Below are 1153433 nucleotides of genomic sequence, written 5' to 3'. Positions count from 1 at the left end.
GATGTACAAAGTGGCCTCGTGGGGTCATCAAATACGGCACACATCCTACAGTGCACCAATGTCCTTCCAGATCAGCAGCTGGAGATCCCATGGGTTAACCCTGAAGCATCTCAAATGGTGCAGGAGGCCTACATCTCAGCAGCTAAACTCGGGTGGACGTCAGGGTGACCTAGACGATTGTCTAGTGATTGTGTTTATCTAGACATCCATTGACCGTGGGTGCAGTTTAGACTCATTGCACTCTCATGAGGACACTTAACATTTTGTCTTATGCTGAACCCCATTGGTACCGGTAGGTGAGATGAATCCAGCCATGGAGTCAGTGTATACAGATGCATAATAGATTATTTAAAATGTATTAAACATAGGATCTCAGCCTCTCCAGGTCTGAAGGCTCACCGCAGCACAATGGAGATGTGGACAAAGACTAAGAGATGGTTTTTCCCCTCAGCTTACATGCCAATTTTTGAAGATTTAAGATCAAACACACAGCCCCTGTTCAGAAAGGGCTAGTTTACAGATCTGCCTTGACAACATAATATACCTTAAGTGGGCTTTGCACAAGCCCATCAGATATTGTTTCTGCTGGTTGCATTCCAACAGAGCACTGCATGGATAAATAGCTCAAAGGAAGCATTGTTCAGAAGGAGTGTTCAGCACCTTCTACGAACCTCAGCTACTTTGATACAGTTAAGTGATAAAATGATTAAAGCCAACTGCAATATTTTAAGATAAAAAAAAATAATAAGTGACAACAGTTTTCTCTCTTTTACCCTTATTCCTTTCCAACCCTTCATACTTGACAAACACACATTGCTTCTGCTGGTTCGTGAGAAAGCTGGGATCAGGCCCTAATTAAGGTGGAGTTGTCAGGGAGCCTGTGTGTGTGTCCTCAGTGACCACAGACCAAATGGCCACAACCTGCTCTACAAACAGTGTACTAAAGGCTAAAGACGACCAGCTCAGCATTCCTCTGCTTGCAAGAAAAACAAGACTTAAGTGACTTCTTACAATGAAGTTAACATTTCCCATCCCTTGTTTTTAAACTAGATCTGTTCCCAGGAATGAATGATCTAATCGAAAGGAGTGAAGAAACCACTTGTAGGATGAACTGGATTGTAGCTGTACCGAGCGGGGAGTCCCCAGCAGCACCCGGCTTCCAGGAGCAGAGCAGGAACGAAGCTGCTGCGGTCTCTGTAAAGGCTCTGAAGGTGCCCTCCCTTCAGCACAGGGCATGCATAAACACACGTGTCTACAAACCACGTGTTTGGAGAAGGGCGACCAGCTCTGTTGGGCAGCCTGAAATTAGAGGCTGGAGCTCAATTTCTTGCTTGAGGAAAGTCAGGCAAGAACCTGATGCTCGGAGGACACACATGGGTAAGGTCAGCAGATAGAGCAGCACAAGAGGAGCACATCCACTGACCTGCCACCCAGACCGGACCCAGTCCCATCAACTGTCCCTTAGTAGCTGGGATGTATGGTGCTCTGGCCTACTTTTATCAAAAAGGATCCAGTCCAGGAAGTCTGAGACAACTCTAAAATGCAAGTCAAAGGGCAGTAAAAGGAGATGATCAGTAAGGTTGTGTTGAAAAACCCGCATATGAGCTGAATTAAAATTGATGTAGAAACACCAGTGGATTATCCCTATAACTGAGCTCTGTGGGCATGAGGGCCCTTCTTGCCTTTAGCCATCAGATATGGCTCTTTTGGTCTCCATGTTAACATTTAAAAATCATAGAATCATAGAATGGTTTAGGTTGGAAGGGATCTTAAAGATCATTGAGTTCCAACGCCCCTTCCATATCCAGGGACACCTCCCACTAGACCAGGCTGCTCAAAGCACCATCCAGCCTGGCCTTGAACACTTCCAGGGATGGGGCAGCCACAGCTTCTCTGGGCAACCTGTTCCAGTGCCTCATCACCCTCATAGTGAAAACTTTCTTCCTGATATCTAATCCAAATCTACCGTCTTCCAGTTTGAAGCCATTACCCCTTGTCCTGTCACTACATGCCCTTGTAAAAAGTCCCTCCCCAGCTTTCCTGTAGGCCGCCTTCAGATACTGGAAGGCCACAATAAGATCTCCCCGGAGCCTTCTCTTCTCCAGGCTGAACAACCCCAGCTCTCTCAGCCTGTCCTCACAGGGGATGTGCTCCAGCCCTCTGATCATCTTCATGGCCTCCTCTGGATCTGCTCCAACAGGTCCATGTCCTTCACAGCTATTTTCACAGGGATCTGCATGTATTTTTCAATATAGATGCTATCTGTTCTTGGAGGGTTTTAAACACTGTGACCGGGACACAACCACTTATTTTTGTTCTGAGAGAGAAAAGGATGATTTCTGCTGCAGCCTGAGACTCTCCCTGCAGAGCAGGATCCAGGTCGAGGACTCCAAGCGTCCCAGCCGGGTGGCTCAGAGCACAAGCCGGAGCCGGTCCGTGACATGGCAGCGATGGCAGCCAGCTGTTCTCCACAGGGGAGCGAGGGAGCATCTGCTTTCCTCCTGGAACAGCTGAGAGACACGGAAAGGAAAGAACGAGCCAGGGCTCCAGCTGGGGAACCATAAGCACAGAGGGGAAAGCAAATGCCTCTCATTAGGCTCCAATTAGCACAAGCGTGATGGGGGAGGCCACTTCCCCTGCAGGCTGCTGAAGGCTGGGCCAAAGGCAGCGGCCAGGGAAACTCCGTGTGATTAGAGGGGGAGTGATAAAGGAGGGGGAGAGCTGAGAGGGAGAAGGGAGGGGGAAAGATGGACAGCAGGGCTTATGTGCTCTGACTGAGATAAAGCAAAATACCAACCACGTATGTCGGGAAATGCACCCGGGGTGCATTGTCGGGAAATTTCAGCCTTCACCAGCGCAAAGCTCTAGTCCAAGGACTTTGCCAATAATCTAATACTCCTTACCGGCGCCACGCAGTGCTAAACCAGGGATGAATAACTCTGTCTTGCTGGCAAAGAAAGCAAGACCTTGCTGCTGTTGTGCTAGCCAACATGGCCCCCATTTCCACAGGTATTGCCATCATTTCTCATGTTGGGCCACAAAGAGCTCGGTGCTGTGTAGACGGTGGTCACGGGCTGTCGGTTAGACCCTCAGCACCAGGCAGAACAGAAGTATTTCATGTAAAGGGGGCAGTCCGGTTTCAAATGGAAGGAAAATTAATATTCACGAGGAAGAAAATGCATTCTCCCCTGCAGAGGCCAGCGCTGGCTGTGGAGGGTTGTAAGCTGCCTCTGAGAGGTGAGGGGGGCAGATGTGGACACAGCCTTCGTGTGGTGTCCCCCCCAAGGAGTGAGTTTCGGTAACACCGTACTTGTACACGAGACCCACACTCGGTAACAGCTCAGCTAGCAGAAGGATTTGCAAGTGTCACCACTTCAAATTATGTGTAAAATTATTTAAGTGTTCATTACAAACATTGCCTTTTATTTTTCCTTTTTTTTTTGTCCGGAAAAGGCAAGATTTTGTGTCTTTTTTTTCCTCCACACTCCCTGCAGCAGTATGGAATTGAAAGTTGATTTTGCCAGCTGACATCCCCTCCAATCACCCCTCTTCAATCTCTAAAATCCTTTAAAACATAATAGGGCAATTTAGTGGCCAACGTATAATCTCAGCCTTTTCAAAGAATAATACAGAAGCATAAAAGGCAGAGTGCTGACATTAAAGCCGAGAGGTGCAACCTAACTCTTTGATATGTCATATCCATTTACATATTCAGTCTTAGAAATGTCTAGCTAATATTAAAAAAAAAATACTAATCTCTCAAATAAGACAATAGTGATCCAATGTATGCATACTTTGTCTACAGTACTTTTATGCTTCATAAAAGGCAAAATAAAGATTAAAGTACACTTTAATAACTCAGTTTAAATTATTTTAAAATATAATAATTATAATTAGTTAAGTGATAAGTTAAGCTCTTTACAGTATTCATAGCTTTCCAAAAGCCTTTGTAAAGGTTCAATGAGCACTGACGTCTTTAGCTAGCTTGACAGGAAGAACGTTATTTTTATTTCTTGAGTGATTGTATCTGTGAGCAAACAAACTTGCCTGGTGCTGTGTCCTTATCTCTGACTGAAGCCACCGGGGACTGGAGCTGTTTATAACTGAACAGCATTCAACGATGCATCACAAAGAAAGTCTTCATTTTTGCATGAAAACGTAAGAGGAGAGCACACTGTGATTTTTCACCATGTATAGCCGATCTCTTCACCCCTGCCATGCTCATATAATTAAAGCTGGCTGAAGCAGCAGGCTCAAGAAGGAAGCAAAGAAAGAAAAGCCGGGAACATTGTGGTCTGGCAGATGACTCTGGTGTTCTCAACAAGTCTGTGCAAGCGTCAAGTGATTCACAAATGGTTCAGCAAATGTTGGCTCTGCAGAAATCAGATCAAGGGCAGTTCCAAGCACCACAGAGAAGCCCATGAAGCCAGAGCCAGTGCTGGAGTTGTGGGGGCCCCTGGCAGGTGCTCATCCTCAGGGCCTCGCTCTCCCCCCGGCAGAGCTGCCCCCCCTCAGCAAAACTTCTGCAGCGGTTGGACTTTGCTCTTCCAGCCTCAGAGGGGTTTAGCTCAGGAAAAGAGATAGTGCTAATCCAAGCGCTACCCCGTCTCCCCCCAACCATGCATCAGGGCTGACCATGCAAGGTGCTGAAAGCCCACCCTGCACAGAGACACCAGGAGACTCAAGAGGAGACTCAAATTTTGCATGATTGGGTGTGTCGGTGCCCATTGGCACACCATCTTCCCCTTCTGGGAAAGTGCTTTGGTTCAGTCTGGGCAGGATGCTCACTGCTACAAAATTGGAAGGATCAAATTTGCTCTGGAATTGGGATTGTTGGTAGAACCACACACAAGGTGCACAAACCCCCAGATTCAAAAACCTAAGAACCATGGGGTTTGGGAAGTACTTTTTTCCTGGTAATCCAGAATGCTAATAACGAAAACTATCTGTTCATTCATTACTTTGTACCAGTCTTAAACCAAAGGATTAAGAATTTCAGCTAACCCTTTTTCTACAACATACTGCATGACTTGACTCTGTGTATTAATTCTTATTTTCTTCACTTTCATAAAATGTTGGACACAGATCCTGAACAGGCCAATAGAATAATTAAATGTTTTCTTGTGATATAAAAGGAAAAAAATACAGTTTAATCATTAAAATATTGTAAAAGTGGTTTTGTTAGGGGCTGATTTTATTTTGGGAGGGAGGTAGCAAATGTGGTAATGGAGGCCATTTTCTAAGGAGAAATTTAAAGTAATTTTGTAATTACTATCTGCAGTTACTCTTTAACTTTTAATAACAAGAAATGAGTTCTATTAGACCTACATTACAGGTCTCCCTCTATGTTCAGCTGGTACTAAAAGAATAGAGACTTTCTATTCAAAGCCAAAGAACAATAAACTGAGGTCATTTTTCTCTCCAGTGAAGGCTGACTTTCAGTCTAATAACTTTAGACTGTAAACAAATAGCATATCACATTTCTTTTTATGTTGGTTGATATTAATATTGTTATAATTTCTTTATTTTATGCCTAAAGATGTTCTAGGTAATTTACAGACCAATTTAATACATGAACCAGAAGCCTAAGATCTATACAGAAAAATTAAACAAATGGATGATGGTAAAAATGGAAATTCAGTAAGTGTTCAAGAATATCAAATTATCAGCTATTAACTTTTTTTTTGCCTTGTTCCTCTTGTTCTGCAAAATCCAATTGGTCTCTCTTCGCAACGCTATTTTTATTTCTAGGTCATAACCTGCTCTGGTCTCACAGCTCACCCTGGCTGGAGCAGGAGGTTGGACTAGAGCCCTCCTGAGGTTGCTTCCAACCTGAATTTCCCTGTGATCCTATGATCTGTGCAGACGCCACTTATCCCCCTCTCTGAGCCAAAGTATGCTCATGGGCTACGTCTGCACTGTTGAATCCCTCAGGTCCCTGGCCCGACCCCAGCGTCCAAGGCGGACAGGGCACCAGTGAGTGAAAGCAAACCATCCCGACCCACAGTACACCTACAGGCAATCTACACTCACCCCGCGCCCCTCTGCTCCAGACTCTCGTGCTATTCCTGAGACATAATTACCATTTCTGTGAGCTGGAGAGGGGTCATTTAGTCCAAAACATCTGAAAAGCAAGGGTCATACTTGGTCCACCAAGGGGAACCACCTGTGCTGCAGACCACATCTTGCGTGCCCAAGGCAGCAGGAGACAGAGGGCAGAAGGAGACAGACCTGGGGCAGCCCTGTCCACGCAGCCCTCCAAAGGGGCTCTGGGGGCGAAGCCTCTCCGAGCAGCACCCAGGGGACTTGCCTGTCCTGGAGAAGGGTGGATGGAGTCCCCCAAAGCAGAGTCAGTGTGGGAATGAGGGGATGAGTGCTCACCTTCCCTCCCTGGCCCCCTCGTACCCATCAGGTCACAACCCATCCCCTAGTTTAGCTCACCACCATGCAACTTCCACTCTAGTAAAACCCCAAAGGCCTTGGGCATCTACTTTAGAAGTTTTTCCCTTTTTCTTTTTCTCTATAAATTATATCTTAGAAAGTCTTAAAAAATAGGTGGATTTATAGAGAGGGTGACATAAATAAGGCTCCTGTACCAGCTGTACTTGCTAAGATAGACAATAACAAGAAATAGGTAGAATATTTTTTGACAGGTAAATTCCTGGTTGGACACTGAATAGTCACATGGGATAAATGATTAAAATCTCCAATGGTTCCAGCTCTTTTCTGCTTATTGAATCTTCTTTCTCGGGGAATAAAACAGGAGTGGCGTGGGAATCCTTGCAGTCCAGCAGCCAGAAGTGGACACATCCCAGCTTAAGCTGGGGTTGAACATCTTGCTAGCACCTGAGTTAATGTTTGTAGGGCAGAGGTGGAGCTGTTTGTTGAAGAAATCTGGACCATTGATCCCCAGAAAAGCCCTGCAGTACAAATAACTGTGTGATCCTGTCCAGAGCAGCTGCCGCAACACCAGCATGATAAGATCTGACTGAATCTGTAATTTTGTTTAATGTAGCTGTTGCAACATAAACCCAACGAGGCTTGAATACTGGGGCTTATGTTTATTTGTTTTGTATAGCTTTGGAATTGATATAATTATACAGAACAGCTAAGCCATTTTACTCTCATTATCCAAGATGTTATTTAATCTTCAGAGTCAATCAGATCAGGAGAAATCTGTTATCACTTTCAAGATAAATTCCTGTAAATCAAGAATTTGTAGTCAGGTCATCCCAAGAGTATTGTGAATGCTCTTCTGTTGTTATGCAGAGCTCAGGTGGTGTTGGGTCGCATTTAGAAGGACTCTAAAATGCAAAGGGCAGGGCATTCGGGATTTTTGTTGGACATGGCCTGATTTCGCAATGTAAACAACTGTGTCAGAGAAGCCACTTACAGCACAGATGTTCCCAAGCTTAGGCAAAACACAGCTCTGTAGTGTAAGAGAAGCTTATTCCTCTCCCTAAACCAAAGCTGAAAATTATTAAATAGACTCAGTCAAACTCGGTATATGTAGAAAACTGTTGCATGTTACAGTGAATATCTAGATAAGGTCAAACAGAAAACGAATTAAATTTATACTGAGGACTCGGGGTTGCATCTATGGGCTCAGACTTATTTTTTGGCCCTGAGACTAAAAAACAGGTGATTTGACACATCTACAATATTTAACTCTCTTGTTAGCCAAATTAGATAGCTGGGAACAGCCAATAGCCTGTGCTAACTCCCGAAGTCAGACAAAGGAAATGTAGCGAATATATCCCCTCTGTATAGACATACTGAGCAGACTGCAGGCTCCCTTTTTAGCTTGGAAGATATTTGCCTTTTACATCTGAACTGAACAAAAGCCCTTTAGAAAGTGACAGGACAATCCGCCACACCTTCAGAGATGTAGTGACTGATGACCATCTAATGTAAAAGTTTGCCCTTGGCAGGGGAACTGCCTTGGTAAATTAGTTCATTTCCCCATCTAAACTCCAAAAGGAGCTCTTGCATCACAGAACTGAAGGAGACCACAAAATACCTAGAAGGGGGAAGCAAACAAGCTGTAGTAATACACATTTATCAGTTTTCCTAAATTTGTGTATTCCTTGTGCCTACAACAGTAAAAAGCAATCACCCTTTGGAGCCTGTACTCCAGCAGTCTGCTTGAACTATCACATGTCCATCAAGACCTGAACTGCAGACCCGCATGCTAAGGGATACGGGAAAGACTTTAAGCTCCTCAAAATATAGAAAACCACCAGGCATCTCAGCAGTGAGGAGCACTGGCTCCTTCAGTGGAAAAGTAACATGCAAGCTTCACTCGCCAGTAACTCTGCAAGAGAGACCACACAGGATCTCTTCCAGGTCTAAATTAATATACAGGAAATACAGAAAAAACGTTGTCCTCGGTCAGTTCTTTGTAGATTACCTAAGGAAAGAGGCTAAAATCTGCAGTCATTGGTAAGGAAGATTGAGCGATTGCTAGCTGTATGTTCAGATGGAGTATTTCATAGACACAAGAAATCCTTAGGAAGGAAGCAATCGTGATCTCATCCAATTTATTATCAAAACCTTAGACAGAAGACGATGGGCTTCGTACGTTATACATGTCCATGTATTACAAGTTCTGGCACTGTGCTCTGCAGGTGGTATCTGAAGTGTTTTGGTGTTTGACTGATAACATTAGGAGCTGTGTCCACAATAGATAGTGTTGGACAAATTTATTCAGTTCCATTTCCGTCTCCCTTGCATCCAGCCAGATTTTGAGAAGCTGCCCAGCTCAAGACACTGCTGGAGCTTAACAGACACTGCAAATGTAGAGCATGTCTGCTGCCCTCTCAGAGATCACTATGGTCTTCTGTGGGTCTCTCCTACCAGAACAAGGAAGCAGACCTGTGCTCAGCTGTGGTGGGAAGTGCTGCAGTGCCAAGACTCCCATGACCATTCTCTCAAGGAAAATGTGTCAAAATTTTTGCCTTAATATTGACATTTTGGGCTTAGTGAATCACCACTTGCTATAAAACATTTAATATATTGTACAGCTAATCTATATATTATATAGGTATATAGATATGTAGAGATAAATATTATAGAGATATATCTGAGATAAATAGGGAACGTGATTTCTAGCAGTCAGTGTCTGAGTGAGGCAACACCTGCATAAGCTGATAGGACCTTCAAATGCCTGGACTGAACTGAAGGTAGTTCAGTTCCTGTGTGTCACTAGGATTTTGACATATGAATGTTGTCCTGTTGCTTGATTTCTAAATTTGAGTCTATATCATGGAAATAGAAAAGCCAAAGTTTTTAGATACCACATTGTGATTCGAACCCACGTCTCCAGAGAACACCTTGACCAGCATTGAAGGTGAGACTTTTTCAACCTTCCTTGTTTAAATCCTTCCCCTTTGCAAGGGTAACTAAAAATTCGCAGGGTATCCCCTACTTTCCAGGTGCATGGTTCCTAGGTTATAGAGTTAATATCTTCTGCCTACTATCTTCAATAAATTTCTAATTAGGTAAGCAAAATAATCATAGAATCATAGAATGGTTTGTGTTGGAAGGGACCTTAAAGTTCCAACCCCCCTGCCATGGGCAGGGACACCTCCCACTAGACCAAGTTGCTCAAAGCCTCATCCAGCCTGGCCTTGAACACTTCCACGGATGGGGCATCCACAACTTCCCCTGGTTTTCAGCAGCAGAATCTGAGTGACAACGAATTACAGCACCCACACTATGACTATGGTGTTGGGAAGCAAGAAATTTGATTTCAAACCTTTGCTCCAAATCTGGGAGGGGAAAACAGCCTCTTGCACTTGCCAGGTGAATACCTCAACTAACAGGATATAAATTATATATAACAGACAACAGGCAATCCTCTGTCAGAAGCCCACTAATCAGTGACCTTTCGTATGTTTCCTAATCTGGCACGTGCACTGCGAGAGAGCCCACGTGTGAGAAGAAGCAGACGAGTTCATGGGACGAAAGCTTGCATAAAGCATCTCAGCTTCTTGACCACAGTAGAAGTATGGTGGTGTTTGTGCCCATGGGTAGACATGTAATGCCTTGGCACTGCAACAGCAAAAGGCTTTGCACGAATTGTTTTAGGCATCTACAGGGCAAGGAGACAGCAGAGAGAATTTTGAGGATCCCAGTGACACATCGATGCTGGAAGTTCCCTAAAACAACAGGGATCTGTACAGCTTCAAACCTTGTATGGGTTTTAGCTTTAGATTAGGTGAAAGGGCTTTTCCATGACCAAAGCTAGCTATATATGAGACTAGGCTAGCAGTACTTCCTCAGAGGAAAACTGTGTGGATAAATATGCTGGTGAGTGAGCGGGATTGCAGTAACGCTGCCTATAAATGCAGAAAGTACTTGCAGAATTGCCCCGACCCGTCCCTGTGTTGGGTGAAGTGACTGTGTATGAGGTTGGTTGGTTTGTAAAGGGTTTTGCAGCCACCAAGGGATGCAGTTTCACAACTGCAAACTGTGACCGTGGCTACGGGGGAAGACTGTGGGAACGTTTATCCAACTTACACATGACAGAAGCAACAGTAAGAACCTTTTACTGGGTGCAAAGCTTATTTTAACACATGTAACATACATTCATTCATAAAGGATTTCAATTCAAAATTCAAAGGATCCCTTTCTGGATCAAGCAGAGTTGTTCTGGGAGCTCACTCATTTATTTCCTCTGGAGTGTCGTAGCTGTATTTTCCTGTGAAAGCTGTGGGTCTTCCCCATCCCTTTATACATTATTCAATGAACTTGATCCCTCAGACAACAGGTTAAATATTCGATCTCAACATTTTAATACACACTTAAATACATTAGGTACCAAACTTGGGTTGATTTTTTTTATTTTTACTTGTGTTAGGCATGTCAAAGGCATATGAAAAAAAGGAGCTAGTGTAAGCTCAGATGTACTGCAGGGACAAAAGGGCATAAGAGGGGAAGGGAGCGTGCCATGGCTTGCAGCCTCCCTGTTGGCACTGCCTGGTGTAATCCATGTTTCATTTGTCCTCCCTTTCATCTCCTGCTCTCATTGTGTTATTCCATCACTTTTCTTCTGCTCTTTGTTCTGATAAGGCTCCCCATGTGTTGACATGGATTACTGTGATGTAAATTACACAGTCCTGTTTAGATCCAGGATGATTCTTCAACCTAGAAAGTCGTACACGAGGGGTTTCCAAAATAATCCTACTAAAAATAAATGGCACTAATGACAATTGTGAACAAGCTGGATTGATTTCAAGAGGAAGATGTTTTCTGATTGAGATGCTAAGTTGTTTAATGAAGCAAGCAACCTGGCATTACAGGGTTGGGAAAAGATGCTAAGCAATCTGGCGGTGGTGGGAGAGGCTAAAAGAGGACACAGAAGTGATGCAGGTCTGCCTATACTGAAATCTTCCCTGTACGGCACTCAAGCTCTGAGTCTTAACATTCTGCCTGAAGATGTGCAGGCATACGTGTCTGCATGTATGAATCTGAGGGTGAATCGTGACCCTCACTGATTTTACATCGAAGGGCCTGAAATTTCCCCACTGGAGACAGCTGGTTTGAAACTATTAGTTTCCACTTCGTGGCTGCTTTGTGCCACCTGAAGGCAGCAAACAGGACACCCAGTGGCACCACTCAGTAAGTCACAGCGGGAGCGAACCACCCTTTGATCACGGCTGCTCCTGCTCTTCAGGCAACACCTGAGCCCAGGACCGAGAGCTCCTATGGAGGAAAGACCTCTGCCCTGGGACACAGCTGTCTTGGGGGTCCCCAAAATGGGAGTGTCCCATTTCTGTCAGGGCTTGAGCTCCCCCTTCTTCTCCTCTCTTCTCCTTGTCTTTTACCTCCCGCTGTCACTGCTTCATTTTTGCCCTTTGACCGCTATAAATCAAAGGAGTGTCACTGACACTGGGAATGGGGTGGGAGCAGTAGGCAGCAATGACCTCAGCTTTGCACACATTATACCTTTCACCCACAGTCATGTTGCAGCAGCTCCCACTTACTGGCTTCCCAGTCTCCAGCAGAGGGAAAAGGTGCCCCAGATGCATTTCTTATTAATACAAACAGAGCGAGAAGTGGTTTGTCTTACCCCACATAAAATTCAACTGCTTTGTATTTAGCGATAACTTTAAATGCCAGCTGACTCAGAGGTGTTCCGTAAAACTCTCCTTCCGTGGAAAAACTCCTGGTGTCAGCTAAGGCTTAGCATGTGCAGGATTTGCTTCTCTTACCTTTACCTAATGCATGAGAGCCAGAAAGAGACCGATGCTGGCTGACGGGCTGAGGGATGGGTGCTGCTCTGCCCGATTTTATTTCCATTTTATTGTCTGCAAGCCTGTGCTGGGTCAGGGGCAAAGCTGCTTTGCTTGGGACTCTCATAATACACTATATTTCACCCTGCTTTCCAGAAAGAAGAAATGCAATGGCTCTCTCTTCTATGAACATTGTAAGAGTGGATCCATAAATATAAGAGCTAATTCCAAAATATACAAATATAAATATTTCAAATAACATAAACATATTTTAAACTTAAATGCATTTCTAAATGCGTGATCTAAATGTATTTAAAATATCACATAACTGTGCAGCTGCTATATTAATGTACCTTATCAAAGGGGAGCCAAACTTTAAAAACTTTGTTGCTCGTAATGTTTTCTGTTTTCTGGAAAGACTCTTCTCCTGCTTTAAATGTCATTGTCATCATGCAGGATTCTCAGGGAGAAGTATCTCACATATCAAGAAAGTCAGCTGAAAAGAGATGTTGCGATTTTCAGTGAGAAATTTCTTGTGACATACACTTTGTGGAAAATCAAAACTCACATTTTCCTTTGTCAGTGAGAGGGGGAGGAAATGGGTTGAAAATGAAAAGTGTTCCATCAAAAGTGTCCAGGTTTGTCTTTCAGGCATGTCTTCAAAACCTAGGAAATTCGCAGTGAAAGGAAAATGTGTCAATTTTTTTTATGTTTAAAAACCTTTCTTTCACCCAAAACAATCAATGTTTTTCAGTTGTTTTTGTATATCAACTCTAAGCACAAAGCTATTGTCCAGTGACAAAACTATATAATATCTGCTCTTGCTAGTGGCTTTTGCATGTCACAAAGAGTGAATAAACAGCTGGAGTTGCTTAATAAGACCACTCTTACTGATAGTCATGTATATTCATTCTTATTATTATTTCAAATGAATGCAAACAAATCACGTCTTGAGATTTTTTTGCAAGTTCTCAAAGCTCAGAGATACAAGGTACAAGAAATTGGAACAAACACGAATTAAGATGCATGGATGAATGTGAATACGTGTTGTTACGTTATACAGTGTCATAGAACTCCAAGGAATAAGTGGAAGGAAAAAATTAAGACAAATTTGTCAATAGGGGGATGGGAATGAAACCTTAATCTCATTACTAAATTCATCGCTTCTGTTGGCTTATTGCTATGATTCATTGTCAGAAGAAATGAGCCTTCTCTATAAGCCCAGCCTTCCATGAAGCATTTAAATATGTAACAATATTAACTACACGCTTACACATCTGTGTATGAGCTGCTTTAAGAGGGAAAGAAGAGCTCTCTGGTAATTAATTGTGCTTATAGTTTTTCAGTTTCTGAAGACATTAATTTTAGGTAAGTTGTTATGTGAACCAGCTCCACTTGTATATCTATAGGGGAAAAAAAAAAAAGTTCTGTCTCAAAAAATGTGTCCATTCTACACATCCACAAGAATTTCACTCTAAGGGATCTCAAAGTATATCACAAGTTTCAGTCCGGATTCAAGCAAGCATCCCATCTGGGATCCTTGCTGTCAACAGGCAGAAATATGTGTTAAGGGGCTTCTGGAGTTCAGACCTACATGTCTAGGAAAAAAGTTGGCAAGACAATGTTTCTGTTCTGTGTTTTTCTAAGCAGGTCTCCACTGAAGAGCTAGCTCAAACTCTGACCCCAGGGTTAGAGTTTAACCCTTCCCTTGTCACAGTGAGAACCTCTCACCCAAGGCTCCTGGGCTTGTCCTGGGCAGGAAGCGAAAATGTGGCAAATACTTTCAGCATGACTGGAGACTCCGCTTTGTGTTGAGAGCAAAGACAAAATCACTCCACACATAACACTCAAAAATGAGCATACAGTGCCCTGCAATGTGTTCGGGAAGTTAGACCATGACTTCCATGTTCCCTTGGGCAACAACCCAAGGTTATTAAAACCCAGTGGTTTTAAACTAAAAGAGGGTAGATTCAGACTAGGTATAAGGAATAATTTTTTTACAATGAGGGTGGTGAAACACTGGCACAAGTTGCCCAGAGAGGTGGTAGATGCCCCATCCCTGGAAACATTCCAGGTCAGGTTGGACGGGGCTCTGAGCAACCTGATCTAGTTGAAGTTGTCCCTGCTCATTGCAGGGGGGTTGGACTAGATGACCTTTAAAGGTCCCTTCCAACCCAAACCATTCTGTGATTCTATGAACCATAGCATGGTTCTGATAGAACACAGAAACCGTGGAAATATCCCCACAAAAGGCAGGCAAGTGCCCAGAGGAGTGCAGCTGCTCCGAAAACCCAGCTGCTCAGGTCACACTTCAGCACTTTGTACCCTCTTATGCCTGAACGAGGACAACATTGTTGTTATTCGCACGGCTCAACCCTTTGGTGACGACACACCATCTGGGTGCAGCCATCATAGCAGGGCTCAGTCCAGGTAGCCCCATTCTTGGTGGGACGTATAAGCACAAAAGCTGTTGCTTTCGCACACCAAAGCAAAGCAGTTCCACGCAGCAGAGGTGCCCAGGCCCCCGCTGCCCGCTCCCAGGGGTGCAACCTTTGACCCGCACTTTCTTGATGCTAACGATGCCTAGTATGTTTTTTCTCCAGCCACACAGATATGAGCAAATTGTTCCCAGTGGCAAAGTGGTGTACCCCAAAACTTCGTAACGAGGACAGGGAGGCCCATAGTCCATCTCTCCCTTTGTGAAGTTGTTTGCCACAATTTAGTGATTGTAAAGATCAGGTATGAGTCAATTAGCACAAAAGCATTCTGATATTATAATGCCACAGAAGTAATAGACAAATTAAGAAAAGAAAACAACTACGCATGAAAAACCTTGCAGATATAACCTGGCTTTTTTTTTTCTATGTAAGGAGAAAAGTTATCTATAATTCAGTAATTAGTGACCATGGGGAGGTGCATCTCACCTGAGATCACATGTAAGATCATGTGGGGCTCAGACTGCCCCAGGTGATTACCTATGACTTATGTGTCTGATTTTCAGGTGTTTAAATTACAGCTGATGGCTTTCTCTGGCCTGTTCAGAATTGCCAGCCGCAGACGGGAATTTTGCCCTTTTGGAAATCTGCCCGGTGTTTCTGAAGAGCAAAGATTTATAACATGCAATTCAGATTGATGCCATTCCACAATACTTTTCCATGTGCATGGCCGCAGCACCTCCATAGACAAATGTCTTCCTGGAGTTGCCGATGCCCTGGGATGGGTAGGATGCTGCTGGCAGCTGCTGGGAGCACAGAAGTTGCTGTCTACGCACTGCTCGCAGTGGTGACCAGCCTGGGCCGCCACATGCCATGCTCCACCACTGTGTGAAGCCTGAGGCACTTCCTTTCCTAAAAAAGACAACGGCAGAAATGTTTTTTAGCACCACACCTGATTGATACATCCAGGTACTGAAATCTGTGAGGCACTGTCTCGTCTAACGGCTGCTAAGGGAAAGATGTTGCCCCCCCCCCCGACTAGGGAAAGTGACAGGACAAGAGGAGATGGCCTCAAGTTGTGCCAGGGGAAGTTTAGATTGGATATTAAGAAAAGTTTCTTCACTGAAAGGGTTGTCAACATCGGAACAGGCTGCCCAGGGAAGTGGTTGAGTCACCATCACTGAGGTATTTAGAAAACAGGTAGACGAGGTGCTGAGCGACATGGTTTAGCGGTGGTTTTAGGCTGATGGTTGCACTCCGTGATCTTGAAGGTCCTTCCAACCCAGGTGATGATATGATTCTACGAAAGATGTGCCGCGGTCTGATGGATCCGGCCCTAAATCAGCGTCCTGTGCCGCGGGAGAAGATGCCTCAGCGGGCAAGTAACGCCGGAAGCCCCCCGGGGACGGCGCCCCCCGCCGCCCCTCATCCCCTCAGCGCCCCGCCGCCCCTCACCACCTCAGCCCCGCGCCGGCCCGCGCGCTGCCTGCTGTGACGGGCTGGCCGGGCGGCGGCGGGATTGGCTGTGCCCCGGGCCGGGCGGCGGCGGGATTGGCTGTGCTCCGGGCGGGCGGGGCGGGAGGCGCGCGGGGCACAAGCGCGCCCCCGCGGCCGCCAGCGCGCACTCGCGGCGCCCCGACGGCAGCAGCGCGGACGGGCCGGGGCAGCGCGGCCGCCCCGCCAGCGCCCGGGCTCTCCTCCGCCTTCTGCCTTTTTTTTTTTTTTTTGCCCTTTTTTTTTTTTTTACTTTTTTTGTTACTTTTTCCCCTCCTTCCCTCCCAGGGCTGGAAGCGCGACCCGCGCCCCTGAACCTGCTATGCCAACCGAACTCTCCCGGGCCGTGGGAATGCACGCCATCTCCGACCTCCACTCCTCCCTCAGCCTGCGGCTCCGCAGCAAAGGGCCCGAGTACCTCCGCCGGCAGATGGAGGTCCGCAGCCCCGGCAGGAGGAGCGCGGTGGAGAGGCTGGCAGCCGACAAGGCCAAGTACGTGAAAAGCCAGCAGGTGATCGGCAGCAGGCAGGAGCCCGCCATCCTGCTGAGCTCGGCCTCGGAGAGCAGCGGCGAGACCTGCTCGGTGGAGAGCAGGAGGAGCAGCAGGGACCCGGGCGGAGGGAAGCCCCTGGAGCTGGCCGTGTACTCCTGCCGGCCCCCCCTGCAGCACGGCCCCCCCATCGCCCGGCGCAGCACCCCCAGGAGGCAGATGCGGCCGGATTCCCTGGTGATTTACCGCCAGAAATGCGAGTTTGGGAGAGGTCAGAGCCAGGACGGCTCACGGGGGAGCTTGGTGAGGAGGATCTTCCAAGGGTCTGTAAAGGAGAAGCAGCTGGCGGCTTCCCCTGCGATGCCCAGAGTCATGGAGGACAGCGGAGCCACCGAGAGCAAAGAGCCGCTCTCAGCAAAACTCGGTGACCATGAGCCGAGCGAGCACGGAGCAGAGCAAAACCTCGCTGTGAGCAGCGAAGCCCCAGGGGTATGTACAAAAGAGCATGAGAGACCCTCCAAACTGAGCACACCTCCCGAGGAGGTCAAGGAGGTGAAAAGAAGAGGTCTCCATCGCTCCCAGTCAGACATCAGCTCTCGCTACTCCAAGTCCTTCTCCGAGTTTGATACGTTTTTCACGTACTGTGGCCTGGAGCAGGAGGTCATCGAGGATCTCGGGAGAGAGAACTTCTCTGTGGTGTATGACAATGTCTCCTTCAAGGTCCGCAGCATCAGTGTGGCAACATCCGAGAGCGACTTCACGAGGCACAGCGGGGACGAGGGGCTGCTGGAGGATGAACTCACAGAGCAGGTCCCGAGCAGCACCTCCGTGATCGAGCGCAATGCTCGGATAATCAAATGGCTGTACACATGTAAGAAAGCCAAGGAGACTAACAAGATGATCCAGGAACTGGCATGATGGCTTCTTTCAGCGTGCATTGCAGCCGGGTGAACTCAAGGTGTGTGCAAAGCCTCACCCTGTCGATTTGTGTATTTCTCTTTCCTCTTTAGTGAGCGGTTGACTTCTTAGTTTATTTTAGTCTTTTCATGAAGGGCAGAAGGAAAGTGTATTTTGTGTACTACATGTTCCAAGTATGGCCTTTTTGCAAAGCAGGAACCCGAGTCATTACAAAAACCAAAATACAAACAAATAAATGCGTAAAGCTTGCCAGATTTAGATGAGATTCCCCCCCCATGAAATTAAAGAGTCAGTGCCTATGAGGGATGTCTGTCCTTTGCAGATTACTGCTTTGTAAATAGCTTGGTTTCTCTCATTTCTGCTACATTAAATGTTAGAAAAAAAACTTCTATAAGTATTCAACCTTTAATTACAGTTGCTTAGATAACAGAGTGACTGAAACTATTACTAATTAGGAGTACACTGTATTTATACTATGCTGCTACAGCTTCCCTTTCCTTACTCTCACTCAGTCTCTCACTGTTCACCTTTTGCTTATACACAGACACCCCCAAGTATCAGGAAAGCAAAGCTGAGTCAGTCCTCCTGCTAGCACTCTTATTTCCATCCCCAGCTCTCTGTCGGGACCATAAAAATTTGCTCCAGGTGACCCCCTGGCATTTCACAAGCTTTTACAAGCTTTTAAGTTTTCTGTCCTGTTTGACTGTAGTGGATTTGGCTCCTCTCAAGTGGGTTTTGCCATGCGGTTTGGCACCGGTAGCTGGAAATCGGTTGTGCGGTTTGCCTTGGTTAGAGGGGCGCTTCACTGTTTTCAACTAGAGATAATTAATACAAATGTGTGGCATCTAGGTTTGGAAATCAATTACTTCACAGACAGAAGCGGAACAGATTTAGCCCTGGTAAAAGCCGATATCCTGGTTTTAATAAAACCCGTAGTTATTTTGCATCCTGAAAAGAGCTATATTCGTGGGGCCTTTGGTATTGATGATCTGGTAGATAACAGTTTTTTCTCCTTTCAGTACATGAAGCCCTTAGGATAAGTACTGCAGCTTACAGTGTGGTATTTAAAAATTGCATGAGCAGATCTTGATATGGAGGATTACGTGTATATTTTCTGACAGTTCGTAATTGGTGCGTGAGAAGAACATCGTACAGTGTAGATGCAGCGGTTGATAGAGAGTATGGGCCTTGTGAACGTGGAGAAATGTAGTGCTTGAGCCTCTCTCCTACCTAGATCTGGGGCTGTCACTCCCAATTCCTTTATATAATGCAAAAATCAAATTACATATTTGAAATCAGTTTTAAATATATGAAATTTGGATCACACTTAAAATTTGGATTTTTCTCAAAGCTTATTTTCTTCCTGCAAGTTGAGGGAGGAGGAATGGGGAGACATTCTCACACAAACATTTCAAGCCCTTGTAGATAAGAAGGACTGTCAGGTATCCAGCTGACAACTTAAAGAAGTGTTTTTTTGTGACAGATCCTTTCCCAAATTACCTTAGAAGAAAGGGCTCTCCTGAGCTAATCATTTCTCCTTGCTCATCCTTCTGTGATAAAAGGCAAGGGAGATACACAGACCAAAATGATGCAGGTGGCTGTTTGTGAAGCTTGTTGCAGCTGCTGGCGTAATGCAGAGGATGGGAGGCAGATTTCACCACAAGCGGGAGCCACGTAACAAACCAACGACATTTCCATGAAGAAGAACCAAATAAAAGCTTGTTTGCTCCTGAATGCCCTTGACAGGGGTAGGATCCAGGGCCTGAACCATGGTGGTCACCGTGGAGCCTGCTCACTAGAGAGCAGTTGGCCCTTTCCCCATCCATTTGCATGGTGCTAAGCGTGTCCAGTGCCATAGCTGGGACAGGAGATGCTGGTGACCACCCCAAGGAGCATGAAATCTGCAGACGTGAAGGGCAGGAGATGCTTCACCAGGGCAAAGGCAAGGGCAGGAGGGGGAAAGCTCTTTTCCAGAGGCTGAGCCGGTGTAACCTCACACGGGCTTGGTCAATGGCTTTGTTTTTTTAACATCTGAGACAAAATGACAGTTCATAGCGCATAGCCTACCAGGATGGGGAGAACACCTCCATGAAGTAAATAGCAAGTTTATTCAAGCATACGGTCATCTTGCAATAATTTTAATACCTAGAACAAGGGAGTGCTTTATACAGGCAACAATTTCCTTTGGCAACAAAATTTTTGGCAGCCTAGGAAACACTGATCCATAGGGTCCATATTATAAACCTAATTTTAAACATACTAGGGCTGACTCTCAGCTGATAGACCTCAGCAGTGGGGGTATGATTGCTTCCAGGCTAACTCCTGAAAACTGAGAATGTACTTACCATTTAGACCACAGAAACAGAAAGTTCAGAAAGGTCAGCTAAACATATCAGTACACAGCACCCAGAATAAAGGAGACAAGAGTCATCAAGAGCTGCCATAAGTTAAATATTACATTTACTGGGCAGAATTTAAGCTGAACGCAGCTATCACCATGTGATCACAAGATGAGTCCTGTAGTTCTGGTATTGGTGTTTCCTTATACCCAAATGTACATCTTTTCTTTCAGTCCTACGCTTTCTTTGACAATGTAGCATCAAGTTAGCTATCTAAATGTTTTCCCTGTATCCACGTATTTGGCTCTGTTTAGTTTGCTTACTGGTTATTAATGGGGAGTGGACTCCTGTGCTGCGCAGGGAAGTGATGTGCTCTCCCTGGTGCTCCCAGGCACATCCTTGAAGGCACCTCATTTTACACAGAATCACAGAATGGTAGGGGTTGGAAAGGACCTCTGGAGATCATCTAGTCCAACCCCCCTGCCAGAGCAGGGTCACCTAGAGCAGGTTGCACAGGAACGCATCCAGACGGGTTTTGAATATCTCCAGAGAAGGAGACTCCACCACCTCTCTGGGCAGCCTGTTCCAGTGCTCTGCCACCCTCAAAGGAAAGAAGTTCCTCCTCATGTTTAGGTGGAACTCCCTATGCTCAAGTTTGTGCCCGTTACCTCTTGTCCTGTTGCTGGGCACCACTGAAAAGGGCCTGGCCCCATCCTCCTGACACCCACCCTTTAAGTATTTATAAGTGTTGATAAGGTCCCCCCTCAGCCGTCTTTTTTCCAGACTGAAGAGACCCAAATCCCTCAGCCTTTCTTCCTAAGAGAGGTGTTCCAGTCCCCTAATCATCTTGGTAGCCCTTTGCTGCACCCTCTCCAGCCGTTCCCTGTCCCTCTTGAACCGGGGAGCCCAGAACTGGACACAGTACTCCAGGTGCGGCCTCACCAAGGTAGAGTAGAAGGGGAGGATGACCTCCCTCGACCTGCTGGCCACACTCTTCTTGATGCACCCCAGGATGCCATTGGCCTTCTTGGCCACAAGGGCACATTGCTGGCTCATGGTCATCCTGTTGCCCGCCAGGACTCCCAGGTCTCTCTCAGCTGAGCTGCTCTCCAGCAGGTCAGCCCCCAACCTGTACTGGTGCATGGGGTTATTCCTCCCCAGGTGCAGCACCCTACACTTGCCCTTGCTGAATTTCATAAGGTTCCTCTCTGCCCAACTCTCCAACCTGTCTCTGTATGGCAGCACAGCCTCTGGTGTGTCAGCCACCCCCCCCCAGTTTTGTGTCATTGGCAAACATCATCAGAGGCTTGAAAATTGTTGCACCTTCTTTGGGAAAAGAGGGAGAAACCTGTTTTCTAAAATCCAGCATGCATTATGAGTAAGACACCGTTCAGGAACTGCAGGGCTTTTATGGGCCAGTGATCATCCCATTCATATTTTATGTTCTCCTTTTAATTTTTCATGAACTCTCCAGGACCTAGTGGGGCACCATGTGAATAAAACAGCTATTTGAAGGATCAGGTTCCCTAACGTGTTTCATGAGAGCGATGACTGCAGAGCCTGAGCGTGGGTTGCGAGGTTTAGAAAACCAAGGTCCTCAGCAAGATGGGCATTGCTGCTTCGCGGTGGGACGCTGCCTGGATTCACCTCTGCAGTTCAGCTCCTCTCGCTGTCAATCCTGCTTGACTCTAAGAAGGGGGCTCACTCTGCGTCCTCCTTCCTGGGTTGAACCAAGATTATTCAGCCTTCAGCTTCAGCACCATGCTTAAATGGATGTTCATTATCCAAGTGGAAATCTCCTGAGGGGGGAATTTACTATGTTGGCAGTAGCCATAAGCAGCTGAATAAAAGCTTTAGAATATCACCTTATGCTTGTCTGATGTGATAAACAATAAATGACACTTTTTTTTCCTCTTTCTTCAGAATCCTTGACTTGGAAGTTGAACAAAATCAGACCCAGGAAGAAACTCGTCCCTCATCTGGCTCATGAGTACTTTGTACAAGTTTAGTATTTTATTATTGCCTCCTACCCTTGCTTCTGTCCCCTGGCAGCCTCACTCTTGTCACAAGCGCAGGGGTGTCCAAGAGCACTGTGAACTGTGCCCCAGACCACGACACCCAGCGAGACAGTGGTAAACGAAAGCTCCTGGAAAAGCAAAGCGTGGCAGCAGCTGCCATCCACAATAACATTCAGCATCAGTCTACCGCCCCAGGATGCCATTCCGGGCTGTGACAGAAGGTCTGTGTTGTGCAGCCATCCTTTCCAGCAATGAATTCGCCAACAGGGATGGGGGGAGAAAGTGGGAATGAAGTGGTAATGACCTCTGGGTCAGGCGTTTCCTTGCAGGCAGACAGGCTCCACCCGGACTTCAAAGCCTCTGCCTTACCAGGGCTGTTTGACCAGGGCTCATCCTGACATCATTAGATGTTATTTGCTTGGCTGGTGAGGACTAACTGTGGCAGCTTTGTCCGGGATACTTGGCAAACATGTTGTAAGCTAAATCCCTGCCAAGCCTCTCTTTCTCTGAGAGCATTCAAGCCAAATTGCAATACCTTGTATCCATCTAGTTTGCTCTGTCACACAGCTTGCTCAGGCAGTGGGGAGGAATAGCCCTTAAAACCCTGCCCAAAATATTTTCAGGAGCACGGTTCCAAGAAACAGGTAGTCAAAAACGCGGGAGGGTTTTGCATTGCTACTGCCTGTCTGCAGAATGGTACGATTCACGTGTACACAGGCCCCTCCACTTTGTTTGCAATATGTCTCCAACTCTGACATTCCAAACGTTGCAAGGTTTGGCAGCTTGTGGTTTAACACCTTTAATTTTATGCACTGTGAGTGAGCAGTGGGCTGACAAAATCATGTTAGGAAACGGTATGCCAGGCTATGTAAGGCCACGCTTCCCTAGCGCGGGTATGGAGTAGGGCTGTGCTGGGATGTGCAGGATGGCGTCCCTGCACTGCAAGGCAAGATGGCATTTTAGGGCACAGCTGTGCCAGGTAAATATCCTGATGGGGTGAGATACCCAGGGTTGACAGCACCTTACTCAATATCATCAATAAAATGCTTCATTTGGACTAGCTGAGCTAAACGTGTTTTAAAAGCTGATAAAAAGTACTTTAGATGATCAGTGTAGTGAATGGAGCCTCTACAACAATTCATGGAATTTGCTGGCCGTGCCTCAGACACTTACCCCAATCTGTCATTGCTTGATAGAAAATGTCTTGCACCAAAGCATTTCTTTGTGGACATTGCAAACCACAAAAAAATGCAAGGAACCCCCCATCAAAGCCAAAGACAGTTCCCGTTTCAGTCGCACCAGCGCCCATCTGTAAGAGCTGCCCTGCTGGTGTAACAGTGACTTGGCTCAAGGGTCCTGCAGAGATGAAAAGTTTACTTTGTGTTACCATGGATATGGTGTCCGGCTTACCTGGCCTGTAGTGTGAATTGTCCAGAGACATCAGCTTTCATTCTCCACATTCCTCCTGCCCGCACCGTGGCAGTGAGCCCCACTGCTTCTCCTGGCCCAAAACAGCTGCTGGCGCGGCCGGGTGCTTGCAGAGCTCAAGCAAGCACTCGAGCTGCGTTTCTCAAGTGTTTGCTACTCAGTAAATGCATCTGGAGGAGCAGAAAGGGCGAGGGTGAGCAGCAACGATTCAATAAAACACTGGTGGTAGGAGGAATGGTTTCCTATTTTAACCTATAGAAGTGTTGCATGCTGGAAGAGTTGCCCTTGAAGCACTCGTCAAGAGGTTTAGTTGACATCAGTTAAATTCACACCAAGATCGTCCGGGTGGCATTTCCATACATTTTAAATGTTCTTGTCAGTCCCTGGATGGTTAGTTTTCAATTACAGCAACAGTTTGAGAACGCAGGGCATTTGTCTTCGTTTTCTAGTGTTATATACTAAGGTCTACATGTCTGAAGTTGCCCAGATAGATAGATAGATAACAATTTTAATAATAAAATAATTGTTGAACCCGCTTTACACTTAGGAGAAAACTAAATAGTTTGTGTGAGTGAGCTTCTGCAGACTCAGAGGGAAGCTAGTATGTGGGGATTTTTTCATTAAATAATGAAATTTCCATGCATATTTGTTACATTATTATTAAAGGATGATTCTCAGAAAGCTCCAACCCAAGACGCTGCTAATATGATAAGATTTATGCACTTAAGGTGCAGGTTTTTAAGGGTCTGGGTTTATTAGTCAGGAACACAACCTGCCGTATCTGTTCTTTTCATGCTCACTTAGCAAGGTGCTGTACCACATAAATATTTATATGCATTTGCCAGAGCTAAAGACTGCTTTTCTTTGAAAATATGGATGACTGTAGACAGCTTGGAGTGCAGGAAAAATCTTCTGCATTCCAAATCAGTGCCTCGCTACAGGAGAATTATTTTGGTTTGTGTCCAAGGAAATTTTTGGTTTCATTTTCAAACTTCTGTTTGTTTTTGCTTTTCTAGTTGAGCAACTCTCGAAAGTTAAGATGGAAGATGCTTTGCTTGTGAGTTTTCAATGTTAGGAAGAAATACGTTTAATTTGCTTGAAAGTACTGAACTTCAGCCTTTCTCAAAATCAGTGAAGGCTTTATGGCAGACGTTAGTGAAATCAGAACTGGTCCCATTCTGAATATTTTTTTAAACCCCCTTTTTATCTTTATGAATGGTATAATAGGGTTGTGGTGACTTCCCACATGGATATGTGGCAAAATTTCCCTGGCTTTGTTCAAACTCTGATAGGAACCCCAGTCTCTCTGAGGTGTCCTTTACTTCAGAGACGATGTGGACCTGTCTAAGATCTTCCTCTGATAAGCTATACATTCCCTTTATGTAATAACACCTCCTGGGTAAGCTAATAACCTACCTATCCCGGTATGCCGGGAACGACAGTAGATGACAATCCTTTTTCCATACATCTTGGGAATGGGTAATTTGGTGCTTTTTCCAAGGACTGGGAGCTAGGGCCTCACTCAGCTCCTGTTACTGTTACATGTAAAGGCTTTTCCTTCCTTCTGCTGGGCCTTTCCATCATATCCCTCAAAATGAGAAAAACTTGCTAATGTTAGTCACTACCTATCTTTTTCCAAAGAAAAATCTCAAGATTTTTTTTTTACTGTTTCATTATAAAAGACATGCTTTGGAAGGGATAGGATTTTTCAGCTTTAGTGATAAATTGAGGGACCAGTGGGGTATGAACAGAAGTTTTAGCAACAGAGTTGGGTTTCCAGTCCTTTGGGAAACCTAAAACTGGAGCTGAGGGCAAAGGCAAGTCATAAATTGAATGATTTTGTTTGACTAAAACTATGTAAACTAAAGTAGTCAAATGGAGTGCAAGCGTGCAGTGCTAACTGCTATTTACGCCCACGTGTTTCAAGGTGCTCCAGCGCTGTGACAAGGGGCAATGTCCACGGCTGTAGTGTAACAGGTAAAAGGTACAAAGTCTGGTTTTTATGGCCTGTAAGCAAGTATTTGCAATAAAGGCATCAGATAAAGACTGTAACCCTTGCAATATATTGTAAATATTACTGTACAGAAATATATAAGAAATACAGATTGCTCTATAATACATATATTACTTTTGTAAGGGATATAGGCCTTCATGTTTTGTGAAATCGGTCAAACATTACATCGGTTGGGATTAAGCAGAAACTTTCTTCTGGGAGCAGGTTGTCCTGTCATTGCCTCCTGTGAAGTTTCTTGCATCTGCTTTTGAATCCTCTGAAGTGGAGTACAGGTCAGATTTGGTATGGACGTTTCTAAGTTGCTATGTTTATATTCCTGTGAAGGAACTTGTATACTGTTGAATGCATACAAATAAAAATACCGCTCTGAAAAGTTAATGGTTTTTTTTTGAGAAAGTGTACTTTTATTTTGCTGTCTCCTTTAGGATACTATTATTTTAAAGCTAGAATCCCATTAGGGAATTAATTTCTTTATGAGTGAGGCTGATAGTAGGCTGTGAACGTCTGAAAGCGCGATGCTTCCCTGGGCCGTACCCAGACCCGTGGCTGAGAGCTTAGGCAGGGAATCATGTAAGGAGGTGGCACTCAAGGTAACTGTTAGCTCTCGGTATCAGTAAATTTGAAATCTATGAGGCTAGGGCTGTTCCACAGTACTTTAATATTTTTCATTTCAGAATATGGCTGAAAAGGTAGTTTATTTCTGTCAAAAGCTACAGTGTGCTGCAGGCAATACCACATTCATCACAGACAGTATCCAAAGCAGCGGGGAGTTTGAAGTTCTGCTTGGAAAAAACATTATCTCCAGAATCATATTAACAAGCTGTTGTTTGTCTGGATTCCATAAGAAGAATTCTGATCTAGTTAAAGATGTCCCTGCTTACTGCAGGGGGTTGGACTAGATGACCTTTAAAGGTCCCTTCCAACCCAACACATTCTATGATTCTATGAATTCAGTATATGATGCTATTTCCCTGTGCATGTATTTTGTGAAGAAAGCAGCAGAAATAATGGTTGCATACAGTGAGATTTTACCAGAGACCGATGCACTCCAGTTGCATAATTATCATTTTGGTGTGGTCTGAGCTGCTCAGACACAAGTGTTTCACCAGCCTTTGAACACAACTGGAGGTAGAGCTAACTGATGCTCGCTGTGCAGATTAGGCTTTTCCACAAAAACCCAAGAGCAACTCTATCATCACTGACATGTGGCCTTCCCCACACAAGCCCTGGTGGACCTGTGCCAGTGCAGGATACAAAGCAAGTCTGGAAAGGGGTGACAATTTGTGTGTCCCCCTTTCTATGGAGGTTAATCTCCCATAGCAAGCCTTTGCTGGTATTGCTGCCTTAGATAGGAAAGAGCCATCATAGCCTGTGAATAACCTTGGGCTACAGCGTTTAAGAACGTTGTTCTTAAGTCATTTTTCATATAGCAACTTTGTCCCACATTTTATGAAGTCCAGTGGATTTATTCCAGGAATAAGGATTTGCAAGCTCCTGTTCTTGGGTTGTCTGGTGCAAGCGACCTCTTAAAGTCCACAGCTTCCTGATTCACTGCTTCTCTTTTAGTTCATCTCTGGGTAGTATATAGGTGTGGAAAAGAAACTCTGCAAAGATATAGCAACTGGGAAAAGGCCGTTTCAGGTGTTTTGTAGATGATGGTGCATTCTGAACACAGAACCGCAAAAGTACTTAGTACCTCCAAGGGCTTTTGACGAAGAACACTCTATGTCAACAACAGACAAATAATCAAATACAGGGCTTAGCTTTACCCTGCAAAGAGATGCCTCCAAATTTTGGGGAAGTTTAGCAATTGGGCCGCATTTATCCTAGATTCATCCTACGGGACTAAAGAGGACTATATCAGTTCACTTAAGTAGAACATTGCAAAATGGAATCTGCAAAATGGACCATCTCATTTGCAAGCAACAATGTAACAGGCAGTTTAGTCCAGGGAGGTGTCCGTGACAAAAGGCGTTGAGAATTTTGATTGTTTACACTTGCCAATAAGACTGGTGATATACCAGAAAAACAAACGCTATCAGAGAAGAACAACCTCCAGATCAAAGTGAGTTACATATCTCCATTTCCAGAAATCAGTCTAGCTCCTGAAACAACAATAAATCCTGTAAAACTAGTTTGCACCTTCGTAGGGGAGTTGGGTTGCCTCGGCAATTCATATTGAAAAGATCTAAGAGCTTTGGTTGTTTGGGTTTCAAGAGCCCCACAGGAGCACCAATTTTATCTTCTTTGTCATAGGCTGTAGCAAGGGTAGCAATCATCGACAGTTACCCACAAAAACACGTGATTATTCACCAGGTGGTGATCAACATAAGACAGCGTGCCGAACCGGCCAGAGCCAAGAGTCCGACTCATGCACAAAGAGTGCTGAGGGGAATGCTGCTCTTACTCCTTCCTGTCAACCCAACCTCTTCTTACATCACTGCGAGTAGGAAGTCTTAGCCACTTCCACAGTTATTCATCAGTTTGAATTGCTCATCTTACGCCCTCTCTGACAGTCCCTTTCTGTGTTTACATTCCCAATGACCTCATCCATGTGCCAGTCATGTTACACAAGGCATTATTCTATCCTCATTTTTGTACAGTTTTTCTTTCTGAGTAATGTTTCTAGTTAGGTTCAACATCCTGCTCAATCTTTATCTGTCCCTACCCCAAGGAAACTAAAATCTAAACGTGCAGTCAGTCAAGAAATGAATGAGTTGCATAGTTAAGCAGAGGCTTACCAGATTAGACATCAACTCTCTGGTTCTTTTTTATGTATAACTTCAGACTCTTCCTGCATAACTTCAGACTAGATATAAGGAAGAAATTTTTTATGCTGAGGGTGGTGAAACACTGGCACAGGTTGCCCAGAGAGGTGCGCCATCCCTGGAAGCATTCAAGCTCAGACGCGGCTCTGAGCAACCTGATCTAGTTGAAGATGTCCCTGCTCATTGCAGGGGGTTGGACTACATGACCTTTAAAGATCTCCTCCGATCCAAACCATTCTATGATTCTATGAAGTTGGTGTATCATTTTTTATTGTTTTCCTCTTTGATACCTGTTTGTAACGTCATCCTTGGCTTGTTTTTAGCTCTTCTAGATGGTAAGTTTCTCAGAATTGTGCTATGATGCTTTTATTTGTCTGCAAAGAGCTCTGAGCACAGCTACCACAAAATCAAATTCCAAATCACAAATCTTTTCAAGGTGAACTATTTAAACCTTCTAGGAACTTCAGTGTGGCCAAATGAAAAGAACATCAGGCCAGTCAAAGCAAACTGGGTAAGCTTTGCAGGAACACAACTGAAAAATGAAACACACCTGAAGCAGTTCTGTGTGGGACCCAGCACAGCTAAGTATCTCTTGAACTTGTTGGAACGATGCAGCTCGCCCCTCATTTCTTGAGGACCAGCTCTCATTCAACATTTATTTCCTGCAAGAAAGTAAATTTAAAAATCAGTTCATCACACACAAAAGTCAATCAACATCAAATGGTGATGTAGTCTATTGTGTTCACCCGCAAACACAAGCTGAGGTGCCTCTCCAGGCATCTACTGGATTTAGGAAGAGCTCCCCCAGAGTTGCCTCCATCTGCTGTGGTGGCAGCAAGAACAGGTCTCTGTTCTTTCTCCCTGTTATAGAAAAGGATTCAATTTCTTGATGCCAATTACTATAGAGTCCGAAAAACATGTAATATATGAAAATGAGCCTGAGATGTAACCTTCCTAAACAGACTCATAGTCTGGAGGCTCTAATTTTCTTGAATTTTAAGTTATTTAGATCATATAACTTTACTACCCTACAGTTGTGGGGAGAAGGACCATCTCATTCCTCCAGAGCATGAGACATTCATAGATCATCTTATATTGCTCAAAAACCATTGAGGAAACATAGTGATGGGATGGTAAGAAGAATTTCCCTGCCCACTGATACAAAGCTTCATCACGCGTTGTCCAACAGGATGGTTTTCTACCATGGCCACTTTGTCTAAAATCTCCATTTACAGCTCCCCATGCCTGATCTCAAACTATCACGCATACTTTCTCCTGATGTTCAAATATTTACAAAATAAATCAGTGTGGTTTGTATTATGTTAGCATCTTGTCTTACTTGAGGACAGAGGCCACTATTAGCAACAATCCTCATATGTAAAACATTTGTACAAATGCTGGAGTATATAAAAATCTAACTCTGCTGATTAATCCACAGTGCATAAGAAAATGTGGCAGATTTTTAATGGAAAAAAATTAGTTTGCTGCAATAAAAAAATGCATCCTGCAAAATTCAAGGAAACAAGGAAAAATAATTTGGGGGAATGTTTAGTGCCCAAAGTCAGATAATTTGATGTATTTTCTGTCTTTCTTTTGTCATGGCCGTAACGTAAATCCCACACACTGAATACTTACCCATAGATTCAAATAAACCAAACATGAAAAAGGGCTTCCAGAGTTACCAGCCCACTCTCTTCAGAGTACCCTAAGAAATGCATTTACAGTTTATCTAACTGTAAATGGTTTAGCAGAGCTGGCAAGATTTGGGATAGTACATGGCAAAAAGGGTGATTCCTCACAGAATAAAACTCAGATTCTGCCTGCAATTGGGAGGCACAGGAAACTGTTGTTTTAATTTCAAGTATTCATTTAAATCTATATTACTTTAATTGTAAATTGAAATTGATTCAGAAAAGTGGCAAACCTCCATGTGCACAATTGTACTTCAGCAATCCTCTCTCTGTTCAGTTCAAGTCAACTTGTCACAGGTCTCAGCTGAACAGAGACAACTGAAAAGCTTTGAAACTCTGAAACGTTGGTTTAGCTGTGATGTGGCCAAGGAATGAGAACCCTGCTATCAAATGCGATGGCCTTGCAGGTGAGCTAGTGGCCACCTGTCAGCTGCAGATCCAGCCTCTGAGGTAAAACCTCCTGGCCACCTCCAGTCCTGCTTTAGTGATTTAGTGCTTCCCTGGGCGTCTTCTCAAGTTATTGTCCATGCGGCAGGAGCTGATGGAGTGAGGACTGCCGTGAAAAGAGGCCTGCTAGGAAGAGGGGTAGTTGACCTGGACTCTAAAACCACTCGCTAGAGCTCATCCTCTCAACAGTAGCTGCATCAGCTTCAAGGCCAATGCCTACTGAGTAAGTAGAATACATACCAGTAAGTTAAAGGAACAGGACAGGGTTTCTTTTCATCTCAGTGAATGCTCTGCCATTTCAAACAGTCCTGTATTTGTCCTTCTAAATAGATCACAAATATATATTTCATAGAATCATAGAGTGGTTTGGGTTGGAAGGGACCTTAAAGATCACCTATTTTCAAGCCCCCTGCCATGGGCAGGACACCTCCCACTAGACCAGGTTGCTCAAAGCCCCATCCAGCCTGGCCTTGAACACTTCCAGGGATGGGGCATCCACAACTTCTCTGGGCAACCTGTTCCAGTGTCTCACCACCCCCACGGTAAAGAATTTCTTCCTAATATCTAATCTAAATCTACCCTCCTTCAGTTTAAAACCGTTACCCCTCATCCTATCACTGCACTCCCTCATAAAGAGTCCCTCTTGATTTCCATCTCAAGTCCAGCTTAAAATGATTTAGCTCATTCCAGAATTAAAGCAAACGCTGACCAAGGACTCCTGTGCTTGTTCTTTATTGATTTTACTCAACATTCTTCCACATATATAGCTTTTCAAGGTATATCTAGGTATATATCTTTTCAAATAAAACAATTTCATGGTTCTATAAACAAAGTTATGATCCAGATCATAGAATCATAGAATCATAGAATTGCCTAGGTTGGAAGGGACCTTTCAGATCATCTAGTCCAACCATCAACCTAACCACTAAACCGTATCTCTAAGCTCCATGTCTACCCGCCTTTTAAATACCTCCAGGGATGGTGCCTCAACCACTTCCCTGGGCAGCCTGTTCCAATGCTTGATCACCCTTTCAGTGTAAAAATTTCTCCTAATATCCAGTCTAAACCTCCCCTGGCACAACTTGAGGCCATTTCCTCTTGTCCTATCGCCTGTTACTTGGGAGAAGAGACCGACCCCTACAACCTCCTAGCCTCTACAACCTCTTTTCAGGTAGTCCAAACATTTAGGACTGCTCAGGTATTGAATCTGGACAAGAAGCAGAATGACATCAGTTTTCCACTTTACTTTTGCTTCAACCCTGGTCTTCATCCAAGTTCATGGTTCAGTGGAGGAGGCAGGAGTGCCGTGAGGAGCTCAGGGTATGTGGCGTCTCTGGTCATGGGTAAGTCCTGTGTTTTGTTGTAGGCATATAGTATGTAGAATGATAAGGCCCTGAGCATGACTGCAAAACATAAACATTGCCCGGTACAAGTATTCCCATTATTAAAAACCCCATGATATTTGTTTCCTGTGGCCTTCCCAGCCTCCCCTAGTGCTTCTGTTTGTTGTGACTAACCTCAGAGACACAGCTGGTGACAAACTGATGCTGTCTGCACAGTCAGGATTACACCTTGCCACTATGAGCAAGGATGAAACATAAAGCAAAGAAAACAAATTCCATCAGAGCAGGAAGTAAACATGGGTGGTTATGAGTAAAATCCAATGGGATGGTGCAACGGAAACACAAAATATCCAAACATAAATGTATGTATTCCGCATTTGTGCTGCATAGCAACAAATCCATCAGAAGTAAGAACAAAGCCAGTAGCTGAATGAGGAGGTGAAAATGAAATCAGTTCAAGAAGGATTCTCAAAAAATAAAAAATACCGGGAATGAGGTGAACTGGAAAGCTCCCAGACTGTGGAAAGAATAGGATGTGGCTGTGACTATGGGGTTTTACAATTGTGTGGAGGAAGCAAGAAAAATTAATGAGGAATAAAGTGAAAGGTCACATGGACTGTTTGGATTAATTATAAATAGTCAGGATGGCTGACAGGAGAATCATTTTAATAAATTCATAGGGACTAGATACTGACTTTATATGATGCTTTGCTTTTCAGGCTCAAAGACTCACAGTGTGCATAATGAAGTAATTAATTAATTCTTGGTAGTACCTGCAGACAGAAAGAACCATGTGATACCGCAGTCAAGGGGTGTTCAGATATTTGGTATTAACCTGAGCTATTTGAAATGGTGTAACGTTTCGCAAGCACTACAGCCTTTCGGCGTCGCAATTCTCTCTATCAGACGTATCTCAGAGCCAGTTTTACAAACAGATGCTGGTACTCAGGGTTCAGCCCCATGACTGGGCTACGGCAGCTGAACCTGCCAGCACTCGCCCTGCGAGCTGCCGTGACTGTCCGGGTGCGTGCTCCTCGCGGCTCGGCAGGAGAGGTGATGCAGCCCAAGTAGGTACTTTACAGCTGAGGGTGTTGCTGCGCTGGGAGGGCAGGCTAACACACACAGCACCCGGCAGCACAATACGGCTCACCTAACTTTAACCCCCTCGCAGCTCCCTCTGCAGCCAGTGACTCATCCCGCCTTTAGATAGATTTGGGCAGGAGGCATGAATCACTTCTGGAGCTACTTATATTTGATTACAGAGGGGGACTAGATGACTAGTTTAGGCTAGACTACTAACCTTTGCCCAGTTAAGCTTAGACAAAAGCAATCCCACCCTCAACTGATGTTCATAACTTGTAACGTTTTGAATGCAGCATCTGTCTGAAGCCATAAAGCCTACTGGGATTTTCAGAGAGGAGCTGTCATTTTTCTCAGTCCTTTTTGAGATAAAACGTTTTGGTCAGAGCGGCTACTTTCTGAAAACCCCCACCAAGGTGTGACTGGAAGAAGCTTCAGTTTGGTGAACCCAACATTTGTCAAAACTGAAGTTCCCCAGCAAAAACACTGCAGAGCCAACATGGGCATTGCCAGAAAGTCCCAACGTGGCTTGGGACCAGGAGGACCCAGGACCCGACCAGGAGGTGGGGTGCCTCCAGGCTAGGTGGGACTCAGGAAACGTGGCAGCACAGTGATACCCTAATTTCAAGAGGAAGTGTTAAATGTGTGTTTACTTCTTTAGGAATAAGCAAGTTAGTTAAAGATAAACTTAACATTTGGCATATTAATTAACTTCCGTGAGTGCGGCTGTCTAGAACAAGTTCTGCATTGTCTGCTCCCTTCAGTCTCTTTTCTTAAAGTTATTTTAAACTCTCAACCTGCAATTTAAAGCGGTGCTAACTGAGCCGTGGTGACATTTGGTATATCCTTTTGGTAGAGCACAACACAGAAGACAAATCTGAAAGATCAAGAGGTGTGCTCCTATCTCAGAAAAGAGCTGCGTCTCAAGCCAAAAAATGAAGCAATTGCTGGAAAGGCAAGGAAAAGCAAGGCAAGGATTGATTACAACCACCTTTGTGTTTTTTTCAGAATGAAAGAGGAAAGAGCAGTTTGTGAAAACAATAGCAAAGGTGTTGAGAATCAGTGGGGGAAGGACACGTGAGTCATTAGTGTACATAAACCTAGGTATCTAAATGGCAAGGCTGGTCAACAAAAATATTTCCAACAAAAGTATTTCATAACGAAACTTGAATTTTGTTGAGTTCATGTTTTTCGTGAAAGTACTGAATAGCCCTCCTCCCCCCCAAAAAAATTTTTTTACTCTCCCGCAAGATTACAAATCTATGAAAATCAATATGGTTTTGCCAGGAAGAACAACAACAGGTCAAAGCAAAACGTCACATACACAGTAGAGGAAGCACATAGCAGAGGAAGCAGTATGCCCAGAGCATCTGGCACATGCAAAAATAGGCTCATTTTCAGAGTGGGGGTTTTTTTTGGTGGGGGGAGATGGGTAATCTCGGAAAAGTTGAATATAATTAATTATTACTTGTTCAGATGAACCTTAAGAAGGAAGAAATAGTTTGAAAGTGCATCCAATGTGTAACAACTTTTTGTTGTTGTTATAGGTAAGGGCCAGAACTGCTGTGACAAGAGTTTTAGAGAGCTCTCATGATACCATTAATGCAAAACATTCTGTACTAGCACTACTGAGTGTAGGCACTGTACCCCCTTAATCTTAAAATTTCAATATATACATACACTTTCTGTAGTTTATTGAGATTAAAGTTTAATATTTGTTAGCAGTCCAGTCAGCCATATATCTTATAGGCCATTAGAGTGCTATATAAAGATTCACTACTTTCTCCAGAAAAATTGTATATGCTTATTTCAGTGGTAACGCACGGAGAAGGAAGCTTTCATTTTAACTCTAAAATTGGTCAATATCTCAATATGTGAATGTACAGCTACTGCAGCAGCTATTAATGTGTAACTAAGTGAAAGATACTTTGGAACAATAGTTTGAGTCTGCCGTTTTCACAGTTGTGCTACAGTCAAAAACTTGTCATTTACATGTGCTGGGATAAAACATCTTAAGTACAATTTGCAGCAGAGAGGGAAGTAAAGGCAATTTCACTTTTAGCTATGTTTTTTTTCTAAAAGGTGTAAGTCCTCTCCCTAGCTATCACTTTATTCCTACTTTTATGAAAGCTAAGTCTGTCATGAAACACTCTTAAATGATCCAGGAACTCTCGTAACATCTTCTCAGACTATTAAGCAATGCTATCTTTATTTCCAGGTGCAAAACTGAAACAAAGAGAAATGCAAATTCCATCAAAATGGAGAAACCATGTGCTGTTGCTAAAGGGAAAATTTATCATCTCTGAAAGAGTACTGTAAAGGAAAAGCAGGGAAAAATAAACAACAAAAAAAAAATGGAAGGACTTGCAGACAACAACAGGCTCGAATAAAAGTGGCTAGGAAATAGAAATCCAGAAAGTAGTTTAAAACAAAGCCTATGACCTGTTGGGAGCTCAAGGGTGTCATATACCCAGCCGTCCGCCCCAAGAAATTATACTCTTCTGCTTGTATTTCTTAAAGTCTTACATGATTTCCATAAACCGTTTATGAACCCATCGTTTTACACTTTGCTCCTAAATTCGCCCGTGCCCAGCAGTCTTCCCCCCCTCGTATCTGACCCTTTGACTTGTCACTGCGCTTAGGATGAAAACAAGGCTGCGTGCAAGCTCAGAGCGCGCTGCCCGTGCCCTGCGCGAGGCACACCTGAGAGTCATGCCCTGGATTTGCCGGAGGTATTAGCTGCTCCTCCCACGAAGGGGCAGAGATTGCATCTGTTTGCAGATGAAATCTATATTATTGATTTCTAGCCACCAAGGTTCACGCAGATGCTGTTTGCTGAAACCCCAAGGCAAAGGATGAATTGCAGCGCCAGACAGACAACCAGCCAATTTTTCTTGCGTCTGCCATTTCCTTGCACTAGCACATACATCTTTTATTCTGACTTTCTGCTTTGGAGACAGGCCTATGTTGTATTTCATATAAATATGTTTTGTATCCCGAGATTTTCCTTGCTCTTCTAAATCCACTAGTCCTCCGTACTGCAGCAATCTGTCAAAGGTGATCAAAGAAGGAGCTGCGAGGAGATAGTTTAAAAGGGAATTGCTGATCAAAGGAGTGGAAAAAACATTTTGACTGGAGATACGTGATGGTATGTCATGGGAAGATTGGCAGAGAGGGAATAATGGTCTAATTTATTACTAAAATAAAGGCTTGTAATAATAATAGCTTGTTTTTTTAGACGACTTTAATGGCTCTTATTGTTGTCTAATAAAAATCAACCAGTGGCTTTCTAATAGCTTTTCAGCTCCTTTCCTCAGCTCCTCAGACCTAAGGGCTCTTTTCTCTTTGATGTAAATGCAATTCTTTCTCTGAAGTCTCTGGAACTGGTTACTTTTGAAGATAAAATACTGGACTAAGTGGATCAGTATTTTTATTTTATTGGCTTTAGAAAATCCACACACGTTTTGAGGAAGAAAAATCGACTAAATTGAGAAAGATTAAAAGCTGTGAAGGGCAAAACACTTAACTGGGACAACTTTCAGTATCTGTGTGAATCAACTGGGAAGCCGCCTACTTTGCACCAGGCTTTGTGCTGTGGGAAATGCATCCACACAGCTCGGATCCCACCCAAGGCTGTAGGATGGTGCTCCCAAACCCCGTGTCCCTAAGCGCCCACGCTGCTTGACGCGGCGCAAACACAAACCAAAAATATATTTGCCACAAAAGCCGTTCACATTCTAAGAGACGGAAAGAAATGACAGATAGCCACAGTAAAAACAAGCACAAGTTAAAACACAGCCAACGTTTTCAAAATACTGCTAGGTATCTTAATCTATAGTTGGGCAACTTAATTACTCAACCACAATCCTCATTAAAGGCATTGATGGTTGTGAAAGTCCTCTAATTCTGAAAAAAAAAAAAGGAGACATTACATTTTGTTGCCTGAATACAAGTGTAGAACTGAGCTTTTCAAAAGTGAGCAGGGACTTTTAATAGATATGATTCAGAAAGGCTGACTTCAGACATGTCTTAAAGTCCAGTTCTGCAGAAATGCCAGGTAGGAGCCCCCGCCTTCTTGACGATGTGTCTCCTGTAGTTGGTAATTCAAAATTTTGAGAATTTGTTTTGGATTCATGATTATAAAGATAATATTTTTAAATATGGGCTCAACATGCACTCAATATTTAGATTTCAGGGTAGGCTTTCACTGTTCTTTCAATGCTTTGGTATTAGCAGTGCTGGAGGGAAAGTACAATGTATCACCCAATGGCAGTATGGATTTGAACACAGCTTTTAAAAAAAAAAATCAATAAGACCACAGTTCACAATGACAAATCTTTCCAGTCTCTTTTTGATAAAGATTCATTCTTCTAAGAGATACAAGCATACAACAGAATTACTAAATACATCAACATTTCTCCTCTCTTCTTTTATTGCCTTTTATTTTGGTGGGGGTGGGGGTGGCGGACCTGTTTGTAAACAAGCATCCCTCATCCAATTTCTGATCTATCAATCAATAAAAAGTTAATAAAATCTAAAAATACTAGCAATAGCCTGAAACATAAAACGGAGTTACATATAGACTTTTGCCTTCTCCAGAATTAGAAATACCATTCACTTTTTGGAGAGCAATATGGATCTGTGAAAGAATAGATGAATAGGCAGAAAGAGAGGCAGACACATAAATAATTTTAAAACATGACTAATGTTCTAAACCATTAAATGATGATTTTATCATGACTTTATCATATCTCTTTCCACCTAGTTGTATGCTTCTCCCATTAGGAGCAATTTCTTTTCAGAATTCCTCAGTGACTTTCCTAAGAGAGTTTCACCAGTGTGAAAGAAGAGCTGACAGACCAATTACAATATCATGGATTTCCCCTAATTAATACTGTCTGGTTAGCAATTAAAATGAATATCACAACACAAATGTTCCTGGAGTTTGCAGACAACAATGATTTAGTAATCATTGTGATATGTATAGCCACTTCCACACGTGTTTACATAACAGAAGCACCAAAGCCTGCTGAAGTGGAAGATGATCAAAGTCATGTTCCTAATTAGGCAATAAGCCAAAGAGAAAGGGCAAATTGATAAACTCTTCACAGCATTAATATACCCCTTAAATACTAACTAATCACAGGATTATTGTTATGGGACACATCACACTGGCAAGACAATCAAAGCTTTTATCTCAGAACTATCTGAAAATAAAATTTTCATCTTTGGAAAAGAAAATTTTTACCACGGAAATTCAGGTGATCCTGAATATGAATGGGTTTTATTTTAATTTTGTACAAGATCAAAATGCTGGAACCACTGAAAGATTTGGTTTCAACGATTTTGAAAGGTTTAAACTGACAATTTGGCAAACTTTTTTCTGAAAAGCAGCAGCACAATCCATGGCCACCGAGGCTTCTAACTTCACTATCACTTCAGCAAAAGGAGAATTAGGACTGCAGTTTGATTTTTTTCAAGAGAAATAGAAACAAATGTAAAACTTGTTCTCTGTAAGGGACAACGATGACTAGGACTAGATGGCAGAATACTGTATTTGGCATTGTAGGGATTCCCTCAGTGTCCCATGAATCAAAATGAACTTTACGCACTCATCAGTTGAGATACTGGAAACATAATGTTGAAAGCTCTTCTCTAGAGTCACATAAGCCATAGACCTACCTAACAGAGCTCTTCTGAGGACAAGCTGTTTTGCTGCAATTGAGCTACCGTGACCCTAAGAACACACAGCAACACAAACGGGTGCTGTCTCAAAAAAACCAATTTATCTTTTATAGTTACTAATAAATGCACCTTGTCAGTTTGTCCCTCCATTTGCTCCATGATATTCCCAGTATAGAGAGTTTATCCAATCCTTAGTCTTTCCTGCTTAGGGCAGGAAATGTGAAATGGGAATATGGCCTTTTAACTCCACAGTTACTCAGCTGACAACTTCCCTGATCCACGCGAGATGTGTTCAAAATATTTTATTTTTTTTGCTTTACTAAAGGAATGCAGGACTTGCTGTGCCCATATCACAGTAAAAAAAAAATCATCATTTCCACGGCACAACAGGAAATGCATCTAAATGCCTTGGAGGAGTTCGGTTTGATCTTCGCTGGGATATTCGAGAATGCCCTCTACAGGATCTCAACATGAAGCTTTGAACATTCCCTTTACTCATCAGTACTTTGCTTAACTAATCAAAGGCCTCGTATGTGTATTCACTGCAAACAAGGAAAACAAGAGCTGTACAAAACCGAGCTGCAAAGCCATACAGTGCTTGCTTGCTGTGTTAGAAGCAATCTTGTTTTCCTTTCCTTTCTAACAAAGAGGTGATTTATCCTGTTCTTACCGGAACAGTCACTATTTTTTTTATCCCCCGGGTGCACAAAATTCTCCTGTAAACCTGAAACGTGCTCACCCTTCATGTTATCAGTGAAAATTTCGAACATCCAGCACCTTCCAGGCTGGCCTTTCAACGCAGTCGCTGTGGTGGTGCTGCTCCTGCTGGCCAGGGGCTGTTGGGAGCTGCCAGGCATTGCTCATGGCACAGTCAATGAGCTCTGCCTGCATGTACCTGGTCTGTCATGGTTGTTGTAAGCCCTTTAGTATGGCACAGTTAAGAAAACGTCCATTGGCAGAGGGCAAACGCAACCAGCAAATGTTTCCTTCAGCAGGAGGATGGAGCTCTTGCCCAGTCCTCTTAAAATGCAGTGAAGGAACCCTTCAGAAAAGGGATTTTTTTAATCCTTTCCTGTGAGAAACTGCAAATATACAAGTTCACCACACCCCAAAGCAAACTTAGAGCCTGTCTTATTTGGCTGGAGCCATTTTTAGCTACACAAGAGAAAACATGATTTCATAATGCCATCACTTATTCACTCTCTCTTAGCAGCCCCAGCTCCTGAAGCAATTTAGGTCACCCAGATAACTGCACTCAATGTCTTTACCAGCAAAGCTGATGTTTAAGAAGAACTCACCATTAATCACGCTATCTAATATTCAGGTATGTGCATGTTACGGTGCAGACAGTGCAGTGTACAAGCATGTACATACCAGCCATGGCTAATTAATAGGAGGCATGTAAAATAATTAAGCAATATATTACAAGGCATTCCAAGGAGATCAGTGATTTTGGGGGGAGTTTTGCAAAGTCTGGGAGCAACAGCAGAGCCTTGAACAACACATGGAGCGCAAGACTATTCACAAATTGCACTGTTAATCATCTATTATGTCTTAGATAAAGATGGGTAGATACATAAAAATTATGACCTGTACTGGTCTCTCAGCTTAGCTCCCATGGATGGCACTGGAGTGCCCCACCCCAGCACTCCATACTGCTGGGCCACCAGGTTAGCTGCACATTGCACTTGGGTCCTCCTCATGCAGGAAAACCACACCTGCCCCAAAGGTACCTCTATGAGTCTGCAAGAAGCACAAGTCACCCAGCTCAGCAAGGAATAAAAGCTTTTTCCTCCACACAGTTCAAAGCCTGAGGACAGGAAAGACCACCTTCCACTACCGCCCCAGTGACACATGGGTCTGTAGAAGGCACGTCATCTTGTTGTGATGGCACACGGAGTCAAAGAGGACTTCAGCCAGGGCGCCAAGGACATCCCTAGAGGGTAAGTGATTCAGCAGGGCACGCGGGTCTGTCTCTGAGAGCCTCTGTGGGAAGTGTGAGAAACTGGTGAGAACTAGTGCCCCTGTGAAGTCCTCATTGCAGCAGGGTTGCTTTAGCGAGCGTCAGGTGCTTACGTACAGTTCAGGAACCCAGCTTAGGCAAACTGTACACAATCAGAAATTAATTTCCACATAGGCAGGTGTTTTCAATAAGAAGTAATATTAGGCAAACACTGAAAGGTGTGTCCACTCTGCTGTGTGCTGTTATGGCATTAGAGGAGGAAATCCACTGTCTTCAGATATGAAGAGAGGATAGAAAAGAACTGTTTCACAGTTGGGGAAAGTGGCTTGGAAGAAGTGGGAAAAGAAAGCAGCAGTGAGACTCAAGACCAGGCAGAAGTACTAGTGTTAACAAGTTTTGACGTGGTACCTTCTAACTTGGGAGTATAAGGGAAGTAACTTCTGTGACATCTATCCAGATATTGTTGGTTGTAACTTGTAATGGAACATTCAATGTCCATCTCTTGCAGCGCTCAGTTTGGAAAGGCTCTCTGGTGTCCTCAGAGAGCTTTTCTCAATCGCAGAGCCTGGTGCATATACTCTGGACTGGGCAGTGAACCAGATGCCACTCTGCATCCTCTTCCTCAGCCAATCCCAGCATCCAGCAAGACTTTATTTGTGGAAAGTGGCCTTTTGCATCTCATAGTTTGGCAGCCCTCCACTTTTCCTCCAGCAGGTGCTCATCCAGAGGACACACAGATCTACATAAAATGACTGAATTCATCTCACAAGGGAAAGCCTCCAGAATTTCAAATGTGCTCTCCGTATATTAGTATTCGTCCCTGACATAAGCACTGTAATGCTCTTTGGGGTATCAGATTCATCTACTCCCTTATCTAAAGCTCCTGAAGCCACCTGTGCTTTGTCTCACCCTTTCCCAGCCTTGCAAGTTCCTGTTCCATGTGAGAGTTTGTGAAATAAGCACCTGGGGCACGGGGCCGGGTGCCAGAACAGCCTTGCTACGGGTGTCTTTTGGGAAAAGGTTTAATGCCACGCATTGGCGGCACACATTATGCAAGATCATTTTGCACAGCTGTGCTGGATCCTTGAACCAGGACCCCAGGCGGGGAATGAGGAATATGGAGCAATTCACCTTGCCTCAGCCATGCCTCCCAGTCTGTGACCAGTGCCTATAAGGTTTGCCTCATCAGCCACTCCTGGGCTTTCCCGGCAGATCACAAGCCTGCACTTCAAGGAGAGCAGACTGTTCATGGAGCTGCTTAGACCTAGCTGCACTAATGACCTAGATTGTGGGAAAGAGTGAAGGCTCAACAAGACTGCAGACAATACACAGGAAATTCCATCTCTACATGAGGAAAAACTTCTTTACTCTGAGGGTGGCGCAGCACTGGAACAGCCCAACCAGAGAGGTGGTGGAGTCTCCTTCTCCAGAGACATTCAAAGCCCACCTGGACGCATTCCTGTCCAACCTGCTCTAGGTCACCCTGCTTTGGCAGGGGGTTGGACTACATAATCTCCAGAGGTCCCTTCCAACCCCTACAATTCTGTGATTCAGTGATTCTGTAATACGAAGTTGGGAGGAGTAGCTGATACACCAGGGGGTTGTGCTGCCATTCAGAGGGACCTGACCTGAACGGGCTGAAGAAATGGGCTGACAGGAATCTCATGAAGTTCAATAAGGGGGAGTGCAAAGCCCCATGCACCAGTAGACTCTGGGAACCAACCAGCTGAAAAGCAGATCTGCAGAGGACAGCAGGGGATCCTGGTGGACAAGCAGCTGAGCATGAGCCAGCAGTGCACAATTGCAGCAAAGAAGGTCAAGAACCTCTTGAGCTGCATTAAGAGCAGTGTCACCAGCAGGTCAAAGGAGATGACCCTGCCCTCTAGTCAGCACTGGTGACACCGCATCTGAGTGCTGTGTCCAATTCTGGGCTCCCCAGTACAAAAGTGACAGAGACATACTGGAGATAGTCCAGCAAAGGGCCATGGGGATGAAGAAGAGACTGAAGCAGGTGTCCTGCAAGAAGAGGCTACGACAGATGGGACTGTTCAGCCTGGAGAAGGGGAATCTCAGGGGGGAACTTATCGCTGTGTATAAATAACCATCAGAGATGTAAGGAAGTGGGGGGGTCAGACTAGACATCTCCAGAGGTCCCTTCCAACTCATCTGTTCTGCGATTCTGGGAAGACAAGAGTAAGAAAGCACACTTTTTAGTCTGTTCACACAGAGAAGAAGAAATTGGGGTTCTAGTTCATATGGCAGTGTCTGTGCAATTAGCTTATCCATTGATTTTAACATAAAGTTCAGAAGAACATGCTTGGCCCATAGTTCTCAGTGGAGTGATGACTACCACTAGTCACTGCTCTCTCAGGCCTTTCCACTGCTGAGTCCATGGAAATGACACTGCTGAAGTGGATGTGACTATAAAATTACTGATGATGTGCTGCTTTGCATGGAGAAAAAGAAAGCAGTATTTTCAGAACTAACAACACTGAAAAACTGTGATGGTAAATTTGAAAATCCTTCTGTTAAGCGTATTTGAAAAGAATGCCAAAGCGTGGCTAAAACTGATTAATTAGATACATTTTGTCCCGCTCTGTGGTATTTATTACCTTTGTCATCCAGTGTATTATTATACGTTCTGAAGGTCAGACTTCAAAGTCTTGCTTTAGGTTCTTTCATTTGCTCAAAAGTGCCTGCTCTCGATGCCCTCTGCCAAATTCCTTCCTGCAGAGGTTTTATCAAGCATTTATGAAATTTATATTTGACCTGTGATTTTTCTTTTCTAAAGCTAGGGGAGATATGAAACTCATCCAATTTTAATTAGTACTTTAAATGGGTCATTATCATAGCTGAAATATCTGAATGAGGTTGTCGGAGCTGGCACATTTTCTCAGGGGGTGGCATATTCAGATGCTTTACGTAACATGGTTACAATGCAAGAGGGAGCTCTATAATCTTCCCCAGAGTGGTGCAATGCAGAAGGACGCATACGAGATGAGAACTCCCTAGGGACATCCAGAGCAAGCAAGTGCCTGTCATGTCCACACGTCGCAAGGACATTTCTGTTTCTTTGCTAAGTATAAAGGGTGTCAACAAAAGAGACAGAGGCTTGGACTCGTGCCTTACGGCGGAGGCTGAGACGGAGCTTCACTGCCCTCCTCTGCAGCCACTGGGGAAGCAGGAGCAGCGTCACCCCAGCCTGCCCGTGAGAGACAGCCCAAGTCCCAGCCACCTCATTGCAAAAGCGACTTCTCCTTGGCAGCCAATAACAGCGGTGAAGAAACCCTGAAGGAAACAGCCCTGACAGCCCTTTCATGTTCCTCCTGCATATTTACATGTGGTTTTCCTCCACTCCTTTTGGCCTTTTCATGGTGTTTGGTCTTTCTTACATTCCTGCTCTGGATAGAGAAGTAACATTCAGTGCCAGCCTCTGCTGAAGATCAGACTCCTTTTCAAATTCTTTTTAAATAACACCGGCCAGTAAGCAAGCCACATCAATTATTATGCCTTACCACCATACCCTGTGATATCCTTTTGGGGACCTGGATCCTGGCACTCTCATTTTTCATCCATGTTGGATTCCCAGCTATGCTGCCAAAAAGGGTTAAAAAACAAATGGGGAGATAGCAAGGGTGCAGACAATCTTCCGCTACTTGGCTCCTGCCTGCTCACGTGGGTAAATGAACAGTGTGTCATCTTACTATATTCTGCAGAGAGTAAGTATTTTTTACCCACGACTACTCATGTTATCTCATGTTTAGTTACTGGGTGGCAACCTCCAATATAAAATGTTGCCCCTGATAATGCAGGCCAGCAGGGCTGCATGCAGAGGAGAGTAAATAGTCCCGCTCAGCACGGTCCCCTGCAGCCCTCTGATAAAAGGAAATGTGAGCAGAGGTGCACCTTGACCAGCCGGAGCTTTGAAATGTGTTTGCAGAAGCTCAGGTTGCAGCCTGCGTAAAAGCTTTTCTTGTGCAGTGGTGAGATCAAGCACCAGTGGCTGCTGTTCACTGGTGCATGTGGCATCAAAGCCAGTGACAGCTTAAAAAAAAAAAAAGAAGAAGAGAAAACACATGGGACAGGGCAAAGAACAAGGGCCAGCTGATGTTATCACTCAGCTGCAAACAGCAGGGCCGGGGAGGGAGGGCTGCTTGTCCCAGTTAATCCAGCCTGCTGCAGATTCAAAGGGGCTCTGCTTTTCTTTTAACTGCAGTTCCCAGAACAGCGAAACAAGGAAGAAAAACAAGCAGAAGAGACTTGGAGGTGGGTAAGGCAAATAAAATACAGTAATGGCAGAATGTCCTAAAGCGAGCAAGGAGAGGAAACCTTAAAACATGTTTTTACTCAACGCAGATGGTTAGTTTTCCACCTTGAACGGTAATTACCTGTGTCTTCCAAAACAAGTTTAGTAGCATTCATGTTAGGGGTGGTATCACTCTCCATTTTCTCCACATTTTCCTGTGTTAGAATACACAAAACTGGGCAGCAATATTTCAAACCTGAATCCAGCCAAGCACTTAAACACAGCCTTAAATTGAGGCACATCATTAGTGCCACCAAAGTCAACAAGCTATTGATTTGATTAAAATTTAACAGGTACTTGAATACTTTGCTAGACTGCGATCTCCCAGACCCTTTTATTTGCTAATTCCCCAGAGGGCTGAACAAATGATGCACCTTATCCTCCTCCCGGGCAAAGTCTGCCTGCAGAGTTGTGCTCCAGCTCCAGCGGACACCACGCACACCCATCCGCACACATCCTTGCCTGGGGCCAGCTGTAAAACAGTAACGTTCTTTTAATTTGATAGTCAAGGGAATAAAACACAGATTGCTCTTTTTCTTGTGTAAGGAATACATCTCATCTTTATATACAGCCCCCGTGTCACAAATTGCTGGTAACTCCTAAGACAGAACGAGTAGATGTGGGCACCACTTCTGCAGCTGTAAATGCAGGGCAGAGTCTCTGTTGTCAGAAGTCTCCTCTTTGGAGTCAAGCCATGAAGTAGAGTCATTATTTCTGTTCCTCTGAGATATTTAATGCTCACATATACTTGAAAAAAGGAACATTTCCCAACCACAGGACAATTATTGTAGGTGTGGACCGAAGTTGGAAGTCCTGTTCATTCACAAGGCTGCCTGTCTAAAACAAAGAAGGTTGTACAGTTCCCTTAAGCTATATGTGTCCTGCTCTTCAAAGCACATCCAAGAAACACACCTACAAAAATATATGGATTTCTGAAGCCTCAGGTTAAAAATTTAATACATGGCTTATTGACTTGGTGTATTATGCTCAGTCTAGTAATTCTGTACCATGCTATGCAATTAAAAATGTCAAGCTGATGGGGGAAATTTGAACTATCCTTCTCAAAGAAATATGCACACCATGACTCAGAATTGGCTTTGGGCACAGGCAAAGTAGGGAAGAAGATTGCTTGGGAAGGCAAATCAGCTGTAGGTTAGCAGTGTATATACCACAGCCTTGAAAATCCTGAAACATGGGCTGGATTCTAGATGTTTTAGTTAGGGTGAATGAATCCAATCTTACAGTAGACACCTTAATTACTTGTCTCCAGTGACTGCACGTGGAGCTGGGGCCTGGCAGTCTGGGCAAACTTCTCACTCAGGCACCATGAGTTCCGCTGCCTACGCATGTCTTGTAGTGGGTGCGAAAAAAAGGCTGCTGTGGGTGTGAGGATGTGGTAAGCCATTTTTTGTAGCTTTTTCAAGTAAGCACTCAAACAGAAAAAAATCCTCCATGTGTTGTGGTTTACTCTGAAACTGTTGAGAAAATGTGGATTGTTTCTGTCTTTGGCTATTAAACTTGATTAATAAGGCCAAGCGGAAGAAAATGCAGCAGTAAAGTGTTTAAAAAGTACTGTTCTCCTTCTCTCTGTTATTTTCCAAATTACTTTCTTCCTTTCTGACTGCATTACTCATTAGATTGTATTTCAAAGACCACTAACCAGGCTAAGTGCCTGTGGCTTGCCGGGAGAGATGCGGTTTAGGAAGCACACAGTGCACAACCCGCTTTTAGCAGCAAGATGAGGTGGGGCATTCCAGGTGTAAGCACGTCCAAGACTCCTCGATGAAAAAAATACATGCATTTCTTGAAATGCTCGTTGCAGTGCACTTGCACAAGGCTTTCTGGCAGGCAAGAAAGCAATCCTGGAACTGCTATTCTTCTTTCACAGCTGTTACTTCTCAAATCAGACACTATAAGAGATGGGATTGAAGAAAGAGCAGTGGGAGTATGGACCTGCCTTTGCCTATCAACCCCATGATCTCTAACCTTGCTGTAGCTGACTGCTGCCGTACCATCACGCATTCCGTGCCTCCAGTTCCCCATACCAGCAGGTCCCAGGCCAAGATCAAAAAAAATCACAGCAAGTATAGCTTTTCTGCACTTACTATAAACATGGAGGCTACCAGGGATGTAAAGAAATGTGAATAAAGACAGCTTCTTTAGCTTTCTTCCTGCAAGTTATATCATGATCCAAGGTATTTTAGAGAAACACAAGCACAAAGAAGGATGACCTTCAGCCAGACAGCACTCAGTCATTTGCTTGCAGAAGAAATGCAAGGACGGGTTGCTTGATGTTTGTTGCTTGCTTATCCAGGCACTATCAGGACCTGTTTGGACTGCCCCATCCTATTGAAGTAGCTGTGTGCTCTGCAGGGCAAAATAATATTAATCGTCGGCACTTCTAGAGTGCTTAACCTTTTTCCAGGACTTCACAAATATGAACTGAACTGCAGTCATAACATTGATATGTGAAGTAGTGAGCTGACAGCGAGGTAAGATAGCAAACACTGTCTTCTCCCCTCTGCAGATTGATAACACAGCCTCACTCAGAAACGACAGTGTCAAAAGAAGTTTCCATGACCGTAAATCTGGACAGTGGTCTGAGTGTAGTGTAATTATGCTTTTTTTTTTTTTTTTGCTAAAACAGCAGCCTGGCGAGTGCAGAGGAATATGCCTCAAAGAGATTGCAGGAACAAATCAGCCACAAATGAAACAGAATTGAAAGGCAGGGAGGATGATAAGGGTAGGTTTGGTCCTGCAAAGGGATATATATTCCCTGCCCATGGCAGGGGGGTGGGAACTAGCTGATCTTTAAGATCCCTTCCAACTGTAGTCATTCTGTGATTCTGTGATACAAGGACACGGTGACCTCTGCACGCTGGGGCTGGGGCTCTGCAAAGCTCCTCAGTGACTACGACTGGCATCACCCAGCTCCTCCGGGGCATCACCTGACAGCCCGGCTGCTCGGATGCGGTTGTCACCCGGCAGGGGCAGGGGTAGCCCGGAAGACCGTGGTGGGGCTAGGGAAACTGTACCTGTGTATGACAAAGACTGAATCATCTGATGAGGATAAATACCCTTCTGGAGGGTGTTATTTGGGGCAAACAACATAAAATAGGTCCTTCAGCCCTCTCTCAGTTGATTCACGTCTGCAGAATAAGCAGGGTGCCAGGGTTCATGCTGGTGATATTTGTTAGTTAAGTACATTGGAAAAATGTCTCAGTATTAAGCTACATTAGATAAATTTGTAAAGTTGAAAACTGGCAGCTGTCTCAGATGAGATGTTTCTGTTTTCAAGAGCTAATCCATAGAAGTAATGGCCTGTCAGAAGATGAAAAAGAAAAGACAACTAGCTTAAATTATGAGGCTTATTACTGATTACAATAGCTATTTGATCATTGTCTTAAAATTGAGTATTTATTAAAGGCTTCTTCTTTCCTTAATTTTAAGGGTCTACAATTTTTAAAGCTTTGCTGTAAGACGATATGACTAAGGTATCTCCCGTAGCTCTGAGGAAAGCACTTTGGGTGCAGGACAAGGTGGATGTTAACATTACTGGACTGCAGAGTTGAAATTGTTCTCCCCGTTTCTATAATACTGAGCTCTGCTGCAAGAATAGCAAAGCTTTTTGTTGCTAAGCATAAGAAAAGGCACACTGTTCAGTAGAGCAGGCTGCCTATCCATCACAGAAGCCAAAAGGGGAACATCTGCATTTTGCTAGGATCAAGGTTTAATCTGACTCCACTAAGAATGTCTAACTAAGCCTTTTTTAACTTGTTTGCTTGCGCTGCAAATGGAATATTCTTGTGTCAACTCAATTAAGCCCTCTATAAGTAAATGCAGGATTCATCAAGTAGTCATCAGGATCTGGTAGACATTAAGTCCCGTGCCAGGCTCCTCATGAAATTAATCCCCGGTTCCTTAGGAGTTTCCAGACAAGAGTCTGCTTCTGTTTTCTCTCATAGCAGGGCTGGACTGATAGGAAGTGAACAAGCAACAGCTCTTTATCTAAATCACTCAGCCGCTGCACCAGCATGCAAGGGAATGGTCTTCGCTCAAATCAAACAAGCAGGCAATTAAATTGGTAGGTTTTCCTGTTTGGAAAAAGCTGTTACCATATCTTTTTCTCTAAGTCACAAGGCTGCACTCTAAGTGACTCTAAAGTCAGTGGCTTTGCCTTTCCTGTTGAGGTATCGATATGTTGCTGCTGTGAAACCATGGGAAAACGGGTCATTTTTAGCTATTTTTTCTCTTTGCTAGTTGAGACCCTCTCATGTAAGGCCACTTCACTTGACTTGCTGGAGCATGCAATAGGTCTCCGGTAAGTTTTGTGAAGGAAGCAGTGTTATCTGATACCATGAGCTGTATCATAACATTTAATGACGTGCTTAAAAACCTAATCCACAAATTAAGTGATTATGTGGAAATCTCAGCTCATTAAAATAATAAATATTAGCTTTGTCAGACGTCACTGCTGTGGAAGAAGGCTTGAAAATTAGTACCCCAAAACTCACAAATCATGATATAAAAATAATTCTGACTAGTTTGTTCTTTCCTAAAAAATATGAAAGATGAGACCCAAATTTCTGCCATAAAATGCACGCCCTGTTTTCATTTGTATGTTCTTTCCTTTTTAAAGACACCTCTCAAAAGGCGTTTGTGCCTGTGCCTAAAACCATTAAACACTGTTTTCTTTTAACTGCAAACTTGTAAGAGTGTCGCATGGTTTCTTACACCGGTATTGCTACTGTTTTAAAGGGGTGAGGTGTTGCACTTCGGAAAAACAAATATCCACCACAATGTTTAAAGTTTCATTTTCTTTTTCATTCTTACACTTAAAAAATCAGTTTCGTTTCTGGATTTATTTAGACTTTGTTCTCAAAACATTCACAGACACTTTAATCTCTGCCCAAATCCCTTTTTTATCCTGCAAAGGTGTTTTGCAATTTAAGACTATTTCCACTTTTGCAAAACATTTATTCTTGCTCTGCATGGATACTTCGCTTCCGCGGATGCCTTTCCAGCTTTGTGTCTTTTTACAGGGAAGCCTGGATGAGGGGAGGACGACCGCAGTGAGGGGCAGGAGGGACACATCTGGGCTGAGTACAGCTTTTTTGGCAGCTGTTCGCTCCTGCACCCTTTTGCCAGTTTACCTGGTAGAGATTCCGCCTTCAATTTCAAATCCTTTATCCACATGGAGAAGTGTGACTGCAGAAATCACCTACGTCTTACCAGAATTTATTGCAAACCTTTTCCTCTGCGCTACATTTTTCTCCAGTCCTTACCTGACTTGACTCTGCAAATGTTAACATGTTTTCCCTTTGTTTCCTCCAGCCCCCTCCTGCAGCACTTTTCACACATTTAACATCACCCAGCAGTAGCTGTCATCACAGTTCAACGGGCCCATTATGAGGCTTAATTTACTGTGGCCAAACTGGCTTCTCTGTGACTCACGTTACAGCCTTAGGAGTTCTCATTTTCTGGTACCCGGGGTATATGGAACAGGAGGCAGAAACCTTTCACTCAGTGTTGAACTGCTGGTTAGGAACTTAGCAGGTTATTTGTGTTTAACAAGTCTGAGATACGTATTGACAGCTGTCTTCTGCAACTGGTACCTTCAGAAAAATGCCCTTCAGGGCTGCTTTGAAAATTACCTATATTTAGAAGAACTCCAAAGGTAAGAGCAGTTATTAAATTCATTCTACATGGGCATCGTACCAAGGAGTTTTGTTTTCTTACAGCTGTGCCACCTCCAACAGTAGGTGACAATAGAAGATCATCAGAGATCAAAAGCCGTATCACAAGGCTCAAAATAAGACTAATGAAAAATGGCATATGGTTGTCTGGGCAGGACCTTTCACACTCTCCTAAGGTCCTGTAAAATTTGAACATAAATAACATGAAGTCAACATCGTTGACCCTCTGAGACAGAAAGTCAGGCTAGCGATGCTAATCTGTTCTAAGCATTTCCTGCTCTTTTCACCCCGTTCCCTGTGGTCTTACATAAAGACATTTATTCAAGGCAGGTCTCAATTACCTTTAACGGGTGTCTTAGGTGATGCTAGTGGCAACCATGTAAAAAGCACTTAAGACAATTTAACAGAGAAGTCAGCTTTAACAATGAACTGTAGTATATTTGCAGATCAGTGAAATATCTGTGCCGAAAACCTACTGTGGTTTGTAGTGGAAATTCAAGCAGAAATCCTGTTATGTCCTGCTCAGTTGTGCATATACTGTCCCTGCAGCAGGACAATATATCTACTGAGCTCTTTGAAAGTGAAACATGTAACTTCTCCCTGGATTTGCCATCATTGAAAAAGACAGATTTTCTCTAGGTAAGTTTGTCCAAGTAATTATCATGACCAGCTTGAAATAACATGAAAAAAAGGCCTCTTCCACAGAATTTCTTCCTCTTATGATCTTCAGGCAGCCCTCTCATGGCGTCCCTTTGGTCCCACCTCCTGCCTCTCTCCTGCAGTGATTCTTTACAAGGGGGTCTCTTTTGCCACGCTCACTTCTCCAACTCAGTGTCAGCTGGGCAGAACGCGAGGATTCTCCACTTTTGTCGACGACTTCCGGCTTGCCCAGCATCCAGAAACCGTGGAGATGCTCGTCAGGGAGGAAGGTTGCTCTTCAGCACACATTCAAAAGTCTGATTCTTTGGGAGGAGGGGGCTTGGTTTTAGTGCATGGACTTCACAGATGCTCTGTGTTTCTGCTGTCTGTTTGACATGCTCAGGATGTCTCACTTACTATGCAGATTCAATGCATGCGCAGTAGCTTTGATACTTCCCGGGTGTATTAAGCCCATTAGGTACATACTGGACTGAAGCCTGCAAAAATATTTCTGTCAAGAAAATCCATCTATCACAGCGGGCCTGAAATGACCTTCCCAAGAGTCAGTGTCTAAAAATGAATTAAATTTTCACTACCTTTCTAAGAGGTTGTATGAAGCCAGAAGCCCAAACCCTACAGAACTCAAATTCAGTCCCAAATGAGTCATCACTGTCTTTCTTCCAGTGGTTATTTGTTTATAGCAAGTAACTGGTGGAGCACAAAATGTGGTCTCTTCCCTGTCATACATCCGTCTCTGCCATACAGTGATCAAGTTGCCATGCTGGAAGAAAAGCAGGGTGGGTTCTTTTATTTTCTTTTTCAAGAACAGTCCTCCAAGATATAAAATAGTATTTCTTGCTCATATTATCAGAAATGACACAGTTCACAAAAGTCAGTAACCACATTTTTCCCAGCAGGTTGCCAATTGTTTCTAATTTGCAAAGCATCCAAAAATGTTTCAACTACTGGACCTATTTCAAATTTTTATGCTCAAGCCCTGTCACTTTTATAGATTTTAGGGGCAATGAAAATATCTGGCAGGCTCAGGACTGAATACTGACTTTGCCACATCCCAGTTTATTTATATTGTGCCCTCGCAAAGGGTGCCAAGGACTAGAATATCAAGAGTTGTCTGATTTGATTCCCTTCAACTCTCAACAGCTCTGTCAAACCCAATAAACTGAAGGGCTCGCACAGTTCATTCCCTCCTCATCACTTCACAGAGACAAGGCTAAAGCTCGCCTGTCACTGTGGCACCTCTCCTGCTCTGCAGTCCCACGTGCTCGACGGAGGTGGCCAGCCTGGCCAGGATGCCAGCAGGAGAGGAGCATCACAGGGATGCACTGGTGCTGGCTGGGTACCAGAACTGAGCTATCCCTGAAAGAAGGCACATTCCCAGCCTGGGTCTACAGTCCCTCCCTGGCATCCAGCACCTTCTCACAGTTCAGAGGCAAAGTCACCCAAGAGAGCTGCCTCCACAGGGGGAGATTCACCAGGCTTCATCGCCAACACTCAACACAACAGGTAAAACTAGCACGCTGCAGGGGGGTGAGCAGGAGTCCTCCAGAGACCACACCACATTCTCCCAGTCCTGTCTGCTGAACGTGGGCAGCTGGGCAAAAAAAAAGAGGCTTTACACAGATACTGCCCCGCATAGTTTCATGAGATGGGCTGCAACGTCATCTTCAGCCAGTAAAACAAACCGGGTTAACCACAGTGAGATCCCTGTAAAAACAAAAAGCAGACAAATGCCCTGGATTCTGGAGAGGCGATTAAATCGCATGCCCTGTAAGCTCTTATTATTATAATCACTTCTGATATGCACTATGAAACATTCATCTGGCTTTCATCCCTGCCTCTGTCTGCTGTTTGTGGTTGAAGAACAAGTGACGTTTATTCTGGGCTAAAAGACAGCTTTGTTCCAGACCAGATGTCTCATTCACTGCACATATGTCAGCCCTGCAGGTGCTATCACAGACTCAAGAAACAGCAAGTTTGGAGCAAATAACAATGCGATGTCAAGATATTACTTAGACAAAATAATAAAACACTTTCTCTGCCTCAGTCATAGCAAGTTTTGAGGGTTTTGCTCCCCAGACAGTGAGTTATATTGTGCTTTCTCTTCCATCACTATAACAGAATAAATCCACTGACTTCAGAGGAAGGTTTCTCATCTATGCTACTAAGAGTGAAATTTTAAACCAGCACATGGATATGCTGCATATTTGAGGGACTTGGCTGGTTTAACACTTTAATTCTTCAGGGACTGGCTTTAGATTTTCCTGTCTCTGATGCAGTGAAAGTAAATCCAACCTTTCAATGAGTAATTTATGAATCTCAGCTTTTGGAGGACGAATTTTACTCCAGGGTTTCACACGAACATTATATACCTAGATGTAAACAGCAGAAAGTGCCCTTCCATCCAGCTGTTACTTCACATAACATACCAACTGTCTTCTCCCTTTCACTCATCACAAAACAACTGTAATGTTTTCCTTCTTGCTTTTTTAAAACCTATTTGCATACCTCTTGATTTTTTTCTAGTCACAGCTTGCTGTCATGGCAAATACGGGTCCTCCTCAAATGTAAATTGCAAGCGATCCGTTTGTGTTTCTTTACAAGCGGGTCAAATTTAGTCTTTAAGATATGAAGAGTAGATTGGACCAATGGCTCCTAATCAAATACTTGTAGGTAAAACTTTGCTTCACTTTAAGGTGTATGACTGCCATAAATGGGTAAACAATCATGGTCCAGATCTACAAAAGTGCCTAAAGCAGAACCTACATAGAACCAGGCTTTTAAACACCAGAGAGCCATACTCCAAAACACTGCCCTATCCCATAAGGACTAGGAAACTTTTCGGTGTGGCATTAAGTTAGATTTTCATACAAACAAAGTGCTGTGCCTGTTTCAGAAGGACACCACCGCTCCCCATCCATGGGTGGCCAAATCCACCAGCCAAGCTTCCCGCTGACGGATGGGAGCTCTGCACGCTGTGCCACTACCACATCTAATATGCTTTGCGTGCAGGTACTACCTGGGGACATCTTGGGCAAATTTCTGCCACAGGTCCAGAGACAACCACATCAACTCTACACAAGCCAATACTGCAGCTAGAGACATCGATGAGCGAGGAGAAAGACATACGGGCTGCCACACTGCACTGTAAAAACGTTTGGTTACGGACCTGAGGCACAGTATAAACCACAGCACCCTGTTGTAACTGTGTTGCTGGCCCTGTGTTAGATGGAAATTAAGATCTCTTTTTAAGAATTTACATCTTCAAAAGAACCCTAACAAAACAAAAAAGTCAAGAAGAAATCCTCAAACCCTGCCACCCACCCTCAACACTGTAAAAGGCCAGAATTTACTATTATCCTCTCAAAAGGATCCTCCAAGAACAAATTGTTAATAATGGGTAATAAATCCCAGTCACAAACAGCTTTTATGGCTTTTACTTTGTTTTGTAATCTGTTTCCACAATACTTAAGTGGAAGAAGCAGATAAAACACTTTCTTTTTTAAGAAACCACAAATATAAGTCATTTGTCTACTTTCTTTAAGCCTTTAAGAAACCAATCTGCCTCTCATTTTGCTTCTGTGCATGCTTATGTTTTAATTTTTTTGAGCTTTTTTGAGCACTTTATCTTTGTTTATCAGGTTCAGGTAGCACAGGGTGTTTGAAATGTTAAGCCAAGAGAAACTCATTTGTGATGTCCAGCACACAAATTCACAAGCCAAAAATGTGTCCGTGGCCCAAGCTTAGGAAGAGTTTATTTTTTCTTTCATACAAAATGTTTAAAGAGTGTTTTACTTCGCACATTAAAATCAGCAGAAATGTTGAAGTTTGAGTACAAACATACAATTTACAAGTAGTTCGCTTTTCTGAAATACGTGCGTGGAGCTGGGGTGTGCTGACAGCCAGCGTGGAGCAGATTCTGCTGCCTCTGTTTCTTTTCCATGGACAATAAGGACGTGCTCAGCCAAGCGATTATGTCCATAACGATAAGGTTTGACCTAAACCACATGAAAGACAGGCTGTATAGCACAGTGAAGGGTAGACATAATTGTGCTGCCTTTAAGCTGTATAGCAGGGAATGACAGTAGCACAGCCGTCTGAGGAATTAAGGGTGAAAACATGCCATGTTCAAAGTCCACAGATGGCTCACATTCTGCTTGCTAGCCCATATCACTTCTTTTACAGGTATCCTCTCTTCTGCTAGTAAAATAAACTTCAGTGTAGATAAATTTTAATCCAGACCGTCACCTTCATTTTGCTATGTAGTAACTATGTGTGATTAAGGCATGTGCTGAAGTCTTTGCTGAATTAACACACCTGCATAAGTAACTTGCTGTGCACCCGCTAGATTATCTAATCGAGTGTCTGTCTATTTTTGCTCTACATTGAGATTTTTGTTTGAAAATCCTGTCTTTGAAATCATTGGGAAGTTTGCTGCAGAGAGACACAATTTCAGAAATTCATGACTACTGTCTAGAGAAACACAGCAAAAGATTTGAGTTACCTTTAGGTACTGTAAAGGAGACTTCTTATCCTCCACTGTGGATTAACATATGATATAGATCAAGAAATACCTACATATAGTTCCAGGGCTTCTAATTATTCACCATAACGCAAATAGTTTGCACAGTCAGTCAATCAAGCTATTTCTTATTTCCAGGATTTCTTTTACAGTGCCACTTGCTCAAAAATTGATGAAAGATAACTTATAAAGGATAACAGCCTTACAGTTTGGAGACAGAATGCTTTCTTGCCACTTTCTTCCCACTTTTAGGTATTTTATTCTCCTGTTTGTACAGACGAAAATGCTGAGATGCAGGGTGGACGGATAAGAATTCAACTTGATGCAGAAAAGTGAGCGTTTCATAGAAAACATAACTTCTATCAACAACTCAGAATACTCATCTCTTCCAAAAACCCTCATTCATTCTTATTTTAATTAATAATTCCAAAATCAGCATTAAGCACCCCAAATCAGCACACATTAAGATGAACACTTTGTACAATTACTTCAAATTCAAAGTGCAGGTTTGCAGGTCACATTAATCCTTCATACCGTAATATAAATCTATAATCAGAGTGAGGTCAAGGGGATCTCTACAGATTAGAACTTGCTAGAGCACAGCCTCAGGTATTATACTAATAGTACAACAGTTATATGACTCGCCATGTGTAATTAACTATAGGGTTAGCGCTTCATGTATCCTCCATAAACTCTCAAAGCTGTATGTGTAAATGACTAATTGATACAGTGGCCATGACACCAGCAGGCGGTTCTCCTTCTGAACCTGGTACAATCCTGGTCTTCAGGGACTAGTAATTAACTAAACAAGCCTCCCAGATGAAAGGTGAAATCCTAGCTGTAATGCAGCAAATGCCAACAGTGACGTCAGGATGGCCAGGATTTTATTTGGAAAATTGGATTCACATTCTTAAAAGAGAACACATTGAATATCCCTTTTCCAAAAAATCATTTGCAGCCCAGAAGTTGTGTAACATGTACTACCCCATCCACAGTAACTTTCCTGTGGTTACTTATTCCAGTAAATATCTTTGAGACAAAGGCAAAAGTTGAAAACAAACCTTTGTTTGGGATGACTGTGCAACTGGAACAAGAATTAACAGAACGCAGGGAAATTGGGGGTGGGGGGGGGAACAACTGCTGAAAGGAAACCAGACAAATATTCAGGTACCTGACTGTTCAGATCCAGTCTGTGCCACTGAAACCAGTTTCGTTTTCTCTACTAAATCAGTCAGATAGAAGATACTGTCTCTCCCTATGAACTTTGACATGCTCATATTTTACAGCATCAAGGCTACTACTAGAGACTGATAATAGAAATACATTGGCCTATTACTCAAAGGTTGACTTAGGGAAGAGAAGAAAAATCAAAGAAAACACAAAACTCGACACACAATACCTATAGGCTTCACCACATATATTTTGCAGGAGTCCATTCACCAAGTGATTAAATTGTTTGGGACATTTGTGTTAAAAGTAAACTACAGATTGCCAAACTCTCTTGAATTTTCAGTGAATGATGTTTGTAGATAGGCACTTTGAGTTACAGCCTATAGACTACATGTTTTTAACTGTTCCTTGCTAGTACCCCTCCCAAAGTCATCACCATTTTTTCTGACTACATGACACATACATAATTATGTCTATTGTTTAATGTTGGTGGTGTGTAAAGGGACCTGTAAATAAAATGGATATGAAATGTGAAATTTTCCTCCTGATTTTATGCATTTGGTACGTTTATTTTGGATATTCTCATCAGTTGAGTAAACAATTAAAACATAAAGCGCCAATACTCTGTAAACTGTGTAAATCAAAATTAACCTTATTGTCTTAGGAACCAATGCAAGGCAAGAATGAGCACCATCCATCAGTTAGTACCAAACAATGCAAGAGTCCAATTTCTCTCCTTGTCAGCTTCAGAAGAAACAGATACCACCAAATGGAAACGGTGATTCTTTTTTCTCTTCCATTAGAGGTGCAGCTTCTTATTACTTTGCCTGTCTGAGGTTCACTGACTGCTGAAAAGCATTTATCTTTTCAGGTAAGCTCAGTAAAGGGCACATATTTCTTTTCTCTCAGTCACTAGGTAACAGTGAAAACAGCTGTATACTTGACACTGGACCCAAGTTGTTCCAACTGCAAGGGAAGACTTTTTGTGCCATCTGAAACCTGTAGTATATCATATTATGGGGGCAAAGGTGATTTCAGATCTGGAGGCCAAAAGTGTGGAACGATTTTCTGTAACAAGCCTCTACAGAAACTAACTCAGGGCCCACTGCTGAAGAAGGCTGAACTTCAGTGCCTGTTACCGCAGTTGGGATCCGGCTTTCTGTGCCTCCGCAGGCAAACCAAAACCTTCCACTTAACTCCCAGAGTTCAGATCCAGCATTGATCAAATAGTCAAGAGGCAGAAGAAAACATCTGGCAATGCCTAAAGCAAACAAGAGTTCACGGCTTGCTCTAGGAGGCAGACAACAATGACATTTTACTCAAGGGAGACGCCTCATGTAGGCAAGTATGCAATTATACATTCTCTTTCCCATATCTCTTTCTAAAGGAATTGGGCATTAGATGCCTTTTCAAAGGTAACCAAAAGTGGCCTTTTTTTCAAATTCAGTACTTAAATGAAAAATTGCCTTAAGTGTTTTTGGCGACACAAGAAAATGAAACATTTGTTGTTCTATTTCTCTTCCCTACTCCCTCACTTTCATCCAAAGTCACTGTGTTTTGACAAATCCAAGCACTAGTGGGACTTAATTTAGCTGGGAGACAAAGCAGGTACTGGAACACACTGATGAAAGCTGCAACACAGGATTCATGTAACTTGCAACCGCAGGTATCAGGTTTATATCTACAAGGTATCGCCAACCCAGGTGAGTACTTTTTAAATACGTAGACCACCAATGGGAACACATCAGCAGTGCACGTGGAATGGCTTCCACTTTGCATGGTTAGACACCCCCATCCCCTGTGCCCCACTCTGCTGCACTCCACATCTTCTGGACTAGAAATCAGCAAATCAGGGACACAAATGAACTCAAGTTTCCTCACAGATCACAAAAGCATTTTTTGGGTGTCATTTAACATTTATCAGAATTCACTTTACATTGTTTATGTAATTTTTGCCAGGACTGCTTTCATCAGCTATGTTAATAATAATCATATAGAGTTCTGCGATGCAAAAAAGCTGCTTTAATTTCTCCTTCGTGGAGAAGACGCTTTGGGGTTTGTTTCATTTTGGTTTGCTTTTGTCTCCTTTAGATTTTTTCAAAAGCTGCAACCTTGCCTGATTTGAAAATGTATAAAGGGTTCTAAGGGCTTCCAAAATGACATTTTTGACCAAAAAATACCTGCATTCACCCTAAGTTACAAACAATAACTTGTGATTAGTCACCCATTCTCAATGAAATAAAACAATATTAGCATTTAATTCCAAAACCTGGCATGAATACAATGCCGGTCAGGCGGCAATTAAACTATAGTCTAAAGTTACCATCAGAGAAAAGAGTGGAGATGAAGAGAAAAGGTAAGGGTGTACAGGGAAACTGCTTGCTCTTGAGAGATTAAGTTGGAAAAACAGGTGCAGGGAAGCTTTAAAAGTGTTTCAAATGCTGGAGAACTTTAATAATGCTAATATTTCTAAAACAATGGTGTGGCATGGCACCCTTTCATTTGGACGTAGCATAAATGGTTAAAAGCACTTAAATGCTAGGAACGGAAATAAGACGTACTGTACTCTGTACATCGACACAATTCCACCAATGCTTGAATAGGATTTATTTCACCTGGTCTTAGTTATCTCATGAGTCATCTACCTGAGCCACCTGAGGTTTCTCTTCTAGTCACCAGAGAGATAAAGTCTTGCCGTAGTGGGAGTGATAAACACTCATCCTCCACCTACATTAACCGAGATGAGATCATCGTTTTCTGGAGGTCCTTATTCTTCCTTGATGACTTTAAGGGATGCTTGCTTTTCCAGAGCGTGTATTTGTCTCCATCAACTGTAAAACAAGCTCAAACGACAAGCTGACGTGGGGATGGCTGCACCACACGAAGTTTCACCTTTCCATGTGAGCCCTGTCCTCTATGCCTCACTCCAGAGCTGTGTGACTGACCAGCAGCAGCTACCTGAGGATGACCTGATGATATCCTTCCTCTAATGCACAAGCCATTCACTGGAAAAGTGTTCCAACACCATAGGAAAGTTTACTGATATTTGCCAAAATGGTTCTTTTTGATGTCATTTTCAGTGATGATTCCCAGATAGCTTTTCTGCTGTAATATCTAGCTTCTAGGAAAAGTGTTTCCTCTATGTTTCTCATCAGTACCACATCCAGGCTTGCAGCCATTTTAAGGCAGCTATCCTGCTCTTGCTAAAATTGCTTAAGGAGACAGTCTTCCTGTTAGCGAGAGACTGAAAAATTTCGGAGAGGTGATCAAACAGCTTACAGTCAAATACTGGATTGTGCCTAAGTCCTGAAACTTAAAATAATCAGTCTTATACTTGTCTTCTGCTGTTCCAGATACAAAATATTTTATAAATACATCCTTTCCAGAGGGCTCTCACTAAGTCCTACAAAGCAGTCTGTACGATCAACTTTGAGCAGGGAACATCTGTTCTTTTGTTTAGTAGTCATCAAACCTGGCTTTTTATCTTTAAGAGAAGGACAGATTGACCACATCATAAAATAGAGAAGCAGTATTATCATGATCACAAATTTCATTACTTCAATCTGTGCATATATTGTTGCATTTACAATTAAATTTCTCTGACAAACAATTCATTACCATATAACCTAACACAAAAATCAAGCCATCTCTGTAAAACAATCTGCACTACTACAGTTACATCGTGCAGCAGCTGGGAATGAAGGCAATTTAGGCTGCTTAACAAATGGACAAATTTAATCAGTACAATAGCAGTGGAGCAATCCCTCAAAAGAAAAAAAGCAACAACAGCAACAAAGCAGTTGTAACTCTTTCTATAAAGAAGACACATTAAAGACAATCTGCTCAGAAGTGTTCCTTCCCTTAAGTAGAGCCTTTTGACGGTCTGTTCATTGCAAGTAGGCATTGCCAGCTTGTAAGGCTCAGCTTTGTGAAGTGCTTCCCATCCCCAGTTTTCAATGAAATTGGGATGGAGCTCATGGAGCAGCGTGGCTTCAAGTTCCCATTAACTGCAAACAAATACAGGCGCTCGGTCTGCTAAGAAGAGCTAAAACATATTTCATTCTCCAGTAACCAGGAAGAATGGCAGAATATCTGCTGGGTCGTGCATTCGCCGTCAAGGGGAGAAGCTGCAGCAGACAAATTGCAAACATTTCAGATCAAAGACAGGACATGGCAACGGCAACATGTGGAAATGTAGCTGAAATCCAGCCGCGCTGATGTATAAAGCAGTGGCATCACAAATCAGCACCGTTCAAATCGTACTGACAGAAGTGAGGTGATGAGAGGCAAAGGGAAGTGTAAATGCAACCACACTACCCTTTTACTTAAAAGATCAAATGTAAGAGTCGGTTCCCTAATTTGTACACAGTGTAAAATCAAGCTGTAGGGTTTTATCTTTTCGACCTTGTTCTTCTGCTGATGTTCTTGATTATCAAAGGAATTCATGAACAGGGTTTAGCTAAGGTTAGGCTCCTTGAAAGCAGTTCATTAGCTGTACTCATCCTTCACCGTGAATTCCCAAAGCATGAAAAAAATTGCTCTGCTAAATTTCAAAGGCATTAAAGATAATCCAGCCCACCTAAGAGGCACTTTTCTTTCCAGAGAATAAAACAATGCCTTATCGCTTTTGTTGCTACGTAATTTATGGCAAAGCTGCGGACTGACTCTGATTGCAAGGATGGCTCTCAGGAGCTGTACATGTTTGCCAGCCGTTATTGCTTTACCCAGGATGTACTGCACCTGCGGTACACAAAGCATGGCATACAGTTCTTTAAAAGGGTGCAGACTTTCTACAGAGCCTCTGGAAGAAAAGGCATCATCCAGTTCCAACACAAAACTGTATGTAGCCTAAGTATTTATTGCAAAAGAAATCTCTAAAATCTTAGGCTATGAAAGCTCCTGGGCAGCTCTGTTGTTAGAGCACCAAGGCTAAGGTATCCTACAGATGCTCTTGCTTCTCAGACTCAGGAAAAGGGGATCAGATATTTGGCATCTCCAGCTTTTTCTGTATCAGCAAGTAAAACAGACCAGGGAACAGGGGCAGAGCACATCTTGCATCCGTATGTCTTCCTCCCTTGCTCGCACTGATTTTTTAGGAACAGTCCCCAACAGACGCTGTCAGCCAGGCTGTGCCTGGGCATCCCTCGGGACAGAGGTAGTGGGTGCATGCCAAAACCCATACCAGGGATTATGCCAACAGCCAGTTTGGACAATCGTGTGCCAGTGCTGGAACCTGTGCTCTAGCCCTGTTTTATTTACTATTACTGCCTTAGCCTCTGTTTCTCACTGCCAGCCCAATGACTGCGGATGCTGTTCTCTCCTCTAAATGGAATGAACCCTTCAGCAGATGGAAGGCAGAGAGCACAGAATACCATGCCAGTGCTGTGACTAAATTAAACTAATATCAGATCATAAGTCAATGCCAGGGGGGCACAATCTCCAAAAGCAGAATGAGGCATCTGTGGCCTCAGCTGTAACACAACCACCAAGGTGCAGAGCTGAGTCATCTGGTTCCAAGTCCTCTCGTCAGATGAGGGCAACCACGAATTTCTGAAAGTAATTTCAAAGTACCTTCCCCTTCAGATGTTTATTTTCTGCAAACACTTAGGCAGAGTAGTGACAGTGAAGGAGTCAATACAGTGGGCTTATTGGGGGCTTGTAGCTGTTATAGGAATGCTAACATACAGAACTATTCTCCTACCACTGAACCATCACTATTTAAAATCAAACCTCTCAGAGAAAAAAACCCCAAAACTTTCACTGAGAGCAGAATCCCACCCCTCAAGCAAGGCATGACTGTTTGGTAAATACGCGATCGGTTAATTGTCAAATCAAACCACGGTTTGGCTGGTATTTCTTGAGCACCCAAGACCATGAGCCGGAGCAAGTTAGAACAACTCACTAATTAAAGTTTAATTATTTCAGACAGCAATTACTTAAATAGGGGTATCACACTTCTCTCCTCATGGGAGCTTCTCACGGCAATTAGTTTAGAACTGCGAAAAGACCGGCACTGTTCCTCCTTATGCCCTGGGGAGTTCCCACTGGTTAGCAGCATCTGCAGTTAGTGCAGCACAACCGCTCGGTGGAAGGTGACTCGTACCAAGAGCCAGAGACAAGCCTGAAGGGAGCAGAGCAGGTGGGTCCCATCTGCAGAACCACAAGCCCAGCAGCTGCCCTCTGTTCATGGGACGTTGTTAGAGCACACCGGGCAGGCTATGTGCCACACAGCAAAGGTGCAATAGGTTTTATTTTCCTGGCTGCAAACGCAGCCAGAGTCCTCAGCATGTGCCAGCCTGTGCCCATATGATCTTGTCCCATCCACTGAAAAAGAAGATATTTCAGAGATCTTCGGACCTCTGCGGGAAGCTGAATCTTTGAATGCTGTGCATTGTCTCACTGGCCGCTCAAGGCAAGCCCGAGCCTGTGGGCAGCAACCATGCCAGCTTCAGGGTCAGAGCTTAAATATTCATCCCTGGGCAAGTGGCCTGGTGGCAGAGCCAGCTGTCCGTGGCACAGAGGACAAACAGATTTCGCTTGCCACACAGCCAAGCTGGCACCAGGCTGCAAGCTCCAAAGCAGTAGCTCAAGAGAACTACTTTTGAAAGGCAAAAGATTCCAGCTCCCTCAAGCATATTATCCTTGAGTTGGAAAGACACATGGTCTATCGTTTAAAGGTTGCCAATGGCTGGCTCAGGACACGCTTAGTGTTGCCTGACCCCTACCCTCAGCCATATACCCTTATCACCACTGACCTGCCTAAGCCAGCTCTCCACACTTCTCCTTCAGGGCTGTGGGGTGGCCACACAAACTTACCAAATCTAGAGTTCACCTTCTGCGCTGAAAGTTACCCCCTCTGTCAGCTGAACTCCAGAGTTTCTGAGTATCCACCCCCATGCATGGTTACTGATGTGTCAGCCCCATCCCGTGTTGGAGTCATTTCAAAAAGGTCGTTCTGTCCATTTGGCTAGTGAAGTATTGCCATCATATCTTTTCTGGCACAAAACAAGCGTTCGGAGCACGCTCTAACAACCAAGCAGCAATCAGTCTTTAGAAAATTCCACTGCTAACATTTCTGTATGCCTAATTTAAGTTGCTGCATCCATATATAGCCAGTAAAATGAAATGGCCTGATTTTCAGAGATGCTCAGCTCCTCCACATAAGTGCCTTTGCAAGACAAGATGATTTACAAGGCTGTGCTGTTAAGCTTGTTAGCTGCTGGCTCTAAAGTTTAGAAGGCTAATCTAAACTGACAGAAATAGGAGTTTTGCAGAGGGAGCATCTTAGAGGAGAAATATTTTATATGAATATACACTGAATCTGTAAAGAGAGAGATTGTTACCTGTCCTGGACTATCAGCCTACAGGTTGTTTCCACCTGTGGCGGTGTGCTCTCCCCTTTTCCCCTTTTCCCCCCCACTGGCTCCTGCTCAAGCCATGGCCATCAGCGGGAGTTGTTATGAGTTGCACTTGAACTGTGGGAGATGGCTGGCAACATAACCAAAACACTGTCTGGAGTGGGAACCTAGGTACCTTGTTCCCATGAGAATATGACTATAGGTCAATTATCTTACTCCATAAATAGCGGACAGCCCAAGAGGCCTTTGAGCTCTCCTGCACGGCAGCGGGCTGCACGACAGGATCTCCCCTTGAGTGGGGACGCTCGCTTAAGGTTCTTCTCCTCGAGGTTGAGAGATTCCTTGCCGCAACAGATTCTCGGTAAGTAACTAATAGCATGCTAAACTTTGAAATCTTAGCTAAGTGATATAAGGATTGATTGCACATATATAATCCTTTAGACATAAACCGTTGACCAAGTCTGTGACTAGGATTGGATCCAGCCGCACCTCGACTCCTCTCTGAGAAGGAGTTTAGAAAGCAAGGGGGTCCTTTCTGAACCTCGTGACTCAATGGGAGGGTCTCCCTGAGAGCTTGTCTGACCCTGGCCTCTATGCAGTAAATAATCAAGTGTACCCTGGCATCGAATATCGTAAAACACTGTCGCACTCACTACTAACTTTGTTAAATCACTGTTTTATGTTAATAAACATTTCACTACTCTCTTACAAGTGAAGTTATTCACTCCGCCCGCAACACCACCAGAGAGAGAAATTGATAAAAAAAATCAGATATTTCTTGTATGCGGTCCCATTTATTCACAACAGCAACAACAAAAATGCAGGCACTCATGTTCCCTTCAGAACAATGATTTAGCGGGGAAACAAGTAGACCTGCAGTCCCTTTCTAGGAGCCCATCCAGTAAAATGTGACCTCCCTACGACTGGAGAGGAGGAATTGCTCCTTCCCCTCCATCAAGACTATTTCTGCTTTGGAGCCCCGTATGTGGCATCAAACAGTGCAATAAAGTTTCCTTCTTCTTGGCACTAAGCCCCTTTTCTGCCTGCCCATAAACCACAAGTCTCTCCTTTTCTTAGTATCATGCAGTGTACACCTTTCTTTGTCTTTTCTCTTTTCTTGATGATTGTCCTGCTTCTTTCTCACACAACCAAATATGCCTTGGCATGTACCTTTTTTCTGGAGGCTGATTGTCTGCATTATCTCCCTTCGAAGCAGAGTCACTTGTTATCGGAAAGGAGCAGTGGCTGTTCTGTCCCTGCTTATGCGCCCACAGAAATCACACGAAAGGGTCTCACGGGCTTCACTGTGTCCTGGATGAAGACCTCTAACCAGATTCTTCCTTTGTGTGAGATGTCCTCCCTCCCACAGATTTCACAAAATTCTAAATATTCACTAACAGCTGCAAAACTGACTCAGCACCCAAAGTCTGTGAAAAAAATAATTGGGATGAAGCAAGACATGGAAAAAAAAATCGTAACATTCCCAGTTAGGATCCAGTCTCTAAATCGGAGGGGAAGGTAGCAAAAATTATGTCTTGAGCGGGGCATTATTTCTTCTTAATGACTAGGTGTAGAGACTGATGTTCACTTTGTGATAAGGAAAGTTCAGCAAAATAGCAAACTGATGAGTAACTATTCAATACTATACTTGCATGCTCTTCAAAATTTTAATTATTCCAGTGAGTAGACAGAATATAATTTATGCTTCCCGTGAGGCAGAAAACGAGCGAAAGACAGACATCAAGCTCTGTTCTTTTAATTCATTAATCTAGTAATCTATATTCCACATTTTTGCAAATCAAATTTATCCTGCATAGTAAATGTAGCCTGGCAAGACTTCACTTGAGCATATGTGATTTTACTAATCTCCTTTCAGAAATCCTTGACCACTCCACTTTTTTGCCAACATCAAAGCAGAGATCATGGCAGCTGTCTTTTTTCTTTCGCTAGGCTGGAACTGAAATATCCCACGGGTACATGCTGTGAAATAAAGGCGCTGATTTGACAAATTTAAAGATCCTATAGTCACTGGAAATCTGGGAGCTCACACAGAATCTGTATTGCAGATCTCTTCCAAACCTTGGGTTTGGGTGTATAAGAATTGCAAATACTCCATACGCATCCTTTATTAATTTGGTCTTTTTTATAGGTTTTGCCTCCTTCAAGCCCCCTCTACAAACTATGGTAGCAATCACTCTTACTTATATTACCAAACTTGCTACACTTCTAAATTTTCTAATAATGCAAAAGGAAATGTACATCCAGTAACGGTTCTTCCTTTCTCTCTGCTCATCCCGGTTTTGCTACACATTCTGAAAAAAATACAGAACCATCTTGAGAAAAAAGTGCAGTTTCCTGCAATGCCGGTTATAGGAAACTCTGCAGTAATTGCATATGAGCCCCAAAGTCTTTTCATTTCAGTATCTGCACACATTTATTAGCATCAGAGGTGTTACATTTGCCTATATTCAGTGCTGTTAATCTGCTTGTTCCAAGGCACTAGCTGGCAAAAGAGCGTCCCATCAGCTCAAAGAATGACACAGACCACGTCGGGGTTAGGATAGTGAGTCTGACCCGTAGCTCATAAGGTAGAGATTCTGTGACTACTGAGGTCACCATAATGTAAACCATCTTAAACACAGCTTAAAGTCATGCCAAAGACCCATTCGCAGTCCAAACAAAATTGAGCCCTACAAAGCCACATAGAAGCATTTCTTTTCCAGTTGAAGACTCTACTTGTCTTGGATATGCATTGAAAGCACTTCTAGGGAAGATCTTCATGTAGCTAGATAGTTAATTACAATTATAGCTAATTACAATTAACCAGTTTTTTTCTGCTGTGTTCTTTAATCTTATTATTTTACCTATGTTTAGTTTAGCAGCAAATATACAGGGTTAAGAATAATAAACTTATTTTGTTAGCCAAAACAATTTCTCACTCGAGTAACAAACTTCAGGCAGCACACACACACAGTCAGAAGAACTTGTTCACGAAGTCAAAAACTGAAATTTGCCTGAGATGTAACATTGGTCTAGAGACAATAGTTGATTCAAGCTTCTTTACAACTTATCATGTCTTCCCTACACTTTACTATAAGGTTACTAGGACCACAGCATATGCAAAACTAGTCTCAAGCAGCATGAGTTTCCAGGCCTGGTATTTTTTATATATCTTCCTAATTGATCCTAAGAATCTTTCCTATATGAAACGTCTAGATTACCTTTTTTTATCATCATATATATGCAGAAGCATTAATGTTACTTGTATATTTTAGCTCCAGTACAGTTGATGGGCAAAGGCAACAAATGGATGTAAGTATATAAAGAATAATTCATATCGTAGCATACCTTAGTTATTCTGCTTTGAATAATTAATCAGCATTCAGCCATGCTAGGGGACTTCCTGCCCATTAAAAAGACATGATGTTTACCCTACGCCACACTGGGGCTCCACAGCAGCAGAATCTCCCTGTGGGTAGCACTGGATAAAAAACTGGGCTAGATTAAATTTAAAAGATTAAACAAGGTTGGGAAGAAAGAGAGAAAAGATTAAACAACCTAAAAAGAAGACCATAGTAACGAGAGGAGGGCAGGTACCTAAGGTGTTGGTCAAAATAAGTCTCAGCTGATATGTTCTTCCAAATAAAGATTTCGATTAGCTAGAACGTTTTAAAACTTAAAGAGAAGATGGACCTTTTAGAGGTCCTCCTATCTTTCCTATCATCTTGTCTGTTATTCCCCTCTTTTCACTGACATTCTTTTTCTCTTTCTTTCCCCATCATATTCAGCTTGAAGCATAGGTCCCATTTCAACTTCTGCTCATCAAATACAGAAAAATGCAAACATGCACTTTATTAGTCCTAATTTGCATGAGGAGAGCTGTCTGATTTAGGAGTGTGAATTCCTCCTGGAAACAACTATACCAGTACAAATCCACGTAAGGAAGAGTTAGCATTAGCAATGTTGGTATAAGCAGTTTTGAATAAGCATGCCAGTCTTTACATGGACAAAATTACTGTAAGGAAACAAAACTAATGTGAGGAAAACTATTAATTTCAGTGGTATTGCTTACATGAATAAGCTGTTAGGTTGAGCAATTTGTTGCACAAAATGAACTTGCTTCCTCTTGACTAAAAAGAGAACGCTGACTGTGAGTCCCAGAGACATCATATTTGTGATCTGCCCTAATTTTTAAGATCTTACTGGACTGTCCTTACAAATAATGTAGTTTTTAAAAGAAAATCCACCAGTGCTCCTTTGCAAAATACAACAGGACAAACGTCTGATTATGTTTTACTGCTGCACTCTTATCACTCCAATTCTAAATTTAAACAGAGTTGCATCCCGCACAACAGCTACACGCTCTCCTGTGCCTAGCAGAAGCCAGCACAGTTCACTTAGAAACTATGTAATTAAAGTGAGTAAAAATAGTTACTTTGGAAAAGAAAAAAAAAAATCCATATTTATCTGGACTTCAGCTGTTGTAAGAAATATTTGTATTTCCAGACGTATTAGAAATGGTAGCTTAAGACAACAAAAATTTCCTGGTACCCAATACCATGGCCAATGCCCCTGTACGTGAAACAAACCAAAATGGAGGTACTGGCAAATTCCTTGCCACTAAAGAAAATATCTCTAGTATATCTGAGGGTATTTCTGTTAAATTTGGATACAAGAAAGAGAGTTCATGAATACAAAACACTAATGTTACACAGAAGCAGAGACAGAAGTGCGCACCAAGTTTCAGAACGTAAAGCATGTTATATATTAACTCTGGACATTTAACTTACAGGGTTTAGATTAGGCATCTGGCATTTGATTTGTCAGAGAAGATCATTCTAACAAGGATGTAAAGGCTTCCTACCATTTGTTCACATAACGTTTGTGCTTCTCATTTGCAATCCCTGGGATCATTATTTATAGATAAGGGAACTCTGGATTATCACACAAGAATGAGAGAGTTCTTCATCTGTTCATAATTTATTCTAGTCCCGCTGCTAGTTTTGGCAGTTCGACCGTTAGACGCAGTCAGACAATAAAAGCTCACAGCGTGGTGCCTATCTGTAGAGTTTTGCTCTGGTTTTGCAATCTAGGCAGCAATATTCTTTTGTTAAGTAGGGGCAAAATTCTGTGTACCACGCAAATGTGTTTTTAGGTCAGTTATGTGCATTATCTGCTGTTGAAACAAATATAAGCCATATATAACTAATGACAGAATCTGGCATTTTATCTCCAAATAGTTTATGCTGACTTGGCTTCAGAAGTGTTTGGATATGAGACAACAAAGAGAACAAAATCCACTTTTAAAAGATTAGATGTATTGTAACCCTTATATATTTTATCATTTTATCCTTGTCATCATAGTTATGCTCACAGGTCCAAATGAAAATTAACTATGTTAACCAACATGCTGACTAGAACCTCAACATGCTGACCAGAAGCTGACGGACATTATCAGTTCATTATCAGTGAGTTGTATCTGCACAGCGGTTAACACTGCACTATTGTCCTGTTGGTCAGTTCTGCTTTTCCAGTTCCTTTTCTAGCAAAGAATTTATAGGGAAATTTTGACAGGCAGTTTGACCAACTCTACTAAAACCATGTAATTCCTATTTTTCACCTCTAAAAAAGAACATCCCATGGTGTTGGTCTTGGTCATGGACAATTTTTCAAGGGAGAGTGTGTAGTGTGTAGGCAGCTTTCCCGATTCCCTTGCTGACAATGGTGATACAACCCTCCTTGTTTCCCCTTTTGCAAAAAGTTAAATAACTCCCGGTACTACCCAGCCCGACAGGTACAAGAAGACGCTGGAATGCCTGATTCATCCCAGTGAACTGAGGGATGGTAATGCACAACCTGATTACAAGCTACCCATTATACTTAAAAGATACAGAGCCCTTTTGACACTAAATGCAGAAATGCAACTTCTCTTGACTTTTTACACATACTTTAAAGTGCTTCAGAAATGCAGAACACACAGGCGGCCTTGCAAAATGCATTAACCTTTCACATGCACCATTTCCCCGGGGGAAATAGCTGTAATTTTTATTGGGACACCTACTGAGCAAGGCCAACCCCACTCTGATCAACTTAAATGGCAGTGAGAAAGATTCAGGCTAGGCATTAGGGCAATTTTTTTAATGACATGGTGTCACGGTTTCAGCTGGAATAGAGTTTTTTACCAGCAGCTTTTTTACTACTACAACCAGACGTTTTTTTACTAGCAGCTGGTATAGTGCTGCTAGTTATATGCTGCTGTATGTTTTGGATTTGGGATGAGAATGGTGTTGATAGTGCACTAGTGTTTTTAGTTGTTGCTAGCAGTCAGGGCCTCTTCTGCTCCTCACACCACCCCACCAGTGAGTAGGCTGGGGGTGCACAAAAAGTTGTGAGGAGACACAGCCGGGACAGCTGACCGCAACAGACCAAAGGACTATTCCATGCCATATGACGTCATACTCAGTATATAAAGCTGTGAGAAAAAGAAGGAAGGGGGGGACGCTGGGAGTGATGGCTTTTGTCTTCCCAAGTAACCATTACACGAGATGGAGCCCTGCTGTCCTGGGGATGGCTGAACACCTGCCTGCTGATGGGAAGTGATGAATCAATTCCTTGTTTTGTTTTGTTTTGTTTGCTTTACTTATTAAACTGTCTTCATCTCAACCCACGAGTTTTCTCACTTTTGTCCTTTCAATTCTCTCCCCCATCCCACCATGGGGAAACTAAGCAAGTGGCTGTGTGGTGTTTGGTTGCTGGCTGGGGTTAAACCACGACACGGGGATAGTGAAGCACTGGATGGATTGCCCAAGGACATTGTTGAATATCCATCCCCACAGATCTTTGAAAAAGAGAAAAACTACAGTTATAGCTGATCCCATCTTGGGGCTGCCAGTTGAACTAGATGAACACTTGATGTCACCTCCAGCTTTATTTTTGTATGATACTCTGCTCTATAACTTACTATGAGGAATAGCATCAGAACAATCCCCCTCAGCCTGGATGAAGTAAGCGTGTCCATTGCATCTGACAATGTGCTGTGGACAGCTGCAAGAAATCCACTGCAGCAGTGGTTGAGATGACCCACAGGCACCTCAAGCAGCCACGCAGGAGTTAGAAGCCACGTCAGCCAGGGTGAATTGCCCCTACTGGTGAATCTTCACCCTGATAAGCATGAGGCACACACCACAGGGACAGACAAAATTCTAGTTAAAAGCAGAATAATTATGTGAGACTCCCCTTTCTCACTATCAAGAGGGGAAAAAGGATTGCCCACAGATTTTCTAAGAAAAGCACTGATATATTGTTAGCAAACACACACTCAATTCTGCACTTTCTGCACAGCTAGAGTGCAAGACAGCTCTAGACTTTGGCATTTTTCATCAGTTTCTTGCAGGCTTCATTCCAACATGGATTGTAGAATTGAAGAGGAACAGCAGGGTGGGAGACATCTATTAGGACTGAAGAGCAGCAATGACATTTTTCAGAGGAAGCATGAGAAATGCTTCATAGGATGCCAGTAATGAGCAGGAAGCCTATGCCATCCTGTAACTTCTTCAAAACAGTGTCCAGAAATGTGCTTATTGCAGAACTTCTCCATTATAATTAAATATAATCATGATGATGGCAAGAGAGTCTTTAATTTTAGCACCACTAGATAAAATGCAGGTGACAAGTGGTCACTGTCATGTTGAGAATATTTCATCTTTATGAATTGAAACACTGTGCATAATTCCTACTGATTATGTATTTATATCCTGAACAGATAGATTTCCTTATCACCCCGACTGGTTGTCTCAGCAAGGAGGCAAAGATTTGAAAGAAGCCTGAAAAATTAAATACTAGGACAAATGAGTATCCCTGTGGGGGGGGTGTAATTTCCATTCAAAGTATAATAAAATTTAAAAAGTCATGCTGGAGTACATTTCATATGGGCTGAAAAAGAAGAAAGGAAATACTGCCTGGTCCCCTCACTGCTGCAGAAGAGAGACAGATAAGAAATATTAGGAAATTTACATTGCCAAGACAAACACTTAAACAAACCTTATGGTGAAGGGCCAAAGATTTATGTATTAAAACCAAAGATGTTCTGTATGAATATGGTATCTAATGTCTAAACGTTAAGTGTAGTGTGATTTGAATACAGCGTTTGATTTAGATTATGGCAGGCACAGATGGGAATTTTCTGTTTCTTTTCCAAGGCAGGATTTCTGACGTGTCCCATAACTGATCCCAAGACAAAGGACTGGATAGTCGAAGGAGAATGAGAGTTACGTTTCATGAAAACTGAAGGAATTTCTCAACACTAGCAGAATGCACCTTCAATGACAAGGCAGCAGTACAGCTCTGCCATGAAAGGCTCATTAATCCCGATTAGCCACAGAACGCAGCTTCTTCTCTTGACTCCTTCCCCTGATCTCTTTGTTATTTGTACCAGCAATTAAACCTTAAAAATGCATTTTAACAAAATGGCAGAAAACATCTTTCAGTGTCCCACATTCACTTTGTGAGGCCTGTAGCCTTCCTGTTGTCAAGGTCAGCAGCCTCATTAGCTTTGTGGTGGCTGAGCTGCAGTGAATAAGCCAAGTTCACAAAGCCCTCTACAAATGCAGCTGGTTGCAGTACTTCAACACTTTAAAGAAGGAATGAAAAAAAAAAAGAAGAATTTGATCAATAATTACTGCTCCCACAGTGAGACAGCCATGAATTATTTTAAAAGGACGAGAGTGCACTCAACCAAAACATTTATTTTTGCTGCGTTCCTTTTGAAGCATTTAGAAGTTGTGCTGTGGAACAGAGTGGGTTTCTCTCTTTTAGTCTGAAAAAATAGCAAGAGAAAAAAAAAAGCCAAGGAAGTATAATATATTATTTCTCATAGACTAACTGCCTAAATTCCTCCCTTGGCCAAATAAGAAATAAAGCTGTGTACTTTTGGTTTTAGGATTACAATATTCTGTATGAACACATGTGTGTATACATTTGCGACTGTGATATCGGTATATTCAGCTATATATGGGCAATGAATAGACACATAACCTTGATTAGAAATTATGTAAATCCAAATCAATGAGCATAATCTGGTGTCAGATGATGTCACGGAAGTGCAGAGTTACAAGTGAAAAAATAATTTAAAAGATGGAAGGAGATAGATGTAGAAATCTGGCCTGATGGAGTAAAGTCTGCTTTACATCTTGGGTGCTTTTTCTGCTATAATTTTGTTCTTGTAATCCATATGGGTGCAAACAATGTACATCCATGTATTCTTACTGAATTACTCTGGTTTTTTCAAGTAGAGTTTACATCACAGTTTTCTGCTACGCTTTTCTTTTTCAAAAGTTCAGTATTTATAACCACAAACATTCTAACCTCGCTCTCCAAAAAAAATTGTCCACATTGTATCAAATTTTTATGCCCCCTCAAATAATAATGAAGCAAATTCAATTCAGCTTTAATGTCCTCTTCCTATGCTTTCCCCTTTTTCTCCCCGTTAGTTAAGTCTGCCTCAAAGCTTTCCCTCTCCCTGGCCTGGGGCTGAGCCTGAACTCCAAGCCTACGGCAGCGCGAGGCAGGGGAGGCGATGCCTGTCGCTGCAGAACCTCTGCGCTTGCCATTCTGCTGACTCAGCAGAGATTTCTGCATGGCTAGGCTACAAGTCCTAAAATTCAATATTATGCAACAGAATATATCACTTCACAGCAACGTTTTAATAAGGGTTTTAGAAATAGGCTAATAAACCAAGGTTCTAATAAAAAGAAGAGAGAGAGAAGAGGACAAAATTATAATATATAGAAGTTATCTTTAAATTTACTGTTTAATCATATGCTCAGCCATTCATTAATCTGCTGCAATAATATATTGAACCTTTGCTGTTATTAATTCTTGTACTTTATCTATGACAGCGGTTATTGGCTATCATTATACCTGTGCATACAAATGAACAGAGAGTAAGAAATTTTCTCTTTTTTTCAGTTTGACTTCTTAAGGCTTGTAGACGTCTCAATTTTCCAAAGACTGAGCTTTCAGCACTTTCAGCAGTAAGCATTCCTATCAGAAAAGGCTCAGAAAATGAGGGACTGAGTTATCTTTTAATGTCAGACCAACTTCTGTGGGCAAAACAGGTTAGTCGAGTGCACAAGAAAGAATTATTGTGTAAAACTCACAAAGAAGGAGTTTGCAGGTGCTCCAGCTCAGACTGCTAAACGCATTTTCTTCATCAAGAAGAGGAAAGGGAATGATGTCCCATAAGACACAGAACAGGAGACACCGAAGTGTGCCTCACTAGAAGCTAGCTGCATGTTGTTCGGCCATACCTAAGTGTCAGCCAGGAAGAAATTTAATATTTTGCATAATTTCAAAAGATCATTTGCTGAACTTGGTATTGGATAAATTTCAGTCCCATTTTAATTGCTGTGAGTGAAAACACAATTATGTCCCTGAAATACAGGAATGGGGGTATAGACATCGGGAAATTCCTCCTGGCTGAGCCCCAGAGGTTTTGTGAAAAAGACAACCACGCACATCATAGACGGAGCAAGAGCAGTTGTCCTTGAGGTATCAGATTCATATGAGCTTCCACTATGACAAAAGTTTTGCTTCTTTCCATCCTCCAGACTCAGCATATTAGCTCACAGGATGCATGGCACAGAATCCTGATAAAATCACATTGATTTGTTATGTATTAAGGTTTGCCAAACACTAACCCACAAGCTTGGGATAGAATTAATTTCTTCTGCCAAAGCACTTAATCTAAATGCTGCAACAGTTTAATGAGGAAAATGTTGATTTGAAAGTTGCCTGGAAAAAGGATACATGTAAATATTTATTCCATGAATCTAAGAGATAAAAATATGACAAAATTATTGCAATAAAATACTTGCCAATTGTGCAACCATTTTTCCCCCCAGTGTGGTGTCATGGAATCAATAGAAAAAATCCTTCCAGCCCAGTATGGAACATCAAGTAAGAAAATATGAAATCTTTAATTACAAAATTCCTCCTTCAGCATTCTGCTGAAATTATTAAGTGATTTCTGTGAACTGCAGTTGTTTTCTTTGGCATGCAAGCTGAATCTGGAGGTTTTATACTCCCTGATAGAAGTGGCTGTTGAAAACAGGGCAGAAATAACGAGGACTAAAGCACACGAGTTGTGGCAGGCCTTTTATTATTTCACTGAAAACTGAAAGGGGGAGGCAGGGAATATTTTATGAGTAATGTGTTTCTCACGTTTTGGAGTAAAAGAAATAATATAAATATGGTGGGAAATGCCATCAAAGATCATATCAGAACTGTGAAAGCCACACAGCACTCTATTTTGGGACACAAAAGAAAAAGATTAGCTGGAAAGAAATAAAACTCTGCAAAATTCAGGTCAAATGTCCCAGTGTCCAAGAGTACAAACCAGAATATATGCTTTTTAGTACTGCCTGGTTGCTAATACCAGCAGGAATGGGATGTGCACACAATTCCCACCAAGACAGCAGCAGGCAATAGTCCACGCACATGAGCAGAAACTAGGAACAAAAGCTCTGCTCCTGCAGGGTCTCCGTACGTGCCCAAATCACAAGGCTTCAGATTCTTGCTTTCTCTTTGCTGATCTGTACACAGTGCTCCTGCCTGTGTACTACCTTCATCGCATGGATGGAGGCTACCCTTCCTCGATCTCCTCTCCCACCTGGCTACACCTCCCAGCATCATCTCCTTTGAATACTCCTAGGCTGGAAGTTAGAGACTGTCTTGGGAAGAGGAACCACAGCTCAAAAATGCCGCAGAAGCAGATGTCTCAGTGCCTGAGCACAGTGCAAAGCTCAACACCTCTCTCAGCAGCTACTTTTCAACAAGAGGGAGGCTCAATCCTGTAGGCACGTACCTCCTCCGAGAGGCCTTCAGGGTCTAGCTCTTGTCCCGGCAGAAGCCACACATGTATCCAGCACTCAGGCTCTCCATAGCAGCAGAGCAGTGGCACCGCTGGGCTCATGCTTTCTGCTGGTTTTGTGCTGGCCACAGCAGCTGCCCAGAGCTGCTTCCCCAAAGGAGCTTCTCTCTCTATGTCAACCACACAGGCAGGTGAGGCATCGAACACACAGGGCCCAGATGAAGGCTGGGATTGCACTTTTCCCATGCTGATGCAGATCATATTGGGTGCTCATCAGTAAGGGATGAGGACCTTTTCCACAGTGTACAGCAATGTGCGTGGGATAACAAGTGTAGCGATGGTGTAGGGTTGCCATCTGTTATGTTTTAGACTCAAGTACTGCCCTGTAAGTCCTTTTGAGAAGCCATCCGCCAAATTCATTTAATGTTAAACACTGATCATTAGTAATATCGTGATTAATAAAGAATATATAAGTATTTGATGAAGTATTAAACTATTATATTTAACTCATCATTTTTAAATATCAACTCAAGAGCTAAACAAAAGTAAGAGATCCATTCTGGAACAAGTGTTTCAGCTCCATCTACTGAATTCACTCGTCCCTTTTCAAAGACAAGGATGCCAAAAATTGGGTGCACTTCCGTTCCCTATCTCTGTTGCACATAGGCATTTATGGTTCATGGATTATGATCTGAAGACCATGAGAGACCTGTGAGACCACAGAACGTGGTCTACAGCTGGTACGCAGCTCCATAAGCATGATAAAAGTGCTTGGCAGTTTGTGAAAAATAGAATCCATTTGAAAACAGAATCCATTTGAATCCATTGATTCAAGCAGTCCAGAGATCACAGACTGATTCCTCTACCCAGGAATACTTTGAGGATCCCACTGCTCATGCAGACCCAGGGAGGTGGTTTTTGGTGGCTGCCAAAAACTAGTTACATGCTGATCATTTTAAAGTTCAAGTCTACTTTTGGCTGAAGACTGTTCACTGAGAAAAAATTAAAAAAAAAAAAAAAAAGCCATGATCTGTAGACTTTCCAGAGCAGAAGTGTTTCCTGATCAGATTTTCTAGCACTAAAAATGTATACCCCATTCATATTCCAGAATAGCCCTTTCTAGTGATTTCTCTATCCCTTGCCCATGATGAGTGACATTTTTGACCGCTACGTCGTTCAGGGTTTGTAAAGCACTTGTACTGCCATGACTTCCCAACATTTTTGCCACCTTTAGCTGAAATTTAATGGAAAATGCATTAAGGTAATGCTGTTCTGAGGATTATCCGTAGGTCTCCAACTGACGTCTTGCAGGCTTCTTGAGGATGACAGTTTGGGAAGTCCCTTTTATTTTCTTGTAGTTTTAAAAGGAAAATTTCTGTTTTCATTATTTCCCTGCACTGCAAAGAGCAGCATGACTGGAAAGCCTGTAGTGTGATCACTGAGAACTGAAATCAAACATAGCAGAGAATGAGACGAGGGATGCAGAAATCACAGCCTTGGTAGGTGGGTTGAGAGTCAATTCCTGAATAATGACTGCTCTTAGGTCAGCCTCTTTCTTGTGGTCAGAAGACCCTTGATCCAAGCTAGCAGCTCTGCCGCCTGCGAACAGCGGGTTTTGTCCACACAAAAACATCTTTGCTAGAAGATGGGACAGCTCAGTAACATCAAGCAGACGGGCAGAGAGCAGCAGCAGCCCTTTCAGGAGAATGTGACAGAAACAGCAGAAGACAGCATTTCAGCTGCTTGGCTCTTTGAGACTTGTCTCCATAGAAAGGAAACCAGTTGCTTTCTAAGATTAGATCCACTTCTGCTTAGTATTCCCTGCACACCCTTTGGTGATCACACGCACAGGATGGCAAAATCCACACACTGAGTTCACTTGCCCCTTTCAGGAATAAGGATACCATGAATTGGATACACATGCTGATAGTGCTTGTGGAGAGCAGACGTACCATCCAGAGACTACTGGGATGTTCATCCATGCACCAAACCGCAGCCAGGGGAGCACCTGCCCGAGCAAGGGAGAGCTTGGTGGTCTACACCTCCTGGGACGCTTCTCTTTCCAGGTTTGGGATGAGCACATGTGGAAAGGTTAGAGATGAAGAGCAAAGCAGCTGCAGGTCCTGGTACTCTGTAAGGACACCTAGTAATTTCAGTCTTCATTCTGTCCCTGTGCTGGCTGGCACCAGAATCACTGGGAAATGCAGTGCTAGCAGTCCCCATCAAGACTAAGTACAAGAGTAGGAGACTGCTGCTCTGTGAACTCGCCAGCAGCTAGCCACACCAGCACAAAGCAGCACTGTTAATGTGTAGTTAAGCGTGTACTGTTTCTGCCCAACCCCGAATGTCAGCTTACCCCATAATTGCCATTTCTATGAATTCTGTGACTTTAAGAGTCGTGTGCTATCCACTGTGCACAGGAGAGGTCAAATCTCATCCAAAACGATTTTCTTACCACTTTGACTAAACCACCACTGTCCTGTTACTCTTTACTGACTGCCCTTTTATCGTTGAGAAAGAAAACTTGTTTTTAGAGTGGCAAGAGAACTATTTTTTTCTCCCATTTATTGTAGTATGAACCTGGAGAAACTACCGACATCAATAATGCTGAGCATCATGAGAGAGAGAAATCAGGCCCCAGTGGTTCACAGGGGATTTAAAGGGATCACTGGTTCAGAAAAGGTACAATGCAATTTTCTGTGTCACTAACAATTGTACCTTTCCACCAGCAAGGCAAGCTTCTCTTTCAAGAATGTTTTTCAAAATGTCTTTAAAAGGTCAGCGTACTCTATGCTCAGCCATCTCCTGGTGAGTGCTAGTTAGCAGATACTTTAGATAAAGCAAATGAGATAGGAGGAATCATTTTGTCTTCCCATCTCCGATGTTAAGTAAGACCACTTAATGAAAGTCCAGTTTGGACGTGCAGAGCCATCTGTTGACCACCAAACACATGATTCTGAAGTTTGCTTATTTGTACAAAATCCCGCTGATGGATTTCGTATGCTTAATCAAAATCAGTTCACTGGAACATTGTTTAAACTACTGTTCATTCACACAACTATTTCATGAGAAAAATGATATTTTTATGGTTCACAGAGTGCATTTGAACTCTGTCCTGAACTGCCAAGTCTACAACACATACTGCCCAGAAACACCAAAAAAATCCAAAAGATTCCAGCATGAGTGACAAGCTGAAATAAATCCAGACCTTCAAGAGCTGACATTAGTTATATGTTTTGTGAACAGCTGTCACATAAAACATTCCAAATCTTTGGTCTTTAGTCCCACATTTTGTTCCTTTCTAGTTATTATTTTTGCTTGTTGCTCAAATTCCCCATAATAAAATCAAATGAAGACGTCTTCTTTCTTATCAAAGCCAATAAATTTCTTGGCCTCTTGCTTCATATCTCAGCTTCTGTGTCACCACTTCATTTAGCTTCACTCAGCCAATTCTATATCATATAAGAAATCACGACTCTTAAAGTTGTCTTAAATTAGTTATTGGAAGGTATATAGTAGTTATTATATTATATCATATGATGGTCTATAATATATAAGCTAAAATTATACATTATATAGCATACGTAATACAGACCATCATATAACAGAATCATAGAATCATAGAATCATAGAATTGCTGAGGTTGGAAGGGACCTTTAAGATCATCAAGTCCAACCTTTAACCTACCCTGACAAAAGCCACTTCTAAACCATGTCCCTAAGTGCCCCATCTACCCTTTTTTTAAACACCTCCAGGGATGGTGAATCCACCACCTCCCTGGGCAGCCTATTCCAATGTTTAATAACCCTTTCAGTGAAAAAATGTTTCCTAATATCCAATCTAAACCTCCCCTGACATAACTTGAACCCGTTTCCTCTTGTCCTATCACTTGTCACCAGGGAGAAGAGGTCAGCCCCCATCTCTCTACAACCTCCTTTCAGGTAGTTGTAGAGGGTGATAAGGTCTCCCCTCAGCCTCCTCTTCTCCAGGCTAAACAACCCCAGCTCCGTCAGTCATTCTTCATAAGGTTTGTCCTCCAGACCCCTCACCAGCTTTGTAGCCCTTCTCTGGACACGCTCCAACACCTCAATGTCCCTCTTGTAGCAAGGGGCCCAAAACTGAACGCAGTACTCGAGGTGGGGCATCACCAGTGCCGAGTACAGGGGGATGATCACTTCCCTAGTCTGGCTCACCACACTATTTGTGATACAGGCTAGGATGCTGTTGGCCTTCTTGGCCACCTGGGCACACTGCTGGCTCATATTCAGCCGGCTGTCCACCAACACCCCCAGGTCCTTTTCTGCCGGGCAGCTTTCGAGCCACTCTGCCCCAATCCTGTAGCGCTGCATGGGGTTGTTGTAACCCAAGTGCAGGACCCGGCACGTGGCCTTGTTGAACCTCATACTGTTGGCCTCAGCCCATCGGTCCAGCCTGTCCAGATCCCTCTGCAGAGCCAACCTACCCTCAAGCAGATCAACACGCCCGCCCAGTTTAGTGTCATCTACGAACTTACTGAGGGTGCATTCGATCCCTTCGTCCAGATCATTGATAAAGATATTAAAGAGAACCGGCCCCAGCACCGAGCCCTGGGGGACACCACTTGCGACCAGACACCAACTGGATTTAACTCCATTTACCACCACTCTCTGGGCACGGCCGTCCAGCCAGTTTTTTACCCAGCGAAGAGTACACCTGTCCAGGCCATGAGCAGCCAGTTTCTCCAGGAGAATGCTGTGGGAAACAGCGTCAAAAGCTTTGCAAAAATCCAAGTAGATAACATCCACAGCTTTTCCCTCATCCACTAAGTGGGTCACCTTATCATAGAAGGATATTAGGTTTGATAGGCACGACCTGCCCTTCACAAACCCATGCTGACTGGGCCTGATCACCCTGTTCTCCTGCATGTGCCATGTAATGGCACTGAGGAGGATCTGTTCCATGACCTTCCCAGGCACCGAGGTCAGACTGACTGGTCTGTAGTTCCCCGGATCCTCCTTCTGGCCCTTCTTGTGGATGGGTGTCACATTTGCTAACCTCCAGTCAGCTGGGACCTCCCCGGTTGTCCAGGACCGCTCGTAAATGATGCAAAGTGGCCTGGCGAGCACTTCCACCAGCTCTTTCAATACCCTTGGGTGGATCCCATCCGGCCCCATAGATTTGTGCACCTCCAGGTGCTGAAGCAGGTCCCTCACCGTTTCCCTTTGGATTACAGGGGCTTCATTCTGCTCCCCATCCCTGTCTTCTAGCTCAGGGGTCTGGGTACTCAGGGAACAACTGGTCCTACTGCTGAAGACTGAGGCAAAGACTGCATTAAGTACCTCAGCCTTTTCCTCATCCTTGGTCACTATGTTGCCGGCCCCATCTACTAGAGGACAGAGATAATCCTTAGTCCTCTTCTTATTGCTAATATATTTATAGAAACTTTTTTTGTTGTCCTTGACAACAGAAGCCAGGTTTAGCTCTAGCTGGGCTTTGGCCCTCCTGATTTTTTCCATACATAGCTTCACTACCTCTTTGTAGTCGTCTTGAGTGGCCTGCCCTTCCTTCCAGAGGCCATAGATCCTCTTTTTTTCCCTAAGTTGCAACACTAGGTCCCGGTTTAGCCAGGCTGGTCTTTTTCCCCAACGGCTTTTCTTCTGGCACATGGGGACAGCCTGCTCCTGCGCCTTTAAGACTCCCTTCTTGAAAATCATCCAGGCTTCCTGGGCTCCTTTGCCCTGGAGGAGTGCCTCCCAGGGGACTTTTTCAACCAGGCTCCTGAAAAGCCCAAAGTCCGCCCTCCGGAAGTCCAAGGTAGCAGTTCTGCTGACCCCTCTCCTTGCTTCTCGCAGAATCGAAAACTCTATCATTTCATGGTCACTGTTCCCAAGACAGCCTCTAACCGTCACATCCCCCACAAGACCTTCCCTGTTCACAAACAACAGATCCAGCAGGGCACCTTCCCTAGTTGGCTCTCTCACTAGCTGTGTCAGGAAGTTATCCCCAGTACATTCCAGGAACCTTCTAGACTGTTCCCTCCCTGCTGTATTGTATTCCCAGCAGATGTCCGGCAAATTGAAGTCCCCCACGAGGACAAGAGCTCACGATCTTGAGACTTCTCCCAGCCGTTTATAGAATATTTCATCTGCCTCCTCATCCTGATTGGGCGGTCTGTAACAGACTCCTACTACGATATCTGCCTTGTTAGCCCTGCCCCTGATTCTTACCCATAAACACTCAGTCTCATTATCACCATCATTTAGTTCAAAGCATTCATAACACATACAGGGCCACACCCCCACCTCTCCTTGCTTGCCTATCCTTCCTGAAGAGCCTATAGGCATCCATGGCAGCACTATAGCTATGTGAGTCATCCCACCACGTAATAATTATATATATTTTATAATTAATGTATCATATAGACATAGCTAATAATATAATTATATTTTTGTTAATCTCATTGATTTTTAACAATCTGTTCATAAGCTCATATCAGTTTAAAAAAATGCTTCCTGTCCACAATCATTTGCCTTAAAAAAAATCAAAAAATTAAAAGAACTTCTAGTCTATTGGCCATTCACTAGCAAGGTACTTAGGCTATTTATTAGATATTATTCATATTGGAAGATCATTTCCACAACTCATAATATAACATCACTTGCCTCCCTGACTGGCAAACTGGAATTCTTTTAAGAATATTGACTTTGTAGACCACGGCACTGATACTAAAGCTTTCAGTTGCATCACATCTCTAGAGATAAACAGGTCAATATATCTATAGCATGGGGAATATGCTCTGGATCTTCCCTGGAGTTTAGAATATAGTTTCTTGACATATCTTTTGGGGAAGCTTGGTCATAATCAATGATCTGTTTACAACATCGAGCTGCAAACCAAAGTGCAAATCTGCAGCCCTCTCTAGCAAGCCAATTAGTGACAGTCATTATGTAAAAGGGGATATTCCAGCAGAATTTCTGGTTTATTTATGGTGCCTTGCTCTACTCAAAGAAATCAGATCTCTTTGGTTTCCGCTTATTTAACAATAGAATTTAGCTATTCATGCACAGAGAAAAAAAATCAAAATGTTAAACAGACACCTTTTATCTTTCAGGACAGTATTTTTCCTGAAGTGTACAAAAACCCTTGGAGTACTAGGTCATTACACCAAAACTATTTCAGTGGGTTTAGCTCTACAAAAAACACCGATCTAATTACATTTTTTTCATGCTGTGAGGGTTTTCATTAGTCAATGTGCCAGGACAAAATGTATCTCCATCTATCCAGATATAAGCCTGCTTGATCCTGCCAAAGGGAGCATAAATATCCTATCACTTAAGAATGAGAACAAGTGGTAAAAATAATAGAAAGAAAAACCCGCTCTAACAACAGATGGGAATGGACCTAATACATTGTTTTCTTCTACAGCTTTGAGCAAAAGTCATGAAACACTTTAACTTCATAATACCTCCCTGAAAAGGGAACATCCCCTTCTGAACCTGATATTTCATAATGCCTCACCAAAGGGAAGCGTACAGCTGGTATTTCCCAGGCAAGCACCCACTGTCTGTGTACACTCAGGTGTAAAGCTTTGAGACAAAGTAGTGCCATCATTAACTCAACTTATACCATTGAGGCCACTGACAAAAGCAGAATTCGGCTTTAATTACTCTGTTTTTGTAATGTGTTTTTCAGTATTTTGAAGACAGAATACTTCTTGATCTTGTTAGGAAACAATCTGCAAAACTAAGAAAAGAAATTAAAATCCAGGCCAACAGTAAAGGGTTCACCCTACCTTTGTAAGGCAGATGTGCTAAGAAAATAAACCACAATATGTTTTGCGGCAAAGAACAGATAGCAGAAAATTGCCAGATTTCCCATCGTCCCTGGTACAAGTTGTAGGAGGTCAGCTGTGAACACATGAGCACCTCCCCTGAAGGGTGCTATTGTTCCTTGTCCTCGCTGAAGATGATCAAGGTACTTTCAGGAGGCTAAAATGTGAATGATTTGTAACCTCCTCTGGCCCTCCCTTCCAAATGCCGCCTGGGATAGCACCAGCAAGTCAGACTGCACACCTCCTACTCTCTGCCTTCGTTCTTTCCTGGTGAAGACCAAGTCCCAGCTTGTCAGTGAAACCCAAAATAAAAGGTTTGACTCTATTTGGGCAGGAGCTGCAGCTGCTGTGGGTTGGCCAAGAGGACCAGCCTTTAGCCCTGGTGCCATTTATGTTTATGTGTGAAGTCCAGAGGGTGACGCCAGTGGAGCCGGCCCTTGCCCACCACATACGCCTAGGGAAGCAGAGCCCAGACAATATGTGTTCAGATCTGACCAGTTTGGCAGAAAGCTTCCCATGGCAGGACCGTTCTCTTCTGGGAATTTGCATCTCTTTTCCTTATGTAAGTTGATCAAAGGAACCATGATTCACTTAAGATTTGTTCCACTGTGAATAAAACCAAAGCCTTAACCACAAACACTTTACATGTGCTACTTAGCAGTGTGTAGGCTGTAACTCCAGTCCCTTCTGGCTTTTTGCAACTAGTCCAAGATTCATTTATTACCATTCCATGTGTCTAACACTATCCTGCTGATCTATAGAAAAAAATACATAGTAAGCAACAACTGAGTATTATAAAAGGCTCCCACTTTTGCTGTGTAATGCATTATCTGACTCATATATCTTTGCATTACCACAAGGTTTCTGGAAATTAAAGTGTTGGAACGTGACCTGCATGGTACACAAGATTTTCTGGTAGGCTTACAAGGTATCAAAGGATCAGCTCAAATTTGTGTAAGATGTAGGTCTAATAAGTGGAAAAATGGGTGTGTGGTTGTATAACTGTTGACAGCTGGTGCAGGCATGCTCTCATTTCACATTCAAGCACTTTACGTACTACTGTATCACACAAGTAAACATTTCTCCTTTTTCATCTTAAGGGATAGTTTTACAGCCGAGTATCCAAACAAACAAGATACAAGGAAAACTTTTAGCACTTCAGCATTCCATAACTGGGACTGATTTGTAAGTGGACCTTGAATTTCAGTCTCAGAAGAGAAGGTGTGAAGCAGAAAACTCCCAGGGCAAGAGGCTTCAGCTCCGCACCCTGCAGCCAGGGCTCCCGCTGCTGCCATCTCTGCACATCATGCAGGAGCAGCGGGGCAGCTCGTGTCAGATGTGCACAGCAGAGTTGCCCCAAGTCGTGCAAAAACCCTGTGGCTGAACAGATAAACTATGTTCTGGTGAGGCACGCTCGATTTTGGAAGCAACTGTCAACCTAAAGATAACACTGTGGACAACGGTAAAAGAATCAATGCACTGCAATTTAAAATGTTTGGGGAATAAGCTCAAAAGAGGCACTGAGTAATACAGTTTCCATCCTCATTTTCCTTTAGATTTTGTCATTACTAATTAGAAATCAGCAACATCAGAATTAGCCAATGTACTAATTTATTAAAAAGACACAATTAAGTAAAGCATTTAGTGTACCAACAAGAACACCAGGGACGTATCACATTGCGTTTTAAGCAAATATAGGATAAAGTTTTCAGAAGCGTGCAAGTCTGACAGACACGTACAAGGAGATCTCATAGGGCCAGTTAGCAAATGTAAGTGTAGTTCCTAAAATTATAAATTGCAATTTCCCATCCCCCAGAGGAATTTTACAGGACGTCACGTAACTTTGGTAAAGAGCTCCTTGTAACAAATAAAAAGAAAATACAGATTGGAATTTGGCACGTTGAGGGACCACTCCGACAAGTAATTCAACTCATTGCTTCATCATGACCAAAGCTGATGCAAAAGGAATGTTTTAAAAGAAAATCTTGAGTTATTTCAAAGCCAGGATTAATGGATGGATTTAGGAAGAAGCAGGATGGTTTACACATGAGGAATGGAAGAACTTCCTCCCCTTTTAGTTACTACGGGGTACCTATGAGGGACAAACATTAAAATCAGCAAACTTCGTGACTCCTACCTAAAAATCTGGAAGGTTTTTCTAAAGAAGTCTTAATCTTTCTGATGTTATTTTTTTTAATAAATCTTAGAACTCTTGAGAAATTCCAGACAGCTGGATGTCAACAGGAGGCAGGTATGAAAAAGGATAATGAAGAAAGATAGTACATAGACTACTGCTTCAGAGTAACATTGAAAATTGGCATGGTGTTTTTTAATCAACACTTTAAAGCACATAGTTGAAGCTTTTGGATTTGAACACGTCCAGAATTTGTTGATCCTCTTTTCCCATTCTGTCTAGTATATCATCATCTTCAGATCTGAAATGATTTTTTTTAGTGTTACTAAAACAAACCTTATAAACACAAATTTGTTCTTGACAATGATGACAGCTACCAGCCAATTTAAATAGGCACCTGTGGCAGTGGTTAATTAATTCACTCTGACAAGGGGAAAAAAAATATTATGTGTCTGAATCTCACCAAATTATGTGATGTTTCCATGGTATGCCTACTCCCCGAACGCCAAATCTGGGGGAGGGCTCTCATCCCAAACATACCATCAGTCCAAACCTGCTTGATTGTCATCACTTCCAGACTCTGTCAATAACTAGTAATAAGGTGCTTTCATAATTCTTCTTTCCATGTTTATATAAAACATATTTCAGATGTACGTGATATAGGGGCTGTGCACCGAGGTTTATACCTCTCCTTAACAGTCTGCAAATAACACTTAATTCTCAACAGGTAAATGATCTGTTTATTGTCAAGTATCAAGCTACTCATTAGATGTTGCCTCTAATGAATGTTTTGTTTACTGTCTGGCCAAGTGATAACTCTGTCTCATACGCCCTGGGGACATCAGCATTCCTAAACCATCTTGAAATCCACAGCTCTTTGGAACATGGCTTAAAACTGTTGATTTGCTTATTAGAAGACAACCAGGAGAATACATTTCGTTTTGAATGGAGTCCCCAGAGCAAAGGGCCGAAAAGAAAAGGCATCATTTCAGATGACATATTGATCTAGTGAATGCAATCATGAAGGTATATGCTTTAAAACGTCTGGGTCCCAGGTGGCAGAGGTGCATGACTGTAAATAGCTCTTTGTCCCATGGACTGGAGAACACCTTGACATTACCAAGCAAAGCATCAGTAGCTAGAAACACCTGGGGTTTTCTTCTGTATACTTGCTACAGATACACTACTTGTCAAGTCTTACATTTTAGCATGATAATAGGTTCATTTTGCTTTCACTTACAGTCTTCCCATTCTTCAAAGCAGTATCCAAGCAGCTGACAGGCCACAGAGATTGTATTCACAGAGGGGCGGTGGCCCCAAACAGGGTGACTGGTTCACCTCCGCAGTGTGCAGGGTGCCAGGACAAGCTCAGGGTACTCTGGACAAGGCAGAGAGCTTCTGGAGTTAACAAAAGAGACTGTCAGATGGGAGCAACCTTTGCCACGTGACATTTGCTGACCAGTGCACCCTTCACATGGGTAAGAATTTTAGGAAGAACGCTATAGATCTCCTTTAAATTTTAAAAGCATAAAATCCTGATTCAGCTGTTTATTCCCAGCTACGTGAAGTCATAAGAAGTATGATCAAGTGCTTTGGTGAGTAGCTTAAAATCACAGTATTTTCAAAATAGTACTTTGTTTCTTGCCTTTTTTTCTATTTGCTATCCGAATTTTGAGACTTGGGACATATAACTGAAAATTTTTCCCTGAAGGAGCTTTCTTTAAGGTCATGTAATCATGTGAACAAAAGTTTTGAGTTGGTGCATTTAAGGATCTGCCATTAAAATAGATGTAGTGAAGTGGTTTTTTGTTTTGTTTTGAAAGCTTTTAGCAGATTCTTAGCGATAAATGTTCTCACTGCTCCAAATCCTATCCCTGAATGAATGCCCACCTAAAATCAGTGTTGTTCAATGGTGCTACGAAACATCCTGAGAGTTCTGTGGACTCCTAACCCTTCCTTTTAATGGGGGTGCTTATGTACAGTTTAAACACATCTATGTTTCCACCTCCAAATTGCCGGGGTTTTTTTCATGCCAAGTTTTGCTTTCTGTAATATGTAATAGAATAGACACTCTTCCTGTATTCTCTCATGGAGTTTTTATTTTCTTTTCTTTCTTGTCACTTCCCTTAATTGAAATTAAAGAAGCTACAGACTGCAAGAGCATGATTTGTTTCTTGTGCATGAAAACATAATGCCCTTCTACGTTATCTCAGTGGGGTGTGCTGTGACTGCAATGCACCAAATACTCTCCGAAATTAAAAGCAAATAAGCAAACTGGGTTTGTGTTAAACAAAACAATGGAAAAATCCTATTAATATAAGAGAGCGAGCTTGCAGAAAAGATATGCTCCCTGTTCTTTGCCAAACTCCCCATTTTCTTTTCTGCTCAGCAAGGAAAGTAGCACTGTGCTGCAGTTTCCCGATCAGTGACCATGTTATCATAATGGTTCTTTCTTACCATCATAAAATGCTACAAACAAGTAACTTAGAAAATTGGTAATATTACAGCTGCTCCTTGCAGTTGCCCTCACATCAGGTTGTATCACTATTAGCCACATAACTCAGCCTCAATGTTGCAGTGGAAATAGCACTAGCCGGAAATTATCACAGAAGTTTTCAGGGTAAAAGGGATATTAATCTCCCACAGCTGAAATCAGTGTGATCACTGACCGTGACCAATAAAATAATCATTTCAACTTCAGCTGTAAGCCTTTGGTAACAGTAACAGGCAAGTCCATTCTATTTGCCTTTAAAGTGCTGGCACACACATCACAGTCATAAATCAAGGCCCTTTTTGTACAAATACAGAACAAAAATTATGATCCTTGCCTCTAAGTTCCCTGTTCCAAGTGTAGATATTACTTAGTGGTGGCAAATGCCAGGTTGGTTTCCTATGTGCTTTGTATGACACTCTCTAAAACATATAACTATGCACCAGTGATAGCAAACCACACCTGTCTGCAACAGGAAGCACCTAAGGTAGGAAATTAAACACCTCCAGACTTTCTTTGAATCCCTACCAGCCCACCTGTGACTATTTCTGCAAGTTAAAAAAGAATTAAGACAAAATATACCACTTCCATTTCATTAAATCAGGAAAATCACCCCAAAATAAATTTAGTTGACCAGAGGGGTTCAGAACTTCCACGCTGTTCCTTCAGGGGCTTGCTTGGTAAGAAAACAGCTCTTTTTTTTAACAATGAAAGTGTATTACCTGCAGTGACCCTCACGGAAGTTTTCTACCTTTATAAAATGGTGCAATGGTTTGAAAAAGTCTCCAGAAGCCTTAGATTTGGAACGTATTTTGCAGACTAGGCCAGGTCAAATCCTGTTGCATTTTTGAAGGAATGGCAACGGTAACAGTACAGGTAAGGGAATTCAGCATGAGGGCAGAAATATTTCATGCAACTGCTCACATCAGTATCTACAACATTCTTCTAGCTAAGTGTTCTTGTGTAGCTAATCCAGTGCCTCAGAAAGGGACGCATAAAGGGAAGGTTTCTTATCTCTGTATTCACAATTAGCTTTCTTGCCCAATGTCTCCTGCCTTGGTAAGCGTACACCCTCACAAAACTGAGTTAAAAATAGAAATAAGGTTCAGGAATGCTTGCTGAAATGCCGGGAGTTAATCTGTGCTCACAGTATTTCTCATGAGAGGTGACGTCTCCGTTCCTCCCTCTGATACCTGGTTGCATCTGTGGCTAATACTTGAGCTACAGTGGAACATGGAAAAGGAATGCGGGACCCAATACTCCCAAGGTGCCAAAACAACAAAAATGCAGTCCACAAACACTTAGATTTTTGTGTAAATTCCTTATCAACATGAACACTCATAAATACAGCGTGGAAGGCACTTTGTCTCCAGATAAAGACTGCAGAGAACAAGTCCCCAAAGCTGAGCACCAGGGAAATGATAACCAAGTCCTTCTGCAAATCTTACTGTGACTGTATGAATTTCTTTTAGCAGTTACATCACCTCTGTGTGATGTTTTAATGCAGTACTTCTCTTACTAGAATAATTTCCATTTCTACATACAGAGAAGATTTTATTTAATCCCAGACATACAGATAAACCTGCTCAAAATGAAGTCATTCCCCAGGTTTGTCAGGCTGCTTCCCTGAAGAGTGATCAAACTGTTCGGTGAGAGGCAGAAGCCTGCTGTGTATTGGGGAAGTGCACCAAATACTGCACTACAATAATTAAACAGGTTTAATGAGCCTTGTATTTTAATATGACCTAAAGCTCAATGCCAGTTTCTGTTGCAAAGTAGCTACAAGCTTGTTAGATACTTAAACACAAATTAACATGTCTGAAACAAAAGAAGATATTTGCGCTAGAAAACAAAATGAGTCTGGAGACGAAACCATACAGCGAGCCCCAAACCCACATGGAGAACTTCTCTTCTAGTCCAAAATAAGATCTTAGCTGCTGGGATGCGATGGGGTGGCCTGTGATGTTCCCTGAACTATACCCAAATGCTGTTTGGAAAGTGTTAGATGACCCAGGCCAAACCCACACCAGAGACATACTGAGAGCTAAAGAGTATGTGTCACCATGGGACTGTGTCCAGTCCTTGTATAGTTTACTAACATAGATATAGTTTATGTATCTAACTTTGGGAAGCTATATTTTCAATGGAATCCATCTGTTGATAATGCTTCTGCAGAGCACTACGTGTTCAGGGCTTTGCGATTTAATGTATTTCATGCTGAGAAACATGTGTCCAAGACTGTTCTATGGCCATCAGTACCTCCAGTCTATGCCTGTATTACCAAACTCTCTTACCCTGCAAAAAGCAACGTCCTCATACAAATTTCTCATCTGGGATGGCCTGCGCTAACTCCAAAATTGTGCCCAGGAATTGACATGTACTACTTGGCCTGGGTCAAATCTTGAATTTAACCACAGAGAGGACTGAATCCCCATACCCAGGGATATACTCTGGTGTGGCTTAATTTATGAATATGGATGTAGCCAGAGAGACTGCTTTTATCCACACATACATGTCAGTACAGGCAGTCGAACGCTACACAAGGCAGGCCCTCCTTCAGTGATCTTGGTCCCTATGTTCAATTTCTACACAACTCCATTCAAGAATCATTTATATTCAATAAAAACAGACAACATCACCTTTTTCTACACACGGAACTTCCTCTACCCAGGACTTTGTATTAGCAACAACAAAATGACATAGTTTGTCTTTTTTTAAAGCTAAATATTTGCTTGGACATTAAAAACAGGGATGGTATACGTGACATCTATCACAAGAAAATATTTTGAATACATAAAAAGAACATCTTTAAGACTTGGAGGTTGCAAATCAAAGTCTAACAAAATCCGTGGGAAGATTCCTACATGCTTCAGTAAAAGTAGGTGCTAGTTCACAGTTTCAGCAATGTTAAATTTCCAGTAACTCTCTTAGCTAAGTGGGAATTCCTCCAGGTTTGTAGAAATGTGTCTGAGAGCCAAATTGAGTCCAAAGTATTTTTAAAACTATTTTTATTATCATGCCAAAATACCTGGCATGAAAAGAATCAAGATACAGGAATTTCCTACCATGATTATTGACATTTTTAAAAAATATTATATACTCTGAGTATTAGAGCAATATACATTGTCTCTGGTTTTGGCATATCGAATTTTGTCTTGAGTTTCTTAATAATTTTAATACTAAAAACACAGAGGTTTTAGGCCAAGCCTTTTATATACATCCTATCTTATCAGACAAGAGGAAAAAAAGTAAAGATATAAACTACAGTTTCTGATTGGCACATTTACAAATTTTCTGTAATAAACATTGCAGACTGATAAAGGGTCCTGAAAGAGTAATTGGATCATCTGGCCAGCAGAGTAAAAGAGGAGAGAATTTACAAAATTAAGAGACAAAACTGTATTGCATAATTGCAGCATTGTAAAGGTCACTCCTATAATCTACCATAAACGAGATTATAATATACTACAGACTATTATTTTGAACTTTACACAGTGTTTACTAAGGGGGCAGTAATCAGTAGTCCACTTTCAAAATAAGGAGATATATTGAGTAAAACTTTGACGCAGTCTTTCCTGGCTCTAGCTCTCTTCAAGGGACGGAATATGCTTCCTAGATGTGCCAACTTCATAAAGCTGAAGAATTTTATAGCATGCCAGAGCTATAATCCAAAACCAATTTGGCAAATTGGAGAATTGGTCTCAAAAAGTAGGTACGAGTGCAGAATATTACTTTTCAGGAGTATTTGCAAAAATACAGGTATAGGGATAACAGAGTACATACTCCTTCAAAAAAAGGGTTTGGCACTGAAGCCAATATTAAGGTGAAAAATCAGAAGTGCCATGCCAGCCGAGGAAAGCCATAGTGGCATATATAAAAAGAAATATGCCTCTAAGGACATAAGGAAGTAATATTTCTGTTTTACTCTGCTTTGGTAAGACTTCAGTTGGACAACTGCGCCCAATTTGGGTGCCAGCATTACAGTCAAAGCATAACAAAAGCATACAGTATAAAAGCCACCCACTACAGTTGCTCCACTGGGATGCCTTTTTGAGTGTGACATTTAACTATTTTTATGACCTTAGTTTCTGAGATGTTTGCATGGAAGGTGAGAGGATGTGAAGAACACTCACTGCGTCAGTAACATCTTCTGGCCACTGCTTTTTATTATTGAGATAAATTGTACAAACATATAAATACTGCTCCCTGTCTTAAGCACTTCTTCAGACTTGAACTGAGCATGCCTTCAACCAGATAAGGCTAGAGCTAAAAATGAAGCAGACCCCAAAATTGCTTTCATTAGCTCAGAAACCCCAAACCCTCAAAAAAACTCTGTTAGAAAAGTCAGTATTAATTAAGTTGAAAGTTCTTCTCCTCAGCTGAACTCACCCTTCCCCTTAATATTATTTTTCATTGGTATTTATATTAAAAATAGTAATAAATAAAGAAATAATGAGGTTCCTTTGAATCCTACTTCCAATGCGACACAGATTTATCATTCTGCTTGCCAAATGAGCAGCTTTCTGATGGATTTTTCTTTGTTCAGGGCTCTGAAGCACTCTTGATCCCTGGGGCAGTGATAAGAGACTCCACATTCTTACTTTTTGTTGTGTAGACCCTTGACAGCCTGCAGAGAGAGGCAGTTCCAATGAAAAGCATGTGTCACTGCACTGAGCATCTCTCTCCATTGTACTGTCTTGAAGGAGCCATTTCAGTTCCCCGTGCTGCAGTGCACCGGGTTGTATGAAGGACAGAACCACACTTATGTTGTTATACTGGCACAAATATTTCTGGCTTCACACCTTCAGTAATGTCATAAATTTTACTGAACAACAGCCAAGTACTTCAATAAAGGCCAACTTAAGTACTGAAAAGGAAACACACATTCACTGTGCGTTTGAGAAGTAAATACAGAGAAGTGTTAAGTTCTCTTCAGGTGAAGAGGAAGAGTATTTCCCTCAGCTGCTGTCTCTCTCCTGGGAGTTTATAGATGCTTAGCATTTTTCAAGTTTTTGTCCAGTAATAGCATGAAAATTGTAAATACAGTTCAGCACCATGCACACATCTTCTCTGCTTTGCAGCTGAATATTGCATACAATGGAATCAGTGACCTCTGTAATGGCAGACTGTAACTGAATGAAATTCATGTGTACTCATTTTCCCTTCCTCTCAAATCAGCATACCGAAAGGACAGACTCTCATTGCACTGCAGCACTTGTGCTAATACATTAGCACTTATACAGCCACCATAGGAATTCTTTTCTCTCCATACCTCTTTTACAGGTAACCATCTCCAGCCAAACGCATCCAAAACAAAACCGAATTCTGCCCTAAAATTCTCCAAAGCCACTCTGCTCCTATACGGCTTTTCAAAATGATGGCCTTGGCAGTATGCCGAGCATGGAGGCTAAAGCTCTGGGATACTTTGGACCAAGTACTTTCCTGCTCACAAGATCCTGACATATCTGGCAGTGCAACAACCTGAATGTTCCCACTGATATTGGCCAGACCCTCACCACTGTCTTATGTAAACTGCTCTCATTGGAGTCAGAGGAAATTGTTACTAAACACTTGTCATTAAAATCCCTAGCAATTTGTAGGGTTTTTCACAGCAAGATGATAATCCATTGATCTTGCAAGTACATGGAATGGCCATCATTTGCACATTCTGCTGAATGATGAATGAGAAGGGCAGAGTTTCAAAGTAATAAGCAGAGGCTGGCTTATATACTCCTGATTTCTTAAACAAAAAAGAAATGGCAGATGGATGGATAGGACAGCAAGTTGCAACCTCACCTACACACAAATTAGATCCATTACCCTTGTTCAGTGCAATCCCCTGGCTCAGTCAGAAAGGGGAAACACTGAGATACTTTGCAGTGCTCTGAGCTTAACCGTGGCCGTGCTCAGCCTTCTGCTACATATATAAATGAAATACAGTCACATACTGGACTCTGTAAGCAAAAGTATAGTCAGCAGGTCAAGGGAAGCGGTTATTCTCCTGCACTCAGCACTTGTGCATCTGCATCTGGAATGCTGTGGTTCCACTTCTGGCCCCCAGCGCAACAGTGACAAGGACAAAGCGGAGTATGTCCAAGAGCAGGTTACTGCAACGATTAAAGATCTGGAGCATTTAATGTACAAAGAGATGCTGAAGAAATTACATTTGTTTAGCTGGGAGAAGAGAAGGCTGCAGCGGGGACCTAGTAACAGTCTTCCATTTCTGAAAGGGAGTTTATAGAGAAAATGGAGCTAGACTCTTCTCAGAGTTGCACAGTGAAAGAACAAGAAAGGATCCAAGCTGCAATAAGGGAAATTCCTACCACAGATGAGGAAAAAAAATCCACAGTGAGGGTAACTCATGGCTAACTGGGGAGGTCCCAATGGACTGGAGGGTAGCAAATGTAGCACCCATCTACAAAAAAGGCAGAATGGAGGATCCAGGAAACTATAGACCTGTCAGTCTGACCTCGGTAGCAGGGAAGGTCATGGAGCAGATCATCTTGAGTGCCATTACAAGTCATATAATGGACGACCAGGGGATCAGGCCTAGTCAGCATGGGTTTAGGAAAGGCAGGTCCTGCCTGATGAACCTGATCTCCTTCTATGACAAGATGACCCGATTATTGGACGAGGGAAAGGCTGTGGATATTGTCTACCCAGACTTTCAAAAAGCATTTGACACTGTTCCCCATAGAATTCTCATGGAAAAACTGGCGGCTCATGGCCTGGATGAGCATACGATCTGCTGGATCAAGCACTGGCTGGATGGGTGGTCCCAAAGAGTGGTGGTCAATGGAGTTAAATCCAGCTGGTGGCCGGTCACAAGTGGTGTCCCTCAGGGCTCAGTGTTGGGATCATTTCTGTTTAACATCTTTATTGATGACCTTGATAAGGACATAGAGTGTATCATCAGCAAGTTTGCAGATGACACAAAGCTAAGCAGGAGTGTTGGTCTGCATGAGGACAGGGAGGCTCTACAGAGAGACTTGGATAGATTGGACCGATGGGCCAATGCTAATGGTATGAGCTTCAACAAGGCCAAGTGCTGGGTCCTGCACTTGGGCCACAACAACCCCATGCATCGCCACAGGCTTGGGGAAGTGTGGCTGGAGAGCTGCCTGGCAGAAAAGGACCTGGGGGTTCTAATTGACAGGCGGCTGAACATGAGCCAGCAGCGTGCCCAGGTGGCCAAGAAAGACAATGGCATCCTGGCTTGTATTAGAAATAGTGTGACCAGCAGAAGGAGGGAGGTGATTGTCCCCCTGTACTCAGCACTGGTGAGGCCACACCTTGAGTATTGTGTCCAGTTTTGGGTACCTCAATATGAGAGAGATATCGAGGTGCTGAAGTGAGTGCAGAGGAGGGCAACGAAGCTGGTGAAGGGCCTGGAGAATAAATCTTATGAGGAGCAATTGAAGGAGCTGGGACTGCTTAGTTTGAGGAAGAGGGGAGACCTCACCACTGTCTACAACTACTTGAAAGGACATTGTAGAGAGGTTGGTGCTGGTCTCTTCTCACAGGTAATTAGCAATAGAACAAGAGGGAATGGGTTCAAGCTGCAACAGGGTAGATTTAGACTGGACATTAGGAAAAAATTCTTCACGGAAAGAGTGGTCAGACACTGGAATAGGCTGCCCAGGGAGGTGGTGGAGTCACCATCCCTGGATGTGTTTAAGACTCGTTTAGATGTGGTGTTAGGGGATATGGTGTAGGGGAGAACTTTGTAGAGTGGGGTTGATGGTTGGACTCGACGATCCCAAGGGTGTTTTCCAACCTAAATGATTCCATGATTCTATGATTCTAACTTGAGCAGGTTGCCCAGAGAAATTGTGTAATCTCCATCCTTGGAGATACTCAGAATTCAGCTAAACACTGCCCTGAACAAACCCCATCTACCTTCAAAAACAGGTCTGCTTTCAGCAGGAGTCTGAACTAGATAACCTTTGAATGTCCTTTTCAAACTGTGTTTTTCCATGAGTCTCCGATTCTAAGTATTTACCAAGAAAATAGGCACACATGTCTAACAGTTATTTGTCCATTTACTTGCAAAGCAACTACTATAGTAGAGCATGAATGTCAATGCAAGCAGAGGGAGCAGAACTTCAGAGGCAAGATCCTGCATGTGGCTCAGGAAAAAAGTGCTAGGCCTTGATAGATACTAAAACTCTACAAGTCAGTCATAATTATAACTTAATGTTAACTGAGCTACTATGCAAAATGGCTGAAGTAACAGCAGAGGCCCTTAAAATTAACTAGGACAGGACTGAAGACCAAACTCAGGTCTTACAGGCAGAGAAATTTATGGTCAGGGAGCAGCAAGAGATGGGGCCATTCCCTAAGGGAAGGCAAGCTGGGAGCCGAGGGTGACTGTCCGTCCACCCGTGCCCTCACTGACCTGTGCAGCAGTGCTGGTAACAGGGTGCAAGGGCAGTCCCAGACACAGTGAGGACAAGAATCAAGTTCATGGTCCATCCAGGGACCATCAGAAGATTAAGGACAAAGACAGTACAGGAGACAAGGCTGTAGCAAAGGTCCAAGATCCTTCCAGGAGGCAGGACCAGAGAGATGGCTGGGCACAGGCCCATCCACTGCACATCTGGGGCCAGAACTGGAAGCCCAGACCTGAGCTGAAATGGAGCCCGCAGGAGTGGTGGAGGCAGAGACTCCAGGTAAGGCTGGTCAGGGCCATTAAAGCCTATTAGAGCTCTCAGAGTCCTGAAAAATTCATCCTTTAAAGGTACATCCTGTCTAAAACTACATGGCCTCAGCCTGTAATTATCAAATCACGTTAAGAAAAAAAAAATGCTTGGTGACTCTAAAGACGATTTTCCACTATGCAGCACAAGGTGAAATACATGTCTTATCAACAGAAAAAGAACAACAAAGCGTGATTCGATTAAACAAACTTTCCTACTGTGTAGTAATAAATCAAGCCATTACAGCTAATTTTGACAAGATTCCTAGATTTCTTTTAGGAAAAGTATCATGCCTTCTACTTTTATAGTGGTATGTCACAGGTCAGACCTATTCACTGTAATATTAGAAACTGATTGACATCTTGACTTTTTTCTCTCTTCCAGCTTGTGCATTGTGGTCACACTTCAAGAGAAATTGAAAATGCTATCTGGGCAAGATTCATTTCAGTGAAGTACACATAGGATAAATTTGACCAGCTGTCACAGATCTCTCAACTTATTTCAGAATAACTTCGACAATGTTAAATAAGCCTCCCTAGAAATTGGAAATGCTCCATCAATTGCTATACTTAATACCAATAGATTAAATGCTGAGCACCAGCTTTGGCACTGGTTGGAAATTTGACTCTTAGTGTATCACCTACACATGTCAAAGGACATTTCAGATATGATAGCAGCATCATTCCTAATGGTAGGAAGTTCCTTCTGCCCTCTATACTATATATAGATTTTCGTAACCATCTGGTACCTGAATCTGGTTTTCCAACCTTTAAAGTACCTTCACTTTCCCCGAAATTTGTGCATGCTATGGATTTCCATGAAACAGGCTCAAACCATCTTTAGGGATGGCTCCTAGATGTTACGAAATCAGTGACAGTGTCCTCCCAAGACATCCCGAAAAATTAAAATGTGTTACTTTGAGCCTATGCAGAACTCCCACCATGAAAATAAAGCAATGTTTTCCGCCATGAGTAAAGTTATTGCCAGTAAGGGTGAGCATATGGATAATGAGCTAAGAACTGCTTGAAGACTCTGCTGGCATTTTAGCAACAGCTTTTGTATCATTTGCTTTTAGCAAAGCTCACAAACTGAACCAAGTTTTCTATGTTTTAGCAAACAGGAAAACTAGTTTGTCACTTCCGAGCTACTTAGAGCTCCACTCCACTGATTACTGTTATTGTTGTTTTTACTGCCCCACAGAGCTGTATGGCATACCGCCATTCTTCATCTTGAAGGTAGGTTCAGTGCTGATCTGGGGTGGGGAGAAGTCTCCATTCACAGTGGGCACCAGTGCTCCCACTGAGTTTCTTCTGGTACCAGAGGGCACACTGGTTCTAGAGTCCCTGCCTGTCACTATTGTACAAGACCATTCCTCATCTGTCTGACCTACCTTGCCTCTGTGTCAGGCAGGAGTGTGCTGATAACAAGCCAGTGTGGCAGGGTTTCCAACCCCACTATGGATCTCGGCGGTCACCTGAAACTGCGCCAGAAGCCCTCCCTCCTCTGGGAACATTGGTGCTGCTGCTGCTGCTTTTCCTTCTGGGCTTCCGATACATAAACATGACATTCATTCATTAAAAGAAAGTTCACAGCAGTGCAATTAAAAGTTAGCTTTTAATTGTTAAGTTTCTCGTCAGCTGAAATCAACATCTTTTGTACAAAACCATTTTTCACTCATGCTTCCTTCGGGCCACTGTTTTTTCTCAGTGCTAGCATGTTACCATTCTGTGGTACTGGTATGCGGGAATCCTGATACCTACATTTATTTCCAAGAGCACTTGCAGCTTCCTAAGATCGGAACCCAAAGCAAATAGCCAGTACCCAGTGAATGACTCACTCTTCACTCTAACCTCCTTTCAACAAGTCCCTTTTCAATTGGACACTTGCTCTTCTCCATTCGGGACAGCTGCCTTTCCTGTATCCAGCCACTTTCCCCTGCAGCCAAAGGTTGGAGTTATTCTTTGACTTCCTTCACTCCAAAAGAAACACAGTTATCTCAATGCCCATGTCACTCAGCTTGCTGAGTTTCTCTCCTGGTTCCTTAGCAATTACTCCATCAAGTTTAATTTTTTGCCAGTACCGTAAAAATCTGTTCTTACCCTTTAGAGAATTTTGTGCTTTTAGCATCAGGGACTGTCTGGAAAGCACAACTGAAGTCTACAAAAATGAAGAAAATACATTATTACTGCTACTAGTCTCAGAGAATCACAACAACTACAAAAGACCTTTAGCTCCTCTATTCCACCATCATATACCAAAGCAGGATCACCTGTACCTGGGTTATTCCTGGTAGACATCTCTCTAACCTGTTGTTAAAGTTCTTCAAAGACAGAGATGCCATGACCTTCTGCAGGCAGCTTTTTCATCCCTTTACTGTTCATACCGTTAGAAAACTTCCATGGTGCATAACCTGAATTTTCTGATGCAATTTAAGCCCTCACATCTCGTTGCGTACATATATCATAGAGAACAAATTATTTCCTTGATCTTCACTGAAGACCTTTACCTATTTGAAGTTTGACACTCTTTTCCCTATCTTTTTCCCCTGATAATCCTCTCTTCTTTCATCTAAATAACCCTTGTTTGTTCAGTCTTTCCTTGTAGGTTGTGTTTTCCAGACCTCTGATCCTTTTTTGTTGATCTTGGCCTGAATTTCTCCTTTTCTTCTTCCACAAACTGGAAGCCTCTACTTCTGCAGAAACCTCACTAATGCTGTGTGAAAACTAAGGATTACTTCATATGTCTTGCAAGCTGTATTTCGCTTCATCTGGGTATCTTCATCTAAATGAGGTGTATTAAGTATGTAGGTATCATCTGTGTGTGCAAGCAAGCAGCAGAGTAACAAGTCGCTTCTGTTGGTTTTCTTTCATTATCTCTTTCTTAGCTTCAGGTTTGTCTAGCATTCCATCACTTGAATTATGAAAGAAAAACACAGAGTGAAGCCCTGGACAAAGTCCAGTAAAGATGAGACAAATCGTAGCACTCTATTAATACAATTGTCAGAGGCTATTCTAAAGCCAATACTGAGGAGACACAGAGAGGTCTGAGTTACAAAGACACATCCATAATTGGAATTTTTCGTTAAAAAACGTACATAACTTGAATTTTAAAGATACCTGTTTTCTTCTGGCTATGAGAGAACTGCATGCAGGCAGTTCTGCTGGGAAAGTGCTAAATCACAGAATGCTTTGGGTTGGAAAGGACCTTCCAAGATCATCTAGTTCCAACCCCCCTGCCATGGGCAGGGACACCTCCCACTAGAGCAGGTTGCTCAAAGCTCCATCCAGCCTGGTCTTGAACACTTCCAGGGACGGGGCATCCACAACTTCTCTGGGCAACCTGTTCCACTGCCTCACCACCCTCATAATGAAAAATTTCTTCCTTATGTCCAATCTCCCTTCTTTCAGTTTAAAACCATTACCTCTCCTCCTGCCACTACAGCTTCCTTTAAGTATTGAAAGGCTACAAGGTCTCCCTGGAGCCTTCTCTTCTCCAGGCTGAATAACCCCAACTCTCTCAGCCGCCTTCACAGCAGAAGCGCTCCAGACCTCTGATCATTTTTGTGGCCCTCCTCTGGACTCATTCCAACAGGTCCACGTTTTTCCTGTGTTGAGGGCCCCAGAGCTGCATGCAGTACTCCAGGTGGGGTCTCACGCGAGAGGAGCAGAGGGGCAGAATCACCTCCCTCATCCAGCTGGCCACAATCACTACAGCTCCAAACAAAATGTAGTGGAATCCACAGCTGGCTTAGGCCCTTTATTCCAGTTCATAAGAAATGGAGTTACCTGAACACATCATTCCCATGTGACTAGAAAAATAAACCCTTAGGATCCGGTAGACCAAAAGAAATATTGCTAATGGGACTAAATAACCAACAGTAATAACAGAAATTTTGGCAGCACTTGACTACAATTTGCAAAATGAATGCTAGAAGAAGACACGTCCTCTATTATTTTTGCCAATTTTTTAATTACAGAAGTGAGTCATACTTCATGTAAATGTGCTTCCTAATTTTACTGACTCACTGGATTTAGTGAACAGGAAAAGAGACCCGTTATCTGAAAAGTTCATGGACTTTCACGCGTTGGTTTAAGGCCCATGGGCTAGACCTGTTAAAGAAGACTAGAACCTAAACATTTGATAGCAGGTTCTGGAAACGGGAACCCACATTTTAAATTTATAATCTCTATGCAGACAGCTAAATGTTTAGAAAGGTTGTTTAAAGTTAAATACAATTGCCTATAGCTCATCAGTAGGACTCCATCAGGGTACATTTTTACGAAAGTCCCTCTTTTTCTGGAGTTGGACCCTTGATTGGGGGCCACAGGAATGCAGTAGTACCAGGGATCCACAGCTCAGAACCATCTCCTAAGCACATGCGTAATTTTTCAAATACTAGGCAGGAGTCACTCTTTTCTTTCAAAACATGGCAAAAGTAGGAAGGGTCCAGAAAGCAGGAAACCTGAATTCAGTTCCTTCCTGGTAGAGTGCTGCAGGAAGGATCCTGCACTGCGTTCCATTCCCTGTTGAAGTTGTGCCATTATTCAGCAAAGAGAACACTGATGAAATCACAGAATAAAAAAACCCAAGACAGCAGGAACATAGCTCATGCATACTTATACACTTGAGTAGGCAGAAACATAAGCAGGAAGATATACAATGCATACAATACATAATGTAATATTTCTAGCAAGGTATACAGCCTAGTGATTAATGTACTTAGATCTAAAAGCCTCCTTGGAGTCCAACTTCCAAGAGAGCAAGCAGAGTTCATCCAGTGATATTCCTACATGCAGTGGAGAACTAGTGCTAGCAGGAAGGACTTAAACCCAGGATTCACACTACCTTATTGCAAGTGCCTTAACCACTGAATAAAGAACATGTCCATGGCTAAGAAAGCCATTTCCAGTTCTGGGGAGCAAGCTACTCTCCACAGACAAAAATTTAAAAAATATGTAATTTTAGTTAGCTTCACCCAAAAGCATTAATTTTATGTAGCTCGAGCCTATGTGTCTCAACACAAACCGTCCCAAAAGTTAATTCAAGAGTCTTCCATATCATACTGACTCTTCATCAAAGGTGGAGGACGTGTCTTTTTGTATGCTGGAATCAACGGAGATTATCATGATGTACACAGCTACCTGGTATCTTTCCACTCCTCTGTAGACCTTGCAGATAATTGTCATCCCCAAATGTTCCTCATTAAAACATTCAAAATACCAAACCCAAAACAGAATTGGTAGAACTCTGATTTAGACTTAAAGCTGAGCAATGGGGGAAAGTCCTCTATTTCCTGCTATGTAGGAAAATGGAACTGCTATTTTTCTCACAGAGCACTGAGTGAAAGGTGGCTTTGAAAGGACCACTGCATGCCCTTCACAGAGAGACATCTTTCACTAATCAACTGATGTGGGGTTTTTTTTACTAGTATATTGAAGTTTGATGATCATTTGTTGACATTTTATCTGTCTCTCTCTGTGAAAATATCAGTACTGGATATACTTTTTTTAGAATTATGAGAAGATAGTTTCTCTTAAACTATTGTAACTGGAATGCAAAATATGTTCTGATATACATCTGTCTGCCCCTGCCTATTTTCAAGAAAAAACTTATGTCAGGTAAAAGTAACAGCATATCCATTACAATATTATTTTCCATTTTAATTGTGATTTTCTGTTATAAAATTCTTATATTTTTTAAGATTTCCTGTTTGAAAAATAAATTATAAACCAATGTGCCATCACCAGAAATAAGAGCTACAACTTAAGTAACTAGCTAAAATACCGAAATTGTGAGAAAAGAGTACAGGTTAGAGGAATAAAAATTGGTTACAGGAAAGGATATTTATTGTTAAGGAAGTGGACTGAGACTCAAGAATTAAGAATTCTGAACTTGTTTCTGCTACTATCTTGATGTAGCTTTCAGCAAATCACTTTATCTTTTCTAGTTATGTTTCATTGGTAAAACGGGAATAATAGCATTTCCTTCCTTTATAGGAGTATCAATGAGCATATGCATGTTGGTGAAGAAGGCTATTATGGTACTGAGTGACGTGAAAAATATTTCAAGTAATTAAAAGAGAATTTGCATTTATTTTCTTCTTTTCAAGTAATGTTTAATAGCTCAGTTGGCAGCAACAGAATATTTGTCAACAAGTAAGAAAACGACCTAGCAACCAGAGACCTAGAGAAACAGTTTAAATTCCATGTTCTGTCTCTGCATTTGCATACTCTATAGTAGCTCTGACAAGAAAAAGTGACTGATATGAACAAGTGAAAAGGGTGTTTTTATTGAAGTTCTTTTCTGTTTCTGAGGAAAGCATTACCTTTTCTGAACATTGAATTTGCAGAGAACACAGACCTGACATGGAATTTATTTGCCTGAGTTAACAACCGGCAGGCAGTTAAGGTATGTTTGGCTTCCTACAGTGCTTGTGCTGCTGCACCTGAGTCAAGTGTAACCGCGCTCTACTTGTCAAAGGCTGTAATAGAAGTTGCAGCACAGGAAGCAGACATATAAAGCCACCAGCAAGAAGATGAAAAATGTAAACCCATAACCCCATTGCTAAGGGATACTCCTCAGCTGGAACTCAGTGACACCCCTTGGGAAGACAAAGTACAGAAAAGCGAAGGTAAAGATGAAAGACTGTGTAAAGATGCCTTTATCTTTAGCTAGGTCTGAACTATTCTGTAATGAATGCAGTTCTTAACATCCATCAGAGCATCCAAAAGATGCTGAATCTAATGATTCCCTGATTTTGCAGCCTTCAGTAGATAAGATGCAATGTAGCTGTGTATGTTGTGAGAACATGTCTTTTATTCCAGAAATGCGCTCTTCCCCTCCTCTCTGCCCTAATCTGGCTGCCAGCATTTGTAGAAGGTTCTGCATTGAAAATTACTTGGTTTTGTCTTTTTTTTTTTAACATTTGAAAAAAGTAGAAGGTATTGACCAGAACTTGTATTTCACAGATCCTGAATTTTTATATGGCCATGTTCACATGGGATCCTTCTCTTGGACTTCTGATTTCAGAAATTCAATGTGTGATGTTTAATGGTTTAATGCATAATGGTGAAACGTTCGGTTGATAACGGGCTTCACAACTATATAAAATATCCACATGGTGTGAATTTACTTCTCATTTTCATCTACCACTGTCACATTAAAAAAATGAAACAAAACAGCAAAATATGGAAGTTGTAACTAATAATGCAGGACTTGCACTATCCTCTGTTCAGATGTCTCCAAACTGGGTAAAAAAAATGCAGGTCTCGACCCCTCACAGATATGCTAACAAAAGCAAAAATCTTCATTAATTTGAACTTTCACTTTAAAGTCACGAGAAAAACACAGAGTTTATACAAGGAAATGGAATCAAGACTATGACGATAGACATTGTAAAATTTAAGAGTGGTAATTGATACATATTCCATAGTCAATGTTATTTCTGTTATCCTATATTTTTCTACACTTTTCTCTAAAGTACAAGCTGACAGATTTTCACTGTGAGTTCTACAAATGAAAGTCACCAGGTTTGGCTCTTGAGCCATCTCTCAAGAAATACTGCTTGGTTTTTGCTTTCCTCATCTTTACTCATAATGGTAGGAAGCCTTTAGCAAACAGGTGGGTTTTGCTGTCTGCTCCAAAGGCAATCTCACTGTGGTTGTGTCTAATCTCTTTTGGCTTCTCTGTTTGAATCAAATCTCAAGGAGATTTAGAAAAATGCTCTGAAAATACTACCTGCTGACAGTTACAGTAAGCAATAGTTCAACAGTGCAAACAGCATGAAGAAAACAACACGCCACCATGTTTTTGTGACATATCTGAGGCTGCGAGAGCAAGGAAGGGATTAAAGCTTCTTTTAAGGGAGATTTAGGATTTTTCCCTAATGGAAGAGCTTGGGTGCGCCAAGATGAAGCCACAGATTGAGCATCAGAGCAATCCTGTTTATCAGAGCATATGATAAAAATCCTGCAATAAACAAGCTACTTTAGTGCTGGGACTCTCACGGAAAAGAGTGCTAGTCACAGCAAATGTTGCCTAGAGTAACAAGAACTATCAACAGAGTGATGTATCTGTTTCCACATCATGTGGATAACATTATTGAGCTCTCTTGCATGTCTGCTTTAGTACGTTGCTTAATTACATACCACATACAGTTCTTCCCAAGCTGTGCTGAGGATCAAACCAAGGCAGGATGCTGAAGGAGGCTCTTATCTGTAGCAGTCTAATTTCCTGAGGGAATAAGAAGGTCTCTAGTGAATAAGGCAGGGTACTTCTGGAACAAAAAAGCTGATCTCAAGCTTAAGGCAACTGAATCTTTTGCTCATCCTGTTTGCTTCCAGCCTCCCAGCAATTGTTTTCTGTCTTTGTTTCTTCCACAGAGTTCCTGTGTGATGCCAGGCTCCCTCTTACCTAAGTATTTTACAGATGATCACTATGTTCGTGTTTTCTTTCTTTCTTAAGAGCTGGAGGATTGACAGAAGTGCTAAATTCCCCTTTGTCCCATCCCAAGCCAACCAATTTGGAAGAACTGCCTCAAAGGCATGCGAACTTGATACCTGAATAGAAAAAAAGGCTGTTTTACTTTAAGAAGAAAACTGTGTTTTTCTTTTACTTTATTCTTAGTAAAAAAATTGTTTTCACTGAAAATTTCCAAACAAACAAAAATTAGAAGGCTGACATCTGTCACTTATGCTATGACTGTATTAGTAAATAAAATACTCCAGAGACACTTCTCCAGCACTGAGTAGCCAACTATCACAGTAAGGCTTGCAGGCATACTGCTAAGTTTTCTTACACCCCAAAACAGAACTGCCACAGCCTGACTGTCTCCCTGGCTTGTGCTGACCCAGCTATACCCAGGCACTACCTGGGAGACTGCTGGTTTGCATGGGACAATATTTTGCCAGGATGCAGGCTAACAATTAGCAGTACTGGCAGTCAAGTGCCCCGGCTGTATTTAGCGTCATTGTGTAAACATAGTCTCCAAGTTTCACCTCTGATGGGTGTAAGTACTAACATTATGAACAACTGAGAACAGCATCTGATCATGGAAGTATGATACATCCATAATAACAGGCAGAGATGCAAGTACTGATCATCCTGCCCTGAGTTATTTCTTCTAATTGAAGCACTCTGGGATCAGGTCATTCATTATTTCTATTTCATTCAGGTATTAAAAAAAGGAAAACATATATGAATTTGTGTGAGTAAAATAGTTTGAAGTCTGCCTTCCTATGACAATATAATCTAAAGTGCTGTGGATGATTTACATTGATTCCACATTTATAGTTAATTACCAGTATAATTAGGATTTATTCTATGAAATGACAGTAAAACTATATTTGTATTAAGTACTTGATTAAATCTCCTTCTGAAACATTTGGTGTTTAGACATGGTAATAACAGGATAGGAGATTTTAACATTGTTTAAGCATTCCCCTGTTGCTGTTTTTAATGCACAAACTGTACTAACTCACCATAATAAAAATACCACACACCTAAACAGCACTTTTCTCTGTGAAGGATGCCTAAACATTTTACAAACTATCCATCATTCTTCACTACAGATACAAAGGCTTTCTGGAATTGCCTCTGGCACGTGATTAATGGTAACAGCTCGAGTCAGTCTGAGTCAGGAAATAATTTCATACTACTTAAAATGGGCAACAGTTTACATATCCAGGATGAAGTTACCTGAATTAGAGTCCAAGGCAGTCTCTTGAACTAGTATTTCAGCACTTTCAGAATAGGGCATGGATTACTTCACAAGTAAAATTATTTAGGACGACACTTTTTATCAGCTATTCCTCTTCACTGGCACAATAGCCTTCCTCTCATTTTGTTGGTCTCATTAATTGTTAATTCCTGAGCTACATTATCACTTCTGGGTTGGATAGTACTCACACCTAATACCTGAACAACTGGCTACTGGAGCTGCACTGCTGTCTGATTCATCTGGATGACAGCAGGATCAGACTTGCACAATCACCAGCACTATCTACAAGACTCTGCTTTCTTCTCAGTGTGCTGGATGAATGTAAACAACTTGGTTGCTAGGAGCTGTTAATAACACAGTCTGAAGTGACTTGTGGCAGCTACAAAACAAAGTTACTGAAAAAGATAGCTAATATTACTTTCAAGATTTTTTTTTTAATTAGAATTTAAAACTTTTAATGAAAATTCCAAAAGGTTATAACATGCTTGACACTTAAATTCCCTTATGCTAACATGTTTATCGGCATACTTCACAATGCATATGGGAAGTGACATTACTATGAAAGCACATATGAAAGTTATTCCAGAGAAAAGGCAGCTTTAAAGCAGAATACCCGTGTTAAATCAAGCTATGTCATGGTGGCCCCCAGAAGTTTAAGTAACTTAACCAAGGACAATCAATGAGATAATGGCTAAATGAAAAAGAAGATGTAACATTGCACATATATAAATGCAAGCAGTGATAGCTTCAAAGAGGATAGTTATGCAGGAGGCTAAACACAAATAATTGGTTAAGGAAAAACAGTATGACACATCTCTCCATTGTGAAAGTGGACCTGGGATACAGCATTTAATTTTAATGAAAAATCTGTGACGACATTTATGATTTTAAAAAAACCCCACTTAAGTAAAAGTTATTTTCTGAGGACATCAAGCTAATGAGTTACGGTATTTGTATGCAAACAAGCTGTGCAGATTTTCTTCCTAAGTATCTGCATGAGCTCATGCCTGCAAGTCAAGTGAAAACCTACTAACAATACAGAAAACTCATTTTTGTTTCCAGATGAGAGAGCATGGTGGGACGTTAGCCTGAGACATCAGACACCACAACAACTACCAGTGTCATTTCAGAGCTCACTGAATCTGGATGGCATCTTACTAGATCTCTTTTATGCTTAATGCTTACTTGTGAGTGAGGCTATGTGCAACATGTTATACTGTTTCTCTCTTCAAGTTACTTGAGTTCATTTCACACTCAAGTATGCAAATGTCCTCCATAATCTATAAAGCTTCAGGCCTGATTCTTCAAGGCCTTGCACCTTTATAGCAATAATCCACTTCATGGATGACAGAAAATAACAGATGACACCACAGCCTTGAAGCTTTTTTTGTGCGAGGCCAGACACCGATACCTCTCCAAGCCAACATATGCTATCTGATCTTGACTTCTGTGGATGATTGATTTCTTGGGGATTACTAGAATGCAAGGGGCTCCCACCACATCCCATATACATTGGAAATTTGCCTTCTAATCTAGAATTGCCAAGAAGTTTATCATGTTCAGAGGGAGACAGAAGACCAAGTTATTCAGTAGAATAAGAGACATTATTTTCTGAAACGCAACTAAAATCATCACCTCAGCCTGCTAAGTGACTTTGATTGCCAAGGGAACCTCCTCCATGACATTTCTGGCCTCCCTCCTCACACACCAATGTGGCACCATTAAGTAGAGTTACTCCTGATTTACTCCAGTAGTGGCGTAGAGAAGTGTGCCTTTTGATTCCAAATTCACCTGGTTTAGAAAATATCAACCAAGGTGATCCAGATGATCTTAACTGATGAAAAAGTAACTGGAGCCAAAGGAGTTTCACGGGCAGTCCAGCTGAGAATGACTTCATAGTCACTCCTCACAAGCAATTAGAGTGCTAGGAGGGAGTGTAAGTGAAATCATTCTGTTTCAGATCTACAGTCAAACCAGATGCTCTTCAGCAGTTTTTATCCTGCAAGGGGCAACAGGGGCACAGCTCGAGCGCAGATGTTACATTTTGTCTCCTCTGCATGGACCTGTCCTCTCAACAGCAAACCCTCTATTCTGAACCAGTTGAGTCTGTGCATAGAAACAGCCCTTTGAGGAACATCAGCAGAACTTCCACAACACAAATGCTCTTTATCTCCTACCTCCTCAGTTTGGAACTTAACCCCCAGGATTGGTTCCCTGATGCACTGCAGTATAGTTGGTTCCATGTCGTACCTAGTTAGACAATTTGACATTAAGAGAGCGTCTTAATCTTCTTGTGCCTTAACATGCTTCAACAGTTCAAGCACGAGGTATTTGGTTTTACTTCTGTTTCACTTTCAAATCATCATATTGTAAGCTTTAGTCAGATGTGTAAAAAAATACCTATGATACTGCCAAAATATTTTCCTCGTTTCATCATAAATATTATAGTCCAAGTCCTTAGGTCCCAACATGTAACCTTGGGAAACCAGTTATACTCTGCAAGGTCTGGGAACTGGAATATCCTCTGCAAGTTGTAGAGCAACAATAAAATCCCTCATACTGCTATGCAACTACAGGCTTCAAGTAAGGCAGGTACATTAGTTAGTATAAACTAAAATCCCACTGACTTCTGAGGAATTTGCATGCATTTTATTTCAAGCTTGTTTTTTTGTTGAATCATTGTCCTTTGAGATGTACTAGCCTAAGAGTTAATGTACTGCCTACATCATAGAAGAGGGTAGCTCATGTAGACATGTATTCAACAGGTCTGCTCTTGTTCAACCTGAAAATCTCCTCCCGTACAGACACAGAATAGTTTCTGGAACACAGCTTTGCAGTGTCCAGGAAAGTCTTCCTGCTATTCCCAGACATCCTAGATTCTCTTCTTTCCCTGAGTGAAAGGATCATTTGAGCTTTACCCTGAGTCTTCTGCTCTTGCTGTCTGTGTCAGTAAAGGCGAGTGAGCAGAATGTGTCTCATATGCAGACACGTTATTCACCAGACCGGGACAATAAAATTGTTCATATCTGAAAAGACAGAAAATAAGCAGGTATTATCATTCAGAATCAAATGGAGATATGTCCTGAAATACAAAGGCTCACATTATGATATTTTTTTCTCTCTGTGGACTGTTGCCACCAAGAAGCTTACAATATCTTATAAATACCTCCTAAGGATGGAAAGGATTGGCATTGGCAGGAAGGAGACATGACTGCAAAGTCATTTTTACCATCTTTGGAGACTTCATTTTGAAAACCAATAATAATAATAACAGGATTTTTAAAGGTAAAAGTAAAGCCAAGGACAGTCCTGGGAAAGCAGGGTTGACACACCACGTGTTTTGCTGGATTCAGATTGTGAATGCTTTGAATATGAATAAATGCTTATAAGAGTTAAGAATGATTATTGCTGCACATTCATAAAGAAGTCCCTTCCTCCTCAACAGTACTAATAGCATCTGCAGTGCTGAGACTCATAAAGCATTACTGTTGGCTTTCAGGATGATTCATAGGCCTATTTTAACAGAGAGAGGTATCTTACATAGCATTGGGAGTCAGCAGTTCCTCCCTTCTGATCTGGGCTCTGATACAAAATTTTCTTTATAGCCTTGAGCAGTTCATTTAATCTTTCTGCCTCATACTCCACATCTGTGAAATATGAAGTTACCATATTCAGCTAACAGTAAAGAAAGGTCATTGTTTCTCTCCTACAAAAATATTTCCCTTAGGACATGCCTCACCTCAAAGTCACATGAGAACTGAAAGTTATCCTGTGGATTTTGAACCTTTGAGACTGGGTTAAAAGGTGGCCTGTGCTTGATGCTACAGAATTTTTCTCCACAGAAATACTTACTGGCAATCTCAGAACCTGAACACACACTACCTGCCCATAGCACAGACCTGAATATAGATAATGTTGATGCTTAGCGAGCTTCTGCTTGAAGATCGAAGGAAGAGTACACTTAAAAGACAATATGGACACAGTTGGGAAGTGGGCCTCAGTGCCCAGATCTCTACTCCACTCTATGATTTTACATTAAAAAAAAAAAAAGGCAAGCGCCTCTGCCTCAGCCATGAGCACTGCTGTGGTTTTAGACCCACAGAAAAGTCTGCAACATGCTAATTCAGCCAATGCCCACTTTATTTTACAGAAAGCTCATCCATAGCCCAGAATAATATTCTACAAAAGAAACAGGATTTTTTTTTTCCCCAAAATAGTAGCAATATTAAAAGGATATATTTGTGAATAGTCTAGGAATTTTACTCCACATTTTGTTAATCCTTAAATACTCAATTCTTCTTGTCCTTAAAGATCCAAATTTCCCATTTACTGTAGAAATTGTGTTATGGTATCACAGAACTAATGACTCATCAGCACTCATGGGATGTTGACAGATATGGGATGCTCCATAGGGTGAAGGCCCCATCCCTGGAGACATTCAAGGCCACGCTTGATGAGGCTCTGAGCAACCTGATCTAGTTGAAGATGTCCCTGCTTACTGCAGGGGGGTTGGACTAGATGACCTTTAAAGGTCCCTTCCAACCCAACACATTCTATGATTCTATAAATGACACCATAAATGAATCTGGGAAGTTCGAATGAGAGTGTACTGCATCTGTCCGGGATGAAGACATTTATCCTAAAAATCACCACAGTGAGAAAGATATATTCAGAAAAATTATCCTAAACCAATGAGCAGTGAGGATTAGGGAAGTTTCCCCCAGCAGCTGGGAAGTCCTGTACAGATATATCCACGCTACTGCCCCAACATGGTATCTCAAGTGCATCAGGAAAAGAAAAGGAACTGTGAGCATCAAAAATTCACATCCTTCTGTTCCTCTGCACTGGCTAATGACATTGACCAAACCAAAAGGTTTAGACCATAGTGAAAGGAGAACTGCAGCTGCGATCTCTCATCCCAAACTAACAGCACAATTTCATCTCTCTGCAGTCTTTCAGTCTTTTGTTTTTTTTAAATTAAATGAGTCATACAGCATAGTATCTACTACTCTCTGTGGGAGAGCTGGAAATGAAAATTTGGTTTGTAAATTCTACAAACGTATTTCATCATAAAACAAAACAGCTCTCAAGCTCCATGCACACACTGGTTTGTTCAGGAAGTTGAGGAGCAAAGCAGTGGAGCCTTTGACCTCCAGACCCTCTGTAATCATCCAGTCAGTAAAAGCTACATTTAGCCTTTGTTCAGATTGATCAAACTCTAATAAATACTCTTTCATGGGAGGGCAGATTTTAACTCAGAGCAATTATAAGCTTTTCTATTACATTTAGATCAGTTTCTCTAGGTTCTATATTTTGATAGCAGAAACATATGGTATTCTAAATATGCTTTATTTTTTCTTCTAATTTCATGCAAAATCTGTTCTAAAAAATAATCCCTGTGATTCTCCGTCATTCAATTCCTTGAGTAATGTTTATTTTTACTGGTTGAGAAACCACTACTTGTAATGTATACTGTTGCCATCTAGTGTCAAAAAAACAGCGGCGTATTTAAAGTTCTGTTTTCCATTTTTATGAGGTTAAGCACATACTTGCATGTCTCTACTAATCTTTAAATTAGTTTGATTCTCTTCTCTCTCCATTCTCTTCACCTCATCAACCATTTGTGATAAAGGCCATGCAGCTTCTACCATGCCTGCTGCCCAAGTTCTCCAAGGTCAGCTAGTGGTAATCAGTGCTTTGGTTTCAATTCTGTTGGGCCACCTAGTGCTGGTACAGCAGTTGGGAATTATGGTGGGAACTGAAATTGCTCCCCAAAAGCTGGGAGGAACATGGGACGTCCTGTAGGAAAATGAAAGGTGATCACAAAGGGAGCGAATTTCACCTAACTAGACATATTTACAATCTACATTTTTGGGCTCCCTCTCCAGTCATTGGAAAGACACAGGCACTGTCAGGAAACAATCTCATCCTAAGAAGCGTAAAACAGGTCAAATTACTGATGTGCCTTAAAATTGCCTTTTTGCCCCCGAGTACATAGCCAGTATCAGGTAGCAAGCTCAGGTGGAGATATCTAAACTAGAGATGGCTGAAGTCAGATGAGATTAATCCTACTTTAACTCACTCTCATGAGGTCTGGAAAGAATTCAGTAACTGTCCAAATTTGGACTTGAACCTGTGATTTAAATAGCCCTGTTCAGAATATTCCTCATGAGTGGTAATGAGATTTTGAAGTTACGTGCTCACTGAGGGCATCTAGTATCCCCTAAATCTTTTCTAATCATTTCAAGAGAGGTCTACAGAACACTGGAAGAAGGACAATTTGATTCCATAATTGATTAAAGTGAAGCTACAGCAAAGCTGCCAAGACAATCCCTTTAGACCTGGAAGCCCAAAGCACCATACAACCCAGTAATTCATCACAATGGCAAGTAACTGGAGAACAGGGATCCAATTGTGGCACTTTCCTGTAGTATTTAGACAGCCAGCAGAAAGGTTTGTTGGGTTTTTTTCGTTGTTTGGTTTTTTGGGTTTTTTTTAAAGCCAACATTTTTCACAGAATTGAATCTACATTAAAAGAGAAATTTTGGCTCTCCCTAGTCCACTGGAGTCTTGCCACTGATTTCAGTGAGACCTGGACTGCATTCTCTGTGTTACTGCTGCCTAATCTACCAAGTAGCTAAAACTTATGGTGGACAATGGTACATGAAGGAGCATATGAGGTGAAAGCTTAAGCCAAAAGAGAGAGTGTCTTGGAAAGAGTAGGATTCAAGAAATGTGCAACTTTTTCCTCTCTTTTTTGTCTAGTGTTCCTGTCTGACTATTAAATGCACAATCCCAGGTCTCATAATTCCTGTGACTCTCCCCACATGTGTTTAAATTTCTGTTAACACAGTTAGCTCCACTTCCATATGGCACAGCAGTGGCACTTAGTTGCTGTGATTAACTCTAAGCATTGGTTGAGAAGGTAAATGAAAAGGCATGCTTTCTGCTGAAACAATTTGTCAGTGAAGTACTGCAAGCCATATGTTTCTTTATCTTCTTCCAAATATTTGTGCTGATGTTGCTAGAAGGCGAATTCATCCAAGGAAAAGGAGATGCATGATAGATCATGCTGTGATGTATTAGTGGAAGTATACAGCACTTGCCTAATGCATTTTCATCCTCTGAACTCAGTGCTTTACAGCCACTGAATTGCTGCTGCCACTAGAATTCATCAGGCTATTCCTCCCACCACCAGGACTGCCAGTTTGTGGGGCCCATTACATTCTTGCAGTGTTGGAAGCTGTGAAGGTTTTGCTAACATCTATCTCCCGATAGACTTCACGCTCAAAGTGTGTACATAATACATAAAATTATATATATATATATAAAATAAAATAATAAATCATATCAATGGCTGGTACTGCATTAAATTAAATGGACGGCCTGCAGTAAGGGTAAATAATTTCAAATTGGTTTTAATTCAGTAACTTTTCTGACATGAAAATAAAATAAATTCTCCAGACTGGCACAGACTTATTTGAAAAATCCTGTCTTTATCTCTTTATGTCTATAATTAACCTGCTGCCTCTCTTTCTACCATGCTTATATCAGCTAGGATACAGTAAAAGGTGAGGATAAGGATGCACTGGTCTTAGGTGAGGATAAAAACCATAGGGAGCACTCCGTTACCTGCCTCGTTCCTCCTTCTTCACCCACAAGAAGGTTCTGCCAAATTCTGGATTTGTGTTACAAGCAAATGTGCAGGTGGTTCAGCTCCCTTAGCACTGAAGAACACTGCTAGACCAGAGCATTCCAGGTACAAGGCTTTGAACCACGTCCTAGGAAAATCATGCACATTGCTAGCCATGTTGACTAATAAGTTAGACCATAATTAAGGGTGAAAACTGCCCTCAGCATCCTCACGGGAAAGGCAGTGGACTTAACACATCATTGTCAGTGACAATTTACCTTCTGTGATCCCATGAAAAGTACTAAGAGCTGCTGCAGAAGTGCAGCTACTTCAGGAGCCATGGGATGTGATTGAGGCTGCATAGAGAAAGAGATGGGAGCTATTTTAAAAGTATATAGCCTAAATCTTGTACCCATATCCCCAAGCATTGGTCTCCACAACCTGGGGGTTCCACTGATTCTGGGTGCAGATATTTTGGCACATTGCTTTTCCAGTGTGACAGAACCATAATGTTATGGAATAACATAGCCTGTGTTCAAGAGATGATGCAGCTCCTACTTAACTTCTTACACAACAACAGCATCTTGGGGCCAGTCTTCACCCTGCCAAATTCTGACTGAAGTTACTGAGCCCAGTTAATCTCACAGATGTAATCGCTGCAGCACCACTTCATTCCAGTTACTGTCATGAGATTAACACTCCCTAAAACAGGTAGTTTCCATAACAAGCAAGGAAGTGACTACCAAAGGAAGAAGCATTCAGATGAAACTTCATCTGTTGCTACAGAAATTCAGCCTACTCCAGTTTTAACGGTTGAAAAACGGCTTTTCCCCTGACCCTCTTCCCCTCTACTATGCCAAATACATTTTGTACAGATCCCAGCTCTGGAGCTGAAAGATCTATTACCTAAGTTATAAATTACTTCTTCCCTCATATTTTTTATTTAATTAAATGAGTAAAATATAACTGTGCTATAAAATAGAGACACAAAAATAGTACATTGCATGCATTTACTGTTTAGAACTGTCAGCAAATTTAATCAGGAAATCATCTCCTTCATATAAATGAATACAGGAAAGCGATTAACTGTTTTTAATTTAGCAACAACAAATTGTAGTATCTTTCAGACAGGTAAATCAGAATGATGTGCTAACTCTGATGATCAATAGGTAACTGCTGCATCCTCCCAAAGCTGAAGAATTAACATAAGGGTAGATGTTAATAGCAACAATTAATTATTAGTACAATCATAAATAAGTTCTTCTAAGCATATTGATTTAAATGTGATGAAGATCCCATAGAACAGCATTCTATAGGGTGCAATCCTGCTGCCCTTACCTGGGAAAAATTCCTTTGTTTCAGTAGTTTTCACAACTGCTGGCGTCACAGAACTGGACCTTTGTAACAATCATAGAATATAAAGGATCTGACTGGGCCACCTTTAAACAAGTTAGCTATATCCTTAAACAAACTGGCTACATCTTTACTGTACTTCATAGAGTGCTTCAAATTCCAGTTCATCCCAAAGACCTACTGCTAGCGATTAGGAGTGACTGTTAACCTCCACCACTTTATCAACTCTTCAGCTTTGGGAAGGGGAAACAATTACCTATAGACCATTAGAGATAGCACATCTTCCTGATTTACATTCTGCCCTCACACGCAGCCTGCATTCTGGTTGTTTTCTATTAAGGATCCTTAGGAGTTCTACTTTGTAATTTTTTTGCAAGAGCAGCTGGAACAGCCAGAGCCTGCAGAGTGCCAGATCCAGCAGGTGATGCGCTCTGCGGGATGTTTTAAGCACTGTACACACCCAAAGTTTCCTTTGGGGGATACTGGTGACATATACCAGAGAGATCTGAGATGCCTGTTACATCACGGCAGATGTAAAAGAATGCCATTTTGCCCTAAAATTCATTTTCCAGATGTTTAATATGACAGTGTGGATGCAGTCATTGGGTACTATTTTGTTTTCTCAAAGGGTCCACAGAATGACCTAGATGCTAAACACGGTACCTTCAAAAGAGCAGAGAATCACCACAGTCTGGGGAGACATTACTGGTCCAGGACAGCCTTTTTCTTAGGTCAGAACTGGAAAGAACAAAAACCTCCACAGAAGCCAGAAACCAACTGAAAGGAGACTGGCCACTAGCCCACAGCTGTCTGCTATGTGTGTGCAAGTCCTTTGTTTTTTTATTAAGGAACAGTGAGGGACATACACTGTCTGAAATCTGGAAAGTTAAGGTAGGAAGAAAGAAGCAGGAGAAAGGGAAGGGGAAAAAAAAAAAGAGAAACAAGGAAATGTGGTTCCTGTTCCATTCTCACAGTTTTAAAGACCTTTATTTATCCTTTGGGTACGGATAGGTGGTCATTGCTGCAGTAAATGTTCATTTAACTAGGGTACTTGCAGGAGAAAAATATGTAAGTGATTCTTGCCTCTAGATGGTGGGATAACTGTACACCTAGCTATTGGCAAGACTATTCACATTGTTTATTGGTATTTGCTAGCATAAATTTCCAACTTGAAAGGCACATTGCTCAATTCCTGCTGTTTCTCTGCTCTTCTATAGGTGTTAATGAGTCAGTTTTATCTTAATAGGTTTTAAAAGTGATTTAATTTTTTGCATATTGCTTGTGTTCAAATAATGAATGAATGAAATCTACGTGTCTTCCAGCCCTATGTGCTTCTGAAAATGACTATGACTGGTTTAATTATAATCATCCTTTTTATATCAAAATGCACCAAGAAGAAGAATTTTGCTACGCACAAGGCCTTCAACTATTTCCTAAAAATTCCTATCCCTTTCCACAGATTTGATATTTAAGATATTTATAAAATCATAATATCAAAGTTATAATCATAAAATCAAAGTTTTCAATAAACATGTGAAGAAATGCACATTCAGAATTAATAGTTCTAAACCTTGCTAAGAACTGGACAAACAGATTGCCAAGAAGTCCTGCTCCGTGTAGCAGAATAGTCCCAAGAGCTATGCAGAAATCTATTTGTGACTGAAGAAAATGCTGCTTTTGTTTCTTCCTTGTTACAAGGCAAAACAAGAAAAGAAGATAAATAAAACCACCAAGAAAACAAACCTGAAATTTGCACAGATCGTTGATGACTGTTTTTAGTACTAGACTGGCACTGAATTTAACTATAAAGTTTAGAACTGTAGTTGTATATATGCAGTTGCTTTCCTTCTGTATAAACAAGCCTGATTCATTTTCTTTGAAATAAAGGTCAAAATCCTCTTTGACTCCCTTGGGGCTCGGATGACACTTAAGGAAGGCTGTCACACAAAGTGGTGTTCATATTAACACAGTCAGCAAAGAACAAATAACCAAATGCAGGAAGTTCAACCCATAAAGCTTTACTGGACAAACTCACAATAACAATAAAAAGCTAGCATTTCAGATTCTTTGGGAGGAAAAGTGAATTTTGGGATTGTAATCACACGGTGAGCAATACTATGAATACGGATCATAAAAGTATATTGTGCTACTATTTCACAAAATATATTACTTTTCAAGACTTCCTCTGTTTAGTGCTTCCAAAGGGAAATCTTTACAACCACAGATCACATAGGATTACTAATCATGAGGCCGACCAAAGATGAGGTATAGAATTACTGATCATGTACTAACCTCTGATAGACTTTTGAGCAGTAAAGTTAGCTCTAAATATACAATATATAGAGCATATATTACAGAGCAACCTCTAGAATAATAAATCTTCAGTTTTTGGTTTCACTCATTACAATCACTTAACTTTGCATCCTTCCAAGAAAGGATAAAATTATTCTAACCACATCACTCTAATACCTTACCAACCAAAGGCTTCGTCAGCTTGCTTGCTCTTTCATCTGTGGGTCAGATTGATAACCCATTGGTGCCACTCTCCTTCAGCAACACTGCAAATTATCAAAAACAAACAGCGTTATGTTATTTATAACCACAACGCATTTCTCAAAAAAAAAAAAAAGCCTAATAGGCAGGCTTACATGTGCACAAAGATTAGATAAAACCACTGATTTCCAGCTGCTGTGAGGAGGTGGTGCATTTTAAATATGACAGTGACTCCCTCTGGCCAAAGCCATGAACAGCCTGAGCTTAAGAATGAACCATGGCTTTGAAGAGAAAAACAACATAACCTCCTGAGAAACGGGAGAGTGAAAATGCGACGTTTCAAAGTCGTTACAGGACACCTGAAAGGGATGAAAGCATAAACTGTATCTATCCATCTATCTGTCATTATTAATGGCAGCCATAACACATCTCAAAGAAAGTAGCCATTAAAACCCAATCTGATACACAAATGCCTACGGTGACTCAATGCCCCAAAGCTGCTAAAACATCACTTCTTGTCAAAAAGTCACACAATTTTGTTCTTGTTTTAAATCTTAGAATGAGCTAAAAATATAACCCATGGTACTAAATACGTTTGTAATAAAAAATGAGTATCAGGGCGAAGCCTGCATCCCACAGAATCAGACGCACATGCCAGCAGAATTTACAATGCTCCAGCGTTCTTTATGTGATTATCCCAAAACCCTAATTCTGTTTTCTACCTCCATAGAAATAATTTGTTTTATTTCAGCATCTCCCCTTCTTCCTTGTACCCCTAACTCATTCCAGCTCTTCCCTTCCTTTACATTGTCAAAATTGCAAAAACATAAGACATGGAAACTGAAAACTACCAAAACCTCAAGAAATTAAGCCATTCTGCATCTCATGTAGATGAAACATTTAGATTAAAATATGCTTACTGGCTTCCATTACATTTTTAATAAATCAGAGAGCCTGATTCTGTTCTCACACTACCATAAGCAAGACAACATAAGCTGACTAACACAACTATTATTTCAGTGTGTTTCACCTGCATAGGCAAAAGCTAGGCGAAGTTCAGGGTTTTTTTTCCTTCAAAATGCTTTTTTTTTCATTTCCTGAATGGTTGGGTTTATCCAAATAATGTTACTGTTATATCAGATACAGCTTCTGCTGTTGAGATAAAGACAGTTACCAATAGCACTAGTAATTTAGTTTGGTTTTATGCAATTCCATTGAACAGCCATTATATCACAGACATAGCTAGATGGGATAGAAGCACACTATGGACAGACATTTTAATTAGGAGTAGATATACAAATGAAAGTCTGTAGGGAATTTCATTATGTTTTTCAGACCACTTCTCCAAGGTCATTTTAAATTCGTAGCATATCTTTCCACATTCTTAGAGGTCCTGCCACTTTCCTGCTGTCTACCAATTTACCATGCATACACTGTATACCATATTCCAGCTCACTAAAGAGATCATGTTAGTTCCAGATTTTTCCACCAGAAGTTAAACTTACAAATTATAATTTCTTGTTTCTATTTTTTCTTTTTTTGACCCTATATTTGCCCTTTTGCAGTTCTGCCGTACTTCTCCAATCCTCCGTACGTTTTCTACATAACTGCTAGTATCTTTAAGATTGCTTACTGTCTAAATAACCAAATTTATCACAGCCAGCCAAACTGATGAATATCTAATTTATCTAAATACACTCTAGCTATCTTTCTCTGAAAACCCCTACTTTTCTCAGTCTGTCTTCCTCCGGAAACCTACTGTTTGTGGCTAGTAGTTCTGTCAGCCTTTAGCTGAGCATTTTAGTAAACACCAATGCATATCACTTTGTAGAAGAGAAGACAAATAGTTTAATACTTTTCTGAGCCTTCCCGGTACCTCCAGTAGTTTTTGTTCGGTTCCCTGCAGTCAGATTCAACTACATCATATAGCCCCCTTCATACACTGATTAAGCATCTCTTTAAAATTAATTAGATTTCTTTGTTCCAACTCTTCCTATGGGAAAAGCTGAGAGAAAGAAGAGAGGAAAAGGAGAGAGAATGTCTCTCCTATAATAGTCAGGTACCTTCTCATTTATAGATTAATTTTATATCTATTTTAATTACTACAATATTGTCTTCATTTTCAATCCATTTTCTCCTTGGGCTGTAATGTGCCTAGCTTTTGCTGCAGCAATCACTTTCTCTTATGAACATATTTGAAACCACTGATCCAAATTTATTGGTTGTATGGATGCATACAAATATGGTGAAACCAGCTGATAACCTACCAATACAGGAAATCTGCTTCTAAAAATTGTTTTTTTCTGATTAAAGGTTCCAAGGAGCTTAGAAAATCTCTCGCCATCCCTCATTAGCATAAAAGCAATGAACCTTAGTCTAAGTACTTTCTTACCAATTTATATAGCTTGAACTCCTATGGAATTCCACCCCATACAGCAAATCCCTAAAATAGTTCATTTCCTTTCTTAGTTATCTCTATCTTATACAGTCAAAGCTCATCTTTTTTGAAAAATGAGTATTTCTTTTCCAAAACTTATTTTTGACCTCACATTTCCCTCAGTGCGAATGAGTTAGTTGCAGTTTCCAACCTGTCATTGATCAAACAGCGTAATTTCTGCTGGTGCCCCAGTGCTTTCAATTAAAGATTTGTCTCAAGATACGGTACATGCTGTTTTTCAGATTGTTTCTCTGGAGTTTAACTAAAGTCATGTTTTTCACTGCAAGACTGCAACTTCTTTTATTTCTCCCTTAATATTTTTTCCCAGCAAACTGTTACCATTTTTTTTCCTAGAATAGTTATTAGCTTTCAAAAGTCTTCGCTGTACACTATATAGTGTTTATTTCAACCAAAATAAATTTGGGTTTACATTCAATAGCAAATTATTATAAAATAATACAACTTTCATATCAAAATTCTACATCCAACACTGATTTGTGAATCGTTGCTGAAAATAACTACATCTTTGAATGTAATTGTTAATAACCTACTATATATCTGTGAATGTATTTTTTCACGAAGCTCATGTATTTATTTTCATAAAGGCTTTCCATTTCCCATGCTTTTTGGAGAGCAATTTGTCTGACTCTTCTCAGTGGTGCCTGGTGACAGGACAAGAGGTGATGGGCACAAGCCGTAACACAGGAAATTCCCTCTCAACATGAGGAGGAACTTCTTTACTTTGAGGGTGACAGAGCACTGGAACAGGCTGCCCGGAGAGGCTGTGGAGTCTCCTTCTCTGGAGACATTCAAAACCCGCCTGGATGCATTGCTGTGCAACCTGCTCTAGATGACCCTGCTTTGGCAGGGGGGTTGGACTAGATGATCCCCGAAGGTCCCTTCCAACCCCTACAATTCTGCGATTCGGTGATTACGTTACATCCCTGTGGAGTGGGGATCCGAGACGGAGCCCAGCGCTGGCAAGGCAGGGGCTTCGCCAGCCACGGCCTGTCTGCATCAGGCAAGCAGATAACGGCAGGCTCACCGATGGTGGCCATGTTCAGCTACGGGTCCAGATCATCACAAGTGCTGAGGCAGGTCCAAGGTCAAGCTGACAAGTCAGCCAGCAGGTCTAATTCAGGGCACAGCTCAGCAGCTTTCCATGGCCAGGCTCGTTCCCCACAGTGCTGTTGGGAGCCTCTCACCACTGCCCCCAGAGGGAAGGGGGCTGCCCTGGGCTGCACCACCACTGAGCTGGTCCTGAGCCCCAGCAGCCAAGCCTCCAGCAAGGGGGATGCTCTCTTATCCATCTATTTATCCTAACGCACTTAAATATTTATCTTCTCATAATTTGGGGAGAGTAATAAACGTAATGAAGGAAGAGCAGCAGCATTACCTCATGTTTTGTCAGTACTGATGATAAAGATTTAGAAAAAAATAATGCCAACCACAAAAGAAATTGAAGAACTGTGTAATGCACTGGAAATCACACATTAAGTAATATTTAGGAAAATTATGCTTTTGTCCAAGCTTTGCTTTTTTTTACAGGTTGGAAGCTTTCCTGCAAAATGAAACTATAAGCAACAGACTCCTTGGAAAAATGACAACTGCTTGGGTTACGTGTTCATTTCCAGTTTTGTTTTACCTGTAAAATACTATGACTTCTGTCTTCATTATTGTCATGAGCTCCCTTCTGCATCTAGTGATTTTATTGCTGCTGCATCACTTTCCTGTTTCATTTTGTTAGCATTAAATGTTGCTAAGTAACTGAATCAGGCTGTGGTATTATTTGGCGTAACTATTCTATTCTTTGAAATATGCACGGAGATTGCTCAGCAAAATAAAAATGTCTCTCCCAAGGGAAAGAAGGCCATTTGCATCTACCACAACTCTCATTTTCAGATGGTTTCTAAGAAAAATTGAAAGGGAATCCTAAAAAGTGATGCGTATTTCCAAACCAGGTAGTTCAGTAAATAAGAATATTGATGAAAAATTGTTTCACCTTCTCCATGAGGTTATCCCTCATGGGTATAGGGCCACCCTAAGTAACACCATTTATTTTGTTTTTAATCACGTGTCTCAGCTATTACAAGGAAAATAAAAGCAAAACAGCTTGGCTTTCCATCAGCGCAAGCTCATTTAGAGAATTCACCTCTGCTATGGCTTATTAAACAGAAATCATAATTTAAGTAATTTTATAGGAAAGAAATGGGAAAGATTGAATTTGCCATTTTATTTAGCTCTCCTAATTTCATGTTATCTACAGTGTCTCATCTGTACTATTTACATCGACCTACTATCAAGAAGGGTAACCATCCCATTTGCAAACAGATGATCTGCGTTTAGTGCAATCTTCACTTTATATCCTCTGAAATAATCGAAACCAGTAACAGTCACACTGCAGACTAGTTTGTTCAATTTCCACTGTGAAGGTTTAAACTGTTTCAGTATTAAATAAAACATAAAAGAGAAGGTCCAGATGAAGCCTGTGACAACAGAATAGAAAAATTCACATGGAACTTTACAAAGAATGTCTGAAACAGAATAGTGTCAAATATTATTAAAATTCTCAAGAATTGTGTGAGTTGCTCAATGTTGATTAAAACTGCCTTAAAAGTTTCCACATTCCATTATGCTATTTTTATGTTTCAAATCCCCCAAAAATGAAAAACATATTTTCTTTTGTACACTTTTAACATAGAAATGCATTACACATAAAAATATTTTAAAATAAATTTCTGAGTCTTAGAACCTGAATCCCATAGATGAATTTTTCATAAGTAGGAACTTGGACTCTCAAGACAACAACTATTCTTCCCATACGAACTACCTCTAAATTTGGGGTTTTTTAAAATTTATCAGCTTTAGTTAAAAAAAAAAAGGCAGATGGACAGAAATCATAAATAGTAATTAGTAAAAAGGCATCTGTTAGGGAGCACAGAGCTAAAATTACACTTGCAATAGAGATGATGGCTCAACACTAACTATGGGCAATAATCACTTTACATCTGCTTGTTGAATTAGTAGAAGATTTTTATACATTTGTAATTAAACCACGTATACACAAAGTCTCATATCAAGTGGTTCTGTACTAAAAAAAATAATTTAAAGAATCACATTGTTGCAGCTCCCTCTAATGTATAATTAATATAAATATGCTGAAGCCAGCAGGTAAAATACTGTAATAGCTGGATATGAGTAGCAGTGAATATTCAGGAGAGTTGTCACGGAAAACCCAATTACTTATGCACCTCAGCTATTAATGACTTTATTAAATTTGCAGCACAAGTCAAAAAATATGACTGCCCAAGCTGGGAAAGCGCAGTTGTCCTTGCTCTTCTAGAGCCTTGCCTTTCTAGAGAAAAAAAGGTGCAAGAAACACATCACTTCTTCTCCTTCCATATTGCATCCTTCCTAAGGTGTGAGGTATCCACTCAGGATACCATCCACCAGATGGGCTTCATAATTATGGGTGTGTGGTGGGTTGACCTTTGCTGGTTGTTAGGTGCCCACCGACTCTCTCCAACTAACTCTCACTCCCCCTCCTCAGCATGACAAGGGGAGAAAATTAAGAAGAAAAAAAGCTCGTGGGTCCAGATAACGACAGGGAAATCGCTCACCAATTACCATCGCAGGTAAAACAGACTCAACCTGGGGAAGATTAACTTAATTTCTTGTTGATTAAAAATAGTGGACTATTAAAATAGGATAGTGAGAAACAAAAACAAAATTAAAAACACCACCTCCCAACCCCCTCTTCTTCCCAGACTCAACTCCACACTTTCGTTCCCTAGTCTTCTGCCACCTCTTCCCCTCCACGAGTGAGGCAAGGGGACAGGGAACAGGAGTTGGGATAAGTTCCTAACATGCTGTCTCTACCACTCCTTCCTCCTCACGCTGTTCCCCTGCTCCAGCATGGAGTCCCTCTCACAGGATACAGTCCTTCACAAACTGCTCTAAAGTGACTTCTTCTAACAAGGCTGCGCTTCTTCAAGAAGTAAGCTCCAGCTTACTCCCTTTCAGTGTTTTAGTGCTGCCCAGTCCTCAGAGAAACACAAGAGTAATACATCATGCTTTCTGAACTGCATCACTTTTGGACTAGATGTTTTGCGCATGATGGTCTACTAGTGAAATCCCACCTGCCCTAAAAGATCAACCCCACCTGAGCTGTGAGGCAACTGTGTATTCGTTTTATGTCCACACGCCACAGGATATCTCAAGAGGTGGAGAGAAAATATAGAAGGAACCTAGAGACAAATTATTCCTTTACAAAAATAAGCCTAGTGTAGCTCCATCCCTCATGTAACACCTCTAAGCCACCAAAAGAACACATGCCCTGCCCAGGGACAATATACACAGGGACTACAGCTAGCCAAGGTATTGACTGACCCACACTTAACAGCTGCTCCCAGGCACCTGAATCCCTCCTGCTCTCCCCAAGGCAGCCCCAAATTCATAGAATGGTTTGAGCTGGAAGAGACTTTTAAAGGTCATCGAGTCCATACCCCCTGCAACGAGCAGGGACATCTTCAACTAGATCAGGTTGCTCAGAGCCCCGTCCAGCCTGACCTGGAATGTTTCCAGTGACAGGGCGCCTACCACCTCTCTGGGCAACCTGTGCCAGTGTTTCACCACCCTCATTGTAAAATGTTTCTTCCTTCTATCTAGTTTGAATCTCTTTTAGTTTAAAGCCATTACCCCTTGCCCGATCACAACAGGCCCTGCTAAAAAGTCTGTTCCCATCTTTCCTGTAGGCCCCCTTTGAGTACTGAAAGGCCACAATAAGGTCTCCCCGGAGGTTGAACAACCCCAACTCTCTGAGCCTGTCTTCATACAACCCACAGGAACTCGATTAGCCCCGAGACAGACACTTTGGCTTCAAACCCAACTGAAACCAGCCAATGGGTTTAAGCACCAAAGCACAGGATGCACAGCCAGCACAATCTGCTCTTCCCTGCGGCTCCTACCGTGGCTAAAACACTCGGCCCAGGGCACACAGATTTCGGCCCTTGCGGTAAGTAAATCCTGTCAGCGCCAGGCCCGCGGCAGCGCGGAGGGACCAATCGCCTCACCGCCACGGAGGCGCGGAGGGACGCACCGCCTCACCGCCGGCCGCTTCTCACACGCCCCGCCCCCCGCCGACCAAAACATTGACACGTGCGCCTCGGTCCCCCCTCACGTGACCCGCCCGGCCCGCCCCTGAGCGCTGACGCCACTGCCCCCCTTCCGCCAATGGAGAAGGGCGCCGCCGGGTAGCAACAAGGGCGGCGGCCAATGAGCGAGGCGGAGGGGCGTGGGGAGCCGCAGCTCGGTGTTACTTCCGCCAACAGCCCCGCGGCCCGGGCCCAGCGCGGCGGGGGCTGCCGGGCGGGTCGGGCGCTGCCGTCAGGTGAGGGGGGAAACCCTGGGCTGTGAGGTGGGGGACGAGTCCCTGGGCTGTGAGGGTGCGCGGGACTCCTGCCGGTGAGGTGGAAAGGGAGGGGGAAACCCCGGGCGGTGGGGGAGGAGGGCGGCGATGAGGGCCCAGTTGTGAGAGGCCGAGTGTACAAATGAGGTGGGGAGGGGTATTGGGATTGTGTATATGAGGCCCCCGGGGGCTTGGGGCCGAGTGTGGAGAGAACGGGCAGGCATGACTTGAGGGGCTTGGGGCTGTTTTAGGGCTGTGTGGCGCTGGCGTAGTTTGGGATAAGGTGTTACGGTGGGGATGGGCAGATGGGTCTGGGGTTAGGAATGAGAGGTGGCATGGAGGGGGCTGGGGGAGAGGTGTCTGGAGCCTCCCTGGAGGAGTGGGGTGTTGGGATGTCAATAGGTGGCATGAGGATGGGGGAATTGGGAGAAGCAAGGGCTGTGACAGCAACAGGCCAGAGGGAAGAAGCCTAGGGTAGGCAGCTCAGTTGGAGAGGAGGAGCTTTTGTACCTCTTGGGAACTGAGAATTATATGACCTGGATGCACTAAAATTGTTGTATGGGGAAATAACAATCAGAATGAGGGTGGACAAGAGAAAAGCTGAGGAAGTGGTGAATCGTGGTCTTGCAGAAGTTTGAGAATTGATTTGAGACAGTCATTTAATATGAAAAAACACGTGGCCGGATGAAGTCTGTAAGCAGACTCAGACCTCCGAGTCACAGAGGTTGACTGGGCTAGCTCCTAGAAGAAGGTAGTCTAGAAGTTGTCTGCCAGTAGTGACAGCTTAAAGAGCAGTTCCTATTGAAAGTTGAGCTGATGAAGAGATTTTGTTAGCACACTAAAGAAGAGATGGGTGTGCTGTTGGACTCTTAGGAAACAGGAGAACCTTGCCTGTTTCCATCATGTTGGCAACAGTCTTGCTACTGAATAATAAGAATGGTTTGGGTCGTCGTGACATGTTCTTAAGTATATGAATATATATAGAGAAGACATCTCCAGTACAGTGGCAGAGTAATAGGGTGACTTGCTGCAATTCTGAAGGCTTTGTAGTGATTTTTGCTCATGTGGTGAGTTTTCAACCTCAGAGAAAGCAGGACTCCCTTACCAAGTGCAAGGATGGCTGGAGCAGTTGCTGTAATCTCAAACTATACTAATCTGGCATACACAACCACTCTTCTGTGTTTTTTTTCTGGTGGTTCTTGCTTCCTCAGTCCTTTTTTCCCTCCTCTTCTCCAGACAAGGTATATGTTGCAAAGTGAAGATCTTTTGTTCTTGTTTGTTTTTAGGAAGAAGTTAAATGCAATCAATGTCTTGCCTTAAACCCTGTTGTTAGCTAATGACCACATTCCTTTCCCAGTCCTTTTTTGCTTTAAAGAACCCTGTCCCACTGTTTTCTTCCACAAAATCCAAGTCTAGGGAGCTTATCTCTTGTGGTGAAAGTTTTAACAAGTGAACAGCTGCTTGCTATTACTGAAGGTATACTACATAGAGTATGCTGGAGCTCTTGAAAGCAAGCTCTGGTCTGGAAGCCATAGGGATGCTTTAGTGCAGTGCTGTACTCGGAAGCAAAGTCTGAGTGGAGGCAGAGGAAAAGCATGAATTTTCTTACCTGTCTGGGCAGTCAGTGCTACTCTATGATCACTTCTCTTATGAAAGAGATGCATAGGAGAGATGTTTATGATACACTGCAGCTTCTTAAAATTTGGTCACTTACTTCTGAACAACAATCAAATCTACACTTCAATCCTACAGGAACTGAGAAGCAATGTTTTTTTTTTTTTTTCCTAGTTGCATATGTGCTGTTGCTAAAAAGAATGCTTTTACATTTCTGACTCCGTGACTCTGACTTTTGAGGATGAGCACTGGTCATTTTGTGGAATTGCTACTGATGGATGCACTCTTAGCTGGTACAATAGCGAAACTATGTCTTGGACTAAGAATATCTGTTTCTGTGGAAAAAAAATTAGGTCAACATGTACCAACCTCACAAAATTACTGACTTCTTGTAATCTTCCACAAATGTTTAAGTAATTTTAAAGAAGTTAGTCATCTGTGGGTTTTTTCCTAATAGCTTTTTATTTTCTTTCCTCTTAGAAAGATAATTTGCTAAATATATCATGCATATACAGCAGTGACTCATGTCTCTAAGAGCTTTCTGTCTTAAGTATGGTTTTCCAGGATTTCTGGAGCAGATATTAGTAGTCTTTGGTGGGAGTGTGTGTGCGCTTCCTGTTACTGTTATTATTTTGAAAACACTTAATGTAATTTTTTTTGAGGACGGATGACAGAAAATTTATTCTGTGTTGAAACCTTGCAATGAAAGACCCTCACCTCTCAAGGTGTAGCAATCTGCAAAGTAGTCTGGTTTGGAGCATGTAGCTGTTGAAGCGTGTCGTTTTAAACACCAGTGCAGCCTCTGAGGAGGAGATTATACATGGCACTTAAACTGGTGGCCTGATACCTTGAAACCACAAGGTTGGTTTTTTTCCAATGTTTAAGAACTTATAAAGTATGCAAAGCATCCTATTCTGTAAATTATGATTAGCCTTGGACTTCATCTACTTCCATCTACTTGAACAAAATACTCCCATGTTTTCTTGTATTGTTTTCAGGAAGTTTTTTATTTCTTCATCCTCATATTTTTTGTAACTTATTCTGTTAACTGCTAACCATACATGTTCCCACCTTGCTGCAAGTATGTGATCTTGTTTTTTTTCACTTCCTTTTCCCAAGAATTCTTCATCAATGTAAGTATTCTTGAAGTATTTAAAATCTTTTTTTCAAGCTATCCCATTCAGCCTGTAATGATCTCTGTGGTTCTGAATTCTCTCTGAATTTTAATTTTTGAGTAATGACAGGCACCTACAATAGTGTTTTATTTTTATATCAGAGCTGCTGATTGTGAGCTCTGTATCTCTAGACGTGGTTCAAAAACTTTTGTTTTATATTTGTCTAAGATGATGTTTTTGACTTGCTGTCTGCTGTTTTCTGAGTGTCTTTCAATGATTTAACAGATTTTCAGGTAAACTCTGCTTATCTTAGCAGGAGTAAAAATACTTTAACCTATGTTACTCTGAAATGTACTCATGACCACCAACTATTTAAACAGTTGTATCATAAAGCCAAGAAGCCTCAATTTCAGTCAAAATGAGAGGAGTTCTGAACAAATTGGGGGTGGGGGGAGAGAATATGCTATGGTTCATATTAATCCTAGGAAGCACTGAAAAGATTGGAAAAGCAGATAGGCATCAACAGAGTTTGTGGTGGCTGGAGGAAAGGATGTGGTATATTTTGGAAAAGATTCCTGTTAGATGCAGAGGAAGGCTGTTATGAGTAGGAAGGAGACTTTAGTCAATGCTGAAGCTAGACAATACACTGAGTTTTGTGTGGTGTGTGGTTTTTTAATTAAAAAAAAATGTACTGGCTCACTCATATTTTTATCTGCTTGCGCCTTCTCCTATTCTAACTAGTATGTTGGGCAGATGCTGGTCAAGAGTCAAAGATCACTATGAAGTTATTTATCCATTTGCGCTTACGTGGCTTAATATTTTTTCAAGTTGAAAAATATTAGAAAATGCATACTTGTTAGGAAAAAGGTTGTTGGTGTTATATATTAATGTGTGTTTCAAATATGATAATGCTATCTTCCCTGTGTAGCTTGCATGTGAAATCTCTAGTTCAAATAAAGAGCAACACATATACATGATGAGTGGGAAAAAGAGGGCAAAAGCTAGCAAGGTCAGAATCTTCAAAGTTCAGAAAACTGTTCTGTTCAAATTCTTACTTAATGTGTCAGAAGTGAAGCTTCCTTTTGAAAAAGAGTAGCAGAACACTGTTTGAATGATATACCTGTGGTGACTTGCAAATAGATACTTGTAGGAATTTCAAGAGACATTTCACAACTGACTTTATGTTGCAGTCTCTGTTTGTCGTGGTATCCAGTTAATAGCCTACTGTCAGAGGTGACCCTCAACGACAACTGAAAAAATATTTGGGAAAATCAAAATTCCTTTACTGAAACATTGCTATACAGTGTAGCACAAACTCAGTATTTATAAGCCTTAGGAAAAATAAAAGGAACAACATTGATTTTTGTGGCCTGTCGAACTCTTTAACAACCTTTTATTAGTCATGTCTTTAAGTCAGTAATCTGTTTGATCATGGCAGAGCAGATTACACAGGATACAGTTTTGCTCCTTTGGTATCATCCCTTTCCTGGATGACCATGATTCTTTTCCTTGTTCCCTAAAAAAATAGGAAACCTACCTTGATCTAATAAATGCTGAAAGACAAGAAGAGTGAGGTTATTGAATCAAAAATGTACTTAAACCACTGAATCTATTTCAGGATGCTCTACAGAGAACTTTCTTTCTTCAAGGGAATCATTATGGTTTTTTAAGGTTAAAGGGAAAAGTGAAATAATGACAAGAAGTTTTGCAACTTTTCTTAATAATTAAATAATACACAAATGATCTTCTTACTGCTTGTAGAGAAACCATGCCATTTCTGGGACAAGACTGGAGATCCCCTGGATGGAGATGGGTTAAAACAGAAGATGGATGGAAACGATGTGAACCCTTCAGTCCTGCACTAGAGGATGGGAGTAATCAGCTGAATGATATCAGTCACACTGTGTAAGTTTTTTTTTTTTAAAAGTGATTCTGCATGAGTTAATAACAGGTGAGAAGACAGAGTGACTTAATTTCCATTCAGACTGCAAGTGTTTGTGGTAGATGATATCATCTGCATATGCTAGAAGTATACAAATGCAACTGTGTGTTTTGTTTAGTTAGACAGGAGACCCCTATGGGGACTCTGTTTTTTGTCACTTCTTCACAAGTTGCTTATTTTAGGTAGACAGATCCCATTTTATGTTGTATGTCTCTAAAAATAAAAAAGTAACATTTTTTGTTTATTTTTTTAAGTACTATTTAAAGATAAAAGTGATGTTTATAAATTGCAAGTGCAAGAGGCATATTGAAATGCTATCTGGAAGTGAATGAAGACTTTCTGGTGATGGGATGTTGGGTTTGAACTGCTTATGACAGTCATATAATGCCTTTGCTCCAAATACACAATTAATGGTAGTTTCATGGTAGTTCCCTAACACAATATATGACTGTATGTGCTGCTCTAGAACAGGTGAGAAAGATATTAGTTAAATAAAGTAATACTTGGGGCAGATGCCCACAGACTGGTGTGATATAAATAGCTTTGTCCAAACAAATTTTTACTTGATTTCTCCAGGAAGAAGTAATTCTCAGGGATATCGTTCTTGGTCATAAATTCCAGCATAATGTGCTCATAATGAGAAAAGGGAACATTCAGTGTTTTGTTATTCTGGTAAATGATACAGTAACTGATCTGATTTAGAGGAAATTTACTGGCAAGCTAGCACTTGCTGTACTCATATACCTGTGTTTTCTGAATATGTAAAATAAACCTCAAGAGAGTTATCAAGTAGTGAAGAATTAAGTTTATCTTGACCTACTGTTTTCTTCATGCCTTTTTTCTTTCTGTGTTCATCTGTCACTGATATTATTTGGACTTATTTTTCCACACAGTCTGACCAATGTGGATATAAAAAGCTATGCTTGTCTGGAAGAGTGTTCAGTAAGCCTCCAATGTATAACTTGTCTTAAATACCTTTGGAAAAAAAATCTTTTCTTCCCGCTTTCATGTATGTTCAATAATACAGTTGGCAAATGAAAGTAAATCTCATTTAATTTTGATAGCTATTTGCACAGATACTAAATTATATTTTGTAGCTTGCTTTAATTAATATTTTGTCGTGTGACACAAATGATCATTGTTTTTGTGACTATCATTACAACTTTTGTTCTTCTGATCCTAATTATATGTTGAGATATATTTGTCTTTTCTCCAGAGAGCAAGGTGAAGTATTTTTATTGCTTCTTCAAGCAAAAATGCTAGATTTTTTTTTTCCTTAGTCTTGAGAGAATTTAGTATTGAACTCCTCTGGAGTAGTCTTGCTAGAAACAGATTTAAATCAACAGTTTTGGAAAGATATGAATATTAAAGTTCAGGACTAAAATAGGTACATTAATTTGAAGGGACTGGGCATGAAATGCTCTGGAGGGAAAAAAGTTTTCATTAAATCTGAGGTGTTTCATGATTTGGGCTTCTTAAGCTAGTTTGCCACTTTGTCAGAATCTCAAACTTGGGAACCAACCTAGTCTGCAGCAGCTGCCCTCATCTGTAGTGATTCCCCAGTTCCTCATCTTCATCTCACACATCTGCTTAGCGAAGCCAAACCACATTTCTGTAGCCCTACTTTTATTTTTAATAATGCTCCTGTCTATTTAGTTAAATGTATATTGTCCAAACTTAGACTGCAGAATTCAAGTTAGTACTTCTTAGCAAAGCAGCACTATGTGGGAATAATTTCACTAAAATTTGAACTTTGGATCTATGACTTAACCTTTGCTACACAGCAATTAATGTCTATTTGCACAATATTATAGAATAATTTACTGTGGAATGTACCTCTGAGGGTCATCTAGTCCAAATGCATGCTCAAAGCAGGGCCATCTATTGTCAGATTGTATAGGACCTTGCCTAGTTGAGCTTTGTGCATTTCCAAGAATAGCGATTCCTCTCTGGGCTCCTGTTCCAAGTTTCATTACCCTTACTGTGATATTTTTTTTTGGTGTGTCTGTCTTCCCTACCCCCCATCTAATAAGAATTTCTCTTATCACAGATTGTGTCCATTACTACTTGACTTATTACTGCCCACCTTCTCTAACCTTACAGTCTAGCTCTATCTACTTTGTACCTTCATATTACATATCAACAGTAATCAGATTTCCTTCCACAGTCACCTCTTAACGCTGAATAAGCTCAGTTCTCTTACCCTCATGCATCATATGCTCTAGTACCTAATCAACCTTGGTAACTCCCCACTGGACTTGTTCCAGTATGCCAATGTTTTTATTGTATTGGGTAGCCCCAAACTAGACGAAGTACCGGTACTCCAGTTACTGTTTCTCATGCCAAATAAAGGGGAATGATTATTTCTTTAAGTCTGCAGGATACACTTTTGTTAACTCAGACCAGGGTGCAGTTGGCTTTTTATAACACAAGGGCATGCTGCTGACCCGCGTTCAGCCTGTTATCCACAACACCTCTGGCTCCTTTTCAGCAAAACTGCTTCCCATCCAGTCTGTACCCAGCATATACCTGGGCATGGGGTTCTTCTATCCCATGTGCAGGGTTTTGTGTTGAAGTACAGCAGTGTATTGTGTCTTGCTGGCTGGTTCTCTGTACCATCTTAGAATCGTAGAGTGGTTTGGGTTGGAAGAGACCTTAAAGATCATCTAGTTCCAACCCCCCTGCCATGGGCAGGGACACCTCCCACTAGACCAGGCTGCTCAAAGCCCCATCCAGCCTGGCCTTGAACACCTCCAGGGATGGGGCATCCACAGCTTCCCTGGGCAACCTGTTCCAGTGCCTCACCACCCTCACAGTAAAGAATCTTAAGCTATTTGGAAATTATTACCTGTGTATGTTGAATAGCCAGCTCGGTTTAGGGTATCTGTTAACATGATACAGCACTGGGTAAGGGTGAGGCTTCACAAAATGCTTCCTTCCTTGTGGAAGAAGTGTATAGTAAGCAACGCATAAGTACATATTTGTCTTTTTAAACTGCCCTTTGAATAGGGATGATGGTGTATACTAGTCTGTCTGTCCCAACAGGGTTTTATTTATTTTCACTCATTAAATGAAATAATATTTTTCAGCAAAATATTCTGTAGTAATCTAAGATAAAGGTAATACTCGAGTATTGTATTTTGGGGAGCAGGTATGGCAGTTTTCATTTAAAAAGAAATAAATTCAAGCTATGCAGTTGGCTGAAACCCTGTTTATTGTATTCTCTTCTGTGAGAGAAATTATGAATAGTTAATGCCAAACTTTGCCTTTTCTGAAGGGAAAGTATTTTTAATTAATAAATGAAAAAGATCTACTCACAAACAGACTCAGAAATAAATCTTCAAGACATGTAAATTACTTACATAAATTGAAGAGCATGTTTTTATTAAAATAGAACTTTTTTTACCTTATTCAATTAGTCATCCAGTGCCTTAGTGAATCCAGTTGATGAATTAGTCAAAAATAGTGAACCTAATGATAGCCATCCTTGAACAAACATAATCACTTGTGCAGGAACAATTTAAATGATTTGAAATAATGTTTCAACAGTTGCACTTTAAATTATTTCCACTTATGGGAAAAAATGAGACTCTCAGTTCTGTAGCTCTTTCTTATGTGGATAATAGATATTATTATATAAGCAAAGAGTGCCTTGTATTCAAGATATACAGTAGCTGAAAATGTGGTTGTGGTAGTGGTCATTCAAGCCCTGCGGGCTGAATGCTGGCCATGACTGCCTGCAATTTCTACCTATAAATTCTAGCACAGATACGTATAGCCAGTGCCATGGCACTGTCCTTGAATCTGGATGGTGGAGAGAGAATGGCACTGCCTTACAGAATTGTATGGAAATACCCCTCAGTAGCCTGCAATTGAGGAGTAAAGCTGCCTTATGTTTTCCTTCTGAGGTAAAAGAAAGAATTGGACTAATCTAATAAGACTTTTGTGATGGTGATAGTCTCTTGCGTGTGTGCTAGGCTCATATGAACTACTTGACCTGGCAGGGTAGTAATTTGAGTCTGCTGTGTCTCTTGTCTTAATTCTGTGAGTGAGATACGGTGTTCACAAAAGTGTTTTCCGCACTGCATAGAAGTCCTTAGATTTGAATCGGGTCTTAGATCATTTTGGCATTTGACAAATATATTGTAATGTTATTTGGTGTGGGCTCTTACCTCAAGATTTTTCATGCGTGCTCAAGCTGTAAATGGCTCTGAGTCTCTTTTACAAAACACTTAGTGTGGCTCAATGCATGACTTGAGGGCATTCCTTCCTCCATGAGAAAAGATGCAAGGAGCTGAGGAAGAATAGTTGGAGTTCAGATAACCCTGTAAAGTTTTCCAGCATTTTAAGTGTCATACCCAAGAGGTTATTTAAATACAGCTAGGAAATTACTTTTTTGAAAGAGATTAAATTCTTGCATGCTTTACGTAGAATATTGTAGTCCTAAGGACACGAGGTACTTTGCTTTTAGAAGCTTTAGAATATTTTTTATGAAGTGCATCATCAAGACAAGAAAGTAAGAATAGCTGTAAATTGGCAGTATTATGTATGTATTTAAATCCTTCCAGGTGCACTCAGATGTCACATGCAGTATTATGGTAAAAACATTAAATTAAGACTTCTGTTACACCATATGGCATGTGCAGCACTTGATTTGGTTTCTTGTATCTTAGCTTGGTGTTTGGGGGACAGGGGTTGCTTTGGAAATGGTGTAGCAGCTTTGTTACTTACCAAGCAGCTTTCCGGATTTCTGGAAGGAAGGCTAACAGTCGCTGGGGAAGTGCCTGTATTTCTATCCCATTCTTCTGATGTCTGTGGAACCTTTGCATTCATTCTTGGTAAGAGAGAGTTTGCCAAAAAGAATGGTGATGGTTACACGTAAATAGGGAAAGACTCTCCTTGTGAAGTGGGACAGAACATGAGGAGATAAAGCCTCATACAAGAAGATCCTCAGAAAAAAAGTCAAATTCTTCTTTTCTCTAAAATTAAAGTGAAGAATTCCAGGAATGTCACAGGCAAACTTGAATGTCAGACAAAGGTGTTTGAAATAGCCCTTTTCATCTTCACAATTCCTTGTCTTAATTGACTGTCCTTAAGCTGCCTTAATTGTTTATCTGATGCTTGAGGAGGTGTATGTTACTGGGGTGCGGGGTGGGCTTTAAATCACTTTAGGTATGTTACTGGCCTAAACTGCTTTCTAGGGACACTTCCTCTCCAGGAACAAAAGAAGGAATCCTGCCAGATTAACCTTCCTGTTCTAAAGCTGGCCTCCAGGAATGTCACCTCCCCTCCTCTCCCCATTGCACTGGGTCAATGGGAATGGGTGTTGTTTCTGTTCTGCCTGAATTATATTGCAGAGCGTCAGGCCATGTCTCTCTAGTCTTGTCTCTGTTGTTAGGATGGTAAATCCAGGTCTGGACCTTTGGTCTCTGTTTCTGATTCTGCATCAATTTTTCTAATTCTGCAATAACTTCTCATGTGTTGTGGTGATGCACTCAATATGCTAAAACATAATTAAATTAATGATTTTAGCTTAAAAAGAGATTTCCTTCATGATAGCTTTTGGGGGAGAAAAAAAACCGGATAGATTGGTTATGTAACATTCCAAAGTAACTTGCCAATTTGATGTTCTGCTTTTGACAGTTGCCAGTTCCTTTTCTCCAAACTTTTGCTATTTCACCAGATAGCATATCTGGCAATGTTGCACAGAATATTGAAGTTGAGTCTTTTATCTGCTTTGAAAATGGTAAGACATGAACTAAGGGCCTCCCCTTTGATAGAGCTCTATTCGAATGCAAAGGTACATTATCTTTTTTCAGGATTTAAGCCGAAGACGAAAACAACTTTCTATTTCTGAGTTTTCTCAACTTGTGAATCTTTAAGCTGAGCTAGCATTTGCTGATTAGAGCAATTAAAAACCCAAAGCTTTTCTACAGTGGTGTTTAGTCATCCTCCTTAACAGATGGTTCAAGCCTGAAAATATTAACTGTATAAACTAGTAGCAATAAAGTAAAGGAATAAAAGTTTATTTTTGCAACTTAATGCCCCAGTACAGGTTATGTTTGAATAAACTGGCGTCCTTCGGTTTTTCAGTGTTCAGCTGTTGCTGGTGCAGTTTGATGAAAGTTCAAACTGACATTGATAGATTCACCTGGCAAATTTGGATTTAAAAATAGTACTGAATGGTAAGAGTTTTGTATACAACTTTATTGCCAAAGAATAATAGCGGGAAAATAACAGTCCTACAGTTAAGCTTCACTACCATGTATCCTTAGTTAGTCTGCTTATCTGTGCAAGGCTGTGGCCTTCACATAAAGTATCTTCCTTCTCTGCTAGAAAAATAAACACCTATTCTAATTCGTATTGCTGTTCCTTATAATAATATGTAAAAATGGAAAGCAAAATCCTCTGGAGTGGGACCAGAGGGCTGCAAAGATGATCAGAGGGCTGGAGCACCTCTCCTATGAAGACAGGCTGAGAGAGTTGGAGTTCTTCAGCCTGGAGAAGAGAAGGCTCCAGGGAGACCTTATAGCAGCCTTCCAGTACCTGAAGGGGGTCTACAGGAAAGATGGGGAGGGAGTATAGTGATACGATGAGGGGTAATGGTTTGTAATGGTTTTAAATGGAAAGAGGGTAGATTTAGGTTAGATATCAGGAAGAAATTCTTTATTGTTGCGGGTGGTGAGATGCTGGAACAGGTTGCCCAGGGAAGCTGTGGATGCCCCATCCTTGGAAGTGTTCAAGGCCAGGCTGGATGGGGCTTTGAGCAGCCTGGTCTAGTGGGAGGTGTCCCTGCCTGTGGCAGGGGAGTTGGAACTAGGTGATCTTTAGGGTCCCTTCTTCCACCCCAAACCATTCTGTAAAAATTTATGAAACTGTGGACTTCATGTAGCACAGGCAGTTTTTAAATGTATATTAATTTTAGAAAGGTTGGTTTATACAACAGAACTTTTAAAATAATTTCTTTGTATATATTTTCATATATATACTTGCACTATCTATGTATATGCTATATATAATTATTCAGTATAGTTCTCAGTGTTAGGTTACATAGTTAACTGTCAGAAGTGACATAGGTAGAGCTGATTCTCTCTGGGAGAGAGGAGGGTAGACCACATGGTTCTTGATGCCGTACAAATCACTAGTAAAATGTTATTGTGACACCTAAATTATGTACAGTGTTGTGATTCAGGCATTTATTAAAGGAAAGACTCTTTGCCCCAAAGCTGACAGTAGTAAGAGAGATGTCTGTCTTTGTTGGCTTTCTGCCTATTTGAAGATGTGCAGTAATTCTGCACTGACTTTTTCCTGTGTGCACAGTTTTTCAAGGCTTGGTCCATTTCAAATAATGAATTTTTATACATTAGAGCTTTGCAGACAGCTGACTGTCCTGTTAGTACTGTCTCCTCAGTAGTCCTTCCTAAATGTCAGTAATAACTTACAAGATACCTGTTAGGAAGATACTTTGTGTCAAAGTGATTAAATACATAAAAATTCAACCTCCACTGGGAAGAAAAGAGCAAGACAGCTTATCTCTTAAGATATGTGTTACTATAGAGCATCATGTAGAGGAATATCATTAAAATATTTTTTTTCCATCTGGCAGACTTTAATGCAGAGAATTATAAGATGTATCTTAAATATTTAGTCACTGCTGTTCTAATTAGATGTGTTTATTTCAGCATTTTAACTGGTGATGATGAAGATGAAGAAATATACAGTACTGAAGATTGTGAGTTTGCAGCCAAGAAAAGGAAAAAAGATCATTTTAGGAATAACACAGATTCACAATGTAAGACTGGGTTGTTTTTGTTTATTTTGGAAGACTCTTGTAGGTTCAGCAAAATTTTATAGTAGCCATTAATTTATATTTATCTATAGAGTAGCCTTCTGAGTTATGTTTACTCTTGTATTGGCAACAAATTCTGGTGTCAGAAGTGATGCATCTTAATTGTACTGTGGCATTGATCATCTGATATGTGATTTTTCAAAGAGCCGAAGGTAATTAATTTAAGTATAGTAATTCCTGAATAATAAATGCCTTCTGATACTAACCACTGTGTTGTTTTGTTGACTAGTTTTAGATTCAGTTTTTCTGGATGCTTATGGAAGCTTCTGCTTACCAAAGCAGCTGTTTTATTTTTGCTTAATTCAAATTATGATTAGTGTTACAACTCTAGAATCAGTTCATTAAAAAAATATATTTTGTCATAATACCTATAGCTCTTGGTAAAGACTTGATCAATATTGAGTTTTTTGAAAATGTCAAAGCCATTCTTGTTGTATCTCCTTTTAAAAGATCACCTGTATTTTAAACTGCAAATATGTGTATGACAGCAAGTTAACTTCCTGAAGTAGAGAATTTGGTAGAGTAGGTAAAAAAAGGTAAGTTGATAAGCAACTTTTTGGTGTTTCTATTGCTTTGATCTTGAAACGATCTCCATTATTTGTACATTCACAAAATTGTAACAGAGGTGGTCTTGCAGAAAGCTGTGAGCTTCCCCAGGCTTGTGTGAGTGTAAAGTATTTCAAAAGATTCAAGTTGCTGTATGTAAGAGCATCCTTTCATTTGACAACATCCCAGACCTCTGAAAGCTGAAGGTCTGCCTAGTTGCCTTCGCTAGTATTGTGTAGTTGACTTCCCTGCAGTATTCTGCAACTGGTTGAACCAAGTGGATGCAGAGCAAGCACCGTTACAGAAGAAAATAGATTACAGAGGTGCCCTGTTCAGGATCAAGAAGGTTGCTCATTTCTGTATTTCCCTGTGTTAAATGCTAAGGAGGCTGTTGGGTTAAAGATCAGAAGTTTTGTAGGAGGAATTGACTGTTGGTTACACAGCTGCAAAAAGCTGTGCTATGTCTGCCAATGGTGTGCTAACTCGTTTGATTTATAAAATTATTTAACTTTGCCTTTATTTTTTGAAGTGCATAACATCTGAAAATTTGTAGTCATCCTTTTCAGCCTTTATAAGCTTCCTTCATTAGAACTGTTCTACCATCTCTCCTATCTTATGAAGCATTTTGTTGAGGATGGTCTGTTTTTTTCCATTTCTTTCTAGAAAGCGTTACTTAAAGTGGAAGCCTAAAAATGCTTGTATTTTGATTTTTATTTTAGGTTTTTATCGTGAAAAGTGGATTTATGTTCATAAAGAAAGCACCAGGGAAGTAAGTCTTGCATGCTGTGGGTCAATTCCTACAATCTTTGTGCTGCTTAATTGATAAATAGTATATTAAAAAAAAGGCATTTGTGCAGGGTTGTCTCAGCAATTATATTCAGTGCTCTCTTCATTGGCAACATAGTACACCTATACATGGTGAGGCAAAAGTGGCTAGCAAAGTAACTTTTACATGGGTCATTGTGGCAGAGATGTGGGAACTTACAAGGATGGACATAACAGTTCTCCACTACTTCTCCAAGCCCATCTGTCTCTTTTCTGTATGGTATGTCTTTGAAATAAAATTGAAAATATTTGGAAAACCAGAATAATGTCTCCAAAGAAGGTGTCTGCTGGCAGCTACCTGATATTTTGGAACTTTGGTGTAAATTTGAATGTAAGTAAAACTTCAGTTTCAAACTTTACAAAGAGGACCTTTGTATTCCACAAAGTCCAGATGCTTTCAGTTTGGGATCCAAACTGTATCATGCAACTGTAAAGGAAACATGAAAGATCTTGGAAAGCCAAGAGTTAAAATACATCCATTGTATGTAGAAATAAACTGCCTTGAAGCTTGAGGTTTCATTCCTGTGTTGATTCCTGTGATTATGTGGAATGGGTGGAACTTGGACACCATAAGGATGTCTTTTGTCCACAGTAATTCCAGGCAGGAGAGAGGGAAGGCGGTGAGTGTTGTGAGCCCTAGCCACGAAGGCAAAAGTTGGCTTTGCGTTTTAGAGCTGAGAGGGACTGTAAAGGGCTCTGTACTCGGGAAGAACATGGTGTTGTGGAGAGAGCTTACATAGAGGAGACACTGGAAGACTTCAGTTGCAGGCCAGTGACCTGGAGGCTGCCCTTCTACATCTGAAGGGTATTACAAAGTCTTTCACCAAATTCGTAGCCCTCTTTCCTAGTTTTATCTTTATCTGTGATAGATGTAGTTATTTACATTGCTCTGCAAAAGTCTCAAGCGTGCTCTTTGTGCCATCTCAAATTTAGGGTAAGAAGGTAATTCAGGGTGAGAACAAAGGGGATGTGACGGACTGTCACCAGTCATTACGGTGTTTAGAATGATAAGGTTTTTAAGCTGAGTTTTCAAACTACAATCAGGCCAAAACACAAATTGCCTAAAATCACTCATTGCTGTCCTTCATAACCTGTATGTTGTGATTATTTCCTCCCCGACTTGTGCAGAAGTTGGTGTACTAATGGTGTGCGATTATTTGCTTGGGTTTCTTGTCCATTCAGAGAGTGGACAAGATATTTTGGTATACAAACTAGCTTATTCTTGTAATTGCTGTTGTCTTCTAATAATTGACTATTTGCTTTTCCTGTTGTCTTTTTTTTTAAGAAAACACCACAACAAAACAGGGATGGTTAGAATTAATCACTAATCTTTTTCAAGTAATTCCTTGTATAAATTCAAAACTTTAGAGTGAAAAGTTAAAAGTTAAGTAGCAGAATGAAACAGTAGCAAGGAATGAGTATGCTTGAACCAAAAAAATTCAGAGCGACAATTTAAGCTAATTTAAAACATAATTTACAGAGGCTCAAGTTTTCCTTACAGGCTGTAAACTTATTTGATACTTGAAATGGCTGTTGCGCAGCTAGGAAACTTACTTTCCAAACTGGATACTGAACTTTAGGGCAAAATGACAAGAGTAGGAGTATATTAACTGGATGGGCAAGCAGTATGATCCTGAATTTAGTCAGATAGGCAGTAATTACCATCACTCTGCAGTGAATAGATAACTCTCTACTGTGGTACATCCAGGGTAAGCTTTCATTGGGTTGCAAAAAGGAACATTAAGTTGTACTGTCATCTTTTCACCATCACATAATTCACCAAGGAAGTCTGTCTAGGAATGGACTTCAGATAATTATTTATCCCCCTCCTTCCCTGGGCTGATGAGCCATACTAGCACACTGCTGTCTGCAAGTATCTCTTTCACCAGTGTTAGGGTTTTCTAGCCTCATTGTATTTGCTCCAAGGCTCCTGTGTGGCCTTGTGGCTCTAGATTTACTTGGCTTATGTGATCCCATGTTGTTTCAGGCTGCCACTACCACCTTAAGTAGTTCCACAACAGCCTCTGAAACTTCCATTTTCAGCTTAAGAAACCTGTGCAGAAGCACCAAAAGCAAATGCAACTTCTCTTGCTCTTGGTACCTAAGAAGAATTGTGCCTGAACTTCTAGCACCCAGAAAATAAATTCTAGATGTTGAGACCATTTGTCCTTTCAATCCTAGCAGCGAGTAGCCATGTTCTTACTTTCAAATGTGAACATCAACTCAGTCAGTTAATGTTTATGGTTGTAAGCTCAGACTGCTATACAAACAAGCTCTGCCTTGTGCTGAGGCAAATGAGGAGCTGATACCTGTGAGAGTGCCAGCATTGTGGCAGTGCAGAAGTGGAGTAGGTTCCCAGGACACTCAGATACCAGTGATTACAGATTGCATGATTATTATGAATCTAAAGGCCTTGCTGTCAAGTAATATTGCCTGTGTACCTGCTACTTCCAAATAGCATATCCGGCTTCATTTGTTCTACAAGAAATTAATAAATCTTCAGTCCAGATACGTTGTATCTCCAGGGAGCACGGTATACATAAGCATCAGTTGCATGGCAGAGTGCTCTTCTGAGCATTTTCCTCAATTTTATCTTTGTTTCTTTCCATTTAAAGTATGTTTATTCTTATTCTCAGAGACATGGCTATTGTACTTTGGGAGAAGCTTTTAATCGCTTAGACTTTTCAAGTGCAATCCAGGATATCAGAAGGTTCAATTACGTGGTCAAAGTAAGCTCCTTATTTTATATACATATTTTTAAAATCCATCTGCTGATATGCCTATGTGTACAAAAGAAATAATTTTGCACTGAACAGCTGATGATTTGTGACTGTATAAATATCCTGTTCATATGTAATTTATACTGCATGAAGCAACTGAGTAATTTTTGTTTGGCGAAAACTCGTTATATTGCTCTATGAAAGCCTATAGCTTGAGGAGAATGGGGATGGTCAGCATGCTGTGTATTTACAGGGAAACACTGATGGTAATTTCCATTGTTGTTCATTAGTCTGGGTTCCGAACTCTCTTTACAGGCAAAATAATTCGTATACAACCAAAACTAGTAAAGTGTAGTACATCTTAAATATACTTTAGTATGTCTTAAATATGCTTAAAACAGCAATTTCCAGGAGAATATTTGACATGTAAATATTCTGCAGTTTATATTTCTTCAGCAGCTTAACAGTCCTGTGATTCATTGCATTTTTTTGTCTACAAGGTGAACATGCATTTACCTTTGTTATCCCTTAAAACTTGAGACTTCAGCTTTTTCAGTCTTCCTTTTTTTTTTGTCTTTCAGAAATGAGTTTTATTGCAAGTTGTCTTTTACAAATAATGTAGTGACATGAAGTTTATAGGAATAATTATGGTATACTAATCTCATTATTCCTTGGAAAGTCCCATTCTCACTATGTTGGCTTCTGGGTTACGTCTAGTCTTAAATTGAGAATTAAGTGCTTGGAACCTGTAAGTTCTGGACAACAGTGCTATCTGCCTCTTTCCCAAAACTATAAAACTTGTACTTTTAAAGAGCCACATAATGTCGTGCTTTAATTTCCTTGCTGCCTAACCGGCTTCCCACTTGGAAATACCTGTTCTGGGAGATACTGATCTTTCTCTAGACCCAAGGTGTTTTTGTCACCTAATGTGAGGTAGTAAAGTGCTTGTCTCAACTCAAAATGTGGGACGTATTAGGACTAGAGTTCAGTTCAGTGGTGAAGTTGTTCACGAATAATGTAGTGGTTGGAATGTATCCAGAGCTTGAAAAGACACAAATTGAAATTAAATAAACGTATCAGGAGAACACCCTTTCCACTAGGCTGTGGAGTATTTGGAGAGAAAACACATTCTACCCATCCTTGTGAAGCTGAGACAGTGTGTTATACTTCCAGAAAAATGAGATATGGGACCAAAGGAAACAAAGCAAAAAGGATTTGCTTCCAGGCTAGTGGTTAGGGTACTTACATGTTTTATTCACCATGCAGATTTTTTGGTATATGTGTGCATTGTCATTTAGAACATTGCTTTTTAATGCTGTTTTGGGAGCAGAAACAATAACTTTGATCTTTCCCAAGACCTTTCAGCCTCAAACAGCAGGAAGAAAAAAATGATGATCCAAAAAATGATGAATCATATTATAAATGGGGTCAACTTTGAGCACCTCACTTGAATGGTAAATGGGTAGAATGAATCCAGAACCAGAATCTTACATATTTTTTTTAGATGCTACAGTGCTTAAGCTGGGTTGCTCGAAGCAGTTGATCAGAACAAAGTGCAAAGTCTAACGTAAGCGTGTTGACCAGTTTCCCTTCTACTTGCCAAAAAAACCCATAAAATGGCTGGTTTAGTTAGCCAGGCTTAAGAGTGTTGAAAAAGAAGCAATACTTTAAAATTCAGAAACTTGGCTTTGCGATTCAAACCTTTACTAGAGTAATGGTAGACCCTAAGAAATTAGGGTGGGTTTGGAATAGCAGGCAGGCTTCCAAAATCCTTTTAGCATTTTAGAATTTATTTGAAATTTTTAAATTTTAGAATTGTTTTACAATTACAAAAAAATAATTAATATATGCATTGGTTCCTCTGAGGTGATGGAGGCAAACTGACTTTTATCAACAGGTATAAAAACTGTACATCTAAGACCTTAAAAGTTACTGATCGGCTAATGAACATGATCAGTACTGAATGACAGCTGCTGCTCATTCTGTAGCTGTAGAACTTGACTTGAGAAACATTTCTGATTTTGTATCTAATAAATTAAAACATCTGTAGATGTCAGTAATATGTGAAGTTGCAACAGACTTTTAAAAAGGACGTTTAATCTGCTCTGTCAGGTTTTACACCCGTCTGCTACTGAAACGTAATGTAAGGAGCGGGTCATCCCATGCCCATCTGCTTTATACAAGTTCTCATTTACTTCCCTGAAGTTTCTAGTGGTGGTGATGTTTTGTGTAGATCTCATCTAATGCAGTGCAGCAGTTCCTGTTTCTTCTCCTCTAAGAATTAATCCTAGTTATGAATGAACACAACGATGATTACTTTTATGTGTGGTGTTCTACTTCTTGCATTTAACATAGTAAGATACAAATCAGGATGACTTTTTTAAATACCAAGCCCTATTGGATGGCTCTTCTTTGATCCCAGACCACCAAGATGATCCATTTTGATTCTCCAGCTAACTAAAAACTTCCCATTCATTATTAAAAGTGAATATAGATGTCTGCTCAGGGCCGGGCCCTTTCAGGGCGGGCAGTGGGAGGAGGAGGGTAGGATCAGCTGTTTTCCTGCACTTGTTTGTGCTGTAGTATAATGATCATTTCTTAGATTTCTTAGCTGTTAAATGTCTAATGCATTGAGTTTTATATGGATGGTCTTTTTTCAAAATGTTTCCATTTGAATAAACAGTTGATTCATTCAAAACTATAATCTCTAGTAGGCAACACAAGCCATGGCTTTGCACATATCAGTAAGACTGAACTCATATGTGAGATCCTTGTACTCATGAACCTGCTAAAATTGTCTTAAGCCTTGTGTATTAACCTTCATTGAATTAGAATCTTCATTAAAATCAGCCAGGTGGAATTTGTTTCTTTGATTTGATCTTTCGTCTGAGTGATAGAACTGATTTTTTTTTTAAATTAATCAAGAGAAATGTACATAACTGCTTGAACTGGCGAACTGCCAATTGGCAAACTTGGCAAAATTGGCAAACTACCTCTAGGTGTGCTCTAAATTATTAATCAAACTAAAAGGCTTTGAAAATGCCAAGAAGGAGGTCCTGATATCTAGTCTCTAAAACTGTATAAATAGATTGCTTGTATTTAAATATATCAGGAGAATTGTTTCCTCCTTTCATAGCACATAATGTTTTGTCAGGGATCATGCCGAGAAGCCAGAAGGAACATTATTAAATCAGGGAGAGAACAGGTGTAGTCTCTCTTCCTCCAAGGGAAGATTAATGTTGAGTGTGGTGTCAAATCAGTGTTTTAGAAATGAAGATACAAAATAATTTTTGACAGACTTAGTCTTTGTTCACCCTGTGTGCCAATAATTGATGCCATCCTACAAAGCGCAGCTCTGCAGGTCAGTGTTTTGAGCGCCCTGTAGGGGATGCTGGTTTCTGCTCACTGCTTTCCCTTTCTGATGTGTTGAGAACACTTGTTCTGAACTCAGCATTGTCAATAGCAATTGTAAAGCTCAGTGCCACGCTTCTAAACATTGCAATACTGTCACAACATCAAAGTCTCCGTTATATTTCATACGAAGAGACCACTTTTTGTTGAAGAGGCAATGGGTCCTTATCAGCTACAAAACTGAATCTAAAATGTAAAAGCAAAGGTGTCAGAATGGAACAAAGGCTGCCTCTGGTAGCTAAAGCTTTGCATTCGTGTGCAAGAACTTAAGCTATTGTGGTTACTTTCCCCTACACCACTCCCACTGTTGTTGACACTCTTCTGTTTGCAGTGGTTCCAGAAAGAAAAGTGTGGACAGTTAGGAGATCCTTACTATATAGTTAAGGGAAAGTTACTAATACAGTATGTATACTGCTCATTATTAGGTTACTGTGGTTTCTTCTACCAGGGACCCGAACATGGGAGTAATAGAGATTTATTTTTTTTCCCCTCAATTTAGGTAAAATACGTCACTGCTTCTCCATGAGCAGAAAGTAGTTGCACTAAGTCCATCACACCTTGATTTGACCAGTTTGATGCTTTCACTCAGAAATTGGAAGTCTGGTAGTTGGTATCAGTTCACAGTGATGTTCCTGGCCACTAAATCTGTTAGGGGGTTCAAGACCCAGCCACATCGAAGACCACATGTCTATTTGAGCTTCCAAAACAGACTCCCCCCATTGTTTCATTACAGCTTATAAAGACCATATGTCATGTGCTCTATCACAGAGATGAATGCTAGTATTTGTATAGTATTTTGAAAATGTACATCTCTTCATGAGTTGTTCATGGGATGCCAGTGGGAATGCCTAAAGCTTTCTGTGTTTGTCTTGTTTTGTATTCTGAGCTCTTTAGTTATGTTTTCACAAAATACTGTTGCAGTGTTCTAGGCTGTTGTAGGTGAATGTATGTAATGAAAGTGTGTATTTGAAACCACCCTTTACTTCTGTCATTCTTAGGAGTTTTAATTCTTTGTCCTAGCTTTTGCAGTTAATTGCAAAATCCCAGTTAACTTCACTTAGTGGTGCGGCACAGAAGAACTACTTTAACATTTTGGACAAAATTGTACGGAAGGGTAAGACCTAAGGTTTTGTAATCTGCTTGTTCAGATTTAATCACTGTGACTAAGTTATCAGTTGGGTTTGTTGTTGTTGTCTTACACTGTAAAAAAGGTAATAAAGCTAAAGTAATAGCATCTTTAATTAGTGAAAGATTTCATACTTCCCATCGCGCAGTTGCAATAAGTCGTTTTCTCCTGATTATTGAATCATGTCTGTTGAAACAGATTGGTGAAGTTAAATGACAATTAGATTCTATGCAGAAACTATTGGTTACTATTAAATAATACTCTTTATGAAATGTGAAAGCTTTTAGATTAGTAACATGTTTGTTTTTCAGTTTGCACGACGTACTGAGATTTATTGCTTTTCTTTATTGTTTATTTTAAAAAAATCTATTACATAATATTGAAAATTTTCTGCTAACCCCACTAAATGGAGATGTAATACTGTCTACTTTGAACAGAAGAAATCTGGTTTAGAATTAGTTGTTCAGCATTAAGTTTATTAAATGCTTAGCATGAAAAGTTACATCAAATTTGCCTTTGAAATTGTTAATTATTTATCTAGCTCTTACAGAACAGCATTAATGAATGTCATGGTGGGAATTAAGGCAGCTATTTGCACACAAACAGTTGAGTTGTAATTAGCTCATCTAAAAAAGTGTTGTTTAGCTTGAGCTAACTGTATTAGTTTTGTTAACTCAGTTAACCAAAATTGTATTTGGTTTGTTTTGTTTTCCAGTCATGGAAGACCAATATAATCCACGATTAATCAAAGATCTTCTACAGGATCTAAGTTCTACTCTCTGTATACTGATTAGGGGAGTAGGAAAATCTGTGTTGGTAGGCAACATCAATATTTGGATTTGCCGATTAGAAACTATCCTTCTGTGGCAACAACAACTGAAAAACCTTCAGATGAACAAGGTATATTATTAAATCATGCTAAAAAAGTAATTGGTGGAGGGGAATTATATTGAACATTGGCTTATAATTTTTAAGTAAACAAGGTTTCAAGTACATCTTAAACAGTTTTACTTGTCTTTAGTTTTTAGAGAAGTAATATAAAATTAATGAAATGTAATCAATTTAATTTTCTAATGTTTTAATAGCTCTTATCTAATAAGGTCTGATACGGTGCCTGTACTGCTGGTTTGTGGCAGAGATGTATAGGTGTAATTGTTTTTCTTGCCCAAATAAATTTCAAAATGTCTCTAGATCATCAGATAAAGATGGAAAAAATACCAATTTTTAATTTCAAAGTAAATGTTCTACTACTGAAGAAATAAAAATCTATGAGGAATTTTAGAGGTGGATCAAGAAAACAGAAATAAAATACTCATGTAACAATTTTACAGCCTTATTCATTAGCATAGTTGACTTTTTGTCAAAAAAGGATAATGACTTCGGCATCTGGATTCTGATCATAAAACTGTTCAAAGCATGCGCTATGCACTGTCCCAGGTTTTTATAGTGGAAACTTCTGATGAGAAGCAGGCAATTTTTTTAACCTGTCCGGGTTACTCCCGGGGGAAGAAACGCTGCAAGATATTGCTTGCAGTAAAGTCATACAACTGCAACTGTTCCATCTGTTTGCTTTTACCTATGAAATTTTGAAATTGTCCTTGCTGTGTGTGCTGGGTATCTGTATAAACCAGCTAATTTTGGAACAGAAAGGAGAAATGGGAAACCCAATCTCAGCAATTTTCATATGCCAAGCAACCACAGTGTAGACAGTTTTGAGACACTGCAGTTGCTGTGTTTGTTTCTTTCCAGCATGCCACATCCATCTGAGCTGTGTCACATTGGTTGAAATAACTGATGAGAAATCTTTCGTCTGTAATGCTCACATATTCCTGAACAGAATGATAGTCCCAGAGATGTTTATAACAAGTGACACTATGGAAAGTCTAGTCTATAAGTGAGATGGATGGTTGTGAAATAAACTGATGTAAGTGAGAGCCTGCTGGAATACATCTGCCTTGAGACTGGGCAGCTCTGCTAGGGGGGGCCAGCAGCTGCCCACACTCCCTCCCTCGCCAGCTGGGCCACCATCTATGGCTGTGTCAGGCTTTGTGCCACCTGGCAGCATGGGATCCAGATTCAGTCATCTATGGGTTGTGCTGTAGGTTACCCTGTTAAAGAGAAAGTTCAGCAGAGGTGTACACTCTTAAAGAAGACTTTGTCAGTGCTCTGATCTGTCACCCCCTGCAGAGTTATTTCCATACGAGGGAAACTATCTCCAGACTTAAGAAACAAACCTACTTTCTTCTGTCTCTGAATTTCATGTTTTCATTCTGTGTTTCTGCTCTTCAGTCCTATACTCTGTACTTACATTCTGTACTCTTGTTGTTTTAAGGCAAATTGATATGTGCTCTGTTTCTTATATAAAAATTGAGAAACTGTAGTATCCTATAAATTATAAATAATTCGTTCATACCTTTATTATAGTTCATACCTTTATTAGAGTTTTAGCACACTTCTCTCAAAGGTGGAATTGAACATATTGTAGTTTTCAAGATGGTGTACTTTTGAATTACTTTCTGAGAACAAAAGTGTTTTAAAATTACTTGAAATTTAAATAAAGAATTTAAGATATGTTTGTTTTAACAGTAGGAAAGCTATAAGTTATAAACCCGCAGTCTGTAGCTCCTTCTGTACCTGTAGTCATTTGAGTTTTCAACAGCAACAGTTGGAGAATAATGGTAGCCAAGTAATCAAAGTATCATAGAAGTAACCATAGATGTTACTCAATGGTTTTATGCAAACTAATCTAAGAACTGAGATACCTCTAAAGTAAGAATCTTATTTGTACCTTAAACTGTCAAGTTTTTGTAGTTACAAGTCTTTGATTCTTATTTCCAGCAAGTCAACAATGGTCTTACGCTTAGTGATCTCCCTCTGCATATGCTGAATAACATCTTATACAGGTTCTCTGATGGCTGGGACATTATTACTCTGGGTCAAGTGACCCCAACTTTGTACATGCTCAGTGAAGACAGACAGTTGTGGAAAAAACTCTGCCAGTACCATTTTGCAGAAAAGCAGGTAATAAACTCTCATCAATTGCATAAATGTGGCCCTTGTCTTTGCAATATGGTATACTAATGAAGTGTGAACTCATCTTTTTTTTTTTTTTGAGATAAAAATGTGACAGTGTGCAGGAATAGTGAAAATACTCTCTCTTTTGGGGCTTAGTTCATACTAAAAATTGTATTAGCATGTCTGTGAGTTTAGGGTAACTATCAGGCTGTTCCCTTGCATTATTTTAAAAAATGTCTACACAATCACCAGAAAGTGTGGTGGAGGATATCTCTAGCTGCTCCTAATTTTAGTACCTAAAGTAGAATTTGTTTTACTAACAGAGGCAGGCAGGCAGACTGTTCAAACTTCTAGGCTATATGAACGGTTTGATGAAGCCAAAATTGTATTTTTGCAAAAAAGAATAAAACAAATGCTTGAGATCTTGAAATTGAGAACAAAAAGAGAAATGGTACTATTCTGTCACGTCCTCATAAAAAGCATTTAAGTAATCTAGGAGTGCCTCTATAACAGTCTTAATTTTCTGACAGTAATATATGCTGGGACAAAATCAGACTAGGTGAAAATAAAGCTATGAAAATAGAAGATACCTCATCAGACTTAGAGCAGGAACTTTTAAAAACCTAGTACATTCCAGCCTGGAAAATACATTCTTAAATCTGACAGGTTTAAGTGGTACCATGTGGTCGGTGACTACTAGATTAAGTATTATTGTAACTGGAAAGGTAGAAGTGAAGATCAACTAACTCATGTGCAGTTGAACCAAATAAGAATTTTTGTGAGATGAAAGGCTTTAGAATGAACATCAGGGGGCATATAGACAGACAAAGGCAAACTGAAAAACCCTCGTTCAGATGCAACTCAGAAGAACGCAGGGTGAAGTTATGAGGACAGGAAGTTTAAGCTTAATGTAGCAGTTGAATGGATTATGAAGCTAGATGAGGTAAGCTCTAGTCAACAGCGACAAAACTGGTTGGAGAGGAAGCTATTAGACTGAGGTAATGCCTGGGAAAAAGATCACTCAAGCATTTCAGTAGAATTAACCAGCCCTGTGCCTTATAAAGGACCCTTGTACACAGTGTTTCCAAGGCCTTCCTAAATGTTCAAATTCAGTTTCTTAATAGGTTATTAATGATAGGAATCCAATGATTTTGTTTATTTTCCAATGTCAAATTCTGCTTTTTCTGTTTAAAAGTCTACTACCTTAATAAGCTACAGAATTACGCTAGGTTGTTTTTCCTGTCCTCTGCAGTATATTTGTTGAACCATGAAATGACCACAAAAACATACTCAATATCTGAAGAGCACTTTTGGAAAAAACAAGACTCTACACAGGGAAGCTATTATGAAATGAAGTGTAGCTGAAATCACAAAGGCAGTGCTATTCTCCCTATCTAGGAATTGTCTTCTGAGTGAAGAAAGCCCTTAATGTATTAGCATTAATCCACACTGAGTGGAACAGAAGTCTTTTATAAATAAATACTTAATAAACCTTGGCTGTGTATTAAGCCGGGGAGAAATAGCCATTGTGCATCAGCTAATCTTTACATGCAGATTATGTCCTCAAGAAGTACATCAGTCACTCATTATTGCTATCCTTCTAGAAAGATCATAAGTAAATGTGAAAAATAATCATGTATATACTCTTAAAATGAAAAAAAAAAAGCATTATTTAAATCCATAGTTACTGTCTTAACAGAAAACCACTATTCGTAACGCACAATCATTTTTTAAAATATTATTCCTGAGTGGTTTTTTAAATATAAAATTAATTACTTATGGGTCTAAATATTGTTTTTGTTATGTGGCTTGACTATAATTAGAATAATTTCAAGACAGTGGAGTTAGATCAGCTTTGTACGGCCTACTTCTTCTTGGCAAATATGCACCCTTCTATTTTTAGTGTTTTACCTTCCATTTTTTTGTGGCTAGATCTCTCTCACTGCTTCATAGAGATGTACAATGTCAGCTTATTGACTTCAAAGAACTCCAGTTGCAAAACTACCTCTTTTTTTCCCAGTCTCTTACCTGGTTTGACTAGTTCTTTAACAATTTTAAAGAAAGATATTTTATGTCCAGTTTTGTAGGCATTTGATTCCATCAGAGAAAGGTCACATTGACTGGAAGCTGATGTACTTTGCACTTCAGAAATATTACCCAATAAAGGAACAGTATGGGGACACCTTGCATTTCTGTCGACATTGTAGTATTCTATTTTGGAAGGTAAGAGCTTTGAAATAAATAATCAGAAATAAGTTCAAACAGCTACTGGTGATCATCTGAAAGGAAAAATATTAAGGTCATCTTGTCAGCTTTCTCATGTGAAATGTGATTGGACGATTAATATCTAACTTTTAAATAATATATTAAACTTCTATATAAAATCAGTATTAAAGTCCAAAGTTTTTCTTTATCTAGCATTTTTGATATCCAATAACTTCAATACTTAGAATTGCAAGGAAAAGTGCCATGTGGAGGGTTGCACTCTGTCGTCTTGTGTCTGTTTTATCTTATGCAAAGTTGTTAGGAACTTGCATAAAGATAATCCTTTTATGACATCCCTCTTCTAATGACAGCACGGTAATCAGTAAGTCTCTAATGAGAACTTATTACTATAGTATTCCTACCACATCAGTGTAAAACTCTGCATTTTTATAGTCTTGTTTCTGTCCCATATGAAACTTGGAGGAATGATTGAAACTTCATTCAAAAATGCATTTTACGTTGAATGAAAAAACGAGCAAGACACCAAAAGCAAACTTTAAAAGAGAAATCACAGTTACTTTACAGAGGAGAAAGTAGCAAGTGTTTGAATCTTGAAACAAATGGAAGCACTGGATTCTTCAGTTAATATGTAAGAATTTAGTTTCTTCTTTTAATGGTACACTTCAAAAATCAGGCAGCTCTTCCCTTTAAAGGGATTCAGAAGAATTTCAGGTAATGTGCCGAACATGTCTTAATATTACATATGTGTTTTTTTCTTGTTAGGATTTTTTTTTCCCTTTCCCCTCATTCACGAACAAAGCAAAACATTGGAGGAGTTGCAGAGGAAAAAGTACTGAAGTGATCAGGGCATGAAGAAGACTAGCAGATGTTAATTTCTTTTAACTTGGCTGTGTTAAAGCTAACAAGGAATGTGACTGCCCTCCATAAAGTCCTCTCAGAGATAGAGAAGGGATGAATAAACAGGAGACTACTTAGGGAAATTATTTAAGCTAAGGGACAGCCTTGATGCAAATAAGTTGTAGAGACTAGTTGTGGGTAAACTTATGCTGAGAGTTAAGAGTTTCTAAGAACGAAAGCAGTGAGGTTTTGAAATAGCCACAAAGGAGAGGGCTAACTAGTGATGAGAATTTTCATCAATTTATGAAATTGAAAATATAATGTGATTGCTGGCAATGTGAGAGGGCTGCACTGAAAGAGCAGGAAAATCTTCCAGTCCTGCATTTTGTGCCCTTTTAAAGAAGGGACTGATGGCTACTGAATTGAATTAGTAAACAGTTCAAGCAGGGAAATGGCTTCTCACTTTTCAGTATGCTGTAATAATCTTAGTACTACTTTTAACAATTCCTTAAGAGCTTTTCAGGAAGCAGCATTTGTATCCTGTATTTGTTTAAAACTTGTGACCATAGTAATGTTAAATACAATAAGAAAGAGTCAAGGGTAGAGTCCATCTGACTCCTAAATCCACCGTGGGAAGTACAGTGATACAATAGAATGTCTTGTACTCTTCTGTGTTAAAGGAGGGAATGATTATAAGAAACTCTTCATATCAAATGACTGTCTTTCAGAAGTGACTTATTAGTAAAGGATTTCATCCATGATGAAAGTGAGGAAAAATGTGTAATTTCAGTAGTGCAAAATAACGGCAAACTAATTGTTGACTGCCTCTGTGAATGCTTTTTATGTATACTATTTCTCCTGTTCCACTAGGCCACACAGCAATTGTGGGCAGCTCTTTTATTTTCTTGGCTCGCTCAGCAGCACGTTTCAGTTATCCCAGAGGTGGCCATAGAAGTTGAAATACCTTATCTTCTTTCAATATCCAGGCTTTATGTAAATTAGTGTAACTGCTTTGTGATATGCTGCACACTTGGTTTTAGTCGTCTTGGGGCTTGTGCTGGCTTTTTTTCCTCCAGCTGCTTGATTCTGCCAAGAATAAAAGAGTATTTTTCTAAATGGCACATGAACCTTAGCTTCAATAAACCTTAACTCTGCTTCTTTTACTTTACGGCTCTCCTTCCTGCTTCCTTCTTCACGATCTCAAAGGACTACCACCTTGCTTTGTTACTCAAGGTATTTCCTGTGTGTCTCATCTGTTTTCGTTGCTGTTCTGTAATGTCAAAGTGAATAACATGTTCATTTCTAATTGTTTGATACTCTTTGTTTTGATTTTTGTTTTCCCACATCAGTTTAGCAGCAGGAATACTTTTGTTTCTTGCTTCCATATTAGTTAAAGTAGTGATGACTTTCCATCTCAGTTTTTCATCAGATTTGGGTTTTATTATTGCCATATTCCCTGCTAATGCCATTTAAACTAGGGACCATAATTCAACTTCTAATGAATATATAGATGCATGGTGTCAGTGAGATGAGCCAGATTTTGCTAAGAAATAAGTTTCTCTGCACTCAGTGTTATAAACTGTTTCTACACTCCCTGATGTATTTAATTCAGTACTTAAATCTGAAAAGAGTAAAATGAATGTCAGATAACTTTCTTTAATGCAAAGGTACTAAAATTGATTTTACTTCACTTGGAATGCTGTAGTCATGCATACTTCTATGAAAGAGTCTTTCTGAAAGGAAGCTTTCAAAATGGGCTGTGTGTGACTTGGGAGAGTGCGGGGAGACAATTACAACGTTGCTTTCTGACTGAAGAAATGGTGGAAATAATTATACAGAAAAGGACTGTAGCTCTAAAGTTGTTATGGGAGCTTCTTAATGTCCAGTTATGATAAAATTTGAGGAGGAAGACAACTACATTTGCCACTAAACACTCCTCCTGGTGAAGCTTCCTGTTAATCGAAAGGAATTCTGTTTTAGCTTTAAGTAGATACATTGAAAATCAGTATGATTTGAACACTATTAAATGTCATTTTAAGGGAAATACATTTTTCTTGGAAGGAGGAATACTCATAATTACAGGAATTTATTACTCTTCAGTCCTCATCACTTTTTTCACTGTAAAATTGCTGTTTCTGTTGTTGTTAATAACAAAAAGCACCAAGAACTGATCTTGCTGAGGTTTGGACCTGTAATTCCTGACTGAGCAGAGCTTTCAAAAGCATTTTTATGATTATGTGCAGAGCAAAACAGGATGTTACAAATTCTGACTAAAATATCTAGGAGTATAAATAAGCACTCAAAGGGGATAAACCCTAGCTTCTTTCCCGGAATCCTAATTCTGATTATGTTTTTTTCCTGGAAACCAGGAAAGTAATGACATGACACCTGACATGGCAATGGGTAGAGAAGGTGATAGTTCATTAGCAACTACCTTTGAGAGTGTTTTCTGCTGTGGTGGATCTCTTCCTTGCAGATGTCATCTCAAGATGAAAGCATTAGGTTTAATGCTTCTGGTCTTCTGTTCTTTCTCATCTGCCACTTCCCCAAACAGGCAGTTCTACCTGAGGTCTAATCTATTTGTCTGTTCTTTTTTTTTTGTTTGTTTTTCCCCCTGTGTGTCATCCATGTAATAACTGGTTCTCAGGTGATGTTAAAGCAAATCATTAAAAAAAAAAAGTGGGAAGATGAGGAGGTGATACCACATGATATTTTCATGTAGTCATTTATAGACTTAATCAAAAAATACAGATAGTATATCTTTGGAGTAACAATTTTCATTGGAAAAGCTGAGTATATATAATGTATTTCACCTAGTGCACTTTGGTGTTGTAAAGACTTCGGAAGGGAATGTGGCATCTTTGACAGCACTTTCCTACTTAAGTTTCCAAGTGAGAAAAAAAATTCACTTACAAGTTCTTTTCTTCTATTAACTGCACTGTATGTAACTTCATTTTCTATGGAAACGAAAGAAATGAAGACTGCAGTGGTCTGTGATCTACTTACTGCGTATTTACTCTAGTTTGCTTGCCCCACACGATGAATTCATCAACTCTGGTAGAAAAGGGAGAGAACCCCCTTAAAACCTGGAGAGGAGTTTCTGAGCCTCTCAACATTATTGATGGAGGTATTTAACCTCTCCATTGAATTGTCTGGGACCTTCTTCTCATTACACCTCTTGCATTTCCTTCCTTTAGAGGGCTCTAATAAGGTGCAAAACCTGAACTTTTCATTTGAAAAGGAATTTGAATCTTAAATAATCAGACAATTGTGTGAAGTTCAAGTTTCTGTAACATTAAAGAAAGCACTGCAGGCTTAGTGAATTTGTAATGACAAAGCCTTTCCATCCTGTCCATCTTCTATATTCCTAACTTGCCGGAGTGCTAACTTCTGTTTTAAGGCGATGCTCTCAGGTGGGGAAGAGGTAGGGGTGAAAGAGGAGAAAAAGATGTTGGGGGGAAAAAAAGAAAATCAAGCAAGTTAGAAAAACTTTTATGACTGGGACTTCAGACATGCTCTTCAGGCTCTTTTTGGGAAGTGTCTGCTGTCCTTCACTTCGAAAGCAATTAATTTTCCCCTGAAGTTGTGATTGATTTCAGACTTTCATTAAACAGCTAATTTAGGTTCAACAAAACAGTTGCTTTTTTTTTTTAATTACTCTCATCAAAAAACAGATAAGGAATATGAAACTTTTTCAAGAGGTCTGACTCAGGTTCTGGTTTTGGTAGGAGGAGAAGGGGAGTGGTTTGGTTGGGTTTTGGGCTTGGTTTGGGGTTTTTTTCTGAAGTCTGAAGCTACCCTGCACTACCACAGTCAGACTGGAAAGGGCTATTTTCTTAAGTCTAAAACAGTTAAAGAAATATGGTGAATTACGAAAAAGAGCAAGTTCCTATCAGTTTGTTTACAGTGGAAATAGTTGCATGTGAACTTTTGCCTTTTTTATTTTTTAATAGGGGGTGGAGGGAGATTGTGGTTTGGGAAGAGAATTCACATGTACTTTTTTTTTTTCCCCTCCCTCATTTTGCAGGATACGGGACACCCCTGCACAGCCAGTGATCCAAACACCTGTCTCATGCCAGTATCTCCTCAGCATTTCATTGATCTCTTCAAATTTTGAGATGTTCAGTAGCTGTTCTCCTGTGTTTTGTGGCCATTTTTGTGAAGAGTCAGGCAGGATATGTTATGCTTTTTGTGCAATATATTTAAGTGTAATGTCTTGTTGTAGTTTATAAAAAAAACAGGTATGGGGGAGATTATCAGACAGGCTTATTTGGCGTACTGGCTTTGTGTAGAAAAGAGCTGAGGAGAAGGAGACACACTAAGAAAATTTCAGGAAATCTTCAGTGGACTTCTTTTCAAGTCCAAGAAAGACCATTTTAATCTCAACTTTAAATACAATCTTTTGACGCCTTAATAGTTGGCTAAAATTATGTGGGGGGGGGGGTTTGAAGATTTCACAGAGGAGTTAAACTACTCTTATAGGGACCAAAGGAGGGGTTCTTTGTTAATCCCTCTTTGCTTAAGCCACTGTTTTCAAAACACCTCCATGTAATTTGCACTATTATAAAGAATAGGCCAATATTCTCTTGGAGTCTTAATACATCAGTTACCAAGGTGGCATTAATCGTGGTGAGCTAGTGAATAAAACATAGCTGTGGTTGTATCTGTCGTTGAACCTATGAGTGAAGGAAATCAACCAATCTTTGTACATACATTATGCAAAAATATTTATTTTTCTTAAGGACTTTATTAAACATATAACCTATCTCAGCACATCCTGCTTAACTCAAGAGACAGATCTGGGGCTACTGGAAAGTAAATTTTTTTTTTTTATGGTAGCTACAGCCTTTGTTTATACTGTTTGGTATGTCTACAAATGCAACTCCATTAATTCATCTTCTAAGAAGAAGACATTATTGAAATTTTAATGGGAATGGAGTTGCTTGTTTCTAGACTGGTACAGTGGCAGGACACTATACTACCAACTGAAGTTCTAACCTGCCAAGTCTTTACAAGCTATGGGAAATGCTGAAAGTCAGTCAGAGCTGAAGCACCTTCTGCCCAGTTAATGGAATGATAAATTCTCCAAGAAACTATTTTCTTCTATCCTGTAGAACAAAATTAATTGCTTGGCTTAGGCAGGTAAAGGAAAAATTAGGGAAGTTTTGGGTTTGTCAATGAAATTTAACAAATATGTAATGTACAGAAAAATAAATCATGTACTATATTCTGCCCTTGCTTGTTCTGAATCTAGTTTTGTACAGTGTAATAAATCATGTTTTTATCTATTACTCCTAGAAGCTTCTTGTGCATAGAGACGAATCCATTTGAATTTTATAAGATCTTTCTATTGCCTGTTCTCTGTAGTAATTGGTAATGGAATGAGAAGCATACAAGGAGTCCAAGTGATGTTGCTTTTCAGTAATTGGTTGTGTTAGCACTTTTTTAAACAGGATAACTGGACTCTTAATACAAGAAGAAGAGAACATTTTATTTCCTCAGGAGCTAGCTTTATATTTGCTTTAACTTTAATTTCAGTGCTATATTAACCTTATCCATGGAATTTGCTGAGAGGTGTATTTTTTTCAATACAGGGTTTTGTGGGCTGCTTCTTTCTTTCAAATAAGGTATCTGCTCTGGCTCCACACCTGATCATTACCATAGCCAATGACATCCATTCTTATTCCTGTTCGTTCAGAACATTGCTGCAAGCCTCACTTTCCTAGCCCCAAGCACTGCTGTAGCCAATGGATTTGCCAAGGAACCAGCCAGCTTTTGAATATCTCCAAGGACAGAGACTTCACAGCCTCTCTCTGCGACCTGTGCCAGTGCCTGGTCAGCCTCCCAGTAGCAAAAAGTGTTTCCTGATGTTCGGATGCCACCTCCTGTGTTCTGCTTTGTGCCTATGTCCTCTGGCTGTTCCTGTAGAGGCCAGTGACAAGAGCCTGGCTCCATTTTCTTTCCACCCTCCCTTCAGGTATACATGGAGGAGATCCCCCTGAGCCTTCTCTTCCCTCGGCTGAACAGCCTTTCCTCCGAGGAGGGATGTTCCAATCCCTTCATTATCCCCATGGCCCTTCACTGGACTCCCTCCAGCACATCCATGTCTCTCTTGTACTGAGGAGCATTTCAGTGCAGGGCTATTAGAATATTATTTTTTTTTTAAATCTTAAAGACTTTGAGTGCAGAATCACACTGTCATGAGTAGTGTTATAAGCCTTTAACACTCAGCAAAACTGCACTTTGGGAGTACTTCCACAAGCTAGTTAAATATTTAATGAATATATGTCTTAGATTAGGCAAGTAACAGAGCTTGATTAAAAGTGACTACATGGTGTGAAGTCATCAATGCATAAGAAGATAGATTTTAATTGTGTCACTTAAGCAAAAAGCTAAGGCAGTGGTTTTGATCAGTAGGGTTTTGATTTTGAGCAATAGGATTTGTGTTGTCTTTTTTTTTTTTAATCTCTTCATGAGATGGAAAGGGGAGAGGATTTCACCTTCATGATAATGATCGTGTTAATAAATACCTTGCCTGTAATAAAGAACCTATTTTGACAACCTGAATTAATCTTATTGCCCTTTACACCAGGTTACAGCATGTAACCTGAAGTTCTGTAACCCATGAGAAGGGTCATGCCTTAAAGCAAACCTCCTGTCCTTGGCCTCCTGCGTGCTGCCTGGCCTGTGCGAAGGCAGGCAGCTGCTCTCGCCTGCAGGGGAAAGCATGCCTTGAAAGGTGTATCAAAGCTCTACAGGGTTCTTTTGCTCCACAGCTTTCATCCAAGACCTGGATCTGTTTACATATAGATTTTTTTCAGTGGCAATGATAGGAAACCATGTTCTAACTGTGGCCCCTACGCCATTGCTTTACAGTCTCAGGTGATTTGGGTTTTATTGTACTCTAGTCCTGAAAAACAACAGTGATTCAAAGGCACTCAAGGCATTCTCTGCCACAGTCCACAAGGAGCCTGAAATTACAATTTTGAAAAATAGGATCTTCTATCCACCTACCCAACTTCCATCATTAACTCCAAAACCTGTCCCTGAGAGACTCCAGACCTGTTGGATTACAGTCCTGTAAGTCCCAACAGTTCTGTTCTCCTGCTTCTGGGAGACAGGGACCTGTTCAGAGAGCATGGACTGAGCCCTTCTATTCGGACATCAGAGAGGACTGAGGTTCTTATCTGGAAAAAGCAGAGGAGCAGAACCTGCTCTTTCCCTTTCCCCTGCTCCCTGGCCCTGGGAAATGCATAAACTGGCTTTTGGAGAAGGAAGCAGCTGAAATGTGAGGGAAAAAAATCTAACTTAAACAAAGAGATACCCACTAGGCATAGGACTGAAAGACTAGTGGCATTTTGTGGTGTAGAAGGCAGAAGCAATGCAGGCCAGAAGAAAAGCGAGAGGGGAACAGAGAACAGGAGCAGAACATTTGGGATTTGCCTGGTGCACAAATTACCATATTTACAGCTCCAGCACTGGCCAACAAAGAATTGTATTAGCTAAACTCTTATATATGAGTGTATTTTTGAGCCAATAATCATTAAATTCACACACTTGTAGAGAAAGAAGGCAATGAGTAAGAGGAAAAATGTATTAATTTTGCATTGTTGCTGTTGCTCTCAACCTCTTAAGTTTTGGCATATATATGCACATATAGAAAGAGAACAAGACAGAGTGTACCTAACTCCTTAAGCCTCATCACTTCAAATCAGAGAACTGCACCAGAAGCTGATTTCATCAAAACCCTTCAAACTCTACCAAATTGGTCATAGATACTTTAGCATTTGGTACTTAGAAGTCCCGTAACCCAAATTTAACCAACAAAGTACTTCATAGATTCTTACAGAAGCCATGGGGAAGGTGCCTAAGGAGTCACTCTGCCATGGCTGGAGAGAAACAGGGCATGAAGTCAGGCAGCAAACTGGAAACGCTGTGTCATGGTTAGAAGAGGCTTAGCTAAAAAGTAAAATTACTCAACAGAAAATTGGGTCTGTTCTACCTCAAACCAGGACATGGTGTCACGTGCTTAACTTTTGACTAGAGAGAGAGTGAGCAAACAAGACTCATCTCCAGCAAGGTCAAACACAGGAATCTTCTTCTGGGAGCCTGTCACTCGCTCTCTTACTTTAAAAAGCTGAGGAGAGCGCACCTCTTCCAAAGTCCATGAGAAGTCCCCTTTCACCCTAACCCTTCAGAGTTAGAGCATGAATTCTGGGGACTCCCCGTCCCAAAAGCTACATTTGAGATTGTGTTGCATCCCGTGTCACATTCACCCTCCTCGCCCCTGTGCCGTGGCCAGCACTGATGCAGTTGCAGGGTCAGCCAGTCAGTGCAAGCTGCTGATCTGACCAAAATCAGAAATTCGTATTCCTAGGGATAATTTTCATGGAACCATTCTTCCTCAGTCTTTTCAGCTAACCTACTCCACTTGCATAGAATAATTAATTCTCTCTAGCCCTCAGTCCATATTTAATCACGGGGCTAGACGTTCAGGCACTCGCCTAAGACACAGAGTCGAAGCGGCACGGCCAAAGGCGGGCAGCAGCTGCCTCCCCGCGTGGCAGCCCTCGGCCAAGCGTACGTACCCCGCACGTGGCGCTGGGAGAGGGCACTACAGAGTCCCCCATCAGATAAAGCAAACGCTATCCAAGTGTTTGGAAATAGTTGTTAAATTTTGGTTCAGAATATCGAAGTATTAGCTAATTATGCTGTTCCTTTGCCCCCTTTCTACACTTTCAGCTGCAAGGCTGAGGTTCAACCCCTTAAAAGACGCTGGAACATAATTCCCAGCTCCTGCAAGGTTCAGGGGGATGAAGGTTACCTTTAACACTTAGAAAGTCTGTACCCAAGGATGTGACAGGTAAGTGGATTCAGAAGCTGGCTGAGGTGAGGGGGCCACTGAAACTGGGTTTCTTTTCTTTCCATTCCCTTGGGCTGGTCTCTGTGCAACGCCCAGACCCGTGCCACTGCCTTTCAGACATGCTGGTAATGCTTATTTCCCACAGATTTATGTGTACGTTCTTCTATCATTACAAATAAAACATGTTCAGCTTTATATTTGTTGCACTTCATGAGTAGTTAGTCATTGCGCCTTCAGCTGAAAGCCTTTCTAACAATTTTCAAGGCATACACAAACAGCCGCCACTTAATTCTAAATTTACTTATTTTTTTTTATACACTCTTTCCATTTGAACGCTCTGTTTTTCTATAGTATTTATAACAAAATAATAATGGAAGAACAGTTCATTTGCTGAAGTCAGTTGTCATTCCCACACAATGCTTAGACTACAGAACGAAGTTCTGTGTGCTCGGAGCACCTCTGCCCCATGGCTCGGTCCCCACTATTCTCTCAGACACAGCAGTTATTTTTAGACTTCTTCCTACTGGAGACTTTTAAAGCTGTAAACCTGTAGTCCCCTTCTTAACCCACAGAATCAAAGAATGGTAGGGGTTGGAAGGGACCTCTGGAGATCATCTAGTCCAACCCCCCTGCCAGAGCAGGGTCACCCAGAGCAGGTTGCACAGGAACGCGTCCAGGCGGGTTTTGAATGTCTCCAGAGACGGAGACTCCACCACCTCTCTGGGCAGCCTGTTCCAGTGCTCTGCCACCCTCAGGGTAAAGAAGTTCCTCCTCATGTTTAGGTGGAACTTCCTATGCTCAAGTTTGTGCCCATTACCTCTTGTCCTGTCCCCGGGCACCACTGAAAAGAGCCTGGCCCCATTGAAAACTCAACCCCATTGAACTCAGTTGAACCCTTTAGAACTTGGCTATTTATCAAACCAGTGCTTTGGCAGTATTTTCCTAAGTCGTGAAACCTAGATCTGGTCCTGCAGCAGTGTGTCCCAGCCTGTAACTCCGCTATTTCTCATTACTGGGCTGCGCAGTGCGTGGCCGGATCATGAGCCTTCACCTGCGGCCCTTCCCCTCCTCTGACACTGAAGCAGAACCACGTTTAAACAGTTGCTGGGCAAAAGTGGGACCACCACAAACCAGGACGGTGTTGCTCCACTGCCTAGTTACCCTCCTTACATCAAACACAACAAATTTAAGGGAGGTGGAGAGCACTCCAACCCAAGACACCAGCCGCTGGTGCACTCCCAACAGAGCCATGAACAAGTCCCTGCCCTGACTAAGGCCGTGTGAGGCCTTCAGCCCACTGCAGGTACTCGCGTCGTAGCCACTGACACCAGGCCACCCACCTCACACTTCTGCCAAGGAGGCTCACGCGCACGTGTTTTGAGGATCTGGCCCCACCAGTAAGTCTGCAATGACCCTTTGTGCAGCTTCTGATTGATTGCTTGAAACAGTGTGGCCGTGGGCCAGGCACAGAGCACTAGAACTACGGTCTCACCCACAACCTGGCCTGTATCAGCAGTAGTGTGGTGAGCAGGACTGGGGAAGTGATCATCCCCCTGTACTCAGCACTGGTGAGGCCCCGCCTCGAGTACTGTGTCCAGTTTTGGGCCCCTCACCACAAAAAAGACATTGAGGTGCTGGAGCGAGTCCAGAGAAGGGCAGTGAAGCTGGTGAGGGGTCTGGAGAACAAGTCTTATGAGGAGCGGCTGAGGGAGCTGGGGTTGTTCAGCCTGGAGAAAAGGAGGCTGAGGGGAGACCTTATCGCTCTCTACAACTACCTGAAAGGAGGCTGTAGTGAGGTGGGGGTCGGTCTCTTCTCCCAAGTAACAGGCGATAGGACAAGAGGAAACAGCCTCAAGTTGCACCGGGGGGGTTTAGACTAGATAGTAGGAAAAATTTTACACTGAAAAGGTTATTAAGCATTGGAAGAAGCTGCCCAGGGAAGTGGTTGAGGCACCATCCCGGGAGGTATTTAAAAGACATGTAGACATGGTGCTGAGGGACATGGTTTAGTGGTGGACTTGGCAGTGATAGGTTAACGGTTGGACTTGATGATCTCAAAGGTCCCTTCCAACCACGATTCCATGGTTCTATAGAACAGGCAAGTTCCAAATAATGCTTTATATATTAACAGATTCACAGGCTTAGAGGCAATAAAACAACAACAAAAAAATCAACTTCTAGCGTGTAATTAATCCACTAAGAGGGAAAAAATATCCTGACACTAATGGAGAATCATCAAAATCATCTGAGATGCCAAAAAAGCAGAAGTCAATGACGAATGCTGAGAACAAGTCTCACCAATAGCATAAAAGGCTGTGACAACAGAACTTAAATTAATGAGGAATGAACTGTTAGGTAGTTCACTTTGTCAGTAATAAAAATAAAACCAGATCAAATCAGAGAGCAGCCCACACTTACTGATGATGAAGAGTTGAGAATTAAAACAAGAGGACGCAAATTTGGCCTGTGCCTTCCTTGGAGGATTAGAAAGCTTAGGTCATACCTGAGAGGAAAATGGGAACCAGAAGAATAAATGGAAAGCCAGCTCACATGATCAATACGTGGGTATGAGGGAATGTAAGGATAGAAGAAAGTCCTGAGATGAAGAAAGCGGCTGCAAGTAGCACCTGAAACCAGGGATCTCAGGGAAGAGGGAAGGGTGGAAAAAGCTCTCACTCTTAGACATCTCAGAGAATCTGGTAGGAGAGCAGAGAGGGGGAAGAGGCTGAAAGTGCAGCATCTGATGAAGCAGGATACTGGAGGCAGCTGTTTAGTTCAACCAAAAGTTCAATACTTTCATCCCACCACCACTTGAGTTCTTGCTGCAAGCCGACCACATGCCACCTTCTGAGCCTACGTTTCAAGCTTCTACTACCCGCGCTTACCTTCTACGTTTTTTGATCAATTAAGTCTAATTTATAGGCATGGTAGTATGGAATAGATCTGGAGAAGTGCTTGCCGTGAGTTACACACCACCAGTCTTAAAGGCATCCAAAAACTATATTTTGTACCTGTGCACAGGGGATATTCTTTCCAATTGCTCATCACAGCCAAAAATCCCATTCTTGACTAGGGTAACTGAGAAAAAAACACTACGAAAAAGGACGAGTGTGTGTTAGTTCTGATTCTCTAACACTAAACCCCTGGCCTATAATAAAAATCAATACTAAGACCCCTAGGAACAGTCTCAGATATTCTGGACTTCTTACTTCTCTTTTTACTGTGCTTCATTCCTCAATGCTAGAACATAGAATCACAGAATGGTTTGGGTTCGAAGGGACCTTAAAGATCATCTAGTTCCAACCCCCTGCCATGGGCAGGGACACCTCCCACTAGACCAGGCTGCTCAAAGCCCCATCCAGCCTGGCCTTGAACACTTCCAGGGATGGGGCATCCACAGCTTCCCTGGGCAACCTGTTCCAGTGTCTCACCACCCTCACAGTAAAGAATTTCTTCCTAATATCCAATCTAAACCTCCCCTCCTTCAGTTTGAAACCATTCCCCCTCGTCCTATCGCTCCACTCCCTGCTAAAGAGTCCCTCCCCAGCTTTCCTGTAGGCCCCCTTTAGGTACTGGAAAGGGCTATAAGGTCTCCCCGGAGCCTTCTCTTCTCCAGGGTGAACAACCCCAACTCTCTCAGCCTGTCCTCACAGGAGAGGTGCTCCAGCCCTTTGATCATCTTCATGGCCCTCTGGTGGACCCATTCCAACAGGTCCATGTCCTTCTTGTGCTGAGGACTCCAGAGCTGGATGCAATACTCCAGGTGGGGTCTCACCAGAGCAGAGTAGATCTGCTCCTTCCCTTGTCTTGAAGGCCTTCCTCCTGTCCGCAGTGCAGACAGTTCTCACCGCGCAGCTCAGGAGCTCGGATCCTCCACCACGGCTGGAGCTGCCGGCATCCCATCCACCTTGGCCACAACGGCTTGGCTCACCACGCACGTGCTCTCTGGCCGGCAGCTGCACAACAGCCACGCTACGCAGACAGGTGAACGCGCTTCAGGAGACGCGTGATTTTATAAAACAAACAAACAAAAAAAGCAAGTATATATTTCATTAATTCTCTTAATTTTCAAAATAACCCTATGTGCAGCGTTACTGTATCTGTCGTATGACTTCTGAGAATCTTGTGCTCCATCCTATCAAACAATAGTTTACTTCCTAATGGGAAATGATGCTTGTTTTCCTTTGTTTGTCCTGTCAAATGTTGCTTGCCAAGTTTCTGTCCAAATGTTCAAAAGATAAACTGTTTACAGGCAATAAACCGCAGGCAAGTCTGCCTGAAAGCAGGTACCTGTCATGAGAGAACCAGCAAAGAGTAGGTCTTTATGTCATCAGAGAGGAGGTCTTTGCATATGTGACCAAAATAAAAGCTAACAGGGCACAAGTATAAAAATAAAACAAAGCAAAGAATAATTAATATTAATTATCTTGCACATAAGAAAGCTTTAGCAGCAAAAAAATAATAATATACCAAGTACAATACTTGGACTCTGGATATGCGAGTCTCCCTTCCTTTCTCCAGCACAAACACTTGCACCACAGTATTTTAACGTCCCTCCAATCCCAGCAGCATTTATCAGTGTCCGCTTGTGGAGAATCGCAAGGCTGCTGGATAAACAAGGTCTTCAAGGAAACAGCATTTGTGGGCTTCAAGGAATGAGGTACAAGAGAAGAAGGGCCAGAAGACATTGCTAACTTTAAAGGAATGGTTTTGTATCAAGTCTGAGCTGTTTTAGTATACAACCTCAAATAATTAAACTAGCCAATCCTCTGAAAAATTATTTAAACTCAACCACTCAATTACTCTTCTCAGTACAAAGGATTAGAGCAACTAGACAGCAAAATATCACACGATTATGTTCAGTAGTAGACGAACCAGTCTTACAAAATACAGCTGTGCGTTTTTTCTCTGCAGACAGTAACACTTTTTCTTTCCCAATAGCAAGCTCACAGCTCAAACCATGTTATTAAGATTTCACATGTGTTACTTGGGTCTCAAGAGCACAAAAATTTAAGTGCCACCAAGCTTTCACCAGATTATTACAGGCTTGGCAATAATACAGTAGCTTTCTTGCATTTTTTTTTTTTTTTTTTTTAAGTACTAGACACAGAACAGGAAAATTTTCTTCCCAAAGAGAGCAAGTATTTCTTTATTCAGTATCAGCGATAGGAGTTGGTAAATATCATATGAAAAATCATCTTCTCCTTATACTTTGATTACTATTATATATTTCATATTATTTTCTATTATTTATATCCCTATTTTCTGGTTGTTTTCATAGTCTTTATTACTTTGTAACGATAAGAAGCATTTTTTTTTCTGCTATTATGCTGGTTGCACTTAAAAGAAATGCAGCTCTCTCCTTTCAGTTTCTAAACTGGATTCCTTGCCTATCTGTCAGGTTCCCTGTCTTGTATGGCACAAAGCAGCCTCATGCTACAGGAAATTTTTGGGAGACAGACATCTAACGATGCACACCTTTGCGAACTATCACCAGTGACTAAGCCTTTTAGGAAAACTGTTTTTCTTCTTCATAGCACTGGTTTCATTTATTTGCACATCAGAAAGAAAAAAAAAAAAAAGAGCAGGCACTCAGGGAAAAGAAGAACAGTTTAGATCTGCAAGAAACAGCTAAATAACACGTGCATTCATGGTCTTTTCAGACTGTACAGTAGGACATACGGTTTTGTCATCTGATATTCATATACATTAACAAGCATTTCAAAAAGTTTTGGAAATGGAGACAGATGCCAGGCTGAATTCCAAATTCACCTGGGCAGGGTCCTTGTCTCCCCAGGGCCTGGAGATGCAGGTCCCTCCCCTCCCTTTCACCTGCCCAGATGTGCGCCTCTGACCCACCTGAGTACAGGCAGAGGCATCACGATATAGGGGTTTTTTTCCCTAAGAATGTCACTTGTATGAATAAATTTTTCTGTTTCAGCTAGTTCACAAGCTCTGATAAGAAGCATTTTGCCTAAATGTTCCCTGCTAAGTCTATTTAGACAGCAACAAAGCCAGCAGACCAGAGCAGAAGAATGAGAAGGTGGCAACAGGCTTCCTTCTGTAGCCGATCTACCGGTAACAGCGGCTGCTCTCACTCTGGCACAGCCCAGGACGTGCAGGTCTCACCTCCTTACGGGGCCCGTGTATGCAAAAGCGTTCCAGGTCCTCCAGTTTACACGGAGCTGGCGAAATCTTCAGGGAAAGAATGTTGTGCTGCCCAAGCTTTCATAACAGCCAATAAATTAAGAAAAAAAAAAAAAGTGTTTAAACCCATAAATACCAGTAAAGCAAAGTATTTGCCGTTTGTCAAAACTAATGAATTCTTCCCACTGTGAAAGTAATGGGTGATGCTTTAAGTCTAGGATGCTGCAGCTCCTGAGGCAGCACAATTCACTGAGTTTGGACAAACATAGCTATTACTCCCTTGGCCGTATTCTGCGATGATGCAAGTAACGTCCACGCAGATGGGAATAGACTCACGTGACAAATAAAGTGGGACCCCAAAAAAATATCAAAGGCAGCGGCATTTCAGTTCAAACTAAATCTTTATTCATATGGAAAATACTATTTTTCTTTTCAAATGATGCTAATAAATAAAAATACTCAGAAAGAACTTTGCTTAGAGTTAAGTGACCAGTTACAGCCACATGAAGCTTTTAATTCCCGTTAAAACCACGCCAACAATCATGCAGATTGGCTACGAGAAAGCAATATAAACTATACTTTATTTTGTGCAATCTTATCATACAATCTTAATGCTACCTTCTTCTAAACCATTTCACATAGATTGAAATGCAGTTTCAAAACAAATATTTAGGGACATATTCTACACTTATTCCACATATGGAGCTGTGCATAGCTTAAGCCCATAAATGTATAACGTAGTTAAGCATCAAAGAAGGTAAAAGAAAAGAGGACCCCATTCTGAAAATTCAGACAAGTTTATAAACGTAAAAGAAGAAAAGCTCACACCAGTGAGTTCTCAAAAGACAAATACATTATTAAAGCATAACAATAAATTATATTAAATTTAATAATGTTCATCCTTAGAACGATTATTTCTGAGGAAATATCACCTAAAAAGCACACCAAAACTTTCATCACTAGGAGTTGAACCTTAAGTTTACATATCTCGATTTCCCACTCAGATGTAATTTTGTTTTGTAATAGGCTTCAGCTTTGTGAGCATCTTCTTTATCATACAATTAAAAACAAATTGAAAAATGTTGCAGTTAAGCTGCGCATCAAACGCATCATCAAGGTGAGAAACAGGCACTTGACAGTAAAATGTGCAAGGCAAAACCTTTACTGGTCACAGTATAAATAGATTCTTCAGGAGGGAAATTAAAAGTTCTCAGCCCATCTTTCCCAGCAAAATATTGAGGGCTGCCAGCAGATCTTTTTCTGTTCTTTTAGGTCAGCACCAACAACCAAACGAAATACTAGCTCATGCCTTAGAGGGTACTCCATAAACTATAAAAGGCAGCATACTTTACCCAAGAATCCTCTTTCCTATAATTAACCTCAGCATACGTACCTGCCAAAGGCAAATACGGGGTTTACTCACAGACTAAATGACGTGATATAAATGCTAACCCCTTCTCCTCTATTAGTATTTTTTTAAATATATAATGCCAATTTTACAAATATATTTGCCATTACAAGATTCTGTTTTGTAGCACAAAACACTGATGTTCTTTTATGTAAACTTAAGAACAATGTCTTTTAACATCCTATTAAAACCAGAAAAAAAAAAAAACAAAAAAACCCCAAACAAACAAAAAACAAACCCACCCATTTTGCTACAGTTTCCCTCCAGGCACATCTCAACAGGAATCTCAAAAAAAAAAAAAAGGAAAAAAAAAAAAAAAAGCTACGCAGGAACCGTAAGCCAGAAAACTATACATGAATTGGAAGAGAGAGGAGAAAGAGACAGCTAAGAAAGGAGTCACGTGGCAGTAACAGAAACAAGGTACAAGCTTAGAAGAAAATGGCATGCATCCCTTTTCACCAGCACAAGCTTCTTGCAAAAATAGGTTTACGAGATATCCATTATATAAAGGTATATGCTTTCTTGTGAAAACGCTGATTTTCTCTAAAATGCTAACTTGATCTTCTGACTGTACTGGCCATATTGCTAGGCAGTCAACAAGTTTTCAGTTCTGTTATACCAGTTTAACAATCAGGAGAGAGAAAAGGCCTACTGTTCAGGCTGTTTATGAAACTTTTGGTTTGATTTTTTTCCATGAATGTTAAAGTAGTATTTATGTAGGTCATACAAACAAAACAGAAACCAACTTTGGACCTGACATCAGCCGCACTGCTAATGAGAGACAATATGCTAGAAAGAGGCACTTTTAGTATTCTTATATACATTTCAAATCTCAAGTTTAACACTTCACCTTCTTTTACCAAAAATTAAAATATCAGTAGCTAATAAGACTGAGCTTTATAACAAAAATGCTTCAGAAGTTGTGTGCATGCACATACTTGCAATGGCTCAGTTACTCAGTTATCCTGAAAATGCCAGAGTATCACTCTGGCAATCACTGCTTATGGGGTTGGGGGCGAGAACAATACAGTACAAAACAAAAAAGTTGTTTGTAGAACAAGTATCAGCTATTGTAAAAATGAAAACACATGCCCTTCCGTAAGAAGCAACTTACCCCTAGATTCAGGGCTACAGATATTGAATATCGAGATCTTTTTATACTCTACTCACTGCTGCTTTCCAAATTTTCAATCATTTTTAATTTTGGCTTAACAAGCATCTCAAAAACTGAGAAGCTTAGCTTTGTCAAACAAAGTTCAAAATAAAAACCAAAACCAAACCCCTGGAAGACCCATTTGACCTGACTATTGGTGAAGATCCTGTGATGGAAGGAATTACCTTAGGATAGTATTTTCCCATTTCATACACAGTATAGCACATTGTGACAGTCGAGCATCTTGTGTGCACAAGCTGAAGCATACGCTGAGGCTGAAGATTTGGAAAACAGTCTACTAAGTATAAGCATTCTCCCTGCAGGCAACAGATCGCTATTCTTAGTTAAAAAGGGACAGCATCAAAACTAAAATTTTGAGTGGCCCTCAAATACCAGAATAAAAACAGGACCTCAGGCTAGTGGAAGTTCCTACATAAGGCAGTCAAATTTACAACCAGTGTATACATTCACTAAGGAATTACATTTTTTTTGGTAAAACCAACAATCCAACATACTGCAGAGTCTGAATGTGAAATATAGGCACAAAATAGATTCTCTACCTTTTTCAGTGTGGAAAACATAGCTATTTAACAATGTAATAAGAAAATTTATATCAGGTGAGCAAAAATTTGTAACAATCTGAATAAAACAAAGTACTGTATAAAGGTGCAATATTGAGCAGATTTGATTTTGGTTTAAACACACGAGTAAATCATGGAACCTTTCTCTTATCATCTATAAAGTATTCCACATTACCAGCATCATTCTAGTTCTTCCCAGTTGTCAGTAAGGTTACCTTTGCTTTGACGTCTAATACTAACCAGCTTTCCAGCTGATTTGATGCTCCACCTGGAGCTGTTTCCTGAGCTGGCCAGGTTTGTGTATTTTGTGGAGCCTTTGGTTTCATCTTCCCAGCCTGACCAGGCTGTATAGTCACTTAAAGTAGCTGCTGCGTCACTGGTAGAGTCAGCAGTGGTAATCTGCGGTGGTTCCCATCCCTCAATCTCATCTGGTTTCCTAGATGGGACATTCTGCTTTATCACCAAACTGTCCCAAAAACCTGGCTTCTTTTCAGACTTCATCTCTTCCTTTAACTTCAGGTTTGTTCTAGAAAATAACAATGATGAGGTGATTAATTTCTTCATTTAACAATGCATGTAATAATAAAATAATTGAATGCTTATTAGTAACTATGTTTTATAGTAAGGAACGCTAATCAGTTGTCAGCCTATGACAGCACATCCCTTATTGTCAACTTCAGGAAAAACACCCTCATATACATGTAAACCTAAACGCAGTCGAATCTTGCTCTGATAAATCCGAAGTGGACTGAGTACGGCCATTTCCTACTACAAAAGAACTTAGACTCCTCACCCCGCACCGGTGAATTACACTGAACTGCCTTTGGAAAGGTATGAAGTATTTTAGCATGCATTAGAAAAATTTAGGACTTTAACCAAGAAAACCCAAAAAGCAAACCCAGAGCTAGGGTAGTTGAAGGAATAGGAAAATGTCTTGTCAACCACCAGCTTTAACGATCACTTACTATCTTCCTCATTTTCATATACCTGTTATCACCTTGCCAGTTAAACCTTATACCCAAAAATAGTCGATGTACTCAGTATTAAGACTTTAAAAAGACACCAGCATTTTTTTTCATAAAGATCTGCACAATATTTTGAAAACAGCTATTTTGTATTTCTGGTAAGAACTCCCAAAATTCCCCTCCCAAAACCAAGAAAAAACAACCTTTGTTGCATTTTCTCTCTCAAAAAGATATTTGAAAGGCTACTCATATTATTACATTTTTTATCCTGTTAAGAACCTTCAATATTAATTATTTCATATTTGCAATGTGGAGTATTTAAAATACAGAATGTCAAATGTTTATGCATAAGTTTATATGCAGGGTTAAGTTTATAATAAAATAACAGACCACAAGGAAAGGCTGAATACCAGTGATGAAACACACAACCTTCAGGGTTCAATGAGCTAAACGTTAGGAGCATACAAAGTCCTTAGCCACAAATACAACCACCATTGAATTTTTTTTTTAGTATTTCTATTTAGAAGAGCTTTTTTCCATTAATTAAAGCTTGACACTATCGTATTTAAATAGAAGCAACTGAACCAATACCTTTAAAATTACTTTTCCTGAATTTTGTATTTACCATTAGACTATTCAGAATTTTCATCTTGCTAAAGCCAGTCACAGACTCAGAATATTTTTCTCATATTTCATGAGTAGGCACTTCAAAAGTTGTATTTTTCTTTAAAAGTAAAATAAAAATCGTGGTATAGAGTTACAGGGAAATACCCCCAAACTTGAAATACAGGCAGTTTTCATAGTAATGATAAAGTAGCTTTCAACATTTGCGGTAACTCTGATTTCATCCTTCTGCTCTCTTCACAGGGTTTCTTGATTATTATATTCAGCATCAATTGCAAAGAATCCCTGAAACAAGCTAATACCCGTAAAATTGTACGGGGACAGTAGCTGGGAACTTTTGGGAAGTGTTACTGAACAGGCTCAAATGGAAATGGCAATACATGTATTTATATTCTAAATTGTTTATACACACACACACCCCTCTGCAAGTACATATATACAGTTGCATACTGTAATATATGTATTTCAAAGTAAACTGGAAACAAGACATACTACAGCAAGTCTTCTAAATCTAATATTTAGCTGGAATAGCTATACTGAAAGGTGGCACATTTTTTCCTGTTTGTAACCAAGGTAGGCAGCACATGTAGGTAAAGCCTACGTATACTTGTAACAGCAAAATAGTCTGTTCTGGGAAAAGGTCTATTCTGTTCAGAGAACAGCTCTAACCGAGCCGGCAGCGGAACTGTTCCAAGTAAGCACCTCAGCTCTGACAGGGAAGATTTGCAGATCCTGGGTATAGCTACTCCACTTAACCTTTTTAGGTGTAGACAAGACTTCAAAAGAGAAAGTAAAGCATGTAAAAAAGGGAATTTGTAAATTCAACTATAATTAATCCTTAAGGGGGAGGGTGGGAATGACACTTTTACTCAGAAACCTTTACTCCTTTTCTACGGTAAAAAATTATTATGCAGCTAAATTCTCTTTGCTTCTTGACAGAACTAAAAATATCCGTCCTTTCCTAATACGGCATGCCTTATCCATTGTAAGCTGAACCTATACATAATTCTGAAACGCCCATAAACTTTTGTCTGTGATTTAACTTCCAGGAATTCAACACTACTGCTTCTCAGTGCCTACCTTCACTACTTAGCACAGCTATTTTCTGTTCCAGTTTGTGTATTTTGATAGTAAACAGACCAATTGGTTTTACTCACCCTTTGGATTTGGGAGACTTGCATCCTGCTAGCAATTGCTGTTCGTCATCTTTATTGAACATCGACGTCACCTCCTTCCAACCCCGGAAACTTGCACCTTGAACCTATACAGAGAAGCAAAGATCCTCATAAATATGAATTAAGGACTTACAAGCACAGAATGCGGCTGCCAGTGCTGTCTCTGGGTGGCGGACAGGTAGGGCTGTTGCTGCCTGCAGAGGATGGATGCGTTTTGAAACAAGCAGGCTGGGTTACTGCAGCAAGAGCTCTTTCCTGCTGAGCAAAGAGTACAAAACCTTGCCAGTTTGCAGAGGCTGGCAAGACATGTCAGTGAGGACAGCTGGGCTCCTGGATGCTCTTCTGCAGGCAGGAGCTGCTGGCTCCATTTTAGCATATCACAGTAAGAAGGGAATCTGTGCAGCTTAGGAAACAGTCTAAGGGGCCTCAGTAGACAGAAATGAAATGAACAGTCATTGCAGGAATCATAGAACAGTTTGGGTTGGAACTAGATGATCTTTAAGGTCCCTTCCAACCTCCCTGCCATGGGCAGGAACACCTCCCACTAGACCAGGTTACTTAAAGCCCCATCCAAGCTGGCCTTGAACACTTCCAGGGATGGGGCATCCACAACTTCTCTGGGCAACCTGTTCCAGTGTCTCATCACCTTGACAGTGAAGAATTTCTTCCTAATATCTAATCTAAATCTGTCCTTTTTCCATTTAAAACCATTACCCCTCGTCCTACCACTACACTCCCTGATAAAGAGTCCCTCCCCAGCTTTCCTGTTTGCCCCCTTTAAGTACTGAGAGGGTCTACAAGGTCTCCCTGGAGCCTTCTCTTCTCCAGGCTGAACAATCCCAACTCTCTCAACCTGTCCTCATAGGAGAAGCGCTCCAGCCTTCTGATACTCTTTGTGGCCCTGCTCTGGACCCGCTCCAACAGGTCCGTGTCTTCCCTGTGCTAAGGGCTCCAGAGCTGGATGCAGTACTCCAGGTGGGGTCTCACCAGAGCAGAGTAGAGGGGCAGAATCACCTCCCTTGCCCTGCTGGCCACGCTTCTTTTGATGCGGAAAAGGACCACAACAGACAGGACAACCAGCTGAATTATGAAACTCTTAAGATTTAACCTGCTTTGAACTCATTGTTCCTATTTTTAACTCACCAAAACTATTTCTTATGGCCCTGCAAGCAAAAAGGTTAGGAGCATTGGCTCACCACTGAAATGCAACACATGGCACTCGTACATTACAGTGTGCTCTCTAAATTTACTGTGACCGTTAAACATGTAGGATAAATGATTTTTTCAACATTATTAAGTGTTTGAGTCCCTCTCCCCCAAAGCAAAACAAATAGGTATCGGTTATTTTTATTTTGATAGCATGCTGAGGGACTCTAACAGCAGTGCACACACGTGCGCTCAGCACAGAACATGAAAGCTGCTTTTCCTCCTTGCAGGGTCCAGTAAGAATGGCAGAGTGACAGTCTAACAGTGTTACTTGATTACATTAAAAAAATTCAACAATACATTATGAAGTATAATAAACAATCAAAACAAAGTTGTAGTTGTCAATATGAGTGAAGGTTAATTCATCACCTGTTGTTATTTCTGCAGAACTCATTGGTGCAAATTAGTATCAATTTGATATTTAGGTTTTAATTGATTACAGTTTATAACTGATACATCCAGGCTTTAAAACATATGAAACATCACCTACAATTTGAGTACAAACAGCAGACAGGAAAATACTGCTACCGCTACCACCTCACCTTAAGAAACCCATAACCTCTACCATTTGCAGGAGTGCCCTTGTTATCGCATATTAGTCACGGATTATTTCCATCTCTTGCTCTCCTGTTCCACTGTGTCCTACACCTTCACTTCTCACCCACCTTCCCCTCCTCACATCTGAACCGCCTCAGCTCCTCCAACTCAGGAGACAGAGCAGGTCCATTTTAGGATCAGAAGGAAGGTCTAACCCAGACTCAGTTTCACTTTGGTTAGCTACAAACATGGATCCAGCTTTGGGCAAAGCTCTGGAGAACTCTGAAGAGGGAAGGCTGAGCAAGGCCAGTGCAATTTCCAGCTCTCGCAAGGGGATATGGACAGATCAGGTACGGGAGAGGTAGGTTCACCACAACCCAGGCCTCCACAACTGCTCTGCTCACCTCTTCCTAAACCCATGCCTAATCTTACCATAAACCACAGCATTCCTCATGGCTTCACAAGGAAAACAACAGCTTCTCTCTATATTTTTTTCTACTATGAGAATAAAGTGAGTACAGATTATAAGAAGCAAACTTTCATGTTTAATTTAAACATACGCTTTCTATTTTTAATTATGTTAAAAATATGGAGACAGCTAACTTCAATTTTGCATCCCTGTGGCAGACTCACCATAGAATGATAGAATAGTTTGGGTTGGAAAGGACCTTTAAAGGTCATTGAGTTCAACCCCACTGCCATGAGCTGGGATATCTTCAACTAGATCAGGTTGCTCAGAGCCCCATCCAACCTGACCTGGAATGTTTCCAGGGATGGGGCATCTACCACCTCTCTGGGCAACCTGTGCCAGTGTTTCACCACCCTCACAGTAAAGAATTTCTTCCTTCTATGTAGTCTAAATCTACCCTCTTTTAGTTTAAAGCCATTGCCCCTTGTCCTATCACTACACTCCCTGCTAAAAGTTTGTCCCCAGCTTCCGTGTTGGCCCCCTTCAAGTACTGAAAGGCTGCAATAAGGTCTCCCTGGAGCCTTCTCTTCTCCAGGCTGAACCCCTCCAACTCTCCCAGCCTGTCCTCATAGCAGAGGTGCTCCAGCTCTCTGATCATCTTCATGGCCCTCCTCTGGACCTGCTCCAACTCACAGAAGACTGGTCCCATTGATAGTATAAAACAAAGCCAGACAAGTTGCAGAGGATACCTTCAAACAGATACCTTGCTATACAAAATCCTTGTGTTCAAACAATCAGTGTCTCCAAGCTGTACACAACATTTAATGCTTCTGTGGTGTAAATAATGGTCTAAAACCTCAATTTCAGTCCATGAAGGCCTAATCCTGTTATCTGTTTCTGTTGTTCAGTTAAATTCTGTAACAAGTTTAATTTGTTACTCTGATTTGGCTTCCTCTCACTGTGAAGTACTTCATCCACAACAAACTTCCAAAAAATGGAAGAATCTCCAAGAAGTTAGCTGCTGAAAGAAGTAGTCTGTTCAAAAGGGAAAAAAAAAGGGAAGAAAGAAAAAGAAAAACTCTAGAAAGTGCTTAGCTTTTCATATGTTAAAAAAATCCTTCATCTTCTCAAATTCTATTTTTTCAGGCCTTTTTGGGAAGGAACCTTTGCTACCATAGTCAAACCCACAGTTAAAAGCCGCACGTAACAACTCTTATTGACTCTTACTGCCTTTAGGCCTTGAAACTGAAAAAAGACCCAAATATACCTCAGTGATCTAACTTATATATAAGCTTGTCTTTCTTCACTAATGATGTTTCATCAAGCCATTGCCACATACTAAATCTGAAGCTAAAAAAGACAAAAACAACAACAACTCCCCACACCTTCTTACTGGTTTTCAGATAGCAATTTAATACAGAGAACTAGATTAACTTAAATAATATGTGCCTTTAAAGAACAGCATTGGTGAAAGACTACTTGGAGATAAGCATTTATACGCACACTTATGTTCAACGTAAAAAAGGATATACCTACCCATACACCTTCTTTTAATCTAGAACATCATACATACTTGAACAAAACAACTTCAACCTTTGCTGCATAGTTTTGGATACCCAAGCAATCCTCCAGCCAAACACACAGACACACCCCACAAAGCAAAAAACCAACAAACCAAAAAAAACAAACAAAAAAAACCCCACCCCAGAACAAAACCCAAAACCAAACACCACCAAAACATTTTCATAATAAAGTCTGTTAATATCTAGCCTCAAGCTTTCTGTATTTTTAACTTTGGACATTTTTAAATTAAGCCTTATTCTGATTTACAGGTATCTTTAAGAACAATTATTAGAAAAGCTCTATTCAATGTCAAGCAGATAGCATGTGCAGGTCCCCAGATAAAAATTTACAAACTCTGCACTCTTTCTAACTGTAGGTAAATAAGTACCTACATACAAATTGTACCATTCCTTTGATATTTTCATAAACAAATACACCCACAATGGATCCATGGCATTTGGTAGGTACATACAAGGGTAAAAACCGTGTAGCAGATTCTGATTTATTCTTCTTTCAACTAGTCCTTAGAGGAAATGTACACTAAACCTTTAAGCCACGCTTACACCACTTATTTATTTGTGGTTTCCAAATAAAACACTGCCAGGATAGCCTACATAAGGGCATCAATGTCCAAGTAGACCATATTTTGCTAATATGTGATAAAACTCATTGCACAAAGCCTACTGCATATTAAATGGACTAGGCTGAAAGAATCCTCCTAAGTGAAAGAGTAAAACCAGAACCTCTGCTCACCACACTTAAGCCTCCTCTTCCACACGTGCCTGCACCAGTGCTGATCTCCTGAAGCATCTTTTCACTCAGCTGAAAAGGAGCGAACAGCTCGCTCTTGACAGTCTTCTCAGTGGTACCATACTTAAGAATACAAACCTTAGCAGAGGAGGAGGTCAAATACTTATTTCGCACTTTCAGAAGCTTTTTTTTAACTACTGAACTGTTTAAGACAACAATCTTTTTTTTTTTTTTTTTTTTTTTTACTATGGCTCTCATGTAACTCTGTCACGTACTAAAATCCCTCAAACCAGCCTGCTGCATTTCTGTATTTCTTTTCATTGTTCTTTAAAGACTTTTAACCTACAGACAAGCGCCACCACCAATGCAGCTGAACAGTTACAGCTGTATCTGCTGGTAGCTACAGCTCAGGAAGAAGCTCTTGAAACCACCATTCTCTGAAACCATCAGTTTGACACACGGTAGCTGCAAAGCCAAGAAATGCTGGGAACCATCACAAAAAGGATCAGAAAAATTCAGACAGCAGATCCATAAACAATCTAGTTAGAGGGATGCACCCACTAATATCTTAGAACAATGATTCTTGATGTTAGGGGAAGAGGCCCTAGAAACTGGGCAAGTGCTGCTCTCCCTGAACAGCATCTCCCATTGCCACAGTCAAAGACAAACTGCCAGACTGGCTGGGCCAGTCTCTGAATCGGCTGGGAATTTCTTACATTCTTAGAGAGCACGTGGAGAAAGACCCAGGCCTCAGAACAATTAGCTTCCTTGCAATGGATGTCAAAGGAAGGTCAATAAGTAAAAAAGAGGTGACACTTTGGTAAGCTGACTCCTCAACCCACCAGAGATTTATTTTATGTAAAATATTTGTTATGCAAAGTATGAAAATACTGTACTGATATGGTCTTAAAGCATCACTCCACTTGCAGAAGTTCTGTATTTCATTTTTATGATGTAACTGTCTACACAAAACTCAAAAGTACAACCCCCTAAAATTTTCCAAAAAGTTTATATACATAACTGACTAGCTTGTATTCTCAAACCTTTAAAGTATTTTTCCATGTGTCAGTGGTAAAAGAAATAACTCAACATCCAAAGTTCACAGAACCAACACAGCCTTACAGCTGGAAGGGACCTCTGGAGACCATCCAGTCTGACCACACTGCTCAAAGCAGGGTGAGCTTGAGCAGATTGCCAAGGATCATGCACAGCCAGGCTCTGAGTATCTCCACAGCTTGAGGATCCACAGCCTCTCTGGGCAACCTGTTCCAGGGCTTGACTGCCCTCATGTTGAAAACATTTTTTCTTATGTTTAAATGATATTTCTTCTATTTCAGTTTGTGCCCATTGCATCTTGTCCATTCACTGAGCACCACCAAAAGAGTCAGACTCCATCTTCTTTACACCCTCCCTGCTGCTCGTGTACACGCAGAAACCTTTCTTTTTGCTCTTCATTTTCCTCACCAGATTTGACTCTCAGTGGGCTTCATCTTTAATCCCATCCCCGCACGCTCAAGGAGTGTCTACATTCCCCCCAAGTCACTTGACCCGGTTTCCACCCTCTGTATTCTTCCCTTTTGTGTTTGAAGTTTTTCAGGAACATTTTGTTCATGCAGACAGGCCTCCTGCCACCTTTGCTTCTTTCTCTGCTTGATGGGATGGGCTATTCTTGAGCTTGGAGGAAGCAATCTTTGAAAATCAAAGCTGATTGATACCACCAGGTATACACTCAAAACTCCACGTTAAAAAAAAAATAAATTAAATTCAAGTTAAATGCCCATAAGGGACTGCTAAGAAAAGAGAGCGCTGTTAAGAAGGACTAGAATTGTTAACATCAGATGTTAGAAAGTCAAAACCATTAGAGGACCAGGTTGGATGCTGCAGGCTAGTATTTTTAAAAAATGACAATGAGAAACAAAGCAGAAATTTCTCAAGGTTACAGACCGGTCTCATACCCATTTGCCTATGGGAACATGGAGTATGCTTACCAGAACAACCATTAGTAAAGCTTCTTCCGTATCTTCCATTTTAGATTATGAAAATCTGTGCAGCACAATGCCCTGTGCAATCACCTAAAAGGATCAGCAGAAGTGAAATTACACATGCGTATTAATCCACCAACTGGCAGACTACTGAAAAACCATTATCATTGTCTGTCCCAACAGCATCTAAAGAGCTCAAGCCCAGAGCACAGATTCTTCCACTTCAGTAGAGGAAATTCCAGCTTATGAAGTACTCTTTCTCCACCATGAAAAGGATGCCATTTAATTAGCGTTTCTGAAACTGTGAGTACAAGTAGTCGCTTCTAGAACATCATGTAAAGGATGCAGTCTGTATCCCTAGTCAAACTGTCTGCTCTTTCTTGCTCTGTTTCCTTCTGCTTTGCTGATGCTTCATGTCCGTGCCCATCTGTCAGACAGACTCCCAGAAAGAAATCTCACAAGGTGGCAGAACTGGTTTATCAGACACTGCTGCTGAAAACGGTCAACCCAGTCCATTACCTGCTCACATTAATACCGCCTCCCTTATGCTATGGTTTTGTACCTGTGTGATACTGTGGAAAACCACCTCAAGTCACAAAGCCAGCAGAAATCTAACTCATTCATTTTTTGCATTCTTTTGGGCTAATGATAAAAATCAGCTCATTGAAAGATGCCAGAGTCAGACGGACACCAAAAAAATGTGGAAGTTAAGCATAAGCTACTATATCAGCTCAAGCACCCCTTGAAAGTTGCAGTCATCTATTGACTTCATTCCACACATACAGCTTTGTACATACAGGATGACTTCCCCAAACTTGCCCCCTAAGCTCCACTCTGTAAGTGTAGTAAGGGTTTTCTGCTTTGTTACCTGTATTGACTCAAGGGAATCAACTGCATATAAATTGCATATGTTGACTACCATTTTTCTTTCTATAGATAAAACAGGAAACAAATGTCTACTGACAGTTAGCTTTATAAAGTGCCCCAGAAAGGGACAACTCTTAAATTGGAAGTCTCCAACAAAATTGAAAGATACTACTACCAGAAATGACTTTAGGTATACCATTTTTCACCACATCAACAAATTCTGATGATTTACATGACTCTCAGTTTCCCATACTAGGTAAACAGCCAATGCATAATAAATGAACAATCGAAGAGTCTACTGGGAAACAGTAAAGCATCACTAAGACGACTTCAGTTAATTTTACTGTCAAAGGTACACAGTTAATCATTAGAGCTCTACTAGGGGCAAGAGGGTTCATGAAAAATTAGGCTAAAAGGCAACAAACCAGGAATACTAACAGTTGGGTACAAACTAAAGAACTAGATCAGTCCTAAAAGCAAATTTTAAAAGTACATTGCACAAAAAGAGTATGTAGGTACAGATGAACGTATATTAAAGAGGAAGACTGTGTAAATTTAAGTGAAAACAGTTAAATCCATCCATCAGATGGATGTGGTTAATATACACGAACACCTTATTATGGGAGGAAAAAAAAAAAAAATTACTCTGACTCTGAAATGGTAGTGCTTTATGCGTGGGTAACAGTACTTTCAATATATTCCAGTTAGACTTTTCTACTTCCCGACTGCCTGGCCAGCAGTGCTCTGGAGCACTGAAGTCCCTCTCTGCCAGCTACAAGAAGCCACATAACAAGAGTCTTAGCAACCAAAAATAGCAATTACAGCGGATTCTTGCTATATACCTGCAGTGAGAATCAACGTGTTCAATGCCTTTGTGCAGTTAAGCAGCTAATCCCTAAAAAGTCACTGCTCGGCATGTATGAAATGAGGTTTCCAGAAATTTATATTCTGGCCAAGTTTTAGCAGAACTTCACAAGTATTTTCACAGAGGATTGACAACTGGTGAATCAAAACCCTCCAGAAAAGTAGAGGCACTCCACAAAACACTTGCAGACATTTTTTATAAATGTAAACAAAACGAACGGATTTTCCTCTCAACCTTGACTGAGAAGAAACAATTGTTTGTCCTACGGCTTCCCTCCCTCCTCCCCTGAAAAAAATGAACCTAAAATAAAAAGCTAGAGATGGAATTTCCCATGTAAGTACCTTACAGTTCAATAAAATTACAACTGTTTTATAATAAAAAAAATGCCAGTCAGCTTTAATTAAAGAAGAATTGTTCCCACATTATAGGAAACTTATTCATAACATGCAAGAACTCAAATAACAGAAAGTGAAAAAGCAATCCCCTTCTAAATTTATCTTCCAGATATCAAAGCATTTGAAGGGGAACTTTCTCAACTCAACCACCTGCCGGTGTGCAGATCAATACTTAGTCTATTCTGTGGTGCACGTGAGCTCCAGGATTTGGCCCTACCAGAATCATAGAATGGTTTGGGTTGGAAGGGACCTTTAAAGGTCATCTAGTCCAACTCCCCTGCAATGACCCGGGACATCTTCAACTAGGATCAGGTTGCTCAGAGCCCCGTCCAACCTGACCTGGAATGTTTCCAGGGATGGGGCATCTACCACCTGTCCGGGCAACCTGCATTTCACCACTCTAAGAGTAAAGAATTTCTTCCTTCTATGTAGACTAAATCTACCCACTTTTAGTTTAAAACTATTGCCCCTTGTCCTATCCCAACATCTCCAATTTCATTATTAAAATGATTTATTTTGTTTCTCAAAACTTTTTGTCTCTTTTCAAAAGCTGGCCTAGTAACAACTGTAGACAAAGTCTTCACCGTGCTTTTAACTCAGAAGCTCAGCATGTAGGTGAAACTCCCAAGATTAGCTTTGCAGACGCCAAAGGGCCAGGCACAGCGTGAACACCGGTTCCAGATTTCTGCATTTCATGGAGCACCACTAGAGGGTTCACAGTTCCTCACTTTGAGATGTCACGAGGAGTTTTAACCAGCTATACCTGCCTTTCAGGAGAGCCGTGAAAAGGGAACTAGAAAATTCAGCATTGCAGTTAGCCTGTTGTCATGCTGAGTGGGCAGCTTCCTGCAGGAGCAGAAACTAAGACCATTTTCCAACCTCCACCTCCAGCCATCAGGACCAGCTCCTACTTTTGCACCTCCAAACCTAGGCCAAAGGCTTTCCTCTGAAAATGGGCATCAGGACTGTCTTAAAACTCAGGCTTTAAGAGAGCAGGAAGGCTGTCTCCCTAAAGGGCAGACATACCCTTCACGCACTGCCCTTTTCTTCGAGAACTTCATTGTTCTTCACCATACTGCTTCAACACGGAGACTGCTTTATTCATGACATGTGCATGCTGAAAAGGCCACATGTACAATTCAACAGCCTTTTATTAATATATTAAAGATTTCGGAACTTCTGGAACATCAATGTACTGACAGCTTCTAAGACGACAGAAGAACCAAATAAAATACAGAAAGTGCTTTCAGAAACAACAAGAAAGAGAAAATGAGAAGGGTAAGGTGGTTTTTTGTGAATACATTTTTAAGACAAGAGGGGTTTACTTTAAAACACAAAAATACCGCAGCTCAGTTGTTTGCCTTCCTGAGTGACTATGGGTCAAAAAAAAAAAAAAAAGCTTCACTATAAAATAAATTCTTTCCCTAAGCATTCATCATCTGGCATAAAATGAACAGTAGTTTATATTTTCTTAAAAAGGAATGCATTTCTTCTAAAACGTAGAAAAAGGTATAGTACTATCTCACTTTTCAGTGAAAATCAGGCTGCATCTGAAGTAGAACAAAAGGAAGAGGCAGATGTTCTGTGTATACATACATATTAATGTAAAGTATTCTATTACACTAATGAAACTATTTTAAAATGCTTTTCTCTATACCTATGGAATTTCAAAACAAGCTCTAGCGTATCATAACAACTTCCAGTTCTTTCATCTTCTACTAATGTATTTTAAGAACATTAAAAAAAATTCTTGGACACATATCAAGGTAAAAAAAAAGTAACTTGTATGCCTCCTTTTCTTTTCTGAAAGAGATATGAGATAAAAGTCCTTAATCTCTTGTGGTCAGAGAGACAGCTGAGATACCTACAATCAAATAAATAACCCAAATCCCGTCTACTTTTCATGTTTTCATTGCCTGTTACAGCTAATATTTAGTGCTTCCTTAGACTTCAGTTATTCCTGTGGCTGCTTATTTTTATTTTGTCTTTTAATATCTATCATGTGGAAGAAAAAAAAATAAATATTTGTTTCCTCCCTGTAATGAAAGGAAGTAAGGCAGCTTTCTAACTAATACTGCACTACTAATATTACTTCAGTGACAGCCCCATGACCAAATATCGTAAGCAATTAGAAAATCATCAATGAAGTACATAACTATACACCTTAATCAGGCTGTACATGAAAACCAGGTAACTTCCTAACATAAACTGACTGCGATATATATTATATAAAACATGTTACACCACCAAAGAACAGGTATTTACCTTTGTTGCAAGTTGTGACACTGAAGATGAAACTTCATCATGAAGAAACTGGTCTTTATTCTCAAAAACAAAAGGATAAAGATAAAAAAAGGCCCATAGTCAGTTTTGGTTTGACAATCAGCAGTGACACATTTTAGAGTATTCATAAATGCTTTTATTCTATTCAGCCCATCATAAAGAAAACTGACAAAATATGATCACAATGCAAAACTAAGCGAACACCACTACTAAAGTAAAAAATGTGAACACAACTGCATTTAGAATGATGAAAAATGCTGCACCAGAAGTAAAAAGCAAAACCAAACCCCTACAAAACCAAAAACTCCACAGCCCAAAGAGAGATCAAAGAAACCCTTGCATCATAACAATTTTAGTACAATTAGAATTAAAAATTTAATTTGCGTCTTAATAATCATGTCTGAATTTTTTGGGTCTAGACTGATTTTCCGAATACCATACTAGATGATGGTCTATGCAGTGTCTGTAGGCTGAGCGCAGAAGAATGTCCCAAGATTATTTCCTCCTTCATGTTAAAAAGCATTACATTTCCTTAACTCAACGACAGACTTTTGCCCACGTTCCTTTCCCCTCCATTTATAACTGTGTATTTCTGAAGAAAAACAGAGTACTGAAGATGTTAATGAAGGTAATTCATTAGGGTAGCATTTCTGCCCATCTCTGAATTAAGCTGGTGTCAGTACGCCCAGGCCATCCTGTTACTATCAACGTTCTCCTCAAGACAGGACAAGATCAGTGTTGGGAGCACTTTAGAGGCCAAAGAAAGATATAGGAAGTGGGGCGTAGCGTACAGGAATCATGTAATTTAAATTTCTTCAATTTATGCTTTAATGAGAAAAAGTGCTACTTTTTTTTTTGCTCTGCATGTAACTCTGAATACAAACAGTCCCCAAGTACAAAACAAGAACAGCTACCTGTAATTATTTAACTCCAGTTCCAAGAAAAAACAAAATTACAACAGAATGGTTTATGGAAAGTGTCTTCAAAGTGGCAGTTTCAGAGAATCCCTGTATTCACTTTGGTGTATCTTCTGCTTATGTCAGGCAATTACTGTTTCAAAACCAAATTTATCAATTCCTTCCTTTTCAACTGAATTAAATGTTAAGGAGCTGATATGCTCTTAGTTCCATAACCTTAATTTTCTTTTAGGGTAACTCCACACGCAAATATCCCAAGACACACAAAACACACAGCATCCCAGCTCCTATGCATTACCAGAGAACTCCTTCACTTTACTAACAGCATCAGAAAGAGGTGTGAAAGGCGGCATGAGAAGCATTAGATATTTCTAGTCATGTGGGGGACCACATGTTACCAGCTTCATTTTGAGAGACCAGCTTCAAATCCTGTGCATCTTTTTTTGTTATATTTATTTTTTATAAATATATTGTTTTATATTTATTTATTTGCCTACTAACATTTCTGTTTATTTTACAGGCAGTATTTTGTACTATACACGGGACAGGGATGGAGTTAGGAGCATTTCTAGAAACAGCGTGAAGACCATCACACTATAGTTCAATAATAACTGTATGTTGAAGTGTCCTGTAGCGACAGGACAAGGGGTAATGGTTTTAAACTAAAAGAGGGTAGATTCAGACCAGGTATAAGGAAGAAATTTTTTTATGATGAGGGTGGTGAAACACTGGCACAGGTTGCCCAGAGAGGTGGTAGGCGCCCTGTCACTGGAAACATTCCCGGTCAGGTTGGACGGGGCTCTGAGCACCCTGATCTGGTTGAAGATGTCCCTGCTCATTGCAGGGGGTTGGACTAGATGACCTTTTAAGGTCCCTTCCAGACCAAACTATTCTATGAAATAAAGTGATTTGCAGACAGATAGCTTTACTTGTTGGGGCAGAATAAAAAGTCTTGAACTCCTATTATCATCCAAAATGAGAATATTCCTTCCCGTGGATCTTAACAAGTTATTTAACTTCTAGATTTCAGTTGGCTGTCATTAACGCAGGAGAATATTATTGTAGATGGGATACCAAAAATGACGAAGTTTTGTGTAGTACTCTAAAAAGAAATTCAATTACTTTTTTCCTTTTTTCTTTCTCTCCTTTTAAGAGAATCATTGGCAATGTTTTAAATGGAAACACCACACACATATACCATGTCAGAAATTTCCTTGTTTCTCCTCAACACGCTCAAACATTTGGATGAGGTTGCAAAGCCTTAGACTTAACATGATGGCATCTCTGCTGGGACACAGGATAAGAGCTAGAGAATACTTCATCTGATTTGTCGAAATTTTTCCCAAGAAGAAGAAAAACCAAAAAGAAAACAAGAAGTAGAAGAGCCTCTAGGGGAAGTATAGGAAGAGGAGAAATTATCTCAGACATCCAGAGCTGGCAGAGCAACCAGTTTCAACAACCAACAATACTGTCTCCAGAACAAATAAGACACTGTTAGTACCTTCCAAAGAAATAACACCTCTCATTTTAATTCTTGCAGCTCTCCAAGTATCTTAAGAAGGATAATAAAAATATGAAAGTGCATAAAGAGACTTCATGCTCTACTACAGAGAAGAGAAAAGATGAAAGAGTGAAGGCATACAGCCTCTAGCAAGCCAGAGCACAAGGAAGCAAGAGCACGAAGCTACTTTCACACTGAAAGCTTCTATGGGAAAACAGAGAGATGCAATGAGCACCTCATACAGCTAAGCAGTCAGCATAATAAAATGCGACTACCCTTGTTGATAAAATATGTAATTCACAATAGTAGACAAAAAGGGGTATTTGTTCGCTTCTTTAGAAGTGTGACAACTAGGGCTGTGTTTCTGCGTTAATACAATGCTACTACTCACAGATGTGCAAGGTACTACCTCATAAGGAATGAGACAGTAGTTTGCAGTAACTACGCTCACACAAGGGAGGCTGATGGTAAGAAGACAACACAAAGTTTAAAGATATCAAATACAAGGATTGAAAGATATGAAACCCTTACGAAAGCAACTGGTGAGAATCCAATACCTAAAATTGATTTTTTGGGGTGGAAGACCTATGAAATATCCATAGCATCCTTTTTAAGATACACTGCCTAAGAGAAGGAGACTTGGACAACTGTGGTGTGCTTGTGATGTCCATCCATACATCCCATGTGCTCACAGTAACTCTTGATTGAAACTGGCCAGTAGGTTTGAATTCAGCAATCTCAAAGAGACTAGATTTCGAAACATTTTGTGGAAAATCCATCACTAAGGAAAGCTGAGAAAAGCAGACTAACATCCCACAGAAGGAATAAAATGCGGGAGGAGCACATGTGGGGGTTCAGAGCCATGGCCCACATCACAGGGAGGGACCTGTGCACTGTGTGGTAGGGATGGGTTGTGTATTAAAAAAAAAGACAACAGAGGGAAAGAGAAGACAGAGGGAGGGGACCAGTGCCATCACTGGGAAGAGCCAAGGAAAAAAGATGAGAAGTCATATATAACCCGTCTTCACTTGTTACCCATAGAATAATTAGCGTTCTTCAGTGATAAACATTAGTACCCCCTCTTCTGATGCATATTCTCTATTTTTGTTACCATTCAGAGATCAGGGAGCCTACAATTTGGTTTTCCCAATTTGCTTTAGGGGACGATCTACTGTACCGCTACATGTAAAGAGTGAAGATGAGCTTTCTATATCATGCAGCATAACACACACTGACACCAAACACTTACAAATTATTTCAGCGTATTTTAATCTGAGCAGTTTACAGTTACAATTCTTTTTTTTACTTCAATTTAAGAAAAATGCATGGACCACATTATAGTATTTAATAACTAATAGGTGACTAAATGCTAACACTAGTGGGAAATGCTGATCAGCAACCTGAATAGCCTTCCAGTTCTGGCAGGGGAAGGTTGGTATGCGCACTGTGTTTTCATAAGGAAACAAGTGCCCTTTTGTTGGACATACTGCAAACCATAAGGTACTCAAGGGATTAATTCAACTAGCACACAAATCTTTTTGTACAGAGATCAAAACTGTAATCTACTTCCCTCAGCTTCCTTTGTGGTAAAGTAATTAATTAGTCTCTTTAGATCATTCACTTTCATAATTCAGGCCAGGATGAGGAACGCTGGACATCAAAGAGTTAAGGCAAATAATAGCATCATCTCACCCTGCATGCCCTTCTTTTGCTCTAGTACATAAAATGGTGTATTATCGATTTTCTCTACCCAGTTGTGGAACCTTCCTATCGTACACATACTAGCTGTCAAAGCTGAGTGCACGTAAGAGTACACAAGCTATTATTAAAAGAGTAGGTCCTTTTGGTGCAAATTCTCGCCCTTCTACTGACCTATTATATCCCCTCTGCCTAGCATCACATCTCATCAAGGACTGAGCATAATTTAAAGTCTAGGTTATCATGCCTGTAAGTGCAAATTAGTTTATGATCCACAAATCTATAATTTAAGTGGAAAAAACCTAAAACAAACACCACCTCGAGAGATACACTCCAGGGCAGAATTTAACACAATTCCCAGTATTCCACAAACCCCACTAAATAATGTAGTGATAGGAGAAGGGAAGGTTAAAAAAAAAAAATTAAAAAAAAAAATCACTCAGGAAATCACAAACCTGAAAGTTAAGCTCTGAAGTTGGGAAGATTCCCAAAACACTGATTACAAACCAAACAGTTGAACAACTCTGTATACACAGCCTGACCAGAAACAGTCAGCACAGATTCAGATGAGAAGATCATGCTGCCAGATCACAGTCTTAAAATACAGCTATAACAAAAAAAAAAAAAAAAAAAAAAAAAAAAAGTTTCCTTGGGTTTGAGCAGGATCTTGCTATAACGTCAAATGAAATAAACAAGACTAAAGCAGATTATTAATGCAAAAGTCACTCTGCTTATCTAATTTTAGAACTAAATCAAAACCAATGCAAAATGTACTCAAAACATGAGTAAGAAGAAAGTTAACAGCAGAAGATCAGTGGCATCGGGCCTCATTTTCTTTGCTGCACCTATAATATACACCTGGGAAAAGTCAATGTGTGGATATATGCTTTCTGAGTCATGAAATTGAGGCAAAAGTGATCAAATGTAAACAGGCACCAAAACAACTATACTATTTTCAACGTATTCTTTTAACACAGCTGAAAAATAGAGCTGAACTGTACCTGAACACTCACAGAAAACTGAACATGTCCTTTAAGGAAAAAACAAGGTTTGCAATTGTAACAAATGAAGGATGCATTACTCAGTCATACGTTTCTTCTGGGATGCAGGGCTATGCGTTCAGCAAACGTAACTCCCATGCTGAACCCTGAATTGCCTCTGCTCCTTTCTGGTAGGAGTAGCCTAGACTGAGATCAAGATCATTTCATTAGTCTTGTCCATATTTCATCTGCTGCTAGATCTCAGTTGTCCATTTGTACATCCCTAAAGCAAGTGAGTGAACCAAACTAGCCATCTGGGCAGCTGGTGTAAATTGAAAACTTCCTATGAATATCACCAATGAAAAATATTAACCTAGGCATTTCTGAAGTTTGTTCATGGTCAAGAGTGATTCAGTATTTTAAACTCATTTTTCTCTTCTATAAAAAAATACTTTTCCACTCCAGATTGCTCACTACACTCAGAAAAACATCTACATTATGACAATAAACTATTTTAAATGCCACTGAGACTAAATAGTGACAGCGACTCCTAATGTGCAAGTTTCCTCTGCCAGTCTTCCGCAAAACTGAAAATACTTTGTCCATAAAGAAAAGGAAAATGCAAAAGTCTAAGTATGTTAAAGAATTGTACTTTCATCTTGGGATATATTTAGTAGACAACACTAATCTTGAAACATGCTTCTAAAATACAATTCATCAGTCCACCTCTAGAAGAACTTATTTCACTCCGCCAACTTTAAAAAGTCCAGGTGACCATTTTGGATACAACAACCCATCCAATGCATTTAAAAGTGCTTCCATCTTCTAGGCTTCAGTATTTCATAACTACCTATTATCCACTAAACTGACCAGAAGATGAAAAACAGTTTTCCTACGTTTTCGCCTTTCAAATTATTATTAATACTGAATAAATTAAGATGATGCTCTTTCCTTCAGCATCCTTAGCATTTTCACAAACTGCTTCATTCATCCACTTCAGTTATTGCTTCACATTCCATTACATTTTAAAATAGAATATCAAAATTATTTCCATATTTTTACTGCCAATTGATATAAATGGCCAATTGTACTGGAGAAGATTAATTTCAGAATGTAAGTATTTACATAAGAATACTTTTGTAGTTCTGCATTTTATTGGCATTACAAAGAGAAACATCAGAACACCAGATTCCTACACTCTGTTTTTACATCAATACACAGGTTATTCTATTAATTCTACTAATCACATTATTGTGGATCTCTGTAGTAAGTGGTTATAAGACATCTTACTCAGACTTTGCTTCTATGAAATATTTTTGGAAGAATGTTATTAAAAATTAAACACCTTAAAGATATTTTAAAAAGCTCAGCTCATTAAGAATTTAATTTTGCCCAATTTATAATATTTCAAATATGCTTCAAGAAACGGAAACAGCTGCATTAAGATCAAAATACCATCAGTGTCAAAGCCAAAATAAAGGTCAAATAATCAATTTGACTTCAATTGCTGCGACAATTCAAATATTCCAGTGAAGTTTTCAATTTTGATGAAATTTCGGATGAAAACTTGTCAATTATTTTTAACAACTTTTCCACACTAGAAGTTCATATTTGCTTTTTTCTGATACAGAAAACAAACCAACAGATGCCAATTCAAAAGACAGTATCTGATACACAATTTTTATTCAATCGTGGCGTTTGCAATTAAATTGCATATCTTCAACTAAGCTCTTGCATGAGTAATGGCGATATTTTCATAGTATAGTTTCTCCAAAACAGGTTGAACGCATTATTTTTGGTTATAGAATTCACCAGCACGTGGACTGCTTCCTTTTGACACACAGCTTTTATCAGCACTTGTGGTGTTCACACAGACATGTCCTGAAGCTCCTCATAAAGAACCATTGGCAAAAGTTCTCGGAAATGTACCTCTGATGATGACAGAACTGAAGGTCAGTCTACCTGGAAAGTGTTCAGTAATGTCTAATAACTCTACTTATGTTATGGATGTCCTCACGCAATCTGGCAAATAGTCTCTATAAACGCAAGGAAAAAATTATAAACCTATATTACCAGTAAAGAATTGAATATATTCAAACAATTAATTCTTTCTCAAAAAGCACTATATTTTAGTTTGTATATTAAAGGTAGCAAGTCCAGCACTGTTAGGAAAGTATGGCTCCAGAAACCTCACAAAACCCCATGAAGATATAACAAATAGCTTAGGGAAAGCGGATCTCAGGCAATGATGTGGAGGAGAAGATAGTGGTTTTGTCGATCAGTGAAAAGGGATGATTCTGTATCAGGCTGGAGGGGAGGAAGACAGAGAAGGCTGCTGGCAAACAGAGGTGATCAGAGACGGTAAAGTAGAATTGGCTCAAGGAAAGATACAACAAGTGATAAAAATGACAAATGGGGGAGAGGAAGGGGATGTACTAAGAAAAACCTTGAAAGCAAGGACAGCGATTTAAATGTAAATGTCCTGAAACAAAGGGAGGCCAGCTGAAGAAACGGAAACCGAAGGATGAGGAGGACTTAAATTTTATGCCACGAGCAACAACATTAATGTCAGCAACGGGATTTGCCAAGACTAGGGGATGGGGAAAGGCAGCGTAGGTTATTAGGAGCTGCAGAGGAAGTAATCACTGTCAGGATGGGAAGTGAGGGTCTGCACAAGAATTTCAGCAGTCTAGACAGAAAGAAAAATAATAATAATTGGGGAAAAAAAAAAAAGCAGACCTGGACTTTATAGAGGAAACAGTAATAAAGTATTGGACATAAATCTGCTTTTGCACAACAGATAAAAACTACTGACAACCTTCACCTTGCAGGCTTGACTGAAAGGAAAAGATAGCTACTGATGTTGTCTATAGTAGGAGACCAACCAGACGACACGTGCTTTGTAGGACTTCTAAGAGTCAGAATAAACCAACAGAGAGGAGGTAAGAGGTGAGAAGCAGATTTGATGCAGGTTAACCACGTAAAGTCGACAGTATAAATAAGAAAGTGAAGCACAGCAAGACTGTGAGAAAGAGGACCCACTCAAGAAGCTGCTGAAAGAGGAATGTGACAAGAAGGAAGAAAAGCAAGAAAGGCGGGGAAAGGAAGGGCTCAGGAAAGTCTTCGCCATCAGTCCCACAATCTAAAGTTCAAGAATGATGACAGAATACAGGTGATGGATTTTAGCCAGGAAAATGTCACAAGAACAACTCTGATGAAGAGAAAAAAAACAGGCTAGCAGAGAGGAGAAGGTATGAAGGAATTACAAAAGTACTGCAGGCAAAGCCTGAGACTCACTGAAATGGTTAGAGAGTGAAGGAAAGGCATTAGCTGGATTAACATTGACTGCTTTATTTTTTAATTAAAAAATACCCTTATTCAATGTATTAGAAGAACATAAGAAATGCTGCTCAGCTCCCACCCATTCCTGCAGGGCCTGTCTGAGTTCAACTCATTCCAAGATGAAAGACAGTATTAAAATTGTACCAGAGACTTAAACATCTTCATTAAAATAGATAACTAAAATTCTGTATAGCCAACTTTAAAATATCCAGTGAGCAAGTCTAAACAAAATTCAGCATAAAACATGTTCTTGCACATATTCTCTTTGAACATAACAAAAAAAAATTACAATCGGGGAGAACAGATCAAGGCTAAGGATCTGAAATATTTTTACATGAAAGATAAAGTTGCAGAAGGTAATATAGGTCAGCCTGACACCCATCCACTACCCTAATATATAAATGTATTTTTAAAGTTGAGCACCATTTTACGTCAGAGTTACATGTGATATTGACACAGTATTGATATCCCTGAGGACTGATTACACACGATAGCAGGATTGAATCAAAGAGACTGCCAAAACACTGCCTTCCAGAAGTTAAAACCCAACATTTTTCCCTTTCCAAAAATATAGCTACAGTTTGAAACATAATGACTATATTACAAAGTGAATGCGAGTTTGGCATGCATCACTGTACATTTTTAGCATATTTGGATAGAGACACACAAAAAGCACATTAATTTAATTGTATACATGTGTACTATTTACATGTGTTAAGTTGCCTTCACGTACTAATTGTAACTTTAGCCAATAAAGCACCTTCATTGCATAAATTAAAAATATTCATGCTTCAAAGCATAAATTAAAATTAACTTCTAAGATTCAGTCTAAAACTGTCTGGTCTAACAAAATATACAATAATCCACACATTTATTTACATAAGTACTGTTTCAAAATTTACTTGTCTTTCTTATCTCAGGAAACACCTTACTATTTTAAAAAAAGTGTTGACAATTCAAAGTGCTTGAATGTATGCAGAAACTTTTGCTAAAAAGTGGCCAGAGGCTGACAGTTCCCTCCCATCACAATTTTCATGTTCTAAAATTTGTTTTTCTTCTCCCCTGGAACAAAATCAAACCATTCTGTATGCCACAAAACCAGAACTGTCAAAACTTCTCTTTTTAGATCAAACTAAGTTTTTCTATTTAAGAACTACGAACTTCTACAAATTCAAATGTCTGCTTGAGTAAGCCCAGATCAGGTTTCCATATCTAAATAGGATGATTAAAATTTCTGTAGAGTAACAAAGGGGGTTTGTTTTTTGTTGGTTTTTTTTTTTTAAACTTATAGTAGCCTAATTCTTTGTTGCTGTCTGCTACTGCAATGTCCTAATTATGAGGTGGCACAGAGAGAACTCCTTCACTCTTTCTCAGCTTTGAAGAAACAACATATAGCACCAACACATTTCATTATGCTGGAACACTTTCAACCTGGTCTGTTTTAATGACATAGATGTGACTACCAATTTCTTTTCTTTGAAGTAAAAAGCATTATTTATAGCATGAACGGTAGAAGCTTAAGGATTTTCTTGCCACTTGCCCATTAAAAATGAAAATAAAGACAGAGGATAGTTGTTGGGGAAAACAACATATCATAAATCAAAGTCAAAATGTGACAACTATGGTTCATCTTCTCTTTACCAAACGACGTATCAGAAAAGAACCTAGAGGAAATGAAACCCAACAGTAAACTTTTGCATGAAATCTAATACTGGGATTTCTTAATTTACTAAAAAGCACTCAAACAAATTATCTGGATTTTGGTCCTCAAGACAGAAAATCAGGCAAGTACTGGATTCTCATCCTTTTGATGAGGTAATCCTTCATTCACAGCTTAAGCAGGCTGTACCATGACAACTTACAGAGAGAGGGGCTGAGGAAGAGCAAGACTTTCTCATGCAAAGGTAAGGTACCAAGCGAACTGCTCCTCTAACTCCTCCTGTAGCTCTGGTGGTGCTACTGTCCTCCAAAGTCAGGGGTTTGGGCAATGCAGGTCAGGACGCAGCAGTAGTGAAGTGCGGATCACTACCAAATCCCCCTACACATTACTGGATTTCACTCCCTTGCAATCATATTATTGGGAGCAAAAACAAGTTCTGATGAAACATCAGCAATGTCAAAGACTAAAAGCAAGGCCCTTGAACCAGACCAGCTATTAACAAGCTGAACAAGCACATTTGGTTACCTCACGCTTTCTCCTTGACACCTGTCTCAGCCATGTTTTAGACATACTGTACCTACAGCTGACCTAGAAGCTGCCTTTGAGAGATCATGAGAATTACAACGTTAGTCAGGCGGTCATAGCTTTCCATATAGTCTATCATTCCTTAAAGTGTACATAAACTCTAAAATAACTACAGTTAAATGTTTTTTGGGGTGGGTTGGTTTTTCTTCCCCTCAGTTGTCAAATCTTCTTGATTTTAACAGGCAAAACAACTAATAGCTTGTGGTCTTCATTGCAGTTTCTGCACCAAGCTACACTACAGCCTTGCTAACTTCTCTGAATCCTCTGTCTTCAAGAATATTTCATTTAGTGCCTTAGAATAATATATTTTTCCCCTGCCACCTCCAATACCAAAAAAGCATCTTTTATTCCAGTGCCATTGGTAATAGACACTGTGGGAGTTGGAAAGGAATTTTCTTAAAACTGATGAAAACAGCAAACCGTTTGCACCAGAAATCATTGTCATCACCATTATTACTTGAGGCCACCACTAACGGAACAGAAGCCCAGGAAAGTAAAGACAATCGGACAGGACAGAAAAAACACCAAATAAACAAACAAACCCTAACCTCCTAAAGTTGAGGACTGGGAGAACTGTCAGGGCAGAAGTCTGAAGAATCATCTTCTGACTGGGAGGCTAAGGTCAGGAACCTCACAGGGGGGTTGGAGCATTTGTGGTAGAGAAGAGCAGCAGCGAATAGTCAGTGGGATTTACTGGAAGCTCTCAGTAACCTTTGGTGTTCAAGGAGGAGGTAAGAAACTCTAGCAGGCCTATGGACAGCACAAGCCAGCAGCTTAGTGAAAACAGTGGAAGTTTCCAAGCACCTGAGGACTGGAACTGCAGGAAGGAGAGGTTAGTTGTTGTAGGAGAGGTTGTGGGAGATACTTCAGGTCGCCTCTAACCCCACAATCCCCCTTCATCCCCTGAAGGGTGTGTCCAAAATGAGTATCTGTTCTTCCTCTCCCACAGGAGAAAATCCTACTCACCCATAATCTTCACAGCTGCTGTCAAACGAGTAGCAAGGGCTAGGGCTCTTCTGTTCACTGTGCAGGGGAAAGGACAAGGCTAGGCTCACCTGGGGAGCAGATGGGTGACTCTGGGTACTGGAAGATGGAGGCAATAACTGCTGCGATTGGGAGATGCTGCTCTTCAGCAGCAGCCATGCACATTGACAACCCATAGCAATTGTCAACCAGAAACTCAAGTGGCAGGCAGATTATCCAGATGCCTACCTTGCTGGAAGAGCTGGAATGTAAGACAGCCATAGGGCGGGAAGTTGGATGGGTTTTTGTACCTTCTTTTGAATACAAACCTCACCAGTTTGCAGCTCGGGGCAACTGCTGGCTTTAGATAGGCAGAGCTCCTGCGACCTCTCACACTACATCTAAAGATACTCTGTGGCAACAGACGATCAGTTCAGCAACAAAGCAGTATCGGCCAGTGTAACAGGCTTCTGAGCTGGATTGATGCCTAATTGTTATCAAGTTTTTGAAAGCAAGTCAACAAACATTCTTTTAGTTGTTATGCCTGATACTCAACTGATACCCTTCCTTTCAGGTTGTATTTGTTAAGCGACCAGTACTTTGAGAAGGTCACCGCTGGCATTTAACTTATCGTTTAACAATGAAAGCTTTCAAATAAGATTGCAGCTATTTAAAGATAACCAACTACCATTATTGAAAACTATAGAAAAAGGAACCCTGCCAAAACGGCGGCGCCCTACCCAAACGCGCACACATCTGCAAACGAAGATGATGCTCTTACAAACGTAACACTGTTTTAATGCCTGGTGCTTAACAGATGGGTTGCAGTGCCCCTGGCTAGGGCCGGGAAGGAAAGCACCCTGCGGTGCGGAGCCACCGGAACGAAGGACAGCAAACCCCAGCGCGGCCGGCGGCTGGCCGACAACCGGGGAGGACAGATCCCTCAGCACCCCAAAAACCCGGCTGACAGCCGCGCAAACACCGCCTGCCCCCGACCTGCCGCCACATCCAGGGTGGGAAAAGTGATTACTCATGCCGGAGGGGAGCGGGGCCGGGCCCGACGACCCCTCCCCGGGCCCCGCGGGGCTTCCCCGCCGCCGCCCCCGCCGGGCCCCGCGCTCCTACCTGAGGGGCCGCGAAGGCTGCGGCAGCGGCGGCGGGCGGCGGGCCGCGGGGCCGCGTCTCCTCCTCCTCGGGCGAGTCGTCCAGCAGAACTTTGCTGCTCTTGTTGAGCTTCCACATGGCGGGCGCCGGGTTGGGGCGGGGGTGGCGGCTCCCGCCTCTCTTCGTCCCGGCAGCGAGCGGGCCCCAGGCGGGAGCGGCCGCTGCCTCCGCAGCCCCGGCCGGGGCGGCTGGGCTGGCTTGGGCTCGGCAGGGCTGTCACCCCGCCGGGGGCTCCCGAGGCGGGTGGGAGGAGCGCTGCCTGGCTCCGGTACCGGGAGGCGACCGCCGGCCTGCTGGCGGCCCACCGCCCCGCCTGGCAGCTGAGGGGGAGCCGGCTGTGAGGAAGATCCCTCCCGCGGCGGCAGCAAGGCGGACAGCGGGCAACGCCCCCCTCCCCGCGCTGTGCCGCTCCTCACCTGCCGCCTCTCCCCGCCGGAGCCACCGCCCGCAGCCGCCGCGCCGCCGCTGCCATGTTTGCGGGGGCGGAGGGGGGGGGGGGGGGGGGGGGGGGGGGCTTTCCCGTCACCACGGCAACCGGCCCGGCGCCGGCCCCGCTCTGACAGCGCCGAGCCCGCACGGCTGCCTCCCGCCCGCCCCGCCGGGCCCTGGCTGCGGAGGTCCCGGCCGGCCGCCGAGCCCCGGGCAGCACCCCAGGCCTTGCCCCGGGCAGGGGGAAGAGCCCCCACAGCCTTCCGCTCCCTCAGGGAGAAGGCCCCTCCGGGGGCCCGCACCGCTCCCCCAGAAGAGGGGTGTCGTGGAGGGCGCGGATGGCTCTTCCAGGCAGCGGTGACCGCAAAATGTCCGTCTGGGCAACGCGGGGCACGCTGAGGCGCAGGGGGGGGCTGTCGCCCGCGGTGCTGGGGGTAACGGGCCTGGGCCGAGCCGGGCACCACACGCCATCCCCTTCCCACCTCCCTCGCCCCGCAGTCCGTTGAGTCCCGATAGCTTGCCAGTTCAATGGCGGAATGATCCAGATGTAACGCCCTGCATACCAGCTGGTATTTTCGACGGTCTTGTTTTCAAACTGGTGTGCTTTTCCATAAAAATCCCCACCCAGGCACTCATCCATTATTTTGAACTGTGAGTTAGGGTCAGATGTCCAAAGAACCGTGAAAGTATGCTAAAAAGCCATTTTTGGTCATGCTGCTTGCTTAACGTTACTCTGATTTCTCTACTGACAGGCCACAACCCTCAAGGATCCCTCACGAAAGACCTGCACGTCTTGCTTTGGCTGCCTGATCTCCGGGGGGCAAGAAGCAGCGATGAGGCAGCAGCTACACATCGCTGAGGGTGTTTTCAGCTGCAATGTGCTCCTACCTGCTTAGCCAGAAAAGGACTCAGCCCCAGGCTGGAAGGACGGTTCCCGCGGGCCAGTTGCTCCATGTGCTTCCCCTGCGAAAGGGGAGTTGCTTTAACTCCCCACCAATGTCCTATGAACACCCGCAGAGTCAAGGTTCACAACTCAATGAAGAAACACAAGTTTTTCTGTCATAAAGCATCCTTATCCATAACGGCTAATTCCAGAGACATCATGGTTTTAACTATCATCTCACTTTTGTACTGATTAAGGATTTCTGTAATGGCTTAAGAATGACGTGCAGCTAACTATAATTTATTACCTAACTGCACAAAAGATACAGTCACTTTACTTGAACCCAGAATCATGGAATTTACACCAGTGCAGTTTTAGCCCTCTGTCTTGAAAAAGAACTTAGCAAAATTATATTGATGTGCATAAAGCAAGTGCACAAGTGTTTGAAGGACTGGAAAAGCCTTCAGTTTTACAATAGGTCTCCAAACAAAATCTTTATCTCATTTTTAATCCCTTCTCTTGCAAGACTGAACACTACTAAAAAGGGAAGCACAGAATTCCCTTTCACATCTTGCGTTAATATTAACCAAATCTCAAGAGGGTAGGAGACAAAACACATTCTCAGTTATTAAGACAGATCAGGTTTAGCGTGGGTTTCCTCTAGAAGGCCGAGTCAATTTATAACTAGTTCTTTAACCTCTCGCTCCTTCTTCAAATTTATAAACAAAAAATATTCAGTAGTCAGAGCTGCATGTTTCTAATTTACAATGATGCATGTTTGGGTAACTTTAGTAAATAACCATTTCATTTGATTTGAGTTCTGTATTTAGACCCTTGAAAAGATCAAATAAGTTATTAGTCACTACATGACCCTACTATTTTAATCCAGTGCCTTCCTTACGCTATTTTTCTTATGGTTATCTGAAACACCAGCTCTACCATTAGGCTTAAATCCTGCAAATACTTACAATTCAGCTCAGTTTTGGCCTCCTGAAGAAATCCACACAGCACAGCATTCCCAATACACACAAACAAGATTAACTACATGCCTCTGCTCTTTTATAGTTTTATTAAATTTTTTTTTCCCCTTAGGTTTTCTCTTAAGATTTTGGACTTTGGTGTGAAATCCTAGCTTTACTTCAGTCACTGAAAATCAGTCCAGTTGACTTCAGAGAGGTGAGAATTTCAGTCCAGATTTTCTATTTGTCTTCAAGATCCCAAGGCACGGTTGAGCACTATCTCTTGTTCTTCTCAAAATAACAGTCTTTTCTGCTGATTTGTTCTACAGACTTTGTCCTTACAAATTTATTATTTCTTTTTAAAATGAATTATACACATCTAATGAAAAGATTTTTCCAGAATAAGAAGCTGACATCCACAGACTGGAACTGCCTAGAGTGAAAAAGAATAGAAAACACTCAAATACAAAGTTTCTTCCTCTAAGCAACCGCAGTGTCATGTTTCCTTAAGTTGTATGCAGGGGAAGGCTGTGAAATCCTGTTTGAGAAACTTCTTGGATGCAATTTAAAATGTTATGAACGTCTTTATAAATACCATTATGAGGAAAAATTGATGATTTTGCTTCAGAATGCTGATCCGGTCTCCCTTAAGGGACACGCACAAACAGAGCAGGGAAAAAAAAAGTGAGAGAAGTAACAGAAAATGCAGCCTTTGTCTCTGACTCCCATGGAAGTCTGAGCTGTTTTGAAGGCAAAGCCAGACAACATGGTTTTAGCAGCCACTTCATGGCCTGGCAAAACATTACGCTACTTAAAAACTTGTTTCTCCTTTGCTCTTTCACTCCAGGCTCTCACCCAAGGGAGAAAAGGATGGAGTTCTTTTGGCCGACTAAGCCGAGCTCTCTGGAGGCAGAAAGCAAAAATGGGAAAGGTAGGGAAGAGCAGTAAAGAGATGATTCCCTATGTCATACCAATTAACTGCATGACATTTAGGGGCTTTAGTGACTCCAGGCTGCAGGCCCTTTGGATATTGCCATGCTCTCAGGTACGCGCACAACGGTTTCAGGTAACGTATCTACCCCCATGGCTTCTAGGGCTTGCCTTTCAAATCCCTGTTAATATTCATGGCATCTCTCACTCATCTGGGCCACAATCAGTATCTTACACGAGGGGTTTATCATCCTTCACTTGGTGAACTAAGCTTGCCGTGGCTGCCTGTTCTGAAAAGCTTGCAAGCCATGCAGAAGTGCTGCTGCTTTAAGCAAGAAGCGAAAAGCCCAGGACAGTGGGACACATTGTGTTGGACACAAATCCACCACTGCTGCTACCACTGGCAGCCTTCTCAGCTGCACTTGGCGCTCCGAGTGTTTCACCAAGCAGTTGGAGACTATTGCCAGCAAGATGAGGCTCACCGCTTCCCAGCAGTGTTAGGCACACACCACAAGTGTTAAAGAGACATCCTTCTCCCCCTGCGGTGGCCCATTGTTAGTCATTTTATGGTGAAAACTGTCTTTATGGTACTGTGTCAGAGCATAGCACAGGCACTGAAGTATCCGTATATCCTTTCCTGGAATCCTACCTCCATTTAGAAACAAGTGTTTTCCACTTTCTGGAAGCTGATGGTGCCAGAGTCCTAGGCTGGAATTCATCTCATGAAATTTTAAATGCCTAGATGTGTAACCTCAGTTGTTCTCCCTTTCTATTTGGTGTGTTTTTGCCTTTTTCATGTTATCTTTCTTAGGTGTCTACTGTAGGCATCTAGCTATAACCTTAACAAAGTTCACAAAAATAAGCAATGCCAGGGGTACATCTTCAGAACTGCAGAAGTGGAGGAAAGTTCAGCAACTAGCAATAACAGAGTCCAGGGACGGCAAGACTTTCCTCTTTGTGTTTTCCCCCATACTTTCTAGTAGTTCTCTAGCAATACTTTAAGCTAAAACATATGTAATACATATGAGAGAATACATATTGTGTGATATGATACGCAGTTTTTATGAATATGAATTCTGGATGACTACAGTACATGAGTTCTGCAAGTCATCACAATGTCCAAACCCATTCAAATAAAATACTTAAATTTCACCCTTCTGTACACATGCATAAGTCACATTTAGTACAGAAAAGCTGTTCTAGAGCAATTTGAAGAATGTTGCATTTTACTTTTTTGTAACTTAAATGTAATTCCCAATTAAAGCAAATTGTAAAATACAGCAGTTTTAGGAGCCAGAAAATACCCCAAAATGGTCTAACCTTATTTTCTAAACTGTTATATGACTTAAGCATTACCAATAGAAAAGTGAGGTCCAGCCCTTTAAGGAGAAGGAAATCTTCTGTCTTTAGCCAAACTTCATTCTTATTGATAACAGAACCAATTTGATTTAAAATACTGACATATATAGGAAAGCCATTTGTGGCTTGGCATATAACTTATTCAGTGTGTCCCTTTGTCCAAAGAAAATGCGTAAGAGAGAAAAGCAAAATACTTCTGAAAAATACACTTATTAAAAAAATTAACAGCTGGTTGAATGAACTGGAAGTCAGTTCAAGAAATACCAAGTGTCTTAGAGGAAGCAGATTTAGTGTGTGCAAATGCATGCTAAATTAATTTATACTCTGTCATTACGATTTATTATATTTTATGTCCCCAGGGATGACATAGCAAAAATAGAAGAAGGCCAGAACCGATGACAAAGACTGTTAGACATGGAAAAATACTCTTATGAAGATAGATTAATACTATGCTTTAAACCAGAAATAAATAAAAGGAAATGGAATAAACGTAAGCAGAAAAAGACTGCAAAGGTAGATAGACCTAATGGAATTGCCTCTTCTCATCAGATACAAACAAGGAGGAATCCAGTTAGTAGAAAGATAGTGTGTTTATAACTGATAAAAGGAAACAGATATTTTTCAACCGTGTAATTGCACACTGTGTGAACTCATTTCCAAAGAATGCCATTGAAGCAGGATTCAAGAAACAGGAAGTTTATGAGGATAACAAGAACATGAGGTAACACAAGTAAAATCAAAAAAGCTAATATGATGTATAAGGCTCAGATTTCAGGGACTGTGCTAATTTTCACAAGCTTTATGAGAATATATTTGATTATTTTCTACTGCAGGGTTTCTTGCTATAATGTAAATCAAATTGGCAGTGACCTCTACTGGAAACAGAATATTAGATAAAGCATACTACTACCTGACCTCTCTGGTCTTACATTCCTTTTCTTTTCCACAAGTCTTTTCAAAGATTCAAAATTTTCAAAGATTTCAAAAATTCAAAAATTTTTCCTAGGCACAAAAGAGTTAAAATAAAATGACCTGAAACAGTGCTGTTCTTTGCAATACGTACTTTGGATAGAAGTGCACTCAGAAGATTGCAAGCACTAAAATGTCATTGTCTGCAGGCAACAAATGTCATAATCTGAAGTGGGTGCAGTTCTTAATTTTTTTTGAGGTAAGCTATATTTTCTATTATGTGGTCAGAAATATTTTTTCAAGAAATCTAGTGCTTTTACAATTTTGAATTGCCAAAAGCTAATGAAAATGAAAAATTATGAGACTAACTTTTCAATATTGAAACCACAGGATGCAGTGCTCATGAGAGAGATGTCCCAGAATCACACAAAAATAGTAAATGTAATCAAACGTGTCATCTTCTAGGCTACTCAGTGATCAGCTTTGCAGGAGAAGTACTAAGGAGTTAAACCTAAAGAAACCATACCAGCATTTTATTTAAGTTAATAGTAAACCTTTTGTTGCAGACTCAGGCCTTCTCTGCCTGGTGAACTGGTGATCTCAGCCTGAAATATTTTCATGGATATACCAGCGCTCCAAACAGGTAAAGGTCTTTTGCTGCAGACAGAGCCTTTTGTTTTGTAATTCCACCATTATCTGAGCAAAACAAAGTATATTGGGGGCAAAAAAGGCGACTGATTTGCCTACACGCAGCTATCTACCAGTGCAGCTGCTCTGGCCATGAATGACATCTCTGCATTACCCGGTTATGCCAGGCTATAGCTGAGATGGCATCAGTTTTCTTTGGAGACCTAATTCTTACCTACAGTTTTGGTCCAAATTTACAACACAAGGACTCTGAAGAGTGCAAAGCTTACCCCTACATTCTGTCCTTGCTCAGAGAGTTGTGAGGCCAGTTCTCACAAAAAATCTCTGAAAAGACAGACAGCAGAAAGTGATTGGCAAAGAAAAATACTCCAGAAGCATTCCGTTCAACGCTCCTTCTGCTGGTTGACATCAGCAGTGGAAAGATAATAAAGGAAACTACTCAATGTGGAGGGTGAATCTCAAGACACCGGCATATGACTCTCCTGGGGCCAATTATTCTGCAAGCATTTCTCAGCGATGCAGTGAGCACATAAGCTCTCGCTAGACCATGCAGGAAGGAGCTAAAAAGTTTTGATTAAGTCCTGTTTAAACCATGTTAGCTGTCATTCTCCCTTTTAGAGCCAGGTGCTAGCCCAACCGTAACCAAACCTTCAAGCCCTCTGAGCAGAGAAAGAGCTAGAGGAAAAAAGAAATTGGAGGAGAACAAAAAGTTATTCCAGGGGACAAGAAAAGTTAAAGGGAAGGTGTGTGAGTGTCACATACTCAAAAATAGATTGAGAGGCACTGGAAGAGGGCAGCCCCCAACACCATTATCGCTCCTGGAATGTGCCCAGGGAAGCAACGGATGCTGCCTGCCAGTGCTCTCTTCGTTGACAGGAGAAGATGAGGGACTGGAAGTAGATGATGCAGTTGGCAGGGTCTCCCCTACTGAGTTTGCTTCTCCTGGTGGCTTGAAAGGCCACTTTGGCCATGACCAAAAGGAGACTGGCGAATAGATCCTATGTTTACTGCCCATCATGTTACAAACATCTCAAGTGATCAGTAATGAAAATGTGTTTGAAGAATAAATATTCTTTAATCTAGGCAAGACTAAAATACTGTTCTATAGTGAGAAAGCCTGCTTTTTTATGTGCCATGTGTGATTTAGGACAGAATTTTATTTGTAACTTCCATTCTTTCCTGACAGTTAAAATGTTCCTTATTTGCTACGTTAATAAATGGGCTTTGGATATGAGAAAACAAATTACATACTTCCTTTATAGTGCAGCTTCACTGCAATGATCTGAAAGTACTCACTGATATATTAATGAATTAATCCTGACAATGTATTTCTCAACATCTTCATAGCTGGAAACTGTATCTTATCTTTTTTGCCTCTTTTTCAAAGTTTGCTATTACTGGAATCAAACAACAAATCATGGCTAATAATAAAGTGCTATATATGCTGGAAGCCAAAATACACAGATTTTTCTAGCAAGCTTTGTCAAATTCGTTATTAAGCAAGCACCAATTTCCTGACTTTGCATTCTTGCTGTTTATCCACTAGCCTACTTTCTTCTCAAATACCGCATCTACACTAGCAAGTATTGTTGCAGAACTGTCAACAAGTAGTCATGGATTGTATATCTACAAACATATTTTTTAAAGAGATCAAAACCTCAAATTATTCTCGTCTGAGTGATACAACCTCCCCAAAGCCTCAGAAGCTTTTATCCAGCCTAGAGCAGAACAGGAGCGTAGATGTCGCCTCATTTATGTTCTTCCTAACAATCTTCCAGTTCCACAATGCCCTGTTCCCTCAAAGCAATCGTCCTGCTGGGGTTTTGGTTTCTATTGCTATAGCATCAATGTGATATGAAACCTTCATATTTGACAAATACTTTTTATTTTCTCCTCTGCTAGCCCAGATTGCAGGCAGGCAGACATTGCAGACATTGCCTCACATAAATTGAGAAGACACTTAAATACCTTTCTCCTGTCTGGAGAGAAGGAAGGAGTATGAATCTCCTCACCCCGGAGAGAAAGGAATGTGTAAGGCTATTTATGGTGCAACTATAGGAATAGCCACATTTATGAGGAAAACAGAAGAGATGCAAACCCAAGAAGCAATATTGCTAAAAGACAAACATCCTTCTGGAACGGTAAAGGGACACTTGCTTTAGTATGGCTGAATCAGGCCAAAAGTCCATTTGCTCCAGCATCCTGTCTCTGACAATGGTGTTTGAGAAAAGAAACAAGGCACAGGGTAAGTTGAAGGTGATACTTCCCCTGGCATATCCTGCCAGCACCAGCTTCCTATGCTAGAGACTATATCAGCGTCTCTGGGTTTAATGAAACCTGGTGGACTTTTCTTCCATGAGTTTTCACTATGGATTCAACTTCTTACAATGATAAATAAAAAGTATTTCCTTTTTTTTAAATTTAAGGAAAAAAAAACACACAGAGAACTTTACTTTTAAACAAAAGTTAGGAGTGTTAATAGCATGATGGGCAAGATAATGTGGGACAAGGTTACCCAAATAATCTATTCGTAGTCCTATTGGTGGAACAATGCCATCTGCTGCAAGAAGTCCTCCTGTATATTGCTGCAGGACAGCCCCACGCCCATTTGAACAGCCCTCTACTTTTCACCCACCTCTGCACACAGCCAGGGTGCCCAGCACCCGGCTATGCGTTTGCTCTAGCAAGGACTTTCAGAGGATGATGGGACTTATAGTAATTTAACTTTTATTGCTGGCAGAGGATAAAGGTCTAGCCCAAACTACTAAGCATTTCAAGTCTTATTGTCATTATAAGATACAGACACATCATCTCTTGCCCTTTTAAACATTCAGCAGACAATAATCTGTGAATATGAGAATGCCAGTGGAATATGGAGTCCAGAATCTGAGAAATATGCTTGATTTCTAATTTACAGAAGTACAGAATTATGCGTAGTATAGATGCATAGCATGGAGGCATTGAATTTTAGTTAAATAAAAGAATGCAATCAAATGCACTGAGAAATTAAGTTTGAAGGGAATTGGAAAAAGTAGCAAAATACTAGATAAGCAAGAAAACTGAGCCAATTTGTGACAGATGGAGTTAGAGTTGTGGCTCATGAAATGACACCCATATATTTTCCATAGAATTTTGTAGCATAAGACTTGTCATTCACAGAAATTGAAGGTTCAAAACAATTTCAAAGCAAGTTATTGTCACCTCAATAAAACTGCATGTGAATCGCTTATGATGCATTCTGCAATTAAGAATTTTGCTTACTATACTTTGGAAGTCTTTAAAGAGTAGATTAAATTATATTTACTTCTCATATATATAGTCTTACTATTGAATTGACCTTGATTTCACTTTGTTTACTTTGCTTCTGAAGTAAAGTATGCAAAATTAAGTTAAAAGTGCTTTAATTCTGAACCAGTGTCCAGACAGGATTAAAGGGAGTTTTCTTATTACGCTTCAAAGCAACACCTGTATTTAGTTCAGATCATTTTCCTGAATGCTCCTACATAATCAAGGCTACTGTGACACACAAATATGGCAAACTCTGCTGTAGCCTTGGATAATGATGGAGTAAGGAAGAGAGTTATAAATATTTCTACAGAAGTCATTAGTCAGTTTTGATTATTAATTAGTTTTCTAATAAAGTATGCAAGAGTCAGTGGCATTTGCCTAAATTTGCTTAGAGTGTTTTCCATTCCTATTAATTTTCTTTAGCATGAGAAGAGATGTTCCCATGCACAGGCTAATGATGCAAGACGGAGTTGTTCTTTATTTCTATGCTTAGACCAGCATGCTGAAATCTTGGCCTCATTGGCATGGTTGGTAAAATTTTTCACTGACTTTAGCAGAGGTCTATTTTAATTCAAAATAACCTGATAGAGAAGAGAGAGGAAAAAACTGCATACGTACAGTGTAGGAATATCAGTGCAATCTAAACAGGTATTTTAGCAGATTAGCTCTTGATAAGACTTTTCTGCATGGATAGATCAAGATGTTTGTAATTTCAGGTTTTCTAATCTGTTACTGAAAAAGCTAATAATCCATTCAAGTAGTTTTATTCTCTTTTATGACTTTGCAATTGATATTAAAAATGAGATTTTTGTTACCATGTTAAATTTCACAAGAGTAAGATTCACTTCAATTCCTTCAAAAACTAGTTAAAGGAGTGATTTTTTTTTTCCTCTCGGTTCCCTCTTGATCATAGCAGTAACGCCAGATAGGTAACATAGAATCACAGAAACATAGAACCATTTAGGTTGGAAAAGACCCTTGGCATCATCGAGTCCAACCATCAACTCCACTCTACAAAGTTCTCCCCTACACCATATCCCTTAACGCCACATCTAAACGACTCTTAAACACATCCAGGGATGGTGACTCCACCACCTCCCTGGGCAGCCTATTCTAGTGTCTGACCACTCCTTCTGTGAAGAATTTTTTCCTAATGTCCAGCCTAAACCTACCCTGTTGCAGCTTGAACCCATTCCCTTTTGTTCCATCGCTAATTACCTGTGAGAAGAGACCAGCACCAATCTCTCTACAGTGTCCTTTCAAGTAGTTGTAGAGAGTGATGAGGTCTCCCCTCAGCCTCCTCTTCCTCAAACTAAACAGTCCCAGCTCCTTCAATTGCTCCTCATAAGATTTCTTCTCCAGGCCCTTCACCAGCTTCGTTGCCCTCCTCTGCACTCACTTCAGCACCTCGATATCTCTCTCGTATTGAGGTGCCCAGAACTGGACACAATACTCAAGGTGTGGCCTCACCAGCGCTGAGTACAGGGGGACAATCACCTCCCTCCTTCTGCTGGTCACACTATTTCTAATACAAGCCAGGATGGCATTGTCTTTCTTGGCCACCTGGGCACACTGCTGGCTCATGTTCAGCCGCCTGTCAATTAGAACCCCCAGGTCCTTTTCTGCCAGGCAGCTCTCCAGCCACACTTCCCCAAGCCTGTAGCGATGCATGGGGTTGAAGGGAGACCTCCCCTTTGCCCCGTTTCTTCTGGCAGAGACTTACCTAAAATGTTTCTGAATGAGTTCTTGAAATGAGGGACGTAGATTTTAGTGGATGTTGGACCAGGGTCTCAAATTCTATTTTGGTAAAATTCAGATTATTTGAATTTTTTTAAATTATTTGACACAAACAGTTCAAACGTCTCTCCAACTGCAACAAAAATAAGAAAAGCCTGTCCAAATGCTGAGACATCTTTCACTTGATGACAAGCTAGGCTCCAAACCTGGAGCTGCAGCCCACCGAATAGTGGTGTAGTGATAAAAAGTATTCAGGATTAGAGTTCAAAGCAGAAGCATCTCCTAATCATGACATTTTTGTTAAGGTTAGTCCTTGGAGCCCAACTCATACAAGCAATTCTACCAATTTTCTACATACTTCATCCAATTTTGCAGATAATCTAAATGTAGGAAACCTAGATAGCTGTTTATGTGTCCAACTCTTGGCAGATTTGCTTATCTCTAACTTCACCTTCATTGACGATAGTTTTCTCAGCATTTAATTATTATGAAACCAGGACTCAAATACAAAATGCTTCCAAAATCATCAGGTTTTCAGCGATCAGTTGCTGCTTGTCACTGTTCTCAATACACTAGTATGTAAATCCAGGGTGGATCACCAAGGAAACTGGCAGTTTGCTACTTTCCAATTTTCTTAGCATATCTCCAGTGAGACATAAACCTACAATAGTCTAGATTTGACACTTTTTTACAGCATTTAAAATTTTAGCGCCGAATAAATTTTTCCCCAGGTGTCCACTAGTGATATGCTCAGTTCTGCTTGACAGAAAGGTCTACTGTAAAGCAGATACAGGTGAGGTAGTTACTTTCTAAAAGATTATAGTGCTGTGTGTTATGCTTAATATAGGTCAGGTAAAAGACTATGTTCCCTATGTTTAGGAGTAAGGGAATATAAAGCTTGCTTCAGCCACAAGGGGTTTATTCCAACCTAGGAATTCAGTTTAGGCTAAAGCTGGAGAGATTTATACCGGCTGAGAATTTGCTTAGGCTTTAAGAAGCTTACTTTGATTTAGAGAGTTCAGAGATTTTAGCAAAGGCTTCAATTAGAAGAGTTTATCTTCTGTGGGGAAATTTGCATACCAGCACTTATTTCTCATAAGAATTTTGTAACTTAAATTTGCATAGTTTTTATTTAGATTTAAAATAGTGTAATTTAATTTTTTTCATAGCTTTCCTCTCCTTTATTTCATCCCCTGGTGATGAGTTTACATGGTCACATATTACAGTTAGACAGTAAAATCACTAGCTTCTTTGAAATTCCACTGTATCCTCCTCCTGCCTTTAGTAGTCTCAATATGGACTTTGCATGAATCCTTTTGCTTTTAAAATCATGATAATTTACTACTACTATGTAGCTTTACATTTGGTCAAGAAATTACATCTATTCTTAGCAACAAAAAGCAAAAAACCCTATTAGTTGCTGGGGACCAAGAAATTCATATGCGTCAGGAAATGTGTAGATCAATATCACAACTAGTAAGCATACATTTCCTACAAGGAAAAATATTTAGATTTACAAGTGCCATTGCAAATAATTCCCCACTGTCTGTTGTGTTGTAGTGCTATAACCTCATAATCCTGCTTCTGCAAAACTGTTTTTGAATCTTCATGTTAGATTTGGTAATTGGCCTGTTGATCTTGAAGGTAAGCCGCCGTTATGTATGTGCGTGAAGTCAGTCATCCTACATTTTGCTCTTAAGAAATACCTAGTAAGTAAAGTTTCTTTTGAATTTCAAAGCAAATAACATCTGGTTTAGTCATCCTGTGCAAGGTTTCTGGATGACTTCAGCAGCATAGGAACCTGCAGTTGATCAGTTTGCCACTGCCTTTAAAGGCAGATATTGAACAGTTTCAGATGGTGTAGGATAGCTCAGCCGTGAGGCCACTAAATTAAATCAATTCAGACATGATAGATCTTAACGCTCCTCTTTTGTTTTCTTTGCAAAGAAAGGCTTGGCATCTCAATACAGTATTGCACCACATCTTTCTTGTGTAAACTGATGAAAGCCCAGCGGTGACATCATTTCAGTGGGAAGGGAGCACATCCCATTGACCTAGATTGGGAGCTGGGTACCTGCTGTCCAGCCAAATCGTAGTTTGCAGTCCAGAAAGCTTGGTTTCCAGCTCTGGTTAAACTAAGCAGCAAACTCTCTAAGCGCCAGGGCTGAAGCTCCCTGTACTGCAGCATCCTGGGGTTTAGCAGCACCCGGTTGAGGGGAGAGGGGAGGCTGGCGCAAGCCTTACTTCCTCTGCAGCCTGGTGTTGAGAAAGAAACCATCTTATTTCTGCTAAGCTCCCCCAAATAGGTTTTGGTTGTCTGGCCCACCGTGGGTCTTTTCAGGTTGCATGGATGCAGCAGGGGAGATGCCACATGGTGTGTAACTCAACATGAGATCCAATGGTGGTACATTGATTCCCAGTTTGTTCGGTGACCAGTGCGCCCATCTTAACCCATTACCAGTATTCCTCATGCTACTGAAGGGAGCGCCCCAATAGGCAGGACCTGAGACCACAAAAATGAGGGATTCCTCCCATGACCCTCCGATAAACCTCTGGCTGCTGTCTAGCAGAGGTCACAGCGCCTCTGCCTTCACCACCACTGCAAGAAAGAATGAAAATTTTTTTAGAGGGCATGGTCTTGAATATATAAAATGTTGCATATTTTTCTTTAATTACTTGAGCCTTGTGTTCTGTAGAGATCTGGAAGCATAATTTTATTGTGTAATTTTTGAAAACTTAGCCATTACATTATCTCTGGCAATAAGTATAACAATAACGAGGCAAACAAAACAAAAGTTCTTAACCTAATTACATAAAAGTCCAAAGAAACTCTGCTAGTCATATGCAGAGGTTTTCTCCATTAAACGAGCCTGCGGGGAAATGCCTGAATAAACAAGTGAATTACAGTAGCGTATGAATCAATAGATCTGGTCAATAAAAATACCCCTCCTAGTGCTGATCCCCCTCTATGAAAAAAGTCACCGGTGTTTCTCCTGAGGGTCTGTGGAAAAATTAATATAGCATTAATAAAGCCTAGCTTTTGTCTTTCAGTGCAATCCCAAGCAGGGGTTATAATGCATGTCGTGAGTCAGGGAATAGCTCGCAGAGACCTCATGCTCAAAAGATATTTGGGGTTTTTGTTGGTTTGGGTTTTTTTTTCCCTTGCTTTCTGAAGGCAGGAGAAATTAATAATGTTGGGCAGTCTTAGATTTCTAAACTGTCTATGTCTAAATGGTCTACCATGTCTAAATTGTGCAAACACAGCTGGAGGGTGACTTAGATGCTGAATATTCCTTACCCACCAATGTTGGTGAGGTAGCTGCATTTCTAAAGGCTTATTCCTAGATATTCCTACTAGACATGCAAATTATCTGATGAATTGCACTCTAGAAATGCAATACAGTCTAAGTGAATATTGGCTCCTGGTGGTCCCGCAGCCCACGTGATGTCCATATGGGGGAGTTCCTCGTTGTTCCAGTAGAATTATATCTCTCCAGGTACACTGGCCTTTCTCTGCAGGCAGACATCGTTCCTGAGGAAACATTAGTTAGATCAGCAGTAGAAAATATCTTGATTGCAGGGTAAATGTCCATTTTTACCAGTTTAACTAGTAAAAAACAGTAGCTTTGCCAATAAATTTCCTTACATCGGTGAAGTGATACATGGCAGCTTAGTCTAGTGCATTGGCTAATAGGACAGAGTACCATCCCTAGCACCGATGTGTAGTACCAGTTTCGCTTCCTACTCCCGTTCTGCAGCTGCAAAGGAGAGCCGTTGTTGCAGCAACTTATAATTTCAACCTCAGAACAAACAAAACTACTGACCATAGTAAAAGAAAAGAAGTCACATTTTCTATTTAATGGAACACTTGCTTGTTTTTTATGCATGTGTCAAAATGATTGTTAGCGTGGTATTGTGCTATATATCTGTATGCTAAGTTTAAAATAATCTATAAGAAATCTGTCATGCTTATTACTATCTATCACCCTTTTTGTTAGCTGCTATCTTATAATTCCCATCTGTGAATGATTAAGACATCTATGAGTAAGTAATGTTATAAAATGCATAAATATTCCACAAAAATACTTTGGTACTGTGTCTTCCTGTAGTACTCATCTCCTAGAAAATGGAAGTGAGTGTTCTAACTTTGGCATGGAAGAATGATCTACAGTGCCTTAAAAAATGCACTTTCTGACAGAATGAAGATGCTCTTCACAGAGAGAAGTCAGTATTCAACATTTTCTTGCTGGCATTTTTGATTTTTGTAATGCTTCTTTGTTAGTTATAATGTAAGAAAAGAACACTTTAAGGTTACACTGCACTTAGGTCTCAACTAAAAGCCTGAGAGCACAGTGCGTGTGCTATGCCACCAGAAACGGCAGTGTCCCTCATGATTACTTAGCGCAAACAGAAAACAAACTCTTTTGTAGCATTTGCTCTTCCACTAATGAGTATCTTATGTGGTTGGAGGTGTTTCATGAAACAGGACCCTACGGTAAAGTTACTTCTCTTGCCCATTACAATAGACAGTAGCTATTTCATTTTAAGCTATTGTATAGAAATTTAAAGCTTATGACTTAGCACTGCCAGTGGCGATAAGGATGTTACCAGGCTGCTGCAACACACCATTTGAGTCCTTTAGGGAGGTTTGCAAGTTGTGGCTTGAAGCTATTACATTGTGGATGAAAACTGCATTGAAGCCTAGTCAGTTCTTATCAAACTGGCATTGCTGAAAAGATTTTGGTTGATAATGATTTAACCTATGGTACAGTAACACAGAAAAAATATGTGCAAGTATTAAGGTTATGACATAAGCTGTAGAAAGCAAGAAAGGTGGAAAGGTAAATTTTATATTCAGTCCACAGTTGCTGTGCGTGGTGCACAATGTGACATACAAAGTCACCAGCATTAATCACTGAGCTAAAAATATTGTTATATCTGAATACAGGGTAACAGAGCAAGGTCGAAATGTCGGGTTTGTAGATCCTAGAGCTTTGTGTGACCCTGTTTGTCCTTAAAAGTTGATCTGGGTATGGAATGGTGTGGGGCTATAGGGAAAAAAAATCATTAAAAAACTCATGCAGATGAGCCATTCTTCTGTGTATTTTTTTTTCTACAGAATCGCTCAATTAGTAAAATACATTTTTCTGGTGATAAAAGCTACTTAGTCTATTTTGTTCTCCTCCTTGCACATAGTAGAAGGATGGAGAATCTGGCTTTTGTAAAGGCCTGCTGGGCTACATCTGCAAGGCAGAGCTCCTGACCTGCAAGACTTTGTAGTGGAGCTAAGCTGCTCATCTCAGAGCGTGCACCGGGCTCACCTTCCCTGTGCTTCAGTTTCCACAGGGAGCATCCCCAAACCTGTGGGCTCTAAGGCAGTCACAGCATGCCCCAGGCATGTTCCACCTATGATGTGCTCCTGAGTATGAGTACACCTGGCAGCACATTGAGACGCAGCCTTCCAGAGACAAAGCAGAAGTGCAAGACGAGTGGGAAGGGGAAAAAGAGGCTGGGAAAAAAAAGGGAACTCAAAATCGAAGCTACAGAAAAGCAGCACAATCAGATCCTCAGTATTAGAAAGCACCTCATTCTGCTCCCTCAAAAAGCTGGAGCAAGAGACAGGTCTAAATCTAATCAAATCTAGAAGAATACTCGCCTTAGTCCTGGGAAGAGGGAAGAAAACAGATCAAATAAACATCAGAGAATGAAAAGTTCAGATGACAAAAATGGAATACGAAGTGTTTATTTATTTGTTATTACTGCAGTCATTTATCTCTACTTTAAATTTTGGTTTTGGTCTGTGACTCTTGCCAAATCTCAGTTCATTCACTTGCAAAACTGGTATGGTACTTACCTAGCAGAAGCCCTCCAAATATAAAAGTGTGGGTTACATTCATTACTTGTCTCAATGTTTCAGAAGTGCTTTTTGAGATTCCTGAGTAACAGGCACAGGAGAACTATAAAATATTGTTGTTACTACCACTCTGAGCTTTGGTGCGGTCATGTATTAGGGACCTGACATAATGGAAATAATGACAGTGACCCACTTCAATCAAATTCTGTGTTTCTCATGTGGGAAGAGTTTTGACTGAGAACTTGCAGGTTTTATCCATAAATATGAGCACAAGGGAGGAGTGTTTTAGCATATTTAAGGAGGGAAAAAAGCATAAGTATGTAAGATCTAGATACTAATTTTATTATTTTGTTAAAAAAATCCATGCTTAGACACCTAAAGGGGATGGAATTTAAAGCTGCTGAACAGTTCCAGATGTCACCATCTTCAAAGGATGCTGTGAATACTGCAGCCCCTCAGCACCAGGTAAAAACTGTCCTGATACTTAACTATGCATTCAAGTAACCTCAGAAGTTCAGTTTTGAAGATGCTGTCCAAACCTCTGGATATCTGAAACACAAAAATACCCCAACAAACCTAAATCCTCAATTAGTAACAGTTAGCCTTTTCTAAACCTTGGAAGATCTATGGGACAGCTTTCAGCATACAGTAGTAAAAACACGAGGAAAACAGGTTTCTTCTTTTCCACATGATGAAATAACTCCCTAAATCTCCTTCTTTCGGATGAACAGTTAGCAACGCCCTGGCAGAAATACTAACTGCCAAAATAAAAATGTTGGGCTGGAGTCAGCAGACCCAGCACACTGTAAATACTGAAGTTTGTGGAAAGAAATGCAGCGTGGGAGTAACCTTTTACTCCCTTCTGCATACTTCTAGGCGCTTTCTGCCCTTTTGCACAGTTGTAAGCAGTTGAACGTGAAGCAGAGCGCTGTCGGAGGCTGTGGAGCAATGCTGGAAGCGGAGCAGAGCAGGTGGTTGCAGTTGCTTTGTTGCCAAATCGTTTAAAAGGTACCTTTAGGCACAATGTGTGGGGTGGGCATTAAATGAGATCTGTGCTTGTGCTGCCCAGAGTATGGCTGAGCGAGGATGCTCATTGACTAATGATGCAAGGCGGAGGTTTTTCTGCCCTAAAGAGACCCTATAGCACACTTCTAACTGCTGCAGAGACAGCCCGGGCTTAGGGACGCATCCATGCTGGGTCAGGCAGAGGCACTCAGGTTAGTTTTCAGCAAATCTTGTGTAAAGGAGGCATCCAGCTAGCGCAAAGACCAGGACACTCCCTGAGATTTATATACCAATGAACAGAAAATACAGGTATGTCTGAGATTGGGTCCTTCTCTTCAAGGCTTAATAGTCCATGGAGAACAAAAGAGCCAGTGAAATGCTTACGGCTTTCTCTTTAGTGTCTGATAGCTGCTGATTGAAGTAGATGACACCACCTAAGTGAGCATTTTATACCTCTGTACGCAGAAGACTGAATTAACAGCAGTAGTAATACATCACACACATTCATTTCCTGCCAACTCAATGAGGAAATGATATGCATTTGTTGTAGATTAAAAAACCACAACAAGCCAAGCCAAATGGATCACCAAATTAACTTGAACACCAGTGTAACATTTTCTCCTTATGCCATCAGATCCCCTTGGTTTTAGCCTTTCCCTCTTTTTGTGGGGTTACATCATTTTCCCAAACTGCAAAAAGCTGAAAACAGAAAAAAAGTACATTTTTTGTCAGTATAATTTTTTGATATAATTGTTTAAGTATTAAAAATGGCACTCCTAGCCAATATTACAGTGTTTTCTAGGCTCAGGTTTAGCCTTTTGTAGGCAGCTGAGAAACAACAGTGGTTTTGGTCACGGTGGCATTTCTGCTGCACCACTTCAGGTGGTCCCGTGGGAGCAGGACATCCTTCCTCTGGCAGTTCCAGACAACAGAGCAGTTCTGGTGTCTTTCGAGATACAAAAGAAGGGGATTAAAATCTCCAAAGTGAGTGTGTTTGGTGACACAAACCAACCAGACATGTTCATTACTTCATTAGGTGAAGCTAGTAAAAGTTTCAGTGGAGGTATACAAGTACTTTGCATTTGAATTGCATTAAATCTTGCAAGAGCACCTTACTTCGTACAAAAGTTTCAGTTACATCCAGGAATAAAAGAAAATACAAGCGTGGGGTTTTTTTACAGGATAAAATGTTTTTCTTGGGTTTTTTTTTGGTAAAGGTCCACAGGATATCCTCCAGGGAAAACCAAAACCAGACCTATAGGAAGGTGCAGAGCAGTGAGTATAGTTTTACAGCAGGAAGAGGAAGAGAAAAAGATAAGTTCAGAGCATACTGATCATTAGTGCTGGATAGGAAATAGCAGAACCAGAGGTATTTTTTTAAAAACCCAACAACATCTAATCTGTATTTGCATTCCTGTTCTACCAGAGCTCATGAAGTCTCCCTCTACCATCAAAAACTGTTCCTGTCCCTGAAGGACAAAAGAGACCTCTTCCAGCGGAGAGGGGCAATCATCATACCCACATGAGCTGCAGGGCTCTGGGATGAAGCTCTGAGAAGACAAGAGGGATTTCTCCCCCATCCCTGACCACCAGCCTGCCCAGGAAGGGATGGCTCCCTGCTCACGGGGTGGCTCCATGTGGTTTGAATAGTCATGGTCACTGAGCTGGACTCCAAACCCCAGTGATTAAAGCCCTCACCCTCATCTGAAAGAGACTAGTAATCATCCCATCCACTTCACAGGACTCTCTCCTCTCCCATCCCCTTCTCCTCCCCCCCAGTGTATATAAAAAAGTGCTTTTGTGTCTGGGCAAATACCTTTTATTCTTCTGAAAACAGTGATTAAAAAAGCAAACATCCACTCAACCTTTCCTATTCCTCATCTCCAAGACAGATTGCATGAAACACAATGGCTGGCTCTCTTCACAATTTCAGGCAATAATTGGGCCATATTTCAACACATACACACGCACTTAGACGCACTTTATCAAGGTTTGTATTGTTTCTGTACAGTTTTATCTCGGCACTATCACCGTATTGCTTTGGTAAGTGCTCTGAGTGCCAGGGAAACCCCACCCCTACGATGGCGTTACCATCACGTGTTTTTCAAAATTAGCTCTTAGCTCTGCCTTGTGTGAAATATGGTGTGAAATTCCTCTGAAAAAACGGATGTGTGCAAGAGCAATGGACCGTGGAGGAGAAAGCAGTGAGGGGAGGAGTGCCACGGTTTGGCGATGTAAGACATCACCGGGTGCTTGAGGGTTTAAGTCTTTTTGTTAGCTGGTGTATCCACCCCCCCCGCTATTTCTAATATTTGCAGTCCTCAGGATCAGGTGGGGACTTGGAGAATTAGGGTTTATAAGTACAAACTTTGAAGAAGATCTCTTACTTTTTTTTTATTAAACTTGAAATGAATGGGTTGTACCATAGGCACTGAGATTCCTTTTTTATAGATAATAATTCGTGCAATAACAGCAGGCAGGTGCGTGGTGTCCCATTGAATCACCTGGGGCCACTTTGGGTAAACTTACTAACAGAAAAATGTGTTTTTTTCCCATCTTCTTTAATATAGTTGAGCTTTCTGTGGATGCCTCGAACAAAAACAATTTATTATTTTAAATTTATTCTGAAGCACCTATTTCCCTTTTAGTGATCCTACATTACAGAATATGATAACATCTAAAGAAACTTTTCTGCAGGAAAGATTCGTGCAGATGCCAATGAAAAGCAGATTTTCATCACAAAGATAATGGCAGCTGCAGTGAGTCAGAGCAAAGGTCTATCCTTCTGCTGGCTGACAACAGCCGGTAGCTGTTCCTCAGGGAACATTATTACAATATAGAGTGGTGTTTCTCCAAGTACACCTTGCCTTTAGCTTCCAGCAATCTCCTGCTCAGTGAAATTATTAACCCTTGACAAAACGCAGCCCTTCACATCCTGCAGCAATGTGTGTTTACATTTCAGTTTTCCAGTGCGCGAAAGGTGTTTTCTTCTTTTTTATTTCAGAACTTTGCCTGATAATTTCATTGGATGCTCCCTAATTCTCGTATCCGTGCTATTCGTGGTTTTAAAGACCTCTCTCAAATCTGGCGTCACTCTTGCCTCTTTCAAGCTAACGAGCCGTAGTCTCTTCATATGATTTGCCTTCCATTCTTGCTTTCTGTGGCATCATCATGACCATGGTCAGACGTTGTCATCAGAGACACGTATCATCTCCTTTACCGGGTTCTGTTTAGCTATATGAGGTGGGAAAAGAAAAGAGCACATGGTATTCCAGATGCAGCTACACCATGAATTTCTGTAATGGCGCGTTTGCTGGTTTGCTCTCTAGTTGTTTCCTAGCAAACCCTAATTTTGCGTTTCTGCCTGATATTTTGTTATCATTACCCACAATGACTCCTGGGGCTCCGTTACCTCCTTTTACTGCTTAACCTTTTACATGTCTGTGCTGAGAAGTGGATCAAGGAACTCACATACCTAAAGAACAACAGCAGAACAACCTGTATTGATATCCTGTTTTCTTAATTAGTGCCCTAGTCTGGCTTATGGTAGACATACCCACAAACGGCCCGGTATGATGCTGGTGCCCTCAGCGCTACCGCATCAGGGACCCACAGCCTCAGCACATTTTCCTCCCACGCTTTGCAGCCACTTTTGACAGATATCAGCCTTACCTACAGTCAGCAAAAAGTCCCGGCTGCTGCACTTCAAGTTCCAAATGTTCAGCTGGAGTTTGCTCAGGAGCTGCTGAGGTGTTTTTGTTTGACTGGGAGTGGGTCAGGCGCCGCGGGGAGCGCAGGCGGCAGGGCTGCCGGGGGAGCGGCGCCGGAGGGAAGTACCCACCCGCTCGCGTGGGACCGGAGTGGGCTCACCTGCCCCAAGGACCCCGCAGCAGCGTCACATGCCATCAGCCATTTACTCGGGGCGGTTCTGCCTCCCTCCATTCGGGGAGGCAGCGGGGCTACTGGACTCCTGCTGTGGCAAGGGAGATACAATTTTGAGAAGAACATGTGCAGAAATATAAAATTTCCCAGAGATATCTTCCAGAATAAGGGAAATATGGGAAAATTAGAAATATCTGAAGTAGCTACATCCTTACCAGGACCACGTTTTATTAATTTCTTCAGAAATTATAGCTATCTTGTAGATTTGAAATGAGATATTAGACATTGTGTAGATCTTCAGTACATCTTTAAGAAATAAGTATATTTTTATCTTGAGTTATGACAAATACACTTTGTATTGCATTCATAGCTATGAGGAATGTAAAGTTACTTACATATATACTGTACTTGTTAACATATGTCTGCAATAATAGGAAAATAATAGAAACACTAAAAGCAAGGCACGGCTGTTGACTCACTGGCAAAAAGGAAAGCTATATTTGTATATGTAAATAGGTTGCAAGGCAATAGAGGGGGAAAAAATGTATTTCTATAGAAGAAGTTAGGAAAATTAATGTGCAAATATTTTATACTTTCATCTATACATTCATTATACTGTAAATAAACCTCAAATAATTATGTCAACATTCAGTCTGAGAAAAAATATTTCCCATGAAAGTTTTATTTCAATTTTTCTTCAGGTTTTTGTGGCAGGAGAGGAAAGAGAATAGGAATGGGAAAAGAAAAGCAATTTTTCTCTGAGAACTTCCCTCTTTTTCCAGACTCACAGATCTGTTTGAGACATCCCTGCCCTTAGCGTTCTTTCAAAAAAAAAAAAAAAGAGAAAATCTAAAACCTTAAGATAAACAGTTCTTGAGTGAATAGTGAGGAGATCCCATACTGAATTTTGACCTTATAAAAAGCAACGCAGAAGAGTTCTTTATGTATAAGGCATTATAGGGCAAATAAGAAGCAGAAAGTAAAATGTATATTTTCAGTATATTCAGTATGTATTTAGGCTACCTCTATAAAAATAACCACAGGTCTGCCAAAACATGAGAAAGAGGAGGTCAAGCTAAAATATCCTGTCAGGAGAGACAGACATAGAGCCACTTAGCGTCACAGGTACCCAGATTTGGGAGCAGGGAGATGTGTGTTGAAGGGCAGGATCTGTTTCTCTGTGGAAACCCCGCACACTGAACCCCTCCAGGAGCTCCATTAAGGGCTGGTAGCGGCAGCTTTCCCCACTCTGCCCTAGATTTGGCAGCACTTTGCACTTTGGCGATACAAAACTTGGCCACCCTAAAGATACTGCTGGAAGACCTCAGATTGCCTGCCCTCAGGGCTCCTCAGCACTTGGAAAGTCTCTGAAATAGCTATTCCAGAACATTATTTGGAAGTATGTCCTCTCTGGGTGCTCCCGTTTCAGAATGGGAGTGCTTTTTTGGACTGACTGTAATCCATATTCAGAGCTAATTCAGAAACAGTGCGGCTGCACAGAGACTTAAACCAAAATAGCTATTCAAAAATAATTATTCTGGAATAATAATTACAGCTCTCATTTCTGCATCAGATACAGTTATTCAGGAATATCTCTTCCAATGTATTTCTACATGGAGGTGAGCCCTGAGCGTTCTACCACCTGTGTTTTCCTCAATCAGGTGAAGAAAAATCGTTTTGCCAAAGTCCTGGGAAATAAAATGAAAACCCTTTAAAATAAAATGCTACTCTAAACTGCAGTTATTTTGACAATAGATCAATCAAAGGTATCACACTTTATTTCTGGTGCCTGAAAAGATGAATTCTGAGCTGTAGCTTCTGTTGCGTCATTGAGTTACTCATTGCCTTAAACTTAACTGAGGATGATTCATGGGCAATTAATGGCAAGGAAGAGAAATGCCATTTAGGATGCTGAAATAATACAGCAGTTTATTTCTTTGACATTGTTATTCAGGTTGTGTTTTACAGGTACTGCCAACAGGTGCTGGACCCCGGTACTCAAGGGGTAACCTCAAGCTGGGGCCTTGGGTCTCAAGATCTCATTTAAACCCAAATGACTTGACTGTTGGAACACCCTGGTGCCTGCCAGCAGGTTTGCTGGGGGGGGAAACTCAGGCAGCAGGTAGGGGCTGGCTCGAACCCAGGCTCCCCAGCAAGGCAGCATGGATACAACTGGTTTAAACCACACTGTACAGCTCTCGTCCCCAGGCTCGGGCACAGTTTGCTGAAATTCTACAACAGTCTCCAGGCAGTACAAAGCGGACAGGGTCGGCTCTGTGCCCTTCTGCCTGAAGGACGCTGCCGGGGGGGCGTTTTGTAGCTTTTGTTTTCTGTGTTTGCCTCCCAGCTCTGCAGTGAGGTGCCAGCTGGAACGGAAACGCCACTGGACCGAAGGAGTCAACCAGTTGTTTATTGTATATATTCCAGTAAGGACCTCTATCAATTTAATACATTTTCTCACAATAAATTGTAAAGATGGGTGTCAGGAAGCATGGGAGGAAAGGCATTGGTACCATGAGTTTAAGGCACTTGGGCAGCTACCCTTCCTCACGGTCAGTAGTCCCTCGAAGGACAAGGCAGAGCAGCCGCCGAGCTGAGGTGCTCTGAAGTGCTCCCTAGAAGAGTCTTTCTCCCCATTGCCTGTAGAGGACAATTACCTCCCTCTCAAACAGGCCCTCTTATGGCCTGTGATGTTAACAGCTTCCAAACATTTAGATCCGTAATACAACTATAGCATACAGCAACAGCGGGAAGGCTGAACTTTCCTTAAATCTGTGTTCAGGACCAAAAAGGTAAGATGCTACGCCTGTCAAAAGACACATATCAGGCTGCCGGGACTCTCATAGTTATGGCTACAACGCCAACGGGTAATAAATAACCATAAAGTCAGTCTATTAATTTCTTTACTAGTGCTGGTCAAAAATAGGCTGCTGCTATTTGTAGCAGAGAGATAAATACTGGATGAGTACAGAGGAATAAATTGCTGTTGTGAATTATGAGTTAACGTGTGTTGAAAATGTATAAATTATGAATATAAAATAATTATGCAAATTATATTCCTTCATCCAATCATTTATTTAGTGGAAACACTTATATAGTATCTTTACAGAGTGGCTGTGGTGGCGGAAACAGTCCTATTGATGTATAACCTGTAGGCGTTAGAAGTAAACAAACTTCTGTTATAAATGGCATTGTTTTCCTTTCGGGAACGTCAGAGCTTTTCCTGATGTTAAGTAACATCTTAAGGTGGTCCTCAGAAATATAGGGATGGGCAATCTGAGGCACAGAACTGGCAAGGGAAGTGAGATGAAGGGTTTTCCTCCTCTGAAGTTTCAAGTACCAGTGTCACCACTAGTGGCAATGCTTGGCTTAAGGCGCTCCCGGGCTCCTCACCCCAGCCTAAGCCGTCCATTGTCCCCAGCCTTCCTGTGTGGGGAGGTTTAGACTGGATATTCTGAAAAATTTTTACACTGAAAGGGTTATCAAGCATTGGAAGAAGCTGCCCAGGGAAGTGGTTGAGGCACCATCCCTGGAGATATTTAAAAGACAGGTAGACATAGTGCTTGGAGATATGGTTTAGTGATGGTTTTTGCCAGAGATAGGTTGATGGTTGGACTAGATGATCTGAAAGGTCCCTTCCAACCTAGGCAATTCTATGATTCTATGCTCCTCAGCTATGTCTGGATAATTGTGCATAGGACCACCTCCACACAGGAGATTAACACTTTTTTTTTTTTAACGTAGTAAATAACGTTTTAAAAAACAGTTTACTTTTGCAGAGTTTTTCCTTTTTATTTTTGTTTTTTAATGACACAGTTCCCTCGGTGGGAACGCATGGTGGCAGGAGCAAGCACCAGCAAGGGGCTGGGAGCAGCGTGAGCCCCCCAGCTGCTGGAGGCTGGAGAGGTGGCCCAGAGGATCCCTGCTCTCCCCATGAGAGACTCCTTGAGTCTTCCCCTTAGCACGTGACGAGGGCAACCCTTCTCCAAATGCACCGCTGAAGCACTGTTTTGCAGGAGGTTGGGTGAAATACAGCAAATACATCTTTGTTTTTCAAGCTGGTCACATACAGCCCTCGCTGGGTTTTATGGTTCTGCTGGCTGCTCTCTCTTCAGACTAAATGAGCAAACAATTACATATCCCACTGCTCAGTCAGACCTAAAACAATGGTAGTGGCTGCCAAGGACTACAGCGAACATAAACACTAACACTGGGAATTAATTATTTCAGGGCTTGTGTGTGTGTGTGAGTTATAGAACAGGGAGAATTTCAGCAGAAAGCCGTGCAGGCAGGAAAACTCACATTTGTAAGTCAGAAAGAAAAAGCAGAAGGCCACTTTTTGGACAGAGCGCTAGTTGAAGGGCAGGTTTGGAAATATGAAAAGGGAAATTGGCTCCGTATGATCTTTGTGCTTATGAGAACGTTTTTTGCCAATAAAAATGACTGCATCCAAGAAATAGCTGACTGTCATCATTTTCTCCTGTTGAAAAGGGTACCCGAGTGGCTGCACACAAGGCAAATGCTTGCGACGAAAAGACCGGAAGCCTGTTATCTGATCTGCTGCATCTGAGGACTCTACTTGGGTATTTAAAAGTTGCCCATTAACTTGAAGTCGGAAAACTTCGATATCCCAGCTATGAGCCCTGCTGGAATCCCCTGTAGCCCTGCTGAAGCCGGCAGCGCTGACGCAGCCCTCGCTGCAGCCCAGGCCCAGCACAGAGTTGCCAGTCACTCGGCTGTGCCCAGCAGAAACTCAGACTCTCCTTTTGCAGACAGCTGCAGCAGCGAAGAAGCTTTTTGCTGGTACATGGGATTTTTAGATGTATTTCTTGCTTGTTGAAGTGGAACCGTAGTTCATATAAAAAGCTTTCGTATGAAACTGGGAGGAGGTAACTTGAAAATAGGATGATCTCACTGTCTTATGAGATATCCTGCCAACACCTGTAATGCATTAGCTGTGTGCATGTAGAGAATAAGGGGAATTAAAGTGTAGGTATGACAGGACTTCACTCATCATCAGAGACAGGAGCACCCCCCGCCTCCCGAAGTACAAGTGAAGATCCATCAAGATTCCATCTCCTCACCAAGAGGAATGACGCCCAACCCATGGCTTGTTTGATCCACGGGTAGATGCATTAATCCTCGCTGTGAGATACCAAACCACTGTATTTTGCTATGCCTGTATGCAAACGATGCTCATTAGCAAAGACTTCGAGTGCCTTTGCCTCTGTCATCCACAGCCGTCTTGGTCTCATGAAATGACAACTCTCCTTGCAACCATTTCTTTCCCGCAGGACCAGCCTGAGATTAATTACTCGTTTTAAGTGTATTGAGTAATAAAAAGGAACAGCTACAGTAACTGCCGCTCCTCAGCTTCAGAATGGCACAGCTGCCTGAGTCTTGTCTGGAGCGAGTGACCATCGATTTTTATTAATGTACGACATTAAGTAGTAACGATGGCTGAATTGCTTTTCCTGAAATGTAACGAACACAGAGGAAGCATTTTAATGAGGAATAAATAAGCAGTAAAATCTAAGTAATCTCTGGAACGCGTATTATCATGCAGAGGCCTTTCTTTTTTTCTTTCATATTCCCAAATCTAATTAGATTTTTCTAATTTTCCTCCCTTCTTTTTCCCAGTTCCTGCTCTGTTCCTTCTCTGTCATTCTTGTTCCTGCTTAAAACTTTCTGCTTCTTTGCACATTTATTTTCAACTAAGGGGAAGGAAATCCTGTATTCATGTTACTGCTCCCTCGTAGCAAAATCAGAAGGAGAAAATACAGAAGAGAAGGAAAGAGAGGACCCTTAAATTTCTGCTAACTACTGCTGTTACTGACATTTATACTTGTTTGATTTACACACATTCCAATTAATACAAACAGTAAAGGGGAGAACTCAGCAGCGAAGGTACAGAAGTTTACAAGTTGCTTTCACATGTTTATCGCTTTGCTAAAACCCAGAGCCCGTAAGCAGCTTCACAGATGATTCCTTGCATTCGTAATGCCCCGCTGACAGTGAAAAACAAATGAACTGCCACAATGGAGGAGGAGCAATCTATAGAGAAGATCCCAGTGTTAACATGTGCCTGTGTTCCTGGTATCAGGAAATTTAAAAAAAAAATCAGTCATATAAGCCTAAAATGAGTAGTTTTTCTGCAAGTGAAAACAATCTTACTGATCAAAAATTGAACAAGGCTATATCCGAGGGACACTTTGTCCCACAGTTGCTGACTGTTGAATACGGTACCCTGCAGTACCAATCACTCAAGTGATCGGAAACAATTTCTCAAAAAAGAAAAACCAAACAAAATGTGTAAGTGTAAAGACAGTCACAAAAAACCCCATTGTCATTTAAGGAAAAAAAATTATCAAAGCATAAAACAGAATAAAAAAGATTAGAGTGTGAATCAGGAGTCAAGAAGAACCTCATGAGGTTCAACATGGTCAAGTGCAGGGTCCTGCCCCTGGGTCGGAGCATCCTTCAGTATCAATACAGGCTGGAGGATGAAGGGATTGAGAGCAGCCCTGAGGAGAAGGACTTGGGGAAACTGGTGGACATGAGCTGATGATGTGCACTCGCAGCCCAGAAAGCCAATTGTATCCTGGGCTGCTTCAAAAGAAGCGTGGCCAGCAGGTCGAGGGAGGTGATTCTGCCCCTCTACTCTGCTCTGGTGAGACCCTGCCTGGAGTACTGCATCCAGCTCTGGAGCCCTCAGCACAGGGAAAGACATGGACCTGTTGGAGCAGGTCCAGAGGAGGGCCACAAACATGATCAGAGGGCTGGAGCACCTCTCCCGTGAGGACAGGCTGAGAGAGCTGGGGTTGTTCAGCCCGGCGAAGAGAAGGCTTATTATGGCCTTTCAGTACTTAAAGGGGTCTTCTAAGATAGAGATGCGGACAAACTTTTTAGCACGGCCTATTGTAATAGGAGAAAGGGCAATGGCTTTAAACTAAAAGAGGATAGATTTACACTAGATAGAACGAAGAAATGTTTTACTCTGAGTGTGATGAAACACTGGCACAGGTTGCCCAGAGAGGTGGTAGATGCCCCACCCCTGGAAACATTCCCGGTCAGGTTGGACGGGGCTCTGAGCAACCTGATCTAGTTGAAGATGTCTCTGCTCGTTGCAGGGGGGTTGGACTAGGTGACTTTTAAAGGTCTCTTCCAGCCCAAACTATTCTATGATTCTAAGAGCTCTCCCACTACCCCCGGTTTGGCCTGGGATCTGCAAGGGAGATACAGCCACAATATAAGGAAAAGGAAATTTCACTACCTGGTATTAGCCTTCTGTAATTTAAAGTAGAGATTTGTTTTTCTTTTACCCCAATAAAGATGGGATTCAGAAAACCTGGATATTTTTTACAGCTTTTCATCTAAACGACTTTTTTTTTTTTTCTATTTGCTGCTTGTGGCAAGCTCACAGTATTTTTGTGTCTCTACACAGCACACTGGGTCTTCAGAGAGTGCTGGTCACCACAGGGAAGACAGTTCTACTTTCACCTAGATAATTTGCCAGTTAAGGGTAGATCTTGCCCCAGACTATACCGTACATTCCTGTGAGGTGGCCCCACTATGAGCTGGTTGTGGGTGGAACTCACCCCCAGAAACTTGATTTTCTAGCCCAGAGGTGACCTTTCTTCAGTCAGCATCCATAGGAATCAAACCAGACCTGTTGGATGGACTGCAGGGCTTCCAGGCAAGCGAGCACACACAAGTTGGCCAGGCTGCACCTACCTGTGCTGTGCTGTGTTGTCAATTAAACACGCAAAAAGAACACGTGCATTTTATCAGTTCCATGCAAATTGTCAGACTTTTCTCTGCCCTTACCAGTTCATACCACAGTCAGAATTTTTGGAATAAGTAAACACTTCTCAATCACTTCCAGCTGTAAGAAACGGGTCTCAGAAGGATGTGATCATCTATTCCGAGTTCCTGAGCCCTGAGCAACAAGTTTAATTTGTCACACATCACATTAGATTACCAGGCAGCCCAGGCTGCTATACAGAATTCCACAATAGGAAGAATTTATATGTATTCAAATGAAAACATCTTCAGGCTACTGTGCAGTCAGGGAAGGCAATGCCTATTTATCAGAGTCTCCTGATATTGGTTCAAAAGGCCATCACATTAGGGACAGAAATATAGATATAGTCTGCTTTGCCATCACCACAAGCCAACAGCGACGGCAGGCCCACTGACAGACAATCTGAGTCGTCTCCTAAGCCCTCCATCCTCAAACCAATATTTCGCTTGTTCAGCACACCTATTGCATTGGTAGAAGGAAATATCCAGAGTTTATTCAAGGGCACTTTACAACGTTGAGACTTTTGTTCAAAAAGTGGTCCCAGCACAGGCCGTCTTGAAGCAGCTTTCCCATCATGTCAGACCGGGAGCTGAAGCCTACAATCTTTGCACTGCCGTTCTTCCTCCCCAAAGGCATACGTGCAGTCAGAGGGATGTAGCCGATCTGATCTTAATAGCTCCTTGTTAGAATCATAGAATCATAGAATGTGTTGGGTTGGAAGGGACCTTTAAAGGGACTTCTTCAACTAGATTGAGCTATCAGCTATCAGCCTGTATTGATAGCGAGGATTGTCCCGACCCAAGTGTAGGACCTTGCACTTGGTCTTGAACTTCATAAGGTTTACTCGGGCCCACCTCTCTAGCTCGTCCAGCTCCCTCTGGATGACATCCTGTCCCTCTGGCACATTGACCGCACCACTCAGCTTAGTGTCGTCAGCAAACTTGCTGAGGGTGCACTTGATCCCACTGTCTGTGTCATTGATGAAGATGTTGAACAGCACCGGTCCCAGTATGGATCCCTGAGGGACACCGCTTGTCACCCCTCTCCATCTGGACATCGAGCCGTTGACCACCACCCTCTGGATGCGACCATCCAACCAGTTCCTTATCCACCAAACAGTCAACCTATCTGGAGGATAGAGGAGGTGACACTGGTTAACACAGCTCTTCGAGGTGTCTCATCTAACCTGTGCATCACTCCTGCACTCTCAAGGAACTGTGCTGCAGAAGGAGGGTCAGGGTCTTCACCCAGATCTGATGGCCTTCCAGTAGACAGCCAGGCTCAGGGGAGAGCACCTACAGAAATCTTCCCCAGAGAGAAACCTATTGCAAGATGGGAACTATGACTTATTTCTCTGACTGGAAGAGAGTTTCAGCCTTGACTATTCAACACAAATTTGTCTTGGGGAAGTTTCATATGTCAAATATCCTGTGTTATGCTCTGATCTTAGAATTTTCTTGGGGTTTATGCAAGTCTATCGTTGCAGGTATTTTAGCAAATTACTCCCCAGTGTGATACTTCTTTGTGGAGTGCAACAACTAAAATTGCAGAGTTCAGGACAAAACACTGGACTGCATAGAAATGCTTAAGCAGGAATTAATTTAGTAGAATAGTATTTGGATCTAATCCCAAATGCAGGAGTCTGGGTATTTAATTGTAACGCAGCTGTTCACGTCAGCGTGCCAGAAGCAAAAAGCATCGAGGGTGCTGGGAGAGCATGGACAGCATGGCCTCAGGGGGCAGCACACAGAGGAGAGGAGATGTATTTTGAAATCATTTATTTAGTCCTATTCTAATCAGAAAAAAGAGAATTTGTAATGGTCACAGAACCTAATTTAGCAACTGAGTTACACTCCTGCAGTAAGTCAAGGAAAGGGACACCTCATGTAGATAGCGTACATCCTTCTTCTGCTGTCTGCTTGCTGGAAACAAGGAGGACGGCACCAAAGACGTTCCCGATTCACATGAGAGCAACCATGGGGCCTGCTCAATGCTTCAGCTCAAGGCAGTCACAGCAGTATTCTTTGAAGCAGGGAGATACAAGTGCTTCCCTTCAGATCAGGCTGCGCCCCTGACAGCCGGATTTCACCCGTTGTCCTCAAGGGAACTAGTCCCGATTCCCACCGATGTAACTGGGGCCATCGACCCGCCGGGGATTAGCAAACTACTTTTGCTCACCTGCTTAACGGTACTTGCCCAAGCGCGTTTCTCTTACCCGATGGGAAATGCAGGGTAGCTCCAGGTAGGTCCCTTCCTTTCCACCGAGAGTTCGAGCCCCTTGTATTTGCCATGGAGTAACGTAATTCGGATCAGTGGTTGCGGTGCCGTAGCTGGCACACAGGAAATCCACAGGATTCCGTGCCTGCAGCTCCATAATCCTGAGAGCAGCATCCGGCCCAAAGGCCTGAGGAAATAGTAGGAATAGGTTACTCAATAATTAAATTTAATTAGGATTCCAATCAGAGTGGAATGAAGGAAATAAACAACTAATAGTCTTATGCTAAGCAATCAGGATAATTAAGTTTGTGTTTGTTTGTATAGTTAGAAAACCTCCGCAGCTCTGTCAGGTGAGGAGGCTACGCTCTTTCCCCTGCACGAGGTAATTTGACGAAAGCCATACCTTGGAAGACTTTTTAGCTAGATAGGTGAAGAAATTGCTGATGGACCCAGGTGGCTCTTTGATGTGACTGTTTTCCTGGTCAGGGCAGGAATTACGGAGCAGACAGCGAGGTCTGTGTCGGGGGCTCCCAACTTCCTTCCCTGCCGGGGGGTGCCTGGAAAGTTGCTTTTATTGCTTTGTCTTGAGTCGTGCCCTGGTTCCTGTTTTGACTTTGGTGTCTTTAGGCTCCATGTGCTGGTGTTTTTTCCCCCGTCTCCCTTCGGAGAGCAGTGGCTCACAGGCTCCCTCCACCTGCCCTGCCTCTGCCGGGGTGCCGAGGGCTCGTGCCGAAGGTGCTCTGGCTTCTGCCACAGCAGCCCGTAAAATGCCTTCACTGTTTCTCACGACTATTTTAAACACAAGAGAGCTGCAGCTTCAGCACGTCAGAAAGTCAGGGGGGTTTAGTTGCATTTGGCGGGGGGGGGAAGTTGGTTTTCTATTTTAATTGATAGCTCCAAACCCCCATCGCATGGCAGTTTGCTTGCATTTCTCATGGCTGCATTAGCAAGAAAATGGGCTTCTAACTTGAGTTTTTATATATAGACATAAAAAAAGAAATATATGTTTATATAGGAATGTGTGCGCATGTGTATGCGTCTTCCAGGAGCTGTATATCGGGGCTGTTGTTGATGTCCTGAGGTTCTGGATAAATAGCGCATGCAAGGGCATCCAAAAACCCGTGACCTTGAAGCGCTTGGGCTCGCTGGCATTTAACCTTTCTGTCTCCCCTCGGAAGGGGAGAAAGATGTCATATTCGTGAAGTCCTGAGTAAAATTAAGTTGCAAGCTGTTATCTGCTCTTCAGCTGCTTTTTACAGAAGCCCTATCAGATGAAGCAGCAGCTCTATAAGGTGAAGAAAGTGGTGCTATATGAAGTAACCAGTGCTATAAGAAGCTATAAGCTCTGTAATTATGTATTGCATTTATAAGAGGCTACACAGAAGCACTATAGGTGAAGTAACTGGTGAGGAAGTTACACTTGAAAGGATTTTTATTTAATGTTGATCAGAAGTAAAAAATACTGACCTTTTTCATTACATTGAGTTACACCAACTGCATTGCTATTCTTTGTAGTAGCTATTAAATATCCAAAAGCAAAAGTTAACTTGAGGTGAATAGTATGAAACATGATGAGTGTCGCTAGCGAAAGACTATTTCCAAAGCTTTAAACACAGGTGATCCTCACCCCTCCAGCATGACCAAGGGAGCTTGAAGAGCTTGGTGTTGAAGTAGAACACATTGACAGCATCTGTTGCGAATCATTGTAAGGGTATTTTTTTATTACACAACAATACATAAAAATAAGAAAGTGTGCTTTTTGCCCCAAAACTTGGCCGTGTGTCCAGGCTGCCTCTGTCTCTCTCCATGCCGGTGCCAAGGCAGGGCTGTGGTGAGTGGCCTCGAGAGAGGCCGTGGGACCCGGGCAGCTGAGGAGGCTTCACTCGCCCCCGCTGTGTCCTGCGTGCCATGACATGTCGTGACAGACTGCTCCTGTCTGCGTCTGGTCTCGGGTGGGTGACAGTCTCCTGCGCAGCAGGAGGGGTGCGGGGACAGAAGCGGGGGTTGCTCTGCGCGATGGAGGAGGCAGCGGCGAGGGAACGGGGGTCTGGACCCCGCTCCACCCCTCCTGCGCCCTCTTCAGCCTTGCGGGCCGGGGCTGGGCTCGGATGGGCTGCGGCGGGTGTCCCCGTGTCCCTGCGCTTGCGATGGGCTGCTGGCCGGAGGGCAGCGGGCTCGGTCTGGCTGGGGACGTGCAGAGGTCCAGCTGCTGCCACCACCGTGGTGGCACGGGAGAAGACAAAGCCCTGGGGAATGGTGGCGGGGAGCTGGTGTGCACCCTCCTCCGGCCATCCCTGCGCCTGGAGGAAACACACCGCAGCCTGCCTCAGCCGAAATGCAGAAACACACAAAGAAAATAATAATATATAATACAGTTAAATTATTATATGTCTGTCATTATAGAAATACATTGATTAATAATATAAAACATATACGGACATATATATAATGAATACACATAGTATATATAGTAATTATATAAAACATAAAAATTTATTTTTATATTTTATTATGTAAACAATATAAAATATATTTATATATTTTATGTAAATAACAGTAAATTTATAAAATAATAGACTCAATTATATATACATTTATACAGATATGCTGTAGTATATCATATACACTATATATTTAATATATGTTTATATAATATATGTAAATACATAAATATATATTTTAATGGAATATATACATAATAGATTTGTCCTACTATATTTTATATTTGCCTGTTATAATATACACAATAACCTAAGCATATAATACACAGTATATGCATTATATGTATATATTATAATATGTATTCTTGCACATAATGATACGCGTGTACGTAAAAACCGCAGCTGAAATACGTGATGGCTCTGTCAGGTTTGGCTCGTGCCTTTGCAGTGACGGGGAGTTTCGTTACTGCCTGGAGAAAGCACAGTGCGGCTTCTGAAGAGGAGGCAAGAGGAGACCAGACGTGCCTTAACATGCCTTCCTTATAAAATTCCTAAACAAGAAATAATGCTGTGGTGTCCAGCTCTTGCTTCTCTTCATTTTAATACTATTTTTCCACTGATAGCACTTTCAAGCTAAATATATTGGTGGTGATAAGAGGGCTATGTAGCAGCTCTTTCAATGTTACCCCACTGCTGCAAGACATCCCTGCCTGACACATCTGCCCAGATGCTTATTATTTTCTTTTTCTGGATTGTGTTTAATTCCCAGGAAATAGCTCAGACAAAAATTAAATAGTTTAGTAGATGGCTCCTTCCCTGAGAGCAGTGGCTGGTAGGAGATTTCCCCGGGAGTGGTGAGATTTATGTCCTGGGATGAAGACGATGGGGGTCTTCAGAGCCGTGAAGCTGCTTTGGTACAAACATCTGAAGATCTGATTATCTGAAGAACTCAGAAAGTATTTCCTGGGCAGAATGTGCTTTTTCATACTTTCAAGATAATACCTACCATTGCGTTCACTTCTTACAGGAACAAAATATTCAGAATTCTCTAGAAAAAGCGAGTCATAGTTACTAAGTGAAGGGTGGTGTAGTGGTTTCAGAGACTTCAGACGGGAATTTTGAGAAATAGCTTTGGGCAACTGGGCATGGGAAGAAATGTGTAGAGACAGCCAAGAGCAGTGATTGATTTCCCAGTCTCCAGCCACACCGATACTCATCTGACTATCACACCAGGTTCTTTTTTTTGGTTGTTTCTGTGCGCGCGCGTGTATGTGGATTTTCCTCTGTGCTTTTCCACAGAACTGTTTTCAGCTGAATTTTATGACAGAACTTCCAGTTTCTTCATTTAAATTGGCAGGAGCCTTTTTTGGGTTTTTTTGAGAAAATATTTTGAAAGTTCATACACTTACAAGGGTAAAGCAGTAATACCACGTAAAATATGGATTGTTAAATAACATCCTTATTTTTTTCTTTCTTGGTTTTCAGAAACAACTCTACAACATAATAAAAAGTCAGTCTGGAGAATCCAAGAGTTAAACACAAAATTATGGAGTTTCTGATGCTTATTTGATGGCAGATTTGCATGAATTTAAATCCTAATCCAAGTCTGACGAAGTCAATGCAAGGACTATCATGGTCAGTGGACCTTCTCTGCTGTCCATGGCGTGTTGTTGTGGTGGGTCAATGCATTATAACTGGCAAGTACTTGCTTTCTCTCTCCTTCGCACATTTAAGTACATCCACAGGAGCTAGCAGGAGGAAGGCACCTTAGCAATGAAGTCAGAGAGCAACAGAAACTTGCAAAAGCAAGACAGTATGGTCTATAAACGAGGTGCAAGTGAGGAAAAAAGTTAAATCCATTTTGATGCTGAAGGACTGCCTTGTCAAACCATTCCCTCTGGTAACAGTGCCGTGTGCGACCAAATCCAGTGGGATTGAATCAACGCGAGTAAAATTTGGATTTTTCCAAAGTGATAGAGCAATGATGGAGCTATTTAGGATCAGGGTGTTCTGAGATACCTTCTAGCATTCATCCCACAAGCTGAACTGCCTCCTGCTTTGTATTCTGCAATGTCAGTCAGTTATTCCTTCAAAGGGATTTAATTTTTTAACAGGCCCCTCCCTAAAAAAAAAATAAAAATTACGACATGTCATGGAGTCACACTTCACTTGAGCATTTATCCCTGAGAAACTGCTACTAAAGAGCAAGTTTTCATCTGCTCATAGATTAATTACAGAGTATTCCCCTGCCCTGTCCTCTGGGCTATACCACTAAGTATAAAAAAGTCCTTCCTAATGTGTTATATATATAGTTACGTACCTGGTATGCCACCAAGTATGTAGAAAAACTTGTTAATGGGTTTAAGTTTTGCTGCCTTGAATCCTTCGTGCAATAACCACCCATCTGTATTTTGCCGGTAGGCTTGCCCTCATGACGGCATCTTTACGATATGTGGGGGCACTCGGCTTGCTGGACGATAGAAGGGGGCATTTGGCTCGCAGGACGATATAAGGGTGGCTCCAGGACTGTCCCTGTGCGGGGCCGTTGTGGTTACAGCCACGCGGTGGTGGCGGGTGTGGTGCCGGCTCTTCTCCCTGAACACACACCGGAACCTCCCCACAATTTTGTAGGGTGTCTATGAAATGAAAACGCTTTCAAACCCAGGCTGGGGCTGCAGCACCTGGGGGGAACGGGGAGGGTACACCTAGCATTTGCAGGCGGTCCCAGCCATAACATGGCAAATAACATCTCTCACCTGGTGTTTTGATAGCACGAGTTTGGCACACGGAGGTGCCAGTGAGTCTGGCCAGGGACCGTCATTCCTATGGATGGTGTATAGGATGTTTCTGACAAAAGGAGCAATTTTTTTTAATGCTTACTCTCAGTGAAAACTTGAATGGAGAGATGGTGTCCCACTGCAGAACCTGAGACTTTTTCACACAATCATAGAATGGTTTGGGTTGGAAGGGACCTTAAAGATCATCTAGTTCCAACCCCCGCCATGGGCAGGGACACCTCCCACTAGACCAGGCTGCTCAAAGCCCCATCCAGCCTGACCTTGAACACTTCCAGGGATGGGGCATCCACAGCTTCCCTGGGCAACCTGTTCCAGTGTCTCACCACCTCCACAGTAAAGAATTTCTTCCTAATAGTTCATCTAAATCTACCCCTTTTTTTTACGCTATCCCAACTCATCTCATCCTAGTTCATGGGTCATTTCAACACAGAGGAATTTCATGAGACACATGCTTCCATGGGGGTTGTTACACGGGGAGGTATTTGAACTTTCAGAAATACTTAAAGCAATTAAATAAACACATTGGTGGCATAAGCATATGCACTTAAACCAGGACTGAGCTAGGTAGACTAAATCTAAATGTCCACAAGTGGAATGAGGGCCCACAGTGAAGGAAAAAAGCACCACCCCCTCCACCCCCTTAGTACACAGAAGTACTTCAAGTGCAAAGCCACCCCAGAAATCCCCTCTCATCCCCATTGTATGGAGTAGGCTTTGGTCTATGGCACTTGCATATGGATGGGGTTTACAAAGCTACTCACCACACCTCTAGCCCTGATGTAATTTCTGTTTCCATATATTGTAAAAGGAGCAAACCGGACCACTATAAAAAGCCCGGCCCTCACATTTGGTCCCCAGCATTTCTTCTGGTGGCAGTAACTCTGCATATTTCACTGCATCCTCTCTGCAAGCGCGTTAGCAGGCAGAAGGATGTCTTACGTGTGAAGTCAGAGCGGGAGACCACAGCACAGCAGAAAGAGCCTCGCCCAGGAGCTTTTGCATCAAATTTATAACCTCTGCCTTTTTGAAAGACATTTGGAGCTGTTTCAACGTGGCAGAGATTGCCTTATGCCCCATAAGGTGTTCCACGGGTGAGGCTTTTTTTCGGCAGGGATGAGCAAGATGATTCGTTGGCCTAATCTGCTCAGCCTCGTTGAGTGCTCAGCTGGTAAACGGCACCCACACCCGGACAGACTCCCAAAGATGAAAATACCTCATTGCTTGTAGAAAGGAGGAAAAGTTAAATTTGCTAACATTACAATTTTCACGGCACTTAATAAGCAGCTGGGGCTAGGAGTTGATTAATTCTCATTTTCAAGACTATTCTCTTCCACTTCTTGCTTTAAAGACAGATGCAAGGGGTTGACTGAATCCTTACTCTTCCCGACTTGTGAAAGTTTCCTGACTTGGCAAAAATAATTATGCATTTAAAAAATATATAGATTTTTTGTAACTGCAGGAATTTGCACAGGGGGATTTGTGAACACAGCCACGTTATAGAGATGGTTTAAGGATCTTGTCTGGAAATCTGCCCTCAAGTACCTCGCAGTAACGAGTGTTCAGATTCGGTTGTTTCAAAGAGCAAATCTACGAGGCACCAGAGATTACTTAAAATGAAGCGTGTACATCATTTTTATAGAAGAGCCTCAGTAGGCAGCATGGAAAAATGATGTACAGTGAATCAGAACGGATCCTGAGGGTACACCGAGCTACGGACCCGCTTTCTTTCCCGGACGCGGGACAGCTGCACTTTCTCGGAGACCTCATTTATACTGACTTGACATCTCGGTCAGGGCTTGCACAGAGGTAATCACCTTCACCGGGGCAAGGGCCTTGGCTGGCTTTTGCAACTGCGACAAAGTGATGCCAGGTTTGACAGCGGATGTTTAAATGTAAACCCCTCTGTATGTCCGACTGCAAAAAGCAGCCAATATTTTCAGAATGCTGTCAAAAATAGCTTTAGTCTGGTGTTTGCCCAAGTCCTTTGAGTTGTCCTAGAGCTGGTCAGAAGAAGAGCTAGATTTCAACAGGAGATTAAAGGAGAGATGGAACTTTTCACTTCATATTTTTATTCTTTTTTTTTTTTACCCATTCTACTTGCATCTAAATTTCTGAAAGAAATATAATTTCTCTGCCTGTTTGATCTTCATGCTCCCGCCATGCTGGTGCTATAGGAATAGTTCAGAGTTAAGAAGGAAACCTGCAATAACATTTTGTCTCCTAATGATCGATACCATATGAAGTAAAAGCTCCATTCTCAAAAAATAAACTAGGGATTTCTGCTATCACCTTAATTTGACTTTACCTTGGGCATATAAACTATTATTTGGGTTAAATAATATGGAGTAGTGGATTTAAAAAAAACCCAAACCAAAGAGGAGAGTAAATTGGACCATGTGCGACAATGACAGCAACAAAAGAAATCACATGTATTTGAAGTCAGACACTAGCAGTGGACATAAGAGGGCTACGTGGAAAGAGTGAGAGCTCCAGGATGGGCAGAAAAGCAGTACTGAAAAGACCAGATATTCGCATAAAATTATTGCGCTGTTACCTAAAAAAGGACATCTGGGTGCCCAGTTTGTGACGTTTCACAGCACAATGGTTACATTACAAGGCACAGATAGCTTTCCCGACCCCAGCCAGTACATTAAATGTGTCAGAAGTATGAATAGTTTTGCCTACATACTGCATACCTGAAGTTGGGCTCCTGCGCAAAAGCTGGACACCAAGCTCGCCTTTTGGTCAATGGGGGAAAGCGTGGCCTTGTACAGACGAGATCTTGTGAAGCGCCTTGGGAGAGGGCTTGGCCTGTGGATGGCCAACGCTGAAGGCTTACAATGGGTCCAACAACCCCACGTCGCTGGGGAAGGGGGGGGTGAGTGTACAGATGAGACAGTTGCCTCTGTCCACCTACGTGTGTGATGGCAGACTTGCCAAACTGAGCAGTCTTGCTTGCCATGTGTGATTCGTTTGGGACTGGGTATTGGCCTGGAGAGAATTACGGTTGTTTACCATTGCAAACAAGCCTCTACAGAGCATAGACAGGATTACGGCTCTGTCTCAGAGTTTATAATGGAAAAGAGAATTAATGAAATTTTATGGATTACTTATGCTGAAGTTCAGTCAGCCTGATCTCAGTGTTTAATTACATTTGTTTGTGGAGCCACATGAAGAACAGGGAAGTCACTAGGTGTCTGTGGCTTAAAGTTTTTGGCCTCATTTCCCATTCTAGTTGTTTGTCTACAGCCATGCTTCTGCTCCTGCTCCCTTGGTGCACTCATGTCCAGCTCTTCTGCAGTGGGGACCTGCCTCCTCCCCAGGCCCACTGCTGGGGACACCTCACAGGGCTGGGAGGTGGCTGAGGCCAGGGCTGGAATGCTTCTGGAGATGAACCTGGTGCCACCTCCAGCCTTTGTCATCCCGGGATGTGCGCTTCAGGCACTGAGCTCTGGGAGAAGAGTGAATGGCACCAATTGCTCCCCTCCAGCCATGTGTCCAGAGGCACTGACTGTGGATGCCTGTGTCAGGAAGAGGTTTCCAGCAGCTGGTGGGTCCCAATTGACCAGGAGTGCCCAAGCACTTATGGAGGCTCAGGTACTTTGGAGTATCTACCCCAGCAGGGGCTAGCATCCTGCAGACCCATTGGGCTGCTCTGCAGTCTCTCTTCTTTCCTCTGCCCCTGTGGGGAGCCCTGGTACCCACCTGGCATGCTACATCTCATTTCAGTGAGGTCAAGCTCTGAGATATCTAAAGAAAGGCATCTGAAGTAGGAAGTCATGATTTTGGCTTCAGTGCCTTTACCAATCTAAGCCAAGCTTATTTTTTTCCCCTCCCAACATTATGGACCATTTCCCAGACAGAGTGGGCAGAACAGCAAGAAATTGACTTTGCTGAACTTCTTTTACTAAATAAAACTGAAAACAAAATGCCCATTTCCAGCACTGCCCTTGTACCAGACAACTCTTGGTAGCGCTTGGCAATGCAGCCAAGCACATCGATGTTCCTGGATGCCAACCTGCGGGACGGAAAAGGTCTGGGATGCCTCATCCCTGCTTGCACATTAGATAACATCTTCCCTCTGGTGATCCTCCTGTTTTGAGTGTTGGTCGAAGTGGTGGCTGGTTCCAGGATAACCGACCATTCCTGAGCCTCCTGTCCCCACCAGCTTTATCCAGCGTTAACTTTGCAGGCACAGCAGTGTGCATTTTGCATCCTCTAAAGCATCGCCAAGCAGGGCAGTCTTAGCTTTGCAAGAGTGCTGTAACACAGAGCATGTGGTAGGTCAGGGAAAAAACCTGCTTGCTTTTTGAGAATCAGCAGAGGTGCATGTTGGTCAGGGCTGGTGGGGAGATGGTCAGGTCTATGGCACTTATCAGCCCTCCCCTTTCCAAGCCACCAGTTTGTTCAGTCCTTCTCTGCAGCTCACATTTTCTGCACTTCTTATTTTTAGAATCATAGAATCATAGAATTGCCTAGGTTGGAAGGGACCTTCCAGATCATCGAGTCCAACCATCAACCTACCTCTGACAAAAACCATCACTAACCCCTATCTCTAAGCACTATGTCTACCCGTCTTTTAAATACCTCCAGGGATGGTGACTCAACCACTTCCTTGTGCAGCCTGTTCCAATGCTTAATAACCCTTTCAGTGTAAAAATTTCTCCTAATAACCAGTCTAAACCTCCCCTGGCACAACTTGAGGCCATTTCCTCTTGTCCTATTGCCTGTTACTTGGAAGAAGAGACTGACCCCCACCTCTCTACAGCCTCCTTTCAGGTAGTTGTAGAGAGCGATAAGGTCTCCCCTCAGCCTCCTTTTCTCCAGGCTGAACAACCCCAGCTCCCTCAGCTGCTCCCCATAAGACTTGTTCTCCAGACCCCTCACCAGCTTCATTGCCCTTCTCTGGACTCGCTCCAGCACCTCAATGTCTTTTTTGTGGTGAGGGGCCCTTTCCTCTGAACTCTCTTTAGCAGGTCCACGTCTTCCTTGAAGGGTGGTGCCTAAAACAAGACACAGCAGTCACCAGCAGCAGGCAAGGCAGGAGGAGCCCTCCACAGGCCTTCCAGCCTGCGCCCCCCCTCCCAACGTCCCCACAAGATTTCTTCCCACCCCCGCAAGGATTTGACGCTGCTGGCTGGTGCTGTGATTCACTCCGTTGATCCTGCGCTGCTCCTCACCCCGTCTTCACACGGCTGATGCGTTTGCCAAAGCACCAAGCTTTTTGCGCTTGTCCTTCTTGTATCCCACCGCTGATCTGAGAGCACTTTGCAGGTTTTACATCATTGTGAATTCTGCTCCTGTCTTTCGGTGCCTGCAGACCTTCCGAGGTTGATGTTTTATGCATACCCACTCTCATAACATGAGTCACTAGTAAAAATATCAGGCAGCCCCCGTTCACAGCAGCGTGCGGCAGCCCATTCTGTACTTTTTTTTTCCAGACACTGAAGGAATACTGTTCATTCTTTGTAGGTTTTCAGACAAGACCTGTAATCTCATTACTGCAGTGCATTTGAGAGTGCTTTCCCCCAGCTCGTGTACGAGAACATCATTTGCGACCATCTCACTGAAGTCATATGTTACAGCGCTTGCTCACTTCATTGTTATGTTGTCTAAGAAGGAAACTGGGTTGGTTGCACACGACTTATTCCTGGTAAACATGTTAGCTGCTTTTTATCCTCATATTTTTCCGTGGGCTTGCAGATAGCTTTGATTATTTGTCAAGTACTGTCGAGTGTTTGTTGAGCACCATTGAGTGGCAAGCTGATCCTAGGCTTTTCCATTGGAAAGATATTTAGCCTTTTTTCAGTCTTCTGGGACCTCCCCCATCCTTCATGAGCCTCGGCTATAACTGCTAATGGCTCTGAGACTCCTTCAGCCAGATCCCAAAGTACTCCAAAGTGAATTTCCTCAGGTCCACCTGATAACAGCAGGGTTATTAGGTGAATGCTTGCTCTCTAGCTGCAGCACCTCTCTCGGGCAATGAAAGCAAATGGATTCTGATACTTAAATATTACTTAAAATAACCACATACCAATTATATTAATTAGATATCACAACTATTAGATATCACTGTTTCAGATTTGGTATGTACAAAGCGCCTGAGGCATTGGCATAACTCCCTTTCAACTTTATCTAATACAGCACAGACGTTGTCAGCGAGGTTGATGGTCCGGGTTGTTCAGTTGTTCCCTTGTTCTCACCATGCAGGCACATTGATATTTTTCCCACTCCTTTTATTGGGAGCCGCTGGCAAAAAAGGCAGGCAAAAAAGTCTGTTGCTTGCCTTTGACTTTTCAGAAGCACCAACAGGTCACCAGAGCAACCTGCCAAACTTCACATCTTGCTCATTTGCATGGAAAGCAAATTGGGGCAGGAAATCGTGTTTAGTGTTGGTAGGTGCCTAGTGCAGCAGGGACATCCCGCAGGCCTCTTGGAGCATCTGCAGTAGGAGTAGTGGATGTTCATTCATCAAGGACTGATATCATCCCTGTCTTTAGGACACTTAACACACTACTTACGCAGCTGGAGGAAGGGAAGACCGCTGAGTCAGTTGCAGATAGATATGGAGCCAGATGACTTAAGATCTTGGCAGGTTTGGGTTTTTTCTCAGGAGCAGAGGATCTTAAGCACCCAGGAGGCCATAATTCCTATTCAAGATATTTTTTTTTAAAGCACAGGCCATTTTTTTCACTCTTGTATCTTTACTTATGGCAACAGCTCACATTCTTCCCTGCAAAGACCAAGGCTCTTCGGTGCAAGCACCTGATGATATCGGGAAACTGAAGGGGCTGCGGTCGAGCGGGGTAACCCAACTAGCCCAAGGTGCTGCACAGGCATGGAGCAGGTCCTACCTGGGGGCACCGGCACCCGCTGCACCCCCCACTGCCATCAGCAGAGCAGAAACGTGAGAAAAAGAAATATTATTACCTGCCTGTTGCAGGTGAGAAACTGAAACAACCACTGGAGTCCCTAAGCAGACTGAAATGTCAAACTTGAGCTGTGTTCTCCATATACCCTCTCTTTTTCTTGCTCTCTCTCAGTAATGTGGATGTTTTCAGGTTCTTGGCACCACCTCAGCTCATACAGCACAAAGCACACACAGCACTTTTTTTACAGTGCAGCACGGACCTGCAGATAATTCACCCTCAGCGATATTACACAATTACTTACAGATGCCTGCGTTGCAAATAAATGAAAATTATTATTTACTGAGAACTTCTCAGCAGCTCCTGGGATTAAAGATTATAATAACCGGTAACATTTTACGCCAAACATTGTGTTAACAGAAAGAATACTATAGTACAGGTATTGACAAAAGAATATTTCATTTAAAGGGCTGTTAGACTACAACGAGGACATGAAGTCCAGCTTTAAAGGAACCCTAAAAATCAAGCTAGAGCACAACTCAATTTTTAATCAGATCTCAGACATGACAGAGAAGCTCACGAGCAACACGAGATGGCCCAGGGCTGGCGGGATTTCAGTGCTCACACATGCAAGATCATTTGTTGTGCCTCTTCACGCCCCTTTCAACACGCACCGCATGGTGCTGGAGTGCAGGGTATCTCTAACTAACACTATTTCTGTCTGAAAAGGACTGTCGGTGACTCCGAGCTGAGTGGTGCGGTTGATATGCTGGAGGGATGGGATGCCATCCAGAGGGACCTGGACAGGCTTGAGGAGTGGGCCTGTGTGAACGTCGTGAGTTCAACAAGGCCAAGTGCAGGGTCCTGCCCCTGGGTTGGGGCAACCCCCAGTATCAGCACAGATTGGGGGATGAGTAGATTAGAGGAGCCCTGGGGAGAAGGACTTGGGTATACTGGTGGACAAAAAACCAGACATAAGCCATCAAAGTGCAAAAGCCAACTGCATCCTGGGATGCGTCAAAAGCAGCGTGGCCAGCAGGTTGAGGGAGGTGATTCTGCCCCTCTACTCTGCTCTGGTGAGACCCCACCTGGACTACTGCATCCAGCTCTGGAGCCCCCAACATAAGAAGGACATGGATCTGGTGGAACAGGTCCAGAGGGGGGCCACAAATGTGATCACAGGGCTGGAGCATGTCTCCTATGAGGACAGACTGAGAGAGTTGGGGTTGTTCAGCCTGGAGAAGAGAAGGTTCCGGGGGGATGTTATTGCTGCCTTTCAGTACTTAAAGGGAGCTCATAAGAAAGACAGAGAGAAACTTTTTACCAAGACCTTTAGTGACAAGACAAGGGACCACGGTTTTAAACTTACGAGGGTGGTGAGACACTGGAACAGGATGCCTTATCATTGGCAGTTTTCAAGGTCAGGTTGGAAGGGGCTTTGAGCAACCTGATCTAGTGGAAGATGTGCCTGACCACGGCAGGGCAGACTGCACTGGATGATCTCTGGAGGTTCCTTCTCACCCAAACCATTTTGTGGTTCTCTGATGCTATTCATGACTGTGCCTTTTATTGCTCGGGAAAACCAAGTGTCAAGAGCCACAGGTTTGTTTGCTGTAGCAGCAAGTTCAGGTTGGCCTTTGGTGGTAGAAGATTTGACACTTAAGCAGATTGATTTTGGCTTGTATTCATCCTAGCTAGCTATGGGGACCTAACTGAGATGCTTGAGTTAGAAGCACAGCCACAGGAGGCTTCCTCCATATCCAGTGGAAAGGAATAGGTGCCTCTGGAGGGTGGACTTGCTCACCCAAGAAACGAGAAACATTTATTTCTCTCCAGTGACAGTGGGAAGAACCTGAAGTAATTGCATTCCTAGTTTAAATACCTCAGATATTTCATGTTATGGCAGTCAAATCTGGGTCTTTATATACAAGTTCCTCAGAAAGCAAAATAATGATGAGTGAAATAAGATTCAAGACGGTATTTGAAGCATATTTTAACATAGAGCTGTGGCTTTTTGAGTTGCACTTTCCTCCTCTTTTTGTTTTTGCTTTTGTTTTTTTTTTTTTAGGTTATATTTCTCACGCAGAAAGGAGTAATTTTCTGCTGTTCCCTCATAGCTTACATAAAAGATTGGGCAACTTGTTAAATTGTATTTGTACGCCAATTGAAGTTAATTAATTAAGTGGCCTCTGCGGGGCTGCTGCAGCACATGGGCACCTCCTGCTTCATCCGCATCTTATGCCCTGGGGCCAGCAGAAGGCTTTGGTGTCCACTGGACTTCCCCCTGGCCCTCAATCCACCTCTGTCCTCCAGCCTGCGGGCAGCAGCCGTGCCTCTTCTTCAAGGCAGGCAGGACGCAAGACGGTGCCCAGTGACGGGACAAGAGATAACGGGCACAAACCTGAACATAGGAAGTTCCATCTCAACATGAGGAGGAACTTCTTTACTTTGAGGGTGACAGAGCACTGGAACAGGCTGCCCAGAGAGGTGGTGGAGTCTCCAACTCTGGAGACATTCAAAACCCACCCGGACGCGTTCCTGTGCAACCTGATCTAGGTGATCCTGCTGTGGCAGGGGGGTTGGACTAGACCTCTCCAGAGGTCCCTTCCAAGCCCTGCCATTCAGTGATTCTGTAATACGAAGTTGAGAGGAATGGTTGATACACCAGGGGGTTGTGCTGCCATTCAGAGGGACCCGACCTGAACAGGCTGAAGAAATGGGCTGACAGGAATCTGGCAGAGGCGTTGGACTAGATGATCTCCAGAGGTCCCTTCCAACCCCTACCACTCTGTTATTCTGTGATTCTGTGACCTCATTGCTGGGGAGGGTCGTTTCCCTGGAAGGACCACCGAGAGATGTGGTGCTGGAAGGGACAAGATCGACCAGACTGGGGGTCACTGTTCCGGTGCTGGGGAGATGGAGGGCAGTAGCTGGTGAGGCTGTGAATGTGCTTTACGGCAGATCCTTCAGTGCTGTTGTGGTTCTTCAAGCCCCTGGAAGCCTTTCCTTCTGCAGAGGGCATCCTGCCACTTTCGGGAAGGATAGTCAGCAGATGTGTGCCAACCACCCATCCAGCAGCTCCTGTCATAGCGCAATGACAGCACACATGTGGTGGCAAGGGCTTCAGCTCCAAAGGAAATATGAAATGTCCTTTGTGGGCATTTACTTCCCCTGCGGATGCCCAGAGCTGTGCATCTTCATTGCAGCCTTTCTGAATGCCGGTTGGCCCTGCTACCATGACCACCTACTGCTGCATTCACCTCCCTGGTGCAAGTGTGCGCCTACTCAGTGCTGCTTCGGGCTCTCTGAGGTTTCCAGGTGCCTCCATAGGGGAGGTGAGCCACAGCGGGGCTGCCTGTGATGGTCGGTGACCAGACTCCACTTTTTTGGACCGGGAGAGAAGGTCCTGCAGCTGAGTGGCTCCCTCTGAAAGCTGCCCAGAGCCTGGTAATGGTGCCTCTGAATTTGCTAACTGATTATCTCAGTGTCTGCCTTCAAGGGGAAATTGCTATTATTGGAATAGAAAGTTTTTGGAGAGATAGGGATGATTTGTCTCCACTACCTTGAGCTTTCTGAAAGTGAGGTGTCCAGCCCGCAGTCAGTAAGGCGAGAGGCACACATCCAGAGGGGAGCTGGTCCACCTCTTCTGGGCACCTCCTGAAGGGAATGAATTGCTGTCTGGAGGTGCTCATTTTTCACACTGACTATGGAGAGAATTTATGGAAATAGCTCAGGCTGAATATTTAACGTGCAGTGGCTGAGCTTTAGTGAGATAAAGGTGCAGCATCACACTCCGGTGTCAAAATCCTTGAGCAAACTCTGCACTTTTACTGTACTGCTCGGCGAGGAACTAATTTTGCTTTAATGGGGGAGAGTGATTATGAAGTGGAAATCAGACTGTATGATTTAAAAAACCCCAAAAAACCCTGTTAGTGACCCAGCATGAACTGGTTGCTTTACATTCATCCTCCTGTCACTTTGGCACAGACTGGGATTGTTATAGTTTCACAGCTAACCCACCGCTAAACCTACCCAGAGCCTGAGTGAGTCCCCAGCTTTGCTGAATAGTTGCAAGAGCTCACTAAAGCCCCCCCGGGCTCAGCGTGATCCCAGGCGCACTGCATGGCCGGGAGTTGGGATTTCAGCTCCTCTCACCCGGTGGGAGCGATGCTTGTTCTGCTTCTCCGGTTCTTCGCTGAATGATGCCTCTCCTCCCATCACACGCCGTTCTGCAAGACGTTCTGAGGCGTTGGGGCCTTTCTGCTTGGCGAGGGAAAGGCTGGGGCATGCAGGGGCACGCCTACGAAAAGCATAATTGTTATTGAAAAACTGACAATAAGGAGCAAAGTGGCAAAAACCTTTGCAAGTAGCTTTTCAAGGCAAACGCTCCCGGTGTTTCTTTCGTTTCTCCTCTTGATTCTGCGCACCAAATTAACAGTCAAATTCCAGCGGGGGACGAAGCATTACAAATAATCCCTTAGGTGAGCTCCGGGGCTAACGAACGGGGTGTAATCAGCGAGTGAGTGAGACGGGGACTCTGAGTCACCTGATGAAAGGGTTCTTGCCAGAGCTCTGCGGGAAGGTGAAAGCGAAGACCCAGCAGTAGATTGCATGTTACTCAGGGAAGAGCCAAGGATTTGCACAAATGATTGATGCGATGGCAACCCTCCTCGTGCCTCTTCGGTACTCACCACCTCCTGCAGCCTGAGGGCCTGAGGCCGCCCTCGGCCTCCCTCCTGTAGTGCACAGACAGATGGACACACAGAGAGAGTCGGTCACAGCTCCCCACGCTTCAGAGGAGCCAGAGAGCAGCTCTGGGAGCTGGAGATGGGACAGAGATATGGAGCCTCACCAAAGGTTCAGTGACACTCTGGTTGCGTTGGCCCAAAGCAGCAGCTGAGGGGCTCTCGTGCCACCAGAGGGTCACGGGGAGGCAAAGGGCTTGGTGCCCTTCCTCCACCCTTCTTCTCCTCGTCTACAGCGAGGATCTGCCACGGTGCAGCCAAAGAGCACCCGGGGGAGCAGAGCACAGTCCTACATGCTTTCTTTCCCTTAGGCAAAGCTTGTTTTTTAAAAAGAAATATATCTGAGCTGTGACAGGGAAGGCACGCGGTGTTTCCCTGATTCCCAGGCAGTGACAACTCTGTTCAAGCCTCTGCATTTCGGCTGTACGTGCCACCACCCTTTTTGGGCTGAGAGTTTCAAGTTCCTGTAATTCATTACTGGAGAACACAGAAGGGCAAACCAATTTGTTATTTGCTTTTTTTGAAAAAAAAAAAAAGATTAAAAGCCTTTATCAGCACCAGGGTCACTCTACCTCAGTATTTCTTCCTCACTCTGGTTTAAATAAGACCAACAAGATGCAGCCCTTTCCCCAGTCAGGAAAATTACAGAAAAATAAAAGAGACCCCAAACACGAAGTGCTTTTGTCACAGAATCACAGAATAGTTCAGGTTGGAAGGGACCTTAAAGATCATCAAGTTCCAACCCCCCTGCCATGGGCAGGGACACCTCCCACTAGACCAGGCTGCTCAAAGCCCCATCCAGCCTGGCCTTGAACACTTCCAGGGACGGGGCATCTACAGCTTCTCTGGGCAACCTGTGCCCGTGCCTCACCACCCTCACAGTAAAGAATTTCTTCCTGATTTCCAATCTAAATCTACCCTCTTCCAGTTTGAGGCCATTACCCCATGTCCTATCACTACACTCCCTGATAAAAAGTCCCTCCCCATCCCCTGTAGGCCCCATTCAGGTACTGGAAGGTTGCTATAAGGTCTCCCCGGAGCATTCTCTTCTCCAGGCTGAACAACCCCAACTCTCTCAGCCTGTCCTCATTATGTATCAGGAAACCATCCACATTCCTTCAGCTCATCCAAAGCACCTTCAGGCAGCTGTCAGGTGGCAGGGTGGAGGTGGCCTCCCCAGGACCCCTCTCTGCTGTCTGTAGAGGGAGATAAAGGCATGGGCAGACACCGTCAACCTTTCCATGGCTGCTGTTAGCCAAGCTGAACCTCACCCCTGCTTCTGAATGGAAGCACACATGGAAGCACCTACTGGGAGTTAATTCAAGCCCTCACTCTGCTTGGCATCAGACACCTCCTTGGACCACCCTGCCTCCAATGTCTCCCTTGCAGGATGCATTTTGTCAGTGGGATGCTGTGGATTACATGAAGTAATGCAGCCCTCCTGCGCCAGGTGAGGTTTAAGACGGATATTAGGAAAAATTTCTTCACTGAAAGGGTTGTCAAACATTGGAACAGGCTGCCCAGGGAAGTGGTGGAATTGCCATTCCCTGGAGGTATTTAAAGGATGGGTAGACATGGTGCTGAGGGACATGGTTTAGTGGTGGTTTTGGCAGGGTTAGGTTGTTGGTTGGACTCGCTGATCTGAAAGGTCCCTTCCAACCTAAACGATTCTATGATTTTATTATTCTAAGTTCCTAAAAGCTTTTGAAAAGGTGTGGATTATTGGTTTTAAAGCACTTAGTAATGTTAAATAAGGTCACTTGCAAAAATGCCACCCTGGAGGTGAGGAAACGCTCTTTCTGGGCCCTTTTGGACTGCTGTTATGCTTACACAGTCACTACACAGACAGGGGTCCTCTGATTAAAAGTCAGCGACACACCGTAACTCATGATTACACGCTTAGTTAAAAACTGAAGCAAACATAGCTCCAGGAACCATATTAATTTACCGTTTGATTAAACTACCTTTCAGCTACCTTATTAAATTGCGGTAGTTCTGGAAGAGTAACAAGAAAGTTGTATGAAAGACAAGACTGACTTAGGGGGTTATTTTGTGTTGTCATTGACTACTCATAAGTAAGCGGGGGAAAGGTAGGAAAAGATGTGACAAGGATTAATATCTTTTTTTTGTTGTTATATCTTTTTGTTGTTGTTATATCACTAATATATTAATAGGGAAGTGCCATTGGACTGCAGAGGTAAAACCATTTCTCAGTTAAATCCCTGTGGCCGCATTGGACTGAAGCCGGGGAGGTGAATTACTGCTATCACACGGCTCTGCCACTGATAAACCCACTGCACAATTTGCAATTGAAAAGGTGATGCAGGCACTGAACATTTTAAGAAGGAAGGTCCCACGCAGTGTCAGTGCCCCTAGTTTTATTGGTGGTATTAATTACCATTACAGCAGCACCCAAAACCTCAGCTGGGGCCAGACTCCCACGCATCTAACCCTAGCAAAAATGCATGGTCTAAAATGAAGGGTTCTCAGCAAGGCACCCGTGGCATGAAGGTTATGGTGTCAGAACCACCACCGAGCTGTGTGGTACCTCCATCGAGGGCCATGGCATATAGGTAAACTAGGTTTAGTGTCTTTTCACTGGTGCCTGGGGACAGGACAAGAGGTAATGGGCACAAACTTGAGCATAGGAAGTTCCACCTAAACATGAGGAGGAACTTCTTTATCCTGAGGGTGGCAGAGCACTGGAACAGGCTGCCCAGAGAGGTGGTGGAGTCTCCAACTCTGGAGACATTCAAAACCCACCTGGGCACGTTCCTGTGCAACCTGCTGTAGGTGACCCTGCTCTGGCAGGGGGGTTGGACTAGATGATCTCCAGAGGTCCCTTCTAACCCTATGATTCTATGATTCTAGGTATATAGTTATAAACTGGGCAGTAGCTCTGCACAACACGAAGTGTCAGGGTCGCTGAAGGACAGAAGAAAGCTCACTCAAGTGATCTCATTCTTCAGCCAGTGGCACATCTGCTGCATAAAAAGACATGGACATAATTTGGGGGGAGAAAAATGAATTATCCCGTGTGTTTTTGGTTCTTAGTTTGATATACAAATTAAAGGCTCAGTGTCATGATGGCATTGCCACTGCCCAGTAAGTGACGGAGCGTCCACTGATTGATTGGTAACTACTCAAGTTCACCTTCTTGGTCTGTGGCACATGTGGAGATGCACAATCTGCAACTCTGTAATCTCCAGCTTTAGAGAAAAACAATGCTCTAGAGTGGTAATTTTGATACAGAAACATAATTTCCAGAAGGTGCATGAAAAGATGTCAGAGGCGTTGCCTTCGTTTTATACTTCCCTTATTAGTAAATGAGTGTTACCTTGAGTAATTGTCCTAGGCTGTCTGTCCTGATGGAAGAAGACAGAAATTCTGCTTTGGACAACTGGGTACACATATGTGAAAGAGTTTTTCATAAAATATTCAAGTGAATTTAATCAACAGAGATCATGCGTGAATGCTCTCTGATATTCATTAGCAATGCCATTTATCTCAAAGAGCTCTCCCCTCTACAGTACATCTATTTGAAGAGAATATCAGCAATGTTTGATTTTCTGATTATTTAAGACTTTCATTTCACTTGCCTTTAGGAGGTGGACTCAGGCATACAAACCAAACAGGTACAAAATCTCTTGTGATTCCTTCTCAAAGAATAAAATAATTAACTTGATGTATCAAGACATAATTCAAACTAGAGAAGCTACTGCTGTTAGAAGTGGATTGCTTTAGTTAAAATTGTTTGGCATCAGGAGATATTAACCTATATTTGCCTGATATTTAGAGGTAAAACCAACCTGATAAATTTTATGAAATGGCTTTTAAAGTGTATTTATAAAGAAGGTCTAATATTTACTAGCTTAAACACTACTTCTATTTGAATATTTTTACATGCAAGAGAAGGTAAAAAGTAATTCCTGGACTGTAATTCCTCAAACATAACAATTTATGTGCCAAATGAAATCCATTGCGGATGTTTCTTAAAAGCTTTGCAAAACTAAGTAAAGCAGCATTAACCTCCCCGAGCTCACCAGGCCCCCGACTTTCATCAGCATTCAATTTTTGATGAATTGCCAACATTTTTTGAAGTAAAAGCCATATAAACAAAAGTACAAATATGTTTAAAATGTAAATGCTTTTTGGGGGAGATCAAGGAAGAGATTAAATACCTCAGTCTGGCAAAGGATATAAGGATGTCCCTTAACCCCCCCTTTGACTTCAATAGGACATAAACATATGCCTGAAGTTTGGGACGCTCAGAGCTTTGAAGATTAAATTCACAGACGGGTTGGAGAATTGCAGCACGGAGTGGTACCCTGCTTGGATTTTGGGAGCCCTGCCACAGCCTGAGCCTGGAGTTAGATGTCTATAAACATGTCAAACTCAGGTAGGGTCCAAGCACAAGGCACACTGACTGTGGGGAGGGGACGGGGGTGAACTTAGCTAACAGGCAATTAGGAGGAAGAAGTCTTTAACTTGTCTTAATTGTGAATTTGGGCCCCTTGCTGTAGTGGATGCAGAGCTGGGACAGGCTCATACAGCCAGCCTCATTTAGGAGTCTGGTCCCCATGGGACCACACAGGTCCTTCAGAAGAGCATGCAGAGGGAAGGTACACCACCACGGGCTCCTTCATGAGAGTCGCTGTGCAGGTGCCTTTCCTTCCTGCATCAAAAGAAGCGTGTCCAGCAGGTTGAGGAAGGTGATTTTGCCCCTCTATTCCACTCTGGTGAGACCCCATCTGGAGTACTGCGTCCAGCTCTGGAGTCCTCAGCACAAGAAGGACATGGACCTGTTGGAGCGGGTCCAGAGGAGGGCCACGAAGATGATCCAAGGGCTGGAGCACCTCTCCTATGAGGACAGGCTGAGAGAGTTGGGGTTGTTCAGTCTAGAGAAGAGAAGGCTCCGGGGAGACCTTATAGCAGCCTTCCAGTACCTAAAGGGGGCCTACAGGAGAGGTGGGGAGGGACTCTATCAGGGAGTGTAATGATAGGATGAAGGGTAACTGTTTCAAACTGAAATAGGGGAGATTTAGTTTGGAAATCAGGAAGAAAGTCTTTACTGTGAGGGTGGTGAGGCACTGGAACAGGTTGCCCAGGGAAGCCGTGGCTGCCCCATCCCTGGAAGTGTTCAAGGCCAGGCTGGATGGGGCTTTGAGCAGCCTGGTCTAGTGGGAGGTGTCCCTGCCCAGGGCAGTGGGGGTTAGAATTAGATGATCTTTAAGATCTTTAAGACCTTTAAGGTCCCTTCTAACCTGAACCATTCTATGATTCTATTATTCCTCTGCCGAAGAGCGACAAACAACAGGACAAAAGGTGCTAAGGGATGTTACCTTCCAGTTGTATTTCGGGCAGCCCCCAGCCCACCTCTGTGCTTCCAGCCGCAGGGAGGAGGAGAAGACAGGCATGTTGTTGCGCACCCCCACAAGGTTTCGATGTCTTGGTGCTCAACGCGCCCCAGCCTCACCCGGCTGCAGGGAAACCTGAAAGTAGATCTTCCAGGGAGCTGCAGCAGGGAAAGGGATGGGCACGTGGCCGTCCATCGTGCCCAGCATGAGCTGGCAGCTGTACTGTAGAAAATTTAAATTTTGGATTTAGATTTTTCCAGGAGCAGATAGGTTAGCTACAGATGCCTACATCTTCTGCTGGATACAGTCCCAACTTTTCACCTAAAGGTGATCTTCAGCCCAGGCCCAAATCATCAGCGGCAAGTTTAAACGTATCCGTTCTGTAATTAATTTCAATTACACCTTCCTGCTGCTTCACTTTCTGTTCCTGAGGCTCTGAAGGCCCCTACTTTTGCTGAGACTCTCCACACTCAATTTCCCTATTGCCCGTGTTGTCCTCCTGCCATTTTCAGTGGTACCAGATAAAACTTTCAAAACTATTCAAAGCAATTCTTGTGAAAAAAATACACGTTCCTCATGAGCTTCATTTGCACGATACAGTAAAATGGGAATATCTCAGTGGTCATCATTTATTTTATTCTAGCATGTCTTCTGAAAATTATATTGTTATTACACAGCTGTTATCTAACACAAGAGTTCACATTAGCATAGCAATGGCACTGAGAACAGCTAATGATCTTACATGCATGTTGCATGGGGGCAGGAAATCAGTTAACAAAAATACAGCTGCCCCAAATCATATGCATTGATTAAAAAGCCATAAATACGGCATATTGAGGGTTGTGGTGGGGGTCACGCTGTATCTCTTCAATCAGTGTGATTAAATGCTTTCCAGACGTGTTATTCCTTCTTCTGTCAAAGGGATCAAGTATTTCGTTTCATTTCTTGCAGGTGAAGGCAGAAGATGGAATATTCCATTATATGATTTTTTATTTTAAATATAAACAGAAGGCTATATAAGATGGAGGTAATTTTTGACCTGGTACATTGTAAAAAATGACCTTGTAAACACCGATTTTCTAATCTTCTTCAATTTGGCAACAGTTGTGGGGGCAAGAGAGACAGTTCTTGCAGGGAGTGAGAAAGGGTAAACAGGGGCAGGAACAATCAAAAAAAGGTAAAAATTTCAACCTGATTCAATTTGTGGTTTGTAATGTTGCAATGAGCAATCTGAAGACTTCAAAAAATTCAGCTGTGTAGGATGCCCCTTAGTGGTTGAACATAAACACTGTTGACAGAAGAAATAACATAGAAAAAAACCTCCAAAATAATATTTATATTTATTAACTGAGAACAAAGGGTTTTAAATGCTAACATATGTACAGAAGAGTCTACAAAGCCACGTTTACATAAAACATCAGAAACAGTTGGAAAAATGCAAACCGACAGTAAGAGAACATTCCTGAATAAACTATTGCATTCAGTGAGTGAGAAGAACAAGAAAACAAGTGAAAAGGAGGGGAAAAAGGGTCAATCTCTATTTTTATTTTAATTAGAATTGATATTACAGGATGAGTGGGCTTTGCAGAGGAACATGATCAGATATTGAGCTCTGCAAGGAAACCCAACTCAGTATTTTTACTGATACTTTCTAGAGTAGAGAGTTTCTGTAGAGAACTATGAAGTCACCTGCTCTGGTGCCATGGTTCCTTCCCCACACCATGCGGATGGTGCAGCTGCCGGCCATCGCTGCTGTTGCAGGCGGCTGCCAGCTTGTGTTAGAATATACACACATTTCTACACAAAAGGCATCAAGAAATATTTAAGGTTCAGCAGGAACAGTTAAGAGTGCACAAATTCTGTAATACAAACAGATGTTCATATCTAGTTAGATATAACAGTACAAAGAGTCTATGAGAGATGATTTTTATTTGGTCTAACTCTTGTCATGAGGAATATATTGCTTCTAACTTCCCCTTTTCAAAACCAGTCTTTGCACAGGAGTCAATGTGCAAAAGATGCAACAGGGTGACACTAACGAAGCACGGCACCCCCATCGATCCGTTTACACCTACTCCGATTTTAACTGCATTTTATACCTTTAGATCTCTCTCTAGCTATACACTGGATCACAAAAGAAGGCCGTTGTATTTACAGACAGTGCATTTTATTCGGAAATCTGATGCCTCTGATAGTTGTTATTTTATTCTTTCTTGAAGAAGTCTGTAATTCTTCCATCTTTTTAACTTTGCGTGCAGAAATCACGGCTGCAAAGTGTCTCTTTACCTCCACAGGGGTAACTGCGGCAGAAAAGCCACTGATCAGCACTACTGACAGAAGTCTTTTACTTCTTGGGTCTCATCGCAGCGCAGCTTAACGGATTAAGGGAAGTCTCTTATTTTGAGTTAGCTGGTGAGTGCTGTAGCTGGATATACTGATCCCAAACATTCCCAGCAGCAACGCCGTCCGTTGCAGCAGCGTGTCTGATGAGTTGATAACGATTTTTCCCGCAGCTTGAGTCTATGGGAGAAACAGGGCAAGTCACACGCTGATTCCGCTGAGTGCAAGACAAAAAGCAGGTCTTTGGAACCTACAAAGTCCTTTTTTCTTCCCCATGTCATTTAATATAGTATGACTCCGCTTTCTGCTCAAGAGTATCGGGGACAAACTATTGCACATTTTGGAAGGCCCCCTTTTTATCACTTTGTAAAAGAAAGGACGCATTTCTGATACGAGTTTTCTTTCATTTGTAGCTCATTGATTTGGGTGACTTTAATGGGGTTCCCTCTGGCTACTTGGCTGAGAGGGAGAGCTGAATCAAGCTTGGAGGCTTAGGCATAAAGGAGAAAGGAGAAGGGACTTTCTTGTTCTGTGAAGTACAAAAATCTCCTCCTTCCCACAGATTAGCTCTGCTAACAGTGATGCTCCCCTGAATGTTAAGGTATTAATTTGAGAAAGCACGGCTAAAAGGGACCAGTAACATCTTTTATGAGCTCCGCAGGTAGAACTAGACCCATCAGACAAGTTTTAACACAGTCTCTTTGTTAAGTCCAACAAAGCAGCAGGAAATGTAAATCAAAGTAAGGATACAAAATTAATTATTTACTGATTATCTGAATGAGAAAAGAAATTAAGTTACTGTTGCTTGTCTAGTACGTATGATACACTGACCAAGAAGCAGAAATACAGTTGCATGGACTCCCTAGAGAGAGAAAACAAATTCCTATAAACAGGCAGTGATTTAAAACATACCATGTTGCTTTCCAGTTGCAGCATTTCTTATACGAAATTACGACTAGGCCTCAAATAATGATTTTTTTAAATGCTTTCCCTTGCACTCTACGAATGGAAAGCACGGAAAGCATGGAAAAATGCAAACCAACAGTAAGAGAACATTCCTGAATAAGCTATTGCATTCAGTGAGTGAGAAGAACAAGAAAACAAGGGAAAAGGAGGGGGAAAGGGTCAATCTCTATTTTTATTTTAATCAGAATTGATATTAATTGACAGGAGTGTCAGATTCCAAGGAGTTTGATTTTTACTTCCAGATTCTAGGCTTTTTATGTGAGCTTAAATAATCAGAACTCAGTGCTCTGTCCTTGATAAATGTGGTCTACAGTATGGATACTTCAGCAGCAGAAAAAATAAACATGTAAGAAATTCCAAATAAAATTACAATATGAGATGATATCAAAAGATATGCAGGCAGGCGTGAAAGAAATTCACTGCTAGGACTGAAACACAGTATCCTTAGCTCAGCTCTCAGCTATTCAACTATCACCTCTCAGCTACTACAGTCTATGATCTTGGATGCAGATCACATTGCTAAGAGCTGTGGGATTCTCCAACAAAAGGATATACACTCTGTAAATATCAAAATATGGAGTACAATAAGGAGGATCCTCTACTCAGTATATAATTTTTGTCTGTTTCATTCCTAATTATTCAGCTAATTTAAAATATTTTCTGTGCATGCTTTTATATTTTTCTTCATATAACAATCAATACCCTGGTCCCTCAATATTCCAGAGGTCAATACTGCCTGAGGTTTCTTTACCATAACCATCGAGGCTGGCCGAAGTGCTTCACTGACAGCTCATTTGAGTTGCTTAGGAACCCATCACTCTCCTTACCGTTAATGTTTTCCTACCGCCCCAAACATACAAAGCCTTTGCAAAAGAAAATGATGGAGAAGTAGTTTCTGTTTAGGTACTGCAGAAACATAAACTCCTTCCAAGTATTCTGCGTTCGGTGTTCCAGCATGATACCAATTACCAAGAATTATCATAATTCATTTACTTTTCAGCAGAGGCTTAATTAAGACTTCTTTGAGTTGTTATGCAAGTTAACCCACCAGAAGCCAGTGCTCCCTTGGGTTGGTCATGCAATAATTTGAAATAAAATCAGTGTGAGCAAGAGAAATACTGGTATTTCAAAGATCTAATTAAAAGCAGAAAAAAAGGACAGAATTTTCATACCTGCAACAACCTTATATACCCAGGTGTCATTCTCCGGAGAGGAATAACCATGATTTCTGAGCCTTCGTAGAATTTCAGCCTCTACAATTTTAGAAGACACAAAAAACGTTACTAAATCGCAGGGATTTTTTACAGGTTGACCCCTCAATGAAACAGAAGATTAAATCTAATATGGTTTGCTACAATGGCAAAAGCATTGTAGCAACTCCGAGAAGCACAGCACGCAAACGTTTTTTTTTTCCCCACCTGATGCTCCTTTCCTCGAGCCCTTGACATGCTTACGGTCCCAGGGGTATATAAAGCCCAGCCGAGTTGCATAACCTGTCAGATGGGATCTGTCTGCGCCACTTAGGTGTTGGCAGAGCTGTAACTGTCCCGCCTGGGGCCAGGTATGTCTTGCAATATTGGAAACCGCTCTGGGAATGCCTGAAGCTCATTAAGAGAGCAGGGCGACAGCTGACCTCCTTAAGAAGAAAAGGGCCTAAGCCTGCTTTATAGATAGCACTGGACATAAAAAAAAAAAAGGAGGTCGTTATAGCATTTGGTATTGTAGAGCGACAATGCAAATAGGATTGGATGGCTTTTATGTAACTTAAGAGCATATATTTATACCCACAGGACGACCTGACTGGGTAGGAAAAGCTTAATGCAGCCATGACCCGAGTTGAAAGGATGTGCTAATACCACGGGGTTATTTGGAGGCACATTTAAAAGCAAGTTTTTGTTTCTGATAGCATTCTCTTTTACTCAGCATTATGCATATTCTTGCCCCTTTCTCTACTGCTAAAGCTTTACCACTAAAACCCACTTAATCTAATACTCATTATTACTGTTATTACTATTTTCTGTTAACAGTGATTTCTTTTCACTGTAGTGAGCTTGGATTCAGTTCTGCTCCTGGGGTCATATAGTTCACAATGTGAGAAATGGTGGTGAAATCTAACCTACAAAATTAATTTCTCTTTCTTTTAGGAGCATCCATGGACAGACTGTGCTGAAAAAGCTCCTTTTTCCCATTATCAGTACATACAACCTTGAATATAGACTGCAAGGCAGACTTTGGCTCCAGTTGCAGTCATAGAAAATCTTCAGGTGGTGTAAATCAGGAGAGCACCAGTGTCCACAGTGAGCCCATGGTTTTCATCACTAGCGCTCCATAGAGCAGCACTGATTTACACCCCTTAAGTCTCTGCTAGAGCAGCCTAAAGTGCTCTGAGAAATATTCCTGCTGTAAAAGAGCAGAAACATCAAATATTTCTACTTGGACAAATACTCTACATTAGGTATTCCACAACAATACCACTTACCAAGAATTCTCATAACTCATTTACTTTTCAGCAAATGCTTAATTAACGTTATGTAAAGGAAAGCGGCTGTTTTCTTCTGTGGCTCTGGCTTACACAGCATCCAGCAGGCAGATCCCATTTTCCTCTCGCCACACCATGTTTATACCACGTGAACCCCGTTGGCACCAGTGGAGCTATGTCTCATTCACAAAACAGGTAACTTGAGTTACCTATAGTGTTAAATCTAAATACTAAAAGCTTTTTTTTAGTATTTAGTATTTCAGTATTTTTAGTAATTTTCAGTATTTTTAGACTGGGAACCTGCCAATCTGTTGTGTTTTTTTTTTTTTTTAAATGCGCAATTTGCGTAATGACCCCATGCTAACCCTTAAGTGCCGTATAGCTTAGCTATAGGAAATATTGTATTAACGGGAAACAATTGGGAGCTGACTGAAGTTAATGGGAAACCTATCAGCAAAAGCAATGCCTGCCCAACCGCATCTGAGATGAAAATCTATACTATAAAAAGGCAAAGGCTTTTTTCTTGCTCTTGTTTCTCGCCGTATGCCCCACGCTAACTTTCCTACACAAAGAGGAGAGGGCCTGGGCTTGCTGCCCAGAGCAGGACAAGGCCCATGCTGCAGAGTCCGCGTTCTTCTGCAAATACACACAAAGCTGAGTTTTTCCTTTACATTTCCAGCCTTGCCTGCATTCAAAGAAAAACCTACTTACAGCAGTATCAGTTTTCAGGACCTGCAAAAAATGCGTTACTAACAATTTCTGTCATTTTGTGTGTAATTCTTTCCGTTCAGAGAATGGCAGCGAGATTCCTGTGGCACGGTATTCAGAAAGGGAGAGCTTTCCATCCAAATTTATTTTTGTGGAAAATAAAAGGGAAGGGTAAGAGTATGCCTTGAATGCCACAGCTGTCTTTAAAAATAATTACTTAGCCACGCTCAACACAGCTGAAATTGTAGAACGTTTTCTGTAATTGCAGGTGTTACCAAATCTGTACTACTCTCCTGAGGACTCTGAAACAATGACCCTCCCAGGTTGTTTCAGGAGAACTTTGAACAAACAAGGGGCTGCCCCCGTTCCTTTCGAAGTTCAAGCCTCTGAGAATGGAGTACCAATTGCCACAATGCAGAGATGAACGTGCCCCTCCTGGGCAGGGGACCGGCAAATGGAGTGGGAAAAGCACGAGCAGCAAAGGGCTCTCTTGGCAAATACAGGGGGATCCCACATGCAGTGCAGACCACTCGCCTCATTCATCTGCTAATCCTCTACTGCTTGATGGAGACGCCGTTTCCTAATGGGCATCAAGCAGATAAGAATGCAAACGATATGCTGACATCCTCCCCATCCCAAAATTAAAGGTGAGGGACACTTTGAACCCAGCTGTCAATATTCATCACCTTGTGCTCTATTTCCATTAAGAGGAGAAATCAATAATGAAATTAGATGGTTCTTCGCTATAATCCTGTGCCTTTGGGACCGGCAAGGGCGGTTTCCCCAAATACAGCAGGAATCAACCAACAGGAACAAGTTCTTTTCACAGCGTTAGAAGCCCCTCCTTGACTGGCATTCCCCAGAAAGCAATTTGTGCTGCCTGTGAGCACGTCCCTGCCTCTCCGAAGCACGGTGCAGGGACAATCATGTTAGCATTGCCCAGCACAGCTCGGTGGCAAGCAGCAGGGCAAGCACGGCAGCGTGGGGCTCAGGCCCCAACTCTTTCAGTAAGTTTTGTGTCCCACGCCAAGCCTGTGCTGTTGACCACTCCAACACAGATGTCTCAAATATTTAGGCTGAAACTACACTGTAATCATAGAATCATAAAATCATTTAGGTTAGAAAAGACCTTTAAGATCATCAAGTCCAACCATAAACCTAACACTCTAAGTCCACCACTAAACCATGTCCCTAAGAACCACATCTACAAGGATGGTGACTCGACCACTTCCCTGGGCAGCCTCTTCCAATACTTGACAAGCCTTTCAGTGAAGAAATTTGTCCTAATATCCAGTCAAAATCTCCCCTGGCACAACTTGAGGCCATTTCTTCTTGTCCTATCACCTGTTACTTAGGAGAAGAGACCAACCCCCACCTCACTACCGCCTCCTTTCAGGTAGTTGCCCTTCTCTGGACTCGCTCCAGCACCTCAATGTCTTTCCTGTAGTGAGGGGCCCAAAAATGAACAAGGTACTCAAGGTGTGGCCTCACCAGTACAGGGGGACAATCACTTCCCTAGTCCTAGTCACCACTCTGTTCCTGATACAAGCCAGGATGCTGTTGGCCTTCTTGGCCACCTGGGCACACTGCTGGCTCATATTCAGCCGGCTGTCCACCAACACCCCCAGGTCCTTTTCCACCAGGCAGCTCTCCAGCCACTCTGCCCCAAGCCTGTAGCGCTGCATGGGGTTGTTGTGACCCAAGTGCAGGACTCAGCACTTGGCCTTGTTGAACCTCATGCCACTGGCCTCAGCCCATTGATCCAGCCTGTCCTAATCCCTCTGTAGAGCCTTCCTACCCTCAAGCAGATCAACACTCCCACCCAACTTGGTGTCGTCTGCAAACTTAAAATTCACGGACTTGTTTCTTTCTCTATGTGCCCCAGACTTCGTTAGCTTCTCTTTCACAGACAACTGCTTCTCCCATCATCCTGAATTCAATTTCAGATTCCTACAAACATAGTCTCCTAAAATCAGGCTCAACTTTCCAGTTTTCCTTGCTACCTATACTCCATACAGTGACTCCTATTTTCCAGCTCACTCTCCCAGCTACTTTCCAGTATATTTACTTTTATCCTGATGAAAGGGCAGCTACATCAACATTTCCTTCTACTCCAATACTTCAGCTTTAGCATCAGAATGTCTCTTCAGAAAAGGGGCCCGTACTGCTGTCTTCTGCCAGTCAGTGCTTGCCATCATGGACCCTTGCAGCTGCCAGAATAACAAAGGTCTGTCACGCTCAAGAGACTCTGCATGCTAGTGAGCCCTTACTCTCACCCCTGTGGTAGTCCATTGCATACATTTAGACATGCTATTTTCCTCTGCTTTCTTATATCCTATTTCAAAAAATTTTTGTAGCCATCCTGAAGCAGAGGGAGGGAGAAGTGAGGCGAGCTGGTAGGGCATTTGAGTTAAACCACAGGCAAAGGCAGATGGGGAGAGCAGCTTCTCTTACACCTGTGTGGAAGCTCAGACTACGGAGCTGCAGCCAACACATGGCTGTTACACAAAGGATGTCCAGACAGGTTCACATGTGCAATGATCCATCGGTGGGGTCTGCAGCCGACGGCATGCATGGAGTCTAACATGGAGAGTTGCTTTTGGTGAAAAATGGAAACCAAAGAGGAAGGGAGTGCAGAGGGGAAGGGGGAGCAGGGCAAGAACATGGGACCAAGGAAGGGAAAATCCTGCCCCATGGGTGGCTGGGGTGACAGGCCCACCCCACGGCCAGGGGAAGGCAGGCTCCACACCTGCAGACAGGAGGCTCTTGCCAGCACGAAGGCACCTAAGGCAACATGGTGGTAAGTGTGCATTCCTACAGGCACCAGTCACTTGTGACCCACTTGGGACTGAGCCGATGTCTCCCAACAGTTGTTGCTCCTACCCGATGGATAAAGATTGCAGGTCGCGCACTGCAGGGCATTGCCTATGTGCAGTCACATTTCTGAACAATAAACTGCTTTAAAGCAAGACTCTCCACTGGCTTTGAGCATCATTTGGCTTGATTTACTCTAGGCCTTCACACTAGTACAGGGGCAGCATTTTAAAAGAGGATTTCCAGTAAAGCATACACAATTTTCATTCTTTACCTGGACAACAATAGCAAAATGTATTATTTTGAAGTCATAATTTTGAAAATAATTCAGATATTTAACTGAAGAAGTACTTTCCAAAATTCACCACCCTTAAGGAGGCCAGGGTGGAGGAATAGGGGCAGAATTCTGAACCTTCCTATGGCTTCTACTGCTGCTCTTTGTGTAGGATAGGAGTAAACACAAAGTGCTGTCAATGTAGGCAAATAAATAAAACAAAACATACAAAGAAAACAAACCGGCAAATTTTCCTCTGTGCACAACCGTATGACTAATCCTGGGCTTTTTGACTTCAACAGTTATTAGATCTGAGAGCACGTCCTCACAAACCGTTCTGTGCATTACTTAAAAATTAACACCAAGCTAAAAGGATTTTTGCCTAAAACAAAGGTAACTAAAACACCATTTCTGGAGGGGCAACAGGACTGGGCACTGTCAGCTCATAGAAGAAAGAGATGATCCTGCCCCAAAGAGCCTACAATCCGTGGGCAGGCAGATGGATGCCACCAGATGGAGGAGCACAGGGAAACAAAGAGAATATATTGCTTGGCATGCAAGGCAATGTTCTCAGCTCGCTCACAGTCAGACTGTTTCCAAATTTTTGTAGGCGTTGCAGCAAAGCACAGTGTTAAGGAGGGATGTGAAGGTGGTTAATTAATTTTAAGATGATAAAGCAGGCAAGGAACAGGAACAATGTTAGTCACATTGTTACATTACACAGCAATATCTTCGCGGAGTGCAAAATTAGGGAGATGTATTGGAATATGTTGATGACAGAAGTGGGAAATACTGTCAATAAAAGAAGACTGGAATTCTGTGTAGACGAGCAGAGACATAGCCAGACAATTGCAGATAGTTCAGTCCTCAAAGTCATCTAGGGTTACGGATAGGGAGTGGCAAGAGATTGTGTTGCTGAGGCTTACGGAGTTACCACTGAAGCGGCTTAAACTACTCATTCATTTCCTGCTGAGAACTGACTCGTTCCCTTCCCACAGCTCCACTGCCACGCGGTTACTCCTGTATTTGCAGCCTGCCTACCCATAGTGCTTTGATGCCATTGAGGGGCGAAATAATAGAAACAGGCAAAAATTTAACAGCAAAAGACTCAATAGCAGAGAACCAAATTAATTTCTACTACAGAGAAAGGAGAACTTCTGCCATGAAAGAAAATTTTGTGTTAGCAATTGTTGCAGTCTGTATCTGTTAGAAACTGCAGCGGAAAAAAAAATAATCCTGGAACGTGTTTTTGAAGTATTTCAAAGCAAAGGCAGGTAAGTGCTATGTCACTGGCAGCAGCACAGGTGTAGCACAAAGCCAGTAGCACAGCTCATCTGGAACCAGGTTTCGGTCAAGCAGGGCTGGATCCATCTCTCCTAACTCCAGACGTGGCTAGGGCAGATGCCTGCCTCGGAACTAGTTGCTCTAAACTCCCATTGTAATTTACCTATTTTAGATGTTAAGATCAGGGAAAGAAGTGATGCTTGACAGAACGGTGAGTTAATACAGCTAGCGCAGACACAGACATCAATAGCCTAAGTACAGCCAGTCATGTGAACTGCACCCCACTGATTAGAGCAGGAGAATTCACAATAAAGCTGGCATGAAGAACGGCTCCTAAGATGAACAAAGCAAATGAAAAGTATGTATTGCAAGAAGCAGCTATAAAAAAATGTTTAACCTCACAAAAGGAGGCTCGTCAAACCCTTCCTCTCCTCTTAGATGCTGATGAGCAGTGATGATGTGGTTGAACACTGATTTCTGCCTCATTCCCAACTCCTGGATGTGGTCAGTAGCCTAGTGTCATCTCCTCTCGCTCAGGGGAGGCCTTCATAGAGGGAAGGCAACACCGGTAAAATTGAGTGGCTCACTACACATGGAAAAGCCAACACATGAGAAGGACTGCATTTAAGAGTCTGCGTTAACAGGTACTACCTGACCTGATGTGCAAGTATAGCATCTCCGGGGACTCCATCTCCAGTGTCCCAGTAGACGGTCACTGTCCTACAGAACATTGTCAGTTCTGACTGCTACTGATCCGTAAATGATCAGCTGGGTGAATAAACTCACTGTCAGTTTTTCTGTAGCTAAGGTGTGTACTAGTACAGATGTATTTATTCATTTTACAACTGAAAACCAAGAAGAACCCATCAAAATGAAAAAAAAACAACCCACGACTCAAACCAAGTATATAAACAATGGGCATTAATAGAGGGACTTGGGGTCAGGTCTGAAGACCTTAATAGAAGCTGGCAGTTTTCAAAAAGGTGCTGCTACATTCAAGCCACTCACTGGCAACTCTGATCTTTGGGTCCACCTAAATGGTTTGTACAATTTTGCAGAATTTGCTGGTGGATTGCAACAGAAAACTGGCCTAGCAGATATGGGCAGGGAAAAGCTTCTCTGCCTCTGCTGTGCAAGTGACATTGCATCACAAGCACTTCCCTGTTGTGTCTTTTGTTAATACCCACCGCTGGAAAGTGGGCTGAGTGTTTAAAACGCATAGCAGAAGAATAGCTGTCTTTCTTGAGCAACAACCTTATGCCTTGCTGCCTGGGAGGCAGTTTCAGAAATCAACCAGCACAAGACAAAACCAGAGATGCTGGAACACCATGGGCTGTCCTCATTGGCCTGTGAATTATTTGGGTGCGTATCCGTGGAAAGATTTATCTATAGCCTTTATTCTGGGAAGGTTCACATCTGGCAGGCATTGGACAGGCTTCCAGTAGAGGTCCAGAGTCCCATTTAACACCGGTAACAGTTGGTAATCTAGATCCCTTTTTCTCACAGGTGTAATGCACTGTCTTGCAATGATCCCAGTATTCAGAGCACGTAAGAACCACTTCAGCAAGGCGGCACGCTGGAAGGACACGCAATGCAGTCCTGACAGTTTGTGAAGAAGGTGGTTATCATCATTTAACATAAAGTCATTTTTCAGCTACCAAGACACTGCCGATCTGAGTAGGGAAGCCTATGGCACACCTATGGATGTATCTGGATACATAAGACTTGCAAGACACATCACCACTCAAGAGCACATCCACTCCTGTGACTATGTGTGCCAATTAGCTGCTATTAATCCAAGACAGTATATTATTTGTTGCTCTAAAGGAGTGACATACAATGGCTGCTATTTTGCTGAGAAAAAAGGCATTAAGCTCTTTCCTGTGAACAGCCTGCAATTTCCTTTCCATTTAGAAGACACAGAGCAAAGAGGGGTGAGCTTGTTGAAGTGCAAGGCATGTCCTCTCCCTCTGTTCTGCTCCCCAAAGTCCTTTAAAATGGGTGTCTACATCACGACGCCCACCAGGTACTGGCTCCTGTGCCAAGCTGAACATGTGTTCCTGGCTGGACAGTCCTCAGTGGGTGTTTTTCACTGTAAGCATTTATGTGAGAAATTATATCACAATCTGTGATGACAACTCTTCATGTTGTGTCCTTTGCTGCTTCTGTGCCTGATGAGACAAAACGCTGGACGGTCAGACTCCATGTCCTCATGGGCATCCCTCACTCCATCTGCAGAAGGTCCCAGACCATGAGAGGCTCCCTTGCAGCATCCCAGGTATCTTCTGCAGCTTGATACACAGTGTACAGATATACTGACCTGCGCAGGGTTGTAACCTGTCCAGCGCACATACACACACACAGCCCACGGCCTTTTGAATTTGAACCACTTGTTTGTCAGAAGCTGGACACATCATTCCCAGCAGTTCTGTATTGCAGTTGGGAATGCTCATGAGCAGGTGCATATGCAACTAACTATCGAGCAGGGTTCTTCCTCCTTCTCCTCTCTGTCCCACAGTGCAACCCTGTTACACACATGCCAAATCTTCACCGTGAATCACACAAATGAGAGAGCTAAAGAAGTAGCCTTCTGACATGTAATTCCAGAAGTGCACATATTTGGGTATGGCAGCTGAGGACCGAAGGCCATGAGATCTGCGATGCCTACGGATGACTGGGCGGCTTGCAAAGAACTGCCATATTTTATGTATGAGAAAGACCCTAACGTACAGTATCCTGTGCTTTTTTGTAGCCAGAGACATTTTTAATTTGTTTCAGAGCACAGCCACAGTGTGAAAAAATAGCCACAGTAGGGATGTTTGGGATACCAGGACTCTGGAATGGAAAAGGATTCATTCTGAGAATATAGATACATTCAAAGCAGGACCACAATTTTGGTTCTAATTCTAAAGCACTGATTTACAATAGAAGTATACAACTTCAGTCAATCATTTCTCTGGTACCTCTCTGTTCTTTTCAAACAAAATTTTCAAATAGTCAAAATGTGTGGGTTACCATATTCCATATGGCTTTATAAATTGTGAGCCATGAATCCTACAAAGTCCATCTGTGGGATTTTTTTTCCTTTTTTAAAAGCCCAAACTTTAAGGTCTACACTTCAAAGCACCTGATCCACCTTCTAAACAAACCTGTAGAATCTTCTTTTTGGAAGGGCTGGAACTTGTTTTACACGTGATCACAGTTAAAATGAATCTGGAGCTATTATCAAAATGTAGACCTTTATTGACATTTACCATTCCTGCATAAGCAAATGTATCTGAACATCAAGAGGTTTTGAAGTCTTCCTCAGTGGTCTACTAGGGAAGTTACTTACATTTTGCGCTAATGGCTACCTAGATCTGTAACATCCAAAAATGGTTTCTAATTTAGAAACTGTAAATGCTTTGATCCAGCCTTGCAGATATTAAGGCCTGAATATAAAATGCTGTATGCTGTGTTTTTGCAATGCAACTGGCTAATGAATTAGTCCACCCAAAACACAAAGGATTTGTAAATTCTCTTGTACAACTAAACTGCAATATAAAAACATAAAATTACTGGAACCTTCCAAGTATGATAGAAAATGCTTCAAAGCTTCAAATTAAATTACATGGCTTTAGTGGGAACCTTGCTAGTTGCATTTCTGTTCCCGCACACTTTCGGACATGTCCCCTTGTTTTGTTTCCTTGTAATTGCCTTCACATTGCCAATTACATATGGTTCCCATCCCTTACTATCCGTATTCCTATTTAAATGTTCTAACGTCTTAAAGGGACATCTATTATTTCTGGCATGGCACTGTGCCAGCACAGTTGTGGCTATTTAACACGACTGGTAACCTATTTTTAGGTATAATCCTGCATAAAGGTACATGTCTTATGTTGTGAACTCTCTAGCTGAACACTGGAAGATGCTTTCATCAACTTAAGAAGAGGGCAAAACAATCTATGCAGGAAATAAAGCATGAAAAATACATTAATCAAAAGAGCAGCATTTCTATAACATTTATTTTTTCATTAGGTAGTCTTTATTCTGATTAAGTGTTGTGGCTGTCTGACTGTGAGGCCAAGCAGAAATGATTGAAACAACATTCAAATTACCTAGGAGTGGAAAACAAAACAAGAGGGAAAACGCAGTGAACATTTGCACTTAAGCATGATGCACTGGACTTAGCTCGGAGTTCCCTCTTCGGAGATTGTATTTCCCATGGCACAAACTACCAGCTCACCAGGACCAGATGGTATTCACCTAAGAGCTCTAAACCAACCGAAGGATGAAATAACACAACTGTGAGCCGTGGTGTGTAACCTCTCACCGGGAATTGTCTCACAGGGAATTGCTGGGAAGGTGGCTAATTTTTATAGAGGATTCCAGGGGTGATCTGAGGAACTACAGACTAGTGAACCTGATGTCCTCGTTCAGCAGATCAGTAGGGACCACTGCAAGGAACAGAATGAGCAGATGCTTGGAAAAATATACTGGGAACCACTGCATTAAACTTTTGTAAGGGAAGACTTACTTTACAAGCCTACTGACTTTTCATTTTTTTTTTTTTTAGGAATAGACAAATAAGCAGACAAGGTGTAGTAAATTGCATTTTTAAAATTCATTGTGAAAAAAAAAGCTCTTAAAAAAGAAGCCTCACAGGCTAAGAGGATCCTCATTTGAATGAATAAGCAATTCAAAGATACTAAAGAAAAAGTAGGAATGCAGTTTTCCCACTGGAAGGAGATCACCAACACAATCCTATGAGACTTTGTGCCAGGATCTGTGCTGCTCAGCAAAGTCCTAAATGACCCGGAAAAGGTGATGAATAATGGGGGAACAGAGACTGCTGATTCCACTATGTTTATCACAGGGACTAAAATTGAAAGCTGACGGTGCAGAGCTGCAGAAGAGCACTACGATTGTGAACAACTTGTGATAAAACGGCAGATGAGATTCCATGTAGGGTATTGCAAAGTGGTGCAAGTAATTACATAAACCGATAAGGACTGTTCAGGAATGAAATAAGAGTTCTGTGACAATGTTGGCTCAGTACGCAGTAAGGGGTCAAAAAAGCACCAAATTATTTGGAAAGGACTAAGAACAAATCAAAGCACACTTCAAAAAATGTATGGTAAACCTGTATTTTTAAAAACGTGGGCAGTTTTGGTCCTCCCATCTCCAAAAGGATAAAGCAGACTCAAAAAAGATATAGGAAAGGGCACGAAGGGTATAACAAAAAGCAGGAAAAGTTTATTTATGAAGAATGAGCAAACAGGACTCTTCAAGTTGGATGCATCCCTTTATTCTTCTTCCCTGCTTCCTTACCTCCTCTACACGTCTTCCTCTCCCTCTCACATTACTGTGTTCTTACCAATGCTTTCATAGTCTTCCCAGTCCTGCACACAAATGAAGGTTTGAAATACAAGCCATTGGGATTTTCTTTCCTCACTCAGAGTTAGAGGGAGGGCTTCCTCTGATCTCCCCATACTCCTTCTCCAAGGTAGAAAATGCACAAGGGTTCACTGCCCCCCACCGCCCCAAAATACAAAGGAAAAAAATACTTCTTTGAATTTTTTACCTCCTTCCTGCATCGTAGCCTTGTCAACAAGATTTTTCTAATTATCAGACATTGAATTCTCCAGTTTGGAGGCAGACAGACTGCCTTCAGCGCATGGCTTCCCTGTGAAGTAGGAGATGCCGTGACAGATTGTCCCACCTTGAAGTTACTTTCAGAGCCGATTGCAAACTCCTCCCATTTCACAGCTTGTAGAAATCTCAGCCAACTGCTTTTCCTTGATAGCGAGGTGGTACTACTAGTTAAGCATGGTTCAGTCTCACCTCTCACTTATGGGACGTTTGTGTCAACTTCATTTGGAAACTGAAGCACAGGTACTGAAGCAAATGCTCTGGGTGCTTCATCTTAAATTTTAGCTCTGATCAGCTTTTGAGTCTGATGGAAAACTGACTCCAATTTGAGAGACATGTTTATGATTCCTGCTCATTAAAGCCAAAGACAGATATTCAGTCACTGAGAAACGCACTGCTTCAATCCTTGGCTCATACCACTTCAAAGACCAGTGCACAGTTCAGTTGAGGAGGAACAGGACTGATGGGTCATAGGCTGGAAGCTGCTCTTCCTATAGGCTCTACAAAGACTTTCCATGAGGCGCACATCAATTCATTCCTGTGAACTTCTATACAAAAGCCTATCCCTGCCAGAGAGGATTTGTTTTTTACACTGGTCTATAGGAAGCGCCCAATTATACAGAGTATGCAGAATCCTCCTTTGCTTGGTTCCCTACAGTCTGAAGCACTGATCTTTGTTAACTTAGTATTATGTATTTTTGTGAGCATTAAAAACTCGGTGGAAGGCTGCACGTAGCATTGTGGAAAAAAGATTGCCAGTCACTCTAAAAATGCAAAGCACAACCAAGGGAGGGTGCTTTAATTTCAGATAGACAGCTGTAAAATTGCTTAGTAAAGATAGTTGGAAATTTATTTGTATTTCTTCTGAATTGCAATGCAGAGGTGAATGGCTGTGTACTGATAAAGCCATCTGTCTTGTGGGTGCCTGGAGGAAGACTCTGCACCAAAGCAATATTGCCAGTTTTACAGTTAATATCCTGGTGCACTTGAGCTGAGAGTTGGCCTGCAGTCATTTCCGCCACCTTAGGGCATACCATAGAACAGCATGCTCCGTTGTAATGACTCTTGCTCACAAGCACAGGCTGCCAGATTGGGAAAGGGAATTAATATCCCTGCAGAGCATAGCGGCAATGCAAGTACATCATTCCATGCACTGAGATAATATTCAGGTCTATGGACTTAGATTTGAACCCAGAGAAGAGAAGGAACTGCAGCTGTGGGTAGAATGCTTTTATTGAGTAGTTTTTTCAGATGACTTGCTTCTCCTGCATAAAGAATAACAACAGTGATTTAGGGACTCAGTTAAAAAAAAGGTGACAAACACTGTCATGGTTTGGATTTCTAACAGATAGTTTTGTGGGCTTTGTAGTATTATAGGGTTCTTTTCAGACTTCCTCGGTTGGCTTCAAACAAAATGCTATGCGAGAGACTGCTGTACAAAGCATCTATGATTTATGGATACCAGTAATTCCTACAATTTGGATCAGCCTTAGACAGCTGGAGCTGCATCAAGATTTATAAAGAGGACCCTTAGTTATTATTCAGAAGACTAATTATCCTCTTTGAGATACTTGCTCAATGCCATCTCATCTTTGTGACTTTTACCTCCCAAATTTCCTGTCACTCTCATTTGAAAGTGCAAGTCTCCGCTTATCCACGAGAATCTTGTTGAGCACAGAGCAGAAAGGATCTGTGAATCACCACCACAACCTAGACGGGAAAAGCTACATCCACGTAGTCCCATCCCTCCTTCCCTCCTGTTCACATCACCTCGGTAAGCCACTGTCGGCAGCTGCTTCCCAGGATCTGCCCACGCCCAGGTTCTCACCCTATGGTACCTGCAAGGTAGCGTGAGTCTGCTTTTCACTCTGTGAAACACGGCGAGGCCTTGCAAATTATGGAGTGAGCAGAAGAGCATCAGACTTCTAGAAACAAAACAGTCAGCTTTTGTGTCTCAGGTGCCCTGACAAGGGCACATGAAATGTTTTTTTGGCTTGATATTGAACTTTAATGTTTTTTGCTTATGCATAAGGGAATCAGACTGAAAGAAAGGATGCTGTCAGGGCATTTTGACAGAAACACTTTTTTTTTTTTTTTTTTTTTTTCCCTTCCTTACAGCTTCCAGTGTACGGAAGAGTTAAGGAACCTTTTGTAATCTCACAAGGCATGTTCTGTGTTAGCACAGAGCCAGAATCTTGGAGCTGGAGGCTCTATGCTGTTTGTATGGGGTTTACACAGCCACAGATCAGATTCTGGCTAGGGAAATTATACTTTCCTCAAATAAAGCAGCAGAACTACACTCACCAGCTTTATTCACATTGAGGAAACAAATCAGTTTATTGCTCTGAATATCTCTTATCTTTGTTTCTTTTTCTTTTGTAGTTTCTGGTGCCAAACACTTCAGTATTCTCTTCTGCCTTTGAACTACAGGCTCCTGCAGCTGGTGCAGGGATGGTACTTCCAGTTGCAAGTTCTTTTAAAATAATTTTCCTTTCATGTTTAGCTCCTGTACTCACTGGCCCTACTGTGACTTTGCTGGTTACTGTGCTCCTATGCTGTTATCACTCCTTTGTTTTTCCATCATGTAGCTTCAGGGCCAACCTGTTACACAGTCTTGACTAAAGGGAACCATGAGGGTGATGAACCACTGCAACGAAGTGGGAATCCCACCGGCGGTTCTGTCTCATACAAGGATCCTCCCAAGAATCTGCTCCTGCTTCTCTCTGGACTGTGACAGCTCTGGGCAGAGAGTAACTGGGACTTCTCTCAGAAGAACTTCCAACAGAAAACATTAATGCTGCCTGCATTTCGATTCATGACACCAACTGCAACTTGGCACTCCCTGAGCAGCAGAAGTTGGGAGACTAAGCTGAAGTTCGATGAATATCTCTGACGAAACCTTACACCGGTCTCCAGCAATAGCTCAGGGTTTAGAAAACGTTCAGATAGTTAATGCTGATACTGACAGTTCACATGTCTGCTGTGGCCTGCAAATCTGCTCAGGGAACTGCTTCTGTAAAAAACTGAACATTTGCATTTCCCACTATAAAACTGTAAATGCAACTTCCTAAGCAAACTTCTAAGTCTCAAACCTGTTTTTTTCATCAGTAGTTAATGAACTTATTGCAAGGACCTTGCTTCAATTACCAGCTGGAAGAAACGCAACACAAGAGATTATGCACACACAAGACACCTTTATAACTAAAGCTATGGATCACATCCTGCAGGAAAAGAAAGAAATATAAATTTTCCTTTGATGTTTAAAAATAAGGAATCTTTCACAACAATTATTCTTGACTAATGCAAATCATTCCCTCCAGAGCAACGAACTGAAAACACTTATGACAAATTTGAGAGGCTATTTACTTTGAATACTTTTCAATTATTCTGCTTCCCCTTAAACATACTTTAAACCACAATACTATAGTTCTTTGTACAGTGTCTTATTTTGGACTCTTATCCTTAACTAAAAAAGTTAAAGCTTGTTCTTGTAGAAAACTGAAGAAATACTTGTTGACAGCAGCAGACAACCATTACACCTTGTGCTATTTAGACTCCTGTGAAGTGACCTAGTGCCACATGACTTTCTGATCAAAACAAAAAAAGCACAAAAGACAATAAAGTACACGTTAAATACATCAGAAATCTGCTAGATGATCTCAGTTTTCTGTTTTCAAAAAGAAGGTATAAATAGGGAATTGTGACTGACTCCTTGGATCCCATAAAATTAGTACTGGTACTCAACACTGTTTGGCATTTTTATTAATATTCTGTAATAAACATAAAATCATTGCTGGTAAACTTTGCAGATAACATTAGCAGATAGTCGATACTAATGAAAGCAGTACTGGCACATAAAATAATCCATTATTTACTAATGTAGACATAGTAAAAGAAAATTAGTATTAATATGGCCAAACAGCAAGTCAGACATTTAAGAACAAGAAGGATAGAACCAGAGATTAAATCTTGGAAAGCAATAAATTTCAAGACTACTTGTTTACTAAGACAAATAACTCAACATGGATTCCTTATACAATCCTATGGCAAAAAGTGGACACACAATGGAGCAGTGAGTAGGAAAGCTGGCACTGCCAAGATTTTAAATGAAGTTTTATGTGAAGTTCCAGCACACTTGTTCTCTAAATTTTAGGGAAAAAAATTGAGAGCACGTACAAGAGAGCCTCAAAAACAATTTGAAGGCTGTAGAAAATGCCTTAAAGCAAACAATTTAAAGAGATAATGTTTAGGATAGCAAAAAGGAGTTTGCATTGTAGCTTGATTACAGTGTTCAAAAACTTTTACAGACATAAAATAGTGGCTAGCGAGCGACGACTTAATTTAGTGACGAAAAGCATACCAAGAACTAAGGACTGAAAGTTAAATCTAGACAAATTCAAAATTAAAATAAGGCACATGTTTCTAACAGTGACAGTGAGATTGAATACTGGAATAAATGACCAGAGAAGGGGCTAAGTCTTCATTTCTTGATGTCTTTAAATCAAGCTTGCCTGTCTCTGCAGAACACTTGGTTTAGCAAAACCCACAAATAGTGGTTTTGTCAGACTGAAGTTACTGGTCTTCATCCTGAAGTAAAAGGAAAATTTATGACCAGGGATCCAGATGGGGTCAGAGAAGATAATTTCATGTCCTTTTTAGTCTTACCCTCTATTTATCTATCAATTCACTGAGTGAATACAGAGAAAAAACTTTCTGAGTGACTTTTGGCATCTGGATAACAATGTGATCCACAGCAGACCATAAATCATCCAGTAATAGATATACGTCAGAAACTATTGAGATTAATATATTCTTGCAACACCTTCTAATTTAGAAATTTAGAGTTATTTAATATTTTACACATTAATTTTATACTGGGTAATTGAATTAATGTGAAAGGGTTAAGTAGACAGGCTAATGAAACACTGTGCCATGTACTTAGCTTAATGTGGCTAGAAAAATCAATGCACTTTGGTCTGTCAGTTAGCAATCACAGATTTAATTGAATAACACGTCAAGTATTTTAAACTGTTTACCAATGCAAATAGAATCCAGCACTATAGTAATGGTAATAAGCTAAGATGCTTTCCCTGAATACCAATCAGATTTGAACATGACCTTCATTTTATGCTCCAACATGCCAGACAGAGATCAAACAGCTACCGTTACGTCTTACAGAGTCTGGTGATTACTCTTGTGATTCTGAAAAAAATATATTTACTATTGATTCACTCTCTAGAAGACAGGTAATGGGTAATCAGTTTGATATTCCTAGCAATGGTTACTCCTCCTTTGTGCATTTATACTTGCTTCCACTTCATTATTGTTACTGGGAGCAGGAATCAATCACACAGCAATTGTTTACTGAGCCTATCTCAGCAGTGGTGGAGGCCACTTTGTGCATGATCACATGGAGGCAACAAGAGGAAGAGCAGGAGAAGCACCTCTTCAGCTTGTGTTGGGTGAGTTCCACCACAGCTGTACAACAGGCTCCTTACTCTTCTTCTCCTTCCCCCTTTTACCACTCTGAGGCAATGGCTTCCCAACAGAAAATAAGAAAGCAGCAAGGAGGAGGGGTCACAGCCCTGTTCAAGTTGAAGGAGCTTGCCACTGCCAGACCAGCACCAGGAGTAGATGACGTTTTGGCCATGCAACATGTACATCCCTGTCCCTTTCTCAGGAAATTAATTTTTTTTTTTACAAAAAACCACATTGCTGCCTGCAATGCAGATGTTTCCATTTGACCTACCTGTTCAAGCTCCCGTAAAAGTCAATATAAATACGTAAGTTCTCATATTTGTACCATTGTTCTGATCCTAAATTAGATGTCTAGAAGCAATCAGTTTTATTGGGCTGTACAAATATCTCTTTCATCCCAGTGATTATAAAGTTCTTTAGACAGGCAGCTCCGATGGAAATATCTACACTGTAAACACCTGAAGTTGGGAGAAATGATTCCCTCCCTGCATGCCTCCAAGCTCTCCTTAGCAAGCTGCAGATGAACGCTGCCTCCAAAGTGTCTACCAGGGAGAACCAGGTCTCTGTTCTACTAGACTGATCACGTGTGCGATATAAAATTATCTTGCCATTTTTAACTATCAGCAGCCTTGCTTACATATTCTAGCATATTCTTCATTGCAGTTAAGTCTATTACATTCCTCTCGCACATCTGCAGCTCAGATGTAACAGAAATTCACTGTGCTGAGTGCTGTACAGCAGGCCAATCCCTTCATCAAATTGCTGCTAGTTTAAGAAAGGAAAAAACAGATGAGAAAACGGGCAGAGTGATGTGGGAGTACACAGATACAATAAGGCAACATTAGTCAGCACAGTAGGCAGTTGTCTTAGCACACTACTGACATAGCTGTTGCCAAGCTTTTGGGCAGCATCACGGCAAAGGATAGTTAAAGAAGGGAAGGAAAACGATAGAAAGACTGCTCTGTAGAGAGTTGTGGAAGGCACTGTGGGGAAAAAGCACAGATGTGTTAATCTGAAAATGTAGCAAGTGGGTGATGGAAGCTAGTACCAGAGGCTGAAAGGATGGAGGAATCATCTGTGCACTAACTGAGGGAACTGAGAAGACTGGCAGAGACCTTGAAAGCGAAGACATCAGCCTCTAGTTGATGCTACAGAAAAGAAGGTATTGAACCACAGATTCATTCCTTCTCTATTGGTGTGTAGTCCTCTTCAATCTTAGATAATACTTTTTTTTTTTGGCATTATGTATCCTAAACCAGGATGTAGCATTGCAGTAATAATGTAAAAGAGAACTACAGCTTGGTTATACATTTTACAAATGTACACAGTTCATTAAAATGACTACACACTATTAATTCTACAAAGTTAAGCACTTAACGTGGAAAACATCCTTATTAAAGCTATATATTTGACCTTGACTGACTGTGGTGCATATACACTGTTTTCAAATAATCATAGAATATATAGTTTTTTCCTAGGTCGTTAGAGGTAGGAAACATATACAGCATTTGTAAATTTCTGCTTTTTCTTTATACTTATGTAATGTTTTTCCCCCATGTCTTAGGTTCAGCATGTATCTAGCAGTTTAAAAATATAATTTTTTTCATCTAAGAAAAACATACATTAAAAATTGTGAACTACTCAGACATTATAGTTAGCCTATTCAACAAAATTTACTTAGGTGCAATGCAGAAGATAAAGTAGTTAACAGTGAAGCTAAATTAGCTGCATAAACATGTGCAATGCAGCCCTCCTTAGGTGCAATCTACGATTGAAGCAATTAATCACAAGATCTACATAGCTATAACCTGAGGTTGGCCTAAATATTAAATATAATGCATTTTTCCAATCTTGCAGTTTGCTGTTTTTTTCACTACCACTCTTTGTTATTATCCTTCATGTGTAGCACACTGTACATGCACAACACACACCACTTTCCGCTCTGCGTCTCTGGACTGGTTTTATGGCATACCAAATACTACTGGGAGAAACATGTTTTCTTTGGTCAAAGACAACAATTTTCTGCCTTCATGCTGCCACCCACCACGTTTTTCCTTCTTTGTCTTTTTTTTAAAGTCTTTTTTTTTCCAGATGTCATTTCAGTGTTTCAGCCTACTGAGTCATAATCCCCTGCACTGGTGCAGGGGAGAAAAGCCAGCTGTCATAGAAAACACATTAATGAATTTATAATGTTATATGACTGTAAAGTACTATATAAAATATTGCACTACTTATGAAGCAGTAAAAATCCGTAACATTAGAGACTCATTCCCACATTACATATCCACAAAAGAGAAGAATTAAGGTCTTACAGGCAATTTTGAGACTAAAACACATACCTATATATACAGATAATGGTTTGAACTCATACCCCTTGCACATAAGCATAGTCATCAGCTATTCACTACTACAGATGTCCCAAACTACTTCAGCCTCTGTAGTTTTGCTTGTACACAGAGTCTAGGGAAGGGACCACCACCTACTCAGAGCCCAACTTCTCTCCCACTGTGCTGCTGGTTCCGTCCTTACTGTGGAATGTTTAATTACGCCAACTAGAAAGTTAACTCTTGAAGCCACATGTAGGCTACGTTCTAGTTGATCCTTAAATTCTTCCTACTGTTGTAGCCCAGTTAGGTTTTAAAAACAAAATTTTAAAGTTCTGTCTTCCCAGAAGTTTGAAATATGCTGATAATAGTGTGTGTACAGCTCAGTCTGAATTTCTCTGATGCAAAGTCCAGTAAAAATCTCTTCCATGCCTCAGAAATTCCACATGATACTGCACATTCATTTGACTGAATGATGTGGAAGAAGCAAAAATTCGACACAATCTCCTTTGCCATTTATGAGTTTAGCATGAAAATCCACAGTGACAAATGTTTCATTGCTATGCTGAAGGAGCCATGTATAGTGAAATGTGAAACACACTCTGTTCCCTGGTGGATATTTACTCAAATTTTTCAGTTTTCATATCCCAGCTGTGTTGGTTATACTGCTGCTCAAATAAACCATACAGGCTGTAGGGAAATTCAGCACCATTTCTTTTAGAGAAGAAGCAGAGAAAAGTGACCAGGTATTAAAATTCTTGTGTATTTGTGACTGCAAATAGGATGTCAAACATGGAACCAAGCAATCCTTCCCCCCGACCATTCCCCAACTGGTATTATTATAGGATGAGTAATGCCCATTTCTTTTGCTTCTAAACTACATCCTTCTGCTGTGTTCTTTTCTATATTGCTCTTAAGTGTCCTTATGCATGTTGCAGTTCAGCACACTGCTGTTTGGCACATTCGTTTCAGAAACAAATATACCCTTATGTGATTGCGTTTATCTACCGTGACAATCTACAATCTATCTTCTTGAATTTGGTCCAATTTTCTAAACTCTCCAACATCTCAGATTTTACTTTATCCTCTACTCTGTATAATCCCCGTTAGTGTAACAGTGGCAGGTTTGATAAGTCTTAAGATTCAGTTCCTATCGCAGGTCATTTACAAAGACATCAGATATCACTGACTCTAACTAGCTACGCTCTGAAACTGTTCCCAGGCTTGCTTTGTTAGAACCAGCCGAATTCTGCACAGAATACAAGGCTCTTACACTGATTAAAGGGAAAGAAAAAAAGAGAGACTGAAAGCCATCTTTTCCTTATCATTACCCAATTCAAGCAAAGTACATTTCTGACCTGAGAAATCTTACTCGCGTTCTGGGATTAGACTACTGATAGTACAAAATATTTCTGTTTGGCAGATACCCCAAATCTTCTCCTCTGTGTGCAGCTATTTAGAATTCAGTGTAATTTTAAAAAATACTTTAATATTATGAGAAATGGCCACGCACTGTAACAGAAATAATAAAGAAGAGAAATGAAAGCAATAAACACAACTGTGAGACAAGTGCGTGAGTGCTCGTAAGATAAGCGTGTGAACGTGTGGTAGTGCGTGTCAGGCTGGACTAGCTGGTGAGAAGGAGAGCTGCCGAGCGGTAAGAGGGCCCAGGACCCAGGCAGGGATATGAGAGAGGCTGGGGGCCTGTGATGGTATCTGAGGGATCTGCGAATGGGGGTGTGCTTGTGTGTAGTCAGCCGTGCGAGTGTTGTGTGTGTGTGTGTGTGTGTGTGTATGAGTCCCTGAGATATTTCCCTAAGCATCACTACCGACTGAACCTGGAAAGATGAAAGCTGCAGTCGCCTCCACTGGCGTGGGATGGAGAGGCATTCAGGTCTCCAGGTGCACCAGCCTGGGATCCAGAGGACAAGGAGGAGGAATCCATAGGTCCTGGGGCCCACCCAAGGCAGCAGTCTTATAACATCCCTCAGCAGAGTCCCTTGAGCATCAGGAAATGCAAACACTGCAGTTTGTACAGTCCTAATTTGACCTGGTTTGTACTTGTGTTTCAAAATACTGTCTTTAATTACATGATCTCATTTACTTTTTTCATATTCAGTGTATAGGACAGATGATGCTTACCTAATGAGTTGCTGCATATCCTTTTTTTACAGTTCCTAGACCTCATTTACCGCATGACGTTCAAACCTCAATCTGAGGATGAAGTGATTTAATTTCTGCCAGGGTCTGTCAATAGAGTATCTAGGTGCTTCACATTCAAGTGATATTTTCTTCATTCTCCGGATGTGGGACTGAGGCATACAGCATCTCAATGAAAAGTCACAGCTACAGTTCAGTGCCTATGTGTTAGCAAGTCAGAAGCATTAAACCAGGGAACACACCGTTAAGATTCCTCTCTGCAAAGTATGGTCTAAGTATCTTTCCTAGCAGATTCAGACCTAACTCAAGTTCTCCAGATCTGCACACAGCTGCTTTAGCCATAAGACCATTTTTTCTGCACCTGCAATCCTCTGGCATGTTACTGAACCCCTTTTAACTTCTTTAGTTAATGAGAAAGAGGTATGATTGTATTTTTATTACGCATTTTTGAGCATCACTAAAAACAATGCCTTGCAATAGGATACATCAGGCAATATAATAAAAAAACAAAGCAAAACCCCCACAAAATATTTATATAGTCCCATTGGTAATATATTTCCACACATACGTCGCAGGAGATAAATATGCTGCCCCTATCCTACTGATGAGGAAGCTAACACACTAAGATATAAGAACCGGTTTGCTCTGTATCACCTATCAGGTGAATGACTCAGCTGAGAGAAGAGCCTCTCAGGAAGCATTTTTTTCTTCAGGATTCCAAAATATTTTTCAACCTTGGATATTATTTACTGTATCACCTACCCATGGACAAATTCAGTTACAGAAAGACTACACAGTGATCTTTGAAAGAACCCAGTCCCATAATTCTGCAGTCGGTGAAGGCCATTGGATTTTAACAGGCTGGGCTGTGGAATAGCTCTGAAAATGCTATCCAAGTTTCTGTATAACTCCAAACAGTATCTACATGACCCACATGTAGAAATTTATCTATTTCCATAATTTAGCAGTTTATTCAGCAAAAATACATTCCTCAGACATATTGTTGCTTAGATTTAAATATAAAAATATATTTTTGCTTTTCAGGTAAACAGATATATTAGATAAACAAGAAAAGTCAAGAAATAAAAATTCCAGAAAGGAATGATCAATTTATAAACAAACAAAAAAATACTATACTTCTTAAACAAAATACTTGATACAGACTTTATCATTCCAGATAGGTTCCTTATCCTAAAGTGAAATGCACACACTAATCCAGCTGAAGACTCAGGCCACATGGGTATTCTTGACCAATCAAACACAAAAATCACATGTAGTTATACCCTGTTTGTTGTCTTCTGGAGTTTGTAACACAGAAAATAATTCATTTACCTGAAGGTGTCGAATGGGTATTGACACTGCTCTTCCCGAACAATTGCTACTTGGTTAAGAGTTTGTATATTACATTTTAACCCTGCACATACGGACACAGGCAAGGCTTTATTTCCTGTTCTTCACAGGAAGGATATCTGTAATCCAGTAGTGAAACAGAGACGTGACTGTCTTGGTATGATCTGAAACAAAGAAAACACATTTCTCCTGAAATACCTCTATGACATTTCTGAATGTTAAAGACTTGTGCAAACATCTGTTTCCATTCGATATTAGCATTTCAATAGAGCCAATGCAGATATTGGAGCCTGAAGACTAATACATATGAATTTCTAGACAAACAGGCGCATTTTCTTCTAGGAGGCCAGTTATTTGTATAAGAAACAGTTTTGATTCTATATTTTGGAATGTCCTATTTGTTATGATTAAATATCTCAAAAAAAAAGGTGATTGAAATGACATGATCATATAGGTAAGGTTAAAAGAGTGCAATCTCCTCCACTTCTTTCTGTGTGGAGAGTAATTTCACACATTATTATTTAACTTACAGTAGCACCTGGAAGCCCCAGTTGAGAATGAGTCGTTTTGCACAGGCAGCTACATTAAAGCTGCCATGGCTTCTCTCTTAATTCAGAGATTATCTATGTGACTTTATTTATTTTTAACGACAGGACTTTCTACAGTACTTATCACAGAATATCACATTTAAGATGATTCTATTATGTTACGCTAACATAGCTTTCACATTTCATTTCCTTTTCTTTGAATGTTCATTAAAAAAAAAGAAAGGTTAAACGTAACCATTGTAGGGCCTCTGTGTATCCAGCCTGTGCACTGTTGGCACACAAGAACTGTATACTTCTGGTCTGCAAAATGTACCTTCCCCACCCCCTGCAAGGGAGACACATATAAAGGACAACCCTCCAAAAAACGACAGTTAAAAGAAGCTTCTAGCTCTTCTGTGAGTGATAATTTCCTAGGCAACAAGGGAAGAGTATATTTGAGACTTGATACTAACCAACAAAGAGAAAATGTTAATAGATAATAGAATGAAGTTGATGAGTAGAAGCTGAATGAGTTCATAAATTAGGAGATAATGACTTTTTTTTTTTAATTAGGTGATCACCTATGCTTTAATAATTGATGTGAAATGGGAATTGAGTAGCCCTCATTTCAAAAGCTGCAGTTTCCAAACAGCAAATGAAGCTGGAGCCACTAGTCACAGGTCTTCTCCTTTGCCCGCTGCACTGTGCAGGATCATGAAGGTGTCTGGCTTCCGTTTGCAAATGGCCACTGCCTGTCCGACAGAGATCAGCCAAGCCCTCATCATGAGAAAAGTATGTCTATTTGAATTCTAAACATTCTTTTCCCTGCATTTATGAAAGACTTTAGGTAGAGGTAAGTACTTTTTTTGTTAAAGACTACCAAATAAATGGAAATAGTAATAGGACATTGTGTTCTTTTTTACAGTCTGAGAACAATGACATTTTAAATAGTCATGTTCAAACAAAAACTCTTGACCAACCTCAACTTTGTATGATTGCTGAAGTATGAGGTCAAAGGTAACTTGAGGGACTAACTTGAAGCACAAAGTACGAGGTAAGCTGATGGAGGATGACAACTAGCCAGAACAACCAGTATCTCTTAACCATAGAGATTTTCTTGTTCAAGTATGTCTTCTTATTTAAATGAAGAGTTAAAGATAATACCTTAATGTTGATAATTTTTCTGTTTCAATCTCTTTAGCAATTTCCTATTCCTGCAACATTTTTCAGACCCTACCACCAATCTTGTTAGACCTTTCTTTGATATGACTGCAAATACTGGGATCTAAGAGCTTAAGATAAAACAGGAACATTCTTCGTTGTTTCTTTTTTCTTTTGGTTGAACCATGATTCACGGTCTGAATAACGTGCTAAGAGGTGTGAATGGAATACCAAAACATGGTCTTGAACCAGTGGTTTTCAATTTGTGGTCTGCAGAACTGGGGCAGTCCATAGCTTTACTCTAAAAGGGCTGTAAAAAGTTACTGAGGAAAGCAAATTTACCATCAGTAGACATAAACGTGCCAAGTGGGACTTGGTAGCCCCACTGGAAAATTTGATTAAACCGCAACATATATATATATATATATAAGAGGAAATAAAAGATATATAATGGTATGTTTATTTTGTAAAGTTTACTAATGGGGAATGTGCACTTATATGAAAAAGATGGATCACTTCTCATTTTTTTCCTACTCTTTCCTTCCTCGAGTTAAAGACAAAACTGAACAAAACATAGCACCCATTATTATTCCTTTGACGGTGGCATCTTAAGTAGAATCATAACCACAGGAAAAAGGGTTAACATATTGCTTCTTGAATTATAGGGAATAAAATAGATTCATTTTGCAAGAATAATACACCTTGCTAAAATTAAGAAAAAAATTCTTTTCATCATGTTAATAAGGAATGACCTTTCCTTCTAGTACATCATGCCCCAGTAAACCAAACAGAAAAAATACAGGATAATCAGACAAATTCGTAAAACAATTTGAGATTATTATGATGTACTGTACATTTTTATCTTCATAAACAGATCGAATCTGTATTTCTATAACAAGAACTTGAATTTGCTGAGACAAGTTTTTGTAATAACTCTTAACTTTTATCACCTGTTTAGTGGGAATGAGATCTAAAATTCAAAAAACTGAGCAAGATAACCTATTTTTGAGCCAAAAGTAGGAAAAAAGTATAATTAAAAGCCTAATTCAAGGTAAAATTTCAGAGCACTATCTTCTCATTCACTGAATTTCCTGAATTACAAATAGAATGTATCGTTAAACTCTGCTGAGGCAAATTAATATCTAGCATGTGCTTAATTATCCTTTAATAATGTATAACCATGTATTTTCCTCTTTCTTATGCTTTTGTACCTCATGAATATCAAATCAACTACTACGGTTACACCACTGTGAACTTAGAATGAGATTAGAATTGAGCCTGGAGTGACAACAGTTACTAGGAAAAATAATCAACTGGAAGAGTAAACAATTTCAGCCTGATCAGCAGAAATGTAAATGAATTTTAAAAATCACTCAGAAAATTGTCTTCTGCTTCTTCAAGTGACAAAATATACATCAGAAAATTAGGGTAGTTGCATGCATTTGTTTCTAATTTGCTTCTGTTTTCTTTTCTCTCTTCAGTTTGACATTTCTGCTATATAAAAGTAAACAGAGCAGCTTGCCTCAAGGCTGCAAAACCCAACAGAATTCCTACTGTATTGAGTAGAATTTGGATAAGGCCTTTAAGGAATATCCTGAATGCGGTCACTTCAACAGTTCCATTTTGATTTAATCAACAGCAGCTGAATTAGGTCATTTAATAAAGGGCCTATACCATTACCACTATTCCTGCTGAGTCCTACTTAGTTTGCAAATGTGTATTACATCCAATGAGACTATCCGATTATAATTAAGATCATAGAATCTAGGCTTGAAATTAATTATTGAATGCACAGAAGGATTTTGTTCCATGTATATGTGGGTACGTCAGACCTATCAGAACCTTAAGTGTTGTCATACTCCATATCTACACTTTAAGGAATACATATGTATTTCTTTAAGAGTGTCCTTTTCCAAATCTGTCAGCTATGGACTCTAACGGCAGGAATTCCCTCTTTCCTGTGTTTTTACAATGCATAGCATGCAGTAGGCTCCAGTCTGGACTGGGGTCTTCAGCCACTATCACGCTGTAAAATATTTAATGATCTTACAAGCCTTAGTGTCTTTGATCAAGTCTTGACTGGGATCTTCATCCACTATTATGCTATAAATTATTTAATGATGTTACAAGCTGTAACGTTATTGCTAAGCCTCTGATGGCTATGATCTTATTTACTCTGTTACCACACTATACCAGCTCAGTTGTTACTCTTCAAAAGACTTAGAGCATTATCTAAAATGGCTGAGATTCTCTTGTGCCATAGCAAGTGCTCTCAACTCTGATTAAATTCTTTGTGAGGCAAGAAAATTCAGCAGATCTTGTAGATTTGGCTGATGCTGCAACAAAAGTACTAATGACAAGTAACAATGTTTAAATGAAGACTACTTGGACAATGAATTATTATACCGTCTGTGGACTACATGTTGATCCCACAGTCACTTGAGGAATCATTAACTGTCCAAGAAGAAATTCTACTAAAATGATAGGGGTTATAATAGAGAAAAAAAGGAGCATGAATGAAATCAGTCTTGTGCCTCAGGGATGAAAAGATTTAGTAACAGAATAATTCTTCTTTTCATGAATGACTTTATAATATCATTTATTATAAAGAGTGATTTCATGTTTTTACATAATTAACAGTATTTTTTAGAAACTTAAACCAGGCATTTATATTTAAACAAAAACAAAGCTGTAAATCAAACTTTGGCATGCAAAATCTTTTTTTAAAAATCCACGTAGATGACCAAGAAGAAAGGAAATAATGGGCTTTGTTAATTCTTATGCATGTAAAATTAATCCTTAACTAGATGAATGAAATCTCCAAGACAAACAAGTTAATTCCCGTGATTTAAAAAGTCTATAAAGAGAATGTATTAAAAATATGCTTTAAACATGATTAAATCTTAAAACAGTTAAGATTTAAAAAATACTGTTTTAAGAACCCGAATCACCTTGTGCTGTATAGTTGCTGCAAAGTATGAAAAGTTTCTGTATTGATTGTAACCAAACAAGAAACAGGGAAAATCACTGTATTTTTGGTGGGAATTATGTTTTCAAATTCTGCATAAGCATATATTTACCACTATATAATTACAGCTTCCTAATAAAAATCTTGTGACAAATCTTAATTTTAATCCATACAAAAAAGATCATCAGTTAATGAACATGAGTGAATGGTACCTACCAGGAGGCATCATGGATTGTTCTTGGAATTGTTTCAAAGCATCCTTCAATCTCTCAATATCCTGTAGCAATACAAGGGATTTCAGCTGATGTAGAAGGGTCACATCTGAAGAAGAGATGGTGCGAGACTCAAGATATTGCAAAAGCTCTTGGGCAGTTGCTGAATTTACAGCAGAATCCATGCATTCTGATTTATCTGGAAAAACAATTGGAAAACCACATTAAAAATACTCAGTGAGCACACAGAATTTTCCTAATTATCCTTTTTCTCAAAGACAGCATCTTCCTTTTTAATACAACTTAAAACCAAATATCAGGTACTAAAGAGCAGCTTGCTCCTCCTATTTTTTGTTAAATATTAAAACAATGGTAAGAGGGGAAGTATCAAAATCAAAAAGCAAAAAAGAAAATGGGATTCATAGTGACAGGGATACAAGAGGAACCTAAATTTTCCACGTTAGCACAGGAAGAAGGTGTGATGAAGAAACTGTACTGTGGCCAAAGCACTGTGGTTTTGCTTCCTACACACTATGTATTATAAAAATGTACACACATGTGGAGGCAGGGAACAACTCTGTGAAACTACTGCAAAGCACTTCCGGACGCATCCAATTATCTTGTTATTGTACCTCTACGTTTTTATTTAAAAGGCAGATATTGCAGCATGCAAGAGAGCAGAGGACATACATTGTTTCTACAGTACTAAAGCATAAATTTGTTCTTCCATTCCAGTAACAATGTATGGTCTGTCCCTTTAACCAGACTCCCTTTAATTCTTCTGTTTTTTACCAGCAAGCCAACTGAGAAGAACAGATTTTTCCCGATTCAGCTTTCTGACATAAGTACAAGAAGCATAACCCAATGTGACCATTTGGAAATGCTGCTAAAAGCAATGCCTTCCAATTTTATCTAAAAAAAAAAAAGGGAGCGTTAAAGTCACTCAACTAGAAAAGGCAAACAGCATAATGTCAGATCTATATATAAACTGGGATTTGCCTAACAAGAAAGTTAGTCACACTCTGATTTATGGATGTGACATCTTATCTGCAGATGAACTTTCTTTTACCTGAGAATTTCTCTGTGTGGATTCCAAGGTCCTCACCGGCTCAACCCTCTGATCTGTAGGTTTGACACCAGAGCCAGTCGATCTGTCAACCAGTGCTAAAACCTGAACTTGACTTCCAGGAAAGCTGGAAGCTCAACACTTTTTCTTAAGATCGAACATGCAACACAGCTGTGGACAACTGACCAGGTTTCTGTTCTGGCTCATGTGTTAACAACAGAAATGTTAACTGAGTTTGCAATCTTGCTCAGTTACTCTGGAGTTCCACTCCAGCAAATGCATGTAGTTTAGCTTACATTTACTTAGCCATACACTCAAGTAGTAAAATTCTTATTTTTGGTGATGGAAATACATTAGCCAGAAAGGAGGATGGATTTCGAGTGCTAGGCTTAGTACAAAGACCTGACACAGCAAAAAAATGTGAACAGTAAGCAAAGAAAATTCTATGTATAAACCTTGAGAAAAAAATTAACATGAATTCCCTGATGTCATCTTAACAGGGTTTTTAAAGTAACTCTGTAGTCTAAAGATGAATTTTATGGGACTAGGAGCTGACAGCTCTGACTTAAGATGGACTCACACAGGTAGGTAAGCTGTTTAATATTCTTCATTCAGCTCCACAAAGACAGTCAAGGTTATGCACTTTGAAAATTTTTTCACCACTTTTTTATAGTTTTACAAGACAGTTATAATTTTAAAGCTATGTTCAGGGCTGAGCAACTAAAGAACACACGAGCTTGCCCTTAAGAAAACACATTTAATTCTAGATGATACCAACATAAACTGGTATATGTACAGATAAGTACTATAGCACTTGCCATTAAAAGTTCATTATTTCTGAAAGGCATTTATGACATAAGCACCATACAAGCAGCTTTTTAGGAAGGCAACAGAAGAAACATACAGTAGGAATTTCTCCGATTTTAGTGGCCAGATGAACACTGAATAGGCCATTAGGGATAACGTCCATGCAATCCTTCTAAAGTGCTATAGAATGTGCATTGAGCATCAGTTCACGTTCACCTTCTTCACAAGTGCTTTATGCCAATACGCTTTCCCAGTGCCAACAGTATCTTCCCCTTTCCTCTTGGATGCTCTCTGTCTAGATTTCCTTATATATTACAAACAAATCTTCTCCTGGGAAGGAGAAATTTCTGAAAAGTAGGTTGGTTCAGAGATAGTAAGCCTGAAAGTCATTTAGGATAGCAATTATTGCCCTCATTTGAAGCTCTTTGAAAGCAAGTAATGCTTCTGGATGTTTGCTTGCAGAGGAAAGAATTTGGTCCATTTTAACCACTACATTTACACCAAGTTAATTGGAATCTTTTAAAAAAGATCAAGGAATATTATGTGTATTTTCAAAGACAGAGAAACAAAGAGATTAGGAACACAGTTTTTTATATTGATGTTGATTCTTACATATTCATGTACACACCAGAAAATGGGACAAATACTAAGTACCTGCATGTCTTACTGAGTTCGAGAGAGACACTTTTCTAGAAGTTTTGGCCCATTCTACCACAATAATAAGTGCACATCTATTTTCCACTATGTGGCAATACTCACAAAAAGAAAGGAGAAAGAGTGGTACATACTGTCAGCAAAATAAATTTGTTGCGTTGCCTGCAGGAAGTCCAGAATGCTATCTGCCTTTTCATCTATGTCTTTTAAGCCTGCTGCTTCTTCTCTGTTGTTTTTGTCAGGCTGATATGTAAAATCCACACCGGTGGTTTTTGTTACCAAGCCAGCTGCTCTCATTTTTTCTTTCTGTCGCTTCTTTTTCATTTTCCTCTTTTTGTTTTTGCTTATTTTGGGACTGTGTATCTGCTGCAGCTGTAAATTATCTTGAACGAGAGTCTCTTGCATTCCAGATTCTGTTTGTTCTCCATGTAAATTATTAGAGTTTTGCAAACTGCTCTTTTGTTTCTTCCTTCGAATGCGCTTTCTCTTTGTTTGTCCTTGATATTCCTCCTCTGCAGATTCAAAAGAGACATAATAGTTGTAAACACGAAGATCCCTAATAAGCATTTTGGAACTGCATACAATGAAATATCACTCTCTTCAAATTGTGGGACATCTGAGTGGCTCTAACCTTACTTTTATGATCAGAATGCCTTTCAGTACTACAACGTTAAAGCCAACTTTTCTGAATGCATTGAGATAGAAGACAAGTTCTTTTCCCTTCTGCTTTCAATAAAGACTGTACTCTCCTTGCTACATACTTTACATCACATTTACTTTCTCAAGGCAGATAATATGGTTCCATACAGAGAGTGAGGTCAAAAGAATCGCCAGGGCAAAAACCAGTATGGGCAGGCTGGGGAACATGGGATGAGAGAGCTCCCCCAAGAGCCCCACACCACCACTTGGTAGACTTGACCAAGAACACCAGAAGAATGCATGTAATTCACAACAGAAGACGACACTGCTCATGTCGATGACATCCTTCCGTGACAGTGCTATGCCTTAAAACCACCAGGCATCTGTTTCTGATTCTTCTACTTTCTCCTCCTTAAACACCTTCCTCCTTTGGGATATCTTACTGCTAGCTCAGCTTTGGACATCAGCTTTATAGGGAAAGCATGCAAGGCATCAGTGACCTTGGCAAGTAATCTCTGATCTTGTTAACAGCCTGTCTTGGTTCTGTCATTCCCTTGCTACATTATCCCTTACTAGCTAATTCTTCAAAAGGCTCAAATGTCAAGGGAAAGAAGTCCCTCTTGCTCTCCAAGACAGCTTTCATGCTTCTTTACTCAGATATTATCTCTGTACACAAAGTCACGAGTTCTGAAGTCATCTCTGACCCTGAACTGACTACCTCTCCCACAGGCTCACTTCGGAGTGTAAGCCCTCCTGGCGCTAGCAAGGGAAGACTGAGAGAATCCATCTTCCCTTTGACTGCACTGCTGCTGAAGTCCACATTCATGCCTATAGCAATTCCTGTCCAATTAACTGAAATTCCCCCTTTCATGGTCGAACAAAATCCTCACACATTTAAACATCATGGAGTGCAGAATGCCAGCGTTCTAATGTCTTGCTCTAGAAAGTTAAGCCATTTATCCTTCCCTCAACCTCTACCTGCGTGTTTCTAAATTCCTCACAGTGCACAGAGTGCAGTGCCCTTATTTACCTGGTTTTACACCATTCCAAGAATCTTTCCTGGTGTAATGCAGGAAAGACACCTGAAGTCCAACACTTGTTTCCAAATTATCTGCATAGTCTCCTGAGCTGCCTCTGACATTCTCAGCTTGTTTGGCTTTCTCATCACTCCTCCCTCTACCAGTCTGCCTCTATTTTCTCCATGGTTGGAGGCCCTCTCCTTCATTTCTGCTTCTTTTTCTGTCTTGAACTCTGTCAGCTCTGAGCCACTTTCTCTCTTTAAATATCACTACAAGACTTTTAGTTCTTTAGCTGACAGATGACTCACTGCAATGCAATTTTCCATACTTTCTATGAAGAAGGCTGCATAAAAATAAATTCGCTGTATTGTAATCGAGCACCACAGCATGTTAAAGACACACCAAACGTCACCTTGTACCCACAGTGTGGAATGTTTCGCACGCGTGGTATTTGAGCTAAATATCTTTATACATGATTTGGACATATGGGATGTGGGAAAAATAACGTCTGTATCGTCCTGTAGGAAGAAAATACCAGAACTGAAGGCAGATATGAATGGTGAAAGATGCTATAAACAAAACATCAATGTTTCATCTTAAGATCTAATTTAGATTTTCATGGGAGTATTTGTGTTACAATAGGTGAACTTCACTGTAAACATAGATACATTGTTCATAAAATTTCGCAGCCCTCTGTTAACCTGAACCACACTGTTTGCTAATAAAGCTACTCTAATCTGTGCTCTCAGCAAAGTGGCCCAACATGCTCTTTAAGCATCCAAGAATCACTAAATCTCAGCAAAACTACAGCATGTTGAGCAGCCAAACACCCACAATTGGTTTGATACCACTTGAAAAAAATGGTGCAGAAAGCGGAACAGGGCTTCAGATAATAGATGTTTTGAGTCAAATCCAAAAGTTTACTTATCCTTGGTAGCTCAGGACAGCAGAAGGTCTGAAGAGACCAGGATGAAGCTTGTCAAAAGGCAGAATGAATGTAGTCTTCCCATGTGTATGTTATTAAGACACATACCCAATTCAAAGGAAATCAGAAGCGTCCTGAGTTTCCTCCAACACAGAAAACAAACCAAACACAAGTCTTTATGTAGTTCTCTTAAACTGGCAGTCCTCTAGCAGTTTTTGTCACTTTTTGCCCTGTATTTTAATATCTCTTTAGTATCTACTGCTCCATGTGCGGGAGCTGCTAGTGATTCAACATCAGGAACAGATGAAATAAGATGTTGAAAAATGCAAAGCAATGCACATGAAAGGAGTTAATTTGAACAACTCACTGCTAGGGTCAAAGTGAACTGTTACCAGCTCAGAACCAGCAAAAGCCAGACCTGTGCATCAGTATGGAAAGCTCAACGAAAACATTTGCTCAGTGGGTATCAGTGATCAAAACAGCAAACACCTTGTTTGCATGCATAAGAAATAGGATGGAAAATACCAGGAAAAATATTCCAAAGCTATTATACAAATCTGTTGTACTCTTCAAGCTCGTAACGCTATGTTTCTTAGCATAATCCCAGCACAGTAAGACTGGCAAACAAGAGGAGGACTCTCACAGAATTTACCAGAGAAAGAAACTCCAAAAGGATTTGTACGACTTGACTTGAAAGAACGAGTAATAAAATGGCCTCCGTTTCTGCCTCTTCATGCCAGAACAAGGTGCAATCTAATTAATCTGAGCAGTTTCACAAGCAAACAGATGAAAGTAAATACTTGTTTTACAAATGGTACAGTTAGCTTACTGAATTCACATGCGTGTGGTACGCACAGGAGCCAAGTGCTTAATGGAATTCAAGAACTGGTTGTTTACATAGCCAGCAAGGCTACCTGATTATAACAACTATGCTAAAATATAAATAAGAGTTGTACAAGAAATATGAACCATAATGTTTAGGTCACAGCCCACACAATGATCTTAACAAATGAAATGTTCAGTGGGATTCACCTCCCACAACTTTAGCTGTCTGAAAAGAAAATACTTAGTGCATACTTAGACCTATGCTCTCTCTGATAAACCGAGAGACGCTGGCATCTTCAGAAAGAAATTTACCTCACCCTAAACCAGCTGGGATGGAAATGCACCCTGAAGGTCATCTTCTCTCTCTCTCCCCTTCCATTAATTACAAAGGAAATGTAGACAATGAATTTGGACTAGATGCTTGCAACAACTGAGAAGAATTAGTCTCTTTTACAAAAATTAACAGTATGGAGGAAGGTGCTTCTTAACATGAGTCTGCTAATCAAATCAATTTTTACTAATTAACAAAATCCAATGTTTTATAAAAAAAAACCCCTTTTGACTCTACATTTCAAACCACTAGGGAGGCCGATAGAATTGCAATAGATATGAATTTGGTTCCAATAATTTTTCACACTGACTGAAGAGGTTTGTTATGTCAAAGCAGCATAGTTATAACAAATGCAGGGAACATATACTACACAAGCAATCTTAGTAAGGTGTTGAATGCATACTTAAGCAACATTGACAGGAATATCAACTGCAGCTACAGCTGTGCTAATTCCAGCAGAGCTGATGATTCTTCTCCCTCTGTTCCATAATGGCCTGTCACCTCTCTCCCTCCTAAAACCCATCTCTGCTCCACAAGTGGCTTAATGTATCACATAATCCAATTATCCAGAAGCAATTGTCTTTAACCTGTTTAGTCTGGACTCGGTGCCCTCTCAGACTGAGCAAAGTGGCTTGCAGACAAAATGCCCATATACATTTTCCAGCCACGGTCATAATTTCATAGGCATTTCTTTCAGCCTTAGTGAGAACACCCTCCTCAGGAACTGGTCAGAATTAAAAATAACTGTTTTCTTTGGTGGTTGGTTTTGTTTTTGTTGTTGTTGTTTTTTGTTTTGTTCTGAATTATTTTTAGTTTATATTACTTTCCTGATGCAGTTTACCATGCAGCTGCAGTCACATTTGCCTGACTGGCAGAGTGATAGGGAAGTGGGAATGAGTAGCCTGAAAAGGAAAGTCAGCCCAAAAAGAAAGTCCTCTGCTAACAGCCTGTCTCATCTGGTCTGAAACATTTAAAAGTTTTCTCCGTGCAAACTGCTTGTCTCCTTAACAGAACAGAGGCAGAAATATGTCAAAAACCAGACTTAAAAAGAAATAGGACTCAGTTTATAGATACTGCTTATTGAATTTTGATAATGAAAAGTCAGCACTTCCATTTTGTATCTTCAAGGAAAAACAGAAAATAATAAAAATAATGATTTACATCAAGACTACGAATAATCTGACTTTTATTTATTAACTTCTATTATATTAGCAAGTTATTTTGTAGTTACCATCAGGGCAGCTGGAGACACAAAGAGATTAAATACAAAGCTTAACACAGGCTAACAGGAACAGCTCACTGTTCCTCCCATCCAGGCTAAGCATCAGCACGAACACACTGCTGGCAACTCCCTGGCTGAAAAGATGAGCTTCCTCAAGTTTATCTGTATTATTTCAGTTCTTTCAGACAATGGCAGATGGAAACATTCAGGGAAAGCATCATATAAGACAATGAAAAATGGGAGGCTATTTACTTAGGTGTCTGCAAGTCTAACGTATACAAAGTTCCACAGCATGACAAACTGAAGGTTGTCTTTGAGTATCTGAGAATAAGCTGATGCTGCTAGGGATTTTAAAAATTGGGTCCCTAAATATTATTAGAACAAACCTTTAGAACAGCACATTAAAAAAAAAAAAAAAGATAAATCAGAGTGAGGAAAAGATAGTCAAAGAATATCCTTTGAGCTTTAGAAATCTCCACAATGTGCTCATCATGACTCAAGTACGGCAGCTGGCTCTCCTGCTCAAGGACCAAGTCCCACAGGTGGCTTTCTGGATGTTGCTCCTGTTACTTTTGTTCTTTCGCCCAGATGAAACAGGACACACGCCTCTCCTGATTTTTCATCCAGTTTAAACTCTTTTCTTCTCCCTGATATTCTGGATGGATTTTCCATGGTGTACCAAGCAGGCAATGCAGAGGAATTTAATTTTGGTTTAGGATTTTGTAAGAGGAAAAAAAATGTTATTTTTAGTGCCAACTAAGATATCAGCAGCTACAATTTGGCCAAGAGTGAAAAGCTGTGGATAACAAATGTAATAACATGTAATGGCTTATTAGAATAAAAGCAATACTGAAAAGATCTCAGGAGCACGAGATGATATTAATATTTTTACACTCTTTTTTTGGAAAAAAATTTACTTCAAAGGTTTTAGTGATCTACAACACTTTCAATGTTGGAGAAAACTGGAAAAGACTGGAAGGATAGGGACTGTCTTTTGTTTGTTCATTCATACTGTATTTGTATGCTCTCAAATGAAGAATTCATATAAAACTGGCAAATGTTGCATATATGCTGCCTACCAGAATAGAGTACTACCTCTTGAATTTACAGCAAATGCAATTAACAGTAATGACCATAATAAGTAAAGGGAAATATCACAGTCTGCTAGAGCCTTCAATCCTAAATGTTTGTCTGACTGTCTATACAGATGAATTTCTCCTACTCTTAAGCTATGTCAACTCCTGCCAAAAGAAGAACCATACTTGGTCACAACAACCATCTACCTAGTACTGTAACCTGTATCAAACAGTAGCCGTACACTGCACTTAAGATAAGGTGAACTTTGGATTTATACAGTGGTATAATGATGTTCCTTCTTTTTTACTTTTTACCCTAATAATTGGCATTATTTTATTTGCTTTTTGTCTGCTGCTAAATGCTGAAATGTTGTTTTCACAGTTATTTATCATACTGTAAAATCTTACTCCTGCTTGGTAACATCCAGCTCTGAGCCCACTATTCTGCAGGTGAATTTTGACTGGTTATTTTTTCCGAAGCGCATCACTTGACTACTATCTAAAATATGTTTTATCTGCCATTTTGCGACCCAGCTCTTGCCTTTAGTGCAGTCAACATCTCTGTAGCCATCAGGAAGTCTTCTGAATTTTACTGTTCACTCTTTTTACTTGACCACCTATCGAACACAAGCCTCCAGTTGTGACCTCCCCGTTTTGAAAACTGATGTATTCTATTCATTTACTTACCTATTCTGTGACTTTCCCTTACAGCTATGTCTGTATGTGCTCCCTTTGGTGAGGGGCTTTATCAAAAACTTTGTGGAAAGTCAAGGAAACCACATCAGCTGTAGCACCCTTATCCACATATTTCCTGGCTTTTCAAAGAATTCCAAGATACGTGTAAATTTCCTCTTTGCATACCTCCTGTTGATCTTTCCCATGCAGATCACAGGTTTTCAGGCATCTACAAATCTTATTTTGCATTATAATTTGTGCTGAACTGCCTAAGGCAAACACCAGGATTACAGGCTTGCAGTTCCCTGGATGATTTAAGAACTGTTTTAAAAAATTGTCATCACATTATCCAGCCTCAAAATCTCTGATAACAAGGCAATTTGAAAAGCAAGTGGTTATGCATCACCATCAGTAAAGTAGGCATTTTTCTTCCTTGAATTCTTAGGTGAATAAAATCTGGTACTGGTGATTTTATTTTATCATTTATTTTGTTGCATGACCATTAAATTAAATCAAATCAAATCACTTCAATTTCACATACCCTTTGAGAAAGCCCAAGAAGGAGTGTTCCCGCATGGGATTCTCTGGAGTTTTTTCCACAGATAACATCAATGCAAACAATTAATTTAACTTCTTTGAAACAGGCCTCTCTAAGTATTCCTTCTACACCATGATCGTTGGCTCAAAAGACTGGCAGGTGCATTGCTCCTTATGAATAGTAAGACCTATTACTGGTTTTAATTCTTTGTACCGTTTGCTCAAATATTCCTTAGCCTGTCTTACCATGTTTTTTACATTTCAGTATGTTTAAAAACTCCTTTGGGTATGAATTCAGTTTTTTAAAAGACACCTACTTCTTTCTAACAACTTCCTTTACTCTGTTGTCTAGCTCTGCTGCTTTCCTTTCATTTATTCTCAAGCTTCTCATGACAGGCGGTGGGCGCTGGCCTTGAATATCACATATGGTGTCCTTAAGTAGCTTCTACACCACCTGGTACAACTTCCTTCTCTTAGCTGACCTTTTTTAGGTTCTTTTTAGTAAGTATTTTTATTTTTGTGTAGTGTCCCTTCTTGAAGTGGACCACTACTGTTGTGGATTTTTTTCTTGGTGTTTTGTTGTTGTTTCAGTAGGATGTTGAACCTAATGGTTGCTGTTGCAATGTGCCCCTTATAAGCCAAACTCTACCCAGGACAAAGTCACATTTCCTCTCACAGCCCCACTAACCGATGCCTTGATTATTGACTGTGTCTAAGAACCGAGAGTTTTCACAACATCCTGATGAGACAGTCACGTCACCTGAACAGGGAGAAACTCAAGATCCCATTCCTACTCTCTGCTGCTTCTCTGATCTTTCAGCGTAGAGCAACGAGCATTCACAATCCCAGCTGGATACATGATGAAACAGACTCTAAGCCTGCTTTGCTTTTTGATACGTACAATCAGTCCACACACACATTGATCTAAGGCATCCAGGAGATATATGAAACTATTCCAATGAGTATATTAATTTTAACAATAATGTTTCAGGCCTCCTATCACTTTATGCAAAAAAGCTATTCTTGACGAAGCCCCGACGTTTTTTTAAATAACAACTTTTCTGATACAAGTTCTGTACTGTTCAATGACTTAATTTTTAAACGAAAGCAAATACTTCGACCTTTCATTGATCTTTCTCATTATTATTTTTTAAATTTCAAGCTCACTGTCCTCTTTCATTTTGGCTTTTTTGGGGTGATGTGCAAACAATCTGTGTCAGTCACCTTTGTATAGAAGCATCGCACAGCACTTCCTAAATGGTGCTTCCCCAGAACACTGAGAATTATTATGTCAACTTGGTGAGGAAAATAAAATAAAATCATGGAGCTGAGGATATTCACAGACATGAAAGAAGAACAGAGGTTCAATGACAATCAGCAACTCTTCTGAAGGCTACTAAAGCAGAAATGCTTAAGGATCCTAAAGCTGCCTATGGAGTTTCTACAGTTTAGCATCTGCAAAGACTAATTGCTACTAAACACAGAAATCTTCTTAGTCTTTGGCTAATAAGATTATGTCTTTGTATTTGAACAGAAAGCATCACCATGAATTCGATAGGGAGATTTGTAACATTTATATTAAAAAACCAGAAACACTTTAAACATTAGATGTCACATTTACACTTAAAAATTTTGTGCTTTCTTTTAACTTTGCAGGACACAAATACACATTCAGAGTTTTCTTCAAAGTTTTTTTTCCCCCCACAGCTGGTTTTCAACCAATGCTTAGTTTAAAGAATCCAAAGCTCTCCCTTTGCTCAGAATAACAACAGAAATGATAAGAAAAGCTGAAATCTTAAAACCCTGTTCGGCATTTAAAATGTTCTTTCCAAATATACCAGCTAAAATAGTGTAAAGTGTAAGAAGCTATTTAGACTGAAGGACCACAGACTATTAAATGATAAGCAACCAAATAGAAAAATGATATCTAGTTTTGCCCTGTGACAAAACAGTATCAAAGAGCAGATCTAAACTAAAAGTACAATCTTTTGTCCAAAAGAGCTACCTAAAAATACAGACACCGATATAACAAAATAGTCAGCAACAAAACCCAGACCCAATTTATCGATTTCAGTTATTAAATATTTAAATGATACATCAATTCAATTTTTGCAATATTTCACAACATTTCTTAACTTTTTGCACAGCATCCAATATCCAATCATATTTAACCCCACATATGAGAGAGCTACCACAACGACAATTTTAGTACATGGTTCTTTCAGTAAATCCTATTTCAAGACACTTTGGAAAAGGAAAGTCTGAAAGAACGCAAACCTTCCAAGTGTTTTATTTTGAACTATTTCCTTTATCCATTTTTCTTTGGATCTTAACTCTGATTTGAATTAAATTTAATTACACAGGTGTTTTTATAACACAGTATTTGTAATATGGTATCTTTGGTGGCCAGTCTGGCACAAACCACGACACTAAGCAGCTTTGTAAAAACAGGGATGTTTTAGGGTCTGGGTTCATCCAAAATTAATTACAATTTAAAGAACAGTTGAAAACATTAATGTAAGTAATTTCTTAACAACCAAGTGCACTATGTTAAGCTCATCATACATATAAATATGCAGACAGGTATGATGTAAAAATTAGAGACAGCATAGGGAAGATCCTGAACAGCTGCATGAACTGGTAATCTGCTAATTTGTAGTAGATGGGAATCTGGTGCCACAGTCTTCCCAGGGATGTGGGTTTGTTCTTGACTGCATGCTGCGCTGCAGTGGGGCTCTGCCCTGGCCAGAGCTGTGAGGTCAGACTGCTCAAACCTTTTTTCCACAGTGAACACTCCAAAACCTCTCACCTCTGTGCCTGGGAAGATCATGGAACGGATCCTCCTAGAAGCTGTGCTAAGGCACATGGACAACACGTAGGTGATTTGAGACAGCCAGCATGGCTTCACCAAGGGCAAGTCCTGCCTGACCAACCTAGCAGCCTATGATGGAATGACTACATCAGTGGCAAAGGGAAGAGATACGAATATCATCTATCTGTACTCCTGTAAGGCCTTTGACATGGTCCCCCACAACATCCTTCTTTCTAAATTGAAGAGATATGGATTTGATTCGTGGAGTGTTTGGTGGATGAGGAATTGGTTGGATGGTCACAGTAAGAGGGTAGTGGTCAACGGCTCAATGTCCAGATGGAGGCTGGTGACGAGTGGTGCCCCCTCAGGGCTCCGTACTGGCACCAATACTTTTCAATATCTTCATCAACGACATAAACAGTGTAACCAAGAGCACCCGCATCAAGTTTGCAGGTGACACCAAGTTGAGTGGTGTGGCTGACACGCCTGAGGGACAGCATGCCATTCAGAGGGACCTGGACAAGCTTGAGAAGTGGTCCCTTGTGAACTTAATGAGGTTCAGCAAGGCCAAGTGCAGGGTGCTGCCCCTGGGTCAGAGCAACCCCCAGCAGCAATAAAGGCCGGGGGATGAAGAGCTTGAGAACTGCACTGCTGAGAAGGACTTGGGGTATTGGTGGATGAAAAGCTGGACACAAGCCCACAATGTGCGCTTGCAGCCCAGGTGGCCAACCATATACTGGGATGCATCAAAAGAAGCGTGGCCAGCAGGTCAAGGGAGGGGATTCTGCCCCTCTGCTCTGCTCTGGTGAGACCCCACCTGGAGTACTGCATCCAGCTCTGGAGTCCTCAGCACAGGAAAGACATGGATCTGTTGGAGCAAGTCCAGTGGAGGGCCACAAAAATGACCAGAGGGCTGGAGCGCCTCTCCTATGAGGACAGGCTGAGAGAGCTGGTGTTGTTCAGCCTGGTGAAAAAAAGGCTTTGAGAAGACTTATAGCAGCCTTACAATACTTTAAGGGAGCTTATAAGAAAGACGGGGACTTACGTTTTGGCAAGGCCTGTTGCTTTAAACAGGGGTAATGGCTTTAAAATAAAAAAGGGTAGATTTACACCAGACAGAAGGAAGAAACGTTTTGCAGTGAGGGTAGTGAAACACTGGCGCAGGTTGCCCAGAGAGGTGGTAGGTGCCCCACCTCTGGAAACATTCCAGGTCAGGTTGGACGGGGCTCTGAGCAACCTGATCTAGTTGAAGATGTCCCTGCTTGTTGCAGGGGGGGTGGACTAGATGAGCTTTAAAGGTGCCTTCCAACCCAAACTATTCTATGAAAACCTGTTCTAAAATAGGAAAGCTAGGTGTTATTAGAACAGGTGATTTTTTGGGGACAAATCTCAAAATGAGGAATACCAAACCAAAAGAATACGTAATTATAAATAATAAAAACAATAACAATACATAATTATCTCCACCTTGCCTACTGCATGCTGGTAAATCAATCCTCTTTGCTTAGGCTTGCTCTCAGTGCAGCACATCAGTGACTTCCAGTGTTGCAGAAACGCCTACACGGTCTCCTTTGGGCCTCCAGGGAAAGTCTGTCTGAAGCCTGGGTTTCCACTGTCCTTAGCAGACATTTGTCTCTGCTATACATTGGGCTTATTCCTTTGCCACCATCATTCCTCCACAACCTGTTTTTCCTTTACATTCTAGAAAGTTATTCTTTCTCAGCAAATGTCTCCTCATCTCCTAAGGGCTCCATCTGGCTTCTCTACTGGGCAGCTACTGTTTCTCAAAGAATGAAACATGATATATGACATAAACATGCAATTATTCATAATAAATTGAAAAAAACCCCACCCAATTGATACCATCTGCAACACAAATAAATGTTTGGGAAATGACTGAAATAATTTTTGCAAACGCTTTCAACAAGAGATCATGTACTACACATACTCTATTTTCATACGGATTGATCCCACTGTATATCATCTGCTTTATCCTATTAGATCACCTAGATCTAAGCATAGCAAAACGTTACTGGGATAACATGGGTCACCCAATCTTTATAATTTCCAGGACTTCTTGTGCTGCTATCCAAAAGCAAAGCACTTAAAATGGCAATGTGAGCACAATGACTCGTCTGCTCAGCTTAGTAAAGTGTCAAGGTCTTTTTAGTTCCCATTTAATTTGTTGAAGAACAGGAGTTGCTCTGCATCTCACTGAAGCACAGTATCTTCACTTGAAAATAAGAGAGACTTTCTTACTGTTCTTCAGTTATATGACATGATCTGTCAAATAATCTTGCTATGATAAAGGGGAATGCGTTCAACTGTCTAGACTTGACATTGTATTTCATACAAATTTTAAAATCTGTCATCTGCTTGCAGTACACAGTTTTTTCCAGCACACGCTGCACCCCCAATCCAGATGAGTGGCGATGCTATTGCTCTTTTTCTTTACTTGGTACACTGCCTGACACCTCTGCAAACTGAAAATTTAATTTTTCTATTCCACTTCATAGAACTTTAGGTATCAATAGCTACAAGTCACAGACTACACACAATATGCTATGGATACGCATAATTTTTCTTTCCCTTTTTTTATATATCTATACATGCACTTAGATGTTCATTATTAACTGAATCTCTTGCATGCCTTTGTGAACTGGCTGATGTATACTACTATTAGGTAAATCCCCCTGTTGGCATAAAATGCCACTGCTTTAGGGAAGGAATAAAAGGATTCTCCCAAAGAGAACTTATCCTGCCACAAGCATTTAACTATAACCTATATGCTGACTTCTAGGCAGGATGTTCTCCCTCAATGAAATACACAGTAATGGGTAAGAAATCTGTGAGAGAAGAGGAAGACTAAATCCAGGTCTAATAAGTCCCTCTCTGATGCTTAATGATGTTTCCTTTGTACATCTTGCACAGCGTAGACAACAGATTTGGGCAAAGAAATTGTGACACAAGTCATTTGGCATCTCTGACATAACAGGCTGTTGTACTACTACGTGACTGAATATAGCTTGGGATCAGACTAAGATTTGTTGTAAGCATCTCGAGCTGTACTCTGGATACTGTAAGTACACATGCCATTGACTAAGCAGTTAGTTTTGAAGACTTTTTTGACTTAGGGAGGACAGAGCTCCAAAGAAAAACACCTTTCCTCTGTCTTAATTTTAAACTGAACTCTTCCAATCCGAAAAAAGGAAACAAAGGTGTAACGGAGTGATGGTTTAACCGTGATGGAGCTGGGCAGCACAACATATTTCACCTTTCCTTCAATCTCTTCAGACTTTGCTTTGCTCTTCCTGACCTTTTATTAGTAATTAATAACACATACCACAAAGGCTGACACAGGATTGGGACAGCAAAAAAAACCACAACTGAGCAGAACTGTTCTGGTCATCTTTTTATGCTCCTGCCATTACAGTTCTGAGGTTGCCTTCTCAGTTAGTCAATAGAAGTTCCTTTTATCATGCTGCCAGTATTTGTGCAATGCCTCTAACGTTGCTACCATTTATCACTAAAATCTACTTGATAAATTTTTTATGAAGAGATCTAATTACATCATCAGATTATAGATGAGAAACTTTTACAAGTGCATACAAAAAACCCCACCCCTCAAAACTCCCCTTTTTGTCTTCCTAGGTTGGTTCCACCTAGAAGTAATTTGACATGGGGTGCACAATTGTTGCTTCCCTTTACGCTTGTAATTTGCCATTATTCTTTCCAGTTTAGAGTGTAAAACAGACTGTTCCCCATTTCTGGAACTGGAGTATCTCCACATCATTCCAATAAGGACATACTCAGAACTTTGTCAAACCTTTAGCATAACTTCAGTAAGATATTCAGCTTGAAGTCCATCAGTGCTCTTTTGGGGTAGTGACAAGGTTACACAATCACATTACTTGATATAGCATATCCTCTGCATTGGATTTCTGCTATGCTTTAATCTGAATCTTTTCAAAAGCTGGAAACTGATTAAGTGATATAACTTTTTTTCCCCCTTTACAAAGACTTTGCTTCTGGTCTCTTTCACCTGACTTATGCTTGTTGTCAAAGAGGTGTTCAGGCCTCCTATGCTTAAGCTGCAGAAATTGCTTCCACCAATACTCAGAGTAGCCAAGCCACATCTGTTTTTTCCCAAGATAGCTACTACACCACAGAACGTTTTCTGACACTAAAGGAATATTTTATTTTTATAGTCAGAGCCCGATGACATGTCCCCCACAGAATTTTGTTTAGACAAGAAAATGTCAAAACTGTTTCTTCATTTTACTTGTCTAGAACAAAAGGGAGCCTGCTTGTAGGCTCCAGTTACAACATTATCCCCTACATTTTTAAGCCAATTGCATAAAGTGAAGATGTTGGATTTAGATGCAAGGAACATAGGTCTGAGAACAGTTTTTCAATTTGTTTAAGTAGTAACAGTTTCCTTAACTTTAATTAATTAAGAAATGCAAGTCTGGTGAGAAAAAAAGATCTCATTGCAAATGCAAATGTTTTGCTGGAGTCAAAGACTACATCTTCTTTTGGCCTTTTCTTTTTCACCTTGAGAACACACAAATTTTTACAGATGATTAGACAATGCAGGCTGGCTAAGTAGGTATCATAAATTTAAGAAGATCTGCGTGCTTCTGTAATAATTATATATATCTTACACGACTGCTGCTGTTCCTATCTGTACAAACCATCCAAGTGCTTTTACACTATACTACCATTACTTTCATGGCTGTATCACATGCAACTCATTAAGCACATGAAAAATTATCACATATGTATCAACCTGAATATTTTCTGCAGGGATACAGGAGATCAAAATTGCTTTCTTGTAAAGTAAGGTTTTATCTCTTTATACAAAGACTCCTGGATAGCTGTTTATGAAAAAGTGCTTTTAAAAAAAAACAAACAAAACCCAAAAAAACAAAACACAACCAAACCAAAACAAAAACTCCAAACCTATGTTTTATACAGGTCCTAAAGATACAGGGTTTTATACATAGCTCAGCTCTGTTTCAGTTCTTTCCAAAGGACAATTAAAAGAGATGCAAAATGAACCATGAGAAAGAGGGTCATTTTCTTATACACTGATGAACAGCAAAGAGAAAGCAGGGCAGAAACTCAACAAAATTAACTTAATTAGACCAAAAATAAAGTCCAAGAAATCTGTAATAAGGTTACAAGCTACCTGCACATCTCATTAGCAAAATCAAGTTTCTTAAGGTTTCACTGGAATGCTGAGTTTGAAATTGCCACAAGCAATGGTTGCTAAGTCCCCCTCCTGCTCCCTTCGTAAAAACTATCTTTACTCAAGCTGGGTAAGAGGCCACACACTACAGATTTCTGTCTTCTCAAAGAGTTGTCAGTTTGACTTTGGGAGTCAGTTCCTGCATTCACAGGACTTTTTTCACTCTGGAATACTAAAGAGTCCACAAAAATATGGCAGAAAGTGACACGACCAACATACCACAGCAATGGCTTCAGATTCTCTGGAGATACGGACCAGAACACTGGGAACAGCAGCCATCTGGATGGAGATAGCAGGTGCCTGGCCCTGTGGTGTTGGCTGCTTCTCTGGCTGACCAACACCAAGGGAGACGGCAGCCTAAATTTTACTACTCATTCATCCTCTGAAAGAGATATATGCTCACCAGCACTTTGCACAAGATTCGCTTCTGCCATTACCTTATACTGTGGCAGGTAGAGAGAACTTCCACTTTTCTAACAAGTATGGTGACACAAAAAGCTGGCAGAAGTTCACCAGAAAATAGACTAGAAACTGCTTAAAATAATTCAGGGCTTTCCATTTACTCGGCTTTTAAAATAAGCATTTCACTCCAAGCAAGTTTAAGCATATGGAATTACTGCCATTAAAAGAGAAGGTATAAAAAAGGGAAGTATAAAAACCTTGTAAATACATTTGAACTAACAGATATATAATGCACAATGAAAGTTCATACAGCTTGTAATATAACTGCTAGAGGCATTTCACTTTAACATACATATTTAACCAAGAATGTATCTAATAAAACAAAAACGCCAGAGAGCGAGTGAAAAGGAAAAGCACTGTAGATGATCACTAGAGAACACATTCAAGTAATTTAACCATTGCATTTTTACTTCAATATTTTTCTGCATATGTGCAGAAGTTTTACACCATCCAGATTCTGTTGACGTTCTCTATTCATACAGATATGGTTTTGCACTAAAAGTTTGATGTTTATTTTCAAATGCAAACATTTATGAATATTAGTGGATGCTGTATACCATTACAATTTCTAATATGTGTCAAAGAAAACACTGTAACAGAATTTTTTTCTTGGGAAAAGTAATTTCTGAGATTACTTATACATCTAAATTCCATGCAATCACTAAAATATCTTACAATCTGCTCGAAATTAGAAACACAGATACATACATGTGTGTAATACATATGAAGTAAGGAAAGACTGCATATTGTATTTCATAATCTTTCATTATTCCTTGATATATTCTTCTTCCCTTTCAGAGAAAAAAAATCTCAATCCAAAGCCGTGAAATACTTAGCATTAAGCAGTCCACCCATCAATACTGTATTTAAGATTATGGTAACGAAGTTCAGCTGAGCAGCATTTCAGAACTGGCTACGAGTACTTACTTCACCAGGCGCCTATATGCCTTAAAACAATCGTAGGCAAACATAAGGAATCACTGAAGAGCAGAAACCCCAAAAGGGGCATCAGGAAACATGTGTGAGAAGGAAGAAAAAAAAAAAAAAAGAAAAAAAAAAAGAGACCAAAATAAACACAAAAAGCCCAAGAGTAATGGAGATAAATGTGAGATTTCCATTGGCAAGTGCTACAATGGAGATGCCAAGAAAATCTGGCATATTTTGCAGGAGGAGAAAAGCTGGCAAAAAAGGACAAGAATAAACCTGGCTCCTGAGATGAAAGTGGAAGAGCTTTATCACTGTTTTATTACTTTGTGTCTTCCAGTGTATCCTAAGTCTATGTATTTCCATTTCTTACAGAGCTGTAAAGAGCACAAATTAACATTTCTCTTCTCTACAGGGTTCACCTATATACCAAATAAAGAAGTATTGAACAAAAAAAAATAATAAAATCAATCAATTCTTTTCCCTGGCAGAAGAACAGGAAGGATGGACGCTATGTTCTTTTCAGTAAAAACACTACAGTTCAGCTAAGGTATTTAACTGCGAAGTATAAGCTACCATAATATTCACTCCCCTTTCTGTGGTCACATAAAAAGAGACAGGCTCCTCCAAATCGTTAGTCTGACCCTAGCTAGACTTTATTTTCATCACTTGTTAGATGCCTCACTCTTCTAATTATACCAGCAGTTTAGTAGGGCATTCTGATATGCTTCAGTGAAGAGGTGGAATAAAATCAGGTCCTTGCACAAATCTGTTCTATTGCAGCAGTTCAGGGTGTGAAATGTCATAGACCTGCAGAGCAGCCCTGGAGGCGGCAGCACTTCCTGCCTCTCTCTACCGATCTATCAACACTGTCTCAATTTCAACCACATTCCTATACACATACTTTTGCTCATGTCTTTATATGTTTGGGCTTCCACAGTAGAGTCTTTACTATTTTACATAGCTTGTGAGTTGAAAAGCGCATTGATCTGAGCGTTGAGTTCAAGCTCTCTGGGGAACGACTCTCAACAAAGGTGCACACTTAATTCAGCTATTTCTCTTTAAACCCAAACACAATTGTTTATTAAAACAGCACACAAAGATGTTTGGGCTTACTGTGTCAGCATCAGTATAGATGATGGACAGAAATACAGAGACAAAAGGGAATTGCCAAGATTGAAAATGGAAAAATAAAGGACTTCAAAGCTAATGGAAAACTAACCTAAATTAGTTAAGTATAAAAGAGCTAAGGCTTTTTAGTATCCTGAATGAAGGCTGGAAAGAATAGGTGCTACACTTTAGTAGTAAGAACTACTTGAGATGTTTTCACTTTATTTGCTGCTTTCTGTAGAATACTAGTCGAGTAACTACAGATATATTCCCTATATTTAATGATAGTCACTTTTCATAAAGTTTCACAGCAAATCATTTCCTATCAACTACATGCCTTTTTCATTTTTGGAAATCTTATCTTACACTTCATTTTATAATCAGGATAACAAAGCATTCTATAAAAAAAAAAAAGACACATGTAATAAAAGGTATTAACTTCTCATCTTTAGAGAGACAGTGACCAAAAAAACCCAGATAGAGCTACTTATTTGTCCAGATTGAGAAAAGATGTTTCCATTCGTAAATACTCAAGAAATGCTGATATACTAATGGAGTTGAGCACATAGTAAAAATGTAAACGGAACGGAATGGTCTGTGAACACACTGCAAACCCAAGCCAGCCAGATGAGAAAGTACCTAAGTTGCATGTAAGACAGAAGCATGAAAGGAATTAAGCTCATCGTGTACTAAGGATGTTTCTATTTTACTGTATGTTCTCTTTAAGGCATTGCAACCATTACAGATGACATTTACGGCTCTCCCCTCATCCAGCCAATCCATTATAACATCATAGAAAGCTATCAGATTGGTCAGGCATGATTTACCCTTGGTAAATCCATGTTGACCACTTCCAATGACTTCCTGTTCCTCAACGTGTTTGGAGATGACATCCAGAATGAGTCGTTCCATTACCTTCCCAGGGACAGAGGTGAGACTAACTGGTCTGTAGTTCCCTGGCTCCTCCTTCTTGCCTTTCTTAAAGATTGGAGTGATGTCAGCCTTCCTCCAGTCCTCAGGCACCTCTCCTGTTCCCCATGACCTTTCAAAGATGATGGAGAGTGGTCTAGCAATAACATCTGGCAGCTCTCTCAGCACTCGCGGGTGCATCCCATCAGGGCCCATGGACTTACGAATGTCCAGATTGGCCAAGTAGTCTCTGACCCAGTCCTCCTCAACTGAAGGAAAATCTTCCTCTCTCCAGACCTTCCCCCTTGCCTCCAGGGTATGGGATTTGTGAGAGGCAGCTTTAGCAGTGAAGACGGAAGAAAAGAAGGCATTCAGTAGCTCTGCCTTCTCTGTGTCTTCCACCACTAGGGCACCCGTCTCATTCATCAGTGGGCCTACATTTTCCCTAGTCTTCCTTTTTCTATTGATATACTGGTAGAAACTCTTCTTATTGTCTTTAACTGCAGTGGCCAAGCTGAGTTCTGATTGAGCTTTGGCCCTTCTAATTTTCCCCCTACATAGCTTTGTTATATCTTGATAATCCTCATAAGTTGCCAATCCCTTTTTCCAGAGAATGGAAAAGCTTTCCTTTTTTTCCTGAGGTCCAGCCAGCTCCATTATACTTAAGATTTTTGCATCTAGTTTGTCTATTATTCAAGCTAACAAAGCAAAGTATCCAATATTATATCGGGCATTGTGACAACATAGTTGTTATTTTCCAGTGAAAAGAAAGCAACAAAATAAATTTATTTTTGTGGCTAGCTGTGCAAGGATGCTGATATCCAGTTCAGGTATCAACACTGTGGTCCTGGTTCCAAAAATCCCACCACCATATCACCCACTGAGACTAATGTACTGAAAAGACTTGAATTGGCAGAATCTGTCTCTAGCAGTTGGGACTTTAGGTCCCAACTAAAGTTGGGTCTACCAGTGGATTAGGCTTATGTTGCATTCTCTCAGTGTTCCTAACGTTTATGAATTCAGCTTTTAAATAATCCCTTGTAAAAAAGCAGCTTAAGAAACCTTTCATTCACATTTATTAAATTAGATTGGTGAAAAACTGGTATCATCAGCCTAACAAACCAAAAATAGTTCCGTAAAACTGGTTCTGAGCCCTCTCCTACTCCCTCAGCAGCAAGATGCAGAGAGATAGTTAGTAGGGTGAGATATATGGAAGTTCTTGCCAAATATCATCAACCCACACAGACGTAAATAGCTCTATGAAAGTAAGGTAACTCAATTCTTACGGAAAAGTATAAAGTCAGGCAGAACAGGTACGAATTTACACAAAACTTCACCTGTCATTAGACCAGCTAGGCCAAGACTGGAAGCTCAAGACTATTGTTTAAAATATCTGCATCACAAAAAGGAGGAAAGTGTCAGATAGCACTGGTCCACAGTGGTCCACAGGTCAGTGAAGGTCATGTTCCCCACTACAACCATATAGAGCTAGGGGCTCAGCTACTATAAACTATCAGATTCATTCACGTCAGTACAGCTGTGCTGGTTATATCGTCTGAGAGTCTGAGAACACTCATATGTCATGCAGAGGAGTTTGTGAGGTGGAGCATCATCAGCTGGATACAAATCATCTTGTACTGTGAATGAGAGATGCAGCTGTTGAAGTGATTTGCTCTTTATCAGGAGAGCCTGCATATTTGCCCTAATGCCTACTCGTGTAGCTGTGTACTGCCAAAGCAGCCAGGAAATGAAACTAATAGTACACAGATGCAGCAAAGGAATACACAACTTTGGTAGCAGTAAGAAAAAATGCAGTATATTTGGTCAACCAGAACATGCTGTTCAAAGCAACTGGGGATCCTTGGAATGCACGAAGGTTGCCTGTAGTGTATTTTGGCTAGATTACAGCAATAAATTTGTGTGCGCCAGTATTTCTGTCTTTTGCTGTATCAATGTAACTTCCATTTTTTTAGCCCTCCAGAGATTGCTAGGAAGAGAGGGTGAGTGAGGCTGATGCATGGCATGTGCAATGCAAATCCTGTAATACTGAGCAATTGTGATTCTACAGTAAAGTAAGGGACTTCCTTCCTCTCCATTAGTCTACTCTACGGAAGACTCTGACAGAGTACAAATTACTAGCAGGGCATACTCCAATTATGAATCAATTTCCACTTGCAGGGATAAAATAGAAGGAAGACAGCATGAAACCAGCAAACAAAATTATTTAACAAAAGTATTGGGAAAGGGAGATGGATGGAGGAACGCTTTTCAAAGCTTCCTGGGCACAGGTTACAGTTGTACAGAGGGTTGTTCAGTAGTTTAAAAGACTGCTACCTGTAAATTTTGCAGAGGGCAGTAACTAAAGGCAAAGGATATGAGATCAAGAAATTTCCCAAGTGGAGACTGAATGGAGAGTGTCTAATGGAAGCCATATCAACATGTGGCTGTGAGCCTGCAAACTGCCATAAATTAAAGCAGCTGCTGTAACAGAATAACAATAAAATGAAATCATTGGGTAGGCCTGATTCTGACTTCCAACATGAGACAGCAGCATTTTCTGTATGTTATCCAAAACACTTACATAAAACTGTTTAAGAAAAAAAAAAAAAAAAAGACATGGTTACTAGTACTCACACATTCTTTTTCCTGCTATCTTCGTTTCCCTTGCCCACTCAGCCATACCAATTGTAAGCCCCTTCATGCTAGAAACGAGCTTTCTACTCTGTTTTTAGAGCGTCCAGAGCATTTAAACAGCAGGGTAATATATAACAATAGAAATCACATATTCAAACGGCTTTCTTCTTCCCCACTCCCTATTTTTTTTTGAATGTGAGAATTGAAAATACTGCATTGAAACAAGTCTCACTAGAGAGAAAGAGCAACATGAGCCCGAACACTGAGAGGATGAGCCAGGGTCACTTTCTCATGCTTAGTATTCACAAGTGTGTTGTCTGTCAGTGGATATTTGGGTCTTGACATGTCAGACAGCAACATGTTACTTTGGTTCAATACTAGCAGGTTCATAGGCAATAGAGAAACGGAGGTTATAATTTTACATGCAACCAACTATACAACTGATAGCCAAAATGAAAGTATCATGTGTATTAATAGTGATCAAAAACCTCTCCAAGATCTACAAAACAATCAAATCTCCTGCATTTACAGGGGAGGAACTGAGATACAGAATGATGAAGCACTTCAGCAGCCAGAGATCAAGCTGTAAATTCACCAACATGCCTTTCCCCTTAATCCAGCACCCTATTGACTTTACCCTGCTGCTCCATGACGTTTGAAGTACAAAAGCTTATGTCTTGATTATGTTTTTGCTATGAAATAAGAAAGTGAAAGTAGTCAAGCAGTGTCAGATTTCCAAAGTGCTGGGTGTCTGCTCAAGTGAGTGCTGGGTGTCTGCTCAAGTGAGGCAGCAATTACAACAGCCCTGGCTTTTGCTGGGATCTAAGGTGGTTGTTGGTGCTGTTCTCTATTTCTTTTCCTTTCTCATCAGTTGCTTACTATCACTATGATGACAGGAAGCCTGCAACACAGCTGCAAGAGGCAGAAAGGGGGAGCACACTCCAGCTGAGAGGGGAGAAGTGACTCAGCGGGTGGGGGGCAAGAACAGAAAAACGATACGGAAAGCTGAAGAAATGCAGTCAGGAAAGAAGACAAAATACAAGGCCACAGTACCTCTTCATTCTGTGAGCCTCATCTATTAGAGGAGGGGATGCTCAACCAAAATGCTTGTCATCACTGTAATTTAAAATAAAACAAAAAGCAAAAAAAAAAAAAAAAAAAAAAAAAAAGAGAGATAAAGGCCATAATTCCCTCTCCTCCTGCTTCACATATTGCCATCTGACTAGTGAAACCTACTTTAATTGAATTACTTTCAGACTTACGGACATGTAAACAAGAGGACATTCAGTTTAAGATGCTGATTGTATCATGAAGGAACGAGAAACAAAAAGATGAAGGACAAGAACCACCACAGAAAGTGAAGGTAATGGCCAGAGTAAACATGACTCATTAAAAATGCACTTGTTGGTGGGTTCATACTCTGCTTAAGCACACATTTGCCCGCTGGGTTCCAGTCGAGTGCTCTCCTTGCTTTGTTAAACTGTAAAGACGTACCAGGATTAGGGGTACATTGTTTTCCGTACTACAGAAACACATAGGAACGAGATCTCATTTCAAAGGTATATTTTTGTTATTCAAGTATTCAAAGCTTTTTCAAAAGCATGCAGAAAGTTAACTAAGACTTATAGCATCTGTAAGTGTATTTATTTACAGTTATAGAAATAGAAATCAAAGATCTCTAATAAATCATTAACATGCAACTGGCTGAAGTAAACCATTAACAGTGTATTATCATCACTACAATCTTTATTTTTTCCTCAATACATTTTCAGTATTTACAGCCTTTCCTAACACCACACACAAATTTGGACTAAGAACATGTAGCAGAATTCATTTTCCAGAGTTTTTTGTGTGTGTGTGTGTGTGTGTGTGTTTGGTTTTTGGTTTTGGTGGTTTTTTTTTAAATGGGGTGTCTACCAATGTCTTAATGTTAGTAACTATCACACAAGAACTACTGAAGACTTCAGTGACATTAAACAACTCTTAATCTACACCATGATGCATGAGTTCTGTAACAATCCCATATGCTTGTGGATGTATTGGCATTTAGAAAATGTAAATAGTTACAGACAGTGTAGTTAGAAATTCCTGGTTTCTACATTGTATATAAACTCTAAACTAGTGATTCATATTTACAGTTGAAATTGATAGCCCAATCTTGTGTTTAAAAATCCTCAGTGGGCAGCAGTGAATTTCTTGGTGAATTTTACACTCACCTTCAGGAGGTTCAGACTCGTTTGTTGCGAAATCAAGAGAAGTGATTACTCCACTCCATCTGGCTGCTTGACAGATCACTGAAATTGCTTGTAGTACTGCTACAGGACACTGGTAGTCTGGACATGTTTTCTTTAAGTGACTGCTCAAGCTACACCAACCTCAAAATCTTTAGAATCTCTATCACATATAGTACACTAAAGAAAGACTTCCAAAAAGAAGTGATCACACTAGTCAGATAGCTTTTGCAGCATGGTCCATCAGCAAGGGTCTCCTTTTAGGCATCCATTTAATTCCTTGGAAGTCAATACAACAGGAGTTAAACACATGACTAGAATTCCGGACTACTCTTAAATCAGGCGTCACTTTAAGAAAACTTTTCCTGTTCAGATAGAACAGGATTTAAAATTCTTCCAAAACAATATTAAATTAGAGAAGTTGATATAGGTCCTTCTTAACCTTGCAGTTTAATTCCAGTGATGTAAGTGAACTGATAACAGTGCCAATGTAAATATGAGCACTACTGGATCTAGATTTATTTATTTTTTTAAATTAAGCCTGAGATAACAAATAATTAAATACTTTATCTGAAATCTGAAAATAAAAATGTTTATTTAATCTTATTCAATTTCAGGAAAAGAACTGTGGTGATTTTCTCTACTAGGACTGTCATTGCATCTATCAACAAATACAAGGTCTGCAGAAAGGATATTCAAGGAGAAAACATTGGAAGTATAGAATTCTTCAGCTATAGCTGTCCAACATCTCTACTTGTTTGTGGCATCTTTCGCTGTAACTGCTTCCAAAATGTCAAGTACACTTAAGCTGAAGAAGAAACTGGCTGTAGAGGAGAAAGTTGCTTAACCTCACAGACATCTCTGCTTCCAAGTTATTGATTAATCTATAAACACCAGCAACATTATGGAAAGGCTTATATTAACAGCCTTAACAGAGGTGTCATTGTTGCTACAGCTTGCTTTCTGAGGATGGCACACACATGAGAATGCCTGAAGCCATTGGGAGCTCAGGAAAATCTGCCATTGACAAACTGGGAGCCATACATTAATTTCTGCAAGGACAGAGCTAAATTACAGAATGCTATCACCTATAATTTTATCACAAACAAAGATATTGTTTTTACAATAAACAGTGACATCCAAACTAGCAGAGAATTAAAACCAGAACATCCAAAATTAAATAGGGGACTTAATGAATATAAATTAAAAAAGACTTATCCTGACCATTAGAAATACAAAATATAACCACTGCTTCTTCCTTGCTGAATTATTGAAAACCACTTTTAAAATAATAACTCTTTGACAAATAAGTTTTCAACCTGCAAGTCCATACTGTCCTTTCTAGAAGAGGAAAGACCCGTGCTAACAAGTCTGACAAAAGGAGGAGAGAAAAACAAACCTTACAGCAATAGTTTTAGCATTAGCTGAAGGCAGGACAGGAAATCTCTCTCTTTTTTTTTTTTTCATCAAGTTGTTAGAAAAATTCAGACATCTGCATATCAATCATATTCACTTATTAATACTATAATTTGAAATAAGATTTGGTGGATCTGTGTTGCAAAACACTGACTATAATACTAAGTTGAGAGCTGTACTTTAGCATCTCATTATTTGGAGATGATTATTTAGCATCTTTCATTATCTGGGTGTACTTAATCAAGTCCTAAATTAGATATGATTTTTATCTGTAAGCATCCTTTAATAGGTTGGTTGTTCAATTTTTTTTTTTAATGGAATAAAACTGGATGAAAAGAATTTTATTACTTTTTGTTTGCAAATGCAGAATCCTCACGCCCAAATTGCCCCAGTTCCCTCAATTTGTCCTGTTAAAAGCTTTAAATATTCAGAACACGAGAAGGTGCCACAAGCCTCAGGACAGCCAATCTAGGAGCAGCTGACAGAACATACTACAAGACACCCTGATTCACAGGGTTGTTTTTTTCATAGCTCTTTCTCTCAGACACCAGATTCAGTAAAACAATTGGATGTGTGCTATATTAATATATAGGGGAAATAAAAGTACTTACAGCTTTGGATACCCTTTTCTTGCAATACATACAGCCTATGAACTCATAGCATTGAGATTTTGAGATATGGTTTGAGACGACTTAAAAAACCCAACCAACTATCAATTTGAAAAAGCCCAGTTCTGCACGGACTGGCATGAAGCTTGTAGCTACTTGGCTTTTTCATCAGTGATTAACATTAAAATTACTGTTGATATAAAAAAAAGCAATGAGAATAAGGAAATTATACATAAGCAATACTTGGTGACCTAGTTCTAAAAAAATTCCAAACCCCTAACCAAACAAAAAAACCCAGACCCTAAACCACACAAATTTTAACATGGTCAAGTGCAGTTGTTTTTCGAAAAACATTTTACAAGAGACTGACTTTTGGCAATAATCAAGGTATCAGTGTATCAAATAACAGGAGTTCTTGGTGGAATGCTGTGGCAGAAAAACAGTAGTGCAATTTTTTGACACACAAAAAACCCCCCAAAGCAGCGGGTAGAAATACAAAGCCTATTTTATTTCAGCACTTGGCCTTGTTGAAACCACAAATACTACAGGCAGTACAGGAGTTTATATTCTTAAAAGGATGTGTGAAAAGGGAGATACATGAAAGAGATACAAAAGTGACTTGAGAATTCAAGTAAATACAGAAGTGAAACCTGTTTATCTAACCAAAAAGATTGATGGAGACTTGATTACGGTTCTGCTTTGTGGGAAGAAAATACTGCTTAATAAAAGCTCTTTACTCAAATGGAGGAAGGCAGAAAAAAGCAATTTTCAAACTGTCTTTTTTTTTAATTTTAAATAGAGAGTGAAGCCAATTAACTATTAGAACAAACTACCAGAAAGTAGTGGAGCCTCTGTAACATCTTTCGTCCATTGTTTTTTTTTTTTTTTTTGAAACACAAACTGCTGAGCTCAATATGGGGTAAGACCTCTCTAACAGGTACAGAAGATTAAATTACATGCTCTAATGATCCCTCTGGTTTGAAGGCTACAGAAAGGTTCATAACACTTGGGTTTCACAATTTGTGCTAGCTACCAGTGAAAAAGGTTTGCTGCCAGCCTCAGCTGCTTAAAACATTGTTCGCTTGGTGTGCTGAGTATATCAGTTCTGTAATGTATCACATTCCCAACCACCTGCCAAGAACCTAAGTAGTCAACACATGATTCATACTAGCACCCCCTTAACAACAAACACAGGCTTAAGCATTATTAAGTCTTCCTAAAATGGCTGCCTTATACCTTAAGTGAATCAAGACACTACAGACAGATCAGAGACTACCGGATTATGCCTTTACCAAATTTATCTTTTGCTGATCAGCAAGTCCAAACATTTTTGCCGGCAAAACCAAACTCAAGAAATGCAGTAGTTTTCAAGAGGTCTGCTAAGGACCCCTCCACAATGTCACTATCCTCCACTGACATAGCTAATAATTTCCTGGGATGCATCTCATTTGAGTAACTTGATTTACTTGTATGTAAATGCCAGAGATCTCTAAATTCATTCCCTCAGTTTGAGCCTCTTGCTGCAGCAGTAGCAATTCTTTTCAGCATTGCCCTTTCTGACAGGAACAAATGAAAAAAAGCGAAAGTCCAAAGGCCAGCTACGTTAACAACTAACTTGTATACGTCTATCACGTACAATCGCACCGCCTCAGGCCAACAAGCAAATTTAACTTGGTGAGGCAGTGTCCCACGGAAGTACCACCTTCCACATTATTTCAGCCTTGTCAGCTACCAAAAGGTTGGAAGAAAAAAAAAAAAAAAAAAAAAAAAAAAAAAGAGCTGCTTGCTTCTATTTCTCTAACTTGACTACTTCTCAGCATGGGAATGGAGCGTCCAGACTGAACTCTTCCTCCTAGCTAAAACTCATGATATACCTATTAGGAGGTAGAATAAAGCACAGTTAGGTCTTGCTTCTTTTGTCTATATAAAGGGTTTCACCAGAACTGGGTATGTTGTTATCTAGGTAGTAACAACAGGATATTATCAGATGAATACTGCGGTTCAAAAGTATGAAGGAAAAATGAGTGAGACTTGACAAGAACAAAACCAATGGGTTATGAAACTAAAAATGAAAAAAATACCCTACAAATACTTTTCTTTGAATTCTCTTAATCTGTTCTTCCAGGTGCCCTCAACTACTGCATATTCCTGAACTCCTACGTGCACAGTCTTTTTATTTTCCAGTCTCTGGGTCAGGAATTTGCTCTGCCATGAGTCTAAGAAACACCAAATACCACTCTGGGACTCTACATAAAAATATGGATTTAATATTAAAGCACTTCAGAGAGACGTTATAATCCAGCATGCTGTTTTGTGCACAAATAATAAAAAAATGTTATATTCTTTTATCATAACTTAAATTGGAGTATCCAAGAAGAAACATTGCTAGAGAAATAAAATCAAACAGTTTATCTTTTAGAAGGAATAAGGTTACATTTTTAGCATTCATATTTTAATGCAAGATACAGGATTTCCTACTGTTTCACCTATCTTAAAATAAGAAACAAGAACTGCACAATTTAATTTCATCTTATGAAACTAAAATCCAAACGAAATCAAAACTAAGCTACTGCTTCCTAGTAAGTTAAGGAACACACAATTAAAGTTTTCTGAGTTCTTCTTTCATGTAGAACACCCTTTTAAACATGATGGTGTATCTCTCAAGTCACTAGTCCTGAAGAAATACTTCTCAATAAATAGATAATAAAAATAAATTAATTTTGAGCTGATTTAAGAGCTTTAAGCTATGAGGATTTTGAGTTTATGACCAGAATTTGATGGATGATAACTTATCTGTAGCTTAAATCTGCAGCTTAAAACATTACACATTTTGATATCCTTGTGAAAAGTATAAAGTCTTTTGCTAAAAGAAAATTAGCAACGCATTAACATGGACCAAAGTCAATATGAAAATCATACGAAAACCAACAGAAATTCTCTGCATTATTTCCTCCCTTAACTGTCTGAATCTTGTTACTCAACTCAGTCAACAGAAGGCTGAAGTGATCAAACCATCATAGTAACTCAAGTCCTCCAAAACAGTCAAGGAAGTTTTTTAAAATTAGACAGCTAAGTCTAACTTATTATTCTAAGAATGTTGGATGAATTTAATTTTCATTATTTTCTTGAAAGACAAGGCAGTCTTAGATTTTTCTTCTCATTACTACAGGTTCCTGAATCACCTGCTTACATGAAGAAAACAAACCTGAAAGAGCAGCTTATTCCCCTCACCACTGGGAAACGTACAAGAGAATTACACAAGGAAGCCAAGATGCTTCACAAAACTTTAAATCCCAATGCCATTAGTCATTTACGCATGCATCATAAAGTGACTCCGTAACGTTAAGGGCATAACTGGTCACAATTTATTTGACGCAACAGAGAAAAGTATTTGAAAAGTTGTTCGAAGTGCTAACAACAACATGCAGAGACAGATGGAGAAAGACATACTGAAATATTCCCACAAACCCGCTTTGGTGTCCCCCGTCCCCCCGCCCCCCACCTTCTTCAGAAGCCATTCTGGACAAGATTCACATCATTCTGACAGTATTGACCATAATGTAGCTACATTTAAAGAAGAATAGCAATGGACAAACCGAAAGATATTTTAGAGCTGACAAGAAATTATTTTAATTTATTATTGTAATTAACTTCAACTTTGAAATAACTCCTCAAAACCAGCTGATGTCTTAAATTCATATTTTAGTGACTGAATATTTAATTCTTTCACAGATGAATTTAATGCAATAAAGCATCAGCCATGGCATATCTATTCCTCTTGATAATCATGTCATATTAATTCAGATTGACATAGATTTGGTTTTCCTAACTTATTGAAGAGACATAACAAATCACACTGATACAACTGAAAAATTTTAATCCCAAGATATGGTCAAATTATTTTCATGAGACAGGTTTGATAAACAAAGAAATTATTTTCTGAGTCAGTTTTCTGTTTGTTTGAATTTCCACAGAATTTTCTTCCCTTACTTCTAGGTCCAAAGACTAGAAAAGGCTAGCAAGGCAGCATATACACAATGTGTTCAATTTTTTAGGAAACACAGCAGAAGATAGTCTGGTTACCCTCCAAAATATACCATATAGATAGCATTAGGAATAAAACGATGCAAACACTCGATGTGCATTTCTACCTTATGGAGCTGGTTCTTTGGGACTACCTGAGACACTGATAAGCAAAACAGATTTATATATATAGAATGTTCATACATACAGACATGCATTGCACGCTTCCTTTTTTTTCCAAAAGGCTGTAATTGGAGCTTTCCTTTATCCTTTCAAAAAAAAAAAAAGATCTAAATAAGGGATATACAACTAAATCTATGTGAGCAAACTAAGTAATCCATGGTGCGATTGTCTAATCTGTTCCTTTTGTATTTTGAGCACTGCCTTAAAACACAGCCTCCATCCTGCAATAGATTTTATGTATACGCTTAAATTAAATACTATAAAAGACATACACGAGTAAAGTTAAACCACGTCGCTCCACCTTGCAGGATTAGCACAGATCGGTAATTCTGCAATCCACATTCAGACAGAACAAATAAGGGCCTTAAACTGCAGTAAGAACGATCTAGCATTAACGGGTAGTGAAACACTAGAGCAAACTGAAAAGAGCATCTAAGAACAAAATCTCCCTACAGGGAGGTTTTTAAGAGCAAATTAGGCAAATACCTGACAAGAATGACATTTATAGTCAAACCTACCTTGCAAAGAGAACATAGATTAAAAACCTCCAAAGATCACTTAAAACTTAATTTTTCTTAATTCCAGATAAACTGTAAAGTCAAGTAACAAACCAATCCAAAAATAAGTCTCCCAAAATTCCAGATGCGTTTCTTAAGTGTTAAAAAAGTGTCTGAAGTCCAAAACCTAACCTTTCTGAACACTGAGACTAGGATCAACTAAAACAGATCACCATCCAACAGTCAATACTGTCACTAAGCAACACCAGAACACTACCTCACTGCTATCATGGTCGAGTACGTTTGTTTTGAAATACTAGAGGAAAAGATTAAATCTAAAAAATGAACAAGTAAAGCCATTGTTCAATAATCTATCCATTGTGAAACCAGACAAATATTTCTACGATCCCAAAAAGGGACAATACAACACAATCCTAAATTCTGTTCTACTTTACTGCTATGCAGTGTATCAACATATGCACCACATATTTATTCATAGATTTTAAACAGAAGGTAAATTTGGCAAAAAAGTTCTGGGGTGGTACCTTAATAAGCCTATATCTCAGTTGCAATAGTGTTCAGAGGCCTGCATTCTAATGTTTGGTTTAAAAGTCACTTAAGGCCCTTTATAAAACTGTTATTGGTCTATTTACCTACAAAGTATTATGAGACTTCATTTAGCCTTATTAGCAAAATAAAGAAGGGGAGCATCCCTCTAACATCTGAAAGGAGATGAGATGACATCAAAGAATAAACAGATATTATATAGTATGGTGGGAGATAAAGGGTGCTTCAATATCAGAATGAGCAGCTTGAAGCTGACATGTTGTGAAACTGAAATCAAATAAGTGTCCAAAGAGAACTATGTAACTGAAATTTAAGGATTGTCTAGGAACAGTCTGGAGTCTGAACATGAAACCTATATAAAATAAAAGGAAAACCAACACCTGGAAGCTATGTATTAGGACACCTTCCTACCCATAATCCCAACAGTATCAAGATCTACTGCTATACTCCTCTGATAAAGTTACTTCTTCCCCAATCCAAATAACACCTTTAAACCATTTCACACCAAGAAAGAACATTCTTGATGTGCCACCAGTTATGCTGTACTTTGCTTCAGTCACTTGGGCTACTTTGAGTTTTATGCGGATTCATATTCTGAATTGAACTCAGAATAGAGAGCGGACCCAATTTCCAAGCGGAAAATTCACCCCTGTGTGTGCTCTTTTCAAAAGCAAGGAGCATTTGCCTTCCTGTATCTGCAGGTTGTATCTCGGGTTTTCTGTACATTTAGGCAGTCTCCAGGCTGAAATAGACATAGTACTTTAATAAATACTGCTTATCAAGCGTTTTACTTCAGCAGGCTCACCTGGGTATTTTATTTGCTGTAGACTGCCCCTAGCAGCAAATGACAATGATACCCAGTTTTGGACAAACATACACCCACAGGAACATAGCACTTGAAAAAACTAAATTAATTTGTCTTATCTAAGCTTACGACTTACTTTCTAAGGCAGACAGAATCAATTTAATTCTGGCAATGTCATTCAGAAGACCATGTTTTTAAGTGAGGTCAACTTAGAGCCCACTTCTTTATGGATCCTGTGCTGCTTCTCTTGTATCCTTTGACAACACTAAATATTGGTTCTGAAGTTACCTGGCCACAGTTTCTCATCAGAAAGCCTCTCAATGCTAAAGGATTGGTATCTCCCCCCATCAACTCCAATTAGGTGAAGATCTGTTCTAATTGGGAGAGGTAAATTTTAAAGGTCGTTAAGTCTTCACCCAATTCCTCAGAACACTGGGAGTAAGACTTATTAAAATAGCTTTATCTAAATCTAACATTTACTTTTAAAAATGATATGACTGTAAGCAGGCATAATATGAATATACACGTGGCACTTGAGTGGGAGGAGCTGAAGACAAATATCGAAACTACAGTCCTTTTAACGTGACAACACTTTACATAACTTTAGTAAGATCAGTGACACTGTATGGAGGTAACCAAATGTTGAATCTGGTCTTCCAACTCTAAAAATGGAAATGAACCCATAGGGATGTACATCTTCATTTTGCTTATGTTGCAAAAGAGTGACACCCACTGGCAGCAACAGTTTAAATATTTAATTGTTGCAGTTTGGACCTACATGACAAAGAGTTCCTAAGAAGTTTGTTTTGAGAAAAATTCATCACAGTAACAACCGTACAGGCTTACCTGTTGAGTCAGCACTACCGTCGGAGTCTTCAGAAACTGAAATACTAACAGCATCTGGAGTAACTGCAACATAACCCTCCGGAGGAAGATTCACTGTGTACATTCTCCTTGGAGACAGAATTGTATTGTCACTGCCTACAAAACAGAAAAAACAAAGTGTCTGGCTATTGATCTCAGTATAGATTTTCTCAAACATTTTCCCAACTACAGCAATGATAGAAAGTGGTCTCAAAAATCCTTACAGAAGAAAACAAAGTGAGAGAGAGTCAGGTGTGGAACACTGAAATTATCCTATGACAACAAAATTGCACCAAATTCTGTAGCAGCTACAAATAAACAAATACGCCACAGGTTAGTTCTTTCCACCAGAAACCCTTTTGTTTTCTCCCTTCAGTCAGACAACTCTTCTGCCCTAACTTCAGAAGAAGCTTCCACTTACAGTGATTCTTTAGAGACACTCTACACATTTTTCCCCATTACACATGAGCAGACGCTATTTCTTTAGAAACTGTTTCATATAAGGTTGGATGGATGGAGAGATACAAGCTGACTACGAAGTGATAGAAGCAACAGGAAAAGAATCACTGAACTGTGGTTTGTCCATTTGCAGACCTCTTAAACACAGCTTACGCTGTTCTGAAGGGCGCAAAGATAAAGGGAGTTTGAAGCCACACTTGACTAACTCACAGCAGTGCCTGCCCAAGACGGCTCATCGCGTCATCCTTTCTCTGCTTCTTTCTGGGGGAGAAAGAGTGCCAAGGGCCAGCTTCCCAACTATTTTGCTGTATAGGAAGCTATTTGCGATGATGGCAGTAGACTGTTTTTGTAGGATTTCTTTCCCCTTTAAAAGTTATTTAAAAATATGTGCAAGACTAGCAGTATAAACTTTTCATTTGTTCACCAGACAAGAAGTAACTCTGTAGGAATGACAGAGACCCATCTTTGCTCCAGTCAAACGAAACCAGTTCAAACAGCAGACTGTATTTTTTTGCTCAGTAGTGACAACAGTAGAGTTCAACTACAGGGAGACAAAAGTCCTTCCAGAAGGCCAGGATGTTCAGGCTGTCTCCAGAGGCTGCAATGTAATTTTAGATGGTTCTGCGTGATCTTTTTAGACTCAAGCCAGCTCCATAAGCCAGCAGAGACACAGAATTATCCTTCCCTTCTCGGGGGCAATTTGCCCCTTTAAAACACATGGACGGAACTGTTAAAATAATATACAGTAAAAAAAATCTTTGGCGGGTAGACACATTTATCCTCCTTACACCACAAACTTGCTAGACGACCCCAGATGATCCGAGTCTATTACCAAGCTGCACCTATGCTTGGACTCATACCTAAACATTTAAAATGCAGCTGTGTCTGACAGAAATAATTCTTTTTAGGGATCTATGTTTCTACTATGAAATTTAGCTATATACATTGTATGTAAATAAGTAATTTAACTACACACTGATGTGTTTCAGATAACACACTTTAAAGAGTTCATCATGACCAATCATCTTAGATATCTATGATAAAGTACATTTTGGAATATTCAAGGCCGTTTTGAAATGCTGCATCACATTTGTTTTCACCATCAGGATGTAATAATTCTGTTTTGAGAACACATTAGAAAGTTATTGTTTTTTCTTGAACAAGTCAAAAAATTTCATCCTGATATTGATGATGCTTACTTTAAAGGATAATAACGGAAAAGAAATAATTAATACAAAAAAAGGAAGAGTAATTATGTGATTTGGGAAAAAGAGCCACTAAATAGCATTTTGGAGTAATTCTTCAACAGATCCTTTCTATGAAGATGATAGTAAATCACTGAACTGTCAGTACTTGCATCAATTATTTTTTTCCCGTACCCAGGCTGATTAACGATGAAGTGCCAATTGATGATAGTTTTAAATGTATAAATGATTCTTGAGCTACTCCCCTCTGAACAATTTCAAGTTTTCCCTTTTTTCCCCTTTATATTTAGGTTTTGTAAAACAAAGATGACCATGAAAACATTAAATTCAATTTGCAACAGTCCTAACTAACTCAAACCCTTTAATCATAAAAAGGAGTAGATATATTGGGATATTAATTTCCCAGGAAAAAAACAGTTATGCATGACAGAATTTGGGGGACTATCTACAACACCTGTCTCACAAAGAAGAACAGCAACAACTTTTACTATGTAAAAGCAAATGGCTAAGCTTATAAAAATGTGACATAAAAAGAGTTTTTTGACTAACGAAAGTAATCAGATACTGGAGATATTCAAGAATGCTCTTCTTTCTACTAGAGTTAGAAGTCATGAATCCCATTTCTGAAGTTTTGTTTTATGGAAGAAAAACCAACCAATGCCTCTAAAGGATGTTTACAAAACCAAAATAAGAACAAACATTACTCTTACAGGCAAACTAAGAAAACTGAATAAATATTTTGAATAGAGTTGTCTCCTATTCATGTTCTTCTCCACAATATTCCCGACCCAAAGAGCTCCTCTGCATGTAAATCAACCTTGTGCACAAAATAGGGAAGTGCATCTAAACTACGCTGTTACCAAGGTTACACCTGGAAGTAAGTCAGTAGCTTGGCTAGCTACGTTATCTCTTGCTATTCTGTTATCAGACCTTTTAAGAGAGAGATGAGGGTAAAGCTTCCATCTCACCTTAGCCACGTGAAATTGCCAACTGACCAGTCTGTCATCCTCTCGGGTAGACACAGTATATTTTGTTTTAATGCTATTTTTCAGTATCCTTAAACTTTCCCTTACCTGCAGCTCAGAATGGTGGTACGTAACGCTAGCATGGCTTCTAGATCACCTGAACAGAAGGCATGCTTGGGTACACCTCAAGTACAGACATTGCCAGAACATGTTTGTATAAGTCTTGGTCCTTTGCTTGCTGGTAAGACTGATTAAACCCTGGGCAGGGACTGATTCACTTCCAGCTTCTGTGGTGGGTTGACCCTTGCTAGCAGCCGAACTCCCCCCAGATGCTCGCTCACTGCCCCCTTGGCAGGACGAGGGTGGGGTGGGGAAAAAACGAGAAGAACAGGAATGAGAGAGCCCATGGGTCAAAGACAGGGAGATCACTTACCAACTACTGCTGTGGGCAAAACAGACTCCACTTGGGAAAAATAACTTCATTTACTGCCAATTACTTGAAATATTTATTTACTGACTCAGATATTGGGAAACAGAAACAAAATAAAAAGAAGCAAACACTAAAACACTCAGGAAAAAATCCTTTTTTCCTTGGCTCACATTCACCCCAAACTTCTCCCCGGTTACTGTTGCTACAGGTTACACTCAGTCCCTTCAGTGGGGCAACAAGCAGTGCAAGGCAGTGGCTGTTCAGTCAGTCTGTAATGGTTTCTCTCTGCTGCTCCTTCCTTCTCACTCTTCACCTACAGCAGTGGAGGTTTTCCATGGGCTGCAGTCCTTCAGGAACATCTGCTCAACCACAGAGCACCTCCTCCTCCTCTGAGGCTAGTGTTCCACTGTTGCTGGTCACTCCTTTTAGTTCCTTCCTCTCTCAGGAGTGTTCTCTCCTTCCTTAAACATATTATCATAGAAGTGCCACCACTGTCGGTTGGTTGGAGCTGGCTGGAACCATCTGCGTCCAGCACCGCGCAGCCCCAGCCTCTCCTCACAGAGGCTGCCCTGCAGCCCTCACTGCCAGCACCTGAGCGCCAGCACCCTGTACAGTTTCACAGTCTTACACAGAAATTTCATCTTTCCCATGAAATGCTTCCCTGCAACTCAGAAAGCCTTGGTAACTTACGGCTGCGTTCCCACAGGGCAGGACTCAGAGCAAAGAGAGGACCCAAGCCCAGAGGTCAGCTAGAACATCTTGCAGCCTCCCCCAGACAACGCTCATGTAAGCCCAATTTGACCAAGACTCTGATCTTTTGCACAAAATTATCCCTTGGAAACATCCAGCTATGACTTCTCCAAATGGAAGAAAAGAGTTCACCCCCAGAAAGAGGTCTTTACAGAAGAGCACAGGCAGAGAGGGACTGATGCCAGATGCAATCCAAGGTCTGATTAGTTCAGTGTCATACGTTCTACAAAACCTAATATTCTTAGTAAGCACTTACTGCATGGTGTTACAGAAGACATGATCTGGACAAAAATGAGGCTTGAAGAAGGTCTGTTATCTCCTTTAAACAATTTTTATTAAAGTACGTTTTTACTTATTACGTAAGTTAGAATATGACCCTGTTCTAGCTATTCCTCATATTTATTACATATAAGCGAGATTGAGACTACAGCCTGAAAACTATGACAATACCCAGTGCACACACACAACTCCTCTTTGTCTCCACACAACATAGACGCACTATCACTTTCCCCTTCATTGAGAAGCAAAACAATGCACATGCAAATCCTGGGCAAGAAAGTCTTGTCTTCTCCAAAAAACATCCATAAATTGAAGTGTAGCAAAGGTGGTATCAGTGACTAACTGTAGAACATACACACCTTGACAGTCCTCCTGAGCTGCAGTACTGAAAAATACTTTTCCACTTGATCAATGTGAAGACATCAAGCTGTCCTTCATCAGCGTCAACATTATAAAACAAATCTGGTGATCCTAAATACTCCCCATCCCCCAATGTATACACATTTTTGTTCAGATATCAAAGTTCCCGAACATCAAGCTATAGTTACTTTAGTCTGTCATGGTAAGGTATGTGAGAGTAACTTCAGGGACATGAGGTGTCATATTGTGTACAATAATTCTCTGTTCGCAGGTTGACTTCCACAGGATTGTCTTCCAGTCTCAAGTCACCACACAGACTAGAGTGCTTTCCAGAAAGGCAGAACCTTTTAGGTCAAGTAATCTTCTGTGCAATCCTTCTCCTTGGAGTGCTGCAAAATTTCTGCTGCTTGACTTCAGTCTTCAGTAGGATTCTTTCCCTCAATACTAAATAAGTCACACTGGGCAGAGAGAAAAAAAATGATGATGATAAGCAATCTAGCAAAGAACGGAGAGTCACTTACTGCTGGTCATTTGTTTTGCTCAAATGATGACCATCACACCATAATGGAAATATTGTGCTGGGTGATTGGAGAAGTTGATGAATTATTTCTGTACAAATTCACTACCACAGGTAGGAACTTGCTTCTCACAAAATTATGGAACTCCCTTATGGAAAGCTAATAAATACAGTTCACTATTACAGTCTAATTCCTTTAGCTTGTTTTAACACCTCTAGTGCCAAAAATCTAACTAAAATCTTACTGCACGGGCAGTAGAAGCAGCGACAGGTATCCTGGAAAGAGTGTGGGGATGCTGCCTGGTTGTATAGGGATCAGGTCAGGAAGGCCAAGGCACAGCTGGAGCTGCACTTGGCAAAGGACGCAAAGAATAATAAGAAGGGCTTCTATAGGTATGTCAGCCAGAAAAAGAAGGTCGAAGAAAGCGTACCCTTCAGGATGAGCAAGACTGGCAAACTGGTAACAGCAGACAAGGAGAACCTAATGGACAGCGTTAGGCTGTTGCTTGGACTAGATGATCTGAAAGGTCCCTTCCAACCTAGGCAATTCTATGATTATAAGAAGAAGGCTGAGGTACTCCACAACTTTTCTGTCTCAGTTTTCACTGGCAACCTTTCTTGCTACACCTCTTGATTGGATGGACTGCAAGACAGGGACTGGGAGAGCAAAGTCCCTCACACTGTAAGAGAAGATCAGGTTCATGACAATCTGAGGAACGTGAACATACACAAGTCTATGGGACCTGACGAGACACATCCCAGAGTCCTGAGGGAACTGGCTAATGTAGTTGCCCAGACACTCTCCGTGATATCTGAAAAGTCATGGCAGTCAGGTAAAGTCCCCAGTGACTGCAAAAAGGGAAACATTGCACCCGTTTTTAAAAAGGGTAGAAAGGAGAACCCTGGTAACTACTGACCTGTCAGCCTCACCTCTGTGCCTGGGAAGATCATGGAACAGATCCTCCTAGAAGCTGTGCTAAGGTACATGGAGGACGGGGAGGTGATTTGAGACAGGCAGCATGGCTTTACCAAGGGCAAGTCCTGCCTGACCAACGTAGTAACCTTCTATGACAGAGTGACCACATCAATGGACAAGGGAAGAACTATGGATGTCATATGGATGCCATACAGAGGGACTGACCTGGACAAGCTCGAGAAGTGGGCCCATGTGAACCTCATGAGGTTCAACAAGGCCAAGTGCGGAGCCTTGCACCTGGGTCAGGGCAACCCCCAGTAGCAATACAGGCTGGGGGGGATGAAGGGATTGAGAGCAGCCCTTAGAAGTAGGACTTGGGAGTATCAGAAAGCCAACCATATCCTGAGATACATCAGAAAAAGCATGGCCAGCAGAGCAAGGGAGGAGATTATGCCCCTCTACTCTGCTCTCCTGAGACCCCGCCTGGAGTACTGCATCCAGCTCTGGAGCCCTCAGCACAGGAAAGACATGGATCTGTTGGAGCGGGTCCAGAGGAGGGCCACAAAGATGATCAGAGGGCTGGAGCACCTCTGCTATGAGGACACACTGAGAAACCTGGGGTTGTTCAGCCTGGAGAAGAGAAGGCTCCAGGGGACTTCACTGCAGTCTTTCTGTACTTAAAGGGAGCTTATTAAGAAAGACGGGGATAGACTTTTCAGTAGGGCCTGCTCCAGCACCAGCAGTACTTCACTTCATTAAAAAGAGAAAGTCCAGATTACAGATGTTGCTCCCTCTTCTCAAATAATCAAAATTACTACAAAGTAAATGAAGTCGGTAGTTACAGGAGTCTTTCCTCAGCATTCCCATTTATGACTTGGTGACTCAGTACACTTGATTAGAGAAGTAAAACTAGGTCTTCAAGACTTATTTTTGAATGAAAATTCCTTTTTCTATACATAGCCTGTGGCTCCTTGAGCCAGTTATCACACTGATGGAAAGCCAACAAAATGGATCAGCACCAGTAGTTTTTCATCCCACTTTTTCCACATCTGAGCAAGTAAGACTAGTGTATGACAATCTGCACCTGATCCTCATGACCACCAGGCTTCTTAGGAGCTCAGACAAGTACAAGGTTTCACTAGGCAGATTTCTAGGGAGCTAACAGTTGCCTATGGCTTAGCACAGATGAAGGGTCTGGAAGCAAATCCTACAGCAGCTCCCCTCCCAGCTCTATCCTGTTGAGAGAGCATGCAAATTGGAGAGAATGGAAAAGGAAAAAGGTAGCTGCTGGCCAGCCTTACAGTTTGTCCTTTCCAGTATGCTAAGATAATGATTAGATTTTCAATGAAGCCAGATACAATCATTTAGTGGTACCCATGAGTTTGTTGGAACGGATTCCCAACCCTTGTCAGCTAAGCACGTTGTAATATTTTTTGAAAGAAGGATCTACTTAATAGTTGACAAGCTACATTTCAGCTTTCCTGTTCAAGCGTAAGTATGATTAGAACGGAGGGAGAATGCAAAGACGAATAATGACACCATCCAAATGAATGATGATCCATGCGTTTGTGTTGTAGTAAATGTCCCAAATACTTCTACAAATATTATCAACTTTGTTACCTTTTTGTTAAGCCCTCTGCACTTTGGATTTTATTCATTCCATTTTTAAATTCTGGTTTGTGATTTAAATTAACTTTCAATTTCATTAAAGTCTACTGTACTGAGGTTCAAACACCTGTTGCAGGTTATCTTAACAGTTCTTTATTCACATTCATCATCCAATTGACAAGCATTTAACTATAGCATTGTTACCCAGAAGTGCTGAGATCTTCAACTCCTAACACTGCTGTTAGGTTTTATTTGAAATGAAAGGCAAAGCCCCCTTCCCCAAGACTTCTCAAAGTCGTCTTATCTAGTCTGCAAGCTTAGTGAAGTCTCTCTAATACAACAGCATTTTGCCACACCGTCTTACGATTTCTCTCATTCTAAAGGCTAGTAGTTTATTTCCACAGAGACAGTTGCACTTCTTACGATTTTTACAGCTATGTATTTATTTCAATGTAGACTGCAGCTTCTTCAGTATAAAATTAATGTTGTCTTCCACTGAATACTAGGCCCTATCATATTCTCACTTGTATTAACAGCAGGAATCTAATCTATTAAGAGCTGAAACAGGTGTAAGATGACCTAAAAGCAAAGATTTTTTTTCCCCCCTATTTTAAACTGTGCCATAGGTCATACATCTATATAAAGGAATAAAAGAAAACCAAAAAAACCCCACCAAAACCCCAAACCTAAAAAACAAGGCACTGTTTTCTCTTGCTTTGCATTCTTTACAAGCATTTTCTTGCTGCTAGTAAAAATGACATCACCACCTCAAATACCGTGTTCAGTTTTGGGCCCCACACTGCAGGCAAGACATTGAGGTGCTGGAGCGGGTCCAAAGAAGGGCAATGAAGCTGGTGAGGGGTCTGGAGAACAAGTCTTATGAGGAGAGTGTGAGGGAATGGGGGCTGTTTTGCCTGGAGAAAAGGAGGCTGAAGGGAGACCTTATCACCCTCTACAATTACCTGAAGGAGATTTTAGCGAGGTGGGGGTCGGTCTCTTCTCCCAAGTAACAGGCGATAGGACAAGAAAAAACGGCCTCAAGTTATGCCATGGGAGGTTTAGATTGGATGTTAGGAAAAATTTCATCACTGGAAGGGTTGTCAAACATTGGAACAGGCTGCCCAGGGAAACGGTTGAATCACCATCCCTGGAGGTATTTAAAAGATGGGTAGATGTGGTGCTGACGGACATGGTGTAGTGGTGGTTTTGGCAGAGTTAGGTTGATGGGTGAACTCGATGATCTGAAAGGTCCCCTTCCATCCTAGACAATTCTATGATTCTATGAAGTAGGGAAAAAAACCCCAACACCCTCTTGATTAAGGAAACCAAGAAACAGAACACTTCCCAGAGCAAAATCTGACCACAGGCAGACAGCAGTTTTAAACTTAAGAGATAGCGAATTTAAAAAGTGGTAAAACCTGGTTTTTGTTTTCTGAAAGTTTAATATGAGGTAAAGATGAAACAAATTGTACAGCTAAGTGCTATTTAATTTATAAGCTTCAGTGTCTCATATATGTCCTGGTGTATGATTATAGGCAATATTTTGATTAAGTGTATAAGAATTCTAGCAGGATAAACAGGAGAATAAAGCTATCTTAAAAATGTTAACTTAGTACTCAGCTCAGTTATTTCTCCTAGTCCTGCAGATTTTATTTGTTCAACACACTCTTCACAAGCCAAATATGCCCCTGTCAATCAATTTTTTTTTTTTTTTAAAGTCAATGCAACAACACTGAATCTAAAAGGCCATGCCTAAGTTGCAATTAGTTAATTATCCTCACTGATTAAATGATTATGTCATTACTGAGATTTACCTGAAACTAGACCAGGAAATAAACAGATGTGCTCATCAGAATCAAAGTAAACAAAGTTTAAAGTTCTAAACCTTCTCCCCCCGCAACACAGATTTTTTTTTTTTTTCCCATAATTGGAAGTCATCAGTAAGAGTCCATTCCTGTTTGTGTACAAAAATAATACCAGCCACAGAAACACAAAAAATTATGGAAAATCATTTGCCCTGAACTAAGTTCAGTACCAAGTTCATATTATAAGCATTTCCTCTTTTCAAATAACGGCTAGAAGGTACAGTTGGTAGGAAACACAAGTAGAAACTAAGCACATGTAACATCAGAAAACATGAAATTTGACTCTGAATAACTACGGCTTTGACAATGGCAGCCTAAAGTAATAAACTTCCCAGTATACACAGGAACAGGAGAAGCATCTCACACAACCTGTTCTGTCATCAATACATTAAAAATAATTTCAAACAGGGAAACAAGGCAGACGGTGAGAACATTAACACACACAATTACTATGCCACAGTCAGATTCACCTCAGGACTATCTATCAGCCTTTCTCTAGCTGAACCAAGTTCATTTTATCAAGTTCTTAAATAAGCCATTTTTCTGTTTCCTTTCTCAAAATAATTAATTTTTCTACAGCTGGCTACATTTAGGTTTAGAACTTGTTTACACTTACAGCTAAAGCTGGCATTTTCTACTCCAATTAGGCAACCACTACATACTATCAGCTGAGCTACTTCTTAAATTGCTTTCAATGGTCACAGAGGCCAGCAGATTTTTCTGTGACAGATAAGATGTTTGAGATAAAGAGAATGTATATACATATGAATGCTGCAAAAGGAAGGAATCTGCCAACCAGCAGAAAAAAAAAATAATTAAAAAAAATAATTACTAGGGGAACTGGAGGCTGAACTACAAGGGTGTTGCTGTTACAACAGAAGTTATGGATATTACACATGCAGCCCACTTAGTGCTAACAGAGACAAGTCGCTTCGTTTGTGTTTTGGGGGGGTGGGTGTATGGGTGTGTGCGCCTATCTGTTTGGGCACCATTTCTACCATAGCCACAGCAAGTTGCTGTCTTCAGGCACTCCACTCACTTCTGGATATTATCTGTCTCGTTTTCCCAGCATAATGCCATTGTAATATAGCATGTAATGAGACAATTTTTAAACCCTCGAGAGAACATAATAATTATACAACAAAGTGTTGTCACACACTAATAATCTCCATTGCTCTGCAGTTTATTCACAATAGACACCTTTTAACAGTAATTAATTAAAACGAAGCTGAATTGTTTAAAAAGTCTCTAAAGCTGTTTTCTGCATTAGGTACTGCTAGAGTTTCATTTCTCAAGTATATGCATTTCGTCAATTTAATCAACTGAAAGCCAGGGCTGTCCATGCGTATTTTTTAGACAAGTTTTGTCTTCTAGGCACTTCTGTCACAAACTGAAGTTTTCCATAATAGAATGGCTGCAGCAAGACAGGATTAGGATGAGTAAGGACACAGTCCAGGTGTCCCAGCGATGATTTCTCAAATGCAGTATACTGTCAGCATTAATAACTTCAATGGAAAAAGTAAGGAGAACACACAGAAAAATAATCACACAGCTGTACTGAATTTTGACAGGAATTCCTTATACAGGATAACAATGCTGGGATATTTCACAGTTGATAGACATTCACATTTTTATTTAATGAATATGGATTAAATTGCATTTTGTCTACTTATGTAGCATAATATGGATTCCCTTTTTTAAAAAAGCCTACAACTTAGGAGTAATAGCAGCTTCGTATTTTTATTCGCTACCTCTTACTTAAATAAATGAAGGAGACAAAAAAAAAAGATCAAATAGGTTGCCTCCACAAGATCTGAGACTCTGCCTAGGCTTTCTGTATTTCAATTTCCTTTTTCAGAATTAGGGAAAACACAAAAACCAAAAGCAGAACAGCATGCTTTGTACAGAAAAAATAAATTACTGTACATTTCACTTGCGTACAATTATCCTTCTTCAGTATCTCTTAAATCTTAGATTTTATAAGATGCTAAACATCAATTAGTAAATACCAAGTCCTTTAAAAAGCACTTATAATTCTGACCAAGAAAAAGGGCTGAGACTCAGGATGCCATTAAAAAAAGCCAATTCTACAATTAGCAAATCTCTAGTCAGAAGCATGCACATCTACTTTGAATAGATGCTATAAAGATATTAAAAATAATTAGTGAGGTTTTAAAGTATGGACAAAAGTAAAGAAATTGCAGAAGAGCAGAGCTCAAGAGAAGCATTCTCCATGAAACTACTGCTTGCTGCAAGTAGATCCTGCCTAAGAAGGGTCAAAAACAAACAAAACCAATCCTCAGAACAAAATTTAGTCAAAGGCCATATCCAAGTGAGTAATTCATACTTAGAAATGCTTTCTCAGTCTTTTGCCAGACACTTTTTTGCGGTACAGCAATTTATAATACTGCACTTGGAAGCATATTCGCAAGCTTAGGGAAAAAGAAATTAAGTCGTCTTATTTGTAGGAGCTTTCAGTTTTCCATTTGCTCTCTTTAATACTCTGCCTGCCAAGAAGGCTCAGGTTTATTACACGTATGCGTAAATTTTAAATGGGTTAAGGTAATAAAACTGGTTATCTAGACCCTCGGTAATTTTATGTTGAAGCAAGAAAAAACTCTTTTCTTACACCTTATGAAATTTAGAGCTATAGCTCTTGTAATGGAAGAATCAGGTTCCTCAAGGGGAGAAACATTTAGAAAGTCTTATCTAATTGTCCTGGGGAGGGGGGAATCCCTATTTTAGTTACATTCATTTTCTCACTGAGCATTTAGGTAGAATAGGGGGGGGAAAAATAAATAAATCTGATTTAGGACAACTAGAATCCAAAGGGAAGGTACATCTTAGTATGCCCTTGGAACAGAAATTTTAGCCACAGGCAGATGGTTGGGTTTCTTGGGATTTTTTTAAGTCACTTTTAAAAAAATAAAAAAATAATCTTTTGAAAAAGAGGTAAGATATAAGCAACTACCCAACTTCTTTGGACTTCAGAAGAAGCATGGCACCTCCATGTTTCCTCCATCCCTAAAAGAACTACCACCTTCCTGAAGAAAATTCAAATACCATTTGTAAGAACACTCTGTAGTCACAAAGGACAGTGTCCCTCAGAATTTTCCTTCAATCTCCAGTTATTCTGGGTCTTACTGTAAGCTTCCAAAATTAAATGAGAACCAGTCATTAACATGGGTCCTGACCTTCTATATATTTAAGCATCTCAACTTCAACTTGATGTCAAAAGAAGCATACAGATGCGGATATTTACAGGATATAAGAGTATGATCTTTAAATTTTATTGTCATAAGTCCCTATTATGCTTCAAGATGCAGACATTTAACGCAATGCTGCAAACTGCATTCCAAAATAAAAATCATTAAAAAAAAAATCTAGGAAGCATTAGCTTGCGCATACAGATAATGGTATTTTCACAAGTTGAAAATAACTGTTAAAGGCAAGTGGAACATTGTGATGAGTTTTATAGTAAAAGCTGTTATTTAACTGTATAAAATACTTAGTCTTTTTAAAGATATACTCAATTTCTTACTGACACTAAATTAAGTCTTTCAGTAGATTTTGTAGGACTGAAATAATAACTTTCAAACTGGGAAGAAGTTTCTCTCTACACAAAAAAAAAAAGAAAATCCCTGTCATTTTCCATCATCCATCTTAGACTACTGCTACTTAAATGACCAGCTGTTTCATAGTTATGCTCATAATCTTTGGTCTGCAAGAAAGACGTTACTTAAAATACTATATGATAAAAAAATTCAGTCAATGCCTTTACGTTTTTACTTTTCCAAGGCCACAGAGTTTATAGCGCCAAATCTTATAGCCTGTCACTCAGTATGTTCTGACAGTGTCCAATGCCATAAAAATCACAACACATAAATGACTACTCACGCCAGAGCTCCTTAAATTTAAATCACAAACAGAGAAGAATGGTTGTGTTGGTTTCACAGATAGGTAACCGATTTCTCTTTTTCCCCTGTAAGTTTATCACTGCAACCCTCTTCAAGGCTTCTTTTTCAGTACACATTTGTAGAACTCATTCTGTACTACTATAGCATTTGCTTGCCTCCAACAGAAAACAAGCTCAGTTAGTTTGCTGTTAGTTTCAAGTACAGCCTGGTTGCTTTGCTGTCAAAATCCTAAATATGGAACTGTTCTTTTTGCTCCATGTTCCCTTTCCCATGAGCTATATTTGACCTGTATTAAGATTCTGGATCAAAAGCTTTTGTTTCATTAACCTGAAGAACATTGTATTAGGAACCAGGTATAAACAATCAGAGGAGGGTATACAAGGTCAACTAAATTCTCCCCCTCACCTCCCACTTCAGTGGGAGTTTGGGCAGGTCCTAATTTATAAGGAATGGTATGGATTCACTACAAATGAAGGCATTTTTAGCTTAAGACTTCATCATAGAGCCAATAAATAGCCTGTTACCTATTTCAAATGGACAATTAGTTGCCAATGCTATCAAAAATCATTTTATAGAATAAGCTTAGTGCTTTATCAGCCTTTTAAAAATGTGCATCTCATTATTGACTGCACAAGAGAAGTACTTAGAAGTACTGATCTAGAAAAACAGAATGTCAGTAGTGGGATGCAATACAGGACAACAGCCACACAATCCTCCAAAAGCAAATTCCACCACAGACACATGTAAAAAAAGCCCTGTAGCCAACCTGTTAGGGGCTATCCTGGTTACAGATTGGGTGGGGGCTTTTTTTTTTTTTTTAATTGAAACAAACAAAAAAAACCAACTAAAAAAACCTTAGTAGCAAAGATTTCTAGAGTAACACATGTTGGAAAGGACTTTTGGAGGTCATTTGCCCAAATGCCATTAAAATTTGACCCAATTAGATCAAGTTCTCCAGTAAACTCTTAGGTTTTCAGCTCCTCCAAGGATGGAGATAGCAAAACTCTTTCTGGGCAGCCCATTCCCAATGTTTGATCATCCCCAAGGTGGAATTCCCTCCCCATCTAGCTGGAATTACTCTTGCCACAACTTGTTTGTTTTCCCTTCTCCTATTGCCGAGCACCTCCAAAAAGTGCATGGCTCAGTCTTCTATACGCCTCCTTCTCATTTGGTAGTTGAGGTAATTAGATTTCCTCTTAACCTTCTTTTCTTATGACTGAACAAACTCAGCTCTCTCACTCTCCCCATACATAACACCATCTGGCGCCCTGGCCATCACAGTGCCCTTCACTGGACTCACCCTACTTTGTCACTACCTTTCTTTTACTAAGGAGTCGACTGGTCACAATATGTCCAGTATGGACTCACAAACACTGCTCCAGTGTGGTCTCACAAAAGGAATGATTGCTTCCTTCAAACTGTTGGCTACATTGCTAATAAAACACCATATTTCATGGCCTGCCTTTGTGGGAAGGATACAAGGCTGACTCATGTTCAGCTGGGCATCCACCAGAACCCCTACGTCTTTCTGTGGACCTGCTCCCAGCCAGGTTACTCAGCCTCTATTGCTGGTTATTCCATGTCCGACTCCAGTATCAATCCCCACCAAGGTACACCACTAGCACACAGCCACCTATCAAACTTTGTACTACTGATCACCATCCTTTGTCCCTGGCAGTCCATCTATCTGACCATTCACTTACCTAGTTGATATCTCACCTTCTTGTCTATAAGAATACTACAGGAGACTACGTTGAAGGCCCTCCTAAAAAAAACAAATGAAAGAACATGCACTGTGTCCTCCCTATCTATAAGCCAGTCGTGTCATCATAGAAGGCAACCAGGTTGCACAACCTGCCTTTGGTAAATCAAGACTTACCCTTCCCAGTTCCCATTTTGTCCTTTACATGCTTGGAAAGGGCTTCCAGAAGGATTTACTCTATAACATGCTCACAGTTTTCCAGACCCTCCTTCTTGCCCTTTTTGAAAATGGGTATGATGTTTGCCCTTTCCAGTCACCAAGGAACACCCCAACTGCAATGACTTCTCAAAGAAGATAGAACGCAACCTCACAATGACATCAGCCAGCATCCCTGGATGCACACCATACTGTCCCACTGACATGCGATTGCACAACTGGCTTAACTGCTCCCCAGCTATCATCATCTACTGTGGGTAACACTTCACTCCCAAAAATTCATCATTAGGCTTGGGGGCCTGGGACACATGAGGACAAATCTTACCAGAGAAAAAGGGCACAAAAAAGGCACTAAGTACCTCAGCCTCTTCCTTCTCTTCTATCACTAGTCCCTTGCCCACTGAGCAGTGGGCCCACATTTTCTTTAGCTTTCCAGTCGTTGCCCTCACCCTTCTTGTTTCTTCCCACATCCCTCATGAGTTTCAACTCCAGCTGAACTTTGGGCTTCCTAACTCTACCCCGGCATACTCAGGCAACATCTCTATATTTCTCTTGGGTAGCTAATATTTGCTTTCACCTCTTTTATATTTCCTTTTTGTGTTGGAAGGGCCCAGAACTTCCTCTTAGAAGCTTAGCTACCTGAACTTACAGGCAGCTCTCTGATATCACACAGCTGTTGACCCAGATTGTTGTGAAGAAAGAGCTGCTTATGAGAGACCTGTAAAAAGCCACCTCAGCAGGAGCTCCCCTCACATCATTCGGGCTGCTTTTAAGCTGAGGGTTTTAAGCAGCTCCCAGCCTGAGCTAGACTGCAGCCATGCCTGTTGATGCACCCCCAACTCACAGACTTCACATACTGGCTTGACCTCAGACCTGCCTTGCCACTATTGACTTTCCTGGTGTCACTGGACTGGCAGCTGAATCTGGTTACTGTTACCAGATATGCTCTGCTCTTTTTTTCACGTACCGTGGGACTGCTTCTATAGTGATTACACAGCTCCCATGCCCGCCTTGTCCCAGCTAGCCTTCCCTCCTTGCTGCTCTCATCTGAGCCCAGTCAGGCATCCTGCTGCACTGGATCAGTTTTCTGCAGGTCAAAATGAGCCATTCTTGTGCTTTGAGACGGTTATTCTTGAAGATCAACCAGCTCTCCAAAGGTCCTTTGCAATTCAGACCAGTCTTCCATTCAGTCCGACCAAGCAGATCCCTGAACAAACAGCAGTTCTTCTGTAGTACAGGCTTCTAATCTTACTACTCATTTTGCTCTCTTCTTTCACGACTTTAGTCTCCTGTCCCTGGGCCACATTCACAATCGGTTCTTCCTTGTTTAAGAGTGACAGGTCTAGCTGAGCACCTTCCCTAGAGAAAGCTTTTTATACTTTCAGGAAACATGCCTTCTTATTTCAAGTCAGTTTTATTTCAACCTCTTTCAGTCATGGCAAAATTTGTTTTTACATGAGCTACAAGACAAAGCAATTCACACTACTTCTATACTTATATACAGAGCCTTTTGCTTACAAGTAATACCACAGCTACCTCATTTTGCATCTCCATCTTTTGGCATAGCATCCACATTTTACAATCCATTTGAAAAAGGACTTTTACTTACCTGGCAAAATATTAATGTACCACTTTCATTGCATAAACACACACAAAATAATGCTCTTTACCAGGGTACTAACATAGTGCCTGAATTGGTATTTGCCTCCTGTTAGGTTTATGTTCTCCATGGGTTTTCTGTTACGACATGAGGGCAGGAGGAAGTGCTGGATCATGTATTCGCACCAATCTTGGGGTGTATCTCTAATAGCTGAGCAGAAAGTTTCTCACTGTTCAACAGACATCACAGCAAAGACAGTTATAGCTTACACTGAAGTTTCATATTAGCTACTGCTAAATGCTGCACTCACACATATACACCAAGACTATTTCTTGGCTTTCACAGGACTTAAGCGCTGACCTCAAGTGTTGTAGGTATTAAGTACCACTAGTGCTTGTATTCAGATTTGTTTGTTGGTATCAATAGATGAAAAAAGTAGATACTATACTGTTCCCAAGTAAAGCGACTATATTTAATAGCATATTATCAGAAAAAGGACTATACAGTCTCACCTTGCAATGATTCGCAGGGTGTACCAGTTGATGTGCTAGCATCTGCTGATGACGTCTGAACATTATCCAAGTTATTTTCTTTGGATTTTGAGCCCAGATTTCTGAGAACCGCCTCCTCTTCTCTATTCGAAGCATGCGCAAGAGAAGATGATGGAGTTTCAGCATAGAGTCGTTTCAGTACTTTCCTTATAAACACTGTGGGGTAAGAAAACTTTTTTAAACAGAAAGAAATGCAGTGTTTTAAATGCATTTTAAGACTTTAAAAAAAAGCAACAACTAATTGATACAAGATAGTTTCCCTCATATTCTATGCAAGTCTGTCTTCAGTAGTCCCTACCTCTCACAGGTAAAGCTAAAAATAATATATTAAAGTCCTAAACTGGAGTCAGAAAAGCAGCTTTAAAACCCCCGAGTTCACTAGCAAGGCTACGTTTAAAGCCTTCTATTTGACTACATTTTGTCAATAAATTAATACAGTACACTTACAGACTAAATACACATTAATGTTTTAAATCTCTTTTAAAACAAGAGTCTTCCTACACAAGTATTATAATGCTGCTTAAAATGCAGGTCTCTTCTGGCACAGAGGCATTGCAATTGAATCACTTATTAAAATCAGTAAGCTACAACTATTTAATCACATAGAAAAACTAGAAGTAGACAGCAGCAGAAACACATGGTAACCCAATTATTTCTACAGAATTAGCAGCATTCTTATACGCCTCTTCCTCTTATGGGCCCCTTTCTGACGACACTGGCAATCTGCTACTAGTAACTCAAACAAAAGCATCATTTGATTAAAGAAAAGAAATATATGCAAATAATGTACACATCAACAAAACTATCACTCTTATATGAATGCATGCATATTTCAATCACTTGAAATTACACATTATATAAAAATATAAAGTAATACTAAGAATTTTTTTTATCTGTTGCAAAACAACATCCCCAGTTTCATGAATTCTACACAGTCAAGCAGATATTGCAGGATGGGAGGAGGAGCAAAAAGAGAGATTTGGAGAAAAACATGTTATCTAAATTACCATTTTAAATTTAATATACAGTGTATAGACACTATACAAGTAACCTGGTACAGATTCTTAACAAAATAATTCTGCCAAGAGAAAAGGACTTACGTTGTTATAAGAAGAATGGCTCATACTGCAGCTTAATAGAAGAACATACTATCTCTCCTCAATAAATTACTTTCCGTGACAACTGAAAAAGAATTCACCTTCATCAAGCTAGGAAATCCTTGAACCACCAGTCCTTGACAGACAAACTTTATCTTCACGTGTACCTTGACGACATGCTTCAATTTTCATGTAAATGACTAACTATGAGAAGAATGTCTTGTTAGACTTTTTTTGAGCTCTTTGTAGTTTATACATGATCACTAGACTCTTTGCTTGTGCCCAATCTCTTGAATAATCAGTGACCTTATGAAAGGCTTATTACAAGATGTAAGCCTGAAGAGACACTTGTGCAGAAAGCTTTGCTTATGAAGTCCAAATTTCAGTTTTTCTACTCTTATCCATCATTCAGTGACATGAAAAAAATCTGTGATGAGATGCCAGCCATGTCCCCATCAAGTAAACCAATAACTTGAAAAATGGATTGTGCTAAGACAACCATTCCAGAAAGACATCAACAAGTGACTGTATTCTTATAAGACTCCCTTACCAGGATATTCTACAGCTAGAAAGACAAAATCCAGAATTACTCTCAGAGGACAACTACAGAAAGTAGACAGAAATAAGCAGTGTAATAAGACAAAGTTAACTGCCCTTTGCAGATCTTTGACTCTAAAGCAAGTTATCCAAGAGGTTTATCCTGGAACCTTTCCCTGAGTACTGCTACTAACACTGCAGCATTTTAATGAACTCCAGTAGAGCCATTACTAAATGTCATGGTTTAATCCTGGTTGGCAGCTAAGCCCCACACAGCTGCTCACTCACTCTCCTCCAGGTGGGATGGCAAATAGAATTGGAACTGTAAAAGTGAGAAAACTTGTGGGTTGAGATAAAGACAGTTTAATAGGTAAAGCAAAAGCTGCACATGCAAACAAAGCAAAACAAGGAATTTGAACGAGGCAGGTGTTCAGCCATCTCCAGGAAAGCATCCTGGTTTCCATCGTGCGTAATAGCAACTTGAGAAGACAAAACACCATCACTCCGAAGGTCCACTTTCTCCTCCTTCCCCCAGCTTTATATACTGGACACTACATCACTGGTATGGAATATCCCTTTGGTCAGCTGGGGTCAGCTGTCCCAGCGGTGTCCCCTCCCAGTTCCTTGTGCATCCCCAGCCAACTTGCTGGTGGGCGGCGTGAGAAACAGAGAAGGCCTTGCTTGGTGCTGTGCAAGCACTGCTCAGCAATAACCAAGACACTGGTGTGTTATCAACACTGTTTTCACCACAAATCCAAAAAACACAGCACCACAGGAGCTGGTATGAATAAAATTTACTCTAGCACAGACAAAACCAGTACACAAAACTAACATTCAAGCATTTGTATTAAGGAAGCTATTCTTCCAAAGCAAATGATGATTGATATACTGATGAATCTATATATGCAAATACATTTTCTCCAAATCTGCTGAGGAGAGCCAATCTCCTCATAGCTACAGTAGATTTTATGCTCATCATCTTGAAATCTGATTTCTCTAGTCATTTGTTCAGTTACTCCCACAAAAAAAAAAAAAATTACTTCATTCTTTTTCTTAACTTTTGAAAACATAGGGACCATACTCATATACACGTTCGCATTGCTTCAGAAAGCAATATGAGAGCAGTTTTGATACATTCATTCCTTCTCATTCATCTCCCCATCTCCAATACTTATGCTTGAGAAAGCAAACTGAAACAATGCCTGTCTTTGGAGCACGTGAACATTGAGTAAAAGTATTCTTTCACAAAAATCTCTCTTGCTTAGAAAGAAGTATCTAGAGCAGTAGCCTTAATAGATCTAATTCAGCAATGCTGTTGTTTAGCACCAAAGCAGCATCCAATCCTACAGGCTGGTGTTTTTTTCAGCAGACACAGGAAGAAGCAGCTGGGTGCAGAATGGGGGAGTGCTTTATTGCCTGCAAAGCTTTCACATCTGTATCAGCATGTCTCAGCATTGTGAGGTCATCTCTTAAGACGACTAGGAAGTCCCAATAACCACAACAGAATGGAAATGAGCAGCAGCGACATCTAGGCATGACTGGGTCCCTGTTTGGAACTAGATATATTTCAAGTCTTCTGAAGACAGCAGGAAGCAATGTATCCCAGCAGTATACCTTCCTCAGGTCAATGAAAAAGGTGGTATCACTAGAGAACACCAGAAAAAGTTGACTGATTTAGTCTAACTATTTGGAATCCTAAATATATTCAAGCCTGGAGAAAAACCCAAACCAAACACACCCCTGTCTGCGGCCCCAAACTTTTTGAACAAATTTGTCCTACATATCAATCAACAAGGAAAGTAGGCTCTGAGGTATGTCTGTCCTGCCATACTCAACAGCTTTACATGCTCCAAAGCAGCACTCTTTGCAGTTAAGAGTCTCAAGAGCTGAGCTACCAAAACATTTTTCAGATGACAGAGGATGCTCTTTCCTCAGGGTTTTATCGCTGCAATTACTGTAAAGAGAAGATAACGTGTGATAGCCATGAACATTGGCTTAACCACAGGAGGTTGGTCTTGCCTGATGCTACAGAGCAGCTTTTCTTCCGTATTCAGAACTCTCCTTAGCCTAATGTCTTTGGCAGTATGCAGCATCAGAGATCAGTCCATCTGGTAAGAACTGTTCAAACCCTTAAAAATAACTACCTCTTAACAAGAGATTAAGAATAAAGAAAAATCAAGGAAATATATCTACTAGCAGAGACATATCTAACCTACCAGAGCTCTGGAATGGAATAAGATTTGCTCTCACCATATCCGTAGCATAGCCAAGTACCTGTGGTTATTTGTTGCTATTGTTTTCCAGTCACCATAACTGATGGAGGATCTGTACAGATTCATGTTGTCTTTCAACAGACCAATCTGTGAACATTTTTCCACTTTTCATAGCAGACTGATGTCGCAAAACAAGCATATACAACTTTGAAATGCATTTTTAAAAAGACCTCAAGAAAAGACGAGGGAGGCCACAGAAAGATGAGTGATACACTATTTGGAGTCAGAACCAATGAAAATTGCTACAGTTACATACAGCCTTAATGCACAAGGTACAGGCGAATGAATTTAATATATTCTACTGGGTATGTTTTTGAGGACATTCTTGAAAATTGTATTCACATATTACAAAGCCTGGTGTTCCAGTCTGGAAGAGAAAGAACAGTTTGAGGGGAATTATCTCTGGAACTGAGCCTGTAATCGAACAGGAAAGAAATGTGAACAGCAATAAGACGACAATTATAAGGGAAAAAAAAAGGGAAGCCTTGTTGCACAGACTGCTGCAAATATCTCTCTCCTTTTAGAACAAAGCAGTCTCCAGAACTAACAGATGACAAACTGGAACCAAGAGAGGTAAGCAGATAAGCCCAGAGGTTTAGGGTCCAGGAATGGCAGTGATGTGGATGCAGCTGAAAGCAACACAGAATGTTTGTTAGCATTAGCTCTGCATTGCTTTCAGCTGTCCTTACCTCCTTAAAAAATGTGGGACAGCAGACAGCAATTCATGACATTTTATAGGGCACAGACCAGGCAAGAATTAATGAAAGGAAGACTGCAGTTTACCCAATCCACAGTAAGTCTTTAAAAACTACCACAGTAGTTTATCATGGCTCTATTTCTCTAAGGTATAATTACTCCCAATCTACTGAAGACTAAAGATGCTTTCCAAGTTCTATAGGGAAAATATTCTGCAATGTAAAGAAAAAAATTCCCCATAGCTATACGTTACTGAAGGAAAACATGGCCCTGAACACCTGGACACACAGTGACAACTCTAAGCCTGTACGTTAGAGGAGCATGGCCCAGGGACCACCATATTTTGGAGTTCTGTGTTATCACAGCAGACCTAGTTGCCATTTTACTTGTGAGTAGCACGTGGAAAGATTTGTCCATTGTTGATGTCTCCAGAGTCCAAACAGAAGCACAAAAAGAAATGTGAAGAAGTGCTTGCCACATTTTGTGTGTTCTTTCACCTCCAGGAATCTGACAGGACTTTAATACTACAATGGATAGATACTTTATGCTGCGAGATGTATAGTGACAAGACACTGAAGGTGAGTGAAGGTGACAGAAATATCAGACTTCTTATAATCATCAACTAAAGATGACTTTGTGTTCTGAATCTACCTGGATTTGCCAGATATCAGACTGTGTGTGCACACATGTGGTGGTGGAGGCAAGAGTAGTGCATGCCACACCAGTTTTGTGGAAAAAATTGAACGCAGTTCGAGACTATACAAAGGAAACTTCACAATGTTAGAGCTAGGCATACAGCCCAAAGGAGGTACTGCACAGTAACAGTAAGAACAGAAATACTTGGCACAAATCCTAAAGGTTTAAAGACAGCCTTCACTCTTTTGCTGTAGAGGAAGACCAGGCTACACTGACACTGTCTCTGTTAACAAGGTTATAAAGATTACAGAGAGAAATTAAACCTTACTGACTCCCTCCCCACCCCCTCAGGGGGCTGGGAGGGGCTCCACACTTGGGGGACAAGCAAACATTGCTTTCTCACAGCATTATTAAGAGCCTACACCATTTTACAGTGAAGTACATGGCTTCTGTAGCTTCCATAAACACCGTGGTCTTGTGTCTGAAATTTAGAGAGCTGTAAACACAAGATGAAGAGAGCGATTGGTGCATTTCTGCAGTTAGAATTGAATACTTCAGTTGGAAGGGATATACAACAATCATCTAGCCCAACTGCCTACAAGTTTTCTGTATAAAAATTCAATTCTAATAGATCTGCAAATGTGAAAAACTTACATACTCTAGTCTTGTCCTCTAAGTTTTCTATTTATACTTCAAAAGTGAAACAAATTCACTTTCCAGTTGAAAACATGCCACACGATCAAAATACCCAGGCTGTAATTGAAAGCACCGAATGTTCCTACTATGCAATTAGATGAAGCAACACCAGAAGACATATCTTTCCAGGAATTCCTCAGTGACAAAAAGGAACCAGTATTTTCAGAAATGAGAACAAGTTGTAACAGGTACCAAACTAGTTCCATGGCTAATTCTTGACAACTCATGTGTGGAAATAGTGAAGCATAAATACACCAGAAAGCTGAAAAAGCACCAGGTCTCTACAGTTTGACGTAACATAAACAAAGCAAGTATAACTCCAAGAAATAGAGTGCAGAGCACATGCTGGCTCGTGATACAAGTTATGAACATCCAGGATCTTTCTACCACAATTTTGTGAGAAGAGTAAAAAGCCTCCTTCAAATAAATTTGGCGTTATTTGGCATCTATGTATTAAAATCAACACCACTAAGTTTCTTATGTACATAAGCAGACCACCCACAAATACACCCGTGCCAACACTGGAATAGCACTGCAGATTTATAAAGGCTCTCCTGATATTGACAGCATGACTTGAAACTCAAAGACTGTAACAAAAGCATGCTGAATAACTAAACAAATAAATTTCTGAACAACATCAGAAATGTTCCTGTCCAGCCATGTGTAGGAGGCAACAGTTTCCTCAAAAACATTTTTGTGAAGAATGTTTGCCATGTACTTTTGGCTACTTGCCATACATACTGTAAGCACCCCCACCATGTGTCTCAATTGGTTGCCTTCTGCCTACTCAAATGCAACTTGGGCAGCAAGAATAAAATAAGCGGCATCAAGAGCGCTGAAAACATGAGAATTCTGTGAAGCTTGCAAGTTGCCCTACTTGGTCTCTCTCTCCTACAAACAGAAGAGTTTTCCAAGAAGGGAAAAGTCAGGAATTTCTCCCGAAACCATCCCATGTGTAAGATGTGTTAACATGCTATTTCTGCTAAAGCAGAAGAAAAGATAGTACAGCAGAACAGAAGAGGATGGAAAGAGCAGACAAAATGATAATCCACATGCAGAACATATGGACAGGGCTTCATTAAAATGTTCAGTTCATTTCTGTTAGTGCAGAATTACCCTCTGATACTTAAAAAGATTTAAATCTTTGAAGTCTCTTTTATTATATAAACATCACATCTCCTACAAAGGCCATGACACCATAGTTACTTTACAGAATGGTCATAAAAATCATAGTACTGTTAAGGTTGGAAGGGACCTCTGGACATCATCTAGTCTAATCCTAATGCTCAGAGTAGAACTCCCACAGCCAAAACCCCATAAGCAAAACAAAAAGGACACAGATGAAAGCTCAAAGACCCCAGAACCATTGCTAGAAATGGCAGAGACAAGAGGCTTAAATTAAGAAAACACGTCCTAGTTCTGAGGGCAACGACTAGCTATTTAAACATGAAATTCAAAAATCTTTGAGTAGAGATCCCTTAGCTGCAGAGAAGATTCACAGACTTGGGATACCAGTTCAGCAACCACCAACCAGTTTAAAATCAAACAGGAGAGGGAGGAATTAACTAGACCAAAACATTCCATGGCAGCTCAACAGGGTATCATTTTCCCACACCCCCTCATTTATATAGGGCTTTCCCATTTCCAAAAAAGTGCAAGCTGCACAGAGATATGAGGAAAAGAAGAAGAATGCAGTGATGTGCTATTACATCTTGTATAGCCTGATGGTTCAGATCATCATAAGGGTGTATGTTGTATTTAAGAGGGGATGCTCTTATTCAAGTCAGGAAGAAGAAAAGGAAAAAACGTAATTTTCCTGCTACCAACAAGGTGAGCTTTCCCAAAAGTGACGTACTTCCATTTCACCATAGACAGAAATGTTGCAAACCAAAGCAAGCACTGGGAATGGGAATAACACTGTCATGGGAATAACAAAATTGATCTTTCCAAAGGGGGAAAAAGAAGTGTGAAATATGCAGAAATCTATCTGTAGTCAAAGTACAGTTTTACATATATAGGAATGGGAAGCTTCCAATTTTACAGTATTTTGCTTTGTATTCACAGTCTGCAAGCAGTCCTCGCCCTGCAAGTGAAGCTATGGTAACAGGCTCTTATGAGAGTAGCTAAAGGACAAAACAGGATAAGAGTATGGACTGACAGATCTGCTGCTGAAAATTCAGGCTGAAGCTGACTATCTCTTGAAAGAGGCACTTGTAGGGAAACATAGAAGCTAACATCTTACAAGATCTTGTGTTTGGTCAAAAAGGATGCCATTCTGCAGATTATCTACAACATCTTCAGTTTTCACACTTCAGACTTAACTGCATCTATCTATAAATTTATTGTTTCTGAACAGCACTGTTATTCTTGGAAATTCTTTTTTAAGGAGGATACCAAGTAATTTTTCAGCTCCAGATTTCAGGGTGGAATTCACTTGTACCTTAAGGCCAGAAAAAGCACTAGGCTATCTCATCTGAATGACTGGAAGAAGTAATTTTACACACCTACCCACAATGAGACCAGCAACTTGTGTTTGAATACTTCTAATATATTTCAAAAGACTCTGGAGGTCCTTCAAGAAGTGAAAGAATTAAATAGTTCACATTAGTTTTTCCTCCAGTGCGTAATCACCTTTGGCACAAAACCCACACATGCCATGTTTGTTACATTTGCAAAGCTCAAGTTGTTTGGCCTTGGTCCTTTTTCTACCTCTCCTCACTATATTAAGGAATCGTATACTACACAGCAATTTGTTTCCTATGAAGATCTCCCTACAGGTTAGAAACCTTGGTTCTGAACGGGTCTTTTGGTCTGGAAGGCGCTGTCTCTCAGCCTCATATACCTTACTTTTAACTATCTGCCTTCGCAAAGAAAGCACTTTTTTTGAACAAAGGTTGTTCGCCCCATTTCCCCCCTGAGCTATTACCATCCGGGTCAGCAGATGTCAAGGAGGGTGGGCTGCTTGTTTTGTTTTGGGTTTTTTTTTTTTTTTTGAACTACAAAACTCTGGAATTAAAACTGAGTAGGAACGCCATGGTGAAATGCTGATATCACAAACTGATTATTTTTAACTTGACTGGCTCCTTACACAATCTTTTAGTTCTACTAGCCTCAAAATGACAGCTTAAAGGGAAAAAAATTGTACTGATTTTGACAGAATGGCTACAGTAAGGTGTGAACGTTTCTTTTTCCGAGTTTTACAATTGATTTCATTGACATTCCATATAACATAGGTCGTTTTACTCTTAACTGCTGAAGCTATTATTACGTATTTAGCAGGAAAAAGGAGAACCCACATGTGCTGTTTGGGAATTAAACTACAGAAGGATTTACTTGTATTCAAGGCCACATGAATTCTGTGCCTGAACTACTAGGTATCAGCTGTCTGCATCTCAGTATGGTTGTTAACCAAAACGTCACTGGGAGCTGCACAAGCAGCTCAGATGCTGCCATTTTAAATCTAGTGTGTAATACTAACTTCACGATGTTGAGGTTCGTCTCAAGACCTCTGACATTATTCTCACTGATACAGCATCTATTAGTGTTCTACATCTTATTTAAAACCAGATGCTAATTGCCTAGGTTTTACTCCTGTCTTTTTCTTTATTACATTTCAAGAACAGCATAGTGTAAAAAATCTCCAGTTTTGTGCTCTAATACAGTAGTCGATAAAACATGACTCCATTTATCTTTTCACTTAGCACTAGTTTTTTTTACAATATATGGAAAACCATTTTGTTATCTGAAACTCAGTAACATACCATTCTCCTGTCTTTGAGGCAACTTTGGAACAGGAGGAAATTATTTAAGTATATAGCACATGGTAGCACATGTCAGTAGGGTAGAAAGGAAGGAAAGGAAAAGAATATAGTGATTACATACCCCACATTTATGTATTCACCCAGATTAAGGAGTGAGTCACAATGGGAGAGCGATTCAGCACTCGAAGATTGACCTGTGTGCACCCAGGCCAACACAGTTCATAGCAATCACAGATACAAACCAGTAAGTTATTCACTAGGAAAAGCAGACATTTGTTTTCTCTTCTTAACTTAGACAAAATTGATTCAGCTTCGCCAAGCATGATCTCTGTGTCACATTGCAGTTTCAAATCAGCAAGACTGGTGTTACATCTGTCAGCAAATTCTACATGACTATGTAGTTCAATAAGAACCTGACTAATAGATCGTGCCATCCTGTCTCAACAAAGGCTTGAGAGATGTCTCAGTAGGCCGCCTTAATTGCAGCCACAAGGTCCTAGACATCTAATAAACTTGACGTGACACAGATGATAAGACACTATATAACCAACACAATGAGAACATCAGGATTTTGTTCCAGCTGTTCATAAGATCCCTGTCTGCCTCACAGTGAAACCTTGTAAGATGTCCACTCCTACTACAGCCCTGGGAAAACAGATCATCTTCATTATTTCAATTTGTACATGCTATCCATTTTTCTAAACATCTCTCACAATACTTAACAATACATTTCTCATGCTACACCGTTATCTTGATCTTACCTGGCACAATCAAACAGACATCACTCACAACATCTAAAGATATCTCAACCACCCTTACTAAAGAAGCTCAACTTTGCTGAATATTATTATTATTAGTAAATAATGATCATCATAATAATCATAATTTTGTCTACTCAAAGTTAGGCCAACTGCAAACCATAGCTGTAAGAAGACCTTCCCCCTTCCCCACCCTGTCCCTTCTGAGGCAGATTTTGAGGGAAAGAAGAAGAAGAAGAAAAAAGAAAAAAAAAAAAAAAAAAAAAGGCTGTGCACTTATAACATTACTGGTCACCAAGACCAGTCCCCTGCTGGCACAGGTGTAAACTTTACACATTTCAGTAAGCTCAAACCTTACTTTAACCTAAAGAACTCTTATCTGGATGCAAAGCTTGAAGTGAACAAAGTACACCACACACATTAAATTATAAAAATAAATTAAAAAATCATATAAAAAAATAAAACCAGGATCTGTAAGAGGCAAAGTTGTTCTTAAACAATTAGAAAGAACGAAAAAACACTGGTGTATTTTTATGCAAGAATTAGGCTGTTTAATATCCGATATAGTCATTGAAAAAAACCCAAACTAAGGAACTACAATTTAATTTCAATCCCTACTACAAGTAAGGGCTTCCGGCCCCAAGCCCAAGTTATTTGAGTCATCACAAGGAGATGAAAATAGCGCTCCTCAATACAATACTCTCACTGTTTAAAACCTTTTGTTACTGTGTTACTGATGACTATCAACTGGCCACATTTGATTTTCAGTTTGATGTCTCAAATATGTAGTCTCCTGTAGTACCACAAGATCATCCTTTGTGCAGCACAGTAACTTTTGTATCGCTTCTTGTTAGCGGTTAAGGTCAGTAATGTACACTATCCCTACACCAGTATCTTAACTCTACCCTTTAGCAGATGGAACGCCACTCTATAACCCTTTACGATAGTGTTAGCTTGAGGCTGCACAAACTTACACGAATGATGCCTACAGCTCTAAAGATGTAACTGATGATGTTTAACACCTATGAATTATGAATCCAGCTGTCCCAGAGAGGACAGTCATCCTTGTCAGTAATACACATAATGACAACTACTAGTACCTCTAGCCCTGTTACGAATCCTTGGTACATGAGCAACTCAAGAAGACCCACAAAACTTTGCAATTTCTCAGTTATACCTGCCCAACCCTTTCCTGGCAAAGTGAAGTGCATTTCACTTACCTGCACTGCTGACTTACTGTCTTTCAGCTATTTAGATTCTCTTCATTGACAATTAGGCTCATGACCTACAAGCTGTTGACCATCACATTTATTCTGCATTATGGCCCAGTTCAAGAAAAAAATAAAAAGCTTCAGTGTTCACTTGTAATGCAGACAAAAAGTCTATCTTCAGCATCTTCAACTGACTCCTATACGTAGGAGCAAAAGCAACCTTAAAGAGAAGCATCTAAATCTTCTTTTTCAGCTCTTTTCTGAGACACCTGTCTCTTTAAATATATATAGTATATAGTTTTATAGTTTATAGTTTTTTAGTACATAGTTTTATACAATAGAAAGTCAATAGTTTCCATATACGCTATTGGCTGCAGAGGCTGATCAGATGAGGTTGCAAACTCTTTCAATTTTGTTATTTCATCCTGGGTGACCATGTGGCATCCCATCATCCTTTTATTGTATTTTCTTCTCAATCTTAAGTCATCACTCCTTAGAGTGGCTGAAGAAAACTAAGTGATTTCTAACTTTACACAGTAAAGACAGTCACCCAGCATGATCATTTTAGCTTTCTCTTCCACCATACAGAAGCAAATGTTTCTTTATTTGACCTTTGGTTTTAAAACAATTTGAGTGCCTTGGAATTTGTTTCACCCACTCTCAGCTCTAGGGTCACACGTTTATTTACAAGTGAATGAACTCACTCTTCCCACCTCCAACTTTCTCCCAGAAGACATCAATTTGCAGTTCTCTGTCTTTCCTCAAAGAAAGTCACACTAGAAACAAACCAGTTACTCCACCAGCCTTCTCCATTTCTCACAATGAAGCTGCATTTAAAACACAGAGACTACTACTCTGTTTTTATTCTTCCTTCAAAACTACCACTAGTTGCAGTCAGCCAGCAAACAGCTTAAACACTAACCCTCGCTGTTCAGTCTCACTCTCACGGTGTTATCCTTGCAGGAAGGATTCGAGTTTCAGGATGCTGGAACTGTTTGAAAACTCAAGCATCAGCCACAAAGTCAACACAGTAGGCAAGCATTTAGCTCTCATAGCTCAGCCTTACTCACCCACCCTTAAGAGCAAGATACCACTTAAAAGAACACCTGTATTTTTATGATTGCTTTCTTCCTGCACAAGGCCGTGTCTTATAAAACATAAAGGGAAACCAAATGGACTGAAGTTATGCTCAGGAGAAGGGGTTTTTTCTTTGCAAGCACAGTACCACGGGTATTTCAGAACTGTGCTAACCCACTTTAAACGGGCCAAGCTGTGTGGTCACAAACAACGAGTGCACGTGCATATGTACACGGAGTGCTCATGTGAAAATACTTTACGATTAAATAAGTAGTTTTATTCACACACACAGACAGAGACAGGAATACACCGCAGGAGCTCTCCCTGGCGCGTCCCAGCCAAGGGGACACAGGACCGGAGCTCCCAGAGGGGCTCGAACCGCGAGGCCGCGACCCGGCTCCGGCCCGTCCCTCAGCGTCCCTCCCGCGGGCAGCTACCCCCGCTGCCGGGCTCCCCACCCACCCCCGGCTCCCCGCCGCCCTCACCGGCGGGGAGGGACACACGATCCCGGCGGCTCGGCCGTGAGGAACGGCGGCATCGCGGTGCGCCCTGTCGGAAACACGCCTCAGCTGAAGGCGGCCGCGCACGGGGCCGTTAACGGCCGCCTCCCCCCCGCGGCTCCCTCAGTCCCCGGCCCCAGGGAGCGGGCGCGGCAGCAGAGACGCCCCCACTCGCTATCCCCTCACCGGCGCGGCCTCGCCTTACCTTCCCTCCTGCTCAGGGCCATGGCCCCGGGCGCACAGGCGGCCCCGCGCAAACGGCAGCTCTGCGCTCGCCCTCCTTCCTGCTCGCCGCCGCGACTGTCCGTCACCGGAGTGGAGGCGCGCCATTGGCGGAGGCGGCGGCGGGGGCGTGCCCGTCGCCCCGCCCGCCGCGGTGCCCCCCACCTCCAGCAGGGGGCGCGCGGCTGCGCACGAGCCGGTGGGCGCCGCCGCCGCCGCCGCCGCCGCCGCCGCCGCCGCCGCCGCCGCGCGCGCGGGAGCGAGGGCGGGGGTGCGCGCGGGGAGGGGGGGCCGGGCGGCGGCGGCGGGACCCGGCGGGGTGAGCGGCGGCGGCCGGGGGGGGGGGGGGCGGGGGCGATGCTGGGCGCCATCCGCTGCTCCCGCTGCCGCTGCCGGCCGGGCGTCTCCTGCACCTGACCGGCAGCCCCGCGCGCAGCCCGCGCCCGCCGCGTCAATAATGCACTAGAATGTCAGCGCTGAAAAAGGTAACGGCGGGAAGGGGACGGGAGGGGGGACGCCGTCGGGGCGGCGGGCGCGCCGCACGGCGGGATGCCCCAGCCCGGGCAGCGAAAGGAACCGGGTTGCCGGTGCGTGTGGGGACCGCCGCCGTCGGGGACGGGCGCGCTGAGCCGCGCCGTCGGTGGTCGTGTCGTCCCCCCGCCCGTCACCCGCGTGTCCTGGCGCCGCGGCGGGGGTCTCGCCGTGGCAGGGGTCTCCCCTCGGCACAGCCCGGGCAGGACGGTGTCGCGGCGGGGGTGCCCCTGTGCCGGCGCGGGGCGGCGGCGGGATGGCACGGGGCGCGGGGAGAAGCGGCGAGGGGGTACGGGGGGGCACGGACGGACCCTCTGTGCGGCCGGTCTGGCCGGAGGGAGCGGCGGGGCGGGGGATGCTGCGCGGGGAGCCGCAGTACGGGCGGCGGTTTAAATTTCAGGAGCGCGTGATTGTGGGGGCCAGGGGAGCCGGGGCTGCACCGGCGGCCGCACCGGCGGCTGCACCGCTTCCCCCGTGGTCGTTCCCGGCCGCCGTGCGGAGGGGGGCGCGGGTACGTCGGGGGGGGCCCGACCCCGCAGACCGGTATCCGAGGAGGGGCGGGCGGCGGGCGCGTCCCGCCCCGGCTCCGTGCAGCTGCCCCGCCGCGGGCGCGCAGCGCTCGGCGCGGTCGGAAAAGTCCACGGGTGCGCAGGCGGAGCGCGGAGGCAGTGCATCTGCCGCGCTGCCCACCCCGGTCGCCGGGGCGATCACGGGTGGCTGTCCCCGCGGGGAGGGCGTTTGCCGCCGGCTTGGCCGAGCCCCGCCGCGGTCCTTGGAAACGCGGTCTGCCCGAGAAATAAAATAATTAACCGGTATCACACTAAAAACGGCGGCGCGCCCCGGCCCGTCTCGCCTCCCCGAAACTCGCCTCCCGCAGTGGAGCCGGCGAACCGCCCGGCGGTCGCCACCTCGGGGCGGCTGCGAGGGGACGGCCCGGCCCGGTGCGGCCGGTCCCGGGGAGGGGAGCGGGGCGGGGGGGAGCCCTCCAGCCGGCGGGGCTTTCTCCTCAGGCCCCGCTTGCTGTCGCCTCCATAACTTAATTCTTTACGCTGCCGGTGCCCCAGTTCTAGCAGCGGGGCCGGTGCCGCGCAGTGCCGCGTTCAGCGGTAAATGCACCGATAAAGCGCTTCAGCCCCAACTTCCCTGGAACTTCCGAGGGTTTCTCAGTCTGCAGCCACGAACCTTTTGTCGTTCGTTTCCGATTGAGCTCCGTGACGGCGTTACACCGGCTTGCTGTGCCTTGGGAGCGGGTGATATTTGAATCTCTTCCAAATTGAGGCACTTAGAACGGAGGTGAAGTGCTCCAGTCACTCGGGGTGGTGTGAGCCCAAGTATCAGGCTGCGAAACTGAAGTGCCCTTCTCAGGGCTGGCATGGTTTCTGTGTATTTCTGTGTGCTGCGGAGCAGCATCACAAGCAGGGCGCTAGCAAAATTTGAAATACCGAATCCCCCAAGCCATTTAGGTTAGTAGATGGCTGCAAGGGGACATCCTGCTAGGAGGAAGGGTCACCCGAGTGTGACCGAGTGCAAATCCAAGTGCGGATGGCTGAGAAATCTCCTGTGGGGTCTGAGTAGCTGGATGTTTTGTAGTGCAGCTTGGGGTATGTCACGGGAGCCTATTAGTTGTACTGGACTTGTTTTAAAAAGCGAATCTGGTCCAGAGCAGGGGATAATGCTATTTTATAATGCGAATGTATTTGAGGTATCAGCCTTTCACATCTGTGATTAGTTTCATTTCCGGCTTTGTGTTTTATCTGGAGAACAGGTAAAATAGGAAGAGTAGAAGTTTTATTTTTCTATGCTTTCTGCGCGACAGCAATTATACTTTCAAGTCATTTCCAGATGGTTTGCACAAAGCACTTTCTTTCAGAACTGCAAGTTTTAATTTTACTGTGTGTAGCTATTTTTACAGCGCTAACTAGATTTCATCATTTATATTTGAAAGGTTTTCCCCCCCCATCATTTTGCATGCTTTTCAAGATGTCTGGTACGTGGTTAAAATGGACTCAGATGATTTTAATGGTTTTATGAATTACAATGTTATGCATTGGAGATTTAATTCTGAGTGTTGTAGTCAGACCCTGTGTGATCTGACATAATATTCCTAAGTTAAAGAATGCATTTATTATGCCATTGTTCAGTTACACACAGAGTAAAAACCAAGACTGTCAAATAAATTCGTTGATTCTATTTTAGATTATTTTTAGCCTTTCATTTTAGTACTATAAAGTGATATTTGCATTTAGTTACACATAAGTTTAGTTTGCGCTAGAAGAGTATAGGGCATACCTCTTTCTTAACTTTTTAGAATTTCTAGTCCCTCTGAAATGAGTTTAAATTTCCGGTACAAGTTGAAATTACACTTGGAGTGAAGTCAGAAATGCTTTAAGCAAGCATTTAACAACCAGCAAACACAGACGGCTTTTGACAGAGGTGTTGAGGAGAACGTGTTTTGTCTATGTAACGCGTAAAACCGCACAGTCGAATCCAAGGTTCACTGAATCGGTGGTAATATTCCTAATGACTTAATGGGATTGGGATCTCACATTTGTGCAGGGCGAAGTCCCACTGGTATTCATGGTGGTATCGTTGGCTATGCCAAGCTGTTAAAAGAGAAAGTTACCAAATCAAGAGAAAAATGTCAAGGTCCGTTATGGCTAACTCAAAATTATATTCTAATAAATTCCAATATATGAAGCAAGTTACTTTCATATTAGTTGGTAGATGTGATAGGAGAAATGTGTCCCTGAATAGGACATTCATACCTGATCCTGAGGAAAGCTTGGGTATTCCGTTTTCGCTGTAGCATCCTGCCCAGGGGGGAACCAACCGCAGGCTCTCTTGCACATTGCCGGTCCTGGGCAAGCTACAGCTTCATGCTTACAACAGTTTTTTTCTGGTGGTGGATGTTCTAATAGGAAATATTCATGGATGCAGCCTGGATGACTAAATTTCAGCTTGGTTGAGAGATTTGTCTTGGTAAATTATGGACATTGGAGTAACTATTGGGAAAGTTTTTGTGTGCCTTAACAAAGGTGGTAAAATGTTATTTTACACCTGCCTTTGGCAGGAACTTTTTTTTCCTGTTTGCAATTACAGGTAGTCAGAGCAATTTCCTTCTACAGCTATGATAATTCTCTGAGTAGTTTTGGTAATAAAAAGAACATTGAAATAAACCCTTGTTTTTTCTGAGGTATACCATCAGGGGGCCTTTTCAAACTGCATCAGTCAAACAAAAACAGCTGCTTCAGTTCTACTCCATGAACAAGACAAGTCTTATTTGCTGCTTCAGTTCACCACTACAGTGAATTTGTTTATCTAACCGTGCATGGTGAACCAGAGGACCACTAATGCAGAGAGATAGTGTTAGCTCATCAATTATGATTGTATTTAAGAGAGACTTTTTCAGTTCTTTGAAATGTATTATATGGGCCAAAATATCCTACCTGAACCTAAAATATTCTGTTAGCTAAATGGGTAGTTTTGTTTGAATAACTACTGAAAAAAAATTATGTGTAGTTCAGTTTGCCTTGTGAAAATTCATAGTCATCCACGAACCATATGGCTTTCTTACCTCTAGTAGAGGAATATCTCTCTGCATGGCAGATACAGTATGTCAACAGCTATGATCCAACATAAGCAGAAGTGGGCATGGATGAATCAGAATCTCTTTTGAAGTCGACCTGTTGGAGACCACAACTTCTGATATTTCAGTCCATATAGATCTCCATTATAGAATTATATTTCCCAAAGCGGATTATGGTTCATCACAGCTACTTTCTGTTGTAGGAGCCAAAATGATTCATTAAAGTAAAATAAGTACTCTTCCCATGGTATTTATTTAGGAAATGTCAAGTAGCAGTTTATCCATTTAGTACACGCTCAGTTGTGATGAGAGGATGGAAATCACTGCAGTTAGATTTCTCAATCAGTGTTTCTACGCATGCATATATATTTGGTCTCACTTTGCTTTTATCTGTTTCTTACTGTACGTTCTTAAATACTTCTTTTGTGCATGAAGTTTCCTTATCTTCCATGCATTTTCATTACATATTTGTCACATTTCTCTGTCCTTGCCAGTTCTGAAAATGAACAACAAATAGCTTCCAGTATGGCATTGGCCTTTAGCCCTCTGATTTTTTTTTGTCATTTTATAACCATATATTCTTATGACCTAAAAAGACTTTCTTTTCACTTTTGGTTAGCAGAGATGCATGAGGTATGCCATAGATGAAGGCTCTTATCTCAGAAGGGGAATTAGTGTCTATTGTCTTCAGTAGATGCTGCTACCACCATGTGTAGATAAAGCAGATAAATTGACAGTAATGAAACATGTCAAAACTATGGTCTAATGCATACATAAATCCAACAAGACAAAGATCAGTAATTTAGAGATTCAGCCTGTACCTATGCACAAATAACAGAAAGAGAAGTACAGACCAGAGCTTTCTATCTATCTATCTATAGCTCCCCATCTCGGGTCTGTCATAGCTGCTCCTTCTCCACCCAAAATCCTTCCATCACTCTCAATTTTCTATCTTCCATCTTAAATACTCTCTTTAAAAAGTGAATTTGTTACGACATAGGAAAGAAAAGCATCTTCGGGTTGTCGGATTGACCTGAGCCCAGTTTGAACACAAAACGTTGTTGCGAGCCAAAGTTTGCTCTACCAAGTGTAAAGGTTAAGTCTTGATAATGAAGTTGAAAACAGTTACAAAAGCGTAAAACTAAGAAAGACAAATATTGAGAGATATTTGGCACCAGTTTCTTGTGTAGTGGCCATTTAAGGTGTCTGATACGTATTTCATCTTGGAAGCTGAGAGGCTGCTGGAGCGGTGTTCAGCCCTGGAGCGCTGCCTTTCAGAGGGAATAACTCCCGCGGTGCCCTGGAGAGGCAGCAGGTCAGTGCCGAGAATAACAATTCAAAGCATTTTTTTTGTACCACGTCCTTATTATCTTTCTTCTTTAATTTAGGTGATACTGTATTTTCAGTAATCCCTAAGGTGTGGGGGAGAATGCAAACTGATTGTTTAAGCTTGTCTGGAATCTAATTGCCCTTAGCATGCCAGGGTTTTTTAATATGTTGATTTCCTACGTGAGATTTATTTTTGTGCATTGGAGGTCCACTGAATTAGTTTCCTGCGATTCGTTACTTCTTGACTATACGACTTGCATTGTAAAACTTTTTAATGCCTTAATAATATTATGCAAATCAACTATCATAAAATACCAGCAAAGTCCCCAGCAGTTCTCCTGGTTTCACAACTGGAGAGGCTGGTGACTTTTCATAAAAACCATATACGGTACTAATAGGTACCGTATAATACCGATTGCAGGTATTAATACCATAAGTAGTATTACCGTAGATACCGATGCAGGTAATCAACTCAGCCTTTAAGGAGACTTTTTGCAAACAGTTTCACTCTTGCATGGTTCTTTTTAGAGCTCGTGCAGCTGCAGGGGTACAGAAGTATGTTATTGTATTATTGTGTGTTTTACTGGCAGTGAGGAGTAGAACTTCCCAGCTTTCACGCCTGCCTTCTAGTTTCACAAGTAGCCTATAAAAATAACACTGAACAAATAGCTTCAGTTGCCACAAGTGGGAGGTTATTTTTGACCCTCTTTTTTTTCCCCCTGAATGGCAGACAGTAGAGAGAGAATCTCAAGTAGTTACTACTCCTTTTATTTCTTATAGAGTAATGTAAAAATTCGAGGGGAAGGAAGAAACCCCAGAGGATCATCCGCTTCCACATTCTTATTGATTTATGGCTTAATAAGTCATTGGCATATAAAGCTACAAAGCATAAACACTCTTACTCTGTCAAATTTGCCCAAGTAAGATAAAAGACAACACTCATGCTTCATTCATACGGAGTGAAATTCTTTCCAAAGAGCATCAGTATGAGGCCACCTTTATCCTGTGCAACAGTGTATTTCACTTACATGAACAAATACATTCTTTAGTTTGAGAGATTGATAACAATTATCTTCCCTGGTGAGGAGAAAGGAGGGCAAAGCTTGCTTTTCTTCCTTTGATTTACTTCCCTTGATCTTGCAGCCTTTCACATCCTGCGTGGTTGAAGCTACGAGAAGAATCTGGGCCTTTTTTAATGCCAGAAAAAGAAATGAAAAAGTAAAATCAAGTTTCTTGAAAAGACTATGTCGGAATTCTTAATCATACCCTTAATCAGGCTTCCTCATGATAACACAATGTAGAGGAAATAATGTGTAGACTTAATAATGATGCTTTGTTTTTGTTTTTGTTTTTTTTTTCAAACTGGGGCATGAAGACATCACATAGCAAGAATATGTTGCATTTGAGTAAGAAGTATTAATATCCTCTGACTGGGAAGACTTTGGGCTCCCGTTGGTAAGGGTGGCACAAGGTTCACCTTCCCTCTGAAGGGGAATTTGAGCCCCTCTGATGTTCCCTGCTCTTTCTGGCTGTAGGACACAAAACTGATCTTTTCTTTGATGGCGACTTGTGGCTTTGTTATCCAGGATCTGGCCTGTTTTTTGGCTATTTTGGGGTTATCTTCGCCATAATGTTTTACTTAAAGGCAAGACATTTTTAAAATGTGATTGTTAAATGTTCCTGTTAGACGTTGTATACACTAATTTGATTTTTATTTCAGTCTGAGATTTTGATCTCACTTATTTGAGGGGCTGTTTAAAAATGGTGTCATTTAGGAATAGCTACTATAGTTTGTATCCATACCGCAAATGTCCAAAATTAGTTTTCAGAGCTAGATAAATTACTGGTTTTGAGAGAAAAACTCTGATACTGAAGAGATTAATTTTAAAATAACTAATGTAAGTGGTGTTTTCTTAGTAGCTTAACAGAAATTCAAATTTACTCTTTTCCTTTTTCTGGAATTCAAACGGATAAACAGGACTGCTGGTTTTTTTCCCATAAATTTCAGTAGGCTGAGAAATCAAAATGTTACACATAGATTAGGCATGGCTCCTTCACAACACACAGTTTATTTAAACTGCGGTATATCAGGATTTGTAGATCAGAGTGTTTTTGTCACAAGTATCTGCAGTTTATAGCCTTATATGCAGAAAAGGCAGCAGTACAAAATGCGGCATTGCTTTTGCTGCCTGTCTTGAAGTGCGTTGGGTTCTGAAGTACACTGGATTCTGTAGCATCTCCCATCTCCATGCACGCCAGCTTTTATTCATTATGCGAGAGGTGAGCATAGCAAGTGAGGTGTTTCAAAAGACATTGTTTTGATGAAGTTGAGGAGGGATGCAATTAGTTACGATATCCTATACTTCTATAATAATATGGATGGTAAGTAATTTAATAACAGTTTTCTTAAATGGTAATTTAGAATTTACTACTCCAAAATCTTAACGTATTTGACACTTCTAAAAGAGAAGGCTTGTCTCTACGTTATTTTTCAGCCTCATTCCTCCTTTTGTAAAGTGATGCATTTTTATATTCCACTGACCTTTCTTAGGTAAACTTGAACTATCTACACTTCAAGATTTCATCTGCAATGAGATTTAGAAAGTTATATATTACTTTATGAATTCAAAGGCATATACACCAACCTTTGAAAATAATGAAACAGATGACCGAAACATTATAATAGATCTAAATAGTTAAATTCAATAGTTTGAAGGCCTGCTGTCTTTCTTTTCAAATTAAGAAGTGATAGATTAATTTTGGATTCTTCCCAGGGTTTTTCATACATACATTTGACATACATTTCATTCTTAATTATTGTATTTCAAAATAGCATTTTCGTTTCATGGTGCTTTTGGAGATTGTACATTCCTTAGTAAATGTCTCATTTGATACATTAATATTTTTAACATGTACTTATGATTTAGAGCAGGGTGGAAGTCACTCTCAAATACTCCTTGTCATGGATAAATTATGAAACACACTTCCTTTGCTAACCAGTGTCAGGTCTCTGATCAATTCCCTGTGATTCTCTATTTCTTTTTACTTTCCAAAATTGTCATGAATTGCTGTCCTAAAAATGGTGAAGAAAGAGCAAAACACAAAGCTGAGAAGTGTGGTGTATGCCAGGCTGTAGAATGCCGCTTTGATCAATAAAACAGAAAAGTTTCTCCTCTATAACTGTATCCCATTCAAACTGCCGTCTCTTTCAGGAGCTTTCCTGACATCTGCTTGTGGGTAGCCTTCTATTTAGTTCCATACCCAAGTAAAATGTAATACATTTTATTTTTCTTTTCAGTTTTTTTTAGAAAGGTAACAACCAACCTTTTTCAAACTTCCTTTAGCAGAATATTTGCTGTGTGTTTATGAATTTCTTGAAATTACACTCCTGTTATTTTAAAAAACTTTGTGGTATGCTTCCTAGTTTGATGGAATTTAATTTTAAATGTTCTGACAAATGTCCATCTGTTACTCCGCAGCATGTACATGGACACTGCAACTTAGCAAACTAAATATGATGCCCAGGAACTGAGAGAATGTGTGAAGCCTTACGTTCTGATTACAGTGTTGAAATGAAAGATAACATTTTGCTTCACTGCTTGAAAGATCAGTGCTCTAAGTACAGCTTGTCGTGTTAACATTTGTGTTTTCCTCCGCTTCTCAACGTTGCAGTGTATCAGCTGAAGGGTGAGCAGATGCAAGAGGAAGCCCAGATTAATGTTGGAAAAAAGGGAAAGTATTATGGAGGGGTTTTAGGGAAGCATCGTGATGCTGCTGGGCATCAGAAGAAAAGGAGACAAATGATCAAGGATATAGATGAAAGTATCTGAATATAATAGTGAAGAGATCCTAATAGGGCAGTACAGGGGATGACTATTTTGGTTGTCTTGTTCTGGTTTACACGTAAAAGGCAGGAACAAGCTGCTTAACATCTCTTTTCTGAGATGTCGTACACGTTTCACAAACCGCGTCATGAAAGATTGTCAGACCTAAATATTTTCATGTGTACAAGGTAAAGCTGCACAGGCTGTAGAAACAGTCATCAGCATCGTATAACGCATCTTGATGCGTAAAAATGTACGGTAGGGGCTCAGCTGATATGAGGTAGCTGCCAGGCTGCATTTGTGGTGTTCTTTACTTGGAAAACAGATTACCCATAAAATATGGTAAAAAAAACCTTATCAATCCCCCTCCCCGCGGAAGTCTTTTTCTGCAAGAAAACATTATACCACTCCTAATTTCAGTTGCATAATTCCACATAATGATGAATAAAATTTGCCTCTCTTTTTCAGCATCTTTTATGGGGCTGGTCCAAGTTACCCTGAAGAAATATCTTATTTGTTATTATCACAACTTGCGATGTAAGCTGCATTTCTCTTGATCAATGGAATAATTTTTTTCCTGTGTTTCTGATTTTGGAGCACAAGGAACAAAGTATTCTTGGCAGCCAGGCTGTTCCCGTGTGAATTCTCTTCTGAAAGACATCAGTGTGATCATTAGTCTTCATTTTTTTTCAGAGCAAAACATAAAAACGTCTTCTCCAGCCTTGTCCTCCCTTTGTAAATAAGTCCAGCTCTTGTAATCACTACCACTGGCGAAATCTCATCTGAAAGATTTGCAAGAGGTACCAAAATAAACAACAATGTATGTGTATTCAAGATGTCCTGGTTATGAAAGAATGGTGGATAAACTGAACTATTACTCAATAAAAACTTCTTGATGCATTCCCTTTAAAACTGTATCGATGAAAATTTACTTTACATCCAGTGCTACTATTTTTTGGCTATAGCTACTAATACTGTGTGGTTTGATCTAGAGGATTTTGTGGTATTCTTCTTAATTGATTGTTTTTTCACTTATTTTTTTAACACAGATCTGTGACAACCCATATACCATAAACCTGTTAGAAAAATGAACTGTATACATAAGCAACAAATTGTGTTTTATACCCAAGCATTTAATACCTTCCACAAAGGAGAGTGGAGAAAGAGTTAAGATTGCAAACCTAACAGTAACTTTTCAACATCTTTAGTATCCTTAGATTTCATGGAAATTTTAAGAGTAATTTAAATATTCCCACAGGAAAAAAAGAAAAAAGATAAAAGAAGTGACTAAAGTATTATAAAATAAAATAAAACAAAGTGGAAAGTCAGAAGATAATATAGAATTAACAATATGAGCAATAGCAAATTAGTATTCGTGTAGTCGTGATGAAGATTAAACTAGTAATAATTTCACTTTTTTCTATATGGAGGCAGTTAATTGTTCCTAAGTATATGGAAAAACTCACGAACTGAAAGATTAAAACAGAATAGAACTGATTCCTGTAAAGACTGAAATATGATATAATGTCATTTAGTGGTTATGTATAGAATTGTTTTCTTCTTCATGCGTGACTTAAAATTTTTATTCAGACATCAGTGAAAAGAATTTCCTGGAATGTTGCCTGTTGTCACCAGGAAACGACATCTTTCTGAATTTCCTTGATAATGACATTTGCATTGTTTTTTTCCCACAGCAGACTGCTTGGAAATTTCAGTTGGTGCTGAAGTGATATATTTGTGAATTCACTTAAAAATACCCTCCACGTGTGTTTATGCCTAAACCTGGGCCTTCACTTAGTTTCTTGATGCAGTAAAAGGGGCTGACTCAAATCTCTGTTTCCATTTGTGGTTTGGTCCCTATGAAAGTGGCAGGCTTTCCCGTGGACACCGACAGGCTGTCCGCTTTACCTGTGCTTGATTCTGTGTCATGTGAGTGAGTCAGGGGGCTGAAGGAGAAAGCAGCATCCTCATTTCTGACAGGAGGACACATTTTGATAGCACTGGCTTGCACTAGTGACTAAATGCAACTGGACTCCTGTTAGGACCTAGCATCATTGATCTCATCACTGCTTATCATAGAATGGTTTGGGTTGGAAGCGACTGTAAAGATCATCTGGTTCCAACCCTCCTGCCATGGGCAGGGACACCTCCCACTAGACCAGGCTGCTCAAAGCCCCATCCAGCCTGGCCTTGAACACTTCCAGGGATGGGGCATCCACAACTTCTCTGGGCAACCTGTTCCGGTGCCTCACCACCCTCACAGTAAAGAATTTCTTCCTAATATATAATCTAAATTGCCCCTCTTTTAGTTTGAAACTGTTACCCCTTGTCGTATCACTACACTCCCTCCTAAAGGGTCCCTCTCCATCTTTCCTGTAGGCTCCAATTGTAAATATCTAAAGGGTGGGTGTCGAGAGGATGGGGCCAGACTCTTCTCAGTGGTGCCCAGTGAAAAGAGAAGGGGCAACGGGCAAACTGTAACACAGGAAATTCCATATGAATGTTAGTAAAAACTTCTTTACTTTGAGGGTGGCAGAGCACTGGAATGGGCTGCCCAGAGAGGTGGTGGAATCTCCTTCTCTGGAGATAGTCAAAGCCCGCCTGGATGTGTTCCTGTCCAGCCTGCTGTAGGTGAACCTGCTTTGGCAGGGGGTTGGACTAGATGATCTCCGAAGGTCCCTTCCAACCTCTACCATTCTGTGATGCTGTGGTCACTTGAGGTGCCTTAGCATCTCCAAGGTGCCCAGGCAGACCTGTCTGGTACAACAAAGCCTGGCTGTAGTCCAGGTCAGGGACACCCAGCAGCTCTCACGGAGCTCCAGCTGCCTAGGCTGGTCTTCCCTTGCCACTCCTGAAGAGCTCAGGGCCACATTAGGGACTCTAGGTAGTCACCCTTCTGCCCTTCAGCCATTGCTCCAGAAGGGTCCCATGTAACCCATGTGCCATATCTGCCAACTTGATATGTATCTGCTAGCCTCAGGTATCTTGAGGTTTCCCAGATAACACCAGGCATCCATTTGCAAGCAACCAGATCTCACCCTAGGTGTGTGTTGCCATCACACCAGGGGAGGCTGTTTAAAGAGGCTGTACCTGACTGCAAGCATTGACTTTGACGGAAACAACTTCACAGGGAAAACAAATTTAAAAAGAATGAATCCTAGAGATTTAAATGCATCTGGTTTGTTATTTGATATAATAAATGAGCCCACATAAAAGTGCTTTCCAGATATGCTTGGAGAACATTGTGCTGCCTGTGTGCAAATTTGAGCTGTCAGTTGCTCAGGCTTCAGCCTATTTGTATTTAGTTTTCACAAATTAGCCTACTTCCCAGTGAAATCCAGCCATCTCAAATATTTGAGATGTTTGAATTCAGCTGTTTGAGTTACAGGTGAACAAGGAAGGTTTTGCCGCTGAACTCGGACCTGTTTTTTAGGTGCTGGCTGGTGAAGGCCTCCCTAAGCACACCCATTGCTGTGAGCAGGGCTTTTGGTTTTAGCATCATATTTGGGCTCTGTCATACTTCAGTTCTCTTCATTGTGGCCTTACCCAGAAGGAGGGACTTGAATATATTAACTCTTTGAGTGAAATGTGCTTAAAAACAAATAAATCACCTAATTTGGACAGACCAAGTATGGGCATTTTCAAGTCATGAAAAGTGAAGTCTGCCTACAAGAGAAGCTGTATTTTTCAGTTCCCTGTGTTGTATATGAGCAAATAGTCTATATTCCTGTTTTTATTGTAATGAAAAACTGGAAAACTGTTTTTTCATTCTGTTCTTTGTCTTGTCAGAAAATTAGCCAAATACTAAAAACACTGGTCTGGGGTATTGGTTTACTGGTGCCTGGAAAGAGCATCGCCAGGTTATCATCCCCAGACTTTGCAGTCCTCTTTGTTTGATAGCCTCCCCTTCCATAAGGGACCATGGAAGGTGTGCCAGGTGCCCGAGATCAAGGCTTCACCACATGGGGTGCCACCGCAGCGCTCGCCCTGTCTCTGCACCGTTGATGAACGTGCCACCTTTGGGGCTTGTGGCCGACTGGAAATTGTCTGCAAGCAGGCAATTCCATTTTTCTGTGGTGTCAGCGAGCTGCCCGTCTCTCTGAACTTGCTGCGAGCTGCCGAAGTCACCAGCACAATGGGAATTACCGGAGTATTTTGGGCCGTTCCTTTGCTGGCATCAGAGAGACCTGAAGGAGGTGCCTGCATGGGGACACCTGAACATTGCTGCCTTCTCAGTCCAAAATGATGTCTTCAGGCCATACTAAGGCTGAACAGCATATCTTGTTTCACTACCAAACCACATCTGCAAGCTCTAAGTTTGGCAAGTTCCCTGACACTCGGACACTGACCTCCCTTCAGTTAGCAACGTTTTGGAAGACCATAGTCAGCACTCCTCTCTGCTCATCTCCAGTAAGGACCGAGAAGGGGGACAGATTTAGTGTTGATCCTGCTGAACAGGGCTGCGTGTGCTTTTCCATCATTTTAGAAATTTCCTCTGAAAGAGCTGACAATGCGTGATCTATTTTAAACACTGCTTCAGAAGATGAAATTATTTTTGGTGTAAATGAAATCAATAAGCAGTATTAAATATAAGATAAGGTTCAAGTGAGCAAAAAACCCCTCCAGTGACCCTCAGTATTTATCGTGTGTGTCAGGGCTGGTATGACAACCTTTATTAGCTAATTAATATCCCCTTTCTGCAAAGGAGACAGTTTACTAAAACCAATGAAACCTCTCTCGAACTCCTTCAAAGACAGGTGCAGGTGTGCTGTCTCCTCCTTTATTCCAGGCTTCCCTTTCTCTGCTGGGGTCCCTGTTCCTCAAGGTCCTGGACCTTGTTCTCCCTGCCTTCCTCGAGTGCGTCAGGAAATCTTCCCCAGCCTGGTCTGCGCAGCCCGCTGCGAAGTCAGGAGCTGGTAAAACCCTGATGTGTGCGTCCCTCACCTGGGCTGTTAGAAACTCCTCCCTCCTGGTACTGCGTGGCTGAGCTCCGTGGGCGCTGGGCTGTGTAAAGCGATGCTCCTGCCTTGCCTTACGGAGATCACCTTTCCTCTGCCCCTACTCCCGCAGTCAAAGGTCTCAGAGCGGATTGGATTTTCCCAAGAGAAAAACATTTTTAAGTTCTTTATAAAAATTAATACAGCTCTCGTTTTTTTCTTCCCCCTAATGCTCTCTCTTTGCTGTCTCCTTGCCTCACCATTATAATTCTGATGTTGTTTGTTCTTTCGTTTGCTGCATTGAATATTTTCTGAAATAAATAAGAATGTTGCTCACATCTGTGGATAATGCGGGTCCCATATGCATGGTACTAGGAAGTGTTGCCTAGCAAATTCTGTGAATCTTGATGAAATATGTTAGTTCCTTTTCATAACTTACATCTGTTATTTCTCACAGTATCTGGTATCTTTTACGTGCTGATTTAAAGGAAAGAGAAGTTGTGGTCAAGTGGACTCACAGACTCAGTTCGTTCTTTGAGACTTTTGTTGCTGGGCATGAGATTTCTCTGATTAAATGTGCATGTTGTAGCTGCCTCCTCCTGGGCAGAAACCAGTGGTTACTGGTACTTGTTGATCGCCTGGGTGGTAAGTGGAGTGAGCTGGGCAGCCCTAAGGGGTGATGCAGCCTCTCCCTAAAGCAGGTTAGCCGCAGCACACCGGAGAAGTGCCAGCTGTCTCGTCACCGGAGCTTGGATGACTGGCTCAGAGGCTCAGATTTCTTTTACAAAAGATGGATATATATTGGTATGGTGAATTCCATCTAAGAAATTTACAGGTAGTCTCTTTTTTAATACAGTCCAGTAGAATTTTAGCCATACAGTTAAACAAATCCTGAAGGAATGAATCTTTTAGTTGTGGTTTCTCACCATGGCTTGAGATGCTTTTAAAGTCAGCATCTATGCACAAAGACATCAGAAATAACTGACTTTTCGTCAGTGTAAGGCTGCATTTGAGCCCACTGTTCTCAGGCATTGAATTCTACAGGAAGCTGAAAATTGTGTCATAGCACTGCATTAACTTCGAATTGTGTGTCCTGCCTCATGCACACCCTTTTTTCATAGCAGAGAAGGTCTGATTTAGAGTAGTTCTACACAGGAACAAGGTTGGGGTTCATGGCTTTTTTTTTCTTTTTCTTTTTTCTTTTTTGTTAAATCAGTAAATACATCTTTGCCTGATCTCCTGAGATGCTTAGAGATTCTATTCCTTGCTGAGCAACAGGAGGTTAAGATGTAGAAAAAGGCTGGTTTGGAGCTTATTTGGAACATGCCAATAATAGCAGTTGTTGGTAACGATTCTATTCCTTATGAGTACATGACACGCTCCTTTTCTCTTGTGATAAAAGCTTTAAATATTAGTAGCCAGGAAGTACCAGCATTCTAATTGCTCCCTGTAGTTAAGTACATAAAAATATCAGAGGCGTAAAATACTTTGGCATTAAAAAAAGTAGATGGGTAAAGAAAGAAGGTACAGTTAAAAATTGAGGGATATAAGGCAGAGGCAAAAGTGTTTACTTGGAATAGCTGATGCTGCCTTTGCTTCAAGCTTCAAGTATCGATGAGGGAAGTTTTGCAGTCATGTAAAAAACGTATTTGTGTTCCCTCACCAGCTACGTTTGAACTAGGGAGCTTTGATCGCAAAGTTGGTCCTTTTAACATGAAGATTTTTAATTTCTAGGTAGTTGTGGTGCTCCATCCACGTTGGTCTTGGAACATACACGTCCTGCATTTAGTTGCCTGATCTGCTGTCTGTTTCAGAAGTGGCAACACAGTACTGTGCTGCCTGTAACTTATCCCAGGGTTAAAGTAACAAAACAAATAAAAAGTAACAGAAGAATCTCATTCTTTTAAAATAAGAACAATTCTTACGCATTTTAATTCCAGCTGAACTTAGTTTTACATTTTTGTGAATTAAATTTACTCCTGACCATTAGAATGTTAAAGAGAAAATTGCTATTGAAACTGCATGTTTAGTTAAAAAAGTTATGCTTCCATAATCCTGCTAACGTAAAAGTGATAAATTGCCAGTACACATTATGCACATCATTATACACATACCCATTATCTTTTTCAGTAGCAGATATATCTGACAATTTTTAAAAGGTTTTTAAAAATTACTTTTTTTTCTTTTTAATTAAATGAAGCCCTTATTGTTGGGATTTAAAAGCATGTAAAGTTCTGTTTTACCAATCTGCACGTACAACTATTTTTAGAAGCGATGCAAAGTTACTTTCAAACTGAGTCCATGTTAGAAGGTTTCAACTGAAATGCCTGGACTGTTTCAGAGTAAGACTTAAATTATTTTATATGTAAAAGTAAAAAAAATATGCAAAACATTCCATATTTGGATACTTGTAATACCTAAAAAAGCCCTAATAGATGTTGACGTAGCTCCTACTGAGTCGAGTTCAGCATCCTCAATAGGAACATGTCCACGTGTAAATATAGAGCCTTCTCTGTTGTCCTGTAAGCATGAAATCAAATCATTTTTGTGGTTCCATATTCAACAGGCATTAGAATAGATCCCTAAATATTTGTATTATTAGAATGCCAGCATTTTTTGTTCCTCCAGAGAGCCTGTATGCTTTGTGTTAAAGCTGCCTGGGCAGGTTGCATTTTTTTTTGTGTCCAGCTGATTTCTAAATATTCTGTTGCTTTTGATTATTGGATATTTAGTTTAGCATAGTTCTTCAGGGCACTGAGGAAAAAGAAAATAATGGTGTAATACAGATAGGACTATTGTCCCTCCAGTCGTCATCAACACTGTCATTATCACTTGTATTCTAATATTGTAGAATCGTAGAATGGTTTGGGTGGGAAGGGACCTTTGAAGATCATGGAGTCCAACCCCCCTGCCATGCGCAGGGACATCTTTCACTAGATCAGGTTGCTCAAAGCCCCGTCCAGCCTGACTTTGAACGCTTCCAGAGACAGGGCATCGACAACTTTTAAGTAAAACATTTAATTCTTTTTTTATTCATAAAATAGTAGAAATAAGTAGATTTATAGATTAACTATGCATACATATAGTACATATCTATAAAGTAGGTGTAAGAATAGATAAATAATACCTTGCAGGGAAGATGATCGTAAACTTTTTTCTTCTGCACAACTGTGGCCTGTATGCCTTGTCACCATTCTGGCGGTAAATTCTTTGGTTAAAAATGTTTCGCTGCACTTTTGTATAAAGTTTGTGTGCAAGGCATGTTGGTGTTTGCTACTAAGCTATTAAATGTCACGGTTGTGTGCACCGCTTCTTGCTTCCGCCAGACTCCATTTCACTTCTCTGTGAGCATAAACAGTTACTTTTGAAGATTACATTCTTTATGACCTTTGCTCTAATCAGGTCTACAATCTAGCTACAAATTCTTGGGGTACCACTTATGTCAGAATCCAAAGGTAGTTGTCTGCCTGTATATGAGGGGATCCAGCTGCATCAACTCAGACATCCAGTGACTTTTCAGAAGGCCTAAGTTATTCCACCTGGCTCTCAGCTACCAGACTAAAGGACTCCAGTCTTTCTTAGGTCCTGTGTAATGTCTCCCAGCCTCAGCAGAGCTCTTGAGTAAATAGGCGGCCCCAGATGTCATTAGACACCTGTATTTATGCACTGACTCGATCCCTACGTGCCCAAGATTCCACTATAGTGCATGGAGATCTGGTCAGTACAGTGAAGGCAACAGAGAAGTTCAGCTGATCAGCCACTGTGTGTGCAGTAAACTTAAGCATCCTATGGTATTTCAGGTTATCTGAGACATCTGCATGGGCTACAACATACGTTGTAGGACCTACAGAGGGTGCTCGTTCTTTAGGAATGGCAGTTGGAGGTTAGGCATGGTATCTGAGAGCACCTGCAGTGACATTAGGCACTGGTATGTGAGCACCTGAATTGAGCCCCCAGTCACAGGCCCCGTTGGCTGTACTAGAGGCATAGGCACTTTGGTAACTGTAGGCACCTGAATTTGGGCATTGTAGATCTATGAGCTGAATTCTACCTCATTGAGGACTTGGATATTAATTTAACATAATTTTCCTCTTTGGGTATTTGCCTGTGGTAACTCAAAACTTCATTGTCATGTATAAACAAGAAACTACTAGTCCATCAACTGAAGAGTCCCGTTCCCATAAACTAGCTCTCTCTGCTGTTTGGCTTGTAAATCTTATTCAATATTTTCACTTGAAATCCAAATACCCCATTTTGTACATCTTCTGTGCCTGATTAAGTCTTTGAACAAGCATCACTAATTTTAATGAAGCAACCTCCGAGTACCTAGGACTATGATTGGCAAGTCATGTCTACAAGCTCTTTATTGAATCCGTTTTTGATCTTCTACTACTAAAACATCACTTCAGTTTTATGAAGTTCAAATGTTTGAAGTGTGGGAATCGGATGTTTATGGCAACCTTCCCACCAGAGTACAGGTAGGCAGCATGAACAGAAGTCAGGGCCAAAGTCAAACTACGTAACAACCACAGTCACAGTACTTTACAATTCTGGATCATCGAAGGATTTCAAGTATGAATTAGCATCACAACAGAGTGAAGTGTGTATTGTTAGCTTATGCCCATGTCTGTGAGAATGAGTGCTGAATAAAAAAGAAGCTATAGACTCTCCCTGAGACCTTGGGGAAATCATACTATTAACTTCTACTGTAGCTGGATAGTGGTCCTTCTTCCCTCTTCGGTGGGGAGCTGGGAGGCTGTGCGAGCTGGGAGGGTATTGCTGTCCAAAATGGCAAATGCAGGGCTGTTTTTGCAGACAACAATAATGCAAATAGGGACACAGCACACACTTATTTGCATTTATCATAATGTGTGGAATTCATACAGTACAGATGTCTCCATCTGAGCTTGTTGCCTGTGCATTTCTTTACAGTCAATGGAGGTCTAGTCAGCGTAAAGTGCAATTAATCTCATTTTAAAGTAGGTGTCTGAATAGATCAGACTGACTGCAAAGGACGCATGGGGGTGACTAGTTCAGATGTAGAACTGAATCTCATCCTACCTGTTCCGTGGGCAAAACTGCTATGATTTTGTCTTTAAAAATATACATTTAACTTTACTGAGCCACAGTTAGCACACCAGATGTAGAAGTGTCCCAGAATAAGTCTGTTTGAAGCATTTACACAGATTGTCATATCAGAATTTTCATTTAATTAAAAATACCAAATAATTGTTTCATCATTTTCCACAAACACGAGGCTGGAGCAGCAAGCAAGGCAATGAATGAAGTTTTACAGCGAAGGACTGAGGAAAATTTCTAGGACTTCTTAATTTCTAGGGCTTCTACATTCTTCCTTAATCTTTTGGGACTTTTTTTCAGGTTCACCATATATCTAATGCGATACTAGATGCCCTCATGTATCTGTGCTTATCTCCAGATGGCACATAAGGAAGGTGTGGTCTTCTGTAGGTTCTGTATCATACCTGCCACTGTGCAGGACTCAAGTACTGGTACCTGAGTGTCTTGGAATGGCACTGGACATCATATATGGACAATTGATAAGATTTGCATCAAGATTAAGGTCTGTGAATTTACTTGTCTACATGTAATAGTGTGCCAGTATGCCAAGTGTTGATGTTTTCATTGTCAATTGATTGATTGAACTCATTGTTTAATGTAGCAAAACATGCATACTCATGAGATGGAGGAGAGGGTCCTCTGCCTTGCAGCTGCCTTACTGCTGAGGCATCTGAACTTGGCATCCACAGAGCAAAAGGTTAGTCTCCAAAAGTACCTCACGCAGCATTGGACAGCTGTATTTAAGCAACTGTATTAATTCCTAAATCTCACCTGAGTAGAAGAAGGGCTTTATACCTAGCATGTCTATAGGCACATATGTGTAAAACCCCTACGTCTGGATCTCTTAAACTCATAAGTTATCTTCATCTAGAAGAAAAATCATGTTCTATACAGTAGTTTGCCACAATAGAGAATTTCAGAGCAAGCACAGATCATCCACTCTAGAACTGCACACGTTTCCTGACCTGAGCTCTCATTCTCATCCTAATTAGCTGTAGTTTCCTTCTGCCCTGTTTCTTTCACAGCCATGCCTGATTTTCCTATTGGGAAAATACATTAGTCTTTTAAAGTGAGTGAGTAGGATTTATGGTATAGTATTTATTATTCTCCATAATCAAATGTTTCTTCTACAGCAATTGCTGGATATTGACATTGTACCTCACAAATTAATCCAAGAATTATTTTAGTGGATTTTGACAATTTTTTCAAAAGACTTGGAGATTGCTTCAAGTTGGAAGAAAGCAGATCTTTATGGGATCCTATGAGTGATGGTAGTTTTCATAGAATCACAGAATGGTTTGGGTTGGAAGGAACCTTAAAGATCATCTAGTTCCACCCACCCTGCCACAGGCAGGGACACCTCCCACTAGACCAGGCTGCTCAAAGCCCCATCCAGCCTGGCCTTGAACACTTCCAGGGATGGGGCATCCACAGCTTCTCTGGGCAACCTGTTCCAGTGCCTCATCACCCTCACAGTAAAGAATTTCTTCCTGATATCTAATCTAAATCTACCCTCCTTGATAAAGATTCCCACTCCGTATTTCCTGTAGGCTCCCTTTAGGTACTGGAAGGCTGCTCTAAGATTTCCGTGGAGCCTTCTCTTCTCCAGGCTGAACAACCCCATCTCTCAGCCTGTCCTCACAGCAGAGGTACGCCAGCCCCCTGATCATCTTCGTCGCCCTCCTCTGGACTCGCTCCAACAGGTCCAACACCCCCAAGTCCTTTTCCTCAGGGCTGCTCTCAATCCGTTTTCTTCCCAGCCTGCCTTTGTGCTTGGAAATTCCCTGATCAGCTTTGACTGGTAGGGGATGTCTCAGTAATCAGCAATGCAGCAAAAATCCCCCACTTCCAAAGGAACAAATAAAAATACACCACCACCACCACCCCCCAAAAAAAAAGTTTTGAAGCAACTTAAAGGACTAAGAAAATCTCTATGTAAGATTTTAGTAAATTTGTATGTAAGGGGCCTGTGTCACTGTTACCGAAACTAATAGTTTGATGCTGAATTTCTTGCAGATTTTTTTAAAAAATGTTATTCACATGCTGATCACACAATTTACTAGGAAATTCTTTGGAGTTCCATTCATACGCTAGATGATTTAAATATGAAGAAGAAACAACATGTTACTAATTCACATTAAAGTGGATGAGTATTTAAGCCCTGTTTGCTATGAAACCACAGGTGGTGCATTGTTGGATATCCATAGCAGTTGCAAAAGTGTATTAAGTGATCCATGTGGTGTTTTTCCTAAGGAGAAGATATTCTATGTCAGTGTGGCCAGTCAAGCCACAAAACTCGGATACCTTGAAACCTGCTCACGTGCTGTAGCTACAACCATGTATTTAATATCTTATATTTTAGAATCAACCATAAAATTTTAATGCTTAAACTTAGGAAAATTCAACTGTAAGCTGCATTAATTGGGAAGGGCAAGTCCATTAGTACCAATCTGGATCTAGTACCAACTCGAGAGCCCTTACTCTTGCTAGTGAAAATGCCAGACAAGAAAAAAGGCCAGAAGTGTTAGCAGTCTGCCAGTCAGGGACTCCACAGGAAAGGCAAGTTATTAATGGTGGGAGTTGCAGAAAGAATAATGTAAGTCATGTTAAGAAGTCGTGTGTATCTAAGCGGAGCGGTGGACAAGTGTGTATTTGCTTTACCTGTATCTACTGTGCAGCAGCCTTATATTCAGCATCTCTGCCAGGAGCAGTGTAAATGGCATAACGAAATGGAGGGGTGGGAAAGCAAACCGTAAGGGAGTCTCTCCTCTGGTCCGAAAGCTGTGAAGCTGCGTGAGGGTGATGCTCTGCACAGTCTAATAAGCCCTGCTGTGTCTGTGAACAAATGTGCTAAACTGCAGTTTTTAATGATTTTTTCTTTCCACTTTTGCTGATGAGTGTAAGGGCTTGGCCATGGTGCATCTTGGGGAAATGGCAACTAATATTTCAAATTGAGTGTGTAGAAAGGAAGCTTTCTGTTACATTTAGCACTGCTCTGAAATTTATTCTAAAACTTCAGTGCCTGTAAATTCACCAAGGCTTACAAAAACTTCATATCCAAATATCTTTTTAGATTAACCTGTCTTCTCAGTTCATGCACTTTAATTTTTGTACTGGAGGATCACATTTTTGTTTTGTATTTGTGAAGAAATTTTTGCTTGGTGAGAAGGTGAACAGATTGGGATGATGGTATATTATAGCCACCTTGCCCTCGCTTAGAAAAGATGTAAGTAAATAACTAAACAGAGGATAAACTGAGTTGTCTGTTGCGGGAAATCTGTAGCAGTTCAGTAGTTTCTTATGCCATTAGTGTGATAATACAATGCTGTGATGGTATTACTCATCTGTACAAAGGGGAGTTATGTTCAAAGCCACAATCCTGATATTAATTTCAGTGGGAGTCTTATTAGTCCATATATGAATGTGGTTTGTTATTTCGTCTCTTAAAATCTGTCAAGCCCTGTTGTCTGTCTTCAATAAACATTTTTAGATCCGTCCAATTACATGTTTTAGTGTGCCTTTATGTCATTGCTTTTGAATCAAGGCGTTCCTGTCCTAAATGGAGAATGAGAAGCAGCCTAGCAGTGCAATCTCTTCACTTGCTATTCAGATTTTCTCTCTAAATTTACATCAGTATAATAAGAATATAAAATGCAGATTTTGAAATCCAGAATGGATATGACTGTGGTAAAAAAATTACTCTAGAAGTGTGAATAGCTATTGTAAAAATCAAGAGTTGACAAAAGAAACCCACGTTATATGAAAGATAGAGAAGCAGTTAAAAATATGATCAGATTATTAAAAGAGCTTAATGCGACACTAGGCTTCATCAAATGAGAGCTTATAATGGCTACAAAACCTTTCATCGTCTGGCTTGTGGCTCTGTGCCTCTTTCTGCGGTTTTCCATTTTTACTTGTTTTACTTTATCATCCTCTAGTCACGCTCTTAATCATCCATTTGTATTCCCTTGCTCTTATCTCCACGCCCTTGCTTCTCAGTCCTCATGGCTGAGCCATGCCTCTGCTTCTGGGAACTTCTCTGTGAGCAGTGCTTTTCAAAGAGCCCCTGTATCCTCCCCGAGTCCCTGTCTTTGCAAACACAGCTCTGCCAGCCGTTAAGGACTTGTATTTCAGTTGTTTATGCCCAGCTGTCGTCAGCTCAAACTCAAAAGATGGCATATGAGATGTTGGCTTGAGAAGGGAGAGAGGAGCCAGGAGAGCGGTGGACATGGCTATGTTCAGAAAGGCTCACTGTACTGGCCTAGACTTTTTAACATGCAAGAAATTTCATTCGTATAATTGTTCTGTTGATTTCTGTGTGTTTGCTGATCAAAACAGAATTATTTCCCTGAACATAAGATAGAAAAATGAGCTCTCAGCAGCTATTTCACAGAGTTATCGGATGCAACTTCTAGTCAGGAGGATCTCAAACCACCGACTGTTGAAAGCTGGGAGTGTGGATCCAGAGAAGGATCATTCTGTTTGTTCACTTTTCTGAAGTGTCTCCTACTAACTGTGGGTGGAAGCAGGGCATTAGTGTTACATGGGCTGCAGGTCTGAGCTGGTGTAGCCATTCTTGGCTTAATCTCTTAATGATGTGGACATTTGACCAAATCCTGAGTTAGTAAAATTCTTTATATTTGCATTTCAGATTTCTTTGGAACTATCAACCATGTATAGGGACTTACAGAATTTAATTCTAGTCTTTAGGAATGACTTGCATAAAAGAGTGTCATCTTCCCAGTCAATAGCTTTGAAAACTGCTCATCAGCAAGGAAAGTAAATTATCAAAACTACTTTAATTAATGTATCCCATGTAAGCCTTTGGCTATCAGACTTTGGCTGTCTAAATCTGTAATTACATATTGTTATCCCTTTACAAATTAAAAGGTTATCCCTGCTTTGAGCTTTTCAGGTTGTTTTATTGGAGCATAGATTTGATTTCCCTGTTAAATTTTAGAGACTGAAGTAATGTCTTTTTTTCTTTCCCCCTGAGAAACATTGGAGTATTTCTTGCTTGCAGTTTCAACCCCCTCTTGCACTTTGCACTAAGGACTTGGTGAATCTCTTCTGAACAATTCTGTATGGGGCCTAGATGTTGGATGTGCTCCTGTTGTTTCATTTATCTCATTCTCTGAAGTAATTTAATGTCCTCTTGCGTGTGTACTTAGTGAAGCATGGCTGCTATTACCCTTAGCAACACCAGAGTTTCCTTAATCATTAACATGACTTTATGTACAAGGTGACAATTATTTTTTGCACTGAATGGATGAAATGGGAGTCCTTCTGGTCATCAGTCAGTCACTCCGTAATTTAAGTTTGTATCCTAATGCATATTCAGAAGTGCCCAAATAAAGGCATTTCATGTTCCCTGACTTTCAAGTGCCTGACTTCATAACCTAAAATATTTTATTTTAATTTACTTTTCTAGATCCTTTTGGATAAAAAAAAAATAAATTGATTTTTAATAAACTTTGCATCAGTAGCACACTTATTAGCTACCACACGCCTCTGTCACTCTTGCTTAAGAATGACATTTATCCAACAGGAGGAGAAAGCATTTATTCTAGTTAGACCAACCGTAGGGAGAAGACGGGTAATAACTGGGAATGGTGGGAAGGGCATTCAGCAGTAGCTGCGCACAGGTACTTGGGTGACTTTGAGAGACAGTGAACCTGCATGGCATAGTTTTGCTGTATTTCTCTTATCCTTATTTATTTCTGTTGCAGTAGTGCATATGTCAAAAGGTCCTGAGTGCATTTGTTTCTCACAGTCTGCCTAATGCTCTCTAAAAGGAGAGCACTCACAGAGAAGTTCAGTGTCTTGTCTGAGGTTACAAAGCAAGTGTCTTCTCCACAAGACGACACCAGGCCAGATAAGGTTGTGCAGCTCTGCTCCGGTGTATGGCCCGGGAGCTGCAAAGGATTCCGAGGTCCCACAGACGGGAGGCTGGAAGGGATGGGGATGGTGCTCTGCTTCCCAGAGCCACGCAGCTTCCTCGTGGCCAGAGGAACAGCAGCAAATGAACAAGTAAATAGATAAACAGATAAAGAAACAAAAGATGCAACAGAAGCATTTGATGATTGCTAATTATTTTTTTTCCCCTTTTTTCCCCCTCCTGATGTGGCTGTTTGACTGCTATACTGACATGCTGGAACAGGCCTGCTCGATAAACAAGAATTTCATTAAAAATGACTCTTAGCAATACAGCATTTAGAACTGAAAAGAATCACTTGGATCAGTGAGATAACATCGCTATATATCTCAATAAGACTGAGTCCCATTTTGCTTTATTGTTGGTTATTTTTATTTTTGTCCTTATTTCATATTTTGGAAAGCTGTTCTAGGTCTTTGCAACTCCAAGCGTTTAAAGCAAACTATATTTTTGGCTATATCAGACAGCACTCCCCTTCCCTTCCTCATCCACCTCAATACTGTCAGGATGCTTAAGGTATTTCTTTAGGAAGTGGAAGACCAATATTCAGTTCTTACTGTGCCTAGATTTAGTGCCTTAACTTAATTTGTCTTTTCCACATCACTGGTCAGTGCTCAAGATAAAAGACTATTAGCTGTTTTCCCCACTCTTACTAAAATATCACTCTTAACTTGAGAAGTGTTTTCCGGAACTGAGTATTGTTCCAAGTAAAATATCTATGTTATCAAATTGTTCCTAACCAATATTAATTCTAAAGCAATGTATGCAGAGTAGAAATAAAATATTGAAGAGTGTTACCAGGTTGACAGTAGTGCTCTGTGCTGTCTCATATATGGACGAGAAATGCCGGTGTTCAGTTATCTTCTCCAAATAAAAATGGATTTTTTTCCAGGGTCAGGCAAAAAGTATCTCCATGATTTGTGTGCCTGCTAAACTTTGAAGGCTGCAGAAAATTGTGAAGAGAACATTTCAAAGGAAATGGCAAACATTTTGTTGTGGAAATTAATTCATGATAGAATTATAAGGGTTACCACTACTTCCCTGTTCAGTGTATCTCAGAGTCTACAGAGAGATAGCACCCAATATAGTCAATACTTCTTTTTGTGGAATTACCCACAAATTAATTGAGTTAACTCACATGGTTAAAGTTAGTTGCATGTTTGCAGGTTTGGGACCACACACTCTCAGTGCTGCTTCAGCTTCCTCAACTTCACAGTGCACCTTTTTTCTTAGCTCCTTCCAGGCTTTTCTTGTATCAGAGTTCCTCTCCTGGACATCACGGCTGATACCTCAGAGTCCTCTATCCCTTTTTTATATTTTCAAGCAGTTGTGCTAGTAATTTGACAGGTCTAATTCACACTCTCATCTCTCTTGGGAGATCTCATCACTATCAAGAAATCCCTGTTCTTCACATATTCAGTGTAGTGTCATGGGATCTTACGATGTTTCCATCATCATTTGGCTCTCCCGCTCTTCCTTTTGTAGAAACATCCTATCCTATCTATAAATACTCCACGTCAGATGGTGTTTCTGCTGCCTACCACCTTGTATCCACCATCTGTAAAAGCGTGGGGATGGCATAGACACCCACTTGAGGCACTGCAGTGGGGCAGTAACAGTGACCACTTACGCTTTTGTTATGGGACATGGTCTAGAAAGAAGACCCTGTGGGGCATAGACCTTCACTTAGTCACAGAATTTAAGGCTAAAAGCACTACCGTGAATATCTGAACTTGCCTCCTGAACGTTGCTGATGAGGGACCAACAATCATGAACCCATGCTCCTCTCAACGACTGCCTATTTTTGCGTATGGAAGCTTGAAATTAAGGCCTACAATTGCAGCTGTTTTCCAGAACTAGTTACCAGAGACTGCTGCCTATTAGTCAGCAAAGAGCGGGAGCTTCCTTCCCTACAATTTCATCCAAGAATTCCTGCCTCAAGTCATCAACTTCTTGAAAGAAAAAAGAATTTACTGTTCTACAGAGAGAAAAGGAACAGAAGTAGAGATGAAATGGGGGAAAACAGACATGGGAAATAAAATAGACTGATAGAAAAAAACCAGATTATTTGCTTTTTCAAACAAAAGAAATTAAACAAGATAATAGCAGCAAAGTAGTCATACAGATAAGACAATTGTGTTATGAGCAGAACGGTCAGATTTCCGTTTAGAATTTCCCTTTCTAAGCTTACCGTGTGGCTGGTGCTGATTAGGCAGGTTTAATAACTCGCCAGTTGGCACTTTCTCTTCGCCTGTTCTACATGCCCCTCTTCTTTCAATACATGAACTATCATTACAGGCAGTGCAACAAGTACAGCTGTGTTCTGCTTATCTTTTCTATATGTTAACACGCATTAAATAGTGCCAGAGGACATTTTCCACGGCTTTTAGCTTGTCCTTGTCCTGCAGCCTACGAGAAGAGAGGAGTTTTACAGCACACTTTGAAGGTTAACAAACCTGAGCTTTCAGAAACCCTGGGGGTAAGTGAATCCCAAACTGAGCCCCTCATCACAAAAAAAGCCTTCTCATTTATACCATAAAACCACAGCTGAGCATCCCTGCGGATCTTGGCTGCAGTAAGATTTCACAGGGACAGAAGCAATTTCTCAGGTAATATGGTCCCAAATCACACAAGGCATTGTAGGTCGCAGCCAGCATTTGGCTCCCACCTAGAAACCTATTGTATTTTCATTATGGTATAGAAGAGATTCAGGCGCTTCCTTTCTCTTTAATAGAAGTTTTGAATTTAGGGCACAGGACTCTTGCTATAAACTCCAAAATGTGCCTATTTGCTTGTGACAGGAGGTGCTTGTGTAAGAGTTTCTTCTGCTGGGGAAGCAGTAAAGCAAGGTATTGGGATGGCATAAAACATTGCCAGGTATTCATCAGCCTTTTCATTCTGGGCTGCCATTTCAAGCGATGATTTATAGTCCCATTTCTACCTTCCCTTCTCTGCCTTTCCTATTTTATCCTGCTGTTTTGGCTATGGATCTTGGAGAGGGACAGATGTTGAGCCTCTCCTGCTGTAGGGCTGTTTGATCAGACCAGGAGGTCTCAGTTTAAGGCGATACCCTCATCTCAGTGACCAAGATACTGAATAATGCGTTTTCTGCTGAATTTGAAGTCTCAAGTAGCATATTTTGGACCCAACCTAAGGGTCTCTGAGGTCAGTGGACAGTCTTCCACTGGTTAGGATGGCCTTTGGATGTGGCCCAGACCCATCAGCTAGAATGGATGTAGCTATGTTTTAATAAGCAGATAATTACAGGTTAAGTATTCACAATTAAATGAAAACTAAATAGGCTAAATTATTCCCTGGGGCCCTTCTGTTGTTTTCAATGGAGTCATACCAATAACTGATTTAACCCAATATTTTGTTTATAGGAGAGCTTATGAAATGCTAATTATATTGGTCAAATTAGTGAAAACCAAATAGACTTCACCTTTGTTTGTATGGTTAAGCAATGTAATATGAATGCTGGAACCGACAACTACGCTTAATGTGGAATACTGAGCTCTAACTAAAAATGTATAAGTGAAACACTTTGTTGGGAGTACATACTGTACGGAAACTGGAACATATTTTTGGACGGCATCCCTGGCTTTGCAAATCAGATGCTAAGATTCAGCAAAGATGAGTCTTGAAGGTAAGGAACACTTTAGCAGAATAAAATTGTAATACGGGTGTTAGTCATGGATTGCATTGCCCTGAGAATGAAGGTTCAGCTGAAATAATTCAATATTAACAAATATATTTAAACCATCTCTAATTTAGTATATTAAAGCAATCTATTGGTTGCTTAATTTACTATATGAATCACACTAATCTGAATAAAATTGCCCATGTTAAATGTGGAGGTGTAACTGTGATGACTGATTTTCTTTGTATTGCCCGGTTTGGCCAAAGCCAAATCCTGACACTGTTTCCTAATACAAACCTATAGAAGAGGAGATCCCACACAGAAACAGGATTTAACAACATCTTCCATAACCAAACCATATTATCTAAGTCCCTATCTCTTTTAAAGCTGTTTTGTTAAGACTCGGTGGGGAGTATGGTATATAATGCACTATCTATACTAACATTACACGGTAATTTAACAAAATGGTTTAAAATAAATCACTATATGTATTTCAGAGAAATTCTCTTAATAGGCAAAGCATATTTTTCAAACTGTCAGTGCTTGGTTGCAGGTTTACATTTAGATGCTTTGTAAGTTACTAGAAAATACTGAGAAGACAGTAACAGTTAGCTACATGAAGATCTAGGTAGGAAATCTGAAGCGGAATGCCAAAAATGAAAATGTTTACTCTCTTTTGGTTCTTCTGTGCTTACGAAAATGCGAACAGTAGCATTTGCCAGCAGCAGAAGTGCTGCACTAGCTTTTGCCATCCTACTGAATAATTGTGCTTTATGCTGATGTATGGCTCTGCCCTAAAAATCACTACCACACTCACCCGAATTGCTCGGAAACATGAATTGTGTGACTGCTCTTCTGGCTAATGTCCATTAAACAGGGCAACCACACATTCCTCTTTATAGATTCTAATACACCCCTCAGAGGTAAGCAGTGATTCTATTCACCCACCGAGCCTCCTACTCTCTCATAATACACCTTTAGCTCACTGTCAAAAATATCTCTGGAGTTCAAGTGATTTATTTTTGCTCAGAAGGTATTCAGAAATAATTTGGAATCCTTTGTTTTTATTACACAATTTTTCTTAGTAACCAGTGTGTGTGGGTAGATTAAAATATTTATAGTTTTAGAGCACCTTTTTCTATAGAGGACTCTTGGTATTATTATTATTATTATCATTATTATTCCTATGGAGAGTATTTCAAGGACTTTATTAGCAGACTGGAAAAGGGTTTGCCATTTTTGTAAAGATACAGGCAGTCATATATATGTTATATAGATATACATATATATACATATATAACATCTTCTGTGTTTTTTATATATATATATATAAAATGTTATACAAACAGAGGAGTAGCAATAAGAGATAGGTTGTACAGTTCTGTGAAGTTTCTGGACATGAGTCCTTGCTTAAGATTGGTGACACAGTTATGGAATTAATAGTATCTCTGTCCCATTTCTGGTCCCCCTGGAATGAGTCCTCCAGGTGTCACGTCTGATGCCTGGTCCTGTGTCTGGATGTAAGCTCAGCCTTTAACCTACATTGCCACCGGAATCTAGGTGCTGTTCCAGCTCTTACTGGAGTTATTCAGCTTTTGTTCAAGTTGTCTGTTTGAAGGCTCCTGCTTTTTCATTTCGCTGTTCTCAAACTACTATGCAGGCAGTATTTAGCCAGTGAGAGAAAACATTAGAGGAAATTATTTTAAAGCCACAGCCAATTTACATGTCTGTCTGGTTGTACACTATCTTATGCTGCACTGTGCAGATAGACAGTGACTTCTTTTCTTCAAGGAATGAAGCCAATTCATTTTAAGAAAGTTAAATATTTTTAGTGTAGCAGTTCTGAGCATTTTTTAGGCGATTCTCAGTGATTTTGCTTTCTCCTCTCCCCTCGCTGCCCTGTCTGCTTCTTCCCCCTGGCCATGGGTCCCTTGAGAGCCAGTCCAGGAACTGGCACTTGGGTTGGCCCCACTCGGCCCCGCTCCTTCCCCAGCACCTTCCCAGACCTCGCTGCTGCCTCCCCACCTCCTCTTCCTCCTGGGAAGCTCCATGTCCCACTTTTATTCCTGGCACAGCTGGGCCTAAACTCAGTTCAGACAACAATTCCTCCGGCAAAAGCCCTTATTTTGTACCAAACATGTCTGTTCCTTAGTTGACCAGTTACCCCAAGAGTGCTCGTGAAGGTGATGGCCCAGCAGTCTGCCTGTTACAGACGTTTAACGTCTTTTGGTTGCTACTTGGTGTCTGTGGGACAATTGACTGTCAGTGTTTATTACTTTCTGATGGTCGAACTCATCAACCTAAAGCTACGGTTTTGGCAGGGGTCACCGTCCACCTTGGACTGTACCTGCACTTGCCAGCGATGAGTCCACTATCACGCAGCATAGACTGGGACTGTTTGGTTGGGGAGTTTCAATGTTATTTCATTATTGAAACTGTCTGATCCAAAGAAAAGTAGTAACTAGCTGCTGCACTTCTGAAAGAGTCCATTTCCAATTTTTTTGACTCATAAATGGATGGATTTTTTTATTATTATTTTAGATTTTATAATTTTGTTACGCTGTTGCTTGAAGTCAACATGAACCCAATGTGAGTGGCATCTTTCAGTTGTCACTCAAGCCACAGGCTAATGTGCAGGAGGACAAGCTTCAACTGGTCTAGCAAATAGAGGTTATAATGCGATTTCCAAGCAAACTGGTACTGCAGTGCAGTGCTTAAAATCCCGTTCAGCAATAATATTAAAGTCTCAGGGGTGCCATCGCATTGCGAAAATGCTGGTAAAAGGATAAAGTTACTCGGTGTTTTGTTCTCTCTTCTTTGTTCCTTGCGGCTCCTGGTAGCTTGTGGAAATTAATAGGCTGGAATTGAGAGTATTGCTTTTTATTCTCTCAGTTCAGAGAGATTCATGTCCTTTCTTTCCTAAATCTCTTTGAAGAAAGAGGAAAGGCAAAAAAACCCACACTTTAGTGGGCTGGCTAGATTCAAATACCAGCCACTGCTGGCCTTTCATTGGTGTTCAGCAGTCTTTGTGAGATTGTTTTGGGAGTCCCTCCAACACATGAATTTGCAATCTGCTGATACATATGCCACAGAGTTGAAAGCGTTTTTCGTTTATGAGGAACTTCTCAGAGCATCGTTAGGTTGCCTGCACTGAGTCAGGCCTCTGTCAGTGCTACCCCTCACATTTCACCGGTCTTCAATAGCGGAGATGAGGCATCGCAACCACTAGAGACCAACCTCATTCTACAGATGAACTTGCTGTATGTATATGTGAAACATTTTACTACTTTCATAATTAAAGTGTCAAAAAATTACTGTATAAAACCTTGGCATTGCATCCAAAACAGATTCAAATGTAAGTACAAGGTTATGCTACTACCCGTATACTCACACTTCAGTGTTAGTAAAACATTGTCTTCAATGAAGCATTTCCAAACCATACCCAGGGCATGGTCTCCTTAGGGTCCAGAAGATAAAGACTGTAAAGTGCTTATTAAAAACTCCGTTGCTTTAAGAGTTCTAAAACTCTTAAAAGTTGGTCTCATTTTTTTCTCTGAAGAGAAAAATAAGATAGTTTAAAGAAGTTTATATTTCAAAACCACCTTTCTTGGCTTCACTTCTCTTTCGTTGCAAATGGGGAGCATCTTTGTATTCTTTCATAGAGTGTTTTAAAATTCTGGTGGTTTTGGAGTGGAGACCATACCCGTTGCAGCCTGAAATCTACATAAGAAAAGGCCTCTCTTATTTCCTTTTCTCTGCTTTTTTTAGAACACTTAAATTCATTTGCTTTTCTGAATAAATGGTGCCAGGTATGACTTAGCAATTGTACTGTATCAGTAATATGTAATTAAAGGTTTCCATAAAATGTTGTACAAATGCCTAGAACAGCACTAACTAATCCTTACAAACTACTATCAAACAAGTTAATACTGAACACCCTAAACAAAACAGGCATTTTAAATTTTTGTTCCAGACCTGAGACACACGTGCTGAGACAATAGATACACATTTATAGCTGCAAGATGAGCATCTTCACTCATGCGTAGGGATCTTCCACAATAAAAGAAAATAGTTGCCATAATTATCTTGAACATTTGTGAAATTCAAATAAGCAAGGAAAGCCTGAGCGTGTAAATTATTATATTCTCTGAGCATCTCATCTATGGAAAAGATTGTGTATGAAAAGACTAGTTCAATTAATGGAAAGGCAAGATTGCAATGATCTGACATTGTAGAAATACATTGTACTTATTATTATTCATTTTAGATTGTTATGGAAATACATTTGTATGGAAGTACATTTGTTGTAGAGAAACATTTTCAACAAAAAATAGTGGCCATCCAGCTCACTCATCTGCAGCAGCGTTGCAAGCTCAAGGGATCTCAATTGCGAGCAACAAAAATGTGCCTTAAAGTTTCCAAGATGCTTACTAGCTCTTTTTCTAAGTTCTTCATCAATAAATCAATTGAAGTGTAAGATGGGTTACTTGAGCAAATGAGAAGGTAATGACTCAGTTTCACTGTATTCTTAAGAAAAAGATTATTTTTTCAGCAATTAGCAGTTTATAGCCAATTTGTTTCTCACTCCAGCATGTTCCTTCTCTCGAGTTTGGATAACCTTTGCTACCCGATACTTCTTTAGCCTTTGTTAGATACCCATGGATAAATAGACAAACTGCTCTGTAAAAAGAATTGAAAAATATCTTCTGCCTTCCCTACTAGCAATGAGCCCCTGTTACCACAAGTTATCAAATGGAAGGAGAAAAATTTAATTCACAAAGGGTAAACATTGCTGTTGCCTATTTATACTTGTCCTTTCTGAAACGTATTACCAAAACCACCCAGAAACAACCCTTGATTTGTAGTTATGTTTCTGCTTGGGCCAAAATCTAAAATAACGCCCAAATGTGCTATCTAGTTTGAAAACAAGGCTCCAGACTGCCATGTAAAAAATGAGCTTATAAATGTCAATAATCTTTCCATTAAATCTGATAGTTGTAAAACCCCCTCTGAGGATGAGATGCTTTGCTTTCCCTTTTATCATCTCCTGTATTTTCTACTTCAAAATTTCCTGTTTTGTGTTAGTTCACAGAAGAGTAAACAATTAAGTTATGTATTAGCTTAAAGTAACATGAAAACATCAAGTTGGTGGTTGTTTTAGTGTTCAGTTCTTAGATGCATTGGTTGTATTTGTCTGAGTTACTATATGTCCGTTGTCTTCAAAGGAAACTTTAACCAAATGACCTTCTAAAATTACATCGACGTTTTCCTGAATCAGCAGGGAGTCTAGCAGCAAGCAAAGAATATATGCGGGACTGAATGCATTCTTTGATTCATAGGTTCATGCAAAAGCTTTAATATCACAACTGTTTGGAGGAATTCAGTTAGTCTTGTCAGTTTGGAGGAATAAGAAAGTTCAGGATTAAGAACTGGCCATGCATATGCCTAGGAGAAATCATTCCTTATAATCCTGTTGAATTTTCCTAATTTTTGACCCAATTATTAGTAAGTTAATAGTCGAGGTAAAATTGGCCAGATTTTTCCATTACCCCAAAGGAACTGTGTGCCAGTCAGATGACTTAAATTAACACGCTCACTTTATGGCACCTTTACCAATGAAGCACTTTGAGCCATCTCAGGGAAGCATCTGTGAAAGATGCGTGCACTCCCATCCCCAGCACCGCAATGCCTGGTTTTTGGTCCTGCCTCCCGAAAGCAGAGTCCTCAGTTCTGAGATGAAGCCCACAGAAACTTTGTACATCACCTGGGGTGAGAGCAGAGGGCTGCAGAATTGGATGCTAAGTGGCTAGCATGTTGAACCAGACAGCTCTTCAAGTAGCTCGGTGCGAAGCCATGTAGAACTAGCCAAAAGGGATGCTCTGTGTCCTAAATAGATGTGACCTACATTTTAGGCCTTTGCAAGATTTAGATACATATGGCAGGGACCTCCCTCTGCTCCGGATTTGAGAATATTAACTTCTCATAAACATGTATGATTGCACCCTTTCTTTATTTTATTCTGAGTTTTAATTTGAAGAAAAAACATCTTCCTACTGTGTCTCTGAATCCTAGAGCTTTCACAAAAGGCATCGTCTTGCCTTTGGTTTCCCCTCCTGCCTGAAATCGGTGATTGGTCTCAGCTACTTTTTGTGCTGAGGGTCAGGTGAGGAGTTGGGGGGCGCTACTAAATAAATCCAATTTAAATAAGCTAACCCGGTTAATGCAATCCTATGCAAAGAAATCCAATTTATTATTTAAAACAATAAGTAATAAGATAAACAATAATAACGATAAATAATAACATTTAAAAATATTAATGAGAAATTACAGTTTTGCTAACATTGCTCCTCGTGCTGTCTCCGATCATGTCTCCAGAGGTGGGGGGAACAGAGGTGAAAGAAAAGACTTTCACAGGGTGGGAGACCTTCCTGCTAGGACATCGGGAGCAGGAAAGGCTGTTCTTGTCTTGCACCCCCCTTCACGTATGAGGCTGCCCAGGGAATCATAGAATCATAGAATGTTTTAGGTTGGAAACACTTCCAGGGATGGGGCCTCCACAACTTCTCTCGGCAACCAGTTCCAGTATCTCACCACCCTCATAGTGAAAACTTTCTTCCTGATATCTGAACTAATTCTACCCTTTTCCAGTGTGAAGCCATTACCCCTTGTCCTATCACTACATGCCCTTGTAAAAAGTCCCTCCCCAGCTTTCCTGTAGGCCCCCCTTAGGTACTGGAAGGCTGCTATAAGGTCTCCCTGGAGCCTTCTCTTCTCTAGACTGAACAGCCCCAACTCTCTCAGCCTGTCTCCATAGGAGAGGTGCTCCAGCCCTCTGAAGCAGCGTGGCAGTGGTGGTTTCGAAGTGCAGCAGCCTGGGCCTGGGTTTCCTCCCTCCTTTGCACAGAAGCAGCCCGGAGAGAGTGGGAAGCGCTGGTTCTGAGGCCGGAGGAGGAATGAGGTGCTGCAGCCCTGGGGCAGTCAGGCGCTAAAAGCACTGTCGTGCCTCTGACCTCCTCTCCACCACCCTTCCTGCCTGCCAGCCCCTCTTTCTCTGCACTTAGGCGCGTTTCCTGCAGTGATTTCACCTAATCCGCAGCGTTTCATCCCAGAAGAGCAGACACACAGGGCCTGGAAGAGGAAGTCAGGTGAGGGGCTGATGGCTGCTGTGCTGCCACCCTGCCAGAGGGGTCGAGCCCACCCTGTCGTCAGGTGCGTGGGTCGCTCCACTAGGTGTTGCTAGTGTAGGGACAGACAATGCTCACCCTAACCCTGGCTTGTCCTCCAATTTCGAGGCTCTTGTTTCTGAGTTTGGCTGGTGGGCTTCCTCCCCCACTGCTGGTAGACCTGGGTCTGTGGGCAGCATGGTTGGTTAATGCTGGTTTCATTATCTACGATTTGTGTGGATGCACTCAGCTCTGAGGCATCAGCTCCTATGGTTTTTGTCACTTTGGCTGAGTTTGAGGTAAAATTCTGAGAAAGCCATATTGTGACTTTATCCTGTAATGCTGAACCCTGTTTTCCATGTAAGATCAGCCTTCCAGTACCTAAAGGGGGCCTACAGGAGAGATGGGGGGGGACTCTTTATCAGGGAGTAGAGCAATAGGATGAGGAGTAACGGTTTTAAACTGAAAGAGGGGAGATTTAGGTTAGATGTTGGGAAGAAATTCTTCACTCTGAGGGGGATGAGACACTGAACAGATTGCCTAGGGAAGTTGTGGATGCCCCATGCCTGGAAGTGTTCAAGGCCAGGCTGGATGGGGCTTTGAGCAGCCTGGTCTAGTGGGAGGTGTCCCTGCCCATGGCAGGGGGTTGGAACCACATGATCTTTACAGTCCCTTCCAACCCAAACCATTCTATGATTCTGTGACCATCCTGGTAGCTCAGGTAAGCTCCCACCTTTTCTCTGTGAACCAACATAGAGCGAAGCATTGGGGAACTAAACATCAAGCAAGAATGTGGACCATGCTGGATAGAGTAAAACTGTTGGGAAGCCGGGATGAATTCTCCAGCATCATACACGCTGACATGGTATCTACCAACAGTGTTTATTAGACTAAGAGAAGATGAGCTGTAATTCAGTGTTCAGTGCTGTCAGGCAAGACAAACTAACATTTAATTTCTAAAGTCTACGGGAAAAAATATTTTACTGGTTTCTGAATAGGAATTTACTTGTTTTGATTTGATCTGATTTTGCTAAAGTAAAAATGCCCTAATTGTACTCTAAATCAAACCAAAGAGCTTAGCTCAGATTTAAGTGCCAGTATATCTAACACAAGTGGTTTTGGCTCAATCTACACTTCTGTGTGCAGGTCCCAGTAGATCGAGACTGTCGTTGCTGCACATCCACAGTGCTTGCCTGTAGCAGCACCCCCTGAAACCTGCTCTCATGCAGCCCTGCTTTTTTTTTGAGGAGAGGGAACTTAGATGTCCCTTTTATTAAGGGGTGACCCTGTCCTTCAGAGTAACGGCAAGAGTGAATGGCTCCAGATCTTCAGCTGCTGTGTTTGCCTTTTGTGTGGTGTAGTTGTGAAAATGACTCAGTTTACTTTCTTGCAGGGGTTTCTGAGCTTTTCTGTACTTTCTTGAGGGGTTTTCAGGTGATATCTTAGCATCATTCAGGCCCCACGGCAGCTATCTTCACACCAGCACAGCGAGCTGAGGGAATGCTATTGCGGGGAAATTAAGGCACAGACTGGGAAGGGTTTTGGGCTTGCTAAGGTGCTGGTGGCAATTAAATACCGGCGCACCCGGAGTTTAGCACTGCAGTGTGTTTGGAGTGTTTTGAGGTGCTCCCACTGGATGGAATTACAGATTTATGATGCAGCTCTTTCCTTAGTGTAGTCCTGTGTACAAAGGAGGTATGTAAAGAGCTAAATCTTCAAAAAACTGTAGGCAGGAGATAGGTGTACAATGCAAAAAAAATCCTAAGATAAAGCAGAGTTTCTGTTGGTAAGGCTCCACTTGCTTCTAAGTGTTGAAGTGGCTATATTTATAGGGCGAATTCATGGGAGTATTTTCTGGGATCCATATCTTGCCACAACCAAGCGGGATTTCTCTGGGAATTTTTCTGAAAGAAAGGACATACTTCTGCAGTTTTTGAAAGAAAAAAGTATTTCCTAACGCAACTCCAGGGCTCATGGCTTAGAGCTTCGATCCCCAAAGAGAAAGAAGTTTCTTCCTGCTGTTTGCTGGAAAGCTCCTGAATTCCAGAGAAAAATAAGTAGTAAAATTCCATCATCTCCGTAATCTCCAGTAGATTGCTTTAATGTGCTGGTTTATGTGGGACCCATCCTTAGGTATCTCAGATTTCTATAGATACAGTGTAGGAAGCCTAAACAGTGAATCTTGGATGTTGTTGAAGTGTCTGGACTGTCACTTGGAGAGAGGTGCTGCATGGCTTAGCATTGTGGAGTAAAGCCAAAACCTGAATTCCTTGAATGCCATACAAATAACGGCAGTTTATTTCCCAGCTAGCTTTCTGTGCCAGGTGACACCTTGTCTGTGTCCTTTCGGGTCCAGGTTATTAGCTTTTTCTTCCCAGCTCCATATTTTTTACCTCGTCTCATAGACAGTTGGACAAATAGCTGCCAATATGTCAACATCCTGTTCCTTGTGTCTGACTAAAAAACCCCTCAGGGCCACCTTGGTAAAGCTTCTGCTGGGGATAATCAAATTTTGCCACGAAATTCAACTTCTGTTGTTTCATCAATTAGTATACCAAGGACAGGGTGTGAGTACCTAATGCAATGAGCCTGAATTATGGCAGATTAACAAGTTCCTGCTTGTCAGCTGAGTTGCCATGTTGTTCAGGGTGTCCCCTGGATACCCCTTGAGCTTTGACACACATTAATTTAACGGCACTGTCCTCCAGACGTGATCCCTGCTCACGCACAGGTCAGCTCTGTGGGGCACACACATATGAGGTCAGCTCTGTCGGTCTAATGCATTTCAGATGCCTCAGATTCACTGTGAATATACTATATAGTTTTACCATGTGAGTTTCGGTTTACAAATTTCCAAAAAAGAGTTAAGTAGCCTTCCCAAAAGATGCACCTTTATGTTTTATGCAAATACAAAACTTGTCTGACTGCACTGCTAATTTTTTTTTGTTTGACCCAGGAGGTACTGGATATTAGTTAGGTTCACTATTTTAACTCATTTTTCTTAGCTACATGACATTTCCTTTCCTTTTTTTTCCATTGTGGTATCACATTTCTTGGGTTGTGTAAAGGCGGATTCAGTATAGCAATATATTGCATTTTCCACTTAGTGGACTTCTGATTGCCTATATTGCTATGATGATTACCCTAAACACACTCAGTGCTTTCTTTAATCTAATTGCTTATATGTGTTTCCAATAGATAATGTCCATCCTACTTGGTGACTGAACGAGTAGGTGATTCAATTACAGATTGTCGCTCTTTTCCTGTATCTTGCATGTAAGGAGCAAAAGGATTGTTATGAACATTTGCAGTATATGATGGCGAAGTTGAATACATCAGAAAGGTTTTCCACGGTATGATTGTTAACATGCAGCATGTGTCCCTGTGCTTCCTTGTTTTGTGCTACATTGCTATGCTTAATTAAATTAAAAGCTGCTTGGGACTCGTGACTTGGGTTTTATTTTTGTTTTATGTGCACACCACAAGAATTTAAAAGCTGTTCCCTTTTCCCTTTGTTTCTTTTGGGGTGGGGTCTTCTGCATTTTTATCATATTTTCCCCATTGTTATTCATTCCTCACCTTGGGGTTTCTCAGCTTCTGAAGCAGGAGGATGCGAACCACAAGTTCACCCACTGCTGGTCCACGTGGGCACCTGCAGCACCGCGTGAGGCTCAGGCATGATGAGCACAGCCCAGGGACCACTCTCAGCTCCTAGGACAGCAGCCTGTATTTCTGGAGAAGGCGGTGGGCTGATGATACAGCTTGATATTTAGGCATCAGCAGGATGGTGTGGTCCACGTGGGATACCACCTCTGGGGTGGGAAGACCAACAAGAGGTTCTTGGCAACATCGTGGGTGATGCGTGTCGCTCCCCTCGCAGTGGCACTCCCAAAACATCCCCAAACTCTTCTTACCCATCTGCTGCGCAGCGACAGCCAGAACGGCCCCAGGCCGGTGGCCCCATGGCCATCACTGCCATGGGGTGCTGCTGTCGGGTGGCTGAGGCGGGGGGGACTCCCTCTGTCTGGGTAGAAGCATCAGGTGGTGGCCCAAAGGGGCCTGACGACGCGCCTGGACGTCTGGCAGCAAACCCTGCGCATTACCGTGTTCTCCAGAAAGCTCTTTGGCCGCTTGAATGCGGTGAAGTTTTTATGGCTGACACTTCGCTGCTGCAACAAGCTCCCAAGGAGCGCAGCGCCGCTGAAGCTGGAGGCAGGGAGCGTCGGCGGGGGGAAACGCGCCGAGCGCTGGGCTCCGCGCTAAGAACGTGACAGCGGTGCCCTCTAGCGTCGCCTTCCCCCGCTGCGAGCGGCTCCGCCGGCGTCCTCCTCTGCAGCAGGAGGCTTCACCCCCCGGCGCTGCTCGCACGGGTGAGCCCCTGAGGCGGCCCGTGGCGGGAACAGACCAGGGCCTGGCTGTTTGACCTCCCCCGGTAGGAAATTATTTGCCTAAAAAAAAAAACCCAACAAACCAAACCCAACCGCTTTGTGAGTCTGCACGTTTATGTTTGCTTATCTATATTTATCTTTTTTTTTAACAGACTGATTTTTTTTACAAAATGATAATAATTTTCTACTGTAATATTCCCTTCCCCCCCGCCCCCCGAACTTACAACTCAAGAAATAAAGAAAAACTCTCAGCCTTAAGTCCATTTTAGGCGTTCATGCACTGATTTAGTTTTAGATTTAGTTTTTTAGATTTGATTTAGTTTTATTACATCGAAAGAATCAGCATGTTACTGTAATTCGGAAAATGCTTGAACTGAACAAAGTGTAGGTTTTTTTTTTATTTGTTAATAATTAATTAAGTAACAGTGCTGCAAGTAGGAGAGCAGGACCTGAAGTACAATTTTGGGTTATGATATCTGATGATAGAGTGGATTATAAACTACATTAGCTGTAAATAAAGTTAAATATAATACAATATACATACAGTAGATCTTGTGCAGCTGTATAGGTTCCATTTTCTTTGTGTGGTCATTCTTTGTTGGTTAATATTTCTATAGTCTTTGATTATTATTAAAGATATATCTAAAAACGTGGATGAAAAGGTCATCCCCAAACTTTCATCACAGCATCATCTACAAATCCTGTTTAAGCTGTCGGCTTTCTAGGCATTGACTTTTGTTTCTAATTATGCAAAGTAATCATATGATGGTGAAAAATGAACAGTGAAAGTGAAAAGGTGATGGATGCAGTACAAAATGCAATTTAATTTATTTATCTCATATGCTTTAAGAATACATTTTGAAATCAAAAGTGTTTCTGGAGGAATTAAGGCTACAATACGGGAATTCTGTGAAATATACAAGATTGAATACACCGAAGGAAATTAATCCAGGCCCATCTTTTCCCAGTAAATCCTTCAGATTGTGTGAAGCTTATTGTTTTCTTTATATTATAGATTCACTAACTTTGAAATACTGAGGGGTATTAATTTTAATGGCTCTCAGGTCCTTACTTGCTTTGCAAGTAAACTCTTGGTTGCTAGTATGAGCAGGCTCCTTCTCTTCCCTGTGATATAAGCAATTATGTTACTAGAGAGCCTTCCATCCACAGGCTGTGCCTGAGATGTAAATACGTGTCCTTATAAGGAGGAATATACATGTCATCGTATATAAAGTAACCCAGTAAGAAATGCATTATGAATGATTCATAAAGACCGTGGCCTTTTCCAAGCCTAGCAATTTAAATATATTTGGTTGAATATAAGGTAGCTATAATCTTGAAAGCTATCTTCTTTATTCCACTGTTTGCTTTTCTAATATTTCTTTTGTAGCCGCTCTTGCTGACTTAGATGAAAATCTAAATATTTTCAATGGTCTTGTCTTAGATGCTTACCTACATAACTACCAAATGCTGTGGTTTCTCTGGAGTAGACCAGCTGCAAACATATAATGACCTCTAAAACCAGGCTTTCAATTCACTGTCTGTGTATATGTGGCACCAGTGTACAGCAGCCTTTAAACTGCATCAGTGTGCAATTATTTTCAGCATCAGACACTTTATAGCCCCAATTCTAGCAACTTACTTGACCATATCTAGCGTCTGCTGTATCTGCTGTAATGCCCAGAACCCGCTGCTAACCAAGCAAAGTAAGAAATCTGTGTCTTCGTAGACTCGGGATCTTGCTTAAGCAACTCATAGGTCTTCCATTGTCCCCTTGTCCCTTCCATTGTCCCCTTGCCCCAAAACCATTTTGCCCCAAAGCCAGTGATTCTGAACCTTCTCTGTATGTGACTGCATGTAACGGCAGAGCAAGCCTGGGGGAATCTCCCCATGATTAGCACCTTTGCAAGGCTACTGCTGAGGACAACGAAGGGCAACTGATGTGGGGGAAGAGAGGTATAAATTGCTGTAGGAATAATTCCAGCCTCAGATATAATAAAAGAAAAAAAAAAAAAGCAATGAAAAACAGGAAAACATTGTAACATTGTGTTTCTTTTAAAACAAAGGCACCAACTAAAATCTGGGGCAGGGAAAGTGTATTATATTTGCTTTTGGTGAGCATGGTACTGAACCTCCATACTGCAATCAAATTAATTTATTTTGCAAGAGTAATATTTTGTTGCAGGGGAAGGGTACACACATAACAGGTTTAGTGGAATCTGTGGTTTCTATTTAAATATATAAATTAAAACTGAGTGCAAAGAGCTGTCTGCACATCAATAATTGCCTTGCGTCCAATTGCCAGCCAGGCTCGACCGCTCAGCAAACACTGAAGCGGGGGCTGATTGCTGTCTCCAGCTCTGCTCTTTGTCCTTGACTACAGCATGTAGTTTTGGCTTGAAAAATGTGTTTTTGCTGCAGGGTAACTAATCGACACAAACCAACCTGAGAGAAAGTAGCTGTAGGAAAACACGATGGGTTTTTCTCAAAAGGTGAAACATCTTGAGGATCGAATGACACCTCTGGTGTGGTTGGCCTTACCTAGTTTACCTCATGATGCAGCTGAAGTGCTTTTTCTTCACTGTAGCTGCATGCAGATACAGCTTATGTGTAAGTTACCTTCCAAGGTCAAATTATACCTTTTCTGATCCCTTTACAGAAGTGGTTCCACCAGCACTGATAACTCCGCTGTCATTTGAAGTGTCGCATTTTGGTTAAGCTGCTAAACTGCGATAGTCTAAATTTCAGGCAGAAGCAACTGGTTCCCAAGACTATGGCCGTGGATGTTATTTAACCTCATGGCCAATACAGAGGACCTTTTCTCTCTGGTGTGCATGCCCTAAACTTCAACTACAGATCTGTTTATGTACTTCTCCCGTTGTATGCAAATCCAGTCAGACAGAAAGTCACCAAAGATCCAAATTACAGAGAAAACTAAGCCCATTAGTCACCTGATCCTTTTAAAAATAAAAATTAATAGTAATCAAGCTTGAAATTACTCAAGGACTGCAGCTAATAATATATCACTGATAAAAAAACAAGCAGACATTTTGATTTTTCTAAAGCTGGTCATCTGAAAAAGATTCAGCAGAAGTGGAAAAACCACAGCAAAGAGGAACAAGGATCGAGAAAGGTCTGGAATAGGTTCTGAACGGTTACATAGCTTGGAATGGATCAGTCTGGGAAAGAAACAGCTGGGAGAGGTCTAAAAGTCGCAAGTGATAGGAAGAATGTGAGTGAGGAAAACCTCTTTCTACCTACGTGGGAACAAGGGAGCATCAGCTGAAACTTGCAGGTGGTAGGTTCGAGAGATGTGAAAGGTGAGGGCTCTGCCTATGGTTAAACTGTGATATTCCTTGCTGCAGGATCCTTCAGGTGCCAGGATTTTCAGAGCTTTCAGACAGGCAGATTCAGGGCAGGGTTGTCTGTGAAGGGCTCAATCCAGCTGCCGGCATCCTCTGGCTCCTCTTGAAATGCTTGAGGGTGGCCATGACTTCTACCCGGGGCTGGTGCGGGATCTGCGATGGAGCCGTGCGTGTCTCGGTGGGGGAGCTGGAGGCTCGGTGGGGTGTCGCAGGGCACCCAGCATCGGGAGCCCGGGGGGCATGGACACCCCCAGCGAGGGGTGAGCTGAATGCTGGGGTTTGGGTGGCTCTGATGAGATGTGGCAGGTCAGCTTAGAAACTGTCTTGCTCACTGGCTTGTTGTGCTGGAGCATGGATAGCATGTAGAGGAGGAGAATTTAAATGCCCTTAAAATGAAGCAAGAGCTGCCTTGTGACACCTACCGAAGAAAAGCTACTGAGTTTTGCGTCTGAGCAGTGAAATGAGGACAAACACAGAAGCACAGGTTTTGATTTCCAAAATATCTGTTGGGTTGCCAGGATGTGTCGAATCTGTGAAATGTTTTACTTAGGATTAGCTAGCTTTTTGGGCTTGGGGAAGAATTTTTCCATTTTTCATGGCAATTTCAGTACTATTATGGGCCTTTTCTAGGGGGTGGCACCCATGGTGAGTGGCAGCTGGCTCTGCCACTGTGCAGCTCACCCTGCGCCAGAGTCCTGGGCTTCGCTTGCGCTGAGGAGCCGCTTCGGGGCATCATGGGGGAATGGAAAACCCACTTTCTTAGCAGCGAGTGCGGGGCAAACCAGTGTGGGGATGTGTCCTCTCCACCAGCACAGCAGGACATGGAGTGAGGCGGGGGAAGGGCCCGGGCAAGGCGAGGGACAGCAGGTATGGTTGTCTGCAGCCCACCCCAGATGCAGGGAACCAGGCCCTAATTTGCTTCCTGGATCTTAATATAGAGCATTTTGGCTTGCACAAATATTCCCAGAGCTCTGAGAGCTGACAACAGGTGGACAACAGGATGACCATGAGCCAGCAATGTGCCCTCGTGGCCAAGAAGGCCAACGGCATCCTGGGGTGCATCAAGAAGAGTGTGGCCAGCAGGTTGAGAGAGGTCATCCTCCCCCTCTACTCTGCCTTGGTGAGGCCGCACCTGGAGTACTGTGTCCAGTTCTGGGCTCCCCGGTTCAAGAAGGACAGGGAACCTTCAAGAAGGACTGGGGTCTCTTCAGTCTGGAAAAAAGACAACTGAGGGGGGAGCTTATCAACACTTATAAATACTTAAAGGGTGGGTGTCAGGAGGATGGGGCCAGGCTCTTTTCAGTGGTGCCCGGGGACAGGACAAGAGGTAATGGGCACAAACTTGAGCATAGGAAGTTCCACCTAAACATGAGAAGGAACTTCTTTACCATGAGGGTGGCAGAGCACTGGCACAGGCTGCCCAGAGAGGTGGTGGGGTCTCTGACTCTGGAGACATTCAAAACCCGCCTGGACGCGTTCCTGTGCAACCTGCTCTAGGTGACCCTGCTCTGGCAGGGGGGTTGGACTAGAAGATGTCCAGAGGTCCCTTCCAAGCCCTACCATTCTGCGATTCTGTGCTTATGAGGGCTCTGCTGTATTCTTTGCTATTCTCTCTCTTCCAGCTGTGCGTGGGGAGGAGAGAGTGGATAGCTTCTACCTGACCCCCCTGCGCCAGCCGTAGCCCTGTGCCCTGGAAGAACAGAAGTTATGGATGTATGGCACATAAAAGCAGACAAGCAATGCCACGTCAGGCTTGCCTTGCTGTTAATGTCTGTTGCAGTTAGCGTGTTGTCTGTTTACGGGGTCCAAGTCAGAACTTTTCCATCGCAAAGGCAGAAATGCATCTATCTTTGATGATTGGCTACAGCCAGTCTTACTCATTCTGAGTCCCAAATCCTCTCTTATTGCTATTACTTTATATTTACTGTGGATTTCATGAAGTGCTGTCTGAGGGCTGCACAGGCTATGAACTCCCTTGGAGAGACACGCGGTTTGACTGCTGCAACGCTTTCTGCAATAAAGCTCTGCACAGGCTGTAACTAGTGCATGCTGATACTAGTATTATTTTAATGGAGTTGAAATAGATTTAAATGAGTAACTCCAGCGATACGGGAGTTTGACTGACTCTCTGTTGAGTCTGGCTGATGCTTTATAAAGCAGTGCATAATTTGGATCATATGTATAATGACCCTGCTCTGCAATCTCTGTCATGCTCCAAAGTTTTGATAAACTGTCTTATTATAATCTTACGTTTTATTTTGCAAGTAACCAGTCCTGTGTACTATGCCAAACTACTGTGATACACACTTTTGTTTATTCTAAATAAACATGAAAGACACAATCCTAAACAAATGCCAAAGACAGAAAATACACAAAAGACTAGAGTTTTCAAATAACAGTTTCTTTTTAAACACTACAGCATCGCCTTTTTTGGTAAATGTCCAGCATGTTTTAATAGAAAAGTGACTTGCTGAATTTGTTATAAATGGTATAATCACGTAATCTAACTCAAATATTGTGTTTCCTGGTTGCTTACCTGACAGAATTTGATGGCATGTTTGCAGAGCTAGAATCGTAGACTCGTTTAGGTTGGAAAAGAACTTTAAGATCATCGAGTCCAAACGTTAACCTGGCACTGCCAAGTCCACCACTAAACCATGTCCCTAGAAGCTAACTTTGCCTTGTTAAACTCTAGCTAGGTAGCCTAGAGCTTCTGCAGGATAATTTAGTTATTCCAGTTAGCTATAGCTACTAGACTATGTAAGTGTGTATATACGTATAATGTATATATACGCATGCTAAGGTACCTGTCGCTGAATTCACCACTACTTCTCATCTATTTCTATGTGAGCTGTCTTCCCCCCAGCTATTATCCAGTCAATGAATGTATGATATCATGTGGATTGTGTGCTATTTTCTTAAGCTTCAAATAAGGAAATTAGTTCTGAGTGGGATTTACCATTGTAGATTTAGCCTGGAGTATGCGTAAATATACTTCTCAGCCCGTTTTTTTCTGACTTGTGTTTGCTATATATGCTGGAAGATTTGTAAAGTACAATTTGATTGCTATCGGTAAATGGTGCCACTTACTCTTCCTTTATAGAGTACTGTATTCTACCACAGCAGAAATGCTAACTCGTTTGTGTGTAGACAAAGGCACAGGAGACAATGAGACTAGGCTATTTCATCAGAGCCTAGATGAAGTCAAGCAAGGGGTGCACTTATCCTACTGGCTAAGCAAAAACTCTCATGGGGATTTAAAAAAACCCTCCAACAATAACAGAATAAAACCCCAACCCACTGAGCAAGTCTAATGGGAATCAGAAGGTTCTGGCTCCTTCCGTTCATTTGCTGAAGGGATGCTCAGCCTTGTGCTGATAGAGGTGGTCTCTCAGGGGAAGGGGGAACAACTGCTACGTCATTCTGATTCCTGGGGCTGCTGGGTTTGATTTCTGTACTACCTTCCTCCTTCCCCTGTTTGTATTGTGAGCAGCAAGCTCCACAAAACTACGCTCCAGCTGTGCTCTTCAAAGGCAGTTCCTTTCTATCAAAGCTCAGATTGCTCCATACCTCAAGAAGATGTGATAGAAATAGGAAGTTATTTAGCAGCAGCTGAGGTCTCCCACCTAAATCCTCGAATTTATAAAATACACGCTCATTTACCTGTGGGGTCCATTCTGAGAAACCACTTTCCTCCTGGTGCTCTGCACAAAGCAAGCATGGGACAGAGCAGACTCCTTTTCTAGGAATAAAACAGCTGCAGCATTCCCAGCTAGATTGAGTGGCGTTCAGTTCCCTCTCCTGTCTGAAGGGCTCAGCCTCCCGTCTTCCAGTTTACTGGCAATTGGTCTGAGTGTCTCAGTTCTTAATTAAAGCTTAATGGGGCAAGAGAAAGAAAAAATAGATGCTGAAAAAATAGATGGGGGTACTTGTCTGAGCAAGGGAATGCCTGTGCTGTATCTGTGATTGCGAACACTCAGTGCTCCGTACCCATTGAAATAGCTCCATGCGCACTACAATTTTCAACTACCCTATTCTGTGTATTTGTCCTTCTCTGGACTAAAATAAGAGATAATGCAAGAAAAAAACCAATTGACCATGCAAGATGCAAGAGCTGTAGTAAGAGGATCAAGCAGTTAATAATAAGAGCATTCACCCCAGTGACAGAAGATGCTGGTTGTTTGAATTATCAGCTGTGGCAACAACTTAAATCCCATTTTCTCACCTCCTCTCAGAGTCCGAAGCATTCCACCTTTCTTTTGTGGGAAAGAGCTGCCATAGGCACCCATGTATGGAAGAAAACTCCAGCTGGAGAAGTCCAGCAGCCTGAAACTGAGTGCCTAAGGGAACTAGCCTTCAGGTCCCATTGCTGCCTCAATTATTTCCACAGCTGGCCAAGGCAATGCCCCCGCTCACTGCAGCAGTCTCCTGATTCCCCTTTCATGCACCTGTTTTCGTACGTTTTATAGAGAAGATGCGCTCCTAGGTCCCTAACGGAGTTTTCCTGGTTGCAGTAGGCAACAAGTGGAGCATCGAGTCTTGCAGCACCTGAGCCCATAAATGAGTCTCCCATTTTGTCTCTTTATCTGTCAGTAAAACATATCGCCCTCAGTGGGCAGTAAATATATAATATCATAGTTATGCACAATACAGAGTTGCTTATTAGGGAAATTATTCTAAACGTCTGCTTGATCCATGTCCTGTGAGGGACACTGGAGGCAGAGAGGCAGCAAGTGTCTGCCTGGGACAGTTCCCTGGAGGCGTGGGAAAGGTGGTGGCTCCGACCAGGAATCTGGAAGCCAAACCAGGGAAGAGAGGAGAAGGAGCATCTCTTGTTATACATAGTGCTGGCAGCAAGCGTCTGGGCTTGAGCTGGAGGTAGTGCCTTTCTAATGGCCATGCTCCAAGCTGTACACAATAGTAGTCTTGCTCTTCAACTTGGACAGTCTCATTTCAGTGCAGACTACCTGAGAAGTCATGTGGTTGTTATGAATATCAGTCTCTGCCAGATTCTTTTGCATAAATTATCTATTTTGCATCTTGCAGGGGTTGCTGGGTACGTGTCACTCCTTCTCATCAGATACTCCCACATCAAGTAGACTTGAGAGTATCTTCATTATTCTGTAGTGCTGATTACAATTGATGCTCTTCTGATCATTGCTTATCTGCTACACTTTATTTTCAGCATATTTCCCCCCATAAAATACTATCACTGATGACCTTCTGGTAAATATTTAATCAGTTAGAAATTCAGTTTTTTGTTATAAAAGCATAGTTCACATAAGTGGTTTGACACATCTCTCATTCCTGACTAAGATTTCACATTTCTTTTGTGTGCACACCATTCAGCTGTTCTGTCAATAGACTGAATGATTATGGTTGGTTGTTTTTTTTTGGTGGTTGATAATTCCTTTTAAAAATAAAACCCTGGACACACTAAATGAATGTACCTTACATTGTCCATGCTCTCAAAGCAAAATTTGTCCAGGTCAGGAACTTACCTGTCAGTGCTTCACACTTTCAAAAGATCTTTTGCCCTGCCGCATGGAGGCTCAATTTCCCAATAGCTTGCAGCTCTCCTTCCATTCCCAACTTGTCTAAGAGATGTCACGAGAATGACTTAATGGGAATAGATCTGTTCAGAGTGAATGAGTGAAATGTTGTATAGACTGGCCACAGTCTTGTCGGTGAGAGCACTCTTGAAATACTCTTGAAATACTCTTGAAGCTTGGGTAGTCAAGAAAAAGCTCAAATTCAACTGCTGTCTGAAATGCCTCATGCTAAAAAAATGAAAGTGTGCTGTTTCTGAAAGAATCTTCTTGGACATGAAAATGAACTGATTAGGCATCATCTTTTCCTTTGAAAATGGCCTAAGCGTTGTAAACCCTGCAAATTTTCCAGCAAATTCTCCTGTACCTTTGTGAGTTCTGCCAAAACTTGGCAAATGAAGATAATCTGAAGTGTGATATATTATTTTTAGCTTTTACAAAAATAGGTTGCTTGAAACTTGGAATACCATGATAACAAAATAGTCTTTAACATGTACAGACACATTTTAATAGAATACAGAAACAAGAATTATTTCCCTATTTTATTTCATAATGGAGATAAATTAAGAAACTAATTAAACTGTGGCTAACTTGGCCACAGTTCGGAAGTTTTTGAGGAACAAAGCCTTTTTTCACTCATTTGAAAAAATGACATAAAATATAGGAGGGTATTTTAAGCAAAAGTGCTCTGAGGTAATGAATTGAATCAAACAAGTCTCTTAATTTGCTCCTTTATTTTCATTATATTTCAAAATTCATATTCTGGTTCAATCAGAGATGGCCTTTGCAATTTTATACTCTGAAAATATGGAAAAAACTGACCGTAAATTGGAATTTGTACAATGAACTGTCAGTGAAATTTAGCTTTGTTCAGAGATCTGGAATGAGAATTGTGCTACATGTAAGTCTTATTAAGGCCTCTGTGGAGAATGAGATTGTACAACTCTAAGATAATGTATAATTGATTTTATCTTGGAAATGTATACTATTGCTCTTCTTTGTATAAGATGAATGAATCTGACAGACAAAATAGTGCATTTAAAAGACAAAAGACAAATCATTGTCCTTTGATTTCCTCCCTGTCGTTATGATAAAATCTGTATCTTATTCTCTCCTACTGGAGCTCTAGTTAGGTTTCCTTATTTTCTCCCATTGAATTTATGGTTATTTAGTAGATGTAGTAGCTGTTGTATTACCAGCAGCGCTGCACCTTGAGAAACTCATCTGGAACCGTGTGCGTTCTGCTTGACCTGGGCAGGCAGGTAACAATGAAGCAGTGACAAATTCTTGGATCTCCTCCCGCCCCCCACCCACCCACGAGTTATGGAGAAAATAGCTGAGGGGGCTTCTGAACCACTTAATGTGAATCCTGGAGAGCTAAGAAAATTTCAGAGACTTGGAAAAGCACTAATACAGTTTAAATGTCAAAAAAAGGTAGAAAATAGGACCTAGACACACCTCCCCTCCCCCCAACGCACCCCCCCCCCCCCCCCCCGCTCCTTGCATGAATCCAGATTCCAGTAGAATACTGGAACAGCTAGCTTGGAAGATCCAACAGAAAGAATAGGTTAAGAAATATAAATTATGCTAGTCGATACAGTTTGATGTCAAGGAAGACTTGTCAAATAAATCTGTCATCTCTCTTTGACTGGATTATAGATCGGTTGATGGAAACAACTGCGTGGAATTTCATTTTTCCATAGTATTTGGCTTGGTATCACAGGGTACTTCGATTAAAAGCTACAGCTGTGTTAGGAGAAATAAACAACTGTCTCATTTACAGATTTGACTGTGTCTTTTCCTAGAGGTGATCTGCAGAGACTGGTTATCGACCAAAAGCTGCTCAGTACTTTTGGCAGTGGTCTATATGAAAACGTAGCTGGTAAACCGTGAGGAAGGCACATAGATGCTACGCAGTGATGTGAATTCTTCTCTAGTTTCTGTTCAAAATTTTGGTTTAATTAATCTGAGCACAGTATAACAAACTGAGAACAATGAAGGTGTACGAGGGAGGAGTATCAGGCAGAAGCTGAAATGAATGTTGCCCTGGGCAGGCAGGGCTGTGGTCAGAGTGCTGTGGTCTGATGGTGGCATCTCCCGGCAGAGGTGGAGGTGCTGGAGGGAGATCCCAGGGGGTCCCTCTGCAGCAGCAGAGTCACAGAGCTCTGTGAGGAGCATGCCAGGAGCAACGTCTGTTCCTGTGGAAGGAGGGGTGGAGAGGTCCCCGCATTGCTAAACACAAGTCCTTGGGCAGCTTCAAGGGGTTTGACAGGAGCATGCTTTTCTGCCTTGAAGGCAAAGGCACAGCTAGAACCTATGGCTGGAAATCAAGTTAAATTAACGTGAGCTTTGGTGTGGGACTTGGGGACGTAGCCACCACTCTCTGTGTAGAACTTGCAATGTGAACATCAGCCTAGGTAGAAATGGGGGATACATCGGGATGAAGCAGACAATAATGCTGAGGTTATCCACCACATTCGCTACTCTTCTCTTCCAGCCTCACAGTACCTGTGACTTTTATAACAATGAATGACAGTTTTCTTTCCAGATGTGCATGTTATGCTCTAAACATGTCCATCTGAGAGGTGTATGGCATATCTCAGAGCGACAGTGTTACTACCGTTGCTCCCAACCTAGGGAGAATTTTAAAATAAAGGTAAACCTGGCTACCTCTCTTAATAGGATAACACAAAGTCCAATCCAAAGCCCCTTGAAATCACTGCAAACTGATTGCTGTTTCAAAGGCTGCAGAAGAGACCAGCAAAATATAAAACGGATTATGCTAAAGTCTGTTGAAAAAAACAATGGGATGTATACGATTATATGCATTTGAGATACAGCATGTTAAAAGCATACTGTAAATCTCTAGTAGCACGCTATCAAATGTAAATATTCACAGGAATACTTTTTTTAAAAAAAATTATACTCGACAGTGAAGACTGGCAATGGAATTTAAAAAAAAATCATATTCATGTGTGCATGTGTAGGCTAAATGTGTGTAAATATATGTATAAATATAAATATGAGAATAAAAAATCTTCCATGCCTTTCATTATATAATATAAAAGAAGCAAAATACAAAACTGACTGGCAGGTGACTGTAGTATTTAAACCAGCAGAAATAAGCAATGGATTTTCAAAATTCAGGAGGCATAGAAGTCTGTCATGAAGTGTATATTTAAAAAACAGAGTTCAACTAACTTTGGTGAAATCGTTTTCATTTATTTTGAGCCACAGAGTACACTGCTGTGGATCCTGCGTAGTCAGTCTTTGCAGTCAATGGAGAGAACAGGCTTTCAGAGGTGGCTCAGCTGTCTGCCATAGAAACCCATCTGGATCGCTCTCTTAGGGAGCCTGCTTCTTTCTGTTGCCTACGGAAAGCATGAAGATGAATCATATGAATCCCATCCGCTATGTCTACAGCACCTATCTGGTTGTGGTGGTTTGGCTTTTTGCTACTCCCAGCCTCTTTGGCAGCTCTCTGTGGCTGCTGGTGGCTCCCGCCCACAGGCCGGTCTCATCCCCAGGTCCACTGCTGCTATGAGACGAGCTCGCCCATCGCAGACCTTGGCCCAGAGCTGTTGTGTTGCGGCAATGCTGGTTGTCTGCTTTTAGGTTTTCCTTGGGGGCACAGTCACTTGTTTCTAAACAATCTGTTGGTTGTGCGTCAGGGGATCTAACAGCATGGTCATCGGTGGAGGAGCTCAGGGTTATATCCTGGCAGTTTGCAGCGATCAAATGTACCCTACTGGTACTGTGCGACGGCTGCCGGTTATTTCTTTCTGTAGCAAAAATCACAGATCTGTTGAAGGCTAACAGGTCTTCAGCAAAGGGCTCTACTTATGGAGGCTTCTGTGGTCGTTTGAGAGGCTGCATAGCATGCAGAGATGTGAGCATGGGGAGTGAAACAAGGAGGAGGTGCCGGTGGACATCAGGCAGCTTTTTGTGGGGGGTCATGCAGGCTGAAATACAAGAATTCATGTTCATGGATAAAGCACTGCCAGTTTTTGGAAATTACTGTCATTCTGCTTCCACATATTGCAGTTTTTGAGGGAAGAAAGAAATTGAGGTAGAGATACAGAGCTACAGCAAGCTAATGATTGTAAGGGCAGAGCATTTAGCTGGGATAAAAGAGGTTCTGGTAGGGTTTTGGAGCATTAGTGGGAGCCTCTCCTCTGCAGGATGACTCCAGAGCTTGCTGCACTGGGCAGTACTGTTGGACTACTGTTACTTACTGTAGTGGTGGCATCCACTGCCATCCTCGTCTCCCCTCATAACCATCACTCTAGTACTGAGAAAATCTTGGTCTTCTGGGACTCCCTGACTTCTGTCCAAACTCATGGATGCCCTGGCCTGACGTTTGGGATCAACCAGGGAAGTGGCGGAATCACCATCCCTGGAGGTATTTAAAAGATGTGTAGATGTGGTGCTGAGGGACATGGTTTTGTGGTGGACTTGGCAGTGCTAGATTAATGGGTGGACTTGATGATCTTAAAGGTCTTTTCCAACCTAGATGATTCTATGATCACTCAAAGACTACTGAGAATACAAGCACCAAGGCTGAGGGCTGATCTCCGTGGTGCAGTTCCTCTTGCCCTCCAGAGCCACGCTGAGACTCTGTTCTCCCAACAGCTTGCTCACAATTCCTTCGTATTTCCCCCATGCTGCCTATTCTGAACTGCCATTTCATTCTTCAGGGACTGTGACTCTTAGGGACAGGCAGGCTTCTGGCAAAGGCATTATTACTTTAATCAGACTTTTTTCTTAGGCAAAATACAAGAGAGAAGCACATGCAAACCACCCCTTGTATATCAGTATCTCCTTTCCTTGAAACAAAACAAATGATGCAAGGTTGCAATAAAAAACATAAACAAGGGTACAAGCTTGCAAAGTGTTCATGAAATAAAATAGGAATGTATGAGCTCCCCGAGGCAGATCCCCAAACTGTCATGTTTTATGTCTACCATTAGATCAGTATGTTAGTTTACAGGCACCTAGGGAGAAGTGAGGTGCAACGATATTATACAGCATCACATAAACATATATTAAATGGTGTGAATAGTAAGAGCAGGTAGAATACGCAGGATGTGCTGTTCAAAGTTTATATGCCAAGGCAGAACAATGAAGATTAATTGCACTTTAATTTTTATATGTTTTGCATCAATATTACGAATGGTTTGTTTCAGTGAAGTAAACGCATTGACACGTCTGGGATGTTAAAAGCACCCCTTCGACATACACTGACTGATTTGTCAGTACATTGGCAGTATATTGCATGGCGAGTTGCTCTTTGTGAATGTTTACAGCAACTTCTGTCCACCCAATATACCTATGTCAGAGCCCTCTGCTTTTTCTGCGTGACACGTTGTTAGGGCTTTTAGTCATTGACTCTTCTGTTGCCCTGCCAGCATATTTATTTAAATTTTTTTTTTTTTTTTCATTTCTGTGCTTGCATGCCTTCCTATAAAAATATTTATATTTTTGAGTAAATCTTGCACTTGCCGTTCATTAAGAAATGATGTCAACAGAGGTAGAAATTTGTCACCAGAGAATGGTCTCTGGCAGCTAGAGCGCCACAGTTAATGGTGGGGCAAATCGGCTCTGAATGTCAGGCAGGTATCCTGAAACAGTATTCGGTTTCAGTGACCCCTACGTCTGCTACACTAAGCAATTAATTATGCTGATGCCTCCCCCCCCACCACCACCTTTTTCTATGCATTACTACAGCATTTATCAAAAAGCTGTGTCGTACGTGCAGCTCATGAATGAATCCCTGCATTTCAGTCACCCCCTCACTCGCTGCATCAAAATGTGAGCCGCTCTCCATCTGGAGGAAGGAGTGGAATATCTTTCCTATCTGGCTGACAGCTGTGAAATACATCCCTCCGTCTTTCCCGTTTAGTCTGCAATCTCCCCTCGAATTTTGGTATCCAGTCCAATTACGCAGCACTTTAGACACTACGGTGCCGGCTGCTCGGTGACAGCTGCTACAGAAAGCCCTAATACAGATGGATCATTCTGCCCCATTCACTCCGATTTCTTGGGTTTGCTTGCTTTGATTTGACCTTCATTCTCAAACAGCGTGTGGCTTCTTTTTTCTCTTCCCGGGGATATAGGAGCTTCCACACAGGATCAGACTACAGATCCTACTAATGTAATATCCTGTCTATATCAGGTTCTTCAAAAGAAAATGAAACTCCCATTTGGCAGACTTGTAATTAAATAGGCCTTTGCGGGAGAATTTTCTGAAACTACTAACAGCCGTATTTAATTTTGGATAAAGAGAATATAAATTTTATATAAAGAAGATACAAATTCTATATAAAGACGTTACAGACTTGTAGGCCACTGCTGCATATTCTTTATATTTTGCACTGAAGTAGCTACAAAAATACTTATTCAGATTAATGTGTAGTTTCTTTTCAAAATGTGTTTTGTTTTCTGCCTTTGCAAGTCAATAAATGAAGTCCCACCATATTCGCTATAATTCTTGAACTCCTCTTTAACTTCTGAAAATTAGAAATCATCCTTCCTTGCCATTTTTACTTTGAGGGAACTAAGCGGCTCAAGCAGCATCAATACATGTACATTGTTTATCTTTTATCAATGTCATTTTGCTATGACCAGAGTTTCAGAAAAGAATCCATCTTCTTGTTAGGAACCATAGTTGGTGCCAACCACGTGCTACATATACCTCCTTCTGCCGTCTGCTTAATATCAGATAAGATAAAAGATTGGGAAGAGCCCAGCTGAGAACTAGTGTGCATGAACAAGTGATCTAATGAGAAAACCTGCTGAGAAGCCAGCATTCACCCCTGTTGCCTCCACCTGTCTTCAAAAGGCGTTTCCTCTGCTGCTTTAATTCTCTCTATTCCTTCCCGTAGTCGTCCCCCGTGGACTGCACATCGCACCGGGATTTAACTCTTGGTCGCCAGCTGACCCCTTCTCTCCTGATTTTCTTTTGTGCTTGTTTCCCTCCTTCCCCCAGCCATTTTCTTGTCTGGCGGTCAGGGTGACTGCAGCCTTCCTTCAGTAACAATTCTTACTCTTGCGTTTTGCTTGCTGAACTCCGTCCGTGCTGCCCCGTTCCTGTGAATGCATCGCTGAAGCGCTACCCTGTTATTCTCCCTATTCCACACTCTTCCCTCTTCACGCTCACTACTGCAGCTGGTAGCATTATGCGATACAAATAAAATAACTGATTAACTGATTAGCTCTTTTCTCTCTTTGTGAAGCAGTTATATAAACTGATTCTATTTGTTGTCAATTTATGCATAAGCCTTTGCTGAGTAGTTGAGATACATATTTTCTAGTCTGTGGGTACTTCACAAACTGCTTACTTTGATTATTAGCTTTTCAGCGTGTGATTAGTCATCTAAATCACAGGGTATCAGTACTGCCAACTTTAAACATTACAAAATCATGAGTCAGCCTCAAAAAATCATGGGATTGTTTAAAAATGATGTGGGTTTTTTCCTATTAAAAATACTTTTGCAGTTTGGTTTTTACTTGGCTTCTGAGCTTTTAGGTTTCATTTGCTTCACATTTTCAAGCTTTTCTTTGCAAATGTGGATTAGAACACTTTTTAGTAAAGGAAGTTATGTTTATTCTGCAGTCTCCTGATTTAATGATCTGGATCCTCAAGAAGAAATCAGGGAAAGTAAAATAAAAACACAAGTGTTGACAGTGCTGTATTATACTCTCTGTTATCTTACTGAATGACTGAAATTTTGACACAGAAAATAAGGAATACCAAAAAAAGATGAACAGAGAGAGCAATTTTCCATATTTATTTAAATTCAAACATTTTAAAGCCTTCACACTAACAAGTGTTAGGCTCCAGTTTCATAATGATGTCCCTGCAGCCTTTGGGGGGAAAAAAAAGGGTGCATATAGGAGGCTAACTGACTCATATGGGCAATAAATCAAGCCACAGAAACGTTTGTGCTACTCTTACTAAGCCATCCGTCAGCCTTCCGTATGAATGCAGCTCTTGGTGTGCAAATATAATCTTTGCAGTGATGGGCTGCCATCCTTGAACAGTTAAATCACTCAGGCATCTTTGTGCTTTAAATGTACCCAAAGGATTCTCTGAGATCAGATGTGACCAACCTGTGATCCACGTGCTACCTGCCAGGACAGCTCCCTCCACCCTCTCCCCATGGCCTCCTGCCGATGGTGATTCAACTGTGTACCAGACATCCAGCTTGCCCCCAGCCACGTTTCTCGCACCTGTGGTCCTCAAGGAAGAAACGACCTCTGCTGCCACCAGAACTAGCTGTCTGGCTCATGGCCCACCTTGGTTTGAAGGCATCAGACAGAGGGTTTCTGGGTTTCTAGATTTGAGGGCACCAGACCCACGGCACCTAGGTTTTAGTTTTGAAGACACCAGACAGAGGGCTTCTGGAGATGTAGCCACTTTTTTCCTTTCTCGTGCTCCCCAGCACTTCTCCAAGCTGCTGATGCTGCTTCCATCACCAACTCGCCACCTCGCCACAGTGGAGGAGCACAAGAGGGCAAAGCCTGCTCTGAGGAAGCCCTTTAAATATGACTATGAGGCAGCTGTCAGTTCTGAACTCCATCAACCTTTTGGCATTGCTCGTTACAAATCATAAGGGTCTCTAGTCTAGGAGATAGTATGTCTGTACAAAGTCACAATTACAGCAAGTAATCTAAGTAAAAGTAATAGAAACCTGCATGAAAGCAAAATAACTGTCATGTTTAACTTATCTTACATTCCTTACAAGCAATACCGGGTGCAGCTTAGTTAAAGGCACAGAACCCGAAGTGAACAGCTTACATCCCATGGAAGAATTCCTCATTGCTGGCTACCCTGCACCAAATCCTTTGGCTGATACAGACATCTTCCTTACCACATTCCCCTAATCCCAGGCCAGTGTTTGCTGTCAAAACTGTTTTTCTCTTCACATTGTCCATGCAACTTTCTTTAGAATATAGACCACTGAAGAATTTTAAAACAGTGATTAATACTCACCTTTGAAGTACCTTTCTGGAGTGAACCTTGGAAATGAACCGAACATAGTTTTTGAGTCAGGCTCCTCGCTTCATCCCTCTAAGGTTTGGATTTTTTCACCTTTTGTTTAGAAACGGGAATTATAAGCAGGTCCTCAGATATTCTGAAGATATTCCAGTACAGGATACCCAGCCAGCAACAAAACCCAAAGCAGTCTGTCCTAGTAATAGAAAAGCCTTCATGATACCTGTATCTAAAAGTGTTCCAATACAAGTAGGCCAATTTAAGTTAGTGATATAAGAAAACATGACAGTAGTATCTTTTGAACCATTTGTCATACCTGTGTCACGGATCATTAAAATTTCAACCTTTTGTCAAAACTGAAAATTCAGAAGATTTGTTTTTCTCTTGAATGGTAGCCAGTGGAGTCTTCAGCAGCTTCTGATTATTCTTTCTCCTCTATTCTCCAGCAGGTCTTTTCTCTCCACCCCATTGACTTTTCCTTAGCAGAGACATCAATAGTTCCTGTAGGTAATTCTAGCTAGAACTCACCTCCCGAGACCTTCTGTTTAACCCCTGTTAGTGCAAGGCCCATCTGTACTTGGCAATAACAACCTTTTGAAAGATTTGTATGTCCCTCTATTATTTCTGGTGTTTCTGTTAGAGCAAAGTTGTGGTCATCCCAGTGCCAGTGCCCATCACCACCAAGACATGCAGCTTAACATTTCCACAAGTTAAGCTCTCATTAAGGTGGCAGTGGTCATAAACAAGCTTCTTTGAAGCTTGGGCAACTTGGAAACTACTTTTCCGTTGGGCAAAAGCTGATGATTCAAGCATTACAGGCAGGGAGATACCTCCAGGTGGCTCAATTCTTGGTAGTGGTGTTTAGAGGGCAGCAGATGATAACATACACCCCTGTTACACCTTTTCTTTCTTTGCTTGTAAGTCATAAGGCTTTAAGGAAAGATGAAAGCCAGTATCGAGACTTGGGACTGTGCTTGTGTGGCAAGGCCAGCACTGTTTTGGGACTGCGGTCCCCTGACAGCCTCCAGAATTTTCCTTCTCTTCCCAGCCTTGTCCACACCCTGTGTCTGTCCTCAGATCTTGCTTTGTTGCTTGATCTGCTCATCCTCCAGCAACCACCACCTGTTTTACAGTTCTCTGTGGTCAGACCCATGCTGCATTTTCTCCCACCTCTGAGGCACTCCTGATGGCTTTGACGGACCACTGCGTCCCAGCACACCTCGCTTGGTGTGAAAGTCAGGGATTCCCCATGCTGCAACCTATCTTCCCACCATGTCATGGGGAGGAGGGGCAGGCTGGCTGGCACTGTGCCCCTCCAAAGCTACCCGCAGGGCAGCTGGAGCCAAAGCACCGCTGGAGCCTGGTATTCCACCTACCACTAGCAAAGCGGCACTGCCCCTGAGCTAGCTCCACGTGACATACAGCGACTTGCACTATGGACACCTCCAAAGTGGTTTCTCTCCCTCTCTCTCACATCAGCTTTGTTTTTTACTTTGCATCACAGTTTATTCCCCTTTTACTCTGCCTAGACCAGATACCTCCTCCAGGCTCCTTGATCGCAGTTGCAAATGCTGTTGTACAGTAGCATCCTATCCACCTATTCATTTCTTCTCAGTGTTTTATCTCAGCAGCTTTTCCACATGACCTGCATGAGTAATTAGTTGAGTTCAAGTAGCAGCCATTATCACAAGTCACCAAAGTACTTTTTTTCTAGCCAATATGCTGGAATGGAAGGGCTGAAGATGCTGCATTTATAAAAGCATGAGGTCAGTGTGTTGAAAGGGTCAGTGTTGAAAGTGTCAGTATGGATTCATAAAATTTCCCTTTGAAATCAGTGTGAGGTGTGTGTCAGTAGGGACTGCAAAGGATGCTAAAAGTAAATATAGCCATAAGAGCTTCTTTGTGCACATCTGAACTGGGGGCTTTTGGAGCATTTCCCAGTCCCTTCAACTGAGTACTCAGGCCAGACCGTCACTGTTTGTTGGACAGAAACCCAAACACATAAGTAGAGAGTGAGCCATCGTGTGTTCCTCTTTGCTCTCCCATCTGGAGCATGGAATTGTGACTTCTGTAATAGCTTCAGATCATTTTTGAGAGAAAAGAAGAAAGAAAGAAAGAAAAAAGAGTAGCAAAGGAGAAGTCTGCTCTGCTCTGTTCTCTGGATACTGCACATTAATAGTGCAGCTGCCAGCAGTCATTTCGATCAGACCAGATCTGAACTACAAAGAATTGTTAAAGATGCTTTAAAGAACTGTTGCTCATTTCCTCTTCCAGACAACTGTCTGACTAATATAAGAAAAAAAGATTTTTAAAAGTGAGTCCATGTATTTCTGATTTTAATGATGTGTTTTTGCTGTCCTCTGCCATCTTACATGGCATGTTGTAGAGAAATAGGCACCAGGTACATTAGGTTTTTGTAACTACAGCCCTGGGTTTCTGGAAAACAAAGAAGCGTTGGGAAAGAACAGAGATGCAGCAATACATGATTAGACTGAGAATGGAGAACTATAGAGCTTTTGTTGTATATGTAATGGTTTGTTTCAAGGCATGAGGGAGTCTTGTAAATCACTGGACATGTGGAAAATAGCACATTAGCATAAGGTCATAACGATAATCTCTAGTGACAGAATGAGAGAACAAGTATATTCATTTTAACATTATAATACTTACACTTAGTGAACAAGAAATTTCTTGAGGCCAAAGTACAGACAGCAGAACATTATTCCATTGCCAGAATTTCGTAAGATATTGTGAATTTATCTGCAAATGAGTCCATATGCTACAACATCTAACATTAAATTCAAGAGCAAACTGCCAAAAGAAAAATTATCTTTGTGTGCGGTACAAGAACAAGACCAGCTTTGGAGCAGCTGACTTAGGAAAAATCTTAGATAAACGCAGCCAGGGAAATGCAATTACGACTCTTGGGTCCAGACCCAAAAGGATCTTAAGTCAGGTGCCTGTCTTTGGAAGCTGAACTCACAGGGTATACCTAAGCCCTAGCTTATTACGGAGTAGCTTCCGTCCCTGGCAGCTGAGGAAGTCTAATTTTCAGCCCTTGGAGGTATAAACATGAGTCATAATAAGTCTTGTAACTGCTGTGGGTCATTTTAGAAAAGAAAAACTCTGCACTGCGTTTCTTTTGAAATTCAGCAACTCTCCAGGAGAAGATAAGGAAGATTTTGCTGCCTGCTCAGGGCTCTCCGGTGGGAGCCAAGGCGTGCGTTTCTGATCTCTGCTTCCAGGACCGCCTTGTGTATTTTTATTTAGATAGTCACCGAACAAAATCTGGAAGCCATCCAGGGAAATTTAACTGCCTCAAATGTTCTCCCTGAAGAAAAAGGTAGGGAACTGCTTTACGAAGTCATGCCTTGTCCTTATCCTGCCTTTTGCTTCACAGCTGTCTCACCTATGTGGCTGTCTTCTAAGTGTAATAATCATTCACTGTCTCTGGCCTGGGAGATAAATGACAGAAACACTATCAGAAATAGCAGATTTCACATAGATAAAGGCTTTCAGTGATACGGCAGTTTTATAACGTCACCCACATTTCATAAACAGCACCTAAATTCTTTTGGCAGTCTCATAAGAGATATCCACCTCGCCAATCATAATTTCTGAGCTCTTTTTATGCTTACAGAGTGTAAGAGAGTTTTTCACGCAGAAGAATCATTCACACGGAGTAGTTTCACTGTCCTGTTGAAAAAATTCAGGTATGTTTTAAGGAAAAATGACAGCCTTAGTATTGGGCAAAGATAATTCACTGGAAATTGATCTTAAGTTTGAATTTTTAAAAATACATTGTTATTGGCTATATCAGCACTCTAAGAAATGACCTTTGTACCCATCAAAGTGTAGCTGGCTGTGTAAGGACTCCGACGTGGGTTCCTCCCAGGAGCGTTTGATGCCACCGGATCCAATTCCTGGCACTAAGCAAAAACTTTCAGCTGAAAACTCTCCTGACTCTGCTCTTATCCCCAACACTTGCACAGTAACTAGTTTCCTTTTCTGTTAAGGTTTGATGTTTTAAGTTTAAGCTCTTTTTGTAAGTTTTCTCTCAAGAGAAGAAGTACAGTTGTGAATGCCTTAGCTCAGCCAGGTAAGAGAGTCCCTGCCCTGTCTGTCTCTGCCTGCTTATTGCCTTCACCCTCCCACCGAGGTTATTGTCCCCTCAGCTCTAGGCCTGTCCTGTCTAAAGGAACTGGCTTAACTTTAAACACCTAACAAAAGGGTTTACTGTTGAAATCAGTGTTTGTTTAACTTGGGGTGAGGTCAGAGGAGAACACCAACCTCATCTCTCTCAAGCCGCTGGTCCTGCTGACATAAAACGAGGTGATTCTGCTCTGTCTCACCTTCCCTTCACCCCTGGCCGTGTGGTCCCACTCTCTCTCTAAGGCCAGGGTCTAGCTCAGTAAGCCAGCAGAAATGAACTTACTTATTTTTTCATTTATTTCTGGATTTGTTTTTCTGCCAGCTCAGTGAACTGAATGGGCTGAGCATCGGGCTGGATAAGCAGCGTGAGAGAAGGTGTCTGGGCACAGGGTGGGAGGAACAGGACAGCCTCATCTGCCAGCGTCAGCATTGCCTCATCTCACCTCTGTTAGTCACCTCCCAGTCCTCTGTGCTGCAAAGGGGGCAGCCCAGCAGCTACTGGTTGATGGTCTGATAGCTGAGGTACCGCCAATGCAGATGTAACTCCTGTGACAAGGATGATGTGGGTCACGAGGGGCAGGAACCACAGCAAGCCTTCCCAAGGCAGACCATCCTCAAAGCTGCACGTGAGACCCTCTTCGTTTTCATTTATCCCGTACACCCAATTCACGGGGATGAACAGGTTTTTTATGGACTTTCCAAAATTTGCATTTGCAATAAGCCCCAAATTATAATCATGCATCTCAGATGCTATTCTGGATAAAACCAGCTATAGAAGGGTAATTTTGGAGAAGGAGAATGAGCAGGTGAAAACAGTGAAGTTGTAATGAAATTGATAGACTTAATTATAGTATTTGCTGCTGTGAAAGCTATAATGCTGTCTAATCAGTTAAAAAATGTGGGAAGACTAAGGAGTCACTGTTCTGTCTATTTACACCACTGTTTTTAGGGTTTATTGAATAACATATCTAGGATACCATGTAGAATGTCAAGGTGTGTATGGAAATATATAAGCTAATTACATGTTTGGAAAAAACCCAAACTGATGATGCTTTTCTGAAGTACCAGAAAGCATGAAAAATTCTTGCATTTTAGGCTGTGCATTCACATTTTCTGCACTCTTCTTGTTTACTTGATCATGTCTCCTTGAAACAAACACCACTAGTCTGTTGTAGTATCCTTCACCAAAGTAAATCAGAAATTTTCTGTGTGTTTTTCTGTTTCTAGGTTAATTTGAACCATAGCCATATTAATTTTTATGGTCCAGCTGGTTTTGGTAATGATTGTTTTGCATCACGTAGTAGAGCCAGGTTTGACCACTGAATTATTTGAGCATTATGGTTTTTGCTTCTTTGCATTTGGGCAAAGCAGCAGGGAGCAAAGGATTATCCCCGAGGTCTCAGGAACGGTGCTGCTTTATTTTTCATTCTGCATTTCCTACTTTGCTGTAGCTCTTCACAGAGTAGGGACAAATTCTCATCTAATTTGCATCAGTGGGCATCCAAAAATATAATAAATGCAACCAGCATTAGTTTAAAAATGATAAATAAGCCAATTACATTGAATACATTCAGAGAAAATGCATATGCCTAGATTTTACTAACATTGTATGGACCAAAAACTATAAACATATGTACAGGAACATACATTTTATGTTTCTGTTTTCTTTTATACCCTCAGCAAAGCCTATCCTCTCACTCCAAACCCACCTGCTCCAGTGTAACTGAGTCAGCAGAAGTGGTGCTGCTGTTGCTACAGTTCTGGAGTTGCAAGGCGTCCTCAGGGGACTGCGTCTGCTTTACTGAGTGTTACCCTCATCCTTCTCTCAAAGCAGTGCCTGAAGGATGAATTTTACCCTTGGACAGTAAAACAAAAAGATATTGACCAAATCTTTCAGAACTTTCATTTACTCATATGAGCAAAGTACCTGTAAATGAAAGGGTGATCATAATTTATAATATGCTGTGTGTATGTATAGATATTCAGGGCACTAATAATTAGAGATCAGCAGCATATTCTCCTAATTTGCTTCTGCAAAGGCATGTTGAAATTTGTTAAGTATTCAAAGTAGCAGTACTCAAGGCCCTGTTTATGGATTCCATATGCCAATCAGTAGACAATTAGTTGTAATCTTCTGTTCAGTCTGGTATCTCTCTTTCAGCAAAAGGCTCGGCAAGTCTCAGAGATGTAATAAACCATGCTTAGGGACACCATCAAGTAGGCTGGCACCTGCAGTGTGATGCAGAGGATGCCAGACGTATAAACTGCATGAGTACTGATGACAGCATCACAGCTATATATCTCTATGAAGTGGTAGCAAATGGGGACAATTGTTTACTTTTTTTCATTTCGTGCTTGTGTGTTAAATTTTTCAGCTGAAATACTGATAGACATTAGTTTTGAAGTTGTGACCCGAACATGTACATGGTGAATGCTACTAGATTCACTGATTTAAATATTTATTAATTTAATAATAGATTTACTAGTAATAATGTCTATGCTGTAACACAAGAAAATGCTAAAGTATATACTTTAAAGTTAAGCATGTAATTAAATGTGGACAGATTGCTGAATCAGGGCTCAAGTCAGTGACTTGTGAATCAATATTAATCACAACAAAATACTAAACTGTAATGAGCATCTGTGCTTCAGCAGGATTTCGTTGTGCTGAGTCAAATAGCAAAAACATGTGACCCCTGGCATATTTATTGTATTATTTTGAGGCTAATTAATACTATTCCGTTACGTGCTTCTTCCAGTTATATGTCATTTTTGTGTGCATCTTATTCTGCGATGACATTTTTGTGCAAATACCTTAAACAAAGGCTTATTACATTCTTTCACCCCTGATGCCAGTGGTTGAATCCGTAACCACATTCAGACTTTCCATTTTCCATGTTTTTAAATGTCTGATTTCCAGCAAAGAATGCCAAGTGTCTGTTTCCCAATTCCAATTGTTCGAATCCGTTGTTAGGAAGGATGACAAGCGCACAATGCGTGTCAGCGAGGAATCCAGCGCTGTGAAATGGACCAGCATTCATGCTATTTTCTTTATGACCAAGAACAGACCATGCCATATCCATGAATTTGAATAGGCTACAGCATGAATTAATTATTGTTTTTATGCAAGTGAATAGGAGGAAGCTCTTCAAACATATTTTCATCAGTAACACAATGTAGAAAAAATTAAGTATTGCCTTGTATGATCATATAAATAATTTTGTTGTTCCTCCTGGTCTCATTATTTCAGATATGAAAAAATAAGGACAGCAAATAGCAGGTTACCTTTGAAAGATAGGAAACATTTACTTACATGCCACAAAAATCAGTCAGGTATATAAAGGAGCATCCTTTCCTGAAGCTGGGGCAAAGGGAAATATCCATAGGTATTGAAGTAGTAGTTTATTTTATTTAACTTTTTTTTTTTCCCACGTTTGCATTGATACAAATTTCCACTTTACGTCACGTAACAATAAAGTTTCTGTTCTAGCTCATAGGTCACAGTATCTCCTGTTGGTGTTGTAATGAGATAGTTCAACAAAATGAATTTCCGTTACTGCCATGAAATAATATAAAATAATCACAGGAAAATGAAAAAGGATTTGAAAATTGCAAGATTCTGTGGTGATATTTTGAACCATCCAAAGTCTCCTAGCATTTGATTGCATACTATTTTTTCTGCTATCTGTATTGATTGCAATGAACACTCAACTTTTTGTAAGATTTACTCCAAGCACTCCAAACAGCAAGTTAGCTGCAGTTACCTCCTGCTTTTTATGTGTTTGAATAACAAAACCTGATCTCCGGCAGTCTGAAATGCAGTGGGATGTTGCCGTAGTTGCACACAATATTTGTGTAAATAAACAGGCCACTTACATTTTGGAATCTTGGCTGGTGTCAAACCAAGATTTTTGGTAGCTTTCTTAATAGTTTTTTGGTTAGATTAAACAATCTGAATAGTGAGCCCCTTACTCTTTTATCAGGACAGGCTTAAGCAACTTCATTGCTAATTCCAGGTTCTGGTTTGAAGAGGCAGAGTTAAATCCTTGGAAAAAACAAATTGCTGGTGTTTACCAGTGACGAGGTAACATCAGTGCTTCATCAGATCGTCCCCATCAGATGGGATGACCCATGAGAATAATTAGATGAGAATTATGAGAAACAATGAGAACAATGAGAAACAGGAACTCATGTCAATGGAGATGGCTTGTTGACTGGTCAGGTGCTCATTCTTTAATATTTTCAGCAGACCAGGCTCGTCGAGCAGGCTGATTATATAGTTCAGCATTGCGTGACTTAACCTTTTGTTCTCGGGAGGTGACATTTCCTTGAAAGCAACACGAAAGAAAGAATTAAAAATAAACAGGCTGAAAACAACCTATTTTCAACTGGATAGCCAAGACAGCAAGAAAAAAAATCCCTCTAAAGCTACATCTATTTTAGCTTGTAGTTAAAAAAAACACATACATAAAAGCTCTGTCATTCCACATATGCATTTACCAACAAAAAAATGTTCCCCGGCCCTTCCACCAGTTCTTGTTCGCATTTCTTGGATGGCAAATGAAGGCTCTAGAAGCATCACAAAAGAACAGTAAAATATTTGTCCAGGTCAGAAAACTAATTAACTCTGTGCAGCCCCATTGCCCCTTGCAAGCCTTATAAAACCCCCAAAACATACAGAGCTGAAGAAAAGGGTAATTGTTTCTTTTTAGGGGAGCACACCGCATGCTGTTGTGGGATGTAGCTGGCACAGGTCCATATACTCCTCTGATTAATTCCAAATGAGGTGTCTGCCTTCGGTCTTCCTTGTTCTTGGGAGAGTGCTGTAACCCTCTCTGGCAGTCTGACACTGGGGACGTTTCGCTGGGCCCAGTGAAAGTAATTCTGTATTGTACAAAATACTTAAATGAGCATTAGCAAAGAGGCAGGAACTGGCTCTTTTTTTGGCAAGTCGTGTGACCGCTAAATTATAGAGCTCTTTGTGATCTGAGTAACATTCTGCTATTTGTGCAAAATCGAGAAAATCTTCATCAGAGAAGATGGATGTTATCTCACAATAATTGATTGTGGCAGCCTGTTAAAAGATAAGAGTCTAGCATCTCTATTTGGCAGATGTTTGACTTGCAGCTCGTTCTCCCATCTTGTAGATAAGGTGTGCCTCTATTCCCTGTTTCTCAAGAGGTGAGGCAGCGCTGTCATCTCCAGTGCTCAGTTTAAGACTGTCCCCAAGAGCATATCAGGTCTCTGATGACTGCCAGCTTTGTAACACTCCTAAGGATTCCTCAGGCTCCCCCTGGCTCCTTCCACAGCACTGGAGGAGCATCAATTGCAGAGGAATAGGCACCTTTATGCATGTTTTACATCTATCTTTTCACCTTTATAAGCATCAAAAATACCCTTTCTGTGTATGCATCTTTGGGTCATCTAGTGGTACGTAGACCCTAAGCTGATTAAAGATTAGAGCAACCTATGAAAGCTACATAGTTTTAAAAGTGTGGTATCATCAGCTCACAGGTTAAAACTGCCCTGCTGCTCTTCCTACTTTGTATTCTCAAAAACTGACTGCACAAATTATGCAGTCTCTTTCCTCAGAAATTGTCCCCAGAAGCGTAACTGTTCAACTGGAATTGAAAAAATGATAACCTGCTTATTGAGACCTATCCTTGTTTTATCCCACCTTCAGCAAAATCTCCCCAAATGACTGGGGCTCGCAATAAGCTATCATATTGTTCAATATTGAATGAAACATGGGTAATAAAGACAAATTTCTATCTTAAAGAGAAAGCTATTATTTCCATAAGAATGCCTGCTCGTTGGGGATGGAGGTGTGGGTAGTCGTTTTGTGTTCTGAATTCTATATCCCCCTGTGCTATCAAACATTGCCAAGGGCATGAACAAGGCACAGGCATCCTTCTCTGTTTGTTCTCTTTGCATGAAAGATTTGTGTAACCTAAATCTATGAAATAAGTATTCCTAAAAATAACCCTTCCTTCTCCATTTTTCTGCCGTCACTTGCAGCTGTCCATCAGGAGTGGCATGTCCCAGTTCTGTGTAGGCATGAATTCTGCAGCGTGCTGCTACTTCAGTTTGCGTGCTGGGCCAAAGGATGACAAAATGGACTTGACTCGTGTAATGGCAAAGCAGTCTTTGGAAAAAATACGCCTGGTTCCCAGTTTCCAAGGCATCTTTCACCTGGCCAGGGGAAATGGCTAGATGAAATCGCAGACATCTAATTCATCTCTGCGGTTGTCCCATAGAGGATGGAGAGTGCTACTTAGGTCTGGAGTCTCAACTTCTCCAAAGTGAGAAACATGTAAAAGCCACCTTTGAGTGTAATAACAGAGAGCTTTAACAGATAGACTCTGGTCCTAATAGACTTCAGCATTTCCCCACTGATATAGGTGACTTCTATTTCTGAGCTATTAATAAACTTGAAATTGGATATAGCAAATAGCTTTTAAAAGCAACCATACGTGATAGTCAAACTACTAATAAAATATAAGGTATTAGGTGTCCTCCTTGCTAGTTCAAGTCACCACTTCTAATACACGAGTTATTCTTTGATTGACAGTGAGAAAGGTCTGTGATATCTGGCCCATACATGTAGGTAAACAGTTAAGGTGTTTCTTTTTTTGTTTGTTTGGTGGTAACTTTTATACGTAAAACTTCCTCTCTCTCCTTACTCACAATTTTGAACTGAATTTCTTTGTGTATCTGTGACTCCCACACAGTAGAATAAAGCAGACCATTGGGAGAGTTTTGTTGCCAAGTCCTAGTACAAAACCATAAACTTTAATTTTTAATGAAGATTAGTTTCTTTCTAACAAAGATGCAGGGAAAGACTGTTACTCTGTTTTACATGTTTAATGGATCTGTTTCTGCAGTGCAAATATGGGTATCAAAATCTTTAAGATCCCTGTGGTTTTTTTCATATAGATCTTAAACGGAATTCCAGAGCAGCAGGGAGAAATAACACTCGGGATTCCCTGGCATTTACCTTGTATATATTATTATTATTATCTGAATAATGTGTGCTTTTGAATTGCATAATTTATTGACATTGTGCATTAAAAAGGCTTTTTTTGACAAGCCACAATAAAAACATATTCCACAACGCTCTCCCAGACTAAAACTGAGGGGCCAAGCCGTGGCTGGCTTTGTTCAGCAGAGTGTGGGTGAGATGGAAGCAAGGAGACATCCCTCCTCTCCTCCAACAAAACCTTTCACCGGTCAAGTACTGCCCAGTGAGGCACCAGGGGCATGGTGCAGGTTGGTGCCACCAGGTCCATCCCCCTCTCTGATGTCCAGGCACCTCCACTTCTCCAGCACTGGGTTTGGTGTGCTCACTGGAGGCTGTTCCTGAGTCAGGAGGACTTTTTTCCTCTGTGTAGGTCTGCTGAATCCTCATCTGCCCGGCGGGGATTCAGCCCTGAGCCCTGCGGAAAGAGCAGCTTGTCATGGACTCGATGATCTCAAAGGTCCTTTCGAACTGTGAAGATTCTATGATTCTATGATTCTATGTAGGGTCCAAGATGGCCCGTGAGGAGGACTATGACTTCTACTCAGGAGAAATGACTGGGGAGACAATAAATCTCTGCGGCAGGGATGGCAGGAGCGGTATCTGCAGTGCATGTGCGTGTGTGCTGACAGTCTGTCAGCCGACTCCGGCAAGTGATGAGTGTGGGGAGGCAGCCAGGACCTATCTGATAGAGGGCTTAGAATTCCCTAGCCTGAAAACATTCACTGGGATCTGCTGTAGCCTTGCTCTATAGTCATTTTTATCTGTACAAACCATGCAGCCATTGCGGTGCGGACTCTCATGGTACTGCAGTAACAAGAATAACAACAGCAAGTAACCAGGGTATCCTTCTCCCCAGGAGGACTCCTTTCTCGCATTTATCTGTACTGCTGTAGTACCATCATCTCCAACTAGGAGACCTCACAGTCTAGGCATTGTGAGGTACATGCATACTTTGTATCTAAGTAAATTAATGCAGGGGGAAAAAGGAACTATTATTATCATATTTCATATTTTCGAGAATGAAAATGAAGGTGTTTGTTCTGCTCCAACATATATAGCAAGCTCTAGAGTTTTTATTTGATCAAAACACAATCAGATGCTTAAAGATAAATAAATCATAATAACTCAGTCAGAATTTTTTTTTCATAAGCCATTTCTTGCGCCAAATCACTCGCCATGGTTTACTCTGAAATTCATTAAACAACTGCAGCCCGACGGTAACTTCTTTGTGACTTCTTTGTGACTTCTTTGTAACTTCTGAGGCAATAGCTGTCTTTTGCTGACTCCTAAAGCTGCTGTGCTTCTATAAGGCTTTTGGGGTTTGCAGGTGGATGTAAGTGTGCTCGTTATTCAAACTTAAGATTCATTAATAGAAATAGAAATATCTGTTACAAATACATTTGAGGGAGGATGGAGGGACCGGTTTATAACATGAAAAGCTGGTGCATTTTTATGTTATATCTCAGTGTGATATTTGACTATATTAGTACCTTAAATCTAATATATTAAAATTATGTAAGACAGAGCAAGGACTCACAGTCATCACCCTGAGGTCCCTTGGGTGCATTTCACCCAGCCCTATGGACTTGCTACATCCGGATATCTTAAGTGATCCCTTCCTTGATCCTCATGGATGCACAGCGCAGGGGAGTAGCCCGGGGGCTGGGTGTACTCTGCAATTGCTGTAGGATGTGCAGGAGCTGGGCTACAGAGAAGCAGAAAACTCCTGAGACAGCTGGTCTGGTCAGCAGATAGGTCTCTCTGTCCCCACAGAAGGGAATATCCAACCACTATTATCCATTACTTCCTTTTTGTGACCTGTGGATCAGGCTCAGTCACCTTCCAGCCCCTGGAAATCACTAGCTGCCACACTTCATCACTGTGGGGGTCTTTGTCAGCCCCACTTTCAAGGGTTGTCTCTGGCTAGTCCTCCCTCAGGCCAACATGAGGCTTGGGCTCTTGCCCCTGCACAGTCTCTGTGGAGAATTGTGACCAACCTTTGAAGTATTAGTAGTCTGCTTACGCTTATTTCTGACCCATGATCCACACCAGAGATAGGATATCTCACATCTAGGTATTGCCATTAGGTAGGAGATGCTACTGCTGCTCACGGTGGTAATGGGCAGAAAAAATGTTTATGGTTTCTGGTTTACGCCAAAACATGTTTCTTGTGTTCAATTGGAAGAGCAAGTGAATTTGTTTATGTTGGTTGCTTTATGTGTAGTGCAATGACTGTACATCTGATGGCTCGGTCATTAGTACTTCATCTGAAGGAAAGCTGAAAATACAATCATTTTTTTCCTGAAGTTTATCCTCCTAATCATTTGCTTTTGGAAAAAGAAATTGCATCATCAACTGAAAAGTCTTGGTCTCTTCCTCCCAGCAGTGTTACCCTGGGAGGGGCAGCAGCGGCACCTCTCAGACTCAGAGCACTTGAGAGCATCATTGTCTCTCAGATTCGGAGAACTTTGGCATTGCTTGTTCCAGACTTTTGAAGGCCTAGTTTTGGACAATGGCACAGTGATGCAATTATTTGAACAACAAACATGTGTTCCCAATAGACCTGTATTTATCATGCCGTGTTCAGTCCGAAGCATCTTAAATAATTTGTGGATTCTCTTGTAAGTGCAGCCGATTACGGTAATTGGACCTGGAGGTCACAAATATATGGATCACTATAGCAAAGACTTGTTCTGTCTGTAAGGAATGTGCTCTTCTGAAAAGTGAAAGATATAAAGGAGTTTTTGTTGTTGCTGTTGTATTGTTCTCAAAGAGTCTAAATACTGAAGAGGAAGTGAGAAAGAAATAGGTTTTGTGGCCGTTGCTAGTTCCACCGCTTATTTTCCTATGCTATTAAATAGGGAAAAGACTGTCTTTAGGTATTATTTCGGATCACTTCAGGGCTAGATGTGCTGCTAACTTTCAGACTACATTGGGTTTTTTCCCCCACAGGCTTGCCTAGTTACTCTATTTAGTCTGCATATTATATTCTTATGAAAGCTATGTGGAGGAATTATACTTTAGATGACAACTTTTAAAAGATTCATATATATAAGTCCTTGTTAATTGTAGGACAATTGTAATTAGTTCATGCTAATGCAGATTCATACTAACATGAATCTGGAACGTGTCATAATGTTAATCATGTTTTCTTTCCTGGGCCATCAAAAAAATGATCAAACCTGTGTTTCAGCCTGACTTGGCATGGTGGCTTGGATAAAAGGAGTAGTGAAGCCAGACAGTGCATGGAGCTGAGCTGTGTCCTTGTAACACCAAACCTTTTCTTCTAGGGTTGGTTCCCCTTATTTAGTTTTGATTCAGATATACGAAATAGATTATGCAGTCAGTGAGTTCCTCATTACTTAAATGTCTGTCACTTTTAGTTGAAAACTCTGCTAAAGAAGCGTTGCTGCTGTTGGTGGTGTCAATACTTCCTTTAATCGTGGAAAGGGTTTTAGAAAATTTCCATTTTTTGAGATGGAATACAATCTGAAAGAATACATATTAGTATGGGTGTTGTAATGTTTTCAGAATATTTCTGAGATTTGTCTTCCTTAACCCAACATTTCCTTTTATTCAGAAAAAAAGGAGACAATATACATATTTAAATGTGGTTTGATATGATATGATAAATACATCAATACAATATCAAAGTATTTGATATATGGTAAATACAATTTATCTTTTTTCAGTGTAACCTGTCCTTTCAACAAAATCTTCATGTTTTATTTATGTTATTCATATGTAATTGGGAATGGTGGACTAAGGTAGAGGATGAATAGAGAGGAAAATACTTTTACTAAAAACCCCCCAAAGCAGATGAATCATTAGCCAGTTCTGTTTTGACATTAAATTAGAATGAAGGTTCACTGGTGGGTATGTGAAATTGGATATTGGACAACAGCAATCTAGTGAAATCTCAGAGGAACATTAATTGGACAAGTCTGGGCCGTCTCATCAGAATACAATGAAATAAACTGACAAGCCGGGCTTCTCCCTCGCAGCACCGTGGGTGGGAGACGTTCCGGCACGGGCTGCCTTTGCAGCTCATCGGCAGCTACGGCGAAAGGTTCCTTCCTTGGCAGGGCAGAGGAGCTGACAGCTAGCGGGGAATGATTGAAAGGCCTTGCAAAAGCTCTACTATTTTTGGCAGTACCAGATACACAAGAAGATGGAGTCTTAATATTTTCTGCTTGCACTAGGTTTGCCGTTAGGAGCAGGGTCCGGGTTGCTATGGCAGGGAACGCCTGTGGGTTTGGGTCCCTCTGGTCCTGCTGCTCTCTTCCTCCGCAGCCATGTACTTCAAGGACTGATTTTACCAGTAACTTGGAACCGTTGCTGATGCCGGTGTGGGTTGTGTCAATAACAGCTTCAAGTGAGACAGAAGAGACATGCTCGTAATCTTAGGTTGCTTTCAAGTTCTTACAGGAACTGAAATGATAATAGCTGTTTGTTGATGCGCTCCCTAGATACCCCTTAAAAAGCATAACCAAATATAATTATGCTTGTGAGAGTGGTTTGAAGTTCAGATTTAGCTTCTTGTAGGTTGAACCAACTGCATATTGTGAGGGAGCTGAAGGCAATAGCTGGGTGCAGCATTTCAGCAGCTGGCTGCGTGAGCCTGCCTGCACTGAAGAAATATGGTAACGCTGTAATGATAAACCTTTGATTTTGTGATGGTTCATATCACCCAACAGCTTGTGAATGGGAAACCTTGTCTACTTTTCACGCCCTGTCTGAAGGCAGACACCTTTACAGCCCCGTTAGATAGTTGGCTGCTGTGAACAGCCAAATCATAGAATCATAGAATGGTTTAGGTTGGAAGGGACCTTAAAGATCATCTAGTTCCAACCCCCGCCATGGGCAGGGACACCTCCCACTAGACCAGGCTGCTCAAAGCCCCATCCAGCCTGGCCTTGAACACTTCCAGGGATGGGGCATCCACAGCTTCCCTGGGAAACCTGTTCCAGTGTCTCACCACCCTCTCAGTAAAGAATTTCTTCTTAATGTCTAATTTAAATCTCCCCTCTTTCAGTTTAAAACTGCTACCGTGTGTCCTATCATTACACGCCCTGCTGAAGAGTCCCTCCCCATCTTTCCTGTAGGCCGCCTTTTAGGTGCTGGAAGGCTGCTATAAGGTCTCTTCGGAGCCTTCTCTTTTCCAGAATCCTAAGTGTGCTTCCTTTCTGCTTAAGAAGCAGCAGGGAATTGGTTCCAGAGCAGTATGACCTTCTTTTAACACTGTCACTGGCACACAGACATCTAAAATCCTCAGATATGAAGTCCAAAATAGAAGGAAACAATAATGAAAAGGAAATCCAAAATATAATATGCCCGTATAATAACAGGAGGCAACAAAAGACATTCAGAGAAGTGCGATTGCAGGATTTCCAGTGTTTTTAAGATCAAGATGTTACAAACATTATCTCAAAACATCTCTGTAGTATCTGACAAAGGATCTTCCCTAAAAGAAAAGCCCCGAGACAAATATAAGGAAAAGCGAATACAACGATAAAATGAATATGATCCTTAGAGTGAAAAGAATTAAAATTCCTCCCACGAGATTTGTGTGGTCAGTAGGAATAGGAAAGCAGGAATGCTTAGCACGGAGTGCAGTGCAGATAGCAAGGGCTAGGAGGTGCCCACCTTTTCAAAAGAAGTGACACAACATTTGAAAGACAAAAAAAATGGGAACTCATTCACGGGATCACACCAGAACATCTAAGTCCACTTCTCTCCAGTACAGTGCTGCTTCCACAGAAGGTGCAAGGCACGCTTGGTGGGATGACTCTGCCCAAGGACCATTTCTTTGTAACCATCGGTGCATGAGTAAAGCTCAAATTCCGGAATGTCTTCTCTAAAATTTTATAAATCGATGTATATTGGACCACTATGTGTTTGACACATTTTCTTATGAAAGTTACCACATTCTTGCAATCAAAATGTTTCACATGCTAGTTGTAATAATTTTCTGGGGGAGAGGGGTTAGGAGGATTGGGGATTGTCTCAGAGGCGGTCCTTGGAAGTGGTTGAACATGAGCACAAGGGCCTGGGATGGTGGTGTGGCCAAAAGGGTATATTCTGACTTTGCAGTCGTCGGGATCACTGGATTTCTAGGATGTGAAAAGCAGAGACAAATACCATATCTCAGCTTGGGACCTGAGGTTCCTTCCTTCTGGCAAGTTATAAACCACAGTATAAATCCTTGTTAACTTCTGCCTTGAATTTCACCTATGGAGCACCCAGGCTCCTGAGTTGGGTATTCTGTAATTTTGTACATGTGAGACCTTCATTTTCAGTTGACTGACTTTTCAGCACAAAAAAAGGTACAGGGACAAGGGAAAATAGTATCCAGCTCACTTTCCTGTGGCCGTCTTAGCAGTGCAATTATAAGTGGAGTAGAACGCAGAACGTCTTTATCATTCAGTACCACAGAGAGGCCTAAAAATCTTGGTGCCGCAGATCCTTTTAAGTGAGCAGATATCCATTTCATAGAGGCATTTTCCATACTGAAATTATTTTGCTTCACGTGTTTCCGCTTCTCTGTAAGTTTTTTTGTTTTTTTTTTAATTATGTTAGAGGTTAGTACTTTCCAAACTTAAAATGATTTTGTAGGAATTAATTCTAGTTCTTATTAAACCACTCTAAAAAAGTATTGCATGCCAAAAACTCAGAGGACTCGGATGTTTTATTTTTACGAAATGAGGGAAAGTTTCCAAGCAGACATATAAAAGTATGAGCTTTACTAAATTGTAAACAGCTATGTAACTACCCTGTGCTGCTCTGAGAAGCTTTCTGCATACCTGTATTACATACAGCTACAACTAAAAAATTGAATGCTTATTATGGCAGCTATATATTTTAATATCTCTAAGCACAGCAAGCGGTAGTGAAAACAAATGTAAGTAGACCCTGATCAATGTCCACCAACATCGGTTAGGTTTTTTCACTGAATTGGAGAAAGCTTCCGGCTCGGCATGGTGGGCAAAAGCTACATTCCTGCTACATGTGTCTGCCTAACTGTATACTGTGGGCCAGAGCTAATTTGGCTACTGCACCTTGATGTTAAGGACATACCACCTGCTGTATTACTTATTCTGTTTCTGCATCTATGCGTCCAGTTTTAATTTAGTATTGCAATGCCTTAGCTCCCAGCTGAGAGCATCTAAAACAACTGAAGGTTAAATCATCAGCTTAATATAATTGAAACCCGCTTCTCTTTTGCTGAGGAAACAGAAGTATGTTCTAAAACAATATTCTGTTCTCTCTGTGGTTTTTTCCCTGCGTGCGAATCCCTCCAGTTGCTCCCATGTTTTGATTTCTACAGCAGAAATCACTCCAGAACTGATTTGGATGAAGATTCTCACTCAAATTGCCTGCGTAGGTAAAGTTTTGAACCACCAAAAAAAATTAATCTAGGGATTTTCTGTGAAATTAAAAAAAAAAAAGCTCTGAGACGTGAGGCGTTTCAAGGAATAAACTGGGGATTACTGCATGCAAATGAATGAAAGGAAAGCAGCAGGGAAAAGGAGCCACAAGTAGAGGGAAAGGTGACAGTTTTGCTGAGGAATTCTCCTGTCATTTTCCCTAGGGAGGAGAGAAACGGAGTGGGGAGAAAGTGGGAGGCGAGCAGTGTGAAGAGGCTCTTGGATACCATGGAGATGGGTACAGTGTAAAAATCTGTATGCTGTAGATAAGTAAGTGGGAGGTTGATATCAAACTCCTACCAGCCAGAAACTGGCTTTGTGCAGGGTAAACACGTTAAAGGGCTGGGGAGAAGGAAGCATTGTTTTAGCCTCTGCCATGCTGTTTGCCCACTTCAGAGAGCGAAGGGAAGGGACAAATAAATGTTTTTCCAGCTTGTGCTTTTCAGTATCACTGTCCTCTTATCTATAGCCAGTCTACTAGGAAGGAAAAATTATGTTCTAGAGCTTTTTTTTTTTCCCATTGAAATTGTCTTGCTACTCCAGACCTGCTTTTTCTGTCTCTTCTTTTAATTTCAGTCTTAATTTGATTAACTGGGTGCTCATAATAAATTCATAATGCTTCTCCATGGTTCATGAATGTGGGGAAGAAAATGTGGCAGATTCACTAGGAACTAAATGTTACTTTATGTCTGAGTAAGATAGTGTTTTTTTAAAAATTCAGCTTTCGTGTTACACTGCTTTGAAAGACCGTCTCTGTTCCTTTTAGGATTTCTTTGTTCTCTGCTTCTAATTTTTATGCTTTTGATGCCTGTAAGACTGTGCTGTTATTTATATCCGTGGCCATAAAGAAAATGCTATAGTTTGTAGGTATGACGTTGTACTCCTAAGAATTATTGGATTTTTTGTCTTTTATTTTAAAATTTAAGAAACACTGTAGAATGACGAGTGTGGTTTTCAGAAGATTGTTATTCCTGCTATTGATTCTTCTTAAAATACAAGCTGCCTTCTGCGTGTGAATCGGGGTAAGGCAAGCTGATACTTTGATTCAGGTCTTACTTTGTTGCCTCAAATAGTCCTCCCTGAAGCAAACCGGCTAGTTTTGAGACCACTTCAAGGGAGAAGGATTTCTACTTAAGGAAGACATTTACTTATTGAAAGGTTTTGTGTAGACCAAAAGAGATGAGAAAGGACGGTGCGTGGCCAGTATAGCTGAGCACGCAGAGGTTTGGAAGTAGGAGATGCCCACATACGTACCCCAGCGTGGTCTGTCTCCTGGTAAGGGTGTTTCTGTAGGCAGGGAAGCCGTCAGGTCAAGTACCTCAACCTCCAGGTGGTGGGAGCTGCTTAAATGGGGTTGCAACAGAATTGAAGTAAAAGACCAGTGCATATCTTGGAAGCAAGTGGCTGTGAATCGTTTAATGTAGGTTTTCCTTCAAATTTTGTGGACTTTCAAGAGTGGCCATGGGTGAGTGACCCATGAGGTCCTATGCCGTGTCTAGGGAAGGAAGCGCTGGTCTGGCAGCCTCCAGAAGCACTGGCAGTTACAGACCTACACCAGGACACAAGTCCCTGTGCGTGTGTGTACGTGAAAGAGTGAGATAGAAGGAATTTGAGAAAAATAAGCTACTTAGCAAGTCAAATACATTCACAAGATATATGGACAGTAATGCAATAAATCCCCAAATGTGACTATAAATTGTATTTGCAACAAAGCAGTTCCTTGGTAAGCTGTTGGGGGGATCTGTGAGACATATCTCTGGGGATGTGACTCGATTACCCTATGCCTAACATCCGCTGCTTAAACCCAATTTATTTTACCTTTTCTACACAAGCTTAAGTTTAGGATTATGCCAGAATAAGTGATTTTTTTTTTTTTGTAAGAGCTTATATTTAAATGTTTTGCCTTCGGTAGAATTTAGAGGAGTTGAGTGGGGAACTGTTTTTAGCCCTGACAGTTCTCACTGCTGCGTTTTGTCCAGGGCAGCTTTCTGACCACAGACTGACTTTTCAGCTTATAATGGCAACAAAAGCAAAATTTTGCAACGTCCCTGCCTCTGCATGTGTGCATTCAGGAAGAAGCATGGTGCAGCAAGTTTCTTAAAGACTTGAGTTTGTTGTGCTGGAGGACACACAAGCTGAGGTGTTCATCCCCCTGGGGTTACGGGAGCGTGTATTGGAAAAGTCCTGCAGGGAGGGATGGGGACATTCGGAGCAGCTGCAGGGGCAGTTCGTGTCTGACTCTTAGCCGTCTCATCCCCAGCTATTAACTTTGGCCAAACAGCAAGAGCAGTCTTTGTGCAAAATAAAAATGGCCCTAGCGCCTAAAGTATTTTCCTTCCTAAATTTCTGGAACTTAATGCAAGCTGTAGTGATGCTTGGGGTCTTCTTAGAGGCTAGAAGCCCAGCATTTCCTGACAGTGGTCTCGGGTGTTTCAAGTACAGGCTGCTGCTGGTAGGAGCACCAAAGTTTCCACCTGTTTTGGTGCAGACAAAACAGGTGACTTCAATGTGCAAATCTATGAAGAACGATGAGCTCCTGCCTGTAGGAAAGGGCTGCTGGTGGTGGGAGGCTTCTGCAGTGTTTCTTGCTGGCTGCCAGTAGCATCTCAGCATGGTGGATGTGGTGAGGCACAAACTTGGGATCTTCTCTGTCCTGTTCCCTTGAGTTTCCTACTTGAGCTTCTGGGGTTCTGTGTTGTCTGCTGGAACTGAGTGTGTGAGGAGGGAAATGCTGTGCTTTGGAATTTGGTCCTGAGCGATTTATGCCAAGCTAGATCTCATAACTCCAAGGACACGTGTGCAAAAACAGGAATGGGAGTGTCATTGACTGGTAATGTACTGTCTTTCTAAGTTGAGCATGTTTAATTATGGTCTTACATTCTTCTACTCAACTTTTTAATGTTGTAGTCTGTGGGAGAGGGTGATACTAACTTTACAGGCAGGTAGTAAGCAGCTAATTTTATAAGATTCTTCTCCGTGTGCTGTTCCTAATGAGCGGGGTTCACATTTGCATGCCATGATAGCTAATTTGTATGCAGTATGAGAGCACAAAGCTTGATCAGGTATGCACTCCAGCAGGCATTGGCTCTTCTTCATATGATGTTAAAATATATATCTACATTAACGTTTCGTTCTTTGTTGCAACAGGTTCTGCCTGGCATACTGCAGAAGCATTGCTGTATTTTACCTGACAGGAACACAGGTAAACTTTTTTCTAATGAGTTAATATTGTAATATGATTTGGAGAAATGCAAACGCACGTCAGATAATATAGAGAAGTCTTGTTTGCTACTTACTATCATTGAAGTTTTCTTCTAGTGACTGGCAACTTCAATACTTTGTTTAAATGATCTGCTGTCATGTGAAGATTTTGTGTATTGTGTTAGCTTTCTGCAGCTAATGCTATTGTAGAGACAGGTCTCTACAATGTTGTATCAGGTCTTGCCTATAAAGGTACTTATAGGAACTTCTGAAGCATCTCTTGTTAATTATACAGTTAGAATTTTGGCAAGAAAAGGGGCTTAATACTGGAGTCTGCAGTCTGGCTGTCTTGATTCGCAAAGGTGCTAAGCACCAAGTCCTGTATGTGGTTCTGACTGCAGATAAAGTCTTGCTTTATGCTTGTTTGTCAGAGACTAGAGGAGTAGGCTAAAGCAGTAGACAGGAGGAGTACCACTAATGATGCCTTGCTATGGTGCAGGAGGACGCTTAAAGCACTATGTTTGTGACCAGAACAAATAAATTGATGAGAACGATAACATGGATGAGAAGAAAATGATGATTTAATTTTACGTTCTTTTATTACAGGAAAAACAATTTCTTCTAAGATAAGTTTTAAAATCCTTTTTATAATTTTATAAATTGGGTGACAGAGGCTGCACATGCAATTGTGAGTTTGATTTAGCAGTCTAATTTTGGAGAAGTAGAAGGAAAAATACAGCTTATTTTTGATATCTGATTAATAGAACATATGTGAATGCTTGCAGCTCTTCAGGCTTCATTCTCCCTTCTGCCATTAGCTACCACTAAAATAAGCCCGTTTGTTCTTTGGCTTGCTCTTACTTGTATTTCAGGCACAGTTTGCACTAAGGGTAATTGCATAGAGAACTTGACAACTGTGTTGAACTGTGGTGTGACTTGTGGTTACCTGCAACTGCTGAAATGAAAGTTAAAATCTTATTTCCCTTTTCATCTGTGAACACGGGAGCAGTACAGTATAGTGAGATAGTTAATAACATACCTCTTCTAGCAAGAACTTGAAAGTTTATAATTAGTGAACAGATTGCAGAAGGACTTTGGCCTTTATAATTATTTCAAGTTTTCCTGAAAACTGGACTAAGGAAACACTGTATAATGACCACAGCCCAGTCTGTGTGCTCTGCTGCTAATATCCTGTGCCGGTTATCTTTTTAAAAATTTTATTTCTAGTATAAGAATTTGATCCAGATTCCTTTGATGACCAAACTTTTCTTAACTTGTACGGAAGTGTATCAAGTAGATATCAAAGTCAGTGTTACCTGAAGTGATGGCTTGGAGCTGGGCAGTAAGACTCTGACCATTTATCTAAAGAGGGTGAAATATGCCTTTATAATCAATATTAAGAGAGCCATTTGTCTAAAATACCAGTCACCTTCAAAAGTGCTTTCATTTGGACGTAAGAGAAAGGAGGAGCCTACTAGTGTAAAATTTGCTTTTGAAAATTTTGAACTTAGCTTTTTGAAGAGGAATCCTATCAGGTTTTGGTATGTAACAACTGCTGTACAACTCGAGCACACGTAGGTATGAAAATAACTGTAAATTCTATTGCTTCTGTGTGATGGCTACAGCAAGTGTTTTTATGCCTACGTATTATATAGTTGGGAGTTTCTCCAGGTGCAAAGTAAATGAGGTCTGTGTTCCATTTTCCCTGTTTCCCCCATTTATGGCGTTTGAATACTTGGGAGAGAGGAGGAGAAGAAGAGTTCAAACAGGACATGGGGGATTTTTCAGCTCCTTTCTGGAGAAAAGAACAACTCTATTTTTGAGTTTAATACGTTGAGCCTGTGAGATAGGTGATCCATTTTCTTGTTTGGTTAAGTCTGAATCAACTAGTCCAAACTAAGAAGACATTAATTAAATTTGTGTAAATGTGGAACATGCTGTTTGCATTCAAATGTATACTTCATATATAATCTTACCCAGCTCTATTCTCATTAAATGAGCCCAGAGAAGTGGCCTGATTATGAGCTTTAGGTCTATGTCTGTGTTCAGCTGACATTTGGAGGAATTTATCAATGCGCACTTAGGAGTTGTTCCCAATAAAAAGGAGAGAAGGATAAATCGAGATGGACTGAGGGGGAGGGAAGGGAGAAAAAGAAGGGAAAGAAGCATAAAATGAGACCTCCAAAACCATTAGGGAGGAACGCAGGTGCTGTAGGGATGGGTGAAAGGGAGAGACACAGTGGTAGTTTCCCTACTTGTTTATATCCATTCAGCAGTTCAGGAGTGGCCAGCTTGGGGGTCTTGGGCTCCTTGTTCAAGAGGGCCCCCACGACCAGCCTCTTTGATGCTGTTAGCACAGGGGCTGCACCCCGGAGGAAGAAACAAGCCCTTTGGAAGCACGGAGCCAGTGCTGCCACGCCATCCTCTCATCTGGCTGCTCTTCACACCTAACCTAACCTTGATTCTTGGGGAATATATGCAATTGGCCTTAAAAGTAGTATGGCCCTGGATTGCCCATCCCCTGGAAAATTGCGCATCCCACTGTCCCTTGCTACACTGCACACGAGTTTGAAGTGGCAACGCTTTGTCGGTATTGATATGCTATATTTGTAAACTGGAGAAGAGCTATGCATGGAAAGAAGGGTGGACGGGAGCACCGATCACCTTCCCCTCGTGACGCTGTGTTAATAGTTCTACCATGAACTTTTATTTTCAGTGCTTGTAACTTGGCTATAAAAACATCTCCTGCAGAGCCTTTCAAAAGGGAGGATAAAAAAAGTAATTCAGCCGTTCCACAGCAATGCAGTTTGGAAGACATGTATTTAACAAGATTAGGCTTTGCAGAGGTTAGAGAATGATGCGTTTTTCAAACATGTAAAACACAAAATCTCAATCTCTAAATAAAACACTGGATGCTGCAGGTTGGTTGCTTGCATGAAGCTTTTCTAATAGACAGTGATGTTTCCTTTCTTAAGTGTTATTTGAGGCTTTCTATTAATCATAAATATATTTTAATTACGAAATTAAAAGTTTGCATATCATGCACTGGCATAATGTATGTCCATTATCATGTTGGCTGGTATCCAGAACCTGTATTTGTCGCATACCATGTGCCTCAGGAAGCAAAAGATCCCAGACCAGACACCTTTATTCCTCGCTTCCATTTTATACGCTGCAAGCATACTCTTAAGAGCTGTATTGATGTTCCTTCTCAGTTTCTTTCCATCTTCTCTAACTTAACCAGCCAGCAACAACTGGGATGCATTAGCAGTTATAAAGTTAATTGGAAGAAAAGCAGTTACATGCTCTGTACAGGTGTTACTAACAAGATCATAAGGGGAAACAGTATGAAGATACTAATGACCTGGTAGGGAGCAGCTTGCTTATTTTCTTGAATTATAAACCTCCCTCTCTGCAGCTCCAGCTGGGAGAAATAGCCCACCCCTTTTGATGGACATCCACCACCCGCTGTGTGCACGTGCAGCCAGCTCTAATTCTCTTTATAAATACTTCCTAGCAATGGTCCATGCCCTGCCAATGGGAACTCTTCAGCCAAGTCAAAAGTCCCCCCTCGTCACTTCTGCAAACCGTAGGCATATGCCGAGGCTGTCCTTCCGCGCTCCCTAAGCATGGGTCTTAGTTATGATAATGGTTTGGAGAGTTGTTCACACTGTATGAGCAGTACACTTGGTTTCTACCCTCAAAAGGAAGACAGCCATTAAATACAATGTGTTTAAAATAAATAAATAAATATATTTGAGGGGTAAGAATGAAGCTTTGAAACAGTCAGTATTCTCTGATGTGTGTTGCTTTTTATTTAAATTTATGTATTTTTTTAAAACTTATTTTTATTTTCAATCTTGCTTGAAATAGAGCTCTTCAGTCACTACATGTGGGTTGTTTAGCTATAGATAATTGCATGCAAATCAAAAGAGGAAATATATCTGAAGGCTTATGTTTTGGTGTATGCTGTGTTTAAGCAGTCTAAGACCAGATAAGTGAATTATTTGGAGTTTGATTTTTTTTGTTTATCCCAGAGCTCCCTGTATCATGATGTCACACAGTAAATGATCCTCAAGGTGAGCACAAATATACTTGGTACAGTAAAACGTGAGTTATCAATGGGACTCGTTAACAGAAGGCGCTCTGTGCAATTTTTACCATTGCTGCAGCTGTTAAATGGACATTTTTGCACTGCGGAGATGCTGACAGCTGTGTGCTTTGTGTGCCGCTGTTGCGCTCTTGATACACAATTATTAGTTTCCTGTCATGCAAGGAAATAGCACAAACAGCTTCTGTGCTATCCTTTTCTGTCATAGCCGTGAGTTTAATATGTTGTGGACTGCAAATTTGGGCTCATTTTTTCCCACCGAAGATCCCAAAGGAAGGAACGAATCAATCGTCACTAACAGCTTCTTGGGTTGATTCGTTCGCTGGTGCTTTAAACTTGCATTTCCTCTCCAACAGTGAAGAACATAGGTACAGTAAAGAGCATCCGCACCTATCTGGCTGACTTGATTCTGATAAATAGCTCTTTTAAACTTTGAACTACACTCTTTTAAAAAAACAAAAAAAAAAAAAAAAAAGGAAAAAAAAAAAGATTTATGCTGTCTCAAGTTTCTTCATCATCCATTTTCAGGTCAGCTCTTGTGTGCTGATATTGAACTTGCAGAAGACATTAAATGCTTCATTATAATCATTCTCTTCTGTCCAGTGCATTGGCAAAGAGTACATTGAAGAAAAAAAAAAAAGTGTGACCAATATTCTGCTTTCTGCAAAGAATGAATAATATCTGCTTGAGAGAGTGGTAATTGCTTTAGATACAAAAGCAGGAGTTTAATAATAACTAATCTCTTCATTGGATAAAGTATAGCCCAAGACAGTAATGTTTCATCCTTCGCTTGTTTGCTTTTCTTCCTGTTGCTTGAAGAGCAAATATTGAACATGAGAAAAATCTAAGATGGTATTAAAAAGAATTGCTGCATTAAACTTTACTAAATTGGATAAAGAAGTTAACATTGCTTTTTTTTTTTTTTTTTTTTCCCTTTATCTACAACTCGGTTGCTTTCGTAGCTTTTAAAGTAAAAGGATCGTGGATTGGTTTTGAAAACCAATGTGTTTTATAACTAGCAAGTATGTTAATATCTGCTAGTTAATTTTTTTTCTGATGCAATGGATGTCTGTAAGAAGAGCCGTCCAAATGCCTGGGCTCACAATGCGTATGTATGAACTGTACAGCAGCAGTTTGATTTCACAGAAGGAATTACAGAACTATGTTCAGAAGCCAAAGTCCTGTTATAAAAATAACTTACCATATTCACTAGTATGTCATCTTCCATCTGAACATTTTGAAATAATTAATTGTGATGAATTTTTTTGTCTTCTGCCATTGAGATAAAGAAATGTTATTCCTACGTTTTATAGAAGAGAAAGTTAGATTATCAGCCGGTACAATGCAAGGATATCCACTAGGGTTATGTATCATCCTCTTTGGAAGTTCTTTGCTTAAACTGAGATTGTCCTTTTACTTTCAAGACATTGCTATAGATTTTTAGACAGTTCCTGCAGACTTCACCTGCTGTCTGCTTGCTGAGTTCAACATGAGCGTTCTCATTCAGATGTTCATCTGCAGGCTGCCTGCTGGTACTTTCCAGCCCGGTTTCCATGGAAATAGGAATTGGGGGGGGGGGAATAAAGCAAGAGTAAGTATTTTCTTAATCTTTTAGTTAATCCAGAAGTTCTCATGCCTTGGTATCGAGGTTGTTTGCCTTTGGGTTGGCTAGGCATATCATGCCAACTTTTGTAAAATAAAAAAGAAATAAAAGCGTTATTAGAGCTGTTATGAACTATACCTGTTACCGTAACTCTGTAGAGATGTACAGGATCACCAGTAAAGGATGAAGAAGGGTGAACTGAACTGGACTGTGCAAGGATAAGGTGATGAGAGGGTGTGAGTGATAAGTGATCACCCGTGATAAGCTGTGACAGACCTTCTGGTCAGACGTAGCTTGCATTGTGAAAAATATTGACAGTAATTAATCAAATAGTTCCACATCAACCCGTGGAAGGAAAACATCCAGTTTGGAGAAGATCTAATTTAAATGCTCTGGACTCAAAGTGAAACAAAGGATATCACCTAAGGCATTCAGAACATAATTTAGGGCGCTCATGTTTCCCTAGAGATTCCTGCTCTCCTTTTTCCCTTCATGTTACTGACACTACCATATCAGGAAAGTCGGGGCCGTGGAGCAGTCACCCTACAGATGGGTGTATGGTGAGGTAAACTTTCTACTAATTGCAAGCAGCATACTCTTATATACACTCTTCTTCCCCTTCCTCAGTGGCTGAATCCCAGCCACGGCTTAATGTTAGCCTGTCCTTGGGAAGAGGATATCCAGGGTCTCTAGGCCAGGCCGTTATTCCTCTTATTTTGGCCAGAAGTGACCAGGCAAATTAGCACAGAGTTGGGAATGGGAAGGGAGCAGGCCTATGCCATGCCCAAAGGAGGATCAGCTATACCCACCTCTTTCCTGACAGATGCTTGTGTGGCCTTTCCAAGCCTTTTATTAAGCTTCCCTAAACTCACCACCGACAGCTTTTCCTGATACGTTACCTGAGCCTTCCTTGCTGCAGCTTAAACCCATTAAGTAGCGTGGATGATGGGCGCGTCCTGTTTCTCAGCTTCTTGCAGATACCCTTTATATACCTGAAGGCTCTTTATCTTGTCTTCCCTCCTTCTAGATTTTGTCATCTATGTTTCATGTATGTTGCACAAGCATATACACCTGACATGTTTTTAAAGTACCTCATAGAAATATGAGCCTTTTTTCACACCCATATTTGTTTAGAAGAGAATGCAGAGTGTAGCAGTTCCCTAACGTGACGGTTCCCTAAATGTGGCATCATCTTTGATTAGCTAATGTCTAATGTCTCATTTTTATACTACCTTTCTTCTTCCAGAAGACTTGGTCGACTTGAGTGAGTATGCTAACGCTGGCTATAGACTTTTCTTTGTTTACTTGTTTTTGTTTAGTACTAGTTCAATTCTGGAAAGGTGATCTGATAGTAGGAATTAATGTAATTGAAATAGTTAAAAAACAGGAAGTTTGAGTAAAGATACCAAAATCTTTTAATATTCATGAGTTGGTTGGGTTTTCACTTCATGATTTCCTGATTCTCTTCCCCTCACCATGGCCTACAAGGTGGATATAAACCTATTACCCAAACTTTGGTTTCCATCAGTGTTGTTCTCTAGCTTTTCTCTCATCTACAGAAGATCAGCAGCACAGGGAGTGTAGCCATAAGGGACCAGGACGTTGATTCCACTTCTCCCAGGGATCCAGAATCTGGATAAGGCACAAGTGGTACTGAAAAGCAGGTAGTTTGCAGTGATGTTAAGAGGAAACCTTCAGACTGTGGAAGAAATTACCTTCTAAAGTTGGTTTACATCCTTTGTGTTGTTTTAGATTCCTTAGTACTGCTAGATGTCTAGCTAGGATAAGGAACTATACAATTTTCAGTCTCAAACCAGCCAGAAGACTGCCTTGTCCTACTGGATTTGTATCTACCTAGGACTGTCTGGCTTAATCCACTAAGATCTTGTCTCTGTGTGGTACAAAAATACAGGCAGTTTGGGGTAGACCCAAACTTCAAAGGGGTCAGATCTGTTATCTCAAGATCAATAGGTTCTCAGACTTCAGTATCAAGATTTCCAGGTATAATTAACACATATTAGTCCACTTAAAATAACTGGACAGGCCAGGAGACTCTGGATATGTGTGAACATAAAACTGTTTTAAGGCTCCAGCTGGCGCAGGTCTCGGAGCCATTCTGCTTATGGAGTAAAAAGCATGGTCACAGCATGGTGCGCTGGTGCTTCGGTCTTTGCAGAGTGTCCAGGCTGGCTGCTAGCACAGTGCAAAGTCCTTTTTGGAGTTCAAGGTCTTCCACTACAACTAGCTCCTCCCCAGAGATGTTTTTCCCCCTCTTATTACTGTTATGAGAAGTCATGGTTGTGCTTCACCCAAAACTATGTAGTCTTAAAAACAAACAAACAAAAAAAACCCAAGGAAGATATTTCACTGACGTGTAGATGTCACGTTAAATGTTCCAAGACCAATAAAACACGCTCCCCTGAAAGGCGAGTGCTGGCCAGCCCCCGTGCTCTCAGGACCAGATATAAGCCATTAGCTGTAAAATAGCATTTTCACAACAGTCTCGCCAGGGGCTGGAGAAGGACTCTAACTCAGGGAAGCTTAATTCTAGAGGCAGAAATGTAAGTGTGTGTGTTTGCAGTCTCTTTGTCTAACATCGTAAGAGCCCTGGTGGCTGCAGGTGTGTAGGAAGGAAATTCTCTCCAGAAAAAAGCATCTCTTGCAAGAAAGCTTACTTGACCTTTAGTTCTGAAATATTTTGTAAAGCATTCCCAATGAGTACAGCTCAGCTGCTGAAGGAAGAGAGGGGTGTACATCATCATCACCAGGAACTGCAGGCAGCTCTGGTAACTGGCTGTGTTCGTAATGTGACTAAGCATTGCTAAACGAAAGCAGTATGTAGAATGATGGATTTCTATGTGCCAGAGTTTGGGATTTTTATTTTTTTAGCGCTTTCATCTATTTGTGAAACGGCTGCCCAGGCAGTATATAAATCACGTGGAGTGAGGGGGTGTGTATGTGTGTGTGCGTGTACTATACACAGGCACTCTCTTGCGGAGGAACACAGTTTTGAAGTCCAGTGCCAAAATGTACAACTTGGCCAACAGAGTGCAGTGTGTGGGTAGAGTTAAAAGAGCGTGTAAGTGAGCAGAGAAGTTGAAAGACAGACATTTCTAGTTATACAGCGAGTACGGTAAAATGTTCATGCTGTTTTCTAGAACAACTACCAGTCAATGGTGAGGAGCGCAGGAAATTCATAGAGGTCTCAGAGGAATATAGCTGTAATGCTGGAGGAGCCTTGGATTCATTGGTTTCACGTGGGTACAGTAGACCACACTGACACTTCATTACCACTCAAGGAATTTGATTGTGGGCTAACTGAAACTATTCCCTCACCTTTTAAAGGTCCTAAAAATATATGCTTTAATTATCTGGGAAGACTCCCAGTCCTGAGAGGAGTAAGTAGTGGAAACAGCATCAGAAGTGACCACCAGTCTTTTCTCCCAGATTCACTTCACTTGTGTCGTAATCCCTGATTTCGTGGAAGCTCTTCAAGGTTTTGAAGAGCAAAACGTTTTTTTTTCAGGGGATGTGGGAATAATGGATTTTTTTCATAAAAGTTTTCTTGCAAAAATAATGTAAGTTAGAAAAAATAAGGACTAAAATTCACATTCACTATTTCGAGAAACTCTTGTTTGCTTTATTTTGTCCTTTGCCACCCCCCCTACTCCTCCACCACCCCTTTTTACTAGAGGAGTGGGAGAGTATGGGGAATTGGATTCTGCATCTAAGATGCTTACAGTATTAGATAACTTCTGTATGCATAAGATGCCCGAACGGTGTTTGTCTGCTCTAAGGCTTGCTGCTTAATTTGGAGTAGTCTGCCACGTGTTTTGGACTTGTATTTAACTCCCTAGGATCGAATAACGGATTTAAAAAGATGCAGTATACAAGCCTCTCCGTGATTAAAACCTGAGAGCTCTCTTTTCTTCCAGCTGTGCATTTCCCAGACAGGGGCATCCCACTTCCACTGATGTACTGGCAGAGACTTCTTCCAGACGCACCTTTTTTCTTTCAGCTGCCTTCATTAATGTACAATTTTTCCTGTCCTTCCTATTTCTTCTTGTATTAGCTGGTGGGGTGGGAGTACTAAAACATGCATTTTGTTATCAAAACATCTGAGCAGTTCATGCTTTCCATTTAAAGATAAACCACAGTGATATTCTCTACGCTTAAAATGGTTTTTCTGTGCTAGAATGATTTTATTTGTAGTAATGCTGTATGACGTGGTTCTCCTGTCTTTTGGGATACTATAACATAATAGGCACTATAAATAACAGCTGCTAATGTCTACGATCATGCACAACAGGCAGTAATTTAACCACTTGTCTCCCTTCTGTCACGATGGGAAATATCAAACACTTCCGCACCAATAATGCAGATGATCCCCAAAGCTGTTAGTGGTGCTTATTGTAGAAGTACATTACTAGAGGCAGCGCTGCACCCCCTGCAACCCCGTGCTTCCGCACATGTGGTTGAGTTGTCTCGATATGCCTCTGCATTGGGTAAGGCGCCAGCTGTATCTCCAGAGAACCTCTCCCAAACTGCCAGCCGAGAGGAGTGGTGTCGCTAAGTAGGGAAAAGCAGAGGAAGAGCCTAGGAACAGCAGAAACGGTCCTGTTAGCTTGTCCTTCTTGGGGCAGAGATCGTTGGGGCAGGGAAGGGGCAGAGGAGGTGGAGATATTTCACTATACCTCGTAAAAGTAATTCTACAAGATTAGATGCATGTTGTCACTTGTAGATTGTATTAATTTTATTAAAATTTGTTGGTTTGCTAGACTTAGGTAGTTAAATGCTGAAGTGAGGACGCGTGAATTTGTAGTTGACGGAGGCTGCTGTCCCAGGGTCCCCCAGGTCTCATCTGGACACAGCTTAAAATCAGGGAAGCAGCGAGGGGTAAGAGCACAGTACCAGAGAAACCACGAGAAGCATAACTCACAGCTGTGCTCATCTGACAGCAAACCCTGGGGATGAATCATCTCAAGATTTTCAGTGGGGTATATATAGGAAACCTAAACTTGCCAAAGAATAACTATGGCACAACAAAAAGCCATGGGGGCATTTGCGGTCTTTCTTACCTTATATAATGGCTTCTTGAACGTCCTTTATAAATCAAGGACTGATCCTCTGTACTGTACCATTAAAACTTCTTGTGAGCCCGGAGCCTCCATACTGAACATGGGCAGAACAATGCTGGAAGCTTCAGCTGACAGAAGTTTAATTCATGAACCACCTTCACAAATATATTTGGAAATTGTGAGTCAGAGAAGTCAGCCCACAAGGCATAAGAAATTACATCATGGTTAGGCTGTAGGTGATTATAAATGTAAGGGGTAAGATACCACATAAGCTTCGGGGAAAGGGAAGTATATTTTGAAAACGCTTCAGTACTTTTTGCTCCCCGGCTCGTTTGGAGGGCGGTTGGAGGCAGTGATATGAAATTGAAAAGCCTGAAGAGGAAGGACCAGCAGGGCATGGGCCATCACTGATGTGTGTTAGAGGAAGCGTCCTTTCTCTTGATGCCATGAAGACATAGAAATCACAGTCATGAGCACCTCTGCATTAGGACTAGTGATCCACGTTTCATATACCTGAGTATAAGTCTTGCTGGTGTATTTTGATTAGCACTAAATATGTATTATAACGATTCTTTAAAAAAGATCATTAGAATTTGTTGCCCGGTGCTGAAATTTTCTAACTCTCTCCTGTTTCTATGGCAACTGTAATAGTAAGAAGACACAGTAAACAAATGCACTGTATTATAAGCCTCCTCTTTAACAGGACGTTCATTTTATTATTATCTGTCCAAATTAGTCTGGTGACAGGTATTGTGCATTTGACCATCTGAACAGTAAAGTATTTAATTTTCCCTGAAGACTTATCTTCTAGCTTCAAGGGCTTTTACTTTGGTCTTTAATCATTTTCCTAACCCAGCGGTGGGGTGGTATGTGCCAGTGGTTAGTACATTACTGCTGGTAATACTTGCTTAGCTCAGAGGAGAGTAGTGAGCGCTTAATGATGTTTATAAAGTGGTTTAGAAATAGGGAAATTTAAACTGCAGAAGTACACTTGTTGCTAGCTAATGCAGAAAATAAAAACTTCTTTGTCTGTGATTCTTTGAACGTGCTGATGTGATGCGGTCTTCCAAGGGCATAGCTGGAAAGGCATAGCTTCTCTCTAAGAATAAAGAATATGCCTTTCATGGAGTAAATTACATCTCACAAAGTGGAGTGTCATCTTCTGCAGCAATGCACAATTGAGGTCCTTGGAGTATTTTGTGCAGCAGCAAGAGTTCTGTATGTTCTGGACTGCCAAATGCTACAAAGGAGACGAGGAGTCTGACCTCCATCCGCCCCTGCTCTGCCTGGCAGGTCGCAGGCAGGAGCGCGCCGTGCGTCCCCTGCCGCGCTGCGGACCGTGTGTCTTGCAGGCACGTGTGCTGCTGGAGTCGAGGGGGTAAACTTCATGCTCACCGATGATGCAATGAAATTCCTGCACGATTACTGATCTCGCCTTCTGTTTTAGCAATGAACCTTCCTTCTGTGAAACCAGTTTCAAGATGCTGAAAGGGGTAGCCAGATTTTTTCCAAAGATGACAACTGCGGATAAATTGTTCCGGTGTCTCGGTGAATGATATGGCTATGCTGTACTTCTGGGGTGCTTTATGGGGAATGAAAAAGTCAAAGCTCAAATAGTCAAGTTAGGATGGGGGAAGCCTGTTTGGTTTTGGTGTGGCGAAGAGATTGCCGGCACTCGGGTTACTGGGGATTTGCTCTGAACTCTTCCTCGGGGCTGCAGGATGGCGCTGAGGCAGTCACCTCTGCTTCAGCCTGTAACATTAAATACCCTTCAGCAACTTACAGAGAACTGACACATAAGGAGCAAGACACTTCTTTTTCTTTGAGATTTATCATGCTTATTTCGTTGAAGACCTGTTGTGTTAAGTATTTAACAGAATCAGTTGATAACTTTATTTAATGGTAGTCACTTTGTAAAATGCTCTACAAAATTGATGGAGATGAGGGGGGCTAATGAAAGCAAGCTGTTGATCCAGAGAAACACAAGTCATCGCTCGAAGCCTTGCTGTTCTGCTGGTGGTGATGGTGGGAGACACCAAAGCCCCAATTTGTAGGTTTTTCTTTTCAGATTCTTTAGCAATATTCTGAATATCATTGTTGCTGCAGGGAATGAGGTGATCCCTCTGATTTGGAAACTTTTTGGTTTTTGGATACAATAGCGGTGAATGGTGCTTCTCAAAGGCACGGAAGGCTTTGGTGTCCAATAAGAAGTAGGCTGTTGGATGGTGCTTTAAGGTATCTACTTCTGTCTGTGCAAACACATGTGTCTTGGTATCACCCAAATGAGATGGCTTCTTTAGGCAGGCCACCAGATTTGACAGGGACTCTTCAGATACTTTCTACCACTTCAAAGAGACTGGCTCTGTGAGGGAGCCTCCCATGCTGAGACAAGCTTCTTCATAACTAGGAACTCAAGGTGCTAATGAAGGCACTTCTGCATAGGCAGAGAAGATGGTTTTGAAGGAGATAATAGCATTTTGGTTGTTTTTTCATGGGGGACAGATTTTAAGCCTTCAATATGGTTGTCTTTCCATTTCTTAGGTTAACTTGAAAGAAAACAGATTGCATCATACATCATTCAATATATAAAGGGGGCTTGTCAGAAAGACAGAGAAAGACTTTTTAGCAAGGCCTGCAGTGGCAGGGCAAGGGGCAATGATGTAGGTTTAGATTGGACATAAAGAAGAAATTTTTTTACAATGACAATGGTGAGACACTGGAAGAAGAGAAGTTGTGGATGCCCCATCATTGCAAGCGTTCAAAGTCAGGTTGGATGGGGCTTTAAGCAACATGATCTAGTGAAAGATGTCTCTGCTTGTGGCAGGGGAGTTGGGCTAGGTGGTCTTTGAAGGTCTTTTCCAACAGAAACCATTCTATGATTCCATGATTTTTTTTGGTTTTGGTTTGGCCTTCATGTTACTGAAAATAAAATTCAAGAAAGGGTAAACTCTGAGATGAATTTGATTCTTTGTCCTTCTAATTGGCATGAGATTCATGTTCATAATGAAAGGCAGATTTTGACGTTAAGGTGCGTATCTTCAAAATTTCAACCTTGTAGCCATGAAGATACTGTTCTCTTGGAAATCTTTACAAGTAATAGTTGCTGGGCTGCATTCATTGTTTTCTGCTAGAGCTGGTCTCTGACTTGTTTACTCAAGTAATTTATGTGTGAAGAGGCTGTAGTCATCTTTCTTCTTTTGAAACTCTACCGTTTAAGTCCTTGTGGAAGACATTCTATGCCATTTCATTATTTTTATTTTGTTGAGTTGTAACTCAAGAGCATCACAGATCACAGATATATTCTCTGGTGTTTTGTGTTTTCCTTTTCCTTGGGGCCTTTCATAACTCAGCATAGTCAATAACTCCAGTCTTCTCCCTTGTTGGTAGTTCTTTTCATCCTTTTTTTTTTTTATTTGGCAGCTTTATCACTTTATTAGATATTTTGCTGATTTCCATGCCTGATGTTTTGCAGTTCCCTATAGGATTTTATGCACTTATTATCGTCTCTCTAGTTTTGCTGCCTTTCTTTTTGATCTTCTAATTTTGTTCTTTATGACTTACCTGAATTTTTCTTTCTCTCTTTTTTTCTTTTTTTTTTAAATCATGTAAGAAACACTTCCTACGTTGTTATTCACTATACTTACACTTGAGTAAAGTAGTTTTCTGGTCTAGCAGATTCTTAGCTGTTTGACATTGTGTAATGTTCGGTTGATTTCTCTGAAAAAATCTTTTAGCATATCGTCATGCAAGTTATTGACAAATTACTCTCAACAGTAAACTGCAGAACATCCTTAACTGTCACTGACATCTTTGCTTGGCATTTTAGAAGACATATGGCTTCCCACAAAACTGTGTAGTTATTTAACTTGAATTTTGTTGCCTTCCTGTTGGATCTTTTGACTAAGGTATAAATACTCTACCATAAATATTTCTTTTCCCATTCAAGGAATATGATGTTAGCCAAGGCTTAATCTTGAGCATTCTAGGAGAACCTGGGAGGTTTAGCTTGCAGTACAAATATTTTGGTGTTTCATTCCTCTCTGCTTCGTCCTGGCATTGGACATGTGTACACAGCACATTAATTCTTGAATTTTGTCTCTCAAGGCATATGAGTAGAATGGGATTGGAGTGCCAAGGGTCAGCTCATTTTGCAACACAAAGATATGTACGTTTTCTTTTGTTGTTGAGGGTTTTTTTTTGTTTGTTTTTGTTTTGTTTTTGTGGATGGGAGATAAGGATGGAATTTGCATCCGTTCTTTTAACTTATCTATTTGCACTCTGGCCAGTCAGGGTGAAGGCAGGGCAGTCGTACCACAGTGCTGTTTCCCTTTAGACTGAGTTTCCAGACTCACACAAGCAGCACGTCTCCTCTAACGCAATTGATTCCTATTGGCAGGGATTTGTTTTTCAGAAATATTCTTCCTTTCTGAGTATCCTGGATTGTAATTTCCTAAGTTCTTGCATGATGATAAGGCTTGTCCGTCATTTAGGCTTTCTTGTAGTGCTGGGTAGCATCTCTCTCTGTGTCTTCACGAGCATGTTCTGTACTGTAACGTTTGATATCTTCCTTGTGCACGGTAATTGTCAACTTACAACACAATCTGCCGATATGCACAATTTCTCAAAGAATTGATGACTAATTCTGTATATAGTTTAATAAAATAATTTTACAATGATTCCAACTTTTTGAAGAATGTGATATATGCAAGAGTTCTGCCTAAGGCATGGTGCTTAGTCCAGTACAAAACTGCATTTTTCATTGTGGTTGTGTATATCTGATTTGATGGCCACACGTTTTTCATGTACTTTTCAATTTTAGCTCATTCAAATAATCACAGAAAACCTCTAGGTCCGGAGGACGATTTGAACAGATCACGTAGTCTCTTGTCCTTGTCCAAGGCAAGCTCTGTTCGTGCCTGCCTGGAGGTCATTCCTGATGGTTGTGCAGCCTATGACAGGTTCCACAGCTTTCTGAAGCACTGTAGGTCTGTGTTTGATTAGTCTTACTGTTAGATATTGTGCGAATATTTCAAACTGAAATGTACCCTATTGGAACTTTAAATTTAATATTATTGTTCAGTCCGCCACGGACCTGGAGAATAGATGATTGTTATTTTGTTTTGCAGTGGCATTTTATGTATCTGGAAGCTAATGCCCTTGATTTGAGACTTCTCATTTCCAAGAAAAAAATATTGAAATAGTTTCTTGGCCCTTGACCATTTTTTTTTTTTTTCTAAACCTCGTGGGAAAAGGTAAATCTTACCTTGTACTCTTTCTTTCAAAGTCCTTGCCTCAAGAGTGAAGTGAATGCATTGAAATTTCCTATTTTGGAGGGAAGAAAATGTGATCAGAGTTCACAGATCACAAGACTGTTTGTCCTGTAGTTATATTTTAACCCCAAATTAAAACTTTTTTAAATTTTATTTTTATTAGTTGAAAAGCACATTATGTAGGCTGACACAGCAACCCCAGCAAATTAATTCTTTTTAAACGCTGTGAATCGTAAGCATAAGAAGGAAGTCCTAGTTTTAACTAGGACTTTAAACTAGCTCAGTTTTAAGAAGCCATTTATATATTCAGTTATGGATTGTCTTCCAGTTAAATAGGAATTAGGGCATGGTAACTTTTTCATTGTAAAATATATATATTTTCTTCATTCTTTCCTTCCCCCAGCCCTCCATCTGTGGTAAAATGATCGTTTTAAAAAACGTATTCTTGTTTCTGTATATCTCCTTATCCATAGTATCTAGTTCATTCCATTGAATTAACTTATAAGCTGTCTTTGCAGAAGGGAAAGAAAAACATTTAGCCTGTTCTCATAAATTTCACACTTGGAATTTTTAACGTGAGCGCTTCATTTATGCTATAGTTATTGACTTTGGGATAACAAATAATACTGGAAGTTCAGCAGTCAATGAGTAAATTATATTAAAAAAATCAGTTGACTGAATACAGTGACCCTTCACTATTTCTGCATTTCATATTGGCATATTTTTATAAAACAACTACCATCCCAGTGATAATCCTTGTTTTCATTATTTAAGTGTTTTTAATTGAATATGTTCACATTCAAATTACAGAGTGAGAAGTAAATCTGTGGGAGTTTAATGACTCTGTTTTCTTATGTTATACAAAATATACAAATCCAGTTAGGCATATTGCTGCAATGATGATTTTGATCATTAAGTATTTTATGCAAATGAATTAACGGGCATATATGCTATAGTAAAGGCTGCATAATTGCCTTCCATCTAGTGTGGTTTTTTTTTCTCCTGCAGATATCTTAATAATAAAACCTAATCAACTTTTTTCAGCCTGTATGTGCTAGTTAGTTTTTTTTGAAATGAAAGGGCCTGAAGAAGCTGTAGCCGAATTATAACTTCCTGAGGTCTTTGGAAGCATTTACTTCAATTTTTTTTTTCTTTTCTTTAAATTCTCTATTGAATTAAAGGTCTGAATATTGGTTTTCAAAACCAAAAGTAGCTTTATCTTCTGTCTGGGATGTTCATTAATGCTTCTGGGGAATCTATTCATGTAATATTTTAGAGTTCAATGAGTTTGTCTTTGCTCAGGATCACCTTGGGTTGGTTAGCAAATGCAAAGATTATTTCCAAATATGGCTGTGTAGATTAAAACTATGTGGCACTGGCTCCTGGGCTTTCTGTCATCACAGATAGGAGAGCTTCTGTATGCCTGACTCCTTCCTTGATGAGGAGCTGATACAGCAAAGCACTTAAAAGTGTGTTCCCTCAAGGGCATTAGTGAAAAATATAATTGGCAGAACAAAGTATAATGGAGGATTTTAAAGAAATTAAGAACAAAAACATTTCAGCAGGGGAGTAAACCCATTGTAGTTGAAGAAAGTTACAGTATTGATGATAAAAGAAATTAGAGGGTTTCAGTAAATATTCCTATTCTGTATTTGACTTCTCAGGTTGAAGACCTTGTATTATGCAAGTCAGTTAGACCTTCTGTGCTAGTGGTATCTATGTTAGTATCTGTACAGTCAGGTCATTTACATCCAAGAGTCTGAAAAAGTTGTTTGAGAAAGTTTTCTAGTTCATTGATAATACTAGAATAACTTAAGGATAACTGAGAAACCTCTATAAGTGGGTCAGTATTATACCAGTATTCAAAGTAACAGTCAGGATGACTCCAGAAAGAAATTAATTTCATGTGACATAAAACCCGGGTCCCGTCTCATCTTTTTTGTTAGTAAGCAGTTACAGGTTTAGGCTCTGTAATGGGTTTTCAGATGTTTTTATGAGAGTAGAACTTGCCAACAGAAATTTTCTTCAAGGTTTCAGTTAATTTCAGCCAAATGTGTGTAGAGTGCTGTAAGCTGTTTGACTTTGCAGGTGATTTTAAAACCATCGTTCCATTATAGCAGAGCACAGACTTAACGGGCTGGACATTGGTTGAAAGATCTCAAAAGGTTGTTGTGATGGCAGTGAAACAGGACTGGAAAGGCTGTGCAACCAGTGGAACCAGGTTCAGCACTTAGCTGGAAGTAAATATGTAAAAAGGTCTTCTAAAACTTGTATCTGAAACAAACAATTGGAATACCATGAATATAGTGGACACTTGTATAAAGCAATCTCATTGGTGTCTAGTAAGCTGGACACCTTCCAACAAAGTTATTTTGGTTTAGGGGAAGATGAAGTGGCCCATTGGGACCAAGTAAAGAAGGTCACAATACTACAATAGCAAGGAATACGTTCTTGGAAGTTTCAACTGTTTCTATTCTGTGGTGCTGGACAAGGGATGCGACACATTGTTTTAAGATGATGCTGGGAGTTGAAGGGCTAACTTATTGTATGGCATTTAAATAGAGGACTAGTCAACAGGAAGAGGGTTTCACCATTATAAACGGTGTTCTTGAAATTCATGTTAGTACATTACAGTTTTCTTGCTTGCCTTAGTTAAGTGATCTTGGAAAAATGGATGGGCAGGTGGAAAAGCGAGGAAAAAAACCCCTAAGATCTGGATAAAATGCGTCACAGTCAGACTTAGAGCTTGATTTTTGGCTTTTCAGAAACAGAGGTGCACTTTGGTGGAACCAGATGAGTATCGCTCCTGAGTGAAAGCATCATCTAATACAAGATTCTTCAATTTATCTGAGAAAAGTAGAACAAGACAGACTACTTATAAGGCAGTATTTTTCCATAGTGAGGATGGTGATGGAAATGGCTGATGGAATGCCCATTTCCCATGGCAAACTCTTCATCTCTGAACAGCTCCTGCTCAGATCTGTTGTGTCTTACACCTGCCATACATGAGGACTTTGGGGTTGACCCTTTCAGCTCAGAGACGCCTGTCAAATCAGAGGTGTATTTCTAGAATATTCATGGCCGTACGCTATGATACCAAGCTAAATGATAAGCCTTTTGAACAGCAGACTCCTTAGCCTTTTCTGACTTTGGTTTATGGGAATTTGCAGGGTACTTGTCATTAGAATACCTTGCTAATGCACTTCAGGTAAATCGAAAGATCTTCATCTGTGCCGCTTTACTTATTTATTTGCGTAGCTGGGTGCATGCACTGATTGCCTTTAAGACTGTAATTGCTGTTTGCCAATTTTGCTAAATATAAAACTAGATATTAGCTGTAGTGAGGTAAGCACTACATTTTAAAAATACTGAATTCCCTTTCCCCTGTCTTTGTTATTCCACCTACACCATTTTTTTTCATTTTTATTGTGTGTAATTTTTCTGCAAATGCTTTGGGCATTAGTGCTTCAGTGGCCAAGATGCAGATACATAGACCTGATGTGTGCCTCTTTAAAAGGTTATGATTTAGACAACCAAGTTGACTGGAGTTATTGTGTAAAATGTAGATGTCTGGGGAGAAATGGAGACAAAACTAGATGATTTAATGATCCTTTCCAGCTTTTTGTGAAACGATGAGCTGTATGTGAGTTGCTTTTCTGGTAACTAAGGGCTTCAGGAGGAGGCCAAAATGCTTTCTTCATCACACCCTGTCACCTGTACAATGTAGCCTGCATATTCTCCCCAAAATTACACTTAAATTGCCATCTTCTTCCCAGCTGTCTGTAACTTCAGACCTTTTAACTTTTATCTTGATGTTATCATGGATGGGTCTTTCCGTCTCTGAAGTGATCATTAGTTATGCAGATGAACAAGCTGAAGAGCAATTTCATAGCAGTACCTCTGAATGGGTCTGGGTGCTAAGTGCAGTAGCGGATAACAGGATGTCAAGGGGTGCCTTGCTGAGAAGGGCACCCATCCACTAGAGCCATCTCGTCCCCTCTCCCCCCTGCAGCGATCCTCTATCACAAAATACTCAAAAAATTTTCTAATCTAGTTTTGCACACAAGTAAATGCATGTGCTGTGTCCTAAAGCATCTAATTGCTGAATTGAAAGTCAAGTTTTAAAAGGATGCAAATATTACATGCTTATGATGTGTATGATGAATACGACTTGCATGGGATTAAGTGCTGAGGCATGTTTCTCAAAACACCGAAAAGTGTTTCCTGAGCAGATTAGAGCAATATTTTTCCTGTTGGACCTGAAACTTCTGTCATTTTTACAGTGGGGCTTGTACACATCTATAAATAATATTCCTAGATCAAGAAGAGCTCAGGTTGTTGCCAAATTTTTAATTAATTCAGGTCCAAAATTATTTTAAAAAGGAAGCCCTAATTTTTTAAAAGTGTTTTTATTACATAAGTACCTTGCCTACACAAGACAGCAATTAAAATGTGGTGTTTGTGTTTTTTTTTTTTTTTTTTTTAAAAACCCCCACAACCTATATTATAGTATCAATGCATTTTAGTTGCATTTAGTTCTATTTCTAGGAAAACATCAATCTTGGTAAATCAGAAACATGTAAATTAATTTAATCAGAAGTGATAGCAAAGCTATCTTTGTTAACTAAATAGCTGCATCATTAGAATTTGAATCGTCACTTCTGCAAATGTTTCTCGGGGAAAATACGTGCCAACTGAGTAAAGCCATACTGATTTTAAGTAGGTTACTGGCTGGTTACAGGATTCCTGTGCAGGAAAACATAACAAGATTGATTTTTGCATCTGATTTACTTAATTTTTCTTTGGAGGGGTGTGTGTGTGTGATTGGTGGACATACACTTAATCTCACATTTGAGAGAAATAATTGAGAAATGAGGAGAAAGTAGTCTTATTTTCTGTCAGAGGGCAGTTACTTTATTACACTTTATTGATGTGATTATGTTTTGTAAGCTTAATGGTCACTCAGTCACAAAAGTTCAGAGTCTTGTTATAAAATTGTAGTTTTACTAAGCACACCCAGAGCAGAAAACCAGTAATTGCCACAGTTGGATGGACTGGAAACTAAGTTCATAATGCTCCTAGGCTTTAAGGATTTTACAAAATATTTCTCTTCAGTACAAATATGAAGACCAGTTCTCCTGTGAGTTCTGATATGCTGATGAGCCTGTTGTTTAAAAGTGAATCTACCTTTGTGGGCCGGAGGCGTTGGCAAGGCAGGCTCCATGTATCATGCATTGCAAAAAGATCAATCCAAGACCAGAGCAAACCAAGATTGTTGACAACCTCTTAACTGAATTTTATAATGGGAATAATAATGCGTGCTTCAGAGAGTGGAAATTTTTAACATTATTAAAAACTAAAAGCAATTACAGTGACTCTGAAAAAAAATAAATACAATAATTGAAACTAGAAAAGACTATAATGAGATTATAATGGTACAATAATAATAAAAACAAATAATAAGCAAAAGAAGATTACACGATCAAATATGTAAAGCTCCTGACAATAGCTGGTGAAAAGAATGGGTAAGATGGATGGGGAACATTTTGGAAACCTGATGAGACAGTAATTGTCTGCGAGCTGTACTGCAGAGGCACTATAGGTAGTAAGAAATTGCCCTCTTGGAGAATAGGGCCAAACCTTGCCAAACCTGAGCTGTCCCTAGACGTGTGTCGTCAGTGCGGCAAGAGGAGGGCAATGTGGCAATGAAATCCACATTTTTGGGGGGAAGATGAAAGCAGGCAACATCTTGAATTACTCATCTTCAGTCATAAATTAATTTCCCATAGTACCAATTCTGGCCTGTGATACTATCCTATTTCAGCATTGATATTAGAATCCAAAAGTGATACATTAACTAAGAGAAAGATCAAAATATTGTTTTTCTTTGTGCTGTGGTAGCTCCCAAAGGTCTTCTGGAATTTCTTATTACTCTTATTAATGTTTCTACAAACTTACCCGTGATGGCCTGAACTTGAGCTCATGTTGCTGGAGTTATATGTGCAGCCCTCTCCACAAGGAGACTGTTGAGAGGGGTTTGGCTGCCTGTCCCTGCCCTGGGATCCCAAGAGTGATTCACGACGATGTCGACATGGGAAGAGCCACTCCTGATGGATTCTCAGAGGGCTGGAGCATCTATGCTATGAGGACAGGCTGAGAGAGTTGGGGTTGTTCAGCCTGGAGAAGAGAAGGCTCCAGGGAGACCTTATAGCAGCCTTCCAGCACCTGAACGGGGCCTACAGGAGAGATGGGGAGGGAGTGTAGTGACAGGACGAGGGGTAATGGTTTTAAATGGAAAGAGGGGAGATTTAGATTAGATGTTAGGAAGAAATCCTTTACTGTGAGGGTGGTGAGACACAGGAACAGGTTGCCCAGAGAAGTTGTGGATGCCCCGTCCCTGGAAGTGTTCAAGGCCAGGCTGGATGGGGCTTTGAGCAGCCTGGTCTAGTGGGAGGTGTCCCTGCCCATGGCAGGGGGGTTGGAACTAGATGATCTTTCAGGTTCCTTCCAACCCAAACCATTCCATGATTTTACCCTACATTCTCCCTCCACTAAGCTCGTGGAAACGTCTGTGCAAGCTTGTAGTGAAGGGGAGCAAAGAACCAATCTAGACTGAAACTCTCGTAACCTGTATTAATTCCCAGTTGTGCAGCTGCAAGTGCCATTGCAAAGGCACAAGAACCAAGTGGTCAAATGTTGGTGGGGCAGAGCTGCCTCTCGGCAGAACTGCCTGAGGTTCCAGCTTCCAGCACTCCAAGATCTGCAGTGTTAGGTATCGACAGAGATTTTTTGCAAAGTAAAGAGTTAATATTTTTTCAGTAGCTACTCCCTAGATTTCCAAAAGTTGTTTTTTCTCCTCATGTTATTTCTCCCAGATTTAAGTCCAAATAACAATGCCATTAACACTGACTGAAGTATTTTGTTTGTATCCAGGATTGTAAAACTTCAGGATTTTTGTTTTTACAGGTCCAGTAGCTACATATTTGTGTCCCTCACAGCAGTTTGAGATGAGCTTTCCTTCATCTGAGAGTACGCACAGGTTCCACTGCCTTAGTATATTTTTAACACAGCTTTTGTGGTGATCTGTTTTTCAGATTGCTTCTCTGAGCTCTTTTCTGTTCTTCTTCCCTTCCCTGTTCTTCCTTTCCTTTTTTTCCTTTTCAGTTAGAAATGGCAGATACGCTTTTAGCCAGACTGTAAATAAGGATCTAGACTACATCTATACTAGTAAATGAAACCATGCAGTGCACAGTTCTTAATATTGTCCAGAGATACTGTTATTTTCCAATCCATAGATTGTATCATTTTCCATATTGTAAAATTGTTAGCATAGGGGGTTTTTGTTGCTGCTTTTTTTGCTTGGGGCCAAAACTATCTGTCTCTCAGGCAGTTCCTAGGCACAGACGGGTGGTGGCTGAGGCTAAGGATAAGACCCGTCAGCAGCTTCTTGGATGTGGCCACCCTGTTTTGGAGGAGAGAGTTGTCCAGAGAGTTGTCTGGACAGGCTGTGCATGTTGGCCTCACAGTAAGAGAATGTTCTCTGGTGAATTTTATTTACTGGTGTTGATGTGGCATGGACCTTCGTGAACAGAACAGACGATGTTGGGATAGGTTGTTTATAGCCTGTGACCTAGGACTGAATAGGAATGGGTCTGTCTGCGAGCCAGATTCAGAGGCTCTTGCTGTGATACTGGGAGAGTAGTGCTGAGTATCTGAAATTCCTGGTGGTGATCAGGATTATCCCTGCTGTTTCATTTCCAACCTGTCCCAGCTCCGGTTCTCCATCTCAGTGCTATTCACTTCCTCAATTAGTCTCTGTCCCTCCTCCGGCTCCCCACTCACGGTTTGCTCCTTGCTGAGGAAGTCGGGAGTCTCCACCTCTGAACTTCCCATTGGAACCAATACTGGTGTTCCCTGGAAACCAGAAATAATTTGAACCCAGTTTCTTAATTTGGCTATTCTTAGTAGGTGTACACTTTCTTTTTTTTTTTTTTTTTTTTTTTTTTTTTTTTTTTTTTTTTGGAGAAAGACTTCTTACTGATGATCTGAGCCAACCAAAGCAAAGCATGGCTTCAAAGGTTTGGATCAAGACAGTGAGTGATATATATTCTTGCCTTGGTGCCCACATGGCACTAGAAAGGCTGTTTGACAAGTTGTCCATCTGTGTAGAAAACTTAGTGCCTGGAAAAAAAGGTCGCAACCTCATATACACACGTAACAATAATAATGGCCATTGCTTGCGCGTGGGCATTTAGTTCTCTCAAGAAAAATATAAACAAGACATGCATGTGCCCTGAAGTCTCTGTTTCTTCACAGTGGTCAGGCACACATCTGAGGTCCTCATGTTTACCCCAGTATAAAGGCAAATGAAGCTGACAGTGACCTACTGTCTGAGAACAGAGGCTATATTATTCTAATGGTCTTTTTCGATTAGTAACTTTGTTAATGCCATATTTTCTGGACTGATCTTTGGCCGTTTGCTTGGCTGAACCACTTTTTGTGTGTTCTTAGCAGAAGTTGTTCAAATGCTTTCATCTTTCTTTCTAATACTTGATCACTCACAGCGAACACTCTGCGGTGCCGTCTTGGCGGATAGTGCCTCTGCTGGAACTGGTGGGAACTTGGGATTTGAAAAGGGCATGGATGCTGAATCACCCACATCTTGTGTTCTGGTGAAAAATAGTTACAGTGACTTGCAGCTTGCTCTCACGTAGAAGACTTTTGCTTAAATGTTAGAATGACAGTAGTAATGCGCTGGCACCATCCATGGGAATAGCAGAGGATGGACTGGCAGGGCTGGGGAAGGGTGAGGTTAGATCCTGCTGCTGCCCTGCCAAGGCAGGGGTGTCCCGTGCCTCAGTGGTCGCTGTGGTGTGTCCTCCAGAGGTTCCCAGCTCTGCCAGCTCGTTCCACAGCTTCTATCAAGTGAGCTTGATTAAAGCAGAAATACACGTTTTATAGTGGGGTGATATTTATCTACCTCTGTATTCTAAAGAAAATGGCAAAATTGCAAGTAGATAGACAGTTTGGAGGAACTGAAGTGGCAGTAATTTTTCCGCTAATAGATTTGTTGCTGCAAGGGGGAAGATGATAACCATGTCACCCAGGCCAGTGACATCTGGGTTAGTTGAACTCTCTCTGTATGGTCACTGAGCAGCTTAGTGACGATCTTTTTGACACGGAGGATACAGTGGCACACCTCCAAGATCACCCATAACTAATATTTTTGACCCAAAATGCCAAACTATAGAGTTAGGGGAAGAGACCTCTGTGTGCAGAAGAGATTTGCCTATGGCATTTTAATTTTTTAGTGTACGGACTGTTTTCTCTTAATTGCAATTTACAGAAACGTGGATTACCATTTACAGAAATTTAATTAGGTTGTTATTTTGAATTAAGATTAAAAAAAGGAAATAATTTTTTCAAATTTCTCTTGAATGTACAAAATCTTTCAATGAAATGTTAACGTAAGTATTTTTCTTGTTATTGCTAGTATTATTTCTCTGATACCTTGGGAGTAGAAGGAAAAGGGCTTATTATTGTTATTCCAGTTAAGTCCCCGTACACATTCTTCATGACAGCACCTTATATTTTGAATATCGCAAGGTGAATGGAAATAATTAATTTTTAACCTGTCCTGTTGGACCTATGCCCAAAAGCCCAGTCCATGTACAGAAAATACCAAATGCAAATTTCTTTCAGTGAAATCTTGAGTACTGAGGAAAAATGCATTTTCCTATTCTTACTTTAGTTTTGTCAATTAATATAAGTATCTCTCATCATCTGCATTTTCTGGAGACTTCTGGAGAAGTCTCAATGTTATTACAGCATGATTCTAGGAAAAAAAAAAAAAGAGGAAGAGGCAGCAAACATTATTAATTCCAGTGTTCACAATGCTTTGAAAGTTGAAGTGAAAAAAGGAGGCAGCCTGCGAGCAAGAGAGGCTGAAGTTTTATTTTCAGTCCCATTAGAGCTGCAGCTACTTTACCCCTTTGCACCCATTTGTTATATATGTGCACAGCTGGACCAGAGGAAACCTCTTCAAGGAGGTCTGGATGGGTATCAGTGGCACAGAAGAAAACATTCTCTTTAATTAAAATGTGTGCCCTATGCAAAGTGGGAGCCCCATGGAGAGTGAGAGTACACTGAGGTTATAATTAGCAGAGCTGTACTCAGTTAAAGTGAACATCAAGCATAGGAAAATTATATATAACTGACTGAACTCAGCATCTTGAAAATCAGGTTGTTAAATCAACTTTAGTGTCTGGGAATCTCATGTTTAGCTGTAGTTCAGTTCCTCCCACTACCCCCACCAGAGGCCAATAGTCTGTATTTTTTACCTAAACATCTATTCTGACTGCTGAAAGCAAAAAAGTGCCCTTTTATGATATTTGATGATGATCTTGTTTGCAAAATTTAGTCCTGAAACATGACAAAATTCCCTTCCATGTGTATTAGTTCAAGCAGTGCTTCCCCTGCAGTATATGGAAAGCCTGTGTGGAGAAACCCACAGCTTCGTTTCAGGAGTAGTTCTCGTCTCAGGTTTTCCGCTTGCCCATGCAAATGTCAGATGCACAAGTATCTCCAACAGGCTTTCCTTTCTTTCTCCTTCTTGCATTCTGCGCAACCCTTTATCAGTTTGCTGGCTAGCAAAGGAGCACGCTGTGTCACGTTTGCGTCCAGTCCATAGGGAGCGTGCCGTCTCTTTTACTCAAAAATATGTGATGGATTCCCTCTACCTGCCCCTCTTCTTGTCTCTGCCTCTTGCTGCTGCTGTACGTCAGTGTCAGGCCGAAGCTCCAACTTGACCTACCTCCTGTGCCATCTTGAACAGTGCTCGGTAGGAGATCCTTGCTGCTGCCTATGTTGAATGGAGAAGTTTGGGTCATTGGGAATCGCGCTGCCGAAGTCTGATGAGTTCAGCCTGGTGGTCCAAACAGAAGTTACTTTACTCCGTCATTGCTCAATGAAACACGAGCTTTCTTGGCCAATGCACTGCTTTCGGCCACCTCTTCCTTGAAGTAAATCCTTGGGGATGAATACTTTTTCTAATTAGTAATAGAAGCATCCTTTTGTTTTCTTTAGTTTTGTACAGACAAATAATGATTGTCTTGGATCTAAAGCTTCAGCACAATGCCATTTCATTCAGGGGTGTTAGCCACGGCTCCGTTGTCCTTCGGTCAGAAGATGGCTTCTTCAGCTCTCTGCTGGAAACCTAAATTAGTGCTAAACATGTTAGCAGTATGTTGACAATCAGGACGGTGCATTACTAACAGACAGATTAGTCGAGACAAGGCCCCAGTGCACAATCTAAAGGAAGTGGTTGATCACCACGAATACTTTATTAAGAAAAGAAGATCCAACTCGTGAGAATACCACTGGTCACCATGCGTTAATTTCCTACAGTTTAAAAGAAAACCGGTGCTGGTTCTGCACACCTGGTCATTGCATGTCCATCCGGGCTGGAAGCTCTTCCGTACATCATGAAGCAGCTGCAGTTTGCACTAGATGAAAAACTTGCCCTGAATGAAATCAACCCAGAACCACTCTTTGGGGCATTCAAACTACCCTGAATTGGCTGATGTTACTTTGCACCGACTCCCTACAGGCTGAAATGAACCAAGACGTTAGCATGAGCTTGTAGACCTAACACATCCGCGCAAGAGGCATCACCATCATATACATCTTCTCAGTAAGAGAACTATCAAAAGCCTTTTATTTCAGGTCATGCCGTTGCACACACCGCAAGATATAACATACTTTATTTGGCGCACCAGTTAGCCACAAGATAAATACTGTGAACTGTTGTTCTTGGCTCATATATCCATTCTGAGATTTTTCTATTCCTGCTTTGGACCTTCTCAACATGCACATGAGAACTTCTCAAGTTCACTTTGTGCACTTCTCAACGTGTCTGTGTTCACATCACACATGAAAAGTTGATTAATAACAGGTTTTCATGTCTATCCATAATGCTTATTTTCCTAGTAAGACTGCTTTTGTTGCCTCTTTCTAGCTCACCCATAGACGGTGTAGAAAGTGCCAATAATTCTTTAAAGATTCATTCAGATCTTAGCTTTATTGTAGATTAATTCTGTCCTGCAATAAGTTATGTAATATGAAAGCAGCTTTATACTTGGTAAATAAAATAAAAATATATTCAAGTGTCTTCACTAAACAAGGCACTTGACAAAAAGACTTCCTTTTACCTCAGCCATTCCTTGGTGCTCTAGCATTAAAGAAATTTTTTTGGAATATACTATTGTACACAGCTGTTTGGTAGGAGGAAGTGGGGGTGTCTTCGGTGAAACACATAAGTTTTGCATGCAAAGATGACTATTTTTGTTGTGCATTAATATTCAGTTTTGTTAAAGTGAATCAAGAAGAAACAAGTGTTGTGATGAACAGATTCTTGACAGTTATCAATTCACCGACAGTGATTTCATGACTAAATGTCCTTGTCTTAGTATATAGCCTGCAGAATTAATGGCAATGTGTACCTCAGAAAATAAAATGAAAGCCAGTATGATGCAGCGATTTATTTTTTTCCTTTCCACTATTATGTTGTTATGCTTTATTATTCCTGAATCTCTCTATCATGAAATGTGAAATTAGATTTGTTTGGATTTATCTACTTGGCATTCTTAAGCTTTGTGACATAGGAACTACAGGTTGAACGTAAATGTTGTTTGTGTTCATTTAGTACTTCAGCAATGTAGTCTTCAGTGTACAGAAGAGCCAGGCTTACAGATTAGGGTTCAGATGGAGTGAATAATGAAAGATGCTTTCTTTTTAGAGGTGAAATGAACCACTGTGTATTTTAGTAATTGTAACTGTCTCGCTTTTACCTGCTTCTCTCCCCTCTGTGTTCTGTCAAGGATTTCCTTTCTCTAAGGCAGCGATTTGCACAGTTGATCACTGAATGGTGATCTTATAATGCCACTGGAATCTGGGCATTATGGAAACAGTCCTAGAAATATTATGGCTTGAGCATTTACGTTAGCTTTTACAGTCTCTCTTCTTTCTGTCTCTTTTTTTTTTCCTTCCCCCCCGCCCCTGTCTCCTCCCAGAATTACAAACCATTTGGTAAACATAGGCTTTGAAAATTCAATTAGAGCAGAAACGTTGTTAGGTTCTTATTTTTCCTCAAAGACTGAAAAGTGAGGGAAGACTCCAAGAGGAAAAGCAGGTGCTCCTCACTGCCCTGTGCTTAAGGGGGAGGGAGGAGCAACCTCTCCAAACTTCCTCCATGTCAGAATGGAGTTCAGTCATAATTACACAGAATCATAGAATGTGTTGCGTTGGAAGGGATCTTAAAGATCATCTAGTTCCAACCCCCCTGCCATGGGCAGGGACACCTCCCACTAGACATCACCACATTCAAATAGGTCCAAAAAACCCCCCACCTGGTAAGGGCATATGGCGAGGTAGAGGGATATTTGATGTAGCGTCCTTCCTTTTTGTTGGAGTGAGGTTACGACATATTCCAAGCATCAGAATAAGCCCCGAACTGGTGCCACCCTTCTTCCTGACCTCCAGTTGTGGACACATGAGGTTAACAAGGGAGTAAGTGCTATGTGACCCTTCCTGAAGTTAGAAGAGCTAAAAGTTGACTTGAATTATTGATGGGTAAGGTTCCTGTGCAGCTTATGCCAACTCTGTGAACCTCTCACCTACGTAGACGTCTTGTTCTGCTCTGTCCCTCGTACCTATCACAGAAAACAAGGGGTTGGGGGGGAGAAAAGCTGGTGCAAGGGGAGCTTTTCTGTGAGCAGAAGGGTCTGCAAAGATTTCTTCCTTGTCTATTTGGAATCAGAAGCCTTACAAATTGCTCAGTCTGAGGGCAGAGAAGATCTCTTACCAGGGACTAGGGTATCCGCTCTAAGCCTGCGGAGGTAGACTAATACCATTTGGCTAGAGGAAGGTTATTGTGATTCATGGTATAGGCAAAAGGATTTCAGTCTCTTCAGAGAAAGAGAAGCCAGGAGATTTTCGAAACAAGAATGTACTTTGCAGCCTGAACCCCTTCTGTAGGTAATCTGAAAGTACTACTGTGCCTGGATGTTTTTTAAATTTTTTTTTTTTTCCTTGATTATTTATGATAACTTATAATGCAATGGCACTAATAAGCCATAATTAGCAATGAAGTCCCTTTTCCTTGCACACAGGAATGACTGTGCTGGAGGAATTAAGTCTTTCTTCTGCTGAAAGTTGTTGGAGCTCTTCCCCCTCGCCCTGTTCTCCTTGAGCAGGACACCAAGAGTGATGTTTGCCTCCTTTGTAAATAGTAATAGACCTGGCGGGAATTGCCTGAACCCGCCTTTGCTTTCTCTTGAAAAAGGAAATAACATTTTACTGAAGTCCATTTCTCCTGGCTGCTGGGAAGAGAGGCCAGGTTGGTCATGCTTGTGGTCGCTCACGCTTCAATCTCTTCTGCTGCTTATAGCTTGAGCTTGCTGTTTGTTTTGTACATTTTGCTGCTCTCCCAGTGCCTTGTTAAACGTTTTATACCAGGCGGATGAATAAGCAGTTGATGTCTGTCCTTTTCACCCAGCCAGATATGACTCCAAGTAAAATACCTGCTCTGAAATAAAAGAAAATTGGGAACTAGAAAACAAGTCAGTCTTTCAACTGAGCAACAAACCGTGATCATATGCTTGAGGACAGATTTTAACCTCAGCCTTGAACCACAATTCATCTGTATTTTGACGTGCTCTTGGCACAGAAAGGACAAGGAGCAGCAAATACAGCTTCTGAAATACTGCTTTTCTGCTGGGGCACCTGTACAGCCCTCCCGGCTGTGACCTGAGGATCCCAGACCCGCCACAGCTCCTGATTGCTGGACTAAAAATTTCACAGCACTAGAACAGACTTAAAGATTTTCCTTATGCCATTTTTTCCCTTTCATTCGGAACCACCGAATTACCATTTTCCAATGTTATTTTTAAAACTGGGTCTTAAGTGCTTACTTTTATTTTTTAATAAATAAAATTTTGCTTTTATGACACATCTGAACTTCAGATAAGTCAGTTGATATTCATTTTGCAGTCAGGGTAAAATATAGATATCAAGATGGAGTTGCAGGCTTAAAGACATAAAAATATCAGTAATTCTGTTGATTATAAACCCAGGTCTGTTGCAATTGCCTTGCTTGATCTCTTATATAATGCAATTCTTGAGATTTCTTTTAAATAATACTTATTTGAGATAGACTCTCTCTTTGGCGGGGGGGGGGGGTAATCTCATTACTATTTAAAAAATGCAATCATTTTAATAAAAACTGTCCCTTTGTCATTGTGTTTGCAGTTCACATCTGAGCCACATCTTTAACAGCAGTTTGCTTAACTGGCCATTTCAATGCCCAGTAAAAGGTTTTGATAATGTTATTGCAAGAACATAAATAATACCTAATGTCTTCATGGGAATTTATATTAATTAACCTGAAATTATTTCTTATTGCCTAATGTAGTGCGTTCGTTAGTGTGCAGTCAGATAGCCGTTACTATCTTTGTCTTTTTAACTTTCGGTGTATTTCTGTTTCCTGAGAATGACCTTGTTTGCAGTAACAAACTTTTTACTTTGAAGAAAAACAGAGCAAGACACAAATTATTTGGAGAGTTCCTGACAATACTTGCAAATCTTTTATACAGACAAATGCAAAATCATTAAATTCACCATACAGTATACAGTTGTAGGCAGGAGAGAGCGTGCTGGCTTATTGGTTGCTGGATTTTTTTTCCTTTTTTTTTTTTTTTTCCCCATTATGGAATTTATACTGTATCCAGGACTCCAGTGAAGTAGCACAAATAAAAATTCAATGTTTTCCAAATAAAATAGTCTTTAATTGTTTTTCTCAGTAAGGACTTCTTCCACCTCCACACTAATAAGCATTCTTCTGTGCTTCAACTAGCTACCCACTCACTTTCGCTCTTTAAAGACATCGTCTGTCCCAATTACCATTGAGAATTTTCAGTCTCTCATTAAATTTGGAGCAGTAGGCAATTTAATCAGGCGGTGATCAGTGTAACATTACAGAAAATGACCTTTAGAGAAGTGCATCTTACAAATTTGGGTACTCTGTTTTATCAAACATATTCTTAGTGTTTAGTTAGTTCACGGTTATCTTTGAAAAAATATAAAAAAAAAGGTGACTTGTAGACAGCACTAGAATATGCTAAAAAGTAAAAAAAAAAATATTTCTCTTTAGATTATTTGTCTTTAATCTGAAGTGCCATCTCTTGCATATCAAGCAGATAGGAGATGTTGTTTCTGCCGACAAAAGCCTTACCTGTACAGGTTTAATCAGACATGGAGCTGACTGAGGGTGGGGACAGTGGCTTACAGCTTCATTCCCCAGACAAAAGCCACGTTCTGCCTTGCTTCTCCCCCCCCTCCCCCAGTCAGAGTGTCATCTCCCATTGCTTGCAAAGAAGGAACCCTCTTGCAGACGGAGGTTTTACATTAGGCGTTGTGACTCAGGCCCTCCCCATGGGCTGTGGGAGCGGAGCTGGGGCGCCCGTGGGAGCCACGGAGATCGGAGGGTGATGCTGCAGCGTCGGGGGGGGCTTGGTGGGCTCTGCCCCATGGCCGGGGGCACGGCGGCTCCAAAAGCTACTAGAGAGACCTTTTCCAGAAATCCCTGGATGCTGAAGGCACCACTCTGTCAAAAAGTGAGCTTACACTAGGGCCAATGTATAGAGCAGGAAAGCTGCCAGACCAAAATGAGTTTTACGCTGGCGTAGCGTGGTTTGGCGTGGCATAATTGTAATGAAGCACGCTAAGCCATGATTGCTACCTGTGTTCTCTAGGACTTGGCGAATTATAACTACCCTGATAGAAATGAGCCATTGCAAATTTAGTTTTCAGTTTAGAAAATTTCGTTGCATAGTATAACCAAGATCCAAAGCAGCCGTCTTTCCCTTCTGTTCAGATCACAAATCTGATTTTTTTTTTTTTACTCCCTGTTCACGAGTGTACAAGCACGTGTAGTCCTTAACAATTCAGGAATTTGCAGTCCGACTCTTAGACTCAAAATCCTAAACTAGCTCAGAGGTGGGGGTTTTTTGGTGTGTAATCCAGCCCAGTTGAAGCTGTCCACTGATTTGCCATTTGGAGGCACTGTATACACTGTTTGCATCACACAAGGTGATTAGCAAGTTGGATAGGTAGGATTTGACTTCTGAGAGCATGCATGTGTTGCTTCTTCTCCTGTACCACTAGTGTATATTGGGCGTATGCCCCGGGCTATAAAATCCAGTGTATTTTGTATTTCTTAGACGCTAGCATTCTCTGAGGATCTAAATATCTTTTTCATATGGTATTGCACTGAGTTACGTGAAACAGGGTTATTTAGTAGTGCCAGCCAGAGAGGAAGAGGTGACATCCTCTTCTGCGAATGCTGAGCTCTGAATTCCTTTAAACATCTTCATCATATGTTTGTTTAGATAGGCCCCTCTCACATACCTGTGTCAGAAATACAAAAGTGTTTATGTTAAGGAGGCAGGACTATGAGTACATCATAAGAGGGATAACTTAAAGGTGTTACTGTCATAGCAGTTCTGCTTCAATTTTGATGATAAAATCTGAATCAATTCCTTGCGGAAAAAGAATGCCACTTTCATGAGATCAGAATCAACGAAGATGCAACAGTTTCTTCCCTCTGTGAATGAAGGAAATTAACAAAACCCACCATGCCAAAATTTAGGACCCCAGTTCTACCTTTATGTATTTCCCAAGCACGCATCCAGGAAGAACATTTGACAGTGAAGCAGTATTTAATACTCTTTCTTTCACAGTTCTTGAATAACAAAAATTTTCAGCGAAACGAACCTCAGGCTGAACTCGGGAGCAGCTAACTGAAAATTAAAAAACAAGAGAGAGAATTTTCAATGGCCATTTACCTAAAGAGAAGTGGGTTCCCTGTGCTATCTTCTGGATTGAAAATCACTGTTACAAAATATGAAACCAGAACATGAAAATTCTAGCCACTGATATTCACACAATACTGTAATTTCTTGAATATTTTAGGATCCTGCTTTGAGCTGTTGTCTCTAAGCAACACATCAGTCTGTGTTGCACTGGTTCATATGACTACAAAATATATACATTTTTTTCACCTAAATAGTGAAGTTGCTAATGCCTTTTGAAGACACCTATATTAAACGGTGGATAAGTTGGTAAAAGCCAGAAGACTGATACCTGATTGTTTTGACTTCTCACTATGAGACTCAGCTGGGAATGCTGCTCATCAAGAACTCACACTGAAATGGGAAAAAAGGTAAGATTAAGAAACAGTATGCTTTTAATATCCTACAGCACCTAAAATTATCAATAAGCTTTTTACAAAAGATATGTTCAGTAGAGCGTGGTTTTAAGGACATACGTTTATCTTTATTCAGAGATGTGAATTACTGAGTGCGTAACAAGAGATGAATTGAAGAAGGGGCTGGAGGGAATTTTACAGATATCCTAGTCATGAGAAACTTTGCAAAAAGCTTGTGAAGCTGCCCACAGATTTGAAGCCGTAAGAAATCTGAAATGCCATGGATGACTACGACGCTACTTAAAATTGCTGAGGTTAATGGACTGCACGGTAGGTATTATGAATGTCACTTAACTGCACTGCTTTTACAGAACAGAGTTTTCCTCTTCTACTAATGTTAATTATGAAGCATACGTAGTCTGAGACAGCATAATGGATGCCATTGTTCCATTTGTGAAAACACTTGATGTTTATCAGTGCTGGTGAGGGACAGCATACTGCATAATTTTGCTGTACTTAATTTTATATTGTACATAATACAACGCTACTTCAGATACACTTTTTTGCATGCCGGTAGAATATCACGGTTTCCTTCTTCCCATAGAACATACAGTAAAAAACTGTTCCCACATTTATTATAGTCAAGAATGCAAAGTGCACCTCATCCAATACCATCATTGTTTTAGAAAACGAGTGAAGGCTTTCTTCAGCCTAGTGACTATTCTTTCTGAAGAAAATCAGTCTGATCTTCAATATCTGAAAGTTTCTAATTACTATTTTTTTCCAACAGGTCTTCTGTCTTTTATCTACTGCAGAACTAATTTGGACTAAATCAAGACGTAAGCAAACTTACCAAATGTCATGAAACTAATGGCCATGGGCTTAAGAGCTGGTAGATGGCAACAGCTACGGAGAGTAGAGTTCTACATTCAAAACAGTCTTAATACCTGCCTCTTCCCTTATTTTTCCTCTGGGAAATGCAGATTTTGGGAAAATGCCTTTCAGTGTTGTCCTGGATATTCAAATATGTATGTCTTAATAAAGACCCCTGAAAATTTGTGTTTGTGATGTTTTGTTCTTGTTGCCATGAGCAAATGGAGCCAGCAGGCGAAGACCTCTTTCACTGACGCGTGTCACAAAGTGCTTTGTACAGAACTATAAGATTTCATCAAATATTTGTCTCCGCTCTGCAGAGATATTACTCTAAGATTTGAATTATCCCTAGAATTTTGCTGGTGTCCCCTCACCCCCATATGATTGATGCTGATTGTGTGGGATGTCCACCCATCCCCCATGACCCACTTTCAACTGACTGAAATGTTTGGGTTTGGGAAGGATTTTTCATTTGCTGTTATGACAGCAAAATTAAGAATATAATAGAGATTGACTGCACCTCGCTGTTTCAGGAGCTGAAGATCCCTTTTTCTGTAATGTGTAAAACCTACCAGATTCTAGCATGTTCAAAGCTTAACTAACGTATGAATTCTAAAAGTTTTGTCATTTGAGCTTTTCATTTCTGAAATATTGCCAATAAAACGTTCCCTACCTCTACCTTACAAGTAAGAAGCATTGATTTGGAGACAAGTGCTTGAAGCTGTGTTCTATTGTTCATTGCTCCGAGGTACTAAATTACAGAAATTCCTATAATGTTCCACTCCCTCATGCCCATCCCTAACAAACTGTTTTATAGAAGGCTTAAATTAATTATATTACAACAATAAAATTCACAGCTACCGTTCAGCTCCTTACTTGGTTGTTGTCTGGCCTGTGAGTACATTCAGCCTGGATAGAGGACAAAATTCTCTCCCCACGCTGGTGTGACAAAACGGGCTCACTAATTACATGTGTTGTAACAGATTGGTTTAAAGACATACCTCACAGAAATGGTGGGTATAGAAAAAGTGAAAATAATAGTTAGGGAAAAAACGTGGAAGCTATTGATCTTAAGCGTGCCTAAAGCACTGCAGCTGGGGAAGAAGCCCATTGGGTGCTCCATATGCTTGTTCTCAGTGAATGTGTGGTTTTGGCTTCCCTTGAATGATCTGTCTGCAAAGGGAAAAAACCAACCAAAACGCAAGTTTTGTTTCCCAAACTGAGAAATATCTTTGAGTGTTTTAGACACGCACCTTTTGAAAATGTCTTTTTAATCTACAGTTCTAATTTGGCTCGGACTCAGTTTTCTGTGATGCATCTTTAAAGTTGTTTTGAGTTAGAAATATATATATATATATATATTTAGCTTTGGACCGGCTGAAAATTATCTTATTGCTGGTGGTCTATGTAAGATGAATCCAGTCCCTGAAAAAAGCCGTTGCAATAGAGAAATCTGTTCAATTTTATTATTTTCAGAAAACAATCGTTTTCTGAGCCCAGTAAGGCTTGTCTTGCCACCTCATTTAGAAGGGTGGCCCCATTAACCCTCGTGATGTGGGAAGTAGGAGTGAAGGCTACTGCTGCTGTCAGTGCTCTTTTGGATAAAAGAGGGGTAACAATCTGGAAAATGGAGGCTTAGTTTGCCTTTTATTATTATTGTAAGTAGGCATGCTCTGCAATGGGGCTTTATAGGGAAAAAAAGCTTCCTTCCCGAATCCCATTAGCCCAGAGCTCTTCCATTGCTGATGCAGATCCCCAGCCTCGCGGATGGAGCGGGGCACCTGCCCTGGGCTCTGTGGCTGCTGTGACCAACACTGTAGAGTAGAATAGAGTGGGATTGTTTCAGCTGGAAAGGACCTTCAGTGATCATCTAGTCCAACTCTCTGACCAATTCAGGGCTGGCCAAAAATTAAAGCATCTTATTAAGGGCAAGCGTGTTGTTAAGGGCCTGTATACCTACATACACTTAACCTGTGTGCTTTCCTCTTGAACTCCTCGAAGCCGAACAGATTATGACTACAAGTCATTCTTGGATGAAAGGGCAATTACAAAAATGTGGGAATAACAAAGCATTTACCAGAATTCTGTGCTGTAAAGTACGTGATTGAAATGGTCATATGTAACCTTTCTTTTCCCTCCCTGTTGGCTGTATTGCACGTGTTGTCACTGCAACTCAAATTCGGAGACTATGTTGTGCACTGAACGCTTCGCTGTCACGCTGGAGTCATCACTGAGGGTTGAACCCGGAAAGTTTTATGAGATTGCCTGTGTCACTGAATTCAAGAAGGCTATGCTAGGCCCAGATGTGGTTGGTGTTAGACTGATGCTTAAGGAAAATTCCATCAAAAAAAGTAATCCTGCTGTCTTGAGCTAAGCAGGAGAAATCATTAATGTTCAATGTGGGAATTCAGAAATGAGCTATGTGTTATCGAATGTAGACGCATACCTATTCATTTAGTAGTTTTTGAATGGTAGGAAGTTAAATGGTAGGAAAAAGATTAAGTTCTTACTGTTATCAGCACACAAAGTGTAATGTAATATGCCATTAATTTATCTCATTCAGTGGGTTTTAAAGGTTTCTATCTTAAAAGGTAGCGATGCGAGACTTGTTTTCTGTGCTACCTTTTGTGAAACTGTTAGTCTGAGGAGCCGTAGGACTCTGGATCGTAAGAAAATCACTGTGCTCTTCTTAGTAGCTGGAAAGTCTGTCATTTTCTTCTGTATTTATGTCACAAATCTCTGTCTCAGTTCTGTACTGAATTCATCCAGAGTCATCCAGGAGGCAGGAATGGGGTCTCCCAGTTGGCAGCTGGTTCCTTGGCATCTGTTTTGGATCAAGAGGCTATGGGATTTGACTCCGTAGTTCTTAGAAATATATGACCTCTCCAAGCATCCATCTCCCCTCTTATGAAATAACAATAAAAAGAATATATTCACAAAGATATTTTAGGGGTTAAGTAGTTAATGTTTTGAGTAGCTTAATGCAGAAGCACTTTGTATGATTAAGTACTGCTTTAAGTAATTAGTTTAGGAATTTGATAATGTTCTTTGTGGGCTCCTGCTGTGGTTCATTTAGAAGAATGCTCTTTGGTCTTCCCATGGGAATATAAAGGACGGTGTGCCCAGAACACAGCCATAGCCCCCGTCTCAGTCCCTCCAAATGAGACAGGACTCATTAACTATTAGAGAAGTCCAGTTTCTTTGTATATAAAAATGTTGGAACCCAGAGGAAGTATTGATGCTGTTCAACAGGACTGTGTACATGACTGTCCATGATTTAATAGCAACTGCCTGTTTTCCTAGCACTCCTGTTGGTCCTTGGGACTAATAGACCAGATACCTGTCTTAAATACCAGATGCCTGGCTGTGGACCTTGTCTACCTAGACTTTAGTAAAGCCTTTGACACCATTTCCCACAGCGTTCTCCTGGAGAAACTGTTCGCTCATGGCTTGGATGGGTGTGCGCTTTGCTGAGTAAGAAATTGGCTGGATGGGCAGGCCCAAAGAGTGGTGGTGAATGGAGTTAAACCAGTGCCACTCACAAGTGGTTTTCCCCAGGGCTCAGTATTGGGGCTGGTTCTGTTTAATATCTTTATCAACAATCTGGACGAGAGGGTCAAGTGCACCCTCAGTAAGTTTACAGATGACACCAAGTTGGGCAGGAGTGTTGATCTGCTTGAGGATAGGAAGGCTCTACAGAGGGATCTGGACAGGCTGGATCCACGAGCCGAGGCCAATGGTATGAGGTTGAACAAGGCCAAGTGCTGGGTCCGGCACTTGGGTCACAACAACCCCATGCACCGGTACAGGCCCGGGGAAGAGTGGCTGGAGAGCTGCCTGGTGGAAAAGGACCTGGGGGTGTTGGTTGACAGCCAGCTGAATATGAGCCAGCAGTGTGGCCAAGAAGGCCAAAACCGTCCTGGCTCATATCAGAAATAGTGTGTCCAGCAGGACTAGGGAAGTGATCATCTTCCTGTACTCGTCACTGGTGAGGCCTCACCTCGAGTACTGTGTCCAGTTTTGGGCCCCTCACTACACGAAAGACATTGAGGTGCTGGAGTGTGTCCAGAGAAGGGCAACAAAGCTGGTGAGGGGTCTGGAGAACAAGTCTTATGAGGAGCCGCTGAGGGAGCTGGGGGTGTTTAGTCTGGAGAGACTTTATCACTCTCTATAACTACCTGAAAGGAAGTGGTAGCGAGGTGAGGGTTGGTCTCTTTTCCCAGTTAACAAGCAATAGGACAAGAGAAAATGGCCTCAAGTTGTTCCAGGGGAGGTTTAGATTGTATATTGGGAAAAATTTCTTCACCAAAAGGGCTATCAAACATTGGAACAGGCCGCCCAAGAAAGTGGTGGAATCACCATCCCTGGAGGTATTTAAAAGATGAGTAGAGGTAGTGCTCAGGGACACGGTTTAGTGGTGGACTTGTCAATGCTAGGTTAGCGGTTGGACTTGATGATCTTAGAGGTCTTTTCCAACCTAAACAATTCTATAAGTAAAGTATATCTGCTATGATTCTTGGTCTATATTATATGCTAAAATAAAGCTTGGGGGGATTCTACAGGTCTTCCCAACATTGTAGCCAGCTTGTGTCCCATTTGGGCTACTTGCGACATGTCAAAAGGACACAATAAGAATCAGACTCAATACTTAAATTTCCATCTAACTGCAGAAATAAAAATAGTTGTATGTAGTTGTGCAAGTTTGTACACCTACACAACAATGGCCTCGTTTTCCAAACTTCTCTTCTCGATGGATATTGCAGATAAGACACTGGAAATGCAGTGCTGACTATGATGGGTATAATGGCTAGTAATCATGCCAAGAGCAAGTATGGATGACTGTCCTTTTACATTTCAGGAGTAAAGAGAACTCTTTGATAAACATATCTGTTCTTCAGTAAATGAAAGATAGAATTGCAGTCCCTTTTATGATAAACTCAAGTAATCCGTGTTCACGCCAAGCTCAGATTTCAGAGGCAGTAGTGCCCTTCAATTGCAGGGACAAATGTACATTTGGATAGGGAAAGTAGACAGTGAGGTGTAATTTTTGTGAGAAAATACTGCTTGCCCTGGTTTTTCTACACCTTAAAGAATAAAGGGAAGAGCGATTATTTCTCGATACAGTGCAGATGTGTTTCTTCTTCCAAACGGATAAGCTTTTGCAATGTGTTATTGCTTTGCGCCTTGAGGCTACCACAGTTACAAATGCCTCAAGTATTTGGGGTCTTTTAGCCATGGGGATAGTTCCCTAATGTCTGAAAATCGCTACTGTCCAGCTGTAGGTGGGTAGTCACCTCTCAGCCTTGGATTTAGCCTGTTCATCTGTGCAAATGCTGAAACTCAGCTCTACTTTTCACTTTTCTCCGCTTTGCATCGGTTCGCTTGCACTCATCGTCAGTTGTTAGCTCTCTGCCTGGTGGCTAGCATGATGGAGCCTGATTCCAGATTGTGGCTTCTAGATGCTATGGAAACAGAAATAAATATTTTTACCGTTTTTTGTATTTCGTATTATGTAAGTGCACTAGTAACAATGCATGGCACAGGGGATGCAGTAATTGAATGTGCTGTGCAGAGCTTACTCTTTGTTGCTTAGCAATTAAATGTATGCACGTAGCAGCAGCACTGACAAAAATGCTAATAAAAGGTGACAAGTTATATCTCCAGAAAAAATTACACAAGTAAGAAAAAAATCCCTGACAAGATACAGGAGCAGCAGCAAATGGTACATACTGATAGATCTTGTCCCTCCTGAAGGCAAGATCTTCAGGTACTGGCCACTAGAGGGGCTGAGATGATGGGAATAGAAGGTATCCACATTTATAGCATGGGCTACAGACACACAGTTGTGCAAACATCATGGTAAGGCTTTTTGTTGTTGTTGTTGTTGTTCCTTTATTATTTGTGCATATTTTTCTCTGTAAAATGTCTAGAAACCTGTTCTGTTTTCTTTGTTTCATTTTTCTCCTTGGTGTTCAGGTTTGCAGATTTTTCACGGCATCTCTTTCAATTGAATTTCTGACTTTCCTACCAGATCCTTGTTTCACAGTATAAGGTTTTATTTATATAACATGATGCAACCTATCATGGTAACGTAAATAGATTTCTCTATAAAATTGCATCTTTAGGAATATCAAACTGCTTCTTTTTTTCCTCCTTTTTTTTTTTTTTTTATTCAGAGCAAACCCGAAGCAGAGGACCTGCATTGTAGGCTGCAATTCTCAAAAAAGCCCAGCATTTTAGAACTCCTTTCTTTCTGAGATTTGTATGTTTAACCTTTCGCTCCTTCTCTCTCATCTTTAGTCTTCTAAAATCTCTGTCACTTGTGTTGTGCTGAGGAAGTGCACCACTTCTTCGACTGGTTAATACTTATTAAAACACTCGCTTTGCTGTGGGTAAACATAGATCGTCAGGCTTATTTTAGAGCTTTTTCCGAACCAGCTTGACACATTGTTGCATGCAATTCTTTTCTCTACATTAAGAGAATAATTTACAGGCTGGAAGTAATTACTCTTAAGTTGTCTATTAACGTCTGTGGTATTTAGCAAATATTTCTAGTTATGTGCAGGCTTTCAATACTTTTTCTTCTAGCAATTCTTTTCGGTTTTTTAGAGCTTTCCCTCATTAGATTTCTGCTCACCAAAGTGCTGATTCTGCACTTGACAGTGTGTCTGCATAGTGAATTGAAGGATCTGGGCCCAATTTTGATCTATTTATATTACAGTCCATTTCATTTTAACTGAATGCAAGTACTAATTTGGCCGTGCTTGCTTTCAGCGTTATCTCAGGTTGTGCCAAATCATCAGACAGTCCATTTGGAGTTTGGCGGGCTTTGCTGAAACTCCTGCGTTTTTGGTCAAGCGCTATTGAAAACTGCAGCTATTTATCAAATAAAAGTAGCCTAACTCCTGGCTCGATTCGAGAATCCCAGTTCCCTATCCCGTGCCTTTGCAAATAAGAGGGACCCTGAATCAGTGCAGATCAAATTGTATTCTGTGTAAATAAAATGAATCAAGCTTCTTTTAATTCATGTACTGTACCTCTTAAGAAATAAAAATTAAATACACTAAAATTAAATACAGTAAAAATAATGATGACGAATTGGAATATTACTTGTCTTCTCTTTCCTGGCTTCTTTATGAGTGTATTGATAGACCAGGAATTGAGATAACTCTGCACCCAGAGAAATGCTGTCACAAGATGCAAGCAGCAAATTGCAATTCAGAGAGATTGTTTGAGCTGGTCCACCTTCTGTTTCCTTCACTTGTTATGTTTTCTCCAAAAAGGAGTTTTTAGCATGAGTTAAGCAGGCAGGAATTATACCATACAGATTAAACTATATCTCAACCCTAAGCCAGCTAGGGTAAGGAAATGATAGTGCAAGACAGAAAGGGAGTAAAAGAGCAACAGATTATTGTGTTAAAATATCCTGTGTGCATTGATTGTGATCTTTTTAATGAGACGGTTTACAACTTGTTCAGGACATTGAGTCGAACACCTGGAAAAGGAAAGATCTGAATCCACTGAGATGATACAAAACCAAATTTCCCTGATTCGTCTTTTCCATATTCCTCCTACACCAGTAACTGTTATCGTGACAAAATAAGCTTTAAGAGGATCAGTTTGATTTGTGAAATACTTTTCTCCAAAGGCTGCACTTTGAAAGCTATTTCCAAATAAGTCTGTGCTATTCAGAAGTAACAGAAATATTTCATACCCTAGAAGGATTTTTTAAACATATTTATGTATTCCTTCCTTCACACGTTACCTGCAATGACATGCAAACATGATGTGTGCATGTGTGTATATACGTATGTGTGTGCGTGTATATGATGGAATGTGAAAAAGCAAATACTTTATAGAAACGTCTACTTAAATGTCTGCCTGGAAATGCATGCGGTATGAGCTTTTTTAAGTAGCCACCTCCTGGTAGTACCTTCACTCAGATTCTCACCATTCCCATGGAGTGTTCTGTAAATACCCTGTGAGAATGACTAGCAGGGAGGATGATCTTGCATAACAGGCAGCTGACTAATTTAGACCAGGAACATTGATCTACAATGACTGAAATAGTCTCAGTCTTGTTCCGATTTCGACATTTGAAGTTTTGGGATTACACTCATGGATACTTCTGTAGTCCAGTCTCCGGAAGTCACTGGTCATATATTATATAATTTTCAGCTAGAGGGAGAAAGGGATAAACCATTCCAAATATCACAGACAGGGTAGGATTTTGTGTGTCATGTGTGTTCCTGACACATAGAGAGGGCCATGTGAAATTTTTGTAAATGGTCTCTACCCTGTACCACTTCCTTAGCCGTATACCATAATAGACCACCTTCTACATCTTTCTGAGCATGCTGCCTCGTCCTCCATACTTTATTCACCTTTCTGAGCACCGTACCTTGACCTAAGCTGTTCTTCTTTTTTATCCAGTTAGATTAATTCAGGTTTTCATAAAGAAACTGCCTCCAAAAAATTTATTGAAATAATAAAAATCTGTTGTCCACCTCTCACCTTTATCTTCAGATTTAAACCACCCAAGTAAAGGCTGGGATTGTGGGGTATGTTTCACGGCTACACTGATGGTGCCACTTCTGTGGCCACCTAGTGCGCACTGGTTTTTGAGACATTGATTTAAATCAGTGCCAGTCACTGCGAAGAGGCAGGACTTGCTCGAGGACTGGTCTGTTCTGGGTCAGAAGCCAAGGGATGAAGCTGAGCTTGCAAGGTGGGAATGTCTTTGAGCATAAGTGATTGCAAATCAGTAGAGTTGCTTGGAGGTCAGCTCTGGCGTTCTCATTTGATTGATACCCAACTCTTACCATAGGTGTATATACAGATTCAGTGCCATTGAGTAATATGGGAATGTATTTCCCAACAAATATGCGAGTCCACCGGGCTCTTTCTTTGCCACCATTGAGCTTGCTTTTCATCCATGCTCTTGCACTTCTGTTAGAAGAGACATTAAAAAACTTCAAATGCGCTATTATACATGTGCTACATAAATAGACATATGTCTTACATTCTTTGCTACTGTAAAAATATGACTCATCACTGCAACTAATTTTGTTTTGAATAACAGCAAACTGGATATGAATTCCTGAAGTAAGAAAAAGTCGGGGAAGAAATGGCTGTGTAGTTTGCTAGTTTTGTTTTAAGCAATGAATCACATAAAACCCCCAATGTTTAATGAAATATATGCCCATTAAAAAAAAAAACCCAAACTTTGAACTGTAAAATTTGTTGCTTCTTCTTCTGTTTATTAAGCTTTGTATTCTTACTGCAAAAATGCATATCAAATGAGAAAAACACAGAAAAAGAATAGGTTAAGAAATGAGTAACCAGTTGTGCAATTAAATTTTATAGGAAAAGGAGCATTCATTTTTTCTTTTTTTCCCCCCAAATACGTCGTGCTTACAGTAATCGGCTTAGCAGTTTTAATCTTAAATTGGTTCACATTAACTGCTGATACCTAACTTGCAGAATGCATCACTATGAAAAAGGTAAACTTGTTTGAGTCAAAATTTTCTTCCTCACTAACAGACACCAGAAGAAAGTACTGGGTAAAATTTAGAACGCTATTGTATAATAAATGAGTAATCTGAGAAAATTTAATGCATAGACAACAGTCTCTCCTTGCTGTGCTGCTGTGCTGTTGCTCAGATACACAGCTTGTCTGAATCTAAATACATTGATTTATAAAAAGTGCATATTTGGTGATACATACCCCACAAGCATGAACAAGTGAACAGGAAGAATAATATTGATGGAACTGGTTGCCTATTTGAAAAAGCCCTTGCAGGAGTACAGTAAGCTACAGTGGAGTTAAGTTTTTAAAATTACATTGTGATACATGTTTTGGTCTGTGACTGGGAGAAAAGCGAGTTCAGAGACATCTACTCAAAGGCTTTTTTGGATTCCTGATCAGTGCCGAAGAGGCGCTCTTCTGTGAGAACAGCTTGGCACAGAGCCCACATCCCAGCAGTGGAGAGGATGAAGTTGGACTTGCGCAGCGTTTTTAAAGTGCGTGATTTGCTGCTCTCAGGATTGTCAAGCTCCTTAACAGTATTAGCATGTTGCTGGAGATATTTGTTAATCAATCGATAGAAAAGAATAGCTTCTTCTGTGTTCAGTAGAGAAAGCCTTTGCAACAGAAAGGATTATAAACATCCTGTTTGATAATCTCAGCATTTTCAAACATTTCTTAAACTTCATATTAACTACTGGTGCTCTGTTTGTTACTGAAGATAGATGTGTGGGAATATAGATCAGTGGGAAATACTTTGGCTGTCTGTTTCTTAGTGGTGGTAAGGAGTCCATGAACCCTTTGCCTTTGGGACCCATTCCCTTCAGCAGAATGAGAGTAGCTGTCAATCTGTGGCATTTTATGGAGGCCACAAGATTGGTCTGGCGGGCTTGGTGTTGGAGACCATTCCAACGAAGAGGCAGGCAGGTTTCGGGGAAAGCTTGGTTTTATTTTCAGCTGCTCAGACTTTGCAGAAGGTGAGGTGGCCGAGGCTTGAGACTGGCCTCCCTGCTCCCGCTGGAAATCCCTGCTAAGGGGATGGCGGCTTGGAGCGCTATTTTGAGGATGTGCTGACCTGGGGGGAAATAAAAGGCATCAGGGTCGCGATTAGGCCATTTTAACAGCGGAGGGACTATTTCCCCTCTAGATGGAGCTGTGCACTTGTGTTACAGCAGAGGTGGCTACCAGCATAAAGACTACAGGTGAAATCTTCCTCCTGGAAGACCAGCCGGCAGAGCCCTGCGGCCAGCAGATGCCCGGCTCAAGGATGGCAGTGGGCAACAGTTACAGCCTCTCCGCTGCCTGTCTTACACATGTGGGTATGGCAGAATAGGCTGCAGGGAAGATTTCCCCGTTTATAGCAAAGACTTACCTCCCTGCTTCCACCTCTGGCTATTTTCTGGCAGGCTTTCTCTGCTCCCTCTTCTTGTACACCACTTGCAGCTCACTTTGTCTCTTAGCATCTTCCAGGCCCACAAAAGTTGCCATTTTCTTAGTATCTTCATTGTCTCCTTAAATCTATCTGCCAGCTGTGTTCTATATGATAATGGTTTTTTTATAGCTGTGTTTTCTTTATACTGTGTACTCAATTGCTGTGATTGCGCGTCTGCGCTGTATTTGTCTGTGCTTTGGGTAAAGTGAGGGCATATCTTCCATGTGCTTGTAGCTTTACTTGGAATGATTTCTAAAGCATAATTCATAGCTTTAGAGGTTATTTGATCCCTTACTTGGATTAATTTCATCTAAACGAGGTCTGTATTTGTCTTAAATGTTGTCCCATTATAAATTATCTTGTTTATGGGTCAAGATTCTCTGCCATATCTTGCGACGCTGCAGCTGAACCCCTCCGTAAAGCCACATTTAGGGCTGACTCCTCGGTTCCCAGGAACCTGGGGCTGTGAATTTTCATTGCACTGGGTATATGTGTTCCCAGACAGCAGAAAATGTGTTTCTGTGCCAACCAGCTTGTAACATATTTTAAGTAGCATGATGTGACTTACTTAATAGTTAGTATACAGAGGTCACTTTATTTTTTTGGCATTTCTCCCAGGAAAGAAGACAGGAGCACAAGGAAGTAGGCAAGAGTAACAGAAAACAGCTTAAAAGTCAGAGTAGCATTCTACCAATAAATATCAGCCTTTTGGTGTACTCTCCTTCCACAGTTACCCAGCTCCCACTAAACTGCTATTCTATTTTTGCTGAAACCTGGACACATATGCATTTAGTAAGACTTCATCAGAAGGAAAACCTTCTTCACATTCCCATTTGTGTTGAAAAATTTTCAGCGATGAATTGTTCAATACTATTCATACCACTTTCTATGACTTACGTAGATATTGATGACTTCTGTTGAAGGCATAAAGTGACATGTTTGTCCTTGAAGACTGGAGATTTCAGGTAGTGGATTAAACTATTTTAAACCAACAGCTGAGTCCTTTGAACTTCTGTGAAGTGCTTTCCTCCTTGTGTTAGGTCCCTAGCTGCTCTGAATGGAAATTCTGCATGAAAAAGTGACCACCGCTGATATGTTGTTTCATTTGACGTGTGATGCATTCGCCAAAGTCTGTTAATGTGGAAATGAGGGATTACAGGAAAAGCTTTGTTTTTCAATAGGGTTAAGAAAGTAATGGTGTGACAGACAGTGTCCTTGGTTCTTAAAGGTTGGAAATGCGATCGGAATATCACCTACCAACTGAAAACTCAATATCGAGTGAAATTTGCATATCTATCTTTTAAGAAAGTGTTTATGATTCTGGGAAAGCTCTGTTTGTGACTTTTGGGGGCATTGTTTGAGTACTTGGGTCCGACAATGCTAGAAGAGATTAGGTGTAATTGGGTGTTGAGGGGACAGTGTATCCTCAGAGAGGATATACCCTTATTCCTCAGAGGCAGGAATAAGCCTCTGCCGACATTGCTTCTTTACAAGCTATAGCTGTAGTTCCCTCTAATTCCTGCTGAAGGTTTCAGGTGTTCTACCTGCAAGTCCTGTTCCCAGTGAGCGCTCTGCCCTTCCTGAAAAAGGGGGAAAAGGTGCTCGATGAAACCTTCTCGAAGGACCTCATTGAAGGTATGAAGAGTAATATTAAGGACTTTCACCTAAAGGGATCATCGGCAAAATCAGATACAGGGAAAATGAAGAGAAATAGCCAAACTGATAAAGACTGCATTGATCTGCCTCTGTCAGATATGTCACTGGGTGACTAAAGGCGATTAGCTGCGAGGAGGTATTGAGGTGAAGAGAGGAAGAATAGGTTACTTACACGTAGGAGGAGTGGCGATGGTGGTTCAGGCAGGTTTTCAAAATAACAGCTAGCAGGGAGCAAAATCACCTGACGTGCTGAGAGGAACTTAAGTAGAAAGCTACCTGCAGTAGCAGAATAAAAGTAAGAAATGTTTTTTAGTGGCTGTCGAGGACACAGCCACTGGACACAGTTTTAAAGAACACTTTTATGGTATACTAAATGACAGTGAATTCAGGAAATAATATAAGGTCTAGCCAGTTTGACATTTATGTAAGAGTACTGAAAGGAAGAATCACGCTGATTACTGTAAGATAAAGCAAACAACAAAAAAAATAGTTCTACTTATAGCTATTTCTTATTACAACAGACAGGGAATCTAACCAGGGAAGACCAACTTTTAATTTTCTTAGAAGTAGGAAGATTTACAATAATACTAAGTGTATTTCATCTGACTTTGGCTTGCTAAATCCCCAGCCTGTGCTTCTCACCTGGCATCCGGCACAGCCTTTTCTGGGTTTCGGCTTTGCACTAGCCAAGAGCAGAGAGCTCTTTCGCACACGCTGCTGAAGCTGGGGTCTAATGAAGCATTGCCACTGCAAGGTTTCTACTGCAATAATCGTCCTTATACACAGATGTGTAATAATATGCCTCAGCTAAGAGTCTGAACTTAAAAAGATAAAAGCAACACAGCTAAAAGGCTCATAAACCAAAGAGATTATTATTTTTTTTGTGTCTGAATAATTTTGGTGCATTTGGTGAATTTTAATGCTTATGGAAATGAAAGATTTTATTGGAGGCAAAGCAAGTGTAGGCAGTAACCATAGTGACTTCTACACATATCAGCTTTGCCAGTGTGCTTCAGTTCTAGTCTGCAAAATCCCAGTTATCAAACATTTGTAGGTTCTTATTGGGCGATCACGGTGAAGGGTTGATGCAGGAGGGGTTATTGTCCTTTCATAAAAGACGAGACTCACAGCAACACAACAGTCTTTTGCCAAGTTTCTCGCTGAGGTCAAATCTAAATTATGAAAGCATCAAAGGTTGCCACTGTGAATATTAATGTTATTGCTGATGTTCTTCCTTTGCGTGCTGGCAGGGTTAAATAATCTATCAGTGATACCTACATTTTTGTCGTATCATTCTCTGGCCTTCGGCCACACTTAAAAGAAGAGCTAGTTGACAGATGTACTGCAATAGGCCTTTCTGAGCTATTGCTAGAGGATTTTACTTCTTTACCACTGTTAATAACTAGTCTTGCACACATTGTCCTTCTGCAAGAAAGATGAAACTTAATAGAAATAATCTCCTGAAAGAATATTTCTACTATTTTGTTTGCTATGTCAGAAATAACTTCACTATTTTTAGTAATCATGCTAAACAGTCCTTTCACTGCACATTTTAACTGCCACAGCTTATGCTAGAAGCCTCTGGATATACTGAAGCTAAAAAAAAGACTTAAAAGTTGTAGTACGTGTCAGCGTGGGAACGTTATTTTGGCATGGGGGCAAGGTTGTCTGAAATGAAAAGGTTGGCTGATAGAGGAGGCAGAAGGTCTAATTGCCATTATATGAAATTATTGTATATTTGAGTATTGAATATTGCAATTTGAGTATTGTATAGAATTTCATGAAAGTATTCTGGGGTTTCTTTCATTACAAAACTGCCGTTTCCCCGTCCCATGTTGTGAATTATTGTTTGTCCAAACCAGGAAACATTAAATATATTTCAATTAGTTTCTAAAATAAAAGTCAGAGTCACTGATAAAATAGGCCTCGTAAGAATTGTGATAAGTCAACATACATTATTGATTATTTTGATGTGTGTAAATACATGCAGCTGTTTACCTTTATTATTTATTAAGTTATCATGTAAGATTGAAGAGAATTTGCATCAAAATGTATTTTTAATGCATATTGTGGCATCCAGCGTACCACAGTTCCTCCCATTACCACTCTACCATGATTTTATATCTAGCTCCGAGTTGGCACTAGGAAAAAGTCATTTAAGTACTATAGGCTTTTCCACCTTTGAAAAACTCACTGATGATATGCGGGTACTTTAGAGTTTGACTTTTCCTGTGTATAGGGGACAAAACCAGTACATTGTCAAACTGTTGCACATATTCAGTATGAAGTAGGGTCTCATAAGAAAAACCCTTCAAGTAGGGTTTGTAAAACAGATAGTAAGAAGCAGTTCTTGCTTTGAAGACCTCTCAATTTATTTAAATAAAACAAAAAGTCTTTGTTTTCCTGATTCTATTTCAAATGAATGTGCCAGGGCATGGATGTCTTTCTGAACTCAGTTTTCTTGAGATTTGTTATTCTGAGATGCTCAAAAACAGCAACGAAAAAAACTGAGCCCAGTATTTTTTTCCGTAAGAGATAAATCATTCCATCTCACTTAACTAATGTATTGATTGACTTTATCGAGTCCATAATAGTTCTGAGTTTATGAGCTGTGATGCCTGGAAATGGATTAGTGCCAGTGCCTATGATGAGATATGGCCAGAAGACAACTGTTTTGTCTCAGGGCAACATTTGAGGTTACAGAACCTGACTTTGTTTCACCTTCAGAACAAAGTTTGTCATCTCTGATTACTGTGTATCAGACAGAACAAGGACCCGAACATGATGTCAACCCCCAAAACATGTTTCGACTTGAAAAGGCCCAAACTCTGGTACTGCAGCTGATGCAGCGCAGCACACATTTGATATTGGGCTTACACAGTAGTCGTATTTGCGTACCGGAGGTACAAAGCATAGATTATATGAAGCACAATTCTGTTTACACACCAAACAATCAAGATTGTGTTGCTATTATTAGCAAATACCCAAGAAATATTAGTGAGAACTTGTAGGCTGTCTGCTTCTCCTGGCTGTGACTTGGAGACAGTGCTGCCACTTGGAGCCTCACATGTGTGAGGTGCCTCCATTGGGCTCACCAGCCTCTGAGAAAGCCTTTGAGCTGTCTGCAGGTGCTGACGCACATCTCTTTTTTGCCCCCTTCCCCAGTTTATCTGCTTTTGCTTTTCCCTGACGCGTTCTCCTTGGTTTTTACACAAAGCCAGATCTCAAAGTCATAGTCTCCTTACTCCCTGGGCTAGGACCTCAGATCCTCCTTTCCTCTTCAAGCAGAAGTTCACCTTGTATTATAAGTGAAAAATTCCTTTTTCCAATTCTTTTGCTTTCTTTTTTTAAGAAATAAAAATAATTAAACTCAATACAGAGGTAAGTGCAGGAAATCTTATTGACCATTATTTCCAGGAATTGAGATGTAACAATTTAGCTGGGGTATTTTTGACTTCAAACTATGACTGGGTAAGGCTCAGCCAGAAGCTTGATCCTAGCGGTTTCAGTACTTCTCAATATCTTACTAATCTTAGTACCTGTGGCTGAGCATAAATGGTAGCAAGATTTTTGCAGTACATGTTTTGCCCGTGTCTGAATTCCCTAATACATAAAAGCAAACTGCTCTTGGTTATTTACAGTGCTGTGTGCAAACATGCAGGCATTTACCCCAGACATTTAAGATCTAAAACCTCAAAGCAAGGCATCCCAGTCTTTGCCACTGCTGTCCTCACCTTTCGTTATTGTCATTCATGGTCATTGAAGTCAAATGTGAAGATGGAGGTTCTAGCTTCAGAGAAAAGGAATGTTTTCCTCCCTTACACGCAGCTGACATGAGCATGTCACAAGCCTGTAGTCCTGTTTCAGTGTTTTTCTCTGAAATGTTGCTACTGATCACATTTATAAGCTGCTGAGACAATTGTACTAATTGAAAATATACTAGATTCTTCAGCTTTTCAAGTGAGAACAGATTTCTTGATGTGAGGATCTTCAGGTCCTTCCTCTTCATTATATTTTTTCCATAGTTTCTAGAATGACTTCTTTGAGCAGCATCTTCAGTTTTGTCATAAAGTCTACTGTTGATCTTTCAAAGACACCAGGAATGTCTAAAATCCAAAACTAGGTAGGAAAAGATTGTCTCACATCATTTTTACATCTACTTGAACTTAGAAAATTGGAAAGGAGAAGGGGAAGTCAAGGCAAGGGACACAGGATTGCAACTGAAAAACCTGTGTTTGTCATGGGACATAGATCAGAAAACAAAAAGAAAGAAAGATAAAAGCCTGTTATTTATCACAAGTCACTGGTAACTATTTTTACTCAAACCAAGAAAGACTCAGAAAGTCTACACTGACATTCGCAGACCAGTGGTTTATGAGGCAGTGTTACCTGAGAAAAATATTTGCAGATCTGGTAAAAATAATACCTCTGAAATAAAGTTTGCTAAAATTTAACAGTGCAAAGTTGAGGCACGTTTTAACTGCTGTAAGCTTACACATCGCCACAGGGAGAGCAGGTTTTTACTGTTTATTTTTCTTTTCCAATAATCATTTTGAGATACCAAGTTCTTGGGTATGTTCTGAAAATGCTACTGCAAAGAAAAGGCTGGAAGCTCTGAAAAGGAAGAAAGAAAGGGTAGGCTATGAAGAGCCTCTAAATTAAGCCCTATGAAGACGTTGGTAAGAAGAAAAAAGTGAACTTTTGGAAGCAATCTCATTGTCTTTAAAAGAAGATATTAATGGCATGGGGTTTTTTTTTGTGTTATTGGTATATGATCTTTCAGGATTGTCTTTCTCTTTGTTGTTATTATTGCCATTCTTCAACACTTGCATTGAAGACAGAAGTTTTTGCGGTCTTGCCTCCAAATGAGCAAGGGATTGTTGTTCACAAAGCTGTCCTGCTCACAGATCTTCCACCTTGGTAATATCAGAATATAAAGAATTTCTGACATCCTAACCTGCAAGAACCCTCTTTTTTCATGTCACAGGTTTAGGACCATACCATAGCTTTACTGGTCAATGTTAGGATCGTTTTATACCTTTAATCTTCAATGAAGAAAACTATCTCTATAAATCACCTGTCTGCCAATGGGAATGTTTTGTCACAATAGCTATAATTTATAGAGAATCCTGATCTGAAATGCTCTAAGAATTAGATTTATAGGCTACGAGGGTGAAGCCTGCCAACCATCTGACCTTTGGCTCTTTCTACCAGGCATCCTACAGTATTGAGGTCTATGGTAGAAGAGAGTATTTACTTACTGCTTATATTAAACAGTATTTTGCTCAAACTTTTGGGCCATGAATGTTTCAACACAGCTTCCTTTCAAAGCGGTGGGGAGTTTCACTGAAAAGAGAATGACTTAATAAAGTGCACAGTTTCAAAGGCAGAGTGACATCAGACGGAACTTTTTATTAATTTCTACCAATCTCTCAAACAATGGTGATTTATTTGGGAGGGTCACTAGATGCAAACCATGGTCGTCCCTTATCGATCAACAATTGGGCTAACCAGGCTTTGAAAAACAGAGCAAACCCCCCCTTAAAAATTTTAAACATTTCTGCTCTCAATTATTTTAATTTTGATATGGAAATGGAAATTATGTGTTTTCCCATCAGAACATGTCACTTTTTATTTGGTAGATTTTTTTTTACACCTGTATTCCTAATGGAGTGTGAAATTAAAATGAACATTCATGTTTTCTTTGGGAAGCTTGTGGTAAAGAAATGAGCTTATGAACAGGGCTTTTTCCTGATTGTTTTGGCCATAGAGTAATAATTTATTGTGATTATTACTCTTAAGAATGTATTTAGGTATGATATTGGCAATAGATATTTCTAGCTTTTTGTTTGGTAATAGGATTTTGGCAAGTAATTAAAAACTGCAGATTATTCTTCATCATCATCATTATATTATGACAAATTACTTTTGGCCTTATGAGGCTGAAATCCCCCTTTGGAGTTTTCCATGGTCTTGTTGAAAAGCAATAGTGATGAATCTCAAAGGGATTTAAGGAAGAATCTTCGCCTAAGTAGAGCAATGTGATGCATCTGGTAGTAATGTCTGTGCAATATGTCCTATCAGTTAGGTTCAGCTCCTCAAGAGATTTTAGACACGAGTAGACCTGGATAAATGAAGCAGTTCCATCTCTAAAGAGGCTATCTACTAAAATATCAGTAGGTACTTTAGAACATCTTTCCGTCTCCGACCTTTCAGAATGGAGTTTCAATAATCCACTGGTGTTTTATGACTTAGGTTTCAATTCTAATTAGTGGAACGTCTAGACATTTTAAAGAAGATGTAGTCTGCAGTCTCCGCCCAGGAAGGTGCAGGTTTATAGTCTGCTCCTAATGCCTGGAGAGATTTAGTTTCCAAGTATGCTAGAAAGAATAAGCCCAACAGAAGGAAGACTAGTAGGCATTTCAAAGATGGTCTAAGGACGTTTACACTTATTTGTTAGGGTATCAGGGTTTTTTTAATGATCTCAAATGTAAAGCAAAGACATTAAGACGGGTAGAATATTCTGTTGTGTGGTCTGCAGTTTTGTCAGATGCCTACTGTTTGTTTGCTTAACATTAGATGTTGTGGCCTATGACAATCTCCTCTGCACCAAATACAACAGTTTTCCTTTCACTGGAGTGACTCATCCTTTCAGTACAATCCTTCAGGCCATTCCTGAGACAGTAATGCATTTGGGGTATTTTCTCACAGTATAGCCCTACACAAATGGCAACCGTTTGGGAATGATGGTCCATTCCCTTTAGCACTATCTCTTATAAAGCCTAGGGGCCTTTAAGCAAAGATCAGAACCATCAGGGCATCTTCCACTGGACTGTGTTTAACATCCACCTCTGCATAGGAAAGCTGTGCTCTAAGCTCATGGCTGTGTGCTCAGTAAGCTCAAAACTAGGTTAAGGAAGAGTGGTGACATTCTTTGGTTCAGATGCTGAAAAATACACTGTTTTAAGAAAATGCACACTTTCCTACTATGTCCTGGAACAGCCCTAGAAGACTTTGTACATTACCAAGAAAATCTGACATTTGGTGTTTCCCAAGGCAGGACTGAATTTGATGGAGCAGTGATGAATATTCTTTTTAGCTATTTTCTGCCTTTCTTTATCCTCATTCCCGTTTCATCATCTTTTATCTAGCCAAGAGAGAAACTTCTGGACCATCAGTCTCAGTTACACTCACACACGCTTCCACTTTCGAACTGTTTCTTGTGTTATCTTTATCTTTATCTTTTGTCATGGAAACACATGGAAAATATTTATGCCATCTGGACAGACAGAGAATATGCTTTTCTGCTTCCACCCAGTACTGAAATGAAGGGGTTACGATCCCCAGAGTCGAAGCTGTGCTTATGTCTTTGCCGAGACAGCATATCTAGGGAGATCAGCTAGTGTTATCTTGAAGATGAGCACGGGAGGGAGGGAGGGAGAAGGAAAGCACCTGCTCATGTCTAAACGGCTATTCAGTGCTCTGAAATGGTTTTCTCCATTGTTTTCGATCTCTGAGGAGGGATTTCTTTGCTTTAGGGTGCCTTTAGAAAGCCCATTGGCTTTTCTGCTTTGACAGCATAGCTGCATCTTGGAGCCACGGATGCTGGGCTCAAATTTTGCCATCACCCCATCTAGACGTGATGTGAGTCCCTGTGGTAGTAGTCAACTCTAAGAGAGCTGCTTTTATAATTAATATTTGCACTGCTTGCCTTTGGGACCCCCCCTATGTGTAAGACAGCAGTTTAGTGAAGGGTGGTCCCTGCCCCAAAGATGCTATGAAGGAAATGCAAGATATAACAAGGGCCGTCTACGATGAGGCGCCTGGGTTTTGAGACGTGGACTCTGTTGTGAGGGAACTACATCAGTGCAAATGTATATAAAATACTCTCATTTTTTGTGCTTTTAAACTTCAAAGTTTTCTACCCCAAAACCCCAGCTTGACTGGCGTTCTGGTGAACTTTGTCCAAACACCAATGTGGGTGGATCCTAACGTTACGCTTTTCTGTCTGTGTATTCAGAAGTTGTTTAGATGCGGCTCAGTCTGTTCAAAGCAGGACTATGTAAACCAAGTTTTGTGGAGATTCTGTTGAAAAATGCCCTCAGGTCATTTTTTGAAACTGGGGACCTTCTTTTGAAGTTCTTACCAACTTCTGCCAGGGAAAATATTAAATAAAAAGTTCTTAAGCAATTTGCTTTAGCCGCTAGGCACAACCGAGTCCCCCGGGGAAAGGGTGGGGAAGCGAGTGAACCCTCTATCACCTTTAACTCTCCTCAGATCTCTATGTGTTAAAGCCGGCAGATGGAAACCAATTTCAGCTGACTGTGAGCATCGTAACATTTCCCAAATATGTATGTTTAATGGAATGATATTCCTTAAGAAAACACTCATCTGAGAAATGAAATCAGTGCAGCTAGAGCATGAAGCAAACCGGTGTAGCAGACTGGATTTTAAACAGTCTAAGGATATTTTCTTACAGAGTTCATATTCCAAGCTACTGTGACAAGCAGTTGCTAATTCTAAAAATATTCAGTAAGAGTGGGCTAATTTGTGCATCATTGAAGCACTGGTCCTTTTTGCTGTCAGTGTATATTTTGCATTTGCAAGAAAAGAGGATATACAGTCTTTATTATTTGCTAAAAAGAAACTGACAGCTACACTTCTTAACTGAGCGTGATTTTGTTCGTACCTACCAGTATCCTTGGGAGGGCAGAAAGCATTTGAAAAGGTGCCGCTGCTATGTGGGTATGTTTTATTTGCCTTTACTACCTATCTGGGATTTTTTTTTCTTTCCAGTTTTAGGTGATTTTTTTAAAAATGAGCTCCACCAGACAGGTTTAATGCTTCTCTTGATTTTCAGCCTTTTAGATGATTATGCAGGATTCATGCTATCACATCAGCAGAAGCTGCTGTAGATTGATGGGACCCCATCCACCACCCTGCCCACTCAATATTATAAAGATTTGTGTCGTCAGTGGTCATGACGTTTGGTAGGAAGTTGCCCATTTATGGATACTAGAGCAAATGATATCATCACAATAGGTGGCTCCTGTCTAAATAGGATCATTTGTGAAATGAGATTACAGGCATTTATCTGGGAAACAGGAGACAGAGGCACCTGCTTTATGTAATTGATATCCTGGGGAATTATTGTGTACAATAATCAAGAAAAATCTTCATTTCTAATTCTATTATGTGGGAAAAAAAAAAGCTCTTTTTTCTGCCTGCATAAAACAAACCCCACTTCCACATGGAATAAGCTCCAGACCATGTTTTCTATTATGCTTGAATATATGGGACATGCATTGCAATCCTATGCTTGCCACACTGCTGCAGTATACTTGTTTTGCAGAGCTCTGTAGCAGGCTAGTCAAAGCTGTGACTAACCAGACCCTTGGATACATACTCAAATCTCTGGCCTTGATTTTTACAATGCATTTGATTTGTTCATTGATGGTATATTTTTTCTGATTTGTGAGAAGCTTCATGCTCTGTGTTTGGATGCTGACTGCAATACAGCAATAGTCTTTGATACGGTAAGTCAAAGATGACTCATTTCTTACTCTTGTGCCTTCAATTTATACTTTCTACAACACCATCTCATCAGGTAGAAAATTATGTGTTAATTAAGGTTGAAGTAGTTAATTTTCAACAGATGCTCTTCCCTTCCCTCCCCCCAGTACTTTGCACCATGTTTTTTTTTTTTCCTCCTCATGAAAGCAATAGGTTTGAACTGTCTTTAAGTAAAATGCTTTTGCTTTGTTATTTTTAATAATATTGCCAACATTTTGTCCTATTCCTTAATTTCAGCAATAGAAAAGAAAATAGATCACACACACAGATTTGGAACTTAACATGTGATGCTAGAATACGATAAGTTCAGTTCAATATTAACCTTTATTACAACAAACATAATTGGAAAGGCAAGAATCTTTTCGGGGATTTATACTTCAGATGAAGCAGAAGGTTTCAGTTTTCATTTGAGTATTAATACAGGCAGATACGTCCAGTTACAAGAGCCTTTATTTTATGTGAAAGCAGCGGAGAGAAAATGCCTTACAAAAAGACAGTTTTCTTTGTAATGCAGCGTGCAGAAGAAGATTCAGTAGTACCCCTTATCAAGTGCACTACAGGAGATAAGAGCAAAAAACCCCACATATTTGCTGCACAGCGATAGGAGCCTTTCCGTTATAGAAATGTTGCTAACAAAAATGCTGTTGAACAGAAATATTCCTGAAAGAGCTTTAAAAAAGTGCTGCGATCACACACATCGTACCCAGCCTTTCAGATAGCTAACATTAATTGTACAGCAAGGGTTAAGATTTGAGATAAGAATTTTTGAGAGAAACCTACCTTTAAGCAGAGGTCTGGAGGATCACTGGGTTACTGGGTCGCCTTTAGTAAGATTCATTCAATCCTGGTTTTACAATTGGCAACTTTGCAGCAAGTGGACAGTGTTGAGATTGCTTGAAATGTTTGGGTATGGGAAGTATTCTCTGTTTGTATTTTTTTTTTCCCCTCCCATGTCTTAAACTTCTCAACAGTAGAGTTTTGTGGCTTTTTTAGCCCCATGAGTATTAGTCCTTCTAGTTTTGGATATGCCTATCAAAAAAATCAATACATTTTTATTTGCCAGTATAGGTCTCTGGTGTTCAAGTAAAATAGCTCACTCCTTAAAAGTTTAAATAGAGACAAAGCCAAAAAGGAAAAAAAAGTGAGGTCTGTATGAAATAAGAACAAAGGTACAGTCTGGCTGTCATCAAGTCACAAGTTGTAATTACTGTTGCTTTTTCCCCTCTGTGGAGAAGTTTGAAGGTTTGATTTCTGTAGTACCAATGTGATAATTCCACAGGCATGCATTAATATCAGCTCCAGCATTTGCTCATAATTAGTTCATGGATCCATATCTGTCATGTTTCCCTGTCATTTCAGACAGCCTACATCCTTTTTATTTAGCAACAAGTGATCCACATGATCATGTAGTGCCCAGGCCAGTGCGTTTTAAAATGTATCTACTGAAATGTGAAAACAGTTAAACAATATTTAACGGGTGTTTAAAATCTGTGCGTTTAGCAAAGTTGGTGACTACTGGCATCCTTTTTTGAATGAAACATGCTATTTTAAAATGCTAGAAGGCAGGTGAAGGTACCCCAGCACAAGAGCATATCAAACAGCAGCACTCTGCCTGGCATTATCCTTTGCTTTTGCAAAAACCCCACAGAATAAAGGCTATTTTGTTCTAATCATTGCATAATTAGATCTGCTTAAGATGTTTCATGGAAGTTATTTCACTGTAAATGTCTCTTAAAGTGATCTAGAAAAATGAAGACATTTCCCCAGATTTCCTTTACGCATGTTAAGGAAAAGCTGAAGGAAAGTGGCATATACTGAATATAGAGGCCAAATTACATACTCTGTAATTCAGGGGTACAACTGTTGGGTAGTTTAGCTGATCAAATTTCAAATATTGAGTGGTTTGCAGGGTGCATCTTTTAGAGAATAAGCATAAAGAAATGCGTGTGTAGTCACTGCTTTTCGCAGTCCACCTACTATTTTGAAATGGTATTTTCAAACAAATTGCATTAATAATTTTCCACCAGTTTTGCATCTCATAATTTCCCACTGAAGGAAAGCATATTTGGCAGCAGCTTTTCAAAAATAATAAAATAATTTAAAATTAATAGGAAATATAATCAACATAATTGGAGTAATAAGCACGCTGAAGGGCATATAAATATAAGCATTCCAACCATTATGTTTAAAACAGTATATACAGTTCTTAAATAAATTTAACAACAGTAGAGAATGAGGACTGACCATAGCACAGTGCAGACCATGTTCCACTTTTGCTTTATCTAATAAGTTTTTAAGTTATATATCCAGGAGTCATACAACTCTGTGACATAGGTTACGTCATATTAGTTATGCTCCATAATTTTTCCTTATTAATTTTTTGCATTCTATTATTGCAGATATGTTAGAAATCTTAGCCATATTTTTTGAAAACTTTTTGGTCTATTTTCTTGGAATTTTTATTCTTAGATACTTAATTTTATGCTCTTAATTATCTCGTTGCAATAACTTTATATAGTTAATCACTTGGTTCTATTTTTGAGGAGAAAGCCTTGAATTTGAGCTGGAGTACCTCAGGGAAAATCACAAATAACTGGACTTCTGTACATTCAAGTTTCATGAGTGTAGTATAAATGAGACCAGATAGATGTCTCTGATGTGAATATACAGGGAGTTAAGTGTGTACACAAAGGAAAGAATACGGGATCCACATTTCCGTGTTTCCTAGTTGCTATCAAAAATAAAATCCTAATAAATTATTCTGGACTAGTAAGGAAAATGAGCTGGCTTTTTACACTCATTTTAAAAGCAAGTTCTGTTCACTGATAAGAGTTCAGTATAGCACAGGCTCTGTGAGTGCCAGCTTCATTTTCTTTGAATACCACAGGCAATATATTTTTTCCATTTTTCCTTTTTATATATACTTCAAAAATTCTGCCCAAGGTCAGTGCAAAGGGCTGGAGTATGTATGAAAGCACACAGCCTTGACTGGAGACCCCATGGCTGAATCAAATTGAATTGCTTTTAGTTTCTCATTGTGTAATATAAAATATTCATACCTGCAACAGTGAAAGGTTTGCATGGATTGGTCCAATACGAATTATATGTCATATAATTTAATTGTCTTTGCCAGATGCTCTTGCAAAATTGATATTAAAGCCTGAAAATCATGCAGGACAGTGTGAATGCCAGCAAAGCATACAGAAAGCAGCAAAGTAGTTCTGCTTAGCAAGCTATTAATTCCTCTTAGCAGTGCATTACCAAGGTACAAATAGGGTAACAAGTCTGTTACTGTCAGACAACCCGCACAGTAGAGCATTTAGTGATACATAGGGAAAACCACATAGTAGTTCATAGATTTCTTTTACTGAAGGAAACTGCATCATAGTCACCATTAATATCTTAAGAGAATCAGCGTGGAATTAATAAATGTTACTGCAGCGTTTGTGGTAGCAATAATTAGTTGCAGTATCAAAGTCAAAGATTTAAAGGTGACCATTGCCCATGACCGGAAAGCGAGAAAGAGATCCAAAGCAGAAAATCACTTAAGGATCATGCGTGTCCATGCAATTTCTGAGAAAGACATTTTTTGTTACCAGGTTCGAGTTTTAGCTGATCTGTATAGTAATGTGTTGTGGAAACAGTCATGTGTTGTCTGTCCTCCCAGTTCTTACCACTCTATCTGTCTTTTGATGCGAGAGCAACAACATCCCTTATAAATTTCAGTTCATTTTCTAGGTGACTGCCATCATCAAATCCTTGGTATCTAGGGCTTGAACACTCTTCTGCTGAAGCTGATGGCAAAACACTTACTGGCTTAACTGGGATCATGATAAGGGCAACCCACCATTTAATAATCCAGGCCAGAAGGATATCAGGCTGCTTTTTCACTTGTCAGCTCCAGGTACCGTTCCTGCAGGCAAGAAATCTCACAAGAGTTGGTGAAGAGGAAGAGCTCTTCCAGACCTCGTGTGCTTTACCCGCCAAGAGAGGAGGGGCGAGGGCAGGCCAGGCATGTCGAGATAAACGTTGCCGTAACAGAGAGCAGACGATGGGGTGGCTGGGGAGCCTGTGGCTTCGGGGAGCTGGCGTGCAGGGCTCCCCGAGGCTGCGCGGCCAGGGAGCAGCGTGCCTTTCTGTAGCACCCTGCCCCTGCTGCCAGGGCCCCGCTGGAGCCCTGCCCTTTGAAGGCCGAGGATCAAACAGGAAAACGGGTTGTGGTGATTAAAGGCGTTAATTTAGCACACAGCCACTGTAACTCCCTCGCTGTGGCGTCTCCTCTGCATGATGACAAGGAAACCTGAACAGAGATAGTTCATCCCCTATAGAAATTTTGCTGCAGGGTTGGAGGGTGCAGTGAGCTCGGCATCGCTTTGAGGAGCGAGGGCAGTTCAGGTGGTCTTGGTTTTGGGGGAATCAGGCTTTTCATGGGGGGTGCTTGTTCTCAGAAAGCCCTTCTTTGTGATGGCTCCCTCCTTTTAGAGACGAGGCCTGGGTTAAACACCCCCGAGCCTCACGTCCCTTGCTGTTCACATCAGCTGCGTGGCTAGGGGAGGACACAGAATCCGGGGGCTGTTCTATACATTTGTCCAGAGGTGATTTTTTAATCCCAGTTTTCTTCTTGAATTTTCAGAGCTATAAATTTTATCAATATCTCTAAGTTGGGGTATTGTCATTGCGACAATCATTCTCGCATCTGATTTATTTTACTTCCCCCTGCCCAACCGCTGGTAGAAGTAATAGACAAGAACTAAAAGAAATTAAAGGCATATTTTTTCTGTTCACTCGGTGTGTTTGACAGCATTTTGTATCTATTCAGCCTCACTGTTTCCTCAGTGCAATCATTTGGCTTCTTCCCATTTGTGCAGCTAAAAGGAGAGGAGCTAAACCGAGAGGAATAATACTGTAATGTCATAAAGATTGGCAGGCTAAGTAGCTGAATCTCATAGGGACTCTTGATTTTATTGATTATATGGAGTCAGTGGTATTTTTCTTATAAATATGTAGTCTGTATACATCTTGATAGACTTAATAAAAGCTTAAATTATACCTTACAATTAGACAATTAATTTGCGCTGTTGCTCTGAACTGCCTTCTAAGCATTTATCTCCCCCATATTTTAACTGCAGTTGTGGCACCATTTCATTATTCCTTCAGCAGATCTATCTGAAGAGGTTCACATCCTACCCACAGACACTTGTTCTTTCCCTCTCCCTGCCCCAGATGCACCCAGTTGTGCTGACTTGGCTCTTTCAGTGGCCACTTTCCAAACCACAGCTTTGGTGAGATTGGCCTTTTCAAAAGCACGCAGAGACAAGCTAAACAGGCCTCTTTTTTTTTTTCATTCTTTTCTTTTTTTGTGTGCGTGTATGCATAGTTCCATTTTCTTTGAACGTACCGTTTCACAGTCCCATTTTAAAGCACACCGAGTAACTCGTTCATTAGCACGACTTGGGGCTTTTGAGCTTGATATAGGAAAAGATGTGGAACTAGGAGCAAGACTAACTTCCAGTAAGAGCCTCCTACATCAGATCTACAGCCAAAGAAATATTAACAAGCTTGATAAGTTTACCTGATCTAAATGTTGGATTTCTAAAATAGATTGAAGTATTAACAAATTAATAACCTCTTGTGAGGGAAGAAGTATCTGCAAGATTTTTGCAACCAATTTTGATACAGTGCTTCTCTTCAAAATTACTGCAGAAGAGAATGGCTCAGTTATCGGTATAATTTCCATTCTGGCAGCACCTATAAAGCAAATGAGTGATGAGGGCTTCATGGAACTAAGCACTGTCTGAGTAAGACCTTGTTTTTATAGCAGGACACAAAGGTGAACCCCTGACCTTAGCGTCCACAGTGCACCTGTCAAAATTGGTTCAACACAATGATGAAACAGATAAAATCCAAATTTGGGGATGGTGAGCTAACAATATCAGCAAACCTACTTAAATATACATTTTTTTTTTGAGGTAATAAGTGGTAGAGAAGTTGTATGGCTTAGGACACTTTTCAGCAGTAGGATGCAGTAGTGTTGTGCAGACTTCTGGGTGTTCTTCAGGCTTCCTGCGCGGGCTCCATGGGAAGGCAGTTCCATGGCCATGCTCTAAAATCCTATAGATTTTGGTGCAGTTCAGACCTTCGTGGAGCTTCAGGGAAGACAATTTGCACGGTTCTTACTATACACATGTCAATATTAGCATTGTGTCTTAGAATGCAACGGTGCCTTATAATGCAAGCAGTAGCAGTGACAGTTTGGGTGCACTCTAGATGAAAATGAGTGTGAGCTTCCCCTTGGTTTTAGTGGGCTCTGGGATAAGGCCCTGTGGGAAAAGGGAAATGCTTTCTAACATGGGAAACTCCCTTTTTCCGCGACTGTGCACATCATCTCAGCCTTTTGTGTTTGGTCTCCCTTGAAGCTAGTTGTAGTACTGCTTTGATGGATCCCTCATGTGCCTGTTGTGCGGTGAGTGCCTGCTTCTTATCATTCTCTTGGTATTCTCAGATAGGACAACGCTGTCTAGACATTAACTGCTTTGTATTAAACCCCTCAGTGTCTGATCTGAGCACGGGGGTTTATGGATACGTCTGTGCTTCAGTAGGCAAAAACAGATATATAGTTATTATAATGTAGTCTTGAGATTCACTTCTGATTTCTCTTGTTCTCCTAGGATCTCATGTCTCCTATACAGGAATGCTGTTATGTGTGAGCAGAGGCAGGCAGTGTTCATATGCATAAACACACACACACACACATATACTTTGAGTTACGGAGGCTGAAAGAGCAGTGTGTGCCTCCTCCGAGATACTGCCAGATAGCACGGGCCGCAAAAGCCAGGGAGGATGCTGAAAGCCACCCGGTGCCTTCCCTCACTCAGCTCATTGCCCCGCTGTGTGGCCACACACACAGCGTGATCAGCAAAGGGTGTCCAAGCCTGACACGGGAGCTCTAGCGATGGACTCACATTCTGGCCCTAACTCTTTTAGATGTGGGTACGCAGTTCTCAGATAAGCCTTTTCAGTAACCATTTACATTTTAAATAACCAAATCAGTAAAAAGTGGATTTTGGACAAATAGCCATTGTATAGTGTTGGGATTCTGAAGTGAATAAGACTGTTGATAAGTAAACTTAAAATTTCCACTCTTAATTTATACACCAATAATTAACAGTCTCCCCCAAACTCTCACGCAGGTCTGCAGTTTAACCAGTTCATAAATACTCCAGTCTTCCCTGAAGAGTTTCATGCAATGACACTGTTTATTCTGATCTTCGCAAGCCAGGCCCCTGAGGGACCAATACGTGATTTTTCAGAAAAGTAACAAAACAGTCCAACTGGCTTTTTGCCAGATTAATCCCTCTGATTTAGGTATTTTTAATTCATTTATATGCTCATGCCATGAACAGCAGATAATACAATGATAAATTACTACCTGGATATTTGAGAAAAAAACTCTGGGATATATATATTATTCCTGATTAAAAAAAAAAGAGCAGGATGAGTTTGTCAAGACCGTGGTGGAGGGTGATGTGACTGTGCTGAAAACATGTTTCGTTGTTAACAAGTCACACAGTTTCTTTGCAAGTCTTTCCTCTGTAAAGTAGGGATGATAATAGTTTACCAGGTAGCAGAAGGCTGCCTTCTTTGAGATAAAAGTGTAGGAGTTGCCCACTTGATATATTTGGGAAGCACTACCAACATAAATTGATAGAAATTGCGTCTGATGGTGTCCATAAATGTTTCTGTCTGTGCTGAGGAAAGGGAAATTATCCTCACAGAAGGGCAGACTTTTCCATTGTTTCTGTTCTGTCAGTTTGCTGGGACTCTGAAGAAGTCCAGTGAAAAGAGACTCTGCATAGAAAAATCAGTGAAGGCACCCAGGGAATGGCCACTGATGTGCTCACTTTGAAATCTTTTCTTCAACCATCTTTTCCATTTCTTTAGATGTAAAACCTAAAATGATAGCAGCAGTCAAGCAAGGGCAAACTTAAAGACCTAATAAAGAATGCAGATTTGCATTAGCTTCCAAAAAATTAAGATTTTGAAATTGAACATATACGGAAGACACTGCCACTGGTGAGATTTAGTTTAAGACTATGGCAAAGAAGTACTTGGAAGTGCAGCTCTTTAACAGTTCTATGCTTATTCATATTTTAGTCTTGAAGCACTGAGAAAACCAGCTAGCCTAAAAGGCGCCATGTGTGTCCTACTACGTCGTGCATGAGAAAGGAAGAGGAGAAACCATATCCACAAGTAGCACAGAGACCTGGAAATCAACTCAGATATTTAAAATTGTATTTCAAAAGAGTATTCCTATAATGTTAATTTAATGACACAGTTTCCATTTTATCGATTTCAGTTCCAAATTCTATTAGCAGTTACATATCAAGAGATCAACCGTCATAATTTTTTTTCTTTAGCACTGACAGTTTTCTGAATACAATACGAATATTTTTTCCTTATTCCCCAGGAGTGAAATAATATATTTTTTGCTTTCTAGAATTTTCACTCATGTTAAGTGGTCATAACAAGTAAGTTTAACTGTCAGTCTTCAAATGGGTTACTTTGAAAATAAGAGGCTGCACTTGAATTTCCAGGTAGTGTGCCATTAAGAATCCAATTTGGCGTAGTCAGTTGGTTATGAAAAGATCATATTTCCATGGAATTGCAGGCTGGGGGACTGCATAGCTCATGGTCATGTGGATACAGCACCTGCGCCCCTGCTTCAAGGGAACTCAGACAAAGCTGATGTGGTTGAAATTTTTTCAGAGACATTGAAACCTGTGAACAGAGCAAAACAATAGTGGATATTGAATAATAGAGATTCCTCCAAATAAAACATTTTAAGTTAATGTTTTCATGCTTAAATTTAAGTGGTCTTATTCATGCAGCTGTGATGTGTCATGAACAGAAAAATAACAATTGAGAACAGGATTCCTAGCTACTGTTTCCGACACAGAAGGGGACACTGTGATTACTGTGCTAGCAGCTGTTCTCTTCAAATGAAGGACACTCTTATGGAGAAGTTGTATAGCACATGAGAGAAATAAAATAAAGTTGTGCCCAAGTAAAGGGAAGTAGCGATCTACCAAACCTTCCCTAAACCTACAGAATCAATAGATTCAGACACCTCACTGAATATTCCATAGGTTGGTTTCAAAATGATGTTTGTGTGATTTTCATTTGCTTTTTAGCAAAAGGTTATAGATCCTCTCAGTCAAATCATTGGGGTATTTACTAGTTGGCAAAATCTGATGTAAGAGTACCCTGATGTCCACCTAGAAGACATAAACATGATTCTTCCGGCTCAACATGTTGCTGCCTAAAGCTACAGCCTTGACCCTTACTGACTTGCAAAAAGCATCTCTTAAAAATCATATTCATGGGGTTAGGGGGTAAACTAAGAAGCCAGGAGAATCTGTTAGCTGTTCTTTATGTATTCAAAACCAGGTTATATATAATATTAGTGAGAATACTTGTGGAATGTTTTAAAATACAAACTCTAAAACTCACTTGGTTTTCCTCACACATTTTATGCATCAAGAGGCACCTGGACAAATCAGAATTATAACAATCTTGTATTAGCTGGAGACTTTTTCTGGGGACTTTTTTATAGCTTTCTTTTCTCTCTATTATAACAAGAATAAAACAAAAAGTGGTGTTGCACTGGTAATGACAACATTAAATGAAGAAAAGAGCTTAGTATATTGCAAGAATAAAAGATATTGGACAGATGTATTGTGGTAATAAGATATGAGTAGCATATGCTGTTGAGGGAGGAAAAAAAAAGTAAGCTCTTTGCCCAAGAAGTAAGCATAAATCTGAATTGAGAGCGGAAAGATCCTTATTTTCGGGAAGACGACGTTGATTCATGTAGATTAATAAGAACATTTTTATAGATCGTCTTCTTGTAAGACCTGAGATCTGGTTTGGTGGAGGAGTTAGCGATTTTGCATTTGTATAAAGCAGATTATCTTTTGAATCACTAAGGCATTAGTTTAAATTATTCCAAGTTTACATCGCTGTAACTAAGGCTTAGTCTGGAGAGTTGATTTGATTTCCCTATGTGTTAGCTTGGACTAGATTGTTAACTCATACAAAATGGCCCATTCCCCACCTACTCTGCTTATGGTGTTCTTCTTTCACTTGCCACTGATGTACTACAGGGGTTAAACGTGCCTCTTCCAATACCAAAATTAGTTGTTTAGGCAGAATGTTGGGATCAGTTTCGCTATGCTGCGATCAAAAGCTTGCTAGATAACCTCGAGCAGGGGAAGGCTTTCACCGTTTTCAGTCTGCAGAAATAACGAGGAGCAGTGTATTTTCCACTGAGCTATTTAACAATTTTATGAAATATGGTTGTTATAAAAGGCAGATAAATATTCAGCTGTTAACCTCTTCTGTAGTTCTTAGCTACAACTACAAACCTCTACAATTGTGAGGTATTTTTCTATTGATGATTTAAAGCGGTGCTTTTTATTTAGTCAACAAAATAGCTGATGTGATGCGGTACTTAATTTCTAGAACAATATATATTTCTAATTTCAGTGCTTGTGGTGGGTTGACCTTGGCCAGCTGCCGGACGCCCACCCAGCCGCTCTCTCACTCCCCCTCCTCAGCAGGACTGCGTAGAAAATAAGGTGAAGAACCTTGTGGGATGACATAAAGACAGGGATGTCACTTACCAGTTGCCATCACGGGCAAAACAGACTCAACTTGGGGAACATTAATTTAATTTACTGCCAATTAAAAATAGGTTTGGATAGTGAGAAACAAAGGCAAATGAAAACAACACCTTCCCCCTGGCATCCTCCTTCTTTCCAGGCTCAGCTTCGCTCCTTCATACCCGACTCCTTTGCCTCCCCCACCCCAGGTGGTGCAGAGGGATGGGGAAAATGGGGGTTGTGGTCAGTCCGTGACATCTCCTCTCCGCCACTCCTTCCTCTTCACACATCTCTGCCTGTGTGGGTCCTTCCACGGGCTGCAGTCCTTCAGGATAAACTTGCTTCTGCCTGGGGTCTTCACGGGCTTGGTCCTTTCCACGGGCTGCAGGGGAATGTCCGTTCCATGCCTGGAGCACCTTCTCCTCCTCCTTCTTCTCTCACTTGGGTGCTCGCAGGGCTGTTTCTCTCACTGTTTTTTTTCCTCACTCCTCACTTTTGTGCAGCGTTTTTTGCCCTTTCTTAAATACACTTTCCCCGAGGTGCCCCCACCGTGGCTGCAGGGCTCAGCCTTGCGGGGGGTTGGTTGGGGTTGGTTGGAGTTGGCTGGAACCGGCTGTGTCCGGCCCGGGGCACCCCCGGCCTCTCCTCACAGAGGCCTCCCCTCAGCCCCCGCTGCCAGGGCCTGAGCACCAGCACCCTGTACAGTGCTTTTTTTTGTGTTTAAAAATGTTTAAAATAAAAAGTTCTTAATATATCTGATTATCACAGCATGGAGCAGCAGTTTAAAGAGCCTGAGGTAATATGGATGGTGTGTAGGTAATGATGTGTAGGCAAACCAAACAGAAAATTCAGTACTGTAAGCTTTTTCTGCAGTTGCATCCTGCCTTTTTCTCATGAGAGGGAAAGAGTTGAGGGCTGACCTGGATGAAAAATGAAACCCTGATCTCAAATTTCAAAGTTGTCCTGAATTTCTTTTGTTTAAAACCTAATCTGTGTTATTCTGATGTCTTCGGAGATTTTGTTGCATGGGTTTTCAAAGGTGTCGTAGAAAAATTCCAGGTGGGGAAACCCAGTTTTTAGTGAAGTATTTCAAAATAGCTATATTTTGATAAATTTCATAGTGTTTCAGTTCATAAAAATGCTCTTTTAAGTATTATTCTCCTGTAGGTTTTTTAGAGAAAAATCCTCAAGTTTGACAGTTTGGATCAACTATTTCCAAAGCATTTCAATATGAGGAAAAATATATTTGTAGCAGCAATACCGTTCTTGCCTTTTTTTGGTCCATTTTTGGTATGGTCCAGACCATGTGAGGTTGTATGGTATCTAACATGGTAGAAAACAGAGCAAATGGGCACCAGAGCAGCCTGTGTGGCTCTGTGTCCTCACCTCAGCCCACAAAGAGGGGATGAGGGTCCTTCCCTACTGCCAGAGAGGGGCCCAGCCCCAGTTGCTCACAGGGAACATCTTCCAGGTCGAGGAGAAATGCCTCACCAGCAGGGAGCTAGTCTGATTGCTTTCAGGGCACTGCACAGCATCTTGTCCTCCCAAGAGCTTCCCTTGAAGGGAGCACCAGGCAGCACATCTCCTTCACAAGTGGAGGTTTGACCGTGTCCTCGGATGTGAGTTGCTCTGCAATGTATTGGTGTAGACTATCTTCCAGATTGCTTTCACTCAACTTGATAGCACGTAAAGAGAACAAAATGATTCACGTCCTCAAAGAGGTCCCACAGCAATGGCAGAACTATGCAGGTTTTCAGATTCCTGCTGGCAATGACACGTGTGTTAAGTCCACAGAAGCCTACATGTAGCCTCATGTAGCCTACATATATGTGAGAATGAACATTGTGCCTATTTAAATTATGATTTCTATGAAACCAACCCAAAGCTAATATCCAAGAAAACTGTATTATTCCAAAGAAAGTTAGACACCAAGAAAAAGTGTGATTGCGATATCTTGGGGCTATACTGATGACAATAATGTAGACAACACATGCAAGTGATATGTATAGACTGTAGTCTGTACAGTTTGTTATGCAATTAAACTATCTGAATAGACTTGCACAGGACATAATATGGTGTGCTCATCCTTTTTAGCAGAGAGAGAGATATGCCTTCTAAAAAGCCGTCACTATGCTATTCACGGTGATTCATTGTGCTGTGGCACTGAAATGCAAGGTGGAGACATGAAATGTACTGTGCCTGTTTTCAGTTAATGCCTTTTCTTTGTGGGTGTCTTGATTAGTGCTGCTAACTAGGTAATCAGCGTACAAATTCTTCTAAGAAATCTCTGATTTTGCTGCAGATCTGTCATGCAGTTTCAGTGGGATTGACCACTGTTTCTTAGTGCAACTTTTTATTATATGGGGGTTTTTTATATCTCTTTTCATCAAGCATAAGTCCGTTATTTACTACAGTGAAGAGAAAATAATGAGGAATACAAGAGAAGGAGGTCTGCACTACGGTGCAATGATGGCAGGAGATCAACACATTAGCTTTGGAGAGCTTTGGTCCACACTAAAGGAACCTCTGCCTTGAGTAGTTCAGCCTGTGGAATAGCAGTACTGACTTAGAGCCAAACACTTATTTATTTATTTATTTATTTAGCTATCTTACTCATCAGCTCTGGCTTCAGACTTGGTCAAAAGCCTCAAATTACCATGGTTTGCCTTTCATTTACTTAATCATATTCATTTAGCCAGAATGCTGCAAAACAAAGAGGAAAATGTTAAGAAAAGTAATTCTTGAAGGTAGGCTAATAGCTTGTATACAGACAATTAAACTTACAAGGAGATGCACATGGTGCAGACTTACTCTTGCCAAAGTTTCACAAGCAGCCGTTTCCAGATTCTGGACAAAAATGTTGCACCACGCTGTGTCAATCTGTCTGCGTCTGAGGCTGGCTGTCTCTTGGATGCATGGTTATTCTTTAATATCAGGAGCTTTACTCAGGCAGAATTGCTATGCAACATATTGTGCATCGTTGTGCCTTGCTCAAAGTGCTCAGGGCTAAATGCAACTCTGGCATGAAAATTAATGTGTCCCTTTTCTGCTTTATTTTATTTTAATTAAGGAAAGTAGTAAAGTTGTTCAAAGCAGCTTGGATTAAATATACAAAATGCAAAAACCCAAACAAACTCACTTAAATATGCTCACAATCAATACGTTATATACCGAAGTGGTAAAATAACTAAAGGAAGAATATTGCACTATGTTGTCCTGTGTGGATTTAAGAACTATATTGTAAAGATGTTTATATTTAGAAAAGCATCTCTCCTTCTAAGTAAGATGTGCTGCTTACAAATTTTAGGAAAGCACATGAACTTGGGATGTTTATCTGAACTTGCTGCGTGAGGTCCTTGACATTGGTCCATTGCTGAGAATCTATGTACATATGTATTTGTGCATGCGTATGTATACATACATTCATGTACATATATATATAGAGAGAGAGGAACAAACTAATGTGAACCTGTTGCACACTACAGCAGCCTGCCTCAGTCTTCATCCAAGCATACATCTGAAGTGAGAAAAGATCACTATCCTTATTTTAAGAATTAAACAGAGGCCTGTAACTTCCCTCATGTCCCTTAAGAAGCCTTTGTCAAAGCATGAAATTAAACTCATTATTCACCAGTCTCACACTACAGCCATAACCACTGACCTGAATGATGGACACGCTGCAGTAGTCTTCAGTCTTTCATAAAAGTTATTCATGTTTTTTTTCCCCACATTTGATAACTGTGTGTGACAAAATTCTATGACAGCCAGCATGGCCAATGTGTTTTCACCAGTAACAGTGCTAAAGCTTCATATATCCTGTGCTGACTCAGACAGCCTTGGCTACCCAGATAATTTGAATCTCTGGAAAATTTGGGTCTGTATGCATCTGTGGGGACAGAAGATCCGGCAGAGATCTTTGATCTCACTGTTCCTAGAACCAAGATAAGTAAAATTCATCTGTGATCCCTCTGCAATGTGTATAACATAGCCCGAGGGCCAAACAACGTGTTAGGCTCACTGGTCCTTGCTATGTAGACCTGAACCATTTAGGTCTGGGGATAGATTTGCCTCTTAGCTGAACTGGTGCGAGTCTACGGAAGGGTCTTTTCTGGTTTGTCCAGCGTGCAAGCCATCTTCATACCTGCATGTAAGCATGACACATTAAGTCATTACTGGGAACTCAGTGTGTATTACTAATGTCAAAATCACACTGAAGTTCCATCACTGCATGGTGCAGATATGTGCTTTTGATGCAATAGATCTAATATCAAAGAACGCACCTATCAACTGTGATAAAATAAAACATTTAGTCAGAGTGTTTGGATAGCCTCCTATAAAGTATCATACTTAGTAAAAATAAGTGTCAAGCATGCTTCACGGATAATAAAGACTTTATTGGGTAAGCTATAGCTAATTTTCTCCTGAGATATGTCAACACCATTCCGTCTAATTTAATCTGGAATTGCAGTAATATATGATCGTGGTGTACACATCGGCAACTGTGTATCAGGTGGTGTGGTGTGCTCTTCTTTTCTGAGTCTTGTTTCTTAGTGTCCCTTCAGTCTTATTTATAAGTAGCACAACTCGTGAAAAATGCTAATCATTTCCCTTTCTTATAGTCTTGTTTGTGAAATGGATAAGGGGTACAGGAATGGGGAAAAGAGACTTCAAATTATTGTAGTCTTTCCTCATTTTACATCAGTGTCTGTAAGTAATCAGGAGGCATAAAGTTGTGATCACAGTGAATGATGTGAAGCAAGAATATTTGAGATCACACAGCTCTTTGTCTTTTCCTTTAGATGTAACAAGTTTAAGAGATTCTCTAAAGGAGCAGCACTGCATTATGTCCTTCAGAAAAACATGCTTTTGTTAGTATCTCTTATTCCTTGAGTAAATTTTACTTGCCTGAGAAATGGCCTTAACATCAGTAAGACTGACTATGTGGGCAAAAATGGCCCATATAAGCAAAGGTGTAGGATGGTATCAGTGACTGTCTGAAGCCCAAAAGTCAGTTACAAGGTCATTGCGTTAGTCCTCATAAGAGCAAAAATAAGTCCAAGGGTTTATTTCTTACCCTCCTTAGAAAAAATAAGCGATGTTAACTATTCTTCATCATCTTCTGCATCTCTTTTAGAATATTTTTCTTTTGCATGCATGCTTATCAATTTTACCTTTTTCTGGAGACCCTATGCAGGCAGCAATGTGTCTGTGATCCTGTCTGTGAAAGATAAGTGACTGTAAGCAAGTTCACTGCTTTCAGCTCTGGTGCGCAAATTGGCGAACCTGTAGTATAAATGGGTGACTATCCATTCATACTGCTCTGAATTCCTGTCTTTCCACAAATACTAAAAAGCACAGCTGGACACAAATGAGCCATAATCACTCTTACTCTCATTTTTCTGTTTTGTATCAATTTTGGCATTTGACTGGAAGATGCCATGCTTTATTAATTAAAGGATTGTCTCTGTTCTTAGATGTATACCAATGCAAGTCTGTAGAGAGCTAGAGAATCCGTCTGCATCCTCTGGCAGAGCTCTGTTGCTTCTATATTTATTATGATGATCAGAACGGACAAAAAAAGATGCATAATACTTAGTCTCCAGTAAGTCCTCTGGATATTTTTTCCTAACATGGGTACTCTGTACAGAACTTGGTTATGTGTGACATGCACACCAAAAACCCCCCAAATAACTCTTTTCACTTTAACTTAACCCTTTTCTTTCCTTCCCACTCACTGGTACATCTTTTTAGAGCCCTTAATTCTTGTTTGCAGCTGGGAAGTCTCATAGTTTTCATCCAATTCCTTAATCCTCATCTTCCTGACAAAGCAGCCTTAAAGCGACTAGTTGCTGTGGAAGGGTTAGACCTCACCACGGCATCGTGGCACACAATGCCACCAGGAAAAGGCCCGATTATTCTGAAGGACCTTTTCTCTTTTGGTGTCTGACAGGCACTCTCTTAATGCAGCCCTCAGAGAGGCTCCTAAAACTGTGGTGACCTCCAGCCAAAAGTTAACGGCAGTTGTCAACTTCAGTTTGCTTGCAGAGCACAAGCGGGAATGTGTAATCCCCGTCTCTACCCCAGGCGATGGAGGCAGCGTGACCATCTTTCTGCTCTTTTCTGGAAATGGAGCAGAAATGGCTTGGTGGGGAAACTGCTAACTGATAATTTCCCCAGCAGTTTTGTTTCAGTAGAAAGGGAGATAGAATTATCTCCAGCACTTCTCCACAGATAAGGAATATCTTTAGGAGAGGAGCTGAGGGTGCTGAGGTTGGTTCAGCTGGCAGGCTGTCCTTGAGGCTGGAGTAGCTAGGTCTGGGCAGAAAATCAGGGAACAGCAACCCAGCTTGTGAAGCTACCAGCTGGCACAGGTTTCTTGGTCACGTATGAAAAAAAACCCTCTGCTTATAGCCGCAGGCCTGGCATAAGGAGATGAGCCTTTTTTAGTCCATCCTGTGTGTGGGTTCAACTTCTTAAAAATAGTCGCTGCAGCTGCACACTGTGAGTCTCTGTTCATCTGAAGTAGGAGGGATGCTGAGCAGGTTTAGAACGTAGTGTCTTATTGAAGCAACCTCTCCCCGCTGCCTTTAACAGTGCCTGGGGACATCTTTAAAGGTGCCTGGGGACACCTTTTGCACAGGCCAGGCCAGGGTTCTGCATATGGGGCAATTCATATGAATGTGTAAAGCACTGTGTCTAAAGCAAGTGTGAAAATGGTAGCAAGAATTGCCAGCACATTGAATAGAGCTTTCAATTATTCATTGAGAGGCTACTTATATTCCTCTTTGGCGTTATACTTAGAAGTGTAACCATGCATTTTCTACAGATTTTATGGATTAGAAAATCATAGGATTAGCCAGTCCGTAAATTAATCCTAATGTATGTTAAGTAACTCATCTAAAAAACGGATGCTTCCTATATGGGAAATGAATAATTAATTTTGTTTTCCTGGTTAAAAAAAATCCCTCAGGTGCTTTTCTGTTTCCTGCTGAAGCTGAATTTTTTTAGTCCTCTGACAATGTCTTACACCCTCCAATATGTCTTGTTTCTATGGAGACACCAATGAACTGCAGCTTGCATTCTTCTGCATATCACAATACAAGGTTGCTTCAGAATTTTCCCAGTGCTTCACTCTCTTCTCTTTTAATTAGAAATTAATCAATAGGTTCAGTAGTCTGGTCTCATACACTCACATATATATGCACAGACACAGATGATCCCTGTGACTGTGAACCAGCCTATAAACACAATGTATGCTTTCAAAGTTTGATTTTAAAGAACAGCACATTTTATCTTGAGGCTTATAAGACCATAATTCGGAGCTGTAGTGGATGGCAGTGTGGGAAGATGGATATCTTGTATGCAGTAGATGAGATGGGAGGATTTTATGATACTTCATGCTTTTTAATAATAGGAAGGACATGTGGAGTTCTGACGTGGCCTTAAAGCAGATTGTTGGGATCTTTGAATTTTATTCTCTTGATATTATCCGAGTTATTGTTTCGTCCCATTGTCTAGCCCCCCTCATAACTATTATGTGAAATTTCCCCCCTTATCCCTCCCACCCGGAATGGTGAATTATTGCATGACAGTTCTATAGATCTAATTCTCTAGGCGATGTTCTTCCTCCCATGAGTGCTCAAGGTTTCCTCTTCAGGACAGAGGAAAGTAAACACTTGTGTGGCAAAACACAGCATGTTTGCAAAGAGAATAAGAAAGAAACTATGTAAATTACTTTTTTTTTTTTTTTTTTTTAGTTAAAAATGTACTATGAAGTGAACAGTATTTTTAATTATCAAGAATCAGTGAGACTGAAATGACGCCAGACTGGAAGTTGTATGCTACTGTTAGTGAGCCCTTTGAATTCAATAACAAGCCTTTTCTTACTGCAAGGTAGTCTGAATTATTTTTCCCCAGTCAGATTCAACAGGTAAAATAGCACCAGGCTATGCTGGTGCCTTGAGCCTTTTTTGTTGTTAGCTCATATTATACTGAAATAAATTTCCAGTAACAATTCAAAATAAGATTCGCAGAGGCCTCATAACTGATAAACGTTTACGTAAGCCACCTGCTGATGGCAACAGATTACATCTAATGCTCAGTTTATGTACTCATGTGCTGAGATGTATGCCGAGCAACTTTTTTCTCATTTTTTCTTTGTGCTACACAGCTCTCTGTCTCCTCCCACTGTCTCATACATTGATTGTGGTCTTCTCTAGACAAAGAGTATATTTTTGTCTTCCATTTTTTTTCAACTTCTTATGGACTTCTGAAGTTGAATTGTAGTTCTTACATGCTACGGCAACTAGTAAAACCAAAGAGTTTTGATGATGCACTGCTGACTAGTATTCCTAGCCAATATTTTTGTATATAAGCTTATACATGCATACATACAGATATATGTGTATTTTTGCCTTTTGTTACCCTTTCTGTTGTCAAACTGAAAAGCAAAAAATTTAATTAAGCCTTTTTCAGATGAGAGTTCAGAAAGACTGCTTTGTTTGAACTCTATGAACATTTATTGCGCTCTGAATTTATTTTAACTGTTGGGTATTTTTGATAACAGACAGAAAGCGAGGTTTAACCTCTAAACGGACTAGAGCATTATTGCTTTCGCAAGGATAATTGTAGCTATGCAAGCTAGCACATAATGGTTAAATATATCCTTGCTTTTGACGGAAGCTAGTGGAGTTGGAACAGAGATGAACATATCTTATTAAATATAGCTCTTTTGAAGACTGCTCTATAATTACTGTGATTTTTCTTTGTATCATTGTGATCATAGGCTGATGAAAACAATGAATCGTGTGCTTTCAAGAGGCCAAGAACTATTCAGCCATAGAAAGAGATCATACCTAGAGTAACAGCCCTGTTAGTTTTCTTTGAGTAGTCTATGTAAATAACACACCATAAAGGTTAAATAGGTCCTTTCACCAAAGCGCCTTCTTCCACTGATGAGTTAAAAACTTAAGAGAATGCTCCAAGGAGGACCAAGAACACTTCATTCCATGAAATCTCATACATATCCATGAGCAAATCTTTTGATACTCTTTTTAACTGAGACTAGTTTTTAATGTATAAAAAGGGATCTGCTGAATTTTTTTGCATGTCTGGAAATGTTTTCCTAGATGAAAACCTCAGAACGAAATGACCTATATACCCAAAATGTTTTGAGTACAAAAATGCCCAGTTGTCCTTTGCTGTCAGCTCTGACACTCCACAGATCCAAAATAGATCTGGGGACCTGGAAACAAATATTTTCCATCTTTTCTAACCCATGAGAGATTTCCAAGCTTTTTGGCACTGAAAGGAGAACAAATAGCAAGAGTGTGTTCTTGTGTTCTAGTTTATTTCCTTTCTCCCCAGGTCTGTGTTGATGTGACTGGGAAGGCAGCAGACCCCGACGTAGCTGCTCTGTGTCAGAAGTAGTGAACTTCAGCTTTTCAGCAAAGACCTTGGCCAGTGCTAAAGTCCATTGTTTTCAGGAGTGCCCTTGCTTGTGAAGCTTTGCCCCTTGTGTATTTCTTGATAATTAATGTTTTGGAGGCCAGAATTTTGGCATACAAAATTTTAGCTGCTTGTGTCTACTTAGTAATGAAGAATAATAATTCCATTTCCCTGTTTTTAGATTTCATGAGGCAATTTAGGTGCATCAAAACCAAGCAGTATTAATTTCAGACTTTCACTATAAAGAAAATGTGCTTGAGAACAATTGGTAATTTCAAAGACAAAGTTAGGGTTTAAGGTTTGTTGATATTCACTGTTGTGCTTGTAGAGCTGGAAGGAAGATAGGGATGGGCATGTCTGAGATCAGGGCTGGGTACACTGCCTTCTCAAGCAACCACTCGACAACTCCTTCCGTGAACCAAGCCAGCTTTGTATTAAAGACATTAGTTTCGTTGCCTTGGCTACATGTACTGGAAGACTTATCTGATGTCTCACGTTCCTGATGGTTGTTATATACCTTCTCATTTCTAGCCTAATTTATTCTCAGTCTGTTTGCAGGTCACCAGTAACTATTAAGTAAAATAGGTCTTTTCCTTCTCTGTGTTTATCTGTTTTTGATGTTTAACAGAGAGACACCTCTCGTGCTTGCCTTAGTTACGCTGGAAATGTATTTGGAACTGTTTGTGTCTGTTTTACATTCATATATATTCACACTATGTGTGTCTATTTAAATAAATAATATTATCTTCTATTTAATATTATTTGATTGTTATCATGTACTCTTCTGCAGTTTAAGCAACTTAATTGTTTTATCAATTGCATGGAGGTAATTTAAATATCTCAAATCTGTAAGGGTAAACTATGGTATGGAACAGTGAGTATGAAGAGGTAAATAGAAAGGAGAACTAAAATAAATAGTTTAAAACAAATTGTGAAGCAAATCCAAACTTTCCTGTAGGTTTGGTTTAAACAAGAACACATACATAAGCAGTCAGCTTTTCTAAGCCAAGGTTTCCAAACAGCTTTCTGGTAATGCCACAATTAAACGTCAGTCAATTCTACAAACAATAACTTATTGAAACGAATTAAAAGGAGTGATTTTGACAGATGGGCTTTTAGGCGCTGCAGAAGACCTGGCTGATGACATTCCGCATGTCCAATATACTACTATAGTGATTGGCCTCTGTTTCAGCCTTATTTAACAGTTTCATTAATAGTATTAAAGAAAGCAAGTGAACAGCATGTTAATGAAGTCAGCAGATGATGTAAACAGCAGGAAACAGAAAATAGAAGATACTTGGAGATTAGAAACATGAGCAAGAGGAGTTATTAATGTATCATATTCAGATTGAGAAAAAAAAGAAAAGCTAATTCATTTGGGATAAATTAGTTCAAAACTGTTTTTATATGTCCAATACATATTAAGCATACAGAAATATACATACTAAATTACACTAAAACATTTGTTTTCTGGTTGAGAAAGGTCCAGTTTGTGATCAGTGTAATAGCTAAAAGGGCAATACTGTCTTTGGAAGAATGTGTAGACAGATTGTGTAAAAGAGCAGACAAGTAATTGCTGAGTTTTACACAAATAGGTGGGTTGTAGGAGCAATTTGCTGTTGTTCAAGCAACAGCAAATAAAAATCAGTGGTTCAGTAGACTGATTTAAGAGGAAATACTGAAATGTAATGACCAAGCAAGGAAGGAATGGAGAGGAAGACTACTATAATCTGCACGCCTGAAATAACTGTAAGCATTTAGTGAAAATACAACTTATTTAGCATTACCAAAAACTTGATACCATATCAGGAAAATGTTCTTTATTAGGTGAAAGCAACCTCTTACCATATTATGTCAAGAATTAACAAATAAATACATAGAGGCTGTAAAGCACAACCTAGCGTCAATTAATGGAAACCTAAAATAGGCTGTAGGCTGCCGCTCACTGGCATATGGAAATACCAAGTCTCTTCAACACCCCTCAGTGTGAGCGTGCGTTGCGCAGTGCCTAAATTGTTAGATGTAACCTATTCTTTTTTTTTTTTCTTCCCCAACAATATCCAAATTATAGGAGAGGAGACTTCCCAAGTGCTCCATTCAGCAAGCCCAATCCCACACAAGCTTTAAAACATTTCCCCTTCCCCGGTGTGGTGACATGCACGCTGCAGGCAGACTGACAGCTACCTCCTCCAGTTAGAACATATAATCATCAATACCCTTCTGAGCTCATTGAAAATGTGACTAATGCGAGCCTCAGCTCATACATTGTCAAATCCCACTTGGTGAGTCTTGTTCCTGTTCCAGCTGGAGATGGGCCCACGCTGGAATTTGGGAATCTAGTTTTCACGTTCCAAAACTGAACAAAGAGGCTCGGACTCATTTCTAGCCTTAGTCTCCTAAACTGCAGTCATGTCTGTAAGTAAAATTGCTGAAACACTAGTTGACTGGGAAAAATAAATGAGTGATGATTTTAAGAGAGGTGCTGTGGCTACTCAGTGCAGTAGCTTCCAGCTTTTTGGTGCTGTTCCCAGAAATGCTTCAACCATGGTGAGGAGCTCAATTCTCTAATTAAAAAAAAAAATTGTATCAAATATTTTTCAGCTTTACACTCTCAAATTAAAGCTTAAAAACCTCCAAGGAAGGAAAGGAGGCCAGATTGGAGGGGGAGGAGGTGAGAGGAAGGAAGCGGGTGGAGAAAACCACTATATTCCCAAGATGCAAGGAAAGTTGAAAATTAGAAGAAAAAATATATTAAATCAGTGTAAACTAAGAGGTAAGTTTAAGGCATTTTTTTACATTGAATGTATGTTTTGTTGGGGTACTTTTAGCAGTAAAATTCTGTATACTTTAAAAACATTTAAAATAAATTAAAGTGAGGTAATTGCTTTTTTTTCAATTTCTTCTGCTATAAACTTGATTTTTATTAAGACCTGTCAAAGGATGTGTTGTGCTGGGATTTTGCTACTTTTCTGCTGTTGCTGGTTAAAAGTGTCTATTACCTCACCAGTGACCTACATGAAGCGAAGAAGCATCCCATGGCAGCAGACAGGGTGTTTTGTTGTAGAGCTCAGCTGCGAAAGTTAATTGTTTATGGAGATTTAATGGGCATCGTGCTCCTACTTACCTACCTCACTGTAATTCAGTAGTGTATTGGTGTAGCTTAGGAAAGAGCCTCTGAAGTAATAGATTTTGGTATAGTTGGGAAGGTAGTTGACCTGTGTTTTTAACTTGAGGTCAGAGCGGTGTCTTACATTGTTTATTAGTGTTGTCGCTGTTATTGCTACTTGGTGTGCTGCCTATACAAGGGTTGTATAAGTTAAGGTTTGATCAGAGACCACATGCCAGCAGCTGAATAGTAAAGTCTGGTGCACTTAAAAGCTCGTTTGTTACTGGGATGTTCGTTGCTACGCTGCCAGGAGCCTGCCAGAGATGCAATGGAATAAAAATATTGCTGATTAATATGACTGTGCTTGTGTTGTAACACCATGTGATACTAAAGACTTTGCCACAGATGAGTTTCGAAAGGAAGGGAACAGAAATCTGGAAAAAGTAGAGGGAGGTGTAAGAGGGTTCTGCATAGCTGTATCAGCTGGGCAGAGCAGGGAGGCAGAGATGTTCCTGCAGCCCTCGGTGCTTACTGCATATATAGACCAGGTTATTTGCAGCATGTTTATCTTTGAAGGTTGGGAACAGGGTAGGGTAAGTGTGCGGCAGCTGCCGTGGTGGGAGAGACCAGAGCTCTCAGTAGCTGATGGTGAACAACAGCACAGGAGAGGGGATTTGGAGGGAGTGCTGCCGCCTTCCTCTCTGATCCTTATCCAGCTTCTGCTGCGTCTGCTCCTCTCAGGCTGGAGGTCATACTGTGTTTAAAAGCTTCTGATGTCTCAATTGTTCATGAATTTATCCAATCTTGGTTTTTAACCTGCTTACATTATTGATTTGAAAAACATGTTATGGAAATGGGTTCTGTAAATTAATCACATTGTCTTTGTTTTAAGCCTCCTGTTTGAGGATTTTACGGATTGCCTCAACTGTTTTTACTGTGAAAAGTGAAATACTGTATCTCACAGAGGTGCTTATCATTGCCACCTTAAGCTGTCTAATTATAGGCTGAAAAGTTGTGGTCTGCTTAGATTACCCTCTGTTGGTCTGGTCATCCTTGTCCTTCTCTGTACGTTTTCTAGCTATGCTATATTTCTTCAGTGATTCACATGAAAATGTTAGCGGTTTGCTGCCTTCTGAAGACACGTATGTCTAATGACTGTCTCCCCTTGCTTGCTCTCACCATTTAGCCTTCCGTAACTTTTCTAAATATTTTTTTCAGAATTGAATTGAATGCTTAAATATTTCTAAGATAGCAGTTACATAAATATATGCATGGCAGCTGTGCACTTCGAGATGAATATATTATGGATGAAGAGCTTGAAATCCACAGTATTTGTACTATTTTTATTCAGGCACATCCTGAGAATTTAGTATCAAATGGCCTAATTCTGCTCTAACTGACACTTAGGCCAGAGAGTTAAACCAGAAACTCTTACCAGACTCCATAGGATGAGGACTGGTCCTGCTTGCTATAGAGAACAGAGCTCAACGCCACTTTCAGAAATATTCTGTATTGTGCATGAAACTAGATATTAAGAAGCGCAATCTTTTATCTTTCATAGAGAGGGAACGTGGGAGAGAGGTAACCGCAATTGTTCAGCGGATGTGATTGTAGGACTGAGGAGAGCTAGAAGATGGCGATGGCTGAGCAGCAAGAGCTGTGAGGAGCAGGCAGGGAGAGCTGGCTGGCAGCTGAAGAGCGAGGGGAGTGAGAAGAGAGCCCCGCAGGCAGGCAGGCAGGCAGGCAAGGAGCAGCTGCAGCTGTGAATGTCTGAGGGTAGCTGGGGTGCCACTGTATTAGTCAGACACTTTGATGTCAGAATTTCTTTAGACATCCAACAGGCCCTGGACACCTATGAAGGTGAATGGGAATTGGGCATCCCAAGGCACACGTGCAATTTTCAGCCTTGAGGTGACTCAACAGAAGTAAAGGGCAAGGTAGAAATTATGCTTAAGGACAGACTAGACAGCTGATTACTCTATCAGTCTTTATTTTGTTCTGTACAGATTAATGGAAAGCATTTTCCTCAGACATTTGGGAACCATGACCTATATTTTAAACAGTCTTAAATAAATAATTAATATGGCTATTTAATCACAATTCTGTCACCAGACAAAATTATCCAACCAAGGAATTAATCATAATGATATTCTTCCTGGTACCAGTTCTTGTTCTCTCCTTTCTGTGGTCGTTTTGAACAGTAAGTTGATACAGTTTAGTATACGACTAAAAGAAAAAAAAAGTTTAAAAGAAGTTCTGTATAGAAATATAGTCAACTACCTGTTTGGGGCATTTTCTTAAAGTCAGATGCCTTCGCTCATTGCTAATGCAACAGAATAGAAGTAGGAGCACAATGCAGGTTGCTGAAAACTCCATGTGTAAAAAATGAACCATTTACCTGGAAAGTAACAGCAGCCCATACAAGTCAATGTGTTAGTGTTAATATATCATTTACCAGGTGTGTTGCATCAGCTTCACTTCACAATGGATGTAAGACGTAGAGCGCCATGAAGAAATTCAGGCTGGCATTAATAAAGCTATGCATGACAGCACTTCAGGAAGAAAAGCTGCCTCATATACTGCTTATTTGAAGTTTATCCAAACGTGGAAACAGAGTGAATCTAGGCAACTAATAGCAAACTGGAGGAACAGACAACAAATGGACTCTTCTATCATGTGTCACTATGAGCCTTGCTGTGTCCTCTGACTGCCCTCTCTAGACAGGCAATACCTCTCTGACTTGCACGGGGCAAGTCTCAGTAATGCTTCAACACTTTGTTCACTACGGCGTTCACCCAGCTGCAGCTGGATCAGATTGAATGGAAACAAAATGTTGTCAGCAATTTAAGGACTCTGACATGAGTTTTGCCAACAGTTCTGCTGGTAACTGGAAATACTAAAGGCTTTCTCACCACACGTTATCTATCTTTGCCAAATTCTGTTCCATTCCCTTCTCTCAGGTCATGCCAGCAGTGCACCTTCTCCCTCTTACTATGCGTGACCTGTCCCTTGTACTAAGCATCCCTAGATACCTAATTTTTTACTTTCCACACAGTCTGTATTTCTCCATGGTCACTAAGGTTAGGAAATAGATAAATGTGCACAATGGTGGAGGAAAGGACTGAAGGCAAATCCTTTACCTTTTAGCAGGTGATGTAGACTGGCAAAGGACGGCTCCAGTATTTGCTCCCTACCTCTGCCATGCAGAAGGTGTAGTAGATATCACTTCACCCAAGGTACAAGGGTTTAAATGCTGAGTAGATTGGAGAAAGCAAAGCATAATTTCTTGCTGCCTTCTTCCTTCTGAGGTGCTTCAGCCAAAAAAAAAGGAAAGATCCTTTATCCTTCACAATCATTTATATCCTTGTGGGGAATGCATCCCTCTCCTGAGGCTGCCCTTCCCCTTTCCCCAGTAGTGCCTTTCTGGTCTAGGACACTGTGTGAGTGCGAGTCTGTAGTCACAGCAGCTGTGAGGAACCTGCAAAGTTCCCAATGTGAACTTTATCCTGCTTGCTTTTCATTACTGCTGTGAAAACAGACAGAAATAAAACCAAGTACCTTTAACGTGTTCATTTTTGTTTTCGAAGATATTATTTAAATATTACTGTATAACAAAATTTGTCAGAACTGTCCAGTCTTCAGTAGATTATTTTTTTCTTGTCCTGGCATATTCAGAGACACTGTTCAATACAAATCTCACATGGGACCCTGTTCTGGCAGTGCTCGGGCACAACATGTTCCACTGTTGGGTCTCCTTTTCTTCCTGGCTATAGGACTTTTTCTTTTTACTTGAAAGAGTGGAAAGTTGGAGTAGAAGGGGAAGCAAGAAGTACTGAAAACTGTTTACTACCTCTTAGAAGGCTACTAATAATTTTTTTTTTACAGAATAAATGTTTCTGAAGAAACAAAGGAAGAAACCCTAGCACAAAATTTGAGATGAGCTTTGCCAAATTCCTCAGCAGATGAAATAACAAGAGTTTTAAATAATAGCTTTCATGTATCCAAGAAGGGTTAAACATTTAGATGTGCACTGGCTTCCAGATTTTGGGGAAATGTGCTGTTATTTTATGTGTTCCAGACACTCTAACTCAGCTATTGATATTAAATGACTAATGACAAACATCTATCCTGACTTTTATGGCCATTCAAGATGTATGGAAAGGGAGTCTTCCTCACACCCAGCGCTCTCGTGAGCGCTCATGAGCTCTACATGAGCAGGAAAGTGCTTGGTACTGTAAGCTGAACTGATGGGCAAGGAAGGGATGGATCTGAAAGAGGTTCTGCTTCTTAATTCTCTTCTGACATCTGTGCTCGGATATGTATAGAAGAAGGAATCTACTCTTGGTTTGAATCAGTGAAGCAGTATTGGTTGCCTGGAATAAGGAAGGAGCTGACTTTTGGAATAGTTCCTTCCCCTTCAGTGTGGCTAAGCATGCCCAGGTAGGCCAGAAGAAACCACAGACTGTCCTAAACTGTGTAGTGAAGCAGGAGAGAAATATCTTGATGTAAAACAGCTTACGCACTGTTATTTTAGGCTTCTATAAATGGAATAATAAAGCAGTACTGAAATACCTTTCTGACCACACAGTGACCTCTAAACTCTATGTACAAAACTGGGTTATTTCAAATACTGGCCAATTACCTTGCTCCAGAGAGGCCTTCAGTAAGAGAAGGATTAGCCAAGAAAAGAAGGTAGGCTGAGTCTTCAGTTAATAACCATCTTTAAAAGAAAATAGGTAGTGGATATAAGCTTGCTATGTTACCATCTTTATTTAAAGAAATTGCCTAGACTGGGAGAGGTTTTTTTCCATGCCAGCATTTGCCCCAGAAAGCTCCCTTGTGAATGCAACAATAGCAGCAACTTTGTCACAGAGTGAAGTCTAAGAGTATCAGGCAAGAAATACTGTACTGGCCTCCAGTGTCAAAGGTGTCTTTTTGCTCCTAGCTGTTTGATTCTCTTCTGGGGACACAATCATGATTTGAGCTTTTATGCTGGGAGTTCATGTTCAGCAGATGCTTTAAAGTGGAATTAGTTCATAAAGTCACAGAAACAGTTGAGTTTGGTTGGCATGCCTGGAGATTTTCCAGTCAAAGCCCACTTGCTCGAAGCAGCGTTCCTGAGTGGGTTGCCACGACACTGTCTATGTCAGTCAGGTTTTGTGTATATCCACAACCTCTTTGGGCAACATACACCAGTGTTTGACCAACCTCACAGTGAAGAAGTTTTTTTCTAATTTTTAAGTAGAATTTTTATCAATAGTCTCTAAAAAAAAAAAAAAAGAGCAGACTTGACTTAGTAGAAGGTAGATGTGAGGAAAAATCTGAACTTGATAATTTGCTTACCTCTGTGCCTTTGCGAAGAGAGGTGAAATAAATCCTTCACTTTCAAAGAAGTGCTCTCTGGACAAGTTCAATAGGTCCAGGTCGCTCAATTGAATTCAGTGCCATTCTAAACCAACTAATTTACAAGACTGAATATCAGGTACTGTGTAACTTTGGACTGCAGCAGTATTTCTCCTTTGTTTCAAAATAATTTAGGATTGTCCCGATAGCTTTGTTAGAGTAGTAGCAGTTGTTACTATCCCCATGCTTTGGTCAGTAATATATCCTGCAGCAAGAAGGTTAAGTGCTCATTGTCTCTTGGAAGTAAGTATGGAAGATGAAGAACTAGAGGAAAAACCTTCAGGTGTGGTTTATGACTTGGGAAGTTATCCCCATCATGATCCAGGCTGATACTTAGAGCAAAGCATGAAGGCAACCACAGTGCATTATTTACACAATATTAATGCCTATATATGAGTGAAGATTTTGGCTGTCCTCTGGTACCCATTCATAATGAATGTTTTACTGGGGAAGTCTATTCAGAATCACATTTATTATTCTCAACAATAACCTCTTTCTCCATCTATTATGAAAAACAGCCAACAGTTTTTATTACTGTAACTCACATGCTCAGGTCATTCTACAGGGCTATATATAGTGCAAAGGATAAAAATCCAGCATGTTTTCTTTCATTGCTGTGAGCATTTTAGCAGCTGCCAGTGTTTTCATCAGAGTACTACTGAATACTTCACATGTGGATAGCTTGCAACCACTATATCATAATCCGTTAATCTGTGAGTATAAAAGTGCATATATCAGTGGGTTTGATTGCTGTCTATAAGAAACTCCTTTATTTAATGGATTAATAATTTCTTATTATTTGAAGAAGAGTTTAAAATAATCCCATGCTCACACAATGGGGTGAAGATAGAGAATAGTTAATATTTATTCCAGGTAACTATCAGAGCTTTGCTTAAGGTGGAAGAGATAATAACTAGTTTCTGTTGTCTCCCTTCACTGTCTGTGAGAGTGGTTTGCCTCTATCTCTCCCCGGTGGCTGTAGAGGAAGGGAATATTTCCAGCTTCCATTTTATGTTATGCTCAAGGTTAGGGGGAAATAATTGAAATTTTGTACAAAACCAAGATTCTTAATAACTGCATTAACAGAAATGTCACTCTGCAAAACTTTCTGAGTAGAGAGGTGAAAATGAGTTGTGCCATTTTAACTACAAAAAAATCTGTTCATATGGTTGTACTTCCATGGAATGTTAACACTTTCCTGGTCTCAGGTGTAAGGAAAGTTAGTGTTTTCCTTTGTTTGACAGCAATTCAGAGTGGCAAAGATATGTAAGGCTATTATTAGGCAGAGATCTCTGGAAACGAAAATGATTTAAAGTTTTAAGATTTATCTGTTGTTGCAATACCACTGCTACGACAAATGATAAAATTTATTTTTCTCAGATAACTAATAATACTTTATAAAGCAAGTAAGAGAAGATGAGGCACTCTTCTTCTACAAGTATTGTTTTAGCTTCATTTTTAGGGCTTCGAGTCTTTTTTGATCTTGAATTTATCTCTTTCACTACACTGCACAAGTTATTCTTCATAATTGTGTTCATCCTGTTTTCCTGAACATAATTTTTCTGTCACAGTGCTACTGCCAGTGAGTATAATAGAAGTCCTTTTCATGTATGTCTTTGTTTGACTGATAAATTATTTGGAGAATATAAATGAGATCACAAGGAATTTTTTTTTATATTTTTGTGTATTTATCTTTGCAGGTGTACATGTATTAATGTCAGATGTGTTCTGACTCATTCACACCCATTCTGAAAAGCTTGTTTCCTGATTCAAATCTATATTGATATATATCAATGCTGCAAAATGGCAGCAAAATGTATTTTGAGCTGTTTTACAAAGCCAAGCATCTAAAATGATTGAATTGGATCAAATTATCAGAAATTAATTCTGTGAATGCATCTACTAAAATATAACTTTGAATTGCATGTTTTTGTATGAGAAGACGTTTTTGTGAGCCTGTCTGTCATACGGAATCTCTGAGCAACAGTTTATGGTGGCTACATCCTATAAGCTATTGCATACTCATATGGAAGCACTGACTCCAACTACGAATGCAATTAAATACAAGAGGCACGGTAGTTTAATGTTCCCTTGTCAACATAAATGCTAAGCCCCATGCTGAAGACCCAAGGGCATGATGGCAAGTATTGGCATATCATACTAAGGCTTGTTTCTACAAACTATAATTTCTCTTGTTCATTCCGGGATAACTTGCGTCTTAGTGAAATTTTTGAACTTTGGTAAAGCAGATGAGTTAAGAGGATAAACTAAAAATAAGACCATATTCCTTTCCTGTTTTTCTAAGGAGTATCTTTACATGTTTTTTTAGTTATGGTTGTCACTGCTGGACAGGTCTTTTTAATTTGTTATACAGTGTGTTTTAAGTCTGTAATAATAAACAAAATTTTGCTTCCCCCGCCCCCCAGTAATATCTTTCATTTTTTTCCTAAACTGCAAAGCTAATTTTCTCTCAGGTGAACATTTCCCACTGGTTTCTTTATAGGTGGACTTTTGCTAGATAAAAATGTCTGTGGAAACAAAAGAAGGGCTTATTCTAGCCGTAAAAGAATAGGAATTATCTGTGCGAGTGGGAAGCTTGAACATGTGGGGTTTTTTTTCCCAATGCTTTTTAGCATATTTTGCTAAAAAGCAGATGCTTCAAATGTGAGATCCCAAAAACAGACATGTTTAGGCAGAAATTTAGGCAGAAACCTGAAAGAACAGTAGAAGCTGTCAAACCTAGCAAAACTGTATGAAGTATACTATTAAAGATTTTCATGCTTTCTCAACAGTTTAGGCATGTCCTTGCTGGTCTACTCTTTAGAATTTTTACTCTATATTGGTGCAAAAATGGCAGTAGAAGACCACTGGAACATAATGGTTAGTAAACACTTTTAATCCTGACATTTTTCATCTTTCCTTCCAATCTTATAAGCATTTGACTGGAACAGTTGGCATGACCAGGGTGTAACATCAAAGTAACATTATTGTAAAATATTCTTTAAACCAACTCCAAATAAAGAAGATGTCTATGGTAGACGTAAACCAAGTATATCCAAGAGATACCGGGTCCATTCCTCTTCAATATATTCATCAATGACCTGGATGAGGGGATAGAGTGCACCCTCAGCAAGTTTGCCAATGACACAAAGCTGGGGGGCATGGCTGACACACCGGAAGGCTGTGCCGCCATACAGAGAGACCTGGACAGGTTGGAGAGTTGGGTGGAGGGAGAGGAACCTTATGAAATTCAGCAAGGGCAAGTGTAGGGTGCTGCACCTGGGGAGGAATAACCCCATGCACCAGTACAGGTTGGGGGCTGACCTGCTGGAGAGCAGCTCAGCTGAGAGAGACCTGGGAGTCCTGGTGGACAACAGGATGACCATGAGCCAGCAATGTGCCCTTGTGGCCAAGAAGGCCAATGGCATCCTGGGGTGCATCAAGAAGTGTGTGGCCAGCAGATGGAGAGAGGTCATCCTCCCCCTCTACTCTGCCTTGGTGAGGCCGCACCTGGAGTACTGTGTCCAGTTCTGGGCTACCCGGTTCAAGAGGGACAGGGAACTGCTGGAGAGGGTGCAGCAGAGAGCTACCAAGATGATTAGGGGACTGGAACACCTCTCTTATGAAGAAAGGCTGAGGGATTTGGGTCTCTTCAGTCTGGAAAAAAGACGGCTGAGGGGGGACCTTATCAACACTTATAAATACTTAAAGGGTGGGTGTCAGGAGGATGGGGCCAGGCTCTTTTCAGTGGTGCCCGGGGACAGGACAAGAGGTAATGGGCACAAACTTGAGCATAGGAAGTTCCACCTAAACATGAGGAGGAACTTCTTTCCTTTGAGGGTGGCAGAGCACTGGAACAGGCTGCCCAGAGAGGTGGTGGAGTCTCCATCTCTGGAGACATTTAAAATCCGCCTGGACGCGTTCCTGTGCAACCTGCTCTAGGTGACCCTGCTCTGGCAGGGGGGTTGGACTAGATGATCTCTGAAGGTCCCTTCCAACCCTATGGTTCTATGGTTCTATGATTCTATGGTTACAAGCGTGTAGTAGAGGGCTGATTAATAGGATTGGAAGATAAAATAAGCACTTAGGTTCAATGCTTCCAGATTTCTTGTAAAAATACAGACATATGGAAAGTAGGCAAAAGAATTCAGAATAAGGTTTTAAATAAAGTCAAGCCAAAGATGTATTACTGCATATGCAGTATAAGCATAGATGCTACTGGGGAAACAATTGTTTCAGCATCATGAGTTCAGTCAGTCAATGGATATTCTAGACAGTAAATCAGTGGAGTCTGTCATTATTGAGAGCTCATTATGAAACAATTTCAGAGGTTAGATGTAAAAACTTGTCATGTGAGTTTAAGTGAAGAATAACTATTAACTTTTCAATATTCATCAAAAGCGCAAAGGCTATGTTTCGGTTTTCTAATGTTTATGAATAAATGGCATTTTAATTAGCTATCATTCGTAAACAGCAGTATTCAAGCAATAATTACAAAATGTTGATGACACTTTCTGAATACTGAACTGACCCTGCAAGATTGCATATATGCATATATTTGCTCTGAAAGAATGATAGATTCATCAGTGTTGAAGGAAAGTGTTTGCTGAGAATATGAAGATAGGAGCTGACCAGTGGTGGAGCTTCAGAGATTAGAGGGACTTGATTTCGAGGGAGAAAGACCAGCTGTGAATCTCGTCATTCACAGCTCAGAGAACACTTAAACCATCTAATCGCTCTCACTACACTGCAGGAATTGTCAGCCTGCTATGTTTTCATAATGCTTTATACAGTTTATGCAAAGGCATTTAAAGGCTTTTTATTTTATATAGAGATCATTCTAAAGTACAATAAATTTCACTGCTAAGTATGGCTTCCTAATAATCTTATTAATCTTATCTCAGCTTCTCCAAAAAGGGGCAAACAAACGAAAAAATGAGCAAATAAAAAGTATCAGTGGAGAGGTGACCTCTTACCCCCAATTGAAAAAAAAAGGAGGCACAACTTCATTGTTGCATTTCCATATACATTATTTTTCTTAGAGGCACTGGCATAAAGTTGAAAAGATTGAATCACTTTTATTCACAATAATGGTCCAGAAAAGGATGCCTTTCTTGACTAAAATTTTGGGAAATATTTACCCATATCTTTCAGTGTGGCAGAATGGCACTTTGCACACTTCCATGGGTTGGTGCTCTAGTGTTCTCATGCATCCAGTGTGGTGTCTGTGCTACTAACAGGTTTATGTTTGTCTTATGGTTTACAGTTACCAAGGCCAAAATTTTTGTGTATTAATGGCAATATGCACTTCCCAGTTTTCTAAAATTTGTTATATTCTGTGTCAGGTTTCCTTACAATAACCAATTATCTTTGACATGTAGCCTTATCAAATACTTCTTGCATACTGTCCACGTCATGCTCTTATCTATCACAGCAGCATTATCTTCAAAGAGTTCTCTCAACTTAGTTAGGCAAGACATTCCTATTATACATTCATATTGGCTGACTCCAATGGAACTAAGCTTTGCTTAGTGCTCCCTTGCCAGTTGCAACAAAATTGTTTTCAATATGTATTAAAAAACGTTAAGCTAGCTGGTGATTATATATTTTACCCTGTCTCCTGACTTATTTGAATAGTGGGCTGTGGTCTCAAATTTTTAGTTCTTCAGGAGCTGGTTCTGCCATCACAGAATATTGACTATGAAAGCTCAGTAAATGCTTTGCTAATTGGAAAGCATTAGTAAGCCAATCACACTCATATACTTAAATGACAGAAACACAGAAGGAAAATAGCAAATTTCAGAGAGTGCAAGAGCCAAGTCTAAAATTCAGAAGAAAATTACCAGTGTTAATAATCAGAAAAATACAAGAATGTTAAAGAAAATTAACTTCATGATGCTGTAAATATCACACCTTCAAAAACAAGGTCCTGGAGGCTTGGAGAACATAAAAAAAAAAGCTGCTCTTTTTTTTTTTTTTCAAGTGGGAGTGTTATGTTTGTTATATTCATCATTTTTGTGCCACAGGCATAATTGTATTTTAATACTTGAATTGCATTTGTTAGTAGATTATCAACTTAAGTACTTGTTTTGGAGTGAAATGCAATATATAGATATAAAGTTAGATATATTAACTGTTTACTAATGGTGTATCATCAAGGCTGTTACTAGACTAACAAATATAAAATAGTAAATTATACAGTATAAGAAAAAATAATACTAAATGGGAAGTGAAAAGAGGCTTAAAGACACAGTAAAGACAGGAATAGTCTTTCCTATCTATGTGAAGGCAGTTTATGACCAATACAGGCATTATATGGCAGAGTGAAAACGAGTAAATGGTAGAGATATCCTGTACAGCCTGGAAATGGGACCATACTTTCGCATTTATGTTCCTCTTGGAGGGAAGAAAATGATCAGAAAAAAGTGCATATTTTGTTAGGAGATAAAATAGAATATTATGCTAAAGACCTTTTCCCAAACAGCCTGAACAATCTGAAAAAAACACGTGTTTGTAAAGATGGAATTTTATTTTATTTTTTTTTTAAATATTGGAGAAATATTTTTGGTTCCCAATGGCAACAGGATCTATCATGGTATGTGTGAATTTAATTTCAAAGAAAAGTAAGCAAGATTTTAGAAGGCTATAAATCACCCACATTATGAAGCGCTGGGAAATAATCCATCGATTATGTTGTGGGAGTACAGTTAGACACTAGATACTTAATTAATATTTTGGTGAAAAGTGGATATTGTTGTCTTGCAGAACTTTCTCAGTAGACAAATAACCAGTTTGTCTCCTGAACTGAGAACAAAATCATTATCAGTAAGTTGAGTGCTGTAACTTTAGCAAATTATAGATCTTTTTTCCTTCCCACTTAAATCAATGGGAATTCTCATCTGCTGAAGTACAGTTGGTGTTGTGCACAGAAACAAGTTATACTTAGATTACGTAGGAAGCACAATTAAGACAAACCTAAATTAGCCACATATCCCATTTACTTGTTACTTTAGAGTTGTAGACTTATTCTGACATTATTTAAAACATAGACATGGTATTTCCAACCATGAGGTTCACTAAAATTATGCAACGTGACTCTTTGTTAGCTTTTTTGTTGGTGAAAGAGGGTATGTGTCAATCTCTTCACAGGTAGCAAGTAATATCATGAAAGAAAACATCCTCAAGTTGCGCCAGGGGAGGTATAGGATGGATATTTGGAAAAAATTCTTCACTGAAAGGGTTGTCAACATTGGAACAGGCTGCCCCAGGAAATGGTTGAGTCACCATCCCTGGAGGTATTGAAAAGACGTGTAGATGTGGTGCTGAGGGACATGGTTTAGTGGTGAATTTAGCAGTGTTAGGTTTATGGTTGGACTTGGTGATCCAAGTCCAAGGTCCTTTCCAACCTAAATGATTCTATGATTCCATATACCAATAAGTTTAAGACATAAATAATTTCAGTAGAAATCTCATCAGTTGTGAAGAAGTGACATGTCACCTGAAGATTTTTCTCAGACAATTCTTTTTCTGGCATTGAGTTGACCTCTTATTGTCTTTGAGAGAGGCTGTGAAAAAGGGGTGAAAGGAAAGATAAAAAAAATATTTTTCTTTACTAAATATTTAATGAATTTGAACATATAGAAGCAAGAATTCTGACTGAGTCAGCCATATGCTTTCAGATCCATGTTCATGTATCACCCAGACAGTGTAAAACTGTTACGACTGGATGGATCCATTTTTTCTAAAAGGTATTGAGAATCAGTTTCTGAGAGCTGCCACAGCCTTTAGAGATGTCTTTTTTCTTTTTTTTTCTGTTAAAGATGCATGCTATGTAGGCACCCAAACCATTATGTTGGTGATGACATAAAAGCAATTCATGAAGTCCAGATAATGTGAGGAAAATTGAAGCAGATTTCTTCCTTTTATTCCTCACAAGTTTGGCTTACATAAAAATATATATATTCATGCATTGTCAAAATACTTTCTAGTGAAATATTTCATTTATTATAAAAATCCACCTTTTCCTTGTGTTTACCACCTGTAAAAAGAATGGAGAAGACCAGTTGATAATAATACCATCAGATCTTACCCTGTCAGGGAAAAAATGATTCTTGTTAGCGCATTATGCAGTCTCAGGAGTCATCTTCTGTGTAAATGAATGTAGTGCCCCTGAAGGCAGCCAGACTGACAGGGCTCTTTACTTGAGTCTTCCATTCAGGCTATATACAGCACAGGGAGCACCTTCGCAACTACCCTTCCTTTGTCCTGCAGGGAAGCAATGAAAGGCAAATCCCTGTGTCCATGTTGTCTTTCACCTCCGCCGTGGATTTTTTCCAGGGCTATCATTAGAGTCTGTTTGTCAAATTATAGCTCTTTGAAACAGGAGGAAATCTAACCCGTTCTTTTTCTTGTGAAAGCTGTTTTTGTAGTGTTTTGTTTTATTAAAGTTAAGGTGTCACATAGCAGGAACTTTCATCCTTCTGAATAGAGAAAGGACTCCAAACACCAGCAGCATTGACCAGCTACTGGGGAAATTCATACTTCATGGATTTGCTTTGTTCTGGATATGGATTTTCCAGTGCCTGAAAATTTTCAGAAAGGGAGATTCTGGTTTGGATATATGTGCATATCATGCACTCAGGAAGCCCAGTTTCTGGCTTCACAATAAATTTATTGGGGAAACTTTAGCAACTTGTTTTTAAATATTCTTTTCTTAATAACTTTATAGAGCTCCCTTCTGCATTGTTATTATTATTGCATACATACTTATGCAGACGGAATAATTTTGCCTACCAACGGAGTTAATTTTGGAAACAGAATGGGCTTCCAGCACCTAGCTGGATAGGAACAATAATTATGCTGCTTTAATGCCATGAAAAGCATTTGTTTCTAAGGCCTAAAAAAACATCAGTATAAAATATCTAAAAAATGGAGTGGTGATATAGCCTTCTACCATATTTTAATTCAGAAAATTTGTTTGGTTCTTATGTAAGCCTCTGTTTACTTTGTCACAGTTTATTTGGATATTAAGTTTCAAAACATTGCTTCACTTAGTAAGTAAAAAGCAAAAAATGCTGTCATGGTTTCTATTATTAGAGTTTATTTATTTACCACAGTTTCATTATTTATTTTTTGAGAGGAAGGCAGAAGTTCACCAAATTCATCAAGAACACCAAAAAGGATGTACAAGGCAGTGAAAACATTTCTATTGATACTTTCATTTATTGCTCACTTTTTCTGGGTAGCCAACCATTCGTTCCTGTAGCTGTTGACAAACTGGAAGACTATTGATCACTTTTTCCGGGTAGCCAACCATTCATTCCTGCAGCTGTTGACAAATTGGAAGAGGCCATTTAGCTCTTCCAATAACTATTCTTTAGACCTACTGTTAGGAAAAAAAATCTTTAGTATTTAAATAGCTCCATAGTTATTAACATAGGGGAAGCCTTTCAGTTAAAATCCTAATCTTGACAGTGGCTCAGGTTGTTTCGAGTTTCTTCATGGAGACATATATAATCAGGTTAAAGGGCAGCCTGCACACTCCTTGTTTTAGTCAGAGTACTTCCTTTTCTCCCTTATTTGACTTTTGTAGCAAGTCTACAATAAAACAAGCTCTTCACACAGATTGCACTGTTTAGCTATAAACTTTGTTTAGTTATATCAGCTCTTCTTACCTGCCTCTTTGGTCTCTTTCTACCTCTTTTTCCAGGAATGACAATTACTTCTTTTTCATCCTGTTCTAGCTGTGGCTTCCACCAAGTTCATCAAGAATACTGTAAAAGTTTGTATCATTAACATGAATAATGAGAAAACTTCAAAAGTTTCATCGAATAGGTACTAACTGCATGGGGAAAATCAGAAAGCGAAAACTAATAAATTGAAGACCTAATCAATTATTTTGAGTTTTCCCTGTGTGGAGTCTGAAGAATCTCCACATGTATTTAATATAACTTTTTTGGTGACTGGCAATGCCATTGTATGGATGACATCATAACAGACAGGAGAGGAAATTCCAACTTTGGAAATGAGTAGCTGTAGTCTTGCTGCAGTAGTGATGAGGAACATATAATTGCATTAGAAACTAAGTAGTTTTCTTTTTTAAGATTACGTTGATAATTTTAGAAGTAAGAAAAAGGTAAAATTAGCTGCAAATGCTGTTAGATCAGTTTTCACGCCTTTCTGTTAATTTTAATGGAATTGAATTTACTTGCTATCACTTTCAGTACCAGAGTGGATGTTCAAAATCAGACACCATTAGAAATACATTTTTGGCATAATGTATTAAATTATGAAAACATAATGGCAGCAAAAGGCAGGATAAGTGTGATTTATAGTATGAGCTGCACAGAATATTTTTTGCTAGCAAGACTTCAGTAAATATGCTGACAAGGACTGCATAGCATTTTAAGTTTTGTATGAAAATCTTGGAATTTCCCCATGCTTTTGAAGCAAAAGCACTTCAATATGAAACTGTTCATGTATTATTCTCACTTACCTTCAAAGTTTTCTCAGGATTTCTGTTGTTCTCACCAGTCTCTATTACTCTTTTAAATTATCCTTATGAGAACAAGCCACACACTTCAGTCATATAACATAATCAGTAGTACTTACCACACTGCAATATCCATTTTATCTAGAAGACATAGCCACCCATAAACAGAGTTTTGAATACCTTTGCATTGCACTCTAAACATGATTCTTCAGAAGACTTCATCCAGTCTCTAGGGCTCTGTGCAGGAACAGTGGTTTGCCATCAGGCAGTCATTTGCAGGATTCAGACCAGAAAAGGAAGCTAATTCTGGCTGAATGCAAGGGTCCTTGTGAGGATCATGACCTTGATGGTCAAGGTGTTGGCCCTTAGAAAATGAGGTCCTGAGTTTGATCCTAAATGCCATGGTCTGTGTGACACTGGACTTAGTCTCTCTATACTTTTCTCCCACCTGTAAATGGCAGTGAGAAGAATCCAGATAATATAGTTGCAGGTGCTGGGTAAGTATATAAAATAGAAAGAAAGTACCATCTGTGATTTCTAAAGGCACTTGCTGACATGAAGAACTGCATTATTTTTGAACCTGCCATTCTGCATCACAGATTTTCACTGAAGAGTTGAAGAATTCAATAGCTGTCTGAAAGTAATCTCCCTTCAGTACAGCATTATTTAATTTTTTCTTGCTTGGTATGCTTGAAGGATTTGTAATTGTTTTAAATTACATTATACATTACTTTGACATATTCACCTATTAAAGGAGCTTTGTAAAAACTGTGGTATGGTATTACAACATAGTTTTCTTATGGTAGCTATCAATAACCACACAACTGCTTGAGGACGTTGCATTTCTCAAAAAGACAGTCCTGAAATACTCAGAAATACCTCAGGTTTTCCATTCAGAATTTTGCTAAGCTGTATCTTCTGAAGAACCATACATCCACAATTCTTTATATGTGATGCACATCATTGGTACAGAGGCTTAGAGAGTTTGTACTGAACAAGCAGAGTAGGTTTTCTGTTTATAAGGTTTTGGATAAACAGGCAAAATCTTAAAGCTTTTTGCTGTCTGTTGTATTGAAAGCTTATAAATTAGAGGAGAAGAGGGCATTTCACCTTATAGTTTCCCTATCTAATAAAATTTGATATATTTCATGATTTGGGAATTGAAAGATGTAGTGTAGGGGCAAAACCTTGGTTGTTAAGGTAGTGTTGGTACACTGCTATGAGGAAATCTAGACAGATTTATATTAAAAGTGGTAAGAAATATCCACGTATCTTCCATTAACTGCGTATAAAGCAAGATCAAATGCTTTATACAACCAGTGTCAACTCAGGAAAACAGCTTGTCATCCATTTTGCAAATTTATGAATTCAGATCATATTCACAGCCAACAGAACCACAAACAATAAATGAAAACTTCGCCATCTTTGCTGTCATCTGTTGAGGCAATATTTGTTCTTTAAGGGAAAAAAGTATTACAAGAGTAGAAAAATTAGTCACAGAAGGCTTTCTACCTCTTTATGGTCCTATAACAGTATAGAATACTGGCCTTTCATGGAAATGAACTGGTTTTTGCCATATGGTTCATGATCTCAATAGCTACCGTCACTGCTGCTGTTGTTGAAAGGTAAAACAATACTAATAGCACCAGGAGCTGTGAAGAAATCTGTCTTTTTGTAGGTGAATGAAATTGAATTCCGCTTTGTACCTTACTCTAAATGACTCTCTATGTTTAGAGGCAGAGTAAATTCACGTTCATTCCACAGTGTATCACCTTTCAATACCTGTTCAGTTTTCCTGAGAGTATTCCAGAAGTCTGTAAAAGGCTTTGAGTCAGTTTTCTTCTATTTCATTCCCAAATTGCACAGCCACTGGAGAAGAATAAACCCTCCGTATTTTTGCAAACTCTCCAAAGCTTTGAACTTAAGTGGGAAGTTTCTTATCAGTAAAGTCAGAATACTGATTAATCCAGGCTGATATTTTATTTGTTCTACTAATGTGTCGGTTACAGATACATAGTATCATACAGTTTGAATGCTTTTAATATTAATTAATCCAAATATCCTATTTAGTTTTCATAGAGAATCTTTCCTTAGCCAAATGATTTGAATTTTTTTTTTTGAGCAGGGGGATTTATCTGCACGTCTTCCTTTACAAAAGAAGTATAACTATATCTGCTTTGAAAATCTCAAAGTATCTCCCAGTACTAGGAAAATGTTTTATGTCCCTTTTTTAAAATAAGTTATCTTTAAAAGATTGGACCAAGTTTTCTGTTTTCTACAGCATTAATCTGACAGGGAATTTTCATGACTGAGATCAAGAGAATTTGTCTCTGAAAGGATATTTTTCCTCTCTACTTGCTGTTATCTCTGGTAGTATGCTATTGTTAAACTGACAGCTTCCAACATTAGGGAATTGCACATGTGCAGCATTCTGCTCAGATAGTGCTTTACATTTGCAGGGTATTTTACACTGGCAGATAGTAAGAAGGGATGTCAAGTCAGCATCACAATAATTTGATTCTCAAAGACTTATAGCAATAATCCATAACATCTAGAGCTGATGAGGAACGTGAACTCTTTGATCATAGTAATATTCTTTAGAAAATTGATTTTTTTTTAAAGTATATGTTTGGAAATTTATGCTAGCTATGACAGCCTTTATTGGGTACACTTCAAATGGTTTCAGGTTGACTTGCCTCCAAATGAAAAGTGCGTATGTAAAGGCCAAATACTGTAAATGACAATTTATACCAGAAAGCCACATCTAAGGAACTAAAGTACAGTTCTAACTGTGCAACTGCAGAGATTGCTGGCGCAATTACAGGTGTCTGTATTTTAAGGTAGTGTGTTATTAGTTATCCCAGCTTGGACTCCAGTTTAAGTGCTTCACAGTCGGTTTACTGCTGACACTTGCTATGCTTTCTTTGCCTGGATTTTTTGTATCACAGGTACTACTGCACCTCTTCCCTTTTTGAGAGCAGCGACATGAATGGAGAATCACATGGCTGAGTAAATCAAAACCGTAGGAGATACAGGACATACTCAAGCGAGCCCTTTATGTTGTACTCGTCAATGGTTCTATTCTATAGTTTGTAAAAGACATTATGTTCCTCGTGGTAAAGTGTACTTTCTATTAAGTTTCATTGAGAACTGAGAGCTGTGAAAGTGCCAAAAACTGCCAGAGCTTTGAGGTAGTGCTGCCTGAACCTTTTCCTTATAAAGAGCTTTCCGAAGAGGATCCAAATGGCTTTGAAGTTCAAAAAGCCAGGTTCTCTTAGGCTATGAACTGGAATAATTAATAAAAGCTATAGAAAAATCCAAGTGGCCAGATGAAGCAGAATGGAAATACAACAAGGTTTATAAATCGGTGACCTCCTTCTCCCTGTGACCTAGCAGGACAGTCTTTCCTTTCAGTCATCTCCTCGCTGCTGTGTTCCTACAAAATCTGACGGTGCATAGTGGTCCTTGGCAGTTATCTCCTCTTGGGCTGCTCGTAGCCCTTTGCTGCTCTTAGCAATCATTCAGGCTCTCTTCGCGCTGCATGATCTGGGGGTGCTCACTCTCTTGGCCTTTTCCTGTCTCTGCCTCGCAGTAACTGAGGCTGCTGCCTTTCCCAAAGAAATCTGCAGCTTCTGCCACCTCCCAGGGAATGCCACCAGACTGTCACTCCTTTTAATGGCATGAGAACAGACAAATTTAACAGGTTGATCAAAGGGAAAGAAGCAGGTTTGCATATCAAACACTACACATGTACGTTGTCAGAGTGACGATGAAGCTTCCCCTCGTGTGATCATACTGTTGTATATGTGCATAAATAGTGTATGAAGTTTGCCATGTATGACTATAGTATTCAAGAGTGATGCTAATCCAATAATGTGTATATTTTTATATAGATGTTAGGAGATACTGTGAATCACTTAAGATGTATAAAAATGTTTTAAAGGACAGCAGAGGTTCAGAAGACACACACTATCCTAACAGATAAAACATTAGTCCTTTGAAATGACGGTGCATCCTGGAAGTGCATTCTTGACTTGGGGAGCTTCACTTAATTTCTTGCCAATTAACATAATTACTGACTTGGGCATTGAGAAACGAAGAAAACAATTAAACAAACGCTTGGGGAAGACGCCTTTCCTCCCCCTTCCTCAGGCCAGGCTCCAGCCTGGACACCTCTTCTGGTGTCCCAGTGTCCATTCCTTTTGCTACCACCACCGGGCACCCTCAGGCTCTTCGGACGCAGAGGAGGGGGGGCTCAGGGCCTCAGGGTACACAGGAGGGTGTGCTCAGGGCCTGAGCACTTCTTTCTGCCGCTCCTTCGTTCTTACTCATCTCCTCTGCTCTGGTGGGCGCCCTACATGGGGACCCTTCCTCACAACCTCTGAGCAGAGGCGCCATGTTCCTCTCCGACTGGTTGACACTCTGGGTGGGATGGGGCAGATTGTAGAGCTTGCTGGGACTGGCTAGCACTGGTTAGGACTGGCTGGTGCTGGCTGAGACCGGCTAGGACCGGCTGGAACCGGTGCAGGGCTGTGCGCAGCCACCTCTCACACAGGGCGCCCAGCAGCCCCTGCTGCCCAGCCCTGCCGCTCGGGCCCAGCGCGTGTGCTAAAGTCGTTGTTTCTTGTGTATTAATGGCTGTAGGCCCCATTTAGTGGTAGCCTGTCAGCTTGTTAAGTGGTCACCTCTCAAAGGGGCCCGTGTGGGAGTGGAGGTGGCATGGATGGAGTTGAAACTGAAACGCAAGTTGTAAGAACCTTGCTCAGACTGACTTCTTTTAAAGGTATGTTCCTACACTCGCCTAAGAACTTCTCTGTTATTAAAAAAATACTGAAGGTAGCATGACCTGTGAAATGTTCTCAGAAACATTTCTGAGTCCAGGAAAAGCCAGCAGGCGGTGAGCGACCGCTTAGTGCACATGAAATTAACTTTTCCTTGGTTTTCACTGGAACTAAAATATGAAATTACTGTTACAGTAAGGGCTTATTCATGTAGGATAAGTATACATAGGCACACAAGGCAAATGTCTGGCATCAATTACTATTCATTTAGATGTTGTTGTTCTTCCAGGCTGCCCTTGGGATATATATCCCTTTTAAAAATGGGCATATCTAATAAAGTTAGAATAGGTATAAAATGACTAGAAATGTTTTTCTCAAACAGGCCAGGTGGCGTTACTGCTCTCTTCCATAGGCATAGTTTGAGGAATGTCTCTGCTGTTGGTCTTCCAGGCCAGCGGCCCACTGTCCCTTGCCCCTCTGCACTGTCCCGAGTAATACTGCTGTCTTTGTTTTCCCTCTCTGGATGTCTGAATTGCACAATCCATGGATTCAAATCAATAAACTAAGCTATGTTGCAGAAACATAACAGGATGTTTTGTCTCTGTATCGTAATCGAGTCATATATCCACCCGGCTGGCCGGGTTTTCCATTTGTGTGACTCAGCAGAACTCTACTGAAATTTATGAATAATAATACCTCAGAATTGCCACAATTGTTTAATCAATATAAGTGATTTTTAGTCCTTACTACTATATTTTATTTTGTCAGTTACAAAAAAAAAAAAAAAAAGAAGTAAGCATTGCTTTATTTGAGGCATAACCTTACATTCCTGTTTCAGTGTAAGGACCAGTTGTCCTAGTGCTTTATAGCCAACTGCTGCTTTTTTGTAGGCCTTGGATACTGGTTTATGTAAACCTCTTCTGTGACAGGTTTCTTCTAGCATAATGTCTCTTAGGAATCCTTATGTAATGAATCAGACACGAATTCTCAGGTGCATATGAGTTGTCCCATTAAATCCAACTGAACCGTAAGGCAGGTCCTAATGCTTACTGTTCATTGGTATGCATGAGCATTAATGGCAATGGCGGGGCAGTTCCTCGGGGTGCTGAGAGCCGCCTACGCCTATTCATATGGGAGTCAACAGAAGTGTGAAAGGACTCACTGCATTCAGTGACTGAGTCTACAGACACCATCCACCTGCAGACACACAATTACGAGGTTTCTAGTTTCTTGCCCAGCCTTACACTGGGTGAGTAATTTAAGCCATTTCCTGGCTGTACTTTCTACAGTAATTCAGACATGAAGAGTTCTTTCCAATGTTCTTTGCCATTTGGTAATACTTACCATGGCAACATTTCTGGCTATTGCAAATTTTGTCACTTTGTGGCATTGTATTTCTACTGTGCAAAACACTGTAAACGTGTTAGCATTATAAGATACTAAAAAATTATTTTTATGTTGCCTGTAATTGTCAGTATTATTAGGTTGGCTTTCACACTTTAAATCTTGTGTTCAGTAATAGCGCAGCTTTTGGTGCTTTCTGCAATATTTTATGCAACCCCAGTGCTTAACCCTTTTGTACAGCAAGTGCATTTAGCTTCTGCAAGGAACCAGTCTCAAGATCACAGAATCACAGAATCTTCATGGTTGGAAAGGACCCTTAAGATCATTGAGTCCAACCAAACAACCTACAATCTCTGCCACTAGAGCATGCCCTGAAGTGCCACATCTAGACGTTTCTTAAACACCTCTAGGGATGGTGACTCAACCACCTCCCTGGGCAGGCTGTTCCAGTGCCTGACCACTCTTTCAGTAAAGGAATTCTTCCTAATGTCTAATCTAAACCTCCCCTGCCGCAGCTTCAGACCATTTCCTCTGGTCCTGTCATTATTCACCTGGGAGAAGAGGCCAACACCCACCTCTCTCCAACCTCCTTTCAGGTAGTTGTAGAGGGCAATGAGGTCTCCCTTCAGCCTCCTCTTCTCCAAGCTAAACATGCCCAGCTCCCTCAGCCTCTCCTCATATGCCCTGGTCTCCAGACCCCTCCCCAGCCTGGTAGCTCTCCTCTGGACGTGCTCCAGCACTTCAATGTCCCTCTTGTACAGAGGGGCCCAGAACTGAACACAGGACTCGAGGTGAGGCCTCAGCAGTGCCGAGTACAGAGGCACCATCACTTCCCTGCTCCTGCTGGTCACGCTGTTCCTGATACAAGCCAGAATGCTGTTGGCCTTCTTGGCCACCTGGGCACCCTGCTGGCTCATGTTAAGCTGGCCGTCCACCAGCACCCCCAGGTCCTTTTCTGCCGGGCAGCTTTCCAGCCACTCTTCCCCAAGCCTGCAGTGTTGCTTGGGATTGTTGTGACCAAAATGCAGGATCCGGCACTTGGCCTGATTAAACCTCATACAGTTGGCCTTGGCCCATCAATCCAGCCTGTCCAGGTCCCTCTGTAGAGCCTTCCTACCCTCAAGCAGATCAACACTCCTACCTAGTTTGGTGTCATCTGCAAACTTACTGAGGGTGCACTCAATCCCCTCATCCAGATCATTGATAAAGATATTAAAAAAAACCGGCCCCAAAACTGAGCCCTGAGGGACACCACTGGTGACCGGCCGCCAAGAGGATTTCACCCCATTAATCACAACTCTCTGGGCACGGCCATCCAGCCAGTTTTTTACCCAGTGAAGAGTGCACTTGTCTATGCCGTGATTCACCAGCTTCTCCAGGAGAATGCTGTGGGGGACGGTGTCAAAGGCCTTACCAAAGTCCAGATAGACAACGTCCACAGCCTTCCCCGCCTCCAGAAGGGGGGTCACATGGTCATAGAAAGAGATCAGGTTGGTTAAGCAGGACCTCCCCTTCCTAAACCCATGCTGGCTGGCCCTGATCCCTTGGCTGCCCTGCACTTGCCGTGAGAGCTCACTCAAGATGATCCTCTCCATGATCTTTCCTGGTACCGAGGTCAGGCTGACAGGTCTGTAGTTCCTCGGATCCTTCTTCCGACCCTAAGATCTAGAAGTCTTTCAGCCTTAACTGCGCTTATTAATATGTGTACAAAGACTTCAAAAATGTATACATGAATTTAAATTAGAAATAATAACTAAACAAGGGAAAAGCAACAAATCTTTCCAATGTGTGTTCCTAACTGGTGTGGTTACTTCTGCAGTGCTCATTTCTGTGCTCTCCAACCAGTCTATGCGTTGGCTGCCACCATCTGTTCTGTGGCAGCAGAAGTTGTGCTGGGAATGTCTCTGCATGGAGCTTGACTTTTCCCAGTCTTTTGTGGAGCGGCAAATACATATTTCTAAGTACTGGAAAATATATATGATGCTCATTTATTTCAAACAGCAGCAAAATAGTATTCTTAGACTGTAAAGATAAGATTCAAATTGATTAATTCCGAAAATGTGAGTATTCTGTGTAAAGAGAAAGCTATATATTAAATGATTTAATAATTGGATAATAGGAAGCAGAGGTGGGAGACCATTTAGGAGAGGTGAAGTTGAATAAAACAGTGGTTAGTATGACTGGATACACTAGCAGAGGGGAAGCACAGAAACAAAATCCAGCTTGAGTAACAAAATATTTACCAGGTAGTTGGTTGTGGCTGATAGTGCTTGCTTTGGGCATGTTGCAATCTTACCAGATGTTACTCTTGAGAAAGGTTTAACATGTGTTTCAAAATATTCAGATGTGCGGCTTCTTATGCTCTCCATATGTGAAGAGTATAGGCGCTGTAGCTGGAGATCAAGGTTCCGTTTCTTAGTTCCAGTCTTAAACAATGTAAAATCATCTGGGTTAAGTTAGGTTCACCCTTATTTTAAAGCTTTTGTGCTACCAGGATTGTACAGTGGACCCCAGTGGATCTGCGAATTCAGGAATGAGCTTATCCAGTATGGGCTAAGCCATTTTGAGCTGGAAACTGAACTTGGAAGCACACAAACTAAAAGAAAAGTCTTGTTATCTCACTGTCAACAAAAGCAAATATTTTCTTCGCTTTCCAGGCCTCTGTATGTTACTCATCCATTGTATAGAGGTGCACTAGGAGTCCACAAAGTATCTGTTTTCATCAAAAGTATAAATCAGGTTTTAGAGTAAAGTTTTTTCCAGGAAAGATAGCATGCCTGTTACCACTTTTTTATTTTGTTATTGTTCTTTGAGGAATGAATTTATGTGACTTAAAAGGAAAAAGATTTAGTGTAAACTCAATATTTTGAAGGAGAGAAAACAGACATTAAGGGAGGACACATTTGAGAGAAGTGTCCTCAGGAGAAAACATACTAATAGATGTTCCAATAAGAGAGGGAAGTTAGGCAGCAATGAGAGAGATCATAAATAACATAATATTTCTTTTTTGTCTTCCACACAGCCTTCTGCTATATTACTTCAATATCTGTTGTGCAAATCCAAAACATATTTTCTCTGTTGGTTGTTCACGATCAGCTCAGAGAAGTTTATGTTACAAGAGAACATACCACAAGATCATCAAGGCTAAAGGTGAAGACAAGTGTATTATGATTTCATCTGACCCCACTAGGGTGAGATTGCGTTCTTGCAAATAGCAAATACAACTGTACTCTTTGTTTAACTATGATTTCCCTGTGGTCTTTAAAGCTTCTATTTCATGTTATAAGCATGAAAAAGGCAATGAATTAACAGTGCAAAATGCTTTAAACTATAGATTGTGAAATGCCTGCCAGGAACAGGTGGGCATCTGTTAAAGCCTTATTTCTAATTAACAAGAGGAAAAGAGTTGTTTCCAACAACTGTTAGGGAGCAGTGTCTCGTTCATAATGGGTTGTTTCAATGGAACAACCGTGGAAGCATATTCTGAATATACTTAGCTGCAATCTCACCTAGTAAAGTATTTATCTATTTATATGGTACTTAAAATTTTACCTCTCATGTTTAGAGATAGAAAGCTAGTTCTTAGTTCTGAAGCAAACATCTTAAAATGCTTAAGCTATAGTTCCTCTTTCTCTGACTACTGTCCTGTAAGTATTTACAAAGAAGTCATAAATAAAAGATACTTTAAAGTTAGTTCTAAAAGTCTCTTATAAAATAATATGCATTTACCAGTAGGAGTATCTTCAACTATTTGTGAATTTTCATTTCTGTTGTGAACTGATATTCCAGGATGCCACAAAAAACAAAGTTGCACCATTCTGACAGATCCTCCTTAATGTGACCGTGTGGTATCGGGGCACACTGATCTCAGAGGGGACTCAAGACCTAATCTTTATTTTTTAGCTAAACACTATTTTGAAAAGTAACCTAAAGTTACTTTGTATTTCTAAAGTCCTCAAAGAAGATTGTATAATTTGCCACAGTACTATTCTGAAAAGATGGTGTTCTAGATCCTAAATGTCTGTGCTATGCTTTGTTGAAGGAAATTAGTCGTAGCTAAAATTAAAAACATTGTATTATAATTCCTTGATTTGAACTGAGTTCTATGCAGGGGGCAGTGATCAAGTCTGAGGATATTAAGATTGTTCCTTGTTCATTGAAGTGTTCTTATTATTCTGATCACTTATTCCACAATATAGCTGTATGAACAAATGACTAGCTTCAATTCAGACCAACCTTTATATTTTTAAGAGGCATGCACAGGTGTAAGTGTGTAGAACTTAACTGAACACTCCTAAGAGTGCTTCTGATTATTCTCTTTGCACACTCCAATTACATATGTGTAAGTAAAAAGACACTATTTTTACACCATTCTTTTATTTTTTTTTTTTTTTTTGCAAAAGAGTCCTCATATATAAAACATTCCAAGTGTTTGTGATGAATAGGAAGAAAATCAGTTTGTGCAGCATCCGTTATTGACTGGTTGTAACAATGAATGGAGTATTTTTTCCTGTCTGTTATCTGCAGTATGACTCTTAAAAGTAAACTCTGTCAAAGAAAACATAAAATACCTATACAGAGAAACTGAAACGGTAATTTTAAATTCAAAACATAATGCTTCTAAACATTTTGGAAATTCTGAGACTAAAGGCACCCCCAAAGGAAAATGCTTGTTTCACCCAGTCTTTAAGTTGGCCTTATTTAGTGTTTTACATGTAATTTTAAGATAGGTCTATATATATCAGAGTGGAAAGTATTGCTTTTACTCTGCCTACGTCATGAGCCAGCCAGATGTATGAGGTAGTTCTGGTTACATTTTAGTGAGTGTATCCAACCTGGTAATCCACACTGCATGGGAGAGTGTATTTATTGTGTTGTAGCATCCTTCCTTACTCCTGCAGACATGTCTACCTGTCTCTGTTAATCCAGGACAATGTGACAGCCTGAACTGGATTGCAGAGTTTTATATGGACTCATGCTGGAAAAAGAAATGCCAATACAATGAATTTCAGAAATACTAGCAAAGTTCAGAGACAGAACACAGCCAACAGAAAACATATCTGGTATTGATGGAGGGCCTCGTACACTGTCTGAATCCTTCTGTTTCCAAGGTTTCCTCATTGTAGCTCTAGGTATTAAAATAGACAGAGATTAGCTAATATAAAAGCAGAGTACTGCAATTCTAGAATGAAGTATGGGAAAATTTGTGCCAGTATCATGTGATATCTATCTTCAGTGTTTTTGATATGAACATGTTAACAGAGCAGAGATGATACAGATACAGACGATCTGTACATACACAGATGATACAGATGATAAATAAAGATGTAAATGAGGGTCAAACACTGACTTGCATACTTCCTATATTGTGTGTGGGAAGTCAGTTCAAAGCTGACTTATTTCAACTCAAGGTGTAGCATAGGTGGGATAATGGAAACAGAAATACCTGTGTCTTTGCAAAATTGGAGATACGAAGGTGGATAAGAAAATGAGCTGATCTGATCCAATCAGTAACATCTCATAATATACTCAAATCCATCATAAGATAACTATGCAAAGCACCAGAGTAACAGGAACATGCATGAGAGAAAGCCTGCCTCTCCTTGGATTAGCAGGCTAAATGAGTCACAAGCATAGCCGAGTTAGATCAGGTAGGAGGCATCACAACGAACTGCCAAATGCTTTTGAAACAGCCTGCTCATGGGACTGCATGGGGCTCCTGACTCACAGCCTGTGTTGAGGCACTCGTAGCATAAAGACAGTGCAAATCCTGCTGTTGCTCAGAGATAAGTGTGAGACCAGTCTCATCCGCTGAAGGTACCAGACGGTCAGCCATCCTCCCGTTCCCATTAACACATTCCAAGTCATCTCTGTCCTGACCGGTTACCTGGTAAATATTTTTTATGCAGTGAGCAGTTCCAGCTCTTACATTCCTGCTCCTGAGTGATACGAGTCACAGTTCTGATGAGTTGCGCTCTGCCTGTCCTTGGCAGGCACTGTTAATGAGGATGGCTTAATGACATCTCCCTTTGATACAGTCACACTGTGCTCTGTGTAATAGTAGCTAGCTGTGAATCTGTCTTCAGAGTAAATTTATATTGATGATGCAGTTGCCTTAAATTATGTCCTTCAGCTTCATGTGTTCTGTTTGTCCTCACCTTTTTTGTTTGGTAGCCTTGTTTTTGTTGCCCTATTTCCTAAGCAGGCTTGGTTTATGTGATTGCTCTGTCTAACAATCCCTTCCCTAATCATTATGGATCCATGGCTTAAAGTTGAAAGAGGAATACCTCACTCACGATGGCTAGAGGTGAGGGTAGCGCAGTTAGAATCATTTGTACATGGTAGCACTCAATAACCGCCATGTGTGTACTGTCAAATACCGTGCATGGAGTATCTTGATCTGATGTGACAGTTTAAAGTGCTGATGGAAAGTCTTGAGAGTATTGTAAAAGTTCTTTTAGGGAGGAACATGCAGACCACAGGAGTGAAATGGAGAGACTGCAGTGTGAAATGGGGAACTTGAGCACAGTACAAGGTGTTGCAAAGGGTGCTGTGAGCTGGAGGTGTAACTGGGGAGGCATGCAAGCCTGGTGTGCATCTTAGATGACAGAGATTAGGGATCATGGTGGTGAGAAGCAGGCTGTGGGGCAGGTGGCATGCTGAACCTTAGAATGAGGGCCAAATTGCATAGCTAGGTAATTGATTAGGCTTCAGATTTTAAAAAAACAAACAACACTGATGTAATTGCTGATCTTCTAATAAGAACATCTTTCTTCAGGTAGCTGCAGCTGAAAGACATTAAAAAAGTCAAGGAGGGAGTAAATAAATTAAACAAAATGTCTGAGTTTTGTGGTCAAATATATAGAATGCCAAAATCAATAGAAATCTTGTTTTGTATCCCTCAGTCTTAACTTCTCAGTATTAAGCACAAAACTATTACTGATAAATATACATAGAATTTCAGTAAGGTTAGTATTGTGATCTAAGTCAACTGTTAAACAAATAGACTGAGGATTACTACTTCTTCCAGGGAATTTTATTTTTAGTTTGGAATCAGACATATATTACTGCACTTGTTATGTACATGTACATTTTGAATACAGAGACACACATGTTGTTCCAATTACCATTTTGATGGTGTCAATTAAACCTTAAAGCTCTTTTAAGTTTTTCATACATGTTATGTTCATTTTTTACAAAATGCCCCTTACTCTTCCCTGTAATGATTTTTGAAGTTCAGACAACTTCATGATTTACTTTGCAATGACAGGGTGCGTGGCAACCTGCATTGTTTCCTAATCCTTGCTGTCATCAGTATGAGTCTGCGGATTCACTGACATGCAGATTTTCAGTCAGCATTTTCATTGATCAAAACGACTTTCCCCTTTCCTGTCCCTGTCAAGAAGGAGTCATATCTCAGATAATCTCAAAATTTCCTTTATTCTTTCCTGGACCCCAATCCCACGCCAGCAGCTCATGTGGAAAAGGGAGGAATCAATACCTATTGAATGTGACTGACATTGCTGCTGAAAAATCAGAATTTTAGTTCATTTCTGTCTATTCAGCCTGCCTTGAATGAGAGAAGTTTCACTGAGAAGTAACTAGCAAAGTGCACTAAAGCGATTGGATTAACAGCACAGAATAGCTGAATCAGGGTGGGTGGTTGGTTTTCTGTTGATTTTTTTTTTTTTTTTTGGTCTGGAATAGTCTATTTGCTGGAAAAAGCAGTTTCACCGGGTTCAAAACAAGCCACTCGTTGGAGTAGAATGTATTTTCTGGCAAATCTCTTTGCTTTACTTGGTCCCTAAAACTGCTGGTGGAGGTGAGGATGATGGTGCCAGCAATTTGATTCACCCACTTGCCCTTCTTTTAGGACAACGGTCCGGGGTAGGAATTTCCTCATCAGTCTGAAAGGTTTGAGGTCACTTCCATGTGCCTTGATGCACCAGCCATAGAGCCATGGTGATTCTCCAGTCCTGCCATACCAGCAGCAGTGATTTCCCTGGGGACAAGAAAATACTGACCTTGGCACCTCCTCTTCTGCGTGCTGGTCTGAAGAGGGATTCTTCATTTTTCTGTAGCCCAGAGCCGTGGGATGCAACGGGGAGAATCAGTTTACTCACTTCTTACACTGGTTCCTCACTGCTTAGTGCCACTAGTATTTGAGCTTGGACTCTTGTCTCCAGGTAGGACAGCTATCTAGAGTTTAAAACATTGCTTCATGGTCAGACTTGTGTGTGTGGAGAATGACAACAAGGTGTTATACCTCAAGCTAATGCTGCGTGTTATTGATTGTGAGCTAGTATGGGGCATGAAATAAAAAAAAATGCACAATTTCTTTCCTTATTTTTCTCTTCTTTTTCATCTGAGCTAAAAGGAAGGTTACAGGGATTTGTCTTGTTCATAGCAAAGTGAAGGTTAATTAGTAAATACTTTTCAGAGCACTATTAAAATCCTCAGATTAAAGGCTCCAAATACTGGAAGTATAAAACATTCTTATTTATTATTCATTTATTTTCAGCAGCTTCAGGGCACATGTAAAACTCATCTCTAATTAAAAAAAAACAATTAATTGTAATTTGGGACCCATTTTTTCATTTGATTTTTTTTTCGGGGGGGGGAGGGGGTTGTCTTTGGAGTGAAAAACCATCCACAAAAATGACAATGGAAATTAATGAGCAGATTTTTATTGATGTTCAGGACGTCTACAGAAAAAAAGTATAAACATTAAAAACAATGCTCTCTTATACACTCATAAAGAAATGCAGCCTCAAATTTTCTTCCTGTTTTTAAGTCAACCTCTTTATCTGTCCCCTGTGGTCTTTTCTCCGGGTGAGTTGGTCACAGCAGGATACTGAGGAGAAGATAGGTGGCAATGCATCGTGCTTGCTTTGTCTGGAGCTCTGAAGAGCTGTAGGAGTATTTCCAGTGGTTGCCTGGTCTGAGCCGTGCAGTGGCCTGTCTTAAGGAGGAACTAGCCAGTTGACTTTTTTCTTGGACAGTGTCTCTTTGCCCCTGGGCAGGTGAAGCCTAGAGCTGAAGTCTTTGTCTTGGGTGACTGCTTTCTGTTGAAAGATAGCAGGAGGGGACAAGTTCTGTTATTATGTATTAGTAAGGTTATGAAATGAGGTTTATGGGTCTCATATTTATTTTATTGAAGTTTTACAGCTCATTTTTAAACATCATTATAGAGTGTCAGTGTTTATTAGAGATCTGTGTGTGTTTCCAGAGTGCTCACTGCTGTGGTTTCTGAGTACTTGAGGTGCTGAAGTTATCAATCTGACTGTGAAGCTAAATTAGGCTGTAATGCCCTTGAGTATGTTTTCTCCAGATCAGGCAATAATCTCCATGATTATGGGCTCTGTTGTGTATTAATTGACCATGACTTGTTACGCATCCTAAACTGAAGATGCATAATCTATTTCAAGGTCAGTTATCTCCTAGCCAAACGTCTCAAAAGGGTGAATACTGATGAATTCCAGTGTTTCCCTTTAAAAATGTAACACTGCTTTTACATGCTTTTATATAACACATCCAAAGCTTGTCTTCCTCAGACCTTCTTAACACAGACATTTGTAGCAAAATTTTCAGCTTTTTATAATTAATGAAGAGAGACAATAAATTATTAACTTTAGAATAATGACTAAATGCCTTTGCAAATGGTTGTTTGCTGGGAATGTGCAATTTTAATTGTGCTCTGTTGAAGTTATCTGTGAAGCTGTAGTGCCTGTAGTATTAGTTGTAGTGCCTGCACGGAGAAGAAGAAGTTGTGCAGTATGAGGAAAAAGAAAATGCAGAATACTTAAGATGATTTGAAGTAGTGGGCACTGGACATCAAGCAAGTTGTTTGCTGTGTAGTCTACTGTTTCAATTTGTGTTAAGGACTCAGAGGTTATAGATTCCCTTATGCTAAATTCACTGACTGAATGGGAGCACTCTGTTACAAAAGGCTAGACAGCTGGACCCAAATTCATGTGTACTGATTGTGAATCTCAAGGAAAAAAACAAAAAAAAAAGTAAAAAAAGAAAAGGTGAATGGAAGAATAAGGAGAAGAATAAGGAGAATTTGCTTTATTTTAACTTCACTGCAGTAGATGAAACCACTGAAGGCATTTTCAAAATGGCCCCCAAGCTGGTGATTTTATAGCAGCAATTGTCTTACTTTTCCTATTTCAGTGAAATGTGTTATAGAAATTTTATTTTTCTGTCATAATAGATTTTTTTAGCAGATATGATGAATACGAAGCTCATAGTATTCTAGATGTGTGCATCTATTTCTGTATTATTAAAATGACCTGCAGTTCCCTAAAGCTTGCTGTCTGTGTATCTCAGTGGTCTTTATTAAGGCGACCTAATGACCTAATCATTATTATCTCAAAGCCTTCAAAATGGAAAACTCAGAATAAATATTAGCTTGATGGGGACTGAAGAGGAAACCGACAAGGAACACTGTCATAAGAACTCAGTAGTCCTGTCCTCAGCCTACTCTCTTTTTAATACCACTGTGTCTTGGCAACAACTTGAAGCTTGTGTAGCATTTTGTCACTAGTTCTCAGCACTGACTCAGACGTTTCATGGCTGGTTTAGTGCTGGTGTATTGATTAGCACAAGAACAGTCACTGGAATTGAACGTGGTATCAAAAAATCATATAAATAAATAAATTACGTATTTCTTGGATGAGACAGGACCCAATAAGCTTAATTAAAATAATTACGAATAGGATATAAAATAGTATGTCAAAATTTTTCTTTTTCTTAATTTACGGAAAATTACTTTTGAGTCATAAATTATTCCAATTTTTTCTGTTGTTGTAGCTGAAGTAGAACAAACACTACACTATACCTTATACTTTGTGGGTAGCATAGCACGTCATTCTTGGAAGAAAAGGATAAAAAAGAAGCTTCTTCTATACTTTTGACAGATGAATTATATCTTACATTCTGAAAGCTTCATTTTGCATAGTTGCATTGCTTATTTGGTATTTGTTGTTTAAAAACTATGCCTCATGCATTTTTAAGTCATTTTATAGCAATAATACAAAAAAACCCACAACACAGGGTCACAGCTGGATACCTCTGTTTACTAACTGTTCAGTTACTCCAAGCCTTGCTGGTTTCTAAAATACAAACCAAAGCGAGCAGTACTAGAAAACTGTGGGTCTATATAGAGATGTGCTGTCTGATTCCCAAGCAGCACGTACCGGATGCTGCAACTGTGTCTCCTTCCCTAAAAACACTTTGAATTGCCAGAACAAGTAAGTTTAGCCAGAAGCCAAATGAGACTGCAGTTGAGAATAAGGCTCTAAGACAGAAATCGGACAAAGTAGTGTTCTCTACTATTATTCGAATATTTTCTTGAAAGAAAAAATTGTAACAATATATAGCTTCACAGATTTTCCTTGAATTTTATTGAAGAAGATTTTGCAAGATGGATAAAAATGTTCTTCATGATTAAAAAGAATAAAAATCCCAAAATGAAGAGATTCCTGAGAAGAAATGTTTCCCTTAAATGATTCAGTAGTCTGCTCATTTTGAGGTATATTGCAACTGGGAGATAAACTGTATATTTTTAGAGAAGGAGGTAGGTGGTAAGCCTTGTTGTTATATCTGGTATGCTCCTCATCCCCCAGTTCTAAAATTAAATCCCTGGCTGGAATTTAAGCTGGATGCCTGAAGCTGGCTACAAAGCCTTCTGGGTGGAATTCATTTCACGTAATACTGGTATAATAGAGATGTCTGTATATTGAACTGATCACCTCCCCTTCTTTTATAATGAATGCTGAGAAATAGGTGTTCTTAGGTCTGCCTTCTTTCAGGCCTGTACGTCATATGAGATGAATTGTACCCTTAAACTGACCATTTTTTCTCTCTTCACTGTGAGGCAACTAGTGTATATGTAATTCAGTATAGTCATCTACGTTTGGTTATATGAATCCCACTCTGTAGTGTTTGTTGCATAATAAAAAAGGACCCCTCCCCAAAGTAAATTACAGATCCAGTAGACGGGCTTAGAAAAGCTGCTCAGTCCAAGGTCATTGCTGCTTGATTTAGCTTCTCGTTCTATACACTGCCCGTCTCACCTAATGAATTATGTTTAGCTGTCCATTAGTCTTGCAGAATACATTGCTCCTCTCCCTTTTTCCCTTTTACATTAAACATAACATTCATAGATAATAAAAATGTCCACAAAATATATAGCCATAGAAAAATGTTGCATTCTTAATGGAGCCAGATATTTTGAGCCTAAATTTTCACAGCAGGATTTCAAAATAGATGTGATTTCTTTTTGTCAGAAGAGTCAGATAAATACAGCCATAGCATGCTTATTTGTGGTTAGGGGAACTTTCATCTCTCATCTCACTGAATGTTTTTTATCTAGAAGCATGAGAAAAACTGCACGTGTAAGACCCTGGCTCATCCAGGAAGATCCTGCACACGGATGTTTAAAAAAGAGATTTAGGAGATAGATGACTTTTGTGTTGTAAATGAAAGGCAGTTTTAAATTAATTCTGTGATAGTGGGTATTGTGTGGCTTTTAAACCATTCAGCTCTATGATGGGATGCTTCTAGCTGCATGGAGAATGGACACGTTTGTGTCAATTCAGTTTTTCCATGGGACGTGAGCTAACCAGCAGGCCAGATGGTTTCTTAGGGGACTATGCTGAGAGAAGGACCTTCCTCATGTATTCTGTGGCTTCTCAACAGGCACTTTAGAGCTTTTGGGTAAGGGTCTCAGATCCAGTGCCCTCTGCCATTTGATGAGTAAATCCATGTCCTAGACCGAGGGACAGGTGATTGCCCTGCCGCATCACTACTGCAAAGTTAAAATTGTTTTGGTGAGGAAATAATGGAGGATTTCTCAGGAGCAAAGTGAGTCCACAAGAAGACTCAAGTAAGATGTATCAATAAGAAGGACACTGGAAGCAAAGCCTACAGAGAAAATGAAAGTTATATGTGGCCCTATTAGAAAGTCAATGCTTTCAGGCAGTGACTTTTTCCTGCAACAAAGGTAAGCTTGATGCTTCCTGTTGTGACTGTAGGAATACACTGGGATATTTCAGAGATCAGTGAAATAACTTAGCAAGTACCACTGTTCCTGCAGTGACTGATGCAAGTAACAAGTGCTGGAGCTGTACCTGTGATCTTGGACATCCTGTGTCCTATATGATATCCTCTCTACTTTTTTTTCTGTAACGTACTGTGGTAAGATGAATTCTCCAAATCCCACAGCAGCGTTTGCATTTTCATTAGCCAGAGGATAGTACACATAAACAAGGTTGACTGCAGGGGCAGGAAAGTAGATCTTTCTGTTCCCAACTGAACATTCCTCTAACAGAGATGCAGAATCATATTGCTTCCTGTGTTTTAGCTACATACCCATATGAATTTTTTCATTCTTTGCAATCCAGTGTGACAACTCCATTGGGACCATTGTTCTCACTCCATCCTTTCCTCCAGCCTGACAACTGGGTTACATTCCTGGGAAAGCAGAGGTGTGATAACAAAATCCTTGAAGAAGGCTTTGGAAGAGACCTGTTTTCCTGCTTCTTCAAGAAAGGCAATCCTAGGCTGGTATAGAAAACATGAAAACAGTTCCCTTCCTTCTTACTCATCAACCTTGCTGAATTAAAGAATTTTACTGTCTTGGACTCTGGGCATGCCTATTTCTGAACCTTTGAAGGGAATGTAAGTGAAGATGTACTGGTTTAGAAATTCAAAATGGCAACAGTTTTAAGCGTGTGCACAATAAAGGCTCTTGTGTGGATAGCTGACTCTTTCCATCATAGCTTTATGGCACTGCTAATATAATGGTTACCAATGTACATAGTAGGATTTTTCACTTTTTGGCTACCGGTTGTATTTCCTCCTCTATGTTTATTCAGTTTTTCTATCAGAAAATCTGATCACGTAGGACCACTTTTATTTTCTCATGTATGGCAAGAGAATTCTTTGTACTTAGAATCCTAGGCTCAAAACAGAATAAACTTTCTTAGTGTGTTGATTGTTAAAAACCAGACAGATCTTGTTCACAAGTAGTTAATCCCTTCCTTTTATTGCTGATAATAAAGAACATGAATACCTCAATAACGTCAATCACATTTAGATTGTGAATATCAATATTCAAAACCAGCCTTGACTTCAGCCAAGGTGGTTGGACCACAGGACTGCAGAGGTCCTTGCAGCCTGAATGATGGTAGTCTATAACCACTACAGAATATTTTGACAAACTTTTAAATCACTTCCCTTTTCTGAATTTTTGTGTCTTTTTTTTTCATTGAACACATGCTTCCCATCCCTTTCCCATAAAGTAGCTCTTTAAACTTGGTAGATGATTGCTTTTTTTTCCAAGGCAAATCGCTGGCAGCTGTTGCAGAGTGATTCATGGTGTCTACATTTAAACAGTGATGCCTAATCATTATAAAATGATCCATCTGGGTCTTTATTCTACAGAGGGGACTTTCTGTGCTATGAAAAGGCACAAAGCATGTGACAGGGATATTTTAGTCTGAGAACATAGCAAATGCTCTGTTTCATAGCTTTCTAGATTCTTGATCTTCCCCTAAACCTTAAACAGTAGCATATAAAGCTTACTTATGGAAACTGTAAGTTGCTGACACAACTGTCCTGTTCTTTATATAGGGTAAGATTGTGCCTGTTGGCATAGCCTTGAGCAAGAGGTGGTGTGTGAACTGCATCATTGTAATGCCAGCCTGGGGAAGTATGGTGACTCAGATATTCCTCTGAATCACATTTTCTCTTCTGCTTCTTCCTCGCTCTGAGGGAATAGTAATTTACTTCTGGAAATTAGTATCTCTCTGCAGTGGCGCAGCTGTTCTAGCTGGCAAGTCTGGAAAAAGACTTCAATCTCCACCCATTTCTCCCTATGTTCCTTCTGCTCACCTGTTTCAAAGGTAAATAGTCTGGTTTACTCCTACACACTTAGGCCTAAAATTTGGTTAGTTTGCATAGGGCTCTAATTGCAGGGTTCTTCCATTCTTTCTTGTGTGGGTGCATACTTGCAGAATAAACCGTACAGAGAAGACTCCAGATGTGATATAGCAGCCTAGAGAAAATAAAGAGGATTTTATTTTGGCTCAGTCATTCAAGTAAAACAGGACTGATAATTTGGAAATTTTGTACCAATCAATGAATTTAACTTTTCTTTATCAAGCAGCTTATAGTTTTGTACAGCAAACGGATTCAGTCCTAATGCAGTCTGAAGCAGAATCTGTCAGCCTCTAGAACTGTATCCCCTCCCTGACTCTTGCCAGTTTAAGTGAAAGTTTCTTGAGATTTTACTTGGTGGCATCAACCCATGGAGATTTATTCTGCCATTGCTGCACATGACTAGCACATCGTATGTGGAACCGAATGGGCATCTTAGAACTTATACAATTGTAGGAAGGATAACGTGATAACTGAATACCAGTTATCAGCACTAATTATGCTATAGGGGAATTAAAAAAATATCTTTTCTTATTTTAACACTTCTATGCAAAACTTCTCCAGCTCAGATCTAAACACGGTATACTGCTGCTTCTGAGTTTCGTCTGATTTGGTGCTGCAGTATCAATCACCTTGCCATGTAGGAGAGTGTTGGTGAATAAAACACATACACACATGCCACTCTTTAAAATTCTGATTTACTTAACACAAGTATATAGTAACAGATAACACTTCATCTATGATTGCAGAAGAAAAATGTGGTGAAATGCAAACCAAAAAGCTCTTTTCCTCTGCTGAAGGGGTGTGGGGCATTGATCAGGTGCAGCATCCTTAACCGGGGGAGATACTGCTGGAGCAGCGTTTTCCCTTCTTTTCCTTTGTGCTCATTCTTGTAGGGGCTGTCATCTTATATACCTTATTGTTTTCTCCTTTGAATTTTCATTATATGGAGCCAGTTTTATGTGTTTGGTGTATGTTTTTTATTTTCTTTATTGTGCTTTAAAAGCAATTCTGCTGAACTCGCCGAGTTGCACTCCTTTAGTGACCAGGAACTGACCATTTACTTGTGTGTGCCTCCTCCCCTGGGGCCTCATGTTATACTGAGTCTGTTTTCTCGAGACACCTATTATCATCCGGTGCTTTTAATGTCAAGGACCCCTTCTAGAATACAGACTTTATTATAACCAAGCCGAGCAATTACTCTAACTCTGTAAGGCTGCTCTTGACCACAGCTGGTGTCGTCATTGCCATGATCCGACTTGTACTGCTGTCATAACAGGGGAGTCTGCGACATTCGCACATGCCTCAGTCTAGACTTTGTTTTATCTTACGGTGAACAGTGATCATTAATGTTTTTACATTTTGTACTGATGAGGGAGCATAACATTTTTTTTACTACAGTATGAGGAGGAAGCATAGAAACATTTAGAATAAGCTTTTTGTTAAGAGCTACAGGAGGCCTGGAGGGATAAAAAGCCTCTACAATAGAAATGCCCTGCTTAGTGGCTCCAGTATATATAAATGTTGATAACCATTCAAAGGATAAACAGAACACTACAATCAATTGTAATATACTTTCTACTTTGTTTGCCAAATAGACCCGATCCAAATTGTGTTTCAGTGGTGCTACATTTTTCTACTTAACTGTCTTGCACATCTTTTTTCCGTTTGTGGTCATTACCCTAATGGGGAATCAGGAAGAACAGAGAATGTTCTGTATTGTATTAAGAGAGCTGTTATGAAAATCTGTGTGCTGATTACAAATTTTTTATGGAGTATGCCATGGTGCAGTTACCCATAAGAGATTTGCATGAAACACCATGCCATATAATATGAGAGCGCTGGTGGTGAGACATTTCCTTCAATCTTTCATCCTAATTAAACCACTTTAAATGTGCTGGTTTTGGTTGTTGTTGGTTTGGGGTTTTTTTTGTTGGTTTTTTTTTTGGTGTGTGTGGTTTTTGTTTGTTTTTGGTTGGGTTTTTTTTTTTTTATTTGGACTTGCTCTAGTTTATAGCTTTCTTAAAGGGAGCTGCTTTTTAAGGTATAATAATCTTTGACTGATTGACACCCTGTCTCAAGCCATCACCTACTAACGTAATCCAGAAAGAGGTACATCCTTTTTCTGAAATGGCATTGGCGTTGCTGTTTACGTTGTGATCACTGTTAACACCTCGATTCCTATCAGCCAATTCTTGCCTAGCTGTGTATTCCCTTTTTCGTATTAGTGCATGGGATTGCTCCATTCTAGTATCAGCACTTTGCCCAGTTTCTGTTGAATTTTGTCTTCTGAATTTTGAACATACTGAACTTTGTCAAGATCATTTTGAATTCTGATGCTGTCTGGCAAAATGCTTTTTATCCCAAGAGTGATATGGATGTAGTTCCTCTGCAATTGTGTAAATCATTGTTGAAAATATTATAGTCCCAGATTTCAGCCTGCGTTGAAGATGTCCTCCAAGTTTGGTGACTCCAAGTTTGATGACTGACAATTGATAATGGCAGGAATGTTTTGGGGTTTTTTCCTACAGTTGTGTTTCTCTGTAGTAGTGATTATAGTCAGGTTATCATTAAGAAGATTATTTATTAAAGTTTGCAGCAGTATCACCAACCGTATTAAAGTCATTCTTAGATTTACTGGTCAGCAGGCAATTGCATTGGCTTTACTATGCTTGCCAGCTTTTACTGGCTGTTTATAGATTGTCTTATATTCTTTTTATAACATTGGGGTTTTTTGATAGCTTATTTTGCAAAATTTTGACTTTCAAAGCTAGATTAATATACTTCTAATTTCCTCAGTCTTTCCCAGTAGATAGAGATGTTGTTTGCTATTCTGCTACTTCATGCTTGTGTTCTTGAAGGTGATCTCTCTGTTGAGACTGCTTTGACTAGTTAGAAAAGTTCTTTACAGTGATTCATTCTCTGAAGCATTTTCTAAATATTCTTCAGCTTCTTTTCTTTTGCTGGTCTGCTGCTTAAAATGCGTTTTGTTTGGTAGCTGATTATAATTAATTAATTTTTCTATGTATGAGAACTGAAGCAAAGTGTTGAACACTTTAGCCATCTCTGTGTGTCATCCGCATTTTTGTCTTCTGTCCAATTAAATAATGGTCTCGTCTTTTCTTTTGTCTTCCTATTACTGCTTTATGTATTTATAGCTTTTTCCTCATTGCCTTTTTTGTCTCTAGCTAATTGAAATGCGTTTTGCACCCCAGCTTTTTGATTTTTATCCATATGGGGCATACAAGCTATCCATTATGCTTATCATTAATCATGTGCTCTTGTTTCCACTTTTATAATGATTCTTTTTCTACTTTCAGGTCATTTAAAAACTACTGATGCAGTTAGAATGGTCTCCTCATATTTTTCCTACCTACACTTCAAAAGGGGTTTGCTTTTGTGTATTCAATATAGTTTCTCTCAGTAGGTAGTGCCTCTCATGTGCTCATTTATCCTTTAGATTATCTTCTTCAGAGGTCTTACTGTGGCTTTATTTCCTCTTTTAATCTGTTTCTTAACTCAGAACAAGGAATTCAAATCTTTTTTTTTCATATAGTAAGCTTCATCATTTCATGATGACTCCATATTAGCTCTGCACTGCTATTTGATTCCCCTGTTACTTAAAACCAAGCCTAAAACCAAAAAATAAATAGTTCCCTGAACCCCTACTTACTGCTTGGCAATGAGACGGTTTTCTCTGGCTAGATACACCCGGAGACATTCAATAGGTTATTAGTTCTTCTTGAATTTCAGAATAAGTGTTCTAGATATGCAGTTCAACACCTCCTCACCTGTGCTTGTTAAAAAGCAATTTCTTTAACTGTGTCTCTGTGATATCTATGATGCGTATAGATGTTTTTATGTGTTCCTTACTACTACCCTAATATCCAGCGTGACCTAGGCAGGCTGGAGAGCTGGGTGGAGAAGAACCTAATGAAGTTCAACAAGGACAAGTGTAGGGTCCTGCACCTGGGGAGGAAGAATGTCAGGCACCAGTGTAGGTTGGGGTGGACCTGCTGGAAAGAAGCTCTGAAGGATCTGGGGGTCTTGGTAGACAGTAAATTATCCATGAGCCAGCAATGTGCCCTTGTCGCCAAGAAGGCCAACGGAATTCTGGGCTGCACAGGGAAGAGCGTGGCCAGCAGGTCAAGGGAGGTCATTTTCCCACTCTGCTCTGCACTGGTGAGGCCACAACTGGAATACTGTATCCAGCTCTGGGGCTCCCCAGTTCAAGAGAGACAGGGAACTACTGGAGAGAGTCCAGCATACGGCAACAAAGATGACTGAGGGATTGGAGCATGTCCCTTATGAGGAAAGGCTGAGAAAGCTGGGACTCTCTAGCCTGGAGAAGAGAAGGCTGAGGGGAGACCTTATTAACGTTTACAAGTGTCTAAAGGGTGGGTTGAAGGAGGATGGTGCCAGACTCTTTTCAGTCGTTCCCAGTAACAGGACAAGGGGTAACGGGCACAAGCTGGAACATAGGAAGTTCCGATCAAATATGACAAAAAACGGTTAGGGTGACAGAGCACTGGAACAGGCTGCCCAGGGAGGTTGTGGAGTCCCCTTCTCTGGAGACTTTCAAGACCTGCCTGGATGCAGTCCTGAGTGATGTGCTCTAGGCAATCCTGCTTTGGCAGGGGAGTTGGACTAGAGATCTCTAGAGGTCCCTTCCAACTCTGAAAAATTCCGTGATTCCGTGATTCAGATAAAATTCCATTACTCTCACTCTTATTTCTCATATAGCCTTACTGCATTGTCTAATTTCTAGTTTAGTATTTTGTGAGTAAATCTGTGTTTTGTAAGTTCCTGTGGGCTTCTTGTAACCATTTACTCTTACTCTACAGTAAAAGCAAGACCTCACTCAGCTGCCTTGTATCCCAACTAAAAAGTCTTTTTGCTTCCCGTCAGGTATTATCAGTTATCTCCGTGGTCTTTAGGGAGATTCTTGAGATTCGGTTTCTCTTGGGACTGAGATGGGTTTCTCCTGGCTGTTGAATTTTACCAGGACAATGTGCCATTTTTCCTAGGTTTTAGGCTTAAGATGCATGCACAATCATTTTGTCTGTCTGTAAATCTTCCCCTCAAAAGTTTAAAGTATGTTTGTAGATGGCTAATCCCAAGCTGTTGCACATCTGACAAGATAATGGCATGAGGAACTGCAGGATGTGACAGATGGCCAAATGGGAGTAATGTACATGTAGGTGGCCTGTCCTGTCCTTTGGTGACATTCATAAGATGGCCACATGAGAGACAGCAGGACACTATAGATAATGAAAAGGAACCACTAATTGAACAGAACTGAGGACCAAGGCAGGAAGTACCCGGACAACCGTAGCAGAATTACCAAGTAAGCGTATAAAGTCACCAAACCAGAGCCAGTGAGGAAAGGGAAAATAGAGTGTTTATTTGGGAGGGCATGAGGGTGGTAAAAGAGAAGAGCTTGGGAAGGGGGGGAAAAGGGAGTATAAGGTGAAGCAAGTCATCTGCTTGGAGCTGTTTGGGGGTATGTGTTGGGCAGCCTTTCATGACCAGTGCGGTCTGTGGCAGGACACCACGTCTGTTGTTGCTGTGGCCATGCTGGTGTCTGACTGGCTTTGGCAGCTGGGGGAACTAGGATGCTCTCCCTAATATCGAGGTGCTGGAGCGAGTGCAGAGGAGGGCAACGAAGCTGGTGAAGGGCCTGGAGAATAAATCTTATGAGCAGCGATTGAAGGAGCTGGGACTGTTTAGTTTGAGGAAGAGGAGGCTGAGGGGAGACCTCATCGCTCCCTACAACTACTTGAAAAGCTATTGTAGAGAGGTTGGTGCTGGTCTCTTCTCACAGGTAATTAGTGATAGAACAAGAGGGAATGGGTTCAAGCTGCAGCAGGGTAGGTTTAGGCTGGACATTAGGAAAAAATTCTTCACGGAAAGAGTGGTCAGACACTGGAATAGGCTGCCCAGGGAGGTGGTGGAGTCACCATCCCTGAATGTGTTTAAGACTCATTTAGATGTGGTGTTAAGGGATATGGTGTAAGAGAGAACTTTGTAGAGTGGAGATGATGGTTGGACTCAACGATCCCAAGGGTCTTTTCCAACCTAAATGATTCTATGATTCTATGATTCTAATGCCAGTGAGGGACCTCCCAGAAGAATGGACTGGACTTCCTAGCAAAACCCTCGTAAACTCACTGACCTCAAACTTGTGAAAGTTTGTAGTTTCTGTAACTACAGCTAGGCAGCTAGGGAAGGGAGAGAGACCCAAATTCAATCAGATTGACAGAAAGGCTTCAGCCTGAGCTCCTAAGTCAGCTGCGAGAGCAGTAGGTGTGTGCCCACAGGCCAGTCGGTGCACAGTACTGGCACACGGCTCCACAGCAGCTACTAAGAAGCCTGGGAGAAAGACAGGGCTGGGTTTAGGGAAATACAGGGAATAGGGGAATGGAAGGAAACTGGAATTACCCATGAGGGACTGGGTGCATAGGGAGAACCTAGAATACAGTAATAGGTATTTAAGGAGTCAGGACATAATTGGGAACAAAAACCAGAAAAATGCTTTTGTAGCCCCTGCTTATGGAATAAAGTGTTTCAAACCCCCATGGATTTCCTCCATACATTTTTGGTTGAAGAGGAATTATTTATTTAGCTTCCTTTTTCTGCAGTGAATCATCCTAATCTTTCAGGAAAGTAATCATCACAAACTTTAGACTTTAGCTGTGATAAAAATACCATTTTTTTCCCTTGCTTTTCTTTCAAACTTTATCTGCAAATTATTTCTATTGTTCTGACTCGGCACTGATAAAATATCACTCTTATTCTCACAGAACTAACATCATCTGCAAATTATCTCCTTTGTTCTGATGTCTTTTCCATATAATGTTCACTGACTTCACTTATGACAAGCAATCTTTGTGTCATTCATTTGGGTAAAGAATGTAGTATGTGTATATCACAGCTCTAGAGCTGTTATTGTGCAGATCCCAGATGAAATTTTCTACTGTCCTCTAGTGTGCTGTGTTCACAAAAATAAAAACAATTAGCCAAATAAAATTTTCTTCTCTAATCAAACATATTTGACTTAAAATTCAAATTATCTTATAAATGTAGATAATTTGGGAAAAAATCAGCAGTTTCTAGTCATGAAAAACTGTCTTAGTCTTCATAATGACTTGCTGCCAGAAGTTAAAGTACTAGTGACCCCGTCTAAACCAGACAAATAAGGAGGTAGGAGGCAGTGGCTTTGATTCACAAGGTTTTGCTGCTGCTGTGGTTATGAATGATGCCTTTGGCCCTGCTGTCTTACCTGCTGGCCTTGGTGGCCTTGCCATCTGCATCTCTTCTCTCTTGTGACCCCAGGTACTGCAAAAGCCTGTCTGTTTTCGTTTTATGTGTCCATCAGTTCAGAAAGACTAGAATTAGAAGACTGAAAATGACCAAAGTCTAAATGTATCATCCAAGCAACTTGACACAGTAGGGGACGTCAATCTTACTTCAGGTCATTCTCTTTTAGCTCTTAAAGTAAAGAAAAATACACTCAGCATCCCTACTCATACACCACTGTAGTTGCTTTTTTCTTAACAAGAAATAGCATGGTTAAATCACTTCATGTTCTGAGAAGCTATAGGTATTCAAGTAATTCTCCTTGTTTTCTTTGCAATCTGATAGAGCAAATTCTGCTCTTATGGGTAAGAATTATTGATATTTATTAGTGAAGTAGAAAAATAAAAGATAGGACATTTATCTTAAACAAAGTTGCTTTTTTAATCTTTAAGTTTCTACAGCAATCATTTTTTACTTTTTCTTTGCTATCTCGGGGTGTGTTACAGTGGAGCACGATAGCTCCATATACTATTGCTTTTTCAATGTACAAAAATGTTTTTGATATCTTTACAGATGCAGTTTCTCCCATATATATTATCACCTCATTTTTGCCTGGTAACTTCCTATGATATACGGTAGAAACTATGAGAAAAATTAGGTGTTACATTGTGAATAAAACATCTAAATATTTATGTCAGTCTTTATGTGGAAAGGTTAATACGTATTTGCATGAAATATATGAGCCACAGACATCATGCTACATTCCTTTGTAGACTATATATGCAAAAAACCCCCTGCTTTGAAGTTCTCTGTAATATATTGATTAAACTTATTAGGACTTTTAAAAAAATATTTATTGAATATTCCTTTGTCTTTATAACTGAAATTACTAAGACCTGACTTAAAATAATCTAAGGTAGCTTTCTTTACAGCAGCAACAAAAATCTCAATTTTCAGTGTGGTTTGTAGACATATGCTGGGATCCTCTGAGGAATGTTCACTTCCCAGCAACATGAAGTGCCATTTGCTATCTTGGTGGGAATTGCCAGATATTGAATGTCAAGCCTGTCACTGGTTCATTTGTACATTTTGGACCTTAGGATAGTGTCATACGGGGGAGGAATGAAAGTGAGAGAACGGCAGAAAAATGCACTTGCAGGAAGGAAAATACATTTCTCTAGAGACACTGGTATATTTTTAATTGCAGCTGTTAAAGGCACTTGCCTAAGATGATAGGCTTGGCATGATGCCTTGCTTCAAAGCAGGCTGGTTATACCGCATCTTCTGCAACCTGAGAGAGGCAGTGGTGGCTGCTGTCAGAGTCTTTGCAGTCTTCATGTCCTCCGTGCTTGGGTGACACAAAGCAGCCAAGCTTTGTGTAGCTCCTTGCCACTTCTACCATTTTGTGTGTGCGCATTGCACACACTGGGCAGTGTAACTTTGCCTTGCCTATGCTGTGACCTATAGGCACATCCACAGCTACCTTCTAGATAGCATGAGCAGTGAAGGGGAGATCACTACAGGTACGCTTTACTTCAGATGAGGGGAAAGAGAGTAGGTTATATTAGAGTTGGAATATTTTAAATGGATAGATTTTTCCCCTAATATTTCTCCGGTAACTGGCAGGAATCCGAGGTAGGTGTTAAGAAATTTGAACAATGGTGCCTATCCATTTTTCTATAAGCCTAATATAATATAATGACCTTTCTGCATGCCATTTTAACAAAACTTGAATATCATGATTCCGGTTTTATACACGCCTACTTTATTCCTCAGCCGCTGCAATCTAATATATTAATATGGTCTCAGTTGATTTGTAACAGTATTGTTTTAGCTTTACAATGACAGATTAAACAAATAAATTTAATAAGATAGTCTTGTAGAAGAGTGTGATTTTCCAGCAAAGAGGATTGTGGAGATAATTTTCTGGAACCTGCCCCCCCAACCACCTTACCTAAAGCACATGCTGCTAGCCAGCACGTCAGCTTTCTTCACGCCCCTTCAGGAAAGCAAACATGACACTAAAGACAGAGGCAAGGCAGGTAGAGAGACATCTAGCCTGTACTCAAGGAGCAAGAGGCCCTTTTGTAGCTTTAATAATGATCATTAATATAATTATTAATCTTTAATATTTTCCTTCCCTGGGCAAAGTTACGTGCAGGAAGTATTTTGACGTTATTTAGTACATGAAATTAGAAACAGCTGACCACCACTGATACCAAGAAGCTAAGGGAAGAATTTTGCTTTCCAGTAGTCCTCTTAAGATGTTGTCATGCTCTAGCTCATGTTCAGGCTTTCAGCGAAATACCAGTTGCTGAAAGATTTTATTTTTTTTGGTTCTCTATGAAAATATATGTTAGGGCATTCTGACCCATACCCACATGACCATAACACTGGTATCCCCCAATGGCCACTTGTTCACATTCAGAAAAATCACAGTCCTTTCTCTAACTACTTGCTGAACAGTAAACTGTCAACATAAAAAAAATAAAATCACTTGATGATACCCACTGGAGACAAAACAGTGGTAGCACTTATAAGGACCTTTGAGCACAAGGCATTATGTTATGATTAGATTTTAAATGCACCAGTGTTTTGTAAAACATACCTAACTCTTTCAAACACGGTGCTCTTTTCTCCGACTTCATAGAGAAAGGAAAATGCATTTGCTTTTTGAGGGAACCGTTATATTAAGCCAGTCTGTCTCGCTGCCAGGTTGGTAGGGAAAGAGTGACAGCTTTGAATGACTAGCAGAAAAGTAGCCAGCACTGATTCTCTAGACTAAGGGACAAAAGGAGAGACATAACAGATTGCAGGAGCCTTTTGCAGTTTATTTTTTTAATAAAGTGGCACAAGTCTGTTTCTTGCTTCTCATTTTCTACCTGAGAAAATTCTTTACAAAAGTAACAGAACAAGGTTGCAACAGAAACAGTATCAAAAACATCAATAGTATTTAGGAACCTTCTGGTTGGATGGTAAAAACATGAATTTGCTTTAATAACATTTAACATATTGCAAGTTTCATCATGCCTATGACAGACACCTTTACTAAAAGTTGATTTCTGTGAAGAAGAGCTATGATGTTTATTACAAATTCCGTGACTGGGGAAAGAATCCCCTGCAAAATCAAAAAATGCCAGATTTTGAATTAGTTGAACATTACATAAAGAAAAGGAATGATTGGTTGGATCAGTCATGTTTCAGGGTTGTGCTGTGTTGGAATGCTTTTCTTTGTGATAGACACTGCACTGCATGAACAGATGTGGTTTGAATGCCTTTTAGAGAGTCCTTCCTTGTATCCATGCTCTTTTTATGGAACAGGTTTCCTGGACTTCACTTTTTCCCATGATATACGTAGTCATATGTTTTCGTAGGCACTGTGTGGCATCACAGAAGTGGCTGGGAAGCTTCATTGTTGGGGACAGAGGAGGTCTGAGAAACAGGAGCAGCAAACCAGACTTCAACCAAACTAAATCAAACCGTACAAAGACTGTTTCTTTTCTCTCTGATAAATTAAAGTTAAACATTTCAGCTTAGTCCAAGTTCGGTGTAATTTAACCTACAAAGTGGATTGATGTTTTAGTTTTACTCCAGTTGTGGGTAAAAGCAATTGCTGAAATGCTGAACTTTACCATTGGTTAGAAATTCTGATTTGCGTTAACTAAACTACCTTTGAAGGGATACTAAATGTATAGGGTACCAATGACTTAGAACGTAACTTTAAAACTAGTCTTGTATGATAAGTGTGTTGTTCCCAAAGAAAACTGGCAATGCAATTCTGTGCAAGTATATGAACCTGCAAGCATCCTGGGGATGAAATCTGTCTCAGAGGCAGTTTCATTCCCATTGCTCCAGTGAAGTACTAATCAGATGACTGACAATAACAGAAGCAAAGTACCACTTTACTCAGTACGGGTAAATTTATGGTTGTATTGTTATATGAAGATAAGACTGCATGTTTCACACCTACCAGGTAGAAAAGAGGAAGCAGGCAAAGGAACAAGAAAGAGATAGTTGGCATACAAAACTGTACACCAGAAGTCCTATTCTTTCTTGTAGATGTGGGTTGAAAGTACTCCAAAGGACAGTCAAGCTCTAGGGAAATGTTCTGAAGAACGGTAATTTAGAGATTCTCTGTTCTGTTAAAAAAAATTTACTGTGATTTTTCAATATTGATTAAAAAGTACTTTGAGATCAGTAATTCTCTTCAAGCTTAAGGGATGCAATCAAAGAAAACATTTACAAATGTGTTCTGTTCTTCGATCAAACTGTAATTAATACCTGGTATATATCAGTCATTATATTAAAATTCTTCTGCTGAATATATTGGCTCTGATGACTTGTAGTAATTTATTAGTTCAAAATTAGGTTTATGCTGAACACTCCAATGCCACATTGTATTTGGAAAGCAAGCAAGTTGTTTGATTAATGTTGGAATTAATGGAAGTATCTTATAGATTTGTGATATATGTTCCTATGTTACAGTAGCCTGGACCTCTCTTCACCTGTTCCTTATAAATAACCTTCCTCCCACCCCAAGTAAAATGTTCACATCCTCTGTAACATCTGCTAAGCCTCCCTATTCACAGTACGCTTGGCTCTCTCCCATGTCCCCTAAGTCCCAGCTGCTGGGAAGGAGCAGCTTGTATAATAGTTGATTTCAACATAATACTTGTGCTGATTGGGAGACTAAACAACTCTAATAGTTGCTGAGCTTGTACGGCTGCCTTTCCAGTGGGGGTCTTAATTTGGTTTCTGTTTCCTCCGCCCAGATGCCAGTATTCTCAGATCTTTTAGCAACTTGTCTTCTAGGTGTCAAGCTCCCTGTTGAAATGCAGGACAGTGGGCGAAGGTGGTGGAAATTGTGTGCAGCAGAGTCAGAGAACTGCGAAATGGCCAGACAATTCAGTCACATATATTTAATCTCCTCATCAAAGCAAAAGTTAAAAGGAGAATGAAGTGGGAGCAAGGGAGCAGCTTGTATGGGGAGGAGCTTGTATATGTGTGTGTCATGGTCCATGAATGGACTCCACATTAACGGCACCGACACGGCTCTAGAGCCTCCCCAGTATTTCTGAATTTACTCTAAAGCAACGCCATTCCTCCCAGCCCATCTGGAGCTACCTACAATACACCCTTCTCTCATCCTGCAAATGACTCCCCCTACCCATGCCCCACAGTCGTGCATCCCCTCTCCCACAGTGCCCCTGCGCCCCCCAAAGCCCTGCCCGCAGCCTTGGTCCAAGTTCCTACCCCAGACTCCCAGTTCAACCCAGAGCCTCCCAGTCCTGTGGCCGCAACCCTTTCCACCTCCACTTCTCCTGTGGGACACGCCTGAGCTCAGCACCCCATGCCCATCTGCCTCTTCCCCCAGGCAGGTCCAGGTACTGCGATTTGCACCGGAATGTCTGAGCTGATGCACTGCCCTTAACGTTCTGGATTTGTTCCCAACAGTCACTTGGGCCAACTCGTTGGCTGCTGTGACAGCTAAGCATGTCCCTTTCCTTGGGCTCCCTGCCTTGCTAACAAAGATACCGATGTTGTAAGTGATTTTGCAAGCATACAGACCCCTTCACAGAGTAGAAATCTGCGCTGGAATAGAAGTGAGCACTTGAGCTTATAGGGCTAGTGTGGTGATCAAGAAAGAGGAGTGCTTACTTTACAAGAGAACATATAATGGGTTGACAAGTTTTATACAGCAAGGGGAAGGCCAAGAAGGGATATGATTGCTCTCTATATCAAGGAGGTAAACAGCAGGAAAAAAGAAGAGCGATATAGTCTAAATGATATTGCCGGCATAAGAATAAACTGGCCGTGAATAAATGTCGGTTGCGATTTAGTGGGATGGTTTTAACCATCCAAGACTAAGGCTCTGAAACAACATTGTAATAGCAGTGGAATCAAAAATAACCTACCTAGGTCTGGGTGGCATTTGTCACATCGTCAATAACACTTGGGACAGGCTCAGTCTCAATAGCGCTAGGAGCCTTGGTACTTGGGGAGTACCACTAGCACACCAAATTCTCCTCTGTAATGCACCACCTCGCCACATGCTCCCTCGCCTGCCAGAGCCAGGTGGAGTGTTCTAGATGGTTCTTAATAAATGCCTTGAACACTAATAATATCACTTCACTTTGTGGTGTATCTATCTATTAATGTAACCTGCTATCATCTTTGCCTTCTTTTTTCCAGCAGCTGTGAAATGATTTGATGGTTTTAATTATTTTTCATAATAACCCCCAAATTCCTCTTTTGATTAGCTTGCTAGATGAGATTTCCATTTAGTACATATTCTCTAACTTGGTGTTTGGTTTCCCTGCTAATTATCTCACATTTTTTCTGTGTTAAGCTGCATTTGCCATCTGCTCATCCAGTCACAAAAAAATAATGGAAAACCTTTTGAATCCAATTGCATTCTCTTAATTACTGGCTCTGTCTCCAGTTGTGTTATTACCCACAGATTGGAAGAACTTGGGCCAAATAATTGATAAAAGCCAGTGAGATTTCTTTGATTTTGGCTGAGCCATGGTGACACATAGTGAGATCCTGATCTTTCACTTCCTACTGTTGTATATTTTAAGTTCCCCGTCTTTCAAAAAAATGAATGTCTGAGTCACGCTTCTCTCAGTTTTCATATACAGTATTGATGCTGTGTTTCCCACACTTAGACTAAGCTCCTGCTGTGAATGAGAATTTCATTTAGCTATAGTCTTTAGAGTGTACTCTCTCCAGGGAATTTATATGAAGTTAGTGGTACTTCCGAAGAGCTTCAGTGTTTCAGTAAACACGAATTGAGCATTCATACACAGCTATGCATATGTGAACTTTTGCAGATGTTTTGCAATACCAGTTCTTACAGGCATTTAAAAAACCACCCACCTTTAAATCATAGAGTGGTTCGGGTTAGAAGGGAGCTTAAATATCATCTGGTTCCAAAATCTTCCTAGTTCCAAATCCTCTAGTTCCAAATCTTCATATGTGCCTTTTCTTCTCTCTCTATTGATATTTTTCTTCAGCTTCTCAGTGTTTCTCTATACCAGTTTGGTGTAATTATTTTAAGCTTACACTTCTGTGGTGCTTGTTACCTCCTGGTACTTGTTACCTTACTTGATGAAAAATATGTTGTTTGAGAATTGATCTCTTCAGTCCTAGATTCTTGTTACCAAGCTTTCTCACAAAGTCCATTCTTATCCTTTGTTCCCAACTGTAGATTTGCAGATCTTTTGCTAGATTGTACGTAGGAAAATCTCTTTCTTTCATTATAGTCTCTCTTATTTCCAAATCAGCTGAATTGGATTTTGGAGCTATTACAGTAAGAAGACCTACCATGCAAGCTACATAGAACCATTTCTTTCCACTGTGGAAAAATGTTTCATACAAGCATAAGCCTTGTAAGTTGTTAGTTTGAGCAGTGTCACTAAAATGTCGTGGCAAGGACATGACGTCATAGGGAACACAGGTTTTTTGCAACATTTGATCTTGTGCATCAGCAATAATAGTATTCTTTTCAAAGGCCTTATTAAAAGCAGAGTTTGGGCTTCTAGTTAGCTGGACAAGCAAGCCAGATAACTGCTTAAAAACCACCTGGATTTCCTCAGGGCTACCAGTTCTTTTGTATTCCTAATTATTGTTTCAACAGCAAGATGCCATTGAGCTCAATTTTTCCGCTTAACAACAAGAACTATCAGTTGAATGGTAATTGTAAGCATTGCATTCAATGCCTGCAACATGAGGCAATGCTAATTTGGGGATTTACCTGATGCCTTGTTTGAGAGATTATTTCTTCTGCCCTCTCAAATGCAATTTCACACGAATACTTCTCTTTTCCAATTTTCTTAATTTATTTATGCTGCAACTTATTGTACATTAGCATGATCAGAATATGTATATTGTGATCTCTCTTAAGGGGCAGAAAATAAGGTAAAGAGGAGGGAATAAATGTTTTTAAATTGCCTTTATTTTTGCTGTATGAGCATTTAAGGATCTCCTAATCTGTACCAATTTCAAAGCAGACACATTTCAGAAAGTGTATAAAAGAGTACTTAGTTCTGCTGAAATTAGTGTCAATATTTAGCTGCTTGCTTTTGTAGTTTTTGCATCCTGTATGATTATGTGAAAGCATGTAATTTCACATCCAGAATTTTATTTTATCGTTATGAAAAAACATTTACTTGATTATTTATTTTAATGCTATGGGACCAGATGTAAGTAAAATCACAACCCTAGAGAAAATCTTGTGTGCCTTCAGAACATGGTAAGATAAAAAATATGCGTAGAAATGTTTTATGAATATTCTCAAAGTATTCCGATTCCTTCAGGTAGTTGAGATGTTAAATGATTTTTTGTTGGATTCTTATTGACATCATAAATCTGGGCTAGACAATTTATACCATAAAACTTCATGTAAGCCAAAGCATTTCTAAGTCTAACAGATAGATTCATGTTACTAGAAGTACAATTAGTTCATGAAGACTTTATGGTTATTAAAAGCACCTGAAATATTAATGAAGGATTATATATATTGGGAAACTTGTTTATGTTCAGACTCCATCTTGGCCAGTGTTACGCTTTACTGTTTCTCAACCACATCTGAGGTGCAGTAGTTTTTGAAGTTAAACTGTACTTGTCTAATTACATCATCCAATAACTGAAATTTTTTAAATAGGAAAACTTAGATAAATAGTCCTGAAAAATAGCTATGGTAAATCATGTTGTTCTGCTGGGTTTTTTAAAGGATGAAGTATTAAATCTGACAAACAGCTAATTTCACACCTGTGTATGTCTGTTTTTTGTTGATTAGTAATTCAGTGGTGTTCCTGTGATTAAGAGGATTTAGCATTATAAACTAGTTGTTTATGACATTTATTTATGAGTAACTTGCATATAATTATTTATCATTTTACTGTTGAAAGCTGGCTCATAACTTTTTCAATATTTGTCTCTTGCAAGTAATTCAATATTATCTCCTTGTTAATAATAATCAATTTAGTTTCAAATTTTCAGGAATTTACCCCTTAGTTACATCTTGTAAATAATTTGATGGAGGCCAGTAAAATCGTGGAAATCACACAAAGTTCATGTTTATAGTCTTTAGATTCATGCCCAGTCCTGCAGATAACCTCACTCAGGTCACAGTTTAAAGGTCAGTCTGCAGAGTGTAGTATGGTTATCTAAAAGAAAAGGCTGCATTAACAACAAACTTCTCATGATTGAAGCAAATTTTCTCACATTTAAACATTCAGGCAGAAAAAAACCCCTGAGGGTCACAGTTTCTTGGCATAGACATTGAACACTGGATCGTAAAGAGAAACTGCTCAATTAATCTGTGATTTTTCATTTTTTTAAATGTAAACTTTTTTCCACTATCTTGTTAGGAAGTAGAGAAAAGTTCTTATTATTCTAAGAATGAAAGAGGCAGTTACAGTAGAAATTTTATTGAATGGATTTGGAAGGAAAAAAAAGGTAGTTCTGAAGAACAGAGAGAAACTGATTTTGCTTTAAAATCAGTTGACTAATCTGAGAAATTTCAGGCATTTCATGTGGACTAGTGACTTTTCTGGGCTCCTGCTTTTTTACTGTCTTGAAAGTGATGTGTAATTATACAACTTCATCTTACGTTTGACGCAACAAAACGTTTAATTTCCAAAAGGCAATAACATTCAGATGGGCCTAGCAACAGTATCCTGCCCTTGGGCTAAACTGCTCAATGAAAGTTTACTCCAGTGACGATTGTGCCAGTGATTTCAACTCAATTAGCTGACTATATTATACATTAATTCAATCTTGAGAGTTTTATGAGGGTTTTAATATATTAATAACGATGTCTAAAATACTTGCAAGGCTTGTGCTGAGGTTCCAATTTCAGTGATATTTAAGAACCAGACAAAAGCATCGCATATGAGTTTTGGGTGTTTGCACTTCAGGTTCCCTGAAGTTTCTAAGCAACTTATAGAGGTCCGTGATACTTAGCAGTTATAGCTATGGCATAGTGCATGTTAACAATTGCTATTTTGACCGTAGGGCCCCTTTCGACAGTTGTGCTCTGTACGTAGACTCCTAATACTACAGATCTGGACTTCCTTGTGGCTAACTATTAAAGAAATCAGCAGACCATTACAATAGCATAAAGGAAGTGAAGGTCAAATCAGTGACAGGGATGCTAGCTTGCTGCAGTAATCTAAAAGGTGAGGTTGGCTGAAAGCGGTACACATTGCTATGTACGTGATAATGCACCAAAGAAGCAAAAGGGACTCACACAGTTCAAAAGAAATAATAAATTTAAATCTGCTGTTCATACTTTGCTTTTGGCTATTTAAGGTTGAATTTGTGAGTGTTTCTGCAAAAAGATCAGACTATTTTTTAGTTATTCAGTTCCATCTCAAGTTTAGCTTCGTGAAATATTTTTGGGCTCTCAACTCCTATTTCTTTATTGCAATTTTACATCTTTTTGTCAAAGGATGTATCTCCAGTTTGGATTATTGATCGTTTAGTTGCAACTGGAATTTCAGATTTTTTTTTTTAAAGAATGTTGATAAGGAATGTTCGCTATGGAAAACTTCATTCATAAAAAGTTTCCAGATGTGCCCAGCTTTGCAACTTGTTCCAGCATAGGGGCTTTGTAAAGGGGTGGATGCTCATTTCACCAGAATAAGTTAAGAGCTTGGAGTTGAAGTTAGTAGCTGTTTCACAGAAAATGGCAAACTCTTTTTTTTTTTTCTGTTTAACTCACTGGAAAGTTTATACTACCCCAAATAAATCTTTATTTTCTATTGTAAAAGCTAAAATTAAGCACTGTTGTTATTTTGAGCTTAGGTTTGAGCCCTGCAATGAGCTCTTTGTGCCTTTGTAATGGTTATGACAGGGGTCATGTTTATATATCCAGTGAGATGGAAGTGTTTGAACTCATAAACAGAGCACACTCATTTTTTTCTGAGAACGTTCAAGATGGAAAGGGAAGCATATTTTCTGTCAGTTCACTTTTAAATTTTTCCAGATTATGTTTATTGCTGGCAAAGGTTATATAGCATAATGCTGTGATTTTGGCCAAATTGGCCAATGGCCAGCAACAGATGCACCTCCCCCCCCAACCTCTTGTACACAGAGGGGAGCAGGAGAGATAAAGAGATTTACAAGTTTAGAAGATACTAAACTACTTTAATGAAATATTAATAATGAAATTAAAAAGGAAAATAATGAAATAGATACAGTATATACAAAACCGTATTAAGCTCCCGGGATGACGTCACCGGCAGGCACTGGGGAAGTCCCAGACTGAAGTCACCAACGGGTGGGAACTGGATTCCAGAGCTGGAGTCAGGAACACACAGATCAGGATCAAAGGCTGATGAACAGACGGGGTCCTCCTTGGACGTTGGCCATTGAAGGAAGAGACCTGACCCTTTGACTTAGCTTTTATACTGAGCATGATGCATATGGGATGGAATATCCTGTTGGTCAGTTTTGGGTCACCTGTCCTGTTTGCTCCTCCGTGCAGGTGTGACCCCTCTACGCTTTTCAACTTCCGACCCTCTAACGGGGCAAATAACAAAGTTAGCTGACCTTGGTTGTTATAGCAGTAAGTATAAGCAAGAGCCTCTGTGCATACCATTCCAATACACTCTGAGAGTGAACATTTTCTGAACAATATACTGTTAATTTCAGAGTTTAGTCAGTTAGAAGAGGCCCAGCTAAAAAGTAAAATTACAAAACAGAAAATCGGTTCTGTTTTATCTCAAACCAGGACACATAAACAGATTTTTGTTTCACTTTTTTTAAATCAGGCTTGATGTTTCACACTAAATTTGTGTTTCTTGTGTATTTGCGCACTCCCACCTGAAGACAGCATTTCTGATGGAGAGCAGAGACTAGATGGAAGCTCTTCTCCTGAGATATGCAGATATATTTAGAAATTTCATTAGGTCCCAGAAGTCATTATAGACTGGTCAAGACAGAAATCCTTACAGAGGATAGCTCAGTGCTCTTGTAAACAAGCCTTGTTCCCCCCAGCCTGTATTTAAGAAGGAATCTATAGTGGATTCCTTCTCAGGACAGTAGAAAAGGCTTATACCACAGATGAGTCCTTGAGCTATGGTCTCTAGCTGTTGGGAGACATTGCTGGCACATCAGAGTTTGCTGCTGTAATGTCCTCGAGTAGCATGTCAGGTCCCTACATATTTGGGACTGGACCAGTTCGAAGCTTTAGTTGTATATCACAGTCCTTTTGTGTTTGAGTGCTCTTTTATTAGGATCTCAGAAGTGTATCTGCAACAATGAATGCTGGCTGCACACTGGGCGGCGTCAGTACAGCGAGTAGGTTAAAGGGAGTGATTATTCCCCTCTTTTTGGCACTTCAGATGCTGCAATTGGAGTAATGCCCAGTTCTAGCCCCTGCCCCACCCCCACCCCAGTATAAGAAAGACATAGACAAACTGGAGTTTGTCCAGAGGATGGCCACCGAGATGGGTAGGGTACCGGAGCTTATGATGTGCATAGAGACCTGGATTTGTTCAGCCTGAAGAAGAGGAAGCTAAGAGGCGAACAGAACTAATTGCTGTCCTCAGCTGCTTAATGGGTCATTACAGCCAGATGGAGCCAGACTCTAAATGGACATGACAGTGAAAGGACGAGAAGGAACAGAGAGATGTTGCAGCAAGGGAAATTTCAGTTAGACGCAAGGAAAAAACTCTTCATGGTGAGGGTGGTCAAACACTAGATTCTCCTTCCTGGTGGATTTTCAAAACTTGAGTGGGCAGGGCCCTGAGAAACCTAATGTTACTTTGAAGTTGGCAGTGCTCTGAATTGAGGAATGAACTCTAACGACCTCAGGACATCTCTTCCAACTTGTACTGTTCCAGGTTGATATCCATTACTGACTTCACACAAAGGACATCGTTCAACAGTCTTGTCCAGATGTGGGTACATCCTGGAATTGATCTCTCACCCCTTCCAATGATTACATCATTTTTTTGCACACCCTTTGTATTTCAAATTACAGCCTTAAATCTGTTTGTCAAGTCAATTCCATTTAAATGCTTTTGAAATTTGATTCCTATATGAGAGGAAGAAAGGAGTGAAAAAATCAATTTAACCTTCAGAGTACTGGAGCATCAGAGTACGTGATCTACTCTACAACTCTGCTGTCCCATTGTATATTTTTTGCCATCTATCTATTTGGTTCTTTGTTAATGCTCAACTTGGAGTTGTAAAATGAGGAAAGTGACAGAAGAGAGAGAAAAACAGACAAAGCAGAGGAATGGTGACAGATAGCCTGGCTAGTTTTGCATTAGTATGCTGTTGAGATTTGACCCTGAGTCTGCTGAACTCCAATGACACTTGCATCGACTCCAGAGGGCTTTTGGAGCAAGCCTCTGGTGCAGACTGCCTTCAGTTTCGTGTTTCACAGCACTCTCGTGGGTCCCTGCTCTCACAATTTTTTTATCACCAGTCGTACTCTCCTTGCTGTTTTTCATAAAGATGCAACAATGTGATTAGGGGGTGGTAAGTTTCTTTCCCTCGGCTGGGAGGAATATGACTCACTTTAACCTTTGAACGTCAAATACTAGAAAACGAGTGTAAAAATGAGGAGAAAAACATGAAGATTTGCTCTTTATAAACGCATCATCTGGTCTTTTTTGGACTCATTCAGGGTATTTGGACTCTCCGCTTCGATACTGTGCGTTTGAAATGTGTATCAGAAGTGTGCTAAAGCACATCCATTTTATTACTGTGTTTATGACTTCTCCTCTGAAAAGAAAGTATTTGTGTTCAGATCACCAAGAGAAACATTAGCTTTTTTTTTTCTTTCTTTCTTTAGTGGTTTATATTTTGCTTTTTATTGCTTCAGTTATTTTTGTTTTCCTATGAAAATATTTGATTGTCTGGTCTTGTAATTCTTTTCTGAAATCTCTTTTGGCTTGGTTAATGCACGTGTAATGTGTAAACTCCATATGGAGAAGGATCTGATGTGCAAGTACTGTGAATAGGTTCTGGCATTGCTTTGAGCATGAACCTTATATTTTTATCTGGGGAAAACGGGCTCTTAGTGGTTGCTTTATGCATTTGGTTGGATGTCAGTTCATTTGCTCAAAAGGATACAACGTTTGCTGCCAGGTTGTTTGATTTTCTTCTGCTTTAGGCTCATTCTATTTTAATAACGGCTATTCTGTATTCTAGTTTTATTTAAAGTTCTTTCAGTATCTGCCCTTCTCAGGGCTACTCATTCCCATTGCTCTGTCTTTCCCCATATAGCTCAGCTGCTAGTATCTCTCAGGCAGCTGGTTTTTCTATCGTATTTTTCCTGTTCTCCAAAACTGCAGTAGACATTTGTTTTTCCTAACCCCAAGGCCTGATCCTGGGCAGTAAAAGGCCCTTTGTTATGAATACCCCAGTTAAAAGGAAAGATTCAAGAAAGCTGAAATTGCGAACGCAAGGGAATCTCATCTTGTGAGTGGTCACGCCGTAAGTGATCAGCAGTGGGAGGCAGGCAGGCAGGCAGGCAGGAAAGTAGGCTCTTACACTCACTCGGGGAGAAGTGCCTGTAGAAGTAGTTTCAGAGGGATGAAATACATTTATTGGCTATATCCACAACCGTTCTAAACAATTGTTATTACATTTTTCAGTACATTCTGCACGATCAACTGACTACCGGTAGTTATTTTTATGTGTATATACTATTGTTCAGAAGAAGCAAAAGGGTTTCAAGACAGATAGATATGTGTGTGTGTGTATATATACAAGTAAATGTGTGTGTATATATATATACGTAAATGTACGTAAATGTGTGTGTATGTATATATGTATAATTGCATGCTTTTCTTTTGATTGGAAAACTTGAAGTTATTTTTGTTTATTTCTTTTATGACTGTTCATGGAAATGGGCCAAAACAATACGTGAGTCCAAATATAGTTGGTTTCTCTTCCTGTTGTACTATTTGTCAGCACTCAAAATACTGTAAGAAATACAGTGTTTTGGTGTGTCATTTTGATTATTTTTGCCACTTCATAGTTTCAGACAAAAAGTTGTAAGAAGCACCTGGAATGCTTTGTGGATTTCATTTGGTTTACATGGATTAAATGAATAGAGCTCTTACTCCAAAGGCAGACCAACGAAGTATCCTTGACTTAGTTCATTCTTACAATGGTGACTGCTCAGGGTACCTCTAGTCAAATTCCTGTCTGTAAGGATGAGAAAAGATCTCATTTGAGTCACAAAAATGCTTGAGGCAAGAAGTGCTGCCCAAAATTAGGCCAGTGGCGTTCTTAGAAATGTAAAAAGGATGTAAGAGTGTAAATATTCTGCTCTACCTGGTCGTTGAAGGGTTCAGGTTAAGCACTGTATTCAGTGTGGGGCACTTATAACTTTAAGATATGGCTAAGTTGGAAAGGCTCCAGGGAAAAACAAAGATGAGATGAGTATTAGCAACCGTAACTGTGAGGAAAAATTGAAGGCTTAGAATACAAAAAACCAACACCTGAAGGAAACAACAAGTATATGAACTAAATATCTTTTTTTTTTTCCTAAGTGTGTTAAAAATTTTACTTTCCATCTGCATAGTTGAAAGCAATGCCTGTTTGGGCTCTATAGGAAAAATCTCTCCAACTGCAAATATAATTTAGCAACAGAGAGAATTTACCTGAAGATGGTTGTATTCCCTGTAATGAAAGGTTTTAGAGAACATTTTAGAAAAAAAATTCTGTAGGTAAATCTCAAATGGGCATTGCAGAAGAAAAGGCTGGTTGGTTTTTGTAGGTGTCTCTCAATACCTTACCTACGTGGGTGACAACACGGAGCAGGAGATCTCCACAGGATTTGCTCTAGCATCGGTGTGGAACAAAGATGATGATTGAGAATGGGAGAATCTTGGTGGACGTGATAAAATCTTGCAGTTTATCCTAAAGTTCTGTCATGTTGATGTTTCAGCTGATGGCATTGTGCAGTGGTGAGGTATCAAGAGGAGGAAAAAGCTACAGATAAAGACAAAAGGTGTAGGAGAAAAAATAGACGCGAAAAGAGAGAATGGAAAACGTAGTTCATAATACAGTCATCTTTTATTGGCACTATTATAGCCATGTTTAGATACAAATATTGGATTAAAATCCTGAAAATGATTAGAAGTTTCACAGATTAGCCTTAAATTATACCTTGCTTTTCAGCTGCACTGAATAATGCATGGCAACTCTATGTCTCTAAGTGTCACAGAGTTCTGTTTCACTGACATCAGTAAAATGATGTAAAGAGACATTGATGAAATAGTGTCAGAAACAGTTGCGTTTCTTGCCATTAGAATCAAAATCTAAAGCACTATCTGCTAAATTTCCTCACTGGAACTTGATCTATGTTTTCATTGCTTTCTAAATTATTATTATTATTTTGCATAAAGGAAAGTGAAAAAAAAAGCAAACAAAGAACCGTATTTCTCTGTGAAACAAAAATAATTTCCAGTTTTCCTCTGATGCATTGAATTCTAGATTCAAATAAGCAGTGATATTCAGTAATTATATAACAGGGGTATGTCTTTTTGCTACTCAGTAAATAGATTTAGACAGGAGTGGGAAAAAAAATAGAGAGAAATCTAAGCAACAGAGAACATACACGTCTGTAATTAAAATTTAAAATAACATAGAGAAGGGTGGCAGCAGGGAGGAGCCGCGAAGGGTCTCTGGTGGTATCAGATGAAAAGAGAAACAGAAAAGTCTGTTACCCAGCTGAAGTGGGGATACGAAACGGGATGTGTGGTGCTGCTTTATGAATGTGGTGCTGAGGTGACAAGCTATCCCCAGCACTGCTTCTCAACTTTGCGCGTTATTTCTTGTCATACTGTCATTTCCATATATCTCGGTCAAAACTCATCCAGATTGGACTCCATAATCTGGGTAAGCCCTTGCTGAGAGCATGGTGTACTTTAAAGTGTAGATAACTATTAAATACCATCCAGTATTTTCTTTAAACTGATTTTAAATCCTACTAATATTGTGTTGTCTTCGTCTTATTAGATTGTATAGATTACATGGGTACTTTGAATTGTAATTTATTCATAATGTCTGGTTTGTATCTTTCATCCGGCCCATATATTGTTTTCTTTATGATATTGCATGTTGTTAAATCTACTCTTTACTGTAGATTTTATTGTACTTTCACCAGCCATACAAGGATAATATATACAAAGCAAGGAAAGGTGAATATGTTTAGCAGAATAACTTATCTTCACTCTAATTTAAAAGTGAATGTTGAACTCAGCTTTTTGGAGAAAGAATGTTGGCATTTACATGTCTACGTTGATTATTCTTAGTTTTACTTATCATTTAGGTTAGAAAAGAAAAACTGTAAAAATAAAATGAATTTAATATTATTTGGGGGGAAAAAAGAGCTTGTGTCTTCATGATAAATTTGTTTCTTCAAAAGATCTTTCTTATGACCTATTTTGTCAGCAAGTTCTTGTATCCAGGAAGATTATTTCTGTTGGCTAGACAATTTCAACATGACAGAGTGAGATTAATAATATAAATACAGGTTTTCCTTGTTCTATTGATTTATTGGGTCCCAAATCTCTGAACGCTCGCCCATCTTAGCCATTTTACTTTTGAGAGCAATGACAAAGAAGTTACTCATATGTATGAGTGTTTTCAAGAATGAGCATCTTTGTTAAGTGCAGCTGATTAGCAACATATTAAAAAGAAAGAATACCACTTGTGAAAGTATCGTTATAATACTTTAGATGAATCAGATATGTAGAGGCATAATCCATTAGTAGGCATTGTGAGAAGGAGAGGCTTAAGAAGTATCTTTGCCTGAAAAGTGGTAATGTCCCTGCTCATATTCCATCACAACATGCAGTAGTTTAAGCACTTTCACGTCAGATGTCATTTCATCCAGCATGGGCATACAAAAGTTACTTGCCTGAGGCTGAGATTTCACGATTCCCTTGAGCCGATCTATGGTCTGGCCAGTCCTGAAAAGAGCAGTCTTGGTCTGCCCGCATTTGGCGACACGTTCCGTCTTCCCTTGTGCCCTACATTAGCATTGTTACAATTGGTGGGACACTTGGCTCAGGGGACTGCTCTTACCAAGACTCGATTTTTTTCATTTGTTTTTTCCTGAAGGAACGTGAATACCAAGTTGCATGCGGGTCAACAGACCCATTCTCATTGCAAATAGGCAAACTGCATACTGTGCCATGCCAGGATGAGTACGAGCAGTGAATTGCGGAGGATATTATTTCCCTCTGGTGCTGGTGAGGCTGCACCTGGAGTACTGTGTTCAGTGGTTGGGGCTCACTGCTTCCAGAGGCATAGGGAGAAATTGGAGGGAGTCTAACAGAGGGCCCTCTGGTCAGAGTAGTTGAAGGAGCTGGGCTTATTTAGTCTGTTGAGGTGTAGATCTATAGTGGACTACTGCTATTTGAAGGACAGTTACAGACAGGATGGAGCCAGAGTCTTTTTAGTGGTGCTGGCTGATGTAACAAGGAAGAATGGCCACAAACTGTTAGGCTGAGAGATGCAAGCAGGACCCTATGAGGCTGATGCAGCACTGGAGCAGGCTGCTCACTGAGGCCGTGGAATCTCCATCCGTGGTGGCTTGCAGGGCTTGGCTATCAAAACCCCAGCTGAGCTGAGCTCGTGTTGGTGACAGCCCTGCTCTCAGTGGGAGGCTGAACAGACAACCTCCAGAGGTCACTTACAATGAACACTAATCTCTTGCTGTGAATGTTATTGTGAAGGTGTTGCCTAAGTCTGAGACCTCTGACAACACAAAAAAAGGAATGAGTACTTGTAAGTGCGATTTATAATCTTATAACTTATAACTATATATAAACTTATAATCATAAAAGCGATTTATCGGTTTATCTCATGCTAACATAGGTTTCTAAGGCAGGTTAGGTGGCTGTTTATTTCCACTACTTGGTAAATCTTCTAAGACTAGTTTAGATTTTGAACAGTAATGCTGAGACACTCAAACTTAGCTGTGGTGCGTCTCAGCGTAAGCTATGTCGTTTCACCTGATGGAGTGGTAACTTTTTACACTGTTTTCATGTCCTTCATTGCTGTCATCTGACCCCAGAACTGAAATTTAAATTAGAAAATTTCCAAATTAGTACAGATGTTTAGTATTGAGCTATGTTCCAGAAAGATCTTTTCTACCAAGATACAGCAACTTCCTTATAGAGGAAAGAAGTTCAAATAAGTTTCAAGACATAGCTTCTTTACAGGATTTTAAGATTTCTGTATTTCTGTATAATGCAAACCTACAAATACTTGAGTGTGATGCGTATGTTTTATATGATTTTAGTCTTGGAAACTTAGGATGTGCACTCTCTCAACAATTGCCATAGAACGTACGGATCTAAATAGACTTCATTGTTTTTCTCTTTCTCTGTCTCTTACATACACACAGAGGCTCCATGGAAAACAGTGCTCCGTACAACCTCCCTGTGATGTTGTTCACGTGTCTAGTAGAAGTGGTTGTGTTTTTATTTGTCACTCGATCTGTATGTGTCAAGCGCAACAAAAAGGGTACCTAGTCCTCCCCCACAGTATCAAACTACGGTGGGGAAATTCATAAACAGAGGCTTACTGGTGAATCATCCACATCCGCAAAGTCTGCTTCTTACCAGTGTAGCAGGAGAGGTGCTGCTGTGAGTTTGAAATTTTTCCTGGCCTCTGGAAGGCATACATTGATAAATTAAAACAAAATCTCCCCCATGAACTCTCCCCAGGGATGCTGAGGTAGGGGAAGAAACACCTGGCTCTCCTATAAACGTGGGACCTTACACAAACACCTGAAAGAAGTCCAAAGAAGCAGTGGTCTGGCAGGGATAGTGCTGACACCTTGCTAGCTTTTGGACAACTTTCTGGCACCAGTCGTAGCTGAAACCCTTATTTTGTGGTTAGACTGCCTACCCTGCTGCAGATTTGCAATATTGGCACCAATTTACGTTAGGGAGGAAATGAGGGAAGCGAATAATTTGTACTGTTGGGCGGGGAACTTTGGAAGATGGTGTTTAGAGCTGCAGAAAATGTCAGGCAGACTCTTTGGATTGTAACAAACCAGTGATGCAGTTGTTAGCAGGACGTAGAGGATCAGCAAAAAGTCAGAAGTTCAGAAACCAAGTCTCAGCTTGTTCTTCCTTATCAATCAGGATAATAAACTGCGCACAGACAGGCAGCCCCTCTCAGTAAAACCTCAGAAAGTCTTTGAATTAAAAGGGAAAAAAAGATCTTCTGAGCTGCTCCCTCTGCATCACTTCAGGTTGTGGCAAGTGCGTTTTTCATCCAGCAGTGAAAGAAACAGGCCTGTGTTATCTGAGACGGGGCTTTTCATGCTTTTCACTGGCAGTTTTTCTCAAGCTTGCTGTTGGGGTGTTGTTTGGAGTTTGTCAGATCTGCTGGGGACACTGGTGAGTCTATCAATAGACAGTTCAGCTACGTGTTTCACGGTGCTGAACTGCATCAAAATGAATATCCTCTCTATCATGCAACTTTATGCTGTTTTAAAAGTTGTGACCCACCTATCAGCAGCAGAGTTGCCTGGATAAACATTATTTTTCTCATTCCTTTACCTCATGCACACTACAACCTCTGTCAATGATTAACATTTTTAAAAGATATGAAAGATGTAGGGTCAAGTACCGTTACAACAGTGGGTTATGGTGAGACAGCCTCTTACCCGTATGGACAAAGTACTTCTAAATAACTGGCAATGTCACAGTGGCACTATAAAGGTCACTACTCAGTGTATGTGTTTCATATTCTACGTTTCTGACTTTTTTTGCCTTCAAGTCAAGATCGCAGCTGAAGTCCAATGTCCCATTTGTAATTCAAGGCCAGAGATAATTTCAGCAAGCTTTTGAATTGGATTTGTATGTACCAGGCACGTTAAACTGCTTTTTGTACTGAGTTTATACAAAAATGTATACACACGCAGATGTATGTGTGTGCCTGCGCATACATATATTTGCCTCAGCATACTTGTTGTTATTAGAGGTGTAATTTTTCATCCGAGTGTTAAAATGGAGATTTCAGAGGTTTGGGATTCAAAATACATTGTGCTGTCTTGTTCTAGTAGAATTTTTTCCAGTATATCAGAATTCTCTGACGACTTGATGACATTCTCTGTGATTTCAATTGATTCTGGTATTTGGATTCTAAACAGTAGCTTTGTTCTGCTTGGTACTAACACCTGACGCAGCTCAATCTCAAGGGATACTTTAAAATATTTCCTCCATGTGTGTATATATTTGTACATTATGCAAAATAATTTTTAAGACAGCCAACTTCCAAATAGTGGTGTGTGAATAATTGTACGTTTAGAGACCGTCTGTTTGTTATGACGGAGTTTTATTTCCTTCATTTCTATTCTTGAATATTTTGCAGAGTATAACTGCACGTTATACATTGACTCACTCCTCTTGCCTGGAAGGACTTGGAAGTCTTTCATGAGAACGGAATATAACAACTCTGTCACTATTACTGTTTGCCACCTCCAATCATAAAATATTAGGAGGCTTAAACTTTTTATTTGAGTGACTGTTATCACTGCAGTATTATACATCTACAAATACAAAAAAGTCATGCGGAAGCAAAAAGTCCTGCTACATGAATGCATTCAGCTGGAGTCTATGAAGGTGATAGTTATAGAAATGTAACCAGACATTTATATAGTTCTATTTAAAAATTCTTCATGCAAAAACTCTTTTTTGAAAGTTATTTTGCAGCTGTTAAAAAATGGGTGCTGAAAATAGAATTGCATTTTTCATGCTAACTTTGAGTTCTCTAAGTTTTGTTATATTTGGATGTAATTATGACAGATCTTAAATCAAGAAGTTATAATTTTTCTCTTTTTCTTTGCAGAGTCACAGTGTACACTTTGTGGGGAGCCTGAAGGTGAGCGTTTTTTCCTACTAATATTTTTCAAAGCAACTAGAGTTGAACGCGTGACTCACATGATACACACGTACAATAGATTGTAAATGGTATCCGAACGGTGAGAACCAATGAAAGACATGCTTCCCTTTGTTAGATACCAAAAAATGAATTGAATTAAGCTGAGTAAAGCACAGTACATGCTCCAGGCAGGAAATAATCTTTAAGGACAAATATTCCACTAGGGCAAAAATTGAAATGTTTACTTCTTATTCTTTTGTGTGTTTGTCAAACTAATTTGGGGTAAGAGAGAGTGTGAAGAGACATTTAAGGATATCACTTTGAGGATGGAAAACAATGAGACTGGACATTAAAGGGAAATGAGGAAATGTTTTTATATTTGATATTACATTTACGGAGAACTGTGAGAGACTAACACTTTTTAGCAGGTGAAGTGAATAAATATTGCTTCTGAAATAAAGATAATTAAGCAATAATTGTTATGCAGTGCAAATACACGTCCACGTGAAGGTGTTTGGTGGTTTGTTTGGTTTGGTTTTTTTCCGAGTGACTAATTAAATGCCAAGGTGAGACCCACAATTTACCTAAATGAACACTGAAGCAATGAGATTATGATTTTTAAAGTAGGCCATTATTGAGGAAAACCTCTCTAATTCATTTATTTATTAACATTGGTGCTATTATAAAGAGAATGTCAAAAAGCTGACCTTAGTTTCAAATCAAGCATCTGGAGTCTTTCTAAGAAACGTAGTCCGAAATAGCAAATGTAAATGCTGAGGCAAAGTACATTAGTTAAAAAATAAAATTATAGATTCTAGGCTGTTCCCAAAGACATTCATCTTTATATCTTGATTATTTTCTGAAAAACAATTTAAACTTCTAATGTTTTATAAATTTAGGAGGGAGAAGTTATTAAGACATGAAGCCTGGAAGTGAAAGGCTTTGAGACCTTGCAACTAATGAAATAACTCAGTAAATTAAACATTAATTATCTGCTTCTCGTTTGTTATCTACTGACAAATAATTGTTTTAGAGATTTGTTTTGACTTTACATTCCTATTAAAATAAACAGTCAATTCTTGATTTGTTAGTTTTCTTTGTCCTTTGTTTGATAAATTTATAATAGCACAGATACACATATGAAAAGGAGAAATAAGACAGGTGCTTGTTTGCCTTTCATGAGATATTCTTTCATGATAAGATTGTCCAACTTTAAAGTTATGCATTGGATTAGTTCTGTTTTATTGCATGCTCTGCCTGCTTTATAACAATACTTCTCCTTTCTTTTCATTACTGCTCTTTCATACTTGTTCAGCGTTGCAAATTTTAATAAATGTACATGGTCTTTGTAAAAAGGGAATTCCAAAAAAATATCAGTAATAAAAATGTTTAACATTTATATGACTAAAAGCCCACAATCAAAAGATAATTATAGGTATTGGTGTAGGAACCGTCCTCAGGAACATAATGTTCACTTTTTAGCTGAGTAGAAATGAACTTTCCCAGGAGTGAATGTCTTCTGGATCACCATACTCTCCCCTCAAACATAGTATGACTGGAATGCTAATTATTAATTCTCTGCCTCATTTTTAAAAATATTGACATTATTGTCAGCTCAGATTACTGACAAGATTTAGAATCTCTTTTCTTTGCCAGATTAGCACTGTTTCTGATCTAAGACTGAACATTCACAGAAGTTTTCTATATGATTTTGTGATGAAGAAGTAGTTACTCAATAGATATGACTTTAGTTTTAAAAAGGCCATTCTAAAAGAAACTTCACATCTTTTTCATGTGAATCAAAACCAAAAAACCAACAACTCAAACCTCAAAAAATATAATTTTCCTCTGGAACATTCTTTAAATTTTGCTGTGGTTTCATGTAAACTAATTGAGTTAATTACTCAAGTAACTGAGTAGTTCTTCCCTACTTAGAAAACTAGGGAAGAACTAAAAAATAACTTCTTGCAATGTTTTGTTTTGCAATGAATTTCTGACTTTTCTCTGTAGCCTTCTTCAGAAATTTGAGATACTCTGTGGCTTATAGCTTGCATTTTTGGTATATGAGGTAAATTCAAAGAATATCAGTTAATGGTAAATACCATTTACCTGCAGGTTCCTTGTTGCTCATCCTTTTCAGAAAAAATCAAAGTTCACTAAGTGTATTAACGTACTTTGAGATGAATTTGCAAAATTGTAGCCCAGCTGTGCCATGGTGTAGGCCTCCTGTATTAGTTTCCAAAGTGGTAGGCAGAGACTCATTCATGAAATACTGGATGTGGAGAAATCTCACTGATTTGGGAGAGAGGAAGACAAGGCTTCACATCTTACCACTTCTGAATTCCTCTGAGGCTGTTTATGCCATTTATTGAAAAACCTACAGGCAGCTGGTGGTGAGTTTCTGAACACCTTCTACCTTCTATAAGAAAGGTGTCAGAGTGGAAGCCTATTGGAAGCCACAAATTCTGATTGTCAGGTTGGTCAACTGAAGTCCTCACTGGTCTTGTGATGGTTCATCCTTTCTCTAATCATCACTCACCTTTCAAAACCAGCAGTTTTTTCCTGGATTACCATTATGTCCAAGTGTAATAGGAAACAGCTGTGTAAAACAGAACTCTTTGCTGGTGCTCTTTGCAAAGTTTTTAGCATTTAGTGTTGCACTTCAGGAAACAAGTGCATTTATCTGCATACATGTTGTTGCACAAGTGTGGGACAATGTGGGTCATGTTTCATAGAGTGAAAAAATATGGGAGGGAAATATAAATTCTCAGAATACAGATTTTATATGTGTTTCGTCTGTGGAATTTGTGGATCCATAGGTAAATGTGTATCATGTGTCCTCCTTTGCAGCCCATCTAAAGAGGATGATTTGGAAAACACTGAGGTCTCTGACAATCAGTCTTTTGTATGAGTTGCAAAGGCTTTTGTGTTCTGTTTCAAAAATCTTGTGTTTGCTCTGTGTTATTGACAAGCACATCAGCTACCATTCCTGTCAGTGTGAAATGTTTGAAGACCAGGAAGCCTATTTTATACCAGGAGGAAACTAGAGTTGCAGAAGGCAGAGCTAGTGGTCTAATAAATCCTATTAGTGTAGCTACTTCGAGCTGCTCCATCTTCTGGAAACGCAAGAACAGCAATGATGTGTTTTCAGGGAGATGACAACAGTCGCCTTTGCGGAAGTGATCTGCAGTTGACAGGTTATGTTGTCATGGTAAACACTGTTGTGGTTTTTTTTTTCTTTTTCTCTTCCTGCTCAGATTTGAAGTGAGGATGGAATGTTATACAGACGTGTCTGGCTCGGTCTTTGTGACAGCCAGTGTACTCTGTTAGAAAGACTGATGCATGAGGAGTTTCAGGAACAGTTATGCCTATTAATCCTCAAGTGGATGTTTCTGTTCTGTCTAACTCCTGGTATTTATTCACAGAAACAGAAGTTTTTGAAAGGACTATATTAACAAATGCAATTTTCTATATTACCAAAGCAGCAAACAATTAAGCTTGGTGGCAGCTAAGATTTCAGTTGACCACTCTGTCTTCTCAAAGCCTATGTGAATGGAAGCTTTTCTTCCAGGCTTTTTGAATATCCTTCACAAATCCAGTAGTGACCTGCTGTTTCTATTCATGGCTTTTGCCTCTGTATTTTATAATTATTCTGTTTCTTTCCTTCTTAAAGATAAATGGGAAGTCCTGTACAACACCAGTGCTTTTCAACTTTTGTAAAAATAGGCACCTCTACACATTCTTTGACAGCACAAGCTTTACCTAAACACACAGATCTGGAAAATGTGGTGTTAAAGAGGAATACCACTGAATGGGGATGTTTCTAGTGAAGTTTGAGAAGAATTAATAAAAGGTCTGGCTCTGTCTAGCATTTCAGTCCTCTCACCTGTTTCAATAGAAAAAAATAATGATGAAGATACAACTTGTTTCAGGTAGTCCTTTATCCACTAGAAGCTATAGATTACTGGATCCAGGTGAAGCATCATTGTATGCTCTACTTCTCCTCAGACACTTCCCTTAAAATTAGGGACAGCATGGAAAAATGTATTTTTCCAAGTATCTGCTTGGAAGGATCTTGCCAAGGGTCAGAACATGGGAACACTGGCCTTTGATCTGACCCTTTGTTGATGGTCTTAAGGGCTTGTTGGGTTCTTTTCAGTTTGAGGTAAAAAACAGTGGCTATGTGTAGAATTTTGGTTGGATATCCATGGGAGAGAAAACCCAGGCTAACTTTGCTGTAGGTGTTAAGGTTTCTCTCCTATTACTGTGGTGCTGATTGCAATTTCCAATTTATTTAGAAGTATTCCATGATGAAAATAAGCTTCTCTGTGTAGAAGCTCCTCATGTGTTATGAGGGTGGTAGAATATGCTGAGCAATTACGCAAGGACCATGGAGTAGGTAGTAGGCAGTCCTACCTATAGTTCACTCTCTTATCTGGTATGTCTTGATCTTGCAGTCTACATACAGACTGTGGTATTCATATCTCATTCTGCTAGAGATATTATGTGGCAAACGTCCTTTCACTTCCACAGCATTTAGTAATCAAGTCTGGCTCACCATGGACTGTAAAAGATACCGATATACGCAAAGGCTGTGAGTAACAATGCTTGTCTACTTTGCTGGGATCTATGTTAACTTTAACATGATGGAAAGAAGTTTCATTATGAACAGTTCAGTGAAGACCTCTAGTTAGGATGATAGTTAAAGAAAACAAGCAAAATAGGAATATTTCTAAGGAATGAATTGGAGAGTATAATGCAGTACATTAAAACACCACTTGTGCATTCTAGAACTACTCTATCCTGAAATACTGAGTTGAATCTTTTCTTCCCACCACCACCAGAAAGGAATATAGCAAAGAGTTTAGGAATCTAGAGATATATAGTAAACTTGCCAAGATACATAAGGAGCAACCCCACATGAATGAATATTTAGATGGCTTGCTCCATGTAATTTAGAGAAGGTGCCAATCAAAAAAAAACCCAAACAAAACAAAAAACACCCTCCCCCCAAGAAAAAAAAAAACAAACAAAAAAACCCCAACCAAACCAAAAATCCCCCCAAAATATACATCTACTGCACTTTCCTAATGCTGTAGTAAATGGTGCATGCCATTTTCCATGGTGTCATGGAAACCATGCATTCCCGTTTCATTGTATATCCAGACCAAGTAAACACTCAAAAGCAGAACAAGTATAACTGAGGAAAGGAAATACAGTCGTGGAATTTGGTGCGACGATCTGACTTCTGAGATTGATCTCAAATTCAATTAGCTCTGGATGTTTCAGTGAACAGTAAGAACGTTGCAACAAATTTGGGAGGAAAGTACAGTTGTTATCAGCATATGCTTTTATACAGAAAAAAACCCCAACCTGTCTTTTAGTAGATAAAGGAGATACATCTCCTAGGTGTAGGTTATTGTAAATAATTTTGGGGTTTATTAACTTTTTAGTTACTGTAGACAGAAACTGAATACCCTACTAGGAAAACCTTTGGCCTTGTGGAAATCCAGGTGTTCCTTCTGCAAAGGCCTCGTGAGTTTCTAAGAGTCAACCTCCAAAGAATGAACTGGAGGTTCCCCCTTTCCTGTCTAATAACTGAATATTTCTAGGTATATTCATGCAGTGGGGCCACTGTACGTCCAAAAAGTACATATTGGGGTGTATTACTGCAGTTATCTGAACTTTTGTGGAGGTTTCCATCCAAAGCGTACAAGGGCACTCAGAGAGATGGCATACAGAAATGTCTTGCTCTGACACAGAATCATAGAATCATTTAGGTTGGAAAAGACCCTTAAAATCATTGAGTCCAACTGTTAACACTACCAAGACTAATGAGACAGTCTTTGCACGCACCACAGAACCAGACCAATACTGTGCTGCATGTATTGCACACAGTGTATAAAATATATGAAATACATATCAGTGCAGAGAGATAATGATATTCTTCATATTTTTATCCCTCGTGACCAGTGGCAGCCAGAATCGGGGTCTTCCAGATTGTCCCAGTTTAGAGGAGGAACAAAATGAAATTAGGTTTTGTTTAATGATCTTTTGTATGCTCGCAAAGAATGATGAAGTCCTGGGCAAAAGAAGGTTCAAAGAGTGGGAGGAATTTTCTTTGCCCCCAGGTAACCAAGTCTGGTTTGGGGGGGTTGTTTGGTTTGGTTTGGTTTGGTTTTTTGTTAAAATAAAGAATGTGGAAATTTATTTGTTAAAATAAAGAATGTAAAGTAGGTAGTTCAGAAAAATACCTTAAACTTGGCAATATGTCTTAATATTGATGATGTTCCATCTGGATAGTTCTGGCACTGAATATAAACATTTCCCTTGGTATCTAGTGGAAAACTATTAGAGGCATACTAATAACTCCAGAGAATTTTGCTAATCTTCATTTCACTAATCTTAACATTTAGTAATCCACACTGAAAACTGGCAGTTTTACCACCATTAGCGATGACTTTCAAGAGTCCTGTAGTCTTAACTTTTTAAAATTTATGCTGTATTTACTAGACCAACAGTTATCAGTAAAAAAATTGACGGAAGCAAGGTACCTTTCAATACACATAATCCTGACAATTTTTAAGGAAACAATAACACATACGAAAATCTACTTTGCCTAATTTTAATATTGCTTCATCTTCTGCTAATTATAAACATTTCACAGTTTTTTGTTCAAATTAGAAAGTTCCTTGTTCTGTATATGTGCCACTGAAACAGTTAAATGGACTATTCTTCCTGCTATCAACATGATAATAATAATTTAGAATTATTAATTTATAATTATAATTAATAATTTATAATTATTACCTGAAGTGATGGACGTAATGCGGACTTTATTCAGTCATGTATGAAAAATTTTATGTAAATACAAGGTCAAGGTCTTTGATCTATCTGCTTTGATCCATTTGTATGGCAGCAGTTTGGGTTTCAGGAATAGTCACATTTGTGTCACTGTGTGAACTTCCACGCTAACATTTAAATAATAGGTTCTGGTAAAATCACTGGCAGTTTGAAACTTACTCCCGATTGCTAATATACCTTTCTTTTTTGTTGTTGTTGTTGTTTTTTTTTTTTTTAACACTATAGCTACTACTCTCAAAGTGAAGTGATTTGATTTTTCATCTTCATGGCAACTTTGTCAAGTTGCATAGAAATGTATTGCTATCATTTTCTATTGTGTAGTCTGTAAATATTAAACCTTTTTTTACCCTTAGATCAAAAGGAAATATGCAGGTTAGTTACATTGATATTTTAAAAAATAAAATAACCTGCAAAATTTGGAGATTGTAGAAACCTAAATATTTTTAAATGTCTTTCTCACAGGGCTGATGTGTCTGATTTTGCTCCTTAATTTCTTTTGGACAACAAGTTATAGTGTATTCACAGCGTCCATGATTCTTGAACAGTGCTGAGTTTTATATAAATTGGAGAGATGTGATGTGTATCATGATTTTTAGCAAAGAGTTGCAGTATGTTTTTATTCAAGCAATATTGAACAACATGTTGCTAAGATCTCATTATCTAGTTATACTTGAAATATTTGAAGATTTAATTTGGAACTCTTCTAAATTCTGTAGTTTATATTTGTATAGTTTGCAAGGTTATACATGGTATTAGTAAAATGAATACTTTTGTCTATAATAAGGAATAAAGTTGCCCATTTTATTTGGTTGTGTTGAAATCAGGAGTGGAATATCTAAAGGACTGGGACCTGTGTAAGCTGTGTGAGATATGCTGATCTCAGTTTTCGTACATATCTTTTACAGGGTATCTTGTGATAATTTAAGATAAAAATCTTAAAATAAAAGAAAGAAATTCTCAGGTGTATTTTAAGAAAACAAATTATTTTCTTTATAAAGGTGTTTTCCAGGCCTTCACCTGTCATTTAGATTTAGAATAGATTAAATTCATTGTTCAGCTGTTTCTGTTTCTCATATAGAAAGGAAACAGCTGCACTCAAAACTGCATTGTTGTCCTTGGTTTTTTTCATCTACTGATTCACTCTCCTGGGTTGTGCAAATAAAAAAAATAAAAAAAAAGCTGATTTAATTTGAACAAATAGGATGTAATCCCAAATGTTGAACGTATTATTTGTACATTCATTTTATGTTGTTATGTTGCTCCAACATGAATGAATAAATGAAAAGCTGATTTGATTTCTGGGGGGGGGGGGGAAGAGTTGGCCTCAAAGGTTATAATCAGCACACATTTAAGGTTGCATGCAGTGTTGGTAATGTGAATATTTCCTCTGCCCGCAGTGAATGAAGTTACACGCGTTAGTTAGTCCTATAGAGGTCAGGTCTTCAGCATTTGCTGGAGTAGAGACCAATGTCAGTAAGGTCAGTGCAGCCTAGAAGATGCTGATATTTTAAATTAACCTTTGAATAGAAGTATGCATGTGTATATACACACTTTTTTCCCCCCATTTTTCTTATTTTTTAACGATTTTGCATGGGTTTGTATTACATGAAATGTCCTGTTTTGAGTAGTCATTCATATACGTCAAATTTGTTCACTGTATGTTAAATTCTGCAGTAGCATATTTCTCTTAAAGATATTATTTTAGAAGTAAGTATCATAAATAAGAACATTTATTTTACAGTGTGAATTTTCTGTGCTTTCCCTTGTCTTCTAATTTCCATACTCTGCAATGCTTAGGGTTTGTGTATTCATTCAGCTGTAATATACATATACATAGCAGATCTCCTTAAATTGAACAGTAACATCTCCTGAATATTGCCTGCAGCTTCTAGGTTACTTTATATTTCAGAAGGATACTTTTGTGCCTTTGTAGGATAAGAAACATGATAGATTTCGACCAAAACATACAGGTAATTTTTTTTTAAAAGGGAGTACATTTCAACATTCATTCCTTATTTAAGTTACTAAGGATTTGACTGGGTAAAGTTGAAGTGGCAGGTCTTACGGGTCTGGTTTTTGTTCTGCAGTGTATTGTCTGGGGTGGATGGTTTGACTTGACTTCCACCGTCTCCCTCCCTGGATCTGCCCTAGTCCCAGGCTCAGGGCGTGCTCAGGTGGTTGGTCTGGCCTCTGCAGGGCAACTGATTTATAAGGAAAGCTAGACCTGCCTTAGCTCGCAGCTCAAAATCTAACAGTAGCCTTGTGCTACAGGGGAATTGTCAATACCTTTGCCTGCTTCTAGGAAAAGGTGAAGCTAACTCTAGGCATAAAGTTGAACAGCAGTGAGATGCAAAATGCCGTATAGTATCACCGGATCTTCTGCATGCAAGAATAAGTTACAGTTTCTCAATCGGTGTTGAATTCTTCTAGGTAGGGGGAAAGTCTGAAAAAATCAGTGGTTGTAAGGTTTGAGAACCACAGCTGTAACAGAAAGCGAAGAAATCTTCCTTTCCCATCACCATACACTGTGACCTTCAAGAGCCAATATTTCCAATCCATCTTTTGAAACCATGCACAAATAAATTATATGATTATTATTGCACATATGTACACATTTCATTCTGACTGAGCAGATCATGAGTGATTTTTACTTTGATTCTGGATCATCGATCTGAAAAGGTTACAAAACAGTGTACTAGGAACCCTTTTCTGAAGCCAAAAACCAGCATTAATTTAAAAGAGATTTCCACTCAGAAGGAAGGGTGACTTCTCCTAGAGTGTACGTTTGCATAAATCTTAGATAAATTCTGGCAACATTCACCTCACCGATGTATGAAAATCCTGAGCTCTTACCTTGTGCAGAGCTACAAGGGATATTAGTGGAAATATTTTGTAGAAAAAGAGCAAGGTCTTTCACAGAAAAGAACTTCAAGCAGAATGATTTATACTTCTGTACCTACTGATTATTTTCCATCAGTTTTCATCACAATTTTAGTCACTGGAATCGTCACACACCTTATAAAATATTAAAGCCAACATTTGTCTGTAATAATATGTGACAAAGAAATAGCTTTGAATATGTGGTTGGAAATACTTTTTTGTGTTGCTGACTGACTGTCCATGAAAATGAATAATATGATGGCAGCATCTGTGTTAATAGCAATTAGCATGTGCAGCTGAATGTTAAGGAAGCTCTTCAGCGCGCATCTCTGAAAAATATTTCTGAAAAATCTTGGCAGTGTATTGTTCCAGTTACTTGAAAACTTGATTTCCAGCTGCACCAAAAGGCAGCATTTCCTCCACAGTGCAGTTCCCACCCCAGTGCTGGTTTTACAGGTTTTAACTCCATACAGTATAACCGAAACTTGAGTCAGTGGGTTCTTTTCCCATAGCTTGTTTTATTAAACCATGGAAATAATTTCTCTTTCAGCATATGTGTAGACAGTAGCCTCTTGGGGTTTTTATTTTCTGTTGAATTTTCATTATGCCATTACATTTTTGGTTTGTCAAGTACGTCATGACAGTGTCCTTTTTAAGAACTGAATGTCTGTGCCTGCAAATCACACTCCGTTCTGAAAAGAAACTTCCTAAAGTGCTTCTCAACTGACGTGAAATAGTTACAGTGTTAATTCCATCTCAACAGTCTTTGTGCTTTAACACACACGATCTTTGGGCTCTAGCGACGGAACCACATTCCTGATGTAGATTATTGTAAATTATGGATTTCTTGAACTGAAATAAAGCTCTTAGTTAGTGTCATGAGTGGCACCATGGAGATTTTATTTTTGCCTTTTCCTCAGTAATCTTCAGTACATCATATTGGTATTGAAGAAAATGAATTCCCTTACTGATGAAGAAAGTGTGGGTGTTTTCTTTTTGCCCTTGTTTTCCTTTGTATTTCCTGTATATAAACTACTTTAAAAATAATCTTGTGCTAGACATAGTGATTTTCAGTTTTATGGCAGTGGTGAAGCATCAGATTAAGTGATTGTTTAACCACTTCAATATTTGCCTTGTATCACAGAAACAGCACAGAGGAGCTGGAGGATATTCCTGAAGCTAAGCCAAATCATTCTACTTTTTTTGGTCTATGCTAGCATGCTAGTCACTTTAAGTCCATGCGGTTCGAATTCTGGCCTTTTCTTCTGTTAGCTAAATCTGATTCTTGATACCATAAGGTTTATGTGTGTGTTATGTTTTCTAGCTAGCCGGCTGCTGAGAGTTTAAACCCAGCTTGGGAGAGGGTTTATTGGAAATATATATTTCATGTTATAAAAATGCTCATAGAAAAGAACATGTTATGACTGTCTCTGCCATGAGAAATTCTTTGGAGGCATTAAATATGTAATTTAGGAATTCTGCTTGATACCAGTGGTTTTCTGCCTGTAGACGTTGGATCTGAGTGCACTCTGTTTTAAGTATGGGGCTTGTTTGTATCACTGAATGTCGTCATAATGATCTAAAACCTAGAAACGGTAATAGAAGAAATTCTTGCTTTAGACACAAGATTAACAGTGGAAGGCTGCTAAACATCAACAACCATAGATTTAATTGTAGCACCCACAGACCAAGAGATATCGCCAAGAGCAAACTCAGCTTTCAAGTCTGAATTCCAGGTGTTTGGTAAATAAGCAACAGATTCACTGACTGATGGATGACTTCAAGTAGCAAAGGGATCAAATTCCACTTAACAAAGGAGAAGCCAGAGTTGTGGAATAGAAGTGAGATATTAGATGGTGGGACTTGCACAAAAGCAGAACTGAACTACCACCAAAGGATAGTCAAGAGCAGCAAGGAATGAAAGAAGGAAGATGTCTTTCTATTTTATTTTTATGACACAGTATAAGCTGTTTTTCTTGTCATGAATTATGTCACAATAAGCCAAATGTGATTTATATGCAGAATCTTTATAAATTTTATTTGTCTGTTAGCAGTCAATGTCTTTAACCTTGAAAAGGTGAACTCAGATTACCCATAAACTGAGGAGGAACAAACATGTTTGTGATCCCCCAAAACATCATAGATGAGCTTCAAGTTCTCATTCTGTGAGGTGACAGTAGAGATACCGTGGAGGGAGATTAAACACAACCATTTCTCTTACTGGGGAAACCAAATACAGCAGCAGCATCTAGCAGAAAAGATCAGCTGTGGATGTGATGGAGGATGTAACAGAAGAGGGACCAAATCCAACTTCATCATTGGAATTCTTGTTCTATTCCATTGACGCAGTTTTTTTTCAGCCTCGTCGCCTCCAAAGGATAGCGAGTTTGACACCTACAGTGAATTTGCTCCCATTTCAGCATTTTAATATTTCTTGTACTCTGCTAAACCACATAGTACCTTTCTGCCATAATTACTTCACAGCAGCTGGCTCAGGATATGACGTATCTGAATGACTAGGCATCCCAAACTGAAATGATTAATTTGAAATCAGAAGGTTAAGAAAATTTTGCACTAATTTTTTTTACAAGACACATCTCTGCTCTATCCCTAACATCTTTTAGAAAGATCAGCATCTGAATATGAAGATGTATAAAGACTTGTGCAAGATCTTGCTTACTTTATAATAAATTTTAACTAGACATTGACAAATCAATCATTCCATCTCACAGGGGAAAGAAATAGGCAATTTGTTACTGTCTCCAAGAATGATGGAGATAACAGGCAGAAGAGTTGGAGGAGGATCCAAAGTGGAACATTGACAGAAGCAGAAGGAAAATACAGCCTGAGCTGACTGTGAAGTCGGCCACTGTCCCTGCTGACTGATTGCAAGGTCTAGCGATAGAACTACACTTACTACTTGGGTCTAAATAACTAGCATTCTGTAGCAAACATAAATTATCCTCACAGCTGAAAATGAGATTAGCAATTAACACGTGATGAGTTATATTTTCAGTTGAATCTTCAGAAACAACAAACTCTAGAGATGTAACTTCAATACTTATAATTGAAAAGAGATAGTAATGTTCCGTATTGTATTTTGGGACACTGCTACAGATACGTTATGAAATAATATGTTATTGTAGCTAAAAAAAGAGAAAATATTACAGTCACACTATATGGCTTTCAGTATATCTTTTTTGTCAGAGGGTATTTTCTCCAGAAAAACATTGTGACAGAGAATTAAGTGGTTACAACTGAGAATTAAAAAAAAACAAAACCAAAACAAGTCAACATTTGGATGACTTTTAAGGTTTAAAAGCTGTGGTAGTAAACAGTGCAATTAAACACTGCAATTTATTTCTGAAAGAAAGGTTGGGATCCCAAATGAGGATTTTTTCTGGTTTTATAGCCTGGCTTATTAACAAGGGTTATTTCAGATAATATTTTTTTTTTAATTTAGTAAAAGATCAGTGTCACTTTTTAAGCTGTTGCAAATCAGCTGTGATCACCTCACGCAATGCTGCGCCATTCAATAGGCAGCAATGGGACCGCAGTAATCGAAGGCTCTGAGGCAGAACCTAACACATATATAGCTAGTTTTAAATACCTAAAGCTGCATACACTCTCGTCAGGATGATTATGCTTGTTTTGTAGCGATTGGTTGGTTACTAAATTCTAAATTTCAAATAATTTCTAGTATGTTTTGGTTGAGTTGATAGCGACCTGCTTAATAAGCTGCATTATCTAAAACCGGATCAAATGTACAGTCAAGCCAAAAGAAATTTATGAAGTGAAAGCGACACTGTTTAGCAGAAGCAACACTTCAATGTAATTGGAAGAAATGAATGATAATTGTTTTCACACTAAAATGTGGGAACACAGCAGGGCAATTCCAAGAAGTGCCAGGATCTTCCTCCCTTACTGGCTTAGAAAGAGATAAATGCATTGTAAATATTCACAGCTTTGATGTTCTCTTCAACTCACCAATTCCTTATAGAACATTTTTCACTCTGTGGTAAACATCTCTCCTGTCTCATCCTGAATTTAGAGCCCTAAATCCTCACACCGTTCTTCTTTCTGTTTCCTTGCAGCGTAATGTATCATACTCTATCTACTGTTAATATATGCACAGTGGAGGATTTTGTTTCTTGTTTGAACAGATAATACATTGATTAATAAATGCTGCCTAATTTATTGAAGAAGTAATTGCTCATACAGTGGTGAGTTAAGCTTCCTAGCAGTACTGAACTTTTGGCAAGCTTCTTTCTGGCCATAATTTCCAGTGGAATAGCATTGATACAGCATCTCTCCTCAGGAGAAGTGACTATAATTGATACTAATTTTAAAGAGGTTACCTGAAATTTTAGGTTGAGGTTCATTTTCAAAGAAAAGGTCAGACTTGTTGAAAAGAAAACTTATTATGGAAATGTAGGGATTCAGGTGACAATGTGCTTACTAAGGTTTCGTAAAATAAATATACGCAGTAGCTGATTGACAAGCTTGCCTTCAGAAGATGTGTGCCTTGAGATGCTGTGAGAAGATGTGAGGGACCCTTCAGTCCCTAATCCACTTAGTGCAGAAGAGGGATGCTGAAGCTGGGAGTCCATTTTCCAGATGAGTTCTCTGGTCTGGATTATAGGGTAATGTAGAACAGGCTGCAGTGGCCTATGTAGTCATTGTTTCTTTGAGACAGTTGATGTTTTTTTATCCATAATGGTGCAAGAGAAACAGATAAACACATTAACCAAAAATGGAAGCAAAATTAAGTCACTTCTTATTGTTCTGTTTACAAGGAATAAAAATGAAAGAAAGGAAGTGCATGGAAACAACAGCTCTGTTCGATGCCATTTTCACAGTTTCAGTTTGTTTAATGTTTCCTATGATTTAAATTTTTCCACTTTAAGAAATGTTAATGTGGATAATCAGATCTAAAGCATGGTTTCTTGGTATATATCCCAACATGTTTAAGAGACATTTATAGAAAGATGATATTTTGGAGTGACCATGCACTGGATTACTAGGTGTGAAATCTCACTATTTACAAATGCAATTTTATTGAATATTATTTGGAACAATAAAAGGCAACAACCAGCTTACTATGCTGGTTGCCAGTAGGTTTCTGGATGCAGTTTATGATGCTGATGTCAACCTGTCTGGTTTGGATTCTCTTTGTTGACAGACAGCTTTCCTTTTGAGTATGACACTGAATCAACTGCGCACACTGAGGTGCTTGAATTGACAGCCCTGGCTAAAGCAATGGGGCTGTTGGCTACCGGCTGACTGTCATGCTAGCCTTGCTCTGTCCTACCTTCATCAGCTCCCAAGGGTTAATTTCAAACCGAGTCTGAAGCAAGTGGCTTCCTCCAATGACCGACTAATCCAAGTCTGGCCACTTAATGTGTGATTTTTGTCTTTTCAGTGTATATGAGAAACAAAAAGACAAAACAATACTCTGTTCTTCAACATGTTATGTTTACCCTCAAGCCAATTGGTGTCTCTTACCATTTTACCACACTGAATAGTGAAACAGCCTTGATCCGCAAAACACATCTGGATGTTTACGTCAAGTAAGAAAGGCGAGCTCAAGGGCTGCTGTCTGAGTGCAGGTCAAACCTTCACAGAATGGGTTGCTTTTCAGTTTTGATTGTTTTGTTTTGCTTTTTTTATAAGGAAAGAAAAAAGTGTTAATGCAAAGAAAGTTATCTTTTAATTAAGCATATAGCAGGAATTAAACATAACCCTGAAACAGCACATATTGATTTCTTAGGTAAGCTTGGTATCCAAATCCATTCTGTCCTTTACCTCTTTCTTAAACTGATGCCCAAAAGAAGGCTGACTAAACTTATCTACGAATTATTTCCTTCTCGTCCCTCTGTGCTTTCCTGTTTATTTCTACCAAGTAGACTTCATAAAAGTCTAAATCAAATAATTGAGCGTTAGCACATATGATTGTTGTGATTGCTTTTTTTTTTTTTTCTAGAGCTATGTACTAAAGGGCTAAGATAGCTGGATGGGTGGACAGAGAGGGAACTTTTGAGAGGAGACTTGCAACAAGAGTAATAACAAATTAAGACCAATATATAGTTCCTGTTTCTTGTACAGAAAAGTATTAAGTGTTTTGAAAAGTCCTTCAAATCATTCTCTGCTTCCACAGCCTCTTCTCCCTAAATGTCCATGAACTGCACTCATAGCACGCTAGTAAGTGAGATGCTTGACAGAATTGCCCTGGAGGTTCAATTACTTGGGTGTGTGATGATGAATGAAAACTGCCGCAGCTCTCAGGAGATCTGCAACAGTCTGGCAATTGTTTGATCAACTGTGGCATCCCTATTAAAGCTCTGGTGAGACTGGAGCCTTTCAGTAGTTACAGAATACAGGCATGTCCGAGCTTTGGCTGTTCCCAAAGCACAGTAATGCTGTGAAGATGGAAAAAGCTCACTTGCAGAATTGCAGTTGCTATGCTCTGTGTCTGGAATGCATATAACCCAAAGATAAATATTTCAGTAGCTGAGGATGAGCAAACTACCTATTGACACCTTTACTGGAAGAAGGTGAAATAATCTGTTCTTGGAGAAAATCCACAACTGAGAGGTTATAAAAAAAAACCCAACAAACAAAGCAAGATAGAGGAAGGAAGCTCCGTGGGAGCAGCAAAAATATTGCTGATGCAGGCTTATTTAGAAGCTAGGCTTGTGAGTTAGTCAAAGGATTATTATCACAAGACACTTGTGCATTCTGCTGTTGACCTACTGGGCCATGAGGACAATGACAGCAATCCTGCGCGGGATCTCAGGAGACATTCTGAAGTACATGGTTGTCAGGCCTTGGATCAAGAACAGCATATGCAATTTTACAGATAAAATTCAACAGTGAAATTGCTGGTTAGTGTCAAGCAGCAACCTAAGAAAGGTTAATACATTATTTGTTTAGGTGTCTGCTCAGCTGGGCAATTGAGCACATGCTTCGCCTTAAGCGGTCAAGTTTAAATATTTCATTATATTTCAATAATAATCAGCTTAAGCCTGTGCTGACATTTTTTGTTGAATTGGGTATATTTATTTGACAGCTGTGGAAGAAGAGAGGTTATTTGTTTCATAGATCAATAGGACTGCCTCACCTACCATTGAATTCCTGTTGGAAAGTAAGTATTGGCTAGACTCATAATTGTCAAGTCAGCCTTAATTGTCAAGAATGTAAAACTGACTATTGCAGTGAAGCACAGTGCAATGGGCTGGAAGAAGTAGGGGTTTCGGGGCTCTATATTGGGAATTTCAAGGGTACATGTATGCTTCTCTGCTGTCCTGTATTTGCATAATCAAATTAGCAAACACATAGAGCTGAAATAAAGAATGACTTAAAATGACGAAAATCCGAGATATCTGAAATGGGACCTATTTCTGAAATGCTTTCTGTACGCAAACCCATATTTTAAAAGCCTGCTTCCCATGAGAGCATTGCTGCTGTTATTAACTGACAGTCAGGATGCTTACATCTAAGTTAGCAAACTAGTGCGTTTTCTATATACAGATATCCCGTGATACCTCCAGCAGTTAACTCCTCCGGCATAAACACAGAGGATGAAGTTTTATTTGCTGTTGAACAAAGTCTCTTTACAGGTGTCTTTCTTTGCTATTACAAAAACAGCCCAAGCCTGTTTTTCTTGCGAGAGCCATTCAGACAAAGCATATATGTATTCAAAATGAGCATCGTTGTAATCAATTTTGAGCTTAATATGTTTTATGTAATTTAGTTACTCTTTAATGTAAGACCTCTTTGGTGAGAAGTATTAACAGTTAATGACTTGCAAACCTCTTCTATGTAACTGAAAATTCTAAAAGCATTTTACAATTAATTGAATTCATTATGTCTTGAAACCTGGCATTCTGGGAATATGCTAGCAATTGATAATAAGTCTGCTTTCCATACATAGACCAAGTTCTTCTGTTCCTACAGCTGCGTCCATAATTTTCACTGTGAATCAGCGTACTATATGTGTAAGTGGTCATAAGATAAATAGCCTTAAATTTAATAGTTTTGGTATAAAAACTTATATTCTCATTTTAGATAAAAAAACACATCACAGCTTTAACTATTAGATCTCTTGAACATTTAAGTGAGTATTTAGTATTTCCAGTAAAACAATGGTGACATATCTGGGCAAAAATATTTTCAGCAGTTGTCCTACCACTTGCTCGCAAGTGCTGTTTGTTATTAGCTTAGATTTTTAGCAAGGTTTTTATTTATTTTTTGTTCAATCCAAGGAAGACATCGGGGGAAAACACGTGCACTGCAAGGGGAACAGCTCAGGAAGATCACTTCTGTAGCGTTAGTTGTGGATGAAGATCTTTGATTTGTTTTCCATTTTGCATCTGTTTTATACACCTATCCATCACGTTGTCCTCCTCATCCCTTTAGTCACATAAAGCAGTTCCTAAAGGGTGGACTGCCTCTCATGAGGTCCCAACCTGTAGAATTCCTGGGAGCAAGGCTGAGGAACTTTTTGTTATTAATCTGTACAGACATTCATAAACTTAATCCTAAACTTGTTCCCAAAAATTAGAGTATCAGTTGATTACTCAGCTGCTGCACAATTCACCAGTGACAAGAGTAAGAAATAAATGTACCAACTTGCTTTAAGATGCAAAATATGTTCACTGACCAATAAATGAATCTTAAAAATATAATTAAAAGTGTGTTTTGTTCTGGATGTCTGGGGTAAAGATAAGGACTGGAAAAACATGTAAACCATGAGCACCATTCCTAATAAGTCCTGGGTGGGTTATATATCTCAGCCGTGTACTGACAAGTAATACCATCTCTCCTCCAGCCTGTACACCCTTCATCTCTCACTGCCGTAGGCTATTCATCATTTTCCAGATACAGTTACCGTCCTTCTTTCTCCCCCAAGCATATTACCCAGCTCTTCTCTCTTTGTTATTGTCTTTTCTCATTCCTCAGCAACTTCAGAGTTCCTCAGACTCACCTTCAAACCTCGTATATCAAGCCTGCCTAAGGCTTGGCTCACACTTGGCCCTGCTGTGACTTGTTTGCTTTGATTTAATTAAAATGCACCCATCCAGAACTCTGGGCGCATTACTGACTGCCCGCCTTGCAGAACCTTTAATTTCTGCAGTATTTTCACATTGCTTTCTCTCTGTGCCTGGAACAATCTCCTTCAATTACAACAAGCAACCTAAAATTTCTCCTTCAAAACCACCTTTTGAATCCTTGTTAGGACTTAACTACCAAACTCCTATTTTTGCCTTCTTTAACTGAGCAGGAGTTTAATTTATTTCAGTCACTGAAGAAATAAACTACTGCCATTAGGAAGGTTTATGCCCAGCTCAACCTCTAAGTCATTGTTTATCTGTGGATTTTTTTTTTCCCTGGTGGTGTTAATATTTTTATGTAGTGTCAGGAGAGTAGCTTCATCGTGTGAACACTAATTCCTGTGCTGTGGCTAAACAAAACCAGTGTGTTGTCCTCTGTTATCTAAGTACCTTTCTGATGGGAAGATTTACCAGATGGAAAAGTGTGTCTTCCTAAGTAAGCCAGTGGTTAATCGTGTTCACCAATTTAAAAAAAAAAAAAAAAAGGAAAAAAGTTATGGCTTTCTCATATACAGAGCCTCAGCTTTATTCTTAAGTGCCGAGAAGATCAATAGCACTCTCTAAAAAATTAATAATTCAAGCAATTAGGAAGCTGAATAAATAGAGTTTATTAACCTTTTGGATGTGTTTGTTTTTCAAGGAAGGGAGCGTTCTTAGCCCTCTTTTCTTTCTCTCTTTCCTTTCTCTCTCCGTTTCCAGTTCTGTCCTCCAGAGCTCTTTCTCATCCTTTCTTCCCTCTCCATCCTGGTACTACTCCTTCTCTCTGCATATTGCTCGTTTGGCATTTTGGTTTTTTGGTACCCTAGAGCCATAATATAACATCCTGCACCTTACCCCCCACTACAAGCAACAAAGAGAAATAACCAGGCTTCACGTTTGCTCATCTGACCTTTTTATAAAGACCTCTATGAGGTGAGATGAATCTTCATGACTATAAAAGCAGTGACAAAAGCAGATGTCACAGAAAACCGCGGATATCAGCTCTTGGTAAGCTAAATCCCACCTTCAGTAATTGCTCCAGTTTTCTTTGAAACGTGCTCTTGGAAGGCCTGGACCCTTTGATCCAGCAGTCAGTCAAGACCTGATACTGTCTGGGTTGCCCGGTTCTGCCTCTGGAGCCTACACGGAGACTCCTACTGCCCTCATTTTTGTGTTTAGAAAGGAGGAAATGTTTCTTGCTTATACATTGCTGGGTGAAGAGAGTCATCGCTGCTATTTGAAGCAGAGGTAGGTAGGTCAGTCCTAGGACCTTACCACAGCACTTTGGATGCAATAACATGTGCATGGGAGGAGAGCGGAGGAAAAGCAGAAGTACTGCATTTGCTGCTTTGCTGCCTCTGGTGCACACTTGTTTGCTAGGCATGTTACAAAACCGCTCAGGTTTTTTCTTGAAACAACCACATTGTGATCGGTGCACTGCTGTGCTCAAGAGTGCCACCAGCCTTTCACAAAAATATGGGGAGGAAATGGCAAACCTTGAATTCCTTCAACTGTAGGTGCAGTTGCTTGGAAAAGACTTGGAGAGGAAAAGGGGGATTCAGGCCAGCACAACGCTCGAGGACCTCAGAGACAGTCGGAAGGTTCCCAGTTTTAAAACTCTTTTAGAATGCACCTTTAGAAAGTTTTTTTTGGAGTAAGGCTGTGTGTACATTTCTAAGACTCTTATGTTCCTGCAGAACCATTTTTGGAAATACTTTTTTTGCTTTGCCCTTGGGATGTAAAAACATGGTTATGGTATTTAGAACAAGATATTTATCAGAAAGCATTGTACAGGTAGCAAAGATCTTGAGAGATCTGAAGTCCTTATCTGCATTTTCAAATCAAAAGGGTATTTTGGCTAAATATCTTCATTTCTTTCATTAATCTATATTTTGGTTTAATTTTCCATTTTTTTAATTTTCTTTTTCTCAATGATGGCTGCAAAAGATAAGTCAATATATCATCTTAACTGTGAAATATTTTTTTTTTCTGTAATGAGGGCATTGTTTTAATGTTTTATTGGTTGTTAGTATACAAAGTATTGTTCTGTCAGCTTCAAATTATGATTCTGTGTTTTTTCTCTCTGTTTTAATGGTAATTTCAGTCCCAGAAAATCAAACATTACTGAACTTTACTCTGTCTCTAAAGTTGGTTAAAACTGATATAGTACTCTGTTGAGAAAAGAAAGATGATGCTTTACAAATATTTTTATTGATGTTTCTTTTGTCATGAATGTTTTTTGAGTTTGCTTCTAGTCTCTCTAATCAGAAATGCTAAAAAGAATTTAATGGTTTTAATTTTCATTTCTTAATTTAGGAAGACTTCAGTTCATGATCAAAATATTGGTTATCCTCAGCATCCTTGGTTCAATATTTTTCCAATGGGTTTTCTGTTTATTTTTTATGTTTTTGACATGTTTTTTGTGGTCTTTTTTTAAATGTTTTTAAAGATATTTTTGAAACCTGTGTGACTGAAGAAGGAATTTTACTTTTCCATGGGTTAGAGTATATTATATACCCCATTCTGGTGATGTATAGCCTATAGAAAGACAGCTAATGCGATTAGATATGTAGATCAAACAAGGGAGACTTATGATTAGCTGTAGAGGTTGTGGTCTCGTGAAAGCTCAAATTTTCATGAATTCTATTGTATTTGGATTCTATTTTTTCTTGTGTTGTAAGTAAGCACAATTTCATTTAAAAATACCTGTCCTTTTTAGTCCACATACTTCTGAAAACTTAGGCTTGATTTGTTCTTGACCTGCAAGAAAAAAACAACTTTTTTCTCAAATGTTTTCTAATTATTTTGGTTTTTATGTACAAGGGCTAATTAAAGAAATCCTAGAGAAGCTGAAAGAATTTAATTCAGGAGCAAGAGATTCTTGTTGCTAAGCTGCACTGTCCATTTCAGTCTTTAACTTGATGAGTCTGTTCCCCAATATGCAATTCTAGCTGCTCCCAACTCCACTACAGCAGTAGATTCTGACATTCAAAAATACAAGCGCAAATTCAGAGTATGAAAAAAGTTTGAATTATTGAAATTGCACAGTATTTCATATACTTCTATATGTGTTTGCTCTGTCAGCTTAAATTATATTTACCTTCACAAAGGCCTTATCACATAAACAGAGTGTTTCATTCCATTAAGTTACTCATGTCCATTATCTTTTCATCTGCAAATTCATCTGAAAGTTTGACCAAAGTAACAAAGCAAAAATTTATTTTGGCTTTACAAGAAGGGTGAGTAGCTGCCATTTAAGTCTCATAAAATCTTAAAAAAACCGGATTGGACTAAGTGATTAGAGTATGTTCTGAAAGTCTTTTTTTGTATGTAATTTAGAGTTTACATTAATATATTCCATCATAAATTTAGTTGCTTCTGCCTCTACGAGATCAGTCAAGGTTATTTTGTTTCAATCTCTTCTTGTTGGATAGTGGCAGTGTTTACACTGATGTGCCTTTGAACATGGGTGAGACTCAAAGTCTGCTAGGCTTGGATTAATTGTATCTGTTGGTCTAGATGAGTTTCTCTGCTCACTAATAACTCTTATTGCACTAGCAGTGCTAGTGCTAGGGACGGCCTCTCACTCTGCAGCCTGGACTGGATTGAATTACTTTACTGTGTACCGTCATGGAGATCTTTTATGTTTTTCAGTCTACCTGAGTAGTCTAGAAAATATATTTGTGCCAAAGTGCATTCAAGATCATAATCCTTTATTTTTCTCACAAATCTCAACATAATATCCAGCCTAGTGTATCGAGACTGTGGTAATTAAACTCTATACTGAAAGCTATGTGCTTCCTGGATCATTGGATATGCTAATTACCTTTTACTCGGACTGTCACCTTTATTTATGTTGTAGTAAGCAATGGAATAATTTCATGGACTTGGCAAAATCAGTAGTTACGAATATTTTAATTGTAATTTGTATTTTTTTTACATAAAACATAAAAATCTGGTGCATTTTTTTTGCTCTGTACTCCAGCTAAATGAAACCAAACATCTTAATCTAAGTAGGTCTGTCGAGTCTTCTGTTCATTTAATAAAGTGTATTTGCGATGTATGATGGTTTTTCTATTGCAGTTGGTTTTACATGTCCTTTTACCTTTCTCTAAATTGGAACAAACTGTTCAAAGCTTGACTTGGATAAACAGATCTATTTTGTGTAATTCAATAACTGCTGATAGATGGTTCATATTGCACAAGCTGGGATGTTATCAATACCTTTTCCCTTCTCTGCCACGGTAGAAGAGTACTAAGTCAGTGTCATGAAAAAATAGAGTATCAATTGGATTGTAATAGTTTTCTCATTTACAAGAGTGGTGTTCAGGATCTTCTTTAATTTTATGTTCAATTTTATTTTTATTTTTTTATTTAGCTATTAGATTTAATCAGGTAAAACAGACAATGGAATAAATATATGTGAACATGCACTTCCAATGTAGCCAAATTCTTGTTTGTATTTTATCTGACAATGGCATAATGACAAATGAGACTTCCCTGTCTCACCTTTTTTTAAAAAATAGAGGTTGAGTTAGGCTTTTTGCAAAATTAATGCAGGAAACCCACTGGGAGATGTGGAAGGTGTCTTGTAATGCAAGAAGCTACACCTGTCTGACCTCTTTATGGAAATAAGCCAAAGTTTTATAAACAATGAAAATATTAGGTCAAACAGAAACTAACACTATTGTGTTTTTCCTAAAAGACTTCGCTGTTCAAGATAAAGAATCAAGTTTCCAAGTAAAAAATGTTATTTATTGTAGGTGACATTTTGACATTTTATCACATATTCATGTGAGAAATAATTGTTTCTATAGAAGTTCCTGGTGATGTAAAAACTATACCCAGATGGATGGTTTTTTCGTTCTCTGGTTGGTTGCCAAAGAGTCAACTCCCCAAAATTGCCTAACAAAATCTGTTCTCAAATTCTGAGTGAGCTCACCGAGGATGCGGATAACAGAAAAGGGAAAAGAGGAACTTTTCTCTGAGCAAACTAATGCTTTTTAGTGGTGGTGGTGGTGGGGGAAGGCTATAGAAGGGCATGTGATGATGTTCTGATTCCCTGTTTGTCTACTTCAAAATGCGATATGCGAAATCACAAAGCTCTATATTTTTTTCACTCCAGCACAGTAACAGCTTAACTCTGTTCTGCCTCTGAAAGCTCTAGGTGTTCTTCAACCCTTAGAGTTGTGCAGATTGTTTATCTGTTCAAACGCAGGGCTATGATTGTGGTAGCAATGCAAATTTTGAACCACGGTAAAAGTCTTTATGTAAGGACCTCCCTAAGAGTGGCAATATATCTTCAGAAGGGCGTAATTTAAAAATTAAATCCCACTTTATTTATATTAAAAGAAATGTCTCTGGTGATTTCCCTGGGAGCAATGATGACCTTTTGGTTGTAGCTGCACTAAATCCACTTCTACATAAACTTGAGTACTTTGAGTATTTTTCAGATTTTGATGATCTTTTGGGGTTTTTTTTCTTTCAGTTTCCTGTTGCATCACGCATTTACCAGTATACCCTGTTTTGTTGAAGTTTCATTGTTCTCTGGTAAATGAAACTATATTTATTCTTGCAGAAATGTTACATATGTAATGAAACTCTGGGAGTCCCAGTTTTTTAGCTTGAGATGGTTGTTCTGAGTCTGGTTCTGGATCAACAGGAATTTTTCCCCTGTTAAGCTAGACTGTGTGCTTCTGTGAAAAAAATTTAAAGCATGATTCTTGGGCTGTATGTCCACTTAATAGTTAAGAGTAATTAGTATCATGCTGAAGGTCTCAGCTTGTCCAGACCGTCTGGGTATCAAAGCAGAACTTATTATTCAGAAGTGGTGTGGAAGCATATGAGGCAGGCTGATTCAACTTTGTAACATAACTTCTTTGTGATAAAATTGTTGTCCCAGTTATCTCAGGGACCTAGGTAATGTCAAAGATGAAATCCACAACCTCTTCGTAGTTTAATGTGATGAGTTTCACAGTTCATTCAATATTGTTGGTATAATGCTTCCTCCAATATCAGCCTTGTCAGCAGAAGTTTTCAATGACAAAGTTACCATTATATTCCTCCGACCCATTAATTGTCCAGTTTAAATAGATATTGTCGCTTAAACATTTGAAAGTGTGCAGCTACTACCTTGGCATCTCCAGCTAGAATGGATTCATCCCAATGATTAGAATAAATTAAAAGCTTGAGGTGGCTTCATGAGTCGTTATTACTTTAGAAATCTCTGATATTAAAAGTGTCAGATAATACTTGCTCATACTTGATTCATCTGTAGTAGTCAATATCAAATGGCAGATTCAAATATCATGGAATCATAGAATACCAGATTGGAGAATACTCAGGGATCATCTAGTCCAACTTTTCTTGGCAAAAGCATGGTCTAAACAGGATAGTCCAGCACCCTGTCCAGCTGAACCTTAGAAGTGTCCAGTGATGGGGAATCACCACTTCCGCGGATGAAATCCAAATAGATAACATCAAGAAGAAAAGTCAAGTAATTTAGTCCAGTCTCTCAGCTCTGGCTGGATCAACTACAGCTAAACAACCTGGAGCAGCAATATATCTGTACTTAAAAATTTCCAAATAAATGTTTCGGTAATATTCCTAATTTATTTCACCCTAATAACTGTAAAGTTTCTGGCTATGCAGATTTGATAGTATGTTTTGCAAATTGCATTGGTTTCTTCTCTACCCTACAGCGGCCTCTGAGCAAAGCAGATCACCCTTTTGTTTATAACACATTTGTGCATGTTGGAATAATATGACTGTGTCACTACTCAGTCTTCTTATCTTTAAACTAAACAAATTCTATTGCTTGAACCTTTGCTCGCAGGTTGTATTTTCTACTTTTTTTCTAATCCCTTTTACTGTTCCCTGCAATTTTCTTCATTTTATCTCCATCTTTCTTAAAGTGTTGTTGTGAAAAGAGGACACTGCATTACTTGGAGCACACTGGCGCTGAATTGAGCACAATTATTGCATCTTTATCTGTTCAGCTGCTGCTTACCCTTTTACGCTGTGTGTTACGACTGTGTGTTCGATTGCTGTTTTCCGGTGCAACACTTTGCGCTTGCCTCTACTGAATTCCAGCCAGCTGCTGAAATTTCAACCCCTAGTCTAAAAATAACTTCTATTCCAGCCTCCAATGTGCTTAGAACCCCTCCGCATTTAGCCTAACTATCAAGTTTGGTCTTGTCTTTACCATTAGTAGTGGAACTGATGAAAATTCTTGGTAGATCTCAGCCCTTAAGAGTCCTCGATCTAGTCCCACTTGAAATCCGTTTCCAGTTTGACAGCGGATCATTGATAATTGTTCACTGAGAGCAATTTCTCAACTAGTTGTCCACCCACCTGATGGTGATTACGTCTCCTGCTTTAGCTTATTTATGAGAATATTATATGGAATAGTGGCAGACGCTTTAATTAAAAGTCAGGATATATCATATCTACAACTTCCCCTTTTTCCAGTTAGCTTGTCAAAGAAGGAAAGTAGACTGGCTTGGTTTCTTTTTGACACATGCATATAGGTTGTTTTACTATCTTCTAGGAACTCACAAATGTAATGTTTAATACTTAACTTTAAAGTTATTAATTTGACTACGTGGATCTGTGTTAGCCCCGAGAAGTGTTTGTTGTTTTTTTTTTTTCTTTCTCCTACAGGTCCTTGATAAAAACTTATGAATACTCAGAATTCCAGTGGCTAATTTTCTAAAAACTCCAAAGTGAATATTTTCAGTGTCTGCTCCAAGACTCACATTTGACTGATCTGCATCTTCTTTCAGCATGTTTTCTTCATCAGTGCATTTTAATATCCTTGTTAAATTAATTCTGTTAAGCGTGTCTTCAATATTTGTCTTTCGTGTGAAGATTTAGGAAAAAGGCAATGAATAGGTAACCTTTCTTTTTTAGAATTTGTAATTTGGTCTCTGTTCACTTTTCCATTCTTTGTTTTTCATCATTCAAGTGTAGTTATGGAGCCTTTCTGTTGCCTTCTCTTCCTTGTTCTAAGACGACCTTTTTTTTTCCTCTTTTTTTTTTTTTTGGGCACACTAGTCTTTTTGATCCCTTTTCATATGAACATAAACTACTTCTTTATCCTCAGTGATATGTGCTCATTATCACGTTTCTATGATTCCTTTTCTGCTTTCACATCATTAAAGAGCTCCTGGCTCAGCTAGAAAGATCTCTAACTTTTTTTCCTCTATTTCCTTCTCATACGTATAATTTGTGCATTTGATAACAAAAAGTATGGTCTTGCTAATGGGAATATTTTCAAACTACAGGACACTCAGATTAGTGGAAACGGGGCTTTCTGTGTTTCTGTACTTACTTCTGTGTTTCTTACTTACTGTACTTACTGTATTTTTTGAATAAGCTACTAAATATACTACTGCATTTTTTCAGACTAAGAAAAAGCAAGACAGATTTTGAAGTGTACATACAAAGATGAAAAAAGTCTTATGGCACTGATAATAGTGGAAACAGCAAAAGATTCACCTTTCAGCAAACCAAGTCACTTAGATTTGCAAGTTCTTAATTGTTTGAGCTTTTCTGTAGGTGTTCACAAGAACAGTCAGCTCTTCTGTGCTTGATGTTTTGGTCGAGACAGTATCAAGAGTGGCATAGACAACTGCATTGCATTTTTCTTTCCCAAACGTTAAGGCTAAGTCTCAGCAGGAATTGGAAGATATTGCCTCTCAAAGATACAGATGCTGTCAATCACATTATCAGTTACAAGTTTCTTTTATGCAAGATAGCGGCTCTTGGGAATTGCAAAGCCTGGAATTCAGTAGGAACCAGCAGCTGGGAGATGTTGCCTTCTTCACTGCCTCTGATGATGCTGTCACTCCTAGTTCTTGGTCCTATATTAGCCCTGCTTCATAGCACTACCTATCTGCCTCTTCTGTCTCCAGCCTCTCTATCCTAACTTGCTTACTCCAAGTTAGATTTTCTTTTCAAGAGACACTTGAGGGTTTTGAAGTCCATTATCCTTGTTTATTTTACTCAACCTTCCAATTAATTCAAATATTAACTATAATAGCTGTTTTCCCAATTAATTTTCTCCCTCTAGGTTCTTAATCAATTCCTCACTATTAATTAAACTTAAGTCTGACATAGCTGCTCACTGCATCAATAAAAGGAAAGCCTTGTTCATCCTCATTTTCTTCTCAGACCTTCTATTATGACATTGAATAAACTGGACTCTTCCTTCTCCCTGAATTCAGAGGAAGCATACTTCTTATGGTGTTGTAACACTTCCTTTTTTTGCCTGCCCTTACAAAATTAATTGTACCACTCAGTTCAATATTGCAATTCTGTGATTTGTCTCACAAAGAAATAGTGAAAACAATCTTTCTGTAACTTTGGTTGTTTAGTAGGACAGATAAAACGTTCTGTCTCAAGAGAAAATGATTTCACAAAGGATTCCAGAGTAGAAGTATGTATACCAGGGTCTAGTAGAGCTTTAAAATACAAGCAGCAGCTTGTTTGAGGCAGGAAATAATTTGAAGGCTACAGAGTGTGGGCACCAGTTATTTTTCAGTGAGCCAAAACAGTTTCTTCTCTATAGGAAAAATGTTATCATTCAGCAGCAGACACCAATACACTTTCCTTGAGAATTTTGGCCAGAGAGTGTAATATGGATTTCCAAAGCTTTATATAGTATCTCCCCATTTATCATGATGCTGTTTGCAAATGCAGTAAAGTCAGAAAGCATTGCTACAGTATTTGTGTGAATTTATTATTATTCTCTCATACTCTTTTTTGAGAGCTAATCAGGGAGAAGCGTGACCATCCCTACTCTGATTGTGTAGTTTTGTTACATTCAGTCTACTCTTGTTTCCACAAGTGACAATGTTTACACTGGACGTGAAAGACAACACACATATGTTTCTTCATAAGAAATTCTCAATGGGTTTTGAATTTGCAAGCCTTAATCCTTTACATACTCATTTACATAGATTAGGAACCTCTTTGGCTCTACTCGTGTTTATTTTTTATATATTTATATATATATATGCACATATATATATACACAGATACACACTAGTTGACATGTGACCTTACCAAAGGAGAGAGAGATGTGTAATCTACGTAATTTTCAAAAGAGGGAATAATGTTAGTGATTTCAATGCTTGAAGAAGGAAAAGTGTTCTAACCATTAGGGGAAAAACACTGGGAAAACCCCAAACTCTGTGAAAATTGCCTGCAACTTGCAGTTGCTAGATGTTGCGTTTTTACCATCCTTTATACAAAAGGTCACAAACACAGTGTTTCTTCTTTTCTGAGACCTGACTTGAGCAGGTGGGGTCTGCTGGGGGGGAATGCTGAGCCTCCTCAGCTGGGACACAGGGCACTAGGAAGGCTGCTTTGAGTACCCGATGGGATACATAAAACAAAATTACCTGAAAGATTGGCTCCTTGGCAGTTCAGAATGGGCATTCAACGTTAGTTGAAACTTCTGACTTTTTTTTCAGTATTCCTCAGTTCTTCATGCATAAAGTGGGGCAGAAAGAAAAGAAACCAGTTTGTGAAATGCTCTTAAACTCTGGAGTTGAGTAATCTGCAAGACTAATAATCACTACAGATGTTGTTTGACTGCTCATTGGGACAACAGAATATGGTATAGATGCATGTTCAGTGAGCACCCACCATCTTGAGTTGTGAGTGAAGCCAGACGCCGGTGGAAAATAGAATCAGATCATGTAATTAAGGCCAGTAAAGCTGGGGTGGCAAATTGAAGTACCGCAGGAAACTTTAATTCTTGCACTTCCTAGCTATTGAAAGGCTCACTTATGAAAATAATGCTCTTTAATGCATTTTTTGTGTGTGTGTATAATACATATTTCCAGCTGGTTAGTTGTGGTTTATGATTGAAAGTCTAATTAATTGTCATGTTGCCTACTGCTTTTCAATGGAAGTAGGGTTTTTATTTTTATTTGTTATGTGGAATGGTATCTTTTAGTACCTTTCCAGAATATCAAGCAGCTTGTCCTAATTTTCACTGTGAGCAATAGATTCTGTCCAAAGGAAAAAAAAAAACAACAAGCAACCAACACAGCTGATATTTCAGTAGGACGTGCAAGCAAGCAGCTATAGGCTCTGGGCACATACTTGAGCCTGAACACTCCAATTTATTAACCTAAGAATACATATAAACTTTCCTCTAAATAAAATGCTGAAGACAGAAAGGCATGTCTTCCCTCATTGCCCTCTCCAAGGAGAGCTGTTGCCAGTGCTTGTGCCAGCTTAGGATGTTTGGCAATTTGTTGACAATGTACAGCTGCCTGGACCACAGGACTGTGTAGAAGAAGATGAGATTCTCTCTACCACTTCAGTTAGGAGCACAGGCTGTTTCGTTGGCATCTGTTTACCCTGTGGAGGAACCATGCACACCATAATCAAAAAGAGAGAAAGCTGGGAGAGGAGCACTACAGAAAACCTGCCAAAATGAAACAGTGGGACCAAGAAATGTTCTCATAGCAACCTCACCGTGATACGTAGTACAAACCTAAACCCAAGTAGGTAGTTGTGCCTAAAACAGTGAAGAAACTCCAAACAGAGCATGTGGGAAAGTATCAAGGGCAAGCTTCAGAGAGCACAGTTCTCTTGCTTCTTGCCTTGTGTCTCTTGCCTCTGGCAGACTGAACTTCCCTCTTGGCATAGCCACGTCTGACATACTCTGCAGGACTGAAACATAGATCAGAAGTTAGGTCCAGTGAAAGCAACTGCTCCCTCCAACAAAACAGTGCAGAAGAGTCATCAACAAGTTCTTATGAAACTTCATGTCAGAAATACATTTCCTACCGGACTGTGTGGGAGGGATGAGTAATAGGCTCTCATGTATACCCTTTTGCCCCAGGATGGATACATGGTAATTCCCTGGAATCTCAGCAGTAGACCACTTGCTTTGCAATTAATGAAATTTTGCTATTCTTTATTTAAGTAAGTGTTAACATTTATTTGTCGTACTTCAGATTTGAAGTGTTGCCGTAGCTGTGTTTAAACATTTACTAGAATTTTCATATATGTTTTAAAATATTTAAGGTATGTCAAATGGAGAAAGGCTAGAAATTGTGGCTTCAGAAGCTGTGAATAGTATGTACTAAGTTGGAAAAGCATAATTTACCAAAAACTTTGGTGCGAAGTAGTTCATGTGCTAAGATTATCGGTCTTTATTACTGTAACTCTGATAATTTGAAACACAAAGTGAAGAATTATTGAAAAGGGGACCCATGTAGTTATAGTCTCTCTGAAAAGAATTAGCTGTGAAGGTCATATTCCCTGAGGGAATCCCATTTCTCTCTCATGATTGATGGTTTCCCCTTTTAGATGTTTTTTGCTTTCTCCTATCTCATCACAGTAGATAATTCCACACTGTCCTCATCATGCCTGATTATTTCCACCTTTGCATTGGCCTTTCTTGATAGGTAAGGTATTAACTCTACCATATACCAAATATGTTGCATCTCGTTTCACATTTCTGTTCCCCCAGACCTATCACAAAACTCTTCATCTGTTAGATTTGTCTCATTCTTTTTTTTTTCCCCCTCATCAGTCCTTTCACAGTTCTTTTTCTGTCTAAATCTTTTCGCCTTTTTGTCGTCCCTCATTTTCCATCAGTACCCCATAAACACTGTCTACCTTGCTCCTTTTATTGCTTTTGGTTTTTGCTTTCTCACCATAGCACTGTGATGTCTAAAATGATTCCTTTTTCAAAGCCATCTACTTTTGGATATCTTTCGGTTTTCCAACTCAGATGCTGAACTGTGTCTGTGAATGTCTGTGAATGTAGACGTTTTTAGGTTCAGAACCTTTGATTATTTCTTTTTCTTGCTGCCTGATGTTGCAGAACCTGGTAGCCCAATGCAGTATGGCTGCTATGGCTCTGCATCCCCAGGCTCAGCGAGCCTGAGCACCTATTTCTGTTAGGCATACAAACAAATGTGCATGAATATACACATGCACGCGCGTATATCACTATACCGTGGCCTAACCACTCTCCTTGGTGGTCTTAGGGAGCAGCTGATTCAGTGAGCCACTTTTCACTGATTTGGTTACTTGGGTTCCTCCGCCTGGCATTGCTCCTCCCATTTTTGCTTTCACTCCTCCAGCTTTTGGGGTTTTTTTATTTGTGCTTTGTATGGATTATTTTCTGTCAAAAGCTTTACTGCTTACTGTAAATTATTGCTATGTATTCAGCACTCACACCTGACTTCTGAACTAATACAAAAAGTGGTAGTGTCTTTCAAACATTTCTTTAGTTTGTAGGAGAGGAATAACTACTCTAGAAAGCAACACTATTACTTTACAAACCATCCTTCACAGGGAATGTTATCATAACAGATACACAGAGATCACAGAGGTGCATAAACTGAAGCAGATGAAGATGAATTTTCCTCTGGTTTATAGAAAAACATGAACTTATATCAATTTTACAGGATGGGAAAAGCATAAATCTGCAGTGAAGAAAGGATAGTAAAAAAGACCAAGTGTAGTAAAGAGATAGGATTTACCTTTAGATGCGATTATGAAGTAGGAAACAAGTCAGTAAAGTCAGAAGTGATAAACTTTTGTTTTTAGGAGTAAGCAATTTCTGAGCATCTGGGAAGTTGGGATTCTGGAAAACTATGGTGAACTGAAGAGGTAAGGAGTGAATGCGTAAGGATGAGTTCTGTGATGCTTTGGAGCCATTTAGTAGGTTTGTGTATGAGACACATGAAAGGAGAAAAATTAAAAAAAAATAAAATAAAAATTCTGGTCTGAGACAAAGAGGAGGTATGTGTGCTGGTGTTCAGCGGGGAAGCAGGTGGAAGGAATTAATCTCATTTAACATGAGGTTTTGCAATTTGGATTTTTGTATGAGAATGAGTTGTACAAGGCAATCTGCAAAATCAGGGGAGAGAAGTAACAGGGCAACTCGTCTGACCTCAGCTTTAACCTAAGGTAAAATTGTGCCTTAGAATTGCCTGTTTGTCATCACTGACTTCAAAGGGAACCTAGGTGATGAAGGCGGATACAATGTCTGTGTTGGATAGCTATATTTGGTGAGGGAAACACTCGAATCCTCTCTGTCCTGTCCTTCCTGTGCAAATTTGCATTTATGTAGTTCGTTTTTGTAACCTAAGGAGAAAAAGCATATGAGGCTAAGAGAATGGGTTCTGGAAATCTCTTGTCATTTCACCTCTTTAATGAGGGTAGTCTGTATCAAAACTGAATCATATGTTACACTGTCCAAGTTTGGTATCTTCAGGCAAAAAAAAGGGGAGGAAAGCAAAACCCTAATCTACTCATCGATGTGTGGCCAGAGTCCCGTGTGAGAAGACAACACTTGCTGAGACACTTGCACCACAACCGTTTCCCATTTTCCTTTCCATTTCTCGAGCAGGGAGCAGAGAGACAGTTACGTGAATAATTAGGCTCCCGTCAGCTGCTTTGTTTTGCTCAGGGGAGCTAGGGCTAACCTAAAGAAATCAAGGAACCAGATATAGATTGTCAGTCCCTTTCCACTGTACTAAACAAACAGTCTAACTGTGTCTTTGCCAAACTAGAAGAGGATGGAATGTCTACAGATGAACACATGTTCAACCACACGTACAGCTTGCTGAAGACCTTTACATGTTGTATTATTCATATGTAATTACACAATAAGTGTGTTAAGACAGACTGAAATTTGAGATGGGCTGTTAAAAAGTTTTGCAGTAGTTTTCATTATCTTTCCTTCTGAAACTGATGTCGGAGCCTCTTGAGAGGAATAGTCCCAGCCTTTTTCCATTTCCAAATTTTCTGTTTTCACTATGTCACGTCTTCCTCCCGCTGTTCTTTCCTATTATTTCTTTTCTCACACATGAGTTTAAGAGTATGTGACACCACTGTCAGTGAAACGTGTGGAGAATTAAGAGTGGCTGTGCTTGATAAACCCAGATGCTAAAAATATTACCCACTTATGCACCCACGCTGCTACTTTTTCTTCTTATTAGCTTAAGGATATGTGGCTTTGCTGTCACTGTGGTGCGGTGTAATGGAGACAAGAGCTGGTCCAGCTGCCCCAGCTAAACATAAGATTTTTGCAGATAGTCACTTCAGGGTGTTGTCGCTGGGATGGCCAGCTTGGGATTCAGCAGAGATGCTGGGGACAGTGTGGGTGGAAATGGCTCCACCTGCCAGACCTCTCCCCTCTCTCTTGCACCATGTGCTGCACAGCACGATGTGGGGACAAGGACTGGAAAGGACCTCCTGACTACGGGGCCCAGTACCCTGCTGTCGCAGGCAACCATGTCACATAAACCAATAAAAGTGTGGAGATACGCTGCTAGACAGTGGTAGAGGCTGTCTCAAACCTGTTTAGTGAGATGTTCAGTGTTGTTCGGGTGCTGACTGGAGGGAATGATGAGTAAGAGGCTAGAAAGGTGATAAATTTATTACTAGAGTAAGTAGAAATAGGAAAGTAAGAGGCTGGGGTGGATGAACTTTGTGAATAGCAATGAAAGCACAAGAGCAAGGTACTGGAAAGGTTTGTCTTGGCAGAGAGCAGGCAGGGTGAACGTATATGCAAACATTAAATGCTCTGAACAGATTCACCTTTGATTGCTGTGGCAAACTGAAAGTTTCTAAATATATTCAATTACTGACAGTTTATATCTGATTATTTACCACTTGCAGGGAATTGGGAAATAGCATATTTATCAAATCTTTTTTGCACATGAAGTCACTATGATAGTTCTATATTACTGGGAAGCTTTTAGCAATGTGAAATCTGAGGAGAGAAGTAAGAATTGTACCTTTCAAACACAGGAATAATTTGTTCCTTTTCATTATTTAGCTTAGATGCATCAGCCCCTCTACATCCCCCAATCTATCAGTATAGATAAAAAGAAAATTTTTACTATCCTAGCATTTCACCTTGTTAAATTATCTTTACTTTAATGAATTGTTTAGCATGGAGATAAACATTCCATATATATTGTGTATATGAACAATAAAAAATTAATATTTATCATCAGCCTCACCACATGATTCTAGCTGTATATTGTCAAGTGTAGTGTTATTGATTTCTCATCCATCTTAGTGAGATGTTGAAATTTTTCTGTGCCTCAAACTCTAACTTGTTCACAAATTTCAGGTAAAAAGATAGCTTGCAACTTCATCTTGTGGGAATTTTTTTATCTGTAATGAGTGAAAACTTACTTTTATTTCCGTTCAGCCGTGTAGTTTTCAGAGCGTTAAGGCAAAAAAGCCCTCTTAAGCATGAAGAAAATTTCATGGTAACAGGACTTTGCGTTTAACAAGTGCTGACCGATGCAAGGGATTTTTTTTTTGAATGACCTTTCTTAGTCTAATAATGTATTTTTGCTGTTGGACTTGTACAATTTGATTCCCATTGATCATGAACTTAGGGAGAATACAAACACATGTTATGGGAAAAAAGCCAAAATCGAGTTTCCGAGTGGTTCAGTGTTAATGTAATCACACAATCCTCTGCCCATGTTCTGTCTAGTTCACAAATGTTATGTTCACTTGATACCATCCTTGAGCCACCTCTTCAGTCTTTCAGCTGGAAAACCAACGCACAGTTACATTTTATCATTTACTTGAGTACTTCTCTTAAAATTGATAACACCTGTGTCTCCCCAAAATATGGATTCCATTAAAAGAAATACTTATTTTATTGATTTTTCCTTTTTTTTGCCTCCTGCTTTGCAAAGAGGTTTGAAATGTAGCCCTGCTCCTGTAAGAGTATTTTTAAACACGCCAGCGTGAGCCTATTGGGAATAACTAGGTATAAATATCACTAATGAGTAAACAAGTGTTTCATCCAGGTTGGAGCATATCAGTGTAGGAAATGTCTAAATCCTAAAAAATACAAACATGAAGTGTGATACTACAAATATTTTTTTCTCTATGTGAGCTATTTATTTCCAAATTGCTTGTCACTAATCTCGTTATGAATTTCTTTTTCAAAATGCCAGAATGTTGAAAGCATACTGAAGGTGATGGATTAAGAGAACATTCTTGAGGTGAAGGAGACAGTAGTGTTCATAGTAGCTTTCTTTTATTTATAGCATGAACATATGAATTTGGACTCAGTTTTTTTAGTATGTCTGCTGCTTAAATCTACATAGAAAAAGATTGATACTGTTCATTGGCATAACAAGTGTGTCAAAATACAAAATACAGTGTGACAAGCCCAAAATACAGGATTTGCGCTAGTTCCCTGCTTGTGGGTGACCTTATCCAAGTTTTTCATCGTGCATGTTACTTAGTCTCTGTGTCTTTACATTAACAGCAGTTGTCCACAGCCACGTACATTGTGAACCGTTCATCTGGATTCCCTGTGCTCTGCAAATCCGAAGCCTGGAAGCTGTCTCAGATGCCCTAAGTTTGTTCCCTCCCTGTTCGCTTCACACCTCTCCTCTCTGAAGTGCTTCTGGTCATTGCAGGGTCTGAAGAAAGACAACAGCCTGAAATAACCCCATGATTTTTGGGCCCTGTCTTCTAATTACTCTCCATTTTCTTTCCATAGCAATGTATGATTGATTCCTAGAAGACCCCATAGCTCACATAAACAGAACAAAGAGGTCAAATGCTATGACAACATGCTGTAGCAACAGGGAAAAACGTAAATGTCCAGTTCAGCTTTGAACTTTCACAAGCATTTCCATAAAAGATTTTATTGACAGGGCAAGGGGTAATGGTTTCAAACTGAAGGAGGGTAGATTTAGATTGGATATTAGGAAGAAATTCTTTACTGTGAGGGTGGTGAGGCACTGGAACAGGTTGCCCAGGGAAGCTGTGGATGCCCCATCCCTGGAAGCGTTCAAGGCCAGGCTGGATGGGGCTTTGAGCAGCCTGGTCTAGTGGGAGGTGTCCCTGCCCATGGCAGGGGGGGTGGAACTAGATGATCTTTAAGGTTCCTTCCAACCCGAACCATTCTGTGATTCTATGATTCTATTTGAAGTTTGTCACGTACTTGTCAGCTAACTCCCTCTCCTACGGAAAAATCTTAAAGTAGCAATATTTTATTTCCAAAAAAACAGGTTTAGAAACAAAAGTATCGTGGAAAATAACTGAGCTGCAGAAGTACTCAGTGCAAAGGAGCCGGTAGACTGTGAACCAAGTGTGCGGAGCCTGTGTGACTGTTTACCTGTCTAATGAAAATGACCCCATTATTCTCATAGGTAATTACCTCCTAGCATCCCCAAGAGAAATTTTCCAAAGGGAAAATGTAAGGACAATAAGAAAAAGTCTCCCATAGCTACCTCTAAACTTTCAAGCTCAGAGTTTGGATTGAGCCATGCCTTTTTCTCCCTCCTTTTTGTAGCCCTCTGGGTGCCCTGGTTTCCTGGGCAAGGACACCCAGGTTGGTGACGTGGTAAAAAGCCACAGGATGCTTCGGCCAAGTCTGTGTTCTTCGTGGCTTTAGAGATCAGGAGCTCATAGGGTGTTATCTAGTGTCATCATGATTCGGTTTGCATGCAGCCAAAGTCACTTTCCCTAATATTCATTAATTAGTCTTAAAGAAATTCCTAAAAATTATTAAGATTTGAAAACTGAAGAGTCTGGATTTCAGACTATTATCCTGTCTCCTGGTATATAACCTTAAATACAAGATATTAATAAATTATGCTAACTCTTCTTGGCTACTTAGCCACCAAATTTGTGTTGCTTTTATTTATTTATTTCTAAACTAATGTAAGGCAGGCTAATATTTCAGATAATGTAAAACGTGTGAGGCTTTAGAGGGGTTAAGTTTTTAAGCAGTGTTCAAGGCCTTAGATAATTTTAATGCTGCCTCATTTAAAAAAAGAAAGAAATCCTGGAAAGAGTTTGAACCAATAACTAGGAGACTGAGGGTAAGACCAAAAAAAAAAAGATTATGGAGAGCAGGACCTGTTGTGGTTAATGTGCTCTGCCTGAGCGACACTTACCTCTTCTTTGAAGCATGTATTTCATATGCTCAATACAGCACTCAGACCCTCCCGGTTTTTACTGAAAAAACCCTTCTGTTACAAACTTGATGAAGGATATACTACTCTCTAAAGATCCCCTGCATAGCCCTCTTAAGCTTCTAAAGTTTGAGTGAAGTTCTGGTCCTGCTGAGGGCAGTAGGACTTTTGCTGTTGGCTCAAATGTCTATTTTGAAAAATTCTTTACTTTTTGCACAAGTGATCAAAGTTGTGCAGCAGCGAGACTGACAAGGTGACAGCATTGCTGGGACACTTGTGCTATAGCCCTTGGAAGAACAAAGACTTAAAATTATTTCTTTTGGAATTCAAAACAGTAGAAAGTAAATTTGCAAGTATATATTATCAACAAATATGTTTTTCACCAAAGAAGCCTGGAAAATGTCAAGCCCAGAGGGTGAATATTTTAAAATGAGGATGTGAAAATGGGAACTAGATTGGAAAGTACTTTACAACCTCAATTATAGCAGATTCTGCCATTCAAACACTATAATATTTTACAGAAATTTCATTCTACTACTTCCTGTTCTGAAGAGATTTCAGAAACAGTGTGGATCGTTTGGGGTGTGTTTGTTTTTTTTCTCTTGTGGTACAGGAGTGCTGCACTAGACAAGGCTCTTATCACTGAGGTGGCCATTCGTCAAGAGCTTGACTTAACAGTGTGGTATTCACAGAATCACACAATGGTGAGGGACTGGAAGGGACCTTTGGAGATGATGTAGTCCAATCCCCCTGCCAAAGCAGGGTCACCTAGAGCAGGTTGCACAGGAACGGGTGTAGGCGGGTTTGGAATATCTCTAGAGCAGGAGACTCCACAATCTCTCTGGGCAGCCTGTTCCAGTGCTCTGCCACCCTCAAAGGGAAGAAGTTTCCACAAGTGTTTGTGCAGTTTACGACGCATTATAGATATTGCTCTTGCAATTGACTGTTGCTTGTCATGATGGACTGGAGAAGTCATGAAATGGGATACAAAAAGCAAAAAAATAGGGTAACATTTAATTTATGTAACTAATGAGCCATTAATGAATTGTTAAAAGATTCTACTTACAGCAAGATTGTATGGCCTGTGATAACTTTTTCACATATCCTGCCCAAAACAGACTCTGCAGTGGAATTAGGCAGTCACTCGTGATCATCTTTCTCTTATCTCTGTTCATTGTTTTACAATCACAATTGTAATCCAACCAACAGGAGGCAATAAATTCCAAATGATAAATTGTCTTTTAATTTCTGCTTGTGCAGTGCCCAACACAGAAGGACATCAAATAAAAATCAAAAAGTTGATGTTAATAAAGACTGATAAAACATCCCAGCATTCCATCAGCAACATCCTGCACTGGCATGTATTTTCAAAGTTTTCTCATTGTGTTCCCTTTTCTACTTATGAAGCGAAAGATAAAAGGCATGGTAGTGAAATGTGGTAGGATCTAGGAAAATGCTGGAAAAAAGTAACTGCTTATTTCTAAAATGAAATATGAAACCTTTAATAAACAGGAACTGGTGTTGTGGGGTGCATTTCAAGAACTGGAGAGTTGCAGATAAAAATTGAATATTTGAGAGAGAGACTGAAAACAAATGCTTTTGAATATAATTTTACAACATGTTTGTAAGGCACTATGTGTATACTGAATAGCTAAGAACTTTTATTCGTTACGGAGTGTTTCACCAAGGTCACCTTTTTGTGTTGTTCGCATAGCATTCGGATGTAAGCATTTGGGGAATACGCTACATTATAGTACCTGATGCATAAACTTTCCCTTTTCACATCATTTATCATTCCACTAGTGGTATCAACATAATAAAACTCCGGTTAGTTACCTTTGTAAGGAAGTTTAAAAGTAAAGCTGGAAATCTACTGTGATTTAAAAATGATAAGCAGAGCTAAGATATGAAAGCCTGGCTGGAGTTGCAATCATTACATGTTTTGTCGGGGATTTAAGGGGATGAAGAACTTCACACCGGTTTTAGCTGTCATTCTAAATGTATTCAGTTTTGGGGCAGAGAGAAGAAGTGGCCTCACTGATGTATCCGAACTGCTGTTAGGTGTTTTGCTGCTAATGAGGATGTCTCTGATTCATATAGCTGGGAAGCATATGTGACATGATAGATAGAATTTTTTTTTTTTTTTAATATAGATATAGACACAAACAAAATCTTGTGAGTCCGATGAAATCTAGATTTTTTCCTTGAACATTCAGGACTCTTTCTGTCCAGGACACAGTGAATAATTTCCAGATTTTGCTGCTTTCTTTTAAAATTAGAGAGATATTTGGTATAATATCATTAAACAGAATGAGCAGCCTGATCTAGTGGGAGGCGTCCCTGCCCATGTCAGGGGGGTTGGAACTAGATTATCTTTAAGGTCCCTTCCAATCCAAACCATTCTATGATTCTATGAAAAGTTAATAAACCTTATTGACTTAAATAGGTATATATTCGTTAAATACCAGTTTTCAGCTTAGATTTTTTCAAAGTACTTTATGTAGCTCTGAAGTCTATCAGTTCTCCTACCAGCTCTTTCTAGTTTACTAGAAGGAGAGCTAATAGGTTACTGCCAGATTTTGAGCCCAGTTCCGAAATGTACCGATTTGCGAATTGTCTTGTAATTACAAACACTGATATTGCTGGTAGGGATAACATCTAGCTGTGTGGCAGTTCCCTGGTTCATTGGTCTGACGTTTCGAGACCTGGTATTTCTCTGTACACCTGTACTGTGTCCCTAGTGAGTTTATGAGCTGTACAGCTGCTCTTGCGTGCTGTTAACAAGTCTCTTACCTTACAGAGTTTTCTGTTGTGTGGAAGATTGCTAGATTTCGATCAGTGAATTTCTTGCATCTCAGTGTTGAGGACTAATTGGCTATTTTGTTGCTAGCTGTCTACAGCCCTTATTTCAAAATTCAACATCGTTCCTTGCTTTAATTTGTTTATTTTTAATTGGTTTTTGAGAGTCCATCCTTATTTTTGTTTCAAACAATAAATTTTGTTAAGCAACTAATAATTTTAGGGTTAGTAAATACAGTTCTTCATCATCGCTGCTCAGTCCGTGTTTTGTGGTAGATGATGTTCCAATCACAGCATGTGCCCTGTGTCCTGTGTGGCTGCCAGCTGCAGTACAAATTTTCCCCCTTTTATTTAAACAATTTTGATCTTCCCTGGTGATTAGTTTTGCAACAAACGCATGGCATTTTGCCACTTTGGCATAGCCCAGGGTATCTCATGATTCATGTTCAGAGCAGAGAACTCCAGTGTTTTCTGCTGTGTAAGCAGCACAACTCCTCTATGCAGTTTCATGACAAGAACTTTGCTATTACCCCGTATGTGGCTGCACCCAGAACTCTTTGCAGTTATGTTTGAAATCTTGCCGAAGGAGATAAGATATCAAAAGAATTGGAAAAAGGCAATCACGGTGCTTGACTGTAAACAAAACAAAGAGAACGGTATGGCAAAGAGAACAATATAGCAATTGTTGTCAGTTAACATCAATCCTCAGAAAAATTCTGGAGCAAGAAGTCAAATAGAGTAGAGGAGCAAAGCACTAGCTGTCATGTATCTTATATTTGATGCAGTACACTGTCTAGGATACTTTTATTAACAACCTAGATGATGGAACAGAGAGTGAGTTTATTGTATCTTCATATGATGCAAAACTGGGAGAGACAACTCATACACTGGAGGATGGGATCAGAATTCAAAATGATAATGACAAAGTGGCAAAGCACGTGAAGAGATAAAGCAGGAATTATTTACTGCAGTGATACAAAATAAGGACAGCTGTTTTGGTAGCAGTTTTTCAGAAAAAGCTAACGATGAGCACATGGTGCTGTGAAAAAAGCAAGCACAAAGCTCAAGTACAGCCAGCAAGATGCGTGAAGTAATCCTGTACTCAGGAATAAATGAGACCTCTGATAGACTAGCCAGCTAGAAAACTGCAGTTTGGGGCATTGTACCTCAAGAGCTACATAGTCCAGTGGAGACAGTCCAGAAGAAATGAATGAGATGGATTACAGTTCTGGAAAATGTGACCTATTGCGCTATTGGAAAACACTTGAAAATGGCAAAGTCGATGAAGAACTGTCATAAATTTCTTGGTAAGTGATGGAACCTCCAACACTGGAGGTTTTTAAGAACTGGTCAGACAAACCGCTCTTGGAAACAATGTAGATATCATTTATTTTACCTGGGGGCTAAGCAGATAAACTAGATGACCTCCCGTGGTTCCTTCAAGTCCCATCTTTCTATTATTCTATGATTATTAAAGCATAAGTTCAAAGTTTTGATCACAGATGAATTAAACACGAAATAAATAGTTAACGTTTTATCATGGATCATTACGTATATAGAGTCTGACAAAAAAAGTCAGGGAGCAGGGGGCTGGCCTCTTCTTCCAGGCCAGGGAGCCAGGGTGACCCAGTACAGGTTGTCCCCTCAGTCTATGGGGCACAGTTGCTGGGAGGCTGAATGCAGGCAAAGCAAGCAATGAACCAGGTCCAGGGTCTGCCCAGGGGCTCCAGCCCAGAGCAAAAGGAGATGTGGCCAGATACAGGGCTGGAGACAAGGCTATAACATGGGTCCCAAGTCCGTCCAGGAGCCAGGTCCAAAGACAGGACTGCAGACAAGCTGCAGCCTATGTCCATGGGGCCCATCAAGGAGATGAGGTATCAACAGCAGAGGTTTCAGGACCATTAAGGAGAGAGGATTGGAGACACCCGCACATCTAGAGCATTGCTCGGGCAGGGACTGAGGGCTCTGAAGTGCGCTGAAATGGAGCTCCTTCTAGGCAGCAGATGGAGTGAGGCCCCATGGGATGCTGGGCAGGCCATTGAGGGCTGTTAGTGCCCTCAGGGGCCTAACAAAAATGGTCTTAAAGGAGTGCACGTGATTTCCATTTGTTCTTCATGAGGAACCTTGGCTTGATAGACACTGAGGTGTGTTGTAATTATCAGACAACCCCTTTTCTTCAGAAAATGGGGGTTTGAATTCCAAGTGTGCAATTCTGCATTGTGTTCATAAGTGATTTTTATTTTTGTAAATCAAGTTATGAAGTTAGGGATATTTTGCTAAAACCAAATAAGCAACAGTGAATGTTGAGAACTTCTGTTTATCTTGGACAGTTGTAGTATAGTTATTCAGATGGAGTTGTCAGTGTTGTTGATGTTGAGAAATTAGCTGGTATCTGTGATAAACACTGGTGGAGAAATTAAAATTCTTCCATTGTCTTCTAAGCGAGTCACTCTTATAGCTTCCTCTTATCACCTGCCCTTGTTCATACTCATACCTCTAACAAGGAACATGCTGCTGTTTGATTTTACTACTTATTTTAAAAATAGGTTCTACCATTTTCCCCCATATTAGCAAATAAGTTGGAGGAATAAAGGAGAAACTAATTTAAGAGCAGCAGAATCAGGACCTTGGAATAATTTAACTGACAGAATCTCACATCAACTGGAACTGAAACTGTTCTTGGTTTTGAACCCTTAAAAGCAGGATATTACATTTTTTTTCTCCTTGCTACTGAACCCATGCCTTCTATGCCCTACAGTGGTGGTCTTTGAATTTTCTTCCTCTGAATTTAGACTACATATTTAAGGAGAATATAAAATTTCTCTGTTGGATGGTTTGTATTCAGCTTGAACTACTCGGTGTCACCTTAACGATAAAACCGGGATAGTGTAACAGGTGCTTATTGTCTTGTTCTTCCTCATTGTTTTTCAGATGTTATGTTTTGGCATATGTTAGTGACTGTCAAGGGGATATTATTGATCTGCTGAGACATCTGCTCCACTCACATTAATTTGACTACTCTTTCATGAAAGATGAGTTCCTTATGACTTCCATTCCTAGCACAGTAATACTGACCAGGTCTTTGCAGCTGGAAATCAACATTATTTAAACTGAAGCTCTAAATTATACAGTTTTTGTTTGCTCCTAAATGCCTGCCATTCTTTTTGTTGGGATTATCATATCATAAACTATCTAAGGAATAAAAATCTAAAGATTGAAATAGTTTTACTGTTAAAATGCATTTTAACTCATTATCTTTGATGTAGCAGAAAAAAGCCAAAACTTTTTGTCATAAAAGAAGCTTTAGAATATTTTCGGGAATAACCATAAGCCAGAAAAAAAGCCCCACAATTGACCTTCTTAAAATAGGTAATGAATTAGTGGATACAGGCAATACTATGCTTCCAGTCATATTTCTGAAAGAAAAATCTGATCATTTTGTTAAGTCGAGGAAGAAAAGGAGTGAAACTCGATAGGAAAGTGAAGTGACATGCTAAGTGCAGGAAAAGAAAACTGGCAGCCATCAGTTAAACCTGTATCCAGAACAGTACCTCCACTTTCCTTCCTTTAATTTAATGTGATTCAAAAATGCCTTTCATATCACCCAACTTGGAAAGTGCGCTTTTATCTTGATTTAAAATTTAAAAAGGTTTAAAAACTGCTGAAGACACAACAGTCATACAATCCAAGTAACGTAGCTTCCCTCTTGCTTCGGCTACCAACTCCTGTGGTTGGTTAAACTAAAGTATTATTTCTAAAAAGTCTTCTAATTTGTGTCTACAAATACATTTTACTTCCATAAATGAATGAAGCTCTGCTTTGAATATCAGTTCTGCATTTCCCTGTAGTTCTCCTTATTCATATTCCTTTGTATCTTTGAAGTAGTAAGTAGGTTAGCGAATAAACTCGTTTGCTAGCTGTGCTCTTATCTACGTGAGACTCCAAAAAGAGGAAACAAAACTTGGTGGATCCACTCACTCCTCTTATCTGACCTAACTTATGAGGTGGCTCATGACTACCTTATCTCTTGCCTGTTGTGGTGAAAGACATTTCTCCTAGAAACTTGTACTACTCTGGTGATTACTTACCAGCAGTTAACTACTATACTGACCCATATATAGGACCTAAAACATATCAAAAAACTGTGGTTCCTTCTGGATTCACAGGAACAACAGTGTGAAACAGGAATGAAGAGGAAGAGAATGAGGGGGTGTGTGGAGGAACACAGGGGAAAGGGGGACTGAGGTTAGCATTTGCACGACATGAAAAAAGAGATTGGTGATAGTGAAAGGTCTAAGCTTTTGGAGGCAGAGAAACTGGCCAAACAGACATGAACGACTGAGTGACCATTGTAGCAGTTTCTGTAAAATGCTGTAATCTGCCTCTGCATCCTTATGACCATTAGGAAATTCCTATGCGTATTGCATACACCATGGTTTTTACAAGGTCTTGTACAGACAACACTGTACCTTGGAACATCAGTAAGCTAGTTCTTAACTCTGTTTTTAATCCTTAAGAGAAAGTAAAGTCAGACCTTGGAAAGAAATAGCACTGAATTCTGGAAGGGAAGAAGTGTTTTCTGTCTCAAGGCAGTGATATCATCTCTCTGGAAAAGAGTGTGTTTCCATGGACTTCGACAGAGTATGAAAAATTAAAATTTCAGATGTTCATGAATCTAGTGTTATACCTCAGTTAATACCATTCTAAAGAAAATATAATAAAAAAACCTTTGGAGGGCTCCGGTATATAATATATAAATACACTTTTTTTTTTTTTTAATATATACAGTTACATAGGTAGGTACAGGTATATTTCATTAGCAAAAGTTCTAGAAGCCCAAGAGAAGGGACATTGCATTTCTGTCTATCCTAAACCAATTTGACTGTGCTATTCTCTTTGCTATCACTGAAATTTCAAATTATATTAGTATAATTATGAGTGCACTGTATAGGATCTGGTCTTGCTTCCATTGAACTTAATGGCAAAAATTCCCATTAATTTAAATGGCGGCAAGAATGATCCCCAAATGTTCCTATTAAGCTGTTCACAAGCTGTGCCTTCTTCATGTTAACCAGCAATGAATTTTGTTTGTCAGTGCAGCTGATCATTTCACATTAAAATAATAATAAACAGATGTGATAACAGCCTGCCATTTTTCATTGCTTCAGTCAAACGCTTGATGTGATGGACTGTGTGATTTCCTCATTTAATGAACTGCCAGCTGAAGATGCAAAGCTGTAACTGACAGAAATCAAAAATGATGACAAAAAAATCCTTAATATGATTTTAGAAATGTTTCTAGTGAAAGATTATTTGTTCATTGGTTTCCTTTTTCAGACGAATAGCTTTCTGAGTTCTATATGCTTAAATTTAACCCCATACCTTTGAGAGAAGGAGATGGAAGTGGGAGGAACAATGCATTCAGTTGTTGTTTTGGGTAATGCAACCACATGTGCTACATAAGTAAATAAGTACAAAAATTCAAATTAGTAGAGTGGCGATCTTCCTTTAACATAGATTAATCAAAAAATCCCAGGCATCATTCTACTGTCCTCCCTAATTTTCATGTATACAAGAGAACTTTTTGCTTCTGTAGAATATGAATTCCATTATGTCCAAGTTATTGTCTTCTCAGACGTGAAACTGTAACCCATGGAAGCCTTTACATATTTGGGCAGGGAAAAGAGCAAGTCTTCCTTATCTTCCTTTTTTTCCATGGTGAATACTGTCTAAGCCTTTTCCTCTTTCTTTTTTGACCTCTTTTATTCACCCTGCTACTTTTGAGAACACTTAGCAAGCTGTATTAATTTCCATTAACCAACTGTTCAGAAGGAAACAACAAGGAAAAATGTAATATTAACATGACATGATGGAAAAATTGTTAAAACGGTCCTGCTGGCAGCTAATACTTTTTTTTCAAATGGCCAACAATGTTCGTTGTAATTTTATTTTACTTTTTTCACCAAAAATTCTCATGACCTGGTACGTGATGGTCTTCATGGATTCTTTCCTGTGATGCCATCACTTAGAGTAAAGCTTTCCCTGTTACGACAGAAAACAAGCTAAGAATCTGTGTTTCATGGAAAAATGGCTTGAAAACATCCATCTAGTTGAAAAAAGCAATCCCTGGAAGCATCCACCTATGTGCCCTTTGCCACTAGTGCCAAGGCACAGTTTTAGACACCATGGAATTTGATACATCAAGATGACAAAAAAATCACTATGTCTTTCCAAAAGACAGACCCACTGTCGCAGATCTCTAAGTCCTACCAGCTTTGTCTAAGGCCCTCAAGTCTTGAAAGAGAGTCCTGCATAAAAGCCATGCAGCAAGAGTCTGTTCTGCACCAGTGCCCTGGACAAGGACAGAGGGAACTCCAATACAAATGCTGAGGGTCGCTTCTTTCACTTGCCACGACCGATGTTTCTCAGAGAGATAAATGGAAGTGGAAAAGGAGGCATGCTACTGATGCCTGATACAGTGTCTCAGAGGAACTGGACTTTACTGCTTTAAAAGGGGAATGCGACAAAATTTGTTTATATATGATGGGTTAATCACTTGTGTTTTGCTGTACAGTACCATTGAAACATGCTGACTGAAAACGAAAAGCATGTCTTTATAATAATTTGAAAGTCAATATTAATAACAGTACCTGGACCAATTATTTGTCCCTCTCTCATCTCATAACCTTAGTTTTTTGTTTGGTTTTTTTTTTTTTAGATTTAGGTATTGTTGTGATAGCTCTTAATCATTACAAAAATGACCACATTTGTAATACGAAAACTATGCACATAGATTTTTGGAGGAACATTTGTAGCTGAACTGTGGCTTATAGCAATGTACTTTTAAATAGGTGTTTTAGTACCACTTTTCAGCATGACATTCTTCATTGTTCAAACACCCATCCTTTTACAAAAGAGATTTCAATACAAGTTTTTACTAGTAAGTAGCAATTATTTTCTTACTTATTCCTGAAATGTTCTCTATGTAAATTAGAATTCAAAACTTCAGAAAGAAAACCTGTAAAACTTAGATCCTTAAAAATCTTCCTAAGTTTTGGTTTGTTGTGTTTTTTCTTCCATATATCGCTGCTCAGTGCTCAGCTAGATGAGCCAGAAAACCTCATTTGCTCGGGTAACCAAAAATGACCCTGAAAGAATATGTTATAATTGACTGAGAGTAGAATGGCAGCCTCTTGTTTGCTGACACATTATAGATAGATTTATTGTTTTATGAATAAATACATACGAAAATGCCATCTTTGGTGTTGTGACTTAACACGTTTCTTTTGTAAAGGATGTGGGAGAAATCTGCTTATTAAACTGGCTTTTCATTTTCTACTCACGTTTTCTTGCAGAGTGTTTTCAGAAAAGCCAGAAACATTGACCCGTAGTTATTTGACAATACAGATTGGCACCAAAGAATATTGCTGATATACTACAACAAATGCTACTATGTCGTATACATTGAATTAATAATAACTCTAGCCTGAAAATATCAGAAGTACTCCCAGGACCTAGCATGGACAGCTAGTTTAACTACAGTTCAGGTATCATCAAGAAATAGAGATGGTCTCCCCAAGCCTAGGAGTAGGAGTCTAATTTGGGTACCTCTACTTTCTGTTGACCAGTTTAGGGAGTCTGGATACCTAAAGACAAGCATTGTGAATACTTCACAAAGGCCCGGTTGCAAACTTAACATATGACAAAAACAAGTGAATTAGTTGTGCAGGGTAAAATAATCCCCTTCTAGCTATTGATGTGATTCTGAGAAGTTTTTAAAAAGGAGCTTTCTGGCTCAGATGTTATCCTAATCCTCATTTGCAGTTACTAACATCTCCATACCTTTTCACTGAGGATGTAGGTGTCACTCAGGTATGATTTAATAATTATGATGCAGATGTCATGATTTAGAGCAGTAGGGAGGTCACGTACACGGCAACATTATTCACCTGTTGCATCCCACTTCACTGCGTCTCAGTGCCACAGTATCCATCACTTTGTCATGTGGGAAAATTGAAGCAGAAAACACTCGGAGACGCCTGCTGCTCTTCCTAATGCAGATTTGCTTAACCCAGCTACATAGTAAAAAATAACACTTTAGGTACAATTGTTGAGTTGGAGTAGTGAAATGTGGTGAATGGCAGTGCTGCCTTCTCCGCCAAGGGGGAGGGGAGACCCTCGGGCGCTGATCGGGTGCAGCAGCCCTGACCAGGGCAGGCACAGATGGATCCATTCTTCCTCCCCCTTCTTCCTCTGCTCCCATTTTTGCACAAGCTGTTCTCAACCCTTCTTGTTACCTGTTACCTGTATTTTCAGTGTATTTAGATCGTTTGTGTGTTGAATGTATATTCTTTGTCCTCTATTAACGGGTTCAGCCCAGTTCTCAGTGTTGTATTCCTTTGATGACCGTTAATTGACCATTTGTGGTTTGTGTTCATACTCTTGGGCTCTATAATACCGTACCATGCTTGTCTGTTAAGGTTTTTGTTATCAAATTGTTCTTCAACTCTCAAAGGCACCTGCTATAGGCCTGTGATTGTTCAGTCAGGAAGGCACCCCCAGTAGGTATAGTTCTATCGTGTTGTATTTCTCTGTCTGACACAAACCAGAAAATTTATAACAGAGAGAACATTAATTGGTGATGCAGAGAAAGTACCAAAGGTAGCCTCCTAACATCAATTCATACTTTTTCCTGACAATTTCCTAATCTTGTGTTACTCACGAGACTATATACCCAGACTGCAATCAATCTTAAGAGGTGCTTTCACACCACAAACAGGGCATTACCTTTGATTATCACATAAAATCATTCTTATTTCCTAAATTTGAAATTGGTAGTAGACCTCAGTAATCCTATCAGTAACCCGAGGCGTAATACGCAGCATGAATCAATAGTCACAGGCAGAGGTATCGCAGGTTTTATTGCGTCCTTAAAAATGTGGCCATGTTTCTGCAGTCATTACAGTAACAACTTTTACTATATTGACTGTATTGTTACTGTATGTATTACATTCAGAGGACTGTATTTTTTAGAGATAAGTCTATAAGATACCATATAGACTTTCAAAACCACAGTTTTTTGGATATTCTTACTCCAAGTGTTGTTCAGCTAACAAGCTTTTAGGCGACAGGAGGCTGCTTTGGCACGGTATAGCAGCGTAACGTCACACACAGCTCTGCTTGGTCTTTCCTCTGGTACAGTATATACTGGATTAACCATACCCAGATTTTTAGCTGATACCTCTGTCTTTAGAATATTTTCAGTGCCCGTCTTTGAAGAGTTCTGTTACGTGTTACTTTCTACTGCTTTGACACATTAAACATTCATGAATATTGGGGTTTTTCCTTCAACAATTTTTCAGTTTGACTGATACATTGGCAGGACAGAACTTGTGAAATTAGTCAAGCATGCTGTTCAAATTAGTGATAAGAACCCAATATGCTGTTTTGTAACTTCCAGTGTTCATTTGTCTAACCAATTGTGAATGGCTATTATATTCTGGGAGTTTCTGTCTTTATGATATTATCGCATAGTTTTATTTTCATAACTTCTTAATCCTCAGGAGAGCAGTGCCACTTGGGTTTTAGTTGGGCTTTTAGTATTTTGAAGGCTGTGTGAGATTGTGAGATAGCATTTAAAATATTCAGTCCCAACTGACTGAATATTACACAATCAGTAGCCTTATATCCTTACCCCGGCAAGAAAAACATGTTCTCATCAACTGAAAACCAGTTCACTGTATTTAAATGCCTAAGATTTTGTACCTTACTTGTAGTTTTTATGGACCATTTTTTTGGTACAGTGGCTTTATAACATGTCAGCAGCTTGGTATGAAATGTATTGGACTTCAGAAATTTTGATAGGAGCAGGAAATTATTTTGCCACAGGGAAAAAAGTTGTCATGTGAAACACTTAAGAAAAACCCTAAGAACAATTCAGCCTACCAGCTTATAAATACACAGTGCCAAAGCTAAAATATCTTGGTTTTGTTTTCTACTTTAGTTTTTTAACAAGAGCTGAAATTTTCAAATTCATACTGTTCATTGTATTGGTAAATAAATACAGAGTGCCAAAGCTAAAATGCCTGGGGTTTTGTTTCCCAGTTCATTTTTTTAGGACAGGTGATTTTTTTTGTCTTCAATAGTACAGTCCTATGATTAATAAAATATTGCAAGATATTTAGTTAGTAGTCATTATTGGTCCTCAGTGTTTAGCCTCACTGAAAGATTAAATTCTTTGAGTCCCACAAATATGTACTCATAGCAGACTGAAATATTAATACTTTCATACTGGGGAAGAGAGTGAATTAAAACAAGCAAGCTGCATAGAATATTTTTAGGTTTTATCTTTTACTAGTATCTATTAAGAATTCCAGAAAACCAAATTGTCACTGGTAGTAGCTCTTCTAGCATAGTTACTCAGCTGTTCTGTTTGTCTAATTCTTCTTTCTGTAAAGTATATTTAGGGAACATGTGGGGGAGTTAAAAAGGACCACCACATGCTTAGCTTGTTTACAAGATGTGGAACTCCCACATCAGTCTCATTTTAGGCTTCTTCAGGCTTTCAGGATGATGGAGGAAAAAAGAAATAAAAAAGAATAAAAAAAAAACCCACAAAAAAGATTTTCTAAGATACATAAACCAAAAGGCGACAAACCAGAAAAGAGTACCTTACGCAAACACATTTCTAGGTACAGTAAAAGAGCAGGGTGCAGCAAGAAAAATATTTTATTGCTCTATGACTTTTATGATCAAATGCATGTGAATGCAGTAGCTCTACATCTTCAGCACAAATGAATGCCATACGCACAATTCCAGCAACCTTTATGCTATTGAATTACTTCTTAAAGCTTCCACCTCTCTCTTTTCACAGAGTCTTGCTGATTTTTTTTCCCGAGAGAAAATAAACAGAATATGACGTGACCTTCCTTCTGTCCTTGGCTGGCTTGTTCTTCCCCCTTTCCCCTTTTCATCATGTTCAGAGAAGTTTCTCCTTCTCTTTTCTTCTCTCACCTCTCCAGGGCTTGAATTCCTGTATCATTCATCTGTCATCTGTAAGCTTATACCCATTTTGCACCTAACTTTTCATTACCTTAGCAGAGGTTGTAAGGGATGAGGTTTCCGCCAGATAAGGGAAACTTCTCACTCATTGCTACTTCTTCGATGTTTTTAGTGTTTTCCCTCTGATGTCTCATAAAGAGTGATGCTTGTTGTAAGAGTGACTTTTTCTTATGCTACACCTGCACAGCACTGGGTACAAAGAACTTTACTTCTCACCTAGCAGAAAGATCTTATTACAATAAGCACGGCAGTCCTGATTCAACCAACCCAAGGTGTATCTACACCTCAGAATCTGCTCTTTCTTCTTAGCTATGGTTCCCTCAGGTGGGAAGCTATTTACTTGGTGTTAATTAATAGGAAAAACAAGGCCAAGAGCATTGATTGACTTCAGGCAGTGTGTAACTGGAGCAATGTGTGTAAATAGGATATATTTATTACTGTCCTCTGCTGATATTTTAGGACTAGTGCATCTTTACTTCTACAAAAATACAATCCCTTTTAGAAATCTGATGAGCTTTTTCTACTGCAGTGTGTGATTCACATATAAACTATGTTTTTCATGTGGGCGTTTAAATCTGGTGGTCTGCATGCAAAACATCCCGGAGCCACAAGACATCTCTAAAAGCATATAAAAGACACTGCTGTAGTCCGAACATTTAATTTCTTCTGGTGAGTTACTACTGCAACAGTTGATAGAGAAAATACCCAGGCATACATCCATTTAATGCATGAAGAGAGCACTGCCATAGAGCAGCGTCATGTCAGTTCTTGAGTGAAGAGTAAAGAGCATCCTAGGTGACCATGATGTGTGGGTTAACTGATTTAACCGAGGGAAATATGGCTGCGGCAGTGGTGTTCACACCCTCATAACATGTCTAAAGTGCTCACACTGTCAATCTAATGTTGTTACATTTATTCTGAGCTAAACCAAAGAATGCCAGAGCTCCTCTTTTTCCCTGTTCGAAGATCAAGCTGTGATGAACAGGATGACAAATGAATACTGTCTTTTCTGTTAAATCATGTTTCAGCACTGTAGATATCTAAAGATTAGTGCTGAGCAGGCATTTTAATCAAACCTCTCAGTTTAATTTATCAGCGTGATATTTTTCACACAGTTTTGCAAAGAAAATTGAAGGACTTCCCTTCAATTGTTTTAAAGTTGTGATAAGTAAGACATAAATCTATCCTAAAAAAGCTTGTCATAAGCAACAGCAGTGTCATTCACCAAACTTGATTTTAATTTCTGTGTTTTAAGAACGGGAACTTTTCTGGTGGGTTTCACAGGTATGAGAATAACCGGTCAACTTACAGAATACTAGGCAACTACAAATGCTAATGATAATTTAGGCCACAGAATGATTTAATGTATTTTGTAAATATTCCAGAAATGTAGCAAAAGTATTTCTATTATTTCTACCTTTCTAAAAAAAAACCTGTGGGAAAAAAATACATAATCATTGCTTCAGTAAGGGTAAAATCTTCTTTCCCCTTTCTCTCTCTTCCTTCTTCCCATGAAAAATATGTGCTGGACTCCGCTATCATACTATTTATATATATATTTTGATTGCCTCCCTGTTCTAGCACCTCGATAGTGTGGTTATATTTGATCTGTGTTACCGAGAGCTTCTCCAGTTGCATTAGCCTCTGCCATCAACTGCGTTTCTATAGAGAACAAAACACGGGTGAACTTGTAATACTGATTTTGTCACTAATTTCTGAGGAAGTTCGGAGTAGAGAGTGTTTTCTACCTTGTCCTGAACGTTCATTTCCCCTTTCTGCCAGTCTTACCTGTAGTTCTTTCCCCAGGGGGTAGGCAAAACTCCCAGAAGATCGGTGACTGGGAAGGGTTTACTGAGGCAGCTGCAGGCAAATATTTGTAGGTATAGCCCTCTCTCGATTTCACATCTAGTACAAGACAGGTAACATAAGGATGGTAGTTTATACATAGCAGAAGAATCTGATCCAAACAAAATCCAAGATTTGTTTTGAGACCAAAACTGTAGTCTGAAAATATATTGCTTTAAATCCAAAAATGGAATATTTTTACAAAATACACTCTTAAAACATTTTTTTTAAAACCCGTAATTAGGGAATTTCTATAGTTGCAAGGCTGAAAAGGATTTCAAGAAGCTTTCAATTTTTCCGTTTGTTATCTCTAGGTACAGGAACTTATCTTTTCTGGGAAATCAATGCTTAAGATGTAAGAAACTCACATGCAGTGGTACAGGATGCAAACTAGGACAGAATAAGTGGATAACATTTTGTTCTAGGGGTCATGAGTCTGTCTTACCCCCTCTGGGTACAGATTATGTTTCAGGACATTTGAATAACAGCATAAAAAAAAAAACCCAGTTCCCTTTATAGCTAAATGAACTATGAATTAAATTTGTTATCAGATGACCAGTAGCTGCTAAGCATTTTCCAGCTGAGTAAGCTAATAAACCTATTTACTCTTTCTGCACGAGCAAGCATGGGCCCATTAGCTGCAGATGCCTTCAGCAATATTCTTTGACATATAGAAGGTCATTCTCCTTTCATTGTCTTCATATCTTTATAGTTTAATGGTTAGCAAAAAGAACAGCTGCAATAGTTCTATTGAGTAGCTAATTAGTAATTTAAAATTGCAATTGTAGGATTTTTATCCCCTTTAACCTCATTCTGATGGATTAGTGCTTTATATGCATTTACTTTGAAAACTCTTGATTTAAACTGAAACCACCTGTAGTAATTTAGTAATTGTCAGAGGCTTTATTAGAATTTGGTAGCAAAAATAGCTTGCACATCAAAAGACCTCTTCTCACTCTTGTTCTTTGTTATTCAACATTTGAGCGTTTGCTTGCAAGAACCCTGTCAAGTGGTGGATGGGGCAGAAGCTAATGGATGATTTCACTTACCGTGTCTTCTGACAGGTACCGCGCGCTTTCCCCTTTTGTGACAAGATAGCAGGACAAGTGCAGTTTTCTAAGACATTTGTCAGGAACTGTTGCGCCCTTTTAGGCTTCTGCAGTAAGGTTACTAAAATGAAAACACGTCATTGCTTTTATTGTCGGTATGGCCATGTTTTCTTTAGCAATTTCAGTTATGGCTGCCACACTTGCTTTCTGTGCTGTCTTGCAAATATTTCCCAGAAGGACATGGCCTGCTCACAGTGCAAGTTCATGACACAAGAAACATCAGCAGGAGGCAAAAGAACAGATTTCATTTTTGCTTTACAAGACTGATAAACTTTGTGATGTTTCTTGTTGAATCTACAGAGTGTTGCTTCCGGATCTATGAGTTGTTCTGCTTGATCAGAGCAACAGTTGCTTGAAATTCGTATCCTGCTGCAGGGAGTAAGATACCTGAAGGAGAAGTATACGATCCCACCCACTCCATCTAGAAAAAGCTCTACTGTGTGCTGTTTTCCCTTCGAGGGAGTTTGTATCCTGTCTAGTAATATCGAATTGTTTCTATCATTGCCTCAATTTTCAATTTTGTTTCTTTTTTTCTTTTATTACTATGCTATGTAAGCTCCTCAAGTTTGTAAGAGGGATTTAAATGTCTGCTTACATTTCCTTGGGATTCTCAGTTTTCATCTCACACCTCAATTTGCTTAGAATGGTTTCCAAGTTTCTACAGTTCTACCACAACTGGGCAGAACCCTTTTGTAATCGCTTGTACCAGGCAGAGGCAAATACCCATAAAATGTTATTTTTACCTTTACTAGTAGGCTAAGAAAATAAATTACATTAATAAATATTGGTATTTTTACTGTTATTAGTGATAAAAGATGCTGGAAATACCCTCAAGTTAAATGACAATAAATCCCTGTTTCAACTTGGTCGTTTTTCTGTGTTCTTCGGAGATACCCAGCTGTTCAGATTTTTGCCAGGGAAAAAAAAAAGTGTAAAGTTACTTAAGTACTAAATTAAAATTAATATCGACAGTAAACTTTGACACCGGCTGCTAGAGACTTTATGTCATCCGATGAACCTTCTTGCCTTGGGGTGATTTGTCCTGGAAGACATACGGCTGCTTACATTCTTTCTCATTGCTGGATCAGTACTGGGCCTTGCTATATATTAAGGAATCTTTACCTTGCTTAGCCTCCGTTTCGTTGTGTTCTTTGAACTCTGATGGCATTGACTTTTTTGAACAGAAAGGCTCTCCTTTCCTTTGGCTGCCTCACAGCTTTTGGCGTACTTGCTTTGGTTGCAGTAGAATGTAATCCAGACTTTGCTTCTGCTTTTGCGTATGGCCCCTTCCTGGTGTTAGTGGATTCAAGTGCTTGGTCTTGGTTAGGTCCTTAAGCTGGTCTTTCTCAATTCTGCAGTTAATGCATGTGCGAGGAAATTGCAAGTCCTTGTTATGTGAGAAGTTTATAACTGTGTGGCACGGTAAAGTGTTTTTCAATGCTGTTGAAATTCTTATCTCAAAACTTCTGAAGTATCATTTCCCTTCCACAGATGTTTGAGAGTTTGAAGAGCTCTTATATATGAACAGTCTTGTGTATAAATGCATAGGACCAGATTAGTGCAAGAGCTCTACCGACTCCCAAAATCACTGTCAATTTACATTCTCTGCAAATCTGACCTCTAAACACAGTATTTGAAAACTTATATTGTTAGAGTTGTTGTTCCATACCATATTTTATTTTGTTAAACAGCTATGTAGGAATCTCATTTTATGTTCTGAATGTGGTGACCAAGCTGCTAATAAATAATTCTTCAGTCTGTACATCTTGGGTGCGTAGACAATCCCTGAACTTCCATAAAGAATATACCAAATAACTGATAACATAAAATGTTTGTATGCGCTGAGGGAGCACAGTTATAGTACAAACAAAACATTTGAGATCAAAAATATATATATCACAAAACCTGAAATAAAATGTGGTTTAAGAAAAAGAACAGAGTTTTAAATAGAGGGACACTGACTGCAGTATTTTTTTTTTCTATGAACATATCTCTTTTGCTTTACACTTTCATGTAGAGAAACTTAGTGGTGCAAAACAGTTGTGTTACCTAAGTGTGCATAGTCTTGTAGTTCTTTATGCAGTTTTTAATAAGAAAGTTATGCCAAAATCTGCTGGAAATGGGGGGAAGTTCTGGGTCTTGAATCAATCAGACCTTTTGCTGTGTACCTTGTGACCTGTGCTGCACCTCTAATGGCACCTCAGAAACGCTGTCAAGGGCCTTCACGTTCTAAAGCCAGCTTTCTTTGAGCAACTGTTAGAGCAGACAACACTTGAAAATAGAAAAATGTCAAAATGACTGGGCTAAAATAAATGGCGTTTGTCCACTGTTTTCCCTCTGGCCCCCATGTCCTTGCAGGTAGCAGGGTTCCTTTCTTTCCAGAATCACAGAATCACAGAATCCTCATGGTTGGAAAGGACCCTTAAGATCATCGAGTCCAACCAAACAACCTACAACCTCTGCCACTAGAGCATGCCCTGAAGTGCATTCCCGTCTTGCTCCCATCCCAGGAACCTTTCACTTGACTCCTACACGGCACCAAATTGCGTGAAGTCCCTTCTTGACCACTAGGAAAAGTCTCTCCTTCCGTGGAGTCTGGCTGGGTGCCTGTGCTCTGACAGGCATACCGACCTGTGCTGTCGGCTCTGTTTGCCACCTTCACCGCACCTGTCCCTCTTCCTCTGGCCTCGTGCTGGAGACCTCTCTCTTAGACCACATTTGTGCATTCCCCTGGTGGGGGGGGCATCAGCCCTGCCATCCCTCCGCACGCTTCACTAGAGATGGTGCAGCCATCAGGAGAAGGCAAACACAGCCTTTCTCTCGGCTGTCCAACCATAGCCTATTTAAAGAATGTAGCATCATATAAAATGGATAAATGAAATAGATATTGCCTGTCACAGTCAAAGAGATTTTTCTCTTTTTGGAAACTTCTGAAGACAGTTTGGGGACCAGACGCTGAAACTGGAAATCATAGTGTGCTTCCCTTTCTGTAATCCATACACTGACATTTCTAGGACAATCCTCAGTTGTCTTATTATGAATATATTATAATATTCACAACTTCTGATTCAAATTTAGCTTTTCAAAGTGTCTGAGTCCCATATATAGGCAACAGAGAGAAGCACGTGTCATTGAAGACAATCAGAAGGATTTTTCCTCTCTGTTGACACGATGGTGCTTACTTCCAGGGGAGTGATTCACTAGGTATAAATTAGGAAGCTATTCAGTGTTTGGTTTCCTCTGGGGACCAATTTGAATTAAAGCTAGCCCTACTTACATGAATGCTTATTCTTGTCACGGTACTGCCATTCACTCTCTCCTCAGACTTTCTCCTGCAGCTCTTAGGCTGTGGTCTGAAAGCTGATCTGAAACTGATTACCAAGGTCATCCCTCCCCAAATAATTTCTTTTTAACTTTGAAAATTTCCATGCCATGATTTACCACACAGGCCCACAAATTGCTGCACACCCAATATTTCATACGTTATAGTACAAGATCATAAATCTAACGTATTTGCCCACTGCTCCTGCCAGCCCCGGTTTCAAAACAAAGCTAAAGCCCCACAGCCTCACAGTTACCGTGTCCTACCAATGTTGTTCTGTTTTAGCTACAAAAAATTGAATCTCTGTAGTTTTGACACACTTGAGCACAGGTTTTGTGTGAGCTGTTCACACAGTTTCTATTGTTGCTAGAGGCAGTTTCAAAGGCCTTCACAGTCAGAAGTATCGTCACAATTTTCGTATGCTTTCACCAGCAGCAGTAAGAGGCTGGTGAAATATGGCTAACTGGAAATGTAAACTTTATGAGCAGTGTCTGAATTCTTAGCTCAGTGTCATTAACTGAGACAAGAAGGGAAAATAGGATTATTGCATTTAACAGAAAATAGACCTTGGGGGTATGTCCTTCATTCTCCTTCTTATTTTTGTTTCACTTATATTTAATGCTAGTATCTTCTGTGGGTTCGCATCCCTGAGTGCAATGGTAAGGGATGTTCCAATCCCTTGCCACACCAGAGTTCTGCGGGAAGGGAAAAATGTATTCTCTTGATTTTCTCAAATCCTGCCCCCTCCCATCAGTCCTGTTAACATTCCTTAGACTTTTGTTTGGTATTTTTTCTCATTTTTCAGATTAAGGGCTCCAAGGAATAATACCCCAAGAGAACTCCCATGCAGTTAAAAAACCCGCATATTGTATCTAAGTTCTTACTCCAGCTTTTGTCCTGCTGGTCTTCTCAGTGACTTCCTTTGATACACCAAACAAAGGACTATTTAATAACTGTCTTTCTGTTGACCTTACTAAAGACTACCTGTAGCATTCCCAAGCCTCACTGAGAATTGAGATTTCTAAGAAATTGAAGTTACGCTCCTTGGGAAGAGTGAAACTGTCAGAATAAAAATGACAATAGTGATGTGCTTAGAAATAGCAGCAGTGATGTGCTTAGAAACAAAGTGACTGTCACTTAAGGATAATGAAAGAACAGACCAGGCCTTTATTTCTATAGCTTGTCTATAAGCAAGGGATAATTTGCATTTCTGTTGTATCTTATAAGGCAGGCATAAACTTATAAAAGAAAATGCAAAACTGCATGTATGTAAAGCCCTTTTTATGTCCATTTCTTTTGCTATGGTATTAAGGTTTTTGTCCAACACTGCTCCTTTCGGTGTCAAGTTGCTCTGTCTTTAATGGGAAGCTTCAAGGAAGCATCACACTGTAGTCTGTAAAAGAAGATTTTTTAAATTTTTTTTTTACTATATGAGTACTTCATTTAGGTTTTAGTATTTGCCACAGTGCTCGCCACAATTCTTTATTGCTCTTAAATGTGATATTCAATTTTCCTTTTTTTACCCATTTCTTTCAGTTTGGTCTAATCTGCATCAGCACAGGAACTGTGTGAATATGTGTTCCATTAAGTATCATGTAGTATTAAGTCATGTGAGTTTTAAGGAACCTTTTAAACTTACTTTTCTTTTTATTTTTAAGCTATTTGTATTGCATTGAGATTCCTCTTGTGTTGACAAAGTAGAAAATATATAGATCTACCATTGACTGACTGGCAAGGACCAATCTAATATTCATTCACAATATTACTAGTAGATCCCAGTAATAAACAGAACATATGCTTTCAGAAAAATAGGGCAAGAAAAGAACCGCGAAGAACAGCCAGTCTAACCGCTGCCCCCATAGGACTGATGATGCTGAACAGATGTTTGGTCTAACCTGGTTTTCAATGCTTCCAACAATGGAAAGGCCATAATATCCCCAGCAGGTCTGTTGCCCTTCTTCACTGTCCTTGCTGTTGGAAAGTTCAGCTAATGTTTGACCCGAGTCTTCCCTGTTTCAGAATAAGCTCATTATTTTTTGCATATGAAAGTCGAAATAGATTATTCCTTCCCTTTAGCAACAACCTTTCATGCAATTGAAGAGTGGTATTGTACCCGGTCGGCCTTATCTCTGTTAGACTTAAAGGAAATACTCTTTCAGTCCTTTCTCATAGGTCACGCTTTCCAGAGTTCTCATCAGCCTCCCCTCTATACTCTCTCCCCTGTCAAATCTGCTCATGGCTGAGGTCCCAACCTGTACTGGATGTGGAAAGGGAACAACTTTCCATGTCTTGTAGCTTATGCTCTTGTTCATATGTCCCACTATGATGCTTATTTTTTCCAGAAATAGCATGATATTATCTACTCGTATTTAACTTGGGCTAAACTGTAATAGCAGACACTTCTGTGTAGAACAGACACATGACAACTTGTCCTCTAGCTAGTGTCTTGTAAGGAATTATTCCCTCCTGAGTTCCTTATCTTGTACTTACTGAATCCAATCCTATTTTGTTTATTTTTTCCTCAAGAAATATCTTTAGTTTTTCAAGATAACTGTAAGCCTGTCCTCATGCTGTCCCAGTGACATGCTGTCCCATCTGACCAAAAAAAAACCAAATTGCCATCACCCATTTATCACTATTGAGTGGGGACACCCCATTTCAACTGTGAACCACTGACTGTGATGCGAGATTTTGACTTTCCATCAATTCCATCTAAAGTAATTTCCTGACCTGTCTTTACATGGAATAAATCATCCCCTGGAAATGTGCCTTTCTCTGTTGGTTATAGGAGACTGAACATACAGCATATACTAAATAGCTAAATTTTCATAAGTTACATGCAGATATGATTAAAAATGGAATTTCCTGAAGTTACTCAGCAGACCAGTAGTAGAGCTGTGAAGAGACCAGTGTTTCTGAATTCCTTAATCTGGCCATTCTGCATCTTTTAATCTCGCCTTTGTACATTGTATTACAAAGGAGAACTTTAATGTGCAGCTGAAATCTAGAAAGGCCAACCTTTGCTATGTCTTTTTATAGAAAATTATTTCTTTTTTTTTCTTGAGACTCTGAGAACTTTCAGAATATGAGTGTTGCTGAATGCAATGCAATATTTTAATTTTATTTTTTAAAGCTATTTTTAATTCCATCACCTACTTTAAGTAAAATACTATGCACCAAATTACCAGATATCATTCTGAAAAACTGCCCTCGCGGTTAGGGATTAAGATAGTATATATTAATTATAGTAATGGGGATCAATGTGATTCCAGCTTTTTGAAGTATTTTATATGTTACTGATTATACAGTTTTTCCTTTGGCCTATGTGGAGCAAGGTTATTGAAGAGAAAATTTACAGGAAAGATGAAATATATTATTCTCCCCCCCTCCCTTTTTTTTTTTTCTTTGTTTTGAAGCATTTTGTTTCCTAGGCTCAGGGATGAAGTTTGGCAGAATATTTGCACAACCTCTCAGCATTTTCAAGTTCTTGATATGAATTTTTCAGATCTTGTGTCTAAAGGAAACTGTAATAAAATAATTGCTTAAATGAAGTTAATGCCTCTGCAAGCAATCAGAAAGGTTGAGGACTCTCTCATTTTATCTGGTTTTTATCTTATTTTGTCTGTTCTCTGGGGAGACAGTACATCAGATGTAGAATATACAGCAACCCAGATGCAAAGATTCATTCCTATACTTTACCTCCGTACATAGTCAGCAGCAGTAGTACTTTCATTGCTGGTGGCTGGTCCTCGTATGTGAGAATCTGAGGTTTGTCTGTCAAACACGTCCAGCTGGTTCACTGGCAAAAGGGTGCGTGATCCTCCTTCAACAGCTTTGGCGATAAAATGATATTGATAATGGGGTCTCTTCCACCTGAAGGTACATGCACAATACCGAAGACATTGTTAAAAATGGGGAAATTTTAATTTTTAATAAAATTTCCTCATAGGAAATCTTATGGGAAAGACAACTAGGGCACCTGCATATCCTGTAGTTGAATCTAGGGGCAGAAGCGATCTCAGACAGAACCAGGAGTAGTTTTCTGGTGAAGCAGCTGGAGATGTTCATCAGGAGCCGTTGCTCCATCAGTTTAACTGGCCTGCCACTCACGTTGCCGTAACATCCTGCTGCTCTCTCAGGACCCAGGGTGGCTGCCTGCAGAGCAAAGACTTGAAGAGGAGAAAGCTGATGAGTTGTCAATGTCCTAATGTCTCTCTGATGAGAAAAGAAGTATATTTTATATTTATAATGTGTAAGGAGGAGAGGAAGAGGCCAAGGACCTGGCAAGACCTCGTAGGGAAGAGGTGTGAAGAGAAGTGTGTGGGGATAGACGGTACAAGTCCTCGGAACCTCTAGGGACAGGAGCAAACAATACTTCACCATTGCTGCGCTAATGGCTTAGGACCTGCTTTTTTTCTTTGTTTTGGTACAGAGCTGAATCTACTGAAGAAACTTAGGGCAGATATGATGGGGATACCATCAATCAGTTAAAAACTTATCAATGTTAGCAAACTCTTGACAATGCATAATAAACTTGGGTGAAATACTGTTTGAATTTATTTAAAATCCATTCAAGAATTAGAAAGCTGTAAATTTTCTTCAGAATATAGAAGGACTTGAAAAACAAGTCGTGTAGTGCTGTATCAGAAAAGAAAGAAAAAGGGAAGAAATTCAAATTCATTTAAGGTTAATCGTATCTCTTCTGAGATTCTAAAGCCCGTTCTGAGAAACTATCTTGCCTGAGGCTGCTGACTGGAGTTTTCTCACATCATTAATCTTTCTTACATTTTGTGTCATATTCAGTTGCAGTAAGACAATTAAACTAAGAAATGTGAAAGATAGATATTATCCTCTCCACTTTATGCCACTGCAATGGTTTTTTTAACAACTAAATCACTGCAAAATTTGTACGACACAGAAAACATATCTCCCTTTCCTGAAAATAATTTCATTGATAATAAATGCCTGAAAACAATTGGATCTTCCTGAATCTTTTTGAGCAAGAGTAGGACAAATTACATGTCTTATTATTTTAACAACAGGCCTCTCATAAAATTCAATTGTATCAGGTTAAATGCTAAATTTAACGAAAAGACAAGAACCAAAAGTTGTTTGCACTGTTTTTCTTGCTTTTTTTTTTCTTTTTTACATTATAACCAAAGTTCCTGACAGGCACTCTATAAAATAAAATGACAAAGCAGTGCTACCAAATTAAGTTAATGTTACCAACAGGAACAAGTGTTATCAGAGGGTTTTTTGATTTTTCTAAATTGCAGGATTTATTTTATTTTGTTCATGGTAGATCTCCTGAGTTGTGAGGTTGGGTTTTTGAGGGAGTTGTGAGGGGTTTGTTTTTATGGCTCTCATGATATCAAAATTAATGTTGCATGGAATTTCAAATTCCATGAGAAGATGTTGTTTCTACACAGTTTAACCAGCACATTTTGGAGGCAGCTCTATTTACGTATCAAAGTTGTTTTAAAAAAATAAATTAATGCAACCTTCCTATTGTTAGGCATTTTGTTAAAGTAAACTCCAGAACACATGATACGTAGATATACTAAAACATGAAAAGAGGTCTTTGTCATTTAGAAGAGATGAGGTCAAATTAAGCACTGCAGACCTGTCTTGGCCTTCAAATACCATTATTTTTAGAATATTCTGATAAGTCTTTTCCTTCCACTTGAAACTGATGATTTTTCAAGACTGAGTCTATCCCAGAGAACAAAGCGGTTTCAGTGCCTGTTCTTTGGAAGAGATTTTCAAAGCCTAAGCCGGTCCAAGTGAAAGAGGCCCGTGACAATTTGGCTGCTTGCCTATTCGCATGTCAGGGCCCAGAATTAACTTACAGCTCACAGATATGTATCGTGGGTTTAGAGATGGTAACTGAGCTGTTTGCTCTGTTTTACCTGTGCAATCATGCATTGTACAATAATGTTCAGAAGAATCATGCCTAGGATTTAGGTTATGATTAAATAGTTATTTCATCTAATAGTTGAATATTTAAAGTCTACAAATTCACTTTTGATGGTGAACCATATTCCATACTAGAGTAATTCCACTGACTCCAGTGAGTTACGTCATGAAATAACTTCTCTCCTCTGGTTATATTCCACATGAAGAATGTCGAAAGCAGAAAACTGTGCTGAAAGAATGCTAAACCAACCGAGTGAAGCAATCAAATCTGGAAATGCCTGTGGGCAAAAGCCAGTTCAGCCTTTACTTCATTCCCTTGTGCATAGAGATTTTAATTACATTATCACGAACTTTTCCCCATGAATTCCCTTCTCCTGTTCATGGTCTTTTCTTTCTGAATTCACTGCAGTTCTTACCCCCATAAAATCAAAGGGAGTCATTTCTGATAGAACTCTGGTGTTTATCACTGAAAACATTGACAGCTTTCTAAAATCACCAGTTCAGAACCTGACTATTGTTCAGTGCATGAGACATGAACAATACCACATCATCATGGCAGTGGTTTTTGGGTGCTGCCTTGTATTATGGGCTGTTGACCCATTCCTATAGTCTTTTTTTTTAAATGGTGGAGGTTTCTTTGTCCCTTTGTCTCCATGCTTGCTGTGGGAAGAGGTCAGTTAGTTAAGAAGGCAAGTTCTGTGAATTATATTTATTTGTTTTGATAAAGGCATCCTCTCAGGAAAAGAAATTCAAAGGAAACAACAGCTTGGCGTGATGCAGACTTGTCAACTTGGGCCCTGAAGCATAGTAGCTACGTTCAAATGCCTTTGGACTACAGCTATTAATCTTGAAACGGCTTATTAGCTCAGGTGCAACGCGTCGTGAATGTGCCTCTGCTTCTTCATGATCCCAGTTGCTATGCGTGGAGTCAACAGGGGCCTCCGCAACATGCTCTCCTTTGCTCCTGTGTCTGGCATGCATAAACAGGGGCACAGGCATGCTTCTCGTGCAACAGCACAGAAATTGCCCAGAACTGATAAACTTTCCTAATTTCCACTGCTTCCTTTAACAGCCTGGCTAGTTCATACTTCTCTTCATTGCATGCAGTATGGGAACCACTGAAATGGAGTGACCTATTTCATATTTTGAACTTTTGTGGTGTGTAGCTTTAACACAGTTCCTATCTCTTTCCAGGCCCTTTATGCTACTGGGAGAGAAAAATACATTTTTATTTTTTTTATTTCCCTGCAACAAAATCATATCAATTTTCAAATTAAAAGTTTCTCTAGCATTTTCCCCCTTGAAGTTGTCTTTCACAAGCCTACACCAGAATCCATCTGTATCCCGAGTAGTGTGATATGACAGGACAGAAGGAAAACTGCACCTGCTGCTCTTCTCATTGACGTCACTCTCGAGAAAACTCAATAACAGCAGGACTGTGGCTAAACATTTTCAAAGATGTAATTAATTTTAACACAGTCTCTTCAGATGCTGCCACAGGCTTGAAAAGGTTTAACTAAACATAAAGTTTGAAGAGGCAGTGAGCAGTAATGAGAAAGTAGAAACAAAATAGCAGACGTCATTTTACTGTAGCATAATGATTTAACATCTATGTCAACTGATTATCTTCAAAATATTAAAAAAAAACCCTCTCTTAATTTTCAGAGTACACAGAGCAGTTGTCAGAGCACACCAGTTTTCTAAACTAAGATCCAGATGAGAGCTAAAGAAACATTTTGCAATGGAAGCCGTTTTCTTCCATGTGTACGTAATACAGCTGGTCCCCAAAAAGGATATTTTTCTCAAACAAATAGAGTATTTGCTGACCTGACATAAACTTTAAACCTCCTACACAGTATTCCTGTGAAATGACAGAATGATCCATTTTAGCTTCAATGATTTAAAAGCCCTGTGAGATCTGTGCAATTATTCTTTGAAATACCTTGGAAGCAGAATTAATACCAAATAATATTGCTTAGATTTGTGTAGTTTCACTAGTGCAGTTCTTGAATTCTGTTTTAAGTTCAATGCCACTTATAACACTTATCACAAACTTCTCATTCTTTCGCTTTCAGCCCTTCTTAAGTTTTGTAATCCTTATATAGGTACTACATTTGCATTTCATGTAGAAAGTCAGTTTGCAGCTGGTTTTGGTGGTTTGGGTTTTTTTTTTTTTAAAATTAATATTTAACAACTCCCCCCCCCCCGCCTTTGTATATCTTCTGGGATGTAGAAACGCTACATTCCTGTAGCCCTAATCAGTCTCTCTTGTATTTCAGTTTCGGAGATTACAGAATGTATGCATAGACCGTGCCAAATCTCTTCTAACTTTTCCTTCTGGAAAGGCATTATCTGTCAGCAAACTCCTGGGCTTGCCTCATGGAAATGCTTCATTGCCCGCCCTTTTAATGATTTTTTTTTTTTCCCCTTTAGGTATTTAAGTATATGCTTTTTTCCCCCCACTAGCTTTTGCAAATCTAACGTGCTTAGAAGACTCAGCTTGTTCAGTGTAACAGGAACCATCCTAATATTTAGTAAGTCACTGAGTCAGCTTTGTCATATAAAGCTCAACTTGGTGCTTTACATGTCAATGCATAAACATAGTTATTTAGTCTCTCTGAAACCAGGCAGGGCATCAAAGGCTTGAAAGATTGCTTAATAATAAGTGGTCGGTTTTATCTGATAAAAGGAAAAAAAGACAGGGGAATGAATACAAAAAAATACTGTGGCTTGGCCAGCAGAAGGTAGTGAATGATATATGAAAGACCAGATCAAACTGAGCACAAACCTGAAAGCAACCTGACGTGAGTTAGAGGAAGGGAAGTTGATGCTGAGGTGAAAATGAGAGAAAATTATCTTGTGTTTAGAAAAGCCTGCTGATTCAAGAGCTTATATTTATATACATTCAAGGAAAAAGCAAAGTCACGAAACAACAGCAAAAGTGTGAGAGAAGAGGCATTTCCAGAACAAGAGAAAGAATGAGATAAACTGAAAGAATCTGACAACAGGAAGAAGCAGCTTTCAAAAGACATGTCATAGTGTTTGACATGAATAGCGGCATAAAGTGGAACAGTTGAATTTCACAGGTTTTCTTACCTTTCTCATGCAGAAACCAGATTTTGAAAGGGACTGCAATAAAACTGAGCAGATACATTATTCTGCAGTTCACTCTTCAGGAAACTGATTTTTAATTTTATTTTTTGGTGTAGTATTATTAAACCTCTGTTTGAGAGTCCTCACTTGCCCAGGGCCTGCCTCCAGAATTTCACCAGAACATTTCACAAATGTCTCAAAATTACATAAACAGGTTGATTTTTATTTAGCATGTTTTTACTTCATCTATTCTATGGTTTTCGGGTCTGGAAGATTTGATAGCTTGATATTTCTGAGAGTCATGATGTCACCCTATCATGATGTGTATTGTGTCATTGCTTCTCCTGAGTCATAGAATATATATGCTTCATGTTAATGCAAAATAAATTTAAGTTTTAACTTTACATATGGGATGAGAGCGTGACTGAATGAATAGGTCAGATTCAACTAGACTCTCAAAAACCAACCAGTTATTTGCTGTCAGATATTGAAACTCCACCTACAAATAGCAATTTTTCAGAGGTTAAATAAGTATAAATAGCCCATGGCCGTCTGTGTTAGCCATCTCCTTAACTTGGAAACTGTGTTGTTTCTGTACGGTGTCTTTCAGACAGAGTTATACTTGCCTTCTGAGCCAGCAGGATAGAAATCAGCCCTGACCCAAAGTTAAAGCTTTAGGTTATTAGCTCAGGAATCGTACTGTACTAACCACAGGTCCACAGATCCTGGATATGTGCAGGCTTTAGTTCTGACAGGACTGGAATAGATTTACAAATGTCCTTAAAAAAACCCCAACCAGTTAGAATTAAAACTATCTAGAAAGTTTTAAATGTAAGGTGTAGCTTGTTCAGCGATCAGCCATGCATCATTTCAGAAGTGCCCCTGAACTTTGCAGACATGCTAAGAAGTTGAAGTACATTAGGAAATTAGTTCTTTCACCTCTTTCATGGCTAAACCAGCTGCACAAGAGGAATTCCCTGGGGAAGGTGTGAATAATGTTTGTACTGATGTTTCTGAGAAACTGTTTCACTTATAAGTGTGAGTTTGTTTTACATACATACACTCTGAACTCGAGTGGGATTTAGGAGCTGTAGCGTTCTCGGTTACGGTGTGCCTGGGTTTACAGGGTGCCTTCCGCAAGGTGCTGGGATTGTGACACGTGGCGAGGACAGCACGTGCTGCCTGTGGCAGTCCTCTGGGAAATCCTGGCTCAGTGCAGGGCAGTACGGCTGTGGTGAGCTGCAGGGGCTGCCAAATTACAGTACACCTCCCACTGATGATAGCTGTCCTCCATCACTGCTATCAAAGTGCCAGTGACTGCTGCCTAAATAAAGTCTCTCTGCACTCAAGCAGAGTAGGTGCTGCTGCCGCTGTCAGCGCAGCATCCATCACTGCCAGAAACCGGGGCGAGGATTTCAGCCGTAATGTACTTTAAGTTTCCTGATGAGAGCTACTTTGGAAAGCATTAATGTTCTGATCTTGAGATGGCTGTATGCAGCTGTGGGTGCTACAACGTATTTTAAGATGTTATTTAAACCCCCTGTATTGAGTTTGGATAAACCAGTCCTGAGGCCATGATTATACTAGGAAGGATGAAGCAGGCAGCTTGCTTGAGAGCAGTAGAAGGAGAAAATGGATTAATGATGGCTTTCAAAACGTAAGGAAGCTGGCTTTGGGTTTTTTTATTTTTAATTGGTCATTGTTTTTCTTTAGGGTTTTTTTTAGCTTTACTTTTCTTTAGTTTTTTTAAAGTGAGACAGAGTAAAGAAATGAGGAAAACATAAGTTGTGGAGGAAGAGAAGCAGACCATGATCCAGTTAAGCTGGCCAGGGTCAGTATATCCTAGTTTTTTCTACTCTGAAGTATGTTACCCTCTATGAACCTACTAAAGGAGCTCAGTCAGGTCAAACTAGGCCTCGAGGATTCGTTTACAATCAACTCTGTCCAATTCCCAAATATTTTTTTTTATATAATCTAAAGTTTTTATAATTTTTTTAATGTAATACGAACTTGTGTATTCTGAATATTCTGTTATAGAGGGTGGTGACATTTTAACCCAAAAGGCCTAATAAATAGAGCTTCAGGAACACAGAAATGGAATTAGTCTAAGGAAACTAAGGACAATACATTTCATTAATAATTGCTATCCAGGGGAAGGGGATGCCAAAAAATTAACTGTACCTTAAAAGAGCTTTTTGTTTTTCCAAGACACTTCAATAAACCTGGAAGTGTATTTTCTTCCTTTATCATGCTGCTTTGAATAGAATCTTTTAATGGTAATGTACATTTGTTAGTATTACTAGCTCTTGTGATTATCACAACTACTACATAAGGATAAATCTGCATCTGGAATAACAGGATTTTAAGTATCCCGCTAGCTTCTTCTGCTACAGCATATCACGTAGCAAGGGACATGCTGCATTGCATAGAAGTGCCTTCAGCGTGAGCTTGCGTGAGTGATTTCTATAGGTACCTCGGTGTAGGGATGGAGAAAGTTATGAGGATACAGCAGGCTGCAGAGAGAGCGGCGTGCAGCAGTCTCCCAGGCACTGATAAGCTCCTGAGACCGGCACTCTGGCTGGCTCTGCAAGAACTGATAAACTTGGGGCACCAAAGTTGGCCACACCTGGGCACCTGCCCAGACCGGCATCAGCAGCCAGTTGTGTACATGGGACTGCATTCAAGAGGGTGCTGCTGCTCCGTGCGGCCAGGCTGCAGGGTTACATACACACCTGGTGAAATGAAGGACCCTTTGAGGGACTTTCTGGACAGCCACCTAAGAGCCCCTGTGGGCTGTTAACGGCCCTGCGCCTCTGCACAAACAGCTGGGGTTGGGCTCCCAGCCCTCCACTAGCGAGTAACTGTGAGTGTGCAAGCGCAAGAGTGAGCTGTGTGAGCAGACATGCCTGGGCAGCGTGAACAGTTACCAGCTATTAACAGGTGGATTCCATTAATAAGAGCAGCCTTGTTAATAAATGCTCTCCTAATCGATAATTTTTTGTGATCGTTCTCCCTCAATTCAGTCCCCTCATCAAGAAAAATGCATTTCTTTGTCCTGGTCTGTCAACACTGCAGCCATATGCAGCCCTCGGGTTGTTTCAACAATTGGTATTATCTCGAATCACACAGTGGTGGAGGTCACCTGCTCCACCCCCACTGCAGGGTGCTCCAGGACCATGTCCAGGTGGCTTTTGAATATCTACAGGGAAGGAGGCTCCACAGCCAGTGCTCAGTGACCCTCACAGTGGAAAAAAGTGTTTCCTGGTGTTCAGATGGACCCTTCTGTGTTTCGGTTTGCACCCATTGTCCAAGTTCTTGCTGGAATAACATTAAATCACAAGGCAAAATATAAGGCTGCAAGCATCATCCTATGTAAGTACCCTATGATTTTAAGGGAGTGGAGAAAGTCACCACCGAGTTTTTGCACTAGAGGCTGACAGGACAAAGTTTGTTTTTGTCTAGGACCTATTTTAACTAACCATTTCAGAGATCTGAGGCTATCAGATTTACCAACAACTGACAACTAATATTCCATGCCTAAATCATTCCCATATTATTCTTGTGACTTTCTCAGATCCGCATCCACTTATGTAGATTCTTTTCCTTAAAATTTTCCTTTCATGGTGAGATTCAGCTCCAAACACCTACACTATAGGTTATGTAGGTCTGAGCTCCTACTACAGTTATTAGAGATCTTGTCAAGGGAAAGAGCCATTCTAGCTATTCACCTGACCAGGTCACCTGACACTTTTTGGTGTAATTAGCTGATGCAGTTTCAACTACTATTTCATTGGAGCTAATGGAAGCTCAGACACCTTGCTTACACATAGACATCTCTACTGAAGAAAAGTAAATTTGAATCCCACTCTTAATGATATTACGGAAAAGAAAGCTGGCAGAATGGAACCCTGGTTAACACTGTAGATGTGATCTACCTGTCTCAATATGATGCAGTTTTTCACCAATAGGTTTATGGTATTAAATTGAATCAGAGAAACAAATAGGCTTTGTAATTTCATATTGTTAAGTCTTCATAACTAACTGTTCACCTTTTTTTTTTCTTTGAATTATCTCCAGTAGTAAAAATCAGTTCCAACAACCAGTGCAAGTCAGCAGTGGGTTTGTACGCTTGTGATTGTACTATTATGAATTCCTGAGTGCAACCTTTATGCTAGCTCTTTTTTTCTTCTCATCGGGGAAATTCTCACAGAAAAGGTTTACTTTCCCATTAAAATGATAATTTTGCTGTTAACGGGATTGGTGGCAAATGAATGCAATAATATATCAACGAAAATAAGAAAGAGCCTGAAAACAGTTTTACTGCAGTAGGTTAGGGGCACAGTGGCAGGGGAATGATAAATGGTGTAGAGCCAAGTCTAGGCAACAAGACTGTGTGAGAGTCGTCTCTACTGCAAAAACAGCTTTTTAGTGAATAATGCACGTAATTTCCAAAGCTGAAGGAAACTTTCCCCCTCTAGAGGCTAATGCAAAGAACTGCTTACCTACTTCTAGTTTAGCCTCTGGCTTTAGTTTTGGGTGGTAGCAAATTAAACCCCAAATCTGGATGCAGCCAAACTCACAATCTAAATCCAATCCTGGAAGTTATATGCCAATAGTTTTCACTGACCTGATTGTCAAAACTACATTTGTAACTTCTGGTTAATGAAAGCCATCTCACAGCTTCAGCCACCGCAGCTATATGTCAGGTCTTTACTTTCTTCTTTGTGACCAGCCTTTTTATTTCTCTCCCTTCCTATTACCAAATTTATGAGAGGTTGGACATCACTCCTCTCTTCTTGGTTAAAGAAGAAGTGAGCTTTGCAGAATTCATGGTCCGGGTGTTGTGCACATCCACAATGACTCCTGAGTTCTGCTGCCCAGTTATGGGTTTTTAGTGAAATAAGATCGAGTCTAACTGTGGAAGTTTAGCAAAGCAGAGACACCCATCTCCTGCTGGCAATATCTATTAAACACTTAGAAGCAGGAAGAAAGCTTGTATTTTCAAAAGACTGTGATTTAGCATTCATTTAGCTTCTCCTAACCTTTCTAAGCAGGTATCAGCTCCCAGAGATGGTTTGGTATTTCATCATCTCGCTGTCAATGCCATGGAGAGCCCTTAATGTTAAATGACTTCAGTGTGCTCTGCATCTGAAATATGTGCTCCCCTGCACTGTAAAAATCATTCGGCGCTGGTGCTCTGCCAACGCATGCCAGTGGCAGCTATAGCATGCTTTGGTATTTGACTGGAAGCACAGCACTAGGAGTACCATGCCAGTGGAAGGCAGAGGTTGCGTACTGGATTGTGCGGTGTACGCTGGTTTTAAAACAGGAGGAACAGAGCCCTGGAGGCAAGATAGAGACAGGACTCCATCTTTGCTAATCAGCGCTAGGAAAAAACAATTAGCTTATTGGCATGAAAAGCTTGTACCATCTCCAACATCTGTTCTGCACTGAGCTAATGAAATGAATGTGGTGTACCAGAGATACTGCCTGCTGAGAAGTACATCCTCTTTCCCCTTTTTAAAAATCGTGCTATGAAATATAACTTGAAGTAGGCTTTACCATCGAATCACCATTTTTTCTGCTTAAATCAATGACTTAGAGTATGAATCAGGTATGGATTGCATGAATATAACTGATTGCTAATTGGTGCTGTGGACATGCTAGCCATTTTGCCTTAAAAAGGGGGTGGAAATGTGTTTCATTTGTATGTACTCCACTTTCATCTCATATTCCTGCTCTTTGCTTAGAAAGTCTTCTGTATGAAAATAGAAGTGCATGGTGCCAAATCAGGGCAATTCATTAACTAAATGTAATAGAGGAAAATTGGATTCCACCTGACCAGGCTTACTTAATTGAAAATCAGTCCAAGAAACTGCAAAGTCTTCTGAACAATAACAGGAAATGTTGATTTTCCTCCTGCCCTTGGAGTCCGTAGAAGAGTAGAAGAAATCTTATGGCAGAGACTGAATGCCCTGCTTGTTTCAGTCACGGCAAAGGTTTCGTTCCATTATAACTGCAGTAATTGCGTGTATTGTAGTCTAGCAGGGAAATGCTGCACACTGTATTTATCTTTATATGGGAAACTTTACATTGCCTGCCTATGCGGTGTCAGCTCATATCATTCTTTGTGAAATGTAATGATGGAATTGGGGCATGTGGATCATGATTTGTGGGTTCAATATACCATAAACTCTTCTGGTTTCAGCTAGCAAAGTAGGTCTGATTTTATTTAACAGTTCACACAGGACACATGTGCTCGGGTGACAAACTGCCTTGTTTTCAGTTAGTGTAGGTCAACATGTAAGAAAATAAACACATCCACAATTTACAACATTAGCTTAACACGGCGTGTTACAAAGTAGTGCTGTTTTATGCTGGGACAAGTTCCTAATTAATTTGCATTAAGTTATCTGAATCAGTTTCAGAATAGCATTTCTGAATAGCAATTTCTGCTGCAAGTCACAATACGTACGTGCATTTTTCAGAAACAACTCACACTTTTTTGGTTTGGGTTGTTGGTTTTTTTCTTTTAAATCCCCGTGTCTGAGTAGATATTGTTCCACTGCTATAGGAAGAAGACTTTCTAATTTTTTTTGCCCGTTCCTTTTCTTGGATGTTAAGGTTTTGCATCAAGATACTTCAATAATAATAAAATGACATAGAACAGATGTTTTCAAACATATTATCGCTGTGGCAGGATGTGCAGCCACAGCACGTGCACAGCGACGGTGGTTTGTGCAATTCAAGAATGACACCTTTTTTTGGGATGATCCAGATTTGCATGTTGCTGCATCCAGTCTCTGCGCTTTCAGAGAGCAGTCACTGCATAGCTAGATACTCCATTTATGCATAATCTGGTTTTGGTGGGATTTTTATTGGCTCCTAGGGGGCAACAACATTTTTTTGTCTCTCAGGCTCTGGAAGGAAAAATGCTGAGATTAGTTTTTCTTTCTGCTGTAGTTTATGATAAAGTTTGGTATGATAAAGCTTGAGACCACACATACTGGAAGTGTTAGGTAATGCATTGTGTTCACTATCTTGGATTTCGGAAAGCAGTTCTCTCTAGTACATTTATCACGTTTTGGGTTGTTTTTCTCCCACATTCACTTACAACATTAAGCATGTTCTCAGTCCTCAGGAAATTTATCTCATTTAAACAGTTATAAATTATTAAAGCCAAGCACACTTTCCTCCTGTCTACCACTAGGAGAAGATGTATATCCAGGAGTTCATTGGTAAATATTTTCCCAATAACTTTTAGAATCGGTTACTGTATCACAAGAAGTTCAGGACTTCTGTCGCCTAAACCTTTAACCTAGAGTCTTGTATCTGTTGAATGTTGCAATCGGGAAACAAAATCCTTTTTTAAGATGAAGTAGTTTAAAAATGGTACTATAAGTTTCTAATAAAGTGCCTAGATTGCCCAACTGCCTTTTCCCAGGCACTGCTAATAAATACATTCAATTCCTATAAATGCCAAGTGAGCTCACGTGTACACATATCAGGGTAAATTGGTCAGCCACAATCTGCCTGTTGTGCTTGTCCAAGACAATGTAGCTACTGCGTCCTTCTGCCGTCCCACTTGGGAGATGATGTTGTGACCATACTTTATCAGAGCTGCCTACTCTTTTAGTTCCAGCCATAGGTTTACAAGTGAATCTCTGAGTGTAACTCCTCAAAGTTGCTAAATACGTTTCTGTTAAGAAAACAGAATTTCCAAAGGTGGGGCAATGCACTGCGAAGATGACGTTCTGAATGCTGGTCCCAGTGCAAGCTGGGGAGGGGTCATTCTGGTGCCACCAGTGCCACTGGTGCGCTTCTCTGCTCTCTCTTCAGATGGGAGTCAACTAGTGAAGCCCTAATTTATGCTTTTTGGTGTCAGCAGGAATACTTCCAGCTCAATTTCTTTTTTAAAGCAGCTAATTTTTGAAAAAAAAAAATAAAATGGAAGAATGAACACCAGGGTAGGGAAAATTAGTTATGTTATTTGTTATGATGAAGATAATCTTATTTTTAAAATGGTATAATCGAAAAAACATTCTGCAGATTTCTGATTATTGTTCTTATGTACAACCTCAGAACAAATGCTTATACTCAAGATACAAGCTTCTGAAAGTGGACGTTCATTAAAAGATATTGTAAAGTTCCTGTTTAATTGTGGTATGTCTGTTGTAAACAGTAAAGCAAATAAGCTTCTCATAGTGCTCAAGACTTTCATCTTTAGATCCTATTTTACATCTTTACAAAACTATGAAGAGGGAAAATCCTTAATGTAATACTGAGTGTTCTGTTTTTGCTTTTCATATATATATATGTGTATATATAAAAAAGATTAAAAATTGATGTTGGTGATAATGTGATATTTGGTGCCAGGTTTTTGGGGGGTTTTTTTGTTTGCTTTTTTAATATTAGTGTTAAAGATTATTTTTTCACTGTTTTAATTTCAGATTTGGATTCTCTAACAGGGCATGCATTTCAAGGTAAAGTGAACAGTTAGATTAGATTATGTTATTTGTCTGTTTTATATTGAGTTTATTGAGTTTTCTTTTGGGGGGGTATAAAATGTAATTGGTATGCTTCTGACAGGATTTTGTTACATGTCAAAATTGTACTGCTAGGGTGTTTTTTAGTTTCAGAAAAATTAAGAAGAGGTAGCTATTATATGCACTAGTTTAAAGAATAGAATTGAAAATCTGCTTTAAATGTTAACTGTAGCATCTTTAATATTAAGCAAACCAAGGGAGGAGAAGCATTAATCCAAAATAGCAAATTCCAATGAAAAGACTTTAAGTTAATTGAAACTTGCACATGATTCTGAAAGGAAGGAAAAAAATACCTGGAAGTGTTTAAGGAAAGCTAAGATTCAAGAAATCCAACACTGAGTTTCCAGTTCTCTTACTAGAAACGCATAGGAAACAGGTTTTGAACAGTAAGAACATCATTTTCAGCAGGGAATCAAGAAAGGCTGAGAACACAATTATGTTAATTCTCTGTATTCTACTGTACGTATCCATTTTTTATGCTGTGTGGAAATTAACTTCAAAAATAGTCCACTCAATTAAAAATTTTAGAATCTTACAACTATAAATATTTAACGATTCAAACATTTTGAGTTGGGAATTTTTTAGCAGAAACACAAGAGCAGCAAATTTGATACTCAGTGAGCATGTGAACTGGCACAGGAGGAATATAAATGGGCACTCTGTGTGATAGGGTAGATCTCTGCTGCAAATGTGTCGATGCTTCCTGTACTCAAAATTCTCTCGAATAATCCTTCAAATCAATAGGTTGTGAAAACTAAGGCATAGTTTTTGTATCCCAAAGAGATTTAGTCAGAATTGTGATGATGTTTACCATTAGAACAATATTAGTCTTTATTGTGTAATTGGCTTCTAATGTGGCTCTGCGTAATATAATATTCCTCCTTCAGTTTTTGTTTAAAATAATTTTATTTAAAAATCATGGAACAGGGGGTTTATTTGAGGTTTTCCAAGCATTCCTGCATTGTGGGCATTAGGTATGCTGTAAGAATCTCAGTAGAACAAATGGGCAAAAAAAGATTGGAACTTCATCATCATGAAATTTGTGTGCAGTGTGGAGCAGATCCAGGTACAGAGTCTTTCAGAGCTATTTGTACTCAAACACAGCAGCAGAGCGAGTCATATCTGTTTGAGAAGTCGGAAGACTCTAAGATTTTGCCATTTGCATCCCACGATAAGGGATGAGGAAACTCTTATTCTGAGTAGTCTGCTTTGGTTGGAGTGGAATAATGTACTGCTTAATAGTGCCATCTTGTAAATATGGTCTTTGTGATTGCTGTCAAATATATGCATGTGTCACCAAGTTACACATTGAGACAAACGGTATTTGTGTTTCTCTTTTTTTTTTTCCTCTTTTTTAAAAATTGAGTCTGCTTTTGTTTCTACATGAGTATTTTCTGTTACTAGATAGTGCTGTCGTGGTGTGTCCCATTCTTACTTTTGAATATGGCCATCTTAACATAATGATAATGACCGATACTGAGAACAGAGCCTTACATTAATATGTATGCCTCAGAATTATGGTGAAGAGAAATCATCCTTATTCTGCATGGGAAAAGTGCTTAATTGCAGGACAGGTGAATTATATGCCCCCGTTACATTCCAGGTGTGGCTGTGCACAACTCCCATCAAATGGCCCATTATTTAGCACAGACAGGAATATCTTTGAATCTAACTCACTGCCAAAGGGATGTAGGCGAATAGTATAGGTAGCTGAGAAAAATAAAAACCTGGGAACGTGGTCTTGACTGAAATAGATCTTTATTTGGAGGCTCACAATATGGACATGCCACTGTGCGGCTCACAGAAATCACTAGAGGAACCATTTCTCGTTTTATGCTTTATTTGACAGAGTTGAGACATACTCTTTTCACAAAAAACTGTAAAAGCAGCAGAATGTCATGTCTTGTCTTCAGCTTTACTTACATTTAATAATTAAGTCATGACAGTATTCTGCTAAAATGGTGTAGATTGTAATGTTATAGATGTGGCTAAATTAAACATCAAAAGGGATGCTTGTGTATCTAGTTATATTGGAAAACACAGAACGCTAAATCCATCTTGATACCTGTGTGTAAATATGATAACTCTAGTTAGGCTAAAGCATGTTAATTTTCAGGAGACAGAAAAGATCAAGGTGTTACTTCTGCTTCTTCAATAACAATTAGTTAATTAGATGAGATAGGTCCAGATGATCTTAGTGTATTAACAGGTGATTTGGATCTCACGCTGAACAAACACAAAACAGACTCAATTGAGATTTCTATTTATCTCACCTTGGGAAAAGCGCTCCCTTCGAGCTAATCCAGCAAAACTCATTAACGAGGCCTCTAAGGGTGTGGGGATCCAATAGTTCTTCATTTGACCCTTGGCCAGGGCTCAGCAGCAGAGCGTGAAACAGCTCTTTTCCAAAACCCAGGTGGGTGTGATGGTGCAATGCTGAGTGGGTGCTGATGCCAGGCCCTTAGCTGGGCGTGCAGATCAAACCTGGTTCTGCATTGACCTAATCCCACAAGTCACAGGTGGTTTGCATCCAAATTCCAAGTGAGCTCACTTTAGGATACGACTGCTTGGTGAATTTTAGGCTAAGAAAAAGTGTTTTCCCTATCACCACTGGCCACTGCATCAGCTCCCCCTGTGTATTCTGTAGATGTGGGCAATCTCTGCTACTTCAGAGACAGATCAGAATATAAACCACACCAAAGCATCTGTCTGGTTTTTATGTGAAAGGAAAAAGAAAATTTTTATAACCCTTGCAGTTGATCAGCTGAAACCCTAAAGTATGAGATTTGATTATAGTCATTGTCTTAATGCAGAGCTGCAAGTGTTATGGGCATGTTGAGAACTTCCAGAAGCTGGATTAAAGCATCTCTTTTACAATGATATCTAATCTCGTCCTAAAGCTCCAAGCAATGGCGAGTCCACCAGCTCCCCTGGTAAGCCGTTCCAATATTTAATTACCCTTAGTGCTAGGAAATTGCAATGTTGTGGAAAGGTTGAATTTGTCTAATTTCAGCTGCCAGTCTTCCTTTTGCTATGCCTTTGTCATTAAGACTGAAAAGTCTCCCTTTTTCAGATGTGTTTTCTGAACAGTATCTATGAAAATCTAATGATTTGCAGTGACCTGTTGAAAATCCTACGCGCACAGAAGCTTGCGCACCTCTTCTGGCTGTTCAACTCGGCCTAATGAAGTTATTGCCTTGATCTGCAAGTCTTCCATCTTCCATGTCTTTAGACTACGACAATTTTAACGCTCCTATGACTACTAAAAATTTATATATGGTAGTCAAGGCACCTTTCAACTTCTGTTCTGGTAAACTGGGTATCTTGTACTCTTTGAGGCTCACACTGTAAGACTGGTGTTCTGACAGCTGTCCTAGGAAATCTCTCCATTTTTTTCAAAACTGATGAGAACTATAGAGAATATATTCATTTAGAAAGTTTTTAAGTGCTGTATATAGAAGCAAAGTCATTTCTTGTACATAACACCTCCTTTCTCACTCCCCCTTTTAGGCATTTAGCTGCAGTTCAGAGCTGCCAACTCAGGTTGCAGTGATTGTGTCAAGCAATCCAAGTGGTGATCCCAACATTTAGCTGATAGAATAGGAATGAATGGTTTTCCCCTAGTTTTATGTGGCTAACATGAGATTAGAGGTGGAAGGGAATGCCTCTTATGAAATCTTGCTTCTTCCAGTCTGCTCATACCTGCGCGGGCACATAGTTTTGGGCGATCACTATTCCAAAGGGGAAGGAGGATTAGCCAGCATGTGTCTCTAGGGAGCGGGATGAAAAAAAGGACAGAGACTTCAAAGCATGTAAGGATATGAACTTTCCTCCTAACTTTCAGGAACTTGCTAAACAGAAAATGTGGTGCTGGCAGTCCCTCTAACCAATGGCTTTTTTCTCAGTGTTCAGATAATTACATTCCCTCATAATCCCACCCATGCCTTCATGGCAGAACCTTGAGAGATTTGGGTTCCAGGATTATATTTTCTCTCCAACTGATAAGTGTGCCACAAAACTGGCCAGATTATGATGAAAAACCGTTCCTTGGGTCTTTGCCTCACAGAACAGAATCTCCCATTCTAAGTCCTTTGTTCCCAGATGTTCCCAGTCTTCTATTTGTTTGCTTTAAAACACATTTTGGTGACAGTAGCTTGTCCAGACCGTTGCAGTAGCGTGTTCAAAGCAATTATTGGCTTTCCTTATAACGTTTTTTCCTGGGTAGTGAGGAAGAGATGGAGTTTTGGGCTCTAGTTCTTACTTAAAGGATAAGTTATCTATTTTGTATTACAGCCTTTGGATAAATGTATAAAACTACAATGAATATAAAGGCTAAACTGAGGGAACCCTGATTCCCAGGAAAGTGTCCTTAGGAGCTGACTGCTCACTCCAGCAGAGCTCTTGCATTCCTTTTCTGTGCAATAGCCAAGAAGATGCAGGATAGCTCTATCCCAGGTCCCCTTGTAGACAGAGGCAGTAATAGTTGTTATTATGTCAAAAAAAGAGTGTTGTTTCAGTTCTGTTACTTTTGCATACTCAGATGTGAACTCATGCCCTTGGAATTGCAAAGGCACCAAGGTACTTATTGCTGCACCGAGTTTTGCCCCACTCAAATGCATCCCTCAAACCGCATCGCTATACCTAATATCTTGGATTAACTCACTTAGAAGATTAAGAATGTACCTGTAACACATAGGACTTCCATGGAGAGGGTAGTTAATAGCTTTGTCTGGTGTGCTTTCCAATGGCTATGAAGTGTTCCTGTGAATTCCTGTTCTGGATCACATATGTATTAATTAGGTGCCACCTGAGTTAGGAAGCTACCGTAGATAATCCAAATGCACCTTCTCCCTCTGTTGAATTTTGGTTTAATTCCTCTTTAGCATGGAGTGTTTTCTCCTTTCCTTACTAGCACCTCAAACTATCCAAACCCTTCAGTAAGATCCACAGACTTTGTTTTTCATTGTGTTAATGATGAATAGTGTTTTGTTGCAACTGATCTACATAGGCTTGAGGTTTTATGAAATACCTCAGAGACAAACCTGTGGCTGGTTATTTATTCTAACAGTTCTTCATTGTAAGCGATTTAATGCTCGATTTCAACTTCAAAATGTTCCTTTTTTTGTTTCTGAAAGTCATTTAATAGTCTAGGAAAAAGACTGTTGGCTTCAGCACTGTTGGTAGACCTAAGACAGAGCTAAGTGAAATGAACATTCTTAGGTCTTTGTATAATAGCTCAAGCTATGGTAGGAATTTGGCACATGCAGTCCTATGGGAATTGTTTAGAGAAAAGGGGTCTCAAATGCTAATCAGATGTGAACACAAAATATCCGTCCTAATTTCTGGGTGTATGTGATCAAGGTAGTTGTTGGTGACCTGCTCATTTTCCAAAAGAAGTAACGCTTTGTCTGTATAATGAGCATCGTTTAACGGGTTAGTTAATAGCCTACTGAACTGTGCACTTTCCTATTCAGAGAGCTGCTAGGTCTAAAAGTTAAATGGACATTTCATTCATTACACTGGTACTGGGGCTTTGTGGCTGAAATCAAAGTTGATCTGAAAGTGTCTGCTCAGCCATACTATCTGCAGTTACTGTAGCATTGAGTCACAAGTGCAGAAAGTCTTATCTTTATCCTTTTTCTCTGCCTTTGCCCAAAGCATGTTTAAGGTTGGGTGGAATATTAATGAAGAATGGATGTTTTAGAACAAACAACGCTGAGTGGAATTTAGTCCAAGAGTATTTACAACAGCATATCAGAGTTCGGTGTTATTTGATTAGAACTGACAGATCTTTAAAGAAAAACTTTGGAGAAATTATTATTTCACAGACGCTTTTGGCTATAGCCCTTGATTTTATCCAGGGAAATGCCTGCCCGGTGAACTGAAGTCTGACTAAATGATTTTTTTTTTCGCTAACCTATCTACTGAACTTTAGTGATATTATTTTTGATTTACACCAAGTTCAAAAAAAACCCAAGATATTTCAGCTTACGCTCGATACAAGCTTGATTAAAAAAAAACCCCACAAACAAACAACAAACCCAACAAACAAACAAAAAAACCCCACAAAACAAAAAAAACACAAAACATAAAATGAAAGCCATCAAGCCATAGCGGGGTGGAGTATGGTGAGCTAGTAAACAAACCAAAACAGTCACTCAGCAGTTGAGCTCTCTTTGTGCTTCCTCTTCTGTAAAATTCAATGGACAGAATCACAAAGAAGAAATAAGCCTTCTTCCATCTATTTCGCTTCATCTGGTGTAGGTCTTATCTGGCTTCATAACTCTCTTAGCTCTATTAATTTCTTACAGTTCCGGTTTTGCCCCTTGACTTTTTTGTCACAAGTGAAAACTGAGGAGAAAGCTTGTGTGTACCGTATATAAGGTAAACCTTATATAGGGAAAATATTCCCCATATAAGAGTAAAATATTGCCTTTAAATCCTTGATTTAACTGTGCATAGTCCCGCTGTTCAAAATAGGCTGCCAGGTGAACCTGCAGGTAGAAAACCAAGCATTACGTACCCAAGTGAGAGGTCTGATATATGAATTTGCACTGGGGAGGGGAGACTAAAGAATTATTTCAAATTGATTGAAATTTATTTTGTGAATTCTTTTCTTTCCGAGCTCTCTCAGGCTCCTGGTCCAAAACAGCTCAGGAATGTCCCGTCTGTGTTGCTCTGGAGCCTGCCTCTTACAGGTGGCTGGGCAATGAGGATTGCGTGTCACTGAGCAAACCTTTCCGGGGGTGGATTGCGTGTCACTGAGCAAACCTTTCCGGGGGTCAGGATGCAGATGGAATGTGCCTGAGGAAGCTGAGCTGCGGCGTGCGCAGCGTGGTGTTGTATCCCTGCTCCAGAGCGCAGACTTAGTCATGGAATAACAAAGACGGGAAAACAGGCAAAAATGAGTAGTTGACGGTTGTTTGAATCTCATTCCTGTTTTTAAATATTTATTTATTTATCCTCAATTTCACCTGTTTATTTTCCACTTAACTATATGCAGAAAAAAAAAAAGAAAAAATGAAAGGGATACGAAATTTTCTTCAGAATTATAAGGAGTTATATACCCTTTCTCTGAAAACAGGAGTTTCACAGAGAGATATGATGCTGGTGGTTTGCCTCATGGGTTTATTTTACTCTTTAGGATTACTTGGTCTCATTTCTTTGGTTCTTCACTATGATTTATAGTTGTTCAACAAGAACTTTATAAACAGCTGTTGGTATAGAGGTACAGGTACTACCAGTCGTTTCTTAGCCATTTGTATACCGTGAGTTATACAAAGTCTCGATGAATTCTGCACAATTCTTGATCATGTTTAATATCGAGTTAAGGATTTAATTTTTAGTTGTGCATTTAATTCATTCTTTTCTTGATATTTTATTAATTATTGTTTTTAAGTGCTCTAGGGTACTTCATGTTAAGTGTACAGGATGAATCAGAGTAATTATATACCTTATTCATTACCATGAAACAGAATTAAAAGGAAATATTACTTTTTTTTTTTTTTTGAAAAAAAAAGGATTTGGACTCTACTAGATACTGCAGAACTAGACGATGTATCTCTGATTTGCAAATACATGAATTCATGGCTTGATTCTTCTTTAATTAAACATCTCTTTTTAGAAAAATCTGAAACATAATTATTTGAGAGCTACAGGGGCAACAGTAATTATGATATTGGGTTTGTCAAATTATCCTGAACGTTCTATTAAGGCAGCGATTTTTCTAAACTGTCATTCAACTATTCTTGCTCCACAGTTAGCTCATGATGGTGATGGAAATTGTTTTGAAGCTATTATTCTGCAGAACGTCTTAAATAGCCCCAGCACTTCATAATGTTGAGAGAAGCAGGTCAAATGAAGACTCCGAAATGTTAAAGTCTCCTAAAAGAAATATATTCGGATGTTTTAAACTAATTCTATAGTCCACAAGAACCCATATGAAGAAAGATATTAAATTGGAATTATAGCCAAAGGCAAATCCTTAAGGAGGATAATTTAGATTTTGAACTGAAGAGAGGACAACCTTGTTGGCTCAAGGCATAAATTTGACATTAATCTGCCAATGTGTGCAGTTTTTATAGATTCTGACATATCTGTGAAGTATTGTATACAGCTATTGAACTTTCCATTGTAGTTACTATTAAAAGACATCTTGTTTAATTTTGCACTAGATCCTGCATTTCTTTGGAAAGACGCTGACTGGTTTCTCTGTAACGCTGTCAGGAAGTAAAGAGAATTGCCTTAAGGTTGAGAGAGAAGTCTGGCAATCACAAGTTAAAGCTTGACTTCTTGCAAACTTTTCCTCCTTGCTTAGAACCTGTCTCCTTCAATTTCCTCATTTTCATAACATGGATTAAACGTAGCCTTTTTCACAGCTAAATATCAAAAATGCTTTTAAATTTTCAGGTGGTAGCTGCTTAAAATACGCCAGTATGAAATACTGCATTGATGAGGTTTCTATTTACTATGATTACCTACTGTCCAGTGCTACTCCTTGGCTACGTGTTTAGGCCAGCTTGTAGCAGCTGAAGTTTATACCTAGAACATTTTACGAGTTAAGTAGTTTGTATTGGTACATATTTTTATATGATATATATCTGTTTTCCAGGGCACAATATGAATCATGACCATTATGATCCTCAAGGGCCAATTAAGTGATCAAGCAGCACTTCTTTATGAATTTTATTTGTTTATGTATGCAACAAGGAAGATTTAAAAACAATAGTTCTATATTGTAGTTCTAAATGATTTTTTAAAATATTGCTTTCTCAAAGATTATTTTCCCCTAAAACAATGTCACCTCAGAATATTGTTAAAGTTTGTAATTAGGTTTTTGAAATTTATATTTATTTCAGACCTTAAGGTTTTTACCTTTCTTGAAATGAACAGTCTCAGTTGTGAATTACGAAAGCTATGCCAAGGAGACTAGATGTTCAGATAACTCTCTACAAGCCAACAAAATCTGCCCAGAAGTTTAATGTATTGCATGGATCACGAGTCAGATATTTCATTGCTGTTACAAGATTTTTAACAAGACTAAATCATACTGCTATATAAAAGTATTCTTCTAAAGATATTAAGTGACACTACTCAAAAGTTAAGATACCATACACAGTCTTTACTTTTTCAAAATAAACTTGATGCTAGAATTTAAATTTTATTTTTAACATAGTTCTAGAACTGTTTCCAGACTCAGATCTCAGCCCGGGAAGTGACCATAAGGCTCAGAGGTGGTGGTAGCCAGTGTTTGGCGTTGCTGTCTCTACCTTTGACTAAATGTGGTTGATTCCTGTAACCAGAAATTTTGGATGTGGTAGTGTTAGACTTATCTATCAAGATCAGTGACTTGTGTATGTGTGTTTGATTTTAATGCAAGACTAGGCACCGTTAGTTAATATGGAGATGACTTTTTACAGTCCTGGTGGTTAACACACTCAATCAAATTTTGCAGAAACGGGGTATTTACTATTCTTTCTAGTCTGTCAGGCACACTCAACCTGCCTTGCAGGTCAAGAACTTGAAATTGCTGTGATGAAGTCTGTGAGAGGATATTGCAGAATTTGTCCTGTAGGACGGTAAAGGCCAGTGCACTATTCAAGTAGCATAACCCAATGCTCATCTGTTCAATTGCAGGAGAAAAATACCGTTGTAATAATTACAGTGGTAGGTATAATGCTTTTTTATTTTTATATCAGCTGAACACTTGAGCCTTCATCAAAGTGCTAGATCATACATATTTAGTTGGTATGAATGAAATAATAGGCAGGTTCTGTATATTTGTTTGGAAGGATGTAGAAGTAGAGGATTATTCCTCTGTGTCATAGCGTCTTTGTCTGGAAAAAGGCACGCGTTGCATTGGAGTTGGAAAAAAACCCAAACCAGCTAGCTGCCATGGTTACTTTTTGCATGTTTTCTAGGTGAAGTTCATGAGTGGCATATATTGCACCTGACACGCTGATCCCTGAATTGCTGCTGTAAAATTTCCACGTTACCTACCCACAGGACAGGCAATTATACTCCAGCACCACAGCTGCTTTTCCAGCTGCCTGTGTCAGTTCCTGTCTTTGGTTCAACTCAACGAAAAGAGAAAATAACTTCAAAGTCAGATAATTCTAATATTATGCATAATTAATTCTCAGCTGTGAAGTTAACAGCTTAGTGTTTTTACCTTCCATGTATTTGTCCAGGAAGGAAGATCTGTGAGGAGGTGAGTGCCTTAGGGTCTCTGTCAGGGGCTCAGCGCAGGAGGACTTCAGAGGTGGAGCCAGCACTTCATCACAGAGTCTATCAAATGCAGTGGCCAATACAGCTTGCTTTCAAAAGCATCCGTTACCCACGGACAGGTGGTGATTCACTTGCTAACATCACTTAGATCTCTCCTCCAGAAGGAATTCTTCCAGCCTCGCCGAGAAAATGGTGTGAAGCATTATATTTTGCAAGGCCAGGAATGCAGGCTGGCAATCCTAAACTTCCAGTAGATAGAAATTAACGGCGCTCCCCCCGTCTTTCCATTTAGACCACAGCTACTCAAGTGTGAAATTTCAGAGTACCTCTAGTGAGAATATTACTCTTATTTTAAAACTTTTTCACAGACTTTTTTTTTTTATATTGAAAACTATGGAGCCAGATGTTTTAAAAAAGCAGTTTAAAGCGATTCAGATTAATAGCAAGATTCACAGAACCATTGGGGAAGCAAAAGACTTATGGCTATGGGAGCGTGTCAGCAGTGTGTTAAATTAGTAACTGTGTGTAGGCTCAATATGAGATTTAACAGGTGTCCCAGGGATGTTGTGCTGACTCTCTGCATTGAAGTGGATCTTATTCTGGTAACTGAGGGGAGGAAGGAGAGGAAGAGGGAATCTGCCAGGAAAGAAGCTGTTTCTGCACATTCCAGAAAGAATCAGACTAACATAGAGGCAGGCCAGCTTCAGGTGCCTTTCGCTGGATCTCCTGCCCTGTAAGAACTAAATCAGTACATGGTGGGTCGAGGATGCTAGAGAATCACGTGATGCACAGGTGAGAAGAGAAAGAAGCATTTTATTAGCCTGCATCTGAAATGAAAGCTATACCTTCCTCAACGAGCTTCCAATGTTTTGTCTGTTTACAGCGTCAGAGTCTTAGAAGAAATACGTTTGTATTTTGTAAACTGCAATGACAACGAAGTCCCTAGAATGGAAAGCAGCTATGTTAGCTAAATTATGTTGCCTGTTGCTATGGGAACAGTAGCTCACAAATTTTTATGTAAGCGCTTGAGCTACAATTCTTATGACATCTTATTCTAATAGAGCAATGTTTATACTTCATCCACCATCAGGTTTTTCCTTTGTTTTAATGACTGTATTGGGCAGTAATCCCCGGGAGCAAATGCTGAAATAATATACCATTCCATAGAAATATGTTTCATAATCATTAACTGAGCAATTTTCAAATTGCAACGTAATAAGGAAGATATCAACCTTTAAATCTGATTTATATCCCCATTGCCGATGGTTTAAATACATATAGTTACAGGAAAATGCAAATCGATCTAAGCAAATATTGTTTATTCTGAATGTTGCAGTTAAGACTCTACCTGCCTCCTTTTGGTATCTCCTTTATATCATTTTTTGTTGTAAGTTCAGATGCAGCCAAAAATAATCAATATTAAAATAGACTTCAGAAGTGTAGCCCAAGCCCTCATGAGTTTTAACCAAAACCTGATTTTTCTATTATGTCTTATAAAACATTCTCACTGAATCCAGCAAAATGTTTGTTTTTTCCCTGCAGAGAATTACCTGCATTCTCATAGCACGCTTTCCACACCATGCAAGATGCACCCACTTACTCAATAAAAAAATGCTATATTTGTCTCAAAATCACAAATTGTAATTTGAAACTCGTATTTTCCTCATGATATTATTTTATCAAATTATGTAGCTGCTCAGTAAACAGAGGATTACCTGTCTGCAAGAGACCAGAAACAAGCCAAGCAAAAGATATTTTCCCTGGAACGCTGTATTTATGTTAAGCATGTGATCCAAGTTAAATAGATAAATATTAAGAGAAGAAAGCAATTCTTCATGAATATGGAGATGCACTCACTAAGACATTTAAGATATAAATTTAGGAAGCATTTTCCCCTTAAAAAGGATACTATTTTTCAGTCATTTTATAATGTGGAATAACCTCATTAAACAGAGCGTTTATCTTCTTTAAGCTCTTCAGCTTCCATTTGCCTTGATAATTTGTCTTCTAGGTTCACTTGTATCGTCTTCATCTCAAAGAAATCCCAGAGTGCATCCTCAGCAAGTTTGCTGGTGATACAAAACTGGGAGGGGTGGCTGACACACTGGAAGGCTGTGCTGCCATACAGAGAGACCTGGACAGGCTGGAGAGTTGGGTGGAGAGGAACCTTATGAAATTCAACAAGGGCAAGTGTAGGGTGCTGCACCTGGGGAGAAATAACCCCAAGCACCAGTACAGGTTGGGGGCTGACCTGCTGGAGAGCAGCTCAGCTGAAAGAGACCTGGGAGTCCTGGTGGACAACAGGATGACCATGAGCCAGCAATGTGCCCTTGTGGCCAAGAAGGCCAATGGCATCCTGGGGTGCATCAAGAAGTGTGTGGCCAGCAGATGGAGAGAGGTCATCCTCCCCCTCTACTCTGCCTTGGTGAGGCCGCACCTGGAGTACTGTGTCCAGGTCTGGGCTCCCCGGTTCAAGAAGGACAGGGAACTGCTGGAGAGGATGCAGCAGAGAGCTACCAAGATGATTAGGGGTTGGAACACCTCTCTTATGAAGAAAGGCTGAGGGATTTGGGTCTCTTCAGTCTGGAAAAAAGACGGCTGAGGGGGGGACCTTATCAACACTTATAAATACTTAAAGGGTGGGTGTCAGGAGGATGGGGCCAGGCTCTTTTCAGTGGTGCCCGGGGACAGGACAAGAGGTAACGGGCACAAACTTGAGCATAGGAAGTTCCACCTAAACATGAGGAGGAACTTCTTTCCTTTGAGGGTGGCAGAGCACTGGAACAGGCTGCCCAGAGAGGTGGTGGAGTCTCCATTTCTGGAGACATTCAAAACCCGCTTGGACGTGTTCCTGTGCAACCTGCTGTAGGTGACCCTGCTGTGGCAGGGGGGTTGGACTACATGATCTCCAGAGGTCCCTTCCAACCCCTATCATTCTGTGGGTCATTGCTAGAATCTTTGTTACTGTACCAGCAGGAAAGAGAAGTAGTAATAAAAACTGGTTTTCATCACTCTTTTCTTTGATCAAACCTTTCTTTCCTCTTTGTAGCTGTAATTATCCAACCTCTCCTATTGTAGGACCGGGTCATCCCTTTTGTACACATCTGATCTGCATCCCATATGTACCAGTTCAGTGAACCATACCATCCAGTGCCTGTAACTGCATCTGCCACAATAAACTGAAGTGGTCCGGGGTCTGAGTCCTCTCACTCCTTGTGCATGTGCCCAGGCATGTTTCAAGAACTAAGGCTGGCTGTCCATCTTTCCCAGAGGACAGTTTGATGCAGGCATCTTATTTGTGGAAGTGGAAGAGGGGGTGCAGTGATTTCAGTGGTACCAGAAAGAGCTGTGTAGTGTCAGCCTGCCTCAAGGCCAGTGTGATGGCCCAGGCCCATTTTATTTACACGTGTTGTGTTTTAACCCCAGCTGACAACTCAGCCCCACACAGCCCCTCACTCACTCCCCCCACAGTGGGATGGGGAAGAATCAAAAGAGTAAAAGTGAGAAAACTTGTGGGTTGAGATTAAGACAGTTTAGTAGTAAAGCAAAAGTCACGCATGTAAGCAAAGCAAAACAAGGAATTAATTCACTGCTTCCCATCGGCAGGCAGGTGTTCAGCCATCTCCAGGACAGCAGGGCTCCATTATGTATAACGGTGACTTGGGAAGACAAATGTCATCACTCCAGACGTCCCCCCCTTCCTTCTTCTTCCCCCAGCTTTTATTGCTGAGCACAGCGTCTTACGGTATGGAATATCCCTTTGGTGAGTTGGGGTCAACTGTCCCCACCTTGTCCCCTCCCAGCTTCTTGTGCACCCCCAGCCTACTTGCTGGTGGGGCGGTGTGAGGAGCAGAAAAGGCCTTGACTCTGTGTAAGCACTGCTCAGCAATCATGAAAATATCCCGGTATTATCAATGCTGTTTCCAGCACAAATCCAAAATATAGCCTTACAATAGACAATTAATTCTATCCCAGCCCAAACCAGCTGTCCTGGTTTGAGATAAAACAGAGCCAACTTTCTCTTTAGTAATTTTACTTCTTAGCTAGGCCTCTTCTAACTCTCTGAAATTAACAGCATATTGTGCTGAAAACAGTTCGTTCTCAGAGTGATAAGACCAATGTTTACAGTTAGTGCCAAGGAATAGTACGCAGAGAGGATCTTGCTTATACTTACTGCCATAATAACAAAGGTCAGCTAATTTCGCTATTTGCCCCATTGGAGGGTTGGAAACGGAAAAGCATAGAGGCGTCCCACCTGCGGGGAAGACCGGACAGGACAGGTGACCTAAAATTGACCAGCAGGGTATTCCATCCCGTCTGCATCATGCTCAGTATAAAAGCAAAGGGATCAAAGGGCCAGCTTTTTTTTCTTCAATGACCAACGTCCGAGGAGGATCCTGTCTGTTCATCTGCCTTTGATCCTGATCTGTGTGTTCCTGACTCCAGTTCTGGAATCCAGTTCCCACCCGTCACTGACTCCAGTCTAGGACTTCCCCAGTGCCCGCTGGTGATGTCGTCCTGGGAGCTTAATACGGTTTTGTATATACTGTATCTGTTTTATTATTTCCTTTTTATTTTATTATTAATATTTCATTGAAGTAGTTTAGTTCCTTCTAAACTCGTAAATCTCTTTATCTCTCCTCCTCCTCTCTGTGTGTGAGAGGTGGGGGGAGAGCATCTGTCGCCGGCCATTGGCCAATTTGGCCAAAACCACAGCACCAGCACAATCTGTAAACAGAGCCCATACAGATAATCCTGAGCAAAAGTCTGTACTTGTACGGAGACATTCTCTCATTCTGACTATTGCATTTGCCTCTTGTGTGGCCATCAGAGTTTTCCCTGTTAGGGCCTGTGCAAAACCGTGGGGCAGTTCTTCCCCTGGTATACATTCTCGTAGCGCCTGTGAAGTTAATTGAGCCATGACACTTTACAGCGACTGAGAAATGGATACACTGCTCTGCTATTTCTCTCCCCTGTGCACCAGGAGGGTAACCCTATTCATCCTCACTTTCTAATTCCTGTGGAGCTTTCTGGAGATATATTCAAGATCTAACTTGTAATACCCTGATGTATTTTTAAAAGAAAAGCTTTAAAGCCCCTGCTGCACGGTCTCATAAACAACTTTCCTTGCATGATCTGATTCCTTTCCATTAAAGAAGTTTTGTCACCAGGAACTTTTCTGCAACTGCCTCTATTTTCCAGTCATTTCTGCAGTCTTTCTGCTCTGTCCGGTTTTTCTGTTATCCACTGGTATCACTTAAGATGAGGAAAAAACTTCATTCTTTAAAATAAACCCAGTTACTGTTCCAATTAAGAAAGTGGCAGGACTCCCAGGCCAGGATTTGCTTGATGCACTAACTTCTGCCAAGGCGGATTATAGCTGTGTTTGTTGATTGTCACACATTTTAATGATATTAGTGAACTTAATGCTTTGAATAGATGTTACACTATTCACTCCTTATAACTCTGAAAAGTTACATAAAGTCTGTTCTTATTTTACTGCTTAATATTATAGCTTGTCTGTGGTTTTTTGACCTCTTCTTCTGTATTTTAGTGCTTCGTCTTTAAAATATTGCATACAGTTTGCATACCTTTCGCAAACCTCTCCAACACAGTATATTATGCAATAGGAGGCATGTCTGCAATAAGAATTGAGGAGACGATGACATGAATATTTCAAGCTTTTTACATCTTTGAAGGCATCTTTTTTATTTATTGAGACAAAAGTACATTTTGTAAACAGGAGCTTTCTCAAATGGATACCAAAATCTTAGTCCATTTGCACAAGACAGCGAATTATTTTTTCTTGAAATAGACGTGTGCTAAAATGCTTGAGGTTTTTTTTTTTATAGTTATGTAGCTGAAGTCTAATCTATTTTGCCATCAGTGCTGGATACGCGAAGAATGCGAGATAAGGTTCTGTCTATGTTAGGACAAGATAGAAGTATAAGCTATGGCTGTCTTAAACTGTTTTCATGGTAGCCTCTATATTCTTAATATTTCTTAAAAGTATGAAAAATAGAAGTTTTATGACTCCATGGATGCTCCAGACCAGCCTTGGCACAACTTTCTTCTGGATTGTTATGGCAACTCTTATGGTTCTCAAACCCTGATGCTAAGTTCAAAATCCCTAAAAATTAGAGTGCTGGTTTGCCTATGTTTCCATTACCAGACCTTGGCACGGAAGTAAGTGTGAGCATAGCTGGGGGACTTCACATGGCTTCCCTTGGAGCAAGTAGGTCAGCTCTGGAAGCTGATTTCCACACATTAGGCAGCAAAGTATAGCTTGCGGCAGGACTGTGGATGCTGGAAGTTCTCACTTGTGATTTTGCAGATCTGGATGTGAGCCTCACCGCAGTCTGCACGTGTGTGGGTGTGAGAAGTGGGAGGGCAGTGGCCTTCCCACCTTTTGTACCCTGGCCTGCAAGCTTTGAGTTATTCGGCGACGTGGGAGGCTCAGCCCACGCTGAGCAGCTACTGCTCTGGATGGTCTGTGGGCCAGGTCTCCGGGGCGTGCAGTGGCAGGTGTCAGATGGCGAATCAAAGCTGGGGTCCGTAGACTCATTAGGCATCGTGGTGTAAGGCTGTGAGTTAGTGTCCCTACACATACGACTCACCTCCTGGAAGGGTTCAGAGTAAGAAATAGTCAGCACAGGTACTAAAGGCTATTGTTAGTAAGTGCAGTCTAGAATTGATTGTCATAATTGTTTTGCTTACAGTTTCACTACTTTTTTCCTAAAAGATAATTTTAAGCCTTGCTAAATAATCCCAGACAACTATTCAGCTCGTTCAGTTGGGGCAAAATGAACTGGGTTAAAACTGATAAGGTTCAGGTGCAGGAAATGCAAAGGCCTGGGGAAGGCAGGGGCTGTGGGTATTTCTTGCCAGGATGCCACAGACCATGGGGGAGTTTGTGCTGTCAGCTGCCACATCTGGGGCTCAGGGGAGAACTCAGTTTGGAAGAGGAGACAGCAGGGAAGACCTCTGCTTCCACGTAGTGACTACTGTATCTGCTCTCATGTTAGCCTAACTGTTCAGGGGGGCGTTCTTCAGTATTGTAGATAAAGAACAAGAAGCTCTGAAAAACTGATTTTATCTTTGGCTTTACTTCTAGGGGGAAAAAAAAAAAAAAAGAAAGAAAAATTCAGCTGGGGTTTAACAAGATTTGCCTCATTGTTTTATTTTTTTGTTTTTAAGGAATTTCACTGTATGAACTTGGACATGGTTTAGTTGTACGTTAAGTATCTGATTCTACATTTGAATTTCTAAGATGACATTCATTTCACCTGACTCTTAAGTATTTACACCTTAGGTGTCTTTGTTAAAGCTAGTTACCCCGGCCTCACTTTACACTAAATGGAGAGAAGTAAGTACTTTCAGGATATGATTCATCTGACCTATTTAAGATGTCTGTTTTAGGATTAGATGAATAGCACTCTATTCACCCCATCACACTTTATCACCACATTGACTATATATGGACTCAACGCTGTTTGCTAAGATTCGTTTAGGCTGTTGAATCTTGCTCCTGCCGAGTCAAATAAGCATGCAAGAAAAGTTCGGGAAGTGGCACTTCTAAAGTACTTGGAAGTACATTGGTATTTTGCTAGAATTCTAGTCGAGTAATATAAACCTTTTTTTTGGGGGGGTTAGAGAATGATAAGTGAAATGATTTTCCCATCAGCTACTCTTTATGAGAATTGGTAATGTATTACGTATACAGGCAAGTCTTAATTAATCAGGATAACTGATGAGCAGGATAGCATGCACAAAATGAGTTCCTATTTAGGCAAATGGAAATACTGAAGTCTAATTCCCTATGAATTCCATTCATTGTCTGACTTTTCATCCCCTCCTTTCTTTACTGTCCCTCATAGCAGCCCATATAGTAGCATTGCTGTTGGTACCCTGCCGCTGTGTGAGTATTGCCCGGGTAATGCCCGTGTGCCAGCTGGGCACCCGGCTTCTGCCAGCTCCGGTGTCACGGCTGGCTTCTGCCTCAGTGGAGACACTATTGTCCATTTCTCTACTCGTTTTCTGATTTTCACAAATTATCTCTAGGAATTCTTTTTCTCTTTTAAATTGGCCCTTGAGTTTAGAGTTAGTCAGTGGGGAAGCTGCCAGCTGGGGATGCTGATGTCAGCTGAGGATGGGGCCAGGCTCTTTTTGGTGGTGCCCAGTGACAGTGACAGGACAAGGGGAAGAGGGCACAAACTGGAACACAGGAGATTCCATCTCAACATGAGGAGGAACTTCTTTCCTTTGAGGGTGGCAGAGCACTGGAACAGGCTGCCCAGAGAGGTGGTGGAGTCTCCTTCTCTGGAGACATTTAAAACCTGCCTGGATGCGTTCCTGTGCAACCTGCTCTAGGTGACCCTGCTCTGGCAGGGGGGTTGGACTACATGATCTCCAGAGGTCCCTTCCAGCCCCTATCATTCTGTGATTCTGTGAACTGCAGACAAATGGACAGCCTGATTGCACGCATCAGATCTTCTTAACATTCTATGTTAAAAGCATAAGTAAGGCATAAATAAGACTACCAACTATCTGCAGTTACTAACTGCAGTTGCAGAGAACTAGTATCAGTAATGCTGTAGAATATGAAGTAGAGATATCCCTAAATCAATATTTGTTTGAGCGGTAAATCTTCGTAACGCAGTGCCACAGGTATGCATCTATACTCTGTAATGACAGGGTTCACTCTGTACAGAACTTTCTCGGGTGGGTCTGCAGCACAGCAAATCCTCACCTGGACAAAGGCAGCCTTTGCTAAGTGAGAATCCGGTGTCTGAAGTGTTGTTATGGACACTTGTTGCCAGTAAAGGAGGCTGAGACACGCACGGTGTTGATAACATGAAAAACACAACTAAAGCAGCCTCTCAGGAGGAACAATTCATGTTGTCTCAGAGCAGCGGGAGCTGGGAGTGAGCAAGGACAGACCTTGCAGGCTGCCCACAGCAGGCACAAGGGACCTTGCCGCTGTCATCCTCTGCTTGGGAACACTTATGAGTGAGCTCCTGCTCATCTCTGCTCTGGGATTAGTTAGTTAGTTTAGCAGGCAAGAGGACTTCTGTCCCTTGGACTCAGCTTTACCCTGCTGTTTCGTGCTTTTTGGGGTCTTTGCGCGTAACAAAGTTTTGTTGAGCAGGTACATGGTCCTTTCTAACACGAAATTTTGGCAGATCCTCAGATGGATAAATAGGCTTAACAGAATGAAAGTAAGTTAGGTCAACTTAAGGTGTCTGAGGCTGGCTCCCACACTGCAATTCACTTCTTCGATATGTCTATATTTTTAGGCATGCATGAATTCATTCTGCTCAGGCTCCGAGCTGGTCATTTGTGAGCACGTTTCAGGCCAAAAAACATGTAGCCATATTCAGTGTGATATAGTATGGAGCTAATAAAGCCCTGCCGGGAACCGAGATGAAGCCCAATGCTGTGCTAATGACAACTTACACGGCTATTGTGTAGAAGTTGGCTCAAACATAATCATCAGAGCCTGCATTTTTGCGAAAAGCTTTACAGAGACCCTTAGTACTGATAATCTCATGTTGTAGTTTACCTGCAGTTTGTGTGAGGGAAGAGCTGACTGAGACATTAGGCTAACTAATAAGCCTTGCAGAAGCACAGGATTCAGAAAACACCATTAAAGCTGATGATAATTGCGAGCAACACCTCTTCAAATATGATCTTTAAGACTGACTAGAGTGCCACTTAAAATGCACTTTTAAAAAGTGGGCTCTGTATCCAGCTGCCTGAGAGAAGCCTCACGAGTACTTCCACAGCTCTAATCATGTTGCTGTGCTTTTCAGGCCTTTTTTTTGCTGATCCTGGCTTAAAAGGTCAGACAGTTCATGTAACATTCATTACTTTGACCTAGCAGCATCAGGCATCTGTAACAGTTAACTCTGTAGCTATTATTCTCTAAACCGTTGGAGTAAGGGCTAGAAGCCTCGAAGTCCTGAGCTTTGAGTTTTACCATGTTTCAACAAAAAGATTTTGGTATTGAAAATGACACAAACTGTACCTCAAGTATATCAATAAGGCCTTAATGTGGGCTGGGAATAGAAGAACAGGAACTGACTGCCAGTGGTAGTTCTTACACAGCTAGAATACACAAGTGCCTATTAGAAACATAGGATTTGGGGTTTTGGGTGGTTCTTTTTTATTATTTTATTTATTTATTTATAGAATAATATATGTCCCTAAGGCTTGGTGAAGTGCTTCTAATCTGTAAGGCATCAGGCTGAATAAGAACTCACATTAGACATTTTACTTTTATTTGTCTCCATAGAAACTGAATGATCAAATGTGTTAAGTTATTTTTGTCTTTGGAATCTTTATGTGCCTCAGAATTTGGACATGTGCTCCGAGGGAAAAGCTGTGATCTCAATTAAATACGTTGCCTTATGTACCATCAGCAGGTGAATGAGATGTTTTTGAATGACTGGTGTAGCAAAAATAAACTCTGGAAAGAGAGAAATTCAGAATTATGTATTGCAAATAATCTAATGTTCCATCAACTTGCAAAATCTGTACAGTGAAATATATCCTGTTTAGAATATCCAGAGCCAACACTTCGGCACCTTTGAAATCTAATTGAAATAAGGAAGGCCATTGAAGGATGGTTATCAATATGGCTGCGTGAAATTTAATCTCAGTTCGTACTTTGTTTCTCAGCAGAGACATTATAATTCCTCAGAATCAGGGAAAAACACCACTGCAGCTGAATTAAAGCTCACTTTATTTGGCTTTTTAATATAGAGCTTTATTAAAGAAAACCCATCGTCCGAAGTAGGAGAGCTCAGAGAATGAAGAGTTTCAGAGAATGGCTCGATAGTAGAGAGCTTCGGTAGCAGCGCTTCAGGGAATAGCTGCTTTCAATCCTATGTCTTAGGAGAAAAGCTGGTATTTACTTTTATTGGTTTCATTTGGATACAGGTCATGTCCGCAGTTCAGTTTCTGGGTGGTGTTACTGTGCTGAATTGGTGGGTACTGGTATTAAATGATCATCGCTTCCTAGTAGGTATCAAGGCTCACTCTTTTTTTAAATAAATATATTTTTATTGCATGAAGAGCAATTAGAACGAGTGATGGTAAAACAAGAAGAGCTACTACAAACAAAAATGAACACAATATGAAGCCAGGTTCATTATATCCCATAATAGTTTACATTCATTTGTTGTTTTCTGTTGCAAGTCAGAAAGACAAAAAGAGACAAAGTAAAGGGAAACTATAGGAAGTGCAGGAAAGATGACACCTAGAACATAGTGACAGACAGAAGGAATACCATGCAGAGCCAGAAAATTGTCAACATACAGCAGAGAACAAGCTTGATATTTATACAGATGCTGTGACATGAACACAAGCACACATTATATCTCCATAGCAAAGAACTTTGCTGCCTCCAAGCTACCGCACAGTAGTCTCTAATTTCTCTTCAAAGGCCTCAGGTTAACTAAAGCGCAGCTACACATTTAGTCGGCAAGTAATAAAAATCCATGGGGTGCTAAAAAGCAATTTTAAGGAAAACACAGTAAGCAGAGTTTCATGGAGAAGTACAGGTCAGTTAGCAGACGAAAGGAGTACAGTAAACTTCTGTGTTCCAGGTAGCTGTGTACACTCAGAGATATGCCCTCTAATTGCATGATTCTGTCAAAAAAATGCCATGTTTTATAGAATAAATCCGATTCTACAAGATTATGTTTTCTTAGGGTATACAAAGTCATTTTTTAAGACAAGTAAATTTGTGTTACCAAATGAACAGAAGGCAATCTATTTATTAAACATACTGAGCAAAGAGCATATGCTACGAATGGTGTGCTATCTCTATGCAGAGGGTAGTCACTAAATCATATAAAACAGACACTAGAAAATATCTTGTTAGCTAGAAAATATCTGGCTGATGAGCATGCTGTACTTTTGTTGTTGCAGTGTCAGACTTGCAGAATTATTTCTTGCTGTAAGAATGACAAATGCACCATCTCATTTTTGTAAAGTGAAAATTAAACTGGATATGATGCTACATGAAAATATTCAAGTACAACTCTATTCACACATAAAAGATGGAGAAAGGTTGATGTAGGATGCAACAGAGCTAATACTTTTGTAATCTTCAGTATAAATGTGTAGTATTACGTATTTTTATTAGCAGGTTGCTAAAATCTAGAATCACAAAATAATATAAAGTGTAAGGGACCTCTGCAGAACATCTGGTCCAGGTCCCGCTCAAAGCAACGTGAACCTGGAGTTGCTCAAGGCCTTGTAGGGTCAAGTTCTGAACATCTCCAGGAATGGAGATATCTGCAGCCTTTCTAGAAAATCTGCTCCAATGTTTGACAGCCCTCAAGGGTGCCCTGTTAAGTCACGTTCAACTTGGTATCCACTAGGAACCCCAAGTCCTTTTCTGGAAAGCTGCCTTGTATTCAGCTACAGCAAGAGGTTATTAGTCCTGCCAGGTGCAGGACTTGGCATTTGTCGTGAATGTCACGAGTTCATTATCAGCCTGTCAGGCCCTTCTGAATAGCAGTCCTAATCTCCAACGTACTGACCTTACCTTCTAAACTGATAGCATTACTGATGAAGGACTCTGTCCCCTCATCCGGACATTAATGGAGGTGTTAAACCGTACAGACGCCGGTTTTAACCTTCGGAGGTGCCACTAGTATACAGCCACAGGCTGAACATTTTGTTAGTGATCACAACACTGCAAACCCAGCTTGTCCAGCTGATTTTCCATCCACCGTAAGAATGGGTAGTCCACCTATCCAAACCCATGGCTATGGATGTATGGTTAATTATACTAATGATACATGTGATACTCATTAATATTAATGCATTGCATTTGTGTTATTCTCACTGAAAACAGTATGTTTCCAGTACATGATTAGTATTTAGTCAGTATACCGGGATGTTTCTTGCTATGCAGCTGTTTCCACTTCAATTCAAAGTGCCTTTGGAATTGGGTATTTCAGATACGGATATTATCTTATTCTGCATTTGAGCACTGTTCCAGATGGACTGATAAGTGATTATTTCTAGAAGCAGTATTATATGGCTAAATTTCTACAGGCCTGATCCCAAGAATGCTGAAATCAATGAAAATAGTCCCATCAATGTTTCTAGGTTTTAAATGAGACTCAGGGAACTCCCAAGTTGATGTTAAACAAAGGGACTTACATCACTGAGGCACCGGTGAGAACAGCAGCAGAGTATTAAGGAAGCACCTTAAGAATGAGTAACTGTAGTTTAAACCTTAAACTGTAACATTTTATTAAATTTACAAGATTTCACTACAAATATTTATGATACTGCTAATCACGTAGAGAATTCAGATTGGAGTGAGGCAGTAATGCTTTAGGTCAGGATCCCAAGCAAGGTGTTCAAAAGAATTTTAGAAACACATGGGATATTTAAAATAGATAAAATAAAATTTAAAATATAAAAGCATCAAGGTAGATTTGGGTCCTTGTCCTGAAACATCCACCGATCTCTTAGAGCAGGCAGAGTAGATGTGGTATTAGTATTGAGATATTATACTGGAAAACACCAAAGAAATATAGATACGTGCACGCTAAGATAAGCTGTATTGCTTTAAGAAATATTCAAGAACAACAGGTTTGCCCTGTGGCTACCTTAGCTGTTTTGGAGAATGATTTTTCCTTTTCACATCAGATTGGAAACTTGCTCACAGCAAATTTCAGTCCTATAGGATAATCTCTTTCATGAAGAATCTATAAAAACATTGTTATCCGCATTTTAAAAAATGTGTGCTTGTGTGCATTCACCTAGAAATTTGAAGCTTTTTCAAATAATGTAGGATTAGAGATGATTCTGGAAGTTTTGAGTCATATATCATCACTTACCTTTATGTGTTAAGGCCAATATAATTCTTTTCCTAAAGCACTGCTGTATTTTGGAGAAGGATTTGTAATCATTTTTTCAGGGTTAGCATTCAAGTTTCGGAAGAGGTGTTCAAGCTGGAATCACTCTAAAATATATATAAACCCAAAGCAGAAATTAAAGATGGAATGACTTGGTTAAAAAAAGAAATAAAAAATTAAAGCGCCCTGGGACTAAAATGATTCAGCCACCTTTTTGTAAAACAGATGCATATTATTTAAAATAAAAGTACTTTGAAGTTTTTCATCAGGTCTAATATATGCTTAGTCTTTTTTTACATTGTTACTTTTAATTGTCTTTCATAAAGCCTTTCATTAACAATGAGACTTCTAGTGCACTTTGTACAAGGAGGTGAAGCACCCGAATGAAAAGTCAGAAGAGTAATTTCTCTGAAAGAGCTTTTGTAATAATTTGAGCTGAATTCTTGTATTCATTTGGTCAACTCCATCCAGCTTTCTGCACCAGAAAGCCAGCTGAATAACTCAGCTCTCTTTCATATTATTATTATTACTTACAAACTACTTGTTTGTACACTTTGATATTCTAAAGTACCATAAGGACACACAGAAAGATCAGGCCAATAATATAATCATAGAATCATAGAATGTGTTGGGTTGGAAGGGACCTTTAAAGGCCATCTAGTCCAACCCCCCTGCAGTAAGCAGGGACATCTTCAACTAGATCAGGTTGCTCAGAGCCTCATCAAGCCTGGCCTTGAATATCTCCAGGGATGGGGCCTCCACCACCCTGGGCAACCTGTTCCAGTGTCTCACCACCCTCATTGTAAAGAACTTCATCCTAATGTCTAATCTAAACCTACCCTGCTCTAGTTTAAACCATTGCCCCTCGTCCTATCGCTACATGCCCTTGCAAACAGCCCCTCCCCAGCTTTCTTGTAGGCCCCCTTCAGGTACTGGAAGGCTGCTATAAGGTCTCCCCTGAGCCTTCTCTTCTCCATAATCTACTTTATTTCTGGTATTACCTTGATTTTTCAAAAGTTGCAGTTGTTATTTCTTCATTGTTTGAAATTGTTCCCACTAAGAAGCACCGTCACGGCTGAGGGGTGATAGAAGGTACTGCTTTCTTAGAGAAATCCTGCATGAGATGTAGGTCATTGTAACTGCACTGAGTTGAGGGAATTTAGGATCATGTATGTGCAGGCACTTGGCCAACACTCAGGACTGTTGTGAACTGGTGTTGAGGGCACTCTATGGTCATGAGAAAGAGCTGCCTCCCTCCTTGCTCCCTGCTGCCAGTCAGAAAAGGCAAGCTGAATAAAAGTAGTAAAAACACCCAAGGAATATAATCAGGACCATTACCTGCCCAACATCGCCAGTTTTACTGTGGGAGAGTTAACACAGTTATTCCTTTGTTTTTAAACAGAAATAGCATTTGTGTTGCTGCTGATAATATCTGTTTAGATTGCAGTAGCTCTGCATGACTCTGGTAGAGAACCATTCCTCACATTCAGTGGGGAGGAAAGTAAGGAAGGAGACAAAAATGACATTTTTCATAGTCTAATGACTCCTGTATGTTGAGCTAGACCAAATTTGGAAATTTCTGTGTCATGAACATGAAATATACAACTTTTACATCCATCATCTTTTCAGTTATACAAAGGTACATTTAAAAATTACATTGTACATGGGTCTTTTAGGATATTGATCAGATTTTTATGTTTAAGTAATACCTCTGTAAATGTATCATCTTGAGATTAGATTAAAGCTGTTTGTATTCCTGAAGTAGTGGGAAGTGTATCCTCACACAGCTTTTGAAGATGTTATTCATGAGCCATCAGTTACTTCGAAGAGTGCAGCAGAAAAAGAAGTGTGACATGTTTGTGTTTTGTAGTTCTTAATATGCTTTATACATGTATTATTAATAATAAGAGAGAAAAAAGTGAAGATATTTGTTTTAGGCAAGTGCACTTCTTTGCTTTAGACTGTCACAATTGCTTTAATCTTTTTAGATTTCCCATTTTACTTGAAGTTTGAACGTACACTGAAGAGACGTTACTAAAATACTGACAGGTCATACAAGATCTGATCCTGGATTATGAACATCTCTTAGAACTCTTAGAAACTGAAATGCTACAATTGCACAGAATTAAATGGAGCATCATATACAAGGAGAGTGAAGCGGAAGAGATTTTGTAGAAACTTGTCCTTTAGTTTGAATCTCGACAGTCTCATGCTTCTTCGCTTAATTTCTTTCTGTGTCAAGTTGGAACAAATCCCAAGTTTGTGCTGAATTTTTTATAGTTGTCTTCACATCGCACTTCGGATTTCAATGGGCTCACCAGACATGCCAGAAGTTCCCCACTACCTGAGCTTTAGTTTAGGATGTCTTTGAGTAGGGAGCAGGAATAAAATCTGTTTGTGTGTCTTTTATTAAGACCAATGTGTGGGTTTTCCATTTACTTCAGTGAAAGAGTTTACTGTTTGTCCTCCTGAGTGTTTTGCGCGGCATGTGCAGCATGGTCCTGATCCTAAGTCCAATAACCTGGTTTTTATTTTTGCTGAATTCAAAAGGTAGATTTTTTTTTTGCTCTTTTAGTCTCTTTGTATAGTCTTCAGAGAGAATTACTCCTGCAGTGTGAGGAAGAATAATGCTATTAAATAAAAATACAAGGAGAAAATAGATACATGTGTGAAGTCTAGATACTTTTCTCGATTGCAGTAGCCATCATAGAGGTTACAAGTCCTCCTTTCTAAGGTTTCTTTTAATGTATTTTTTATTCCTTTGAAATAAATCCTAAGAAATTATATGTAAAATAAAGTAAAAAAGTCCCAGGATAAACCCAGATGTTGGGACATGCCAGTGTCAAGACTTCTGCTTCTCCACCTTGCCACTAGTTACCTTAAATACTTAACATTGCCTGGTTTGGGCTGACAGACAGCTTTTAATCAATGATGTCAATATAGTGCTTGTTCCTGTCTCCTCATTTCCCCACCAATTTCTGATGTGACAGCTTATCAAACGCCTGGGTGAAATACAGACAGATTGCTTTCATCACCTTTCTATCATCTATTTCCTCGGTCACCCTTTCAAAGAACTCACTTGGATTTGTTTGGCAAATAAATATTTGTTGGAGTTTGGGATTTTTTTTCTGTCTGTCATCCTCTAAGAAGTAGACCCTGTTTTCCTTAATGATTGATATGAGCGTTTTGCCCGGAGGACAGGTTGGTCTAAGGAGTTGCATTTTTCACTCCTGTTCCTTTCTTGAATAAAGTGGCTAGTGTGTTTAACCCTTTTCAAGTTGGTAGTCTGTAGCAGCACAGACTTCAGCAAGACAGTCTACTTCTGAAGGCTCAGGTGGATGCCATTCTGGTATCAGGGAGAAGTTTAAAAAAAAAAAAAAAACCTTAAAAAAATAAATCTGTTCAAGTCTACCGTTCTTTTAAACTGACATGTCACCTGCTGTAGCAACTTGTACAGGGAAAGCCTAGAAACCTCCTGTTTGCAATTTCAACCAGAACTGGGTGTTTTGCAGCTGGTTGCACACTGCTGGGCTTTGTAAGCACAGAGTAAAGAAATCAAATGTTAGGCTCTACTCTTGAAAGGTTAAAGTAAATAATGAAAACTGAAGCTAAGGCTGTTTCATGGGGTGGTGATTTTTACTGTCAATATTCTGCACGCCACTAAATGTAGGGACAGACTCTCAAGTGGCAGTCCCCAGCAGGAGACTGGCCAGCTCCACTTTGCAGTGGTAGGTGTCACGTTCCAGTTCTCCATGGCTGCCTCCAGAGCGGGAGGCGATCAGGGAAGGACATGTGTTGGGGGATTCAGAACAAGAATGGAAAGAGCACATGATGCCACCAACCAGCTCCCAGCTGCTGAGGATTAGGAGTCACGCCTGTTGCATGACAGGGCTCTGTGCTGCACCCCATGCTGTCAGTGTGTGTTATCATGAGTGTCTCCAAAAGATGAAGCCATAGTGGAAATTCAAACAGAAGTCATCTGCCTGGCCCGATTTTTAGATGGTGGTAGAGCTCAGGAAAGGTTCAGAAGTCTAGTGCTCCAGCAGGAACTTTTCAAAAGCATTACCAGTTACCATGAAGCCAGTCAACAGTTTGATGTCCAAGTGGAAACCAGTGACGAGTGGCATTCCTAAGGGGGTGGTACTGGGACCAGTGCTGTTCAACATCTTTGCTGGAGACATGGACAGTGGGATGGAGTGCACCCTCAGCACGTTTGCTGACAATACCAAGCTCTATGGCACAGTTGACACGCTGGAGGGGAGGGTTGCCATCCAGAGGGACCTCAACAGGCTTGAGAGATGGGCCCATGAAAACCTCATGAAGTTCAACAAGGCCAAGCGCGAGATCCTGCACATGGGTCGGGACAATCCTCAGCACAAATAGAGGCTGGTAGAGAATGGCTTGAGAGCAGCCCTGAGGAGAAGGACTTGGGGGTGTTGGTTGATGAGAAGCTCATCATGAGCTGTCAATGTATGCTTGCAGCCCAGAAGGCCAACCATATCCCAGGCTCCATCAAAAGAAGCGTGGCCAGCAGGTCGAGGGAGGTGATTTTGTCCCTCTACTCTGCTCTGGTGAGACCCCACCTGGAGTACTGCATCCAGCTTTAGAGTCCTTAGCACAAGAAGGACACAGACGTGTTGTAGCAGGTCCAGAGGAGGGCCACGAATGTGATCAGAGGGCTGGGGCACCTTTCCTATGAAGACAGGCTGGGAGAGTTGGGGCTGTTCAGTCTAGAGAAGAGAAGGCTCCAGGGAGACCTTATAGCAGCCTTCCAGTACCTGAAGGGGGCCTACAGGAAAGCTGGGGAGGGACTTTTTACAAGGACATGTAGTGATAGGGTGAGGGGTAATGGCTTCACACTGGAAGAGGGGAGATTTAGATTAGATATCAGGAAGAAATTTTTCATTATGAGGGTGGTGAGGCACTGGAACAGGTTTCCCAGGGAAGTTGTGGATGCCCCATCCCTGGAAGTGTTGAAGGCCAGGCTGGATGGGGCTTTGAGCAGCCTGGTCTAGTGGGAGGTGTCCCTGCCCATGGCAGGGGGGGTGGAACTAGATGATCTTTAAGGTCCCTTCCAACCTGAACTGTTCTATGATTCTGTGAATTTTCTTTCTGTCCAACCAAGAAGGTACCAGTGAAGAGCAGAAGATGCTGCATAATTTCTAGACCTCTCTTAGTAGCTGATTCTACTGATGTCCATATTTAAGACTGCCTGAATTGCATATTTAATTTCTAAAATCTAGGTCACACCAAGTGACACACAGTATAATAAAACTTTCATATGCATTAATCAGGTTTCTTTCCTTTTGCAGTCTCCAGTATTGTTACAACTGACATTTTGTTGACTAACTCTTTCAGGGACTTTTCTCTGATATATTCTTACATCAGTCCTGTAAGACTCTTATGCAAATTTCTGGAAAGGTCAGTGTTAACTTTTCTAGTACTAAATTATTGGCTTACTCTACCACACAAGGACAACAGGCCATATGACCTTCTTAGGTAAGGATCTCATAACAATGAAAGCCTGATATTCCTTCTTTGACATAATGCAAATACATACATTGTGCTAATGAAAGGAATTACTTCAAAATTAATTCTATAATACAGTTCAAGTGTGTGGATCATTAAATAACTCTTAGTGCAGAGTCACCAATCAGAGCCGATCTATTAATTTCCATCCCTTTATAACTAAGAAAAGGATACTTTTCTGTTATTTTATCCTTTGATTATCCCTCTATTTCATCTTGCAGAGAAGGACAAAATTTAATATTGTTCCTTAGATTTGAATTTTAATACAGATATGAGCTGGCTTAATTAATCATCAGTGCGTATGACTAAACTGTATAATACCTACCAACCCAATTGAAAGATAGCTAGCACTGTCAAAGCAACTTGGCAGTATGCAATGGGTGGAAAACAAGAATAAAGACATAGTGCTCAGCCTGCAGAGCTGCTACGGCTGTTCTGCCTGCCGGTTTTCCCAGGCAGCAGGGAATGCACAAATCACTGGATAAGGTAGAATAGCTGAGTCCGCCAAATGACAGAAGCGGAGTTTTAAGATCTCTACTTACACCCAGTGTACTGTATTTCTGTAAATGTTTTCATTTAACTTATTCGTATGAAGGAATAGATATAGAAAAGCTATATTTGTTTTCTAGATGAAAGAGTGTGAATTATAATATCCGGACAGATCAAAGTCTGCCTCCCATGTCTGCATCCTCAACTCCCTCACAAACCATATAATTAAAAAAATTACTGTGTCTTTCCACCCTTTTTGTTAATGACAGTGGTACAAATAAAGACTTGCTCTTTCTGTGGATTTTAGTTTAAACCAATGACCATTTCAAAAGCTTCAAAAGATTCAAAACCTTGGAGGGAGGGGGTGAAAGAGGAACAAAGAGATTCATTATCCCGTACACATTTTTTTAACTAACAATTGCACACTGCTTTGGTGTCATTACATTTGGTGGGCCTAAAAAGAAAGTGACCTTCACATATTTGTACGTTTCTCCTGTGTCACTTTAACATGACAAGATCTACTGTAATGCTGAAGGATAAAATTCAGTAGCATCTTTCATTGCTAATTAATTGTTAATGTTGCTCTGCAAATTCTGTCCTTTTCATGGAGGCAGGAAGGATTCTACGTGATTCTAGTTGCTATATAAATAAAACAGGGATGAAAAGACCATGCTCCACTCAATCCCCAAAGTCTCATTGAAATTGCATATTTAACAGCACTGACATAAGGTGTCTTTGTATCAGGTAAAAAAAAATTGTGATTTAATTGAGGTAACTGTTAATTCTGCTTCAGTGGTCATTTCAGCCATGAGTGTCCAGGGAAATCCAATCCCAAAAAAGAAATAGAATCAGCTGCGAATGAGGCTCAGCTTTTTACTGTGCTCTTCAAAAGACAGGCTACGCCTAAATACAGCCCCAGGTTCGTGGTGTCCGGTGTGCTAGCAAGTCATGCAGATTTTACATACTGCAGCACGCTGCCATTCAGAAATAAATTAAATAAATAAAGTGCAAACTCGAGCTTCTCTCCATGGCAACCACTGCATTGCTTGAGCCTCGTGCCACTTCCCGAACAACTGCACGTAGGAAAATAAACCAGCAGCCAGCACAGGGAAAAATGATGGGGAGAGGTTGATAAAATCTGCCCAGGCTGTCAGACTTGTACAGACTTGTATAGACTTTTCTAGGGATGCATTTATAGCTTTGTTTCTGTATGTTCTGTAATATGTTCTAGTTTGTCCTCGCCGTAGCGTGGGAGGCAGAAGATATGTGACTGGTTCCGTGGAAGTGTTCAAGGCCAGGTTGGATGGGACTTTGAGCAGCCTGGTCTTGTGGGAGGTGTCCCTGCCCATGGCAGGGGGGGTGGAACTAGATGATCTTTAAGGTCCCTTCCAACCCAGACCATTCTGTGATTTTGTGATTCTATGGCTACTGGAAGAACTGAAGCCTGGATGATGCTGGACCCTTCTTCCCAGCAGTGGGCTCCTGCCTTGCCCCAGTGCAGGTCTCATGGGCAGGAAGGCAGGAGGAAGGGCAGGCTGCCCCTGGGTCTTTCCAGAGCTGTCAGCACCAGGTCACTGCGGCAGCTCTTCCCAGAGACATATATGTAACTGCACTTGAAACCAAGCGGCAATAGCCCGAAAATAAAGCAGGCTGTTGGCAACAGGTAACGTGAATGCCTGAACTGTATTCAGCCCTGCAAAAGCTGTCAGTTGTACCTACTTAACCTTTTTCATTGAATCCGTTTTAGAAAGTAAAATGGGCCAAAGTGGCTAAACTGTGCCCTCTCAGGACAGCATTATCTCATCCAAAATGCCCTGGATGAAGGGCCCCAAAACATGGCCAGGTGTTGCCTGGTGAGAGGCCAGCTGGGAAGGCTTAAGCCCATCCCAACAAGTATCCTAACAGCTAAATCCTGAGGAGGAAATTGGAACAATGTTTACATGCCTGCCCTAATCCTCGTTACAAGTTTTCAGATAAAAATGTTGTAAACAAGTAGACATCATGACGACATGAATGTGGGTTATGCTATTTTTTTACAGTTTTGCACTCTAAGCAGAGAGATCGGAACGGGGCTGGCAGAATGAGCAACTTTAAGGGCCAGGTTTGCTTTTCATTCAGAGCATTGATTCAACTAGGACCAGGCTGGCAGTCTTCTAGCAAACTTTTTGTCTTACTACAGAGATGCGATTCTTACAGTATTCCCAATATTTTTCTGGCTTAATAAAGTTCATAAAGGGCTTAAATACGGGGTGCCTTCTGCAGAAGGGAACAAATTTCGTGACCCGCAACTCCACCCTATGGATGCCCCCCGGGTCTAATGGGTTTCTCTGCTAAAGCATTCTGCATGCTCCTCAAAAATAGGTTTTTGGTACTTGGTACCATGTGAGGGATGGAAACTCTATATACAGACTTTATAAGTGTACACTGAGTGAGTGTACCTAAGTATATAAAGTGTTCACTTTGCAACTGTATAAATATGCACTCTTCCTTAGCCCATTTCCAAAACCAATCATAAGAAGATTTTCAGAAGTAATTGCTTTAAATCCATTTTATATTATGTACAAAACGTTAAACCCATTTTGAATTAGGCAAACATTTTGTTACACTTCGCAAAAGGGCTACATAGAGAATTGCTGACTTACCAGCGCTGTGGCAGCCAGCAATCAGTGCTGGATCAGGAGATAGGTGCCTATTGAGGGAACTAATGCAGGGATGAGAGAAAAAAAAAAAAAACAAACCAAAAAAAAACCCAAATGAAAACAACTTTCTCCTTTTTTGTTAGGAATGAAGTGACTATAAATGTCTTTGCAGAATGCTTTCTTATCAGATCAACAGGTCAATTTGCCAGGCAAATGCCCTAGTCACTGGATTAGAGAAACACACTCTTCATGGGTCACGGGATACTTAATTATTTAAACAAGATGGAACAGCTCCAACTGGAGAGAAAACAACATTAGCCTGGTGGTTAGGGTACTCAGCTGTCATTGAGAAATGTGGAGTCAAGTCCCTGCATCAAAGCAAGCAGCGCAGAGGCAGCAAGCGGGACATCTGACCATTTGCTTTCAGCTGTTCTTTAATAGCAGTGTTTACATCTCATCTTCCTCATGAAAGATTTTGAAATGTCTTGATTTTGCTCCAATGAAGATCAAAATTACGACCCCAGCTTCATTTAAAAAACAGTTTTTTATGAGGAAGAAGAGGCTGCCTAGCTACACTTTCTGATTAATTGTTCATAAACACTTTTAGGACTTTTTTTTCTACTGAATATGCAAAATTTGGTGTATTTAGTCAATTGAATTTATTAAGGTTGTGTGCATGTATGTGCTTGTATGATTGGGAGAACAGGGGGAGAAAAGGGAAAAAAAAGATGTCATGATGAGTAGTCAGAAATGTCAGTTTACCGATGCCATTGTCCAGCAGCTGCTTTGGAATTTTTCTTTTATCAATTTAGAGGAAAATCCTCATAGCTGCAAATTCTTTGTAGCCCATTTCTTATTGGCAAACACCGAACATCCTTGCTGTTCTACGATGCCTTGTGTGGGAGATGCTCTCCACTAGATGATCTGCTGCACTTAAGAGTCAGTCAAGGTCTTTTCTTCCTTTCTGGGACTCCTGCAGACTCAGGTAAGCGGCAGCCTGCTTGGAAGAGCAGAGGAAACAGTTTGACTATCTCCCCGTTATCACTGAGGGTTATCCAAACATGCGTCTTTGTAGTTTCGGGTCATAGCTGTATGGTACTTTTCTACATGTAATCAGGTACATATGTCCTTCTTAATACAGACATTTTAGAAAGCCGTGCTATTTCAGGCTTATTTAGGCTGTGTATTTTACACGCTGGCTATGACAGCTCTGTGCTCTAGCATAATTCTTGAAGTTTTTATATCATAATTTCTTGGGGGGAGCAGAAAATAGATAACACATAATCAGTACAGAGCTTTAGAGATGTGGGCAACAGCAGGCTCAAAGTGTGTAATCTTTTCCTTTGATTAGCATGAGGACCATATGCAACTCATTGACTTCAGCAAGGGCTGTATTTTTATGTCCAAAGGTGGATTTGAGCCTTCAAGACATAGTTTATGTGTGCTATCCTCATATGATTCCTGGAAATGGCTGTAATGGGTGTTTTAGAGAGATGTGTGCAAAAGCTCAAAATCACTTCAAAGGATAGTTATTCTTTGAAGTAGTCAGCCAAGACTAATCACCTTGTCAAAATTCAAAATGACATATTGAAGTAGTCATTTGGATGCTGTATCCAGATAATAAATGTTCGGAATGAGACTTACTTTGTATGTCTATACCATTCTAATGTCTCTGCAAATCACGTACACATCCTGAGCCACCTTTACACTAGTTTTGTAAGTACCGGTTGCGGAGCAGCCATTGTAGACCACAGCTTTGTGCGGCTCACGCAGTATGCCAGTCTGTTTGTAGCCTGTGCTCAGTGTTCTGCAGCTGGAGCAATACATCTGGAAACACCAGCCCGGAGGAGCTGTTGCTCACTGAAATATAATCAGAAACTTGGTGTGAAGCTGAGGGAGGCATTTGTAAGTTCTGGGTCTAAAAGACAATTTTCTAGGTAGACACAAGATTGCTCTGCTCTGACACAAGGGCAAATGAAACCTGATTAATTGTGGCTAACAGCATGCTGACCCTAAGCTAATATACCCTCCCTCGCAATAGACTTATTAGCTCAGACTCATCACCATGCTAATTGCTTTTCATATCTTACAAACATAAGCGATGCAGAATGGACAAATGAACACGTCTGCTTATAAATAACTATTCAGGCGCTGAATGAGCCAAACTCTTGTGGTGGAAATGCAAGTGAGACACAAACACTTCGTGAGCCCAACTGCTTCCTATGGTTTTCCTATAAAAGCCTGAATACTGTGTGTCTCAGGCGGGATGTGAAAGGGATTTGGGATACTGAGTTACCTTAACCTAGTTTCCCTCAACTTCTTTTTCATCTCACTGGAAAGCATGCCAGATCTCAGGTTTCCACTTGGCAGAAAAGAGCAGGAATAAATCCCTTTGTGTGATTTGTCTGTTGAAACAGAGGAATAACTGGAGACTATTAGTCCATGAAGAGCAACTGGCTCATCGCTTCTGTCTATAAGGGTTCATTTGTGTTCATGGCTTATCTGAATAGTGCATTAACCAGGGATTCAGGAGACCTAGTTATTAGACTGTTGCATGACTTCCGGCAAAAAACCCAACCCTTTACTTTACTGTTTCCCAATTCATAAATTGTGAATAATGACACCAACTATTCCATCAACAAATCGGAGATGTACGATGTACTGATGAACAGAGAGGTACATATTAGAGAGACATATTATGATAATCATTATTTATTTCTTGGTTCACTGAACAATAATTGTTGGGTAATATTTAGTGCATTTACGTATTAAGATAGGAAATTTTATAGATACCTTGAGAGGGATGCTTACTGCAGAACATCAGAAATAGCGTTTGAGGGAGTAGATTAAATAGGTGAAAAAATGCCTACCTTGTATCTCCTGAGGGGCTTTAGGTGCTTCCTACTCACTAACTACCTGGTATACTGTGTTCAAGATGAACAAAATTAGTGACAAAACATTTGGTTCTGAGGGGACAGTAGAGATAGCAACATAGTGCAAATCTGAGATCTAAATCTTTGGACTCTTACTTAGGTAGGTAGATGGATAGATCCTGCTTAGGTAGATAAGCGGCATTTATATTATATACGAGTGTAGTCAGACCAGATTTGAGAATCTAGATCCCCTTGTAAATCTAGCCCTGAAAGTGAGTTCTCTAAGATTGAAATAGGAAGTCTTTGTCAAAATGATTGCTTAAGTTCTGGTATCCCACATATATACTAGTGCCAGAACAAGGGTGCGAACCGAATTTCTTTTCCGAACATCGTTGATTATGAGCAAACATGTGAACTTCATGAGCGTAATACAAGTGTATATACAGTTGTGCATAGAGATGAAGGAGGCAGTAATTAATGCCTGTAGAAAAGGAGACTGTCACATAGAAAGTTTCTGAGACCCTTTTTATCTCCGCAGCTTTCAGTCTTATATTTCTATTAGAGAAGAAAAAGCAAGAAGGAAAACCAAAAGAAAGAAGTAGAGGGTACATTTTGGAACAGTATGTAATTTAGCACAGACTGCCTTTATCTCCATGTTAATAATGTTTTTCACACGCCAAACCATTATTTTTTGGTGAAAAGTAAAAAGAAAATCTAATAAATGAAGGTTGGGAGGCAGAGGGAGAACTGCTTGATTTCTTTAACAATAGTTTGGTAACAGCTGTAGCACAGCTGGGTCCTTGTAAGTGTAGTGGGGAAAAGCTACACCATTAATGGTAGAGTATTTATCTTATGTTGTTCTCCAGGCTCTGAATATTATCTAAGCGGTTTTGTGCCAAACGTAATAAAATGGCCAGAATTCTCATTATAGAAAACATAAATTGCCAAAGACAAATATAGTATGAGGCAAACTGTCAACGTGATAATTGTGCACTTGTGTCACTAAATTGCATAAAATATATGTATTTATGACTATTCTAACCTTCTAGACCATTTACTGGTGGACTAACTGGAAGAGTGTGCACTAGGAATATTTTATGCTTTTTGTCATTTTTTTTTATTGCTACATAGCCTATAGAGATCACACATTGCAATACATTTGGAAAGTATGATAAATAGGTCAGGATGCCACTATTTGCCCAGTCTCAGTCAGACACTCGTAATAATATCATTTTAGGAATTACAAAATCATTTGAGCAATAAATTAACTTGCAATTCAAGGGAAATGAAAATCAGTAGATGTAAGTTTGGCCTTTGTTAAAAATATGAAGTCAGCTGGTTTTACTGATGAAACACATGCTTCTCATATATAAATCTTTTAAATGCTTCGGGTGATAGTCATCAAAGAAATACTGACTAAGATCTTTTTAGCATTTTAATAGTAACTGACTAAGAGCTTTTTAGCATTTTAATAGTAACAAGTAGCTAGCTTTCACACACTGAATTTAAAAAATTATTTATTATGAAAATCGCTACCTTTAGGTATTTTAAAAAGCATATGCTTTTTGTATACTCTGAATAACTTGGGCTTTGGTATCTCCAGCAGGAATAGTTCCTAACCAACATAATTAAGATATAGTCAACCTATCTACCATTTCTCAATTTTAGGGTTGTTTACAAAAACATGATGCAATTATCATGTATTAGATAAAATGATGCATCAGAAATAATTTTCCCCATATAGGAAGCCTGGGGAAGATGTGGTTGGCGTGAGAAGGAGGAGAGAGGAAACAGAAGAGGAAAGGGAAGAACTCCAAGTTCTTCTTGGCTACTGTCAGTGAATGAATTCTTTGTTACTCAAGTTATCTTCCTAGCGACCAGGAAGGAATTTGAAATGAAAGGGATGAAAAAGAGACACAACATTTTTCCATCCTCACCAACAGGGAGAGAGGAGAGTGAGACACATGGAGGGTATCCACAGAATATTTTGAGTACTTCCCAGCGCTCGGTTGTGGATGCTCCATCCATCTGTGCGCTAGAGGGACCTGCTTTCCCCATGCTCTTGTCCCTGTACATTGATGAGAGCTGGAATACGCTCCAGTCCCAGTTTTAAAGGAGAGACACACCTCAGCTGAGCTAGCTATGCACCCCAAGCTGCCTGGCCTTAAAATTAGTCAAGGTGCTAGAGAAGAGAAGAAGGAATGAGATTTCATGTATAAATTAAAACTGTGCTTTCTTGATTTATCATTCAGTTCTTTAGCTTCACTTACTATTTTGAAATCAAGAAAATTGCTCTGTTTTTCTAGTGTGTATGTTAGAATGAGCTGAGGTAATTCTGGCAAGCACAAAGGTGTTGTGCAGAGCTCAGTTTAGGATTCAAGTAACAAATATAGGTGTCTACAGGCAAACTAAGTTTCCGTCATAATCAGTGAAGGTCTCATCAGTGGAGCCTCAGCTCACGGTACAGACTCTGTTGACTGTATTGAATAAATCTTTGAGTATATGGCAGCTTAGCTACCTGGCACACGTGGACAACTTCATTAAGTGTGTAGTTAGTACGGAATTAAATCTTACCCATAATATATCACAAAAAAATAACAAGTTATAGGCAGATGTTTAGAAGTTTTATGCCTTTATATAACCTGAACAGATGGCTGTAAGAGCCATTTGCTGCCCTTGACATTCCAGCATGGGGTTGGACCTCCGTCTATGTAAGTAAACTAAACATGCCCAGGAATGATGCTGGGCAGTGAAACCAGCTGGCATGGTCGTACCTACCTTTTGTTAGTAAATCTGTCAGCCTCCAAAACTTGCCTTTGCACATGGACGCTTGCATGACCCGTGTCCATTGGGAATGGCAGAGATCTGCTCATCTCCCTGCAAGATACTGATCCCACACCACTGATGGAGATGCTTTTAGGATCTTTTTTTTTTTTTTTGATGGGTGGCACAAGCAAAAAACACATCACAGACCAATCTAATAATTTATCCATATATCTGACTGCACACCGGAGCCTGGGAATGTTCCTGGGCATTGTTTAATTTATTAGTATACTTCTAGCTTGTACATAGTACCTCTCATCTATATAACTGGCAGCCTTTTCCTTTGAATCCAGCATGATACAGCAGGATTGGAAAAGGTAGCAATTAGGTAGCAATTTGGTTACAGATGAAGAAAAAAAAAGATCACAACACAAAAACATATCCAAGAAATCAAGAAATAAGGTTCACGTTGCCTTGTTTCCACTTTCCCACAACTTATGATGATAACTCAGGTTTGGTACAATCTTGCAACATTTCTCAGGATTTTCTAGTAATGCACACAGAATAAGTCGCATGGGAAGGTAAAAGGTGCCATGGAAACAGAGTTTAGATATTGCCTTGAGCAGGATGGTACCGTAGCGTAGGACTAACAAAAGCATATATAATAATTTTATTAAATATAGTCTAAATGTGAGCGATTCTTACATGGAGATAGAAACTAACTCGATAAATTTTTGTTTGCCTATTTTCCAACACAGCCCCCCCATCCCCCCCAAAACACCTATCTCACAGGACAGTGAAATATGAGATTGTTGTTCTGTAGCGCCATGCCTACTGACTTTTAGAGGTAACACATGTATTTTTGTCCTGCATGTGAATGCTTTCTCAAGTCAGATTTCTTCCCATTATTTTTGCTGTAGGAGTAATACAGTCAGCTTTAAGTGTGCTGAAAATCTCTCTCATCATCGACTTCAGTGCAAACTGAAATTATGACACCAGATAAAATAAAAACTTAAATTCAAATGATCCTGTGCAGATAGCCTAGTCAAAGGAAAACAACTAGCTTTTGTAGTAAACTATGGATTTGGTGAATAGCAGCATTTTTTTTTAATACTTGTGTTACCATCTTCTCTTAAAATTAATTTAAATGAAAAGCAGATTCTTTCCCTTATTTCATTCTTTTGTTTGTTTTGCATGTGACTTCATTTTCGTAGAACTATAGAATGGTTAGGGTTAGAAGAGACCTTAAAGATCATCTTGTTCCAACCCACTTCCCACTAGACCAGGTTGCTCAAAGCCCCATCAACACTTCCAGGGATGGGGCATCCACAGCTTCTCTGGGCAACCTGTTCCAGTGCCTCACCACCCTCACGGTAAAGAATTTCTTCCTAATATCTAATCTAAATCTACCCTCTTCCAGTTTGAAACCGTTACCCCTCATCCTATTGCTCCACTCCCTGATAAAGAGTCCCTCCCCATCTTTCCTGTAGGCCCCCTATAGGTACTGGAAGGCTGCTATAAGATCCTCCCGGAGCCTTCTCTTCTCTAGCTGAACAACCCCAACTCTCTCAGCCTGTCCTCATAGCAGAGGTGCTCCAGAGAACACTTTTCTCCAAGTGTTGCTGACATGTTGCGACTACCAACAGATCTTGGTGTCCGCGTACCAAATCTAGTCTTTACATTGCAGTGTCTGTATTACTGGGAGCATCTCTTCCTATGTGCTTGAAATTCTCCATCTAGCTATTCTGATCTATAAATAATATCATATGGGTGAAAAAAAATACTGTATCCGGAAAAATTTAAGAGGATTTAAGTTTCTGTCCCTACTCGTTTTGAATGAGGTATCACAGTATGCTAGGATGCCTAGAATGTGTGTTGTAGGAGATGAAAATGAAAACAGTTCATAACTAATAGCTGTTTTGTATTATATTTTATAACCACCACATTTGCAATCATTATATTTATAAGCATGCAAGCTGGAGAGGGGCAGGCAGAGATCAGGGGAGGTGTAAGGGCATGAGCTGTCTCAGTCTGTGGGAGCAGCTGCTGCCCTGGATGCAGTGGAATCACAGAATCATAGAATTGCCTAGGTTGGAAGGGACCTTTCAGATCATCGAATCCAACCATCAACCAACTCTGACAAAAACCGTCACTAAACCATATCTCTAAGCACTCTGTCTACCCGTCTTTTAAATACCTCCAGGGATGGTGCCTCAACCACTTCCCTGGGCAGCCTCTTCCAATGCTTGATAACCCTTTCAGTGTAAAAATCTTTCCTAATATCCAGTCTAAACCTCCCCTGGCACAACTTGAGGCTGTTTCCTGTTGTCCTATTGCCTGTTACTTGGGAGAAGAGACTGACCCCCACCTCTCTTACAACCTCCTTTCAGGTGGTTGTAGAGGGCAATAAGGTCTCCCCTCAAGGAGGTGGAGGTGGCAAGCAGCAGTACAGGAACAGGGGGATGGACACACAGCCCTTCCATGAATGTTGCCCACTCGACTCCATCTCAGCACTGCTTTCAGTGGGCCCATCGAAGCCACTTTGGCAAGGAATGCCTGAATAAACTCAAAAATAGAAGCTCATGAGCTGTGTTTGAAGAGTACAGCTGTATTTCATGTTACAGAGATTGAGTAGCTGAGGCGGAAAGACTGTCACTTGCCCAACGTTTCAAATCAAACCCGCAGCAAAACCAATAATTAGGAACTACAAGTTCCTGATTCATGGCCTTCCCTCATTTTCCCAGATGCTGCCACTTTACCATTCTTTTTTCTTTTTTTCTTTCTTTTTTTTTTTCAGAAAGTTAACTGCAATTGTGAATTTTAATTCATCTCCCTTTGAAAGACCAGTGCATGAGAGCCTTGACATGCACTGGAAAGCATGGGCAGTGGTACTAATGTTGAAAATTGAGAATAGGATATTGAACTCAGTTTTTTGTATTAAAATTAAATATTTATCACAAGAAATTTAGGGAAAAGGGTGCTGAAAGGTCAAATTTTCCATTATGGTCTCGCAGCAGAAAGGACAGCACAGATCTTCAGAGAATAACTAAGGTAAAAATATTGTTTTATTCTTAACCTTGCCATGCCTTCATTTATTTCAGCAAATGGTGTCCTATTGCTATTCGACCCCTCAGCCTCATTGACATTAACCTACAAAAGCAATGCTTCACAATTTCTACTTACTGTTTGTCCTTTCATTAATTCTTCCACACTTGTAGGTGTGGGGTTTTTTTGCATGTTCAAAAACAGTCCTATGGAAGTAAAATTTTTGCAAAGGGAATTGTTATATAGCTTTTTCCACTCTCTGATTCATTGTAAACAGGTGATCTTCCTTTAAAAAAATGTGTGAATCTTTCACCATTCCTACCTGATAACATACATAACTTAGACCTTCATATTTTTTAGTCATTTCAACTTCTAATCAATGCTGTGTTTGAATCCCGTCCATTCTTTCTTTGCATTTTGGTCATTGTCATCAACTCATATTTGTTTTCAGGAACGAGGGAACCCCTCACCGTGTAGGAGGAGGTCTTTTATCATGATGTTCTCTTCTAGTAACTAAAGCAACGTTTTCCTTCTCTTGGGTTTCCCTTCTCATATTTCTATACCCTACAGAGCATGATTAACCTTTTTTTTTATTATTTTACCTTTAAGGCTTTGTAGTTTGCCTTGTCCTTGTTGCTGTTATCTGTAGAGAGGTAACACCCCAAGTCTGGCATCTTGTTCCTTTTGCACTAAACACTCTACAAATGCAGAAAATCAACTCCCTGTTACAAGCATATCACCCTCCAAATAGAAGACCCAGAGAGAGAAGGGAGATGGTATGCACTGCAAACCCAGGGATGTTCAGAAAGCAAAAAACCAAGTTTTTTTTTAGTATGGTGCAACCTGTATGAATCATAAAAAGGAGCTATCAATAGGAATACCAGAATAATAGGGAAAAGAAAGTACTAAAATGAAGAAATTAGAGAGAGAGATGAATAAAAAAGGTTCATGAATTGACCACGTTTCATCTCATTTAGGTTTTAATTTTGAGGCACAGGGATGGAAAGTTGGACGTAAACATTTTGTTATAGCAGAAATAGGCTCCGAATAAGTAGTGACTCAAATTAAGGGATACTCTGAAAAATACCCTGAAATCTAAGAAAGCAGCAGTAGAAAAGACCTATTGTTTGTCTGGTGAGTCATTTCTAATGCAGAATATTGTCTCCATAGTATATTTTTCTATCGACTTAGTTATTTGGAAAACAATTTAAGCAATTTTTTAAGTTTTGAAAAGCTGTCTTCTGGGGTTTGTTTTGTTTTGTTTTGTTTTGTTTATCTGACAAAGTTGGCTTTGCCTAGAGAAAACAAGACAGTTGGCATAGCTGAAGACAGAAGTCTCAGGACTCCAGCCATGTAGTAAACTAAATTCTATTTTTATTGCTAATGATTAAAAGCAGAAAAACAAAAAGCAGGTAGTAGCACCACCTACTGCAACTTTGTAAGCCACACAGAGCCACCAAAATTCACATTAATTCAGCAAGCAGAAGTCATTGCTGATTGAAAAGTGCTATTTCGTATACCAGCTAGAATATTGATAGTAAAAGATACCTGAATCTTAAAAATAATGGGGGGAAGGCCCGTTTTTCTAGAAGTCTTTAAAAAGTTACTTTTTGCTTTCAGTTTTTTAACTTACTGTTGAGCTGGAAGGTCCTTCCAATTGTCTTCAGTTAGACTTTTAATAATTAAGGGGGAAGGGTAATACCTAGTCTTTAAGTAGTTATCTAAACAAATAAAATGGAACACAAAAATAAGACCCTCTGTTCCATAGATCAGACTAGGTTCAGTTACACATACTTCTTTCATGTCCTGGTTACCTGACTTTGCATTTAGTTCTTGGCTCTGGGGAAGGAGATGGACGCCATGGCATTCTTCTGTGGTTCAGGGATATTATTTTTTAGAGTAAAGAGGTAAAGTGATATCTCACTCGAGCACTGAGTTGTCAGTCATCAGATTCTGTTGATTAACATCTAAAGAATTGTTTTAAGCTTCTTTGGTTCTTGGACTTACACCAGTTCCTTTGGAAAGACATCCTCATCTGTATTCAGCATTATTCCCCACCTTCTCTTTCTAGGAATATTTTTTTCCGTTTCCTTTCAGAATACTCTGCTATTTTTTTTTCCAGGAGGGCTTTTCCTTCCCTTTGTTTTCCGACACAATACATGTTTTAGACAAGTAAAACTGTAACTGGACCTAGGGATTAATATTCACTTCATGAAGGATATTTAAAATCTATTTAATGCTAATTCAACATTAAACGCCCAAATTGTTAAATTTTTCATCCAGAAGAGTTCTACCAGATTGGGTAGTTCCCATGACGAGCCTCTCTCAGGCTGCAAATGCTGGCTGGGTCTCTGGGCTACAGCCACGCTCTGAGGAACAGAGGGAGGGATCCAAGGGAAAATGGATTTGTTTCCCCTGCCAAGTTCTGGTGAAACTTTGTTGGGATCAAAACACCTTCATAAAACATCTTGACTCCAGTGAACAGGAGCCAGAAAATGCCGGATATTTTTCTGAGCAGCATTGGTGTTAGCAAGATTCCATTTCAGTTTTGCCACGAAGGCTTGGCTTTACGCAAGTGCTTGATTGGTGTGAACTATTTCTTTTTCATCTGCTCATCAACTGTCTTTTACCTCATATGCTATAGTTCTAAATAATTTTCAAACACGTGTTGGCCTTTCAACCATTTCAAAAAATCCAGACTAAATAATATTCCATTTAATTTTGCTGGTATTAACATTTTTCTCACCAGTGAAAGCAACTGTTGTAATAAACATACTGAATTTTGGGGTGTATTCATACATCGTTTTATAGGACACTCAGAATGATGTGAGATTAATGGAGAGAAACAACGCAGTGTTAATAGCTCATGAGAAAATCTTGAACATGTTTAGATAAATAATCCCCGATAGAAAAAAATGCAGTTTAAATGGCAGGGAATGTTAATTACTTACAGTTTAATGAGGAAATTAATTAAGGCACAGCACAAGTACAAAGTAAAAATGCCTGTTGCTTTTCTCAGTACATAATTGGTAGCTTTGAAATACTGAGAAAAGCCAAGCTTGAGATATACAGGCTATTATAGGGCCTATTATTTCATGTAGAGGTGAGTTGTGGGCACATATTGAAAAGAAAGTTAACTTCATAAAGGAACCACCAAGAAGAATCTGGAGCCATAAGAAAAATCGTAGAATAGCTGTTTGGAAGGGACCTCAAGGATCAGCTGGTCCAACCTTTCTTGGCAAAAGCACGGTCCAGACAAGATGGCCCAGCACCCTGCCCACCTGAACCTCAAAAGTGTCCAATGTGGGGGAATCCACCACTTTCCTGGGGAGGTTATTCCAATGGCTGATTGTTCTCATTGGGAAAAATTTTCCTCTTGCGACCAGTCGGAATCTCCCCAGGAGTAACTTGTACCCATTAGCCCTCGTCTTTTCTGTGTGACTCCTTGTACAAAGGGAGTCTCCATCCTCTTTGTAGCCACCCTTTAAACACTGGAACATGGTGATAAGGTCTTCCCTAAGCCTTCTTTTCTCAAGACTGAACAAACCCATTTCCCTCAGCCTGATACATGTTTAAAAAAAAAATATGTGTTTAAACAAAAAAAAAAATCTAAGAAGGAAGTCAGTGAAGTGGTACATGTAGTGAAATCCCAGTACTGAAAGTAGGCCAGATAAATAATTAGGATGATGAAAGATCCTTCCAATTATTTTCTGAGAGGTTACCCCTTTATTTTTTTACTTCCTGGCCATGGAAAATGGAGAAGATTGAGCAAAATATATAATTTCTTAATGTGAATTTTCAACAACAGCAGAAATATATTCTTGGCTGGTTGTGGAAAGGTTAAGAAAAAGTTTTGGTAGTTGTGGGAAAGGCTCTTCGGATCAGGGAGACTGTAACAGTGTCACATATATACTCCTACAGTGGGAAGTCTTAAATATTTCAGACAGGAAAGGTTCCAGTAATCTGTTATAAATGTGATAGTCCTGCTTAATATGCTGGCTGGAGATTTTTCCAGTTTGCACTTGGCAACCAGGCAGTAGGTTTTTACCACTATACCTGTAAAATTTGTGTCTGATAATCTTATGAATCAATGATGTAAGGAAGTTTTATTTTTCACACAGATATTTTCCTTTCTATAGATGCACCATATTCCTCCTAATTATAATCAAATGGGTAGAAGAAAGGCAGGAAGAGTAGAAACAACCAAGGGAAGCATCAGTGGCTACTTGTGAAAGGGTCCCGGAGACTCTTCCAGGGAGTTTATAACACACTGCATAATATAAACAGCAAAATAATAAATCGACTGCACTTTTCATAACCTACAGACTGAAACATTGAAATTAATTTTATTCATACTTTCACATGTTCTGTTTAGTCTTAGATGCATCTCCAGGGCAAGTCTAATTCCTATAAATGGAAATAAATGTATATGCAAATTAACGATGGCTTTTGGATTCGATACATACTGGCAATGCAGCCCTACATTGCCACTCCATTTACATGTCCATTAATGGTAGGTTAGGGAGTTCATTTCTGGAAGTCTTATGTCTATATTGTCACAATATTTACTTGCCAGTTACATGAATCGAGTCATTATCTATGCAAGAGATATCTGTATCTTCCTACATAAGGCAGCCAAATGTTTGTTTCTTTGTTGTTTTTATTAACTTTTCTAATGATATTGCTCGTCCTTGAAGTTATTATTTTTCATTAAAATAGACCAGGATGAAAAATTCTATGATTGTAGCCTTTCCAGGCTACAGCAGGCTGTCCTAACTCCCAGATGGTGCACTTTATTCATTAACTATTTTCAATACTAATAAGTCTTCTACAAAGTATTAGAGACACTAACACTAACTAGGAGTTACTAGTAGGATAAGTCTAGTATTAATTAGTTCTTTCATTACTTATATATGAAGTCTAGCATTGTAGCATTAGGAAACCATGAGCTGAACCATGCACACATATAGAGATGCTGTAAATTTAGATGACTGGTATTTATAATCCATAATCCCAAAATGAGCAAATAACAGGAGAAATGCCTACAACATGCAGACTGAGCAGCGATTTACAGATATCATGTTAGTTCTGTGTTTGGGAGTTCCTTTAATGAAGTTTTGCGTGTTATTTATAACTTTTATTTGGAGTTTTGAGAATAAGAGAGATGTTGCCAAGTGAGAAACCAAACAAAGGAAACCAACTAGGGACGTTTTAGAGGCTCCTGGTCTGTCCAGGGCTGGTTCCATGTGTCCAGAACACCAGTAGCATAACTCCATGAATGGCAAAGCAAGGTCCATCACGCTGTCCAGGACAATATTATCCATTATCCATATTTATATTGCATTCAAGTGTGATTTCCATTATTAATTCTGCAGATTAGTTGATGTAGTTACCTCCAGTACTGATGGCAACAAAGCTGCTGCTGTTTAGGCTTCCGTGAAGGTTTTGCCAGGCCCCTGTGTATATTCTTGGCGGCTAAAGCCTGAGTTGCTATTGCTTAGCAACTGTCGATTTTTAACCAGATTAAAGTTACACGTGCTGTAATCATTCTTAATAGAAAGGCATATGATATCGAGCAAGTGTATGTGTGTGTGTGTGTGTGAGAACAGAGGGCTTGAAGATGGACATAAGCTGTTTATCAGCATATGAGAGATGGAAAACTACAAAAAAAAAACCCTACAGAAAAAGAAAACTACAGAAATGGCATAGGAGGCCCTGCATTCACTACCAATGCGATGTAGTAAACGTCCGGAGAAAGGAGGGAGAGGTCGGGAAAAATCAATTTGAATATAACATTTAGTGTCTTTCTGTGAAAGCATTCCATATGTTCGGTTCCATTTCTTTAAAAGGTGGCAAGTTTTAGTCACTGATAATTCCCCTTTTATCCATAAGCATTAAAACTTCAAATGAAAGTCCTGGGAGTAAAGACCCCATTCTCCCCACATTTTATGGAAAGAGTTGTGAAATTATATATTTGGGTGGTGCACAAATGGGTGGTAATGCATAAGAAGTGCAGAGGATATGCAAACAGGTACTGGTCTTATTTGGAGGATTGAACATTTGCTTTGTACCGGACTGAACAGAAAACAGGTTTTCACTATCACAGGAATTTTCGTGATTGCAAGTTTTCAGAACTGCAACAAAACTGTGGTGGATTGACCCCAGCCAACAGCCAAATACCCACACAGCTGCTTTGCTCACTCCCCTCTCCCATGGGATGGGCAGAGAATGGAAGGAAGGTGAAAAGACTCGTGCACCAAGATAAGGACAGTTTAACAGAGAAAGCAAGAGCTGCGCATGCAAGCAAAGGAAAAAGAGGAATTCATTCACTGCTTCCCACTGGCAGGCAGGTGTGCAGACCTGCCCTGGAAAGCAGGGACTGAGCACTCATATAGTATGCTTGAGGAGACAGATGCCATAACCACAAACATCCATCCTTCCTCCATCTTTCCCTGAGCTTTTGTTGCTGAGCAGAACGTCGTATAGTATGGAATATCCCTTTGGTCAGTTGGGGTCAGCTGTCCCGGCTGCGGCCCCTTCCATAAGGGGGTTGGGGGGGCAAAGAAATCCTGGAGACTGCACAAGCGCTGCTCAGCAGTAGCCACCACTCTGGTGTGTCATCAACACTATTTTATCTACAAATGCAAAGCACAGCACCATACGGACTGGCATGAAGAAAGTTACCCCCATCCCAGCCAGACCCAGCAGAAACTGAAACTTTTCACCTTTTTTTATTTTTCCTTTTTTTCTTTTTTTTTTTTAAGTGAAAAGCTGAAGAGGAGTATGGCCACTGGTGGCAATACGGGCAACACAAACATGTTCTTCTGCTTTTTATAGTTTACTTGACATGACTTGACTTTCGGCATGCTGAGTCAGCCTCCCTCTGTCTTAACAAATATTTACTCATTTAAATTAATTTAAATAGTTCCAACAGAAGAAACTTGGAGAGATCAAGGCCAGAGCATCAAGCTATTTTAAGCGCTTGATCAGAGTGTGAGGGACTTGCTTCCTAACCCCAAACCTGACCCAGATAAAGTAACAGCTGACAGCTGCATCTCCTAGGCTGAATCAATATCAAAATTAGCAAGTTCTTCTAAGGCAGATTTCCTTCTCTCTTTGTCTGGAAGAGGAAGCCTTCAGCAACATTCATCATTCCTTCCAAAAGAACTTAGGTCTCGATAAATTGTTATTTTCTAGGATTAGGGGAAAAAAAAGAAAAAAAAACCACTCCAACAACAACAAAACCCAGCTTTATTTATCCATCAAGGAGCAAGTCATGTAAAAAGTCCTCGGGAAATCCAAGAAGTTGGGATGCGTACAACAAGGCGTGCTCAGAAGTTCTGTTTTGAATAAGAAACTGCAGTGGCGTGTCCAGCACAGAGCACCACCATGGGTGCTCCAACAGGTGATCATCCGCACTGATGTCCTGTGGGAGATGATTCCACATATAAGAACTGAGGGTGCAGCAGTCAACTTTAACCCATTAAATGCTTTCAACGCTAGAAACTGGTGCTGGAAGAGTGTTGATATATGCTGCTTATCAGGCTGACGTCTTTGAGCTGTATTTACTTTTAGCTGCCACTTTCACACAGTCATGTCCTTCCTGCCATGTGTAAATACATGGTGTGTTTTCAGTGCCTTTGCCTTTTTCCTTTGGTTTCACTCAAAATAAAGTTTAACCAACTGAAGGCTTTGTATGAACAGACTGCATAATTCAACTCAAATTAGCTTTTTGCTGAGAGTCCGAAGAATGAATACAAAAAGTTATATTACTTTCAAAATAAAGTCATTAGTAATCATTAAAGCAGCAGTCAAATGCAGACGGCATTACAGCTGCATTAAAAAAATGGAACTGGAAGTCAAACATTACTACTAATCACTGCCATTGTCCTGAAAGAGCAGAAATTAAGTACTGATTTAAACTCATTTTAAATCCCATTACTGGGAGACCAAATTGCTAAAAATGCGGAGGCCTTACTCATGGATTTCTATAGAACAAAACCAGCTTTGCATTCTGAAACACTCACAAATGTCCTTAAGAGATACCAGAATGACAGCCTAGGATCCATATCCAATTGCATGGGTGAGTAATGGGTATGTGGAGGCAAGATGCCCAGTACTGTCTTGCTGATGTGACTTGACTCTGATGGGGGGAGAACCTGAGAAGCTGACAGGTTATTTTATTCCCTTTGCTCTTTGATTCTGAGACAACAAAGGAGAGGTGAAAGTTTTGTAGTGATGGACACCTCTTCTGTGGGAATTGACAGAATTCACTAATTCATTTTCTGCTGATGAGTTTGTCACGACCAGCCTGGGCTTGATTTGAGCAGTGCATCAGAAATGAAAATCTCAGTATTCCATTTGCCGTTCGCTGACCTTTCTGGTGGCCCTATTTATGGCTTTGAATAAACAAAGATATGGAGAAGCACAATGGGCCCAACAGTAATAATTTGTTTTCTGTTTGGAGTGTGTGCTCGAAGACTCTTACACAAGCCTTTCTTCTCCTTCCCCTGAAAAGGAGTCCTTTAAATGCAGCCGTGGCTGAAATACTGCATGACTATGTGTAACATCCCAGCACACAGCAAATGTTTGTGGATGTCCTGAACACTTCTTAAAGTGAGATTGTGCAAAAACCAGACTGCAATTGAAAGATATTGTGTTCAAGGTAACGATACTGCCTGTCCTGGTTTGGGGTGAAAGCCCAAAATGTAACTGTAAATTCAATGATGTGTTAGTTCCCTGTATATTTTGTGTCCGTGATTACCAGATCAACGTGAGGGCCCTGCCACGCCATTGGGTTGCTGTAGCTTAGCAAGTGATCATGTGTCTGCTGAGCCTTGGTAACCGAACTTGTTTATACTGTTATACTATTAGCGAATATGAGCTAATTCCAGGTACTTTTCCCCACAGGCTATGGCTTAACTAATTTGACTTACCTTACAGGCAGATGGATAGTTACACCAGCGGAGCTGATATGCTTAATCACATTAAACCACCAAAATTTGATCAGGTATAGAAGCATTATTATTAAACAGGGTTTTTGTTGAGTTTGTCAGCTGTGTGAGTTCCTCCAAAGAACAAGCTGGATGTATTTCTGACCGTGCGTTGTTTCCAGGGCAGGAAAAGGCCAGGCTGACATCTCTCCAAAGTACCTTTAGCGTACGGCAGATACAGGCACAGAAAGAGCCCACGCGCATAATGTCAGTGACCTTGGCTCTGCCATGGGTATTGCCCACATACAGACCTCAATGAGAGATTCTTCTAGTGAAGAAGGTCAGGAAACTCTTTTACTTGTGTAGCTCAAGTAGGATTAGCAACACCTAAACGTGGAAGAAATTTAGGTCATCCCTCTCCCAGCGTAGCAGCTACAAACATAAATGCAGATAGTGAGGTGACCTGAATAAATAGCATCTTTGCTGAGAGCACAAATATTTGTGTTCAGTTTCTCAGTTCCTTTTTAACTAATCCCGACAATCTGGCTTAATGTCATTTTGCTTTAAACCCTCAACTGTGGAACGGAGCTGAAGAGCCCAGCCAGCCCTTAGTCTCCGGAGAGCTGGGCTGGACAGTGATCAGTCCAGAGCTTCCCACTCCTCTCCATTAGCAGAAGAAGACAAGGGTGCCCAGGCTCCAGGGTGCTTCAGTGAAAAGCCTGTGCTTGGGAAATGAAATATTCATCTCTTTTGGTGAGATCAGTCCGGCAAACTTCAGGATTAGAAACTGGCCAAGCACCTGCACGCGTTTTTTGCATCATCCTAAATATTGATTCTGCCCACCCCGCAATACACAGTTTATCATTTTGCTTTCCAATTTCCCTGGCCACACAGAGAATTGATTCTCCCTCACCTTCATTTCTGTTTGTGTCATAGGGAAAGTCCAAATAACCCAGCAGCTGCACGGGTTGTACGTCACAACCAACAAACAGAAAGGTCCACCTCAGCCCCGATGTAATTGGTTTTAAAATCTAACATATCAGTGTGTCTGTGTATCCTAAGCAATCACGGAAATACGTGCTATATATTACACGGTTTCTAGAGCAACCGGAGAGGAGCCGAGGAGGGTTGCACCCACTGCACAAAGTGCTAAACAAATGTTTTAGTGAGAAAGCTCTCTGTGGTGAGGTAGCTGACAGGAGCCTTTTCTTTGTAAAGCACAACCTTCCTGAAGCTGAAACTGTTTATGGGTCAGTTCCAAACAAATTCCTTCTTTAAGTAAAAAAGCCGGGGGCAGGAGGGGGAAGAGATTTTCAATTGCTGAAGAACCCTGTTTTGACATTTTTAGAAGTTTCATTTTACCTGCTTCAACGTGTGTTGCTTCGGATCTCTTTTAACTTGTGAAAAAGGTCAAAGCCGTATGGCATTATTTTCAAAATACAGAAGTTTCTTTCGTTTTAGACTCTCACTTAACAATTTTATTAATTTTAAGTTAATTCTAAGTTGGGATTTTTTTTAATTTGGAGTTGAAAATAGCTATGGGAAGGGAAAACAGTTTCTTCGCTCTTTCTAATTACTTGCAGTCCTTCATTACAGACCTTCTGGTATAAATAACTCAGTAGAGCAAGTAGTTGGGAGTACCCGTGCATGCACAAAATCTTCAGGTGAGCTTTAACCTGTGAGGTATTACTTGCACCTCAGTAGTAGCATGGCTGAGGTTGGAAGAAGAGGACAAAGAAAAGAAAGGCTGGTGGGGGAGGGTTAAAAGGAAAAAGAAGAAAAAAATAAAAAGATGGAAAAAAGGGGGGATATGGAACAAGGGAACTGGTTAAAGATGAGAAAGATTAAAGGAAGCAGATAAGAGAGCAAGGGGCGGGGGGGGAGGGAGAATTTAAACCAATTACTGAAAAATACATTAAGTCTGAGGGGTGGATCTGAGCCGCTTAGCATAACTTCAGTAGTATCCACAGGACGATGAAAACAGAACAAAGAAATGAGGCATCCTGATCCATCAGTCTTTGCCTGCAACAGCTGCTCCAGACCCGTGATTCTTTCTAGGAAGAAACCTTATTGCGATTATTGCTAATTTTGAGAGGGGGAAATGGCTCATTTAAAAGTTACTGACATTCCGTATCAGCTTAAATTGCCAAAAGGAAGCTACATATTATATTTTATGTAACCATATTTATTAAATTAAAAAAAAAAATCAGCTGTCAATCATACCATCCCAGCATTTAAGTGTTCACAGAAATCGTCACCAAAACTGGCGTGTGGAGGAATGACTATATTTGAGACCTCTCCTTTCAACCTCTCACATACAGAAAAACCCATACACCTCCTGTCTCTGGTAATATAGACCTTCATCATCTCATGTCAAAAGACCTTATTGAGGGTTTTCACAGTTTCAGTTACTAATAGCTAATTTCAGTTTTCGGTGGAATTGCTGACTTTACCCTCACATCCCAATGGGGTCAAAGGTTTTTCACAGAATCATAGAATCATTTAGGTTGGAAAAAAGCTTAAGATCACCAAGTCCAACCATAAACCTATCACTGCTAAGTCCACCACTAAACCATGTGCCACATCTACATGTCTTTTAAAAAACCTCCAGGGATGGTGACTCAACCACTTCCCTGGGCAGCCTCTTCCAATGTTGACAGCCCTTTAGGCAAAGAAATTTTTCCTAATATCCAGTCTAAACCTCCCCTGGCACAACTTGAGGCCATTTCCTCTTGTCCTATCGCTTGTTACTTGGGAGAAGAGACCAACCCCCACCTCGCTACAGCCTCCTTTCAGGTAGTTGTAGAGAGCGATAAGGTCTCCCCTCAGCCTCCTCTTCCCCAAGCTAAACAACCCCAGTTCCCTCAGCCGCTCCTCAAAAGACTTGTGCTCTAGACGCTTCACCAACTTCTTCGTTCTTCTTTGGACTCGCTCCAGCACCTCAATGTCTTTTTTCTGGTGAGGTTGCCAAAACTGGACACAGTACTTGAGGTGGGGCCTCACCAGTGCCAAGTACAGGGGGTTGATCACTTCCCTATTCCTGCTGGCCACACTATTTCTGATATGAACCAGGATGCTGTTGACCTTCTTGGCCACCTGGGCACACTGCTGGCTCATATTCAGCTGGCTGTCAACCAACACCCCCAGGTCCTTTCCCACCAGGCAGCTCTCCAGCCACTCTTCCCCAGGCCTGTAGCACTGCATGGAGTAGTTGTGACACAGAAGCAGGACCTGTCCCTTGGCCTTGTTGAACCTCATACCGTTGGCCTCGGCCCTTCGATCCAGCCTGTCCTGATCCCTCTGTAGAGCCTTCCTACCCTCAAGCAGATCAACACACCCACCCAACTTGGTGTCATCTGCAACATTTTTCTTGCTAAATGTCTCCTACAGTGGTAACCAGTGACCACTATGACTCATCATACATCCCAGATCAGTGTAACAAATGCAGTTGTTCTCTAGCATTAAAAGATCTTATTTAATGAACATTTGAAAGATGAGGACAGTGCTCAGACCTTTATCCCTACAGTAAAACAAAGCTGTAAAAACAGAATGCCATGACCCTCTAGTAATAACTGTTGTAGATCTGGTTGTGTTTTTTACCAAACAGTAAAGTAAATATAATGTGAAATATATTGAAAAGACTAATTGTATCTACAGTTCATTTTTTCAAAATGTCTGTTCCATTTTCCATGCACATGCAGAAGATAGAAAGAAGATTATTAAATATCTACACCCTTCCAGTAATTCAAAGGTCCTGTGTTTTCTCTTTGCAGACCAGGGAAATACAGAGAAATTTTCTGTGTATTTCTAGGAGAGGTGTAAGCTAGGTTCCCTGACATATACTTCTCTCTCACTGCTGGACTTTGTCCTACACTTTCTCTTGGCATTCTTCCTCACTTTGGTATCTTTTTAGTATGTTTTCATGTAATTTCTTCAGGTATTTTAATAGACTCAGTAAGTATTTTACTTCTCTGACACTACAGTTAAACCTTTGCAGCTGTGCAAAATCTTTCTAACTGTGTTCCTGACCTGCATTTTCTATTTATTCTGTGCCAAGGCCCAAGATAGATTTCTTGGACCTCCTCAGGTGTCCACTGTGGAGGCAGCTTCAAGTCCTTCCAGGAGCTGTCACAGCAGGTGGAAGATGAATGCACACAAAAGGCGGTAATTGCATTTTACCTGGGAGAAGGAAAAAGGATGGACTCTAAAGAGCTGTAGGAGGGAAAAACTAAAGGATTTTCTGTGGTATCCAGAAGTCTTGGGCTCACAGAGTAAGGGTCATTATTCACGATAATTAGCTAATATATTCTTTAATATTCACACTTTTTAATATAGAAGATTTAGGATTCCTCTCACGGATCCTGAAAAGCAATAAAAGGTAAATGGCTCATTCAGGAGCTTGACACAGTCATCCAGCTGTGAAAAATCAAGGAAGAAAGGGCTTTTAGGAATTTCCTAGGCTGTTTGAAGCACATGATCACACGAAGCCGTGTCTGAGCACAATGTGTTATCACTGGCTCGCTCTTTTTGCTTGCAGTCATTTGTTAATTTTGATAAGGAGAGATAGAGTTATTTAACTGAATTAGTCACTTAAATTCTGGAATGACTGAAAAGTGAATCTGCTTTAACACCCCACAGCATTATCCAGCACCTTTTTGCACTTACTGCTTGAAGAGGGGTAGGGAAGAGGAGCTTGCAGCTCTCTGGGGTAAAAGGGATAAGGCAGCTCAGAAAGGCTTCCAAGGAGCAAAATGACCCTGGCTGGTTCAGCAAAGGCTGCTGTGGGGAGCCAAAGCCTTTCAGGGTGATCGCCGCAATATTGCTAAGGCAAGCCGTGTTTTGTGGATGATTTTCAGCTGCCAAAAGCTGGGAGGCGGGAGTTGGTGCTGCCAAGACCAAGATGACCCCTGACAGCTTCTGTGATCCCCTGCAATGTATTTCATTTTACACTTTTTCCAAGATAGGACCTGAGGGACGCAGCCAGCTTCCTCTCCTTGATTTAACAGGCTGCGTGCCTGACTACTCTCTCTGATAGCTGAAGCCTAGTTTCACAGTCCTGCTATCTGGAGCTATGCAATATAAAAGTGGAAAGGCTGGATGAATGCAAGAGACCAGGAATTTCTCTGTCCTGCTCTTCAGGGGGTGGGGAGGGTGATTGTTTGGTTTTAGCAGTCTTGGTAGTAACCTGAGCTAAGTAAATGCTGGGATTCTTCAATATTTATTAGAGTAATATATAAGACAAATGTGTTTGTGTTTGGAAAGACAAACAAATTGTCTCTCTTGGGCACAACTTAATATGAATAATGAATTCTTGGAGTTATGAAATGGGCAGATGAAAATATTATTTAAAAAAAAAACAAACAGAGAATCACATCATACCGCTGGAAAACCCCATGCCATAAAGCCGTTTGGATTTCCGGCTGCTGTGTCGGAAAATGGCATAGCAGAGTAACAAAAATACACAGAGAAGAGAAGGATGATGAAAGATTTAGAATGGCTTTGTCATGATAAAATAGTAAACAGATTGATTCCTCGTTTTGGAAAAGAAAGGACTGACGCAGGGATATGGTAGATGTCTACACAATTGTAAATGATATAGACATAGTGAATAGGGATCGATGATCCATTATTTTTCGCAACCAAAGAACTAGGGGCACCTAATTAAATTATCAGGCATCCTGATAAACAAACAAAAGGAAATTCTTTTTCAAATTCAGAATAATTAAATTGTGAGGTGCATTGGCACAGGATGTGGTAGAGGCTATCAGTATAAATGGGCTCAGAGAAGATTAGATGAATCCTTAGAGGACAGATCCATTGGTGGCTATTAAAAACGATGGTCTAGATTAAACTTCCATCTCAGGAAGTCCCTTAAGTGCTGATTGCGGGAAGCTGGAAATCTACATACTCGTCCTGTTTCCAGAAGCATCCACTTTGGGCCAGTGCTGGAGCCAGCATACTGGGATGAACAGGTCTTTGCCGGATCCATCAGGAATACTTTTATGTGTGTGTGTGAGAAAAAATAAGAACAAAAAAAGAGAGGGTGTGATGAGAAAAAAAAAATCAACTTGATTAAACAATTACTTCCTCTTACTGTTAATACTTTTCACACAGGCCTCTTGCAGAGGAAACCTCAGCAACCTTAAATCTCCTACTACCATCTTTAGTTTTTACTTCAATAATAATTTTCCCAGCCCTGCTGTGCTTCTGTGTATTTGTTGCTTACCAGCATGCTATCAAAACAATGCACAAGAGTATTGTATTTGACAATACTGCCACCTGGGCTATGCCTGCAGTAGTAAATTAAACAGTGTGAGGACAAAGGCCCAACAAATAGACAGGGACCGCTCTAATAATCAAATTCCTAAGTTTTAAGCTTGACCAAGTAATTTTCACTTGACCGAGTAATTTTCACTGTCCCAAATAATTCCCAGGCTTGACTAGGGAGTTAGCACAGGCAAGGAACCATTCCCGATAACAGTTTGGATGGAGCCAGCCTGTTCTTGAAGATACGACTAGACCACACCAGTTGGCCTCATGGCCAGAGAATGGGCCTTCTCCATCCCTAATTTACTATATAGACATAATATGGATTGGATGTAACCTCTTGGATGAGAAAAGGAGTAGGTTTGCCACGTGATTTTGTGAAGGTCTGAACCAAGCTGTCTCCCAGGAGGGCTGAGGGGGCCATAACAACACCCAGGTGTGCGTGCATCTGGTCATTTTCTTTAGGTCCTAATGGCAGTTCCCAGGGATACATACCCTGTAGCAGAGTGGGGATATCTATGGCCAGGGTCAAAGGCCACCTGCAAGAAATTATTTAATTGGATAGCAGGCTAGTGGACTTTGAGGTACAAGAGATATCTCTTCTAGATCTCTAAGTATCTCAAGTCTGGAAGAGGTGTTTTGGTTTTCTCAAATCACAGAGTGATATGGTGAGAGTCCTATATTCATAGTCTGGACACATTTTATGCTCTGTAATTATGTGATCAAATGAAGTTGCACCTGCTGTTTAATCCAGACATTTCAGGGCCTGTGTTCTCTTTCATCTGTTGTCAGAGTTAATATGCCAGGTGCTATATAAGACAACTGAAAAAACAACAGCTATCATAGGGAGCTTACAGGCTGAAAGACAAGCACACACAGAAAAAAATCGGTGGGAGGTCCAGAGCAGGCCAATAATAAATAAATTAAAATCCAATAAACTAGAAGTTCAATATCAGCTGTAGTTCAGTCTTACTTTCGTATTGTGATGGAGAAGGCAGTTAATTGATTATTAGTCTTTCTGATGTGAGCCTTTTAAAGTATGTGAGCAACAAACCCACTGGGACTGTGGCCTATTTTGTGGACAGACAGGTTATGGAAGAAGTACGCTTAGGAGATGGTAACAACATGGCTGATTATTAAGGGCAGAATGAATGCATAAAAAAAATGAGGGCAAACATAGAGGCACATCTTGGTGCAAGACTTTGCAGATGAAGAAAAAATTTAAACTGATAGGTCAGGCTCAGAGAGCAGACAGAGAGGTTAAAACTGAGATGATAAAATCTGAAGGATGGCCGAAGTGATTATCGAAGTGAGGAAAAGAAGCGATATCAGATGGTTTCTGGGCAGTGACAGTCAAAATGCTCACTTAGACCACAGACAGACGGTAGGGAACAGGGCAGAAGACAGCGTGTGTCCATTAGCTCCTAGAGAAACTTTACTTCCCTGACCCAGAACACAAAGTAATCCTACATCCTACTGAACCACAATCCCGTACCAAGTGTAGGTCAGACATGATGAAAAATTGACCCCCAAGAGATTAGCTGCATCTGCTTTACACGGATGTAATTCTGTGGCCTTCAGCACATTTATTTTGGATTTACGTTGGACTGTAAGCTATTCTCTAGGCACTGAAGAGTGGAAAGAAGCAGCTAAGGCTCCCTCCATACTTGTAACTCATCAGCGCACACCCTTGCTCAGATTTGGCCCATGCCAACCAGCACTTCCCTAGGTATTGTCTCCTAGGGGGGAGGAACAGCACAAGCCGGGGTGTCGGATCTCAGGTGCTGGCCCATGTCATTTCCCACTATACATGTAGCTTCAGGGTTGTGTGAGCCGTCTGGATCTGTCAAGCTGGTTCCAGCTCAGCAATGTCTCCTGATGTTTCCAAGCTTAAGTCTGGAGAACTTCATCTGTGAAGAGTTCCTATCACAGTCTTGGGTGTCGTCTGTGCGGTGTTGCACTGGAATGCATGACAAGATCTATCACATTTTTCAAAAAGAAAAGGAGATACTAGATGTAAATGACAGTTTATGCTCTCCTATTTATGCAGATCACAGCATCATTTTTTGATACATTCAGCTTTCACAGAAGCAGACATCTCTCCACTTTTAAAGCCTATCATTTTTTGTCACTATTTTGAGCCCTGTTGAGAGTGAAGACTTCTCCCACTATTTTTATGTTGAAGTTTCAGAGGCAGGTTTTTGCTTTCTATTCAGACCAGTCTGTGATGCAGTAGTTTGTATATTGAGACGGGATTTTAACCAGTAATCGCGTCCTGCGTCTGTGGACCGTGTGTTCCGTTCATTGTTTAAAACCTTAAATTGTAAATTGTCCTATTTTCATAATCTCATCTTTGTTTGCATTTCATTGCCCATCAAAATATTCCATGCTAAGCCTACTCTTTTCCTTTGTGTCCACTGGTGTAGAACGGTCTACCAGTAGGCCCACCTTGAGCACAGGGCAAGCTGAAACACTATGGACCTATGAGACAGAGGAGGTGAATGACATAAAATGAATGCACGCATTTTATGACACTTGAATTTCAGCATGCGCAAGAATTCTGTGATAATCTGCCTGACTTCATTACCATGAGATATGAAGGCTGCTGCTGTGCTCATGAATGAAGGATGTGCTTTTCATTGCTATGATCAATAATAAAGATGGTGATTTCTAGGAAAAATGTAAACTGAATAAACAAAGACCATGTATGTCTGTTGTTGAAGGAATAATATGACTTTGAGGTACGTACAGTTCAACTTCACACAAAGATTGTCTCTGTAATACTGCAAGAGCCACCGAGACTTTAGATTAATTTATACTTCATAGGTGCAGAATACAAAAATTGAATCTCTTCCAGGGCTGAAGGAACTGACAGTAGCCTTTTGAAAAGACAGTCTAAACAATGAATCAGTGATGTGAATAGATATAGTCATAAAATACAGAGAAATTAGGAGTCCTCATGCTTAGGAAGTAAACTAGTCACTAAGAGCTACTCATATCCCTCATGCAGATTCATAAACCAAAGGGAATCACAAAGGAATTCTAAGTTCCTTTGAAAGGTTTGCCATTGATCCGATTCAAAACAGAATACAGCTTTTTTGCAGGATGGAAATTATAACTTTTGTGTGCTCTCTATAGGCTCTTCTAGACAACAGGCTCACTGACACTAACAAATGTATTCACATAGGATAGCTACGGGAAAGAAATGGATTCTAATCCTAATTCTACTGGATAATTGAGGCAGAAAGATATTAACCGAATTGTTGACATTGACACAGGAATTCTTAGGGCAAAGTCAGAATCTGACTTATGGATCCCATTGCATGACCTTTCCCTTTCATTTTGAAAAAAAAAAAAATTATTTTCTTCTTTTTTTCTCAAACACACCAAATCCATAAATGTTTATCAAGTTTAGCCTACCCCTAAAATTTTAGTCTAGTCTTTGGCAGAGCTTGTGAGAATGATGCTGGCTTCTTGCAAGGGAGAAATAATATTATGCATTTTACTTTCTTTGGATCATTCTATAAGGGTTTATGAATATATATGTACACGATATAACTTTGGAATAAATTAATAGCTTCTTTTTCAAAAATACTAAACTACTATTTCAATGTAAAGCTTCAGTAAGATCTCCTGGTTACTTACAGTAAGATCTCCTAGTTTCTTACATGAGTGTAAAGGATCCTTCAGAATATTTTTGTTATAACTTTCATTTGATTTGTAACTCCTGTGCAGCCAAATTAGAGGACAGGCATATGAGTTACACAATATAGGCAGATCACGTGAGCAGAGTCTCCATGGAAACTGCCTAATTTGTGCTTTTATTTAATTAGAGTTGTCCATTACCTCTCCAAATGAAATTTAATTTAAATTCATATGCCAGTCATTTTTTAAATTGCGTATGACTTTTTATCCGTCACTTAACGAGATCTCTAGTAGGCTGTATTTCAGCAAAGTGAGTTTATTTAACAATTTGAGTTTATAAACAAGATGTTTATTTGACAGCTCAGCTTATCCAACATTCGTGACATCCTCAGGACTTATTTTCTATGCAGCATCTGTGCTATACTACTCGCTGTTGCCAATTTGATATTCTTAACCTCACAAATTTTCAAAACCAGGAACAATTGTTTGAGAGTATCCAGATGAGTATATTCACTCATTGTGCTTGCTGGGAGATAATTGGGAAAAAATCATAGTACGAATAAAAAGTGCAACCAAGACGAAGAAATACACAAAATGCACGTATTTGTTAAATGGAGCATTGAAACAGGCAAAACAGTGTGGCTGTTGTAAGCTGAACCACAGAAACCAGCTTGTCTGAGGCATCGAGGTGCTCTTAAGAAAAGTCAAACCTACGGGAATGTCTGCCTGAGGATATGAGGAGCGTTAACTGATGTAAGTTATTTAGAAGTCATCAGTCCTCAGTCATGCACTGCAGAAACGCGGTCTGCAATACGTTATTTTGTCTTTCTCTGAAGAATCGCTGGTTGAACGTACAGTGAGAGGCTGCGGAGTACTCTCTTCTGTCGCTCTTCTTTTGAGGCGTCTGTGCTTGTGACACACGTGGTAAGAAGGAGCACGGTGGAAGCTCAGTACTCAATACAGCGGAGTACTCAAACAGCTTCCGCTCAGCTGAGACACCAGCAAATATGGATAACGAGGCAAAATCATTAAAAAAAAAACCATTAAAAAGAGAGTACTTGTGTGCTTACATGAAACACATTACTGTGGTATTTTTTTATCCTGATCTATGTATTCTCAAGGCAAACTCGTACCTTAAGGAAGTGTTACTGACCCAATTTTCCGCATGCAGGTCTGTGTTAGAAATAGCGGAGCCAGGTGTCAGGTGCAAATTAATTTGTGTGCCAGCGTGATGAGAGCGCAGTGCAGAGGCAACAAGCTGCAACTGGGAAAGCGATATAGGCAGGGTAGCTGAGAGCTGCACTCGGGCCATCCAGCGGGTCTCTGCGTACCTTGCTGCCTTCGTACGGCGTAGGCATGTCATCTGAGCTTCAGAACTCGTCCAGAATGACACAACTTGTCTCTGGCACAAAAGTAAATGTTATCCGTAGGAGAAAGTCACCATCGCAGCATTATCAGAGTTCAGAATTGCAGAATTGAAATGGTTGTGAATAAAAGGTAAGGAAAATGGCCTGAGAATCCTGAGTGGCATTATTATCATCGGAGGTGGGAAACCGTTAGCGGCACAACTGGAGGACTGACAATAATGGTTCTTCCTGGAATAAATACATTAAGGCTAAAAGGCAGTAGAATTCAATGTGACTAAGCAAAACTGAAAAGAACAATGTAAAAGATGTTTAAAAAAAAAAGGCATTTATGAATATGATGATACTAGTGATACGAAAACATCTGGCAAAATTAAAAAAAAAAAGAACAGTAGAACAACTGGCAAAGATGAATAGATACTGCAGATAATAGCACCTCAAGAGCTTCACAGTATCAGAGATGCTGAACGGTAACGGGTATCCCTGCATGGATTTTTAAATCCCTGCGTGGATTTAAAATCTAGTGGGGAGTTTATGTCTGGATATACAAAAATACCAAGAGTTATTAAATAGCTACTTTGTTTCTGTCTTTTCAGAAGAAGAGGGTGGCGATCTGCTCAAGTCGGGCTTCAGTTTTCCAGGGACGCCAGAGGAGGAGCTAGGTACAGATCTCGTCTCACAGATAACTTGTCCTGCTTGTTCACCCAGAGGCTGGGGGCGGCCGTGGGGGTGCGGAGGCAGGAGGCTGCTCTGGGGCACAGCCCTTCCTCAGCCGCAGAGCCCGCGCCAGGCACGGCACCAGGCGGTGCTCATGAGGGCGGCCAAAAACCTCTCAGTCCGACCCTTCTGGGAATTTCTCACCTGACACAGAAGGTTAGAGAATTGAAAGCAGAAAAACATCAGATTTGGGTAACATCCAGGCAACCAAGAATTCAAAAGAAGGTGTTCAAGGAAATTACCAACTTTCCTTCTTTTGTCTTTTTCTTTTTGTCTTGCCCCTTAGAAAACATCATAATTGCAGAGTTGTCAATGTTACCTTTTAAATTTAAAAAAAAATAAATAACAGAAGCAAGAAGAAACCAGAAACTCATAGAACCCATGAGTGAAATCTTGATACCTCTGTCTCACAAAGCTAGTAGTAAAACGTCCCACTGGCTTCAGTGTAGCCAGATTTATACCTTTTAGACTGTGCAAAATTGAGTTTCTGTTCCTGGAGTTTCATATTCAGATTGTCACTTTTCTATGTGAAATCCATCAAAATTTTTATTTATGTGCAATTACTTTGTGTGGTTATTTTTGGAAGAGAAATACGGAAAGTGGTTTCTGTGTGTTTGCTAGTTGAAGCCCCCTTTATTCAAAGTGAGCATACTTACATCTCAGAAGTTAGTGTAACAGTAATTTTTCTCCTTTTGTGCATATGTTCATGTTAATACATTGCAACAGTGTATTTTGTGTTATTAGGGTATTTTTGTACTTGCCAAGAATATTATAAACTCTCACCCTGACCTTATTGTTGCACATTGATAGGAAGATAAATCATAGTTGCTATATTAAGGAAGAAAGCCAAACAGTTTGAACAAGGAGCAGAAATTCAGGTAGGGCATGTCATTATGTTTAAATAATCTCTTAGAACAGGATTTTGTAAAGCAAGTAGTGTTGCCACTCACTTACCCGCAAGTCAGGGAGTTCCACAAATGTTCAGTGTAAAAATATCTGTATTGGATTTGTTTGTCCACTTGAAAAAAAATGTTTTGTCCAAATGTGTTTGTCCAAATGAAAAAAAAGCTACAGGCAAAGTTCCAAAGATCAGAGAGACGGATGTGTTAAGGAAGAGGTGGAAGAACTTTCAGGCATTTTCTTCCTTAATTAAAATAGAGTAAGAGGAAAACTACAGTTAAACATGGGGGTCCCTAGGAATATCACAAGTGAATCCTGTGGAGGAGTCATGGAATGAGCACCTTCTTGGGTTTTTGGGGGGTTTTTTTTGCCCTGCTGCCCCATTTCACAGCATAAAGGAAGGAGTTCAGATGCCCCAGGGTAGAATTCACCTCATCTAACAGTTGGAAAGTAATTCAGATGTAGATGTCTAAACTGTAGATATCTGGACTTCCTTTAGAGTCAATGAAGGGTGATAGACTTTTCTAGGACATGGCAGATTTGGCCTACTTTAGAAGCTTAACTTAGGGTGGGATGAATCATGCCCTAGAAGTATGTCAAAATTGTTCTCCTTCCCATTTGGTTGAGAAATAACTGCAGAATTTCTGAAGCCGGAGTAAATGATCTATGAGTCGCTAGTATTAAATGGCAGGTGTCTACAGGAGTAAGGACCTTCATACGAAAAAGGTAATCAAAGATTAATACAAAGATACGCTCTAAACTGATCAATCATCCAGCACCCTGATAAGGAAAAAGATGGTGGATTAGTCAACAGAGATGAGGAACAGGAAAGTAAAAAACAAGAATAAAATCAGAACCAGACTACAAAGCTAAGCTGCTTTCGAAAACGTCAGCTATTCATGGACAGAGGACTGAAAATTAAAAAAATGCTAAAAGCGAGGAAAGATCTGTCCTTGCTGCTAAATTTTGGGTCCCTATTGGAGTCCTCTGACTCTGAAAGTAAGTACCAAAGATCGCTGGGTAATGAATGGAGAGAGGTGGATAGCTTTAACATTTTCAGAAGGAAATCCTGTCCTCCTGACTTAGTTACCAAGCTGTAGATGGCCAAAATAGGTGGACTGAGTACCATCAGTAATGTAAAAACATATGATGTCCTGTTCTCCCTTAGACAGAACCAGTGTAAAACAAGGAGCATAATACGGAAGATGGAAACTGTGAAGACTTTTATAAAAGTTTTGGGATAGTGAAGTTCAGTGTAGACGAGTTCTGTAGTTACGTCTGCACTGGTGATTAACACCTCTACAGACAGCTGGAACGTACCTGTCTGTCTGTCCCCTGGTGTTGTGTTCCGTTACTTGAAGATCTGAGTTCAAATTCATGAACTGAACATAGCATTTGTGAAAAAGCTACAAACTATTAGATCTTTCTCAGTTTCCGCTTTTTCTTGCTGTTGCACTTGTATATATTTAAATATTCATTGAAGAGAAATCTGAATCTGGGTGGATACTCTAATCACTGGGCTATGGAAGTGGGCTCTCTCTATATATATATGTGTACACAGCCCCATGACTATGTAATTAATTTGTATGAACAGCTTCAGTCTGAAGGACTGCTAGAGACATTCATTCCTGAAAAAAACACAGAACGGACTTTCCTCGAGAAGTAAAATAATTGCCCCAAGTCAAGGCAGAGTAGAGATGGTATTCTTTAAGGTAGTTCTAAGTGCAGGGCCATTCATTATTCTAGACTCTGGTAACGGCTCACTGTCCCAAGAAGCTTCAAGTTGCAATCTCTTGGGTACTGAAAAAACTCTGGCTCCAGGCCCTTGTTTGTAAAAAGGGTTTAATATTTCCTAGTGAAATTTCAGGGCTTTGGTGGGGATTAATTAATGTTTGCACAGTATCTCACCAGAGTGAAAATGCTGAATAGTCACTAAATAATATTGTTAATACAATGATCCACTGCCTTAATTGGGAAAAGGTATCAAGGGATGGGACTGCTCTCAAATCTTTTACATTATTGATTCTATAAAAGACCTCATTAGTTAAACCAGGCAGAAATGCAATGGATTCCTTCAAAAAAAGCTTACCCAAGCATTTATAGTCTTTTCTCAAGAACAATATTTCATAGCTTTTCCATTCCCGTTTACTTGTTAACAGAGTTCAGGGTGCTAGGTAATGTCATGGTTACAAGATTCCCGCTCACACCAAAAAGTCCTATTCTTTTCAGTAAGAATATCTGAAATAAGCAACCTGATAAAGGTAGCAGGGCATGGTGGTAGGAGCAAGAGATCTGACGTGCGTGATGCCAAGCAGCTTACTCTAAGTCTCCTGGAAACTGGAGTTCTTCCAATTCCAAGCGTTCTTCTAGCCTGTGGTTATAAAATCTGGAAAATGCAATTTATTAGGAAATAAACGTTTTATGAAACTACTCTTTTCTATGCAAACTGGAAACTTCTAACAATCTTATTTACTTTAGGCATGTATAGGGTAAAGCAACAATTTGCTTCAGTTGTCAAAAGCAAATAGTGTGATCTTAACAAGAGACACATGGAACACGTGCCATGTTTCAATGGCATTCAAATAGGAAAAGAAAGATGTGGACAGGGAAAATGGGACGAACTTTTCTTTAAATATAGATTTCCATAGGTAGCACATGCACAGAGTAAAGAGGGAAAAACAGACAGATTATTGAAAAATCATTTTAACTCCTTTTTATAGGCAAGGAAAAAAAGTATTTTACACAAGTTTAACACTTACCAGCTTCTAACGTTAAGCAAAGAAAGACAACCCACACTAAAGGCTTTTTGTTTTCTTTTCAGGAAAAAGTTGATGTTAAAAGAAAAGGGTAAAACCTATAAAGCAGGCTGCAGTTACTAATAATGCTCTTAACCTGCCCCAGTTGCAAAGTAAAGTGTAAGGGAGTTTAAGGGCAGGTTATGAAAATGTATTTTTATTTCACAGTTGATGCAGTCGTGCTTTTGATTAATTGGTGTGGTTCAAGTGTCAGACAGTAACTCATGGTTATTCAATCACTGTTGATTGCATGATCACGCCTTTATGACCTTACGTGTTGAAAGGAAGAAGGATACAGCCATTCTTGAAATAAAAAAAATAAATGAAGGCCTGACTTTCCAGTCTGTCTGTCTTTCTACCTAATTATCCAGCCTTCCTCAGTGCAGTCAGTGTCTGAACACTTTGCACTTCTCGTGGGTTTTAGCTTCATATAAAAGGCACGACAGGAAATTTTCCCAAGGGGTTGGCAGTGCGCCCTTGGCTCTCCTCTGTGCCAGATCCGTGCCCCGGTCCACCTTCCCCCAGAGCATCCAGGGATGGTTACACAGCTGCAGACTTCGACTGGAGCTGGTGGGACTTCAGTCAGCCACAGGGCTTAGCCACACAGAGTAAACTGCTATAGTGACACTTATCCCTGTAATTAGCAGGCACGGTAACCAATACTTTAAATTCTCAGATGGGCGTTATCCCAGAGACTGAATGTTTCCCAGCTTTCTGACACTAACCCTCGGAGATACACAAGTTACTTTTATTGTTGTGCTATGGGGAACTGCGGTAGGGAGTCTACAAGAGATATCCTCAAAGGTTAACTTAAACCCAGTGGCCACTGTCATCACTTCCCATGGCCTTATCCTGCACCGTACAAAGAATTTGTGGTTGGACAGGAAATCTTGACTGCAGATTTCTCAAGTTAATCCTCTAACCACAGGACTATCTTTCTTCCATATAATAAAAATATGTAGACAGGTGGTTTGGTATGGAGATATAAAAGTCTTTTAAACTTACAAAAGGTTTTAAATATGAGATGCCCCAATATGTCTCCACGTCACTGTCTTATTTGCTTATTGTGACTAGATGAACAGATACTGACAAAAAAGCCTTTTTTTTTTTTAATTCCATCGTACCTTGAAATAATTCCACTTCAAATCCTTCCTTTTCCTCTACCCAGAAACTGTAGTGTAGAAGTTTACTGATGTGAGGATCAAGACCACAGAAAATGTTAATGAAATAATGGGGAATGTTTTTCAGAAAATAAATTTTGAACTTTAAATTCCTTTTAGTTACGCTTGAGAGCTTATTCTGTGAATTACTTTCAGTCATAGAACAAAATCATATCATACAGCCTGAGCCTCACATAAAAACATGTTAACTATCCTGCATTTTATTTATAGGCCGTTGGCAACAAATGCTTACTAACAATCTGCAGACCAGAAGCTATTTCTAAAAATTAAACACCTCATAATGTCAGATAACACTGCAAAAATCCCATTAGGCCCAAGGTCAATTCGCAAACAGGAGAAGATATTTGTAAGGATGTAAGATTAATCAAATATGTTATTTGTTATGAATTATTCATCCATTTCTACTACAGAATACAACGGGGGTTACGCATTTGTTACTTTGCCAAGAAGCAAATATTTTTGTTGTAAGTGGTTTGTGCATTCTGAAAGGGCTGCCCAGCTGAGGAGGCTCCTAAGTTCAGTTGCAGAGGAAATATGGCTTTTTTGCAAATTGGGAAGCTTCGTCTCATCGTTAGACCACATCTGGACTACTAATCCCAGTGTCTGCACTGGAACGAATGAAAGACTTTTCCAGGGAAAAGCGAGAGAGAGTGAAGAAGAAGTGGGGAGAAGGTGAAACAGCTTAAGTTTCACACTTGGGCTGTGGGATGTTAGCAGAGGAGGGACATTTTTCTCTCCCTCATGCCTCGCTGACCTCTGTAACACCTGGCTGCAGAGCTGATCCGAAACATTTCCTTTCCCATGGAGCGTGCAGTGGCTGCAATGGAGATGAGAGACTGACTCATATGGCTGCTTCCCCGTGCCTGCCTTCTTCACCGAGTGCCTTCACTGTATTGTCTCCTTTCAGAAGGATATAATGGGCAGCCTTTTAAATGTATTCCCACGATGGGCAGCTTAAATGATGCGCTCTCCATTTCCCCAGAAGAAAAGTTACCATTCTCTAGCTCCACGTTCATTATAGGCTGTTTTAGGCTCTATTGAGGGTGGGACAGTTTTCATTGGCACAACCAGGGTGACGAGGGTACTTCCAGCATGGAGGTACATGACCATGGCTGTCTGTCACAGTGCTGGCCACGTAGGTCACTAATTCAGTCTGTCCTCCTAAGGGGATTTGCAGCAGGATAAAGACCAGCAAATATTGCTAATACAGTCCAGGCTTTCTAGTGACTTCAGCTGTCACCTTTCATTGCGCATTTCTTGCGCGATTCCCTTTGTTTTTTCCATCTTTTAATAAAGTCATTTCTCTCCATAAATAATCAGACAGCAGCACGGTAAGATGCCCTGACTCAAACTTGCCAAGGGTGTGGGTGCTTAACACCACCACGTCGTCCCAGGAGCCTGCTTCACAGTTTGACCCTTCACTGCCACATGGAAAATCTGGGTGCTAACGGTTGCGGGACACGGCAATTAATATTTGCAGTGTTTCCCACAGACCCAAAACAGAGCTCAGCCAGGCAGAAAAGAGACGGCACCCTGGTTTGAAAAATTCCTAGTCTGAAGGTTATGGAAAGAGGTTTCTGCCTGTTGCTATGGCAACAGGTTTAAAAGGGAACTTGTCACCAAGCTGCTGTTTCTTCCTGCACCCCATAGGAAAATCAGGATGAGACCTCCTCCATCTCAGTGGGTTGAGCTGAGTAGAAAAGTTCACAACACAATGACAAAGCAGCAAGAGGCAGTGCCAAGGGTGTACAGCTGAGCAGATAATGATGAACTCCGAAAAGTAAAAGAAATAATTGTTTTGGGTCAGACCAAGGCTGAAACTCCAAAATTTTTGGTGAATCAAAAGGCTGCAAAGAACTGATGCTGAAGCAAACAGAAAATCAAATAATTTTCTTCTGTTCTGACAATTTAAAAGCTGTATTGAACGTTTTAAAAAAAAAAGTAAAGGGGATTTTGAAATAGAAAGGTATTTTAAAGTAAACAATCTTATGCTCTGTGGCAATAATCAATGCTTTTGAGAATTAATGCTTAGAATATTTCTTTCCCAGAAGAGCACTCTATAAAATAAGCAAAATCTTTAAAATATATCCATGTTTTAAAGAAATAATAGAAGGAATTTAAAGAAATAATTTAGAAGGAATGTATGATAAATATTTTTGCTTGGATATAGAAACATTAGTCTCCTCATGGGTCCCCTCAGTATTACAGAGGATGGTAAACTTTCTCCGTGATGTATCGTCATAAATAAAGGACAAATTCTGAAGAATTCCAGAAACACTAAGCAAATAAATATTAATTCAAGAAAGAAGTTCATAAATATCAGCATTATTTCTTTTGTTTGATTTTTCATTTAAGAATCAATGATAAATATTTCGTATTAGAAAAGAAGCCTTGGAGATTTGGTAGTTCCATTCAGCTGAATAGTTGGTCCAAGCGGTTTGGATCCTGGGGATTAAATCTTGGCCCCTATGCTATCCACGGCAGTATTTCAGCAGAACCGGTTTCACCCTTCCGTGCCATCGTCTTCCTGACTGGGGACCCTTCTGGGCTTCTAACACATTTATTCCAGCCCAGCAGGAATTGTGCTTTCTGTAAAATACAGCCCTGATTATTACAGGCGATCCTCCTCACGTGACACCAGGATTCGTAGGTAAACTGACCAAGAACTTTTCTCAGCAAATGTTCAGAACTAACCCCGACCCAGTGAGGTTAATGGGAGATTTGTCATTGCCATCGACGTGACAAGGATTTCCCTTTTACTTCTAGAGCCGTGTGCAGATTCCTGTGTATGCAGAGCTGTACTACCCAGTTACTTTGCCTTTCTTTAATTGCTGAGAAAATGGTCGCAGTTTTCATGCCACCAAGGGAAACTGATTGTCTCCTGTATTTGACTAGTAACTGCAACCAGCAAAATTTTCTCCTTTAGGATAAGAAGTCCATAAAGCCAGGCACAACAAGGAACAAAGGAACTTTAACGGTGTTGGGCTAGCATTTCTGGTGTGTATTTGGAAGCACAATAACCAATTTTCTTATATTTAATTGCTCAATGATATTCACATAATGAAGCCCTGGTTGACTCCATACAGCTGTATTTCTCCAGAAGAAAGCTTACGTGTTAGTTAGTTTAGGTTAATCTAATCCTGATACTTTATATTTTTTTAAAAAGCTTCGCTGATAATACAGATTCTGCAAAAAAAATGTTAGCCATAAATAATTTTGTGGACTTACCTCCGTCATAGCACTGTTGAAAAGGCGCATAGTGGCAATGTATTTCAAACTTGAAAAGCACTGTGGAGGTCTGTGTGCTACATACCAATCAATACCAGGACATCATACACTTCAAACCGATGGAAATTAATTTTTCACCATCCTGAGGACTCCCTGCATCCCTCCACTCCAAACCCTGGAGCTTCTTGCAAATCCCATGTTGCCTCTCATGGATATCTGTCCTGCTCTTTGTCATGGTATGGGCACAATATTGTGCCTCTCATCCTCCCCATACAGTCCAAATGCCCATTCTTCCACCCACAAGACATAGGCTATCATCATTCCTCAAATACTGTTTCTACATTTCTCCTTTTTCACATTTTTCCTTTTTTCCCCTGTTCTTCGTGCCAGGCAGCCGGTGTTGTAACCCTGCTTTAACATGTCCCTGGTCACAGCTTTCCCCCGTGATCACAGTTCTCCGCGTTTTTCTTCCTCCCAGTGTATTGTACTACGTGTCCCCTGCAATGCAATACCTCCACCTCCCACCCCGCCACCTCAAAGATCCCATTCGCATTTATCGACAGTTACTCTGCATTCCTTTTACTATATACCCTTTTCTCTGGTCGTGCTTATTTATGTCAGAAATAAATCCCTTGGGATGTTGTATTGCCAGTCTCCTAATCTCTATGTGGAAGATGGATGGAGCTGAAGTCAGAGAACTGTTGTGCTGAACAGTATGATTGGGTGCCATCAAATATTTGTTCCACCTGCAGACATCTGCGTCAGTGCTCGAATCCGTGACTGTGATGAATAAATGGCAGCACTCCAAGTGCTCCTTACTTCTCCCTTTGGGTTTTCTGACTTTGCTCCAAATTGTTATGTTCTGGTCACTGTTGCTGTTTTAGGAACAGAATTTGCATGTCCATTTTTATCAAACACAGGAGTTATAAAAACCATCTTATCCTTGGTCGTTACTCGTCATGCGGTTCCACTGAATTAGCTTGGGCTGTCAAACCATTTTCCATGTTTTAGCATTGGTCATGTGCCTCAGATCACCTAAATTTATATATTTATGATGTAGTTTTCTGCATCGGAACTTGTCATCTACAGCTTTCACTGTGGTCAGCAGAGATAAATATGTACACTAACGGTGGTATTCATCTGACATTTTTTAGATATGTACTTCAGGCTGAGGTGAATCATGCCAGTTCCTCCTACTCCAAAACAAAATCATGTCCAGACGGCATATTTGTAACAACGTTTGGCCCATGTTACCCTTGAAGTCATATCTATATATTGGCTGTAAGAGTCCTATTAACACAGTATGAAGCTATGATGGCAAGAGTTTAACTGTATGGACTGATCCCATCCTGAAAGGAGGTTGGAGAGAGGTGGGTGTTGGCCTCTTCTCCCAGGTGAATAATGACAGGACCAGAGGAAATGGTCTGAAGTTGCAGCAGGGGAGGTTTAGATTAAATATTAGGAAGAATTCCTTTACTGAAAGAGTGGTCAGGCACTGGAACAGCCTGCCCAGGGAGGTGGTTGAGTCACCATCCCTAGAGGTGTTTAAGAAATGTCTAGATTTGACACTTCAGGGCATGCTCTAGTGACAGAGATTGTAGGGGTTTGGGGGTTTTTTTTGTGTGTGTATGGTTGGACTCGAGGATCTCAAAGGTCCTTTCCAACCATGAAGATTCTATGATTCTATATTCTATGATTCTGTGATTCTCTGGCTCTGTTTGTTTAGTCCACTGTTATAAACACAGCCATATGTGCCTTCCGCAAGGACCGCTCAGGATCCTGGACAGAGAGGTATTTCATTTTCAGGCTTAAGTGTCAGAACGAGACAGGAATCCATGTGTAGCCAATGGCTAGTCTTAGTTTGACAGCCCTGGGCATTTTTGCGTTCGGTGTTAGGTCCTCAGAACTGCCTACTTCTCTCCTTTGACTGTGCAGGGAGACTGGGTGCATAAAGTACCTTGTTGGATTAGTCCCGAGCAAGATATTACTTATTTTGAGGCGATGCTACCACTCAAAGTAGCCTGAGATGTTAGATAGGAATTCACAGACAGGTGAGTGCACTGCATGCAGTGCAAATGCAACTCAGTGTAACGTAAAATACATGTCATCTTCTAAAGCTGGAGGTTAAAGTCAGGTAGTCATCCAATCTTTGCAGTTTTATGTAAAATTTATCCAAGGTGTTGTGCTACATAAATAGGTTGGAAATCTCAGGAGACCAGAACAGCAGCTTAAGGCATTTCCAGAATTTCTTCCTTGCGCCTGGCAGGTTATTCCCTCTTCTCAATTCCTGGAAATATTCATTTTCAAGGTTAGAATAAAACAGAGAAAAATGCTATAACAAGTTAATGAGGAAACAGTGCTCATCCAATGCTACTTACTGCAGTCCTTGAGCAGACAAATCTCCAGCTAAAACATTTTATTTATGCATTTTAATATTTAATATGTACTTATTTGATTAATGTAGTTGTTTTTACACTATTTAATAGTTGTATTAGTTACAGGTTAGGCTGTGAGGATATTTCGTTTCATAATACGTTGCAGCACTAATCGAACTGAGTGAAAGCGCACAATGCAGCAGTCTGGTTTTCTCTAGCACATCTTTTTGAAAGCTAGGTTAGGTATCTCTCTTCAGCAATGCATTTTACTGGTTCCACTATACAAAGAGGTGCTTCTTCTCCAATGGAAATAGCACAAATGTTTCAGGTGGGTAAGCAGTTTACCAAGGAGCTTATAAGGTTAAAGCAATTTAAATTAATTTCTCAATAGAAAAAGAAGTACTTTGCAATAAAGAAATAAATAAATAAAAGCAAAAATCAGGCACCATTTAGTTGTTCCAGGAATTATTATTATGCTCCGAAAGCTTGCATTCAAGACGTAACACACACAAAGATTCGAACAAAACGATTTGTGCAGACCTGCATTTCTTTTGAATGTCAGAGAGGTTCCCAGTGTTTTTTACATTGATTCTTTTTAGCAAAGAACAGTGTTCCAGGAACTCTAGAGATGCACAACCCTTTTTTTTCATTGCTTAGGGGGTTTTAGCCCATTTTTCGTAGCACATTAATATTAATTCTAATTCATTTTTTCAAACAATATTCTTGGTCCTTGAACCTCTTGTTCTTCCCTGGGTACTGCCTGGTAGAAGGAAGAAGCTTGAGTGCTCTCAAAATTGTGACCAGTCCCTGAAGACAGGCAAACTAACATCTGCTTGGAGTAACAGAGCAACTCTTTTAGCATCAGAAGAAAAAGCAGGGGAAAAAAGCAGGAAAGGACATGGCATAACAGGGAAAGAGTTGAAAAAGACAGGAGGGGGATGCAGAAATCCTTCCATCTTTCAAGGTTAAAGGTTGACATATCTCCTAAAAAAAGAGCTTCAAGGGATTTGGATTTGGCAGATTTTGGAACTACTGGATTCTCTCTGACATAACAGCCTATGTCTTGGTGTAGGTCCCTCCCCAAGTCTTTATGTAGTACCTGACTGTCCGTTGAAGTCAATTGAAAGATTCCCTTTTGCTGTGATGGAACCTGAAAAAAAGCCATTCCTGTGCTCACATAGTTTTTCTCTGTTCCTATTCCTCTATCTGCTTTGGGTTACGTTCGTTTGCTCTTCTGTCTCCCTTCAGTTCTTTGCTTCTGATGGTGGCACTTTATTTAAGGGACTAGACATTAGTATCCTCAATTACTTTTATATTTTTCGAGTGATTAGCCTAAGACATAGGAAAAAAATAAAAGCTTGTATTTTATTCTAGATACCACTTTTTTCAAGGCGTAAGACTAAATTTCCAGCTCAGTCTGTCCTTAGTGGATAAATCTGGCATTATTTTTTTATACCAAAATCTTAAGCTTCTTTTTAAAGGATTGAGAAAAAAAACATTAATACTGTAGCTTTACGAAGTTTTATGAATCAGCTGAGCTGTGGACATTGACCATAGACACACTTTTAGCCCCTTGCAAATGCTAGAAAAGCATGTTAGCTTAATTGAATTTTAAGCTAGCACATTTTTCTTTGAGTTTCTGGCAGGCTAAGAGCTGGCACATGGTCCATTACACTGGTCTGGTATCACACAGTAATTCATTCCGCCATAGCTCGACTGTTTCTTCAAGCCCTGAAACAGGCCTCCTGACCAAACTTGACTGAATAGTACAAAGCACAGATGACTTGATAAATTTATATATTATAATGCAAAATTCTGAAGATTTTTCAGAGGGTTTGTAAGAAGAAGTAATGGTGCCTGGGACACAGAACAGGTCTGTTGTACCAGGCAGAGCCCAAACCTAATTGGAGTGATAAATTTATATTATGCACATGTAGGTAATTTGGGAGTTTATCTAGTATCAGTTACTCTCTGTGGCAGATTTAAGAGGGGAAAATTACTTTTGGAAAATGCCCCCTCTTAATTCAGTTTTTTAATTATTTTGATTATGCTTATTAAATGCCTATAGCAGTTTGTAACTGCTGTGTTTCAAACAAAAAAATTCAGAAATTCCATGAGGCACATAAAATGCTATAAGGCTGTGAAAGCAATGTACAGAAAATTGTATTTTTCTACAGTTGCACTGAGCTAGTATCATAGGGAGTCATGAAGGATGGAAAAGCTGTTGTTAGATTATCCATTGCTGTGCAATCAAATCATGCTGTCTCATATTCCTAGGGATGTAACAGGATAAAAATGTTTGAAGCTCTCTGGGCTATGTTTGATGCTGCACGAGGCCTAAAGAAATCACCAGGGATTAGCAGTTCTGAGCTAGGGAACTCATTTAAATAAGTTTCTTATTCCTGGCTAATTCCTTTCCTAGTGGATCTGTGCCATGCCCTTCTGCTTGTTTGGGGTTTTTTGAAATGCATTGGTGATTCAGGGACATGGTGCAAGAGTTGCCGAGCAAGGTTGCGACGGAAAGGCTCGGGGTTGACTCTCATCGTGCTGTCAGTTTGACGGAAGAGCCTCCTTCCACCTCTCTGTGGATCACACCACTGGGAAAACAAAAATCAGCAAATTCACGAGCACTTTGGAAAACGTTGCCTGTATTCCACTTTCCTTTTCTGTAAAAGGAGAACGATGCCTTCCACATCTCATGGGACTGTAGGAACTAAAGCAGTAATCTCCATCAGGTGCTTTGGGAACCCTTTATGGGAAGCACGGTCTAAATTCAACGCATGGACCGTTATTATTCCCCTGATAATGTTTGGTAATATGCTGGGTTAAGTACCATTAATTACAGTGCTACTTATGTGGCTGAATCCCAATGCACTGTTACAATTTACTACCTTGTCTATGTATAGCTCTACTTTTAATTGGATAATCAAAATGATGTTATTTCAGAGAAACAGATATATTTCCTTTTTGTAACTACATTTATGCCGGGTATTATAACCTACATAATACAACAGACCGAGTAATGAACAGCAATAAGTTTTTATTTAAATCTGAAAATAGCCAAGAATTAAGTAAAAGAAACTAGTATAAAAACAATAGAAGCAGAAAAGGATATATGCACACACACATCCGTTTCACACCGTGATAAAGTCTGGAGGTGGAAACTGGGCCCTTAAATCCATCTTTGACTTTAGTGTGGTAGGATTGTACCTGGGATGAAGAATACTTTATTGTTTTTTAGTTTAATGCTACATTCATTTTAAATCATTATGTGGAGCTCTGCTGGAATTCGGATCTAATAAGATTATCTAAGCATCTTCCACTCTAGGAAATTTAGAGCATTTAGGTTATGAGATTGCTGATGCTACAGGCTTGCAAGAAATTGCATTGTGAACTGAAGGTATCATAACATAACACTTGTTAATTGAATAAAATTAAAGCGATATGGCTATTGATTTATTTCATGACCATATGCAGGCACTGAGTTTTCAGCAGCAGAGGGAATGTGATTTAGGAGTGTTTTGACATATGTTTAGAAACCCCTCAAAGCTGGCTGCTGTGTTATCTCCAGAGGCTGGTCTCCAGTGTCCGGTTATGCTGTTGTATATAATGAGTACATATTCCCTGGCTTCCATTCTGGTTAAGGCCTTCAACTTCCTTGTATCGGGCACCTGTGCAAGATTATTTAGATTCTTTAGAGCAAATTTGCAGAAAGACTGTGCTAAGTGGGTTGTATAAACACTTATGCATCTGTCTGCTCCTCTAAAAGGTTGTCTCGCACCCTGTGTCTTTGTCTGCTTTTGAAATGTTGCTTAAATAAGCTGAAATTGAAGATGCAAAGTGAATGCAAAAATCAAATTGAAGCATTTCTGTTGTTTTGTTTTATTTTTTTTTTAATTTTCTGTTTGCAGCATTTGACAGCTGCAAGAAATTGCATGAGAGAAAAAAATAATCAAAGGCTTGAGTATCAAAATCTTTACTTTCAAGTTACTCTCATTTAGTAATCATGCTTGTTTAATAACCATAACTTGGAGCACGTGATCCATAGGAACAAATAATGGAGTCTATAAAAACCTGTAGCTTCGACCTAAAGATATTTGTTTTCTCAGGAATAACAGAGAGTCAGTAAATAAATATTTTGTAATTTGGACATTAAAAGGGAAAAGAACTGCCTAATAGAGAAGACTGTACATATATGGGAATAGAGATAATGCTTTCCGGACTAAGGATCACAGATGTTCGAATAGTATGGAATGCTTATTCATGAACTGTTTAGTGATATAAAAATTAAGCTTCATTTCAGCATGTTCATATTCTTTTTCTCTTTGCTGTTTATTATTTGTGTTTATGAACTGTGAACTTGGGATCCTGGAGCTGAGATTTATTTAAGAAAATGAAGTTTAGTTTGTGATATGAAAACGACTCCGTGGAGAAAGGGTACATTTAGATTAAGATACCCTACTGAGAAACCACAGAAATACAAACTAGACCCATGTAACTTAAATGACTAGCCACAAAGCTTGACATGTGAATTCCAAATATCAAATAATAAACTGAATACTCAAATGTATCCATTAAATCTATTTGAGTAGAGTTGCATAAAAAATAGCTTCATAAAATTGAGAACTGCTAGCAGACAATTTTGAAGGAGGGCTGCATTCGCCCCATAAATTGCTCACAGTGAGCAATTTTAACCGGTTTTAAAATGGTGAATGAAATTCCATGAGTGGTGAGACTTTCCATCAAGCTCATAGAGAAAAAATGTTTAGTTTTGTAATATACTTGGATTTTGCAAGTTAATCTTTTAATCAGACGCATAACATAGGTTTTCTCTGTTTTCCTGACAGACCAGCAGTACTCATGGTCGCCTTCTCGGCACTTCAATGAAGAAAGATACTCTCCTGCTCCGAGGAATATGAAAGGATTATCTGGTAGTCGCAACCAACCACAGTTATGTTCAGCTCATACTTGTGGTTTAGCATCCCCTGAAGATTGTGAACACACCCACGACCATATCCACCATGGGCAGGAGCCAAGGCAATCGTATCTTCTCAGCCCCACGGAGAGTTGCCCGATGGACCACCATCGTTGCTCGCCGCGCAGCTCCATTCATTCTGAATGCATGATGATGCCCATGGTAATGGGCGATCACATGTCAAGTAGCACCTTCCCCAGAATGCACTACAGCTCACATTACGACTCAAGAGACGACTGCGCCATGTCTCACGGTAACCCTAAGATTAACCGTATTCCTGCAAATCTTTTGGACCAATTTGAGAAACAACTTCCTCTTCACCGGGATGGGTTTCACACTTTACAATACCAGAGGACCTCAACAGCTGCGGAACAACGCAGTGAGAGCCCGGGAAGAATACGCCATCTCGTTCATTCAGTCCAGAAACTTTTTACTAAATCTCATTCTCTGGAAGGATCATCCAAGGGCAACGTTAATGGAACAAAGGGAGACAGTCGAGGGGACGACCATCATCATGGGCACCATTCCAAGCATAGCAAAAGGAGTAAAAGTAAGGAGCGAAAACCAGAAAGCAAGCATAAATCTGGCATGAGCAGCTGGTGGAGCTCTGATGATAATTTGGACAGTGATAGCACTTACCGAACCCCTAGTGTGGTAAATAGGCACCATGCAGATCATATATCCCATTGCTACCCTGAGGCGCTCCAGGGACATTTTGGGGATCTCTCATTGAAGACTTCCAAAAGTAACAATGACGTGAAATGTTCGGCTTGTGAAGGGCTAGCAATGACCCCCGACGGTAAATATATGAAAAGGAGTTCTTGGTCCACGCTTACAGTAAGTCAGGCTAAAGAAGCTTATCGCAAATCATCATTGAACTTAGATAAGCCTCTGGTTCATCAGGAAATCAAACCTTCCTTGAGGCCGTGCCATTACCTTCAGGTAAGAGGAAGATTTTCTTAATATTTGTAATGGAAAAAGTATCACAGTTAATGCCATTAAGTCATTGTAAAAAATTCAAGGGTAATCTGTGTGTCTCTCCTAACGTAGATCTGTACAGCTCACCTAATGCCGATATTCCATGAAAGTGAGAAAACTCTAGCTTTTGTCTTGGTTTATAGGGCATAGATTAAAAACTAAATAAAACTGGTGTGATATAAACTAGTTTAAGGTCAGTGGATGTATTTTCACCTTTGGAGTTCACACTGAACGTCTCGATAAAATCCATACATTAGACTAAAAAAGGGGCTATTCTCCCCGCAGCCCAGTAGGGGCTAGAAAAAGCCCCTAGATGTGTCAGATATGTCAAATACATCTATAAATGAGTAATTTTAAAAACAGGCTGTGCAAATTTCTATTTTTGTGTTATTTTATTCTTTTTCTCCAGGTTGTTCTAAGTAACAGGTATACTCAATTGCTTTGTCATGATGGTGATTACTCACAAACTTCCTTTTTCTGACTGGGTCTCCCAAAATCGTAATGAACTGAACTTCTTGTGACCATACTATAAGTTATCCTTGTTAAAAGTTATATGGGTACCTCAAGGAGCGAACTATTTCAGGCCTGGTACTCAGACTGTTCATGGTGGTGTTCTGCACGCTTGTTTTCTTTAGCAGCAACCAAGAAGTTCTCACTTTCTCCTACGTTTAAACTTTTATATGGCTTCTTGCTGCCTTTTGCCACCCTAAAGTCATGCTAGTGTAGCCATTTATGATGCTGCACAATGATCTGGATGTTAAAGTGATATGGATTTAAAAATTAGCTTCCAAAATATTTTTTTAGACATTCACATCATTACGTGGCCTAGGTCCAGCACCCATGTATCCCATAGGTCCAGGCCCAGGTATCATTAGCAGGTGAGGGTGTAGAGAGAACTGCAGCGGGAGCAGAGCAGAAAGGAGGGAGTTGCTGGGAGGAGAACTTCTTCAGCTCGCTTTGCCACTGAAAAAAACTTAGTATGCAAATATTCCCTTAGGTATTTTTACCAAGGTAGGCCTGCAAAGCCTACATTGTTCTGAGTATCCTTCTGGAATTTCTTTTTCTCCAGAACTTAACTGATTCTCACATTAACATGAGCAAATCTCCGCTCCAGATAAATGTATTTAGAGATTTTCAGTTCCAGCAAACACAGGCTAGCAACCGTTGTACTTCTGTGCAGAGCTCTCTCCCCTCGAGCAATAGGGGACCAACAGTAATGACACACTTGAAGAACAAGACTTTTTCAAATGCAGACGCAGACATCCAGGATCAATCCTGCCTACTGAAACAGGGGAAGTTCCTCATTGCAGGGAAAGGAAAATAAAGAAATTGCAACCGTCATAGCATTACCATGCAAATGGATTCCAATTTAGACTGACAGCTGCGATATTTCATCATATCCAACTACAGTTCTCATGTATGTAAAACAGTCTGCACTTCCCTGGAAGTTTTTAATCTAACTCAACAAGCTAGAACTGGAAGCGTGTCCTGTGCGGACTTCCATTTGTGTCTGTGTTATAAAACCACAAGTGCAGCTCTGACATTACAGAGAAGTTTAGGTATGGCTAGCTTTTTCCTTACCGTGATGTACTCCTACTTCTACGCAGACAGCTATGGTTCCTCTACATCTCTGTTGGGTTTTGTGCTTTCCTTCTCATCATGTTCCATTGTTTCTCCTCCCCCTCTCTTTACATTTCATTTTTCTTTGCAAGAAGCCACCAGTTTTTACTTTTCGTGGGCCTTCTCCTTATTCCCAATTTATATCAGCATCCTCAAGTGAATGTGAAACACTGAGTTCACAATCTAACTTGGTTATCACTAAGCTTTAGATCAAGACCAGTGGGAAGCGTAGTGAGCAGGAAAGCACATTTTTTGCAGAGTCCTTGTTTTATGCTTTTTGTAAATTTGAGATGACTACAGAAAGAAATTTTCATCCAGTAATTAGGAATGTTCATCCACAGGTAGGTTCATCCAGCTTAAGGAGATGTGAATTTGAATTTTTGCTGCACCAGAGACTTTTACTGCGACCTTTGTTTTTAAGCCCCTTTAAAAATGGGACAGTAGCCATTCGCTATTCACAGAGATCCTATAATAATGGAAACTTGTTAAGACTTGAGTATCAGTTACTACGATAAAGAATCTATAGTTGTGTCCAAAGCAATAATACCAGGAACTCTATAACAGGAATATTCTCATTACAAAATATTAAAATAAAGTATATGTTCCGTAGAATCTGACTATACCATTCAGAGCATAGACATCCTTCAGGCTCAGTGGCTGGCTTATTCACTAGCCCAAGGCCAGCAAACAAATTGAAGGGACTCCATTCTGTCAATGTCATAACTAAATGCTCAGTTTTGAAACTTCTACTTTGAGGGATGCTGTGCAATCACACTGTAATGGTTAAGAGCAGAGATGTAAGTCCCATTATTAGCTCTGCCATGAACTTTCTCTCTGACCCAGGAAATGTAATTTGTTAATCACTGCACACTTCAATTACTCTATCTGCAAAACTAAGGAAGGATTTTTAACTTCTCTTAAGGCAGTGTAAGAAGCATCACTAAATAATGATTGGATAAAAATAATCATTAGGTTCAGAAACTGAGAAAGGGAGAGAAACATGTCAGGAATCCCTAGCCAGGAGAGTTCTATTGCCTTGCTCCAGAATATCTGCAAATGAGAATTCAAGGGATTATGAAACTGATTATGCAGCAGCAGGTTTCCCTGTGTTGCACAAGTGAACAGATTAGCAAAAAACCCCAGGCCCTTCACAAGATTTCTGTTTATAGCATTACAACATGTGAGATTAAAAGACATTTCTCCTGAGTGATGTTAGCTATATATTTTTAAATTTTTTTTTAAAGCAAAGTTGTGAAATTATGGTCCTTCAGCAATCTTATGTATGAATACATGAACGTACCCCAGAATAATAAAAATTTAATTCCTGTGTTTATATTTTAATAGTATAAATTTTTTGTATTTATATATGTACATATATACACACACATATATATGGCTTTTATTCTGCTACCTAGTTATATGAGGACTATATGAGTGACTGTACCCAAGTCACTTTTCTTTCTACTGGTCTCCTTCTTGTTACTTTTTTTTCAACACTTGTATAAAATCTTGCTACTTCTGTTTTCCACCGAAGAGTTTTGATATACAGAGTTCCAAACTGGAAGACCGTGGCGGTGTCGTAGGCCTGTGCTTGAGACCGTGTTTTCTGCACTGTGTTTCTGGGCTCCTATTTTGTCTTCCACAGCAGTTGCTGAGCTGCTTTTTTTTTAAAACTGAAACTCTGAAGAGTCAACAAAGGAAATTTATTTCTAAGAAGCGAGCTTCTACCAAATTCACAGATGCCTGAAGACAGGAAATGAGAAAAGAGGTTTTGAAGGTGTCTGCACATTACCTGCTGAAGTCATGTCCTAGGGTTGGACGCAGGTACTTCTTTAACCTGGCGCATCTCCAAGCTTAGGCTGTGATTCCTCTCTTAGGGTTTCATGTTCCCGGCTGCTCCACAGTCCTTGCAGCTGGGGGATCTCCTGGCACGGGGCCTGCTGTTGTTGAGTTAGAGGTGATTCAGTCAACGTGCCTTGTTCCATCATGGGTGGTCATCTAGTCCTAAAGCGGACAGTTTCAGAAAAATAAATTAGTAGAAATAAAGCTGTATAAAATAGCGATTATTTTTCTCATCTAAAGCTCGGACCGGATTTACATCACTCCTGCTTCAGTGGAGGTGGTGGGAACGTGCAGAGAGAAGGCAGAGGAGAAGAGAGGGAAGCCCCTTTGGGCTCCAGCTCGTTGTTCAATCAGTTTAGCTGTAATGTGAACCAGGTGGTCAACCCGCGCCGCGGGAGCGGAGACCAGCCCTTCATAACTGTACGCTAATAGCATTTCTCAGATTCTTGTGAATGATGAGCAACAGGTTCTATGTATGGGCCTTTAATTTCTGGTTTGCATGCAGACAAATTGAGCTGCAAATGTGTTTCTGAGCCCAAAACACTTCTGTCATCTCACTCCGCAGGCAGAAAAGCCCAAGCAGATCATACATGCAGTAAAGCGCACTTCTTTATAGATTTAGCTATAGCGGCTGCTGCTGCTCTGCATGTCATCTTAATCTTAATATAAAGTGTGCTAAGAAAAAGATAAATGAGTTTTGAGATCTCTTCTGTCTTCATCAGCTGTTTTGGCTAATTAGGCTCAACACATATCTAGGGCAATGACTTTGATTAATTTTACTCTGATATGAGTACTAGTGAGAAGCAAAGATTTTCAACAGAAAAAATGGATGTGAACTAGATAGCTGTGCTAAAATGATGAATACGAAAGTGTCGCTTACAGTTTCCAGGATTGAAATACCCATGAATGCTAGTTAAAGAAAAGTAATTTCTGCAATAAAGCCAAAAGATAGGCAAGAGTATAGCATTCACCATCACTGAAGTTCTGGAGCACAGTGCTACGTGTCACTGCTTAATATTCCTCCCTCAGCCATTCAACAGCCTGCGAAGCAGCAAGCAATCAAGGTAAACATACCGCAAGGTACAGTGAATGAGTCAGCACTGAAAGAGAAAATAGCATGTTGTTCTAAAAATGGCTTCAGCCCACTCCTGTCTTCCTAGTGCATTTAAGTGCTGGCGTCATCCCTCACAGCACTGGCATCGCTAAGCATGGGGGCAGTAATGTCAGCTGGGTTCTCTACAGAATGAAAGGAAAGCACAAGAGCTGGTCTCTTAAAAAAGAAAAAGAAAAAAGCAGCAGTTTCAACAAGGCTCTTTGCTGGTTTAAGTTATGCCTACGTGGAGAAGAGCCGTGAGGACAAGCTAATGGGTAAATAGGCATTAAGCCCTCAGTTACGTTTTTCCAGGAATTCTTCTGGGGGCAGGATGGATTCCCACAAATGAGACTGTTGCCCTCAAGAGGCACGCTGCTGCTTTCCGCTCTCCCTCTGATTTGCAAGGATGGATGGATTTGAACTGAATGCACCTTTCTCAGCACTTCATCTTTGTGAAACTAGATTGTATCTGTTTGCTTGACATCAACCCATACATGAAGTAAAGAAACTGCATCCAATACTCTATGAACTGATGCACACTGTGGAGTTAGCCAGAGTTAGCGGAGTTTTGATACTAGCATCCAAATCGCTATCACCCACGCTGCCTTCACAATGATTTATGACCAGCCACTGCTCCAGAATTAACTGGGTTGTTTCCACAGCAGGAAAAGCTAGTGTAGCTAGTAGGGTATCAGCATGGACACACACTGTACCATTTTGATTTCTACAGCCCATTAGAGTCCCACAAGGATGTCTCAGCAAGTGCTTTACCATTGCAGTCAGGAGTGGAGATGGGCAACGTAATGCCCAGATAATAAAGGAAATGGTGGGAGAGTTAATGGCCCACAGTCTGTTCGCAGTGTCAATGTCAGCCTGCAACATCTGGTGCAGCTCCTGGGGCCACTCTGTGGATTTATTCAGTCTGGAAAAAGACGGATGAGGGGGGACCTTATCAACACTTATAAATACTTAAAGGGTGGGTGTCAGGAGGATGGGGCCAGGCTCTTTTCAGTGGTGCCCGGTGACAGGACAAGAGGTAATGGGCACAAACTTGAGCATAGGAAGTTCCACCTAAACATGAGGAGGAACTTCTTTCCTTTGAGGGTGGCAGAGCACTGGCACAGGCTGCCCAGAGAGGTGGTGGGGTCTCTGACTCTGGAGACATTCAAAACCCAGCTGGACGCGTTCCTGTGCAACCTGCTCTAGGTGACCCTGCTGTGGCAGGGGGGTTGGACTAGATGATCTCCAGAGGTCCCTTCCATCCCTATGATTTTATGATTCTATGATTTATTCCCCAGGTCAGTGAGGGTGTAGTCCCTTACAGAGCAGCAAACTCAGCCACTTGTACGGTCCTTGTCATGTTCTCTCTACCCATCATGTCTCTGAAGCACTGCACTTACAATTTTAAGAACATTAAATAAAAAGGATTTAATAAAGCTGACACTCTCCTGTTTTTACAGAATGCTGATGGTTTCGTGTGTCACAAAAACCAGAATGCTTCTTAAATATCCCTTCCAAGAGGGACAAAAAAACCCCAAACAAACAAACAGAAAATAAATACATTCAATCAATGACGCTGTAAAGCTCTGACGAAACTGTTATCTCAGATCCCTGGTGTCTTGAATTACTATGTTAATCAATGATACAACAGCACACTGCTTCCATGCCCATGTGCTAGGAATCTCGTATTGGCTGAAATGAATTGCTGAAGCTTTTTTCCAAACAAGAGTGGTAAGATTTAAGAGTTAGTATTTTCTTAAAGCTGCCAAAACAAGTGCCTATTACTGCAGAAATGTCAAAGCGAGGAGTAGAAAAGGGAGGCCATGATCCCGCTGCCCTTTAATCAGGGGGAATTGTCCTCCTTTATAACATTAGTGCAGTGTGTTGCCAAATCATTTTTCAACGTTCACCTCACCAAATCTGAAGGCTGACCTTTGCAGTAGTTACCCAAAGGTGTCGCTGAGTCTGAAGAAGTTTTCAGCCGGGAGTAACTTATTATTTTATACACTGGGTCCAGTTGCATCTGTCAAAGGAGACTGCCCGGAACGCGCACCGGGGCTGTAATGACCGCACACCCTCCTGCGCTGCCGAGGGCAGACCCGGCTCCTCTGCTGGGCGGTCTGTACCATTTTTCCTGCAAGGAGGCGACTGTAAAAAATGGTGAAGCTTTCATAAATGTTGATTCAATTTATTTATTTTTTTCCAACTGGTTTTGGCCACCTTACAGTGCTGTGCTTAAAGGTTGTTTTTTAAAGTGGATTTGCACATGTGTTTAAATGGCTGAATGTCTATACCAGTAAGGTCCCTGGTACTTCTGGTAGGGGAACTGATCTTTTCAAAAGCGGGCAGATAGCTAAGCGTTACCTAGTAGCTAGACAGGAAAAAACTACTCATTTCACTCCGTAAGCTAAACAATAGGAGTCATCTGGAGTTAGCTGTTCAAAACTCTCAATCATTAGTTGAAATGAGAAAAATGGATGAGCAGCAAATATACCCATTTTATATAGCCTTTACAATTACTTATGTTTTAAAGACATGCACTTCTTTTTTCAGTAGTAGCCCTATGACAAATAGAAAAAAAAAAAAGTGATATCGTTTCCATCTTAGATTAAATAAGACACTGTTTACTACAGGCCTTCTTTTGGGTCAGTGCTGTCTACGCTGCCTTTTAGGTTCTTCCTCCCTCTCTAGCCCGTAACAGCTCTGCAGCCTTGGAGTCCTTGCTACATCTGCAGTCTCTCTAGTTCTGGAGGTGCCGTGCATTATAAGTATGTTGGGAGCACCTCTCCTTTTCTTCCTTTAAGGGCATTTTTGTCTCTTACTCTCTACTTCTGTGACCACGAATGGACTGTGAGGTCTTGCCCCACTCACACAGGTAATGATAAGGTGACAACTCTCCGTTTCCCTCAATGTCTGCAGTGGTAAAGGCTAAGATATTTCCAAAGGAACCTACAGGTGATTTTGGCTGGTAGGCCACGCGATGATGAGAGTCTGGGTTGAAGGGGCTGATGATATTTTATTTTCCCATTTCCAAAATCAGCTAGAAAAGGACAGAATATTGAGGCACGGCAACGCCTGCGCTGTGCCGCACGGGGCCCCAGGTGCCTGCGGGGGCATTGGAGGTGATGCAGCGAGGCCACGGGGATGCAGGCAACCCCCCGTGAGCAGGAGAACAGGCCTTGCACTCAGGGGGTCTTGTCTCCCACAACTTCATCAGTCAAAAAAACAGGCTGGTTTTTGATTCACAGTTCTGTGCAGATAGCTGGGCTCCATCCACCCTGCAAATGTGGTTCAGGCAATTCAGTCTACCTCTCCCAACAATATCTGCCAGGGAAACTTGTAGTTAGCTTCAGTTGCTGATATTGTGGTCCCTCGGGCCCCGTCTGCTGCCATGTCAGTCAGGCAGCCCAGCTGGCAGGTATATTCCTGGCTCCCCTTTACCTGTGGTGAGTGACAAGCTGCAATCCAGTTTAGCTCTTTAGCCTTCTGAAGCTTGGTTTTAGCAGAATTTGCATTGTAATTAAATTAGTTCTATTTATAGAGAAAGATGTAAAGGAAAATGCAGCTCGGAGCTGGCCCAGAAAGGTGAAGACATAGAAAAATAAACTCTGGGTGCATGACTATGGCAAATTAATTGGCAAAAATGCTGCATATTGTGGCAAGCATGAAAAGTTCCAAGTTTTGGTCTTTGATGCTTCTGCAGACCTACATTATTAAAATAATCGCTACCTTATGCTAGATCTGCATTATCAAACTGCATAGTGTCAGGAAAGGCTCATTGGCACTGCATCCTGATCCTCTGTATCGTGATGTGGCTCAGTCTGTCTTGGGCATAGTTTCATCTAAGCCAGACAGTATTGCCCTAAACAGTTCCCGGGTACAGTTCACGTCTTAGCACAGGCCAGGGACTGTTCCTGGTAGTCACGCTGGTTTGGAGGCAAAAATTGCTCAATAGCATGGGTGTGGAGTGCTGTAGGCCAGCTGACCTCCAGGAGAGACACGTCTTCATGTACTAACGTATGCACAGCCCGAGGGCAATCACGGTACCATTTTCATCCTTCTCTCTCGCTAGCGTTGGTGACTGTGCAGCAGCAGAGTGGGTTGGAGCAACTCACCAGTTCAGCTGAAAACTTATCTTTACTTACCTTTGTTATTGTTGTTAGGGTAATTTTCCAGGCGGCACTGTAAGTCACTTTACCATTACTAGCGTTTCTTGAAAAGCTGAATATTGCTGAAGGAAAACCTGCCCTACGTAAGATGATGGTAGTATAATTTTAAAGCAACTTAAGCTGACCACAGAGCAGCATCCTGGGTCACCTACCAAAGGAAATACACAGCCAACTGAAACACAGGTTTCTTGGTTGAATCCCTACAGTTTTTGTGTCTTAAACTGAGAAGCTATATATATCTAGGTTCTCATTTAAGTACAGGCCAAGCCCTCCCTTCAGTCCAAGCTCATCTCATATCAAAGTTCTGACACAAGATCTTGGTGAGCTCCAGGATTAGCAAGCAAAAGTCACTTATAGTGTGGACAAGTCCACCACTGCCATCTGGCTGCACCTCGCTCCACCATGTCAAAACGGCACAGAGTCCAGAGGGTCCCAGAAGGACCCAGCAGCGTAGCAGAGGATTTGCAGGTGGCTGAACTGCAAGGGTCTTTGCCAGCAGTATGAGCACAGCCGGTCACGAGGTGGGCATTTGGCCCACATTCATCCAAACAGTATAAACTAAGCCACAGAGTCCTCACAACACTATTTACAGTATTTAACCATCCTTGGATTACATTCTCTTTGTTGATGGAGAACCAGTTAGGAAACATAGTGCTGGTTCTTTTTCTTTTTCTTTTTTTTTTTAATAGTTCATAACTGTTGAGATAAGAGTTATAAAGTATTATTTAAGTAAAGGAATGAAAGAACACTGTTCTGTAGAAAACACAGAAGTGGCGACGAAGCAATCCTGAGTACACCAGATGGAAGTCTTCTTTCCATCAAGGAGCAGTTAGCACAGCTTTGCTTGGAACTACATATGAAAAAAATCAAATCAGGTGGTAAATAATTCTGGGACTGGTTTGCCTATTTGAACATCTCCCAGCTGGAATATTAGGTTCTGTGATCTGGATGGATGTCCAGTCCATTCCCAACTCCCGAATTCCTGAGTTCAAGTGGTTTTCAACCCAGTGTAAAGCATATATTGTTTGGGATGTATGTGATTTTCTTCCTCTTCCTGTGATACTATGGCTGTTCATAGCAAAGCCTGCAGGGAATGGCTGGCAAGAGAGAGATACCTCTTCCTTTCTCAGATTAGCTCCTGCCTTGAGCTCAAACCAGGACACTTGATGGACAGTTCAACAGACTTCCAGGAGATGCCACAAGAACTCTCCATGCTTCTGAGCTGTCAAGGAGTTTGGGGAGTAGCGGGTGGCATGTGAAAATTAAAGCTAATTACAAGGATTGCGATTGCTAGTGGGGAGGAGGAGTCCCTGATATATTTTGTAGGGATTTTTGAATGGTTTCATTGTATAATTCATATTCTTTGAACAATGAAACAGCACATTAAAAAAACCCACAGAAAAAAAGTAGTTAAAAATGTGCACTGATGACGGTGTTGAGGTGTAGACACGAGGTTAGCTACTGAGGAAACAAAATTTTATTTTCGGGTACTGCACTCTTCCCTCCTGCAAAAAGCTACACCAACAGGATCTAGAGTCCACAGCCAGTAAATAGGACAATGTCATTAGTGTCATTAACTTCAGAAGAAAATTCTAGTAATTGGTCAGTGTTCCTTCTTCACCAAAATTTTTGGAAACACAGGAGGTCCAGCTCCCACCTCCCATTATAGTATCAAGGAAACTTTCTGCCATGCTAAAAAGCATTTCTGTCTGCCTTGCAAGACTGTCATTGACTTTCATCTACTTGCAGCTGTGCGCAACACAAAGGCTGTTTTTCTGAGGCTCCTTGAAGAAGGCTTGATTTAAGAGAAAATCTCTTACCTACATTTCAGATCATTTCAGACTGAGTCTTTTTTTCCTTTTTTTTTTTTTTTTTTTTTTCAGGGAGATGTCATCTTCTTGACTAGGCTGAGAAAGCATAAAATTACAAATCTACTACGGGTGTTTCGTATCTTATCCTTCTTCATATCATCTATAGTCTAATTTCATGCACAGACAGCTTCTGCTTCTAGTAAAACGTGAAATTTATATTACTAAAATAAGATTTAGGTCATAACAACTATTTCAGTGCATTTTACATCTGCATGCTAATTAAATTTCACAGGACTCCTATGAGGTAGGTAATCCTCATTTTAACCTTTGAGAATGAGAAATATGAAGAAGTGATAGTCGGCTCCCTCAGCTGAAGCCATATATTTAGACGTGTTTCATTTTAGATAGTAAAGTGATATGCCATATTTTAAGCAGATCAGCACTTTAGTGGTGGGACACCTTTAAAATTCTGGGAGCAAATACCATAGAAGTAGTTGGAACAACAGGAGCAGATCTGGCTTGAAATGCCAGTGGCTGTTGCCAGTTTGACTTCTTTAGCTAAATCCTAAACTGAAATAAAAAAAAGTTGAATTAGCAGTGGTCAAAGTCCAGAAGAATGAATATTTCATTGGTTCTTCTAGTTTTGACATCAGTATTTCTTAGATACAAGGCAAGGTATTCACACTGCTAGCACTAGTTCCTGAATGGGAGCCTAGATTACCTATCTCTGATTAGACATAAGGAGAAACTTTTTCCCGTGTGTGGTCAAACATTGGAACAGGTTGCCTAGAGAGGTTGTGGAGTCTCTATCTTTGGAAATGTTCAAAACCCAGCTGGACACAGTCCTGGGCAACCTGCTGTACCTCACCATGGTTTGAGCAGGCTGGACAAGACACCTCCAGAGTCCCTTCCAACCTCAGCGATTCCATGATTCCTAGTTTGTTCTGGAGATTTGGTGAATTCACCCCTGTTTTCCCTGACAACCAGCTGTTGCTTAAACACAGAATCTGTGCAATCTGAGAATCAGGGGACAGACTTACTGCAAAGTCCAGTCAGGGGTCTGAAATCCTTTTCTTCTGACAGGTCTAACCTGAGCACAACCAAGACACCCAACGGGAAGGACTTCTAACAAAACACAAGGGTAGTGACTTCTCTTCTAAAACAAGGAAATTTGTTTTCATAGTAACAAGGTTTCTAGAATACCCACTGTGGAGGTGCGAGTTCAATTTCTCCCTTAGCCTGTACAAAGTCAAACCTCCATCTTCTCAATTCCCCAAATTTTATTCTGAGAAGCAGGCTATAAGGCAGTTTGGAGCAAAGGCACTTCTTTCTTTGTTAAGAGGCTCCACAAGTTTTGTCCAAACACGGTTTCGCATAAAATTCATGAGTGTTTGGCCCTGGGACTACAACTAAGCTCCCTCATTCCATGTAAGTGCCTGGATCACGAGGCTGCAGCACGCCCTTTCTTGTACATGAAGTGCTTCTCTTCTAACTAGCCCCCTCCCCAGGCAATCTGTGAGTGTTTCATGGAAAGGCCACGAGTTACAAAAAGAGGAGGAGAGCATGTCAATTTATTTATCAGCCCTAAGTCTTCTCCTTCCCAAGCACTCCAGCCATTACTGATTAGAAGGCAGGAGTATCATCTCCCACTTCCACAGCCCTTTCATCCTAGAAGGAAAGAATAAGGCTGCTCAGTTCTTTGAAAAAAAGATCTGAATGTGTTCTTTTGAAGATGGTTTTAGGCTGTGAATAGGAAATGATAGAAGGGCTTTTCTGCTGCCTGTAGTCAGATACAATAAACCCAAGAAAGAAGTATTTGAGATTTTTCTTCATGCTTTGCATTTTGGTTGCTAACTAAGGGGAACTTTTGATTCCTTTTGGGTGCTACTCCAAAGGAGCTAACTCCCCTAAATGCCTTTTATGGGGAATTTAGGGTCCTACCTAAGGTTCTGCAGTTTACTCTCAGGATCAGCTCCATAAAATGTAATATGTTTTAGGTACTGGGTGCTTTAATAAAATTGGCCCTAGGTGACTAAGGTAGGATAGCACACTGAGTCAGTAGCAGAACAATTAAAAGATCCCAAATTACCCAAACTTGGTTGTGCTCCTCACAGCAACAGTGCATGAAATTTATGAAAGAGACTCATCATCTTCTGTAATAGTTATAACCAAATCAGCAGCCGGTGACAAAATTAAATTAAAAGATCTAGACTTTGTCAGCTCGTTGTTCTTACAAAAGGAAATTCATATGGTAATATGCAGTCTAACTCCTCTGTGGATAGAAATTGCATATACAAGGATTCATGTTAACATCTAGAACAGGAGGAAGGCCTTTTTAGACATTATAAATATCAGCACTCATCACTATATGCAAGTAGATAATTAGGGTAATTATTCCCAATTAGCAGCTGCAAGTCCTGCAGATGGGAATTTCAGGGGCTGGTAACTATTGTAAGAGAGCATTTCTGCAAGCTTCAAAGCCGTTTTCATGTTTAGGAAAATATACATTTAATGACCCTTACACATGCTGTTAAACATTCTTGTTAATATTTCAAAATAAAAATCTTCCCTGCACTAGTATAATAATTCTGCTTTTCTTTAAAGCTGTGCTGGGGTCTGAGATGGCCTGGATTTGAAAAGATGTTTCCAAGTATTTAACCTATCAGCTGAAGTAAATGATGAACCAGGCTGAACTGGGACTCAAATTTTGCGTCTGTTCTCAGTCCAGGAGGAAAAACAATGTCAAGGGCCCTTTTGTTGGCTTTTGAAGACCCCAGCTGTTTCCCTAGGCTCTGCATGAAACCTTCTGAGAGAACACGTTGTCAAACTTGCTTGCCAGGCTCTGCAAGCACTTTCCCTGCGTTCATTGCATTCTGCTCCTTTGCATGGCTCAAGCATAAAAAAAAATACACATATTTTAAGTGTGAATAATGTTTTTTTCAATCATAAATGCTTCTGTGATAGTCAACAAGTTACTCTGGTTTGAAAGGGATTTTTGGTGCATTTGTGTGTACCGCGAGTACACCACAAGCACAAATGGAGCAGGGCTTCTTCAGTTTTTAGCTTTTATGTGAATTCATTTAACTTATGAATTCAGAAAGCAAAAGAAATGTAATCAACAAAAATAGTCAGACGCGTCGCTGTAAGATTTGTGCTCATGAAGCTACTTATCACAGTGAAGAAACTTAATTTTTTGGGTACTTTAATGTAAAAAATCAGTCATTCCTATCTTTTTAAGTAAGATTTCAACTTCAATCAGCAAATAAGCCTGTGTTTACGCATTTAAATCCAGTCCTTATCTCATTATTTGAACGTGGAATTTCAGACAAAAGAAAGTTGAGAAAGTAATCATTTTTTTGCATTTGAGTAAGAAAAAGGTTATTGATCAATGTCTTTTTAAACGTTCTATTTAATTATCTTTGAGCTAAAATGAAGGAAAGAAATTTCAAGCCAAAATAATTATTCTATGACAAAATTATGAGATTTTTGAAAGAAGAATATTAAGACTGAACTTAATAATTCAACTTTAGTACAGAAAACTGAACAGTATAGCTTGTAGTGGGCCCATGTAGATGCCAATAAATGTTTTTTCAGCATTTGGATTTTGTTTTTAGCTATGCTGACATACAAGTAATAAAGAAGATTTAAAAGTGAGAGTATGTCTGTATGATATCAATTAATTTTTCTTAACATAGCTCTCTAATTCAGATTTTTACAGTTAATAGTGTTGCCAGCTGTAGATAAAAATTTAAAAAAAAGCTTAAGAAAATATATTTATTTTGTATATTTTAGGAGTCTGGCTATTACAACTATCAGTATATGTAAATACCTTTTAGGTCTCCTAGGTCTCCTAGAATCTCAAAAAAGCTCCCTCCAACTTTAATCTCATACATGCTAGAATTTCTTTTCTAGTATGTATGAGATTAAAGTTGGAGGATGATGTATCACATTTACAGGCTTCAAGTTTGGGAAGATTTTTCATGCTCCCTTTCCAATCACCATCCAAAGCTGAATAATATGAAAAGTTTGTTTCTTTGCATGATCTAACCCATATGTCATTTAGATTCTTGCTCTGTTCTATTACTTCGTATAAGAATGTAACCCTTTTGGTTTTTTTCCTCTGGTATTCGTCTCTAACATTTTTCTCTTCTGTGCGATCTCTTTCATCTCTTCTTATCTGATTTCATCTTCATTTTCTCTTTTTTTCTCTCCTGAGCTTGTTTCTTTAATTTAAGATCTCTATCTTGACTTGTTGACCCCCTTTTTAAACTTAATTTCTCCCCTTAATCCCTTTTTGGTAGTGAAAGCAGCAGGTCGGTTCACCTGGTGCGCGGCTAATTCACGTATCTCGAAAGGGCGGTAAAGATGACAGGCAGACCGTGTTATTTCTTTAAATCCCATCTCCAAGACTGCTGAAAGCATTGGGAGCATTTGCTTCAGCTCCGCAGTGAACTCTCTCTGTAGGTCTCTAATATGTTTGATTTGGAAGTCTTTATTAGCCATCCTGCTTTGCAGAAACTCCTTGATATGTGTTTAACTGGAAGCTCAGATTTATAGTATATTGGTAAATAATGCCATTGTTCTGTTTAATATATAAGAAGTCATTATGTTTATAAAGGATTTGATGCTGCCAAGTGCATCAGCCCCGGTCCACTGATGTATTCTGTCACATCCTTCTTTTTAACCATGAGTCATTGTAATGGATTTCAGAGAGTTGCTGGTATCCTTTAAGTTAAGTAAATGCTTAAGTGTGTTTCTGGATTAGGACCAGAGGACTCAGCATCGTGGAAGATTAAACAAAAAGCAAAGAATCAGCAATACTGGCAGAGACAGACTTGCTGAGTTTATCCCTAAGTCTTAAAACAGGGCCGATTTCACTTTGGCTTGGAAAATCTGCTCCTGCTCAATTCTCTGCTCCTTTGTGGTGCAGACAGATACCTGTCCACCAGCTGTGGATTATCTGACTACCAATTTTACAATTTGAAAAACCACCCCAACTGCATGAAAGCAGCCTCAACCAAATGTACTCATAATTAACTGGCTATGTTCCTGGTGTGTTAGAACCTTGATGAACTATTTTGCAGTTTCTAAATCAGAAAAAAAGACAAATTGCCACATTTGCCTTTCTTTCTTTTTTTTTTTTTTTTTTTCCCCACAGAAGTTTGCCCTAAATCAGAATCCAACCCATTTGTGCCAAAATCACAGCTTGGTTTAACTTAAATACTTCATTCACCTTCCTGAAAAGCAGCCAAAGCCCCATATAAGGAGCGTTCGTAAAAGATACTGAAGTTCTCAGCTTTTTTCGATTTTTAGGTTTGAGACACCTGATCAACTTACTGTTTATGAGTTGACAAATCTGTGTGCAAACTTTTAAGAGGTGAAGCTAAGATACTTCCTGCAATTAAGAGCACATCTACAAACAGATATTGCAGCTCAGCTCACAAACCATGACTTGGTTGTTCCTTAGGTTCCAACATTTATAAACTGAAAATTTCCAATATTGAAGCTGGAATTAAATTGCCAAATCATTTGGGGACCGTAGAACTTTCTTTCTAAATGATCTGTTTCTCAAGAATAAAAAATTTATGACTTGTCTTTGTAAAATGAAAAATGGAAGGAAGTATTGAAATATATGAAAAGAATAATGCACATTTCACGCGTGTGCTTTATGGTCTCCATTAGGTACCTCAGGATGAATGGGGAGGATACCCAGCAGGTGGGAAAGACGAAGAGATCCCCTGCAGAAGAATGAGAAGTGGGAGCTATATTAAGGCAATGGGAGATGAAGAAAGTGGCGACTCTGATACTAGCCCCAAGACATCACCAAAATTAACGGTTCGACCAGAGTCATTATTAAAATCCATTGGACAAAGACCACTGGGAGATCATCAAAAGTAAGTTTAACTATACCATGTTATACACCTTTCTGAAAGTTGCCATGACTTGGGTAATTTTTCTTTGTGTCTTACTGGTGGTCGTCAGTATCCATGAGAAAATATGATACATAGATAAAAGCTCACTTTTGTGTCTTTGTTTTAAATTAGCTACAGTTTCTTGTGATTACTGGGTGAAAAACTGCCACCTTCTTCCATCCATGCAACAAACCTGCTACTTCAGAAAGAGTTTGTTATGCTTACTAAAGGAAATATATCCATATTTTTATCCAAAGTTTAAAATGCTGAATATTTCTTCTCTAGAAGAAATATTTTATATTTGTTTATATTATATTATATTATATAATCTTTTATATTATAATTGTTATTTCATTGCTTTATCAGAAATAGGAAATACACTCTCTTCTATACTAGGTATAATAACAAATATAGAATTGTGTCATATATTTGACATATTATACCTTTTTTATTGGTACAATGCTTTAAGTATCAGCTATACTGTATCATACTCATTTAAACACATTGTGGAAAGTTTTGCTTGACTAGGGTTTTTTTCATTCATACTACATACAATATGACCTATTAAATAATTTTAAGCAAATTTTAAAACTATAGGAAAGTACGTATTATGTATGTTTTCCAACAGATCTTTATTTTTCTCTCCTTTTTCTCCTTTCAATATATCATTTTATGACTAAACTGTAAGCATACTTCTGAAGACAGTTTCGAAGTGGTAGCCTGATTTCAAATCTGCACCTTCTTTTAATGTGACTAGATGTTTCTCACGGCTTAGAAAATTGATCTTTTTGCCTGGGAGAAATACATAAAATGAAGAAATTAAGAGTGAAACCTTTGATCAAAGGTTGTTTATTGTTCTGTAGGTAACGGTATGTATAGTATATCGTACCGGAGTGACTCACCTTTCCATAAAATAAAATAAAACAAAACAAAAACCTTAGGCAAAAATCCTTTTGGCTTAATTAAATGGAATTATTTAGCTTGCAATCTGGAAGAAAACCATAAACTTTCACTATTACCGAAGAGAACAGTTTACAGCGATATTGGTTCGTATAGCTTGCTTTGAACCTACCATCTCTGTAGGCTCAATTCAGATGCACAAAGGCGTCTGTACCGCGAGCTTCTGTAAGATTTCTGAGGTACCATGAACAAGGCTGGCAGGTCTCTGCTCTCAACCAGTGACTAAAATCCAGGCAGGATACCTTATGGCATCTCAAAGGGTGCCAGAGACCTATGTTTAGGCAACTGAGCCAAATTTTGAACGTGAATCTGAAGGATTTCCTAGAATATTAGTTCCAGTGATGGCCTATAGCATAAATATTGCTGGCAGGCCTGTACCTGGCTGATTTCCAAAGATGAAAAGACGAGTTCTTAATGACAGCGATTGGAAGCAACATTTGAATTTTTGATATCCTCAGTCATTGTATCTGGGCTGAATTTTGGGTTTGAGGCACACTGGCTACATCAGCTGGTTCTGTCCAAATTTGAGGAAGTCCCCAGGAAACAAAAAACATGGTTAATTTTCAGCTTGTGAGTACATGTCAGTGGGAGGAGAGGTCTTTCAGGATGAGGAGCCTGTAATTTCTCAGCCGTGGTGGAGACATATGTTGTGAATTCTTCAGTCTCAAATTTTCTCGTAAATGCCTCTGAGAGCTGTGGGTCCTGCAAAAGGGCAGTTATCCTCGTGGGATAACACGTGCTAAGGGGGAGTGATCTAATGTCTGTGGCTTGTTAAGAGTGACCCTCCTGAAGGCAACAGGGAAAGAGGAGATAGTCGACTTTCTCAGACTTCCACACATCGACCGGCTGCCTTCCTGCTGGTAAATTAAACATTTCCAGAACATAGATCTGAGTACAGAAACCTGGTTGTATACACTGAGAAGGTTTTGGAGTGGTCCCTGGCAAACTTGTCGTCCATGTCTCTTAGCACTGTCCCAGCCATGTTCTGGGCATTGGTGTAGGCCAGGGATTATTCCCAGAAAGCAGTTTGGATGCAGCCATCCTGTTTTGGAGGGTGTGTCGTGTCCATACTAGCACCAGAAACTAAAATCTTTTCTCAGAGACAGTTTTAACTTTCCAAATAGTTAGACCAAATAAAACGTATTCTGTTCTGTTCTTTGGTTTTGGCTATGGTTGGGCCTTCCCCAAGAGCATGTAGATAACAGGATGAATTTTGCGGTGAGTGGCAGGTCTCAGTGCCTGCCCTAGACCCCCACAGCCTGTGAACAGATCCAGACAGCATCTAGACGTATATATTCAAGCAAAGAATATGTTCCGAGAAAAAAAGTCTTTCTCATCTGTTAAATCCTGAAGGCAGGGGGCTACTAGCAGGTCAATAGCAAACGGTGTGTCCTCTGTCAGTTTTCCGAGGATTGCAAATACACCGCTTGAAACAGAATTGATCAACACAGGGGTGCACTGCTGAGGCAGTGTACGGGGGTTCACAGCTGTGCCTGGCCATGGTCCCAAAGGAATTAATGGCATAGTTACCACTAGCTGCAGTCGGAAAAGGAGGAAGCTTTTTGTAATACTGTGAAATATTATTAGGGGCTCTGTTGAGAATTTGTTGCAAGCACTGCACTGGGAATAATTGAGCAGTGAGGCTGCTGCTGGCAGATATCTTTTAAATCCTCGTTTTTTCCCTTAAACTGAGGGGCAGCGCCTTGAATCTCCCAGCCTAACGTATGCATTTTTTTTTTCCAGTGAACTTCAGGCAGAAATGTGACAACTATTCTGGTTGTTGTATGTCTGTCTTGCAAAAATATGCAAATTTCAGCAGCCCTTAAGCAGACAGAAAGTTTCTTGCCTCACAGGAGTACAAAGTGCTGATCCTAAACCTGGCTTTTCACCACATGAAGGATTTCTATGAAGGATGTAGCAAGGGATGATGGTTATGGAGCCTGCCTTCCTCCTCCGGCACGGCTCAGTAATCCCTGTTGCACGCCCAGCACCCTTTTTGCTGCTGGTCACGCTCCTGAGCCAGAAGCCAAGGTTCTGAAGAGCATTCCTGCATGTATAGCAGGGCTGAATAGCATTTCTGGCATGTATTATGAGAAATTACATAATTCAAGATGTCAGCTGCATTAGCTGGCTTTTTAGCTTGTTTACCATGGTGGAGGGAGCTAATGCACAGAAATAAAATGGGGCTTATGCTCTCTTAGCCCTCTGTTTGGGTGGATAGGATAGCTCGGAACTGGCATCTCACAGAGCAGCGGTAAACCTGTAGTAAAACCTGAATACTGATAATTTTGTCGGTATAAAAACATGCGTTGGCTGCAAAACATATGTAGATGGGTTTCATAAGAATAAGCCTCTATCGCTATCCTGAATAGAACAAAATGAAAATGAGAAAAACCTTCACTTAACCTTCAACAAACCTTTGACATGTGTGCATGTTCCTCCTCTGAGTTTTATCAGGCATCTTTGCAAGGAGTTTTTTCCCATTTCAGTTCTGTTTCTACTTTGGCAAACGTAAGGCCCTATTTTGTCAGGTTTTGTTCCTCAAAGATTCAGCAAATTGAACATTAAAAATTCATAAAAATTCGTAAACAATAAAAATGCATATTTCTGAATAAATAATGTTATTTAACAACAGACAAGTAGGTAAATGTAACTGATTTAGCAGAAGCATTAAAATTCTGAAATAATGTCTTTCAAGTCACTCTTGGACAGGGGCATATTTTACTCCAAGTGGGGATTAAAAAAAGAAGTGGAGGGTCTGACTGCTGCTGTTTTAGGCAGATGGCCGAAGCAGGGCACGTGCTCAACCGCTGCCATCTGATCACCACCTCTGGTGAGTCAAACTGCTCGCACAGCCAGCGTCACCCCCAGCCAGCTCCCAGCCGAGGCCACCTGGCTCTTCTAGTAGTGCCCAGGCACGTTTCAGGGACTAGCCCGGTTGGACGCAGCCACCCTCTCTGTAGGGCAAGGAAGTTTAACCCTACAGGTCAGTTTGCCGAAGGGTCAGGTAACAGACCTAGCTTATTTCTGAATATAGCTATAGCCAAAGTGACTCAAATTTTTGCTGGATTTTTCAAAAATTAAATGTGCCTAAATACCCAGATGACTCACTGAAGATAAATGCATTTCACTTCTTTCTTTGTGAATGCTGTTTCAAAGGACTAAATAGTATGTTGCACTACTTAGTCCTATAACATTAAGTTGAAGGCCAGTGTAATTTATTATTATTATTATTAAATTGCATTTGAGTGAAATATAATGCAATAAGGCTTGCTGTGGTGGAGACAGGACACATACTTGAATCTGCTTCCTTTCCAACTTTTTTCTTTCTTGGAACGGTGCCAGCAATCCCATTTATTGTGGAAATTATTTTGACTCCCAGCAGTCCCAGGAGAAAAAAAAAATATTACACTTTTTAATTTTTTTTTTTTTAATTTTGCATTATGCTTAGACGTACAGAGTCTTTTGGATGTCGTTTTTGGTATCTTATGAACAAATACAGGTCTTCTGGAGGTGAAATGCAAGCCCTTTCAATTCAGTCCATTGTTTTCCGCTGTCCTGTGGTGCCGCTGGGGCTGGAGTTAAACTGTGTTGGAAGGTAGTTGGCAAAAGGTAGCTTGTAGAAGGTAGGTAGCATGCTGCTAGGTATTTTCATTAGAATAAAGGTCAAAACAGCTGAAGAGTTTGTGCAACTGGTAGCTGAAACAAAAGGAATGTTTGCCCTAAGTCCGTTTTGTGCAGTCCTGGAAGAGAGACTGCCCCACATGATTTGTGAGGGTATCCTTCCAACCCAGTAAATGTCATTTCTCTGTATTTGTGGCAAAAGCAGGCGAAGCTGAGAGATAGAAGCATCAGAGACACTGGGATCGGGAAAGGAAAGCTGAAAAGAGAACAAGAATTTTGGAGTATGTGATGGAAAAACAATTCTATGACTGAAGATAATGTTCCGGTTATTTGATGCTTCTCATTTTCAGGAAAAGAGTACTTAATATACCGATTATGTAAATGAAGAGGATAGCACTGTAGAAACAGCAAGTTCCATTTTCAGTATCTCTTTTTTGAAGTGTTGCGAAAGACTCTGAAAACTGTCTAACCATTTACTCAAAAGGCATAACAATAGCATTTACCCCAAAGTTAACGCACTCTATTTGAAGATCATACTGGTATCACTCACGCAAATGAATAGTCGTGCTGTGCTGAAGTTTTCCATTATGCTCTGAAGTGACTCATGGGAAACTAGATGGTGCAAACAGGAGGATGAAATAGGTTAAGCTACAATAAAATGCAATCAGCGACAGCAATGTGTACTGTTGTTTTGTGGCCCTCTAATGGCAGCTGGTAGTCCAGATACCTTAAGCTGATGGGTGAGCAGGCAGCAAGACACGTGAGCAGACAGGTAGTACAAAAATGTAGGGTTTCAATGAGGAAGGAAATCTGCCACAGCACAAATTATTTGGTGGACTGCCACATTATAGGACCAGTGGTGCTTTGATTTGTCTTGCTACATTCTCCATCTAAACTTCTGCCAGGTTATGGCCCCTCTATGGAAGTGAGTGTCTCAAACTCCAAGTCGTGTTCACAGAGAAAGCGGCCGTACCCACCTCGAATGTTTAACACCTTTGCGTTGGATGGTATTAAAGCCCACAGCACACTTGCAGAGCGCAATCCGTGTCTCTGTTTCAGCCACCCTACTTCACCGTCTGGTATCTCAATGCAAAACCACTTTTTTCAGTAGTTTAAGCTAATATGCCTAAGTATGACCTGAAATGGTTGCGACACAAGTGGTTTTTGGCCTTATGATAAACCAGATCAAAGCAGTGATCCGAATTAAAAAGAACCTTTCCCTGCCCTTCCCCTTTTCAGAGTGAGCGATTGCATCTCTCTGTGGCCTTACTAACTTATGCTGACTTAAGGAATATCTGGGCTGTGACCCAAGGCATGTCCACATGTTCTGTTCTCCAGATCTTACGGCAGCAAAAATGTTGCCAAAGCACACAGCAAGGGGGTTAAACTGCAACAAGAAGATCTGACAACACTTAACTCAGCTCAGCAGAAATCATGGAATAGCACAGTCTAAGACATGTGGGAAATTTCCATTAAAAAAAAAAAAATTACTACCATTTGTAACCATTTGTGCGAACCATAGCACACTTACGCCACGAAAAAGAGAAAACCGAATGAGCAGTTTGGAAGCTCTGCCTGAGACCAAACTTTTGTCTTTTCATCCATCTTTGCTTATAAGAGTGACGCCGCCGTATCATTTAGCGATGGACAAGTTTGTGGGTATTTCTCCTAGAGAAATACCACTTGGTAAGTGAACAGAGAGAAGTTTTAATATTGCAGGCTGTAGGTAAGTGTGCACGTGTGGAGTAATGGGTGTGCTGCGAAAACGTCACAGATTGAGAGTTTAAGCCCAGCTTCCTTGCTAAAGAAATTAATGTCCTATTTCGATGCTACCCATTGCTGCACACCAGCCATGCAAGCCTTTTTTAATTTTTAAGGGTAAACTTCAATTTACCATTAACTCTTCTTCTGCGTTTTAAATTAGGCATGGTTTTGAAGCCATTCCTGAGAAATATTTTCAATAGAAGAGATGGGAAGAATCACTAGAAAAGTAACCCTCATCTTTTGTATGCTTTTTATTTATCTTTGTTTTTTTCCTCAATCTCCTGACTCTAAAAAGCCTCATTACACACTTCATTAGTAGCTTTCTGAGGCCCCATAGTGTAGTAGCATCTACTCAGAGTCTCTGAGGGGTGAAATTGCAGATTTACTGAGGAGAGTTTGAGGGCTAATTACAAAGCCTTATCAACTAATAATGCAATCAGTGGGCCACTGGCACAGGGATAGTGTTCTCTGCTGCAGTCGATAGGATCTGGGTTAGATTAGTCCACAGGGTTAAGAGGGAAGGCTGGTGAAGGGCAGCTAGTCATCTGGCTACCTAGGAAGTATCTTTTGCAGGGTCAGAAAGACGGTTTTTCCCCATCCTTTCTTCCTTTGCAGAATGATAGGAAATGCTCTTAAGCAGTGTTAGGTACCTTGTTCTCTTAGAAGTACCGTAGTGTGAAACCCGGGGAGAGATTGAGCCCAGATGTCCTGCCTCATTGTAGCGAATCCCAGCTTGATGTTGTAGGGCTGAAACGTATCACCCTGGATTAGGGATGGAAAGGGGATCCTTAGGCTCTGAAGAGAGTGCGGAGTCTTCTCGGGAATAAAGCAGGCTTCTGTCAGAAAGATGCAATTATGTGATGGATTGAGGTGAAAATGCAGCAAGATTCAGGCCAGTCTCACAAGCACAAATACTGAGATCCAAGAGAAGATATGTTTCTGGTTTCTGGTACTTACTCGCTCTGCTTTCAACAAGTATGTTACTTGTTATTCGAAAAGGATCAAGAGCTGCTTTTCTCATTTGTTTAGTTTTTAATAAAAACTAAGTGAGACTATAAAGTCTGCGTGTAGAAACACTTCTTTCAGCAAGGATTTGAAAATTAAGGTGCTTTTGATTAAAAAGCACAAATAATGTATAAATTTTCACTTCTCCCAGTTCAACTGTATTTTTTCTCCAGGAATTATGTAGTGTCATTTTTTCTTCAACTTCAGCATGAGAAGTTCACTTATTTGCTTAAGACCTATTGGCTTTAATGGACTTTCTTGTATGTTTAAATCAAGCTCATGTTCAGATGCTTTACTGAGTCCTGATGGTCTGTAGTCTACATTGTTTTGCCTAATTACGATTTTTTTGCATGTGTACATGTATATGTACCAAAAGCAAGTAAAAGAAAAAAAAAAAAGTGAGATTGCTTCCTGAAGAAAATGATGAATATTTCAATTCCATAAAGGGATTTAGGAACATATATCCAGTATCTGAGTTCTGCTTGGATCCTCAGATCCATTTGCTGAACTGCTACATGATGCTTTAAATGCCTCTAAGTTTTTGCCATAACATCTGCCTGAGTTTTGTTGTTGCTGACCAGTTCGCTGCCTGCTCTCCAGGGCAAGCTCAAAATAGGATATTGGAACAAGACTTTTAGGATTAGCTGTATGTGCACATCTGTCACCTCTTCCAAACAATAGCTCTGAGTGTAGATTTCCCACACCAGACTTTTTGTATTACATGCACATTCTGCATGATTTGGAGTACAGCCTTGATTGAGCCTACGTCCTCTGTATCTTTGCAAGGAGTGATCAAACCACCAGACTGTTTAACTATTCCGGGTGACTTCCTCTCACTCTCTTCTGGGTCATTTTGCACAAAATCCCTAAATACTTAGCGAGGAGAAAGGTTCTCTTCTACCAGTGATTAGTAGGCATTTCATAAGGATGGAAACAGCAGTCTCCACCTCTTTCCCCACATATTCCTGTAATCAATCAAACATTCAATATCTTTCAGGCGCCTTTTTAAAAAAAGGCTATGGGTCAATGTGAAAAATATAGGCATCTTAAAAATTTAATTTGGCCCAAATTCTCCTATCTATCACTGATCAAAGAGAAGCTCCAGTCTGGCAAAGACTGGAAAAGAAATTCTTCGCTACAGATAAATTCACCAGATTTATGTGTACTTTCAGTTTTTTCAAAGACCCAGACTAACTGCGCTATTCCGAAGGGAGAATGAGACTTAATGTCGATACTCCGAGTTCTCCAATGGGCTGCACGCAGGCACATCTGTGCCCCTTTGCAGAGCTCTATTGACTTCAGCAGGGATCCGCAGAGACACAGTATGACTTGCAGCTGCTGTACAATGGCACCGCGAGCTAAGCTTAATCATTAGATTCTGGTCGATGAGTTATTTCATGTACCTACAAAGACATAGTTAAGATAGATCCAGATAGAGAAATGAATATCCATTGAAATGCAAATCTCTCAATAAAATAGGGTTTGATAACTTATGCTACTGTGCTAATCCTAATGCACCTCCCTTTTAGGTGCCCAAGATCAATTCTTTTACCATTTTTATCTTTTTGTCCCAGAATGATACTTCTGAATTGCATATACTGATTTAAACAGAAGTGATTGTACTTTCTTTAATGTTCCTATTCATTCAGAGATTTTTGGACAAATGCAGGCATGATCATGGAAATAAAATGTACAATTTTAGAATATTACAATTCCAAAAATTAATTTGATGGAAAATGGACTTTCTTTATATCTGGTGCTCCCTTAATAAACCTGATAGACCTATTCAGAGTCAGAAGGTGACTTTCTTGCTGCAACTTTTAGAGGCCTAGGAAGATTTAAATTCACTTTTGGTACCTTCTTGACCCAGGGTGCACTGGTGGCTGAACATTTGACAAAGAACAGGTACTCTGGGAAGTGTTTGCTATTTTGAAAGTGAGTAGATCAAAGAATGACCTTGACAAGCATATGACATTTGCTACGTTGTTGGCATCATGTTCATACTTTTCTGAGCAAAGGTATTAGCTTTACGACAAAGTATATGATATCAATCACTTATTAGAAAATAAAATACAGACAGGGGAAAAAAAAAAAGCAGTGTGACAGAGATCCCTTTCTCCGGAGTCATACACCTCATGTTCCCACTAGTGTTGACTGCTGCTCAGGAAGCTGAGTTTGTAGGGAGAAGTTAGGGAGTTTCTTTGTTTTGTTTTGACCACGGCTTAGCTATAAGCTGTAAAACCATGTCAGCCTCTAAATCTCACATTTCGAGGTGCCCTAAAAGTGAATCCATGTTGCTTTACTATCATACATATCTTTTCACCAAGTGAACAAAAAGATTTGTCTTCTGCAGCGGTTGCATAAGTCACGGTGCAGTACTGCGTGTTGTAATTCTAGCTTGCAGTAATACTCGTCATACAGCAATGACAAGTGGCTTCAGGAAACACGTCCTCGGTGTTCATCAGGATCTGAACTCAGTGAGGACAAAGCATGGGCTGAGTGCTGCACAAAGTGATAGACTTCGAGTGAGTGGTGCAAGGTGCTGTGGTAACAGACCGCAGCGGGAATGACACAAATCCCCCAGCTCTAGATGCTGAAACCTTTGGCCTGCCTCAGACACTATCCATGGTCATACAAACCTGCCAAAAGTTACATAAAACAATAGAATGCAGGAAAAAAAACACCCTAAAAGTTAGCTATTTACTGTCTGTAAGCTAAAGTAAGCATCTGACTTCTTTTGAAAATACACAGTTAATAGAGGAGGAAATAGATGGCTAAATAATAGATGGCTAAAGATGAGGAAACAAGAGTCCTTCCCTTATCTTTAGTTAATGCTTGATTGCAGCTATCGGATTAGCTTACGTGATTATTCTTTTCATTAAAACATGTTCTAAATAGCTTTCTAGTTTTACAAGTCTTCTATTACAATGGCGTAAGTGAGGAAAAGATAAGGAGATGTAGATGTGCTCTTCCATCTCCTGAAATCTCTTGACAAATCTTATCTAATGCTTTTTGGTTACAATATAAGTAAACTTCCTCGTATGTTTTCACTGTACTGAGTTAAGGGTGGCTACAAGATGTGGCAAAACGCAGAAGGAAATTTGTGTTCTGCAGTCAGAGTCAAACAATTGTCCTTGTTTTGTTTTACTTTTCTATAATTTTTTTAACACATCTTGTTGCTTCTAGGGCTTAAGTAACAGGTATTTTTCAGCAGTTGTTTTCCCCCATTCTGCTCTTAAATTTCATTCTTGGTGAGGTGTGGGCAAGAACAGTTAGTTCGTACAAAAAGGCTTTTGTGAAAGCCAGCTTACTCCCCAGGGAGGGAGTAAGATTAGGTGGCTGTAGCGGGGGTGAGCTGGACTCCGCTGGTGGATAGGGGTGTTAAGGGAACTTTTGAAATCTGCAGAGGACAGAAGTAGGATAAGTGGCCCAGTGCTGGCTTCTCTGATGATGTTTTGGAAGATCTTGAGCGGGACAACTGTGAGCTGGGAATTAAGAGGGTTCTAGGGAGCAGTAAGGATTAGGATCTGGGTTGGTCGAGAATGAAGGAGAGCTGTACTTTGGTGTTTCAGTAAATGCAAGTTCTGGGGCTGGAGGAAGGGGCAGCTTTCAGAGAGGAGCAGCAGGGAGTATGAGATTTGGATCTCATATTCTGAGTTTTTGCGGACTAGAGGAATGCAAGAAAAGCGAGGCTGCGATGCAAGACTCTTAAAAACTGCTAAGCAGGAACTGTTTTTTGGACTGCTGCCTCGTCCCTTATTCTCTACCTAATTTTTGCTGTTGGAATATGCAGCCTAACCTTTTTCCCGTTCACCCTAAATCAGGCTGACATGCTATCCCCGATACGCTATCAGATATACTGTCCCAGATAAGCATGCCATGCTATAGCTCACTTTATGTGCTTATAGAACAGTATTTTTCCTCCCCGAATACACTAAGGCAATCTGCTGAGCATTGAAAGCGCTGTTGCAAATTTAGCTATCTTCACTGGGAGTCCTAAAGCAGCATTCTCAAGAGCTGCAAGGTCATTACATGGAACTACCTTATTCCCGAAATTTTTCTCTAGGCTTTGAGTCTTGCTTGCAGTTGAGATGAGAAGTATCTCAAATTTAAGACCTCTTCCTAGCTGCCCTGGACTTCCTCTGAAGCCAATGAAAAAGGCAAAGCAACCTTTTTTAATGGCAAAAAAGCTTTTAAAGGGGAATCTATTCCTAAGACCTTGTCTCTTTGGAAAAGCAAATGGAAAGAGAACTGACATACCAATTTATTTTTTCCTGTTAGTCTCATTCTCTTCCTCCTTTTCCATAGTACTGAACTTTAGAGTCACCTCCTCGATGTTAATGTTTGGGTTTGTGGCCTTGGAAATGAACTGTCAAACCATCTTGTGTGCTCGTGCTGGTCTTGCCCTTCTTCAGTAATCAGCTGAGATATAAGATCATCTACTACAGAGCAAAAAAGAAAATTCTTTTCTTTTATCAAAGTGATAGAGCTGTGGTGTTTTGGAAATGGTCAAGAATTTTGTTCCTAAGCTTATAGATGGAGTGGATGTTACTAAAAAGCCAGTATTTACCACTGTCACATTTGGTGTGTGTTTTGTAGCGTTGTTGACAAGCCTGAAAGTTCCTTGAGCAATAGATTACAACATTTGAGAGCAACTTCCCCATGTAACTTTTGGATCTATGGCATTTTGGTCTAGATCATGTTTATAGCAAGGTCATCATTTTTACCATGCATTGACACGTTTATCCTAGAAGACAACTTTGAGTCTATATCTTAGAAATTAAAACTAATCTTTTCTTTTTATCAGAAAAATTTCAGAGTATTAATCAAATGGATGTGAAATTGCTTTTACAACCTAATATATGTAACATTTATTTTTGCTACAGTCCTATGAATCAATTCCTCTTCTCAGATAAATGAAAAATTATTTAACTATCAGGTAATGTCCAAACACATCCATCAGAATTCAGCTGCTTAACAGTACCATGGAATAACAAGCTTCTTCCCCTAATAAATTATTGCTGTAGAAATTGTTGGTTGTATTTAATGATAGCAATACCTCACAAGGAACCGGTATGTGCATGATGAAATACTAGGTTGTTGAGCATTACTTAGCAAAGGAGACAGTTATTAGGAGCCAGTTTAAAGTAATTAATTTTTAAGTTGTTTATAAAATAATTAATAATTTATAGTTTCATTCTGTAGCTTCTATCTTTTCTTAACGTGGCCCGTGTTTTAATGAAGAAACCTGAAACAGCTCTTTTGCAAACTGTCTCTGAACTCAGAATCCCAGATTTGCCACCTGATGACAAGCAGAAGGTCCAGAGGGGACTCATCTGTTTTGAAAAATACTAAATTAACAATACCAGACAGATTTAGTAAAGCATGTGCAAAGAATCAGCATGACACAAAGCAGGTGACAGTCATCAGCCTGCTGCCTAGAGAGGAAAGGAGGTTTAGTTACATCCAGCAACTGATATAGATGGGGAGGTTCTACACCACTTCGCCTAATCTATTATACTTATCTTCATACCTATGGGAACAAAAAAAATGCTGCTACGGTCGTTTTCATCATCTGAAACCAAATTAGAGCCACTATCAGACAGATATGATAATCTGCAAACCACTTTGACCGTAATGATTTAATTAACCTCTGATCATATGCCTGCATCAATCTCATAGATTTGCGTTTTGGTTTTAGCAGTTTTAGCATAGTTTCTACATAGATTACCTCTGCTGTGAGGTTACAGAGGTATTCCATAGAAGGCACTGAATAAAGACAGGAAGAAAAAAGTGCTTTTACTCCCGGGAAACTTCTTAAGAATTCAGAAAAATGCCTGCCTTGTACCAAGATGAACACAAAACTTGGCCTTTTTTACTGGAGAAGAAGGCGGCCGCCTGTCTCAGAGGAGCAGATAGCCCAGCCATTGGTAGATGCTGTTGAGGAAGCAAAGCTGTGTCTGCGTTGACCCTGAGATGGCCAAGTCAGGGAGAACACATGGAAGCGCTTGAGAACGGATCTCCCAAGTATAAGGTCGGGGGAGGGTCTATAAAATCCCATCTGTTCTTGCAGCTGGTGATGTGAGGGAACCCTGGGTCATCACATGTCCGACATCAAACGACATGGCCACACAGGGAGATGGAGCTCAACACAATTTGCCGCTCTGGTCAGAGCCATGATAAAAGGTCTGAGATTCCTCCCCACGTGCTCCTCGGGGATTGCATCCAGCCCAAACTCGGGTTGTGTCCACTTAGTGAGAAAGGCTGAGTCCTTCCTCAAGCACCAGCCTTATGGTCATGCTCAGCGTTTGATATATATGGTCTAAGAAACAAGGTCCCGGTTTGTGCCTCATTTTGCACCAGGCATTGAACCTGTGGCTTTCTCATTCACTGAGTGATCTGGTCCTTCCAGGGAGGAAGCTTCCCCTTCGCAGGGAAATTCCTGACAGCCTGGGCTTGTGTCACAGCCACTGCTGGACTGAGTAATTCTGCCGGCTCAGCTTGAAATAACCGTATTGCCAATATGGACAGACATTCAACTGGCACAAATCTATTGTTCCCAGAAACTATGTTTTTGTTAAAGCTACCTTTAAGGAATAAATATAAAACCTGCCTGTTTACCACACAAACCCCAATATTTTCCAAAACATTAATTTATTATTAATTATGTCTAGGGATGAGCGTCACGTGCCTTCTAAAATCTGATTTTCAGAGGTTCTGAGAACTCTGGTAAACTTTGTTTGCGACTTTCATTTTTTAAAATTTTGTATTCAAAGCAAAGTACTGTTCTTTTGTTAGGCTTATTTATTTTCCTGGAATGATAATCAATATGGTTAACATAAAACATGAAGACTAACATACCCTTGTAGTGAAAGCATACCGAAAGGGGCTCAGTGTGGTGTTAAGATCCCAGTCCTCCAAAGTGGGAGATGTGTTGCAAGCAAAGCATTTCTAGAGCTTCGTGCTGTTGCTCTGAGTACCTTATTAATCTATATTTTTAGCTTAACATGGGATATTTTGATCTTTTGCAAAAATATATCAGTCCTTTGAAGATAAAAGGTCTCGATGCCTAATACCCTGATGAAAACCAGATGACAAGTGGCAGATTTTATCTATGAAGAAAGATTGTTAGTTACTTTGGTTTGTGCTTTAGCTCTGGTTCTTGTTCCTGTTGACCTAGACATTCTCTTTTAGTAAAATTCCATATCAATAGCCAGGAGGACTGATGATGTTTAAATACAGCAAAGACTTAAAAATGTATGTCATCTAGGCAGCAGAACTGCAGACAGATTCTCTGCTTGTGCGTTTGACTACAACAGATCTATGATGCTTTATAGAGAGCGAGATTTGGACCCTGGGGAATGGATTTGTGAGTCTCATACAAATTACTGTCTTTAGTGTCCTAATTGATTCCATCTGTAGTTTCACACCCTCTCCTTTTTTCTTCCTCTTTCCTTTGTAGTCAGAGCTACCTTCAAACTGCAAGTGACGTGCCTGGGGGTCACAACCTGGATCCCTCTGCAAACTACAATTCCCCAAAGTTTCGCTCAAGGAATCAGAGCTATATGAGAGCAGTGAGCACGCTCAGTCAGGCCAGCTGTGTTAGTCAGGTGGGAAATTCTTGTTATAACTTTTCTTATAGGTTAATCACAGATGCCAGAGTTGTTACTGGTGGATGGTTTTAGGTTGGGTTTTTTGTGGTTTTTGTTTTTTGTTTTTTTAAATTAATATCAAACTGAGGATGTGAATTGTCAAAGTAACTCAGTTCTAAGAAATGTAACCCTTGTTCAAAATTTCAAGAAAAATACTGAATGCTAGAAGCAAAGGGACACTATCACACATAATATTTTCCATTTAATTGTTCATTAAAATTCTAAATACTGGTATTTTCATTTTCAGTCTGTATTAAATATTTAAATGTGAAGAAGATTCAGACTGAGCATAGGGGGCACACTCCTACAATACGCATCCTCTGAAAATATCTACTCTGACTTCAGTAAATGTGGGTTGCCAGATTACGATATAGATTGAAATAATTATGCTCCAAAGGAGCAGTGATTCATCTCTGAACTCAATCCCTCACTCTTCTTGGGTGAAAGAATAAGTCCCATCAATTATTCTACGTGTGGGGACTTCGGAAAAGAGACATTTTTCCACCCTGTTGGTTTTATGTTGGTTAGTTAGTACTAATTCATGTTGAAGTCAGATCTGAATCAGGCCTGAAGTGCAAGCAGCCGTATGAAGTATGTGCATGTTCTGTTTAGCAGAGGACTTTAGAAACGTTGGAAATCTTATGTAATGTTCACTGGTCCTGACATTTCTTCACTGTGTTGCTTCATGACAGGTGGGCCCTGCCCTTTTCTCAGACATGTGTTACTTTATTTTTCCTTGACCATTTAGTGAGACACCTAAGAGTATAGTAGCTAATTATATACAATGGTTATGCTAAAAACACAATCTTTTTAAAGCAATTTTATATTCACTCACATTGAATTTCTATTGCATGGCTGTTCAGGCCTGGATTCAACTCATCTAAGTCGAGGCTTTTAACTGAGGCAACAACTAAAGCTTCCTCTGTAGTTAATGGAGTGAAAGAGTTTCTTCCAGGACAATGCACATCCCAAGTGGGCTGAGAGCCCTCTGGAAATGCTTGTCGGTCTCCACTGACTGGAGAGAGTTGGGAGGGACTAGTTGCCTGACTTAATGCCCTTCGGTCAAATTCCTTAATTTACGTGGGGTAAATGAAGTACAATCTTGTATAGCACACATCAGAATTAAACAGTCAGTCATTTTCTGAACCTTTCATTATTTTATATAGCTCCTTTGTGAAACCTGTCCCCATCGTTCTCATGCCTTGGTTTGCCATTACCCTGGTTCGATTATTTTATATTTTTATTACACTCTGGTTTTGAGAAAGTTTCACAAGAATTAGATCCCGCATTCAAAGCGAGTGTTGTTTGCTGTCACCTAACAATGCTGTAATATAGAACTACTCTAACACCTTCTGCCTCTTTGACCACGTCTGTGCATGGAGTTGTTCACTGAGTTGTCCATAATGACTAATTGGTTTCAGCAGTGGTTAAAATTCTTCATTCCAATGTGCATTACCTGGAAAGATGTCCACAATAGATTTCATTTGCAGGTAGATTGCTCAATTGGCCAGATTAACTAAACCTGCTGGATGTAGTGCCTTACTTTCTTTTTCAGTCTTCACTAACCTACGTCATTTTGTGTCAACCACATACTTCCTACCTCACAGTCCAGCTCTTTCCACACCAGTAATAAATGCATTTAATAGATAATACACTGAGTAAATGTATTAAAATAACAAGTTCTGAACTTTGCTGTTCCCTTTTCTTTTTCCATGAGGCCATCATCTTCTTGGTCCATTTACATAATAGCATTTTGTATGATCTGTGATATTGTTAATGCCTTTTTTTTGTGTGTGAAATCCTTCCTTTCTCACTCTTGACCAAGGGTGAAGTCCAGAAAGATGCTGGGTTCCATGGTTTTTATTTTAATTTAAGTTTTAAAAATTTTATTTTTCTATTGTCAATGACCTTAGTTTGAAAGAAGTGGTTAGGACTTAAATTGTTTATGGACTACATTACCATAAATTTCCTGATCAATGATGTATGCAAAATATTTCAGCCTAAGATATTTTTTTTAATCTTTTCGAGATTGCATTAGTCTACTTAACTTTATTAGAAGCAAATTTTATGAAGGGTAATGTAATTTATTTCAGAAGATATTTAGTAGCCAAAATGTCTTACATGAAATTAAAATATCAGTTATTCATTATCATCAGAAGTTCCCTATGAAATTTCCATTTACTTAATCAAAATCCTAAAACATTTGAAACATTTGCACTCACTCTGTTTCCATAATGAATAATGTACTAGGAACAGTAATAATGAAAAATGCACTCAGCAGATGTATAAAAAAAGTGGTATCAACTGGATGTGCTGTTTAGTGAAGCTATGAATTTAACTTGGTATTTATACTGATTCTGACTTCTAGCACTCTCTTTTTAAATAAATTATTATTAGGAGGACATATCAGAATGACATGTATTGTCCATACAATGTTAACTTCCTACCTGATTTTGGATAAATATAATTTCGAACTATTTGGTTACATTTACAGGTAGTTAGGGTTGACTTCAGAGAACCTGTTAAGAATTATCTAGGTAGAATTTAGGCACCCATTTTCAAAACTGCAATACACGGTTCCCTACCAAGAGGTTCTCTAGGCTTGGCCAGCCTGCCTAAACCTTTTTATTGTGAAGCAATCTAAAAATCTACAGTTTTGTGTCGTGCCCAACCTGCAGGGCAGGATCAGCAGGTAGATGCTGGCTCCTGCCCAAGCCCTGTGGGGAGCTGGAGGGTGATGCTGAAATCCCCCAAGGGGCCAACCTGGTAGGTGATGCAGGTAGGCACATCTAGGGTGCTCTGACAGGCAGGGCTCCTCAGCACACCTGGTGGCAGAAGTCTCAGGCTTAAAATAATGCTGCTGAAGAAGAGGCAGCAGTAGCGGCTGCATCTCCACTGTTTTTCCGTGGTAGTGGAATGGCTAACCCAGTTAAGAAGGGAATGAGTTTGGTTTAGGGCGCTTCTTAGGTAAAGGTGGTCAAAACATTACTTTCTCACCTGACCACTTTTCACTCTATTTGAGACAACGGTTATTCTTTCACGTGCTTCACTGGACACAACTCTGGATGCAATATTTCTCAAACCTTTCAGAAGCATCACCTCCTCTGAACTTACATGTCTTCAAGTATGAGATACTTCCTTGAGCCCCTTTACAGTGAAAGGAAGATAACAACCTACCACACAGGCTAAATGTCCACATGAGTAGGAACTTTGCTGATAAGCGAGGAACCCAGGCAATCCACCCTCACCTTTTGAGGGCTAATATTAGTGTAGCTGTTTTCTCTTCTCCTATCCTGACAGAAAATGAATTTCTATCAGTGCAGAGTGATCTTGTTGATTACCATTAAATCATGTATTTGCAATCCTCTGAATATGCCCAAAGATATTAAATGTAAAATTAATTGTATGGCATGTGTGATGTACTTATTATATACATATAAACAACTGATGTAAGTTTAAAAAAATGTGAATGTGATCAGAAGGGATTACTACATTTTAACTATTTGCTAAAACAGTTCTTCATCAATGTACAGGTGTCCATTTGAGATGTTGAGGCCGTGATGATCACAAAAAAGCAAGTCAAAAATCAAATGCATTGTTGTTGTTTATTCAGATGAGTGAAGCAGAGGTTAATGGGCAATTTGAATCGGTGTGTGAATCAGTGTTTAGTGAAGTTGAAGCTCAGGCAATGGATGCCCTTGACCTCCCTGGATGTTTCCGAACAAGAAGCCACAGTTACTTGCGTGCCATTCAGGCAGGCTATTCCCAAGATGATGAATGTATACCTGCGATGGCATCTTCCAACATCACCTCAACTATCAGGTCAACCACAGGTAAGCAAATCTACACTGACCCTTCCACTATTCTGCATGTCAAAATGTGTCGTCTTGTTTTGTAAAAGGATGCTTGACACTGGAAACAATTCCCGTGTGTAGTGATAATATTTGATAACGGTGTTCTTAGCTTTGTAATACTGTACCATTGTGGCTACAGCTTGCAATAAGCTCCATCTGGGGAAAATCCTGCAAGCATAATATAATGGACCTGGACTTTTGACCTCCATTTCCCATACATACAGTTATCCAGGTGCAAAAAGAAAAACGCAAGTGCAAATGATATTTTTCAAATATTGATATTGGTAGAAATTTCCATATTTTTGTCTATCAAGTGATTGATCTTCTAAATGATATCAGTTGCACTGATTTTAATTTAGGTCCTCAAAGTACCGAAAGAAAAAGAGAAGCAAGATTTTAAATATTTGGTCTGAACGCTTACAGGCAATTAACTTAGCAGGGAATTAGTTAGTTACTTCTAGAAAAGGCGTAACCAGTTGTATCAATACACTGAATCATAAACATTATGGCAAGCTTCAGACATCTGCTATTACTCATCAGTAGCCATTAGCATTCATTGTTATACCATTCGCTTTTAGGATCTTCTAACATTCTTCTGGCAACTTTCTTTTCGCTTCTTAGTTGCTTAGCAAAGATGATAGCTTTATTCATTTTAGGATATTAGCGTCTAGTATTGGTAGAGAAAAGACTGCACAGATGGTAGTTAAATAATTAAAATGAAATCTACAACAAATATATATTCTTTGTTAAGTGATCCAAATTCACTTTTATGTTTCCAAATATGTTAATGTCAGTTCCTAATTATGATGTTGTCCTTGCCACATACTATTAAATTGCAGTGCGGGCTTCCTGTCTACAAAAGGTAAAAATAGAACTCAAAATATATCATGCAAAAATACTTTTTAAATTATTTGCCTGACACATCTGTTGTATAACAGAACAGTGGGAGCTTAGAGAGGAAGTAAGCTGAGGCTGAATAACACAAATCTGCATTCCAGAAGTAGCATAAAATGTTATTTTATCTTAAGCATAGTATTTTAATTGCTATATATAACTTCGTGTAAAACTAGAAGTTGTGACTTACAGTGCCACCTCTAGGGATGTTTCTGTCCTTTGTTTAATAGAGATGCTATCGTGATATAAAATGAGATTTTATTGCTACCCTAGAGACTAATTTTCATCTTTGTCATATAGTACTGTGTGATTATTATGAAGAAACTTCCATGACAAAAGACACAACTAAATATCTGTTTTGGTGTCTGACTCCGAGTACTGAATGGGAATACTTTCAGGAATTACTTTGGCTACAAAGTTGATTGGGTTTAACCTAAGCTGTCTTGAGTTTATGTGCTAGATAAACCCAAAATTCTCACTCTAAGGAATTTGTTTTAAATTCACTAGAGCTACAAAGCAGAATAATAGAATATGTTTGGGAAAATAACCAGATTAGGCAGTAAATATGTTTGCATCCCAGTGTTTTCATACTTCTGAACAATGTTTTGCATTGGTTAGCAGTCTGCTGGTTAAATACTGTGGGTTTAAAAACTTCACCCTTTGTTTCACACATGGCATCTCCCTCATCTCCGATATGATTTATCAGATAGGTTTTCTTGCCCAAATATGTAATCTTTCTGCTTTGTTGTGGTGAGGTGATATTGACGTTGTGGAGAAAAAAGATCATTTGAGGTGTTTTTCTCAGCCAAAGCTGTTTCCAAGCCTATGGACTGCGTACAGTTCTGAGTGTGGTTCTGTTCTCAAACTATTATCTCTATACCACCGAGCAAATTTGTCCTCAACCTCTATGTGAGATAAATATTCAACTTAGAAATATTTATCTGTTTTACAGGAAGAGTAAGGATTGTGTGATTCACTGCTAATTGAAAATTTCAGTTGCCAAATAAGTTCCTGTCTTTAAAATCCTAGGGGTAACTCTTCCATATTTCTCTCTTCAGCCCCTATCACTTTGGAGGGAAATGCTTCATTTCCTATCATTACTATAATTAAAAAAAAATAATAAAAATCTTACTTCCCAAGCTCTCTCTGAAAATTGTAAAAGAAGCGGTTGCCTGAAATGTGGAAATGGTGTTGGCAGATATTTGACATTTATACGGGCTTCATTCAAATAAATGTCAGAAAGGTCAAAGTTTTACATCAGCCTTCAGTTCCAATTCAGTCCTTTTGAATTCTTAGGAAAATTACATTACATTAAGTCCTTTTTTCTTCTGCTGTAACAAACTCTTCTTGGCAAAGAAACTAAGGCAATTTCTTAGAAAATTAACAGCCATTGCAATTTAATTATTACTTGAAATTTTAGTGATATAGGTCATGACTGCCTCTTATCGATGTTGTAAAGCAATTAAATCATAACACACAGGCTTAGCTAAAAATTAATTCATGTAACTAAAAATGTAAATCTAAAATAAAAAATGCAATATTTGATCTATGAATTCAATTACAAAAGTACGGACGATATATTTACAGCATGCGGTTTCCTAAAATGTTCCTAGATGCATTAACAGCTTTCAGAAGGTAGGAAGGTTGCCACTATAATGAATATTATGTAGACATCATTAATGGACTCTGTTAACAGGGTTTTCTAATAGATGGGAAAAGAACTACCAGAGACTGGCTCTTCTTAAATGTATACGACTTTGGAGAGAAAGCCCTGTGGTTCATTGGGAATATCTATGGTACTAATGAACACATAACTTTTGCATGGACCCACATAGTTTGATTATTTGTGGAACCAGGCTTCTCCACCTCTGATGGAGACTGGGTGACAAGACATAGGGCACTGCCTGTTGTCCCAGGTGTCAAGGAATGAGACAAGTGACAGTGCAGAGGAGGCAGCCAGCATTGCTGGCACACTGGAAGCTAGACCTGGACTCTGTGTGACCCCTGCTAAGACTCATATTTCATTATGGTTTGGGCATTTCTATCCATCCTGTTTCATTTTTGTAAAGAGATAATGAACCCAGTACAAAATACTTCATGTTAAAAGCCCTGAATGACAGCGTGTGCTTTCTGACTCTGAACTGTATCCAGCTGCAGCTGTCAGATGCGCAGCTGAGAAAATACAGCTCCAGCTGCTGCTGCCTCCCACCTTGTCCCTCCATCCCAGACAACATGTAATTTCCTGAATGGGAAGGCACAGAGTGCAGCAGTCATCCTAACTGCTACTGCCATACGTCTTTGCTACTCTTGCGAACAATGCTTCATTTTTCAGGAAGAGTTCATAAAATCTGGGACACTTTTCCAGGTAGTACCAGCTCGGTTCCCTATTGTCTCAGTGTATCCGCATCTATATGGGTAGCGTAGCAGAGTGCCGTGGGGAGGTATGGAAGCTACCAGAGGTGTTGGAGCTGTGCCACGACCAGCTCGGTGCATGGTGAGCTATGGATGTGTAGTCCAGTTGGGAAGCAGAGTGCAGCAGGCTGGGAGCAGTGTCCCAGTAACACGCAGTCCCACCTGCAACACCTACCTTGTCTTACTGAAAAGTAATTCAAATACCCTGCCACAACACTGGGTTGTACTATGAAAACATAACCAACGAGGAAGTCTGGCAGATCTTAACTGCTCTCTGGTTGTTTCCCCCTTGCCTGACAATCACAGAATCACAGAATGGTAGAGGTTGGAAGGCACCTTCGGACATCATCTAGTCCAACCCCCTGCCAAAGCAGGTTCACCTAGAGCAGGCCTAGAGAAGGTCAACTTATTTTTCTTACATGTAGAGAGTCCTGTATATGACTGACTTCATATGTGATAGAGTATTCCAGGATGTTTCCTCATACTTTCTCCTGCTGATGTTGTTTTACTTTACTGAGAATGCAGAAATACTGAGTTGCAATCATACTGGAGGTAGCACTTGGGATGGTCTGTTGTGAAGCAGAAGAACGTGTTAAAATCCCTCCTCTGAGGCTGAGAACATTTTGATATTTGCACCTTTGGCCATCCAGGATATCCTGAACACCAGGTTATTACGTGTTCAGATGTGGGGGCACACTCAGTTTCTCCTGATGGCATTATTATACATTGCATAAAACACGTTCATATTTACTGAGAGAGACACTGCTGCTCTAGCCCACCCATCAGGACACTCACCCATCAGGTGGGATACCTGCTCATCGAATATTGCTTTTATATGCAAATAGAAACTTCTGAAACAGAAAAGACTAAATATCCTATAAGGAGGAACTGAAGCACTCCAGTCAGAAGTACAAAATCCTTCTCCAGCCACAAGCACGGACCGAGTGGCCTCAGTTAAGTTCTTCAGCTTTTAGGCTGATGAACAAAAGGGAGCATCCTCTTCAGTTTCTTAAAACTACTTCACATTTTCCTCTAACCCAAGTTATTTGGCTACAACTGTATTTTTTGATAAATGGATTAATGGCCCAAAAAAAGCCACCTAACTATGGACTTCAGCACAATGGGGACTGAGTCACGGGACGGCATCCTGGATTTCTGTCCTATGTTAAGTATCAGTCCAAGATCTCTTCTCCCACTTCAGGGATTTCCAGCCGATTTTGAGAGAAGCTTAGCATGAAGCACTGCTGATTTCAGGGGATATAGTTACTAGCCTTAAGTGGCCAGTACACTGCATTACAATAACTTTATTTTTCTAGAAAATGTAGCATAATGCAAACCTGTCAGATCAGTTGTATATGGACCTCCTTTTATCTAATTCGTAGCCCGTAGCTCTACTAAACTTGTGCTTGCTAAAGAATCCACTGAAAAAGATGAGAAGTAGGGAACTGTCTTTTGTCCATTTTACTTTTCTCAGCCAGCAGGAGTCTGCTTGGCAATGAGTGAATTCAGAGAATTCCACGTTTACTGAACTATTGAGCACTAATTCCAAAACCAATTAATTCAAACAAGGTCACATTGCATGAGGGAGTTTTCAATTACAGCTCATACGATTGCTCAGAATGCCTGAGGAATTGCAGGTTTCCTTTCTCCTGACTTAAAGCTATTTTCAGCTTTCCATTTTTGAAATAAGGGGCTGCGTAGGGTGAATTTTTAGAGCGCATGTTTGATATTCAGCCACAAAACTCTCATTGCCAGGAAATAGATTGCATGGTCCTGTACCTACAAACATAAAGGCATGAGAACATGATATTTCATTGAGAAGTTGTGCTGTTCCGTAGCACAGCTATCCCTGCAGACCCAAAAAGGACTGATTCTCTGGTTGCTATCTGAACACTAATGATGGTAGTTTTTCTTTTGGGTTGTTTTTTCCAAAGATATGAGGATACGAAGGGAAGGCAAAAGTTTAAGTCATGGTGCTGTGGAGCTAGTGGAGTTCAGTGAAGGGTCAGTAAGAAGACAAAGAGTCTTGAGCATCCCTCCCATGACAAAAGGATAAGAGAGCTGCAACTGTTCAGCCTGGAGAAGAGAAGGCTCAGAGGGGATTTTGTAGAGGTACATAAATACAAAAACTGGAAAAACACACTCCTTAGTTCCTAAAAGAAAAATATTTTGTGATCAATACATGTGTGATTTCCTTTTATTTTCTCAAGAATGAGGTACTTCATCCAGGTGGCTGCTGGGATCTTCTTAATCCAATGTACTGTGGCTAGGAAAACCCAGGCAAATGGAGGAAAAGATATACATGAAGTAACATCGACACAATTTCTGTTCTCTCTATAGAAATAAATGCTGACTCTTAAAGGTTTTTACTGGTATCCATTGCTAATTAATAGCTAGCAGTGGTATCCACAACAGGTATGTTTAAAACCACACAACCTTAAGTCCAAATAAGATATAGAAGGCTGTTTTCTCAATTATAATTTGCCTATTGACTTTGTTTAATTACTGTTGGGGCTCCATGGAATTATCTGGCACTCTGATTCTCTGCAGGAAACATACCATGTAACTGTGGGAGCACTTGGGGATCCTGAGTTAATACTTTGATGCTATGCCAACTTGTGTGCCTATACCGTGAGAATAAATCCTATACTAACAGACGATGAGCCCAGTTCTGCACTTGGATACGCACACATCATTTTCATTGCTCTGGGTATAGCTGAGGGGAATAATTAGTCTTTAATTCTTTTAAATATATTGAAGTTTTGCCGCTATGCTGACACTGCTGTTTCATAGCAGCTCTACATGGTGGAAGTGGCAAAGGGAGTCACTGGGATGAAGGTGACACAAGCCCTTTGGTTCGAGGAGTTCAACAGAGGATGGCCAAGGGACCATTGCAACTGTTCATAACTCTGGGATTCCCCGAGACGGAGCAAGGCTGTGCTAATCAGGGCTGCCTGGCCATGTGGACTCCTCAGGCTGATGAGGCATGAAAACAGTTGGAGCGGTGGCCAGGAGCTTTTCATAATTCTCATTCTCCTTGGTACAGATGATCTGCAGAGGCAAAGATAAAAATGAAGTCACTGCCTTCCATCTATGGTTAGTTTAAAAAATGTGTAATGAGTGTTTCTCCCTTGCTCCTGCTGTTCTGGGCTTGACATAATTCCTCCGTAACCTATTAGATTTGCCAGACAGCTGGTTCTTTTTTTATTAAAAAGGACACCCATGCTCCCTTCCCTGACAGAATTTGGCCTCAAAGCTGTTCTGCGGGGTCAGTTTTCATAGAGCTTTCTCAGCTTCATTTTCTGTATCATATTATAAGGAAGGAAAAAAAAAAAAGAAAAGAAAAAGATAAAAGAAAAAGTTATGCAAGGGAAGTGATTCACTGCTCAGGTATTTGAAACCTTCCTGACATGACAGAAGCTAACAGTGGCAGAGGTAAATCTCAGCCCAGCGATTTAGCTTGAGATTGCCAGAGGCTTTTGTCCTTGGGTGGGTCTGTGCAGGACGGGTGAGCCTGGAAGCTCAGAGCACTTCCTGAAACTTGTAGTGAAAAAGAAGGCAGGATCCCTCTCCTGCCAACACTTCTCCTTCTGTGTTTCTCAGTGAATGAAAACAACTGCTAAGGAGTCTTCTCAGAAGCTCTGCATATATTCAGTCCTGGTTTTTGTTGAAAGCCTATATGTCAGGAGCCGTAATGATGACGTGTGCACTGGAACTACAATGTTTGCTGTGCTGGGTATAGAGACACCATTTTGTTGCATTCTGACACTATTTTTTACTAGCTCACATGTAATAGCTCATCCATCAGGGCCTCAGCCCATCAGTTAATGTAACTAAGCATAACTCTCATGAAGCTGACCCAGGTTTGCTTGCTGGCAAACTGGCCCTAGCTTTGTTACGCTTTCAGTACAACAGGGGTGTGAGCTGTGCCCTGCTCTAGGTTCTTTACAATAAAATAATTCTTCCCAAAAACTGTGTGAGCAGCCACGGGGGAATTCCTCTCCTGTGGGTCCTAGCAAAGGCACAGAGGCCAATAGAGGGTGTGTGTGAAGAAAGAGAGCTGCATTTCAAAATAAACTTTACAGCAGCTCAGGTCTCACTGCCATAGGGGCCGCTTTACTTCTAGCATGTACATTGGATAGTAAAACTACTTCCAAAAATGTATTATCAGACATTTACGGAGGCAAGTTCAGGTGCTTTTGCTACTGCTCTGCCTCATGGTGAGGATGTTTTGATTAATGCTTGCCACTTACAAATGTACTTCTCCTGAGGGACATTATTTCTAACTTGCAAAATTGCCTTTTCCAGGAGAACAGAATACTATTGGGCAGCTGGCACCCAAATCCTTTCCAATAACAGAGGCATCTGAAGGTAGAGACAAAGCAAGTTCTTCGCTATTTAAATAAAGCTGTATCTATGTTTCAGTGGAGCGGTACAGAAGTTGGAGAAGAACTTTTGTAGTCACCTTTAGTTTTACTTGCAGAAAATTCTCTGCTTTGTTTATATAAAAAACCTTTGGGATGCTCACATGTCTCTGCCAGCCTCTCAGTAACTCTCGTCCTCTAATTTCAGTTCCTTGAAATGGAGTTTCATCAAGAAAAGCTTGTACTTAAGTCTCCATTTCTGTGTCACGAATTTTATTCAGACTCAGATCTACCCTAGAAGGGTGATTGGTAAACCTGATACTTAAAAGGTACTTGAAAGACTTTTTCCAGAGAGTCGGAGAAAATAAAGATAGTGAAATTGGTGACATTCCTAGGGCATAACCAGACAGAATCAGCCTTTGGCCAGACAGGTTGGTTGAATAGTGTGGGGTTTGCCTCCAGAATAAGTCATCCAAACATAGATGCTTTCATGCAAACTAGTTGTCTAAATCCCCATGCCAATGAATTCATATTAGTTCAAAGATAATTGGCTGTTACCATTTGAGACATCCACATGGGACCTACAAGAGAATTGTGTCCTCCTGGACAAGCAGCTGTAGGCTAGGCAGGAGAGCCTAGGACCTCTGAAAAGGTATTAGATACCTATGTTTAGGTGAGTTTGACTCAAACTGAATACAGTGTACGGCAGGTGGTGAGTCACTGGAACAGGTTGCCCAGGGAAGTTGTCAATGCCCCGTCCCTGGAGGTGTTCAAGGCCAGGCTGGATGGGGCTTTGAGCAGCCCGGTCCAGTGGGAGGTGTCCCTGCCCATGGCAGCGGGGGTGGAACTAGATGATCTTTAAGGTCCCTTCCAACCCAAACCATTCTATGATCCTATTGTGCACCAACAGAGACGCAACAACACCTACCTAAACTGAGGTGTCTTGCACTCACCTAATCGCACCCCAGTACGTACCAACAAACTCTGTACTCACTGTAAGGGTAAGGTTTAGTCTCAGTATATATAGTCCATTAAAGTATACACACTGGAAACCACAAATATCAGAGCAATCCAAGTAGCTCCTTACTATTTCTCAAGGGCAACTAGAGGACATCCAAACAGGGTTAGGGAAGATACAGAGTTTGGAGAGAGTAACCTATCACTTGGCTTTCTGAGACTGAGAACAGAGTATCAATGAGTCATGAGTTTTATATTCATTATATTCATTATATTAATTTCTTTACCTTTTGGGCCGTTCTGTGTCCAGAAAAATATATATATTTCCTTTCTTTCTCTCCTTCCCCCAAATGGAAAAAAAAATGTAAAAATTTCAGTCATAAAAATTCATCTCACCTAATACATATATCTAAAATGTATCTGTCAAAGGCAGTCACGTTAATGTCCTATTATAGTCAATGCAATGTGATTTATCTCCTTTAGGATTGGTATCCGTTATGAAAGAACTTGTCCTCTGGACGTCCCTATTTCTCTCTGTTGCCTATAAAAATAGTCTACAATGATAGCATAGTATAGCTAGCTAACTTTTATAAATCTGAGGTAAAAGTCAGGCCTATTCAAACTGCATTATGGGATGAAACCAAAGATTAAATCCTGGTCCCACTGAAAACAAGGGTAACTGAGAACGTCGTGGTCTGACTTACAGGGTTGGGAGCTCAAAACCCAGAAGCATCATTTGCTGCACCTAAATGTGGGGCTGGCAGCCTGCAAGTAGCTTCTGAGCACTGGTTTTGACACCGATAATGAGTCCATCTGCATCTTGAGTAAAATGATTTCTTAATTTGACTGTTGTCTATATTGTTACCAATCTCAAAAGTGTACTCTGGGATTGTGTCCAGACTTGGAGCTCTTTGTCGATTAAAAGAATGATTTAAAGGTATTAAATTATTTTTAATTAAAATAATTTGTAATCACTTAGCATTTTTTAATATAGGACCATTATCATAATACACTGTTAAAATTATTCCACTGTGCAACGCTTCCTTAAGGTTAAGCGATCAAATTGTTTTTCTCATCCTATTGAGTTTAGTTCCTTAAAGTTAAAGAAAATCGCAAGCTGCACATAGTTACTGTAAGAATGAGAATAGAAAATAATATAGAAACAAAACCAGTGATAAGCTTACATAATATGTCTGTGAGTGGGTTTAGGGGGCTGACGGAAATTATTTGACTTGAGTGATAAGGGTATGTGGGAGTTCAAGAAGAGATTTATTTTTTTCTTAAGTACAGAATTACAGCAACAGTGTAAAAACGTTTGAAAAACGTTTTCAAATTTTCTATTTTATTTCAATGTAAAAAGAGTAGCCCAGTAAGAGTGACTCTTAGCTTTTGGAGCTCTTTTTGTCTCTTACTGTTTTGATGATGTGACAAATGCAATCTGTATTCCTGAAAAGCTGCACATATATTCTGTAAATGAAACAGCGTATAGCTAAAGGTATATTTTTCCTTCCTACAACCAAAAAACTGAGGTGTTTTTTTTCTTTTAATGGAACTTCAGTATTTTGGAGGCACATAGGGACTGTTGAGAAGAGCAAAACAGCTGTCAGCACTTTGCTTTGCCATCCACAGGATGCTGGTTAGGCTATAATTTCTCACTAATTAACTGATCTAAAATAGAACCCTTTGTAACTAGTCCATCAGCAATCCATGAGGTTTGTGTTGCCCACATCTCTTTTAACTTTGGCAAAGGCTTACAGTTTCTGACCTTGATGTCTTGTTTGATTTGCATTTCTGTTTTGAGACTAACATTAATTACACTGTCAAAACAGATTTTATCGTTTATGTAACATGGGCTGCCTACAGACCTAAGTTTCCTCAATATGGAGGTAACGACTTACGCACTGAATGACTTGATTACAGTAATTCCATTTATGCTGTTCTCCTCCTGGGAGATTGCAGTGTGTACTTAAGAGTCCAGCTTTTTCCAAATTTAGTGGTCACATTTCCACTTAATTGTTAGTTTCCTGTACAAAGTCAGATAGATGTACAGAACTTAAGCCTAAAAGGATCAGCTCTGAATATTGAGTCTCACCTGATGCACACAAAGATTTAAAAAAAAAAAGCCAAAAAACTCACCCAGTAATTTTACCTTACCCCAGTAAATTCTGATTGAGGTTACGTGTCATGCTAATGATTTCGGTCTTTTTTCTCAAGGGCTATATAGATTCTGTTTAAGCAGAGAGATGTCAAAAACAGGTGCTGCTTAAAAAATAGCATTTTATATTGGATTCATATGGCATTGTGTCTCGGTGACATGTTATTTTGAAAAGCTCTTTTTAAAAGTCATATATAAGAAGCACAAATCTTGCCGATGTCAATAATACGTTATGATAATGGTCCAGATCCTGAGTTTGCATGAATTGGTCATATTCCACTGACTTCAATATCAACAACTTCAGTGGGATTAACAGCATGGTCTAGCCCAGCGCCCGCCCAAAACTGTGCAATCAATTTAATAACTACGGAAGTACAGAGGGTTTGCTTTTAACACCTTTGTGGAGATACAAAGGGACCTTGGGCCAAACTATGACTAGCTGCTGTGTGGTAGCTCCAGCAGAAGGGATCAAGGATCAGGAAATTAGGATTCAGTCATTAATGTAGGCAAATCCCAGGCAGGCTTGCTTTAACAGACAGCTCAAAGGGGATGTGGAGCAGAGGAGATGAAGCTCCCACCTTCAAGACAAGAGAAATTATGTCCCAGTGCATACCAGAGCCCTACCAGTGCTGTCACAGGGCTGGAGTTTGTCTCACCCCTATAGGCATTTCAAAATTAGATGTCCTGATCTGAGCTGGTTGTCCTTGATTCCCTTTATGGTTGACAGAGAAAAGTAGGCACCTGCACAGGATGATTCATTTCCTGGTAAAATAAGCATTTAAGATGGGTGAGAATTGCCCCCAGAATTGCTTATTTTTGTCCCAGTAATTCTAAAAGAGATCAGACAACTAACTTAGACTTGGATGACTGTTTTTTAAGTGACTAATGTAAGGTGAGATGGATTCCCATTTATAGTTCTCAAATACTGGGTATGTCTTGAAGGTATGCCATAATTCATTGTTACTAAAAGACCCTACTGAAAAAACTGGCACAGGATAAATGCAGCATTTTGCCCCCATAGACTATGGCAACACGAGACCATCGATTAGCATCTGACTTTAGGGTGTGACAAATAGCCACGTTTACCTAAACTTAATACATGCAAAATGACCCATCAAGAAAAAAGGTTAGAAGTTATAGATATCTACGACTCAGACAAAGCTTTGGGTTATGTAGTTTAAATAAAATGCAGACCAACAGATAAACTGTGCTAATAAAAGGCATCTGGGTGTAGGCAGTCTTTCCAAGAAAATACCTCGCAAATATATCACTGTGAATCTATCAGCTGTTTCATACTGCTTAATCTGGAAAGCAAGAAAGAGGGTTCTTTTCACGGACATCCAGGCTCAAAAAGACTCTCATCTATTGAGAAACTGCCTGGTCCCTTTACTGGCTAGGATTCACTGTGGAGGGCTGAATAAAAAAAGGGAAGAAGCAGGAAGCTAGATTAATAACTAAAATAGCTCTCTGATTATGTTTGAGGGAAATTTATCTCAGATTCAACCAAAATAATTAATTTATTTAAAAACAAAAGTCTCTCTTGAAGTTCAAGCACAGTATGACATCGGTAAGTTTTAATGACTATTTCTGCAAGGTTTGAATATCCTTACAGTCCAAAAAACCACTCTCCTTACCTTTCAAATGGAGAAACTCCAGAACATGGAAAGCCCTCAGAAGTTACAGGGTCTTTCACTAGCAGAGCAGCAAGCAAAAGTATGCAACTGTCCAGGGAGCAGCAAAGAAAAGGGCTGGAGAAGCCCGGGCTGTACAAGAACGTGACGTGTCTTCCTCACCTGCCCTACACTCACGTAGAGCCGATGTTTCAATTTAAGTGCAAAGTGGGTGTGTTTGAGAAGTATTTTGTAGGACTTTGTGTCAGCAATAGTGTGGTGAGCAGGACTGGGGAAGTGATCGTCCCCCTGTACTCAGCACTGGTGAGGCCCCGCCTCGAGTACTGTGTCCAGTTTTGGGCCCCTCACCACAAAAAAGACATTGAGGTGCTGGAGCGGGTCCAGAGAAGGGCAACGAAGCTGGTGAGGGGTCTGGAGAACAAGTCTTATGAGGAGGGGCTGAGGGAGCTGGGGGTGTTTGGCCTGGAGAAAAGGAGGCTGAGGGGAGACCTTATCGCTCTCTACAACTACCTGAAAGGAGGTTGGAGAGAGGTGGGGGTCGGTCTCTTCTCCCAAGTAACAGGCGATAGGACAAGAGGAAATGGCCTCAAGTTGTGCCAGGGGAGGTTTAGATTGGAAATTAGGAGAAATGTCTTCATGGAAGGGGTTCTCAAGCGTTGGAACAGGCTGCCCAGGGCAGTGGTTGAGTCACCATCCCTGGAGGTTTTTTAAAAGATGTGTAGATGTGGTGCTCAGGGACATGGTTTAGTGGTGGTCTTGGCAGTGCTAGGTTAACAGTTGGAAGCGGTGATCTTAAAGCTCTTTTCCAACCTAAACGATTCTAAGATTCTATGACTTGCTTTTACCTTCAGTTAGCACTGCCTAGGGTCAGGTAGTGGAGCAAAACATTTTTTCCTGTGCCGAGCCTGAGCACATACTGCTCTGACAATGAAAAGAGAAAGTAGACCCCAAATCACCAGTGTAGGTCTTTGAGGTGGTCACTGGTGGCACACAGTGAAAACAGCAGACTTGGATCCAAACAGACTAATTTACCTTAACCTTTTCCCCTTGTTCTTGCTGATTACTTTTTCTTAACTAATTAGCTAGAGGCTACACATGTCAAACCCAAGAATTTCTAAATCATCTTGTTACAACTGAACTTTAAAGATATTACTGATCTAAGAAGGAAACCCCTGTCTAACATTTCAGAATTTGACTTTAGGAAAAGCCAGATTTCCTTTGTAAAAATTAAACTGGCTTGTTTGACGCTACAGTCTCCTTTTAATTATGTTTGGCATTGGAGACCTGTCTATAATGGAAGTTGACAATGGACATATATAAAAAGATATGTCCCAAAATCTCTTTTAAATAGGGACCTGTATTCTTATTTTTGACATCCATGGCTTGGTAGAAAAATCATCAGAGAGTTCATTCTTTTTGTGGGAAATAAACTCTTTTAGTGGCTGAGATTTTTTTCTCAGAAGTCCCTTTTGATTTCTTAATGGTCTTTTAATGTTCATCATTCTTTGTTTTCAGAAGTAACTGTTATGGATCCATAGGTACATTTTTATTTTAAGAGTAGCTCAGAGGTTCTGATGACCGTGATGGAGCACAGTGAAGAGATTTCAGGGCATTTCAAGGACAGCCATGTTAGTTGGGACTGTGAAAACCTTTGGCTAGAACAGAGTTTGTGATGGTCAGAAGACTATACCAATAACCGAGTACTCTTTTCATACAGGATTAGATTTAATTACGGTCTCTTTGTCCTCTTCTGAAATGGTGTCAGGGTTAGCATTCACCTTCCTTGTGCAAAACAGAAGATCTAGCATCAGCCTGGGAGTCTGCACCATTTCTCTCGGTGCTGTGGTTCCTCAGAGAAGCCCTGTCTGCCTGCAGCCGCATGCCCCTGGGAGCTCTGCCTCCAGGGCAACTCCACACTCCCTGAAGAGTAATTATCCTCCTTCTGAATAAACCTCCTTACAAAACAGAAAATCCAGTTTACTCCTGCCGTGTCTCATAAGGGACAACCGTCTCCTTTAATTGATGGTGCTTTCATGTAAATTCATCATCCAGTTAACTTTGTGATCTCAGCCTAAATAATGTTATTTTGACTAAGTGCTTAGTGGTTATATTGATTTGTAAAAACCCCTCAGGTGACTCTATCTTGCAAATGGACCAACAGCAGTGATTTATTAAAAGGCTGCCTTTTGAAAGGTGTTCTGAATGTCACCTACGGCCACTGATATTTCATCAAATATATCACGTCTTTCCTTCTGCCTTTTGTCTGTGAATCTCTATGGATAACCTGAAGGTATATCTAAATTGAATTATTTTAGTCATTTTATTTCCAGTACAAACTGTGTTGGCACTGAAATATGGGCAGAGTAACTGACTTATTTCTATGGCTGTAGCAACAGTAACCTTAAGCAAGTTTAGTCCAATGCAGTGTAGATTAAGAGGGATATTCTTCTTCCAGGGATATCAATTAAATAAAAAATAATCCTGTTACTTATGAATTATCAGGAAACTTCCCTTGGATTGCTATTGTATGCGTACAAACTGTAAAATTGCCAGTTCTCCAGGGCTGGGATTGTCTTCATGGTTACTCTCCAGTATCGCCATAATGCCTGATACTCTGGTTCTGACTGATGCTTCCTGTCTGGGATCACAAAGGGCATAAGAGAAATTAATGCGGTTTACAGGACAGGTCACTTGTAGCCATCTCTGTGCCAAATTCAGCACTGATAGGCAATCGTGTATGTGTGAGGGTCATCTGGTGGTTATGGTATCAAATGTAAGTCGTGTGCTAAGAGAAGATAACTGGAGCTGGCATAAATGGGCTCTGCAGTCTTTACATAAAGGCAATGATCCTTACAAAAACAAATTGACATGTTACACTTTTTTCCTGCCTGAGTGACAAATTAATGCACGTTATGCTGCATTGCTACCTGCTCCTTTCTCCTAAACAATTTATACCTGGTTTTCATCATCGTTTAGTCTAGCCCGCTATGAAGCAGCACAGAACCATTTTGTTTTCTCTCCATGTCTCTAACAATGTCCTTCCTTAAAGGAAAATCCAGTGGAATTTATTGCACGTTTATGTTGAAGTGGGGCAAGTACCTGAACAGTTAATACTTTGATTCAAATGGAAATCTCAAATACCCATATAGTTTAGAATTAGAACAGTTTTTTACCTCTTTTATTATTTTTGGTTGATGATCATAAGCTAGCAGATGGAGATAGGCTTTTTCTTATGAGCTCCAAAAAGATATTTTTCCTGCTTTATTAAAAAAGGCAAAAAATAAATTCAGCTTTCTATATTAAGATAGCCTTTGAATACAACTGGAAGGAAAAATTTAGTTTCTTTTTCGTAATTCCTTCTGTGTTTAGTTTAAACATTAAAAAGAGATATTTACCTCTTGTGCCATCTACTTTCTTTTTATTTGCATTTCAAAGCAGATAGAGATTTTACAAATTGATTAACAGCATGGCAGAAGGCTGTTGCTTTTGCTTTGCTTGGGCCTCATTGCTCAGCAACAGGATTGGTGAGAGAAATATCCAGAGTGCCCAGCATACGGATACCAAAACTACTCAGAAAACTAAAGAAATCAGAAATCTATGGTCATCTTATGTGAGCCACAGGAAAAAACAGAAGATTATCCAGGACCGATGTTTTATATCATAGAATCATAGAATGGTTTGGGTTGGAAGGGCCCTTAAAGATCATCTAGTTCCAACCCCCTGCCACGGGCAGGGACACCTCCCACTAGACCAGGCTGCTCAAAGCCCCATCCAGCCTGGCCTTGAAACCTTCCAGGGATGGGGCATCCACAGCTTCTCTGGGCAAAACACCAAGCATGTTGCTGCTTCCGCTGAAGTTCACCATTTAAATCAGTCTAAAGTCACACTGCGACAGCTCAGCCTTCGTGGTGCTCTGCTTTCACGCCCCCGTCCTTGCCCTGTGTTTCATCCCTGGCCGCTGTGCTGGCTCTGACACCCAGCTTGTCCGGAAGACAAGGATCCTCCATCCCAGTCTTCTTTTTCCCAGCACCAGTGCCCTGGATGGAGTTACTCGGGCACTGTCCTCGCCCAGCGCTCGGTGCCCTGGGGCTGCATTGCCCAGCACCAGCCCTCCCTGCGGGGGCGGCAAAACCAGCTCTGGAGTTCATAGAATGACGGACCAAAAACTGGGGAACACATGAAGCAGCGCTGAGGAGGTTTTATGTGCTTTCTTTGAACTAATAACCACTAAGGCTAATAAAATTTGCAACGTAGCGAATGATGCAAAACTGACAGGAGCTCTTGTCCATCAGCTTAAGAAGGGGATGATAAACAAAAAGGAAGTTAATTTTCTGTTAGGAAAAGAAAATGTTTCCTCCCATATATGATATGTGGTACGCACGACTGCTAGGGCCGAGAATTGGATGTGATAGAAAAAGACATTATTGTTGATAATGGGAACATTCACAGACATAATAATTAATGGGAAAAAAATTTGAAGGTGACATAAAATTTCACGCCTCAGACCTTAAGCCAATACTTATTTATTAGACACCTAAAACCATGCATGAACAGTAAACTATGGATTACAGGGTTACTTTTCTCCTTTAACAAGCCCCTAATCTACTATTCAGTCATCTCTTAAATCAGCAACCCATACCAAGTTTATCTAAGACAAGTCTTGGTCACATTGTTCATCTAAGTTATCCCATTTACTTCACTAAAACTGCTTGAGTGATGAAAGCAAATAGAATTTGGTCGCAAGATTTGCCTCGCAAATTCACACCTCCATCCTCTTACCTGATTTTGTTACAGTCTCCAATTAGTCCCAGATTTCTGTGGCTCTGAAACTGTTGTTCCAGATATGAACTCATTAACTGTGTAGAGATGGATTTTTTTATTCCCTGCTCAACATTTGATCTCTGTGACTGTAGCTTAGAAATTAATCGGATTTCTTCCTGCCGTATTTCACTGCAAATATGTAGCCAGTTTCTCACGAACTTTCAGTCTTTCTCCTGGTTTCTTCTCCTTGCTGAACATCTGTGGGTTTTTTAACTCCTGTTTAGTGCCCATGATCAAATGCTTGCCAGAATACTGCAGTAACTGTAATACTTGGTGGCTTTAAGACATGTCACTCCACCAAGACAATCAGAAATTTCCAGAATAAAATACTCAATCCTAGGGGGAAAAAAAAAAAAAAGTGACTGTTTTGGCTTTGCGACAAGGAGAATTTTTCTTTTTTAGAAATGTAAATGAAGATTAAGTTAGCTCTGAAGAGTTGCAACAGAAGTTTAACATTTATATTCATTAGACAGAGGAGAGATCTGCTGCCTGAGTAGTAGGGATATACGTGCTTGTGATGTTTCATTATCACATTTACCATATGTTTCATTATTCACTGCTATTCTTTTGCATGAAGACAGACAGTAAAAAACAGTAAATTAGTTATAGCAGTGATAACCTGTCTTATGTTACAGGTAAAAATAGCTTCCTGTTGTGGATTTCACTCACCCTATTTCACCCCATTGTCTCTATTTCTAATGTTTCCCAGCACTTTGATCACTTGCATCTGCCTTTGCAGGGGGAAGGCGGGGGAGCAGTATTATGGCAACTCTCTTAGTGGAAACGTTCCTTAGAGCTACTGCTCGAGCTCATAAGACAGTGTCTTAATTTCCAAGCTTTACAGCCTCTCCCTTCTTTCGTGAACTTTCTGTATTGCCTAAAGCATCTTAAAAATATTGGGTTTTTCTTTCTTCTTAACTGCTGGTTACAAAACTGACAGGAGATAAGATTGGTGATAGGACAACAAAACGGCACTTCAAAAAAAGCACCCAGTCTCAGAATCTGAAGAGCATGTTCTCACGTGTTTCACTCTGTTAGAGCAATTTAGCTCAGAGCAAGACTCTCTTTAAATCTCTATCAGAATTGAGCGGCATCAGTAGTAATTCACAACGTGCTTCAAATGAAGGTTTTCACTTCCTAGCTCTGCCTCGCTCTCTTTTCTTTTTTATGATCACCCTTTTATTTATGATTAATGAGAATCAAAAAGTAAGAGTAGTTTTCTCTAGGCTCCCTTTTCCCATAGGCTAGCCTGGTGATACAGGCTCAGCAGTCCTAGGTATTAGCAAATTTCCTAAACTGGTCTTTTCTCTCCAGAGAGCTGCAGCATAGCCTTATATCAAAAAGCACAACTGGAGAGTCGCTCCTTCTAACTTGGCTGCTCATCAGCCTATATGTGTAAAATGGGAAGAGGAATTCTTGTAGAATCCCTTTTGGGGCTCAAGCAGCCCCAGTTCCAAGGTTACCTGAGCCACTGCTGCAATGCCCAATGCATTTAACAACACCAGAAAAAGGCAAACCTTTTCCTTAAGTCATTCATTACCCTGGTCTCTGCACATATACGTTATCCTACTTCAGCATTATTGATACAGGAAAACATAATACTTTTCTTTATCTTCCTGCAGTTATACAAGAAATGGATGGGACTTGATTTTCCTGTTCATGAATATGGAAAGCTATATCGTGATGCATTTTTGTATCGGTTGCTAATTTTATGAATTGTGATTATATGTGCTGACACACCAGAAGGCTTTGCCGCCATACAGCGAGACCTGGACAGGCTGGAGAGTTGGGCAGAGAGGCACCCAGTGAAGTTCAACAAGGGCAAGTGTAGGGTGCTGCACATAGTGAGGAACAACCCCAAATACTGGTACAGGTTGGGGGCTGACCTGCTGGAAAGCAGCTCTGCAGGGAGAGACCTGGGAGTCCTGGTGGACAAGTTGCCCATGAGCCAGCAACGTGCCCTTGTGGCCAAGGCCAACGGCATCCTGGGGTGCATCAAGAAGTGTGTGGCCAGCAGGTCGAGGGAGGTCATCCTCCCCCTCTACTCTGCCCTGGTGAGGCCACATCTGGAGTACTGTGTCCAGTTCTGGGCTCCCCAGTTCAAGAAGGACAGGGAACTGCTGGAGAGAGCCCAGCAGAAAGCTACAAAGACCATCAAGGGAATGAAGCATCTCTTTTGAGGAAAGGCTGAGAGACCTGGATCTGTTTAGCCTGGAGAAGACTGAGAGGGGATGTCATCAATGCTTATAAATACCTAAAGGGCTGGTGTCAAGGGGATGGGGCCAGACTCTTTTCAGTGGTGGCCAGCAACAGGACAAGGGGCAATGGGCACAAACTGGAACACAGGAAATTCCATCTCAACATGATGAAAAACTTCTTTACTTTGAGAGTGGCAGAGCACTGGAACAGGCTGCCCAGAGAGGTGGTGGAGTCTCTGTCTCTGGAGACATTCAAAACCTGCCTGGACGCGTTCCTGTGCAACCTGCTCTAGGTGACCCTGCTGTGGCAGGGGGGTTGGACTACATGATCTGCAGAGGTCCCTTACAACCCCTGCCATTCCGTGATTCTGTGTTTCTGTGCTTTGTGAAAAAAACACTTCCATAACAGAAATGCTCTTATTAGTACTGAAAATGTATGTTGGGCTTAGGCAATAAGAAAATTCAGCTGTGTGATATTAATGACTAAGTATCTATCTCTCTGAAATCTCTAAAATTTTGTAAGGAAACAGTATTGGCACAATTCTGCATCTGTAGGCCTTTCTTGGATGTTCTATTGAGCCTTTTGCTGCAAGACAGAATCTATGTTAAACCAGCCTCAGACCTGCCCTGCTCATCAGATTAAAAGTCTTAGTTCTGCTCATGTGTATCCAGTTCTCCCAGTGTTTCAGACCCATTTTTATATCTATATTTCCATATTCTCTACATTTAAGTAATCCCCCTTCAATGTATGTTCTAAGCATTTAAGGCTTACTGCAGAATAATGGATAAAAAGTCACTGCTTTTGGTATTACTTGCAGGTTTTGCTTGTTGTCCAAGTATCTAGTACCTTTGCATATATGGTAACATTTTTTGCATGCCTGGAATTTCCTTTTATTAACTGTATTGTGGATATTTTTAAAACATACACTTCTTGTGTAAGTAGCCAATCTTGCCTAATTCCAGCCAGTACACCTGGAAGTATTTTTAAAGGTTAAAGTGTGGCATACCATAAAGTAGAAGTTTCTGAATAATACTTTGTTCCAGTATGTTGATGCTACTTTCTTAACACACTGTATCAATACGGAGCCCACAACTCAGGTGATAACAAGAGGAAAAAAGAAATATTCCTTTATTTCTCTTATCAGCTTCACCCCATACAGAGACAACCTCAGAAGCCCCAGTGTGTACCCATCTAGCACAAGTCTTAACACACACAAATCCTCACTAACTCTTTCATCTTCACCGTAGTCTGGGACTCCCATTTCCACCCCTTGCTTCCTGGTTGAAATAAAATGTTGCTGTGGATACCCTTCTGACTCTGAGAGACACATTCAACTAATAGTGAAGTTCACAAAAAAGCGCTATGTTGCACCATCCTCATTTTTAAGTAGCATAATCTTAATGTTAAAGTGATTTCTGTTGAGAAGTTTCCAGCAGGTTAATCTTTATTTCTCTTTTTTTTTTCCCTTTTTTTTTAAAATTCTTTCCATAGCTGTAACTTACACAAGTTACAAAAAAACACCGCCACCGGTACCCCCTCGTACCACTTCCAAGCCACTGATCTCAGTCACGGCACAGAGCAGCACAGAATCCACCCAGGACGCATATCATGACAGCCGGACTCAGAGGATTTCCCCGTGGCCGCAGGACGGGCGAGGGATGTACAACTCCACCGACAGTTTGGACAGTAACAAGGCCATGAATCTCGCCTTGGAAACTGCGGCTGCGCAGCGCCACGCGTCCGAGAGCCAGAGCACCTCGATACGAACCAGTGACAAGGCCATTTTAGTCTCCAAAGCAGAGGAGTTTCTTAAGAGTCGACGTTCCTCTATAGGGATCCAGGTAGCCTATCATTAACATTTGTCTGTGATGAATTGCTTGCCTCCTTTCTGTAAATAGCATAGAATGAGTCATTCAGCTTCACTGGCTCTAATAATCTAACAAACAACCCCTGGCTGCTTAGCGTTAATTGTAATTCACATCATGGCAGCGTGGCTGTGCAGAAAAGTCTTCGGCTAATATGCTGTACCTGGAAGAAAATGAATGAATAAATCTCTAGGGAGGTTACCTGTCATTAACACTTGATATGAAAATTGTACTGCAGAGCTACAGGTGAACAGCATGTTCATCTCCTTCTCTCCATGAATTCACAGCCCTTTTTATAGAATTACGCCAGCTTTAAAATGCTTGACTATTTTTTCCATTATCTTTCCCTTTTGACCTTGGAAAATGTGTAATGCTGCTGGATCTTCAAGTTATTCTACCTAAAAAGAGCCTCCCCCGCCCTTACTTGTAGTTGTGCTGGGAGGAAGGTACCAAGGAAGAGAAAGAAATGTGCTGGCGTACATACAGCATAATTACAGATGGCGGGTAATGAAACAACATTACTAAACACGGTCTTTGAGCATTCCTCCATTTCTCCATCAAAACCCACAATATTTATTTTGTCTGACAAAATGTGTGTCAGACTGTGGAAAGCTCAGTCACGTTGTGTTGTTTCAGGCAGATGAAATAAGACGATTCCAAATGCAAATTTTGATTGCTATTCCTTCTACTAAATGGAAAGTACTAGACAGATAGCAATGGTCATTTGTTTAAATCTCTAGGAAATACCAAGTAGTAATAAAAATCAGAAAGCTGAACTTGCAAAGAATGCAAAGCCCTTGGAGACACAGGAGTAGAGAAAAATTTAGGCTTCTGTTCCGCTGAATATTTAATTCCAAGTAATTGAATATCCCCTTTTACATCACTGGGTTCACTTCTGTGCTTAAAAATCTCTACTTTTGACAGATCAACTATAGGGAAAATGCCATGTATTTTGTCATAGTTACAGGTATTGTAGAGACAGCAACATAGATCTTGAGAATGTAATAATCCGCATAACAAAGTCTAGGGAGTGACTGTTTGTCTACTAGGAAGTATATTATTTTCTTTAAAAAGCAGTAATTCCATTTCCATTCATTTCAAAATACGATCAGAGAGAAGTGTTTGGGTTAAGCGTGTCATAGCTGCTGATTGAACGTCACTGTTTAACATCTTAGTGTGGTATAATTTTGCTGGTCCACAATGTATTAGATTAATAGGAAGGCAAAGGCCTCTCCAGCAAACTGCTTGTGCTTTTCTTGACATAGAAGTATTTGCTTCTGCTTCTTTAGATGCAGAAGTCTAGAATGCAATCTACCAGTGATGGTAAAATATTCAGATGGCTACTTTTCAAATGTTTTACAAAGTAATTAGTGTATCCTAAATTGTTCAGAGAAGAGGCTTAGCAGATCACGGTGAAAAGCTCAATGGAGCAGCAAGTAATTCGTGGTACCTTTTAGCCCCTAACCCGAAACGTACTTTTCAGAAAGGAATAGTATCTGCTGTTGTTCTTATCTCTGCTTTACAGCAGCTGTGCATAGTGGTGTTTAACAGTGTCGGTGTCTTGCTTCAGTCAGTCCTGGTATTTCAGCAATTAATGATGAAACTTTGATTACATCCCTTGATCCTGCTTCTGACTGCAGGTGATGGCCAGTACCTTTCACTGGGCTCTGACCCTTCTTGGTATGCGGTGTGTTTAATAATAGGTGTTTATAATCCACAAAAACATCTGTGAAATGGTTTCCACGGAGGCAACGGATCTTCTGTAGCAACTTGTCGTCTGACGCTTGGCCCGTACTCCTGGTCCTCAGGTGCACTCGCTGAAAAAGGCAAATATTGTTTGCAACAGCAGGTTTTAGGAGGATGAGCTGTTTGTTAGCTTTTGAGAAGTACAAACTGCTTGGTCGTACCATTTGGCATTAGATAAGGTTAAAATTGCAAAATTACTCTCAACACAGTATCCTGCGGGGACATTTTAGTTGTGTGGGGTTTTTTCTGCAGTAAGTTTCAAACTTCACATTAGTGTGAAAAATACCTTTCTGCAGCATTTCGAAGCAGAAAATGCATTTTGTTGTATTTCTGTTGCCAGGTTTGTAAGGAATAAAAACACAGGGTAGAATATTCTTATTGCAAACTACATAAATAGTAATTTATGCCCTCAAAATACAGTTGAAGTATTTAATGTCTTTTAGACTTCTGCATCAAAGCTCCGTAGAAAAGGATATTTTTTATTTGCATTTTTCCTTGATTGACTAAATGACTTGTTTTCTCATTAGCATGCCATGCCAGGGTAATGCATTGAATTTGCATTTATTTGCATTAATTTGCTATCAGCATGGTTAATTTGTGCATTTTTTAATGTTTCATTCCTTTAACACATTGGTGTGAGAATGCTTGCCAACGGAGCTTCGTATAGGAGTGGGGAGGCGCAAAGCGAAAGAATGACCAGCGATGCCTTTCCATGTGGAGCTACTATGGACCCAGCCTAGGGCTCCCGTGTCTTTGGTATATAGGAGTTGTGTACATGTAACGAATAGAATTCCCTTTAAAAAGTCTGGGCGTACTGGGCATGTGCCATAGGATTAGTATTCACACGCACAGGGAGCCCAAGCTCCTAGGGGAGCACTGGGCTTACTGTGATGACCAGTAGCACCCCATCTGCAGGGACGGAGAACAGCACAGATACGCTAACACATCTCACGGTACGTTAGTCCCAGATGGGAATTTTTGTCCTGTCCCAGATGGGAATTTTGAACAGAAAAAGCTGCAGAAAAAAAGCTTTTCCAGAAAATAGGTGCTAGGGTTTGGGGAGTTTTTTCACTCCCGTATTTAAATCAAGAGGAATATCGTCAGATGTGTCAGTAGGCCCTGGAAAAAAAATGCTGATTCCCAAATTCAAGCGAATTGCAAAATACCGCTTTTGGGATTAAAAATTTAGTCATCATTTTGAAGAATATATATATAGAAAAAAGTATAATACTCTAGTAATACTAGTAGCTATAGTCTTCATATCTGTCTTCCACCATGACAGCAGAAGAGTAATCAAAGTATTTGAGTTAAAATGGAGGGTAGGGATTCTTTAGAGTTAAATAACCACTGAGTCAAGAACAAGGTTATTGCTAATATATTTTCAGGGATTTTTCTTGCGCTTTTGCACACCCTTGTATATATGCTAATGATTAACATTCAAAACCTGCTCTAGTTATAAACCATTTCATATTAAAAGCATTTGGATTGTAAAATATATGTGAAAACATGTCAAGAAATTGCTCGTTATTTATTTCAAGTATTTCAAGCCCTTTGTTTCTTTATTTAAAAGACATCAGGACTTCTCAAACTTAACAGAAACCCCGGAAGCAGATGAGTTGGAAATAAATGTTGTAAGTGTGGAGGCTGATTCATGATGGTGTTTTTGGAGACGAGCACTAATTGTAGCGTAGAGAATGGATTCTGTCATCTTCATTTATCGTCAGGAGATCACGCTTTGAAATATCTAGGGTTTTTTTAATCTCCAGAATCTTCATTAAACAGATCATTCAAAAGCTGTGTTCAGGATGATTAGTGCAATAACTCACCTGCCTTATTTTTTGTGTCAAAAGGGCATTTTCTGCATAATATGTATATATATATATATATATTTAATGAAAGTACTATCATATGGTAAAAACTTTGTTCAAGAAGCTCTGAAGTCTCAACCTGGAATTACCCTTTAAGGCAAAGCATTTTGTACCCACGTGGCATACTTACTTAGATGAGCATCTACATTTTCTTGGTACTGTTTAGGTTACACCATCCTTGTAAGTGCTCTACTTCAGTGTACACATAGCAATCAGAAGAAGTATTCATATTGTCTACAGGAAATGACCTCAGGTTGTGCCAGGGGAGGTTTAGATTGGATATTAGGAAAAATTTCTTCACCAAAAGGGCTATCAAACATTGGTACAGGCTGCCCAAGAAAGTGGTTGAGTCACCATCCCTGGAGGTATTGAAAAGATGCGTAGATGTGGAACTGAGGGACATGGTTTAGTGGTGGACTTGGCAGTGCCAGATTAATGGTTGCATTTCATGATCTTAAAGCTCGCTTCCAACTGAAACGATTCTATGATTCTAAGTCAGTGAAAGTTTTGATAACACGTCCATGGTACAGAGGGTCTAACCTGGCCTTTAGAGTTAAAGAGCTATACATATATATGAGTCAGAATTCAAGGCTTAGCTGGTTAGGAGAGTTCCCAGCCAGTGGTTGCATTTTGGCCTCTTCATTTGTCAAAAAACTTAGCAGCTGGAATTGTAGTTAAAACAAAGCTATGGTTATTTTAAAGCCATCTAGTTTTTTACTCTTTTCACAAATTACGGTCGCTTGTTTTCTTAACTGCCATCTAACATAATGAAACATTCAAAGTGAGGAAGACACAGATCGCTGCCTCGCAGACTATTTGTTGGTTCAGAACAATTTGCCACTTAGCATTAAATGCACCAAAAAACTTATGAGCAACCACTGCTGTGCGCATTATTTTGCTATTACTCTCTCATACTAGCTTGACACGAATCCTGTTTCTAAATTCTGGCATGCGTTTATAGCAAAAAGTGCTTTTTTAAAAGACCAGCAGAAGTTTTCAACCCGTTTTAGGATATTCTTGCAGTAATTAGCACTTACTGTGCTATGCAACGTGTTTGAGCAGTCCAGATGTTCTGCTGGGAAGTAGTGGAGTAGCAAAATGGAGCCCTGTGGTGAGGCACAAGAAATCACTCAAGCATGAAAGCGTAGGTTTATTTTGGTGTGTTTCTAAAAATTATTTTGAGAGAGTATATGTTTTTTGGCTGATAAAAGTATTCCATCCGTTAAGGAACGCAGTAGCAGTTAGTACTGTAGTTTTATTTGAAGTATTTTTCCTACTTTGAAGTCACTGCATACAAATGAGATCTCCCTGTACCAAAGAATGGTTATCTGCTTCACAATTACATGTACTTGATCTATTGTCAAATGCAGTGTTTTCTTCCCTTTTTTACTCTTGTTATCGCTGAGAAGCCTATGCAAGAGAGGAAAGGTGAATTATTTCCCTTCCTGTGCATCATCAGAGAGATTGTTTATTAAATTCTAATTATAGAACAAATCGGTTACAGCAGCAAAAACCCATTGAGGGCAGTGAAGTTGCATGGGGAGAGATAATGTGGCCTGAAGGACTCTTATTACTGATGCTTATGAGAGAGATGCAAAAGGCACCAGGTTAAAATCTGTTTTCCTATGCATTGAATATATTAACTTCAAGCCTCCCTTAGCAACAGTATGTATGGAAGCTTAAACTGGAATTTGTAGGACACTACAATGTTAAGTTGCAGTGCTCATGTTTAAGAGTAGAATAATACTTTAATACAGAAATAAAGGTTGCTTTTAAGTAGTTAGAACTATCAGATAAAAAAGCTTAGTAAATACTTTGAAGGAATAATTTAGTTCATGCATCCTTTTCTAGAATGGGTGCCTATCAACAAACCAAGATTGGTTATAACAGACAAGTTATTAGCAATAGCGATTGGCATTTATTCAAATAATTTTGTGTTAGTATAATTTACTTGTGGATCATTTATTACCAAGTCAGTGCCAGTATCTGATACTTCGTTTTCAAATTTTGAGCTGTATCAGTCAGTAGTGACTGGTGACAGAGGATTCATGGTATTGTCTGCTCCTTGTACTGGCAGCAAAAAATGGAGGAGAGCGTTTTGCCTTTGTGAAAGGTTAAGACAAGTAAGACAGAAATGATCTCAAAAATAAGTTTATTGTTAATATTATAAGCCTTATGAACATACTATAAATCCATAAAACAATATTTTTCATGGCATGAAGTGACAAATTTTTAAAGACGTTTTAGTTCTATGTTTGCAAGGAGAGAGGAAGATGACCTGCTATATTAGATCTGCGCCTTTCTTCTGCTTTTGGTCAGTGTCTGGCTATTTTTCTGTTTCCTCTTCTGTGTGAGTCTCCCTCATAACCCAATGGATCTATAATTTGCTTCTGTTATAATTTGATCTATTATTTTGCTTTACTGAGGTTGTGGGCCGAATTGCAAATATTAAGGCTTTTAGAACCCATGCAAGTATTAAAGCAATAATGAATCATGGAGAATAACAACAGATTTATTAAGACTTATTTGAGTTTCTGGAGCCACACAATCAAACCAAACTTATTCCTTTTTCTTCTCTGCTCATTTGAATCTAGTCTGGCCAATCTGATTAAATCTAAAGAGTTTCCTGCTGTCTTCTAGGAGGAGTCTGTATAATATCTGTCATTCAGAAATGCAATTTATTTGTCCATTTGTTTCTTTGTGAGTGCAAATTATTTTGTTACTTCCCACTTTTACTTGTGTTGGCATTTGCCTTCATTTTCCGGATCTATTTTTTTTGTTGCTTGGTACAATATTTGCAATCCTAGATTGCACACACACACACACAAAAGGGCATTCTCCTGCTGTTACGAGGCACAGGGAGGAAATGAAGGCATTAAAATATGAAGGCAATCATCAGGTCATTCAGTCGGTGTCAGCCTTGGCAAGCTGGAGGGAAGGATAATTTGGCGAGAGTTTATATTTAGAAGTAACTAATGTCATTTTTATTTTGATACCTGGGCCATCGTTTTCCGGATAATTCTGTTTTGAATAAAATTTTAGAGCAGATTACTTCATTTATGCCTGTAAATTCTAGATGTCAATTGCACATTGGGCAAATTATTCAGGATATACTTTTAGGTGAATACCAATAAGAAAGCACTTGAAAACAGGTAGATGAAAAAGACTTTTTCTCGATGTGTTGCGTCAATGGAAAGATACCAGCCCATCCAAAATATAAAAGGAAATCTGCCTCCACACATCAGAAGCAGAGTTCAAAAGACCTGCTATCTGTTACTAAACCAAACAATGTAGTTGGTAAAAACAGATATGCTTTTGATACGCAATATGGAAGAAAAGTGTGCGTTGCCAGTCTGCCTGCTTTGTTCCAACAACATCAATTGGCCAAATTGATGTTATCCATAGGAACCTTTTCTTGTTTATATCTTTAGACCCATCATGTTTCCAACAGCAGTATGTCTGGGACACTGAGACGTTCTCGTGGAAGGCAAAAGTCTCTTCTCTGTCTATTGACCATTGCTCACCTCCACAGTGTTACTAGCTGTATGCTAGCCCTGCAAGCATGAGTGACCTTCCTTAGCCTACTTCCATGTCCAGCAATCTGGCCTCCACATCGTCCCCCAGGACTCATTCAGTATGTCCCAAGGAGCATAGGATGTAGAAATGGTCATCCTAAGGATATTGCTGTGCAGTGCTTTAGAAGGAAGTAAAGGCAAAGACTGACACGTGGGGAGATATCAGCTTGGCTTCTTTTGTCTGGCTTCGGCTTAGGTCTGGTCTGGCACACAATGTCCTGTCCCTCCATGCTGAGCCATGTGAGAGAGCAGGAGGCCCTGATGAATCCTGTGTTCCCATCTGTTCAGCTTCTTCAGCCTGGCCATCTACAAATCTCTTTTCCCTTGTCAAACCTTCAGGCTTGTAATGCTGTGGAGCCTGTGCCTGCATCACTGACACCATCATCAGGAGCTGCAGTTCATCCAAAAAAATTCAAGGATCTTGATCAACAATCCCACAAGTGGAAGTAGTGATGTTGGTCCTTTCCTTGGACCCAGTCCAATACAATCATAGAATAGAATAGAGTGATAGAATGGTTTGGTTTGGAAGGGATCTTAAAGGTCATCTTGTTCCAATCCTACCTTCAACTAGACCAGGTTGCTCAAAGCCCCATCTAACCTGGCCTTCAACACTTACAGGGATGGGGTATCCACAACTTCCCTGGGTAACGTGCTCCAGTGTTTCACCACCCTCACAGTAAAGAATTTATTCTTAATACCTAATCTAAATCTAGCCTCTTTCAGTTTAAAACTGTTACCCCTTGTCCTATCACTACACTCCCTGATAAAGAGTCCCTCCCTGTCTTTCCTGTGGGCCCTCTTTAGGTACTGGAAGGCTACTGTAAGATCTCCCCGGAGCCTTCTCTTCTCCAGGCTGAACAGCCCCAACTCTCTCAGCCTGTCTCCATAGGAGAGGTGTTCCAGCCCTCTGATCATCTTCGTGGCCCTCCTCTGGACATGCTCAAGCAGGTCCATGTCTTTCTTATGTTGAGGGCCCCAGAGCTGAACACGGTACTCCAGGTGGGGTCTCACTCCAGGTGAGAGAGCAGAGCAGAGCGGGAGAATCCCCTCCCTCGACCTGCTGGCCACACTTGGTTTGGTGCAGCCCAGGATGTGGTGGGCATTCTGTTCTGCAAATGCACATTGTTGGCTCATATTCAGTTTTTCATTCACCAGTACCCTGAAGTCCTTCTTGTTAGAGCTGCTCTCAATCTGTTCATCCCCCAGCCTGTATTGATAATGAGGATTGCCCTGACCCAGGTGCAGGACCTTGTACTTGGCCTTGTTGAACTTCGTGAGGTTTGCACTGGCCCATCTCTCTAGCCTGTCCAAGTCCCTCTGAATGGCATCCCTTTCCTCTGGAGTAACTACCACACCACTCAGCTTGGTGTCATCCACAAGCTTGCTGAGGGTGCAGTCAATCCCACTGTTCATGTCCCTGACAAAGGTTTTAAATAATACTGGTTCCAATACGGACCCGAGGGATACCACTCATCACTGGTCTCCACCCACACATCAAGCCACACTCTTTGAGTGCAACCATCCAGCCAGTTCTTTATCCACTGAGTCCACCCGTCAAATCCATGTCTGTCCATTTTAGAGACAAGGATGTTGTGCGGAACAGTATCAAATGCATTCCACAAGCCCAGGTAGATGATGTCAGTCACTCTTCCCTTATCCACCAATGCTGTAACCCCATCATAGAAGGCCACCAAATTTGTCAGGCAAAATCTGCCCTCAGTGAAGCCATGTTGGCTGCCCAACGCAATCCTAGCTGTGGTCCAGAGAAATACAGGTGTACTGACTTTATCATGCCGTCAGCATCAGCATCTTACCTGGTGTGAAGAAGCCTCAAGAACCCCAGCAGAGTCAATGACTCTTTCCATGCCTTGGGATTGCCATTCACAATTAAGTTACACTGTGATTCTTTACGCTGTCATTAGACCTTGTCAGAAGCACTGCCGTGTAAGGCTGTGCACAAAGACCCAGTCTCTTCTCCAGTCTTTGACTAACTGGTTGTTGCACTTTGACATTTTCTTCTACTTCTATAAGGAGAGCCATGCAGCCTCAAAATCATCCTGACTACCTACTGTTCGTAATGTCCAGGTCGGCAGTTTTGTCTGTTCTACTTCAAACTTCTGAGGCAGGAGATATAAAAGGAAGACCCTGTTCCCTGTGTCACTGCCCTGAGAGGTATTACCCTCATCACTGGGACACTCTGCCTGCTCACATAGTTACCTTCCACTGTGTTTATTTTGAACACATACTCTGCAGAAGATCCATCCTCTACCTCCTGTCACAGCCAGTACTTTGTTTCCATGACTTAGGAAACAAAGTGCTCAGACCTTCGTGCATCCTCTTGGAGAATGCATGAAACTGAGTTTCCATAACCTGACATCAACGCTACCAGGTATCTGACTACCTTTGCTAAGTCTGTAAGGCCACAATGAAACCCACTAATATTCCCTGGTAATTACCTGTCTCCTGCCTGTTCAGTACCAAGACAATGGACTGGAAATGCATGGGAGATTTCCTGTGCAGATTTCCTATATCACTATTCACTATCACTATCACTTACTTTAATAACCACTGCATCTTCTGAACATAGGAAGAAATCTTGATTTTGAGATCATGGTCTTAAGCATCCCTCCAGTGTCACTTTCCAGACTGCCAAGTGCTTTCTGTTCTTTAAAAACAGAAATTACAGTCTCCTTTGTCACTCTCCTCCTCCAAGAAATGCTTTGTAGTGACTCTATCTGAGATCAAGATAACTTCTTTGGCTTTTTCATAGGTGTTACATGATGCATCAGATGTGGCTTGGAAGGCCATGGTCTCTGCAACTTTAACCAGATCTTCCAGTCTTCTTATCTCCAGAAGGAGACGAAATCCCTGGTTGACGATGTGCCCTTTGATGGCATTATTTATTGTAGTTTAAAGTCAGCAAGTTCCTAAGTTACGTGTTTTAACTCAGACTGACTCTAGTTGCTTTGGGGACAAAGCCAAATACCATAACTCTTAGCAACAGTTTCAACTTCCTGACCACTCCAGATGTTGCTATGGGTTTCAACATCAAAAGGCTTCCTCCAGAAAATGTTTCCCCACCTTGGACATCATCTTCCTGCTAGCACTCATACAGGCTCACGCAAGAGCCACAGTCTCAGCATTTTGTGTTATCTGCTCTTATTCACCACCTACCATCTCCTCTCCCTTTGAGAGTAAGTTGACTTCACTCTTCAAAACACATCCATGCATATTTGACTGAGCTCCCATCGCTGTAGTCAAGGCTGCAAGTGTAACTTGCCTCTCTGCTCCCCCCCAACAGGCTAGATGAGCGTCTCATTCTTGGCCCACTTAATTCATTTCTGCTCACCTGTCTCTAACGAAGATGTTTTATACACAGCTTTTCTCACATCCCTGAAAGGGCTAGGTGAGTGCATAGTCCCTCACTTAGACTTGAACTTATTATTAAAGACTCTTTTGGACCCTTCTATGCTTTAAATAAGGGTGTCTTTCCTGATAGATATCTCTTGCGCTAAGAAACTGGACCTTATGGCTGTTCTACTTATAGCAATGTTCCTTCAGGAGAGGTTGACCCTCCAAGTACAGCTTAAGCTTCTCACCCACATTGCAGCCAAGACCTACCTTAACTAGGAAACCAGCTTGCCTGGTTTTTGGTTGGTTGTTGTGCGTTTTTTTTCCCCCAAGCTGCTTACCTCTGTGGTTGAGGCTTTTTTTCACTGCCAACGTCAAGAGGGATCTTTTTTTTATACTGACAACATCAAATCCTGGAGACCGTTACCAAGTCTGATATCTTAGTTCTCTCGATGCGCTGCCTGTCCAAGTGAATATAGCCAGTTTCCATGCAACTGCTGAGGTGGAAACAGATAGCAGCACACGCTTTTCCCGAGACCTCATACAGAATAAATGGAATTGCTGGGAAATGTGTCTTTCCCTGACAGTTGCCACACTGATATCCAGAGCTTTTGGCAAATCTGTGCCCGATGGTACACTGTACAGTTCAAGCATGCCATTAACATTTGGTAAAGGGTTTCTTCACCACCTGTTTTCATGAACGTCCCAAGACCCACACTCAGGTCAATATGAACTTTTACTGATTACTGTCTGGAATTCTCTTCCATGCAAATGTTCATGGAGCTACTACTTGAAGATGGAAAGAGAAGTTGCCAGCAACTGGCTTCTTCAAGAAGTGTAGTCCACATGTACATTCACTTCCCATCCTCCCTCCCCCTTCTGTCTGCATCCTTCCAGAAGCCTGATGGGATTGGGACCGTGCAGCTGAGAGACAGCTGCAAAGGCCATTGGGCTCCTTCCAGAGGAGGGACTGCTGCAAGGGGAGAAGTTACCACGTTGTCATCACAGGATATACTCTTCGAATGCACAGGTGGAGTGTGCATATGGAAAAACTGGTTGCTGATATTAGTTTTTTTTTTTATTTAACAGTGAAAATATAATTCAAAAGGAAAAGTCAGTTCTACTGTGTTTTTTCTTTCCTGGCTGTCCCTTGATTCAGTACGATTTGCATACTGCAGCACTCACTATGTCTGTGTCAAAGACTTGGGGGCGGTGTGTGTGTGGGGGGGAGTGTTATATAAAATCCCCCAGAAACTTGTAAAAGCAATGTGGTCTCAGTTATGAAGAAAACTCTGCTGTGAATATATTTCGGTAAGTGTATTTCAGATGGGAATACTATAAAAAGTGCATAAATTACTTGCTTGATATAGCATTTTCAGGACCATGTTATTAAAGAAGGTGAGATATGGCATTCTGCTGTATCCCTCACGTCATTTAAATCGTTCTATATTTGTCAACGCAGTTGTCGATAAAATTTCATTGCAGCATTTCTTTTTATCACTTGCAAGTTTATGGGGCTACTTGAGATTTTATTTTATTTTGTAAATCAAGGACTATAATGAGACTGTTTTACAATAATATAAAAAGGGGCTATCCTGTGGATTCCTCGTTCTAAGAACATCTCTTCCAGACCAAGCTTACTCCCTGCGTCCACTGAACTGAGTAATTGCGTCTGCTTAGGTTTGAAATAGGGAATTATATAGCAGAAAAGAAGTACTTGTGCAAAGCTTTATAAAACACAGCACCAAAACAACGATACCAGGCTGAGTACGTATTTCACTTATTTTACCGCACTAGGTGTTTCTTAGCAGTAAGAGAGGAAATATGTAATTAATTTTGAATGAGCGCAGGTAGAAATAGTGCTGAGTTGTCGGTGCTCACTCTGCAGATGTATCTTTTGTGTTGAATTAGGTGGAAACAGCAACTGATTCAGATACTGAAAGCAGAGGCCTACGGGAATACCACTCTGTTGGAGTACAAGTGGAAGATGAAAAACGGTAATTCAAGCATGTACAAAAATCTGTAGTCTTTCATAGCACAACGCACATTTGTAAACAGAGTTAATAACAAACATCTGGCAAGCGCTGCCCCTGAATAATTCACAAAGCCAAATTTCATATATGCATGCTGGTCATTTGGTAAAATTTGTAGAGATTACTTAGCGGTTGCTTAATATTTAGTTAACTTTCCGGTTTTTAATTGGAGGGAAGGAAGTGAAAGTTTTAAATTAAAGTAGTGGATTAAAATAATTTCATTATTGTCCCAACAAATGCTGTATATTGCAATACTCTTCCTTTGATAGGACACCTCATGCTGATCCAGCCTTTCCCAGTCCACCCAGGGGGATATAATGGTTAGGACGTAACCCCACGGTACCTTTATCATAAACTAGAATCAGCTTTTACCTTTGTTCAGTCCTTCTCTAGCTTTGTAAAACTGCTGGCCAACGTACGAACGCACAGGTTATCCCTGGCAGGCACTGCCAGTGAAGTACCGGACTGGGACCATTATCTCATTTCACGGCAGCTGTCAGACAGGATCTGGCTGCTAATTGCCTTTTACCATCATTGACTAGGAGTAATTTGAAACAATAGGCTCAGACGTGAAAAGATTTCACAAATAATCTTTACTTCTCTATCTAACTTTTTAACATAAAGGCTTTCTAAAATGTCATTATTCGGTGGCATATCACAATAGAAAATCAACATTTAATGGCCATCCTGTAAGGCAAGTAAAAAATACCCCAGTCTTAAACCTACTGCTACTACTTTTCTTTTCTTCAAGGATTCTCAATAGTCCTAACTTGGCAGTTTTTCAGATTTTATCTAATTACAGTTCTTGATATTTGACTTTTCTTTGTACGTGTCCTTTACGTACTTCTATCAGGAGTTGTAACCCTGCAGTTCTGCTAATTATTTCCAGTTCATTTAGTAATGATACAGGGTATTTTGTAGTATGAGAATAAATCAATACTTGCTTCCGGAGATAATTTCAATGATTTTCTTTTGTATCTTCGCTCAGATCAATGAGTGAGATACACACAAAGGAAAAATGTTTAGCATAAAGTCCAAGGAGAAAACCAGAATCCGTTCACTGAAACATTATTCTGTGCCTCTGTGTATCACATATATTTATATGTCTTAATCTCTTTTCTTTCTTCCCTCTTCAACAAGACATGGACGATTCAAGCGCTCCAACAGTGTAACAGCAGCTGTCCAGGCTGACCTGGAACTGGAGGGCTTTCCAGGACACATCACCATGGAGGACAAGGGACTTCAGTTTGGCTCGTCATTCCAGCAGCACTCAGAGCCCAGCACACCCACCCAATACAGCGCAGTGAGAACTGTACGGACACAGGGACTGTTCAGTTACAGAGAAGATTATAGGACCCCAGTTGACACCTCAAACCTTCCACCACCAGAACCCTGGCTAGAGCCGGCCATTGAGACAGTAGAGACTGGTCGAATGTCTCCTTGTCGACGGGACGGATCTTGGTTTATGAAGTTGCTACATACTGAAACTAAGAGAATGGAAGGATGGTGTAAAGAAATGGAAAGAGAAGCAGAAGAAAATGATCTTTCTGAAGAAAGTAAGAACATTTTGGTATCTTTTCTTATAGATGTCTGCTAAAGTAAGAAAACTGTTAGGACAAAGTTGTGATCTGTAGTTTTTTTCCTTATTCGTTGTGTAGTACCAAAGACACTCTGCAGAACCATTAGATGTAAGACCACTGTCCTGCAACTGATTGTGCAAGTTGATGTGTCCCGGTCTGTGGAAGTAGTTGAGGAGCCAAAGCCTGGTATTAGATATGGCTCAAATGGTGCAATAGCTCCATCCACAGCTCCAGCTCTGACACATCCTTCCCGCTCACTTCGGGGGCTCCAGTGCTTCACCCTTTGCCAGAGCACACAACATGGTCCTACATGAACTTTTTTTTTGCTGTTTTCCTGAAACCAGAGAATTTGCCTCTTATTAATGAATAGTTGCATTTAAAATAGTTTTCATTCCTTTACAGGCACTTCTGCCTGTCATAAAGGGTCTGTTGGAAGAAGAGAAAGGAGTAGGCAAGAAGCCTAGGTTAAAGCCCTTCTGCAGTTACACAGGCATGTGTGCTATTAGACAGTTCAGCTGCATTTTCTTATTACAATTTTGTCAAGAATCATTATTATTCTCTCACGTCCTGTGGACACCTTGAAAGGAGTGATGGGGTAAAGTGAAAAATAATGTAGACTATTTTGGAACAAAATCCAAGCCAGCACTAATGATAGTAATATATCAAAGTGGTCCTAGCACTCAGCAGCCAGCTCCCTGTGATTCCCTCTGAGGTCAATTATCCTTGTTCTTCAGGCTCAGTTTTATAAATATTTCAATCCCTGCCAATCTGAATTATTGTCTCAGATGAGATTTTTTCAGATCACAAATTAGTTCATATTAAGTTTTCTTACTAGCATCTTTTCTTGCACTCTCACGAATCTCACTATCGCCTCCCAATATTTTTTCCCGATTGTATTCTTTCCCCCTCAATGAGTTCTTGCAATGATCTTCCCTCAGGTCTTGGGCCAGGCCTGCATGGTGACTAAAAGGCCAATTTCTATTTCTTGCACTGACCTTTTCAAAAGAAAGAATGTCTACTTATTTACCTCATCATTTTTTTTTATTTTATGGTCATATTTCTCCACTGTATTGTGCACAAGTCTGCCAAGTAACAACACAGGATTTGGGGTGGGCAAGAGCATAAGGGTGGTTTTCTTCCTTCAGCCTCCAGTGCTTTCTGCAGTGTGGGGTTTTGTCCTTATTTTCATCACGGCAGAGCTGAGCTGAGAATTTTCCCTTTGCATTGACACTGCAAAGACGTTAATACCCTCATAGGGGCTGTTAGAGTATGAATAACAAAATATTTTGCTTTGCTAAGCCTGTGTGAGGATTTCCAAGCCTCCTTTCATAATGGCTATTTTTTCATTACTTCTTTTTACCATATACATCTTATTTTTCAATTCCCCAAATCTTTGCACTCCTGAATTTCTCTGCCATCATTAAGTATCCCAAAGCACCTGCTTCTAAGGTTACCTGTTCCTGATGCGGGGATATCAGTGCTCGCTATCTGAAGGAGAAGTTCGAAGAGCAACACTTTAATCTCCTTGGAGAGAGTAAAATTATTAGGGATTAAAAGGGGAGAAACACGGAGGCTGTTAGCCCCTCTCTTTCCCTAGGAGGCCAGCGAGGGCTCTGCAGGCAAGGGGTGGACTTTTCCTGCCTCCTCGCCCTGCAGGCTCTTCCTTGCGCGCAGCCCTACTCAGATCTGCAGCCACGCGAAACGAGCAGTGGAAGCACCCTCACGTCAGCACTCCTTCCTCACTCGGAGGCAGTTAGCGGTGTTATCCTCTGGGATGCGAAGCTGCGTTAGGAAAACTTGGAGGAGCTGATTTTAGCTGCCTACCCGTTCCCGGGTGCAGAACCACCCTCCCTCCCGCCGTGGGAATCTGCGCTCTTGCACTCTGGGAGCGCTCTGGAACAGCTCGCTGCAAGGGGGCAGCGGCAGTTAGGAAGAGAGTTTTCAGGAAATTGTACGGAGAACATGAAGACAAATGGGACTTCGGCAATTCTTATTAATATTCGGAGTTAGTGACACCCTTTTAACCTAGAACGTTCCAGTCAGAAAAAGAAGCGGGATATCAGGATTTTGTTTCCCTGATTGCAGAGTGACTCTGTAAGAGAAGAAGAGCAATTCCCTGATAGAGAGTTACTAAAACACAACTGAAATGGACCTTTGAAATCCCCTTTTTAAGCTAACAAAAATGGGTTAATTACTTTTGTTTGGGGGAACGTTGTGCCCTCACTAATAGGTTAGAGAAATTATTATAGAATAGGTCTATGTAGCATGTGCAAAATCAGATGTTTGTCTTCAGCTTATTTTCAAAAGTGGCACACAGACTTCCAATTTTCCATTCTATGTGACTCATTTCAAGAGATCTTCCTCAAATAATTTCCAGATTATGTTATCTTTGAAATGGTATCCCTTCACCTAACATGGCTTACATCAAGTACAAGGAAGTTATCAAAGAATTATTTTCACCTCGGGAATGAGCTTCACAGCATTTTGAAATTTCAGTGTGAATAATTTTTTTCCTGTTGAGTCTTTGACACATTTTGTATCCTCAGTTTGAGGTATGGAGGTTGAAAGGTAGGTATCCACAAGAACTAAAGTTTAATGATATCCCAGCATGAAACGTATCTTGACATATTTAAGCATTTGGCAATTCCCTGAAGAAAATACACGGAAATAGGGGAGCCAGAAGCAACTAAATCTGGTTTTCCATCTTCCAGTAGGAGCTACTATTCCCAGAACGCTTCACAGCAACGTTTGCACATTCAAACTGTCGTTGTTCATGCTGAATCATTTATTTTTGGCCTGGGTATATTAATTGTACCTGAAGACCAAATATAGCTTTGCGTCTCGTAGGACAAGTCTGTCTTTATGATGCCATCTCTATCTTGTTTTAATCACGGGAAGAGTTAAAATAGAACTGCATTTTAGAAAACAATTTCATTTTCTGCGTTAGCACAATAGCCCTGAGATCACAGAAAGCTGTCTGATTGCTGTATTGATTTTTTCTTTCACTGTAGCTTTTCTGCCATAATGTTGTTTTAAGAGCTTCACTCATCAGGTCTTAGAAAAGGAGAAGATAATCATTGCAGCAAAAATAACCTCTCTCTCTTTCTTTTCACAGAATTTGTTTATTTGGTCAGTTGCCATGAATTGTATTTTGGAGTCTCTGCAAAGTTCATATATTGTTTGTGGGGGCAGTTATTTGTGTTCTCGGTGTTTATTATAACATATATAGAAATATATATAAAATATATCTGTGGCTGTAGCTGTTCCCAGGGTAAGTCATCTGATCATTTGCACTAGCAGGGTGCCTTCAAGCAAAGATATGTGTTTCTCAAGGGTGCTGACTGGAGTTTCAGTTTTACACCCTGAAAATTGTGTTTGGCTATTACCGGTGTGGAGGTGATGACAAGAAAAACACTCTCAGTTGTCACAAAGCTATTGAAGACCAAGAGGGCCAGGACTCTGCCTCCCGTGAGCTCTGTGATGGGAGCAGGGAGGGGGAGAGCAGGTGAGCCCGGCTGGTAGGCAAGGTCTGGCAGAGGGAAGCAGCGGATGCCTGGGCTTCTGAATGCCGCACGCTTGGCCACTGAAATCTGTCAGTCCCCAAGTCAAATGGAGACCAGCCACACAGAGTTTACTCTCATATAAAAATCCGAAGATAGGTGCAAAAAAATGGATTAACTGTAGTATGAGCTATGCCAGCAGAAAGGTTGTTTTGTTGGTATCTTCTGTACACTGGTTAGGAGCTCTGGTGGCATAGCTACGTAGCGAAGTGATCTCTGGCGTAAAAAAGGCATTAGAGAGAGCAAGCCCTTCTCTCCCCTTACCCCTTCATTCTGTGGATTCTGGATTTTTCCTTGCTAATCCTCTGGCTGATATTTCCACAGTAGTGCAAGGGCTTCACTAACACGACTGAATAGAAACAGAAAATACAGAGTTAAATCTCCCATACTTTGTGGGGAAAAACAAAAACAAACAAAAACAAAAACAAAAAACAAACCTCACAACCAATTTATTTTAGTATATTCATCAATTAATCATCCATAAAGGCTTTCTTAGGTGTTTGACCAAATATGGGTTATCCTTTAACCAAAGAGAAATTATTAACATAATTTCCTAATGCTTTTCACAAACTTATCCTTCAGGAACTATTGAAATTTACATTTGGAGTGCTGTGAATGACTGCAGAATGCCTTAATTGCCCTGAAACAGTCTTTAAAATCAATAAAAGAGAGTCCCATAGTGGGGAATCCGAGAATTCCTCCTAGCATTTATATTGTTTTGCTCACATTTTCTCCTCTTTGAACTCAGCTCCATCGAGCAATGCAAAAAGCAAATGTGCACCGAGTCCCACTTGGTGCAGAAGGAGCCCATTGCTCTACCTCCCCTCCAGAGCACTGTCAATGGGTAGCTCTGCCGTCCTAAAATGTCATCTCGGTCTGAACATTATGCATTTATTATTACTCCTACCTCTGTGTTGATAATGAAAAATACACATGTTTCTGAGGATTACTAATTTAGATTTAGAGATTAGACAAATATGCCCTGCTTTGAGTTAGGAGGATGATCTAAATGCCAGTTTGAATATTTTTTTCCAGGCATATTTTGTCAGATTATGTGTGGAGCAATTTATTTACGAGTCTAGGAAAAATATGGAACAATCAAATGGAATGAAAATTTAAATTAAAACATGTCATTTAAATAAGCGGTAATGAATGCCAGAAGCAGATTGATTGTTCGTAGTTTCTCATTGCTGGTGCAGCAGTGGCACAATTGAGCAAAGCTTTTAACCTGTCAAGAACAGAGTTACAGCATCAGACTATAATCTTGATTTCATCAATATAGATCTAAATTTTCCCCCTCCACCTTTGTGATATGAAACCATTTTCGATTACAAGATTTTGCAGCATTTCTCAACACATATATATTCCTTGCAACTTTCTAATATACTTATTGCGGGGGAAAAGACACCAATGTGTTAATTGTGCATGTTGTATAAAGGCAACTTACACAACCTCTATCCAGGGTATAAATCCTGAGCCTACTTCTACTGAAGTCATGGTCAGGGTTTTTCTGAGTCTTCAGAGTAGAAGCCCTCCAGGACCACACAACAGAAATGGAGTGCTCCATACTCCGCAGGGAGCAGAATTAAGGTTGTGTGACTCTTTCCTGCCATACAAGTAAATATTATCTTAAAGGAGGGAGGTATATGGATTATGTGAAAATTATATATATTTATGTGTCTTGGTAGATTTTATCATCATTTATTTACAAGCAAAATCTTCTAGGCATCACCAAACATCTCAATCTCTCCAGTCTCTAACATTCATCATTCTTTCATGGAGATAATCAATCTGCACTCATCAGAATAATTCCCCAATGCATGAAATTAATAACAAGGCTTTGGCTGTCTATTAATATTGTGCTAAAGATTATGAATTGAAGTGTTTTAATACTTTAATTTAATTACAGCAAAGCAGAGTAGCATGCATATGAGAGATTCTAACTTCTATGTTTTATTAAGTCTGATTTACTTATTGAAATGGAAATAGACTTAGATCTTTAGTGAATGGTCGGGCTGTAATTATATGTGTGTATTCACCACTGTGACATCAGTGACACGTGCAAGTGGCCCAGAAACACCGTTTTGCATCCCCACGGATGTGTGTCACACCAAAATGCTGCGTTGCCAGCGCCTGAGTTTTGTCTGGCCTGACTGGGCTTTAAATCACCCATGCTCATTGACGTGATCCTTCAGGATAATGAGGAGAAAACAAATGTTTATTTGAGAGGGGGGTTGGGGTAACTGTGAGATTCACTAGAAAATATCAGTCATATAGAGATTCTGTCAAGATCAACATTTCTGCAGTAGGGCTAAAACCAATGCCCCGTACTCAGTCTATGTATTTGAGCTATGAACTATACAATCAAATGGAGGAAACTAAAACAGAACTTTATTCACTATGAGACAAGCGCTACAACCATCGGCCTACAGAATCATCCTCACTCTCTTTCTGCCCAGTGAATAGTTGAACATGAAGGGGGCCTACAGGAAAGCTGGGGAGGGGCTGTTGGCAAGGGCATGTAGTGATAGAATGAGGGACAATGGTTTAAACTAGAGCAGGGTAGGTTTAGATTAGACGTTAGGGAGAAGCTCTTTACAATGAGGGTGGTGAGACACTGGCACAGGTTGCCCAGAGAGGTGGTGGAGGCCCCATCCCTGGAGACATTCAAGGCCAGGCTTGATGAGGCTCTGAGCAACCTGACCTAGTTGAAGATGTCCCTGCTTACTGCAGGGGGGTTGGACTAGATGACCTTTAAAGGTCCCTTCCAACCCAACACATTCTATGATTCTATAGTGCCGAATAGGCAACGTCAGGGATCTGCTGCAACACAATTCCCCATCCTGGGAAGGAAGAACTCTGACCCCAAACTGTGAATTTGTCTTATGTCCTGAGCTACAGAGCACCAAGGGAAAAGGAGGATACAAGGCTGTTTGTCACTTATAAGTCTTTGCTTTTATTAAAAATGCTGAAAATGAAATCAAAGCCATTTGTTTCAGATCAAATGAAACATTTCTTTTTTATTTAGATTTTTGTATGTTTGTTCAGGTTTTAACACCCAAAACATTGCTTTCCATATGTCAGTAACTCCGTAGAGGAAAGTGAGGGGTTTGGTGATCAAAAACCCCAAACCAATTGAAATGCTTTATTTCATTTGGCCAACAAAGCACAAACAAAACCCCAGTGAATTACTCATGCAGCCCTGCACCGCTTAACCCTTTCACAAATGGTGCTACACAGGACTGATGAATTATGCATATTGCTGTTTGATTTAGTGTTGTGACACAGCTGTACTGTTTGTCTAACAGAAAATGGGATAGAGTTTGAGAAGCACAAATTAACATATGCTTTTAACGTTACAGAGTTTGTACGTTTCCACAGAACTGGAGCCTTCTTCCAAAACTTCCAAATTACCCCTTGCTGCTTCTTGTGGTTAAACAGATGTTTCACTGGTCTAGAGAAAGCACAATCAAAATGTAATACCTGCTCTCAAAATATTTCTTCCACATGCCATTCAGTCCCCTCCGATACTTATTCTAAATAACAGCAAAATGTTAAGCCCTGCCAGAGTTTAATGTTTTCTGTATCTCAGGCTGCAGATCAGTTCTGCTGTACTATTGTAGCTCCATTCCACCCTCTGCATCTTGTTTGAATTATCAATTTGGTTTCCTCAAATTGAAATAAAAGAGATCAGATTAATTCCTGTCTCACCCCTGCCTCTCTCTGTCTTTCCCCTAGGCATTGTTTAAAGTTCTGGAAAATCTCTGGATAAACTCAATCTTCCATTGAAACCTTAGCTTATAACGCTTTTTAAAGTGTTGCCTTTTCAGCATAGGTGTGGAGGAAAGGAAGAGTAGGAAAGGATGTGTAGGAAGGAGGTGTGTAGAAAGTGTATACCATAGCAAAGTATGGTATTTCTTCCAGCAAATGTGGGATTCCAGGAGTTAGTTTTCTAGGGATAAGCAAGTCGATAGAAAGAAATAGGCATCTCCAAGAAGAGATTCAGATCATCTAAAAATAAGTGCCTAACACAGCTGAGCTGATGAGCTCAGATTACTGATTATAGACCATCCAGAAATTTTGATGTAGACAGGTGACTCTTGGAAGCAAAGTCAAGTAAATGGAATTTGGTCCCTTTCCTCTGTGCTTATGCACACTGTAAATGGCAAGCACACTGACCATGGGGAAAGCCCAATGACCACGAGTTAACAAAGTCATGGAGCACTCAATTGTGTCCCACTTTGTCTGAAGCTCTGTGCTTAGGTCTTTGCATATTTTCACAGGTAGGCAACCTGTAACTCCTAATGGAGGTGCCAAGGCGTGTCTCAGAGACATGATTCCTCTGAGGATCTCATCCTTATGAGTTTATATTAACCTTCCCCTCAGAACAGACAGGATAAAGAGAGCTCACCCAGGGGTCCTCCACACAGCTGGGTGAAGTCATTTGTGATTGCAGAACCAGAAGATATTATCTAAGGTACATGTAAAGCTCCCTTTGACATCAGAGGGAACAGGCATCTAACCGGTTCTTGAGGCAAGACTATTTCAACAGCTTTGAATTTACGTGAGCAAATGTAGATGGGGTAGGGGGTTGTCCTTTACTTTGAAATTTAAGATTGTTCTCAAAAAAATACGTATGTGTGCCCACTTCAGGAAACTGTCTATATTCCCTGTTTTTTTTCTACTTCCTTAAGCAAATACAGTCTTAGCTGTTCTGAGTTATTAATATATCATTTGTTATTGACAAAGAGTAAGGTGCCACAGAGCTTTTCTACATCTTCATCTTTTTCAAAAATATTTTATGTATATAATCACAAAGAGGGAAACCAAATATTTGCTTCCCTTATAAAATAAACAGTAATTTCAGATACGTGGGTTTTTGAGATGGATTTTGCATTTACTGCCAAAAGATATCTATTGGTAATAACCTGTCTGTATGCTTAGTCCTAGGTAAGATCCGAAGTGCTGTTGGAAGTGCTCAGCTCCTCATGTCTCAGAAATTCCAGCAATTTTATTGGCTTTGTCAGCAGAATCTGGTAAGTCACCGTGTCTGGCCGTTTTTGAGGAGTTTAAGGCTATTCATACAAAACATAAATTTGAATGTTAGAATTTAATATTTTTACTTCAAGGGCAACAACAAAAAGAAGAGTAGCGTACCCAGACAGCAGTATTCTGAACTATCATTTTCATGTCTCACATTTTGTCTTACTGTTCTTCTTTTTCTTTTTTTTTTTTTTTTAATAGCTTAATCCTTAAGTATGGTGCTAGTATATTTTTTGTCAAAGCAAACATGTAATTTCAGTAATTTCAGTCTGGCTGCATTTTGTCTTTTCTTTTTTGCTGTCTTTATTAAAGAAAAAAAGAATGAAAAGGGAACAAATGCAAGTTTTCTGAGACATAATATTATGGTTTATTTTTGTGATACCCTAAAATAGTAACTATATTTCTGGTAAGAAAGGAGAAATTTTTCACATTACAATAAGTGGAGAACAGTAAAATCGTAGAAGAGCAAAGAATACATGATCCAGCTTTCTACCTACCTGAAAATGGGACTGATCTTGGAAATGGGAATATACATAATGTTCATAAAATTGGGTTTCATAATTTGCATTGCCAATTATATATAAGATGTCCTAGGGCTAAAGGAACAGATGCAGTATATTACTTGTGAGAGTTACTGCTATTGTTCTGGAAGTTCATTAGAGACTAATTCAATTCTAAATGTTATCTTCATTAATATGACAGCAGCCATCAGTGATATAAACATTGTAGCAAGATGATACTAATCAATAGGATAACGTAATTCTTCTAGCTATGGCTGACGGTAGAGCACCTACTTTCTTCCTCTTACTTGAAAATCAAGTGTAACTTTCACCTTTTGACTGCCCCTACGCCTCATATATTAAAAGTGCTGAATTCTGTTGCGTGCATGACAGCAGACATGACCTATATGTCTGGCTAGATACATTTCTTTACCTGTTAGTATTCGCCACATAAATTTTTAAGGAGAAACATTCATTCTGCAGAGGCCTACTTGCTACTTTCCATCCATAAAGTTAGAGATCCAGAATTCCTGAAACTGCAATCAAATTTTACTGAGAAAGTCACGCCAAAAATGTCCTACCTTCTGATAGAAAATGATAAGATATATGGTCCTCATTAGGAGAGAATCCAATTATCCACTTCAAAGACTCTGTCAAAACAAGAATTTTAATAGCTGTTACAGAATGACACAGGAAATATGCAAAGTCAGGCAAGCAGGAGATGACCACGTTTCTAATATCAAATACATCATGTGTGCTCCCTATCTAGTCATTTGTTTCATAGCAAAAGCGGGAAACCTTCATCAATGTCTAAAAGTTTCTCACTGCAAATTTCAAAGTGCCCTCCATTGCCTGATTGATTAAGCTATGCATACTAAGATTTGGAGCGCCTAACCTCCACTCCACCTCATTTATCTTGAAGTGGGTCCAGCACTTGTGCTCAAGAGCATTACTGTGGTGACAAGCGCGGCTCCTGCTCAGCACGGCCGTCAGCTGTTTGGAAGCGCGAACAATTCATTACTGCAAGAGCACAAGGAGAAATCTACGGCTTTGCGGACAACATAACCAAAACACCGGCAGGATTTTATTTCTCCTTCTCATTTGGATAATAAACCTTTGAACTCCGTTAACAGCAGCTTTATCCCACTCTGAAGATTTAGGCTCTGAATATTCTTCAGCTTCATTAAATCAGCAATGGGCTCTGCAGAAAGCAGCAACTGCAGAACTGGACTTTCAGCTCATTCATGTTTTGAGGCTTTTCTTCCTATGCCTAATGACAGGGTTTGTGGTTAAATAGTCACTTAGTGTGTATCCACAGCAGGCTTTCCATATGCTCCTAAGGCAGCATCTCGGTGCCCCACGGGAACGCTGCCAGAAAGCAGCCAGTCAGTGCATTCCCCCACTCGGAAACATCTAGCACTTACAGGGCTACCACACAGCAGTTTCTCTAACAGTCTTCAACAACAATAGGCGTAAATGTAGGATAAAAGATCAAAGGCGTTTATTTCTGCCAATTCAAGATGCAGCAAGGGGTTAGGAAGGGGAATAGGCTTACTCAAACTGGAATTGAAGCAGGGAACTCACCCATCGCCTATGGACTTTTCTAAAGGGTCATGGGGACTTCAAGGGACACATTTGATTATGCTCTGGGTTAAGGTCTCTTACCAAACACTCTCACTTATGGTAAATTCATAAAAATGTAAGCTTCAATTAAGGGTTTTTTTTAAAGAATCTGTCTGGCTATCTCCTACAGTGTACTGTTCCCGCTAACTGCTGGGGAAAAAGCACCACTGATTAATAACTACTCCCTTCTGCATTATTCACATTATGTCTTGTAACACCCTGTTTTTCCTTTGAAGTGTCCTCCTCCGTACTCTCGTCAGCACAGATCCTGCTCAGCTCATGAGGTCATCGCTCAATATGTCATGGTTGCAGGCAAAAACACAGCAGCTCGAGCACCGGCTAGGTACTTTGTGCTTGCTTTAGGGGCAAGCAAAGGAGGGCTGCAAAGCTGAATTCCAAATAAGATACAAATAAATGAGCAGCTTCTGAGAAGGAACGGGTTTAAGCCAATCTTTCCAAAACTTAGTTAGCTGCAATAGTGATCGTTTGAGCTAGCATTTATGCGTGGACTGCGGATCCATCAGCAATAGCAGCAGGAGGCAGCCCTCTTGTGTCCAAGACAACGCACCACACACTCCTGTGCGAGCAGCCGCGCTGGAGGCTGCGATCTTCCCAAACACGATGAGCACTGGGGCAGGCAAAGGTACAGAAGAGCAATTAGCCTTGATTCAGAAAGCAATGGCATTTCAATGAGTGGCATCATTTTGTGGCTGTTTAGAGGAAACTGGGGAGAGGGACTGAGGAGACCAGGTTGGAAAGAACAGATTGCAACGTAAGATATATTGCTGTGGGACCGTCCTGGCAAATTTCACACAGGGAGTCAGTTCCTGAAGCCTGAGATATTGACCTCTGTAGAGTAACTAATGCCAGTGATAGAAATTTTAAATGGTTCTGGAGTAAACTGGGATCTACCCAATTAAGCTGTTTTCAGTGAACACTAGTCTGGAGTTGTATCATGTTTCCCAGAAGTCTGTTATAATCTATATAGAATCATAGAATCAGCTCTGCTAAGTCCCTAAAGCTCCCCATGAAAAGGAGACTTTCTTCTAGTGAAGAGGACTTCTAAGTGGGTAGGCTTTTGAGGCCGGGTCTTGACCCAGATTCCCAAAGACGTTTAGATACAGGTGACACTGCACGTTGTCATGCCCAGTTCCGGGCACTCGGCTCACACAGTGGCATCCGCAAATCCAAGTTTGAGTAGCAATTCCTAGTGTAAGACCACTAAAAATGTGCAATTCGAGGCAGAAATTCAGTAGAAATCCTGACTTATCTCCCAGTTTTTAGGCAACTGTGCGGTTTTGCGTTCAATATCTGCAATGCCTTTGTCCACTCGATTTGTAAAATTACTTCAGCAATAACACCAGTGTTTCTAACATAGCAAACTAGTCACTACAGCTTTTGTCCAGGAAGGAGAAGATCCAGAATCCCTTTGGCCTGGTTTCAGCTCCATCTCTCCCAGTCCCATTGTGTTGACCATCTTAACTGCTTTCTCCTGCCCTGGCAGGGAAGAGATATTTCTCCATCGTCTTCACAGAGATGTTTACAAATTAAACCCTATTTCATTAAACTGAAAAGCCTATCTTCTTGAACTAGTGACAATGCTCATAGAACATAGGGTTAAGAGTCTGTATACTACCTTCTTAATGAAATTTTAATCCTGCGTTGACATCAGGTTGGTAGTCAAATGAAGGGTCGCCTTGCTAAATTGTTACCACCAATGTTTGCTTCATTAAGTCTTGCGCACATAGTGCCACGTAATTGCAGTACCTGGGGGCAGTGCCTTCCCAGTTCCTGAGCTTGATTCAACTCCCTGGGAGAACAAAATCCTACCATCCCCATCAAAATTTTATACCTTATGTATACATTTGAAAACACAAGACAATGTAAACATGAAATTGAGCATAAGCTCACAGCTTTTTCGTGGTGTTGTTCTGTCTTCTAATCAGCTATCGTGAATGTAATTTTTAACCAGAAAGACTTCAGGCTGGCTGGAATATGACCCACGTTCCCCTCCCCTTTAATAATCAGCAGGCAGAGGCTGTCACATCGTTACGTTTTAGAAATGCAGGTCCGCACAGCATCTGGTGCTAAGGAACTTCCCATGCCGCACGGATTCAGGAAGGTTCACGTATGACATCCAACTTGTTCCTGTTTGAGTTGTGTAGGAGGCACAACTTCCCAGTCACAGCTCCCAGCTGTAAAGCACGCATAGCAACGTAATCTGGTGCGATGCCTTTCCTGCCTCAAAGCACGTTGTTTAAAGCCTCCCGGGCTATTCATATTCTCTCCTTTGTGCATGACAGGACCCGAGTGCCATGCCGAGACCAACTTCCCAGGACCTCGCAGGTTTCTGGGACTTACTGCAGCTCTCAATTGAAGACGTCAGCATGAAGTTTGATGAACTGCACCAGTTGAAACTCAATGAATGGAAAATAATAGAATCACCTGAAAGGAAGGTAAGCAGACCATGGACAATACCATTTACTCCCCATTTGTAGTCCCGCAGTCTCCTTATGTTAAATCCAATAGTGAAAGACAATAGGTTTCTTACCCTAGAAAGTATGTAATCGGCATGTAATTTATACACGGGAACCTTCATCAGATGTGAGGGTTTTTTTCATTTTAACAGTGTGGAACTGAACTGTATAACAAATCAAATGGATTTTGCTAAGTCAGTCCACTCCATAACACTTTTGTTCAAATTATTTGGATTCACATTAGAAAGGCTAAAACGGAAATATGCTCTGGTTAATTCAGACCGAGGAGAATAGTTGTGAAAATTCAATCAAGGTAAACTTGGCACTCTGCTCCATTTGGGCAGCTCAAAACTGAGCGCCACAGTGTTTAATCCCGCCTGCCCGGCACAACTGATACTAGAGCAGGAGAGAGATAAAAGCATGTGGCAAAACATAGCGTAGGTCAAGCTAAAGCTTGGCCCACAAAAGTTTGGGGGACAAAGAGTACTTCTCTACCTGCACCTCTGTGCTGCAACTCCGCCGCCTGGGAGACAACCCCGCCACGATGCTTACAAACCAAAGGTGGCAAATTGCCCAGAAAAGCGATGTAATTCTCAAACTGCCCTTCCCCTTTCTAGAGCTCCTTCCCTCACCTTGATTATCCCACTCTCCTTGCTGATTATTGCGTCAGTCAGATGAAGACAGCATTTGGTTTGAGTCAGTACTGTTGGCCTCAGGTGAATACTTGTTTGGTTTGGGAGGAATTAGGAGGCATTTTGACAACTCTTTCATTTCTTCATGCTCCTCTTGGATTTTAATTTTCAGCCAACTGGTTGGTGGATGGTGAGTTTGCAACTCTTGCTTACTAGTGACAACTGGAAGTAAGAAATTATTATCGTGACAGCAACAGTGATGTTCCTAAGAGGGAAATAACTAAAAGTGAAAAAAGTTAAGATGGGACAACAGGAATGGAGCCGTTATGTTCCTGGCTGAGAACAGGAAACAGAAAATAAAGAAGCTGGCTCTCATGGGCAATAGCATCTTAGGCTGCTGCACTGTCCCTCTTGAGTTGAGAAAGTAGAAGTATGTTCTTAAAAAACCTTAGTTATTTAGTCTTGGCTAATGCATTGTGTTAGTAGACTCAGAATTAGTTTTAAAAAACAGACCAAAAAATGAAGAGTCTGAAAACCATAGGTTCATCGTTCAATTTTTGTATTATTTGACTCCTGCTGTGCATCAAATTAACTGTGTTCTCCATAAGGAACAGCCCATACTCTGGACTACTGCTATTACTTTAAGAAGTGGTATAGCAGAAAGATCAATCATAATAACCCTGTGAAGTTGTGGATTCTCCATCTTTGGGGCTATTCAGTCCAGTATTAAATGTGATGTTGAAAAACCTGCTTTAATTTCAAAGTTGCATCCAATTTCAAGTGGGCTTTGAATGGGGGTTGTATGAGATCACCTCCAGAGGTCCTTTCCAACCTACACCTATAATTCTGTGAATCTGCGTTATCTTTTTAAGGCCTTTATATGATATTTCTCAGTCTCTAAATGGAGTAAAATATCAATTTCATACTTCAAAACAATTCTTGATTTAAAACCTGCAGAGCAATTTACAGCTACTTTGGTACCAAAATCTACTGACTCTCACTTTATAATTTGATAATTCTTCAATATAATTTTCTTTTAAAATGGTCCAGACTGGCAAGCAGAACAATTAGCCCGGTGTTCTCTCTCTGGTTGGTGCTTGCATGTTTCCATTTAGCAATTCATAGAGGAGACTAAACTAATAGATGTGTGTACACAGCTGCTATCTCATATCCAGCTGAGGCGAAACTCAGTATGATTAATTTAATTAAAAATCCTGTCCTGCTAATATTAGACAGTCTTTTCACTTGATCAGACCACACAGATGCGCTGAATTCTTATTGGAGAGCCAGTGTGTGTTTCTGTTTATAATGAATGTAGTAATGTGTCAGCTAAAATTAAACAAATTCATACATAAGTGAGGGATGCAGGTTGCATGTGCAGGGTACCTGCAAGGACGGTAGAAGGAAGCATAGTCTTTTTTAAGGCACAGGAGTGCAGAATTTGTAGTGGTTGCTGAAACGAGAGGGTTTTGCCAGTGCCCCTAGTGTGGAGAGCTGTTCCATTAGTCAGCTGAGCGGAGAGCACAAATTGAGCATGCTTGATGTATGTAACCAGTATTTTGCATTTCACGTCTTCGATTTGCATGCTCTGCCGACGGTACCTTCCGCGCGCAGCTCACCCTCAGTCTTAATACCCTGTTGCAGGAAGAAAGAAAGGTTCCTCCTCCTGTACCAAAGAAGCCCCCAAAAGGAAAATTCCCTATCACGAGAGAAAAATCTCTGGACCTACCCGACAGACAGCGACAAGAAGCCAGAAGACGGCTAATGGCTGCAAAGAGAGCAGCCTCTTTCCGGCAGAATTCAGCCACAGAGCGCGCAGACAGCATCGAGATATATATCCCAGAGGCTCAAACCCGGCTTTAAAGACAGAATGCTGCAGAGTTCCTTTTTTAAACAAAATGCTTGTACAGTTTGTCACTTACCTGGTAATTTTTGTCTCATTCTCTCCACTAAATATGCCCTTGCTGTTGTGTTCTTTGTGCCATAAGCACAGTGGAATGCTTTTGATTTCCTCAGAATTTGCTGAGCTCACCGCAAGAACGACTTCTTTTTGTATTTATTGTCTGACTTACAATCAGCTACAATGGATAGGGCTTGTCAAGACCTGACTTATCCAATATATTCTCAGAGGACAACAAGAAACACCTCTTGAGATGGAACCCAGCTTACTTTTTTGCTATTTATATTTTTATAAAATGTGTGATAATTAGGGATAAGAATAACAAACTATAAATGGGTGCATCTCACCATTCACTAGAGGCATTAGCTAATCCAAGTAGAAGGTGCTACAAATGTAAAGAGCAGGAAAGAAAGAACCCATTTATCTCTCTGACCTCCAGTCTCTTTTCCTAGAACCCAGCTAACATATTTACCCATGTGCTCTGCCACTCTTCTCATCTTTGTTACTGCAAAATAACATTAGGCCTTTCATGTCATGTCAAGTTTCTGGAGATGAACAGGGATATCCAGCCACTAAAACTCCAAAGTTCATCAGAAACCAAGAAGCGTACAAGTCTGGTGGTGGTGGGAATGCCCACTGAGACACGTTTGCTGTTAGCAGTATAACGACACTCTGACACCTAAGCAAAATTATAATGCAAGAGGACTTGAGTGATGGGTGAAAAGAAAACGGAAGCCTTAAAAAGTTAGATCTTCTGTAGCAAGATGTGTAAAGAAAAAGTTATACTCGCTCCTTTGGAACACTCATTGCTTTTTTAACAGTTCTTTTACGTGTTAACGTTTATTTTATAAACCTTCTCTCTTTCATTTCAAGAGCTGCGCTACATGTAATATTTCAAACTCTCAAAATGTTCTATCAATTGAGTTTCCAGGGTATCCTTGAGAAAAAAAAAAATAATCTTGCTTGTTTAAAATGCCAGTTGTGATGTTGTAAACAGTTTAAGAAATATGAATGTGAGTGGTAAGTATATCTAAGTTTAAATGGTTATGTTAAGGTAAAGGTGAACTGTGGTTTACAGTTGTATTTTTTTTTAGAACTATTTTTCTATGCAGTATTATTTATGGCAAGAATAAGCTTCTTGCTTGCTTCAGACTTAAAACCACGACTCAAGAGATAAGTGATTTCCAGCCATGGAATACAAGGAAAATAATATATTTTCAAGCCTCACATTGTCAGAAGAGAGAAGTGGTAACTACCACAGTCAAGAGGCTTTAATTTAAAACAAATTAAGACAGAATTATTCCACTTCACCTACCTTCCAGAGCCAACCGAGCAACCCAGCACTTAGAAGTCTTCAGGTGAAGACGCAATAAGATGAGTAACCTGCAGCCCCCGATTCCCAGGTTTGAATCCTACTGAACACTACTTTAGGTCAAAACAGTCTGAACCCAGTGAGACAGACAGCCCCAACTTTACCGCGTCCCCTCTTTACCTTCTTTAACAAATGCAATGTATTTAGCCATAGGCAGAACAGCTATTTAATTATACTCGAGCACTTTGGTTCTTCACCTGATGAGCACTTTAAGTCCGAATCCCACGCACCCTGCAGCCTGACGGATGACTGAAAACACGAAGTATTGTAGGTTATGCAGATCTGACGTTGCTTCAAATCTGTTTTCTTTTGGTTTGGTTTGGTTGTTGTTTTTTTTCCTTCTTTTTCCTGCGGTGTGTAGTATTAAGCATGAGTTCTGTCTTTGGAGCACAGCTGATAAAGCATGTGTACCTTCAAGATATGAATCTTTAGAAGTGAAGTTTTGAGACATTTCTGTGAGGAGAAAACCCTGTAAATTGAGCCTGATATCTGGTATATACCTTACCAAATAGCCTTAAACTATATTTGGAAGCAAAAACCAAGAAGAATGTATATCCTTCAAAAACGAAAAAAAAAAAAAAAGAATAAATCCCTGAGATATTCTTCTATAGATGAAAACATTATATTTCCCATCCCTCATGTTTTCAAGGCATTTTCTATTAAGGAAAGAGCTGAATCCAGGGTAGTGTACAATATTGATGCTACTTCCTATATTTGTTGTACTATTTTGAATATAAATGTACTTGCAGGCATTGGCCTCTTCGGTCTTGAAAACTGATATCTTATTTAAAGTGGAGCTGCTAATTAGAAATATCCATGCCAAACTAAAGACAGTGTCTTTCCTAGATTTAAGAAATTTAAAATAAACACACGCACCCCTGTACGTATATATAGAGATGGCAGCTGGTTCATTTTATTGAGTTTTACTGTACGCTTCAAGGAGAAATCACACTTGACTTATTCGCTTGAAAACCCCCACCTGCAGCAACACATCATGCGATTAAGACAAGTTGTATTTGATCCTGCCACTAATCAGACTTTATAAAGATAAATTGTGAAAACAACAGATTACAGATAAGCTTAGATCCCAGCTGACCTAATAATGCTGACTTGGAGCAGTCTGTATAAGTCCTTAATTTTAGAATCATACTTTGGTAGTTTTTTGGCGTGTTAACATTTTATTGGATGTTCTCAGGCAAATAAAGGCCTGTGTGAATGACGCCAACCCTGTATTTTACATTTCCCATGCCATTATTAGAAAATGTTCAATATCAGCTTTGGATATCTATGATTTCCATTTATTCAACGTTTGTTCAAAAAAAAAAATCAAAAGTAAACTAGATGCCTACTGAAAAATCTGATAATATGTTATCTGTGCATGTTACATTTCAAAGTGCAATATATTAAATTCTTGTACAGGTAACATTCTATCATTTAAAGGCAAATAAGCTATTTCTATTTACATATTGTACATCTGGTTAGTTTAGAAAAACATCGTTATGCTTATCATACTTGTGTTGCAAATAAATCGAAGTCAAATTGCTTTAGTCCTTGACATGATAAACACAGCATGTGGTATCTTAATATACATGTAAACAGATCAATTGTAATCTGACCTTCCATCATAAAAATGAAATTCAGTTACAAAACCAACGTAGGAGGAACGTAAAATAGCATAAAGATCGGAAGTAGAATGCTTTCTACTTAGAGACATCATGGGGTAGACCCACACAGAACAGCTGGATATAGCAAAATAGTCTAGTGTTTAACTGAATACTAATTGGACTAATATTTATTTTATCAGATGAAAATTATAGAAAGTCTCTGTTCATTCTTCGTTGCCTGTAAAACACAAGTATAATAACCAGAATTCTGAAAATATAAATAAAGAAAAAGACCTGACTGGTAAAATTGTTGATATTCGCCATACTTATTTTTGCTTTGTATATTTTTTCAGATTTTAAATTCTCTGTAAAGTGGTGAAGTACATTATGAAGTGTTTTATTATTTTGTGTTGACCTGATTAGAATGGCCTTTGGCAGCGTGCAAAGACTAATAATGTTGTACGGTTTAATACCAAAAAAATGACATTTTAATTCATGCTTAAACCTTGTCACGATGTTAGATTTGAGATCGATCAGGAAGGAATTAAAGCGTGCATAGGAAAGTGTGTGGATTTCATATATATATATATATGTAATACATTTTATATAATGGAAATTTTTTGTTTTAAAATAAGCCCATGTCCTGCTGTATCAGTAAACTAGTACTCTAGTTTCATCCTTCTTCAGCACTGCATCTAGCATAAAGTGAGGGAATGTTTGGTCATTGGATCATTTTGCAGGGAAAAGAAGTAACTGCTACGTGATGATGTGCCGTATGTGACCTCGTGTCTCCTCAGGCCCTGCTGGAGCGGTGCCCTTGAGAGGCTCCCGGCCCCATGGCCCCCTCGGGCTGTGCCAGCACTCCACGCCGGGTCCTCCCCACGCAGGTCCACCCCGGCCCCCCACATCAGCCCTTCTCAGCCTTGAGCCTGCCCTGCGCAGTGGGTCGGTGGCTGTGATGGCCTCCTTGGCGCCGGTGGCAGGGGACACACTGGAGATTGACCCATCAAGTGCTGGTTTGCACATGTTAATTTGAGATCTGAAGTTGGTCTGGCAGCTCCAGGTGTTGAGCTGTGCCTGCTGAAAAGCTGCGAAATCCTGCGTAGCAGGAACCTCAGTGTTAGACAGAGAGTGTACGTGAAATGTGAAGCAGCGTTACTCGCGCTGCTGTTCCCAGGCCATCTTACGATGCAGTGATACCACTGGCAAATGGCATTCGAGGTGAGGAATATCAGCAAAACCCTTACTGTCTAGAGAGGTTCTTCCTGGTGTGTGACAGGTTGACACTTAGGTTTATATAGTGCCTTTCATCCAGAAGGATCTCCAAGCACTTTATTAGCCGACACACAAACTCCAGGCTGGGCTGCAGCTGGGGCAGGTCACCCTGCCCATAGCCTGGTCAGCCAGCATGGTGGGATGCTGGGGGCCCTCCCGCCTGTCCCCACGCTGCTGGGGAGTTTCCTTCCACGCCACCCTCCTGGTGCCTGGGAGGACCCTTGTGGTCTGAGCCTGTGCCGAAGGAGAAGCGAAGACTCTCTGAACCAAGAGGAAGAGCTGAGCAAAGCAGAGGTGAGGGCGATGCTCCTAACGTCCCTCCAGGGTGTAGGCAGGAAAAGAAAAGCCTCAAATTAACTTTCCAGAACAATCTCTGCTTGAACAGAAGTTCACGATGCTGACAGTGAGGGTCCCTGCGGTGGAGGGGAGGAGAGCCCTGGCTGGTGCCAGGTGCGGGAGCTGATGGCACCTGCGGCTGAGCCCTCTTGGTCAGGGATCTCGGCAAGTCTCTCCTTTGCAAATGCATTCCCCCACCGCCTTCTTCACGGGAGAGATCTGTCTGGGACACGTGCTGCACGAGGTGCCTTCCCCTGTGGCATGACTGCCCAGGGCCCTGTTCTCTCCCCGGGTCTGCCCTCCAGCCAAGCCAAGGCGAGGGATAACGTGGGGCACGGCCCTTAGGCAGAAGGATTATGCTTTGGCTCCAGCAGCCGCTCTTTACTGAGACTCAGCTCTAACCCTAAGGGTTGTTTCTATGGCAGAGCAATGGGGACATCTCTCTCTGCATTGGCAGGATCGGCAGGCTAGAGGCAGCCAGTTCATACTGCAGATAACAGAAAGAGGCTATATACATACATATCTATCTATATCAGATTTTTTCGTTGTCGTGGTTCCTGACAGTTGGACCCAGGAACCACAGGAGTCAACACTCCGGTTCCTGCAGACCGTGGCACTTTCTTGCATCTCAGCCTCAGCACTGACGGCCCTGGCAGGTTCACTGCCCGGTGCAGCCCCACGGCCCATCTGCAGCTACTCACCGTGATCACCTCCAGGGCCCATCTTTTGGGAACAGCTGTTTTATGGCATGCTCATGTGCATACGCAGACTCCTGGCAGGAATTAAGCCCTCTGTATAGACAGAAATTGCTTAATTTATCTTTGAAATGCAGCTACCTCTATGGTGTAATGCTGCAGCTGTTTAACTACATAATAGGCTGTTCAGGACAGCAAGCATAAAACCAAAATTGAAATGGAAACTTGCCCAAAAGAGAATTTGGCCAGCATATTTAGGCTGATTCAGCTCCTATTAACAAAATAAAATTCTAATCACCGCAAGAGGCCATGGCACTCGTTATATCTAAAAACCGTATTCCAGATCCCTTCTCATTACATGCATATCGCATTTCATAAATGATGATCACAGAAGAAGACTGCACGTTCACGGTCCCACCTCTCCACACATGCGTGTTTCTCCTGTTACCCTTCATTGCTGAAACAGAAATGGGCTTTTGAAGTCAGATCGCAGGTAATATAAATTAGTATGTCTACACGGCTTGCTCTTTAACTGAGCACACACAGAAGAGTTTTCATCAGCTGGCAGTTTAATTCTCTGTTTTATTAAGGCCAAATTGTTATTTTTCTAAATTGGTTTTGTTGGACAGGATTTTTTACTTCTCTAGTACAAAGCCGTGAATATTTTCACCTAAGCTTAAACAAGGGGGAGGTGTATTTGAAGATAGGGTCATCATGTACTAACACAGCCCACTAGTGAGGATTTTTCTTCTCCTTCCCTTCCTCTTCTTTCATTCAACACGGCATTTCCCATTCCTAAAGCCGAACTGTCATACAAGTTTCTTATTTGTGAGATGAATTGTTGCAAAGCTTTGGGCTAAGTTCTGGTCTCGGTTGTATTCAAATCAATGCAAAGAAACTGAAATGAGAAGGAAATGTCAGATTCGGATCAGTATAATTCGCATCAGTATCCGACTCAGCAAGTCCTGCTGGGGTAGGAAGGACTCACTGTTCAAGTTAGCGAGCGCGTGGTTACTTTGCAGGATGTAGTTTTTCCTTTCAGGTAGGTCACAGTCAAGCAGAGGGCTTGGTAGTGGGTTCAGGTCTCTGACAATAGTCCTCACAAAGAAATACTAGCTTTGTTTATAATTACCCGTGGAATCCACATGCTCATATCCATGCTTTGATTTACCCTTTGGAGGTTGAACAGTACGGCCATCTCATTTTAAAAGGGCTCAGCATGTATGTATTCTTTAGTTCAATTTTTATATTGATTTCCTGAATTAAGAAAATTTCCCTTTCAAGTAGCCTGACTTATACTGCTCTAGAACTGTTCTTTCCTGAAGAAAAGCCACTATGACTGTGCAGGATTTTCTGTACAGAGACAAAACTCATACTTTCATTTACCATGTGACATGCCAAAATAATCAAGTGTGGCCTAAGGACTAAATTAAATGCCTCCTATAGAATTTCAAGGAATGTTAGAACCAGGAAACTAGCTGTTTAGTTATCATTAAAAGTATATATAAATATATATAAATATATATATACATAAGAAATCATATCAACAATGAGGATGAACTGAGTGCCAAATATTCACCATCTGTATAAAGCTACACTTCACTAGAATTAAACTATTTTATGTAATTCTCTTTCTCATGCTTTTATGGTTCTTTTGATAAATTCTATTTAGTAGCATGCAGGATACCTAAATTGAATGTACAGTATGTTGTTTCATTGCTACAATAATTTCTTGCTTCTCAGTAATATCTTCTTTACCAGAATGTTATTTGTTACTTTGAAAACATATTTGAGAATTGTTTTATTATTGAGTTATTCTTTTTTCATGATTCTCTATTCACCTCCAGCTGATTGTAAGAAAATGTGCTTCACTATTTTGCCCCATGGCTCTTTTATGAAGCTGCCTCTTTCAATTGGTTTATGTATTGTTTATGTTCATCTCCTGTAAATAATTCTGCAATTAAATTTTTTGAGAAAAATAGAGTACACTCTTTATTACATTTTAAATTTCGCATTAGTTTAAAAGATGCCATTTCCAATCAGACAATTTGTAGACCACACTAAATTATTACCTTAGACGTATAGCCTTTTGAGAGTCAGGAAATTAATTTTCAATAAAATAATTTTGATAGGGTTTTATCTGAATCTAAAGGAAGATACATTTAAAATCTGGAGGAATTTGGCAAATAACGGAATCAGCTATGCAACGCTATCGATGTGTTTTGACTTATAGTCATTAATACTGTAGGTATAGAATACCATGAACTGATTTTGAATCAGACCATTGTGTGTCATTAACAGAAAGCATAATAGCCTCTTTTGCATGTAAAACATCCAAAATTGAATTATTTGTTTAGAAAGGTGAATCCTGGAGCATCTCTGTGTGGTTTTTGCTGCTTGCAACAGAATAGCCAAAAAGAACTTTTAGCCCATTTTATATTTTTCAGTTCCTTCCAGGGCAGACAAGTCTCCTGGGAATGGCTTTAGCATCTCAGCAGAAAATTTGACCAATACGTTGCATTGGCCACACTTCTTGATGAGACAGAAGCCATGGCAGGCATGAAATGAAGATGTGTGGAGTCTCTGAGTCTAAATAAAGGAGGTACCAGTAATACTGACAAATATGAATTTATTTGGCATAGAAAAGTGTTTAGTTGCTTGAATCATTGGATTTTTATTTTTCATTCTATATATATACTATGGTAACAGTTTGGAGGCCTAGCTATGGACCAAGACAACATTGCACATTTACAAAATGAAAAGATTTCCCTTAACGCAAGGAGTTTGCAACTCAACCATTAGGTGAGAAACAACAGATAGGCAGATACAAGAGAGAAACTGAGGGGAAAAATGAGATGCTATTAATTAAAATGAAGAGCGGTGGTTGCAGCATTCCAGCAGCCCATCAGTTGTCAATTGTTTCATAGCCATCAGAAAAAGAGAGGATAATGAAGTGGGTTGGAAGATACCCTCAGGGATCTCATCCCAAGCAGGGATGGAGTCCAAGGAAGATGTTTGTTTGAAAATTTAACACAGAGATGATGAATTTTGGCATCATGAGTCAACTGGAGGTGGAAGCTGACATCTCCGTAATTAATCAATGATGCTAGGTACACCGTGGACAGGTGGTATACGAAGAACCTGTGAAAGGTCTTGGCAGTAAGACCAATAACATTAAAGATTCAGTACTCTGCTGGCTCATTATTTGTATAAAGGAATTTTCATATTTAATACCTGTTGTGGAAGGCTCAAAATTTTCCTGCTATATGTCAGCAGTCCTAATGAAAACGAAATTTAGAGAGAGAGGTCATTAGAGCAGCTTAGTGCTTCTTTTTGTCTGTCTCCTAACAGTAGATGCTGTGACCTAGAGCATCACTCATAGCCATCCTGTACCGATATTTTACAACTAAGAAAGGCCTTGATCACTTTTAGCTGAAATCCCAACAACCATTTAGCTTGTCTTAGCTAATGAGCTAGGGAAATGAGTTCCCTAAAATAGGGTGATCCCTCTTGAAATCGGGAAAGGATCTCAGGACTAACAAGCAAGCTGTTTCTTGTACCACAGCATTACAGATGGTTGCAGGTCAGCCTTAGTATCACAGGCAGACCCAGATAAATGAGGACAGTCATTGCTGATGAACGGGTAAGGTCAGTAAAGCTGGAGCATAGATGTGGCGTATTTCATTTCAGTTGCTGAACCAAATAATCAGGTGCAGAGTACATGTTTTGGAATTAGCATATTTATTCCAGTTGAACTGCACTGACACTGGCAGTGGGTTTGTGGACGGCAGTTATTGTTTTAACCGTAGCAGCACAGCTGAAGTGTGAAAATTTTGAAATGTAGACAAGCGCCTCACATAACCTATTGCAGCCCTAACACAATCCCTGGACAGATTCTGCTGTGAATTTTTAAACAATCAATTTATAAGTAGCTAGAGGATAATACGGTCATAAAAACTAGGCAACGTTGACTTGCCAACATCCTATCATGTCAACCAATTTTAATTTTCTTCTTTGACGGGCTGAATGGCCTAACGGATTAGGTAAAAACAGTAGGCTGTGCTAGATCTTCACTTCATTGAGGCTTTTGATACAGTTCCAGTGTAACATTTTTATATAAAACCAGGAAAATACTGATGAAATAAAATTACTGTAAAACAAAATCTAATGCAGCTGACAATACTATTTTAAATATATATATCCTTGACCCATTGTGAAATCAGAAGGGCTTTTGAAGTGGGAGAGAAAGGGAGAATCTTAGAAAAATCTAACCTGCTTTCAGTGCTAGTCAGTAATTTCATTGTCAATTCGATGATTTACTAAAAAATATAACATTAATTGATCATATGATACAGGCCTGGGATCAGTTACAGGTTCCACAGAGGATATGATCAAAATTCGCAGCAATCCCAAAAAAACTGGATGCACTTTCTAAATCCAATGTGATTGAAAATCAGTGAAGAAAAAATACAAAATGCTATATTGAGAAAGGTGTGATCGAGCTCAAACGTGACAAAATATCCATTTCAGAAAAAGTATAGCAAAGAAGATGTGGGCTGTGGTGGATCACGAGCTAAATGAGAGTCAACCTGATGCTAAATTGCACAAGCTAAATCACATGCTCTTAAGGAAAGGGAGAATCTAATAGTGAATGTATTAGCATATCATTAAATTAGTGTGGCTTAACAAATTATCATGCTGTGTAATCATCCATGTATACACAATCTTAAATTGTGGCACACACACATTATTGGACTTGACATCGCACGCCAAGCTAAAACAAATTACCCACAGAAGGAAGAAGTCTTCAGATCCGTACAAATCAAACTCAAGCATCAGAGACATGGCCAGGCCCCCTCCATCCAGGCTCCTCAGCAGCAACCTCCATGGCCACTGCATTTTGCTGTGTGTCGGGTGTCTAAGGACTTCTAACAGTCCTTTTAGGACCTGGGTGAAGATTGTCCCCACCTCTGTCCTAGGCTCGAGCCACAGCAGGGCTGGGGCAGAGGGTAGGATGCTTTTTGTGTGCTCTGCTGCCTGCGTCTGTCACATTTGGGCAACGGTGGGATACAGACTCTCTGAATCTTGCTATCTTCAACTTAGCCACTTCCACCCAAGTCCTCTCTGAGGTGGCAGAAATTACCCTCTGAGTCTCAGGCAAACGCTCAAACACAAGATGTTAACAAGTGAGATAGATAGGCGGAAGTGTTTCAGAATATCTCTACATGACACTGAATGACTGAGTCCTCAGTCATGCCATCGAGAAAGTGACAAGCCAGATTGTGGGGGTGTAGTGACATCTCCTCCATGTTAGAGAGAGGTTCTTTTTTCACAGTGTTCAGTACTGGTAAGGTTTTGGTTAGAGGATTAAATCCTGGTTTGGAGGAATTGAGAAGCAGGTGGAGAAAATTCAGAAGAAAGTAAGTAAGGATTATAAGAGATTTAGAAAGCAGGACCTAAGTGAACAGAGTTCAGAAAACGGATCAAGAAAAGACTGACTTGTTTCAACATGAAGAGCGTGTTATGAAGAGTTAATGCAGTTGTTTCCCCATTCCCTGGAAGGAGGTTATTATCATAATTAGCATAAAAGTCTAGCTTTTTTTTGTTTATTTATTTGGCTAAAGGTAGTGAATCCTGGAAAAAAACTGTTTAGCTCAAGGTCTCTTTATTACAAGGTAGCAAGCACACCCTACACAACCTTGCAGACGTGATCCACGTGTCAGCATCCCCCAGGGAGCCACAGGAACCACCTCCCAGCACCTCGGCTGCACACACGCTCCGAAAGGGACGTGCCCGGATCGCCAGTCCCCTCCTCCTCCTCTACTTGACACACAATCCTATTTATAAGCAACTGTCCATTTGCAGGTGTAAAAGAGGTATTCACCTGCCAGTGCTGCTCAGAGAGCTGTCCCCCAGCTCTTCCCAGAAGGAGAAGGTGATGGATGGATGGGGTGGAGGGTGGATGGTGGCCACCACTGGTCCCCCAGCATAGCCCTGCTCCCGTGTACCTGGGCTGGCCTCAGCACCCGGGGGGGAGAGAGCTTAGGGTCACGGCTGGATCTCCACGTCTTCTCCTGCATATGACGGGTCTGTCAGACCACAAAGGAATGAAGCTGGGCCGTTCCTGAAAAAAAGGCCTTCATACCAAATAAAGGAGTTGATGGTAGTGGCTGAGTCAGCAATGTTCTTTCCTCAGTATGAGGGTCGTATCCCTTTTTATTATTAGCAGGCACTGGGCCGCTTAAGATGTTACAATTAAGGGAAAAAAATCAAAAGAAAGTTTCTGCTGCACAAGAGGAATAACGTCACCTCAGCCTTTACCGCTGAACAGAAGCTCAGATCCTGACCAGGTGTAGAAGTAATTAACAGGCTCAGCCAAAATCTCCTAGAAAGTCCTTGTGGCTGTTGTGTGGTTCTTGCGTCCTTCGCGACCCACGCTAACGCGCCTGCATAGGTGTGAGCTGTTCAGACAGCACACAAAACCACCGAGGGGTTGGCTTGTCAGAAGGCCATCGCTGCCACACTGGGCTCCTTCCTACTGAACATCATCATACTGACCGCAGGAGGACAGGGCTTCGCTCAATGGAACAGAAAATAATGACAAATCAATTTAAATGCAGATCCTTGAGGAGTGTATGGTAACAGGCTGCTTCAAACAAATTTTAAAAAGGAAATTAGCTTTGGTTAAAAAAAAATAATCAAGGATTCTAAGTATTAAGAAGTGGCACAAAACCAATCATAATAGAGGTGATAAATCAGTTTTGCCAGATTGGAAATAAATCACGAGTGAACAGTGAGGGAAGCGGATGAATGTTATGCTTTGGGGTTTGAATATGTCAAAGTAAATTTTGTAAAATATTTATAAATTTATGAAGCGTTGACAACATCTTAGAAAAAAAGCTGGTATTTAGAATCTTACGAATGTTTATATTTATATATTTGTATGAGTTTATGTGGCTTTGTATGTGTGTATGTGTACATATATATACATATGTATATGTATATATATAATATGTATGTATATATTTATCCATACAGAAATAAAAGAGGAACAACTGTAAATTTTATATACATTTACTTTTTTTTAAAAGGCAAAAATTTGTATTTGGTTTGGTTTGTGTATGTCTGTATCCCAGGGTAAAACCATTTGCTTGTCTAAGTCACGGAAAGAGGAAGCTGAGAAGAAGGATGAGGAGAACAGGGCTGAGGAAAGGGAAAACCTATAGACCAAAACAAACATAAATGCTGTATTCTTTATTCCTTGCTTATTAGGAATATATGATTACTTTAGCTGATGTGAAACAGAATTTTGCCGTAATTCTGCTTCAAGGTGAAAAAGCGTTTTTGGCTTAATTCACATGACGTATCTCTTTCTACAGCCAGATCCCGAATTGAACACACACATGCGTATTGTGCCAGAAAGCAAACAGTCTGTGCACGAATGAGCTAATTCATGCATTTCGACACCTTCCAGCCCGAATTAGGACAGGTAGTTGTGTCATTTTGAGACAAACTGCTGTACAACAAATTCAAGATCTTTTATTCCTCCACTCAGATTCGCTCCATTGTCCTAAGATAAATCTTTCCAAAATACATTATATCAATTGACTTATTTAATGTGACATGGAATAAACAAAATTTACAAGAGCATCCTCATTTGTAATAATTAGTGAGAAGCTGTAATACTTCATTAGATTTTACACTCTGAATGTAGTTAACCAAAGAAGAAAAAAGCCTAATACCTGGAGATACATGTGGATCTCCATCCCTTCAGCCAGAAGGGTCATTTAAGGCCACGTGCGTACCAGCTGTGACAGCACACGTGGAGGGGAGGGTCCCTGTGTGTGGCATTTCCCAGCTTGCTTGTCTCTAAATATCAAAGTAAAATAAGTGTAATCAAAATGCTATTGTAAGTCAGGGGTTACAAAATTCTCCCTCGAATTAACTGTTCTGGAGGAGAACGAGGTGACGCAAGGAAAGGATGGGGTTTGTGCAGAGGAGGACCTGAGGAGCCAGCAGCTGCACTTCAGGGCCACTTGAAAGACTTGTTGTAAGAAGCCTCTGGGGCATGTTTACCATCTGTGATGTGTTTCACTTCGATGGCATTTACCTTGTGATACCTAACAGATGGTGACCCTTCCTAGGCTTCTTTCTGGGAGCAAAGTTTTCTCTTCTGGAAAGCAGATGGAATAGCTGGCCAGTGACCTGCTTAGTATTTGTCTTTATTGTCACAAATGAAATATCTGTAAATATCTTCTGTGATGATCTGTCTTGTTATCTACCGTCAGATGCTACACTGGGACCATTGACTTTTTTGAAGAAAGATTAAAGGCTTCCGGTGAAACTGCTGTTGTATTTTCACCTGTGAAGAAAGGTTAAGTGAGTTCAGGGACAAGATGAGTGATAACTCTGAGTCAATTCATGCAAGGGTGTAGTTTGCAAGGTAAAATATATGGGGGAAATCGTTCCTGGGGAAGTGGGTGGGAGATGTCAGAGATGGATTGGAGGGAACAATAGCTGCTTTTCAGTCACAAGCTGATTTCCAGTAGCTAAAAATGAAAGATGACTATAATCAAAATAGGATCTAACTTGCTGTAATGCTCCTTGCATTAACTTACACTTCCCCAGGGAGATCTGGATTTCAGAAAGCATAAGAGGGGCTGACAGCCCTTTAACCCCCCATCATGCCACCGTGCTCTCTCTGCTAATCTGCCCCCCTTTCTGAAGCTCTCAATAGAACTCTTATTTCCTTTTGCCCTAAACAAACAGACACTACCAGGGTGCTGGGAGTTGCCTCCCTGTGCAGCTCTGGTTACAAGCAAGCCTCCTTTGACCCTTCTTCCTTCATTTTACCTTGTTCTGGAAGGAACCTCACTGTTTCTTACATTTACCTAAATCATAGAATCATAGAATGATTTGGGTTGGAAGGGATATTAAAGATCATCTAGTTCCAACCCCCCTGCCATGGGCAGGGACACCTCCCACTAGACCAGGCTGCTCAAAGCCCCATCCAGCCTGGCCTTGAACACTTCCAGGGATGGGGCAACCACAGCTTCCCTGGGCAACCTGTTCCAGAGGGAAAACCCTCAGAGTGAAGAATTTCTTTCTGATATCTAATCTAAATCTACTCTCTTCCAGTTTGAAGCCATTACCCTTTGTCCTATCACTACATGCCCTTGTGAAAAGTCCCTCCCCATCTTTCCTGTAGGCCCCCCTTAGGTACTGGAAGGGGCTATAAGGTCTCCCTCTTCTCCAGACTGAACAACCCCAACTCTCTCAGCCTGTCCTCATAGGAGAGGTGCTCCAGCCCTCTGATCATGTTCCTGGCCTTCCTCTGGATCCTCTCCAACAGGTCCATGTCCTTCGTGTGCTGAGGCCTCCAGAGCTGATGCAGTACTCCAGGTGGGGTCTCACGAGAGCAGAGTAGAGGGGCAGAATCACCTCCTTTGACCTGAATGAACCAATATAACCAGTATAATAAACCAATACAAATGTGGTTCTCCCATGCTGCTTGGTCACAAAGGAAACATGGAAACAGAAAGACCGAAGGATGCCTTTGAGGAGGGCAGTGTGGAGGGACAGCCTGGGGAGGCACTAAATTCTTCAGTTCTTTTTGGCTATGTCAAACGGGAGGGCAGAATCATTCGTCAGTCCCATTTTGCTATTCTGGAAAGCATGAGGAATGACAGGAATGCATCACATCTCCTTCCCAGCCTGCCCTCCTGGGTGTCTTTCCGAAGGCAGGCGGCAGCAGGGCAGTGGCTGTGCCCTCACGTTGTGCCCATCCACAGAGCTGGGCTGAGGGGCCGCCCGGCACCCGGCAGAGCGCAGCCGCTGCGTCCAGCAGGCTCAGCCAGTGCTCCCGAAAAAGGCGATTTCAGAAGTTTATACTGCCACCCATTGCCGTGTCTGAGCACATTTTTCCCTGGAAGTGATAGCAAACTCCTGAACAGATTTCATTTGCAATAGCACATTTCCCTTTCTGGAGTCACAGCTCTCCATCACAGCAAACAGATATATTTGGGAATAATGGGCTGTGAAGTGTGCCTGCATAGCTTAGGGTGGAAATGATTTCTCAAAGGCAAAGTGTGATCAGGCTGTGGAGTCATTAGGTCACTTTTCGGTGCCTGCTGCTTTTCAGCCACTAATACTTTGACCCCTTTGCCATGGGGGTTTTGTTCCAGATGTTGTCAGCATGTTGTGGCAGTGCAGAGGAGAAAATTCAGGTCTTCGTAACCTCTGAGGCTGAGCATCCATTGCCTGGCAACAAGATACATTACCCTACATGATTGGAAGCAACTGCACCTGCAGGGCACGTGCAATCGGAGCTATAAAATTAGGAGCTATAAAACTCCGGTGGTGTATAGGAGCATGTATAGTGGTGTATAGGAGCATGTATAGTGGTGTATAGTATATATACACATACTATATATATACACCCATATAGTGTATTCATATTCAGCCTGATTTTTACCACAAATTTTCATGCTCAAATATACTATATATACATACACACGTATGTTATATATATATACACATACCATATATATGTAGTATGTATAGTTCCCAGGTGCAATGGGAGCTAAAAGACTCCTATAAAATGAGGTGAGAAGCAAACCACATTTGGGACTCTGCTGGTACATCTGGGCCATCAGTGTATGTTGGTGCAATAAACAAATCTATGTTTTCCTGTAGACAGGGGTTGCAAAAAAAAAAAAAAGGCATCAAAACAATATATCAGCAGTCGGTACAATACAAAGAACCAAATTCAAGGATTTTCTTCAGTTTTGGTTGATTTCACTCTTCTTCAGAGAGTTTTGGGGATTTCAGGTTGTCAGTAGTTTTGCAAATGTTTCCTTGCACCATGCTTGTGCCACTCAAAGAACTTTTCTTTAATTTTAATTAATCTCCTCCCTTCGGCTTCATCTGCTATAACTGTGCACCTCAGGCTTGCATCTGTGTGCACAGACACAAACACATACACACACCACATACACATGTGTAGATGATAAATTCCTTTTACACAATTGCTTATTGTTAATCCAGTTCAACCTCAAATTTTCCATGCCAATTGTCCGGCAATATTTTTAGGCAAAAAGAATTCATTGCCCTAAGTGGGACTAGGAAGAAAGCGCATTTTTTTTGTATTTAAAAAAATGTGAGAATCATTTCACCAGTGCCGTAGCTCTGAGGAACTCCATGGTATGTCCGGAGTAAAGCTCAGCTCTGCACAAGCCATGTGTGGAAAACAAAACAGAAGCCATTTGCGCATGGGCAGCTCAAGCTGGCTGGATTTTGGGAGCTCCAGGGCACAGCACCCCTGTAGGGCTCAGCACGGGGCAGGATGGGAGACCAGGATTTTCCCTCAACTTGTTTCTCCCAGCTTTGAAGAGCCTGGGAAGGAGCTGAGGAGCCTTTGCTACCTGGAAGCCAGGGAGTCTCTTTGGGGATCTTTGTGCTTTCCTGTCTAGTGCCCAGGATGCAAAAAGGCATCGAGGCAGGAATCTGGCTCATACTGAGGAAGCCTGGAGGGGAGGAAGAGGAGACGAGCCAGGAGGTAGGAAGGGCATGGTCCAGGAAAGGGGAAGAAACACCTGAGAAAGGTGCTGCAGGTGGCCAAGACCAGATGCTGGGATGGAGAAGGACCTTCTTCCAACCCTTCAGCCCAAACTGACTCCAGGGCTACTCAATATGAACATCCAGAGTGCTTATGGGAGGAAAAAATAATCTGTCCCTCATCCAACAAAGACCAGGCTTAATACAGCTTCTCCTTAGGCCAAAGGAGCTGGTGGAAAGCAGGGTGAGCAGGGTCCCAGCTGGGGCACAGGGGGTTCCTCAGCACCCTCCCTCCATTTCCCACTGCCAGTGCTGCCACATAATATGCAAGTGTGAGCGGCTACAAGTAACCACAGGGATTTATAATACAGCAAGGGGGAAAATGCATACCAAAATTAAACAAGGCTTCTATCTGAAGCACAGAGGAACTCCAATAATTTTAATTAATGGCCAGGAGACACATTACAAGGTACAAGACAAGCAAAGCCGCATAAATGAATAAATAAAAACAACAAGAACGCTGAATCATAGCATATGTTCTTCTCATTTTATTTGTTGTTTTTCATTCAAATTACGAAAACCACCCCACTCAGAGTTGTAGGTAATATACAGATCTTGTTAATGCTTTAAAAAAAATCATCAGATCAAGCCCACTACAAAATATCACAGATGCAATTTAATTTCAATAATGCATAACCAGTCATAGCATGCCAGGAAGGGTCAGCAGTATATTTGTTGAACATAAGTCAAGACATAAGTCTAAGCTATACCAGATCTTACATGGTCACTCAGGCTTTGCTCTAGAGAACAAATTTCCATTTATTTGTAAGGACTGCATAAGGATTTGTGGCATAAGCCTTTTGGACATTTTTCTGAATACTGGGAGGGGAGAACACAGCAGGACGGACCCTATTAGTTTCATATAGGAAGAAAAAAGCACAATTTGAGCACGAAAATTTGTGGTAAAAATCAGGGTGAACTGTCACAACACGAAAACTGCACTTGCCCCTCTTCCCTGCTCCAACCCACCAACACGGGCAGTGGTCAAGCAGAAAAATCCCTGAAGACAGCTTTGCTCCTGGCTGGTTTCAGTCTATGATGAGTCACTTTTCTCTAATGAGGGAAGTAACACCATTTAGTGTATTTGAGGTTGGAAAAATCTTCTGTCCCGATTCTTGAAACATTAATTGAGGATCTGTTGTGTTTACCCACCTACAGAAAAGACACAGGGCCCTCCCAGATTTACATTAATGGACTACAAATGGATTTTCAAAGCACTAGTCACGGGCCATTTACTAGAGCCTGATGCTAACTGGCATAGTACTGAGAGAGCCAAAGAGAGTCAGTCAAAGAGTAGCTGGGCTACTAGTTCCTCACCATCCATAGACTTTACCTTCCATAAAATCTTGCCAGCAGCTTCCTTCTAGAAGTAGGCTTGCCTTGCACTATGTTGGATTAATGTAGCTCCATTGCTATTAATATCCCTACTACTTTCTTTGGATAAATGCTGCTTGCACAGGAAAGAAAAAAAAAATTGCTGAGAAACCAAAAATAAAAAAAAAGCCAGTCCACAATGAATTGTCCAATCCATTACTAATTTCTTCCTAAAATAGCCCAGTTTTGCAAATCGTCTCAGCATCAACTAATCAGAATATTCTGATGGAATTAAAAGAATGATGAAAAGGAACAACTTTAAACAAGTATTTTCATGTAAAACAGCTAGGAAAGTAAATTCAGCTAAATACAGGGTTAAAAAAATCTTCGTTGATAATTTCGATAAATTCTTTATAGTCCATATATAGTCTTTAAAGACACCATCAAATTTAGAGTCATGCAGGTTATATTAAACTTCAGAAAATGCCTCACAGAATGAGCATTAAAAGAATATAAACTGTTTAGTTTATCAAAAAAAAACCCCCCAGCCCACCCACCCCAAATTCAAAAACCTGGCATGTGATCTGATTACAATATATCAATATTTTCCCAGGGAGGAAATACTGGGAATTAATAGGCTGAATCTAGCAAGGAAAAGTGTTACAGGCAACGCAAACAGGGAAGCAAGACTGCTTCAAACTGCAGAGAAGGCCTGCATTTTAAGGCTGAGATTAGTCACTGGAACAAGCTGCTAATAAAAGCAGCAAATTCTTCATTTCTTTTGGCCTTCAAAAGCACAATAACTGGCTTTCTGAAAATAAGCATTAGTCAAACTCAAGTGATGACACCTGGTAAAGGAACAACTGTGTGAATGTTAACGGTTTGTGATGTGCAGGGGATTAGATTACAGGCTCTAGTGATATCATCTATCCTTAAATGCTCTGAGTAAATACAGCATTGTACTTTTTTTCCAGCTTAATGATCAGAATTCAGCAAATCCACCTTTTTCTTCTTCTCCATTTTATGTTTTTGTTCAGAAAACAGGGAGACAATTACGGCGTGCCTGTCTATGATTGCTTTGCTATTTTCTACGCTCCTAAACCTTGATAAGAAACAGAATTCACTTTATGACCCCTTGACACTAATATGGCATTAATGCAAACGAGAGCTGGGGCCGTTATATTTGTCACAGCAAAGTCCACAGAAACGACAGCCACTCATTGTGCACACCGTAGCCTCAGACATATGGGATAAATGACAAGGTTTTAGGGACTCCTTGGGAGCTTCAGATCTCATTTTAGTTCTACCAACAAATAAATACTAAAGATGTTTTTTACTTGAAGCAGTAGGGGAATTTAAAATCTGCAGATTTGTGTCATGCATGGCCCACACCAGCCTTCTGCCTGCTACATCTTCTTAAGTGGTATTACCATAACTATTTGCAAAGCAAACTCCCACTGCATCCTCCATTCCTGAATGATTTCTAGCACTGAGTTTAAATGGGAGAACAGATTTGTTAAGAGTAGTGTTCTTGAAAAGTGTTGAAGTGATGCAAAGAAACAGTGCCACTGCTACCATTTACTCTGGGGAGTCATTCTGCAGGCGAGGAGCTATGTTCCTTTTTTTGTGGCTCTTTCTAAATATCCATGTGTCTGGCACCACGCTTTCTGAGCAAGTCCTGATCCTGGCCTAGCAGCGTTGCTCTCAGTCTTCCAGAAAATAACATTCCTGCATCCTTCTCAGCACCGGGTTCTAGCTGACCGGTGGAAGAGAAGGCAGCCCCAGCGGCCCCGCTGTTTTAGGGTGCTGGCAGAGAGCAGGGCACCGGGCAGTAGCCACCGGTCCCCAAGTGGAGTCGGGGACCAAAGCAATGGAGAGGAGATGTGTTACCCCAGCGGAGGGACAGCCCGGAGGGGCAGCAGCCAAAAATACCACAGTCTGGAGCTTGGACTTAGACATCACAAAGTTGGGCAGCTGCGCTGTGAAAGATGATGGCGGACCGTGTTAGGAGTCTGTGTACCTCTAAGGAATATGTCCCCACTTCACCTTTTGTTGATGTTGTCATTTTGAAACAGGTAACAAAGTTTTCCTACTGCGGGGGAGACTGTCCTATTCTCTGCCGTTTTAACAAGCCGGGTTAACGTTGAAATAGGCAGAGAATGAGTGTCATCTCCACACGCCATCGATCGCCTCTACAGACCCCCGGGATAGAGCCGTCCCCGCATCGCCGGGGGACAGACCCGCACCGTACCGCTCCGCCTCTCGGGGACAGACCCGTCCCGCATCGCCGGGGACAGACCCGCACCGCACCGCTCCGCCTCTCGGGGACAGACCCGTCCCGCATCGCCGGGGACAGACCCGCACCGCACCGCTCCGCCTCTCGCACCAGGTGGCAGCAAAGGAACAAGGAGCAGCAGGGAAAAGCTGCAGGTTCTATTTGGATGGTTTGGGGGGGGTTTTGTGGGTTTTTTTGTTTTGTTTTGTGTTGGTTTGGTTTTTTTCTCCCCCAGAGATTTTTTTTTTTTGCATAGTTTCAAAGAAAAAAGAAAAGGAAGATAGTGAGAACTGGGAGCACAGGTGAGTCCTTCACAAAGTGACCTGGGGTCCGAGCTGCCACGGCTTTTGGGTGCCAGGGGTGGTGGGAATCCGTTGTCGAGTGCACCACAAGCCTCTTCTCACGTCCTCTCAGCCGGGGACCTGCAGCTGTGAAGTTGCGGCCACATGTTTCCACAATGAGAATTTCGGGCAAGGAGAATTTGCCAAAAAGTGATAAATCCCATGAAGTGTTGTACAAAAAAGGTCAGATCTGTGTAATCAGAATACCACAGCCGAGTCCCCATCCAGAAGACAACATCTCAATACATTTAATTACCCTTTAACCTCTATTGCTGTGGTGTGTTATAATGCCACTCTGAAAAGGATGTCTTAGTCTTCAGTGAATGAGATGTAGCAAGAAATGTCATTTGTAGTCAAATTACTTGTTGGAAACAGCACCCAAACCTTTTCAGAGCAATGAATTTCTGAGCACAAAACTCAGGAGAGTTTCAGTCTTAAAACATTTACTTTTATAGGGTAGCCACAACATCTCTACTATGAAGCTTTTATTACAGAGCTCATTCCTGCCCTGTGCTTGACCTTATTTGTCATAATTATAAATCATGCATTTAACCCGTTAGTGGATAAGTATAGTAGGGCAACTATTAAATTTTGTTCATTATATTTCTTATAGGCTGCTTTTAGACTACATAAAGTTGTAAAATTGAGTACTTGGGAGGTACTGCAAGAAATTGTAGAGTTCTTATACAGGAATTAAGTCACCCTCTCCCAGGGCATGTTGCATTACACTTTTGAGTGACATAAGGCTGCTTGTCCCCGTGGCCATCCAGGGCCCCACAGACCCTGTCCCATTTACTGCATGTTGTGCCTCACAACCAACCACCAGGCAAAACTGCATCCCTCACACCTGCCCCAAACCAGACGTGGACATTAAAGTGGAGGAAGAGACGCCACACGTATTCCCTGACCTGTCCCTGGGCCCCCACCTCCTGCCTCAGATGGCCAGTGTTAAAAGGGCTTTGGCCCTACAGCTTCTGGCAATGGCATGTGAAAACCCTGCAGCAGGTTCCTGGCTGCCCAGGAGGAGCCTGTGCCACCAAACGCAGCCACAGGGTGGAGGAAGAACTGCGTAACCAAACCTGCATCCTGTGACCCAGCCTGGTGGTACCTTCCCTGGGGACCACAGCCCTTGTCATCCCCCAGGAACACTGACTCCAGGAGCTGGATGCTAGCCCCCCCGCCACCCTGGCCTTCGCTTTTGGAAGAGTCACAAGACACATCCATGGATCAGTTTGGTCTGTGAACGTAAGACAGGTTAGACTATTGACTTTTCGTAGACCTTCATTTCTGAAAGAATCTAATTTGCTTTATTTGGGGCCGCTGCTGTAGTTTTTGTGAGTAATCTCCTATTTTAATTAGAGAAAGTAAACAGAAACATGGGAAAACAAATGTTAACTGGAGCTGCTTCTCTGTCAGTGGAGCCTGAATTCCAAAGTTTCAGCTTTGAGCCTGCTCTCCTAGGGTGCCTCAGAGCGTACAAACGGGCAGCATAGGGAGATAAAACCTCCTGACATTATGAAGCCAGCTGATCAGGAGTCCTACTGACTGGCCATTTAGGCACACACTGACAACGCTGGATCCTGTTCCACTCTGGGGCACAAATGTTAGCACTGTGAAGGCATCTGTGTGCGCTGTGGCCCTGCCTGCATCTCTCATGTAGCTAAGGCCTCCTGAAGCTGGTGAGGGTCCGGAGCACAAGCCTTATGAGGAGCAGCTGAGAGAGACGGGACTATTCAGCCTGGAGAAAAGGAGGCTGAGGGGAGACCTTATCGCTTTCTACAACTACCTGAAAGGAAGTTGCAGAGAGGTGGGGGTTGGTCTCTTCTCCCAGGTAACAAAGGATAGGACAAGAGGAAATGGCCTCAAGTTGTACCAGGGGAGGTTTAGATTTCTTCATGAAAAAAGGGTTATCAAACACTGGAACAGGCTGACAGGGAAGGGGTTGAATCACTATCCCTGGAGGTATTCAAAGGATGAGTATATGTGGAGATGAGGGACATGGTTTAGTGGTGGTTTTTGTCTGTGTTAGGTTAATGGTTGGACTTTATGATCTTAAAGGTACCTTCCAACCTAAATGATTTTATGATTCTAAGCCCCTGCTTGGTGGGTTAAGGTCCTCTGGAGCCCTGACAGCCACAAGGCCAAAGGACTGCAGGATGGAGCCATGGTGGATATCCGTTTCCATTGCTCCCTTCTCCACAGGGACACTTGTTTGCTACTAGCTGTGCACTGGATCCTGGACCCTCTGCCCTCATTCACAGGGGAGACGCCTACCTTCTACGCTGCTCCAGGCCAGGGAAGGGCAAGAATGAGATAGCAAAGGCCTCAGAAATCCCTAAGGAGACAAGAAGAGCACAGTACTTCAACCAAACACAAATATTTAATTAACTGAACAAAGTCATTATTTAAGAGCATACAAGTGAGCTGCCCAAAGAGCTATTGATCTTGTCACTGCACTGCTGTCTCGATGCAGTCTCCTGAGCCATGCTTTTCTCCAGCACAGCAGCTGTCTGTGTGGAGTTCAGGCTGCGCTCATCCTTTGGCAGGTTCTGTTCCATGAAGACCATGTACCAGACCATGCTTGCAGGAGAGCACTATGCAGGATGACCTATTGGCTAGGGGTCCCATGAGCCTGGGGCAGCTGGTGGCGCTCCAGGATCAGCACTAGTAACCTGTACAGCTCTGCAGTGGTCTGCAGATTAGTCTGAAGGCAAAAAGAAGTGTGGATAGAGAAAGTGAGAGAGAATGAACTGATTTGAACCTGCTATATCATAGGTATAATGCCGTGCTTCTTCCTTGTTCTGTCTCTAATCGGATAGGAGTAGATTATGAACCTCCTGCTATCTCTGGCAAGTAGATGGAGAATTCAAGGCAGTTGATGAAGTGCCAACTCCATTAGCTTTGCAGCTGATGTGTCGTGGTATGCTCCCAGACAGATTGAACAAGCATGGTGGCCTACTGGAGGTGTTCAGCCTCCATGGGTCCACAGCTATCTGGAGCACTTGATGCAAGAGACATTTGTCTTCATTCTGTCTCTCAAATGGTCCCAATGTAGCAGGTGGCCAATCAACTGTTACAGAAAAGGGCTAAAATCCCAAAGTCATGGGAGAGGTTGGTGAGAGGGGCCTCTCTCTCTCTTCCTCAACCTTGCTGTGACGCCCTGCTCCTGTGCTGTCATGAATCTGCCTACCCCAACTGCTTCCATCTTGTCACAGAGGTTGCTCTGCACCCTACAATGCTCTTCCCCTAATGTGATGCTAGATCATTTGTGGGGAGATGAGAAAAAATTGCAGAATATTCTGCACCTGAGGGTCAGAAATGCACCCTCAGACCTAAGGATGGTCATTCATGAAGATGGGCTGACAGAGCACGATGGCAGATGTAGTGAATCCTTGTCTGGTGTGGCTCTCAGGGCTAGTGAAAACACATGAGGGAAAAGCAGAAGATCGCACCTGCCATGATTTCTTTTCTCTGAGTAGGCAGCGTTGTAGGGACATGGGGGTGTATGTAGAGGGTTCTTGTCTCTGCAGATACTACTGTACTCCTCATGTAATGGCCTGGCTGCCAGAGCTCACCCACAGTACTAGCCAGCCTGTTTCCTATGCAAACTGGTGGGCCTGCTATTTTGTGGCCTGGGTTGTACCTTCTTGCCAATATCACATTTACTCTGTGTCAGCAGTCCTCCTTGGGCTGCTTCTGAGAGACGTGGGGAAATACAGGGCTTATAAACCTGGAAGAAACAACCCAGGATCCTCAGCTGCCTTAACAATGAGAGACACCAAGGCAGAGGACTGGCTTTCAGGCTTTCACAGATGCACAGCGATCCCTGGCCTTGTCTTCAAAGCCCCACTGCTGCTGCCTCGCCTCAAACCTCGTGCAGCTCACTGTGCAATTGGCAAAGAGCCAAATTGCTCCCAAAAGCATGCTTGTCCTTCGCAGGGATGCACGAAGCCTTGACTTTCAGCCAGCATTGCTGACCTACGTTGACTGCAACAGTAGCTTCTTACTGCTGAGTCCGTGTTTCCAACAGCCAAGCCAACATGAGATGTATGGCCCTAGAAAATGGTGACCAAGGCCCTGATGTCTCTTGGGTCACAGATCACACAGAGCTTAGCTGCTGAGAAGCACTCCCTAGAGAAAACACTTTTTCTCCACTGACTAGAGAGGGAAATTGGGAGGATAACATTCATCAGGCTGAGTTGGACACCATGAACGCCTTTTCTACCATGTCTTATTCCTGAGAGCCAATTCCCTTCTGAAGACCTCTAGGATCACACCCCTTTTCTCCACCATTCACTGTCTAAAGGCAGAGCCAACCTGTGAGTATCTGTGACTTTTTTCCTCTGACCAATCTTTCCTAAATAAAGCATGTATCCAAGCTGCACTTTGTTCCGTTTCATAGAGAAGTTGCCTGAAGCATGCATTCAAGTGAGAGAAATCACAAGCACGTCTACTTCTTTTTCCACATGCTAGGTGTACACCCACAGCTTAGCTTACCAAAAGCTCCGTAAGGTCAATTGATCAATGCATACATACATGAGACAAAAATGCTGCAATGTTGAAAAGAAACAATACCATTTTTCATTTTCCTGAGACAAACCATGCCATCTTATTAAAGCAAACCTCTAATGCATTGTCAGTGCTTAATTTAGAATATACTTACTAAAATGAACTAATGCAACTAACACTAACAAAACAGCTGAGGGGTATTAGGTTAACCTATGGTAGAAAACCAAGTGGCTGGCAAGCAATCCTTCCACAATGTAAGCAGAACTTCAACCTTCAGAAATAAATGTTTTGTAATGTTATCTTATTTCACATATTTGCTAAATCACAAGAAAGAAACTGAAAATCAAGGCTTCTTGAAGACATATCAATGAACATAATCTCAATTTTTGACTATACTTTGAAAGCAAGAATGAGTAATAAGGCACCAAAGTGCAACACTGACAAGGATGGGAAATCTGTTTTAAAGTAATTTTGCACTTGTTTCCTATCAGCTGTCAGGTTTAATATGGAAAAACAAGTTTCGTATATAGAAACTCTTCCCAAACTCAAAAATGAGATTTCTACTCTTCCTTTTGTTTTTCCTATGCTTTTCCAGAGTGTTTCTTCCCTGCTAGAAACAGAAACATTAAATACCACAAACCCCTGCAATAAGGCAGTCCACAATGACTGCTGTTCACATATTTAAAATTTATATTTGATTTACTATGCTCAAAAGACATTTTAGTGGGTTTTTTTTCCAGAATCAATTTTGTCTCCTCTCTTTTTCTCCCCCCTTTTTCCTCTGTAGAGGCTTGTAATGTACTGAACAGAGAAGATGTTCAACAGTACACATTAAACATTTGCCTGACAGTCTGATGACTCTACCACATTATCTGGGCTCTGCTCACTACCTCTGTCCTCTCAGCTATAGTCTCCTCAAATATTGACACTGCTCTTCATACATGGAAATATTCGTATTTTAAATACTCTCCAATCCAAAATGTCCTTGGATTTTACAGGGCATATTTTCTGTCCTCTACTTCAGGCAGTTGTGAAAAGTGTGATGTAAATCATCTGTGGCGCAGCTTTCACATTCCTCAGATGGTGCTTAATGATACCATTGCACAGCAGCTCATAAAACCGGGCACATAAATGTTTTTTATGGCTATGGTATGGGGTCTATTCCATATTTCTTCCTCAATTTAGTACATTTCTGCTGAATTAGCTTCTGATCTCTTTTGCCATCCTATTGTGCATCTGGCAAGAGGTCTGGGCTAAAAGCAGATAGGGCATCAAGCCATTTCTTCCTTCAGAGTTGTCAGCCCCTAGAGAAACATCTCTCAGCTGTTGAAAAATGTTAAATAAGAAATGCAAGTAAGGCCTCGCTTGTTGTCTAGCTTAAATTTTGTTCTTCATGTGAAGAAGGAGATCTTTTAAGCATTAGTTTTAGAAGATCTAAGATTTAGCTGAAAAAGATTCCCTTCAGACCACCTCAAGCTGTTATCCTGTCAGCAGGAAAGCAAACACACTACTAACTGAGCTGTCATAGCCTGCTCTCAGAAGTCAATCTTTAAGCCACTCTCCCTCCATCTTTTAAAGTAGCCTTATGCAACCTGACCTGTCAAGTGTGAGCAGGCCAAAACAGGAAAGGAATAACAGGGGCAAGGATTAAAAGGCTATGGCATGAAGATGCTGGGAGAAGGACACCCAGGAGCACCCACAGGGCTTTGGATAAAGGGCCTTGTAAGAGAAAAGGTTGGTAGTTTGGCAACAGAGGTTTGGGGATGGGGCACAGGGAAAAGAAGAGGTACAGGCTGGGGGATTGTTTTGACAGGGAAGAGAAAAGACGTTGAGGATGTGTTCTTTGCAGTAGCAGGAGAGAGGGGAGGTGGACACTCAAGTGAGGTGAGAGGGATTTGAGAATTGGGCCTGAGGGTATTGCAAAATGGAAGAAGGAAGTAGACGTGACAGGAGTATTTATTAGACAAGCCTGATGACACTGATCATTGTCAATGCCCTCCCCATGCACACACAAGCACACTCCTAACGCCTCCGTCCTGGGCAAGCAGCTACTGATAGTGCGAGGGTGCACATTACGATATGTTTACAGCAGCAGGTTAACCGTCCTTGCTGTTGAGCAGTCACCGTTCAGCAACAGTTAAAACTGGTTTATTCCAGGATGAATATTTTCTGTTGAGTGGCTGTTGCATTGTAGATGGCTAACTGTCCATTAGAGTCTAGTGGTAGTAGCCTGCTGTTGGCCAGCTGAAGACCCTCATGACCCACCTTGTTATTTAAATTGCCTTACTGTAAATTTAGTTGTGATTTCTGTCTAAATGTCCCTGCATTCCTACTGCCTGGAGTCTTCTGGGCAAGACTCATACTGAATTTGGACCAGCAGTCTGCCTCGCATTTTTTCTGCCCTCCTCAGCTGTTCATGTATCATCACAGCCCAGCTGTTTTGATATGGATCTGGCACATCACATCACACTTGTTTCTGTGGTTCCTTCAGCTTCAGTAGTCTAATATCTGTCTATGAGCTGCTTTCCTGAAGAGTTTTCCATTAATAATATGTTACAAGAGCAAGTTTTTTGAAACATAACGTCTTCTTTTTAAGAGAATAGTTATGCCATGTTTTCTTGTCCAAAAGTGTTGACAGTACTTACAAGTGGAGTTTAATGACTTTATTTTAAAATATGTGTATATATAAAGACACTTTATCTAAAAATGCATACCTCCTACTGCTTATTTGCATGTAGATAAGTAAGACCCTCCATTTTGTGTCAGACCAAAGGTCCTTCAATAATGTTTTAAGCTCCCTGTCTTTTCTTTCAGGAATAGACAAGAACTCACAAAGCAAATTACAGCGGAAGAATTGTTTAAAAATCTACCACTTCTCCACTACAGCATCTCAGTTAAAAACTATGCTCAGGTGAGGAGGCTTAACACCTAGTTATGTATCCAACGGGAATGCCAACAGGGCACATGAGCAGGCGTGCAGTGATTAGTGGGAGATCAACAGCTTGATCACATAGCGAACGTCTGCACACCTTCACTAGTCAGAAGTAAGACTATGACTCCAAGCACAAAGAACATAGGACAAACCTCCATAATAGTGTTCAGGAAATGGAAGCATAGAAAGAAATTTGAAGATCATTCTGGAAATCTTTGTGTGCAAACAGGGGTCTAGAAAATAGAAATGACATTTTCATAGTATTTTCCTATATATGCCCGGTAAAACAATTACTCGAATACTGTGTCCAAAGACATAAAGATGCAAAAAAAATTATCGATGAAAACTACAAAACTTGTTATAGATTGATTAATCATCCTAAAAGCATGATCTATTTAAATGATCAAAGATTAAAAGCCCTTTGATCGCAATTTATAAATGCCAAATCTAGCTGTTGAAGGTATAATAAGATTCAGTGGCTGGGAGATGAAGCTAAACTAATACAGACCATAAATAATGCTCTCATTAGTTATCTGTGTGCATACTAACTCTTGAAATAATCTATCAAAGATTGCCCATCACTAAAAAGAATTAAATCAACATTGGATTTTTATTTGATAGACATGCTTTAATTCAGCAACATCTATTGGGCTTGAAGCAAATTAATTAATGGATGTCCAGTGACCTGTGTTACTCAAAAGACTGGAGTAAATAATTGTAAGGCCTATATTAATGACTGAGTTCTTTAATTTATCCACTGCAAATAACAACCTCATAGTTTGGTTATGTGTCGCAAGGCTTATGTCTTCATTTATTTAGCCTAATCACAGTATCAAATATCCTTTGCAGAGGATATCTCCTTCCTCTCGCAGCCAGCAACAGTCCTAAAATTGACCATTGGAACACATTCTGTCCTCTAAATCGTATTGCCACCTTTGTCAACAAGCCCTCATGGAGGTCACACTGCCATCAGATACGGGCATTTTCACTGGCAATATCGTCCCAAAGGATTACAAAGAAGGTGACATTATTTGGGGCTGTAACTATATCCTGCTGAGAGATGTCCCATGACAGTTTTATTACTGTTGCACCTTTTAAAATACATTGCAGCGCAGCCTGGGGACAATGTGCTCATTTGTCAAGATAATATACATCTAAGGGTGGCTCCTGTTAAGCTCACAGTCAGGCATTTCCAAAGCCTAGTCATCACTTTGCCTTATTTTTGCCTAGGGGTGATTCACTTAACCTCTCTGTGACTGTGTCAAATGACAATAATAATTGGTTTTCTCGGGGCTTGGGAGCATTAGGTAGTGTTACGTAGCACGCTGTAACTTGAAGCTACATCTCAGCATTTCAGAGAGATCAGTATAGTGTCCTGTCTTTCACCTATACAGGTGATGACTGTGCGCCATCCAAGACAACTCAGCTTTAGTCTGAAGAAGGGATGTTTCCTAGCAGTGAAGGTATGTCCCATTCTTATACACCAAGCGACACACCGAAGCTCTGGGAAGTGGACAAAAGCATTGCGCCATACCACAATGTTTATATGGACTGCTCTCAGCAATAAGATTTCACCCAACACTTTTATTACAGTTTGCTAGTTCTCTTTCATTAGTTACTTGTTAGTCGCTACTGGCCACACATCGGGCTTATATAGGTAATAAGAATCGTATTTTCAGGGAGAAGACAATTTGCTGCTCATTTTAGCAGAATGACACGCTATTTTGCATTTGGTGCAATGTTGGGTATTTTTCTCCTGCCAGTTATAGCCACATCGCACACTGGCCTAACTTAAGGTCTGTGGTACACAGATTTCCTCAAAGATTTCTCTTTTGTAAAGAGAATTGATGTTGTTTTTGCTGCCATTATGGGCTGATGCTTTATGAATCTTTTGCATATGCAATTGCACCAAATAGCAGTCATGGAAGCCACCACTAATTGTGGAGAGACAGATAATGGACACAGCTCCTTCTCCAGCTCCAAGCTACATCAGCTAGAAGGCCATTATGGCTCTCCTACCAGATGCTATAGTTCCCTCCCAGCTGTTAGATGAGCTGCTTCCGGAATTGTTCCTTACCTACGTGGAGCTAAATGTGACAGGTCAGAGAAGGGTATTGTTCAAAGTAACCCAACACGCTTTGATGGCCACATAAAGAGCTCAGGAGCAGATTAGAAGGGGCGGTAAGATGCAGCATGGATGCTGGGGGAGAGGAGAAGTGTTCAGCTGAAGACAACAGCTTTTGCTAGCACAGTGAGATCTTGGAGTGAACATGTGCTCTAGCCTTAGTTTTGCTTGATTTCTCATCTCTCTAAAATAAGGAGCACAATAGGAAGTAGGATTTTCCTCTGGCAGCTTCTACCTATACCAATCTCATCTGCATATCTCCCCATTAATGCTGAATTTTAATTTGCCCGTCGAGCACTCAAAAAGCTCGCTTCTTTGTTCTTATTCACTTCCCACTCACTTCTAAAGACACTGGCCTTGATCATATTGTGACTTCTGTTATGCAGCAGTAACACTCTAATTAGTACTTGAACTCATTCCTGACTGTTACTTTGGAAGAAGCTGGAGATATTTTCTCATTTCCTCAAGTCCGTTCATTAAAAATTCACCTTCTGTGATAGACAATGAGTCTGCAAGTCATAATAATTCAACTCACAAAAACTTAATTTAAGATATTGCACTTACGCGATTTGTTGGTGTGGCCAACGTATTCGCTTCTTTCATGCTGCTTCCAATTACCAGTGCCAGACCTGTATTGAATGCAACACAGAGAATGAGGAATGTACAACTACTTAAATGGGGCAAAAGAAAAAGTGTGTATCGGGATCCCTATGTTTGGGCTTCAGGCGAAGTTGGTATTTCATTACTTATTGCTGTTGCAACATGTTGTTGATGACCAGATTTCCTCAGAAATCTGTCATTCTAAAGTACTCACAGTATTTTTTTTGTCTTTGAGTTTATCCTCTTCAGCACTGGTAATGTTTAAGCTGCTTCTCTTGGCATGCAGTTTTAAATCCAGTGACCAGCAGAATGAAACTATAACCCTAGCAAACAGAAATCTATTGCCTTGTCAGTGCAGAGCCCCTTTATATGTGCTGAAGGGTTGAATGTTCAGCAAGCTCTCATAAAATGATTTCATGAGCACACCTGCTATCTCCTTGGTAGTCTGTTTGATTTCTGGTCGTGTGGGTAAATTTAAGTTTCATTTTATAAGGAAAAGTGAGCTCACTCCTGCTGAAAGACCTTAAGGGAAGTTTCATTCTGCACAGAAATTTCACTCCTTTCTGTTCCTGAGCTGGAAAAACGTTTCCTGAGGGATCTTTTATTTGTCCCTTAGGAAACCTGGAATTGCCTCAAGACCAGATCAGAGTTAGAATTACTTAGCAGCTAAAATCTAGTTTCTGATAATGGCCTATCTGTTGGAGACTCTGGAACAGCAGAGATCCTGCACCTTGCCGCTGTCAAAACTGTCTCCTTGTAACAGAGGTGTGGACTAATTAATTGGCTTTTTCTGCTTTCAGTTTGTTCTCCTTTTTTCAGATGTTTATTTCATTTGGATTCCTTATATACAAGATATGTCTGATGCGAGGGGTGGTGGTGGTGGTGGTGGTCTTTTTCGAATAACTGGTAAAGAATTAGGGCCATTGATTTCTATAGCTTGTGTAAGCAGGAATTACTTTTCTGTCGATTCACAAAAATAGCAACTTCAGTACAAAGTTCAGTCCAGACTGTCACCTTTGCAGAAAAAAATGTATGCTGGTTACAGTGAAGACCTCTGCTACAACTGTCAGCGGGGCTTTTCCCTTATTAATAAAATTGATTGCAAAATAATTTCTTAGGAGGTATAGGAAGACTAAGAATCAGTTAAAACAAATTATTCATAGAATGGGGATCCTTTTTTCAAGAAAAGGAAAACCACACTGACTTCACGCTTAGGGAGGTTGTCAAGTTCTGTGCAAGTGAGAAGACAGTATCTAGTAAGAAGTTAATCATTACACTGAGGCCTGCTCTATTTAGGAGTCTCTATCAGTGTAAAACTACAATATTATGCAGAATATATTCGAATTTTCCTTGTGCTGTATTTTCAAATGCTTAAGTCTTCTGAAATAAAAGGATGCAACAAACAGTAACAAACAACCACCTCCGACGTACTATGCGCGCCCAGTAACCAGATACAGCGTTGTGCTGTAGCATCATCGTTCTCAAAGAAAGGAGGGTGGGTATGGAACTGTAGCACCGCTTAGCCTTCAGACCACCAAAACCTGGCTCCTTCCATAGCTTGCTGGTCACCAGCGGGGCTATGCTGCATCCTAACCCTTTGAACGTGAGGAAATATTTACTCATAGGTTTAATGGATTACAGCCTCAGTCCACAAAGACTCACTCATGTTTTTCACCAGGAGAAATCTCACTGAAATCTTTGTAAAGTCGCGTGTGAACTTTCCTGAGAATTAGGCTTGAAAAGCCCATTCGTGCTTCTCAGTAGCCATTACTAATTGCAAAATCAAATCGTGTTGAGAGAAGCAAGGCAAAGGAAGCTTGTTTCCTGTGATTTTTCTGCCATAAATTTCTCTCATACTTCCGCAACATATTACTCCTGGCTGTCTCACATGGTCCTCAGCAACTTGTAGAGTGAGCTGCCCCTGTGGCTGCATCTGGTGAGGTGCTGGTGGTTTTGGGCTGTCTGTGATAACTGATGGGCCTGTAGCCAAACAGGATAGAGAACTGTTGTTTTGTGGTGCAGCCTTTCTTTTCATGGGGTACTAACTGGAAGCTCCTTTCTACTGAATTTTATGAAACTTTTAAGAACATATTTACTTTGGATTAAACCGGCCAACTGGTTCAAAAGGCACTATGAAAATCTCCTGTGGGCCGATGCACAAAGGGTAAGATTACACAAAACCTCATTTCTTTTAACTTTTATTGTTTGTTGATTGTGTGTTTTCCTTTAAATCTCCTTAAAATACTCTAAAGGCTACTATAATGGGTTATATCCATAACCTGTTATGCTTTATTTCAGTGGGGTTTTGATTAAGCTTGCATGAATCCAATTTTTTTTTCTTTTTTCACTGGTGCCCAGTGACAGGACAAGGGGTAACGGGCACAAACTTGAGCACAGGAAGTTCCATCTCAACATGAGGAGGAACTTCTTTCCTTTGAGGGTGGCAGAGCACTGGAACAGGCTGCCCAGAGAGGTGGTGGAGTCTCTGTCTCTGGAGACATTCGAAACCTGCCTGGATGCGTTCCTGTGCAACCTGCTCTAGGTGACCCTGCTGTGGCAGGGGAGTTGGACTAGACAATCTCCAGAGGTCCTTTCTAACCCCTACAATTCTGTGATTCTGTGAGATAGGAGAGAATAACTTGGCAAAGAATTCTTGGCCACATTTCTCTTTCTTTTCTGTTTTGAAATATATTCTTTCCTCTCTGTGGATGAGACTCTTGTGAATGGAAGGCCTTAAGTTTTGCCTTTTAAATTGAACTATCTGACATACCTACTGTAGTATGCAAGAGCCTAGTCAAATAGCGTAAAGGCCAGTTTACATTTTACTGAAAGTGAAAATTCAGGAAGGATGGAATACAAAGAAACGGAAAAATCCCACACAGGGCCTGACCATGTATTGCTATAAATCAATTCAGTGGTCATGTGCTGGATGATGCCGTCTGTTTCAGCACACCCCTGAGCTGTTGTAATGCAGTAAATAGCAGACCATGATGAAAACTCTAGGCTCATTTAACACTCTGATAGATTTGTGGCAGACATCAAATGCTTGACTCTCGACCACTGCATGTGAAGCTAACATTGGAGAGAAATGAGGTATTAGGAAGGTTTTTCAGCACCGGAGGCTTAGTTAAATTAAAAACTGTGTTAAATATTAAAAAAGACTGGATAACTGCTGTTTACTTACATTAATATGGGTTTGTAGAATTTACTTTTATGAATACCTGAAGTAAATGGTTAGAATCTTCTTATTCTAAATAAATTTAAATAGACTACATACAAAAGGATTTCCATCTTTTGCAAGTCTAGAATAGCCTGCCATGAAAGCTCATTCTCAGCTGCTGTGTTAAACATATCTTACACTTCTCCCATTTGTTCTGCATTTCTAATATTAATGGTTGCTTTATACTGTTGTCACTATTGCACAGTACTGCAACTTGTGAAATACCTGAGTGTCTCCACTTGGATGAAGCTGGAAACAGGAAAATAGCCTGTCACCTTCCATCCTCTTTACTGCTTATGGACTGCTTATTCCAAGAAGTCATTTAAGGTGTTGAGAACCTTGTCAATATGCTGGATTTGCTGTCATTTTACTGAAATTCCCCAAAGTAAACTTATTAGATTACTGACTGAGGCCACAGGAATGTTCCTGGTTGCTGCCCACCATTGCCAAACAGTAATTGTAAGGTACTTGACTCCATCTCAGTTTCCACAGGAACTGCTTGATGCTGCCTAGAGATACAACTTAAAGATGGTCTGAGGTGGTCATCTGGGATCAAACCCTTACCAGAGACCGGTGGGTAAGCTAGTCACTGGCTGCTCTAACTTGACAACATCATTTTGGCTGCTGGTAAAGTCCCTCATTCCTATTCAGGTGAAATTACCTGGAGCTAAATAAAACTCCAAAATGATAAGCGTATATTCCATGAGACAGACACAGGATTTTCCTTTGATTCCTGAAGAGGCAGTGGAGGTACCTGTGTGAGAAATTCGAAAGAAGGACTAGAGATTCTGGGTAAACCTGAAACACCAGTTAGACTAAACTTCGTGACTACAGCTGTGAAGCAAGAGCCTAAGTACTAAAGGGCAGAATAACTTGTTCCAGCGAACATTGTTAAGACATGCAGACTGCTGAAGGAGGAACAAAAAGGTTCAACTGCAAACCCAAGCTTGTATCGTCACCTCATGCTATTTACCTGAAGCCAACCAGAAGCAACTGAGGAACTTGCATCCAGGACTACTGGACACAGTCGGTATTATTCTTATTTATTATTCCTGTGGGGTGAAAGAAAGTGGTTATAGTATCCCCAGTGATGCTGGGCACTAGGAGGTGAAAATCCTCAGGGAGGAGCATAAAGAAGCATTGACTGGCCAGGGGTCTAACAGAGTTATGGAGAGGAGGGAGAAAAAAATTATATGATTACATATATTTAAGTAGCATGTATTATGGAACATAAAGAGAAGCTTGCAAAATGGAAAGAGAGTAAGAAGGTTTTCGAGTGAGGTGTGAGCTTAAGGAGATGAAGAAGTGAAGCAGCAATGTCTTATGCATTACAGATTAATTACAGGGCTAATGAGAGAGAGAAGCTGAGATTTAGAGAAATTCTTGGGAGAAATGGTTGGGGCGAGCAGGAGAGACCTTGAGAGTGTCTTGTATCAAAATAGAAATAAATTAGGATTAGAAGAAAAAGAAGTAGGAAAATTTAGTAGAATTAGAATTAGTAGAAAAAAGAGCCTTGAATGGTCGTAAAACAATGAGAACGGATGGTAGTAAAAGAATGACAACGGATGGTAGTAAAAGAATGACAACGGAGGAAATACTGAAAGAATAATTGCCCAAAGGCTGTACTTGGTGAGGTCCAATTAAGCAGTGTACAGGGAATGTCCAGACGTCACAGGGTCAGCATGTGTATGATAAACATCCTGAACTGTGTCTACACCCAACAGAGCTTTTTTAGTGAGACTGGGATATATGGCACTACTCAACATCGGTTGTATACCTCCAGCACTTTCATTAAATGTTGAAGAAGTACAGAGAAATGGGGGATGATCTTGAGAGGGACTGAGGAAAGAATCTCCGGTTCTTCTACATTATTTTAATTATCTGAAAAGATTCAAGCAGGCAGGAAGAGCCAGTTTCATTGCTGCGATTTTTCCCATAACTTGATGTTCAAAGTCTGGATGCTTGGCAAATCTGAGTTTTTTAAAATTTTGAGAACATTGAGTGTTTCAAGACAACTATTGTCATTGCCTGTTCTGGAACATAAGGAGTTGATTAACTCGTTTAAAACTGACCAGAAGTGAAAAAGAGTTTGTAGAAACTGGTGCTGATCTCCCAGTACCGAGGAAAGCAAACCGGCCTGGGTAGATGAATATCTTATGCAATCTAAAGATGTTCTGAATCTTCAGCACACATGAAAGTCTTGTAATACATGTTTTCTGAAAGAAGTCAAGTATGCTTCCTATTGGCTGAGATGAAAAATGCCTTAAACAAGCATGTTCAAAGTGCTCCTTGGAGTAACTGTAGTTTGCATGTAGGAACACTGCATAAGTACTTGTTGGACAAGAATCAGGAAAACTTTGAGAGTATGTGTAAAACATTAACAAAGCGAGATTACACATCTGGTATTGCCACAGAGTTCCTTGAGGCGGGCATACAGTAAACCTCCCACAGACTTGAAGCAAAGCTCCCACAATTAGTAGTAAAGCTCCCATAGATTTGAATGCAGACTGCATATCAGTAGGTGGCAAAGGAGCAAATTTCATTTAAAAAAAAAAAAGAATTCAAGAAGCATGTCACTGAAAATATATGATTATGTGACAGGTCAGCACAAGTTATGTGTATATGCATGGATCTGTGTCTGTAAATCTGCAAGCTTTTCTTAAACTTTGGGAAGAGAGGGCTAAAACCTTTTGAGAAGTCAATGATGTCTTGCCTTTTACAGTAGCAGTAGAGTTTTCCTCCTGTATTGGAACAATTACCAGCTCTGGTTTTATTTTTACACATATGAATTAGTTGAACATACAGTATCACTGACTACAAGTTTTTGGTACTGTGGAATTAAAAAATGAATAAAATTAACCTAAAGCTATTTTTAAAGTTATAAAAGTAACTTCAGTTCATTCACATGCTACTCAGAGGATGAGAGAGAGCCATAAAATGATCAGAGAACAGCCTTGTCAGGCAGGATTCCTTCCAATCTCCATCCCTTCGTTGCTGCCACAGATAATTTCTGGCCACTTCGCCATCACGCCATGTCTCCTGCAGACAGAAAACTCCCCTCTGTTGCCATAGCAAAAGGCAGAATTCAGGGTGGCTTATTCTGGACTTTTCTGCCCCTACAAGTCAAATCTTTACAGGATAAATAGTTGCCTGCAACGAATGGCTTAATTTGATAATAGGATTGAAACTCCTTTCTCAACCCACCCCTAAAATACATTTCTCAACTCACTGCCAATGGCAATAGAAGTACCAGTTGCCTGTATTCTATATTATAGAATCATAGAATCATAGAACGGTTCCACCCATACACACAAGCACTCATACATGTCCTATAATAGTCATCCTGCAGCCGCTGCACAACCTGTAGGCTCCCCTCTCACTGAAGGTCTCACTATTTGGCCTTGTGCCCTCCACACACATCTCCTAAGCCCCTGCCTTGAAGGTGTTGTCACACCACTGAGAGGGTACAAGTCTACTTCTGAAAGTACAAGGAGCAGGAGAAGGACTTGGGATCGCGGCACTGCGGTTTGGGGAATGAAGAAAAAAAAAAAGTGATAGAACTAAAGACATTTTTAACTATCATCAGCTATCTGTGTATTAGTAAATATAACAAAGGAGCTACTGATTCATTACTGCATGCAATATTTAATTATTAGTATGCTACCTGAAGGAAGTTTGGCATGTGCCAACTAGTACTTTTCTAGACGATTCCTGGATATTGGTCCCATTTGAAGCAGGAATCTGGTCAACGTGACCTTCTGAAGCCAACAATTCTATGGATGTTTTGGGAGATAGTGTGGGCCAAAATCATACTCAATGGGCTGTTGGGATGTAGCCACCCCATTTCAAAGTAAAAGGCAGCCCCCACATGAGAGGCTGTGTAGATGTAGCCATTGAGGCAACAAAAAGCAGGTATTGTAAAGTGCAAAAAATCCTGTTCAGTTCTTGACTGCAGGCAAGCGTTACCCAACCAGTATAAAGGGGCTCTTGGCTACAAGGGGCGGATCATTCAGACTGCAGGCAGGGCTCCCAGCCTGGAGGTGCTCTTTGCTCTTCCAGCCGTGGTGTTCTGAAGATGCCAAGAAAGCCTTCCAAAACCGAGACAGCGCAGACAGTCAGGAACTTTTTTGGACAGGGCATGCTGGAGCATCCAGCCATAATGGCTGCAAAAGGGAGAACTGAATATGACATAATATGGAAGATGAGCCTCACTGCAGGAAGAACTATTTTGAAATACCTGAAGTGATCATAATTACAATAATGAAGCACCTATTAAAAAGTTGTCACTAAGTATGGTTGTAGTATCAGTAGATTCAGAAAGTAACACTAAACTATTACATCATGGCTACAGCTGGTAGTAATTAAAAAACGAGGTTTTGCTTGAGATGGCAAGGCAGGCAGCGAAGAGAAGGAAAATATCCAAGAAAGACAACAGACAATCTCTGATCTTGTTCTTTACAGTAGGATCACAGTTCCCTATATGTAAGTAAAAAAGTCTCCTGCCTCAAGGTGTTACAATTCAAAGGAATTCTTTAAAGACAGCTATGGGAAAAATAAAATTAGGGAAAGCTAAAACACATGCCCTTGGTGCATCAGCCCAATCACATTACTTGGGACAGTAACTTCTTCCAACACCAGCTCACCCAGCTTTTGCTTGTTCAGGGTTTTCATCCTTTTCATGTTACCCAGGAGAGGTCCAGCATCTGTTAGGGAACAGAAGTTATTAAATAAATACCCACCACCAGCTAGGAAGCACATCTCAAGTTCCTCCAAATTTTCCACTTAGCCTCTCTCAGGCCCTACAGCCCTTTTTCCCCTTCAGGGTTAGTCAATGGCTCTGACCGTATCCCAAAGCTTTGCAAGAAATTCACTCTAGCTTTTGTGCAAAGATGAATCCTTCTGTTGACAAGACCAACTTGCCAGCCCATGTCATCGGGATCTCTGTCACTTGATCACGAGTGTGCCCCCTGCATGAAACAAGTATTTTGGCTGAAGTTTCTTGCCTTGCATTTGCCACTGAGCTGGGCCTCCTGGGCAGAGATGAGGTTGCTGGTGGGAAGTGGTGGGTGACTCACCCCAGTGGCAGACGGGCAGTCTCTGGGCGTGTGGCCACGGCACCAGCCAAACCCTGGTGTCCCTTGGGGCTGTCTGTAGAGGAGCTTGGAGGGAAGGTGTAATGCCTCACACCCAGCACATTAGAAGGAGACATACGTGGTAGACTCTGTTCCCAGAGTGTTTTCCATAAGCAGCTGGGGCTGGCTGCCTGTATCTAAACTGCTGAGGTGGCGTATCAACAGGTCTTACTTTTCACAGAGCTCAGGACAGGGCATCATATTAGCAATTAAAAGCAAACGCACAAATTAGCAATTAAAAGCAAATGCACAAACCCCCTCCTGCCCAGTTATCCTGCTGCTGTGTCAGGACCCAGCTGTCCGCAGGGAATGGTGGCACTTCCCTCTCCCCGGCTGGAAACCGAGCACCCGTCAGACTTCCAGGACTGATTTCCCAGCTCTGGTCTCTCACCACGAATAGACTGATTTATGATTTCAGCTATTCTAGGCAAATCCTCCACATAAGAGAAGTTGTGGCTTGATTTGATTTGATATTTTGGGCACATCTTGATGGAATCGCCAGGTCCGTTGTGGGATTGAGATTTTCCCTGGTGAAACTTGCAGTCACTGCCAGTCACACTTGTCGAAGCCAAACTAAATCACAGAATCGTAGAATCGTCTCGGTTGGAAGGGACCTTTAAGATCGAGTCCAACCATCAACCTAACACTGCCACAACCCACCACTAGACCATGTCCCCCAGCACCATGGCTACCCGTCTTTTAAATACCTCCAGGGATGGCGATTCCACCACTTCCCTGGGCAGCTTGTTCCAATGCTTGACAGCCTTTTCGGTGAAGAAATTTTTCGTTGAAGAAATCCCGGGCGCGGGGCTGCAGCCCAGCCCGGTGTGGTTTCGGTGGGCCTGCCCCGGGGATGCCCGCAAGATCCAGCAGGGCTGAGTCACTGGGATGACAGCATCGATTTTCACAAGTATGCAGAGAATCATGTAGCAGAACTCCCGTGACATCCATTTAATAATTTGCTGTCTTTAATGAAACTGGATAATTACAGGTAAATGTACTGGCTATGGCATCACTGCTACTTTTTTTTTTAAAATTATTTCTTTTTGAACAGGTGCCTGTTAAACATTATTAACTTTTCAGTGGTGGTGATGGGACTACTGTTTGCTTAAGACAAACACCTTCCACACACCCACCGACGCGGCCCGCTGCCGCGTCGGACCCGGCGCCGGGGGCGAGCGCCCCCCCCGCCCCGCCCAAATGGTACCGGCGCGGCCTCCCCCCGCCGCGCCCCGTGGTTGGGGCCGGCGCACAGGGGGCGGTGGCGGCGGGCAGCGCATGCGCAGAGCGGGCGCGTATGGCGGCTGCCCGGCTGAGGGCGGGCGTTGTGGGAACGGCGGCGGGACGGGCCTCCCGGGTCGGGTGGGACCGGGCGCTCCCGGGAGGCCGTGAGGGCGGCTTGCCGGGCCCGGGGCACTCCCGGAGACGGGAAGGGCCGGCCCGCCATCGAGGGCAGCGCTGTGGGTGAGGAGCGGCGGGTGTGAGCGAGGTTTGTGCGGCCGGGGCCGGCCCCGCAGGGCTGCGAGAGGGGCTCGGCGGCCGCCGGGACGGGGCGGGGGGGGTTTGTTGCCGGTGTTTGTGTGGGGGAGGAGGAGCTTTCGCGGTCCTGCTGGAGCCGCGCTGTTCAGGGCCTGTCCGTGCCATCGGATTAGTGTGTTTTACCCCGTTTTTTTCCTCCAGGAGATTGCGAGGGGGCCCCTGGGGCTTCACCTTTCAGTCTGTCCTGTCAGGTGTGGGGCCCTCGGACAGGGGCTATCGGCCCTCGGACCGGAGCTATCACCCCGCCGCTCCATGTCTCGAAGGGGGACATCAGCGAGCAAAGGCCGGGGTGAGCAGTTCCCTACAGGATCTGCGTTGCCGTGGTGGCATTTGTGTCACGGTGAAGCGAGGCGGGAGCAGAGAAGCCGTGGCTGCCCCATCCCTGGAAGTGTTCAAGGCCAGGCTGGATGGGGCTTTGAGCAATCTGGCCTAGTGGGAGGTGTCCCTGCAGGGGGGTTGGAACTAGATGATCTTTAAGGTCCCTTCCAACCCAGACTATTCCACGGTGTCAGCGGGGTCTCTGTACTCAATGGTTATGGTGGCTTTTTCATGTGGCTCCCACCCAGCTCCCAAACGTGTTGTGGTTTTCAGCATTTACAGGCTGTTGTGGGCCTGGTGGTCACGCTGATGTCGCTTAAATCGTTCATAAAATTAGCTGACATTCAAATATTTCAGTATTATCTGGCTTTTCCCTCTCCACAGATCTTGTGTGTTTGAACTACGGTGTGTTCAGGAAGCTTCAGCTAACTTGAGGCACTTACTGCTGGGCTGTTCAGTTAATTACACTAATGTTGTTAATAATACATATTAATGTTGCTTGTCTACATTCCATACTCTTCTTGCATTTTTGGAATATGTTTTCTGTTGGAAAGTGGTTTAATGTTCAGAAACTGATTGTCTTGTTTTGAGATATGATCCTGAGAGCCCTTTTCTGTGTAAGTGGTGCAATTTACTGGATTAAGTTCTTGTAGTTTTATGTCCTGGATCTGTATTTCAAATTCTAAATTGCACCCAGAGGTGTAGCATGTGGTGAAAAATCAGCGAGGGAAAAGCAGGGGAGTAGGAGAATAATGGATTAGGAGGATAACCACACATTGTTGCTGAAATGCAAGTTTCATAAGTAAGAAAACAGAGGTTGCTTCTTGTATTTTCCCTTCCTCTTTCTTGCCTTCCTCCTTTGCCCTCTTCAGCTTTTGTTTCTGTGCATTACTTTGCACTTGTACAGATTTTGCAGGCCTATTTTTAATCTTAAACACATTGCTTAAGCTTTTTTTGGTCTGTCTGTGTACCTGTTTTCGGCACGGCGGTGCCTAATGGCAACAGGACCAAAGTCATAACTGCAGTGGAAGTGTGTTCTCTATAGTTTGGAAGCTATGTATATGGATGACTTAAAAATTCACTTTTTTTTTTTTTTCCCCTCCTTGTCCAGATGGAAAAGAAGAGTTCATGGTTTCTGGTTTGCATAATAGCAGAGGCTAAGTAGGCATAAAGGAGACTGTAGTGCCGGTGAGAAGTGTCAAGCCCCTTGCAAGGCCTTGCTCTGTAAAAAGAAGACATGAATCCTACAAACGATGATCCAGTGTTTGGGACCATTTTTGACTGGGACTATCTTTTATGGGAAGTTCGTTTGACATTTTTAGCTGCTGGTTTTTTAATCTACCTGGGAGTATTTCTTCTGTCTCACTGGTTGTCTTCATGGATAAGTACCACTTATCGTGCCTTGTATGCAAAGGAGAAGGTGTTTTGGAATATGGCAGTCACACGTGGTGTGTTTGGACTTCAGAGTTGTGTTGCTGGATTATGGGCTTTGCTCATAGATCCTGTTTTTCATGCTGACAAAGTGTATTCACAACAAAAGTGGAGTTGGTTTAACTGTTTAATAGCTGCTGGATTTTTCTTGCTTGAAAATGTAGCTGTTCACATGTCCAACATTATTTTTAGAACATTTGATGTGTTCTTGGTAGTTCATCACTTGCTTGCTTTTGGTGGCTTGGCTGGTCTAGTAATTAATGTGAAATCTGGACATTATCTACCTTTGATGGGAATGTTGCTGGAGATGAGTACTCCCTCAACGTGCATTTCCTGGATGCTTCTAAAGGTAAGAACGTGATCATTTTCAAATTATGTTTGTAGCAGTTCTCATGCATCTCGCTTTTCCATTGGTAATCCGTGTGGTTTGTCTAGATAGCTTTTCATCTAAAACTGCATTCATCTAACTGATACCCATGTTATTATGATGCCCGCTTTTGTCATGATGATGTTTCTGTGGTCCTCCACATAGGTTTCTGTGTGATGCTGTGTGCATGCGGATAGTGAGATGGTATAGATTCATTCCAAGTTTGAGATGCCGTATGCACGTAGAATATCATAGCTTTACATGAAAAAAAAAAGCCTGACAGTATGTGTATGTGAAAGCTGAGTATTTGCATTAGTTGTACAGATTCCTCTGTGCCTTATCTCAAAGTAACAATCTCACTTCTGCATACTTTCTGTTCTTGTTTTTCTAGGCTGGCTGTGCTAATACCTTTTTCTGGAAGGCAAACCAGTGGGTGATGATCCACCTGTTTCACTGCCGCATGATTCTTACTTATCACATGTGGTGGGTGTGTATTTTCAATTGGAATTCTGTGGTGGAAAACCTGGGACTTCTTCATTTTATTGTTTTATTCTCTGGATTATTTGCTGTTACACTAATACTTAACCCATACTGGACATACAAAAAAACTCAGCAACTCCTCAGCCCAACTGACTGGAATTTTGAAAATAAAACAACGGAAAATGGAAAATTAAATGGTGAAACGCATCAAAAGAAGAGGATATAACGCTGAAACAGCTGTTTCCTAATAGGGTAGCGGAAGAATACAATGCAAAGTAATTCTTCGCCCATGAACTAGAAGCTTTTGCAAGAAGCTCATTAACACAGTGATTCCTTGCTGGTAGTATTCTGTATGCACCAGAAGTATTTAAAAGCATTGTTTGTGTTTCATATGTGCATATGCGTAAGATCTTCAACCGCTTAATTATAAATTATGTCAACAATTTTGTCAGATTGGACAGTATTTCATGATTTAGTAGTGTCATGTTCTCTAATGGTACCCTTTGTCCTAATGCTTCAAAGTGGCTTAACAGTTAATGTGTCTATTAAGCTCAGCTTGAATCCTGTTTCACGTACATCAGAGATACTGATACTGGAAATTCTGTTAAGTTTTACATTAAGATCAATTATGACCCAAGTTAGGTATGCATGGGTACCTAGTTCTGTGTGCCATTAAATTATTCCAAATGGCTGAATTGGTCAGTGGTAGAATGCAGTCATGGCTGGGCTTTGGGTGGGTTTTTTTTTTGTTTGTTGTGTTTTGGTTTTTTTTCTTGTTTTACGTGCACTTTAGGAAGATAATTGTTTGAGTGTTCACTGTCAAAGTGAGTTGTAGTTTCCAGGTTGCCCTCATAATGGGATGAGTTCGTACCTACCACAAAAAAGCAAGTAGGAATGCAGGCATTCGTTATACTGGTGGTCTAGCTAGGTAATCAAACTAGCTAGGTGGTCCCTTCTGGACTTGAAATCAATTAAATACAAGAGGCAATGATAGAACGTTTGACTCTCTCATCCTTGAAAAGATTGCTGGTTGATTGGTAAAGTTATTTTCTTTTTAAGTCCCACACGACAGATCATGCAATTAATTCCACTAGTGCTCCTGTTATGGTTCCTCTTATTTTTGGAAATTCTCTGTTATAGAGGGTTTTAGAAACTGAGATGACTCCTCTGTGGAGGAAAGCCCATATTACCCCCTTTAGGAGTTCAGTTGTTGTTTTAAGTATTTTAATTTTAGTTTGAAGAACATAAAAAGTAACACTAACAGTCCTTTGCGCTTTATCTGCCACATCACTAAATCTTTCCTTGACCTAAGGAATAGGATTGCTTTTTAGATAGGAGGGGCTTGGCAAATTGTGGTGGATGTTCTCCCGCTAATAGTATTGGTCTGACGGTTACTGGGTGAAATTTTGGACAGCGGATGATGGTATAAAGATCACGATAGAAGAGAGTGACACCTAGTGGCAGGAGAATGACAAATACATTAATTAGTTTTGACACCCTTAACTATTGAGATAAAAAGCCTCTCATTTGAAACTTTGATACGTGGTGTGATGTGACTGCTACACAGGTTTATTTCCCAAAGTAATAAGACTGGGCAAGGCCAAGCTGTGAAGGATTTTAGGTCAAGACATGTGTTAGAGGCTTTGTGTACTGATCTGTGGTGGAGCAGACTGTTTTAAATATGTAAGGGAAACTCTTGTGTAAAAACCCCATTTTATTAATTTTTGGTGAGAATGTCTTGGATTTTGTTCTGAGTGAAGGGAGGAAGCTAGTGGTCAGCTTGCTGTGTTCTCTAATTCACTTTGTGTGAGCACAGAGCTGAAGGGCTGCTCTATGAGGGAGAGGAAATGTCTTACTGTTAGATCACAAGTGTATAGCTGGATCTTGTTGATAACGATCAAGTGGTGAATATCTGAAATTGCCCAGTCAAAACTATGCTTAGAGAATCCTAGTAATTTTACACAGCAACACTATCTGTTATCCTGCTGATATTCAGTAGAGAAAAGTTAAATTTTGAGCTACCTTATTATTTCTAAGCAGGCCAGAATGAGTTTGCAGCATTTTGGCAGGGTGGCCTGTCTGGATGCCATCCTACAGAAAAAAGGCTTCTCTAAAGCTGAAAAGTAGGTACCTCTCCTGAGGGGTTGTGTGTGAGAGAGAGTACTGTTAAAAGTACTTCAGAAGGAAGCAGATGGATGAATTCCTCGGAAACAGAACCCAAATATATGATCCAAATGCATATCTTGCAGAATCCAAACCTCGTGGAAGATGGAGAAGTCACCAGATAACAAAATGATGGTACGCTCTATGCAGCTTAAAACTTAAAGGTTTGGATTCAGTGAAACAAGGTAGTAATTACAAAAATCCCAGATACAGAATTCTGAAGAATCCTAACAGAAGATGGAAGCATCAGAAGAGAAATAAGTTTAGGCCAAATGTGTAATTCTTATAGTGGCTGGCTAAAGGAGGTGAAGTTTCTATATGCTAAAATAAAACAATATGGAGGGTTGGGGTTAGTAGTGAATTTGGGACTGATAAGAGTTGAGGTGTGGTCAAAGCAGCCAGGTGGATAGTTATATCAGTGGCACTAGACCTCCAACGTTTAATATTTTGTATTATTAATATGTATAATGTTATTAAGAAGATTTTAAATCTTTCATTAAAAGTATTTTTTATCACAATGCAGTCTTTTTAGTATGCATGTATGTGAGGTTTTTTTTGTGCAGATACTGTTATGGCATATCTCGAAAACCTTTTGCATGTCTTAACCATCTAATTAATAATACCTAAGAGCACCTGTTAACGTAAACGCTGCTAGACCTGATAGAACAAGAGAGCTATGCACTAAAGCAAATAACAGCGCTCAGTTTATTTCTGTTGGAGTGAGGGGACTTTACAGTCCAGCTAGAAATAGAGCAGGACATAAAAATACAGACAACCTTTCTTCTTCATCTTGATGGCCTACAGTTGCAGTCACCAGCTCTGTTGCACAGAACCTCTCTTTTTTTTATACTTGAGTGTTTTCTTCACTGCCTTTTGGCTGCTTCCTTCTAGAGGATTTTCTGGTTTATGATTGTGGATGACCCTCTCATTGCTCTGAAACAAGACTGAAAAAATTCTCTGAGGGTGTTGGTGTCTAATTACTCTTATAACTAAATGCTGCTTTTCAACCCAAAGGTAGACTAGCCATAGTAAGTTTATAAATTTTGTTAATTTGAAACTAATCCCAGTCCTGTTGGACCTGTTTTATAAGGCCTTATCTGCAATCCAATGTAGAAAAATTCACAGTCAGCTTCAGTAGTGGCTAGATCAGGTCACAGGCTGTGCTGCTGCCATGATCTGGAAAACTCTTGCATAATATGTTTTTGGGTGAATTTTTTGTTTTCCTAGGTGCAGATTAGAAACTTCATCCTGCTTTCTTCTTGGACAGGCTTATTCAAGGAGTGCTGTATTTGTCACCTTTCTGTCTGAAACTTTTTAAAAAAAAAAAAACAAAACAAACCACCACCAACAAACAAACAGAACACCAAAAAATAAACCCAAACCAAACAAAACAATGATGGGGGTGGGGTGTTTGGGGTTTGGGTTTTTGTTTGTTTGGGTTTGGGTTTTCTGAAGAAAAATGTCTAATATAAGACACCCTGGCCAGGCATATAATTCTTACTGTCCTCATATAGCATTCCTAAATCACAGTTTGTGTTTGCCTCCGTTTGTGTCCTGTCTTATGTTTTTTACAAAATCTGTCATAGTTTCCCCTTCCGCCCACCAATTTTTCTGTAAGATTCACTCTTGCTTGCGGTACTGGTCATGATCTTGCAGCCATCGAATTACCACAACAATGTCTTTGTCTAATAGTTTCCAACACGTACTGTTGGGCCCTCTTTCCACTAAATACCCATGTCCAAATCTTTCAGGATTTTTTTGTTTTTTCCTGATAACACATTAAACGCTCATGTCATGTATAGTTTATAAGATGCCTTTCTTAACCTCAGGGAGACTCCCACTAAAAGTGAATTTAGAAGTGTTCAAGTCTTAGAAGCAAATTCAAGTCTGCTCTTGTACAATAGAACGTTTGTTGAATGGTGCAGCATCTTTACACTGTGTACATAAATAAAAGTATTTTATTGAATAATTGTCTACTGTGAGTTTCATTTACTGATGAAATTAATACCTATTATTTTTTACTTGCTATTTGTAGCTTAAACAGTTTTTGCAGTGCATACACTAAAAGATGACTTGTTTATTTTGAAATGTTCTGTTAAACTTGGCAAAGGTAATGTCATATCCACGGAAATAGCTATAAAACTTGGAAAATAATTGCCCTTCGCCAACATTTAACATTATTAACACAAGTATGTTTAGTTACATGACTAAAATCCTAGAAGCTGTGCTATATGTAAGTATGTATTAAAAACAGTTAAAAAGCATCGCATGGAAATGACCCTTCTGGCTTGTGTATTTGAAGTGTGTTGCCTATTTTTGCATTAGGTTCTCACTGTGAAGATGCTTCATTTGGTACCACATGACACATCATGGTTTAGTATAAGCCACCTTAATTTTTAAAAAAAAAAACAAAACAAACCCAAACTTGTTTCATTGCTAAATGACAAAATACAATTCTAAGCCTTAAACATGTGTCTTGCGTGGTGCTTTGCAAGAATTAATTCCTGATGCTTTTTAGCATTAGTGAGTTAAAGGAAAGTAGAGCCATTACTGGTGTTTTAATTATTCTTGTAAGAATCCACTGTGTAAGCAACTGGCTGGCATAATTTTGCTAGTGCCCCTGCTAATTGAAGCAGAAGTAAGACGTTCATGTGTAAAGCTCTACTGACTGTGGAATGTGTGTGGGTACAGACTGGGATGAGAAGAACAATGCATAATAGTATTTGTATGAATAAAGTCCTTTTCTTGTGTAACTAGTCTGTAAAAGGAATTTCAATGTTATTAATGTTTTGCTATTCAGCTGGTTTTGGTTAATAGGTAAAGATATTTTACTTAGTAGTTCTTACCATATTCCCAGAAAAGTATTAGAGCGCACTTTTTGACAGTGTTACTCAGCAATTATGATCTTTTGATCATGACATTGGTATTTAAGTTGATAATTTGGAAAAAAAATAAGTGGCAGTCATTAATTAGGCAAATTATGCTGTTGCTCTAGTAGTCAGCCCCCAGATGGGTTTCCAGTGTTAGAAGAGACATTGCTTGTGCTGGATCCAATTGACTAATTAGTGTGTTCTGCTAGTGGTAGTGTAACAGAGCAGAAACAAGCATTTGTGCAGCACATTGTGCCTTTCTTTTCCGTAAGTAAAATGGTGCTGAGCGAGGTGGAATGACAAAGATAATGATGCAGCAAACGTACAAGGACGTAATGGTGTTCGAGGTGGCAGGCAGGCCTAGCTTGAGAGGAATAGAGTGGGGCCTGCTTACGTGTCCACAAAGAAGACGACAGCAAGGAAATTGGCTGTGCCATTCCTTGCTGCTATCTCTGTGTGTGTATGTTTTAATGAGTTGGCTAGGGTCACTTCTGAGTCCTTACGGATGTGACCTGAGCAGAGAGAGTGGAAATTTAATACTAGCTTTATCAGATAAAGGATGCATTACTTCTGGTCTGAAATACTCATTTCCTCATATGATTCTCTTTTTAGCTGCCTCTGCTGCTTTGAATACTTAGTACACATTAAAGTGCTGTACAAGCTGGCACTGTTTCACCAATATGTTCTCTGACATTTACTGTAAAGACTTGTGAGGGTGTGCATTGTTTTTGTACTGATAATCGATTGTGGCAGCTCCAGGTACTCACTCAGCCTGACTTTTGTAGTGCTATTGCTGTATAGGTCTGCAGCTTCCCTCTCCTGCTTGGCTACTTCTGGTGCCAAAAGCACTTTGCCATGTGAACGTTGCATTTTGTCACCAAAGCTGTGCTCGTGGAAGTTTAATCATGGGCTTACACCAAGGGGGGGAAAAATATACCTGAGAAAGGACTGATTTTGTAGAAGGCAGAGGGCTGACTTTCCGACATTTCTGCATCATGCGGTTCTGCGGTCAGGATCTTTTAAGAGTAAATCAAGGTGATAACTACAATAACCTTGAAAAGAAGCCATGCAGGCAAACTACGAAAGTACAGAGAAGTGGTTGCATAGAGTAGACATAGAGTAGAGCATCTAACATCGGCTTGATCATCTTGTCTTGTGGGTCATATTTACAGGAAGAAAGTGTATCCTGGAAAGCAGCAGTAGCCTTGCTTAGGAGTCATAGGAAATAAATATGAAAAAAATTAGGAGGCTTTGGGATGAGGTAGCTGAGACCGGTGGTTATGTTGTAGAGTGCTGACCAGGCTGCAGCTGGACATTGAATATGGAGATTGTCCGATGCTTAGCTCTTCCGTTTTTCTCAGCAGCGTATTGTTTCCAGTATCACCGTGACACTGACTGAGGACAAGTTTGAGGACCTGTTTTAGTCCCAAGCAATGTGCTGCCCAAGGCTGAAGGAGCCTAACGTGTGTTCTAATTCACAGTAATTTATTCTTGTATTATCATTGCCTTTTTACCTTACATAATTATTTTCATAATTATTTTTTTACCTCTGGAGGCTGTTTTGCATATTCACGAGTGCAAATCAATCTGTTCTTTTATTTTCCTAGCCATCCTAATACTTTTTATTTGCCACTTTTCCCCTCTTGAATTCCTTTTTCTTAAATGTTGGCGGCCTAGAGCTGTACATAGTATTTCATATAAAGTCTTCTCGGTACCTTGTACTACACCAGTGTTTCCTTTCCTCCACTGGAAATAGCTCTGCTTTCCGATGAAGGTTGCATTTGCCTTTCATGGCTGCATGAGCTTAGTGCTTCGTGATCCTCCCCTGACAGTGAATTCATCCAAGTTTTTCCCTTCCTCAGCTTCAGTATGAGCACAGCGAAATAACCAGAAGTGGGAACTTTGTGTTACAGAAATAACTTGTGCATATTACTTTACAGGGGGGCTGGTGCCCAGGCACCGGGAGCGGGGGCTGCGGGGTGGCCTCTCTGAGGAGAGGCCGGGGCTGCCCCAGGCCGGACACAGCCGGTTCCAGCCGGCTCCGACCCACCACAGGGCACGGCTGAGACCTGAAGCCAAGATGGTGGCATCTCTGTGGAAAATGTATTTAAGAATGGGCAAAATCATGACACGGGCGAAGTGAGGAGTGAGGAAAAAAGTGAGAGGCACAGCCCTGCAGAGAGGGAGGTGAGAGGAAGATGGAGGGGAGGACGAGGTGCTCCAGGCGCTGGAGCAGAGATTCCCCTGCAGCCTCTGGAGGAGCGCAGGCAGGAGCAGGTTTATCCTGAAGGATTGCAGCCTGCAGGAAGGACCCACGCTGGAGCAAGGGGGATATGCGAGGAGGAAGGAGCGGCAGAGATTAGCTGTTACGGACTGACCGCAGCCCCCACTCTCCATCCCACCGTGCCCCTCGGGGTGCGGGAGGCAGAGGGATCAGGAATGAAGGAGCGAAGCTGAGCCTGGGAAGAAGGGGGAGGAAGTGTTTTTACTTTTGTCTTTGTTTCTCACCGTCCTACTCTAATTTTAATTGGCAATAAATGAAATTTCCCCGAGTCAAGTCTCTCTCTCCCGTGAGAGTAGTTGCCCTGTCTTCATTTTGACCCACGAGCTTTCCATCTTATTTTGTGTCCCCATCCTGTTGAGGAGAGGGAGTGAGAGCGCGGCTGGGTGGGGGTCTGGCTGCTGGCCAAGGTCAACCCACCACAATATGTTAAGACATCAGCCATACTATCGTTCATGTGCTACCCATGACAATGAGGATTTGGTGTAACAAGGACTCCGGTGCTGAGGAATATTAAAATTTAGGGAAATTTGTACCTAGCCTGTCTGAATTGGCAGCCTGAGAATTTGACTTGCAAAGGCTCCTTGTAAGTTTTTAATGGCGCTCATGAAAGAGGTTCTAGTGCTGGTAAAACATCACAGTATTATAAAACTCAGTTGTCAGGTTTGTACTGGTACGCTCAGAGTTGACAGGCTGTGTCCCAGTAGTGGTGCTGGTGCTTCATGGAGAACTGGAAGACAGGCCAGCAGCAGGCGTCATATCAGAATGTAAATGCGCAATGCTTTTATTAAACCAAATGTTATTTTGATGTTAATAGTCTGAATTTAAGAAAGCTGTGTGGTTTGCCTTTAAAAAATCTATTTATATATGTATATATAAAAATAAAGTATCACCACTAAACCTTGTTTGGTAAGGGAAGTGGAGGGGACCTGTAACTTTACAAGGATCCAGCATGAGTTCTGCAGATGCTCAAGTTAAGCGAGGCCGTTGGATGTTCTGGCTTTGAGTGGTTTCCAAAGGATTGCAGTGAGCAGATGACAATACTGTCTTTGTGGGGGACACGGCTGAGAACAACAGGAGAAATAATTTCTGCATTTCCAGTCGGTGAAAACTCCCTAAGAGAAAGTGCTAGCTATGTCAAGTGGTAAACAGGAAGAAACTTAGAAAACCAGGCTTCACTGGAGAACTTGGTAACCTAAGTTTTAGTTATCTTGTTCAAATTTCATGCAACTTTTTGGAAAGCAAGCCACAGGAAGGATGTTGTATGTCCTTAAGTGTCCTAAAATTGAAGTCTGCACTCAAACACACCACTTTCCAGGGAGACAAAAAAGGGGTCCCTTCTCCACAGCATTGCGTCGCATGGGGCCAGGACACTGTCATTGTGCATGTACCACCAGTAAAAATAATTTAAACATCATCATCTTAGGATCTGGTTATGAAAAACATCATGTTAACTCTGGAGATAGCCATTATCTTCACTGTAATTGTCAACAATTAATTATGGATAGATAAATAATTAATTTGTGATTGCAGTGATGAGATTATGACTGCTAATAGGATGTTGCCTTAGAAAATAGTAGGAAGAGTGGAAGTTATTTTGGAAGTTACTTTTGCTTTTTATAAGTTGAACTGATACTGTTGAATTTGTCCAACAAGGTTTCCACAGTGACTTTTTATTGGAATTAGAGAAGAATATTTAAATGTGGTCACCAGAATCAAAGAACTTTGTTCTCAAAGATCAAAAGTGTTCCGAAAAGGACTACAGGAAGGAATTGAAGTTTGTCTCTCTAACAGTGAAAGGAGAAATTAATGCACATGAATAATGAGTTTGCTGCCAAAAGGAGAAGGATATTGCTAGTAAATGATATTTTTAACCATGGAGTTGAGCTAGTTGCACTTGGTCTAGATATGTCTAGATACGCACTTAGTCTAGATGTGCACCCTCAGCAAGTTTGCAGACAACGCCAAGCTGAGTGGTGCGGTTGACATGCCTGAGGGATGGGATGCCATCCAGAGGGACCTGGATAAGCTCAAGAAGTGGGCCCACATGAATGTCATGAGGTTCAACAAGGCCAAGTGCAGGGTCCTGCACCTGAGTCAGGGCAACTCCCAGTGTCAATACAGGCTGGAGAATGAAGGGATTGAGAGAAGCCCTGAGGAGAAGGACTTGGGGGTACTGGTGGATGAAAAGCTGGACATGAGCTGACGATGTGTGCTCACAGCCCAGAAGGCCAACCGCATCCTGGGCTGCATCGAAAGCAGTGTGGCCAGCAGGTCGAGGGAGGTGATTCTGCCCCTCTACTCTGCTCTGGTGAGACCCCACCTGGAGTACTGCATCCAGCTCTGGAGCCCTCAGCACACGAAGGACATGGACCTGTTGGAGTGTGTCCAGAGGAGGGCCATGAAGATGATCAGAGGGCTGGGGCACCTCTCCTATGAGGACAGACTGAGAGAGCTGAGGTTGTTCAACCTGGAGAAGAGAAAGCTCTGGGGAGACCTTATAGTGGCCTTCCAGTATCTGAAGGGGGCCCACAGGAAAATACGGAGGGACTTTTTACAAGGGCATGTAGTGAGAGGATGAAGGCTAACAGCTTCACACTGGAAGAGGGTAGATTTAGATTATATAGTAGGAAGAAATTCTTTACTGTGAGGGTGGTGAGACACTGGAACAGAACAGGTTGCCCACAGAAGCTGTGGATGCCTCATCCCTGGAAACATTCAAGGCCAGATTGGACGGGGCTTTGAGCAACATGGTCTAGTTGAAGATGTCCCTGCTCATTGCAGTGGGGTTGGACTAGGTGACCTTTAAACGTACATTCCAACCCAAACTCTTCCATGATTCTATGTGTTTGTTCTTTAACGTGGCCTCTAATGATAAGCAGTTATTAAACAGTCTGCCAAAGACTGATTCCCTGCCATTTCAGCTCCTGAAACGATAGCTGGATGTGAGTGAAGGGCAACATATTTAAAAAATTACAGAAACAAGAGGATAGAGTGGTCTCTGCTGGAAACTGAACTGAATGCCATAATGGTGTACCTGGCCGTAACCTTTATGTATGACCCAATTTTCTCTTATTTTCTTTCTTATGTAGAGGCTATAGAGATATGTGAGAAATGTTTTAAGTCCACACTGTGCATCAAAAAGAAATAACTTTGTGAAAATGGAAACATTTTTGAAAGCAATACTTTTAAATACTTTGTTTGTAGTTCAGTTTGTATGACCTCACACGAAGACATGGGATAGTTGTGAATGTTTGTTGTTAAATTATAGAGAAATTAGAAATGTAGGAAAGAATGGATTAAGCAGCTGTCTTTGGAAATGCCACCATTTTCTACTAACATTTTCATGTAATGATAATGAATTTACTGTATCTGGGTGTATTTCGTCACTGGCTGTAGCATGAATGCACTTAAATAGGTAAGGATCACCGCTGGATGATGGGTGGATCTTTGTACAACATTTAGCTTCAAGTTTCCATACTCGAAAGTGGTCCAAAGATTTCAAATAATATTTAGCAATATTAAATATTTGTAATTGCTATCATAGAATCATAGAATGGTTCGGGTTGGAAGGGACCTGAAAGATCATCTAGTTCCAACCCCCCTGCTGTGGCGGGGACATCCAGCCTGGCCTTGAACACTTCCAGGGATGGGGCACTCACAGCTTCCCGGGGCGACCTGTTCCAGTGCCTCACCACCCTCAGAGTAAAGAATTTCTTCCTAATATCTAATCTAAATCTCTCCCTTTTCAGTTTAAAACCATCACTCCTCGTCTTACCGCTCCACTCTTTGATAGAGTCCCTCCCCATCTTTCCTGTAGGCCCCCTTTAGGTCCTGAAATATCGAGGACTCCGTAATGTATTTAAGGACTTACCGTGTACTTTCATCCAAGCGTGGCAGATGTGCGCGTGGATATATCGTAACGCGCACACCTTCAACATAATTGCATCTGTAAAGCCTTTTCCCCCCCAGTTTTATGGAAGGGGCGCGCTCAGCCCCGGCTCGTACTGGAGCGGTTGGCGCTACCTGCGGGATGAGCTCTGCGTGCCGGCGTGACACGGGCTCCCAGCGGCCGCCTTGGCCAGCGCTGTCTGCGGTGATGCCGTCAGGAACGCCGCACGGGAAGGACGAGCGACGAGCGCAGCCGTTCCCGCCGGTGCCCCCGGAGGTGACAGCCCCCGCCCCGCCGGCGGTGTCACGTGGGGCGGCAGGAATGCGGCGGGGGTCCCGCGCGGGGGGGGAGGTGACATGGGACGCGACGGCCGCCAGCCCCGCCCCGCCGCGACCGGCGGGCGGCTGCGCCAACCGGCGGGCGGCGGGGCCTCGCGCTGCCCCAATGGCGGCGGGCGCTGCCCGAAAGGCCCGGCAGCGGGCGGGGCGCGGCGGCCCCGGGGAGGCGGTAACGGCAGCGGGGGCGGGCGGCGCCCCGCTGGGACTCGGGAGCTCCGCTCGGCGGCGAGTGCGCGCTCGGTCGGCGGCAGCCCCCGGGACGGTGTGTGTGTGGGGGTGAGCGAGGTGTCTGGGGAGCGGAGCCCCGGCGGAGCGGGCCGGGCCGGGCCGGGCGGCGGCCTCGGAGCTCTTGGCGGCGGCGGCGGCGGCGGAGGAGGAGGAGGAGGAGGTGGGTGTTCCCGCCACGGTTGCAGCCGGCGGGGTCCCCGCTCCGGCGTTCAGTGACGGAAAGTTTCGTCTTTGGGAGGCTGGGCTCGGTGTTCCGTGAGGAGACACCCCTCCTGCCCGCGTCCCGCCGTCCCCGGGGCGCCGGGGGGTCCCTCCGGGGCAGCGGGTGGCGACCGGGAATCTCTGCCCGCCGCGGTGGCAGAGAGGAATAACCCGTATATTTTTTTTAATGTATTATTAAATAGGTTCTGCCTGCGTAACGCGGCTTGGCGAGGTGCCGTACGCGGGTGCAAGGGATCGTTAATAGGCGCGTTTGCTTCTTTTCCAAACTTCCAGCGTTTGATCCGTGGTGAAGTTTCTCCCCCCGCCCCCCACCCCTCAAGGTTCTCGCCGGGGTGTTGCTGTCGTGTGAGCCGCCTCCCGTTCCTGGGCTCCGGCGGCTGCCCGGCTCCCGCGCCCCTCGCCGCCTCGTCAGGTGCGGACAAGGCTATTGGAAATCCCAGCTCCCAGGGGGACTGGAGTTTCTTTCCTTCTTAAAAACTGTGTTCAACACCAGCTCTGCAGTTGGCATCTGCAATGAAATTGGCTTTCTTGAAACAGGAAAAATATTTTGGCGTGTAACTGCTGTCCGTTTCTGTATTTTTTTTTTTTTTTCCAAAGGAGGTTTTAAAACTGTCTTTGGTTTCTTTGCAATTAACACTTTAACTATTGGAGGAGTTACACAGTTAGTTGCTCCTGGTGATCCCATGTAGTTACTTTTGAAGGATGCCCTGTTCTTACAGGGTAAGGCAAGAACAGCTGTAGAAGATTGGGCAGCCATTCACCTGGGCGAGCAAGTGAGCTTTATCAGCAGGCAGAACCCGGTGCTTGGAAAGACAGCTATTAGTAATTTGCCCATAGCAAAGGCTTATTTTAAAGGCCTTTAGGTGGTGCTCGCATTTTTCCCCAAAAAGATTTTATCCGTTCAAAATTCCATCCTCTTTCATTCAAGTATTTGTTCAATCCTTCTTTTTTTTTTTTCCCCCCAAAGCTACTAAGATCTGTCTTTTATCTTGTGCTAGCAGGTTTGCAGCTGTTTAATTGCAGCATTAAAAATATCTTCTTTTTTTCAATTGTGCAGTTTAACTGTTACCATAAAAAGATGTAGGGTTTGGTTTTTTGTGTGTTTGTTTTTTTTTTTTTTTTTTGCATGAGTCAGGAAATAAGTAAGACTGACTGTTTAAAAGCTGTCTCATGCTGAATAAATACAGTGAGGATATACTGATGTATGTTTGTGACTATCGTTATTGTAAAGAAAATAAATGTTTTCCCAGAGCCTTTACTCTGCTTAGTGAACCCTGGTGAGCAATCTGTTCTGCAGTAGAAATGAAGTATTACATTTTTTAAACTTTCTGTTGGTGCTCAGGAGACGGGGATTTATTGCCTGAACAAGGGATATGTTGGGCGCCTACAACTGCAAGCCCATTATTCAGGCAGGGATTCTGGCTCTTCAGCTGTTTTCTTCAATGGGCCCTTCATTCTTTTCATTTGGGTGACCTGCTTGATCTTGATAATCTGTCTGACTTGCTTTGTTTAATCCATCTAGTCTTTATTATTTTTTTTTCCACTGTCGGGCTTATAGCCCGTGAACTAGTTACCTGTGTTTATCTGGTTGTGAACAGTAGTTCTTTAGTCAATACCTTGAAATCTGATATTTCTGAAGGCTTTGCAGTGAGATTTCAAGACTTTTATGATATAGTCTACAGATTTCTTAGCTTACCTGTGGTGTTGTACATGAGACATGACCTACTACGTGAGAGGTGACAGGTATCTTGTGATGGGACAGGCACTGTGTGTCCAGTGCGTGGAGTTTTTGTGGCTGATACCCACAGGTAGATGTGGTGGGACAAAGAATTGTGGAAGCAGATAGGTGCTTGAGGAACGTGCTGGCCATCAGCTCCTGATGAGTGCCAGGACCTGACAGGATCCTCTGTATTTGGGATTCGTGAGTCACGGAATCATGGAATCTTCAGAGTTGGAAGGGACCTCTCGAGATCATCTAGTCCAACTCCCCTGCTAGAGCAGGATTGCCTAAAGCACATCCTCAGGACTGCATCCAGGCGGGTCTTGAAAATCTCCAGAGAAGGGGACTCCACAACATCCCTGGGCAGCCTGTTCCAGTGCTCTGTCACCCTCACCGTAAAGAAGTTTTTCCGTGTATTTGAACGGAACTTCCTATGTTCTAACTTGTGCCCATTGCCCCTTGTCCTGTCACTGGGAACCATTGAAAAGAGCCTGGCTCCGTCCTCCTTAAACCCACCCTTTAGATACTTGTAAACATTAATCAGGTCCCCCCTCAGCCTTCTCTTCTCCAGGCTAAAGAGTCCCAGCTCTCTCAGCCTTTCCTCATAAGGGAGGTGCTCCAGTCCCATAATCATCTTGGTTGCCCTTCGCTGGACTCGCTCCAGTAGTTCCCTGTCCCTGTTGAACTGGGGAGCCCAAAACTGGACACAGTACTCCACGTGTGGCCTCACCAGTGCAGAGTAGAGGGGAAGAATGACCTCCCTCGACCTACTGGCCACAGTCTTCCCTATGCAGCCCAGGATGCCATTGGCCTTCTTGGCGACAAGGGCACACTGCTGGCTCATGGATAATTTGCTGTCTACCAGGACCCCCAGGTCCTTCTCCTCGGAGCTGCTTCCCAGCATGTCCGCCCCTAACATATACTGGTGTTTGGCATTCTTCCTTCCCAGGTGCAGGACCCTACACTTGCTTTTGTTGAACCTCATTAGGTTCTTCTCTGCCCAGCTCTCCAGCTTGTCCATACGCCACAGGATGTGGAGAGGAGCCCTAGTGCTGCGTGATGGGTGTGTGCAGGCTGGCATCGCAGCTCTGAGAGAGCTTGAGACCAAATGTGCAAGTCTTGGGCTGTTGGCTATGACAGGTCACTGGTGAGGACAGCAGAGTACCGGTGAGGCGGTTGCCTCCCTCTGTGCCCATGGGCAGGAGCCCTCTTCTGACCAGGAGCTGCGGTTACTCTCAGCAGGTAGGATATGGTTTTGCTCATCAGTAGACTGTGACAATCCTTTCCCAGAGCAGAATTCTGTGAAACAAGCTTTAGCATGTATTGAGATTAACTTTAAAAATCCCCATTATTACATGAATAGTATTTAGATTCTCATTTTTATTGTGATTGAAATTGAGGGTCTAGGTACGTCAGCATCTTGAGCTTTTCTTTTAGCCCAATAACTTCAGTGGGAATGTGCTGACTTACACTGGGTTGAAATACTAAGTCTAAACACTTACTTTAGTCGTATGTCGCATATAAAAGGTTCTGATTATCCTAAACCTAGTAGCTGTATAGCATGTCTTTAAGATGTCTAGAATCCAGACTTCATAAGGTACAGGATTAGTTTTGAGTAGGCTGAGTTTTTAATGTTGGATATCACAGCTTTTTTTTAAATGCTTTTGGAGTTTTTTAATGTCTTTCTATTTAAGTTTCTCTTCTTAACGGAGCTTTTTCTTTGTTTTTCTGTTTGTTTTCTTGGTTGTTATTTTATATGTACTCTTTTTTTTTTCCTCTTTTTGCTGGGACACTGCTGCTTGCTGCTGGGGAGGGATTGTCTCTTGTTTTCCATTTCTTTTACAGTTGAGAGTATTTAGTCTTAACATTAATAAATATGATATGAAAAAATCTCAACACCAGAGGAGTTTCTCTGTTGATTCTGAGCTGTTTAGGAGTCTGTGCATAGTTTATAAACATTTGAAGGAAGACAACAAGCCTGTCTAAAACCTGGAGGGCTATTGTCAAACTTCATAATTGTTCATGGAATTTAATGCGACTGGGAATATTGCATTACTCATTGGTAAAACAGGAAGTCTATTAACTGCTTCTATATAAAGTAGAGATTATTTTTAGAATCTGTTGTAGAAAATTTACAAACTTTAGTCTATTTCTGAAGAAGCCAGGAAAGAAATCCTGCAATCCAGGAGGAGGAGGAGTAATTTTGATTCAGAATTTTGGATTAAAATTTATATATTGTGCAGAGCTGCAGTCAGTTTATTCATGCATCTATAATACTACATTGCTCTCAGTTTTGTATGTGATGGAGAAATGAGCAGCGTGTAGTACTTATTTTCTTTATTTTTACGTATGCGGGATAATTTTCTTTCTGCTTCTGTAAAGTGACTTCTGTTTTACTTTTTTCTTTTTCTTTAATTATGTCTTTCCATTTTACAGTTTTAGTTTAGAAGCGTAGAAGGTATGTCACGGGCAATTGTCTTATGGCCTCTAAATTAAAGTCATTTTTGAAACTGTCTTTCCGTAAGTTCAGCTTCCTGATGGTTTTTTGAGCCTCAAGTGCATTTCTGTACTATCCTCAGATGCTTCACGTGGAATATCTATTGCAGCAGTTGTCCCTTAGAGAAACTTCCTATGGAGTTACAGCGTAAAATCAAACACACTGAACGTGATTGTCAAGCACGTCTTACTTTTTGAACGTTTTGTATGTTACAACAGGGCAATAAATGAGGCTTCATTGATAGCGGCATGAATTAGTCTTTCATTTCGTATATATTCTCCAAAAGCAAGCGAGGCATTTTTCATATCCAAGATCTTTTGTCAAAATCAGCATTCGTTACAGGTATTTTTTTCCACTCCTGTTCCTGTTTGTACAGAGTCTTTCTTGTTACTATGTCTGTTAGTGGAAAGTTAACATTGGTAAATTTGTTTCTGAATCTACTAGTTTGAAGAGTGGAAAAGCTGTAAGCCTGGGTGCTTGGAAATTATCAGGGATTCATAAACTGAAGGCTGAGGATTACTTTGGGAGACTGCAGGCATGTTATCAGGGGGAAGCGCTCTTTATGATGAGGAGGGGAGATACATGAGCAAGATAAATGAAAATTCTTATTATGGACCTATACAACTATGTCCTAATACTCTATTTGCACCTCTTTCTCAGTAATGTCATTGTGTGCGTATGTGGTTTGCGGAGAGCAGAATCTTGGGGCTCAAGGTCTGTCACATATCTGCGGAAGGAAACTACTGCATTATTAGTATCTTTTGAAATTTAGTCACTTGGATGTTTCCTTACAGTAGAGAATCTGAGTTTTAGTTGCATCAAAATACTTCAGATTATTTTGAAACCAGGGACTTGTAAAAGGACAAGTAGTTTATAAGGGAATGATGACAAGTAATACTAAACAGGATTTGAAAAATATGTTTTCGAACTTGTGTTTTTAGATCAAAAACTTGATTCATAGTTTATTCTGAATTGCCTGAATCAGCAAGACTGTGGGAAGTGGTGCATAACTGCATATCATTGATTCATGTCCTACATGTTCGCTGCTCAGTCAGGAAGCCTGAAGCTTAATGTCAAATGCGTGGGTGAAGCAGTTCACCAGAGCAAAATAAATTGTTCTACTTACGTGGTGCTGAATAGGGGCATTATCTCGTGAAAATCTGTTCCAGTGACTTACTGTACCGTACAATACTTGTTACTTGGGACTGAACCGTGAATACAGTCTATTAGGATCCAAGCTCAAGGTCAAACATTCACACTCACTTCTGTTCTGTAATCTCTTTTCTAGAAATGCTTTCAAATAGATTACGGAAATCACACGAATTTTTTTCCCCTCCTTAGAGTTACAGAATATACATCTAGAAGTTTCAAGAAAGCATTAACATTATTTCCTCATCTGTAAAATGTGATCTTGAGTTATTGGGAAGTAAATAGCAATATCTAGGTCTCCTGCTAGGACCGCAGTGAGTCTTGAGCTTATGGCACTTGACTTTGTATTTTTTAACATTTTGAAGCATTCAGTGTCACATCCTCGGTATTCTTTTAGAAATTTATACGTAATATTCATTGCTGTTGCAAACCATGGGCTGGCTAATTTGAGTCTTTAAAGCTTTGCTTTTGAACTAAAGAAGCTGGAGAAGGAAGGGGTCTACTCAGTCATTTGCAAATCAAGGAAAGAGTGAAGACTGCTCGCGTTAGGACTAGACGCAGAGTTTACAATTCCACGGGAAACTGCCTTCCATTATACATGTTTTGAAGACGAGGGCTATTCCATGCAGGTGCTATAACTATTTTTCTTTCTTACTTTAGCTGATGTTTTAACAGCTGCATTACCTGATTTCTGATTTATTTGAATAATATTTCGGTGTTTTAAAAAACAAATCAATGAAGTTTGTGTTATTTTATTTTTCTAGAGCGTGCATTATGACTCTAATTTATGATTAGAAATGTATTTCCATATTTTGCTCCAAATATTTTTTTCAGAAACACAGGAGCAAGAGTCTGTATTTATATTCTTAATAATTCATCAGGTGAAATAAATTTGTTCAGTTGGACACTTTTGTAACCGTCAGATCTCATTCATTGTCTGTGATGGGTTGTCCTCGATGAGAAACAGTGTGGTTACTTTTCCAAGGACGGTAGTACCCCAAAATTGAAAACGTTTAGGAGAAGTGTCTCCGTCAGGACTAGGTTTGCAGAAAGCAGTAGGAACTGAATCTTCAGGTCAGTGTATCATTTCACTTGTATCATTGGAAAGAGCTTCTGATGGAAATTTTCATCAGTTGTCATCCGTATCTTGAAAGACAACCTATGCTTGGTAAAACTAGGACTCATGGATTTAGTGTAAGTTTGACCAGTATTTTCTGCTTTTGGGGTGGATGTGCAGATTAAGTACAATTGGAGGAGAAAAAAATGCTTCGTTGACAGTATCCATAAAAAATATCTCCTCCCCTCCCCCCTATCTATTTATTTATTTTTCTCTTTTTGGAAGCTAAGATTCTTGTGTTTGGGGTTTTTTTTGGAAGCCAAGAACTTGATTTGATGGGGAATCAAAATGGTTTTCAAGAGGGGGAAGTTTCCCTGTGACAAAAATGCTGTATTTTACGTGTGAGATGTGAGGCTGATCAGAATTACTAGAGTGAATTACTATTTTGGTGCATTTTTTATATATAAAAAAATATAAATTCTCTGCATCATAATTCTAATTACATGTGTATTATAATATGTATGCAACTAAACCATACATAGATTTACATCACAATTGAAGTGTAATGCATCATGCAAGCATCTTTTCTGGCTTAAAAATAGAAATCTCCCTGAGGATGTTTCCAATTAAGGTTAATACTTGATCTCCAATATTGGAAGGGACTGATTTAGGTTATGTTTAAAAGAGGAAATTTCAGAAATAAGTTTACTTTACCAGATGAAGTTACTTAATTTGCTCTAAATTTGATTGCAATCATGAAAAATGCTCTTAGTATTCATATATTTTTATTTTGCCTGGGTGCGCGACGTGGAAGACCGTAGCCTTGAACCAGCAACACAGTCATCTAGTTTGTGTGGCACAAAAACAAACAAACAAATCAGTCCTGACTAAAAGTATGTGATGCCAGCATGCACTTTTAATTCTTTAGATGCTTGCAATTTTTATGGTACACTCGAGTGCTGCTGGGATGGCCTCTAAAACCTGGGGTGATGCCCCTCTTTTTCCTTCGGGTATTCAAACAGTTGCTGGCACAAAAGGCAGGAGCAAAGGCTAATTCATTAAAAGTCAGGTGCCCTACGTGCGTGTTTGGGAACCTGTTGCCTTCGCTCATTTTAATAATTTTTTTACCCATACTCGCTTTCAGTCCTTCAGTATTTGTAGGTCTTGCCTTTCCCGTCTGTAAATTAAGTGTAGTGCTACAGAGCTTAATAAAATCATATGTTTGTGTTGAGTTCAGCAAGGTCTTTTACAGAATGTCATTATGTTCAGGGTGGGTGTACTGCTAGATGGGTGAAAAACTGGTGGGATAGTTGGGTTTGGAGGTGGCTAGTTGGCTTATCTGGAGGCTAGTAACCAGTGGAGTGCTCCAGCTGTCTGTTGTAGGACATGCCCTGTTGAATGTTATATGTGACTTGGGAGGCGACCAGCCCTAGTTCATGAAGTTTGCAGATGATGCCATACTGGGGTTAGGGGTGAGCAGTGGATGTGCTTGACATCAGGGCTAGCATTCAGAGGGACCTGAGCAGGTTGGAGGAGCTGGCTGGCAGGAACTTTCTGATATTCAGCAAGGATGAGGGCAAGGTTGTGCACGTGCGAAGGAAGAGCTCCTTCGAAGGGAAGGGTTGCCCTTCACTCAGGGCTTGTCAGACCACACCTAGGGTATTGCATCCAGCTTTACGTCCACACCCCTCCCCGCCCCAGTTCGAGAAAGATGTGGATAAACTGGAGCAAGTTCAGCACGAGGCCACCACGGTGTCAGGGAGCTGCAGCACTGCCCTGGAGGAGAGAGGCTGAGAGACATGGACTTGGCCAGCCTGGAGAAGAGATGCTTCATGGGGGCCTAATGGCAGCCTGCCCCCATCTGCTGGCAGGTTATCAAGAAGGTGGCAGGACAACAGGCAATGGTCATAAACTGAAGTAAGGGTGGTTCTAACCAGGTATAAGGGCAATATTTTTCTCTAGGAGGACAACTAAGCAGGAGAACAGGTTGCCTGGCAGGGTTGTGCAGTCTCTGTCTTTGGAGGTTTTCAGGATCCCAGCAGATAAAGCAGCCTGGTCTCACCTGATAGGTGACCTGGCTTTGAGCAGCAGGTTGGACTACATGACTCCTAAGATACCTGCCAACCTGACCAGGTCTATGAATCAGTGATTCTGTATTTTGCCTTGCAAGAATAATCTGCCCTTAGAGGGGAAGAATATAAATATTAAAAAATGCATAATGCTTTCTGCTTGCACTGTGGATCGGAGCCCTGAGACAAATCTGCAAATGCAGTCTTTGCTTTCTTCCTCTTTTGCTCTCCCGCAGGTGATGTACTGGGCAGGAGTCTGCTGTAGGTGAAGGTTGTAAATAGGTTGTAAATAATATCCTTTAAAAAGGAGAATCAGAATACCAATCTTCAGCCATGTTCTCAGGGTGTCTCTGTAGATTGCTGCTCTTTCAGGGCTGGCTGCCGTGTTGTTCTCTAGCTTTTAGCAGGACACTACTTGGTGCAAGAAAGGGTGGCAGAAAAAGAAGTGAAGTATTTTTTGGGGAAGTGGATTCTACATGCAGTCTGAAAAATGTGCATCTCTGCGGATCTGACCTTGTTTGTGTTGCAGCTGGTAGTAGAATTTCCCCAGATTTAACTGAGCCAGGAACTGGGCTTCATATTTATTTTCTACTTGAACCTATGCAGTTCCTTATTATTCCATTGCTTATGATTTAGGTAATTTTCTTCGATAAATTTAAGAATAAAATTAGTACAGTGTAGAACTGTTAGCTATTAATAGAACCAAATATACATTAAAAGAAATAATGATCCAGTCTCGATACAGCCTCCTCCTATGGCTTACAGCATGTGATGGTAAGCTTTCATAATATAAATGCCTGCTCCATTCACTCCCACTGTAGTATAAAAACATTTTTTTTCAAAAAACAAAAAAGTCTACAGTCTGTGTTTCTTAGGAATAGTCTTGTATGGATAACAAATTCTGCTATCCATTTTTATTTTTTCTGTGTAACAGAGCCATCTTAAGGTACTTCAAAAAAAAAAAAAAGAAATTAACCTTCTTTCTTCTACATTCTTTTTTCTCCTTGCTTTTCTGCACTCTCAAAAGAGTCTATGTATCAAATTTCAGCAAGATTTACTTCCCAGCAGGAGTTCTGTAGTTATAGGTGGAAGAAGACTCAATTAGGCATTACGCAGCAATATTCAGTAAGTGATGTGGACACAAGAGGATTTTAAACATTCATGGGCTTTGTCTTCACAGGTTTGTGGGTTTTTTAAAAATTTTTTTTTAACTTAATTTTCAGTCTTTCAGGTTTTTTCAGAGAAGTTGCTTTGTAGCTTGCCTGCACTAAGCTTTCTCCGTGAGTCACAGTTCCTTGGAAATCAATCTCCTCGTTTCATCTTTTCTATTTTCTATTAAAAAATGCTCACTGGCTCATTCTTTCCGCGCCATTAAGAATGAAGAATCCTGATGTCGCTGCGGTTATAGTGCACACTCCTTAACGAGAAGGAATGGCACCTTTACAGTTCTTAGGGTGGTAGAGCTGGACAACTTGGCTGCGTGTGCCTCTTGGGTGCTCAGGGCATGGGTACTGTGCCACCAGGTATGAACGCTGTGCTGCCTTGTTGTCTTGGCTGGGTCTGCATCGGTCCTGTTTCTGTTGCCTTCTGACTTCAGAAGGAGTTACTGGAGGTAATGAGAGGGGAAACTGAGTCACAGAGAGGAGCACTGACTTTCTTCTGTAGTCTTTGGACAAGTATAAAGGTGACTCGTTTTTTTGGTAAAACGGCTGTTTCCCATGGAATCAGAATTTGTCTCATGGATGCCAGGTCACCGGCCTTTATTATAAAGGTGTTAGTGCTCTGAGATTGTAAGGTCTGCTGTGGGACACTGCAGACTTCCACCTCCTTCCATACCAGCTTTCATGGATGAAGGTGAACGCTCTTGGTGGAAAACTTGAAGTACTAGAGTAGAATATTTCAGTTGGAAGGGACCTATGGTAATCATTTAGTCCAACTGCCTGACTACTTTCAGGGCTGACTGAAAGTTAAAGCACGGTATTAAGGGCATTGTCCAAATGCCTCTTAAACACTGCCAGGCTTGAGGCATCAATGACCTGTCTAGGAAGCCTGTTCCAGTGTTTGGTCACCCTCTGAGTAAAGAAATGTTTCCTAATATCTAGTCTGAACCTTCCTTGACTCAACGTTGGAACCACTCCCATGTGTCCTGTCCCTGGATACCAGGAAGAAGAGTTCAGCACCTCCCTCTCTGTGTCCACTCCTCAGGAAGCTGTAGAGAGCAATGAGGTCGCCCCTCAGTCTCCTTTTCTCCAAACTAGACAAATCCAGAGTCCTTAGCTGCTGCTTATAGATTGTTCATTCCAGCACTCTGGGAATTAGTGCTGGGGGCTGTCCTTGGGGATCATTTCACACCTGGCCAATTCTGGTTTCTGGTGCAAGTGCCATTCGAGATCTGACTGTGACTGCTTCCGCTGCATGGGACTTCTCTGCATGAGAAACATCGCCTAGGAGCATCTGATTTTGTTGTGGTACTTTAATTATATTTTCTTAAATATCGATTTAAGACTTAGAAATCTTTACAGACTTGGTGAGGCCTAAGTATATTGCAGTGTATTAAGGGATCTGAATTTTTTTTTCTTTCAAAATACATGCAAAATACAAACTTAGAAAGTTACTAGCTAAACTGCTGGAATAAAAGTATGCTGCCCTGCTACAAATCAGGGGTTTTTTTAACTGCTGTAGTCTTTCAGTCTTGGAATGTTTTCTTGATGTGGGTTTGCTCAGATAGATTGGTTCGATGACTAACCTGCTATAGGCAGACAATTAAACTGGGAACTTGCAAAGTTGGAAAGCTGTCTTTCCTCTTCCAGTCAGTAAATATGAATAAGAGCTGCCTGTTCCTCCTAACAGTTTGACAGGAAAGGATCAGGGGAAAACAGCAAGAAGCAGACAGGGGAAGTGAGGGCCAGAATGGGTCACCTGCCTCTCATAAAAGTGTCTGGGAGCTCCTTGGCGCCTCTCTTGGCATTGCCTGTGCGTTGTGTACATATGGGAAATGTGGAGGAAGAGATGGAAAGGAAGGAGGCAATCTGTAGACCACCACCGGCAATCTGTAGACCACCACCGTGGTCCACACCAGCCACTGCTACCTCTTTACCCTCAGCTGAAGGAAAGAAGGTGGTGAGCACTGAGTCGGTCAGCTGGAAGCCAATGGGAGATCTTTGGGGTAGGCCACTTCAAGAGTTGCTGTTTCTCCCTGTGTTTCTGTGATTGCTGTGGAGCCTGGAAGGGAGCAGTTTGAGTCATTAACTAGAGGTTATACTGTGTTTGAGACATCAGTTTTATAAGGGGAGAAAAGCTCCGTATCTTGATAACCTTTGTGTCATGTCATGGAATCACAGAATGGTTAGATTTGGAAGGGACATTAAAGAACATCTAGTTCCAACCCCCCTGCCATGGGCAGGGACACCTCCCACTAGACCAGGCTGCTCAAAGCCCCATCCAGCCTGGCCTTGAACACTTCCAGGGATGGGGCATCCACAGCTTCTCTGGGCAACCTGCTCCAGTGCCTCACCACACTCTCAGTAAAGAATTTCTTCCTGATATCTAATCTAAATTTCCGCTCTTTCAGTTTGAAACTGTTGCCACTCGTCCTATTGCTCCACTCCCTGATGAAGAGTCTCTCCCCAGCTTTTCTGTAGGCTCCCTTTAGGTACTGGAAGGCCGCTATGTCCAGTACATCAGGGCAGTTCAATTGTTTAGATTCATAATTTTATAATGTAATATGCATGAATATAATAGCTTATGTATTTCACTTTTGATAGGTTATTTTTTTTCCCAATTGGAATTTTTAAATACCTTTGGAACAAAATTTTGGTATTCTGTGTCTTAAAAGCACATAGTTTTTTGGTTTCTTAAATAGTTTTATGTTAAACTACATAATATATACTCAGTGGTCATGATGTTGCATCTGGAATACAGTGTTTGGTGTGGGGCCCAGTGTAAGGGAGGGAGTGGCAAACTGGAGTGAGTCCAACGAAGGCCACTGCCGTGGTTGGGGGTGGGAACAGGTCAGGAGAGGCTGAGGGAACCAGCTTTGTGTCCTTGTGAGAAGAAAGGACTGAGGGGAATTGAATTGCAGCCCTCTGTTCCCTAAGGCGGGGTTGGAGAGAAGACGGAGCCAGGGTTTTTTCAGAGGTGCACAGCAGGACAGTGAGAGGCAATGGCCGAAAGCTGCTGCGAGGGTAGTTCCAGCTGGGCATAAGGGAAAAAACTCTTCCTGGGGGGGGGCTGGTTAAGCACAGGAGGAGGCTGCCCCTGAAGGTGGTGAAACCTCCACCTTCGGGGGGGGCTTCAGAACTTGGGTGGAAAAGGCCCTGAGCAACCTGATCTAATTTTGAAGACACCTGTCCTACGTGTATGAGAGAACATTCAGAGGTCCCTTTCAGCATCATTTGAGCTGTGATTTCCATGATGGTTGTTTGAACGCATGTGTATCCTGTGTGGCGTGTAACTCTGTTAGCAGCAGAATCAATGGAGGCACCACTTGAGCTACCAATGCACTGTGCCCTATGCTGGTTGCCGAATTAAATCACCTGACTTAATCTTGATTTAAACATCTTTGACTTGAGTTAGTTCCCCTGCCTCTCAACAGAAGAGTGAAAAACATCTCTGTAACATGGTGCTGCTAGAGGTTGTTACATGAACGTGCCATCTGCTACATAGAATGGCAATTATTTTATTTTTATGGAGGGTATTACTGGAAGGTACCATACACAAGCTCTCTTTGCTCCTGCAATGTTTTTCTCAGAATCTAAAAAGTAGAGAAAAATCTGTGGAACTTCAAGATGAATTAATGCCATGTATAAGTCAACCCCTAAGGCATTCTTAAGTGAGAAAGTGTATCTATCTTCTTGTGAATAACGGCACTGTTCAGATGGGAGCAAGCAGGTCAGTGGCAAGGGCTCTAACACTGGGTCTGTGTCCTTCCTCGACACAATCCTTGTGTAATTCGAAGCATGTCACTGTGAGCTAGATCACAACAGAAAACAAGCTGAAAACTTCCATAGCTCAGCTCTGCGTTTTAATTGTTGGTATTTGCTTGTGAGGAAGAAACTGTTTCTTAAAATTGTTGTTGAAGTTAACTTCCAGAGGTGTTTAAAAACTTACATTGTATGTTTAAATAAAAAGAATATTCAGAAGGCCTTTTAGCTACTGTCTTAAGGATGTATTTGGAAGAGGTGCTCAGACTAAATTTTGGAGGTTTGCCGGTTATTGTGTGTTTCACACTTGAAAATCTATATTTCAGTGATGATTCAACTGTAAAAGAAAGAAAAATAGCCTTTTCTTCAAACCATAATTTCCCCTCATTTTGGCTGACAGTTTTGGTGTGGCAAGATGCATTCCAGACATTTGTACACAGGAACATGCCTTAGAGCTCTGCGGATATATGTTGTAGAGAGAGGCTTTAGAAGGAACACTGTATAGTGGAAGCACATAATGGAGTATTTTGTGTGCTGTAGACAGTTGCTGCATGTGTGTGTGAGTCCTTTCTGAGCCTTGGTTCTGAAGCTACTTGTTTTTGTCTAGGATTTGAATCAAGAATTACCAAAGCTTAAGACAATTTAAAAGGGGATTTTGAATGCTTAGAATATGCAAGTTGTTTTGCCTCATCATATGAGGATCTTGTGCTACCGGGGTTGTTATCTTTCCTGGCACATCTGTCCTGACGAGTTGCCCTTGCATAGCTGTTGTCAGGGTGTCAGGGAGGTAAATTGCCTGGTACCTCTGAAGGCTGGGTACTTTTTTGAGGCACTCCCTTGGATTCACTGCCACCTCTTCCGTAAGTGGCAATTGATTTGACCTGTGTGTCCTGATTCATTCAGTTTATTATTTCTCCACTGTACCTTGAATTTGCTATCTCCTTCAACTTACTCTTTTCATACTTCAGCTATGGAGATTTACCAAGAGCTTGAGCTGTTTTGCGTGGTGTTTCAAACAGAAATGGTAGTGTCTTGAAATTAACGCCTATGGGCTACTCAAGAGCAGGACAGGAAATTTAGCATTGGGTCTTCCACTGTCCTGTGTGGCTTCTGGAAACTTAATTTTCCTCCTCAGCCTTGATCTGAAATCTTTCTTTTTGATATCCTGTCTCTTGAGTTAGAGTGAAAATGGGTTTGGGGCAGAGTGTATGAATTGCTCAGCACAACGTGTCCAGTTTTTCCCTTCCAGATGATACTGGAATATCACTATTAAGTACTGTTATGGAGAAGGAAGGAAAATTTCTTCATGGGTTCTGGGATTTGCTCTCTCCCAGTGTGTATTCAGGACCAAAGTATGGGAATGCTTTCTAGGTTTATTCTTTGCCTTAAAATGTGAGACCAATGGCATTTGAGAAAGAGGAGGAAAGAGAAAGGTGGTCAGAAGACTGCTTCCTCGTACTTCACTCTACGCAGGAGAGGTGGAAGTAAAGGGGCTAAAGCAGAGTTTTTAAGATTGCCAAAGAAAAAGAAAAGAAGAAACTATATAAAGTGTGTAGTGAAAACTCGTGATTTCTGATTGCCAAATGGAGAAAAGCATCATTAAAACTGATGCACTTCCTAGAATTTTTATCCCCCTTCATGAAGATTTTGAAACAGAATATATACTCCAAACAGGCATTGAAATAACATGTTTTAGTGATCTGCTTGTGATTGTCACGGTGGGAGCTGCAGAGTACCAAAGAGTTTGAAAACTTCATCTTTCCTCAGCTGCCTTATTGAGATCATTACAAAAGTTGGCTCTGATACTGAGGGCTGTGTACATAAAAATTTGGACTAGATGTATTTTGAAGCAAGAAGCCAGGCACATTTCCTCTCTTCCATAATGGTATTAGCTAATAGGTATGAGCTTGGCCAAATTGAAAAGGAGTGTCTCAGTATTTGGAAATTATGTTCATCTGCAAAACATGTTCCCTTCGTTTTTGCAGGGTTTTTCAGTCTGCTAAAGGCGCAGTGGATACACTAGGATGGACACAGAGGAATTTCCTCCCCCACCACCAGAAGGTAATTGAAATAATTTGAGTTTTAAGCCAATTTTGTTGTAACAATTTGATTATATTTCCAAAAGTGTTTTTACCTCCTCAACACTCCTTTTCCCCATATTACCTTAAGACTTGGTCCCAGTGGTATTTTGCTGAAACATGAACTCCTGCCATCTACCCTGTCTTATTCTTGGACCCTGCTCGCTGGTGTTGCGAGAGCATGACGGGAAGAAACCTGGGGAGCAATTGGTCTTTACAGTCCAAATCTGAAAATATGCGTTTTCTAAGGCAGCTTTGTGTAGACCGTATCATCATATCTTCATCATGTGCTCTGGCAACCTCAGGTGTTCACGCATATGGTGCCCCGTAGAGGGAAAAAAACCAAGTGAAGCCTGTGGCACAGGCAGGACATTGGGACCAATGCCTCAAATGCCTGGACAGATTTGGAGTCTGAATCGAGAGGACAGAGAGGGATGAGTTGTTTTCTGTTAGGGCATGTGCTTCTTCCACCAAGCATACTTAATCTGGGCAATGTCTGCTGAGGGCTGTAGCTGAAGGACCTTCTGATGCTGCAGTTGTCTAGCCAGTGTGCATCCCCATGGGAAGGAGAGGGGAAGCATGCACAGCTGAACATCTGTGTGGTCAGAACAGAGATCTATGGAAGAGTACGATGTATGCTGGACTATGGAGCTGGTTCTGTAAAGTTAGCACTTGGTGCACCTTGCCTGCTGTATGCTGGTAGCTGTATGGCTGCTTCTATAGTCCAGGATGGGAGGACATAAAGACAGCACATAGAAAGACACTGTGTCACTGCCTTCTGCATTTATGTTCTCTGTAAGAGAATATGGCTAGGTATTTTCCCTGTTTTCCTGTTTAATTTCCTCTAAACACACCTTTGTGTAGTGCTTGGTATTATGTATTTTAAGTCTTAAAAGGATTTGGCTTTTGGTATTTGGAGATTTCTTAGTATAAGAGCGATACGCTTGTTCTGATCATCCCAAAGCACAAGTTTATGGAGACATGGGCTATGGAGACCTGTGGTTGAACCCAGTGCAGCTGTTCTTATTTTGGTAAAGTTGCTAGTATACCCTGTATAGATCGTGATTTTCCCATAAATTTTTGAACTGTCCCTAATACACAGCATTTTTACGTATGGATTTACACTGTGTTGTATGCATTGATATATGTATATATTAATATATGTATATTATTAAGAGGCATTTTTGCTTATAGGACATTTTACTTATTGTTCACATAGAACTTATACGTATATGAAGTCATTTAAGTATGAAAGAGGATTTATCTTAGTCTTGTTCGGCCATAACTCCTTAGGAATTTGCAAATCGCCATCCTGGGTCAAAACTACTTTCTCTCTGACTTAGACGCTGTCACAGATGAAGGTCTGTTACTAAATACTACCTAGGAAATTGGGAATGTGAAAGAAGCAGAAAGCTGTGAAATCAGCTTTTAATGGGTTAGATTTCTGGCCAGCATTGTTGACATTTTTATTTATGCTCCGAGATATCACTGAGGTTATTGTTGGCAAAAATGCTTTTCCTGTCTTTGTCCTAATCCATGTGGTCAGGACCCTGAATTTAGCTCTGTTTTGTTTAGTGACAGTTACTGTGAAACTGTCTCTATTGGATAATCCATCTCCAAAGCAATGCTGTGCTGCGAGGGAAGAGTCATCCCTAAGGAATCAATATTTCCACTTGAGCAGGGGCTGCTGTTGTTCAAAGACAGCTAATAATCACGGCAACAGCTCCAACTTTGTGCAGCGTGTCAGGGATACTCTGACAAAAATTCAGGATGACGTAGTTCAGTACGATTCCAGAATTCAGGTTCTTTTTCTGCAAAGCTCTTGGAGAACTATGTGTATCGTGTCCTTGTTTTCAGCCATGTCCCCCTTTAATAGGCTGGGATTAGATTTATTTAACATAAATCGAGATTCTGCTCTACCTGATCTTGTGTCAGTGGATGCTTTGCCCGTCATCTCAAAAATCTTTGTCTGAAACTATTGGAACTTGGGTGGGTTTTTTTGTTGTTGTTGGTTTTGGTTATGTTTGTGGTTTTTTGTTTTGTTTTTTTTTACTTTACCATTGCTAACTCTCTTAAAAAAGCATATTAATAAAGGGAATATCAATGAAGATAAATTTCGATAATTACACTAACATACACTTCAGTTCACTTCCTAGATAATTCTCACGAGCCATTTTGCAGGTGGAAAATAAGTGAGAATTTTAGGGCCAAGTACAACTGCAAATACACATAACAATTAAACGAAAGAAACATATAATATTTTATTTGGTAATGGCTGAGGGTTGTTTTGACATGCATATACACTGGCCACCCATGGTGTCTGCTGAGAAGGGGTGCGGAGCACCTGCCAGTGCCTTCAGACAGTGGGCGCAGGGGTGGGTTACCGTGGCTCGTAGTGAGGACGAGGTGCCTGCTGGGTGCAGGACCCTTTGATACATCATAAAAAAATATTTTTAGCTTTTGCATAATGATTCTAAAATCCTGAACTGAGGCTGCAGGTGAAATCACTTGCCTCTTTCTTTTTTTTTTTTTTTAAAGTTCTTGTGATGTCATGGGAGGTTTTCCTTTTACCTGTTTGCTGTCCTAACAAATACAGCTGTAGTGTTGAAATTCGCGTGGGTTCCTTTGCATTTAGAGGTGTGCACCTTGTACTATAAATCTCAATTTTATTCTTGTCAAGTAGGTTTTCTATGGTTTTGACAAGTAACTTCCACACATTTATTTGTATCAATCCTAATGTGTACAAAGGGGGGAAAATAATGGTAAACCACCATCTTTGTCACGGGGATGTTGTGAGAATGTATATGAAAGCTACACAATTAAATTCATGCTAAATAACGTCTTTTCATTAGCAGTAAGTGTCTGAATCTCTGATATTGAATCTGAAGTTGAGGTACAGTTAAGGTCAATAGTAAAGCTGTTTCTGCCACTTCTTGATAGGGAAAAACTGCATGCAGTAAAAGAACAGAAGATAACATATTTTACCTTTATTTATTTCATTTATTATGCTTATGCAACGTATTTGCGCATAGCTGTTTGGACATTCCATTCATGCATTGTTAATTCGACAGTGACAAGTTTGTGCTAGTTAATTCCCTTACCCAGGAGCAAATTCAAGTACTAAGAAACTTGAGAAAAGTTGACGCCTGTATGCTCCTTCCTCCAGACTGATTTAAAAAGAGATTTTTCTTCTAGCTATGATTAAAAATTCCCTAGTATTTTCCTCCGTATATTTTGAATGAATGTATGTTTTAGCAGCCAGGGAGCGGTTGGAAGGGGCTAGATGCAAAGGCTTCCTTGACTAAGAGCATAATTGAAAAAAACTGCTGCTGAAACTGACACTTGAGATGATAGTACTAGCTCATTTCCCTTCTTTAGTGTGTCTCTGCATGTGAATTTGTGCACAAGGTGCTGGTATTTAAGATTTCATACATAAAAAATTTCCATGGCTATTTCGTGAAATAAATAGAGGGTGATTCTTGTTCTCTCTATCAACAAAAAAAAATATCCTTTTAAAAAAGCTAAAGGCAAATGGCAAATTTTATCATGGCTGTAATTATAATTATGTTTTTAATTGGTTGCTGTAATGAAGTATCCTTACCCAAACCCATTCAGACAATAAAAGGAATTAAAAAGCTGGTAATTCTGAGAATCAGGAATCACATCGTGCTTCTCCTGTAGAGGAGTCATCTTCACACTGCCCAGCTAGGACTGGAGATCGGATGTTTAATGCTAGCATGGTGTTTATGTGTGTTGGCCTGTGCTTGTGCTATTACTACTTTATTGGGAGATATGGTCTCTGGCTGTTTTTCTTTTCTGTAGTTGAAAAACTTCTTATGATCCTGCAAAGTGGAAATCCATTTCTTTAAGTGAAGACTTAAGAGGTGTTTATCGGAGCCTGTTTCAAAAGGAAAACCAGCTTTGTTTGCTCAGCAGGATGGATACCTGACAAACAGCTTCTTGCCCAAGGGAAGCTGAGGGGGTGGTGTGTGTCTGTGTGCACTCTCTGTGTCAAACAGGCTTCTGATTTTGCATTTTCATCTGTGATTATATCTCTCTCTCACTATTTTTGGTAGATGGCACTACAGCTTATATGATTTCTCTGTGAAAACTATCATAAAACATTGGGTGTGTTTCCTCATACTGAGTATACTTGTCAACAATTCATCCCAGTTGTCCTGCAGTGAGTTGCCTTTTACAACAGTAGTAAGACCTAAAATAAGCTTTAAGCTCTGATTTATAATTGAGCCTATCAAGGTAGGCTAATATATATGTGGTGAGATTTGGAGTATGGCTGCATGGCGATACGGTTCTTGAATTGTAAATGGATGATGTATTTTGTTTCCTATTTATAGGAAAATAACATTATTTATATTAAAATTTTAAAGTGAAATACCGGTATTTCAGAGTCCACGCAAGGACATTGTGAGAGTGAATTTAGTAGCATATTCTTCGTATTACTGCCAAATGCTCTCTTTACCTGAGAGAGAATAACTCGTAACTCTTCATTTGGGAAGCGTGAGGTGCCCTTGCAGACCAGGTGTAGTTGGAGACCTGGGCGTTCATTCACCTACACCACTGTCCCCAGTACCGTGGGTAGAGCTAGGTGAGAAACCTTGTTCTGCTGAAGTTTGGGATCTAAGATGTTCTTCAATGGGATGAAATTTATCTTTTTTTTTTTTTAACTGAAAACAAAGGATATCTCCTAGACACCAATTACAAAAGCATTTTATACACCTTTCTATACAAGCGATCAGCTCTCTAGGGCTGTGAGCGGGATATTTCTTTGTTCGTGATACAGAGAGGCATAGAACAAGGAGGCCAAGGACTTAAATCTGGATATCCTGTATATGATCGAGTGCTGTGATTGTGTCCTTCCGTGGCTGTGTTTTTTTTTTTTTTTTTGTCATTTGTGTGCCAGTGCCGGAACACTAAAATAGCTGTAGTTCCTCTGTCCTTGAGAAGGAAGTCTGGCTTGAGTCTGCGGGTAAGAGTGAAGTAGGAACACTATACTCTCATAAAAGTTCCCACTGAGAAAGACTTTACGTATTCTAACAAAAAAAACTTTGAAATTTTTTTTTATTACCCATAGTGAGGAGCTGTGGGACAGCTGCTGTCTTTCACTGTAGAGACAACTGTATTTCACTGTTAGGGGAGCTGCTTTTTATTCTCTGTGATATATCTGTTTCTTTCAGATTATTTAGTTACGTTTTGTGCTGTTTAGTGAATGATTTCATAGCTTATTTAGGTTTTAACTGTTTTAACAAGCTGATTTTGTGACTGAGACAAGAGGCAGTTAAGTTGGGGCTGTTATAATATTGACAAGAAAAGCACTTGTGTGTTTTATGATTTAGTTTATGGAAGTGAAGAACACTGGGGGGACATACACTTGTATTTCAGACTGAAGTAAAATAAAAAGACGTTACAATGATTGGGGGATTGAAATAAGAACACTGCTTAAATTAAACTGCAGCTATAAAGGGAGTTGGTCTTGAGCTAAACGGCATTGTTTGTTAGATATCTATTTTCAGCATACAGACAGTTACAAATGATGGCAAAAGAGGAGCCAAGATTTCAGAAGAATGAGAACAGAATATGAATTGTAGTTATGAATGGTCCCTTGTTTTGGAAGCTGGCAGTAGCTTGCTGGTGTCTGACATCCCATCTGTAACAGAACAATTTATTTATTTCTAAAGATCACATTTCTCTCAGTAAATAAAAGAAAATGCATTGTTTAAGGTAAGGATCAATTATTTTGTGTGACAATCCAGACAAGCTGTGTAACAAAGAGTAACAAGAAAATTCCCACTGCAAAAATGCAGCTCTGGTGTCACATGTCACTCCTAATTATGTGTTTGTTCTCCTAGCCAAGTGTCTTTAAGCATCGGGAAAAACAAGAAATAGAAAGAAAATAAATAGATTAATTAAAAACTTACTTCTGATTTTAGTATCTACAAAGAAAACACAGTTTACGTAGATGTGATGATATCTTGCTTTGTTTTGAAGTAATCCAGTAAAATATTTGTTAGATGTTTATAATGTGTTAAATGATCAAATGGGATTCACTGTCATAGATTTCTGAGAGGTTGACCTCATCCTTTTGATAGTATTTAATGTTTTCTTTCTGAATAATAAGTTATAGTTGTTTTTTCCATTCACTCAGCTGCTTTATGATGTGACTTTACTGGTGGACTTAACTTGCTGGCTGTGTACCGGACAAGGCCCAGACATATTGATCGAAAAGAGCAATTGATGATAAGATAAAGGGCTTCCAAGGGATGGCAGCAAAACTTTATCTTTGGTCTGGAGTACGTAGTATTGTTTGCCTAAAAGACAAACAAATTGTAAAGGAATTTGTACTGATTTTCGGGTATTCTTGCAATAAATGTTGTTGAATCTAAGTTCCAAAACTTTAATTTCAAACAGGCAATGTATAAGATCATGTGTGAATTATTTTTTTTTTCTTTGCTTCTTTTGCCTTTTTAGGACTTGTATCTAGCATTAACTGGTGAGGATAAATTGCTGCCAAATAACTGAGGGATTTTTGGGGTTTGAGTTTTTTTAATTCCATTTCACTGATCCCACTTAATATTCGCTAACCATGCCTGAAGCCTCTGTAATGGTTCTACTCTAGAGTTTACAGAGAGATTTACTGCTTTTATACATTGTTATAATTCTTTTATCTTGTGCATGAACACAGGTTAAAACTTGTTTGCATTATGATAAGTTAAATAAAGTGTCTGAATTATTGAATGAAACTTTTATTAGGTGCTGCTGGCTTTTGCTGCGGACAGGAACTGAAACAATGCCTAGCAATCTGAGGAAGAGATACGTGATAAACATTTTTTTGGAAAAAACCCTCCAACCCTCTATCTATTTCGATTTTCTTTTTTCTTCCTCATTGAACTAATCTTTCCAGGAAATGTGACCTTGTCATAGTTTCATTAAAATGAATACAGAAGATGATTTAGTCTGTCAAAGAAGGGTTGTTGCAGGATTAGATCTCATTGTTAAATAGTCTGTTGGTGAGCTCAATAACTGTCGTTAGGTAAAAGCGTTTTTCCTGAAAAATCTTGTGTTATCCTGGTACAGGTTTCTCCAGGGGCTGGAAGGATGTGTGTGCTCTGCCTGACCTGTGTGCTCCTGTGCCATGGGGATGCTCACACTGATGGGCGAGTTCAACAAGGGCAAGTGTAGGAAGTGTAGGGTGCTGCACCTGGGGAGGAATAACCCCATGCACCAGTACAGGCTGGGGGCTGACCTGCTGGAGAGCAGCTCTGTAGTGAGAGACCTGGGAGTCCTGGTGGGCAACAAGTTGTCCATGAGCCAGCAATGTGCCCTTTTGTCCAAGAAGGCCAACGGTCTCCCGGGGTGCATTAAAAAGGGCATAGCCAGCAGGTCAAGGGAGGTCATCCTCCTCTGGTGTTCTACCTGGTGTTCTACCCTGGTGAGGCTGCATCTGGAGTACTGTGTCCACTTCTGGTCTCCCCAGGTCAAGAAGGACCCAGAACTACTGAAGAGAGTCCAGCGGGAGGGCTATGAAGATGATCAAGGGAATGGAGCACTTCTCTTATGAGGAAATGCTGAGAGACCTAGGTCTGTTTAGCCTGGAGAAGAGAAGACAGAGAGGATCTCATAAATGCTTATAAGTGTCTAAAGGGTGGGTGTCAAGAGGATGGGCACTCTTCTCAGTGGTGCCTGGTGACAGGACAAAGGTCAACGGGCACAAACTGGAACACAGGAAATTCCATCTCAACATGAGGAAAAACTTCTTTCCTTTGAGGGTGCCAGAGTACTGGAACAGGCTGCCCAGAGGACCTGCAGAGTCTCCTCCTCTGTCCATTCTGCTCTAGGTGAACCTGCTTTGGCAGGGGGGTTCAGACTAGATGATCTCTGAAGGTCCCTCTGTATTTCCCAGTTCTGCATGTTGCAGGGTGAGACAAAGGAAAATCCAGGTGCTGACGCAAAAAGTTGCCCTGGAAGCAGTAAAGTGGTTCAGTGTAGCATGTCTGAAGGATCTTAGCAGTCTCCTTTATTGGAAAGGAAGGTGGAAGTAAAATTAACTTTGGCTGGGGTTGTTCTTTCCCACTTGCGTATCTGATGGTGACCCGCTCATGTTTGCACATGAAGAACACTTACCAGCCAAATGCTTAAGGAGACCCTTCCTGTTGGAAGACATTCCTTCATGACTTGCTGTGTGGACAGGCTGAAGCTCTGAATCATGAAGGCTGATTATGGGGGTTGTCTTTGGCCAATGTTGGGACCAAGGCAGGGTTTCCTTTCCCTTCTGGGGCTCACAAAAGGAGGCGATGAGAAGGACTCTGAGGCTGGTGGACTGAAAGGTCCCAAGGAGACAACATTGCTGCCAAATGCTTAAGGAGACCCTTCCTGTTGGAAGACATTCCTTCATGACTTGCTGTGTGGACAGGCTGAAGCTCTGAATCATGAAGGCTGATTATGGGGGTTGTCTTTGGCCAATGTTGGGACCAAGGCAGGGTTTCCTTTCCCTTCTGGGGCTCACAAAAGGAGGCGATGAGAAGGACTCTGAGGCTGGTGGACTGAAAGGTCCCAAGGAGACAACATTGCTGTCCAGCTCAAGCCAGAGTCCACTGAGGTGGTAGGATTTCTGGTCAAAACTGTGATAAAAGGGTATTGTAAAACAGGATTTTAGAGAGTTCAGTTTTTGAGTGAGAAGGTGTAAGAATTGAGATGTAAGAATTACTGTTTTCGCGAGTTTGCTTGAATTCCTCAGCTATACTTTTTTGAGCTATAACAGGACCATAGTATGTTAGGGCAAAGAAGAGCAAGATGCATTAAAACAATAACTGAAATAAATCCTAAGAAAGGGAATACTATAAAACTCCCTGCCCATTAGTGTCTGGGATGACTGATTTTTCAAACTTCGCATATATCAAACTTTGTTTACAAGTCAGTCTATCTGTGCAGATGCTCTCTAGGCTGGGCAAAGGGTTAACAACAGAAATGAGGAGGTGAGAAGCCAGCTGAAATCCAAAATATTTTCAGTATTGTCCTGGATTTACAGGATGTAACCATTCTGTTCTAGTCAATACATTTTTCTGCAGTAAAAGATGCTGTTAAGTTGCTGTAGAAGTTGGTTTCTAGATTGCTTTCTTATTCAGAATACATTGAGGATAAAGCACAAATAGTTAATTCTAAGTTATTTTTAAGCACGTGAACAGGTCGTATGCCGTGCTCTGGGAGTGTTAGATGGAATTATTGCTAGGAAAAAGGAACCTGAGGCAATATGTTCAAAAAGACAAATTGATCCCTGAACCCACATGCATCTTCTGAGCCCTGCCTGGGCTGTTACACAGAAGAAGGCTGAGCAGGTGAACATCTCTGATGCAAGTCAAATGCTTTTAGGTGTTCAAAGTGCTGCTTTTTGGAGTGCCAGCAAGTGCCCCAGTTTTAACATCGCTAGAGAAAGACCAATGGCCCAGAACTCAGGCATTCTGTCGCCTAAGTCATCTGAAGGTTTGGTCTTGAAGTATCCAAAATGTATCCTTCTTCATGGATATGGACCTGCTTCATGACATGGACCTGTTGGAGCAAGTCCAGAGGAGGGCCGCGAAGATGATCAGAGGGCTGGAGCACCTCTTCTGTGAAGACAGGCTGAGAGAGTTGGGGTTGGTCAGCCTGGAGAAGAGAGGGCTCCGGGGAGACCTTATAGCAGCCTTCCAGTACCTAAAGGGGGCCTACAGGAAAGATGGGGAAGGGACTCTTTATCAGGGAATGTAGCAATAGGATGAGGGGTAGTGGTTTTAAACTGGAAGAGGGTAGATTTAGATTAGATATCAGGAAGAAATTCTTTACTGTGAGGGTGGTGAGACACTGCAACAGGTTCCCCAGGGAAGTTGTGGATGCCCCATCCCTGGAAGTGTTGAAGGCCAGGTTAGATGGGGCTTTGAGCAGCCTGGTCTAGTGGGAGGTGTCCCTGCCCATGGCGGGGGTTTGGAACTAGATGTTCTTTCAGGTCCCTTCCAACCCAAAGCTTTCTATGATTCATATCCAGAATGTGTCATCCTGGTGGAAAGATGTTGCTAGATATGATCCAAGACCTGAGGTACTTAAGCTTTTGCTCTAGGTGTATTTCAGCTCTTTTTGGTATGATATACAGTTGAACTGTATGTTTTGTTTCTGTGGAAGTGGGATCTCATGCTCCATCAGTTTTAGGCTCCCCAGGTCTCTTTCTGCCACTTTATGCCTCACAGGATTCCTGATTACTCTTAAAGTCCTTTCAGTCCAAGGTATTATCAGATGATACAGCAGTTTCATGTTGCTAATTAGAATTTAACAAACTGTACTAGAGAAATGCGTGTTCCTCAAATACTTAAACAGTAACTGCTTCAATGTAAAAAGCAGTTATTTAGAAGACTAGATATTAATAGATGGCATCTGCTAGAAAAGAATGCAAAGAAATAAAGAACGAACAAGCCAGACTGCTCACACTGGTGGAAATTTTCTTTAAAATGGTTATTTTCTCACAAATGTATCGACTACATGGTCAAAACTACATTTCCTAGAAAATTTTCCTTTTTCTTTCTTTCTTCACATGAGACTTGTATCCTATGATTAGCCAGTGTGCTCCAGCCCTGTACTGCCAGAGCTGGATACTTCATTTTCCCAATGACTATGGAATCCTTCTGCGGTTTGATTTATTCAGGCTCTCTGGTTTTCCCATTCCCTGTGTGGGCTGGCCATTTGGCCGTGTGTTTTGAAGGCGAGTTCAGCAGTTCGCACGCACAGTAGCGGAGCCTGAGCTGGGCTGCGCAGCCATCGTCAGCGCCCATCTCTCCCAACAGATGCGTCAGGCAGCAAGGCAGATTTGGTGTTTCCACTGCTGTATCTCGTGTGCCTGGTGGCCTTTATACTAATTTGGACTGTTAGCTTGGTACTGTTAAGTGTATTGATAATCATAGTGTTGTTTAGGTTGGAAGGGACCTTTAAGATCATCAAGTCCAACCATCAACCTAACACTGACAAAACCACCACTAAACCATGTCCCTCAGCACCACATTTACACGTCTTTTAAATATGTCCAGGGATGGTGACTCAACCACTTCCCTGGACAGCCTGTTCCAATGCTTGATAACCCTTTCAGTGAAGAAATTTTTTGTAATATTCATCCTGAACCTCCCCTGGTGCAACTTGAGGCCATTTCCTCTTGTCCTATTGCCTGTTACTTGGGAGAAGAGACTGACCCCCACCTCGCTACAACCTGCTTCTCCCCTCAGCCTTCTTTTCTTCAGGCTAAACAATCCCAGCTCCCTCAGCTGCTCCTCATAAGACTTGTTCTTCAGACACCTCACCAGCCTGGTAGCTCTCCTGTGGACACGCTCCAGCACCTTGATGTCTTTCCTGTAGTGAGGGCCCCAAAAGTGAACGCAATACTGGAGGTGAGGCCTCACCAGTGCCGAGTGCAGGAGGATGAATTATTTGTTTAATACTAATGGAAAGCTAATGGCCTTTAATATGGATAGATGGTTTTCAGCATGGATAGGGATCTATCATGTATTTATGCAGATTTCCAAATAACAGTTGTACATACAACACTTATAAATACTTAAAGGGTGGGTGTCAGGAGGATGGGGCCAGGCTCTTTTCAGTGGTGCCCGGGGACAGGACAAGAGGTAATGGGCACAAACTTGAGCATAGGAAGTTCCACCTAAACATGAGGAGGAACTTCTTTACCCTGAGGGTGGCAGAGCACTGGAACAGGCTGCCCAGAGAGGTGGTGGAGTCTCCAACTCTGGAGGCATTCAAAACCCGCCTGGACGCGTTCCTGTGCAACCTGCTCTAGGTGACCCTGCTGTGGCAGGGGGGTTGGACTAGATGATCTCCAGAGGTCCCTTCCAACCCTATGATTCTATACTTTCCTTACAGCAGCTCCTTTTAAGGACTTCACTTCTTGCACATCAGCAACGTATCTTGGTGACATTTTAATGGCAGAATCTACCAATACGGTGCTGAGGTGGAAAGGACCTGCTCGGGACCAGGCTTGGTCTACATTTCTGGTCATGGCAGGCAATACCAGTGTCACCAGTGTGCTGAGTATGAAGGCAGTTAAAGTAAATGGTCACAAAAATGCCAATTTTACATAGCAGCCTTTCTGATTATAGCATAGCCAGCACTGAAAAGCATCTTGTGGACTTACAAAGGGTACAGGTCTGCTGGTGTTGCTGCTGCTGCTGCTCTCTGGCCTGCCTACTTCATGTCTAATGTTTTTATTGTAGACCTTTGTGTTTTTTGTGATTCTTCTAATTTTTAGCTAACTTTAAGCTTGATTTTTAGCATTGCGAGTAGTTTGTATCGTTCAATGGTTTTGGTATTTGTAAATGTTTCCTAACATCCACAGAACTGGGCTTTATTTCAAGAAATGAAATTCTTCAGTGTTAGGCATGCTGCTGTCAGCAGTCTGTCTCTGAGACTGGACTCTCTGAGCAGGCAGATTCATCGTTCTTTTAACTTCCATTTTCAGTTTGTTTTTTATCCAGAAGAATATCTGTTGTGCATGCTTGACAACATAATTAGTATGTAATGTGTGTGTGTTTATTAGATACTAAAGAAACATTTTAACTTATTTCTTTGTTGTTTATTTGCAAGGAGAGCCTGTTAATTCATGTGGTTTTGCTTTTGTTTCCGCCACTGGAAACACTTTTTGCCTAAATGTATACTGTTTCATTTTGGTGTGGTTTTTTTTTGTAACTGTTTTCCACAGAGACTTGTAAGGCTGATGTGGTCGTGCTTTGGATGCGCGCAGGAGCTGTGTGTAATTCGCAGCATGGCTGTACCGCAGGGACCTGGGTTCCCTGCTGCGCCAGCTTAGCATGGCTGCGAGTTGAAAATCCTTGGCTCTGGCCTGCATCCTGTGGGAAGGAGCGCTCACCCGCATGTTGGTGCGTGCAGTTTTGCTTCAGACTTTTCTTTCCCCCAGCAAAATAGAGGCTTTCCACCTGCGTGACCGTATGAGCAGCAGATTTACAGATGCCAGTGGTGTGCTGGCAAATGTGGCCTGTGACTTGGAAGTGTTGGTGAAGGGCAGTGTTTGCAGGAGCATTTGCTCCTAAAAGCCAGCCTTCATCTTACGGGGTCCCTCCTGCCCTGCCCGCTCACTCTGTACATCTCGCCTCTCTCCCTGTGCGGGTGCCAGTACAGGCGTCTTTTGGGAAAGGCAGGAGGGAGATGTGTAATTTGGGTACCAGAGCAAGAGGGTATTTCACTGCAGTTTTCTCTCCTGATACCGAAGAAGTGGTGGTCACAAATGGGAGATGTGGGTAGGTAGAAAATACCGTGTTGCTGTCTAGCTGTAGGAACACAGTCTAATCAGTGCTAAAAAGCTGGGAGAAACTATCCAGTGGCGACTGAGTCTCTTAAAACCTTTTTGCAAGTTTCTGCTGAATATGAATCAACCGTCATTTTCTAAGCGTTTACAAGTTGGACAACTTGTTGGCCAACAATTTGGGGAGCTTTGCAGGCACAAGTGTTTTCTAGCACAAGTTTCACCTTCTTGACAAATGCCAAGCCTCTTCTATGAAATTTCACCTGAAATAAAAAACGAACAGTTCAAGACCCTGTTCATCGTGGAGCACAGTCAGCATGGTATGTTTGGGCCTAAGTGGTTAGTTTTACAAAATTAATGATAACTTCAGAAATTCAGTTTTTTCCTGGTATATGCACACTTACATTTCTTATTTCTGTCTAGTGCCTTGTACACTTACATAAGCAGCTGGGCACAATTTAACCCTTTAGAAATGAGGATCTGAAAAGGCAAGCATATCTCACCTGAGAAATTTTTGGAATGTATCAAAGTTAAATAATAAGCACTTAGATTGCTATGCCTGGCTGTTTGCTTTGGTTTGTAACCTTTGTAAGCTATCATAAGATAGTTTAGTGAAAGGTTTTGCATATTTCAAGATACTCAAGAACTTGTAGAAAGGTGAAGCGTTGGGGGAGTTCAGTTTGAAGGAAGATGGATCTATGCAGTCCCAAGTGTCTTGTTGCAATCCAAAATACATGAGTAAAAAAAGATAAATGTTTTAAAACTGCACATTGGAATAAGAACAAGCAGCTCCTGCCAGTCTGCTTTAGGTTCAATTGTATTAATATTTTTTTTCACTAAATAACAATTAGATATTTTCCATCTGAAGCATTGTACGCTTATTTTCTTCACTGGTCAGTGTAAAGTGATGATACGGTAAAAGTGATTAAAAATGTTGACTGTTTAGAGGAAAAAAGAAAATTTGGCATTCAGTGAATACACAAGAGAGATTACACTCTAGCGCGTCCCCTCTCACCCTCCCCAAATAAAAAAAATTAAAAAAAATGCATTGGAAGAAAATTGACTGTAAGAGGGAGAAAGGAAAAATAGTTTTTCCTTCTGAGCAGACACATATTTACCATGTCCTGCAGTATTTAGAAAATTCTTTATCATGGAGTCTTTAAAATATAACAGCTGCATTTCCTCTTTTTATCCCATAGTTCCCTGCTAACTTTAATAAAAAAAGGGCTACAACTGATTGCAAGGATGACATTCCAAATTATACAGAAGCTTTCGATTTCTAAAGATATCTTTCAAACCTTAAAACATAACAAAAAAATATTCATAGTTGTCGATGGTGCCATGCCTGTTAATATCTAGGGCTTCCAGGTTTGTCAGTACTGTGCTCCAGACTGTTGAACTGTTCCTGCTTGGCGTTCTGTTTCTTTCTTCCTTTATTGTGGTTTTCCATGGAAGAAGAAACTCAGTTGACTTCCTCAGGATCATCTCTGATTTACATGATTGCAAAGGAGGGCAAAATTTTTGCTGTGCTTTTTTTTTTCCTGTATGGTTGCACTGTATTCAAAGTGCACTTGACAGACCTATTTTGTCTTACTTCTGTATCTCTAAAATGAACTGTCGAAGGAAATTATTAATGAAGCATCTCTGGCTTAATCTCTACTTTAAAATCAATGTCACTCTTAAACTTGTAACTCTTTAGCTGTATTACATTGAACTATAAATAGTTTAAGGAAAACGAATGGGGAAGCAGATGGTGCCAAGAATGCTTTGCAATTGGCAGAGCAACCAAAAATTGTTTAAATTTGTTTATGCACCAGCAGGTCTCTGTAAACACAGCCTAAGTTAGCTTGTTTTTGAAGTAAGCTTAAGAAAGAGTCATTTCACCGAATAACATGCCACAGAAAAAAGTTGTGCTAACAATTATGAGAATATCGGTTTCTTTTTCTAATCCTAAATTATCACTTTCACACTTAATTTAACTTGAAGGTAGTTTTTCCACTATATAAGATTTGGTTTGTTTTTTTTCATGCTTTAAAACTCCAAATAGAAACTTTTAGAAATGGAGGAATTTCCCTGAAGCATTTGCAAAGCAAATGCTGCAGAAGGGTATTGGCAGAACATGAAAAGTTTAATCAGTTATTGTATTCTCACTGCTCTGGTTGGCACGCATAAAGTTAAGGATGTGAGTAGTGGTGAAAAGGCAAATTGGATTTTTAGTAACTAATTTAATTATTTGAAGTAATTACAGTCAGATTCTGTAATACTAAGCAGTCTGTAATTATTACTTTGGCAAAAAAAACCCAACCAACAAACAAAACAAAAAAACCCCAAACCCAAAACAGGTAGTTCTCTATGAGATTTTGGGGGTGGGGGCTACCTTTGGAAATGCCCCCCTCAACCCCACAGTTTTTCTTTGCAAGCACAATTGTCTGGAAATGCACTTTTTGGTTTGATCCTTTTGATTTGCAGTTAAAGAGTTGGAGGAACTGGAGTTTTTTCTTAACGAGCATGAAATTTTGCAAGATCTGTGGTGGTTTTTTTTGTAGCCAGATTCAGCCCATGTGTGACTATGCTGTGTGTCTTCCTAATTTATTGTAGCACTTTCCAAGTGCTTTCATGTGCGTTGGTTGGTTTGACGTAATACAAACAACTGTAGGAAAAGTACATATTTTCAAAACTGTAGTTATTCAAGATGTCTTTTTTGGTATGACATAATCAGTATTTTCTGTAGTGCTGAGCAGCTCTTCAGTTGAAGCAAAAAGTCCCTCACTTTCTCTTTATTTTTTGTTATTAAAATACTTTTTTGATCAGATGAAATAGTACAACCTTGAGATTAAAAGCTTAAAGGAGAATGTTTTTATGAAGTATGAGACTGAAGGCGTCAGTAAATTTAAAGGGTTAAGGTTTACCTTTATACCTACAGGATTAAGCAAATGCAGAATGATGCAAAGCTCAAATACAGTTTTTAAACTTTCTGAAGTTTTGTCTACAGTCTGCCCTTTCTAAAGTACCTGTCATCTGAGAAAGGAATTTCTCTCTTTTTTTTGTGTGGGTCTGTTTTGTAACTTTAACCCACTGTCCCATCAGCGATGTGATTTAGGGGATCTTTCCAGGCTGTAGTGCTCAATTATAGGGTTCTGCGCCTTCTTTATTTCTGATGCAAAGTAAATGTTTCTGAATAAATGAAACAAGGCAGCATTAACAGCCATAATAGGAAAAAAAATTAGGTGGCACTTTCAATTTTTTTTTTTTTTTCAACTGAGTTGAGAAAATCAATTCCTGTGTTAGGATTTCTTCCCTCAATCAAAATATGGGTTGGTTGCTTTTCTAGGGAGAATTGGGAGGCATGTTGAAGGGGAATTGTGCATCAGTTGGCCGGATTTTGCCCTGGGGTCCTGAATCTTTCCTTTTGCTTTTAGTGTCTCAAATTACCTTTTTTTTTTTTTTGCCAGTGGCAGGTCTTGTCTGTCTCTGACAAATGGCACTGTGCTGGACTTGAGAGCCTGGGGCATTGCATCAGTGTGAAAGTGCTGGAGTAGAGAGTTATCAGGCATCTGATACCTAAGTTACCTTTGTACATCCTAAGGAAGTATTTGGATCCAGAAGCTCCCTAACCTAGCAGCCACAAAAACCTCAGAGCTGCCTGCTGCTCCTGTGACATTTTGTAAGCATACACGCTTTTTATTTTGCCGATGTCTAGAACAGACCTCCGGCAAGCGGGTGGGTTCGTGGCGCTCAGCTGAGCCGTGCTCCAGCAACACCTGTTTCCCGACTGGCCTAATCCTGCAGAAATGTTCAACTCCTTCCAGTAACCTCATCTTCCCCTTCTTCCCACCATAAGAAGTGCAGATGGAGCTATTTTATGTATTTGAAGTGGTTGCTGCCGTGGTTCACTTAAATAGCACAGCAAGAGGAGTGGCAGGCAGCAGTGCACGTACGTGAAAAGTTGCGGTTTTGTGGCTGTCACCTGCTTGTGACTGTCATCTACTTGCTTACTTGCCCAGCCTGCATGACCAACTATTTCCCACACTGGTAATCATAAAAACCACTCCACTTAGTATTTCACAGCTTTGGGTTTTCCAAATTTGAAGTACGCAGACATATTGAAAACGTAAAGAAACAGAAAAGAACAGAAATCAAACACACACACCCCTTTTCTTTCTTTTCCCCATTACTGTCAAGCAGCAAGCAGTACAGGCGTGTCAGATAGATGCTGAATCGGGAAGAATGCTGTGATTGTCCTGAATCACTTGGTAGAGCTCTGCAGGATTTTTTTACACCGTTCAGGAAAAAAAAAATTACTAATAGACAAAAGCAAACGTGAAAAGCCTTAATCCAAAGGTTGGCTTTGTACAGAAGGAGTTTTAAAAAGCATCAAAATTAAATTAAATGTCCTGCTATCTCAGCCATAAACCATGACAATAAATGCAGGATAACCCCTTTTTTGTTCCTTACTATTTTTGCAATTAGTTCACTTTTTCTCCTACAGGGAGGCTGCATGAAAGATCTTGTTATTTGTGGCTGTGATAAAATATGCTGGCTCAGCCTGCCTGAAGAAACAGAAGCCTTGGCAGGAATGCTGATTACCATGACAATCTAAGCAGTCTAGAGCTGTGGTTTGTGTGGGTTTTATCATAACGATTCAAAATGTGCCCTGGATGGTAGAAAAGCTGATAATATCATCATTGCAGGACTTTGTTTTTCATATTGTGTTACCTTAAGAGGGGGCAGGGGGAACCTTATCAACTTCACATATATTTTTGTAACACTTTGGTTTATTTACATATTTATCTATTTTAGTGTATATTTTTATGCTATAGTTATGTCAGTTTTTTAATAGCACTTCAAATATGTTGTTGAACACCTGTATAAAAGTTAAGTATCCGTCATGGGTTTGAGGAAGAGCTTGGGAGGAAGCTGAGCTGGGACAGAAAAGTCCACAGATTTCCACAGATTACATTTCTGCCTTAAGGGAACCTCCGGTAAGAGTTTCTCCTCCAGAAGGTGGGAGAGCAGCAAAGAGAGAGGTCTAGGGAGGGAGGGATGAAGCCCTTTTGTTTCAGAGAGCTGCAGTGAAGGCTTCTGGAAGCAGGGAGGAGGCTGGTGGGTTTGGGCATCCCTCCCTGCAGCTCCTCTGCAGTGTCTCTGACAGAAGCTTTGGATGCTGCAGGCAGCCTTCTTGCAACGTGAGCGCCCAGCAAAACCAGTGGTAGATAAGGCACTGAGGAGTTTAAATCTTTGTGGGTTCTCGAGACTCCTGTGGGTAAGAAGAATAGCATGAAGGGAAACTGCCCGGCACTTCTTCCTGCTCTCCCTCCCCAGCCCCATGTACAGTGCCAAATCTGTACTGCAGGGTCTTCACAAGCAAAAACCAAAAAAAAAATCTATCTGTTTTATGGTGTAATCTGTATTATCTGTATTATCTGTATCTGTATTATGGTGTAATTATTTCAGCCATTACTTCTTCAAAGATAAGAACTGAAAAGCCAACCCCCCCACCTCCACCAAAGTGCACCTTGTGTGTGTGGTAATAGGGCTAATAGCGTGTTGCCTAAGGTCGTTGGTTTAAAACTGTCTCAGATTGGAGTAGCAAAAGCTATCTGCCAGTCTCTCATGACGTGTGTGAAGAAAGCTTCTGCCACTGGCATTTTGACACTGTTAAGAAAGAATAGACATAGAAGTTTGAGTTAGAAAGGAAAAATGACTTGAAGTTACGAAGTCACAAAGTCCCTGTGCAAATAAATTAATCCGTGACCTTTTCTTGTTTAAAGAACCAGCTATTTAAGTGTTTTCCTAAAAATGTTTTGGTTCATTATGACAAAAGCAAGGGTATTTGCATTATCACTTCTTAATTGCTTTCCAAGTAATTTCGTTGTTTACGCTAAAGGATTTATTGAAAACTGCATGAGGTTATCAACATGTCAAGGAGCTCTTGTTCTGTTCCAGTAACATAAAAATCTAAGGGTTCGTTGTATAAGCTTCATTTGTAATGTGGAACACTTACTGGTTACTAAGAGCAAACAACCAAAAGCCTGTCTTTCTGCACAGCTCTAGAGCATGAACCAAAAGCTGTGGGTATGAACGATGAAGAAGAGGACGAGGGAGAACAGTTTGACTTTGACAGCGGAGATGAGATACCAGAAGCAGACAGGCAAGCCCTTGTGCTACCTCCTCCTGACCCCAGAAACAACATAGAGCACCAAGAGGCTAACGCTGCAGGTGAGTCAGCCCGTCAGGCTGTGCCTCCACTAGCAAAATTGTCAAGACTGATTATAGGGTGCCTTTTCTTGTCAATGCAATAAAAATACTTGTAAAAAGAGGTTTCCATGGAAATACCACACAAGTGTTTTGAATATTCCTGCTAGTTACACTCATGGGAGATTTGACAGGGCAAATGACCATCACGTGTAATTCCTGGGAGGTTTCCCATCCGAGTGTGACATCCAAACCAATGGATTGGTCTCAGTCACAGTGCCATGCTGCAGGAAAACTTCATGCCCTTTCATCTCTAATGGCGTGTGGATGGCTCATATATGCTGTTTTCACAGCTAAGCTCGCTGGTTGCTGATCTTAAGATGACTTGCATAAAAATAAATGGAGTCTGAACGTATGAATTTTGTTCATAAACAGAAGCCTTATTTTATTAAACACTACAACATTTGTTCCAACACATGCAGATATTCCCAGTGCTGATGTATAGTCTGGAAATAGCTGTGTTTGGCTCAAAATGACAACAGCTGATTTTGCTGACTTTGACCCAGTCACAAGGACAAGCGGAGTTCTTGTGCTCACGGCAGTTAAAGATGCGTAACTCTTCAGGTGGCTTTGAAGTTTGACATCCTGGAACTTAAACACCATCTTTCCCTGAAAATCTGGCGCTTGCTCACTGTTTTGTGAAGTTGTACTTACATACAGCTTAAAAACTCTTCATTGCTTGGAACGTGGTTCTGCAGCTTGCTTCAGAGGGGCCTTTGGTTCTGCTGTACCTCAGCTTGTCTCAAGAAATACCAGAAAATTTGTGTAACAGAAAACAATTTATGTTCAAAGAGGAAAACTTGGAAACTTATTTTCTTTCCCCTTTTCTTAACAGAGCATTTTCAGGACTGTTCTTTGAGGAGTGTCCCTCCAATGAACTCTTTCTCTCCTCACGGCTATTCCCAAAATACTTCTTGTATTTCTGTTTATAAGGTCCACATTCATCTAGAATCCTGACTTTAACCTTCAGGGTTTAAAGCTGTTTTGAGCCGTGTGCTTATGACAACCAAAAGAGGACCCTGGGTACTTGTCAGAAATCCTCCTGTTCAGGATTTAGAATCCAGTTATTGTTTTTCCATAGGCGTCCTTGTAACCCCGCTTGTTTTGCTGCTGTTGCATTCCTCATCTGTAAAATGGGGAGGATAGCACTACTGTGTGGGAATTTTATGAGTCATAGATTATAAGCGACTTGTATAGTAGGGATCATATCATATCAAGAGCAATATTAAGCAGCTTGAGCAGATATGAAAAATAAAACTATTTTTTTGTTTGCTTTTTCAACTAAAGGGGCTGATAATTTGGAAAACAGTGAGAAGCTACGGACATCAGAACCTGCTGCAGAAGGCACTCCAGCCAAAGTAAATCCCTACTCAGTCATAAATATTTCACCAATCCAAGACAAGGATCCATCCTCATCACCAGAACCAAGTCCTCAAGATGAATGTGCAAGTCCAAACTTGTCCGGTGGATATTCTGTTCCTGTCCCCTGTGGCTATGCTGTGCCATCTAATTTACCTTTGATACTGCCAGCGTACTCCAGTCCGGTCATAATACGCAGTGTTTCTGTAGATGAAGAAGGTACTGTATCTACGCACCTTACTTTATTTGACAGGGAATCCTTGTTTAATTTCAGGTACCTGTGCTGTTTTGGAAATGCTTGTGTAGTGCTCAGCCTGGACGTGTATGGGAGATTTTGTGTCCAAATAAAAAAAGAACACTGTCCTGCAATATGAACTGAAATTTCTTGTCAGGCTTGGAATAAAAATGTCAGGTTTTTTTGTTTGATTGATTTTGTTTGTTTGGTTTTTTGTTTGGTTTGGTTTTGGGTTTTTTTGTGGGCGTGTATGTGGGTTTTTCTTGTGTATCATTTTGGGTTTTTTGATTGTTTGGTTTTTTTTTTTAAATAAAGTTCCTACGGGACTCTGCTTGCTATACTAGGATTGAGATACCTAAGTAAAGATGAATAAGAAAAAACACATGTATGCAGTCAGTTCTTTCTCAGCTCTTCTGGAAGTTGGTGATGCTTGACCTTTGTTTTGCTGGCACCATATTACAACATATAATACAAGGGGAGGACTCCTGTCTTGTCTGAGAATGATTAGTGCTGATTCCCTTTTAATGTCATGAAATAATTTCCAGAGCCATAGCTCAGTGTTCAGGCCAAACGGTTTCTTCTCATACCTTATCGTCCTTTATCTAGGTCCCGGCAGAGTTCCTGTCCCTTTTACCTTGTCTATATGCACTTCTGTGTGTGTGTGTGTTTATTTTACAGTCCTTGTGGATTTAGAGTTGCTGTGGGATTTTTTCCTTGATGATTTGACAAATTCTGTTTGTCCTTTAGTACAATTTTAAGACAGAAGAAGAAACTTAAAAGGGAAATAACTATGGATTATTACAGAAACAGGAACAGTCCTCCATTTTGTTACCAGAATTGGCAAATTCTGGCAGCTTTATGTCAAGAGAGCGGGAGGAACAGAAAGCTCCCCATATCCTGCCTTTTTTTTCTTTCTTGTATTTTTAATATACTACTTACTCTTTAGCTAGGCAGCAATTCTCCTGTAATTCCGTGTATGGTGATAACTTTTGGTTTTGCAGCCTTTGCTGTCTACCACCCTTAGGAATATTGGCAAGTAAAAGCAAATGTGTTTGTGCAGTTGTTATTACCTGTAGAGGAATATATGTCTGAGAGATTAGAATTAAATGCATCAGACATTGTAATTTCCTCTTAACAGCTCTTATAGCAAATTGCTGTGTCTCTGAATTCTTTCATTTGCAAAAAGGGGTAGAGTGAAGAAACTTCCAAATCTGTTTAGATTTGTTTAAGATGAAAATATTGTATAGAAGTAGATTATTCATTAGCAATGAACCAGTAAAATCAGTTTCTTATGCTAAAATGTACCACTTGAACCACACTGATGCTTTATTCCAAACAGTTTGGTGATTATATTTCTTTTTTTCTACTTAGCAGGTACGCAGTCAGCAACTGAAGAATGTCCTTGTAATTCTGTAAACTCAGAGGAGCCTCAAAATAGGTGATTGCCAGTTCAGCATGTTTTAATGATCTGTAAAACCTTCATTCCTAAGAAAGCTTACATTTGATATTTTATTTTTCTTGTATGATGCTTCCATGTTTGTTTGTTTTCATTTTCTTAACTCTGTAACTTTGGTTGTGTACCAAAATCAGCACTGTTTGAGGTCTTGCATGTATAATTGTGTGTGATATTTTTGAAGGAACTAGGTTTCATTTTTATAGAGTCATAGCAATGTCAGCTGCAACAGGGTGCTGGAGGTCTTGTAGTATAGCCTACTGCTTTCAGCAGGACCACTGCCAACATGCCATTAGATCAGCCATGGCTGTGGTAACTGAGCCTTGAAAACCTCCAAGGATGGAAGTGCTGCAGCTTTCCTGGGCAGTCTTCCCTGCTGTACTACCCTTTGGTGAATTTTTTTCCTGTGATATCCAAACCAAATCTTCCAATGTGCAGTTTTTTGACCATCCCCCTCTGCGTATCATCTGGCACTGAAAAAAACCAGCTCCCAAAACAAACCTAAACAAAAAAACCCCAACTCCATCACCACTGCAGCTCTCTTTCAGATAGTTGTAGCTGCTGTTGGATCAACCCATAACATCCTTTTTTCACAAGACTAAATAAGCTCTGTGTCTCCCACCTCTTTCATTGTAAGCTATGTGCTTTAGTCCCTGACTTCAATTTCTCCACGTCTCTCTAGAGGTAGCTTCTCTAGAGGTAGCTTCTCTAGAGGTAGCTTCTCTAGAGGTAGCTTCTCTAGAGGTAGCTTCTCTAGAGGTAGCTTCTCTAGAGGTAGCTTCTCTAGAGGTAGCTTCTGTTTCCCCACAACTCTCTAGAAGGGGGAGTGTTGGGAATCCCAAACTGGATGTGCTGCTGCAGGTTCAGCCTCACCAGCACCAACCAGAGGAGGATAATATCCTCATCAAGCCCAATGGCTTCTGGTGTAGGCCAAAACGTTTTTAGTCTTATTTACAGAGCAGCTCTCACTTCACTGTTTTCTAAGAGAGAGTTTTCTGTGTTCTGGTAGAAGAACTCAAAAGCAAAATATTTCTTGAGATTGGAAGGGGAAGCGTTTTCTATTTCTTGACTAAAATAGTCAGACTATTAAATAGAACAGATTACTCAAAAACGCTGCCTCAGTATGTAATTAGGAGATTAATAATCAGCAGTTTCGGGGTGGGAATTGGAAGGCAGTGAGGTATTTATTGTCTTGTCTTCACAGTTGTTTAAAAACAGTGTGGTGTAGCTTTTAATGCTTTTACTACATGGCCTTTTTTTCAAGTGAAGATAACCAGGCTAAGAGAGGGGACGATGCTTTGGCCAAGTGGGTTGCAGATCCTGCAAATACAGCATGGATGGAAAGTAAGTATCTGAAGCACTGAAGTATAACTGTAGAAGAAGGTCAGTTTTAAGTTGTGATCAACAGTATGTTTGTATCTATGTGCACATATGTATTTTACAGGAATGTCCATGTTCACTTTTATTGTATTTTTTCAGATATGTTCCAATATGAACCAATTTATACCAGTTAAAATATTCAGCAGTGTAACAAAATTGTGTATTTTAAAATAAAGTTAACATGCACTTTCCTGTGGAGTGCTTTTTGGAGTCTATGGAATTGTTTGTCACTGTCTTAAGGAAATCGTTTGGCTCCATCAATACGTCTACAGTGGAAATTTGCTCAGGTTCGGAGTCTGCTTTGTAGATGTATATGAAATTATTTTTCTCATGCAGTAATTGGCAAATAAGTTCTCGGAGAAGGTGGAAGGGAAGGAATTGACACTTTTTCTTAGTGCATGTCCTTGGCTCTTTGCTGGCAGCTGCATTTTAAGACAGAACAGAGACTGTGTGGTTTGAGGACAGGTTATCCTGCTTGTTCTCAGCTATTCCCTCTGGGCTGGAGGTTCATCTTACATGTCACTTGAAGTGACTGAGGAATTTGCATCTCTGTTTTGCCTCTTAATGTTCTACAATGATCATTACATTATTTAGTTTTGTTTCTGTTTTAAAAATATCTATTATGGCTTCTCTACAGCCATTTAGTAAGGCAATGAACAGCCCTCGACAAGCAAGGAACATGCCATAGTGCTGTAAGAAAGAGGGAGAAATGTTGGCTATTGAAGTAGATTTGTGTTTTCAGGCTACCAAAAGTCATCACAAACAATGCAGATAAAGCTGTGAAATTTCACAAATGCTTTATACTGTTTTCACGCATTATTGCATTATTTGAATGATGATCAGATGTACCAGCAAAATGCTAGTGGAGAGTGAGTCGTACCTCCATTGTACTCATATGTGCCAACATAACCAAAATTCTTTAGAATACAATAGAATATTGTTGGTTGGAAGGGACCTACAGTGATCATCTGGTCCAACCAATTCAGGGCTGACCAAAAGCTAAAGCATGTTATTAAGGGCATTGTCCAAATAACTCTTAAACACTGTTTCTTGGTCCCATTCAAATTTTAGGGGATTTCTTGTTTGTGGTTTTTTTGTTTATTTTTTTTTTTCTGTTTTGCTTTTAGACCCAGATGAAGTAATTTATGATGATGTGCCAAGAGAAAATTCAGACTCCGAACCAGGTTTGAGGTCTTTGTAATACAGACCATGTTGAAAGCAATGTAATATGGAATTATGTTCATGTATACCGAATAGATACATTCGTTGAGTACCCAAAATATATGTAGAGTTAACACTGTGTCAATAATTGTTGGATCTTACAAAGTTCAGAACTAAACTAATTCTTGAAAGACTTTTTCTCAGTAGTTGTCCTACACCGCTCTTCTCAGAATAATTCTGTGTTATTCTGTAGATATGGTCCCAAACGCTAGAATAGTCTGTATATTAGAGAATTACAGTGTTGGATGTTGTAGCAATAGTGACTTAAACAAGGCAAGGTAGGGAGGAAAAGGGTGTTTTAAATAGTTAAATAATGTATGATAATGCATCATTGTCATGATTATACAGGGAACTGCTCTATTCTTGAAAGTCCCCCTTCAACATAAAAATACCCAATAGATGGAAGAGGAGATTCAGAGTGGCTGTTTGCCATCCTGACTGTTACTCCACAGAAATGTTTTATTTCAGCTTTGGAGTGGTGCAGCTCCTGATGGTGTGAGCATGTTTGGAAGGGACAGAATAGATCTCTGCTGGAGCCAAGATGTTGCATTTTCTGGGAATGGTGGAGCTAGGGCTCAAGTAGCGTTCAAGGCCAGGTTGGATGGAGCTTTGAGTAACCTGGTCTAGTGGGAGGTGTCCCTGCCATGACTAGATGATCTTTAAGGTCCCTTCCATCTCTAACCATTCTGTGATTCTAAGAAGCTTATTTCAATGAGCTCTCGCTCAGGTTTGTTTTGCAGTTTTTGGTTATAGTGAAGACTGTACTTAAAGCTTGGTTGCTACTAACTGATTTTGTGCTTGAGTGGGTTGGTTTATTAGGAACTTGATGTCTACTTGTCATGGCTTTCAGAGCGTGTAGGTATTTGATACTGAAGTTGTTCATGAATCAAGAAAACACTTAAGCTTTCTTGTGTGAAAACCAAATTTACCTTTAAAGCTGTAACACTTTCATTTCTTGTCCTTAGTGGTGTTCAGGCAAGGTGTTTTACAAATTATTACTGAAATTTGTTTCACTTGTTATTTGAAAGTGTTATGTTACATTTGTGGCTTGAATGTTTTTATTACTGAAAGCTCCCTCAGTGGCCTGTGCTGCTCTGGGCAGGGCCATCTTTGCACTGTCGCTGCTCAGTCAGGAAACACGTACACCAAGGCCAAGAGGCTGAGCCGGGGAGGGATATGGGATGTGGAGCAAAACTCTGCTGAGCATCTTGATCAGAATTTTTAGCTTAACTCACAAGACATTAGTTAAAACTTTGGCTTTCTGTTTATCCCCAGACATTGAAAGATTCTGAGAAAATGGGTAGTGAGGGAAACTTAATCTTCATACGTTCATGATCTTGATGTTTATTAACATCATTACATTTGTATTGTAATATATAATTGTAATATACAAATAAACATTTGTATATTTTGTCAGGGAGACAAAACTGGTCAAAAAAGGTCGCAGTCAGAGCTCAATCTACATTAGCATGTGGACGAGATATGTCCACCAAATCCACTGGGTAAATCCTGCCCCAATATTGGCATTGCAGAAGTCACAGACTTATATAAGTCTTGGCTTATTTTGACTTACTATGATGATTCTCTTAAATTATTCATTGTGCTAGATTACCACTACAATGTCTTCTTCAGTAAGTATATTTTTACGACAGTCTTGATACACGTGGAGGTTTAAAAAAAAGTCCTTAAAATTTGATTCTTCCAAATTAGAGAAGATTTCTCTGTGTTAATTATAAAGAACTTAATTAATGTTAACATTAAGATATTATTGGCCAAAATGTAGTTTTAAAATCACAGAATCCAGGGTTTAGACAGATGTCTAAAATATGTCAGCTTTTTGTTTGAGTACGTATTTTTTCTGGATTTATATAAATCCAGTCTTAAATGAAAGCACTTTTTTTTACTGAATTTAATATGAGACAGTTTTAAATGCTGCATTATAACCTCTTGACAACAGAGATCCCTGGCAGAAGTGTCCCACACTTCTCTACTTGTAATGACAAATGATGCTGCACGTAGAATGCATGCCTGTTTCCTGATAAGTAATTGGCACTCAGAATTTTCGATTCTGTTTTGAATCAGTTTGTCGTACTTGACATCTGTGCCAACAAAAAGACCCATGTCTTTAATAGGTGATGCTTTGGTCAGCCTTTACAAAATAGCTTTCTGTATCTTGAAAAGGTTAATACTTCAAGCTCTTAGTCTAGATTATGGGCAAGATAACCTGCAGATATGGGAGACTCCGAGTGACTGGTGGAGTTGCAAGAATGACGAGTCATAAAATATCATAGGTAACACGTTTCCTGGTCTGATCTTTTCTGCTTAAAGTAGTGACACTTTCGTTTGAGTCTTGCAATGTTTTAACATTTGTCAGTGAGCTGATGATGCAGGTATTTCTAGAGACAAATGACAAGCTTGCAAATGGAAGGATGCTTCTACTCAGTGCAGATGTGTGTTCACAGCTACACTTTGAACTTCCTTTGAATTTTTTCTGAAACCTGTTGTGGGATTTTGACATAACCGTGTAGTTTGAGTAGGGCATGTTTGTAAAAGGATTGTGGTGTGTACCCATGGCACTGTCCTCTTCTAGTGCTCCGTTTCAACAAAGGCAACCGACTTTGGCTGTTTGAATATTGGATTTAATTTACATTTTAAAATGTGCATATGAAAGTCTGTGTAGTTCTTTATAGCACATCCTGAACAAGTTTTTCAGTGTTTAAACAAATGGAAATTTCAGTGTAGCTTGTTTTGTTTTGGTTCAATTCTTGCAGAGGAAATGATTTATGATGATGTTGAAAATGGTGATGATGGTGGAAACAGCTCTCTGGAATATGGGTGGAGTTCAAGTGAGTTTGAAAGCTATGAAGAACAGAGTGATTCTGAGTGTAAAAATGGAATTCCCAGCTCCTTTTTGCGAGGCAACCACAAGAGACATGTATGTATCCTGCAGTGCTGCTCAGTCATTGAGGTTATCCTGAATTCCAACACTTGCCAACATGCACCTGTATTTCCCTTCTCCAGTTTCAAATGCCAACTGCGTCTTTTTAAAGGGACGTGAATCAGTGTGGGGGTGATAGTCCACCACAAAATGCAACAGGGAAAAGAAAAGATTAAAATGTTAAACAGAAGCTCCTTAAAAAAACCAAACAACAAAACAAACCAACCTGAAGTTGGATGAAAGTGAAATTAAAAATAAGATTATTTTTGCTTACGGGCAGTTCCTCACCTTTTCTTCTTTTGCAGCTGCTGGATTAATGTAAGTGGTAAATGAGTGTGGAAAATAATGTGAAGAACAGATGGGGGTAAGCCTGACAAGACTTGAAGTTTTGGGGATCCTTCAGGTGTTCAAAAGTCACAAAACTGTTCACCAGCGTTACCTACCTTTCTGTCTTAGATCTGTACCCCTTTGGTTGTTTGAAGGTGACTGAGCTTAAAAAAAAAAAAAAAGATTTTTGTGATCAAAGAGGAGTCTGCCATTTATTAAGGAGAGAAGTGGTTGAAATGATAAATCTGTGACACATCTGTGGTCTAGTATCTTTGGCTACATCCATGCCATGGGATGCAAGAAGATGATGATGGCATGGGTACCTGCTCTGGCTGCATCTTTCTGATTGCACGTTGGGGGGAGCATGGACTCCTGTTCTCTTGCTGCTTTGGCTCCCTCTCCTTCTGCCCTCATGCCCTTTCTGTGAGAGGGAAGTCTCTTGCCTGGGACCTGGGCATCCTCCTGCTGCCAGTTCCCTGCTCTGAGCGCTAGGAGGACGGGGCTGCGGAGCACAGTGGGGACAGACAGGGCTGGGCTCAGTGCCCGGAGTCGCTGGAAAATCCTCAGGGCCCTTCAGTGTGTGCTGTCTGGGGACAGAAACCCAGCTGCTGCTTCACAGCCACGTACTGTTAGCTGCTCAGCACCCCGTGGCTGGAGGATGTAGAGGTAGCAGCTAGGGTGTTCTTCCACGGGACCCTTTTATTTTTTTGCATTTTGCAGGTTTATTGTCTCGATGAGAATAAAAACCTCGCTGTCTCTGTTCCCCTCCAGTACACGTTATCTGCTTTCCTGCCACCTCCATCCTTGCTGCCCGCCCTTTGGAAATCGGGGAGTGAGCAATTAACTGCAAGACTTGAGCCCACCTAAGTCAGCACTTTGTAAGCTGGGTGCTCATCCTCTGGTTTTGTTTTGGTTTTGTCCTGACTTAACAAGTTTAGGCTATTGCAGCTGTTTCTTTCGGGGGAGCATTTTTAACTAGACTGAAGAAAACAGAGTTTGATATTTTATTATTATTTTTAATACCTTTGGAAGAGACTAGGGAATAACTTTGCATGTGAGTGTGTAAGTCTTAATATGGCTGTTGGTTTATTTTTTTGGGTTTTGTTTTTTTTTTATCTTTTCCTATTATATGTAGCTTCAGTTTTGGCCATAGTTGTAAGAGTGTATTTACACATGTGTACAAAGCAAGGCTTAAAGCCAGTTTTTAAACACCTATAAATATATTTAGATCTGTCACAGGAAACTGTTGGCAGTGGGTTGAGAGTGATGGTGCCAGGATCAGGCACAGAGTGTCCAAGCAAGAGATGGAGGCGTGGTGGGAGAAGAGAGGTGTGCTCCGAGGTCCTGCCCTGCAGCTGGCATTTCCAGGCCTGTGACATAAGGTTTTGAGGATTCCTTTGTGAGGATGGGGATGAAAAGCCGAGGAACACATTAGTTGGTGGATGGAGAAGTCAGAGGGGCTGCTCCACCTGGATGGGTTACTGGGAGGTGGGGAAGTCAGGAAACTAGAGAAGGGGTTTGGTGGAGAATGAAGACAGACAGAAACTTTAGAATTGCTGAAATTAAATAACAAAACAAAAAAGCAGGCAGAAACCACCCGATTTCATACCTTTTCTTTGTATCCATTCCTTGCCCTAACTCTCACCTCTCCTCAGGTCTTGTGATGGATGTTACAGTGTTTTCCCAGCACATCTTCCCCTATAGCCTTTCAGAGCCTGTGAGGGACTTGCCTTGCTCATGATTTTTAGTGTCTGTTGAAAAGTATACAAAGGTTGGAGGTGGGATCTTTAAGTGGTGGTATGACTTCCCTCAAAGTCACTTTTTCTTTAAGACTCTTGATGAATATTTTTATTTATTCTGAGACAGGAAGGTTTTTGTGCTATTAAATATTTCTAGTCTGTGAAACAGATACTGTTCTTCATTTTACTGCTGTAATGCCAGAATCATCGTGTTGAAGGTAATTGCATCCTGACCTAGCCCAGTGGAGCTAAATGCTGGACCTGTCCCTTTGTTTTCAAGTCAGTAGGCCTTCTCTTTCCTGATGCTTTCATGTCTTGCCAAATAACTCTGTTAACATCAAGCCGAGGGTTTTTCTATGGGCTTCTGGTATAGCGTGCACCAAATATTTTCTTTTTTTTTTCTGGTTACATTTTAACCTCTTTTATCTGGCTTTCTCAAAACGTTTAACAAATGTTAATTAGTATTTCAGAGCATTTCTCTGGGATAGTTTCCTTAACTTGCAAATGGATATGTTAAAGGATGAGATGGTTACAGCCATCATCATACAATGAGGCTATGACAGATGCCTGTGGAAATTACAAGACCCTGCATCCTCCCCTTGTAGTGTCTCCTTACCCAACTCACTGGCACTGTCGATCTCCATCTTGTCAGGTGCCAGCAACCTCCGCGGGTTCTTCAGCCTTTGAGAATTCTTCCTATCCACTGTTTTGAAGGATAGTCAGGAATATACTCACTAGGGTTTGTGCTCCAACGAATGATGCTCATGGTTAAAGCTGATGCATTGTTTCCATACAGTTTATAAAAGATGTGCACGATGTAGTTAATACACAGTTCGTTTAGCCTAAGTGACTTTGCCCCTCTCTTTACGTAGTTGCCGGCGTAGCAGAAAGGCGCCTGGCTGAGTTTCAGAAAGTTCAGCGATGCACAGGAGTGATGGTCCATTTGTCAGGTTGGAGCTTCCCTAAATGATAACTTTCCCTCAATTGTCTATGTATCAGTAGGCAGACCGGGGCAACATGCATGATATACGCGAGTACTTTTAGCATAAAGTTTGCACTACAGGCTTTTTGAAAAGATTGTGTCTTTTTATACACTGTAGCTTTCTCATGACCTAACGCGTTTAAAGGAGCATTATGAAAAAAAGATGAAAGATTTGATGGCAAACACTGTGGGAGCAGTAGAGATTCAGCAACTAAAGCAAAAACATGAGCTGAAGGTAGTGTAGTTGATTTTTGTAACTAGCTACGTTTAAATGATTGCTTTTCCAACACAGACAATGTTGTCTTTCTCTTTTAATCATAACTTGAAAGAGCAAACAATAATTTGTATGAAATGAATTCTAAATGTGCCGGATTACTGTTATGCAGTTTGTCTTAAAAGTACTTTGTCAAGGACCTTTTCTCATGTTTATTTTTAATGGTAACAGTTTCAGAAGATCAGACAGGGCATTGTCCTTCCCTGCTGACTGGTGCCCTTATCCCGGTGCCTCCGCAGGGCCAGCCTGACCCTGGCTCTCCACGGCCGCATCAAACTGGGGGAGTCTGAATCTCCCCGCTCAGAATGGAGCCAGTGTGAAAAGGCTGGGTTTCTGCTAAAAGCTTCGGCTCAAACCAAGAAATTGTCCGATTGCAGCAAGACAGCTTTGTTTGTGTTCTGATGTCGCTGATGGTGTCAGCCCAGCTCTGACAGGAGTGGGGATTTTTTGCCGTGGTGGCATTTTGGGAAAGCAAAAGTACAAAGCAGGGGTTTTTTAATAAACATTTCCTAGAAAAACAACACTTCTTTTTTAATGACATTTCTTTTTGCTGTAGTAGGGTATTATAAAATTATGCCATTCTTAATTAAATCAACTTATTTCTTCAATTAATTAAATTATTACTTGTAACATTTTCTGCAAAACAGTGTTTATTTAAGAATATACTTAATACATAACTGAGTCTAGGGGATTATCTTTAGGTCAGAAATACTTTGTCAGAGTTGGTGGGACATTGGGAGATGGACAAGGACCCTGGCTGTTAATAACCTGTTCGTAGTATTTATTTCTTACATAATGTAAAGCTGAGCATTTGAGACTATTTTGAGTTCGGGTGTTTGATGCCGAAGTGTTCTTACGTGTTTCTGCTGTTTTAGGCTTGCATACAATATTATCATGAAGTAAGTTCCTTTCTCCAGGTTTGATTTTATTAAGAAAAAGCACAGGTGCTCAGGTCTGAACTTTGATGGATCTGTGTACTTACTATATATTCCTTTGACTTTGGGCTATATTTATAGCCTAAGCTACTTGACAGTGTTCTTTTTAAAGATATTTTGATTGAAAGTATTCTGCATGGTATGCTCAAACGTGTTCCTATTATTCACTGAACATGTAGACTGTACTTTTTATCTTACAGATGCAAAAGCTTATGAGAGCTGCTAGAGAAGGTACCAAAGATGGGCTCGAAAAGACAAAAGCAGCTGTGAAAAAGGGTCGTTCTTTCATTAGAACAAAATCTTTTATTTCTCAAGGTATGTGCTAATTATACTGTGTTTGCTACTCTCTCTAGTCATTTCTGAGAAGGAAAGTGAATGGCCTAGCAGGTTTTTGTACGGGAGCCGAGTACTGGATGCATGAAATCAGCTTTATATGAATGAAGTTTTGTCAGTACCTCTTGGGTAGTTTTAGATTTGGGACAAGTACCTGAGTGACCTAAGAAACCTGAGGATCACAGAAGTGTCCACTTAAAACCACCACCAACAAAAAATCCCACCAAACAGCGTCATAGATGCTATCTAGGTATTGGTGTACAGGAGTTAAGGTGCTAAGTCTGTCCAGTTCCCTCCATCAAGTAGCTCCTGAATGTCAGGAAAGTCTGCTGTTATGCCATGGTTTTCAGTGGAGTGATGGTTGACTATTTTCAAAAGTTTGTCATGGCCAAGGGATAACGAACACTTTCTGTGCTTAAGTACTTAAGTGGAAGTAGGGGAAGAGACTGTTCTGCTTTATCACAGTTTGGTGGTTTTTAATGAAAGCTGAGTTTGGACTGGGAAAACAGAAAATGGTCTGAAATCAAAAAGCTCTAAGTATTTGTGTTGTTTCTCTAGTTAGGAACAAACGTCAGCCCTCTCTCATGAGCAGCAGCAGCAGCAGTCCACAGTTAATTTTTGCAAGAGGCGGGGGATAGTAACTGAATACAAACATCTCTTCTTCAGGATAAGTCTGGGAGGCAGTATGTCTTTCTGCTCAAGTTTCTGCCCAACTAATTGAATGGTTGTAACTTCTGAGGTTATAAAACTACAATTTTAGGAAGCTGAAACCGCAGGACTGGAACTAGACATTTTTAGTGTGCGAGCTAACATAAAGCTGCATCCTAGCCGTAAGGACCAGGACACGTTTTGCATCCCTGTCATTGCCTCTAACTGCTTCTGAATTTACCTAATTTACAGACAGAAAACAGAAAGTTATTTGCACGAACTTAAGTGATCAAAAATGTATCCTCAACTTTTTACTGTTGCATAGGAGAAAATTATCTGCTCCAGCAGGGCGGTGTTACAGTGCGCCTGGCATTCCTCCTTACATTTCTAGAGGTTAGGTAGCAGACACAGGATATCTGTGGAGGGTTTAATCCCTTAGCCACTTACCAAATCAGCAGGGAGCTAGTGACAAATTTGTCAAATAAACTCATTAATTCCTCCCAGCCGACAGATCTGCTTCCCTTACTTCCTTTTTGTTCTGAGACACAGTTTCTCATACTGTTCTTTCTTTATCACTCCTTTGCTCATTTCTGCTTTTTTGGCTGGCTATGTGCTGCCACCTATCACTGCGCTTTGGTGGTGCTTTTTGCAGAGAATTAGTATGTAGGGAGCAGCGCAGAATCCCTTACTCTTATTTCTGACAAAAGCCAACACTTTGGTACATTTGGCTACTTATTTTAGCTCAGTTATGGAAGGGTGTATGGAACTTTTAAAGCTGGATCGTATTATGGCTGTGTTTAATTTCTTCCCAAAGGTTACTTATAAAAAAACCTGCCAGCCCTGGAGCTGCAGCGCTTTAACCCTAGTTGTCCTGTCCTGTGGTCTGGACAGCCCTGTTCTCCTGGCTGTGAAGAGAGAGTAGAGGTCAAGAAAAAGATGCATAGGCTGTCTCCTGCTGTGTGGATTTTAGGATTTTGAGGTACCTTGGAAAGATGTTCTGTATTAGAGCACCTATTGGTGGTGGTATTTATGTGATTTCACAGGTGATACAGAAGTGCTAGGAAATTTCTTTTGTTTGGTAAGTGAAAATGAGACTGCTGTGTAATTATTGTGCTTGGATGATAGGATCTTTGCTTGTTTGTTTGTTTGTTTTTTTCCTTCTTTCAATCTACATGTTGTAAAAGTTGACATTTTGGTTATTAAATTATTTGTAGATCACAGATCATCATGCCTGGAAGAAGAGGAGCTAAATTTATTTATTGATGTGGACTGTATGCATACAGAAGCAATTATGACTCCTATGCCTGAAGGATTATCCCAGCAGCAGGTAGCAGGCTTTTGAAAATATGGTCTTCTGCCTCTTTTTCCTCCCTTTCTGCTCTATATCAATGGCTGCCAGGTGCCTTGCTCTTCAAACATTGGCATTTAATGTAAACTAAGTGCACGTCAAGCTCAGAACTGAATAAGTAGTTTTTTGAAAATTGGTATGTGTGCATATAGTTGCATAGTCCTGAATCAGCCAGGGATGCAAAATGCTGGTTTGCATTATAAAATTACCTATAATAATTATATTGTTTCACTGTGTAAGTGTTCACCTGAACACTTAAACTAAATGCGATGGTTTTGAGTGAAAAAGAAAAGAGATTAAACATTTTTATTGAGTCAGAAGACATTGTTCCAGGTGCTTCAGGATTTCTATTTTAACTGAGAATATCCTTTATGCTCTCTGAATTTTAAAGTTTCTCCTGATTAAAAAAAAAAAAAATATGTTCTCAATAAAATCAAGTCAACAGAAGAGAGTATTTTGCTTTTCTCCACCCCAAACTCTACAGTCATGGTGGAAATCACTTCAAAAAACACTAAAATCAGTGTCAGTTAGAAATTTTGGCTGAAAATAAGTCCTGTGGGTTCATGTTAGTGTGTTGTTATGACAAGTAATAACCATATAAGAGTTTTTAGCTTCTTGTGGTGTCAAGTTGTGAGCTAGTCAGTACCTTCAGAAAATGAGAAAAAAACCCCTTAAATTAAGGGACAGTTGATGAGAGCGGTATAGGTTTTTTTATTTGCTTGGTAATGTTTATTTTTCTAATGTGTTTAGCACAGTTAAGTGCTAATCTTGTAACAATGCAACTACCAAACTGTCTTACGTTACTGTAAGATTTCATTATAATGTAAGATCTGAGCATCACTCTGCTGTCTTTTTATTCTTTCCAAAGAAGGGTTTGAGAGTTTCACTGTTTTCTTTGGGTTTTTATTGGTAGGTAGTTAAAAATAAACGTACCCTCTTTTGTAAAAATAGAGTGCTCTTAGTTTGGAGCAGACTAATAATTGTTGTGTAGGTTATGATGTATGTTGCCTGTTTACCCAGGAGGAGCTACCCACGTGGGCAGGAATGGACTTAGGAAAGCCAAGGCTTCACTGGAGCTAGAGGTGTGAAGGGCAGCAAGGAAAGGTTTTGTCTATGTATAATGGCAGCAAAAGGAAGGCTAAGACAAATACGGGTCTGCTGCTTGATGGTCTGGGACCTAGAGACAAAGGACACTGAAAAGCCTAAGGTACTCAGTGCCCCCTTTGCCTCAGCTCTTACAGGTGAGGCATGTTCTCAGGAGGCCTCTGAAGCCTAGAGGCAGGTCCTGCTGGAGTGAAGCATTACCTGCAGCTGGGGGGTACTGAGGCCAGTTGGACATAGAGGTGTCTCTGAGACCAGATGGGATGGATTTAAGGGCGCTGAGGGTAAGGCCTTGCTCTGTTGTCTAAGATCACAGTGATCAGAAGACTGGAAAAAAGTAAATGTCACACTCTTATCCTCGAGAAGAGCAGGAAAGAGGATCCAGGCTGCTCTCACCTCAGTCCCTGCAAAGGTGATGCAAATGCTCCTGGGAGCTATTTCTGGGTTCAGGAGGACAGCAGGGTGATTGGGAACACTCAGCATAGATGGACCCGAGTCCATTCGTGCCTGACCGGCTTGAGTCCCTTTGAGATGACTGGCTTGCGGACAGAGGAGAGTAGAGGATGTCATTTACCTCTGCTTTAGCAAGGCTCTTGTCAGTCTCCTGAAGTACCCTTGTAGCCATATAGGTGAGAGATAATTTGTATGGGTGGACTAGAAGGTGGGTGGAAAACAGGTGAGGACACCATGCTCAGAAGGTGGTAGTCCACGGTGCAAAGTCCAGTGGGTGGTCAGTGTTACTAGTGTCCTTCAGGAGCACGTATGGGGCCTGTGGTGTTTAATGCCTTATTAATGATCTGGTTACCAGCTGTGGTGCACGTTTGGAGGGGATACCAAATTGGAGGGGTGCAGCAGGCCACATGTGGGAGGATGGGGCTGCTGGTCAGCGTGGCTTTGGTGGGCTGAGGCTGAAAGAAAAACTCCAGCAGGTCAACAGAGGCCAACACAAGTCCTGGCTGTGGGACGGGGTAACCCTGCGCCATGGCCGGCAGATGGCCCAGTGGCCCTGGGCATCCCAGCCGGAGAGGGGTGAAGGCCAGAAGCCCCTTCCAACCCCGACCGCTCTCTCAACGAGCTGACTTCATGAAACGTGCTTGTTTTAAACAGCAGGTGGCACGATAGCTTTTGTTGAAAACCTGGTGCCTGTTTAACCACTGTCCTGCCTTGGGTCTCAGTCCTGATAGCTTTTGCTTCATTGTAACACTGGGACCTGAATTCATAAGTTGTTTATGTTTGTACGCTGCTGTTACTAGCAAAAATGTGAATATAAATGTGAGACGTGCCTGCAAGCCTCTTGTAAGTTGTGCAGATCTATTGCAATAACCTGTAGGGACTATGAAGTATCCCTTTTGTGTATTACAGAGCTTGAAAAAAACATTTTCTACAGATGTTTATTCATTTCAGAAGAATGGACTGTGACTAAAACTAGTGTTAGGATCCTTTACCAGAGCAGTTGGTACATTATAGCAAATAAGACGCTGCTCAGTCCATTCTGAACACAAATTAAACACAACTGATTTTACTGTAGATATCTTTAAGCAAGGCCTCAGAAAATTTTGAAGTCTTCCTTTGAAATGCCAGTACTTGAAAGAAAATCCTTGCATAACATGCACTTAATAATGCAAAATACGTGTGGAGAATTAAAGATGGCCATGGCGGAGAAGGCAGGAGGCTGCGGGGATCAGGAACAGAGAAGCAAGTCTGAGATTTGAGTTTCATGGTCATTTAGGCTGGCTTAAAATAGCAAAAGAAGCAGTTTTGCCTTCCTTTGTAATTGTGAGGAGTGGTTTGAGCCTGCCCTTGTGCTGTCTTCTCCCTCAGACTCCCACTTCTGAAAGCCCTGGGATGAGCTGGATTAGGAAATGGATTTGGGTGAAAACAAACCCTTAAAATCATCCAGAAATCTAATCAATAACAGTAAGAAGTTTAAATTTTAAATTCTAAACCAGATCAGTTCCCCAGTCCTTCCTGTCATGTCACCTGCACGTGCATATGATGTGTGTTTCCGCTGAATTGCAGGAACAGGAGGTGGAGAAGGAGGTGTGATAAATAGCCTGTAATTTGTAAACATGAAATATGGTAGCGTATCCTGAAGCTCTTACAACTCTGTCAATGGGTACGAATATAGATGAGATGGGGTTTTCACTTATGCATGGTAATGCCCAAAAAGAAATGCTGACTGGCTTAGATACTTTCTCAGTGGTACAGTTTATATGACCTTACTTTAAAAAGGCAGTTAATGGTTGCTCATTTGTCCTTCAGGTTACTCCTAAGAAATTTATAAAACATTAAAAAAAGAAAACTAATCTTGAAGACTGATTTTGAAAACTGGTTACCTATTTTGTTGCATCAATTCACCAAAGTAGCCAACATCATCTTATACCTATTTTTATTTATATTAATGCCTAAATGTATACATCTAAAATAAAAAAAAAAAAGTTTCAAAAGTAAAGCTTGGAATTGCAACAGTCAGCAAAGGTTATAGAGATAGATGCAGTAACTGTTGTGTTCTTTAAATTAAATAGATAATTTTAGATAATCGTAAACATAATTACTTTTGAAGAGGTACAGTATTATTTTATTGCCGTTCCAGTATGGAAATTGTTTTGTATTTTATTAATGTGAGAATTTTATCATCAGAATTCCCAACTATAATGAATGTATTAACTGATTAGAGCTTCAGACGAAACTTTGTTTCTTCAACAGGTCGTGAGGAGGTATATTTTGGGCTCTGTAGTTGACAGTGAGAAGAATTATGTGGATGCTCTCAAAAGAATCCTGGAGGTACCTTTATATCTTTTGCATTTTATAGTTTGGAAATTTGAAAAGTAATCAAATCCTTAAAGAATGTGTCGTACGACTCACATAGGCTTTGCTACAGATGCTTCATGCCAAATGTTTAGAGATTTTGTGTGTGTATACTGTTACATAAGTTGGGTTTTTTTCGGCTTGTAGAAGACCCTTCTTTTTGTTGCTGTTGTTTAAATCTGTTTATTTTTTTTTTCTCTACAGCAATATGAGAAGCCTCTTTCAGATATGGAACCAAAATTATTGAGTGAAAGAAAACTCAAAATGGTCTTTTATCGAATTAAGGAAATTCTTCAGTGCCATTCAATGTTTCAGATTGCGCTGGCGAGTCGTGTATCTGAGTGGGACTCTGTTGAAATGATCGGTGATGTCTTTGTTGCTTCAGTAAGCAAATGCATCTGAACAGATAATCTGTTTTTAATTTAGGCTTGTTATTCCACCTCCATATCTTTCTGTCTAACTTGCCCACTTTATTCCCATATTCTCTAATGCCTGTGGCAACTGTCAGAAAATATATATGTACCATCCTGGTATGGAAACTGACACCAACACGTCTTCAGCTTGGTCGGCAGATGTGAAAGGATTGTGGGCAAAATTTTCAGGCTTTTGATCAAGCTTTCAGACATTTAAACAAACAGTTTCTAAGAGGATAGAGATTCACAAACCCACCAAAATTAAGGCGAATCTGAGGTTCAGCATCTCTTAAAAAGTAGGTAGTCATACATAATATCTTTGTTGGGAGTGGGAAAAAAACACAGTAGTTGATGTCTTGAATTCCTGGGTTTTGACTGAGCCTGGGGCACAGGTAAAGCGTATTTGTAAAACACTATCCCACCCTTAAAGGAAGTCCAGCTGGTAAAGAGCTGAACTAGCCACTGCTTTAAATTGGAGAACAAGAAGTGGTCTTGGTTGATAAAAGGCATTGTTCCCACCATGAGTGTGTGGGTGGAAAAGGCTGCCTACCTGCTGGTTTGAGTGCTTTGTTTTGTTGCCACCCAGCTGCTGGAAACTACCACCTTTTCATGCCTGCTTTAAGAGAGCTGGGATCTGCGTCTCTGAGTGCTTTGACCTCATGCCAGTCAAAATGAAATGGTTACTAAAGATTTGGTGTTCAAAGCAAACCTGTCTTGTTTTGACTGAAGCACGTTAGGTGGTGTTAATGAGACCAGATCTCCAGAAGAGAGGGATAAAATTACTAAGGTGGCAATGGGCAGCAGTCTTACCCCTCACATCGCTGTTTGCGGACCGCACAGTCTGTCTGCTTTCTCAGTAAATCCTTCCAGCTGAAGATGGGGCATGAAGGCCCTGAGGCTTTGCCGGCTCACCAAATCTGGAGGAGAGGCAGCAGTGAGATGATCAGGGGATCCCAGCAGCTGCTTTGAATCTCAGTGGATGCCCTTTGATTGCCCACTGTCCTCAGGGTCTGCCCTAATGTCGTAGCCAAGATGAAGCTCTTTCTGTAAATTTACATTTTGTAATTCACAGCTGTCACATCTTTAGCTTTCCAGCCTGTCTTCTACAGAAAGATTATATTGGGCATCACCAGTATTTCTGTAGATCCAGCACTAGTCCAAGCAAAGCCCTTAGCTCTGAGCAAGGCGAGGCCTTAATGGTCAGAGGTCTAGATAGTTATGCTTTCAGGGATCTTTTGTATTTATAGTTAAGGTCTACCCTTTTATCTTTTCAGTTTTCTAAATCTATGGTATTGGATGCATACAGTGAATATGTAAACAACTTCAGTACAGCAGTAGGGATTCTCAAGAAAACATGTGCCACCAAACCCGCCTTTTTAGACTTCTTAAAGGTGAGTTCACTCAATCTTAAAACAGCTGGGCATATGGTATAAATAAGACAGTATAAATTGTAAGTTAGGAGGAAATTTGACTGCTGATACTGCATATTGTGTGGCTTTTTATGGACTTTGGTTTTATGGGTTTGGCACAAAAATTCACTTCCACTAGTGTATTTTCAAAATAATAACATGATGTTAGATCTAGGATGTATTTTGAAATGCAGAGTAGTTTGGTTGTTGTTCAGATAAGTTTATTGGTGTTTGCAATTGGTGTTTGGCCTCTTCCTCTTTGGGATTTATTTTACTTTTAACTTCTTTATTGTATTGTGCAGAGTAGCATAACTAGATTTCTGTTCCACAGCAATTTCCTAGTATTTTGAAAATCACTTTTCCAATTTGAGGTTGCAAGTTTTTGTGCAGCATGCATACTACCCTGATGAATACGATGCTTCTGATGATATGCATGCAGTAGAAGTCTGCAAATCCCTAGGAGTGATACCTTACAGAGGGTACACAAAACCCATTGCAAGGCTTTTAGGCTGTCTGTGCCACTGCTGAGAGCCTGGAAGCTCTGCTTGTCCCGTTCCCCAAGAGTCCTGGATTGAGTGTGCCTCTCAGAGCTGTCACCCTATCACGTCTGTTGCAGTGGTCCACCAAACACTGAAATTGGGTGCCCTAGGCAAACTAAACAGAGAAGCAATTAGGTTGCCTGGAGAAGGGTGGCAGGGGGGCTGATTCCTAATCTGTATTCAGATCTTAAAATTAGCTAACACTTTTTGGCATGTGGCGTGTACTACACAGGATTATATTCTGGAAGCCTTAGGCACCATGAAGATGAGACTCTGTAGTGAGCGTATAATCACTTCATACCTCTCACACTCTTGAGAGTGCCCGTTGTTCCAACAGAGGCATAACTTACACCTCTCATCGCTGCTTGTCAGTGCTGGTGCTGCTCACAGCTGGGGACTCACAACCGAACTCTGAGGACAGAAAACATTTCTGTACCTTCCTTTTTTGTTTGCCCATCAGCAATGAAGACCAGAATCTTCACTACTGCTGTTTGAGCAAAAAAAAAAAGTGGGGATAAGTATGAAAACAAGTTGTTGTGAGGCTGATAGTTGTAGCAATAAATAGCAATTTAAGCACAACACCAGTTTAATATTGTATGGGTTTGCTTTGTTTTTAATGTTGAGTATTTCCTCTACTCTCCCTGGTTTTGCTTACCTGATTTTGGCCAAAATGTTTCCAAATGCTGAAATGTCTTATTCAAACAGGGCTTTTTCTGCGCATGCAAATGAAATTTGTCTGGTTTTATCTGCCAGTCCTGATAACCAAAATAATGGATCCTTATGTTTTTCTTTCCAAACATACATCAATGTTCTTTTCCTTAGTTTCTTTTAATAAAGAAAATGAAAATCTCTTTTTGTTTGCATAGCACTGAGATTATGATGTTTTCCTTAGATTTCCTTTTAAAAGAAAACATAGGTAGTTAGAGATTTATAGTCTCTTAGCCCCAAGAAACAGAGCAGCAATAGTAAATTACGGACTATAAATCAACAGATCGCTTACACTTTTCAGATTTAAGACCTTGAACAAGTACTTTTCCTTTGTTGTGCTTGAAGTTAAGCAGGCATTTCAGTGCACTGCTTGCGTAAAAAGCAAGAATGTGCTGTATCGATATATGCATAGGTGCTGCATTGCTGGTGTGGCTTTATCCCAGCTGTATTTATCTAAGGAGGAGATTTCAGTTCAGTGACATGCCATCATTTTAATAGTGATATATTTTTTTAAAGATTTAATATTTTTAATGAAATCTTTATAGTAAGTGGAATCTTTACACTATCACTGTTACAATTAATGTAAATGATGTAGAAGAATTTTCAGGAAATGTTTTCCTTTCAGTCTTTAACTGATGGAAATACACTCATGGTAGTAAACAGTGTGACTTTCTTGCATTGCAGCAGTGCCAGGAGTCAAGCCCTGATCGAATTACACTGTATGGTTTAATGATGAAACCTATCCAGCGCTTTCCACAGTTCATTCTGCTATTGCAGGTAAGTAATGTTTACCAAAGGGATGCTTTTGTTGCATTCTTCTGTGGTTTGCTTGTGGTATTGCGTGGCAGCCGCCTTCTGCTGGAGGAGCACACTTCAGTGGAAGTGACCACTGGATCATGGGGAAATAACAAAGAAAAAATTTGCGTCCATCATAACACACTGATCTTGTAGTCTGATTACAGGCAGTAAATACACTGCAGGGAAAATCTTAGTAAACTAGACTTACTCTAGATTACTTGCTAGGTTAGATTTAGCTTGTAAGTCATGTTGCAGTAAAGCTGTAGTTCAGGTGTACTACTTGTTCATATCAGTTCATTAGCTAATAACATTTCAAAACACCGCTAGGAACTTTGTGGCATTACTTTCCATTTAAGAAAAATAGAAGAGGATGTAATTAATGCCTTGGATAGTTCAGAATATATGTGGGATGTGGAACAAAAGTGCACTCTCTGCCTTACTACTTGGCTCACAGGACCTGCTGAAGTGTGTTGCAGCTTCCTTCTGACCTGCAGCACCTTGTTTTCCTTCCCATGGAAACTGGGGATTTGACAGGGGCTCCTTGGGTCTCTTCTTAACAGGGAGTTGAGCTGTAGAAGAGCACAGTTCCCCGGTGCAGACCTGCTCCAGACCAACATACGCTGTTTGTAACTCCTTCCAGGCCGGAGCAAGTCTATCCTGGCGAGCGCTATGAGTTAGCTGTGTTTTTACAGGTGCCACAGAGGAGGACAAGGTTTGGAATGCAGGTCCAGGAATTACTATGGGAGAAGAAGCAGAGAAAGTCATGGGGGGATTATGCAGGTAGCTAGTCATGGCAAGAGTTTTTGAGTAAACAGAAGAAATGGAGTTTATTGTGGCAGGAAGCCATAGTGAATACATAGGGACTTTTAAGCACTATGGGAAAGAAGCAAAAATTTCACTCAAACTGTTCCACTGCATGTCTACAAAAGGGAAAGATTTTTAGGGCCTCTTGCAACCTCCATGAAGTAATGTCCCCTACTTTGGGATGAGTATGCTGTCAGTGTTTTAGTGAGGAATAATAACAGTAATAAAGGTAACACAATATTATTATGATACTAAATATCAGAGAAGTTTAATTTTAAATCATTGTTTACAGACACCTATATATTATACTATGATATTGATTTTCAAAATGTGCTTAATAAGATGTGCATTTTCTTAATTTACCTTTACGTTTAATTTTCTTACGCCTATTTTCAAGTTCCTTTGCTATACTTTCTTCCTGTAAATAAGCAGTATGTGACCTTGTTCAGTATCTTTTTCAGAACTACTAAGGTATTCAGGAAAATAAGCAATGTGCTGTCTTCATTAGGTGTCATTCATTAGGCGTCCGTTGGTCTTGTTCTTTAGTAGTACTTGGGTAAAGAGTGTAGCAATAATACTACATCCTGTAATCTTTTGAACTTGACTTTGAAATTAAATTTGATTTTTTTTTTTAAATTTTTTGTTTGTTTTATCGCTTCTCCTCAGGATATGTTGAAGAACACTAATAAAGGACATCCCGACAGATTACCTCTACAGATGGCTCTTACAGAACTTGAAACACTGGCAGAGAAGTTAAATGAAAGGAAAAGGGATGCAGATCAGCGCTGTGAAATAAAACAAATAGCAAAAGCAATGAACGAACGGTATCTGAACAAGGTTAGGAAGTAAGAACGTGTGATGGAAGAGTTAGTATGTTAATAGTTTCTGAGCCTTGATCAATCTTTAGAATGGACACCAAAGAGACACCTGGGGTTTTTCTGTGAGGTCATTCTAGAGGTAGAGGTGAGGTGTGAGCTACCTCCAGGGCTGAATTAGGCTCCCTGGTTAAGCCACTGTGTGCTGGATGGAGTGGGCAACGTGCTGAAACAGCAGCAGCAGCAGCATTCATGTTCTGTGGTAGTGTATGGATAAACCTGTTTCCTCATCCTGTAGTAAAGTCTCATGCATGTCTTCTGGCGATAAATTCAAAATTGAATTTTGAATTTATCCTGGAACTGAGGAATTACTCCTGTATAAAGGAAGGAACTAGTTCCTTGTATTGCAGTGCTTCCGACTGTGGAGCAGTTCAAGATATGCTGTTGAATGTGTTCAAGGTCTTCCTTGTTTAAGGAACATCCCAGTCTATTTCATTCATGTGTTTGCATCATTGAATAGAAATGTCTTTAAAGAACTGTAGAAGACAGTAGGTAGGAAGGAACAATCTTCAAACTACGTATCAGTAAAGAGGCTTAATTCACGTAGCAAATCCACCTGCAAACACTGGTACTAGGATGGCAAGTGCTAAGTGCTAACCTGTTGTATTTTCTTTTATTTTTTGCACCAGTTGTTAGATCTAACATGTGTAACATACAATGTTGATTTTTTTTTTTTTAAATATAGCTACTCAGCAGTGGAAACAGATACCTCATACGGACTGATGATATGGTTGAGACAGTTTACAATGACAAAGGAGAAATTATCAAAACCAAAGAACGACGACTTTTCATGTTAAATGATGTCCTGATGTGTGCAACAGTAAATATTCGGTAAGACTTGGCTCACACTTTTTAAATGATTATTCAAGCTTCAGCCGTGGAAAAAATGACACTGAATTAATTTTTTGTTGTTGTTGTGTTTACTATGGCTAATGATTTCTAGGAGTATTCAAAATAAACGGATAACTAGCAGTCCTCTAAATTCCCTGCTGATGTTTCAAAGTTCTAGAGTAAATTTTTAAGAGTTAGAGATTACAGACAGAAATGTTCTGTAGTGTCCAGTTATTGCTGTGTAGTGGTGTTTAGTGGAGCACAGGCATGCCAAGGTAGGATTTTTTTTCTCTTTGTCCTTAAATTTGTACTGTCACACACACACACAAATCTGTAACTTGACGTAGTTTTCAAAATAAAAAAAAAAACAAACCAAAAAAACCCAACAAAAACAAAACCCAAACCAAAGCACGAAGCTAATGCATGTAGCCAGAACAAACCTGGAGTTCACTAACAAAGTTACAGCTGGGGAAGGGTTTTTATCTCTGAGACCAGACACTGAAGGATTAAAGCTGAGGTGCTTTGAAGAAAGCATTTTTTCGTAGGGCCTTCTGTGTTTTAGTTGGCTGTAGTTATTACTGTTACTATAACTCTGTGTATGCCAAGGTCACACTCACATTCAGATGTTGCTTGTGTCATAAATTGCTTTATGTGATGGTGCATTCTGACAGAGAAAATGTGGACCATTAAAGTCTTCCAAGAACAGCTTTTCTTAAGCACAATATAAGTCGATACCTTCTTTTATTACTGAAGTATGAATACAGTTCATATTTTTGTAAGCATGTGAATGCTTGGTCTCATGTTAGTGTGTGAGAAGTGCCATGTAATAACTGCGCTTCAGAAAATGAGCAAGCTTATTTGTGTCAATTATTGTGTGATTCTTTTCTTTTACAAATTCTGCAGTTCCTTAGTGACACCTGCATATTTTCTTACTGTTGTTTGCAAGAAAATTGCTTTTAACTGTTTATATTTTATCTTCTCCCATACTGTCATCGTCTTGGATTTTCTGTATTTGTCCCTGAAGTAGCAATGTGCAGTCCATATTCCATTTCCATGTGAAAAGTTCATGATCATGCCAATTCCCTGGGTTCCTTATTAAGTCAGCAGTTCCGTTTGTCACAGCACTGTTGTTTCTGTGGGCATTAACTGGCTCTGAGCAACCTCCCTTGGGATGGTAATTGGGCATGCAGGTTTCATGGGGGTTTGCTGTCTCTGAAAAATTTAATTATGATTTTCTTCACCAGTTAAGGTTTGCTTTCTAACCCATTTATTTATATAAAAAGGGGGTTTTAAGACTAGTTGAGTGCACTTTTAGTTTTTTTTCACTAGCAAAAAAAGGGTTTGTAACTTTCTTGGGGTGTTCAGTTGCAGGTGGGCACACCTGCAAGCTGTGCATGGATTTAGGATTCCTCTGCGATTTCATGGACCACTCTTAGATTTTTACTGCAGAAGGAAACTACCTTTGTCATGCAAAATATAGTTAGGGGCTGAAGGAAATCATCTGTCAGATTTCACATGTGACACCTGTATCCAGTCCAGAAGTTTTTGTTCAAAATAAACATATGCTATAGAATGTACAACTTGCTTGTTCAGCTTGAGCAGGATGAGCTTTTTTTCTCTTCAGTTTAGCTGTATAGAAGTTAGGCATCTTTCCTAAGCTAGGCTTCTGCTACAGCAGTGGTTTTCAAGGTGATGCCTGCACATTTACCCTGGAGCTGTAGACTTCTTCAGACGCTTTACATGCACGTGTAGCTCCGCAGTGTGTATCGGCTCACTTTTCTTAACCACCTTTTGTCCAACCTTTACAGAAACAGTCAGATGTCCCAGGAGCCTGGGGACTAATTTTCTGTAGCTGGCAAAACATTTGTATTTCTACAGAGTACATGACCCTTAGAAGATCCTTCTTCACATGTAGTCTAGATGACCGGCTCAAACCGGAGACCTAACTTTTAAGTAGCAGGAGTTGGACAGGGTGGATGCTATCCCTAGTGACTGAACAGCTGTGTCCTGCCTAGTCTTGTTTTCTTTCTTTTGAACTAGATCAAGAGTTGATAAATATTTACTTAAGCTGTGGCACTTGTGTTTTTTGTTCATACTTGCCTCTTCATTGAAACAAAAGTATGACTGTGTTGCAAATAGGTAGCTGACTAGCTGATCATCAGCTAGTACCGTTCTTGCTGATTCTTCCCGAGCATTTGACTTCTCCATTTCAGTCATGCTTTCTGTGAAGTAAACCTTTTTTATTCACTTTAACATCTCGCTTGTCCTTTGTAATAAATGTTTGTTATATGTGGTTGAATGTGAATAAGGGAATGAAGGAAACAAAGAAAAAGGAGTATTAATGCCATTTCTATTCCAGTGAGCTTCCTCAGTGTGCTCTTTCCTCTGAAATGCCTGTTGCGATACACGCTTCCTTTGGCAGCAACTGATGTGGAATTGCTCTCAGGAGCCACAGCAGTTGCAAAGGTCTGCTGTAAAGAACATCCTGGGCTGTGGGGCTTGGCAGAAATGTTAGCTCCTCAGCCCCTGGGAGGTTACATTACCCATCCTGCTGCCGGTATTCACTCAAAGGTCTCATCCTCCATACTTCCCAAAATGTAGCGGTTACTTCTTTTGAGCACCTTTTAAAAAGAATTGGGAAAATATGGAGCCAAAGTGTCATCCTAAGCACTTGTAATAGGATGTCAAAAGCATGTTGATCTTAAAAGATGGTCATTTATGTTTTGTTATAGAAACGTAGGGACTGTTGTTGGCAGTCCTATGCTGTTTGTAAATGAGATTATCTGCACCTGCATAGCTGCTCTTTGCACTCCAGGAAAGGTCAGTCACAAAAGTCAGCCTGATGCATGTATTTGTTTCAAGTTATGCACGGTACTCAGACTGACAAACTGATTTTAGAAGCTAAAATAATAAATAGCATGCCATGAAACATAGTTGCTCATCACAACAATAATTTGTGCATCTTCCAGCTCTTCCTATGAAAGCAGTGGCACCGTGACAACTGGCCAGAGGTATTTACTGAAGTGGAGCGTGCCGCTGGGACAAGTGGAAGTCATAGAGTATGGCAGCAGTGAGGGCCAAGGAGAGAACTGCAGGTTTCCACCCCAGCACTCTGCTGAAAATGTCGTCATTAACTCTAAGCCAAGTAAGTGACAGGAGTTATTGACTTTTACTGACTTCTTTGTTAAAATCCATATTTGAATTTCAATGGGCTACTGAAAAAAAAGGAAAGCGTTTTGTGCATGAAGACTTCTGTAATCTGAACAGTAGCATAACCTCTTTCTTTGGAAAGCGAGAATGCATAAAGTGATAGCCAGTCTCCTGCCTTGCAACATGAATTACTTGTATTTTTCCTAGTTTAGAGTTTTATGCATGAATGCATAAAGAGTTTTAAAGCATGAATGTGTGTGGGCATGCAAAAAGGTTGTTTTGGTCTGGTGTGCCAGCTGTCCCGTGGTAGCTGGTCGAGCATATGTTTTTTCTCCCATAGTTAAAGCAAGGAAGTTTCTCTCAACAAATATGAGCAGCCACCTCATTGCTGTGGAATAAGAGTCTGGACACAAGGGGTAACACAAGTTACTTCTTTCAAGCTCACAGTATCCCACCCTTCAAACGTAGTAACAAGCGCTTCAGAAAAAAACTTCACTTTTAATTTTAAAGAATTATTTTGAAACAATATGCCAATAGGTAATTTTGTCCTAGCCTCTCTCCAAAAATGACCTCAGGCTCTGAAGTTTGCAAATTCTTTCTGTGCTTGTTAATCCCTCATACAAGCCTGCCAACTGCCCTCAAGAGATGTGTGAATTTCAAGAGTTTACTCAGTGGCTAGCCTTTCATATGTGATGAGTTATTTTTATATCCTTTATTTTGTCTAAATATTGTGTTTTCAAGTGCATTTAATATATCTAGATTGTGATCCTTATTAATGGGCTCTAATTTACATGGGTTTCAGTTCTAGCTCTGGGCATTATTTCCACACTACATTTATTTAGTATTGCACCCTTGGCCTCATGAATTTTCCCACAGTTGTGCTGTAAGGAGGCATAAATGTTACACTTCAGAATGATCTGAAGTGCATCTGCAGCATTTGATACCCCCATATTCTGCAGGATGGTGGTTGTCAGGTCTTCTTGCTCCTCCCTTTGTAAATAGCTACAGAAAATTTTTGTAGGTACTTATGTCTCTGTTTCAAGGGTGACTTAATTCCTGTAACTCCTTTTAAGCATTAATGGACTACTTAAGACAATGAGACTAAAAGTCTTATATTATTTACTAGCTGCTGTATGCATGACTCTGAGAGGACTGTGTATAAGGGAACATATTACTTAGAACTGGGGGTCTCTCTTGTACGTGAGTGTGGGAGGAACAGCTTATTGAATATAGAATCACAGAATAGTTTGAGTTGGAAGTTACCTTAAATGGTCATGTAGTCCAGCCCCCTGCAATAAGCAGGGACATCTTCAACTAGGTCAGGTTGCTCAGATTCCCATCCAACCTGACCTTAAATGTTACCAGGGATGGGGCATCTACCACCTCTCTAAGGAACCTGTTCCAGTGTCTCACTGCCCTCATTGCAAAAAATGTCTTCCTTCTATCTGACCTAAATCTTCCCTCTTTTAGTTTAAAACCATTACCCCTTGTCCTGTTGCAATAGGCCCTGCTAAAAAGTTTGTCCCCATCTTTCCCGTAGGCCCCCTTTAAGTACTCAAAGGCTGCAATAAGGTCTCCCTGGAGCCTTCTTTTCTCCAGGATGAACGACCCCAACTCAGCCTGTCCTCACAGGAGAGGTGCTCCAGCCCTCTGATCATCTTCATGGCCCTCCCCTGGACCCACTCCAACAGGTCCATGTCTTTTCTGCACTGAGGGCTCTAAGGCTGGACACAGGACTCCAGGTGGGGTCTCACCAGAGTGGAGTAGAGGGGCAGAATCACCTCCCTCAACCTGTTGGCCACACTTCTGTTGAAGCAGCACAGGATATGTTTCGCTTTCTGGGCTGCAAGTGCATACTGCCGCCTCATGTCCAGCTTTTCATCCACCAGTTCCCCCAAGGGCTGAATATTCCTACTGCAACTTTGTGCAGCAGCTTCACAGGTGATTAGACCAAATCCTTGCCTGTCAGCAAGATCAGATGGGAAGTGGAATGTAAGGGGAGAAAGAAAAACTCTCACCCAAACAGTCCTGTAGAACCTACTTGAACCTCTTGGCTTTGAGGTTTCTCAGTTTCATGATGTTTGGTGACAGCATAAAAAAAAAAAAAGAAATTACTTTGTACATCATTTGTAGTTCCAACTTTCAGGTTAAACGGTATTCAACAGGTGAAAGATGAGCTGAACTATTTGTTCTCTTGGTAAGCTCTGATCATTGTATTAATTCAGTCTTCTAATAAAAGAGATCAAAAGATAAGAATTAAAAAGGATATGAAGGATACTGGTTATACAAATGAATAAATCTTCCCTCAGCTTTAATGAAACATTTCTACCAAATAATCCAACTAAGTTGAATATAACCAATCATGAAAGAGGAGGAGCATAGCCTTGCTATTTGCATGAACTGTTGTGTCTGCAGTGCTACTCTGAATGCAGACTTCTCTGAATTGGCCTGTATAGAGAAGTTTGAAGACACCACTAATCGTGTTAGTTATTCTGTCGAGTTGCCCCCTTAGTTCCAGTCTTCTCGGCTGCTAAAGAATGCAGAAGCTCAGAAAGCACAGCCTTCCTGCAGAGGGACAGGACTCGTAAGACTTTGTAAGGGTTCACTGTTGCTTGTTTGTTTGCACCCGCCAAGATGCTGCATTTTATAGTTGATGATGACATAATCTTTATAATGGTAGTAACGCATATTAGTGAGACTATTGGATATTTACCACAAATTGCAAAGCACTACCAGCAAAATATTGTCATTCTCTGCCTGAAACTGCATGACTTTACAGTCGTTGTAAAGTTATGTTGTGTTTCCCTCTGTTTTCAGAGTATACCAAGGAACTGGTGTGGTGAAATCCCAGTGGCCTCACAGACTGTGGTTTTAATAACATCTGATGATCAAGAACAATGTGGGATGCTGCAGGCAAAAATCCTGCTTCCATGATGTAGAACCGTGTCTCAGACTTTATTTTCAGTTTTAATTTACAGTTTGTGGGAACTGGAAAGATACAGAATAATGATGGTCCTGTGAAAAGCATTTAGTAGCAGGGGGGGTCACCTCTTCCATTTCTGGAGGATGCAGAAAAGTTGGATTGTGTCTGCAGCACATCAGGTTAAGTACTTGACCCCTATAAGGTTGATAATTCTCACTTTACTGCTGTGATTAGCAGGGATTCTTGATGGATTCTGGTTGTGTCCTTGTGAGGATTACTTGTTACTAGTTACATTTCTCTTATCATGGTACTCTTTTCTCTGCCAAAATCCTTTTTATGAGGAGGCAACTGTCATAAGCGTATCTCGCTATTTATTATTGGCTAAATCCAGTTGGTGCTTTCAGCTTCCTACCACGCTGCAAGAAAGGATAATATAATTTAAAGATACAAACTTTACTTTGGGTGCTACAATGAAATTAATAGCTGAATTTTAATTCCTCTCGTACAGGCTGCAATATGTAACTGCTGAAATGTTGAAAGGTTTTATGAGGACGTGTAAATCAAGGGCATGTTTTAATACTCTTCTAAGGTGGAAAGCAAGGGCTGCATGAACTTGGTTTTCACTTGGCAAAATGATAAATTTGCAGTTTTCTACCCAGTTCTGCTTTTTATACCAGTGTCTTGTCTTTGAATTCTAGAGGAGAACACATTTAGGGGTTTTTAAGTTCATGTCTGTTTTATTAAGCCCTTTGTCTTTGGGCTGGAGAAACTGCGTGGCCTGAGGGTGTGGAGAGGAAAGCAGGACAATTTCCTAGAGTATTATTCTGTTATGCTGCTCCTGTCCCTGATGCGCTTTTGCCTTATTCCTATTGTTTTCCCTTAGCACCAGAAGTAGACCGTGAGTTCTTTTAGTTACAAATGTGGAGAAGGATTGAAGTCTCAACTTGGCAGAGTCCTTTATTTGTATTGTTCTAATATTGTTTCCTAGTGGAGGGCAATATTAACTTGTGTCTGCTTCCTCTAATGATATTTAAAGCAAAAAACATTCCACATTCTCAGACTTCAGAAAAAAAATAGCATCTTTATCAGATGGCATTTCTCTGAGGAAATCAGGCAAGGTCCTATTTCATGTATTGGAGTTTGTCTTGCTTGAAAGTCTGTGAGTTTGAGTCTCTGGCATCACACCTGGATGGTTCCTGTGGAAGTAGTTATCTTAACTCTGTGTACCAAAGAAGCCTGATGTGTAATTTTCTTCTGTAGAAACATTTGCAGAAAAATGCAAGATAATGTTCTTCCACAGTAAATACACATACTGTTTCTGATAGGCTGTTGTTGTTTCCGTCTCCTTCCCAACTGATCCATATACAGAAGCACAGCCACATTCATAGTACTGAAAAGATGAATATTTTTGGCATGAACAGGAATCTGTATATTCTTGGTTTTGATTTACTTGAACTGGAAGAATTGCGTTGTGTAATGGAGTTCAGCAAGAGGTATTTGAAGCATGTTTCATGCAAACTACTATAATGGTAGATGAGGTTGCTAAATGGAAGAAACAAAAACTGATTTAAGACCTGAAAAGAACTCAGTAAAAGTATTATGTAATATGGGGATGACCCTAGGTTATAAATGGTTGAAAAGCTCAAAAGGAGACACTTTCCTTGATTACACATCTTACTTATGTTAACTAGTGAATTCTGTTCTTCCGCACGGTTGTGTTGATAAACACATTGATTTCACCTTCTCTGTTTGTGTACTACTGAAAGTAATGGATTCAGCATTCACCATTCATGTCTGGGATATTGGATTGGTTTTGTTTTCCTTTCTTCCCCCTCTCCCCGCCCCCCCCCCCCCCCCCAAGATAGCTATAGGTAACCCGTTTATTACGGAGCTGGGGAAATGAACATCAAGTTAAAGGGCTCCTGAATTTTAGTATTTGCTCGGTCATGGGTTTGCTTGTATGTTCATGGGTGAGTCTTGTTACTTCTGTACTTCAGTTTCCCCACATATAAAATATGCTGTGCTCTGAGTGGGAACCCTAAACACTCAAAGGACCTCAGACATCTAATTTGTCCGAAGGGAGTCTAATGAAGCCCACAGATCACTTAAACGTGCCCACAGGTAAATTGGTATCTTTGATAATCATGTTATGTCATAGAGGAATTGAAAGAGTAATCAGTGACTATTCAAGTAGTAGGTTATTGCTAACTATTTTTAATGCATTTTCTGTCTTTATGTGTTATTTTAGATGGTGTAAACATCTAAAGCAATTAACACATAATTGTTCTGATGTTATCTTTTTTGCCAGTATATGCTGCTTCATCCTGAATGATCTTTAGTAGCTTGAAGTGATTTATCTGATGGCTATTTCATTGGGTTTTGGTTTACTGGAGATTGGATTGTATTTTTTTTGTTGGCTTTTGAGAAAGCATAGCTATATCCTAGTGAATGATACTCATTCAATCAAAATGGGTGACAAGTTGGATTGAATTTATGGAAAGAGCATCAAGAAAGTTACATGTTACCCGTATGCTTCTGATAAAAAAGAAGATGGGTGAAATGGGACAGACTTTTTAGTAGGGCCTGTTGCAATAGGAGAAGGTAATGGTTTTAACTTAAAAGAGGGTAGACTTAGACTAGATATAAGGAAGAATTTTTTTACAGTAAGGGTGGTGAAACACTGGCACACGTTGCCCAGAGAGGTGGTAGATGCCCTATTGCTGGAAACGTTCAAGGTCAGGGTGGACCAGGCTCTAAGCAACCTGATCTAGGTGAAGATGTCCCTGCTTATTGCAGGAGGTTGGACTAGATGACCTTTAAAGGTCCCTTCCAACCCAACACATTCTATGATTCTATGTGTGAAAGATCAGTGAGAATACATCTTTGGTTTTAGTATGTCATATTAATATGAGATATTTCAATTATGTCTTCCAAAACATATACAAAGTATAGTCAAAGGCAAATTTGTAAATTCTTATCAAAATATACTGTATTCCCCTCTAGAAGAATCAGAAGTCAACCTTCACTTGCAAGTCATCCATCTGTACATAAAATCACTGAAAATACATGTATTTCACTACTCTTTAAAGGCGAATATAGGAGCAGTAGTCAAATATACTGCCCAGAGTTTCAGTTTCTCAGACTCTTGGCATGTGGTGTTATGAGTTTGCAGCACTTCACACAAACTGTTGATGGATCGTGAAACGCGGTTTCTGTGCCGAGGCGAATGCCTGTTTGGTGCCACAGCGACAGTGACCACCCCAAGTTGTCTGTTCTCTGGTTACCAGGAATAAAAAGGGTGAGCTGTAAAAGTTTTTCATAGCAGTTTTATTTCACAAGACCAGACTACAGAGACTCTGAAGAAGCAAAGGGAGAAAGCTAAGCGTCCTGCCATTTCTGGGTGGTAAACCAGTGCCAGTCAGCAGAGTTCTGCTGCTTATCATGTTGATTAGGAGACATGCACAGCATAGCCTATTACTTAAGCAAAAAACCATTTAATTTGAGCCATATGGCTAAAGGTTGAAAGAAAATGAGCAAGACCCATCTGTACTATATATCATGCAGCGATGAACATAAGAGATAACAGTAAAATGAAAAAATACGGTAGCATGTTTATGTCTATGACTACATTTTAGCGTTATTTTTTGTTTCATAAGTTTACAGTTCATAACTGAGACTAAACCTCAGCACTGCTAAACCATGGCTCCTCTCCTTTCCTGGTCAGACTTCCAGGGATATGTTTGTACTCCGTTTCCACTCGCCTGTGGTTTTGATCTCTGTGGGCTTTGTTTATTGTCAAATGTAGTAGTGACACAACGCTGGAGTGCAGGCATGATTCCTCTCTTGTGAGTTCCCTTCTACTTCACGCAGTCACTTTGTGTAGGTCTCCAAGTGTTGCCAGGGAAACAGGTAGGGATGTTTGATGAGCTACAGTGTGCACTTGTGTTTCTGTAGACGTCTCGCTCAGTGGAACGACAGGTCTTCTCAAAAAAAGAGATAGTGCTGCTGTGATAGCCACTGCCATTCAAGCTGAGTTTTTTACTGGTTTGTAAAATATAGAAATATAGAATTGGGTAAGGAAAAAAAAAAGTCAGCTTAATCATCACTTTTAGGCTGTCCAGAGTAAACAAGACTAAATATTAAGTGACATATCAACTCTAGCACTGGTGATAAGGTTTTAAAAAGGATGATGTGGCATAAATTGCTAGTCGACCTAACTTTCATCTCTGTGAAATATGTATAGAGTAATAATGTAAATCTTCTAGTGAAAATAATACTGTACGCTAAAGAAGTATTATGTTCATAAATGTAAACTATCATTAATATATGCAAACAAAAGACCAGAGATTTTCAATAAATCTAACTCCAAACAGCCTGTTTAGCTGAGCAAACCAGATGACATTAAATAGTACACTTGTTAAGCAGATATATGTTTCTAGCTGGTGGATGAGGCATAGAATAAATTAGGTGTTACATGTTTGTCTCACCCACTTAGGATGAGATTCTTCTCTTTGCCTTTCATATTCTATATAGTGGTTATAGGGCTTGATGGTCACCTCCTATAAACCTTTTTCTGTGTTGCCAGGGAACTCGTCCATGTCTTGACACAGAGTAGTAAATTGAGTAGAAACAGCTATAATCAAGTGAGTATGAAAGAGGGAGGTAAGCTCCTCACAACATGATTTCTGCATAAGCTGTTACAGATGGTGTGGTGGGAACTCCAGTGTAAACCTCTGGCAGCTCAGCCAGTTTACAATCACCTGCAGACCTGTCTTGCGATCCCTGCAGCACTTGCGTTGTTTAAATGCCTTCACACGTGTACTTTCACTGCCTGTTTATGTCGGTGTTTCTCTTCTCGCATCCAGTTCCTCTCTTCGCCCTTTGTGTCCATGCAGGCACACCCCAGAGGTCCCGTGTGGCCTCTCTCTCCCCTTAAGGGAGGGCAGGGGCTTTCAGGTCCATACTGACCTCAGCTTTCCCCTTCGGGACCTGTGAGACGAAAGGGCCATAGCACCTCTTTTCTTTCACTCTAAAGTCTCTTTGCATCCAGGATTTTCCTTCCTTGTGGGAACAAAGCCAGGAACCGGAGTTCCTCTGATCCGTACCTGCAGGCAGTACGTAGTCTAGGAGACACCTGATGGTTGTCCCAGCTAGTGTGATGCTGAGGACCTGGGCTGTGGCGTCCACACTTGTCAGCATATTAAAGCTCTGGTGTTTCTCCCTCTCGTTCCCTACTGCTTTTGTTTCCCTCCTCATCTCTGGCACAGCACAGCTGCTTCTGTCAGCAGGAAAAATATTTATGGCATTTTATCTCTAAAATTCCCTGCGCAGTCAGGATTAGCTGGAGTTTAATATAATCCTGAAGCCACGCTCTCAATGTGTGAGCTACTTCTCACACTCTTGAGAGGCTTTGCATTTCCTTGGTGTTCTTGCATAATTTTACTCGCAAATGGTATGGTACTATGAATTTAATACCTTACTCAGTATTTGCAGTTGCAAGATTTTGATTTTATCTTTGCATTGCTCAAGCTGCGTGAATAAGCAGTTCTGTGGTTGGGCTGTAGTTTTTGTGCAACTTGTTTCTTTGGTGTTCAGATCTGATACAATGAGCATACAGCGAGACAGGTCTCAGCATTCGTGTGATTACCGGTTGAGAGCAAGGTATTAATAGCTGAAGGTGAAGCATGTTAAAAACACTTTGTCAGAGTTGAGACTTGGGAGGTTTGTTTCCCAGCTCTGCTCTATGTGTCCTGGGTGGCTTGTGGTACGTGGTTCTTTGTGATTAAGACTTGAAGAACTTCCCTGTCTTGCAATGAGAATAAATACATTAAAGAGTTTTAGAGGCTCAGATTATCAGATTCAATAATTAAGCTTATAAAGATTACCTTTAGGTGCTTACGTGATTAAAATATGATTAGACTGACTAGTGTCATTTCATGTTTATGATAATGCTCTTCATGTTGGTGGATAATGATGATACGTCTTGACAGTATTGGTAATTAGGCTTGTTTACTCCGTGTCGGAATTTAATAGTTTGTGTTCTGTTAATCTCGGGGGTTTATTGCTTATCACTTAATACTGGTGTTTGTGCCGCTTCTTTCTGCGCTAGGTTACTACACCTGATTTAGGGTTCTGCTGTAAAGCTACATGTGAGTACCTGCTGAGCTTTTCATTGATGGCTGCCAACTAAGCTCCTGTTTTCTGAGATCATTCCTGACTTCCCATTTGCGTCATTTTCCAAACCTGGAGACTGATACCACCCTCTAAATGTTTGTATAGTTTGGACCTGAGAGTATGATGTAATCTCAGGTGAGCTGCAGTTGAGCTATGGTGGCTCATATTTTTTGGGAGCATGAACTATGGAGATCATGGGTTGGATTTGGTGTGAAAGAATAAGCAGGGGTAATGCAGAAAGTCTGTTTTTCTCTTATAAAATTTGAATTGACCTCTGGACTTGTTTGGGTCTTAAACCAGGATTTTTGGATTCACAAGACTACTGTGTTGGTTGGTTTGTTTTTTTTTTTAATTTTACTGAAATTCCAATTGGCTATTAACATACTCTTGTAAAGGAGGAACAAGAAAACATATCCCACCCACGTGCTTCTCTGAGGTGTCTATGGAAACGGGAGCAGCATGAGTGAGTAAGTGCAAAGACACAAATAAGAGGGTGGTGGTGCTGGGGGGGCTGTCAAGGGCTTTGCTTACATAAGGCGACGTGCAGGAAGCTTGTAGTTCAGCATCTAAAAATAAAATCTCATCTGCTTTGTCACTGGCTTTAACGCTCATACAGAACTTCCAGACAGAAGGGACCAGAGGTACGGAGGCGCCTCCCTTGTGTGTAGCTGGTGCTTGGATTTGTCAAGTTCTGTGCAAGAGAAGGTTTCCGTGCAGCAGGGCATCCTCACCACTGGCCGTCCAGTGAAAGCTAGGTGTTCTGGTGCAAAGGGTTTTGTAAAGGGAAATGAAGTAACAGCAATGGGTGTCAGTATCAGTTGACAGAATGACAACGTTCCTGGTATTACCAATATTCATAGTCTTTTTTTGCCAGCTCTGTTTATCTGTTGCTGAAACAGATTTCTTGTATTTGAAAATGTCACATAAAGGTCTCCTTTTCTACTTGCGGTGAGAAAATTAGTTCCACTAGACCTCCTTAGGGAGGATGTTTTTCCTCTGTTCAACAAGATCTCTTCCCCAGAACAGCTGTAAAGCTTTTGACCCGTGGGTTTTGTGTACCACTGTATCTGTAGGGGCAGGATACAGTACCAAATATAGGGGAAGAATTCCTCAATTGCAGTAACTGAATCTTGGGCCTTCTTAACGGTTTCTGGTTACCTTCTTTGAATTAATTCCCAAGATCTTCAGAGAACTATTTTACTTCAGGTATAATGTTGTCTATCAGTCAGTCTCCATTCTTGTCCTTCTTAAATGTGGGCATCTTAAACTGAGCAGTGGGATGCTGTCAGCCTATTGTTACATGGTTAAAAAAAAATAAAAACAGTGAAATATTTCCAGGACAATCAAAGTCACATTTAAAACAAAACAATTGATCAGTTCTGACTGCACTCAAGTAGTTTTAAATATATTACTTGCTATATCATTGTACTTTAACCTAAACATATTAACAGTCTCATGAAATCTGTCCAGTTTATTATGAACTGATCAAGAATTCATCTGTTGTCATGATGCTTTGCTTTCCAGAACACTTTACAAGCTTCTCAGGTTTAAATGTAATTTTAAATGTTGCAGAAGAGGCCTATTTTTTATTATTTCTTCTGAGTGCATAATTCTGTACAAGTACCAGTTTGTTATGCCTTCCTCAAACACAATGACTTAAAGTTACCTCCCACATATATAACTTCTCTACCCATCCCAGGTGATTTTTATGCTCAAGATGAGGATTGAATCTTTTCCAGATCTCTTCCCTTCATAGCACTTGATGTTTCAGCATGCTGCCTGGATGCACACAGATGGCTCAGTGGGAGGAAGCAATACAAATGCGCTCAGCCTCAAAGACCAGATTGCAAATGGCAAGTCAAATTTGGGATCTACCAGCCTTTCAGAGCAGTCTTCAAATCTGGCATGTTCTTCAAGCGTATCATTAATTTCACGTTACCCCTCAGTAATGCTGGAACTATAGTCAGGAATACCTCTTTTTCTCAGTTTTGGTTGTGTTTTTCACGTGTGGGCATTCATAAGCTTCTGACTTCAGGGCTCTGCGTCTCCCAGAAGTAAAGTAATCTTTCTCAGGACCTTGAATTTCCATGACGCATCAGTTCTCACTTCACGTCAATATGGCTTTTTCCAAAGCAATTTATATTGATGTACTGTGGTTTTGAGCCATGTAGGGGGAAAGGTTGTTACTATAATGATAATCAAGGTAGATCTTGTCAAGATTAGTTACTTTGCAGTAAAAGAGAGACCCAGGAGTTGTTATCTATTAACAGTCTTTGGCTTTAGTATGATATACGATATAGAGATGTTTGCAAGAATAGTTGCAATATTGAGAGTACGCTGAATGAGAATTTTGTTTTATTTCATGCCATTTGGATTTATGTAATAATATTACTTGAAATAAATCCTCCTAATTGGGAATAAACAGGAGTTTAGTATGGGAAGGGACCACCTGAGCCATTATATTTGCTTACCCAGGAATAGATATTTGAATTATGGGTGACTGCATCTACTCTAGGCATTTTATCACTTTCTTTTTCCCCTTCAGTATCATAAATCTGTGATAAATTAGTAATTCACAAGTGAGAATCGGAGCATGCAGCGAGAGCTACTGGAAAATGTGCAGAAGTAACAAATCACCACAGTAAATAAATGCGTCCCTAAGTAATTGTTTGAGAGGAAGAACAGGGCGTGTTCCATTCAGGATTACAATATTCAATATGCTTGTGGTGCCCATGAGAATTGAAAATTTAGAGGAACCGGATAGAGGGCGATCCCATGGGAGTGGCTGATCCACCAGCGCCTGTTACAGCAGCTGCTGCTGTGCTGGCCGTGCCGGGGAAGAGCTGCTGCTCCCAAAGCAGCCTGCTGCCGGAGCTGGGAATTCTCCCCCTTGTCCCACCCCCGAGCACTAGCACACAGACACTGCTTTTCCACGCATTTATTTATGCATAACCTTCCAAATCCTAATTTTGCCCCAGCCAAGTTAAACTGACTTTCACCACACCCAGGGAGTTTCCTGCAGGCTTTGAAAATGGCTGGATGTAAATGGGCTAAAATTGCTTCTGTTTCAATTAGAAGAGTTACTTCGAATTAGGCAAAAATGGTGAATTTAAAGCTGTGGTGCTGAGAGTAACACTGGGAAATGAGCAGGTAGAAGATGTGTTAGTATTATACTTGAATATATCTCGACTAAGGAGATATTAAAAATATATTTATCTTGTTATAAAAAACAAATCTTTTGCTTTTACATAGCAGTAAAAATAAATTTAAACTTTAACCTCTTTTCCTCCCTCTAAAGCAAGTGGCAGTTTTGTCTTTTTTTTTTTTTTTTAACCTTGAGTATATTTCATGATAATGCTGAACAGGGAGTTAGGTATTTTGCATGAATTACCGGTTGTTGGCAACAAACTTGCCTGTTGCAGGGAAGCACAAATTCCTCTGGTAAAATCTTAGCAACAAAGGAGTTGATGAAAAAAAATTTCTGCTAACTTAGATGTGGCCAGGATTTCACCCTTGATCTGTAGGTGGAATGCAAAAAGCGCTGCCTCCAAAGCCACAGATGTGGTAGTTGGTTACAGCACGCTGCCTTCTCTCCTGCCTGGGCACACCTCTGTAACACATAGGATGTGGAGAGCTGGGGAGAACCTTCCTTAAACTCATGGAGGGTTTTTTTTTCCCATTGGAAAAATAAGTTGTTCTGGAGCTTGATAGCACGAGTGGCTTAGAAATGGGAAGGAAATGGCTTTATCATTTGTGAAGCATTTCAAAGTACAGAAAGAAACCAACCCACGTGTCTGCTTTGGAGTGAAGCCAAGAGTTTTTCGGTGCTTTCTATGGAAAAAAGGAGTGAACACCCACCCCAAAATAGCCAGCAATCGAATGGTCAGGGAACATGTGTGGGCTGAAGCAGCCAGTCTTTGACTCTGAACTGAGAAACACATCTGAGGAACAGACTAGTGTGCCCCCCCCTGCTCCACCTCCTCCACCCAGGAAAAACCCTCCCTCAGGCAATTCTCATCCAGATCAGCCGGTAGTCAACGTTCTGTTAACCACTGAGAAGCTAATGCTATTTTAAAAGACGTTGTGAGTAACCCTGACAGGACGCAGTTCAGAGGTGAAGTTGCTATAACTTGTGACTCGTTATCCAGGCACAAACCAAGCGGTAAGCTCTCAGGGAATTCTCTTCTGATGAGTCCATCAGTGCTGATCTCTGAAGCCCCGTTATTTTTCTGTGCTCCAGTTTATTCCCACTAAAGACCTTCACGAGAGAATGATATTAGCCATGGCTATTGATCTAGTACTCGATTGACTATTAAAATGTCTTCTTAATTTGGATGTTTGTCTTTTCTAGAACATCATAGGATGGAAGCAGGCTCTCTTTAATTATTTATTGATTTGCTTTTTACCTTCCTTTCCTGTGCTAAGAACATGGTCTTTAATGAATGAGCCTAAAATGACTTCCGTTTGTTTTTTCTGTGTGACAGAATTTCAGATGCCAGAGTAGTTTATTTGCTTTGACACTCTTACTGCATCTTTTTTATCTTGACTTATTAAGAACTTATACAATATGCATGATGCAGACAAAATAGACTCAGGTGACAATTACTGAATGAAATTCAAGATTTATGCCCAAGGCTGGAACAAGGATATTTGTAAGAGTGTTTGAAGCTCCAGGAAGAGAATTGTAGAGGACAGCTCTTTTCAGGCACGGTGGATGTATATACGGCACAGGGCAAGTCCGTCTGTGTAAGAAGTTTAAGCTTTCTCTGTGGCCTCAGTTGAAGGCTATGCCATAAAGTCCTACAGCATCTAAGAGTTGCCTGAATGCTTGTTGTTATATGTTGCAGGTTAGTGTCCGTTCTCTGACTTGCTTTCAATAATAAAATGAAATGTCTGGTAACTTTGTCTTTATGAAGCTGCAAAGAGTGATCCTGGCATTTAAAACTCGGACATAATGTAATTCGCTTGAGTGAAAATATCCATCCTGTACAAGGGAATCTGCACAAACTTTCAGCTTTTCACAGCCTGGTAGTTGTAAATTTTCTCTTGGTTCAAGCCCACAAGGATAAATTTCAGAAGTATTTGTAGGAAGTTTTTTCAGTGCAGCAGTTTAGTTTGTTCAGTGGTGGAGTTTATAAAGGTCAGGTAAGTGATTGGACTTCTGCCAAAAACTCAACTAAACTGCCAGTTACTTCTAATCAGTCCAAATTTTGTTTTGCAGAATTTATCTTTTTGTTACAGAAATTCGGGGAAAGAATGATTCAATTTGTGTTCTCTACAGTGCCAAACACATTATCATGGCTTTTGGCTAGATTTCACCAAACTTCTATTAACACTGATCCACCCTTTCTTTGGAAGTAGCCCCATCGAAATCAACACTTTGATGTGTCTCAGAACTAGTGATTCTGGTGTTTAACAAATTATAATTCTTGTAGGCGTTAGTAAGAAAAAAGGTGTAAGGTAGTGGAAGAGGGATACAAAGAGAGAAGTGTTTACAACTTTCAGATGTTGATTTTTGAGGTATTTGGATTGAAAAAAGTGAAAATGAAGCTTAATGAAAGTATGTAGTCAGCAGTTCCAGAAAAGTGTTTAATTTTTTTTAAACAAATCTGCAAACATGCTCTACTAACCATAATCTCAAAACTCTTTCTCTCAGGTCTACTTTGCAGTCATTTCTTTTCATTGTGTACAATGAATGTAATGATCTTTTCTTATGGACTGTTTTGTTTTTAAGGGCAAGAAAGGCTAGATTGTTCTTTTAATTAACATTCAGAACAGGCAAAGAAGGGTGGATGAAAGTTGCATCTATTCTCTGGCTGGGTAAATAGTAGTAAGTGTGGTCATTCCCCTGTTTAGTGCTCAAGGGCAATACAAAGAAATCCTTTCATTGATTCAATTTACCAGAAGATTTAAAGGCAGGAGAATAATTTGAAATTTTCTGGGGATGTGTAATATCTCAGGCTTACGTTGCATTTCCTGCAATGAAGGGGAGAATTCAGCGATAAAGTAACCCTTAACATTTTCCTTGAGCCTTGAAATTTTGTACTCTTCAAGGTTTAAGACATACTCCCAGCTTAATATACTGAATTACATTAAAGAAAAGCATCCAGTGGTGGTCTCGATCTGTGTGATGCCTCCAATAGGAAAATGTCTTCAGAAAATACAGTTATTTTGATACATAAATGAGAAAATACAAATGAGAATAATTGTTAGGTGTGTTTATTTTTCGCATTTATTCTGGATTATGCTATTCTGATAGCTTTGTGCTTGGTGTGTTGTGTTTTATACTGTGGTCCCTGTAGCAGACTGAGGGATGGAGGTGCCAGTGGCGTCTTGGCTGGCAGTGGCACTGTGTCCAGCACCATCCTGCCCTGGCAGCCAGACCCAGTGGCATGGATTGTGCGCCTGCTCCCAAACATTTAAATCATGTTCTTGCCAACAAAGGGTTGAAATCCTTCTGCTCCAGGGGAGTTTTGCTGTCTGCAGACTAGCTTCCAAAGGTGTGGTGAGGGTGAAGGATCCGTACTTTGGATACTACACTGCGTGAGCTAAATAATCTGCAGGGATTTCCTGGAAAGATAATCCAGCCCGGTTCCTGTGATTCAGCCAGAGGGAAACGTGCTGACTTTGTACAAGTTGGGGTGGGGTTTTTTTGGGAGAGGGAGAATGTTTCCGCAAGAGCTATATAGCCATCCTGTTCCTAACATCGTGTTTGGAGTCAGAGTGTATTAGCAGGGCTGTGCAGCTTTGGGCATTTAAATAGAACGCTTATGATACCAATTGGAATATGTTTCTGAGGTAGTGTTACCTTATAAACACATGTACATATTGATGGTTAGGCCAAAATATTTCTGCTGCTGTTTTGTTGCTGATTTCAATGCAGATCCTTTTTTCACGTAACCATTACTGCAATACAATATAAAAGTGTTTCAGTGAAATATTCGGGCTCGTATGAGAGTTAGGATGTAGATACATGGTCCAGAACTGTCTTGCGAAGCTTTGGTATGAGTTGCAGTTCTAGTGCATGCTTATTCAAACTACACGTAATGCTCTCTGTCATACTCGATGAACAAACTTGAATCTTAATTGTAACTCTAAAAGGCAATGATGAGCTAAAAGGAAATGCCTATGGTAACGCCTATACATGCAAAACTAATATGTCATAACATACTACTACCTATAATTTGCTGGGCTGCATTTCACAAGTATCTGTCTGCAGCGACATCGAAAGCACCTGGAGCAGCAAAGTGAAATAAATATCAATGATATATGTATAAATAAACGACACCGATTTTCAGAAGCAATGAAGACGCTAGCTGCAAACAGCGCATTAGTTGTTCCTACACTCTAAAGAGAGCGTTGCCAATTTTGATAAGCTTAATTTTCATAGTGTTAAGAAATAGCGATATATGTTAATATTATTATCTTTTTTCATGCTTTCTCCTTCAACTAAGAATTACATCATCTTATTATATATAACCTTATGTTTTTATTCATTTTAGACAAGCTCTATATGGGACCAGGGCAACTGTACCATGATCTGCAGAACCTTTTACATGACTTGAATGTAGTTGGTCAAATTAGTCAATTAATAGGCAGCCTTAAAGGAAACTATCAGGTAATAAACAAAGCTGGATTTATTTTTCAAATATGTTCCTGTTTTAAAGTAGCATAATTGCCTCTCCCTAGGATCTGTGCAAGACATTCTTTAGTTCTCTCTGTAAAGAGTGTAATAATTTTTACCTCTAGTAATTAATTTACTGTTAACTGTTTAGCATTATAAGTGGCATTACAGCTGTCTGTAAAAAACAGCATTTTGTTTTTCTTTTTTGTTTTTAAGCGTAGGTGGATGCTACCACTGTCTGCATTTGCTCAGCAGCTGATCAGTTTATATGGAAACAGAATTGCATTTTGATCTTAAGAAATTGGGTTCTTGCAGTTAGACAAGGTAGTAGGAGGATGGTTGTTTGGAGGAAGCTCTTGATGCCCATCCAAACTCTTATTTTGAGCTTGGAATTTTGAAAGTAATTTGTTTTGGCCTTGTTCCCATCCCTTTTATTTAGCTTATGTTCTGGCAAACAGTAAAAGTACTTTAACACCAAATTTCAGAATGAGTTCTCCGCAGTCTTAAAACTTAAAACAAAAGCCAAAGATGCTATTTTTTTAAATATTCTTTATGTATGCTTAGGCACAATTTTTAAGTCCTACCTGCCACCATAGGCTGTAAATATATATATATGTGTGTGTGAATATATATTTGAAAGCTGAGTTTCTTTTGGGGTATCTTGCCTTCAGAGTCAAGGGCATTAAATAAAAGATAATGTTTTGTAAAAATATGTACTGTGAAGGAAGTTTATGGAAACAGTACTGTTGGACAACATTTCACCAGTATTTAATGGTGAATTTCAGCTGCATTATTGGGAATATGTATAGCACAGATACCATAAAACATTTGCCTGTTAACATATACAAAACCTTCCTGTCTGTACTGCCAGTCAGAGCCAAATACGTTTTGAAAACGTAAAATTCAGTCAGTGTTTCCAGGTAGAGATGTGTAAGATAATTAGAAGAGTTTAGTGGGGAATGAGGTCAGCTTGTCTATTTTTGAAAAAGACTTCAATTTTCATAAAATTCGGACTGTGGAAAACTAGTGTACTTTTGTGTATCAATATTCATTACTATTGTTTCTTTAAGTGTCACTCAGGTGTGCTTTTACCCTCTGTGACCGAACACTCAGCTTGCAGAGGGTTATTTTTCCAGCGTGCTGCTTAAACAGATTCCAGCCACACAGACAGCCTTCGTGATGGCTCTGTAAACATTTTTGGCTCAAAGATTTGAACCAAAACATACTGGCAGTATGATTTGTAGAGGTTTTCATGAGACTTTCTTTAAAGACAGAATTTGTGGGTTCTGTATAACTACTCATTGAAATGAAGTAAAAGGGTTGTGCGTACACCTGATTCAAATTTACATTTCATAGTCTGACAGGCGCTTGGGAATGTTGTTTGTGTATCATCAAACTCTGAGCAATGCGAGATTAAATCATCAGATAAAATATGTTAGCAAACTTTTTACAGATATTTTTGAAATGTGTTTACAAATATAGCTTAAATTATTCATGATTAAAATGTGGACTAACTGAGGCCCAGGTGCCAGGAATTGTTTGTTACATGCAGAGATCACCTTAGGTAGCCTGTTGGAAATAGGCCAGTAGGCTGGCATTGAATATTAGCTTTTTTAATTTTTCAGAATTTAAACCAATCTGTAGCCCATGACTGGACCTCAGGTTTACAAAAACTGATTTTGAAAAAAGAAGATGAAATCAGAGCGGCAGATCGCTGTAGAATTCAGCTGCAACTCCCAGGAAAACAGGACAAGTCAGTAGTAATCTTGATTACAAAACTTTCTAAATGGGATTACGTATTAGGCACTGATGTACCAGGGAGGAGTTGGGAATCTGTAGCTCTTCCCCCTCTTCTGTCTCCGCAGTTAGCCTCTGACTTCTGTTCTCATGCCACAACTTGCATGTTCCAGGGCAGCATTGTTTTTCTCCTGTTCCTCGATCCTGTGTTCCAGATGCAAGAAGGAAGAGAGGAACCATGGCAAGGACAGCTAATAGGGAAGAGACACTGTTTTATTCCTTCACCAAGGAGGGTGTTCTTCTCATACCATTTCATGTAAAGCATAGGAAGATGGGCATATGGCATATCATAGCCTGCATGCTTAATATCGGAGCTGTGTCTTTCTCTAAGTATTAGAAAATAATGAAGTTTCATCTTGCTCAACATTTCTAGCCTTGACTGTATCTCATACTCCATGCATTTAGAGTGGCTCTTTTTATTTCTTTTTTTGTCTTGCAGGTCTGGGCGTCCCACTTTCTTTACAGCTGTGTTCAATACATTTACCCCTGCCATCAAACAGTCCTGGATCAACAATTTACAAATGGCTAAACTGGCCCTTGGTAATTCTTAGTTACTTAAATTTCCTATCAAGTTAAGATAGCTCCTAATGTACAGTGTAATTATTTTTTTTGTTTTTGAGAAAATTGTATTTTTTGTGAAAATCTATCTGCAGATGTTAAAATTGCCGTACAGTAAATAGTAGTGATTGTGTATCACTACAAAGTATTGATGTTATAGATAGGATGTGGATTTCGTTATGAAGGAAAACAATTTCTACTGTATTTTAATGAAGTCTGTGGTAATCATTACTAATTGTGCCTAAATCATCAAGAAATATACTACAGGATAGACGGTTGAGGAAGTTACTCCGTTATAAACTTATTCAGATCTTACGAACTTTTTAAATTTTGAACTTCAAGTTCAAATTTCTCAGTTTTAGCTCAGAATGATTTTAGCTAGGAAATATCAGTAAAAGTGTTGAGTTCATTCGTTTAGCTTTCTAAGCATGAAATAAATTTATGGGTGTAGCTTTAATATAATGCAATATTTCTATAGTTGGTTATGTCAAAATGAAGTTTTTTGGGAGGAGTTTTTTCAACATAAATCTGTAGTCTTCACTGGAGGGATTATTGCGAACAAACCTGATGTAAGTGGGAGCAATAAAGAACGTGCTGTCGTGTGAAGTTCTTAGCCTCCTGTGTTTGCACAGAGGGTATAAGTTTCCAAAGATACCTGGGATTTTGAACGCCTAAGTTGAGAAACATTGAGGATATGCATTGGCTAAAAAGCAAGTTTCACCAGCACATCCTCAAAATACAGTGCTTTTACGGATTCTCACTGAAGGCAGGCAAAATAATAAAAACAAAAGAAGAGAGAATGGATGTTTCCATCATTCCAGGAGGAGGATCCTTATAATTATGATAAGGAGAAGTTGGTAGTGATGTCACTTATACAGGCAGAAAAATGCTATTTGCAAAACAGATTTCCTAGAGTCTGTGGAGAGGTTTGATGCGCCTTTTCCTCTTTTAATAATCTACTGACAAGATCACTAAGAGAACACCCTTAACATTTTGCTGGCGTAAGGGGTTTCTGTGCATTATCAATATGTATGTAATCTACTATATTGAAGTTTTGCTCATAGTTTTACATTGTCATTTATGCATATGTAAGGCATAAGAACAGCCTGATCAGTATTAATTGATCCTAACAGAATTCTTTTCTATTCCTGTAGAGAGGTGTAAGTGATTATTCAGTGAAAGTATTGTGGGATGTTTCTTTGTTCTTTCCATTACAGCGGAGGATAACCTGTTAGGTTGGTTCTGTGTAGAAGATGATGGGAATCAAATCAAAAAGGAGAAACATCCTCTCCTTGTTAGACACATGCCAGTGATGATGGCCAAGCAACAGGAGTTTAAGGTGAACAGAATTTTTGTATGAGATTACAGTTGTTTTTCTTGTGTGATATAACTTCTAAAAAATACCATATTGTAAATACATCTATTAGTTCACATCTATTAATTGTCTTCAGTTACTACCTTGGTGTAACATTAGTAGCAATGGAAGGTCCAAGAGGGTCACAGGAATGCAAAATACTGCAATCTTTGAGGCACTAAGGAACATAGTCTTTACTTCTGTATAGTACGACATTCACTCTCAGATGTGAGCTCATCACTCAATGAAAACAGAACTGCTGTGAATTTTGAATTGGTCTTGAGGTTTCCAAGTGTTTGTTTGAGGCTCCAAAGTAACCTGCAGCTTACAGAGCGCAGGAATCTGATGTCCATGATAGCTGTCCTGTACTGCTGTAACTATGTTGAATACTCAAATTTCTGGTTTTCCTTAGTGCACGAAGAGTGATAGTTTTAAACTAATTTTTAAAAGTCAGTTTTATGGGGTCTTATATAAAATGTAGTTCTGTTCTGAATAGGGATACAGATATTGTCTTAATGGTTCATTTCCTAAAGTAATGTGTCAGTTTGAAGTCATATTGACTACTGGCTTTAATGAAAATAAGTATGGCATGTCCCAACCAACAGACGGAAGAGAAGGGTGCTGTATACAGTTTTTTTTCCTGAGCGTCAACAGGATTTCTTATTGACTGTCAGTCAGTTAGGCTTGTGCAAAAACACTGGTGGAAATTAAATTGTATATGTATGGCCAGAATCCCAATGTTAAATTAACATCATTGCATGGCTACTGCTTAGAGCAGTAAGTCTGTGGACCCTTGTTGCTAGGACAGCCTACATAGGAGGGAAGTTCAGCTGGCAGCTTCACTTCTGGTGTGAGTTTACAGGCCTGGATGTTGGGGGAAAATAATTGCTAGCTGGAAATGCATTTGACATGTGTAATGGTGTTAAATCAAGCCGTTCCTCGATACTGGTTTTCAGAGCGGAGCTGCCGTTTACAGCATCCAAAAGTCTACTGAAAGTCTCCGGTCTCCCATATAACCATAGTCATTCTTGTCTTATTAAACAGTCAGCTTTTTCTGTATTGAATACTTTTTAAAAAAGTCACCACTGGTGAAATAACCAAGCTAATTTAATTTTTTGCAGAAAATTAAAATATTTATGTTTCCTTAGAGCCAATGCATCTGTAAGTCCTATAAATCTATTGCCATGAGCCTTGAAGTTACAACAGGATCTACTTAATTTTGAAAGGACAGGAAAGTCTGTTGCCCATACAGTTGGGTGGTAGTCTTTGCCTTGGTCACCGCAGGAGAACACAGAATGTGGCAGTATTTGCCTGAGCTCTGGGTCAACTTTGCCAGTTTTGCAGCTCCTAAAGATAACATGGGGTTGAGCCCGGCTGTAACGCCTGATGCTCCTAAATCCTTGATATTACTGGAAAAGATCATCTAAGTATTATTAGTGGTTTTCTGCAGCCTCAGCTGCAGTTTGGGTGTCAGGCCCCAGCTTGGGGTGGGAAGAGACCCTCTGCTTGGCTGATCCTGCTTGTTATCCTTCTGTGTGATGCTTCAGGTGGTGTTAGGGAGCCTGTAGCAACTTCTTCCATCAGAGCCAGTTTACAACCCAGGCAAAGGGCTTCTGTCAAGACTGAGAGCTAAACTACTGGGGTTTAACTATAGAAAAACATCATCGGTTTTGATTAAGATGCAAAGTAACACAGAGATGTAACAAGCAGCCCCAGAAATATCCAGTGCGGAGGCTGTCTTTTCTTTCACTAGTGATGTATTTAGCTGTCACAGCTACTGTAAATCACCACTACAAGTAGATATCTTCAGCATGTGTTAAATGTAACATGCTAAGACTGGCACAAATAGCTCTTTTTTATTTTTTTCTCATCTGTCCGTTTCCATCTTTTATCCTTATAGAGAATTGCTTTGGTGAGTACAGAAAATTATTTTTTACTACTGCTAATCACTTGGTGATGCCCGTTGTCATCAGGGAGACTTGTGAAATTCTTTACACTTTTGAAAATTAAGTCAGCTGGGAATTTGGAACTCAACTTATGCTTGCTCATTTCCTTTTTTTCTTAATTATTCACTGCTGTGAGGTGGTGTTGCCAGGTTATGGTGAAGTTGTCTAAGTTGTTACTAACCTTATTGTCTCTAGTACTGCAATATAATCACAATGACATTGATGTCTGAGTGAAGAACGTTAGTCTGAATTATAGAGAATCTTGTCTAAAAATGTAGTATCACACCTCATCAGAAACCTTTTTATTCTCTACACAGTTATAGATTGCTTGTATATATTTTAAAGTGTTTACATAAGCTTTAGGGAGCTCTGCCATGGATATTAGGGGAATTAGGGAAAATAGAAATCCATGACTGTTCATAAAAATGCCTGTTTTCAGAGCCTTGGTGCTTGAATGATTTTCAGAGGCGGGATGGACTTAAATATAGATCTTGAGTCTGGTGTAGCTTTCAGGTTTTTCTTAAATGGCCTGCATGGTAAAATCATGAGTATGGTTATTAATTTACTGATAGTAACATGATGACATGAAGTTGGGAGAGGGTGGGAGTATTACGGATGATGGTATTAGCGTTCAAATTGAGTAAAGCACCTGGAGAAATAATTTGACGGGTGGGAAAAAAAAAGGGGATGACAGTCTGTAGGAGAGACACATGGTGCGCTCAGGCAGAAATAAAGAGCTTCACAAGTACAGATTGAGGAAGTGGTTGAGTAGAAAGTCTCTCAAAGTATTTTTTTAATAGACCAGCAAGCTAAGGATTGGTTAAGAATGTAATATTACTACAAAGAGCAAATAATCAACGGGACGTGTACAAACAGGCTACAGAAGAGGTAATCATGGTGTGGTGCTGCTAACAGCTCTGCTAGAATAGCGTGTTCAGGTGAGAAAGTTCTGCACTCAGATATATGGAGCTGATAAATTTGCTGGAGAGATGCCAGTTTGAAAAGTGATAATTAATAATCAAGAATTTTAAAAATGAGAGTAAAAAAAAAATAAGTTCTTCTAAAGATTTTTAAATTTAATGAAGTGATAATGTTAATTTAGCCTAATGAAGAGGAGACTCAGGCAGGGTCACAGCATATATTGACATTATACGTAAAAGGACAATACAGAAGGGAAGTATGTACCTGGTGGCTGGGATGAGAAGTAACAGGCTAACGATTACAGCAAGGATGAGGTTAGGTTGGGTACTTGGAAAAACTTAAAGGTCATGAAGCATTTGAGCAGATCAGGTAGAAAATTTGTAGTCTTTGGCTTTTAACGTCTGTAACGGTAGATAAGGAATGTGTTGGGCACAACACGTGTAGCTGACCTTGCCCATGGGAAGCCGGACAGACTAAACTGACTTCTTGCCTTCTGTGAGTCTTTGATGTCCTTAAATGTTATAGTTAATTGCAGACAAAATTAGACAGAAACATACATCTCTTTTTAATGTGGTAACTGCTCTCTTCTCCTTTGAAGATTGAATGTGCTGCTTATAATCCTGAACCATACCTCCCTGGTGAAACGGAGTCAGATTCCTGCGCCATGGAACATGGTTTTCTTTGGGTAAGTGTAATCTTTAAAAGCTAAAAAGGGGGTTGTCTCCTTTTTTTTTTTTTTGCATTGTTTTTTGTGACTCTCAGCAACATATGGATCTGAAATAAATTTTGAGGGTTTTTTTCTTTGTATGTTTTAAGATGGATTTCTATAAAGGATAGCTAGTAATTTTGTCGATGTGATTTCGCTGTTCTCAGTAGCGTGTCACTTAATCTGTGTGTGATTTGTTAGTGTGACGCAAAACAGATTCCAAAGTGCTGAGCACATTTGGAAGCGAGTTATGTGCTAATTTATAATGAGGGCTGCTAAAACACATATGAGCTCACACTGTCCTATTGTCTGTTTCCATATTTAAAAAATGTTTTAGCTGTAAATAATCTGTTTAAGTCTGTATATAGGAAAAAAAACCCAACCACCCTATTCTGGCATATTGTTATGACCTCAAATATGCAGCTATTCCATCAGAAAAAGTGAGATAGCCAACACTTAAAAAAAAAGCTAATGATTTCACAAGCTTTTCTTGTTACTACAATACTGAAATTTTAAGGGAACCCTTGTGAACTAAAAGTAGAAGTTAGGAATGGCTTTTGTCAGTGCTCTTTTTCAAGGTGACCCATATAATTTGTTTTTGTCTTCACTGTTTGTAAGCAGTCATCACAAATATATGCCAATAAAATCTTTCTACTGCCACAGAAATGTCCTTTTTGTCTCTTTGCTATGTTTTTTCATTTCATATAAACATAAGGAGTTACTATATAAAAACACTTATTGCTGTTTGGGCAGACTTTTTTTTTTTTTCCCACTTTTCCTAGCTCCCTAAAATGTACAAATTTGTGAACATATTGATGATATTTAGTTCTGGATCAGGGAAAAGTTTAGGAACCTGTATCAACAAGTTTACGAAAGGCACTATGTTAATAATCTCTTTTTCTGTTGGGACAGAGCATTTGTTTGTAGACCTGTTACTGTGCAAAGGAGAGGCCTCGGCTGTATTATCTGTTTTAAAGAATCTGAGATAACTTAGAACACTGGTTATTAAAATAACATATTACACAGGTACTTACCACAATTGTGTTACACTATGTATAAACATAGGAATCAGATGTCACAACAGGCTATAATATGCCTCCTTTCAAAAAAGAAAAAACTTTTTTGAGTATACAAGGGACTTTTGCATACGTGTTTTGAAATCTCTTGTATTTGTGCTGAATTATTTTCTTGTTTAGGTCTTAATGCATGAAAACTCATATTCACACATAAGTTGAGGTGCGCTCTTCAAGTTAACATTCCAATCATTCCTTCTTGTTAATGCTGATCTTCCTGGAGACAGGTATCAGTCTTGGTCTTTTTTTCTTTTCTTTCCTTTTTCCAATTCAGATTGGCAGTTGTACTAATCAGATGGGCCAGATTGCAATAGTCTCGTTTCAAAGCTCCGGCCCCAAGGTTATTGAGTGCTTCAATGTGGAATCACGGATTCTCTGCATGGTCTACATACCAGAGGAGGAGAAACTGAAAGAGCAAAATAAGGCGCTCGACTCCGAAAATGTTCCTGCAAAAACTTCTAATGTGCCTACTATTTGCCTTGGCATGGAAGAAGGAAGGTGATTCTCATTTTTAGTGTACTGTGTATGATTTGTTCATTGGGTTTACTATTCTGTAGCAAAATTGTGTGAGGTACTTCCAAGAAAATGTTTTCTTCTTAAGAAAGTATTCATGAATACCCAGTGACCTCACCTTATCCTTTCTACCTAAATCAAGGAAAAAAAACACTCCACATGATATTAAAATATACCATATAGTATTTGAAATTAAAATAATGCATATCTTTGAAAGAGGATTAATTCATCATACATCATGTCTGAAAAATATAAATATTACTTTTGTAATCTTACAACATAATCTCTAGGCATTGGAAAATTTTCAGAATGACGAAGTGTTAAATGAGGAACCCATTAACTTTCTACACTGTGATATTGTGCAGGATTTGTCATGCAAATAAATAATATTGCTGTTTACTATTGACATGAATTATTTTACTCTGAACTGATGACCTTACTGAGTCATCACTTGATTTGTGTGGAAGAACAAAGCTACATTTTCTAAACTTATAAAAAAAGAAAGCAAACAGATCCTGTTATAGCTAGTGAGGGCATAAGTATGTAACCACATCTGATTTTTGAAGGGGTTTCTAACCAGTATAAATGAAGGAGAAAAAAAATCTCCAAGGAAAATGCTGTTTCCAGAAATTTGAACATTTAATTGTCCTGATTAGCTTTGCTTGTGAAGTGATATCAATTACAAATTTAGTTATTGAATGTTCCTAACATACCCATGGTAATAATCTGTAGGAATAGTGGGAATTTTAAGTGTAAATGATGTCTGGTATTGAGTTTTTCTTCTCCTTTCCCTAGTTCTCCAGGTAATACTTAATCCTTTTCTTTTCTTTTTTTTTTTTTTTTTTTGACTAATAGAAAGTTTTGGATAGACTCATAATAAGGACTTTGAGCAGAATTTTTTTTTATTATGTCTCTTTGTTGAATAAATGTTTCTCCAGACAAGATAATATGAAAAGTGTTGTCATATGTCGATGTTAAGTAATTGCAAATTGTCTACATAAACATTTTGGAGGGTCAAGATACTTCTTTCCATAATTGTCTATGAACGAGACGAGAAAATCTTTTCCCCCCACTATTTTGTTCTAAACTTCTTTTGTACATATTCTAGTAAGAACTAAATAAAACATAATTTTACAGGTTTATTTTTTCTTCTTTTTATAGTATTTCTGTTTACAAAAGTTGCCAAGGCTCAAAGAAAATTCGACTTCAGCACTTCTTCACTCCTGAAAAATCAACTGTTATGAGCTTAACGTATATGTCTCAATACTTGTTTGCTGGCTTGGTAAATGGAAACATCTCAATCTACACAAAAGCAGAAGGTAACATAGTGATATGATTTGATAACATCCTGAGGAACTTGCATGTCAGTATATTTTGGCAGAAGTAGTTTTCCACTGTTATATTTTCCAAAAAGTCTCTGTAAAACTGCTGAACTAAGGTTACTACACTTTTCAGTACTTCTGAAAAAACTTTTCACACTTTGTTTTCTCTTTTTGAAGGATAGTAGATACTTTGATGCTGTTCCCACTTTTACCATACAATACATAACGAAAATTGATTTGTGCCCCTTAGCTTAAACCCTAAGGTCTTCAGCGTTACAAGAGTCCAGAAGTTTGTGTGATAATGGGCAGTACGTTGTCTTTTACACAGCACAATGCTAATTGCGTGCAACTACCCAGTATTGAAGTTTACAAAAGACAAAAATTCCCTATTGGTAGAGATTCCTGTGTATCTCATTTGAAATGACAGCTCCATTTTTACCGTTCAGATACGCAAAGTCTTTCCTATGTGTGCGACTCACGTATTTCACAGTAGGACTGCTTTTTCCGTTAGCATCACAGTTGGTTGTTTTGTATCTAGCTAAGTAATAGGCTAAACTAATTTGAGTAAAGGAGAAACCCAGGTAATACTTCCGAACCAGAACAATCTTCTTCAGAGCTGGTTTGGGTGCTTCTCTGTGTACTTCAGGATGTCTTACTAACTTTCCTGCATATGTATATAGTAAAAGTTGTTCAAAATCAGTGAAGCTTTACTCAAAATTTGAAACCTGGGTTTTTAAGTGAGATATTAGTTTGACACCTAACTTTGCAATGTGCAGAGAGCGCAGACATCTGGTGTACTGTTAGTGTGAGCTGCATAATGATGGTTGTCATACTTCTCTAGTGAGGTGGGCCCTGTAAATTGTGCAGTTGCATTTGTGTGGCACTATATCTCGGCTGCTAAATCCTGCTAGCCTCTAACTGAGGAGCCAAGCTCAGTATCTTGAATCTTGGAACAAATTAGATATGCACTGTTAGATCATATGAAGACTTAGTTTGGGAAAGGTACAGGATGCGATTTTTTTTTTTCCTCCAAGCAACAAAGAATCTGAAAAAAAAAAAAAGCAGTGGGAAAGAGATTTCCTTTCACCAGCTGCCATCTTCAATCCAGTGGGTTTCCTGTTGAGCCCTTGTCTGATCTGAAGCCAGATGTTAGACTTCAGTTCCCTTTAAATTTTTTTTTTTTTACCACTGAATAGCAAATTTTTCTTTGTTTTGGAGGAACAGGAGTGAGGCCTTGATCCTAGACTCATAACATCATTTTTGACATTTTAGTTTCCACATATACCTGGATGTGGTAGTAAAGTGAATCTGTCATCTCCTCTGAAAGGGATTGGCATATTTAAGCTGTTTAAGACTGCAATTGCTGTCACTCAACTTCTTCCAAAAAAGACCACTTCAAAAACACGGGTGGCATCCTTGGCAGTTTAGATAAGAAAGGATGCATGGATTGCATGTCTGCAGAGGATATTAAGGACAGGGCAGAGCTGTTAACCAGACTGAATTATGTTAAGAGCTGGAGGTTATGTCATATTGACCAGGATCATAGCATCCCGTTTTATCTTCTTCAGAAGACACCAGTTCTGTGCAACTAGATATTCATAGAGCCTGCCGCAGTCTATTTCAGGATTGCTGAAGCTCTGAGATGGGAAATGCGCATCCAGTTTTATTTTCTGACTCATCTTATAGTCTTTTCCCTTCAGTTTGGTCTGTGCGTGCTATTTCAGTTCTCTATGCCTCATGAAAGTTGTGCAAATCAGCTGCTCCCATGTTAGTGTTCATATTCCTTAGAGCTGGCCGCTGTGGTCATGTGAGGCGGTCAGCCCTAGAGGACTGTTTTTATGGGCACTGACCTATTTTACCAAACAAACAAAGCAAATCCCAGTGGTAAAACGGGAGGGAGGGGGAATGCAGCCTCCCGAGAGCTTTGTGCAATTCGTCAGGATCACAGTCTGTTCTACAGAGAAGGTTACTTTCTAACCGTGCACTTCAACTTGGGTTTTGGTCTATGGGCCTAAAGGAGATTAAGGAAAAAATTAAAAGTGAAATATGGTCACTGCATTACAAGGCATCTTGATTTGAAGCCTGAGAAGGACAAATGCTATGGGATGCACAGGTAAAATGGTTGTGCAGCCTGTTGTGGGACTCCATGAATGAAAAGGGGTAATTTTTCTTCTAGGATGAAAATCCACCTCACAGTCTCTATTAGAGTTGGGATCCTTGTTTCTTCCTCTATGCGCAGAAAGTGTAGTGGATTGGTTCCGTCACTGAAACGATGCCTTTATGCATGTGGTCAAAGACCCACGACTTCTGTCATTTGATGTTCAGTACCCAAATAGCTCTAATTTTTCTTGTTATCAGATGGCTCAATGCATGTAAATATTCCGCTTGATTAGAAACAGCAAGTACTCCCTTCTGATTTTCTTCACAAGAGAACTTTGTCAGATCGACAGCATCCAGAGTGCTCTCTGGCTGCAGAAAGCCTTGTCTTGAAGTCATTTAAAATGGAAACTAGGAAGTATGTGTAGTAAACTGAGGAACACATGCCACATTAGTGGCAGAGTTGAAGATGCACAGTGAGACTTCCTCCATGGAGGGTAGTCATGTTTTAGTGCAACACTTCTGTATCCGTGTATTTTTGCTTATGAGTTGAAAAGTACTTGAGCTTGAATGTATTTGAACAGAAATTAAAAGCAAAGTCCACGGAACGCTGATATCATAAGTCTACTCAGTTCTTAAATGTGAGCTAACATGGTGATCTGTGAAAATGTCACAGAAAGACTAGGATGTAGGTCAGCTAACGCATTAATCCTAAAAATAGGAGCCCTAATAATTATCCTTGACAATCCTTAGTTTTATGTGGGTGAGAAGACTGATTTGGGGAACTGTGGAACAGCTAGTGCATTAAATGCTGTTAGGTATAGGAATAGTAGTGATGCAGATTGTAAAGTTTTTGACACCTTGTGTGTTGGGAACTTGTTTACAGTGCTATTAACTGCTGCACGGTTATCAGTCTGAAATATTGTGTATTTGGTGTTTGGCTCAGGCCAAGTTATTAGGAATATTTCCAGGCAAAACACTTCTAGATGAGGTTAAGGAAAAAGTATGTTGTATTTTCTTTGTTTAAAAAACATAACAAAACCCCTTTGTGATGATTGCAGAAGGCCCAGCAGATGTGTTTTCTGAGTGATGTAATAGCAAAAAAGGTCAGCGCGTGTTTGACTTTCATTCACAAAAGCATCTTAGGAAAGGGAAATCACAATCTTTATATAATATAGGTGTATTGTTCCTGATATACTGTAGTCAGTTCCAGCTACTTCCTTTCTTCTTGACACTGATGTACATTTCCTTTCCATGAAGTCCGGTAAAGAGTATGGAGAGAAACAGGAAACAGAAAATGAAAACTCAGAATGATTGTGGCAAAGACCAGAAGAATTAATATGTTAGTAATTTCACAAAGAGTTTTAGTTCAGATGAGAGAAGAGATGCACAAAAAAGACACGCTGCTTTGATTGCAAGGCCTGTCTTTTTGGGACATTATTGGCATGTGTAGCCTCTCACTTGTGTGCACAGCAGCACAGCCAGCCCTTGCACACTCACCCCCAGAATTAAACTCACAGCGCTTGGTGTGCTCGGTGGTCCTTCCCTTCTGCTCAGCACTGGTGAGGCCCCACCTGGAGCGCTGGGTCCAGTTCCTGGGCTCTTCAGTATGAGAGAGACATGGACATGCTGGAGAGAGTCCAGCACAGGGCCATGGGGATGATGAAGGCACTGGAGCATCTCTCCTGTGAGGAAAGGCTGAGAGAGCTGGGACTGTGCAGCCTAGGGAAGAGAAGGCTCATCAATGTCTACAAATGCCTGAAGGGAGGGCGGAAGGAGGATGGAGCCAGGCTCTTTTCAGTGGTGTCCAGTGATGGAAGCAGAGGCCATGGGCACAAACTGAAACACAGGAGGTGCTGTCTGAACATCAGGAAACACTTTTTTACTGTGACGATGGCTGAGCGTTGGCACAGGTTGATCAGAGAGGTTGTGGAGTCTCCATCCTTGGAGATATTCAAAAGCCATCTGGACACAGTCCTGGGCAGCCAGCACTAGGTGACTCTGCCTGAGCAGGGGGATTGGACCCGATGACCTCCAGAGGTCCCTTCCAACTTCGACCATTTTGGTAACAAATTGAAACAAGGCATTTCTTAATGTCATCCTACTTCCAGGTGCCACTGAGTTAGAGAAGTGCCACTTGTGATTCACAGTGCAGAGCTTGCACCTATGATTCATCCTCAGTGTAAGAAACTGATCATGTTTTTGGTTTGTTTTTTTTTGTTTGTTTGTATGTGTTTGGTTTTTTTTTTAAACAGGGTAGGACAAATAGTATGTGCAGTTTCTCATATAGTATCCTAATAGCTAGGACACTAGGCTCTCAGCTGAAAAGATCTCTATTTTATCAAATTATTATTTAATACATAAACTTTTGCTCTGTTGCCTCTCACACAGGCTTTAGCTCTTTTTTTTCCAAGAGTGGCTCATCTTCAACATGAAGAAGGGATTGGGAATGCTGCTGTTGCCATTCCGAGTGGCCCTCACCTGGGTGGCTAAAGGTCTCTTCTGGAAGCCTAAAGATATTGATGTGAACCTTCCTTTGCCATAGAGAGAACTGAGGCCACACACCCATAAGAGGAAGCCTTTTGCATGTTTTAGTGAAAGTAGTATATTTTTGCAGAGCCTGTTCCTGTAGGTGTACACTGCTAGGTTCTGACTCTGAGGTTTATGAAAGGAAGAAAAGTTCAACTTTGAGGATTGCAATTGAATGTGAAACAAGAACAGATGAGGTGTTCTGGCCATGCACAGAACAGAAGTTTACATTCTTCAGAGAGACTTCACTGGTAAAATCATAGGCAGCTCCAAAGTTGGTCAAGAGTTTTGATAACTTACCTATCCAGAGAGGCCTCATGACACTAACCAGTGATCATTTTCAGAGAATTAATATCAAGGAAAGGAGCAAAACTGAAAGAAAGTATACGAGTAGGGGGAAAGGTCAGCTCCTTAGCAAGATACCTTGATCAATCTGGCAAGACAGTTGTGTACTTTGACAAATGCAGGAAAGGAGGAATATGTAGAATGTAAAGCACTGATGTTCAGCTTCAGAGCTTGAGTGGATCCACGCAGTGCTCCGGTGTGTTTGAAGAGTGTGGTTCTGGCATGTGATCGCCACTTGAAGTAGATGTGGTGAGAGGTATTGCTATGAAAAGTAGGGAACGGTATTAAGCTGTTACGGAGACGACTAGCGCAGTGATACTGAAAAAGAAATAAATACTGTTGTCTTGACTATGTTATCACTGTTAGCAGTATCACCTAATACTCGTTACTAGAAATATGTTGATATTGCTGTCAGTCTTATTTACATATCTCATGCTGGGACTTCCAGCACCACCCCTCTCTGTAACTTTAGGTGGAGCTCTCTCAGCTACTTAGCATGAAGAATTTGTTGCGTATGGAGGAAGAAATGACTATATGCATGGGTAGCACAGGACGTCCCTATTTACACCTTGTTTAGAAGAGCAGACCTGAGTGTCTCAGCTTGTTTCCAAGTGAGAAATGTGCTAAACATTTTTTTACTTCTGTAGCTACCATCTTACTCCTCAACAGTGCTGGTTTATACCATGTGATGGAAAAAATGCTTGTGCTCCACTGCACAAATTAACCAACAACCGCTGTTCCCAGGGCCACGTTGGCAGCCCTGCTGAAATCATCAATAGTGCTGCTAAGCAAAAGAGGAAGCTACCAACAAAAAAGCATGTTCAGTTCAGCTCGACTGAAAGCCTAAAGGAAGGGAAAACCACTACACTACTTTCAAAAAGACTTTCTGAGGAGATAAATTTTATTTTATTAGGTTATCTCAGATGAAGACTTGAGAACACCAACAAATTATAATTATAAAAAATACTAAATATTAATAAAATATTTATACATTTCAGAAGAAACTTATTTTTATAAAATTTTGTAAAATAGTATTACTTTTCTTCGTTGGGTTTTATGGAAACAAACCACAGAAAGATAAAATAGCCAACATTCTGTCCTATAAAAAGAACATTGTTTTAAAATTTTTCCTATCTGATTAAATTTGAGTAAACGGAAGGATAACCGATTTCCAAAAATTCATAAAAATCACAAGATTAATAAGAAAATGCACTAATGGAAATAATGTCCTTATACATTAAGGTGTTATGAGCTTATTTTAAGAGCATAACATGCCTTACGCTGCTCTTGCACTGGCTTTGCCCTATTGTATTCATTGAGTTTTTGTTGGCAGAAGTTTTATCTCAGCTACTATGTCTTGCTGCTTTTCTTTTTTCTTAAGAATATATCAGTTTATTAAATCAGCAACTAGCCAAGGATTTATAACATCAAATGAAGCCGTTCCATATCTTTTGCAAGTGCTGCGCTTAATTTTAAATACCTGGATATGTGCCAGTTGTTGGACCTACTTGCATAAGTATGTCTTGAATCTGCAGGTGTTTACACAAGTAGAACAGAGATAATACTTCTTTTCACTTAGATTTTAGAAACAGTGAACTTTGGATCAGACGGATAATATGAAGTAGCCAACGTCAAACCTGAAGTCTGTGCAGGCAGGTATTGAATAGGGGCTACTGAGATCAGGGAAAAGAGGCAGAGAGTATTCTGTTTTCTTAAAAGTGTGATTTTTGTAGTCTTGAAACAACTTGTGAACTAGGCGCAGACTTGCTAAGTAATTTTGACGATGGGTGATAAAATTCTTGTTCAGCAAAATGAAGTCGTGATCTTGCTTTTAGCCAGCAGCCTGTGGTTAAAGCATTCGCAGAAGTATGTTGGATTATCAGGCTTAATCCCTTGCCTTGCTTGAGAGGATTTGTACCCGTGCTTCCAACTCTCAAGAGATTCCCCTGGCTGCCACAAAATAAGAGGAGAGAGATGCACAGTGCTTAATTTCTCCTCCTGGTGCCATTCCACTTTGTATAATTAATTAAGCATTCACTGAGGCAGAGACCCAGAACACAGCCGACCTGTTGTTTAAATACTGCCCTAATTACCAGACTAGAGAGTCTCCCCCCACCCTTTTTCCCCCTTCATCTGTCTCGGATGCTGTCTGATCAGGAAGACAGCAATGTTTGCAGGAGGAAATAAAAAAGTACTAGAGAATAGCCTTATCACATGACTAGGGCATCTGGGTAGAGCTTTGGATTTTTCCTGGGCTGATACATCAAGCGGGGTTGCAGTTTCTTTGCATGAAGTCATGGAAACATGAAGGACATCGGGTCTCTATCTCACCTTTTTCACATGTCCAATCCCACTAAACTGCTAAAGCTGACTGGATTGTTAAGTGCTGCGCTCACAGCACCAACAGAAAGTGGTTTTGTGAGAACTGAGTTTTGAAATGCACATTTGTTGAATCAAATATTCGTAACACTGGTAGTATTCATAACACTGATAATACTGAACTCACCTTCTTACCTTGCAGTAAGTTGTTTTATAATTTTTATTTTGCAATTGACATCCACCTGACACCAGTACTGATTTTTCTTTTTACTCAAAAGCTATTACAAATGCTAGATAATAACTTTAAGTAAGACTTCATCAAAATTAATAACATGGCTTAATGCTTAGTCATCTGAGGAGTTACATGGAAAATGAGAGCATAAAGATCTAGATTAAAAAAAAAACAAAACACAACCAAACCCTTAGGTGCTTGAAATGAACCATTCTATGATTCTATGAAATTTAAGCAAAATTTAAATCCAAGTCCACAGTTGAGATCCTGAAAATCCTCATTCACCTGTCACTTAAGCATCAGCTATGCTTTATATATAGATCAATGTATAGCTTGAATGTATTTACGAGAAAGAGCTGTTGAGTTCAGTGGATGGTTTTCTCTTTACATTAATGTGCTGTGCTGCATGAACGTATACCTACAGGAGAAAAGATAGCTTCTCGCTCAGCATATCTGCTCTTTGCCCAAATTCACAGTCTTCATCCTTCAGAAGAATATACTAGAATTATGCCGGTTTTATCTCTAAAAAGGAAACAGGAGGGTGCTACGTACTGGACGCTGTTACCACTTCTGCAGTCAGCATAACTTATGCAGTGGAAGTCAGGATACGCACAGGCGCAGATCTGCTTTCTGAACTGCCTGCAGTGGGTAAAGCATTCGTAGGGTATGGGCAGCCTCCACTTAAGAACTTAATTTGAGGATAATGTAGTTGCTAGCAAATAAAAACTTTTCCAGAAGTTTCTTTATTAGTAATGGTACATATGAGTCATGAAGAACACAGAGTGACTCTGACATCGCGGGGAGAGTTTGCAGGCTAATAACTAGAAACACTCTTCTCACTTGCAAACTGAAATAATGAAAATTGTTTTGGCGGCCTGAAACTAAATGTCAGTTTTACAAAGATGCTTTCAGAAGAGAGCTGCATCCTGAGAATGACTCAGCGAAGGTTGTATCGTGCAGATGGCAGAAGCGATGAGAAGTACTCCGGAGCTGAGGCTTCTCATTGTTGCTGCTGTTATTGTGAAGCAGGAATTTTGTACTACTTTACCTAAGCAGATAATAAAAGATGCCCTTGTTATTGGGGAAAAAGAAAAAAAGTTATGCTTAAGTGCTTGGATAAAGATGCATTTACCTTGGTCTCATCAATCAAAATGTAGGCGGTTACTGAGTTGAAAACGGTGTCAGTAAAGTAGACAACTTCTCTGCAGCTTATGCAGGCAGAATGCTTTAGAGTGAGGAAAGAGGGCTTTTTGGACATATTTTATCTCAATGTAAAGCCGGATGCTTTAACAGATTCTGATATTATTACTTAAGCATAATGGATAGAAATGCGATCTTTGAGACTTTGTTCAATCAGTGCTTAGAATAGAAATAAAATAATATAAAAGTATTAAAATGATTATTGACATATATAGTGTCTCAAACTGTATGTATAAAAGAGACAGCTACAACTATTTCAAGAAGGCCATGTTGCTAGCTCTTAAATTTGGAGAGAAATAATCTGCTAATCCTTGTTTCAAAGAGATGGCAAGTGAGCGTGACCAGAGCGGTAAGCGGTGGCATGCAGTTTTTATCAGGAGGTCTCTGAATAATTCATTGTGCCACATAGACATGTCTAATGTAATTTGGATCTGCTAAATTTGGTCCACAGAAAACACTGTGTATTATAGTTGGGGGGAAGAATAGGAAAAGTGAAGACATGGCTGGCACAAAATTAATTTTTAATTTCTTGTTTTGAAAAAATTCCTTCTTAAATGAAGCATCGCATCTCGTAACAGGAAGTCCATTCCATCAGTGTGCTCTTAGAGAGTCATCTGTGCTCATTAGAACCTACAGAAAAAATCGTGCTGACTACTTTTCACATGAAAGATGATTCTCTCCTGGTTGCAAGTTGATTCATCTTGAAACAGGTTGGCTGTGAGCTCCTTCCAAGTTGGAGAAAATTGTATCAGCCACGGCTTTCTGACTGCGTTTCATCTGGAAAGGAAAGCAATTGTATCAGAACAGCAGTGTGGGATTCCTCGTTTATCAATTAATCCAGATAAAATTTGTTTGGTTAACAAATATATGAGTGTTTGGGTTTTGTTTTTATGCTTAATGTTGCATTATCCTTACAAACTTACCCTGGAAGCTAAAATTAAACATACAAAAATCACAGTGTAGCTTGAAGTGGAGACATGCAGAGATTTGAGCAGTAGGCTTGAGAGATAGTGTTTTCAAAACTGTTTTAAACCAAAGATTACAATTTTTTTTTGTATAACCTTTCTTCTTTTTTATTGCAGATGGGACGTGGAACACGGAACCCCAGAAAATAGTTAAACTGGGGGTTCTGCCTGTCAGAAGTCTGCTTGTGATGGAAGAGACCATTTGGGCTGCATGTGGTGGACAGATTTTTATCATCAGCACTGTGACACATTCCATAGAGGTAAACGCTTTTAAAAGCATTGCTTACATACTATGCCATAGGGTATAAGTGGTGAAATTTTGAACATTAAAATCTCTTTAAGAAGCTTCACGATTCAGGAAGCTTTTAATGAAATTTGGTTTCAGTTCTGTTAAGTCCCACTCCCTGCAGTTTGAAATTCCGCCGTGACGTTCTCTGCTGATGTCTCATTAGACCTAGGTTTGCTTCCATTTTCCTTCAGGTTTCCATAAGGCACTTGGAACTCATAGGGCAAGAGGTTTGCTTAAAAATGAGATCTGAGGGAAGGCAGCAAAGTGGGTGCCTATAGCAATTGCCTGTTAATCCCAGAAGAAGGTTTCATTAACTACATAGTTAGATGTTACTTGTACCTTGTGATGATTTCATAATATATTTCTTCGGAGTTTTGCTTCTCAGCGGCCTCCAAAAATTTGCTTTGCGTAAGGGCATTTTCCAATGAATAGTCACAGAGAAGTCAGCTTTTCTGGAAGGAGAGAAGAGCATTAAGGATTCAAGCTCAAATTTGTGATCACATTTTCCAGAAAGCATTAAGCCCTCATTTCTGTGAAAATCGCAGTCTTCACCAAAAGAATGTCTTAGTGGTTGAAAGTTTAGAGTTGATGAAACGTTAGGAATTAAGCCTCTCCTTCAACCTGCGACACAGTTACACTGAGTTGCATGATGTTTACAGCCATGAGGTCCTTTGAAACCGGAGTTGTGATGAGCTCACAGCCTCCTTCTTTGTGTGCTTTGTTGCTGCTTTTTTGTTTCATTGATGATCGTGTTTTCTGTCAACAATCGTCTATTTGGTACAATTGATTCTGTGAGTCATTGTCATGGGTTTGCAGGGAAATAGCTAACATCCCAATTTCCTCTGTCTTCATCTGTGCTTTCTGGGTGATTTGTTTTGTCCAAGTAGATGATCGGATCATGTATTTTCCTACTTTATTTTTCTTTAAGGCTTGTTTTATTGATAGTTTGAATGGTACGATGAGGGAAAGATTTTGGAAGAGCGGTCTGGATGGGTGCTTGAAATGGACTGGTTTTTTATAGCTTCACTGGGGGGCAAGGGTAGCCTCTGGGACACCTGGTTACTGTCCTACAGACTTTGATGATGAATCTGTCTGATTCTCACCAAGAAATAAAGAGCAACAGTAAGAGACCACAGCCAGATTGTTCCTGTGTGAGGCCGGTTAAATACAGCCAGATCTTTGTAAATAAGTTTGGCAATTCTGGCCTAATTCTGTCAGGTGGTATGGCTGGAGTTTGGGCTGCGCTGTGCTGTTTTGGCAACGAAACCAGAGTTGGGCAAGCTTTAAGGATTAAAGAATGTATAAACTCTATCAAAATACAGCATAGCATAATGGGTTGCAGTATTGAAAATAGAAGTTGAGAGAAATGAAATAATGAATAACCTATCAATATTTCTCAGACATGGTAGTTTCATTTTTCAGCGATTACTACAAGTTTTCCTACAAAAGCATCACAAGAGGTTCCTTTTCATTTCCAGAGTGCTTTGTAAACTAACCCATCTGTTGTATTCAGAGCTCGGATTATTATAGATCCACTGACTTTTATAGCTATAATTAATATAGGCAATGAATGCTGCAGCAAACAACATATAAGAAATGGTGCAACTGGAAATGGTGTGTATGGGTCGAATAAAGTTTTCTTGACACAGATAACTATTCAAGAACATGATGACTTTTTGTATGACTGGCTGAGGATCATCTTTTTTATTCCACACGAATACGCTCACTGTACCGTGTTATCTTCCTGATAGAATTGTGAACAAATGATGATTTTCTGTTGTCTCCTTACTGGTTGTAAGACATATGGAAGTACCGATCTTGTTTTCGTCATCTCACAGACTAAACAGCTCACTAATATTTTCACTTATACTCAGTTGCCTGACTTTGATAACTTCCTGGGTTTATATATTACAAAAGTGATCTTCAATGATGCGCATACCATGTTTGTTGGCAATATTCTTTCAATATTTATTATACATGAGGCAATTTAGGCTTGGTCTATAGGGAATGCTTTAACAATATCAGCAGCTGACTACATCTGAGCTACCTCTTCCTTACTGTGCAGAGCAGGAGCTTTGCTGTATGAAGGGAAACAGCAGCAAGGAAATGTTCGTTCTCCTTCTGTGCCCTCTCTCCTTGAGAGTGAGTTGTAATGATTTGACTCAGGATTTTTTGCATAATATTCATCTTTGCTCTGTCAAAAAGAATCCAAGTGTTGCACAGGACTCAGCTGTTTTTTGTTCCCTCTTTGCTGAACTCCTTTATATTTCCATATACTTCAAATTACAGCTGCTTGTTTGTTCACTGCTTTCTACTATCATGGATCCATGTTATATGCTCTGTGTCATATACATTATCTGTAAAGGCCCCTGACTTGTTTTTAGGGCCATATTTGTGGAAGTCTATGAGCATATTCAAGACCATTTTGTAAACTTCATCCTTGTGAGGCACTCCCTGCTTCATATGTACCTCATATTTAATGGTCTGTGCATTTGCTAAGTGCAAAGCACATTATCCTTGAAAACAATCTCATTCCATGCCTCCTTGCTTTTCTAAGATTCCTATTTGAGCTTTCCTTTTTTAATAAGTATTAGTAAATGAGCAGGGTTTGGCATCATATATATTGGATTGGATGATATTCACTTTTCTGCCTTTTTTTCCCCTCTGGTATGGATAAGACCCTCAATTCACTTGTTTTAATGGTATGTTACTGTAATAGAATGTTTTAGGAAATATCTTTAATTGGCACAGTGCCCCAAACTGGCACTGTGCCTCAAGCTCCTTGGCAAGGGGCATGCGACATCAATTGCAGTTATATATTAATTACATACTCTGATACTTGTTCTGCGAAGAAGAAATCTATCCTTAGTCTTGACCCTAGATCTGACAGTCGTTTTGCTGTTGGGTATAGACCTCGATCCTGTAGTGGTCTCTGTGCATGTAGACCCTTCGGCTCTGCAAAAGCAGTCTGTGTTTGTTTAAAAACAACAAAAAATGCCAGAGTATTTAACAGAATAATGTCACCAACTGAATGGCATTCCATCCTGGTTTGTTTTGTCTTGTTTTAAAAACTTGGCTAACTATACATGAGTTACTCTCGTTCTAAAAATTCAAGTAGAACAAGCTGAAATGTTCAGCTGAATAAAGAAAACAAATGAAAATCCTTATACATGAGTGTATGTTGCCCGAGTACTGTAATGTCTTCAAAGTAGTAAAAGTCGTTTGTTTTACCTTGGGGACAATGATACCCATTATGCATCTCTTGTGAAGCTTGAGAACTCATGGTTCGGTTCTTGGCGCAGCTGTTTGGTGCGAGTGGGCACCCCCTGGAAGGACAGACTCCAGCTACGCCCCACGCTGCTGAAACAATAGTGAGCGATGTCGGGCTGCGCTGCCGGGCTGCGGCGTCCAGAAAGTCTTCTGCAGCTCTCCTGTTGCTATAGAGTTTGAACAAGAGAGCCTGAGGGGGGGGAAAAAACGCTGGGCACTGAATAGAAAGGAATGTAGGTATGAAAACTAAAAGAGAAAAGTAGAATGAAATTCAGTTTTATTTATTTTTAATAACAGAGGGAGTAAGACATTTTTGTCCCTTTATATCTGTATTTCTTGCTATGAGAAGAAAATAAATATGAAGAAAAAGGACAGCTATTGGTTTTCAGATAGACATGTAATTGAAATACATGTCAAAGCTCTGTACAAAAAAAAAAATGCATTTGTAAAAGAATGCACAGGTTTGGGTACATTCCTACTGTGTTAGACCCTTTGAATGAGAAGAATAGTTCTTTTTGTATGCTTCTTGTGGTGTTGACAATATTACAGTTTTTCTTTAAATGTGTCTACGTGTTTCAGCGGACAGCTGTACGAACGGCAGGGCAGACTAAGTGGGAGTGTAATGAGTTGGCTGGTAGAAATGGAATGTGACAAAAATGCATGTGCAAGTTGTTTACAGTGGCACCAGCAGAATTGTCAGCTGCGGTCACACCACTGCAGAGAAATTCCATTTTTTGCGACCAGTTTCATTTTTCTTCTAATTCCAAACAGTGCAAGTTGCTGGTCGGGTTCACTTCATCAGCCTTGGATCTGTCCCTGAGAAGTTTTCAAAAGTCAGTTGCTCATCGGTGTAGGGATGTATGAGTCTGTAAACAGAAGTTATTTAAAAATCCTTTTTGCAATGAAACAGGCATGATGAGAGTGTTTCTGGTCATTTTAGTCTCAATTTAGTCATTAGAGCTGTTTCTGGCTTTGAAAGATGTTGTTCATGGATGAATTCTTCTGTTGAATAAACTGTATGATTTTCAAATGGTGTATATCATTTGGAAAAGAATGAATGGATGTTAATTGTGGAAAACGGTGAATATAAGTGTGCCTGCCAGAGGTGTTTACCTTGCATTCTGCAGTGTTGTTGTTCAAAGAGTCAAAAGGTAATAAAGGAACACTCTCAAAAACTGAACCACTGCCTAATAGCTGAAGAGAAACTTCTCTGTTTTATTTAATAAAAGCAGAACATTTGAAGAATAGAGTTACCAAGCAAAAAGGAAAAAACCCAACATTCCCCTTATTTTTAAACATCCAGTTTCTCAGTGGAAAGTACTAACTTAAAGTATGAAAAGAAAATAAAGCACCTACTAAGTATAATAGCAAAAGTTACACTTTGTGAAAGCCTAAACTTCTATTCTTTATCTCTTATCTTAGCCCATTTATTGAATTTAGATGGAGAATTTGAACAATATATCTATAACCCCATACAAAACATAACTGTCTTAGGCTAAGAGCTTAGCCTGAGAAACATGTAATTTACATTTTATTGCAAAATAATAAAAATTTAACTCTTAATTGTAATGCATGGAAAATTTTACTGTGCTTTTACAAGGAGGAAGGGGATACTCTTGCATTTTATCTGCAAATATAATTAAGCGTATAGAATATGTAGTGTGAATATTGGAGCAGATATTTACTTCCATATCCCTCCAGAGACAGATTTGTATCCAAGGAACAGTTTGTCATTTATTTAGCCACGGAAGTTTTATCAGAATAGCTCTCTGTATTTGATAATAGCTGGCACAACATTAAAAGGCTGTTTAACTTCAGAGACAGTTTACTTACAAGACAAAACTAGAAAAAAAATATCCCTACTTCTTGTTAATGATTAAAGAACTTTACTGCAGCTTTATCTTGCATGTTACCAGGGGTGTGTAGAGAGGTTTCGGCCTTCCTGGAGCCATGCAGAAGTTGTAACTGTGAAGGCATTAGATCAAGGAAAAAGGTCTATCCTGGAAGTCTTGCATTACTTATCTTCAGAAGGAGGATTTTGGCCTTTCTAATAAGAAGCATCAATATTTTGAAGGACAGGAAACCAAAATAGTTAATACTTGTGAAATTCAGAAGTGTCTTTGAGTCAAAAAGCAAGCCACAGTATTAAGGCTCACATTGTTATGTACATAGTTGAGCAAATAATGGTGTTTTTATATTCATAAACACTCTGCTTTCAAAAGATGACTTCCTCCTTGATTCTGTTGTCCTTGTTCTGGGAAGACCCCCTAACAGAACAGAAGAAAAATATTTTTTTTATTGTTTAAAGAGGAGTTATGCTGTAGGTAAAAGTAACATGTTAGGAAAAATTCTACCCACTCCCAGGAACCCTCTGTGTGATAGTTTTCCCAAAGGGATATCAATAAAGAAATACAAAATCCTTTTAAGTCTTGGCTGTTACGGGCTTGCTAGACCCTACGGTGCAATATTTTTAATAAATACCATATCTAAGTTACTGTGAAGTTACTCTATCATTAGCTGAAACTTTGGTTCAAGAGCTGAGAATCCTTCCATACTAATGATGACATATTTTCAAAAAAGGTAACAGGAAAATTAACACATTGTACACAGCAGTCAGAAAATAACCTGAGCAAAGCAGAGGAAGCTAGCTTTGTTCTTGGCACGGAGGACAGGGATACAGGGCCCACCCTGAAGAGCTGGTAAGGAAGGTTCATAGAATCAGAATACCAGGTTGGAAAGAACCTCAAGGATTGTCTGGTCTGACCTTTCTTGGCAAAAGCATGGTCTAGACAAGATGGCCCAGCACCCTGCCCACCTGAAACTTAAAGGTATCCAATGTTGTGAATGTTGTTCAGTTGCATCTCCCCACAGAGTCCTTGCTTTTCTTACAGAGCCATTTTGAAGCCCATCAAGAGGAAGGGATGGTTATCTCTCACATGGCTGTTGCTGGAGTGGGAATCTGGATTGCCTTCACATCTGGATCTACGCTTCGCCTGTTCCACACTGAGACGCTGAAACACCTCCAGGATATTAACGTTGCCACACCTGTTCACAATATGTTGCCAGGTACCTGAATCACATCATATGATAACATTTTTGTGTTGTCTTTATCACCGTCGTTCTCCAGAGTGTTGCAGATTAGGCCAGAATCAGAAGGTCTGTCTCGGACTTTGAATCTGATAACTGTCTCGTGACTGTTTATTTTAGTAAATCACTGTCTATTGCCAGCCCAGAAGAACAACGTGTGCAGTGAGCTGGTTGAGTATCAGCTCCCCTCCTTAGAGGTTATAAATGTGACTATATAGATAAGCAGGGTGATTCTTCCATTTAGTCATTTTTGATTTTTTTTTTTTTTTGTGACTGTGAAGCAGTAGGACAAAGCAGTCTGCCATGAAAATGTGTTTGCTTTGCAGAGTTTTGCATTTACTTCTGGAACTTAGTATCAAAGTACAATGGAGTCAATTTGCCTAGGAGCTGGACCAAAAAACCACTTGCTTAATTTTAGTTACATCAGCAGCCCCAGTGAACTCAGCTGAAGCAACTTACGCCCTCCCATTTCAGAGTGTGTTCAGTGTTTTGCTGTTCGGAGCTTCAATTTGTTGAATTAAAAGGTTAGTCTTGTAAGTGAAAATGGAACCTGTGGCTGTTTGGATAATGTTTAACAGATCTTTTGAGTGTCTTAAGACAGAAGGCGTTCAATCCTCCCCAAATCGTCAGTGTCACAGAGAGTTGCACTGGCCTGTATCAGTTCTGCCAGTGGCCAGGGCCTCAGCATCAGCGACCGCATCGGGTGGGAGCTGTGGCAGGAGAGGGGAGGGACAGAAAGTGATACTGGCGTGGCTGAGCACTAGGTGTCCATGAGGGGACAGCCGTTATTTTTTGTCTCTCCCTATTTATAGACTGCAGTAGACTGAGCTTCTCCATTTTTTATAGGCAATGTGCGCACCAGCTTTATTGCTTCGTTTCTAGCAGAAGCCAGTTCTTCCAGCACTGAGATTATGTTTATATTCTTACAAGAGTTATACCTAACTCTTGCATCAAAAGTATTTCACTTCTTCAGTCTCTGCCTTCTTATCACGTTTTCTTTCAGACAACATTAACTTTGCAATAAAGCTCTATTTTAAATTGTGTCCATTTATATTGTGTTCTAGGCAAGGTGTTTTTTACATGTAGTGTTTGACTGTAGCTCCAACACTGAACTGCAGCAAATCGCTTGCCTTTAAATAGGTCATTTGATTAAATTCATCACAGATATGCAAAGAAATCATAATCAGTTGTAAAAAGAAGATTAACTTTTAATATGTTCTGCTGTTTATGGGGGGTGGAAGGGAAGTAGGGCCTCCCTTATACATATTTTCTGCGTATAAAAATCTTCAAAAATTTAGCTGTAGTGTTCATTGCCATGGTGATAAAACTGCTGATGTAACATAGAATTTTTTAAAAAAAAAAAAGTTTTAGCTAATTATATCTCCTCGATGTCATTCTTACCCGTTTTAGTTCCCCTTTTTTTTCCTCGGTATCTTCCCGAAAAGCATTCCAGTGAATGGAAATGGAAATTTATTTCAGGAGTAGAACATTATTACATAAAATGTTCCAAGGGAGAATCCATTCTAAAAATGAAATGAATTTCAATTATTTAGCAACAGCTCTCGGGCCTGTTTATATGATCCCAATAATGCTGCAACAGCAAAGGCTAAAAAGACAGAGGAGTAGGAGGTTTACATAATAAAGCAGCAGTAAGGACCTTTTGGATCTAGGAGCAGCCAAAGAATTAATCAAACTCTCTGTAGTAGATAGTGAGATTTTTTTATTAAAAAATAAAAAGGGTAAACCGGAAAAGGAGTGAAATGGCTGCGTATTTACAAAATATGTATTGTGCTTTTACTGAAGATTTTTAGGGACTCTGGTTAATGTTTAGAAGTGCTATGTGTGCCGCAGGGCATCTTTTGGTTTTAAAGGAAACAGCTCTGTTTAGTTTTCTGAAATCCAACAGGAGCTCCTTACCATGCAAAAATAACAGATAAGTAAAAATTCAAATTGTATTGAAATGAGAAAAAAGAAAATGGTGTAAAAATATTGCTGAGAGTCTTAAGAAGAGAGATTAAAAAGGCAAAATCTCAATATAACTTCCAAGAAGTTGGACTTCCTTTGCCAAGATTTTAGTAGGAAGGACAATACGTAATATTGCCCCGACAGGCTACATAGAGATGTCACCTGTGTCTTTGTTTAAAGCAATGTAAATGAGAGGAGCATGACTCCATGAAGCCAAAGAAATTATTTTGTTGTTATACAGTAGAAGTAAAGAAAAAATTTACTGTCACTGTCAGGAATGGTCACCGTGAGTTACAGTGCTGTATTTAAAGGATAGCTGTAGTAACTAATTAAGATAGGGGAGTAGGAGGTTCTCAGAACCTTAGTAACCAGTCCTCATAGCATTAGATTTTTCCCAATTTTGTTCTTAGGAGAAGACGGCTTTAAATATCACTGCCTGCTCTCCTTGTGCCTCCGTTGCTTGAAGGCAGACAACCCTGCAGCACAGTGGTCAGGACAGAATCACAGAGAAATGAAGTGTAAGGGAAATGGCACAGGAGGTGATTGTCCTTACACTTCAGCAAAATTCAGTAACGTGAGAAAGCAGACTATGTCTGGCAGAAGCTTTTTTTCTGCTGGACGTAACTTTTTAAATCTGTGTCAGTCTGCTTATGAAGAATAGAGCTGGGAGGGCTCTTGCTTTCTGGAGTTATGGGAAGCTTGTGTGGAGGAATGCAGGACTGGAAATTAAACCAGAGTCACGGAGTGGTCCACAGTACCTTTGCTTCATCAAAAATACTTCCTAGTAATGTATAACAAGCTTGTGTTCTATAAAAAAAAACACCGAAAAAGCACAAATGCCATATGAGAAAGGAAGAGAATGGTTGAGAGGAAGAGCATCATCATTGTTATAGGTGCAGGTAACTATTTATTTCACAATTTAGTAAACCACAGTACAGCCGGATTGCATTTCAGTGGCCCAAGCACAGCTCTGTTAGCTGAACAGAGGGCATACTGAGCACCAGAACAAAAAACCCCCAAACCTATTAACATTTGAAGACAAATATACACACTTCACTAATGCAACGCACTTCATTGTAGAGCAAGTTTACACTTAGCGTTTGTGATCTGCAGTTGAAATCTCAACAAAGGCAGCTTTTCACCAGCCTTCATCACAGCTCGCACTGGGAAAAAAAAAATCATACTGTACATGAGTGGACAGCTCACTTGTTTTTTCATAGTCACATTCAGTATTTCATTATTCAAGAACATCCTTAAACATATTTTTCCTTTCAGCTTTAAAAGAGGTTGTCCTTTTAAAGAGATTACTGTGACCTTGATACATGTAATTTCATTGCTCGTATGGATGATGACACGTTACCTGTTTAACAAAGACATGATTTCTGCTTAAGTTGCTGTATTCTGTTTATATCCATATATCCTCTAATGGCATGTGTGTTTCCTGGAAACAGATCCGAAAAGCAAAGAAAAAAAAAAGTATCATTTCCTCTCTGTGGAAAACAAACTATACTTTGAGGCTACAGCTTTCTTTTGTCCCCACCCCACCAGGTGCCAGACCATAAAATGTAGTTGTTTTATGATTTTAGTGCTGGGAAACAATAAAAAGTTGGGGAAAATTTTAGGTCAGCCCAATAGGTCTGTACAGTGGGCTTATTTTTTAGATGGTAAGAGCAGCATGGTCAAGTAAGAGGATATGCACCAGTGTGCCCTTGCACCTACCCAGGGTTGACTTCAGAAGATCTATGCGGGAACACATGAGGATTTACCCGGGTCTGGTGGTGGCTGTAGCTGAGCCCTGCGAAGGGTGCACGTAGAGCAGAACATAGGCAATAAAATCATTTGTCCACGTACAAGCTTAATTGTTGGCTTCTGTTCTTTGTAAAGTCAAGATCTTTGTCAGATTATTTTACAGGTTTTAACAGTTCTGTCACTGCATTGGGACAGTACGATCTAAAATTTGGCATTTAATTATAGGAGTATTTGATTGGTTTGGGCATTTATGTTTATCATTTTCCCTTCTTAACTTAATTTCTGTGTTTACTGCATAACTCATTCTGGAAAATTGGTTTTACTTCTTTTTTTTCTCTGAATTTGAAATATATCAAAATAAAAAGTTACACAACAACAAAGAAAAATATGATTTCAAACCTTGGCTAGCAGATGGCAAATCAGCATTTTAAGTTAGATATCTAGATTTTAAAAAACCTATCAAAATATTTTTTTAGGTTATATGTTATTTCAAAGTATATTTTCAGATGCAGATGTTTCCTGCTTTTCCAAGACTTCAAAGCAAGCAGTTTTCCTTTTGACCTCACGATAGATGGTTCATGCTTAACGTTGTGCTCAGCGTTTAAGATTCTAAGTTGCTGGCTGATAATTTGCTGTTTTCACCTATGGAAACAGTAATGCGTATCATCAGAGTTCCCTGCTAAAAATTACTGGTTAGAAGTTGCTTCAGGGTTGGAGTATGAAAGCACGCATATTATTTTGCATTTTAAATGCTTAAAAAAGCATTAAAGATCTGTTGTTTAAAAATGTGAGCATCTTGCTTCTGCAAGGGGTTGGAGAGGCAAACGTGCAACTGGAGTTTTTGATAATTTTAAAAGTTTTAAAATTGTACTGAAGTATTTCTGTTTGCACTTTGTAAAACAAGCTTTAAGTGAAATAGAGTGAGTTTAAGCTAACCCGCAGTTACCTTGTGCTTGCTGTGGCACCAGCTGTGGGAGAGGGCTCGCATGTCATACGTAACTTGAACAAACCTGAGCTCTAAATCACAGAATTCATATACTGATTTTTGAAAACTCCAGTACACAGAGGTGTTTGGGCATCACCGTTTGAACTTCTTTTGTGCTGAAGGAGCAACTTTTTGTGCTTTGTTTTGGAAACTAAATTAATCTCATTAATCTAAAAAAAAAAACCAAAACAAACCAAAAAAACCCCACCAAAACCAAACCAGCCAAATGAACCCCACCAAAAAAAAAGCAAACTCCAAGCTTCAAAAGGTTTGTAATTTATCTATCGTCATAGACCATCCATGCTTCTCCAGCTGAAGAGGGAGATGCTGTCCTACCAGCGTGAACTGCTACAGTTTATGGAGAACAGCATAGGTGTCTCTGAAGGTCTGCATGAGTAGATGGAGCCGCTTCAACTTACTCGTGCTTGTTACACCTGCCGAGGATGACCTAATTGTCGTGCCTTAAGGGTATTTTAGAATGTGGTTCTCGGTAGACAGAGCTGGGATTCAGGATCTGTCCCTGCAGCCTACGTGTGCCTTCTGTAATTCACCATTGCTGGGTTTATACTTTGTAAAGTTCTGTGAGGAAAGACTTGAACTGTGGTCCACCTCCTGCTTTCCAGTTGAGTGCTTTGGGCTACAGTCAGGCTGCTCCTTCCCTGCTTTCCCAGTGGGGCTGTGATTCATATATTCTTGGATGTAAATTGGCTCGGCTTCAAGGGACAAGATGAAAAACGCATTCATTCGTGATACACCATAATTAAGGTCTTTTTCCAAAGTGTGGAATGTGTGGGTTCATCCAAGTTATATCAGACATGGAATCCAAATTCCCTGCTTACTGATGAAGTGAGTAACAACTTGAGAGCTATGATAAAGAGGGGAATGACTGCTCTCTTGCATGTAAAGTTAATAATAAATCTAAGAACATGTAGGTTTTGAAGCTGGAGGATTCCAGCGGAGTTTAAATGCTCCTCCACGTGAACTTGGGCCATGGCAGAAGTTTGGGCAAGCCATAGTTTCCATTTCTGAAACTTGGCAAGGCCATTTTGAAAATCCATCTAAACTGAATCAAACATATTTAGTAAGCATTGCAAGCAAACTTACTTTGTTTTCATTAGAAAAAATAGCAATCCCATAGATAATATGTTGTAGAAAATCATAGAATAATTTTGATTGGAAATTACTCTGGAGGTCATCTTGTCCATCTTTCATGAAGCAGGTCTGATCAGACGTTGTTGTTTAAGGACTTGCCCAGCCAAATTTTTAATATCTTTGGACAGGATGGAGATTCCACAACCTGTCTGAGCAACCCATTGCAGTGTTTGACCACCCTTATGATGAAGAAGCTTTTCCATACTTAAAATCCAAATTTCCCGTGTTCCAAATTTGATCCGTTGTGTCTTACCCAATCACTGGGCTCCTCTCAATAGAGTCTGATTCTGTCTTCTGTGCACCATCCTGTCAGACAGCTGCAGACAGCACTTCTTTTAACCTCTCTTTGTAGACTGTGTGCTCCAGTCTCCTGATCATCCCGCTCACCTTCCACTGGACTTGTTCCAACATGCTAATGCCATTCTTGTAGGGGGCAGCCAAACGCCAGTGAGGGGACACAGCACTTCTGGTAGCATTGCACAGAATAAAAACTAGGAGAAAAAAGGAATCATGAACAAGTTCAACTCTTGAGTATAGTGTTATGGCAATAAATTATTGAGTATTGTGAAGCGAAATGCCTTTTGGGTTTATTATTAAGAATAAATGAACATAGTCTATTTGTAAAAGCATATTTGTAAAGATAATCTATGTCTACTTTTAGATACTGTGGTTTAGACATTTAGGACAGAACGTTTCAGAAGTTGAATAGTATTTAAATTGTCACGTGTGTAAAGTTTAATACCACAACCCAGCAAAATACTTGCCTTTGCGATGAGTGAGAGGGTACAGCTGATTGTATTTGCCTGAAGTTACTTTGATCTGGGCAGAGATCGTCACTCTTAAGTAACGCAGCACTTCCTAAACTTCGCAGGGCAGCAGCGTGTTTCTGTGACCAGCCTCCTGGTGTGCCATGGTTTACTGCTGGTTGGAACAAACCTGGGTATAATAGTGGCATTGCCAGTGCCGCGCTTGCAGGGGATTCCCAAAGTAACTGGTGAGTGAAATTTCTCAAACAGATCACTTCTCCTCTGTCAGTAGTTTAAGTGAACCTGCCAAATGATATGTATTGTTTAAATAGATCAGAGCTTTGTGATGAAATTATATCTGTTGTTCTTCCTGAGCTTTAGAGTGTATCCAGATGCTTGTCTAGTTCTGTTTGAGCTGGGACAACTGTTTTTCTTTAGGGCATAAGAATAGGATAGGCATTAATCCTGTCAGAATACAGTCAAATATAGGGGGATGAGAACAGAAAGCAAACAGTCTTTCTTCCAGATTTGGGGAAAATAGATGCATTAGGCTTACAGATATAGGTACTGGAAATTTAGTATGTTGTCTAACCGGTTATTCAGTAAACTGGTGTTGTGCCTTTTCTCCCCAAAACAGGAGACTTGGAATATATGAGAGTATATATGTAACACTTCTGACAACGATCAAGATTTTTGCACTTTGGAGAGATGCATTTATTGAGTTACTTCCATATTACCCCATTTGAAATACAAACGCGTGACTGCTGCTCTATCACTTTGCAAATGTTTAAGTTACTAGCAGAAGCAAGATTTTAAAAGTGTGTTTAATAGGGACTTTGCCATGCCATGTTTTGGGTTCAGAATTCTGCTCGAGCTTCTGCACTGCGTAGGGAAGCTGGCAGATTTTCTGAGGCAAGCTGTTTGCAACTCCCTTCGGGGGGGGAGAAAAAAGCTTATGTAACTTTGCAAAATGAAAACGAAATCCTCTGTGTTTGGCAAAATACGCAGCAATAATCTAGTATGACATGGGATAAGTGTTTCTTAAAAAATACGGAACCTATGTTAGGTGAAAATAAATGCAATACAAGAAAATGCATAGCGGCAGAATCAAAAAATCTCTCATTTTATACTTCCATTTTCAGTTTTGCTTATTGTGGTTTATGTCGTTTGTACATTCTTGCATTTATTTTGGGTCAAGATTTTTCAGATTTCACAGATCTAGCAACATTACATTGAGAGATCTATTTTTGTAGTCTTTGATACCATGTTTGGAATTTGAACTGGAAAATTGTGACTTCTTCCAGTTGTGTTTCCAACAGTGATGATTTATCTTTATATCACTGCACTTTCTGTAAAAGCAGAATGTGCTTTATCATAACCTGGAATGCATTAGGGAGTTAGGGATGGACAGAGTGATTTGTAGGGCTGTGAGTTTTTCCCTTGATAGCCTAGCTCTTCTCCATGTTGTAGCTGATTTTGTAGAAGGCTACGTTTTACTTTTTTTTTTTTTTCCTGAAAAAGCCACATATACTGATGTCATTACAGATTCTGAATTTAGTCATCCGCAATTTGTTCTTCATACATTCTAATGATTTGCATAGTGAAAATATTCCTTGTACCACCAGCATCCCACTGTTTAAAAACTTCAAAAAAAAAAAAAAAATTAAGTAATTTCCTTATGAATCTGCCATGGTAACTAGACAGCCGTTCAGAAGGATGAGGTTTAGTTCCTGCTGTACAGTGGAGAGGAGTCTGTTGCAATGAAGCAGAAGTTCTTATGCTGTTCTGGAGAGATACAGAGGTACAATGGGATTAATTGAAAACCACATATTTTGTTTGTGGATTACTGGAGAAAACTCACAGTGTTACATTTGTGTCGATGCCAACAAAAAGAAGTTAGCAGCATTTCTGTACTCATGCTGTCATGAGAACAGAGCACAAAAGTCAGTCAACTAAAATTCATAATGCCATGTTTCAGCTCATTTATTACTACAGTCCTGAAATGCTTGTGGTACAATAGATTATTTTTTGGTACATTTCTTTTTTCTCTAAATTGTGTACACACAATGCAAGAGACAGTTTGGATGCATGTAATAGAGTTTTCAGAGTTACGCTTTTCTGAGCAAATTTCAAGAACTAATTATGGTGGAGCACCGCGCTAAAATAAATAATGTTCTTTAATTGTGTTTTTCTTTTGGCTCCAGGAAGAGGAATGGTGTCGTATCATGCACACAATGGCCCAGTCAAGTTCCTTGTAATGGCTACGTCTATAAACAAGAAGAACAGAAACAAACTGAGGAACAGCCTGCCTCCTGGCTCAGAACCTAAAGACGACGACGAAAAGAACGTTGTGCACAACGAAAGACCGGGCTCTTCCCTTAGTAACACACATGATGCTGCCATTTGGCTGGGGGGTTCAGCAGGATCCATTGCACAAAAAAGTGACTTGTCGTCATCTTCTGGATCCCTTACGTTGTCTCACGGATCAAGTTCCCTAGAACACAGGCCAGAGGACAGTAACATTTATGAGCTTTTGAAGGATCAAAATATCTCATTTAAAAGTAAAAGACAAAGATCCAAGAAAACGAAAGCAAGTTCAGTGTTAGTCATTTCTGGTGGCCAAGGACACAGAAGAGTGAACAAGAAGACCAAGCAGCAGCGACAAGATGAACTAGTGTCTTCAGTGATGGTCTGGCAAATCCCACTATTAAATATCTAAGCAAACTAAATCCAAGATACTTTCTGCTATTAAAAAAAGCCTGATATCCTTTTACAGAAAATGCCAGCTTAGGACCCAAATTGGACAGACTTTATACACCTGGGAGCAATTTCAGTACGCTTTCATCACAGGATTAAGGGTTGCAAGACAGAGTCTTCACATACTAGAACATTCTGCAGTGCCGGGGTATTGGAAAACATTTAGCCATTGATGCTGTCCTTGATACTTAGGGGAAAAAAAGGATCTGTTAGACACTTTTAAATGGTTTTAGAATCTCTATTTATATTCACATTTATAAATATCATAATTATGTTCTATAGCACTTAGGGAAGGCAAGGAACACATGCCGTGTCTCATGCTGGTTTTTGCTTATGTAAATCAGCTGTCGTTTCTTTTTTCAAAGTGGCATATTGCATGGACTGTAGATCTTAACAAATTAGCAAATATTTTTAATCAATAAATAGTCTAATGCAAGCTAATATTAATTTGGTAATTACTATAATAGTTTGTAACATCATTCCACAAGCCAGAGTTTGGTCTGGACAAAAGCAGTTACGCTAATTGATTGGTATTTGTTTATTTCAACATAGAAAATAGATATTTTTTTATTATTATTATTATTTCTAATGCTCAGTATTATTAAATGTTGCAGTACAAAAAGCGCATTAATTTTCTTGGTAGGTGCAATGTCTGTGACGCACTTCCATTATACAGGGAAAATTCTAAGGATGCTATGGCGTAGGGCAAATAGAAAATACAGACACAGGACAGCTGTGCATTGTAGTGCTGCCAGTGCATTCTCCCCCGGCAACTTGGTATCAAAGCTAGACACGGACTATGCTGTTTGTAAGGAGGCCTGCACATCCAGTAAATTAATAATGGCATTATTAATTAAATCATTAATTGGGAAGAAATATATTAATATTGGAATATCTATAGGAAGTGCGGGTAATCACTAAGGATAGAGGTTCTACATCAATCCATTTGTGCTATGTCCTCAGGCAAACACCTATCAAAGAATGACCCAGCGCAACAGCAGAGATGCGATCATATCTGAGTGACGGTCACCTCTTTTCACCCAGAGTTTCAGCAAAGCATAGTCTTGTAAATGGATATCGTGGAAAATAGCATGCACAGCTCCATGCACGCAGTTGGGCAAGCAGTTGCTTTGGTAGTCTGAGAGGGCTGAATTCTAAAATTCTTAATGAACCAATGTATTTCCAAAGGAAACTTTGAATTTGGGATTCCTCCTGAAATGGCTTTTTGTGCTAGTCTCTGCACATGTGAAATACAAGACACAGACTTCAGCTCAGAAAGACATTGCCAAAAATGGTGATGAGACACAACTTTCAGTCAAAATATGTTTAATACAGATAAGATGTTGAACGGAGGCACTGGGAACATCCTTTTCCCTCGTCAATAGACTGAAAGATACAGAGAAATTAGGATGATTAAGTTTCAGTTGAATACATTAGGAACTGTAATGCTGTCCGTCAGTTCAGTAAAATACAAATTTAATATATCCAAAGCAGAATGTTCGTTAGACGAATGCAGTGACTAGAATCAAGTAAAACTTCTGGCTACTTTGGTAGCATTGTTGTCCCGGCAAGGTGGGGTTTGCCTTGAAATTATTTCTGCTACTTCTAATACAAACTCCTTGATTCCACCATGTTTTGTTTCAGGCTGCCTAGTTCAAATCAACATTAACCATACATTTGCCTATGACATTTCAAAGTAAACAGTACTAGAGATGAAATTATTTTGTTTGATAAAAGATAAAAGGTGGGGTTTTTTCCAAATAGCAGTAGTTTTTTGTTTTTTAAAATGTTGATGAGATGTACTTTCTTTATTTTTGCAGCAGATTTGTGCATCTCTTAAATTTGCAATCTGTCTGGTCTAAAAAGCAAACGTCTCTCAAGATGACCCCCAAACCAGTGAGCGGGCTGACTTACCAGGTTTGACAGAGCACCAGAGTAATGTCAAGGTCTTCCCTGACAGCAAGTATGTGGGATAGAGGGAATGCCAGTGCAGTCAGTCTTTGCCTGCTAGGTGGCACCAAAATAGGCGTTTCAAAAATCAGATACACACCCCCATTTCTTTTCAGAGGTTTTGCCCACATCATACATCCTGATCAGAACAGGATTCTTGAGCCATAGGAGCACGGACGTCAATGAGTCACAAAGGACACTTGGTACAGATGGGATTGTAGGCTTAAGATCTTCATTACTGTTTTGTGCTTTTATTCTATGCCTTTCTCTGTGAATCTTGCAACTTTAGTTGGGTGTTGTGAGCATTGCCACGGGCTTAGTTTTGGCATGAGTCCTGGTGCAAAAAAAAAAAAAAAAAAAGGCCAAAAAAAAAAAAAAGAAAGCAGAGTGCCTCTAAGCCAGGCAGCTGGCAACATTTTCCCAAACTTTTCCTCTTCTCCCTGGCCTACTGCCTGGGCTTGCCCAGCTTGAGGGATCAAGGCCAGTTGCGTTTTCTACACTCTTCCATAGCTATGGCCCTGGGAGCTGCTCTTTGCCCACTGTGTGGAAGTACTACATTGTACAGTTTAATGTATGTATATTGAAAAACAAGTTAAAAGATTCTTCTGTGTATAAAGCATATATAATCTAGTATCCCTTTGCTACGCTGCAGTAAAAAGACCACAGGTTTTATTCTGCTTGCTCCTCGGGTGTGGGATTCCGTGTCCGTGCCTTCGGGACTTGAAGGATCATGTCCACTCTCTTGTGGATCTTTATCACGAGGAGCAGCAAGCAGGGTCCACCACGCGTTCAAGTGGAAACCCATGCATGGCGTTACTACAGGATCTGCTAGCAGTAATGCATGAGAGTTGTAAAGTGAAATTCATCCTATCTTCCAGCTGAAATGCAATTTTCTTCAGTTATCGATAAGGCAGTAGGAACCAAGTACAAATCTGCTCTTGTGAAAGTGCATTGGAGTTTTGCCAGTGACTTCAGTAAGAAGAAAACTGAGTCCCTCACTTACATTATACTATTTTGAAAATACATATCTATTTATCTTCCTAAGCTATAAAGCAAAAGAGAAGCTGTATGTCTGTGTTTAAAAATACACATTGTCATGAACCAGATTTTTACTAACTAACTGAGCACAAGGTGCAATGTTTGTTTTCTGATCCGCAGCTAACTGGTATTACCTTACTGTGAAAACGGGCAGGAACCAAAGTTTCTCTTACGGCTGGCAAATAGTCTTCATAGCTGTTGTAGACTGTGCTGCTAGGTAGGTCGGATTTTGCTTTCTGATACTGCTTTTCTAGATTAACAGAAGTTACGGAAAATATTAGGAAAAGACAGGAGCAAGTGTAACCACTACGATATATTCTATATATGTTTTCTAACACATAGTAGTGTCTTTTATAGCATATGAGCCATAAAACTTGTGTATTTATGTTCAAAGTATAAACTGAGAAAAATGTTTAATAAAAGATGTGATAAAAATTAACTTCAGAAGTACATTTCTTGGGTCGTCATTTTAACTAGAAGGCTAGAATTCGTGGCATGCATTAATGAATTAATATATATATTAATGGACTCATGAAAGGGAAAATAGGATATGTGATTAGGACAACAAAGATGCATATTTTTGAATTTTATAGTTTCTACAATTTAAACACCAGCAAATGCAATTTCTGAGAATGATATGGTCTCTTCTAAGTTTGACCCCTGTATCAATGGACCCAAACAGTGTCTGAGCAGTAGAATTTCTACTATGCTGTCTACATACAGTATGCATCAGCACTCGGGCAGCATGCCTGATGCCTAAAAATGAGAAGCATTAATATTCAAAATGAGTATTGCAGAGCAAAAGCATTAACAGACAAAATTAATTTTCAGTTGCTAACTGGCAATTTGTTCTAATTAATCTGCCCTAAAGGATATATACAGAATCCCAGGATGGTGTTTAAATACTGAGACTTGTATTCATCAGACTTGGCAATAGCCTCTATGCGTGTACCTGCACTATTAAAAATAAACAAGAAGAGTTATTGAGAGCTGTTTGGTTGCTAGTGAAACCTGCCTTTTTGTTCCAGTTTTTATACCACATCTCTTTAATATATGGTTCTGAAACACATCAAAATCAAATTGCATGAGTGCAGGATACTGTACATGTACACACCTGAAGACAGATTCTGTCCCAATGGGAATTTACAACTAATTTTTTATGGGTGGGAGGCTAAGTGCTAAAAATTGCTTACTGCCCCTTTGAGAGAGGATGGGATATTGGGAAGTGTTCCCTGAACTGTGGCTCGGTGCTTAAACACCACTGTTCCTCTCTCTTCTGTCCTATTTAATTTTCTGAGCGCATAAAGACAAATTAGTTTTTGTGCAATGCATTTGGGGGTGAGAAAAATCTGTTGTTTGGAAGGTGCAGCTATAATGGAGGTTTCAGTAAGAGTTAATCTGTATTGCAACGAGTGATACCATGGAGCTGATACAGTATATTTTTAGATTGGTTTACATGTCTTCATAGTAATAATACTTCACATAATAATAGTCTTGTTAAGAAGGCAGATTAATATCATTCGTAGCTAGGAAGAAACTGAGCTGAAAAGTGTTTGCCTGACTTGAAGCCACATGATGAATCTGTAAAAGCACACAGATTAAAGCCACTGCTGCTTTCTAAGCCCATGATTAGCCCTTTAAACTGCCTCCTCCTTGCAGCCATCCTGTACGTGCGGATGTTGAAACTATCTGTGCTAGCAAACGGGCCGGGACTAGGGCGACAACTTGACTTGTGACCACGGTTAGTGGCTGGCTGGCTGGGACTGAGCCTGGCCTGGGCTGCTCCCATCAAACAGCACTGACAAGGCCACTTACCTGGGATATTTTGGGGACTGATTAACTACATGGATGTAAACTGTGTGGTGCTACTTGCAGAATAGGTTCTCTGCCTCTGGTTTCTTGACACTGATGCAGCCTAACATGTATCTATACAACCTACTCCGTATGGGATGGTTGCCTGCCGGTCTGGAACTTGAGACCAGTGTCTTACAGTCAGGAGAGAGAAATATGTACTAGCATAGACTTGACACCTACTATACAGGTACCAGTGGTTGATATGAGGTCTCGGTGTTAGTGTGTCTGTGATGGTTCATCAGCGGCTTGCACTACGCCACACCACAGCTCAAAATTCTGGGTTACTCCTCATCTTTCTGATATAGGGGTTTTACAGCTGTATGTAGAAGCTACATCTCACTTCCTCACAGATGCAGCATGCACGCTGCTAGATCTATCTGCTATTTGATTTGAGAAATCTAGTTCATCAACACTTTTCAGAATGAGTTGATGTGCTGCTGCCTTGTACTTGTGCTTACTTGATCATAGCATTTTCCTTAAAGGCATGCCCAGCTACCAAACTGCCAGAAACACTCTTTGCCTCCTAAGACAAAGAATCAAAACAGCAACACTGAAACAGCTTCAGATGAAAGGACCTGAAAATTTCCTAGGCAAATGAAGGTTTAGTGTGTGATTCCATTTGAAATACAACAATGTTGACATATGACTGAAAGCACTTCTAGTGCTTTGGCCAAGCTCCATAAACCACACTATAAAGGCAGTTAGTCTTTCACAGCACGACCTTCAAAGGTGTTCAAAGGGATTTTTATTTTGTTTTTTTCCCCCAGCAAAACAGGCCTTGACAGCAGAACTGCAAGTTCTCCTGCTGTGCCTATTGTTATACTCCAGGGATAATCACGGTTACCATTAATGTGCGTCCCAACCTGGAAGATGAGCCAGAACACCTAGGATTAAAATGACACATCCTGGGGGAGATGAAATCATTGTAAGAATTCACTGGAAATCTGATTTAAGGAGTATTTTGACATCAAAAGATTCAGGTGAACCTCCATCACAGTTTTCTCAAGCACCGAAGTACCTAATTTCCATGAAAACCTGTATATTTACATGCCCAAATGCAGTAACAAGAAAGGTTTTACATTCAAGAAGCCAGATACAGATTAGCTACCGAATTACAGAATTTTCATTTTTGTTCTCCATTATTCCATATTGGAGAAAAATCCTACGGGTTTCACCTCGAGCATCAGGTTTGCCTTGAATGTTGGCACAAAATCTGTATTAATTCATGCCTTCCAAAGCAAATTATAAAAGTTGTTTCCTGTGGGCTTTTCTGGTTCGTTCTTTCTGTCTGCATTTCAAGTTGCAGAACGTGCCTGTCAGACTACGCTAAATGCTTTTTTAACGTTCCCTTTCTAAAGAGATTTATTTATTTTCCTGTGATTTGGGTAGCACAGACTGGGTGCATTAATGAGGAGGATTACCCCGAGTTCAGCCAAGATTTGTAAGCGCAACAACTTCTCTGCGGTGTTGCTCAGAGCAGTCTGTGATGCTCTTAATCCTGATCCCCAGCAACTGACACCATCAGTTAGCTTAAGCTGCATCTACCCTGCTGAACTGAAGAGCACTTCAATTGTTGCTGACACACAGCCCGAGGCTGTATCGGGAGGGATCCGTGTGCCAGTCCCTTCCCAGCACAAACCCTACTGTCCAGGCAAGCAAAGCTGCTTATAGCCTATAGCTATACGTGATGACATTTCATTGATACGCCAGTATTTTGGGAAAAACAGATTGATCGCAAGGTACTGTGCTCACTAACCATGGTCATACAGGCACGTTGAAGAGACAGGTGGTGGGACAATCCATGGCTGATTAGGACTGGACAGAAACGTTGACTGGATAATCTCAGAAGATTGTAGAGAGCAAGGGTAGGCTTTCATTCTCTTTTTCAAATTCTTTGGGGTTTTTATTATCTTTCTGGCTTTGTTCATCTACGTAAATGCTATGTGTACCCCAGCTTTTAACCTTATGAAATGCATTTAACCTCATTAAAAGCTGTTCTACCTCCTAAGAGGATTGTTCTGGGTGATAACAGCCTGCACTAATACAGTCTCTTTTGTTATGCTGTTGGGTTTTTTTCTTAAATTAAAACCAATATTGATCTGTCTCCGGTGCACAGAAGTATGCAACCCCACACTAAAGAAATCTTTATGATCTATTTTTCCTTACGACTACTACTGCTCTACCTCCTACAAGCTGGTAACCCTCCCAATGCAACCAGCCCTTTTCTTTCAATTCTGCTATTTAGATATATTACAGGGATGCATGAAAACTAATATGCAAAGGCAGATCAGCTTGGGTCAGCATCAGACATACGCAACATATCCTGTGTAGCATGCCTACAGCATGTATGGGTTTTGTATTCCAAATACACAAACTGTATTTTAGGCATCTTTGGCTGCTCAGCAGAAATGCAATAAGCATTTCGTCTGTGCCAGCAATAGCATCAAACCAATCCTTGAGGCTGTTGTGTTATAACACCAAGAAGCGTATCACATAGGAGTGTTCAGCTGTCAAACACAGGTTTTCTTTTCTGTTTTGTTTTGGTTTTACATGTTGGCTTCTGTCCGTGAACCAGATCTCTGGGTACTGTAGGGACCACCAACATCAGCTACTGCTGCTGCGTATCTGGTACTCCGGTTTGCAGAGGAGGAATACTACTGAGTTCCACCTATGCTAATTCCAGAATTTTGATGCTGCAATGTTTAGTTTTCCAAGACACCCTTGTGCCAATCTAAAACACAAAAGAATAGTCTACCAACAGCTCTGCATCTGCATAGACACTGGTAGCAAGTGTAGAAGGTGTAGGCATAGCAGTCCTACCTGGTGTGCTGGACGTGTGCCCGCAACGTAATGAACTTGGCAAGTGAAGGCTGCGTGGCCCACCTAATTAGCTGGGTAAATTATTGAGCGTGGACCTGTGCTCAGCTCCATGCTGCCATGGGTACACTACCTGCAGGATTCTACCTTGCTCACTTGTAAAAGCTAGCCTGCGTATGCCTGTGTGAGCTACACTCTGAGCCTGTTATCTAGGAAGGTTTAAAGCCTCTTGTTTCATAGGATATGGACTGAGTATTTCATCTGGGTGAAATAAGAATTTTGTTAAATGATTCCTAACCTCCTTAAATGAGAAATTCTGTAGCATCACTAGCCAAGAACCAAACTCCTCGAGACTGGGCTGATTCATTTTTGATGTGATTTGCTGGCTAATTTTACTGAGGAACAGTGCATTTGCCCCAGTCTGGCAGGCTATCCCAGTCCTGCACGGCAGTCTCAGAGCTGGGAACGGCAGCAATGCAGCTGCTACCGCAGCCAGTGGGAGAAGAATAAGAAATGCAGGGCCCCTCCCAGGAAGACCAGGGCCCTGATAAGCTCCGAGCAGATGTCCGTCTCTCTGGATCGGGACGCCCTTTGGTGACCCTACCATGAGAATGGCATTCAGCTCTGCGGCCCATTTCTGTACTAGGGACACCACAGTCTTATGTCTTCGAGGAAGATGAAATTGAGAATATTTTGTTTTTCCTGATGTGGATTAAACAGACAGAAAGCATGCCTATTTTGCGTCCAAGTTTAGGTCTATAAAATGAAGAAACCTTCCTATTCCTGTTTTTCCATCCGGATTTTTTTTTCAGTTTTGTTTTTTTGTATGTTTGGTTGGTTGGTTGGTTTTTTTACCAGACGAAAAAATCTGATTAAATTCTGTCGCAAACTGTATGCCCTTTCTATTATTGAGCACTATTGCTGGTATGTGAGAAAGAGGAGGGGCTGTATGTCCAGAAGTCCTTTGTATCTGACTGGGCAGAAACCAGCTAAGGTTTCTGGGGTAGAGCAGAACACTTACCTCTTCCCTTTCTGCCTTTACTCACCTCACCATGCTCACCAGTCCACTGTTGTTGCTCCAGGCCAGTCACCCCCTGCAGAACACAGGTATATCAGCAAGTCCTGATGGCCAGAAGCAGGAGTAGCAAGCATTCAGTCCCTCCGAATATTTGTCATGTTCGCTCGGCTACGGAAGTAGATGACAGGTAAGAAATGATGTGTGATGCTTGATTTCTTTAGGACAGGGCCTTCTCTGCACTGGGATAATGATTTATCTCATGTAGTTCAGGTTTTTAAAAATTAATTTTCTACAGCTGTACCAGTCTGACTTTACAGCTAATGGAGAGAAACAAGGAATACCAAAGGATGATTCACCTCATCCTAAGATAAGATGTCTAAGAGAGGTGAGAAAAATTGCCCTCCAGACATGGTTATTCCTGTGCATTAATTATAAATGGAGCCTCAGGGAACTCAAGCTAAGTAGGGAAATCAAACAACTAGAACTGAGATGATTTCTACAATGGGTGTCCCAGTTTTTAGCATCTTCTCCAGTTCTACAGAAAACTTAAAGGCTGGTTGATGAGCAGCCTTATTCTCCATGGGACGTTTTGCAGCCGATAATCCACAGAGCAGCAGTATTTTGCAAAAATTATGCTAAGAGGTCAGCAAATATCCTTTATATCTGTTTTCACTTAAAGGTTTGATGACAAAGGTACATGGGGCACTGGAAAGGAACTTGGAGGGAGGACCATACGCTGAGGCTCACAAAGTTAGGGAATCACTGCACAAAGCTAAACTTTCAAAAAGGAGACTGAGATCATTTGACCCAATCTGCTTCTGGCAATGTTCAGTGAGGGCAGAGGATGAAGTCTGCAACAGCCAAGTGCTACCTGACTTCTCAGGCTACGACCTCTGTGGAGCTTGGATTTCGTACAGGTCTTTTGCTGGCTCTAACCACAGGGGTAAGTATGGCCCATAAACACACAATATGCTACTTCCTACCCACCACTGATTTTCAATCGTCTCCAGAAACTGTAGTTCAGACATCTCTGTGTACACACAGACTGGAATGCGATGCGGCAGTTAAATGTGAAGAGGAGCTAAGCAAATCTAGTAGCGCTTAAAATTGTCATATATTCAGAAAGCATGAGTCAGAACAGTCTCAAATGATCTCAGATATGATACTGCTGCCGCAGCCACGTAACTCTCATCAGTGTGAACAGAAGTCAGATACCTTAAGGGGAGACAATCCTCCACATAAGAATAGAATAACGGGGATTTTAAAAGTGAAAATGATTTCGCAGACTTGGATCAGTTGTCTAATTTCAGTGTCATCTTGAAATATATTGTATTTAAAGTAACATGAAACAGCAGGAAGATTAGTTCCTGATGTCAGGAGAGAAGAGTTATTTCTGGCAGGCTTTAATGGATCTGCTGTATCACACGGAAACTTCTTCCAGCTAGGGAAGAATAAAACTATGTACAGAAAATAACAGCCCAATCATGTAATGGACCGAAATCAGGGGACAGCAGGAAATTTGCAATTATGCTAAAGCCACATGTTGTCATTACCAATTATTCTAAGACCCCTGTGACACTGTGTGATTATTACTTATTTATCTTATGGCACCAAAAAGCACACCGGCCTCTCTCAGTAGAGATGAGACATGACCTCAGCTGGAAAACCAGCCTTCTGGTTAAGCACTGCACTTAAGTAAGTGCACAATGTGAGCGGAGCCAAGGGTTTCAAGTGGTTACACTTACCCAGCACTGCATGCAAGCACTTTAGCATATTAAGGGCTAACTCAACACACAAGAGTTTTAGCAAAACTGAAGTCAAATAGTAGGAGCAATGGGACAAAAGGAATGAGAAGGCACCCAATCACGCGTAACCATCACCACCACGAAGCTGGAAGAACATAGAGCTGCAATGGTTACACTACCAGCACGGAAGAATTGAACCGTCGGGTTAATTGGAGAGAGGAGACGAGAGTAGCTTTTCAAGTCTGCTCAGGAGCTTCTCCCAGGGCTGGGAGCCACTTGCTGGGCGGCTGCAGGAGAACCAGTCTGACGGGACCCTGGAGTCAGTGGAAAGAGGGGGAAAGAGAAAAGCTGCAGATGAGTACTGTTTTGAGACAGCAGTGTCATAGAAAAACTATATCTTGCAACAGCAATATGATATATCCAGACACCAGCAATGGTTTAGAAAGGTTTGGATGGCGTGGTGTCGGTGTCTGCTGTCTTGGTATGAGTCAGATTGCAGCTGGTGGTGGGACGTGAGCTGGGTAAATACCACCGACAGCATCAGGAGCAGACCAAGGGTTACTAATGTAACATGAGGGTGTTTTTTTTTTCAAGAAACTAGGAAACAGGTCTAATTCTGGGAATCCTAATGAGAGTCACGGCTTCTGGAGCGAGTCCAGAGATGGGCAATGAAGCTGGTGAGGGGTCTGGAGAGCAAGTCTTATGAGGAGCGGCTGAGGGAGCTGGGGGTGTTTAGCCTGGAGAAAAGGAGGCTGAGGGGAGACCTTATCGCTCTCTACAACTCCTGAAAGGAGGCTGTAGTGAGGTGGGGGTCGGTCTCTGCTCCCAAGTAACAGGCGATAGGACAAGAGGAAATGTCCTCAAGTTGCACCACGGGAGGTTTAGACTGGATATTAGGAAAAATTTCTACACTGAAAGGCTTATCAAACACTGGAACAGGCTGCCCAGGGCAGTGGTTGAGTCACCATCCCTGGAGGTATTTAAAAGACGTGTAGATGTGGTGCTGAGGGACATGGTTTAGTGATGGTTTTGTCAACGTGAGGTTGATGGTTGGACTCCATGATCTGAAACGTCCCTTCCAACCTAGACAATTCTATAAAATGGGACCCAGACCCAAAGTGCAGCCCAACAGAAGCCACCTAGCCTCCAACCCCTTGCTTCTCCGTCGGGCAGAGAACGGAATAACCCAGCTGGAAACCCTCCCCGTGGCTTCGTGCCCCCGACCGAGGCAGAGGACAGGCCCTGGTCAGTCAGGGCTCCGCTCAGGGCTCCGTGTCTACCGCGCCGGGGCCGCTGCAGCGAACTCCCACCGGTCCTGCCTCAGGGCGGTGCGGCCGCCCCGGTTACCTCAGGGACGGTTCCCCCCACACCCAGCTCGGAGGTGAGAACCCGCCGTTTCCCCGCCCGGCCCTGCCAGGAGGGAGTTTCTCCTCAGAGCGGGCAGGTGGGGCCGATCCGATCCGCCGCCTCCTTCCAACGGGGGAGGGCGGGCAGCCGGCCTCCGCAGCGGCGTCGCCGCTTCCCGCCTCAGCGGCTGCCCCTGCAACAGGTCTGCGCCCCCTCCTCCCCTCCCCTCCCTTCCCTGTCTGTCTGTCAGGCGAACAAAGGGGCTGAACGCCCCTTCCACACAGCGACCGCCCGGCCCCCTCCGCCAGCCCGGCCCCTGCGCTTCAGCCATTTGCGTCGCCTGGCATCGCCCCGTCGCTCTCCGCTTCTCCTTCCCGGCTTCTCCCTTCCCCGCCTCCGCCGGCTCCTGCTCCGGCAGGGAGGTGGGGCGGAGGGAGCTTCCCCAGAGCGGCCGTCGCCGAAAGGTAAGCCCTTGTCAGGAGGGGAGCAGGGAGGCAGCGCGGCGGCGGGCCGGGAGGGGGGTCGGGCGAGTCCCGGGGCGGCCCCGGGACTCGCCCGACCCCCCTCCCGGCCCGCCGCCGCGGAGACTGCGGGGGGGTTGGTGCCAGTATCTGCCGATAACTGAGGTAAAAAACGCGACGCGGAGCCACGGTAGCCGTGTTTGTGTGTGTGTGTGAGATTTGGGGGACCGTCAGGTTTTAATCGTATTTTCCTCTTCCCTCAGTCCCCCTTAATCCAACCTTCCCTGAGGCAGGAGGGAGGCCGGGCACATCCCCATCTCCCTTCTCCGTATGTCGCAGAGGAGCCAAACCTGGTGCCTGCGTACTATTATTATTATTCTTTTTAATCCTGCTGACCTATTAAAAAAAAAAATCTAAATGACTCTTTTATGATAGCGTTTAGGGATGTGGAACGGTGGCAGATTGCTTCCCGCTATAAATTCTTCATGGCGTGCTTCCCCATCCTACTAAAAGCAAGCCCTGGGTGCTCACCGGCGTGCACGATTTTGCAGGGTGGAAGATGCCTGAAGAAAAGTCCTACTGGATTTCAATGGTCTGAAGCTGGTAGGCTTTTATGTGTGCTCTTTTATAAAGCAACAAAAAGCTGGCTCCCGAACCCGGACTCACACGCAGCACAGAAAATGATAGTATTAAATCCTACAACTTTTTTTTTTTTACCCATCAAGGAAAAATAAAACCCCCATAGAAATAATATTCTGTAAAGCTCTTCCACAGCAACTAAATTGAACAATAGTGAACTAGAACAAAAAGCTAGAAAAAAGTAGGGCAATAAAAAATAGAATAGCAATAAAATAGAGCAATCCTTTTATAAGATCTGAGAAGCTAAAGAGCTCCTCTGTTTTTCAGAGACTTAACCATCTGTCTCCCAAAAAGGCATTAAATGGGATGTTTATGGAAAAGAATTAAATTGTCACTAGTATTGACACAGCAATATTTGCTCCCAGGTTTAACTCTTTGGCCCATCCTTCCTGTTCTGCATTCTCCTCTTCCCAAGGCCCATCACCCAGCATTTATTCACTCTTTAATTCTTCCAGTGCATGCCAATGGGATTCTCTGGTCATCCAGTGCTCCTGGCACTGTCTGATGAGATCCTGCCATAGAGCTGAGGACTGGTCCCGTTCCTGCCCCAGCTCCCCCCACAATCCTCAGGGACTCACTCCTGGCAGTAGTGTCACTGAAGTCAATGGTGACACTCTTAGAAGCTGGAGTTTGCAGGACTGCACCTCACCTTGACAATATGAAAAGACTGAAATCCTTAATAGCTTCCTTTCTTCTACAAATGTTTTGCTTGCATCACTTTTCAGTGTAACACGTAGTCCAAATAGATGGACAGATTTGAAATGTCAATAAATATTAGAGCACCACTATTTGGCAGGAACATTCAATGAAAGCCATTAACTGGCTTTACTGTAGTAAAGCAGGATTATAGTATTTAGGGCTGGCCTAGGTTACTGTAGAGACAGTGATGTGGTTAGATGACTGGATCCAGATCCTACTGCTAGGGGTTTCGGCATCCTGTAGTATTCTGTTGCAAGAGGATATTAGGGGCAGCTGGCTGCTAAAGAAATGTATAATAAAACATGAAAGGAAGTCCTGCAATTTCTTTTAAAGTAGAATTAAACCCTTTTTTTTTTTTTTTTTCTTTTTTGCCTTGTGAGATCTTGTATGGGTTTTGCAGGGGTTTTGCTGTTTATCCCTACTGAGATTCTGCAGCATTGCAGTTAGGAGGCTGTTTCTTTCCTGTGAACAGAAGCTGAAAAGCTTGGAATTACCCATTTAAAAAATGAGCTCATTTTCATTGTGTTTGATCTCACTGGCCTTCTTGGGACATGACATTTTTAATATCTGCTCTCTTACTTTTCAATGGTATTATTATCATCTGTTCTTTCTGCTTCATTTTTGGTCTCAGTGTTGTTTTGTAAGAGAACAGGCGTGATTAGTTCCTTTCATTGAAGAAGAATTACTTTATAGCAGTTCAGGGTTTGACAACCAGTTTAACCTGATCTATGACTGAGCTGTCACTGAGCGGGAAGGGACCCTGCTCCTTCCCGAGCCCAGGCCATACCTTCCTGCCCACTTTCTTGTGCCAGCACTTGTAACCACGTGACAATACGGTGAATGGATAGAGATTTTGCCTTCCTCTGCTGTTAATTAAGCAAACACTCAGTTTACGTATGTAGATGTTGGCATTAGACACAGAGCATATAAATCTGCATGTAGATCTCTGCAGGGTCGGCACCATACGTGCTGTGTTTTCCTTAGACAGTGTTGACAATTCTGTAGCCTTTTCTCTGTCCTCATCCTAAAAAGCTCCTTGGAACCTAATCAGCAATTTTGGCTTTGAAACAATTACAAGGCTGGGTCAGTATTGTACATGGGTGATTGAGTGTTAATGCAAAAAAGAGTTGGCCAGGTCTTTTGTTCTGCACTGCACATTTGGTACTTTCCAGTTTCTTATACCTCATCAGTGAGGATGGCAGGAATTCATGATTGGTTAAGTCAGTTTATTTAATGCAAAACAAGCTGGAAAAAAAATCCAGTAGTTCTACAGATTTTGCACTGTGTGTCAGAGGGAGAAAAAAGATGTGTAACATAAACCTTTTTCAGGTGCGATATTTCTCGAGCTGCCATTGCTATGCCTCTGGCTAAAACAGATGGGTTGACAGTCTTCTTTAATTCACTCTGAAACACGCCAGAAACTGCAACCTTTCCATACAAATCCACGTAAGTTGGACAAGCAGCTTCCATGCTGTTATGTTGTCTGTCACAACATGATTTGCATTAATTAATAGTATTGAAGTTATTTTACATGTACACATTCACAGATTAGCACAAGCTGTTTGTTGTTTTTCTGGACACTGATTCATCCAGGAGTATTTAAGGAGCAGAGTAAGCTTTGCATGTGGATTTCTAACTGCTGGAAGGCTCCTGGACTTCTGAATCATTTCAGACTGTCAACGTGTCAGAGATCTGCAATAATTTTTATTACTTTTTTTTTTTTTTTTTTGGAAGCAATTCTGCTTTCCTCTTTCCCTCTCTTGTAAGTAGATTGGAAGAACAGGCCCTAAGCTCTGGAGATAAACTATTATTCCTGCAACCCATATTTTAAAGTGTTAGACAGTAAGAACCAAAAGCCAACCCTTTGCTACAGGAATGGCATGCGAACAACAAACGTTCTGATTCCGTCAGTCAAAGACAAATCTCTTCATGGGAGAGCTCTTCTCTTATCCTGTAGCTGTCTTTCATCTCTTCTTTACTGCAACTCCTCACGTTGCCTCAGTTCAAAAAAAGCTACTGTACACATTTGTATGTTCAGTGTAGGAAATCCAGATGCTCATGAAGTTAATGGAAATTTTCCCTTGATTACAAAAGGGATAGGATTTAAAGTGATGTCAGACTCTGGCGTTATTAAAAAGCTCTGTGAAACTTAGGTGGAAGTTTCTAACTGCAGGCTACTAGCACATCCAAAGCCGTGGAAGTGGGCAGTACACAGACAACGTATTTCTTGTTTAATAACAACTGATAATAGAGTCCTGAAGGAATTTGTTTTTACAGCAGATGCAGAAACAGTAAAGTAAATGTCATTTGAGTGTATTGCTTTGTGAGCTTTGGAGTTAGTGCCATGTGTCCCAAGAAGTTTTACACAGGAGACGGGCAAAGAATGTTCGTGTTGCATTCATATGATAAAATTCACTGGTGCTGCATCTGGTTGGTCAGAATGAAGCATATACCACTCATTCTCTGTAGCAGAAGACCAGAAGGCCATTATGATGGGCAACAGAGTTACAAGGTTCTATTAGATTGTTAGCCCAATGCCTGGACAGTATCCCTGCCAAGACCTTTTGCAGCCTTATGGGGAAATAAATACTTCTATTGTACCCCCAAAATCAGGCATCTTTTCAGAGTACAGTGGCTGAAAAGCCTCAATATCTGCTTTGAGGAGATGGTGTTGATGTGTATCTAAAACCTCTCCCTCATCAGAAGCAACCAAATTTTAGACTTATAAGTGAAATATCAAAATTTCAAAATGGTCAAGAACCACAAACCAGGACACCTGAATCTGTGCTTCTTCTCACACCTCCCAAATCATAACCATAAACACCTCTCTGCCTCACATCCTGATCTGAATGTCTTCGTTCTTACTCCAGGTCCTGATCTGTTCAGCTCTGCCCAGATTTCTACCTAACAAATGCAAGAATAGCACCATGACTGTCACACATGATGCAAATTTCACTGCATGCATTAACAAGCTTTTATCCTGTAGCACTTGAAAAGGACATGTTTGAATCAGGTTAGTCAGCCATACTACAATCTTTACTTCTCCTCCGTGTGAGGAAATCCAAAAGCAGATGGGACAGTCCTGAGGCACACAATTGTGCTGCCAGTCTGTACGTCTCTTGAGAAAGATAATGGATCACTTTGGGAAAACAGAATGCTGCCAAGTCAGCAGATACCAAACTGTAGAAGATGAAAAAGTGAAGTCCAAAGTGAAAAGTGGCATGTATATTTCTTCAAGGTATCCAAGATGATCCATTTGACACCTGATTTTCCATCAAGGTCGTTGGCCAAAACAGAGAACCTGTATAGATGTGAGACGAATGATTTGAGCAGAACAATGCTTTGACCTAATTCAGCCAGGAGTTATTGGCTTGGTACACGACTAAAATTCTTTGGCCTGTTCTTGCAGTAATAAGATTAGATAACCAGGCAGTCTTTTCTGTCTCTTGAATTCAGGCATCTTAACTGTATCCTATCTGCCCTGTTAAATGGAAAAAAAAATATTGTGAGAGATATTGAATTGTTTGCACTAAATTGTAAATGCAAAAGGTGAGTGTTGTCAGAGAAATTGGTGCAGCCAGGAAGCCTTTGTCTGAACACCCAGGCTCAGCATATGAAATTCACATTACAGTAAAAAATGTTATGTATCCAATGCAGAAAGTGTCAGGCCATGGAAATAAGATTATTTTAATAGAAACCTATTTTATTTCTGTCTCTGACTGGCCAGCAACTGTTACCTTCTAGTAATGCAATAGCATGCATTACACTCAATTTTCTCCTCTTCCCCTGTTTAGTTCCGATGACCACATAGAGTATCCTCGTATTTTGTTAAGCCCTCAGTTACACAGTTGCTGCTAAAAACATTCCCATTGCATGCTGAAATCCGTGCTGACAGCCTACAAGTATTTCTGATAGTAAAGTCTTGCCACAGAAGTACCTATTACTCTAGCATGTGTTTCTGCTTTGAGATCAGCAAAAGCCTTTTTCAGTCCTAGCACAAGCTGAGATGGCTTGGATCTCCAGGCATATAACTGAGCCCTGCCACACCAAAGGCAATAGGACGAAGTACGGAAAGTTCCCTCTCATCAGAGAACAGAACCCAGGATTCTTCTTTCTCTCCCTCAGTAACATTTTTTATTGTTTCGGTGAAAAGTAATACAGCTTTAGTCTGAAGGACAGTAACCCTCCTCTCATGGGCTTGATGATTTGGGCACTCTGTTGACATTTGGAGGTCTTAACCTTGTCAGACGAAGGAAGAAGCAGCGGCAAGTTTCCCATGGGGCTTAAAATAATTTAGATTTACTTTTAAGAGGATACTGGGCTGAGGTACCCAGACACCTCCTGATCGCACAAGTTAAGCACTTCATCACCATGGTCTCTGGTATTTTTCTACTAGCTAGCTCTTGGTAGCTCTCATATGCTGGTTTTTGAGAGTCCGAATCGATTGGCATCTGACTATAGCCACACGATGTGTATGGGTACAGAACCTGTCCATGTGTTCCAGATTCCATTCCAGGAGCTGGTTACAGGTAGATCAGCAGTACTGTACAGCTCAGACACACAACATGCGTCTCTGCCCTTGCAGGAGAACTGGGAGGTGCATCCCACACACAGATCAATTCTGTGTAGGAATATGGCCTCAGGCCTGCCCCATGTCTCTCCACCTTGGCCTGGTTTCCATGAAATAATAAATGAAAGAAGGCAGACTCCCATGAGTCACCTAATAGTTCGCAGTTATAGGCCCAACAGCAAACTTTACCAGTAGCACTTCTGCCATGGCAGAGAGAAGTCTGGGCAAGCTAATTCTTATCCTTCTTTCAGATTGGTCTGTCATTCTGGAGGCTTTTTTTGCTATCTGATATGGCTGTCTTAGGTCTTATCTCTCTGTTGCACTGCCATCTGCCAGATAAAACTGCCCTTAAAGTCAGCCTTTGCCATGCTTAGCACAGCAGCATGTCTCTCCATCTTTGAATCCAGTTCAAAGTCTGTGTAGAGATAATGTCTGCAGAAACCTGGAACTATTTTGTAAATCTAACTGGATGTAGTGTACTTTTTAGCTGTGGCTGGAATGACTGTAAACCTTAAGTTTGAAAAAGTATCTGGGCAAAGAAACAATATATGATCTCCAAAAATAAGAAGGGTACCATCCACCATGTATCTGAAGGACCTCTGCCTGTTTAAGCATCGCTTACTTAATTTGTCAAGAAATCAGTGAGCCTGTTCTGTCTTTAAAAGCGGGGCTTTTTTATCTTAAGTACCTGATTTCAAGTTTGTCTGGAAAAATAAGTGATTTCATTATTCCCTCCTCTAGAAGTTTTCCGTTTACTTTCTTTTCCTAGCCATAAGTCTCAGAAGAACGGGACTCTGTTGGCTTTCCTTCGAAGTCTATTGTTACTTTTCACATTCTGTCTTTCTCAAGCACAATGATGACATACTTTGGCAGATTTCTGGTGCTTTGAGTTCCTTAATCTGTATGTCCTTTTCATAATGATTTTAAAAGCAAAATCGAGTTTTATCTTAAACAAGGAATTTTATTTCCTCCAATTATATTGGCCTATCTTCTGTATTAAATGCAATGCATAGCAGGGGTGTTGCAAGAATGCAGTACATTCATGGGGATCAAATGCTTTTCTGGAATGCAAAACCAAACCAATCCTGACTCTTCTTTTATTTTCACAAATCTATCTGAAGAAATCTGCTGGTTTGCTTGACTTGGCTTCTCAGTGGATATTCTCCTTTATTAGTACCAACATTGCCACGGTGTTCTCGGAGACTTTGAACACGTTTGCAATTATTTGTTTACAACAGTTTAATGCTGGCTGAAAAGTATTTCTGCAATCAATAGCAGCTAACCACACTAACGCTCAGATGAGGCTTTTCATCATCACAGGCTGATGCTTTGCTTGATGTCAGTATTCCTGGTGTATGGTAATTTCCAGAACTTAGGTCAGAAAGAATCACTAGATCAACTAGTCTGCTTCTGTCAAATTTCATTCCCCCTGGACTCCCAAGTTCCTTCCAGCAATGTACACACTCCAGATCTCCTTCATCACATCAGAATAAAGGTCTTCCCATGTCAGATCAAATGTCCAGCTAGTTCAGCATCCTGCCTCCCACGTGGACCATAATCCAGTATTGAAAGAGGCGTGTAGCAGGGTAAAAATGCATATTTTCCCATGGGATACTACTTCATCTTTGAGTATTAGTACTCTAACCATTTTCCAACTCAGGATCCTCCTAAGCTGGACGCAGTTCTAATGTTTAGGATGTAATTGGTCACCTTCAATAGATTTCCCTTCCTTGAGCCCATTCTTCACTCTCCCCATCAATTCCTGTAAACTTTCAGTATCCACAATATGCTGTGGTAGTCTTCCCCCCACCCAGTAGTGTAAATATTTTGCTTTGTTTATGCTTCCACTCCTTGGTTTGTTTAGGGCTTTCTCCACCAGCCTAAGGCAGCCATCAGTATGCAGAATTTTCATGTGCTTACACTTAACGTGCAGTCATCAAGTCACAGAGCAAACATACCAAGCCCTGAAGAAGTGTCAGCACTGCATTTCTCAGGCTGACTAAGGCTTGCTCTACCTGTTCTCCAAGCTACCAGCACAAGCCACCTTCTCTCCAAAACCATGGAAGTGTGGCTGTGAAGTGGTGCCTAAGCTAGGGACCTTTTTGCATGGGAGTTGGCTTGAGACTGACATACACTGTGTGGAGACAGAGTAAGCTTGTATCTGGTTGCAGAGTGCTGCTGTGAGTCTCTCAGTGAAGTGTTATCCATCCATCCATCATATGTTCCATTGCAAACCTACTAATGCTATAGATAAAAGGTAACCTTTTCCCTACTGTTACTCCATATTTCCCAGTACAGACATTCAAGGACTGCATTCATCCTTTCAGCTGTAGCACTATGCTGGTATGTTATCTACAGCTGTTCATCTAATGTAGCTGTGTCCAGATATGATGAAAGTAGCCAAACTTCAGTTTATCACAGACGTAACCACATGCTCTCACCTTATATCTAGAACTGTAATTACAAGGCCATTTCCAGAACTAGCAGCAGTTCTCCATAAAAAAGTTTTGTTATATTCAGTATGGTATTGGTATGCCATTATCTCCTGATCTGTAGTGCATTAGTGATGAAGACATCCCATTAGCCCTGGAGTTTTCCCCAAAGGTGTTGTAATCACTCAAAACATTGTTTCTGACTGTTCTTTTTCTGTTAGACTTTCTTTCTTCTAAGAGATATTGCAGATGACTTGCACTTAACCTTTGCTAGATTTTGCTTTTGTGGGAGTGTTATTTCCTTTTTGGTGTGAGAACTCCTGAGAGACATGGCTCCTCCCTAACTACTTCTGAAGAGTCTAAACTGGAAGGAGCTCAACAAGATAGTTTCCTTTTTAGAGAATGGTTGTCTCAATGGATATCACTGTTAGGAAACCTTTTCTCTGGTCATGACAACTGTTTAGAACTTGTATATTTTTAGTTTAGATTTGCTAGCTTTTTAATCAGGCTTTTGATAATATTTTTATTATGACTTACTTCCTCTCTCTTTTCCTCCCTGCCCAGGCACACAGAGCCTTTTCTTCCTCTGAGTTTCTGATGAGGAACTACTGCCCACGTGTTTCTTGTGTGGTCTGTCATCATAAGCTACATTTCTTAATTTTTTATGTTTCTTCATGGTTGTATGAAAATTTTGCAGTTATGAGATAAAAGCATTCATACCTCCATTATATGTTATGAGAAAATTGCAACACCTTGAGAGGTCACAAGAAAGCTGCATAGGCAACTTGAGTGTGGGTACAACGCTACAAAATACAGTAGGCAGGGCAAGACACTAGGATTGCATTATAACCCCAATTTTGAGCTCAATGAGCAGGAGTGTAACAGATCATTTTTATAAATATGCAAACCTCTCTACACTTGACTCTGCCCTCCAAAAGGTTTTGCCTTCTGGGCTGAGCTGGATGTCTTCACACTGGCCAGTTCTACTTTTAACAGTCATCTTTTACTTTTTAAACTAAATAAAAGGAATGTTTTCCATCTTTTGATGATCCTGCCTCTTTGGACTCCTTAATCATCTCAATCAGATGACGCCCCTATCCCGAGGGAATTCTCTACTGGGGTAAAATTTGGCAGTACAAGTTTTTACAAAAGCATTTCCTGGACTAAGGTGGAGCAGAATGGCATTCTGTCAGTTCTGAACTGGTGTAGTGTCTCTTGGGGAGGATAGCCTACTTATGTAAATTAGAGTTGCTTATGATAGGGATGATAGGGAAAGCACTGCCTTTATTTACCCTGGGACTGAGTCAGAGCAGTTTCCATTTGTGAACTGGAAAGCAATAACCCAATTCCTCCCACATGTGCATATTCCCCAGAGAAATTGGGTCTTGATAGAGGACAGGGTTTCGGTCAAAGGTTATTGGCACTGCACAAAAAAAAATAGAGGGAGAACAATGCAAAACAAGCATTTAATTGGATTTTATCACAAGAACTGCCAAATGAATACAGTGCCAGGAAACTTTACCTGCAGCTCTTCATTACAGTTCCTCTGTCAGAAAAAGCTACGCCTTCTTATCTGTGCTGTTACTTGAGCAATGTCTCACAGCATCTGAGGTTGGGGGCATGCGGCCAGGATATTGTAAGTGTGTCATTGCCAAGTCTGTAAATACAGTTCATGTTTGTTGGCAGTTCCTCTTGTCCATTAACATTACATCATCCCTAGACCAAACCCATGATAATGAAAACAGTTTTAGTCCAAGTAATTCAGCTTCTGATTTAAAAGTCTCCAGTATATAAGGTGACATCAGTCCACAGATGCCATGTACTCTAAACAGCTTGCTTCCTTTTCCAGTACCTATCCACCTTTGAAAAAGCGCTAAACCCAAGTCTGTTTTAAGCCAAAATAGATTGTTAGGAGCTCAGATCCTTTTGAATCAGCACAGCTATCAAGTATCTTTTGCGATTCTGTAATTTTTGAATGTTCTGTGTTGCCAGAACAGCAATACAACTCTTTGATCACCCTAAATAAGAAAAAAATGAAGAACGAGTTCAGTATTTTATTTCCATCAGCCCCTTTCAGCTTCTTCCTCTTTTGTACTAAATCCATGACCTTTTAACTCGGATCAGTCATGTTGCTCAATAATGGGAAGGTTCCACAACTCCTCTGAATTGTTTTTTCAGCTTCATCTTTGTGCAATCCTTATACTTTGTTTTCAGACACTGAGATTGCTGGAGCAGTCATTGCTCTGTCAATTGACAAAGTTCCCCAAAGTCTCTTTTAGCTTTTCTAAGTCTTTGGCTTCCCTGTAGAGTCCCTTGTTGCCTAAATTGCATGGGATACTTTGATTCAAATCCTCCTCATGCTCATGCGTGAAATTTCAGCATATTTTTGGTAGATAGCTATAAATATACCAGAAAACAATATTCTTCAGAATTCTGCTGCTAGCAAGTCCTTCTTCCTCCTCGTGATTCCTCATGAGGACGTTAACACAGGTGTTTGTTAGGACTATGGTGGGTGGCAGCTTCTTTCTCTGCATCATCTCAGTGTCAAGTGAAACTTCTAAGCCAAGCAGATATCTGAATATGGGGAAAGGTGTGATTACTGTGCTTGAGGAGGCTCTCACCCTTTTTAGTTTCATTAGCCAAGAAAGTTGAAAAGATCACTTTTTCTGGATGCTGTTTTTAACGACTTTGAATATTCTAATTGGTGATTTTCCTTCGAGACATGATGCAGGAAATCCATTTACCATATGGAGATATTATTGGTATTACAGTGACTGTTTCTGACTTCTCACATTTAGACACCCACACTTTTTATTTTTGGTAGCATACTCTTTCATTCTTCCTTTATAGTTTCACTTGCAAAACCAAGCAGTAGATGGAGAGCTTCAAACTATCTGAATCTACTCATTCCTTCTTGTAGAGAGGGAACATAAGTAGAATTGGTTTCAGAAGTGTGGTGTGTCTGCATCCAGGAAAGATCGTAATATTTAGAGCAACGGGGGAAAGTATATTAGCACCCTTTGAATGCTCACGATTGAGGACGTCAAGCTATCCAGAACTGTAGCAAGATAAGGGTTGAATATCAGGGCACTCAGCCCAAGAAAGAGCAGAGGAGACACAAAATGTTTCAATTACTTACTTATGTTACAAATTATATACTGGAAGCAATTTTCTTAATATAACAGTACATCAGAGCTCGACATTCTAGGTGTTTTTCTAACCATCTCCATTTGACCTTTGTCATTTTGCCAGTGTCAGTTACAGTAGCTGCTCTCAAATAAGGCTGATCATCAGGGCTCTGGAAGGCCTGGAGCAGAAAGTAGATTAATCTCAATGTCTACAGCATAATAAATCAGAATAAAAAATGGTAACATAGTGAATTCAGTACTGTGAAGACGCACTGAAAAACAAAATCACATCGATAGGGATGCTGACCAGTTTAAATTATTAATTAATCAATATATCTTCTACAGACACACCAAGTGTACAGACAGATCACTGCATTGCTCCTTCTCTAGTTAAAGCTGCAGAAAAGTCAGTAAAACCTAACCTACCGAGTTTGGGTCTGGACCTCAGGAAATCTGCCACTAAGGCTATCCAAAGTTCATAAAATGTCGCAGAAAGTTCCTAAGTGCCAGATTTTTAAACACCCAGATGAGAAATACAAAGTTTGTGAAATTTACTCATTCTAGTAAAGAGTTTTCAAATGCTGTTGAAACCTTGTTATGGTCTCAAAGGCTCAACTATCCAGAAATCAAACCTCAGTGTTGATTTATTGTCTAACTGAATGTGATCAAATGTAGTAGAAAGTCCTTCACAGGGCAAGTGCTCAAAATAAAAACCCGTAAGACAAGACTGATACTATCATTTAAGTGAAGTTTGCTTGCGCAAGTATGGGCTTCTAGGTTTCATGTTTGTGTCAGGAGTTTCCAGACAATGTCACCTACCAATTATGCTTTCACTAAAAAAAATTAAAAAGTTAGATTTTCCTAATATTAATTTAATAGGGTAAATAAATAATCTCTGCTGAAAGGAAGTCACAAGGCATATTTTACATAGAAATGAGTGTTCCTTGAGGACTGTGAAAAACCTGCCAACGGGGATTTCAATGGAAATTAATAACCTCCTTAAAAATAGAATCAGAGCTGCAGATACTTATTAAATGAAATTAAGGACATTTGGACAATTTTCATGCATCATTCATCAAAACTTAAACCAAGCCTGGGAAGTTCATAAACAAACATGAGGCAAACAAACAGCACTTTGTTAAATTCTGAAAACTACATTTGTGAAATGAAGATGCAACTGGGTGGTGATTGTGCTGACGGGGACTAACCTACTTACAGCTGTGCCCCGTGGCCTGCCATTTTCCCAGAAGAAACTTCATGTTCTAATTATCTATTGTGATTTTTTTGCTCGCTTCTACTTTTTATTAACAGAAGCCATAAATCTTTCAGACATGAACCAGTCCTTATGAAGTCTGACTTGCATCTCGCTAACACATTACAGCTACATGTGCTGTTACATACACGTCAGATTGCTTTTGTTGTAACAACAAAAAAAATTTCCTTTGATGTGTTTTGTAAACAATTGGAAGCTATTAGCATGCTTCTGGTCACTTTAGAATACTATAGATATCCTATTAAAGGAAATATAACTCAAAGAAAGAGTCCCAAACTGCTGAGTGAAGCGAGAATTTATCCCTTTTAAAACTGGTCAATTTTTTATACTTTCTTTTAAACAGGGGGAATGCACATGAGGAGTGGTGATATGAAGAAACTTTCACGAAGGTCACGTAAAGGAAAACTTGGCTAGTGTGGAATCTCCTTCCAGAATAGATTGCAGCCACGACCTTCCTCTGAAATAGTTGTATAAGGTGAATAAATTATGATAAATATCTTAGTTTAAAGGACGTTTGCCCTCATTGCCCAGCACAGTGTAGGGACCAGTTGCCATGAAAGGATGCTGCGCGTGCAAACCGCTTAAAATTTGTGCGTAGCAGCAGGAAAACGAGAACTGCTTTTCAGGCCGTTGAGCTGCACACCGGGGCGACACCTCCCCCCCAGAAAGAGGTCAGATTTTAGGGGGGGCTAAGCTAGTGCAGTCACCCCCGGGGCTGCGGGAGGCGGCAGAGCCGCGGGATGGATCCCCCCGGGAAGGGAAAAGCAGGGGTTTATCCGCGGACACCAGGGACCGCCCGGCGGCTGACAATATTAAGCAGCAGAAGGGCGGTGGGGGACGAGAAGCCGGGCGGGGGGAGCTGGTGTCTCGGCGGTGGAAGCTGAGCGCTCTCCGCTCTCCCCCGCAGGTGATGGCCCTTCGGCTGCGGCCGGGAGCCCCCCGCAGGGGCACGGCGCGGCGCAGGCCCAGCTAGCGCGGCTCCATGGAGGGCAGCGGCACGGCGGAGGAGGAGGAGAGCGGGGCCGGTCCCGGCGCCCCGCCGCCGCCTCCACCGCCCACCCCGGCCGCCCCCTGCGGCTTCAGCTCCTCCCTCTGCTTCAGCGCCAGCGCCGCTGAGCCGCAGCCGCCCGCCGGCGGCGGACGAGTGGTGGAGAGCCAGTGGGAGATCAACAACGCCGCCTGCCAGCCGGAGGAGGAGGAGGGAGAGGAGGCGGTGGGGACGCGGGAGCGGCCGGCGGAGGAGCCCGACCTGGTGATCGAGGTGTCGGGGCGTCGCATCCGTGCGCACAAGTCGGTGCTGGCGGCCAAGAGTGACTACTTTCGTGCCCGCGCCTCTCGGGACGTCCTGCGGGTGAAAGGGGTGAGCTACGGGGCCCTGCGGCTCCTCATCGACTACGTGTACACGGCCCGCATGGGCGAGGTGCGGCACGACAATTTGGCTGAGGTGGTGAGCGGTGCCCGTGTCCTCCAGATGCCTTGTGCCCTGCACTGTGCCGCAGAGGCCATGCGTGCCCAGCTCCGCCTTGACAACTGCTACCAGCTCCTCTGCCTGGCCAAGAAGCAGCGGCTGGCGGAGCTGCGGGAGGCTGCCTACCGCTTCATGAGTGACCACTACCTGGAGGTGCTGCGGGAGCCTGGTGTCTATGGCCGCCTCAGTGGCACTGAGCGGGACCTCATCCTGCAGCGGCGCATGGAGGCTGGACGGCCTTGCTTGCTGGTGGCTGAGGTCAGCGATGCCTTTGAGCGGCCGGGTGGCGGCAGCCGGCCACAGAGCCGCGAGAGCAGCCGGCCGCAGAGCCCCTCCTCTGTGGTGTCGCTGGAGGAAAGTGGCTCCCTCATCCACTGCTACCAGGAGTCCAGCGGCGAGTGGAGGGTGCTGACACGCCTGCCTGAGGAGGCCAACGCCAAGGGCTGCGCCATGTGTGTCCTCCACAACTATCTCTTCCTGGCAGGGGGCATCGCAGCGGGGACAGCGGGCAGTGAGCCCCGGGCACGCCTCTCCGACAAGGTCTTCTGCTACAATCCCCTCACCGACACCTGGAGCCAGGTGCGGCCACTGGCTCAGCCCCGCTCGCAGCTCAAGCTGCTGGCCCTGGACGGTTACCTCTATGCCGTGGGGGGTGAGTGCCTCTTCACTGTGGAGAGGTATGACCCACGAGCCGACCGCTGGAGCCCTGTGGCACCCCTGCCCAAGGGCGCCTTTGCTGTGGCTCATGAGGCCACCACCTGCAACGGGGAGATCTATGTGTCAGGGGGGTCCCTCTTCTACCGCCTGCTCAAGTATGACCCCAAACGTGACGAGTGGCAGGAGTGCCCTTACAACAGCAGCCGCCGGCGCTCTGCTGACATGGTGGCCTTCAAGAGCTTTATCTACCGCTTTGATGTGAGCAGTGGCCGTGGTGGGGAGCAGGGCCCAGGTGGCGGGACTGGTGGTGGTGTCGAAGTTTTCCGGTACAACACGGTGGCCAAGCGCTGGAGCCAGTGTGCAAGCCTGCGGCCCAGTGGTGGCCCCATCCAGCCCTTCCGCTGTGCCCCCTTGGGCAACACCATCTACTGCGTCAACCGGACCGGCACCCTCCGCTTCAGCCTAGCCCAGGATGGTGAGGTGGAAGCGGATGGCGGGCTCAAGGGCAGCTTTGACGGGGAGCTTCTTAAAGCTCCCTTGGATGCCAGGGGTGTGCTCCTACCCTTCGTGCTCACCCTGCCTGAGAGGCTGGACAAAGCGGGGGACCAGGAGAGCTCCCTCCCGCTGTGAGGTGGCCAGCCTGGCTCTGGCTTCCTGAATGGGGAGCTGGATTGCAGCTGTGGGGGACCCACAAACTCCCCCCTACAGAGGGGAGCCTCTCTGGCGTGTCTGCAGAAAGAAGGGGCTCCCCTTTTCCTCCTCTCCGCTCCCAAGATGTTGAGCTGGAGCCACTTGGTTGTAACTCAGTTGTAATTCTTCTGGTGTTTGCTGGGCTTTGTGTGAAAAGGCAAGCACATGAAAGGAAAAGCTGCTATAAAGGATAATCTCTGGATTATGTTTGTGCCAATTCCTGGTATGAGAAAAACTTTTTTTACACCTGAATTTTAAAAAATTCCTGACAACAGTGTTGTAATGGGACGTTACTGTTAAGTGTTGGTTGCGTGTTTACACGTAGTCACAATCTGGGCTGGAGCCTTTTCTGCCATTTGTTTTCTTTGTGATGATGCGGAGGGATAAATACTGCTGGCAATGTAGTTTAGCTACATTTGTTTTTATGTTAAACCAACTATTTCCTGTGTTAGAAAAGTATAGGAGGAACATCTCCATCACAGCCTTTCATTTCTGGTGCAATAGATAGTTTAAGGAAGGCATGGCACTGTGTGGTCCCAGGAATTTCAACTACAATGAATGATTTAACAGATACCAGACTTTAAGTTTTAAGCAACACAAATGTGTGCCACATGTTCGTATTTGGAATACAAAACAAAAAAAAGGCAAGTTACCTTTTTAAAATGTGGCATGTTATAGCAGATATGAAATGTTGTTATGTTCTTTATCTGAAAAAGGCAATGATTTCTGTATAAAAAGACATCATTTTATTACCTTTTTTATCAGAGATTTTAAATTATAACAAAAACGAACTGAAGCTGTTCAAACTGCAACCGATTGACATGACCATGTATGCCGCTAGAGTTGGGGGAAATATTTTGTACTTCAGCTGCTCTTTAATTAACTGCAGGTCAAGGAAAATTAACCTAAACCAAATGTAAATTCCTTGAAACTGACTGCAGACAGCTTAAACGTTTCACTGTATGTTCAGTATCCTGTGGCAAGAGGCTTTTCCAACTTAGTGCAAGACCATCAAAGGAGGACATGGAAAATAGGAATGAGCTACACATGTTGATTGTATTGTGCACTAGCATGATGTTATTTCCCTGTCTTTTGATTGAGAGACTGCTTTATTTATTTCAATCTAACGATTGCTGTAATCAATAAGTCCTTGTTAATTGCAATATGTGCTGATGGCATACGCTGTCATTGGAATTCTGAACCGCCCAAGAGCACTGGTTGTGGAGCAGCATCCTAACGAGACAAAACCCTACAAAGCTTCTTCCCGCCTGTGGGAAGTTGGAGCATACTTTTTGTCATGTTACTCAGAACTGGAAAAGTGTAAACCATCTACGCAGACAGACTATATTGAAAAGGGCACATGCATTTATTTTATACATTTTATATAAAAAATATCAGTAGGCAAGGCAAATGTTTTAGCTTTATGGTAAATCACTGAGAAACCTTTTCTCAAAAAAAAAAAAAAAGAACCAGTGTTTTTGCTATTGGTAACTCAGCCTGGAACTGGCATGGACTGTGTAAGGGATTTGTTTATACTCAAAGCTCTAGTATAGATTCATATTTTAGAAAGACATGGGGACCTTACATCAAAGAAAGCAGATCTTTTTATGTTTTATTTAGATGTTTCTGTTAAACAGGACACTAGCACTGTTATACGTTATTGATAGTTCCAAAGGAAGGCAGCAGGCTCTGTCCTAAGAGACACCATCTTCACAAAAGAGAATAGTGAAGTTTATAGATACTTCTTTCCTTCACTTTCATGTTTTTTATTTTTCCTTTTCTCCATCTGTCTTGCACAGGGTTTTAATGCAGCTGATCTGGTTAGCCATCCTGTAGAAAACAGTGATCCAGTCCTAAAAGTTCTTAGCCAAGCAAGCCTATTCCCTAGTGAGCTAATTAAAATATCAGCCAGGTAGGAGATGAAGGCCTGCAGAGTGCAATGCTTATCTTAGCCTCAGTAGAGTTTGGTGTAGTGGAATTTAATACCACAGATGGCATATTCGTTAGTGATTCACAAAGAAATTGTTTTTTTTCACTGAATGATGGACTTAATTCTCAGACAAGAATCCTTGGAAATGTTGACTCTAAATTAAATTATACTGTTGTAGCTTGTGCAGGAAAGAAAAATTACATGTTTGCCTTCAGCACCGTTTTAATGTTAACTGTAGAAAGTATTTCAAGCTGTAAAACTAAAGACATAAGCGTTAGGCAAGATTTTGAATTAGTAGAATCAACAGGAACACACAAAGAAATGTCTGTTTTATTTTGCAATACAATATGATTTTGTAGTTCAAAGTATTATGTAGTGTAGTTCTTATACTACAGCATAGTGAGGAATCAAGCCAGCTTTTGCATTCCTATTAATTAAGCAGTAATTAAGCATTTTCATTCCTGCTAATGCATGAAAATGCTTCTAAATGAGTTTTGGGAAGTCTCCATGATTTAAGCTGCAAAAATATGCCACAGGCTTTTGGGGAAGAATGAAACATATCCTTTCTCCCAATATTTGTTGCTCTACACCATGAGGAAATACATTTGGAAATAATCTTTACTGTAATGAGCATTCTACAAACCTGCAGTAGTTTGTATTTTCTAGCTCCTATTGTTAAAAAAGGTTGAATCAAGTGCTTACCCGCTTTCAGTGTTTACATAGTCTAAGTGAGGGCAGAGTCTGGTCTTCATTAGTAGCTGTCTGTCAAACCTGTTTCCTTTGTACACTCTTTGCATAATCGCAGCCTGATGACTGACAGCAGAGGCGTTGTTTCTAGCCAGATTTCCTACTCTGTGGCCTCAGTTTCCTCCCTGGTAAGCCTGAGGCACATTTGCTGAGGGTTGTTTTTTTCCCCCAGTTATATCTTCAGTGTATCAAAAAAACCCAAAAAAACCAACCCAACAAACCTGGGTATTAAAACCAGAATTTAGGTAGACTTCAGGCACTTAAATATCAAAATTGGCATCTCGGAACTCTCCAGTTTTGCTTAAACTGAGCGCCCGCTGCCCCTTGGCATGCAGAGGTGCCAAGCAGTTCCCCTCCACCCATTCAGAGCTGCTCACCTCTGAGCAGTTGGGCACCTGCCTAGCTACTGCCTCAACTCCTTTGAAACGACATGATGTGATACCCAGAAGCCTCTGGCGTAAGGTGGTTTTATGGTACAAACTAAAGGGCCAGGCCACCCTCAAGTTTTGTTTGCATATGTTTTGCTTTTAAAACAGACCTATTTTATCTAGTACCTTGAAGGCTACTGAATTTGCATGGGAGCATGGAGATATGTGTTCACTTTCTTAGCCTGCAAGGATTCGATCCACATCTCCCACTGCCTGATTGGCAATGGACTGAAGGACCTCTTGGAGCTAATCCCAGATCTCTAAATATTTATGCTTTTTCTATTATACATTAATTGGCTGAAAATCTCAGAAACGATCCAGGTAGGTGAAATCAAGCCCTCATCCTCACTGAGTGGTCTGAGGCTAGCTTGAGAGATATGGTTCTCTCTGCTGGCTGTCTTCTCCATGAATCTCACAGTCCCCTTCTCCCACTTTTAATAGGACATGCAGGAGATAATTTTTCTGCTTCCTCCTCCCTAGAGTACTCCTGTTTTCAGGGTCATCTGATGGAGGACGTAGGCTTGAATTCCCTTAAACTGAGTAAGGACCAAACTCGGGCCTCCCAGTTCATGTGTGTGTGTTCTCAAATCCAGATGGCTATTTGGAAGAGGATCGGGACCACCTCCTACAGCTTTTTTTCAGGGATGAACCGCATGCAGATCCTCCAAAAGCACACATAGGCTCCTGCACACTGAGTTCTGGGTTGATTCCAGGCTCCAGATCCTGGATGGGTAATCGAGGACACGTTTAGTTGGTGCAATTGGGGAAGTTTTCTTCTGTGGAAAGCTTTTCGAGCCAGGCTCTGTGTTTTGGGTTGCCAGTCTGAGGTGAGGGACTCCAGGCGCTGTACTGGGAGGCCAAGCAGGCAATTTGGATTCTTCTCAGGGGTGATGCCTTGGTAAAGAGGCATGGCAGTGCCTAACGTGGAAATGCCTGAAGCCTTCATTGCATCTAAAGCTAAATCCCTGCTTGAATAAAAAAACAAGCCTTCTTAGCAAATGCTAATAACAGATGGAGATTTACTATTTCCATCTATTAACTTGTTCCGTAAAAAGAAATCTTAATTGCAGCAAAGGCATTTGTACAAATTCTGTTTACACTTGGAAACTAAGTCAAAGGAATAATTGGCAAAAGAGTAACCCTATTTGTTCAAAACAGACACTGTTAAGCAACATGGGAAGGATGTTAATCATACCCTATTAATGAATAAAATTGTGCAGTAGCTGATGTAAATTCTGTCCACAAAAAAAATTCTTTGTAAATAAGTACCTGGTAAAATATAAAGTGATAAAAGAATAAATTATTCACATGAAAGCTGTAACTCTCCTGTGCTGTTTGATTGGCTCTCAGAGTGTTGTATCCTGATTATCGCTATTCATGAGTGGCCTATTCCTGCTTTTCCTGCTCTATGGTATCCATTCCATTGTCCGCTCCGTAGATGTCTTACCCTTCATTATCCCAAAGCTTAACAGTGGTGCGGGCGTGATTTTCTTTGTGTCTGGACTGACGTGTAGTGCTTTGTACTTGAATGAACCCAGAAGAATTAGGCAGAATTGTATCTTTGGGCTTTTTCTTTCCAGTGGCGTTGCTCCTGGGAAACTTAAGAAAGCACAAGAAGGGGAAATGGTGGTACCACTGAGCAGTTGTAGTAACAAGCATTTAATTAATTTCTTTTTTTTCTATCTGCCATTATTCTGTGCACCAGATTCGCACTGGATTTAACAGAACATCTCTGTGTAGCTATTACCAGTATGAGCCCGACTACTATTGTAGCAAAGTAAGGTTTTTTTTAAGTATATTTACTGCCTCAACTCCTACTCTGAGATAATGTAATGCAAGTTTGTAATAGTTCCGCACATTTAGTAGATTACTGGAACTATTCTTATTTTCACATTACTGCTACTAAAAGGAGAGATTGACGCGAAAGCTCAGTAAAATTGTGCACTCAATAATCACCCCCTTTTCATTTGTTTTGTCCCACCAAATGCTCTAGTAAGAGCTGCTGGAATGAACCCATCACTATTAGGGGTCAGCAGGCTGTTTTGGAGGCGCTCTAACTTTCATAAATTACTCAATGGGAAGAAATAGGAGTGTGGGGCAGAGGGATAGGAGAGAAGAGAATTAGGAGTCAAAAATACCTACTTTCTATCCAGTTGAAACAAACAAGTAGCAGGGAAGGGAAACCGGAATTGGTACTTGAGACAGTGATGGCTACAGGACAATTTTTTTTGAATATTTCTTAAACAGCCCGAGATTTTACCAGTTATGTTGTTAGTCTTGTCATTTTGCACCTGCAATACATCTCAAACAACCGTAGTGTTTAATAAGCTACTTTTTGCAGGACGCTTGTGCTTTGCTTTGAAGTCTTAGTGGATAAACCTTGGGCAAGTTTGTGAAATCATGAAATAACAATGTCGATGCTGCCACTACAACAGATTAACTAATGCAAATGCTTTAGACACTGTTCGCAATTCAGGTGAATTATATGTGTAACTGATGTATTAACAGTTTCATTTTTGAAGTATATATAGGTAAAGCTTTTTATGTACTCCAACTTACGCTGTAATGAAATAAATACATACAAAAAAGCTTATGCTCCCCTTTAGGGATTTCTGGGTAATCGGTGTTTTTTGTCATCCCTCCAATCAGTAAACAGTGTTATATTTGTTCATATCATAAAGCAAAGACAAAATTATATGGATTATCATAAAGGTAAAATGTTTAGGAAATGTTAGGCTAAGAAAGAGGGAATATTTTAATTTCATGGTGCCCTGGGTATTGGGAACATGAAATATTCATCAGTGAAAGCACTTGCCTAAGTGCAGATTAGCATAAACTCTAGTTCAGTTAGTTCTTATTTCTTTTTTTTTTTCCTTGTCAGTATGTTAAAGTACATTATTTATTTATAAAAGTTACGCATAACTTTTCCCAGGATACGCCCCTGTCTTATGTCACATGTCAGATTTTTGGCTGGAGTGGATTTACAGCAGTGTAAGTAAAAGCAGAGTCAAACACAGCTTGAATTTTTGTACTTTGTCTCCTGTTTATTTTCCCATCAGATTATTTGCTTGGGATGAAGTTGTATAACCTGTTTGAAAACTCCAGGAATCCTAGGGAGACTAGGTGGGGTTGGGCTTGGGTGTCATTTCCATTATTTCCTTAGCTGCCCCAATACACAAGCTTGACCTATTCCAGCTTTCTTACATTTTCTTCTGAACAGCCAAATTCTGCTGCTGGTTAAACCAGGGTAAATCTGGAATAACTCAGCCAAACCTCTGAGATTGCCAGAAAACCCGTCCCCTTCAGTTTTGAGTCCGTTGTCATTTGCTAGGCACCTTCATTGGAAAAGAGAAAGAAAAGCTCTGATAGAGTAAGACTTGGGCAATCACTAACTTGAATGTGCATTTATTTTAACTTCACTAGAACATAAATTCCTTAACTCCGTTAATTTTTTTGTCCGTGCTGTGAACGAGACATCGGGAAGCTTGGTGCCAATGGAATTTTCTCTCAAGTATATACTCCTGCTTGGAACACGGTGCACCTGCAGCTCTGGTGGCTGAGTCCAGTAACTCGTGCTGTGTCACGAGATTAATTTCCCAGTTCTGAAACAAACCACCAGTTGTAGCACAAAGGATTTGGGTTTCAGAGTCCTCTTTATTTGGGTGCGGAGGATCCCCTGTTACCATGTTTCCAGGTACAATGCGGGTTTTTAGCATCATTTGTGTCCATGGATTGGACTTCAGAAGTCACAAAGGATTTTGTATGAAAACATGCGGAGGCAGCTGGTGTTGAGTTGTGTTCCCCTGGAGGCAGAGAAGTCTTGCGGGAAGACAAACCTGTTTCAGTTCCTGGAGTGCGCAAGCAGGGAAGTCACGAATGCCTGGGAACTCCCACGACATACCGAGTAATTATCGAGTGTACAAGAGTGTCACCGAATACGAGCTGACAGCCTACGGACAGATGTACCCCTTGTGGGTGGGGACAAAGGCAACTCAAATTAGTTAAGTATTCATACCGGGACCATGCCAAGAAACAAATCCCAGACCTGGTTTGGGATTGCGTTGTCAGGGCACCTCGGATGTGGCAGCGCCTGCAGGCTGCTTTTTGAAATGAACGTGAAGAGCATCTGCATCTCGCAAACGCCACCGGGAGCAGCTGCCAGTGAGGAAGCTGCGGAGGGCAGGGAGCACGGCCTGGCACAGCGGTGACACCGGCTCAGCAGGGCGCTCCAGCGGTGGCAGAAAGCAGCTGAAGGAGCATCCTCCAAACGATGGCTGTCCCGAGGGGAAGCCCTGGGAAGGGGAGAGGAAACAGCTACCACTGTGCCCTTCCTCGCTGTGCTCTCTTAGCGTCCCGGCAGCCACAGTTCGCGATGAGTTCCCCACAGAGCAGCTTGTGCATGGAGAGTTTTGAAGGCGATGGCTTTTTCTTTTTCTTCTTTTTCTTCTTTTTCTTTCTTTTTCTTTTTCTTTTTTTCTTTTTCTTTTTCTTTTTCTTTTTCTTTTTCTTTTTCTTTTTCTTCTTCTTTTTCTTCTTCTTCTTCTTCTTCTTCTTCTTCTTCTTCTTTTTCTTCTTCTTCTTCTTCTTCTTCTTTTTCTTCTTCTTCTTCTTCTTTTTCTTCTTCTTCTTCTTCTTTTTCTTCTTTTTCTTCTTCTTCTTCTTTTTCTTCTTCTTCTTCTTCTTCTTCTTTTTCTTCTTCTTTTTCTTCTTTTTCTTCTTCTTTTTCTTCTTCTTTTTCTTCTTCTTTTTCTCCTTCTTTTTCTTCTTCTTTTTCTCCTTCTTCTTTTTCTTCTTTTTCTTCTTTTTCTTCTTCTTCTTTTTCTCCTTCTTTTTCTTTCTTCCTTTTCTTCTTTTCTTCTTCTTTTTCTTTTTCTTCTTTTTCTTTTTTCTTCTTTTTCTTCTTCTTCTTTTTCTTCTTCTTCTTTTTCTTCTTCTTCTTCTTTTTCTTCTTCTTCTTTTTCTTTTTCTTCTTCTTCTTTTTCTTCTTCTTCTTTTTCTTCTTCTTTTTCTTTTTCTTCTCCTTCTTTTTCTTTTTCTTTTTCTTTTTCTTTTTCTTTTTCTTTTTCTTTTTCTTTTTCTTTTTCTTTTCCTCTTTTATTTTTTCTTTTTCTTTTTTCTTCTTTTTCTTTTTTTGTTTTGTTTTGTTTTGTTTTTTGTTCTTTGCAGCTTGCATGTATTTCTCTCTCTGCTTAAATATTCCAATAGGTCATACAGGGGGTCTGTGAATTTGGAAAAATTACCTATTGGAAACCAATGAAACCCCTTTTCCTTTCCTTGGGAGGCAGCCTGTCTTTCCATTCACCTGCTAAATTTTTTCCCTTAACAAAGCCCTCGGTTTCTGGATAAAGTGGGGAACACTTAATCCATCCACTTCTTAGCAGAATGGTGCAATAAACCACGAGCTGTTTGCTTCCTAAGGAAATAAAGGTGTGGGCAATTAAATCAGGCATAATGCAGACTTAAGGCAAGAGCTGTGCACCTTTTGTTATGTTTACCTCTGCTTTTAGTCACTCCACGCTGCGGCTACAAGGACAAGTAACTGCAGGATTAAAGCACTGAGCAGGTAGGAGGGCTCCAAGGAGGGAAGCAAGAGCACAAACTGCTGCAGAATTAAGTTAATTCCCACACTATTTAGAAACCATTATCTCAGTGGTCAGGGCCTAACATATTGACAGCTCGTTAGTGCATTATAGATGAAGGTTTGTTTTTTTTTCTTTTCCCTCTGCTGCTTTGCAGTTCTTTGCACACGTGAAAAATCATTGCAGAGTTTGTGTATAGAAAATGTTACCAATTTTTACCCATTTTGCATAGGTAAATGAATCTGTCATCTGCCGTGATGGATTATATGGCTCTCCCATATTTTTCTAATTAAAGACAATGCTGAATCTTGATTAGAATCAGAGAAATAAAAGCTGAGATTAATAATAATTTTAGAAATGCAGATAAGACTATTTTTGCCATCATTGCCAGTCTCTTTTTAGATCGTAATGAAGTTCTAGGCAGGCAGAAATTCTTCTTAAAAATATGATTTAAACCATTAGGAAAACTCAAAATCCCACAGTTCCATGAGAGATCTCCTGGACTGAGGGCAGCGCTGTGTGGGAACTTCCACAGGCTAATTAAGAGAAGCTGAACCCCCTTCCTTTGCATTCTTACTCTAGTTCTGTGCTCCTATGTATATTTTGAAAGTAAATACTGATTCCGACTGTGTGATTTGATAACATACCTCGGTGGTGCAGTACTCCATCACCCTATCCCTAAAACAAAATGAAGTGTCAAAATACTAATGGAATAGTTTGAGAGAATCACCTTAATTCATCAGCAGCTTCCTTCGTATCTCCTTGTTAAGCACTACTTCAATTAACCAAGTGTTATTTAAAGCCAAAAAGATGATCAGAGGGCTGGAGCACCTCTGCTATGAAGACAGGCTGAGGGAGTTGGGGTTGTTCAGCCTGGAGAAGAGAAGGCTCCATAGAGATGTTATTGCAGCCTTCCAGTATCTGAAGGGGGCCCACAGGAAAGCTGAGGAGGGACTCTTTATCAGAGAGTGTAGTGATAGGATGAGGGGTAACACTTTCAAACTGAAGGAAGGTAGATTTAGATTGGATATTAGGAAGAAATTCTTTACTGTGAGGGTGGTCAGGCACAGGAACAGGTTGCCCAGGGAAGCTGTGGATGCCCCATCCCTGGAAGTGTCCAAGGCCAGGCTGGATGGGGCTTTGAGCAGCCTGGTCTGGTGGGAGGTGTCCCTGCCTGTGGCAGGGTGGGTGGAACTAGGTGATCTTTAAGGTCCCTTTCAACTGAACTATTCTATGATATCGCTATAGGTGCCTATAACATACTTTTAGCCCGGTCTAGAAAGGGGCACTGTGCCTTCAGCCTAGAAGAGGAAGGTGTGGAGGCTGCTCACCTGATACTCCCTATTGTAAGCAGCACCTGGAGGGATATGGGGGACAGAAGTTCATTCTGGCTCCCGCTGCTTTCCTGACCAGACTGCCTGGCTCAGCGCCTGCAGAAGGGAGCCAAGCTGTATATTCCCTCGCCCCAAAACAGGAGAGGACCAGCGGCTCAGCTCTTACTCGTTTGTGGGTCTCTGGGGAGAGCGCAGTTCCAGGCTTCCTCTTACTCAAATTACAAGGTTGCCCTTCATTCATGAGAACCGAGAAAATAGCTCAGCTTACATGTGGTAAAAGAGAACTTGTAAAAGAAGTTATTTTTGAAGGGGCAGTGAAAAAAAATCAGTGTTTGCATTGGCTGCTCTTGATGTTGCTACTGTATTTGAAGCAGCTGGAATGTGCTGTAGGTTTCCTCATCAGTCCCAGGGCTTCCTCGGGTGCAGTTTAAATGCAAAGGGATCCACAGAAAGGAGGCTGTAGAGAGGTGGGGGTCGGTCTCTTCTCCTACGTAACAAGTGATAGGACAAAGAGGAAATGGCCTCAAGTTGTGCCAGGGGAGGTTTAGACTGGATATTAGGAAAAATTTCTACACCGAAAGGGTTATCAAGCATTGGAACAGGCTGCCCAGGGAAGTGGTGGAATCATCATTCCTGGAGGTATTTAAAAGACGTGTAGATGTGGTGCTGAGGGACGTGTTTAGTGGGGGTTTTGGTGGTGTTAGGTTGATGGTTGGACTTGATGATCTGAAAGGTCCCTTCCAACCGAGACGATTCTATGGGTCTATGATTCTGTGATTCAAGTTGTTTGAGTCTGCCCTGCCCTTCGAGGGCGCTGAAAAAGGCAAAAGCCCAGCCAGTTGAGTGACTGCAGCAGTTCGTCTTGCCCAGCACTGGGCAGGGGCTCCCCGCGTCGCTGTGCCATGGCCGACGGGGCAGCGGAGGGGGAAGGGGGCGTGGCGGGGGGGGGAAGAGGCTCGAGCAGAGCATTGTCAGCCAGAAAAAAACATAAGTGCAGATCACCTGGGAAACAGTTCCCTGTGGAAACTTTCGTGACTCTTGCATATGCTAGCACACACTCAGTCTAAAAAAGAAAAAGACAGATAATTGTATGAGCAATGACTGAACAACAGAAATAGGGTTGGTTCCTGCTGCTCTTGCAATAGGAAATAGAAGCATAAGGAAGACCTAGTTTTATTTATGGTTCTGCCATAAACTTCCATTTATTACTGGGGAAAAGCAGTTTAAGCTTCTCTGAAGCGAAAAGTGGGGGCGAAAAAAGGGAGAGGGGTTGGACTAGATGATCTCCAAAGGTCCCTTCCAACCCTACCATTCTGTGACTCTGTGATTCTGTGATGATTCATCCCATCAGGTATTGGAAATAAATTCATTTTTTGCACCAGTAAAGCACTTTGGGAATATTGGCCAACAATGCGCGGTGCATTATTTTGCTGCTTCAGTTTTTTACTGCACGCATTTGCTCCATGTGAGCAGAATATTTTCTTCCTGTGGAGCTGAACAGAATACAAAAGGTGGAGTGAAACTGTTCCTACTTTGGTCCCCTATTTGTGATCCTTTGCCCCTGAAGCCCGGACACTCCTGGGCGCTGAAAAGGCAACGAGACGCCTGCCTTTCTGTTGGTGCACGGATGCCTGCGGCGGAGGAACCGGGGGAGCTCACACAGAGATATACGCAGTTTGGGAAAGGCAATACCGCTGCTGTGGCTATTCCTCCACCTCTTGCCGGAGTATTTCATAGGGCACCTAGGCTGGAGAGAGGTGGGATAAAAAAACGGAGCGCTTCATCTCAGTCTCTCCTCTGCTCCTTTTATCTGAAGTGAAGTACTTCACAGTCTGCATATAATTAAGGTTACAAATGTTCAAATTTTAACTTTTTTAACTTGAACTTTTTAAGATTTTTTGGCTGATAATATCTTTGTCTTAACTGTTAACAGTCAAAAGCACTGAACAGGTCATTATAGTCCTTTGTGTGAATTCAGACAGGTGAGACCTCCCATTTTTTTTCTCTTCCAAATGAAGTCCTATAAGGGTAAAACCTTGTTAACAACATTGAAGTGTTTATTTTTGTAGGCTTCAGAGAATTTAGAATTCTGTCAGTAAGAAAATAAATACAATTTTAAATGTAACAGTGTTAAATCCCCTAATATTTAGGGGAAAATAAACAAACAAACTCTGGAAAGAGTTGCATTTTTATTAGATTTCATAGGTCTTGTCAAAGGCTGCAGATCTGGATACATGAAGTCAGCAGAACAAGGCTGATTTTTGCCTCCTGAAGATGTGGTTGCTGGGTGGCTTTTGCCAGTGGCTTCCCACGTGCAGTTGTAAGGATCTGAGGTTTCAAGGATACCTAAAACATACTAGACATCCCTGTGTCAAGACCTTTTCAAAGTTTTCGGTGGTGAACTTCACTGAACAGTCAGTTCTCGCTTCCGCCAGCCAGCTGGTGATTGCCACACCATCTCTGGTTTAAAATTTCAAAACGCTGTATGGGGCAACCCTCACCGGTTCCCCTCGGCAATGCAGCAACTCCATCCTCATCCAAACTATCTCGCAAGGGTGCTTTGCTCCCTTCCAAGGGCAGAGCCTCCTTACCCAAAGAGCTGCTCCCGCAGTCCTTCTGCGTGTAGCTTCCCCGTCCTTCCACAACTGGAAACTTGGAGGTCTCTGAGATGGAAATCCCCCTACAGATACCGATTTTTAGCAAACAGGGCCAATTGTTGCTTCTGGGTGCTCAAGCATGCTGTGTAGCCTCTCGCATTCACTGTTGCAAGCTGACTGGGAGGAGGGAAAACCCACCAAGAGGCATTACGGAAAGAATACTTATTATCAGTTTCCCCTTATGTCCACTTGCCAGTTTTCTCCCGGGCTGCTGGCCTAACATCTACATCGAAGCCAAATATATCTAAGCTTAGCTGGGTTCTTTTGATACTAAAGAAAGCATTTTCCTGCAGGCAGGATGGGGCTGCTGGAGACAGGGAGCGTAGCCTGTTCATCCAAGCCTGCGTTTGTGGGTATTACTGACTTTAGACTGATTACGGTTTCAGCAGAAACCCCACTTAGGAAACCACACAGCGTGCAGGTAATTGGAAACAGAACCTGGCACAAGCGTCTTCGAAAGTTTAGCACTGGGCTTGGAATCTGTAAATAGAAAAAGCCTGTGGCTCTGCAGTAAAATGGCGGTTCCCCCAGTAAATTTCATGAAGGAAACAGAGACCTTATTGTTTTCTCTCTCCCTATTTAGTTTTCTTTTCCTTTGTTTCTCTCTTTGATCTGAGAAAACTCTGGGACAGCTCCTTTAATTAAGGGGCAGTAGACAAAGATTTGTCTGCAGGGCAACATTTGTGTTGACACACAAAGCTAAGCCTACAGGCTCTGTTTTTCTCCACCTTTTTTTTCTGTTTGGAAAAGCAAGACACTTTTCGTATGACCCTTTTTTTGGGGTTACACTATCCCTTGTTTTAAAGGATACCTTTTTTTTTTTCCCCTCAGGAGTTTGTGTCTAGGCAGACTACACGCACAAGACACTTTTCTTTCTGTGGCATTCACTGGTGTTTTTATGGGCACAGCACCAATGATAATAGCTTACATAATTATATATAAGAACCATAAATTTCACTTCTATGTCTGTTGTTAAGTAACTGAGATTTCAGTAATTTCCTCAGCCTCTGTGTAACTTCTCTCTGTTACACTGCTCTTCTCTTTTCTGCTTCTACCCAACTCCTTTTACTACTCTTTAAAGTGATAGATGTGAGCACAGTTGTAAACAGCTACATTTTCAGAAGAGATTATTTCGAATGTTTTATTTTACAGTAGTCACATGGACAGCTTCCCAGCTAAGGAAAGGATCAGTTGATTCACCCTGCAAAATATGACTTTTCAAAATTATCTGTGACTAAACTCCTACTCAGCATCTCCTAGGTGACAGTGACTGCACGTACTCCAAGATATTCTAAAATAAGATATCCCATGGTTACAATCACTGGTTGAATTATGACGATGATAGCCGGGTTTGGTATCTAGCCCAGAGAGCTCCAAGAGACCACTGGGCTTGTGCACACTGTGCTTGCTAACCCGGCTCAAAGAGATCCGCGTGAGACAGAATTTAAAGCACTGGTGGCAGTATTTTATGTTCGGTTGTCTCTCTGATGAGTGCGAGCACCAGCGGAACTGGATTGGAGATAGGAAAAAAGAGGGGAAACATCAGTCAAAAATATCCCAGGATAAAGAAACAGTATTTAGAGTCTTTTGATGAACATTCCTCCAACTGTTAGAAAAATCAAGTTCTTGCAGAAGTAAATTACTTATTACGGAAGGAAAGCAAGCTATTGCCTTGCTGCTAGTAGGTGGCATATAAATCTAAATGAAGCAAGCGATAGTAAAGCAAAAGACAGCTTAGATGTGCATAAACATGCAAACTCGTGGGTTGGGTGACACATAATGAAGTGATACCGGCAGCGCAGCGGTGCTGGGACAGGCAGGGGGGATAATGATGGTAGATGAGACGTGAGTGGAGCAGAAGCAGCGAGGGAGGATAAGAGCTGTGCTCAGACAGAAGGCCTGTTCCCACACCCAGCCTGCAGTTTCCTTTGCCAGCATTGCTAACTGCTGCTCCACTAATCCCTAGCCCAAACAAAGCAGAGGCTTGAGAGTGGCGGATGGAAGGCTCACAGCCCGAGTGCTGGAGCGCTGTGCTCGGCTCCTGCCCAGGTGCCTCCCCTGGGTCGCGCATTTGGGCTGCCATTACCTACTGCGCTTCCTTGCAATGGGTTGTTGCATCAGAAGAAAACATACCGTTTGCATTTTGTGGTTTCAGATCAGGGTATGGAGGAAAGACCGAAATGCGTACAAAAACGCAAATGGTTTGTTTTTCACCATTTTTAAGATTTGAAAGTGTTTGTCATTTTGGATGCCCAGGCAAAACAGCATTGAGTGTTATCCATTGCAGGCTTAATCCAAGTTTAAAAACACTGATGGCATAACACGCAGTCAGTTAGAAGTCGTGCGGGAGGAGGGCGTCAAACCTGTCCTGTCTCTACCTCCAGTCCATCCAAAGTGCTTAAATCCAGAGCTGAGGTGAGTTGCCAGATACCCCTGCTGCCACCAGGACGATCTCTCCAGCAGCCTGTGATGAGCAGGGAGAGGGGCTGGGAGCTGGAGTCGGCTCTTCCCCCCTCCAACTGCCTGGAGTGTGGATCCCATCAGCTCCCGCGCAGCAGATCAGGCAGGGGAGGCTGAGGGGAGCGGGCAGCGAGTGGGAGTAGGTTGTAGTAGTGGTAGAGACGTTGGCTATGGGGGCTTGTTCAGCTGGCTGATGAAAAAGGGACTTGTGGCCCTTGTTACAGCTTGATATCCTATTGACAGGATGGAGGAAACCTCTGATGACAAGCCTACTGGCTCTCCACACTATTTCTGCTCTCTGGGCTATACCTGAAGCGCGTCAGCTTTAGCAGTCGTGCCGAGTGCCCAGTTCTGCAGAAGGCTGTGGTTCCCTACTGCGTGGGCAGCCCCTGACACCCTGAACCCCTCCCAACCACCTCCATCTCTCCCACCTTGCTTCATGGAAAAGTCATGACCCTTATTAAGCACATTTTAGATGGTAGTGTCCTTCCTCAGGGAGCTCTGATGCTTTCTATCCGTATGTCTGGGGTTTAACTTGGCTGGACTCATGCTTTATACAGAGGCAACATGGATGTGGTGTGGTGGGTCTCTGAAGCACTGTGGTCTTCATACATGAGACAGCTGATTGCGGGAATGGCCTGGTGTGGATGGAGTGAGTTAAACTGGTAGAAGGTTACTCTGCTTGTGGGATAGATTCTGAGCAGGGGAAAAGGTGCAATGCTGTAGTTAAGAAGACCACGTTTTCTGCCAGGGTAGGCTCCATTTCACTTAGGGAGCTTCATGGTAGAGCTAAGGAGAGCTGGTATGTGCAAAACCTTATGGTTTAAGTCATCAAAACGATTGGATATGCCAACACACCAGATTATTTTCAGAAGATCCTGAAGGAGTCACTAACAGCTGACAGGAATTGCACATCTCTTCTTTCCCAATTACTACTCTCCAAACTAGGCTATAGAGTTATTTCCCTGTTACGGTCCAACAGATGTTTCATTATTTGATGCCATATATAGCAGTTTGCAGAGAAAAGACTGAGAAAGGCATCTAGAAAACGTTCTAGACTGATGGTATCAAAGGGATGTGGTCATAAGAGTTCATATTTTCCTCAGTAGAGAAAAGGGATGAAACTGGTTTTCCCTCATTTACGTTAAAGCTCTGACAAGTTGCCTCTGATACACAGGACTAATCTCCCTCCTTGCATTTTGTGCGGATCCTGACCCAAAAAGGAGGTTCTGAGAGGTCTGGCTGAATGAGAGCTTGTAAGTGTGATAGGGCCAGTTGGTGGACTTGGGTGGCACATGGAGATAATGTCAATGTGGAGCTGTGTGATAGTGTTGTGCTTTTTTCAGTCGTGCCCAAGGGGTCATTTAGGTTCGCTGGGCACTTAGACTCAGTCTGCAATGCAGTGGAGATACGTAGTTTGAGCATGCCGGGAAAAAAGGCTGATGCGGATGAATTGGTTTCATAGAATCATGGAATCATTTAAGTTGGAAAAGGCCCTTAAGATCATCACAATGATTTTTATGCTTACAGGGGTGGCAGTGAGCACAAAACTGGGGCTTATCCCAAATCTTGTCTCTCTCTGGAACAGAAGTGCTCCAGCTCACTGGGATTTACAGTGCACATTTATCCCTTGTATTAGCTGCCTAAAATGGCTATTTTCAATGTGAAACTGCCTCTGTGGCAGTTGTGCTGTCATACCCTTTCTTAATAGTGTTGTCGCTAAGACGTCTCCCAGTGTCTCTCATACTTTAAGAAGTTTAAAAACACATCATCCTAGACCCTCCAGGCTGAAGGCAATCTCATCCTCTCTTGTCACGACAGTGCAATGGTGCTGAGAGATATCGGGCACAAGAGACAGGACACAAGAAGGTGCTGGACACTGTGGTTTGCTGCAGACAGGTGCAGACTCTGGTCCCTGCTGTCAGCGTTGTTCAGTTGTTCAGGCAGCAGGGTTTTAATGCAAAAGGCTTGAGGGCCCCAGGACCAGGGATAAAAACCAACACGGCTGGTTCTTGCTCAGCTGTGGGCCACCCTCACTGCGGGCAGTGATGTCTCTTGCTGTCTCTCCGATCTCCTGGAGTTTGCATTCCTCTCAGCAGAGAAGCCCAGTTGCTGCCGTGCATCTGTCTTGCTTAACGAGCGAAGTCAAAACGCAGCAGCAACGCGGTGTGGTGTGCAGGATTTAACTGCTATTTAACTTTGCCACGCTACTTTTACTTCAGCTTTAATTCACCCCACCTCCTCCGTCGGCTACCACAAGTTCCTCGGACATCCCATGGTGGTTCAGCAGCGTGGCGAATCGAGCTCATCGTTGGAAACTCGGTGCAATGATTAAGGCGGCAGCGGCATTTGCTGTTTGCTCACACAGTCAGTTCTCAGACCTCTCCTCTGCCGCGTCCTTTCACAGCAGCTTCTCTCGCTGTGTCGGGTTGGCAGCAAGCGACATCGCTGGTCTCCCAGGCTGGGCTGCTGCATGCAGGATGCTTCCTCCTTGCTGACAACTTGCCTGGGAGAGACCTTGTGCTGCAGAAAACAGAAAAAAAATAGAAAAAAACAGAAGAGAGAAGTGTTCCTCTTCCTCCTTTGTCCGAGTGTGAAAGTGAGCGTCTGGGATCCTGCCTCTGCTGCCGCACAAAAGGGCCTTTCTCTCCACCCGTCCCCGGGCTGGGTTTCCTCACTGTTCCCACTGTTCTTCCCTCTGCATAGCATCCCGGGGACAAACTGGGGTAACTACGTGTCCTCTGCTGTTCAAAGGCGTCATTGCAGCTTACATCAAATACACTGACTCTTTGAAACCATACCCAGTTCAGCAAAGTGGTCATTATTCTGTGCCACATTGGCATTTGCATAGCTTTAACAACATTTAGAGAGTATTGTATAGCACCATGCACATGCATTATTTTTCTTCCTAAATATGTATAAAATAGCCTCAAACCTTAACTAGAATAACCTCTTTATTTGCAAACTACTGTGTGTAGCTTAACTGTTTGTGCTAATGTAGTCTTATTGGTGAAATGCTGTACCCAGGTGAGTCAATGGAGAACACGTTGGTTTTTTTTTACTGTAATGGGCTTGAATTTCACCCCTGGGCTTCAGTGGGATTATTTTGTGTGGAAACTAAGCATATATCAGTGTCACATTAGTGCCATATTTGCAAACAAGCACAGAAATACCTCAGGGAGAAAATCTCATTTAATGACTGGTAGAGACGTTAAAAATTTGTCTTTCCTGGAGGACTTTGCTGTAACAGGTTAGGACTGACCGAAATGCCTTGGCTTTACCTTTCTTCTCTTTCAGAATGGCTTTGAAAATGAGTAGGAGACTGAAGGACAGATTTGGACAAGGTGATTGCAATGCTGTCAATAGGAGGTAAAACAAAGATGGTAAACAGCAAATAGGAGGTGCACCAACAAGAGGACATAAAGTCTCTTAACCAGAGAGCCCAGTATATTCAAACCTGTACCTAATGATGTGAATATTTTTGTAGATGGAGATGTTGCTTTTGCTACCTCAGGTGGTGGCTACAGTCATTCAGTGTTCAGGGAGACAAACCCGAGACTGCCTTGCCTCATACATGGTGTTCCCAGTTCCAGGTGGGCAGTGAATAGCTCATATGCTCCATGACCTGTTTGGTTCTGCAGGTGCCAAAAGTGAGCTCAGGCCGTTGACTTCAACATGCTATTCCTCTGAAAGCCTTTGAATTTTGAGTTTTCTTCCCTGAGTTCACCAGCACAAAGTTGTTCATCTCCTGGACATAATGAAAGGCTGGTTTTCTTCCATCCCATTCCCAGACTCTTTAGGCAATGTGATACTTGAAGTAGGCTTTATTTTTTTTTTTTTTTTATTTTTAATTATATAATCTGTTTCATGTCAACTTCCTGGACAAGATCCTGGACACCTTACATATGCCCACTTTAACCATTCGGTCTGTCTCACGTTTGCTTCTGTCTCGTAGTAACAAGCGTACCAGTTTCCTCCTGTTTCCTTTTCAGGTTTCACCTTCTACGTCACCCACACGAAGGCTGAGTGTTCTTTCCCATATGCCATGGCTGGCAATAGAAACAAACTTCATGACAGCAAGGGGGACTTTGCTCTTCAGAAGTGTTTTGTCACAGAATGCATCTTCTTCTGGGGAGGGAGTCATGCACTGAATAGATATTGCAAAAAACAAGGGGCCTGAGGTAAGGCATGAAAACTGCTGGCTATTCCTAAGGGGAGTAAAAAGCCGGGCATTTCTCTCACACCTTAAGCAAAAGCAATGAATGGCACAAAAAAGTGCTCTTGTGGATGAGAAATTAAATGCGAAATGGAGGTAGGGAGCAGCTGGCCAGGTGGCAGAATCCCACCAAGGCCCTCGGGATGATATTGGAAAGCAAAGGATATTGGGTTACAGTGTGATTCTGCTATGTACCAAAGAGAAATTTGGCATTTTAAAAAAAGTCTGAACAGCAGCATTATTTGTAAAATGGGGATTAATTACTTCTCTTCTTGGCAGGGGTGAGATCGGCTGAAACACTGCACCTACATTCAGGCATTGTCCTTGACTGGAAATGTGGACTCACCGGAGGGAATTCAGAGTGCAGCAAAGGGAACATGAGGTTTAGGAAATGAAGAAAGTTTCAGAGTACTGGCTATGTTTAGACTAGAAAATGAAACTCTGAATGGGGAACATGAGAAGTCTTTCATTATGTAAAAGGGCGCTGTTAAAGAAGATAATGATCAGTTGTTCTCTTTGTTGTTTAGGAAGTGCAAGAAGAAATCAGATTAATTTTTGCTTACTCTGCAGCTAAGAGGACTCAGGCTGGACACTAAGAAAAGTTTGTTAAGGTAGTAATATTCTTATTCTACCTAAGGATGCACAACATCCTCATTTCTTTATTGGTTTCTTACCAAAAATCTCAGTGTTTGAAACGGGCTTTAGAAACACTTACTCTGCATTTTGTAACTTCTTGATGTGTCTTCAGGCTGCACAGAACTACTGAGTAATTTCTAGATAAACTGAACAAAGATGCCATGTTTCTAACAGTATGTGCTTCTAATTATCTTGAGAGCCCTGTCCGAGAGCTTATGGGTTCCTCCATTCCCGTTCAGTTCTCACATTGAGCTTTGGAGAGAGCTAAGCATGCTATAGTCTAATAAAGCACAAGACAAAAGTAACTTGGAAAATCAAAAGCCCTCAAAGAGGTTGACAAAAACATGGAAAATGATGGATTGATTAAATGATTCATGAAAAGGATGTCTGAAGATGCTGTGGGGAGAAGGAACAATTGCAGGCACATGTGAAAGTGACCTTGGCAAAGCAAGGCACGCAGGCGACAAAGCAATATCTTCCTGACATAGAGCTGTAAAAGAGCTGTGTGGAAGTGGGAGAGTGGGCAGATTAAAGCAGTGGCAGATGAAGCGTAGGAGGCAGTAAAGAAAAGCTGCAACATACATGAGGATGAAGTAATAGATCTCCTTCCCCCTTCCTCAAATTACTGGATGGGAGGTGGGTCTGGTTTGAAAGAGCTGTAAAGGAGAGAGCTCTCTTCAGTCTGGACCTGCCCTGCACAGCTCCTGAGGAAGACACAAGTGTTATCAGAAACCACCGGCTCTCCCCACGCCTTCCTCTTCAGAAGGACTTTCCTTTTTTGGACACTGCAAATACTCAGTGGTAGCTGGAGCTCATGTTCCTTCTCCTGTGCCAGCCTGCATGGACCTCTGTTTCCGTTTCTTTGCTCCTGTTGGATCCTGAATTTGCACGTTAATCATTCCACTCCTTCATTTTAATTTTGTCCATTCTCTTACGGCATGTTGTTGTCCCCCGCTCCAGTTACAGGCTTCCAAGATTGCTGGTGACCTTGCCTTAATATGCACAAGCTGCTTTACCTCCGTGCTACTCCTGCGGTGCATATCTCTTGCCTTGGCCTCACTCCAAATGCCAATATTGCTTAGCAGTTTTTCATGCTCAGCAGGCACTCCATTTTTAAATCTAACAGCTTCTGGGCTTACCAGCTATATATATGTACTAATAAAATACACAGGCTTATGGCTGTCATGGCTGTCCCCTAGAACTGCTGGGATGGCCGTGTCTGCAGTATAAAGCTCCTTTAGCTAGCAGAACAGGACCACATCCAAACCTCCATGGGCAACGATGCCTTACTCAAGCTAAATCCTGCCTGTACTCAGAAATTGTTTGGGAAAGTACCACACATCCTAGTCCAAAAGGGTGACAAGGAGCACTCTGACATTGTAACAGTATTGATTAGGGAATTACCATGTGTGGGACTCTCCTGTTAGGTTCATGAGTAGCCCATGAGTCCTGCCTTCAAGTGTTGCTCTTGGATAAGGCTGGCGCTCCAGGCCCTGATCCAGGCAGATGTAAACAGGATAACAATTCAGCCAGCCTTGGCTTGGCTCCTGAGCAAGTCTAAGGTGTCTGGCCCGTCCAGGTTGTCTTTACCCAGCACATCTGGTGCCCGTCACCACACTTGCTCCTGTTGCAGAGCTGATGTGAAAAATTAATTTTCCTGCAAGCTGGTAAACAACAGAAGCCTGATTTTTCACAAGAAGAGAAACAGACGATAGAGTTGACAAAAGTTTGTGTGGGGAGGTTTATGACATTACTAACCTTTCCTGGAATAATTAACTTCAAGGCTCAAGGTTTATGTTTCTCTCTCTTGTTAATAACTTCCCACCGCGCATTTTTCAAACTTTCAATCAAATTTTTTAGGCCTTTGCAATTAACACTTTCTGGCTTATCTTTGTAACCCTAGGCTTACAAATATAAGTTAAAAGCTGAAATTTTGTCACTTCAACAATGGGATGCTCCCAGAAAAGAATCAGATGGTTTCAGATAGACGGTTGTAAAGTTGCCTTACAAATCTGAGAAAAGGTCATGTTTTTACTCAGAAGGCTACTGCATGTGTTATTAAACACAAGCTAAGAAAATGTATCTGAGAAGTGGATGCAGGGGCCATTTTGCCCACTTCTAAGACCTCTGCAGATTTGACATCTGTATCTGAGCTACTTACCATTTGTAGACGTTTACTTCAGAATGAGACTAAGTGCATTTGAGAAGTGGCTTTTTCCTCTGGCAGTAAAGGCAGCCCACAGTAATGAGTTCAGGTACAAATGCGGGGTTAAGCTATGTAATAATAGCAGCCTACATTCACATTGTAGGACAATCACCTACAAGACAGTAAATCATCAGCTGAGGATCAACTTTGGATGTATTAAATGAAGAAGAGTTGTGGGTCAAAGTGAATACAAATCAGTACGATGTCTAAGATCAATGGTTACAGCTCTGGCTGTGAAGTGCAGAGATTTTATTTTTCTTGACCCCCTTCTCTTATTTTTATATGTGAAGATGAACATTTTCTGTAGGCGTGGGTCTATGAAGCAGAAACCGATCAGGGAAGCTGAAGCATTTCTGTGAGAGGCTGAGTGCCTGGAAGACCAAGCCAGAGCTGAAAGGCCTCCAAGGACTATTGCTTGATGGAAACATATTTTCCTGAGGGATGCTGGCGTTGGATGTTGTTTGGACCAAAAGGGAGGAAATACATGATTTTTTTTGTATCACATAATTTTGTCCGTGTCTTCCCCTGTGGGTTGGTGAAAATGTAGTTTTATGTAGTCAGACACAGTTATGTGAAAATTTTCTGAGTTTTATTGGTAGAATACAATGACCTCTTTTTTTTTTTTTTTTTTTTTTTTAAGGATGTTGGCTTTTAAGGATTAGGTAGCAAAGAATTTGGGGAGTAGAGGTTCTATGCTTTCCTTCTGGTGTAGGTGCTAGTAGAATTCAAGTCCCTTTATGAACTAAATTCCAAATTCAGCTAGAGCTCTTAAACTAATTTGTCGTTATGATATTTCAGATCACTTTTTACCCTTATTGTATTTCTCCTCTGGAAATGCAGCTTCTCAGAGTGGACCCGGCGTTTTGAGCTGGGAACTTCTTGCCTTCGGGCCCCATCTAGTGGGTAGTGGGTTGCACTGAGCAGCACCAAGAGCAACTTTATTTGCGTTGCTTTGAGAAATAAAAAGCAGTAAAAGGAGCTGATATGAAGATTCCCCACAGAGCTTAATAATCACAAATGAAATCACTTTGTGTTCGTTCTTCTCCTGCTGACATTTTGGTTTTGTGTCTCTCTACACAGACAAGCTTACTTTGCATCATGTGCCTAAGCATTTTCGTAACATAGCAGAAGTATGCCCCAATTGTGGGGGAAAAAAAAAAAAAAGAGGAGAAAAGAGATGAGGAAATAATAGAAGAGAAAGAGAAAAGAATCATCCATTCCTTCCATACCCCTGCATTTTTTGTATTGTTTTAAAGGAATGGCTGCATTATTTCACTGAGTATGCTACTGTCATTGGTAAATGATTCAAGGATATCTGTGTTACTCGGTGAAGTTACCCGTAAGTTAAGAGGCTTATTAGGTAACCTTGAAAATAGGAAGCATTCCAGCAGCACTAAAAGGTCCGTCAGGGCCAAACATTTAAAATCTGTATTTTGTCTTGACGCAACCGCTTATATGCCAGATTGCTAAAATGGTAACCACGTTCAGACGTGAGCTGTTTGTTGTACATACATATTAGGAAAAGAAAAGAAAGTGACTTGAGAAATGGAAAAAGGTTTTATGGCTGTATCCAAGTTACTTTTACAAATGACATTTTTCTAGTCCATCTGTCAGAAGAATTTAGCGAGCCAAATTTGGATTTCAATTGCACTTAAGTCGTACAGTGTAACCCGAGGGAGTAAGATGGATAGCTAGACAGAACATATGGCCCTAGCTGTCTAAAAATTTGCTTTTTTAAAAAAAATAAGAAAAGAAAGAAGGAAATAGCTAAACTATCTGGTAAGGATAAAGCTCTTTTCTCTGGCAAATGTGTTTTACAGAACTAAGTATTTTCAAGAGAGTGTAACCATACACAGCTCACAGTCTTTCAATTTAAAATGAACCCTGATGAAAGCACTTCCTGAAGAGTTTCTGTGCTATTTGTATCTTTAGAGAGGATCACAAGGGATGGAGACTGAGTACTCCTCAATTTTTGTAACAGGATTATTTCACAAAAAGTTATTTCATAAAGGACAGGCTGAGTATTTTCATTAAGCTGCATAGCAGGGTTATTTAAAAACACTGCATGAAACTCCCAAGGTAGAGATATTGGAAGACAAATGAGAGTCTGGCTAAAATAAAAAGACCATTGTTGGGAAAGTAGCCTTTTTAAACTTTAACTGTTGAACCGTGATCTTGCATTCTTCTTTGCCTTAGTTCTTTTTTTTTTCTCCTTTTTTTCTTTTTCTTTTCTTTTCTTTTTTTTTTTTTTTTTATTTAGTGTGTGGAAAAAAAAGACAAGTGAAGAAGTATCTAGAAAGTTTTCCATGTGTTGAAAATCTGACTTCTGTTTACTTGTTATAAAGGAGGAAGAGTTTTAAAGGGGGAATGTGTATGTGTTTTTTTGTGAAAGAGTGACTGACAAATGATTTTTCCTTTTTTTTCTTATTGACATCATATCCATTTGTATTATCTTCTACTGGTTTTCAGCCTCTCTTACTTTGTTTTTTTGCCTTCTCTAACCAACATCCCTTTTGCAGCACATTTATGACTCTCTCTTTTGATAGCCTAGGTTGGTTTTACACGGTCTCAGGAGTCCTGTAGAGAGTGGGCCAGATCTTTAGCTGTGCAAATCCTGAAGAAGCTCTAAATACTCTCCTGACATGGAGCAGCTCTAAATTTTTTTTTTTTTGCCCACTGTGTTTCTCAGCCTGTAGAGGCTAAAATAGTTTATGAAATAAATGATCCTGGAAAAAATGACTTTCAGAATAAATGATCTGAAGCACAGTGCTGGAGTTACAGCAGCTGGAATGGTCCCATGAGACCCATTACACTGACCAACAATTGTCCTAGCTCAGGTCCCCAGGAATGGCGTGAAGGGCTGACAGAAGTGAATGCTGGTAATGTTTTTGGGAAATACATCTTCTTGTTTGCAGGGGAACCTTTGTATCACAGCTATATTCCACTCTAAAATAGACAGGAAATGTCTTTTTCACTATGATTCCTGAGTTTCAAAAAAAGTTCTTGAACTGAAGCAGTATTGATACTTGTGACAAATGGAAGTCCTTCCCTTGCCTGTATTGAGGGTCAGGTCCCAGGCGTGGGCTCCCGTATATCCTCCTAGTTAAGCTAGTTCCATTTGGGCACAGTGTCAAAACCAAGTCATTTTGAGAGGGAAGATTTAGTCCCTTTTTTAATCCATGCAGAAGTTGATAGCAAAGAGGAGGAGCTGCAGCGGAGGAGCAGAGGTGCTCCCAAACAACATGGGGCCGAGGGGAGGGGACGGGCAGATGCAGGGCAGAGTGCGAAGCCTCAAGCTGTGTGGCCGAGGGCCGCGGCTATCTCATCTCACAGCTCAGAGGGCAGGCTGCCTCTGAGGATACCTTTGGAAAATGGTCTAATGCTTCTTTCCTTGGGCTCAGGCTTGGTGAGCCAGTAGCAGTAACAGCTATGAGGCTGATGGGAGCAACCTCGCATCCGGCCTCTCGCCTGGTACATGTCTGCCCTCTCATCTCTTCCTCAAACAACACGGTACGGGGGGGCCGTACACCCAGGGCTAAGCTGCTGTCCTGTGCTTTCCTGGTGTGAAAGGGAAGGCAGAAGTGTAGCCTAAGGATTCATAAACAACGTAAATACATCTTCAGAAACTCCTTCTTGGACATGAGAAGCCCTTCCTAGGGATTCCATACCCATAGATGTACTTATCTGGAGGTAATTTCTGTTGAATGCAAGCTAATGTTTCATATACTCTAAATATGATATATAATATGAACTTTGATATTTATCAAATGTATTGCAGCACAACGTTTAAATAACTGGCAATACTGAAATAATAGCTTGTGCCTATTTGAAACTGGACTTTGTGAGTCATAATATATTGCAGAAGTTAAATGAGGCTTTAAAAGAAAATTGACCAGCTTAATGGGTCAATTGTCTAAGTGCATATTACGCTAGAATAGAAACCCTGCTCTCTAATTTTGTATTCCTTACTCACAAAAAGCTATATTCTGTGTTATGAGACAATTGACAGTTCCTGGTCGATGCAGTTTCACTGATGGCCAATGCTATGCAGTGTGTCTGAAGACAAGTCAAAGGCGTGGAGGAGGCTTTCACCAACTTCCCTTCACAAATGTAATTTTGGAGTTAATGAGAGCCTCTCCCTACCCTCCCCATGGCCTCATTTCAGACCCCAGGGTCACCAGTCCCTGCTCCAGTGACACTGCAGCAGCGCTGGTCTCCAGCTCCCCACAGCCCTGGGCACCGCTGAAAAGAGCCTGGCTCTGTCTTCTTTACACCATCCCTTCAGGTATTTATACACATTCATGTAGTCCCCTGAGATTTCTTTTCTTCAGGCTGAACAGTCAAGCTCTCTCATCCTCTCCTGGTATGCCAGTTGCTATAATTCCTTAATCGTCATCATGGCATTTCAGTGTAAATGCTTAAGGATGCAAATTTCAATGATGTACATGACAATTAATTCAAGGATGGTAAATGAAATCCTGGTCTTGTAGATGGCAGCCAAAATTATAAGTCGTGAATCCTCCTAGAACATTTAAAGAAATCTAAAGTGATCCTGAATATTATTAAATTTAAATGCCTTGTGTATGCAGTCCCATCTTTGGACAGCTACTATTTAAATTATTTCCTGGGGGGAGTTGTCGGTCTTTGGTGTTGATCTTTAACTGTAATGTATCTACCTAGAAAGACGTCATTGTACTTGGCTCCTCTTCTCATCTCTTTTATACACACTCTGATTTATCTTTCCTCCTACTTGGTTGCTGTTCCCTAGTCTTTTCTTTCAGCAGATTACATTCACCAAGCAAATGTTCATTAGCTTCTGGAATGCAAATCAATTCTTTGACCTTTTCCTCTTTATGATCCCTGGTGCATGTTTTAGAAGTGTTGCGTCAACATAAGAATGACTTTATTAGACCAGGCCTAGAGGTACATTTAGTGTCTTCTCCCTGTCAGTGGCAAATAGCAGTCCCTAGGAAGGATTTCAAGAACAAAGCAAATGTATGTGTTGTGCTGCTCCCCAGAGTAGTTTCCATCCTCTAACCCCATTTCAAGTCAAGGGCTCTAGGAGAGAATATAGTACCTTTGCAGCTGGGAGTTCAGAAGGGCTGGATGTGGAGGGCTGCCTTCAGGACTAGCATTAGCCCACCATTTTCCTGTGAGGTCCATCAGCAGGAAGCGCAACTGAAGAAGACTGATGGAAGGCATGATTAGTTACGCTGGTAAGTTTTATGTAACCCTGCTTGTTCTGTGTCTCTGTGAGTGGTGAGACATGGTGTCATTGTCTTCCTGGTCCTCCTCTCATCCCCTGGGCTAGCACCAGTAATGGGACATCTGGACATCTCCCTTTTCTTTCTTCTTGAGAATTATTAATGCGGGTGAGTGGGTGGAAGAGGGAGGAATAGCAAAAAGTAATAACGAACAAGGCACACAGCAAGTCAGAAGTTCAAATATTGAGACAGCCGCTCAATATTACTTGAGACTGTAACTTTAATGGACTGTTTTCATGCAGTTCTTATGAGGCACAATTGTTTCCCAAGGCATGTGACTCATTAGGAAATTGCTGGCATACTTCCATTGGAAAGGGAGTGACACTGCACACGTGGGTCCTTTCTGCTAGTAAGGAGATACATGTGTCTGTTCTGTTTTCAGTGCCATATCTTTTTAAAACTGGAAATGGGGACAGTATTTCCCCATTGTTCCAGATGTATCATGCATGAGTTTAAAATGTGTGATTGATCAGATTTCCACATAAAACCAGCCACTATTTTTTTGCTGCCCATCCAAACTCACCAAGACCAGAAGCTCTTACTTTCCCTTCCATATGCCTCTGTTTGCTGGCTCCTTTCATGACTCCTGTGAAGACATGGCCTTCCAGCCTGTCGGGCAGCCTCTCAACCAGCAGCTATCATCATCAGTGTTACACTCTTTACACCTTTATACTAATTCTACCTAGGATTAAGCAGGAAAAAAACATCTGCAAAGTATAGGGTACTGTCTTTCTCTATGCACGCAGCTGAAGTTCAAGTTGAAGCTTTTGTATTACAGTATAGGGATGCAATGCATGTTGCTCGGTTAGTATTTCCCAGAAGGCTTCCCAGAAAGCTCTCTACAGAAAAGATCATAATCCTAAGGTGATCTCTAGACAAGATTCCTCTTTCTAGAAGATTCATTTTTTGTAATGTACTGCTGCGAACTATTTCTTCCATTGCCTAATGTTTATCACGACCTATGCCTATCCCTCATCTCTGACTGATTTTCCAAAGGTCAAAACATAATGCCAACTTTCTTGTTCCTTCATAGCCTACTTCTAATGTTTTCTAAGCAATCACTCTCTTTTCTCACACGTCTGGAAAGTGACAATTACAAACATCCCAAAACCAATCTTGTTTTAGTTCTTTGGTCCTTTCTACCTTGTTGTTCACAGAAGTCCTGATTACTTTGTGCTAGCAGACACCACCAGCATCATACAGGTGGAAACAGCTATTCTGTCTAGCAATTGCAGTGTGAAGGTGAAGCGTGAGGGTTAGTGTGTGAGCACCTGCAGAAGAAGAAAATGCAGTGTGGTTTGTTTTTTTTTTTAAATCTGAGAAGCCAGCAAGAACTACTGGATGTAAGGGAATGCTAGGCAAATTTTGACTAGATATAAAAAAAGGCACAATTTTTTACACTAAATATGATTAAAAGTTGAAGGAAAGTACAAGCAATAGGGAAGAATTAATCCCTGGATGTGTCCAAATTAAGACAGATTTCCTTTTATAGAACAAGTACTTCAGACAGGTGGTATTTTGACCACATGTTTTATCAATTCCATGGTGTCACTGCACAAAAGTAGCAAACATAACTGAAGAGACTGTGAGGTATAAATAAGACGATCATGATGATTCTTCTGGCCTCAAACTTTGTTTCCATTCAAGAGTTCCCACGCACTGGAAACTCCGGGCAGCTGATTTCAGTCCCTTTGTCAGAGGGGGAGCAACGACCTCTCACTCCCTGAGGCGTCCGAAGCGCTCCCGGTGGTTGCTGTGATGTTGTGATGTTGCTGTTCTTGTTGTCCTGTCGTAAATGCCTAGACATCTTGACGACGGCGCTCAGCTCAAGATTTTTTCCTCTCCTGAGCTGCTGTAGTATTTGTGTCACTTGGGGAACTCTGCCAGTGGATGGGATTGGGTACAAGTGTAACCAGACAGGCCGCCGAGGCGGGGAGGGAGGACAGCTGTCCTAAGCATTCAAAGCTTTACATTCTGTGCCGCTCTGATGTGACCTGGGACTCAAGATATTTATTAAGCTGGAAGAAAGCCTTTTTTGGTCTTGCAGCTCCCTGTGTCTGTGTACCTGTTATTTAGGATATGTTACAGTAGGATCCAGAGAGGTACCTAATGCTGCCTTATTGCAACAGAAATTCAGAATAAAAGAAACGGGCTCTATATGGCCTGTGGAGAAAAAATTTTACTGCTGTCTCAAGGTATCTGTGTATCTGGAAAGCAAACTTCTCCAGAATAAAATTAAGATGGAAAAAAATGGAAAAAATGTTTGATTCAGATATTATAAGGTAGGAATAAAGATCTATATACTTATATCTAAAAGTTTTTCAGTCAGCAATGTAAATGTTACCTTGTGCTAAAAATGCAGTTGCAGAGGAATACTCAGCAAGCCCAGCATGTGAGACAAGATACAGGCTAGATGATTTATGAAGAAAAAATAAAAAGAAAAAATATGAATAATTTGTCTAAGCTGTGTTTAAATATGAAGAATGTTTCTGTGGGGAATCCTACAGTCTTTATTTGGGTAAAAGTACCCTTTGAAATCAAATGAGTCTTTAACTTGAGGACCAAGGAAGCTAGTGGGTGACTGATTTAGTGACAACTGAATGCCAGAGTGGGAGTAAATAATCAGTTTAATGGCGTAGGCAAGGAATTCAGTGAAACCTCCCTGTCAGGAACACTTGCAGCTGCACAATAACCGAGAAGCAGCAGCAGTAATGGTGAGAACTGGTGACCTCCAAATGTAGCTTGATCTGAAGCACCAGAATATGGACCACAGAGAGAAATAGTAGTTAGGGGCTGGGTTGGAATAATCAACTAAGACTCTTCAGTCTGTTTTCTGTGATGAAAAGTCGCTTTGTTTTATGCGGTATGGCATTGCTCTTGAAGACCTGGAGAAGAAACTACAGCGCAGTTGGAGAAGGATCATGATTTATTGGCATTTTTGCAAAACAGTGGTTTCTTCCTTTGTTGTTAGTAAAAATGCCAAATGCTACCTGTTTAAACAGTGTAAATTTGGGGCCTGCCTGGGACCAGTAGTCTTAGCACACTTCTCATTGTACCTACCTGTGGCGAACTGAATCATTTTGGTTATACCACCAAAGAATCAAAGAAGCCCGGCAGTAGTTAGGAACATGAGTTAAAGGGTCCAGCTGCTATCATTCCTAAAGAAAATCGTGCTTGGGCTGTATTTCCAATAGTTCTTGCCTGTTTACAGTGAAACCCGGTCAGACCTCCACTATATCATTCCTTCAAGCTGTTGTTGCTGTGGGTCATCTATCCCTGAAACCAAGCAACATCATTTTTCTAATGAGAGTTACCTGCTTCCAGGAATATACTAAAGGCTCATTACTCTAGAGCACATTTATGTTCATATATAAGTCAGGTAGTATATCACGCGTGGCACGGGCTATACGCAGCGTAGCTACGTGCTTTCAGTGACATGAACCGGTGGATATGCCACAAAAAGTTCAATAACCTTGAATAGTGGTATGTGCCTGAACTTGATACTGTTTGACGTTTTCACGTCAGCTCTCACATTGGACTCATCGTGCAGTCATGTCTGCTGTGTGATCTGTTATGTACTCCTCTCCTTCTCCTTTTCCCTTGTGAAACTGGAGCAGAAAATTTCCATGTTATCTGTGTGAGTATACATGGAGTGCGAAAATGCTTTTTTTCTAGTCAGACTATCTGACCAAGGGACCTTGTCAAATGAGATGACAAGGAAAAGGAGAGAGCCAAACATAGACACAAAAAACCTGACTGGTGATAACAGATTCAATAACCAGAAACATACCTGGTTAGTGGCGCCAATTGATAAGGATAGTGGTGTGTGAGAATGTTTATTCCAGCAAGATGATCTGATTGAGAAGCACCTAAAATCAGGTTGCTAAGAAAAGGTAAAGGCAACAAACAAACATACAGAGACACAGACTTGACAAACGATGATGGAGACTATGAGAAGAAACAAACCTCATCGGTCACACTTATTGATGAGCTATTCCAGGAATACTAATCTGGATTTGGCAACTGATAAGACTGTAAACTGGGAAGGCTGGGATGGGGTGGGTGAAGACCAGAGGAGTGGAGATTGGTAGGCCTGTGCAAAGTAATGAAGAAATGTTTAGAAGGGAATCAGGTAGGAACAAAGAGAGGAACATATAGAGAGTGGTATAAAAGGGGCCAGTTTTGTGTAAAACAGAGCCAGTGAGTACACTTGTTTGACTGAGCCCTGTGCCTGGTCACCACAGTCTCTCCTGTCTTTAAATCCTTTCTTAACTCTCTCTCTGTAATCTCAGTCTCCATCCGGTGTGAGTGCTGCATGGACTGAGTACCAGCTACTGAGCAGACTGGGACGAGTGGACTGGGTACCAGCTACTGGAGCCAGACTGGGGGTGTAGATGCCACTACGTACCTAGATATAGGTATTGGGGGGACCCATGGGTGTGGGGTGTCTCTGAGATGAGTGTTTGAGTGTCTGCATCTGTTTGCAGCAAGCACCGTTCTGGACCAGAAAGAGAGTAGGGGACCAGGCAGCAAATGTGTGTGTGCTTGTGAAGCTGAAGAGTGTGTGTGTGTGCCTGCACTAGTGACCTTCAGTCCCTGGCTACCCAAGAAGAGGAGGGGACAGGACATGAGGTGTTGCACACAGACTGAAACACAGGAGGTTCTAAACGTCAGGAAACCCTTTTTTACTGTGGGGGTGACCAAGCACTGGCACAGGTTGCCCAGAGGGGTTTTGTAGCCTCCACCCTTGGAGATACTCAAAAGCCATCTAGATGTGGTCCTGGGCAATGGGTGGCCCTGTGTGAGCGGGGGGGCTGGAGGAGATGACCTTCAGACATTCTTTCCTACCTCAACCATTCTGTGACTCCATGACTGGGCTGTCTGTGCTCATCTCTGGTGTGAGTCCTGTATGTAGGTGCTGTTAACGCAGCAGTAACCCCCACAGCTGGCAGCTACTTAAGCCTGAAGGCATTAAAACAGACTTTGTGTGGTGCTACCCTGTGGTGGATTTGGGACTGTAGCTGTTTCGCCTGCATTTCCCTGGGTGACGAAGCCTGTTGGCCACACGACTGCAGTGTAACTTGTTCCTGTCTCTGCCCTCTTACAACCTGTAGTCGTGTCTAGGTTTCATCTGTTGTTGCTGATATTGAGATTAATCGATAGAGATAACTGTTGCTACAGTGGATATCTGCAGAGTATATTGTGTGACGCTTGAATAAATATACCAGGGTAAGACAAAAATCATTATGGTCCTTATCTTCGCACTTGGTTGAGAAATAAATCTCATTGTAATGGCAAATGAAGAGGTGCCACTGAGCTGATACACAGTTAATGGGGTCTCCTATGGTATGGTTTTTCTAACTAGTGCTGGTTTTTTCATTAAGCTTTATCAGAAACTCTTCCAAAGGATTTGATTAAATTAAAAAAAGAATAACATTCGAAATCTGAGCTGTAACTTCGTGTCACTGGTGAGAGACTGTAATTTGCTCGTCTCACCCTAAAATTTAGCAAAACATATATAGCTAAGCAATTCCCACTGGCTGAAGCCCCAGTTTTACTTCAGTATCACTGTCAGCTTGTTACCAGCTCTAGAGTATTTTATGCTGTCCAAGGCAGTGGAAAATACACTCTTGTTGCCTCTTGCAGTAACTCACAAAATAAATAGCTGAAACATTCTACTGCACCAGGCAAGCCTGTGTTTTCTGTTTGTGGCTGAGCTACCTCTCTGTCGACTTTCTAAAGAGGCATTAAATCAAGAAGGATACGAGCTTTCCTGAGTCAGTAAAAACCTTACCACTGACTCTGATGTGCTGCAGAGTGGGTCCTTGAACAGCAGGGTGACACACTACTCTTTAAATATCTTATAAGTGATTGAATCACTGTAACTCACTGGTGTGTGTGTCTTCTTGGGTATAAATAAGGTTACATACTAAGAGATTCACTTTACCTTACATTGCAGAGAAAAAACTCCCAACATGTTGTATATTCAGGTGTTTCAGCATATGCTCAAAGGCTTGTACTAGAAGTGTCTGATGTTCTGGATGCAGTTTAATCTAGGTCTGTTGAATTGCCAATTGAAAATCCCTGTCTGGCTGTTTAAAACAGCTTCTAGCACGTGTTTTTTTGCAGCTGCCGTTGTCCTCTCTCCCGGGAGCGGCACAGCCTTCCCTTGGTTGCAAGTGCCTCCTCCTTTTCTTCCTCCAAATGTCTCGGCTCTCTCATGGGCTCATCTCGTCATGGGCTCCACACAGCCTATCCTCCTTGCTGGAGTTTTAGCTTTCAGCAGTGTGCAGCTGGATGTAGCCAGCCTTAAAATACTTGCAAGTTGGGCACCAAAAAAGAAAACAAAAAGGTTCCAGCGAAGGCAGAGAAATTGCATCAAGAAAAATGAAAATAAGCAGAAAGCAGGAGGTAGGCAGAGAAGTATTCAATTATCTTAGGAGCTGAGATGGGGTTGTTCTCTCCCCACTGGAAAGAGGCAGTCAAGCGTGTTTTGTGCTCAGCTGCGTGAACACATTTACAGTGCTGGCAGCAGTCAAGTGCGTCTGTTACTGCTCTCTTGTTAGCTAATCTTCATAAGCAGGTGCACTGCCTCCAAAATTTTTTTTAATTAAGTCTTTCAGGTGGTGGTCTCTTTTGAATAAGACATGTTCTATTTGGTATGTATATGGACCCCATACTTCATAATCCTGAGCTTCTGACCAAAGGCGACGGAAAGAGTGCTATTTATTTTTCATATGGTTGAATTTGCCTGCATTATTTTGTCTTTCATTTGTAATGCCGATGGAGATGCTAGGACCTAGATAGCTGTGAAGGAAATTCAAGACACTGCTCTATGGTTGCCAGTGCATAGTATCCTTTGTTCTAGCACAGCTTTAGAAACCTTACCATAGGGCTTTGTGAATAATTAGAGTTGCTGCAGAGATGAGGAACCTCATTGCTAGTTACCAATCTTTTAATTTATATGAAACTATAAATGTGCTACGAGCATTTGAAGAAAGCAAGAGCTAACATATTAATAAAGCTGGACTTCAGAAGCTGCCATACAAAGATGCATCAGGTTTTCTCGGAACTGGAGAAAGTTAGAAGCACAAGGCCACTATTAAGGCACTCTTACATTCTAAAAATATACGCCTTCTGACACCATTACATTTCATTTCATTACATTTTTGATGTTTCCTCCAGTAGCTAAAAAGCTAATGCATCTTTTTTCTGAGCTCCATTTCAGGTCTTTGCCTTCCTCTTTACGGGAGTAGTTGAGCCGTTACTTAAGCCTGTATCAATTAAACAACCCACATCAAGGGACTAGTATAAGATAAAGAGGTAATTCTAAAATACCACATTCACGAAAGGATTTTAGCACATGCTCAGTTTTAAGTGCTTGAATAATCCTTTTGATACCCTGCTAAATCTCTGCTTTAAAAAAGCACCTCTTAGGGAAGAACTTCTATTTGGGAAGTGGAGGGATCAGGAGAAGACACCTTCAGTGTCTCAGGGAGGAAATTTGTTAAAGAATGTAATGTAAATTATTTTACAATTAAAATGCTGGATAATCTTCGGTGCTCTGCTGCCTAAATTTCAGCACCACTGAATAACAGAATATTGTGGTTTTCCCTTCTATCCTATTTTGTGAATATCTATGAAGAGAAGGAGAATTTTTTTATTGCCTTACCTGGAGACAACCTGGGGCTGGCCCCAGTGCAGGGCTGGTTCTTGCCTGTGGCGTGTTCCCCACAGCCCTCAGGATGCACTTTCACATTTTTGACATCCAACCACACCCTGAAATAGAATGGAGCTCAAGTGTGAAGGCAGACAGAGCAGGCTGTACATTCCTCCATTTCTTTAAAGATAATAAATATAGAACAAGAAATTAAAAGCTGAGAGTATAATGAGAACTTTAAAGTTTTCCTGAAAACCGACCTCTTACCTCCCACAGGAAAATGTAATAAGAGAGAAGAGAAGGAGCTGTGTAAGTAAAGTGGGTTTGCTCTGGATTATTACATGATAATTACTTTGACAGCTGCTTCTGAAGCAACATCTATGCTCAGTGCATATGCACTCATTCCACTGTGTCTGTCTCTGTAGATCTAATTCTGTCAGACTGAGTTATAATTTAAGATCGATGGGAGGAAGGGAGAAGTCTGTGTCAAGCGAATGGTAGTCCTAGATAATCAGAAAGTGGGGAAGATCCTTACCAGAGCTGTTTAGGAAACTTGGATGAATCCTGTAAATGCAGCAAGAATCAATTGGTTAAAGGCTTTGCCACATCTTGCTCTGCTTTCTATACGTGTATGCATAAGAAGAAAGTGTGACTTAAAAGAGCATTGTTCATGTATCAAAGTTTCTCATACCAAGCACTGAAAGATCTTCATTGTCACTTAGTGACTTTGGTCTTGACCCCGTTCCTATATAAATAGATTGTAAGTAGATCTTATTATTTTCAAATACTTTGAATATCAATGAATTCCCTACTTACTGTATGTTGCTGACTCACTGGATATTTGAGTCATTATGGGCCAAGTCGTGAGGTGTGATTCAGTCTATCCGAATCATATAGCCAGGTTCTCCCAGACAAGTTGTCCTTATTTCCAGGCAGAATAAGAGGAATGTGATTATTTCTTCACACTCGTCACAAAGCCTCGTCAGAGTTCCTACCCTTCCTTCCCTTCCCTCATATAAGCTCACGTCACGGGACAAATCCCAAAGGGGTTGTACACCGCCAGAATGGTGCAGAGTGACTGAGCCCACACTCACCAGCTCCGCAGGGCAAGTGCTGCTACCCCATCGCATCCGGACATGTCAGAGCCGTGGTGGAGCGGACATGTCAGAGCATCTGGGCATGTCAGCGCAGTGCCTTGGAGCCCTACAGGCACCAAACCTCCATTTTAGGGTCTCAGAGAATCAAGTGCTTTGACCATTTTTTTTCCTCTGCCTGTGTATGCCTCCAAGTGTATTAATTCCTCCTGCTTTACCTACAAGACATAGAGAAATGTCTCTCAGGTTGACTGGTGATATTATTGACATGGAAATAGTGAGTAGGAATTGGACTTTCTTTAAATCCACACTAATAGGCTTTTTATATAGTTGCTATGTCTTAACATACTGCAGCCGTGTTCTCAGGGAGCCCTTAAGGAGGCAACGGGGAGGCTCATTTTACAGCCTGAGGCACCAAGAGGATCTCGTGTCTCTACTAATAAGATTCTGGATTTTATGTCTCCTCACTGGTCTTCAAATTTGTTGATCATTTTAAAACTTCAATCATTGCTAAATAAAAAGTTTAAACTGTTTTCTGACATTAAACTGTTTCCTATGTGCTTGGTGTTGCTGGGAAAAGAAACCCCACTTTTAACATAAACAACTGCTTTTTTTTTTTAGGAATGAGGTCTATCTTTTATTAAAATACAGTATAAAACCGTGTACGGGCTAGGGCTTTTCGTCTGCCTTGATATCACACCCTTATTGCCTATTAGGCTGACCTCAGTTTTGGGAGAATCACTTGGTTAGTTCTAAATATAGCATTGCATCTGCCCTTAAATGGGAGTGAAGGGGCAGTAGCCTTTAGAGAGGGGAATTATTTTTATTTTCCTCAGCCAGAGTTTACTAAGCTGGGAAAGGCTGGTCTTCCTCTTTGCTTTGCAATTTTTCTGTATCCCTTGGTAAGTCCTTTTTTCATCTAGGTTTTTCTTGCTCAGAATGAATGGGAATGATTGTAGCAGGGTGTTGGGTGCTTTTCTGTAAAAAATAAATTGCCTTCCTTGGGGAAAACAAGCAATAAGCAGGACACAGATTGATTCATGAAAAGACAAACAAAAAAGTAAAGTAGAATTGTTTTATTCTGTGCATAGTCAGCTTGATTTTATTATGTATTACATTTCCTCTGTTTCTGTCTGCATATAAAGAACTACATTATACCAATCCATAGCTCTATTGATATATGTGCTTCTCCAATTGGACATATGTTGGCAATGCCCTTTCTTGTGTTCTTATACTGTATAAAGAGACAAAACATGATTTATCTGAAGTATTTGCATAAATAATGAAGCATAAAATCCTACAGTAGCTGTCAAAACTATTTGGCATGCTGGAGAATAGTACGTAGCTATGGCAAAAAATTCTTTTATTTTTTGTCTACCATACTCTCAAGTAAATGTCTTCAGAAGGTGCGTTTCTGGTGCCTGCATTGCCCTGGGCTACGTGATGTGTTTTGTGCCACGTGGAAATTCCAGCTAAATACCACTGATAGAGTCTTGGGAAATCATGTTCGTGCTCTTGAAACTGCTTCTGTGTGTTGATAATACCTGTGAGCCAATGAAAGTATCATAATGAAGGATAATGAAGGTTGGGATGATGGGAAGTGACCAAATTTCATTATCTCACAGTCTCACATTCCTTGATATCCAGTTGAAGGGATGTAGTACACCCTCCAAGTGAAGGGAAATCTTAAAACTTTATGGGAACATGTTGTGACTCTTTGTGCATTTGGAGTGTTAGGATGCCAAAGTTTCAAGTTAATGTGGCCAAATTCAGCCTAATTTAATTCCCAGTGTCTATGCAAGTATTCTCTCTGGACTATATACAGTTTAGCTGTTAACAAGGATATGGCAAGAGAAATCAAACTGAGGGCTTCCACTCCCTCCCATCATGAGAGTCATAGAAAAGCCAAAATTACGTTTTTTAGACTCACAACAATGCAGGAACTGGTGCTCCCCTCCACAACAATGACCTCACTTGCGGGAAGGGTACCTGTGGCCCTGCCTTGTACCTATTTGCTGCAGAGCATAGCTGGTGGTTAACTCCATCAAGGCTTGTGGCTATGACCATGACCATGACCACCTGTGGTATATTCCAAATTGCCTCCTCACTAACTGTTATGGCTAGAGGGTGAAGAAAACCATGCAGGGACTATTACAAGGTCAAGGTGTGCATTCTAATAATACATGTGCTGTAGCCAAATGATTGCATTAAACTGCTTAATCTACCTGTAAGTCTACGCAAGCAGAATCATTTGATGTAGTGAAAAGTTAAAAGCCTACTTATTCAAAACATATGAAATTATTAATAAAGAATAGACACCATCAGCTCTTTGAAAATGTTGCTTTGCTGGACATTCAGAACACTAGAAATTGATGAGAGAACTCCATTTTTAGGTTTAATGAGAAGAATAATGCATGTACTTCCAGAGATGAGTTGAACCAGATTGAATCTGTTCTCCAGAAGAGAACAGTTCGGTTCGGTTTTCAAACAGTTCTGTTTGAAACCGATTTGTGAAACTAGGATATTGCTATTTCCATACGAAGGAGGTACGATCAGTAAAATGTTAGACGAGCTATGAGGCAGATAAAGACGTCAGAAAAGAAAAGACAAGACAAGGGATCTCAAAGCTTGCTGAGTAATGTTTGGCATTCCATATGGTTTAGGTAAATGAGAATTCCATATACTTTTTTTTAATTTCAGAAGCATTTGTATTCTGCTGTCAAAAAAGTTAAAACTGAATTCTTACTATGCAGAAGAACAAAACTCTTCAATGGGAAAGACAGAAGCATCTTAAAATGACAGTAGATTGTGTGACTTTTTTAAGTTCGTCCTTTTTCATACACAGAACGTGACTTTCTTTGTAAAATCTAAATACACTCATGCACACAGAGATAAAAGGCTGGATAGACATATTAGCATTTTAAAAGTTTATTACCAAAATGAAGAAAAGGTTATGAGAGCCTCTACATCCCATTCTGGTTTACTGCAGTGTCTACAAGCAGTGTAACGATTCATGCTGGTTTTACAAGTTTTCCACCAAAGTAAGTTTGCTGGGAAAAAATGTTCTTACATTATTGTCTACTGCAATCTCTACAGGATGGATATAACCATCTGGAAAGGATCACATGTTTTCTGAGGCAATATGGTAATTCTTTAAACTGGTCATTAGAAGCAACTGATGACTGGTGGTGGTTTGTTTTTTCTTTACCTTTTATCTTTCATTGTGGTATATAGGTGGTATGGAATTAAACGTATTTTATCAGCTAAATACCATGGAAGTATAAGCTGGCAAAACAGGGCTTTCTAAAACCACTTAACTTTGACTGATGTGTAGAACAACAGGCAGAACTACAGACGGGTAGAGGAAACAATGTCTACGTCATGGGAAAAACAGGACAAACGCTCAAGTCAATACAATTGGTCAAAGATATTTAAGGAAGATGAGACACAGAGGAAGATCAAGAATGAGGATATGCATGTAGGAGCAGGACATACTGATCTTTCAGCCAGAATGAGGAGGATAAGCTACGTGAGGGCAGGCAAGAACCCACAAATCATTTTTGGCACTTCTGCAGATGGTCAAGGACAGAGACGAGCAAAGAAAATGCATATTGCATGGTATAGTGTTGACAGGTCAGGCAGAGAAAGTACATGCTGTATAGTGCATCGCTCATGACAGGAACCTCCTGAGTCTAGGAATGCAAGTTGTCTATCTATGGTGAGTACAACCGTGTTCTCCTTCCCATGGCATTTGTCAGTCCCATCCATCAATTTATTTGGTTGTGTGCCTGCTCTCTGAGGCTAAGTGAATGATCATGCTAGAATTTACTGCCTGTCCTTTAAATCTTAAATTAACTCACTTATCAAAGTAACAATGCCTATATCAGACCATTGGCTTCTCTGCTCAAGAATGTGACCCCTAGTCTTGTGGTCCTAGATTGTTGCTTTCTATTCAGATCAGCATTACTATGGCATGAAACTATGCATATCCTATCCTGGGAACTCTGCCTTTTAGTCATGACCAAGTATAAATTGTTATATAGATGCTACTAAACATATGGAAATGTAGATTTGTGTAAACTTATTTGACCAGTCTGATTCATTTGTATTTTCTATCATTAATCCTTAATGACGTATTGGCTGACAATATTTTTATTTGGGTTTAATAGTCTTCTGGGTGGTTTGTACAGAACATAGATTAATGCATTTTGGGTCCTGCTGATGTCCCCAGCATTTAAAGTCATAGAAATAAACAGGAGGAATAATAATAATACTAATGAAGTAGGAGTACACTGGTGCTGTGTTCCACCAAAGAAGTAAAAGTCAGATGAGAGAATAAGTGTTTTAGGACCATCTTGTCCTGTAATTCTAGGTCTATTTCTTGAAATCCAGGGAATTTAATAGGATCTGCATGGATGGGTGAAGTTCAGGGTTGTTTTTGACACACAGGTCAAATATTTCAGCAAGTTCTCTGTGCCTCTTGTAGTCACATACCAGTAGAACCTGGTGAATAAAAGTTGAGACTTGCTTTTCATTGTGTCATAGATATCCAGAAAGCTATTTTGTCTTTCTCCTGGCCTATTTATGCATTTTTTGTTGTCTTTGCAATTTCCCATTGGGAAAAGTGGTTTTTTTTTTTTTTTTGTTTTGTTTGTTTTTTTTTTTCCCAATGCCTCTGCCAGACCACTGCCTGCATCTTGCTGTTGGGTCAGTTCCACCAATTGACATGCCAATATAATTAGGTCTTCATCCACTGCCAGTAGTAGAATCTTGGTTCACCGAAGCAGATAACATCAGTGGGGCTAAGCTGTCATCTGCAGATCGTGTTGTCTAACTCTGTTAGTGATAGGTTGACTAAATATTAGTATATATTTCAAACATCTCACATAAACCTGTATCAGTGGAAAACTGGGAAAACAGTCAATGCACTGTTCCTAGGAAGACAATTGAAACTTCTCTTATCACGAACTCAAGATACTCTACATGCTCGGTAGACTCTGCTGAAGCTGGTTTTTGCAGTGGGGCTGTGATTTTGCTCTTCAGATACTTGTCTTTGCAGCACTATTAAGTATTAAATACATACTCTGCAAGCATCGTTGCAATTAACTGATGATGATTATTACATTTGGAATTGTTGCCAGGCAGCTCCCCTCTGTGTTAACAGAAGGCAAAATGAGTCTGGCTGCTAACAAGCTCAGTTAATTGCTTGTATGGAGGCTGGAAGTGGAGGTCTATGCTTGTTCCTATTCTAAAGATGTTTGGATAAATGTGAAAAATATCTGAACCCACATTTTGGGAAACCCGGGGTGCTGATTAATAGAAGAAAATATGGTAATTAAAATGTAAGTTTTACATTTAAGGGAAAAGGCTGAACTGTAAATGGCAAAGATGTTTTCTTCTACCTCAAAAATGAAAATAACGCAGACTGTGATCCATCCGGACACATGGGCGTTACTCTGCAACCCTTATACGTCAGATCTCAGTTGGAGTTATATACATAGCAACACATAAATTGCATGTTGATAAATTCATAGGATTACTTAACTGGGCCACATGTAAACATGAGTAGCACTTAACAGCTGAGTCAGCTTAATCTGTGGGTTTGCCCTTTGCACCTTCACTTAAGTGAAAGGGCTAATTAAAAATAGAAAAGAGGGAACATTATACTATTAACTGTCCAGTTAACATACAAACTAAGGAGGGAGTCAAATTTCATACACACAATAGTCACACCATTAGACAGCAGGAGGGAAACCAGTATTTGATGTCTGCAGGTATAGCGTAATGTTACGTACAGATACTAAAACTGGGAGAAGCCAAGGCTGTTCATGGATCTGTGTAACCGTGTTAATGTAACTAAGACAACGTGTCGTATGATGAGTTAATAGGTCCATATCAGCTCAGCATTACATGAGGGCACCTAACTGAGATAGCATCTCTGTACTAACTTGGGTCTAGTTAACTTTTTTATTTCTCTAGAAATGTGGTAATATATTTCTTTAATGTCCCATAGTAATGTTGTAAACATTTTTATTTTTGTCTTGCAGTGTCTGGTATTTTGCCTAAAACTGTAATTCCTGAACGCGTGACTTATCATTCTCAGATCTCGTGAAAAAGGATTGAAAAGGTAACTATAGGTCATGTAGAAGATGCAGTTATCAGGCGATAAATTGTAAAAACTCATCTTTTCAGGTCTCGTGACTTTTTAAAATAAGATGTATCTGCTATTAAATATATCTACTGTCTTTTCCTGCAGAGACCTTTTTCTTGGAAAAGTAAAACTAGATGATGTGAGAATGTCATGACTTGGGGGTATCTGACTCAGCTTTTGAATACCTGAAACTATCAATCAGACATAGCTGGAATTTGTTACACTACTTAATCAATAACTGGCATTTCCTTTTTTTGGTAAATACTATATGCTGGAAATCTGGTATTTATAGATATTTTACCATGTTAAAAGTTCGATTTCTTAGCCTATAAAATATGTGTTTTTTTAAAATTAATTTCGGTTTAATTTTATACAGTTCACACAAAATTGCCAAACAAACATACAAAATGAAGTGACTTGCTAAACTAAGAATTGAAGTCTTTCATTGAAACATCTTACATTCTTCTTTCTAAAAATATGACATGTTGTATAAGAAATATAGCTCTCATTTTGCAAGAATAAATTGCAAGAATAATGAAATGTAGGAAACCATTTCTACTGCATGTACAAACTGGATAGTAATACAATTAGAAAAAAATTAACAACACTTTAAAAATTGATGCAAAAGTCTTGATAATATATGTAATTTTTCAACAATTTTCTCATTGCTTTCCATTCTCAAATGGGGATTTTGCAAAACAATTTTTCAAAACATGTGATACTAATAAAAATTCCATTATGTGACAGAAAACATCATTGCTTTCAGAGTAAGTAATAAGCATTTAAAAACCTATTTTCAGCAATATTTTATTAGAGTACATTGATTGCATGTATTTTTCATACAGTAAAAAGATTAATGAAACCAAAAAAATTACATGGAATTTGAAAGTTGACAATGAAGTAGTGACTGAATTTTTTCAATTTTGAACTAGACCTCATTTTACCAGAAACTACTTTTTTCCTGAAATGGCTAGTAATTGATTTTTAACATGAGTATTGTTCATTTTTTTGTCCCCAAAGCACGTATCTCCAGGTATTTGATAGGAAACAGAACATGGCCTAAAACTGGTCAGTACCAGTGCCTTTGAAATTAAGTAAGAGGAGGTCATGTTGTAATTAAATGAGTTTATAGGATTTTTATTCAAATCCCTTTGAGCTTTCATTTTATACGTGTCATGAGGCTGCCTACTTATGGGACTTCTCATGAAAAATGCAGACTTTTGGTGTGGGTTTGAGGATTTCCATCACGGGCAGGTTCTTCTTGTCAGGGCCCATGGCCGGGCAGGGCCAGGCTGCGAGGAGCTGGAGACCAGCTCTGCTGTGGTGTTGCTGGGGCAGGGCTGACACTGGGTCCTGGGCCTTGTGTAGGGTGGAGGGAGACCTGGAGGAGGCTGGGCAGGGCCAGCCAGGTCCATTGCTGGCCTCAGGACCCTGACACCCGCTGAACATGGCCCCTGGATGAGCTGCTGTTGCTTCACTTCCCGTGGGTAGCCCCCAGGTGGGTCCCAGGCCATGCCTTTGCCTGTGCCCCAGTTTCTGGAGTTTTATTGACATGGTTGGGAATGTCAATATCATGGTTGGGAATTTGCTTAACTCCAACTCAGTGGTAAACGTGCTCTTCCCACCCACACTGCTTCTGGGAGCTCCCTGAACGTTCCTGAGAACCTTCTATCTAAATACTGATCAAACTATGCCATGCTTTGGAGAAAGTCCACAGGAGGGCAACCAGAATGATTGGAAATTTAGAAAATGAGTAAAGATTGGATGAGGCAGCTTTGTTTAGTTTAAACAAGAGAGTGAAAGGAGATGTGAAAAAATCTTCAACAGGCTGCTGCAAAAGTGGGTGAATACAATCTGTTTTTTGTTGTCATGGTGAACTGAACAAGAAACAGTGAGCATAAATTGCAATAGGGGACGAAGTAAGAGGTTTGAAGAGTGGAGAGCTGAAACACCTATAAATGCCCCCAAAGCTATCCAGTTTCCATCCCCAGAAATTTTTACGGCAGTGTTAAATGACATCTGCACAAAGGGGGAAAATGATCCAACAAATTTTCTTCTAGCTCTATCATCTATGATTCTGTGGCTCACTGCGTGGCTAATAAAATACATCCTGAGGTACCCGTGTATATCATTGATGGTTCTATTTGTCATAAGTTGATGGAATTTTGTACATTTGTACATGTACACACATATGTGTATGTATGTAAAAATATCAAACCCGAGTGTCTGAAATCTATGGCTAAATGTGATTTCATTACATTGAAATTACTGCAGGAATTACTGATTGTAACAGACTGAAGTATGTCGTCAGTAGCGTTGCCATTTTACCAGAGGAGGCACAAGCACTTTGATCAGTCCTATCGCAACATTCAGACAAGATATGTGCTTGAGGAATATGCAGCAAGAAAGTAAGTGCCATGTATTTCACATACAGAGCATAGAGAGGTTTCTGTTTTGGTTACTCAGGTCTTAGGATCAAGATATTTAGCTTCCCACTCTGCCCTCTATAATTATGGTGTATTCAGAATGGTAGTTTTCCACTTCCTTCCATTGAGATGCTCCTGCTCTATAGTCTCCCACAAGCATAGCTAGACTTTCTAGCTACGTTGCAACTCACCTATGCACACCTTTTAGGTCAGGATCTGTCCTATTTACTGTGTCCGAGTTGGAAATTCTTCCTTTTAGGCTCCAATTGAAATTCTGATTTAAGAGAAAATGCCGTGAAGTTTATGGTAAATCATAGGAACAGTTTTTTACCCATTCTTCCATATAACATGAGGATACTTCTTCTCCTGAAGTTGGCTATTCCTGGTCATAGTTTTTGTCATTCAATATCCTTTTTGAAAATTAAATAAAGGCTTAACTCCTCTGATGTGAAATCTCAGAGTTTTAGCCACAAGGTACATGTTCTTTGTATCTCAAAGCCTGGAGCTTTGAATCTTGGTTGCTTAAGAATCACTGTCCTTCCTCCTCAGTAATTAAGAAGCCTAGCTGGCCTAGCTGGCTGTCAAGCTTGTCCAGCTTCCCTTATGAAAGAGAAGAGTTTATGCAGAAGGTTATGTGAAGTATAGAAAGGCAGGAATATTCGGAAACAGACAATGTTACAGGGATTCTGTATGATTTGTGTATTAGACAGGCTGGTACCCTCGTGATTCACTAAAGTGCTATCATAGCATTTGAATGATTGGAGACCGAGATAAGTATAAATTTAACAGAACCGAATGAAATAAAATGCCTAATGATCCCCAGTGACAGATGATGGGCATTAAGCCCTTAAAGGACAAGTAAAAATCAGCACCCTAGTGCAGTTAGTGAGGAATGCAAAGTAGGTTTCTCACTGAACAGTGCTCAGTCATGGTATTCAGCTCATTTAAAGTAATTTCTTTGACTTTTGTGAGTTCATGTTTTAGCAGAATTGCTGGGTTATAACAATGTCTTTTATATTTGAAGGGCTGCTTCCAGACAGGCTGCTTATTATGAATCATCTGGCTTGGGAAAAACGACATGTAGGCTCTGTGCCAGGAGGGCACGCACCTTGGCTCATGAAGCAATGCAAGAATCCAGGAAAAGGTAAAGCTCTATTGGTCCCATCTGACTTGTGTAGTGGCTCTGGTCCCATTTAGTATTGCTCTTTTGCCAGGGCTCTTTTCAAAGTTGACAAGACTGGAGGCTTCTCTGTCACTGTTCTTCACTAATCTATTTTGGCTGGAATACTAAATGACTGGGTGTCACTTTCGATCTCATATTTCAATCCAGAGTTGTTCCCCTAATCCCCATTCTGATCCCTGGAAACAACTTTAAAACCAAAATAAATTAGGATCTACCTGGGATCCAAAACTCAGTTTTGAACAGATCTACTTGACTATTCCTGAATTTCTGGTTTGGATCAATTTAAAAATTTTGAGTTCTTTCCTTAACATCAAGAGGGCTTGTCTCAGTAACAGCCATGGTAGGAAGTCCTATAATAAATGTGCTGACAGAAATATTCCTGTTAGTGAATTTGACTGTTTCTGCTCTGCCATGCTCTACAGTTACTGTGCCGAAGACACAGAGAATTTACACTACAAGAACGCCTTCTGCCTTATTTGTAGAAAATGTGTGTGAAAATCATATACATCCATATGGTTCTGGTACTTCGATTCTTTTGAAATATATATCCTAGAAGTATGTTGTAGGGAAATCAGCCTCATTTGTATACGCTAACTTATTTTTTTAAAAATGATCTTAAATTTTAACAGTATGAAAATATACGTGGCAGAATGAGGCTGGTATTTAAAGTACATTGCAATGGTACAAATAAATATTTTTAAAACACCAGACAAATAATGTCTTGATTTACTCTTCACTGAATTTCATGCAAGTCTTCTTATTTGCTTCACAGCATGTTGGGGTATGCTTTAAGAGTCTTGCCATATTCTATAATGACATAAATTTCTGATATTCAGCTCCCTTCTTTTGTCCTCTTGGCAAAGCAAAGAGTAGAACAGGCTGCTTATTGAATCAGGATGCATGCAGAAGCTTGAGCTAGCTCCACCTAAAAACAGTTATGAGTTTTTGGGGTTTTTTTTAGGAATTCTGAAAAATTTATGGAGTCAGATTTTCAGGGAACAATCCACAAAGTTCTCAAAAGGTTGTCTTTTTCTGGTAGTTTCTATAATACTTCCCACTCACACCCCTGTCCAAGGACAGCTTTCTTGCATGTAGTAGTTCTTCAAATCCTTGTGAACTCCTTGGTCTGTATCTTTCAGGTGAGGTCAGCTGCTACAGCCCATAGAACTAGCAGAGCTTCCCAGGTGCTAGAGCCAAGGGCATGCCATAATCAAGGCCCAACTCTTATAAGGTTGTGCACAGGCACAGAACATGCCTTCACCCCCCTGCCTCCTTGGGTCCATGGAAAAGAAAATTAGGGACCAGAGGGAAGCCAGGCAGGTTCTTGATCTTGATTACTGGAGGAACTGAGATTGTGTCAACATGATCATGCCAGCTTTCAAGATCTGATGCTACAGCACAACATATACGGGGGAAAGAAAATGAAGAAAAATTCACATTCATTTCACATAGGTTAGGCAGACAGACTCTAAGAATAATTCCTAAACTAGATTTTACATCCTGCTGATATGGCTTCAGAGCCCTCAGTTACCTAATGTGTATGAGTGACAATCTTAAAGCTTCATATTGGTTACTTTTATCTGATATTTTCTCTTGTCCTGCAGGACTCATGAACAAAAAACTCATGCGAGTGAAGAGAAAAGGATTCGGTTTGCCAGTGAGCTGTCTGCTTTGGAAAAAGAGATTCACACGGCCAGGCACCGTGCTAGAGAACATCTGGATAGACTTGCTATACAAAGGATGGTACAGTGCTGAACCTTTTTGTTCCTACCCAAGCAGAATTATAAGATATACTGAAATTTAGGCCTGTGTTTCAAATATGGACAGTGATTTAGCACCTTTTAATTTTGTGGGTTTAAGATTAGATCTTCTACCCCAGTTGAGTCTGGTGCTAGATGTTTCTTTTCTTTTCCTCCGTTTAATAGGTAGAAGAAAATATGGCTCTGGAAAGACATGCTGTTGAGGAAAGTATAAGCCGAGCTCCTGAAATTCTAGTGCGCCTGAGATCTCACACTGTCTGGGAGAAGATGTCTGTGAGCCTTTGCTTCACTGTACAAGGATTTCCCAGCCCTGTTGTACAATGGTAAGAGACTGGCCTTTCTTAGCCCTCTAAAAATGTTGTTAAGCTTTTTTCATTTGGAAGTTATGGCATAACTGATAAGTGTCGCATACATAATGGCTATGTTAAACCCCCTTTATAATCCCCATAGATGTGCTGGATTGTAGCAGTTGATACTTTAGTGGAAGGAGTGGGAGGACAACTTGCTGAAGGGCCCTGTGTAGTGTGAGAAGCAAACTCGAGTATTTCAGAAGGCAGACTGCGGAAGGCATTCCAATCGTTCTGGCCATTTTGTTCCCTGATGATGAGTAGCAAATGGGAAAATACACAGAGCTTGCAGGCTGCTTGCTAAGCCTGGGTAAACTTGTACAGCTCTGTTGTTGTCATGGGCTGTATCTGTGTTCATTTTGTGTCAGCCTCTGTTGAGGTGGACATGAGGTGGACATCCTTGGAGATGCCCTCCTCTCCGGACAAGTGCTGTCCTGTGTATGTGAAAGCCCTGGGCTGGCCATGAAGATCTAACCTGAGGCACAATCCTGTTGCTGCTTCCCTTGTTTTGTCCTGAAGTGCTTTACTGCGGTGCAAGACAAAGTTTGCTTCCCATCATCTGTCACAGCTACAGGCCCAGAAAGCTCAAGTTACAGAGCATCTTCTTTCTACTCCACTGCCTGCTTTTCTGGTTTGGGTGCACATCTTCTCTTTCCACTTTCTTACTGCAGTGATAGTCCTCTTTTGCCTTCATGGCCCAATGTTTATCTATCCATATATACTGGAAAATACTCTATACAGGTAGAGATGATATATAGAGAGAGCTCCGATGACAGTAAATGATATCTAGCTGTAAAAATCTACTAAATGAATGCAGTGCATAAGAGCGGATATTAATGAGTTCGTTTTTTCTTGATTGTCAGGTACAAAAACGAGGAATTGATTACCCCTGCAAGTGATCCAACAAAGTACAGAATTGAAAGCAAATATGGAGTACATGTGTTGCATATAAACAGGTAGATTATTCTGAGGAATAAAAGAGTTTTTTATACTCTACACAAAGTATTTTACAATCAAATTACAATTAAAATTAAAAATTCACACAAAGGCTGCAAGATAGTTGTTAAATTCAGCACACTTCTCTGTTGGTACTCACATTTAGGCTAGAGAAAGTTCACTAAGTAGCTGAATATTAGATCATTAAATGAAATGAAAAATTAGATATTTCTGTTATTTAACTCCAGCAATCTCCAAGAAGATATAAAAGAAGAGTTAAGTAGCTGAAAGGATGGTAGTTCCTTTTTTATTGGGAACTATAGAAGATCCCTTCTCAGCATTCAAAGTGGAAAATTGTGTATTTCATGTTCTTGCCATGATGAAACTCTTTAAGGTAAACAAAAATATAGCTGGTCAGGGCAGCATCAGTATTTCTTTTGTTATATGTTAGGTTCTGTTTACTTTTTGATCTCATTTTTTTGTTCTCCAAAAGGCAAGGAAGCGTAAATTTTGGTTTTTAAATTACCAGTATAATTAATCTTATTTTTCAAAATGATGTTAACCTGGTGTTATAGAAAATGCCTGGGTAGAACATCTTCCCAAAACTAATCCCGTGCTGTTGTAAATCATTGAAATATTGCATGTTAGATGTGACTTTGTACAAGCTTTTTAAAAAAATGTAAAAACCCAAAGGAAAATGAGGACATGACTGTGGTCTTTAAAAAGAAAATTAATATCTAGAGCAGAGACCCAAAAACCCCCTTTTAATTTCTCCAGAACATGAGCATCAGCTGTACTGAAACATCCAGAATACTTGTGGCTAACACTTGGCTGGCCAAACATTTCATCTTCCACCCTGTCTCCATCTGTTAGCAGTGGAAGCAGCTCTGGGCACAGCCTTGTGGCATTAGTACAGAAAATAAGTGCATCATTCCTTCTGCTTTTGGGAAAACTTTGCTTTTGTCATCCTGCAGCAAAGTCCAGCCCAACTGTTCATCTTTTCACTGGTCAGGATGGGAGAAATATATCCCTATACAGAAGCTGACAGCAAGAATCCTTATGGTGTTGCTTCTTAAGGGATGCTTCTCAAGGAGTAGTAGTACTTAAGACTACTTCTAAGATACTCATAGTCTTCTACTCCCAGGCCATGGATAACTTGCTGACTGCTCTCTGTATCCGTGAGATGTCTCAACACAGCTGCTTCTTCCCACCAACGTTACTTTTGGAGATAAGAGCAGGAAGTTAAAAGAAAAAAACGGGTTGTCATCTTGCAAACCTCTCCCTTGCAGCAGGGAAAATGGAAAATGCTCTCCTTTGTCTGGATGTGCGTGAGTGACTGTCAGGTGATGAAGCTTTGGTGACTTCCTGCTGGTCAATTACCGTGACTGTGTTTATTTCCCTTTGTTAGTGTCCATAAGCAGCTGCTTGGTGAGTCCAGATGCAGTACCTAGGTTCCTTTTGTGGCATTTTGGGAGTATACGCCTTTTTGATGAAATGAGAATCAGTGTTGATCCTGCTTTCTGAGCATCTGTAACCATCAGGCTGACGGGTGCTCATGGCTTACATCCCCTTGGAGCTTTTTTTCTCTTTCCTGTGCCAGTTGTCAGTCATGTAGACACCATCCACAGTTGGCTTTGGGAGTGTTCAGACCCAGCCATATTTACTCAGACATACCACAGAGTCATTTATTGGCACCCACTCAGGTTCCCACACCCACCCACCACCAACCACTGTTTACTAGTCCCAGACCCATATGTATTCATTCAGACTCCCTCAAGTTCAACCAAGTGGCCATCTTCAGAGACCACTGCTCTGTTTCTCTTTCATTCTGTCTGGCACTGTGGTCTTTTTGCCACCTAAAGATGCCTGTCTTCTCTCCCCCAGGGTTTCCCTTCTCCACTTAAAAGAATATTGGAGGATTGTAGACCCAGAGTTATAATTTATTTACCATAGATTTATACAGTTTATTAAATTAAGATTTGTAACCTAAAATTTACTTCTTTATTACTAATCTATTTTATTTCAAAACTTGACCATCAGCCATATTTTCTGTCCCAAAAGACAGAAAATCAACATGCAGGAAATGGAAGAACGTTTTGATAGTGCATTACTAATATTAGGTGTTTCTTGTATTGAAAGCAATGGATGTATAGGTAGTGGTTAAAATATAGATATATAATTCATGTTTTTATACAAAAATTAACTCTGGATCTTCCATACATATCTTTGTGCACATGTATTTGAAGTATTATTTTTTTTCTGGGAAGCAGAACCGTTGGGATTTTCTACCTATCCACTTCTGTGCTCTTCTCAGCTGTTCATACCAAACTGCTGAGCTGCATGTCATACGATCCACAGCCACTCGGAACGGCCTTGGAATTTCTTGGCTGCCTTTCTAGTGCTTCAGTGGAGCTTGGGGAGTGAAATTTTCCTTCTAATGCAAGTGTGATATTTATTCCTATGAGTATTCCTTGATCCCAGTGGAAAAATTCTTGAGGCACCAAAACCAGAACGTCATCTTGTCATCTTAAAGTAGTAACTGGGCACAATTTCATCCCCCGCTGTTTGCTATCTTCCAGTGCCCATAAGCCTATACAGTAACCAGATCATTTTCATTTCTCAGTCTCAGATTTTTATGATGCTCTGTGTTCAATTTACCACATTTTCTGCCTGCATTCAGTGCTATCATTATCATACAGTGCCGCTTTCTTGCTCCTTTTAGGCTTCTTCAATTGGGAGCTTGAGCTCAAGGTCTCCCTTGAGCAGTAAAGAAAACGAGTTTTGAGTTTCATTATATCTTTTTGCACATCTCATGATTATAGGAGAAGAGACATTGCCAGCCTGCGCTGAGGTAGTGGTTCATCTCATTTCATCTTTCATCTCGCTTCAGATAGGTGATTCAGAGGAGACTGTCAGGAATCCTCTGAGGGAAAGCTACCGGTGGTTGAAGTGATTGATATATGTCTGAGAATGTGAGGGTTTGTTTAAAATGTGTTTCTTTATCCCACCTAATTTAACTGTGGATAGGCACATAATACAGGGGAAGATTTCTGTATCAGAGGTAGTCCAGATGAGGTTGCCCCGTTGCTTTATAGCATAACTGCAAAATATTTTCTGCCTTAGTGTGTGCATCTTTGTAATTAAAAATCATAACAGTTTGAATTCCTTAGTTGCTGCAACTTGTTTCGTAACAGGTTTTGGGTTTTTGCTTTGTTTGTTTACTGTGATGCCTCCTTAAATGAATCACTTAGCTTTATGCAACTGTGAATGGCTATGTTACATTTCTGGGGCACAGAGGGGCCAGCAGCATGCTCCCGATGCCCAGTCCTCAGTGAGCAGGGGGGTGAGCTGATGGGGGATGGATGGTAGAAGGAGCAGGGAAGGAGGTCGGATTTTCCTGAGCTCTGTCAGCGTGATGTGGCCGCACAGTCTCACCCTATACAAGGCTCAAAGTTTGGCAGCATTTTGTCTTTTATTAGGGCCTTCTCCTGTTTCATTAAGTCATCGCTTAAGAAGCGCTTGTAATTGCAGCAGGAAAGATTTGTGGTTGCATCAGCAAAAGCTGTGTGTGAGAGCCAGCAGAGTGCAGTGTGATACCTGCTGCCAGGCGCCAGAGCCAGCCCCTCTCATCAGGCTCCGCAGCAGCACCAGCACAGCCTGTGGAAAATACAGCTTAAAAATTGAATGAACCTTCTCTTCTAACTATTCTCATTTAACAAATGACGCTGCGCAGCCAGCACAGCGCTATTTTAGTTTGATTAGGCACGAAAAGCCTTGAGGTGATTTAATCCGCAGAGACGGAGAGGGAGGCCTGCCCGCTCTCCCGCTGCGGGTGGAAGCGGGGCAGAGCGGAGGCACTGCGGCAGAGGCGCTCCCCTGGCAGAGCCTTGGAGCTCTACAGGGCTGATCGGGTGATAAACTGCAGCTCCTGGCATTTCACAGGTACCTGTGAGTGTATATAGGCAGCAGGCATGGCGTACTTCCGCTCTCCTTTCCTCGCTGAAATGCAAAGAGCAACCCACCAAATGAAATGGTCCGTGATCTTTTGACCTGCCAGTCTCTGGCCCCTGTAAGCAGCAGTCATTGGGAGCTTGGGGAAGCGGCCACCGCGTAACAGAGGTGCCCTCTTCGGTAAAAACAAACCCCAACCAAACAAAAAGAATCAGTCAGATTCAGCCTGACCGGAGAATCGATACATGGGGTGGTAATCCTGGAGAGTATTTCCACATCTTCATGTCATATTGCTATAACACTGAAAATTTTGTCATTTGAATGCAAAGGAGGCAATTTTAACTCTGTGTAATTTACTGCGTTCTGCTTCCTGTTCTTGACATGCACTGAATTGTGTTCCAATTCAGGAAAAAATGTTATTTCACTCTTAACTCCTGTGTTTAAATCTACACGAGGCAGATGGCTGAATATATGCATTTTAAACAGATGTATCTGCCTGGGGAATATTCCCCGCACAAACATTAGCACTTCAGAACCTCCTGTGGATTCAGGGCAATTTAATTTTCACAAGAAGTATTAGTACCTTGGGACAGATGCAGCTCTGCACTCACACTTCATGCTATCTAAATGTACTCTATGCATATTTTATCTGACCTTTGTAAAGGTTGGAAAACACGTTCTCCATCATGATGCAAGAATAACTGCTGGAGAGACCACACCTTGCCTCCTGGGTACTTCAAATATCGTTTCTAACTGGTCTTGACTCAATGCATTTTACAGTGCAATTTAGGAAATCTAGGCTTTTTAGCATACAAGGAAGTAGATAGTTTCCAGGATAATCCTCAGTCTGAGTATTACCTGGCACAAAAGGAGAGTCAGGACCTCACGTGACTTGCCATCCTGCCCAACTTTCTTCAAAGTGTGTGTTAAACAAATGTGCTCTGTAGCTCTTACCCCCTAACCCCGTACACTTCCAATACCAGATTTGAAGGCAGTCTACTGAGTACTTGGCTATCTGAGCTGGTTTGATTCATCTCCTGGAGAGTCAGGTGAGAGATCATAGCAAGGAATTGTAAAATGCTTTCAAAACTGACTTCCAGAAAATGGGTGGAGTTTTTAGGGCCTCTTAAATAGCAGAAAGTGAATTGTTATCTGCATGTTCATAGTAACTCCAAGTACCGTGTTTCTCTTCTTAAAACCAAAGGGTGTTGTAAGAGTGTGGTCAGTCATTTGGTCAGTAACTTCTTTCATTTGGTCTTCCTGATAAAATTAATTCTCACTCCATCACTAACTTCTGTCAAATAGTTACTTTCAGGCATCAAACTTTTTGGGCTAAAGAAACTACCCTTTTGCGAATCTCCTGTCTGTTCTAGAGACTTTGAGGATCATATTCTGTTTTGTCTACCTTGGAGACCCTCACAAACAGGAAAATCTCTGCAAGAGATGTATTTTGGTGTTGCTTATGAGAGGGCAAGGCTAGGGGGATGAGTCAAGCACAGACACGTATCCATTTGGAAAGTTAATCGGGTACCTGCCATTCTGCTTCTTCATTTTAGGGAGACAACTTTGCAGTTCTTACAACCCTAAATTTCTGATGCTTTGAGTGGCCAAGCACAGACTGGGGCCTTGCCTTTTGTTCAGAATACACATTTCTACAATGTCTGGATTATTTTTCACCACCTTGTGGTTGATGATAAATCACTCTTTAGATCCCGAATCCTGTGTAGTTCCTACAGAAATTAATTCCTATTGAGTGTTTTGTCTGTTGTTCTGATGGAAAATGAAGCCAAAACCGAGAGCAGGTGATGAATATTTTAACACGATAGTTAATCAGAGTTAACTTCAGTTAAGAGATACTGTTATTTTATCCTTGTTGTCAACACTCTGTAACAACAAGAAAATGTTAAAGAGCGGATAAGTTGGATGTCACCGAAGCAAAGCAGCCTGAAGTAATGCTTTGCTTATGTGAGGGAATGGACTAAAAGAGCAATGGTGGGGTAGCGTTCATCACTCAGGTATGATACGGGTGCTGTAAATTGCCTAAATCCCAGCCCAGGGATGGATCAAAACCCCATCAGCAATTGCAGTGTGACTCCCCCAGCACATGCCCTGTCAGGTGTAGGTGTGCACCATCCTCCTGGTCTGGAATATACCTGCCACTAGTGCCTAGGAATTGCATTTCTGAAATCTGCTTGCCAAAGTAAATTAAACGCATCCGCTGCCACAGTGGCCTCCTGGCATGGGATGGACTAATTTTCTTGTCCTTCAGGACAGGGCAACCACTTCCAGACAGTTTTCTGGGAATGGACCCTTGCTATCTCCTCACTTGTGTCTGGGAATCCCTTTGGCAAGCTGGCACACACCAAGGCAGGCCATGGGCTGTTCTCACACATCAGCACTAGGGTAATGGAGATCCAGTTTCTGGGGATATTACCTAACACTGTTTAATTTACTGATACATAATACATGTTATTAAATATAATACGTATTATATACTATTTACTCTCTATATAAACTCCTTGAAGAAGGGATGTATGCAGAGCGACAGGAACAGGGTTCCAGTACAGTCACTTCTGCAATGCTCCTCCTTGTAAGAAATTTATGAGATGCCTCATTTGTTGTTAGCTTGTTTCATTGTTGCAAGACACTGTACTGGGCTGTGAGAAATGTAGAAATTATGCACATTTCAGTATAGAGACATTATAACATGACTTGGGAAAGGTATCTGCAGTTTTACTGCAGTTTTGCCTTGCTTTTGGCATTTTATCATCCAAATGTTAAATAGTGTGAAACTGGGATAGTAAAAAAAACATTCTTATTTCTAAGAAGTTACTGCAAAGAAATGTCACCAAGTCTGACAGCTTTCAAGCAAGTCCAGAATCAGTTAAGCTTTATATAAATCTGTGAACAGGTATTAGCATTTTTTTAAATCCTTCCTGAAAACCAAAAAAAGAAGTTGAATAATATCGAGCCTAGTATTTAGATTCTTTTAAATTGTTTTTCAGACTTATTTTGCCTGTCCAGACTGTAGTAGGGTGCTCAAGGGCTTCATACCAATTGCAGGCCTTTCGGTTAAGTGGCCTAATTTTAGGATTTACCCCTCTGGCCTTGATAGTTAATTGTATGACAAACTTTCTATTTTAGCTCTTTGTTTTGTGAAATGTGTGGCTGAAGATTATCCTCCAGGAGGAGCTGTTAGTCCTGTACATTTAGAGAGATAAATCTCAATTTAATAGAGCTTTCATCAAGTTGTGTTTCAGACTTCACAGTGCAGATAGTATCATTTTTTTTTGTGATATGACACTGTCCAGAATCTATGCAAGAGCTGAAAAATAGGTGTCTGATGTGCCTGTCACAGGTGCTACATGCCTCCAAATTGGCATCCCGTTACGCAATTTACATCAAACACTTTTACTTCTTCTTTCTTCTCTCACACCTGGGGTATATGACCTCTTACAAGACAAGTGCAACCAGAATTTCATCCCTTTCATCTGGCAGTTGCCAAGAAGATACAAATTTGTTCTTCCGAGAGGAAACTAAGTGGACGCATGCAGAACGTTGTATCTCATGGCTGGATATTTCAGAGTGGCGTCCATTAAATGCATTGCTAAATGAGCTACACAGAAGCAGGATTTATTGTGCGTGTTTCAGACAGCACTCTGATTAGCTGATGGCTCAACCTAACAGAAATGGGTGGACTCGATGATCTTAAAGGCCCTTCCAACCTAGGCAATTCTACGATTCTATGAAACTCCAAGAATGAAAAAAAATAATAAGCAAATTTGTCTGACAGACATATTATAGAATACTTGACTAATGGAAGAGTTCAAGAAAAAATATTGAATTGGACCAAATAAAAAGTTTTGTTCATTCAAAACCAAAATATTTTATTTTGTATTAGAATATTTAGTATGTTTCTGAAAACAAAGCGAAAGCAAATTCTGATTTACTTTTTTTTAACTTAAAATATTAATTCCAAAACGTAAAAAGGAAATATTCTACCTTTTTAAAAATTATTTCTTCATCCAGACTAAGTTCTTTCTGCAAAATTGAAGAAATCTTATTCTACCCAAATCTGCTTTTTACCAAAAACTAGTACAAAATATTTTTAACTTTTTTCTAGTCAGTAGTCACTTATATTTATTAGAAACATAGCAAAGAAGTTTATTTCAATTGCAAATTTCAGTAATTGTACCAAAAAAAATTATTTGAACATAGTTTAGTTTCCTTCCTTTACTTCAATTTTACGTCAATAGTTCTCCTGGCTGACCCCATTTTAAATAATAAAAGAACTAGGACATCAAAGCTTGTACCTATATCTTAACATCTGGCCATGTATCTGCTAATGTAAGTTTCTTTTCAAGGAAGTATGTAGTTTTTGCTTTATTTTTCATTATATTGTCCTTGCATAATAAACATCTTTTCTCACTAAAAAGTATATCAAGCCAAAACATTTAAGTCAATATAAAATTTTGGACAGTTTCCCTGGTTTTGTATCATTTCCTCTGGATTGCCTAAGAGATATGAGAGAGGCAAAAAACCACCAGTATCTGCCTGCTGGGAATAGCCACAGAAGGAGGAATTTCTGCAAGCATCACATGTACTTTTCTTCCATGTCTCTTTCTTAAAATACGTGGCAGAAGGGCAAGACGGATTAAGGAAGGAGGTTACATACAGGAAGGGAATAGTGAGACTGGCCTCCTCCAGCCATCTCCTTTTGATCATTCACTAAAGGTCGTTTCCAGTTTGCTCAGGTTAATGCAGCCTGCACACTAAGCTGTGATAAAACAACAGTAAAAAACAGTACCGGTTTTCTGATTGTCTTTCATCAACGTCTTGCACTGTGTGATACCAGCAAAGAGCTTTCTCCACTTTCCTCAGGGTTGACATAGCTTAGTTTGTAATATCAATCATTAAGAGAATTTGTATTTGTGTAAAGAGTCATCTTTTATCCTCCTTCCATTTTTTCAGAGCTGATTTTGATGATTCTGCTACCTATTCAGCAGTTGCAACAAATGTCCATGGGCAGGCATCAACTAATTGTGCTGTGATTGTGCGAAGTAAGTCCTACTTCATGTTTAAAATAAGAAATAAATATCACGCTCATGTCATTGAATGTTTATTGTGTGTTTATTTATAGGGTTCAGAGAGGGTGAAGAGCCTCACCCAGCTGGGATAATGCCCTTCCACTGTAAGCATTCTTTTCTTTTTGCTTAGATATTTCATGTACTCCTTGCAAAGTAATGTTTTGCAGATGAGCATATTGGATACCACTTGCTGCTTCTGGCTTTGCTTTCTAAGTTTACAATAGGGCTTGTCCAGATACTTTTGTTTTCCCAGTTGCATTTCGAGATCAGCATATAGTGTAATAGAGAGCTCCATCTCCTGTTCAGATCTGACAGTAATCTAATTGTGCCAAGTACAATTTACTTATCCTCAAGAATGTTTTCATTTTCTCATGCACAGTGCCTCTGTCATACGACGTTTGCTTCACCCACATTGATGTCCAGTTTCTGGAGAAGTTTGGAGTCACCTTTGGAACTGAAGGTGAAACTCTGACCCTGAAGTGTACTATGTTGATCACCCCAGACCTGAAAAGACTACGACCTCGTGCTGAGTGGTATAGAGATGGTAAGTTAGTACATTGAACTGAAACTACCTGGAAAATGCAGGAGGAATCACTGAGGACACAGATCAAGCTTAGAACAATAGATTCTCAGAATTAAATTTGGAACAAAGCAAACAAATATCTGTAGTTAAAATTTATAGACCTGCACTCTCTTTCAATTAAGTGACTTGGTCAACTTTTTCTTGAGCATACATTTACAGCAACAGGAGGCAATCTCGTATTATCTGATAGCACAATAGTTAGAACATTTACTGACTAGGTGGAGATCCAAACTCACTTCCTGGATTTGGCCATGATTTGTAGTTGAATGCTGTGACCTCTGAGCTGAAGGGTACTCACAGAGCAGTAAATTAAAGTTTGAATCACTGAGGTGTCAACGTGGGCCTCCATTTCCATCTTGCTCTAGTATTTATTGTAAATTTTATATTAAAATCATTTTAATGTACAGTTCAGAAATACTTGTAGGAGTGAGGCCTGATCCATGTGCTTTTGCTCTGCTGTTTAAGTGCCATGTTGGTAGGGTGCTTTCCTTGCCTCTTTTGTCAGTGAAAAACTATGCTATGCCAAGTGAAGTGATCTTAACTGAAAGTACTGAAAATAACATCACTGAACATCATATACTCTGGTGGATGGTACACAAACCCTGCATGAGTAGAGTTTGTTCATCCCACAAAAAAAAAAGGTCTTGAAACATAAAACTAACTACTTAAAGTTTAGCAGGTGGCAGGCTATTGTAGGCATTTTGCTCACCACTTTTCACCAAGCACAAGCTCTGTGTGGGGTTCTAAAGTCAATATTCTGCCTGAGGATTTAAGGAAAGCCTTGGTTACTTGTGAACGGTGAGACCTTTACCCAAGGAACGACATTTGACAATGGCAGACGCCCAAGACTGATGTTTGGACTAATCACAGACAAGCTGTCAGAAACTTCCATAGCTGACAAAATGTAATGCATAAGTAAGAAGTGATAGTAATATTAATAAGTCAATCAAGAAAATTCATGATTAGTGAAATCAGAAAAAGGACTCTTTTATGGCTGCTAGTTGTTCCTTTTGTTTCATGTACATCACAGTTTTACATAGATTTGCATCTGATCCTTCAGGCAATGGGGTACTACTTACTATTTCATTCCTATTTGTCTATCACTGTGGATACTTCATTGTGATAGAACTATTAGATGTTACTAAAACAGAAATAGCTTTTTTGTTTGGTGAATAACCTAAAATCTAAGGTTCATTCTTGAAACCAGTTTCTGTTCCCACTGAAATACATAGGGATTTGTAATCGTTATTAATAATTGCTAACATCAATCTGAGGTGAACCATCAGTTTCAATTCTACCTTTACTTTGTCTCCTACTGGGCCTGGTTTCCTGAGGTGCCAAACCTCTGAAATTTTGGGTTTGGAACTGCAGCCATAAGGAACAGTTAATTTTCAAGGACCGCCCCATATTGTTAGGCTTTTCATCCAACATGAATTGTTCTTTTGCTATGGATAGGTGAACAAAATCTTACAGCCCTTTCAATTTAACCTTTCATGATGCCAAGATAATTCCCTCTTGATATGTAACAATATAGTTGTCTTTGTTTTCCCCCTTATTTGACTTAGGTTACCTTGTGAAAACCTGAGATGAAAACTTGGTCTCTTTGAAGCCAGTAAGTTTTTGCTAGTGAGTCAGATGATAGACCTCCATCCCTACTTGGGTTAACCTCCACTAACCTACTTATGATACAGGAAATAAGGTGATACAAATAAGCTTATATTTGTCCTTCGTTGCACATACAGGGGTCACAATATTTCCAAGGTGTACAGGTGCATCAACTGGAAGAACTCGTTCCCAAACACTGCAGGAATTCATGCGCTGTGAACCTTTGCCATGTGCTACTGTTCCCCTGTTGGGTCTCTTGAGAGCTGGAGGCAATGCATAAATGTAAACAATGAGAAGATTAATAATTTGTTCAACATCATGTGTTTTAGGCATTTTGGTATTTTGAGAAGTAATACTTAATTGTACTCTTGCATTAAGACAAACTGTATTTTTCCTAAAAAATTTCAGTTTGTGTTAATCAAGTAATAACAACTAAAGCCCTGAGGTGGATACGTATGATTTACTTCTAATAATTATGCACAAGAGAAATACGTGTTTATCCAACATTAATAAGTTTCATGCGAGTGAACCTTATTGAGGATGTCTATTAGACTCCTATGGGCATATAAATAAACTGAATCAGATCCTCTGAAGTGGTTTGGGATTTGACAAACATGAATATGATGTCTATAATTCATGGTCCACTTAGAACGATTTAAGAAACCAAGAGAACTAAATCAAAATAATGCTTCAGGAATGTATATCAATCTGGATATGAGTTCATCTGGTAACAAGAACTTTCTGTTATTGATCTCTAATATAATATAACCATTATAAAGCTATAGGTACCAGCATTCTGCAGCCATTTATGCTGTAATTTAGAATAAAATAATTGAATTCAGAGGGAAAAACCGTGGAGTGCAGAATTTAGCTGAAATTTCAGCAACCAAAATACATGATGAAAAGAAGCTTCAGCATATAGTAATTCCTTACTTTTTATATGAACTTTCAGCAGAGTAATATTTTAGGAAAAATATCTCATATACTCAAAACAGCGTGTGAGCCTTCAGTCACACTGTCTCCAAGGGTTAGTCTCCTGCAGGTTTGCTCCTTGGTAAGTGCTGGGAGAAGCGACAGAGCACAACACGTGAATAGACTGGGAATTTGTGTGCGGTAGTAAGACCCTGTAATTGTCATATTATTGTGATGACAGGTGCATGAATACCTGCTTATTAGAACTTCTGAATATGTTTGTGGCCTCCAAAATTTTCTCTTCTTCTTTGCTTGTATGTAAAGTCATACATCCAGACTACATTAAAAAAAAAAGAACTGCTTTCTTAAAAGATCTGGTGGGTCTTTGGCCTTGTGTGAAGGAGAGAAGTTTTTCTGCTCTTACTAAACGTGACTGCCTCCACAGTTTCTGGTCTCAAGTACACATAAAAGGTGAAAATGGATTATTCTGGCTTTAATAGACAATACAGTCTTGCCTACAGTCTCTATATATTCAAACTAGGGTGTCTACCATTTCACTCAAGTTTGGAGTGTAAATAAGTGACATGCTTTTCAGAGGTGCTGGTCACTCAACTTCATTCTTTTTCTTCAGGATTTTCCACAGAACTCTTGCATTAGTTAAATTTTCTAGGTGAAGACATTTTCTGATTTCATTTAAAGTACTTCGTATCTCTCTACACAAAGTCTCAGTGCCATTGTGACATGCGTGACAGAAAGGAGACATGCAGATTTTCTAGGTGAGGATCTCATGATTAAGGATCTCAGGGCAAAGAATGTGACTGAATTTACATTGTATACTTCTCAGAAAACAACTGCGTGCCTAGGTCATGATGTAATTTACTGCTGTAAATTTTAGCAGCGTGTGTCTTCCAGATGCTTTATTATCTGAAGGTGTGTAATTTTTTTATACCTTCTTATGTAATTTAGATGGTGGGTGGGAAAACTGATTCCTTTGCAATTGTTTAAGTGTCTGCTTCAAAGTGTATTTAAGCAAAAGAATAATAAACATTTATAGATATTCAACTCCTTTAAATACAGTTCTGCTGCATTGATTACAATAAATTAATATGCAATAGGTCTTAGGGAGTTAAAAATAAAAAATAATCCAATCAATTATTAAAAAGGGTGTTATGAGAAAGTCCCTCGGCTAGAATAAAATATGCTGCTCATTCTTTTGCTCTGGTTTCACTAGGCAATCAGATTAATTTGCATTAATCGTGGGTCACCACCTCTCACCTGTGAGAAATTCAAATTTAATTTCATTCACTGCTCAACAGGCATGCCTTGAAGATTTAAATTTAGTGTATATTTATAGCAATCTTCAGATTAAACTGAAATCTGGTCTTTAAACGTGGAGGAAGAAATTGAGTAATCAATCTGGCATTTGACCTGAAGAGGTAGCAAAACTTTTAAAAAATTAAACAAAGTTCCACCCTGCATTCATTACAGGGTACGGCAGGTTTTCATGTTCTTGTTTTGAATGTGGATAATATTTTTCTCTGTCAGTGTATTAAAAATTACAGTGATGGAAATTCTCTCATTGGCATTGCATTAGAGTGGTCTGAGACTTCATATTCTCTCAGATTCACTGATGAAATAAGTTTAGAGAGACACATCTTACTCTCTGTAGAGCTTTCGTAGCATCAAAGCACCATCACTCTGAATAAAGCTGGCATAAAGGTTAGTTTTTCCCCCTGATTAGCACAGAGCTGCACTAGGACATAGGCTGTTCTGGCCAGCATAGTAACGTGTCTGATGGGTCTTCTCATCCAGATGTGCTGATAACGGACTCCAAGTGGACGAAGCTGTATTTTGGAGAAGGCCAGGCAGCTCTGTCCTTTACCCACCTGAACAAGGATGATGAAGGCTTATACACCCTGCGCATGGTTACAAAAGGCGGAGTGAGCGAATACAGTGCCTACCTGTTTGTCAGAGGTAAACTTTTCATCTGTTTCTTGGGGAGAAATTAAAAAGAGCAGTAGAAAGATTAGTTTTATTGAACAATTCCATGTGATGACTGAAGTACGAAGGAAATCCAGCCTCATGGTATTTCATAGTCATTTGATTTATATAGTAGTGTGTGCTAGAAAAAACAGTCACCTTACATGAATGGGGATCTTCAAGAGGAGCATGCTTCTGAGGACATTTTCTTTCCTGAAGAACAAGAGAAATCATTCTTGTGAAGAAACAGCTTATTTCTTTCTCTCTTTTTGCATTTTTGCATACTACCAGTCCTCACTGGGCATTCTTATATCCTGTGCCTGGCCTTAGGGGGAGGCACAGGAAAAAGCAAAAGAAATATTCCCACTCCTGTATCAGGCACAGTCATCTCAATAATCAGAGAAAAGAAGCAAAGTATGAAATTAGGTCACTGAAGAAATACGGTTTTCACAAGGGATGTAGATAAAAGGAGGTAAATGTATTAAAATAGAATAAAGGTCAGAATTTTCCCTCACATTTACATGCACAGCTCTTGGTGAAGTGAGAATGAGCTTTCACATGCACCTGTGAGCAGAATCTAGTTTTCACTTTTTTTTTTAATTGAAAGACAAAAATATCTCTGGCTGAGCAGTTCTTTCACTCTCTTAAATACATTGGGCAACATTCTCGATGGTGGCAAACAGGAGCAGCCCCACTGAAGCCATTGGAGCTGTATTGATTGCAAACCTTTTTCTTTTTGGAAATGTATTGGAACATATGTGTCTTGCAGAAGTGTTGTCCAGACAGTTTGGGTGGGGTGAAGGGACATGAATGCTTTTTCAGGGGGTTGAGTTCCATCCTCCTCACAGGACTAGTGCAAGGCCTTCATCAGCTTTGCAGTATGTCCTGAACAAGCTACGCTGGCACCCTGATCTCATTGGAAACAATTTGCTAAAGCTCTCTATTTCCCAACTACTTTCTAAGAAAGAAAGTACCCAGGTGAAAAAGGCCCACTAATGTATAATAGCCTCCCTAGAAGTCTTTTTTTTTTTTTTTTTTTTTTTTTTTTGTAGTGGTGGGTCACTTTAAGGTACCTCTATTGTCCATTTTATACTATAGAATTGTAGAGTCATAGAATCAACTAGGTTGGAAGGGACCTTTAAGACGGAGTCCAACCATTAATCTAACACTGCAAAAACCACCACTAAACCCTGTTCCTAAGCACGCCATGTCTACCCATCTTTTAAATACCTACAGGGATGATGACTCAACCACTCTGGGCAGCCTGTCACTTTGCATGCACAGGACCCTGGACTTGAGCTATGTCCTCTGGAGTCTCTAGCGTCCTCTGTTGGCCTTCCTCTTGCCTTTTTTTCATGTAGGCTGTGATCTGATACCGAGCACCAGCCACATCACAACTGATCGTGATTAGAGTCCATAAATTTAGACTCTACACAGGATGCTTTTGTGTTATAGAAACCTTTCTTTGAAGGGAGAGACATTTACATGTTAGGAGACTTCATTAGGAGTTGTGGGTCCACATCAGTCAACACCTCTCAAAATGAAGCCTCAGAAGGATATCCTAATGGTGGAACATTTATTACTTATGCCTGTTAGTATTGTAAGACTTTAAATAAATAGAATCCTTAGAAATGTACCAGGAGTCTGCAAATTTTTTACTCCTTAAGAGATTTATTTTCCTCAGCTACATGTTCTTTACTGAGTACCTTGGTCTGATCAGTAACCCACTGAGCTAGAGCTTTCAGTTGGAAAGGGCATCAAAAACACATGGGGTAGTTGGGCTTTTAATTTGCAGGAAAAGTAATGGGTATTCGATGCCTAAACTGCTTTTTGCCCTCAAAAATATGCTTGAACATTTTTACTTATATGGAGATGTAGACATTAGGGCCTGATTCATTAGTGCAGTGAATTACTGTGTAATGAAATCTTTGGGCTCCTATTCACGTATACAAATAGCACAGTGAACTGGAAATTTTCCCTTTTGTCTCTGTGGTAGATTTCAGAGGAATCAGGGTCAAAAGTGATTTCTTTTTATTTGTGGTCCAGATGCTGATGCATTGATCGCGGGAGCACCAGGGGCGCCAATGGATGTTAAGTGCCAAGATGCTAACAGAGACTACGTAATTGTTACCTGGAAACCACCAAACACAACCAGTGAGAGCCCAGTCATTGGATATTTTGTTGACAAGTATGTAAACATTTTGATTTATTTTTGTTCAGTGCCAAAACCATGTATATACTGAAGAAAAAAAAATTGCTGTTATATCCTTCAATATATGGGTTCTTTAGATACATTTTTACAGACCATAAGTGCTGGAACTCAGTTGCCTACTGTGTTAAATCACTAGATTGTTCACTGGCAGACTTTTAGCCCAGATGATCTAGTACCTTCCCAGGCAATTCTGGGCACAGTCTGGGAATTAGGAAGGGCCAGGGGCCATTCCCAGTAATCATTTGCAGGCAGCCACACTTTACCAGACACTAAAAATGTTCAATAGTATGGATGTGGCCAAATCAGAGAATGAGCCCTGGCAATGTTTAATTTATAGAAGCCAGAATCCATGGGCATCTTGAATTAGGTTTAGTCTCTTTAATCTGTATACAACAAAAGCTGAAATCTAGGAATTATTACATTACCTTTTTATTTCTGCCTTAACTGTGGTGCACCAGGAGCTCAAGGCATGGGCTCCTGGGAGCTGGTAGTTTAAATCAGAACGGCAGTCCTCTCTCCTCCGGTCTGCTTTGCACTTTGCTGGGATTACAGCTCAGTGCAGGCAGCCCGCGATCAGGAGATCTGAGCGCTATTTTGTGTGTCTCTTCCACTGAAGTGCATGCCTGTCCCTTGTAGCCAGAGCAGAACATCTGATACTTAGTGTTTGAAGCTGTCAGTCAGCAAAAACATTACGATTTCATAATGTATACTGCTCTGCACTTAAAAGCAACATTTGCAGCTCGTTTCTATTTGCTACCCCATAATTTGGTCTAGTTCAGAGACAACTGTCTGGGAATTGCTGGAAAATGTTGGCTTATGAATGGCATTCAGTATGAGGAAATTAACTTAAGCCCTGGGGACTCTATCATTTATATCCAATTTGTGCAGTGCATAGATCATGACAGTATTTCACCTAATTTGTATATAATCTAGCCAGCTGTGCTTTTTGACATTTTGCTTGAATTACTGTGGCACCAAGGAGCCCTTGATTATGACCCTATTTTTCCTGGTACTGTCCGGGCAAAAGGCAGTCTTCTCTACAAAAGTTTATAGTAGTAGGACACAAAACAGATGCACACAAAGGAGCCTGTATGAGGATATCACTCTGCTTCTTGATGATTCCTACACTCTGTGGCCTAACCATTGTTGGAGGGAAAAGCACAAAGACACTTGCTTAAGAATATGGCAAGGAAAAGATGGAAAAGATTAGCTGAATTTTGCAATGTCAGCATCTTCTGTGGAGATGCATGTTAAAAATAAAAGTGAATAACTTGTTCTTTAGATGACAAGGAAGAGAATCAAATGGAAGGGAAGCAGAGAGAGTTGAAAAGGCCAAAAAGCATGCAAGAAAGATGACCTTTGCATTTGCATTATGAATAAATATGAGCAAGGTTGGAACTGGTTGTCTGATCAGAGGAAAGAGTATAAGAAGTGTGTGACTTTTATTAATGAGGTGTATGGTTTAGTTCCTCGGCTTAGTGAAGATGACTTATGTGATTCTGACTTGGTGTGTGTAGGATGGTGTATACTTATTGTGGAATGATATTGATAAATGCTGTCTTTTGCTACTTCAAGATGTGAAGTAGGTTTGGAAAATTGGGTCCAGTGCAATGATGCTCCCGTAAAAGTCTGCAAGTATCCCGTGACTGGTCTTTACGAGGGACGGTCCTACATATTCCGTGTGAGAGCAGTGAACAGTGCTGGCATTAGCAGGCCTTCTCGAGCCTCCGACCCAGTTGCAGCTCTTGACCCCGTTGACCTGGAGAGAACACAAAGTAGGTTATGCAAGGCTGAAACAGATGTTTAATATTTGATCTTATTTTTTTTCAGATTTTGTTTGCTTAGTTAAGCCGAGGAGCAGAGTTTATTTCTTCCTTTAACAAAGTATCTCACTAATTTCAAGGTGGGGGATGTAGTTGGAATGGCAAGGTCTCTACAGACAATTTGGCAGGACATAGGGATTCCATCTCAATTATGTCTGGTTTTGCTTGGCTTTAAATATAGACACTCATTGCCACAAAGAGCAATCTTTTCAAAAGAGCTAATATGCCTTGGAAGCTTGTATCATTTGCACTGGGAGATGGACCCTCAGATCTCATAAACTTCTATATTTGCTGGTAGTAACTTTTGAAAAAGCTATTGAATATGTCTGGTTTAGTTAAAGAAAAAACAAAAATTGTCATATGAATTCACTGGCCCACAGACTGTTGGATTTATCCACAACTTTTTTTCTCAGTGAAGCGCCTGTACTGCCACAAAGGCCCCACGCTGCAGATTGGGGGTGGTTTGATATTGTGACTTTTCTGGCAGATGGAAAAAGTCGATCTAATAAACAAGCTCTTTCTGAAAGCTGGTCTTGTGCTTAAGGCCACTGCAGACTGCAAAGGAGCCTTATGAGAACTTCTCCACGAACAGAGTAAGCTGGCTTGCTCTGGGGAATAGTTTTATTGATCTAGCCTTGTCCTAAACCCCTGTGCAGATTCCGTGTACTTGCACATCTTCTGTTCTCTGTGCTCCTTTTACTCAGAGGGGAATTAAACTCATGATGAAGACTGCAGACCACTGCCCCAGTGTTGCTTGTAAAATCTGAGTGGAATATGCTGTGTTTCTATTAGCTTTATGATTAATTCCTATAACAAAAGTCCAATTCATGATACAATTGTTTACTAATCTGCCACATAATTGAGTCCATCTACTGGGACTATGATTCTTGCTTTTTAGCCCATCTTTAAATAGTACTGTCTTATCATGCTCTGTTTTCCTATGAAAGTGAACGAACCAGTGTATGACTTTGAGTTGACTCCCTCTGGGGAAAGATTTAATAACAGGGTTATAGAAAAAGAGGTATACGGGCTTTTGAACAGGTGATGAACAATAATTTGCAAAATTTGTAAATATATTAAACTGGTTCAAGAAACTAATTGAATATTTTGATTAACAGCTATTCATGTGGATGAAGGGCGAAAGATTGTGATCAGTAAGGATGACCTTGAAGGTATGTAGCATTTCTATGATTTCAGTTTATCTGTTTACATCCCAGGAACTTAGCATTATAATTAGAAACATAGCTTGAAAAGAAATCCACCTAGTGAGTAAACTTTCTCTAATAATAAATAAAGACAGATATTCTGGCTTGCAAGGCTGAGAGAACACAAGTGAAAGGGGAGGTCTAAAAGGACAGAGAATATCACACTCTCAACAGCACTGCTTTCATTATGCGCTGACAGCATCTCTTCACCTTTTTGCTTTGGCTAGTGCTAAGCTGAGTTTAAAGAGCTGAACATTGCATTTGATTGCCCACATTTCCCTTCCTCCTGTCCTTCTGGGAGATAAAAATAGGTTTTTTTTAGACTGAATTTGATGATCTGAGCAAGTTATTCCCATTTTCATAAAATTGATGCAATCCATCCCAATTCTTTAATTAATATATCTACCTGAATAGGGAGGTTCTTCTTAAGGTTAAGGTTATACACTAAATATTGTTTTTCCTCAGGACAACTGGAGAGATCACTGCCAAATTTTGAGATTAAAGCCTGAATTTCTTCTGTCTTTGGTTATTTCTATACGTGGTGATTATTTTTTTAGGCTTGGATGATGATCTTCTTTTCACTTAAACTGTCAAAAATGTTAACTATAATGGCTCAGTAGTAAAAAAACCGGTCTGTCTACTCTCTTCCACAAAGGTTATGAAGCTGTAACTCCAACAATAACATAGTAAAAGAGAAATCACCTGAGAACAGGTGTAGTTTGAAGGAGAATCGGACATTACATGGTTTCCCAATTGCATGTGCAGGACAGATGAAGCGTCTCAATTTTCACAATGGTACCCTAAATGAATTGATGTGGGTATTATAGGATCAGAATCACATTATGGGATCAGAATGTATTTGTCTTGTTTGGCTTCACAGAATGTACTCCTGCTCTCAGGACTGCCTGAGAATGATCAGAGGCATTAAATGTCCACGCTGGCATAAACATGAATAATGATATTTAGATTCCTGTTACATTAATGCGCATACTTAATAAAGGAGTATGGATATCCAGACGCCATTTTTTATATAGATCATTACTTCCATCTGCAAGATTGGATACCATTTCTGAAAAAGTGATCTCATAGATCACAAATGGATTTCCTTTTTAGTGCTGGTTGACCTTCCATTCTGAGAGAGCAGGCTGTGCCATCATGTTATATCATTACAAATTATGTCAGCTTTGGAGTTTTCAAGGATGTAAGAAAACATGTTAAGATCTAGTTATGTGAAACCAACTGGAAACCTTTTGACTTTATGCTGTGAAAGATTATTGTGATTTATTGACTGTATGTCAGCAATTTTGTCTAACCTCAGCTGATCCATGTGCCTTTCCTAAAGAAAAAAATTATTTGTAGGAAATCAAATATAGAAAGCATTGAGAGAAAATAAATTTTCTTTGGATATGTCAGTTTACTCTAAAAAAAGTCTGATTTTGTTTGGGGAAATATGCAGAATGAAATAATTTCAGTGTACATTTCAAGCCTGGTCGGTTCTACAGATGTTTATAAACTGTTAAAACAACACTACCATGATTTAGAGGTTATTGTTGAAACATTTTTCTCTTTTTTAATGACATATCCTGAGCATTTAGGAGATATATGATCCTTGCTAGCCTGAGAAGTGGCAAAATGTACCTTAAAAGAATAAAACTTTTTAATTTCTCTATTGCAAGCCATAAAAATAAAATATTTGTAGATGTCTGCTGAGTTACTATTTCTGATCCTTTACCAAGAGGAAGCTTCTTCAGAGCTGTGTAGCTATACCTGAAGAGGTCCATCATAGGTCCGAGCCTTTCCTATCTCGTGCTGTTTTACACCGATGTAATTCCTTGGATAGTGAACCCACCTCCTTCTCACACTGCAGTGGGTGAGAATGACCACAAAAGGCCAGGCTGAATTCCTCCCACTGGCCCAGGGTAGGCGGGTCCTACCTCACATTCCTGCAGGGTGAGTGGGGAGAAGGGCTTGACCAGGCCACTCCAACTGATGGGGTCACCAGAGGGCTGGTGACGTATTTTTATGTCTCTGATCCACAGTTTTTAGAACTGCATTAAACTATACAGCTGGTAATACCATCATGTTACAGGGTACATTGCTAATAGGTTCTGTTTCTTTTTCTGCTTTCCACTGTGTTTTAAGCTGCTTTTCTCCTTACTGTACTTCCCTTCCAGATATCTTCTTCTAGTCTAATTTCTTGCAATAACACTTTAGACTTCTGTCTTTGATCAAAAAATATCTCTTGTTTGCATATAGCGAGTAGGTTTTTTCCAAGGCATTCTGCCCAGTAGATAGAAGTAATTCAAATGTGATCAAAGAAAAAAAGTGTGACAAATGCACAGGTTTTCAGGGGGCATATTTAACTTTTCCTGAAAAAGTAAATAACTAGCTTTTAATACTGATGCTTTATTTCTCAAAATTTAATCAAAGTGTGCAAGCGGACTGCACAGATGATATCGCAGCCCCTAATAGCTGAGCATTGCACTGCAGGGTGGGAGTGCAGAAAGATGAGCTGTAGCATGAGTACTGATCCAGGGGTTAATCTGCTGTTTAACACTCGCTACGTTTATTACTCTTCCAGGCGATATTCAGATTCCAAACCCTCCCACCAATGTACATGCTTCGGAAATCAGCAAAACATATGTTGTAATCAGCTGGGATCCACCTGTTCCCCGTGGCAGGGAGCCACTGACGTATTTCATTGAGAAGGTACTGTACCGTACAGTGGCATTTGGCTGTAGGGCATTTCATTCCTGTGTGCAATTACATTCAACTAATTTTTAGAACTGCAGCATGAACAATAAAACTAACGCTTTTGGAGATCTCACAGGATTTCGTAATGGGATGTTAGAAAAGCATGGACAATCAAATGTCTTATTACATGATTTAATGAGCTTTGAAATTCAAGGTCCGGGGAAAAGGATGTCCCTGTGCTGTTTGCTTACTGCTGTCTAAAGTGGGAACAAACTACATATTTCAGGTAGCAGTTTAATGGAAAAGAAACATTTTAGGCTTTCTTATCCTACGGATGAGACTGGAAGTTTGCAGTCTAACCGTACTAAAGGGAATCTTCTGGTAGTGCTGTGATAGAGCAAGGAATAAACAGTGACTCATAATTTGCTCCTCACTTTCCTTTTTGCAGGCTTACGGCGCCCTTTGCTATACCCTGACATTTCCAATTTATCCCCTGTAAGGCCAAGAGAGAGGCAGGTGTCTGTCTCAGGTTCACTGCTCCCTGGTAGTCTTCATGGCTGCCTTCCTCTTCCCTTTGACTGGACATGGGACTTCTGTGATCACAGCAGGGGAGGTTTGTTCTTCTCCCACCTAGGCTACTAAAATGTGGATACATCTGTCCCCGAGCCAGGTGTCTAAATTAGGTATGTTGGATTACAGGCAGAGATCAAAGTCTTTCCTCTTTGCTACAAAGTTTCCCCATTACTTCAATAGGTAAATTGGGCGTCATACCTGACCTCTAAAACTCTTACATGCCAAGCTATACTTAGTTTTTATGAATTACGCCTCTGGCATATGTGCCCTCTTAATGTTCCACAAACACTAAAACTGTCCATAAAGCTGCCACACATTCAATTTGCATCTTGAATATTGGGACAGCCCTTTTTCTCAGGCCCTTTTCATGCATTTTTTTTTGCTTTTCACATCTGTTCAGCCCATTCCTCCAAAGTTCATTTCACAGCCAATCATTCTGGTCGCATCACTTTTCTTTTTGCAGCCTTCATCTTGTCTTTTCCTTCTTAGTCACATCAAAATCTCCACTTCAAAAGCCCTTTACAGCCCATGTCTACATCCATTATCATCCATTACCTACTGGATGTTGAAACAATAGGTGTAAAGGGAATTCCAGTCACTAGTTAATTTTTTCAGCAAGCATGTCCATGTTTTCTCCCACTCTGCCTTTCACATTCAAGAAAAGTAATGAAAATTTCCATGGAAATAAGTATCTCGTTTTCTTTCTATGCAATACAATATCATGTCTTCCCTGTAATTATTCCCAGTTTTATACACCTGCTCTTACCTACACATTTCAAGCATACTGACTTAAGGATTTTCAACCAGCTCTTGGCATGAAAATACCTAGTTGTTTCCAGAATATGCAGAAATAGGCCAGGTAAAAAGCTCAGATGTAGATGTCTATTGAGTGGACACCTACACCTGGTTAGTTGAATTTCTTTCTAAGTTTGAATCGTAAAATATATGTATCTGCATGTTTTACAGAAATAGCTTTATATAGCTCCAGAAACAGAGTAGAGCAAAGACAACGATGAACAAAAAAGTCTTAATTAAATGCCAAACTTACTGAGGGAAAGTGAGAATGAGGACTAAACAGCTACTATTAGAAAAAAAGTGTTCATTATACTAATGAATACCTGCATCTAAAATCTTTTTTACATATAAATAACTTATATGTATGAATAGCCCAGTCAGTTTGTAGGTGAATGTTTGTTTTTTTGCTTTCCATCTTCATCTGCTAGGTTAGGAAAGTGCAATTTCTAATCAATTTATCTCAAATAAAGAAGTCTCAGTCCTGAAGAATAAAAATGAATTTTTAAAGGCTTCAAGAACCACAAAATGGAAGCAAGTTCTCTGTGCGGCATATTCCCTCAAAAACAGATAAATCAAATCAAACTACAAAATAAAATGTGATGTTGATTCTTTCCTCTGTGAAAAAGAAATGTAACTATTAATGTTTTTCATGCAGAAAGGAAAAATATATGTCAAAATACAGTTTATTTCATATTTTCTATCTTTTTCTTATGAAGAAAATGGATATTTTTTTTTTCTGAGAACACTAGGTGGGTTCAGTATCTATGAAAAAGATTTTGATACGTGGGCTTCAGCTTATCTTTTTATGATTTAGCCTCAATATATACAGGGTAGTTTCCAAGCACTCATGAAACATTGTTCCTCCTCTAGGAAGCTCACAGACTCTCTGTTCCAAAATTTTATAAACATTTAGTTTGTATGCACCTTTCTGTGCTTGAAGGAAATTTTAAGCCATTTACCGGGCACTTGGGTTTTACTAAAATTGCTGAAAGACTCCATGACTAAGTTTTTTTTGGGTCGACAGTTTATCTGTGGAACCTAATGGACAGCAGACTTCTCTCCGAGTGCTGGTTTGCTGGCTGTCTTCCATGTGCAGTTGTGATGGTGATTAGCTCAGCTTCCGCATTGAGAATATTCAAAAGTAATTATTTCATTTGATGAATGCTTTTAGGATGTGACCTTACCCAACAGAATACATAAAGATATAGCGATGAATAAAGTAACATTCCCCTCCTCTTCTGCAGAATTTGGATTAGGACTTGCTTGCTTTATACCGAACCTTTGGGTGTTCAAGTGAGTTTTGCAGGACATGAGAGTAATTCTTCTGGGAGCAGTCACAGCTGACAGTCACGGCCCTACCTGAAGGCCAGCTGTATGTACAAGTGTGTATATATTGAAGCCTAGACAGGCAGGGAGACAGTGAGGTATTCAGACCTTTTTGTAGAGTAATTGAATGCATGAGCTATGAGAATTTGCATATGTTAAAGTAAGGCATTTGAGAATGATCCTTCTCCTTTAGCTCTTAAATAAATTCATGGCAGGATGCAATACAGCAATATGTTCTTTTTTTGACAGTTCACAGAAATGATTCACTTTTTTTTTTTTTTTATTTTTTAGTCCATGGTTGGCAGTGGAAGCTGGCAAAGAGTCAATGCACAGGTTGCAGTAAAATCTCCTCGCTATGCAGTGTTTGACCTTGCAGAAGGAAAATCATATGTTTTCCGAGTCTTGTCAGCAAACAAGCATGGCATCAGCGATCCATCTGAAATCACAGAACCTATTCAGCCACAAGATACCATTGGTAAGGCTTTAATTGTAAGGCATTAATATTAAATACAATCAATATTTTACAAAATGGAATAGACAACTCTCATTATAATTAATTAATATAATTACAATAATAGTAATCAAATTGATTTGTGTTCAATACTGTGAAGGATTTTAAAAAGTCCAAGATGCTAAATTTTAGAAACATTCCGAAATTTTCCTAATGATCACAAGTCTCCTTGCTGAGACCAACAATTGTTAAAACGTTAAATTTAGTTATTCGTTCTTCAGAGTGCTCTATTAATGTGACCTGTCAAAAAATAAGATAATACATGTTAATCGCTAACTTGGATAATTATATTGTCTGGCTCAGGTAATTATATACTACCTAATTCCCTACAGTTTCAGCTAGATAAGGTAGCCTTTCATTTCTTTCTTAGTGTTCCAAGTAGCAAATTACTGCTGGTGCAGATTTCCTGTGGCATGCAGATGAGCAGATTGCAGGGATAGGGGAAGATATATCTACATATTCAGTGGTAACTTTCCAAATGAAAATTAAGTATTTATCTTGGGGCTACATTCAAAAACACAAGGGGAAATTTAGGGAACGATTATTCATCTTGTTGCTCAAATATTTGGTTTGCTTTTGCAGTTTTGTAAAGGTCACGCGTAACAGTCCCATGTATTGAAAGTTGTCACCTTAACAGCACATATCTTACTAGTACAATTGCTAGAAATATTAGAAATATTTACAGTATCTGATATACCATAATTCACTAAACGTTGATATATATATCCTTCTTAATGTTTACCATAATTTAAAATATATAATCCATCACCTTTAGCTTGATCTGCATCTATACATGATGAAATAAAAACATCTTTTGCTTTTATGTGTTCTTGATTTGATGTCTCATTAATACATGTAAATTATTTAAACCACTCAAAATTCCCCAAGGTAGGGAAGAAAAATACTGTATTTATTTCACTTACTACAGAAAATAGGCTATCTCTTAGGGGTTAATGCAAGATGTTTGGAATAAATCGTAACTATAGTTGGAAGCAGAAAGCAGAAGATGCTATTTTAAAGAGAAACTGCATGAGTGTTTTCAGAGATGGTGCTTACCACCTGAGCTAAAATACATCACACACACATGGCTCCTTTTAGTTGTCTGCACATAGCATCATTTGACATTCCTGAGGGTAGCTAAAACAGCTTCATGGGGCTGGCAAACATTGCACAGGAATTATGGGTAGCTCTCTCTTCAGCAGAAACTAGAGGAGAGATGGTGTATCCTAAGCCATCCAAAACAACACCTAGTATGCAATTGAATTGAGTGGTAAAACAGTATTCAGTTTGAGATTAACAACTAAATTTAGGTGTTTCCGTGTAGACATCTGTGGGAGCTCTAGATGTCTCTGCTCTCACTCTGGCAATTAGAGCCTGGAGGATAAGTTGGCCGATATTGCCATAAGTTGCCCCATGGCATCCAGCTATTGAGTGTCTAATTGGGGTGAGATGAATCATTTTCATGACTTTACCAACCACCAATCAGAGGCTTGGTTTAATTGGCCAAACAGACATATATTACCTTTTGAAATGCTTTCCATTTGCCATTTCACAGAGTTGTATGTATTCAGTATCTCCTGAGTCGTATCTGCCAGCTCCATGAAGAATTCTCAGATGCTCTAAAATGGCACTAAATCAATGTGTTTGAGTAGATGAATTAAGCTCTAGGTCTTTGACTATAATGGCAGCTTAAGAATGTGTGCTTGTAGACACTTACACATAAAGTCCTAAATGTAGCTACCTTTATCTCAAAGTGAACCCATTTGATCTTACAGACTTACTGCATAAAGTACAATACTGTGTAATTATTATTTTTATTTTCAGATAGAAAGACTAAATGAAAGAAATATTGCTTTTCATTTGTTTCATGCTGCTTGTGGTTCTCTGAAATATATCAGTCTGAGGAAATTAAAATGCCTTCAATAGGCAAGTGCTGGATGCCTCAAACTATCATGAAAGGCTGAGACACTGCCTCAGTTCCTTATGTTATGACAGCTCAGATACAGACTTTTATAGTGTACAGATTGTGTGTTGGCCCTTACAATATAAGGTTATTTTTTGCTACTTAGTTCTTGAAGTTTCTTGTTCTATTTATGCATATTCAAGGTGTTCAGATCAATGTAAACCAACAGTGAACTTCAGTTGCATGTAAAGTGAACTGTGTACTATCCTACATTGAGAGAACTGTAGTCAACAGATTGAAGGAAGATTTATCCACTTCTGCTTGGTGCTGCCAATGTTAATCCCAGAATACTGCTTCCAGTTCTGTCTCCCTTAGTTTAGAAGGATGGATGTAGAGAAATTGGAGAAGTCCACTGGATGGCAACCAAGATGTCCAGAAGCCTAGAGGCTGTGACCTGTGAAGAGAGGTGGAGATAGCTGGGCTTGTTTCGTCTGATGATTTAGAAAGATGATGGTGCCGAACTGTTCTCAGCAATGCCAGATGACAAAAAAAGAGGCAACAGCCACAAATTGTAGTTTAGAAGATTCAGTTTAGACATTACGCTCTTAGTGAAAAAGGTGCAACAGTTCAATGCTGGAATAGGTTGTGCAGGGAAGTTGTGAAATCTCCAAGTTTTCAAGACTCGGACAAACCCGTGACTGACAATCCAGTTTGGTGTTGGTAATAATCCCACTCGGAGTGACAGGTTGGACTAGATGATCCTCAGAGATCCTTTCCAATCACCATTCTATGCTTCCGTGAAATACATTTAGCTAAGTTTAGCTAAACACTTAGCATCCAAACATATGCTTAAAGTTGTCCTGAAAAGCTGGCCTTTTCTTGTCATTAGTTGACTGGTAACATTTCTTAACTCTTACAGTATTATACCTTTACAGTTTATGTACATTTCTTACTGATCCAGTAGTGCTACAGGGTTTATACATAAGCTTCTTATTTCATAGAATCATAGAATCATTAGGGTTGGAAGGGACCTTAAAGATCATCTAGTTCCAAACCCCCTGCTGTGGGCAGGGACACCTCCCACTAGATCAGGTTGCTCAGAGTCCCGTCCAGCCTGGCCTTAGAAACGTCCAGGGATGGGGCTTCCACCACCTCTCTGGGCAACTTGTTCCAGTGTCTCACCAACCTCATGGTGAAGTACTTCTTCCTAACGTCCAATCTGAATCATCCCATCTCTAGATTTAATCCATTCCCTCTAGTCTTACTATTACCCGACATCCTAAAAAGTCCCTCACCAGCTTTCTCGTAGGCTCCCTTAAGATACTGGTAGGCCACTATGAGGTCTCCTCGGAGCCTTCTTTTCTCCAGACTGAACAACCCCAGCTCTCTCAGTCTGTCCTCATAGGAGGGGTGCTCCAGCCATCTGATCATCCTCGTGGCCCTTCTCTGGACATGTTCCAGCACATTTGAGAGAGAACTTTTGAGAGAGAACATTTTCATACCTGTATGCCTTTATCCACACTGATATTTGAAAATATGTTCTCCCATAACTCACTCAGAAATCCTATATAAAATCAGACAGGTAGGGAGCCTCATAGCGTAGAGTAAGTTTACCCTAAGTAAACAAATATAAAAATAAATATATTTATACACACATATATAGAGGTATCCAGGCAAGTGAAACAAATATAGTAGAATAAATATCATATAGTAATATTAACATGGTAATAAAACAAGTCATAGCTGTATTCATTAAATAAGATAAAAGCATACAGTGTTGCATTTACCTCAATGTACTTTTATTTTTATGTATTTCATATTAGTACATGTTTTCTCTCTTTTTCTTAGTTGCCCCGTCTGCACCTGGTCGAGTAGTGGCCACAAGGAATACAAAAACATCAGTTGTAGTTCAATGGGATAAACCAAAACATGAAGAGGACTTGTATGGCTACTACATTGACTATTCTGTGGTGGGATCAAATCGCTGGGAACCTAGTAACCATAAACCTATTAAATATAACAGGTAATGACAATACTTCTGTATTTTGGGGGAGGTTTGAAAACTGTAAGGATAGTTTTAAGCCAGTTTACATGCTAAGCAATGGTGTTTTCATGGAAGGTGAAAGTTGAGTGAACGTGATGAACAGTCTGCAGCCTCTCAGAGTGAAGCTTTTCAGACTGCAGGGCAGACTTTCTCCCCTTGTCCTTTTTTTTTTTCCTCCAAAGAGCAGCATCTTCTGTCTATTCCATTTTGAGTTACAAAAACAGGTTCTAGAGACATGGTTCTGTATGTCATGGACATGAATAAGCATAAAATAGATGCCTTTCTTAAAGTCTGAATTATGCTATGGAGTAAACAGACCTGATGCACGTGAGGAAGATTATGGAAAAGAGAGGGAAGTCAAAAGCTTTCCAGAGTGTTTCCTCCTGGAGCCCATAGTCCATGGACATCAGGGCAAAAAGGCAGGACTTACTTACCTGCTACAAACATGGTAGGGAAAGTGCTTCCGCTGCTGACACTGCTGTGCAGGAAATACAAGCGTCCCATCCCAGAAACAGCAGGGCCTGTTACATCTGTGGGTAAAGCACAGAAGCTCCTGCTTCTACTCATCCCACTAACCTTGCCTATTTCTGACGCTTTCTTACTCCCTCCTGAAAATATCACACTTCATTATGAGATTCTTCAGGTAATTTCCTTTGTGACAATCATGCTTACTTTTATTGGAATCACTCACCAAATGCAAAGTTTAGATGTGTAATTTATATTTTTTTATGGGCATATAACAAACACATTATATTGTTTAGTGTATTTTGTCGGTTATTAATTAATTTTGAGTGACATTGTATTCTCTTGAATCCTTTGATCAAGTAATCAAGGAATTTGATCAAAGAAAAAGTAGAGACTAATTCTTAGTCAAAGGGATTGAGACAGAACAAAAATAAGAAAAACATTTCATTTGTTCATATGTGAACATACCCTACAATAGGATAGTTCAGACTATACTATCTGCTACAATAATTACCTAGAACCTCAGATCAAAACTGAAAGCTATTTTTGATAATGACTATGAAAAAACAGTGAAAAATATAGTCCCTTCCCAGAATAGATTAGAATTTATCAAGCCAAAGTTCAGAGGGAACATATTATAGTTTATCTGACTTTACCTGGTAGATCAGCACTAGCAATTTAATGAGTACTGTCACTTTTGTTCCAGTGTCCCCTCCAATTATATTCTGCTGCATCACGTCATTGTGTTATGGCTTCCCTCTTGGAAATATTTTCCATTGTGAAGCTGAGCTTTCTTATTGTTGCCAAGATTTCAGTTTACAGCACAGAATGGTTCCTGTAAAATGTATACTAATACGTGATGCTATTTTTATTTAACCCAGGTTTGTTGTTCATGGTTTGGAAACTGGAGAGCAGTATGTCTTCCGTGTGAAAGCTGTGAATGCGGTAGGATTCAGTGAAAACTCACAGGAGTCGGAGGCTATAACAGTACAGGCGGCCCTTAGTGAGTATGATTCTATGCAACTCTGCTTCTTGTTTCTTGAATGAGTTACATATTTTCAGCAATCAACTCCTTGGTCTCATTTGCTATAAAGGTACATTTTGCTGGATAATTATTTAGAACAAAAAGTACGCATATCTGAGCTACTATGGTCCAATTTTAATTTCTGCACAGTTTCAGTTTCATACTGAAAAAATTAAAATAGAACACCTTTCCCCCACCTGAATGGCCCTCCACCTCTTGGAGAGGAAGATCAAGAGGCATACTTGTCAGAAATAATCCTCTAAAAGATTTATGATTCAGAATGGCTATTGGAAGATAAATTTGGATGAGATGTTACTGATAAACTTACTCTATTTGATTTTTTTAGGACAGAGCGTGTCTCATATGGGTAGGTGATGCACAAACACTTTCACATCTATCACCCCTGTGTTGTAAATGCACTTGCACCTTTTATTTTATCACTGTGTGTTTTAAAGATGAGGGTTGCATGGTTTATGTCACCAAACACAGAGCACATGGGTCTGACACACACTTATGGGATGTGGATTATCCATTTCAGTAACCTTAACAGGAATTTGACAGGACTGTTTATAAGTAACTTACATTAGCATGGACAGAATCTTTCTGCAGTATTATTTTAAGGGCATTTACAAGAATTTGCTATTGTCGGTCTTATTTACCAAGAAGTGGTAATAATTGCAAAGGCCATGTTTTATGCTCTCTGAGTATAACACCACAGAACAAAAGGCCAATTCTGCTGGTCACTGTCTGTTTTCATGATGATCACTAGTAAACCTACAAGATCAGGGCCTCTGCTAACACATTCTCTTCTGAATAAGGTAAGTCATATCCTCTCAAGTTATACTGGTAATTCATCTGAAAATATCAGATGAGCTTTAGGGACAGAAGCTTAACCTACATTGGCTGCAGCACAACAGTGTCAAGAGAGGAATATTTTTGGGCAAACTACCATACATGGATGGCAAATACAAAAGAGTGTTTGCTAGAAATGGTGTTTGCTAGTAGTAGGGGTGTAAAAAGCTCAGGAAAACAGTTTTCTTCATCTCTAGGAAGATGCCTGGGTGACATTTCTGCTTCTGCTACGGATGGTAGTAAACTCATGCAGGTAAACTCATGAAGGAAATGTCTTCTCTACCTCAACATAGCTAGTGAACATCTAAAGATTTTCCTTACGGAGCAGGAAGCCCTCTCAGTCTGAAGCAGGCATAGAATATGGGGATAGGAGGGCAAAGCCGTGAAGGCCATAGATCAGAAAGTCATATGACTTCATTTCATTCAAGTTCCTAGCCTTCTTTTATTTTATTTTATTTTATTTTATTTTATTTTATTTTATTTTATTTTATTTTATTTTATTTTATTTTATTTTTCTTATTGGGTGATTCTTACTGTATTCCGAAAGTACTTGAGCAGCTTATTTGGTTCTTAGCAGGAAAAAATCTTCTGATCCATTTCAATTTTCTAGCTTAATATTTGGTCTGGAGACAATTTTGCTGGCATTAGCATTTCCATATCAAAGATCATCTGTTCCTTCTTCCTACTTCCTGAGATGGCAGCACATTAGGCAGATGTTTCAAAAGCTTCCAAGTTTATGTTTGGAGATAAAATTAATGTTGATTAGCAGTTTATAACTACTTTGTTACTGATATGCAACTGGTAGCAGTCAGCTGCAGAAAACAAAAGCAATACAAAAAAAGCTAAACAGCTTGTACACTGCAGTGTTTTAGACTCCGTCTTAACTCTCAGGATGCTTATTTCCTTATAGCTTGTCCATCATATCCTCATGGTATCACACTTCTGAACTGTGATGGTCATTCAATGACCCTTGGCTGGAAGGCACCAAGGTTCAGTGGAGGTTCACCAATCCTTGGTTATTATCTGGATAAACGGGAAGCTAACCATCAAAACTGGAATGAAGTCAATTCTTCCCTTATTACCCGGACGATTTATACGGTTGGTACTTTTTAATCCTTATCTTTCTGTAGTTGACTTGCAGTATTTCTCTGTTTTTGGCAGAGTTCTACTTTCTTGTAGAGAAATTTTTTAAATACTTAGTACAACAAAAATAAGCCCTACCATTGTGTATTTTGGAGTGCAACAAGTCTAAAAACTGGGGTAGATAATCAGTGCCATTCTCTGCTATGAATTTCTAAGACCAATAACGCCATTCAGATGTGGAAACTTTTGAATAAAAAGTTGTGAAACACATTTTTCACAAAGAACAAGATGAGCTATAAAATGCTTCATAAACTATATTCATTAATGAGCACTATATGTATCACCACCGTGATAACATGCAGGGAAAGGATGGGAGCATTTAGCAGGACAGATGACCGTGCTGTCTGTAGAACTAGAGACTTGTAAATGAAATGGAGATGAGCTGAGAACAAATGTAACTGTCCCTGTTCTTACTCTCAAAATCTGCTTTCAGCTGGAAAGGGAAGTATATTAATAAACCTAGCATTATGCCTCATCACCTCCTTTCCAGGGTATCAGAGTGACAATTCTAGTTTTGAAATAAATTGCATCTGGTTGTGCTTACAATGTATTCAATGTATCTTAAAAGAAGAAAATTGTGATGTGAACTTCCATGAGGAAAGGTTAGGAAGACAAGATACAGCAAGTAATTAATCAATCTGACACTTGTTAAATTAAGTTAAACAGTCAGATTTTATTCCCAAATACTTAAAATGATTTCTGCAGGTCAGCAACTTTCCTATAAACTTCAGGGCAGAAGTAAGTCATTAGCAGATATTTGACACTAAAGTAGAAAATAATGCTGCAGATGAGCTCAGGGAGAACGTGTCGTGCACAGAAGGCAGCCAATAACACTCAGGTTTATGTATCCTTGTGAGTGAGTTTATAACCGGCATCTCTGACACAGCAGATGGAGCATGGATGTTAAGAAATAAAAAAGGGTGGGTAAGATAGGCATGGAAGGGCAATACTAAGCAATGCTTTACAGATATTTTCATTTTTTCATGCATTTGTAAACAAATGAGTAATGTAAATTAGGGGAAATCATTCAGAGTTTAATTAATTGGATATTTAAGTCTCAGTCCTGCCAGTAACCGTATTTATGCCTGAAGGTGCATCTTCGTACATCAGTTTGAATGACTGGAATCTGAAATACTGATGGGAAATAAAAGCAAGACAGCTTTTAGTAGCACAGAATATTTGATGACATACTGCAAGCAGAAAGGCCTGAGATATACAGTACAGCAGTGGGAAATCAGCGAAGGTTTAATCCTCTCTGATTAAATAATTCTATGGGAGCTCCACAAATATTCTTTCCCTTAATAACCTGGGATTTCAAAACCAATTTTACAGGCTGAGCTGTTATTCTTTCTTGTGAATCACCCTATATAGCTCTCTATCTTCAGGAAATTCCACCTAAATTGTGTTAGTGCCTGACTTTTCCTAACTTACCTTGCTTACTTTGATCTTGTATTTGATGTTACTCCATCACATGTTTGTTACCATCTCATCATATGTTTGTTACCATTAAAAAAATCACACCAAAATCTTTTTTTATCTCACATTTTCCCAGATAATATAGTTATAGTTTATTTATTCATGAAAATCTCAACCTGATCACTGTCTCCACTAGAATACTACCGTCAGCTGCCTTTTTCTCTTGAGACATATGATTAAAAATAACTTTGGGAAAATTATTCAGAGGACTGAGGTGTAGAAGACTTGTTAATTGTATTTAGGTGGTTTGGAAGAGGAAGAATGGAAGAGGGCTGCTACCGTGAGGTGCTCAGGTTGTCAAGAAGCTCATACCTTATAGCTGGTCTACCTTGACCTCAAAATCTGAGATAGTCACACGGTGATGGACTCATTAAATAAGTCAGGGTTCATCTACCAGGGACTTCTGCAGAGGTACAGCACGGATTCTGGTCATTCCATTTCCAGTGCTTACTTCCTCACTTTGTAATGGTAGGTAATATTATGAGAAAGAAGCATACAAGCCAGGAAAAATTACCGAGAGAACCTTTCCCAGAGCTATACCAGCACACTCTGAAACTAATTGGATTGGAATTTCCTTTAGTTTCCTGTTGTTTTCCCTTCTTTCCTGGTCAGTGCACTACGACCTCTTCAGGGGAAACACCATTCAAACTCTTGCTTAAGTGAACGGCTTATGAATAGCTATTCGTAAGCAATGCAAGAAGGTATTTCATGTTAGAACACTCACCTGTAAGTATCTGCTAGTGCTCATTCACTGAGTGGGTTCCCTGGGCCTCTGCTCTAACCTTTTACAGCATCTCAAGCCAATATATAGGGTGCTGTTATTCCTAGGAGGATGTGGCTGAAACATGGAAGTACAATCAGTGTGTTTGGTTTAAGAGTAAAATCTTCAAATTCGATCCTTCCAGTACTACAGCACAGCATTAAGGCCTAATAATTAATTAATCAAGGTCAGAATGCTTATTTTTAAGTATTTAATTCATTAAAAGCATATAAATCATGGCTTTTGATATATTGAATTATTTTCTCAAAAAAAGGTAGAGGATTTGACAGAAGATGCCTTCTATGAATTCAAAGTTGCTGCTGCAAATCTGGTTGGAATAGGTCAGCCTTCAGATCCCAGTGAGCATTTCAAGTGTAAAGCCTGGACTATGCCAGAACCTGGTAAGTCTATTACTTCCTCATGAATTTCAATTCAGTATAAACTCCTTAAAGCACAGTCAGTGCAATGTTCCAGTCAAACTCTGCTGGATGTCTTTTGGTTAATTTATGCCATATTACCGGTTGAGACTGCCATTGCTTCCCAGATCTCCTGTTAAAAGCTACCTCCACATCCCCACCAGTGACACTGAATGTCCTGGGAAGTGGGTGGCCTGTACCTAGCTTGCTGAGTGCCTCCTCCTTTCACTGTCTGCATCAGCTCAGAGCAGAAAGTCTTCAGCCTTTAGTCTGTGTTTTTGTCTCTATCAGCTCTTCACCCCCAGCCCTACAAGCCCCACTTCACACTCGCCACCTGTACAACATATAGGCTTCTCTGCACCATTGTTGCAGTCTATTAAGAATATTCATGGAGTTTCGGATTCCAAAACTGTGGGTTTTGGTCATAAATAAGACACGACGGGGGCCTGTTTCTTGGCAGAGACAAGTAGCACAGCATAGCTCACACTTTGCAGCTTAAGTCTCCCAGTCTCAGCTAGTGTGCCCTTATTCATGTGTTTCCCCTGGATGGTACCTAGGTGTTACCTGAGAGATAATTATTAGCCAGGTGCTAGAACAAATGTGCAAATAAAAACACAGTAGGAATGGCTGCGTGCTAGCACTCAAACCTGTGTTTACGTTGTCTGTCGTTTAGCAGTGTAGACATAACTGAAGACTGTTAATTGCAATGCTAACTCTGTCAAAAATTTCAAATAAGAAGTACTGTGAATCCAGGACCCCCTGCAAAAGAAAGTTAAACTTCAGTCTACCTCATGTAAGCATATAAATTTGTGCCTGTTAGACTTGTAGGGAATTGGTTCCCCTCAGTAATGCTCGAGTTCTGTAAATGATCTATGAAAGGGTTTTTGAAGGCCCGTCTGCTTGTTTTATAACACCCTCACTCACACCAAGCAACACTTTTGCTGAAGCTATTTCTGATGTCTGATACTGATTTGCCTAAACAAAGGGTGTCACAGGACAGCCCATAATGAAAACACAGGCACCGATCACTTTAATATATTTCTACCTTTTTTTCCCCAAAAAGTTGTAAAATACTGCTGTGTTGTTAAATTCTATTTATGATATTGAATTTTGGTATGCAATTCAGGATCCAATCTAATACTTGTTTATGTCATCAGGAGCTGTCTGACACCTATAGACATCTGTTTCGTGCCTAAATGTTCACGCAGTTATTTTCTCAGTAAAGAAAAAGAATAATCCATCCCCTAAATCTGATTTTGTAAAACTATTAGAATTTTCAGTGACTTCAAAAAGGTATAATTAGCATAAGAGGGCAAGAAAATTTCAGTTTTCTTTTCTACGTTATAAATAAAAAGTAATTATTGCCCGGAACAAGAAACAATTCAGTAAGATCATGGAATCATTCACTAGGAAAGACTCTCCAATGTCATCTAATTTAACTGCTTGCCCACATGCAGGATCAACTATACCTGTCTCATTGACAGAGGCTGGTCTAATCCATCCTTTAAGACTTCTACCTGTAAGAAAGTCCAGTTTCTTTGGATAGGATCTACTCCTAATCTTACAATGCTTACAGTTTAAAAGTTTTCCTAATATTCCTGAATCTTCCTTCCTGCAATTTAAGCCTGTTTGCTTCTTATCCTATCCACCAAAGACACAAAGAGATTATTATTTTCCTCTTTGCAACAGCTTTTCTATGTGTTCAAAGACTTTATCAGACCCCTTGTTTTCCCCTCAAGTTGACAAAAGCCAGTTCAAGCAACCTTTCTCCATAGATCATGTATTCCCTATCTCTAAATAAACATTTTTTTTGCTATTCTTTGAATTTTTCATAGTTGGTTGATGTCTGTCTTGAATGGCAACACACAAACTGGGGACAGTATTTCAAATAAAGTTTTTTCAATGCTGAGCGGAGAAATGGTAACTCCGCATCTCCTACAATTATTTGCCTGCTTACAAATACCCTTCTATTTGTCTTTTTAAAAAAAAAAATTACACTGTTATGCTAAGTTCCAAGTTGACTTCTTTTTAATGCCCAGATTCTTTTCTGAAAAACTGCTTGTCAGAGTTGTTCTCCATGCTTTCTAGCTAAATTCCTCTGAGTTCATAAATCTTAGCTTCTTGATTCAATGACATGGCAAAGCTGTCAATAACATAATGTTTAATCTCCTGACCTTAACTCCCTTTATGTTAATTACATTGTCTTGTCATTTTGTAATATTTCGTATAAATGCATCGTTGGTGGAACAACTATTTTCCTTAATCAAAGGATTTGTGATTTATACTCTCTACAGTGTTTTCAAGCCTAGTGTGTAAACATGTGAAGATTATCCTTCATTTTAAATGATATATAAAGAAATAAAATAAAAGGCACTTTCAGGAAATGAAGAGAGTGAAATTTCCATTTTCATAATGAACAACCTGACCTTTCTACTTCTTGGCTGATTACATTGTTCTCATTATGAAACTAGTTGAACAGGGTATTGCATTCTTGCTGCTTAAAAAAACCCACCACAAACAAACGATCCCCTCATCCCCTCCAATCGCCAAACCTGTTAAAATATTTCACAAGTCTTTTTTAGAATTAGTTTTTAAGCAATGGCTTAGCAATAATGAAAAGAAATAATTGAGATTTAAGACTGGGAGAAAGAGGCTGACCCTCTTTCCTGTCTTACTAAAGATACTGAAGACAAATGTAATGTGACTGCAATATATTCCCAGTGTCAATGAAATATTCTTCCACCTTTTGATATGGAAGGCAGGTTTCCTTAGAAAGGCCAAAACCCCTTGCAAGATTTCCAGTGTGAGTGATGGATTCCTTGCCCAGAGCCCATAATTATTTTATCCTTCTGCAGAACTCTAGTCTTAGGTATCTCTGTGAGCCTCTGTGAGTTACCAATGATAGCTAATGAATTATTTTACACGACTTTAGAAAGATGAAATGTCTGTGGTCTCAGAATCCTCAGAATAGAACATACTTCATTACACATTTTCTTCTACTGTCTAGATTTCTAGCAGGTGCATCTGCCAGTGGAATTTTAATTATCTGTGGATATATAGATGTCTAGGTTGGGATTTTTAAAGAGCCCTGAGAGAAAGCTTTGGGCTCCTTGAAAATTGCAGTCTTTCCATGAGAAATCTGCTATTTATCCTCATAAGATCTGCAACAAGTACTTATATGTTTCTTTTCTGAAATGTGCTTATCCACTATGGTGAAACACGTTTCTACTGTTTTTTGCTGCATATTTGGTGAATCTCATCCTTCACAAGTTTCATGTTCATTCATCACTGATTAACATCATGTAGGCTGGAATGGCAATCAGTCAGGTTTATTTGTAAGGTTTTTCTACTTTTCTTTGTTTTAAATGGTGATATGTGTTGCAGGGAAAAGTTGTATCTTGAATTGGGCCAAACTGATGCACTGAGAAAATCCCTAAGACTCAGGTACTTTCAGGTTTCCTTACTCTGAATTAAATGCACAAGAAGCAAGCTTCCAGCTACGTTATTTGGCTGAATATCAGTATTGTATCATTTGTGTTTTCACCATGGTAGGAAACCAATATGATTATGCCTTTATAGTCTGGGTATAAATAAATATCAAGAGTGTAGTAAAAAATAAATGCTACAAGGTAAACTGAGTGGCACCAGAACAGTTAAGCGAAGGAGAAGGAAAGTGCAGTAGGGAGAACATAAACTGACGGCTGCAAAGGTATGAATTCTCACTTATTCATAGAACATTGTTTTTTGGCACAAATAGTTCTCCTGACAGATATCCTCTTGGGAAGTTCTTCTTGGCTATCCACTTGGTTATCCACTTCACAATGAAAGATTCTTCTGTCAGGGAACAAGAAGCCTGATCCAAAATCCACTGGTGCCAGTGTGTTTTAGATTAGTCTGAAAGATCATGGTTCATCTATAGCAACAAAAAATAAAAATTCTGATGCTAAATTATGAATCTGAGTCAGGCTCAGCCAAGCAACTTTGATGCGGGCCTGGTGAATTAAATAACAAGAAACCTCTGTTACTTGTTGGAGAATTTCAAACTACATGGATTTTCCACATGAATAGCTTTCCTTTAGAATGGATTTACTGAGATCTAGCTGAGAATGCACGCTTCAGAATACTACAGAATACTAACGTCAGTCACTGCATAAAGCAACTATTGCTGTATACAGCCATGAGGGGAAAATGACCCGAATACCACATATACCAGGTTTATTTTAAAGGATGAGGTTTTTGAAAGCAAACACAGTCAAAACAAAATGAAAGTGGTGCATTTCAATCTCTACAGGGCCGGTTTGCAAAACTTTATTTTGTTGAAATGGACTTCCGATATTTAAATTATTTTAGGTCCTGCCTATGATCTCACAATTTGTGAAGTTAGAAATACATCACTGGTTCTTCTGTGGAAAGCTCCTGTGTATGAAGGCAAAAGCCCTATTACAGGGTATTTAGTGGACTATAAGGAAGTAGATACAGAAGACTGGATCACTGCTAATGAAAAACCTACTTCAAAGCGCTATTTTAAGGTAACATTTTCCTTAGTTAGTGTTAATTTAAAGCCGAGTTCTAAAAACGTCTGGTTGAGTACAACAAAGATGTGTATTTGAACTTGAGCTTCTGCTAATATCTTCATATAAGTAAACAAAGGAGTTTAGATTTTTTTTTTTTAAATTGGCTTTGCTCTTTATCTTGTTCAAGGTCACTGATTTACACGAGGGTCATACCTATGTTTTCAAAGTTCGTGCAGTGAATGATGCTGGGGTAGGCAAGTCATCTGAGATAACTGAACCGGTGCTTGTCGAGGCTCGGCCAGGTAATGAACTGTTTTATCTCCTCTGCTTCTAAAATACTGAAATACTTAGAAGTGAATTTAATCACTCTGATTCGATATTGTAGCACAGGTAAGTATTCCAAGAGTTAAGAAGCTCTTAGCCTTAAAACTTCAAGAAAAAATCATGTGGATACAGAGGTACTGTCAAGACTTTTTGCTTTACCTACTGCAGGAAATATTTAATAATCAGTTATTTTAGTTTTTATTCTCATAAACAAAGTTGCTACTTGCTGTGAGTGAAAAGAAGTATGACAACAAATTTATTGAAGCTTCAAGAGTGATAATAAAACTAATTTACTTAAACTGTTCGTATTTTCTCATATTCAGTTTCATTCTATAGATTTGTTTCTCAATAAGCATTTATTATTCAGTATTCCTTTTTTTTGTGTGTGTGTGTAGAGTAAGAATCTTGCTTTAGTAATTTCTGAATTGCAGCTCAAATGAAAAATGCAGCCTTGACATGTGAGTTGATTCCTATTTTGCAGGAACAAAAGAAATTGTTTCAGGTGTGGATGATGAGGGCAATATTTACCTGGCTTTTGAGTGCAAAGAAGCTACAGATGCATCGCATTTTGCATGGGGTAAATCGTATGAGGACATCGAAGATTCTGATAAGTTTAAGATTGAAACAGAAGGAAATCAGTAAGTCATGCCAGTCTATCAAATTTTTAGAAGTTTGTCCTGTTAAAAATCTCGTTAACATGAGAAACCTCACTAATTATATCCTTCTTTATTGATGATTTTAGTTCTAAGCTGTACTTCAAAAATCCTGATAAATCAGACTTGGGAACTTATTCTATCTCAGTTAGTGACACAGATGGGGTTTCATCCAGCTTCGTTATGGATGATGAAGGTAAGATGCCTTCTCAAGTCTTTCGTCATTTTATCACCTCAACTTCACTAAAAATTGCCCAAGAAAAAAAAAGACCCCCACAACTCCCACATTCGTTCCTATGCATTAAGGAAAAACAAAAAAGAACACACAACAGGCTTTGTGTGGTTACTTATTTTTCTGATTATCACAATAATCACAATATCACCCAACTTCTGAAAGTTGGGATAACTTAAGAGAATTTTTTCTTTAGAAAAAAAAGGTAAAGAATTGATTTCTTTATGCTGGGACTACAATGCTGTTTGCAAATATCTGTTACGCTTTCAGTTTAATGTCTGAAAATGTTGCTTTTTTCACTGTTTTGTGACTCTCTCTAGTATGTCACTTTTGCTGTTCTTTGATTTTATAATCTTTCATATCTTATAATAATTGGTTTTCTGTTAGCTGTAAAGTTACTGTCAGATCCCTGCTTACCAAGGAGCCTAATATAGAGACAGACCTTGAGGCTCTAGATATAGTTTCATATAACTGAGATGCAGAGAATTAGTGAGAAGAATATGAGAAAAAGGATGTTGCTTTAACAAGATGTGAATACATTAGGTTAAATTATCCTTTGGCTTAAATTTAGACTAGTTTTGCTTTATTTCATTGTAGCTATTTTGTTTCATTGGAGTTGCGATGAATTTGCTTCAGTCTGACTTTGGTTTACCATTGAGAGGTGCTGAGGTGAAAGGCAAAGGGGGGCACTTTGCTGTTTTTAAATAGCACAAAAATGAATTCAGTGCTTCAGTCCACAGGCTGTAATTACTATGCCCAGTTCCTTAATCATGAAAATCCCTCTACTTACCTTCTTTCCAAGTCATTTAAGGAGAGGAGATGAGACCGAGTGTGAGTCTGATAGTAGGCAGGACTTTTATCACGGTGCAAACTGTGTTAAAACTTGCATTCAAAGTAGGTGTTGGAAGCAAATCCATGTGCAGCCACAAAGAATACGGTTCTCCAGGGCATGGACCATTTATGTGGACTCTTAGTCATTGCCAATATCTGCTTCTTCTAGGGAAGCTAAACTTGTAATATTTTTAATTTTCTGATGAATACTGTAGGAAAAGACAGATATGCATTTGATCATGAGAACTTCCCTTTGTCTTAGTTTTGAAGCATCACTGAAGCCTGTCTGTAGGTCTTGTCAGCGTCAGTCCTACCTTCCAAGGTTTTTTTTGTAGAAGAGCGTTGAAAGCGTTTCCCATCCTACGCTTAGCCCATGTCTTCCCTAGTCATATCTATCACTCAAAATTACAATTTTATTTGCACTAGATCCATGTACAAGCGTCAGATTTTGTATCTTGGCACTGAAAACCATTATTTCACAGACGACTTACTTCCTCAAATGCTATAAAATATTCTGCAATTTTGCTAAATCTTCAACCATGTCATAAATACTTGCTAATTTCCTCTGGTCTTTACATTATCTGTAAACTTGGAATTGGCAGTAATGTTCATCTTCCAAATCTAACAAAAAAATTTAACAAAGTGATTTCTAGACTCTTGCTCAGCCTTTATGAGGATTTTGTGCATTAAATAGGACTTTCTGTACCTTTTTCAGACTAACCTGCAATCAATCTTGTTTCGGTGTCAGAAAGCAAGCCAGCAAATAAAGGAACCTCATACACTGCTTAGAAGCTACTGTCTCACACCTTTCCTTTAAATCCTGTAGAGAGTTTAAAATAGGTTTTGTCCCTTGTTTAGATTCTTTTGCATAAGGGAGTGTGCATGAAAATGCATGAAATAAGAACTTGCTAAATCAGAACTTTAAGTTTCTTAAATCTTATTTTTTAATCATAATTTTCTGAAGAGAGGTATTTTCCATATAAAACTTAAGGAGATTATCTGCTGATGGTGATGTGTACCTTCTTTGACACTCATTTTCTGACTGTTTTTTTCAAAACAAATTAAAACATGAGTATTTTTCTTAATTTCAGAGTTTGAACGTTTGATGGCATTAAGCAACGAAATAAAGAATCCAAGTAAGTTGAAGATCTGAATCTATTTGATATTTCTAGAAGAAATAGAATTACATACTAATGACTGGAGTTCCAAAAAGGTTCTTCCTGAGACAACAGGAGATTCATTTTTCATGGAACAACTTGCTTCCTTATCTTTCCATTCATTTAGAAGAAAATTAGTTTGCATTGAATAAAATCATCATTGCCTAAAAGTCTTTTGAGTTTAACTTTGACAAAAGACTATAGGTTGCTATATAGTCAATTTGTTAAACAATGTGCAAATGAAAAGCTGTAAATTCTTTCCTTCCTTTGAGAAATTATTTTAAAAATCAGCCAAAGACTGCATTAGATGTCTGTCTTCTGCATAAAATCTATTCTATATCCAGCATTCAGTAAATAATAGGGAGATACTAATATTTTACTACAATAGTTTTTTTTCTCACAAGGATTCATGCATTGTTGAGTTTTGATTGCTTTTCTTTCTGCAGCAATACCTCTGAAATCAGAATTAGCTTATGAGGTTCTTGAGAAAGGCGAAGTCCGTTTCTGGATTCAGGCTGAGAGCTTATCACCAGATTCTACCTTCAGATTCGTTATTAATGATAAAGAAGTTGAAAACAGCGATGTAAGTACATATTGAGTACTCTATAGGTAGTGATTTTGTTTAATAAACCTTTACACATCAATAGGTATTCTATTTTTATAGCTGCTTAAAACATGTTATTAAGGTCTCATAATACCGGAAAAGAATGCCAGTCTTTAACTTGAATCTCCTTTGCACTATAGAGTTCCTGTTGCAGAGTAAGCCTCTTCATACCAAAAGAAGAGAGAAGAGTTTAACCCTCAGAAGTTCATATTCATCGTGGGTAGTTAGGCAACCAACAGCAAAAGAGAAGGAGAAATTAGACACAAACCAGTATTAAACACATCTGATGAAAAGTAGTGCACAAACACTTTAGGAAAATAGCTCAAGTCAAAAAAGCTGCTTCAAGTACAGTTTTGGACTCCAAAACAGCAAGACATGCTGTTCCCAGAGACCCTCTGAGGCTACTGCATCTAGTCTTACATATCATGTGGGAGGCACTTGTCAATGCAACAGTGGTCATAGATATAAAACTTTCAGATGGTGTCACTTTCTATTTATTTATTTTTTTAAATTTTGTCCTAGATGCTAAATGGGCATTGAATGGCTACCTAGAGATGAAAGGGCAGGCCACCAGCTTCCTGTGTTTTCGTAGCTCTAGTAAGACCTTTCATAGAGAGGAACACAAAAAAGGTGCCAGATTGGGCTGAGAAGAAAGCAAGGTCATGCCTTTGCAGGGCTGGAGTATGGTTCATCTGCTGGGCATAAAGTACAGAACCGGAAATATCTTTTCCTGTGAAGTTGCAGTGTTTCCAGTGCAGCTGTTTGAAAGATTCAGTTTATTCCTGAGGCTGCAAAGCCTGGTTTTGTCCAGAGAAGCTTATCAGCATCTATATACCATAGAAAAGCAAAGAGCATTTACTTTAATTGCATATTGACAAGTGGGAGAAGTAGTGTTTCTGAGTAAAATACTTCTCTGTTTTTCTTATTTTAAGAAGTAATAAACCATAGCATTCAAAACCTGAATATTAGTGACTAGGATGTATTGAGATGACAATATTCTGTCTTGGCAATATTAGTGGAACAGAATGAGCTATTTTTAGTTCACATATGTTTGGGAAGAGTTGACATCAGAGAGAGTCTTGAAGTAGAGCTGTATTATTTCACCTCTTTAATTAGTAACCCACAGGTGACATTTACGTTTGGAGACTGATGATATTTTTCTGGTAAGTCACATAAAAGCCTAGTATTTATGGTGCCCATAAAATCATTGAACTTCATCTTGCTGCATAATGGCAATAGTTAGAAGCCTAATTACACTCTAAAACCTGCCTGGAGACTGGGCTACAGTCACTGAACATGTTCAATAGACCGTTATGCTGGTGAATTGTAGTCCGATTCTTGACATTGGCTGAAGTGATAAATTTTTCCTTCTAGGTCCTCACAGGGAACGGTTTCAGTAAGACTTCAAAATAATCTGAGAATGGAACGAACTGGGCCCCATTTAATCAGCTGTCATGTTAATCTTTTAATATTTTTTTTCTTTACCTAAAAGCAAGAAGTAAAAAAAGTATCTAGAAGTGTGGTAAAAGGTCAAATTAAAACATACATCCTGATCTTTTTCTGCTTCTGGCAAATCTCAATATAACATTCTCCCTGAAAACTCATGAAACAAAAGTGTTGTCCTTGACCTCTGTGGGCAAGCGACTGTAAGCGAGAATTTGAATTTGCATTTTTTGTTAGTTTGGTGAAGTTTATAACTTCTCTTTTTGACCTACCTGGCTTATCTCCTCAACTCTTACAGATGAACTCTTACATAAGTAATTTTTCTACTTAATTTCCTGATTAATTAAATCTTGTCTTATTCTTTGACATTATCTCTTTTTTTGAACTACATACAGGAAAGTGCATATCCAAATTACATGAGCATTTTCCCCTGTTATTTTATATAAATGTTATACCTCAGTCTCTTGCCTCTAAGTCATTGATTTAATAAATTGTTATCCTAACCAATCTATTAGCTATTGCTTTCTTAATTCCAGTATCTTTTCTCTTTCTTCACTCTTCAGTTACCCCATTAAGATTTAAGCTAGTACTATTTGTACACTTGAAAGTACCTGTAATGAATACTAAACATCTTGACCGTGTCTACACTATTCTTCCAGGCTTGTCCATACAACACTGAACCTGTTCTTGAGGCTGGCCAGGATGTGACCCTCAAAGCTGAAGCAGATATATCTGTGGGGTCATTCCTACTAATTTTGGATCAGTACTTAAAGGTTCTTCCACTTAAGGAAGCGGTCCCAGAGAGTTTAATAAGTTGTGTTTTAACTAGCTTTTTCTTTCCTTCCTTCTTTCTTCCCCTTTCCTAAACTTTATCTGCCTATGGCTTTCAGTACATTTTTCTAGTTTTGGAGTCGAATAAAAAGGTTAATCAAATCATCTTTTAACAGTAACAGGGTCTACAATAATTTACTGTATAGAACTCCTTCTAGATGGTGACATTTACTTTTCAGTCCCACCATGAATGGAACAGTTAATGTGTAATATCCTTGGCCTCATTTGTTACCTTGGCCTCATTTGTTACCTAAAAGTACTCACCAAGTGACTTCTGTGGATTATTTTTGCTTTGCTTTAGGAATGTGTAAGTTGAGATTCAAACAACATCACTGTTAGTGGGACACATGGTCTTCATGGTTGATACTCACTGAATGAAAGAGGATATTACTTAGTAAAAGGTGGTTGTATCTGAAATGGTACCTGCAAATTCAAAACACATATTTTGCAAGTATTGCCCAATGTTTGCTTGCAATTTTGTGTTTCCTTGACAATGCCTGACAATAGTTTATCTTTCTGGAATATTTAATAGAAAGCAAACACAAAAAGGACACAAACAGTGAAAAGCATATTTAACTTTGAATTCAAGTCAATGTTTGGGGTTTTGGGTATTCTGCAAGCACTTTAGTAGGTATCTAGATGTTTTGACAGAATTCTAATTCTTTTGCTGGACTTGGTTGATCTTTTAAGTTTCCAGGAGCTTTGTTGGTTTTGCACAAGTTCCCGTTCCTATGGTCTTGCACTTTAGCATTCTTTGAAAAGAATACTTAGCATTAGAAGAACAAATCATCATACTCTTCCTAAATAAAATTTTTTAGTGAGACAGTAAGATCCAATACTTAGTTGCCACTTATATCTCAGAGGTATTTAGTAATGATGACCTTTTGGACTTTTTGTGATGGGTTTATTCGGAGATCCGCACGTTTGTGTTTATGAACATAATACTTCCAGCTATTTCTGGACTCTGCTAGGAATAGTGCTTCAGCCTAGCAAAACCCCTTGCTGAACTGTAAGCTGTAGTGCAGCTAAAGGCTGGCTCTTCTTCAAACATGCATAATGCCATAAGCTATTACTTTTAAATCCAAAACAGCTGTATTATGATGATTCGAGGATTCCAAATGCAGCCGCACACAGAAGTTTCTGTCACCACTGGGATCTTGTACAACAGTAAATACAAGCACAGTCCTATTTCCACAGTTTACAATTAAAAGGACATGAAAAAGATTGACTGTGGAGGCAAAGATATAAAACATGATTAATTCTATAACGAATCGTAAGTAATTTAAACTACACTAAAGTTATTTGTTTATTTCAGAGGCACAAAATAAATTGTGACCGTGCAAATGGCATTATAGAAATGGTGATGGACCGATTTACAATTGACAATGAAGGTACCTACACAGTACAGATTCAAGATGGAAAGGCCAAGAACCAGTCTTCATTAGTTCTCATTGGAGATGGTATGTTCACTGAAACATTGAAACTTTGACTGTGATGAAGAAATGACTTCAATTACCATTTGAGTAGTTTTGTGAACTAACTCGTTTTTCATTCCCTTCTTCTAAAATTTAGCATTCAAGGCAGTGTTGGCTGAGTCTGAGCTCCAGAGAAAGGAATTTCTCAGGAAGCAAGGTAAGACAGAGTAGATTGGTGACTTTAGGCCCAGTTTGCAGCTAGTGATGCATCCCTGGTGAATATTAAACGACTCCAACTTGCATTGATTTCATTAAAAGATGAATGTATCTCACAGTTTGAGTAGACACTGCACCCTTGGTGGATCTTATTTTTCTACATTGTCACACAATACATGCAAGTTCATAGAATCATAGAATACCGGGTTGGAAGGGACCTCAGGGATCATCTGGTCCAACCTTCTAGACAAGATGACCCAGCACCCTGTCCAGCTGAACCTTAAAAGTGTCCAATAACGGCGGAAGTTGTGACAGAATTTCCACTAAGTAGAGAAATAAAGTGGGAGTCCTTACATGAGGTTATCTTCGCTCAGTATTCATGAGAAGTGTGCCTGCTGTAGGCTCTGATCCAACAAAACATTTCTCCACTTTTAGTTTTAAGCATACAAGTTGTCCTTTCAATATAATTGACAGAAGAGTAGGCAGCATAGTGTCAGACAAGGAAGATTAAAACCCCGATCCTGTGGTTTCTGTCCAGGCAGACTTCCAGAACACAAATGTGTATTTGTTGCATAGTTGCTATACAGAGTTACAGAGTTTGTTATATACTTGTTATCAATATTTTTTGCAGCTGAAAGTAAGAATTACTATTGTATATCTAATAAAAAATTATATCACTGTGAAATCCTTAAAAAACTGAGTTTGAGCTCTAGTTTGTAATATTTGCTTGGTAAGCACATGGCTTTTAGGATGAAAGTAACAACAATAATTAAAAGCATTTATTCTAAATAGGTTAGGTAAGGTTTTCTCTATAAGCAATGTAATTATATTCTTTTCTATTTTCTTGGGGGGGGGGAGAGTTTTTTTTCTTTTTAAATAGTTTTAGGAAAGAAATTATACCACTCGCAGCATAAATCACAAGATCTTTCAGTTCTCAATGATTTATGTAAAAGTCTGGGAATTTGCCACCTCCCAGGTCCGGATACTGCAATTATGGGCCCCGATCCTGCAGACACTAAAACATACAAATTTACTGACATGAGGAAGCACAATAACTTTAAAAAGGCTATGTATGTCAGTAAATTTACTTAAGGACATACGTATTTGCAGGATTGGAACCTCAGGGGAAAAGGAATATTTCCTGTTTTGCTTATAATGTTTAATACATTTTTTAACTTTATATAATTTGGACAAGCAACGTCTGGCATGGCATTTTTGCTTTGAACATTTAATTGGGTATTTGAGTACATTTGTTTACTCTCCAGTTCCCTTTGCATTAAATACATTGTTTGTACACTTGTTTGTATCATACAAGCAGAGATGATCATATTTATCATACAAGAAGAGATGAGCCTCAGGTTTCTAAGCTGTACTGTAGACACCTGGGTCAATAGGATAAAAACTTACTGCTGGATTTTCCGTCTAGCGCATGGGTAGTTCAGGAGTTCCCTCTCATCGTTCTGCTCTGGGGATGTTATAATGTAATTGTCATCCTTTTCTTTCACTGTATCTTTCTGATACTCTTCATTCTACAACATATGCTTTAAGAAAATTTTGTTTCTCAGGTCCTCACTTCTCAGAGTTTTTGCATTGGAAAGTTACAGAGGAATGTGAGCTTTTACTTGTTTGTAAGGTGAGGAAATATATGAAATATTTTTTTAGAATATGTTAATTAAAAATTGAGATAGGAAATATGAGGAAAGATTTTGACATTTTTAAAATTAAAGCTTCATATAATTGTTTTTATTATTATTTAGAAATGTTTAAATTAAAATTTCTGACTCACTACTTTTCAACAGTAGTTTTCATTAAAAAAAAACCCAGGACATTTCTAAATGTGTTAGGTGATCTAATTCTTTATAATAATGGTGAGACATAAAAATCATTTAAACAAAATACTCACCCCTTAATGGTCCTTCTTCCTCCCTCAAAAAATAGCCACAAAAGGCCAGAGTTCAAACTCTTTCCTCACCATTTTCTGATTTGGAGGTTCCTCTCTCAAATAATCTCTTATTTAATCAACTGTAACCAAACTTGCAACAAAGGCTTCTAGAATTAAAGTTATAAAACATGATTTTTATTATATTTGGCTAATGGCTTCTGAATCTTAATTAATGCTAATGGGCATGGAATTCAGAGTAACTTCTGCTATTAACATCTTTATATGCCATTCTAAACTAATATATTTTCATTTTTGTTGCTCTTCTGGAGTGACTAATTAGAGGTCTGAATAACTAAGTTAATTGAATTCAGCGGGCATCAAACTCTTCTTCATTGCCTTTTCCTGTCATATGGACTCTTTTGTATTAATTTTCTCCACTTCTTTTGAATAAGTTTTTGGCTTTTAATTAGACTAACTTGAATCATTCATTATGAGCAATTTACATGTACATTTGTGGGATTCTGTTTCCTTCTTTTTTTCTGCTCACTAATTAGGAGACCTTTAACCTCAACTTATTCCCAGCAGAACTGACCTGGATGGTGAAGCTGCCATTCTGTGTGCCCCCATTTTAGGGCTCAACACTCATTAGCTAACATGGGTCCGTTGCTGGTACTGAGCTGCAGAGCTGCAGTACTTTATAATCTTAACATGCAGTTGCCTCAGGTGTGAACCCTGCTTATCCTTTCATTCACATGGGGAATTAAATGGTGCTGAAGCAGTTATACTAGTGTTAATTCTCTACAAATTAATCTGAAATTATCCCTCTTTTCATTGACTGTCAAGCCTGTTTACACCACTGAAACTGTGAAAGGCTGAGCGTCTGATTATCTGCTTTTCACCAGAGCACTTTTTGTTCATGAGGTCAGAACATTTTATGTAAATGAAATCTAGGATGTGGGCTGTTTGCACACTCATCATTTTAACTATGCCATTGACCTTATAATGTTTGTCACTGTTAGTATGTGACTGGCCATTAGGTTCGCATGGTACTGTTGTTTATGCCTGTTTAATTGATATTTGTACATAGGAAGAGTTTGAACAATAAAGCCTGGATTTGTCCTATGAAATTCACATACCTGACATTCAATTTAGAAGTGTGGCTGCCCTGGGCGATTTCTGTGGTAATAAAAACACTCACGGAACAATCTCTGCCTCCCCAGGCTGTATCACAGCACTTGGCCCATGTCTCTTCTAGGCTCTGTTTAGTGCTCTTGTAGGAAAATAATTGTCATGGGTGTTTTTACCTCTTGAAAGAGCCTGGGATAATGTGAAGGAAGTACCTGTAAGAGAGGGCTTTTTGTGTTGACTTTCTGAAAGGCTATGTCATGAAAGAGAGGAGTTAGGAAACCAGGCCAACTGGAAGCTTGTGTAGGGCAGAGTGACTGTACGATCCAGGTCCATAACAGTAACAATGAACAAATATGGATTGTGTTATAAAAGATTATATTGAAAGTAACACGTTACCTCACGTACCACTTATTTTCTATGTGATTGGAGCTCATTGACTTTTGATTGACATAGTATTTAACTCTGAAATAGCTGGGATTTATGACCTTGTTCTTGGTATTGTAGCATCTGCATGAGAGTGGGACATGTTTGTTCACCTGAATGACAATTTGATGGTGTTTGCTTTTCAGTATGTGTTTATTTTTCTTCATATGCCAGCATCTACTACCATTTTTTTCAAGTACTCCTAAATTTCAGAACGTTCAGAAGCTACCTGCTCTTGCATAACTTTGACCCTTATTTGTACTGTGTCTGTTAAAAGCAAGATTTTTGGTGTGTGTCTAAACAGTGAAAAAGGTAACTTTTCATAGTAAACATCAACATGAAATAACTTCAGCACTGCAAATTGCATGTGTCTGAAACTCAGTCTATTTATTGTCAGATTGAGTGCTAACAGTCTTGGATGAAAAATTGTTGAAAAGCATTAAAGGCTTGTTCCTTCAGGCTTTGTTCAAATAAAATTGCCACTCATGTCATATGACTACAGGAACAGCCACTTTGTAGTTACTAGTAAATGTAAAATGCTGCTCACTTTTCTCAAGCAAGGCATTGCTTTGGGCCAGGTTGTGATCTCAAATACTCTGTCAGAGATCCATAGCAACCACACTGGTTATTAAGCAGCAATATACGTGATTAATTTGAGCAGGTTTTATAGAGATGTCCAGGAATTGTTATAGGATGCCCTTCTACTTGTCTAGTCACCTCTATAGAGAGCTTTCATAGAGCTGTTCATCTATGGAATGACTTCTCTAATGTGAAAGGGTTAGAAATTAGTGCATGTTTTTTCCTCCAAGCAAGACACTTGAAAACTATTGCAGATCTGTATTAACTTCTGGGCTGCCCTCTATCCATTTGTTCAGTTCTTTTTTAAGGAGGCTTTTTAAAGCAACTGCTTGGGGACTGAAAAATGTCCTGCCAGCTCTGTCCTACCTACCAAAGCCACGCTGATGGGGAATTCAGGCTATGCATGGAAATACCACTGCATTTTTGTGGTTTTTAGAAGGGTATGGGGATAGTGATATCAAATAAACCATGGTGTTTCTGAAAGGCAGAAAAATAAAATATATTTCCAGGGTTTCTAAAAAGAGCTGGGCTTTTAGCTTCTTTGAATTCACAGTTTGAGGTCATTCCTCCAGCAATATTTTAAGCATCACCAATTCACAATTTATATTTCAAAATTATAGCAGTACTTGAGGTATAGCTGTAGTCTATTTATACATTGCTTAGATGAGCTGTTGCTACTACAGCTAAAATCTGGCTTTCAAGCATCTTCTCTGCATTTGCACTACGTTGTTAAGCCCCTTTGTGTTGGGAAAGACTACAATTTGTAGGATTCCTCAAGTCTTTGTACTTCCCATAGGACACAATGTAGTAGAAAAAAACATGATTTCTGATGCAGCTCGCAATTTTGAAGTCTCAAATGCTTTCAGAATAGTAATTTCAGTTGCTCTCTGCAGTTCAGCCCTGAAAGAAATTGCTTACGTAGCTGGGATAAATCTGCAAATTGGCTGAAGACTCTCTAAGATAGGGCCTAAGTTCTGTGTTACAGCTCTCTGGAGACACACGGCAAACACAAAAAAAAAAAAAGGAGGGTTCAGCAGCTCTAAATTCAAAGATACTTCTCACAGATATCTCTAGACAAACTACAACCACATAGAAAGGGTGCAAAACCCTTTAAGGGAAGAGATTGACGGGATTTCCTTTAAGGATTTGACAGGGCTCTGAAGCTGTAAGCTGCGTAGTTCTGACCAGTTCTGTGTTGCAAGAAAATACTGTAGGACTAAGACTTGCTCAGTAGGACTTGATTAAAGTTGGTTTTTTACTTCGCTTTATTTGACATGTGTTACAAAAAAATTGGCTTCTTATGTTGAAAAAGTACCTGTGTGACTACCTACAGTGGGATACGTTTCCTCAGGACATAGCCAGCCTTATGTGCCTTTTCTGTTGTACAGGTTGCAAACACGAAGAAGGAAACAGTTTTCAAGTGGTATAAGGACGGTTCTGGGATTGACGTTGATGAGGTGCCTGATCTGCAGAAGGGAGAATGTCACCTCAGTATTCCCAGGGTACAGTATCGCCTACTGATTAGAAATGACAGCTTCTGCTTGACATGTTTGCCAGGCAGAGCACTAAACCAGTTACCATGATTTCTGTGAACCGTTTTAAGAAAAGGCATATTTGTTACCCTTCAATTAGCTGGTGAGTAACTAATGCTAGTAAAGGAGTATCTATTTTTGTTATCAGCCCAAACAGTTCATGCTTAAGTTGCTTCAGCGTCCTTAGGTGAACTGTATCTTGTTCTTTCTTATCGCTCCTTAATTTTTCAATTTGTTCAAGCACCTCATTTCTGACAGTGTCTCAGTTTTATTGCCTAAAATGAATAGGTTTGAGGTATATGCCTTCTTAAGATTTATCTTTATGCAAACAGGATAACCTAACTTGTGTCTGAAGTGCCAAAACCTCCCCAAATCAAGGTTTTCTGCGTTCAGCATAAATACGCATTCCATTTAATTGACTTATTTATTTTATTGACTGGATTCATATTCTTCTAATTTATTTCCTTCATTTTGCTTGCAAGAGAATACTGGCTTTCTGGTGGCTTCATGTTTCTTGAGTAGACTTTTGTGGGGGAGAGTGGTTTCTCCTTGTCTTCAATTGCTCTTGCTACTTGTCATTCAATTATAGAACACTTTTTATATTATTGTGGCTTGTGGACTTGCTTGTGGACTTGAATAAATCTAAGATTCCATTATATAACCTCCAATCTGTATATAACTGTTTATATTTTGTCCTTCAGGTTTTATAATAAATTAAAATAAAACCACCCAAACAAAAAACCCCTACTGGCTTTAAAGCAATATCACTGTGTTAGACTGTAGAATGAAAGCTCTCCAAGGGTAATGAATTAATCATTTACTTAGCATAGATATAATTTGACTACAGCTGCTGCTTAAATGAAAGCCACTGAGTTGATATTTGGACAGTTAAAGAATGTAGATGTTTTGTTATGATTTACGTAGATTGATTCAAAAAAGAGTGATAGTTCCAGTTGAAGAAAAATTACCTTTCTAAAGTTTGTGTGGGTTGAAGTTAGTCTCTGTTACGTCTTACTACTGTACTTGTAATTTCTACTGACAAGGTTCAATCTTGTTTGTCTTTTTGGACCAAAAGACAAAATATGGTTCCCAGAGGCAATTGATCTGAAATCTGAATGTTTTAGGCTTAAGGAGTGACTACAGCTCATAAAAAAGCGTGCACAAGCCATTGATAATTTCTATCTCATCTCTAGTAAGATTATTTAACCAGAATATGGTACAATTTAGGTTGTTTGATTTAGAAAATCATGCAGAGGTTGAGCAAATGTACTATTATCAAGTTTGTCAGTAAACATCTTGTGCTTTCCTTGTAGTTGTCTCGCAAAGATGAAGGAGTTTATAAGGCGACAGTATCAGATGACAGAGGTCATGATGTATCTGCTCTTGAATTGTCAGGAAAAGGTAAAATGAAGTTTGCTATATTGAAATAATGATCTCCACACGTTCTCAAGAGATGTCAAAGACCTGTCCTTGCAAATGTTGAGTTGGTAAACATTTTTTAGTTTGCTTGTATTTCCATTCTCTTCTTATGTTAGAACTGCAGATCACCAGTTTAGAAGGGGTGACACTGGGCATTGTAATGATTAATCTCTAGCACCCTGACAGGAAAGAAATGAAGTAAGTTTCTGATCAGGCAGACACCCTTTTTTATGTACGATCTTTTGTAGAGAGCTCTCTCCCTCTCTCAAATTTGTTAAGCTTTAATGGCTACCAAACCCCCTAAAGTACCAAGATGTTCAAAGTTGAGGTGTGACTCTCAGAGAGAATGGAAAGTTATTTTGATTGTAAAATCATAAAGTTGTTTTGTGGGTTAACCCAATGTGCAGCTCAGCCTCACACAGCCGCTCGCTCACTCACCCTCAGTGGGATGGAAGAGAGAATTGGAAAGGGAAAAGTGAGAAAACTTGTGGGTTCAAATAAAGACAGTTAAATAGGTAAAGCAAAAGCTGTGCATGCAGGCAAAGCGACATAAGGAATTCACTCACTGCGTCCCATCAGCAGGCAGGTGTTCAGCCATCCCCAGGAAAGCTGGACTCCATCACGTGTAAAGATGACTTGGGAAGACAAACAATATAAGTCCAAATACTCATTACTTCTTCCCCCAGCTTTTATTGCCCTGGAAAACTGAGTATCGTATGGGGCAGGCTAGTTTGAGCTCAATGTTCATGGGCATTCAAATAAAGATAAATGCAAATAAGGGTAAGGGAATTTAGTCTCAAATGCATCAATGATGGCCATTTAAATAAGGTTTCCTATGTTATCAGATATCACAGTGAGCTACTGTAATTTTATGTCTATTTAAATTTGTTCAGTAAAAAATGTTTGTTTACCTCTGAGTCTATAGCAAAGACCAATGTATTGCCAGCATAAATTCATTTTACTCAAGTTGGGTAGAGCTTCCCTACTTAGGTGCTTCTCTACTTAGGTCCCACCAACTAGGCCAAGGTGGACATGGATTCATCCCACCGGCATGGAGTCATTTTACTCAAATAATGAATATTTTCTGCCAGGTCCTAATAGAGGGAGAAGGACATATTCAAAAATTAATTCAGTTCACCAAAGATCTTAATATTTATTTTCAGCACGTTGGAAAAGTACCTGAAGTAAGAGGAAAAGATGAATGTTAGATTGAGTTCTTAAGCTGTGGTTTTCTCCAAATGCTGTATTAGTACGTGATAGTCTTTCAGACATGTTCCCTCTGTATAAACTCTGTCCACCATTCTTTCAGAAAAAACATCTCATTTAGACAGTAGAGACAATATAACCCCACTTCCCCACATATATTTTATGTAATTCATGTCCTCTTGTCAACATGCCAGTCAGTAGAAGCATACTGGAGTTTGCAGAGAGTTATGGAATAGAGGCACAATTTGTTTTAGCAGAGACAAAAAATGTGCAGATACAGATCAATACAGACCAAATATACAAGCAGTATTTTCTGAACTTCATGCTTCACTGAACTTCACTGTCTTCCCTATTCACAAAAATTCTTCATCCTTGACTATGCATTCTTCAGTCTTGACTATGCATTCTTCAGACTATGGTGCTTCTTTCTTTCTCTTCCATCTTACCCAGTGACACTGAATAGGTTTCTTCTGTTATGAAAGAGTTCCCCGCTCTTCTGCGCTTGTCTCCAGGGTTCTCCCCTTCTGCAAACCCATCAGCTCTGTGATATTTCAAAAGCTTGATAAGATACCAGGTTTCTTTCACCTGCTTTTTGAAGGGGTTTACATTTGTCAAATGCCATCCTACAGGGAGCAGGTAAAAACTATTTTCACCTAGAATGCAATAATTTCTCTTTCCCTTGCACTGTCCTTTGAATGTGCATAAATCCAGTTTTAATGACCTTTTATTGTTTCTGGCCGGAGGGATACAAAAACAAAGATTTGACAGGAGACAGCTGACTCCACACATAGCGGAGACACTCAGTGACACAGCACAGAAATCATATGCTATACTCAGACGGTCTCCAGTTTTTCCCACATACCTGTCGCAATTGTAATGGTTTTCTTTGCCTAAGGATGTGAAGGTTTCCCATATTGCTTTAATTAAACTGAACATAACAAAGCTATATTCTGGTTGAATTTTGATGGTACATTTTCTTTTTTTTTTTCTCTTCAGTGTATGATGATATAATTCTCGCATTGAGCGGAATCAGTGGTAAGTAAAAGCTGTCTTGGATTTTCATGTAGGTTTTTTATGTTTAAGTCATCTGAGCCTGAGGCAGACAATTTTTATTGTAAGTGGGAAATCTCTGAGAGTCCTGATGCTTACATTATTATGGACATGTTATTAAGTTTCTGAATAGACAGTTGACCTTGCTAATTGACACTATTAAAATGGAACAAGGTATTATTCCACCTGGCTTTTTTGGTTTAGATACTGTGACAATGTCGTAGCAATAATTTTCTTCCTACTTCCCACTAGTAAGTGAGCCCCAATACAGAGAGAACAAGATTCTGATCCTGCTCCCAGTGTCAAGTTGGGAGTCATTCCACTGAAAGAACAGGAGTTACACAAGAATAAAATTTTTGTGCAATTAAAATGACGACAGTACTGTTTCACAGCAATTACATGACTAGCTTATTACTTCACAATGGATTTTGCTGTCATAATGCTTGTAAAACAGTAAAACCGTAAACTGATGCTGAACTTTCACCTGATAATCAGCACATCTCCTTTGAGAGGCACGAACCATTGTCTCTTTGTGGCAGCTGAGAATCATGGCCCAGATCTTGAAGTATTTTTTTGGCCTGACAGTACAAGCAGTCCATTTGACTGCTTCCTGTTCATTCCACTATCCTGTTTGATCTGCGTCTATTCTATTTTACGTAGGTAAGACAGCCTCTCCACTGAAGATCCTTTGCACTGAGGAAGGAATAAGACTCCAGTGTTTCTTGAAGTACTACAATGAAGAAATGAAAGTCAACTGGTCTCACAGGTAGATGAAGATGTTTTCCAATTTTCTTTGAGAAAAAATGCTGACTTCATGATTTACTATTTACTATTCTGTGGCATTCATTTAGTAACTGGACCACATTAATTAATTTCTCTTTCCAGCACTTCACATTCTCTTTTCACATAGCTAGTACATACAGTAGAAGAAATACTAACAGGCTTGTCCATCACCTATCAGGAGGGCTGTAACAGCCAAGAAAAAAGAATTTACAATATTCCAGAGACTCCACGAAACTATTTGTCTTCCACTATGTTATCTGGTTAGTTTAAAGACAGCAAAATATCTGAGCACAGTTTTCTATTCAGGGCTGCCCTTTTCTTTAAAAGAATGAAATTCTCCTCCAGTACTAGGTGAATACCAAGGATCTGCTCTCACAGTTTAATAAAAGTCTGTATTAAGAAATCTTTTTTACTTTTCAAACCGATATAGTCTCAAGTAACCCAAAATATTTTAATTCTGTTCCTCCTCTTTGAAAAGATATTCAATGGGACACAGAATACTTTGACACCAGCCCTCAGAGCTGAGACTATGACCAGAAATGAGCTTTAAAGTTCCCAACGGTTTTCCACCCTCATGTTACATTAATCTTTGACTTTGGAGACACTGTATTCATCTGTGTGTTTACAGTTAAATGCATGTTCAAATTCTTTGCTATGTCAGGCCTTCATTTCTTTGAAAATACAGGTAAGGTTTAGAAGGATTTTAAAACTCTTCAAGTGGTTTCAACTTTCACATTCCTTGATGGCCTACAAAGATGACACACAGTGAACAGGTCTGACTTGGGCAGGAAGAGGCTGGTTTATTAGTATGTTGTCCTAATTTTGCAATGCTGTCCAGCCCTTGATTTCTATGAAGACAGGAACACAAGAAAAGTGTCAGTGATCATCAGGTTCAGGGAGCTTGAGAGCACTTCTGCAAGGGTGTGCAGCTCTACTCATAACTAAAGCTTTCAATTCAGTAAGTTCTGCTCCTTCTTTCATTAAGTGTGATACTAACATAACGGTAAGGAAAAGAAAAATATTTTTTGCCTCTGGCTTTTACTATATTGGCTTGAGTGTTAAAAGTGACTTAGACCATTCCACTATTCAATTCATAGAAATATAAAACTAAAGAATGCTACATGGCTAATATGGAAATAGTGGGCATATTCATATTTACATACAGACACTTCCTTCCCTCCGAATATTTCATATTTTATAATGTCTTACACATTGGTTGTCTTGAAGATCATTGAACACAGATTTGGAAAAAAAAATTTCAGTTCTTCCATGAGTATAAAGATTATAAACCAGAGCTGTTAAAGCTAAAATGAAGACTAAAACAAACAAACAAACAAACAAACAAACCTCCTCCAGCCTCTCCAAACATCCCTGCTCTTTTAAATGGGGATCTAGCAATTTTTTTTCTTGGAAAAAAAGAAAGGCTAGTCAATCCATGTATTTTTACTGTGGTCTGCACATCATGAAACATACCATTTAAATTTCAAGCTCGTTTTGAATTATCCACTCTACTGCATAGCAGGGAACATAATACAAGCCCTAAAGCCAGTATGCATCATCCACTCATGGCACAGTGGGGAATATTATATGTAATATTTTCTAATACATAGTAGTTTCTGTCCAGGTATCCAATTTGGTACACTGAACTCAATGTGGTCATCTTACAGAAAGGGAAATAGTAAATATTCCTTTTCCCCATCAAAGTAACTCGCTAGCTATGAAGCCAAATCAGCCCTGTCTGGGCAAATAAAATAACTGATCAAAAGGAAGCTAATGCTGACTTCATCCATTAAAAATTCCAGCTAAAGATGCTTGGGGAGGAAGGATGAAAAGAAATATTTCTTCAGTTAATGAGTGAGAGAGAAAACGTCTCTTCAAACCATTGAAAGTGGTCTGGTTTGCATGCTCTCATTAAATCGCTTTTTCTGTTTCCACTCTTCATGACAGATTATGGACCAGAAGAACCCCTGATCTGAATCAGGAGGGCATTTCTTATATTCTTAGCTGAGGAAGTGATCATAAATCAGTATAACACCACTGTTTTTTAAAGACTTGTTTATTGATTTGTTTATTAATTATCTGCAGTTAGGAAATTTTCTTCTTGTTTCGTTCTTAAAAACAAAACAAAGGTGCAAAGGTGTACTTTGATTTGATGCAAGAATAATAAATTATATGCAAATCTTACATTGTTTTCTTAATCGATTTTTGACGTTAATGAAATGTAAAGATTTTTTTCCTCATCAGAAAATATTTGCCTCTAGTATACTATTCTGATGTATTGTATATTAGTGCGTATGAAGTGTACAGAAGTCTGAAGTCACGCACCATTTTCACATACAGACATTTATGTGTAAGTAGATATAAACACAGAGGATTCTGTACGTGGAGAGAAGGAGAATGAAAAGAGGGTGAACAAATTTATCTTTGGAATGAAAGCTCAAGTTAATGGTTCCAAAATGTTTCATACCCCAACTATGAAGAAAAGCATCTCCTGAGAAATTGCTCCCATTAGTTGCAATTTATGTGTAGTTTAGGAATAGTATGCTATTCTTTGTAACTTTTTATAGATGATATCCTATCGAGAATATACATTACAATGTTCAAACTCATTTCTATTCATTTTTTCCAGGGAATCTAAGATTTCTTCTGGTGAAAAGATGAAGATCGGAGGTGGAGAGGATGTTGCGTGGCTGCAGATAGGTGAACCCACTGAAAAGGATAAGGGGAACTACACCTTTGAAATATTTGGCGACAAGGAATCCTACAAACGCACACTCGATCTGTCTGGGCAAGGTATATTTGTAAGACCATACTTAATTGAGAACTCTTCATGGATTACACAGAATTTACTGGTAATAATCAGAGGAATTACAGTAAAAACAGAAAGCCTTTGGTCAAAACCAGTTGTAGTTTAGTTGCGTAACTGTTATGATCTTTTTTTATGTGTTTTCACTACCAGCGGCATTGGGTTTCAGGGATTTGGTTTCCCATTTTGCTACTGTGTAACCCTGTATGGGTTTTAAAAGAGCTTTAACTTGGGTACCTGTTCAAATGTTTATACTGAGCCCCAAGTGCAAGTTATGTTCATGGACAATAACTCTCAATTGTTTTTGTACAGCTTTTGATGATGCATATGCAGAATTCCAGCGACTCAAGTAAGTGCTACCTCTTTTGCATTTTAATGCTGTAACAGTGTCTTTACTTACAAAAAAAAATATATTTAATTAATAATGTCATTAATAACATTACATATTTCTCTTTCCCTCTTCCTTGACAATTTTAGGGCAGCTGCTTTTGCTGAGAAGAGTAAGTTTATTTTACATTTTATCAAAGGTGTTCTACAATGTAGTCTAGTGTTCTCTTTAAGGCATCCATCATGATACGCTGCCATAGCTTTCTAAGTTCTGTGGCTGCAGAAATCCCCTGTTAGCACATAATACTGCAATAATAATATTATTTTGTGGATTTATTAGGTTTTAATTCCAGTGGAAACCCACTAAATGTTCTACACATTTTGCAAGCCTCCACTGTATCATCTTGTGTCCATAGAGGTTTTATGAGGTGTGAACTTCTGGGTGTCATACAAGGAGATGTTGGCTCTGAAAGCTGCTGATGATACTGAATATTGGGGTCTTCCTATTAAGTAAAAAATTACTTGCTAATGCCTGTTGAGCAGTGCTTGCTGAGACAGACAGTGGGGAAGCTTGTTACTGTTAATGGCTGTAGGAATTCTGGTACTTTGATATCAGTTCCCCTGGTAATGACAAGATGCTTCTGCCCACAAAGACAGTGGCAGAACAAATTTTCCTTAGATCTTAGATACCACCAAGATGCAAAAAGCATCCTCCTTGCTTTGCTCTGTGCCCAAAGCGCAAACTGTCATGGTCAGCAGTAGCTTCAAGGTTGTTATGCTTATCAGTTTAGAATACTATAGCGCAATCTCTGCTAAAAAATCTGAGGGAATCATAAAATACATTAAAAAGAAATAACACAAAATATCACCAAAAAATGTGTTATTTTATGTTTAATTAACCAGGGACTACAGTTTTTTTTAAAGATAAATCCAAACAAAAGCTGTGACTAATATGGCACCAAGCTGTAAAATCAAGAAATGAGCAATTTTGAGGTCTAAACTTCACATGATCCACATATTTTTCTTTAACTCCTAGATCGTGGTAAAGTCATTGGTGGTTTGCCTGACGTCGTTACTATAATGGATGGGAAGGTAAGGACAGATTCTTTCAAAGAGTCATGCCGACTGGTGAGAAGTTTGCTTTGATGGCAGAAGGGGAGAGAGTGCAGATGATTTTGTAAAAGCTGAAAGTGGAAGCAGGATAGTTTAAACAATCTAATGGTAGTCATTTAATTGAGACGCATGCAAATTCTAAGTGGGCATAGGTACCATAAGTTGAGGTACCATACAAGCCACAGAGGTACCATACTGTACAGTCAGCGGAGGCGCAGAGGAGCCTCATTCAGATCTTAGGCAAGGAAGGTCAGCTTCAGTAGGACCTGGTCTTGTGCTGATTATGTAGAGGCTCTGAGTTAACTGCATACTCAAACCTGGGCTGGCTTTCAGCTCTGTGTACTGAGCAGAGCAGTTCAACAGGAGAGTCCACTCCTGCCCTGTAGAAGAAACCGAAGAGGCAGGGGGAAGGAGCCACTCACTGAGAGCCAGCATAACCAAACCAAAACAAAAAAACGAAACCAAAACAAAAATTAGGTCCCATACTCCAGCATGCGAGACATAGACTGTTATGGCTGGTAAGAGTAAAGGACAGCAGAGAACCTACCTGGGCCAAGGGGCTAAACTCTCCCTTCTTCCTGTATGTTGGCAGATAACCCCATTAAAACATATAATAATGGGAGATTGAAAGCCAGTGAATACACATATTTTTTGGACATCAAAAATAACTAAATGCCTATTTGCAAAGTCAAATTTGATAAATCTTCACAAAGTCCCTTCCCAGGTCAGCTTGACTGGTGGAGATGAAATTTCATGATGCTGACTGACTGGTGTTCCTCACTGGGATATTATTCATGGTGGAGCAGGGTCTCATGCAACCCCAGGCCAAACTCTCTGGATACTAAGGTAGAAGACTATTAGTCTGAACTGCTGTTAGTCCTTGCTGGTGTGAGGAAGTACTGGAACTCGGTCTCTCCATCCTGAGGTTGAGTTCCAGACTTCAGACACCCAAGCCTTCAGCCCGAAAGACAAGCTCTTTTCATCCTTCCCACACAGACAGCTAGTTCTTGCCTTTTTCTCCTGAAGCAAATCTTCCTCTGCTGGGTGCCCTGTCCTTCCCTATGAGGAGAAACTAGGTCTTCAGTCTGTGAAGAAAAATTGCTGAAAGAGAACAGAGTAAAAAGAAAAAGAAATCTGCAGTATTGTGCATGGTACAGAGGAGGTACTGAGAAATTATTATCCAGCACTTCTTACAGCTCAAGAACTAGGGAATGCCTAATTACATGGTCATTGCAGGCTTTAAAGAACCAAAAGGAAGTATTTTTTCAAGTGGTTCATAATTAATTTGTCCCTTAGTACCTTAGGCAAAAATAGATTCGTGTCCAAAAAAGAAAATAGGCAGTATCATGAAAGGAACTCCATCAGGGGCCATTACTTACAATGTTCTCAATACAACTTATGCCTATAAACAGTTTAAAAGCTACCAAATTGCAGAAAGCAGGAAGGTATACTGGGAATAGGATCACACTATTCATCCTCTGTATTTTTGTGTACTTTCTTAAGCAGTTGATTTTGACCTCTAAAAGAGATAGGTGCACTTTTATTCCGACTGACTATAGCAGATCAGCTCATGAGCCAATGTGACTCTTACCATCTGCTGGCTATCAAAAGCATGTTGATCAGGCTGTTTACATCTCTAGTATGAAGTGCATCTTCAGAGACTACAGTGGTGTTACTTTGTGTGGAAACTGCCTTTGTTATCACTGCAGTAAGAGGTTGCACACAACTCTTCCAACTTTCTGTGTACTTGGCCATTTTCTGGATACCCAGGAGCAGTCTCTTCAGAAAGATGGGAGAACATGTGGTCCTCGCAGTGGATGCTGAAAGTTACTCAGCTCTGGAGGAGACAGAGATGGCCCATTCCTTCCGCTTGGCCCGTTCCTTCCTTTGTCTCTAATGGGTGTTCATTCGAGGTGCCTTCATTCTTGTGGTAGACAGAGGCACCTCACAGCAAGCAAGCTAGTCTTTTAGGAGGTTAGATGTAAGCCACTCTATGACCGAGGTCTTAAAACAGACTAACTGTAAGGAAACGGCTCAGTGAAGTCACCTCTGAGTGCATGCACAGACTGGCTGCACTTTCCTCATGCAGTCATGACCTAAAAACTACAACCTTAAATTAAGGAAATGCCACACAATGCGTTTCCAGAAGTGAAAGGCTTCAAAAGATACCTAATCACATTAGGATTAAATCATAGAATCATAGCATCATGGAATCATAGAATGGTTTCATTCTAATAATTGAATGTGTGAAGAGGAAAATCTCTGATTCCTGAAATCAGGCAAAACAAGATGGAACACAAGGAAGTGCAACTTTAAAATCACTTTTAAATTAAATATGAACAGGTACCATGCAAGAGTTGTGTAAGTACAAGTGTGAGAAGTAACTATACAAAAAAAAAAAAAGAAAAAAAAGCAGAATGTTTTTCCCATGCTATGGAATGATATAACTACACAAATATATGGACACAAGACAAAGCTTCACTAGTGCTTCTTAAGGGAGTATAAATGATTTTAGGTCACATCTATAATTTAATAAATTAAAACAGGCCCGACTGATCTAAAATGACTGTAGAATAGATCTGTTCCCTGGTAAGTTTTTAATATTAACTTATTAAGACTTGATTAATTTTTATGAATAAATTATTAATTGCTCTTACATGAGGTTACTTTTGAGGGTAATGGTCATGAAATGTTGCCTGAGTTACAGAAAAGACAGTAAGATTTAAACTCATGTTATTAGAGATTAGTTCGATTTACCAAAATTTTATTTTTGTGTTTGCATCATTACTTCTTTAAATATTTTATAGAAAGGCTAGTTGCTATAGGCTATTATTTAACTTTACATCCTACATGATATCACTTCTTTAAAAGTATTCTCACACACTCACACACTTAGCGAGGTACAACCTCGCTAGGTTGTACCCAGAGCATATCCCTGCTGACTTTGGAGGCATGTAATATGCAAGACTGCTTTCATTTGTGAACATACGGTACTTTTGATCCCTTAAAATTTCTTCCTGTTTTATTTTTTCCTCTGAGCTATATCACACCTATTCAGTCACCATCATTCAAGAAAAATATTGCACAAAACCATGCACGTGTGCAGACTTCCTCTGCTCTCTCTGGGTCAGGGTTTGGTGAAACCTGAAGGGGAATATGGAGCGGAATAAGGAAGCATTCTGGTAGAAAACATCAGTTTTGGGTTGTTCATTGTTGGTTTTTTGTCTTTCTTTTTTTTCCCTAACACAATGGTGCATATGTGAAATTCTTAAGGTAACTTTTAATTATCTAGGACAGAATTTTGGGCAGAATGAGTTTCAAGCACAGGACAAAGTAGACGCTAATCAATGCAACTTCTCAAATGATTCTTTTGTTTATTCTGTCATCACTGCACCTAAATACATAAAGTTTACATACATATATATATATATATATGACGGTCAAAATGGAGTTCAGGAATAACTATGTAAAAATTTAGAAGAATGACCATGAAAATTTTATGGCCATCTTCAATCTCAATTCAGTCCTTGGAAAATACCTGAACTGCCAGGATGGCCTACTAGATCATTTCAGCTATTATCTGAATATGCTATACATGTGTGTAACACTTTTACAACATCTATGTATTATTTATGAAATATTTCCATTTTACTAGTCAGCAGCACCTGGAATCAATGTCCAGTGATTCATGTTATGTACTCTATTTTTAAGTGATTTTCTTTTTTTATCATCTCAAGCAATATCCTCAGGAGGCCTTGGTCAGAAAAGATTTGCTCAGTTCTCCTCCCTACTGTGTACAGGGGAACTTCAAGGATGTTTTTAAACCTATCGTTGCCTAAACCTCATGTCAGACTAATGGGTTGTCAGGAGTCTCCTGCAGGCAGGACTGCAATGACAGTCCAACTTACCATCTTCAGACACTGTTACCCTGAGGCTACTGCATCACAGTCAGTGGTAAAATGGTGGAAAGACTGAATCAAAGGAAAAAAATATGTCAGGAACTCTGCTTTTCAGTCCTCAAGAATATGATACCTGTCTTGCTTTAATTAACCAGGAGTAAGAAGTGCCTGAAAACAATACTGAGAATATTCTGGTTAAACAAATCTGACTGATCCTCAAAATTACCTTTTTTTTCCTCCCTCAGACACTGAATCTGACCTGTACTGTATTTGGAAATCCTGACCCCGAAGTGGTTTGGTTCAAGAATGACAAGGTCTTTGAACTTAATGAGCACTATGTGTTTTCTCTGGAACAAGGGAAATATGCCAGTTTAACAATCAAGGGAGTGACCTCAGAGGACTCAGGCAAATATAGCATCCATGTCAAGAACAAGTATGGTGGGGAAACAGTGGATGTCACTGTAAGTGTGTACAGACATGGTGAAAAAATGCCTGAAATTAAGCCTGGCCAGCTTGCTAAACCCAGGCCAATACCACCATCAGAGGAAGTCCTCAAACCTAAGGACAAGGCAAAATCCAGTAAGTAAAGCTTAACACTACATTTCACAAACAAAATAGAATACGTGAGCTGTAGTTGAAGTATTCCCACACGTAACTAATTGGTAATGTCCAAGGGGAAACTGAGCTTTTAGGAGTTTGCTGTAGGGAAATAGCTGTGCTATGGTGCTGTACACATCTGCAACAATCTCATTTTTAATACATGTAGGAGGGTGGGACTTGCAAGTAGCAAAAAGCCAAATGCTTGCCAAACTATGTAACAGCAAGTTGCGTAAACCTACTGTAACCCTCCATTTCCACCCTCCCCAACCTGCTGCAAAAAAACAACCGACCCAACAACCCTCTGAGAACAAATGTCCCATCACTAAAGGTAGTGAACTGCAGTTAGATACATATTCAGAGATAGTTCCTGCTTTGTTCCACACACAGTCCCTTTGTCTTTGAAGCATCTGATCCTGTAAGTCTAGTGGATAGTCTCTATTTAGTAGTAATACTGTTGTTTTATAGTGTGACTTTATCTTTAGTAGACTTTCACAAATGTTCACTGTTTACTCGTCGAAGCATGGGTCACATGGTTGTATTTTGTTTTTCTTGCTTTGTGCTAATAAAACTTTAAAAGTCACCTTTGGTACTCAATGCTCCAAATCACACCTAACTAGTTCTGTTTACTCTCTTTCATTGTTTAATTATTGCTTATTGCACAATTTCACAGCTGGTAGCATGCAGACTATTGACTTTCAATAAAGAATGCAAATTATGGTTAATCACAGTCACTGGGTGGCACTTGTGACATTAATTTTTCTCTTTACAACACAGGTCAAGATGCAAGCTTAAACTGGTACCAAAAGACTTTTATACAATTCGGTCACTTAAAATAATTATGTCTTTGATTCTCCTCTATCCAAAATGAACAATAGAACTCTTCCATGGGTAAAGTGATGTTCTGTTAGGCAAAGATTTCAATAATTTCCTCAGACCAGGACAATATGGTTATAATGACATGTTCAAATAGAATGGGCTTCTGTGGGATTACTCACATATCTGTCATACAATACACGATTGAGTGTTTGCGGGGCTGGCTTTTTCAGATCAGGTTCCCTGTTCAGTAAAAGTCCATTTATCTACCTAGATGAACCTTTATAATCTGCTAAGCAGCTTCCAGAAAAGAGCTCTTCTAGTGGTAAGTAACACTGGTGATACAAACATCCTGGATGCGGCCCTCTGCTCTTGTGACTTCTCCCAGTCTTAGGTTAAATGCGAGGAAAAGGGAGCATTGTGGGAGACAGGGGAGCTTGGATGAGGATTGGCCTGGAGAAATCGCATTCTGCAAAATCTTCACTGGAGAAACCAGATGAAAGTGTTTGGCACAAGTGTCAGGACTGTAACCTGTGTTTGGGGTCATGGCTGAAAGCCAGTGCTGAGTCTCTGACAGTCTCTGAGTTTAAGTGTGGAAAGTATGGAAATAATTGTTCTGGCTTTTTTTTTTTTCCCCCCCTCCCCAGCAGACAAACTGAAAAAACAGAAAAATTATCAGATTCAGAGTAAATTTAATCTCAGGGGTTTTTTCCATTTTTTTTTTCTCATCTAAGTGACATAAACCTTTCATTATTTTGTCTGGCAAATAAATACTTCACTTGATTCAAAAAATGTTGGGTTTTTTTTTTTTTTTTTTTTTGAGACAGATGAAAAGCAGAGGAAATGAGAAGTTAATTTACAAGCTGTCAGATAGAGTAGGTTGAAGCAGTCATCTGGGAGACAGGAGAGCAACATCCCCCTTCCCCCTCCTCTCCTTCCATGGGGATTTGAACCTGTATCTCTGACCACCAAGGGCAGTGCACTAATCCCCAGTCTTCCCTGTATTTGGAAGTGCTGCTCCTATTTATCCTTTTTTGCTTTGTCTGACTCGGTAAACAGACACTGAAAAAGAGAGAAAACCCAGGCGTTCTACCTCTCACATGAGTATGTTAAATGGTAGACCTGAGAGGTTTTCTCTCTTTCTTATACTTTTATCTTAGTTTTCAGTATGAACGAGGGATTGAGGTGTGGTACTGTAAACTATTTAAGAACCTGATGGTTTGAGCAGATGATGACGAGGATGAGGATGGATTCATTGTAGTTTCAAATTCCTCTGGTAAGAAAGACTGCAAACCGCCCTTGCAACTCATTGATATCTGTGAATAGTCGTGATAAAAACCAAGAGGACAGCTCTGGAAAGGAAACAGTCTTTAATCACACTGTATTAAAAGATACTTTGATTTTAAATTAACAGCTTTTTGGAAGATTTGTGTACTTAAAGCCAATGAACAGTGAGTTTATCTTTAAGTACAGTATATACAGCCAGGAATTACATAGAACAGTGATGAAAAATGCTTCTTCTGGGTCAAAAATTCTTGTGGCTGTGGAACCACATTCTGTGTCTGGTCATTGAATGAAGGTGTCTGAGAGGGTTAAGACTCAAGAACATGATACCGTCATGAAATAGTTTAATTAAGAGATTTTAGGACTGAAAACAAAGCAGGGATTTATTCTCCAAATATCTATCAAAATAAGAAAAAATATTTTTATATGAATCTGTCATCACAAATAAAATATCACAAAGTAACTCAAATTTTCTTCTTTTCTATTCTAATTTCTTATTAAAAGCCTTTAAGGCTTTCAAAATCTTACTATGCAGGCTCACAAAACATCAGAGCCAGTCTCTGTAGCATACAAAGTGAGTATCAGCAAGAATTTAATATTATTCTTATCTCCTTCTACAGTACACAGGTTAATTTTAGCTGAGACTATCAAATTATTGCATGTTATGGCAGCTTTTCAGGGGTATCCTTGGGCACAGGAGACAAGGTTAGTCTCATCTTGGTTGTACCTTTAGCTGGCCTTCTTAGTTAAGCAAGCTTCACTTATTTCCTTCCAGGCAAACAGAAATAATTTATTATGACAGTTAATCCTCTGCTGAAGTACAGAAATTATCATTCACAGGAACATTGTATTCAAAAGGCTAAGGACTTCCTATAAACTGTTTCACATTTTTCACTGTACCTTTGATTCTTTTGTACACATTTAAAAATCTTGTTATCAGTGCTAGGAAATGAATCGGGCCAACTCTATTTAAAAGGGACCGTCTTTTCAGAGTGAACGTGCATCTAGTTGCCTGGAGGGGCAATACAATTGGATGGATATTAGGGGGACAAATAGGATGCTCTGGTAATCAAGTCAGATGGAATACATGATGAGGCATATTAGCATTTGCACACACCCTTCACAGACTGGGTGTCAGCATTAGTTTAATTAATAAACATTTTGAAGGGGGAAGAGAAGAAAGTAAGATTTGCTGGAGAAGGTCTGATGCCAAATGAGACAACTCACGCTACGGTCAAGGGAGATTGACTCAGGTATACTGGATGTGAATCTAGACTATTACTTTTACAAATCCGGGGCCCCTTTACAGCGAATTACCTATTTCTGTTACCTTTAAGAAGAAATGCTTCTATTAGAATGATTTTCTGTCACACTGGTGAGTTTTGTATTGCCCGAGTTTCATGTTGCGTTTTTCTCGACAGTCCTAGCGTGAAATGGAGTGTCGTCGACTTGTCGCGGGAGGCAGAGAGGATGTCAGCCAGTTGTGCTGATGGGCCAGAGTCTTGGCTGTGTCTGTCATGTTGGCATTCTGCTACCAGGCTGGCAAGGCTGCCTTTTCTCCAAGCACCTGCTTCCTTTGAATCAGCTTTGATACTTTACTGTTTATTTTCTTGAAAACAAGTTCCATGAAAATTCCTCCTAAGGCCAATTTACAGGTGCTTTTTATGAGGAAAAGATTTTTTTTTTTATGACAGTATTCGCCTCTAGTGTAAATCTTTCCCCAGCCCATAAGGTTCACTTGCATCCCACAGCTCAAAAACTTGTGCACACTTCATTAATCTACTCTTGTGCGGAGACAGAGGTTCAGTGATAACAGCACCCTAAGTGATGTTAATGCACAGATAGTTTTTAAAGGAAACTTTTGAACTATAATAAAGCACTTTATTTGCTGTTTTGCAGAAATAAGCATAAAACCTCTAGATGGCACCAGAAGAACAAGGTAGAAATGAACAGATCTTAAAAAATTCTGCCAGCTATAGCATATCCATCATTTTGATGCAAACACATCACTTAGGGAATGGGAGATTATTAAAAGCATTATACTTATGCCAGTGACAAGGACAGGTCCAGCAAATGACTGTTTCCCGGAAATAGCAGGTGATTTTGCAAGCAATAACGCTGCCTCTTAATCTTTGCATGACGGACATTAAGAGGTTAAGCATGCCTTGTAAAATATTGCAAGACTCATGTTACATCGAGTTTCTCCTTAGGATATGAAAACCACAGCATATTGACTATATTTACGAAGGGAGATTTGAATTCAAGCTCTAAAGGCAAACCTCTCAGACTTGGCAAATTCCATAGGTTTTCAAAACACTTTTTTTAATACCTCAAGGCCCATGCCCTACAGTTTTTGTTCAGTCTTTACAGAGGAATGATTCCATTTGAAATTAACAGGAGGTCTTGGAGCAAAGAGCGCAGGGTCTGGCTCTCCACACTGCCACTGCAAGATTCAGTGATGTCAAGACCTGTAAGAAACTACCAGTAGCCTTCCGTATTAATATTTCATTCCTCATTGGAATGTGCAGTAACTCAGTACCAGCTTTGTCCTTGGGTATTAGCTCAAGGTTTATCAGATTGTTATATTTTAAAAATAGCACACTTGACCTCACATCATCTCCTTTATGAACATTTGAACTTTGTGTGGGTGCATTAAAGGACTGCTAACTTGTAATAAACTTGTCTCATTTTTTAAGTTAATGTAACTTCATTTTCTGTTATTGTTGCTCCTCTGTTACATTAATATTGTACAGCTGAGAGTCTGATAGAAGAAAGAGACTCAGACACCCTACTGCAGTTAGAAGTACTATGGTTAATAGCTGCAGCTAAAGCCTTTCCCATGGTATCCTAAACTATCCAGCAGGGTTGTCCCATGCAGATTTCACCGGGCACCAGTGTCCCCCAAGAGGAAATTTGCCCTCCACCCTGCCGAGGGCCTCTGTGGGAAGCCATTATCCACCCGATGACGTTGGTGCACACAGCATGTAGGAGAGAGGCAGATGGAAAGAACTACAGCTTCTGTAAAAGACAGAGCCAGTGTAGTTCTTTACCATTTTAAATCATGGTGAAAACGATAATCAAAATCTTAGTCTGCTGACTTAGTGACCTCCACTGGACCATTCTGTGCACTAAAAAGTGCACTAAAAGCTAATCCATCAATTGCAAATCACCCCAAAGCCAGCCCTCCTGATTGCAAGATAATATGTGAAAAAGAACCCCACATAGTCGTGTGCCACTTTTGCTGTCTGGGAAAAAATGCCTTCCACATATGAAAATGGCAATCAGCCTCCTGCGTGGTGCTTAATGGGAGGTAAAACACAAGACGACTCCCTGGCTGGGAGTTATGAGGCCACATGCAGATGTCTCCATCTGAGCTAATCACTGAAACTCCCTTCTTACAAAATGGAGAGAAACATGTACTAGTAGGGCACAAGTCATGTCATTCTAAAGCAGGTGTCTCAAATAAATGAGATGAATCATGTCTATTCTTTCCACTGTAAAGGCAGCTTAGTATAACCAGATGTGAGACATCTACATGGCCGATGTTTGAAGTTAAGTGTGATAAATTCTGCACCATGTTTCTCTAATTCGCTCTTTAGTTGAAAAATCTATTTACAGAGACGGTTCATAATAACTGGAATTTTTGCTGTTTTTACAGGCTAGCTTCATCTACTGAGCTCTCTTGTATTTTGAAGTCTTGGCTGCCTTCTCTGATATCCTTGTCATTTTGAAAACTTTTTGCAAGCATTTGATGACTTCCAGCAGCCACTTGGTCCCAACTCATAGCTGACTCTCATGATTTGGCTTTTACCAAAACATTGCGTTAGGACTTCTTTTAAATATGTTAGTCTTCAACCCAGTTATTGATTGGCTGCAATGCTGCTGTTAGTGTGGGACTTTCAGCCTTTGCTCCTGTCAGTGCCATTGCTCTGTGGCAACATCTCAATCAATAGATGACGTAAGCCTCTCATGGTGAATTAGTGCCCTTTTGCTAAGCCCATAAGATATGCCTTGTGCAGTTTCTCTGTGTGCTGGCCAGGCACACCCTCTGGCTGGAGAAACACGATTCTGTGGTTCTCGTATGCCAAACTTCTTCCAGTGTGCCTAAGGCAGCTCAGCGACTGGCCAAAGCTCTGAATCCTTCTGCTCCTGGGCTTGACCCTGTTTGCTTTTGTCTTTTGGTTGTCTCTAACTAGTTTCCAGTTACCTTTCTGTTCAGTTCTGTTACTCTCTAGACTTTGTGGTTTCTTGGTACGACCTGTGTTCAGTCTGCTATCTTTCAATACTGCTTTAATGGCAGAATCTGTATCAGTAAATAAACCAGTGCCAGGCTTGATTACCTAGTCCTTAGGCCAACACCCTGTACACACCACACTAACCTCCTCTAGCATCCACCCCAACTTGTATTGTCATCTGAACTGCCCACTAGAGACAGTACTTACCCAGCCTAACTTCAGTTCGGGAGGTGTTTAGGAGTGTGTGAGCTGACTTGCACCAAAACTTTGCAGGGGTCAGGCTAAACAAACAAAAGTGTTAGCTAATTACGTTCAGTGCTGATGCCTTAGCACTGGTTAATTTACTAGCAGAGGTTGTAACTGAAGTGTCCAAGCACCAGTAGCCGTGTGAAATGCGTATGTGATAGCATCATGACTTAGTGTCCTGTTAGTAAGTAAATAATTGAGCCTACATAGCCTGCTGTTGTCATCACGACTTTCAGCAAGCAAAGCCTATCCTAATGAAAGTGAAATGTTTGGTTCAGCAGCCTGGGTGTCTCTGTACTGTTGGTAGCTGAACCCAGCGTTCCTGGATGTTGACCCTTTCCTGTTCATGATATCTTTTTATCAGCATCCGTCACTGATTGTCTTCTCACCAATTTGGAGGTAACTTGGGGGAAAAAATGGGTTATGATTACCTGGCACATTAGTCCTTGAACTCCTCTGTAACATATACAGCACTTTGCAGGCTTAGACCTTAAACATCCTGATTTTATTCTTGGCTTTTGGTTAGACCTCCAGGTCACGTACAGTAACCACATCTGTGTCAGCTTTTGCTGTTAAAGGTTATGTTCTGACCTTTCAGGAACAGGTTGGGCTCTCGTGAGACCTTTCTCCTTACCTTGGTGCATACTCCCTGCTGCTCCAGTCTTTTTGGCATTTATGCCTGGTCAATGGGCTCCCAGGTTGCCTCAGATGTGTGCCTTTTTTCTCCAAGTGTGACATGTGGACCTGTTTCACTTTGTCATCAGGTCTTAAACCTGCTTTTGTGTTCCCTTTAAACACAATCATGTTTTACATGCACAGCTCTCCTTTTACTGATTTCAGGCAGCTGAATTCCTATAGATCTAACTCTTTTCAGGCTTTCTTATCTGAAGTCAGTCTGTGTCCCATCCTATTGTGACTCCTGAAGTATCCCATCGCAAATCAGAGAATATCTCTTACAGATCTCTCTCTCTCCTGCAAGTCACCTGTACTGTAGTCCATTTAATTAACTATGATTTCCCTTCTCAGAACCTTATCCTTACTTCATAGTACCAAAGACTCAGAAACATAATTTCCATCACTTTGAGAGCTCTGCATGATACTTTCTGATGGGCTCTGGTCAGGCATCATGTCCATCCCATGCCAAAACGTGAACTGACATGGCCGTTCCGTTCTGCAGAGCACAGCTAGTAATTCCTCTTCCATTTGAGCACAGTCCCTTTGGGCCTGACAGGCTTTAATTGAAAATGCCATGGGCCAATGACTTTGCAGTAACTGTGCTCCCAAGTCTCCTCCTGAGGCCTCAGGCTGTAATTACTGATGCTCCACAAGCGTTTCAGGGTTGGCAGCTTGCTTATATTCATCTTTATTCTTTCAGATGATCTTCTGTTTTGGTGTTCTGGTTGTTACATCATGGTGTCTTACCTATTCCTCAGCTTCACAAACATCTGATATGAAAGTGCAAAATGTAGAAAAACTGTCTTCTGCATCTGTACATCTCTAGACATTTCCTTGAAGGCTCTCAGTTCCTGAGGATCTGTTCAGAGGTGTAGAGGAGTTGGTAAGTGCTGACAGTAGAAAGAACATTTGTTCCCAACACTTTCTTTGGAATTATTCTAATTTTATAGCATGAAGCTTTTTTCAACAAAGTCTATAAAAATTATTTGGGACAGCAAAAATCTTGGTGCACAGACATCCCTTTGTGTTTATTCCCTTCAAGCAGGAGTTCTCTGGGGCCAGATAGCTGAAAAAAGGGAATAAAAGGAATAGAAAGATGACATGGTTCAATTTCCAATAAAAAAAACCATGCATGTGTTGGAGGGCTTTGATTCTTATCACATGCTTGACTTGAAGTCACCTACATTGAGCTCACACTTGAACTTTGAAAAATTTTTCAAACATTCCCAAGCCTCAATTGATTTCCTATTTAATTTATTTATTATTTAAAGTGCTTTGTCTTTTCACACATATTCAGTCTTTCCTTGACCGTCTCCTCCTTTGCTGCATCACAAATGATACCCATGATTTATCACAGTGGACCTGTTCCCATGCTTGAACAGGCACCTGAAAATCCAGGATAAGCACAGAGAACTCCATGATCTGCTAGAGGGTGAAGGAAAACAGGATATAACTCAGTTCCCTCACAGAGAGTAGGAAGCAGAGTTGCTGAATTTGAGTGAGGCATTCATGGATTTCTGGAGGCTTGAATGAGGTCATTTATTGTCCCAGGAAAAAATACCAAAAATTAGCAGGAGAACAAAACTACTGCGCTGATATGGACCAAGGACTAACTTAATTTTCTATTTTTCATAGAATATGACCTAATTCTTTGCCTATATTCCATCACCTATGTTATTTAATCCACATAATTCTTGCCCTTCTCCATCCCTCTTTTACAGAAATGGAAAGATAGGGTAGCAGGGGGAGTGAGAGCACTCATGTCCCAGACATCTCTGTGCTATTAACATTCAGGGCAAGCGATTGTGAATAAACAGCTGTCAAATAGAAAATTCACATGCAGAATATTTTCATTTCAAATTCCTAATCACAGAAGTACAGGAAATGAAAACTAAGTCTAAAACAACACTGAGGAAACTCTGATTCTGTTCACATCACATATCCCTGAAATAAGCATTTTATAATAATGTTTCTACCAAGTCTGCAAAATCTAAAACCACTGGTAGCATTCTTAGTCTCTAAACACTCCCAACGTGTTCAGGTATTTTGGACCAACAGATAAACAGACCTCTGCAGTGTTTGCAACTCAAATAGTGCAAAACTGGGTTTGTGCCAAAGAAACTAGAACTGACTAGAAACACAAACAAGCAGAATACCAATTGGTTGGTCTATATTCATTGTCTGAACCAAGAGAAGGGGAAAAAATTAAATCTCTCCTTTCAGTGCTTCATGCAAAACAACCTATGGAGTTATTATAACATGTACACAGGCAATAAATAAGTTTTATGAAAAAAAAATCCATACCCCCCTGCCATTTTTATTGTTGCTAATTCTTTAACTGTGTCTTTCATGCAACTATTGATTTTTTGTTTTCCACTAAATGATCTGATTTTGTTAAGGAGAATAAGATAGAAAACACACATGGAACCACACAAACACAAAAGCGTACAGTATGTACAGTATTTGTGCTAACTGATAATAGTACCTTCACTTATGGTTTGAATGTTGCAATCCTGATCCTACCTGCAAGGCAATAAAGTACACACTAGAAGCCAAGTTTAGTGATCCTAACACTTTTTGAGGTGATTTTAAGTAGCAACATTGTGCAAGAGAAAATTTCTCTTTCACTGGTCTAGTTATGTGAATAAACTTAAACTAAGTTATGTGAATAAATAATGAAGCATTTATTTCTCTTTGAAATCTGCATTCCCACTGACTAAAGATGGTACATATGGAAGCTCACCAGCAACTCTTTTTAAAAAAATCCTGTTTGCAGTTGCTTACATGTTTGACTAACTGTTAAATTTTTTTGCTGAAATTCTTTATGGCAGATCTCTGCCTCAGAATGCTTTTCTTTTAGCATTATTTTATTTTGTGAGGAAAATGGCAATTTCTTTGAAAACATATCAGCTGTTCCTATGACTGAAGTCAGGAAGAATTATGTGAAGTACATTACATATATGCAGATATGTAATATATGCACATATGTGCATATATGTTACATGTAATACAAAGTATATTTGCAAAATGTGTTTATTAACCATTTTATGGAGACTAAAGTCCTCTTTTTTGGGACATGGCCTTGAAATTTCTCTTGAGATTGAATGGAGAGGAGCAGGAAAGAAAATTTCCTCTTGCTGTCCTCTTGAAAACCTGTCTAAATGTGGCCAATTTGGTAAACTGTGGTTTGCACATGAGGAGAGATTTCCTAGAGGTAAAAGTCTCTGATGGTTCTGTGTGCTCAGGTCAAGCTCCAGCCGACAGCATCTTGCCCTTTTCCTGAGATGACTCCTTGGGGATGCCAGAGGCAGTGCCTGGTTTCCTGCTAACTAGGTACTGCAGTTAAGAGCATCTCTCCTTTTCCTCCTGCTTCCCTGCCAGACTCAGGCAGGGTAGTAAGAGGGAGCTGGCTGATGCTGGTGCAGACCAGGCAAGGGGAGGTGGCTGTGGGAAGCCTGGGACCACAGGAAAGCCAGGGAGGAGAGGGGAAGGGGGACCACAGAGATGCTGGGGAGCAGCTGATGGAGCGAGTAAGCAGGACAGCTTCAGAGAGCATCTGGTTGCGGGGACACTGGCCTGGCTGTGAAAACAGACAATAGCAGGGAGAGAGGAGAGTTTTGAAACTACCAGGGGTAGCTTGAGATAGAGGAGAAGGAGACTGCAGTGAAGGGGATGGACAGTCAGACTGAGATGAATACTCTCATATGTGTGTGGAAGAGGCAATGGTGAAACAGAATACAGCTGGATAGGAAGGCACAAATGCACTAAGGACAAAAGCATGGGCTGGATGACATGTACTGCTCTCCAGAGCCTGAGATCATGGATGTCTCTGTGTATCTTAGCTTAATACATTTAATGAAAACTGCTGTTGAATAGCCAAAATTATGATTGGTGGCAGCTTCTAAGGGAGCAGAGAATGGCAGGTAGTGTGGTAGCTGGGCTGAAATTCAGGAGAATCAAAAGACCTAAGCAGTAGGATAGAGCAACAGGAAGAGAGACACTGGTGGGAAACTGAGGGAAAGATGCTGCTGCGACTGGGGAAGACCATGTCAGACCACAAGCCAGAGTGATATGGAAAGGTACCAACTCTGAGATACTAAAGCGAGACTTGGCAACCACACCAAGCAGAGTAAGCAGGGAAGAAAGAGAGAAATTAAACATTCAACCAAGCTTGCAAGCTGAGAAGGAGATTGATAGTGGGTATATTCATGGCTATACGAGGATATTTGCAGTGGGAGTGTCAGAATTTCAGTTTGCTGCAAAGGTTAGGTGGCAGAAGACACTGGCATCAGAAGCAGAGACGTGTGATCAAGCTGCACAAGACGGTTCAAGCTAGTCAGATGAATGTAACAGTTGTGCTTTTAGTTAGAACAGACATATCCCTGCAAAGCTCTGATCTTCTACATGTGAAGAATACCAAGCTCACTGAGGGACTCAGCTACATGAGTCCAAATAAATAAATGAAAGGCTGCGACCAGATCCTTGAGACAAACTTGCAAAATCTCGATCTGAAACTTTCTGGTAGTTAAACCCGTCCCCTTCCCAGGATCTTGGTACAGAACTGGATCTGCTAAGCTTGATACATAGAGTGGTCTGAATATGTTATTCTTGATGAGAAGTGGGAAACTCTCTTCTATCTGAGGGGATGCTGATAGGGAATTCTTTAGTTTGGGGAATTTTTTCTCCTTACCAGCCATCCAAATAATAATAACAACAGAACTACTGACAAAAGAAAGTTTATGTTTGGGCTACACAATCTGATTAAATGTTCTTTTCTGGTCGACTGGCAGTAGGATGGATCTCAACTAGGGCAGAGCAGGAACTGCACAGCTATCAGTATTCTCTCTGCAGTGATTTCATCTGTCAAGCTGCACATAGCTTTCTGCTTTGGTTTTACAAAGCCAAAATCTTTAATAGAAAAAATAATCAGAGATACTGTGGCCTGCCAGTTTCACTGATGTGTCCCTGGTTCTCTGTACCCAGCTCCAGTGACACATTGTGGCCATAACCTTAATGTTTATGACTTTCTTGCTCTTATGGCATGGTACAAAACAACACCCAAGAACCTAGCATATATTTTTCTCACCTGTAGAAGTACTTTGTTTTCAAGGTTTTCTTTTGTTTCCATTATCTTGCCATTGCGGCCATGAGCTATTTTATGAAGAGTTTCAGCAATGAACTTGCAGAAAAAAAATGTGTACATTTTAACTGCCATTTTCTGATTTTTAAGCCCTGCCTTGTTAGATTTCTTTATTTTCCTGAATAATAATAAATGCTTCAATGATGAACTTACACCTAATTTGGAAGACAAATGGAAGCTACTTCATGTATTTCTCATTTTCCTTTTTTAAAAAATTTTATTTTGGTGGCTAATCCCAGATGGGACACGAGTATCACATCCTTTTTTTACAGGGATTTGATTAAGTGCGAAAGCTCTTATACAGTATGAATCACATTTGAGAAGCTTGATAACAACTGCTACAATATTCCTGTTCAACCCAGAATGGCAACATCTTAGCTATAATTTACTGGGAGCACATTTTGTAGTGAAAAGTTTAACAGACCACTGTTTAAACTCTTCCCAGAAAAACAAAATGGTAAGGGCAGGATAGCAGAGAAAAGGTAGTGCACTTCAGGCATAAGAAAGAAATTCATGAAAGAAATATCACGGGCAAGTGAGACTTTCTTGAAAAAAGCTGAAGTCGTGAGATGCAGTAAAATTAGCAAGTGCAAACGTGGGAAGCTCTGACAACAGAACCTGATAAAAATAGATGTTTTGTAGCTTGTCCCACCTGTTAAGATTTAAAGAAGAAACTAAAGGAAAAAAATGAAAGTTGAGCGCTTCTACACAGTGACTGATCCACCATAAAATCTCAGTTTTTCTCTGGGGTATCCTTCCCTAGAGGGATAAGTTCTTCATAGGGGCTACAGCACATACACCTCTAGAAACAAGTAGACGAGTCTGTGTCTTGTATGATGCAGCATTCATGAAAGCATGCGAAAAAAACAATGTGTGAAAATATCACTACTAAAGTCCAGCCCTCATTCTGTCGCTTGAAACATTACTAGCTGATAAACATTCAAAAGCAGGTATTAGGAGGAAATGACCCTCCTTGAGGCTAGCAGAATTCAAATTGGAAGCAAGTAGCTAATTTTCAACAGTAAGAATCAATTAACATATGAGGCATAGCTTTCAACAGCAATTGAGATAGAGGTCTTTCTGAATAGTTACACATTAGTTAAATCACAAGTTATTTAATCATTGCTGGTAACTTAGTTTGTGTCTTTTTTTTCTGTTCAGGCTGGTCGACTATTTTCTTCCTGCCTTAAAAAATATATAAAGCAATTGCACTAGTCCCATACTATCTTGTTATATTAAGTGAAACTTTCATTCTTTCTTTGGCTCATGGACTTAGGAAGAAGGTCTTGAACAAAAGAATAAATGACTCTGTCATCATGAAGGGTGTACAACCCAATAAAAATGAGAAGTTACTGAAAGGGGAAGTTCAACTAGATGTTTCTGTGAGACATCTCCTCCCTTACTGGGGAGGAGAGATGAAGCTTTTCCCAGTTTAAAAGATATATGACGAGATAGAGATGTCTTTGCATTCAGAGACGGGGATCATTAATGATCCTGAGTTGGGTGCAACTCCTTGTATATTATCAGGCTGAAATTTCGAGTCACAAGCTTGTCATATTATTGAAATAAATGGGGTCACACTAAGTGACATGTTCTTCAGCACTGGGAAGGTTTGGCCCCCAAGGACTTTGTTCACTCATGCTAATTCTGCTTATCAATCAACTGTTCGTTCACATTTAATCCTGGCACTAAAAAATTCTTGCAGAAGAATCTTAATTTGTGAGCTCTTTGTGTTCTCTTGCGAGTCAAGAAGTTAAACTAATTTGATATTGCACTCCCTTGATAATGAAAAAGGCTGATGAGAACAAGAGAGAGTTTACAGTAGCGTGTCTCATTAAATCATTTTGCATTTCAGTAGTAGGATGGTTTATCTTTCAAGTGGTGTTTGTGATACAGGACAGATAAAAGAAGCTGTCCAACAATCATACTAAAAATATAAGTGTTCATCATTTTTATTACAATAAAAGTCAAATTTCTACTAAAAATCATGGCTGAATGGTAGAAGTTGTACAAAAAGCCTCAGGTCCATCAATGAAATATAATGTTACCAATGGCTGCAATTTCTGCTGCACCACCTCATAATTTAGGCTCGAAGTCCTAGAGTGGTGTGAGTAGCTCGGTTTTAATTTAAAACATAAGAATACATTTCTAATCTGGTGGTGGTGCAGAAAAGCTTGAGAATACGAACTAGAAAAGGCTAGAAAAATGAGAAGGCAGGAAATAGAAGAATTTACCCTTCAGGGGGGAAAAAAGTCAAGTGCCTTTAGCACTTCCCAGGAGAATCGGGCTTATTTTATCCACTCTAACCACACCATTCACAAGGGTGGCCTCCCCAGGTGCACTCAAAGAAAAGCATCCAGGAGTGTGCTGCTGCCACTGGAACTGGATAGTTCTGCCACTGGAGAACTATCTGCTATGGAGCCTGTTTCCTCGGAGGTAGCATGGGGTGGGGAAACCTTTCCCCAGGCTGCATCAAGTATCCTTGTTATAACCACAGCCTACTCCTCATCAGTTTTTCCTTGTGATCCTTCCCTCATGACACGACAGAAGCAAATCAATTTATTAGACTTAACTGCTACTCCTTGGTTGCTGCTGAACTGTCAGAAGAGAGAGGGATGCTGAAAGCAGCTCTATGCTGGATTATTTTTTCTGATGGGCCACATGAAGTCCCACTGGATGCGAGTTGAGCATCCCCGGGTTATAATTTTATCATAAACCTGAAGGCATTTGGCTGATAGTTAATTATGTATGAACACAGTGAGAGAAATTTTATCTTCACCTGTAATTAAAATGGTGTGAGGTTCAAGATTTATCAGAAAAGAACCCGCTTAATACCAAACCTAAAGCTTTCCTTCATACGGGAGTCCGATTTCCAGGCACAGCAATGTGCTTATCTGTGTTAGAAGCCTTCTTGATCGTATTCACATAATAGTCTACTTACTGCAACATACAGTAATGCAATGTACCATTCTAATGACAGAACTGTTATCTTTAGCCATAAACTCATAAATAAGCTTCCTTATCCGACCAAATGTGCTGTCCTTTTCATTGTTGCAGCTTGTGCTTGTGCTCTAAAGCAAATTTTATATGCTCATTAACATAATTGTCACATAATAGCTCTGCTCCTGACAGAAGAAATACAAGCCCTTATTTTTGATACTTTTTGAATTAAAAAAAAAAATAATTCTAGAAGTACTTTTATAAAAATGAAGATTAGTCTGAACTGAACTCACATAAAGGCAGATCTTCAGTATTTGCTGTTTAGAGGGGAAAACTACGGTCTAGGAGATACTTAGTCCTGGATGTGCTCATTAAAAAGATGCATAAATCAACCATTTTAACTCACATTCACAGGTAAAAAAAAACCCAACTTACCAACATCTAAAATTATCATTTACAACTTCATGAAACAAATGTTCTTTTAGCTTAATGGTGAAGACAAAGATGAGAGAGAGGAGCTGATTTCTTGTCGGAATATGAGTGGAATCACTCTTGTGATGCCAAAGAGATGTGTTAAAGGTTCTGAAGAATGATGAAAAGCAGGTCATGTCCATAGGTGCCTAAATATGGGCTAATGAATATTTGGCCATGTGTAGCCTCTGTGCAGTGCTGTAGCATTCATGAATAAGAGAACGGCAGCATCTTTGCAGAGTGCTTAATCCTAGAAATGTTAATGAGGCAGTATGCAGAAGTCATAACTGTTGCCACTGTCAAGTGGCCGTGAAAATGATTATCTGGTAAGATATCAGAGGCAGAGCTACTATCCCCTAAATTCTCATGGAACTCATCTGATTTACTAACTTCTCGTTGCATCAAGATTTTTCGCTTGTCATGGCAACCTAGGAACAGATAGAGGATGCCATCAGGCAGCAGTCATAATGCAAGCATAAGTTAAATGACTCTAAAGTTAATGATCCAAATTCTTCACTGCAGCCGCGAGGCACGCAGTGTAACTTGGGGGAGGTGCACAGATGCTGTAAATCACTTTGGATGCCATTACCATGACCCTGGGCCAGCTGTGTATCAGACCAGACCGGTGGCATAAGTTACAATATTCTAACTGCTGCTGTGAGTGGTCCTGAACGGCTGTTGTGGCAGCCATGTAATGCCAGTGTCACGCTGAGCCCCTGCCGAGTTTTTTCCCCCTTTTCTTCCCTTTCCTTCTTTACTCTGGCTGCAGGGTTGAAGGTAACATGGGAACTGCTACATTTTTTCTGCCCTGGTAGAAAATTACCGCACCCTGAATAATCTTTCCATTGCTGCTGGCCGTATTAATTCAGTAAAATGCTGTAAGTCATCTTGAACTCAAGGGACAAGCTAAGATAATATATTTTCCCTTGGTTTGCATTTGTTTCTGTTTTACATTCTCTTCTATTGTAGTAGCATGGACACTAATTTTGCTTTAATTGTAAAGCCTAGATCCAAAAAAATGCTTTTAATGGTATCAAAAGGCTAGTCAGCTGGGTTAAAAATGGTAACTGAAAAGCAACGTTATTGACAAAATTATCCATCAGTGTAAGAGCATCCTCTCTACAGTTTTCACAGTGTGATGATATTAGTGCATGTTAAGGCTGCCTGCCTGCTCTGCTGCCTGCTTTTTAGTGATAAGTATTATCTATTATATTGCAGGGGCTTTTGGTCAGAATCTTGTATATTTTGCAGTTTTCTGAATGTATTCCAAGATCTTCAGGTTTTATCATCTGCAGATAATTGTTACAGACAAACTAACAGAAATTAATCCAGCGGAAGAACGGGAAGAAACATCTGCAGCCAGGGACACCAACAAACAGAAGCTCAGAGGTAGCAACTGAATCATGTGAAAGTAGGACAGGCCTAGCAGGGAACAGCCACTGTTCATCTGTGCAATAAAATCCACGCAGTTTAAGCCACAGCTGTAAAATTAATGGGCTTTTTGGTGAGCTGCCACTCCCTGGGGATAACAGTCAGCCTAAATGTCTAGGTTTCTTACATTCTCCTTTTCTTGTACTGGAAACCCAGGCTGCTGAAGTCCTTTTTGCACTGCACTCCGCTCATTTTTTTCCCCGGAATATGCCACGAGGTCTCATAAAGCAGTCACTGCATTAGGAGACAGAAACTCCCAAAGCCTGGGTAAATGTCAGTGCTGTGGAGCAACTTTCACCCCGGAAAGGTCACAGACTGCGGTTCCAGCACACTCCGGGCCAGTCAGCAAGCAACCACTCAAGCATATCAGTTCAGCATAATACCACATTATTACATTTATCGGGCCGGCATTAAATGAGCTGCAGTCCCGTGCTTTGTTTTCCTTGACTTTGAATGAATGAGGCAGCTTCTGTAGGCCATCCTAAAGCTCTTCATTCAAAGATTAGAAAAAGGCCAGGGTGTCTGATGGGGGATTTAGACTGAATGGAAACACCTAACACCAAATCCGTGATTCACAAACCCTCACCCTGCTTCTATCTAATCCTCACCATTTACATTTGCTAAATACCTGCTATAGAACATTAACATTACCCTTTTTTGTTGTTGTTTTCTTTTCTTCTTCTTTGTTTTGAGGGTAGAAGGAAAAAAGTCTAAGAAGTTTCCAAGTTGCGGATCCCAAATGGAAGACTGTGCTGCCAAGTAGCGCTGGGGCACTAACTCAATGCGAAGCCTCTCCTCAGGACTTCCCTTTAGGCTCCCCTGGGTTTGGTATACTGTTTTTTCGTGGGTCTGTCTGTCCTGCATCGATACACCTAAAGGTTAGGTACCACACCGCTTAACATTTTGAATTCTAAATTCTTGTGGGATCTTATATTTTGCTGATTGTGACTGGTTTCTGTGCATATGGGGAATATTTTGGGAGTAAGAAGTTTCTAATCTATTTATCAAATTTGTCAAATTGTCAATTGAATTTGAAAAAGTATGCCGGGAATGGGTGCTTAGTTTTCTTGAATTTACATATATATATATACATGCAAACTTTTTTTAACCAAACAACAGCACTAAGAAGACAGCAGTGATGTATGCTACTAGGTTCTTCATGCTCTTGTTGATTACATATTTCAATATAGTAGAGATTATATATTGATTCCATAACATTTTTAAAATGTTAGCCCAAGTTTTCGCAATCACCATGACCAATTATTTAGAAGACTAGTGATAAATCACTCATGTGATGATTACTCACTGCTAATGACTTCTTTTCCTTGGATGATTATTCTGTCGGCGATTATCGCACAGCCTATAGAAGTTTCTAAAGCTGTGTTTTGCGTGGGTGAGCCAACACGTCATAGAAGGGCTTTGCATGTTCCAACTTTGCCGTTTGCTAGGGCAGGCTTCTGATCTCTGCCTTCACTTTTCTGAACATTATCAGAACATCTAATTTCTATTCCGCTTTAGGGCCATGCTAAGTTACCAATTTAAAACAGTTGCTGTGATGTTGACAGTTTTAATTTGTTCCACTTGATATGCTAGTAGGCCTATTGTCTGTTCAAAGTAGATTTTGTGGTTCTAAAAGAGACAGTTTCTGTATTTTCTCAATGCAATGCAATTTGTGCCCATATTGCAGCTTCAGACATCTCCTTGGGGGCAAGTCTAATTGAAGTTGCTTGATTTCTGTTACCAATCACAGCCTTTTCGAACTGGGTTTCTTTTCATCTCTAGTGCTTTGCTTTAAGCTTCTCCTGTATTAGCAGGCCCACTCAGGTGTAACATTTTCACTGAATCTATCTGCTTGACCACAGCCCTCTGGGTTGCTTTAGTCAGTCCCCCATCTAACATTTAAAAAGCACCTGATGAGCTCTGAGACCATCTGATACTTATGAGAATTTATTTGTCCTTTCTTAAAATGATTGCATGTAAATTAAGCCATAAATCTAGCTCTGACTCCCCTTTCAGCAAGTTGCACCTTAGCTGGGCTCCTGGCAGAGCAGGGCAGGATTCAGAGTGGATGCAAGGACCACAATCTGGATTTCTGTCATTCAGTAGTCATTTAAGGGGTAGTATTTCAACAGTTCCTAAGGAAGACACTTTACTGGATCACCGTGCAGAACTGTACGTGCATTTTTTCTTGGGAAGAGAACGATTTGTTGTCAATTTTGACAGTATGCAGTGGGTTATGAAGAGGTAAACATAAGTTTGGATGCACTTTCATTGGAATTAATAGTTTGTAAAAGAGAGGGTGAGGGTGGAAAAATACAGAGATGTAACAAGCGCTGCTTTAGATTTTGGGAGAAGCATGTAATGTATCGAGGGTTCTACTTACATCTTTGATTTCACCAAGATGGCAAGTGCTTGACATTTGTGGATCTATTCTATATGAAAGCCATAACCAAAGCTCTGTTAAGTGTAATTATCTCATCATTAATCGTCTCATAATCTGCGAGGTTTTCTGGACCTTAGTGTAACTTGTGTTTTTAATATCTTTGGTTTGTGATGAATTTGTGTTAGACTTGCATTGTAAGGCTATATGAAAATGCCTTTTTTTCTTTCTTTCCAAGTAAATAGCTAATCATGCAAAGCTTTTTTCTCAGCAATTGATAAGCTGTTTTTTTTTCCATTTGGCTTTCTATCTACACACAAGGCTTATCCTCCCTCCATATCCTCTTTCAACACTTTATTTATTTATGTTTTTTATTTTAGAAACAAATGTTTGAAGTTTGTGCCTTTTACTGAATAGCTGTCAGGAAGAAAGGCCATTGTGGGATGTGTGTATCAGTATCTTCAACTCCCCTCAGCACGAGCAGTCTTTGCAGCTGGGGGAACCACTGCCCCTGGCTTCCCTTTCTCCCCCCTCAATGGCAGCTTTTTCCCATTGGAAAGGCACTTAATGAAGAAGGCAGGCAGGGGATTTGAGTCACACAGAGGGAGGGGGAGGATGGAGCCTATGACAGGAGATGGTCAGGGTGGTTGGCAGGGGAGTTGTTTCTTGCGGTCTCAGCATGGTGGTATGTTCTAGCTGCAAAATACTACTGTGGCAAAACAACACTTGCTTCTTACTCTGGACTTTTGGTCCAGTAGATGGAA

At 40.5% G+C, this 1153433-nt stretch overlaps 9 protein-coding genes and 2 long non-coding RNA genes across 33 annotated transcripts; 7 read left to right on the top strand and 4 right to left on the bottom strand.

The window, feature by feature from the left end:
* Positions 1-16355: 16355 nt before the first annotated feature.
* FAM110C (family with sequence similarity 110 member C) lies at positions 16356-25746 on the top strand. Its single transcript, XM_054195638.1, has 2 exons — positions 16356-17613; positions 21836-25746. The coding sequence occupies exon 1, from the start codon at positions 16488-16490 to the stop codon at positions 17571-17573; it is 1086 nt and encodes a 361-aa protein (XP_054051613.1). The 5' UTR covers positions 16356-16487; the 3' UTR covers positions 17574-17613; positions 21836-25746.
* A 59661-nt stretch (positions 25747-85407) lies between these two features.
* On the bottom strand, positions 85408-125816 carry LOC128907161 (uncharacterized). The gene is made up of 6 exons (XR_008465490.1): positions 125663-125816; positions 118240-118323; positions 109698-109805; positions 105209-105293; positions 87112-87269; positions 85408-86172 (listed from the first exon to the last, which is right to left on the bottom strand). It is a non-coding gene; the product is annotated as an uncharacterized LOC128907161 (long non-coding RNA).
* Positions 125817-125959: 143 nt separating this feature from the next.
* On the top strand, positions 125960-159889 carry FBXO25 (F-box protein 25). 7 transcript variants are annotated; one of them, XM_054194967.1, is made up of 12 exons: positions 127939-128009; positions 128379-128577; positions 130593-130736; positions 138456-138565; positions 139888-139937; positions 142630-142722; positions 147145-147238; positions 147966-148150; positions 150089-150271; positions 152345-152488; positions 154535-154561; positions 157356-159889. In XM_054194967.1, the coding sequence occupies exons 3-12, from the start codon at positions 130600-130602 to the stop codon at positions 157443-157445; spliced, it is 1113 nt and encodes a 370-aa protein (XP_054050942.1). In that variant the 5' UTR covers positions 127939-128009; positions 128379-128577; positions 130593-130599; the 3' UTR covers positions 157446-159889. The 7 variants fall into 7 exon arrangements, with proteins under 7 accessions (XP_054050941.1, XP_054050945.1, XP_054050943.1 ...); XM_054194966.1 differs by lacking the exons at positions 127939-128009; positions 128379-128577 and adding an exon at positions 125960-126084; XM_054194970.1 differs by lacking the exons at positions 127939-128009; positions 128379-128577; positions 142630-142722 and adding an exon at positions 125960-126084.
* An 8141-nt stretch (positions 159890-168030) lies between these two features.
* TDRP (testis development related protein) lies at positions 168031-198375 on the bottom strand. 2 transcript variants are annotated; one of them, XM_054196893.1, is made up of 4 exons: positions 197873-198375; positions 185084-185143; positions 174227-174330; positions 168031-172006 (listed from the first exon to the last, which is right to left on the bottom strand). In XM_054196893.1, the coding sequence occupies exons 1-4, from the start codon at positions 197987-197989 to the stop codon at positions 171661-171663; spliced, it is 627 nt and encodes a 208-aa protein (XP_054052868.1). In that variant the 5' UTR covers positions 197990-198375; the 3' UTR covers positions 168031-171660. The 2 variants fall into 2 exon arrangements, with proteins under 2 accessions (XP_054052868.1, XP_054052869.1); XM_054196894.1 differs by lacking the exon at positions 185084-185143 and having other exon boundaries at positions 168032-172006.
* A 54872-nt stretch (positions 198376-253247) lies between these two features.
* ERICH1 (glutamate rich 1) lies at positions 253248-350646 on the bottom strand. 4 transcript variants are annotated; one of them, XR_008465475.1, is made up of 9 exons: positions 350564-350646; positions 337078-337272; positions 319759-319893; positions 287366-287743; positions 284709-284903; positions 279819-280000; positions 278469-278686; positions 256504-256584; positions 253248-254545 (listed from the first exon to the last, which is right to left on the bottom strand). XR_008465475.1 is itself a non-coding variant. In XM_054195566.1 (6 exons), the coding sequence occupies exons 1-6, from the start codon at positions 350583-350585 to the stop codon at positions 279927-279929; spliced, it is 999 nt and encodes a 332-aa protein (XP_054051541.1). In that variant the 5' UTR covers positions 350586-350646; the 3' UTR covers positions 278693-279926. The 4 variants fall into 4 exon arrangements, 2 of the variants coding, with proteins under 2 accessions (XP_054051541.1, XP_054051542.1); XR_008465474.1 differs by lacking the exon at positions 278469-278686 and having other exon boundaries at positions 253251-254545; XM_054195566.1 differs by lacking the exons at positions 253248-254545; positions 256504-256584; positions 278469-278686 and having other exon boundaries at positions 278693-280000.
* Positions 350647-350944: 298 nt separating this feature from the next.
* Positions 350945-818182, top strand: DLGAP2 (DLG associated protein 2). The gene is made up of 14 exons (XM_054195364.1): positions 350945-351065; positions 430652-430706; positions 577415-577447; positions 715175-715240; positions 730622-731691; positions 747945-748156; positions 762990-763137; positions 766793-767012; positions 787958-788307; positions 800783-800868; positions 802045-802460; positions 810989-811080; positions 815514-815666; positions 817964-818182. The coding sequence occupies exons 1-14, from the start codon at positions 351048-351050 to the stop codon at positions 818180-818182; spliced, it is 3138 nt and encodes a 1045-aa protein (XP_054051339.1). The 5' UTR covers positions 350945-351047.
* An 18021-nt stretch (positions 818183-836203) lies between these two features.
* Positions 836204-857110, bottom strand: LOC128907404 (uncharacterized). The gene is made up of 3 exons (XR_008465578.1): positions 857077-857110; positions 849178-849242; positions 836204-836269 (listed from the first exon to the last, which is right to left on the bottom strand). It is a non-coding gene; the product is annotated as an uncharacterized LOC128907404 (long non-coding RNA).
* On the top strand, positions 851121-865832 carry CLN8 (CLN8 transmembrane ER and ERGIC protein). 7 transcript variants are annotated; one of them, XM_054196239.1, is made up of 4 exons: positions 851121-851377; positions 852639-853459; positions 860534-861202; positions 861612-865832. In XM_054196239.1, exons 3-4 carry the CDS (start codon positions 860660-860662, stop codon positions 861924-861926), a joined length of 858 nt encoding a protein of 285 aa, XP_054052214.1. In that variant the 5' UTR covers positions 851121-851377; positions 852639-853459; positions 860534-860659; the 3' UTR covers positions 861927-865832. The 7 variants fall into 7 exon arrangements, with proteins under 7 accessions (XP_054052214.1, XP_054052215.1, XP_054052213.1 ...); XM_054196238.1 differs by lacking the exons at positions 851121-851377; positions 852639-853459 and adding exons at positions 858862-859029; positions 859246-859393; XM_054196237.1 differs by lacking the exons at positions 851121-851377; positions 852639-853459 and adding exons at positions 858862-859054; positions 859246-859393.
* A 7617-nt stretch (positions 865833-873449) lies between these two features.
* Positions 873450-992284, top strand: ARHGEF10 (Rho guanine nucleotide exchange factor 10). 6 transcript variants are annotated; one of them, XM_054195615.1, is made up of 29 exons: positions 873450-873630; positions 889095-889169; positions 908535-908705; positions 910029-910319; positions 911710-911773; positions 913053-913132; positions 914296-914352; positions 917161-917324; positions 920494-920610; positions 921785-921899; positions 923780-923892; positions 927721-927798; positions 928027-928206; positions 929510-929626; positions 931576-931668; positions 933160-933330; positions 934054-934199; positions 937169-937344; positions 953949-954064; positions 955696-955823; positions 956307-956407; positions 957643-957764; positions 961245-961331; positions 962700-962923; positions 964100-964257; positions 974065-974207; positions 980398-980572; positions 987316-987438; positions 989395-992284. In XM_054195615.1, the coding sequence occupies exons 2-29, from the start codon at positions 889133-889135 to the stop codon at positions 989907-989909; spliced, it is 4062 nt and encodes a 1353-aa protein (XP_054051590.1). In that variant the 5' UTR covers positions 873450-873630; positions 889095-889132; the 3' UTR covers positions 989910-992284. The 6 variants fall into 6 exon arrangements, with proteins under 6 accessions (XP_054051590.1, XP_054051586.1, XP_054051591.1 ...); XM_054195611.1 differs by having other exon boundaries at positions 911707-911773; XM_054195613.1 differs by lacking the exon at positions 873450-873630 and adding an exon at positions 876462-876656 and having other exon boundaries at positions 889094-889169; positions 911707-911773.
* A 9658-nt stretch (positions 992285-1001942) lies between these two features.
* Positions 1001943-1023485, top strand: KBTBD11 (kelch repeat and BTB domain containing 11). The gene is made up of 3 exons (XM_054196833.1): positions 1001943-1002180; positions 1015262-1015393; positions 1015826-1023485. Exon 3 carries the CDS (start codon positions 1015901-1015903, stop codon positions 1017671-1017673), a length of 1773 nt encoding a protein of 590 aa, XP_054052808.1. The 5' UTR covers positions 1001943-1002180; positions 1015262-1015393; positions 1015826-1015900; the 3' UTR covers positions 1017674-1023485.
* Positions 1023486-1054725: 31240 nt separating this feature from the next.
* Positions 1054726-1133781, top strand: MYOM2 (myomesin 2). 2 transcript variants are annotated; one of them, XM_054196252.1, is made up of 39 exons: positions 1054726-1054846; positions 1059992-1060071; positions 1062370-1062503; positions 1063546-1063665; positions 1065309-1065447; positions 1065630-1065787; positions 1066675-1066767; positions 1075670-1075758; positions 1075839-1075889; positions 1076165-1076329; positions 1080698-1080859; positions 1082912-1083053; positions 1084653-1084852; positions 1086019-1086072; positions 1088687-1088814; positions 1091785-1091968; positions 1095756-1095930; positions 1097298-1097419; positions 1097787-1097807; positions 1099203-1099390; positions 1101946-1102072; positions 1106438-1106616; positions 1106789-1106903; positions 1107407-1107563; positions 1107668-1107774; positions 1109733-1109777; positions 1110245-1110381; positions 1113992-1114136; positions 1114249-1114308; positions 1115873-1115940; positions 1119708-1119821; positions 1121165-1121252; positions 1123473-1123511; positions 1124187-1124292; positions 1126939-1127102; positions 1127428-1127464; positions 1127593-1127615; positions 1128479-1128534; positions 1132700-1133781. In XM_054196252.1, exons 3-39 carry the CDS (start codon positions 1062397-1062399, stop codon positions 1133039-1133041), a joined length of 4407 nt encoding a protein of 1468 aa, XP_054052227.1. In that variant the 5' UTR covers positions 1054726-1054846; positions 1059992-1060071; positions 1062370-1062396; the 3' UTR covers positions 1133042-1133781. The 2 variants fall into 2 exon arrangements, with proteins under 2 accessions (XP_054052227.1, XP_054052228.1); XM_054196253.1 differs by lacking the exon at positions 1097787-1097807.
* The last annotated feature ends 19652 nt before the right edge of the window (positions 1133782-1153433 follow it).

This window comes from Rissa tridactyla, chromosome 3 (assembly GCF_028500815.1).
Source record: "Rissa tridactyla isolate bRisTri1 chromosome 3, bRisTri1.patW.cur.20221130, whole genome shotgun sequence".
Classification (NCBI taxonomy): Eukaryota; Metazoa; Chordata; class Aves; order Charadriiformes; family Laridae; genus Rissa; species Rissa tridactyla.
The sequence above is the reverse complement of the archived record's forward strand: the minus strand, read 5'-3'. Positions and strand labels throughout refer to the sequence as shown.

Excerpts from the sequence above, each read along its gene's own strand:
- KBTBD11 (XM_054196833.1), top strand. The coding sequence starts at position 1,015,901 with ATGGAGGGCAGCGGCACGGCGGAGGAGGAGGAGAGCGGGGCCGGTCCC.
- DLGAP2 (XM_054195364.1), top strand. Across the intron at positions 731,692-747,944 it reads GGCCGTGCCATTACCTTCAG|GTACCTCAGGATGAATGGGG; the intron begins GTAAGAGGAAGA and ends GGTCTCCATTAG. Across the intron at positions 748,157-762,989 it reads CCACTGGGAGATCATCAAAA|TCAGAGCTACCTTCAAACTG; the intron begins GTAAGTTTAACT and ends TTTCCTTTGTAG.
- ERICH1 (XM_054195566.1), bottom strand. The coding sequence starts at position 350,585 with ATGGCCCTGAGCAGGAGGGAAG. Across the intron at positions 287,744-319,758 it reads CGGTAGTGCTGACTCAACAG|AGGAGGAATATCAAGGACAA; the intron begins GTAAGCCTGTAC and ends TTGAATCTGCAG. Across the intron at positions 284,904-287,365 it reads ACAAATTTATTTTGCTGACA|ATAAATCAGAATGCATGGAT; the intron begins GTATGTACCACT and ends TTGTTTTTCCAG.
- CLN8 (XM_054196240.1), top strand. The coding sequence starts at position 860,660 with ATGAATCCTACAAACGATGATCCAGTGTTTGGGACCATTTTTGACTGG. Across the intron at positions 861,203-861,611 it reads TTTCCTGGATGCTTCTAAAG|GCTGGCTGTGCTAATACCTT; the intron begins GTAAGAACGTGA and ends TTGTTTTTCTAG.
- MYOM2 (XM_054196252.1), top strand. The coding sequence starts at position 1,062,397 with ATGTCGTCAGTAGCGTTGCCATTTTACCAGAGGAGGCACAAGCACTTT. Across the intron at positions 1,099,391-1,101,945 it reads TTACCCGGACGATTTATACG|GTAGAGGATTTGACAGAAGA; the intron begins GTTGGTACTTTT and ends TCTCAAAAAAAG. Across the intron at positions 1,119,822-1,121,164 it reads GTCACCTCAGTATTCCCAGG|TTGTCTCGCAAAGATGAAGG; the intron begins GTACAGTATCGC and ends CTTTCCTTGTAG.
- ARHGEF10 (XM_054195611.1), top strand. The coding sequence starts at position 889,133 with ATGGACACAGAGGAATTTCCTCCCCCACCACCAGAAG. Across the intron at positions 914,353-917,160 it reads AAATTCAGACTCCGAACCAG|AGGAAATGATTTATGATGAT; the intron begins GTTTGAGGTCTT and ends CAATTCTTGCAG. Across the intron at positions 964,258-974,064 it reads AATCTACACAAAAGCAGAAG|ATGGGACGTGGAACACGGAA; the intron begins GTAACATAGTGA and ends TTTTTATTGCAG.
- TDRP (XM_054196893.1), bottom strand. The coding sequence starts at position 197,989 with ATGTGGAAGCTCAACAAGAGCAGCAAAGTTCTGCTGGACGACTCGCCC. Across the intron at positions 185,144-197,872 it reads CAGCCTTCGCGGCCCCTCAG|AATAAAGACCAGTTTCTTCA; the intron begins GTAGGAGCGCGG and ends TTTGTTTTTGAG. Across the intron at positions 174,331-185,083 it reads TGTCACAACTTGCAACAAAG|GTTCAAGGTGCAAGTTTCCG; the intron begins GTAAATACCTGT and ends TTCTCTGTATAG.
- FBXO25 (XM_054194966.1), top strand. The coding sequence starts at position 130,600 with ATGCCATTTCTGGGACAAGACTGGAGATCCCCTGGATGGAGATGGGTT. Across the intron at positions 148,151-150,088 it reads AAAACCTTCAGATGAACAAG|CAAGTCAACAATGGTCTTAC; the intron begins GTATATTATTAA and ends TCTTATTTCCAG. Across the intron at positions 154,562-157,355 it reads ACCTTGCTTTGTTACTCAAG|GATACGGGACACCCCTGCAC; the intron begins GTATTTCCTGTG and ends CTCATTTTGCAG.
- FAM110C (XM_054195638.1), top strand. The coding sequence starts at position 16,488 with ATGCCAACCGAACTCTCCCGGGCCGTGGGAATGCACGCCATCTCCGAC.